This window comes from Schistocerca gregaria, chromosome 2, assembly GCF_023897955.1.
Source record: "Schistocerca gregaria isolate iqSchGreg1 chromosome 2, iqSchGreg1.2, whole genome shotgun sequence".
In the NCBI taxonomy this organism is placed as follows: domain Eukaryota; kingdom Metazoa; phylum Arthropoda; class Insecta; order Orthoptera; family Acrididae; genus Schistocerca; species Schistocerca gregaria.
Window position 1 is genome coordinate 443,394,406 of NC_064921.1, and position 1,023,137 is coordinate 444,417,542.

General features: G+C 43.0%; 1 protein-coding gene and 8 non-coding genes across 9 annotated transcripts; 1 reads left to right on the forward strand and 8 right to left on the reverse strand.

Moving 5' to 3' along the window:
• The first annotated feature begins 50,799 nt into the window (after positions 1-50,799).
• LOC126335831 (Down syndrome cell adhesion molecule-like protein Dscam2) lies at positions 50,800-645,385 on the forward strand. Its single transcript, XM_049999298.1, has 5 exons — positions 50,800-50,837; positions 132,600-132,658; positions 474,993-475,114; positions 506,037-506,235; positions 645,213-645,385. Exons 1-5 carry the CDS (start codon positions 50,800-50,802, stop codon positions 645,383-645,385), a joined length of 591 nt encoding a protein of 196 aa, XP_049855255.1.
• Positions 645,386-948,413: 303,028 nt separating this feature from the next.
• On the reverse strand, positions 948,414-948,487 carry Trnas-cga (transfer RNA serine (anticodon CGA)). The gene has a single exon. It is a non-coding gene; the product is annotated as a tRNA-Ser (tRNA).
• Positions 948,488-949,011: 524 nt separating this feature from the next.
• Positions 949,012-949,085, reverse strand: Trnal-caa (transfer RNA leucine (anticodon CAA)). Its single transcript has one exon. It is a non-coding gene; the product is annotated as a tRNA-Leu (tRNA).
• A 524-nt stretch (positions 949,086-949,609) lies between these two features.
• Positions 949,610-949,683, reverse strand: Trnas-gga (transfer RNA serine (anticodon GGA)). The gene has a single exon. It is a non-coding gene; the product is annotated as a tRNA-Ser (tRNA).
• Positions 949,684-949,908: 225 nt separating this feature from the next.
• Positions 949,909-949,982, reverse strand: Trnas-cga (transfer RNA serine (anticodon CGA)). The gene has a single exon. It is a non-coding gene; the product is annotated as a tRNA-Ser (tRNA).
• An 824-nt stretch (positions 949,983-950,806) lies between these two features.
• Trnas-cga (transfer RNA serine (anticodon CGA)) lies at positions 950,807-950,880 on the reverse strand. The gene has a single exon. It is a non-coding gene; the product is annotated as a tRNA-Ser (tRNA).
• Positions 950,881-951,105: 225 nt separating this feature from the next.
• Trnas-cga (transfer RNA serine (anticodon CGA)) lies at positions 951,106-951,179 on the reverse strand. The gene has a single exon. It is a non-coding gene; the product is annotated as a tRNA-Ser (tRNA).
• A 524-nt stretch (positions 951,180-951,703) lies between these two features.
• Trnas-cga (transfer RNA serine (anticodon CGA)) lies at positions 951,704-951,777 on the reverse strand. Its single transcript has one exon. It is a non-coding gene; the product is annotated as a tRNA-Ser (tRNA).
• A 225-nt stretch (positions 951,778-952,002) lies between these two features.
• Trnas-cga (transfer RNA serine (anticodon CGA)) lies at positions 952,003-952,076 on the reverse strand. Its single transcript has one exon. It is a non-coding gene; the product is annotated as a tRNA-Ser (tRNA).
• Between the last annotated feature and the right edge of the window lie 71,061 nt (positions 952,077-1,023,137).

Below are 1,023,137 nucleotides of genomic sequence, written 5' to 3' on the forward strand. Positions count from 1 at the left end.
AAAAATATTTTACAACAGACAGCCTAAAACTGAACTTAAAGGTGTCAATATGTGGTAATACTATGCGGTTATTAAACAGCGGACATGGCAGACCCCAGAGCGATCAAATCACGTTCAGGCGTCTAAATTAAAACCAGAATGTTTACTGACTCCTTTAGTACAAATCATCAAAATTAACCCCATGCTATGTGTCATGGTACGTGTTTGCTTTGTTAAACAGCGCCGCTTTTGTTCACGCGGGAAACAGATACAGCAAATATATAGCAGTTTAAATCGGCGTGTCCATACAGTGGTAAAGGTGTCAGAGACGTTACGTAAAATATGTTATTATCAGCATATATTAGGCACCTTGCTCTATGGTACTGGGTTCTCGTTAAAGGTGAGCCACTCCTGTGACCGAATGAAGGCAAGTGCATACCAGAGGCAGCAGGATCCTACCTAACTACTCATGCACTGCAGTGGTAAAACAAAGCTTCAGGATGAGGACGGATTTACTTTCTACGTCGAAACATAGATGGCTTGTGTAGTAGCTGTTCTAAAAAGCAGAGAACTTATTTATTTTTCATCTGCGGAAGTAGTTATTTTTCATTGGTCACAGTAAATTTACTCCCAGTGTAATCGGACAGAGCGGATTTTTCTTAATTTCACATACATAATCGTATGACGATACAGGATTTTACTCAAATGAAGACAGGTGGTCGCAAATGACGGTGATAGTGTCAGGAAAAGTAGAAATGGTCACAAGTAAATAATTTTCGAAGACGGTAAAATTATACGTAGTCCGCATTCTGAGCTAGTAACTGCTTTCCTGGACGGTAAAATTGTATGAGAACAACGATCATGTTTTCAAATGGGTTCGGAAGTTATTTGTCTCAAGATTTATAGATTCTTTTGCTAATAATATTTGATAATATTGCGTAACACATCACTAAACAATAAACCTCCAATAAAGGAGAAACTGCTTTTCATTGCATAATTTTTATTCCTACGGTACTCTCGTATTTATCGTACCGTTTTCACTCGAAGAGTATCCAGTTAATGTTAATTATTTCACTTGAATTCCTAACATTTATTTGAATTTCACTTATACTCCTTTATAAACTAATTAATTATTGTTGGCCATTCCAGCGTCTACGGTTTAATTATGTGTAGAAGAAACGCAACTCGATAATTGTCTTGTGTAGAAAGTAATATCAAAGTAAAGAAAGAGCGATTGGAAAGTGAGAAAATATTTTGGGTTGCTTTCGACGAAACATTTATTTTGTTACGACCTTGAATGATACTGGAAGACGTGAAAATCGTCCTTCGCTCCAAGGGTCGAGTATATCGTATTGAAACTACCTCTGAATTATTTAACTGATTGAAAGATCGAAGTTTTTGGTATCCATGTCATATTTAAAAGTCATCGTGGAGGCTGCAATACTACTTAGAAAACACCCATAAGCAATTTTGTCATCACTAGTGCAAAATGTAAATCACCAGTGCTCGAGATGTAAGCAACCTTCCCCTAATGCAGTTTTTTAACTGAATTTAATTGAATGTTTTAGTCTTTAACCCACCCATACAGCCAGCTCGTATATACATAAAATATAAAGGTTGTTGCATCTCTCCATGCAATTCTATCCCGTGCAAGCTTCTTCATCACCCAGTGCCTACTGCAACCTACATCCTTCTGAATCTGCTTATTGTATTCATCTCTTGGTCTTCCTCTACGATTTGTACCCTCCGCACTACCCTCCAATACTAAACTGTTGATCCCTTGATGCCTCAGAACATGTCCTACAAACCGATCCCTTCTCCTAGTCAAGTTGTGCACAAACTCCTCTTCTCCACAATTCTATTCAATACCTTCTCATTAGTTATGTGATCTACCCATCTAATCTTCAGCATTCTTCTGTAGCACCACATTTCGACAGCTTCTATTCTCTTCTTGTCTAAACTATTTATCGTCCATGTTTCACTTCCATACATGGCTACACTCCATACAAATACCTACAAAAACTATTTCCTGACACTTATATCTGTACTCGATATTAACAAATTTCTATTCTTTCCTTGCCATTGCCAGTCTACATTTTATATCCACTCTACTTCGACCATCATCAGTTATTTTGCTCCCCAAATAGCAGAAGTCCTTTACTACTTTAAGTGTCTCATTTCCTAATCTAATTCCCTCAGATTCACCCGACTTAATTCGACTACATTCCATAATCCTAGTTTTGGTTTTGTTGATGTTAATATAAAGGTATTGATAGGAAATTAGTATTACAGTAGGTACACGTTGTACAAAGATCGTACTTAGTTACAACTGTGAACTTCCACTGTTCGTTGAAAGTCTGGTTTCGGTGAATGCATTACGTGTAACAAATGTGTTGTTGTTACGCAACTAAGTTATATTCAGAGATCTACTGTTCAACATATCGAATAAGATATCGGCCTTGTTATTGCTGCGAGAAATGTACTTTGCTCGCATTCTGGGTAAATGACAAAGGCGTCCAGGTAATTTGGAGGCAAATTTGTAGGAGATTTTACGGTACTAAAGTGCGCTTACTGCGCACCGTCACAGTTTCTACGCTGTGGACATTAGTTTTTATTTTCCAGGCAATAACGGAAAACGTGGAATTAATGTAAACTGGGCTGTAGCCACAGAAGGAGAGAACCGATGTACCGCGCTGGAGTTGCCGCCACTGCGTACGCAGGACTGTTGCGTGCTGTACGCATCGACGAGCACAATGCTCCACTGAGTCTCTCCTCTTCCAGAACGGTCTAATTAATGACGGCACCGACATAACTGATACTACGCTCTCACTACGTCTCTGTTTATGGAGGGGGCGTCTTCTCACTATGTCTCTGTTTATGGAGAGGGCGTCTCAACTAAGTGTTATGACTGTTCTATAGACTGTAGAACTAGTGTGTACAAATAAGCTCTAAGTTGACATTTATAACGACCGTCTGTGCTACGTCTGTTTTGAATAACGATCAAAATTAGCTACTTCAATATCTGCAACGTTGTAAATGAGAGGGTTATTGATAGCAAGAAATGGTAGCTCTTTTTGTTGTTGTTGTTTGGGTTAGAGAGAACGACATCGTGGATGGACGCCCTCGATGGTGTTATAACTTCAAATTATTATTACTAGAGATTTCTTCAACGGCGAGAGTCTCTAAAGGAGAACTATCGCAACGAGGACAGTTATCCGTCACTGTGTATTCCGAAACGGCAGATAACCATGTTCAGACTTGCACAAAAATATGGTTCATCACAGATGAAACTGTTTCAACGATAATGGTTCTTAGTCTGTGACTATTTAGTTTTGCCAGGATTGTCTCCAAAATATTCAACAGATACTGCATTTCAAGAAGTTAATAGCTCTCCTAAGTAGTCTAAATTTTGTTCAAAAATCTTCGAGGCCGAAAAATGTATACCATACCTTTGTTAAGGTAGGTTATAAATGAATTGTAACCAGTATTTTCCACCTACAACTTCTACCAACAACAAAGAAAAAAAAGATACACCGTAAGTAAAATGTACACCAAAATCACAATTAAAAATTGCTTTCAATGTTTAAATGCAAAATGCAGAAACGCGTTATGTGCATAAACATACAAAAGCACCGCTGACGATACTTTGTAAAACAACGTCATCTGTGTATTACACACACAAATTCACACTCAATGATGCTCGTAAATGAAGGGGAAACATGTTTGGCATAAAAAGAAATTAAAAGAACCTCTTAAACTGGCGTACGCTTGAGACGATAAATAAAATAATTGATAAATGTCAATGATATTTTTGTGAGGAAGAAATCTGTCAGGTGACCCACAGATGCTTCATGTCAGAGTCTCCCATGAAAGACCAGACAGATATAGTTAATTAGGACTGCCTCTGTACGTGGAACATGAGTAACACCCTCTGATTTCTGTAGACAGTGATTTAGCTTTCTCGGTTGTGACAGGTACAGTATCACGTCCAAAAAATATTCGTGGCTTTTAGGAATTAAATACAAAAAAGAACTGCAAATGTGGCTGTCAGGGCGAATGTGCACCTTCTGTACATTGTTGTGAAATCATCCGACAGCGCTAGATTTTAAACTTGAGTATTTATAACAGGTTGCTGAAAGTCCTTATGTCATTGATATATATTAATTTTGGTTTTCCTTGATTCACTATGCAGTTTCCAGGGTGAAATTTTCTCTCTGTAGCGAATTTGGCACTTATTTGAAACTTCAGGGCAGACTGAAATTGTGTATCTGACCGCGACTCGAATCTGGTAGCTTTGCTTTTCGCGGACAGGAGGCCTAGTCTGCCGTCTGAGCTATCCAAGCATTACTCATTACCCGCCCCGCCCTCACATCCTCACTTCTGCCATTCCATCATAGTTATTTGTATTCCTAGATTAATATTTCTACCATTTTGCGAATTATAGGTCGTGCTGGCTGTGACGTCTGCTTTATTGTTTTACGACCGTTCATACGAGTGCAGCCATAAATACCTCGTCATAAATTGTTTTACGTGACAGCGATAAAATCGTGCACCCAAGTTGCTTCCCTCCCCCTCACTCCCACCCCTCATAGCGAAAGAAGTCTGCGTACGTTCCTCGCTCATTTGTAGCTACATCTATGCCAGCAGATATCAGCACACAAGACGCTGTGGGCTGTAATTAAAGATCAATCCCTCTAAACGTCACAATGTTCGCAGACCATGTTTGCTGTACGAGAAAGTGAATGACAGGAATCCGATGAAAACGGCTTAGTAAGCTACATTAATGAATTTAGCTGAAGACAGCCTGTATGCAACTGACTAAAGACAATATTGTTTGTTAAGCCAACATCAGTGGGTGGGTGTTGATATTGCTGTACAAAGAGGGAGGTGGGGAGGCGACATAAATATGGAAATATAAAAAACGCAGCACATAACCATGGCTAACACAATGTGTAGGAAAACTGTTCACATTAAAAATAGTTTCTAGCCGTTTTGAAATGGATAAATAGAGGTCGTGGATTATTTTCAGAGGTATCTTACATCATACTTCCTGTAAAATGTGGCAAGGCCAGTAGATTACAAATGATCAATAATATTGAATTCTGGAGACTGGAGTGGCCAGGGGAGATGCGACAATTCATCCTCGAGTTCACAAATCCAGTCCTGGACGATGCGAGCTCTGGAGCAGAGGCCCTCTTGTATTGGGACACAGCAACACCCTTCCAGAACAAACATGGTACCATGGGATGGAATGATCACCCACAATGGTCACATAATCCTTGTCAGTAATCTGACGTTCCAGAGTACTATCAGACCCGCGGAATAACTCGATATGATTGTCCAAATCGTCACCAGCCCCCCACCTCGTTTCATCAGCACTTAAACTCGGCCAGAAGTTGGGAAAAGTGTAAAACAGGAATCAAATAACATTCTTCCATTAATCCTTAGTCCAGGTTTTATGGCCTCCGCACCAGGTGTTCCTGTTAGGAGCATTTGCATCACTAATTCCTTTTTGCAATTCCAGTTCGTCCTGTAATTTACAGATTACGGAGCTCCCATTGTGTTGTTTTGGTGCTTGCAGCGTTTGGTAGCTGTCGTTCCCTTATTTTTCATGGTTATTTTGTTACAAATCTGTCGCAGTTGCAGTACATATATTCCGGCGACTTGTTTCGGACTGACTGCTTTATTCTCAAGCCTGACCTATTGCGGCTGCACTGCAAGTGCCTATTCTTAATGAAAACCATCTAAAATTGGCAATACATGCATCACACAATGACGGTCGATAAATATCGTAATATACATATTCTTACTATACAAATCAGTTCAGACTGATTGTGACTTGTATAGTGAGCTTATCTATATTTTGCCCTTTATGTGCAATCACTGTGCGATGCAGTACTGCCAATTTTAGATGGCTGTCATTAAGATCAACCATTTGCAGTACAGCAGCCTCAGTAGGTTAAGGGTTGACAATGAAAAAGACGCTTCGAAACTAGTCGCCAAAATATATGTACTGATTTGTAATGATCTCTTCTTGAAACAAAAATGTTGTTGGTCCTACACCTAAAAAATGTTGAAATTGCGTAACTCTTAGTTCTCGTCACAGTTCTCTTCAATGACCGTCTGTCTCGATACACTTTGTTCAACTTCATGTTTTTCCACTTTCCCTGCATGCCATATACATTTTCAATATGGTGGCTTTTGAAACAAACGATAATTATTTACGGAAGAGTCCACCATTTGGGCACCAATCATTTTACCACGTTCGAAGTCATCTACATACTCATTCACATCTGCATAGAATACTGTTCTCAACACGACTGACCCTTGCAACATATCGAGGACACGAGGCAGGTGCTGCTTGTGGTCAAATACAACAGCGCACCCTGGAGACTTGGCTAGCATCTGCATTTATGTTCAAGCATGTATTTCTCAGGCCTTTTCGATATTTTTGGCCAAACACTATGTATGTGTTCTTGCTGTGTTGTTGGTGAAGGTTTTATTACGGCTGTAGCACCAAACAGGTTTCCACGATGGAAGTTTGCGTGTGCAGTTTGTGTCCTGTGGTGAAATGTGTTTTTAGTGCTACAGTCAGAACAACAATGCAGCAGGAACACAATTAGATCAATATCAACATAGCCACTGATGACGACTTAATAAATTCAGCCGAGATGCGACTGACAAAAGAAATATTGCCTTTATTCATCGCTATATACAGGAGCCTAATTGAAACATTGTTCATATTTTATTAATAGCAAATGAGGAGTTACAAATCTAACAACATCAGCGTCGCTCAGGATGTTTTTAAACGCTCTACCGGAATTCTCATACTGACCGTGCGGAAGAAAATTGCCATTGTGTTTGATGTGAGAAGACTCAACAAGCAACGACACCTTACACCACCATCTGAATTATGTATCATTTCCGACCAAGGGCAGAAATCTTACGAGAACTGTTGTCCCAGAAGGCACAGAATCGAGAGAACCGAATAAATAAAAGTGGATACTATGGTTCGATGCTGATGAGTAACCTGGTATGGCTATATGCATCATCACACACTGATAGTGATTCGCTGGCCGAATTGCTGCCACTATCCACAGACATACATCCTGCTAGGGCGCCGACGAGCTGTCAGCCAAATGCCTGACGAAGACTGTCTGCCGAATCTCCTCCTATTCACCATGGACAACTCCTCATCCTGCTTCTCGCCAAAATATGTAATCTATTAGTGTTATTGATTTAGAAACTCTCATATAATACCTGATGTACCATTTATTTTCAACCCAGATCGAGAGCGTCCCATATTAACTAGGTCAGAAATTAACAATGTACTTATTTGTTTCCCTGTTATCCGGTTCTTTTCTACATATAATTCCCTCTCAACTCAATAAATTCGATCGTTGTTAGCGTTTCAACAGTCGGGCGTCCTGCAATGACTAAAGTAGTTGTTAGGACAGGATGATCATTACATGACTGTGCGACTAAGTTGAAGGTTTGTCCTGGGTCATTGTGGACACAAACTTTCGAAATTACGGTTCTCACAAACGAATATTCCTGAAACATCTCACATACTGGCTTAAAACTTCACTCGCCACTAGAAGCTCTCGACTCGCAACGAGTTCGAATCAGCTTGAAATGGGAATTTCTGCGAAATACCGACGCGTAGCACTTATTTTTAAATCATCACTAATATTTAACAGTCACGAGCCAAAACTTCAGCATATTATCTCTTAAGTAATTAGTGTTTCGAAGTTTTATCTGTTCTATAATTTTTTGACATCGTACAATGATCCAGCACAGGTTACTGCATACGGCCCGTAAGTGTCAACTGATATCATAATTAATTGTGTGTGGTTTTTATAAGTGATAAGGTTATGACTTATCGCAAAGAGTCATTACTGAAAATTCTTGATGAGCAACCAGTTTCGGCCCACAGACAATCATCAGGTTCATAAAAGGATACGCAGCATCATGAAATCCATAAATTCATCACTGTTGTCACATACACTGACAGAAAAAGACCGCAACATCAAATAATAATTAACATTGAGTAATGAAATTCATCCATTACGTGCATGAAGACCCGTCGCTTTCGCGAACCATGAGGAATAACATTCACTGGCGTGTTGGTTCAACCACACAGTAGCAAACAGCTTTCGGTTGATTCAGTACTTATCTCATCCTGTTTTGTCAATCATCGTTCCATGTGCTTGAAAACCAGTGTCAGCTGCTCGCAACAATCTGAGATGTAGTTAAAATAATTAACATTTCCTACTGTCGTGACAAAGGAACACACTGAAATCTGCATCCCACCACAGTAACGTATCACGCCGCTAGACGCCCCGAAGCTGGCCATACCATTGGTGGAGTGGAGTATCTTGCTGTAATTATCTTTTGGCGGCAGCAGAAATGTAGCAGCAGCGTCATGACAGTGCACTCTCTTAGACGATTGCAATCGTGTGCCTCTGAAGGACCACAAAAATAACTTCGCAGTTTTTTTCGCGGTGATAGTTAAAGCACTGACAGAAAAACACCACAAAATAATTAATATAGAGTAATCAAATTTCGAGAATACATTTGTCTAGGTAACATATTTAGGTGACTAGCACTGGAGGATCATAGGTTCATGTAAGAGCGAGGTAAGCCATTAAAAATGCCAAATACTAGTACATTAACTATCGATGTAACATCCAGGACATTAAATGGAAGCATGCACACGTGCATGAATTACGTTGTACAGGAGCCGATTTCACTTTGTGGGATGGAGTTACATGCTTGTTGGATGTGGTCGATCAATACAGGACGGTTAATGCTATTTTAGGGTGAAGCTGGAGTTGTCGTAAGGTGGTGACCCTTATACTCGGTTGAGAGCAGCCCTCGCAGACCAAGGCAACATTTCGACAATCCCGTTGGAAACAACTCCTGGAATGGTGTTCATGAATGGCAGCACAACAGGCCGAACCACCAGACTGAGGTACGAAACTTCAGTCAGGTGCATGGGATGATCCGGCCGCTGTGGCCGAGCGGTTCTAGGGGCTTCAGTCCGGAACCGTGCTGCTGCTACGGTCGCAGGTTCGAATCCTGTCACGGGCATGGATGTGTGTGATGTCCTTAGGTTAGTTAGGTTTAAGTAGTTCTAAGTCTATGGGACTGATGACCTCAGATGTCCCATATTGCTTAGAGATATTTGAACCTCTTTGCGTGGGATGACCACGTGAGTGCCCCTGCTGCCGTACGAATTCGTGCCCCAGGTTATAACTTCGGGTGTAGGTCCAGTGTGGCAGGCAGACCTCAATCCTGTCCTCCAATGGACTCCGCTTGACACGACTGGAGTCGCAAGTGGCGGTGCTTTGGGATCTGTGGAATGCACGCCACAGGCCCTCTAGCTCGAAGCTGTCCTTGAAGTAACCGATTTGTGACAGTTTGTTGTACCACTGTCATGCCAGTTGCTGGTCAAATAGCTACTTCAGATGCTGTACTATAAGCCATAAGCCGAACACAATGTTCTTCCCTCTCCGTAGTCCGACGTGACCGTGTTGGGCACGGTCTTCTTGCCACCATAGATTCTCGTGACCACCGCTGCTAGCAATCATGTACAGTGGACAAGTCTTTCTACAGTGTCGCAGAAGGTACATGCAGCTTCTCGTAGCCCTATCACATACCATGTACTGTAATTTACAGGTTATGGAGCACCTTCCGTGTTGCTGAAGTGTTAATAATGTCGCCTTTGCCGCCTTAAAGACATCCTTGACTAACAGCAACTCACCACTTCAAACCTCAAAAGTAACAAACGCTCACCTCTGTTGTATAAAGCAAACCTGATTTGCATCTTCATAGCGGCGCAACTAGCGCTAGTCATATGCGACTTACGCGAAATTTGAACAGAAAAAAAATTTAGATGCAGAAACAAGCCTACTAGTTTTTTTTATGTCGCACAATTCCTCCTTGACGTTGCAGGTTTTTTTTGTCAGTGTACTAACATACACTACTGGCCATTTAAATTGCTACACCACGAAGAAGACGTGCTACAGACGCCAAATTTAACCGACAGGAAGAAGATGCTGTGATATGCAAATGGTTACCTTTTCAGAGCATTGACACAAGTTTGGCGCCGGTGGCGACACTTACAACGTGCTGACATGAGGAAAGTTTCCAACCAATTTCTCATACATAAAACGCAGTTTACAGGCGTTGCCTGCTGAAATGTTGTTGTGAAGCCTCGTGTATGGATGAGAAATGCGTACCATCACGTTTCCGACTTTGATAAAGCTCGGATTGTAGCCTATCGCGATTGCCGTTTATCGTATCACGACATTGCTGGTCGCGTTGGTCGAGATCTAATTACTGTTTACACCTCTCTGTCACCTCTTGTTCGCACTGACGGCACTTTGAACAGTGGGCGTTACATTTCAGATGTGCTACGACCCATGGCACTACCCGTCATTCGATCCCTGCGAAACCCTACATTTCAGCAGGATAATGCTCGACCGCATGTTGCAGGTCTGGTACTGGCCTCTCTGGATACAGAAAATGTTCGACTGCTGCCCTGGCCAGCACATTCTCCAGATCTCTCACCAACTGAAAACGTCTGGTCAATGGTTGCCGACCAACTGGCTCGTCACAATACGGCAGTCACTACTCTTGATGAACTGTAATATCGTGTTGAAGCTGCATGGGCATCTTTACCTGTACACGCCATCCAAGCTCTGTTTGATTCAATGCGCAGGCGTTCTGGGTACTGGTTTCTCAGGATCTATGCACCCAAATTGCGTGAAAGTGTAATCACATGTCAGTTCTAGTATAATATATTTGTCCAGTGAATACCCGTTTATCATCTGCATTTCTTCTTGGTGTAGCAATCTTAATGGACAGTAGTGTAGTAATAAAATTACCCCGTAACAACAGTGAAGAATTTTACTATCTAACGTCATTGATTTTATATTGTCCAGTACAATGTTTTTAAATGTCTGTATGATCTTGATTACAGCCCGTGGACCGAAACTGGTTGTTCACTGAAAAGTATGTTTCCGCGGGTTTAGGCGGTGATCATGAGATTCTTCAAATATTTACTGCCTGTAGGGATCACCTTCTGTAAATGTACTGTTCTTAAAATTTTCAGTACTACGTTCGGCGTGTGGAGCGCCATTGATCTACTCCTGACCAGAGTATATTCGTACAAGTGGATAGTATTTAAATCAAACAGCTTTCTAAAGTATGGGCCGGTACTAAAGATATAATCGTGAATACGGTTAAAACTGTTCTTTTCTTGAAAGCGTAAAATTTATATCTTCTCTCCTGCATGTTGTAGTATTTCAAGCACACATATCTAGTAACCGTATCATCCCCGCAGAATCGATTCCAAAGTTTGTCGTTCCAGTGACTGTGTGATTTATATGTCCGTCAAAATGAAGCGATTGCCCCACCTCCCACCAACTTTATTAATTTCGTAGCTAAATTAAATGGCTTTCAGTCGTTGCCTGGGCGTGTTCTCAATGAGGGCTTTAATATCAGTTCATAACAGAGACCTAAACGAGGAATTCAATTGGAATCCCATTCTCTGAGGCCAACAGCGTAACCAGCACGCTACGTTGAGCGTCCGATTTTGCCTTCAGCAGTTCCAGTTTGCTTTTCATGTTGATTAAAATACGCCTCACTTTACGTGGCAGGGTTTAATCTAAGTGCCCCAGGAGGTATAACTTCGTATATGATCTCAGAGTGGCTAAGCATGCTCAGGGTATCTACATATTAGTACTTTGATTATATTACCGGCTTCAAAGCGATCTGCTTGAGAGCTACATTATTTGTGCCTAACTATTCTCGTTACTTCGTGTTACTAACTTAATTTACATACACGTATGTGCTGTGCAACCAGCTGCATGTGCTACAGAGCACTTCGTACCAAATTATGTTCTTCGTCTTATTCCTTTAGTTGAGGAACTAGTTACGGTAACTGTTCACCTTCGTATACGCCATAAACTTCCTTACCGTTTCTCTGACCTCCACAAGTGGTGTTAATTGTGTGAAATAAAACATTGGCTCAATCCGTCTCGAATAACGGTTCTTCCAAGTTTATCACAGAGAGTTGAACGGGAACAATATTTTCTGATGATTCCCACTTTAGTTCCCTCTGCTTAACTCACATACTTTCACGGTGATTTATTCCACTTGGTACACAGCACTGCCTCCCTCCACCCCTTCGACTACTTCCATCAAGCCGACTTGTCAGTGTCCCAAGAACTTAGAGCAAAACCATATCTACATTTATGTCTACACCTGCGTCTCAGCTCTGCAATTTACATTCAAGTTCCCGGCAGAAGTTTCATCGGATTGCTTCCCAGATTATCTAATAATATTTTCATGTTTTCGAGGCAGAATCATGTAACAATGCTTTAATGATATTTCCGACATTTCAGTGTGTTGTTGTTATGGCCTTCAGTCCAAACACTGATTTTATGCAGCTCTCATGTAACAATGTCTGAATGCTATTTCCACCATCTCACTGTGTTGTTGCTGTTGTTGTTGTGGTATTCAGTCCAAAGACTGGTGTGCTGCAGCTCTCCATGATACTCTATCCTGTGAAAACCTCTTCATCTCCGAAAAACTACTATACCCAACACCCTTCTGAATCTGTTTGGTGTATTCATCTCTTAGTCTCCCTTCATGATTTTTACCCTCCACGTTTCTCTCTAATACTAAATTGGTGATCCCTTGATGCCTCAGAACGTGTCCTACCAAACGATCACTTGTTCTAGTCATGTTGTGCTACAAATTCCTCTCCTCCCAAACTCTATCCAGCACCTCCTCATTAATTACGTGATCTACCCATCTAATCTTCAGCACTCTTGTGTAGCTCCACATTTCCAAAGCTTCTATTCTCTTCTTGTCTACATTGTTTGTCGTCCATGTTTCACTTCCATACATGGCTACACTACACACAAATATTTTCGGAAAGGACTTCCTGACACTTACATCTATACTCGGTATTAACAAATTTCTGTTCTTCAGAAACGCTTTCCTTGAAATCGCATATCAACATTTTATGTCCTCTCTACTTCGTCCATCATCAGTTACTTTGCTGCCCAAATAGGAAAACTCATCTACTAGTTTACGTGTCTCATTTCCTAATATAGTTCCCTCAGCATCACCTGATTTATTTTGACTACATTCCATCATGCTCGTTTTGCTTTCGTTGATATTCATATTACATCCCCTTTCAAGACACTGTTCATTCCATTCAACTGTTCCTCCAGATCCTTTGCTGTCTCTGACAGAATTTCAATGTCATCGGCAAAACTCAAGGTTTTTATTTCTTCTCCCTAGAATTTGATTCCTACCCCAAATTTTTCTTTCGCTTCTTTTACTGCTTCCTGAATATAGAGCCCTTTCTCACTCACTTCTCAACTATCGATTTCCTTTCGTGCCTCTTGACACATAACTGCCATCCGGTTCTGTACAAACTGTAAATAGCCTTTCGCTCCCTACATTTTATCCCTGCCACCTTTAGAATTTGAAAGAGACTATTCCAGTCAACATTGTCAAAAGCTTTCTCTAGGTCCACAAATGCTATAAACGTAAGTTTGCCTTTCCTTTACCTATGATAAATCGTAGGGTGAATATTTCCTTGCGTGTTCCTGCATTTTTACGAAATCCTAACTGATCTCTCCCGATGTCGGCGCTTCTACCAATTTTACCATTCGTCTGTAAAGAATTCGTGTTAATATGCTGCAACGGTGACTTATTAAACTGATAGTTTGGTAACTTTCACACCTATCAGCATCTGCTTTCGTTAGAATTGGAATTATTATATTATTTTTGATGTCTGACGGTATTTCGCCTGTCTCATACATCTTACTCACCAGATGGAAGAGTTTTGTCATGGCTGGCTTTCCCAAGGCTGTCAGTAATTCTAATGGAATGTTGTGTACTCCAGGGGATTTGTTTGGACTTAGGAATTTTCTGTCAAATTCTTCGCGCTTTGTCGTATTTACCTTCTCATCTACAATCTCTTCCATTTCCATAACATTACACTCAAGTACATCGTCCTTGTAGGGGCCCTTTATAAACTCTTTCCACGTTTCTGCTTTCCCTTTTTTCATTAGGACTGGTTTTGCAACTAACCTCTTGATATTAATACAAGTGGTTCTCTTTTCTCCAAAGGTCTCTTTAATTTTCCTGTTGGTGGAACCCCCAAAAACATACATTTCTCATATTAGGTGCATTGTGCTGCCACCTAATCCGTATCAGCCACCACAGTAGTCATTAGAGATCATGAGAAAGCAGAATGGCGCGCTCCGCGGAACTCATGGACTTCGAACGTGGTCAGGTGATCGTGTGTCACTTGTGTCATACGTCTGTACGCGAGATTTCCACACTCCTAAACATCCCTCGGTTCACCGTTTCCGATGTGACAGTGAAGTGGAAACGTCTAGGTTTACATACAGCACAAAAGCGTACAGGCCTATCTCGTCTGTTGACTAACCGCTGACAGCTGAAGAGGGTTTTAATGTGTAATACGCAGACATCTATCCAGACCATGACACAGGAATTACAAACTCCATCAGCATCCACAACAAGTACAATGACAGTTAAGCGGGATCGGAGAAAAATTGGATTCCATAGTCGAGCGGCTGCTCATAAGCCACACAACACCCCCCCCCCCCCCCCCCCATAAATGACAAACGACGCCTCGCTTGGTGTATGGAGCGTAAATGTTGAACGACTGAACATTGGTAAAACGTTGTGCAGAGTGACGTATCACGGCACACAATGTGGCAATCCGATGGCAGGTTGTGGATATATCGAATTCCCAGTGAACGTCATCTGCCAGCGTGTGTAGGGCCAATAGTAAAATTCTGAGGCGGTGGTGTTACGGTGTGGTCATGTTTGTCATGGAGGGGGCTTGCACCCCTTGTTGTTTTCCTTGGCACTAACACAGCACAGGCTGGAATGGTGATTGCATCTTTCAACACCTATTCATAATGCACGGACTGTGGCGGAGTGGTTTCACGACAATAACATCCCTGTAATGGACTGGCCTGCACAGAGTCTTGACCTGACTCCTATAGAACACCTTTGGGATGTTTTGGAACGCCAGCTTCGTGCCAGGCCTCCCCGACTGACATCGATACCTCTCCTCAGTGCAGAACTCCGTGAGGAATTGGCTGCCACTCTCCAAAAATTCTTGCAGCATCTAATTGAACGTATGCTTGAGAGAATGGAAGTTGTCATCAAGGGTAATAGTGGGCCAACACCATATTGAATTCCAGCATTAGCGATGGAGGGCGCTAGGAACTCGTAAGTTATTTGCGGCCAGCTGTCCAGATACCTTTGATCACGTAGTGTATTTTCTCTGCCTGCCTCCAATTAACCACATAGTATCTTACAAAACAAATTCATATTCTCAAGTGTCATTCATACTGTTTCTAGAGGCTTTCAGATATTGCTACAGTGTAAGACTTGACACAGAACAATCTGAATTCTTAAAGATTCTGCTGAAATGTATGTGCGCCGTACTGTTATGTTCTGTCAAGACTCCAGCTTTTAAGTTTCGCAGTTAGGATGAACACTCTGTAGCTCAAAATTCTTCGACACTACCTTCTGAAACGGATCACGTGCTGGAACCCGTTCGTATATTCGAACTCTGTTAATCGACATGAGATAATACTGACGATGTAGGATATCTTCTAGTGATAGCCAACAGCTTCCTCCCATCATTTAGAGAATGAGATCATGACTCAACTTTCAGATGTTTTTGCAAACTGAAAGTAATGTTTTCTTACTTTTTCTCGTCTCTACAGTATATTTAACAATAAAGATCTTGTTCTGAAAGCGAAATAAGTTGATGGGTTTTATTGAAATCAACATTGAATATTTTTTTACAGGACCGAAGGTTTGATCTAGTCATTACGGTAGCCAGAACGACAGTATGAAAAAGAATAATATTAATGATCTATACGGTTTTATTCACAAAAATCTGCAATGCCCATTGACTCATTCACAAATCTGATTTCCTTCAGTGATAAACTGATAATGGCCCAGCTGAAATGTTTCCTACTAACAAGGGAACCTCCCCATCGCACCCCCCTCAGATTTAGTTATCAGTTGGCATAGTGGATAGGCCTTGAAAAACTCAACACAGATCAATTGAGAAAACAGGAAGAAGTTATGTGGAACTACGAAAAAAAATAAACAAACTAAGTAGCCCATGTGAAAGGTATACAACATCGAGTATAATATAACCTCAGGGGCGCCGTGGTTCCGTGGTTAGCGTGAGCAGCTGCAGAACGAGAGGTCCATGGTTCAAGTCTTCCCTCGAGTGAAAAGTTTACTTTCTTTATTTTCTCAAAGTTATGATCTGTCCGTTCGTTCATTGACGTCTCTGTTCACTGTAATAAGTTTAGTGTCTGTGTTTTGGGACCGCACCGTAACACCGTGCGAATAGTAGACGAAAGGACGTGCCTCTCCAATTGGAACGGAAAACATTTGATCGCAAGGTCATAGATCAACCGATTCCTTCACAGGAAAACACGTCTGATATATTTTATACGACAGTGGTGATGGCATGTCCGTCATATGACAGGAATATGTTGTCGACCCACCTAACTTGTACACTTGGCGAATGAGTAAAAAGATTCTTCTACCTTGCCCGATTTAGGTTTTCTTTTGGATGTGATAATCACTCCCAAAAAAGTGATGAAAACAATAAGAGTTCGTCACATAAACTGCAACAAATGAATGCAAGTTTCACAGTCGCACAGCTTTCCCTGTGCTCGGTCAAAAGATATGTTTTTAACGTTTTCAAATTTTTCCGTGTGTAGACCGTCAAATCCTGCATATGTCCAAGCAAATCTGAACATGTCCTGGAATTTTGGAGAGCAAAGTTGATTATGTGTGAGTGCCTGAACTTTAATAATTGTCTTAAAATAAAAAATTAAACTTTTAAGTCGAGATAAGGCTTGAACCAAGTCTTCTCGTTCCGCAGCTGCTCACGCAAACCACGTGACCACGGCGTTCCTGTGCCCATATGGTCCTAGATGTTGCTTCCCTTGGGCATGGACTACTCAGTTTGTATATTTTGCTTATTTTTTTCATAGTTCCACACAACGTCTTCCTGTTTTCTCGATTGATCTGTGTTCAGTTTTTCAAGGCTTATCCGCTGTTCCAACTTATAACTAAATCTAAGGGGGATGCGATGGGGAGCAACGAAATATTACATTTTATAGAAGGCTAGATCAGATGATTACCCAACTCGAATGCTCAGTATTGTAACATCTTACAATGCAATGTGATCAACGATATTTCGGAAAAGCAGTTGTAACAAATTCCTTTCTTCGCCTGATATTGTGTACTAGTTTTTACTAACATTTCTAGACACCCCACTAATGAAAAGCACAAGAATTGTCAAAAAATGGAGAAAAATTCCAACTTCCTCGGGTGTGAGCTCGTAGCGGTTTCGCAGAGACGGCGTAACCCGCGAAGCCCCTGCACGTTAGGCTTCACTGCGACGCACACCTCATCGAGCAGGAAGTTATTCCTGTCCGGCCGCTTCCGCCACTGCCTCCACGCGGTGATGCGAGTGGGGTGTCTCCTGTAATAGCAGCGACCCACGTGTGTGTTAGCTCGTACAGGGAACACATCCGTGTTTGCTTGTCCGTCACTCAGCTCGAGCAAGATAGGGACCATCAGGCTTCTGGTATTAAATTTCGCACCTCCAAAACACGACACACACAAAAGTGTAAACATATCACGAATAAAGTAAGATTACATCGGGGAAGATGAGATATAGGTTGCTCCACAAATCCAAACATCGTAGAAATTGACCTTTTAGTTACAACGTAGAAATATTTACAAAATTATTTTGATTTCTTTCAGCTTTCACGAACATATTCCTCAGTGTAATTGCTATAATTTAAGTAATGTGTTAAGCGATTTGAAATTCCCTAATAAGAACATTAAATGTAAAATACTGTGGTTTATTTGCACTCGGATTAAGTATGCACTGTTTTAACGGCCAATTCGACTTTCTATTGGAAATGTTCACTTTCAGGTGGCGTTAAGCGATGGCTCAAGGTTATAAAAGGATACCTGAATACATCGGACGCGGTTGTACTGGTCATTGTCCAGGACAAAGCGTTTAGGAAATTTATATTCCACACATGTGCATAAACCCTTCTGATTATGATACAATGTAAGTGCGTGTTATAAGTCATGCAAATCGCTCCAGACTCCGTATGGATACGACGTAACGTCTGGGAAGAACGAATAAACTAGCAAGTCTTTATTAATTTCACCGTATTCTTTTATGCCAGATACATATTTAATAAACTGCGGGCCGTCGGATTCTGTTCTCTTAATTATATCTATTCATCTTTGGGTAAGAAGCAACAGCTCAGTCAATACTGACTTGGTACATGGGGGTTTTGTATAGGACGTTGTAAGGATAGTGTACTTTAAAGAAGGGAAACGAGACGGTGGAAGATTCATTGATTAAGAGGTGTGCTGAAGAACAGGGAAGAGATAGGAAAGCGTTACTTTCAATTTTTCAGCACATATGCAGAAGGCCAGCTACTTTCTGATTCCCCAAATGATAAGAGGAAACCGGTGACTACCACACACAGATACAATACACCGTCGATAGCGCACATCTTGTCGATTAACATTGTTCGGAAATTCGAAGGATGCGAATTTCCAACACACACCCCGTTTTAGAAGAAACAGCCCAAGACTTTTGTGCGGTGAAGATTACTTTATTCATAAAAATGTTACTGCCAGCTTCACGGTGGTCCGTCTGCGTTTTGGAAGATTTTATCAACTGCAATTCACACTGCAATCACATTAATTCATTTTTTTGTGGTCTGTCACAGCTAATTCAGTCCGGAACCTTGCTGCTGCTACGGTCGCAGGTTCGAATCCTGCCTAGGGCATGGATGTGTGTCATGTCCTTAAGTTAGTCAGGTTTAAGTAGTTCTAAGTCTTGGGAACTGATGACCTCAGTTGTTAAGTCCCATAGCGCTCAGAGCTGTTCTTAAGGTAAGGCCACTGATGTCTGTCGCGTACCTGCTGGTCAGTAAAGGAATTTCATCACTACACGTTGTTGGAACAGGTTATTCATGATGGCTCTTCGCTCTTCTACTTAGAGAAAATCGTTGGATACTGATTAGGAGATAATTCTCCAATACTTGTAGAAATAAATTTTCCATTTCCCTTTTGCTCTCCATTACCGAGCTAGTGCTGAATTCTCATTGCATTTCAGATTCAAAGGCCTTTGTTAAGGAACAGTTTGTGCCAATGGGCAACTTACTCGGATTCGTTCCTCATCTGTGATAAAGAAATTTCGTTTATGGTAGTTCAGGCGTTTTCTTTTCCTTTACCAGCAATGACTCGTGTTACATACGAATTATTATTATTTTTAAATATAAGGTATTTGCTCCATTCCGTTCCAGTTCTTAAGCAGATATTGAAAAAAAATTCTTGAGAAAGACATATGTACGATAGAGTTCAAAAAATGTTATCTCAACACTAATGAATGAAATATCCAAGTAATGTTGTTAGAATATCTGTCATTAAGAGCGGCGATGCACTGTGACGTTAAATTACAGCATCACATACTGTAATTGTGAGAAATTTGTTACCTGCAATTGTGATGTGTGAAGTACGAGGTGTATTCAAGTTCTAAGGCCTCCATTTTTTTTCTAATTAACTACTCGCCCAAAAGCAATTAAACTGGCGTTACTTCTAGGCGTAATTGCCTTGCAGACGTACACATTTTTCACAACGCTGACACCAGGATTCCATGGCAGCGGCGAAGGCTTCTTTAGGAGTCTGGTTTGACCACTGGAAAATCTCTGAGGCAATAGCAGCACGGCTGGTGAAAGTGCGGCCACGGAGAGTGTCTTTCATTGTGGGAAAAAGCCAAAAGTCACTAGGAGCCAGGTCAGGTGAGTAGGGAGCATGAGGAATCACTTCAAAGTTGTTATCACGAAGAAACTGTTGCGTAACGTTAGCTCGATGTGCGGATGCGTTGTCTTGGTGAAACAGCACACGCGCAGCCCTTCCCGGACGTTTTTGTTGCAGTGCAGGAAGGAATTGGTTCTTCAACACATTTTCGTAGGATGCGCCTGTTACCGTAGTGCCCTTTGGAACGCAATGGGTAAGGATTACGCCCTCGCTGTCCCAGAACACGGCCACCATCATTTTTTCAGCACTGGTGGTTACCCGAAATGTTTTTGGTGGCGGTGAATCTGTGTGCTTCCATTGAGCTGACTGGCGCTTTGTTTCTGGATTGAAAAATGGCATCCACGACTCATCCATTGTCACAACCGACGAAAAGAAAGTCCCATTCATGATGTCGTTGCGCGTCAATATTGCTTGGCAACATGCCACACGGGCAGCCATGTGGTCGTCCGTCAGCATTCGTGGCACCCACCTGGATGACACTTTTCGCATTTTCAGGTCGTCATGCAGGATTGTGTGCACAGAACCCACAGAAATGCCAACTCTGGAGGCGATCTGTTCAACAGCCATTCGGCGATCCCCCAAAACAATTCTCTCCACTTTCTCGATCATGTCGTCAGACTGGCTTGTGCGAGTCCGAGGTTTTTTCGGTTTGTTGTCACACGATGTTCTGCCTTCATTAAACTGTCGCACCCACGAACGCACTTTCGACACATCGATGAGTCCATCACCACATGTCTCCTTCAACTGTCGATGAATTTCAATTGGTTTCACACCACGCAAATTCAGAAAACGAATGATTTCAGGCTGTTCAAGTAAGGAAAACGTCACCATTTTAAGTATTTAAAACAGTTCTCATTCTCACCGCTGGCGGTAAAACTGCATCTGCCGTACGGTACTGCCATCTCTGGGACGTATTAACAATGAACGCGGCCTCATTCTAAAACAATGCGCATGTTTCTATCTCTTTCCAGTCCGGAGGAAAAAAATCGGAGGCCTTAGAACTTGAATGCACCTCGTATTACAGGACGATCGATTTCAACACTCTTTTGGAACATTCCTCAAGATAACTGAAAGGAAGTAATAATACTTTCAACAATGGCTGAGTACAATATTTAAGAAAACTCTGTCGATGGTTAACGTTTGTTCAATACAAAAGCTATTAGGAGTCGAATACAGACGACCTACGTTAACTTCTGTTGTTATTCTATCTCAGGTCCCTCATAGCTGAGTCGTGAGTAGGTGGATCACCAGATACAGATGACATGAAGTGCACATTCTTCTCTAACTTGTGTATTTTCCTTATCTTTTTTAAGTACTTGAATTAAAGTAGGTATGACACCATTTGTCAAAATTAACTTTATTACAGCTAGCCGCTTACGAGTCTGAAGAGAGAGCTCAAATAGATTGTGCTGGACATGATGGCATTTCAAACTGTGGGAGTCACCTATACACACAGGTGTACTGGGATAATACTAACAGGTGTGACGTGAGGACACTCTACCGATACCACTCATGGTCTGTGCAGTTCGTAGAAATCTTGTACGTTACTGCGTATCTGCTTAGAGTTTATATGCAATTTTTTTGCTCTTTCTCTCTGTGTCTCGTCTGTCTTACTGTTCTATCTCGCCGGTCGGGGTGGCCAAGCGGTTCTAGGCGCTACAGTCTGGAACCGCGTGACCGCTACGGTCGCAGGTTCGAATCCTGCCTCGGGCATGGATGTCCATAAGTTAAGTTAGGTTTCAGGGGTTCTAAGTTCTAGGGGACTGAAGACATCAGAAGTTAAGTCCCATAGTGCTCACAGCCATTTGAACCATTTGTTCCATACTCATAGTTTACCCTTAATACTGAGTGTTTTTTACGTAACACTATTCCGCCATACAATATTTCTATAGTTCTTTCTGTAGCAATAAATTATAAATTTTCGAAGTTCGGGATTTGATGCAGAACAACCAACAATATGAGGACGCCGGTCTGAAAACCACTGGCGCCACTGCGGAGTGGAGAGCATGCTGCGTTTGCGGCTGACTCTAAATTATATCACAGCGCCGCACCACACCACAACACAGTATTTTATTGATTTCAACGTTATTAATTTAGTGCGGCAACTGAGTACCAACAAAAACGTGGATGTACAAGTTCGCTTTAATACAGACGGAAATATTATTGGATACAAAATTTCACATCATAGTGCACTGCGAACAGCGATGCTCCTGGCAGAATAGCAATTACCGAAATAGGGTTTCATTCATAACGTCCCTATACAACGACGGGTTTACTCGGTTTTTCTATTTAATGTTGGGTTTTTGTCTTCGCTGACCGAAGATAGAGATATCCTTGACAAATACACAAGACCTTTTAAATCATAGTCCCACTGAAAAATTCAACGTGCACTTCCTTTACTACAGCATTATTTCATCAAGAATATTTTTTCATTTCTTATAGAGATGCGATAACTCTGCAGAGTTCAGACTTCGCCCCGTTTTAGTTAATGCAGCCATCTGCATGAGGAGGTACTGAATAGATTTGGGGGAAAGAGAATTTGTGGTACAACCGGACCAAAAGAAAGTATCGGTTGGTGGGACACATTCTGACATCAAGGGATCACCAATTTAATACTGGACAGGAGCGTGTGGGATAAGGTAGATGGAGACCAAGAGATGAATACAGTAAGCAGTTTCAGAGGTATGTAGATTGCAGTAGTTACTCGGAGATGAAGGGACTTGCACAGGATAGACTAGCGCGGAGAGCTGCATCAAATGAGTCTTCGGTATAAAGACCACAGTAACAACAACATCCAGCTGCCAATCCTGTCTGTTTTTTGGAGCTCACACTTTGGCAGTAGCTGTCAAGCTGGAAAAATTACGACAGGATCCCGATGCCTTTTTTGTCAAAAAGATATCAATACGAACAAAAATAAAAAGAGACGAATATATTCATAGAAACTGTAGTAAAGTAGACTTCTGCCTTAAAGCTCTAGCCGAGAAAGTAATTTTCATTCCTCATCAGATAAATAGTCTGGTAAGCACAAAACATAAACAACACAAGTTTCAATCGTCCACTACCCAGTTATAATAACTTCGTGATTGACAGATGCCTCGTCATTGGGAGCGGAATTGCCGGGTCATATGCAATATACCACTTGCTCATGTGATGGATAGCTGCGAGCCCAGTAAGAAAATAGATAAAAATTAGTAACTGATTGTTATAACTAGAACTCTCTCTTCTTCAGCTGCACGTGGGAAAGACTGGAACATTCGTGAAGGATTTGGGATGTATCAGTTAGAAGTTGAAGAAACTAAAAGTTTGATCTCCACGACAACATTAAATTTTCTATGGAGATAAAGATTAACAGCTGCTCTTTCTTGATGTACTGGTTACGACGGATGAGAAAAAAAAAATGTGTGTGAAAACTTATGGGACTCAACTGCTAACGTCATAAGTCCCTAAGCTTACAAACTACTTAACCTAAATTATCCTAAGGACAAACACACACATCCATACCCGAGGAAGGACTCGAACCTCCGCCGGGACCAGCCGCACAGTCCATAACTGCAGCCCCCCTAGACCGCTCGGGTAATCCCAGGCGGCATGGGATGAGAGAAACTGGCCACAACTTGTATGGGAAACCGACAAACCCAATATCTGCATAGACTTTCAGTAAATCACCCGAGCTGTGAAAGAAGTATGAGTAACACGCTCGCAAAGAGCTTAAGACAAGTATTTCACACGCAGAATTTCGGATGCAAGATTGCAACACCTGGAATGTGTGCTAAAAGGCAATGGAACTCCACCAGTTGCATAAGAAAGTCACGAAACCCAACACATGGTGAATAATATAATAAGAAAAAAGTCCTATACGGCCTTCCTGCCGCCAAAACATACCCAGCTTACCGGACAGAATCGGTCACTTATTGAACAATTTACGACGGGAGCGCTATTTATAAATCGATCAAGTTGATGAAAGAATGTCTCAGTTACGCAAAGGACGAAAGGCAGCCAACTGCAATGTCGGGAATACGTCGTACACTATAGAAATTTCTACATCTGAATGACTGGACGTTCCATCAGTACGAGGGTTATCGAACGAAAACGGTATCTGTAATCTGAAGTGTCGAAGTCCCGTATGAGACGAACCACATAAATTAAAAAAGCACCGACCATGAAAGCCTTGAAAACATTGTAAAGCTGTAATGTTATCTCCAATACGCAAGACATTGCCTACATAACATACGAAACCGTGCATGTGGAGTACAAAATACTTTTTCAGTCGTGTGTCTGACCGATCAGCGTCTTGGATGATGTAAGTCTTATGTAAGTCTCCAGGCTATCGTGGCCGTTGTCACTAAAGTTAAAATTTTCTGGGTTGTTAGGCCGCGTCATATTTCCTCTAAAATAATCGACGTTTCGATCCCTCTGCTGGGATCTTCTTCAGAATGTTTCGGCGTCCACTATTGCTGGAACACGGTCGGAGACCAGTACCACGTTGTCATATAAAAGGGAGTTTTCCCGCGTTCGTGCTGGGGAAGTGTCAGTATTGCCTAAAATTCTTGTTGCAGCTAGGATGATGTTGTACCTTGCAACGAATATCGCTTGCCATATTCAGTAAATGAAGTCACTTATGATCGTTTCATAAACATTGATAAATGAGCGACTGCAATACCAGGAGGCTACAGATTGCCCAACAATTATACCACTCATCCCATACTACTGTTTCCGGCTTCTTAGGTAACTGCGTAAGTATCAGGCTACAAATCCCAGCGCTCAGAGTTTAATCCTCAGACGGTACCAGGATATTTTTATCACTTATTACTTCACTGACCGCTGGCAATGGCTTGTTGATATGAAAAATACCACTTTGAACAGTATACCTGAGTATACGCTGAACTATATGTCGCTCTACAACTGACTGGGTAATTTAGTTAAAAGTTCAGGGGAGGGCGAGGGGATATCACCTCAAGCACGACCATACCTAGAACAGCGCTCTGGAATACAATCCGGGTTGAAAAATTCCCCTACTATCGTGAGTCAAGCACTGAGGAGGATTGAACACTTTCCCCGACTTTCATACTAAAAGAATGTGAAGTGGGTTATTAGAAAAGTAGACCTGCCAAGGTCCATACCACGTTTCCACTTTTCGGCGGTCGAGATTTTATCCTGCTGGGGCCACACAAACCTCTTCTTTGATTCGTCTTCTCGACAAGAGGTATGGCACATTAGCAGCTCCAACAGTTTCGTTCTTCTACCTCATAGCCCGTGTTCTCTATCCACAGTCCGAGCAGGTTCACTGGGGAGAGGTTTATTTGTTATCGAGTGGCCCGATGGTAGGTATTCTATGGAGTCCCTCAAGGAAATAGCGTCAGGAGCTGGCAAGAAATCAAATGTGTGTCTGCTAGGGGTCTTCATCCGAGATGTGAAGAATGGCTAGGCGATAGTTTGAGATGCTCTGATGAAAGCTCGCCAGTCAATACGCAGACAGTGAAATCCGACCCCCTACGGAGTAAAGACTCTTCGGTGGTAAAAATTTAAACAGGAAACTGTTGAAGTATTCTTACTAACGTTGATGAATTTACTGCCCTCCAGGATAATTGTTGCTCTCAAATTATTCTCGGTCCAAAGAGCTGGCTGAAACCCGAACTAGAAAGCTCCGAAATATATAGCACAGCATGGAACGTATATCGAAAAGAGAGATTACGGTGAGTGTTTTTTGTAGTTGTCAAAAATATTGTGCCTATCGATGCCGAAATTTAGTGTAATTGTGAAGCTATCAGAACGTGAGTATCAAGCGCAGGTTAGAGCTCGAGTGAATGGTTTACCGGCTACCCGATTCCACCGCGGTATTTTCCGAAACGTTCAAAGAAAGTCTACGCTTGGTAATGCAGAAATACCTGGAGCATGCCGTATTAGATGGAGGCCACTTTAACCTACCGATTATAGATTGGGGCGGCTATAGAATCACTGAAGATGGTATGGACAGTTTTGTGAAATATGTATGAACAGGTTTTCGGAAAACTGTCATGTGCAAATAGATGGACAGCCCACACACATTGGAAATATTTTAGATCTTGTAGCTAATAACAGGCCTGACCTTATCATGGACTTGGTTTAGTGATCATGAACTCAGGACAGTGACGATTGTTTCTAAAGTTAATAAATCTATTAAGATTGCTAGGAGGGTATTTTTGCTAGAAAGAACAGATAAGTAACTGATAGCATCCCACTTATGCAATGAATTTAGTTCCAGTATAACGAACACAGAGAAATTAGGAGTAAATTTACTACTGGCTGTAAACTGCGGTCTGGAGAAATATGTGCTAAGTAACTGGATTAAGGACTGAAAAGATCAATCGTAGTTTTATAATAACATTCAGAAGATTCTGAAGAAGTAAAGACATTTGCAGTCTCCTTTCAAAAAACAACGCACAAATGACAACTGGCAAAAGGTAGAAGAGATTTGTGCGTCTGTAGAAAGATCGATGCGCAAATCATACAAGAATTTCCGCCGTCATACCTTAGCAAAAGATCTTGCTGTCAACCCGAGAATATTTTGATCCTACGGAAAATCTCTCATCGGGTCGAAGGCTTCTATCCAGTCACACGTTGACCGGACTGATTGGGAATAGGAAACATCACAAGAAAAGCCTACGTTTTAAATTTCGAGTTTAAGAAGTCATTCACACTGTAGGATCACGCAAACATACCGTCGATTGAACGTCACGCAGGCTCCAGTATGGAGGACATACTAATAGCCATCCTTGCCGTAGAAAAGCAACTGAAGGAGCTGAAAACAAATACCTCCTCGGGTGGGAATGGAATTACAATTCGGCTTTACGGAGAGTTTTCTACGCAACTGGAACGTTACTTAGCTTCAATGTATCGCGAATCTCTCGCGCACGTGACTCCTATATATAATGCTGGTAGAAGAATGCACTCGCAAAATTACATACCAATATCCTCAACATTGATTTGCAAAATTCTTGAACATATTCTAAGTTTCATTACAATCAATTTCATTGAGACGAAACAGATTCTATTCTATCAGCACGGATTTAGAGGGAATAGCTCGTGCGAAACTCAGCTTGCGTTCTCCTCACATGATATCCTGCGAACCATGAATGGAAGGGAACAGTCAGATTCTATATTCCTAGATTTCCGGAAAGCGTTTAATGCAATGCCCCACTGCAGGCTGTTAACGAAGCTCCGAGCATAGGGGTTAGGTTCCCTTACATGTGACTGGCTCGAAAACTTCTTCAGCAATAGAATCCCTGCCCTAGACGGGAGTGTTCGTCAGAGACAAGGATATCGTCTTGGGTGCCAAATATATGATATGTCTGCTCTTATACATAATTGATCATAACTGATCTCGCAAACTGGGTGAGGAGCAATCTGCGACTGTTCGGTAATGACGTTGTGATGTACGTGAATGTGTCGTCGTCAAGTAACTATTGGAGGATACGACTCAGACTAAATTTCTAGTTGGTGTAATGAATGACAGCTTGCTTTAAACTGTCGGAAAATCTAAGTAAGTGTAGAAGAGTTGGAAAAACAATCCCGTATTGCTCGAACACAGCCTTGGTAGTGTGCTGCCTGGTAGACTTACGTCTATTAAATATCTAGACGTAAAGTTGCAAAGCCATCTCAAAATGGAATGAGGGCGATAGCAACCAAAATGAATGGTCCACTTCGGTTTGTTGCGAGAATTTTGGAGACGTGCAGTTCATATATAAGGAAAACCTCATATAGAACGTTGGGGCGAGCCTTTTATGAATACCGCTCGAGTGTTTGAAATCCCCATCATGTCGGATTAAAGGAAGACATCGAAGCAATTCAGAGGCTAGCCGGTACGTTTGCTACCGGAAGGTTCGATTAAACACGCTAATATTACGGAGATGAAGGGTGAATTGTTATGGGAATCCTGGAGGGAAAACAACGTTCTGTTAGCGAAACACTATTAAGAAAATTTAGAGAAGCGGGATTTGAAGCTGACTGCTGAATGATTCTACTGCATTTAGCGTAAGGGCCACGAACATTAGAAAACGAGAAATTATGGCGCCTATGGAGTTGCATTTCCTTCGCTCTATTTGCGAGTGGTGCAGAAGAGGAAATGACCAGTAATGATGCAAGATATCTTATGCCATACGCCATATGGTAGTTAATGGAGTTTGTATATAGATGTAGATCCGTATCTCAGTAACTAGTTGCATGAAAGTGGCCTTCTTCATAAAGGTAACTTCCTTCTTTAACATCATCATCTTTCTGTGATAAAGTTCAAACTCTTTTAATGCAGAAGAAATATTAGATGCCAGTATACTGCTGCGATACTAAAATTGGTGTACCTACATTCCCATAGCATATTTGCGACAGTTGTCGTGAGAAAAAACCTAAATGGCCACCAACTACACTATACCGTCCAGTATGTCGATGCTTTAACTTTGTGCAAGAATAGTCACAGTAGTACCGGCAGCGGGAAACATACGTTTTTGTAAAAGACAAAATAAAGTTTGGCTTAGGGGAGGGTTGCACAGAGCACTGCCCACGGGCAGAATGCGGACAACCAATGATCTGATGGCGGCCCGTCCCTCGCCGTTCATTCTTGTAATTGTTTTCTTGCTGATAGTTCGTTCCCTCCTGAAAATGTGAGAGCGGGCTCATCTAGAATTTAGTTATTTTGTGCCCAGTCTAGCTAAAACACAGGCAGGGGGCAGGAAGGTCCCAATTCGGAATAACAACGTGTTCCACGGAGCATTATTTCTGAACTTGCGCCCTCGGTCATAGTAAGGGATGTGCGGCCCGCGGTACTAATACGTCTGTACACTCCTGGACATATTCGGCAATTTATTCAATGAAGAGATATCAACTGAAATCAATAACGTATGTGTGAGTGATGATCGAAACAGCTAGCGGGAATTTGGGTGAACAGCCACCAAATTTAAAACAAATTTGAGAAACCTTCATTTTCATTTGTAGTTCACGAAACTGCACTTTACCATAACTCTTTAATCATTTACACAAACTGAACCAGCTCTCCTGAAAACGGAAAGTAAGTAAGCGTAACAGGAAAGATGTTAATCTGAACTCCACCACACTCTTGAATTTAACAACTAAAAAACCCTCATCATAGAAGTTGACAAGCTGCGTAGATTTTACTTCCGCCCATCGACACAATTATTAGCTACAATTCTATAACAGGAATGAAAAAAAAACAGATTACACTCTAAATATGTTACAAGATATCACGTATTAATGCAAGCAACATGGACGAAAACCATCTTAACACTAAACAGTTAACAACGGAGTAATAATGAGTATGTGACCATCATTAAGCTTCAGAGTAATAGCTTAAAACATTAAGGAATGAAAACCATTCTAGTTCCGTAGCAAAACTGTTAAAAGTATTTACAGTAGAACCAGTAAATCTAATAAATAGCTGAGGGTTCAGGAGTTATTTTATATATTTATTTGTATTTGTTTAGCGCAACAGGGAAATTAAAAGCTGCTTACTGTAAAATTCACTGTTTACAAATGTGTACTGCCTTATGAGCACTTGCAAGAGAAATTCTTTCAGAGAAACATCTTAAAACAATTATATCTTGTGGAGTCTGGCTCGACTAAAGAATTAACCTCTCATTGTATTATTAACAGGCCGATGCTCGTCTTTATAAATACAGTGGAGCGATAACTCTAACGCTTCTTTAACATGTTTATATTAGCTCCAAAACCTGTGTCAGCTAATAACGATCAACAAGTTACAGACTGTAAATGTCGTCAAATTGCCGTACACCGAACTAGATGCATCGTAGTGAAGGTAGTAGTATACCACACTTGAACACTACATCTGACTAACTTGTGACAACCCCAGTCAAATCATCACTACGCCACTTGCAGAAAGACGATGTCGGTATAGCACCGCTAAGCACATGCTGAAATTCAAATAACAGTCTTATGTCACAGGTTGTTAGCTATGTAACTGTTACTCTATCGTCCGACAATGCAAGAGAGGCCGGAGGCCGTCGGCAACGCCGAACCATAGCTCCATAACGGGACCGCCACGCCATCTAGGATGGAAGGATGCTGGTCGGTGATAACGTACAGAACTGATGACAGTCGACTCATGAGTCTGGAGTCAATGCCAAACTGGCTCAATGATACTGGTGTCGTCAATACACAGCAAGTGAGAGAAGGAGGTATCCCTTATCACAGAACTGCACTGAAGAGCAAAAGAAACTGGCATACCCGCCTAATATCTTGTAGGATTTCTACGAGCACGCAGATATGCGACAGCTCTTTTTCAAGTGGGAAAAAGATTGATTCGGAGAAAAAAGAGAGCCAATGAGGAAGTTTATATTATGATTACACTTATGTAACAAAGGAATGGAAATAAAAAGTTACATTTAACTCAATTAACTAAATAAATGTGGTGATGAATGTCATTTCATAAAGAATTAAAAATTGAAAAAATATCTACCTGGCGAGATTAGGACCGACAACCTGCTGCATATGAAGCCCTTACCCTACCCATCACACCACGCAACCAGCCCACATAATACAACTTTTAACGCAGTTTACTGTCACGCAAAATTCCAAACTTTTCTCGTCGGCCACTCGCAAATGAAGGCCCACAAGATTGAATAACTGCAGTGTGTGATACCTGGAATCTTAACCTACATAACAGTGTACATGGTTTCAAAAAGTCAATCCCACTTCTGGGAACTTCTCCTTTAAATGAAGTTTCAATTTGTCACTCTTTTCCATGCGCACGGCCCTCGTACTCTTCTGGAAAACACCTCTGCGACCAGTACACACCGTAGCGTTCATATTAAACACAGCTTACACACCCCGGAGGAGAACGAGCGACAAGTTCAGACTTTGAGAGAATCCACGTGGCACGTAGGGATAGCACAATTAGTAATGCAGAGCTGGCGAGATGCAGCGAGCGTGGGTCTAGTATAAGATTCTCGCAAGCGTTAAACGGTTAAAGTTCGAAAGCGGTAGCGTCATATCATCTTAAACGAACACATTTAGGAAATACTTCAATAAATGCAACAGGTGAGATGTACTGAGATTCCATACAAGAGGATTTCGCGACTGTTGGCACCAGAACGTAAGTCCGCAGAAGAAACATTGTAGTTGTTGTGGTCTTCAGTTCAGAGACTGGTTTCATGCGGCTCTCCATGCTATTCTATCCTGTGCAAGCTTTTTCATCTCTCAGTACCTACTGCAGCCTACATCCTTCTGAATCTGCTTAGTGTATTCACTCCCTCTACGATTTTTACCCTCCACGCTGCCCTCCAGTACTAAATTGGTGATCCCTTGATGCCTCAGAACATGTCCTGCCAACCGATCCCTCCTTCTAGTCAAGTTGTGCCACAAACTCTTCTTCTCCCCAATTCTATTCAATACCTCCTCATTAGTTATGTGATCTATCCATATAATCTTCAGCATTCTTCTGTAGCACCACTTTTCGAAAGCTTCTATTCTCTTCTTGTCCAAACTATTTATCGTCCTTGTTTCACTCCCATACATGGCTACACTCCATACAAATACTTTTAGTAACGACTTCCTGACACTTAAATCAATACTCGATGTTAACAAATTTCTCTTCTTCAGAAACGCTTTCCTTGCCATTGGCAGTCTACGTTTTACATCCTCTCTACTTCGACCATCATCAGCTATTTTGCTCCCCAAATAGCAAAACTCCTTTACTACTTTAAGTGTCTCATTTCCTAATCTAATTCCATCAGCATCACCCGACTTAATTCGACTACATTCCATTACCCTCATTCTGCTTTTGTTGATGTTTATCTTATATCCTCCTTTCAAGACTGTCAATTCCGTTAAACTGCTCTTCCAAGCCCTTTGCTGTCTCTGACAGAATTACAATGTCATCGGCGAACCTCAAAGTTTTTATTTCTTCTCCATGGATTTTAATACCTACTCTGAATTTTCTTTTGTTTCCTTTACTGCTTGCTCAAATACACATTGAATAGCATCGGTGAGAGTCTAAAACGCTGTCTCACTCCCTTCCCAACCACTACTTACCTTTCATGCCCCTCGACTCTTAAAACTGCCATCTGGTTTCTGTACAAATTGTTCTTGTTGTTGTTGGGATGTTTAAGGTGGACTAAACAGCTAAGGTCATCAGTCCGCCATTCCAAAAACAGGTAAAACAAAATTTGCTGAACAAGTAAAACCGCAAGGGGGGAGGAGACGCCCATCCCCCCAGTCACTGAAAGAACACCAATGTGGCAGCGAACACTAGAGACAAGAAGAGTACAGACGAACACCGGACAGAAAGAAACGGAAGAAAAGAAGAGTGCCGGAGACTGGTTGACTGACCATGGGAACAAAAATTGGGAAAGAATCAACCATCCGAATACACACATTAAAATCTGCAACCAATGAGACACTCTAGGACAAGATGCACAGAAAGGGAAAGGGACCGGTCCCCCCTAAATGGAACCATAAAAAGGACTACCACGGATAAAATTTACAACGTCGTCAGCCATGGAGGCATCGTCGCATAAAACCAAAGGCAACGTGCCCGGGAGATTAAAAGTCTGCCGGAGGGTGCGCAGGCGGGGACACTCCAACAAAATGTGGGCGACTGTCAACCTGGACCCACACTGACACAGGGGGGGATCCTCCTGACGCAAAAGATGTCCGTGCGTCAGGTAGGTATGGCCGATGCGGAGCCGACACAGGATGACAGAGTCCCTGCGAGAAGCCCGCAGGGAGGACCGCCACACATCGGTCGTCTCCTTAACAGCCCTCAGTTTATTCGGAAAAGTCAGGCTACGCCACTCGTCACGCCATATCTGAAGCACCTTACGGCGCAACGCCAGCTGCAAATCACGAGCCGGGAGGCCGATCGCCAAAGTGGGGGCGTCGACCGCCTCTTTGGCCAGCCTGTCGACACGTTCATTCCCCGGGATGCCAACGTGACCTGGCGTCCAAACAAAGACCACCGAACGACCAGAGCGGGTAATGGCAAAAACAGACTCCTGAATAAAGGATACCAGAGGAGAAGAGGTATAGCAGCGGTCGATTGCCTGGAGGCTGCTCAGGGAGTCACTGCAGATGACGATGGACGTACCTGAGCAGTAACGCATATGCTCAAGAGCGCGCAATATGGCCACCAGCTCTGCAGTAAAAATACTGCAGCCAGCCGGCAAGGAGCGCTGTTCAACATGGGCAGCGTGAGCAAAAGCGTAGGCAGGACGACCATCCACCAGGGAACCATCAGTGTAGACAGGCTCACAGCCTGAAAATGATGCGACGAGCGCAAGAAAACGGTGACGGAGGGCCACATGCGGAACCGAGTCCTTGGGTTCCCGTGCCAAGTCCAGGCAGACGAACGGACGGGTCATACACCAGGGAGGCGTGGGTGCACAGGCCCGGAAGGGCGGCAGAAGAGGGAATGACCCCAGTTCCGACAGCAGGGACTGGACGCGGACAGCAATGGAAAGCCCAGACCTAGGTCGCCAGTCGGGCAGAGGAAGGACCCTGGCAGGGAAAAGCAGGCAATGATTGGGATGGCCCGGTGAGCAATGCACGTGGACAGCATAGTCGGCGAGCAGTCGGTGGCGGCGAATCCGCAGTGGGGGAACCCCGGCCTCCACCAGCAGACTATCCACAGGGCTCGTACGGAAAGCGCCAGTTGCAAGCCGAACCCCACAGTGGTGTATGGGGTCCAACAACGTCAACACTGAGGGTGATGCAGACCCATAGGCCAGGCTCCCATAATCAAGCCTGGACTGCACAAGGGCTCTGTACAATCGCAACAGCGTGCTGCGATCTGCACCCCAAGACGCATGGCTCAGGCAACGGAGGGCGTTGAGGTGCCGCTAGCACTTTTGCTTCAGCTGAGTAATATGAGGAACCCATGTGAGCCGGGCATCAAAGACGAGTCCTAACAAGCGGCTAGTGTCCACCACTTCAAGAAGGTGATCGTCGAGGTAAAGTTCCGGATGAGGGTGGACCGTCCGACGCCTGCAGAAGTGCATAACTCGAGTCTTGGCCACAGAGAACTGAAATCCGTGAGTCAGAGCCCATGATGCCGCCTTGCGAATGGCTGCTTGCAGCCTGCGTTCGGCGACTCCTGTAGTCGTTGAGCTGAATGAGATGCAGAAGTCGTCGGCATACAAAGAAGGAGACACCGACGACCCCACGGCTGCAGCCAGACCATTAATGGCCACTAGAAATAAGGAAACGCTCAACACCGAGCCCTGCGGGACCCCATTTTCCTGTGTATAAGATGAACTAGAGGCGGCACCGACTTGCACCCGGAAAGAGCGGCGCAATAAAAAGTTTTGAAGAAAAGCTGGGAGCTGACCACGAAGACCCCACTCGCGCAACGTAGCAAGGATGTGATGCCTCCATGTTGTGTCATATGCCTTCCGCAGATCAAAAAATACAGCAACGAGATGCTGACGGCGGGAAAAGGCCGTACGGATAGCAGATTCCAGGCGCACCAAATTGTCCGCAGCAGACCGGCCCTGACGGAAGCCACCCTGGGATGGAGCGAGGAGACCGCGCGACTCAAGGACCCAACACAAACGCCGCCCCACCATACGTTCGAGCAATTTGCACAAAACGTTGGTGAGGGTAATGGGACGATAGCTGTCCACCGCCAGAGGGTCCGCACCGGGCTTCAAGATGGGGACGATAACACCCTCTCGCCACTGCGACGGCAACACGCCCTCGCTCCAAATGCGGTTAAAGATGGTGAGGATGTGTCTCTGGCAGTCCCCGGAGAGATGCTTGAGCATCTGCGCGTGGATGCAGTCCGGTCCTGGCGCTGTATCAGGGCAATCGGCGAGGGCAGCGAGGAATTCCTTCTCGCTGAAAGGAGCATTGTATTTTTCAGAACTACGTGTGTGGAATGATAACGGCGTCCGCTCGGCGCGCTCCTTTAGAGAGCGAAAGGCAGGAGGGTAAGTTGCAGTCGCAGAGCTCGTAGCAAAGTGCGTGGCAAGGTGGTCAGCAATGGTGGCAGCGTCCGTGCAGACAGCGCCGTCCAGGGAGAGTACAGGGACACGCATAGGGGTCTGGTATCCATAAATCCGCCGGATGCGGGACCACACGAGCGACGGGGAGACACGGGACCCCAAGGATGAAATGCACCTCTCCCAGCACTCCTGCTTACGCCGTGCAATAAGACGACGGGCCAAGGCACGGAGCTTCTTAAAGGCGATGAGGGTCTCCAGAGATGGGTGCCGCTTATGACGCTGGAGAGCCCGCCTACATTCGCGAATAGCCTCACAAATCTCCGGCGACCACCAGTGGACAGCCTTCCTCCGAGGGAGTCCAGAAGAGCGGGGGATGGCAGTCTCGGCCGCAGAAATAATTGACGAGGTCAAGACACGCACCACCTCGTCAATGTCACCCTGTGGGGGAGACGCAATGGTGGCAGCGGAAGTAAAAGCCGGCCAGTCAGCCCTGTTGAGAGCCCAGCGGGGCAGGCGCCCAGAAGAATGACACTGGGGCAGTGACAAATAGATGGGAAAATGGTCACTACCACACAGATCAGGATGCACTCTCCAGTGAAGGGATGGGACAAGTCCGGGGCTGCAAAGAGAGAGATCGATGGCCGAGAACGAGCCATGGGCCACACTGAAATGCGTGGGAGCACCGGTGTTCAAGAGGCTAAGGTCGAGCTGAGCCAACACGTGCTCCACAGCGCGACCGCGGTCATCGGAGACAGTCCCACCCCATAGAGGGTTGTGGGCATTGAAATCGCCCAGAAGCAGCAATGGCGGCGGGAGTTAAGCCAGCAGCGCAGCCAAGACACGTCGGGGGAGCTGCCCATACGGAGGAACGTAAACAGAGCAAACAGTAATAGCCGGCGAGAGCTCAATCCTGACAGCGACTGCCTCTAAAGGCGTCAGAAGGGGTACTGGGGACGCCAAAGGGGATAAGCCCCAATGACGTGGGAATTGGGACGCGGCGTGCCCGTACCCGGGTGCCCCCAACCTACACAAAAAAGAGTCGCCGTCTTAAAAACCACACGGGTGACGGACGAGCTCAGCAACCTACCGATGGGCACCCAACGGATCAGTAGCCACAGCACACACGGTGCCAGGTTCAGTGAGGAAAGCTGGAACCGCAGACCTCGGTCGAACCTACACCCCTCGGATAAGCCGTTACTCTCGGGTGTCCCCTCAGGCGCAACACGTCAGGGCACACAGGTACAAGACGGCGCGGCCGCAGGTGTGAAGTCCAATGGGTGAAAATCACATTGCGGCAACACCCGCTTGTACAAATTGTAAATAGCCTTTCGCTCCCTGCATTTTACACCTGCCACCTTCAGAATTTGAAAGAGAGTATTCCAGTCAACACTGTCAAAAATCTTTCTCTAAATCTACAAATGCTAGATACGTAGGTTTGCCTTTCCTTAATCTTTCTTCTAAGATCAGTAGTAGATAAACTTGTACTACTGTACTAGGCGTGGGCTTCGTGTCTATCTAGGCCACAATAATGCGTTGACTATGCTGTTTGTAGTAGCTTACCCGCACTTCTATTTTACTATTCATTATTAAAGCTACTCCAGCATTACCCCTATTTGATTTTGTATTTATAACCCTGTAGTCATCTGACCAGAAGTCTATCCATTTCCCTTTTTAAATTTTCTAACCTACCTGCCAGATTAAGGGATCTGACATTACGCGCTCCGATCCGCAGAACGCCAGTCCTCTGGAGTAGTCCCCGCCCGGAGATCCAAAGGGGGACTACTTTACCTCCGGAATATTTTACCCAAGATGACGCCATCATCATTTAATCATACAGTAAATCTGCATGCCCTCGGGAAAAATTACGGCTGTAGTTTCCCCTTGCTTTCAGCCGTTAGCAGTACCACAACTGCAAGCCGTTTTCGTTAGTGTTACAAGGCCAGATCAATCAATCATCCATACTGTTGCCCCTGCAGCTACTGAAAAGGCTGCTGCCCCTCTTCAGGAACCACACGTTTGTCTGGCCTCTCAACAGATACCCCTCCGATGTTGTTGCACCTACGGTACGGCTATCTGTATCGTTGAGGCACGCAAGCCTCCCCACCAACGGCAAGGTTCATGGTGCATAACTACGCGCAAACCAATCACTCTACCCGAGAGACCCACGAATCCTGGAGCGGAAGTGGCACCAGGAAGAGTGACACGCGCTTAAGTAAACGTGCAAGGGCAGAAGTTGTAAGTCAGTTTGAGTCTTGATAGGGAGTTCCTGCAAAACGTTCGTCGTGTCTTCATGTCTTCAAGTTGTTAAATAAGACAGAAACAATGGCCGACGAATAGAAAGCGGCTAGTCTTCAGTAGAAACGGACCTGTGAATAGGATTATCGTGTATACACAGAGACCGACTGCCAGGAGATTTGATCTGAGTCTGGAACTGTTCTTGGAACAGTGCGTCAGGATAGTACGTTATTTTTCTTCCATCTTTAGCTCAGAGAGCGCTATTTAGTTAGTGTTTGCGGAACAGTAGTCAACGCAGGACGGATAAGCTACACCTGCGTTCCACAATTGCTGTAACCTGCTTTGCCGAAGCTGAGTAACTTTGCTACTCACTATTCTGTGTTGGTTTCATTGTGTATGCTGTCCTAGAACCCACGCACCCGTCCTTCCAGTACATCTTTATTAGTCCTTTTCAGCAGGAGCGATATTTTCATCAATGTGGACGATTTCAGTACACAACAACAGAAACGTCTTCAGAAGAAATGTAATGGAGAAATGTTTGATGTGTCCCTGGTGTATCGCGTATTGGGCTAAGTTCCAATATAGTTAACAACTTGCTGACGCTGACTGATGTACAGCAATTAATGGTACAGTGTTTAATCGGGAACAAACATACACACTGAACACACAAGGGAAGACGACGTTCAATTTCGTGAGCGTGTGATTTTCGATTACCTGTGCTCTTGAGTGGAATAACTGGTATTTCGTTGTGGATCCTCTCGTGGAGCCCATTGCCCACTGCAAAACTTCTCGGCAGGAGACTATTTAGCAGGCTAACCTTCTAATTACCCACTGCTCTAGAGTTTACCTTCCAGCCTAGCCCTCCGATTAATCCACAAACACGATACGCGGAAACTAATTAGAAATCATTCACCAGGGACACGCGTCTGGAACGAAAGCGATTCCCTTTCTCCCTAACATGGCATCCAGGGGCTTCACGATTAATTAACTACGGCCTGAGCAAACAAATACCTGACAAGATTTTGATTTGCTCTCCACAGCACTTGATACTTCTCTCAGAAGTTAATTAAGATATTGGTCTCAGTTAATGAGATACCATTTTAAACCCAGGATGCTGTGATCTGATTTATAGCAAACTTGGTAGTTTACTTCCCAGAATCAGTCTCAACGTAGCCCACGTCTAGGACTAATAATTCTCTTAGCGAGATATTTGACATTCACTGTGTATCACAGAGTCACGTTTATTAATGAAAAATTCAAAAACTACTTGGTAAGCACAGAAAATTGTTATTATCTGCTAATATTTTCAATGCATGGGGCCATTAAGTCGATGAAACATGGTAGTGGAGTACAATACCACGTATCGAAAATTTATCAAATCAAAGAACAGGGTGACAATACGTTGAAGTGTTAGATTCCAAAAGGGAAACGTAACAACAATAATTAAAATAAACTACTTATTCACAACTCAGTTTATTTTATAAGGCTAAATAATAACGAGGGAGACAAGTGTTACTGAACAATGCCTAATTGTAGTAACAATCTCATCGGTCTCCTAGAACGTTTCAGAAAATGTTGCCAAGAGCTATGTCGTTTACTGCACGTGGTTCATCATCATTCTAGACAAACAACCCTACTTGTTTCAGCGGTTTTCTCTCATTCGACACCATTATATGCATGTTCTTGCCTTTTCATTAAAATTAAACTTCGTCCGAACAGGCCTCGGAAGACCCAACGGTAGTGAACGACCGCCGTGCCATCCTCAGCCCACAGGCGTCACTGCGTGAGGATGTGGAGGCGCATGTGGTCAGCACACCGCTCTCCCGGCCGTTGTCATATTTCGTGACCGGATCCGCTACTTCTCAATCAAGTGGCTCCTCAGTTTGCCTCACAAGGGCTGAGTGCACTTCGCTTACAAACTCGGCAGACTGGGCGGTCACTCATCCAAATACAAAGCCCAATAGCTCTTAACTTCGCTAAGCTGACAGGAAGCTATGTTACCACTGCGGCAAGGCCGTTTTTCCTTGTCATTGATTATGAAATTTCAGTAAAGATGCCTCGTTATTTCTGAATAAATGAAATACCTGATATTTCGACGGCCGTCTCGAGCATAGTTATCAGGACATGAGAGCTAACATGCGAAGCTCCTATACTCATTATATAGTCTGACACAGCTTTATTCTGCATTATTGTTAAGATCTAACGTGGAGACGGAATCAGTCATAGCTAGACATGCACATCCATCCCTTCCCTCTTGAAGAGGCAGTCTGTGCAGTTCTGTGGGGTGAGCCACTTGCACTGGTGACATTAACTCCACCTCCTCCTTTTCGGTGTGCTACTAGGTTCATTTATCTCGAGTTGCACAATCGCTTCAGCTCATTATTTTTCAAAATATGTCTACGCGATATAGCATTGCCTCCGGTAAAAAAATAGTAGAAATAATTTGCAGAGACTTAACAATGGAGAAGAGCTATCTGTGCTATCAGAATTACAAAGTTTTTTTTTTTTTTTTGTTTTGAGAAGGATGAGTGGTTTTTTGTTTCATTGTCTTATCGATTCTGCTGTCGTCACTGACGGACGTTAAATTTTCATGGTCTGTAACTGATACAATTGTTTGTAATAGGAATATAATTTTGTTGAATACAAATGAGATTCATAATTGTATTGCGTATTTTTGTGAGTAGCTAGTAATTATCTTGTATGTGATTCAGTACGTAATAATTAAAGGTGGCCCTGGCCATTTCCGTGTAGGCTCCTTGTTGTAGCGATGCGATTAATGACAAAAATTATATAAGTTCTTTCAACAGTCATATAACACTAAAAGTATAAAAAGAATAATTTAAATAATCTGAAAACGGCGTCCTAAAATATTTTTCATTAAAAATAGTTTTCATTGCTAACAATATCAATAAATGCTTACGCTGCCATTGCACACAGGCAGCTATCTTGGAACATCCAGCCCCTCACAAAGAATGATTAACAATTCTTTGAATGTATTATCGCATGATAGTTGAAAAGGATTTTAATCCATCGTGAGAAGGACATATGTCTTCACTTTGGGATATGAATGCTATTGTTGATGATTGCACCCTGAGAAAATTCTGCCGTGGCCTTTAATATACATAAAAGAGAAAAGATTCATTATTTCTGTTTTTCAAAACTATTTCTTACAGTAAAAATAACGGCACGGTTATCATTGCATGAATCATTCAATCAATCATTTATTATCGTTTAAAAATTACGCCATAGCGAACCATGAAGAAACGACCAAGAGACGAGTCATCGGGTTAAAAGAGACGTAAACTGGAAAAGCAGTTTTTCTCCTCTACTGTTCAAACTACGAGTATATATCGAAGAAGCAATAGTACAAACACAAAATAGTTCCTGAAGTGGCATTAAAATGGATTGCGTAAGAAAATCAGTAAAATTCTCTGATAACACATGTGTCTTATTTATAAATAACAAAATAATACCCTGCCTGTTGACTGAACTGAACATTCTACTAAGCACATAAATAGACTGAGCTTTAAGAGAAGAGAGACGCAAGTATCGTGGAGCATAAAATAAAATCAGTTCCAAATTTAGCACCATAATTTAGGACCATGTTCTCTACCTCTGTCTCGCTTTCTCTTCTCTCCTTCTCCCTCACTTTAGTCTTCTGACTGGTTTGATGCGACTAGCGACAAATTACTATCCTGTGGAAAATTTTTATCTCAGAGTAGCACATGCAACCAACTTCCTCAATGATTTGTTGGATGTAGGCCTATCCCAATCTCTGTCTTCCTCTACACTTTTTGTCCTCTACAGCTCCCTCTAGTCGCATGGAAATAATCCCTTGATGTCTTAACAGACGTGCTATCATCTCGTCTCATCTTCTTGTCAGTGTTTTCCGAATATCCCTTTCCTTGCAGATTTTTCGGTGAACCTCCTCATTCCTTAACTTATCAGTCCACCTAATTTTCAACAGTATTCTGTAGCACCACATCTCAAATTCTTTGATTCCCTTCTGTCGCGGTCCTTGTTTCATTATCATACAATGCTGTGCTCCAACGTACATTCTCAGAAATTTCTTCCTCCCCTTAAGGCTTACGTTTGATACTAGCAGACTTCTCACAGCCAGGAATGCCGTTTCTGGCGGTGCTAGTCTGCTTTTTATGTCCTCCTTGCACCGTCCATCATATCATGGGTTATTTTGGTACCTACGTAACACAATTCTTCAACTTCGTCCATATCGTAATCCCCACCCTGATGTTAAGTTTCTCGCTTGTTCTCAATTCTGTTTCTTCTCACTACTTTCTTCTTTCTTCGATTTACTCTCAATCCATATTCTGTACTCATTAGACTCTTCTTTCCGCTCAGCAAATCTTGTAATTCTTCTCCACTTGCACTGTGGATAGCTAAGTCATCAGCGAATCTTATCGTCGATACCGTTTCCCCTTAAAGTTTAATTGCACTCTTGGATCTTTCATTCATTTCAGTCATTGCTTCTTCAATGTATAGATTCAATAGTCTTACAAGTTCGTCGCACCCCTCATCGTTAATGCTGGAATAGAATATGGTGTTGGCCCAACCATAGCCCTGATGTCAGCTTCCACTCTCGCTGGCGTACGTTTAAACAGGTGCTGGAAGGTTTCTTGGGAATGGCAGCCCATTCTTCAAGGAGTGCTGCTTTGAGGAGAGGTAACGATGTCGGTCGGTGAGGCCTGGCACGGTGTCGGTGTTCCAAAACATCCCAAAGGTGTTCTATAGGATCCAGGCCAGGACTCTGGGCAGGCCAGTCCATTACAGGGATGTTATTGTCGTGTAACCACTCCGCCACAGGCAGTGCATTATGGACAGGTGTTCGATCGTGTTGAAAGATGCTATCCCATCCCCGAATTCAACAGTGGGAAGCAAGAAGTTGCTTAAAACATCAATATAGGCCTGTGCTGTGATAGGGTCACACAAAATAATAAGGGGTACAAGTCCCTTCAATGAAAAACACGGCCACGACATAACACCACCGCCTCAGAATTTTACCGTTGGCACTACACACGCTGTTAGATGACGTTCACCGGGCAGTCACCACATGCACACCCTAGCGTCGGATCGCCACATTGTGTGCCATGATTCGTTACTCCAAACAAAATTTTTCCACTGTTCAGTCGTCCTATGTTTACCTTCCTTATACCAATCAAGGCGTCGTTTGGCACTTACGGGCGTGATGTATGGCTTACGAGCAGCCGCTCGACCAAAAAATCCAAGTTTTCTCACCTCCCGCCTAAGTATCATAGTACTTGCAGTAGATCCTGATGCAGTTTGCAATTCCTGATGATGTACTGGATAGATGTCTGCCTATTACACACTACGACCCTCTTCATCTGTCGGCGGTCTGACAGTCAACAGACGAGGTCGGCCTGTACGCTTTTGAGCTGTACGTGTCCCTTCATGGCTCCACTTGACTATCACATCGGAAACAGTGGACCTAGGGATGTTTAGGAGTGTGGAAATCTCGCGTACAGACGTATGACATCAGTGACACCCAATCACCTGACCCCGTTCAAAGTCCGTGAGTTCAGCGGAGCACCCCATTCTGCTCTCTCAGGATGTCTAATGACTACTGAGGTCGCTGATATGGAGTACCTGGCAGTAGATGGCAGCACAATGCACCTAATATATAAAAAGTATGTTACTGCGGGTGTATGGATACTTTTGACCACGTAGTGTATGTTTAGAAAGATTACGGAAATGAACAGAAGTATTATTTTATTAACTACCTGTTCTCATGATTGTCTTTGGTTCTTGCATACGTTATTTACGATGTTTCATTTCCATGTTCTAAAACGTTAATAAAGTATATGAGGCAGTATCTGTGTCCAAAATTCTGTGTGTTCGTTTAATGTTTCTTGTGAGTATTATCTCTTGTGTGCATAGAAATATTAAACAAGCACACTCGACCCGTTGCATCATTTTGAAATGATATAACACGGCTTAGGAACAGTGGTCTTAATCGACATGAACTGGCGACCAGTGTCTCACCTTGTCACTGACTATCGGTTTACGACTAGACAGCAATTGCCACTGTCAGTAGACGCAGATCCATCTGAACCAAGTTCCGAGTGAACATTTCGAAGGAAACTGCATGCAGTGCACACTTGGATAATTGGCAAAAGTCTATTGGTGGCATGAGACACAGGTTTGCAAGTTGTGTGTGGGCCATAAATCACAGAAACTGTATAGTAGCAGACTGACGCGTGTACTGGGTTCCTGCGAGTCGCCGTTATGGCTATTTGCAAATTATGCAACGCGGCGAGTGTCTAGGCTGCCGAACGAGGCGTTTATCCTGCAGTGTGCGGATGGTGTATTTCGGGCTGCAGCTGGTTCGTTGTCCACTTGGTGTTTTTTTTTTTTTTTTTTTATATATCATGACGTGGATTTAATCATTCAGGTTACCGTGAACATGAAAAGTGCCTAAGTATTCCACTTCCTTCTCCATCTTCATGAATGAGTATATTGCGGACACTCGTGTCTTACAAAATGAAGACAACCATGCTGATAGGGGTGCACAAGTGCGTCCCTTGTTTGACGAACGTTCGTCCGCAATACCGCATACCGATCAGCAAGCTATACCCTACTAAATGCTCACTTGTTTTCCCGTTGTTCTGTAACAGCTTAATCTGCCTTGTGTCACTATGGCACTACTTGTTTTTCTGGATATCTACCATCAGTACCTTGTGAACATTCCCCATCAATAAACAAAACGATCGTTCCTAAATTTGTCAATTGGCTTTCTCGCCTGAAGTATTCATTCTAGATAATATCAGAGCAAAACTGAGCAATCCCCCATGCTACCCACACAACTTATACAAAAAAAAATTATTGTAGAGAGTTTACTGTGACGTTGCTCAAGGCACGCACCGACTTCGACCTTCCCTACCGAGCGAGAGAAGTGAATGGCTAGAGATGGTTGTCCGTTGCCATTTAACAGGGCGCCATTTTCCATACAGCAGAGAAAATCCAAGACTTGTGAGTTGTTGGATAATCGTTAGTATGGGCGTGGACATCTTCCTGTTTGAGAGCCTGTTGTGCAACTGGGCTGACTGAACTGGTGAAAGACCGAGGGATGCGGCCACTTATGAAACTTAGACGGTCTGTAGATAACAGTTAGTGTTACCATTGAGAGGAATACGCACCGGCATTGAGTGAATTTCCCAGGGCACACGCGATACGAAATGAGGTAAATTAACTCAAGTCTACGGGATGTTTAAGTAACGAAAGTCCAGCAGTTGCATATACTGGTTATCTTTGCACTTAATGTTAGCGTAGTCTCATCTGTAACACGTATAACATGTGTGTGTAGGGTGACAGTGCAACTGACCATGTGCAGTGAAGCACGCATGCAACAAAAGCCGTATGAGGCAGCTGCTTGTTCCTACTCCACCTCTAAGTGCACGTCACTCTTACTTTATTTGCTTTTTATTTTAGCATCGCCCTTTCTAAAAAACAATAATCCTTTTACTACTAGCAAAACTTAAAACTTGCATGCGGCTGTGAATAGGCATATATGATGTACCCTACTACTGAGACCGCAAGTACGTAATTGTTCCTCCGAAGGAAATGATGATAACCATCGAAACGCATAAATAACGCATAAATAATTAAAATGTTTTTCCTATTATGATGAATAGTAATAAAATATGAGTAATAAAATTAAAACTTATTTGAAACAAATCTGAATGTGTTTTATTCCTAATACACAGAAGAACTTATATCAATAATACTAGCGATACTATTACTACTACTATGAAAAAATATAATTTTGACAGTAGAAGACATGCATTGTTTCAGTTCGTGTACATAAGAGAAATTTTATGACAGTGGGTTCTAAGACGCAGAAATTCAACTGATTCAGTTGCCTCTTCGGAAAATGAGAAAGGTCTGATGGGAATTAATGGTACTTGGTTGTAATGGGATAAGAGGTGTGGTCAGAAGAAAAGCAGACATTTCTGTTACTTTGGTACATATGTCACTAGCTGTCATATGAAGATGGAGATGTAATTCATCACTTTGGTACAGTGAGGGAGATAATTCCAATCGGAATCCTGCTGTTCAAATGGAGAAGGCAGCTGAATGACGGAATGTGACAGAGAGGACTTTGCTGTGGTGTTGTAGAGCTACTGCTGTGTTGTTCAGACAAGAGCGTTGAGATCTAGGAGAAGTACATTGATGAGACTGAAAAGAGAACAGTCTACGAAAATCTCTGGCTAAATGTAGTAAGGATAGCTGTGGTTACGGTGGTGAAATATGAACACAAAGCGGAAAGCTGCAGATATGTTGCACAAAGACGCTTATCACCATCTCCAGCCCCCGTAAACTTTCCTGACAACGTCATGGAGTATAACATGGCAGAAATCAGTAATCGGAAGTACAAGCACTCGTACAGTGTTATGTTTCAAATGAAGACCTTCATTTAGATCAACAGGTTTTTATATACCAGATTTGTAAGGCACAAAGAGATTCTGATAGTTTCTACAAGCCCAGCCCAGGTTAGGTTTTCATAAACCATAGGACCTAAGTGTAAGCAGTGATCGTTATTAAAGCCATTATATGGCCTATGCACGCTAGCCTGGATAAAACACATGTAAGAAAAGTCCACAGGTAATACACAACGCAAATACCTTCAGGTATAATGATACAAACACGCAGGGCATGTACTACCCGGCAATATTATGGATTGGAGCACTGCCATACTAACTCACCTGCCGTTTATCAAAGTGTCTCAAAGATTTGAACAACTAACGTCCAGAAAAATTACACAGAGATTATAATTAACAGAGTAGCGTGTTATCTATTTAAATCATGTTTTTAGTAAAATGATATCAGTTAGTTTGGTTCGAAAGCATCAGGTTATGGTACAACTAATTTGTAAACGGTAACTCGCATCAGCTGAGCTATAACATGATATCCATTTTATACAGTAAATAAAAGAAAGAGGCCAGTTGCGAGCAGGACTCACTTACTGAGGGTACCGTACAAACTTAGTCATTTACGAGGGTGGACTGAAAAGTAATACATCCACCTTCGTAATTTTTCAACGGTTTAGCATTAGTATGCGGTAAGTACTGGCTTGTACCGTAGCCTGTTCTCTACCGCTCCAGTTGGCGGGAAGCCTTAGCACTGAACGGTTGTGTTGTTACAGTGTAAAGTATGGAACCCTGCGCAGACGGTCGTTCAATGTGATTCAAGCAACGTGCAGTCATTGAATTCCTGATAGCAGAAGGTGTCACCCGATGGGACATTCATCAGAGAATGAAACTAGTTTATGCTGATTGTGTTGATGTGTGTACTGTGTGTCGTTGGGCGCGTAAGTTTTAATATGTTGAGGCGGGTACATCTGACCTGCGTGACAAATAAAGAGATGGACGTTCTGTGACAGAAACCACCGAATTTCACAAGCAAAGTGATGACAGATTGGTTCTGGACTATCGTCGTATAACTCTGAGAGAAACTGCAAGCACAATCGGCATTTCAAAAGAGCGTGTGGGTTGCATTATTTCTTTGCTTGGCTATCGAAACATCTGTGCTCGGTGAGTACCCCGGATGTTGACTCCTGAAATGAAAGCACACAGACTTGAAAATTTCCAGGAACTCCTCTCGCGTAATGAGAATGCAACTGTGGCATCATTATGCTTCTGATAAAGACATTGAGATAACTGTGAAACTGTGGTTGCGGTAACAGTGTGTCGACTTCTTCCGTGACGGCTTCATAAAACTCGTTCATCGTTGGCAGACATGTATCCAATTAAGTGGTGTTTATGTGGAAAGTGAATATTGGTAACCGAGGATCACATTCTAAGAATTATTTCTGCGTTTGACGTATTAAAATATTCCCGTCCAAACTCAATTAACAAAGGTTCAAATGGCTCTGAGCACTATGGGACTTAACAGCTCTGGTCATCAGCCCCTAGAACTTAGAACTACTTAAACCTAACTAACCTAAGGACATCACACAACACCCAGTCATCACGAGGCAGAGAAAATCCCTGACCCCGCCGGGATTCGAACCCGGGAACCCGGGCGCGGGAAGCGAGAAGGCTACCGCACGACCACTAGCAGCGGACAATTATTAACAAAGGTGGAGGCACTGCTTTTCATTCAAGCCACGTATATAGGAAGTTTATACATTCCGGGAACAAATATTGGCGATTTTTACCTGATATCCACATTTATACAGGTAAGATATCAGTCCCAGAGATTGGAGAATGTTTCAATTTCAAGTTTAGAGTCGGCTAACAAATGACAAAAGAAATATTTTTCGTGAAATATTAACAGTTTCGGACCTTTCCTTTACTTGTGCGGTCAATCTCTGTCTTGCCAAATATCATAATTCTAGGTCAATGGGAAGTATCCTATAGGATTTGATAAGTGAGATTTCAACTAATAAAGCATGTGACGTAAATGGTTAAATCTATTGATTGTACTGACTTACATGCTTAAAATACTGTCAAAAGAGACCATAGACCCTAATATGTGGGATAAATTTGAATCTGACATGTCAACTCGTTTCTGAGAAAATGTATCCCTAACAGTTGGACAGACAGACAGACGGAAAACAAAACGATACTACTAGGGTTCCGTTTTTAAAGACTGAGGCGCGCAACTCTAAAATCAATTGTAATGTAGTTTAATAATTTTCATGTAGCTGACGAATATAATTCTTTAATTTCTTTGGTTGTAATGACGCAACTGCCGGTTGTTACTTTAATTAACATTGCTGATGTCAGTTTGACATTATTTATAACTACTGTAAATTAGCAGCAAATTTTGGGTAGTATAATATATTAGTTACCATATACACGGTATTCCCGAGAGCCACACAACAGGGAAAATACATAAAAAAACCTTTTCTCTGTACAGCTAAGAAATTGTTCACGACATGACGTTTGTTTGTGAATTTCATTGATCGTCAGTTCACGTTACTTGCAAAATTAAATAACCAATCAAAAGGTACTGCATTAGTTATCTAGCACTAAGACATCTGTGGGTAAACATACCTCCTATGACAGTAGTCTGTCCTACAATATCAAAGAGATTACGGCCAGCCAATTAGCAGTCCACCATGTGCGATTATATTAACGGAACAGTGTGCTCGACACTGTGATCGTCGACCAGGGCATTCTTAGGTTAGAAGAGGAAAAATCTGCTTAGACGACGTCATGTAATGTCTGAATGCGGAAGAAGAGACAAGCCTGAAGTCACAGCGAAGATTTCAGTAGTCGGCTCTTTTCTGAATCGCGCCCACCGAACCACACGACAGACGACTATGGGGTAGGCAAATTTGAGCTGGGCAAGAAATAGTGGCCAACAGCCTTTCCGCAGTGGTAACAACGGTTCCCGTCAGGTAACCGAAGTTAGGTGCTGTCGGCCTTGTGTAGTACTTGGGTGGTCACCGTTTGGGCCTGCCGAGTGCTGTTGGCAGGCGAGGTGCACAGTGTTCTGGCGTAACGCCAAACGGCGGCACGTCAGGTGGGAACATCAGTGCAGAGACCCTTCTCTAGGACGACACTGAGACAGGGGCGGCATCTACACGAAGAGAATGTAAACGCCGCTCCGCCTCGCCGCGGCCCGAATTGAATTGTAGCCGATTTACGAACGCTACAGCAGTGGCTTAGGACTGTATTGCCGGATTTGTGTTGGAATTGCATACATTGAAGAGACTGCTTACGTTTCATGTCGCCTTTTGCATGTGACATCTCATTGTACATTTCTCAAAGTTGAGTATTGTCAGTTCTCTTGAAAGTCTCTTCGGTTTTGCTGCCGGATCCTAAAATCAACTTGACTCGATATCTCGGCGATCCAACTGGTCGCCATCTTCAGGAAAATGCTGCTTCTGATGATGAGTCCCGATGAGACCTGACGCCAGGTTGCAAATCGACGTCCTATATAGGCCACCGTTCAGTACACGGCACGTGTGCGGCCCATCTCGGTTTCTGCCGTACAAAACAGGGTGGTGGCGCCGCCCTTAGTGAAACACTGCTGGCAACGATATATGGAAATCAAGGCCTCACTGAAGAACGTTCAGTTTTGATGCGAGTTAAAAAAGGACTGCACGTCTTGCTAAGAGGAAACCCATTGTCTCTGTTGATTAAATTATCAGCCAACCTAATTCCAATCGCCTCTTTATAGACACTCTGCTTGGCTCTGTGAAAGATGATTTGGGGCTTAGGAAACCCGATGTGTACAAAATTCCGTGTCAATGTGGAAAAGCTTACATTGGCCGTTCGATTCGCACAGTGCATGACATCGCCGTCACACGAGGCTACAACAGCCGGAAAAATCGGCGGTAGCAGAACACTGCCTAAATGAGGGACACAGTATGAAATCTGATGAAACTGTGGTTCTTGCCAACATTAACGGTTTTTGGAACAGTTATTACGCCGGGAAAGCCTACGTAATCATGTCAATTATAGTACTGTAATAAAAATTCATTAATACGATTTGCTTGAATTGTTGTCTAGCGATCCGAGAAAGCAGGTTTCCTAGGCACCCTGTATTAGACGAATGAACAGAACACAAAACACTCAGCCCTTGTGAGGAAAATTGAGGAGCGACTTGACTGAAAAATAGTGACAACAGGCACGAAAACTGACAATGGCCTGGACAGCAGTGTGCTGAGCACATGCCCCTCCATATCCACTCCCGGTGGTGCCTAAGGGCCGAGGGTGACACGGCGGCTGGTCGGTATCATTGGGCCTTCAAGGCCTGCTCGGAGGGTGTTTGTTTTGAGAAACAAGTGCACCTGAAGATAGACCACCAAACTTACATTGTCTGTATCCAGGGCGGATGACGTAAGTCCTGTAAGTGCTGCATTGGGGTTATTTCGACTACCCTGCAAAAGCTGGAAATACCAGTAAAAATGATCCTTTTGCAGCAGCCAATAGGCCACCTGCAAATCCAGCCCTTTCGTTTTGGTTCATTTACTCTGCTACCCGAATTTGTTCAAGTGTGCTCGAAAAATATTCAGCTGTTACACGCAGAAAACAATAGCTGATCCATGGGGGCAAAAAATCCTTTAAATCAAAGCTTAGGGTGCCAAATAGTGATGCAGTTATTGCGGCACGGACTGCCTACGACGCGGAAGTCGAGGAACGGAAGAGAAAATCCGGCAATTAATTTCGACACGCGCGGTGACAGAGAGATTTTCGAAAAAGAAGAAAAAAAATATATGTGCTGTCCGAGTTTCGGGCGACGGACGCGGGCGACTCCGGCGGCAGAGCGGGGCGGGGCAGGACCGAACAGGCAGTTAATCCAGGGGCGCGGCAGCGCGAAATTTACAGCTTTCCGTCAAAAAGACAATGCCGCCATTTAATATTTGAAGTTATAATATGAACGGGCGAGCGGCGCGCCGGGTGCGCGTATGAAGCGTGTACAGTGTCCATAAATACTCTCTGGCGGCCTCTCGTCGGTGCCCCAGGGGTGTGGTGGTGGTGGTGGTGGTGGTGGTGGGTGGGTTGGGGCAGCACGGGAGCTCGGGCAGGCCATTAATCCTGCAGGCGCGCAGAGACCCCAGCGCCCCGCTGTTCGCCCCTCCCCAGCACGAGTGGCGCGGGCCGTAAGGCCGCTTCTGCATCACCAACCGCTCCAAATCAGCCCGTGCCATCGTATATCTTTTCAAGGATACGAGAGCACGCCACCACACGTAGGCATGACAACAGCTACAGCGTTCGTCACGAAAGAACGCAGGTCAGGGTCACAACGTCAAGTGATGTGTTATGTTTTAATACATATTAAGGTATAACAAACGTGATACCTTCTTCTTCTCGAGTTATTTTCATCCTTTATTTCCAATGTTGTAATGATATCTTGATTATGACTATACAGGGCGTCGTAGGGGAATGGTTAATAGTCACACATCACAGGATCTTACTAAGCAAAAAATTCTGCTTCACAAGGGCTCTTAAGACCAACTTTGAGAGCAATGAGCACTTCTTCGTCTTCGACAGTGTGAAGAAATCTGCTTCCCATATTTCGCAAGGCCGTAATAGCGTTCGAAACCAAGAAAGAAATGTGCTCAACTGTGCATACCTCAAGAGCTACGACCACTTGTTGAGTAGCATAGATAGTTTTCACAGTACCGAAGCTGAAGAAGTGTTCACAGCTCCTAAGTTATGCTCTTTTACAGCCCGTGTACACTCAGACTTTTTTGCTTCTCGTACCCTGCACTTTCAGTTATATGTGTTTACGCTGTTCATGCTAAGGTGACAAATGATATCGGACACCTCCCCATATCGTGTCGGATCTCCTTTCGCCCGGCATAGTGAAGCAGCTCGGCTAGCATAGAGTCAACAAGACACTGAAAGTTCCCTGCAGAAATACTGAGCCATGCTGCCTCTACAGCCATCATAATTGTGATAGACATGTCGGTGTAGGAGCTAGCACGCGAACTGACCTCTTGATTGTTCAAAAATGTGTGTGAAATCTTATGGGACTTAAATGCTAAGGTCATCAGTCCCTAAGCGTACACACCACGTAACCTAAGTTATCCTAAGGACAAACACACACACACACACACACACACACACACACACATACAGACACATACAGACACACACACACACACACACACACACACACACACACACACACACACACACACACACACACTCATACACACACATGCCCGAGGGAGGTTCGACCTCCGCCGCGACCAGCCGTACAGTCCATGCGTGTAGCGCCATAGACCGCTCGGCAAATCCCGCGAATCGACCTCTCGATTAAGTCCCATAAATGTGCGACGTGATTCGTGTCCGGTGATCAGGGTGCCCTGACTATTCGCTAGAGCTGTCCACAACGTTCTGGAAACCAATTGCGAGTATGTTTCCCGGTGTCATGACATCGTTGTTTGGGAACATGAAATCCATGAATGGCTCCAAATGGTCTCCAAGTGGCCGAACATAACCACTTCCAGTCAATGATCGCTTCAGTTACAACAGAGGATCCAATCAATTCCATGTAAACACAGCCCTCAACATTATGGAGCCACCACCAGCTAAGGCAGTGCCTTTTCAACAACTTGGTTCATGGATTCATGGGGTCTGTGTCACGCTCGAAGTCTACCGTCAGTTCTTACTAACAGAAGTCGGGAATCATCTGACCAGACGACGGTTTTCCAGTTGTCTAGATCCCAACCGATAAGGTCACTAGCCCAGAAGAGGCGTACATCCCACATTCACTTCTATCGTTATTTCACATAGTGTTGCCTGTACGTTAACACCGACAACTCTCTTCAAATGACGCTGCTCTCTATCGTTAAGTGAAGGCCGTCGGCCTCTGCGTGTCCGTGGTGAGAGGTAATGCCTGATATGTGATATTCTCGGCACTTTCTTGACGCTGTAGATGTCGGATTATCGAATTCGATAATGTTTTTCGAAGTGGAATGTCCCGTTCGTTTGGCTCCAATTAGCATTCCACTTTCAAAGTCTGTTAATTCCCTTAGTGCGGCCATAGTCATGTCGGAAATCTTTTCACATGAAGCACCTATCACAAATGGTACTCCGCCAATGCTCTACCCTTTTATACCTTCTGCACATAATACTACCGCCCTCTGTATATGTGCATATCGCTATCCCATGACTCTTGTCTCCTCGGTGTATACAAGGTGTTACGAGTGTAGGAACAGATATTGTGCTAATTGGACCGTAATATGCACCATCTTCAGGATATTACGTGCTTCTTCTCTGCATCTCCCTCGCACGAATTGCATAATTTACTACCTGATGTGTTCTGCGTTGTTGTAACTGTGCCATGTAATGGACTATGCCACTCTGTGTGAACTATGAACTATCCGCTTTGTGTCTACGCTTTCACACTTCGCTGCCTGAGCTGCTACCTTGGTGAAAAAGACTTGTCTTTATTATGTAGTAGAGAATTAGAAAATTTATTGGCAGAAATTCCACAAATTTCTTGATCCTTTTACTTACAATTTTTATGCGATACTCTAATAAATGTTTCTACACACGCAGGCATAAAAAAATATCTTTGACTGGATGCCAGAGACAGCGCCTCCACTGCCACCGTGGAAGCTTCACCACTTACTAATTTGAGTGCTTCAGCGTGCGTCGATACCTGGTACGTCAGAGCCACTTGTGCTGTTGATATGTAGATGTAATCATTTCCTGTACTTCATTTGCACTGTTGTAAATACATACTGGCAGAAAAAACTTAGTATACTGGCATAATATATATATAAACAGGAAGAAAATATTAGTACATTCTCTTAGGTGTTTCCTATACACTTTAGATTTATTGTTGCAAACAGAGCATATGGAGTGCAGGAAACGATTACATCTACAGATCAGCCGAACACGTGGTTATGAGGTACCACGTGTCGGCCCATGCTGAAGCATTCATGTTCGTACGTGGTGTAGCTTCCACGGGCGGCAGTGCAGGCGCTGACTCTGGTATCCAGTCGATAGTACAGATGGCGAATACTATCCTGGGTTATATTTTGCCACAACTGCTCGACTTCTTTGCTCAGTTATTGTTTGGCGAGTCGCACGAATCACTTCTCGTAGCATTATATCGCACACGTGCTCGAATGTATGCAAGTCCAGAGATAGTGCTGGCCAGGGAAGTTCCACGTCTTGCAGGGCACGTTGAGTATGACGGGTAATGTGTGGGCGAGCATTATCTTGTTGAAGCAACACATCTTCTTCTTGTTATAAGAAGAACAGAGCAACGGGCCTAAAAACACTCTACACGTACCGGTCATTCACCAAAGATGAACGACAGTTGTAGTTTATGGCACCTTAGACCGTAAGGTCCGGTGTGGGGCTAGTGCGTTATGGACGACTGCATTCTACGAGACAGCGCTCACCACGTCTACGTCATATACGCAAACGATCATCATCTGCGTGCAGGCGTAATCTACTTTCATCACTCTAGACCCCGGAGCGCAATTCCGTCTTCCAAGTGAACAGGAAATTTGTATGCTTATCGATAGCGGAATCGTAATCATCTGAAACTTCGTAATACTTCCCGTTTCCTGATTAAAGGTATACGAAAAACTATCAATGAAGCAACTACCCCTACAGGTCTAGCAGCATGAGATGTCTCGCATGCCCCATGTACCGATGATACCAACCTAGTCACTCATTTCAGGCATTTTCAATTTCCAGTCAAAGATTAGTTGGCATTAACAATAAACAAGGCTTAAAATCAGAAACAGTGGGAAGGCAAGATGGACAGAAAGGGGGAGGAAATTGATATGGCGAGCGGGATGGAGCGGGATGGAGGAGATAAGAAGACAGACGTGGGTGGAGGGAGTGGAGTGAGGTACGATTGAGGAGGAGATAGACAGTGTATGAGAAGAGATGACCGACAGAGTGAAGGAGAGGAATAGGAAATGGTCAAAGAGAGGGGAAGAGGAACAGAGAGGGGTGGGGAAAGGAGATTAAGACGTATATTCAGTTCTGGTAGGTATTTAGCAGTTGGATACTCTCCCAGGTTCGCTAGTGTATTATAAACCGGGTGTCTTTCCTAAGAGTCGTCAGCCGCGTTTTCTCTCGTGCTTCGCCAGGTATTTTTAAATTCGTTTTTTCTGTATGCAGCTGAAGTTAGTTCAACCTTTGCAAACAAAACGATTTTTGAAGCTTAATTTTATGTGCTCATTCTCTAGAGCACTGAGGAGTTAGTCCAGTGTGATATGTATTAAGAGTGACAGTAAAACCTGAAGAATAACAAATACTGTGACGGACCAGCGCTCCTGCACGGCGGCAGCTGTCAGTGCGGCCTGGGACGCACACGAGTCGCTGCTGGAGTTGTGGATGCTCTTCGAGTGTTTTATAACAGGTTAATTGTATAACACATCGACACCTACTTCGCCTGTAAATGACCGTAAGGTCGAAATTGGGCAATCATAGAAGATCCAATACAGCCAATATTTGTCAAAAACATAGAGGTGAAAACTCTACAATCTCCTATAGTATATATATATATATATATATATATATATATATATATATATATATATATTCGTTGAGTCGGTTCCGACTCTTCGTGACCCCATGAATCAAATGACGCCACTTTTTCCTGTCTTGCACTTTCTCCCGTACACCTTCCAGGTTGGAATGCATTGCTTCTGTGATCCCATCGATCCATCTCATCCTCTGACGGCCTCCTCTTCTAGTTCCGTCAATCTTCCCCAGCATTAATGTTTTTTTCCAGCGAGGCATGCCTTCGCATTGTGTGTCCAAAGTAGGTCATCTTTTGTTCTAACATTAGACATTCCAGGGAGAAATCTGGTCTTATTTGCTCCAACATTGATCTGTTGGTTCTCTTTGCAGTCCATGGAACTCTAAGAAGTTTTCTCCAACAGCACAATTCGAAGGAGTCAATTCTTCGCCGTTCAGCCTTTCTAGTGGTCCAGGCCTCACATCCATACATCACAACTGGAAAGACCATAGCCCTCACAGTACGGATCTTTGTTGCTAGTGTTATATCTCTACCTTATAACCTTGTCAAGGTTTGACATAGCCTGTCTACCGAGCAACAGGCGTCTCCGGATTTGAGAGTTGCAGTCGCCATCAGCAGAGATCTGGGAACCGAGATAACTGAATGTGGTCACTGCCTCCATGGTTTCTCCTGCTATATCCCACGAACTGGTAGGTGCAGTTGCCATAATTTTAGTTTTCTTCACATTCAGCCTAAGACCGGCCTTTTCGCTTTTGTCTTTCACCTTCAGCAAGACTGTTCTCAGTTGTTCTTCACTTTCTGCCAACAGGACCGTATCATCTGCGTACCTGAGGTTGTTTACATTTATTCCAGCTACTTTAATTCCTGTTTCGCCTTCATCTAGCCTCGCATAGTTTGTAAATATTCGACAGTAATTTTATCAAACTAGTTTTCTTACGTTATCCATCAGATTATCCCAGTGCATTTACTTCCAGAAACGTCCATGGGGGTACTGGCGGTTCATGGTGACCAGGCCAATATTTCAGCCATCACACATACCCACCCAATAAAACACAAGGATTGTTGGGAAGGGTGAAAGATGACTCTGATTTGCGGAAGACCGGAGTATACGAGATTTCGTGTCGATGTGGTAAAACATATGTTGGACAAACAGAGCGTACCATTAAAGATAGATACTGAGAACACGAGCGGCACACTCGACTAATGTATCCAAACAAAGAGGTGGCCCCAGAGCAGTGTCTGTCAGAAATTTAGGCGATGTAATACGAACTTATCGAGACTTCTCAAGACGGACTTTTAAATAATGGGGCTGACTCGTTAGAGAATTCACCGACATTGAGACCAGTGACAATCTTTCCATCCGGGACTCCTCCTGTGGACTCGGTTAGACTAGAAAACCAGAGCTGGGAATAAGTAAGAAGACACTCAGCAAACACAACAATCTGGCGGCCAGATTGCACAGAGTAACTTCAATGACGCCAGCACAGACGCCAACGCAGTCTTCTCCGCAGCCGCCAACGTGCGCTCTGGGGCGCGAACTACGGAGGGAACGGCTCCCGGGGCAAGAGGATATACACTGCGATTTAAAAAAAGAGATGGGAAGCGATATGCACGTATACAGATGGCTGTACTGTCGCGTACACAAGGTATTAGATGGCAGTGCACTGGCTAAGATGTCATTTGTACTCAGGTGATTCACATGGCAAGGTTCCCGAAGTCATTATGGCCACATGGCAGGAATTAACAGACTGTCAACGTGGTGTGTTAGTTGAAGCTAGACGCATGGGACATTTCGGATCTTCAGTGTCAAGAGTGTGCCACGAGTAGCACATTTCAGGCATTATTTCTCACCACGGACAACACAGGCGTCGACGGCCTTCACTAAACGACCAAGAGCAGCGGGGTGTGTCTAGACTTGTCAGTGCTCAAAGATAAGCGACGCTGAGTGAAATAAGCACAGAAATCAATGTGTAATGTAGGTCTAATGTATTCCTTAGGACAATGTGGCAAAATTTGGCGTTAATGGGCTATGGCAACAAAATACCGACGCGAGTACCTTCGCTAACAGCGCGACTTCGTCTGCAGCGGCTCTCCTGGCCTCGTAATCATATCGGTTGGACCCGAGACAACTGGAAAACTGTGGCCTAGTCAGATTAGTGCCAGTTTCAGTTGGTAGTAGCTGATGGTAGGGTTCGAGTGTGGCACAGACTCCACGAACCTATGGACCCAATTTGTTAACAAGGCGCAGTGGAAGCTGCTGGTGGCTCCATAATGGTGTGGGCGATGTTTACCAAAAATGGACCGTATCCTCTGGTCGAACTGAACCGATCACTGACTGGAACTGGTTATGATCAGCTACTTGAAAATAATTTGGAGCCATTTGCAAGGGAATTTTTATGGATGACAGTGCGCCATGTGGAGTAGTTCCACTATGCCGGTCAAAATGAAGTCCGACACGATATTTTGAGGTAGCCCATGACTTTCGTTACCTCAGTGTAAGTAGGCCGCGCTCCCCAAACTCAGCAGTGCAGACAAACGGATTCATCGGATCATATGCTTTCCTGATGACATTTGCAAACCGCGTCGACACACAAATTGAGTTTCACAAAGAACGAGCTGATCTACAACGAAATAAAGGCCTCCCAGCAGAACAGAACTACATGAGGTGCACGTACTCGATCAGTCCCCCATGAATCCCCTCGTAAATCAAACTCTCCAGTCACAAACAAACATTGCCATAACAGAACAAACTATAGAACACCAGCCACAAAGAATCAGAACTCTCACCCAGACCAACCTCAGGAAAGGGAAACAAAGGTTAAAGAAACGGGAAATCAGTTCGTCAGCACACCTGACTTTGGTGACATGTCTGCTCGTTGAAATATTGTGCCTCTTGGTCCCTATGAGCTGCCAGAACACCTGCTGACCGTTCGATTAATTTTATTATCTTTATCCAGGGGAACTCCAAAGCAAACGGAATAAATTGTAACACAATGGAAACAAACGAAGAAAATGGGACGTTAAAATACACACATTAAAAAAAGTTTTGCGTCATCCTGGTTTCCTGAACTCTTGGAGATATATGTTGACTGTGTATGTTGTATCACAGACACAATTCCTTTGACTGTTCAGACACGTCACGAAACCCTCTCAAAGGTGTAAACAACCATACATGAGCAGCGCCTATTAGAAGGATGGGATCCAACAGCCGATCAGTTTGTCATTCCACCAGGATGAAGATACACGGCTCGTGTCGTTTGTAGTTCAATCATACCTGGACGGTCAACGCCGCGGTTCGATCGTGTCCGAATTGTTATTTTGTGCGAGGAAGGGCTCTCAACAAGAAAAGTTTTCAGGCGTCTCGGAGTGAACCAAAGCGATGTTGTTCGGACATGGAGGAGACACTGAGAAACAGGTACTTTCGATGATATGCCTCGCTCAAGCCGCCAAAGAGCTACTACTGCACTAGGTGACAGCAACCAACGGATGGTGACTCGGAGTAACCCTCACAGCAACGCCACCATGTTGAAAAATGCTTTTCCTGCAGCAAAAGGACGTCGAGTTATTACTCAAACTATGCGCAACACGCTGCATGATGCGCAACTTTTCTCGCGACGTACATGCCGAGGTCCACCTTTGTAACCACGACACCATGCAGCGCTGTACAGACGGGTCCAACAACATGCCGAATGGAGAGCTCAGGATTGGCAATCGCGTTCTCTTCACCGACGAGTGTCGCATATGCCTTCAACCAGACAATCGTCGGAGACGTGTTTGGAGGTAGTCCGGTCAGGCTGAACACCTTAGACACACTGTCCATTGAGTGCAGCAAGGTGGAGGTTCCCGGCTGTTTTGGTGTGGCATGTTGTGGGGCCGACGTACGCCTCAGGTGGTCATGAAAGGCGCCGTAACGGCTGTACGATACGTGAATGTCATCCTCCGACCGATAGTGCAACCATATCGGCAGCAAACTGGCGAGGTATTAGTCTTCATGGACGTCAATTCGCGGCCTCATCGTGCACATCTTGTGAATGACTTCCTTCAGAATAACGACATCGCTCGACTAGAGTAGCCAGCATGTTCTCCAGACATGAACCCTATCGAAAGTGCCTGGGATAGATTTACAAGGGCTGTTTATGGACGATGTGACCCACCAACCACTCTGAGGGATCTACGCCGAATCACCGTTGAGGAACTGGACAATCTGGACCAATAATGCCTTGATGAAGTTGTGGATAGTATACCACGACGAATACAGGCATGCATCAATGAAAGAGGACGTGCTACTGGGTATTAGAGGTACCGGTGTGTACAGCAATCTGGATCACCACCTCTGAAGGTCTCGCTGTATGGTGGTACAACAAGCAATTTCTCGTTTTCATGAGCAATAAAAATAGTGAAATGATGTTTATGTTGATTTAGATTAAAATTTTTAATACAGGTTCTGGAACTCTCGGAACCGAGGTGATGCAAAACCTTTTTTTATGTGTCGATGTAGCAGTGTACGTTCCAATTTCATGTACAAACTTTTGATCTTTGTGTATAAATTGTTTTCAGAAAACTCACGAATAACGGCTTCGGCTTGGCACAATTAATTCCAAATAACTTTTCTGAATAACAGCTAATGGATACTTTATTTTTTTTACAAAAAATATTGCAGACACAGAATGGTTTAAAAACTGTCACGAGTTATTTTTTCGCAACTTTGACCTGACGGAGACCAAAATAGTGAATGGTAAAGTACAGCAGACCGTCGTTTCACCGAATTTCAAGAGACCGGAAATAACAATTTCGGTTTAACAAAGATCGAACTAACGTCTTTATATACGACGGCTATTCGGAAAGTAAGGTTCGATTGGCTGCGAAATAGAAATATTGTAAACATAAAAAATAATTTATGTCTGACAGTCAGTTAGAGCTTCCAGCTAATTCTCTCCATAGTCGCCGCTCAGACGTAGACATTTATGGTAGTGCTGTTGAAACTTTCCAGTACCCTTGTCGTAGCAGACAGCCACCTGTGCTTTCCATGAATTTTCTACGCTGGTCTGCTGTTAGTTGACTATTGTCTTCATAGCCAGCGGTTCTTGTGAGCAACGACGAAACTCAGGGGGAGCCAATTAAGGGCTGTATTGTGGGTGATGAAACACGTCCATTCGACAATGCAGCAGGAGCGCCTTCATTGCCTCTGCAGCGTACTGCTGGAAATTGTCACGAAGAAGAGATCACGTGACAGTTATATTATGTCGGCTGCCTGACATAAGGTGAAATCTCTCACAAGGCTCTCACACTTGGTGGGAGACGCTATTTTGTAGGCATCTTTACGTTCTCACTATGCGCTAAGAAATGAAAAGAGCGATGTGACGTGATCGACGGACTTATTAGAGGCACTGCACAACACATTAGCTGTCGAATTAATGCCTCATGTGATAAAACTCATCAGAGGATGTTTCGGCAGAATATTAAGAGTGAACCGAGCGAGGTGGCGCAGTGGCTAGCACACCGGACTCGCATTAGGGAGGACGATGGTTCAATCCCGAGTCTGGCCATCCTGATTTAGGTTTTCCGTGATTTCCCTAATAGCTCCAGGCAAAAGCCGGGATGGTTCCTTTGAGAGGGCACGACCGACTTCCTTCCCCGTCCTTCCCTAATCCAATGACACCGATGACCTCGCTGTCTGGTCTTCCCCAAACAACCCAACACAGCTGCTATTAACAGTGATGGAGGTAAAAGAAAAAAATACATTCACTACTAACCAACAAAGAGAGGCAGAGCACTCTGAATTGTTGTATGTCGAGCTCTGTGTGCGGCGTGCTGACAAACCCTGTCCTCTTTGGCATTTGCGTCTCCGCTGTGATAGGTGAGCCGCAGGCAAGCGATCGGATATCTGTTGTGAAATTATAGAATAGAACATGTTTGAGAAAAATTAAATGAAATGTATATTGGAAAATACCATAGTGCACAGCACTACATACATACGTACTCCTTCGGTTTAAGTAAAGAAGTATTTTCCGAAAGCATTACATATCTGTGTTAACCTGTTGTTTACATCCTCTACAGCACCCTCTTGTACCATGGAAGCTATTCCCTGATGTCTTAACAGATGTCCTATCATCCTGTTCCTTCTTCTTGTCAGTATTTTCCATATAATCCTTTCCTCGCTGTTTCTGCAGGTTCTAGGTGCTTCAGTCCGGAACCGCGTGACTGCTACTACCGCGTGACTGCCTCCACATGCCATGATGCCGGGTGTTGGCCCTGTGTGCCTCGGTCGTGTGCAGTCCTGATTGTGGCGCTCACCTGCACGGCACCAAACACGCATACGACCATCATTGGCACCAAGGCAGAAGCGACTCTCATCGCTGAAGACGACAATTCTCCATTCGTCCCTCCATTCACGCCTGTCGCGACACCACTGGAGGCGGGCTGCACGATGTTGGGGCGTGAGCGGAAGGCGGCCTAACGGTGTGCGGGACCGTAGCCCAGCTTTATGGAGACGGTTGCGAATGGTCCTCGCCGATACCCCAGGAGCAACAGTGTCCCTAATTTGCTGGGAAGTGGCGGTGCGGTCCCCTACGGCACTGCGTAGGATCCTACGGTCTTGGCGTGCATCCGTGCGTCGCTACGGTCCGGTCCCAGGTAGACGGGCACGTGCACCTTCCGCCGACCACTGGCGACAACATCGATGTACTGTGGAGACCTCACGCCCCACGTGTTGAGCAATTCGGCGGTACGTCCACCCGGCCTCCCGCATGCCCACTATACGCCCTCGCTCAAAGTCCGTCAACTGCACATACGGTTCACGTCCACGCTGTCGCGGCATGCTACCAGTGTTAAAGACTGCGATGGAGCTCCGTATGCCACGGCAAACTGGCTGATACTGACGGCGGCGGTGCACAAATGCTGCGCAGCTAGCGCCATTCGACGGCCAACACCGCGGTTCCTGGTGTGTCCGCTGTGCCGTGCGTGTGATCATTGCTTGTACAGCCCTCTCGCAGTGTCCGGAGCAAGTATGGTGGGTCTGACACACCGGTGTCAATGTGTTCTTTTTTCCATTTCCAGCAGTGTATTTTGAAAACTGAGCAGTACACATAACAAAATTTCTTGTCTTTTCTGTTGCCAAACAAGTTTTTATGATATCTCACAACTGTCAGTGGGTTTTCTTTACTGTACTGTCTAACAAAAAGTAAACCTTAGAGGACAATACATATAATTTGCAATTGTCATCATCGTATCAAAAAAGACTGAGATAGTAGTAAATACCTTAACAACAACATGATGATATCCATTTCTCTTTTGGAGTTCTATAGTGAAACTGGTATGTCAGCACATCTTGTCATTTTGAAATGTCTACTTTTGCTGTAAAGTAATGTACTTTAGATGAAAAAAGAATTTTTGTCTTCAAATAAAAATTGCTGTTGTTGAGGTTCGTCCACTCCACGTTTTACACCTCCTTGCAGCCAAAGGAATTTCTACTATAACATTCTTATGCTGATTATCGTTTGTTGAAGTACAGGAATTTTTACAGATGACAAATAAATACATCAATAAGATAAAAAACATTAAGCATGCACCATAAGTGAATCACTAATAGTTCCTTTTCTAGGTATATCTTTTGGTTCCTTGTAAAGTACAGTACTTTAGACAATACGTATTATTTCCACGTGAGAGGTTGTATCGTCACAGCAGTTATACTGTGTTCGAGAAACAGCAACGGGACATCCTCCGTAAAGTTATATATTTTTGTACCAACATAATGAATATGACGAAAACAATTTCCATTTACATGTATTTTCATCAAACAGATAATTATTGTTCAGAAACAGCACAGAATGATGATTGTGACGCAATAGACTAACATGTATGGGTGACGAAAGAAAGAGAATAAACATGTTTGTCTCATGGAACAAAATTCTAATATTGGTTATTGACAAAGCAAACACCTACACGAATACAAAACTTCCACACAGAATGATCACTACAAATCGAACACGATATTCTTAGATACTGATAATAAAAATTGTTAGACGAGTTTGACAAGCAATTTGGAATCCAAATAAAAACGTTCTGAGCTCAACAAGTGGAAAAAAACTAACAGTATTAGCAAATATAATTTTAATAAAAGATCTTTCAATGTATTCAACGTAAACACATACATGTAGTGAATATTCTGTTGCGAAACAGTCGAAATCTTTCAAAATGAAAATTAAAATACCGTATGAAGTGTGAAATTATTTGGCCCGTGTAACAGAACTAGTTGTCGCATGTATTTCTTCTGTTAGTCCCTTTAGAAGCTTCAAGTGAAAATAATTTACAAATTTTATTAAAGCATTGTTGATAATCTATGACACAACATAATTGTATTCTGCCACCGTTGGTAAGTCGCGAGATAAATGGTGAGTGTCAGGGAGTGCGTATTCACATAGCGCCCGCCATTATGCTTTCTCCGACGGAAGAAAATGTCCGTCCTTTAGGACGATGTTATATTTGCAGCTCTTACAGACTCTGCATCGTCTTACCCAAGATTGTGTGTACTGAAATGCAGCAATAAAAGTTGCAGGCAGTCACAGAACGACAAAATACAAACTTGAGGAACGAAGGTAATTTTAAAAGCTTAAAGTTGCCTTCGAAAAACAGTTTTGTTCCATTCACCGGCAACTAAAAGTGGCGTTATTTCATAGGGGAAAGTGAACATCTACCACAAGAAAGCAGCGAACTTCCTGTGCCGGTCATGTCAAAATACGACAGGGAGGGATGATGAGGCGAAGAGTGTTAACAAATAGCTGTCTATAACACCAGTACGAAAATTGTCCACCAACTAGGCTCAGCGAGCTGTAGTTTCCTGTGAGCCCAAAATGGGAGGTCACTTTTCTGGAAGCTGACTGAAATAGCCGTTCGAAACAAAACCGTTCATATAAAACTAGCAAGTGGCAGGTGATAAATATCTGGACCTAGGTTTCGACAGAGCACTTCTAACATAGGAATTATGTTTTGTTTTGTTGGTATATGGTGCACAGTGACACTATATCATCATCTGAATAATGTGTTACTTTTCTCAATGAAACGTTTTTAATTCAGATATATAAGCTGTAAATCCGTGTAACAATAACATTTCATTTTCGTAATGACATTTTACCACATTATATGCCATTCGATGAAGTAAAACTTCCGTCTGTAGTTTTTGTCGTCTAGTACGCCGACACATTTTTAAATGCACAGTAACGGAAACAAAACGAAGGGAGGTGCCAACAGAGATTCGCCCGATGTTTCAGAACAGGCATAGGAAATCTGCTGCTTCAGCACTGGGTAGGTATGTCCTCATGTGGCTATGTTTTTCTTGTAGGTAATGTATGTGAACGACATCCCAAAACTATAAGAACAGATCCAATAAACACTGTAAAAATTGTCGAGACAGATTATTTTATTCCTAGTGTATAAGCGATGTCAGCTTAGTACCTACAATCGCAGCATAACTTAAAATAGCTCTTCCCCAAACATGCTTCCATATCGCTGTCCTCATACTAAGAATTCGAAATTACATACACGAAATCCTTACAATCCAAAAATTAAACTATCTTTCAGTACTTCCGCATTAGTTTGGGAGTAATTGTGTGAAAAAACAGCAAACGCTAAATAAAATAAGCTAATCACGTTATAAAATGAAACTACCTTTGATGAAATTGAGGGAAGGCAAAAATTCACATTTGCTAGTAACGGGATTAATGCAGAGCGTTACTTAATTAATTTGAAACTGCACTCTAATTGCGTTGGTTTAACACGTGCTTTAGAAGTAAAATTATGTAACTTAAAGATAATAATAATAATCCGGTCATCAATTAATAAGTAGGATATAATATTTCACGATCCGTCACTTAATTGGGTTCTTTCTCTTTTGCGTTTGTGAGTGGTGTATAGGAGGTAACGCTGTGTGTGAGCCCAAATCTCTTTAATTTAAACGTTGCAATCTTTTCACGAGGAGGTAATATATTCTTTGGCTCTTCTGGGAAACTACGTTCACGCTATTACACAATTAGGCCCCGTATTTTATATACTAACTGGCGGAAACGTCGTTCCGGCCTGAATTCTGCTTCATGCAGATTCAAAATGAGCTCCGTATACTCGCTTTGAACTCGCCAGCGGGTCCAGTGACGTTACCTGGGAACACGCCGCCTCCGTGTGTTCTGACGCTCGACTCTCCAGTCTCCGCCGCTCCTCACTTAACTGAAAATACGTCACTTGAGTGTGGACTCGACCCACGTGGAGAGGAGAACGAGTACGCAATTTCGCAAGCTGAACCCAGACTATCTGCACTGCCGCTATATACGTAACCGTTTGGCAGGACGATCACTGTACACTGTGGTTGCTGATAAGGTATCGAAATATCAAATATCAAACATTTTCCAAGAAATATCATTATTTATTGGCGATATTTTATCCCACGATATGTCGATATCAATATGGGAATAGTGAGTGTCGATATTTTTATTTTATATTGTACTTGTTTCACAATTTTCGGTAATTACTTGAAGCTGTTGTTTTGAAACTGTAGTAGAAAATAATTTTACTTTCACTGTGTGAAGAAGTCTTACTACTTTTGGGACTTTCATCACATCCAGTGTTTCTCATTGACTGTGTGAAGAAGTACAGGTGGCACAAAGAAGAAGTCCAATTGCACTGCGGGGGGGGGGGGGGAGGAGGGGAGAGAGGAGCATATGAATGGAATAACATGGGTTCCGATGTGAAGAAACGGCGCACCAGTTGCCTTAGAAAACAATTTTTAACGTAACTTGTGTGATAAGATGATTTGGCTTGGATGAAAACGAGTGAAAGGAACTGCTGACGTTGTCGGCGCTCGGCACTTCCAGCAGAAACTACAACGTTTAGATCAACCGCGCAGTTTTCACAAAACTGCTGCTACGTTGATGGTGTTGGCAGAAATGACAAGAACAAGGAAATCTACATGAAATGTTCCGGATAAATCCGACATGTGACAAAACCGATAGACGGCAGCCTAGGACACCTTGTATTGTGCCACTTGTGTGCAGTTCCCATTGTTAGCAAAGCGGTTATCGTCATGTGTGAACGTGCATCGTTTTCCTTTCAATTCTAGCTCCAAGGGGGATAGGCAGAGTGCTAGCTTGTTGACGTACAGAATGTCTAATAAAAAATCAGTAATTAAATACGCTTCTCTGAAATCGAAGAATATTTACAGTGTGCGTACGATATTTTCTGGTCCCGTACGTCGATTTACTCTCCGTCAATACATCGACACTTGTCAATTTATCGAGAGCACATAATGATATTTTCTAAATAGCGATATATCGAAACTTCCTGGCAGATTAAAACTGTGTGCCCGACCGAGACTCGAACACGGGACCTTTGCCTTTCGCGGGCACGTGCTCTACCATCTGAGCTACCGAAGCACGACTCACGCCCGGTACTCACAGCTTTACTTCTGCCAGTATCCGTCTCCTACCTTCCAAACTTTACAGAAGCTCTTCTGCGAAACATGCAGAACTAACACTCCTGAAAGAAAGGATACTGTGGAGACATGGCTTAGCCACAGCCTGGGGGATGTTTCCGGAATGAGATTTTCACTCTGCAGCGGAGTGTGCGCTGATATGAAACTTCCTGGGAGATTAAAACTGTGTGCCCGACAGAGACTCGAACTCGGGACCTTTGCCTTTCGCGGGCAAGTGCTCTACCATCTGAGCTACCGAAGCACGACTCAGGCCCGGTACTCACAGCTTTACTTCTGCCAGTATCCATCTCCTACCGTCCAAACTTCTCGGTCAGGCACACAGTTTTAATCTGCCAGGATGTTTCATATCAGCGCACACTCCGCTGCAGAGTGAAAATCTCATTCTGGAAGCGATATATCGGTTTCCCGATATTTTTTAAAATATAAACAGACATATTGTACACCAGTACAATAACCAGTTAGCAGTGAATATTGTTCTGTTCCTATAACCCCACCCGGACAGATGAACCGTTAAGCCTTTACATACGTGCAGCGATTGAGTCACGTTCTTAACCACACGTAAACTGCCTCTCGGCCGGCCGCGGTGGTCTCGCGGTTCTAGGCGCGCAGTCCGGAACCGTGCGAATGCTACGGTCGCAGGTTCGAATCCTACCTCGGGCATGGATGTGTGTGATGTCCTTAGGTTAGTTAGGTTTAAGTAGTTCTAAGTTCTAGGGGACTAATGACCACAGCAGTTGAGTCCCATAGTGCTCAGAGCTATTTTTACACTGCCTCTCCGTAACCACAATGAAGTAACGACCAGAAGATATTCGTGTTTCAAGTGAATGTTGTACGCAAACATGGAGAAATGTAAGACGTGACAGAATGGCGAAACGTGGAAATCGTGTCTGGCTGTGTCCAAGGCCATACAGTGTATGAAGTAGTTGGATCCGTTGATGTTTCGCTGCGGACTATTGAACGTTTCGACAAGCAGTGGTGAAACGCACGTTGCCACAAGCACGACGTCAGAACTGTGATCGGGGAAAGATGCTGACTCTAGAGAGTCCGGAGACGTGTTTCAAGGCTTTTGTGAACCAAAATCGCTTCCACACCCGAAAACAATTGGTGCAAGCAGTGAATGAAGGTCCATCCCCGCCTGTCAGCGAGAGAACACTGTGACGGTAACTACACACAGTAAACACTCAGAGTCCGACAACTCGCAAACGATCATTGCTATTGTCGTCTTTATGCTCATATGTAAGCAAAGTTCATAGGACTAGAGCAATATGTGACTGGTTTTCTGAACACTTTCCCACCCTTATTATGACTGGCCTGCGAAACCACCTGCTTTGACCGCCACAAAAATATCTGTGAAACATGTAGGAACTGCGCGTAAAACGCCGATGTCACGATTCTCGCAGTTTGATGGGGTTGCGCGATCAAATCCTCTGCGAGGATGCGGCGTACCTACACAACCTTGTGGACTCATTTCATTACCTAACGCAAGCTCTTATCAGTTCCTGGAATTACACTGTACCGAACGATGCATATATTATTTTTTATCCGGTGAATTTATACAGGCCGCTTCTCCTAAGAGTCATCGGACGCATTTTCTCTGGTGTTTAGGCAGATACTTGCAGTTTCTTTTTGGCAACGTGTAACTGGAATCCTCCCAAACGAATACTTCTCGTTATGTTCTGCATCTGACGACCAGCGTCGATAGAAAGCGTTGGTTTGTTGACCGTTACAAAATAAAAATAAAAAAAAAGATTTTAAAGTGGAGTTTTGCTTACCCATTCAACACAGCAGTTGCAACTTAATCCAGTTCTATATTCTTTTTATCGCTATCTGTTAAAAGGGACAGTAAAACACGGAGAATAAGGGGAACTCTAGCAGTGACACCACGGGCCCGCCCGGCGCCGGCTGTTATCGCCACGCGTAAGTGTTGGCCAGTCGCTGGCGGTATACAGCTTATTCCTCATGTTTTACTGTTCCTATTGATACAGATCGACAAGATGAAAAACATGCCAGACCAATATGGGACCGCTCTAACGAATAGGTAAGTACAATTCCACTTCAAAAAGAGCTTTGATTGTAATGAGTGGCCGGCCGGAGTGGCCGTGCGGTTTTAGGCGCTACAGTCGGGGGCCGAGCGACCTCTACGGTCGCAGGTTCGAATCCTGCCTCGGGCATGGATTTTTGTGGCGTCCTTAGGTTAGTTAGGTTTAATTAGTCCTAAGTTCTAGGTGACTGATGACCTCAGAAGTTAAGTCGCATAGTGCTCAGAGCCATTTTTTTTTAATGAGTGAGAAACAGACGCCTTCCGTCGAAACGGAAAACATCTGCCGCAACTCCAGAGAAAATGCACTGACGGCCCGTAGGAGAAACACAATGCAAATTCAGATTAATTACTAAAATAAATTTACAACAGTCTTCGAAAAAGTTACAGAATGAATGATAAGCTACATAACTGGCTGTTAGCCCACCAAAAATGCTAGTTCCCATGACCTAATGAATCAGAAATAGGGGACTTTTTGATAACACAGACGTAAAACGGACGGTGTTTTTTGCTGAGTTCCCGTTTGACGGAGCACATAGTTTTTTCGCAGTAGAAGTGAAGCAAGCAACAACACAACCACCTAGTTTTCATAGGATGAAATTTGGACGCTTTTCGTCTGAAGCGTGGACTATATAGCATGGAATTTATTCGGGACATCACTCGTCCTCTAATGGAACTCATTTTAATTGTATACAATGCATGAAGCTTCGTGCTTCATCCTCAACGACTTCACAAAACATAGCTTCATTAAAGTACATCTGACATGCGACGCTTTTTCAGTGCGTAAATAATTTTAAAAAAAGAACATTGAAGTCCACGCAAGGACGCGTTTACAACGTTTTCAAAAAAATATAACAGGAAGGAATGAGCAACCAAAAAGATAGAATCCACAACTGAAGAAAGCGTTCAGTGGCTTCACACACACACACACACACACACACACACAGAGAGAGAGAGAGAGAGAGAGAGAGAGAGAGAGAGAGATACTCCATGCTGCCGCGTGGGATTAGCCTAGCGGCCTTGGGCGCTACAGTCATGGACTATGCGGCTGGTCCCGGCGGAGGTTCGAGTCCTCCCTCGAACATGAGTGTGTGTTTGTCCTTATGATAATTTAGGTTAAGTAGTGTGTAAGCTTATGGACTGATGACCTTAGCAGTTACGTCCCATAAGATTTCACACACATTTGAACATTTTTGAACTCCGTGCTGACTCTGTTTATTGTGCTGCACCGAATAGTCAATTCTGGAAAAATCTGAAAAGAGTGGTTCCCGCCGACTAGCACTCTCCTATCAGCATCATCAAACTCGCAGAACTACATATGCAAGCTAGGAAGCCGGTGTAAGAGGCCCACAAGAAATACGGGGCCTTGCAACGAACTTGTGACGTCACACTATAATTGTCGCTTTACAATGCGAACGCTCGGCTCTGTGCAGTATATCAATGAAAAGGTACCAACTAAAGATCTTAATATTATCGTGTACTATCGAGGGCTTCCATGTATTTGAACGCAGAGTTAAGAAAACTCGTCTGAAGCAATAGCTCACTCACAAGTGGAGAAGACCACTTGAACTCGTGACATGTGTAGTGTCACGTGCTATTATGCACGAAGCAGAGCCCATACAATGAGGTCACAGCTGTGGTGAGATACATCCTAGCATCATGTCGCACTTCCTTTTGCCGGCGTAGTGCAGCGACTCGACCTGGCCTGGAATCAACAAGTAGTTGTATGTCCCAGATGTCGGGCGATCTGGATGCCCAAATCATTCGCTCGAAATGACCAGAAGGTTCTTCAGACCAGTCATGAATGACGGTGTCTTCCATAAAAATTGAATCGTTGTTTGGGAAAATGAAAACCATGAATGGCTGAAAATGGTCTCCAGGTAGCCGCATATAATCGCAGTCAATAATCGGAACAGTATGACCAGAGGACCCACACCATTCCATGTAAATGCCGACCATACAATTATGGAGCTACCACAAGGTTGAACAGCGCCTTCGTGGGGTCTGCGCCACACTCAAACCGTACCATCAGCTCTTATCCACTGCACTCAGGATCGATCTGATCGCCGGCCGGGGTGGCTGAGCGGTTCTAAGCGCTACAGTCTGGAACCACGCTGCCGCTACGGTCGCAGGTTCGAATACTGCTTCGGGCATCTCTGTGTGTGATGTCCTTAGGTTAGTTAGGTTTAAGTAGTTATAAGTTCTAGGGGAACGATGACCTCAGAAGTTAAGTCCCATAGTGCTGAGAGCCATTTGAACCGATCTGATCAGACCATGCTTTTCCAGTCGTCTGCGGTGCGACCGATACGGTCATAGGCCCAGAAGAGATGCTACAGCCGATGTCTTGCTGTTGGCAAAGCCACTCGCGTCGGTCGTCTCCTGTCACAGCCCTTTAACACCATTTTTTGTCACACTGTCCTGCCGGACACGTTCGTTGTACCCATATTGGATTCTATGGTTATTTCACGCAATGGTGCTTGTCAGTTAACACTGACAGATCTGCGCAAACGTCGCTGCACACGGTCGTTAAGTGAACGCCGTAGGCTACAGCGTTGTCCGTGGTGAGAGTTAATGTCCGCAATTGGGTATTTGCGTCACACTCTTGACAGTAAGGGTATCAGAAAATTAAATTGCCTAACGATTTCCGAAATGGCACGTCCTATGAGTTCAGATACAACTACTATTCCGCCTTCACAGTCTCTCTGCGGCCATAATCACTTCGGAAATCTTTTCACATAAATCATCTGAGTACACTACCGGCCATTACAATTGCTACACCACGTAGATAACGTTCACCAGACGCGAAATTTAACGGACAGGAAGCAGATGCTGTGATATGCAAACTATGAGCGTTTCAGAGCATTCACACAAGGTTGGCGCTGGTGACGACACCTACAACTTGCTGACATGAGGAAAGGTTCCAACCGATTTCTCATACACAAACAGCAATTTACCGACGTTGCCTGGTGAAACGTTGTTCTGATGCCTCGTGTAAGGAGGACATATGCGTACCATCACGTTTCCGACTTTGATAAAGGTCGGATAGTAGACTACCGAGATTGCGGTTTATCGTATCGCAACATTGCTGCTCATGTTGGTCGAGATCCAATGACTGTTAGCAGAGTATGGAATCGGTGGTTTCAGGAGGGTAATACGGAACGCCATGCTCGATCCCAACGGCCTCGTATCTGTAGCAATAGAGTTGACAGGCATCTTATCCGCATGGCTGTAACGGATCGTGACGTTTGCAAGACAACAACCATCTACACGAACAATTCGAAGACGTTTGCAGTAGCATGACTACTAGCTCTGAGACCATGGCTGCGGTTACCCTTGACGCTGCATCACAGACAGGAGCGCCTGCGATGGTGTACTCAACGAGGCACCTGGGTGCACGAATGGCAAAACGTGATTTTTCGGATGGATCCAGATTCTGTTTACAGCATCATGTTGCTCACAACCGTGTTTGGCGAAATCGCAGAGAACGCACATTGGAAGCGTGTATTCGTGATGGTATGGGGTTCCATTGGTTACACGTCTCGGTCACCTCTTGTTCGGATTGACGGCACTTTGAACAGTGGACGTTACATTTCAGATGTGTTACGACCCGTGGCTCATTTCAGCAGAATGATGCACTATCACATGTTGCAGGTCCTGTATGGGCCTTTCTGGATACAGGAAATGTTCGACTACTGCCCTGGCCAACACATTCTCCAGATCTGTTACCAACTGAAAACGTCTGGTCAATGGCGGCGGAGCAACTGACTTGTCACAATACGCCAGTCACTACTCTTGATGAACTGTGGTATCGTGTTGAAGCTGCATATGCAGCTGTACCTGTACACGCCATCCAAGATCTGTTTGACTCAATGCGCGGCGTATCAAGGCCGTTATTACGGCCAGAGGTGGTTGTTCTGGGTACTGATGTCTCAGGAACTGTGCACCCAAATTGCTTCAAAATGTAATCACATGTCATTTCTAGTATAATATATTTGTCCAGTGAATACCTATTTATCATCTGCAGTTGCTCTTGGTGTAGCAATTTTAATGTCCAGCAGTGTACAAATGACAGCTCCGCCGCATTGTGTGCGATATGAAGCCTCCTTCTACGTACGTGCGTGACGCTATTGTATTACTTTTTTTTTTTACATCTGTGTACATCCCGTTGGCCACGCCGGTGTAGCACTGACGGAGCAGCGGCGCCCTGATTTGTACAGCGTGCAACCCGCAACATTAGCACTCCAACAAGCGCCCTCGTTTGTCGCTGCCTTCCCGGCAGCGCCCTCGGCCCGGGTCAGTGGCGGCAGCTGCGCATTCTGCAAAGTGGTGCGGCGCGGTGCGGTGTGCCGTGCTGTGGCCAGCCGCCAGCCGCCGGCCGCCGGCCGCCCCCTGGCAGCGCCTGACGAGTCGTTAATTGCGGCCCGGCTCCCTCCCGGCCGATTGGGCGCCGGCTGCCGGTCTGTGTGTATCCGCGCCAGTAGTCGCAGCCTGCCGCGATATTATCTCCACGGAGCCAAACTTAAATGGGCTCTCTCTCTCTCCCGCTTTTAGGCCGAGGTAATTTCTCTTTCGCAGTTCAGATTGCCTTCTAACGATATTTATCCTCCCTGTTTCTTGTTTTTCTTGTCCGCTCCGGAGGAAGAGCTTCATAATGGTGCTATATCTCTACAGTCGACCCCGACTTCGTGCTAGTTCCTCCAGCAGTGCACGGAAGTTTCTCGATGTTGTTGCACTAACTTTCTCCGTGACTATCCGAGAATGGGCATCAGACAATGAATATATTTCCGGGATATTTCCCTGCAACTTCGGGACGTATTTTAGTGGTTTCCCTCCGGTACATTGTTTCCGCACCTGGACGAGAAAATAATATCTATGCAGATGACAGCTTTACTTTGTTAGTGAATTTCAATCCTTTGATGCATACTCCAATGTCGAAGGTCGTAAAACGCCATTGTCGTTAATATTCTACATTCTGACGACTCTGCGGCACAATGAGAAATCAAAACTTATAATTTGTGTATGGGACCAACAAGAATAAGAAAAGCTTAAAGATAAAGAAACCATGAACTTACTGATCACAGCGTTAGAGCACGCCTTTAAAAAACTGAGGAATGAAATCTATCACACAGTCCAACAAACTGCTTAACACCATGAAACCGCCATGCTACTATAAGCACCATAGTGCGAGAACACAGCACGACAAGAACAGGAAGGACAACTACACCGGCCGAGGTGACACATTTATAAGTGAGGTGTTTTTTTCCTTCAGTGGTGTGCGTTACCGAGTTTCATTCCGTAATCTGTGCATATTTTCCCGCGAAGGGAGCACAGAGTGTGGTTCCGCAAGAACGTGCAACAGGACATAGAGGATGCTCCACTGAAGAATTCGAGGTAGGGAGCCTGGGGTTGGAGAACCCAGGTTATGGAGATAATAGGAATAAAATAACATTAGTGTGTAGTTCTTTATTTACATTAGTTACAGTTAACTGCAAATACCTTCACTGTCACAATGAATGTCCCATTTGCACGGTATCTAGTAAAATGTTCTTAAACTGACGGCCATCAATCTCAGTGCAAGCATTACACCGGTGAAAAATATTTTGACATATCCTGACAAATATCCCTGTCGTGTTTCGGATCACATTACAAGCAGCTACAATTCTGGTAACTAATTCAATTTCCGTATCCACTGGAGTCTCATACACGGGTGACTTTACTTATCCCTATAGCAAATTATCAAGGGGATTCAGATCATGTGGGCTCTTGGGCCATGGGATAGATCCTCCCATTCCAATTTGGCGACCAGGAAATGCCACATTGAGATGGTTGCGGACATCCACACTGAAGTGAGTCGGTGCACCACCATATTGTATCCACATCCTTTCAAGAACGGTCAAGGGTACGTTCTCCAACACCTCAGGGAGAACAGAGCCACCTTATGGTCAAGCAAAGTAATGGAAACCTGCATCATGACTTCCCAGTAATCAGCCTCGTCCTTCTTGTTGCGTTGCAAGAAATAAAGGATGTACTTGTAAATAAACAGCACAGTACATGTCAACTTCTACGCATGTTAGTCGTAAATACGCTGGTAAACAGTAATGCTACACAAAGCGGCAGACAAATTTACTTCCATTTACTTCCATATCTCCTTAAGGTGACATCACCGACCCCAGGTTCCATACCTCAAATTATTCAGTGGGGCATTCTATATATCCTGTTACATTTTTGCACGCCCTTACGAAAGCACCAAGTATATCTCCTCAGAACGCAAAATTCATTATAGGTTAAGTATAAATATTTATTTTGTCGTCTAGAAAGGAATAAAAGCAGTCGAAGTTAATTATTGTTAGCAGCAAATATATAACAATCACCGCGTGAATCAGGCTTCCTCCGCGAAGTGAATACACTCCTGACTGAAGTTAAACTGAAACCAGCAACGGGTCGCCAGTACACGTAATAGCCAGTATACCTGTATCTGAAATTAAGTGACTGGTAGAAACTATAAATTCCAACCTGAAACGATCGGTGACTCTGATGCTACTTTGGACTGAATGGCAGGCGTTGCGGGATAGCCGAGGCACTCAGGGCGTACTCTGGCGTTAATCAGGGAATCCTGGTCCCTATCCTCGTCCAGCACAAGTTTTCGTTTGTCATCTTTGGATTTCTTTCAGAAGCCAAACGCAGCTCATTTCGTTGATTGCCCTTCATTCATAGAATCGGAGAACTTTTCTCATCCGTGTATCACTGTTAAATACCTTTCTTGTAGTGTTTATGTGGTCGCTTAAAAGAGAAAAATACTGCAGTTAGCAGACTGAAAAAATGTGTTCCACTTTAAAATTGGTTGCACCTCCAGCATCACACACCAAGACCCAACAAATTCCATACGTAAACACAAAAGAATGCTGTTTATAAAGAAAGCACTCAGTGAGCACACTTTTTTTTTTGTAATTGCTTACAAATATTGTACTCACCAACAGCGACATGGTCGCGTATACAATCAGTGATCCAATACTGTCAAGTGTCTTTTATTCCAGTCTTTGATCACAATATGAATTCGTTAGACGATGACCGGTTTCAGTCCGTAATGACCATCCTCAGATCTTTTTTACACCGTGTCCTAAAGTGATAAGGCCATAATGGCATCCTCAAAACATATAAATAAAATCAGCATAGCATCGTTTTATAGATATAAAATAAGGTGTAGAATAGGCCGCATGGTCCACACAATCATTATTGCAACTGGCTACTCATTCTACGTTACTTATGCTATAAATAAATAACATTGTTCTCCTCCTGAATGACGACTGCCTCTTAGTCTCGCAACAACACTAGAAACAATAGCCACATTCACCTATCATACATGCCCTCTTGGACATAAAATATTGAGATCTTGCCTTCAGTCAAACCAAAGTCACTCTCTTACTTACTAATGTTGTCGCCTGCAACAAAAATCATTTACCTTCCAGTTTTCTTGCATGCCAGTTCATATGCTCCCAATAACCTAAACTTCACTTAATAGTACTCATTAAATGAAACTCTTCTGATTTTAATCAGTTTTATGTATTTGTACTACTTCCTTTCCAATGTGCATGGAATAAATGAGTCACTCTGAGGAAATGTTCATAATACATCTCTTAATTTCTGTGCAACTCACAGAAAGTAATAAGTATACCAGTACTAAAACCAAACAATTTATCACAAAATGACAGTTTTATGATACACTGTATACAGATTTTATACTTATATTTCTTCTTCAATTTTATAGTGGCATCTATCTTCACATTTTCTGGAAAGATGCCTCTTTCTTCTGTGCTTGGTACTAAAGTGTACTTTTTCTTCAGCAATATATAAATCTATTCCATTTTCTATTATCCAATACGTTCTCAAAACAGTGGCCTCACTCATTTTGCCAACAACCAACAATGAATTCATCTATCACACATAACTTTTTGACACAAAATTCCACTAGTGTTTATTTCTTTATCGTCTAGTAATATTCTTAATATCGACATCAGCCGCTGGGAATATTAACGCCTGTGAAGTCTCAGTTATTTCCCATACTTCTTCCCAAATAAGACCAATATTAGTTTCTGAGCCCAGCATTAACACACCTTGTATCCTTGTATCCCACTAATTTCTTCCATCACACCTTTCTGACTGATCCCATCTGCTCATAATCCTCCCTCAAAAATTAACTCATTCTCTCACATAAAACATTTCAGTTATAGAAAAATCTCTCGTCATTCAGTGAAGGAATAGGTTCTTCTGTACACTATTAGTTTCTTGAGCTGGTACACTTATCTGCGAGTCCTCCACGTCGAGTAACCCTATAATTTCTTTATAAACTGGATCTTGTAGCACTTATGCATTTCGTTACTTCACCTTATGACTGCATAAGGGCCCTAATATTATTTAAGAAACGCTTCTTCAGTTGTTTTGTTACTCTGTACATGTGTTATCACATAATTCTATGACCTACTTTGAAACACAGTACAACTGATGCCATATTTCACTTACGCCTGGAACTTTGAAAACAACACTTGTTTTACACCCTTCTCCAACAAGAATTCCAGAAATATTTCAGTTGAAGTTGTGTACCATTGTCTGATAATAGATTCACTGACAAAATATTCACGTCTCAAGACACACATTGTTATTTTCCCAGTAGCTCTGACTGTTGGATACAGCTTTGTAAATTTTGACCAGACCTTTAATACTACCGGAACAATCTGTACTCCTCCCTGTGGTAATGATCAATTTAAATCAATGGATACAACGTTTTTTATACCGTTGAATAATCGAGATATACAGTTTTGTAAGTCTGCCAATTTATCTTACCTTATGACTCACGCATCTGGATAACTTTTTGTACCTTTTCTGCTCATCACTTTAAAGGAACACAGTTTCTTCAAATGGTTAAAACATTTATGTGTGTTGAAATAATCATATCCAGTGTAAACATATTTAAGGATACCATGTATACAGCTGGAATACATAGCCTCCACAGCTCGGCTCCAGATACTGACTTTTGAACAATACTCCATTGTGAAATATTAATTTTTCATTCCCAACTGGGTTTTCATGCACTTAATACAACCTTCATAATACTCATCCAATCCAAGGCTCTTCTCTTTGTTCCTCCTTATTTTCATCATAATTTCTTTTATTTCCTTATTGTAAGGTGCATATTTCTAGAAAGAAAGGATCTCAGCGTCTGTATTTCACAGCTCGTTATTGTTCCACATTCGAACTGGAAGACGAGGCAGTGCATCCACAAAAGAGTGTCATGTCCTCTCAGACAGCGAATTTCGAGAGTCACATCGTGCAAAAATAATGCCCATTGCATCAGATTGTTGTTCAACAATTTGCTGTGGATTATAATTGCAATGCCTTGGTATGAAAGACCTTTGTATGACCGATTAATAGATACTGATACTTGTGAAAAATCAATACTACTGCCACTCATTCTTTCTCTGTAATCGAATATCTCCACTCACAATAAGTAACTATTTTATGGGTAGAGCAATAGTCCCTCTTGTTGTTCCATTTTTCCACCCTCAACTTGAAAGATTTCTGCTGATGTCCTTTAACATAAAGCATCAGTATTAATATGAAATTCTTTTCATAAGTCATGAAAGCTTAATGTCTTAGAGTTAATCAATGCTTTTTTATTTTTTTGAAAACCTGCTTTACATTCTTCACACCCTATCCAACCTGCTGCTTTCTTAAAATGTTTCATCATAGGTTTATAATTCGTCATTTTCTCTGGAGAACATCTCCAGTAAGCATTGTCTAAACCCAGATGTCCAGTGTATTGTTTTCTCATTTTTGGAAGAGGTCAGTCTCCGCCTTTTCTTGATTTGGTTTAATTCCATTACTACTTACCACGTACTAAGAAATTTAATATTAACACAGCCAAAATTAGGCTTTGCCAACTTGCCAGTGATGTTCCCTGCCAAGTGATTAGAAAGTAAATCCAGAGTAGTGGTGTGTTTCTTCCATATCTTAGTTCAAACCAATATATCATCTGCATATAAGCTAACCTTTTTCCTCTCATCTCACTTTACAAATGCGTTCAGCTGCAAATACGGCACTACTGAGAGTATACAAGTTACCTAAAAGATATTATCTTATACAAATTACAAAACTGGAGACCTTATTTATATTGACAGATTAAAAAATGCCCGTTTATTTCTATTTAAAACGAAGTATTAATCTGTATGGAGGGAAAAATTTTCCATCAACTTCATACAGATCCCGATATAATTAAACAAAAATTGGTTCAAATGGCTCTGAGCACTATGGGACTTAAGATCTATGGTCATCAATCCCCTAGAACTTAGAAATACTTAAACCTAACTAACCTAAGGACATCACACAACACCCAGCCATCACGAGGCAGAGAAAATCCCTGATCCCGCCGGGAATCGAGCCCGAGAACCCGGGGCGTGGGAAGCGAGAACGCTAATTGTTGACAAAATATGAAACTACTGAACTGAATAAAAAGTTTCAACTAAAAACTACATTTTGTGCTTCCTGAAAGTGTATCTTCGTCTCTTATGATAAAATACACACATGAAACTCTTTAATCCTCACCAGAGAAAGGAGAAGCTCACATGTCAATGTGATCCCTACAGAGTTAGTAAACAAGTACATCCAGTCACAACAAACCTCCAGATACTAACATGACAAACTACATGGGACATGAATATGGCTCCTGAAAGACATAATCTCATGCACGAAGTTGAAAGTGTTGTTAATAAATATTCTCTATTTAAACTAGACTGAACTGCATGTGTCTGCTTTAGTCTTTAATAAAACTTGCATATGACTGAGTATTTAACTGAACTGAACTTTATCTGACTACCATGAAAATATTGTTGGAAAATTAATACTCAAAATACTACATGAAAGTTTAGTGGTAAAAATAAATGAAAGTCAGCAACCTGCATCTGACTGCGTCTGTGGACTTAGCTCGTGCACTCCTTCCCGTTTAGCCGATAATAAAACATATATTCAACTCAGCCGTAGTGCAATGGCATAAAATTATCATTCTAGATAACTTTACTCATTTTAGCCCTGTTTGTTAATTAATAAAAATTCTGTCCTGATCTGAATAATTTGCCAACTGTGAAATGGCATATAGATTATTTTACTGTAATAAATGAAATTATTAGCTTTATTCATGGGAACTTTACTTTAATGTACCTTTTGGTTCAATGCAAGCACAGGATGCGGAGAACGATATAAGGTGTGAGGTGAAACTTTAATTTTATCTAAAAAATATTTGTTGTTCAAACTTTTAAGGCACATGTGAAAAACTGAAAGAAACTTCTGCAGCATAGATTTACGAGAAAGTTTCCTCTATGGAGGATGATCAGTGATAGTGAACCCAAGACATTGGATTGTTGCAGATATCGCAGCGATCGTGTGTGGTCTGGCATTGCCATGTTAAAAGGAAGGGATGTTGCATGTCTGTTGAATTCGAAACTCGATTACAGAACTCTGTCTGTCGCGCACCGTTTTAGTTACATTCCACACCACCATGTTGCACGCTACAATTCGGAGCCCTCTAGCGGCAGAAGTCTGTAAATATGTAGACAAGGAGAATAAGGATGTAAAATGTGATAACGCTCGTATAACTTAAAAAGTTTTTAAGTGTTTTCGTATAAAAATTTGGAGTCATTATTTTTGCACGTCCTCGTACATTATGTTTAATTTAAAATCCAGAGCAGAAACTGTTTTATATTAAAACTAATATAAACAAAATAGTGTTTAAAGATACATCTGCGGGAACAGCGGATTTTACGAATAAAATATTTGAATCGTAATAAATAAACAAGTAAAATATCAATTAAACTTGAACGGTTGTGTCGACTTTATGACACAACCGAAGAAACAAACATAGAATTACGTTCCTCAGCTCTCCTGGTGAAGGGGACGGCACCTTTTTTTTCAGGAATAGCGAAGATGGACGCTTTTCTGTAATTACGGCAGATTTATACGGAACACCACCACTATTATTTATATTTTGCTTAATGTAAGTCTTATTGTAAATTTATTGTTTATCTGTGATAATTGAACATTTTAATGTTGCTTAATATTTGTTTTATTTTATGTTAAAAGCCACCTTCGGAGTTTAGAAGACACCACAGCCTCCCCATTGCAGATTTCAGCGAGTTGGGAGAGTACTTAGATTTTAAAGCAGTCCTCGTACTTCATCAGCACTCATATACGACAGCAGATACTCAGTGTCACTCATTATAGATCTCAGTGTCCCACGTTCCACTCCCGTTCGGCTCGAAGATTTCTGTTGTCCGCGTCATTTCATCTCACCGTCATCGACACATGTCGCCGATGTGGCGTCAAACAGAAAAACTTACATATGTCGGGTGATCACTGCCAGACATCAGCGGACGTAGGTGCACTGTCAGCGTGGGAGATTTCCATACGAAGGTGCCCGGATTTGGTTCCCAGCCGGATCAACGTTTTTCTCCGCTCGGTGATTTGGTGTTGTGTTGTTCTCACGTTCGCATCGTCATAAGTCACTTTCCACTGTTGATCTGGGCAAATGGGTAGCTCCGAAACGCCAATAAAATAAAATACAATGAAATAAAAAAAGGTAAATTACACCAGGCCAATATTGTCACACGATCATCTCATTTTTTTTCCTTTTTCTTTTTTTTCTGGAGATCAGACGTTTGTTGCTGAGATACAATCAACACGGTAGATGTGAGCACACGTCCTGCGTGAAGCAACCATCTCTCTCAAACGAAGCGTTACGTGTGTTACAACGCCGACCCTAACACATCCCTCATATGCAAACCCCGTCCCCCACTCAGCCAGTTAACTGACACCAAAGGATTCTTCAAACCACCGTTATAACCGAATCGCGAAAATCCAGCAACTGCCCGATTTTGCCGTTACACAGACAGCATACGTGTGTTATTTTGTGGGACGGCCTCGTGCAGCAAATTAGATTACGTCCGCCTTTATGAAGCAAGTTTCAGGCAGCAAAAGCGACAACCCTGCTTTATGCGCACCGCACTTTCATCTCGGTTAAAAAAAGAGTAAAGCGGGATAATTGACTTCGTTGCCTCTGCTGTAAATGTAAAAATTGTGACGCCTTGCTGAAACAAAAACTGCTAAGACAGAGAGAGAGAAATGTGAATTTCCAAGTCGCGAAAAATATATGTTGAACATCTGGGCTAATAGTAGAGGTCGTTGCCAATGCAAACACCTGTTGACCTCTTCTTTTGTAACAAAGTTATGCTGGTAGAATGCCAGATCTAAATGTTCTTTATAAATTAATCAGTTATTATTATTATTATTATTATTATTATTATTATTATTATTATTACTATTATTATTATCTACATTTGGGCGCTAATGGACCACCGTTATACCACACAACAAAGGACATTTGAGAGTATTCTTTTACTTATACTCCTTTTCATAGCGTCAGATCAAATTGTTCCATGCTCGTTGGTTATTATTCTCTTATTATTACTGTTATTCAAAAGTTTTAATAATATTCTTGGGAAACAGCGATCTTATAAGCTATATAAAATCAGTGAAAAAACAGTTTAGATTGCAATGGTAATTTTATGGCTTAAGCCATCTTTAGATAACACCATCAGCTGAACTTGACTATACTTAAAACAGCAGTTTCAGCGACTGAGGTCAACTAACTGTTCTGTACCTTGCAAAATTCAGCTGATGGTGCTGCCTGAAGATGACCTAAGCCTAGGCCGCAACTGCTCATTTAAAAAATACTTATAGCGACGTAGACTGTTTTTACCGATTTTAGATTATTATTAGCATTATTGTTATTATTAAACTACTGGCCATTAAAATTGCTACACTAAGAAGAAATGTAAATGATAAACGGGTATTAATTGGACAGATACATTATACTAGAAATGACATATGATTACATTTTCAAGCAATTTGGGTGCATAGATCCTGAAAAACCAGTACCCAGAACAACCACCTCTGGCCATAATAATGGCCTTGATACGCCCGGGCGTTGAGTCAAACAGAGCTTGGATGGCGTCTACAGGTACAGCTGCCCATGCAGCCTCAACACGATACCACAGTAAATCAAGAGTAGTGACTGGCGTATCGTGACGAGACAGTTGCTCGGCCACCATTGACCAGACGTTTTCAGTTGGTGAGAGATCTGGAGAATGTGCTGGCCAGGGCAGCAGTCGAACATTTTCTGTACCGAGAAAGGCTCGTACAGGACCAGCGGTCGTGCATTGTCCTGCTGAAAAGTAGGGTTTCGCTGGGACCGAATGAAGGGTAGAGCCACGGGTCGTAACACATCTGAAATATTACGTCCACTGTTCAAAGTGCCATCAATGCGAACATGAGGTGACAGACCAATGGCACCCCATACCATCACGCCGGGTGATACGCCAGTAAGGCGATGACGAATACACCCTTCCAATGTGCGTTCACCGCGATGACGCCAAATACTGATGCGACCATCATGATGCTGTAAACAAAACCTAGATTCATCCGAAAAAATGACGTTTTGCCATTCGTGCACCGAGGTTCCTGTCTGTGATGCAGCGTCAAGGGTAACCGCAGCCATGGTCTGAGAGATGATAGTCCATGCTGCTGCAGACGTCGTCGAACTGTTCGTGCAGATGGTTGTTGTCTTGCAAACGTCCCCATCTGTTGACTCAGGGATCTAGACGTGCCTGCACGATCTCTTACAGCAATGCGGATAAGATGCCTGTCATCTCGACTGCTAGTGATACGAGGCCGTTGAGATCCAGCACAGCGTTCCGTATTACCCTTCTGAACCCACCGATTCCATATTGTGCTAAAGGTCATTGGATCTCGACCAACGCGAGCAGCAATGTCGCGATACGATAAACCGCAATCGCGATAGGCTACAATCCCACCTCTATCAAAGTCGGAAACGTGATAGTACGCATTTCTCCTCCTTACACGAGGCATCACAACAACGTTCACCAGGCAACGCCGGTCCACTGGTGTGTGTGTGTATGAGAAATCGGTTGGAAACTTTCCTCATGTCAGAACGTTGTAGGTGTCGCCACTGACGCCACCCATGTGTAATGGTCTGAAAAGCTAATCATTTGCATATCACAGCATCTTCTTCCTGTCGGGTAAATTTAGCGTCTGTAGCACGTCATCTTTGTGGTGTAGCAATTGTAATGGCCAGCAGTGTATACCATGGCAAATCCTAACAGGTCTTTACTAGGCCATAAGTGAAAGACTCGCAGTGTTCTCATGTGCGAATCAAGGAAACAAACAAATATTCTTGTTTGGTATCAGTGTAGTATTTTCAGATGTATTTAGTGCGCAATCGATTATTGATTACACTCGAAAATTCTTATGTCAGGAACTAAAAAAATATGGTCTCTGAGCTTTTTATCAGGCACATCTGCCAATATGTCTTATTGTCAGAGGCCTAGAAACCCAGTTCCATTTTTATCTATCGGATCGGCAACATTGTCAACACACGAAGATATATATCTTATGGTGATGAATAACTGTTTTCCAGGTCGACAAATAGAGCATGTACTACTTTTCATCTGTAATTTGTGTTGTTCAGCGTGGACATATTTTGCGGAATTAATTTCTTATCCTTGATCTGCGGGCGCATTCAAAACGGGAACATGAATACGATGAATCTTTTATTCTGCAGCCAATTTTACTGGTAAGTTAAACTGTGTTTCGAACTGGATGTGTATCCCGAAATCGCTTTTTTCGATCGTAAATGTCTTTACCGACTAAGCATTGCCGGTGTAATTCGCAACCATCATTGCCGGCCGGTGTGACCGAGCGGTTCTAGGCGCTTCAGTCTGGAACCGTGCGAACGCTAAGGTCGCAGGTTAGAATCCTGCCTCGGGAATGGATGTGTGTGATGTCCTTAGGTTAGTTAGGTTTAAGTAGTTCTAAGTTCTGGGTGACTCATGACCTCAGATGTTAAGTCCCATAGTGCTCAGAGCCAGCAACCATCATTCACAGTCAGTCTCGTAAGAGCACTAATCACGAAAGAGAAAATAGAGGTTGCAGTTATAGTTCTCATCTGTCACGAAACGTCAGTGTACCAGTAAGTTTCATATTAGTAATATTTCTCGAAACTAATCTTTCGCGAAAGCACATATACTGTAACTCCTACATCGCGACTGCTCTTGCTCGTCTGTTTGTCGTTCTCTTTATATCTATTTAATTTAGACGCTCAATGGTGAATACATTAATTGTTATCAGTGCTTCAAAATACAGAAAGAATGTCTAACTCCTCGTGATAGAGTTTGTGGTTATGAGGAATCAACTCGCTCTCTCGCAGAAAGCTGTAAGCCAATTCGGGAAAGTACAAGATTTGTCACACTGGAACAGTAATCTCTGCTTTCCTTGGCGTCCTTAATAGCACTGTATATTTTATAATTCACCGGTAGAAGTCATTCATATCTCAGGAAAAATCGAACGCCCAGAACGGCATACTAGCTCACAGGATGAAGTGGCTCTGAGAGGTCGACATTTTTCATCGCTTAGTTCGTATCACCGGCCTCGCAGCCACAGAATCGAGTTCTGTGCAGCTATCCTTGTTACACAAAGGCTATTACGCTTCGACCTGGCAAGCCAAATTGGCCACGTGCAATTCGATCTCACACGCGCTTGCTCCACAGATTCGTTTTGCACGGAGCTTCAACTTCGTTAACCACATCTGATTGCTGAATCACGTTACATCTCGCAACATCGGCCATGGTCATCATGAACGTAAAACACAGTGATCCAAATGAAACAGGAAAAGTCGAAACACTATAACGCGAAGGATTATTACCGGTAATTCGAAAGGGGTTTCACAGAACAGCGCAGCAGGAGACAAAAAAAGAAGCCTGATAAAGTATCGTGTCTCACCATCCTAGTGTATACCTATCACTCGTATGGCCAGTGGAACCTCGCAAGACAGAAGAAAAACGAAACAACACAAATGTCAAAAAGTAAATTATACCGGATGAAACATGAAAAATCAGAGGTGTCATTCTCAGTAATCACTGTAAATGACCGACTAGATATTTTCCACATACTAAGAAGGAATACTCACTACTTAGGACAGCAAAGTTAACGAAATTCATTGATCAAGCGGTAAAAGAAAACGAAGTGGTATTGGGAAAGGTAATTACAAAAGGTAATTACAAAAGAAAAAGAAAAGTAATAGAATATAGTTGAATTAAATCAGGCGATGCCTATATGGTTAGGAATCAGACACTAGAAGTAGTAGATAAATTATGATATATGGTCAGTAAAATACGAGGGGCGTTCTATAAGTATTGCAACACATTTTTTCTGAAAGCGGTTTAGTTTAATTCAAATTTTCAGTACAGCATACTGTTCGCCATTCTTTTGGCTACAGTTCACTATTTTTCCACATAATCTTCGTTCAGTGCTACACCTTACGCCATCTTACGGGGAGGATCTGTATGCCCTATTGGTACCATTCTGCTGGTCGATGTCTCAGCCAACGTCTTGCTACATCAATAACCTTAACATCACCCATGTACTGCTTCCCGCGGAGTGCATCCTTCATTGGCCCAAATAGGTGAAAGGTGCGAGTTGCGAGTTGCGAGATCCGGTCTGTAGGGTGGATGGGCAAGAACAGTCTAATGACGTTGCAGTGATGACAGACGCCTTGCCCTAGGACTCGACGTGCTTTTGTTGACTACCGGGTCTCCGTAGACATTCTGTGAGCGCCTATGAATATCTGCAATGGCGTGGTTTTCCGCCAAAAGAAAGTCTGTGACAGATCGCTGCTTTAAACGCACCTCCTTTACAGACGCCACTTTGAAGGCTAAGAAAAGTGCTCCCACCTATTGAAACTTCATGAAACGATTAGGCGTTGAAGCGGGAATATTCCATTTAGTCCCACAATACATTTCGTGTTTTTTCAGCATAACTGGCCGAGAAAGAAAATGTGTTGCATTACTTATTGAACGCAGTTCGTAAGAAACGATGGCCGATATAGATGGGAATAAAATGCAAACTAGTACAGCAAAGAAATGTGATTTTGCAAGAGAGAAATCTATTAACATTGATAATAAATCTAGGAGTTAGTACATCTTTTGTGAAGGTATTGGTCCGAAATGCAGCACTGTGTAGAAGTAAAACATAGGTGGCCAATATTTCAGACAATAAGACAATATAAGCTAGAACTGTGAAGCTACAAAAGAACTATGGAGATCAAATAGGAAGGATTTCTGAGGAGGTACCGAATCGAAATGGAGGTAACAGGAATGTATGGGATACGTTTATAAAAGACGGGATCTGTTCATAGTGTTCATAGGACCCATACTGAGACCCCAGGGATAGTCTGTCTGGTAATGAAGGGAAGTGTGGGAGGTAGAGTTATTGTGCACCTCAGAAATTTAAAAGTTACATATAGTGTCAAGTTTTAGAGCTACCAGAACTGCGGCTTCGGTACATACACTGATCTGAATCGTCAAGTTAAATGTGGATAGTCAAGCAATACAACATTTATGTTGTGCCGCAAAGGCACTTCCCTTCCATCATCCTTGGTATACGCTCTAATGATTTGCGTATAATTTTTGAATAATCACATCTTATCGTTATACGAGCCGAATGAACTGTCGCAGTGGCTCTAAAATATGTTACACTCTGCTTACTATTACGTTCCTGAAATGTTAAATGGTCCTTTTGTGCTATAAAAGTTCCAAAATTTGAAAGTGGGTGCCAGCCTACTTTGCTTACCCTGCAGGGAACATGAGTTTCGTCTAATGCAACATTATTCGTATCTATTTCAAAGTGAAAAAAATATATTTTCTTAAGTCTCTTAACACTACATGGCATTCAGTGCATTCACAAAAAGGCGTGCAGTAAATCAAACCATACTTCAGGTATCCCCAAGATTGGCGATCCTTTACAGAAGTTCACAATTTAGCGCAGACTTCAATTAGAGATGGTTGTAATATTTTCCACAAAGAAACTTTGTCTCGAAACCTCGCAAAAATCCAAAGAGATTTTGGTCGTTTGTAAAGTATGTTAGCGGCAAGCAATGGGGATAGCAATGGGGATACTATCGTAGACAGTGCTGCCAAAGCAGAGTTACTAAACAAAGCCTTCCGAAATTCTTTCACAAAAGGAAACGAAGTAGATATTCCATAATTCGAATCAAGAACGGCTGCCAACATGAGTAACGTAGAAGTAAATACCCTCGTAGTAGTGAAGCATCTTAATTCAATTATAAAAGCAAGTCTTCTGGTCCAGACTGTGTAACAATTAGGTTCCTTCCATAGTATGCTGAAGCATTAGCTCCATACTTAACAATCATATACAACCGTTCGCTCGACAAAAATCCGTACCCAAAGACTGAAGAGTTTCACAGGTCATATCAATATTCAAGAAAGGTAGTAGGAGTAATCCACTAAAGTACAGGCCCATATCATTAACGTCAATATGCAGCAGGATTCTGGGACATATATTGTGTTCGAACATTATGAATTACCTCGAAGAAAACGGTCTATTAACACATAGTAAACATGGATTTAGAAAACATCGTTCTTGTGAAACACAACTAGCTCTGTATTCGCATGAAATGTTGAGTGCTATTGACAAGGGATTTCAGGTCGATTCCGTATTTCTGGGTTTCCGTAAGGCTTTTAACACTGTACCATACAAACGGCTTGTGAAAGTTCGTGCTTATGGAATATCGTTTCACTTATGTGACTGGATTTGTGACTTCCTGTCAGAGAAGTCGCAGTTCGTACTAACTGACGGAAAGTCATCGAGTAAAACAGAAGTGATTTCTGACATTCCCCAAGGTAGTGTAAGAGGCCCTTATCTGTATAAACGATTTGGGAGACAATCTGAGCGACCGTCTCAAGTTGTTTGCAGATGACGCCGTAGTTTATCGACTAATAAAGTCATCAGAAGATCGAAACAAATTGTAAAACGATTTAGAAAAGATACCTGAATGGTGCGGAAATTGGCAGTTGACCCTAAATAATGAAAAATGTGAAGTCCTCCACTTGATTGCTAAAAGGAATTCTTTAAACTTCGGTTACACGAAAAATCAGTCTAATCTAAAGGGCGTAAATTCAACTAAATACTTAGAAATTACAATTACGAACAACTTAAATTGGAAGGAACACATACAAACTGTTAGGGGGAAGGCTAACCAAAGACTTTCTCTTATTGGCAGGACACTTAGGAAATGTAGCAGATCTACTATGGAGACTGCCTACATTACTCTTGTCCGTCCTCTTTTGGAATACTGCTGCGTGGTGCCTACCAGATAGGATTGACGGAGTAAATCGATAAAGTTCAAAGAAGGGGAGCACATTTTGTATTATTGCGAAATATGGGAGAGTGTCACGGAAATGATACAGGATTTGAGCTGGACATCATTAAAAGGAAGGCGTTTTACGTTGTGGCGGAACCTTCTCTCGAAATTCCAATCACCAAATTTCTCCTCCGAAACCTAAAATATTTTTTTGATGCTACCTACATAGGGAGGAATGATCACCACGATAAAATAAGGGAAAGCAGAGCTCGTACGGAAAAATATAAGTTTTCGTTCTTTCCGCGCGCTATACCAGATTGGTATAAAATAGAATTGAGAAGGTGGTTCGATGAACTCTCTGCCAGGCACTTCAGTGTTATTTTCAGAGTATCCACGTGGATGTAGATGAATTGTGGTTAGGCTTATCGAGGAAAAGTAAGTCCATAACTAGGCGAGTGGAAGAGGGATTTATGCTATTCACATAAAATTGCAAACCGACGCTCCTCACGGGCCGTCGTCTGGAAAAGGGTGAGCACCTCCTGTGCGGTTACCGAATTAAGTGGCGCTATTCCAGTCAGCAAAAATGAAGTGAAGACACATCGCATTCCGCACCAAACATTTTATTTACCATTTGATTATAAACAGTTTGTACGTCTTAGTGGCACACATAATGTCATCTGTTTAAACACATTGTTGTTATATTAAAGTGTTGAAAGTTCAGTGCCACCTCTCATTCTTTCCTGTAAGTATAGTTGTGGTATTTACTAATATTTTGTATAAAAGTCGACACTGTTCATTCAGTTGTCTCTAATAATTTACTTTTGTCCACTCCTATGATTCGTTTCATGTATTCCATAAGGCTTCAGTTGTTTTTGTATCGTATCAATTTCATACTGCTAACAAACAAGTACCTTTTTTACTCATGACATGCATCATTCATACATGAAAATGTATTGCAAAAACTTATAGAATAACATTAAATGGAAAGTGAAAAATGAATCACACATTTTTCTTAGGGATCTAGCTAGTGATTTGTTCAGCTCATATCTGTATTGTTGAGGATTAGAACCATATATATTTCGGTCGTGTTTGGAATTTCGCTGTGAACAGCATGTTACCTGTAGGACACCCTAGGAGATTAAGGTTTTGCACGATAGGACTACCGGACACCTTAAGACAATTCAGACACTCTCAGCGGCTTGTAATTTGCCATAATCTGTTCTGTGATTGGTATAGAAACACTTCACGGACATCACAGTTCGTCATAAGCCTGTGCCAGAATGTAAAACTTGCCACTCGGCAATAGTTGTGTTACCTGACATTAACTGCTCGACGATATCTAATGATATCAGCACAGCTCACCACTTCTGCAGGAGCTCAGTTTCCCCTACGAAACGTGCGCTGCAGGCACAGAACAATTGACATTTTTACACCATGCAAAGTTTTTGCGCTCCAGTAAAGATAAGTTATTTCGATTGTAATAACAGTTAATTTAGTACAAATTACTCATTACATAAGTTTGTTAATGAGTCATTTAAGCTTACTATTATAGATACACCTTTTCTTTTGTTCTTAGTCCAGAAAACTGTGTAAGATCGTAAGGTTGCATTGTAGTCGTTCTTTTGGTTACTTTAGGATACAGTTAACTTACAGAATCCCTTTTAATTTTTCTGCTTTTCTTTCCAACAATGTAAGTAGAGCGTGTCCATTCATTATTAAGTTAATATTTCTGGAAATTAGAATAAATTTTAAGCTGCGTGATTTGGATACCTTAACACTGGTAATCTGTTTAGATACAGTATGCGTACATTAAAGTTAAATTAAAAGTTAGTAAGTTAAATAACAGGTAAAGGAGTTTACGAGTGCTGAGTTCTTGTTGTAAACGGAAATAATTAACTTTTTACGTTATGTCATACACCCGAAGCGGTAACCTTATGTCTCGTAAGTAACAAAAATTCGTGTACTGTAAAATGTGTTGAGAGATTTAATTCTAATTTTATGAGTGCATTCTGCGATGCGTGTTTGAGAAGTGTAGATGTTTTCGTAGGATGGTCAAAGAGGGAATGGTGTCTCTAGACTGCGAGTTGGAATTTCACGGTGGTGTCATTATTGGCGAAATGAGTGGGGAATTCATCGAAGTTTTCCTGCAGAACTGTACGCTCTGCAGAGAAGACAGGAATCGCTGAGCAGAAGGCAAATATTTGCGCCATCAGGATGAATTAGATCAAATTTGAGCTAGATAGGCTGAACGAGGAAAAAGATTGTGGGAACCGGGTAAAAGTAACAGGTAATGGGTGTAAGGTGAACAGGTCTTCAACTTCATCTGCATCTGAGCTTACAGTATCGAGCGACCTTGACTTGTTATTTGAAGCAGGACGGGAAGAGACTCATCCAGCTATAGGTCACAGTAGGGTGCAGCAAACTTCTGTCAAAGAAAGACAGTAGGAAGGAAAGGGTCTCACTGCTAGGTATTAAGGTAGTAGCCATGGGAGAAATGTAGGCCAGATGGTACAGGACAAATTAGGAACAGGGTACCAGGTTACAACTACTGTGAAGCCAAGGTGACGAAAGATATAGGGCATTTGGGCAAGGATTTGACAAAGAACATCAGGTTATTGTAGTAGGTGGAGCAGTGAACACCTTCGCTACGCACAGTAATTACAGAATTAGAGGTGACCTGGATGAAATATGACTACTACACCACAAATGTGACTTTTATGGAGCTCCGGCAGCGCAATGATCACCCCTGGGTTAACAATGCTGTAAGCTGTGTGAATACTGAGTTGAAAAAGCTGGTGCTATCCCGAAATGAAATCTCATGTAAGAGCTGTGCCTATTGCTACAATTGTGAGATGTGGTTATGCTAGACATTTCCTACACGTGATTAGGAGAGGGAAAAACGGGCTGGCTGAGCTTCTTGCAGATAACATACGGTGTGCCACAATCACACATAGCAAGATCCCTGTGGATACTGGGGTCATAGAGGTACCTCCTTTTATCTTAGAGTCAGGAGTTAGGATTCCTGTTTTAAAAGAAATAAAAGTAGCAAAAGAGTCCCACAAAATGCTTAAAAATGCACAGAAAAGTCAACGTATTTCATCAAAATATCAGACGATTGAGTAATAAGGTAGAAGAGTGTCTTGTCTGTTTGCAAACTTTAGAGATCTCTGAAAAGATAAGAGATCCTGTGCCTATCTGAGCACCTCGTAACCTCACGTCAGATATGTTACCTGTAAGAGGTTACACTCTGACAGCTTACTTATGCAGAACGAACATGGTAAGAGGAGCAGTTGTCACATATATCAAGACGAATTCAAAAACATTGAGATTTCGTAGTGATCGGCATATAGAAGATTGTGCTTGTGAATTAGTACTGAAAAATAGCTCACTTTTAATTGCAATTATACATTCCTGGAAATTGAAATAAGAACACCGTGAATTCATTGTCCCAGGAAGGGGAAACTTTATTGACACATTCCTGGGGTCAGATACATCACATGATCACACTGACAGAACCACACATAGACACAGGCAACAGAGCATGCACAATGTCGGCACAAGTACAGTGTATATCCACCTTTCGCAGCAATGCAGGCTGCTATTCTCCCATGGAGACGATCGTAGAGATGCTGGATGTAGTCCTGTGGAACGGCTTGCCATGCCATTTCCACCTGGCGCCTCAGTTGGACCAGCGTTCGTGCTGGACGTGCAGACCGCGTGAGACGACGCTTCATCCAGTCCCAAACATGCTCAATGGGGGACAGATCCGGAGATCTTGCTGGCCAGGGTAGTTGACTTACACCTTCTAGAGCACGTTGTGTGGCACGGGATACATGCGGACGTGCTTTGTCCTGTTGGAACAGCAAGTTCCCTTGCCGGTCTAGGAATGGTAGAACGATGGGTTCGATGACGGTTTGGATGTACCGTGCACTATTCAGTGTCCCTTCGACGATCACCAGAGGTGTATGGCCAGTGTGTATGTGTGTATGTGTGTAGAGGTGCACACCCTCCTTGGTGGGTGGGTAAACGTAGCTTACGAACAGAAGTGTAAGACTGAGCCGCGCGGGATTAGCCGAGCGGTTTCAGGCGCTGCATTCATGGACCGTGCGGCTGGTCCCGGCGGAGGATCGAGTCCTTCGACGGGCATTGGTGTGTGTGTTTGTCCTTAGGATAATTTAGGTTAAGTAGTGTGTAAGCTTAGGGAGTGATGACTTTAGCAGTTAAGTCTCATAAGATTTCACACACATTTGAACATTTCTTGCAAGACTGAATATAAAAATTAAATGGCGACTTTTACGAAGTGCAGATATTTCAGGAGATATGCAAAAGGGCCAAGTCACTCTGTTGGGTGGTTTATCGGAAGATATTTACCACACCAGGTTCCCACCATGACCATCACATCCGTACCCTGTAGAACAAATACAAGATGCGTGGGGCAAACACTTCATTCAGATAGCCAACGACAAAAAACGTTTTGCAAATCTCCGCAGAAATGTTTCTCAGGAATAGTAGAGTAAGTGGAGCATTACACACAGGGCAGGAAACGTGATCGTCAAGCATGGAAGTGCCCTGTACTAACTGTTTTGTTATGTGGAACAGACTATCCAGTTATGTACCGTTTTATGAAAAGTGTATTTTCGGTTTCAGAAGTTTCGGAACTAGTTCATTTCGTAACTGTTGTATATCTAATGTCTCCTGACATGTTTAGCGTGTCCTCTAAAACTTCGGACTTTCCTTTCAGGAAATATGTTGTTCCTTGTCTTCATTGAAGCTTTGAGCACTATAGATTTTCTAGCAGAGCTCTGGGAACACATTCCTGTTGCCATTCTTTTCCGTCTGTTAAGCATTTTTCTTGTCAGTCAAGCCAGCTTTCATATGTTTTTACAAATAAACTTACACTCTACATAGAAAATACAATCCTGAATATATTTACATTACTGGCCATTAAAATTGCTACACCAAGCAGAAATGCAAATAATAAACGGGTATCATTGGACAAATATATTATGCTAGAACTATATGTGATTAGATTTTCGCCGGCCGCGGTGGTCTCGCGGTTCTAGGCACGCAGTCCGGAACCGCGCGACTGCTATGGTCGCAGGTTCGAATCCTGCCTCGGGAATGGATGTGTGTGATGTCCTTAGGTTAGTTAGGTTTAAGTAGTTGTAAGTTCTAGGGGACTGATGACCACAGCAGTTGAGTCCCATAGTGCTCAGAGCCATTTGAACCATTTTTTTGATTAGATTTTCACGCAATTTGGGTGCATAGATCCTGAGAAATCAGTACCCGGAACAACCACCTCTGGCCGTAATTACGGCCTTGATACGCCTGGGTGTTGAGTCAAACAGAGCTTGGATGGCGTCTACAGGTACAGCTGCTCATGCAGCTTCAACATGATACCACAGTTCATCAAGAGTAGTGACTGGCTTATTGTGACGAGCCAGTAGTTCGGCCACCATTGACCAGACGTTTTCAATCGGTGAGAGATCTGTAGAATGTGCTGGCCAGGGCAGCAGTCGAACATTTTCTGTATCCATAAAGGCCCGTACACAACCTGCAACATGCGGTCGTGCATTATCCTGCTGAAATGTAGGGTTTCGCAGGGATCGAATGAAGGGTAGAGCCACGGATCGTAACACATCTGAAATGTAACGCCCACTCTTAAAAGTGCCGTCAATGCGAACAAGAGATGACCGAGACGTGTAACCAATGGCACCTCATATCATCAAATCGGGTGATACGACAGTATGGTGATAACGAATACACGCTACCGATGTGCGATGTCGTCAAACACGGATGCGACCATCATGATGCTGTAAACAGAAGCTGGATGCGTCCGAAAAAATAACGTTTTCCCATTCGTGCACCCAAGTTCGTTGTTGAGTACACCATTACAGGCGCTCCTGTCTGTGATGCAGCGTCAAGGGTAACCGCAACCATGGTCTCCGAGTTGATAGTCAAAGCTGTTGCAAACGTCGTCGAACTGTTCATGCAGATGGTTGTTGTCTTGCAAACGTCCCATGTGTTGACTCAGGGATCGAGACGTGGCTGCACGATGAGTTACAGCCATGCGGGTAAGATGCCTGTCATCTCGAATGCAAGTGATACAAGACCTTTGGGATCCAGCACGGCGTTCCGTATTACCCTCCTGAACTCACCAATTCCATATTCTGCTAACAGTCATTGGATCGACCAACGTGAGCAGCAGTGTCGCGATACGATAAACTGCAATCGCGATAGACTACAATCCGAACTTTATCAAAGTCGGAAACATGATGGTACGCTTTCTCCTCCATACACGAGGCATCACAACAACGTTTCACCAGGCAACGCCGGTCAACTGATGTTTGTGTATGAGAAATCGGTTGGAAACTTTCGTCATGTTAGCACGTTGTAGGTGTCGCCACCAGCGCTAACCTTGTGTAAATGCTCTGAAAAGCTAATCATTTGAATATCACAGCATCTTCTTCCTGTCTGTTAAATTTCTCGTCTGTACCACGTCATCTTGGTGGTGTAGCAATGTTAAGGCCAGTAGTGTATAATGGCATAGTGTACCTGCCCGTTAATCAGTTTGGTGTGGTGGCTGACGGGCCATACGGTACCGACTGGTCGCCGTGTCGTGTTGTACCAGCAGTGTCATCCAGATTCTGTGTGGAGTGGCATAGGCTCGCGTTCTGCCCTATTTGTCATTTTCAGCTTTCTAGATCTTTGACTATTTCAGGCTCAAGTAGCTCCTCAGTTCCCGTCAACAAGCTGACTGCACCCCATTCCAGTCTGCTACTAAGAAAATCTTCCTGACGCTATCAGGAATCTAACCCAGGTCTTCCGCATAGCAGTTACATGTCCTGACCAATTATCTGTGGAGGCGGATGTCTGCTAATTAGGAACAGGGAAATACCAAAGGAAGCATTGGCAATAATATAAGAAGAAAAAGTATATTGCACGAACTAATTAATCTTAGAAGGAGTCAAAAAGAATGACAAGACGTCGGTATAAGAGGCAATCACGAAATAAAGATAGCAAAATGAATTGGCAGGGACGAGGACTGTGGACAGAGTTTGCAATACGACAGATGGGCTGATTCGCACAGAGAAGCCAGCTTTACACAGCAAGAGAAAGAGAAACGAGGAATGAAAACTGCTGAGGAAAAGCGAATGATTTCGAAACCCGTAGAAATGCAAGATCTGTAAGAAGCCTGAACGATAGCGTCTGCTGTGAAGTTAAGCATTCGACCTTTGTCTTTGAGATTTTTCACTCAACATCTTTTGAAACAACCACAACATATCCCTGTATCATCTACATTCTTCTTTCCTGAACCAGCCGATGTGGCCGCGTGGTTCTAGGCGCTTCAGTCTGAAACCGCGCGACCGCTACAGTCGCAGGTTCGAATCCTGGCTCGGGCATGGATGTGTGTAACGTCCTTTGGTTACTTACGTTTAAGTAGTTATAAGATCTAGGGGACTGATGACCTCAGATGTTAAGTTCAATGTGCTCAAAACCATATTGTTCTCTCCTGACTCAGCCAACAGAGCCCTCCTTCGTTCTATACGTTACAATGAGCTAGTAGTTTGGGAGTCTCCTATTGAACCTGCGGTAACTAGGATCTGGTTAAAGCAGAATCCTTGGTCATATTCTCCTGCGAGAAATATTCTAGACATGATTGAAAATGACAATTCGAAAAGATTTCCACTACAAATTTTGCTTGAACTCCGGAGGTTAATCATACTATGTGCACAGCTCAGAAAGTACGACGGGCTTCATCTGCTGTTAGACAGCACTTTTATTTTCACTAACAAAAGTTTCTAGACCAAAAATGAAAGGGATATTCAGGACAACATATATTTGCGTTTGAATTTACTCAGCTGGTATCATTTTGAAGTTAATTCACTTATCGTTGCTCTTGACAGCATAATATTGTGGGGTGTATGCAGTTCCATAAATGCGTTTTTCAGAATAAAATTCAGCTGTCAGTTGCACAGCTATTTTTATTTTGGTTAAATAATTATTAATTATTCTATCGAAACTGGTAACGCAAAGCAAGAATAACTTTTCAACTGACGACTGAATTTTAACAGTTAAATGTGAAACATGGTCTGATCATACAACGACAGCACAAAAAAACTTTTAAACCTTGGATATAATGGAAAAGCTCGTTGCAAACAAATTTGCGACCGTCATTTTACTTTCTGTGAGAGAATCATTAAAAAAGTCAACATATCATTGCTGCAGAAGAACTTAACATTTTACGTAAAGGTCTTAAAGACAGGTTTTCTTAAAAAGGAATTTACAACTTTGAAAATTCATATAAATTAATTCATAATATCTACAGAGGTGATTGTAGCGTCAATTTCTAGGGAAATACAGAATGTGCCGAATCGCACCGTAAGGACCACAAGCTTCTGTTTTGTTAAAGATGGCTGCCTTCAGTGGGCCCAAGTGCTCTAGCTGTGTGTTTTGGTTTAAAGATTCGAAGTCGATAACAATAGTTCATCGTATTTTCCGTACCAATTACGCTAAAGATCCTCCTAGTAGGTCTACAGTTTATGAGTGGCATAAATATTTTGTAGAACCAGGGTGCTCGGTAAGACATGGGAGATCATCAGGTAGTCCACGCACATGTGACGACGTCGTTGAGGGAGTGAGACAACGTTCTGTCAACAAGCATACGAAATCGACCCGGTGTGCATCTGTCAAACTGCAAATCCCACATACGACTATTTCGCATATGTTGAGAAGCCATTTTAGTTTGAAAATATACAGATTGGCGATAACAGAAGTAATAAAGGACACTGATAAAATTGCTTGCAAGAACTTCAGTGTGGCTATATTAAATCGATTACATTAGGATGAACATTTCTTGGAAAAAATCATCTTTTCTGACAAGTCGACTTTTCACTTAAGTGGGAAGGTTAACACAAATAACTGTAGAATTTGGGGTAGTGAAAATCCACATAAAACATTGCAACATGTTCGTGATAGCCCTAAACTGAACGATTTTTGTGCATTGAGCAAGAACCGTGTTGCCAGTCGGCGCGGCTGGATAAGCTAGAAAAATTTTTGAAATCACAGATCCATGAGGATAACCAAGAACGAAATTTTTTCTTCATGTCACTTTCTGGCAGACGTCTGAGATTTTCTCAGTGACCACTTTCCAGGTCAATGGATTGGCGCCAATTGCATGCCCCCCACCCCCCTCCCCCTTTCCACAGACCTGATACAACTCGATTTTTTTTATGGTAATTCATCAAGGATATAGTGTTTGTGCTTCCTGTGCCGGCTTCTCTACCTCAACTTAGATCAAGAATTTACAGGATCTTTTTCCGGCTGCAGTGATGTCCGAGATTTGATGTTTTACCGAATTCCTGGTGTTCACGGTTCACCTGTGAAATGGTCATACGAGAAAATAGAATCCTCACTACGTCGCTACCTAGGAGATGACGTGTCTCATCACTCGTGCTCTGATTATAACAGCACATTCAAACTCACTTAAATCTTCATAACCTGCCATTGTAGCAGCAGTAAACGACCTAAGAAATGAGCCACACACTGCAGCTGCAGATTGTTGCACATGTCGGATCCAACGATGCCAGTCGTCAGGGTTCCGAGGAAATCCTTGGCTCCTTCCGACTGCTGGCTAAACTGGCAAAGGCGGCCTCAATCTCTCGAGGAGTGGAAGCCCAGCTGACGATTTGCAGCATCGTACCAAGGGTCCTATGCTTTGGAGTCGAGTGTAGAATCTAAGCCAGAGGCTACGTCGACTCTGTGGCGAAAATGGTTGTAGATTCCTCGACCTACGGGGTGGAGGGTTGTAGGACGCCTCTCAATAGATCAGGGGTGAACTGCATACAGGAAGCAACTACTTGGGTAGTACAATATTTGTGGCGTGCACATGTTTTTATTTCTTAGATTAGGTTCCTCCCCACGCGAAACAAACCGTTGGCCTAAATTACCAGTTCATCACACTGATGTGGGTGTTCCAACTTTAAAAATTGTTAGTTCGCCTATACAGGTTCTTCCAAAGGATTTAAATGTGCTACATCTCATGTTAGTTAATCGTCGAAGTGTCTGTAGCAAGATCCCCAAGTTACTCTCCGAAATAAACATTAGCAATGCCAATATTGTATTAGGTACCGAAACCAGACATAAACAGCACTGAAATTTTGTACTCGGATAGGACAATGCTTAGAAAGGAAAGGACAGATGCTATTGGAGGTGGTGTATTCATTGCAGTTAAAAGCTGTATAAACGCAGTTGAGATCGATACTGGGTCGGATTGTGAAATAGTCTGGATAAAGCTGTCAGTCAGACAAGGATTGACCATTGTATTAGGATGTTTATATAGACCACCACCATCCGCAACAAACGTCGCAGAACGTTTCAGGGAAAGCCTTGGGTAAATAGTTATAGGTGGAGATTTTAATATGGCATCCATTGTCTGGGGAAATTACACGTTTATCACAGGGGCAGAAGCAAAGACTGGTGTGAAGTTATTCTAGGAGCGCTCTCAAAATGCAATCTTGAGCAGTTGGTTAGAAAACCAACTCGAAATGGGAACATATTGGATATCTTGCCGACAAACGGACCTGATCTTTTTCAGGAAGATAACCTAGAACAAGGTATTAGCGACCATAACGTGGTTTCTATGTCAGCGGAAGTGGTAAAAAAACAAAGAAACAGGGTAGAGTTTCCTTGTTGGGGGAAGCAATTAATCAACATCTTCATAGTCATCTCCAAGCATTCACAGCGTGACACAAAGATATTGAGCATATTTGGTCGGAATTTAAAGTCAATGTCCACCATGTACTAGAGAAGTATGTGCCTAGCAAAAATGAAGGGGAGGGAAAGGATCCACCTTGGTACAACAAGCAAATTACAAAGTTGCTGAGAAAGCAGAGAATTTTGCACAGTCGTTTTAAACGTAGTCACTCTCCCGCTGACAGAAATTATGTGAAATGAAAGCAGCTGTCAAAAATGTCAATGAGAGATTCTTTTAACGAATTTGAAAGCAATATTTTTCCTGAAGATTCTACAAATAATCCTAAAAAAAATTTTGGCGTGCATAAAATCTATGAACGCTAAAATAATTCAGTACCTTCTCTTGCTAACAGTACGAGTAATGGAACTGATGATGTTAAACAGAAGGCCGAAATTCTAAACCTAGCATTCAAAATCTCGTTTACAGTAGAAGACTGCAGCACCATTCCCCCTTTCAATTATCGACCAAACGCAACGAACGCCGACATAGTGTTTACTGTATCTGGGATCGTAAAACAGTTAAGATCTCTAGACGCCAGGAAGGCATCTGGCCCAGACGGTAGCCCCATAAGATTTTATGTTGACTATGCTACAATTATAGCACCATTCTTATCCATCACCTATCAGAGGTCACTGGGTCAAAGGAGAGTTCCACGGGATTGGAAGAAGGCCCAGGTCATAGCAGACTATATAAAAGGTAGAAAATCGGATGCACATAATTACCTGCCAGTTTCACTGACATCAATTTGTTGTAGAATCATGGACCTTATTTGGTGTTCAGATATAATTACCTTCCTAGACTCTAAGTAGCTCATCTGTAGAAACCAGCACGGTTTTAGGAAACAGCGGTCATGCGAGACACAGCTGGCCCTCGTTGTGCATGATATACAACAAGCTCTAGATACCGGCTTCCAGGTTGGTGCCATATTTCTCGACTTTCGAAAGGCGTTCGACTTAGTTCCGCACCGTCGCTTGCTCCAAAAAGTGCGCGCTTACGGTCTATCCGATGACATATGCTGTTGGATAGATAGTTTTTTTTTAACAGACAGGGAGTAGTATGTCCTCCTGAACAGTGTGACTTTAACAGAAACAGGTGTTATTTCAGGTGTGCCCCAGGGCAATGTAATAGGTGCGCTATTTTTTACAACTTACATAAACTATCTGGTTGATGGTACTGACAGCGGCATGAGACTGTTTTCTGGTAATGCTGTAGTCTACAGGAAAGTAGTGTCACACGGAAGTTGTGAATAAATGAGTGAGGATCTGCAGAAAATTAATGTGTGGTGTAATGACTGGCAGTTACATCTCAATATTAGTAAGTGTAACCTATTGCGTACAACAAGGCGTAAATCCCCATTAAAACACGAGTACAAGACAAATTCCCAGTCTCTGGAAGCGGTAACATCCGTCAACTATCTGGGTGTGACTTTTCGAAATGATCCTAAATGTAATGATCAGATTATGCAAGTAACGGTCAAGGCGAACTCTAGATTGCTGTTTATTGGTAAAATCCTGAAGCGATGCAGTCCTTCAACAAAGGAAATAGCCTACAATACGTTAGTTCGTCCGGTCTCAGAGTATCATTCGTCTGTATGAGACCCCTACCAGTTGGGTCTGATTCAAGAGATTGAGAAGGTCCAAAGAAGAGCGGCAAGATTCGTGACTGGTACATTTACCCATCACGAGAGCATTAAAAATCTCATAGAAAGTTTGAAGTGGGACGCACTTGCAGATAGACGGCGGGCTAAACGGAAGTTGCTGCTCACTAAATTCCGAAATCCGATCTTCGCCGAGGATGTAGAGCCTATATTATTACCCCCAACTTTCAAATCGCGCTATGATCACCATTCAAAGATAAGGGAAATCAGAGCTCGTACTTTGATGCTCAGACAGTCGTTTTTCCCTCGCGCGATTCGCGAGTGGAGCAGATTGGGGGGGGGGGGGGGGGGTAAATAAGACTTTGGCGCGAATTGTGCCCTCCGCCACACACCGCTTGGTGGGTAGCGGAGTATATATATAAATGTAGATGTTGTCTTCTATAGGAGTTGCCGACCGCAGCGCCGTATTCTGCCAGTTTACATATGTCTATTTGAAAATGCATGCCTATACCAGTTTCTGTGGCGCTTCAGTGTGTATACTATACTACAGTTGCTCAGAATAAAGCAGCTATGGATAAATTCATAGAGCCATAACTGCTCATTGCAGATACGGGAGTCAGAGAAAAGCGGAATCATCCGTCCTCGCACATAGTTTCATAACCCGTGTTCCACTGTTACTAGCTGTTGCCTTGCCTTGAGTCGCTAACCGGAATTACAAGAGATAGTTAACAAAGATTAAATATATAACTGCGATAATTAAAGGTAAACTCATTAATTTTCCTTTTCTTTGTAAGGAGATGTCTGCAATCCAAGTTTCACATCCCGACAATTTCCCTAAACCAGTTTATATCTTTTTGGTTTCTGTGTTATCCGAGAGTCACTTTCAGGACATTGACGACAATATGAGTTTAATTAGCTTGTTTATCAACCTTTGCAGTGGAGATGAGAGAGAGGAAACCTCCTTGGTTGGGCTGAGGGTTGAGTTACAAAGGGTTGGTAATTTTCATGGAACTGTCAGGACTGATCTATAGGAGTAGTGAGTTATTACTTTTACTCAGTCGTTTAGTGTCCTACCAACACATTTGTTTACTAAAGTGTCAGACCGTAGGGAGGACCTTTATCAGAGACGAGTGCTTTCGCTCCTCTAACTACAAGCCACTTGGTTTAAAGCATAAATCCTTAACATTTTGAAATAATTCCCTATCGATAGTACAAGAGACAAGTCCCAATCAGTACAGTCTTCCCACTATTCACTGAAATTCCTCTGTGTTAATTCAATTGAGACAGAGGCAGGCAATCACTGTTGAATGCAATTCCAATAAACACTTAAAATTGTTACTAAGCATGCAGTTTCCACATGGCTCTACCACCGTCCTCTCGTAGATGAAGAGTTTATTGCTTCATCAGGTGCTGCTGAGGCGCGTCACTGAACTCTGGACGCCCTGATTACTCACTGAATCTCTCCCTCATTACCACTGCGCTTTGATCTGCCTCTCTCTGAGCTTTTATTCTGTTATAAGTTGATTTTGGGTGCTCACGAACGCTTTGCAGTATCTGTATGGAATATTCCCTTGGAAGCTTACCTTGACATGTTCTCGTCTTAATGTTTGACTATCATTCTAGTTTACACTCCAAGTTCCTGCATTACATGCACCGGAAGATTACAACTGACGCCTGTGACCTCCACCGTCGTCGCCTTGGCGAACCGTCAAGAATAACATTCACTGGCGTCTTGGTTCAGCCACTCAGAAGCAAACAGCTTTCTGTTGATTCCGGACGGATACCTCCTACTGTTTTGTCTCTGATCTGTTCCATGCGCTTGAAAGCCAGTATCCGCTACTCGCTACTATCTAACATGTAATTAAAATCATTAATATTTCCTACTGTCATGACAAAGGAACACATGAAAACTGCACACCATAGCAACGTACCTAGCCGTTAGATGCCCCAAAGCAGGTCTTACGATTGGTGGAGTTTTGTTTTCGGCTGCAGCAGAAATCTAACAACAGCGCCAGGACAATGCAGAGCACTTCCTAAGACGACCGCACGCGTGTTTACCTGAAGGACCACAAAAATAATTTCTTGGTTTTTTTTTAGGTGATCGTTAAAGCACTGACGGAATATTCGCAACACCACAAAATAATTAATGTAGAGTAATGAAATTTCGGGAGCGCATTTGCCTAGGTAACATATCTAAGTGATTAACACTGCAACATCGCAGGTTAACGTAAGCGTGAGATAAGCCACTGCAAATGTCAAATGCTGGGACGTTTACAACCGGTTCAATTGCCAAAATGTGCATGCACTGTGTTGTAAGAGTCCTGGATGACAATTTGTGGGATAGAGTTCCATGCCTATTGCACTTGGTCGGTCAATACAGGGAAGGCTATTGCTGGTTGTGGGTGAACTAGAGCTGTCGTCCGATGATGTGTCGTATGTGCGCGACTGGAGGCAGGTTTGATGATCGAGCAAACCAATTCAGTATGTCGACACTCTATAGTCAATGTTGGGTTAGAAAGGCGGTCTGTGGGCGGGCGTTATCCTGTTGGAAAATGCCCCCGGGAATGCTGTTCAAGAATGACAGCACAGTAGGACGAATTACCAGATTGACGCACAAACCTGCAGTCAGGGTGCGTGGGTGCTGTCGTACGAAATTGCACCCCAGACGATAATTCCACGTGTAAGTCCAGTGTGTTTAGCACGCGGCTCACAGCTGTCTTCCTCCTAACCAACACACGGCCGTAACTGGCACCGAGGCAGAAACAGCTTTCAACAGAAAACACACCTGACCTGCCAACCAGTGGGGTCGAGCATGGTACCACTAAAGTCGAAAATGGTGGCGGTTTGGGATCAGTGCATTCAAACTGTAAGGAGTCTGGCTTGGAGCTGTTCTTGAAATAAGCAATTTCTAACAGTTCGTTGTGTCACTGTGGTGCAAACTGCTGCTCAAATTGGTGCTGCAGGTGCAGTACGATGCGCCAGAGCCATATGCTGTGGTCTGCCCTCGGTGCGGTGACACATCCAGAGCCCAGTCACTTTGCGACCGCACGTTATTGTGACCACTGTTGCCAGCAGTCATGTACAGTGGCTACATTCCAGTCAAGTCTTTGTGCAGTATCGCAGAATGATCATCCAGCTATTCGCAGCCCTATTACACAGTATCCCTTAAACTTAGTGAGGTGCTGTTGTCTTAACGGCGTTCTCGCTTAATACCTACCACGTCCAATCTGAAACTTACGTAACGCCCATGACCTTTACAGCATGCGTTTAAAGAAAACGTGATATTCATTCTCATAGTAACGCTACTATTGCCAATCTTACGTCAGTGAAACGAAATTTGAACAAATATCATCATGCAGATGTATAAACTCGCCTACCAACTTTCGTTTATGACGCACAACTTCTTCACGTTGCTGTGACTTTTTTTATCTGTCATTGTACTTATGACTGGCATTTCTAAGTCATCGATTTACATGATGGTACATCTACATCTACATCTACATGGATACTCTGAAAATCACATTTAAATCCCTGGCTGAGGGTTCATCAAACCACCTACACAATTCTCTATTATTCCAATCTCGTATAGCACGCGGAAAGAATGAAGACCTATATCTTTCCGTACGAGCTCGCATTTCCCTTATTTTATCTTGGTGATCGTTCCTCCCCATGTAAGTCGATGTCAACAAAATATTTTCGCACTCGGAGGAGAAAGTTGGTGATTGGAATTTCGTGAGAAGAACGCCTTTCTTTTAATGATGTCCATCCCAAGTCCTGTAACATTCCTATGACACTCTCTCCCATGTTGCTGATAATACAAAACGTGCTGCCTTTGTTTGAACTTTTTCGATGTACTCCGTCAGTCCTATCTGCTAAGGATCCCACACCGCGCAGCAGTATTCCAAAAGAGGACGGACAGTCTCCGCAGTAGGTCTGCCAATAAGATCCAGTCTTTGGTTAGCCTTCCCCACAACATTTTCTATGTGTTCCTTCCAATTGAAATTGTTCGTAATTGTAATACCTAGGTATTTGGTTGAATTTACAGCGTTTAGATTAGACTTCTATATCGTGTAATCGAAGTTTAACGAGATCTTTTTAGCACTCTTGTTGAGGACCTCACACTTTTCATTACTTATGGACAACTGCCACTTTTCGAACCATTCTGATATTTCTTCTAAATTGTTTTGATCTTCTGATGACTTTATTAGTCGATAGACGACAGCGTCATCTGCAAACAACCGAAGACGGCTGCTCAGATTGTGTCCCAAATCGTTTATATAGATAAGGAACAGCAAAGGGCCTATACCACTACCTTGGGGAACGCCTGTAGTCACTTCTGTTTTACTCGATGACTTTCCGTCAGTTACTACGAACTGTGAACTCTCTGACAAGAAACCACAGATCCAGTCACATAACAGAGACGATATTCCATAAGCACGCGATTTCACTACGAGCGGCTTGTGTGGTACAATGTCAAAAGCCTTCCGGAAATCTAGAAATACGTAATCGATCTGAAATCCCTTGTCAATAGCACTCAGCACTTCTATGCGAAAAAAGAGCTAGTTGTGTTTCAAAAGTACCTTTTATATGAAGTGTAGCACAGCAGTTTGTTGCCGGCATTGTGTGTAGTAAGTTGGTGGAAATCGGAAGCACACAAAAGCAGAGGATTGGAGAACTCACTGCATAATTTCCGTCGATTGCTTGTTGCGGTGCACTCGCCGTAATTAGCTGTTGCCGTGGTAACGACTGCCGTGATTTTACTGTTCTCGGCGATAGAAGCACCCAGCACTGTGTGTCATGTAAACCTGTTTGTTGATCGGGTTTTTCACCTGCTTGCCAAACACGCGTCATAAACATAAGGCAGCCACTTTGGATGGAAGTTTGTGGGGCGCGTTCGGAGCGCAGCTGAGGCGCAGCTGCGGCCGACGTTTTTAACTTCCTGCGCCGCAGCGGCCCAGCCGGTGCGCGGCTATAATCCTAGCGCTTCAAATACGCCGTTCGCCGCACTGCCGCGCCGGTGGAGTGGAAAATACAGCGTCATTCCGGGAAGAGCTGGCGCCGCTTTTATTCCTCACACGTTGCGCCGCACACGGTTCACTTCATTAATCCAGCCCTCCTTTTTTTACAAAGACAGTTCTTCGCAGCTAACAGTTTTATTGCGAGCACCTGCACAATGAGTCACAGTTCGGATAATTTTTGTATCAAATGAAAGTCGCGACAGTATTTCCCTCACTTTTCTTCCTCTCAGCTGTAACTGGCGTGTGATAAAGGAAGTATTTTTCGGGTATGGAGTCACACATTCAGCTACAGACACAAATACAATCTTCCCATGTTCCCACCAGAATCACCTGTGCGGCTGAATTTCATAAAATTGAAAAATGAGGAAGAAGTTATGACTGGGCCTCCAGAAACAAACTCTAGCCTGTTCAAAAGAGAAAACGGCAATTTCTCCGTTAATACTGTATCTTGTGTACCATCTACATATCATGTTTTGTACCATTCTCTTGTCCAATGTTAAGAGTTGTTAGGCCATCATCATAAAATATCTGTTAAGGCAGTCCAAAGCAGGTAAACAAGGCTAACCTGCTTTGGACGGTCTTTACACAGATAAGAGATAATAATGGTCTAACGACTTTTAGCATTGAATCTGAGAGTGACATAAAAGCCAAAATTTAGATAGGACAAGACATAAATATAGTAATACACAATCAAATGGCTGTTTATTCTTTTAAACGCTACTGTGTAACTGCGGCTCAATACCACCGAAAACTTTCAGCTGTACTCTAATGTATAACTGAAATCAATAGCAGTGAGACTTCACACTTAACGCTCCAAGTTATAGTGGGTGCAGCAGTTTGTCACGCAAGGGATTATTTATCGTATAACAATTGAGCGACTGAATATTGGCAGTGGCCACTTCTCAATTTCCCCCACTCTCTAAGCTACAGATAATGTAAAGTCGACAAAATAAGACGGTTCGAGTGTGTTTACACGCTCTAGTAGCTTCCGCTGCGTAAAACTGCAACCAGTGGAAATGCAACACACATTGGCAACGGCAGCAGCGCCTCATCTGACACACTTTTAGCATTGTATTTGTTCCCTTCTTACTGTATGATCTTACCTATACACCTCCTTCATTATCATTGATAGTATAGAATTACAGCATATTCTTTTATATATACTCTGTAACACGTGATAGTATCGGTTTCAAACGTCGATATGTTTCTGCCTAGTGTTGTAGTCTTCAGTCCGAAGACAGCTTTGATGCAGCTCTCACTGCTGCTCTATCCTCTGCAAGCCTCCTCATCTCTGAATAACAGCTGTAGGCTACATCCTTCTGAATCTGCTTACTGTATTCATATCTCGGTTTCCCTCTACAATTTTTATCCCACCCTCCCTACACAAACGCACCCACACACTTCTCTCCAATACTTAACTGGTGATCCCTCGGTGTCCCATAATATGTCCTGTCAACCGATCAGTACTTTTGGTCAAGCTGCGCCACAAATTTCTTTTCTCCCAGTTATATTCAGTACCTCATTAGTTACATTATCTACCCATTTGATCTTCAGCATTCTTTTGTAGCACCATATTTCAAAGGATTCTGTTCTCCGCTTGTTTACACTGTTGATCGATAATGTTTATCACCTATACGTCGCTACAATCCATACAAATACTTCCAGGTAAGACTTCCTAAGGCTGGTATTAAACTATCAAATTTCTTTGTCAAAGATTTGATCAATGATATGATCAAATATTCGTCAAATGTATTTGACAAAGATCTTTTACATGACGCTGAAAAGGGGTATTACACTGTCATCACATTTTTCATCAAAGTTCACGATGGCTGGCCACAATAACTTGTTATTGACCGCAGCAGTTGCATGTACCACAATTGCACTGTGTGCACATGTGGAAGATAAGGGGGGGGGGGGGGGGAAAAAGGAAATGTACCTGGGTGAAGCCGCGGGTTATACGACGAGACGATAAAAGCATTCAACAAAACTTGTTACGTGAGTCTGTAGTGGAAGACATCAAGTCGTACATAAATTACTAAAGAATGGATTAGCATATATTTTAGTATGTGCTCAGTGAAGTGTGTCCTCATATCACGAAGCACAATACTCACTTAAAAACTACTATATCTGTAGAAGACAGGATCACTGTAACACTCCGATTCCTTGCTACAGGAGAGAGTTACTCTAGCTTACAGAGCAGCACTCGAATACCACAGTGCACGTTAACGAAAATAATACCTGAAACGTGTGCAGCTGTTTATAAAACACTAAAGGACCAATGTCTGAAGGTAAATAAATGTTCAGTACACTCTATGTGCATTTATAACTATTTTTATTTTATAAACAAATCAATTACATTTTGTGTCAGAAAACCGAATCTCACGGCTAATGACCTCCGTAATATTTTTATAGCTCTCCAATCTGCTTAATCAATTTTTGTCTTCAGTGTTCCTCATGTTGTAAAGCACCTTATCAGCTTCATACATCTCTATTAATTTTGTAGTTGACGGGACACACCAATTGTTTTTACCGTCCATTTTATAAACACACTACAGATGAGAGAACGCTGCAGCGGTGCTAGCGCTCCACGTGGTAACATGTCACATTGCAGTGAACAGAAGACAAGCGACATTTATGATCAAATCTACAGCGAGGCCCTAGATTTTATCAAATTTATTTGACGACAGACGAGATTTGGCAAAGTGCTCCATTACACCATCAAACTTCTTTGACATAAAAATTTGACATATAAACTTTGACAAAGAAATTTGATAGTGTAATACTGGCCTATCCGTATTCAGTGATAGCAAATTTCGTTTCTTCAGAAACGCTTTTCTTACCATTGCCTGTCTACATTGTATATCTTCATTTCTTTGGCCATCATCAGTTACTTTTGTGCCCAAATAACAAAACTGACTTACTATTTTGGGTACCTCGTTTCCTAGTGTACACTCCTGGAAATGGAAAAAAGAACACATTGACACCGGTGTGTCAGACCCACCATACTTGCTCCGGACACTGCGAGAGGGCTGTACAAGCGATGATCACACACACGGCACAGCGGACACACCAGGAACCGCGATGTTGGCCGTCGAATGGCGCTAGCTGCGCAGCATTTGTGCACCGCCGCCGTCAGTGTCAGCCAGTTTGCCGTGGCATACGGAGCTCCATCGCAGTCTTTAACACTGGTAGCATGCCGCGACAGCGTGGACGTGAACCGTATGTGCAGTTGACGGACTTTGAGCGAGGGCGTATAGTGGGCATGCGGGAGGCCGGGTGGACGTACCGCCGAATTGCTCAACACGTGGGGCGTGAGGTCTCCACAGTACATCGATGTTGTCGCCAGTGGTCGGCGGAAGGTGCACGTGCCCGTCGACCTGGTAACGGACCGCAGCGACGCACGGATGCACGCCAAGACCGTAGGATCCTACGCAGTGCCGTAGGGGACCGCACCGCCACTTCCCAGCAAATTAGGGACACTGTTGCTCCTGGGTATCGGCGAGGATCATTCGCAACCGTCTCCATGAAGCTGGGCTACGGTCCCGCACACCGTTAGGCCGTCTTCCGCTCACGCCCCAACATCGTGCAACCCGCCTCCAGTGGTGTCGCGACAGGCGTGAATGTTGGGACGAATGGAGACGTGTCGTCTTCAGCGATGAGAGTCGCTTCTGCCTTGGTGCCAATGATGGTCGTATGCGTGTTTGGCGCCGTGCAGGTGAGCGCCACAATCAGGACTGCATACGACCGAGGCACACAGGGCCAACACCCGGCATCATGGTGTAGGGAGCGATCTCCTACACTGGCCGTACACTTCTGGTGATCGTCGAGGGGACACTGAATAGTGCACGGTACATCCAAACCGTCATCGAACCCATCGTTCTACCATTCCTAGACCGGCAAGGGAACTTGCTGTTCCAACAGGACAATGCACGTCCGCATGTATCCCGTGCCACCCAACGTGCTCTAGAAGGTGTAAGTCAACTACCCTGGCCAGCAAGATCTCCGGATCTGTCCCCCATTGAGCATGTTTGGGACTGGATGAAGCGTCGTCTCACGCGGTCAGCACGTCCAGCACGAACGCTGGTCCAACTGAGGCGCCAGGTGGAAATGGCATGGCAAGCCGTTCCACAGGACTACATCCAGCATCTCTACGATCGTCTCCATGGGAGAATAGCAGCCTGCATTGCTGCGAAAGATGGATATACACTGAACTAGTGCCGACATTGTGCATGCTCTGTTGCCTGTGTCTATGTGCCTGTGGTTCTGTCAGTGTGATCATGTGATGTATCTGACCCCAGGAATGTGTCAATAAAGTTTCCCCGTCCTGGGACAATGAATTCACGGTGTTCTTATTTCAATTTCCAGGAGTATAATTCCACCAGCATCACATTATTTAATTCGATTACATTACTCCTGTTTTGCTTTCGTTGATGTCCATCTTACATCCTTGTTTCAAGACACTGTCCATTCCGTTCAAATGTTCTTTCCGTCCTTTGCGTCTCTGACAGAATCACAATCTCATCAGCAATCCTCAAACTTTTTATTTCTACTTCCTGAACTTCACTTCCTACAATAAATTTTACTTTGGTTTTCCTTACTGCTTACCCATTCTACAGCTTGAACAACAAAGAAGGCAGGTTACAAGTCTGTCCTACTCCCTTTCAAACCACTCCTTCCCTTCCATGCCCCTCGACTCCTATAACAGCCATCGTCAGAGAATCAATCGCTACGAAACATGCATTCAGTGTCTTCTTCTTTCAGATTGCACATCTGAAACTGTAGTCAATTTCATCTGTATCAGACTACGAACGACTGGAAGAAAATTTTCAAACCACTTAGTAAAAGTATGGATCTGAATCCGGTTACTAGAGTGACAAAATAAAGCTATCGTAATATGAGATTCTGTGCCCTGACATGCGATATTGTAGCGCATTAGGACACCCAAGGTGTCACGCATTAGCACTAAGCCATCTTATGATAGAGACTTAGCTTCAAACTTCTGTTTGAAGGACAATCCATTACATCGAACGAATGACTATATTTATACTAACATCCCTGTACAGGACACCATAAATATAATCATAAGACCATAAGAAACAGAGCATGGCAGAAATTTGTGACTTCATTGAGTTACTCACATTGGTGCTATCATACATTTACTTCAGTTTCAATAACAAAATATACTAACAGAATGATGGGTTGGCAATGGGTAGCTGCCTAGCTGGGAAGTAAGCAGACATTTACACAAACCACTTACAGCATACATTTTTCAAAACTAACAGTCTTTTCAACATCAAAATCATCTACTAAAAAAGATGTGTAGATGATACAATTATTCTTTTTAATGTCACCAATGAAGAACATACTGGCCACCAAGCTGAGCAGCATGCACACTAACATCAAATTCACTGTTCAACATGAATCCAAAAACAGCATCAGTTTCATAAATTTAAAAAGTTCCAGCAAAAACCAGGAACATCGCTTTGAAATTTACAGAAAGCAAACAGCCACAGATGTGTGCATCAACAGCTTATCTTACCATCCAAACCAATATAAGATGGCATACTTCAGATCCATGTTGAATTGCCTGCATAAAATTCCAGTTTAACCAGTTGAAGAGCATAAAGAAACCAATATCATCAAATCCATTGCTCTAAACCATTGGATATAACCCTCACGTTATTGATAAATTATCAGAAAATATAAAAAAACAGCAAACAACAAAGCCCGACACCAGACACCTATGCAGTCAACACATAAGACAGTAGACGGCACAGAAAATTTGTCTCACTTCCTTTTCTATGCAGCATATCACACAAAATATAACATAAATATAAGCTTCCACAAAAACCATAAACTTCAGCAGCTAACCACCATATAATAAAGAATAACAACCCCCCATAGAAAGTAACAGGCACATATGAATTCAGATGCAAAATTGCCCATCCTTCTATACTGGACAGACTGGAAGATATTTTTTGATTCGATTCAAAGAACATTTAGATTCCATACGTCTGAACAATCCTTCAAAATCAGCATTTGCAATGTACACAACTCTCAGTAAACATGGAGTAAAAACATTGAAGACCACATCCAAATATTGAAACACGCTGAGAAAGGTAGCCTCATGAATCTGCTTCAAGAAATAGAAGTATATACACATAAAAGCAAATCATCACACCATATCCTCAATGAATAGACAGAGCTAGCTAATGCAACCATTCTAAAAAATTTCGCTCACCTATTTTTCAGTTTAAAATATAAATAAACACTACTTATTTTAACAACAACATGCAATCAATAATCCAAACAAAATATTACACCACAATATGGCTGCCTGCTCAGACACACATAACTGCAACTTTAAAACTGATTAAAATAAAAAAATAACTTACACAATACCAAATAAGTAACATTCACACAAACTTGTTACTACACTCACCAAATTTATTGTAATTAAGGCTCACTGATTAATGTATGCTCATAATGTAACGTTTATTCTTTGTAAACTAAATGCTTGTGACGTTACCTTGATTCTTTCTAAAAATTCTAATGTCTTTTCAAACCAATGTATATGGTGTAATACATGAACTTCTTTGGCACTGTTTTACACCAAAATATATCTGCCTCCTCACTCACACATTATTGCAACTGTAAATTTGATTCAAAATTTCAGTGCTCCATACCATGTTAATGTAATTTCTGCTGTCATATTATTCATTTTATCTCACCTCTATGTTGTTCCCAGTACACAGCACAGTATTTACGTAATATCATGTAAGTAGCATTCACACAAACTGGCTACTACATCTGTCAACTTCATCTGTAATATTACTATATATGCTCAAATGTAAGATTTATCTCTGTGTTTTAATTTTTCATGTGTTCATGATGTTACGTTTATTCTTTATATGCATTCATACTGTGAAATCAAAGTAGTCTATATATTGTAATATCTCAGAGAGAGAACATCCCTGGCACTGCTGTATTTGTGAAACCTCCATCTTTCTGTCAACTTCACGTGAGGAAAAAACTTTTTTGTTGTGTGTGTGTGTGTTTGTGTGTTTGTGTGTGGTACTTTGCACAATATGGTGATATGCAATCGCAGAGGGTGGGCTTACTGGTAGTTGGGAGCTCCAATGTTAGGCGCGTAATGGGGCCCCTTAGGGATACGGCGGCTAAGGAGGGGAAGAAATCCAGTGTGCACTCCGTGTGCATTCCGGGAGGAGTCATTCCTGATGTGGAAAGGGTCCTTCCGGATGCCATGAAGAGCACAGGGTGCAGCCAGCTGCAGGTGGTGGTACATGTCGGCACTAATGACGTGTGTCGCTTTGGATCTGAGGAAATTCTCTTTGGATTCCAGCGGCTATCTGATTTGGTGAAGGCTGCCGGTCTTGCTTACGAGATGAAGGCAGAGCTCACCATCTGCAGCATCGTTGACAGAACCGACTGCGGACCTTTGGTGTAGAGCCGGGTGGAGGGTCTGAATCAGAGGCTCAGACGGTTTTGCGACCGTATTGGCTGCAGATTCCTTGACTTGCGCCATAGGGTGGTGGGGTTTCGGGTTCCGCTGAATAGGTCAGGAGTTCACTACACTCAGCTGGCGGCTACACGGGTAGCGGAGGTTGTGTGGCGTGGACTGGGCGGTTTTTTAGGTTAGAAGGCCTCGGGAAAGTGCGGGATGGGCTGCAATGTCAAAGGGTGCTTGGCAATTACAAGACGTGCTTGGATCAAGGAACAGTCGGAATTATAGTTGTAAATTGTTGTAGTTGCGCTGGAAAAGTCCCTGAGCTTCAAGCGCTAATAGAAAGCACAGAAGCTGATATCGTTATAGGTACAGAAAGCTGGCTAAAGCCTGAAATAAGTTCTGCAGAAATTTTTATGAAGTCTCAGACGGTGTTCAGGAAAGATAGATTAGGCAGAATTGGTGGTGGAGTGTTTGTGTCTGTCAGTAGTGGTTTATCTTGTAGTGAAGTCGAAGCAGATACTCTGTGCGAATTGGTGTGGGTGGAGGTTATACTTAACAGCCGAATTAAGTTAATAATTGGCTCCTTCTACCGACCCCCAGACTCCGATGATACAGTTGCGGAACAGTTCAAAGAAAGTTTGAGTCTCGTAACAAATAAATACCCCACTCATACGGTTATAGTTGGTGGGGACTTCAACCTACCCTCGGTATGTTGGCAAAATACTTGTTCAAAACCGGTGGTAGGCAGAAAACGTCTTCCGAGATTGTCCTAAATGCTTTCTCCGAAAATTATTTCGAGCAGTTAGTCCACGAACCCACGCGAATTGTAAATGGTTGCAAAACACACTTGACCTCTTGGCCACAAACAATCCAGAGCTGATAGAGAGCATCATGACTGATACAGGGATTAGTGATCACAAGGTCATTGTAGCTAGGCTCAATACCATTTCTTCCAAACCCATCAGAAACAAACGCAAAATAATTTTATTTAAAAAAGCGGATAAAGTGCCACTAGAAGCCTCCCTAAAAGACAATTTCCATTCCCTCCGAACTGACTATGCGAATGTAGACGAGATGTGGCTCAAATTCAAAGATATAGTAGCAACAGCAATTGAGAGATTCATACCTCATAAATTGGTAAGAGATGGAACGGATCCCCCGTGGTACACAAAAAAAGGTCCGAACGCTGTTGCAGAGGCAACGGAAAAAGCATGCGAAGTTCAGAAGAACGCGAAATCCCGAAGATGGGCTAAAATTTACAGACGCGCGAATTTTGGCACGTACTTCGATGCGAGATGCCTTTAATAGGTTCCACAACGAAACATTGTCTCGAAATTTTGTAGAAAATCCGAAGAAATTCTGGTCGTATGTAAAGTACACAAGCGGCAAGACGCAGTCAATACCTTCGCTGCGCAGTGCCGATGGTACTGTTATCAACGACTGTGTCGCTAAAGCGGAGTTATTGAACGCAGTTTTCCGAAATTCCTTCACCAGGGAAGACGAATGGAATATTCCAGAATTTGAAACACGAACATCTGCTAGCATGAGTTTCTTAGAAGTAGATACCTTAGGGGTTGCGAAGCAACTCAAATCGCTTGATACGGGCAAGTCTTCAGGTCCAGATTGTATACCCTACTTAGCACTCATATACAACCGCTCGCTCACCGATAGATCTGTACCTACAGATTGGAAAATTGCGCAGGTCGCACCAGTGTTCAAGAAGGGTAGTAGGAGGAATCCATTTAACTACAGACCTATATCATTGACGTCGGTTTGCAGTAGGGTTTTGGAGCATATACTGTATTCAAACATTATGAATCACCTCGAAGGGAACGATCTATTGACACGTAATCAGCATGGCTTCAGAAAACATCGCTCTTGTGCAACGCAGCTAGCTCTTTATTCGCACGAAGTAATGGCCGCTATCGACAGGGGATCTCAAGTTGATTCCGTATTTCTACATTTCCGGAAAGCTTTTGACACCGTTCCTCACAAACGACTTCTAATGAAGCTGCGGAGCTATGGGGTATCGTCTCAGTTGTGCTACTGGATTCGTGATTTCCTGTCAGGAAGGTCGCAGTTCGTAGTAATAGACGGCAAATCATCGAGTAAAACTGAAGTGATATCAGGTGTTCCCCAGGGAAGCGTCCTGGGACCTCTACTGTTCCTGATCTGTATAAATGACCTGGGTGACAATCTGAGCACTTCTCTTAGACTGTTCGCAGATGATGCTGTAATTTACCGTCTAGTAAGGTCATCCGAAGACCAGTATCAGCTGCAAAGCGATTTAGAAAAGATTGCTGTATGGTGTGTCAGGTGGCAGTTGACGCTAAATAACGAAAAGTGTGAGATGGTCCACATGAGTGGATCGATAAATAGTTCAATTCTCAAGGCTGTCAATTCAACTAAGTACCTGGGTGTTAAAATTACGAACAACTTCAGTTGGAAGGACCACATAGATAATATTGTAGGGAAGGCGAGCCAAAGGTTGCGTTTCATTGGCAGAACACTTAGAAGATGCAACAAGTCCACTAAAGAAACAGCTTACACTACACTCGTTCGTCCTCTGTTAGAACATTGCTGCGCGGTGTGGGATCCTTACCAGGTGGGATTGACGGAGGACATCGAAAGGGTGCAAAAAAGGGCAGCTCGTTTTGTATTATCGCGTTATAGGGGAGAGAGTGTGGCAGAAATGATACACGAGTTGGGATGGAAGTCATTACAGCATAGACGTTTTTCGTCGCGGCGAGACCTTTTTACGAAATTTCAGTCACCAACTTTCTCTTCCGAATGCGAAAATATTTTGTTGAGCCCAACCTACATAGGTAGGAATGATCATCAAAATAAAATAAGAGAAATCAGAGCTCGAACAGAAAGGTTTAGGTGTTCGTTTTTCCCGCTCGCTGTTCGGGAGTGGAATAGTAGAGAGATAGTATGATTGTGGTTCGATGAACCCTCTGCCAAGCACTTAAATGTGAATTGCAGAGTAGTCATGTAGATGTAGATGTAGATGTAGATATAAGAGCTGCATATGCTTTGCAATATTTCAACAATAGAATTCTGCAAATTTTCAACAAAATTTCGCGAAGTTTTCGATGTAAGTACTATAACCACATAACCTCACATATTTGTTTACTTTGTGTTACATCGTTTGGAGGCTAGTTACGTTCACATAGGGCACTCCTAACGTTGTGTTCTACCTTGGAGCACCAACACACCAAGAATATCTTGCTACAGAGGGACAATAAACATTGTAAACTGACGATTGTGTAAAGTGCATCTTCTGAATCTTGTGAACAGCTGTCTGATGATGAACTTGTCAGTTCGAAACCGGTTACAGTGCTATTCACTTAAATAAATAGCATTATTAATAGTGGCTGTCGCAACAGTTGCTGTCTTCTTCTTTGTAAGAAACAACTTTCTTGGAACCTTTACGCTAAGTTTCCATTACATTTAGCCCTTAGTGGTTTCGCTGATGCCGTTAAAATTATGTTTTAGCTGGACTGTGCTTTACACAATTATAATGCTCCATGCTCGCTAATTTTAGGTTCCTAATGGATGTTGAAAGTCAATGAGCATCTGCGATGACGGTTGTGGACTCATGGCCTATCGAGGTAAATTAATTATATGAATGCGTGGTGTCTGTTCTTTCGGGCATGAAAGAAAACTTCGCATAATGTGATACCTTATACCATCTGATAACACAACTTGACATGAGGTTCAAAATCAAAATGAACACCTCTCGTATTAAACTTTTCTGAAGACCATTAGATGGCAGAGAAGCCTCTCAGAATTCGTTGTAGATAATAAATATGCATTTATGCGACCTGAGCTATAAAAAGTATTTACCAAGAAAAACAGATCGCTCTTTTCCATTTCTCAACATGAGAAATTCCAAAAAAGAGAAGTTACGTTACTCGCATTGACTACCAAAGACAAGCTACAGACATTACATCACATTAAAATATATGGTATATTGTAAAGAGCAACGGTTCCCAGTTCCACTGGGTAGCCCGCTATTAACTTTCCATTTGTTGATTTTGTTCCATTAAGAGCGGAGTGTTGAGTTGTGTCTGCAAAGAAGTCTTGATTACAGTCGCAAATCTGGTCCGATACTCGATGAGCTTGTATTTTTGCTCCAGACGACACTGCTGGGAGACAGTATTAAATGACTTCCTGAAGTCAAGGAAAGCGACATAAATCAGAACACCGATTTCTACGGCACTGTGGATATCATAGATGAACAGAGCGGGTTGAATTTCAAAAGAGGAATACACGGTGATTTTTGTGGACGAGGTTTCTTCTCTAAAACCGTCTTAACATATGAGCATAAAACATGTTCCATAATTATATAACAGATCGGTGTCAAAGACATAGGCCTATAATATTCTGATGATTTATACATAATTGAATTTAATAATGAGTGAATAAGTGAATATGATCGAGCATGGATTTTCTTACAGACGTAAAAATCTCTACTTATTTTCGTCTGTCGACATTTGCACTTCCTTTTTTGAATTTAGTGTGCAACAATCACTGCTTCGCCAGCATTTTCCGAATTTTATTATTTAACCACGGTCGACTGATGTTGTGATCTTCACTCTGAAGACTGATTTCATGGGACTCTACATTCTTCACTATTCTGTGCGAGCCCCTTCTTCTGCGAATAACTACTACAACTTTCATCCTGAATCTGCTTACTCTATTCATCTCTTGGTCTCCCTCTAGAAATTTTACCTCCCACACTTCCAACCAATTTTAAATTGGTGATCCCTTGATGTCTCAGACAGTGTCCTCTCAATTGACTTCCTGTTTTATTCCATTTGTGCCACATATTTCTTGTCTGCCCAATTCTGTTCAGTAATTCCTCATTAGTTACACGATCTACCCATCTTATCTTCAGAATTCTTCTGTAGCACCACATCTCAAAAGTCTCGCTATTCTCTTCGTGTCTAAGCTATTTATCGTCCATGTTTCACTTTCACACAAATGTACACCTTTAGAAAAGATTTCCTAACACTTAAATCTACATTCGGTGTTAACAAATTTATCTTCTTCAGAAACGCTTTTCTTGCAGTTGACACTTTGCCAGTCTCCATTTTATACCCCCTCTATTCAGCCATCGTCAGTTTTGCTACCCAAATGGCAAAACACATCTACTACTTTTAGCGTCTTGTTTCCCATTCTCATTCCTTCAGTATCACCTGATTCGATTCGATTATAGTCAGTTACCCTTGTTGAAGTTCATCTTACCTCCTCCTTTCAAGACACAGTCTATGTCGTTCAACTGCTGTTCCACGTCCCTTGCCGCCTGCTGTCTCTGACAGAATTACGATGTCATCGGAAAACTCCAACTTTTTATTTCTTCTTCCTGAGCTTGAAGTCATACTCCATTTTTGTTTTCTTTCCTATACTGCTTGCTCAAGGCAATGATTGAATAACATCGGGGATAGGCTACAACTCTGTCTCACTCCATCCTCAATCATCAATCACTGTTTCCCTTTTATGCTCCTCGACTCTTATAACTGCCGTCTGGTTGTAAATAGCCTTTGGCATCCTGTGTTTTACCCCTGCTACCTTTAGAATTTCAAAGAGAGTATTCCAGTCAACATTCTCAAAAGTTTTCTGTAAGTGTACAAATACTATAAACGTAGGTTTGCCTATCTTATAGGAGAAATCGTAGGGTTAATAGTGCCTCGCGTGTTCCTACTTTTTTCCGGAATTCAAACTGATCTTCCAAGAGGTTGGCCCTACCAGTTTTTCCATTCTTCTATAAAGATCTCGTTAGTATTTTGCAACCACAACAACCACAAATTATTAACCTAATAGTTTGGTAATGTTTACACCTTTCTGCCCGCATCTCGTGGTCGTGCGGTAGCGTTCTCGCTTCCCACGCCCGGGTTCCCGGGTTCGATTCCCGGCGGGGTCAGGGATTTTCTCTACCTCGTGATGGCTGGGTGTTGTGTGATGTCCTTGTGTTAGTTAGGTTTAAGTAGTTCTAAGTTCCAGGGGACTGATGACCATAGATGTTAAGTCCCATAGCGCTCAGAGCCATTTGAACCTACACCTTTCACCGCCGGTTTTCGTTTGAATTTGGTGAATCTAACCCGTCCTTAATCCATTTACTCGACAGGTACTTATCCCTGGCGTGTTATTTACGTTCAGTTTAAACTTTGCCCGTAATTCCTCTATGTCCATTATACTAGATCTAAATAATGAGAATTCATTGTCTAAGATGGATGCTACAACACTTACCTGCTCTTTCGAGAGTAATTTCTCTCTTAACCTTTTCGATGGATGTATTATCCTCAGCAACCGTGCACTAGGCCACACTCGTTTGAGAAGGATCAAAAAGAAGTCAAGATGTTCTTTTGGCCACCATTTTTGCCTGATATGAAGCCGATGGAACGCATCTGGGACGCTACCGGGAGTCAGGACTGTGCACGCAAGCCGCCGGCCCATAATTTACGGGAACTGCGTGATGTGCGCATGAAAATCTGATGCCATATACCTCTGGAAACATATCAAGGATTTGTAAAATCCATGTCATGTAAAATTGTTGCTGTATTGCGTTCCTACGGCATCGGGTGGATATAGTTAAAGTGCAGCTACTTGCGGGGGTCAGTATGGGCTGTAATTATCGTACAGCAGCGAAGTTTATCAGATATGCCAATGCATCAATTCGAACAGATTTACGCTGCAAAAAATTAGATCCAATTTTTGCCACAGGGTGCAAATATGGCGCTGTGAACGAGAAAGACTATAAAAATCTTTCCATATTTCGTATATTAAGGACGGGACGTAAGCAGAAAACGTCGGACAAGTGAGAAAGTGTTATCTTGATTTTATTGTTAACCGCCGCTTCCATAGTATCACCACCGGACTCATCGACGAGATGTTGCATCCGTAAAACGATGTGATCAACAGTTGCTCGCAGCAGTTCCGGCGGAAGTTAGCAACGTGTTCCTGCATTTTGACTTTCTACTCAGGCAGATACCGAACGTCTCCCTGGTAAATGCATTCGTGTAGATATCCCCAGAGCCGAAAGTCACATGGATTCAGATCAGATAATATTGCAGGCCACGCACCTGGAAAACGTCTGGAGAGACCACGTTCGTGAAGATTGCATTGGGCAAATCTTTCACTGGGAGAGAGATATGAAGTGTTGCCCCATTTTGCACGAAAACAGTCTTTTTGTGCTCTTCCAAATCAGGAATCATTGCTACACAATGTGGTTTCGATAAAGAGCAGACGTCATGTCATAACAGACAGGCCTTCTAGGTATGTTTTCTTCAAACAAGAACGCACCGAATAGAAAGATGCTTGTGAATCTACACAATATATTCACATTAGGCGAATGCAGTGGCTCTTTTTACACAACACGCGGTTTGACAGTACTCCAGATTCGGAAGTTCAGTGCATCCACTGTACCCTGTAGAGTAACACTTGCGTAGTCACTTGATAGAATATTTCCCGGCCACGTTTCGTTAACTTCGATTTGTGCCAGAAACCGAAGTGAAAATTCAGAACGTCGCTGCGTACCATGAGATTTCAATTGCTTCATGGTCTAGATCTTATACAGATACCAGTGTATCACAGACCGCAAAACTTTCCGTACTGTTCATCATTAGGTGGACAAATCTCTTGACACTGGACGAGCGCTAGCACTACTCGGAGCACGGGGTGCATTATGCATGGTCAGAGCTACCTCATCAATAACTTCCACTGGGGTAGGACGCCTTCCTTTTACAGATACCATACCACGCTCACCTGTATTTTTTCATTATCATCTTCCTTAAGGGTATACGGAACGCCCTATGCTTACAATGTTAAATTCAGCTAACAGTTAGGAACAGTTTCTCATTTCTTATCTGGACGATAGTCTTGATTTTTCCACAGAACACAGAGACATGTTCTGCTTTTATGCTGAATTATTAATTTTGAAAAAATAATGTACATTTTTCCAGATAATTTATTTTTTGTAAATGTTAAAAAGTTATACATTTTATCAAGTATTTAAAATTTACACCAATTAATACAAAATAATTCCACATATCATTTAATTCAGATATATTAGAAGGTCTTAAGGAACAACTAGAGAAAATTTCATCTTTCTACTATAAATAGGCCCTGAGAAAATAAACTAAACGTTACAGGAAATTAGCTTGAAAGTTTTTACTTCAGTACAAGCCTGCTCCATAGCTTGTATCATCAGAATCATCCAACAGCTTCCTCTTGAAGGCTCTGCTATGCTGTCTAGCCATCTTTGAATATACTTTTATGGTATTATTGAAGACCTGAGCCGTTCCATGTCCAAACAAAGCATAGCTGCAGCAGTTCGTAGTCCTACACAGAGCCTTAACTTCTGCAGAACTTTGCACTTTGTTATATTGCCCTGATTGAATGATGAAACAGCATCATAAACGACAAAGTGACTGTGTTTATACCCACAAACACAGTTTTAGGTAGTCTATTCCATATCACATGGTCCACACACTTATTTGGATTTTGAGTCAGGCCATGAAGACATTTCTTTAGTAGACTAATATCTGCGATGTCTGGGAATATCGGTTTTATTTCATCCATTATGGCAGGTGGCAGGTGATGAGGGTGATTTTATTGTTTCTTAGTTCCCTTGCCTCTGTTGTACTTGTACCAACTATCGTTTCCTTTTGAACATAGCCCATGTTGGGGATTATCATATCTTGAAGCTGTATGAAAAAACAGAGCCCAGACTGATCTTCACATTAATTCTGCATCTGCTGTATTCTGTCTTATTGCTAGGCCATAGCACTTCTGAATATGATCTATTGCAGCATCTAAAGCTTTTTCCATCGCTCAATTTCTTGCCTTTCATGCTAGCCTTGAGCCGTCGAAGTCTTGATCCCATCCTTTCCTGAACATGGCCAACACAATGCGGTTTGGGAATTTTCACATCGTTACCATAGGGTCTCAGTTCCTCAATTTTTTTGAAAGACTTTGAGTCACTATCTCCAATATAATTTATGTATCTAACGTTGTATCATTTTACTGAGCGTTGATAAATACTTCTTACACCAGCAACTCCCATACCGCCACTTGACCCATAGTAATTTGCCATGCACTCCTCTTCATGGTTATTTTTCATTTTCTCCTTGGATCTGCAATGCTTGGAAAGTGTTGCCACATCAGCTACCTTACCAGTGTCCACACTTGTTGCTGTTACTACACGATTCAGAGATGTGTGGCTCTCTTCTGCCAGCTTCCATCAAAAGCTATGGACAAGTCTCTGCTATTATTATTATCAACAACTGCTTTGTCAACAGCATCTTTCGTGTTTTCCTGTGCTACATCTTCTACAGCAGAGCCTATTACAATTATGTGCTTGTTAAATTTTGAAGGTGGAGGAGGGGGGTTCATCACACCACACAACATGGCACCTGCAGCTCTGCCCTTTCCTATACACCGTAATCCATAAACCAGTCTAATGTTTATATCGTATAGTTCACCTGTATCTGTAGTAACATGTGAGGAATTGAAGAAAATAACACTGTGTTTGCAATAACTGCACATCAACTCTAATTCACAAGCAAGTCCTACATGTAAGTTTCTTTTCAATGAAACATTTTCCACATTGTTTGCAGCACACATTGTTCTCCAAAACGTCTGATAATAAAGAGAAATCAATTACCTCATATTTTGTAGTCCCAGCATTTAGTTTCTTGTATTCTTCTTCAATTATAGCTAGTTTTCTTCTTGAAGCACTTTCCGGTGTAGTGGCAGCTGCATCACTCAATGTATCACTACCAGTGTTGAGGTTAGTCGCTACTGGGACATCAGATACTGATGAAGATGAATCGGACGAATTTTTAGTACACTTTACTTTCTTGCGCCAATGTGCACTCTTTCTAAATACCTTCAGACTAGGTCTTGGTATGTTGTAGGAAAGAAAACTCAATGACTTCTCCACATACGACTTTCACAACAATGACATGGATGTACCCACAAAGGAAACAATACAAATGGTGCAGAATCTATTGTCAACTGTCGAGCAGTGTAGCCAACAGAAAGGCTAACTCTCTTGTGCTGAATTGTATCTCTAGCAAGGCAGTCTATATCAGGTATGTTTCGCGTCTCATATACAAGGTGCGGAACATCGTGTGTCGAAATTATTTTAAAAAATTATTTAAAATGGTTCTATTCACGGCATCCAAATATTTTATACATGGTATTAAATGGGAGAGTCTAAATTTTTCGAAAATGCATTTACCCAAAAATCGATTTTTTCCTCGAAAACCTCATTCTGTATACCCGTAAACCATTTAATAATATCGGGCATCTCCTCAGACCTTTCATTCGGCGATAATCTCTCAATACAACACTGTATTTGATGCCATCCACATAAAACAGTTTCACTAACATAGAAGGTCTCTCTTCTCGGTAGCCATACTGTTCACTCACGTTATGGCTTGTCAAATGACAGTGTGGCTGTCATACCGTCATACAGTGTACAGTGCGAGATTTGCATCAGGTGGCCAAAAATATACTTTTTCCCACCGTAATGCATTAATGCATTGGCATATCTACCAAGTTCCGCTTCCATACGATACCTACAACCCACACTCAACCTTCCTGAATAGCTGCACCTTAATTACAACACCTGGTAGCCTAACACGTTAACTAGCGGTTGGTCATAGTTATTTTGTTCCTTAGTGCTTCTACTTTACTTTTCGATGTCAGTCGACGAGAACGGTGATGCAGCTTCAGAATCGGTTTGTCACCCATTGGTTCATAATTATTCTTCTGCTCGCAGTTTACGAGCTGCATTTTATCTTCCTTAGTTCCGCTGGCTATTTACATTAACATGTCACCGTGCCGTTAGTGCTGCTTGAGCAACGTTGACTCCAAAGCCGCTGTGTTGCGCCAGGCGGATATGCCCCGCGTTATGTCCTCGAGGCAGTACTGCCCTACCGCCTCTGGCACACATTTTGCATTCCGTATACAGCCAGCAAAGTGCGGCCGCATCATGCAACTATAAAGAAAAGAAATGGAAAGCGGAAGCACAATATTCGTCCTAAAAACTACGCAGTAGGAAGAGCGTCATACAACACGTATGCCGTATATAACGGAATACTTTTATTTCAAGACATTTTATTTCCTTCCTAGTCTCGTTACAGTGATATACCAGGCCATATTTTCCACAGAAGGCTCTGAAATTGCAATAGGGGAACTTGTACGTAGAAAACCACAAACGTCGTCATATGCATTTATTCAAAACAATTATTCTTTTCACCTGTTTTTTTGTCCTAACAGCAGAAAACATGTCACTTTGGCTATCTTCGACGTTGTACATTTTCAGTTTTCTTTTCTGCCTTCTTCCATAACTCAGGTGGATCTGGGCTTAGCTCTACCAACTGGACCATTTCGTAACAAGAATAATTACTTTAGCTTAACTACCTTTCTTGAATGGTAGGAATGTTAACAATTACCACTTTATCCGCGGTAGAATATCGAATCCACAATGTGAATCAAATGTAACGTTTAACGTCTATGCCCACGCCCATAAGCGACTTCAGAAGTAACGAAAGAAAATTCAAGTTTTTCGCTTAAACAACGTCATAGTCAGTGGAGGTGGAGCGCAAAGAGACAAGGACGACGAAAGATACAGGTCCCAGCTTTGTTAAGCACCATGACTGCGTTCATTCAATTCGTTGTGATTTATCATCGTTCCTCCATAACAGGGGATATCGTTGTACCCACAGCGCATGATCGCTTGATCCTTGTGTTACAGTAGGTCACACATGACGTAAACTACATAAACTTCGTGTGACTCGATGACTTGATACTATTCATTCAATTGGACGCCACTTCCCCGACATCAGTGTCCCTAAGTTACGCAGTATACACAGGATACCTACAGGTGAACATTGTATCAGAACCACCTGTCGTTCGTGCCGAATCTTTACATCATGGGTTATGTTAAGGCCAAACTGAAAAATTCTGTTGACCAAACGGAAGTCTACCAAAAGACATTTCAGTTTCGAGGCACACACATTCATCACTAGATCTTCAGAGCTGCCGCACGAGACATAAAATATTGTTGGTCTTGTGTACCATAAGCTAAATGTATTCAAGTATAGTGATTTAACACTCAGAATTTCATGTGGTATACTTGGAATTATAACTCCCCATTTTCGACGAAGTTGTGGTGACATGATATTGATCTCTGTCCGATCAAAAACGTGGAATACTGTTTGATGTTACCACTAGAATGTAACACGTCATAATTTTTTTCTAAGGGAATCTTGTAGGCAAAACGCTTTTTTCCGTAAATGAAGAAATATCGAGTGAGACCAAGTGAATGAAATGGCTGCAAGAGAAAAGTATTTTTCAGTTTGTATATATGTTTTATTTCTTGTCCATTTATTCAAAAATCAAACCAACAAATAGCTTATAGTATCAGTTTCTCTCGAAAAGTTGCCGCAAATAGCCCTTAAGATGGACAGTTTCTGATATTTGTAAGAGCACCATATCAATCCGGATGGTAAGTTCTATGGAGATGACCATTCGTTGGGTATTGTCGTTTCACTGTGCGAGTTTTTCGACCTAAGCGCGGGTGAATTTTCTAGGAGACCCACGGTAGAATACGTTACGCGATATAAGTAAAGAGAATAATCTTGAGTAAAGCAAAGCTATAATGAAATGGCTCTGAGCACTATGGGACTTAACATCTATGGTCATCATTCCCCAAGAACTTAGAACTACTTAAACCTAACTAACTTAAGGACATTACACAACACCCAGTCATCACGAGGCAGAGAAAATCCCTGACCGGGAATCGAACCCGAGAACCCGGGCGTGGGAAGCGAGAACGCTACCGCACGACCACGAGCTGCGGACAAAGCTATTGTGAGTATTAAAAGTAGGATAAACGTCCACGGAAGGTACAAAACTGGAATTGGCATAAACATATGTATATAAACTAAAGAATTAATGGGGTAGGTAATGTAAAATAGATTTATGAAGTAAGTTCGCTCGGTTTCAAGTAGCTCAATATTTATGGTCGCGCGTAAGTGATAAGAAACGATCATTACCCTCAACGGCGGTTCTTTAGGAATATCCAGAGTGGCACAAATTAGAATAAATAAATTGTATTGTAAAGCCAATGGCGAATGTGATTGCACAGTGAAGCATTGTTATCCTGAAATAGTTTTTTAATACACAGCGAAGTACTTCTATTTCAATCATTAATTATAACTCTAGAAATTCTCTACTTTACTAAAAGGCTAATCCGGGGATGGTCTGAGGTGCAGGATGTCTGTCTAGCAGTTTCAAGGGTAATGAAAAATTTTATTTTCTGAGTTTCATACAGTCATTAACGAAATTTAAAAATTTAAAATGCTGTTTCTGTAGTCATTAAGAGCTATAACCTAATGTTAAAGGCTTAATGCAATATATCAACTATTACAGTTAGTTTATAAAATGAATGGTAGCTCATGGAACGGAATTTTTCCAATTATATTCATACGGTATTAGAGAACGATAACACTTAGAGACTTCCAAATGGCTTTACACATAGTATCAAACCACTACGAAATTCTTTCACCTCCACACGCTGCACAAAATAATGAAAGAAAAAAATTTATCACCTACTACATTTTCACTGTTTATAGATTCAACATCAGGGATGATGTTTTGATTTATTACGTCTTTACTGTTAACGCTGCTTGCAACATATTTTGGAGACAGCAGCCCCATAAGCTGTATTTACCTAAAACAGTAAGACGATACATAATTTGGGAGACATTACGTTCGGCACAAGAGAGTTCGATTCTTCAAATAATCGGTGGTTGGGGCTTACTAGTATAATTTACTGCGTTACAGTTAGCAATGTTTCAGATACTCAGAAGATCGAGACAGGGACACGGTACTGGTAATAGTCAGGCGGTGATATCGTTCTACACCTGCATGGAACTTCTTAACTCCAACTAAATCATTTCCAGAGACAATCAAACTGGCTACCACTAAATAAAGTTTCCTGCAATTCGTTTAGGATTTGCGTCTTTTCTAAAAGAAAAGCAACATTTCTCCTTAGTCAAAATCGGGTTGTCTCAAAACAAAGTTGTCGAGGATCGGTTACCCTAAAAGTAGCCAAGATAAATTTGCTACACTTCTTATTTCTTTCCCATTGCAGCCACATTCCTTCACTTACTTCGTCAAACAAACGTTGCCAAAATGGTCACGAAAGCAGTTGAAACTTTTATCATCTTACATGATGGCAAATATGCACGAATGAGTTACGTAAGTGTCAATCCTCGCTATATTTCTCTGATTCGTGGCTGACAACGCAAAAATGTTCCCTCGGCCTGAATGCAGTTCGCCCCTACTGCGCCTGTCACGCGCTGCGTGTGGATCCTGATGCTCGTTTTGCTGCTACGTATGCACGGGTCCGCGCCGATTTATAGACATACAGAACGTCCACAGGGCATTGCTACAACGTAATTCTCGCTTATCAGTCAATTACACAGATTAAAGTGGAACATATATTCAGATTAATCCAAAATAAATTGCTGAATATATTTCCTGATAGGATTGCATTTAGTTAGATTGGCATGTATGGCGAGGGCTCACGGGTAAAATATACTAGACCTAATACGTGCAAACAAATTTATAATGTCTGCGAACCGTGCGTGCAAAGCCGATCCAGTGCTCGAAGGCAATAATTTTTAAAAATTGTAAGTAATTTAAAAAACGGAAACGTCCGAACAGATAGTTGATAGCCAACCAGTAACTTTTTTCGCTAAAATTTTACGCGACTACGCGACTTCTGCTTCAAGACCACAGGAAGCACAATCCTCCTCTTACGGGTCTTGTGTGTCTGCCACTATATAAATTGGTTTCTTTACTATAGTGAAAGACTTACCATTTATTATTAGCATTTCACTTTTGCTTCCTGTTCCCTTACCTTGGTGATGTCCGCCTCCGATAGCTGAGTGATCAGCGCAACAAACTGTGTAATTCTAAGGTCCCGGGTTCGATTCCCGAGTGGGTCGGAGATATTCTCCGCTCAGGGACTGAGTGTTGTGTTGTTCTAATCATCATCATTTCATCCCCATCGCCGCGCGAGTCGCCGAAGTGGCGTCAAATCGAAAGACTTGCACCACGCGAACGGTCTAGCCGACGGCAGGCCCTCGTCACACGACATTATTATACCTTGGTAACAGTCGCGTTTGAGGTTTCTTTGAGATTCGTAAAATGTGCACAAGTGGTAAATTCATTTCCCAACGCTCTCATGCAGCACAGCAAAAGAGGATGCAGACGATAAATGTTTACAACGTTCCGTAGTGAAGCAGGTGAAGCCAGACGAAGGAATCAATACACGATACTGTCTAGTGACTATGAAGCGGGCGAAACAGCCTCAAATTGGCTTACAAAAGCTTCCTAAACTTCAGTGAATTCATGTCGCGCGAGGATTTGGCTAAAATCACTCCTTGAATAATAAAAACCCCTTCTTATTGCAATTACAAAATGTAAGACTGGCGTTTGTGTAAATTTCACCTCAAAATATTCTGAATTTTAAGAGCACAAAGTTTACAATTTAATCGTTTTGTTTGCCTGGCCCCCTTACTGCTAAACTACTGCGTTTGTCAAGGTTAAATTTTGATTGAGTAAATGTAGTCAGTTTTTGCATAACATCTCCAGAAGTATTTTTTCTGTTGTTATCCTCACAGAAAAGTTTAAATTTGTAGAGTTAACGAAATAACCGAGTAATCCGGTAGTGTTGCAGAGCTAGAGGACATTGAAAATATCGCACGGTAGACAAGCACTGTAGGTTCTGTGACTTTCGTAGGCTAAGTTGAGATGGTTTCCTATCCAGACAGATAGCAAATGTCCTGAATAAATCTGTTTCTCTCGACTTCCGTACATTTGTGTAGCAAGTTTTAAGCAGTTACTGTTTACAGCCCGAATAATGATTTCGGAGAAGAGAAAAAAGGCGACAACAGTCAGAAGTAACACGTGTTTACTGGGAACGAAGTAGCTCGTTATCTTATTCATCTTCTAGGTTCCCTTCATCACAGCAAGATAATGGCTTATAATGGCCCTATTTTACACCATTACCAGTTATGAACGAACCCTCTTTACTGTCTATTCCGCCACATTTGAGTACAAATGGGAACAAAATTGTCGTTAACACACTGCAGAAACTTTCGAGGGCAGTGGGTTAACACACTGTAGTCACAAACTGGAGTAACAGAGGGCAGGTCGCCATCCAACCATCCAGGTTTACGTTTTTCTAAATCGCATCAGGAAATTTTTCGAATGACGGGTTTCAACATAACACGACCGTTTTCCGCGCCCATCTTCCACCAAGCGGAGGTTGAGCCTTTTATATAACTATCAAAGTTATACCAGAACTACTGACTTTTCGGAATAACTATCGAACCTCGTAACGCTTCGCAGTTGCTAAACATGTATGGGATGGGATGTACGTCCTAATCTCCATCTCCCGCATACTTTGTCCATTTTCTTGCAACCCCGCCAACCTTCTCCTCTATCCACCTCCTCTTTCCCTCTCTCTCTGACCTTGAGCCCTGTTTATGGTACTGCAATCCTTGATTGAGAATTACAATCACTTAAAATGAATGGGTAAATCGGTTGTGGTCAGCTGTATACAGGTTATGAGCTGCTTTATTTGTGAGGACAGTTGCTTCATTTAAAGCAATTCGTATATTTTTAATTTACAGACGGGTAGGCTTTTATTGTTTCGGACGAGTCAGATTACATAGTACTGCAGTACTCTAGTCATTAGCCGGTAAGCCACAAACACAACTTTCATATATATATATATATATATATATATATATATATATATATATATAAGTAAAAAGAATATGTGTGAGAGAAACAATTCAATAGGTCGGCACAAAAACGTCATGAGTCACAGGAGTAAAATTTTACAGAAGAAGGTAAAAGCTTCCTACAGCATAAACCATTTGTTTATTTATTGTTATTTTGATGTCATTGGTTATTGATAATTCAAGGACTGTGTAGAATCGTGTATTTATAGTCAGACATTACAGTAAATTAAAAAATTCCTAACTGATGACCCTTTCTGCAATGAAATACTGTGTGTTACAATAAACGAAAGCAATACTTGCAAAATTCAGTAAATATGGTACACTATGAAATCAAATTCGCATATTTTTCATTTAGAGACTGGTAGGCTTACATTGTTTCGGACGAGTCAGATAATATAGTACTAGCAGCTGTGTGCGTTAGCTGTGTTTCTTTTAACCGGGATCAAATAGATCACGATAAAACAAGTTAATCTTTTTGATCATCACTTTCATTGTTCGTTACCCCATCTGTTGGCCATTCTTGCACTTGATCACAAAGTTCCCTAATATTCAAGTGGACAGTATCTTTTCACTGTTAGTATATTTGTAATTTTTCACTTTGATAGGCAACCGTTTTTCAGAAAATGCTAACTCAGTGGGAAGGACAGGAACCTTATTAAAGCCGTGAATGAGCTAGAATTTCTCTGTACCGACACTATCACTGTTTTCACTTGCCCAGGATAATAAGCATCATACTCAGTACTCATCAACTTAGAAGGAGGAAAGGAAATGTTATGTTCCTTGGGAATTTCTGCATTACTTGATTTAGGGAGGAAAGACTGCTTAAAACAGGCAGCTCACAATTTTTAAACGCTAATATGACAACATCTCAACAGTTTCCACTGAGATTTTACTTGATTTTTTGATCATTATGGCATACTCTTCAGATATATATGTACTTGTCACAACGTCTCACCACCTTTTTTATAGTTCCAAAATTTTAATCGTTTAGGAAGAAAGTACTCCCACATATAGGGAAGTGATATTCCATCTTCGTATTGCTCTCGACTGATACAAGAGTTACACAAAAGCGAATATTGTGTGATTCTTCTTACGACCCGCACACACGGCAGAGAACAGGTGAAACTCATTCGCATCTGTTGGTTTATGTTTCTGGATATACTCGTATGGAAGTTAGCAAACATCATTTCCACCTTCTCTGGTTTACCCTTCATGATACACATAAAGGGTGACTGATCGATAGTTGTTTCAAATAAAAGGTCTCCCGAACAGGAATGTTTGGTAACTGTGAACGTTATATGCAGTCAAATGTCGTCCCACGGACTTATCTGCGGTCAGCAACTTCACCAGTTTTACTGCAAAAGATTTTGGATCATCTGCGGTGAATCATTAGTTCTGCAACTGCACTTCGCTTTATAGATTCAGTGAGGTATCTTAGCTGACAGTTTCTTACATGCGCTAGAAATATCAACCTGTCTGCGCCCAAATCTGAGGATGAAATTTTTCTTGAAATATTTTAAGTAAAATTTTCATCCCCTACCTCACACACTAAGGGTTGGAATTTCACACAATCCCTTCTTAAACGATGCCTACAGTATAAGATCAACTATCTAAGCAAGTGTCAACTTTTTATCCTTAGCTGTTTTGGGCTGGACGATGATCAGTTATTCAGTGAGGACATTTTTTTATATGTACAGAGATATAAAATTCCCAAAAACATTTAAATTTACGTTATACGCAAAATGAAATACCCAATAATTGTTTTATGCGTTGTTAACATATACAGTAATGAAAAGTAATTAAGGAACAAGTGGAATTGTCAGATCAGTAACCGAAAACGTCAGCTGCTACTTCAGAACCACAGTTACATATCAAGCTACATAGCCATTAACATCGTCGTGAGCACCACGTTATCCTTCCTGCGACAGCGTCTTAAGAACGTTCTAGTTCGGTGCCAACACTCCTGCAACTTGACACATCAGCAATAACGTAAGCTGATAACAAACCTGGTAAAGGTCGCTGTGTGGGGGCGGTACTGACGGAGCGCTTCTCTTGTGTTGCAGGAGCGGCGCCGCCATGAGGACCGCCGTGGCCGTTCTGCTGCTGGCAGCCGCCTGTGCAGGTAAGGGAGAGCCGCGACTCTGTCTCACTCTTCTTCTGCCTCGCCAGACTTACTTTCTCAGCAACTATAATATTGTTTTCGCTTCATTCGAGGGTATTCTTCACCACAGAATAAGCTGCTTTCAACTCTTTACAGCTAGCAATGACACTTATTAATGATGTATCTCGCACTTTGGAAAGATAAAATGTGTGAGGCATGTCAAGCAAGCATTTGCTAAGGTTGTACTGCAACATAAACTACAGCTGCTACTGTACTTTGTCTTCGTTTTAGTCTGGCGCAAGTCGTTAAAACACGTCACGAAATAGCAGACACTCGTAAATACTCTACTCCTTGACTGTATTAATGACCTATACCAGCGTGACAAAGCCATTCGCAACTTGACTTTTACAACGCGTCGCCGGTTTAGAATATCTACAATATTAAACCTGAAAATTCACGATCTCTACTTTTCTTTGCGTATATTCATTCAGTATTCAGAATAAAGCAAAATTCATATCAGAGATAAACGTGTAAAAATCGCACGTTAAAATTTACTCGCAACCTCGATAACCACCTTATATCTCTGCTCCTGCATCAACCATGCATAAACAGCAATAACGTAAGCATTACTCCTTTTACCACGGTAGAAAGCTTTAGCAAATCTCAGTTAAGTGTTAGTTACAGTTAGGAAATATCATCATTATATTTACCGCAAGTAGAAATTGCAAAGATAAATTTTAATCACGGGTCAGAGATACTGTTCACCTGAGATTGGTCATTTCCATGGAGGTCCACGTCAGTTTCAGCTATAGATACAATAAATTATATACTTTATTTTTTCCCTAATCATAACTTTCTTTCGTATAAATAATCTCCGTCGTTAAAGATTAAAGCTTAACTAGCGTCTGCGTTTATTCTCCACAGAATTAACATCTGATCTGAGTGTAGCATATCAAAATACGAGATACACATTTATCTTCGTTTCCTTTCTTTCTTCTCTCTTTGACCTCTAGCATTGGAAAAAAATCTTTCAGAAATCTTTTCGGTTTTATTGGCTTTCTCTGGAAAAACATAAGTGCATTCTCCGACTACTGAATAGCTACGTGAAGATTTAGTTTTCTTCTAGTACCTCAACGACAATTTGTTTTATTTTTCAAATACAATGTCAGGTACACTTCGCTGACATGGAGCTATAGTGTAATAAGACCTAATTAAGCCTTTCCCACAACAAAAATAGTTAATTCCACTGCCGCTTTTTACCCAACAAGTCATTTTGCTTGTACAATTGTTCCACGTCGGGTGCTGGGGCTAACTAATGCTACATTCCACGACTTGCTAAAGTAGTGGATGGATACTCGACTCACCTGTCGTAAGTGACCAGTGACACAGAGCGCTGTGGTGATTATTTGTTCCTTAAGACCACCATGGAAGATTGGGGTTCCATCAAATAAACTCGATACGTTTGTGCCAAATATCTCTAACAACTCTCGAATTCCGGCAGTGATGACGTAGCGCCTGCTGAAACAAAACAAAAAAATACAACTCTTTAGCAGCACACACATACTCAAGGCAGTCCTATACTGTTTTATACAGCACAAAATAAGAATTATTCTCCCTCGAAATAATTCTGCGCATGAACACTATGCTAAGCCAGAACCAATCGGAACTTTCTCCTTATTGGACTACGAATTTTTGGACCGGAGTGGTCCAAACCACCTAATGCATTTCTGAAGAAGAGAAATTTGTTAACGTCGAGTATATATTTAAGAGTCAGGAAATCGTTTTTGAAAGTATTTGTATGGAGTGTAGCCATGGATGGAAGTTAAACATGGACGATAAATAGTTTGGACAAGAAGAGAATAGAAGCTTCTGAAATGTGGTGCTACAGAAGAATGCTGAAGATTAGATCGGTAGATCACATAACTAATGAGGAGGTATTGAATAAAATTGGGGAGAAGAGGAGTTTGGGACACAACTTGAGAAAAGAAGGGACCGGTTAGTAGGACATGATCTGAGGCATCAACGGATCACAAATTTAGCATTGGAGGGCAAAAATCGTAGAGGGAGACCAAGAGATGAATACACTAAGCACATTCAGAGTACTGGGAGATGAAGAAGCTTGCACAGGATAGGTTAGCATGGAGAGCTGCATCAAACCTGTCTCAGGACTGAAGACCACAACAACAACAACCACCTTATGAGCTGCAGTCGCATTGTTATCAGGCAATGATCGGTTTACGATTATTTGAGAGTTTACCTACTCAACAAACTACTAAAACAGTCCACTTCAGCTAACCATAGTTCCGAATCCCCTTTCAATTCCTGATAGTAAATAAACTCAAGGGATTTACAATAACTTGCTTACGAAACTTTTTTGTCAACCCACCGGATGACCTTCCAATACTAATCTGAAGCCTAATTTTCCAGCCTCGGTCCGGCAACAAGACTATTCACAGAACAAAATCGCACTTCCACGGTCAGTTAACGGCACTATGCCTTAATATGACCTAAACCCATACCAAACGCTCCGGAACCAATGAAACTGAGAAACGAGCAGCAATACTGCTACTTGCTAGCAGTCAGCCACGCGGGATAAGCCGAGCGGTCTAAGGCGATACAGTCCAGGACTGTGCGGCGGGTCCCGGCGGAGATTCGAGTCCTCCCTCGGGCATGGGTGTGTGTGTTTGTCCTTAGGATAATTTAGGTTAAGTAGTGTGTAAGCTTAGAGACTGACGACCTTAGCAATTAAGTCCCATAAGATTTCACACACATTTGAACATTTTTAACTAGCAGTCAAATCATTTAGGAAAATAGTCATCGGCGTTTCTTTCGGCGGCCTGACACGGAACCAGCGTGACTTGATAACCCCGGCACCAATAGCTCGCACCATCTTTTCTCCTCCACCCATCTACAATAGCGTTTGTCGACAATTTACATCAAGAACTCACTAAAGAAGAACTACATGAATCATCCTACTGCTGTCTGATGTATAAAGTTAGACGATAGCTGCTTACATTCACTCGTGATAAATGCCATGAAAATTTTGGCACGCTAATCTACCCATGCGACAATGAGGATGAGTAACGCAATGTGGGAGAACACTGGTGGTCAACCACAATCGTACGTCAATCAAATTAATGGCAAAACTATGTGCGCAAAGTACCGGTGGAAGCACACGAAAAACTGTTTTTGTGTGAAGAACGTTCACTTACAGAACTGAAGTCTCAACGGTGAGTTCAAAGAAATACTATGGCCCGTAGAGAAATTGACGATAAAGAGAGTATTTCCCTCCTATTTGTAAAAAAGATTACGTCACTAGAGCGCAAAGAAGCCACGGAGTTGACACAGTGCTTAATCCTGCAAAAAAGGTGAGTGGGTATTTGAATACTGCCAAAGGACATACTCCCGCTGCATGCCACAGCAAAACCATAGCGCATGCTTCACTACTAAAACTAGGATTAACAGCTGAATTAAAGCACACAAGAGTCGGGATGTGGAAAGTTTAACAATATTACTATACAGGAAATAAAAGGCAAAATTAAAATTCCCCTATGTTCTCGGTTAGAAGCAGTGTTGGACAATGTGTAGTTAAGGGCAGTGACGGGCGTCGTCTGCTTCCAGGACCACCGGAGGCAGGTTTCGATTTACTGTAGTTTCCACTGTTCGACAGTGTGAGTTTGCATTATCACCACAATGTAGCATACGTTTTGTAATGTGAGATAAAGTGAATACTATTAATGACATGTAAAAAATGCAATATGAGAGGTAACTACCATGCTGCGCTCAGTATTTCAAATTGTCTCAGTCCCATTGCTTTTTTTTTTTAAATTATTATTAGATGTCCATACGCGTCTCCATTGTACATCATTTTCAAAGTCTAGATGGAAACTATATGCATAGTATCATTAGTGAACAAATGATTAAAGTGAATCAACGTCAGAGATGAAAAATATGTCGAGAAATGTTTCCACATATGAAATCCCTTCTACGAAAAACACTGCGTATACTGAACTATGGGTATTTAGTACCCAGTAATCTGCTTTAAGCAACAGCCGCGGACTAATTGAGATACTGAATGTAGTCTTAAGCGAAGTCGGCTACAAGGGAGCACTAGGATAGCAGTATGTCTACCATTGACATATTGTGGTTTTAGAGACTTATATAACACGTTATACAAAGATTAAAAATGAAATAAGATTAAAACTAGTGCATTGCATTAACATTTATGGTAGTTCATTAATGTATCCTCCGCTTACGTTCCTTTGGAAACGGCCTTGCCGCAGTGGATACACCGGTTCCCGTGAGATCACCGAAGTTAAGCGCTGTTGGGCATGGCCGGCCAACTGCTGAGGGTACGTTCCGTGCAACAATTACACTCTTAGCGCTGCTCTACGACACACCTTTGAGCGTAATGGTTGTACGAATATTGTCCTACTGTTTATGCAAGGAGAAATGTTCTAACGTATTTAAAAAGGGTCGGTTAGGTGAATGATTCGCGGTTCGTGTTTACAGTAAGGCAGCACGTCGACACTCGCTCGAATACTTTGTTTGTCACATTTAAATCCGTGTTCATGCATCATTAACAAGTTGCTGAAGCTTTAGGTGTATTCAGGAAAATACACTTGTTTGGGAACTGGGATTAACAGTTAGCTGACAAATTAATTCAGTTTATAGAAGTATTTGATGAGGCTACCAAGGCTACTGAATCTGACAGTGGTCCGACGCAGCAGTGCTTTGTGCCACGGGTGTACCAGCTACAGGGAAAACGTGCCGACATTGAGGCGAACAGCGCGCTAAGCTAAACAAATTAAAATTAAATTTTTGTTGAAACCTTTTAATCACCAAGAAGTGGATAAGACATCATATTTAAAAAGACAGTGTTGGTCAATATTGGCATGCATTTACAGGAAATATCGCTGCTGAAAGCTCGCACTCAGAATCTATTAAGCGAAATAATGGAAATAACGCCAGTGAATTTCGTTGCATTATTTCCAGTACCACAGGCGCGTCTTCCGAAGCAGCTGTCGATAGCTGAGAGAGGGGAAGTTTATGCCGCAGACTTTCTACGTAAATACAGTGTTATGCAGGCCATCTCAGTAAATATTCTAATGACGTCCCCAAGGGTTGAACGTATAGTAGTGAAAAGATGTAAATTCCTGAGAAAAATGCAGCAAATATGTCAGCAGCTACGCGATGTAACATATTTATCCTCCGCGTGGAAATGCTGTACTACTCATAGAATGTCATGCAGAGGACGAATCCTCAGCATTGACACCTTCACAACGTGCAAAGAGTGTCTTTCCTTTTTCCATCGTGGACAGAGAAGGACAAAATTACCGATGAAGTGTACATGTATCTGTTGACGGGAAATACAGATAAGGGACGGTCACTTTTGGAGTAGTGGAAGTCAAAAGCAGTCCCCCACATTCTCGCGTGGCACGAGAAGTTCTGTGTACACCCGTCTTTCATGACTCTAGCGACAGGGTATTTAGTAGCACCGCGCTTGTTATTCCCGATAAACGTTGATTTAACAGTTGAAAACAATGGAGAAGATTTAGGGAATCATCTTGTTCCTGATGTTGCACTTGGTAAGGCTTGATGGTAGGGTTTGAGTATGGAACAGCCCCACGAAGCAATAGCCCGTAGATGTCAACAAGGTACTGTGAAAGCTGATGGTGGCTCCATAATGCTGTGAGCTGTCTGCACAAGGAATGGACTGGATCCTTTGTTGAACCGACCATTGGTTGGAAATTGTTATGTTCAGCTACATAGAGATCATTTACTGCCATTCATGAACTTCATATTCCCAAACAACGATGGAATTGTTATGGATGACTATGCGCCATGCCACCACGCCACAATTGTTCGCGATTGGTCTGAAGAACATTCTGGACAATTCGAGCGAATGATTTGGCCACCCAGATCGCCTGATACGAGTCCTTAATCGAGGAGTCGGTTCGTGCATAAAATGGTGCCCCGACTACGCTTTCGCAGTTATTGAGGCCTATAGAAGCAGCATGGTTCAGTATTTCTGCGAGGGACTTCCAACTACTTGTTGACTACATGATACACCGGGTTGGCATTACAATGGACAAAAAAGGAGATCAGACACGATATTAGGAGGCACGCCATGACCTTTGTTACCCCAGTGTTCATGTGTATATGTACATAAAGTAAACGATCTATTGATACGCAATCAGCATGGCTTCAGAAAACATCGCTCTTGTGCAACGCAGCTAGCTCTATATTCGCACGAAGTAATGGCCGCTATCGACAGGGGATCTCAAGTTGATTGCGTATTTCTAGATTTCCGGAAAGCTTTTGACACCGTTCCTCACAAGCGACTTCTAATCAAGCTGCGGAGCTATGGGGTATCATCTCAGTTGTGCGACTGGATTCGTGATTTCCTGTCAGGAAGGTCGCAGTTCGTAGTAATAGACGGCAAATCATCGAGTAAAACTGAAGTGATATCAGGTGTTCCCCAGGGAAGCGTCCTGGGACCTCTACTGTTCCTGATCTATATAAATGACCTGGGTGACAATCTGAGCAGTTCTCTTAGACTGTTCGCAGATGATGCTGTAATTTACCGTCTAGTAAGGTCATCCGAAGACCAGTATCAGCTGCAAAGCGATTTAGAAAAGATTGCTGTATGGTGCGTCAGGTGGCAGTTGACGCTAAATAACGAAAAGTGTGAGATGATCCACATGAGTTCCAAAAGAAATCCGTTGGAATTCGATTACTCGATAAATAGTACAATTCTCAAGGCTGTCAATTCAACTAAGTACCTGGGTGTTAAAATTACGAACAACTTCAGTTGGAAGGACCACATAGATAATATTGTCGGGAAGGCGAGCCAAAGGTTGCGTTTCATTGGCAGGACACTTAGAAGATGCAACAAGTCCACTAAAGAGACAGCTTACACTACACTCGTTCGTCCTCTGTTAGAATATTGCTGCGCGGTGTGGGATCCTTACCAGGTGGGACTGACGGAGGACATCGAGAGGGTGCAAAGAAGGGCAGCTCGTTTTGTATTATCGCGTTATAGGGGAGAGAGTGTGGCAGATATGATACACGAGTTGGGATGGAAGTCATTACAGCATAGACGTTTTTCGTCGCGGCGAGACCTTTTTACGAAATTTCAGTCACCAACTTTTTCTTCCGAATGCGAAAATATTTTGTTGAGCCCAACCTACATAGGTAGGAATGATCATCAAAATAAAATAAGAGAAATCAGAGCTCGAACAGAAAGGTTTAGGTGTTCGTTTTTCCCGCTCGCTGTTCGGGAGTGGAATAGTAGAGAGATAGTATGATAGTGGTTCGATGAACCCTCTGCCAAGCACTTAAATGTGAATTGCAGAGTAGTCATGTAGATGTAGATGTGTAGATGTAAAGTAAATGGTGAGAAACGAAGTAGTTTATTATATGGGGGGGGGGGGCGACGGAAAGTGAGGGAGGGCAGGGATGGGTATGGAGGGGATTTGGGGGAAGGGGTAGAAAAGTAAACTGAAAAAATGTATTACAAGTAAGACAAAATTATTCCTGATGTAAAGAACATGGCACCTTAATCTGCAGTGACAACAAGTGAGCCACACGGATAAATCGACAGTGTCAGTATGCACTGGCACTAGAAAACCATCGAATTTGGATTCACCGACAATGAAATTTTATCAGAAAATACGTTCTGGCCCTTAACAGTTAAACTCTTCTGCGGTACAAGCTCAAGGACACACGTCGGGATGTCTTCGCAAACTCTGGCAACGGTCGGATGACGCCACCGACCAAGGTAGAGCAGAGATAAGAAGTGCGTTTTTGTGCACCCACAGTACCCAGCGAACCTCAACGGCATTAATTCGTTTCTTTGAATGGTCTTCGGCTTGCAAATCATCAAACAATATGACTATAGTTGTCAGGAGGAGTGTTTGCTGGTGATACTTTTGAAAAGTGTTATTGCCCGTGGAGAGCGTGATGCATAAACTTTCATCTTGACAGTGCAGTTGCAGCATAACTGGAAAGTAAATAATATAAAGGAGGAAGGAAAGAAGGAACGGAGGAAGATAGGAGTTTTGCTTCCCGTCTAGGGCATGAAATCGGATTACTATAGAATGTGGAATGAAATCGGCAGTGTCCGGTTCAGAGGCACCATTTCGGTACATGCCTGGAACGATTTAGGGAAATCACGGAAAATCTGGCCGGAAGAAAGAGGATTTGAACCGTTGTCCTCTGTGCAAAATAAACAGTAAATAAATTTAAAGGTAACAAACTAATAATTATTAAGAGTAAAAATTTGGCTTTTCATTTAGCATGGAATTATTGACTAACTTTGCAACAATTTTTATATTCCCGTCCGGAAATCAAGGTACGTCGTGGTGCATTGTTAAAACTCCGGACTTAAACTTGCGAGTACGTTTGTTCAGATCTCCGGCCGGGCATCCGGATTTGGAAGTTTCGTGCTTACCTAAATCGCTTTCAGCAAATTCCAAAATATATGACTGTGTGGATACGTTCCCGAAGGCAAAAAATTAAAAAATGAAGAACTACGTCCTTTGAAAAGGACACGGCGAACTTTCATTCCCACTCTAGATTTCTCTCCCTCTCTGATGACCTTTTTGTCCATCGGACGCAAAACACTAATACCCTCTTTCCAGATTACGTCACAAATCGACCCTTATCAGGTTACTCATAAACAGTTTAGCGGTTTCGGCCACTGAAACACGTTTATGTCCGGGGATTAACAAACAACGACCTTGCAGTCTCCAAGGATGTCTCCAGCATTAGACGGCGATACGTTAGGCACAGCCACATGCCATACACCACTGTCAGATGCCACCATTAACATAAATAACATCCGAGAAAGCATGCATTGTATGATCATAATAAATTACTTCCAATTTCACCATCAACAGCTCGTTTCATTTTTCATCTACACTACTGGCCATTAAAATTGCTACAGAAGTGAAATTTAACCGACAGGAAGAAGATGCAGTGATATGCAAATGATAAACTTTTCAAAGCATTTACACAAGGTTGGCGGCGGTGTCGACACTTACAACGTGCTGACATGAGGAAAGTTTCCAACCGATTTCTCATACACAAACAGCAGTTGACCGGCGTTTCCTGGTGAAAAATTGCTGTGATGCCTCGTGTAAGGAGGAGAAATGCGTACCATCACGTTTCCGACTTTCATAAAGGTCGGATTGTAGCCTATCACGATTGCGGTTTATCGTATCGCGGACATTGCTGCTCACGTTGGTCAGCTCGGAGACCATGTCTGCGGTTACCCTTGACGCTACATCACAGACAGAAGGGCCTGCGATGGTGTACTCAACGACGAACCTGGGTGAACGAATGGCAGAACGTCATTTTTCGGATGAATCCAGGTTCTGTTTACAGCATAATGATGGTCACATCCGTGTTTGGCGACATAGCGGTGAACGCACATTGGAAGCGCGTATTCGACATCGCCATAATGGCGTATCACCCGGCGTGATGGCATGGGGTGCCATTGGTTACACGTCTCGGTCATCTCTTGTTAGCATTGACGGCACTTTGAACAGTGGACGTTACATTTCAGATGTGTTACGACCTGTGGCTCTACCCTTCATTCGATCCCTGCGAAACCCAACATTTCAGCAGGATAATGCACTACCGCATGTTGCAGGTCCTGTAAGGGCCTTTCTGGATACAGAAAATGTTTGACTGCTGCCATGGCCAGCACATTCTCCAGATCTCTCACCAATTGAAAACGTCTGGTGAATGGTGGCCGAGCAACTGGCTTGTCACAATACGCCAGTCACTACTCTTGATGAACTGTGGTATCATGTTGAAGCTGCATGGACAGCTGTACCTGTACACGCCATCCAAGCTCTGTTTGACTCAATGCCCAGGCGTATCAAGGCCGTTATTACGGCCAGAGGTGGTTGTCCTGGGTACTGACTTCTCAGGATCAATGCACCCAAATTGCGTGAAAATGTAATCACATGTAAGTTCTAGTATAATATATTTGTCCAATGAATACCCGCTTATGATCTGCATTTCTTCTAGGTGCAGCAAATTTAATGGCCAGTAGTGTATTACACAGTGTATTACACAGTTCGTGAGCTAGTGATGAAGATTGTGCGGTGTGCATATTATAGTACATCGACTACTGATTTGATCCTAACAAGCCATACTATTAGTAGAACAAGTCATAACATTGGTACATTAAGGAATCATTTTCGTAGGTGTCGTGTGAGTGACTGAGCAGCTCTCAGAGTAACAACAAACTGAATGCAATCTCCTGCATCCACTTTACCATTTTAATAGCTACCGACAGTAGAATGTGATGCAGTCCTTGAGCCAACAAGATATAAAAAGAAAATAACGGTTTTGACATGACCTATTATTCTTAGTTATGAAATCACTAGACATCACTGACACACTTATTTTGTAGGGTATATTGGGGACACGGGGATAGCTCACACATCTCATCAAGTTTATCCACATTAACTACACGAACAAAAGAAAAGGTATAGATAATAGTAGAATGCCTTTCATTTAAAATAAAAACAATGACAATAGGTAATCAAAGGAGTAGTGTGTCCCTAGTGCCATTTGTAAGAAATATCTATACTCTGTAGCAGCATTAAACGAATATTACGCAACTCTGAAAACGAGAGATAAACGGAAACTCGATACTGCTCGTTAAGTTAGAATCCTGGAGATGCTATCCGGCAGTGTAAAAGCAGCATCAACAACGATTTATCTACGGTTCAAGAATGTAGACATCCGAAATTAGCACAATAGCCTCCTTGTTGAACGATGCATTTGTATCAATGATCATTTGTGATTGGATGAAGTATGAAAAAAATGTCACATTCCCAGTAACGTGGGTATGATAGAGCGTGCGATAAGAACAAAATTATAACTGACAAGACTATCATCGACCATGAATAGATTGTTCTACACCAAGAACTATCAAACGACATAACAGACGAAATGAAAATTTTAAAAGATGGTGATAGGTCCTTCGTTATAATTTCTCTGTTCGAGAGAAGAAACTCTGAAGCAAATAAATATGTGTCTCAATATCACTTGTCAGACACGAAGATGAGTAACGGCATTTAAATTATTGAAAAAAGACTGTTTGTGTTCATTTTTTCATGACCCTCACGTACAAGCTCCAAAATTTCAATTGACGAGACCGCTAGAAAACATTTGTCGCCCTTCGGCCATCTGACGGTCTCACACGCTCAGAATAATATGCGCTGTACTGTGCTGAATGGATCAAGAGAAAACAAAAGATCCAATCGAACAATATTTTTCCTCAAACCATTAATTACATTTTCTTAATTACTCTGATTATTTTAAGCCAATTAAACCTTTTTACAGAAACATATCTTATGATATTCAGTTTGGTACCACATTTATCTATTTCACACTCTTCGTTAGGGTACGCAAACTCGGACAGAAATCCGTTGTGTAAATTACAGGAAGTCTTGCTTTAGCTCCGCTCAGAGCTAAGACCAAAGGTGGAAAAGGGTAGATTAAAGAATAAACTTCAAAGAAGTTAGAGTGTCAGCGAGTAATAGAAGCGACTGGGTCAGTACTAGACTAATCTGGTGATGCTCCGTGAACATGAATGAGAAATTCTTGGGATACGTTCTCCTCACGCTATGCTGGTAGTGTACATTTCCTCCTTCTGGTAGTGAGTTGTCGGTACTTTATGCAAAGTAGTACCGTCGAGTTTGCTCTGAGAACATTCGATGCCCGACATATTTTTTCATGTCGGAGCAAGTCCTCGTCCGTTGGAGTGAGCGGAAACATTGTCTCTCCCGAGGGTGTTACCCGCACTCCGGTGAAGGCACGGCTGCGGCTGTGTGATATATAAGGGAAGAGAATACGGCCCCAGGCGCCGCGAAGAACTGCTGTCTGTCGGCAGATCGTAGCCTCGCCCCGCACTTGTTTCTGGAGACGAACTGCAGGCTGTGGAGCACGTTTCAGCACTTGCGCGCAGCGTCTGCGGATCTGCTATTATGAGAGGCAGCGAACAGGCTGTTTGGAGAGAAAATACGGCACTCACGGGAATGCAATATTCACATACATGTTGGAAAACAAAGCAGAACACCCCACCTTTTAGGTGTTTGGCTACAGTTTATTCGCTTCTTTCTACGTATTAAAAGAAAAACAAAAAACCTCCGATACATTTTGATAGAAACTGCGCTTAATCCAATCATAACCATTGATAGTTTGTACTGACTAGCTTACATTTGTAAACTACTTTATGGTCGAATCAAGGTCATTTAGGAAGTCGTTCCTCGGTGCACATGTATGTTTCTGACAGATAAAATTGTACAGATTGTAGGGGTATAATTGCAGATATTTTCATATTTCGTACCTCAGTGTTTACACACAACAATGATTTGGTTGCATTTTCTCTGCGTCTAAAAGCTTACTGACAAACACGTCACATAATTTACTATCTGATGTTTTCCGCACGGTAGTAACTGCATCACTAAGTGGACTACGCCTGTCAGCATACACCAATCATTTCGCATCCACACACCGACACTTCATAACTTGACCTTCTGCGAAGGGGAAAATAAGTATTAATGGCTTGCTCTTACCACATGTACTTGGAGGTAGTAACCAACCTACAAGCATACGTCTTGTAGTAGTTACAAATTTTAGTCTGCAAATTTTAAAATACTGACGTAATGTGGCTCAGTACATCGTCCTCAGTCACAATTAGTAATATCTACACTTATAATCGTTGCAACCTGTGTGTATTACGGTAATTTAGTTTTATGGAATGCCGAAATGGATGTAGGGTGACATATTGAGACACTTTTTAAAATATTATGGATATTATTTTGTGACGCAATGAGATGAGCAGGAATGACATTTTTATTCAGAGAATATAATTACACTGAAGGCACCACGATTGATTACGAAATGTAAGACTGTGTGTTATCAGGGTTTGAGGTCACGACAGACGGCAATGAATTATGTGCTCTTGCTTACGTGATTCCATGCTGGCCACAGTTTGGTAAAGAGTTCTTGTGGTAAGGTACTCTATTCCTCCAAGAGCGCCGTTGACAGTTGCTGAATACTTGTTCATGCATGTTGGTGTGCTGCTGTAGGTCTGCCCAAAGAATCCCCTACATGCTCGATGGGATTTAAGTCGTTCCAAGACCTCTTCCATCAGCACTATTCGATGCGGTTATCCACTGTCATCAATTAAAATGATGTCAGAGCCGGATACTATCCTTGAAATAACGACCTGCGGAAGGAGTTGAAACGTCCCCTTAGAAAAGTTATACATAACTGTGCTTATACTGACACACAATATTTTTTTGCGCAACGCAATCTGATTTCAGTAATCCCTACAAGAGAATGGCCCTGACTAACATTAATCTATATGTTTCACAAATCACTTACCTCACAAAAATCTTCGTTACTCGAACTACTGCAATACAGCGAGCGCCACTACTGCCAGCTAACTAAAAGATTCAAACTGCGGAAGTCACTAACTACTGATAGGCATAGTTAGCAAATGAAAGATTTTAATAAAGAACAAACAATGTATTTACCTTAATAGTCATAATATATATAGCAGTTCATGACACCAATTGTTACAAATTTCAAAACTCCGCCATCTCTCTCCCCACGTCCACCACCGCTGGTGGCTCACCTCCAACTGCGCAACGCTACGCGCTGTTAGCATCCACTGCCCAACACTACAATGGCAGACAACAATGCAAACCAGCCACAGACTGCACACGACACAGCCAATGATTTTTCATACAGAGCGCTACGTGGCGTTACCAATAAGAAAACGTAAACAGCCTACTTACAGAGTTAAGTGTCAAAACAACGTTGATCGGTGTGTGTACCATGTTCAAATACTGAGCGGTCAGTTGGCTATACAACGCTACGCCTGTCCACACCAAAACACGTAGTCTTTGTTCTCGTTCTCGTGTACATACTTTTTGCCACCTGTAGCTGCATGATGGTGTCTCCAGCATTGTTATCTTTTTGGCAGTTCGGGTTTTATGGTGTTGGGAATCTTAATGAAGCATAGAGGTACAGACCTCCCAATCTTTGAACAGGGTACACTCACTAGTCAAAATTATAGTCACTACTTCTTCTGCATGTAAATCTTTGCAGGGCTATATCGGCCCTACCTCATTCTTATGGATGGCAATGCACGACCGCATCGAATAGCCCAGAAGGAGGACCTATTGGAACGAGAGGGTATTCTGTTAATGGAATGGCCTGACCGTTATGCTGACATAAGCGTGCATAAGGTGGTAAAATATGATTAGAGGTAAACGTCGCAGATACACAATGTTGCTGCTGTCGTGGTCTTCAGTTCAAAGACTGCTTTGATGCAGCTTACCATGCTACTCCATCCTGTGCAACGCTCTACATCTCCGAGTATCTTCTGCATTCTACATCCTTCTGAATCTGCTTAGTGTATTCATCTCTTGGTCTCTCCCAACGTTTCTTACCCCCACCTCCCCTCCAGTACTAAACTGGTGATCCCTTGATGTCTCAGAGCGGGATCTACCAACAGATCCCTTCTTCTATTCAAGTTATGCCACAGATTTATCGTCTCCCAAGTTCTATTTAATACCTCCTCATTAGTTATGTGATCTAGCCATCTAATCTTCAGCATTCTTCTGTAGCACCAAATTTCTAAAGCTTCTGTTCTCTTCTTGTCTACGCTGTTTACCGTCGATGTTTTACTTCCATATATGGCTACTCGCTATACGAATACTATCAGCAAAGACTTCCTGACTCTTCAGTCTATACTCGATGTTAACAAATTTTCTCTTCTCCAGAAACGGTTTCCTTCCCACCGTCAGTCTGCAATTTATATCCTTTCTACTTCGACCATCATCAGTTATTTTGCTGCCCAGTTACAAAAACTGTTCTACTATTTTAATTTCGCATTTCCTCATCTAATTCCCTCAGTATCACCTGATTTAGTTCGACTACATTCCATAACCCTCATTTTGCTTTTTGTTGATGTTCATCTTATATCCTCCTTTGAAGGCACTCTCCATTCCGTCCAACTGTTCTTCCAAGTCCTTTGCCATCCCTGACGGAATTATAGTTTCATTGGCAAACCTCTAAGTTTTTACTTCTTATCTCTGGATTTTAATTCCTACTCCAAATTTATCTTTTGTTTCCTTTATTGCTTGCTCAGTACACTTACTGAATACCATCGGGGATGAGCTGCAATCGTGTCTCACTCGCTTCTCAACCATTGCTTCCCTTCCGTGCCCCTCGACTCTTATAACTGCCATGTGGTTTCTGCACAAATTGTAAATAGCCTTTCGCTGTCTGTATTTTGCCTCTGCCATCATTAGTATTTGAAAGATGGTATTCCAGTCAACATTGTGAAAGGCTTTCTTTAAGTCTACAAATGCTACAAACGTAGGTTTACCTTTCCTTAATCAATCTTCCAAGATAAGTCGTAGGATCAGTACTGCCTCACGTATTCGTGCATTTCTATGGATCACAAACTGATCTTCTCCGTGGTGGGCTTATACCATGTTTTCCATTCGTCTGTAAAGAATTCGCGTTAGTATTTTGCATTCATGACATTAAGCCGATAGTTCCGTAATTTTAACACCTGACGGCAGCTGCTTTCTTTGGAATTAGAATTATTGTATTCTTCTTAAAGTCTGAGTGTGTTTCGCCTGTCTCATACATGTTGCTCACCAGATGGAAGAGTTTAGTCATGGATGGATCTCCCAAGGCTATCAGTAGTTGTAACGGAATGTTGCCTACTCCCGGAGTCTTGTTTCCGTTTAAGTCTTTCAGTATTCTGTCAAATTCTTCGCGCAATATCATATCTCCCAATTCATCTGCATTTACGTCCTCTTCGACTTGCATAATATTCGCTTCACGTACATGACCCTTATATAGACCCTATATATACTCCTTCCACCTTTCTGTTTCCCCTTCTTTGTTTAGGACTGGTTTTCCATCTGAGCTCTTGATATTCATACGAGTGGTTCTCTTTCCTCCGAAGGTTTTTTTTAAATTTTTTTGTCGGCGGCATCTATCATACCCCTAGTGATGTATGCTACTAGATCCTTGCATTTGTCCTCTAGCCATTCCCGTTTAGCCATTTTGCGCTTCCTGTCGATATCATTTTTGAGACGGTTGTATTCCTCCCGCCTGCTTCATTTACTGCATCAATTAAATTCAATATCTCTTGTCTTAACAGAGAATTTCTACCAACCCTCGTCGTTTTACTTTCTTACACGCTGTCATATTAAAAGTATCTGGACACCCCAGTGTAATGCAGAATTGGCCCTAGACGTTACGAGAAGCGGACAATGGTTTGTGGAATATAACATTCCTGAAATGACCTCTTCTGTCCACATTTCCGACCTGAAGCCAATGGAACACCTTTTGGACGAGTCAGAACGTCTACGTCGCTCCAGACCCTAGCGTCCATCATAACTGGCTTCGGAATAATGGGCTGCTATTCTGACACAGGCATTCGGACATCTCATTAAAAGTATCTAAAGCAGAGTTCAAGCCGCCATAAAAGATAGATGTGTATACACCTTATTAAGTTATTAATTATATTCAGGTGGTCACGACCTGTTCCAAGCCCCGTTAACTTCTTTAAGAAAGACATTGGTGGATAACGTCGCTGCAACCAACTGCAGCTATTTGTTCAGTCCAATTTTTAAACTATTATTTGTATTCACATGGTTAATCCATAGTTTCTATCAGTTATTTAGAATTATGAGTCCAATAAAACTTACTACGTTTGCCAGACGACTGACAATTATTGGCATACTCAGCACATTGCTGTTACTTTCACCTCTTGAAGACAAAAGAAAAGTGTCCGGACACCATTTAGTGGACATTAATATGGGGTTTGGCCACCTTTCCGTATGATGGCTTGAATCCTATCGGGACATTTTCAGTGAGGTATCTGAATGCCTGGAGGTTAATAGTATTCCATTTTTTCTCAAGAGCCGAAACCCAGTATAATAGTTATGTTGGACACCAAGGTCTGTAGCGAAGATGAAGTTCTAACTCGCTCTAAAGGTGTTCCTTTGGCTTCATATCGGTACTCCGGCCGAACCAGTCCACCTTAGGTGTGTTCTTTTCCACGAACCATTACCCCATATGTACTGCTTTATGATACTGTGCAATGCCATGCTGATAGAAACGATCATATTACAATTGTTCCTCTGCCGTTCGCATTTCACGATGCTGTAAAATGTTCTAATATCTTTCTGCGTTTAGTGCCATCTTAACAGGAGCCCACCCTAACCTCGGAAAATACCCCCAAACCGAAACGACATTTTCTCCGTACTTCACTGTTGGCAATCCACATGAAGACAGCTAACGTCCTCCGGCCATTTGCCAAACTAAAACATTTACTTCGGATTGCCACAGGGTACAGGTGAGTCATCACTCTAAACCACCTGTTTCCAGTCACTGTCCAGTGGCCACCGCCCAGTGGTGTCGTTCTTTGCACGACCTCAAGCATCGCTTAGCACTGAGGCAGGATTCGAACCCGCGGCCGGAGCGGTCGCTCGGCTCCAGACTGTGGTGCCTAGAACCGCATGGAGATATCAGGTCGTTGATATGCGTTCGCAGTGATGGCGCCCCATAGTGACCCACATAGGTTCCATAGGATTTACATCGGGCCAATTTGGACACCGAGACAGCAATGTGAGTTCACTATATTGTACCTCAAACTTTTGTAGCACGGTTCTGTCTCCGAGATATGGACAGTTATACACTTGGAAATGACATGGCCGTCGGGGAAAACAACAAGCATGAAGGGCTGCACGTGGGTTCGCAGCTGTCAGGGTGTCGTCGATTACTACCACAGATCCCATGCGAGCGCAGGAGAATGTCTCCCAAAGCATAATACTGCTCCCACCAGCCTGCGTCTCTGGTGCACTGCACGTTACGAGCCGCCGTTCACCTTGATAACGATGCATGTGGATACGACCATCGACCGATGTTGCAAAAATGTGATTCACCTGAAGAACAGACGGGTTTCCGTTGATCAACGGTCGAATCCCGATGGTTCTATGCCCACTTCAGTCGTAATTGACGATGTCGTTAGGCCCATACGTGAAGACGCAGCGGTGCTCTGCTGCGGAGCTCCACGTTCAAAAATGTGCCATAAACTGTTTGCTCTGAAACATTTTTGCGTGCACCAGCATTTTGCTCTTTCGGCAGAGATGCCACAGATAATGAACACCTGCGATTGTTTCTGTCGGTTTCAGTAGCTTCGAAAACCCTATCTGTTCCACCGCCATGCCCGTCTTCGACGTCAAAATCACAGTTCTTGAAGCTCTGAAACAATTCTCTGCAGGTTCTTCCTTACCTGTGCCTCACCATGAAGGCCTTCTCAGAATTTTATGAAACTATGCTGCAGAATCCTTTATGTTAAAGCAGGAAATTAAAACTTCCCGGAAGTAAAGAGAATTCAGCTCGTAATTTGACACATTCGATCGGGAATGACTTTACGGTGCAATCACAAATCGACTAATACATTGAAGGTTGTTTACAAATGCCTAAACTTGTTGTATGACACTTGACGACCTACAGCCTGCGCCACCACGTGCCGCTACTGCCATCTACTGCAAAACGGCGAAAGTAAATTAGAAGTATTTGTTTTGTAAATCAAACCGCCTTTCTTGCTGCAACTTAATTTATTTTCACCAGACGCGTTTCGCCTTTTTCTTGCTTTAACGCATATTCAGTGGGATAGTTTGTTGTGATGAGCATTTCCTCTCATCTGGTCTGGAGGTCGCACTACCACTTCAGTTCCGACACAAAAGCACAATTTTGTATACTGAACTTTCTCACACTGTTCACCATGTTTCATCTTCTTTTTTTATGGTTTATTATTATTCTTTTGCCACTCGATATAACTATTTGTTCGAATACTGTGCTTTTAACAACGTAAATATTAAACTTCCTGGAAGTTTAAAACTGTGTGCCGGGCTGAGACTCGAACACACACTTTTAATCTGCCAGGAAGTTTCATATCAACGCACACTCCGCTGTAGAGTGAAAATTTCATTCTAGAAACATAAATATTGTAACACGATCACAGCAAACCATCCCAGTGTAGATGCGTTAGAGCAAGAATATGGGGCAGGCCGAAGTGGCCGAGCGGTTCTTGGCGCCACAGTCTGGAACCGCGCGACCGCTGCGGTCGCAGGTTCGAATTCTGCCTCGGGCATGGTTGTGTGTCGTGTCCTCAGGTTAGTTAGGTTTAAGTAGTTCTAAGTTCTAGGGGAGTGATGACCTCATAAGTCCCATAGTGCTTAGGGCCATTTGAAACATTTTTTGAAGAATAAGGTGTAAAGCGCCTGGGAAAAATAAATTAAGTAGCAGCAAGAAAAGGCGGTTTTCTTTACAAAACAAATATTTCTGTGCTTTCTGCGGAGGATGGCCACGTTAACTTGCAAATTCGTGGAATTAAAACTTTTTTCCAACGGTCTCGTTTTCATGTGACAGCACATTATAGTTCGTAAAAAACGTATTAACAAAAGAAGTAGCTGTTAGTTTGCCGTCACGTAAAATAAATAAGTAAATAAAATATGTTAAAAGAATTGCTGTGCAAAAAAGCTTGTTGCTGACTCAGTAGATCCCTGTCTGTCATTAAGAGCTGTCCATAATTCTATCAGAGAACTAGCCATCACAGGATAGCTTCTTGCAACTACGGACCATGCACCCACCCGGCGATTCTCAAACAATCTCTGAGTTAGAGGACGTAGTAAATTATTCCGCTACCGAACATAAACGGACCAACTGCTAAATGCCTCTGTGCTCGTGAATCACCCTCCCCCAGTCGCGCCTGTCTGCCCCTGTCACCGCATCTCTCTATTTCCCTGTCGCACTTTCCTCTGTGTGTGTGTGTGTAGACGCTTTATGAGCGAGACTAGCGAGCAGGTGGCGTGGAAGAACGGGTACGGGCTCGGTGTGTGAACTGGTTGAGGGAAGGGCTGTCATTTCACGCTAATTATCATTCGGTCGGCGACGCCACGCAGCCATTAGCCGGCTCGTTAGCAGGGTCTTTGTGTGGGCGGGCGTAGCCGGGCCGGGGCTGGCCGCTCGCGCGCTGCCTCGCTTAATTCGCCGCCACTGTAGGAATATAGCTTTCGCGAGAAATGCCCACCACCTCACCATTGTACCCGTCCGCCGCTCGCCGAGGTACAATAGCACGTAATACGACACGCCTCTCTGTCTGCGCTGTCCCAGCCAACATATATTGTTCATTCTCAAAGCAATGGATTCGGCTTCTATGCACATAGTAACACCTACTCATCCCTGACAGCAGTGAAGGTTTCTGCACAAAATTTTGACCTGCCTTGTCGACATAAACGCCGCGTCCATAGTCATGGAAACAGGCTGTTACATTGTATCTGTAGTCCTATAGATCATCGAGGGCACCTGCTATTCAATTTATCTTTATATCACATGAATACCCGGCATTGGCCGTGCATATATCGCTGATTTGCTGCAACCGCGTCATAGCTCGAAAATGATTATTTTTCATGTAGTTACAAAACGAAGATAGCCCTGCTTTCAGCTACTTAATTTCAAATATTTTTAAATGTCATCAAACTCCTATGAAAAAACGCAGTTGGGTTACCCCGAAAAGTTGTTGAAACAAGGTAGCTGAAAGCAAGGCAACCCTCATTTTGTACCAATACGAAAAATCATCATTTTCAACTTATGACTTTCTTACGGCTAATGATCTTTATTCCCATCTTTTCCTTTCCTCCCTCTATGTCCCTATTCTCCTCCCCCATTTCTTTATGCCTCTCCTTTCCCAAATATCTCCGATCAGCTGGCACTCCTCCGTGTCTTTGTCCATCTCACAATCACCACCTTCTCTCTGTCCATCATCTTCCACTCTCTTCGTCCATCTCCACTTCTAACTTTATGTCCATCTCCTCCTTCCCTCCCCCTCCCCAGTCCTCTGTCCATCACCAACTGGAAGACGATGGTTCTTCCCCGCACAGTAATTCTTTCCACACAATAAGTACTGTGTACCAAATTTGGTTGTATTCTCGAAATGTTTAAATGTGTGTGAAATCGTATGGGACTTAATTGGTAAGGTCATCAGTCCCTAAGCTTACACACTACTTAACCAAAATTAACCTAAGGATGAACACGCACACCCATGCCTGGCACACAGTTTTAATCTGCCAGGAAGTTTCATATCAGCGCACACTCCGCTGCAGAGTGAAAATCTCATTCTGGAAACATCCCCCAGGCTGTGGCTAAGCCATGTCTCCGCAATATCCTTTCTTTCAGGAGTGCTAGACCAGGAACGTTCGCAGGAGAGCTTCTGTAAAGTTTGGAAGGTAGTAGACGAGGTACTGGCAGAAGTAAAGCTGTGAAGACGGGGCGTGAGTCGTGCTTGGGTAGCTCGCGAAAGACAAAGTTCCCGAGGTCGAGTCTCGGCCTGGCACACAGTTTTAATCTGCCGGGTAGTTTCACACACACCCATGCCCGAGGGAGGACTCGAACCTCCGCCGGGACCAGCCGCACAGTCCATGACTGCAGCGCCTTAGACCGTTCGGCTAATCGCGCGTGGCGGTTGTATTCTATTCAAGGTCTTAGGGTCAACATTTTACCTGAGGTTCACCGAAACACGCACATGTCACGTATATTTAACGTATTTCACACCTATTTGTACAGGTATTTTACCTATATCTCTAACGAATTTCGCTTGCAGTCTCGTTTTTACGCAACTCGGTGTTTATGACGTCATAATTCCTCAACTAAGAGATGTACAGTGATATAACTTTGCATGTATATTCAGCGGTATGAGGGAGTACTGTATATACACTCCGTTGCGTACAGAATTAAGAGTAAAGAAGTAATAAAGTAAAACGTCATGCATGATGCGCCCATTTCTCACGCACCTCAGTGTTTACGACATCATGTCTCCTGAACTAAGAGTCGTACAATAATATAATTTTGGAGGTGCATTCATTGGTATATATGTATACTGCCTGCACACTGTGCTGCGAATAGAGTTAGTAGTGAAGAAGTAATAATTTAAAATTGCATGCCTGATGTGGCACTTTACCTCCAGGAACATAAAAAATGTATAAAAGATATACTTCTTTTCCTTTCATCGTTTTGTGGGAGGTCTCAGTAAGAAAACGTTTGCTATAGGTTTGAAAGATTAAAATTGTGTGCCGGACTGAGACTCGAACTCGGGATCTTTGCCTTTCACGGGAAAGTGCTCTGCCAACTGAGCTACCCAAGCACGACTCACGACACGTCCTCACAGCTTGAATTCTGCCAGCATCTCGTCTCCTACCTTCCAAACTTCACAGAAGTTGTGAGAACGGGTCGTGAGTCGTGTTTGGGTAGCTCAGTTGATAGAGCACTTACCCGCGAAAGGCAAAGCTCCCGAGTACGTGTCTCAGCCCAGCACACAGTTTTAATGTGTCAGAAAGCTTCATATCAGCGCACACTCTACTGCAGAGAGAAAATCTCATTCTGGATAAATAGATATATACATGTGTACTATGACCACGTTTATGGTATCGATGTACTCGTAATTTAGTTTTAAGCCTCTTCGTAACACCACGTTCTCATTCCCATGTCTCTTCATTCTGAACTATATGGGGTCTAAAGAATTAAAGGGAATTTCTGGTTCAAATGGCTCTGAGCACTATGGGACTTAGCATCTATGGTCATCAGTCCCCTAGAACATAGAACTACTTAAACCTAACTAACCTAAGGACATCACACAACACCCAGCCATCACGAGGCAGAGAAAATCCCTGACCCCGCCGAGAATCGAACCCGGGAACCCGGGCGTGGGAAGCGAGAACGCTACCGCACGACCGGGAATTTCTAATAAAGCCCACTGGAAGCGTATTACCACTTTACACAGAGAGCCATTTAAGCATCTTGCTGAGGACCTCTGGTTCATGTAACACACTTCCTGGACACCAGTCAAGAATTGTATCTAGAACTTTAGCACCTGTCTCTGTCAGCAAGTCGCCGACCTTCCGGCGTAGCAACCAGCAGGTGAAAGGCACTTATGCTACTCCGACCCCGTACCACATACTAACTTCTGGGCCTAGCTCACTGGCCCCTTTTCTAGACGCTTCCGAGTGATATAGAAAAGTTACATCTTCGGCATGGCCATCTATAGAAAGATGTGTTTATTTTTTAGACCCTCCCTCTTCCTTTCGGGCCTATCAGCAGCCTGTCATCGTCGAACAATTGGGCTGTGCTCTAATGTCCAGTTTGGGCCAGACAGAGACGTATCAATGACGCAACCACCGCCACGGTTGCCGCGTGAAGAGGGTACTAGGGCAGCTCAGCACTTTTCCGCCTTGTCTGCGATGTCAGAGACCGGCCACTTCTCGAAGTGCTGAGGTTGAAACTGAGGACCTTCACTCTGTGCCACTGGGGCAAGAGGTAGTCTGCGTATTCTCAGTGACAGCGGCCGATGCCTTACCGCTCAACTACAGGAAAGCAGCAGCAGTGGTGTTGCATTGTTTGAGCTACCACTGAAAAGGTCGTGTTGGAAGACCAGCACACTGGAAGACGCTGTTCCACTTACCGCTGTCGTCCGCGATCAGCATCGAGCGAACGTAAACATTCGGCAATGAAGGGCTCCTTGTACCCACGACCTGCCTTCTTCTGTTGAAACCACATCCATCTCTGATAGAGAATCATCACCAATACCAAACTATCTAAGACACCCAATTTCACTGCTTTTGTCAGAGCAACACAATGACTTTGAAGCAACCAGTCCCTGAAGGCGCAGCGTTGATGCCATTCCACACAACGATTACATGACCTGGAGAACTGCGACAGAGCACAGCCTAAAGAGGCCACGAACTGTGGGTACGCAGCGATCGTGGATGAGTGTTTACCAACAGAATGTTTGGCATTGTAAACAGCCGCATATCCCATTCTCGTCCATCTACACCACCCAGAAGATTATCTTCATTTCCTGTTGATGCCCTACTACTAACTGAACTACATTTCACTACTTCCTCTTCTTGAAATCGACGCATTTCTACCTTCATGATCCCAGACCCCGAACGTATGTTGTGCATCATCTTTGAAGTGACAAAATTTGATACAATATGTAAATCATCTTACGAAGCAAGTGTTCACTGCAAACCACACTCACATGTCCAGTTTGACTTACCTCATAATACTTCCCGTTCCTTTTTTAAAAAAATGTCATGCACACTTTTTTTACCATGAATAATAGATATTTTACTTCACTACCATCTTTAAAATCTTTCTTAGGTTCGAAATCAAGCACAATACACCATTTTTTTTTCACACGGCTGCCCTTCAAGAACTGTGTAATGCAAGAGCTTCAATTGATTGCAAATAAAAGCCAGCAAGTGATTGGCTGTTATTTCAAATGCTCTCAATATTTGCAATTTGAATCTATTTGTCCCCTGCTGTATAAAGTGTTTTGAGATTAGATCAGTCAGATTTGTGGCCCAAACAGTTCTTAAGTCAAAATTATTTACTGAGTACACGGTACAAATACAGGGTGTGTGAAAGACAGAGCAACAACCATTTTCATTGTTACTTCGAAAGAGAAGGCTATCACCACGACATTTTGTCGTTGTATCAGACTTTCTCTACATATTCATCTTTGAATACGGCGTACACTGACGGGGAAAAAGTGCAATACCAAAAGATTGACGTACAGGACTGTAACTATGGGAAATCATTTGTCTAGGTAACATACTTAACTGATAAACAATGCAAGGTCACAGATTAATGTGAGGGTGAAATAAGTTATTGCAAATGTGAAATGATGGTACATTAATAATCGCTGTTGCCGCCAGAATCTCGAATGCAAACACGTGAATATGGATGTTGCACAGATGCAGGACGTCAGTTTGTGACATGCAGTTCCATGCCTGTTCCATTTGGTCGGTGAATCATACATGTGGATAATGCTGGAGTCTCGACTAGAGACGGATCTCACGATCGAGTAGACCAAGGCAACATTTCGACACTCTGTAGAAAAGCTTGGGCTAAAACAACGGTATGTGGGCGAGCGTTATCCAGTCGGAAAACACCCCCTTGAATGCTGTTCACGAATGGCTGTGTAACAGGTCAAATCATCAGACTGACGTACAAATTTCCAATTAGGGCGCGTGTGGTAAAGACGAGAGTGCTTCTACTGTCATACAAAATCGCACCCCAGTCCGTGATTCCAGGTATTGGTCCTGTTTGTCTAGCACAGACAGGTTGGATGCAGGCCCTCAAATGCCCTCCTCCTGACCAACACACGGCCATCACTAGCTCCGAGGCAGAACCAGCGTTCTTTAGAAAATGCATCAGACATTCGCCCTGCTCTCCAGTGAGCTATCACTTGACAAGACTGAAGTCACTAATGGCGATGCTTTGGGATCAGTGGAATGCGCTCTACAGGGCGTCTGGCTCGGAGCTGTCATCGAAGTAACCGATTTCTAACAGTTCGTTGTGGCACTGTGGCGCCAGCTGCTTCTAAAACTTTCTGCAGATGCAATGCGATGTGCCACGGCCATAAGCCAAATACGATGGCCTTCCCTTTCAGCAGTGCCACGTAGCCGCCCGCGTTGTCATCAATCATGCGCAGTGGCTACATTCCTGCCACATCTTTCTGCAATATCGCAGAACGAACATTCATCTTCTCGGAGCCCTATTATAAGACCCCGTTCAAGCTTAGTGAGGTGTTGATAATGACGTCTTAGTCGTCTTAATGGCATTCTTGACTAACGTCAATTCACGACGTCCAATCGCAAGGGTAACTAACGCTCACGACCCCTCCGTGTATTTACATCAAACCTGATTTGCAGGCTCATAGTGGCGCTCCTTTGGTATGCGACTGGTGCGAAATTTGAACAGACATCGTCTTTCAGTTGTAGTAACACTCCCACCAACTCCTACTTGGTGTTGCGAATTTTGTTCGCCAGTGTTTTTCTGCCATGTATGGACGATTTGGCGGGTACCTTGCGTGCAGAAGTCTGCGTTTTGGGTGTTAATGAAACGTGGCACCTCAAAAATAAACTCGTCTTCTTTCTGGAACGCCTGCCACCTAACGGTTTCTTCGTGCGAGGAAAGAGGACGAAATCACTGGATATCAAATCTTCAGAACATGGGAGGTCAGGTGGAAATGAGAGCCCAAAGTGACAGCATGTGTGACTTTCTCCTGTACAGAATGAACTGGGCCGTTGTCGTGGATTAAAAATAGCTTTGACAGTTTGTCGCTCCCTTCCTCTTGATAGCCTCTCGCAATCTTGTCAGAAGATCTTAGTAGTACGCTCCTCTGACGGTTTGCCTCTTAAGAGCGTAATCTGACATCGTCACGTCACGGAAGCTTCAAAAATCAAGTAACATCACTTCGCCTGTGATGGTCGGGTATTCCTCTTTTTCGACGACGCTGAATCCAAGTGTTTCCACTTCTCACTTTGCTGACTGTATCGTGGTCACGGCGATATACACTGTCACTCGTCCATGGTGGCTCAGCAGTTAAAAAACGTCATCTTCATTGTCCAGACACGGCTGCAACATTTTCATTGCTGCTTCGTTTAGACGAGCTTCCTCAGTGTGTGTGTGAGAAGTCGTGGAACCCGGCGGGCTGGATGTTGTAAACGGACCCATGATTAATTTTAACTTTTTCCTCTTTCGTCTCGATTGAGATATGGAGAAGTTCTTCTCTCGTGTTTTCCAGTTCTTCAGAGAGAGGTGGTCTGTCACTTTCCCAGTTGGCCTCGTCAGTTTGTTTACGCAACCGACGTGCTACAGTACTATGCGGCAGAGATTTAAACATGTGCTCGCACAAAAACAAAATGAATACGTAGTTTTATGTTTTAGACGTGACAATTAGAACTTGCCCAACAGTGTGAAGTGGATTTACGTAACTTGCCTTGTAACATTCCTGTACATGAGCTAAATTTTGGTCTGCTCGCTATAAATAGTGTGTTGTGTCGCAAGAGCAGTAATGTTTCTGACAGCATTATGACATGTACGACTACACAAGTAACGAAATGACCGACATGCTAATATTTGCTTCTTGCGCACGGAGAAGAAGAAGGAACGACAGCCCTCTTGAGCCACTGTATGTGGAGAGACTTTCCAATACAAATAGTTCGCATCATTCAACGCGCACAGTAACTGACACAAACTACGAGAGACCAGAAACTTTCCACTAGGTACCTTCTTATCCGCCTGGAGTTCTCCCACAATTGCAGCATGTGCATGTAGAAAAGTTCGTTCTCTTTACTGCTTCCCGTACGGAATACTGTCTACTACTGAAAAAGGTACACGAGATATCGTGCGGTGTTTGCTGCTCCTGTCAGAATAGAGAACATCCTTACAGCACGAGTCGCCGCCGCGACTTAAGTATTGAACGCACAGCTACTCTTGTTTCACCATGTGCGTCAGTCTTCACACAGTCGGTACGCACTTTTAAATAAAGTTAATCAAGATTTTGAAACTCTTTCGTAATGTGTTGCGCGGTGCGACGCTTTTGCTGAGATTCTTAGCGAAACTTTTTCACAACTCGACGCCCCACAGTACCGAAATCATGCATTTTCGGATGGGTGTTTCCAGTTGAAAATTGACTATTTTGTCTTCAGTCGCGACGTACTAAGCGTTTACCGACATTTTTTTCTGTGCTTTGGACTTCAGTCGCAAAAAGAAAGAGTAGTCCACTCTGACGATTTTTACGTAATATATTGACTGCTACGCTTTCTTTACAAGCTTTGTGCTTTAAGACTTCATAATGTCCTGAACACGATTAATTATAATTTCACTTTATTTACATTTCATTGAAGGCACACGTCAAGAAAAGGACAGCAAGTCTTCAAATAGTCTCCCTAAGCTGTATAACGTGCCTGATAACTCCGCAAAAATGTTATCTAACTCGTTCAAGCAAGACAGTGTTTAGTGTGATTAAACTCCATTGATTCAAGAAGTCGGCCCAAATGTGATGCTAATTAATTGTGGCAGGCCCCAAAGACCACGCAACATGATTTCGAACGATCTAATGCCCGGAAAAGTCGTCAACTAGCTGTGCTCGTGGACCACTGCTGAAGTACGCTAGGACTCCGCCATCTTGGATCAGAGTTCTTCTACATCTACATGGTTATTCGGCTATTAACAATTAAGTGCCTGGTAGAGGGTTCATCGAACCATTTTCATACTACTTCTCTACCATTCCACTCTCGAATGGCGCGTGGGAAAAAGGAACAACTAAATCTTTCCGTTCGAGCTCTGACTTCTCTTATTTTATTATGATGGTCATTTCTCCCTACGTACGTGGGTGTCAACAAAATATTTACGCATTCGTAAGAGAAAGTTGGTGATTGAAATTTCGTAAATAGATCACACCGCAAAGAGAACCGCCTTTGTTTCAGTGCCTGCCACCACAACTCGCGTATCATATCAGTGACACTCTCACCCCTGTTGCGTGATAACACGAAACGAGCTGCCCTTCTTTGCACTTTTTTGAAGTCCTCCGTCTATTCTACCTGGTAAGGATCCCGCCGTAATGTAGGCTATCTCTTTAGTGCGTCTGTCGCATCTTCTAAGTGTTCTGCCAACAATGCGCAGTCTTTCTTTCACCTTCCCCACAATATTATCTATGTGGTCTTCCCTATTTAAGTTGCTCGTAATTGTAATTCCTAGGTATTTAGTCGAATTGTCAGCCCTTATATTTCTGCGATTTATCGTATGCCCAAAATTTATCGGATTTATTTTAGTACCCATGTGGATGACCTTGCACTTTTCTTTGTTTAGTGAGAATTGCCACTTTTCTCACCATACAGAAATTCTCTGTATTTCATTTTGTAATTGCAATTGGTCGTCTGATGATTTTACTAGACGGTAAATTACAGCGTCATCTGCGAACAATCTAAGGGGGCTGCTCAGATTATCACCTAGATCGTTTATATAAATCGTGAACAGCAGAGGGCCTATGACACTACGTTGCGGAACGCCCGATATCACTTCTGCCCTACTCGATGATTTACCGTCTATCACTACGAACTGTGACCTATCTGAGAGGAAATCACGAATCCAGTCACAGAACTGAGACGATACTCCATATGCACGCAATTTGTTTAATAGTCGCTTGTGGGGAACGGTATCAAAAACCTTTGGGAAATCTAGGAATATGGAATCGATCTGAGATCCCTTGTCGACAGCACTCATTACTTCATGGGAGTGAAGAGCTAGCTGTGTTGCACAAGAACGATATTTTCTGAATCCGTGTTGGTTATGTATCAATAAGCCATTTTCCTCAAGGTGATTCATAATGGCTGCACGTGGGACGTGACAATGTTTCCCGAAATTCTATAACTGACTTGCAGAAACTGATGTGCTCCCCCAGTTAATTACAGATTACTTCCACCCATTCTAGCAAAAAATTTTACGCACAGCCTTCATTGGTGCTATTTAACTGCAATCTCGTAGATTTTAATAGGCTTACATGTAAGTATACAAAAGCGTAAAGCATGTCTTACCTTTGAATGACACGTATGTACAGTCTGTTAAGTAAGCTAATCCGAAGAAAAATTGTATTTGACAACAAAGTCAAACATATACAAATGTCATATATGAATTAAGAAAAATACAGTCACACTTAATAATACCTCCAGTCGATAATTGCTTGGAATCGTCGAGGCATGCCTGAAACCAACTTCTCCGGGTATTCACTTGGAAGAGACCTCAGAATGCTTCGAATTTGTGTAGACATACCTTTGTAAGTGAAGATCTTTTTTCCTTGCGACTTCTTTTTGATATAACAAAATACGTTTTCAATAGGATTAGCGTTAGTCCACGGTGAGGGCCAATCCAGTACCTGCACAAATTCATCCGTTTAGTAGTCGCTGCAAAACTTATTGCAGTGCTACGTATCATTGTCCTCTCGCTGTAGCCAATCCGCATTTTTTGTCGATGAAGCAACGTTTAGCAGACGGGATCAGATATCTTTGATAAAAGTGACACATGAAGTGCGCTCATGTCTCTTCTTGCGTGTCTCAGTCAAGAGTTCAAAGTAAACAGATGCATTATGGACATTTCATAAAGGACAAAGCTTCTCCGTGTTGGGTTTTGAAAGAACTAAGGCGATATCTTTTACCATCTGTGTGTAATGCCGACCACGCTCCTACTTAACAGACTGTATGAGATGCAGAATCATTATCATTTTCAGAAAGAAACCGCCGTAGGAATTCCTTACAACGTCCTAGCGTTGCAAATGCTACCGATGTTAATGGGTATTTTGTGCTCCTGCAATAGTCTCGAATGATTTACGCAAGCTATGCACCCCTACGGTGTTAAAATTTCTCTTGAAGCGGTTTTTGGCTTACAAGGCCATCATCAGAGAACAGCTATGTTCATCATAGAGAACAGAATATTGAAGACCCATTTTTAAGAAGTTATAGATTTTCGCCTGTGGAGTTGTATCACGTTTGAAAGTACATATAAGTAAATAATACTTAAGTATAAAGGAAACAACCAGGAAAACTGTTGGTAAATGTGAAATTTTAATCTAGTATTACATTCTTAACCATTACTTTGGGGACATTTTGTGTATTCCCATTCGGAAACAGTGTGATGTGGAGCGGAGGTAAGATACCGCTCCTCAAATTCTGGAAGACGACAGTTCATATGCCTGTCCTTGCAGGTTATATTTTCCGCTGTTTCCCTAGATCGCTTAAGGCTAGCACTGGAATGGTTGCTTTGAAAAGGAAGCGACCGATTTCCTCACCATCGTTCCCTAACCCAGACCTTGAGCAACTTCGCTAACGAGTTCGTTATCAAAGGGACGTCCTGATCTTGCTTCTCTCTTTCTATCGGGAAGGGCCGCGTTTTTAATCTCCGTTCGGTCACGCAGAATTAGGCTTTCACCTGCAATTAGTCGCGAGCGGAAAGGAAGGCGACGAGGGATGGCAATGCAACCTAGAAGATAATTGCCCGTACTGCTGACAAAGGTAACGGCAGGGTTGTGATGAAGGGTGAAGGTTATGGTAGGAAGATCAATCACTTTTGGGTCCGACTACTTATAAAGTGTTTCAGAAACATAGCGCAATGGAAGTTTCAAGAATAACTAAGCAACTGACAAAAGAGACAACTCTTCATCATAGAAGCTGATCGACCGACACATCCTCGAATTGCACAAACCTGAGGTTCCTTTCAGAACTACTCTTATTGCCATATGATCTTCTACCAACCACTTGGCATGATATAAGGCCAAGTAACTAACACCTTGTGTTGAAGAAACTGACAATTGTACAAACTCTGCACATTTTATTGGGAAACGAAAGACAATAACATGGGATCAAGTGTTATTATTGTGTCCGTATTAACTATCTGTCAACGAAGCTCTTGCAAGCACAGAAGATTTTCCCCGGTATACACAGTAATTTAGTCTTACTACAACACATCTCCAGTACAGTGATGCCGGTTAGAAATAAACTAACTGATTGTTTTGTCGTCAGAATCCCTCTTAACCTTGCTCATGGCAGCTTGTTATGGAGAATGTCGATGAGCAGTCATTCCAGCAAATAATAATTACTGGCCACGTGGATGACAGTTTTGCAGTATGGGCCCAGGGTTTAGAGGACTTGGATGTCTTTTTGGTACGTCTCAATAGCATAAACCCAAAAAATTCAACTGATGAAGAAAGAGTTCAATGAGGAACTTAATTTCTTGTGTGTATCAGTACTCAAACAGACTCATACCTGACAAGGAAGCCAACCATTAACGGAAACAAAACAAAAAACGAATATTGTTAAAACCTTCGTGCTTAGAGCCAAAAACGTAGGCAAGCCAATTTATTTAAAATAAGAACAAAGTCATTTACGGTTTGAAGTGAAATGACAATAAAATAAAGATGCTATCGGCAAAACCGAGAAAAGGGAATTTTAGGACTAACGAGGAACTACGGCAACCAACAGACAAAGTTTTCCTCTCTTCTTTGAACAAGGTTACAGGGTGCACTGGAAAAGCTACAGAATGTCTGAGAACTATGGCTGGTATTCGTCTACACTTGCGTCAACTGCTGTGTACAAAATCATGTAAAATTGTGGTCAAGTATATATAGCTAACAATTGTGGTAAAGAATACATTGGTACTACAAAGTACGCAGTGCTCATTAATGATAATCTCAGACCGAACAGATCATTAATTATAATGTCAGGAAACTTAACTGATCAATTTATGAAATTATGTTAATACTGCCAGGCCAACGAGTACCACCGATGGATTGACTACACAGTGGAAAATCGAATGGAAGGGCAGAAATAATTTTCACATTCTTCATTTGTTTATTATAGAAAAGACTCAAGATAGCGAATTTTCCTTTGAAGATCCTGGCACTTACATTTGAATTTTGAAGTGAAGCCATGTGATACCGGAGCCATACTAGTCTCATCCATCGTTCTGATAATTCCTGCCCAAAGAGATGTCACAACTTGAGCGTCAATGCGAGGTGCCGCCCCAGTCTGCAGAAATAATTCCACGTCCAACACCCATATGTTGGTTACTGGGAACTACTTGCCAACTAAAAATGCAGGCGATGGTAGGACGCTTTCACGTAGTAGATAGGAGGAGTTACCGCCATTTTGGGTATGCAAGTGTTGCCTTCTAGAGCGCTGGGAGATGTTTGGTCAGCATGTTTCTAGTTGGGAAATAGTGCTTACGTTTGGGTCATCACACTGTTTTCCACCGTGACAGTCAGTCATCGCGGATCCACTGATCACACTGTGGTAAACCCTGCCACTCGGTCGCTGCCTCTTTGCTCGTAGTACGCAGCTCGTGGCAAACGACACTTAGTTTCTTGATTATTTTGTTTTGTTTTTGATTCTCTATGGACTGGACCTATTCTCGTTTAGATTTCCACTGTAAATGATGAGTTTTGCCAAGGGATCCATAATTGTGGATGCTTTCCATAAAACAATGTTACAGACTACCTCATCTGTGTGTCCTCCTGCGATATATGCACGGACGGAAAGACATCACGACACGAAAAATTTGTAATGAGTAAAAGAATTTTGGGGATACATTTGTCTAGGTAATATATGTAAGTGATTAACAATACAAGATCACAGGTTACTGTAACCTTGAGATAAGCCATTACAACTCTGAAATGCTGGTACATTTATAACCAGTGTAACCGCCAGGATCTTGAATGCAAGCATGGATACGTGCATGCATTGCGTTGTACAGATGCCGAATGTCAGTCTGTGGGATGAAGTTCAGTGCCTCTTGAACTTGGTCGTACAGAGACGGTTAATGCTGTTTTTGGATGGCGTTGGAAATGTCGTCCGATGTTTTCCCATATTTGGTCGATTGGAGACAGATCTGCTGATCGAGAAGGCGAAGGCAACTTGCCTACGCTCTGTAGAACATGTTGGGTTACAACAGGGGTATGTGGGCGAGCGTTATCATGTTGAAAAACATCCCCTTGAATGCTGTTCATGATGGCAGCACAACACGTCGAATCAAGAGTCCGACGTGCAGTCAGGATGTGCGGAATAACCGAGAGAGTGCTCCTGCTGTCATACGAAATAGGGCCCAGAACGCAACTCTAGGTGTAGATCCAATGAGCCTAGCATGCAGCGAGGTTGGTTACAGACCGTCAAGTAACCTCCTTCCAACCAATGCATGGTTATCACTGACAAGTGAGGCAGAACCAGCTTTCATCAGAAAACACGACAGTTCTCCAGTCTGCCGTCCAATTGTCTCTCGCTTAACACCACTGAAGTCGCAAATGGCGGTGGTTTGTGGTCAGAGGATAAACACTATAGGGCGTCTGGCTCGAAATTGTCCTTGAAGAAACCGTTTTGTAACAGTTCATTGTAGCACATTTGTGCTATTTGAATTCTACTGCTGCTGCAGATGTTGTACGATGAGCCTGCATCATTTGCCGAACACAATGGTCCTTCCTCTCGGTAGAGTCATGTGGCCATCCGAGCTCTGTCATCTTGCGGCCGTACATTCTCATGATCACCGTTGACAGCATTCATGTACAGCGGCTACATTCCTGTTAAGTTCTTCTACAATATCACAGAAGGAACATTCATCTTATCCTAGGCCTATTATATGACCTCCTTCAAACTTAGTGAGGTACGATAATGGCGTATTTGTCACTCGAAAGGCATTCTTGAGCAACATCAACTCACCACCTTCAATATCTAAGATAACTAACGCTTACGGCCGTTACAAGGTGTATTTAAACGAAATCTGATTTACATCCTCATAACGCCATTACCAACCCCATCCTTATGCCATTGGCGCGAAGTTTTGATACACATCGTCTTTCAGATGCAGAAACACATCTCCCAACTTTCGTTTATGTAGCACAATTCCTTCTTTGTGTTGTGATTTTTTCCCATCGGTGTACATTCAAGTTTAATTTTACTGTCTCTCATCGTTCTGAAGTTTTCACACGGTCCTTTTCTCCTTAAATTATCATTCAATCTATGAGACGCCTCGAAGTCAAGAAACGTCCACGGTCCAGGAACAGCAGGGTAGCAGATGAGTGGTACTGCATACACACTCCTGGAAATGGAAAAAAGAACACATTGACACCGGTGTGTCAGACCCACCATACTTGCTCCGGACACTGCGAGAGGGCTGTACAAGCAATGATCACACGCACGGCACAGCGGACACACCAGGAACCGCGATGTTGGCCGTCGAATGGCGTTAGCTGCGCAGCATTTGGGCACCGCCGCCGTCAGTGTCAGCCACTTTGCCTTGGCTTACGGAGCTCCATCGCAGTCTTTAACACTGGTAGCATGCCGCGACAGCGTGGACGTGAACCGTATGTGGAGCTGACGTACTTTGAGCGAGGGCGTATAGTGGGCATGCGGGAGGCCGGGTGGACGTACCGCCGAATTGCTCAACACGTGGGGCGTGAGGTCTCCACAGTACATCGATGTTGTCGCCAGTGGTCGGCGGAAGGTACACGTGCCCGTCGACCTGGGACCGGACCGCAGCGACGCACGGATGCACGCCAAGACCGTAGGATCCTACGCAGTGCCGTAGGGGACCGCACCGCCACTTCCCAGCAAATTAGGGACACCGTTGCTCCTGGGGTATCGGCGAGGACCATTCGCAACCGTCTCCATGAAGCTGGGCTACGGTCCCTCACACCGTTAGGCCGTTTTCCGCTCACGCCCCAACATCGTGCAGCCCGCCTCCAGTGGTGTCGCGACAGGCGTGGATGGAGGGACGAATGGAGACGTGTCGTCTTCAGCGATGAGAGTCGCTTCTGCCTTGGTGCCAGTGATGGTCGTATGCGTGTTTTGCGCCGTCCAGGTGACCGAGGCAGACAGGGCCAACACCAGGCATCATGGTGTGGGGAGCGATCTCCTACACTGGCCTACACCTCTGGTGATCGTCGAGGATACACTGAATAGTGCACGGTACATCCAAACCGTCATCGAACCCATCGTTCTACCATTCCTAGACCGGCAAGAGAACTTGCTGTTCCAACAGGACAATGCACGTCCACATGTATCCCGTGCCACCCAACGTGCTCTAGAAGGTGTAAGTCAACTACACTGGCCAGCAAGATCTCCGGATATGTCCCCATTGAGCATGTTTGGGACTGGATGAAGCGCCGTCTCACGCAGTCTGCACGTCCAGCACGAACGCTGGTCCAACTGAGGCGCCAGGTGGAAATGGCATGGCAAGCCGTTCCACAGGACTACATCCAGCATCTCTACGATCGTCTCCATGGGAGAATAGCAGCCTGCATTGCTGCGAAAGGTGGATATACACTGTACTAGTGACGACATTGTGCATGCTCTGTTGCCTGTGTCTATGTGCCTGTGGTTCTGTCAGTGTGATCATGTGATGTATCTGACCTCAGGAATGTGTCAATAAAGTTTCCCCTTCCTGGGACAATGAATTCACGGTGTTCTTATTTCAATTTCCAGGAATGTATGATAGGGATACTATGGTGGTGAGTGATTTCTCCAGTTTCATTCACATCACTCATCTTCTGCAGATCAGTATTTGTAATGTACAGATAAAGAGTAAACGATTTTGGAGCTTTTGCAAAGAGAAAGGGTCCCAGGATATAGTCGTGAAGCAGACCACACCCTACTTTTCCTTTTTGACAATCGCCCACAATTTCCACGCTAAAGTGAGGGGTCTAGTCGCCCCAGATACTCATATTGCGTTGTTTTAATCTTCTCGGGCAGATGAAAGCAAGCTTGGCCAGCAACATTACCTTCTTCAGATACTTTGGGTCACCGTCGGTGCGACTCAGAATCACAATTGCAAATATTTTGCGCACTGGGCTGTAAACGGCAACTGCACATTGTACGCATGAAATTTGAGTCTCTTGTGGAGCATACTGTGCACCGTTGTTGGTAGTCACCGGAATTGTCGAGACGTTTGACGGATTGATGTTGCTGGGCTCCAGATACATAATTGTGGCATCCTTTCTATGTCGATAACACTCGTGCACGGTCGCTTGGAACTCGTACCTTGCATGACATTTTCGGATTCCATAGGCTCGTTTACCGCTGCGTGATGGTCTGGTGCAATGATGATGTGCTCGTGTAACGTGTCCGCAAGTTCCGCTGAACCTGGGTGTCAGATTTGGCCTCTGTCAACCATCCCATACACTCTACCACCTGCGTTTATTCGGTGACTAATCTGCAAAAACAAAAACAAACAAAAATGCTCCACTATACGTAGTTCAAATACGCCTATAAATTGAAAGCACCCTGAGCATTCGCTGATGTTCCTGTTTCGGCTCTCAAGACGTCTTCTCAGACCGGAAAGAAACGTTAATGAGTAGTTTCATCTGTCAGTAATGGCCATTCAGACCACAGAAAACGTGTCCCCAATTGAGATCCATACGGGAATGAAAGTTGCATACGGTGGTGCTTGCATCAACATCAGTAATGTGCGACTTCGGGTTCGTGCTAGTGTGTGACAGAGTTCGAACTGAACGATCGCACACAGTAACCGACAAGGTTCAGCGCAATCGGGTTCGTGAACTCTACAGAAAATAGTGTCGGATAGCACAGACGCAGCTCACAGGTAAGTGTGGCATATCGCGAGTGCGTATTCATGTCATCATCGCAGAATTGCATTACAGAAAACTGTGTGCACGGTGAGTGTCTCAAATGCTGACTCCCGGAATGAAACAGAAGAGAACAGCCACCTATCAATAGTTTCTTTTCCGTTTTGAGGCTGAAGCTGATGGATAGCATAACAACACTGTGACAGGTGATGAAAGCTGGATTCACCAATTTGTCTCTGAAAACAAGAGAGCCTCAACGGAGTTCTGTCAAAAGGGATCAAAGACGCCAAAAGAGTTCGAGATTACGTCATCGGCAGGGGAAGGTACGGTCACAGTCTTCTGGGATGTTCAAGGTGTGCTGCATTTGAAGAGTTCGTCCACAGATGGAGCACCATCTCCTTCAGCTTGACAATGCCACACCACACACGAGCGCTGTGACATCTGCAGAAATCTGACGCCTTGGATGCATTGTCATTGATCATCCTCCATACAATCCCGGCTTGGTCCATTTTGGTAGTGATGAAGTGTTGCAAGCCAAATTGAGGTTGTGACTCCATCAGCAAAGCCAAACATTCTGTAGGGACGGTATCAAGAAACTGATCTCCCTTTTAGTGTCTATGTCTATAAAAACTGTGTCCACAAAGAGAATAAGGATACAGAATGCTAATAACGGTTATTTCTACATATAAATCATTAGAGCGTACAAAAATTCGGAGGCATTAATTTACAGCACATTCTCTAACATCGAATATTGTGTATTGTACTAGGAGCCTAGAAACGACGGAGAGAGGCTTCGTCCCGCCTTAGCTCTCAGTGGTTCACAACTCCTCAACAGGCCACGGCAGTCCACCAGCCACGTCGCCATCCCACGCCGTACCCAGGGTTATTGTTCGTTTCGGCCCAGAGCGGATCCCTTCCCCCTACCCCTGGCAATGTCTCATACTAGACGAGTGTAGTCCCAAATTTTTGCGGGATAGAGTAATTATGGTGTATGTGTATGTGGAGATAGTGTTATCTCGCAATCGCCGACATTGTGTCACTGAGGCGGATTAAGGGGAACCAGTCCGCATTCGCCGAGGCAGATGGAAAACCGCCTTAAAAACCATCCACAGGCTGGCCGGCACACCGGACCTCGACACTATTTCACCAGCCCTATTCGTGCCGAGGACCGGTACGTCTTCCCACTCGGGGAGCAGCGATTTGGCCGCGCGGCTAGACAGGCAGGCTTTCTCCTATATTACTGGCCATTAGAATTGCAGTAGCACGAAGGAAAACAAGGTACATCATTTAAATTATTGTTCTTATACATTTAATAGGAATAAGAGATGTTCAAAGTTTAGGTAAACAAAATGATCTGATGGCATTATTTGCCGGGATTTTTTCGACCGCCTGGTACAAGTCTTATTTATTTATTTATTTATTTTTGGTCAGTTCGGCTTCTTACGTGTCTTTGTCATGCAAAAGTGTAGGTGAATTTGTGGTTAACAAAGTGCAAAATTTGTTCCTAACAGTAGCTGGAGCCAACAACGGCTCTAAACTGACTGGTCATAGAACCGAACTTGTATGACACGATTCCCTGTAGACTGAGATTTTCGGTCTGCAGCGGAGTGTGGGCTGATATGAAACTTCCTGTGTGCCGGACTGTGTGCCGGACCGAGACTCGAACTCGGGACCTTGGCCTTTCGTGAGCAAGTACTCTACCAACTGAACTACCCAAGCACGACTCACATCCCGTCCACACAGCCTCACTTCTACCAATACCTCGTCTCCTAACTTCCAAACTTTACAGAAGCTCTCCTGTGAACCTAGCAGAACTAGCACTCCTGAAAGAAAGAATGTAGTGGAGACAATGCTTAGCCATAGGCTGGGAGATGTTTCCAGAATGAGCACCTGCCCGCGAAAGGCAAAGGTCCCGAGTTCGAGTCTCGGTCCGGCACACAGTTTTAATCTGCTAGGAAGTTTCATGATTCCCTGTAGTTCAAACTCTGTGCTAGAGTTGTTTTAGTGGCTGATGAGGGGCTGCGTGCCAGTCTCTCAGAAACTAATGACCAGATGTTTCCAGTGGGCGAGAGACGTGGAGAACGTGCTGATCAGAACAACAGTCAAACACCATATTATAGTGCCAGAGTTTTGGGGTGCTTATGCTTTTCGTATTAAATCTGATGCTACTGCTTACTGCAGGTAGGTTCCCCAAATGTAACGCCACACATGTTTTCTCAGTTCTATTGGGAGACAGTGAACCTCTCCTCAAGAGATCTGTGATGAGTTGATGCGTCCAGATGCTCCACTTACACTAGATATAAAAACCACCAGTGTTGTAGCCCACACGTTATTAAACTTTAAATTTGCTTTTATTCTTATATCAGATATATCCCAGTTACATCGTAACTGAAGTCATTGTTGGAATTCCCTGAACAGATTACGTCAGTTCATCACGATTCACGGTCATATAAATAGTTCCAGCGCGACAGCCAGCGAACATTTCTCATCCCTCAAACTCCCTGAAGGCAAGCCTCCCCACCAACGGCAAGGTCTATGGTTTATGGGGGGTTGGGGGGGAGTACAGTAATGTGGGAGGTGCAATTCAACACAACCATTTCCTAACGAAAGGAACCTGGCGTGATTGTATGACGCTGCACGCCAAGCATCTGTCCCTGGCTAGTCATGCGACAGAGTATAGCCCTCCTGAAGTTATGGATTTCAGATTCTGATGACGGCGTTGGGATTCCGACCAACGCAGCGATAAATGGCCATTGTGATACCACTGGCTCATTCCGACGCATTCATTATACGTTCTTACACGAGGAATGACGCAGTCCTCTCACGGAGAACGATCATTCAAATACGATTACTGCATGATTAACGTTCTGTATGAGTTTTTCTTATACAGAGCAGTGTAGATGCGTTACTCCCCCCTACAACGTGCGGTTGTTCTAAAATGCAGGTCATCTGCGTATGCAAGGATGTAATACTCCTAAAGCCATCACTACATATAAACTTTAACCTAGTGTATTAAAAAGGGCATTTAACACAAGATAACTGAAGAGAAACTGAACTCATAAGCTTTACAAGTGATCTAATGCAACATACCAGCATTGTTAAATCACTGTAGAAGCGATTCGTGCGATTCGGTCATACCTACATACTGTATTCTATACCTAAAAAACTGATAATGACTTATTTGATGGCTGATCTCGTTGTCCTCGTCACTACAAAGTTCGTATCTTGAAAGTCCACTGCAAGCCTCACTTACTTAATTAGCTGGAAATCTCCTTTAATATAAGAAGTATTATCTCTGCTGAAGGCAGTTCCTGTGCTCTTATGTTTGGATATATTACACTGGAATGTAATTTTTTCATTAATAAGGAGTACGAAGATTTTAGAATCATGAGAAGAAGAGTGAAAAATATTTCTGTAAGAAACATAAATTATCTGGAAACTGAATGCAAAATATTTCAATGTTCAGAAGATCTATAAAAAGCCTCGTGAATAATGTATGCAAATGTCAACAAACGTACTACGTGCACGTTTATAGAGTTACAAACGTCTGTAAAATTATTTCATGACTGTAAGGTAACGATATAAGTGAACAGCACGCTCAGATAACAGAAGAGAAATTAGATATCGACCCCCACGTGTTCTAAGACATAAATTTAAACAAGAAACTAGCGCTGTTCACATGAAATACACCTGAAATATGCCTCGTGTAATTAAAGTGAAAATTCACGTAGCATAATTATTCAAATGCAGTGCGAACAAGCAAACCTCTCGTGAAATTCCTGAACGACATAGCTCTGATTTGCCAATCTCATTATCACAACACAAAGCGTTTATACATTACAAATCGTTTCAATCACCGCAGCAACCATAGATACATTTTTACAGCGGCAGGTAGTAGACGAAGCAGTCCTTGACCAGCCGGCCACATCGTCCTCGCCAACTCTAGTCTCGACGCCAAGCAGTATTATGTGCTGGGTAGACTCAACCTTCAGAGTGGTCCGTTTTCTCCCCACGGTCTTCCAATATCTAACGACCTATTAGATGCTCTCGTTCCCTCTTTCGTAACAAGCTGGCCTGGTACAGTTAAAAGCAGTCTATCCCCTTTTTATAGAGTTTTGTGTTTTTATCAAGTTCTGCAGCGTGACTTTTCTCTGTCTGTGTTTTCTCTTAATTTTTTCCATGCCAAGGAGGAAGATCACATTGGGAACCAAAACTGGGAGGGATTTATTTTCATATTCATTACACCTGATGTTCAGTGATGAAACCACGTTTACTACACATGGATGATCGCTGGACAATGGATACGAATGTAATTACAACAGTAGAGAATTTTATGAATCCATGTAGACTTACCTGACTGAGCTTTGCTGCAGAGGTCTGAGAACAGCCGCGGTGTTTAATTTTCGAACTTGCCTAGCCCATTAACGAAACATTTTGCCGCACTGTTTTAACGAATACGTTCTTAGTACATCCCAAATTGATTTCCGCGATTATTTTACGCAATTTTGGTCTGTTAGCACTGATATCTCCACGCAAAAGCCGCTGCTCACGGTCTTTGCGTGAAGACTGACGGCCTGTGCGTAGTCCGTCGTCAGAGATAATGTCTGAAATCTAACACACTTCAATGCGTCTAGCTCCAACTACCCTTTCGCGTTCAAAATCTTTAAATGCTAATTGTGCAATCATAATCACGTCGGAAACCTTTTCAAACAAATCACCTGAGTACAAATGACAGCTCCGCCAATGCACTGTCGCTTTATATCCTGTGTGTGCGCCATACTAACCGTCACCTACACATGTGCACATCGCTGACCAGTTACTTTTATCACACCAGTGTGTACAAAGGAGATTTGTAACTCAAAAATAAATTCCATATATTCGAAGTCTCAGGCACAGCCATGAGTACATACCTTGGCAACGGCGTGTTTCTGTTTCGACTAACGTTTCTGGGTTTCAGGCGACTTCTCATTTAAAGGAAGATAGAGGATGTTAAGCTATGCTTTGTTCAATAGCAAGCTCGTAACTACGAAAAGTCCATGTCACACGGCGATAGAGCGTCCCACCTAAGAACCTGTAACCAATACCAGGTGATCAAAAAGTCAATATAAATTTGAAAATTGAATAAATCGCGGACTAATGTAGATAGAGAGGTACAAATAGACACACATGCTTGTAATGACATAGGGTTTTATTAGAACAAAAAAAAATGTTCAAAAAATGTCCGGCAGATGGTGCTTCATCTCATCAGAATAGTAATAATTAGCATAACAAATTAAGACAAAGCAAAAATGATGTTCTTTACAGGAAATGCTCAATATGTCCTCCATCATTCCTCAACAATAGCTGTAGTCGAGGAATAATGTTGTGAACAACACTGTAAAGTATGTCCGGAGTTATGGTGAGGCATTGGCGTCGGATGTTATCTTTCAGCGTCCCTAGAAATGTCGGTCGATCACGATGCACTTGCGACTTCAGGTATACCCACAGCCAGTAATCGCACGGACTGAGGTCTGGGAACTTGGAAAGCCAAGCATGAAGAATGTGGCGGCTGAGCACATGATCATCACCAAACGACGCCCGTAAGAGATCTTTCACGCGTCTAGCAATATGGGATGTAGCGCCATACTGCATAAACATCGTACGTTCCAGCAGGTGTTTATCAGCCAGACTGGGGATGATGCGATTCTGTAACATATCGGCGTACCTCTCACCCATCTCGGTAGCGGCTACAAACCCAGAATCACGCATTTCCTCGAAGGAAAAAGGCCCGATAACGGTAGATGTGGTAAATCCAACCCATACTGTGACTTTCTCGTCGTGCAATGGAGTTTCCACAACAGTTCTAGGATTTTCGGCAGCGCAAATTCTGCTGTTGTGGGCGTTGACAGACCTTCAGAGAGTGAAATGAGTTGCGTCGGTCCACAACAACCAATCGTCATCTTCCAACATCTTTTGAAATGCCCACACCGCAAATGCCCTCCGCTTCATTAAATCGCCAGGTAAAACAGTTCATGATGCCGATGGATTTTGTACGGGTAGCATCAGAGGGTACGCCAGGTGCCAACCAAACGGTAGTGTATGGAATGCCGGTGCGACGTGCGACTACACGAGCGCTGACTTCCTCGTGCATAGACGAACCCGCTACAGTCTCCATTTCTTTCTGAACTGTCTCAGCGGTATTACGCCTTGTGCTCGGTCGGCCATTACGGGGTCTATCGTCTAAACAATCCGGGGCTTCGAATTTCGAAATCATTCTCGCCACAGCTGCATTTGTCAACGGACGTTTACCCGTTCGAATCCCCTTCCTATGGCACTAGGATCGTAACGCACATTCCCCATTCTGATAATACAGCTTAACTAAAAGCGTCTTTGCAGGTAGCGTCAACATGCTGCGACTGCTGGTGCATCTGATTCTCTCTCATTACAACTCCTTTTACACAAGGTTGTCACGCGCAGTCAGTGACGTTTTGCTGTCCAGCGCCATCTGTCGGACATATTATGAACTTTTTTTTTGCTCTAATAAAACCTCATGTCATTCCAAGCATGTGTGTCAATTTTTACCTATCTATCTACATTATTCCGTGATTTATTCAGTTTTCAAATTTATACTGACTTTTTGATCACCCGTTATTTCAACGTTTTGGATAGTCCATGAACAGAGGGAGCGTTTCACAGTGATAATGTAGGTGTAGCACCCTAGGTCCGTGTTTTCACGCAATGCTGGGCCCGGCACGCTGTGAGAGAGAGCAGAAAGGAGCCACACAGACAATAGCGCCGTGTCTGCCGGCCCGCCACACAGCGCCGTCGCCTGCTGGCAGGCAACCAGCGACGCAGGGGCCAGGGGAGCAGCAGCCGAGCGCCTCCCCGTCATGAATACTTCATCGCGGCTCAGCGCGGCGCCGGCGACGCTCCGTGGCTGTAATTTATGACCCCCCAGCTTCCGGCGTTGCCACCCTTACCAGCCAGTGGGGGACGCACTTAAGTGGCGCCTTTGATGAAAACTTAACTTCTGGAACGAGTTTATAAGCACCCGGAGACGCTCCTAAGATTTGAAACCGTAGAGTAATAATTGTCTCATTCCAGGCCCTTAAGCTGTACTGAGACATCCACCACCTGGACGGGCTGCACACTTCTCGTGTGAGTTTTACGTCTCGCCGAGAGCACTTTAACAGATGAGGGAGCCAGATGCACTCTCCAACAGCCCGGTGACGGCGCAGCTGTTTACCAGAAAATGACGAGGGCTTGTGATTCGGAGGAAATGAGGAACTAGAATGAAATTTTCACTCTGTAGCGTAGTGTGCTGTCATATGAAACTTCCTTGAAGATTAAAACTGTGCGCCGGATTCGGGACCTTTGCCTTGTGCGGGCAAGTGCTCTACCGACAGCTACCAAGCACAACTCACGACCCGTCCTCACAGCCGTACTTCCGCCAATACCTCGTCTCCCACTTTCCAAACTCCACAGAAGTTTAACAGGAGAACTTCTGTGAAGTTTGGAAAGTAGGAGACAAGGTACTGGCGGAAGTAAAGCTGTGAGCAGAGGTCGCGAGACGTGTTTGGTAGCTCAGTTGGCAGAGCACTTGCCCACACAAGGCAAAGATCCAATGTACGAGTCTCAGTCCGGGACACAGAATTAATCTGCCAACAAATTGAAAGTGAGGACATATTTATGCAATATTTGCACTTGACTTACTGAAGTACAGTTCTCTTTAAAAGCGCGTAACTCTAGCACATAGGCATATAAACATGTGAAAGATCCCGTTAATCCTTATTCGTCGACTCCCATAACCTGGCTCGTCCTTTGAACATCCATTAAAGTAAAGCACTTCAATACGAAATAATTTGGGATGAGAGGAAGGTGAAGATATTCGGATAAATGGTGTTCTGGAAACCCGATAATTTACAAAAATAAGTTGTACTACTGAAACTTTCTGACCGTTATATTACAAGTATTAATAGGAATATTAAACAAAGGAACACTGAACTAATCACAAAACTGTACATATATATTTCGTGTCATATTTCATCTTAGAAATAACACTGCCACTGACTACATAACTAAAGCACTTTATCATTTTCAGCAACTGTAAGTATAATTGTTCAAAAAATTAGTGACTAGTGCACAAACAATTCTTTACTGGTTCGAGGCACCTAATGTCCTTCTTCAGAAGATTAGAAGAGGGCACTCTAGAAAGTTGATAACAACTACACCAGTCATCCTATGACACCAAAGCGCCACAAAATGTGTTTTAAAAGTTCACTTTGGATTAATATGATTGCCAAATGACAATGAAAATTTCCACGTTTATAATATCAAAGTAATCGTAAGGCTATGGTTTTCGTCATGTCTACCAACCAAGCGATCAGGAAAAGTTCAAGGGTTACGTTAGGAGGACACGTTACAAGACGTTCATGAACAGCTAACTTCGCATGGCAACGAGTAATGTAGATTAATAACTGTAGAAATTTAAAAGTGAGTAGAATGTGCCACCATTAGCATGCCAACGGCCAGGTAAAGTTTTGCACTGGACTCGACGCAGGTAGTGACCATTGTGATGGAAGACTATCATCCTGGAAAAGACTGTCGACTTGCGATATTTAATTTAGGAACGAAATACAACTTCAAAATGACGACGTAAATTTTAGTATTGAGAGTACCGCTTTCAAAGACTCATTGTCTAGTAATGGGGTCAGACATGAGGCAATACTACACATTAATGCCCATTCTTGCACAGAATGTGGAACCGTTTACTTCAATAGTAATGGCTCCAACAGGTTAGACAAGTCTAGAATAGAAATTTTCCTGTAATGGGTTGGTAGAGGTGGTGTACTTGAAACATTTTCAAGCTTGTATTCCTCTGAATAGTTCCTTGCAAGTTTTCTTAACCAATACTGCTAAAAGCTTGGTCCTTCTGCAAGTGTGTTGGTAAATAGACTTTATAAAGGAATTCGTGCTATTTTCCATTCACTTACTTGAATTATATTTATAAGCTTGTATGTTGTACGAAATCTAGAACATCCTTGGAATACTATGAACTATCCATTCAAAAAGAACGTTATTTTTAGGATTCCGCACGTCAGTCGGTAGAAACGGAACCTTTATAGTACCACTTTATTGTCCGTCGTCTGTCCGTCTGTCCATGTCTGCCAGCTAAAAACCCTTTTTGTCAGTAATAGGAAGACGTATCTGATACAACCGCGGGCAACCAGGCCAAAGTGGGCTAGGTTGTGGAAATGGGCCAAAAGAGGGTTACTGGCAGTTGCACTCAACATACAAACTTTATTTATCAATACACAATATTACAACACGGATGTAAACACTAAAAACTTTAATCTACCTCCTTTAATGAACTTTAGATCGGCTGAAGGCCATACTCAAAATCCAAGACGCAAGGCCTAAGTAAGAAACTGACATAGCAGGTTCCTCTGGAGGTATCATCCAAATATATTTTCTAAATCTTCAATCTAAACAGGCTGAAGGCCCACTTTAATTTTAATGGAACTCTGCTCGAGGCCGCATATTAAGCAATAAGAAGTGTTTCAATCCGACGGCAGAAGGCTTAAAACAATTGAAACAAATTCGGCTGAAGGCCCGATACCAAAACATCACAACAGTATGCCTTATTGACAAGACAACAACATTAATTTAAGGGATATTAAAACTCAGCTAAAGGCCACACATCAATACAATAATTTAACGTCTTAAGGCCTTAAAAGATTTGATGTAAAATTCTGGTGAAGGCCTCTATAAGATCAACAATCGCATGCCTTAAGGGCAAGACAAGAACATCAATTGAGGATTTATAAAACTCGGTTTAAGGCATACACATCAACCAAATAACTAAAACTCAAACAGGGAAGCTACTATGTCACAGACACGGAACGGAGCTCAGACGTTCCAAGGGTCGGCCTGGAACTGTAACACTAACGCCCCTTTAGGCGAGACAGACAGCCTGACCAACAATCTCTTAACCGGAAGGCAACTCAACTGACCGGCAGCCGATCGAACAATCAACCAAATGAGTTCCGCTCGACGCAACCAGCAAAAAGACCACAACGTTTCAATACAATGACACACAGAATCAAACAAAGAAATGTAAACAGTTGAGGCTCGATAGGAAGTTCAGCTAAGACTCAACTTTCATGTCCAAGATCGTTGAGCGACGAACTTCGTAGCACTGGGCAGCAGCACCTCACACTCCAACGGCGGCTCCAAGTCACTGACTTCCTTCGAACGTACGACGTCCCAGAGACACTAGCTGTAACCCAACCATGCAGAGGTAACACAACCGACATCTCTGCACGGGAAGGAACCGACCCAAACAGACGTCGCCATGACTCGACCGAACGAACGAACGACCGCCCACGGGTGGTTCCCGCTGGTAGTGGCTGTGTGGACCTCGCTGGCGCTTCGTTCCCGACAGCACTCTTGCTGCATCCCGACTGCACTGCTGGTCCGACTCGAACGGAACTGCCACACACACCACGACGACCCGTAAATACTATCGGTCGCTCCAGAGATGGTACGACAGTGCACTTATCGATATGCGCTGCTGCTGCCACTCAAGGACAAGAAAGGCAGGAAGTTAGTCACGCCAGTGAATGGAACAAGAAATCGAGGTGGCAGTACCGTAATAGAAGATGACAAACAATAAATGGCATGATCACGAGGCGTGCACGACTCAGTATGAAGTTGAAATTTATGTCACTTATTAAGATCTACGGTCTGTTGGAGGAGCAAATAACTGAAGTTCCTAAGACAATGCAGTCAAAAGCCGTTTATGTCACTTATGTAGATACAAACTCACTACTCATCAAAACCTATAAGCTACTTCCCACTGACCTAGGGTAGTCATATTTGGCAAGAAGTAAGGTTTCGCAGTACAAGCAAAGGAAAAAGAATCTGAAAGGTGTTATCCTGTAATTATATCACATGAAAAAAATGTTTGAGATTTCTTTTCCGACTTTCTGTCTGTCTTTTTTCTCAGGAATGGGTAGACGAATATTTCGCCAATATCAATATCACTAACACGGAAAGCTCGTCGAGATTCTAGATTCCCGGAATGGGTGATCTGTCTATTTACACAATTAAGTTTTTGCTTAACCGTCGATGCGCGAATCTTAGTTGCATTTATCCCGATGATTATCTTTACAGCGTATATATAAAACGGTTGGCAGAATGAGAGAGAGAGAGGGGGGAGTGGAGGAGGGGTAGGGGGGGGGGGGAGGGAAATATAAACACAGTTGATGTGAAAGAGGTCAGCGAGAGAGGCAGAGAATATGCTGTAAGGGAAGCAGCAGCCACATTCATGACTCATGCTCGTTTTTTCGGAGTTCGTAAGAGTAGAAGAGTGGAAATTTTATCAACACAGTTTCCTTTGTGCCGGAAATCAGTGCTTGGATAAAAATACCAATGTTGTGCAACGAATGAAAGATCATTATTTCTTTGCTGCGAAAAACAAGCGGCATGAGTACCAGTTATGAAAAAAACATTGTTTTCCAAAATATATACAAAACAAATTTATACAGAAATAAATAGATACGAACATTTCGGTGCCTATGCAAGTGAATCTTCCTGCTCTATAATGAAAATTTACCGTCTACATGCAGAGTTGCGGTTGTTTCAGGCTATACTTCATTTTTTTAGAACAGTAAAACTGTCTGGAGAATATACGTGCATGGCAGATAAATTTAAATAACACCTGGCATTTGACACCAGTTAGAATATTATTGAAGGCGCCAAATAACATTTTGCGGAGTGCATCGACGGTCAATGATCATTGCAAACAGATAGCAGCACAGTAAGATAGGCGTTCACCAGAGAAGATAAAATCATTAATCTTATCTAATCCACCCCATAATGTTTAAAAAACAACGAAAACAGACGTAGTGCAAAATCGAATTCTCATAATGATCCGAATGCTCAGTGAAGGCTAACAATGAACATTAAAGTCAATAACAAGGCCTATTTCTCTACAAAAATATGAAAAGGTAGTATGAACTAAGGAAAATTTTCTCTTATTATTCCATTTTAAGCCTTCAAGCAAATTCAAGGGTCTATGTTGTCCTAATTGTATATTATCGGATAAGGTATTGAAAAATTATATACGTAGTACACAGACGTCATACAACGGCGATAGAGCATAGATTAATTTTCTGGTGAGTGAAGCGTGTGAAGCCTGTGTACTGTAATTCAGTCAGCTAGGGAGATGCATGGGGGTCCTCAGAAACTTATCCAAGGGGAGAGAAATTTTTAAAATTGAGATTTCTATGTAATTTATTCAGGTACTTTGATAATGTGTTCAGTACTAAGAACTTCATTGGACAGGAAGAGCGCCAGACGTATCGTATCTGAAACTTTTGACAATTGTTACTCAATATGTTTTAGAAGACACGATTACTATCGTACTTAAAACGCTAACATATTTCATTACTGTCTGCGAAGTACATTTCTTTATCATTAGATCTAACCAGTTACGAAATAAAACTAAAAAATATTGGAGAAACGTATTTCTACTCATACTGCTCACTAATATTAGACTGATAATGAAAACAAAAACCTGAAATAAAAAGGTCCATTAAAGAATCTCTATCGGATACCAGTAAAAAGCAACACACAAAAAAGTGTTTGATACTCGCATAAGCAGTGAAACAGGAAATAAACTTATAAAAAATGTGGCTAATCAACTCTGATACTATAATTTTTTTACATTTGGTCTTGATAATGGATTTATTTCATGAAGTGGTTGACTTTCCATTCTTACCGTTGATTGTCATAATCAAGGTTTGACAAAATGTATTCAATAGCTACCCCTTTTCGATTGTTTGGATAAAATGTGATTCAGAGCCAAAGTTCAGAATGTGAGAACTCTTCCACTAAAACCTTCTGATTAGCCAGCTGAATCGACTAGCAACCGACACAGTCCTCGTCTCCTCAGTCTTATACGCTGCAGTTCATTTAACATGACTGGACAATTCGTATCACGGCACTCGCATGTTGGACTGTGCTAGAAAGATATGGGACTGCATTTCGGCAAGGACTTGTAATGGCTCGCATCCACCATGGCAGAAAGCAGTATCAAAATCTTCGCCGCACTAAGGAACCGTATAATTAAGCTTGACGATCTTGATAACCAAAGAAAAATTACGTAGTGTCTGCTAAAGCCACAGTGTTTCCTATAGCATCCACCACCACATATAATCGTTTCTAGAAATCTTAGGTAGTAATAAACAGCTTCAGTTGTATTTATTTTTAAATCACTACCGGCTTCATGGCACTAGGAGATAATCTTCAACGAACGTATAACTAGAACAATAGAGCTAGAAAAGTCCGTCATTGAATAAAACAGCCATATGCGTAGATTCTATTCTAATATATTGGATGATCTTCTCATTTATAGCATACATTCCAAGCTCTGTTCTTATTTCTTTGTTTCTTAGCCTATCTAACCGGCACAATCCGTAACTCCTCTTAGAAATCTAATTCCTGCCACCTGGATTTCACTTTCTTGCTTTTTAATCATAGTCCAATTTCACTTCCAAATATTGGGTCGGTGCAAAAGTTTGTAGCGTTTATCCTAAGTTTAATAAACATAACGGATACACATAATATATTATCCTTTACTATTTACAATACTCTGCCAACGCTGAGGTAACTTTTCGATTCCGCTACAGTAGAAATCACGCGGTTTTGAGGCGAAGAACTCGTCAAGCCACTTTCGGAGCGCATTTTAATACCGAATGGAAGTTCGCTGAAGGTTGTTCGATGTTGCTGTTGTTGTGGTCTTCAGTCCTGAGAGTGGTTTGATGCAGCTATCCATGTACCTTATCCTGTGCAAGCTTCTTCATCTCCCAGTACCTACTGCAACCTACATCCTTCTGAATCTGCTTCGTGTATTCATCTCTTGGTCTCCCTCTACGATTTTTACCCTCCACGCTGCCCTCCAATACTAAACTGGTGATCCCTTGACACCTCAGAACATGTCCTACCAACCTACCCCTTCTTCTAGTCAAGGTGTGCCACAAACTTCTCTTCTCCCCAATCCTATTCAACACCTCCTCATTAGTTATGTGATCTACCATCTAATCTTCAGCATTCTTCTGTAGCACCACATTTCGAAAGTTTCTATTCTCTTCTTGTCCAAACTATTTATCGTCCATGTTTCACTTCCATACATGGCTACACTCCATACAAATACTTTCAGAAACGACTTCCTGACACATAAATCTATAATCGATGTTAACAAATTTCTCTTCTTTAGAAACGCTTTCCTTCCCTTTGCCAATCTACGTTGGTTGATCATTAGAGAGCGCAAAAGCTGAAGATGTGAGAGCACAAATCAGGTGAATAAGGTGGATGCGAAATGATTTCACAACACAACTTCTGTATAGATTTTTTTTTAGCCTAGCATAATGCGGGCGGGCGTTGTCGTGGAATAGCATCACTTCACGCAATTTCCTGGTCGTTGTTTTTGGACTGCGGTCATGTCACGGACTGCGCGGCCCCTCCCGCCGGAGGTTCGAGTCCTCCCTCGGGCATGGGTGTGTGTTGTCCTAAGCTTACGTTACTTTAAGTAGTGTGTAAGTCTAGGGTCCCATGACCTGAGTGGTTTTGTCCCTGAGGAATACACACTCACACACACATTTTGTCTGCGTCTTCGAGACATCTCAGACGTCTCAGGCCATAAATGTCAGCAGTGACAGCTACACCTCGGGGAAGCAATCTGTAGTGTACCACACCGCCACCGTCCCGCCAGATGCAGAACATTATCTTTCGTGGATGGGCGCAGTTCTCTCAAGACGTTTTGCTGCTTTCTTTGGGCCCAAACATTCCTTTCTTTTCCTTATGTTAGCGTAGACACACCATTTCACGCAACCGGTAGCCACACCGAATAAGATTGGTCGGTGTTGTCACGAACCAATTGAAACGAGCAAGCAGAGATTCACATACGGCCACCCGCTGTTTCTTGTGACATTAGCGTAGAGAAAGCTGTACCCGTAGACCAGATTTTTGAACTTTGCCCATTACCTTAAATTTGCTAGTTCTCGAGTATTCTGATATAGACCATTGTGTATTAATGCGTTCAAATGATCTTCGTCGAAATCGAAGGTCTTCATGAAAGAGGAGAGTAACTAACGTCAAAACGATCCTCCTTAAAACGAGAAAAACATTTTCTTCCCGTGCTCTGTGCATTGGAATTATCCCCATACAAGTCAAAAATGTTTCTGGCTGCCTCCATTGCTGTCCCCCCCTCTACTGAACTTCAATAGAAGAAAATGTCGGAAGTTATCTGATATCTCCACTTGGTAACCCATTTTCTAAAGTCCACAGTTCCATTCGCTATCTCAAAATGACAAAATGACAATAGCGAACTACAAATAAGAAATGACAATCGATAAATGAACCCATAGGAACTGGAATACCAACGTGCAAAACAAAACCGCAACTACCTTATACATCATATAGGAACGGGGCACGGGGCAGGTGGGGTGGCCATTACCTTATAAAACTTCATTTTTGTTTCTTTCGTCACTTTAGTTTTCGATCTTCTGTTGATTTTCGGCATATAATTTGATATTTCTGCAGTTTGTTGTCAATGTCAAGATCATTGTGGCAGCTCATAATACTGTATTTCCAAGGAGTGACTAACTTGCTCAGTAGTTTTGTTTCCTGTTATGATCTTAGTCGTCAATGATTTGGTCCCTATGGAAGTCATCACTTTTGCTTTTGGATTGGGTATCTCCATATTATACTCTTCAGAAATTTCATTCAACCTATAGATGGATCTTTGTAGCGAAGTCTCAGTGTCCTGTAGAGCTGAAAGGTCCTCTGCAGAAAGCGTCGTCAGTGGATATTATAAAAAATGTTGGTGGTATGTTACACCCTTTTCGAAGTCCTTGGTTGATTGGCATGTGTTCTGATATAGCATAACTAGTCTTCATTTCTATTTTTGTGCCTCTATGTAGGCTTTATGTCGAATTTATTATTTGCTGAGGGTATTCATTCTTGGATAATATTTTCGGTAAGATTTTCCTGGCTACATTATCGAAGGCTTCCTCTACGTCTGTAAATGTGATGTGTTTCCCTATAGAACTCTCTATGTTTTTCTAAGTGTGAAAACATTATCATTACAGGATCTGGCTTTTTTGATACCATTTTGATCTTCGGCTAACATATTTTTGGCAACAATTTGTAGACACTGAGTTATTATATTTGCGTAAATCATATGGGGTGTGTCCGCTAATGTTATACTACGACAATCACTGCATTTCTTTTACCATTTTTAAAGATCGATATGACATCTGCTGCCTGATACGAACCTTACAGAAGCCCCATTGTAGTCTGCTCTTTGTCCAGCATCTTGACCTGTCTGGATTGGGGGACCTTGCCAGGAGCTTAAGTTTCCACCAGCATAGCTCTCAAACTATAACTGGACATCCAAACCCATTCACCACAGTGAGGTGGCAAATCTCGTCGAGCACAGTGTTACTAATTGGCCAATTATGAATGAACATAATATGGACAGTCGCTATATAGACAAAGTGTCAAAGATTACGTGGATTAAACATAACAAGATAAGCTCTACCACTACTTTGGACATTAGTAGCCGGCCGGAGTGGGCGAGCGGTTCTAGGCGCTACAGTCTGGGACCGCGCGATTGCAACGGTCGCAGGTTCGTATCCTGCCTCTCGCATGGATGTGTGTGATGTCCTTAGGTTAGTTAGGTTTAATTAGTTCTAAGTTCTAGGGGACTTATGACCTCAGAAGTTTAGTCCCATAGTGCTCAGAGCCATTTGAACCATTTTGATTTAGGACATTAGTGGTAAGTTCCTATGGGACCAAACTGCCAAGGTCATCCGTCCCTAGGCTTACACACCACTTAATATAACTTAAACTAACTTACGCTAAGGTTAACGCACACACCCAAGCCTGAGGGAGGACTCAAACCTCCGACGGGGCAGCCACGAGAACCGTGCAAAGGCGACCCAGACCACGCGGCTACCCCGCGTACCACCTCTTATCCACCCTTGTACACAGCAGTCGAAATAGGCGTAAGATCTAACCCGTGAGTTTTATTTATGTTTTACATTTACAAAGAGCAGATGTGCTGACCAGATGCGTCCAAAATCATAATTCGAGTCATCTGAATACATGTCAACTCAAAATCGCTTTCTTCACAAATAACGTCCTGTTGAATTTTCGTGGAAAGGAGTGACAAGAGACATGGTTTAAATACAAAAGTACGCATAACCAATATGGAAGGAATTACGTGACAATTCGAGTCATCTTGTAGCTGCTATAACCCAACAACAGAAGAAGCGGGACAAAAAAATATTGTCAGAATTATATGGACACTTTAGTGCCAGAATACTTCAACGACTCCAGAAAATATGTAACAGAGCGGTCGTGTTGGCTGGCTATAAGTAAACAATGGACATTTTAATATAAACAAGACAGCAGTTTAAAATAAATGAAAAGTGTGAAAGATGGCACTTCTATTTTCCAGTCACTCTTCATTCTCGCTACGGTCGCTGGTTCAAATCCTGCCTCGGGCATGGATGTGTGTGATGCCCTTAGGTTAGTTAGGTTTAAGCAGTTCTAAGTTCTAGGGGACTAATGATCTCCACTGTTAAGTCCCATAGTGCTCAGAGCCATTTTTGAACTCTTCATTCTGAATATTACCTGTGGTCGAAATTTCTAACCCCCTTCTGTGACACCACATTTCAAACCCTCTCAGTTTATTCTTCTGCAGTCTTACAACTGTCCTTGTTTCCGTTACGAAGTATTTTTTATTCAAGCTTTATAATTTCGAAAAGATTTAGCGATGTCCAACGCGAAAATTTGACACTTTTTGTAGAATAAAACTGTTTTCAATTGCACCACATGGCTTCTGATTGTAACGCCTTTCGGAACTCGATACGCGAGTCACTGAAACAGCGTATTTCAACGTTAGAAGTTTTCCGTCGGCGTTTGGTGTCAAAGTTCTGGCTTTAAAAGCAGTACGGACAACTATCACTACACCAACTGTTATCCTTGGCTTTTAATGGAAGCTGTAATGGCACTCAGTACTTCAGCGTGACTTGCAGTTTATATGGGCTTCAGAAGAAGATTTCTCAATATAATCAAAGAAAGAAAAAAACAAAAATTGGCAAGTTTCGTTTTGCTCCGCTAAATTTCATTGACCTCATTAACTACTCAGAGCCCGCCCGGTTAGCCGTGCGGTCTAACGCACGGCTTTCTGGATTGGGAAGGAGCGCCTGGTCACTGGCACGAATCCGCCAGGCGGACTTGTGTCGAGGTCCGGCGAGCTGGCCAGTCTGTCGATGGCTTTTATGCGGTTTTCCATCTGCTTCGGCGAATGCGGGCTGGTTCCCCTTATTCCCCCTTAGCTACACTATGTCAGCGATTAATGCACAAACAAGTTCTCCACGTACGCGTACATCACCATTACTCTACCACGCAAACATAGGGGTTACACTCGTCTGGTGTGAGACGTTACCTGGGAGAGTCCACCGGGGGGCCGAACCGCACAATAACCCTGTAAAAATGGTTCTGTGTGGGGCGGCGGAGGAGAGAAGTGGACTGCGGTAGTCGTCGTGGGGTTGTGGACCACTCGGGCTGCGGCGGGGACGGAGCCTCTTCGTCGTTTCTAGGCCCCCGGTTAACAAACAATACAATACAACTACTCCGAAAAAATACTCAACTACGAGCAAGTGGAAGCTATCCAAAAACAGGTCATTACATTTAAGCACGTTACTGAAGAGCTTATGTATCTTGGTGTAAAAAAGTTCAATTATTTTGTAATTGTGCTTTCACATGCCATGTCATCTCCTACCTACCAATCTTGACAACTTCTTATCACCACGTCTAGCAGTGACCGCTTCTGTAGCCGAAATGTTAGCTTCAATGTCCTCGGCGCGGAATGACCGGGGTTCGATTCCCTGTAGCTCGTCGGATTTTTCTGGGATGCAGAGGTCTCAAACGGAGTCCACTCAGCGTTGTGGAGCCCACTGAAGAGAAGCTAGGATAAAGAAGTAGAGCCATCACGGGGACGGCAATAACGGCTGGAAGGACTGGTCGCATGTCCAACACTCAGAGATCACTTCTCGTACAGCTTTGTACGCAGCACGGCCAGTTGCAACAGGCGTAAGGCCTAATCCGTCAGTAGTATTCACGTGTTTACGTTTAACGTTGATCTAAGTAGCCTGTTAATTCGATTAAAAGTTCGAAATCTCTCTTACTAAGTCGTCTTCGAACGTTAGTATTGTTATCTATACGGCGTGCACGTTTCCCCGTTTCTCAAATACATCTCATTATCTTACTGGCCACCAAAACGCATTTGTTGTTTTCTTTTCCTCGGGCAGCTTACAGACTTGAAAAAATACGTACCTACTGTGGGGATTACATTCGTTAGCGCTCGAGTGCGATCCCGTTAACAACGCCATCGTGCTTAACAGCAACAAGCGTTGTTGTGTGCACCATTTTTGAGTTTGCTGTGAATGTCTTAAGTTTTTTTCTAATGTAACCAAAAGAATATGTCTGTATCATGTTTCATCCGTAGTACTTTCTCATCACTCACTGTTTGGTCCCAAGAAAAGGATGCCTCTGCTTGTCCGGTGTTTTGGTTACGTCACTGTTACAGGTAAGAAAATTGACGTAGTTATGTCTTTACATGCTAGATTCAAAATTCCGAATACAGAGTGAAAAGACGCAGTTGGAAACATTCACTTGTCGCCCTTCTCTCCCTCCGCGAACTGTAGAAAACTTTTATTTTGCTCTTAATATATTCTGCCTTCCACGCCTGGAAGGAAATGCGCGTTTAACGCTGAAGCCCGTAAATTACCGGCAGCTCGTATTACTGCCGTTCGCTCGAGAGCAAATCCTGCCACAATGGCGCCCGTGGCACTTTTACGGCCACGCCAGGCGCCATGAATCCTCCAAGACAGTTTTCCGGCCGACAGAGAAAATTTTCAGTGCAGTGCCCATTCTAGCTCCCTCCGGACTTCCAGCCACTTAACTATGTTTATAATTCAGGCCTCCGCAGTGTCAAAGGAGAAATACGTAACGGATCAGCATATCTCGAAAGGGTCCGTGCTGGGAACCACTAGCTACAACCACCTACCGTTTGAACGTCAGTGTGAATCGGGAACAGCACTGTATTTACGCGTTCGATAAAGAAGAGAAAAATATATTTCACTGGCTCTGTAGTATACTGAAAGACCCAAAATAGAACGATACTCAGTTTATTTTCGCCCTCCAGAAGTGTGCGGTGCATCTCTAACATACTCCAGCTTTTAGCTGATTCGGGCCACAGACACTGTACAAATGTCTTATTTATGAACTGTTAATAGAACGAGTACCGGGATAAATTGCCCATCAGTTGAGGCGACGTCCTCACAGAGAGACAGCGTGCGAAATTAGCTCATGTTAGATTTTGAAATTGTAAGAGGGGTAGTCAAATGAAAACCTTGTCTTTCCAATTATTATTTTACTGTTCAGAAATGGAACGTAAATGAATCATTTTTCGACTTAGACTCCCTGTCATTCAACACACTTCCTCCAGAGCGTAGGGAGTGCAGAGATTCATCCGTAAATATATTTCTTTGGTCGGGTGCGGAGCCATTCGAGCACCGCTTGCTGCACCCCTTCGTCTAACCGATATTTATTTTTCCTATTGCCAATTTGAGTGGACCAAACCTGTGGTAATCACTCGGTGCGAGGTCTGGTGAGTATGGTGAATGTGACAGAGTATCAAAGTGCAGGTCATCAATGGCTGCAAGTGTTATAAGGGCAGTATGAGCATAGTCATGTTGCAAACTGACACCTGTAGTCAGAAGTCCACATCGCTGTGATCCTATTGCAAGCCGAAGCTGATTTTTCAACATATTAGAATATGACACTCTGGTGATGATATTTTCCCTTCTCTTGTAGTGCTCCAAGACAATGTCTCGTTCTTCCCAAAAGAGAATCATATAAACCTTACCTACAGAAGGCTGCGTCTGAAAATTCTTGTGTTTTGGTGATAAGGATTTACGCCATTTCTTTCTTGCTCGCTTTGTTTCGAGTCTGTGATATCACACCCATGATTCATCTCGTGTAATGATTCTCTCGACGAACCCATCAGCTTCTGCTTCAAAGCACCACATAAATTCTTCACAGACATCAACGTATCGCTCTTTCAATTCTGGAGCGAGCTGCCGTGGCATCCATCTTGCAGAAATTTTCGAAACTTAAGCACTTCGTGAGTGCTTCGATGTGCTGAGCTACAGTTAATGTTCAGATCTGCGGCTATTTCCTCCATAGTCACACGACGATTTTCCATCACAATGGGTTCAACTACCGCAGTGCACTCTGATGCCACTACGTCTTCTGCTAGCCTGGACGCTGAACGTCTGTCACGGAAGTCACATCGTTTCTGAACTTTCTACTCCAACCATTCATCATACGTTGACCTGGACCTTCATTCGCCGATGGATTTCAATAGATTTCGTACTTTCACTGCTCAGAAAACGTATGACAGAGAGCTGTTCTTCCTTTGTGCATATCGCAATCGGGGATGCCATTTGAATCTGGTGTTGCGGTCGCGTTTCACTTGTCTGTAGTATGCTGCCGACTCTAGGGCATTCTTTACGTCATTCGTAACAGTAATGCAAAATTACGGAACAATGGCGCGAATTGTCAATTTTTCATTTCTCCGGACTCCAGTGTCGTGTACATAACAGTGCATGATCTACTTTAGAAATGACCAATTATATCAATAGATGGAATATACACTCCTGGAAATGGAAAAAAGAACACATTGACACTGGTGTGTCAGACCCACCATACTTGCTTCAGACACTGCGAGAGGGCTGTACAAGCAATGATCACACGCACGGCACAGCGGACACACCAGGAACCGCGGTGTTGGCCGTCGAATGGCGCTAGCTGCGCAGCATTTGTGCACCGCCGCCGTCAGTGTCAGCCAGTTTGCCGTGGCATACGGAGCTCCATCGCAGTCTTTAACACTGGTAGCATGCCGCGGCAGTGTGGACGTCAACCGTATGTGCAGTTGACGGACTTTGAACGAGGGCGTATAGTGGGCATGCGGGAGGCCGGGTGGACGTACCGCCGAATTGCTCAACACGTGGGGCGTGAGGTATCCACAGTACATCGATGTTGTCGCCAGTGGTCGGCGGAAGGTGCACGTGCCCGTCGACCTAGGACCGGACCGCAGCGACGCACAGATGCACGCCAAGACCGTAGGATCCTACGCAGTGCCGTAGGGGACCGCACCGCCACTTCCCAGCAAATTAGGGACACTGTTGCTCCTGGGGTATTGGCGAGGACCATTCGCAACCGTCTCCATGAAGCTGGGCTACGGTCCTGCACACCGTTAGGCCGTCTTCCGCTCACGCCCCAACATCGTGCAGCCCGCCTCCAGTGGTGTCGCGACAGGCGTGAATGGAGGGTCGAATGGAGACGTGTCGTCTTTAGCGATGAGAGTCGCTTCTGCCTTGGTACCAATGATGGTCGTATTCTTGTTTGGCGCCGTGCAGGTGAGCGCCACAATCAGGACTGCATACGACCGAGGCACACAGGGCCAACACCCGGCATCATGGTATGGGGAGCGATCTCCTACACTGGCCGTACACCTCTGGTGATCTTCGAGGGGACACTGAATAGTGCACGGTACATCCAAACCGTCATCGAACCCATCGTTGTACCATTCCTATACCGGCAAAGGAACTTGCTGTTCCAACAGGACAATGCACGTCCGCATGTATCCAGTGCCACCCAACGTGTTCTAGAAGGTGTAAGTCAACTACCCTGTCCCCCATTGAGCTTGTTTGGGACTGGATGAAGCGTCGTCTCACGCGGTCTGCACGTCCAGCACGAACGCCGGTCCAACTGAGGCACCAGGTGGAAATGGCATGGCAAGCCGTTCCACAGGACTACATCCAGCATCTCTACGATCGTCTCCATGGGAGAATAGCATCCTGCATTGCTGCGAAAGGTGGATATACACTGTACTAGTGCCGACATTGTGCATGCTCTGTTGCCTGTGTCTATGTGCCTGTGGTTCTGTCAGTGTGATCATGTGATGTATCTGACCCCAGGAATGTGTCAATAAAGTTTCCCCTTCCTGGGACAATGAATTTACGGTGTTCTTATTTCAATTTCCAGGAGTGTATTTAAAATGACACAGTTTTTAGATATATGATCAATATGTTATAACAGTCGACATTCTGCCCGATCATCAGGCAGTTTCTAGTAAACATTTTGAATCTGAAATCTATGTGCTCAAGATGGTTCAAATGGCTCTGAGCACTATGGGACTTAACTTGTGAGGTCATCAGTCCCCTAGACCTTAGAACTACTCAAACCTAACTAACCTAAGAACATCACACACATGCATGCCCGAGGCCAGGATTCGAACCTGCGGCCGTAGCGGTCGCGCGGTTCTAAACTGAAGTACCTAGAACCGCTCGGCCACATCGGCCGGCGGAGTGCTCAAGATGGCCAGGTGAAAAATGATAAACTCAGAGAGAGGTTCGTAGGACTTTGGTGGAAATGAATAGCCCGAGAATTAGTTCATAAACTATTGTCATGGTCACTTATTCCCTATTATGCTCATGCCAGCTCAGATGGACGAATTAATAGAATTACTTGGTATGGAATTTGGGCACATATAACTACTGCGTCATCGATCCACCGCTACCTCCCGCTCGAAGGCAAGCTATGTAGAACTACTTCTTTACCATAGCGTTTACCCCGTCTGGTATATCGTCCACTTTCTCATGAATTGCCGATTTTTATTTTTTGAACTTTCTGGTCCGATGCCCTTCCTTTTCTTGTGCTGTCAGAGTATACCGTTCCTATGCTACGGCAAAATGATGATTTATCAAAACGTAAGTCGCTTTGGTACTGTTTGGCATAATTAAATATCAAAAAATTACTATCGTTTCTACCGTCTCTAGACACGGTGTACCGTATATGAAACTTCCCGTTTGAAAAATTGTACAAGGCTGGTCTATATGAAACGTCCCCTTTGAAAAATTATACAAGACTGTGCTTAAACTGACACATAATATTTTTAGCGCAACGCAATCTGACTTTCAAAAATCCCTACGAAAGAATGGCCCTGACTAACATTAACCTATACGTTTCACAAATCACTTACCTCACAATAATCTTCGTTACTCAAGCTACTGCAATACAGCGAGCACCACTACTGCCAGCTAAATAAAAGATTCAAACTACGGAAGGCACTAACTACTGTCAGGCATAGTTAGCAAATGAAAGATTTTAATACAGAACAGACAATGTATTTACCTTAATAGTCATAATATATAAATCAATTCGTGACACCAATTCTTACAAATTTCAAAACTCCGCCATCTCTCTCCCCACATCCACCACTGCTGGCGGTTCACCTCCCACTGCGCAACGCTACGCGCTGTTAGCATCCAGCTGCCGCTGCCCAACACTACAATGGCAGACAACAATGCAAACCAGCCACAGACTGCACACGGCACGCCAGTGATTTTCATACAGAGCGCTACGTGGCGGCGGCGTTACCAATAAAATAAACCTAAACAGCCTACTTACACGTATAACGGATTTCCTGACGCCGTAGCGCAGTTGACAGCTTCGTAAACTATGAAAATAACGGCAGCAAGTTCGCATCTAGCTCATTCCACATTTTTCACCTTTTGTTTTACAGTAGACTCTGGGGCTTTCTTATTGATTTAATACAAGTAACGTGTTATCTGCAATGCTCGATGTTATTTACTAAAATGAATATATTTCCTGCAAGTTTTGTTGCGTGGACCAATGTCTGAAACGTTTCCCCAGTGCCTATAAATGTTTACATCATTGCCACCATTGCCATTCTATGTGAGAAAGTAAGCATTACTTTCACATTGTTATTGCTGTTATGAAACTTTATCTAAAAGGTATACACCAATCTCTTAGTTTTATGGACTCCCTCATATTTGTATTTTGGCCGCAAATACCTTTTTCAGTGTTGGAAGCTTCGAAAAAGTCTCATCTTCCATTTGAATGAAATTAGGAAACGAATCTCGATCTTGAAATCTATTTGATGAAGCACATTACTTCAGAGTGACGATACTCAATTCGACATCAAGAATATCGGTATTTTGCATGTGCAACTTGGCATTAGGCACTATACTTTAACTACATTCTTTTTAAAACCGAAAATATGATGTACATTACATGGAGTCAACGAATTACTTCTGCTATTATGTTTCTCAGATCATTGTGAAGCGTATACAGTCTTCGTACAACAGCAATTCGCTGCTCATTCGATCGACGAGCGCACAGTCTGACTAGTGACTTCCTTCCCTATTTTCCGACGGTCGGCAGTAGAGTTGAAGCAACCATTCTTGCGTCTCCATTTTCGTGAAGAGACGCCTGATTAGCGAGTCAGATGTGCTACACAACTGGTGCTGGAGAGCGCTGCTGTCGCATATCGCGATGAAGAGCACGTCCTGTGAGATGTAGCGAGACGTTTCAGAGAATGCGGCAGCCATGACCGCTACCACGTCTCGCGTCCTTTGCAATGGGAAACAAAACCCGTGTGAAGATGGCCTGAGAATAGTCGTATGTGAAGGTGATTACGGAACCACTACACCGTCATTATTAATTATCTGATTAATGTCTACTTGTTACTAACAGGTTTCTAGATTGTTGGGTCAAATCATGAAAAATCTATCCAGCATCCACAAAAGACACTAGAAAGAGAAATCAAAACTCATCACAAGTACGATGCCATGTGAAGTTTATATTACTGAATGTGTTCCCCATACTGAACTCATTATTTACATTGTGATTTACTTACTCCCATCGCCCTCCTCTACGCGTTTCTAAAGCAGTGTGTAAACTGCACTATTGTGGTGATAAAGTGTATGGTGTCTTTTTTAAGTAAGTACTGCTTTAAACATAGCTTCTGTAGCGCAGTACTTTGCGATACGCTTATGCACGATACATCAATTGGCTACTCGAGAAATCATAATGGAAGCTTTCGTAAGTTTTGACATTTGTGTGTACTCATTTAAAATATCTCATTCAAATGAAGATTTCGCCGAGTGCTTAATACTTGCAGTGGCCCATTATTTTCAGCCATTACAACGAAGATTTTCGGAAAAACTGGAAGCGTGAAACGTCACATTCGATAACCACGTCATTTATTTATTATACATGCACGTTCCTCTTTGGTTATGCCAAGCGTGACATCGTTAATAGTGTGCAAGACTTGAATAAAATCCCGTTGGGCTTACAGCTTCGTCAAGTGGTTTTACGTCCGGAAGCTTTCGACCAAGCACCTCTCGCCCATTGTCAAGTGGTAATTGGCTACCATGTAGTTGTTTCCCTCATCCTGTTGTACTGACTATGGCGTCACCAGCGCTGAGTACATCGCCGTATGAGACAATGTTTCTATCTCGCGTCTAATGCAGCCCGTTCTCGTATCACTGTTACTGAGTTCCACACTGTGCTCAGATGCTCAACAGCCGTCTGCTAATGGTGGCACCATCAAATACTTTAACCTTCATAGCTTGTTTTATTAAGCTAGTTCAGATATCGTTAGCCTTCGTGATAATAGAGGTGTTCAAATGGCTCTAAACACTATTGGACATAACATCTGAGGTCATCTGTCCCCTACACTTAGAACTACTTAAACCTAACTAACCTAAAGACATCACACACATCCATGCCCGAGGCAGGATTATACCCTGCGGTCGTAACAGCCGCGCGGACTGTAGCGCCTAGAACCGCTCGGTCATAGCGGCCGGCGACAGAAGTGTCAGTGAATGTAATTTTTCATCCTTTTCCAAAGCATATTCAGCTGTCGATGGTTTTTCTGGATAGAGCAGTGGCAAAAACCTCCCCTGTTCCAAGCGTCTTGGTTCTGTCGAGCGCACGGTTTCTACACTGTCCACTCAGACGATACTTTCAAACACCGGGAGTTCGCAGCCCTACATTATCTTTAAGAAGCCTTACGAGTTAGTTTATTTTAACTGTAAGCTTGAAGAATGACTTGACGTAATATCCCGTGAGAAATCGATTATCATTCCCGTGACTGACCCGCTGAATGATAAAAGGCAAACTTCTTACTCTCACCCTTCCGGCGCTGATCTGCTTCTGTATATTTCCTCAAGATGCTTGCGATATTTATTTCTTTTTTTAACCTTCGTCACGGGAACTTTTCGTTACTGGTTCAGTAATTTTAGAAATTTTTCAACATCCGATAGGGCTAGCGCGTGACAGACCAACATCCTTAAACCAGTGCCCTTTTGGGACGGGTTGTGATGGCTGAAAACAAGAAGATACATATTGGCTTTTCCGCGTACGAGGGCGTCAAGGAAGAGACCCTGTTTTTCAACCTCCATCGTGAACATGATGTGATTAGGGATGCTGTTTACTTTTACTAAGAGTTCTCTCAGTTTTTGTCGTTCTTATAGGCTAACAAGAGAAGTGTCATCGATTTAGTAACAGAAAAACTTAATTTATTTTTATTGTATCTCACATACTACTGTAGACGGTGACACGTCATGTATAAAAATATAGAAAGACAACTTTTCCACGTAGATATTGAGAAAACGTGAACGGTTCTGCCATGTAATGCATAGGACGTGTAGCAAGAGTTGGCCGACGTCCAGCGCCACACCTCGGGAACGCCTCCCTGCATTACGATGCAGGACGCGCCGTGGCCGAGGGCCATTCCACGCAGGTGTCTCCCGACGCCCTGTCAACAATCTGGCAACCTCGACCCCAACCCCTCCGGACGGATACTGCGGCTTCCGCCTCTCACTTTGATCCCTACGTGTTCCGCTCTGATGACTGTGGCATGACTTGCTTTGTTGTTCCTTCGCGTATTTGACACTATATTGAGGAGACAAAAGTTATAGGATACCTCCTAATATCGTGTCGGACATCCTTTGCCCAACGTTGTGGAGCAAATCGACGCGGCATGTTCTCAACAAGTCGTTAGACGCCCTATGACGAAATATTAAGACATGTGGCCTCTATAGCGGTTCATAATTGAGAAAGTTATTCCGGTGCAGGATTTGGTGCACGAATTGACCTCTCGATTATGTCTCAGTAATGTTCGGTGGGATTCACGCCGGGCGATCTGGATTGCCAAATCATTCGCTCGTATTTTCCAGAATTTTCTTCAAACCAGTTGCGAACAACTGTTGCGTGGTAACATGACACATTGTCGTCCATAGAAATTAAATCGTTGTTTCGGTACTTGAAGTCCATGAATGGCTGAAAATGGTCAATTATCGGTTTAGATGGACGAGAAGGCCCAGTCCATTCCAAGCAAATACAGCCCACACCTTTGATTTTATCCATACTGGATCAGAGGTCGTGGTTGTCAATTTCAATGTCGAAAAATATATCAGCTCAGCCACTTTTTTATAGTGTAAAACACTAAGATTGACGCGTTTCGGAAGTCAAGCTTCCATCATCAGAATAATTAGAAGTAAAAGAACCTGTTAAAACTCGCTAAAATGGAACATGCACCAGGCACAATAAAACTGATAATAATATTAAAACATCGTGGCTACTTACCTTGTTGCACCTTGGAAGAGACGGCTGCAACAAGGGAAGTAGCCACGATGTTTTAATATTATTATCAATTTTATTGTGTCTGGTGCATGTTCCATTTTAGTGAGTTACGCGTCAATCTTAGTGTTTTTCACTACAAACAAGTGGTTGAGCCGATATATTTTTTAACAGCCCACACGATTATGGAGCCATCACCAGCTTGAAAATTTGGGCCCATGGCTTAGATGAGTCTAACCCTTCCATTAGCTTTTACCACCTGAAATCGGGACTCATCGGACCATGCCAGAGTTTTCCAGTCATCTAGAGTCCAAACGATATGGTCACAAGCCCATGAGAGGCCTTGCAGGCAATGAAGTTCTGGTAGAAAAGGCAATAGCGTCAGGCGTCTGGTGCCATATCCCGTTAACACCAAATTCCGTTCCACTGTCGTAAGGGATACGTTAGTCGTACGTCCCACATTGATTTCTACGGTTATTACACGCAGTGTTGCTTGTCTGTTAGCACTGACAACTCTGCAAAAACGCCGCTGATCTCGGTCATTAAGTGAAGGCCGTCAGCCATTGCGTTGTCCGTGGTAAGATATAATGATTTAAATTTAGTATTCTTAACACAGTGTCGCATTATTGAATTCCCTAACTATTCCCGAAACGGAATGTCCTATGCGTCTCGCTCCCCATACCATTCCACATTCTGAGTCTGTTAATTCTCGACGTACGGCCATAATTACGTTGGAAACCTCTTCACACGGCGTACCTGAGTAACATGAAAGCTCCGCCAACGCATTAGCCTTTTATATCTTGTGTAGACGATACTACCGCCATCTATGTAAGTGCGTATCGCTATCACAGGACTTTTGTCGCCTCAGTGTAATATTCTAGCACAGTAGAGCAGTTAAAGAGAGAGCTTATCCATTACGGATGTTTTAGAACCCGTTACTGTTTATACAGTGTGCCGCGCGGGATGAGCCGAGCGGTCTAGGGCGCTGCAGTCATGGACTGTGCGGCTGGTCCCGGCGGAAGTTCGAGTCCTCCTTCGGGCATGGGTGTGTGTGTTTGCCCTTAGGATACTTTAGGTTAAGTAGTGTGCAGGCTTAGGGACTGATGACTTCAGCAATTAAGTCCCATAAGATTTCACACACATTTGAACCTTATTTTTTTAAAGTTGTGTTAAGTGGTATACCAACTGGCCACAAAAATGGAAGCAGACAGATGGACGTTAACGAAAAAAGCCATCACCCAGCATTATTCTACAAATAATGATGTAACTTCCAGAAATCAATTGAAGAAGAACCTGAAAAGGTTCGAAAACCGGTTCATGGAATAGTAAACAATTATTGAAAAAAGTGACTGGTCGCAGTTTTATGTATTTACATTCTTTAGAACAGTATTTTTCATTCGTTTTGAGTACACGTTTAAAGTAAAAAATTCTGGTGTCCCCCAAGAACAGTTGTGAAATTATATCGGTGATTTCAAAGCAACGAATTTAATATTCTTCCTGTTCATACTGTACAATCCAGAAATCAAATGCGCGTACAAGGTAGTTGCAACGCTCTATGGGCAGTAATATACTGTTTGCAGCAGTTGACGCATGTCGGCGAGAGGGGTCAGTGGTCGCATAGACGTCCCTTTTTGCTCGCTTTAGTCAGATATCCGAATACCCCAGCGAGTACGGACGTGATTATTCTTTCTGCTTCGTTCTGAGCGAGCACAAAATGAAAACGTTTCTCAAAAGAGCTGCAGAGCCCTCTACATCCGGTACTAGTGGCAGCGAAACAGAATAGAAAAAATAAGACTTTGTGGCGACACTTATTTGAAGTATGGTTTTACTGCAGTGAACAATAAACCTCTATGTGTAATACGCAGTAAACTGTTGCCACGTGAAAATATGAAACCATTCCTTACCTTATCAGTCCACCTAATTTTCAACATTCGGCTTTAGCAGCATATCTCAGACACTTCGATTGTCGTCTGTTCCGGTTTTACCACAGTCCACGTTTCGCTGCCATACAATGCGGTGCCCCAAACGTACAGTCTCAGAAATTTCTTCCTCATATTAAGGCCTATCTTTGATACTAGTAGACTTCTCTGGTCATTTAATTGACCTTCCCGGAAGAATAATATAATTTTGATGTGGTGTGAACTATAATATCGCGTAACGACACCATTAGCGACAAGGTGCTTCCAAAAGGCCACATCACGTTACTGAAATAATCTTTTAAGCCACAATTTAATTTACGTAAATCTCTTTAACACATACACGATGTATTGTTATAATATTCATAAAATACTGAATAGCATTTTTATGTGGTACTATCAAATTCGAATTTGAAAAGGAAGTAATTTGCATACTTTTGGCAAATGAAACTGTCTGTAACATTTTTTGTTAGTACAACACACACTTCATATGTAAATACTTCGGTGCTCTTGCTCCCCTTCGCCGTCATCGCATCTTTCCTACGTGGAGGAAGATTGTCTTCCCACTCTGGTCTTAATCTCTGCAATCTATGCCCCTAGAACAAAATCATCCGAGGAATATAAAACGTACCACAGCGATGCCACATGTATCAACTGTGTCTCAGCATATTCTGGAGCTACCAAGTGAACTCGTTTAGCTCCTTTCCGTGCGTGAACTTTTTCTTGAAGGTGCAAGGTATTCTACAACATTTCTCTTCGTTATAATATAACAGATGAGATTTATCAGGTACATCGATTCGAAGCATTACCTCTTTTAGTTTCACAAAGTAATCAGTCACAACAAACTTATCTAATTTGGAAGCCCTTCCGGGTTTCAGGTCTTACGGCCAGCATCGTCGTTGTTCTGGGTGGCGTTCTAGAAACATTTCCATCTGATGGCGTCCTTTATTTGTATTTTCAGTGACTGAGGCCTCCACAGCGGGTGAGGCGTCACCGCTGTCATCCAGATGGTGCAAATTCTGATGATGGCCGTAATTAAAAGCCCGAAACCCGTCAGAACTTAACATCGTCTGCGATCAATTCAGCAAAACGGTTTGGTATTGCGTTCTCTACAAAAGAGATTTATACAATACGTTTGACAATATTCGTTGCGACTAGCTTTCCTACATTTGCCAGTCGAAAAATTGGTGATGCTTCCATCAGAGACATACCATCATGAACAGTAGCAGGCCTGATCAAAGCCCAGTGACAATACGATGAAACTGTGAGTAGATACGTTGCACAGAGTCTCTCGTACACCCATCGATTGCGTCACGTCGCACTTTTCCTCTCTGAGCGCCCAGTGAGCATGTGAAGTTGCCTACAACGGTAGTGTTTCCCGCCAAATATGAAACGCGAGTTGTCAATTGATTTCTTCGTGCTGAATGGTTCCCCCTGATCTCATGCAATCAACGTAACTTAACTGTCATGTGCAAGCAGTAAAGTGCAGCAATGGTGCAGGAATTTTGAAGCAGAAGTACAGTCGTTTATAGGCGGTCAGGGAAGGAAGTGAATGTCAAATTATGATGTTGTGCAACGAGTGGATCAGGCGATAGGAGAAAGTCATCGGCAAAAGGCAATTCAGAACGTGCGACGAGGAGTGTTGGCATCCAGCATTGTTCTTCTTCGTAATAATGCTCGGGCACATACTTCAGTTGCAAAGAAAGACGCTTCTACAGCGTTTTCGACGGGAAGTGTTTGATCATGCACAGTACAGCCTGGCCTTGCCTCTCTCTTATTTTCTCATTTCGCTCACATAAACCGCTGACTACAAAGTTAATATTTTAGCACAGACAACGAGCTGCAGAACAGCGTCGAGAATTGGCGGAAATGACAGATAGTCGCCTTCTTTGTCGAGGGTATTGGAAAGTTGGTACGGCGCTACGACAAATGTCTTAGTCGCTACGGCGTCTATGTAGAAAAGTAGCTGGATGGTGTAGCTAAATACTGCAAATAAATCAATTTTAACTTTCACTGTGCTCTTCATTTAGTGACCGATCTTACCTTGAAAAGAAAATAGCCCTCTCTTTATCATGGTCAGCGTGAAGGGCAGGAACTGTTCCTTTTGTACTGTAGGTATCTTTAATGACTGTAATCTATTTGTTACATTATACCTATAAATTATGTGGATAATTAATTTAATTATTCACAGTGCAGGATGCAACTTGACGTTTTCGACACCTCAAATGCTACTGCAAGAAACGTCCAATCTTAACGACTAAGAACAGCCCTATAATAGATACCTGATAAGGATGGCTATCATGATGAAGTAAAAGTTGGTGACTGACGCAGAATTACTTTTATTTCATTTTGATGTGTTATTTTAAGCTTATCCGTACCACTGAAGAAAACGGGATTATCTTAACCTCTAGTTGCGAGCACGATTTGTCACAAGTCAATGTTTAGACGTCAGAACGGAATAGCAGCAAGCACAGTTGGCTTAAAAATGGAAAATTCGAAATGGCCACTTTAGAGCCTGCAACAACGGAACACCTATGTTGCTTCCACGTAAATTTGAATGTGCTTACCGTTATGGTAATGGGTGTGTGGATAACTAGTTAAGAACAGTAACAATCACCATTAGTACATTCTAGCGTCCGTTTTCTAATACCGTATAGTGGTTTAATTCCCCTGAATGCCGGAGTAGGTATCATGTTGAGGAACATGAAATTTTCACTGCGAAGGCAGAGCAATGTAGAAGACGCCATATCTGGGATACGAAAGAAATAAAAAAAGAGATTGTGCAAGATTGTATGACGTATCCTGCTTTTTTTTTTTCCTGGATGGATCCGAAGGTGATCATTACCACTGTAAAGCGGTTATCAAATAAAATGGAAAACCCTAGCAAACAAAGGCCAGTTATAAGTATTTGATGTCCACAAAGGTTTTTTTTATTTTTTATTATTTCTTAGTTTCTGAGTTCAATATTATATCACTGCAGTAAGGGACAGTCGAAAAGAAAGAGGAAAAGTACTTAATGCGAAGAAAAACACTAAAAGTGGAATGAACTGTTTTCTTTATGCAAGAAAATGAAACACCTACAGCCGTCCTTATGATGTCATTTATTGTGAGGTCACAAGTTTCGGTGCTTCAGTGCACCATCTACAGGCCTTAGCTGATGCCGAGAGGGTTAACACCGTCTGTAAACACGATGTATTAGAAGCCAACATCTGTAATTGGTTTCCGCAGATTACCTGTAACCGCAGTGTTCTCTCTCCAAACATCAACTATCAGCATTATTTGGGTTTCGGAACGTGCCCATATAGCCATCACAACAAAGGAAATGTTATATTACAATATTTGTTTTTACGATTTATGGTAGACATTAGTTTAAGTCGTTCCCCACAGTGACTTGGCACGAAACAAGTTTTACAATCAGAGTATAAAATATAACACAGGATACACACTGATAGCATGCTATAAAAATCCTACTGATCACACAATAAGAAATGATAAATCGTTGTTGAAACATTCCCAATTCAGTCCATATCAATTACTATACGTCTAAATTAATAATAATTCTTTGTGTGTCCTCCAAGAATTGGTTCAAAAGCTGTTAATATGGAACGGAATAATTATATAGGTCTATAAGTATCACCTAAGCAGAACAGGATATCAGTTTACAAGAACCAGATAGTGTATCACAACCACAAGTGTAGCTACACCGAAAAGCTACTTCTGAAAGCAGGAGAGGGGAGAAAAGTGGCAGAAACGGGGAAGAATAAGGAAAACATCTGCGAAGGAATTTTCTCCAATGAAGTCGTAAGAGAGATGTGGTAATCGATAAGACAATAGTGAAGGACCGAGTTAGTGTAGGTACATTATGTAACTACGAGACAATGTTCTATGGGCGTAATGTTTTGGTATACTGTGAACTGTACTAAATAAATTGTGAAGTATTGAAGATACAAAATTCATTACTGCACATATGTAACCTGAAAGCTAATAACTGTAACTAACTAATACACCCACTCACTCACACAGACACACACACACACACACACACACATACACACCAGAGGGAAAGTGCTGCTATCGGTGCACAAAAAATGGAAATATTTTGCTGTTTATCTAACTAAAAGTGATGTACCTGCTGCATCGTTCTACCTTCCTTGGCGTATCTAAACTTTTCCCAACAATTTTGGCATGCTTTTATTTGGCGCACTATTTTGTAACATGCAGTTCACCCCAAAGTGTAACTCACTCACACTCATTAGACTACTGCTGTTAGTCGTTCATACTCATGCTCTCCCACTTGCCATTTCTCACTCACTCAGTCAATCCAGTTATTGTCATTATCTCTTTGTGTCTTTCTGCCATTGTCTCCCGTGCCACAGCCACAATTAGCTTGGTTCTGTCGTACAACTACAGTCTCTTCTCACTGCTATACGTCTAAATTACCAATAATTCTTTGTGTATCCTCCAAGAATTGGTTCAAAAGCTGTTAATATGGAACGGAATAATTGTATAGGTCTATATATACCACATAAGCAGAACAGGATAACAGTTTACAAGACCCGGATAGTGTGTCACAACCACAGGTATAGCTACACCGAAGAGCTACTTCTGAAAACAGGAGAGGAAAGAAAAGTGGCAGAAAATTGATTTCTCTTACTGCAATATGTCATTCCTTCCGTCCTCCTGTTGCTCTCTCTTCCTAAGTGTCATTGGCATATACTCTGTCTCTCATTATCACTGGCTCTCACCCACTTCAACTTTCTCTGAATCTTTATTCCTTCTTCTCCACTGTCCCTGGCATTGTTTCCTTCACTCTTTTCCTAGAACTGATCCGACACTGTCACCTATGTTCCACTGCCACTGTGTCTCTCTCTCTCTCTCTCTCTCTCTCTCTCTCTCTCTCTCTCTCTCAAACACACACACACACACACACACACACACACACACACACACACACACACACACACACTGTCATTGTCTCCTTCGCTTTTTCTGTAGCATAACCGTTGTCTCCTATTTATCCTATTTATTACTTTTCCGGCTCTTTGCCACTGCCACTGTCTTCCACTTGTTCATTACAAAAATCGCGAATATACGCGCGTGCAAAAACTTTTTGGAAAATTTTTAACGGTGCTGAGGAAGGTAAAATGAGGCAACTGCTATCCCACTTTTCAGTCAGCCTTTTAAATAAACAGAAACATATTCGCATTATTTATGCTCTGAAAGGGGAATTTATCCGCTAGTTCACTTGCATCACTAAGCAGCGCAGTTTAGCTGCGAGCAAGACATATGAAAAAAAACCTTTTGGGCAGAAAATTTTGACAGTTTACTTATGTGAAATTGAAATAACGCAAAAATGATTTCACACCTCATACCGTATTTTACACACAACAAAATAATGCATGTGCTTCAGCACTATCACATGGGGTTCTCAGATGATATCGGAGACCCTATACTGCTTGTTTCCTGCATTTCACAAAATACGTTATCGCCTCACACCGGATTTTACGTGCGTGTTTTACGTGTCCGAGCAGCGCGGCATTAGCCGAGCGGTCTTAGCCGCTGCAGTCATGGACTGTGCGGGTGGTCCCGGTGGAGGACCGAGTCCTCCCTCGGGCATGTGTGTTTGTGTTTGTCCTTAGGATAATTTAGGTTAAGTAGTGTGTAAAGCTGAGAGACTGGTGACTTTAGAAGTTAAGTCCCACAAGATTTCACACACATTAGAACATTTTACGTGTCCGAGTAGCGTAACTTTGAACCTCTGTATCTAGGAAACGGATAAAGATACGAAGGACATTTTGAAGTTTGTTCAAGATCGGGATCTTAGGAATACATCATAAAATTTTAGCCATTTGTTGTGCATAACCGTCTCGGAATTCGCTGCCCGGTTTTGGTACCCAAAATAGAAGTTTTGGTTTTTTTTCAATAACGGATACAGAAGTTTGAAAACGGGGAGTTTGATGCGGTTATTTGCTGTCTAGATTTCGTGTTATACCTGATTTTAAGTGCTGAAGTAGGCTAACTTTGAATCTTTGTATCTTGGAAACGGAGAAAGATAGCTAGAACATTTTCAGGGCAATTCGAGACTTGGATCTTAAGAATATTTCGGGAGAATTTAAGTCTTTACCTGTGCGTAGCTGTCTTAGAATCCTCAGCTGGGTTTTTACCCGCTGGTGACGGCGATAATATAGTAAAGAAGAAAAAAAAACTTTCTGTGAGTTTTCCCAAGGAACTGTCTATGAAATAATGGTGCATCCTTAAATCCAATAAAGCCCACCGTAGACCACATCAAATGCAAAAAGACCCAATCGATTTGTTCCACTGGCCTCAGCAAGAGGAAGTGCGCAATATTCATAGGTTGACCTTGTACTGTAGGATAGCGACAATAAGACGGCCGTTCTGTTGGGTATACAAATGGTCCTTAGCCGAAGGGTTATCGACAGCACTTTGTCCTACCTTTTTATCACCAACAGAACCCGAAGTATAAGCACCGCAAAAATCTCGTTTTTATGAGCAATGTTTTGTTGTATATTATGTACACATTCTGCGGCACGCATACCGATACGAAAACAAAAGTACTGCGTACTAAAATTGAACTTTGACTAGCTTATACTGTTCGAAGCAGGCCGCACATGTATACGACCACTTGGTGCTGTAACATTTCGAACAGTGTCGACAGAGTTAAGTCTGGAAATCCCCGCGGCACGACGGAAGTTGCGCGGGAGGAATCGCAGTTACACGGCGGAGCGCTTCCCAAGGAGTGCGCAGTCTCTCCGCCGGAAGCTGGCGCCGCGCAGCTGCCTAAGTGTGCCCTGGGGTGCAGTAGGCTAGGTTAACCCGCCGTAGCTTTCCAGACGCTCATTAACGCCAGCTGATCAATAGCAGCCCGGAGCAGCGGCGCCGCGTGCAGAGGCGTGCTCCATAAGCCTGCTTCTGAGACGGCCACTTGCACCACCTCCGAGAGCAGTTTGGCTGCGAGTAGTTGAAGTAGTCCACAGGCGCTGTTACACCATTAGATGAGATTATACAAATTAATTGGGGCAGAGATCGATGCATTTGAGAAAGCGTTTGAGTTTAACAGGACACGTTGGTCGACAGAGATTTAAAAACGGAAATTGTCTTTGTACACCAATGGTAACGTAGACGTATAGGCTCTTAATGTTCTTTAAATCTGTTAAGTAAGAAATAATTGGAATTTTCTTTCAATAAATCCAACAATGTGGCTCGAATGGCTTTGAACACTATGGGACTTAACTTCTGACGTCATCATTCCCCTAGAACTTAGAACTACTTAAACCTAACTAATCTAAGGACATCACACACATCCATGCCCGAGACAGGATTCGAACCTGCGACCGTAGCGACAGTTCCAGACTGTAGCGCCTAGAACCGCTCGGCCATCCAAGAATGTGGATTTAATTCTTTGTTACACTTCTTTATGGAGCCTCCATTTTGTCCCATACACAAAACAGGTCATCACTACGAAAAGATAGTACTCATTTAGAAAATTATAATCCAATGATATTAAATTTGGTTTGACATCGACTTTAACACGACAACTGAGACATAAAGCAACATAACTTAAGACATTACATTCCTGATGTTAATATGAACCTGTGTCATTAATCGACGTAAGCAACAGTTGATGCTGTTGAATTTGTTTATTATACAGGCAGCGACTCTTGGCCAATCAGAAACAAGCAGGAGTTATATTACTTTCCCACGGACGACGAGCAGTGGAGGACACCAGATGTCATCACATCAAATTTGGAAATAATTACTGTGCTGTAAGTTATAGGTCCGCCTCCGTTGGCAAGTGCTAAGTTGGCCTTCGACTGCGTTGTCACCCGGACTTGCTCAGTGCTCCGAGCCGCTCTCCACTAGCGAGTCTTTTGTTTACCCGAGCATGGCGTTGTTCAAAAACGACTCTGAGCCCTAAGGGACTTAACATATTATGTCATCCGTCCCCTAGAACCTAACTAACCTAAGGACATCTACACATCCATGACCGAAGCAGGATTCGAAACTGCGACCGTAGCGGTTGCGAGGTTCCAGACTGAAGCGTCTAGAACCGCTCGGCCACTCCGGCCGGCTCATGGCGTTCTGTAGTAGTGTTATTTACATAGACTCTAATCACAATGGCTTTTTCGTGCCTTAAGGGACGATCAAGCTTACGTTCAAAGCACAATGCTTATCAAATTGAACGTTTTTCTCCGTGACGTGGTGCACGTAGAACCACAAGATCTACTCGGCATTCATCTGTCCAGTGTCTACAGCACGGTTTAGCTGAAGCTCAAAGACCTAGCTACAGTCAGTCTAAGTTTCCTTGACGTCTGATACCGTAGTACTACTCGGAAAGGATCGCTTTCAATTCCGAGGAGTTGATCTCGTTATTTCAAGGAAATGCAGAGCATTACATACGGGGCGGCGCTTACAAATTTGATCTGTGGCCTGTAGACTAATACCCACACCTCGTCCACTGCCAAGAATTTCGCGCTGCAAAACACCTGGATCCTACAACATGGTGACAATCGCAGGTATATGTAACTTATCGGCCAGTCGGGGAGCCACTTAGATAGGGTGTACGTATCACAAGGACTCCGGGTGGCAAAAGTTGACGCTGAGATATGGCCACCAGCTTTTACTGACAACCAAGATTATACACTCCTGGAAATTGAAATAAGAACACCGTGAATTCATTGTCCCAGGAAGGGGAAACTTTATTGACACATTCCTGGGGTCAGATACATCACATGATCACACTGACAGAACCACAGGCACATAGACACAGGCAACAGAGCATGCACAATGTCGGCACTAGTACAGTGTATATCCACCTTTCGCAGCAATGCAGGCTGCTATTCTCCCATGGAGACGATCGTAGAGATGCTGGATGAAGTCCTGTGGAACGGCTTGCCATGCCATTTCCACCTGGCGCCTCAGTTGGACCAGCGTTCGTGCTGGACGTGCAGACCGCATGAGACGACGCTTCATTCAGTCCCAAACATGCTCAATGGGGGACAGATCCGGAGATCTTGCTGGCCAGGGTAGTTGACTTACACCTTCTAGAACACGTTGGGTGGCACGGGATACATGCGGACGTGCATTGTCCTGTTGGAACAGCAAGTTCCCTTGCCGGTCTAGGAATGGTACAACGATGGGTTCGATGACGGTTTGGATGTACCGTGCACTATTCAGTGTCCCCTCGAAGATCACCAGAGGTGTACGGCCAGTGTAGGAGATCGCTCCCCACACCATGATGCCGGGTGTTGGCCCCGTGTGCCTCGGTCGTATGCAGTCCTGATTGTGGCGCTCACCTGCACGGCGCCAAACAAGAATACAACCATCATTGGTACCAAGGCAGAAGCGACTCTCATCGCTAAAGACGACACGTCTGCATTCGTCCCTCCATTCACGCCTGTCGCGACACCACTGGAGGCGGGCTGCACGATGTTGGGGCGTGAGCGGAAGACGGCCTAACGGTGTGCGGGACCGTAGCCCAGCTTCATGGAGACGGTTGCGAATGGTCCTCGCCGATACCCCAGGAGCAACAGTGTCCCTAATTTGCTGGGAAGTGGCGGTGCGGTCCCCTACGGCACTGCGTAGGATCCTACGGTCTTGGCGTGTATCCGTGTGTCGCTGCGGTCCGGTCCCAGGTCGACGGGCACGTGAACCTTCCGCCGACCACTGGCGACAACATCGATGTACTGTGGAGACCTCACGCCCCACGTGTTGAGCAATCGGCGGTACGTCCACCCGGCCTCTGGTATGTCCACTATACGCCCTCGCTCAAAGTCCGTCAACTGCACATACGGTTCACGTCCAGGCTGTCGCGGCATGCTACCAGTGTTAAAGACTGCGATGGAGCTCCGTATGACACGGCAAACTGGCTGACACTGACGGCGGCGGTGCACAAATGCTGCGCAGCTAGCGCCATTCGACGGCCAACACCGCCGTTCCTGGTGTGTCCGCTGTGCCGTGTGTGTGATCATTGCTTGTACAGCCCTCTCGCAGTGTCCGTAGCAAGTATGGTGGGTCTGACACACCGGTGTCAATGTGTTCTTTTTTCCATTTCCAGGAGTTTATCTGCACCTTCGCCTTGCTTCAACAACAGACATGACGTAATAGGGCACCATGGAAACTAAACGTTTCCCACCTTCATGGTAAGGCATGTCACCGTGAGATTGACATTTTGGTCTCACCGCGGGCTGCTAGACTGAGCCATATACAACAGATTTCATCAAAGTGTACGGATGTGAAGATGGCGTTGACGCAACGTCGAATGCCAACGCCAATGAGCTTACAGTTTCGAAATTGCTGTAGTTGATTATTTGTATCAGACCTGCCACACGCAGGGCATTTATCGGATATGGCAGAGATAAGTGCGGCTGGCGATGGATGACTTCGGAATGTTATTCAAGGCATTAAGGAAAATAGCGATGCCACCGGCGTCACTAGAGCGCCAACAGGCCGGCCAACGAATCGAAGCCCGCTTGCTCGGACTCATTGTGCTGCAGATGGAGTGAATCATAGTCTGTGCGGGAATAGAGGACGGTCTTCATGGAGAACGGACATTGCTGCACACGTAGTACGAGAAAGATCTCAGCGCAAACGCACTCTCCTTACGGCAGGCTAAACGGCGGAGGGAAGGCATGCTGTGAGACAAGCAGATAATTCCCAAGCATTCCCCCCACTACTACCTCAGCTGCTACACCGAGGGCCCACGCAACGATGTGGGAGTGGTAGACGTGCCGCGCGACATGCAAACAACTGAGGCTGTGAAGAACGACGACACACTTCTGGCAGACACTACCCTCAACCAACTGTATATGGCCTTCAAGAAGAAAAGGAAGATTGGGTTTAACGTTCCACGAGGTAAATGTAACCGTACGCTTCTGCGGCCGTTGTCAACGTCAGTAAAATTCTTCTGGGTTAGAGACCGCATTGTCATTTATAAAATTCCAACGTTTCGGCATCTGTTGCAAGACGCCTTCCTCTGGGCTCGACAAAAGATACAATTGACAAGTTTCATGCCGCCGGAGTTTATGAAATCGAGTGTGAATGTGGACTGGTGTATGTAGGTGAGACTGGGCGTCCAATAAGCACGAGGCTAACTGGACGTGAGAGATATATCCGCCTCAAACAATATAGCAAACCAGCGGTGTCAGAACATCATGAGCAGTGCAGCATCCGTTTAGTTTGAGGAGGAAGATTAGAGAGGCTATAGAAATAGCCAAGCGACCCGATAATATGAACAGAGAAGACGGGTACAGACTTCCAGCGTCTTGGCTACCTGCTGTGACAGCGTTGCGGAAGGACAGCTCGCGCAAAGCAACAGGCGTGCGGTAGGCCACAGCGGAGGATGGTAAACAGAGCGCTGACGCGGCCTAGTCGATACTAGGCAGTTAGTAAACAACGCTACGCTGCAGTCGCCGCTAAGTCTCCTATTCGCCGATTTCCACCAATGGCAGGCAGTAAAGGAAACTCCAATGGAAAACGCCTATTTCCGCCAATAACAAGACGCAATGCAAACGCCAATAAAATGAACTCCTAGTACCCTTCCACCTCATCCTCACATCCAATCACAACACTCTTCCATAGTATATATGTACCCACACTTGCGCTCATTCAGCAGTTAGCAACACACCCTGAGGAAGGCGTCTTGCAACAGACGCCGAAACGTTGGAATTTTATAAATGACAATGCGGTCTCTAACCCAGAAGAATTTTATTGACGTCCCACGAGGTCATTAGAGACAAACTTGGAATGTCTTCTTACATCCATATTTAAACTGGATGAAGGTGGGACACATGTGGTATAATTCTTGTTAAAAATGAAATTCCTCCAGCTGTACTTAAGATTTTATGTTTACCTCGCTACTAGTTTCGACGTTGCGTCAATGCCATCTTCAGGCCCGTACACTTCGATGAAAGGGGGCGCGGGGTTAGCTGAGCGGTCTTAGGCGCTGCAGTCATGGACTGTGTGGCTGGTCCCGACGGAGGTTCGAGTCCTCCCTAGGGCATGGGTGTGTGTGTTTATCCTTAGGATAATTTAGGTTAAGTAGTGTGTAAGCTTAGGGACTGATGACCTTAGCAGTTAAATCCCATAACATTTTACACACATTTGAACTTTTTTTATAATCAGTTGTATGTGGCTCAGTTAGCAGTCCGCGGTGAGACCAACACGTGCTCCACATGGATGGCGTCAGTTACTGTGAGGGGCAGTATCATCGATCTGCGGAGGATGAAGAATACGGATGTGAGCGGATGGCTGGCCCCAGAAATGACAGTGCCTATCACTAATGTACCTGTGCTCAAATGTTAAGAGGTACTCAGTCACTGCCATATTCAGCATACTGCAGTGCTCATACATTGTCCGCTGTTACGATAAATACGTGCACCGGTGAGGCTTCACACACTACGCTCAATGGACATGTTTCAGTGGACACTGCTAAGGGGCTACAAGCTCCATTTTGACATTTAGTGGTTTCTGAATTTGTTTTTAAAATTCATTAGGGTACCTTGATTTTGCCGTCGCAAGAAGGTGGCGTAGGTCTGACCAGTCAGGAACAGAGCAGGGACACTGTTTCTTCGAACGATGCGCAGACCATGGCATTCTGTGAGCAAGTCAACCTGACAGTCACCGCGATCGACTAAGTGGCACCACAATTAATGACATTAGGACGTTCCTAATTGACTGTAATTATTTTCAGGTTGACCTGTATTCTACACGTTCACCCACGACGAAGGACTATAAAGACCAGTTAGAAAGATATAACATGCCAATGTGGTCGAACGACGTTACACTGCCGTAAGATAGAAGAGAGTATGGTGTGCGAACCATCTATCCCTTCTCCACACGGAAGTGCGAGCTTCTTGGTACGTAATAATGAATAACAGATTTACTAGTCGCCAGCGATTGCACTCCATTCAGTGGTCTAGGCGCCTTTGTATCCATTTTTCCACAGTAATTGATTCTGATGCACATCGGTTGACATGTGGTATGGCAGGTGCAAGTTGGCTCCTCACACAACGACTTTTAGTCCCTACTCCTACAACAGCCACGCACGTCGGTTGATTTTGAAACTCTATTTCACCTGGATGCCCTCAAAGTCCTAGCCGTCAGGACAACGGCAATCAACTGGACTAAAGGAATGACGCTGTACTATTTCTTCCGCGACAGCGTCTAAGACGTGCCAGATCATTGGTCCTTCCTGCTGGACAGATACACAAACTTACAATGCCGGGATAAATACCAGTCCAGTTTTACCTACTATCAAGGTTCATTGTTCATGAATCCTCCAGCTAGCAGAGCTGTTCCAGGTGCGAGACGAGATGATGGTCCACGATGCAAGATACAGTACCTCTCATCATACGAGGAGACGAACTGGACAGTCTCCATGCTCAGCAGTTTCTTGGTTTTCTTTACCTGGTTAATACGGTATTTACTTTGTAATGAAAATAAAAATAAAAAATAAATAAGAAGTAGTATCCTGTTATCTGCCCCTTTGATTTGTGTTCCAGAGCCATGAGCAGGTTGATACAGTGGCCGGGCCTCATGTGGCGACACCTGGCCACTCTGCCGGTATGCTCCGTAACACCTCACCACAAAAAGAGAGAGAGACAGAGAGAGAGAGAGAGAGAGAGAGAGAGAGAGAGAGAGAGAGTCTCGTGCGAGGGACCCGGATTTTTTCCTTGATGGGAAAGAGGGATCGGGCTGCATTGAGACTCATAATGCTGTTGAGGAACTACCTGATTGAGAATTAGCGGCTGCAAGATCTCATTGTCGAAAACGGCGAGAAAGCTGCGTCCTGATCCCGTGCCCCTACACAGCCCATCGTACGGTGCTTATTCGACTGTCACGTGGTCTTCAGGGCCTGATCTCAGTGTTACAACTATTTTTAGTAACTTATAGAAAGATAATTTTGAAAATTGTTTTGAATAATTTAGATTAGATGTAGGTATTATTATAAAATTTTGCCAGTTAGATTGAAAAGGCAGAGAAAGAACGATAACTATGATATGGCTTTTGCACATGGTCATACGTATAGTTTCCAATTTTTTTATAGAACAGATTAATTAAAAATTTTGAATAGAAGTAGATTAGTATCCAGTTTTGTACATATGTGAACCAGCTTTCCGAATCATTTCATAACACAAATCTCTAATTTGCAACAATTTACACTGTGGCTAGATGACAAGGTGCTACGTCAACGTCAACTATCGGTGCTAGTTTCCGTCGCTCTTGAAATGAAGATTATGATTGTAATTGTTAGTACATTGTAGGTGGTCTGTTTGTTGTACTAACGTTTCAGCATCCAGTTCTGCACTGAGTAAACACATGTGACTCAGGATACATTGGCGATGAGATCGTTGTGTTAGTTCACGTCAAATCGCAAGAGAATCTGGCATGAGCCAGAGTAGTGTTGTTGGTGTTCTGCATCGCCATAAATATCAACCTTACCATATTAGTTTCCACCAAGAAGTAACTAGTACGGACTGTATGTGTCGCATTGAACTCTGCCGATGGGCTCAATTTGATATTCAGAGGCATGACACATTTATTAATTTCATATTATTTACTGACGAGGAAACTTTCACGAACCATGGAAATGTTAATTTGCATAAAATACTTTGTTGGGGAACTGAAAATCCATGTTGGCTGCGGCACGCTGCACATCAAAAACTGTGGTCGGTGAATCTATGGTGTGGGATTCTGGAGGACAGATTTATAGGAAGGAAATCTCAGTTTCGAAGGAAATCTTAATGGTAGCAAGTACACCACAATGCTGCAAGAAACATTAGGTTTCTTATTGGAAGAAATACCTTTAGGAAGAAGGAACAGAATGTGGTATCAACAAGATGGGTGTCCGGCAAATTTTTCGCAGATGGCTAGAAATCAGTTGCAGAGACAGTTCCCTAATCGTTGAATTGGATGCGGAGGAGATGTGTCGCGGCCGCCTCGTTCGCCAGACTAGACGCCTCTGGATTTTTTCTTCTGGGGATTGGTAAAAGACAAAATGGTTCAAATGGCTCTGAGCACTATGGGACTTAACATCTGAGGTCATTAGTCCCCTAGAACTTAGAACTACTTAAACCTAACTAACCTAACACACATCCATGCCCGAGGCAGGATTCGAACCTGCGACCATAGCAGTCGCACGGTTCCGGACGGTAAAAGACATTGTTCATAAAAACGTTCCAACTACACCTGAAGATGTGCGAGAGAGAATTGTCAGAGAATTTGCTTCCATAAGTGCCAATGTGATGAAGAATACCACTCAATCCATGATAAGAAGATTAGAGCACTGCATTGATACAAATGGTCATCACCTCGAACACCTTCTGTAAATGGACGTTCATGCCACCTTTTTTACCTTCGACCTTCGTTCAACTTCAAAGACCTTACTGTTACACATCATTGGCTACGCCTCGATAGCAACCATCAGAAAATAAGTACCAAACTATAGTATCCCATTTTAAAAAAGTTGTTCTTCATACCTCTTAAGCGACCCACATACAAAAAAGAAAAACAGCGTCGTATTATGGACCCGTTGTCCCATGCATCATTTGTCCTGCAAACGTTTCAGCTCCTATCACACTTTCGGAGCTATTTTTGGTGGCAATAGTTAGTGACTCACCCTGTATAATCACAATTCAGAAAGTAATGGTTGCTAATCTGCATTCCAGTCCACAATACCACCAGACAACTCGCTGCAGAAAATATGGCTAAGAGTCAAACCACTACCAGCTCACACTTCCCGTTGCTCCTGGCTGACTGCAGCCGTCATTTAACAGGTATTCGGTATCTCCCTGGCTGAAAGCTCACAACATACTCCTTGTCTCCAGGCACACTTCAGAGCAACTGTTTACAGGTGGCAGCACGCCACAGAGCCAAATACCCTCTTGACAGCTAGAACGTGTCGTCAAGTGGCATACTGTGTAGCCTGACGCACTGTGCAATACTCTGTGAGAGGAGGAGGAGGAGGAGAAAGGTTTACATGACGTGGGATGCCAGTTGCGATGTTTTGCGTACCACAAAATGCTATATTCCGATCTTTGATGACCTTCAGAGAAAGGAAACACCTGACAGGATCACGCAAATTAATAAAAGAAAATAATAATGTAGTGCAATGAAATCGTCTTACTGAATAATAATTAATAGCGATTGTCCAATCAAGCATGAAAATGTGAGCATCACCCCACACACGCAAACACAAACACTTTAATGAGAGGAAGGATCATCTAATCTACAACAGAAACAAGTCGTCTCTATGACAGGTTTATTATTGAAAAGAAAAACACATGGTTCAAATGGCGCTAAGCACTATGGGACTTAACATCTGAAGTCATCATTCCCCAAGACCTTGAACTACTTAAACCAAACGAACCTAAGGGCATCACACATATCCATACCAGAGACAGGATTCGAATCTGTGACCGTAGCAGCAGTCCGGTTCCGGACTGAAGCGCCTAGAACCGCTCGGTCACAGAGGCCAACTTCGAAACACATGAATTACCATAAAGATAGACAACTGAACATTTAATATTTGGGCAAGGAGTTCCAGTCGTGAATTGTAATCTTATCGCAGGTGAGTGAGCACGATAAATGCAAAGTTAAGTGAATAGTATATGAATACGACCGCCTGCTGTAAGCTTGCTTAGTAAATTACAGGAGGAAAGTGGAAAAATAGGTACGAACACCAGTAAGATCGCCCAAGTGGATATTGTAAGCAACTAGCTGGCTGTGAAGGATTAAAATGAAATAACTGGCTCCTGAAAGGAGTGAACTAATATTATGTCGCTAAGGGGTTGGTGATCACAGTGCTGGCCCATCTTAACAAACTCGTAGCATAAATATGTCAGTCAGCAGAGGTACTGACTGAAGGTTCTGAGGTCTGCTCAAATGGGGACATCGTCCATCTCCTAGCTGCAAGTCAATACTCTTTCAATACTTCACCTAGAAGCAATTCTTTTGATTTAAACACGTTAAAAGTTTGTTTATTTCGTCATAGCAGAGATCCCACTGGTTATTAGTCGAAGACGCTGCGACTTCTATCCAGTAAAATTTAGATAAAAAGATTAAACCAATTTCTGCTCCTCCGGATTTTTGCCTTATCTCATCAGTAGTTTCCTGGGATGGGTAGGAAAGCAGAAAATCTCTCCTACTTTATGGTTCACTTTCGAAACAGACCTATGAGATACCTGGCATGTAGGCATAGAAGACAAAGTGCATACTCTACATAAAATCACAGTAAGAACCAATCAGAATGCTATATTCTGAAATTCATACCGAACGGTATTTTGTGGCGTGGCTCCTGAGGCAAACTGGTGTTCACACGACGGCATATGGAGAGCGACGCCAAACTAGAGATTACTTATCTTTAAAAAGGATTCTGCAAACAAAACTGCTGTTTTTCAGCGGCAAAAGCCATCCCGTCCACCACCTAGAGAGCGCTGATGGACGAACTGATTGCCGTGTTGGTTACCTCAGGTCAGATAACCTGCGACACACCTAGGATTCTGAACATGCTCCTTTTCAGGAAACTGTTACCTTTTGACAGCCAGCTCGTAGGCTTTCAACTGAAGTGAAGTGAAGTGAAAAGAAAGCAATAAAAGGAGCTGTTACTGGAGGTACTGTCACTGGCTTGCTGTTGTTACGCAGCGTCAGAGATCGACTACATTGATCAAGGGAATGAGCATAAAATATGTTGCATGACAGTAACAGATAAAACTGACCACGTAACATCGACTTTCGGATAAGTGGCGCTCACAGCTTAACTTGCTTAGGTGAACTCACGACTGTGGTGGCAGGAAGGATATCTGGGCACTGACAAGGAAAACCTCATCCCTATAAGACCTATTCGGTTGAAGAACTGTGTAATACACTCCTGGAAATGGAAAAAAGAACACATTGACACCGGTGTGTCAGACCCACCATACTTGCTACGGACACTGCGAGAGGGCTGTACAAGCAATGATCACACGCACGGCACAGCGGACACACCAGGAACCGCGGTGTTGGCCGTCAAATGGCGCTAGCTGCGCAGCATTTGTACACCGCCGCCGTCAGTGTCAGCCAGTTTGCCGTGGCATACGGAGCTCCATCGCAGTCTTTAACACTGGTAGCATGCCGCGACAGCGTGGACGTGAACCGTATGTGCAGTTGACGGACATTGAGCGAGGTCGTATAGTGGGCATGCGGGAGGCCGGGTGGACGTACCGCCGAATTGCTCAACACGTGGGGCGTGAGGTCTCCACAGTACATCGATGTTGTCGCCAGTGGTCGGCGAAAGGTTCACGTGCCCGTCGACCTGGGACCGGACCGCAGCGACGCACGGATGCACGCCAAGACCGTAGGATCCTACGCAGTGCCGTAGGGGACCGCACCGCCACTTCCCAGCAAATTAGGGACACTGTTGCTCCTGGGGTATCGGCGAGGACCATTCGCAACCGTCTCCATGAAGCTGGGCTACGGTCCCGCACACCGTTAGGCCCTCTTCCGATCACGCCCCAACATCGTGCAGCCCACCTCCAGTGGTGTCGCGACAGGCGTGAATGGAGGGGCGAATGGAGACGTGTCGTCTTCAGCGATGAGAGTCGCTTCTGCCTTGGTGCCAATGATGGTCGTATGCGTGTTTGGCGCCGTGCAGGTGAGCGCCACAATCAGGACTGCATACGACCGAGGCACACAGGGCCAACACCCGGCATCATGGTGTGGGGAGCGATCTCCTACACTGGCCGTACACCTCTGGTGATCGTCGAGGGGACACTGAATAGTGCACCGTACATCCAAACCGTCATCGAACCCATCGTTCTACCATTCCTAGACCGGCAAGGGAACTTGCTGTTCCAACAAGACAATGCACGTCCGCATGTATCCCGTGCCACCCCTACGTGCTCTAGAAGGTGTAAGTCAACTACCCTGGCCAGCAAGATCTGCGGATCTGTCCCCCATTGAGCATGTTTGGAACTGGATGAAGCGTCGTCTCACGTGGTCTGCACGTCCAGCACGAACTCTGGTCCAACTGAGGCACAAGGTGGAAATGGCATGGCAAGCCGTTCCACAGGACTACATGCAGCATCTCTACGATCGTCTCCATGGGAGCATAGTAGCCTGCATTGCTGCGAAAGGTGGATATACACTGTACTAGTGCCGACATTGTGCATGGTCTGTTGCCTGTGTCTATGTGCCTGTGGTTCTGTCAGTGTGATCATGTGATGTATCTGACCCCAGGAATGTGTCAATAAAGTTTCCCCTTCCTAGGACAATGAATTCACGGTGTTCTTATTTCAATTTCCAGGAGTGTATGTTGTGGGACATCGTGGAATATTCCCATTTGAACCCCTGAAATTTCATGAAGTACAGATAGGTGGAGGCGTAGTACATAGCTACAAAATGGCATCTGTAGATGAGGTGCTTTCAAAGCAGAGGGCTGTCATTTCCTTTTAGTAAAGAACCAGAGCACGGCAGATATTCTGTAGGCTCTTTCAGAATGTCTACTGCGACCTGGCAGTGAACAAAAGCAGGGTGAGTCGTTGGCGATGCACCCTTCTTCATCGCAAAAAGGTCGCGCGAACCTGCCCGACCTCCCACGTGCCGGCTCGCCGCACACAGCTGTAACTCGTACAGTGTTGGAATGTGCGCATACGGTTCACAATCAAACATCTCAACTGGAAGTCTGTTGGTAGTGCTGACACAATAGTCCATCAGTTGCGGTACTCAAAGGTGTGTTTTCGCTGGGTTCCTCGCCGCCTAACAGAATACCATAAAGAGCAACAAAAGACTATCTGCTTGGTACAATGAGGATTCCACTCCGCGTGAAGCAGAACGTTCATGATTGGGAGATTACTAATTCAGCAGTACATTGGCTCCGACGTCGATCAGTAGAATGTTGTCATGCGGGCAAACAGGCACTCCCAGTAATGTGGCGTAATTCCATCACACTGAACGGAGATTACAAGTTTTGTAGCCAAAGGAGTGGGGTATAAAACGGTGTATTGCAATCCTCAATAAAAGCAACCTACTTTCAGAAAAAAGTGTAGCATTACTTCCTGAACACCTCTCGCGCTTACACCCCGACAACCCCCGGTGACTTCCACTCCTTAGCATGTCGCTGCCGTAAAATGTAATACATCACTCTGCTTAGCATGCTTCAAAAAACCAACTTTATATGATGACCTAGGAATGTAATACATCTTGCTGCGTATTACACCAATAGGGATCGCGAAGACTATTATTAGACTAATTACAACTGACACGGAGGCGTTTAAGGAATCATCTTCTCCTTAGGTAATTGCAAAGGGAAGGATCAGTAGTAACTGGAACAAATAGACGTACCGGTACCCTCTGCTATATATTTAACATAGTTTATATATGTGTGGATGCAGATTTAGGTTGATTTTTCAGCGATTCGTGCATCTATAGTGTGTAGATTCGCTAACATTCAAATATCAACTGTACACAAATGCAGAGTTTTTTTTAAGAGATACAAGTAAATGATGATATTTGGAGACACAATCTGTGTTTTAAAAACGTTTTCATTCGGTGCTCTCTATTGAATCCGAGATACTTCCCCTTGAAGCTAAAATAAAATATTTCCCCTCTCCACAGGAGAGCACTAGGACAAAGAAGAGTTTTTTTAGAGATTTCAAGCCATGAATTCTCCTCCTTTCAGTTCGCTGAAATACCTACAAATCTATCAATGGAAATCTGTGACAAACTTACCCTATGGATCTGAGATTCTGCTTTCATAAATACAGATGTTCCTTCGTGAAGCTTTTACTAACGAATCTGTCAACACATGAAGTACATGTGTTTGGCGACTAGTTTCTAATCAAATGATTCATTTTCAAGCCTGGCCTACTGAGGCTGCACTGAAAGTCCTTGATGTTATTAATAAACGTCAAAATGATAATACACGCTTCATAAAATGTTCGCAGAATGACTTTCACAATCCACATGTGCCTCTTACTAAGTCAAACTCAAAGTTGCTGAGAGGATCATGTGGATTTTGACAGTCAAGCAGCCATCACTTTGTAAAGCACGTACTGCCATTTTGATGTTTATTGTTAAGATTAGGCACTTTCAGTGCAGCGTCAGTAGGCCAGGTTTAAAAATCAACCAGCTGGCTCGAAAGTAGTCGTCAATTGTTAAGATGTTCCTTAATAAACTCTTCATGAGATATTAAAAAAAGTTGTTGGTTCTCTGTCAACAAAATGTAGAAACTGAAGAAGAACAAGTGCTTTGTCGATAGCTGGTTACAGGTATTAATCAAGACCCCTTGTAAGATGAATGCCCTCTCTAGCCCCAAATTCAGATTTTGTTATTTGGCAGTGCGACACAGTTTTGTTGTGACTTTGACGTTACATCGGTGTTAACTACGAGCCATTCGACAGAACATCATCGATCCGTGAAGCGATGGCCTGCGTAAATAGAATTTATGTCTCAATTCGGGGGTAGGACCATGTCTGCAATAGCGCTATGAACTTCAGTGCCGTTTATTCATATTCAAGCTCCTCCAAACGCTTAGTTCAAAACAATCGATTCTTTACGAATCAATACGTGCTCTTTGTTGAAAGAACTACGCGACTGCCGCTGGGTTTGTCTAATGTTCACTCCCCTCGGGACGTATAGTTGACTGCGAAAAGAGGCTGCTAATCAACGTTTTACAAATTGTGTTAATGTCGTCACTGGTTAATTTCTTTCGAAATAACTTCGGCTGAGAGCATTGAATGGAAAAGCGGTAATGTAATTAACTGGAAAATTTACTGCAGAACGCTTCTGACAAATCAGTTTAGGCAACACGAATTGAAATTTCATAGTTGCTTCTGGCAAACCAATTCTAAATAGATTAAAAAGTTATTACGCAGTTCTCAAAGCGGACTAACTGGCCTGACAGCAGCAAAACGAGCGATCCTTTAACAAGGCCTCGAAGTGCATCTCAGGAGCAAAATTCTCATGAAATATGGCCAACGATAATGTATGACACTGAAATTAAATTTCTCATTTAAGTTTACAGCCTTTGTCGGATGTCACTGTTGTCATACTCTAAATTCTTTTTTTGGAACATGAGGAATGTACCGCAACTGCGATTTGATGTGTAAACATATTTTCAAGGAGCAGTGACCTTTATCTTTCGGTTACGGGGCAGTTATGTTTGGCTTTTTCAAAATTTCAAATCAGGCCATTTTAACATTTACTTCTGTTGATTTTTGGCGTTTTATGTGATCCACCCATGCAAGTCACCGCCGATTTTATTTCCTTAAAGCCTCCTATCTGGTGGTTCTAATCGTTCATTGCACCTTCAACAGACGTATACAACATCTCACCTCAAACACTTCACGAGTTTTCATTTACATTTTGGTCATATCCACATCTCACACCGGCCGATTGATGGTGATAAAAGCAAAGACAGTAACTGAAAGCGCCCAGCTATGGGCAAAATAAAAAGCTGAACATGCATATAGTGAGCCAATGACAACTTTTTATGTGTTTGGGAAGAGTTGCCTCATCCTTCAACCATTGTACTGGTTTACTGAACGCCGTAGCCAAACTTCAAATGGGTCCACAACCACAGCTCGTCCCGTTTATTAAATTTTTGTCACGGCCCGTGTAAAGAAACTTCAGGAGACTAAGATCTTTCCGAAAACTGAGTTCAAGTGTAGATTGTGACGTAGGAGGTTTGTATACGAGAGGCAGTAGTGAGGGTTTAATCATCATTGTGAAATAAAATTGAAGCATTTTGTTTGTTTGCTGGTCAATGTCTACAGTCCTGGTACACACTGAAATTTTGGCGCCACATCACTGGAGCACACTTTTCAGGGAGAAACAAGACTGTTATAATGCATTATGCTTAGATGGAAGTGTACGGCAGCAATGCACTGTGTTATGGTTAATCGGCGGAGAGGCTTCCAGACTAGTTATCTAAATGTGAGTGACGAAGAACGAAGTGTGACGCCATCTCTATAAACAAAGTGTAATCGCAAATGGCAGTGGAGGTTCTGTTACTCGAAGACCGGAGTATCATAAATGAGTCGATAGTGGAAAAAATGAAAATGCGTGGGTAATTCTTCATTATCTTACACGACATTTGGAAGACGAAGAAGCTCGTTAGCAGTTGGATTCCGCAACTGCTCAAACCCATTCAAAAGGCCACTGTAACTTAGGCATCAGGGTAAATATTACAAGTGTATCAGGACAGTCCAGACATCCTTAGCCTCCTGGTAATCTTGGTAGTGTGCGGGCGTAGCTCTATAACCCCGAGAGAAAGGAGCGAGACAAGTCAGCAAGGAAAGTAAAAAAAAAAAAAAAAAATATGCGATGACCCTAGAATCTCCGCTGAACGTGATGCAGAGTGTTTATTTGGGAATGCCACGGGGGTGTTAACACATTTTTGTTTGCTAGGGACCAACCATCGCTAGAGGATACTATCCTAATCCAAACGAGATTATGACACGCCATCAAGACCAGACGCCGCGAGGACCTAACCAAAGGGCTGTTTTTGGTCCACGACAACACATTGTGCACAAGATTCACATATCAAGTTTGCATTCATCAGACATATTCTCGTTACTTGGTAGCCAGTGACTTCTTTCTCTTTCGTCCTAAAACTTAATACTATCCGTTGCTGACTAATTTCATATATGTTTGTGTATGTGTGCTCTCCTTAAATGGCACATTAGAGCTATACTTGAAAGCACTTTTATTAGAAGTGCAGCTACCTGTAAATTCTCTTGTTATTCTCGTCAACGCTACTGTTGTATGTCAAGAATTCTGTAAACTAAAATTTCTTCATAAATAGTCTCTATAGATCAGGCGAAGTTTGCCCATGTACAATGACAGATCGCTAACGAAACGTGATAGGTCCACAAAAAATACACGCAAAAATAGTGAAACACGATTCCTTAGAGGATAACAATTTTCCTTCGACGAAATCGGGCCGTGACTGCAGGCTCGTGCTGTCGAACCAATTTTCATCGATTCCGACAATCTGTAGGGAGTCGTAGCACATAGAAAGAGGAAACCATATATCGTCACATTAATAAAAGTCGACACACTTCTTAAATAACATTTCAGCTTATATTCGGTAAATAGTTAAAACGCCCCTAAAATTCAATCGATTCGGATTATATTTCTTCCATATTAGTAAATTAAACTTTATATCCAAAAGAATTTTCGTAATGACTGACTTCAATTAAATTTACCATTCATAAAAGACTCTAGTTTCCACAGCACATCTATCCTTGACAAATACTCCAACGAAAGTAAAATTACATTTAATATGAACATTTAACATTGCTAGTGTATGGATTTGCACTGCACAGGAGGTTAAAATTGCAGGTAGTCGTTACTGATCTTGTTTCACATATTCTGGAGTTTAGTGACATTTAATTACGTGATGTTACAAGTTATTACACTCCGATGAAGAAACTATTAACTTATGCGTCGCAGGCATTTCTGCAACAACGACGAGATGATTTGGTGGAATTTTTCCTGAAGACTCAAAACGCATGCAAAAAGGACCAACCAAGTCATCTGTCGTTGGGAAAAATGTGTCACATTGAAATGGGTAAATATAGGATCAGTTTCATGGTCGCAGCACGGTTTTTTTTTTTCAAGGAGATAAGTAAATGTTCTTGCCTTGCTGCTGCGGTTCAGAGTAATGCAGATGCTCGCAGTGCTGATGGTGGACGCAGCACCACGCAAACTCACGCCTGGATCGCCGATTCAGCCCAGCAGTCAATGCTGATCGTAAGGCGACTGCTGCACAAACTGGAAGCAGTGCATTCGTAGTGTCAGCAATGACCACTAGCAACTGTCTGTACCAAACGGAACAATGAGCGAGAGCCCGCCAGGCTGTAGGCTCCATGCCTCTCACACCCCATCAAAACGCAGCGTTTCTCCGAAAGCGTAGCACCGAGCGAGTTAAGATGCTGTTTTCGCGTTGGCAAGGGATTCAGTTCGTATCCACGCCCGACCATTCTGGCTCAACTCATCCTAACAAAAAAATCTAAGCAGTTACAGGACATCATCCAATGTTAATTCAAAAATGGTTCAAATGGCTCGAAGCACTATGGGACATAACATCTATGGTGATCAGCCCCCTAGAATCTAGAACTACTTAAACCTAACTAACCTAAGGACATCACACACATCCATGGCCGAGGCAGGATTCGAACTTGCGACCGTAGCGGTTCCAGACTGAAGCGCCTAGAACCGCACGGCCACACCGACTGGCTCGAATGTGAATTCAACTTCGTTCAAGTACGCGACAAAGGCTGGAGTGTAAATCATACCTGCAGCACAGCAACATGACGAACGGCCACCAGAGATCATTATTGTTGTTTGTGTTTAGTGTTGTACCAGGTGTGGTAGGTTATATACAGGGCGTGCACGGTGTCAGATGTTGAGCAATCGCTGTGAACGACATTGAAAGTATTTGACACGTTGCCCCACTGCTGACTATTCACGAAGGTCCTAGTATACGGTCTGGGTTCAAAGATAAATGATTTACACGAAGCCTTTTTAAATAATAGAACACAGCATATGGCCTCGACGGCGATTGTTCATCAGAGGCAAGGGTGTGCCACCGGTAAGTATGATAAGACTGCTTTTATTGTCTATATACATAAATAAAGTGATGGACAGAGTCAGCAGCAATTTATGCCTCTTTGCTGACGATGCTGTGGTGTACGGGAAGGTGTCTTCGTTGAGTGATTGTAGAACTATACAAGATGACTTAGGCAAAATTTGTAACTGGTCTGATGAATGGCAGCTTGCTCTGAATGTAGAAAAATTTTAGTCACTGGGGATGAGAAGGAAATACAGTCGTGAGACGTTCATATACAGCATTAGTAGAGTGCAGTAGGTCATGGTAATTCGATTAAATATCTAGGTGTAACGTTGCAAGGTGATGTGAAACGGAATGATCACGTCGTGTTGGTAGTAGGGAAGGAGAATTCTCAGCTTCGTTTTATTGGGAGAATTTTTGGAACATGGAGTTCGTCGTTAAAGGAAAAGGACTATATACACTAGTCTAACCTATTCTTTAATACTGCTAGACTGATTTGGATTTCTACAGAGTTTGATTGAAGAAAGACATCGAAGCAGTTCAGAGGGGGACTGCTAGATTTGTTACCGGTACGTTGAATCAAATATTACGTAGACACTCTGTGAACTCAAATGGGAATCCCTGGAGGAAAGACGATGCTCCTTCCGTAAGGAGCTATTGAGTAATTTTAGAGATACGGTATTTGGGGCCGACTGCAGAATGACTCTACTGTCGCCAACGTACATTTCGCCTAAGAACCATGAAGATCAAATGTGAGAAATTAGGAGTCTTTTCGAGAGTCATTTTCCCCTCGCTCTGTTTGGAACTGGTACTGGTTCAAGGTATCCTCCACCATGCACCGTACGGTGGTTTGAGAAATATGTATGTAGATGTAGATGCAGAAGTGTCACATACATTTGTGAGACAGCGTTATCAGCACCTGACAAAGTCTCAAAAGACCCTCATCGTGGGTCTCTATTTGGCCGACAGGTCGAGTAGTGCAATGTCCAGATTTCTGGCTATTCGAATATGATATTGGCTCAACTGCATGGAAACGTGAGCGCAGCCATAATCGTCGTCAAGGTTTCTGACAACCACCTCTGACCATCATATGGGACGACTGCCAGTTTGTCCACCAAACTCATCGTAACCCTTCACATCTGCACTTAATGAACGCCCTGTGTGATCGCACACGATTAGTTGGAAACTATCAGAAGCTGAAATAGGGAATTACCGTCCCATGCGTTGGCTGCAGATAACAACATAAACAAAACTGTATGAAACGATATTATGTCTGGGAAGCATTGAGAGCTGATGCTTGACGTCAAATTGTGTTTAGATTTGAACTGCGTCTCTGCGCTACCTCAGATGACTATCATCACCGACTGACCTGAACATAGGTTCCTTTCGTCCAATGATTTCGAGAGGTACAGCTGTGTTACTCCTTGTACGTCGGTGACATTTTGCGTCCTCGAAGTGTTGCCTCTCATGCAACAATCAGTGTGTTACCAGCTTCGATGTGGACTGGCTTATTGACGAAAATTATCGTACACAGTTGCTGTTGAGAGAAATGTTTTACGTATTATGGTAGGCTCAAACGGGCAAATTACTTTTGTTCAGATTAAGGTATATCTTTCCCGCGGTTTATGCCTGATAGCACATTGACGATAGCACATTGTGTAAAATAAATGACAGCTGAACGTTTCACCATGCATTTTAACAGTCATCCAGTAGTGTCTTTGTGTTATTTTTCAAAAGGACAACGCTCATTCTCTTACGGAACGTAGCACTATCAACTGTCTGCGTGATATTGTCGTACTGCAGTCGCCATCAAGGTCTACAGGTCTGCTACCGTAAGTACACTCAGGGGTATTATAAGATTTGGGGGCATATTATTCATTTGGCTAATTTCGAGCATCGTACCTACAAAACTAGGTTTATAGCTATTGGATTATGTGATATATGTGAAAGTATTCATTTTCAGTTTTAAAGATTCGTGAGTCAGCTAGATACTAGTCACTCGATTTTAAGCTTTAAAGGTTCGTGAGTTGGCTAGGTACTAGTCGCTGGATCAGTTGTGGACAAAATAAAACGGTCTTTATCAGCTACAGGGTGACACGAGGATGCATGGATAATACACTCCTGGAAATTGAAATAAGAACACCATGAATTCGTTGTCCCAGGAAGGGGAAACTTTATTGACACATTCCTGGGGTCAGATACATCACATGATCACACTGACAGAACCACAGGCACATAGACACAGGCAACAGACCATGCACAATGTCGGCACTAGTACAGTGTATATACACCTTTCGCAACAATGCAGGCTGCTATTCTCCCATGGAGACGATCGTAGAGATGCTGGATGTAGTCCTGTGGAACGGCTTGCCATGCCATTTCCACCTTGTGCCTCAGTTGGACCAGCGTTCGTGCTGGACGTGCAGACCGCGTGAGACGACGCTTCATCCAGTCCCAAACATGCTCAATGGGGGAGAGATCCGGAGATCTTGCTGGCCAGGGTAGTTGACTTACACCTTCTAGAGCACGTTGGGTGGCACGGGATACATGCGGACGTGCACTGCCCTGTTGGAACAGCAAGTTCCCTTGCCGGTCTAGGAATGGTACAACGATGGGTTCGATGACGGTTTGGATGTACGGTGCACTATTCAGTGTCCCCTCGACGATCACCAGAGGTGTACGGCCAGTGTAGGAGATCGCTCCCCACACCATGATGCCGGGTGTTGGCCCTGTGTGCCTCGGTCGTATGCAGTCCTGATTGTGGCGCTCACCTGCACGGCGCCAAACACGCATACGACCATCATTGGCACCAAGGCAGAAGCGACTCTCATCGCTGAAGACGACACGTCTCCATTCGTCCCTCCATTCACGCCTGTCGCGACACCACTCGAGGTGGGCTGCACGATGTTGGGGCGTGATCGGAAGACGGCCTAACGGTGTGCGGGACCGTAGCCCAGCCTCATGGAGACGGTTGCGAATGGTCCTCGCCGATACCCCAGGAGCAACAGTGTCCCTAATTTGCTGGGAAGTGGCTGTGCGGTCCCCTACGGCACTGCGTAGGATCCTACGGTCTTGGCGTACATCCGTGCGTCGCTGCGGTCCGGTCCCAGGTCGACAGGCACGTGCACCTTCCACCGACCACTGGCGACAACATCGATGTACTGTGGAGACCTCACGCCCCACGTGTTGAGCAATTCGGCGGTACGTCCAACCGGCCTCCCGCATGCCCACTATACGCCCTCGCTCAAAGTCCGTCAACTGCACATACGGTTCACGTCCACGCTGTGGCGGCATGTTACCAGTGTTAAAGACTGCGATGGAGCTCCGTATGCCACGGCAAACTGGCTGACACTGACGGCGGCGGTGCAGAAATGCTGCGTAGCTAGCGCCATTCGACGGCCAACACCGCGGTTCCTGGTGTGTCCGCTGTGCCGTGCGTGTGATCATTGCTTGTACAGCCCTCTCGCAGTGTCCGGAGCAAGTATGGTGGGTCTGACACACCGGTGTCAATGTGTTCTTTTTTCCATTTTCAGGAGTGTAGTATTACCTGTTGTAGGTTATTGAAATAGTAATACCTAACACGCCCCTTCTACTAGTTGAAGCTTTAAATTCAAATAGTTCAATGGTTTATTGAGTGCCATTAGTCGGAGTGTAAAAGCTACGCTCCACTATTTTCATAATAGATCTGAGTGTACTCATCACTTTGCCATATGTGGATAACGTTTTACATAGGCTTGCAGGGCTGCTCAAGAAGGATGGTGTTAGAATCCTTTATTCCACAGGAAATACGTTGAACAGTCGCGACTTGAGTTTAGAACGTTAGTAAGGAACATTTATAGGTTAACGGGAGCTCCGAACCAACAATAGATTCTTTGCAAATCCTTCCCGTGGTAACATAAGGTAACAAATTAAGAAGAATTTGAAATAACAAATTTTTTGAAACATTCTGAAAATTTGAGTCTCAGTGAACAATTATTCGCTAAGAATAAATTGTTTATGACACTATAATGTACAAAAATTTCAGTAGGCAGTTCCTCTGTGATTAAGGAATCACCAGCAGGCTTACCGTTTGTCACCATGCAGAATGACACCGCGTTTAGTCCTTTAATTTCCAACTTCTTATGTTTCAACCACATTTAAGGCATTATTTAATAACTATTAGTTTAATTGAATTATATGCTTCTGGAACTATTTTGTACCATTGTTACTAATTATCTTCCATCGTGTAAATGATGACCACATAGCAGGGCACAACTAGCGCCATCACTTGTGCCTTAAAATCAGCTTTTAATTCACGTTAGGTCATTATGCGGCTCGTTGCCACAACTAACAGGCTGCGTAGCACAGTTACTGTTTACTACTGTGTGACTTGCCTGTTCACCACATACCTGCTTACCCACCGGTTTGTTTTCTGATGTAGCGAGTGTGACTGTTTAGTAACACCCGGATAGCTTCCTCGTGCCGGCAGATACAAAAATTGTATTCTAGTAATTATCTATAATAGAAAGAATTTTCACGAAAGTTTCTTTGCATTTTCAGGCTTTCGGCCTTGTGTTCGATGACCGTGGCTACGCTCCATTCAATGTTTGCTTTTTACTTGTGTCGTAAATTATTCTTATAAGTTACTTAAGCCAGTAGTTCCTAAGCAGGCAACGAACAGGCCCGTAGCCACAACTTTATGTAACACAACCGTTATTGTTAATTCACAGAAATTAAGAAGATGAGCTACTGGCAAGAAACATGTCAATTTTAAAATAAATACATGTGGAAGAGACTGCATTTCATTTTTAAAGATCATGAACTACACATATTAACAATCTTACATAACTGATGATACATAATTATTCATAATCTAACCTTCTAGACCCACACTCATAATCGATAATCATAATATCTATTCATAATAAGTTGTTCTTGATATATTATCGCAGTTTCATCATTTTTATCGATTGTAATCGATCATTCATAGCGGACAATACATAGAAGATCGTTCATAGAAGTCAGATCACTGCCGATCAATCATCAATTTGTTCGTAGTCGATCATTAATAAGCAGTCATTCACATTAATTTATTATGAATAATCGGTAATAACAGTGGTCTTCTGAGTCCTTTCTCTATTTTTAGCATAAAATGGGAAAAAAAACTTCTCAGAAAACCCGGAAGCCTCTATAAATCAGTCGCACCAAGGAAACCTTAGAAATTCATAATAAATCGTCGAAATCATCATTACCAATAGTCATTCAACCCATTATCATGAAAAATAGTGACCATTATCGATCATCATCAATAACTCAAACACAACACTACAATACAAAATGGTCCAAATGGCTCTGAGCACTATGGGACTTAACATCTGAGGTCATCAGTCCCCTAGAACTTAGAACTACTTAAACCTAACTAACCTAAAGACATCACACACATCCATGCCAGAGGCAGGATTCGAACCTGCGACCATAGTGGTCGTGCGATTCCGCACTGAAGCGCCTAGAACCACTCGGCCACACCGGCCGGCACTAACGAACAGCCCGTGTAGCTAACGTAGTGGTTAGATTTCAAAAGTAAAGTGAGACAAGGACGTGAACACACAGAGAGTGTGGACTTTGGAATACAAAGATGTTAGGACGACATCACGTAACTTGTCGGAAGGGTATCCACAATAGACAAATGCGATCAAGTTATAATAATGTGAAAGGATTAAAACGGTAAAGTAGAGGTAAAATCTGTAGAGCAAGACTATAATTGGGCTCTTCGCTTTCCTGCAGACCGGACCAACATCAGTAAAATCATAAATACCACTTTTGATCGGCACCCAACCAACCTAACGTTTTCCAAAACGCCGTGCATGGAAGCTGAGTTCTTCTGGGGGATCATACCTTGTGTGCTGTTGGTGACAGAAAGGTAGGATCAAACGTTTTGTATAGCTCTTGGGTTGGGACCATATGTATACCCAACGGAAGGATCGTCTTAGCGTCACTTTCCCCCGTACAGAACAAAGTTCGAGTCATACACACTGCCTCCCGCTTGGTCAAATGGAGTAAATGGGTTGGTTCTTTCTGCATTTGATGTGGTCTGCGGTGGTTGAGGCGTGACGCCGATGTGATATCTTTGGATCTTCTGATTGACTGGGGTTCCGGTAGGAGGCGCAAGTGCCACAGTGATTTGCTCGATTTATCACTGTTTGTGAGTGAGCAAAAGGCGAGACACGTGCCACGGTTGGCAAGTTGATGTTGGTACTAGGCGGCAGCAAGTACGGGCTGAGGGACCGGTTTGTTGACATGGTGGCCGGTGGGGCGTCTTTGTGTAGTCGGACTCGTACGCACGATAGCATCCATTATGGCTGATTTCTGGATTTTGGGCAGAGAGTGCACCAGCGACTGCCTTCTGGAACGTTCTCGCCATGTGCACTTTCGATGTTGGCGACCGGAATAGTGCTTTGAATGATGGCATATGGGGTACTAAAGAAGTTACTGTGCGTATGTGTATATTCTCTCAGTGAACCACGGCTGTGGAGTTTGAAAGAGCAGGTTTCCTCGCAATCACTATAACCTATTTGGAGCCGTGAGTGTAACCTTGCTTTATTTGCTTAGTGTTTTCTATCTAGGTGTGTATAAGAAGTGTTGTGGGGGTAGCTCGTTTGTCAGAATCTCCGAGTTAGTCACGGGTTACACGAACGTTTACATAGTTGGGCCACTGACTGAAGTAGTAAATTTGTCTTCTAACTGTTCTCCTCCGTTTCTGCCGGCGGTACTGAATGTGCAGTGGCGTTTACGTTTGTTGTTCCTTCGGTTTAAATAATTCCTTATCTGCTGTAAGTTTCGAGCAAGTTTCAGTCAGCTTTTGGTGTTTTAATCTAATAGTTCTTTTTATTTTTTTTGTATGGGTTTAAATCATGAGGGTCCTCAACCTCAATTTTGTACCTAAATGTTAAGCCTGAAGTCAGTGACAGGCGGGTAAGCTCCTATCTATTATTCTGTAGTTCCATAAGAGCACTCGATGTCTGTTTGTAATTTTGCTATGGGTTGTCACAAGTGCGTTATTCTTTTATATTAGACATTTTAGTACGCTAACTGAAATTTCTGCTTATAATTAAAAGGTTTAAGCCTTATTCACTGAACACAGAGTTAAGTAATTGCTTAGCGAACGTTACGTAACTTTAAGTGCTCTGTTAAGTCTTGAAATACCTGTAGATCTTATTGTCGGAGCACTTGAATTAAGTGTCGTAATGAATATGCTATTTGTTGACAGCCTGGCTTTTGAGCTGCGACATTGTAACTGAAGCGCACTTGATCGCCTGTATGAAATCCTGCATTTCGGTCTGTGAATGTAAACGGATGGCGTCTCCGATGACCGTAGCTCGCGCTGGAATTTTGATTCCAGCTGCAGCTACCAAACAAGTTAGGTTTTCCGGACATTCTATTTGAGGTGTGTTTTATATAACTGCCCTTTCTTGTGTTCTATAGTAACGAACCTAAGAATCGATATTCTGTACTTGCGGTTACGAACATTTACTGCACTTAAGGTTTTGAACGTTTAAATTACATCTGTAATTCACTGCTCTTGATAGTCACCTTGGCTTAACTTGGTTGCACACTTCTTGTAACTCACTGGAAGATTACCAGACTTAAAATTCTAAATATGCTCTCTTTCTCGAAGGGCTGATTCTTGTTCTTGGTTGTAGTGTAACTTAATTTAGGAACTTTTACATGATCCACTGTGTTACTTGTGTAGGTTTTAATTAAGGACATTACGGCCGTTTAAAATTTTGGGTTACTTTAACTTGTTGTCTACGAAGTTTTAAGAATGCCCATTGCGGGGTAAGGGTGGATTGGGCTTACTTATTGTGATAAACAGAAATTATTTCAGAACAGAAATTATTTCCGTTATTGTTTGTGGCACAACTTGACTAGAAGAAGGGATCGGTTGGTAGGACATGTTTTGAGGCATCAAGGGATCACAAATTTAGCGTTGGAGGGCAGCGTGGAGGGTAAAAATCGTAGAGGGAGACCGAGAGATGAGTACTCTAAGAAGATTCAGGATGTAGGTTGCAGTAGGTACTGGTAATGAAGCAGCTTGCACAGGATAGAGTAGCATGGAGAGCTGCATCAAACCAGTCTCAGGACTGAAGACGACAACAACAACAACATTGTTTCTCCGTTTTAAATTTGCTGGCGTAAGTAAAGCTTGTTGGTTAAACTGATAGTTCTCTTGTTTTAAACATTGCTCTTGCAAGAGAAACTTGCTGTTTATTATTATACATCAGGTGTAAGACAATGTTGTGATTTTAATCATCATTCTGATTGTTGGAATATTTTAAAATGAATTTGGTAATTTCTTTAGGAAAATATTATGTGTGCAGCCTGAGTTCGCCCTTCCACATCTCCTGTCCATTTTCCATCATATATTAGGATTTCAGTGAGCCTTAACCGGGCTATAGAGGCACCATTAGTTCTTAGGTAATTAAAACTACCTCACCAAAGAAAAATTTTCCCTTGCATTTCTTTGTACCAAAAACGATCAGTGAATTCCAAAGCGGCTATCCACAGCAGATGGCTAAAATTTTTTGGTGTATTCTTAAGATTCACATCTCGAACTATTTTGAAAACTTTATTGACATCTTTATCCGTTTACATGATGCAGGTGTTCAAAGTTATCTTACAAGTACACGCAAAATCCGTTGTGAGGTAAAATCTAAATCATAAATAACTGCAGAAAAGTGCTAAAATTTTAACACTGTATTGTCTAGGCATTTACCAAGAAGTTCCTTCTTCTCGTTTTCTAAACTCTTTATACGCTATCGAGAAACGCACAAAATACTTGGTTTTTCGGTACCAAAACCGAACCGCTGATTCCAATAGGGATATGCACAGCAAACGGGTATAATGTTTACAACATAAACGTAAGATCCCAGTCTTTAACAGTCTTCAGAATTTTCTTTATATCTTTATCCGTTTCCGAGATACAGACTTTCAAACTTACTCTACCTGTACACATAAAACACACACGTAAAATCCAGTATGAGACGAAAACGTAATTTATAAAGTGACATATGACGGAGAAATACGCTGTAAAGTGTCTGCTTTATCACAGAAAAGTTTTCGAATAGTCCGTTATAGTAGGTGAAAAGTATTTGTGCATGTAAATTCCGGCCTGAGGTGTAAAATTAGCTTTGCGTTATTTCACTGTCACATATCTAAGCTATCATAATTTTGGTGACCAATAAAGTTCTTTTCAAATGACTGACGTGCCCTGATGTGGCACAGAAAATAAGGAAACATAGGGAACATGCTGCAAAATGCTTCTATTGCAACACAAAAAGGCGAAGGTGCTCGTGTTTAAAATACTCTGACTGAGAAGGGGGTATCTTTCTCAAGATCTTTAAAAATTTTCACTAAAAATTTGACACGTAAACATATTCATACTTTTTTATGCTGAGAGAGAAGGACACATTGGCACTGGAAAATAGGCGGAAAAATTATGAAAATTTAGCTGCACTCCGAAGACTATGGAATATTTCAGAGAGTAGTGTCCTATGACATTTATATTTGATAGAGAAGGAATTAACTATTGTGACGCATTTCCCTACACTTGCATATTATCGATAGCCATTTAAGAGATTAAAGTCGTTTAGAACTGTGATGTATGGAATGATACCCACAACAAAGTATAATCAGCGTCAACAACGCACGTTTAGAGCGACCGCGAGGAACAGAGATAATGCCTCGTGGGGATCGCACACAGTTGTATTACCGTCAGTCGAAGCTGTATGGTCACCCCGACCGTGGCTACGGTGGGGATGCGTTGGTCGATCCGCGCACTGGGCAGCCACATCACACGTTGCGATATCACTGCAGGCGCCTGCTGCAACCATCGGCAACTCGCGATGGCACCACAACCCGTGAATCAGATCTAAATGCTCAACACAGTGTGCAATCACATCATGGCTGCGACTGCTTTGCAGATAGCGGGCTCTGTACGCCAGCCAGTGTCTCTGGCCGGCGGCTGGTCGTAATAGGACCGGTGACCTCACCTCCCCACTCCCCTCTCCCTCATTCTGGGCTTGATCATATCGAGCCACAGTGTGTGTATTTGAAACGACACTACAAGCGAGTGGCGTCATAATTTTCAGTGATGGTGCTCATTTCGGCATTACCACGAATTACCCAACCGCGTGAGAGTCACTCTTGTCGTGAGGGAACACGGTACGAAGCAACTGTGCTGCGCTACTGACGTCATACCTCGCTCGATTTTGTGAGAGTAGCCGTCCACTGAAGTGTCTTTCTGGACCACATCACGAAAGAAATTTAAATTATCATCAGAAGTAACTATCGCCACCGCAGAATTCAGTGCAATGTTAGAGCCCACTAAAAGAACTGGTTACAGCCGACATCGCGTTACCCATGAATGTGAAAATCTCATTCAGACGTAATTTGCATCAGCCTGTAACATAATGACTCACATGTCAGTACTCAGAGGAGTCATCAAATTGGGACCCGAAATCCTTTATCTTACTTTATATTACACGATACCGTGTTAAATGCTAACAATTATCTACGCAGTTGATAAATGTTTATACCCGCATATTCTTACTCAGTATCTTCCACTGTCCGAAGAATTTCATTAAATTACTACTGTGCACTCAGGATGAAAACAGTCTATTGTGCGGGCGTAAGATGAAAGAAATGGACAACAACCATACGCAAAAAAAATATTTTTCGTAGAAATAAAAGATTGTGTGAAACGTAACGTTATTACAGTAAGCATTTCATAAAATGTGTTGAGGCTGCAGAACAGCATACACAAAGCTACTCCTGAAATAACATTGTTAAAACAAAGCGAAAACTTTCATTTTCCTATAAAACATAATGTTGTTTCAGTGGTTGTAGTACAATTAACACCCTCGTCATTATTATATCCTTTTCTCTACAGTAGATATTAATGTGTATGAATCAAATATCAGTACCAAACTGATTTTTTGCCTTATAGTACCAATAATCCGGATACTTCCCAGATAACAGGCTATGGGTGACATTTTAAGGAACTCAAGTGATAAAGTAAATAACAACTTGCCATAGGTTCGAGAATGCTGACTACGATACACTCTATCACTACACCATTGTGGCGGGTAAATGTGTAGCTGCATTAATAATAGTAATAATTTTTTATTATTATTGTCATTGTTTTTCTAGTAGTCGCTATGCAACCATCGACAGCTGGTCGATGCATGATTGTCTTAATGCAGAAACTGACGGATTTTTGGCATCTATAAAAGATCAAAGGACGGCGACAAGGAACTAGTGAAGTAAATCCCAAAGAAGTACGAAATAGTTTATATATGCAGGAAATGTGGGGATCAGAGGCAGACTGCACCCACAGAATATTGGTGAAGGAATGATGAGGTTATCAAAATAAAACAGCAGTGGTTGGGACGGCAGTACCAATTAATGGAAGACTTTCTTCCATTCTGGAGATAGTAATGTTTCACCTTGATGAAAGATTCAAAATTTCATGGCGGCATACAGTTGATCTAACATAAAAATGATCAATTAAATAAACCAACCCACCTTTCACGTAGACATTAATACATATTTGGTGCCAATATCTACTTTTACACTTCACCTACCGCACAAACGTTATTAAGTTACAGGTTGCATACGGCACGAACCCTTTTGATAGAGATGTACAGTTTTCTGTGTCGTCATTTTGTAATATGTATGCTGAACTAACATTTTACAAAAATTATTATGCTAATTTAATAATGAATTGAAGGTAATAATTACCATAAATGACAATAGAAAAAATGACTGATAATAATGCTAGAAAAACATTCTGAGAAGAGCAAGGTCAATTAAAAGAGCAGATTCCGTTAGTGCTAAATTTTCCTATTTCTCAGTACAAGCAGTTCATTCTGGATGCGTAAATTGGAAATCCTATAAGAAAAATTTGTGTTTTGATGTAAATATTTATTCGAAATCTGAAAAATTTGTTGCTTGAAACATATTACTTGTAAAGTATCGAAACAAAATTGTGAGGCATAGAATTGTATCTCTGATCCGAGTACTCCAACATATGACGATGTTTTAATCCAAAAAATGAACTTACGAAATATAATAAGAATTGTCGAATGGTTATAAGTTTTAGCTTTCTTTACATTGAAAAAGTACATTTATGTCGTTTTGTAAAATCAAAGCCATGGTCAGGCGAACGGTGGCTTTTGATTCATTCCAACTGAATTAGGAGGACATACACAGTTTCTCAGATCAAATTTCATTGGCACTCTTAACACCTGAGTATCGCCATTTGAAAAATACAGAACTTCTGTTTGAAGGTAACTGTACTACTTCAAGATCCACTTTTCAGTTGGTACGAAAGAGAGTGATGGTTTTATACGAATGAAGCATCGCCCACGCATAGTCGATGAAACATGCCATATCAATCTTTTTGCAAGCTAGCGGAGCCAACCGGATCGGCCGCTGCCGGTCGTCGCTCTGGAGTCAGCCACCGGTAGCTGATGCATTGCGGGACTCGGTCCCGTATAATATCATTTGTAGCAGTACAGTGCGGCAGGCCCATAAAGGCAGACGCATGCGTCAGAGCGGCACAGGAATTCAATCTCTAAGCAAAAGCGGAGTTGCGTACCCCTTACACTGTATGCAACCGGGTGAAACAGAGGCTGCCGAAGGCTACGGCCACACGAGTCGCGCCTCGCTTGGCGCCTGGGAGCCTCGCGTCTCGCCAGGCGAATCACTTTGCTAAGCAAACAGCGCTGAAGACACGACACCGGTCGCAACGAGCGCTAGGTGTCTGGACTAGTCGTTAGTGTGTCAGTCGAGTAACGGTCTTGTTGGTTCCTTCTAGCTTGTCGCCTACTGGCTTCGAAGATTAATTGTCTGATAAATGCTGCCGGTTACGTCATTTCGTTTTTTTCTTCCTTACCATGGATGAGGACAAATTATTATCGTCACTCTTCAAAGGGAAAATGACATCTTGAACAGACTGAAACATCTGCAACAATTAAGTTTTGATCATTGCTATGCAGTATCAAATTTTGCAAACATGGAATTTCAGCTATTTATCATAACGATCTCTGAAAGGACACAAGGTCGTAATTTTTGTTTCTGTCGATGCCTTGCTCAAGTACACCCTTTTTTTTCTTCTAACGCTCAGGATCCAGTAACTAGTTGCCTTTACTTGCGAACACAGTGTAACGAATTTCTTTCCAGTTTGATTCGGATGTGTTAACTGTCTGAGGAACATCTGGTAACTCCAGGGACTGAACGTCTCGATGCAGTGTACCATCTTCATCTATTGTGGACTGCGTTTTACTTTCTTCAATGCTAGAATCTCTGTGTTCGGAGGTCACTGTAGTATTTTTTTTAAATCTATACGAGATATAAAATCAGTGGCGTTTCGTATACTTCCACTATGGAGTCGAGCAGAACGGAGTGGTATTATCAGATGCCCACACCGAATCTGTGCAGGTTAAAGAAAGCGAACATGGGTCAAATGGTACAAAAGAGTGTGGTGGTAATGCACGAATGAAGCATCGCCCACGGATATTCAATACTACATGCAATTTCAGATCATTGTCAGGACGTCTTCTTGTGTGCTTGAGGAGCCAACCGACTCGGCTGCAGCAGCTCGTCGCCCTGGCATCAGTCACGGGTAACTGACTCATTGTCGGACACAGTTCCGAATAATACCATTTGTGGCAGTACAGTTCAGCAGACCTATAACAGCAGACGAATGCGTCACACGCAACATAGGAATCCCTCCTCTATGATTTGGACTGTAACTTTTCAAAGAGCGAAGACCTTGTGGCAACGTCATTAGTTCAGTCTGCACATCATTGAGATGTATGCAGGACATATACTACCTCCGTAATTAGTATTTTGTTTTTGTACTTTTGCTGTAACAGTCGTGAGAACGATGTCGTACGATTTTGCAGTCATTCGTAAATAACCAAATAAGTCTGATGTATCTCCCGAAGTTAAATTCACCACATTCACTTCTCTCACAACTGTGTCGAAAAGATACATGGTTTTATGCTGTTTCGGGAAATACTGTTTTGTCCGTCTGGATGATTTGAAAATAGTTTAAGTTAACACTAAACTAGTTATCAAGTAAATAAAAAGTGAATCTTTCAACTTTAGTTGTTTCTATATCGAACTTACTAGCACAAGTTGCTGTCTTGCAATTAATCCAGTATTCTGGCAATCCGTGAACACCTGCAGAACACTTTATTGGTTTATTGCATAACTTAGCTAAGTAAGTTATAAATTGTTTTCCAAACGCCAGATATTTTTCTAAACTTCTGTCGCAGAAGTTGACTGAAGAGTTGAAGGTAAGACAAGAAGAAACGGATAAATTTCATTGACACGTGTAACCACAGTCAATTTTACCTGCTAATCAGATGTAGTGCCACCCATCGCCCCAGACTGAGACACACAACTTTGGTGGTCACAGTGCACAGGTATTTACCTTTTTATAGAAAGCAGGTAGATATGTAATGTCGATGTTTCGATCGTCTCATTAAAAAATCTCATAGTCAGTTTCCATTAACTTTCTAAGTTTTACCAATAGCTATGAAATTATCACCCTGCCTATTATTTATTTATTTATCTATCTTGAAGCTTAATCTTGTTAAAGCTATTTCTCTTTTAATTCTTAACTGAAGACGATTCATGTGCTTTAGGCCCTACTTCACTGGTACTCAAAGTTATCAAAACGCAGTGAGCTTATTCCTTTAAAAGACTCTTAATTTCTACATGAAATTAGTAACCGTAAATTATTCACTGAAACAGATGCGAGTTGCATCTTCGACATGTGTTATTTTGCGTTACTGATCTCCTCTGTGCTCCTGTTCAGCAACTCGTGGTCTCGACAGCGGCAACTTGGTACAAACGCTGAAAGTGAATTACCTGTATGTACAATGTACTCAACTTACATGCTACACAAGAGCGAGAACTCTAGTTTAGAAACGGTAGAATGGGATTTACTGAAATATGTACTCGGAGTGGGCAATAATATTATCATCATTTCTGAATGAACTATATTAAGGCGAAAAAGAAAAGCAAAGGTAATGAAGTTCCAGTTGTAGAGACTAATGTAAGTAGACGTGGCCAGCAGCCGAAAGCATACAATGCGTGACAATATGTTATTGTGGATCAAAATTACACGAAATTATACATTAATTATGATTAGAAAAGCACATAGAAAAGTCATGGGAAGAATATGTAAGATGTTTCAAAGAAATAATAAGAATGTCAATACGGTCCTGAACACGCGGTGAATTGCCAGTCAGCCGTTAGAGATCATAAATCAGCCGATATCAGAAATGAGCTCTCTACAAACACACCAGTGGCTCCTATGGAGTCATTTCCGAACTGTGTGTCTCCATATGCTCGGAGATTCCACTAGCCGCACTTCATTCCATTGCCGGGTACAATTCGATTAGATCCGAGAAGCCAGGAGAGTGAGTGCACTAGTTAGGAAACCTGGGTGATGACTAACGGTATCGCTGCTACATATCCAAGAGTGATCAAGACAGTTATTTTATACCAGTACAATGACTATTCGGTTAGCAATTAATATAGTTTTCTTTATACATATAAAATGCCCCAAAAAAGTTAGTGCAACTGGAAATATGACATAGATTTTGATCCTATAACTGCGTATGCCACCTGGAGTGTATTAGATGTATTGATAATGGTTTCAACGTCGTCCGCCACCTGTGTCTACTCTTTAATAGGGAATGCCCACAGCCTGAAGGCTACGTGTGGCGCAAACGTGTGAAGCAAGTGGGCAATCATGCCATAGAGGCGCACTCATAGTTCCTATAGCCAAATGAGCGACTTTGAAAAGGGCGAAATTGTGTAGTTCCAAGTGGCGGGATGGTCCTTTCGGAGAACTGCCACTCAAGTTGGACTTTCTGGGGCAGTTGTCCAACGATGCTGGTATCAGTGGCCACGTGAACATTCTCTCACCTGTAGACGAGTTTCTTCACGACCACATAGCACAGACGCCGACTAGGATCGTCGTATTGCAAAGGCAGCGGTACAGATAACATGGCTTGTGGGCCCACACGTGTAAAAACGAACTGTTGCAAACCGGTTATTAGCTGTGGGGCTGTGAGCACGCATACCAATTGATTTGAACGGCTCGCCTGGTGCCGCCGGAGGATCACTTGGAAGATAGAATAGGGCACCATGGTCTTCAGCAATGAAAGCAGATGCAAGTAATGGTCGTTTTTCATGTACGACAAAGACCTGGAGAGCGCTGTCTCGTAGAGCGCGTTCTTCCTAGACACACTGGCCCCCTCGCAAGGCCTAATGTTCTTTGGTGCTATGAGGTGTAACTCTCGATCACCTTTAATGTTTCTCGATGAGTTCCTAACCAGCGCTCGGTACATTCAGAATGTTGTTCGACCAGTTATTTCCCCGTTATTGCAACAGGGGGTGTTTCAAAAGGGTAACACTCGGTCTCATACTGCCCTGCAAGATGTGCAGCAACTTCCTCTTGCACCATGATTTACGGACACATCGAGCATGTGTGGAATATGATGGGACGAGAAGCGACTCATGCGACTCGCCAGTGAACGACTTTCACAGAACTACGTGAACAGGCCAAGCAGGCGTGGAATAACGTATCCTAGGACGGTATTCGTCATCTGTACGACCGATCGACTGGATGCCAGGGTCAGCGCCTGCATTCCCGCCCATCGAGGCTACGTCACGTACTAATACGGGTATTTGATTATGGTCGATACCTTGTATCTCAGAACCGTTCGTGCTACTGATCTGTAAATGTAATCATTTAATGTACTCCAAACGCACTGTTGCAACAATAAATCTTGAGTAAATTGGAAACGTCTAAAAGAGTGTACCTATTTGTTTCCGGCAGTATATATATGGGCTATGACTATACTTCAAGAAAACAGAACACGAGGATAAAGTGTATTATTAAACCAAATTTTCAGCTACACAAGTCACTATTGGTCCACAAAGGCAGTTGCCATGCTAGAAGGAATACATAAACGACGCACTTCTTGTTGTAAGACAGAACGATTCATCGACTAACTAACAACCATAACTGCGGCGCCTTTATCTGTTATGTATGTCACCCTCAGTATTAGACTCGCACCCGCTCCGTTTCTGGTCTCTGTCAAATCATTTACAATTCTAGTGCTGGAGCCGCCATCACCAGCTAGTTGCCTATCTACCACAATAATTTAGCCAAAATGCGACTTTAGTTTCACTTAATAATCGGCAAAAGGATCAATTTGAGTAAAGAAAATGCTAGGCTCACAAATACAAGCAACTGGTTCCGCAATGTGCACCCACATCTTTGTAGTGAAGTGTCTAGAACAAGTCTTTAATGCCAGAATGAGATTTTCACTTTGCAGCGGAGTGTGCGCTGATATGGAAAGCTTCGCAGGAGAGCTTCTGTAAAGTTTGGAAGGTAGGTGACGGATACTGGCAGAAGTAAAGCTGTGAGTACCGGGCGTGAGTCGTGCTTCGGTAGCTCAGATGGGAGAGCACTTGCCCGCGAAAGGCAAAGGTCCCGAGTTCGAGTCTCGGTCGGGCACACAGTTTTAATCTGCCAGGAAGTTTCAAGTCTTTAATGTTTGCTAGCTCTCGTAGCAGGAAACTCAACACATACACTATTTTTAAACGAGAAGTGGGCCGAGTACATTTGCAGACATGCGTAACGATAACAAGAGTTTTCGTTACAAACTCAACTGTTTTCAGCGACACCCATCGAACGCGCAGTGTTCACCAGTGCAGCGCTATTTCACAGAAAGCCTACGGGACAGTCAGTAAGAGGTAGCCTATTTATTATATTATAATGGGTTTATAAATGAGTTCACATCTAGGAAAATGGAAAGAAAGTATAAATCTGTGAAGTAACATGTTTATGTATACAGCGCCCATTAAAAACTTTCTTAAAGATGCTCTGTTTCAATTCTTATATTTAAATTTTCTGACTTAATAAAAAAAACTAAAAGTTAAAGTAAAAATAATGAATTACGGGCACTACGAATGCCTACACGGAGGCCGAAAATGTTAGCACCGGCCCCGTTTGTGCGGAGACACATGACCAGTTTCTCTTTGTCGGTAAACAAGGAAAGTGATATCGGTTTCTGTTGACGACCGCGACTGTGTTTGGCCGATGATTGTGGTCAGAGCTAATCAGCAAAGCTGCACTTCCTCCAGTTTAGTTCATTTGAAGGAGACCCGAGTGACCATTCTGCTTGGGCAACAGTAAAAGCCAAACTCCAGAAATTTAGAAAAGTTAGCACTGTATTTGTAAATAACCCATATTATGAACATTGCAGTTATGCATAGATGATACAGAGACGGTAGTGGCTCAGAACCAACATTAGCTGCATGAATATTTTTTAACCGTTAAATTTCTTCATTCAAATCTAACATCCACGCTGTATAAATATGCCTTGCTTTCTATGCCCTTTGATAGCGGAGACTCATGTAGGCTTATACAGTTTCATAAGAATTAAAACGTTTCCATCACGTTGTTTATGGTTACATACATTGTGCAAGTTCCCTACAAAGCCATCCAAAATAACTTTGAAAATACGAGGAGCTACAGATCTTCTTCTCAGCCCATTTCGGTTGAACAAATGTGGATTTTCTTGTGACACATCGTGGAACATTCCCGCTACAGCACCTAAAATTTCATGAGGTTCCGCTAGGTGGTAGCGTAGTACGTAGCCTTTGAAATGGTGTCTGTAATACAGGTGCGTTTCAAGCAGAAGGCTGCCACTGAGTTTCTTTTGGCAGGAAACCACAGCATCGCAGATATTCACAGGAGCTTACAGAATGTCTACGGAGAGCCGTCAGTGAACAAAAGCACGGCGAGTCGTGAGCAAGGCGTCTGTCATCATCGCAACAAGGTCGTGCTAATCTGTCCAATCTCCCACGCGCACAGCTGTAACTCCTGCAATACTGAATCGTGCAGGCACTCTCAGTGTAGGTATCGGTGGATCACAATCAAATACCTCGCTGCACAACTGAACGTCTTTGTTGGTAGTGTTGACACATTCGCCCACCAGCTCGGGTATTCAATGGTGTGTGCACGCTTAGTTCCTTGCTGCCTAACGGAAGACCATAAAGGCAAGGAAGCACCATCTGTGCCGAGTTGTTTACGCGTTGCGAGGCTAATGGTGACAATTTTTTGTCGAACGTAGTTACAGGCATGGGTTCAACACTTCGAACCCAAAACAAAACGGTAATCCATAGAATAATGGCACACTACCTCTCCTCCGAAGAAAAAGTTCGAAGCCACACCTACAGCCAACAAAGGCGTAATGACGGTCTTCTGGGACTCTGAAGGGTTATTGTTTTATGTCTTACCTTATGGAGGAACGATCAACTATCAAGCGTATTTTATTACCGTCAGGAAACTAAAGATACAAATTCAGCGTATTAACCACCGCAAAAATGCAAACAAACTTCTCCTTTTCCGTGACAACGCAAGGACTCACATACGTCTGCGCACTCGAGAGCAGTTCACCCTACAGCTCGGATCTCGCACATTCAGACTACCATCCGTGTGGCCCAATGAAGGATGCACTCTGCGGAAAGCAATATGTGGATGATGGAGAGGTTATTGACGCAGCAAGACGTTTTCTCCGACTTTGACCAGTAGAGTGGTACGATGCGGGAATACAGGCTCTCCCACTAAGATGGAGTAAGGCCATCGCCCTGAACGAAGATTACGTTGAAAAATAGATTTTTGTAGCTAAAAGAATGGTTAATAATGTGGCGTACTGGATTCCTGAATAAAACCAACCAGCTTTCAAAAAAAGTGTTGAATTATACTGAAGCCCCCTTGTATTAGGTTAAAAGTGTCCACTTTATTCAGGCTGTTTCATCCACAAAGCATGTTCGTTTGCCTTTCCGGTTGTATACGCCACGAATCCTTACATTTAAATCAGGTGATATTGCAATATTTCCTACTACCTTACAACTTTCTGCGTAAACGGAATCCCATTTGTTTCCAAATTTATTTAATTCTTGCGCTAGACTCTTAACATCGGCAGTGTAAACATCCATTTTATCTTCCCTTGCTTGAAGCACAACGTTACCTATGTTTATTGCAGCTAATACTTTGTACGACGCTGAAGCCGTCAACACATATTGAAATTATTTCAGATATTTCTGAATGGCCTTTATTTCAACATGTACCTATGCAGTCAAAGTTAAAAGCAGATTCAACCGTCCTTTTAATCCTGCCAATTGCGTAGCAAACGGACCGATGGCATGTATCCTTGAAGATGATCTCGTTCACGATAGTCCGTGCAGGGATAATGTAATATTTTCTTTTAAGATTTTCTTTTGAAACTTGACTGATACTTATACTTCCATTAAAATCCGATATCAACTAATGGATATTAAAATACTTCCATAAATATAAAAATGCTTGTACATATATAATAAAAATATTTTTGCCGTACATTTTCGATGTAGTGGTCGTGTCTTACATCAAAAGCCCCATCAACTGTTGAGTGAGGTCCTCCGCGGTTCAGACCTTTTACTCAAAATCATAGGTACAGATTTCAAAACCTGCGTTTGATTTCTATTTAATAAAGCACCCGGACCAGCAGATCCCCTTCGACGGGGAGGGTACAGGGTACTTTTGTCCCGCTTATCCCCCACTAGCGCTGACCCTGCAGACAGGTCCCAAAGGCATCTCTCCTTTACAGAGATGCACTATGAGAGGAGCAACGATGTGTTTCATTTCTTCACACCGATGAATAAATATAACATGTGTAGAGTGATGGTACTTTGCTAATGCATTGTCCTGTTTCGACGGTAAGTGGATATTGATACGAAGGCAGTGGTTAGGGGGGAAAGAGGTCAGTTTCCTCCTTTAAACCTATATGTATGCGTCATTTTCAGAGATGAAAATAATAAATGAATTGATCTAATTTCGTGATACGTTTAGGGAATATCGTTAACTCTTTCCCGAAAGCTTCATCTTTATGAAAGTTCGAGGACTCCCACAAATGAGCTTCTCAGAACGTTTCATAGCAAAAGCGAAGGACAGTACGTAGCAGTGGGAAGTCGCCACTTGCCGCACACATAGCCCACTGCAGAACGTGAACCGCGCGGCACAGGCGGCTGCGCTATGGGCCGTCAGTAGCAGCATTTAATCCATGACCTTCACGAGTAAATATTCGGTTCGCAATAGTTGTTGCGTTAGTCGAGCTTTGTAAGAGTTTAGTTAAGGATCCCTTGACGGAATTTGCTTCAAGTTGCTCTTGAAAATAATTAATTATTGTGTTTGATGGACAATCAAGCTTTCAGGACTTTGGGCATCACTTTCATTTACTGAGGCAATATTTTCAAAACATCAGCCGGTACGACGTCGAACTGGTAGCTTAAAACAATTTCCTCATACTTTTCAATTTCTCACCGAACTGTCGATGAATATGAGCACCTTTCGCCGACCGAAAAATGTATGCAATTTGGGAAGTGTATTTGAACAGATTTACATTATGTCACGATGATAAAGCGATTCATTTTCGCTATCCACAATCTAGATGACAACCAAACAACAGTAAAAGCTGTCAACCGATCTTAAGGAAAATGGCGCGTAATTTAAATTTTACATACTTTTTGCGGTATTCTGTGAGTAAATATGACGCCTGACCTGCTAAACATTCAGCCAGCTCCACAAAATTAAAAATTAGCCCTTTAAGGTAATCATTTATGGTGATCTTAAATCATTTGATAAACTTTCTATGAAGGAGAATCATACATTTAACATTGCTACTCGTGGCGCGTATGTGAGCAACGAGAAGAGTTAGCCTTCTCCATAAAATCTGTGATCTGCAGACTGGTGACAGATATGGCTTTCATTCTATCTGTAAAAAAAAATTCCAGCATGCTCATAATATTTTGTATCCAGTGATCTAAACTGAACCAATCGTATATCGTCCAGTGACAAAGTCTTACATTGCAAATTCTTCCACCGGCCGCTGTGGCCGAGCGGTTGTAGGTGCTTCCGTCTGGAACCGCGCTGCTGCTGCGGTCGCAGGATTGAATCCTGCCTCCGGCATGGATGCATGTGATGTCCTTAGGTTAGTTAGGTTTGAGTAATTCTAAATCTGATGACCTCTGATGACCTCAGATGTTACGTCCCATAGTGCTTAGAGCCATTTGAACCATTTTTTGCAAATTCTTCCCGTAAAACAACATGTGTCTCATTTCAAAAAACCACAATAATGAATAAATACCCCGTTGACTACCAAGCTGATTGAGTCCATAAGACGGGAAACATTCGACTTTTTAATAGAACAGTTTCTTTAAAATTGAGTGAGCAATAAGGCGTAGCGACGGAGAAGTGAGAATCCCAAACTGTGGTTTTCAGTTTTATGTACGTAAAGTAGGTAGTTTTCCGAAAAAATAATTTTAGAGACCAGAGGATCCTTGTCCTACTGAAATCGGTTTACACAGAGGATTCAGCTAAAACAATATCGCTGAGTACTTTGCGCACTATGTCCGCAAGTTCGTGGCTACGGGCAATCACGCGGTTTCCGTTCTGTAGAGTTTTCGCCCGTATAGTCACGCCCTAAGAAGATCTCATAGACTACAATCTTTACGAGCGCTGGTAGCCATTAATTAAAAGGTCAGAGACTATCAGAACCTTCCTCCACATCGGTTGTGTTACCAATAGCTGTTTGTCGGCAATCTTTAAGAGAGTGGAATTTTAGTTCGTCGATGATACGCGCCCTCTAGTAATTTCGAAAACCAGGCCACACAGACGCCTGGAAGAACTTCAAATAGCTCAGAAAATGAAACGCTTAAGTCCTCCAGCTAGGACACAAGTTTCGTGTTGTTCAGGTTGCGGCGCTGACAGCATGCAGCGGAAGTGTAGTGCTAATCAGCCAACTCCAATGAAGGCGATCCACTCCATCTTAACGGAGGTGGAGGTTTAGAGCATCAGAAAATTCCAATATATGAAATAAAATGTAACACTGTAACTTCTAGTCTTTTCGACGACATAGTTATGTCACTGAATGTTTCTCATCTACGACTGCTATTCTGAAGATAGAATCTACCGGTAGACATTTAAAACAAAAATTCTATGTGGATGTTTTCCATAATAGATGCAGTTGACTGTTCCTTTGTAGGGTATAATAACAATCGCTACGAGTCATAAGAGAAGGTTATTTTAATTCAAAACCTATCTCGGCCTTATGCACATCATCAAGTCCTTTATACTCATTTACATTTCTCCACACTCAATGTTTAGATTTCTCCACACTCAATGTTTACATTTCTCCACACTCATTGATGGAGTTCAACATAGCTGCAATATGCAATATGCGTATGCGTATCATTTCCACGTTATATTTATCTCGATTTTCACACACACATTTTGATTTTCCCAAGTTAACTGTTATAATAGTCACCATTGTAAGTATTGGAGCTTCCATATGATCCCTTTGACACACTAGTGGCACTTTACGTGTTACTATCTGCAGAAAGACATGCCCTCACAATGTCCACCGTGTTTACTAACATCTTAAGTTCTAGTAATTACTGTGGTGAATAATGTAACAGTTAACTTGTGAAAAATCAGAGGTGGAAATGATATACAACAGTGAGTATGGAAACATGTAAATGAATGTAAATCACTTGAAGACGAGCACATGCCCGAAACCCATCGTTAAATAGAACTACCTATTGTTACTGGTTGCGGTAATTATTCTACACCCTACAAGGTTCATGTTAGTATGTTATAAACGTTTAGAAAACACTGATCTTTTTTATGAGTTCTACTTGCCCATTCATAAATGTAACACAGTATATGAGCTAATTCTGAGAGAAGCTAGAGAGCCATTGCTTTAACATGTAACATCTGTAGGGTTACATTTGCGTTTCGGTTATGAAGAGTCCAGTAACCCTTTCGTGTTAAATGTAATGAGGAAATGAAAACTCATATTCTGTATGTTTTGCTTTACAATGTCATGCGCCTTTTAAATACTCGACACCTTCATAACCAATTCATATATTAGGACATCTAGATGATTTTGAAGCCCTTATCTTATTTTCATACGTTTATAGACCATAATACTGATGTGTGGAGGACTTGTTACTCTGATCCTGAACCGAATGTTTTTTGTACCGAAAATTTAGTAACTGTCTTCTACATGAAAACCACGGAGATTCGCACAGTAACAGAACCATACCCAACAACTGTACGCACTGCTACGATTCAGTACGATGCGGAATGCAAACATATTTTAGCAGATGCGTTCTGATATAACAGACTTGGACACACCATAGAAGAAATAAGATATGTGTTCTCATATGTCTTGAACAGTCTTTAAAGCACATGGAAGAAGTGCCCTATTCAAATATAACTATCGCACGATTTGGCGCAACGGTTAGCATCGGGATTCTCTAAATCGCTTATGTCACATGCCTTGATCGTTCCTTTGAAAAGGATACGGACGTTTTTCTTCGTCATCCCTTCCCACTCCACACCTGTGCTCCGTCTCTATAAAACAAACTCTTAACTACTGGACCCATCACTGGCGTACTCCGTGATTGAGCGAGAACGTTTACGAAAAAAAAGGTCTTTTGCCTCAGCCTCCTCAATGTAAGAAATCCGTATAGGGTTGCTTAAGTGACTTTGTATCTAAGCACTGGATTGATCGCAAAGGATCGGATAACGAAGCTTTTTTGCCGTGACCTCCAAGATCACCCTATCAGATTCCATCCTGCTTCATCTTTTGGTGTATATGAAGAATGTGTTTGCCGTTCCACTACTATCTGTCCTACCCGGCTTGAGAAAAAACTGTCACCGTTCTACACCAGACATAACTATCAAGGCAATGACCAGAAGTCGTTTATAGAAATCGTATCATGCTAACTCCTGATTAATCTTTTGGATAGCCTGGTTAATACCTGGCGATTCTTGGTGTACCCTGAAGCAAAGGTTGCGGGTGACGAATACTGAATGGTGGCCTACAGCACTACAGTGCTCTATGCTATAGCAAATCTTTTTAATCTTCATACCGGTGAGTGCGTAACAATAATGATGAAGAGATCCATTTTGCTGTCGAACTAGCACGAACTTATCAAGCAGGAAAGCTGGATGAGTGCGAAGGAGCTTTAAGAAACAGAGATACACATAATGAGTGATTACCTCACTAACTGCAGACACAAGCCAATTTAATCTAAAACAGAGGTAAAAGTTTGCCATTTTAACATCCGTGAGACGAATGGCAAATCAAATGTGGTTTCGGAATATGTTCCTCAGGAATATAATCCATACCCAAAATACTTGGAGATCATTTTGGGCCGAGGCCTTGCGTTTAAGAACCACTTAGAAAATGTAACTTATTCTTCTACCAAATGACCAATATAATTTTTATGCAAACACATTTCCACATTTCACGATCAAAGAGCATTACTCAATACAGTAGTAGAAAATAAGAAATAACCACGAATTTTATAATAAATGTATCATTCAGCTATCTGAATGCGTTAATAGCCTTTATCTCAAATATCAATGAGAATATTAAACAATAAAAACTTTAAGTAGCTGTATTAATTAATAGCACTTCCTTAAAACAATAAATAAATCACCTTGTGATTTTTAGTAATACACTCCTGGAAATGGAAAAAAGAACACATTGACACCGGTGCGTCAGACCCACCATACTTGCTCCGGACACTGCGAGAGGGCTGTACAAGCAATGATCACACGCACGGCACAGCGGACACACCAGGAACCGCGGTGTTGGCCGTCGAATGGCGCTAGCTACGCAGCATTTGTGCACCGCCGCCGTCAGTGTCAGCCAGTTTGCCGTGGCATACGGAGCTCCATCGCAGTCTTTAACACTGGTAGCATGCCGCGACAGCGTGGACGTGAACCGTATGTGCAGTTGACTGACTTTGAGCGAGGGCGTATAGTGGGCATGCGGGAGGCCGGGTGGACGTACCGCCGAATTGCTCAACACGTGGGGCGTGAGGTCTCCACAGTACATCGATGTTGTCGCCAGTGGTCGGCGGAAGGTGCAAGTGCCCGTTGACCTGGGACCGGACCGCAGCGACGCACGGATGTACGCCAAGACCGTAGGATCCTACGCAGTGCCGTAGGGGACCGCACCGCCACTTCCCAGCAAATTAGGGACGCTGTTGCTCCTGGGGTATCGGCGAGGACCATTCGCAACCGTCTCCATGAAACTGGGCTACGGTCCCGCACACCGTTAGGCCGTCTTCCGCTCACGCCCCAACACCGTGCAGCCCGCCTCCAGTGGTGTGGCGACAGGCGTGAATGGAGGGACGAATGGAGACGTGTCGTCTTCAGCGATGAGAGTCGCTTCTGCCTTGGTGCCAATGATGGTCGTGTGCGTGTTTGGCGCTGTGCAGGTGAGCGCCACAATAAGGACTGCATACGACCGAGGCACACAGGGCCAACACCCGGCATCATGGTGTGGGGAGCGATCTCCTACACTGGCCGTACACCTCTGGTGATCGTCGAGGGGACACTGAATAGTGCACGGTACATCCAAACCGTCATCGAACCCATCGTTCTACCATTCCTAGACCGGCAAGGGAACTTGCTGTTCCAACAGGACAATGCACGTCCGCATGTATCCCGTGCCACCCAACGTGCTCTAGAAGGTGTAAGTCAACTACCCTGGCCAGCAAGATCTCCGGATCTGTCCCCCATTGAGCATGTTCGGGACTGGATGAAGCGTCGTCTCACGCGGTCTGCACGTCCAGCACGAACGCTGGTCCAACTGAGGCGCCAGGTGGAAATGGCATGGCAAGCCGTTCCACAGGACTACATCCAGCATCTCTACGATCGTCTCCATGGGAGAATAGCAGCCTGCATTGCTGCGAAAGGTGGATATACACTGTGCTAGTGCCGACATTGTGCATGCTCTGTTGCCTGTGTCTATGTGCCTGTGGTTCTGTCACTGTGATCATGTGATGTATCTGACCCCAGGAATGTGTCAATAAAGTTTCCCCTTCCTGGGACAATGAATTCACGGTGTTCTTATTTCAATTTCCAGGAGTGTATATTCTTGCAAAAATAATTTTTTTTATTTCATTCTTTTCATGGATAAACATGAGTTCTTCGTGTAGAGATAGTTTCAACTCTCCTGATGTATTCTGCCACATTTGTTGAGAATGCATTCTGCAAGAACAACGGAAAAACATCGCTGACTTTATGAAACAGGCCTATCTTGCGTATTTTGGGATTAAGCTGTGAAACCAAGATAAACATTGGGCTCCTCATAAACTTTGCAAAAGCTATGTAGCGTTTTTACGACTGTGTTCTAATGGTAAACGAAGGGGTTTAAACTCTGGAATAACAATGGTGTGGCGAGAGCCAAAAAACCACCATAATGACTGTTATTCTTCCATTATCAATGTGAAAGGTTTCAATCGCTACAAGAATCACAAAGGGAAATATCCCCATTTAGAATCAGCAATTTGACCTGTGCCACATAGCGACGACATTCCTGTACCCGTGTTCACAACTCAGCCAAAACTACCTCCTCCAGATGATGATGATTTGCAGGACTTGAACACTAGTAGTAGTGAATATGAAGACGAAGGAAGTTCCACAAGAAATCAGCTCTTCAGTCTGCAAGAGTTTAACGATTTGATAAGAAACCTCAGTCTTTCTAAACAGTCTTCTGAACTCTTGGCATCTGGACTAAATGAGAAGTTTGTCTACAACCAAGAACTAAAATCACAGCTTACCGGACTTGAGAGGAAGATCTACTTCCACACATCAATCAAGATGACGCACTTGTTTACCGCAGTGACATCCCTGATTTACTACTAAAAGTGGGAGTACTTAATTATCAACCTCAAGATAATGGTTTTTATCGATTGCTCAACCAGAAGCCTAAAATGTATGTTGCTGCAACATGATAACTGCTATGCCTCCACTCCAGCTAGCCACTCGACGAAACTTCATGAGGAATACGAATATATCCAGATGATTCTCCAGAAACTTCGTTACAGCCAGCACCATGGCCTAGCTGTGTTGATTTAACATGGCTACCTTTTGCTTGGAAAGGTTTATTTACATGTGGGACAGCACGGCAAAGCATTATCACTGAGAAAATGTTTCGTGGCTATCAAGAGATAGCTTTACTGCAGGGGCAGCTAATATCCTAAACAGAACCATTAGCTGACAGGGACAAAATCACTCTTCCACCACTTGGTTAATGAAGCAATTTATGAAAGCATTTGACAAAACTAGTGACTGTTTCAAATATGTATGCAAATCGTTCCCTGGTCTCAGTAATAAAAAATTAAAAACTGGTTTATCTGATGGTCCCCAAATTCGGAAGCTTACACATGATTTAGAATTTGTTAAAGTTATGAATTGTATTGACGTGTCTGCCAGAAGCAGTTTTGTCTTGTTGTCTAGAATTTCTTGGGTAACCACAAAGCACATAATTATGAGGAACTGGTAACAAACATTCTGAGAAACTTCAAAAGCTTAGGGGCTAATATGAGCATTATTATTCCACAGCCATCATGATAGATTTCCGGACAATCTTGGTGACTCCAGCAAGGAACAAGGTGAAATATTCCATCGAGATTTTCAGGTGATAATAAAACCATATCAAGGTAGATGGGACAAGCACATGATGGCAGACTACCGCTGAAATCTTCAGCGTTACTATCCTGACCATCAACACAAGAGAAAATCACACAGGCGGAGTTTTTCCATATGCTAATTATACTGTTTTTAAAAGACTGTCTGTGTTTTCCTTTATTCTTCTATTACATGCTGAATCAACAACGAAACTGCATTTTCGTGATCCGTTTCATATGTTTTTCTAATTTTCATTTGACTATGTACACACTGTATGACACTTAATATTCTGAATTTTTGTTTGTCTGTTTATCTTCATATTGTACGTTACCACAATAGAGCCAATATAGCAAAACGAGTGTCATATTCGAATTCAGGGAAATAAAGTTACCCTAAATTCACTCTCAGTTAAGTGGCAACAAAATCACTGTTGACCTGGGTTATCGATACTGTGCACTCGCACGGGTACTATGCCAAGAATGGAAGGAGCTTCGGCAGAAATTTCCTCCAGCAAATTCTCGCCTTACTACAGATATTTCTAAACTTGTGAATGGATTTCGTCTTCTGAGAAATCTATGGTCAGCTCTGAATCAATTCCGTACGTTAAGTGGAAGGCGTGGTGCCCGTCTGCAAAAATAAGGGTTCAAGAATGTTCCAACTTACTACTGTGGTATTTTTACGAAAATTAAGAACCTGGTTGAAGAGTGTCTACTACGGACGTTTTCTGGGAGACACCAAGATCTGTGGACATGGTAAGACACCTAGATATTCAGTTATAAAATTTTTGTGTACTTGTTTCTTAATGTCACTTAGGCATGAAATTAACAGGAACTGAAGGGAAACTAAGTCGGAATGGCTGGATGAAAAAGTGGGAAAAAATCGAAAGAGAAATGATTGTCGGAAGGACTGAAGCAGGCTATAGAAAAGTCAAAAGTACGTCTCGTGGAGTTAAGAATAATGGCGACAACGGAAATTCCACTGTTAAATGCAGAGTACTGAGCCGATAGCAAGAAAGAACACATTGATGGTCCCTGTGAGAGGGAGGACTTCTCTGATGACAAGGTGGAAGAAAAAACAGGAGTCAATAGGGAAGAGATAGGGGATACAATATTGGAACTGGAATTTAAAAGAGCTTCAGAGAACTTAAAATCAAATAAAACAGAAGGGACAGAAAGCATTTCAGTCATAATTCTAAAATATTCGGGAAGTGACAAATAACGACTGCTGACGTTGGTGTGTAGAATGAACAAGACTGTCGGTATACCATCAAACATCACGAAAATCGTCATCCACAAAATTCCGACAGTGCGATAATTGTCGCACGATCAGCTCAATAGCTGATGCATACAAGTTGCTGACAAGAATGATACACAGAAGAATGGGAAATAAAATTGAGAACCTGTTAGGTGACGATCAATTTGGCTTCAGGAAAGGTTAAGGTACCAGAGACGCTGTTCTAGCATTGCGGTAGATAATGGAAGTACAGCTGAAGAAAAATCAAGACATGTTCATAGGATTTGCTGCATGGAAAAAGTGTTGCATCATATCAAATGGTGCAAGATGTTCGAAATTATCAGAAAAATAGTAGTAAGATATAGTGAAAGACGAATAATATACAATATGTATAAGAACAAAGAGGAAACAATAAGACTGGAAGACCAAGAACGAAGTGGTCAGATTAAAAAGGATGTAAAGACAGGGATGTAGTCTTTCTCCCATACTGTTCAATCTATACAGCGAAGAAGCAGTGATGGAAGTAGAGGAAAGGTTCAGGAGTGGGACTAAAACACGGACTGATAGGATATCAGTAATAAAATTCATTAATGACATTGCTATCGTCAGGGAAGGTGACGAACTGCGTTAACTTTGAATGGAATGAACTGTGTAATGAGGTCGGAATATGGACTGATAGAAAAAAGAAGAAACACGAAAGAAATGAGAATACCGAGAAACTTAACATGAGAAATGGGGATCACGAGGTAGACGAAGTTCAGGAATTCTGCTACCTAGGCAGCAAAATCCTGGCCAAAGTAAGTCTATTTGTGTAAAACATAGGAATTAATATAAGGAAGAAGTTTCTACGAATGTTGGTTTGAAGCATTTCTTTGTATGATAGCGAAACATGGACTGTGGGAAAACAGAAACACAAGAGAATCGAAGCATTTGGGATGTGGTGCTACAGGTGAATTTTGGACATTAATTGGACTGATAAGGTAAGGAATGAGAAGTTTCTTCACAGAGTCGGCGAAGAAAGGAATATTTGGAAAACAGTGATAAGAATAAGGGATAGGGTAGTAGGACATCTGTTAAGACATAAGTAAACAACTTCCACGGTAGTAGAGGGAGCTATAGAGGGTAAAATCTGGAGAGGAAGACAGGGCTTTGAATAAATCCAGCAAATAATTGAAGATGTTGGTTGCAAGTGCTACTCTGATATGAAGAGATTGGCACAGGAGAGTAATTTGTGGCGGGCCTTATAAGACAAGTCAGAAGACCCACGACCATGAATGTAAAATGACTATGAACATGACTTGTGGCAGAACATCTCAGTTGCTTCGATTCTCTTTTGTTCAGGTTTTCCCACTGACCATGTTACACTACCATATAATGCCATGCTGCAAACCTACATTCTCAAAAAATTTTCCCTCAAATTAATGCCTAAGATTGATTCTTGAAGAGTTCTCTTCGCTAGTATGCCCTTTTTGTCAGTGCTAGCCTGTCCTTCCTCCGTCCGTCATTGGTTATTTCGCTTCCTAAGTAGAAGAATTCCGTAACTTCATATACCGGGTGATCAAAAAGTCAGTATAAATTTGAAAACTCAATAAATCACGGAATAATGTAGACAGAGAGGTATAAATTGACACATATGCTTGGAATGACATGGGGTTTTATTAGAACAAAAAAAATACAAAAGTTCAAAAAATGTCCGGCAGATGGCGCTTCATCTGATCACAATGGCAATAATTGGCATAACAAAGTAACACAAAGCAAAGATTATGTTCTTTACATAAAGTGCTCATTCCTCAACAAAAGATGTGGTCAAGGAATAATTTTGTGAACAGCACTGTAAAGCATGTCCGGAGTTATGGTGAGGCATTGGCGTCGGATGTTGTCTTTCAGCATCCCTAGAGATGTCGGTCTATCACGATCCACTTGCGACTTCAGGTAACCCCAAAGCCAATAATCGTACGGACTGAGGTCTGGGGACCTGGGAGGCCAAAGTGGCGGCTGAGAACACGATCATCACCAAACGAAGCGCGCAAGGGATCTTTCACGCGTCTAGCAATATGGGGTGAAGCGCCATCCTGCATAAACATCTTACGTTCCTGCAGGTGTTTATCAGCCAGGCTGGGAATGATGCGAATCTGTAACATATCGGCGTACCTCTCACTCCTCATGGTAGCAGTTACAAAACCAGAATAACGCATTTCCTCGAAGAAAAAAGGCCCGACAACGGTAGATGTGGTAAATCCAACCAATACCGTGACTTTCTCGTCGTGCAATGGAGTTTCCACGACAGTTCTAGGATTTCCGGTAGCCCAAATTCAGCAGTTTTGGGCGTTGACACACCCTCGGAGCGTGAAATGAGCTTCGTCGGTCCACAACACGTTACTCAACCAATCGTCATCTTCCGTCATCTTTTGAAACGCCCACACCGCAAATTCCCTCCGCTTCACTAAATCGCCAGGTAACAGTTCATGATGCCGATGGATTTTGTACGGATAGCATCGGAGGGTACGCCTAAGTGCCAACCAAACAGTAGTGTATGGAATGCCGGTGCGACGTGCAACTGCACGAGCGCTGACATTCCCGTACATAGACGAACCCGCTACAGTCTCCATTTCTTCCTGAACTGTCTCAGCAGCATTACGCCTTGTGCTCGGCCGGCCACAACGGGGTCTATCGTCTAAACAACCCACGGCTTCGAACTTCGAAATCATTCTCGCCACAGCTGCATTTGTCATTGGACCTTTACCCATTCGACTCCCTTTCCTATGGTGATAGGATCGTAACGCTGAACTACCACATTCCCCATTCTGATACTACAGCTTCACTAAAAGCGCCTTTTCAGGCAACGTCAACATGCTGCGACTGCTTGCGCATCTGATTCTCTCTCTCATTACAGCTCCTTTTATACACGATTGTGATGCGCAGTAACTGACGTTTTGCTGACGAGCGCCATCTGTCGGACATTTTGTGAACTTTGTTTTTTTTGTTCTAATTAAAACCCCATGTCATTTCAAGCAAGTGTGTCCATTTTTACCTCTCTATCTATATTATTCCGTGGTTTATGAAGTTTTCAAATTGATACTGACTTTTTGATTACCTAGTACTTCATGATCATCAATCCTGATGTGAAGTTACACGCTGTTCTCATTTCTCCTACTTCTCATTACTTTCCTACTTTCCTCGTTTTACTCTTAAGCCGTTGTCTGTATTTATTAGACTGATCATCCTATTCAGTACTTCCATCATCATACCATTGACATCCGTTCGCCTTGAATTTTAACTCCACTCTAGAACGTTTATTTTATTTCCATCACAGCTTCGTCGATGTATAGATTGAATAGTAGAGGCAAAAAACTACATCACACGTCTTACACCCTTTTTAATCCAATCACTTAGTTTCCGGCCTTCCTCTCATTATTCCTCTTGGCTTTTGTACATGTTACGTATTTCTCCTCGCGCACTAGAGATTACGTCTAACTTCCTCAGAATTTCGAACATTGTGCAATATTGGACATTATCGAACGCTTTTCCCTAGTCGACAAATTCTATGAATGTATTTTGATTTTTATTTGGTCTTGCTTCCATTATTAACCGCAACGTCAGACTTGCCCCTTTAGTTTCGTTACCTTTCCGAAATCCAAACTGATTGTCATCAAACACATCCTCAGTTTTCTTTTCCATTCTTCTGTATATTATTCCTGTCAGCAACTTGGATGCGTCAGCTGTTAACCTGACTGTGCGATAATTCTCTTTTTTTGTTGGCTCTTGCTCTCTTCAGAATTCTGTGGATGATATTTTTCCGAGAGTCTGATGGTATATGACAAGTCTCATACATTCTGCGTACCAACGTGAATAGTTCGTTTTGTTGCCAAGTCCCACAATGATTTTAGAAATTCTGACCGAATGTTATGTCTTGAGTTTTTCAAAGCTCTTTTAAATTCTAATTATAGTATTCGATCCATTATCCATTCTAAATCGACTCTTGTTTCTTCTTCTAACGCATCAGATAAACCTTCCCTCTCATGGAGACCTTCTTTGTAGTCTTCTGCATTCAACAATGGAATTCCCGTTGCACTCTTAATGTTATCACACTTGATTTTAATTTCACCGAAGGTGGTTTGGACTTTCCTATATGCTGAGGCAGTTCTTTCGACAGTAATTTCTTTTTCGAGTTGTTTACATTTTTCATGCAGCCATTTCGTCATAACTTGAAATGTATTTCTGTATTCCGGAATTTTCTAGAACATTCTTATAATTCTTTCTTTCGCGTATCACCCGAAGTGTTTCTTCTGTTATCCATGGCTTCTCCCCAGTTACCTTCTTTGTGTTTACGTCTTTCCTCCCGATTTCTGTGATGGTCCTTTTTAGAGATGTCCATTACTCTTCAAGTGTATTGCCTATTAGGTATTCCTTATTGCTGTATCGATAGCCTTACAGAACTTCAAGCGTATCTCGTTATTAGTACCTCCGTATCTCACTTCTTTGCAGATAGTTTCCTCCTGACTAATCCCTTCACCTTCAGCCTATTCTTCGTCACTACTACATCGTGATCTGAATCTATATCTGCTCCTGGGTACGCCTTTTAATCCAGTACCTTATTTTGGAATCCCTGTCTGACTATAATATAAATTGTAAAGTAACTGAAATCTTCCAGTATCTTCCAGCCGTTTCCAAATATACTCCTCCTCTTATGATTCTTGAACAGAGTATTCACTATTACCTGCTTAATTTTATTACAAAACTCAACTAGCCTTTCTTCTCTCTCATTCCAAGCCCATGTTCTCCTGTAATCATTCCTGCTACTCCTTCCCCTACAACGCATTCCATTACCCCACGATTATTAGATTTTCACCTCCTTTTGCGTACTCCATTATCTGTTGAATATCCTCACTTCTTTCTTTGCCCGCCCCGATAGCGCTGGCACGGTGACTCAGCGTGTTCGGTCAGAGGGCTGCTCGCCCTCTGTAATAAAAAAATTGAGTAAAGGAATCACCGCTCAACTTCAACGGATGTCTCGACATCAGTCCAGATCAAACGTAACGAACAATACCGAATGAAACGGAAAAAAAGTTACCGGCGTGCATGCTAAAAAAAAATTGATGATGGTCAGCGTGAAGGACTGCCGTCCTAAGGGGCCCGGGTTCCATTTCCGGCTGAGTCGGGAATTTTCTCCGCTCAGGGACTGGGTGTTGTATTGCCTTCATCATCATTTCATCCCCATCCGGCGCGCAAGTCGCCCAATGCACCGTCGAATGTAACAAGACCTGCACCAAGGCGGCCGAACCTGCCCCGTCAGGGGCCTCCCGGCCAATGACGCCAAACGCTCAATTCCATTTCCAGTTTCCTTCTTTCGCTTTCTCTCCATCTTCAGGTTGCGACGTCGGTGTTGGTTTGCTGTCGATTCTTATGAGAACAACCCTGTCACTGAACAGTTCACAGTTACACACTCTCTGCCCTGCCTTCTTATTCATAACGAATACTACTCCCGTTATATCATTTATGCTTTTGTTGGTTATTCATCCTTTTTTTTCTCCTGGTCACCTCCCACTTAGCAGTTCCATACATAGAAAGCCGACTGGAGCACTATTTCGGAATATTTTGACAGTGGAGAGATCATCATGACACAGTTTCAATTACAGGCAACATGTCCTATTGATTCACATTACTTGCCTTTAATGCAAAGAAATCCATTGCCCTCTATATCCTCATGTCATTGATCATTGCTAATTCCTCCAACTACAGGGGCAGGTTCCCACCCCAGAAGTGTCCTGAACCACTGTCCGCTACTCCTCCCTCATTGGCAAGGCCCTTGGCAGAATGAGGTTGACTTTTTATGCCGGAAGTCTTCTGCTGCCATTGTTTATTATTCTTCAAAAGTTATGCTGTGGTGGGTTTCGAATCCAGAACTGAGAACCTTTTGACTACAGAGAAAGGCGCTACCCCTAGACCAAGGGTGCAACTTGTAATAGTACTTGAATTATGCAACCACTATGGCACCTCACCTGAACCTCTCGATACCAGCTATATTCTACTGTGTTTCTGCAAAGTAGTTGACATATTTCTGAGACAACATTCAGATTTGATTTCATTTGTGATACATCGATATGTTTATATTGCAATGATATTATTCTTATGTGTATTCTTTCTTTTGTCCCTATGATCTTTGACGTACATGTAACTCTGATTTTTGGGCGCATAAGCGATAGTTAGTTAGTTGTTAACTTTTTAGAGAGTCGGACCTTGAGAAAGTCAAGTCGTGGACGTCATGTTGGAAAAACGAATATTGTAGTCAGCTTATAAAATGTGAACTTTAACAGTTACTGTGAGGAAGATGTTTTCATGTATGTTTTGTATTGTGAAGTGATGTTTTGTGTGTTACGTGATATTGCAATAAAAGCAATTAAAAAAGAAAGTGTAACTTAAATTCAGAGTGCTAATTATTTTTTTTTACATCACTATTGTGCTAACTTTGAAAGGTTTAATCTCTAAGAATGGTTTTAGAAGCACATCTACAAAACTTTTGAATATAGCAGAATAAAACCTAGGCCTCTTTGCATCCGACTTTGGAATCATAACCACATAGATTTTCAACGATTGAGCCATGATTTTACGACGAGACCAGCGTGGGAAACACAAAAAGATGAGTGCCTAGTTTTTTCATTATTACATGAAATGACTATTAACTGTGCTCTAACGACAACTGCCACATAATATGACTGTTTGTGCCCGATAATGCAGGATTTAGCAGCGTGAGCAACACCACAGTCGTTATTAAAAATTTTACCTTTATAGTGGTAGGGTTGTTAGAAACTCCAGGCAAGCAATACGAATAATAATGGACGATAACAGCAGATAGATTCTAGGTGTCTTATGTACCAACATAAAACTCATGCGGGACTAATTGCTCTAACTATTTCCTGCCCGTAATCCATCTAGCAAGTCAACTTAAAACTTTAAAACTATTTTTGTTTTAGAAACAGTCAATAGCTTGGGCTTTTTAACTTCCTTTCTCTTGAGAAAAAATCAGGAACAGCTGGTCCCATCCATGCTTCCCTAGGGCAAACTAACTCATCGTACATCAGGTATGACCAACAGTGACGCTTTTCACCTCCGTATTCATCAGATTGAGCCGAAGATCAGAAAAATTTCGTTTTGTTGCCGATTTCATTATTGTTTTTTATTCTGTCGCTATTATCGTTCTTTGGGGATTAATGGATGTCGTCCACAGTTTTTCTGTAAGTCCATCTCAATGAAATATACACTGCGCTAATGTTATGCTGATGTTTAATTCTCTCTGTACAATTCAGCTTCTGTGAACCAACGCTTCTTTAAGAGGTATGATTAAAAATAGCATGGGAAAACTATTTTTAACAGTTCACTGTACTTTACTGAGGCCTTAAAAGTTCATTTGCCAGCATATTGATAATATTTTTTCATTGCGTGGAGTGTGAACAGTTGAACAACCTCCAACAATAAATAAACGATCTCGATTGTACATGTCAAGTGAGATTTTTCATTTCACAATTTTATATCAATTAGCATACTTAAATGTTGGAAACAAACTGTTATAGTTCTGTTCACTCTCATTGACTGAAATATAAAGGCAGCACGAAGATAAACAATGGGTATATTGTCCTTCAAAAACTACATTCGCGGCGCCTCATTACCTTGTATAAACTTCACCATGCGGAGAAATAAATCAAATTTATACTAGCCTGCGGTAACCAAAACCTGTCACCCCATTTCAGATACATAGAAATGAAATATTCAGTTACAGCGCAATGTTAATTGTAAAAAAAGGTCTGTCGGATTTATCACCATATTCTGTGGTCGGTCTTCGCGAACTCCGTCACACCATCATTAATTTTCCTGCTGCATAATTACTTTGTTTCGGTTGCTGGATTAGGGGTCGTAGGTACTTTAGTAACCAGTAATATTAAACATTTTAATCGCACTGACAAACAAAACAAATTTCCCCACTTTTTACCTTTTTTTTCCTATCGTTCAACAACGGATTCATTTTTCATACACCCTCTACCATTTAATACTTTGGTGGAAACTTAACGTATCGGATATAACTGGATATTTACAGTGGCAAACACTGAGATGCCTTGGCAATATTATGTGTGTGCTCTAAATCAAGTGCCATGTCAGACAGCTGACATGAACACGTGCCGTTTGTCAACCGATGACGAGCATGACAGCGCATCCATTAAGGCACTGAACTTGCTATTTCCAGCGCTAGATTCCCGAGCTTTCCGAAAATCACTTTGTTAATCGTTTCACCTTATCCATGAATATTTGCCCATATATTTTAACAGATAGCTGAAAATAAAAGACACATTAACGTCTTTCTAGAACAAGCTATCTGCAGCCGTAAGTGACGGAATAACAGAAGTATGACAACTGGGGCTATAGCGAATCTACCTGTCGGCTTCGTCCATTCGGCGCGAATAAACGAGGGTGCAAAGTGTTAAATCCCACCTGCCTTACACCGTCCGGACGTTCTGACGCTGCGCGCGACTGTGGTTACATGACGCAGTCTCTGAACTACAGAAATGGATGTTTAATAGGTTGGTTGGCAACTAAATAATTACCCAACGCTTCTGGTAGAAACAGATTACATTTTAAGGCCCTATGCCCTCCAGTTAAGCTATGTAGATCAGCAACAGCTTTAAATCAAGGATAAATATGCCACGCAGTAAAATTCACAGATCGTGCACGAGAAGGAACTACTTCCAAGTAATCGTCTCACCAACGTAACACTGACTAACTACCGACCACAGTGTAATATCAAACACCTATGCTAAAGCGCGGGATTGTCTTAATTTTATCCTGAGAATTGGCTATTCTATTTACGTACCACATAGTCTTTGCCTTCCTAATAACATTCCTAACCACCTTTTAGTAGTGTTTGTAATGACCTACTGTAGCTCGATTGTGACTACATCTAATATTTTGATTTAATTCCCACCTTTACATAACATCCTTGTACCCTAGTCAGACACTCTGGCTGCCTCTTAGTGCTAGTACCTGTCTATACTGTTATAATGGAAAGCAACTTTCTAAAAGCATAAGCAATATGTTAAGGAAAGAACAATATTTGTAATGTATGTTATCATCACTAAATACAGACTGACAACATAACAGTAAATGAAATCCATCTGTGTATATATCAAGCTGTCACGAAGCATCTAAAGACAATAAACTAATTTGTCGAAACCGGTAAAGGGTAATAAAAATGTATGTGCAACTGACGATTGAATTTTATTCTAAATATACGTATTGTAGTAGCTGAAAATGTAGTCGCATTAAATAAAATAGTAGGCTGACCTTTTTTGTTTCATTTTCTCGCCTGTAGATCTGACGATAACTGCATATTATAGCTGAAACCAGTAACTGTACAAGGAAAGCTTGGTATTGCTGTCAGGTTAAATAAAACAATACTACATCAGAACGTCAATTACATACAAAACAAAACAATTCGATTTTGCAAAGACATCCTTGACACTGAAGATTAAGTGAAGTTCTACTGTTTCCTGTTATTGACCGTCTGTTTACGTGGTTCCTATACGCTAAAATGTCAAAAAAATATAATCCTTAAGTAATCCGAGAACAACATTTAAGGCCTACTAAGCTGTACCTAAAGGAACGGCGAGGGAATACTGCCCTCTATGACACCAATTTCAGATAGCGTTTTTTAGTTAGCCGTGAAAACATTATCAGTTAAGTTTATAATACTACTGGAATGAATGGATTACGCATTCGATGCGTTAACACGGATCTTTCCAGTATTTAAAGTTTTAGCTGCGGACGGAATAGCGAAAGGCCCGATGACCGCAGCTATTTCTACAACCCGATTCCAAAGTAAGCTCGACAATTATCCGACCGGACGGCGAGGAATGCAGATGAGGCAAGCAGTGGCCCATTTCCGCCAATCGGGTCGCGCGGCGTGACGTCACAGCTGTAGCGGCGGCTGGTGCAGACACGTCCCGGCGGGAGGCGGCGAATCGACGACTCCTCTGGGCCACATTCCGAGCGCCGGGAACGAATACACCGCAGCGCGCCGTACTGCACCGCTCTAAGCCAGCGATAACGGTTCCTGCCAACCGGCAGATGAAGCGCTGTAAAAGTGAGCCACGACCACCAAGGACCGGCACCGAATAATCCCGCCACTGCACTTTTAAATTACAAAATTGACTGTCGCTCTGATAAATACAGAATGCAGATGGGACCGTGGTGAGATCCGAACCGGTGTGCTGGAATCCCCGACAGAATGAACTGCTGCAGTAGATTTGTGGTAAAATTCACAGCTGTTGACTGCCTGACGCACTGTAATGCAGAAAGCAGAAATTTTTTTTTAATGCCAAAAGCGTTCAGAATAACCTGTTCGATCCTGTGTATACAGGGTGATCCATTGACAGTGACCGGGCCAAAAATCTCACGAAATAAGCATCAAACGAAAAATTGCAAAGAACGAAACTCGTCTAGCTTGAAGGGAGAAACCAGATGGCGCTATGGTTGGCCCGCTAGACGGCGCTGCCATAGGTCAAACGGATATCAATTGCGTTTTTAAAAAATAAGAACCCCATTTTTTACTACATATTCGTGTAGTACGTAAAGAAATATGAATGTTTTAGTTGGACTACTTTTTTCGCTTTGTAATATATGTCGCTGTAATAGATACAGACGTATAAGTATGCGTTATCACGTAATATTCCGGCAGTGCGGATGGTATTTGCTTCGTGATACATTACCCGTGTTAAAATGTACCGTTTACCAATTTCGGGAAAGGTCGATATCGCATTGATGTATGGCTCTTGTGATCAAAATGCCCAACAGGCGTATGCTATGTATGCTGCTCGATATCCTGGACGACATCATCCAAGTTTCCGGAACGTTCGCCGGATAGTTATGTTATTTAAGGAAACACGAAGTGTTCAGCCACATGTGAAACGTCAACCACGACCTGCAACGAATGATGATGCCCATGTAGGTGTTTTAGCTGCTGTCGCGGCTAATCCGCATTTTAGTAGCAGACAAATTGCGCGAGAATCGGGAATCTCAAAAACGTCGGTGTTGATAATGCTACATAACATGCACTATTTGGTCACGGAAAATCTACGGTAGCTGCGTCAAGTGGAACATCAGCAACCTTGGCGGAATAATGTTTGGTGCGGCATTATAGGAGGAAATATAATTGGCCCCCATTTTATCAATGGCAGTCTAAATGGTGCAATGTATGCTCATTTCCTACTAATGTTCTACCGATGTTACTACAAGATGTTTCACTGCATGACAGAATGGCGATGTACTTGCAACATGATGGATGTCCGTCAAATAGCTCGCGTGCGGTTGAAGCGGTATTGAAAGCATATTTCATGACAGGTGAATTGGTCGTGGAAGCACCATACCATGACCCGCACGTTCACCGAATCTGACGTCCCCGGATTTCTTTCTGTGGGGAAAGCTGAAGGATATTTGCTATCGTGAACCACCGACAACGCCGGACAACATGCGTCAGTGCATTGTCGATGCATGTGCGAACATTACGGAAGGCGAAGTACTCGCTATTGAGAGGAGTGTCATTACACGTATTGCTAAATGCACTTAGGTGGACGGACATCATTTTGAGCATTTATTGCATTAATGTGGTATTTACAGGTAATCACGCTGTAAGAGCATGCGTTCTCTGAAATAATAAGTTCACAAAAGTACATGTATCACTTTGGAACAACCGAAATAAAATGTTCAAACTTACCTACGTTCTGTATTTTAATTTTAAAAACCTACCTGTTACCAACTGTTCGTCTAAACTTGTGAGCCATATGTTTGTGACTATTACTCCGCCATCTATCACATAGCGAAAAAAGTGGTACAAGTAAAACATTCATATTTCTTTACGTACTACACGAATATGTAATTAAAATGGGGGTTCCTATTTTTAAAAACGCAGTTTAAATCTGTTTGACCTTTGGCAGCGGCATCTATACGGGTCACCCATAGCGCAATCTGACTTCCTCCTTCAAGCTAGACAAGTTTTATCCTTTGTAGTTTTTTGTTTGACTCTTATTTCGTGAGATATTTGGCCCGGTCACGATCAGTGGACCACCCTGTATACTGAACATGTGAGAGCATCTGCAAACATTGCAGCACTATGTGTCTTTGTATCGTTACCGACTTTAACGCAACGAAACCACCACAAACAGGAATGAAAGTAGGTAATAATTAAACTGTTTCTCATACTCGTACATGTTAAAAGCGTTCAGCCCAAGAATGAAGTTTCCTAATATAAAAAGAATGCCAAGTCGTATCTTAGGAGTCTCTGGTTTGTCAGTTAGAGGTGGGACTCCGTCACCTCCAAAGGTCCGAGGCATTTTGCTCTGCTTGTTGCCAGCATCATATTTAAAGTATAGGGGAAGCTGGTTGCTAGCCTTACTTGCCTCGAGTCCCATTGAGTTTTACCCCTAACGGTTGAGGGACTAACCGGTGGATTTGGTAGTCTTTGCCGTATGAGCACAAAGGTGACCACGACTCAGAATATAACCGAGATGCCCAGCCTTATTCCAAAGTAACTGGTATCCCGACTGTCGGGACCTCTTACTTGGCCACTCATAAGTTGCCCGTGGTTCATGAACTAGGACATGACTACAGGAACCCACACCACGAACCATGGTGAACGATCAGCAACGTTTCAGATTTCGAAGTAGCATGGGATAGCAATGAGGATGGAAATAAAATCACATTTGAGGAAGTGGAGAAAATGGTCAATAGATTGCAGTGCAATAAAGCAGCTGGGGTGGATGAAATTAAGTCGGAACTCATCAAATACAGTGGAACGTCGGGTCTTAAATGGCGAGCATTAATGTTGGTGTGTAGAATGTATAAGACTGGTGATACATCAGACTTTCGGAAAAACATTATCGACACAATTCTGGAGACAGCAAGAGCCAACAAGCACGGAAATGATCGCACAATCAGGTTAATAGATCATGCATTGAAGTTGCTGTCGAGAGTAATAGACAGAATAGTGCCAAAGAAAATTAAGTTAGATGACAACCAGTTTGACTTCATGAAAGGTAAAAGCACCAGAGTGGAAATTCTGACTCTGCAGTTGATAATGGAAGCAAGCCTGAGGAAAAATCAAGATACATTAAAGGAATTGTCGAACTAGAAAAAGGATTCGACAATATAAAATAGTGCGAGATGTTCGAAATTCTAAGGGAGTCAGGGCAAAACTACAGAGAGAACAGGTAATATGCAATATGTGGAAGAATCAAGAGGAAACAACAAGAGAGGGAGACGAAAAACGAAGTGCTCGGATTAAAAAGGGCGTAAGGCTGGGATGTAATTTTTTGCTCCTTGTGTTCAATCTACACATCGAAGAAGCAATGATGGAAATAAAAGAAAAGCTCAGGAGTATAATTAAAATTCATGATGAACGGATGACAATGATGCAATTGCCTGATGGTATTTCCATTCTCAGTGAAAGTGAAAAAGAATTACATGATCTGCTGAATGAAATGAATAGTTTAATGAGCACAGAATATGGATTGCGAGCGAAGCGGAATAAGACGAAAGTAATGAGTAGTATTATAAATGGGAACTGTGAAAAACTTTACGTCAGGATTTGCGATCACGAAGTAGATGAAGTTAAGGAATTCTACTACCTTGGCAATAAAATAAATCGTGATGGACAAAGTAACGACATAAAAAGCAGACAAGCAATGGCAAAAAGGGTGAGTCGTGCACGGCTCGCGTTTATCCCATTTATTTTTTGCCATCTTCAATTACGGTACTGCTGCCTCGTTTTCTTATTCCATTTACTAGCGTCACTAAATTCCTGCCTTATCTGCCCGTGAGCGGCAGCAGCAGCGCATATTGATAAGTGCGCTGTCGTACCACCTCTGGAGCGATCGATGGTATTTCCGGGTCGTCGTGTGTCTGGGAGTCAGTTGGAGACGGACCAGCAGGGTTTGGGCCTTCAGCCTAATTCAAGAATTGTTTTACGTGAAGCCTTTGACGTTTTTTAAAATCAATGTTATTGAGTCTTAAGGGTTGGGCCTTCAGTCGATTTTGAATTTCAGTTGTTTGCTCTTAAGGTGTCAGATTCTTTGGGCATTCAGCCTAATAAAGGAACTGTTTTAAAATAAGACTTTGCCTTTTAGATTTCTGATTTTGTTTCAGCTTTAAGTTATTGAATTTCAGCCGTTTGTAAATTAAAGTGATCTTCCCCTTAAGGCATAAGATTGTACGGCGCATTTAGCCGCTAATTAAGTTCCCAAAGTAATACTGTGTTTTTTTTTTAATTTTTCTTGGGTCTTGTAATGTTAGCTCAAATAAAAGGTTCTATGTTCGAGAGTATATGACAGCCGCTTATTTGGCCCCTTTCCACAACTTAAACTACCTGTCCTGTCCTGTGGGTTTAGCAAGACTTCTCAATGGGCATTCCTGACCAAGAGAAGTCTATTACACTACTGGCCATTAAAATTGCTACACCAAGAAGAAATGCAGATGATAAACGGGTATTCATTGGACAAATATATTATACTAGAACTGACATGTGATTACATTTCACGCAATTTGGGTGCATAGATTCTGAGAAATCAATACCCAGAATAATCATCTCCAGCCGTAATAATGGCCCTGATACGCCTGGCATCCAATCAAACAGAGCTTGGAGGGCGTGTACAGGTACAGCTTTCCATGCAGCTTCAATACGATACGACAGTTCATCAAAAGTAGTGACTGGCGTATTGTGACGAGCCAGTTGCTCGGCCACCATTAACCATACGTTTTGAATGGGATAGAGATCTGGAGAATGTGATGGCCAGGACAGCAGTCGAACATTTTCTGTATCCAGAAAGGCCCGTACAGGACCTGCAACATGCGGTTATGCTTTATCCTGCTGAAATGTAGATTTCGCAGGGATCGAATGAAGGGTAGAACCACTGCTTGTAACTCTACTGAAATGTAGCGTCCACTGTTCAACGTGCCGTCAGTGCGAACAAGAGATGACCGAGACGTGTAACCAATGGCACGCCATACCATCGTGCCGGGTGATACGCCAGTATGGCGATGACGAATACACGCTTCCAATGTGCGTTCACCGCGATGTCGGCAAACACGAATGCGACCATCATGATGCTGTTAACAGAACCTGGATTCATCCGAAAAAATCACGTTTTGCCATTCGTGTACCCAGGTTCGTCGTTGAGTACACCATCGCGTGCGCTCCTGTCTGTGATGCAGCGTCAAGGGTAACCGCAACCATGGCCTCCCAGCTGATAGTCCATGCTGCTGCAAACGTCGTCGAAATGTTCGTGCAGATGGTTGTTGTCTTGTAAACGTCCCCATCTGTTGACTCAGGGATCGAGACGTGGCTATACGATCCGTTATAGCCATGCAGATAAGATGCCTGTCATCTCGACTGCTACTGATACAAGGCCGTTGGGATCCAGCACGGCGTTCCATATTACCATCCTGATCCCACCGATTCCATATTCTTCTAACAATCATTGGATCTCGACCAACGCGAGCAGCAATGTCGCGATACAACAGACCGCAATCGCGATAGGCTACAATCCCGCCTTTATCAAAGTCGTAGGTCCAGTATAGATTTAAGTGCCAGGAAGTCGTTTCTGAAAGTATTTGCATGGAGTGTAGCCATGTATGGAAGTGAAACATGGACGATAAATAGTTTAGACAAGAAGAGAATAGAAGCTTTCGAAATGTGGTGCTACAGAAGAATGCTGAAGATTAGATGGGTAGATCACATAACTAATGAGGAGGTGTTGAATAGGATTGGGGAGAAGAGAAGTTTGTAGGACGTGTTCTGAGACATGAAGGGATCACCAATTTAGTATTGGAGGGCAGCGTGGAGGGTAAAAATCGTAGAGGGAGACCAAGAGATGAATACACCAAGCAGATTCAGAAGGATGTAGGTTGCAGTAGCTACTGGGAGATGAAGAAGCTTGCACAGGATAAAGTAGCATGGAGAGCTGCATCAAACCAGTCTCAGGACTGGAGACCAAAACAGCAACAACAACACCATAGCCGGAAACGTGATGTTACGCATTTCTCCTCCTTATACGAGGCATCACAACAATGTCTCACCAGGCAACGCTGGTCGACTGCTGTTTGTGTATGAGAAATCGGTTGGAAACTTTCCTGATGTCAGCACGTTGTAGGTTCGCCAAAGGCGCCAACCTTAAGTGCATGCTCTGAAAAGCTAATCAATTGCATATCACAGCATCTTCTTCCTGTCGGTTAAATTTCACTTCTGTAGCACATCATCTTCATGGTGTAGCAATTTTAATGGCAAGTAGTGTAATATCAAATATATGCCTTAATTTGAGGAAGAAATTTCTGGGAATGTACGTTTTGAGCAAAGCATTTTATGGTTGTGAAACACGGACAGTGGGGATAAAGGAATAAAAAATGGTTCAAGTGGCTCTGAGCATTGTGAGACTCAACTTCTGATGTCATCAATCCCCTAGAACTTAGAACTACTTAAACCTAACTAACCTAAAGACATCACACAAATCCATGCCCGAGGCAGGATTCGAACCTGTGGCCGTAGCGGTCGCGCGGTTCCAGACTGTAGCGCCTAGAACCGCTTGGCCAATAAAGGAACAGAAGAGATGCGAAGCAACTGAGACGTTGTGTCACAGAAGAATGTTGAAAATTAGGTGGACTGTAATGTAAGGAAGGAGGAGGTCCTCTGGAGAACAAATAGACGATTTGGAGGAATGGGAAGCGCTACGACTTTGTGAAAAAGTTCCAAAACGTCGATCTCAGTAGCTTTCAGCTGGTGCTCATTGCTGTTAATTTCTCACGTTCATGAGATGAGTTCGCAGAATTCTGTTTCTCCTTTGGGTCAAAACTCCTCCAACAATAAAGTGAAATAACTATTACCAATTGGCTAACAAGACCAAATCAACAAGTTTATCAACAAAAGCAGGTACCTATTCTGAATTCGTTCATGTCAACTGCTTGTATGTAGACCGGATGACAATGTGTCATCTAGTGAGAGAAACAAGAAATTTGGGACAGTAAGCTTCGTAGATTCACGTCCATTTTCCCTTTACAGGATGATTTACGATGAAGAAACGTCGGCATATCGAAAGCAGGGCAGACGCAGAGGGTGGTGCCTAAATGAACGTCCTTCTGTTATTCATCGGCTGGAACAATATTTTCTATTCACATGTTCGATACACAGGAGATTTACCTAAATTGTCGTCAAAATCTGACTTCGCAGTTCACTTCAACAGGCCTATCATTCGAAAGCCGCCTGTTCATTTCACTATTTCATTTCTTCTCACTATCTTTCACTTATAGTAGATCACGATAGCAGTCTTTACAATACTTTGCGCTTGTCTGGTATACCCAGCTTCGGATGATCGATGTATACTCTTCGAGCATTGTCACTGTGGTTTGTATTTCATCCGTTGAGAAGACTTCATGTGTTGGACAGCACGAGGCCGTCTTTGTTTGAAATACCATTCGCCATTCCAGTACTGTTCCGTGGTCTGTTGCTAAGGTTCTGTGTTCTGGCTTGGGAGGAGGAGGTCCTCTTTTCTGGTGGCTGTCGGTGATCGGGTGCAGATTCTACAATGATGAAAGGCTCGGGTGGGATTACTTCAATTACACTGGTTTCCAAAATTAAAGCACTTAACCGCTATTTCCAAGTCCAGTGTCTAATTCACGATATAATCATACACACTGTCAATCGATGTCCACACGAACGCGTTCCGCATTAAAAATGACTTTCCGATCGACGGACAACCACACCAGTGATGACGTCAGGTCACCTGTCAAACAGTGTGGTGTTTGTCGTGTAGTCCCAAATACACAGTCGCTGTGTACACAATCAAAGATGGTGCATTACAGCCCAGAGAAGACGGCTACCACGCTCTGTGCGATGAATTCCCACAGGAAGAACGGAAACAGGGCAGTCGCAAATTGATGTGGTCTTACAGCTTAATGTGAATTGTTCTGGAGTTTCTCGGATGTGGCCACCGTTTATAGAGACCGAAACTTTATTCCGAAGACGAGAGCAGGGCCGACCACGTATGACATCAGAAAGAGAGAACTGTTATTTGACTGTAAGAGCACGACGGTACCGCCTTAGTACTGCACGACAGCTGGCATCTGACCTCCAAGCATCCCCTGGGTGTTTTGTATCGAGGTAAGCGTTGTACAGAAGGCTTCCACAGAGTGGCCATTACTGCCGGAGATGCTTCCTCATAGTAGGGAACGTCTAGAGTTGAGTCCTTCGCAAGCCTCCTGGACAGTCGAACAGTGTTCTCTTCACAGATGAGTCCCGATCTGGAGAGTGATTCTCGGCTGATTTGCATCTGGAGGGAAACTGGGACACCACTTTGGGACCCAAAAATTGTGAAAGAGACCGATATCGCTAATGGTGTGGGCAGGGAGATGTTGACCACTCGAACACAACGTCGTGAAATTTTATGGGCGAATCAGCAAGGTTTCATTCCTGTCAGGTATCGTGACGAGATCTTAGAACTCCACGTGCGGCTACTGCGAGGTGCTGTGGACCCAAATTTCGTATTAATGAACGATAATGCTCGACCTCATAGGGCACGGGTCGTTGACGTTATCTTGTAACGAAATATATTGAACGCATGGCGCGACCTGCTCGCTCTCCCAATTTGAATCCCATAGAGCACATTTGGGGTGCATTTGGGGGACTGGTTGCACTGTCACCATCCACCAACTACTCTCCAAGACTTGCGAGCAGCTCTTCCGGGAAGAACGTGCGTTATTGCCTCAACATGACACTGATGAAATCATTCACAGCATGCCCTATCTTGTCAGTCCCATATTGCTGCCAGAGGTGGTGAAACCCCACACTAATTATATTAACCAGCTGTGTGCAAATCCGTTAAGTTCGAGAAAACGAAGAAAATTTTAGTTTTCCTTTACGCATGTTTCCGTTGTTTATGTTCTGTATTATATACATTGTTCATCATCTGTTATACTGAAACTTCCTGGCAGATTACAACTGTGTGCCCGACCGAGACTCGAACTCGGGACCTTTGCGTTTCGCGGGCAAGTGCTCTACCATCTGAGCTACCGAAGCTTTCAGAAGTGCTAGTTCCGCAAGGTTCGCAGGAGAGCTTCTGTAAAGTTTGGAACTTAGGAGACGAGATACTGACAGAACTACAGCTGTGTGGAGCGGGCCTGAGACGTGTTTCGGTAGCTCAGATGGTAGAGCACTTGCCTGCGAAAGGCAAAGATCCCGAGTTCGAGTCTCTGTCGGTACACACAGTTTTAATCTGCCAGGAAGTTTCATATCAGCGCACACTTCAGTGCAGAGTGAGAATCTCATCTGTTATACTGTTTTGTGGCAAAATAAACGCAACATTCCAAGATTTCCGTTTGATACTTTAATTTTAGACACCATTGTATTTGCGTGGTGAAACTGAGGAAAGTGGTTAGGTAATTTTGGCACTGCTTGCTTACTATTACGCCACCATCAGGGACAGGACACTATCATTCCGCTTGTTGAAACGGAAACTCATGGGTTGCTTAAATTTAAATTTGATTAAATGGAAACTGACTATAGCTAAGCACGTGATCTTTTCAGTCCATCGTACCGCAAATGCTAACTTTTCATCTCCGCCTGAGTTGTACAAGAATTATTGCCTTGTATCAAGCAGTATTTTGAGAATCTAATTTAACGATCATTTATTGTGAAACTGAGTTTTATATGTGTTTGTTTGTGAGCTTATAAGTCAATATCCTTCGCTTGGTAACTATACATGTGTTTATTAACGAAATTCTTTCTGATTTATTCCCGTATAAGCGAAGTCGCTTATGCCTGATATTGTACCACGTTGTACGGCCGCCATCGGCCCCTGAATATCCTGATATATCACAAAAATGGTTCAAATGGCTCTGAGCACTATGGGACTTAACATCTATGGTCATCAGTCCCCTAGAACTTAGAACTACTTAAACCTAACTAACCTAAGGACAACACACAACATCCAGCCATCACGAGGCATAGAAAATCCCTGACCCCGCCGGGAATCGAACCCGGGAACCCGGGCCCGTAAAGCGTGATATATCACACGTCATATACTGAACTGCACTCACAAAACTTGTAGTCCATCACCGATGTTATTCAGTCTGTATATTGAACAAGCCGTAAAGAAAATGAAAAAAAAATCGAGTAGGAACTAAAGTTCAGGGAGAAGAAATAAAAACTTTCAGATTTATCGGTGACAAAGTAATTCTGTCAGAGACAGCAAAGGACTTGGAAGAACAGCAGAAGAGAATGGACAGTGCCTCGAAAGGAAGATATAAGATGATCATCAACAAAAGCAAAACAAGGATAATGGAATGCAGTCGTATTAAATCGGGTTATGGTAACGACATTAGATCAGGAAAGGACACACTTAAAGTAGTAGAAGAATTGTTTGGAAGTGAAACACGGACGATAAACGGTTTAGACAAAAAGAATCGAAGCTTTCGAAATGTGGTGCTAAAGCAGAATGTTGAAGATTAGACGGGTCAATCGCGTAACTAATGAGGAGGTACTGGATGGAATTGGGGAGACAAGAAATTTGTGGTACAACTTGACCAAAATAAGGCTTCGGACTGAAGACCTCAACAGCAACAGTTTCTCTTTGCGTGCTACCAGGTTACAAATGCATACATGCTAGGTGACTGTTTCCTCTTTCACTAGTTGCTGAGTTTGTTGCAGAGTGATTTCGTAAATTAATCATAAATTATCTAGTAACGGTGATGGGCCAGCTATTCTTTTACGAATTATCACTCCTGGGCGCTGTAATCTGAAGGCAGTTATTCAGGTTTTCATCACTTTTTTGATAAATCGTTATTTACTGAGAAATGTTTGAAAAAGGGCTATGCCAAGCCCATATAAACTGTGCTAGATTATGTAACTGTGTGTGTGTGTGTGTTTGTGTGTGTGTGTGTGTGTGTTATTGTTTCCATGTAGTATTGTAGATCAGATTAGATTTTCAAATTGTTTTCCGTCGCACAAGATTTATACTTATTCCGCAACTTAAAAGTTCGGGGCTTCACTAACACTACTTACTTACGAGAGTGCTTCATTTCTTTTTGCATCACACACACACACACACATACACACACGTTACACAGTCAGGTATTTCTTGCGTCACTTGCACTGAAAAAAAAGTTGTGATATGTGTCTGTAGCGTCTTACAACCTTTACAGGCACGGACGTCAATCTTCACAACAATTTCCTGAATGAAGAATTTAATATTTGACAGGCATACATTTTTTATTCTGGATGTAATGTGGAAACCACCTTATGTTAACCTAAAAAACCTAGTAAAACTGCGTAGAATGGCAAGTTTGTCATATTTCCCGCTAGCCTCTGTTCAAACATTTCTTTTTTTTATTACTGGCACATTCGTTTAGCAAGAAAACGACAGAGAGGCTGTTGCCTTCACTCTAGAGATCAGAAGGTTTATTATTCGAGTCTCACTTTCTCCATCCTCGGCAAATGTGTGTTTCACCATGTTTCGTATTACAAGTTCAACTGTAGGTTCTGTTGTAATTGTGAAGAGCAAGTTCTCATTTACACCATATCGAAAAGGAGCTCAGTGTTGTTTTGAAATTTTTGGTGTCGAGGACAGCTTTACTTACTTGCGACCAACGAGGTAATGAACGTAACACTTTCTAGACTTAAATAAAGTAAGCTTTCAGATGTTTCACTGCAGTGAAGGATACAATTTCTTTTCGTGTGAATAAGTATACAGGGGAAAGATGCAATACATTCAGTCCTCTCACCGCTCTATACCTGTTGTGACCAGGTATCAGACATGTGAGAGGAGCGAGGAAGAACAACGACGTAGGTGACGTGGGCGGCATTGACTAGTGACTTAAGTAGAGCCACAAGCGACCAAGTGCGACGAGGAACTTCGGTAGTGTCTTACACAACCGCTAACTCAGGTCAAACAATTTTCCGTACCCGATGGGAAAGGTGGGCGACTGAATCAGATAACTAAAAGGACCCCATCTGAAACGATCTGCAGTTCAAAAGATATGAGGACCGAAAAGCATCGGAACTGGCGCGTCCGCTTCCTGGCTTTGGTCATGTCATACATACGTAAAGGGGGATCTTTTGTTTCTTGAAGTAACACAAGGAGTTTCTTGTTTCGCTTAAAAGTTAAAATTTCGAATAACGAGGCGGCGGTGGCTCTTTTATGATATTACTGGGATGCATGTGTTAATTCAAATTTGTCAGTGCATACGAAAAGCATTACAAAGCTTTGGCGCGACGTGACTGCCTCTGGTGTGTCTACTTCTTCATTTCAGAGGACGACTTGCATCCAGTGTCCTGAATTATTTGTTGGATATATTCGATATCTGTCTTCATCTACAGATTGTACCGTCCACAGCTTCCTTTACTGTCATGGAAGGTATTTCCTGTTGCTTACCACCTGTCTAATCAACCTGTCCCTCCTGTCAGTGTTCTCCACATCTATCTTTCCTCGCCCATTCTGAGGAAAACCTCATTTTTTAACATAGTGGTCCACCTAATTTCCAATATTTTTCTGTAACAGCACATCCCAAATGCTGGGATCTCTTCCTTTCCAGTTTCCCCGCAGTCATTTATTCGCTAATATGCTGTGCTCCAAATATACATTCTCAGCCAAATCTTCTTCAAATTAAGGTCTATGATTAATACTGTCAGACTGTTTTCACCTGGAATACCCTCTTCGCTTGTGCCAGTACAACAGAGCGAGATGGCGCAGTGGTTAGCACACTGGACTCGCATGTGGGAGGATGACGATTCAAATAAGCGTCCTGTCATCCAGATTAAGATTTTCTGAGATTTCCATAAATCACTTCAGCAAATGCCGAGGTGGTTCCTATGAAAGGGCACGGACGATTTGTTTCCCAATCCTGGATACGGTCCGAGCGTGTGCTCCGTATCTAATGGCCTCGATGTCGACGGGGTGTTAAAATCCAGCTTACCTGCTGTGCTAGTATGCTACTTGCCTCCTCCTTGCTTTGTCCTTCATCTGTAACGTAGCATAATTCCTTTCTTTCATTTACTTCATGATCCGTAGTTATGACAAGTTCACCATTTCTCCTGCGCGTCATTGTTTCCGTCCTTCTTTGATTTACTGCCAATCCTTGTTCAGTGCTCTTTACATTATTCGTTTGATTCAGCAGCTCCTGTGATTCTTCCTCATTTTTACTGAGGATAGCAATCGCGTCAGCGAATCTTACGATTGACACCCTTTCATCATGAAAGTTTATTTCATCCCATAAGAAACTCTACCATTTGGTGAACAAGATGTATGAAACAGGCGAAATACCCGCAGACTTCAAGAAGAATATAATAATTCCAATCCCAAAGAAAGCAGGTGTTGACAGATGTGAAAATTACCGAACAATCAGTTTAATAAGCCACAGCTGCTAAATACTAACACGAATTCTGTACAGACGAATGGAAAAACTAGTAGAAGCCGACGTCGGGGAAGATCAGTTTGGATTCCGTAGAAATGTTGGAACACGTGAGGCAATACTGACCTTACGACTTATCTTAGAAGAAAGATTAAGGAAAGGCAAACCTACGTTTCTAGCATTCGTAGACTTAGATAAAGCTTTTGACAATGTTGACTGGAATACTCTCTTCCAAATTCTAAAGGTGTCAGGGGTAAAATACAGGGAGCGAAAGGCTATTTACGATTTGTACAGTAACCAGATGGCAGTTATAAGAGTCGAGGGACATGAAAGGGAAGCAATTGTTGGGAAGGGAGTAAGACAAGGTTGTAGCCTCTCCCCGATATTAATCAATCTGTATATAGACCAAGCAGTAAGGAAACAAAAGAAAAATTCGGGGTAGGTATTAAAATCCATGGAGAAGAAACAAAAACTTTGAGGTTCGCCGATGACATCGTAATTCTGTCGGAGACAGCAAAGGACTTGGAAGAGCAGTTGAATGGAATAGATAGTGTCTTGAAAGGAGGATATAAGATGAACATCAACAAAAGCAAAACGAGGATAATGGAATGTAGTCGAATTAAGTCGGGTGATGCTGAGGAAATTAGATTAGGAAGTGAGACACTTAAAGTAGTAAAGGAGTTTTGCTATTTGGGGAGCAAAATAACTGATGATGGTCGAAGTAGAGAGGATATAAAATGTAGACTGGCAATGGCAATGAAAGCGTTTCTGAAGAAGAGAAATTTGTTAACATCGAGTATAGATTTAAGTGTCAGGAAGTCATTTCTGAAAGTATTTGTATGGAATGTAGCCATGTATGGAAGTGAAACATGGACGATAAATAGTTTGGACAAGAAGAGAATAGAAGCTTTCGAAATGAGGTGCTACAGAAGAATGCTGAAGATTAGATGGGTAGATCACATAACTAATGAGGAAGTATTGAATAGGACTGAGGAGAAGAGAAGTTTGTGGCACAACTTGACCAGAAGAAGGGATCGGTTGGTAGGACATGTTCTGAGGCATCAAGGGATCACCAATTTAGTATTGGAGGGCAGTGTCGAGGGTAAAAATCGTAGAGGGAGACCAAGAGATAAATACACTAAGCAGATTCAGAAGGATGTAGGTTGCACTAGGTACTGGGAGATGAAGAAGCTTGCACAGGATAGAGTAGCATGGAGAGCTGCATCAAACCAGTCTCAGGACTGAAGACCACAACAACAACAACAAGAAAGGAAATAACACTGACAAGAGAATTACCAACCAAACGTATATTTCAATATCCCATACCGAATAAACTTTAGAGACAGCGACAGAAGCCCATCAACTTGGTCCCACCGCTTTGAAACATAACACCGTTCATCTTGCGATGTACAGGGTGTTCATTTTAACAAAAGGCACTGAAATATCTCGAGAACTACATATCGGATTAAAAGAAGTTATAATTCTAATTTATTTGTCTGAGGGGGACATCCAATGATACCATACACTTCCCAACCCTGTGCATTGGTGTCGGGGGCAACTTTGAAATCTTTAATGGGAACCAGCGCGTTTTATTGCAGATTACGATTCTACGGCAAAATCTACATACGTTTTGTTTGAAGAATTTTCTTCGTTTCGTTACAGATGGGGCTGTAATAGGAGGAATAGAAATTTAATTAATAATAATTTAATTTAATAATAATTATAATATAATATTATAATAATTTAATTTAATTAATCATAATTTTCTACATGTTACCTACGGGTTCTTGAATATCTAATGGCACGTGAGACCTCAACTCCACGCTGCGAGGTTAAGAGGGGATGGTATTTCTAATTAGAAACCCCATTCGCAACGTCGTATTCCTCCAACATATCGGACAGGGGACCACCCGAAGCGTCACTGTGGCTGTGGCTCGAGGCGAACGCTACTCTGCTTTTCCAGTTAGAGTAAGTGTTCAAATGTCGTACCGGTAACTTCATTACTCTTAGTGACCGTACACAGGACGGAAGCATAACTCTGTGGGAATGTCAACACAGGCGTTTCTGATGCGGTGGACCTTGTCTTCACGGCCTGTTGGCTCTTTCTGGTACACCTTACCTTTTCAATATACCCACAAAAAAAAATCGGCGCCGTCAAGTCTGTAGACCTAGCGAGCCAATTAATAGGTCTACGACTACCGATCCACAGACACGTAGACACACAAGTGTGCACACGTCTAATAGTTCCAGTGCTTACGCGCTGTGAACAATCTTGCTGAAACCATGTAAGTTGTCGAACATCCGGGGCAACATCATGCGATAGTACCGGCCCCACCTGTTCCAAAAACATTCGATATTTGCCTCCATTCAATTCGCTACCGATAAAATACGTACCAATAAGTTTGTTGCCCACGATGTCACATCATACGTTAACCGACCAAGAACGTTATTGGGCAACTTTCCGTAACCAGTGGGGATTGCCTACATTCCAGTAATGTATATTATACCTGTCAACTCTACCACGGTTTGTGACTAGACTCATCGGAAAATACTACACCGGCAAAGTACGTGGCGATCGTCTGCATTTGTTCATGTGCCCATTCACAAAACACTAGCGGTTATTGAAATCGGCGCCAAGAATTTCTTTATGCAGTGACGTGTGGTACAAATGATACTTATGACGATGCAGTATTGTGACAGTAGTACCTGCGGACATACTGGAATCGCGGTTTAATTGCTGGGCTCTTATCCGTGGGTTGTGGTGCGCTGCCGCTGGTACAGCTATTTCATTAGCTTCTCACGTAACACGTTTGCTTCGTTTCCTTTTGCCGGTCAGTACGCTCCCATCAGTCACGATCCTGTTCACAACCTTGTAAAAGAGCCGGCCGGTGTGTCCGAGCGGTTCTGGGCGCTTCAGTCTGGAACAGAGCGACCGCTACGGTCGCAGGTCCGAATCCTGCCTCGGGCATGGATGTGTGTCATGTCCTTAGGTTAGTTAGGTTTAAGTAATTCTAAGTGCTAGAGGACTGATGACCTCAGATGTTAAGTCCCATAGTGCTCAGAGCCATTTGAACCTTGTAAAAGAACGAACGAAAGCGAGCTTACTCTTGAAAACACTCGGCAATTCAAGGCAACAGGAGCGTCACCATTTCTCCTATATTTTCCGTAAATAAGGATCATCTCAATTTTTTTGTTTTGTGGTTGAAAAATTCATGTTCGCTTGTACATCTTGTAGGTAGGTGTGCAGACAATAAACAGTCTGCAGTATCGTAGTCTTTAGTGCCGTTATATGTTCCACGTTTGCAAGTTACGTGACCTCCGGTCGCAGTGTACTGTTTGTTATGATACGTCATATTTCGATACACGGCCATGGTGAGGCGTCGAGTGGTCCCCTGTTCGATATGTCAGAAAAGTACAACGTTGTGAATGGGGTTTCTAATTAGAAGTTATGAAATACTGGTCTACCATCGCAACATGGAGGTGGGCTCCCACGTGCCATTGGATATTTAAGGGCAACTGAGCAGCATGTCGTAAATTACGATTATGTACCCATTTCTATCCCTCCGATTACAGCACCATCTGTGGCGAGAAGAAGAAAATTATTCAGACATTACGTGTAGATTTTGCAATAGAATCGTAATCTTCAACAAAGACGCAGGTTCCCACTTATGTTTTAAAAGTTGCTAACCACTAACCACACAGCGGGTGGGGTGGCGGATGGAATGTCGTGCCGACGGATGTCACCCTCCGAAGCAAACAAATTGGAATTTTAACCTTTTTCTATCCGATGTGTAGTTTTCGAGATGTTTCAGTGTCTTCCGTTAAAATGGACACCCTGTAGAACGTTTAAACATTGCACAAACGGACCACTATTGAGTATTCTTGAAGAAATTGAAATAGATTCACACACACAAAATTACCTTCAAGAAATTCTAAGTGAAAAGATGGATACCATTACATAAAATTTTTATTGAAACTGCCCTTCCAAACAAGAAATGAGAAGAAAATCAAAATCTACAAACACATCGAAGATCATATTACTATGAAATTAAAAGTACCCACTGGAAAGCATGCATTTACGAAAACTACACCGGGAAATTATCACGGACGTCGCACACCACAACAATAGCTGGCATAACCAATTCCTTAAAGAACAATAGCATTAAATTACATATGCGCATAGAATAACATGAATACGAATCATACAAGTAATATTTTACAGATGGTGAAAACAAAGATATGACCTATACAGTACCACAGAAGCAGCCTGTAACCATGTAACAACGCTGACGTAACTGTCAATAGAGCTGTCACGTAACGTCATTATGAAATGGAGTTCCATAGTTCGACAACTCCGTAAATAAATGTTCCAACGACAAATTTAACACCTACTATAGGTCCAGCAGCTTCAAAGGAGCAAACTTATACAACAGTGCGACAGCAACTGAGACATCGATGTCATGCGGATATCAAGACCACCCAATATATGCAGTAAATCGTAATTGTCTAATAGTTTAAATTATGTGCTTAAAATTTGTAAGTTGCACCAAACAATGCACTTTTCACAGATAACCTGAAGATGGCATTCACGCCGCAATAGAACTGTAACAATAAACAATACAACCAAACACAGCAGCGTCCTTTCATACCTTAACGGCTCAGAGAAACATAGCTGTGTGCAATATTTGTGTACAAACTTCAATGTTGTATTTTACTCAGTCTAACAAGTAACTCAAATTTTTACCGAAATTAACTCAGATCTGGATCATGTCATTTTGTAAGGGAGCATTTCAAATGCACTCAACCTAGTCTCGATCACTGAGCTTCTTAAAAACCTTTTAGGTCATCTTCCGAGCCATGGAATATCTCTCACAACGGCGGTAGTCAGTGGTATTTTGTAGAAAATTATTGAAATTTGCATGTTACCGAAAACGTTGTTTCCAGATGTTTTCAGACACTGTACACTCAAGCACTCCCTTTTCATACAACTGGAAAAAAATCAACGAAATCCGTACGCATTCAACATTATTAGCAAAATATCTAACCGTTTAACATACAAAATGTGATCAAACGTATCCGGACACCTGGCTGAAAATGACTTAAAAGTTCGGGGCGCCCTCCATTCAATGCGGTGTTGGCCTACCATTAGCCTTCATGACAGCTTCCACTCTCGCAGGCATACGTACAGTCAAGTGCTGGAAGGTTTATTGAGGAATGGCAGCCCATTCTTCAGGAGGGCTGCACTGAGGAGAGGTATCGATGTCGGTCGGTGAGGCCTAGCACGAAATCTGCGTTCCAAATCATTCCAAAGGTGTTCTATAGGATTCAGGCCAGGACTCTGTGTAGGCCAGTCCATTACAGGGTGTTATTGTCGTGTAACCACTCAGCCACAGGCCGTGCATTATGGACAGGTGCTCGATCGTGTTGAAAGATGCAATCGCAATCCCCGAATTGCTCTTAAACAGTGGGAAGCAAGCAGACGCTCAAAACGTCAATGTAAGCCTGTGCTGTGATAGCGCCACGCAAAACAACAAGGGGTGCCAGCCCCCTCCTTGAGAAACACGACCACGCCATAACACCACCGCCTCCGAATTTTACTGTTGGCAGTACACACGCTGCCGATGACGTTCAACGGGCATTCGCTATTCCCACACCCTGCCATCGGAACGCCACAGTGTGTACGGTAATTCGTCGTCACTCCAGACGTTTTTCCACTTTTCAGTCGTCCAATGTTTACGCTCCTTACACCAAGTGAGGCGTCGTTTGGCACTTACCGGCGTGATGTGTGACTTATGAGCAGCAACTCGACCATGAAATCCAAGTTTTCTCATCCCTCTCCTAACTGTGATAGTACTTGCAGTGCATCCTGATGCAGTTTGGAATTTCAACTGTCGGTGGTCTCTGTCAGTCAACAGACGAGGTCGGCTTGTACGCTTGTATGCTGTGACAAACTGTTCAGTTTCCACTTCATTATCACATCGGAAACCGTGGTCCTACGGATGTTTAGGACTGTGAAAATCTCACGTACATACGTATGACGGAAGTGACACCCAGTCACCTGACCACGTTCCAAGTCCGTGAGTTTCGCGAAGTGCCCCATTCTGCTCTCTCACGATGTCTAATGACTACTGAGGTCACTGATATGGTGTACCTGGCAGTAGGAGGCAGCACAACGCACCTAATATGCAAAACGTATGTTTTTGGAGGTGTCTGGATGTTTTTATCACATAGTGTAGCTGGGTCGCATTAGAGCCAGAGCACACACGAGGTCTGCGAATGGGACTTTACTGCTTCTGCGAGGTTTCCCCAACACTGTTCGCTCCGCACTCAGCTCACGCAAGCTGATAATCTTCCTTGGCAGAAAGTGCTTCGCTAAGACATACGTAAGATATTATATACGTTTTCTCCTGTGTCGTAGAATCGAATACCTTTGACTTGCGAGCCACTGCCTTCTAGAATACTGAAGTTGTGGTATAAGAACTAATGTGAAGCAGGTTTGAACATAAACACATATGCTAGCTAACTGTTGAATTTGGCCACAAATGGCACGTGTACCATATTCTCAATACATTACCAGTGTCAGTCACGCTCAGAGCATAATTCTGTGCAGTTGTGAGTGCGTTACTTCGAGGCTTAGCGAATTCGAACGTGTGGAAATCGTTGGTGCCTGTAGGGTGAGAGCTCCCGTAACAAAGAGAGTCAAAGTGTTGGTGGAACCACATCAAAGATTTATACCCAGGGTAGCCACCAGTTTCACCAAATGAAATTCCCTGATATTTCCCTAATTTCCAAACAAGTTTTAGCATTTTTCCCAGACAAATTTTCAGATCTCAAGAGCAAGTAAAGACATAAGTTGACAAAAAATGCAAGGACTTCTGAATTTCTCCTCCATGTGAGCAGAACTCTTAAGTACTAACATCAACATCTTTTGTAATGAACTGTTTTAGATGGTGAAAGCAAGCCAAATAGTATATGTGTTTCATCAAGGCTACTGTTGTTATTTCATTTCAGTAAAACGAAACACATCTGGTGACCAAAATATGCATTTCCCTCGAGTCGCAAGAGTGATTTAAAATACCTTACTGATTTCAGAAATAATCCCAGAAAAATTTAGGCCTCTTAAAAGAAGTGTGCAAGGCAGGGAACAGTTCGGTAAACCAACAACATACAGTTGGTGATCGCCAGTAAAATTTTGGTTCCGCTATGTTCGTTATTAACGATTATTACCCAATGTGTTATGTCCATTATTTTACAGGTATTGTGTGATTTTTCTTTCGAGAAATATGTAAGTACATAGCGTAGAAATTGCCAGCGACTGCCACAATTTTCTTCTTCTCATCGTCTATACATTCTCTTACATAAACTTCTTTCGAAGCGCTAAAATATACTACAGTAAAAAAGTCTATAAAACACCACACTGTACAATTTACTTGCGGTGGGACAATCGCAATTCCTAAAAACCATCGCCTGTGGCCTCTGGCCTGCCGAGAAGCAAAAACATTTTCAAATATATGTGAATTCCTAAGGGACGAAACTGCTGACGTCATCGGTCCCTAGACTTACACACTACTTAAACTAACTTATGCTAAGAACATCACACACACCCATGCCCGAGGGAGGACTCGAACCTCCGGCGGGAGGGGCCGCGCAATCAGTGACATGGCGCCCCGAATCGCGTGGTCATCCCGATTGGCAGAGGAGCACCTCGGTCCTGTATACATGGATAAACCGCGAAAATCCTCCGCATTATGCTACTCACAAACACACGCGGCCTGCGGGCAGGTCGGTGGGACTAGATCCGACGGGCAGGTCCTGCACGTAAGTTGGACATGATGGGCTTCAGATCGGCAGGCCCGATCCGTTTGAGATATCTGCAGAAATGGCCTGCAGTTTTGGCCCCTCGCGGAAATCCACTCGTGTGGTCAGCTATTCACATGTCACAGACACCATGTCGATCAAATGAGACCTCGGTGATGAATCCATGCAACAGATAACTTGAGCAAATACTCTGGGAACCAATACTAACGAGTATAGGTGGAAACTCATCATAAAGACGATTGCTGAGGATAGGCACGTAGAAAAGGCAATCGCACTGTGACAACTAAACGTTCCGCCATAGCCTTTGTCAGAAGACGAGAGCACACTCATTCACATAATCGCACAGGCAGAACTCATGCACGCATGACCACCGTCTCCGGCTGCTGCATCAACAATCTCTGAGAATCAGATCCAAACAAACCCCCTGCTAACGCACTCCCCACCTCTCGTCGGCAGCTGCAAGGAGTGGTGGCAGCACTGACTTCACGCTGAGAGAAGTGGCACGAAGGGGAGGAGCAGTAAGAATGAGGGAGCAGCGAAGCTGCGCACGTTCTCAGTTGAACCCGACCAGCGAAGATGCTTCACTTCTAAGTAAACGAACCATTTCATCTACTGAGACAAAAACGAGATTTTTCCAGTGTTTTTCTTAATTTTCCAAGACATTTCCCTGAGTTTCCTGACATGTTTGCAATACCTGATGTTCCCTGATTTCCCTAACTTGGGGCAACCCTGATACCGCACACAGAGGGAGTGTAAAACATCGTCCACTAAGTCATAAATCGGACGAAAGTATGTGTTGAGCGATCGTGACAGATTGTCATTGAAATGAATTATTATGAAAACTAAGGGGAAAATAGCTGCAAAAGTCACATCAAAACTTAATGTCGCACCCGCGAGCCCCGTCAGCACGAAAACAGCATGAAGGGGATTCCAAAACCACTCATCAGTTATGCAGACGCTCATAAGAGGGAAACGTAGTGCCGAAGCCATAAAACCTGGAGTAAGGAACAATGGAAGAACGTCATTTGGTCGGATGAGTCTTCCTTCACACTGTTTCCAACTTCCTGCCGACCTTACGTCCCAAGAGTGAAACATAACTGTGTTCGGTGATGGTCTGGGCAGACATATGGTGGTATTCTGTGGGCAACATTGTTACTCTCGACGGTCGTAACACTGCCTGGAATAATCGGACCATTTTTGCTGATTACACCCTTTCTATGGTACAAGGCTTGTTACGTAATGATGATGCTGCGTTCGAAGACGACATGGCAGCTGTTCACACAGCTCTCATCGTCCAGGAATGGCCTTTTTGAGCAAAAGCGTGAGATATCGCATCCCCTCTGAGAATTAAAGTCGTCTGGTCTCGATATTATTGAGCCTAAGCAGTGAAAACTCAACCAGTAGTTACATTTTTCTTCTTAACACGCTTGTATGGAGAACATAAGGTCGGGAATCCCTTTGACATGGTGTTTCAGTGACAAGTAACATATCTTAATGGAACGTGAACCAAACATAGGAATAAATGCTAAACATTAGTATAATAGTATAGTACAGTGTCATTTCTGTTTGTGTCTTTGCGTATTTCTTCCAGTTACCTTGTATACTGTAATAGTTCTTACGAGGGTGTGTGATCACCACGGACAGACTGCATGCTCTGCACAGGCTCCCATGCTCGCCACAAGGTAGGTAAGGTGTTCTTCTGGGACAGCGTTTCATTCTTCCACAATCGAGGTTGACAGCTACCCCATTGTCACAGGTTTTTGCAGACGCGATGCAATATGTCTCCCCTACGCGGTCCACAAGTGCTAGATGAGATTAAGTCGGGGCAACGGGTAGGCCAGTCAATCCGACGAATATCTCTCTTTCCAAGACCTCCTCCGCCATTACTGTTCGATGTAGTCACGCATTGTCGTCCATAAAAATTAAGTGAGGACCGAATGCACCCCTGGAAAGACACAAATGGTGAAGGAGTAAAGTGTCACAATATCGCTGACCATGTTTAGAGATCTGATGTGTCGCTCGCAAAGTCAAAGTGAAAACTGTGATCAAAGTTTACAGAAGTTTATTAACCAAGGAAAGAAACATCTGTTCTGACGACAATAACAAAATCACATTTACAGTGTCTCACAGGTTTGAAGACATGACAGTATGACGATTCCGGAGTCTGACAACTTACGCAATTACGATCTACATCGTAGACAATGATACTTGTATGAAATATATTCTAAGCCCTATGAAGCTGTTGTGATGAATACCATCACATGAACAGAAAAGTCTATCCTGAATACAGTCAGAGTGCACCAAGGGAAATAACGATGAATGCTGAATACAGGGGCGTCGGTTCCTACTATGGACTTCGAGAGCGTTCAAAGACGGTGAGGTGTGCGGCACCCACCTGGAGGTTAGGAGAGGGTCTCGAAGCCGGAAAAACCGACTTTGGCAGCTCTGGCGCCAACCTTAATAGCTACTGCCATCGGGAATACTTGCGGCACTATTTTCTGGTCACGTGAGTGACGGACGCGAATAGGTCTCTTGGAAGCTGGTACCCCGGCTATGTCCGTTTGTGCTGCGACAGGGCGTGTGCCTGACACTAGGGCGTGCAGGGGCAATGTAGGCTGCACGCGTGGCCGAGGTGACCGATGGGTTGCCGACCGCTATTGTAAAGATCCCGGGCATAACAAGATTTGTATGTCAGTACGGTCATGCAGCATTATGCCTCCCCATAACATCACAAGGGAGCCACAAAAACGATCATTATTGCCGTCTTCATGTCTCTCGCCATATCAGGATACTACTCAGACTGAATGTGTTCGCACCCGAAAGAACTCGCGTCCGCATTCCGTGAGCGACAAGTCCCTATGCTCTTGGCACCATAGCAGATGGAGTCGCCGATGCGCGAAACACAACGTACTAGTCGTCGGGCAAAGAAACCACCCCATTGCAGTTACATTGCCAATGTGGAAGGTGAGATTGTTCGCCTTTCAGTCCTGTTAGAGGTGGTGGTAATTGCATCCGCTGTTTGACGTGGGTCCCTTCTTGCCTGCTGAACAATGTATGTAAAAATGGAAATGAGCGTATAGCATCGCTGGCCAGGAGGCCCCGTCCGGGGAAGTTCGGCCACCAAGTGCAAGTCTTATTTAAGTCGACGCCACATTGGGTGACTTGCGAGCAGATGATGGAATTATGGTGAGGACAACACAACACCCAGTCCACGAGCGGAGAAAATCTGCAATTCGGCCGGGAATCGAACCAGGGCCCACTGCACAGAAGGTATGCACGTTACCACCCAGCTAAGCAGGCGGACAATATAGCGGTTATCTGTTGCTACAGCTGACCGTGGTCGAACCCCTACTCTCCTTCGGGCAACAATTCCTGTGGTTCGGAAATCTCCCCATTGGCATCAAACAAGGCTATTAGCAGTACCAAACTACTGGGCTACACTCGTCTTCACACTGCAGACAATACAATACAAAACAAAATTCAGCACGATTTCAAACTGTGGCGTGTGATTCTATAAGTAGCTGATTTCATTACATTCAAAAACTTTGGCGGGGAGGTTTATTATATTCTAGTGGCTGCAGGTTGGTTTGTTTGTCAAGAGTATAGTGACATCATAATCGTTCGAAAGAGCTAGATCTGAAAAAATCTTCTCACAAACGCTTCCAAACTCGAAAGCCCTATATGTCCAACAGTGTTACTGTCCAATCGAGCCTTTTGGGATTACCAGGTGAACAAGTTCGTTGTCCTCAGATATGTCGCGAAAATGGTTTTTCCACATTGACCACCTCCTATTCATAGTTTATTAAGAAATTAATGAAGAGTTTAGGCTGAGAATCCGAGAATCTCTTTTTGAAGCCCCAAATATTATCGTGATTGCACTGAAATCTGGTAAACTAACGTCTGACAACGTCAAAAGACATTTGGCATAAGTTTTATTTCCCATTGTTGGAGAAAAATACTTATTATTGTTCGATTATTTGAGTGGACATTTTGAAAGAAACGTTTTCAACGTCATACCCGAGGATTGTTGATCTGGTGATCCCAAAAGAATCGACATCACAGGTACAGCCGTTGGACGTATAAATCAGTCGTGTTAGAAGAACTTTGTCAGAAGACTTTCATATGTAATCCTGCTGAATGACTGTGATGTCTTTCCACGTATGAGAAACAATGTAATACGCTGCAGTCGCTAGTACTTAATCAGTTCTCTTCGTCCACCTTTCCCAATGTAATGAAATATGCCTCATACAAATCAGGATATTTATAGGATCACTCGCCACAATTTGAAATCCTGTTGAATTTTGTTTTGTACTGCGTTGCCAGTTCCGACATTCTGTGAAGAAATTTGATTCATTTTATGCACATGGTGTACAAGAAGGCTATTTTTATGTTGAGAATTTTTAGCATATTGTAGCCCTGTCAGCAACTGTGATAGACGAATATTTTGAGGAATCAGCCTCAGTTGTACAAATTTTCTGGTCTTTACCAGGTTTCCGCTAAATTAATCTAGCCTTCTTCAGAAGCATAAAATTACTGCAACATGTCAGAGTAAACTTAAAATCTATTGTACCGTGGTGCCATGTCGAATAAAACTACTTAGCTGAAGTCCAGCCCGGCATCTCTTCACAACGCAGTCGGTTGGCAGCGGCAGTTAAACCTACAATAGGTTTTAATTTTAATGTTGACTGTACCTTACTCTGAAGTGTTGCAGTAATTTTATGCTTCTGAAGAAGGCTATATTAATTTAGCCGAAACCTGGTAAAGACCAGAAAATTTGTGCAATTGAGGCTGATTCCTTAAAATATTAATACTATTTTTAAGCATTTCTGTACATATTATTATTATTTTAATGATTTTGCATCATAATAATGAGTTTCTTGTTACTTCAATTCACAAAATACACATATCATGTGAAACGGTAAACTAAAGAGAAATATTCATCAAAGATCATTTATTTACAGTTGTAAATGTTTCCGTGTATGTGTGGTAATTTTTTATGGCAACCTACTGAAGAAGAATGAGACTCCTTTGTTCCACTAGACGTACAACTCATTGGACAACTTCAGTTAGGAGCGCTGTCTCGTACACAACAACGTTTAGACTTGTAAAATGTAAGCAGCAGTTTCTTCTCCTGATAACAAACGCGTCATCTACCTAACTCAGTTTGGAACCTGTACCATACGAGCGTCTTGGCCGGACAACTTAGAGCATAATCGAGATGAGCAGCGAAAAGCAGTTTTCTTGCCACGCATGGCCAGGCAATATGCGCCAGAAGGCTTGGAGTGAGCTCGTAAACCAACAACCACTTTATCAGGTGCTAGTGATTTTCGTAGTCCCGCCTGACCGCTCTTAGTACAGTCACTGTCCATTTTAATATTACTACACGCTATACAGTAACATATGAGGAAACTTAAATCCCAAGAAAAATTTAAGTAAACGGAACAAATTACAGACAGAAGATTACATACATGTTAGTGGATACATAATTAGGTCTACAGAACAACACACGATCTCTGACTCGTATACGGCGATAATGCCGCATATTATGAATCAAATCCATAAAATTTCGTGGCGTAGAGTCAAAAAGGTGCTGAGCGTTTTCCTGGGGTATCTGCTTTACGCAGCTTCAATCAGAGTCTGCGAAGCACCAACCATCGTTGCGTGACAATCCTGACCGAATAAATTGTCAACCAAGCGCATCTAAGAATAGTTTAGTTAGTTACTTTCATATCGCACAGTTATTTTGCGCCATTCCTTCAAAATGAATGTAACGAGCAGATCATTTTTACATATACAGGGTGAGTCACCTAACATTACCGCTGGTTATATTTCGTAAAGCACATCTAATACTGACGAATCGATTCCACAGACCGAACGTGAGGAGAGGGGCTAGTGTAATTGGTTAATACAAACCATTAAAAAATGCACGGAAGTATGTTTTTTTAACACAAACCTACGTTTTTTTAAATGGAACCCCGTTAGTTTTGTTAGCACATCTGAACATATAAACAAATACGTAGTCAGTGCCGTTTGTTGCATTGTAAAATGTTAATTACATCCGGAGATATTGTAACCTAAATTTGATGTTTCACTACCACTCCTCCGCTGTTCGATCGTGTGTATTGGAGAGCACCGAATTACGTAGGGATCCAAAGGGAACGGTGATGGACCTTAGGTACAGACGAGATTGAAACAGCACATTACGTCAACATGCTAATACCTTTTTTTTTTTTTGTCTTTTTCACTGACGCACATGTACATTACCATCTGTGGTGAGGTACACGTACACACGTGGTTTCCGTTTTCAATTGCGGAGTGGAATAGAGTGTGTCCCGACATGTCAGGCCAATAGATGTTCAATGTGGTGGCCATCATTTGCTGCACATAACTGCAATCTCTGGCATAATGAATGTCGTAAACGCCGCAGTACATCTGGTGTAATGTCGCCGCAGGCTGCCAGAATACGTTGTTTCATATCCTCTGGGGTTGTAGGCACATCACGGTACACATTCTCCTTCAACGTACTCCACAAAAAGAAGTCCAGAGGTGTAAGATCAGGAGAACGGGCTGGCCAATTTGTGCGTCCTCCACGTCCTATGAAACGCCCGTCGAACATCCTGTCAAGGGTCAGCCTAGTGTTAATTGCGGAATGTGCAGGTGCACCATCATGCTGATACCACATACGTCGACGCGTTTCCAGTGGGACATTTTCGAGCAACGTTGGCAGATCATTCTGTAGAAACGCGATGTATGTTGCAGCTGTTTGCGCCCCTGCAATGAAGTGAGGACCAAGGAGGTGGTCGCCAATGATTCCGCACCATACATTTACCGTCCACGGTCGCTGTCGCTCTATCTGTCTTGAAAAGTCCCCTTCGAAAAATTATACATAACTATGCTTAAACTGACACACAATTTTTTTAGCGCAACGCAATCTGACTTTCAGTAATCCCTACAAGAGAATGGCCCTGACTAACATTAACCTATATGTTTCACAAATCACTTACCTCACAAAAATCTTCGTTACTCGAACTACTGCAATACAGCGAGCGCCACTACTGCCAGCTAACTAAAAGATTCAAACTACGGAAGTCACTAACTACTCATAGGCATAGTTAGCAAATGAAAGATTTTAATAGAGAACAAACAATGTATTTACCTTAATAGTCATAATATATATAACAGTTCATGACACCAATTGTTACAAATTTCAAAACTCCGCCATCTCTCACCCCACATCCACCACTGCTGGCGGCTCACCTCAAACTGCGCAACGCTACGCGCTGTTCATATCCAGCTGCCGCTGCCCAACACTACAATGGCAGACAACAATGCAAACCAGCCACAGACTGCACACAGCACAGCCAGTGATTTTCATACAAAGCGCTACGTGGCGGCGGCGTTACCAATATGAGAACCTAAACAGCCTACTTACAGTCTGAGCCAGCGAGGATTGTCCACGGACCAGTAATGCATGTTCCGTAGATTCACTGCCCCGTGGTTTGTCAAACCCGCTTCATCGGTAAACAGGTAGAACAGCAACGCATTCTCTGTTAATGCCCATTGACAGAATTGCACTCGATGATTAAAGTCATCACCATGTAATTGCTGATGTAGCGACACATGAAACGGGTGAAAGCGGTGACGGTGCAGTATGCGCATGACACTACTTTGACTCAGTCCACCGGCTCTCGCAGTGTCCCGTGTACTCATGTGTTGGTTCATGGCAACAGCAGCTAACACACCAATTGCACCCGCTTCTCCTGTGACGGGCCTGTTACGAACATACCGGTTGCATACAGTTGGCGGTAGATGTTTTACAATGTGCGGCACGTTGGATGCTCTCTGTCCGGGTACCGTTCTGCATTCACCCTGCAGGCTTCAGCTGCATTTCGTCGACACTCGCCATAGATGAGTATCATCTCCGCCTTTTCAGAGTACAAATACACCATGTTACAGTTCCTACAACACTACACTATCACAGACGTCTGGTAACACAGTGTACTACAGTTGGTCTGCGTGCGGAGACGAATGCAGAATAACAATAGCAGCAACCAACACACGCGGACACTGCGACAGCTAGACCAAACCACAACAGTGCACTACATCCACACTCGTAAACACGGTCGTCATCGGAAACATGTCCCTGCAGATGCTGCTCGCCGACCGTGGCCCGCGTTTGTTACAACACGCAACTGAACGTTAGAGGTTTCAAGCGTAAACTTTAGGTTACAATATCTCCGGATGTAATTAACACTTTACAATGCAACAAACGGCACTGATTACGTATGTGTTTATATGTTCAGATGTGCTAACAAAACTAACGTGGTTCCATTTTAAAAAACGTAGATTTGTGTTAAAAAACATACTTCCGTGCATTTTTGTATGGTTTGTATTAAACAATTACACTAGCGCCTCTCCTCACGTTCGGTCTGTGGAATCGGTTCGTCAGTATTTTACGTGGTTTACGAAATATATCCGGCGGTAACGTTAGGTGACTCACCCTATACATGGTTTCGTGTGTGCTAGGTGCTGGCCATTTAAAGATCAGTAAATAGCACAGTGAGTAGATTTAATTCAAGTGACCATACGTCTCTAACGCTATTTGTTTATAAGTGAAATACCCCTAAAATTAATAGTACACTAAATCCTTTTATTCTATATAGAACTTTACACAGTTCACTAGTTTTAATTAAATATTTTCTAGTAGAGTAAAAGGATACGTCCAGAAAATTATATTTGAAATTAGATTTAAAATCTGTTTTCCTGCCTGTTCGACAGTACACGTCATCACGCACATAATATGTCTTCCATGGCTCCTTTCTGAACCTTTAATAAGTTTAGTAATAAGTAAAGATATTTTTTTATATGTTACAGTTGTGAGAATTATAATTTTTCTGGAATTACGTTAAATTATTTTCTTTAAATGTCATAAAGAGAGAACTTATGACGCCTAAAATGTTGAGAGAGGGTCTTCAAGATGACTTGGCTGAACTGACGGTATCATCTCGCTGCTCGCATTTCTACAGTTCATACTTTCTAAATGTCGTAACTGCATGCTTTTCACAACAAGATTGTCTTGGTTTGACAAATCTGATCGATCATTATACCCCTTACAACTCTCTAACATCGTAATCTTGCGCCTTGTTGACGAGGCGTTTTCATTTCATTTCAGGTATCTTCAGGTTCTAAATTTGGCGTAACACTTGCTTCTGTGGTAAGCATCTGATAGTATAAGCGTATGCCATCTACCTCCTACCTTATCCGCTTACAGCCGATACCCTATTCTTCACAGGTTTTACGTTTCAATTCATTAGGGCCTTTTCCTAAGGTGTTGCTCAGAAAAATATTGTAAAATTGTGAATTTTCAATTCCTGCTTTTCTTTCTTTATCAGGAGCCAGATAAAGTCCAAATTTCATATTCTGAGTCCAACAGAAAAGACACTAGGCTTTTGGTTAAAAATCCACATTCGTGAATAATGTTCTATAAACTGATATTATAATTCGACTATATTGTGGCTTTTTATTCACTCGATCAATAGCACCAAGTATTAAGATACTTAAGAAAGATACCGGCCCTACGAAACATGTATCATTTTGGCAACATAATTGTACGTTCTTGTCGTGAGTGGAATAAATTTTTAGTGACTGTAAATTCCAATCACAAGGAAGGACAACATTTAAGTACTGCTGTTGAACGAGAGACAGACTGAAATCATTTTCACAGCGTGAAGAAGAGTCATTAAACGCCTCGTTACCAACTACACGTTTGCAGCTCAGCCCATCTATCACGCTAGAATCTGGAGGCATCAGCGACTACCAGAAGACTGCCTAACTCACATCCAGACTTTACGTGCGAAATGGTCGACAGACGCTGCCGTCACTTTTCCGGCTTACAGCGAAGCGGGCTGCTTGCCTGAACTCAGGTACCAGATACATACCAGTATTACCGAAATCGATTTCAAGAGAAGCAAAGGTGTCTTTGATGTATAGCCACCGATGATTTAGCGTAACTTGTAGAAAGTATTGGTATGCTACAAATATATCACTCTATCAAGGATGCTTGGCAAATAACAGCACAGCTGAACATGCTCTGATAGTCCATGTAGATGTTTAGGAAGCTAAGGCGGAAAACAGAACCCATAATCAAAAAGCGACTTAAATTTTCAATCAATGCGGCATCACCAAATACATCTACTTTCCCTCTCACGAAATGTCGCGTGCAGCCCTTCGTAATCTGCGGGAATGTCCCAGCAGTCCCTGCAGAATTCAATTCCATTTCGGACACAGCACGCACATCCAATGCAGCTTGATGACGTGGGCGTCTGTCTGTACGTCATATACTGTACAGCCCCAGAAGCTCGTCTGTTTGCTCGCCACGTACGTTACGGCCACAACTCCTTTACGTTACGGCCCACGCCGTAGATTGCATGCTGAACTGACCAGCCTGGCCAGTATTCCCTCACAACATATGTCCCAATTCGAATAATTACGTTCGCACATAACAGTATCTATCCGGCCGGAGTGGCCGAGCGGTTCTAAGCCCTACAATCTGGAACCGCGTGACCTGTACGGTCGCAGGTTCGAATCCTGCCTCGGGCTTGGATGTGTGTGATGTCCTCAGGTTACATAGGTTTAAGTAGTTCTAAGTTTTTTTTTTTTTTTTTTGGCAAGGTGAGAGGCTGCAAATGTTAACAATTCTGCGAGTTGCATCTTGACGCTTGTCACTCACTTATTTACTGGTAACAGTGAGCCACAGGCTGTTGTGAACCGACCAATCGCCGTAATTTTCATTCACTTAAGCCGTACGTGCAAGTATGTAACTACGCCATTGGAAAACTGATTTCTCCAACAAATGGATTAAATTCACATGTACCAGGGCGCGCTGAAAAATAATGCCTCAAAATTTTTTAAGTGAATACTCTTAAGAAATTTTAAACGAAACAAACGATATTAACATTCTTAATCTTTATTATTCACGTCTACAAATTCATTTATCAACATAGTCACGCTGGTGAGGAACGTATTTCTTCCTATGAGAGAACAGTTTTTTGATACCATTGTAGAATTTTTTACTTTCTTAGTTTGACGGAACTACAACCTCACCTCTGTTTGCACTGCTTCGTCACTATGAAGGTGAAGTTATTGAAGGAATTCCGTAAGTTTTGGAAACATACGAAAATCGATGGGGCCAAATCGGGAGTGTACGAAGGATGATCGATGACAATGAACCAAAGGCGTCGGTTTCTTCCAGATGTCGCAGCGCTCGTAAGTGGTCTGGCATTGTCATACTAAATGAGCGAGTGCTCCACGTTGGAGGAACTGTTCGAATTCGAAAATCGATTACGGCACGCCGTTTCTCAACCGCCGACGTCACGACACTACACACCGGCAGGTTACTCGCTAAAATTCCGAGCCCTCTAGCGGCAGAGACTGCAAATGTGTAAACAGGAAGAATAAAGATGTATAATGTTGACAACGTTTGTTTTATTTAAATGGCTTTAAGAGTTTTCATAAAAGAAATCTGAGGCATTACTTTCCAGCAAGCCTTCGTATATTCTCCGCAAGACATCATGGTCTGGATGACGGAGAATATTTCGAAACAAAATTTTGACTCGCTAACCAGTTCCTTCCCTCTGTGAACAGAGAAAAGCAATGAGTGGTGACATGCGGTAGTCGGTATACGAGTAATACATTATTGTCCAATAAAATTGCAAGACAAGCAACAATAGCAAAATAGCGACACTTCAGCCATTTTGTTTGTACATAATTATAAGGTAAATGTACTATTAAATTTTAGGTAATCTGAAAGTGTGCAGCTTGTGAGTTATTAGAGGCTGACGTGTGATGACTGCCAGTATCTTTTCAACCCATAAGCACATATTTCCGTTTCGATGAGAAGTCTGCAGAACGTGGGCAACTGTCGACCGCCTTCTACACCCAGGTAGGTCAGATGTTCATGGGCGACATGCAGTCCTGTATCACCCTGTTGAAGACAACGTCTTGGAGATCGCGAAGATAGGACACAGTCTCTAGGCTTAGCACGTCAGAAATGTAACACACATTGTCTAAATTACAAGATAAGGAAAACACAGCTTGTTGTGTAGTATAGCCAAAGGCACCCCGTACCGTTGCTCTGGTGATAGACCAGTTCGATGAAGAATTCAGTCTGGTCACGTTCGTTCTTCTCCGGATATCCACACCCTCATACGACTACAGTGATGCTGTGAGCAGAATATGGATTCCCTGAAAGACGGCGTGACTCGACTCCAAAGTCGAGAACTGTCGTTGGGCGCAGTGCTATTGGCCCGCCTCTCTCCGCTGTCGTGTCTTGGGAAGCCACACCAGTGGTCACAGAGCTGAGAACCCGTGCTATACTCCTGGCTAATGCGTGACGCTCGTGGAGTCTTTCTTTCGCTGAAAAGTAGACCATCGCCTGACTCAAGGTGGGTGCCGTGGCTGTGCGATCCTGCACAGCCTGTTGGCCGCTAGTTGCTTGGGACCCCTTAGACCATGCATGGCGTTGAGTATGACTCGTCTGATTCCATCGATTCAATGTTTGCAAAGCAGTCGCGAGGTCCTGAACAATGTATTCAGCAATGTTGCGAAAATGTAAAATTTTGGCTCGACAGAGCATGGTTCTACTACGGTTGAATTCTGACAAGTGCTTGTAGAAGTTACTCCTTCTTACATGTGTGATAACGCACGACGTTCTCACAAAAAAGAAAATTCTAAGACGATTTCTAAACGGTAAAACCTCTGGGTTGGTTTGGTTATTCCTTACAGGTTTTGTTCAATGCGCTGAATCTTTAATGATTTACACATCCAAGCATGTCGTGCTCTTAAGTCATTTCGACTTTTGTTGTATGTCGCCTCCAATCTGTTGTAATTTTAATGTACAACTATCTACTTATGAACCCCACATGTGATATAAGGAGATTGCATGGAACTTAAGCACATTCTAGCAAAAACCTTGTTCCTTGTTCTCCCACATTATACTATATTCTTCCAAAGATTCAATGTATGATCTCTGAGTGTCACTGATAAACTTTCGTAGCAGCTGTACTTCAGTATCCGTCGATGATTTACACTCTCTGCATAGAGCAAGTATCGACAGAGGGAGCACGTCAGCGATAGTCTAGCTCCAGGCGACAACCGTGGCTTGCACCCGCGCTAGACGCAGCCGCCATAGCAAGCAGGTGAGATGGCGCTGACCTGCGACGAGTATTCACTGCAGTCTACCTACTGCTTGCCAGCTCTCGCTAGTCACCGAAACATTTAGTTAAGCGCCATTGAGCAGTACAGTTTTACCTTGCCTGATGCGATTTGAATTGCTCTCTGCATTTTTGTATACTCTTAAGACGACTGTGATACGCTCTGCACTTGTTTTGATTATTCGTTCGCTTTCTTGATCTCTGCTTGAATTTACGTCCAGAACCGCCTGTACCATTTCTGTTGTTCTCTTCTTTACCACCAATACGAGTTATCGTAAACTGTGTTCTACCTTTCCAGAGTAGAGTACAATATGTACCACTCTAGTACGAACCTAGCAACACGTACTGCATTCCTTCGACGACTTCAGAAGATGGGGCTGATAAGCATTCCAAACACTGCAGGTGTACTTCAGCGTTCGTTCCATTTCGTAACTCTTCGTAGTCTTATCCCAAACTGTTTAAAACATACGGCAGTTTCTGGAACTTTTCGATTCACATTCCTACTTACATGGGTCTATCTCTTTCCTTGGACATTATACGGGATGCCCCAGAAATATTGCTTCGAGGGATTGTAGAGGGTATCTTGAGGAACGAATCGAGGATAGGAATTCATGTTCAGGAACGTCATCCAACGACGCTATAGAGCTTCGAAACTATAGGCACCGACGCCTTTAGGCCGCCCCTTCGGCAACAAACGTGACTTCGCACACTGACTGATCATATATGGAACGTCTCGCAATGTTCTTCGTCATTCAATGATGACGACTGATTGTCACGATCGCCAGTAGAAAAAGTGGAGCTAGCTGGTGAAGGCAATGTCTTCTTTGAATGTGTTACTCTGTTGCCTCGGTGGATGACGATTTCGAAAACAGATTTCCATCCACAATTTAATTTTCTTCTGGAGCCAATGTTTTCTGTATCTTCAAGCACCAATGAGTTTATTTACGCAAAAATACCATCAACGAGTACCCTGAGAGTGCTGTTGACCCTATCGTTTTGGTGTACTGAGGATAACGGCTTCCCTTAGACACGACCGTTTTTCACCCAGTTCTGTTAAACATTCGCTGTCCAATTTTCCATACAGTGTGCTACCAATACAAAGTTCTCCGAGCCGACCATTTACTATGGTCGTATTTTATTACCGCTCGTTGGTAACCACGGAATGACCACAAGTATTTCGACATTCGTGTGAACCTGTCTAAAATCACACAGTGTACATTAACTTCAGAATTTATGTTCGTCAATCAAATTTTTATACAGTCACTCAACAATTATTGGCTAATGTAAACCGTTACATGTATTTTACTACGATCTAATTTTACCCGATTTCGTGAGTTTTTGTCGACGCTTTTGTAAGAATCAGATGTTTATTCCCTATGTCACACAATTTATATAAATGTTAAGACATATTCAATTATGTATCTACGTATGAATTTCATTAATGGGAAGACAGTAATTCTGTATGCACAGATACATAATATGTCTTTTCTACCATGCTACTTCCGTATCCATAAATAGATACAGCATATCGTTGACAGCAAAGCTCTTTGTCAGCTCGTATAGCGTAAGGTACAGCGTGTTACAGTGAGAGTCAGACCCAGACTGATTTCCTGCGACGGAATATCTACCGTGGCTGCTGCACCGGTCAGTCTGTGTGTGTGTGTGTGTGTGTGTGTGTGTGTGTGTGTGTGTGTGTGTGTGTGTGTTTAGAAAGTTTAGCACTCTCTTTTAGTCACAGTCTGGATTAGTCCCCACTTTCAGGCTCATAGTATACGATACACAAACATTTAAAATACGACCTCACACAGAACAAAGTTTACACGACTCTTAGACAGGTGGTACACACGAATGCAGCCCCTCAGACGAATGACGACTCTGGCGTCAGCAAGGAAAATCGGTCTTAAAGCTGAATGTAAATAAATGTGGCAAATTTTTATCACAGTCGACTGCTTGCAAAAGGGATTAACGCTAAAAAGAAGAAGGAAAGTATGGTGATACAACAGTTTCATAACAATCTCTCTCTCATCGAAACATCCTTACCTAAAGGTTGAAACGCTGTGCACGTCACACCACTACTCATTTCTCTCCATTTTTAGTCATCCCCTTTCGTTCCAATACGTTCCCCCTTTTTTATATCTCCGTTTCGCCATATTATCTCCTTTATGTTGTTTTAAATTTCTCCCTGTTATGTACGTACTGTCTCTCGGCTGAAGAGTGGCGCCTATCCTGCTGCCAGCCCGCCCCGGATGGGGATTTGAAATTGAATAAAGAAAAAAAAAGCAATACTCAAGAATCAGACACATAGCACAAACGTCGATTTGTAGTAGCATTTTGGAACATGTAATGTGTTCGAACATTATGAATTACTTTGAAGAAAAGGATCTACAGGTGCATAGCCAGCACCGCTTGATGAAACTGGATTCTCATGAAAGACAATTAGCTCTTTATTCACACAAAGTAATGAGTACTATCGACGGGGCATACGAAGCTGATTCCATATTTCTGTTCTTGCAGATCGCATTTGACACTGTTCCTCACAAGCGACTTCTAATCAAATTGTGTGTCTCCAGAGTATCGTTTCAGATGTGCGATTGGATTCGTGATTTCCTGTCATAAGTGTCTCATCCGTAGAAACTGACGGAAAGTCATCGACTAAACTAAACTAACCTAAACTCCGTCCGAACAGATCTTGGAATGCCCAACGGTGCCGACCGGCCTACGTATCATCCTTAGCCCACAGGCGTCACTGGATGCGGATGTGGAGGGGCATGTGGTCAGCACACCGCTCTCCCGGCCGTATGTCAATTTACGAGACCAGAGCCGCTACTTCTCAATCAAGTAGCTACTCAGTTTGCCTCAAAAGGGCTGAGTGCACCCTTCTTGCCAGCAGCGCCCGGCAGACCGGTTGGTCATCGACTGAAGAAGTGTTATAGGTACTCTTCTGTCCATGATCTATACAAACGATTTAGGAGACAATTTTAATTGTTTTCAGATGATGCTGTTATTTACCGTCTTATAAAGTCATAAAGTGTATCGAATACACAATACGAGATTATCTAATAAACAGTGGCAGCACGCAATCCACTGGCTACCGAATCCGTGACCGCTGATTAGAGGAATTCGATAGGAGATTTAATGCTGTCTTCCAACATGCTATCAGAGACGTATTTTGCAGCATCTGTCTCGGACTTCACATCTGGAGAAGCTGACAATCAAAAAATAAGAATATGCACTCAGTTGCTTGCAGAAGTACCTTAGTGCGAATCAATGCATTCGTCAGATTTTCCAGGAAGAATGATTGCCAATGAGAATTCAATGTCAACAGCACCTAAGATGGTGGTACAATTTCTTTGCCTCTTGATTTGCTTATTTTGTACATTCGTTTCGTAATTATAGTATATTGGCGTGTTCTACCTACGAATCAGTTATTTTTCTGTAGATCAGAATACTTACAAAAAAATTCTTCCGCGGAACTAAAAGAAAGACCTGCAGTCTAGTGGTGAGTATAACTGGCTACTAACATAGGAACCCGTGTTCCATTCTCAGAGACCACCTCAGAGGATTTTGTGGTGGAAAGATCTCGGTCAGGGCCCACTCATCGTCGAGAGGCCAAGTGAGGAGATGCTTGATGGGATGAAACATGAAAATGATGCCCAAACCGCCGAGGTGATGTCAAAAGGAAAACCTTGAACCAGACTGGTACACCCTCTACACATTTATTATTTTCTACAAAAACTCAGTAAAAATATTCTAATCGGATGAGGTTCGTACCGTAGCCCTGGAGCGGAGTTTAACTTTTGTCGAAAGAGATAGAGTTAAATATGTTTCTCATTTTTACAGGAAAGTCAAAGAGACTTTGCTGTTTCATTGTGTCGAGATACAGCACAGCTTTCATCTGGAATACTGCAGGTAAAATCTAACAGACGTTGCTATCTCTTGTGGACTGTACGATGCCGACCAACACAGATTGCTGCTAGTATTGAGTCTAAAGTGTCAGTGCATGGCAATTCCTTATCCAGAATTTACACTGCCTGCGACACGATGCAATGAGACACGATGCGATGCGAAACAAATTCCCCACAGTAATACGGTCGGATCTGATGAGGAGTTCACACTGCACGCCATGTGGAACGAAACAGATTCCCTATAGCGAACGCGATACGATGGACCAGTCTAGCCAGTAGGAAGTAGTAGCTGCTGGACAGTCTTGGAACGATATCGTTCCCTGGACCCAGTAAATTCATCTTTAGTAGAAGACAGTGGGCTCAGAATTCAAGGCAGTCGTTACTGGATCCATGAAATCCACAAGTAGTGGAGTACTGCCGGAGAACTGCATCATTTATACAGTAACTTGAGAAAATATGATAAATTTTGGAATTACCCCAAAATGAGTTCAGAGATACTTGCTTATGTAGTGTTGCCTGTTCCAGTTAGATTATAGAAGCAAAACACAAATTTCAGTAAGGGTATTACTACTTTTAGAAGACGAATGTCGACTTGTGAGTAGCCATAAAAAAGTTCTAGTTCCAATCCTGTTCAGAACCTGCGTAATATAGTCTTTTAAATCATTTCTTGAAATGTCACGGTCACCACCAGGTAAGTACACATTCACAATTTGTTTTACATTCACGATATGTTATAAATTATAACATAGCTGAAAGAGGGTAGAAATAATGTTTATGACAATTCACTGGGTGTATCGAGGTTTCCTTACGCTTGGGGCTGGAAATAATGCTTTCAGCTTATTTTATGCTTTCAACTTAAGTATTTTCACGCCTCTAAGACGACATGAAAGAAGGTGCAGGAAGAGGTTGAAGAATGCTGCAGTTCTTCCAGTAAAATCTGCTACATTTTAATTCTAGCTCTCACGTTAGTTTTAGGCAATAGTTTTCTCATAATGGGCAGCAAATTCAGTAGAGAACAGTGTCATCTTGCGTCTCCTATTTTGACATTTCTTGCTCATTAAGCATGAGCTTTTTTTTTCTACGTTTAACAAAAAAATGGCTCTGAGCACTATGGAACTTAACTTCTGAGGTCATCAGTCCCCTAGAACTTAGAACTACTTAAACCAAACTAACCTAAGGACATCACAAACATCCATGCCCGAGGCAGGATTCGAAACTGCTGCACAACACATGTATGCTAGCCAGAGTTTTCTGAATGTACGGTTGCCACCTGATGTTCGGGATAAGTGTCCCCGACATCCTGAGACAATGTACCTCAATTACAATGTTTTTTCGCTTGCTTAGCCGATGCTAACAAAAGACAAATAGCAATTGACGTTGGAGGCTATGACAAGCAATCAGCTGACAGGATATTTAAGGTAAGTGATTTGTACAATAATATTTTGAACGTTTCCCAAAACTGGCCACTACCGAAAGACCTATTCGGCATAAGCTCTATTAGTGTTGACTAGAGATGAAACCTTTCTCCTATTTGAAAATTTAAACGTCCGTTTCCTGGACTGTCCCTGAGTGACGAAGAAAGAATAATTAACAAGAGGTTGTCGAAGGCCAGAAAATTGGTGAAGGAATGCAAGTTCGGAATTGTGGCGAACAAGTGGCGCCTTCTCCGGAAGGAAATCGAATCTTTTGTGCAACATACGGTTATCATTATTCAGTGCACATGCAAGTTGCATAATATCATAATCTATAAAGATAGACCGGACGTCTGCTTTCAGTTGTTTGTCAACCTGCACATAATCAAAAATAGTGCTTTGGCAGCATGCTTTCAACGTGGCCGAGCAAGTAGTAGTGCTTCAACAAGAGCGAGGAGTGTCAGGAAGGCATTAGAAAACTATGTCAACAGTCATTAATTCGAACATTTTTATGACCAATTTTATTCAATACTGTAATTATTGCAGAAATCATTTCATCATCAAAATGATAAAATCTGAACATAATTTAGATGTGAAAATATACAATACTTCTTGTGTTACGTATTTCTGGTATTTTTGTGGTAATGTATTCTACATTTTGTATTTACTGTCTGCTCCGCAATCTTCAGCTACTTCATTCGAAGCTTGCGGTAGTGTGTTTTTCTGATCCCACAACATGGGACGTCCATCTCAAGAAACTATCTCACGAGAAACAAACTCGCTTGTGAATACATCGAATCGCATGGCCTCGCACTGTTCAGCCTGCAGTCTAATCGGGCACCGCACTGTTCCATTGTTAAACGAAACCGAGGATTGCGGCGAGGCTTCAAAAATGTTCAAATGAGTGTGAAATCTTATGGGACTTAACTGCTAAGGTCATCAGTCCCTAAGCTTACACACTACTTAACGTAAATTATCCTAAGGACAAACGCACACACCCATGCCCGAGGGAGGACTCGAACCTCCGCCGTGATCAACCGCACAGTCCATGACAGTGAGGCTTCAGCCCATCATCGCTCGGCAGATCGGCAGCTCATCGCAGCGCAGGCAGTGTAAATTCAGCCTTAGGAGTAAGTTGTCAGCGTGTCATCCTTCCAGCACTTTTTGAAATCTGAAGCGATATTCGGACTTCTATTGGATGCTGTTTTGTATCCAGTAAGCTGAGTGGTCCGGACTGGACGCTGAAGGTGTCCTTTGCAAATGCACTCTGTAAGGTACCATTTCTGTTCAGTCTATATTTTATTTCCCTTGTTTTCCAGTTTTCCAGTTTTGTATCATATCTGTAGATATAATGTAGCATTCAGTGAGTAAAACACTACTGCAGAACTCACACGGTTGGGAGTAACATTTTGTACAATTTCGTACACAATGGTAAGTAGAGGTGAACAACATAATGGTGCTGGCACTGTTGTAGGAAAACTGGACAGGAGCAGAAATGATTTGTGAGCAAGTTAACGCAATAAAAAGAAAATTTACTTCAGTTGTATGTTTCCAAAGGTATGAGAATTCATTACAAACAGTGCGCCGGCCGTTGTGGCCGAGCGGCTCTAGGCGCTTCAGTCTGGAACTGCGCTTCCACTACGGTCACAGGTTCTAATCCTGCCTCGGGCATGGATGTGTGTGATGTCCTTAGGTTAGTTAGGTTTAAGTAGTTCTAAGTCTAGGGGACTGAGGATCTCAGTTGTTAAGTCCCATAGTGATTAGAGACGTTTGAACCGTTTTTGAACATGGTGTTCGCTAAATAAATATATCATAACGGCATCCCTTTTAAACATTATTCCGAATAACAGAGCTTCTCATTTAGACGCGTAGAAGGACAGGAAGTAGAATTGCACTTTACAGAGAACCAACTAAAGCTGATACTACTTTTGCGAGGGACATGAACTTCGAGAGCTCCTTGGCAAAACGAATAAAAAAAAATCCTGCACGAGTCACAAAGATACTCCAAGTACGGATTGTCTCAATCTCCGCAAAACTCAGATGAAAAAGCCCGACCATTGGTACTGCATGCCACTTATATCATCCTCTACGGACTCACTTGATAAATTGAGACATTTCTCGAGGTTTACTAAAGGTAGGGGGAGGGAGATTCTGGCAACAGCTCCGTAGATCAATTTGCCTGATTTGTAGGACATTTTAATGTGGATGTGAGGCAGAACTGGTGCAGGTATCACATACAGTCTTTGTTTTTCTCTGGGGGTAGAATGAGCTTTGGGACCCAGCAAGTCTGCGTTTCATCGATTTCAGAAATCCTTCGTAGATTTTCTACGGTACTAGATGTCTATCCACCAGGTCTCTACACACAGGTCAAGTGTTTACCGCATATTATGCGCCACGGCTTTTGGGACGTGGAGATAAAGTCACGCAGAGTTCCAGATGTATTCCGTCCGGTTCAGACAAGGCGAACTGGGTGATCAAGACATCAACCTCAGTTCATTATCGTGCTCCTCAAACCACTGTGGCACGATTCTGTCCTTATGACAAAGGTAGTTGTCTTCTAGGAGAAGACATCAAGCTTGAAGGGATGTAGGTGCTTCGCTATAAAATTCACATACTCCAAAGCAGCGTCTGTGGTGCAATGCATATTTGTAACAGCAGTTGCCCGACACGTTTTCTTTGATTCGTGGTTCAGTTCCCATGGTCCTGTGTCCACTGCAAACGTAACTGACGATGGCCCGTTTTGTTGCCCTTGCCCTCGGCTTACATTTCAGCAAGACAATGCGCGCCCGCACACGGCGAGAGTTTGTACTACTCGTCTTCATGCTAGCCATACCCTACCCTTGCCCTGCATAGCAAGCCATCCTGGGCTTACATTTCAGCAAGATAGCGCCCGTCCGCATGCGGCAAGAGTTTCTATTGCTTGTCTTCGTACTTAGAAAACCATAACTTGGCCAGAAGGTTGTCTGGCCTCCCACTAATTGATATCGTTTCGAGCATTATGGATAGGGGCCTGAATCTAGCTCTGGAGTTTGACTATCTAACGCTCCAGTTCGACAGAATTAGCATAATATCCCTTATTAGGAAGTCCAACAACTTAACCAGTCAATGCCAAGGTGAATGACTGCTTTCAAAAGGGCCGAAGGTGGACCAACGCGTTATTGACTTGCTCTGTTGTAAACATGTTATCTTGAAAAAAAAAACATCAAGTTTTTTCTGAAATTATCATCTTGCGTGTGTCTGTATGTGAGCATCATCCCTACCGATTTCCGTCCTGTTCGGATAAATCTTCGTGATGTGGTTTTTTTTATTCATTTTTTTTTTTAGTGTATCTTGCTTACTGGGTCACGTCCCCACAATTCCACCAGGCGGTATTCAGTCGTGTTTCGGCTTATCTGTGTAATTTGTCTGGTTGCTATTCCACAGTAGTAACGCTGCCACATTGAATGAGTAAGTGAAAGTAACTGAAATGGTATCGCCCTGAATCAAACTAGTATTTCGTCCTTTGTCCATATCTCTACTGGCACCACCTCATTTTCTGAATTACAGCAGTGAGCAGCTTGTGTGAGGAGTAAAAGTAAACAACTGAAAATTAATGTAATACGGCCAGTGTTCATTAAGGAGTTTGCCTCTGAGTTCTACTACGAGCAATCTGCGCTCATGCGCACTGCGTGATTCAGGAGATGGACGCGCCCTGTGCTTTGCGCGCCGCCTACCAGCAATTTGCTGGCATCTCCGGCGAGCGTCGGCAACGTGCTGGTCCGTAGCGAGTAATTAATACGCAGCCGCGCAGGGGCTGTTTGTCACGGGCCCGAGCTGCCGCTAAAATGGCAAGAACTGCTCGTTGGAGGGGAACGGACCAGCGGCCAAACATTCGAACAGCAACCGAGCAATCCTGCCGTCGCCGTCCTGCGCTAATTGGGTGCTCTGGAGCGGGCAGCATCACGTATCTGCAACTTCTCACGGCACGACCCCTGTCGTGCGCTCACTCCTCTAAGCACGAACAAACTACAAGCCGGTGCCGGAACGCGCTGTTTGCTCGTTAACGCTTTGCGCGGTAACTTTAGGGGGCCGAGCCCAATCATCGTTCGAGACGGATTTCCAGACCTTCCGAGTAAAAACAGTATTTACCCGAAACAATGTTGCCGCTTTCTATAGAGATAGCTCAGCCTGCGTAGAAGCTGATAACAATAAGAGTAGAATCGGAAATAAATCACTTGCAGAATACCAGAGGATATGCATATCGATGAAAGATAGGAAGTATTCAATGACAACAATGGAAATAGTGAATAATCAAAGAAATTACATGGTCACAGGCAGACGGTAAATAGGCTAGGTGGGGGTAAAAGAACACATTTTTGATTTTCTAAATAATAACGAAACTTTCACCAAAATAATATCAAGCACCTATTCAACAGTTCCTTTGACATCTTGGTAGTCCTGTGTAAAAGTTATGTTGTCATCCAGTTACTATTAGAGGAGTAATAAACGTCTTCATAAACAACAGCAATTTTGCTTACTCTTACCCCTTGCTGTTGGGTAAGAGTAAGCGAACCTGGGGCAAGAATACACAGTGTGCACTTTTAACCCCAACTGAAGAAAATAAAGAGGATTACAGAAAAAAAACTTGCAAACAAATAAGGAACTCTCTGTTTTTCTTCAAATTAAAAAAAAGTATGTTTCGTAATGATGTCAGAGCAAGGCCCAAAAATCGATTTTCGAGGGACATGCAGTGTTGCTTGGTGACAGAGAGGTTCTACTAATGGTTATCGAGTTGACGTTCTCAGTCGGTTTCTGGGAAAAAGTGCCACTGAGAAGACGCGATTACATTCGAAGTCAGTCTGAGAAGTAGGTATGTTTGAAAAAACCACTACCAAACGAAAGAAAAACTACAGAAGAGAGAAATTAATCTACGTTCTCTAAGGTGAATAATAATGTATCTAAAGTAAATAAACACCGACAAGAAATCTTGACTACGCTAGAATTGACTACACAAGCAAAAACACAGATTATGGGATGGAAGTTCGCAAATCGTCTCTGGGATAAAAATACGCACTGCGAACTTCTACGCCATCAAATTTGCGTACTTTTACCCCGTTCCGCTACCTTCTTTTTCGGGAGTCAGTAGATAGTGCACACAACTAAAATCAAGGAGATCAAGGAGGATATTAGACACTTTTAGCGATCAGTTCCGGTATAGAATTTAATTTTAAATAGATTAGCTTCGACTAGCGCTCTATCAAGCAACGCAAATTTTACATAAAAAACTCACAAATGTGACTTACCGCTTTTTCCCCAGCTAGAAACATACAACTACCACGATGTTCCACAACAGAACTGAGGAGCGATGACTTATACGTTACCTGATGGAGCATGGTGAACTTCTGCTTTAGGGACCTGAAAACGTGATGGGTACTCTTGCTCCATAAGTACCTCTACCCCACTTATCCTATAGCAGAAGAAGTGTACATATAACAACCTGTGTCTGGGAGTATACTAATGGATGTATCAATTATTTTTATTTACTATATAATTCTTCATTGGGAAAAATGTACATACAAACGCATACTCCGATAGTTAGTCGTATTAATGAAATTGCAAGCTGATCCTAACAATAATGGATTCAGTAGAAAGTCGAAAAGGATGCCAGTTCTAAGGTTGACTAATGTGGTGGATGTAGGGAGAGTACTAACTCCAATTTTGGCTCTTCTCAACTACCCTTCCACGTTTTTCTACCAACAGCAACATACAGTTAGTACCTAATGATGTCGTTCTTAAATTCCATCAAATTTTCATTTTTATTTGGTTTTAAGCAAGAAAATGTGTAGCATCTCGTAAAAACACTTTGTGTCACTTGCTTGCCATTTCTAATTCAGTCTTAATCTACAAGAAAAATATTAATATTTGTACATGACACCGCATTTGAAAAGTTTTTGCATAATATACAAAATTTCAGGAAATGTCCTTAATTAAGCAACTTTAAACGGAAACGCACTCTTGCAAATGAGAGATTATTCTGCTCAAGGCAAGAGATGAAAAATGTGGCTCAGAAGTAAACCAGCCCTGAAAGGAACTAAAAGTCAGTTTTCATCATGAAAATGCTATGGATAACGTAGGTATTCTGTCAGAAAGTATTATTTCTTCACTCCTTATCTAGTGCGCGCCCGAGCTCGGCTTGAACACGTCGAGTTGTGGGCGGAGAGGGCGCAAATCGAGTGACTTTCTCAGCCCCATTTTCTGCAGTTGTTTGGTTCTTAATGATACCAGTATCCAAGAAAACATTTACTGCACACATGAAATTATTCGAAGCATTTCTGTGAATTGTTTTTAAGCTCCTTACAAATTCGTCACCATCCAGTAACCGCCTTACATCTAAGAAGTCGATTCCATCTTCCATTTTTCTCACAAATAGCTTCGGAACAATATTTTAGAGAGACTTGAGAACCGCGCAAGCAGAACCATGTGGTGCTAAGAATGACTTAATGAACTCTATTTTCATAAGTAAAAATTTAAAAGTGCCTGTTTGTTGGGGGCTCCCATTTCCTCACCGTCTGTTTTTACCTTTTTTTAGAACTGCATTATTTGCTTTACACTTATCTCTGAGACACTGACTTACTCAACTTCAGTACATATCAAATCAAATACTTTTGCAAATTCTTTTCTCAATTACTACGTTAGAATTTAGTCTTTGGTGAGCGGTTGGTCGTCAGCCAATAGCGCGCTTTAGCGGTTGAAACTGTCGTGTGCTTCCTTGTTCGGAGGAAGTCAGCCATTACACTCGTTGTACAGTGCCATGAAATGTTAAAACGTGTGTAGTTCCGGAGTAATAAATGAGGAAGCATGCTGTTCTGATGAAATCACCTTCTTTGACGGAGAATCGTGGTTCTGAACAGTCCGCACGACATGCAAGATGACCTGTAAGATCAGTCCAATTTATATTCCTTGCTGAAATACTTTCCACAATTTAAGGTTAGTCAAGTCGTCCATTTATATCAGTGTGTACGGCGATATGGTAGCGTATTCATATGCAGTAGGGTAAACCTAAAGATATTGAGCATTATTAAGTATTTGGAGACAAGTTACATCATCTTAACTTTATTTCATTCTCATATTATGTTTTCAAATCATCCATGTCAAAGATGCAACAAGTCTGTTATGTACGAATGATACTGCATTAGTTTTTCAACGGAGGGGGCTTGGTTTTGCAAGAGTACTGTGGGTAGGACAAACCACGAGACTGTAATTTGTGGCAGTGCTTACGAGGAATAATACATGCATCATCTACAGCACGAATTGCATAGTGATTAATGAGAAAAATAGGGTGCCGTCATCTTCTTGTCATGATCTTACACAAAGTGACGAATGAGGTGAAAGTCATGCTGACAATTTAGTGTACTCACAGTGAGTGATGGTTGGAGCCTAACGGTAAAATTTAGTTCAATTCTATTTCTTGTCACCTACTTTTTCAGGAACTGAAGGTGACATATGTTGCTGGTGGCTGGTGTGCTATGTATAGTAACACCGTGTCACTGAATTATTGTCATTTCATGTATAACAAATCCTTGAGTGATTCCTGATTTTTCATATATTTAACTACTACACTCACTCTGAATTCATGAGTGGACGGTTGACACAGCAGATCGCTATAAATGAAAAGTCTATCATGTTAGTACAACCTGTTACTTTCACCAAGATATTCATTTACGTACTCGCTGTTATTTTGAGATGCGCAGGCCACTTTCATCCCGTTCCGCTAATTAATGTGGTAGTGTCTGCCGTGCCACTACTTTAAAGGAGTTTATTCGAATGAAATAGAGCTTTAAACTTTTTGATAGCCTTTACAGATTCATTTTTGCATATCATGATAATATCATGTCTTACTCATCACTACCTATGGAAGTTAAAATGTAATCATACTCTACTAAAAGCGTTAGTTTGATATTGTTTTACTAGGCAAACATTTTCGACGTTCGCGTGAATCACGTGAATCACACCAAGAACCAAGAACGACTCACACACGTAGAAGCCAAGGCGCCAGTAATCGTGTCTGGTTCCGTAGATAACCGAACTACATGAGCATGTGTGCTCTTGACACAAACGAGATCAACAGTTGCCGCCACATGCGTGAAGAACACACATGACCATGAAGTTCGGGTATCTAAGGAACCAGATACGATTATTTCTGCTTTGTCTTGCACATGTACGAGTGTTACTTGGTGTCATTCCTGCGACACGCCTGTAAATGATGTGATTGGAAATTTAAAACTGACTTCCTAATAATACAATATTAAACTAACACCTATTGGTACAGTACGTGCAAAATTAGAAACTACTTACGTCTTTGCGGTAAACATTTTTATTTTATTTAGCATTTAGTAGCTTACATCTACACCTACATCTACATCCGTACTCCGCAAGCCACCTGACGGTGTGTGGCGGAGGGTACCCTGAGTACCTCTATCGGTTCTCCCTTCTATTCCAGTCTCGTATTGTACGTGGAAAGAAGGATTGTCGGTATGCTTCTGTGTGGGCTCTAATCTCTGATTTTATCCTCATGGTCTCTTCGCGAGATATACGTAGGAGGGAGCAATATACTGCTTGACTCTTCGGTGAAGGTATGTTCTAGAAACTTTAACAAAAGCCCGTACCGAGCTACTGAGCGTCTCTTCTGCAGAGTCTTCCACTGGAGTTTATCTATCATCTCCGTAACGCTTTCGCGATTACTAAATGATCCTGTAACGAAGCGCGCTGCTCTCCGTTGGATCTTCTCTATCCCTTCTATCAACCCTATCTGGTGCGGATCCCACACTGCTGAGCAGTATTCAAGCAGTGGGCGAACAAGCGTACTGTACCCTACTTCCTTTGTTGTCGGATTGCATTTCCTTAGGATTCTTCCAATGAATCTCAGTCTGGCATCTGCTTTACCGACGATCAACTTTATATGATCATTCCATTTTAAATCACTCCTAATGAGTACTCCCAGATAATTTATGGAATTAACTGCTTCCAGTTGCTGACCTGCTATTTTGTAGCTAAATGATAAGGGACCTATCTTTCTATGTATTCGCATCACATTACACTTCTCTACATTGAGATTCAATTGCCATTCCGTGCACCATGCGTCAATTCGCTGCAGATCCTTCTGCATTTCAGTACAATTTTCCATTGTTCCAACCTCTCGATACACCACAGCATCATCTGCAAAAAGCCTCAGTGAACTTCCGATGTCATCCACCATGTCATTTATGTATATTGTGAATAGCAACGGTCCTATGACACTCCCCTACGGCACACCTGAAATCACTCTTACTTCGGAAGACTTCTCTCCATTGAGAATGACATGCTGCGTTCTGTTATCTAGGAACTCCTCAATCCAATCACACAATTGATCTGATAGTCCGTATGCTCTTACTTTGTTCATTAAACGACTGTGGGGAACTGTGTCAAACGCCTTGCGGAAGTCAAGAAACACAGCATCTACCTGTGAACTCGTGTCTAAGGCCCTCTGAGTCTCGTGGACGAATAGCGCGAGCTGGGTTTCACACGACCGTCTTTTTCGAAACCCATGCTGATTCCTACAGAGTAGATTTCTAGTCTCCAGAAAAGACATTATACTCGAACATAATACGTGTTCCAAAATTCTACAACTGATCGACGTTAGAGATATAGGTCTATAGTTCTGCACATCTGTTCGACGTCCCTTCTTGAAAACGGGGATGACCTGTGCCCTTTTCCAATCCTTTGGAACGCTTCGCTCTTCTAGAGACCTACGGTACACCGCTGCAAGAAGGGGGGCATGTTCCTTCGCGTACTCTGTGTAAAATCGAACTGGTATCCCATCAGGACCAGCGGCCTTTCCTCTTTTGAGCGATTTTAATTGTTTCTCTATCCCTCTGTCGTCTACTTCTATATCCACCATTTTGTCAACTGTGCGACAATCTAGAGAAGGAAGCACAGTGCAGTCTTCCTCTGTGAAACAGCTTTGGAAGAAGACATTTAGTATTTCGGCGTTTAGTCTGTCATCCTCTGTTTCAGTACCATTTTGGTCACAGAGTGTCTGGACATTTTGTTTTGATCCACCTACCGCTTTCACATAGGACCAAAATTTCTTAGGATTTTCTGCCAAGTCAGTACATAGAACTTTACTTTCGAATTCATTGAAAGCCTTTCGCATAGCCCTCCTCACACTACATTTCGCTTCGCGTAATTTTTGTTTGTCTGCAAGGCTTTGGCTATGTTTATGTTTGCTGTGAAGTTCCCTTTGCTTCCGCAGCTTAAATAAAAATGTAATAGTTTCACTTTCCCAGTCATTTCAATTTGAGTAAAAAATATATATTTAGAAGCTTCAGTATAAAAGAAAGAATGCATTGCTGTATGTAATGTGGAAAATTAAAGTATTTTATGAAATATCGATAAGACCCGATTCTTGACTATAAAATATTGTGGTTTATGAATATTTCTCTTCCAGCTTGAGAGAGAGAGTCTGCAGCTGGCAAACATTAAACGTAAATACATCATTTTTGTGATGGCAGTGATTCCAATTTAGCCCGCTCAGGACATATTATGTTATTTTCTTTCAAAAATCTAATAAGCTGGCAAGAGGTGGTACCAGCAAAAACTGGAAAAAAAAGTTATCCTCATGTATGTGTACAAAAGTACTTGCACCTTTCAGTCCTCCCCCTTAAAGTATCTCAAATTCGTGCGAACACATCTGCCTGCCCAGGGATCTGATCACGAACGTGTTACACAGGCTTCTGTACGTATACGCGTCATCGGGGCGTATAGAATAGTTAACGCCCTTAAAAGTCGCCTTAGACCTAAATATGTGGTATTACGATCAGGTGAACGAGGAGGCCCTGCTCCTGAATCTCCGCGACCAGCGCGTATCTTATTACTCATTGACCCGATCAGTCTCCATCAACAATACAGGACCGATTTTTTTATAAACATTCCTTAAAGAGATAGAGTAACATGACATTGATGGCTGAGTAATCCCGAGCTATTGTTTAGCCTCATAATGGGAATGCGTTTCGTAATTTCGCACACAATGGCCCCTTTTCTTTCCATGGCATGGAAATTGTGCTTACGTGGGAGCGCTGGGATTAACGTCCTCATCCGCTAGACGAACCGCAATCATTTCAAAGTGACATAAACGAATAAAATGGCATACTTCATTCGAGCAATGAAGCACATGGCATTTTCAACAGCCAAATTACGTTATTGACTGATGGCCAACCACTCACCAAAGACTAAATTCTTATGTGTAGCTGAGCAAAGAGTTTGAGAAGGTACCTGAATCGATGTCTATTGAAGATGGTATTGAAGATGGTTAAGTCATTATCTCAGAGACAGTTGTAGAAAAAGGTTAAGTGTCAAATATCCACATCGCACGAGACATTGCAAAGATGTTTGGTATTTAAACCAGGATATATCTGCTGGTGATCAAGGCCTTTATACCATTACCGCCGCGCGGGTTTAGCCGAGCGGTTTAGGTCGCTGCAGTCATGGACTGTGCGGCTGATCCCGGCGGAGGTTTGAGTCCTCCCTCGGGCATGGGTGTGTGTGTGTTTGTCCTTAGGATAATTTAGGTTAAGTAGTGTGTAAGCTTAGGGACTGATGACCTTAGCAGTTAAGTCCCATAAGATTTCACACACATTTGACAATACCATTTTCGCTCCTACCCTTGCCGACTATTTTCCTGTAGACAAGTGCATCGTCAGATAGCAGTCATAAAGTATTGTTGATACTGTTTGGTAAATTGTTTCTGAACACTAGGAAAAGAGGTCCTAGTTAAGTCCTTTGGTCAATACCCATGTTACTTTAGTTTATGTTCAACATTTGCCGTCCAGCATAGCTCAGTGTAGTCTATTAATCGAAAAAATTTAAGATGAAGTGAAAGGTGTCTTGCCTATTGGAAAAGCTCTGACGGGCCCAACAAGATTAATTCGCTGCACTTTACTGAGTTTCCCTAAGTGTGCTTGACAGCATCGTCTGCATATGTTTACAATATTGACCCCGTGCATTATCCTGTCTGAAATAGATTTTTTTTTCAGAAAATGAGACACAACTGCTATAAACTAAGCGTTTTCTTGTTCAGTACGTAGTACTCATTTCGCCCTCAGAACAGACCGCGCTTGGTCATTTCCCCATGAAAATATGCTCTGACACCCATTTAAATTGCAACAATTTGAAGATGGCTTACAATAAATGTCAAGTTGGTACGTGTACTGTATGCATACAGTGCAACCACACATCGAAGGCAGGAGTTGCGCCATTTATATACTGTATGAATACGCGGGAAGATTATGCAATGGCTTAACTCTCAGAAACCGCATTTGACTGTTAGTTCTTTGTGAAAAGATAGTGTTATGCCCCTTGCAAGACGGAGAAACACTTGTCAGCTCGTGTCGGAATTAGTTCCGAGTTATTGGTGTTCCCTTGGTCGGTATCCGATGACTGTCTTGCGAATATGGAATCAATGGTTTCAGGACGGTCGTACTGAACGCTCTATAGGATCTCAACGGGTCCCACACGACTGGCGCCTGACACGAGAGACATGTCGTCGGCTTCGTCGTGCGAGATCGTACAGCGGCAGTCAGGAAATGGCGTTGTTTGCAGCTACATCTGTGTCCACAAGAACGAGCCACGAGGTCTGGAGCACGATGGACTGTCAACACTAAGACCATTGAAATAAATGGTTGTAGCTCCGTCATAAGTTACAGTGAGAACTACCTTTTCTTTAATTTCTTGATGGTGCGTAGTTTCGGACACCTGTGTCGAGGCCGACCTGGGTGACCGAGCGGTTCTAGGCGCTACAGTCTGGAACCGAGCTACCACTACGGTCGCAGGTTCGAATTCTGCCTCGGGCATGGATGAGTGTGATGTCCTTAGTTTAGGTAGGTTTCAGTAGTTCTAAGTTCGGACGGATATTAGGAGAGGCAAAAAGAAAAAGAAAAAAAATGGAAGTGCTGATGGTGGTGGTGGTGGTGTAGGGCACATCCATCGACCTTAATATGTGACACGGATGCTGTCAAAATCACCAGCTCTGCAAACCTGAGATGACTGCCTTTTGCACGCAATGGTATCCAATATCACCTCCATTCCACCATACCATTACCATAACGAATGCGATCTAGAAAGGGTAGAACATTTTCTGCAAACTTTTTGTAAAATGCTGTGGGTAGGAATTACTAGCTCACGTCTGATCTGCATGACTTCTTTAAAGAAAGAAAAAACAACTTGTAAATCATTAACAACTCGGCTCAATTACAATATAATTTGTGATGTGAAACATTACTAACTATAGTGCAAACGGAAAATGAAATAATTAACTAAGAACCAACGCCGTAGGTTGTCTGTACCGTTCACATCTACCTAGATACAGCAGGTGTTTGACTGTTCATCTAGCCAGCACGTTCTCCACAAGTATCAAACAGTGAAAACTTTTAGCAACGGGATGTGAGCATACTGGTATGTCATTACTCGCCAAGAGCTACGACTAATGAACTCTGTTACAGAAATGAAGAGACCTGGAATGACGTACCGGTACCCACACCGGTCATCCAAGCTCAGTTAGACTCGAAGAAGGAACAGCGTAGTATAACGTCCCGTCGACGTCGAGAACATTAGAGGCGATGTACAAACTCGAATTGTTTCAAGGATGGGGAGGCAAATCGGCGTGCCCTTTCAAGAGAATCATCCCGAAATTTGCCAGGAGCGCTTTAGGAAAATCACGGAAAACTTAATCTGGATCGCCGGGCGCGGTTTTCAACCGTCATCCTCCCGAATTGGAGACCAGTATGCTAACCACTGCTTCACCAGTTCGACTCGATGCCCATCTAGGACAGACGCAATGTTTCTGCCACAGGTGGTAACTATGTTCTAAGAAAAGAGCTCTAAATCTAACTATGTAATTTTACTACTATACTGAAGAGCCAAAGAAAGTGGTACACCTGCCTAATGTCGCGTAGGGCACCCGCGAGCACGCAGAAGTGCCGCAGCACGACGTGGCATGGACTCGACAAATGTCTATAAAGTAGTGATGGAGGAAACTCTCACCATGAATCCTGCAGGGCTGTCCATAAATCAGCAAATGTACGACGGGGTGGAGATCTCTTCTGAACAGCAAATTGCAAGGCATCCCAGATACGCTCAATAAGGTTCATGTCTGAGGAGATTTGATGGCAAGCGGAAATGTTTAAACTCAAGGGAGTGTTCCTGAGCCACTCTTTCGCAGTTCTGGACGTGTGGGGTATCGCATTGTCCTGCTGGAATTCCTAAAATCCGTCGGATACAATAGACATGAATGGATGCAGGTGGTCAGACAGGATGCTTACGTATGTGTCACCTGTCAGAGTCGTGTCTGGACGTATAAGCGGTCCTATATCACTCCAACTGCACATCCGCCACACTATTACAGAGCCTCCACCAGCTTGAACAGTCCCCTGCTCACATGCACGGTCCTTGGATTCATGAGGTTGTCTCGCTGCCGTGCACGAACATCCGCTCGATACTCTTTGAAACAAGACTCGTCAGACCAGGTAACATGTTTCCAATCATTAACAGTACAATGTCGGTGACGGGCTAGTGCGAGAGGTTAAGCTTTTCGTCGTGCAGTCATCAAGGGCAGACGAGTGGACCTTCGGCTTCGAAAGCCCGTACCGATGATGTTTCGTTGAATGGTTCACACCCTGACACTTGGTGATGGCCCAGCACTGATGTCTGCTGCAATTTGCAGAAGGATTGCGCTTCTGTCACGTTGAAAGATTCTCTTCCGTCGTCGTTGGTCCCTTTCTTGCAGGATCTTTTCCGGGCCACAGCGATGTCTGAGATTTTATGTTTTACAGGATTCCTTACATTCTCGATACACTAGGGGAATCGTCGAAGGGGAAAATTCCTTCGTTGCTACCTCGGAGATGCTGTGTCCCGTCACTAGTGGGTCGACTATAACACCACGTTCAAACTCACTTAAATCTTGATATCCTGCCTTTGTAGCCGCTGTAACCGACCTAACAATTGCTCCAGGCACTTGTTTTACCTAGGCGTTGCCGACCGCAGCGCCGTATTCTGCCGGATTAGATATCTTTGTATTTGAATTCGCATGCGTAAAGCAGTTTCTTTGGCGCTTCAGGGTATACTCTACACGTAACGATAACTAAAATTTCGTTACTTATAACCTTTCTGGAACTGAATTATTAATGCTCAGCTGTGTGGTAATAATACGTTAGTTCTGAAGTCTTGCCAATATTTCATGTTTCAATAACGTACGTCACTGAAAGAGAGTTGCGCAAGCACAATCAAACAGTGACAGACGCGCTTTCAGCAGCGGCGGCCCCTGTCCAGAATTGAGCTTGGGAGGGAGCAGGAGACGGCCTGTCTCGGGTCGCCGCTTTTAAGCGGCTGCCGACGCTAAATGAAAACGTCGCGGCCACGTCCAAGCGGCAGCCGCCGCCGGCCGCAACTTAAATTAAACTTCCGCTGCAGCGGCCGGCGCAGTCGCCACCCCGTAATAACTCTGCCGCTGCCGCTGCGCGCCAGCGACGGCGACGACTTGGTCCGCCTGTAACCCAAATACGCCACGGCGCTTCGCGAGCTGTTTCCGCGAAGCAGCGTCTCAGGATATCCTACTCATTAGTGAGTGGCTCTGGCCAGATGGTGCTGACGTACACAGGACGCGTCGTAATTGCGCGCGATGAGAGTGACATCTATGTCGTACGATGTTATAACTTGACATTTCCTTGGGACGAGACAGAACTCTCTGGGATATTAGAGACATTGTGCTCTTAACAACTAACTGGTTTAGATTACTGATCACCAGCGTTGCTGTAAAGTGTTCAAATTGACCAGTCTCATTGGCACTTAAATGCAACTGTGGGGGCAATCAGCGCAACAATCAGATCTACATTCGTCACGAAGTGCACCAGCAGTTTTTGCCACCACAGCGCCACGTAAATGAGTAAAATAATATGATTTAAGGGGGGTAGGGCGTCAAATGGGCTGACTTCTAGCAGGAGACGCAGCACAGGAAATTTTAATTTCCACTGTATATACTTTTACAAATATGTTCATAAAACTTTGTCAGCATCACCAGGAAGGATTCAGGATTCACACTCATTGCAGTGGAACATCGAAAACATAACAAAATATATATTTTTTACGTGTGAAATTTCATCATTCTTTCACTTACTAATGGCTGCATTTGTTGCTATAGATACAGTTTTCTTCATAAGTTAGACAGACTCTTCGATGAATTTTGCACAGCATACAAACCATACTTACAGATGTATAAAACTCTAGAATTTATTTAATTTATGAAAAAACGAATGAACTGTTATATTTTAAACTTCATGTTTAGAAAAAACACAAATTTTCTAGTTAATTACCTCAATTTTTACCACAGTTTTCAATGGATTTGTAAAATTCTAGAGTTTCATACACCTTTGAGTATGGTTTGCATTCTGTGCAAAATTAATGGAAGAATCTCTCTTACTTATGAAGAAATGTGTACCTATAGCAACAAACGCTGCCATTAGTAAGTGAAAAAAATGATGAAATTTCCCATGTAAAAAAATCATTTCGTTATGACGATAAATTCTTCTCGGGTTGACAGCCGAGTCAATGCGTTGTTCTCCAGCAACGTTTCAGCAAGTTTCTTACTTGCCATCTGCAGGCGAAGTTGCTGGAGAACAACGCATTGACTCGGCTGTCAACCCGAGAAGAATTTATCGTCAAGATTCGCCGAGAAAGCCTGCATTCTCTCATTTCGTTATGGTTTCGAACTTCCACTGCTATGAGTGTGAAATCTGAATCCTTCCTGGTCATGCTGACCAGGTTTTATGAATTTATTTGTAAAACTATAGACAGTGCAAATTAAAATGTCCTGTGGTGCCTCTCCTGCTCCAAGTCGGTCCGTTTGATGTCCTACCCCCCTTAACCTCTGGGAAGATCTTCAACCTTAAAACCAAAGCTGTTGAAATCAAGGACACCATGAAGTCAGAGAACCATTATGAATTTCAGCAAAAGGAAGACCAGGGAAAGAATATCATCAGACAAAGCCGCATATACAGAAAACTGTACCATCAGATACCAGATGACTGGGATGGCCAGCTACCTAGGAATCTGTGAATTATGTTGAGTCACTAACAACCAGGAAAAGAGATGATGCAGCAGTGAGCACAAACGGAGCGTCAGGTTTAACGATATGTATGACTGCGGCGCTATCTGAGAGAAGACTCGATACAGGTGAGAAGCTGAATCGAATCTCCCAGCAACTTTCTGTAACAACAGGGACCGCTGCCTTGGTATGTGTACCTCGAATGTATAGATGACTACACATTTTTGGTAATTAACGCCATAGATACGCGTCATTTGCACTTGTGATGCACAGAGCACCAATAGTTAAAGGAGAAAGTTAGTAATTACTTGCATGAGACACTTCTTTAAGTTTATAAATCAATACGATGTGTACTCAATACTAAGGTAATACCACTATAGCACTATAGCACCGCAATCCGGAGGACGACTGCTCAAACCCGCGACCGTCAATCCTGATTTAGGTTCCTAGTGATTTCCCTAAATTTCTTCAGGCAAATTCCGGGATGGTTCCTTTGAAAGGGCGGGGCCGACATCCTTCCCGTCCTTTTCTAATCTGACTGGACCGATGACTTCGCTAATTGGTCCCTTTCCTCAAATCATTCAAACAACCGACGACTATATCACTCCAGTGATAAATTAATGAGACAGTCACTGAAATATTCACTAGTGAGTTACCCTTATATGATATTCTGATACGGCGTACATTAACGATTTTTTTTCGTTTTTGCACTTTTCATTCTTCATTCGAAGGACTAGACAGGGCTCTGTTAGATCCGGCCCACTAACTGTCGCGGTTCTTCTCAGTTAATACCAGGCGAAGTTTACGGTGGCTGATAGTCTGCTAACCTGGAATAAACGCGTAAACCACCACAAAACGTTGTCCAGGACTCAGGATTTCTAACTACAAGGCGCAGTCAAGTGAAAACCGAACACCCGCCACAAAGGGACCATGGGATGGTTCGATTCCAATGTAATCATATCACACTTTAAGACATTTATCGCACTAGGAGACGAAACGATCAGTTCCCGTTTCGTAGGAAGCGGGCGACATGTGAGGGATTCACGACCGAAATTACTTCTGCAGGTCCTCGTCCGACTGAAACCGACGTCAACGAGTGTTTCTTTTTTTTTTTTTTCAGATCGGCATAGATGTGAAAATCACACGGTGAAAGATCCGTGCTGGACCGAGGATGTTACAATATTTCCTAACCACATCACTGAAGCGTTGCCTTCGTCCAGTTGCCAGTATGTTGGAGGGCGTTATCTTGCAACTGGATGTCTGTCAGACAGCTTTCAATGACGTTTTGACTTAGGATGCGTCACAGTTTATACGATGTGTTTTCATAGTACTGTGCGTTGATTGTGGTTCCACGCACGAGAAACTCGACGAGTCGAAGATCAACGTCATCATGACCTTATCGAAACGTATGGAACTTTTCACTGTTGGCTTTGCCGATTGCCCTCCGGCTGTGGGAATGTTGTCGGATGCAATCATCCACTTACACTATAATGCCACATCCAGTTTGGCAATCATACGGAGGAAAGATTGGATGCCGTTGTCGTTCCTCAGCAGCCTATCGTATTCTACAATTCAAAAATTGATATTTTCGCCCCCAGCGGGATACATGTCTTAACGCGAGTGGCAATCCTTTTTTTTATATAAACAAACCATGGTCCCGTTGTTGCGGGTGTTCGGTTTTTAGTTGACTGCCCCTCCTAGTTTAATTTATTTCTACGACAACATAATTCACTTTCCCAGACAAATTTGTGGCGCGTGTGTGTCGTGAACGAGCTGGTTTCAATGACTGACTGATAGAATTTATACAAAAGTATCTCGGGGTTCCAGACAACTGGGAGATACACAGCATACTGTGACACACCAGCTACTAAAGAAGCTCTTTTACATTCTAATAACACCTTGCGGATCACATTTATGATGTGACATATATCAATAAGACATTCTCACACTTTTCCTAAAATTTCAATACCTGATGAAGATACCAGTTACTACGTTCACTAGTGTTCAGTACAGGTGACACAAATCAGACCTTGCTTTTATTCGTATGCAAAGACGAAATTCGTTTCTTTGCTATTTTACGATGTGGTGAAGTGTTAATGGGCGGATAAACGGTCGCAAGTTGAAGGTTCGCATTTTCTGTGTTCACCTATCAACACAGAAGACTTGGAGGACATCAAATAATAATTTAGTACACTGTGACTAGCTCGACCTGAGGACAGGATTTTCGATGTGCATGTTAGTCTGGAAAGACTATTCTGTATTCATCCTACGTCGAGGGTTCTTAATATTGTCTAAGTTCAGTAATATCAGACGCTCAACTTCTTGATTCATAGTATTTTTGCGGTTTTCACTTGCTTTTTGGGAATCAGTAATCCACGCAAAACACAGGATTTTGTCGCCTTTCATCCGATTACTCCGATTCAACTTCATGAGTATATCTGTCACATTGTCGTAAAAGCTACGTTAATTTAAAAGAAATGGCTCTCAGCACTATGCGACTTAACTTCTGAGGTCATCAGTCGCCTAGAACTTAGAACTAATTAAACCTAACTAACCTAAAGACATCACACACATCCATGCCCGCGGCAGGATTCGAACCTGCGACCGTAGCGGTCACGCGGTTCCAGACTGAAGCTCCCAGAAACGCACGGCCACACCGGCCGGCTATATAAATTAATCATTTACGATCTACCAGCGCTGATTTACTATGATATCCGATATAATCCTTAATGCAAGACATTCATTTCTGAAAAGAGGAACTATGTGTATCTACTATAAATGTAACGTTAGGAAACCTTTGTTGGAGGTATGTATCTGGACTGTAGCTTTCTACATTTGTGAAACGTGGGCGATAAGTAGTTCAGACAGGAAGAGTATAAAACTTATCAAATGTGTTGCTACAGAAGAATGCAGAAGATTAAATGATAAGATAGCGTAACCAACGAGTAGGTAATAAGTCGAAATGGAGAAAAAAGAAAATTTAAGGCACAGTTTGACTAAAAGAAGAGATCAGTTGGTACGACACGATGTGAGGCGTAGAGGAACTGTTGGTGGTTGGTTGGTTTGGGGAGTAAAGGAACTAAACAGCTTCGTTATCATATCCCGTTAGGGTGGTAATGGAGGGGCATGTCAGAGGATAAATGTTGTAGAGGGAGACCAAAGTATAAGTAGAGACAGCAGATTCAAATGGATGTAGGCTGTAGCAGTCATTCAGAGCTGAAAAGGCTTGGACTATATGGAGCACCGTAAAAAGCTGCTTCAAACCAGTCTTCGGATTGAAGACAACAGTAACAACAAGGTCAAGATAAAGCCTAACTGGTATGGATCCTGAATACTAGAATACTGTTTATTTTTCGTGATCAGATGCATTCACCTCTACCAGAATACACCTATAAATCGATGTCGACTATTCGCCTTCTCTTGTGTTCATTCTGTTCCATTCCGCCTTCTGTTGACGTGTGCATTCCATCCATTCCGGTTTTAGGTTGCACCTATGTGTATTTATACAATGTGACTGGCTTTAAAATTGTTTTCACTATTCCTATTAAAGATACAACTCTGTATTTCTCGGTTTTGGTAATTCTATTGTACTTACCAATATTTATAAATAGTTGCAATTAAGTAGAGGAGACACTATCCTAGTCATTCTCTGAATGACGTCGGCGCTCTACGGCAGTTCATTTACCTACCTAGAGAACATTAACACTCCTCTTACGCCTTCTTGTTGCAAAGCTAATGCCGTATGCGGAGATCATTCCTTACTTAGTATAATATAGTGCGTATCATCATTCAAAAATACTTCTAGACAATGGCATCTCTGTCAAGGTAATCATTATAGCTAATCAGGGAATTAGAGATTTATATTGCATACTACACTCCACCGTTCATATAAAGAGCATTAAAGATGTATTTATTTTTACAATTACAATCGACTTGTACATATATCAATGTCTTTGCTTAAAGAAATTTACAGATGCCATTCTGCCCTCCTACAATTCATTTTTCTTAACGATTCCAGCAGGGGGTAAACGTATTTCACTTTTTCGCTCAATACTGTTTCAGACACAAGACAGACGAGCTTTTTCGTATCGTAGAAGCCGACTAAGATTGCGTAATGCACGATACGAAAAATAGAAAGCAGTAAAAATCGCATTTTAAATTGAATAGCGTATAAAATTGCTTTATTGCTCCAGTTTAAAAGACTTTTTTCCTTTATTGCTCTGTTATAAAGCTTTTTCTTTTGTTTTCTTTTTATGTTCGTTGCATGTTGAGAGATAACAAGTATACTTAAATAGAAGCGGCAGAGATGAGACTACAAAGCGACGGCGAGACAGATGCGCAAGCAGTAATTACGTCTGCTATCTTTCTAGCCGCAGCTTGGGATACGTGCTTTTGCTCACTCACTGGCAAACTAGTTAACACGCTTGCAACGGAACAGTCTACAACCGTTTTAATTTCAGACGAGATCAAACTACTGCAACCACACTGGGGCTTAATATACCTGATATATATATTGAGAGATCAGTTTGTTGCCATCAAACCACCAGGGAGCGACTACACAAGCTTAATTCTGTTTATTGTTTGTTTGAAAGAACAGGCGTTCTATTGAGAACTGTTGAATAGTTTACGAAAGCACGTAAATAAATGAATATATTATTAAATAACGAAGATAAAAAGGATTGATACCTTAGGATAGTGAATTAGCCTAACCACAGGACATAAGTTCACTATCAATTTTTTTCATATCAGACACAAATTATTTTGAATCGTCGCCTTACACAGGCTAATACTTACGCATAATGTAGCAAACAAAATATGACGTAGCTGACCTAGTGACCTAGCGGAGCATTCGCAGGCAATGACGAATGTAAGTCGAAGGCATTGTGCAGTGCACCAAAATCATTGAAAATAAATAACATTCCTAGAGTTCGATACGTTCATTCAAGACAATATACAATAACCAGTTCACCAAAGCGAAGTTCAATCTCTGAACGCTACACTTTCTAATTGTAACTTGCAAACTGTTAGACTGTAAGAATTAAATAAGTGTGTATGTAAATATTACTTATCTGGTAAATGCACGCTTCTCACTGCCCGCCTTGAACCTCACCAAGAACTTTACCCAACCATCTATGAATATCAAAAGGCCAATATTAATGCTGTGCTGGCTTGTTTAACGCTTCCGTTACTTAATTACGCAATACATATTGTAAAATAATCAACTCATTATACAGGTCACAAAAACGGAACAAGAAGTGCTACTCAAACAGGCAACTTCATTCAGCTTGCCGTTTCTGCACTACGCTGCTTAAACATCCATCTTACAAACAGTGACTTATAAAACTTCTTACTAAACAAACATAAACAAATTTCAAAAACATAACAGATCATTCATACTCAAGCTAATCTATATATTTTTATGTGGAGAACTTGGAATTCACACTCAGTCAGTAACTATTAAATAATTTATTTATTACAGTAAGTTTGTTTGCTCAGTATTAAGATTAATATGGCAATTTTATAGCTTACTTATATAGCTACCCAATCGTGTTGTATGCATGTGTTCAGGTCTGTTGTTACTGTAGTTATACGCAATTTTACACATAAATGTTAACTTAGTAAGCTCTATATTACAAAACACTTGTAAATTCTACGATTTCATTTGATACCATCCCGCGATTCCCTCCAAACTGTTATCGTCTGTATAGGGTTTAAAAAGGACGTTTCGTACTTATTTTGTAAGTGATATGCCACTGGAAACCATATAATTCTAATTAATTAGTAATTAAACCACAAATTATGTCGTCCTTTAAAGAGTTTCTAGTGACAGCCTGAAGCTCTCGTTTTTGCACATTCAGGGTCCGGCCATATTACTTAGCGTACAGAACTACACGGTAACACTGCGCGAAAACTGTAGCCTGCCTTTTTTTTAAAAAAAAATCTTTATTGCAAATTTATAATAATTATACAGTCTTAACCCACATCCTTAAATGATTAGTGGGTTCTAATTTTATCCAACATTAATTGCAGCTAGATACAAATTTGATTAATTAGTGAGCTACAGGTATAACTAGATAACAATGGGCAACTAATTTATCTATTATTGTTAATGTTAAGGTTATATGACCTAAGCTTAACCAAACTCTTTTTCCTGCAGCGTCACAGTTGTGTCAGTAGTTTACAAAGCTACTTTTCAGAGCCTTGCTCATTGAGCCTGACACTGGTCAGGCCAAAGGATGTTATTCGCTGCAGGTTCCAAAATAGCTAATTTCCTAATCTAAGTCCTACTAACTAGTTCTAATCTAGTCCGGTGCTTTGTCCTGTATCGGTGATGTAGTACCTCACTCCCCCTAGTCCTGTACGTGGCGGATCCCAGGCTATGAGGAAAGTCGGCCTGTCCAAGCACAGGCGGTATGGGAATAGGGCTCTAGATTCAGTGTTTGGTTTGTCTCTAATTTTTAAGTTAGTTTATGTCCCTCAGGTATTCTTGTAACACATTTCATGATACCTCATCTGCCAATTGGTTAAGAGTTTGAAAAGTGTCTTCTTGTCTTAGTAAGTGGTGTGTATCACAGTCAGGAAATTGGTCACGTAATGTGGATGCTACATCATTGAAAATGGGGCACTCGTAGACCACATAATCGGGAGTACTCTCATACACAGTCGTTCCCTGACGTTAGGAAGAAGTTCAAATGTTCCTCTTCGCCTTATCGCACCCTTATCCTCAACTCCAATTCCTAATATCTCTTCCATCTTCGCGGTATTCCCTTTTTAGTCCAAAACCACTCTGCCTGTTCTCGAATTTTGATGTCCAGGGGGCAGAGCCCCATTATGACTAATAGAGGTTGCCCTGGGGATGTTCTGTAGACCTCCACAGATCTCAGTATCATATTTCTCTAAACCCTTCTCACTGTCATGGCAGGCACTGCTCTTGTGAGCCTGTGTGCACAGACTCCCGAGCTGTAACCCACTATTGATGATATAATACTGTTGTGACATAGTTTTATGAGATGAGGGGGAAGACCAAATCTTTTATGTCCGATTGAGATGAGATTGTTTAGTGTTTGAAGGGCTTTCTGGCTTACGGTGTCAATGTGTTTCCCGAAGTTACACCTTTCGTCAATAATAATTCCCAAATACCGTGTCTCACGTCGCCGAAGAACCGGCGAGCTCTCATTTCTTACAGTTGGGTTTCTAATTAACTGTTCTTTTAGTAATAGGTAAGATCACTTACTTGGTGATGTTTTCATTTTGGTGTTTTGACAACATAGTTGCAATTTATTCATGGCCCTTTCTAATTTGGACTCTATGTCCTCGCGACTACGGTCGCCAACCAACAGGAGGAGGTCATCTGCATAGGCTGTCACCTCTAGTACTTCTTCACATTGTTGTAAAGTATCCAACTGCGGCTCCATGTGGATGTCCCAAAAGAGGGGTCCTAATACGCAACCCTGGGGGCATCCCTTTGTTATTGATTTTCGAAGTCTCCCGCTAGGAGATAATAGCCAGACTTCCCGATACTCGCAATAGCTCCGCAGAAGCCATATAGAGGCCGTGGAGACTCTTCCTTCCGCAAACAGTAGGAGAGCGAAGGCCACCACAGGTTGTCGAAGGCGCCACTGATGTTTACCATGATGCCCACTACGTACTTATGCGGGGTAGAGCAATAGACCTCACCCGCCAGGGCGATTGCATCGGATGCCAATCGCCCAGGCCTGAAGCTGAAGTGCCTGCTCCTCATCCCACACAGCACTCGGTGTGCAGCCAGTCAGTCAGCCAGTAGTTTTTCTAATATATTCTCAAGTGTGTCCAGCAAACAATTGGGTTTATATGATTTTGTTTCTGTTGGGTCTTTATCGGGTCCTTTTCTGATGATCACAACATTCGCTGCCTTCCAAATCTTCGGGAACTTCCGTTGTCTGAGGCATTCGCTATGCAGGTGAGTGAGTGGTGCAGTTAGCTGGGGAGATAGGAATTGCACCACCTCCACCACAATGCCGTCTTTACCCCTCTTTAGTGATCTTATGTGAGCAGCCACCTCCTCTTCTGAGAAAGGGTAGACTGCCGTGTTATTGTTGAATTCCTCGAGGTCATCATGTTGTAGCTGCCGCTGTCCTCCAGATTCCCCATCCGCGCAATCGTCAGGCAGCAGGGACTGGAGGAGGACCTCAGCAGCCTCCTGCCAGGATTCCGTCATCCTGTCCCCATGCCTGACTGTTGACAATTCCATAGGAGAGCGGATCTTTTCTCTGACTAATTTATATGGTGTACCCCAGGGGTCTAATGCTAATTGATTCTGAACAAAGCTCTACCAGCTTCTTGTGCTTACGGTTTTAGTTCCTTCTGGAACCTGCGTTTGGCCTCCCGATACTGCAGCAGCCCACTTTGCCGTTCTAGCCAGACGACACTGCGCTCGTATTGCTTCCTCAACCTTCTGACAGATCGGCGCATGGCCGACCATGGTGACGTAGAGGCCGCCGTGGCCTTCCTCCTAGTTGGCACGGCTGCTTCCACCGCTCTAGTTATTGCGCTCACCAGTTCCTCTGCTCTCTCATTTATGTCTGACCAGGTGTATGTCACCCTCTGACAAGGCAGGAATGTCGCACTCCCTCGCTAGGCGTTCACAGTCAGCTCTTTTATAGTTTAATTGCACCTCCCACCCCATCGCCCAGTGGGACTCTCTATCACCTAGGGTGAAAATTATGAGATTATGGTCGCTAGTAGTGGCATTTTCTTCGACCTTCCATTGTTGGATGATATTAACTACGTTTGGTGTTACTAGGGTTACGTCAATGATTGTGCCTGGTCCTCCTCCCGCAGCGTAGGTAGGAGGGTTGCCGGGCTTGCTTGCCACCACTAGTTGCGAGACCATGATGAAATCTTCAACATTTCCCCCGTTTGTGTCCCTTGTACAGTTGTACCATAGGGGGATTTTCCATTCATGTCAGTAGTAAACATCATTTTTCGTCCCTGCAATGCCCTGTAGCCTGCTTTAGCTTCACCCCATCTAAACTCACGTTCTGTGCAGCGTCTTCGGAGCCCTGTCCAGCCGTCGCATATCCACCTGACCTAGCCCCTCACGACAACTTTCCAAATACATGATGCTCAACCAAACCCTTTATTCTTTCGATAATTTGTACATAGCTGACAAACCACTCATAACGTCAAACACTGGACATGAGCCGGCCGAAGTGGCCGTGAGGTTCTATGCGCTGCAGTCTGGAACCGCGGGACCGCTACGGTCGCAGGTTCGAATCCTGCCTCGGGCATGGATGTGTGTGATGTCCTTAGGTTAGTTAGGTTTAACTAGTTCTACGTTCTACGGGACTAATGACCTCAGAAGTTGAGTCCCATAGTGCTCAGAGCCATTTGAACCAATTTGAACTGGACATGAATTCTGTGGGAGCGGTATTCATACCCCCACCTAGCCACCCTCCTTTAAGTATCCCGTTGTTTCTCTAATGTGATTAAGGTGAAAACTGAGAGCTGCTTCTCATGTATAAAACAAACAAATTTTCTGCATCGTTCTTTCGCAATACGTGCTCCCTTTTTTAATGACTTCGTCGTCAAACTGAGATTGAATATTTATTTCCTTCAACAATAAATTTTCACTCTGCAGTGGACTGTGCTCCTATGTGAAATTTTCTGGCAGATTAGAACTGTGTACTGCACTGTGACTCGCACCCGTGACGTTTGCCTTTCTGTGGACAAGTCCTCTGCCGTTTGAGCTATCCAACCACGACCACACGCCGTCTGCCAGTACCTCATCTCCTGCCTTCCAAACTCCGTGAAGTTCTCCTGCATACCTTGCTGGACTGGCACTATATGTCTCTGCAATACCTTTTCTTCCAGAAGCGACAGTCCCGTAAAGTGCGCAGGGGAACTTTTATGGAGTTTGGAAAGTAGGAGGTGAGGTACTGGCGGTATCTCCAACATACTAGGCTTGAAAGAGGTCTGCAGTTTTTACGTGATTGCAATAACCGTTAAAGGACCCGTCTTAAGTTGCGTAGGAAGGTTTATTTATTTACCGATGAGTAGTTTCGAACGCATGGTCTATTATAATATCATCCATGTACGTAAGCCTTTGAGTTTTGAAATACAGTGAAGTTCATGTGTGGACGCTACATTGTATATTGCGGCGCTTGAATTTTTTGTGGGCAATAACTAACAAGCACGTCTGGTTGTAATGCGACACATACGTACGTAGATGATTTTAAAACGAGCAAACCGTCTGAAACTAGCCATCAATAAATAATTAGAACTTCTTATACAACGTAAGACAGTTCTTCCAACAATTATTGTAAACTTCTTTTCTACTGGGTATACCATATACCTGTGGAAGGCGTATTGCGCAATACTGTTCAACTTTACCCACTTATCATTTACGAACTGTAAATAAAATGCTAAAAGATGTGAATGAAGGTTGTGTGAATATGGGTTCTAGGCGCGCAGTCCGGAACCGTGCGACTGCTACGGTCGCAGGTTCGAATCCTGCCTCGAGCATGGATGTGAGTGATTCCTTAAGTTAGTTAGGTTTAAGTAGTTCTAAGTTCTAGGGGATTGATGACCACAGCAGTTGAGTCCCATAGTGCTCAGAGCCATTTGAACCATTTTGAATATGGGCTAAGAATCAGTACAGCAAAAACAAAGAGTATGGTGATCGGGACACGAGGGAGACTGGGAAATATTAAGATAGGACTAGTCAATTGTAAAAAAGTGAGAACATTGAAATATGTTGGAAGTAAGATTACTGTAAACTTAAGGTGTCTTCAGGAAGTGAAAACTAAAATTGTTATAACGGAGGAGGCATTCAACTGAAAGACTAAATTATTATGTCTGAGGAAAAATCTCGGTAGTGAGTCACTCTAAGAGGAAAAACCATGGACACCGACGGGAGGATGAAAAAGTACTAGAAGAATCTGATAATTGGATATGAAGGCGAATGGAGAGAATAAGTGTGGTGTCACCGCGAGACACCACACTTGCTAGGTGTCAGCCTTTAAATCGGCCGCGGTCCGTTAGTATACGTCGGACCCGCGTGTCGCCAGTATCAGTGATTGCAGACCGAGCGCCGCCACACGGTAGGTCTAGAGAGACTTTCTAGCACTCACCCCAGTTGTACAGCCGACTTTGCTAGCCATGGTTTACTGACGAAATACGCTCTCATTTGCCGAGTCGATAGTTAGCATAGCCTTCAGCTACGTTATTTGCTACGATCTAGAATGGCGCCATAGTCAGTTACTATTGATATTTTCAAACATGTATCGTCAAGAGCGACGTTCATCCTTAATGGATTAAAGTTAAGTATTCCACCAGCTACGTCCGTTTTTATGAAGTCTAATTTCCTTGTCCTGTTCCAGACCTCACGCCATCCTGCGTGAACTAAATCGCGTGCCTTTCGGCCTCCTCTAGTGACACGGTGTTGGCTCTCCTGCCAACCACAACAATAAGCTTGATGGAAAGAGACAGTAACGAAAGAATGTTGGAGTTGGTTGTTGATGGGAGAGGACTACTGCAGGTTACAGGAGAAAGGAAGTAGAAGTGGATTGGACATTGGTGAAGACGGAAGTGCTTGTGGACAGACGTTTTGGAAGGACTAGTCTGTGGGATTAAATTGATAGAAAGGAGGACACACAAGATGACTTATGACACAAAGGGAATCGGAAATTACTGAAGAGTATGGTAGAAAACACGAGAGCATGGAAAGTTAGAACGTGAAAACTTGTATTAGAGCAGAACGCTTACGATGATGTGATGCTTGTCTGATCTCGCATCTAGTAAGCATAAATACAATTTGTAACGGATGCATACGCAGATATTTCTACTGGTGACTGAGAACGACGTACTGAACACCCTGATAAGCCCGCAGGACAGGACAGGTGGTTGTAATTGTGGAAAGGGGCCAAAATGAGCGGCTGTCAGTTACACTAGAACGCATATAACTTTATTTATTTGACCAAACATTACAGTACAAATTCTTGAACTTATTTATCGGCTAAATACGCCACACTATCTAATGCCTTAAGGGCACAGTCACTTCAATTTTTTTTAAACGGCTAAAAACTTTTAACTCAAAATTCAGACGCCAAAAATAATATTTAGAAGCCAGAAGACCTCACGTTAACCAAGTTCTATAATTAGGCTGGAGGCCCAAAAATCCAACACTTGAAAAGCAACAACCTTAATTTGAAGACGGCTAAAGGGTGATGATTTAAGACTCAAGGTAAAATTAAATAAAAAAACACATGGCAGAAGGCCTTATCTTCAATCAGGTTGAAGGCCCCAAACAGTCTGATGCTCGAAAGAGATCCTTAATTTAAAAACGGCTGAAGGAACCATAACTTAAAACTCAAGATAAAATAAATTTAAACAACAAAGCCTTATCTTAAATTAGGCTGAAGACCGCAAACAGTCTAATACTTAACAAGCAAGGAATTTTAATTTTAAAGCGGCTGAAGGCCCATGACTTAAAACACCACTAAAAACAATTCAACTTTAACTCAAAACCTTCGACTATGAGCCATAGAAATACACACAACAGAAAATAAGAAAGGCATTTCAGCTAAAGGCGCTCAGTAGTTTCGGGGTCGGCCAGCACTTGAAATACTAACGTTCACTTAGGTCATACAGGCAGTCGGTATAACCATTCTCGATCAGACGATAACCCAACCAACAGACAGTCAATGGCCCCGCCGACAAGGTAACTTGCGCTCCACTCGACCAGCACACAACCGGGAGCTCAATGCAAACGCAAAAGGCATGGACCCCCCACATTCAAGCTTACATTAAGCTGTCGAACTACACACTAGCGACCACACGGTGAGGAAAGGACACTGCCTAAATTTGCGTCAACGGCCAGGGCAGGTAACCGTAACGTTAACGGCCACAAGGCAGAAAATTTCGCTGGTGCACTCCAGTTACAAATAACCAAATACAGATAGACTCCACCGGACGGTGGCTAAACTTTTGCCAACTCGAACACACTCGTTGTTGCTCATCGGATTGTCCCAACGGCCAACAATGAGAACCAAATGGCACAATATGAACAGTTTTGATTTGGTGGTAATTTAAATCCAAACTCAACTTTCGTGTCCAGGGTTGGTGAGCCACGGACCTCGTAGCAATGGTAACAGCCCCACATACTTCGACACTGCACAGAGACCGCCAGAGGGCCTGGCCAAACTACGCCCCACGGAGTTTTCCTCGCTACTCCACGCCAACCGACCGACTGCTAGCACACAGCACAGCTGGAAACTATAAACACCAGACCAAAGATAGTACAAGGTGCGAATATCGATACACACCGCTTCTGCCTCTCACTGAGACAGCGATAAATTTCATAATCGTAATAACTGCGGGAAATCAAACACAGAATAGGAACCAAGGTTTAAACCAACGCCGGCCGGGGTGGCCGAGCGGTTCTAGGCGCTACAGTCTGGAACTGCGCTACCACTGTGGTCGCAGGTTCGAATCCTGCCTCGGGCATGGATGTGTATGATGTCCTTAGGTTGGTTAGGTTTAAGTAGTTCTACGTTCTAGGGGACTGATGACCTCAGAAGTTTAGTCCCAAAGCGCTAAGAGCCATTTGAATCATTTTGTTTAAACCAACGCATAACATAAGCCCAACACGACTAAAATATCACTTCAGTATATACGTTATCTGTAGACTAATAATTACAGTTAGTATAGTTTAACACTGAAGAGCCAGAGAAACTGGTACACCTATCTAATACTGTGTACGACCCCTGTGTGCACGCTGAACTGCCGCAACGTGACATGGCAGTGGCTCGACTAATATCAGAAGAAGAGGTGGAGGGAATTGAAACCATGTATCCTTCAGAACGGCGCATAAATCCGTAAGAGTACGAGGGGGTGGAGATCTGTTCTGAAAGCTCGTTGCAAGGTATGCCAGATATTCTCAATAACTTCACGTCTGGAGAGTCTGGTGGCCAGTGTTTAAACACTGTTTAAGCAACACTTTATCAATTGTGGACGTGTGGGATGTCGCATTGTCCTGCTGTCCGTGGGAATGCACAATGGATATGAATGAATGCAGTTGATCAGACAGTATGCTTACGTACATGTCACCTGTCAGAGACGTATTTAGGCGTATCAAGGGGTCCCATATCACTCCAGCTGCACACGCCCCACACCATTATAGAGCCTCCACTAGTTTTAACAGTCCCCTGCTCACTTGAAGGGTCCAGGGATTCATGAGGTTGACTCCATACCCGTACACGTCCAACGGCTCGACACAATTTGAAAAAAGACTCGTCCGACCACGCAACATCTTTTCAGTGACCAACAGTCCAGTGGTGGTGTTTGACGGGCCCAGGCAAGGCGTAAAGCATTGTGTCGTGCAGCCACCAACGGTACACGAATGGGTCTTCTGCTCCGAAAGCCCATATCGATGATGTTTCGTTGAATGGTTTGCACCTTCACATTTGTTGATGGCCTAGCATTGAAACCTGAGGCAATTTGCGGAAGGGATGCATTTCTGTCACATTGAACGATTCTCTTCAGTCCTTGTCTGTCCTGTGCTAGCAGGATATTTTTCCGGCCGCAGCGATATCTGAAATTTGATATTTTACTGAATTGCTAGTATTCACGGTACACTCATGAAATGGTCATGAGGAAAAATCCTCACTTCATCGCCACCTCGGAGTTGCTGTGTCCATTATACACCACGTCCATTATACACCACGTTCAAACTCACTTAAACCTTCACAACCTGCAGTTGTAGCAGCAGTAACCGAATCAACAACTGCTCCAGACTCTTGTTGTCTTATACACTATTGGCCATTAAAATTGCTACACCTAGAAGAAATGCAGATGATAAACGGGTATTCATTGGACAAATATGTTATACTAGAACTGACATGTATTTACATTTTCACGCAATTTGGGTACATAGATCCTGAGAAATCAGTACCCAGAACAACAACCTCTGGCCGTAATAACGGCCTTGATACGCCTGGGAATTGAGTCAAACAGAGCTTGGAAGGCGTGTACACGTATAGCTGCCAATGTAGCTACAACACGATACCACAGTTCACCAAGCGTAGTGGCTGGCGTATTGTGACGAGCTAGTTGCTCGGCCACCATTGACCAGACGTTTTCAATTGGTGAGAGATCTGGAGAATGTGCTGGCCAGGGCAGCAGTCGAAGATTTTCTCTATGCAGAAAGGCCGCTACAGGACCTGCAACATGCTGTCGTGCATTATCTTGCTGAAGTATAGTGTTTCGCAGGGATCGAATGAAGGGTAGAGCCACGGGTCGTAACACATCTGAAATGCAACAATGCGAACAAGAGGTGACCGAGACGTGTAACCAATGGCACCCCATACCATCATGCCGGGTGAACGCCAGTATGACGATGACGAATATAAGCTTCCAATGCGCATTCAAAGCGATGTCGCCAAAAACGGATGCGACCATCGTGATGCTGTAAACAGAACCTGGATTCATCCGAAGAAATGACGATTTGCCATTCGTGCACCCAGGTTGGTCGTTGACTACACCATCGCAGGCGCTCTTATCTGTGATGCAGCGTCAAGGATAACAGCGCCATGGCCTCCCAGCTGATAGTCCATGCTGCTGCAAACGTCGTCGAACTGTTCGTGCAGATGGTTGTTGTCTTGCAAACGTCCCCATTGTTGACTCAGGGTTCGAGACGTGGCTGCACGATCCGTTACAGCCATGAGATAAGGTGCCTGTCATCTCGACTGCTAGTGATACGAGGCCATTTTGATCCAGCACGGCGTTCCATATTACCCTCCTGAACCCACCGATTCCATATTCTGCTAACAGTCATTGGATCTGGACCAACGCGAGCAGCAATGTCGCGATCCAATAAACCGCAATCGCGATAGGCTACAATCAGACCTTCATCAAAGTCGGACACGTGATGGTACGCATTTCTTGTCCTTACACGAGGCATCACAACAACGTTTCACCAGAAAACGCCGATCAACTGCTGTTTGTGTATGAGACATCGGTTGGAAACTTTCCTCATGTCAGCACGTTGTATGTGTCGCCACTGGCGCCAACTTTGTGTGAATGCTCTGAGACGTTAATCATTTCAATATCACAGCATCTTGTTCCTGTCGGTTAAATTTCGCCTCTCTACCACGTCATCTTCTTGGTGCACAAATTTTAATGGCCAGTAGTGAACATGTGTTGCCGACCGTAGCGCCGTATTCTGCCTCCTTACATATCTCTGTATCAGAATACGCATGCCTATACCAGTTTGTTTTGCGCTTAAGTGCAGGTTGGTTAGTACCCCCAAGTACATGTGGAAGAGCAAGCCATTGTAGCTTATTATCTTGTGGTGAGCTGAAGCGTGAAGGTGTGTACGCAAAACAGTCAGTCTATACCGTCTGGCACAGTCACTTAGCGGTACAGTTACGACCCTGGACAAAATATCAGGTCGTAAAGTCTGTGACTTCTCTGCCGGAAAGCTGGTCTACATCTACATCTACATGATTGCTCTGGAATTCACATTTAAGTGCTTGGCACAGGGTGCATCGAACCACAATCACACTATCTCCTACCATTCCACTCCCGAACAGCACGCGGGTAAAACGAACACCTAAACCGTTCTGTTCGAGCTCTGATTTCTGTTATTTTATTTTGATGCTCATTCCTACCTATGTAGGTTGGGCTCAACAAAATATTTTTGCATTCGGAAGATAAAGTTGGTGGCTGAAGTTTCGTAAATAGATATCGCCGCGACGAAAAACGTGTTTGCTTTAATGACTTCCATCCCAACTCGCGTATCACATCAGCCACTCTCTCTCCCCTATTGCATGATAATACGAAACGAGCTGCCCTTTTTTGCACCCTTTCGATGTCCTCCGTCAATCCCACCTGGTAAGGATCCCACACCGCGCAGCAGTATTCTAACAGAGGACGAGCGAGTGTAGCGTAAGCTGTCTCTTTAGTTGACTTGTTGCATCTTCTAAATGTCTTGCCAATGAAACGCAACCTTTGGCTCGCCTTCCTCACAACATTATCTATGTGGTCTTTCCAACTGAAGTTGTTCGTAATTTTAACACCCGGGTACTTAGTTGAATTGACAGCCTTGAGAATTGTACTATTTATCGACTAATCGAATTCCAACGGATTTCTTTTGGAACTCATGTGGTTCACCTCACACTTTTCGTTATTTAGTGTCAACTGCCACCTGTCACACCATACAGCAATCTTTTCTAATTCGCTTTGCAACTGATACTGGTCTTCAGATGATGTTACTAGACGGTAAATTGCAGCAGAGAATACGCAACCAGTACATCTGATGTGTGTACATAATCATGTACCGCATTTAGAAGTATCTGCACTTGTATCCGTTATACCTTGTGCATTGAGTCATTCTGTACTGTGTGATTGGCACATGTAGCCAGTGATGCAGTAATGGCGTTCCCGGGACGTGTGTCCTCACAGTGTACGTGCCAGTGTTGTACCCCGCCCTGTGCTCAGGGCCGTCGCCTGTCTGCAGAGGAGACGGGGCCGCCTGCGCCGGACGCGGCTCCACCGCCGTCCGCCTACTGCTGCCGCTGCCGGCCCCTACCCCAGGAGACGCAGGCAGCCGCTATCTGCACAAGGGCCGCCCCACAAAGCCTGCCAGCCGAGCGGAAACTTCTCTCCCCAGAAAGCACGCCGGATTCCTTCTCGAGGGCCGCTTCATTCCGCCTCGGCCTCCACCGAGGCCTCTCCCTCCGTTTTTCATGTGTTTGTTCTCTTATATCTTATATTACTGTTGACCAACTTCACGTCTCGTCGTCTTTCGTTTTCTGGTCTTCCACTCTTAATGTCAACAGCAAACATTTTTTTTCCCCCTCGAGATTTGTCTTCGTTATTAGTCTTGTTTGTCCGCACTTAAAATATGCCTCCACTGTAACGGACTCGCAACTCTCTTTGTGAACGCTTCGTTGTTTATTGTTAGGAAACTTTGTTACCGAATTCACTTCCTCATATCTCAGTCCGTAGTGTCAATTAGATAACTTAAACTCTTTCTGAGACTATCAAAGTTTTACGTTTCACATATACAGGATGGTCCACTGATCCTGACCGAGCCAAATATCTCACGAAATAAGCGTCAAACGAATAAACTACAAAGAACGAAACTTGTCTAGCTTGAAGGGGGAAACCAGATAGCGCTATGGTTGGCCCGCTAGATGGCGCTGCCATAGGTCATACGGATATCAACTGCTTTTTCTTAAATAGGAACCCCCATTTTTTATTACATATTCGTGTAGTACGTAAAGAAATATGAATGTTTTAGTTGGACCACTTTTTATCTTTGTGATAGATGGCGCTGTAATAGTCACAAACATATGGCTCACAATTTTAGACGAACAGTTGGTAACAGGTAGGCCGGTCGGAGTGGCCGAGCGGTTCTAGGCGCTACAGTCTGGAACCGCGCGACCGCTACGGTCGCAGGTTCGAATCCTGCCTCGGGTATGGATGTGTGTGATGTCCTTAGGTTAGTTAGGTTTAAGTAGTTCTAACTTCTAGGGGACTGATGACCTCCGATGTTAAGTCCCATAGTGCTCAGAGCCATCTGAACCATTTCTTCTTTTTTGATAACACGTAGGTTTTTTAAATTAAAATACTAAATGTAGGTACGTTTGAACATTTTATTTCGGTTGTTCCAATGTCATAGATGTACCTTTGTGAACTTATCATTTCTGAGAACGCATGCTGTTACTGCGTGATTACTTGTAAATACCACATTAATGCAATAAATCCTCAAAATGATGTCCGTCAACCTCAATGTATTTGGCAATACGTGTAACGACATTCCTCTCAACAGCAAGTAGTTTGCCTTCGGTAATGTCGAACATGCACTGACAATGCGCTGACGCATGTCGTCAGGCGTTGTCGGTCGATCACGGTAGCAAATATCCTTCAACTTTCCCCACAGAAAGAAAGCCGGGGACGTCAGACCCGGTGAACGTGCGCGCCATGGTATGGTGTTTCGCCGACCAAATTACCACTCATGAAATATGCTATTCAATACCGCTTCAACCGCACGCGAGCTATGTGCCGGACATCCATAATGTTGGAAGTACATGGCCATTCTCTCATGCAGTAAAACATCTTGTAGTATCATTGGTAGAACATTACGTAGGAAATCAACATACATTGCACCATTTAGATTGCCATCGCTAAAACGGGGGCAAATTATCCTTCCTCCCATAGTGCCGCACCATACATTAACCCGCCAAGATCGCTGATGTTCCACTTGTCGCAGCCATCGTGGATTTTCCGTTGCCACATATTGCATATTATACCGGTTTCAGTTACCGCTGTTGGTGAATGACGCTTCGTCGCTAAATAGAACGCGTGCAAAAAATGTGTCATCGTTCAGTAATCTATCTTGTGTCCAGTGGCAGAAGTGTACACGACATTCAAAGTCGTCGCCACGCAATTCCTGGTGCATAGAAATATGGTACGGGTGCAATCGATGTTGATGTAGCTTACTCAACACCAACATTTTGAGATTCCCGAATCTCACGCAGTTTGTCTGCTACTGATGTGCGGATTAGCCGCGACAGCAGCTAAAACGACTACTTGGGCATCATCATTTGTTGCAGGTCGTGGTTGACGTTTCACATGTGCCTCAACCCCTCCTGTTTCCTTAAATAACGTAACTATCCGGCGAACGGCCCGGACACTTGGATGATGTCTTTCAGGATACCGAGCAGCATACAGAGCTCACGCCCGTTGGGCATTTTGGTCACAATAGCCATACATCAACACAATATCGACCTTTTCCGCAATTGTTAAACGGTCCATTTTAACACGGGTAATGTATCACGAAGCAAATCCCGTCCGCACTGGCGGAATGTTACGTGATACCACGTACTTATAGGTTTGTGATTATTACAGTGCCATATATCACAAAGCGATAAAAGTGGTCCAACTAAAACATTCATATTTTTTTACGTACTACACTAATATGTAATAAAAATCGGGGTTCGTATTTAAAAAAACGCAGTTGATATGTGTTTGACCTATGGCAGCGCCATCTAGCGGGGCAACCATAGCGCCATCTCGTTTTCAGCTTCAAGCTAGGCGAATTTCGTTCTTTGTAGTTTTTTCGTTTGACGCTTATTTCGTGAGATATTTGGCCCGGTCACTATCAGTGGACCACCCTGTATTATTACGAAGACTAGAGCAGAAATGCACTGAATATTTACTGCTGATTCACCCGTACCACACGAACAAGTCACAGCTGAGCTGAACTGCAACTCTTTCGCACAGAACATGTCCCATATTGTTAACAAAACCCATAGTTTTAAATTTCATATGAATGAAAATGTGCAAGTACTACCAGTACGAAACAGACATTAAAGAGTAATTCTTCCTTCCACGACTTGTATAATGTGGTGTGCTTAAAAAGCTATAGACAGCTGTTACTTATGGGACCCATCAGCCTTTACTCTTTATCGATGAGCTACCTCTTTTGCGCCAGTTCTTATTTGGAGCATCTGCTCTATGTCTTTACTGGCCGGTTCACAGGCGTGCGCTTCTCATGCCGTATGTGGCTCACTCACTCTTAATCTTCGCCTGAAAATTAATTTGTAAATGCAAATCACTCAATGGATAAGATACTAAATGCAAATTCTGTGAACGATATGCAGATGAATGCTATAACCTGTAAGTAGGCTGTTTAGGTCTTTTATATTGGTAACGCCACGTAGCGCTCTGTATGAAAATCACTGGCTGTGCTGTTTGCCGTCTGTGGCTAGTTTGCATTGTTGTCTGCCATTGTAGTGTTGGGCAGCTGGATGTGAACAGTGTGTAGTGTTGCGCAGTAGGAGGTGAGCCGCCAGCAGTGGTGGATGTGGGGAAGTGAGATGGCGGATTTTTGAGAATGGATAATCTGGAAGTGTGTCCATCAGAAACAGTACATTTGTAAGAATGGATGTCATGAACTGCTATATATGTTATGACTATTAAGGTAAATACATTGTTTGTTCTCTATCAAAATCTTTCATTTGCTAACTGTGCCTATCAGTAGTTAGTGCCTTCAGTAGTTTGAATCTTTTATTTAGCTGGCAGTAGTGGCGCTCGCTGTATTGCAGTAGTTCGAGTAACGAAGATTTTTGTGAGGTAAGTGATTTGTGAAAGGTATAGGTTAATGTTAGTCAGGGCCATTCTTTTGTAGGGACTTTTGAAAGTCAGATTGCGTTGCGCTAAAAAATATTGTGTGTCAGCTTAAGCACAGTCTTGTACAATTTTTCTAAGGGGACGCCTCAAACCTTACGTCGTGCGTGGAGAATTTTTTTTTTTTTGTCATTAATTTTAAAGACGGTTACCCTTGTGCGATAGCCTTTCGCGGGTAAGTGCACAATGCAAAAACGGAATTGCAAGTATCTGCTGAAACATCAGAGAAAATGCAACTGATGGGTCTTGGGAGAAACACCCTGTATAAAGGCCCGAAGATCTGAGGCTGAAATTTCTCTACTGACTGTTGATTTAAGCAGATGATTGAAGCAATTCCACGCAGGATCTTGGTTTTCATCTTTCTTTGACCCTTTCTTAGCATAGACTTTCATCGTTAGTGAAGGTGACTGGCGCTCATACGGCTGACCCATACCAATCGTATAATTTGTTTACTCTTTTCTCTTTATTTCAAAGATAAAAATCTTGTTATTCTAAGCCGTTTTGGGACTAGACCATGTGATTACATCGTCAGCATAGGACGTCAGCCCAAGAAATTATCGGTAATGGGTTAATAAAAATGGACAAATGTTAATCGTGTTAATGGATCTGATGTTCATCGTCGGTTCCCTCAATTGAGTACAGTGCACGGAACTTTTGTACAACAATGAAAACTGTCAGAAAAGTTCTCCTTTTGGACATTGTTCAACAAGCTTGTCACATTAGCAACGTTTCTGATCGTGGCGAACAATTTGGCACCCTGTCGTTTTGATGCACGTTCGTAATCATAAAGCCAAGTATCGTCACCGGTGAAGATTTTTTTCCACAAAAGAACAGCCACGTTATCCTTTCAGTGGAGTCGAGGTAGGTGACCATGCTTCGTTGTTTTTGGTCGGGAGTCAAGGCTGTAATCTCTCCACTATATGTTTCTGTATGAAATTTAGCCAAATTTACCTCACACTCTATACTATATCTAGGAACTGCCAAAACTATGTACCCACAAACTGTTATCCAAATTAAACTCGCGTGATAACCTTTGACTGAACATAACCTAATTTGAACTGTAACTAGTCTCAACACAAATTTTCTTTATATGAAATGCTCAACTAAAGTAAAACAGTCATTTGACCCCAATCAAAATTTACAATTACCTAGCGTCTTGACAACACTGTTGTAGATTTCTCAAAAGCACAATAGCAAATAGGGAGCAGGTAACGGCTAAACTAGATTTCTATTCCTAAATACATAGTCAAACTGTTGCATACTACATACAATGGCACACCACATACAAAGCGTTAATGCGTAATGATAAATGTTCTTTACACAGTGGAATCGGGGGAGGGGGGGGGGTTAATATCCCTATGAAATGATATTTCAAGAGAACGATTTTAGAATAAAAAAAGACGGAGTGAAACTCTGCGTGATCTTCACATATAACGCTGGTCCAAACAATACTGTGTTTAAAGAAGTGAACAATGGTTTGAAAAGGGTACAATGTTAAGAGTGAATTTCTGTGAAAACGAAAAGGCTTAATCAGTTGATATCTTAATGCAAGACTCATGGAAGTGGGGTGGTCCTCTCTCATCTCTAAGCAAGTTAACTAGCTGACAGTAATCATTCTCAAGAATTATCTTCACAGTGCTGTAGTCTTTCCTCAGACTGCTTCCCTCCAGAAACAGTAACATTATTCAGTATTTATGTTGTGTTGGCTCTACAACATATACATCAGATTCATACTTTCTATCATTTACAATAAATGGTTCTTCATTAACAGATACAATCACAAGTTACCACAGCACTACTGAATACGCCCATTACCTACCACACTTCAGCTAAGAATTTATCACCCCCTTCAGAGGCAAAAACTGTGCCAGAACAAGACTAGAGATTGTTAAACACTAATGTAACTTCCTCTCTCTCTCTGACGTGCACGTCGATAACTTACAAAAATCAAAATGACATAACCACCTTACAAGGTATGCAGGAGAAACTTTGCACACTGTTCCATTCCTTCCTCAAAACATTCTGGAGAATATCTCGGACTCTCGATTACATACGTTCAGTCGTTACTCCTTTTCGTTTCGTCACACAGCAACGCTGACACGCTACGGCCTCACGTCCACTACTTAAACCTGCCTGCTCACATCTCACTGGTTAAATGTAAAGTGCTTGTTTCAATTGTCAGTTCAGGCTTCCAAAGTAGTTGGAGTGCTGATGCCTTTTATACTGCAGGAATAAAATCAATCTCGAAATCTTTTGTACAGATGGTGTATGGCAGCTGAGTGATGTTCATAGAAGTTGAAATCCTTCAAGTTCTTCTTCAAAGTTTCTTTCATAACCATTTCTAATACACGACTGCACAACACTGCTTACAAGCACTTTTTTTTAGAAAAGTCTCATGGCAATGAGAAGAATAGACATCACTTTTCATGAGCTACCTTTTCTTTGCACTCATTTTAGCGTTATTCAACTCACATTCATTTCCCACAGAGCCTACGCTCTCTGAGGAGCAGATGGACACTTTTTTGAACAGATGGTGGCAAATTTCACGTCACCAGTGGTTCATCAAGTATCGCTGATCGGCCATTAAAATAGAGGGAGCCATTACAACCTTGTTAAAATGACAAAATTAACTCTTATGGAGGTTCGGGGGACGGGTGTACCATCATAAAGTATTACAAGTACAATTTGAGAGAAACAGAGGTCTAGAAGCATGTCGACCAAACTGTCACCGAACTGCTTCTACCTCGTACGGCAATTGTTCTAGAGCTGGCACTGGACTCAGTGAAAGCTAACCTTTATAGACGACATTTGAAAACAAATTTATTTAAATCTATTCGTAACTTAACTATGTACTACACAGTTTATACTTACTTGTCAGTGGATCAATTATTTTTTTTAAATTTGCCTTAAATTGTCATCGCTAGTCAAAAAGAAATGTTCCTTCATCTCCTCCTTACGTCGTGCGTTACAAATTCTGTCGTACGTAAGAATCTACCGCTTCAGAAAAAATTTGGTTTCTCTCAATTTAATAGATATCGACAAATAATTCCAAAACATTGCAATGTATACTGTTGTGCAGTCCTTAAGGAGAAAGAAACTTTCGCATGTTGTGTGACTGCCACATAGCTCGACGAAACTTGGACCATGCCAGGAAGACCTGTATAGTATAGAAGGAACTAAAACAAATATGTGATGAGACGAATAGAAACAACTCTTTTATTCTAAGATGATAACTAAACATAAGTCGCCACGATTCATGATGTTTCCCTAGACACTAAAAATGGCAGAAACGGTTCTTAAAGGAATTTATGGTCACCACAGACATTAATTCATGCTCTGCAACAAGCTCCCACCCCGCCATAGGTTTGGTAAGAATTTCTTAGCGTAGGACCTGAAGATATAATGATGTTTTGTGTGTAACTTGTCGACAGATCAGAGATTGATTTATCTTATAGTAACAACTGACTAAATACCTGACATTCTTTGGAAATGGAGCAGCAGATTAATTTATTTGAGACTGATAGGAAACAACATTTTCGGTTCCTCGCGTTTTCATGACCGCGATGCAGTCATGCCCGGATCGACACTAAGGGACCAAAAGATTTACTGACTTTAAAAGAAATCAACAGAACACAATTGAAAAGGATTGTTTCAGAAATGGTAGGAAAACGATAATGTTCCTCCTGCCTCAGTGCTTCGTTCGGTCCATCAGCGTGATCGTAATTTCTGGAGATAAACTGATACACAATGAGTAACGTTCAAGTAATGAAGAGTAGGAGATACTCAAGGATAATTTGTCTGAATAAGCACACTTCGTACATAACACACGTTTTTAATGCTACGTACCTTTTTATATTACAGTTACAATAGCTGGTTCGTATTAACAAAAGCTTTGCACATCACAGGTAATACTTGAGACTAATATTCTCTTGATGGTGCCTGCTCCTAATTAATTACATAAAACTTTATGTTTTCTGATTAAGAAGGCAATTATCACACTTACAGACTATATTGCACAAATTATAAAATCAGATTGCGAAATGCAGCAAGTCCGCGTCCGCCTCTCATGGAATAGAAACAGTAAAAAGTTGAAGCGCTCAAGGCCTCATTTGTCTTGAAACAACAGAATTCATTAATCCATTAATCGATACGTGTACATAGAGATTTACAGCCACCGCTCAGGAGCGGCAAAGATAAAGAGTAATAGATTCTGTTGCTGCTATGCGACGGTTCATTTCTTTTACATTACAATTGTTTGATAACATCAGGCCATCAGGCGTTTACTATTTAGCTTTTCCTAATGATTGTGAGGCGAAAATTACCAACATTACAAACCGATTCCAACACGAGCGCGGTTTCCAACTGCTAAATTGTCGTTGGTGCATGTGAACTTTCTCTTCACCGCGTCGCACACGAGCTCGATGGGATTTAAATTGGGAGAGCGGGCAGGCTAGTCTGCTCACCGAATGCCCTCTCGTTCGAAGAGCTCCTTAGTTTGCGCTGTTCGATGCGATCGTGTACGGCTATCCGTAAAAATGAAGTCAGGGTCGAATGCATCTCTGAACATGACGTACGTGGGGAAGTCCCAGTAGCGTTGACTGATGTGTGTATCATGTTGAGGTTAATACACCAATGTAACATCGTGCCTCCCCACACCATAACACCTGGCTCACCAAACCGATCACGTTCCACAATGTTTCTGGGTGCGTTACTCTTTCGCACCTCTCAGTGTACGTCCAGAATCGCTGCTCAGTGTGAATCTGCTCTCATCCGAGAAGAGCACGCCACCCCCGTCCCTGATGGTGCAGACGCTATGCTCTTGACACCTTCGAGAACGGTGCTGCCTATGTGCGGGCATCGACGGAACACGACATAGTGGTCGTCGGGCGAAGCGATTATCCCCTCACAGTCGCCTTGCTGCTCTGGAGCGCGAGACTGCGTGCCCTACAGTCCTTTTAAATATGGTTTAAATCACACCCGCTATCTGACGTGAGTTCTTTCTTGCCTGATGTACAATGTAGCGGTCATCTACTGCTGTAGTTGATTGTGTTCGACCAACCCCTTTTTTTTCGGGCAGCAGTTCCTGCGGTTCGGAACGCTCTCCATGGACGTGATATAAAGCTCTGAGCAATACTAAACTCCTGAGTTCACTCGTAGCACTTAGTGCTTCTTCCAGATTAGCGATGAGTCTTCTCTGTGAGAAGTCTTCGATGTTGTCTGTGGACCACGACCTAACGAAAAATACCAGCACAGTGGATCGTAGGTGCTAGCTGATTCAGAGGCACTGTCTTTTCCCAGCCCTCTAGTTTCCTCGTGTTGCGGTGCCAGTCCCATTTGGTGACACAGTAATGCTGACCTCAAGGTATGTGAAATCAGATTTATGTACGAGACTGGGAGACATCTAGCAGCTTGCTCCTGCCTTTCATTCGTCTCCACCAACATGTTAATATGCTACGTTACTTTATCTACCTCGCCCTTAAGCTTCGCAGCGCAGTGTATTTTCGCGTGAAACACAAATGTATACATCTTTAAGTGTGCTGTTATTAGATGCTAAAATAAAAAGGCAATGAATCAAACCTAAAAGACAGTTATAAATATTACAATAGAAAAAGTTTTTCTTTTTAAATTAATCCCTGTAATGGAGATACCTTGTTGTAGGACTCCGACGTCGAGAGATCTATACCAGAATTTCCATTAAATTATTTGATGTTTCGAGTTCTGGATTTTTACACATTTCATTTTCTCGAAAATCCAGCCACCACTAAACATACAACTGACGTAGCTCTTTTGACACACTGATTTGATGTTATTTTTCAAAATTTATTTTTTCGGTAATGATCTACGAAACAGTACTTTTCCGTAACTTATTTTTACTGCAGTCGACACTTATGCTACACAGGACCCCTATTATGTTGGAATGAAACGAAACTTGTTCCATCACAACACTTCGGTTTGTTAAGCCTGTATTCTCCACAGACAAAGCGACACAAACTCATGTTGTTCCCTGCCCATCTGCTAGTAGAGTGATGTACCCCGACCGCCGCTTCCCCACCAAACAGAAACAGCGGCCTGCCCCGAGCAATTAAGCCGGCGAGAAAACATGCCTTCGGAAGCCGCTTACTGGCCTGTTTCCGCAGCGGCACCAAACATGCACATGTTAAACCAGGTCCATACTGAGTCCGGCAATACGTGAGTCTGTGGTATCCGCGTCACTGGTGTCTCTGAAACGTTAGCACTCGATTTCTCGAACTGCGGGGGTACCCGGCATTTCCAAAGAGTAAATTTTGTCGTCCGGAGTACAATCTAGTTTCTAAAATCTAATGCCGACTTATAAATGAAAGCATATTCCTCATTAAATGTATCTAAACAGTTGCAAATCAAAGTGAATCGTAAACACAATCCGGAAATGCGGTGGAAAAAATTCTGAGATGAAAGAAGTAACAAAACTAAGCAATCTCTTTAGAATCAGTACTGGAAGTGGATTTAGGACGATTTCGCTATCTATTTTGAGACATTATTGCGCTTTATGCACACTGAGGTGACAAGTCATTGGATAGCGATATGCACATATACGGTTGATGGTAGCATTGTGTACGCAAGGTATAAAAGGGTAAAGCATTGGCAGAGCTGTAGTTTGTATTCAGCTGATTCATGTGAAAAGGTTTCTGACGTGATTATGGCCCCACGACGGGAATTGACAGACTTTCAACGCTAAATAGTAGTTGGAACTAGACGCACGGGACATTCCATTTCGGGAGTCGTTATGGAATTCAGTATTCTGAGATTCAGAGTGTCAAGGCTGTGCCGAGAATACCAAATTTCAATCATTACATCTCACCACCAACACTGTAATGGCTGACGGCACCGAGAGCAGCGGGGGTCCTTTAGAGTTGGCAGTGGTAACAGAGAAGCAATACTGCATGAAATAACGGTAGAAATTATTATGGGACGTATGACGAACATATCCGTCAGGACAGTGCGGCGAAATTTGCCGTTATTCGGCTATGGCAGTAGACAACCGATGCGAGTGTCTGTACCAACACCACGACATCAAAAAAATGGTTCACATGGCTCTGAGCACTATGGGACTCAACTGCTGTGGTCATCAGTCCCCTAGAACTTAGAACTACTTAAACCTAACTAACCTAAAGACATCACACACATCCATGCCCGAGGCAGGATTCGAACCAGCGACCGTAGAAGTCGCACGGTTCCGGACTGCGCGCCTAGAACCGCGAGACCACCGCGGCCGGCAGCACGACATCGCCTTGAGCTCCTCTGCTGGGCTCGTAACCATATCGGTTGGAACATATACGAATGTAAAACAGGACCCGCTCAGATGAAGCCCGATATCAGTTGGTAAGAGCTGATGGTAGGGTTCGATTGTGGCGCAGATCCCACGAAGCCGTGGATCCACCTTGTTAACAAGGCACTGTGCAATGATCTGGCTACTCAGTTCGCCCGATATGAATCCCATCGAACTTTCATAGGACATAACAGAGAGGTCAGTTCGTGTACAAAATCCGACAAAACTTACACAATTACGGACGGCCGAAGAGGCAGCATGACTCAATATTTTCTGTAGGGGACTTCCAACGATAAGTTGTATCTACGCCACGTCGAGTTTCTACACTACGCCGGGCAAAAGGATTTCAAAAAACGATATTAGGAGGTATTCAATGACTTTCGTCACCTCACTGTGCGATGTGTAGGAAGCAGAGGTTTTCTGGTGACCCTTGACGGCATAATCTAAAGCACTATTAGCGTAACAATTTACTTACCTATCACAGTTTAATTACAACAACAATTTTTCTACTATAAATTTCACTTTCGGTACCACTTTCTAGTGTATACTGCTCAGTGTGACTAACTATGGAGGCTTCCGTCACCATCGACAGAAATATTTTATGTCCCACTTCACTAAATTTACGGGATGTAACTTTATTTTTTAACCATTATTTTAGTTACAAATTACCACGAACAACTGTGTGTAGTGTAACCATACTGGTGCAATTCTTCACAGTAAAGCACATGACACAATTGTACTATCGTAAACTTCATCTTGGTGTATGTTATGTGAACATAACCAAAATCATTGTAGTGATATACGTAACTTAAAAACTGAAATGAGGGTTCCAGGAAATGAGAAAAGTAAATATATTCTAACTTCAGCTCACTATATGGTACTTTTAGTAAGTTCAAGTAACATATCCTTGCTGAGCAGCCATTTCTCTGTGCTCTGTTCCAAGAGCCGCTTTCTTTGGAATCCCTGATGATGACTTCTGCAGACCTTCCTGTTTCAGCTCCTCCCTTGACAGTCCATGGCGTTCAACCCCGTAAGTCTATGACTGAATACCTAAGAGAACTATGGCTGTGGTCAACTATAGTCTGTTTTATCTTTCCTCCTGTCAAACCGCTCGAATCCCTCCATAATGCACTAATTGAAGTTCGATAAATAGCTGTCTCTCCAAGATTACGCCGAAGTTGTTTGAAACGAGTGTGTGCCGCCCTAGTAGCGTTATCATTGGTGCTTGATACCGCCGTAAGCTCTAAGAGAACACATTTCGTTTCCATAGTTCCACCGAGTGATCATCACCCAGAATATAGAATTGGTAGGTACTATAAACTAGCAATTATTACGCAACAGGTCGATTCGCTTCACTTATTTTGTTGTCCCCAGTTAGTCACATACCAATCAAATTTTTATTCGGTCAGATTATCTAAAATTTGTTGAATCGAACAACCAGGTATTACGTGTATGTTAACAAAGTAATGATCAGGGCCACTTAGTGAGAAGGAACACCTATCTTCTCCGTCGCTTTTTTGGTTTAAGGACTCATCTTGTAATCGGAAGACCTCTTTTGAGCCTACGAAGGCGCATCATTCCACTTTTGTAAAGGATCCGTGTTGTTTTGCTGTTGCTTAAAATGGAACAAACAGATTTCGTGATATGATCACCTTCCTTGAAAGCGAAAACAATACGTGATTCGTAAAGACTGAATATTTGGTTGTTATTTAATATATTCTCTACCAGTGAACAGCAAAAGGCATTTTTTTTTCTGTTTCGTGAGCGAAGCAAAAAAGAGTTGGCGACAACGGCAGTCATCGGACTCCTAGCCAGCCGTAGTAGACAATGAAGATGTTCGTCTCACGGTCGACGGCCACAGGGACAAAGAAGATTGCTGCGAGCAAGTTCTCGCTGCACCGATTTATGAAATATAAAAAAAATGAAATGACGATTCGTACATTCCCTACGTATGTAATCAGTCTGGAGGAGTCTGTATCACAAAAAGGAACTGTACAGTGGGATTACATGCATTATGTTGTACTTATACGCTGTTTGATGCTAGACTGAAGTTGCGCAACAATTAATTAATCAAGAAAATGTAAATAAAATGCTATGAAAGTCTTTAATATTATTTGAAGATTCTGAACTGTGTTTTTTCGGTGTGAATCAAATATCTATCCGAGTTTTTTGAGATATTATGATTAACATCAAGCTTGGATATTTGTCCGAAAAGCCAAGTGTTATTTCAAGCAGTTGGTAATAGAAGTTACCTCAAGCTTAATACATTGCATGTTGGCAACGCATGCCCTCTCTGATTTCAGAAAACTGCGACAAGGAAAACTGATTCTGTATGAGTTACTCTGAGTAGTAAGAATTGGCTAAACTTACCTGCTTTGGTGAACTACTCTTGAACTGTGCACTTATTTAAATATCTCGAGATGAGTAATTAAATGTTGGAGCAGATGTTAATTTACCGTGTGAGATCCGAAATAACGAATCAGAGATGCAAGCACACCGAGCAAGCGGTTATCTATGGAAACTCTGATGAATTCGCGTTACGTTAATTTACTTGCAAGGCGTTAGTACCTACAAATCCATGGAAGGATGGAGTTATTTCTTCGACTACATCTAGAGATAATTTGAGAGTAACTCAAGATACGAGAAGGTATTAGCTTTTATCAAGAATATAGCTATTAAGATATGGAAGTTAAAAGCGATCAGTGGTAGCGACGGCTACAAGGATTAACAGTATTACTACGGTGGTAAACTGAATAGAAATTGAACACTGATTTATCTTACTCCATATTGTTGACTACCCGCAATTAAACTGCGAAGCACCAAGAATCTGTTTACACTGATGAGCATCTTCGGATGCAAGCGCCCTGAGATCTCCGTTGATGTAGCGGGCGTATGTTACTAGAGGTATTCATGCTACATGATTCAGTGCTACTTATCTCACAATGCTGTTATCCTAAAGAGAAAAGTCGTATCACAGCAACTTATTTCTTCATACTGCTGTACGGCCTTGAGTTCGTATTTTTCGGACAGATTCTTGGTAAGCTCCTTTTTTTGTGAGATACATAATTTTTACTTGTGCCTTCACTGTCCGATATGGACTTTTCGAAACGTATTTTTTCGTGATTTTTTGCTATTCCGGGTTGTGGCACTGGGGCTTCATGCTACATTGGATTCCATATAGTAAGTATACGAGTTCGTTAACAAGTCGTAACGGCTGAATCGTTTTCAGAAGCAGTAAACGCCTTTTCTCATTTGATTCGGATAGATGAAGTGAGATTAAATGGGAAAGAACAGATAGTCGTTTATTTTCAATGCAAGAAAAGTCTCATTTTTGGAGGTAACCATGTATTTTCCTTACAAAGCTGTGTTGGGCTCTGTTATATTTTGAATACCACACCATTTATTTGTAAAACACAGATAAGAGGTATTAAGTTAAGAGTAAGAAATAATAACCGTTTCCCGTTGATAAGAAAAGTATTCTGAGTAACACAAAACTTAGCCAGATTGCATAATACAGACAGATAGAATCTGCTGCAAAGTCTGTCGTCGTATGGACGCCTGGTGGTTGATCGCTGAACCAGAGGGCACACACGTGTAATACGACCGCCGAATTCTTCATTTTTGTTCATCATTTCATGCGGCCATATTGCCAACAGGCCGACGTAAGCACATCATTCAGGATTTAACTTTCATGCGTATCGATTTTATACAACTGTTGTCTAAGATCCCAGTAATATTAACTAAACAAACACTGTTTTAGCATTGTTTCACAATTTATTATTAATATTATTGCACAAGCTAGGTTTCGGGTAATAAGTCCATTTTCAAGTACCTTACTGATTCCAAAGATGATAATGTGCAGGTAAACATGATGACAATGCAAAGATAATCTCAGCTTCTTAAGGTATCTATGCACAGCTAGATGTACAATTACATCAATGACCTTTTTTAACAAACTCCATACATTATTACACATTCACCAGTCATACTACAATGACTGTACTAATAGTTATGCATCAGCCAAGATATTTTTAACTTCGAATATTGGAGCCCAAAATTTTGCTTCTATCCTGGGTCTGTGATCTAGTCCAAAAGCGGTGAATAACTGAATTGGGTTTACTCGTTTGATAATTTTGCTTGAAGGCAAAGGGTTCCTCGGTGTTTTTCTATGTTCCTCATACAATAGGTGGTTTCTTGTTCAATGCAAAAGACAAACAACCAGATATCACAAAATGTGGGGTTTATAAAATCACATGCTGGGAGTGTCAGTCTTGCTACATTGGACAGACGGCGAGGTCAATCTGTACCAGACTTAAGGAACACCCCAGAAGTTGGAGATTGAGGAAGCCTGATTCACCTTCTGCAGAACATTGCCTGAACAATGATCACAAATGCACAATAGTTGTACAAGTGCTACATACAGAGGAAAAGGGGGCCAAACTCGACCAATTAGTAATTTTTAAAATTAAAAAAACAGATGTGTACATCCCCACACCTATTATTAAACGAGCAAACCCAGTTTAATCAGTCACCTCTTTTAGATGAGATCACAATCCTAGGAAAGAAGCAGAACTTTGGGCCTCAGTCCACCGTAGTAAATATATACTGGAAGATGCATAACTTTAGTCCTGTCATTGTAGTATAATTGGTGAATGTGTATTGATGTATGTAATCTGTTAAAGAATGGTTATTGATGTAACTGTATATTAAGCTACGGATCGATACCTTAAGAAGTTGAGATTATCTTTGCCTTGTCATCATGTTTAACTGTGCATTATCTTCTTTGGTAATCAGTAAGGTACTAGAAAATGGGCTTATAGTTCGAAACCTAGGTTGTGAAATAATATTAATAATAAATTGTAAAACAATGTTAAAAAGAGTGTTTTTAGTTAATTTAAATGTTTCACCAAGAACCCACAGTTGGTTCAATTAAAATCCAGTAATATATCCTACGGGGTGTTATCCAGTATGGCTCATTCAGCGGTCATGCTTTGTATACTTTTTATAAACATCTCTTGGATGTACTGAATTTATTATGACAACTCACCAGGGGTTTGACTCTTAACGTGGTTAGCTTCCCGAATGCTCAGCCTCCGTGAATGCCTACTTACATTATGAAAATATAACCATTATACACCTGAAGACGCATCTGTACTAATGTGAAACCGGTATGTGAGAATAGAACACATTCATTCAGTTATACAGCTGTTGAAAGCTCTTCATCATTCTTGACTTTTTAGTTGTTACAATGTTTATGACTATTTAAATGGTTACTGAGTGCTAATCGTTTTTCTGTTTCTCTCTCTCTCTCTTTCAGAATATAAAACACCTTACGACGTATTAGTAGATTTAATCAATTGTTAGTTTATTGTTGTATAGTTAAAAGATGAGGGCGTAATGTTACTTTGCAACCGAGATTCAGATCTTTGTATTCTGGTGGTTTACTAAGATGAATGACATTCTTAAGAGTGGTAAAATGGTTCTCAGGTCGACAGAAGAGACTGTGATCGTTACGCAGTTTTACGGAAGACATTTCGAGGTAGTAGATGCTACTCCACGAGCTGAAATTACAGTGGTACATTTGGAGGCACCGTTGAGAAGCTCGGAGGGTTTCATCTGATGCCAAGCGTTCTCACGCGCCAGCCAGCGGTGTGCTTGGAGTCTGCATCACCTCTGCTGAGGGTTGGTTCCCGCCTGGTGCGATTGACGCCGAGTTGAGCAGGCATTCACTGCCGTCCGTTTCACAGGCTCTATGCCTTATCTTATTTCCAGACTGGGGAACAGGTGCATAATTATATCATGTTTCGTAGGACCATTTTAGCGAAAGCTGCTCGACTACGAAATGAGCACTACATAATTCAGAGAATTCAGACAAAGTAAAAATGACAAGTACCTTGTGATTCTGCTTCGCTTAGCTCTGTATTCTGTAATCGCACTGTATCGGCCCACGTTTATGCAAGGCGGTGTACTTTTACTCCCGCTGGCTGTTACCTTTGAGCTGCAGAGAGGCTAGCTACAATTTGAACATTTCATTACGGAACGACAAAGCAGGATTAGATAGCGGGGAGTGTAACTGTGTTGGGGAATCGAGTCCGCCTTCTGAATTTTATAGTTTTCGGCGGATACATATGATATATGAGGAACTAGATCAGAACGTTTTCTTAATAATTTAATCTTTGGTGAAGTTTTATATTACGATGACTTCAAGAGTGTCAAAAGCGCGCTTCTACAAATTACTAAGAATGACCACACTGTCAGTTAATTTAACAGAAAATTTCTCATTAACGAAGCACATCTATAAGACTTTACAGTAATTATTCAACAAGCTTAAACGTTAATAGAGTTTTGCGACTGCGTGTGGTAGGAGCAATACACCGGACTCACGTTGAATTAACTTTCGGAAGGCTAATAACCTCATATCTCAATTAATGGGCTGCTCTGATACAAAGGTATAATTGCGTTGTATAGATTGGATGTGTGTGATTGCGAATGGATACGTATTAACTGAGAATCTGAAAACATCCGTAACCAATACGGAAATTCATTAAAATAACAAGTGTAATTCGGATCATATTTGTTGAATCACGCAGTCATCGTTAACGATAAACGCGATCGACGGATGTGAGCCCCACTGCTCGTAAATCAGTCATTTGCAGCAACATTAACAAATTGAAATAGTGAATGTAGATAGGCAGCGTACATGACATTCTGCCTCGCTATCAGGAAATATACCCTCATTTCATGTTTACACTTACTTTTCGGGAACTTGAAAATACAATGTAGAGCTGACATTTTTGGAATGGTTGCTACGATACTATCATAAACCTTCTTTTTTCAAAAAACACAAACTTGGCTCTGAGCACAATGGGACTCAACTGCTGTGGTCATCAGTCCCCTAGAACTTAGAACTACTTAAACCTAACTAACCTAAGGACATCACACACATCCATGCCCGAGGCAGGATTCGAACCTGCGACCGTAGCAGTCGCGCGGTTCCGGACTGCGCGCCTAGAACCGCTAGACCACCGCGGCCGGCAAAACACGAACTTACTGCAGTTCACCATGTGATTGAAACTATCTGGACACCACTATGTTGCTTTGTTGTCGTGGTCTTCAGTCCTGAGACTGGTTTGATGCAGCTCTCCATGCTATTCTATCCTGTGCAAGCTTCTTCATCTCCCAGTACCTACAGCAACATAAATCCTTCTGAATCTGTTTATTATATTTATCTCTTGGTTCCCACTACGATTTTTACCCTCCGCGATGCCCTCCAGTACTGAACGGGTGATCCCTTGATGCCTCAGGACGTGTCACACCAACCGATCCCTTCTTCTAGTAAAGTTGTGCCACAAACTCCTCTTCTCCCCAGTTCTGTTCAGTACCTCCTCATTAGTTATATGATCTACCCATCTAATCTTCAGCATTCTTCTGTAGCACAACATTTCGAAAGCTTCTGTCTCTTCTTGTCTAAACTATTTATCGTCCACTTTCACTTCCATATACGGCTGCACTCCATACAAATAATTTCAGAAACGACTTCCTGACACTTAAATCTATACCTGATGTTAACAAATTTCTCTTCTTCAGAAGCGCTTTCCTTGCCATATCCAGTCAATATTTTATATCCTCTTTACTTCGACCATCACCAGTTATTTTGCTCCCGAAATTACAAAACTCATTTAGTACTTTAAACGTCTCATTTCCTAATCTAATTCCCGCAGCATCACCCCATTTAATTCGGCTACATTCCATTATCCTCGTTTTGCTTTTGTTGATGTTCAATTTATATCTTCCTTTCAAGACACTGTCGATTCCGTTCAGCTGCTCTTCCAGGTCTTTTGCTGGCTCTGACAGAATTACAATGTCATCGGCGAATCTCGAAGTTTTTATTTCTTCTCCGTGGATCGTAATTCATACTCCGAATTTTTCTTTTCTTTCCTTTACTGCTTCCTCTATATACAGATTCAATAACATCGGGGATAGGCTGCAACCCTGTCTCACTTCCTTCCCAACCATTGCTTCCTTTTCATGCCCCTCGACTCTTATAACTGCCATCTGGTTTCTATACAAATTGTAAATAGCCTGTCGCTCCCTATATTTTACCCCTGAAACCTTCACAACCTGAAAGAGAGTATTCCAGTCAACATTGTCAAAAGCTTTCTCTAAGTCTACAGATGCTAGAAACGTAGGTTTGCCTTTCCTTAATCTATTTTATAAGATAAGTCGTAGGGTCAGTATTGCCTCAAGTGTTCCAACATTTTTACGAAATGCAAAGTGATCTTCCCCGAGATCGGCTTCTACCAGTTTTTCCATTCGTCTGTAAATACTATGTGGAACTGACCAGTAGACTTCACGTGAGGTGATTGCCCAGTATAAAGGGAGGCGGGGAGTATTGTGCAGTCAGTACAGAAATGTAACGGCATAACAGGTCCGTCAGGAGAGATCAGTGACTTCGACGTGGATCAGACATTGGATGTCAGCTGAGTAACAGATCAGTCCTTCTAAAGCTGTCCACTTTGACTGCTGGTGATGTGATTACAAAGTGGAGAACGCGAAGTAACAACCACAGCTAAACCAAGACCTGGCAGACATCATGTTCTCAAGCCAACACCGTCGATATTTGGGGAAGGTGATGTAAAAATGGCATGAAATCATCAGAAGGGGTCACTCGTGAGTTGGAAAAGTGCTACCAGCAGCCCAGCTAGCACAATCACTCTACGTAGCGAGTTGGAAAGAAAAGGGTGCAATGGTCGAGCGGCTCCTCATGAGCCACTAACCTCTGTCATCAGCGTCGACCGACGCTGGAGGAGGTGTAAAAGGCGACGACGCTATACAGTGGATGACTGGAAACGGGTGATTTCGAATGACGAATCACGCTGTACCCTGTGGTAATCCGTTAGAAGGGATTGGGTTTGACGGATGGCTGGGCAATCTTACGTACCGTCATGTGTAGAGCCAACAATGACGGAAGGAGAAGTGGTGTTACACGATGGGTGGGGTTTTCAAGGTTAAGATGTCGGTTTCATACTGCGCTTATCAAAATGTTAAACGCAGAATGATATGGAAGGACACGTTTCACAGCATTGTGTATTGCGTACAGCAGAGGAACAGTTCAGAGGCAATATCAGCATGTTAATGCACCCTGTCATAGAGCAGCATCTGTGAGATAATGGTTTAAGGACACAAATATTTCTGAAGTGAATCGGCCTGCTCGTAGTGCCGACATGAACCCAGTCGAACTCCTCTGGGCTGAGTTAGAACGTCGAATTTTTTCCACACTCCAGCGACCAACATCCCTATTCCTCCTGGTGTCGTCGCTTGAGGAAGAAAGGTGAATTTTGATATCAGTGGGTGGAAACCATTGAGCCCATTGAAGCAAATACAATAATAGATTTTGTTTCTAATAACAAGTACGTCTGACCACGTAAAGGTTAAACAGCACATATCTCAAGAGAAAAGATCAAGTTATAATCAGTTTTACAACTTTACCTCCTAGTATAAACTCACATATATCAATTAATTAAATAAATCTTTCTGACAAAGAAAGTCCGTCATAATCAGTTCCTTAATGGGACCAATCACAAAATTGTTTCGTAAAATCTTTAAGCGACTACAGTATATTCAACACCCAAAAATTAATCTTTACGTTTAAACACCATTAGTTAAAGATTACCAACATCGAGAGCAACATGGACAAACCAATTAGTATCTCATTAACAATGAAGATGAATCCATTCAACAATCGAAGAAATCAAACAATTACATGAAATATACGCCGTCCCAGCAACCGGCTCGCTCTACTGAGACTCTGGTGGCCCAGTTAAGGCATTCAATAGGTGCCACAGTACCAACAGTCCGTCGCTCCTCAGAAAGGGCGCATAACAAGAAGAAAATACACTTTCTAAAATAGAGCAACACTAATCAGTTTCAAGGCTGATAACACTCTTAAAAGGTACAAGGCTAAAACAATCTTGGTTTTTATCCAACAACTACAGTTAACTTATTCGTTTACTGCACGGTAAAAATTACTGCAAGTTAAATTTATTAACAGCCGACGCTTTGTCTTTGCCTTGAATGTGAACATTAATTACAAGAATACAAGCACCGAGTGCAAGAAAAGAAATTCTGCAAAGGTAATTTTGCTAGCGGTGAGACTCTTGCCTTTAGAAAATATGAGCACTGACTCCCCGAATGTAAGTCATTCACGACACAAAAGATACCGCGTAATTAAACTCATCATCGGCAAACAGCTCACCTTACAACTACCATTACCCGTCTTTCAGAAAATTATCACTGCATTCAATGACCTGCCGCGAAGCGCTGCCTCTTCAAGAACTCGAGTAACAACGCCAGATACTTGACATCGTGAAAGCACCACCTTTAGGAGTCTAGGCCATTAATAAGCCGCAATAATTCGTTCTCCCTACTTAGCACACTTCAGCTACCGGCAAGGACGTAATGACGGCAACGTCATTCAGGATAACGGCACACAACAACACACTATTGATGACCACTTACCATACTGTCAAGAAATTCGGAGAAGAATTTAGCAAGGCTGCTCACCGTTTCTAAATTTGAAGTCCATATGTGCTGGCGCACCCGTAGGTGAGAAACTGTGAATAGGCGGACACACACACACACACACACACACACACACACACACACACACACACACTTGCCCTATCACGCCCATATACACAGCGTCGGCGATAATCCTCGTGTGTTTCTGTAGCATGCCTTCCTCATACACCGAACAGCAAGCCGCTCTTCACACGTTGGTCTGTCCTGACTGCTGGACTTCACGCGGACTTGGTCCGTAGCAGCACTCTCCCTGTCCAGTGCATGCGCTGGCCCTCTAATTCCCTCACTTGCGTGGCAAGGCGCCCTCCCCTCCCGTCACGAAACGCAGACCTCAGCACAACATAAAGAGACACACTGAGCGCGAATATCGTTACAGCGGCATGAAATAGGATGCAATTCCTCCGGTCATTCAGACACCTCTTTGCAAGTGCCCCCAGCAGAGTTTAGTGCGAAAGGTGGTACAAATGGCTCAAATGGCACTGAGCACTATGGGACTTAACATTTGGGGTCATCAGTCTCTTAGAACTTAGAACTACTTAAGCCTAAATAACCTAAGCATATCACACAAATCCATGCGCGAGGCAAGATTCGAACATGGGACCGTAGCGATCGCACGGTTCCAGACTGAAGCGCCTAGAATCGCTCTGCCACATCGGCTGTCAGGATGTACCCGTCATATTAAAATACATTAATAGCTTCCTGATGCTGTGCCGACAGGAAAGTCGCCACTGTTCCGATGCGTTTGAAATCCCGAGCGCGACTCTGCCGCTGGCGCTGTTGGACGGTTCTGCGGGCAGTGCGACTCAGGCGCTTCCAAAACGAAGCTGCCTGCCGTCTGCAGCACGGCTGTTCTTCCACAACCAGTTGGAAAACTGTAGCGACTATCGGCCGAGTCCTCCACGCTGTAGCACTAGTCAGACTTGAACGTTTTACGAGGTCTGTATCGTCAATGACGGCACCTACCAACGGGCGATGCAGTGTGCTAACGATTACTTGTTTGGACTTGTGAACCCTCGTGTACCTCGAAGCATGCGTAAAAGTACTGGATGGCTTGTTTGTTATCCAGAACGGCGCTGGTCCTGATTCTGGAAACCGTTGGTGTTTTTGACCTAAGGCAAGTTGGCGGTCTTAAGCTTATGACTGTGGTGGCTCCAGTCCTACCGGTTGCTGTATTTAATCGCACTCCGTTTGTAGACACTGAGGTGTCAAACGTCATTGGCTATCCCTGATATCGTCTACTATCGTATCAGACTTCCGTTTGCCCAGCGTAGTGCAGCAATCCCACGAAGTATGGACTCCCCTACAGACACACTGAATCATACAGCCTCAGTCACCGTCCATAATTGCGAAAGTGTTGTCGGTGCAGGATTTTGCTCACGAACTGACCTCTCGATTATGTTAAATGGTTCAAAATGGCTCTGAGCACTATGGGACTCAACTTCTGAGATCATCAGTCCCCTAGAACTTAGAACTCTTTAAACCTAACTAACCTAAGGACATCACACACATCCATGCCCGAGGCAGGATTCGAACCTGCGACCGAAGGGGTCTCGCGTCCCCAGACTGCATCACCCAGAACCACTCGGCCACTCCAGCTGGTCTCGTTTATGTCCCATAAATGTTTGGCTGTATTCCTATCGGTGGATCTCGGTAACCAGATCATTCTCTTGAATTGTCCAGAATGTCTTCAATAATCGCGACAATTTGTGTCATGTTTGATACCATGAAGACCATGAATTGTTGCAAATGGTCTCCAACTTGTCGAACGTAACCATTTCCAGTCCATTCCATGTAAACACAGCCCACATCATTAAGGAGCCACTGCCAGCTGGCACATAGCCTTGTTGACAACTTGGATACATTGCTTCGTGGGGTCCGCGCCACTCGAAACCTATCTGAAATTGGGACTCATATGACTAGGTAAAGGTTTTCCATCGTCTAGGCTACAGCCGCTATGGTCACGAGACCGTCAGAGGCGCTTCAAGCAGGGTTATGTTGTGATCAAAGGCATTCGCATCGTTCATCTGCTGCCAAAGCCCATTAAAGACAACTTTTTGTATTATTATTGGCCGGACGTTGTGGCCGAGCGGCTTTAGGCGCTTGAGTCTGGAACTGCGCTGTTGCTGCGGTCACAGGTTCGAATCCTGCCTCGGGCGTGGGTGTGTGATTTCCTTATGTTAGTGAGGTTTAAGTAGTTCTAAGTCTAGGGGACTGATGAACTCAGATGTTAAATCCTATAGTGCTTAGAGAGATTTAATTTTATTGAGGCTTAATGTCATTTATGTCACACAGTATTTTTCTATCCATGGACGATCGTGGATTTATAAATTTGTGTACTGGACTTGTTTGACTGTAGTGTGTTTCACAAAATATTGTAGTTGCTTTTTGTAATTCCTGAGGAGTTAATGAAGGATTTTAATGCTTTAAAATTAAGCTGTTTCTAAACTGAATGAAAGGTGAATATTATTTTCCTTTCATGGGAGTTTTGGAAATAAAACTGTAATGTCACCTCAACTTAACACTTCCACTCAGTTATTTTGTGATACTTTTGATTACATGACGTAGGTATGCCAAGTAAGGCCATAGTCCCTTATAATGCCACTGCACTTCAGTTTTGAAGCTTCCAGTCAAATCCGTCAAATAGCAGTATCTATATGACCGGAAATGGCGTCCTAGTGACAAAAGAGAAGAAGAGGTGCCATGTTTATTTTCACGTTGTTCAGTTGCAGACTAGATTCTTTGGTTTTGGTGGGTTTTGCAAAGTTACTCAGGTAAGCTTTTCCAAAGCTCTGAGATAATTATTTTTTCTAGCTGCTTGTGAAAAAAACTTATAGCAGAATAGCAAAACCTCTGAGTTCTTTTTTAAAATGGGCTTTTTAGGAATGGCAGAAACATGTGCAGGAAGGATGAAAAGTTGTTTGTAGACAAACACCCTTCAAAGGCAAATAACGAAAGTATCACTCAGGAACATTTTCTGAAACGTATGGCCAATAAATCTGCCACCGAACAATGTAACTGATGGGTTCTGGAGCACAGGGCTTTACAACTTTCAGTTCGATGTCATTCCTCCTGAATTTTTTGCTCTCAGTGACACCACTGTGCTACAGGGCCGTACCACTTTCAACCCGATGTCATTCCTCCTGAGTTTTTTGCTCTTAGTGACACCACTGATGAAGAAAACCCTGCCCTACACAAACAGCAACCGGCGGCGGGGAAGACATCATGGTGTGGGTAATGGACTGCCCAGATGATGACGTATATGCTCGTAATCTGCCTTGACTGATCTGAGATGCAAGATATGCCTGACATGCAACCGGATAAAGGCAGTCTAACTGATGGAGGGAAAGTCAACGAAACGACTTTACAAGAGCAATGTGAAACCGGCTCCCCTTTCATCATCTTGCAGGTGGTCCTCAACCAACACCTTAAAATCCCCTAAAATGAAGAAGGGACCCACTCAGAGAAGAAGAAGTCTGAATTGCATGGGGAACAAAGTAACTCGAAGTTTATTCCAAGAGAAATCGCAAATAGCAACGTGAAGACAATGCCAAAACCTTTTAGGGAACCTCTCGAGCAGACGTCAGCACCCCAAAACTGGATCATTTGCATCTTGGTGTAGCTTGATCTGCACTGAGAAATTTGCAGAAGATACGATCCGCTGTTCATTCTATGGACTGCATTTCTTCGAACTCCATGCCGGGATTGACGAAACAGACAAGACGCTGTTGAGAACTGTTTGAGCCCCCACTGTGAAATTATATACAGATTGTATCAAAAAGAATCATCCGATCTAAAAAAAGAAACACAATTAGTATGTTGTTTCAGATATGTGCGTGAACAACGTACTGCTGCAAAAGAACCATCTCTTGAGTTTTACATGGTTCCCGCTAGGTAGCAGCAGTGTGCGCCCGCTTCAGTTCTAGCGACAGTGGTGTAGGAACAACAGAAAGCGTTTTGTGTTCTACGTTTTTGGCAGTGCGGGTCAGTAATAACTGTTGAGCGTGACTTTCGTACTAGGTATGCTGTGGATTCTCCTAAAGCACAGAGGATTAGACGATGACACGAACAATTCCGAGAAACTGATTGTTTGTCTAAAGGCAAATCGCCTGGCCGTCCTCGAGTGTCTACCACACACATCGAAGGCATCCGCTATAGTTTCACAAGGAGTCCGCAGAAATCCGTTTGACGTGCAACTCGACAGCTCGGCATGCACCCAATGTCCGTCTGGCGTGCGTTGCGGCGACATTTACACATGACACCATACAACATTCAGCTACTGCATGCGCTTCCTTAAGGTGACGAACAATAACGTGTGGAGGTCTGTAATGTCGTTCTTGGCAAGATAGAGGATGACAGATTCCATCCACAATTAATTTTTAGTGACGAGGCAACATTCCATTTCAATGGAAAGGTGAACCGCCATAATGTGTGTTTTGTGCAGTTTCACGGGAAAAGATGTATGGTCCATTTTTCTTTGCCGAGAACACTGGTACAGGAAGCACATATCTCAGTATGCTTGAGAACTTTCTTCCCCCACAGTTGGAGACTGATTCGAACGGCTTGATTTACCAACAGGATGGGGCACAGTGATACTGGCATCTGGAAGTGCGGGAATTTTTAAGTCGAAGGGTTACTGAACGATGGATCGGTCGCACTGGACCAAATGATTGAGCTTTACATTACTGGCCTCCAAGGTCATCAGACCTAAATGTACGAGATTATTTCTCGTGGGGGTTTATAAAAGACTCTGTTTATGTGTCTCTGTTTCCAACAACAACGAATGATCTGAGACATCGCTAACAGCAGCTGTGGAAGCTGTAACTCAAGATATGCTCGCTGCAGTGCTTGAACAAGTTCAGTACCGCATTGACATACGCCGTGCACCTCAAGGGAGGCATATTGAACGCCTATGAAAAGATATGACAAGAAAACTTCTTGAGTTCCCCGTTCATCAAAAAACAAAATTCATTGTATATGTTTATTAGTTTCAGTAATATAGACGTGCCAAATCGGATGATTCTATTTGATAACCCTTTAGTTCAGGTGCCCCAACAGATTCAGAATTTGAATTTCAATTGTTGCTTCTAATAAACCGCCGGCCGCGGTGGTCTCGCGGTTCTAGGCGCGCAGTCCGGAACCGTGCGACTGCTACGGTCGCAGGTTCGAATCCTGCCTCGGGCATGGATGTTTGTGATGTCCTTAGGTTAGTTAGGTTTAAGTAGTTCTAAGTTCTAGGGGACTGATGACCACAGCAGTTGAGTCCCATAGTGCTCAGAGCCATTTGAACCATTTTTTTTCTAATAAACCCTTTTCTTTTTTGATGCTGTTTATTCAACATTTCATTGTCTCCAGCCCGTCATTTGCTGGACATTGCCTTATTTTAGTGTATGGCATGCAGTTACTGTGCACGCCATGCATCCCAAAAGTCCATTTACTACATTTTTAAGTTTCAATTTAGAAGGCACTTGACCTGTTTCGAATGACCGGATTTTTTTTTTACTTCATTGCTCAAGAGCTGTACTAAAGGCATGCAAAGTTTTAAGTTAATTGGCTAAGTAGAATGACGATGCAAAATCGCCAACTGACCTTATTTGGAGCACCTACCTTAGAGTATATCAACATCATACACAGCATTCCGTTTACGTCCTCGTGAGCCGTAACTTTGTGTTTTTTTTTATGTTTCCTTCTTTGTGTAAGTCGTTATGCCCTGTGAAAAGAGGGACGCACTCTCACTCAATGAGCATGCTCCAGGTTACCGTGAGTAGATGAGCGGCCGTAAGCAGACGAGATGCACCTAGCGGCCGGCGCGCCTGCTGCGGATCGCGCTGCCGCCCTGCAGCTCTTTGCCGTGCCGGGTCGGGTCGGGTCGGGGTCCGGTCGGGGATTACCCCGGGTCGTCACTCGGGCGCCGCACAAAGCCCAGGCGCGCCCTCCTGTCTGTGCAGCCACTCCACCAGAGAGCCGCACGCTTTCGGGCCACACGGTCGTATTTGCACGCTCTCTCTCCTCTTATTGCCCCGTGTCCGCTATCTGCCGCGCTGTTTCCACATTCTCGCCAGTGGCCTGCAGACGTTTCCTTTCGCAAGTTTCATATTTTGGCACGTTTATTTTTATTTCTTCAGTGCTATTCAAACATCACGCTACTCGTTGTCGAGAGTGTGCAAACGCATTCAGTGGCAACAGCGGCTGATCCCATGAAGCCATGGAGGTAACCAGCCACGTGGCGACTTTGCCTTTAGCCAGGGCTGGAGGGTAAGGTGTTGCCTGAGAAGATTAGCTCACCTTATTGCATAAATAACCTCTACCACCAGCGTCTGAAGGCGTTGAGACGCTGGTGGTGTCTTCCATTGCCCTCAAGTTACTATTAGAGTTTTCTCTTGGAATAAACTTTGAGTTACTTTATTCCCCATGTAATTTAGACTATTTCTTCTCCGAGTGGGACCCTTCCTCATTTTAGGGGATTTTAAGGTGTTGGGTGAGGACCACCTGCCAGATGATGAAAGGGGAGCCGGTTTCGCATTGCTCTTGTAAGGCCGCTTCGTTGACTTTCACTCCATCAGTTAGACTGGCTTTATCCGGTTGCATTGCAGGCATACCTTGCACTGCCTTTGCATCTCACAGAGAAAACTCTACGTCATAGTTGACATTAATACCAATGAAACTTTCATCTGAAGTCATAGTTGGAAATTTTTGCCGACACCTTGACTCAAGCCTAAATATCCTGTAATTCGCATGCAGATGCCCTACTATTATTTTATCTAAGCATGCCCTTCTGTCTGGCCAAGTTCTCAATATCAAGATCGAATGAAACAAGAAGTTTACTGTTATTGGTCACTGTTTATGTATTACCAAAAAACATTTGTCACGACAAGGAAAAGAGCCTGTAACCAATGGAGACAGTGTCACAAGTTACTCCAAAATTGTAAAACACCTGCGTGACATATTAAACATAAATCCACCTGATGATGAAAGTTTAAATCTTTGAACCACGTTGAGGTAACAAGCAAACCATGACTGGTAAAAGTAAACGTGTAATAACTGTCAGTGTTATAGGAGCCCATCTTTAACTGCAATTTTGTAAACTTTTTCCAGAAAACTTTTTATTTGCTAAGATCGCAAGAGTACAAAACTAAGTAAACTTGTTATTTTATTTCGTATCAATAACAGTCACGGTAAAGTCTAAACAAAAATGTTTAGCATTTAAAGTCATTAGAGGTTCCCTCTTGCAATATTTACACAAAGACGTTCTCTCGTAACGGGAAGAGGAGCAACATAAAAGAACAGAGCCTTCGCGCTAAGAAGTTAGGTCAGAGATAGCTTTCTCCAACACGTTTTCGATTGTCACCTAAAATGGGTTATCAAGAGTTACTGACGTAAGTGACGTTTCTTACAGTAATATTTGATTTCAGGTTTCATGTGTATTTATAACAACGAAATATCAGCAGAGTACTCTTGAATGTGATTCTCTAAGTTCGAATGCCGCAATGACATAAAATTCTTTGGTTTGGGTGATTTACTGCCAATAGTAATTCATCTAACGTTTGTCAATGTCTATAAAGAGGCACGTCCTTTATTTTCAACAGTTAGTAATTTGGACGATGCGTTCATACTTAGCCGAAACGGCAATCGAAGATGAAAACGTCGCGGGAGTAAATAACATTGTATTTGGCTACTGGTGATTCAATTTTTATGAACACAGGTCAAAACAGACATAGCAGACAAAAGAACCCAATGCATTTTACATGGCGAACTAATTAAGGAAATCCTTTTACCAGTTGAATGTCATTCTTTTAACGCTGTCCGTGGACATATCCGAGTACGTAGATGTTAGAAGAATTTTATCGTTTTAAAAAGAATCCAGTTGTTGATTTGCGCTAATTTTACGCTGTGAATAATGTTTGTGCCTTGAATGATTCATAGGTTCTCTACACAGCAAAAAAAAAGCAACAAACAAGTAAGTGGTCATCGGTTACTCCAGACTAAAAACAGTTGAAATAATCTGCAAGAAAAGTTTCAGGCAAAGTTTTTTGGGAAACAAAAATAACTTTTTAATGATTCCCTTGGAGGAGGTACAAAAAGAACTACACGGTGGTACACAATTCTTCCACAGACATACAAAACTGAATGGAAATGTGTAAACAACTCATCTTTCATCTCGACAATGCACTATCTCACAATTACACTTCAGCAATGACAAAAGTGAGCTATTCGAATATACATTGCTCGAACATCACATTCACCATTGATTACTGCCGGCCGCGGTGGTCTCGCGGTTCTAGGCAAGCAGTCCGGAACCGTGCGACTGCTACGGTCGCAGGTTCGAATCCTGCTTCGGGCATGGCTGTGTGTGATGTCCTTAGGTTAGTTAGGTTTAAGTAGTTCTAAGTTCTAGGGGACTAATGACCACAGCAGTTGAGTCCCATAGTGCTCAGAGCCATTTGAACCATTGACTACTTAATTTGTTCCCACGTGTTATTCCACAAGCCTTATGACGATGAAAATTTTTAAGACCTGTGTCGAATGAAACAAATTAGATATTAAGTGGTGGAAAAAACAATTGTAGCCTACTTCTGTAAAGTAAGGTAACAACTGTAGTGTATATGCAACAAATACGCAACGCAGTTACAACAAATATGCCTATGTTCATCAGTCAAAATGGACTCGATAAGCAACCTGAGCTGTCAGTAAACGGAATCTAACCTGCATAACACTGTGTGCGTTGTATGAGTGTCAGTTTCACTGTCATTTAAGCCGTCAACAGATTGCTACACGAAAACTTAAAACTAACTTTGGATAACCTATCTGATTGCGTATTTGAATATGAAAAACTACTGTAACAAATGAACCTGTAACAATGAATATCTGAGCTATCTGACTGCGTTTTCGAATAAGAATTTACAAGTGAGACAGAATCTGACTCGGGCAGAGGAATTTACTGGACTGGAGTACATGACATTTTGTGGTGTGTCAGTGTCTTTGTTTTGGCAGTAAGTTTTTCACTCACCTCTTTAGATGACTGCCTTTTTCCATGTGGTTTACAGAAATTCGCAACAGCATGGAGCAGCAGCGGCTAAAGTTTATTGTTACTAAGAGAGAATTTAATAAAAATGAGTTTGCTTGGGTCCTATTAACTACTAAATTACTTGTGAGAAGGATTTCATAAATTAAGTATATTTAAAACTTCAGAATTCACCATGAACAAGTATTAATAATGACAATGACATAGGTGTCAATAATGACTGAGTACCAGATAAATAAATTACTTCAAGTGCAAACTTAATTAACATTTAATAACCACAGCATTTATTTATTAATTACATGCAGAGAATAATTATTATTATTTGGAAGATAAGGAGGCTTCTTTAACTGACATACAGAACATGGGATTTTTACAAACCTGCAATTGCTTTTACGCTATGATCTCTCGTGGCTATATAAATGGAATCAGGCCTTGAGTGTGGTTAAGATCTGCCTTCACCGACGTGAGGACAGCGTGACGCGTCTTCTGTCTCCCAGCTCTCGACCGACACCTCGTCTCACAACAATGCTTAGAATCAAGCTCACATGTTTCGCCCTCGGATGGTTACTAGCGATATCTGAGTGCTTACACAATGCAAAGAATAGCGTTAACTTGACTATATTGTTTTCAGTGCAAATGGAGAGTTCTGACAGACTCCTTGCACAACATAGCGCTAATCTACCAAATTCATAATTATGGGACTGCCCAGGAAAGGCATGTCTTCCAACAGGGGAGGCCGGATCACACGCATGAAATGCAGATAAGCATCGCTGTGAAGCGTTGTGTGAAGGACGAGTGGTCGCACGAGGTGGTCACTAATAACCCCGCCCACACACTGAACCTACGCCGGTGCTGGTGGTTCACTGAATCACAGGGATACTCCGTAGCGTACAGGTGTGTGTTCTGAAGGCTGACGTTGCCGACCCTCGTAAAGGTGGCCTCATCTACGAATGGGACTGATGACAGAAATCCCTGTACCGTGGTGCCCGTGCGACGAACTAGCGACAAAGCCATCGTCGTGAGAGCAGTTCCATAGGCATAAGACCCACACGCGTTATAAGTGAGACGGATAGATTCACCTATAGGGGAGACTTCCCACGCGGTCATTGGTCACCTGCCTACTAAAGATCTTTTACCTCGACCTTCGCCGGCCGAGTTAACCGAGCGGTTCTAGGCGCTACAGTCTGGATCCACGAGACTTCTGCGGACGTAGGTTCGAATCCTGCCTCGGGTATGGGTGTGTGTAATGTCCTTACGTTAGTTAGGTTTAAGTAGTTCGAAGTTGTAGGGGACTGATGTCCTCAGAACGTAAGTCCCACAGTGCTCAGAGACATTTGATCCATTTTGAACCTCGACCTTCTAGCGAGTGTACCTTCCTTCGAAAGCATTTACGATCCTGTGTCCATGGTTATTTTTTCTCCTTGTCTTCTCAGGGATTGTTTCCTGCAAATTAGTTCTGTTGCTGTTAGATTCGGAGTGGGTAGGCAACCACACGGAGTACACAACTCTTACCATCATCCAAGGAACACACACAAAGGAATGTGACAATCGTACTTACTCTTTTCCAAAAGATGCTTTTGCTGAGAGCTCTGCAAACGCTACCAAAGGTCTGTTGTGACCAGTTAAGGCTACTTTAACACGTTGGCTGCAGCAGGCATAATGATGGATGTTTCACTTCCAGGCTAGGGTAGGCCACTGCGTCACTGCTGTAACTGCAGACGGTCTGGTGATATTCGGCTTGTTGACCATGAATAAAATTACTTTCAATACATGCTCTTTTTTAATAATATTCAACGATGTTGCTATTTGCACATTGTATAATAAGTTGTCATAAGTTTAGTATGTCGTAACTAATAGTTATGCAGTTAAATACACTCTAAGAAAAAAGACGACCCATCATGAAGTAATTATCCGAATGTTACGGAAACTGGTAGATGTGGCGTACATGTGCCGACCAACAACTGAATTATTTATTCAAGAGAAAGAGTTACAAACTGAGAAAGTCAATAACGCGTTGATCCGCCTCTGGCCCTTACGCGGGCATTTATTCAACTTGACTTTTCTTGACAGAGTTGTTGGATGTCCTCCTGAGAGATATCGTGCAATTCTGTGCAACTAGCATATTAGATCGATAAAATCTCGAGCTGGTTGGAGGCCCCTGCCAATAATACTCCAAACGTTCTCAATTGGGGAGGTATCTGACGACCTGACTGGCCATGGTAGGGTTTGGAAAGGATGAAATAAGCAGCAGAAACTGGCGCTGTGAGCGGACGGGCATTATCTTGCTGAAATGTAAGCTCGGGGTAACTTGCCATGAAATACAATATAACGGTGCGTAGGATATCGTCAACGTACCGAAGGGCAACCAAAGAGGTTATCGGGAAGAACGGCGGGCGACAGTCATGTTGGTATTCCGCCACTGTCTGGGCCGTCTCCAGACAGATCTTCGTTAGTTATAAGGGCCTGGAATCCCACTGAGTGGAATTGTCTTCGCTGATGAGCCCCACTGACAGGCGAAAATGTCTCTGGAGGCGCCTCGGATGGCGTTGGGAGAAGATAATGCTCTTCCGCACACGACGAGAGCATTTACTGCTTGTCTTCTTCCTTTTCAAAACCTATCTTGGCCAGCAAGCTCGCCAGTTATCTGCCCAAGTGGGAACGTCTGGAGCATTATGGGAAGGGACCTCCAACCAGCTTGAGATTTTTGTGATTAACGAGGCAGTTGCACAGAATTTCGCATGGTATTCCTCACAAGGAGTTCAACTACTGTCAATTATTGTCGAGTCGTATAACTGTTTGCATAAGAGCCTCAGGTGGATCAACGCGTTACATACTTGCTCAATTTGTAAAGTTGTTTCTCTTGAATAAATCATCTAGTGTCTTCGAAGTTCTAATCATTTGTTTGTTTGTACACGTACGTCATATCTAGAGGTTTCCGTCGCATTCCGAGAATTCCTCCATTTTGCGTTTTTTTTATTTTTTTTTATTTTTTTTTATTTACTAGAGTGAATTCCTGCTGTGCTAATGAGGGTAATGCAGCAGTACCGTGAATCTACGTGGGGTGAATTGGCTAGAGCTTTGTCGACCTTTTGCTTTTTCCCTTGTAGAGTTGTATGGGCGTAAAAAGTGCCTTACGTATGTGAATAATATATTGCAATTTACATTGACTGTAAATTATAAGTACCAATTTTGGCACGGTGCCCATTGTAGGTAGCATCCACAGGAATCCGTATTACGGCACTCATTTTCAGTTTAACAAATCATGAGGAAACATCATAATATTTTGTGAATTAGTTGCATAAATAAAGAATACTATGTTGATCATTTAACGATGTGAAGACAATGCAGCATTACCAAAACAGTCTCTAATAACAAAAGTTTTCTTCCTGTTACTTGCACCGTTATCGTTTCTCGCGTGTATTTTTTACCGAAGCTGTAAATACACTTACTTCTTGTTCGTTAGGGTTTTGTATTAATTGCGCATGACTTTATCAATGTATCACGTCAACATACATTTTGAGTGGTTTAAAAAACCATAATTTATCTACAAGGATACAATGTAATGAACATTTAAAGCTTCCGTTTCAAGACTCTGAATCCCGTTCCAATATCATTTAGAGAGACCAGGCAGCGACGTGCACATGCGTTATTCTTGTGCCGTTCTGCGTGAGTATGAAAGTAAAAGAACAGATGAGCGTAAAGACGCATAATGAATCTTGAAACATTGTTGGACTTACCCTACCTACGATACAAAATTTACCTTTTAACGCTGTACACGAGGGCGTGTTGAGAAGTAATGCCTCCGAATTTTTTATGTAAAAACTCTTAAAGCTTTTTTAATTAAACAAATGTTATTAACATTCTACATGTTTATTCTTCATGTCTACATATTTATTTCTCAACAGGGTGACGAACACGTTTCTCCCAAAGAGAGACCAGTTCATTGAAAGTGTCAGTGTAGAATGTTTAACTTCGTGGACAGACCAAAATATCGCCTCTACTTGGAACGCTTCATCACTATCAAAGTGAAGTCCTCGAAGGTGTTCTCAGGTTCTGGGAACAGTTGGAAATCGGACGGCGTCAGGTCAGGATCGTAGAGAGTATTATCGGTGACAGTGAACCCAAGGCATCAAACTGCTGCAGACGTCGTAGCGCTCGTGTGTGTCCGGCATTTTTTTTTTTTTTTGGTCTTGGGGCGCAAAACTGCTATGGTCATTAGCGCCCAGTCTGCGATTTAGGAAACGGTAAAAAACGAAAATGGAAACCAGCAGCAATGGGAACGAAACTCAAAAGATTGGAGAAACTAAAAGCAGAAGGAAAGCTTAAAATCCACTACAGAAAGGAGTTGGTTGTCCCCAAAAAGAGCTTCGAATGACTGACGTCATCTCACTGGCACTAATAAACTTGAGAACGCGATCTGCCGAGCCCGTGTCATCTGCTAAAATGGACGATATATCAGGCAACAGTTGCAGACGGGCGCGTAACGGAGTAAAATAGGGGCACTCAATTAAAAGGAGTCTTACCGTCCACAGCTGAGAGCAGTGGGGACAGAGTGGGGGAGGATCACCGCTTAAAAGATGTCGATGGCTAAAAAAAACAGTGCCCTATCCGGAGTCTAGTTAAAATTACCTCCTCCAGACGACGCGTTAGGGAGGAAGAGGTCCAAGCACGGGGAAGAGCTTTCACGTCCCGCAATTTATTATGGGGAAGTGTCGACCAATGTGCGTGCCATAAAAGAACAACACGGCGACATAAAACAGTCCGTAGATCGGCGAAGGGAATCGATCGAATAGGTGGCCGAAGAAGAGAGACTGCCTTGGCCGCCATATCGGCCGCCTCATTTCCACGGATACCAACGTGTCCTGGGAGCCAGAGGAAAGCCACCGAGACGCCCCTCCCAAGTGGAGCAAGCGCAGGCAGTCCTGAATCCGGTGGACCAGAGTGTGGACATGGTAGAGCGCTTGGAGACTGAGGAGATGGCTGAGAGAATCTGAACAGATAACATACTGCATCCGCTGATGGCGGCGGGTGTATTGGGCAGCCTGGAGAACAGCGTAAAGCTCCTCAGTATAAACCGAACACTGGTTGGGAAGCCGAAATCGATTTGGGGTGCCGCCAACAATATAGGCACTCCCTGCACCTAACGATGTTTTGAGCCATCAGTGTAAATAAATGTGGCTTCCTTCATTTGTGCACATAGAGCAGCAAATGACCGACGACAAACAAGTGAACGGATACCATCCTTCTGAAATTGACAATGGTCACGGAGCAGGAAAGTCCGGGGACGGAGCCAAGGCGGTGCTGTACCCCAAGTTGTCAAGAAGGCTTTAGGAAAGCGGAAGGAAAGAGAATAGAGCAGTTGACGGAAGCGGACTCCCGGTGGTAGTAGGGAGGAAGGGCGGCCGGCATACCCTACATCCAAGGAGGCGTCGAAAAAAATGTCATGGGCCGGATTAGCAGGCATGGAAGACAGGTGGCTAGCATAACGACACAGAAGGACTGCTCGTCGACTGGACAGCGGAGGTTCAGCAGTCTCAGCATAAAGGCTTTCATCAGGGCTGGTGTAAAAAGCTCCAGACGCTAAACGTAATCCACGGTGGTGGATAGAGTCGAGACGCCGAAGAATAGACGGCCGAGCAGAGGCGTAAACTATGCTTCCATAGTCCAATTTCGAGCGCACTAGGGCACGATAGATTCAGAGAAGGACCACTCGGTCCGCTCCCCAGGAGGTACCATTCTGGACACGGAGGTTGTTGAGGGATCGCAGACAGCGATCCGAAAGATAGGAAACGTGGGAGGACCAGCACAGTTTTCTGTCAAACATAAGACCCAAGAATTTAGCAACGTCCGAAAACGGAAGGTTGACAGGTCCTAGATGTAAGGAGGGTGGAAGAAACTCCGTACGACGCCAAAAATTAACACAAACGGTCTTACTGGGAGAAAAGCGGAAGCCTGTTTCGATGCTCCAAGAGTGTAGGTGATCGAGTCAGGCATGAAGACGTCGTTCAAGAAGGCTGGTCCATTGAGAGCTGTAGTAGATCGCAAAATCGTCCACAAAGAGGGAGCCTGAGACATCGGGAAGGAGACAGTCCATAATTGGATTTATGGCAATGGCAAACAGTACAACACTTAGCACGGAGCCCTGGGGTACCCCGTTTTCTTGGGAGAAAGTACGGGAGAGAGTAGTGTTCACCCGCACTCTAAATGTGCGCTCTGCCATAAATTCGCGAAGAAATAGCGGCAGTCGACCACGAAAGCCCCAAGAGAACAGTGTGCGGAGGATGCCTGTCCTCCAACAGGTATCGGATGCTCTCTCCAGATCAAAAAATATTGCTACTGTTTGGCGATTCCGGAGAAAATTGTTCATGATATAAGTGGAGAGAGCAACAAGATTGTCAACTGCAGAACGATGCTTTCGGAAACCGCCTTGGGCAGGTGTTAAAAGACTGCGGGACTCCAGCCACCAAGCTAAACAGCAATTCGCCATACGCTCCAAAATCTTACATACACTACTCGTGAGAGAAATGGGGCGATAGCTAGAGAGGAAACGGGAACGACGATAGCTTCCCGCCATCATCTGAGAAAAGTACTGTCCGTCCAATATCGATTATAAAGTCGAATGAGGTAACGCAGACTATGGGTTGATAAAAGCAGCAACATTTGGATGTGGATACCATCCGGACCTGGGTCGGAGGAGCGAGAAGAAGAGAGTGCATGTTGGAGTTCCCGCATCGAGAAAACAGTAATATAGCTTTCGCGATTTTGAGGGGAGAAGGCGAGAGGTTGCACTTCCGCTGCACGTTTCTTCGTGAGAAACGCTGGCGGGTAATTTGAAGAGCTCGAAATCTCAGCAAAGTGTTGACCCAATGAGTTAGAAATTGCAACGGGGTCCACTAACGTATCTTGCGCGACAGTGAGCCCAGAGACCGGGGAGAAACTAAGCGCGCCAGATAACCGTCGAATCTGACTCCAAAGTTCCGAGGAGGGAGTGAAGGTGTTAAATGAGCTAGTAAAGAATTTCCAGCTTGCCTTCTTGCTATCGCGGATGACGCGACGGCATCGCACACGGGACTGCTTATAGCGGGTACAGTTGGCCAAAGTAGGATGGTGGCGGAAAACGCGAAGAGCACGTCGCCGCTCACGTATTGCGTCACGGCATGCCTCGTTCCACCAAGGAAGGAGGGGGGGGGGGGGGGGGGCGCCGCGGCAATTCGGAGGTGCGTGGTATTGAACGTTCCGCAGCTGTAAGAATAACGTCTGTAATATGAGTGTCCTCATTGTCAACGCTAGGAAAGTGACGGTCATCGAATGTCACAAGAGACGAAAAAAGTGTCCAATCGGTTTGGGCAAACTTCCAGCGTCTCGGGCGCATATATGGCAGTTGTGGCTGCAATCGAAGGACACATGGAAAGTGGCCACTCGAGTGTGTATCAGCAAGGGCGAACCATTCGAAGCGCCGAGCTAGCCGAACAGTACCGACCGAAAGGTCCAAATGAGGGAAATTTGTCGTGGGGGCAGACGAAAATGTAGGATCCCCAGTGTTGAGGCGAACAAGATCCGCTTGGTAGAAGACGTCTAGCAATAGTGAGCCACGCAGACATGGATGTGGAGATCCCCAAAGCGGGTGGTGGGCATTGAAGTCCCCAACCAGCAAATAGGGGGGTGGAAGCTGACCAAGGAGATGAAGGAGATAACTCGTGCCAATGATGTGGACGATGGAATGTATACAGTACAAAGAGAGAAGATGTATCCAGAAAGGGAAAGACGGACAGCGACTGCTTGGAAGGAAGTGTTTAAGAGGATTGGGTGATAATGAAGAGTATTATGGAGAAGAATCATGAGTCCTCCATGTGCTGGAGTGCCTTCAAGAGAGGGGAGATCAAATCGGACTGACTGAAAATGGGGGAAGACAAAGCGGTCGTGGGGACGCAGCTTTGTTTCCTGAAGACAGAAGAAGACTGGCGAGTAGGATCGTAGGAGGATCATCAATTCATCCCGATTGGCTGGAATTCCGCGGATATTCCAATGGATAATGGACATAGGGTGTACAGAAAATGGAAGAATGTGACCAAGGTTGCGGTCAACTCAACGACTGCTCAGAGCTTGCGACCGACAGCGTGGAACGGCAGTCAGCCGAAGGCAAAAGATCTTGATCCATAGGTTGTTCAGGAGCAGCTCCTGCTACCAGCGATCGGCCGGTTGACTGGCCGCCAGCAATGTGCCTCAGCGACACTGAAGACGGCCGAGGGCGGTTACCGCCAGGTGGTGCTGTAAATGAGACACGCCATGGTGGGGAAGGAGAGGAACTAGGTTTCTTATTAGCTTTCTTGGAAACATGATATTTAGATGAAGGATGAACCGATGGTTGTGAAGTTGGGGTACATAAAAAATCTTCTCGAGTATGCTCTTTTTTGGAAGTACGGGTGTCTGACTTTTGGAATCGAGATTTAGCAGAACCCGATGAAGGGTGAGGCACAGATTGAGCAGGCGAAAGTGGGGAGGTTGACGGGCGATCTTTGCGCTAGCCGATGTGACGACTGTGTCACTAAAGGTGAGATCAAAAGTCTGCGTTTCCTCCTCCTTTGTTGGCTGAGGAGAGGCAATGACAGTGTTGTATTTTCCTGTCTGAGGCACAGTGGGCTTTCGACTTGCGAATAATTTTCGAGCAGCAAAGGTCGACACCTTTTCCTTCACTCTGATTTCCTGAATGAGCTTTTCGTCTTTAAAACTGGGACAGTCTCGAGAGGAAGCAGCGTGGTCACCCATACAGTTGATGCAACGAGGGGATGGAGGTGGACAAGCATCCTCATGGGCACCCTTGCCACATGTAACACATTTGGCCAGGTTGGAACAGGACTCGCTGGCGTGATTGAACCGCTGGCACCGATAGCAACGCGTGGGGGTTTGGGACGTAGGGGCGAACGGAAATTATTTCATAGCACGCTTTTGTTTTCGATGGGAGTTGAACTCTGTCAAATGTCAAGAAGACAGTACAGGTTGGAACAATGTTTGTGTCAACCCTTTTCATGACTCTGTGATCAGCCGTGACGCCCTGGTCAGACAGGTAGTGCCGAATTTCCTCGTCAGACAATCCGTCGAGGGAGCGTGTATAAACGACTCCACATGAGGAATTTAAAGTGCGGTGCACTTCAACCCGGACAGGGAAGGTGTGGAGCAGTGAAGTACGCAGCAATTTTTGTGCCTGGAGGGCACTGACTGTTTCCAACAACAAGGAGCCATTTCGTAATCTGGAACAAGACTTTACAGGACCTGCAATTGCGTCGACACCTTTCTGAATAATGAAAGGGTTGACCATGGAGAAATGGTGACCTTCATCAGACCGAGAAACAACAAGGAACTGTGGCAACGATGGAAGAACTGGCTGTGGCTGAGACTCAGTGAACTTACGCTTGTGAGCAGACATAGTGGAAGATGAGGAAACCATTGCGGAAGAATCCCCCATGATTACTGGCGTCTCCTATGGCGCGCTCCTCCCTTGTGGTGGCCCTCTCTGAGGGCACTCCCGCCTTAGGTGATTGTTCACACATCAGGTCACACCTCCCGACAACCGGACGGAGGGACCAATTGGCACTTTCGGAAGGTATCAGCTCGGGTAATGACCCCTCCCTGGGCCTGGCCGTTACCAGGGCGTACGTATGTGTCCTACCTGTCTACCTGGGGCAGGGAATTATGTTTTACCACGTCACCGGCTACGCACGAAAATGCGTGGGTCGGCGTTCAGACACGCACAGGGAGGAAGAAAGAGAAAGGGAAAAAACAAAGGGAAAGGAAAGAAGAGAGGTCTCAAACGCCGCAGCGGAGAAAAGGATAAAGAGAAGAGGTAAGGAAAAAGAAGACAAAGGAAGGATCAAGGCATACAAGCAGAGAAGGCGAAGAATGCGTTACATTTACGAGCGTCCGTCTCCGGACGTAGGCACAAACCATACTCCCAGAGGGAGAGAAAGGAAAGGAAAGAGGTGGAGGTGAGGGGAGGCGAAAATGGGGGATGGGGAATAATGCGGAAAGGGAAGGTATGCAGCCCGGAAAGGAATGAAGGCCACATTAGCTCGGGGTCCCATGCTCACTACGCACGTATCCACAAAAAAGTTGTGGAATCCCTGGAGGGGGGGGGGGGGGGAGGGAAGGAGAGGGTGCTCCACATGTGGACGAACTCTTTGAATTTGAAACTTGATAACTACACGCAGTTTCTCACGCACCGACATAGTTACGTTGCACACCGCCACGTCCCATGCCTCAGCGGCAGAGGTCTGAATATATATGTTAACATGAATGACAAAGATGTAGTATGTTAATAACGTTTATTTTATCGTCAGACAAAATATGCCCTCGTAAATAAGACAAATTTGTTATTGCTTTAAGATGTAATGTGTCGGTTATGCGTATTGTACGTTGCGGTTCGTACAGTCGGCAGTAGTAAGTGCAAGCTACCTACCACACTTCTTAGGTGAAAACACGATTAACTCCACAAGCAGTTCTACGGCTTGTAGATTTACAACAGCACAGAATGACATTGGCAACATTCGGTTTTACAGAGAGTACTCTACTGCACTGGCTCCTTACTTAGCTGGCACTTATCGCGAATCTCTTGCCCAACGTAAAGTCCCGAGAGACTGGAAAAAAGCGCAGGTGACGCCAGTACGTAAGAAGTGTAGAAGGACGGATTCTCAAAATTACAGACCAACATCCTTAACATCGGTTTGTTGCAGGATTCTCGAACATATTCTCAGTTCGAGTATAATGAATTTCCTTGAGACAGAGAAGCTGCTGTCCATGCATCAGCACGGCTTTACAAAACATCGCTTCTACAAAACGCAACTTGCCCTTTTTCACATGATATCTTGCGAACCATGGATGAAAGGTATCAGACGGATGCAATATACCCTGATTTCCGGAAAGCGTTTGACTCGGTGCCCCACTGCAGAATCCTAACTAAGGTACGAGCATATGAGATTGGTTCCCAAATATGTGAGTGGCTCGAAGACTTCTTACGTAATAGAATCCAGTACTTTGTCCTCGATGGTGACTGTTCATCGGAGGTGAGGGTATCATCTGGAGTGCCCCAGGGAAGTGTGGTAGGTCCACTGTTTTTTTCTATCTACATAAATGATCTTTTGGATATAGTGGATAGCAATGTGCGGCTGTTTGCTGATGATACTGTGGTGTATAAGAAGGTGTCATCATTGGCTGACTGTAGGAGGATACAAGATGACTTGGACAGGATTTGTGATTGGTGTAAAGAATGACAGCTAACTCTAAATATAGATAAGTATAAATTAATGCAGATGAATAGGAAAAAGAATCCAGTAATGTTTGAATACTCCATTAGTAGTGTAGCGCTTGACACAGTCACCTCGATTAAATATTTGGGCGTAACATTGCAGAGCGATATGAAGTGGGACAAGCATGTAATGGCAGTTGTGGGGAAGGCGGATAGTCGTCCTCGGTTCATTGGTAGAATTTTGGGAAGATGTGGTTCATCTGCAAAGGAGACCGCTTATAAAACACTAATACGACCTATTCTTGAGTACTGCTCGAGCGTTTGGGATCCTTAGCAGGTCGGATTGACGGAGTACATAGAAGCAATTCAGAGTCGGGCTGCTAGATTTGTTACTGATAGGTTTGATCATCAAGCGAGTGTTACGAAAATGCTTCAGGAATTCGGGTGGGAGTCTCTGGAGGAAAGGAGGCGTTCTTTTTGTGAATCGATACTGAAGAAATATAGAGAACCAGCAATTGAGGCTGACTGTAGTACAGTTTTACTGCCGCCAACTTATATTTCGCGGAAAGACGACAAAGCTAAGATAAGAGAGATTAGGGCTCGTACAGAGGCATATAGGCAGTCATTTTTCCCTCGTTCTGTTTGGGAGTGGAACAGGGAGAGATTATGCTAGTTGTGGTACGAGGTACCCTCCACCATCAACCATATAGTGGATTGGGTAGTGTGTCTATAGATGTAGATAAACATTCATGTACAGATGCAGGTGATGCTTAATTACTTAAGAGCCCAAATAAAACTTATGAAGAAATGAAACTATTAATTTTCCTGATTCACCAAAAATATTCCTCATAATGGCACCTGTTTTACAGCAAAACGCAGACACAGTGAGTGAACAGTTCAGTCACACAATGACTGATGATATACAGGACGTATCAAAAAGAACCATCTAATTTGGCACATCTATATTTCTGAATCTAATAAACATATACAATGACGATTGTTTTTTTAACCAACGGGAAACTCATTTTTTTTCATATCTTTTAACAGTTCTTCAATATGCCCCCCTTGAGACATACGGCGTACGTTAAAGCGATATTCAAATTGTTCCCACACTGCAACGAGCATGTCTTGAGTTAAAGTTTCCACAGCTGCTGTTATTCGATGTCTCAGTTCAGTCATTGTTGTTGGTAATGGAGGCACATAAACAGAGTCTTTTATAAACCCCTCTCAACAAATTATCACATACAGTCAGGTCCGGTGACCTCGGAGGCCCGTAATGTAAAACTGAATTATTTGGTCCAGTGCGACCGATCCATGGCTCAGGAATTCTTTGATTCAAAAATTCCCACACTTCCAGGAGTCAGCTTGGCGGTTCCCCATCCTGTTAGTAAATGAAGTCTCTCGAATCAGTCTCCAGGGTTGTGACAATAAAGTTCTCGAGCATATCGAAATATGTGCTTCCTGTAACAGTGTTCTCGGCAACAGAAAATGAACCATACACCTTTTTCCTTAAAACTGCACAAAACACATTAAATTTTAGAGAGCCCTTTCATGTTGTACAGCTTCTTATCGTTGTACCGTATCTCATATTCTCCCATTATGAATGTTCACTTTTACATTTAAATGGACTGTTGCCTCTTCAGTAAACATTAAGCAGGGAAGAAATCTCTTATCCTCTATTTTGCCAAGAACAAAACTACAGAACTCCACACGTTGTTGGTTGTCACCTTCACGAAGAGCTTTCAGTAGCTGGATTTTGTATGGTTTCATGTGTAAACGTCGATGCAATACACGCCAGACTTATATCGGGGGCATGCTGAGCTGTCTAACTGCGCGGCGAACGGTTTTCTGCGGACTCCTTGTGAAACAATGGCGGATGAGTTCAACGTCTGTGTCAGACACCCGGCGAGGGCCGGGGATTTGCCTTTACACAACCTGCTTCTCGGAATTGTTCATCTAATGCTCTGTGTTCTAGGAGGATCCACACCATAACCACAGCATACCTAGCACGAAAGTCCCGCTGAACAGTTATTACTGACCGGCACTGCACAAAACGGAGAAGACAAAACGCTTTCTGTTGTCCCGACACCATTTTTACTAGAACTGAAGTGGGCGCACACTACTGCTACCTAGTGGGAAGCATGTAAAACTCGAGAGTTTGCTCTTACCAAAGTATCTTGTTCACAGCACATATTTCAAGTAACACAATAGCTAAGATTTTTTTTAAATTGAATAATTCTTTTTGATACACCCTGTATATTGAGAGAAAAACGATCGCCTCATTGTAGCCGTAGGAGAGAAAACAAATAATATTCATTAAAATCAACCATTAATTTATTGATCATTAAAATATGATTCACAGATCAAGGTAAAATGCAGTGACAATTCAGTATGCCTAGGATAAAAATTACTGAGCATGGAGCTACAAATAGAATTATATTAATCATTACTGAGATAAAATCTTTGTCTTTTCGAAAGCAGTGTACAAATGCTGGAGGCGCCTGAATTCTGTGTGGGAGGCTAGTATTCATCAACCAACTCACTTTTCAGAGTATAAACAGCTCGCAAATGGAGTAATATTGGAGAAGATCGACTCGCGATACCAGTACTATAAATTTACTATAAAAAGCAAAGTCACGTTGTGGAATACTCGCAAACTGTAAGCTGCACAAAGAAAGACTAGTGAAAATGCCAAACGCGACACAATTTTTTTAAAAAAAAAAAAGCAGCGAAAGAAGCGACAGGCAGTCAGACAGCTCTCGATATCTCCGCGTGTCCCGTCCCCCCTGTCCGCCTTCCACCCTGCTCCTAAATGCCCCCGTTGCAGGCGATGCTTCTCGAGTTTTACAACCACTACCACCGAGAATTTCTCCGAATCTTCTAAAAAATCTTGCTAACCACTCCCCCCCCCTCTCCCCCCCCCCCCCCCCCCCAAGTAGTGAAACCTCCAGAAAGTAAGCTCCTCGACAGCCCAACATCTAAAACCTGCAGCTGGCCTTTCTCACCACGTTCCAGCAACGGGGAATTTAACAAACTCATTCTCCAGACTTCAAAAGCCCTATATCTCCTGCAAGATCATTTAGGTTAATGCAGCAGCAGTAAATTTATTTATCGTCTTAAAGCAACATTTGACTAACTAGTTAATTTACAAAGATAAGGGTTGTATTACGATAAGATGAAGCTGACATCAACTCGAAAATAGATTTGACCACCACCCAACCAGTCCTGCTGGTGGTGCTATGCTATTGCTATCTCTGAGCTTTCATTGTCTTACTTAATTATTTATATTGTGATGTGCAGTTTAACGTGGATTCCGAACCAAAGGGATAACGTTAATGTATTGCTTCACACAAAAGTTAATCAAGGTCGTGCGGAAGGAGAAAAGGGAGGAAGTGTCACATCCTACAATGCGAACTAAGAGGCAGCGCGTAATGCGCTGCCTCTTCTTGGCACCTTCATATAAGTAATATTCTGGTTAAATGTATCTAAGTATTCTAGCGATTAGCAGTATTAATTACTGGGAGGACAGGAACAGGAATCACACAACCTCCTGATACCAGTTGAAGAGCTGCTGGACCGAATAGTAGCGCCATCAGGTCTGTTAACGCAACAACGGTGGGGAGTGCGGTGTGCTGGTTCCCATCCGTCCTTACTGCTTTCCAATGATGCCACTGGTTTATGATGACACGGAGGTCGGTTGAGCCCAAATGTCCCACCTGTGGTCAGAACGTGGTGCTACCCTCTGCTTTCCACGTAACTAAACGACCGTGGTCCAACTTTCTATTCACAAGTAACTTGGTAAGGATGATGGTGGTAGCTGTAGTGGTCGTGGTGGTGTTGGCTCAATGTTACCATCCGCCCGGCGGATTAGGGTCGAGGTCTGGTGTGCTGGCCAGTCTGTGAATGGTTTTTAAGGCGGTTTTCCATCTGTTGGCGAGTGCTGCGCAAACACTTTCTCCGCGTACGCGTACACCATAATTACTCTACCACGCAGACATTGAAGGGGGGGGGGGGGACAAGGACAGGGGGCTGAACTGCACAATAACCCTGGGTTCGGGGTGGGGTTGAGTGGACTGAATTGGGCTGCTGTGGGGTTGTCTACCACTGAGGGCTGCGGCGGGGACGAAGCCTCTCCGTCTTTTCTAGGTCCCCAGTTCAATACAATACAATACAAGTTACAAATTCAACCAATGTTATTGGATTCTCTTCAGGTGCTTTAGAAATAGTTATGTTTGGCATTAATCATCACGATTCATTTACTTTGAAGTGCAGGTCATTGGTGGATAATTGTCCATTTGCACTTTTTATAAAGCACTGCCAGAAAATTTCCTGCTTTTGCAATGAATCAGTGAATCGCCAAGAGGCGACGTGCGCTAGTAATCTGAAGCACCGCCGAAAATGACATGAGATAAAGGTACCCCAATTCCGTACCGTCTTCTCACCTGCGCATCTCCCGCTGGTCGCTTAGTCTTCTCTTAAGCACGGACATTAAGGCGAACCATTTCAATCCTTTCAGCAGACATAATGAGGAAATTTCATTAGCGACGAGCCTTCTGGAAGGAATCGCTGAATACTGTTCAGCCATTCGTTGTCAGATGGCGTTCTCTTGGAATGGAGTGTGTCTGCTGCGTCAGCCCGTTTCGGTCAATGCGCAGTACGAAAATTTCTCAATAGTCTAAAAAGAGGACGGTTTTTGTTGTTAATGGTCTCTTACACGTTAACTGAAGCAAACTTAGAATGCTGGCAGGAGATATTTGTAAATGTCGGCAGATGGAAGGTAACTAAGGAATTAGGTGGCACTCGTACACACAGATATTGACGAAAAATATCGAAGGCACAAACGCATATTAAATTAAGCGATTTTCGTATTATATAGCAAATCAAAAGAATGTAAAGGCCACATTACCGTCACGTAACGTTAAGCGAGACAAGAAACGACAAATTAAAAATAAAGCATCCACTCTACGGAAATCTTTCAAATAGGTACTGTAATGCGATGGATGAAATTCCATCGTTACTAAGACGGAAGGTGAAAGTTTCGTGGATAAACTAGCGGTAAAGTCCGTATACCACTTCACATATCACAGGAACAACAGACAGGAAAAGACGTACCAGAAAATGAGAAATAATGGCAGTTACGTAGATGTCATTGTCTACATGTGAATACGCAGAAGCTCAGACAGTACAATAGCGATAATACTCATATTTGTTTTGTAATCCACAGAAAGGTAATCTGTCAACAGCAGTTCTATTATTCAATATAGCTCCAAAGCAACTTGCACTGGTCAGAAAGCAAATTAAGAAATTAGGTAAACAAAATTTTGATGGTAAATTTATTCCGACTTTTCAGAGCCGCTTCTCACAAGCATTCCTAAGAGTATTAAAGTTGAAAAAGTAAAAATGTTAATAAACCCACATGCTGGAAATATTTTCAGTATTTATTTTTAGTCAGGATTGTGACAGATTGCCGGTGGGATATGAAATTTCAGTCTCTTCGGCAACCTCGTTTTCCTCTGATTGCTTGCAAGTTTCCCTTGTAATTGCTCTTAAAGATGGGCTTCAAAAGTAAGATTTTCTGCCCTTCAAACGTGCTTAATGAGCAGATGGCATCAACGCCTGGCTAAAGTTCGTTCAGCAGATGAGACACTTAAGGGTGCAGCTGTTAATAAACTTCGTTTTTAAAAGTGAATACTTACAATTTTACGATCTGGGTACAATTTAATATCTATTTTTCATTTGAAATACGTTATTCTTGGTAACGAAGAAAGGCACTGTCTGTGTCACTTTATGTGTTTTGTTAGAACCGATTCGAGATTTGATACAACTCAGCCTTAGATCTATACATAAAATTATTACAAATTGTAGCTTATCAACAGGGCGAAGTTTAATTTAAAACAACGGAATTTCAACAGTTTCGTAGTTTTAACTGAATCTTTGCATTGTTGAAAAGCTGCACTTTGCAGTAATTACAGGGTGTTATAAAAAGGTAGAGCCAAATTTTCAGGAAACATTCCTCAGACACAAATAAAGAAAAGATGTTATGTGGACATGTGTCCGGATACGCTTAATTTCCATGTTAGAGCTCATTTTAGTTTCGCACAATGGAGCACGTTATCATGATTTCATACGGGATACTCTACCTGTGCTGCTAGAACATGTGCCTTTACAAGTACGACGCAACATGTGGTTCATGCATGATGGAGCTCCTGCACATTTCAGTCGAAGTGTTCGTACGCTTCTCAACAACACAATTCGATGACCGATGGATTGGTAGAGGCGGACCAATTCAATGGCCTCCACGCTCTCCTGACCTCAACCCTCTTGACTTTCATTTATGGGGGCATTTGAAAGCCCTTGTCTACGCAACCCCGGTACCAAATGTAGAGACTCTTCGTGCTCGTATTGTGGACGGCTGTGATACAATACGCAATTCTCCATCAGCGCATCAGAGATTCCATGCGACGGAGGGTGGATGCATGTATCCTCGCTAACGGAGGACATTTTGAACATTTCCTGTAACAAAGTGTTTGAAGTCACGCTGGTACGTTCTGTTGCTGTGCGATTTCCATTCCATGATTAATGTGATTTGAAGAGAGGTAATAAAATGAGCTCTAACATGGAAAGTAAGCGTTTCCGTACACGTCCACATAACATATTTTCTTTCTTTGTGTGTGACGAATGTTCCTGAAAGTTTGGCCGTACCTTTTTGTAACGCCCTGTATATGTATGGATCTGAGGCTGGCCTGTGTCAAAGTTCGAAACCGGTTATCTTAATCAAGCACTTCAAGCGACCCGGACTCTTTTTTTATTACAAGTGGTCAGGGTTCTCCCGAAAAACATGACTTGAAGTACGGTGGTTTTCTTTTCACAATCATAAGTCACTTTGTTTACACCAAAGTTTTTGTCGTGCTATTAGTGTAAGGTAAATGAGACAAACTTTCATCGGCATGAAAATCGGTCTTTCAGCTCGAAACTGGCACACTGTTATGTCCAGTGATCGCAAATAACACGGCGCACAAGGAACAAAAAGCGCAGAACTTGAAATCCGTCTATCATACTCGTAGCTCACACAGCTAAAATTATTTCACTCGTTATTAACTATTATATTCATTGCAAAGATGGACGTCTGTACCTGCCATTCGATTTCTACAAGCCTAAATGTCTTTAGGACGTCTGTAGAATTTCTCGGATGAAGTTTTAGAGGTCCAGATGGATGATCCAACGATATTCATGTGCGTCTTGTAACGTTCTGTGAGCAGTGTGGTTGAAACACAACAGCCTATGGAGTCATAATATGCAGGTATGTGATGTGGTCGATGTGCTGGCGCAGTTCGCTGTATGGTGCTCTGCAGTGTGTTAAGATCCAGTCTGGTCGTGATTGGATGAGTACATTTCGAATAAGATTCTGATAATCATTGCAGGAATCGTGGAGTTTACGCGTACTTATTTTCTTGCTTTGCGATACAACGTTAGAAGTTGAGAAGTGCAACGAATCTTTTTAGACAGTAAAGCATGTCTCTCACGTGGAGACGTTGTCTTTGCGTTCTTATGAAGAGTGTAGCCTCCGGTGAATGGTACAGAATCTGTCTGCTATTAATCAATCTGAATGGTAGAGACTTCACGTTCGTCACACTCCCAGCCTATGAGTGTTATTCAGTTTTCTCGTCATACACGAACTTTCTTCCGTTTCAAGTTCTCACTTGTTCAAGTCTTTTTCACTAAGTGTTCTGAGCACTGATTTTATATCTGTATGTGCCGTCGTGGCTTCAATAAACTTTGGAGACAATTATATGCTTTTCTATTCGCTTTGTAAATCATTTTGATTTCCTTGCCATGGCTTTCCCATCTAAATGAATTTATGGCGAAATCCACTTATCAGTTAGCACAATCCTGCAACTGTTGCACGGACCACGGTGAACATTACGCGTCGTTTCATGCTTTTTCGGAACTGTACTTAGTTGACGCAGTTTGACGGAGCTGGCAGAATGTAATTTTTAATCCTACCGAGTGTTACTATGTTATTTCATGCATTTGTGATCTATGCCCATTGCATACAATGGCGTTACAAGCACCATAGTTCACACGGTTTTTAGGTGCATTCAGAAGTCTACCACGACTGTTCAGGTTTAAGTAAATCAGTTAACCATTTGTTTTGGACATTATGTACTCTTGCCTGATGTATATTTCTCCTGCTCTAGACCACGTTGTCTAAATATAATGGTCAGTTCATGGGTCTGAGCTTTTAATGCGAGAGGAAATTTCTATTCAGAGCATAATTCTGGATTCCTTTTGTAGGTAACCCGTCTCAAAAACTGCAGAGGAAGCTTACAAACTATCAAAATAACGACTGTGTTTCTATATATGCCTTAAATCTTGACGAAAGCTGCAGATTACCCGAGTATATCACTGATCAAGTTATACGTCTGGCATGAAACAATGTAAATACACTTTTCAAATACGAAAATTTTATTTGTCGACGTAATGTACGTCAACTTCAATAAATTTCATCCAGTGATATTGAGGATCGTTCATCCCCCTTAGGTAGATTCTTCGTCATTCCACAAAATTTGCGTTCTTCCAAGCCATCTATTAGGAGTAGGGAACAAATAAGTCACAATATGGGGAATGAGGTGCAAGAGGGAATATTTCGCTGTCCAGATCGTGAACTTCGGCCAACGCAGGTGGGTTATATGTGGTTCAAATGGTTCAAATGGCTCTGAGCAGTATGGGACTTAACTTCTAAGGTCATAGTCCCCTAGAACTTAGAACTAATTAAACCTAACTAACCTAAGGACATCACACACATCCATGCCCGAGGCAGGATTCGAACCTGCGACCGTAGCGGTCGCGCTGTTCCAGACTGTAGCACCCAGAACCGTTCGGCCACTCCAGCCGGCGGTTATATGTGGCCGAAGACAGCGTTCTGCTGCAAAAACACTGACCTATTTCTGCAACAGTTTACGGTTTTCATCTTTAAGAGTTTCTACGAAAAATATGACACTAGTAATTCAAGATATCTAACTACAATTACAAAAAATGTTTTACATAGTTTTGAGATTTTCAAATCAAGGGTACTACAGTCTCACCAGTGGTCATGTACGCTAATTTAATTTCCAGTTATTCTATAGAAAATTAACAGACGTACCAAGTTACTGTTGTAGATAATCTTGAGACTAAGGAGGGCTCTAATATGTTGTTTAGTACAGCGAATATTTCATTGCATGCCATATTATCATACAACTATATTATACAGCCCCGTGAAAAGAGAAGATACAGAACTTACAGCAGTCAGAGATATAATTACAAATTTTAGTGTCACGTTAGGTGGTGGCAGGTAACATTTGCAAGAGTACATGCAGACAACAGCTAAAACCCGTAACACTCAAAACACCTGCTTTCTCGATTTCTATATGTAATAATTTCAATGCCTAGTTACATAGAAATAGGTGGAAATTCAACTAAATTTCGTAGATAATCTGCAACGAAAGACCCCCTGCTTTAAAATTAAATAACACTAGGTCAAAGATGGGTAGAAGAATACAACAAACAGGAGGTTTATTGTGAAAGCTGTGTAATTTTATATATAAATTTCGAAGTAATAGTTACAAACTGCTAGCAGATGGCCCTGTAATCGCAATACATAGCACCTATAAATAGTGTTCCTACGCCCAATTATACCGCAGAAAAGCGAAAGGAGGCTAGCCTAACGAAGAAAGAGGTTCAAATCATTTCTTCCTTTGAACGTGTGTTTCTGGTAATGATATATCACGGGTTGGGACACAGCATTTCAGCAATAAGGTGCAGTTTTGGAACACAATTTAACGTTCTTAAAGTATAAGGTGCGAAAGCTATTCGCAAGCTCTTCGACAAATTCGAACATATAGGCAGTGTGGCCGATGATGTAGCGGAGAACGATGGACCCTGGCCTGTTGAAGTTGCTCCTGAAAACGTCGCCACCGTTTTCTGCCTTATGCAGCAAGATAGGAAAACTCTGTTCGAAGAACCGCAGCAGAGACACGTTTGAAACGTTCCACCATGTACAGAGGTGTGAAAAACAGTCTGCACACGGTTCCATTCAAAATCCTGTACCACCAGATACATCGCTGTCTGTTTGCACAACTTTTACGTATTATTTTGAAACTCGTGTATAAAATTTTAATAGCTTTCACAGTAAATATATCGTCTGTCGCATCTTCTATCGATCTTTGATTTTGTATTATTTAATTTTAAAATTAAATTGTAATGAATAAAACAATCTAAATGCATCAAAATTCTGGCACACAAGTCAAACTTCTGATTTAACAGCTTGTAAGTTGGCGCGGTCTCCTGACCTTCATTTCTTACATATTCCGTCCTCACAATCGTATTCTGCACAGCAAGAAGCTTCATTCGAACCCAAACTCGATAAGGTAGAGTCAATTTTGTATGAATTCTTGTAAGAGATATGCAAATCTAATAAATAAATGTGCGCACCAAGATTGAAAAAGTCGAGGCTGTCCTCCTTACAAAACATGACGCCCACAGGAATTTTCATTCTAAAGAGGCAACAAGCCAGCTGGGAGGCCCGTCCTTTCACAGGGATGAGTCAACACACACCTACTTCGGCAGGAGCGACCGCCCAGACAGAGGACAGCTTTTGCCAGAGCGAAGGGATATTGATCCCCGTGTTTGGCTTAAAAGCAAATTCCGCTAAATTGTTTGGGGGCGACCAGAAGACGCATTTTTTTATGGACCGACTGCGTAATTATGGAGTTCTCACAGGAGGACAGTATACGCCTAACGGAGATGCTACAACTTTCCGCATTGGTCAAATTAAACGAAACGCCATCCTCCATTTAAAAGAGCAACTCTGATTGGTGGAATATTTCTTACGCAAAGAGCCAGAGAAGTGATCGAAGGTAGCAAATGATATTCCCTTGCAACTTTCCCAGAAAACTGAGCCGATCCATTGTCACTCTTGGAGCAGGAACATGTAACGAGAGCAAGTGTGCTTGTTCGTGTACGCAAAGAGCGAGTAACCATGTCTCTCCTCAGTACTTCACCGGGAGAGCACCTCTGTTGTTAGCGAATACTCTGTATAGATTATATATACTCTATATCGAGTTGCTCGGAATTAAGCGTTGTTCACTGTGTTGGCCGCCACACTTATTGTGCTGTGTGAATACGGAGAGACTAGTAGTTAAACGCCAACGATCGAATATTGAATGGCATTACGGTGTACTGGTTATGTGACCAGTGTACCACGCCAGTAATTAGACTAGGAGCAGATAGGAGTCCTTGACTTCATCAAGACGTAGGGAGAGTTTGATTGGCGAAGGTCAATCCACATAGAAAGAGATAGTTGTGCTATTTGTGAGCAGCGAGCGTCACAGGCAGCAGCCGTCGGAGCTCACGGTATTGTGCGCTACAGCGTATGAGAGCCCCATCTGTCCTCCATAACAGTACACTCCATTACATTTCTCATGCGACAGCCTTGACCGCACCTAGAAAAGTTATTCAAGTTGTGTAGGCGCGGCTCTCAGCCATTCTGCCGAGTAAATAACATTCTTAAAGAAAAGGGAGAAAAGAATATTTCCATGCTTTGTAAGATAATAGCATTCCTATCCATAAGAGGCAATCTACTGTTCCAAAAAGAAACTGGAAATTTATTATTCTATAAGAAAAGGTTTCACTTGATTTCTCAGAATTTTTTGCAATAAATAATATTTTTGTTTCATTTAATGTTTTTCTTACACAAGCTAGCAATATTCCAGTACCCAAGTATTCCACTAGTTATGTAATAATATAGAATGTTTTTGTGTCTTTTCCTTACAGCGTACGACTCCAGAAGATATTTGATGCTGAATGTTTTTCAAGCAGTTCTTGTTGGTACATGCGGAGCGTCTGTCTGACTTCTGTAGTAGTGTGAGGTGGAAATTGTTTTGTATTGTATGTTAACCGGGGACCTAGAAACGACAAAGAGGCTCCGTCACCGCCACAGTCACAGTGGTCCGTAACCCCACGATGGCTACCCCAGTCCAAACCTCCGCCGCCTCACACCGCACCCAGGGTTATTGTACGGTTCGGCCCCCGGTGGACCCCCCAAGGAACGTCTCACAACAGACGAGTGTAACCCCTATGTTGGCGGGGTAGAGTAATGGTGATGTCCGCGTACGTGGAGAACTTTTTTTGCACAGCAATCGCGGACGAAGTGTAACTGAGGCGGAATAAGGGGAATCAGCCCGCATTCGCAGGGGCAGATGGAAAACCGCCTAAAAACCATCCACAGACTGGCCGGTTCACCGGACCTCGACACAAATCCGCTGGGTGGATTCGTGCCAGGAACGAGGCGCTCCTTCCTGCCCAGAAAAGCCGGCCGGTGTGACCGAGCGGTTCTAGGCGCTACAGTCTGGAACCGCGCGACTGCTACGGTCGCAGGTTCGAATCCTGCCTCGGGCATGGATGTGTGTGATGTCCTTAGGTTTGTAAGGTTTAAGTAGTTCTAAGTTCTAGGGGACTGATGACCTCAGATGTTAAGTCCCATAGTGCTCAGAGCCTGCCCAGAAAGCCGTGTGTTAGACCGCACGGCCAACCAGGTGGGCTTAGCCAAAGGGTACTTGATGGATCAATCCATTGCGCAACTTGACAAAATAAAGCCCACACACTCACAAGTTCTTGCGATCAGGTCATCTAGATGTTAAAACTACACTAAACGTAAATGTCACCGGCGTCAAGTAACTTGATCAAAATTGCCTTTTCTTAAATAATTAATTCCTTTTATCCACATTTCAGAAAGTCATTTGGAACCAGAGAATCGTTTCCATAGGTTCAAGTAGAATACAACATTTGGAAGTCTATATAGAATAGGACTTATGTCGCCAAATAATTAACAATACCTATAACTTAGGAGATGCATCAACGCTATAATATGTGACAAATTAAAAATTTGTCTTCACATGTAGAATGACTTGTGTTTCTTATGCATCATAGTGATGCTACATTTGAATAAAGCGAGGGAGTTAACTACAAATGCAGAAAGCAAGGGCATCTGCAAAGAGATTTATAAACTGAGACACATTTACTGGTACTGGACTAATACACAAACTTTTCGTCAAAGCGACCCACCCGGATAGCCGAGCGCATTAACGCACCGTTTCTGGAATTCAGGGAGGCGAGCGTGTCTCGGATCTAATCTGTTTGGCGGATTACTGACAAGGGCTGATGGTAAATACCCAGCTGGAGCATACGTCATGCCTCAAATACATTGTATGCAAACATTTAGGAAAGTTTCTTCCACTTGATCATCAACCTTACTGAAAAAGCTGACAGATGAGGTACACAAATTCCGTCCCAGATGATAACGGGATGACAACAAGAAGAGCATCCGGCCACTCCTTGAATCAACCATGTTAATAACCGTGCCGACCCTACGACGTTCCAAGGCAAATGCACAAGAAAAAGAAGAAGAGGTTTAATCCATCGTACCCTGACGTCTTCTTGGGCAAAAGAAGAGAACATCCCGATTACTAGTACATAATTACGCCATCTGTATATTGTTGAAGTTATTGTTGCGTTTACCGACAGTGTGGATAAATGTCGACAACAAAAGAAGCATCATAATAGAGAACCTTGGTGAAAAGGCTATAAAATCAGTTGCAAGAATACCTAGTGTAAGTAACCTAACTAAAATGAAGTCCCATAACCAATTGGTAAGTTGTTATGTTTTGGTGTTGATTATAAGTTAAACTGACGCGGCGTTCTTTTGGTAAACCAAATAGCTTTCAAGACATGGATTTCAGTGTTTATGGATATCAATCTTTACAAAGATTGTGTATTAACAATTTTGAGTCATTGGGATAATATATGAGCTTTCAGTGTGAAAAATTCCCAAAAACATATATTGACCAGAAAGACAAGGGCATCTGTGTAGCTGAAATTGTTAGCAGAAATAGGAAAAAGGAAATATATTGGAGAGCAGACTGGATTAGCAGATGTAGCTGTGACTATAATGAAACTGAAATGGTGCAGGACATGTAATCTGGCAACTGAATGGTAGTTGGACCTTGGAACTTCTTTGATGAATAACAAGAATACCAGGAGATCAATAGAGGTCAGGAAGACGAACCAATAGGTGGGCATTTGAAGTTATAAAAGATACAGATGAAATATGATTGCGTTTGGATAGACTGTAGTACATGGAGGAGTGCGCAGGAGATCTCTGTCTATTGGAGTGTCAAACGACTGATAATGGTGAATAATGCAGTCGTCAGCATTTTTATTATTTATAAAAAAATCACATGTAGCCGTAATTCAGCTGAAAAGTTGCAGTTTATAAGATATCAAACTCAACATTAATGAGCATTTAGTGAACAAGAAAAGGAAATAATAAAACACACTGGTTTCCACTTTTCCTACCTCCAACCTATTCCTGAAGGACGTAACCTTCACTGTCTCTGTAAATTACTTAATTTATCTCGGTGCTTAGATGCCTTGACTAGATTCTCTATTCCATCACAAAAAGAGGAAGAGTGGAAAGTAGCCTTGATTCGTGTTCTGATGTTCATGATTTCACTGAAATATCTCAGCGACTTTCACGTACATTTGCTCCGTGCAAACCGCTGCAAAGTTTGCTTATCGTAGGTTATCCCTATTTGTATTCCACTAGAACTTAACGTTGTAAGCACGATTGTTTTTACTCTTATTAGTGGCATTTTATCTTCGCGGTCTCTGTGCGATAGATATTTAAAGAAACGAAAACTATTCGTGTGTTCCACTCTGGAATGGCTGTTTAGGATTGCTCCAGGTGATTGGAGCCGTTCTTCGTCTGTCTGTAATCTCATTCTGTCAGAGTTTTTGCTACACTGCTCTGCGATCACGTTACCATTCACGCTATCCTCCCTTGTATCCGTTGGAAGAAATAAGTGTCCGACATACCTGGGTAGTAGCATGAGTCGTACAAATGTTTTGTTGGTAATCTCCTTGGTTAACTAAGTGCGCTTTCACAAAACATGACCAATAAATCAGCGCCTACGATTTTCTTTACTTGCAACTGAGCACCTACGTGATATTCACATAACTAAATTTGTACCACGAGAGCAAATCAATAAGTAAAGGCAATTTTTTCTCTGTTACATACTTTAATAGCTCTGACTCACCAGTTACATGCCTTACACTCTTTGTTGTTCTTGTGCGTCAGCTCTGTTGGTTTCGGTAGTTGGCTCTATTTATATAGGTGTCCGCGAAGGCGGAGGGGTTGGGGATCCAGATAGTCCAGTTGCCAGCCCCCATCCTCTGGAATCAGTACAGAATTCTTATCCATTGCATAAATGTCGTGCACATCATTTATTTAGAATATAATAAGCTTTGTGTCACCTATAAAATTTAGCTATTGTGGAATGGCATGTTCTCTAAACTGACAAAGTCGTTTATGTCAAAAATGCCAATTACAGGATTTCGACCCCGTCCACAGGATACATTTCTCCAGAAGACCATTCTATTTTGAGTGATTTCAGGAAGATTCGTCTCCTCTGCTCTGAAGAGACGAATGCACCTTCAAGATGGTGACAGTTGTATTAGTGAACGAAAAATCTCGGAGTGGATAAATCGTTTTAAAAGTGGACGTGTTACCTGTCTGCGAGGAACATTTTTCCCACAGGTTTTCACGAAGTTCGTGCCCGCTGTGTACCGCGTTGTCTGACAAACATCATCGGAAATTCTTGGAGATATCCAAATCGCGTTTAAGACGTTTTAGAGGAGAAGACTTTAATGAATCTCATTGTGACGTTTAAAGAGATGCGAGTCCAGCTCGAGCCACACAGCAGCGTCAGTGGTTACAGGAAAACGTCCAAAAGACATGCTGTTGGAGAAAAGCTCATGACGACAGTGTTTTGGGGTGTGAAAAATCTACTGCTGATTACCTATTCTCCTAAATATATAACAACCTACAGTGAATTACTAAATAATTTGAAACCATAAAACGAAGCGAAGGAAGATTACAAAAGTAGTTGTTTGGGAAGGCAATGGGAATCTTCGTTTTGAACCGTATGAGCAGCTGTAACGCAGCCATCAGGATTTCTATTTAATTATCCTGCTTAATCAAATCCTAAGACGGTGAGCGTATCAAACTACCCAACTCCGTTTTACAACGAAAGTGCTGCATGGACAAACAGTTATACAATCTGAATTTTCCCTCCAGAATGAGATTTTAACTCTGCAGTGGAGTGTGCGCTGATATGAAACTTCCTGGCAGATTAAAACTGTGTGCCGGACCGGGACTCGAACTCCGGACCTTTGCCTTTTGCGACAAGTGCTCTACCATTATTTTTTTTTTTTTTTACTCATTTTGTTCGATATAGTTCGTTGCGTTTGGCCGGGGCGGACGTCACAAGACATCCGTATCAATTGATCGTTGGTTCCTTAACTCAGTTTTTTTTTATTACAGACAGCACGCAGCCTTCTGACCGAACACGATGAGCTACCGTGATGGCAAACCATCTGAGCTACCCAAGCACAACTCACGCCCCGTCCTCACAGCTTTGCTTCTGCCAGTACCTCGTCTCCTTTTTTAAAATTTCGCTGTTTGTAGAATTTTTAGATCGGAATTTTAAATAGCGTTAAACTAATTATGGTTGTCATAATAAACAGAAAGTTCAGGAAGGCAGTATTCTTGATACGTTTCCTACCACAGAGCGTGACCACATGCAAAATTTAGTCACATGCCAAACAATAAAACAATAATAATACTAAGCATTAAAGCATTCAACAAGATGAACTAAACTGGATTGTTGTCGTGAAAGTCGTGATTTCAATAACATCTCAGTGGCGCTTTTACATCTCTTCACAGAGGGCAATAAATTTCTCTTCCCTCCTTAACACAGTGCCATCGCAATTACGTCTAGCCACTCTTTTCTTGCAGGTAACACTTTTTCAAACCACTACATTCCAATTACCCACCACCACATTCCCGGCCAACCACAGACTACAACGTGCTATTGCCACAGAACTAACACTACTCGTTTAAAATAAAATTTTGAGTAATTTCCAAGAACGCATGTAAGCCATATATATATATATATATATATATATATATATATATATATATATATATATATATATATATATATATATATATATGGAACTCTCGACAGTCGCTGCCCAAGATATCGATTTTGTTTACAACGATGAGACATAATCTGTGACAGATAATCTCGTTTCGAGCGACAGCATTGACACATAATAAGTGGTAAAGAATGTTTATTTTCAATAGTCTCGTAGAGATGACCGAATCAGCTGTCGTTTCCAGCAGTGTTAGTCTCACATGGTGTGATGGCATTGACAATTGCTTACACTTCTCCTGGGAGTACTAGCTACTGCCGAATCACGACACTAGAAATTGCGTGGACTGTTATGGGGAGAACTGCTTCAAACGTGGTTCAGAAACTAGCAATTATGAGTTAACATTACAACTGTATTGTAGCAAATGCTGGGCAATAACAAGTACAACTAGAAACGCATGGTGTGATAATTCTAAACTGACAATACAGCAGAGCATCATCTTGGTTTCCTTCTGGATCAAAGGCTACATACTGGAAAACACAGCGGCGGAAACTGGACTGTCGAATAATACTGTTTGTGACTATTACGGTTTCTGTCGAAAAGTGTTTTACTGTACGTAATTGTGACTAATGGCACTGGTCAATAGATTGTTGAAATAGATGAGACGCACATAAAAACTCGAAAATACGAGAAAGATCGACTTCTCGAGAAAAAGTGAACAGATTTGTGCATTCGGAGGCATAGAACGAGAATCAAAAAAAGTTTTATCGCGAAAGTGTATTCAAAGACTAAACAAACTTCAGTCCCTAATATTGAGAACTTCCCCGGCACTAAAGTAATCGGAGACGAATGGAAGATGTACAACGCTTTGAAGGAAGACGGATTTGATCACGAGTTTATAAACCATTCTGTCAAATTCGTGTCTTCTGATGATCCATCTGTGTACACACAGAACGTCGAGCGATTATCGAAATCCCTGAAGTCATCCATCAAAAGAGAGAGGGCGACCGGGGACCTAGATGAATTACATATTTTTCAGTCGATCTGTTTTCACAATGTGCGATTACGTTGTATAAAACTACCCAATGATACTGTGCCAGTTTTCTTAAGAGATATTGCTAAAGTGTACCCCGTCTGCTGGAAAAAAGGTCTTCTGCCGGCGCATACTCATCACGCTGCGTATTCCAGGACGAAGATATTGGTGACGAGGGAGGTAAGTCAAATTACATTTAATGTCGTCGTTGGACGGTTGTCATGTATTGTTTTTGTCTTTGCTAACGCTATAACCGTCTAACATTCTGCGTGGTGTCTGTTGTTCTATGTCGTGTCTCCCTACCACTTTCGCGCAACGACGCTCTGAGCGTGTTTTTTAGGGAATTGACTAGTTTGAACCTGGGACCTGTTGCTGGTAAGGAGACGCCAGACCACACATGACATGTAGAATTCAGAAGAGTTAAGTGAGACTAGCGATGATATAACCAAATACTTAATTATTTCAGCGACAGCTCCACTGCACTCGCTGTAAAAGAATCTTAATACTAACTAAATTTAGTGGAATGGGTTCAAGGCTTTCCTTTTTTTAGGTAGCTGGTTAAATAACGTCGAAAGAGATGTTAAGTTTTCCATTGGAAATTTTATTCTACTCACAAAACCTTGTTTATAAATTGCACTATTGATAAAAGGAAATATTTTAATACAGGATGATAAAAACCAACTGCGTTCAACAAAAATGTGAACGAATATTCCCTGAGTGGGTTTCCAAGTTCTACAATGGATCGAAGGATGACCTATGCCATATCACATCTATAATCTAGGTTTAAATTAAGTTTCACAAAAGATAAAACAATCAAAATGGTTTACAGTGACCCTCAGTTATATTTAATTACTTATCTAACTTGTCGCAAATTACAGTGGCTGATGTGGCTTCTCAATAACTACATAACAGAAAAATCATCGCGTTTCAGATTTTAACTTACGTAGCAAATGTGAATACCATGAGCTTTAATTGACGATCGACACTAGTATTACGTAAAAAGGGGACGTAACAGATGAGACTTCTGCAGTTCTTAGTGAAGCTTTATGCGCTCAAAAATGTGGCATCGCGTGTGTTCATTACCTTGTCGGTGTTCGTCAGGGGGCGGCAGCAGGCGCAGCTCCATCCAGCTCGCTGTCTCGGAAGCAATTCTCCTTTAACTTCTCCTGACTACAATTTACCGAAGTTGGTTTAAAAAAAGAAGCTTTCTGGCTGTGTTTTCATCTGACCAATCAGGGTCTCAATGTTAACCTTAAGCTCCGCCTACAAAAATTCTTTCTATCCAATGAGAAATGTTATACTTTTCGTAGTTGGGAAATGTTTTTAACGTTTGCAAAGTAACAGAGACGCGAAAAAGTCTCACGCTAAAACTTGCGGCTGGCGTGGCCCTTTTAGTGTTATCGTAAGATCTATACTGTTCTTCTGGAGGGCTGTAGCTTTTGACATGGGCTGGGGGGTGGTCCTAGCGGTTACTTTTTGTGGTGGGGCAATGTTTTTTAGGTTTGCAACGTAACAGAGACGCGAAAAAGTCTCACGCTAAAACTTGCGGCTGGTATGGCCCTTTTAGTGTTATCGTAAGATCTATACTGTTCTTCTGGAGGGCTCTAGCTTTTAACATGGGCTGAGGGGGTGGTCCTGGTGGTTAGCTGGAGACGTGGGTGTCGGTCCATTATCGAAGGGCCTTCTAGCCTAACACGGTTCTGCTCTCGGCTTCTGTTCTCGTTTCTCCCCTCAGAACTGCGCCTGTCTCACGGTGGGAAGGTATGACATGCATTTAGGCATTCTTGTGTTAGTCTGTGGTATTCCATTTGCTCACTCGTCACTCGTATTACTTTGGTTAATTTAATGTCACGATTCATTCGAAGCTATGTGACATACTACTGGATTTGCTTATCATGTCAGGGTTTTCATGGAAGGTGTTGGATTTGCCTGACATCTTAAAACTGGAATCCACATCGTTCGTCTTTTGTCGCAGTATTTCTGATCGCTGTAAACAAAATCGATATCTTGCTCCACGAAAGTAGCGCATTTGATATACTTCGCTTGCTAAGCGTTCTTGTAAAACATCAATCTTTGCCTAGTCAGTGCAGTTCTCTCCCAGACGTAATAAAAACGTTTACATGCTATTCCTCTTCTCACTACTCATTCTACTATTCTTGTTTTGATTAACTTTATTTCAAATGTATCAGGAAAAGAATAAAATTCCCAGTTACAACTTAATTGAGGAATAAAATGACAACAACTGTAAAAACACGTGCGTACGCCACTAATAGTTCGCACTATCACTTACGTCTTTGAAGGTCAGCGGAGGTCACAAAGGTGGCATGAACGTCTGTTTACAGAAGGTGTTCGAAGTGATGACCATTGCTATCAATGTAGTGCTGCAATCTTCTTATCACGAACTGAGTGGTATTCCTTATCACACTGGCACTTATCGAGGCACATGCTCTGACATTTTTCCCTCGCATATCTTCAGGTGTAGTTGGAACGTCTTTTTAAACAATGTTTTTACGAATCACCACAAGAAAAAATCAAGAGAAATCAGGTCTGGCTAATGAGCCGGCCACGGCACATCTCCTCCGCGTCCAATCCAACGATTTGGGAAATGTCTCTGCAACTCATTTCTAGCTATCAGCTAAAAATGTGCCGGACACCCATGTTGTTGTTACCACATTCTTTTCCTTGTTCCTAAGGGTATTTCTTCCAAGAACAGACCTAATGTGTCTTGCAGGAATGTGGTATACTTCCTACCATTAATATTTCCCTAAATGAAACAGCCCGCACCTCGTGGTCGTGCGGGAGCGTTCTCGCTTCCCACGCCCGGGGTCCCGGATTCGATTCCCGGCGGGGTCAGGGATTTTCTCTGCCTCGTGATGGCTGGGTGTTGTGTGATGTCCTTAGGTTAGTTAGGTTTAAGTAGTTCTAAGTTCTAGGGGACTGATGACCTAAGATGTTAAGTCCCATAGTGCTCAGATCCATTTGAACCATTTGAACCTCAATGAAACAGGGCCTATAATTCCGTACTCCAGAATCAAACACCAGAAATCCACCGACCACGGTTTTTGGTGTGCGACTTGCCGCAGCTAACATTGTTTTTCAGTTGCGCAATAATGTATGTTATGCAAATTAATACTTTCATGGTTCGTGAATGTACCCTCGTCAGTAAGTAAAATCAAATTAATAAATGTGTCATCCCTCTGAATCTGAAGTTGAGCCCATCTACAGAATTCAATGCGACACATACAATCCCTACCAGTTAATTCTTACTGGCCGCTGTGGTCTAGTGGTTCTAGGCGCTTCAGTCAGGAACCGCGCTGCTGCTACGGTCGCAGATTCGAATCCTGCCTCGTTCATGGATGTGTGTTATGTCCTTAGGTTAGTTAGGTTTAAAGTTCTAAGTTTAGGGGACTGATGATCTAAGATGTTAAGTCCAATAGTGCTTAGAAACATTTTTAGCAAATTCTTGGTGGAGACTGATATGGTAAGGATGATACACTCCTGGAAATTGAAATAAGAACACCGTGAATTCATTGTCCCAGGGAGGGGAAACTTTATTGACACATTCCTGGGGTCAGATACATCACATGATCACACTGACAGAACCACAGGCACATAGACACAGGCAACAGAGCATGCACAATGTCGGCACTAGTACAGTGTATATCCACTTTTCGCAGCAATGCAGGCTGCCATTCTCCCATGGAGACGATCGTAGAGATGCTGGATGTAGTCCTGTGGAACGGCTTGCCATGCCATTTCCACCTGGCGCCTCAGTTCGACCAGCGTTCGTGCTGGACGTGCAGACCGCGTGAGACGACGCTTCATCCAGTCCCGAACATGCTCAATTGGGGGACAGATCCGGAGATCTTGCTGGCCAGGGTAGTTGACTTACACCTTCTAGAGCATGTTGGGTGGCACGGGATACATGCGGACGTGCATTGTCCTGTTGGAACAGCAAGTTCCCTTGCCGGTCTAAGAATGGTAGAACGATGGGTTCGATGACGGTTTGGATGTACCGTGCACTATTCAGTGTCCCCTCGACGATCACCAGAGGTGTACGGCCAGTGTAGGAGATCGCTCCCCACACCATGATGCCGGGTGTTGGCCCTGTGTGCCTCGGTCGTATGCAGTCCTGATTGTGGCGCTCACCTGCACGGCGCCAAACACCCATACGACCATCATTGGCACCAAGGCAGAAGCGACTCTCATCGCTGAAGACGACACGTCTCCATTCGTCCCTCCATTCACGCCTGTCGGGACACCACTGGAGGCGGGCTGCACGATGTTGGGGCGTGAGCGGAAGACGGCCTAACGGTGTGCGGGACCATAGCCCAGCTTCATGGAGACGGTTGCGAATGGTCATCGCCGATACCCCAGGAGCAACAGTGTCCCTAATTTGCTGGGAAGTGCCGGTGCGGTCCCCTACGGCACTGCGTAGGATCCTACGGTCTTGGCGTGCATCCGTGCGTCGCTGCGGTCCGGTCCCAGGTCGACGGGCACGTGCACCTTCCGCCGACCACTGGCGACAACATCGATGTACTGTGGAGACCTCACGCCCCACGTGTTGAGCAATTCGGCGGTACGTCCACCCGGCCTCCCGCATGCCCACTATACGCCCTCGCCCAAAGTCCGTCAACTGCACATACGGTTCACATCCACACTGTCGCAGCATGCTACCAGTGTTAAAGACTGCGTTGGAGCTCTGTATGCCACGGCAAACTGGCTGACACTGACGGCGGCGGTGCACAAATGCTGCGCAGCTAGCGCCATTCGACGGCCAACACCGCGGTTCCTGGTGTGTCCGCTGTGCCGTGCGTGTGATCATTGCTTGTACAGCCCTCTCGCAGTGTCCGGAGCAAGTATGGTGGGTCTGACACACCGGTGTCAATGTGTTCTTTTTTCCATTTCCAGGAGTGTATTTATGGCGATGCAGAACACGAACAACACCACTCTAGCATATGTCAGATTCCATTGCGATTTGACGCGAACTAACACAAGGATCTCGAACCACAGTGGCAAGAGTACCAGTTTCCATTTCCTCGTTAGTAACTTTCTTTTGCCGTATATGTTTCCGATGCATTAATGATCCAGTTGTTCTCAATTTGGCTTACACATATTTAAATGTACGACGTGTAGGGTGAGTTCATCGAGGATATCTTTCAGCACATAAGTCTATAGCTCTCATTTAACTTTTTTGGCATTCTCCGTAAATGAGAATCACATCGACTTGTTCATCGAAGGAATACATCATTCACATTCGCTTGATTCCACGGTACTAGTCTTCCTATTAGTGTTGTATTGCGAAAACGTCGAATGGTGTTCACCTGTCAACGGCACGTTAGATGTGTGGTGTCACCGCCAGACACCACACTTGCTTGGTGGTAGCCTTTAAATCAGCCGCGGTCCGGTAGTATACTTCGGACCCGCGTGTCGCCACTATTAATGATTGCAGACCGAGCGCCGCAGGTCTAGAGAGATTTCCTAGTACTGAACCAGTTGTACAGCCGACTTTGCTAGCGATGGTTCACTGACAAATTACGCTCTCATTTGCCGAGACGATAGTTAGCATACCCTTCAGCTACGTAATTTGCTACGACCTAGCAAGGCGCCAGTACTATTGATATTGTGAATCATGTACCATAAAGAGCGACGTTCTCCATGAATGGATTAAAGTTATGTATTCCACCACCTACGTCCATTTTTCTCAATTCTAATTCCCTTGTCCTGTTCCAGACCTCACGCCAGCCTGCGTTAGCTGAGACGCGTGCATTTCGGCCTCCTTCAGAAAAACACGGTTGGCTCTCCTGCCAACCACAACAAGATGAATGCGCCATAATGGGCTAATATTTACTATTGTCAGTGCATGTGCTTCGATAAGTGAGGATGTGATAAGTAATACCACTCAATCCAGAATAAGAAGATTGCAGCACTGCAATGATACCAATGATCATCACTTCTAACACCTTCTGTAAATGGAAGTTAATGTCACCTTTTTGATCATCTTTGACCTTCAATGATCTTACTGTTACATCGTTGGATTCGCCTCGACAGCCTCTATGACAAAACATGTAGCAAATTATAGCATCCCATGTAAAAAACAAAGTTGACCTTCGTATCTCTGACGCGATCCCACCTAGCAACAAAAAACGAACGTCATGTTATCCCACCGTTGCCCAATGGAACATTTGTGCCACAAACTTTTCAGCTACTATTATACTTTCAGAGTTATTCTAGGTGGCAATAGTGACTCACCCTGCATATTAAAATACTTCAGAAAATATATTTAAAATTTGGTAGAATATAGGGAGAAAAACATGTTATTTATTACCGTATGGAATGTGTGTATACGTCAGTGTGTGCGTGTTTAAAATACGCATTGTCGCCTAGAATATACTGTGTCACTAGTTACATGTCCACCGTATAGTCTTGACATTAATCCACACACATTAACCAAGCCTTTGGTTGGGTGATGACGTTGTGGAAACGGCGCAAGAGTGAACATGAAAGATGATACAGACTCTCTTTCAGGGCGTAATTAGGAAAGAAGAGATGGATCAAGAGCGTAGAGGCTGAGGGAAATTACATAGAGAAATGATGTTACTTCCAGTGTTGTTCTACCAATAAAAGTTACTTTTCAACGAAGCTGCCTTGATTTCCTCTCTACATGGTATTTGTATGACTTGATTTCGTTTATATGACGTGGTTAGATCGGGCAGTGGATCATTAACCATAAAGACAGGGGGAAGTGGGGTGGTGACACAGGCATTATTAAATAAAATAGTACAGCCAATAATAAACATTTGATCCAACTTTTACTCGTGCAGCTGGACATTTCCCTACGTTACTTTTACGTTGCGAGATAACGGTCTACACCTGGCTTGCTCATGGTGATGTTTTTAAACCACGTTCTTTTATTGTCTTGCTATTCTAGGATACTTGTTATTGCATGACTACAGCTTATTCACAGGCTTCTCACATTTTGTTAATCTGAAGATGGTTGCAGACAGAAACCGAAACTGATTATTGTACTTTAATTCTGATGGGAAAATTGCGGTCTAGGCATTTAAAGTTTTTCAGTTTAAAACATTTCTTATTCAATAAATCACATTAAAATCACTGTCTGCTCCCTGACAATGTCAGGGTTCACTTCTAAGACATTATACTCGTACATTAGACTCATTCGGCAACAACGAGAGTTGAATTCTTCTCCTACCATCCAGACAAAGGTGTCCCGTCGTTTCCCCTTCTCGTATTTCTACGTCACTGACATTAACATGTGACTGCCAGTCTTTGCACCAGAAACTTCTAAGCGTTCCCATATTCTGTAACGCCGTACGTACACCGCTCACTGCTTTCCAAAAAGAAACATTACGTCAATAGTATCCGAGGAAATGACCTTGCAAAACGTTTACAACCGGCACGTCCACCCTTTAACTGTCTTTAGATCTTTTTCCTTCATAAAATAACTGTTTCTGTGGTCGTATGACTCGTGAAGGAGTCAGTTAAGTCAGATTCCCGTTCGCAGCGAACCGACTTTTACGCCCGAGAGTGAGCGACTTTTTTTGTTGCGAAACTGCTGCCCGTGGCAGTTAGGCCAGATTTAATTATCTTTTATACAGCCGCGCCGCTGCGCGCAGATTGTGCGTAGTTATGTGGATCTGAAATCCGTCAAGCGACTGCCTCCGCTCCAGTAAATCACATAAACTGAATTCAATAACACTGTGTATTTCTGCCGATCGCCAATGGACGTTAATTCCGTTTCGGATTCGAACGAAATGCCGGCAGCAACGGAAATTACAGAATTACGGCAGCTTTAGTTGCCTCTCGTTGCACAAACGCGTAACTTTTCTCCGCGAGTCAGAATCGCTCGTCAGACGGGCTATATTTTCATTACTGAGTTCCCGCCTGTCTACCACCGCCAGCGCGAGGGTATTTTTGCTACAGAGGCGTACAGCAAACAGATATTCGATGCGGAGAACGTCTGCTGTATCTACAGAGGTTTTCTTACAGCGACTTATCCGTATCAGAGCGAACGGCTACAAAATAAGTTCTCGAACTTGATCCTACAACCAAGTCTTTGATCGGAACGCCATCTAAGTTTTCTCGTCAATCGAATTACATGGCGGTGCTGATGAAGTCGCTTCTCACAATACGAGCAAGTTGGAGGAACTCGAAGCAAAACAGATCAACGCGACTCATCAGCCGATATTAACTTTCTCCTTGCGTTTTTCAGGACAATATGAACAACAAGTTTGTAAAATACAGGGCTAAGGAAAAGTCCAACGACAAAATATCGGAGTTTTTGAGGGTTATTGCAAAACAGTGATATTTTATCCCATCTCATGCGTAGAGGAGAGTGCTCTGCCATGGAAAATCGTTCAGACATTCGTGTGTCTAGGCTCTAGCAAGTGTAGTGTCTGCGTATTACAGATTTTAAATTATTGGACACACATTCACACACACACACACACACACACACACACTCACACACACACACACACACACACACACACACTAAAGAGACCTCTCGAAAAGACCACCATTTTAAGCCGACCCCCTCTCTAAGTGGCCATATCCTCATGGAATGGAAATAAATTTCCGTAAGAGCAATCATCTTAATCCTCTTTAATATGAGAACCACATTTTCCGACTAACTAATAATGTCCTCCCTTTAAACCGAGAGGGTAACGCGTTGGTTAGGACAATGGACTCCCATTCGGGAGGTCGACGGTTCAAACCCGCGTAGAGCCATCCTGATTTAGGATTTTCGTTATTTTCCTAAATTGCTTAAGGCAAATGCCGGGATCGTTACTTCGAAAGGGCACGGCTAATTTCCTTCTCCATTCTCCCTAATCCGAGTTTGTGCTTCGTCTCTAATGACCTTGCTGTTGACGGAACGTTGAATACTAATGTCCTCCACCTCTTCGCTTTAAGACGACCACAAACATTCGTGGAAGGGGGATTTACAATACTGTGTAACTCAAAGGTTTCTCGTCGGCAATGTGATACAACAGTCTCTAAAATTTGATTGGTATTTGCCTTCTAGTATCAAGCATTTGTGATTTTTCCTCGGTAGGGAACAGTCATGGCTACTTCAAATAAAAGAAAACTTGTTGTTCATTCACTAGAACAGAGAATTAGACACATTGAAAAAGGAAAATCTCTACGTCAGTTAGCGAGTGAGTTTAATTACGGGAGAAGTCAAATGCAGAATACGACTGCAAATCGCGTCATGTGCGTTAAGGAATGGGAATAATACGCCAAGAAAAATTCAGAGAAAAGACGGTGGAACCATTTGAAAACGCTAATAATGCTATTTTAGAGTGCTAAAGTGTTGCCAGTTAGTGGAGCGCTGTTACAAGAAAAAGCTCGTAAATTCGCTTCTGATCTTGAAATTCCTGATTTCAGTGCAAGCAGCTGTACCGATTTCGTGTTCTCCGAGCAGTCTGTGGTGAGGGCGCAGACTTTACTCAAGATGATGTGTCCGACTGTAAGTCGAGCCATAGTGTAATTACAAGTGGCTATTGTGGTTGTGACATTCACAACATAGATGAAACTGCTCTATTTTTTAAAGCTATTGCAGGCAAAACACTAACTGTGAAGGGTGATCAGTGTAAAGGCGGCAAAATGGCAAAACAAAGATTAACGAACGGTCTTTGTGCTGATCCCCGCGGTGACACCTACAGCAAATCGTCCACGGTGCGTCAAAAACAATGCATGGATGGCGTCTGACATTTTGAATTCTTGGTTGAATAACTCACATTCAAAAATGAGCATTCAGAAACTAAAATCCTACTGTCCGTAGATAATGCACCTTGTCATGGCGGCGAGAAGTTATCAAATGAAGAAGTTCAATTTTTTTCGTGCCAGCACAACATCGTGTATTCAGCCTCTTGACCAAGGAGTGGTCCCGTCTGTTAAATTAAAGTACCGAAACAAACTTCTGGGTTCCCTAGTTGCAAAAATGGACAGCGGCACATCCGTGTATGACCTAGCTAAGTCTGTTATCCTAGCTGATGCTTTGTGTTGGATGAAACGTGTATGGAAAGAAGTGAAAAACGAAACATGCAGAAAATGCTTCATTAATCCTGGTTTTCAGTCTACGCGATATTTTGACGCTCGAGAAGAAAAAGGTGGCGCTGAATTAATAAACATCCTCATTAGCCTGTTCGATGATGCCAATACTGCTTTCGACATTTCCACATTGAGCGAAAAAAACAAATACTTCAGTAGTGATGATAATTGGGAAGATGTAATTGCGGAAATGAGCCCAGATATTAAGTGTAGTGGCAACCGAAACAGTGATAGTGAAGATGACGCAATTCCTGTGGAGGCAATCCCATTAGGCTATGCCTCACAAACTACTGCTAGACACAAGTCCCTTGCTTCTGAACTTTAAAACCAGAAACTGATGTACTTACCATCTCAGTTGGAAACGGAATATAAAAATGTGATTGTAACCAAACGTATGAAAAAATGTGTGGAGATGTCAATTTTCGCGTATTGTACTACTTAAACGCTTAGGTACTTATTGTACTGTTATTACGGTTATGAGGTTGTTTTTCATTGTAGCAGTGATTATCAGTAATTGTGTTTTGATGATTATATTCAGCATCACATTTTACCTTAATCACTCTTTAAGAAGATCATCCCGCCAGACGCCCACTTACTCACAAATATTCAAGTAGTCGGCTTAAAGAGGGTTTACTACACAATTCTAACTTCAGTAATTCAAGCTATAGTATTTCGGTTCAATCATAAGAATAAAAAGGTTCACCGAAGACTGCTTTTTTTAGACTCTCGACGTTGAACTTGATAATAATTTGGCAGATGCGCGTGTTTTATGACAGAGTACCTTTCGTGATAATTTCACTACACCTAGTTTTTAGTAACACAGACCGCAGAATAGATATAGACTTAAACAATAAGATCAAGCAAAAATGGTGAGTACGTTCATCGTTTCAACTAAAAAATTAGTAAAACAAAATAAATCTTTACCTTTCGTTTAATTCTCTTCTCACAATGTAGAATAACATGTAATATATCTTTTTACAGTCGCGATTGTGCTTCTGGCCTGTTTATATAGCAGTTAAAAATACGTTTTCAGTCTAACAACACTCACAATAACAGTAGTAATAGCGGAGAGCAATGGTGGATTCCATCCGTTTCGCTCAGATGCCAATTCTAGAGGAAAGTGAAGAAGAAGACAGAGAAACCTGAACATCATGTAGTTACACAGAAGTAACTTCAATTTGCAGAATAAGGCTGCGTAGTTAACTAGTTTTCCAAAGCGTCGACGACGCCTTCGCCTACCCTAGACCCATCAAACGATATTTGTGGAATTTCTTCCGAAATTATTGGCAGTACAAATTAAAATCTTTTACCAGAATGTCTCAGTCAAAGGCAAATATCCACATGGCGCGTCGCCTATGAACAGGGGAACTCACATTCTTCTGTTTAAACAGCAAAACTTCCTCAATCTTGACAACATCTTACGTGGATATTCTAATGCGTTAATGCAGAACCGTTTTAGACTGGAAAAAAATTATTTCCAATTTTGGCCACCGCGACCATATCTGGGGCTGTACATCATCGACTTGTCTGTTGCTTATGTTGAACAAACTGTGTAAGCGGCAGTTAATAATATCAATGTTACACCTATTTCACTTCTTTGCCCTTTCCTGCCCAAGTCACGTTCATAATCCATTACATATGGAAAAATTTCTTCACGTCTTTCTTCCATTCACAGCATCGGACTTGCAGCTGACGTCAAAAAAAGGAAATAATTTGTTTCTAGCATTAACACTTAGAATATTTGCCAAGTCTCGCAGCAGCACGATAATTACAGCTCACATTGAACGTCTGTGAGCTGCACCCTTAATTAAACAACCGTTATATCCTTAAATGGGTCATAGCATTACCATACACACAAAATAATATTTTCATATCATATTACGAGTATGTCAACCTAGACAAAACGCATTTCAACAGTTTGTCTTGTGTAAAACACGCTCATTAACAACATAAGGAATGTTTTACACAACAAAGTTGGAGAGCGAACAGATCGATGCGGTCACGTTAGTAAAAAAATCTCCGTATCAATACCCCAAGGATTTTGTTGTGAGGGACCCATTATACTCAGTGGCATCTTACAGACTACCTGCATTGCCTTTGATTTCTTACCATACATTTATATTTGTTTGTGTATTTCGCTATAAATAACTACACAATAGTGTAAATATCGGTTATACTTGGTTTTAACGTCACGCGGCGGGAGAAAAGTTTGCACTCGATGCTTGCAACCACATTGCGCACACTTTGCACAGCAATGGATTGGTTGCGGTGGTGTGTGGCGCAGGAAACTTTTTATATCACTTTTACTTCCCCACATTACAGTCGTGAACGGTCCACAGGAAGAACAGTTGTTGATAAACCTCCGTGTGACCTCGAATCTATGTAATTTTACCTACATAGTTTGCTCGTGAGATATACTAAGGAGGAAGCAACATATTGTTTCCGTCTTCTAGGAACGTAAGCTTTCGGGATTTCAACAGTAAACCACACTGTGATGCCCACCTTTCTTTAAGTGTCTGTCACTCGACTTGAATAAGTACTTCGTTGATCCTTTTTCACTTACTAAATGAAACCATAAACAACCCGTGTAACTGAGTTATGCGAGAGGTTCACACGTTTCAAGTGAATTTGCGACAGTTGTGTACTATTTTCAAAGGAGTGACTGACTCCAGCGGCAATCGGGCATCGAAATAATTCGATGGTGGAAATTGAAAAGTTGTGCCACAACCTGATCTCAGGCTTAACGCGAGTGGTTGCGTATCTGCATCGGCAATACATACACGCTGCCCGTCCGGCGCAAATTCTCAACTTGTCATACGCTAATAGCATCCACTGTATATTCACCTACTTGCTCACAGCGAGTTCTGTATTCACGCGAGAGGCCCTGGCCCTGTTACGGATTCGCAGTGAAGCTATCAAGGCAGTCATGCGTACAGATATACCATATATACGTGTGGAATCTGTTGTGTCAGACGTGTCTGCTTCGATTACTCCAGTGCGGACGCACAACAGGCTCCGATTCTCTGGCGGGAGTACAGGACTCGTTGCGAGCAGATAGGTAAATGGACAGTGGACGCTACTAGCGTGTCTGGATGGACGAAGCGGTTAAGGCAACCGCTCGCGATAAGCTGGACAGCTGGGCTTAGCTCCCGGTCCGGCACTGCTTTTCAGCTTTCATCATCGAATTATTTCGATGCCCGATTGCGGCTGGAGTCGGCTTCTCCTTCGAAATTTGATGTTTACGGTCACTGTATGAAACAACAGTATGGTATCTGTTCTGTCAGACGTGTTTGAGAGAACAGACGCCACACACATATACACGGTGATCCATCGATCGTGACTGGGCCAAATATCTCACTAAATAAGCGTCAAACGAAAAAACTACAAAGAACGAAACTTGTCTAGCTTGAAGGGGAAAACCAGATGGAGCTATCGTTGGGCCGCTAGATGGCTCTGCCATAGGTCAAACGTATATCAACTGCGTTTTTTAAAAGTTAGTAACCCCCTTTTTTATTACATATTCGTAAAGAAATATGAATGCTTTAGTTAGACTACTTTTTTCGCTTGGTGATAGGTGGCACTGCAACAGTCACAAACATATGGCTCACAGTTTTAGACGAACAGTTGGTAACAGGTACGTTTATTAAATTAAAATACAGAACGTAGGTACGTCTGAACAATCTTATTTCCGCTGTTCCAATGTGATACAGGTACCTCTGTGAACTTATCATTTCTGAGAACGCATGCTGTTACAGCGTGATTACCTATAAATACCACATTAATGCACGAAATGCTCAAAATGATTTCTTTACGTACTACACGAATCGGAAATAAAAATGGGGGTTCCTATTTTTAAAAACGCAGTTTGACCTATGACAGTGCCATCTAGCGGGCCAACCATAGCGCCATCTGCTTTCCCCCTTCAGGCTAGACGAATTTCGTTCGTTGTTGTTTTCTCGTTTGATGCTTATTTTGGGAGATATTTGGCTCGGTCACTATTAATGGACCACCCTGTTTATGTGGTATAGTTAGAACTTTCTGTTTGTGTCACAGATAATGAAATAACAGTTGACTGACTGCACGTTATTTGATGTAATGCATGTGTTGTTGTTGTCTTCAGTCCTGAGACTGGTTTGATGCAGCTCTCCATGCTACTCTATCCTGTGCAAGCTTCTTCATCTCCCAGTACCTACTGCAACCTACATCCTTCTGAATCTGCTTAGTGTCTTCATCTCTTGGTCTCCCTCTACGATTTTTACCTTCCACGCTGCCCTCCAATTCCAAATTTGTGATCCCTTGATGCCTCAAAACATGTCCTACCGACCGATCCCTTCTTCTAGTCAAGCTGTGCCACAAACTTCTCTTCTCCCTAATCCTATTCAATACCTCCTCATTAGTTACGTGATCTATCCACCTTATCTTCAGCATTCTTCTGTAGCACCACATTTCGAAAGCTTCTATTCTCTTCTTATCCAAACTAGTTATCGTCAATGTTTCACTTCCCTACATGGCTACACTCCATACAAATACTTTCAGAAAAGTCTTCCTCACACTTAAATCTATATTCGATGTTAACAAATTTCTCTTCTTCAGAAACGCTTTCCTTGCCATTGCCAGTCTACATTTTATATCCTCTCTACTTCGACCATCATCAGTTATTTTGCTCCCCAAGTAGCAAAACTCCATTTCTACTTTAAGGGTCTCATTTCCTAATCTAATTCCCTCAGCATCACCCGATTTAATTCGACTTCATTCCATTATTCTCGTTTTGCTTTTGTTGATGTTCATCTTATATCCTCCTTTCAAGACACTGTCCATTCCGTTCAACTGCTCTTCCAAGTTCTTTGCCGTCTCTGACAGAATTACAATGTCATCGGCGAACCTCAAAGTTTTTACTTCTTCTCCATGAATTTTAATACCTACTCCAAATTTTTCTTTTGTTTCCTTTACTGCTTGCTCAATATACAGATTGAATAACATCGGGGAGAGGCTACAAACCTGTCTCACTCCTTTCCCAACCACTGCTTCCCTTTCATGCCCCTCGACTCTTATGACTGCCATCTGGTTTCTGTACAAATTGTAAATAGCCTTTCGCTCCTTGTATTTTACCCCTGTCACCTTTAGAATTCGAAAGAGAGTATTCCAGTCAACATTGTCAAAAGCTTTCTCTAAGTCTACAAATGCTAGAAACGTATGTTTGCCTTTTCTTAATCTTTCTTCTAAGATAAGTCGTAAGGTAAGTATTGCCTCGCGTGTTCCAGTGTTTCTACGGAATCCAAACTGATCTTCCCCGAGGTCCACATCTACCAGTTTTTCCATTCGTCTGTAAATAATTCGCGTTAGTATTTTGCAGCTGTGACTCATTAAACTGATAGTTCGGTAATTTTCACATCTGTCAACACCTGCTTTCTTTGGGATTGGAATTATTATATTCTTCTTGAAGTCTGAGGGTATTTCGCCTGTCTCATACAACTTGCTCACCATCTAGTAGAGTTTTGTCACGACTGGCTCTCCCAAGGCCGTCAGTAGTTCTAATGGAATGTTGTCTACTCCGGGGGCCTTGTTTCGACTCAGGTCTGTCAGTGCTCTGTCAAACTCTTCACGCAGTATCGTATCTCCCATTTCGTCTTCATCTACATCCTCTTCCATTTCCATAATATTGTCCTCAAGTACGTCGCCCTTGTATAAACCTTCTATATACTCCTTCCACCTTTCTGCCTTCCCTTCTTTTCTTAGAACTGGGTTGCCATCTGAGCTCTTGATATTCATACACGAGGTTCTCTTCTCTCCAAAGGTCTCTTTAATTTTCCTGTAGGCAGTATCTATCTTACCCCTAGTGAGATAAGCTTCTACATCCTTACATTTGTCCTCTAGCCATCCCTGCTTAGCCATTTTGCACTTCCTGTCGATCTCATTTTTGAGACGTTTGTATTCCTTTTTGCCTGCTTCATTTACTGCATTTTTATATTTTCTCCTTTCATCAATTAAATTCAATATTTCTTCTGTTACCCATGTATTTCTAGCAGCCCTCGTCTTTTTACCTACTTTATCCTCTGCTGCCTTCAGTACTTCATCCCTCAGAGCTACCCATTCTTCTTCTACTGTGTTTCTTTCCCCCATTCCTGTCAATTGTTCCCTTATACTCTCCTTGAAACTCTGTACAACCTCTGGTTCTTTCAGCTTATCCAGATCCCATGTCCTTAAATTCCCACCTTTTTGCAGTTTCTTCAGTTTTAACCCACAGGTCATAACCAATAGATTGTGGTCAGAGTCCACATCTGCCCCTGGAAATGTCCTACAATTTTAAAACTGATTCCTAAATCTCAGTCTTACCATTATATAATCTATCTGGTACCTTTTAGTATCTCCAGGATTCTTCCATGTCTACAACCATATTTTATGATTCTTGAACCAAGTGTTAGCTATGATTAAGTTATGTAATGCATCTCTCCTACTAATTATAGGCAAAACAGATGCGTTTATGATTAACGTACCGAGACGTAACAACCTAATCTTTCTGAAATCTAAAATAGTACAGAATTTCTAACAGTGAGCGCTTGTAGCGCCTACGACTACTAATTAAAATGTTTTGTTTCCCGGTCTGGATTCCAGAAACTTCTTTGATTTTGAACGAAAACCGCCAGTCATGGCGGCCTAAGACTTCCAGTATAAAACTTCATTCTCATTCTGCCAACGGCTTTGTTAAGGAACGCGCAGGAAGAAATGGAGGTTTAGGCCACTTCGTGTCCTACGGGTAGGACCCTGCCTCTACAGACGGAAGAATCTGCTGCAGTCACCGGAATGAGGATGTAGGAGGCAACGCAAACAACAGTAGTAAAGACACAAAACGTATGTCCTTGGTAATTGTAGTTTTATGACATTAATCTCATGATGAGCGTTTCTCTTGCACAAAATTCCTAAGATAAGCTAACTATGATCTACAGATAAGGGATGTCCAGGAGATGTATGAATAAGGCTAACATTCTAAGAGCAGGTGTGGAATGTTAGATGTTTCAGTAACCTCAGATTGAATTTAATATCTACACCAGAGCGTGTGCTAATTTCAATCTTCCAGGCTGATTATAACTGTGTGGCGGACGAGGACTCGAACACGGACCTTTGTTTTCTGCTCACAAATGGTGTATGGGCTGAGCTATAGAGATACGATTCTCAATCTGCTCTCACAACTTTATTTCCGCCAGTATCAGCGGAAGTTAGACTTTGTAGGGGTTAATGGAGTTAAACATATTGTAGAGTAACGCAGACAGCGTGAGTGGGTGGTGGAACGGGTGTTCTCGCACACTGATGAATAGGATGGCAGGTAACACAGACAACTGTGGGAACAGTGTAGAGACCAACCACCACTGCACGGTTTTACATACGTAGGTCACAAGCTAACTATGAGAAAATATACACAATGTAAGAGGAAATAGATTACCTAATGCAATATGTGAAAAGTGCAGAGGAGACAGGAAGATATCACGTGGAAGGTGTTGGTTAAGCAAACATTTATAGATCATACGCAGGACTGTAGAGCATACGCTCCTATTGTCGTAATCTCAGAGCGTAGCCTAATTCAACATGGCACAGAAAGAAGGAAATACGATAAAAGGGAATGCTGTAAAAGTGTGGTTGGTTGACATTAAGTGGAAACTCTGAAAGGAGTGACGAGTGAGAGGGGGGAGGGGGCGACTGGCTAATGGCTTGGCGGAACAAAAAGCGACAAGGATAGATCAATAGAAAATGAGTGGAATGTAATGAAAAAGGATATAAGTAAGACGGAACGGGACATCAGAGGTTAAGGCGACAGCAGTGGCATAAATGTAGTCGACAACTCAAAATGAAGAAAGAAGGAAATTTGACTACTACGAAAGAGACACTGTAGTAAAAATCTAATGGGCCTGCAGGAAGATTATACATAATTTCAGAGAAATAAAAAGTAAATACTTAATCCTGTGAGTAGTGGAAGGGACACCTCTGTTTATGCTGAATACGGGGCACATAGGTGACAATAGTACAGCGATGAACTGTAATGCAACAAACGTATGAATATTGAACAGTATATGTCGACACAACACGAACTAAAGACGACGAAGGAAGGACACAATGTGATAGGAAAGGCATGCTCAGAAAAGCCGCGTTTGTAGGCGTACTGGTTGGCCATGGATTGTAAAGTTTTGAAATTTTTCTGCGTAAGTCCCAAGCGGACACAGGAAAATGTGTATGACAATTAGCAGCATTTCACAGTGGAACGGATGTGAAAAAGAGTAACAAAAAGGTTGTACGCTGAACGAAAAATGTTTTTGATGCGAGTGATATTTACTCCAATACTGTTTTGCTTTTACAAAATGAGAAGTACCGAGTGTGATTTATCTTTTCTTGGAGACGTACACTACGTGATCAAAAATATCCGGACCCCCCCCCCCCCCACAAAAAACATGTTTTTTCATATTAGGTGCATTCTGATCCCACCTACTGCCAGGTACTCCATATCAGCGACCTCAGTAGTCATTAGACATCGTGAGAGACCAGAAAGTCGAGCTCCGGAAAACTCACGAACTTCGAGCGTGGACAGGTGATTGGGTGTCACTTGCGTCATATGTCTGTACTCGAGATTTCCACACTCCTAAACATCCCTCTGTCCACTGTTTCCGATGTGATAGTGAAGTGGAAAGGTGAAGGGACACGAACAGCATAAACGCATACAGGCCGACCTCGTCTATTGAGTGGCACAGACCGCCGATAGTTGAAGAGGGTCGTAATGTGTAATAGTCAGACAACTATCCAGACCTTCACACAGGAATTGCATACTGCATCAGGATCCACTGAAAGTACTATGACAGTTAGTCCGGAGGTGAGAAAACTAGGTTTTCATAGTCGAGTAGCTGCTCATAAGACACACATCACGCCGCTAAAGGCCAAACGACGCCTCGCTCGGTGTGGAGTGATGAATCACGGTACACAATGTTGCAATCCGATGGCAAGGTGTGGGTATGGCGAATGCCCAGTGAACGTCATCTGCCAGCGTGTGTAGTGCCAACAGTAAAATTCGGAGGCGGTGGGTTATGGAGTGATCGTGTTTTTCACGGAGGGGGCTATCACCCCTTGTTTTGCGTGCCACTATCACAGCACAGGCCTACATTGATGTTGTAAGCACCTTCTTGCTTCCCGCTGTGGAAGAGCAATTTGGGGATGGCGGTTGCATCTTTCGACACGATCGAGCACCTGTTCATAATGCACGGCCTGTGGCGGATTGGTTGCACGACTATAACCTCCCTGTAATGGAGTAGCCTGCACCGAGTCCTGACGTGAATCATATAGAACACCTTTGGGATGTTTAATGCTAATTGCGTGCTTGGCCTCACCGACAGACATCGATACCTCTCCTCAGTGCAGCACTCAGTGAAGAACGGGCTGCCATTCCCCAAGAAACATTCCAGCACCTGATTGAACGTATGCCTGCGAGAGTGGAAGCTGTCATCAAGGCTAGGGGTTGGTCAAATACTGAATTCCAGCATTACCAAAGGAGGGCGCCACGAACTTGAAAGTCATTTTCATCGAGTTGTCCGGATACTTTTGATCACATGGTTTATGTGTATGTGCTTAATACTTTAGTTTAGCGAGATTCGTTGAGTACGCGTTGTATTGCTCATATTTAATTGCTGAAATGAATCTTACTGCAGCCTAACGATGCTCTTTTTTATACCGAAAGCTGTTTTCGATCAAGCGTCCGAAGGGTGACTCAAGCACGCTATTTACAGCACATACAAATGACTGGTTGCTTTGCAACAGCTTCGATCTGAATAGTTTCAGTACTTGCACGAAACCGGTTGGCGATGTGAAAATACGAGTCATGCGCGTACAATAAATGCATTTAATACCGTGTTGCACGTAACGGAGTGGCTGCGTTGCCACTTCTTGAAGCACTGGAGATCTTCGGCAATTGCGTCTTGCATCTTGTTTCCCGTCTTATTCACACAGGCGGTTTCGACTCAATTACGAGTAATTTTCGGGTGTATTTAAGTTTGATGACATTGACAGCATAGTCACACATTAATGTATGTCAGTTTGAACGAGATCAGTCGCTGTCGGCTGCATTGATAACTGAATTTTAACTCCAGCTTATAATGATGCATGACTCGAAATCATACATTTTATTATGTGCGTTTGAGCTGCCCTCGCTGTAAATAGTCAATTAACTTAAAAATGACGCGTAACTGAATAGAACCAGGGAGTGGAAATACAACTACAAAGTAGCTGACAACAGAGCTTTCGATTTCATCTGTTTGAAAAGAGGCAGTTCAGTACTTTTGACGTCGCGGTTTTCTCTATTTGATAGTATGTCAGGTCTTTGTCATTTAAATAATGTGAATAATCTTACGAAAATGTATTTCATTTCATCCCTTCGAGGCACTCGCAGTTCTGTTTCTAGTTCAGCCAGTATACTTACAGCTATGGGCCAATGAAGAATACGTAACGCGCTTAGTTGTCAGGATAAAGCCACGACAAATGGTATCCGTCGTATCTGCATACATTCCGTTAATTAAGACTACGGATTTTTATATTACTTGTGTTATATATTTTTGCATTTCAGTAGAAAGGATAGATCGTCGTGAAAAGAATCGAAATAATTAAAAACGGAAACATCAAAGGCTTTTATTTTCGTTTCATGTCACGTAACATGAATAATAGGCCCTGTGCAGCTGTGAGTGACCGGCTTGTGTGCTCTGGACCTAGAATCCATTCTATTCACTGGCATTCTCCGCGGGCGTACGTACTTCTGATGAAATTTTTCCTCCCGTTACCACGAAATTCCTAGTGTAAAATGTAATGTGTAATGCTTAGGCAATGGTATCATAAAAATGAATTCTTACGATAAAATTGAAAACTCGTTTTCAAAAATCTACTTTCATTTGGATTTTACACACGTGCGTGATGGCCTGGGCTACCACAACTTCATGTTTACAAATGGAAAGCATAATATAGTGGAATGTTCTACTGCATTAGTTTATCTGTGAACCATTTTTTCACTTGCAAAGCCATTATCAGCCAGAGGTATTCGTATGGATCTCAGGCTGCTAGCGTAATTTGGATGGGGATGGTTTGGTTCCTACAGATTTTGTAACTTCTCAGAGGGTCACAAGAGAATGATCAAGTAGTTGTTACACCTATCTACGAACAAGACATTCCATTTGTTTACGTTGAGTGATAGCTGCGAGTTAACGTCTTCCTGCTCTTCGCTATCATTTTCTCTCTGTTAGGTAATAATCAACCAAGGCCTGAATGGTGGCCGTTATTCCATAACCCCGTAATATTGTCCGAACATATTGAAATTTTCTTCGTCCTTAGTCCAATCCATGTGCAGTGTCCTAGAACGACCCACTCGTATTTTTATAAATCGTGTCATTAGGCAGGGAAATCGTAGATAAAGGACGATAATTATTTAGAAAAATCACTTGATAGTTGCGAGGAATGAATGGCTAGACACCCGCTGCATCGTACTGTTATTCTTCCTCCAGGTGCGTCACTTACTCTGCTGGGAGGATATTCCTTCAACGTTTCGTAATAGTTTATATGGTTTCCAGAGGGAGAATCGAGCTCAGTACGCTTCTGCTTGCGCATAATGCTCTATCAATCGTGCTATCCTTCCATCATTACTTTCGCAGTTCTGCTTTCTTCTAAATTTTCAAACCAGACAGGAATTTTCGCCTTAGCGCAGGATTTGTGGCACTGAGGGAGAAGCTAAGGCCTCAACAAATAGACTGGTTGTTCACTCTAGGATTCCTAACGCTACTTTTCCCGCTTAAGAGTAAGTGGCTTTGGCACTGGATTCATGAGATACACCAACTAATACATCAGATTTGTGGCAAAGGAACTACATCAGTATATTAGTTCACTCTCAAAATTTTACTATTAAACCTCACACTATTGCACAAAGCCCATCTTCTGGTGTTTTCCACTGATTGAGCAACTCAGTTCTTATTGAACCTGTGAGGAAACGGGCTTGTATTCTTAGGCTCGTTGGATGACCTCTCTTTCCTTTATCGGTCTTGTCGGTAAGGTCTCAGAGGACAGACAGATGCGCAGTATCCGAGTACAACACGATGGTAAGTTTCAATATATATATTGAAACTTAATAAATTGGTGAAGGCTTTAAATATACTTCTAGTAAAACGTTCTAAACATAATTCTACGGTTGCAGCTGAATGAAAGTAGTGCAGCTAACACGTTTTATTTGCAAACTGTGTACCTTTTCAAGTTCCGGCTACAGATTCTAATCTAGAATAGGCTCAGTTACCATACTTTTGAACACGAACTTATCTGCCGAAATTACTTTCGCTGTACGTGATACAAATCAATCTAGTTTATATTTAGTTACTTGTACATGAGGTTCAATATAAGAATGGTTATCAGTAATGCTTAAAATGGCTTTCTTGTGAAACAACCACTCGCAATGGCTAAAAGATACTTATCGAAAAGGTGTCCCATAAGAAGATACAGCTATTGAATTTATATTAGTTTTTATAATGAATAAATTTCCTACTTTCATCTGGAAAACTTCGTATAGGCCCTACAATAGGTTTTTACTTTTGCAACGCACAAGTCTACTGTATTGTCGCACATAGTAAGAATCTGAAGTGCTAAACTGGGTGTATCTGAAATAAATTACTGCGTGGCTAACTGCTCGATTTTATTTTACTTTCACAAATTAAATTTTCGTTGTGTTTTCGTACATATGATTCTAAAGGAAAGAATCCTGCAATTATATTGAAGCCTTAGTATTGTCACACAATCGTAAGAAATACTTTTATCGCAATACCTCAATTACGTAAAATATCGGATACTTGTCTTATAATTCACTGTGGATACCAACATGCATATATTGTTATTCGCAATGAAATATTTACACCACCGTACTTCGCGATTAGCACTTACGGCAAATAGAATTTAGTGCATGTTTTATCTTCTTCCAAAAGTGTCGTCTCTCTATGAGATCATTCTCTATCCTCAATTAAATCACGGCGCATCTTAAGTAAAAATTCCATTCTCTCATTCAGTCTCATTCAATCGGCAACTGCTTCCCTGTCTCGTCCGAGCTAAACTCAATGATACCACAACATCTAGTGGCCAAAGAATACGTATCACTCGTGAGTTCAACCATGCAAAGATGCTCATAGTGACATACATTCCAAATAAACTGTCACATATACCAAGCAAACTACCGTTTCTCGTGATAAATAGATCTTTCATAACCATTCCTCCTATGTGCCTTGGGACCTGTTTGCAACCAAGAGATCTAAGATTCCACCCACACGAATCGGCTCTCTGATTAGCTGCTCGGATAAGGAATTTACAATAATTTTACGATTTCCTGTCCCTCCTATTTACTTGAAACTTTATGTCAATAGGTGATACTGTACTATGACGAAGAAATCAACGCGGAACCTTCTTCAAGTTTTCGCTGGAACGTTTCCTCAAAGTGGTTCCGGAGCAGTGGTGTCTACAGAAACATCCGATTACTTTGTGTGGTCATCTTTAAACACTTACATTCGGCAAAATTACTACCGTTCTAATCTCATGAGATAAAAATGCTTCTACCGTTGGCGTCCAATCCATCTTGCAACATACACCTGGAAATTGAAATAAGAACACCGTGAATTCATTGTCCCAGGAAGGGGAAACTTTATTGACACATTCCTGGGGTCAGATACATCACATGATCACACTAACAGAACCACAGGCACATAGACACAGGCAACAGAGCATGCACAATGTCGTCACTAGTACAATGTATATCCACCTTTCGCAGCAATGCAGGCTGCTATTCTCCCATGGAGACGATCGTAGAGATGCTGGATGTAGTCCTGTGGAACGGCTTGCCATGTCATTTCCACCTGGCGCCTCAGTTGGACCAGCGTTCGTGCTGGACGTGCAGACCGCGTGAGACGACGCTTCAACCAGTCCCAAACATGCTCAATGGGGGACAGATCCGGAGATCTTGCTGGCCAGGGTAGTTGACTTCCACCTTCTAGAGCGCGTTGGGTGACACGGGATACATGCGGACGTGCATTGTCCTGTTGGAACAGCAGGTTCCCTTGCCGGTCTAGGAATGGTAGAACGATGGGTTCGATGACGGTTTGGATGTACCGTGCACTATTCAGTGTCCCCTCGACGATCACCAGAGGTGTACGGCCAGTGTAGGAGATCGCTCCCCACACCATGATGCCGGGTGTTGGCCCTGTGTGCCTCGGTCGTATGCAGTCCTGATTGTGGCGCTCACCTGCACGGCGCCAAACACGCATACGACCATCATTGGCACCAAGGCAGAAGCGACTCTCATCGCTGAAGACGACACGTTTCCATTCGTCCCTCCATTCACGCCTGTCGCGACACCACTGGAGGCGGGTTGCACGATGTTGGGGCGTGAGCGGAAGACGGCCTAACGGTGTGCGGGACCGTAGCCCAGCTTCATGGAGACGGTTGCGAATGGTCCTCTCCGATACCCCAGGAGCAACAGTGTCCCTAATTTGCTGGGAAGTGGCGGTGCGGTCCCCTACGGCACTGCGTAGGATCCTACGGTCTTGGCGTGCATCCGTGCGTCGCTGCGGTCCGGTCCCAGGTCGACGGGCACGTGCACCTTCCGCCGACCACTGGCGACAACATCGATGTACTGTGGAGACCTCACGCCCCACGTGTTGAGCAATTCGGCGGTGCGTCCAGCCTTCCTCCCGCATGCCCACTATACGCCCTCGCTCAAAGTCCGTCAACTGCACATACGGTTCACGTCCACGCTGTCGCGGCATGCTACCAGTGTTAAAGACTACGATGGAGCTCCGTATGCCACGGCGGACTGGCTGACACTGACAGCGGCGGTGCACAAATGCTGCGCAGCTAGCGCCATTCGACGGCCAACACCGCGGTTCCTGGTGTGTCCGCTGTGCCGTGCGTGTGATCATTGCTTGTACAGCCCTCTCGCAGTGTCCGGAGCAAGTATGGTGGGTCTGACACACCGGTGTCAATGTGTTCTTTTTTTCCATTTCCAGGAGTGTATTTTGTGTATGACAGTGCGCTATACGACCGGGCCACAATATTTCCTATTGGTTTTAACAGCATTCTGGAGAGTTCAAGCGAATAGTTTTGCCACTCAGATCACCATACATGAATCCCATCGAACATTTATGGGACATAATCGAGAAGTCCTTTGGTGCACAAAAGCCTGGACCACCAACAGTTTCGCAGTTGTTGACCGCTGTCGAGGCAGCATGATTCAATAACTCTCCAGGGGAATTCCAACTTGTTGAGTCCATCCCACATCGAGTTGATACAGCACGGCTGATAGTTTGAGATCCGACACGGTATTGAGGTGATCCACATGAATTCCAAAAGAAATCCGTTGGAATTCGATTACTCGATAAATAGTACAGTTCTTAAGGCTGTCAATTCAACTAAGTACCTGGGTGTTAAAATTACGAACAACTTCAGTTGGAAAGACCACATAGACAATATTGTGTAGTATGATTGGGTTCGATGAACCCTCTGCCAAGCACTTAAATGTGAACTGTAGAGTAGTCATGTAGATGTAGATGTAGATCTCAGTGTACGATAAAACACATGCGTTCTCAGTCATTACTTCAGGTATAACATCATTATATTTGCGCCGATGAACAAATTATGCAGGCAACTGCAATTTTCCCTCGTTGAAAGTCTATGACGTCCAATTTTACAATAGCTCGAGTAAATGTCGCGACGAAGAAAGAGGTGCTGACGGTTTAGAAAACATGCGACACGAGGAGAAAGCAAGAGGTGTCACTTTCTTTCATACAGACACACATACACTGAGCAGAAGCACATTTATGCAGTTCTTTATATTAATGCGCCCTGCGCTACGCTCTAACATTCACGACTTTATACGAACCCGTTCACACACATAAAAGGAAAAGAAATTCGTTTCTTCATTTCTTTGACATATCTGCTTTTTTTTCTGCATGTTATTACTTCAGTATACCATGTTTATTCTACTTTACGTCAATGAACAACGCGCAGCACTCGTCGATAACAAATTATCTTTAAGCAATATAAACATTGCAAATTAAACGAAAATATATATACTTCTATACACATATACCGGTATTCTACTTACGGTCGCGTATATTATTACATTTCTCGCTCTTTCCACGCGTTGCAAATACCTAATCGACAGTATATACTGATAATTGAATAAAATCACATTGTTGGAACGCATGTGTAGGCACTGTTTTCAGAGAAATGTGAAATGTGAAATGTGAAATGTGAAATGTGAAATGTGAAAACATGTCTATTCTCAGATTAAATAATGGAGTAAATAACATGGACACAGCCGAATGACCTTCAAACACAGTAGCTACTCAGCAGCTGCGTCCGTACTTGTAGGGGAGAATTGGGAAAAGCGGTCAAGCAAAAGTAGTCCTATTTTTAAGCTGAGTAGCAATAGACGGAAATGCAAAGAAGTGAGTCATTATCACCTGAAACTATTGGAGTATAATATCGAGTAGTTTCATTACCTTAGGATCAAATGAATTACTTCAAACAATTACATTTTAACAAAGAGACAAAGTGATTGCAGCAGCAGTCAAAGTAATTTAGTTTTAAACTAACAAATGAAGGATAAAAGCTCAAAATGTTTCATTGTAAAACATGATTCGAATTAAATTATTTACAGTTTTCACAAACAATTCACACTGTGTTCGGCAACCCACGTACATAGTTCGTGGTCACAGAGGGAGTACTGCTGACATTTAATTCACCGGTCTTTTGGCCATGCATTTGAAAATTTTTCTTCGCGGAACGTGCACACTGTGTCTTCAATGTCGTCATGAAAAAGAGTTCTTATAGAGTTGAGTTTCCTGCTCCTCACAATCGTCTTCTCACTGCCTTTCCTATTCTCTGCTGCTTTCCGTTTTTACTTCTCTTTACTATCTTTTTCTTCTCTTTCTTTATTTGCCGCTTGTAGGTCACTGTTATCAGGATTTGCTGTAAGTATCGCCGCGTAGCCGTTCTTTCAGTCGCTGCTGTTACGTTTTCCCCTGACACAAAACAGTCAGAAGACATCGCAGAGATGGCCACTATTCCCGCACTGTTGCCATTACACAAAAGCTATACACATTCTAATAGCATGAAAGAAATTTCAGTAACTGAAGGGACTATGGAGTCAAGATATGACCCCATCAATACAATTTCATAGAAGGACGTAGTCACGTTACCTGTCTGCAATAAATACACAAACTGACCACTTACCTTACATTAGGATAACTAGAATGTACAAAAATGGTTGTAACTCTGAGGACCGACACAGCAAATAGGTTAGGTCCACTGTGAGACAGGGCCCTCGAAGAAGAACAAGTTAAAAAAGTATTTCCCACGTCGTTCCAGCACCGTATAGCCCAAATTCCCCGACATGGCCACTTCGCCCGGCTCACTCTTACGTCGATGAGCCGTTCAGCAGCAGATCAAAGAGAATCTGACATTGCCGTAGCTGACAGCTTCCCTCCAGCATACGTACAATTCATGAGTGAAGTGTTTGAAGTGCCATCACTGTGTGTGGATACGTTTGTGGGACTTAATGCTGTCGTTGCTGATCAATGCTTGAAAAATGAAATCGTGAAGCTTAGCACCAATATACTCGTACACTGGACAGCCAAAGAAACTAGTCCACCTGCCTAATGTCGCGTAGGGCACTCGCGAGCACGAGTAAGTACCACAACACGACGTGGTATGGACTCGACTAATGTCTGAAGCAATGCTGGAGGGAATTGACACCAAAAGTCCTGCAGAGCTGTCTATAAATCTGTAAGTGAACAAGGGGCGAAGATCTCTTCTGAGCAGCACGTTGCAAGGCACAATATGCTCAATAATGTTCGTGTCTGGAGAGTTCGGTGGCCAGCGGAACTGTTTAAATTCAGAAGAGTGTTCCTGTAGCCACTCTGTAGCAATTGTGTACGCGTGAAGTGTCGCGTTGTCCTGCTGGAATTGCCCAAACCCGTCAGAATGCACAATGGACATGAATGGATGCAGGTGAACTTACAGGATGCTTAAGTACTCGTCACCTGTCAGAGTCATCTCTTGACGTATCAGGGATCCATACCACTCCAATGCCACACCCCCCACACCATTACAGAGCCTCCACCAGCTTGAACAGTAGTCCCCTGCTGACATGCAGGGTCCATGGATTCATGAGGTTGTCTCCATACGCGTACACGTCTGTCGCTCAATACAATTTGAACGAGACTCGTGCAACCAGGCAACGTGTTTCCAGGCATCAACAGTCCAACGTCGGTGTTGATGGGCGCAGGCGACGCGTAAAGTTTTGTGTCGTGCAGTCATCAAGGGTGCACGAGTCGGCCTTCAGCTACTAAGATGTTTCGTTGAATGGTTCGCACGTTGACACTTTTTGATGGCTTAGCATTGAAATCTACAGCAATTTGCCGAAGGGTTGCACGTGTGTCACGTTGAATAATTCTCTTCAGTCGTCGTTAGTACCGTTTTTAAACTACCTTTTCCCGGCCGCAGCGGTATTAGATTTGATGTTCTACCGGATTTCTGATATTCAGGATACACTCGTGAAATGGTCATACGTAAAAATCTCCACGTCATCGCTACCTCGAAGATGCTGTGTCGCTTCGCTCGTGCGCCGACTACAACACCACGTTGAAACTCACTTAAATCTTAATAAGTTTCCATTGTAGCAGCAGTATCCGATGTATCAACGCGACAGGCACTTGTCTTATATAGGCTTTGTCGACCGCAGCGCCGTATGCTGCCTGTTTACATATCTTTCTGTATTTGAATATGCTTACCTATACAAATCTCTTTGGCGCTTCAGTGTATATTCTGCTTAGCTCACAAAGCGCTAAGGTTGGCTCAAGCCTTAACGGCTCCGGAGACTGATCCCCATCAAAACGTATACTCTAGTTGCAGAAAACGCTGTGCAGGAATCAAGAACCTCAAATGAGTTACCACAGCACATCCTCTCGTGACTCGATGGCCTTTACCTTATTTCATATTTATTATCAAATTCTGACCATGGTCATATCTTACTCCATTAGAAGGTAGAGAGTATACCTTAGAAGCAACGTAACTGTACTTTGTTTGTGGTAAAAATGAACTGAAAAAGTGTACCTGAAATTCTTGCCAGATTTGCGATGAAATAAACGACAAATGCGCAATAACTATGCACACAACCTCAAAATTCTCTTGCAATCCGTAATCGTAGTGCCTCCTGATGACAAAATACCGTGCTACAAATATAGGCCCGTACTACTGTGCGTAGCCGATGGATAACAGAGGACAACACTGCCAAATAACGTCCGTTGTAAAGAACCCTCTGAGCGTCAGTCAAGTGGCTATTGGAAATAAGCGTCGCTTCTGAACAGCACTGCCACTTAAGGAATTAAGACAAACTCTAGGATGAGTTCTCTGGGAAAGACATCCTTGCATCCCGCCCCTAACAATCTACTTGTCGACGGCGCGTTACACCATTGTCTCCCCCTTCCTCTTTTCCTTCTGAATCTGTGCCTGCGTCATTTCTATAAAACGTAATTAATGAAGTCGCAAGCAGGGTTCATCAGGGTGACTGTGTGGTATCTTGTAGTAGCTGTAAGTGTACATATGTTACTGCGTCTGTACGCCTCAACTTACAAAACGACAGCGGTATCTGGCCTTCAAATGTCGCATTTGGATGACAGGTTCAAAGAGGATGGTGCTAGATACTTTACAGCCGAAATTGTTCGATTTTAACTGTTTTTAGTTTTCATTTAAACCCTGTTGCTTAACACAGTGCTGTGCATTGGTTAAGCGCTGGGCTCTGGAATCTGAATATTTTAGGACTCCTTCATGATAAGGCAGTAGATTAGTCCGCTTGCTAGTAGTTTAACAACTAAGCATGTTCTAACTGAATCATGTAGTCGAACAGTTTAGCTTAGGTTTGGGTGTCACGGCGATTCCTTCACCCCAGCTGCCATATCAGTTACACGAAGCAGAACGGGTGTGAACACCGTCAGTTCTGTAGAATTTATAAGTATGGTGTTCCCATCTCGTTCTCTTATCTCTCATACAGTTCTTTTATGGACTGGTCACAGATCTCGTTTGAATTGTGATGCATCAATTGATTTGTAATTTTTTTGTTAAGAACGTAACTCCTTAAGGAATAATTATAAAGTATTCCCATGGAACTTACATCCTCGGTCGAATATATACAAAGTTCATACGTTTGAAAGGTGATAGTATGTACCGGAGCAAGGCAACAATATCCAATAAACATGGGCTCTAAAATACCTCCCTTAAGAGATATGGTCTCTTATTCATCTTTACTATTGTGACACACGTCACTTTTGTCACAGGTACTTTGATGTTACGAAAAACCCACAAAATACAGTAAACAAATGAGGGAACATTCTTCTGTTATTTTCCATGGATGTGGCACGCAATAAACATCTGTTAATGTTGTTACTGTAAAAGTGGACTCAGAGTTCAGGGTAACTGCATTGCATATATTAGTTCTAATAGGAACACATAGTATTCTGATAAGTCTGTGACCTCTGTATTTTCTCACCTAATGGAAGCATGTAATCCTTCCGAGAAAAAGCTGATCTGATCTTCTTCTACGATCTGCAAATGCAAAAAACCGTCGAGCCAGTAGCCTGTAAGGTGAAAATACTGCCATTAGCCTAGTAAATGCAAAGCTAAAACTACGATGTAACAGCGTTTCACAAACCCGTCAGAACACCAACTAATTCCGTTATAACTTATGTATGCTCTGTAATTATCCAGAACTGTGAATGCAGTTTACAGTAACAACACTATCAGATGTTTACTGTATGCTCTCTCCTTGGACAGTGACAAATGAATATGTGCTCATTTGTTTACTGCATTTTGTAGGTTGCACGGAGCTTGCAGTGGAACAGATGTATTTCCCAATAGTGAAGTCTGGGCCCTTCATTACCACAACCCAACCTCCCCCCTCCCCAATAGTGAAGGTGTATAAGTGCTTATAACGCTTAGGGAACGAATTTTAGAACCCATGTTTATTGGACATTTTTTCAAACTATGGAATACATTTTTATATCTCCTTAAAATGTATCCTACACTAAAAACATATAACATTACCTCCATTTTTTTCAGTTATACCTTCCCGCATCCATACATTGAACTCTATTCCCGCTTTCCTTTTCTTTTCTATTTTTTTTTTAAAAAAAGTACAGATAGTTGAAGCGACCTTCCAAACTGATAGTTCTCCAGGAAGCATGTAAATATCATCAATCATATGGTTCTCGCACACGTGTTATCTCCTTATTGTACACCTTGCTCATTCCTCTTGGGGGATACGACAAATTTGCTGGTTCATCTTCACTTCGCGCACAAGACAGCCGTGCGGTCTTGGACGTTTGCCGCGGTTAGCTCTGCTGTCCAACTGGAGGTTCAAGTCCTCGCTCTGGCATGGGTGTTTGTGTTGTCCTTAGCGTAAGTTAGTTTAAGTTAGATTAAGTAGTGTGTAAGCCTAGGAACCGATGACCTCAGCAGTTTGGTCCTCTAGTAAATTACCACCAGCACCACAATTTTCTCTTCCTCACCGGTTCATCAAACACTACACACTTCTCGGCAGTCGACCCAAAACCAAACAGCATCCAAGCTCACGCTGTACTTTATAGAGAAACTAAATAATTCACTTACAGCCGGCCGGAGTGGCCGAGCAGTTCTAGGCGCTACAGTCTGAAACCGCCCGACCGCTACGGTCGTAGGTTCGAATCCTGCCTCGGGCATGGATGTGTGTGATGTCCTTAGGTTAGTTAGGTTTAAGTAGTTCTAAGTTCTAGGGGACTGCGACGTCAGCAGTTAAGTCCCATAGTGCTCAGAGCCATTTGAACCATTTTTGAATTCACTTCTAGACTCATATGATGGTCTAATGCCCGCCAACCTTAACACAAGAACAACTTGCGACAGCTCTAAGCCGCGAGCATAGCCTGTGGCAATCGATTGGCAACCAGAAGGTCAAGGGTTTGTGGACGCCGTCGTGGTTTACTGAACCAGCGGTATTTGTTGCCTCGGCGCTCCCTCTAATATCCCTCCTGGTGGTAAGTGGTTGCCCGACCGTAACGGTCTTCCCTAAATTCCATGCACCATAAGTCCTATAGCCTTTCCCACCACATTTTGCCTGAACTCTGGCACTTTTGATTAATATTATTGATGGAACCGTATGTAACCTATGTACTCCGCAAAGCATAAGTTAATAATGTGTTCCGTCTCATTAAGGCACATTGTTGGTTTGGTGGACAGTGCTTAGAACAGTACTCCTGTTGTCTATTGTTACTTTATCTTTAATCGTGAAACTGTCAAGATATTTTGATAAATTGAACGCAGAGTGGAAAATGTCATGCTCACATTTAATCTTTCCATTTCCAGTATCTGGCCATTTCAACGACAGCCACTTTCATTCTAAGAACGTTTTTTTTGGTATGGTTCATAGATTGGTGCTAATCTTTTTAGCGCAGATTTTGAGTTGAGTGTCTCAAGTATCCTCTGTGCTTTCGTAGAGAATAGTGTCATGTTTGTGGAACGAGAGATGGCAGGAGCCAGCATGTAACTTTATAATATGACTAATGATACTAATTTTGACATTAGCAAACTGCAGAACCATATTTACTTGAAAGACAATGAGTGGTTCGTCAGGTCTTGACGTTTTATTTAGGTAAAAATATACCGGTTACTTAGTTCAGATGCTGACTTATCAGAGTCGAAAACGGTTAACTGTTAAATATCAGACAAATGCCACATCTGTGAACAAATGATTACTTATCATCTGAACTGCGCCACCTATAACGTTCTCAACGAGGACGGAACTCTAATCTCGCTTCCTTTCCTTCTGCAGATAAGCACCAATCATGCCACCGTCTTAACCACGAGCGGACGACCATTATAAGAAATACACTCCTGGAAATTGAAATAAGAACACCGTGAATTCATTGTCCCAGGAAGGGGAAACTTTATTGACACATTCCTGGGGTCAGATACATCACATGATCACATTGACAGAACCACAGGCACATATACACAGGCAACAGAGCATGCACAATGTCGGCACTAGTACAGTGTATATCCACCTTTCGCAGCAATGCAGGATGGTATTCTCCCATGGAGACGATCGTAGAGATGCAGGATGTAGTCCTGCGGAACGGCTTGCCATGTCATTTCCACCTGGCGCCTCAGTTGGACCAGCGTTCGTGCTGGACGTGCAGACCGCGTGAGACGACGCTTCATCCAGTCCCAAACATGCTCAATGGGGAACAGGTCCGGAAATCTTGCTGGCCAGGGTAGTTGACTTACAACTTCTAGAGCACGTTGGGTGGCACGGGATACATGCGGACGTGCATTGTCCTGTTGGAACAGCAAGTTCCCTTGCCGGTCTACGAATGGTAGAACGATGAGTTCGATGACGGTTTGGATGTACCGTGCACTATTCAGTGTCCCATCGACGATCACCAGAGGTGTACGGCCAGTGTAGGAGATCGCTCCCCACACCATGATGCCGGGTGTTGGCCCTGTGTGCCTCGGTCGTATGCAGTCCTGCACGGCACCAAACACGCATACGACCATCATTGGCACCAAGGCAGAAGCGACTCTCATCGCTGAAGACGACACGTCTCCATTCGTCCCTCCATTCACGCCTGTCGCGACACCACTGGAGGCGGGCTGCACGATGTTGGGGCGTGAGCGGAAGACGGCCTAACGGTGTGCGGGACCGTAGCCCAGCTTCATTGAGACGGTTGCGAATGGTCCTCGCCGATACCCCAGGAGCAACAGTGTCCCTAATTTGCTGGGAAGTGCCGGTGCGGTCCCCTACGGCACTGCGTAGGATCCTACGGTCTTGGCGTGCATCCGTGCGTCGCTGCGGTCCGGTCATAGGTCGACGGGCACGTGCACCTTCCGCCGACCACTGGCGACAACATCGATGTACTGTGGAGACCTCACGCCCCACGTGTTGAGCAATTCGGCGGTACGTCCACCCGGCCTCCCGCATGCCCACTATACGCCCTCGCTCAAAGTCCGTCAACTGCACATACGGTTCACGTCCACGCTGTCGCGGCATGCTACCAGTGTTAAAGACTGCGATGGAGCTCCGTATGCCACGGCAAACTGGCTGACACTGACGGCGGCGGCGCACAAATGCTGCGCAGCTAGCGCCATTCGACGGCCAACACCGCGGTTCCTGGTGTGTCCGCTCTGCCGTGCGTGTGATCATTGCTTGTACAGCCCTCACGCAGTGTCCGGAGCAAGTATGGTGGGTCTGACACACCGGTGTCAATGTGTTCTTCTTTCCATTTCCAGGAGTGTACATATGCCCATGTCGTCAGGTAATATACTCATATTTGGAATTTCATCCAGGGTATTGGTGATTAGGAGCGCTCCACTGCCATCTCTCCAATAGCCGATGGCAGAATTGCGGCAATGAAAAACTTCTACCAACCACGGCATTCGCGCCGGCTACATGGAACTCCAGAGCCAAAGCGCAACACTGCATTGCAGATGTTGGTCACGGCAGTGGGTAACTCACAGACGACGAAATTCCATGTTTTAACCTTTTTCATGTGCGTTTGTTCCGCGTCGTCGCAAGGTCGGCATAGTCATTAACGAATCGGCACGGTTAGCTTCAGTTGTGGCCTGATGTCCTCCTCGTCGCCACCCCGTTACCGGCGGGGATGGAATGTGTGTACCCCAACTATCTGCTAGTAATGTGAGTTATCTGAAAGTTTGCAAACGTTTTCTAAATATTTGCAAATCGTGTAACTGAGGCGGAAGTTGGGTACCAGTCCAGTATTCAGCTAGCGGGATGAGGACAACAACTATAATCACATCAAGGCTGTCCAGCACACCGAATCCTCGTCGTGACCAGATTCTATCCGAGGCCGGCTCACATCTTTGTTCCGGAAGTGACGTTTTTAACACGCTCCGCCATTGGGCCGGTAAAATTGCATTTTTTTTATTTCTTTATTTTTGGCAGCGAAGACAATACAGCCACCAGTGGTTAAAAAAGTGCCATGGTAACGTAACTGCAATTTTAATAGTAGAACAATAAAAGGGTTTCAACATACAAACTAACTTCTTAGTGTAAAATGAAGACAGGTAAATGCGAACACCATACAGCCAGCAGTTATTACACCTGTGCAAGTTAGCTTCAGTGTAATTTCCACAATGTAACAACGGTAAGAATGTGAACTGAGCAAGTACGTTTGTAATGTGAATGAGAAACACGACGTTTTGGCACAGGTTGCGAACCGTACCGGCTCCATAGGGGAATCACGTACACAGCAACTTATTATTGAAAGCAGGACGACGGCGTCGTCTACAAAGATACCTCCTTAATGCAAAGTAAATGCACAAGAAAGGTGTCCCGGTGTTCGAAGTGGCCTGGTTCCGTGGGAGGACTAGATCCACACAACTTATAAACTCGATCCTCGTGTCTTTTAAATAGTTTGCGAGCAAATAATACTTATATAGCCCTTTCACTTGAAGGACGAGTGCAATATCGCTTGTGCGGCTCACTACTTTGTACACGCCAGCATGACGTGGTTCTGGTGCGCCAAGGGTATATATGTCCGGGGTAACACCCGTGTCCCAGCCTCAATTCCATGGATTAATCTTCTCGCAGTTGATATTTACAGTCACCACAGGAGCTTAAACGAATATCAATTTTCGCAACATACGACTACTCCTCGCCAAAATCGCTTCTCTGCCCGTCGTTACAGTATTCAGAGAAAGCCATCAAGCGAGGCCACCGAGTTGGCGAAGCGAAGACGGATCTCTCTGGCCGAAACGCGACGCCCAGAGGATTGCAGCTCGTTCGGCACCGTCGTAATTACTATTTGCACAAGGTAACCGCCGGCCTGGCTGCGGTTTTGCCAGCGGTTTACCTGCTGCAGACTTCCAATAATCGAAGGGCCCTAGCTCCCAAGTGAAACGAGAGGATCGCGCAACGGAGGTAGATGATTGGATAGATGTTTGCGTAGCCGCCCGTCCTCGCAGAGCGGAGACATCAAGGAAGGGAGAAAGATGACGAAGACATCACCTGCAACTTTATTTGCAGCTTGCAAGCCATCATACATAGGAATGACACCATGTGTATTCAAGTATGATTCATCACTTTGGTGAAAAATGTGAAGAATTTTTTCCAAAAACCAAACTTTATTTTCACTACCTATTACTGAGCTCGTAAGAGGTCCATTACTAAGGAATTTATTGCTAGCGCACTCGAGCAGATGTAATTTTGATGGATTGCTCACGCGTTGCCTGCGATATGTAAGCTACAATAGAATCGCAGACCAGAGAGCAGTGTCGACTGCTGTAGGTGCAGTGTCGGCTATAGTAGTAGCAGTAGCTCCCAGTCGGGCGGGTGGGCCGCTCGTCGAGAGCGAAGGCGGTGCCTGATCGATATAGTATAAGGTAAAAGCAGGCGCGCGCATATATAATTTGTAACAACTGATTTTGTACTATTGTTATATCAAGTGCAATGTAAATATTTAAAAAATCGTTTAATAATAATCTTTCTCATCAAAATAACTTTTGATAATCATTCATCTGAATTTAAAGATTTTACTAATTTCTCCTATCCATTGTCATCCCGATTATCGTAAAGAGAAATCAATTGTTTGTTTTTATACATGACAAATCTGGAAGTCAGCATTGCACTGGGCTGTGCCCAAAACAAAAAAAAATCTTATAGGAGCAGATATATACGCGTTACCCGAAGACTTCATTGAGGTAAGAATTTTCAAGTAGTTCAGAACGATTTTTCAGGGCCATGACGCAGCATTGCTGACGTCCATATTTACCAGTTTAGGTTCACAGTCAGTTAATTATTGAAAGGTTATATACGGGCCAAAATTTTTATTGAGGGGTCAGACACTTTTTTTTTTATTCCGTGGTTACGGAACTAAACTGTTGGGAGGTTACAAGCTCACAAACCTAACTGTTCCCCCAGTAAAGGCAAGCGTGAACAATTCTGTGCAGCATTCGTCTACGGCACATACCTGCAGAAATACTGAGCCATGCTGCCTCTATAGCTGCGAGATTCATGTCATCTGACCGGGCCCGTCCTTTAGGATCCAACCGATATGGCCACTACTCCAGGAGAGGCGCTGTAGACAATGTCGTGCTGTTGGCAAAGGAACTCGCGTCATTCGTCTTTTGCCGTAGCACATTAAGGGGGGGGGACGTTGATGAAATTGACCAAAAATGTCAATTTTAGATGTATTTTTTATTTGTTAGTACAACTCATGTACAATACGTTCCCAAAGTTTCAATGCTGAAAACGTATGGGAAGTGTCTGAAAATTAATTAAAAGTGTGACGCGGCCTCCGTGTCACGCCAAGCTCAGAGGGACAACAATCCCTACATTCACAAAGAGAGGCATCCAAATTGTATCCTGGATCTTGTCAAGCCCAAATCCAAATGAGTCTTTAAATTTACTCATATGGAAACGCTGCCATAAAAATACATTTGCATCTGCTACAGATATCAGAATTGCAATTTATGATGCAGTTATTGTATTTAATGATGGGAACGTCGGAAGGATGTAGGTATTACAATGAATGAGCTCCAAGATAGTAAATTTTACTTAAGACATCCAGAGAAAAATAGATCTACAGCGCGTCTCTGCAGCTGAAAAGCCAGTTGAAGACCTGGTGAAGGAAGGAAGACAGACAAGAAACCAGAAGAGAAGCCTTGAAGGGAAAGACGACCCAGAGTACAAATGTGGTGCCTTCTGAAGAAGTGACATGAGGAAAAAAATTAGGTCGAACTTTAAATTGAGTTTCCTGAAAAGCTTGCTTTTTAAAGTTTATGTACCCTTTCCTCATATTCTATGAATGCTAGAATTATGAAATTTTTTACACATATTTCTGTAAATCTTACAACCGTTTTCTCAAGAGAAAATTTCGAAATTCTGATTGCAAGCTGAGATATGGGGCAAAGTATTTGGAATTTTGCATAAATTTAAAATTTTACTTGTGGAATTATAATTAAAAAATTATGAAAATTATCCTATTTATCCTATTCCAAAATCCTCATGAGAGAAGCTTACAACATATGAAGAGATGAAACAGAGAAGTGTTTGTAGAAATCTCTTGAATACTTTCTGAGAGAAAGGAACATACATTATTTTTTGAAATAAGACTTCAAATTTCGTTAAAAAAAAGTTGAATATATAGAATCAAATGATTTTATATGTAAATTTGTTACTTTCATGTACAGCGAGGTACAAAATTTCATTGCCATATCTCCAAAACTGTAGATTTGGTACATTTTTGAAATAGTGTGTGTTTTTCATCAACGTCCCCACTTAACGCTAAATTTCGATGCATTGTCCTAGGGGATACATTCGTCGGACGTCCCACATTGATTTCTGGGGTTATTTCATACAGTGCTGCTTGTCTGTTAGCAATGACAACTCTAGGAAAACGTCGTTGTTCTCTGTCGTTAAGTGAAGGTCATCTACCACTGTGCTTTCAAAGGCGTTTAGTTCTTTTTGCGCTTATCACATAAGTACAAATGACGGCTCCGCCAATGCACTGTCCTTTTATACCTTGTGTGCGAGATACTACAACCATCTGTATACGCTAATACCGCTATCGCATAACTTTTGTCACCGCTGTGTATAACCTCTTCACACAACGAAACTCTTCTCTCTAAGCCTTATCTGAGTATATAAAATAAAAGGAAAACATGGGACGAAATTTCAACATGCTGTTCCTCCAGAAAAAGCTGCATTTTAATTTCTCAGAATAACATTCATTCATAGCGCACATAATCTTTTCAGGCAACGGAAATTTTTTCTCTCCGTGCCCTATCTAGGAATTGGGAGAAAACCACTGGACCATATTTGGCTAATAAGATGAGTTGAGAACTGTTAAGAAGGATAGCTAATGGATATTTACTACCACAGGAGTCCATCTGTGAGTAGTCACAGTGTCCTGTTAAATCAACAAGTCTTTGCGTGCTGGTAAATAATTGCTTCTTTTTCATCTCATAATGACATCATTCTTGTAACGTTGAAACTATGGGCGGGCTAGTCACTGTTTTTTCGTGTTCCCAGATGATCAATTACGTTAATTGGCTCTGAGCACTATGGGACTTAACATCTGTAGTCATCAGTCCCCTAGAACCTGCGACCGTAGCGGTCGCACGGTTCCAGACTAAAGCGCCTAGAACCGCACGGCCACACCGAATTACGTTAATTCCACAGAAAGTCACAAAATACTAGTGCCCTCACTCTCCTCTTGCACGAGCAGGTACACTCTTTAGTTGATGCACTTTCTCCTTCTCCACACCAGTATTTCAATTGAAGCTTTGTCTCTTCTTTGATTCAGTGGCTTTGTCTACAGTCATATTGCGAAACTAGAAGTGCCTCTGACTGCAGTTCGTCTTCTCCGGATATGATTTTTAAATTCTCTTCCCTGGGCGTATTAGATTGCGATTCAACACTCACAGCATCCATTACGTGTCTCATGGAGTGAGGACACGGGACACTGTTATTGTGGTTCTTCCAATGGATGAAGGATTAGACTACGCGTTGGTACCAGGTTTATCTTTATGCCTTGTCTCGCATGGTAATTAACATTAACACAGCTTAAAATTCTACACGCATTTATCAGTCATTTGCACACAATATGCACACTTAGACAACAACAATATTTATCGGAGAAAAGCTTTGACTATGGGCGAAGAACGAAAACTTTTGTTTTCAGGTGGCTCAGCCTATCCCCCTGAATCATCCAGTTACCATTACACTTTACTGTATATTTAGCTACAAAAAAATTTATTCATCATTAATGAGACAAAATCTCAGTAAGGCTTGTAGCCTTGGGTAATAATGAAGTGTCTTGAGTACTGTTAGAGATGGCGCATGATGTTGCTTCAATTGTTGAAACCTAGACTACAGGTCATAGTGTTAAAATTGTTTTATTAAGGCAATGTTCTCTTCTTTGTCTTTTCATATAGCTGTAGCTATCCTCCCAAAGACACCAAACTCTCTCTCTCTCTCTCCGTCCGAACAGGCCTTGGAAGGCCCAACGGTACCGACCGGCTACCGTTTCATCCTCAGCCCACAGGCCACAGGCGTCACTGGATGCAGATATGGAGGGTCATGTGGTTAGCACACCACTCTTCCGGCCGTATGTCAGTTTACGAGACCGGAGCCGCTACTTCTCAATCAAGTAGCTCCTCAATTTACCTCACAAGGGCTGAGAGCAACCCGCTTGCCAATAGCGCTCGGCGGACTGAATGGGAAACCCATCCAAGTGCTGGCCCAGCCCGATAGCGCTTAACTTCGGTGATCTGGCAGGAACCGGTGTTACCTTTGCGGCTAGTCCGTTGGCCAAACTGTGTGTAGCAGAAGGTAATTCTCTGGTGCAACTATCATATCCTCGTTTCCTGCTCCATTCGCAAATAGTTCGTGGAGATAAAGATCGTCAGTGAAGCTACAAATGTTTGATATAACTACAACAATGTGGAAAAGGGAGCTATAACGTTACAGAACAAAAGGCATTTGGAGCTTCAAAGTATTGTCGATGAAAAAAGCTTTGTATTCACGAATATTTGAATCTGCTACGCCAACTGAAGATGGATGAAAGCTCGAAACGTATCACGGCGTAAACAGAGCTACACAAAACTTGTTGCTGTAGTTTTTTAGATCATCCATTTCACACTAACGGAGCTCTACTGACTTTTACATGAATAAATTACTACAACTAGTTTTACACGGTCGTCCCCATTTAGATGACACCAGAGCGTTACTTACACGTATTTTATTACTGTTACTGTTTCCAGTGATTTGTTGTCAGTAGTGTACATCGAACAATAATGAGTCTTAGTGGTACGGTATTTATTCGCAATAAGTTGTGTTTGTCTACTTGTAACCTGTCAGTCTCTGCACCAATAGATAAAAAATGTATATAAAGGTATTTTCTCTTCAGCTAAGAACGACTTGTTGAATTGTATTTGCGTGGAAGGATACAGACACAAATTTGGTCCGATACTTAGTAACTCGTTTTCTGATTCACTTATCTCAATATGTGCCATTCCACTTTCGTGGGATAGTTAAAAATTAAAATTTTAATTACTATCTTCAACAATGGAACAGCTTCTGATGACCATCTACAATGTTTCTGTCGACTGTTTGCCATTTTCCGTTTTGGTGCCCGTAGATCACTGAGTGACTGAACAAATGATTTTGATTCTTGCACTAACTTCACTTAACACCAAATTTTACATTGATTTTCATCAGATCGGTCGCAAAAACTGTACTTCCTAATACATTGACGCCTCTCACATTTCTCTCCTCATCCTCACTTTGGTTTCATTCAGCTTTTGTTTGTCAATGAGTTCATCATACCGTGCTAGACCTGTGATGGTGATAACACTCTCTTTGTGTTAGCACCATCCTTGTAACACGATTATTAAATGTCGGCTTGTCTTTCCCATCCCTTAAAATCAAAACAACTTGAAGTATCAACCTCTTAAGATAGCTGCAAAAAAAAAAAAAAAAAAAAAAAAAAAAAAAAAAAAAAAAAAATCTGCGATGTGCCTATTTCAAAATTTGAACAAAGTCATTAAAATCATCACGTTTACCAAGTAACATTGTGGGTTAGTCACATTTCCCGTTCTTTTGTAGAATTTAAAGAAATGTATCCATTCGTGATCATTATTCAATGGAATGTTTAATCTTTTCGCCAACAGTCACCGAATGACAAGGAAGAGCAACAATCCCATAACTTGTCTGCATAAGTGCTCCGATTTTGTGTACAACAACCAACCTGCTGCAAATTATTATTTTTATACCCAGTTATAGCAATATGTTTGTTACACAGTTGATTTATTCACAATCAGTGTTTAATCAGTGAACTCTAGAACAAAACAGACGCGTTGTGGTTTTCTGGAACCAAACAGAAATTATATCCGCAGCCACAGAATTCAATCGCATCGACAACAAATTAAATCAAATTAGTATAATTACATCATTATTAAAATTTTGAACAGGTACTAGAGTTCTACGCCGTGGTCGACGGACAAAATATTCTCGTTGTACTTCTGACAAGTAAATTACGTTTATTGCTTGTTCATTTTTTCACAGCATTAGGTTGCAGAACGTAGTCCAAAAAGGCACTCTCATATACCACATCAAAACACATATTCGTTACTGGCTGTTCTTAAAAAGTCCTTCTATTCTACTTCTCTCTCCACATACTAGAGTTTTAGGCCATTTGTTGTACTCATGCCTTGACGACGATTTTTTTTTAGTTATACTTCTTACTAACCTACCAGTTCGCTGACATGGGATTACAAATACGGACCAATTGCCAAGCTTGTTCTATGACGCACAACGCGTTTTCTTACATTTTGTGTCCGTAATTCTGCTCTTATTCCGTTTTTTTACTGTCGTGACTCTTCTTAAGTATCATTCTTCTCGAAAGCCTTATGGTACTATACATAATCTTCTTCCTTCTCCGTAACAATGGATATAATATTTCTACCCACAGATCAAGAACATACGTTAAATTTCGGGAGTGATGCCTCTTTTAACATTATTTGTAAATTTATGTACCCTTATTTACGTATGAAGGCTGAAGCGGGGAGTCAAAATTTGCACCAACTCTGGGAATCGACCCTGGGTCTCTTACTTACTACGCCGGTGCGTTAGCCACTAAGCCACTTTGGCACAGCCTTTAAAAGACCTGCATGGATTACCTTGGCACGCCTCCTTCCTCGATCCAAATTCTCATTGCCACCCCAATCTACTTTAAATTTCGTCTTACACAAACCGAGTTCGATTCTCGGCCTTAGTGCAAATTATCACTAGCCACTTCAGTCTATATACAAAAAGTCACGACCAGTAAAGACTCTGAAATTGTGTCATTTCATTTTTTTTGTACCCTTTTCATTAATGTAAACCAGTCTTAGTACTTTATTTATAATACTCTTTACTTCTTGGAAAGATAAACTTACTCTAGGAAGGTGAAGGAATTAGCCCTTTATATATGTTTACTTCCAGTTGCAGGTTTTCGACATTCATTAAAACGTTCGGCTTTATAACTGGGCGTTTTTTTCTCGCGTATTTTGCTTAACTACTGCAAGTGTTCGGATACTAGGTGAAATAAAAATTCAAATAAGGTTGTGGTTTCCTGCTTGCAATTGCAGCACTGAGACGATCTAACGATACCCACTTGCTGGCTGAAGCCACTTGTATTGATTAATAGCTTAACAAGGCAACATCGAGCAGTGAGATGGTACAGTATGTCATTTTCCTGCTTCAACCAATCAGCATACTGAAATGAAAAGACAGAGGAGAAGACCAGTATACTAAAATTTGAAAACTCATTAATGGGAAAGTGGTATACTGAATCCACTAGCCAAGTTATCTTTATTTTCACTACTTTCACCGGTCTCTCCTGTCGGAAGCAGGCTAACTCGAAAAACTACTTAGAAATTCCTGTGCTCACTCACGGAGTAGTGGCCTGGCGATAGTCTGCAGTATTTGTTGGGCTGGACTTGATGCCCACAAAACTCAATCATATCCAACGATTCACTCCTTTTTCTTCATTTGTGCCTCAATCGACCAATCTGCCGTTCATTTCATTTTCCTCGCTACCTTGGCGCATTATCAAAGTTAGAGTCGCAGTTTTCTCTCCCCAGTGCCTCATCCTAAACACCCCCTAGCCCCCTAGTTACTACGAAGCTAGGAAACTGCCAAATTTCTCTTCAAACTGACTACAGAAACTGTAACTAGATTTTTAGTTCGGGAGATGGCTTGAATCTAAACTGTCTGTCCAACTATTTTGAGTGACCTGGTTTCTTTTTGTAGCTCGAGGACGTAGACCTAAGAACTATCTTCAGTAACGCTGCAACAGATTTGATGGAATACACGTAGAAGTTTACCATAAAATCAGCAAGCTGACCTAACTCATCTAATGAGTCTCTCAGTTATCGTAGAGACACCGAAGAAGAATGTGCGACACAAATAGTCGTATTATTGAATTCGGGCTTCCAAAACTGTTTCACTGCGTGAGATTTTAATATGGCTGAACCTGTCAATCATTGCACGAATACCCAAAGGGCAAGTACTTTGAGCGATTTAAGATTTTTTTTAATCAACAAAAATCGATCAAAATAGGATAGGGTTCTGTGCCACATAAGAGACGGAGTAGTATTTCGGATGGGGAAAGATATCCGTTGTGTCCTCTTAAAGGAAGCTATTCCACCATTAGCATAAATATTCCGCTATTCTCATAATCCAACTGAGGAAAACAAAATCTGTGTGTCAACAGATATTACAGCGATATTACCTGTGTTCTTCGGAATTTTCCCAATGTTTTAATAACCGAAACAGGACCCTCGACGGCAAAGCGTTCCGCTGCGAATACTTCGGACATGTACCACTGTTGCCTACAGACCTTGTTATCGATCCGTCAGAAATATTATGGGTAAACGGATACTCATTTTGTTGTTGAATAGTACCTGCGATCTCCATGTAGCTGATCTGTTGCTACATACTCAGCCATGTGCTCTAATCCCACCAACAGCAGGTGACATAGAAATCACTCACATGAACGTCTGGTCTGCCGGCCGCTGTGGCCGGGCGGTTCTAGGCGCTTCAGTCCGGAACCGCTGCTGCTACGGTCGCACGTTCGAATCCTGCCTCGGGCATGGATGTGTATAAAGTCCTTAGGTTAGTTAGGGTTAAGTAGTTTTAAGTCTAGCGGACTGATGACCTCAGATGTTAAGTCTCATATCGCCTAGAGCCATTTTGAACCATGCACGTCTGGTCAAATTGTCCGTCTATTGAGACCAGAAATAACATTCGTACTGTTCTGTCTACAGCTACCCGCACTTAACATTAATAGACACTGTTTCGCATATAACAGATATTTTAGTCCTGGTATCCACAGTTTTGCATATAACAGATATTTTAGTCCTGGTATCCACAGTTCACAATAATTTTATAATGTCCACGATAACTCTCGTAATAGTCAAGACGGGAAAAAATGTAATCTCTACGCCATGATAATGAAGCGAAGTTCAGCCACTTGTGAAATATTATTATATTGTCTTAAACTCAAATTTCACTGACGTATCAAGTCCGAATGTGTTTTCATTTCCGATAACCATTCCGGCGCGGGTTGTTGTTAATCTCGAAATCCAATGATATTTATTCGCAGAATCTTCATACACTTATTCCAGACGGAAGACACACTTCCCGTACTTCAGGACGACGCCGTTTAGTAATAGCGCAAGTGTTTGGAATCGATTTTGTTGTATGTGATGCATCAGCCGCTAATACGACCGATCGCTATTACATTCCAACACTCATTCATAACTTTTTAACCGTAACTACTGTCTTCAACAGTCACATTTACTCCACCAGAGGCAGCATTGTATCGATATGGGCAGCGGGCAGCGATATGACTTTACGCTTGCAACCTTTTCAACTGTGATCGGAGTGTAAGAAATCGTAGTAATTACACCTTGTAAAAGGTGAGCGGAAATGCGATGTGTGGTGCGATGAATCTACTTACATCAAAAGTCTCCCCAGTAAACGCTCCATTCCACTAGGTGCGTGAGTCATTAGATATATGCGTGGGCAGACGTTCACAAAGGTTTCTTGAGAACTGTGGATCCTTATCTGTATGGGAATCTTATGACCTGGCTACCACTTTCACAATTTATGTGCCATAGAGAACACTAGTGAAACAACATCGACCGCTAAGATTAGAGTAGAGCCGACTCCAGAGAGATTACCGCACCGTGCGAAAATTTCAAGCGCCGCACCTCATTCCCCCCCCCCCGCGACCACACACACCACAATCACCACTCTCGTCCTAGCATTTTCAGACATATTCAACATTTTTCACTATTTCATTCAGCCCGGGCATCTTATTTTCACATCACTTACTCATACTCCTTCCTGAGATGAGTGCGCCTTGTCAACTACCATTATTTATGGAGCGTCAGTGGAGCAGGAGTGGAACTGTTACAGAATGAAACATTGTGAGTTATCGCTCCAGAATTAATTCTGTCGACCATAATTATGTCACTAGCAAAAATATATAACTAAAATCTGCTTACTTTTTCTCGTTCCCTAAGGAGAGCGGAACGTGCTGTGCGGGGGCTGTAGCAACCAGCACAGCTGAGTACGCGTTGAGGGCGGTACCATCGGTACCTCTATTGTACGAAGTGAAATAACGTACGTCGGCGAGTGAGTTACGTGATACGTACACCAAAACTGTTATCGTCAGGTATCGAGAAGACTTGCTTTGCGATGTGTCATGACAATGATTTATGGCTAGAAACAAGAATTTTTGAGAGCATTTTCACTCATTGCAGCGAAATGTAGTAACTAAATCCTGAATAAACTTGTTGAAACGCAAACAGAGTGAAATACGGCGAAACTAGGTGAACAGTTCGTGCAGTGAAGTTCAGGTGCTTATCACCTAAATAAGGTTCGATAGTTTTCATACAAACATCTATTGATTATCTGTTCAACATGAAGGAAAGAAAATGATGAGGGAAAACTTAAAAGAAGTAATAGACAGAGGAGAAAAAATTAATTTAGAGGTGCGTGGTAAGAGGACGATCAATGAAATGGTATTAATGGCATATCAGAAGGAGAGGGAGTGGTGGGGAAAGGATGCCATGAATCTTTTCGTGTGTAAACCCCGCAATGTCTGGATTGAAACGACTATGTAATGCGGAGTACAGTGCATCTTTTAGTTATTCTCTACTTATTTATTACAACGTGTTTTTCTCAGCGATACTGCTGTAGGTGATCGAGGTTGCTGTGTAGGAACTGTTATGCCATCATAAGCTTAATTTTTTTCTTTATTTCTTTATTATAAAGTTTATCGCTTCAGCAAGCGCTTTCAAGCTGACGCAGGTTCATTTCAACTGTTATGTAGGTCCGTGGTAAAAACTGAGCTCTCAACACTACTACTAGAAAGCTTTGCTATTTTGAAAGATGCAGTAAAGCTGACCAGCTGCAGCGCTTCACCTATTGTACAATACCATAGATAATTTCCAGTAAGACGCCAGATTTAATCAATGATTTGTTTTGTCCTACTCATTCTTACACTACTTCATTTTTTCAGAACTTTCATTTTCTTGTTTAACTTATCGCTTTGCACACTCCGACTTCAAGCCACGAGTGGCCTACCGGGACTATCCGACCACCGTGTCACCCTTAGTTGAGGATGCGGACAGAAGGGGCGCGGGGTCAGCACACCGCTCTCCCACACGTTATGATGGTATTTTTGACCGAAGCCGCTACTAGCTCCTCAATTGGCATCATGAGGCTGAAATTAAAATTTTGACACCCTTCAAAACCAGTCACGTTGGGTGGGGGCACAGTTCGCCCCTCCTCCCCCCCCCCCCCCCCCTTAAAGCTGGTCCTGGGTCATAGGCCACTTGTAATCTACATCTGTACATCTGGTTACTTTCCAAGAATTTGTAGAATTTATAGCGTTATTAATGTTAGCAGATTTCTGTGCAACAGTTGTAGCAATGTAATGGGAGGTGGTCGGTAGTAATGTTCTGTCTTAGCAACCTTGGTGATCAATGAGTCCCTCTCGCAGAAGGTGGTACAACTGTGCACAGCACTTAGGCATTACATCTCTCTCCTATAAGTAAGGGAAAGTATTGTACTTTGCAACACTTTTCAGACTTTCTAGCCAGCCCTGGAATACAAGTTCAGTATATTTTGTTATTCAGTTTGGAAGTGACAGCTTCAGCTTCTTTTTAAATTGCAAACTTATAAAAATTAGTTCCGAAAAGTAAGTTTTCTCCATATGTGAAAAACTATTCGAAGACAAAACATGGTCATGAATAAACAATCTATTCAAATTTAAATATGCTGCCATAAACAAAATCTTACCAATACCTCATTTAATGATCTACAAAGCAAAAACATTTTGAAACAACACTGGCGAAGTCAGCCTCAATGTGCGAATTATTTTTACGGGTTCCAAACAGGAGCGACTGATTTTCATTTACCTGAGTGCATAGAAGTTTAATTCTAACATTTCTTGTGAGTATGTGTGCTTAGTAGGCACAATCTAGTGTTTTAATAACTGTATAGTGTAGAGGTCCACCGTCTTTAATATTGACAGGGACTGTAACTGCTGTGTTCAGATCAGTGGCAGACACAGAAAAACTTCAAGCAGGGAGCGCTAAAGATTTCTTGAGCTATCTTTACTATTTACCTATTCGTTCTTCATTCTTAATATTTCTGCTTCTGAATGTAAACCAACTTCCTATTTGGCGAATAGTCCGTACTTATAACGCTATGTATTGAAGGTTCTCTGTACATAAAAGCAGTAGAATATTCGTGACTTTTCTCAAACGAATGCCAGACAGAGTAACGTATCGAGATCTCTAGAATGGCCTCGACTTTTCCCGTAGGTATGTGTTAGCTATCCGTGTGCCAGATAGAAACGTATAAAATACAATGACGCGGACGCGCGTGCTACATAGGAAAGTGCAACCACTCGATAACCCGATTCAGCCGAGTCGACTGAATGTGGCAATGTGGGCGTTGTTCTTGGGAGATACAACTAGCTCTTTATCCTCACAAAGTATTGAGTGCTGTCAACAGGGAATCTCAAATTACTTCCATGTTGCTAAATTTAATCTCTCCAGGTAAATTCCGGGATGTCTCCTTTGCAGGAGCACGGCCAATTTCCTTCCCCATCCTTGACACAAACTGAGCTTGTGCCCTGGCATATAATGACCTCGTTGTTTACGGGACGTTAAATCCAATATTCTCCTCTTACCTCTATATTTACAGAAGGTTTCGATACCGTTATAAGAAGCAACTTTTAATCACGTCTTGTGCCTAACGAGCATCGTCTAAGTTGTGCAAATTGTTTCATGATTTCCCTTCAGAAAAGTACAGTTGGCAGTAACTGACGGAAAGTCATTGAGTAAAACAGAAGTGATACCTGGCGTTCCCCATAGAAGTGTTATAAGCCCTCAGCTGCTCCTCATATCTATTAAAGAGTTCGGAGACGATCTGAGTAGCCCTATTGTAAAGTCATGAGATTAACAAAACCAATTGTACAGTGAGATAGGCAAGATACTTTTATGGTCGAAAAGAGACAGTTGACTAAGTAATGAAAAGTGTGAAGCATCTACATCAGTGCTACAAGGAATTTCGTTTACATGCCAAATCACACATATCTGATGGCTGTCAATTCAACTAAATACATAGAGATTACAATTACGAAAAATTAAAAGTGTAACCATCACATACATGGCGTTGTTGGGAAAACTATCCAAAGACTGTTTTATTGGCAGAATACTCAGAAGATGAAACAGGGCGACAAAAGAGAGTGCCTAGAATAAGCTTGTCCATTATATGCTAGAGTACTGTGAGCATTGTGGCAGCCTTTGCAACAGTATTGACGGAAGACATCGAAGACGTTCAAAGTAGTGCAGCTCGTTTTGTGCTATCACGAAACAGGCAACATATGATACGCGAGTTGGTAGGGCGCGGAATTTTTTCGTTGCGGTTTTGTCTTTTCACGAAATTTCAATGTCCCAGTTTCTCTTCGGCATCAGAAAATAATTTTTGACACCCGTCTACATAGGGAGAAATGGTGATTGCAGCCGGCCACGGTGGCCGTGCGGTTCAAGGCACTTCAGTCCGGAACCGCGTGACTGCTACGGTCGCAGGTTCGAATCCTGCCTAGGGTATGGATGTGTGTGATGTCCTTAGGTTAGTTAGGTTTAAGTAGTTCTAAGTTCTAGAGGACTGATGACCTCAGATGTTGAGTCCCATAGTGCTCAGAACCATTTTTTGGTTTGCGGGGTAATCAAGCAGGTGTAGATACACACTGGCAACATACACAAATTTCTATTTTTTAGAAAATTCTCAAGACATTAAAAAATACTTCACTTCACTTACCAATACCACGTGTTCCACGCTAAGGAGACCTTTTGTTTTGAGGTTCAAGATGCTGCACGATTGATGAAGTGTGACATAACCGCCTTTTTTTTTTTGCGAGGTACGGCGTTAGCCAATGATTGGCTTGAAACTCTGTCGTAACGAGGTCAACACTAGGCACAGGCTAAAGGCAGTAGAGGAAATTATGGGGCGTTGGAGGGATGAAGATTGAAACACATTCAACTTGACTCGAAATTGCAGGCCTTTTGCTACCGCCAGCTTAACGCAAAGCCGCGATCTCATGGCTTTACTGTACGGGGTACAAGTGCAGCGAACAATGAATGTGCCCAGCATAATTTCCGTTGCTACCTAGTTTCCGGCTTACTGTGTAAGAGGTAAATAGTGGTCAGCTGCCACCAACTCTTCTATCCATATAACGATCGCGTAACGAACTTCCTTACAACCTTTGCAAATAAACGATTAATTACTCATTTGCAAGCCAGTAAATACGTCAGTGCAGTGTCATCCATGTGGAGTTGAACTAGGAAAAATTTTTATACGTTTGATACTCCACAAGTAATAAATTACCCTTTATCTCTCAATAACGAAAAAATCATGCATACGAATTTTTACCGGCCGGTGGGTGATATAAGAAAACGATTAAGGTCAAAGTGAATGTTGAATATCACATCTGCTGCAAAATGGAGAAACCAATTTCAAACCAGAAGATAGTCGAGATTTAGTATTTTATTAATAGGAGCGTGGAAAATGTATTAGTAAAATGTGTCGATCCGAAGACATCATCAAAAGGGTTGTCTTCGCCCCGAACTCATACAATGATACAAATTTTGTAGTATCATGAAGTGCTTAAATAACCGCTTACAATTTTGGAACAGTGAGTACAGCTTTCCCTGCACACTTTATTTGAAAAAAAGCTACGTTAGCCGTTTTAAAACGAAAAACTCGATGGTTTCTAAATTGTGTATATTCTTATGTTTAGACATTACGTCAAAAGAAAATTTTTACTTGTTTTCGGTTTACTGTATGAAATAATCAAAATTGTTATCGCCTTGTTTTAAGAACATTCTCCTAGCACTGGGTACCTAGGAGTTGCAAGGAACCTGTTTTTTTTTTTTTTTTTTTGTTAGAACATTAAAAATCAATGTTTAGTCATAGCTGCTGTCCTAGAAATTTCTGTTTATTGAATAAAATATTGTTCAGTTCGTTAGAGTCAAAAATATTGGTTTAATTACAACATCAAATTGGAGAAACATGCCAAAAACTTTTTCAGGGAAAGAACGTTTGAGTGTGAATGGAGAATTCAATTATACTAACCTTGAGCCACCTTCTCCTTTCATAATTGGAAGCTGAACGATTTTTGGTTATTTTCTATAAGATTCCAAATAATACTGTGCTCGATACGCAGTTCACCGTTAATGGTTTGCGTGAAACGCATGTGAGTAGCGTGAGTGCTTTGCGAACATGCGACATCGTAATTAAGTCAACAGAAATAAGTAGAACTGCGTCACTTCGGAATTATTATTTAAATTGTTGCAAGAGAACCTTTTTGATGAGAACACCGCTACCTCCAGTGTGTAGGTATAACTATTTAATAATTCATGTACTCAGGAGTCAATAAAATTGGAGAAATCCAAAAATATTTTTCGTTTTATACTTCATGTGATTCCCACCCCGAAAAGCAGTAACGACGATTCTCTTACACTTTATCCTTCTCCTTCGCTAAGTCCACCGCTTAATACCCATACAGCAGCATGACTAGCCACTCAAAATCAGAATTTTCGCAGAGACCTCATACTCCGCCACAGATTTCCGTAATATCTTCAGTATGGTCACATACTATAAGCACCGACACATATCTCCCTAGCTGTGCTAAGTAGTGCTGCCTAACTTTCTCGTTGAAACTAACTGGCAACATGTTCTGACAACTCTTAAACTATCCAGTAAGATTGATACTTCATTTTCGAGGTCACATGCTCACTAGTGTATCAGGTACTGTAAGGTTTTAATATGTTTTCTGCCACTGTAAAAACTTCGCCTTTAGTTTAGAGGAACCAAAATCTATGGCCGCACTGCGCAAATAGTGAATAAGATCTTTGACTCTACGTTTAAGGGCCCTCACGCACTGGTAACTTTTTGAAAGCAATATTTACATTGAAGAAGTTGAAATGAAACGCACAGTACTGAAGCAGGCACCGCGCACGGACAACTTTTCAGTCACTGCAACTAAATAATTGCGTCGCGACCTACTCCGAGGGTGAGTAAAATGTATCCGGTAGTAATGGACCGCACTGGTTTCTACTTTGCCCGCGCACTGTAAACTATTCAGTTGCTTCTTCAGAACGACTCTTTGGAGGTTTTTTTGCTTTGTTTTTGTATTTTTACCATGAAGTTCGCTGTTAAGCAATGCCAGTAGAATCTGAAAAGTTTATTTTGGCCGTTGAGAAGCAGCCAGCATTTAATACGCATCTCAAGGAACACCCAGATAAAATTAAAAAAAAAAAGAAACATTACGGTTGGATGAGTGTGAAGAGTTTATAGAAAACTGGATAGAAATAGGCGATAAAGAAAAGACTGAAAAGGTAAATGGTGGCTATTTCTGTTTTTTAAAAATTGTAAATTAGATTCATAACTTTCATTTTGTTTTCACTGATTAGTGCTGAATGTAAAAAATTCTTCAATAGTGCCTTAGAATATTCACATTACGAGCATTTACATTATTAACAATACATTTAAATTTTATTATAATGGTTCTAGGCGCTACAGTCTGGAACCGCGCGACCGCTAGGGTCCTAGGTTCGAATCCTGCCTCGGGCATGGATGTGTCTGATGTCCGTAGTTACGTTTAAGTAGTTCTAAGTCTAGGGAACTGATGACCTCAGTCCCATAGTGCTCAGAGCCATTTGAACCATTTTTTTTATTATAATGCTATGGAACACAATCCGGAGGTGAAGTGAAATAATTTGCAAAATCGTCCCTGATCGCAGTACCTTTTTGTTACCACTAATCCCAATATATTCATTGACTTCCGATGGACATGCATACAATGTGTCCTCGCATCAAATGCCATCACGCCTTCTAACATAATTACGAAGGTGCAACATGCTCCTACAGTACTGTCAGAAAATTCAACATTTCTGTCAAGTGACTTGTGGAAGATAGCGCCATTTGTTTGCTAAAATAGCAAATGAGCTTCCTACCACTTTGCGTGAACTTGTTACTCTGTAGTTAAGGATTCGTTCTTTCACTGACAGATTTTTGCTAGTACAAGGACTCAATATATGCTCTGGGAGGGCAATAGCGTCATCCCCTACAAGTACAGATGGCGTAGCTCTTCCATTTTCATCATTGGAAATATATGTAAGTCCAGGAACATTTAATTCGTTTCTTTCTAGTAATTTTGCAAAAGCGAGTTTTTTGAAAATATATGAATCGCTTGAAGAGCCAAAAGTCCCTACTTCTATGTAAATGAAATTATAATGGGAATCTGCTATTGCTAAAAGCGCAATGAAGAAAAGAAAGACTTGTAATTAAAAGACTGAGAGACACTTTACTTAGTTTTCTATATTATGATATGCTTCCGGTCCACTGCTACAGGACAATTTTGAAAGTTTGTCTTTTCGTAAAATTCCTTAGAAAGCATTAGCGAAGAATCTTGATTCATACGTGACATATAATTCGGCAGCAAGCACTCCCAGACTGCTTCACATGTACCCCTGACAATTTTCCTGACTAGCGTTTCTCCTAGGAAATATTCATAATGTAGGGATACAAAGTTGTCAGTTGCTAAATGCCTCAAGCAAATTGCCTCAAATAAATTAGAATGCAATACACGAAAAGTTAGTTGCAACACGGAATACAAATAAGTTAGCAAATAATTCTCATTTACAGGTCAGAAATTACAAATAAATTGGATGAAGTTAAGAACCTGTTTCAAAAGGGAATATGATACACAAAAAATAGGCCGTCAGGATCAGGTGCAATGAACAGGTGCAAAAATTTGTCCTTTGACCAGTTGTTATTTCTAAAAAAAACTCCGCAGAATGCAGCAACACATCTAGCAGCCTGGAACAGTTGATTACGCAGAAAGTGGAATTGAAGATACTGATAGAGGGCCTTTGACTTGCCAAAACCAACTGTTTTCACACACGTAGTTCCAAGTCAAGAAAAAAATCTATAAGCAGAAGCTGCGAAGAGTCCCTGCTACAAATTCTTCACCAGAAGAGGGTCGAAGAAAGAGAAATAGACGAAGACAAATATTCTCTGTTGTTATTGCTCTCCGCATTAAAAAAGAAGACGAGCAAAAATTTTATGTATGGAAAGAAATTAGAATATTATGAGTCAAGTCTGGCTGTCACGGGGCCAAAATATAATGCACACCCCACATCCAGCAACACACAGCCAAAATGTATTTAAACGGGGTACTTCTGAAATGACAACTGCAGAGTTATTTTCAAGATTTGCACAGGGTGGCAACTTGAAGCTGTTGTGTCAACAGTTTCAATCAGTAGATAAGATGCATGGGAAAACATGTCTAATGAGTCCTCAGTTTTTAATCGAAATTAATTTCATTATTTGTCGTGATAACTTCTAAGACACTTTTAAATGTGGTTTTACCTTTCTTGATTTTTTTCATGCAAACAATACTTTTAGAACATTACCTTTCTCCTTCAAATTAAATTCTTAAAGTGCAATGAAAATGTAGTCTTTCCTTTTTTTGCTAATAAACAATTTAAATCTTTATGGTATTAAATATTTTCCTAACCTTAGAGTCACAGCCAATTTTTCTTGAGGTGGTACAGCCTGTCGTAATGACGTATTTAGGTAAGTTATACGAGGTCCCATGGCTACTAGTGCTTGATCAAAACTTTCTATGCCATTCTAAAACAGTTAGAGAACTTATTTCGATGTTCTCTCAATCCAGCAAACAGCGTATGAAACTGTCCATCAAGATGTCTGCAAATAATTATTGGACGAACCCAAAACTTGTTACTATGCTTATTTTTTCGACGCCCTAGAATGAGCGCTCAAACACAAGCAGCTTCCACAAAATTCATTGTAGACTGCGCACGGAGGCAACTGTAAGTATTTAGTCGCCAATGCGCGGTGGCGGGGAATTCACGGGTGGGTATACCGTTTAGTTATTGGTAACCACGTTGCCGCTGCGCGGGGGCCCTAAGTTTTTCTGCGGTTCGCGTGCATCGCTGGGGCATTCTTATTATAGGCATAATAGCGAGCAGTTGAGTCTACAGGGAAGCATACTTACTGTTTATGAATCTTAGAAAAATTATTTAGAATCCCTTATTATGGAGACGAAAACTTGTTTGTAACCATAGGTTATTGATTTTATTGATGGAGAACATTTTTTGGAGGAATTTTTCAAGGTAACAATACATGACCAAGAATGAAATGTTTGTTTGTCAGAACTATTAATTGAAGGAAATCTTTGCGCCACAGATAACTGATAACATTCATGATCAGTATTATGTTTTTATTACGTCAAAAATTACGCAATTGGTTCAAATGTCAGTAATTTTTGTATTGAGGAAATTCCGTAATTGTTAGGGTCTTCTTATGTTGTACAGTCTTTTTGACAATTATCAGAGTTCAAATTTTCAAAAACGACTTTCTTTAAGTTAAACTTTCTTTCGTCATTCTTAATACACTTTGGGATCTATTGTCGTAAGTGCGTTGCACCTTTTGTCACTCGAAGCCACAAACTGTTTCGGACAGTCAAAATACAAGTTTTGTAGTGAGTATCCAGAATGAGATTTTCAGTCTGCAGCGGAGTGTGCGCTGATATGAAACTTCCTGGCAGATTAAAACTGTGTGCCGGACCGAGACTCGAACTCGGGACCTTTGCCTTTCGCGGGCAAATGCTTCTCTAACTGAGCTACCCAAGCACGACTCACGCCCCGTCCTCACAGAGACGTGGTACTGGCAGAAGTAAGGCTGTGAGGACGGAGCGTGAGTCGTGCTTGGGTAGCTCAGTTAGTGGAGCATTTGCCCGCGAAAGGCAAAGGTCCCGAGCTCGAGTCTCGGTCCGGCACACAGTTTTAATCTGCCAGGAAGTTTCATATCAGCGCACACTCCATTGCAGAGTGAAAATCTCAGTCTGGAAACATCCCCCAGGCTGTGGCTAAGCCATGTCTCCTCAATATCCTTTCTTTCAGGAGTGCTAGTTCTGAAAGGTTCGCAGGAGAGCTTCTGTAAAGTTTGTTGGAAGGTAGGAGACGAGGTACTGGCAGAAGTAAAGCTGTGAGGACGGGGCGTGAATCGTGCTTGGGTATCTCAGTTGGCAGGAGCGCCGTGGTCCCGTTATTTGCCGGCACGGTAGGGTCAGAGGGTTAGTTGCCATCTGTCATAAAAAAAACTGATTTAATGTATCAACGACGAACTGAACGGGTGACTTGCGACGTCCGCCCCGAGCAGATGAGACGAACGAAAACGAACTAAATGAGATTAAAGTAAAAAAAAAAGTTAGTAGAGGAGTTGCCCGCGAAAGGCAAAGGTCCCGAGTTGGTATGACACACAGTTTTAATCTTCCAGGAAGTTTGTAGTGAGTAGTTCATTTTTTTCTTTATCTTCTGCATCTGCAGATTTCTATTTACTATCGAGAACGTCAATACACCAGAAGCAATACAACAGTCTTGCCGTGAGGTAAGTTACTTCTGTTTCAGGGCAGACCTCACTTTGCAGTCTTATGAAGAAACAGTTCGTAGTCAGAATCATCAGATGTTGTGCTAAGCAACCTGATTAATTTACATTGAATAGTGGGGTAATCCGAAACAGTTATTGTTTCTTATGAGTGGAGCAGCAGTTTACTTTTATGGACATGTCAAGTCATAAATTGCACTTCATGTCTCGCAACTTTCATGATGTACTTCGGTACTTAGATACAGTTAAGTAGTTTTCACTGACTATACAGTTAATTACTTTTGGCGTTCAACTAGTTTAGTTCTCATTATTTCAAATTCCGTATTGCACTAAATTAAACGTTTTGTTTTACAACACTGTTCACATACGCTAAACATTGCCAACCATCAGTCAGTATTGCTCAGAAATGGAATATTATATCTAAAGAGCACACTAAACAAAAGTTTTCTAAAACAGAATATTCAGTATTTTCGTTTATAGACAAATTCTTATAGAAAGCGTACATTAAAACTGTTGCTCACACAGGAATAATTGGTACTTCCAGCAACAAACACTGTGTTCAATTCATTCATCTCAACATACACGAAAGGGCAGCTAACATGTAAATATATTACCTCGTCGCCCCAGTTACCTAAATTCCAAAATTAGGTTAAGAAATAAGGTTATCCAACTCAGTTTGCGACATGATCATTGTTAGTATGAAAATTTATGACAAACAACGGGTACGAAAAAAGTTTTAACTAATTGATTTTTGCGAGGGTTATAGGAATGCCATTGCTTTGCTTTCAGTTTTTTTTATTTTATCGAAGTTTACAGTTCAAACGTGTTCACAATCTTTCCAGGTTAAGCTGATTTTGTTCACAGAAGGAGCAGAGCGGGAAGAATGACCGCTAACATGCCTATATATGCGGTGTAGTTAGTTTAATCCAGTCTTCGCTCTCCTTGCGAAGGATTTGTAGTTCATTCCTAGATCCCTCTCCTCCTTTGCAATAGCTGGCGTCTTTACGCAAGAGCGTGTCAGTTAAGGCTTCCCAGCATCTCCTCGACGCTCTCTCTTGGAACAAACAAACCTGCGACTATTCGTGCAGCCTTTTTTGTATGTTTTCAGCACGTCTTGTCACTCCTGCTTCGTACGGGTCGCACTCAGTTGAGCAATCTTCTACGCTGAGTCGCACGAGTGTTTTACTTTGTAGATTGACTGCATTTTCTCACTACCCTGCCAAAGAACCAAGGTCTGCTTCCTGCAACTAAGGCTAGGCCATCGCATGTTCTTGGACCTAGGTGTTTCTATGAATGTTTTCAGTTATGAGTTACTGATACATCTACGTCTACGTGACTACGCTGCAACTAAAACTTAAGTGCCTGGAAGAGGGTTCATCGAACAACATTCAGGATATTTCTCCACTGTTCCCAGATCTTACATTGCGCAGGAAAAAAGAACACTTAAACTTTTCCTTGCTAGGTCTGATTTATCTTGTGTTATTATGATGACCATTTCTCCCTATGCAAGTGGGCGTCAATAAAATATTTTCATATTAGGATGAGAAGGCTGATGATTTAAATTTCGTGAAAAAGTCTCACCGCAACAATAAATGCCTTGTTTTAACGATTGCCACCCGAACTCGAGTATCATATCCGTGACAGTCCCCTCCCTATTCAGCCGTAATACAAAACGAGTTGCTCTTCTTTGAACTTTTTCGATGTACTCCGTCAATCCTATCTGCTAAGGACCCAACACTGCACAGCACTACTCCGGAAGGAGACGGTCAAGCATACTGTAGGCCATCTCTTTAGTATTAGACCCGCTGCATCTTCTTAGTATGAACTTGTCAACCTTTGCTACCTACTGTTCAATTTTGTATCTCTGTCAGTAGAAATATTTTCTAACAGCCCACAGGTGCCACAGCAATGGCGACTTAAAACTCTGGGAAAATTCTTGATAAAATTTATGAAGCAGAATTTCAGCAAGTTGAAGCATGTAATAATAATTGCTTACGAAATACTTGATGTCACAATTTTACGAAAACCTAATTAAAATGTTTTGAAAACCTATACCGCATACGGCCCACAATGAAAGCTTGAACGCCAAGTAGGCAGTAGGAATCAGGCTAAGTACCACTGCTGTAAGTGTTCTGCCATTAAAAAATTGCCTTTGTTTCCCTTTCCGCATAAAATTATCTATGTGAGCGTGCAAATAAAAGTTATCTGTAACCGTAATTTTTAAGTACTTAGTTGAATTGACACCCTTTAGATTTGTGTGATTTATCTTGGAAACAAAATTTAACAGATTTCATTTAGTACTCGTGTTGAATACTTTACACTTTTCATTAAAAAAGGTCAATTGTCACTGTTAGTACCATAAAAATATGCCGTCCATATCGTTTTGCAATTGGTATTGATCTTCTAATAACTTACTAAACAGTAAATGACTAATTCATCTGCAAACAATTTACAGCAGTCATAGAGTACTAAGATTTAATAAGGTCTTTGTGATAAGGTCTTACGGGACTAAACTGCGGAGGTCATCGGCCCTTAAGCTTACGCATTACTTATTCTAACTTAAACTAACTTACGCTAAGTACAACACACACGCTCACGCCCGAGGGAAGTCTCGAACCTTCGACGGGCCTAAGTTTTTGTTTGGCATTGTGAAGTGTACGGTTTTACATTTTTAGCTTCTAAACTAAGCTGCCAGTCTTTGAACGACTTTGAAACCTGATCAGGATCTGACAGTATTTGTACATACTGTTTTAGACAGTAGGACACTTGTAAGACTTTCACCTCTAGCCAACCCTGCAATGGAATTTTCAAATCAAAAAAAAGTTTTGCATCACCTCAGTTCCGAGAGTTCAGGAACCTGTACAGAAAATCGGAATAGAAAAAAGCATAAACATCATTTCCGCCCTTTTTATGCTCATGAAAGTCATACATTTGATGTTGTACAACCATAACGTTAGACCTTCAGAGGTGGTGGTCGACGTTGCGGTGCGCACTGGTACCTCTAATACCCAGCAGCAATCCTGCATTGATGCATGCCTGTATTCGTCGTGGCATACTATCCACAAGTTCATAAAGGCACTGTTAGTCCAGATTGTTCCTCTCCTCAACGACAATTCGGCGTACATCCATCAGAGTGGTCGGCTCGTCGTCCATAAAGAACCCTTTACAATCTACCCCAGGCATGTTCGACAGGTGTCATCCATGAAAAACATGCTCGCCACTCTAGTCGAGTGATGTCGTTATTCTGAAGGAAGTCATTCACAAGATGTGCGCGATGGAGGCACGAATTGTCGTCCATGAAGACGAATGCATCGCCAATATGCTCCAGAAATGGTTGCACTATCGGTCGTAGGATGGCATTCACGTGTCTTGCAGCTGTTACGGCGCCTTCCATGACCACCAGCGGCGTACGTCGACCCCACACAATGCCACAAGATGGACCTCGCCATGAACGTCTCGAGTGAAATTGCGCATCATGCAGCCTATAGAGCACAGTTTGATTCGTAACACGACGTCCTGTGGCTGCACGAAAGACATTATTCAACATGGTGGCGTTGCTGTCAGGGTTCCTCCAAGCCATATTCCGAAGGTGGCGGTCATCCATTGCCGTAGTAGCCCTTGAGCGGCCTGAGCGAGGCATGTCTTCGACAGTTCCTGTCTCTCTGTATCTCCTCCATGTCCGAACAACATCGCTTTAGTTCACTCCGAGAAGCCTGGACACTTCCCTTGTTGAGACCTCTTTCTGGCGCCAATAATGCCGAGGCGATCGAACCGCTGTATTGACCGCCCAGGACATGGTTGAACTACAGACAACACGAGCCGTGTACCTACTTCCCGGTGGAATGACTGGAACTGATCGGCTGTCGGACCATCTTCGTCTAATAGGCGTTGCCCATGCGTGGTTGGTTACATCTTTTAGCTGGTTCAGTGACGTCTTTGAATAGTCCAATGGACTGTGTCTGTGATACAATATCTGCAGACAACGTATATCTTCAGGAGTTCTGGGAACCGGGATGATTCAAAATATTTTTTTATGTGTGCTTTTTTACTCCACTTTTAAATGATAGCATTTAGTTTTTTGTACTGCAGTATTTTTCTGAAATTACAAAAAATACTCTGAAAAATTAATATTTTCTCCAAATGCAAGAGAATGTTCGAAGATAGAACGAAGTCATGTACCGAGGAAGAAATATTCTACTGAAATTCAGAAGCTTTCCAGTACTGCATTTAATAATACATATGTTACATTATTACTCCACTACATACCAATAACTTGTAGGTGAAATCAGATTAAACGAAAGCATCACCACAAACTAGTTACAAGCTAAAAACAGTTCGAATTTTAAGCTGTTGAAAACTGAAGCAAATTCTCATTTTCAGGATGTGTGAAACAATTAGGACGTTAACGAAACTCAGTTAATTTTGAAGTATCAAATGTTCCATGACAAAAGACCTTCTTCTGTTTTAAGGCAGAAGATGGTGCAAGACTGACGAAGTATGATTTAACCATCTGCATATTACAGAACTAGATTTAAAATAATTTAGAGTTTTGATTTCCATATAATACCGTACCTGAAGAATTAGTAAAATATTACACAGAACCTCAATATAGTATTATACATCACTTAAACGTATAGAACTAAATACTGGCTTTTCATATGCGCGGATACTGTCAGAGGTCCAGTGTGGGCTGTAATTATCGTAAGGCAACGACACTTGGTAGATATTCTACAGTTTTAATGCAGAATTGATTTACGGTGAAAAAAAATATTTTCACTGTTGTCTACCAGATACAGATCTGGCGCTGTGAATGCAAGAAATACGTACAAAAATGTTTCCCTATGTACCGGATAAGGAAGTCGGACGTGGACAGGAAAGATCAAACAAGTGAAAACGCCATAACTTTTATTTTATTATTAACGGCCGCTTACACAATTTGTTCAGTATTAGCATCGCAGGCGAGACGCTGCATCCATAAAACGACACAGCAGTTCCAGTGGAATCTGAGCAACATATTCCTGTATACTCGACTTGGCTCTGAACACTATCGGACTTAACTTCTGTATACTCCACTACAGATCAAGCACAGAGCTAACGTGTCCCTGGTAAATGCGTCTTTTAGATATCCCCAGTGTCACATGGATTCAGACCAAGAGATCCAGCAGGCCGTGCAGCTGGAAAATCTCTTGAGATTAAACGTTCGTGGAAGGTTGCATTAGGCAGATCTTTCACTGATCAAGCAACTCGAGGTGTTGCCCTCCTTGCGTGAAAGCAGAGGTTTACAGAGAGTTGCGCTCGTCCAAAACAAGAATCACAAGGAGGTCTCGATAATATTCAACCGTCACCATGCACCGGACAGGGCCTCTGGGTGTACTCTCTTCAAAGAAGAACTAACCGAGGATAAAGATGCTTGCGAATCCACACCACACAGTCACATGAAACGAATGCAATGGCTCTTCGTGCACAGCACGCATTTTAACACGTCGCCCAAGTAGCGTGAACTAAAAAGACTTTCAGCAGGTGACTGGTCTACCCGACGTGAGGCCCTACCCACACGACATTTCAATAGTACCACAAATTCGGCGCTCTGTTGTTCCCTGCCCCTATAGTGTAAAATGTGTCTCGTCATTCCATCGAATACCGCCCTGTCACAGTGATGTGGTCAACTTCTATCCGTGCCAGAAACAGAAGAGCAAATTCAGAACGTTGCTGCGAATCATGATGTTTCAGTTGTTGTAGTAGCACCGACAGAAAATACACCGCAAAACTTTCCATCCTGTTGACAATGGCATGGACAATGCAGTAGCACTACCTGGGGACCGCGCTGCGTCGACATTTAAGGCAACAGAAACCTCCCCAATAAGTTTCATTGGGATAGGACGCCATCCTCTTCCAGAGACCAACGAAGTTCATTCGTGTTTTCGAATTTCATTATCGTGTTCGTAAAACCATTTAATGACATCATGCCCTCCTCAGTCGGCGATACTCTCTCAAAATGGCTCTGAGCACTATGGGACTTAACATCTTAGGTCATCAGTCCCCTAGAACTTAGAACTACTTAAATCCTAACTAACCTAAGGTCATCACACAACACGCAGCCATCATGAGGCAGAGAAAATCTAAAGCCATACTATTCACACGCCTCACAGATTGTCAAATGGCAGAGTCGATATTATGCCGTCATATAAACAGTGTACAGCGACAGATTTGCACATTGTGGCCACAGTTGGAACTAAATTATATTCCAGCGTAAACTTGTTCCGCATTAACGCGTTAGCTTGTACAGGTTGATACCAGAAAACTTTTCCAAACTGACGTGACACATCAGGCATACAACAAGGATCAGTAATCACATAGAATCGGGGGTCGCAAACGCCACGAGAGGGCGCTACGATCACATGTGGGCTGGCATCGTCGGAGCCTGTTTAATTGGGCCGTACATTCTCGCGGACCGACGGGATCGTCGCACGTATATTGTATAGCTGCAAGAGATTCTGCCGGACATGTTAAATGATGTTCCCATTCCAACTCGGCGCCGCATTCTATGTCAACACGACGGAGCCCCTACGCATTTCAGCAGACAAGTGAGGGCGCACCTGCAGGCAACATTTCCCAGCCGCTGAATTGATCGCGATGAGCCAGTCGCATGGCCACCACTATCACCCGGCCTACACCTAATCGATTTCTTTTTTTCCTGTGAAAAAATCTGAAGGGCCTTGTGTATGAAACACCTGTTTAGTCGCCGGAGGAGGTGTGAGCATGATGGTTGCGGCAGCAGGATGTCTTCGAGATACAATTGGAGATACACCAGGTTGCTCTGAGAGGGTGCGCCGTTCAATGCAGCGTCGGTGTAGGCGTTTCTCGATGTATCTCGACAAAAGTTTGAGCGTCTTCTGTATTGGATCTCCATTTGTAACATGAGTCTAAATAACTAAAACGCCTTTTAGTAGCCCGATATCCCAAGTCAGTTTGTAAACTTCTTTTGAATCACCCTGCACACTACATTTCGCTGCCATACGATAGTCACATTAATAATCTGTACCTCTCTGAGTAGCTGCGCTATAATTATAACCAAGTGGTATCAACAAATGCTGTACAAAACACAGCCTCTAGTCTATCAAGAACAAAAGATGTAGAAAATAGCGGAAACTTATTTTGGCCGTCTCTTAGTGCCCATCCCTTCATGTGATCCTAAAATCAGTTAACAGACCAAAATGCAGACCAAAAACATTACATGTACGTAGGTACACTTTCCTCTAGACACAATACTTGGCCCCACTTCAGCAGGTAATTGCGTCATCTGTAAGAAGTCAGCGTTCGGGTTCCTCATCATGGAACCTGAGGTATTCAACTGTAATCGCTCAAATTAGGTCAATGTGATTCTCCTGAAATTCTGTTCGATAAATGAAAGATCCGATATGTGACATAGGTTGAGCAAAAGTTTTGATTCTCATTATTTATTTTGTTTCGTGCTAAGCTGACCTAGTGTATGGACGTTAGTTGTGCCAAGGACAGATGGTTCCAATTCATAATTTAAGAACAGAACGAAAGTTTTATATATTACACTGAAATTATTTGACAGACACGTGATAAGGGCGCAGGTAATGTTTCGAATGAACAGACTTGTTCGAAACTAGTCATTATTAAGGAATGTGTATACAACTGTGACACGAAACTAAGTAAATAATAAATATAGTTGCTGGTATTTATGCCAACATAATGTTGAAATTACACACGTTCTAATTCTGCCGTAGTAGGCTTCACAGAGACAAGGGTGCAGTAATAGATATCGTAGCACAAACGGAGACATACATACAGCCGCTTCACACACAGTGACGGGACATGACAAGAGTGGATAATTTTCGTACAGAATACCCATTGTTAATCATTGTATCGCAGCTTTTGAAGTACATGGAATTTACTTTTTTTATATGTTCGTGTGTACTGATAATATTCGTCAAAAAAGCCCGTAGTGTTTTTCTGATGTATATCATTTGCATCTCTAATAGATACATTACACGTTATTTTAGTTTTCTTTGAGAGTGATAGAGTGATGGTGAGTCATGAGCACATCATTCAAATGTACACCTTTTACATCGATAATAGTCGCAACTTGTGGAACTTTCAGGTTGTGTAAATAGTTATCTTAGCTCAAAAACTGATATTTAGCTCAAATGTTGTCTTTCGGTTCGCGGATTGGCCCTCATTTCTGCCAACTAACCTTTTATGTCTCACTGTTCTTACTCTGTGCTTGAGCTCATACCACACTGCGAATAACATCATCATTTGGCTGGTTCAAATGGCTCTGAGCACTATGCGACTTAACTTCTTAGTCATCAGTCGCCTAGAACTTAGAACTAATTAAACCTAACTAAGCTAAGGACATCACACACATCCATGCCCGAGGCAGGATTCGAACCTGTGACCGTAGCGGTCACTCGGTTCCAGGCTGTAGCGCCTAGAACCGTACGGCCACTCCGGCCGGCCATCATTATTTTATATGCTACATAATCTGCTTGTTTTTGGAAACTTCGGCTAAATTATTTCTGAAATACTGGGAAAATATTCACTTGATCATTAAATTCATTACTGTATATCTTTTGTTGATGTAACTCCTTCGTCTGTCTAAAAGCTGTAAAGTTTCTCTATTTATCTTTCTCTGCTTATTATTTTAAAACTTTCCTCGGAGTTTTTTCTTTTATTTTCGGCATTAAGTATCACTCCTTCAATTAACTTTGTTTTGAGGGAGCGATACTTTATTGTTAGACTGTTTTGTTAACAGCCATCAAAAACATTTTAAATTTTAGAAATATATGGGTCTGAACAAATATATTTATTACGTCGGGTTGTCGGATCGCGCCTGTCTCACCTAAGCGAGCGTTAGTGGTTGAATTCCAGGCCAACCCTTGAACATCTTAGCGCCCTTGGGTGTACTGATTTTTTTAAAAATTTGTTGTTGTTGTTTGTACTTGTATGGCCCCTAGCATATTTTTTAAAAAATTTGGTTTGTTTTGCGCTTAAGGCGTAAGATTCTATAGGCCTTTAGCCTAATTTAAAGAACTGTTTCAGGCAAGACCTTTGGCATTTTAAAAGTTTTAATGTTGTTGAATTTTATGTTTTGGGCCTTCAGCCGATTTTGAGTTTGAAGTTTTTTGCTCTTAAGGCCTTCGGCCTAAATTAAAGAATTGTTTTACGAACGGCCTTTGGTATCTAAAAAAATAAAGTTATGGAGTTTTAAGTGTGAGACGTTCAGCCGATTTGAATTTATCTTGTTTGCTCTTGAAGTGTCTGCCTCTTTGGCCTTCAGCCTAACTAAAGAACTGTTGTAAGATAAGGCTTACCTTTTAAATTTCTGATTATATTTGCGTTTTAAGTTATTGGCCTTCAGCCGTTTTTAAATTAAAGTGGCTTTCAACCGGTAATTAAGGCCCAAAGATTAAAGCTGTGTGTTAAAAAAATTTTGGGGGCTCTTGTAATGTTTAATCAAATAATAAAGTTGTGTGTCCGAGTGTAACTGACAGCCCCTTATTTTGGCCCCTTTCCACAATTTAAACTACCTGTCCTGGCCTACGGGTTAAGCCGGGCGTCTCAGTGTGATCTTGACGAAATAAAAGTTTCGCTGAACATTAACACTTGTAGTCGCCATTATTACACTACTGACGACACGGAGCATGTTTATAGTGATGTACTGATTTCATCAACAACAGTGTTTGTATATCCCCGTAAGGCGTCATTTTTTTTAGAAATGAGATTTGATACAGAACTGATTTATTAAAAAATTAAAGCTGTCAAGGAAATAGCAGCGATTGGGACATCGTGGCGGTAAAAGAATAGCTAAAATACGTCTTTCGACAGTTTTGTGTATGATTATGATGATTGAGATGACAGTTATGGTGTTGGTGGTGGTGATGGTGGCTATGGCAACCAGTAGGAGATGGAAGAACACACTGAATTACTCATATGGTGTGGACGTCATGCGCTGATAGTTTAATTCATCGTATTTCAAGAAGTTAATCATCAGTAACTAAAAACCACATAGTGTTTGCTTACCTTAATATTTATCATGAACGAAAGTCACACGGATAGCGCTGATGAATGTGCTGATAGTTGCTGTATGGCCAAAAACGAAAAAGTAATTTGAATATTTTTAGCATGGTGCAGCAGAGTCAGCAACTGTAAAATGTAAATTATATTAAATTTCAGCTTCCAGTTGCATAAGCAAAGAAACTTTACCTAGGTTTCGGCTGTAATAATGTCACAGTATTTTAATTTAATGTTATATTGTGACATTTCTGAAGAAGGATAAATTATTATAGCCGAAATGTGGGTAAAGTTTCTTTGCTTATGCAACTGGAGGCTGAAATTGAATATAATTGAAAAGTAATTTGGTGACAGATGTGCACTGATGCGACCACGAGTACCAGACGTGCGCCGCTGTAGTTGAAAACGATCATTCTAGAGAAATGGGACCGGAATTATTCATGACGTCCTTAACCTATCGTGAAGTGGAATCGTTAGTGCCGCAGTGGATGGCTGAACTAACAAATACTGATGTTTCCAAAAGAAAAAAAAGTAGCTTATAACGTAAAATCATTATTCACCAGATGCGCAGCTAGGTGGTTTCACTTTTTCTTTTACTTGTTCAGTTTAATATGATATATCACAGTCATCCTTAATTAAAATAATACGGTGTGAAAAGAAAGCCAAATATGTGTGCAGACGTCTGATACTCTCAGACTATAGTTGTTGTTTTTGCAGCACGTACTACAGATGTAAACTTCAGACATTTTGACTGCAGACTGGAGTGATGTACAATGAAGTTCAAGCAGGCGAAAACATCTCCATTTTATTTAACACAGGATTTGGCCACAGTAAGGGATGTGCAAGAAAAAAAAACTGATGCAAGATACTGAAATTAATATTACTGATGGTTGCACTGGATATGCGATTAGGATGGAATGTCTGCATTGTGTATTGGTAACAGAAAGTACATGTGTTTGGATATTAATGATGAGGGCAGAAAGATAGAAAAGGCATTAACTTTCCTTTTACCAAGTGGAAAAGAACTGACAAATTGGAGGTTACTACGCTTATTGTAATGGAGACAGATGAGCAGCAGAAGTTGGTGGTCAGCGCGGACACGAATGAGAGTGAGCAGGTGTTTACAAATATTGTGAGTGGGGATGGAGTCAAATAGCTTGAATAAATTCTGAGATTACATCGGTGGATTGCTAAGTGAAGGTTTCACTGGGAATTTATTATGTTTACGAATAAAGAGGTTTCTGGGGCGACCTGCATTGAGAGGTTTGTGCTGCAGAGGTTGTCAGGGATTACTAGGAACAACTCGGTACTATGACAGGTGTTTGAACGTCTGTGATGAATGAGAGAGAGCGATTTAGGAGTGGCACCTCATCAATTTTATAACTCACTTTTTCCAGTTTTTAGACAATATCAAACAATAAAACCTGCATACGAAATTCTTATGCTTTCGACAAACTGCTGCCGATATAAAAACGCACCTTCTGCTGTAGATATCCGTCGGTGCTATCGGGAAATCTATCTCATCAACCATTCAGCAGTTTCATCAGGGGAACGAGAAACGAAACTTTAGTACTCTTTGTGGCAAGAACTCATCAACCGTCTAGTACGGGTTCCAGAGCCCTAACCGTTGCCCCCCGCACCCGTTGCAGCCTTCGACAAAGACAGCGCGCCAAGGCAGCCTGCTATTCCGATAACCCTCGTGCGGTGGAGAGCGTAAAAATGTTGCGCGTTTGCTCAGAAGCGTCCGAGACGGTCGCCTGGAAATGTTAACCGCGTCCACCGCCGCGCAACCAGCGTCGACATAAAAGAGGCGCCCGGAGCAAAATTCTGGCTTAGGCAGGAGTAACCGATCTTGAATGTGATTTGGAGGAACGGCGGCGGAAGAAAAGGGCCGGGATCTCGTTTCTGTGAAGTGCCGCCGGCCGGGCCCACTCTCTTCAGATGGCTGGAAGAGGGGGGGGGGGGGGGGGGCGTCGCCTTAATCCTACTGGCGGCGTCGAGGAGCCCGCTCCTCCTGAGCCGTCAGAAGGGAAAGTCACTCAGCGAAAGTCGTCCTTTCGTATAACAGGTGAGCGCACGCTCCGCAGAGGACGACCTCGTTTCTGTCCGGTGCAACACCCTCAAAGGATTTCCGTGGCGAAAAGCCTGTTACGTCATAAAATGCTGAAGGAGGTCGGTCACTTGAGAGAGGAGCCACCACGCTTAAGAAGAAGCCGCTTTCGCGGGGACTGCGTTGTGTAACAGCTTTACTAGAATAAAATAAATCTGAGATTTACTGCAGACGAGATGCTTTGGCAAAATGTAAAGAGTCACTGGTTAAATCCAGTTTCCGAAGTTTAGTTGCCTACGCCTTCATAGTTCCTTGTTTCACCATCATTTCTGAACCTAATAAAGTTTTTACAATAAATTCTCTATATCCCTCTGGGAAGCATCACTGAGATAATGAACGTAATCGAATTCACCCACATTAGTTTGCTGTTCGTGATAGAACCTAACGGTTACTGCTAGGGTAGGATCTGTACCACGCAGCATCCCATACAAGCAAACAAGTTGCATCTTTACTTGCAGTTAGATACTTTGGCTATGCACTGCTTTGTTTTAAAGGAATAACTCGATGTAGTCAGATGGCCGAGCAGAACTATGGTGGATAATGTTTATTCAAGAAATGACATTTCAAATAAACGGCAAGTGGTCTTACGATGTTCAGTTAAAATATAGACAGAAAATGCCCATATCAAATACAGTAAAGTTACGTTGAGAGCATTAAGAAAATGGTAGCGAAATCAAAAGATACGCGGAAACTTAGTCACTTCGTGGTCGCACTACATGAATTATTCACCATCTCAAAACAGCTACAAATTTTCTCACACAATACAAATAATAGTAATTATTGTTCTGTCTATCCTCTGTTCTGTGATACATGTGCAAAAAGAGACCCCTACTCTGGCGCACATTCAGAACCTCTCAAACATATACTCCCTCCAGAAGATAAAGTATGGTAGTGGCCGTCCACAGTTACACGTTAGAATACCATTCATTAACATAGAGAGGTCTGCCTCCTTCAAGCACAAATATCTCTAGAATCGCTCCTTTCCGTTCTTCATCCGAAAAGCCGCAGTCTCAACTTGACTCCCGCCACTGTCTGTTTTTCCTTTGGCTGAAGGCTGTCCCCACCAAAACTACATCGTTCTTAAGCTCTACAGACATGATTTGACTCAACATGACCATTTTCCGGACAAAACTGATATGGTACAACAATATTTAAATAAAGAAATGTTATAAACATTAGGTTACATTCAGATCATTTATAATAATCGTTCAAAAAGAAACGAGCCGGAGTATGGAATGCGCAAGCCGGTGACAGGAGGGTAATATCGTGGAGTGTGTAACGAGGTGTGGTTCCGACCAGAGGGTGGAAGTTCACAGCCCGTTGCTAAAGAGCAAGCGTGCACGTCAAGTGACTACACACAGCTAGCAGCAGCATGCACCAATCGTCCAACGCTCGCAGTCGCATTGCAAACAGTGACATGTAGGCCTCAACAGAAGAGCAAAAAGTGTTGTTCCTTTCCTGACAGCGGAAGGAGTAGAAGGAACGGAGATTCATCGACGAATGTCACAAGTGTACGGCGAACACTGCTGTCCCTTGCAAGAAGCAAGGCATGGCACAAGCGCTTCAGGGAAGGACGAGTGTTGTCAGCCGATGACATCGTCCAGCTGGTGGACGCACTCATTACCCAGGACCGCTGAGTGACAGTGAAAGCCATCCGCTGTGGTCGGATTGAGAGTCTGAAGTGTTCACATCATCATGAAGGAACGACTGCACATGCGCGAAGTATGTGCCCAATTGGTACCCCTTAGTCTTTAGCCACGCCAGGAAGCATGTCGAATGGTCCACTGTCTTACTCATCTGCAGCGCTATGCTCTGGAAGGGAATGCGTTCCTGGCACGAGTGGAGGCTGGAGATGAGTCGTGGTGACATCACTTCGAACCAGAATCAAAACGATAAAGTCTCCAGTGGAAGCATCCAGGGTCACCACCACCAAAAAACGGCAAGGCCATCCACACGAGTGAAGGAAAGGTTATGCTGAAGTTCTTCTTTGAGCAAGATGGCCTCTTTGTGATTCTCTTCCTGCAGCACTGGACAACAGTGAATGCCCAGCTTTACTCGCAAACCTTGATCACCCTTCGCCGAGCGATCAAATCGAAATGACCAGGCACTCTCACCCATGGGGTTATGTACTCAACGACAATGCAAAGCCTCATACGGCCAACGCAATCGCGGCACACCTACAGAAATTCAAACGGGAGGTTCTCGGCCACCCTCCATACAGTCCGGACCTCTCTCCCTGTGATTACGGCATTTTTGGTCCACTTAAAAAGGTTCCGAGGGGCAAACGATTCACTTCAGCATTCTTGTGCAAGTGCGTTTATGTTAAGTGACAATGAATTGTCATTAAACCTTGCTTAAACAATTATTATGCCTCTTGACAGAAGTGTCTTTAGATTCTCTTTTCAATTGTGGTGTCTGCTAACACAAGCAAATGACTACTTTTAAATTACCACTTTTTTGCATAGCACTTGCATCAGGATTTAAATAAAATTACTGCAAAAAGTAAACTGTCCATTAAACGACTACACAAGAATGAAAACATGTGAGGTATTCATGATGCAGGTATTCATTTGCTGCATAACCATGGAGAATACGATGTGCTGAAAACTATTTGCATAGTAAAAAAATTTAAAATACGGTAAAGCTCAATAAATAAAACAGATACAGATGATTGGCTTTCAGGGATGATAGATATCATGCAATGCTATCATATGAGATATCGTTTGTGGAAATTGTTTGAGGTGTTTAAAATTTGTTGATTAAGAGGTTCATTGTGAAAATGTTTATTCGGTGAGAAATATTAACTTCTGTTGTTTTAAGGTACCGAAATGTTGTTGTGTCATTGGATGTGCCTCCGCCTAATGTCACTATGTGAACACTGAGTGAATATCTCAGCTATTTGTTGTGAATCTGTTCAGATTCTCCAGAAGTCTTCAAATAAAAGTTTTTCAAACACAAACTCTCTTTACGGGATATTGTAATCTATGAGCGATATACTGCATCCATTTACTAAGCAACTTCAAAAAATAGTGTGGCAGGCCAAGTAACTTTTCTTGAACACGGCAAATAAATAGTTGAATAAAGGTGACACAGATACAACGCTTTTAAACAACAGCTGGAATGATTAATAAAATTCTTTTCCGGGCTATTATGCCGTGGTCTGATGGATTTCGCATTGTAACCCGACGTTTCGTCCCCATCTGCGGAGGACATCTTCAAGGGGGTTCGAGCCACGAACCCCCTTGAAGATGTCCTCCGCAGATGGGGACGAAACGTCGGGTTACAATGCGAAATCCATCAGACCACGGCATAATAGCCCGGGTTCGAGCCACGAACGACTACCGAAGTCAATGGAGAGACTGGATGGAAGTGGGAGAGGAGCATCGGGTCGCGCGGGATGGGGGAGTGTTGGACGTGAAGGCGAGACGAACGGTTGCAGGAAACACTTGGAGAGTGATGAGCAGTTTGCGCGTGGTCACCGAAGATAGAAATATACCGTAGTGCCGACTTGTGCACTTGTGAGATTTCTGTGGCTTCTGCAGTGAAGACGAAGTATACATTTAGAAGTGAATATGTCGCGAGCTACGTTGTTGTTCATAACTAATTACGTGAAGTAGAAATCTATTGTTTCCCTGTTATTCAACTTATAATTTGTTTAATTGATGGAGTATCGACACCAATAAGTGTTTTACAGTAGTAAATGGCATTCTTAAAGATACTTCTGCTATCGTACTCATCATTTAAAGTCGTTAAAATAGTACATGCAGATTTTATTTAACTGCAATCTTTTATTTATAAATTTCTATGTTAAGTTCAAAATTCGCAATTGCCGAGTGATAGGAAACTACGACCATTCGATTCATGTGTATATTCATATGGTATAATGTAGACTCAGCAATATTTGGCATGTAATGCGGCAACTACGTATCCGAACCCTTAGACAACGAAACCAGCCAAAACTTTTAATATTTCAACTCTGAGTCTGAAGGTATGTAGTTGAGGGCCACCACTAATTTTTTTAAATTATTTTTTTGTATTTATTTTTGAAATCTCGCAAAATTATCGTATGGCAGCCAAATTTAGTAGATATTCCAAGCGTTAATGCAGAACCGATTTATTTATTAGTTTCAATTTAGGCCAGCAGATGCACATCTGGTGCTGTAAATAAAATAAAGAGGTACAGAAATGAAACTTCCTGGCAGATTAAAACTGTGTGCCCGACCGAGACTCGAACTCGGGACCTTTGCCTTTCGCGGGCAAGTGCTCTACCATCTGAGCTACCGAAGCACGACTCACGCCCGCTACTCACAGCTTTACTTCTGCCAGTATCCGTCTCCTACCTTCCATTTAAAGTGAGATTCCTGTTCGTCTGTCTAGGAGTCGCTTTGCCTTTTTTCTTTAGAGCCAAAACTATAGAAGGTAGTGTTTTTGGGGTCTGGAGCGAGGTCGACGTTCTGTTTCATCCCGAAGGCGTTCCACTGCGTTCAGGTCGCGTCTTTGGGTAGGGAATTACATTTCAGGTATGTTATTGTTCACAAAACGTTGCCCATACCTCCTGCTTTATGTCAGCGTGCATTGTCACGCTGAACCAAGTATTCATCATTCGTGGAGTATTGTAGAATTTGTTCATATCTTCCCACATTTAACATTTTCGTAGGCACAATAAGGGAGACATTCCCTTCCTACGAAATGCGCCCCCATACTGCAATACAACCTCCTCCGTACATCATTGTTAGCACTAGACATAACTGCAGGTTACATCGTCCAGGCTTTCACTAAATCGAAAACCTTTCTCCGAGCGAGGTAACACGTTGGTCAACACACTGGACTCACTTTCGGAAGACCGACGCTTCCGTGACCGCGTCCGGCCATCCTCATTTAGGTTTTCCGTAATTTCCCCAAATCGTAATGCCGGGATGGTTTCCTTGAAAGGGCCGGTCGATTTCCTACGACGATTCCTAATGAGGTCGATGTCGACAGGACATAACATCATTTTTTTTTTCAAGCCCTTCCTTCGGATTACTACATGTGTGTTTCGTGACCCTAAATCACCCGTTTCCAGTCGTCCACTTACTAGTGAAGTTTCTCTTTACATCACCTGAAGCGTGGCTTAGGTTTGACTATAGAAATTTCCGGCTAATGACAACCTGCTGGATCAGTCTGCCACATTTTTTAACTCCCTGCGGCAACCATTGTGCTAGCTGGACTGCTGTTAGCACTCTGAAACTAATGAGAGATTTCTTCTGCTTATATCGTGCAATTTTTACGGCTGTTCTCAGCATTGCTCTATGGTTCGTGTCCATCAGTGCATGAGGGCTTACTGGTTTTTGTTTACCTGGAGAGGGAGAAAGAGGTCATTGTTAAAATCTCACGTGACTGGCTTATTAGCTGCAACGCCATGTTTCATGCACGGGTTTCATTAACATATTCACAGTGCTTTCCGGAGTTCAAGATTTGAGAATGCCATTGCATTCTGTTTGAGATGTATTCATATTTGGTATTCACTCTTGCACCTTGGACAGAAAGAAGTTTGTATAGATTCTACATCTGCGAGCCTATTAAGAGGGGACTTGAGACACTAACCCATGTGTAGTACTTGCAGGTCAGCATCAGGACATCAGTTTCCTAAAGCGGACCCAAAGGCCAACCTACCAAGGGTGACTGTTGCGATTTGTTCCCTCCAGCTATAGCGTGACCTCACAGCTCCAGAGTTGGGGCGACCGATATGACGTCAGTTCCCCGAAGGCGCTAGGTGTGGTATCCTCGAGCCTCGAGATAGCCGTGGCTTGAAATTCAAACTAACGCCTCGGAAACCTCTGCAAAATTCGAAATTCTTCAAAGTATTAGGGAAAATTAATCCGTGTTCCAGAAAATTACTCCGCCCCCACGAGACGACAGTTGTCTCTCACTGACTGTTGGGGAGAATTTGTTTAACATCATTTTTCATCAGTTAGTTTCATTGACTTTTGAATTAATAATCTGGGGAACCTGTGACCGACATTTGTTAGAGTACTGATCTTACAAGCAATTTTACATAAAAGTCTATCTTTGTCAAGGGACTGGACAGGGCTCCAGTCGTTGCTTCTATTGGCCTTGCTGCAGCTCCGATAAAAGTCGCTGCTCTACAATCTGCATATACAAAATATAATAACGTATGTTATGAAATACTAATAGTACTGAATTTGTGACTCGTGACAAAACTCATTTGATACTTCGTCAGTGACTTCAAAACTCACAGCCGCTGTGCTAGGCTGGTGCGCAGCCGCTGACTGCTTGTGTTTTGGTATTACGTCAGGTGCTCGGCTGGCCGCGGTGCTGCAGGGCCCGGTGTTCCTGCAGGAGCCGCCGCACCGCGCGGACTTCTCCAACTCGACGGGCGTCGTGCTGCCCTGCTCCGCCCACGGCAACCCGGCGCCGGTGAGTAGCGACCACACAGCGGTGGCCAAGCAAGCGACGCGCTCTCCGGTTATATCATCACCAGCTGAGTACCCGCCGTTGTCCTGGTATACATTTATTACAACTACTATAGCCCACCTCCCCCTTCCTATCTCTCTGATCGCATCTTCCGCCCTTCTGTGTCCATCTCCTCCTCAGACTGTGTCCATCTGCTCTTCCGCCTTTCTCTGTCCATCTACTCCTTCTCCCTCTGCCCGTCTCTTCCTCCCCCTCTGTCTCCTCCTCCCCCTCTGTCTCATCCTCACACCCCTCACTTTATCTCTCCTCCTCAACCCGCCTCGCCCCTGTAGGTGTCCTTGTCCTCCTCTCTCCTCTGGTCCTCTGTCCATTTCTTTCTCTTTCCTTTCCCTCTCCTATTCATACTCTCCTCTCTCTCCTCCTCCTCTATTTGTCTGTTCATTTCCTCAACCCCTTCTCTCTTTGTCCATCAGCCCCTCCAACACCGTCTTTTCCTCCCATCTCTCTGTCCATTTTCTCTTGCCTCTGTCTGTCCATATCTTCCAATCTTCCTCCTTTTGCTTTCCATCTCCTCCTCCCCCTCTCCATTCCCTTTTTCCCTACCCCTTTCTCTGGTCCCCTTTCTGTCCACTTCTCCCTCCCCATTCTACATCCATCTCCTCTCCAACCCCCTCTCTCTGTCAATGTTGTCCTTCCTCTCCTTCTGTCCTTTTGCTCCTCCGATTTCTATCACTTCCAAGCCAACAGGAGTTTGCTCATTCTTACCCCCACAGCATATCTTTCTACATAGTAAGTAATATGTGTACCAAGTTTGATTGAAATAGATCAAGGAGTTCTGGGTAAGCGCTTCACCTGTAGCTTCACTGACATACGCACACGTCACATACACTCCTGGAAATGGAAAAATGAACACATTGACACCGGTGTGTCAGATCCACCATACTTGCTCCGGACACTGCGAGAGGGCTGTACAAGCAATGATCACACGCACGGCACAGCGGACACACCAGGAACCGCGGTGTTGGCCGTCGAATGGCGCTAGCTGCGCAGCATTTGTGCACCGCCGCCGTCAGTGTCAGCCAGTTTGCCGTGGCATACGGAGCTCCATCGCAGTCTTTGACACTGGTAGTATGCCGCGACAGCGTGGACGTGAACCGTATGTGCAGTTGACGGACTTTGAGCGAGGGCGTATAGTGGGCGTGCGGGAGGCCGGGTGGACGTACCGCCGAATTGCTCAACACGTGGGGCGTGAGGTCTCCACAGTACATCGATGTTGTCGCCAGTGGTCGGCGGAAGGTGCACGTGCCCGTCGACCTGGGACCGGACCGCAGCGACGCACGGATGCACGCCAAGACCGTAGGATCCTACGCAGTGCTGTAGGGGACCGCACCGCCACTTCCCAGCAAATTAGGGACACTGTTGCTCCTGGGGTATCGGCGAGGACCATTCGCAACCGTCTCCATGAAGCTGGGCTACGGTCCCGCACACCGTTAGGCCGTCTTCCGCTCACGCCCCAACATCGTGCAGCCCGCCTCCAGTGGTGTCGCGACAGGCGTGAATGGAGGGACGAATGGAGACGTGTCGTCTTCAGCGATGAGAGTCGCTTCTGCCTTGGTGCCAATGATGGTCGTATGCGTGTTTGGCGCCGTGCAGGTGAGCGCCACAATCAGGATTGTATACGACCAAGGCACACAGGGCCAACACCCGGCATCATGGTGTGGGGAGCGATCTCCTACACTGGCCGTACACCTCTGGTGATCGTCGAGGGGACACTGAATAGTGCACGGTACATCCAAACCGTCATCGAACCCATCGTTCTACCATTCCTAGACCGGCAAGGGAACTTGCTGTTCCAACAGGACAATGCACGTCCGCATGTATCCCGTGCCGCCCAACGTGCTCTAGAAGGTGTAAGTCAACTACCCTGGCCAGCAAGATCTCCGGATCTGTCCCCCATTGAGCATGTTTGGGACTGGATGAAGCGTCGTCTCACGCGGTCTGCACGTTCAGCACGAACGCTGGTCCAAATGAGGCGCCAAGTGGAAATGGCATGGCAAGCCGTTCCACAGGACTACATGCAGCATCTCTACGATCGTCTCCATGGGAGAATAGCAGCCTGCATTGCTGCGAAAGGAGGATATACACTGTACTAGTGCCGACATTGTGCATGCTCTGTTGCCTGTGTCTATGTGCCTGTGGTTCTGTCAGTGTGATCATGTGATGTATCTCACCCCAGGAATGTGTCAATAAAGTTTCCCCTTCCTGGGAAAATGAATTCACGGTGTTCTTATTTCAATTTCCAGGAGTGTATGTATGGCTTAGATTGTAAGATAAGGTAGCTGCACAAAATACTAATCGCCCTCTTAAAAGAGCACACTTGTCGCTTTGGAGTGCTGTGGTTGGTGTGAACCTGGTGCCAAGTCCTCATGAGACGCTCCGCCACGGGCGTTTGTTCGGTTAGGATATCCTTAAAACTTCATCAAGAGTTTGGAAGTTTGGACAGTGTTAGCAAGAATAGAAACGTTATAGCCTTTTTTTGTAGTGAACAGAACGTAAACTACACGCCTCACGTGTCTGGAGCGAATATTAACTCATCTCCAGTCCTCCGTTGTTTCTGAACATTGTGATTACACAGGAGTGCTTCGCTGTAACGTAACATTCGGCGCACTCATTTTTCCACGAAATATGTTTCGGTTTTACGTATATAGTCGAATTAACTCACAATTGTATCATACTAGTAATGAAACAAATACGTCTGAGAGATATGGACCATCTCTAAATTCCCGTTACAGGCACACTTTCATTTCAAGGGAGCCACGCGAAGAAAACTTATGCTACGAAGCGTAATCACTGTACCATCTAGATCGGTAGATGAAAAAGGAGTAGGGAAGCACAGATTCCATACGTTATAGTAAGATAAATACGAGGAACATAGTCACAAAAATAACCATCGGAAAAGTGCTGTTTAAAAGACTGACGGATAAATGGTACCAGCTGCCTGATTGTACTTTTCTCAGCACCTTGAACAATTTTCACACAAACTTTGGCACGTGATCATATTCGTGCTCTTTTTAACGTGAAACACGCCTCTCACTCCCACAAGCTCCCCTGACTGTAACTCTCTTACACCCACTAGTCCTTCACTGCCACCTCCCCATTCTCACTCAACCGTTCAGCCCAAAGTATTATTGCCATTGTCTCTTTGTGTCTCTCTAACCGTCACTGTCTCCAGTCTCAAAGTCGCAGCCACAGTCACCTTCGTTATCTCGTACCGCTTCTGTATCCTCTCACTTTGACTGTCTCCCCCTTGTGCTCTCTTACTACTGCTGCTGCATTTTCTCACTGTCACTATCTACCTCTTACTCGTTGTCATTTTCATAGACCTTGCCTCTCATTACCACGGGTTCTTACCAACTTTTTTCTTCCACTCCCACTTCCTCTCCCACTGGAACTGTCTCTTTCACTTTTTATCTAGTGTTGTTCTGTCATTGTCAGCTATGTTTCATTCCCTTTGAGTCCCTCTCTTTCCCTCACAATGCCCCTGCAACCATCGCTGTTTCTGTCTCACAACCACTGTCTACTATCTTCCTGTACATATTTATATTTGTTACTTTTACGTCTCTTTTCCACTACCACTTTTCAGTCAGAGTCTTTTAATGAAGAGGAGTATATTCGCCTTTTCTGTACTCTATTAGGAATACTTGTCGCTGGTTTCCTCCTTTCCCGCGCTACAGCAGGGCATGTCACTCATATTAAAAAGCTTTATGGCTGAGTAAAATTTTGATAGCTTTCTTATGTGAAATTGAAATAATATACAACTACCTAACATTATATTTCACACTGGACTTTATATGCACAAAAATTATGCATGTGCGTCAGTATCATAGCAGGAGCTTTCCAGATCCGTTCTAATGATAACGGAGATACTTTACAGACACTACAGTCTAGAGCCGTGCGACGGCTACGGTCGCAGGTTCGTATCCTGCCTCGGGCATGGGTGTGTGTGTTGTCCTTAGGTTAGTTAGGTTTAAGCAGTTCTACGTTCTAGGGGACTGATGACCTCAGCAATTAAGACCCATAGTGCTCAGAGCCATTTGAACCATTTTCACCTGACACCGGAGTTTTCGTGCTTATTTTACGTGTACAAGTGAGGATGCTTGGAACCTCTTCATGACGAAAGCGGTTAAAGGTAGCAAGAAAATTTTGAAAGTTGTTCGAGATCGGGAACGTAGGAGTATGTCATAAAATTACATTCATTCTCTGTGCATAGCTGACTTGGAAACCGCGGCTCAGGTTTGGTGTCCTAAAGCCAAGTTTTTGGGGTGTTCCTTGATAAGGGATGAACTTTTTTGAAAACGGGAAGATCGCACTTGTAGATAAAAACTTACAGAATATATCGTTAATAAGTGAGTAATTTATTGCGGTAACTACACTACTGGTAACGTAGAAAACTGGATCCATCATCACCCCAGAGTTTCTGCACTGAAGCCGTCCACACGTATCCTACGCGCTGGGATCGTTGTATGACTGTCAATCGCTGTTATGTATACACTACTGGTCATTAAAATTGCTACACCACGAAGATGACGTACTACAGACGCGAAATTTAACATACAGGAAGAAGATGCTGTGATATGCAAATGATTAGCTTTTCAGAGCATTCACACAAGGTTGGCGCAGGTGGCGACACCTACAACGTGCTGACATGAGGAAAGTTTCCAACCGATTTCTCATACACAAACAGCAGTTGACTGGCGTTGCCTGGTGTAACGTTGTTGTGATACCTCGTGTAAGGAGGAGAAATGCGTACCATCAAGTTTCCGACTTTGATAAAGGTCGGATTGTAGCCTATCGCCATTGCGGTTTACCTTATCGCGAGACTGCTGCTCGCGTTGGTCGAGATCCAATGGCTGTTAGCAGAATACGGAATCGGTGGGTTCAGGAGGTTAATACGGAACGCCTTGTTGGATCCCAACGACCTCGTATCAATTGCAGTCGAGATGACAGGCATCTTATCCACATGGCTGTAACGGTTCGTGAAGCCACGTCCCGATCGCTGAGTCAACAGATGGGGACGTTTGCAAGACAACAACCATCTGCACGAACAGTTGGACGACTTTTTCAGCAGCATGGACTATCAGCTCGGAGACCATGGCTGCGGTTACCCTTGACGCTCCATCACAGACAGGAGCGCCTGCTATGGTGTACTCAACGACGAACTTGGGTGCACGAATGGCAAAACGTCATTTCTTTGAATGAATCCAGGTTCTGTTTACAGCACCGTGATGGTCGCAACCGTGTTTGGCGACATCGTGGTGAACGCACATTGGAAACTTGTATTCGTCATCCCCATACTGGCGTATCACCAGGCGTGATCGTATGGGGTGCCATTGGTTACACGTCTCTGTTACCTCTTGTTCTCATTGACGGCACTTTAAACAGTGGACGTTACATTTCAGATGTGTTACGACCCGTGGCTCTACCCTTCATTCGATCCCTGCGAAACCCTACATTTCAGCAGGATAATGCACGACCGCATGCTGCAGGTTGTGTACGGGCTTTTATGGATACAGAAAATGTTCGACTGCTGCCCTGACCAGCACATTCTCTGGATCTCTCACCAATTGAAAACGTCTGGTCAGTGGGGGCCGAGCAACTGGCTCGTCACACACAATACGTCAGCCACAACTCTTGATGAACTGTGGTATCGTATTGAAGCTACATGGGCAACTGTACTTGTACACGCCATCCAAGCTCTGTTTGACTCAATGCCCATGCGTATCAAGGGCGTTATTACGGCGAGAGGTGGTTGTTCTGGGTACTGATTTCTCAGGATTTATCCAACCAAATTGTTTGAAAATGTAATCACATATCAGTTCTAGTATAATATATGTGTCCAATGAATACCCGTTTATCATCTGCATTTCTTCTTGGAGTAGCAATTTTAATGGTGTAGTGTAATTCATGAGGATTTTCGGAGCTCCAGTATCGATTGTTCTGAGAATTTAGGTACCGTGACAAATGCAGCCATGCCTCATCAGGAAAAAAAATCTCAGGATCTACTTCCCCATCGTGCACAGACTGTGACAGCCAGTTGCATTAATGACATCGAGCAACAGTAACTAAGTTCCTGTGCTGATACACTACCGTTGTTGCTAGCCGCGGTGGTCTCGCGGTTAAGGCGCTCAGTCCGGAACCGCGCGACTGCTACGGTCGCAGGTTCGAATCCTGCCTCGGTCATGGATTTGTGTGATGTCCTTAGGTTAGTTAGGTTTAAGTAGTTCTAAGTTCTAGGGGACTGATGACCACAGTTGTTAAGTCCCATAGTTCTCAGAGCCATTTTTTGAACGACCGTTGTTTTGTGTCGTTTCAGTTACAGTTTGTGCACAGATCTGTGAGCAGATGCTCTTGACAAACGAATCTGAAGTGCCGAATGGCGAAGAGATTTCCTCGCACCCCTTTCCAAGGCCTCCCCAATCTCGTCTAATTTATTTTCGATTATAACACTAGGTTCTCTAGGCTTTCGTTTGTCTAACACAGATCCAGTCTCTTGAAATTTGTTCACTAATCTGCGTATGGTCGAAAATGCACACCGGGAAAATTTCCTATAAATTCTGAAGCTTTCTCAGACGTCCTCAGCAATGTCACAGAAAAAGCATATAGTGCCATTACAAAAAAAAAGCGGTGTCTTAACTCGGCGACTATACAAGATGAAAGGTACTAGGGAACGTCAGGATAGTCAACATATTGTCCGTTATAACTTATCGAAAGCCGTAACCCGATTTATTCATTCATTCTGTATATTTTTACAGTGGTCAATCTTAGTTGTCTTTCACGCTATAGCCCCAAATCACCTGCAAATTTAATCACGTATTCTTCCTATCATGCTGTATACGAACAACATTAAAATTTCTTTATTCGCCATCCTTTCTGTTCTGCAACTTTAATGGATGCCAGTATACCAATACATCACGAGTTCCGACATTATTAAATACTGATAAATAATTGTCCCGTAGGAAAGGACATTATAAAAGCTTTGTGGCAGCAGGATAACCAGGTCTTTCAGATATTTGCTCAGTCCACGAAGACAGAGAAAAATGGCTCTTTTCGGCGCGCCGTCCACGTGACGCGCTTGTGTGCGGGCCCTGGATTATTAATATGGATGTTAGCGAGGAAGTATGGGCTGCACCTCGGGATAATGCCGTGTAGCCGGGCGCCTGGGACGCAGGCACCGTTCCACGCAATGCGTCGCTGGCGGAGCTATTAATCTGTGACTGATTTAATTGCGCATTCTGAAATACGCACGGCGGAAACGCAGCGCCGGACGGCCCTTCGCCATTAATATTCATCGTCTCCCTTTGTGAGACATTCCTGGGCGCATCATAAATCCCGTTATTAGCACAACGGCTCGGTTCCACAGCTACATTTGAATGAATTGCGCGACTCCGCGCGACGTTTTGGCCAGCAGGCTGGACGCCGAGTTGACCGCCGCCCCCCCCCCCCCCCCCCCCTCTCCTTCCGAGAGGAATGAGCTGACACTCACGGGCTACCTGTACTCGCCGGTTTAAGGGGCGGCAACACCCGAATTACATCTACTGCTGCTAATACAGGGCGTCCTAGGAGAAGTACTGAAGTGCATGACAGGGAAGCCCATTTGAAGCAAAAAAGTCCCAAGTGGAGGCATGTCCTATTCCGAATGGATCTAGATAGGACACATTTCATGTACAGTTATTCTTCTAATAGTGGAGCGCAGTTGTGTGTCTTACCAATCAGTTTCTTTGATAAATATTATTCTAGCACCACCTATCTCATTTCTTTCAGGCTCTTTGGTCGGGCTGTCCTCCGGGCATTAAACTTGAACAAGGTGTTGTCCATAGTTGAGTAGTGCGAGGAATTCATAGTCTATCAGAGAGAAGTATCGGCTACTCGTGTGTATTGACACGCTGGCTAAAACGCCACACATCTACAGTAATGAAGAATATGCAGCAGTGGTGTATGTATCCGACTTATGCGATAGTGGTACTCCACTGCCGTAGAACAGTACCACCGGCGCTTTCCGACACGTCGAATTGCTGATCGTAGTGTGTGTACCAGCCATTGCCAGCACATTGCCAAAAAAGAAAAAAAAAGTATTCTTCGAAGTTCCCATTTTCCTTCTGAACGTGTAGTACAACAACCTGCGCAGGAAGAACAACACATTTTTGAAATTGTGCAGCTAGTCCTACTATCACCAAATGGCGGCTTTCTATGAGAACTAGTGAAACGTGAATAAATGTATGACGAACATTTAAGAAAACTGAATAAGCCGTAGTTGAAGTGGTACTTGATGCTCTTGACAAAGATGAGGGTCTCATACACGTGTTTAAGATATTTCTAAGGTTTTTCATACGATGACCATACGATACTACTGAATAAGCTAGAATCATTAGAAATACCAGGGTTGATAACAACTGGTTCCGATCACACCTAGCAGATAGAATGCAAAGAGATAACACATACCTCAAAGAAATCTAAACTTTAACCAAAACACTTTTCACAACCAAAACGCATTAATATAGGAGTTCTTCAGAGTAGCATATTAGAATCCATGCCCTCCGTGATACGCATCAATGTCTTTCCAAATGGCGTTAGTCATAGGGAAAAAATTCTGCCAACAATGTCATACGATCATTTCATTTCTATTCTTTTTGTGATGACAGCAGTATTACAGTCACTCAGCAAACGAGAGAACTCCTTGCAGAGGAAGCATGTGAAGCCCTCAGATTAATTACAATTGGTCAATAAGCAACAAAGTGACACCGAAGGTAAAGAAAACTAATGCTACGAATGTCAATGTCAAGAGGGAGAATGATACTGTAAAATAAAATGTCGGTGGTACCTCTGTAGACTGCTACAAAAGCCAAATTTATAGGGATGAATATCCTCAATTAAAGTTCCGTCAACACGTAAATACTTGCAAAAACAAAATGTCATCAGTATTCCATGCTCTTAAACTACTGTCATGTGTGTAAAAGCCAGGTGTTTTAGTTATATGATGTTCATATTAACACTCAGGTCTTTGCCATGGACTTCTTTTCCGGGGAACAAATTCACAAAATATGAACACAGTTTCCAAACTACAGTAAAAAACCTATAGAATAATAACCAAAAATAGTATTCGAGCTCATCGTAAAGATCTTCTCAAAATATTGGGGCTTTAACTACACTGTTTGAGTATATTCACCAGTCAGTTGCACACATCAAAAATAACATTAATAATTACCGCACAAACAACTCTGTCTGCGACCATGGGACAAGATCTATACCGAATAACATTCACTAAATTAGAATGAATTATTACAATCAGCATTTACTACCAAGGAATAACCCGTGCAATAATTATCCAAAGCAGGTTAAAGAAAGTTTGAAAAATATCATATTACCGTCTTGCACAACGAGTTTCAGCCTTCTGACAAACATTAGTTTATTTTAAGTATTCACAGCATCATGGCGGCTTAAACATTAAATCGTTGTCGTCAGATGATAATACCGTTAAAAATATATTGTAATCATATTGTAATATAAAGCACATCGTCACTATACGAAAACACTGGTTAGGTGTGACTCTGTACACAGCTTTAACGCCAATTACAGTTTTAACATAAATGAGTACACTCCCTTTGCACAGTTTTTATAGACTCACAACGTAATTCATATTATCATTTGATAACAGTATATCATTTATGATTTCATCATCTGGCGATAACGAGCTTGTATTTCGCCTAACACTTATATGAACCTGATGATGGTCGGAAGACTGAAACTGGTTGTATAAATAGTGTTTTACCATCAGCTTCAAGGGAAGAAGATGACACTTTTCAAATATATAAGAGCTGTCGGGCACCATCTCCTGAAAATGCATTGTTGAAACTACTACAACAAACTTGTTTAAAAAGGGACTTAAAAATGCCTATTCAGCAATACGTTCTATACATTTAAGGTTTACTTAGATAACATAGGTAAAGATTTGGTAACAAGTGTAACACAAGTAAATAGTAATAACGATAATAAAACACCAATCATTCCACATAGCTCTTTCATACTATATTTTTCATTCGTTATTGGTTTCCTGGAAAAACTTTCGCACAGTACTACGCATTGTGTAATACTATAATACTAACATATTTTCCTGTCACTATGGAGGAACGCTGACTCAGTTCTTCAGGCTAGCAATTGGTAAGTTGTGGTACATAAAATGGTCCTTGCGTCAGTTGACAATGTGCAGTGTGTTTATTTTGTTGCACAAAGTGTGTATAATGTGTCTAGTGTACTCAATGACTGGGAGTGAGAAATGAATGAATAGTGTAGTGTCAGCCTTATTCACACAAGGGTTCTTTGAAAAGTTCCCGGAATCACCACGAAAGTTCAGCGCTAGTGCAACGAGCTGTTCACATGATATTCATTGGACTGTTGCCTGTAAACATGTGTCACGTCAGGGTTCTTGGAAAAGAGCAGTGGGATTGACGTGGCTCTGTTGTTGTTCCCGCATAGTGATCAGAGAAAATGGAAAAAATCAAGATTCGAGCTGTGATTAAGATATGAAAGCAAAGGAGATACATGCCAATGTTCAGAATACACTGGGGGACTCATCTCCTTCATATTCAACTGTTGACAAGTGGACAAATGAAATTAAATTTGGTCGGGAAAGCTTAGATAATGATCCGCGCAGTGGTTGGGCAAGATGTGTCACTAGTACTGAAATCATTGCAAAAGTGCACAAGATGGTGATAGAGGATCGCCGATTGCAAGTACGTGAAATTGTTCACGCTTGCCAGATCTCATCTGAAAGAGTATATCACATTTGAACTGAAGAATTAGAAATGAAAAAATTATCTGCAAGATGGGTGCCACGACTCTTGACGCGCGCCCGCAAGCACGAGCCGTCATCATGGCAAAAGTACACGAACTGAGGTATGAATTGCTACCTTATTCACCTAATATGGCTCCGTCAGACTGGTGTCAGAGTTGTGAATTTTTTTTCTTTTCGGACGAAGATTCTCTTCAAACGAAGAATTAACAGCCGGAGATGAAAACTATTTTGCAGGCCTGGAGGAAATTGATTTTCGAGATGAGATCAAGGCACTGGAACATCACTGGATCAAGGGCATTAATCTACAAGGAGTCTACATTGAAAAATTAAAAAACCTTTCAGTGATGTAAGTATTTTTTTTTTTCTATTTCGTTCCGAAAACTTTTCAAACCACCCTCATAATTAACTAAATAATTTGCAAATCAGTGTTGTATACTAGAGATAATCCGAATGAGGCAGAACTGTTTTAAACAAAGTGGCCTTGTATCCACCCATCCTGATTCACATGTCCGTGGTTTCCTTAAATTAATTCAGCTAAGGACGGGATGGTTCCTATTACCATGCTACGATCGACTATCTGACGAGTCTTCGTCATACTAGTTCTGTAAGCATGTCAATGAACAGAGTGGTTACAATTAAACTTTCCCAACTTGAGCCAGTGTAAACGGAAAACTAATCACGTCATAGGAGTGATGCTCAGACTGAGCACTGCAGGTTTCGCGTTGTTGGTAGTGTTAGTGTCATGACTTGCCTTTAGACGCCGCTGCTGGTGCGGCAACACTGCTCTTGAGAAGTTGAGCAAGTCTTTACTCGTAAAGCTCTTTTATCGAAACAACAGCAACTGCTACTCTTCGCGAGTATCGACGCATTAAAAGAATACGAAGAGTCAGCAGATCGAATTAACTGGCGATTTAAGTATTGCTTCTGCGAGAGGCCGACGACCAATTGCGTCACTAATTGTTGAAGAAATTACTGTAGCCACGGCTGAGAACCCTGGACGCAATATGCCGTCTTCAAGTAGTGCACGAGCTTTATCACGACAGCTGAACTTTCCGTTGTCCACCACTTGTAAAGTGCTGCGGACAGTTGTGAAATGATATCTCCAGTGCAGTTCCAGGCTGTCGTGGATGTGGATGGTCGTCACTCTGAGCAACGGCTGTAGCCTGGAACGTAAACACGGTACACAATTAACATATGTTACCCTTTCATGTGGAAACTGAAATGTCTTTCTTTCGTTGGTTTATTCGTTATCTCTCTTCCGCGTCTCCTTACAAATGTTTCTACAAAAGTTTATTTTTCCTGTGATCACTAGTTTTTCATGGAGGCCCTCTCAAGTAGCGAAAGTCTAATTATAACAACCGTGTGTACGTCAATTACTTTACTTTTGTTGTTCTTAAATTGTAAAGCCAAGGTAAGTCCAGCACCCTTTTAAATGAGATCAACGGATGAATAAAACTACTACTACTACTAGATTGTTCATGTTTAACAGGTAAATAATGACAACAATACATCAGTTCTAGGGCATCGTCGACATGAAAGCAAAAATGGGAAACAAATTTCACGCCACACTAGTTTGACGCCAACTTTTTTTTTTCATGACAAGAACGTCTTTCTGTGGAATATTTTCTTCCAGAACAAAGTGTCACTGCTGGTTTATACTTGGAAGGGCCATAAGAATACCATCTGCGTCGTTGTATTCGAAATAAAATGAGAAGTAGCACTATTAAAGATGAGGAATACTATTAAAGAGATGGGAGATTTTGGCACATTCATCGAACATATCGAGTGATTTTAACTTGTTTCCCTATTGGAGAAATAGATGCGTGAAAACACTGTGGCAGACCACAATGAGCTCAACAACAAAGGATGGATGATCTCGTCGACGGGATCATAAGAGGCGGAGCTCAGTTGCACTCGGTTGAGGGACGGGGAAGGAAATTGGCAGTGTCCTCTTCGAGGGAACAGTTTGCCTTAAACGGTTTCTGGAAAGCACAAAAAATCTAACTCTGAATGAACAAAATCTAAATTTAACTCTGGTCTTCCAGAAAGAGAGCCCAAGGACTTAACCACCGCAGCAGGTCTTTGTGTAATGGAGGTCAGGGGAGGGGGCGCAATGAGCTGTATACAGTATGATGCATGAATCTTATACCTCTTTGGAATAAAAAGACTTGTAGTTAGCATAAGAAACGTATGTCCATTGGAGATAATTACTTGTAAAAGGAAACAAAACAAAAGAGATAAATTTCGAACAGGCATGGAAATAAGAGAAACATCACCATTCATCGTTAATATTATCCATGCTTTTTATGTTTACGCCAGTATAACTCTTGTAACGCTAGTAGCTCCCACTTAACAGAAGCATACAAATGAATTATTCCCAGGGCACCATTCTTCCCTGTTCTGATGAATTCGTTTTTAACTGTTACCAATAACATTTACTGTAAAATACTGCACTTAGTGTCCGACATTTCAGTTGCTCTGAACACATGAGCAGCTCCAACGTCTTTCTTTCTAAGCACAACACCGAACTCTCCTCGCCAGGTGCACACTCCTCTTGGTTGGTCTGTATGTAAGATTATTCACTTACAAACAACCTCAGGCATATTAAATACATTTTTCTTATGCAATCTGAGAGCCAGTGTGAAATACAATATTTTTAGGCAAAGGTGAAGAGACGGACAGCACCACGTCTTCAGAAACACATCCTTGGCCGAAGGAAACACTAGAACCAAGGTAGACCTTCCAAAAACATATGCACAGTACAATTAAAGACGCTGTCGAACTACACGCGGTGTCGGACAGCATCAACACGTCGAGGAAAGGTACACTGCCAGAGAAGTACGCTAACCTCCAGGGCAGGTAACTGGGGCGTTGGCAGCCACAAGTCAGAAAATACCGCTGGTTGCACTTCACTAATAAGAATAGTACTAAATCCAAACTAACATCAAGGAGTAGAAAGCGGCTAATAGCTTCCCCCAAACTGACAGACTCCACTTGTTGCGGTTGGTCTCACCGACCCTGCGAGCAGCGACACGCAAACAACAGCGAGATCTCAAACAGTGGAGGTTTCAGTACTGGACACGGTTAACTCAACTCCAAATGTCCTTAGTTCGGTCGTCGGCTACAGCCCCTCGGTCCGACAGTGCCTGCACGCCGGCAGTGGTCCCGGCCTGCCCTCACACCGCGGACCTCCTAGCTGCTCCGTCCGAAGCCGAACTGATATCTGTTCGCAACTGCCCCTAAATCCTGTACGCAGACAGTATTAAAATAACTGCTCGCTCAAAAACACAAGATACACACGGTTCCGGGAAAACGATTCCACCAACTCACTATACTACAACCAGTCACTGTAAAACAATACGGACGAATAATAAGTCGGAACAAACACAGAGAAGCCAAATTCACGTCGTTCGCTGCAACGACCGACCGAACGACCAACCAACTGTCATCCCCACTCAAGTCAGTCACGGGAAAGATCCCAGTGCAAATCGTCGGCTGACAACTTATTTCAATGAAGTCACTACGACGGGCGGTAACACACACACACAGAAGTGGAAGTTGCACTACTTGAATATCACGGTCCAATCAACTGAAACTCACTGAATCCGGTACTTGACGTGGTCGTTCACTCTCGCTACCACATCCTTCCGTCAGACTGTGAATGTGAATCGCCAGCTGTCGGGCGAGTACTGGCTGTCCGGACCTCATTGCTCATCCGTCCCAACTCAACTCCCCTCGACATACGACACCCGTAAATACTAGAGGCCGCTGCATAGATGGTACCTCAGTACGAGCTATCGATAAGCGCTGCTGCTGCTGCCACTCACGGACAGACAAGGCGAGAGAACGGAGTGGTACCAGCGAACACACTAAGAAAACGAGACGCCACAGTCGCTATTACAAGATGCCAAGCTATGAACGGCATCAACGCGAGCCGCACGCGGCTCATCAGATAAAAACTATATCAGGATGGCCGGACGCGGGTTTGAACCGTCGTCCTCCCGAATGCGGTCCAGTGTGCTAACCACTGTGTATGGTAATATAAAGCTGTGAGTTAGGCCATACATACAACATTTTGCGTATAACAGAACAGAATAGAATGATAGGCATTATTTATCGGTTCCGACAACTGATAACACGACCATGACTCCAGCTTGGATTTCCTGCTTTCCGCGAGTAATCGCCCTGCCATTTCAATTTCAAACTCCCCTGCAGGGGCACTCCCAACTCTAGTGTCAGTCCAAGTTGCCACCTATATGTAAAACACACGAATTATGAATTATAAAAAAACGGACTCAGCATTCATTCATATTTATCAGCTGGAGATTTCATGAAGATTTTCCACCAGAAACATACTGCAAATCTGTAGGTAACGTTGGGAATTTGTATACAGATGTTGTGACCGTCATGCTTTAATGCTTCCCACCGAGAAGCCGCTGAGGAAAATAATGATTCAGTCACCGACAAGCACGAGTCCTTTTTACTGGCTACTTTTAACACAGACTACGGGCACAAATGTTGATCGGTATCAGATATGCAAGCCAAGGACAAAAACATATTCCGAGGACAAATAATACTCGAGTGATAGCGCCTTCAAATTTTTAGGTCTGATTATTCAAAATTTAAACCGTGCCAAAAAAAATCTCTACCTGGAAGATACGAAATTTGATACATAGCTCAGATTCCTCATTACTTACGCATTCCGTTACCATTTTCACCATTTTTATGAAAGAACGATTATTTTTCTCCTTACATAGACCGTACGTGCAGTCATCGTTTCGTTGGTCCAGTTACCAACGGCAGTGCACACTCAGTCCTGCCTTGCTTTGAAAATTCATACGCCTCTTCTCTCGGAGTGCTACCACAGTCCCTTGAAGCGAAAAATCGTATAGCAGTTGGACCGAGCTCCCAGGCATTTGAGATGAAAATTGTGCTCCCTTGGGGTACATTTGTCAAAATAAAGTCTTACGAGGCAGCAGGCCGGCGAGAATTTATAGCCGCCCAGAGAAAACTTCTTGTTTCTTCCTGGAAACTTGTTCCAGTAGTTTAAACTGTGCATTAGTTCTAGGGATAAAGGATAGCAGAGTTCAACTGCTATTAAAGGGCATGGAATAACTTACTTTTCCCATGAAATATTATCTCGGTAAACTGAGATCTTTAGTTGTCTCCTAGATAACCCCATGTTTACTTGGAGTGAAGTAAAGGGCCTTGAAAGAAACGTGAGCATGAAGGGATGAGGATTTTTGTTGTGTTTTGTTGTGGGTTTCATCTACGGCGTCAATGGCTTTCATGACTTGTATGGTATGTGGCCGTACTTTCTTCAGTGTAACATCAACTGGTCATTCACTGATTAGGAGTAGTGACTCAGTGCAAGAGTCTAAGTGAAGTTTGATCTTCGAATAATCGGTGCCGAAGAGCGGTGACTCGTGGTAAGTGGAAACTCTCCTATTGCCGTAAACAGAGCCATCTAACACGATTAGTTTCAGGGGTGGACCTCATCAAAAACGTCGTTCTTTTATCAAGAAAGGGCAGTAGTATAAGTAAGGGTATTCTTCATTGCTGTTGCTGTTAGAGAAAAATTACTTACACAGCAGTGTAGTGGGGATTAGCAAATATAAGTTACCTGTGCCGAGCGATATGATCTGGTCGATTTTCGCAATGCAAGTGCTGTTAAAGACTTTTTTAACGTAATAACTTAGCTATGTTTACACAAATTTCAGCTGTCATAAATAACATACATATTTAACGACATTTGACGACATAAATATACAGGGTGTCTGACAGTTCATTTTACACACTTACAGAGACTGTACAGTGGACTTAGTAGATCGAGTTTTACGTGGGAATCTATCTCCGAAAACGTCATCCAGCGACGCTACAGAGCATTATTGTTACAGACGCCGCAGCCTGCAGATGTATGTATACACTGGATGATGCGGTAGTTATGTTACGAGCTTTCTAGGAGGATGAAGAAGGCTAAATACATCAATTTGTGCCAAGGATCCCTTAACCAGAAACGAACGAGTCGAAAGTTATAAGCGAAAACCGTTCTGATACTTCCGGCAGTACAATACATGTAATGGTACTGCTGTTGCTAAAATTGTAGGTTAGGCAACTTTCAGAGGTGATAGAATGGACCAAAACAAGGAAAAATTTCCAGTAAACGTGGGCTCTAAAATGCATACCTGAGAAGCTATGAGTATTTGTTCATCTTCGCTTCTGCGAAACACTTTTCATCTTCTGAACAAATACTAATTCCGCTTAAGGTTTGCATTTTAGAGCCCACGTTTACTGGACGTTTTTTTCCTGTCTTGGTCCATACTACCACCTCTGAAAGTTGCCTACTCTGCTATATTAGCAACATCAGTACCAGTCAATGTATTCTCCTGGAAATGGAAAAAAGAACACACTGACACCGGTGTGTCAGGCCACCATACTTGCTCCGGACACTGCGAGACGGCTGTACAAGCAATGATCACACGCACGGCACAGCGGACACACCAGGAACAGCGGTGTTGGCCGTCGAATAGCGCTAGCTGCGCAGCATTTGTGCACCGCCGCCCTCAGTGTCAGCCAGTTTGCCGTGGCATACGGAGCTCCGTCGCAGTCTTTAACACTGGTAGCATGCCGCGACAGCGTGGACGTGAACCGTATGTGCAGTTGACGGACTTTGAGCGAGAGCGTATAGTGGGCATGCGGGAGGCCGGGTGGACGTACCGCCGAATTGCTCAACACGTGGGGCGTGAGGTCTCCATAGTACATCGATGTTGTCGATGTGGTCGGCGGAAGGTGCACGTGCTCGTCGACCTGGGACCGGACCGCAGCGACGCACGGATGCACGCCAAGACCGTAGGATCCTACGCAGTGCCGTAGGGGACCGCACCGCCACTTCCCAGCAAATTAGGGACACTGTTGCTCCTGGGGTATCGGCGAGGACCATTCGCAACCGTCTCCATGAAGCTGGGCTACGGTCCCGCACACCGTTAGGCCGTCTTCCGCTCACGCCCCAACATCGTAAAGCCCGCCTCTAGTGGTGTCGCAACAGGCGTGAATGGAGGGACGAATGGAGACGTGTCGTCTTCAGCGATGAGAGTCGCTTCTGCCTTGGTGCCAATGATGGTCGTATGCGTGTTTGGCGCCGTGCAGGTGAGCGCCACAATCAGGACTGCATACGACCGAGGCACACAGGGCCAACACCCGGCATCATGGTGTGGGGAGCGATCTCCTACACTGGCCGTACACCTCTGGTGATCGTCGAGGGGACACTGAATAGTGCACGTTACATCCAAACCGTCATCGAACCCATCGTTCTACCATTCCTAGACCGGCAAGGGAACTTGCTGTTCCAACAGGACAATGCACGTCCGCATGTATCCCGTGCCACCCAACGTGCTCTAGAAGGTGTAAGTCAACTACCCTCGCCAGCAAGATCTCCGGATCTGTCCCCCATCAAGCATGTTTGGGACTGGATGAAGCGTCGTCTCACGCGGTCTGCACGTCCAGCACGAACGCTGGTCCAACTGAGGCGCCAGGTGGAAATGGCATGGCAAGCCGTTCCACAGAACTTCATCCAGTATCTCTACGATCGTCTCCATGGGAGAATAGCAGCCTGCATTGCTGCGAAAGGTGGATATACACTGTACTTGTGCCGACATTGTGCATGCTCTGTTGCCTGTGTCTATGTGCCTGTGGTTCTGTCAGTGTGATCATGTGATGTATCTGACCCCAGGAATGTGTCAATAAAGTTTCCCCTTCCTGGGACAATGAATTCACGGTGTTCTTAGTTCAATTTCCAGGAGTGTATTTCAGTGTCACATTCCACAATCATGAAATTGTACGAACACACTTTGCGTCCCCCTCCTTTGTTCATAATCACGGAACACACGATCTTGCAACGTGACTGCGTTTCCGGAGGTCTGAAATACACTAACGGCTTGAAATAACCCCATAGGCAAAAAACTAATGGACTAAAGCCAGGTGAACTGGTGTCCATGCTAATGAACCTCTTCTACCAATGCATACCTTATTAAACGTTTGTTTTAGGAACCGTCTTACGAGGGCTGGAAAATGAGGTGGTGCCTCCTCGTGAAAAAAACACATCCGTACTATTTCAGCAAGGGTAAAACTCCCCAGCAGCGTGGGAATTCCTCGAGCAGAAAATGCTGATAAACATTACCTGTTAACATATCCGGTGATGTGTACAGCAATCTCTTTTCCTGCCCACATTTTCTGCCCGCACATTGATACTCTGAGGCGACTGAAGTCATGGCATACATCCTAGTCTTGTGTTGGACCTCCTTTCTCCCTGGTGGTGTAGCAACTCGACGTGGCATTGGCTCAACAAGTCGCTGGAAGTCCCGTGAAGAAATATTAAGTCATGCTGCCTCTATAGCCATCCATAGTTGAGAAAGTGTTGCCGGTGAAGGATTTTGGGCACGAACTGGCTTCTCAATTATGTCTCATAAATGTTCAATAGGATACTTGTATCTTGGTGGCATAATCAATCGCTCGAAAGTGTCCAGAATGTTCTTCAAACCAATCGTGAACAGTTGTGACACAGTGACATAGCACATCATTGTTCGAGGACATAAAGTCCATGAATGGCTCCAAGTAGTCCAACACAAGCATTCATTGGACAGTCGATCAAGTCTATTCACTGTAAACAGAGCCCACACCATTTTGAAGCCACAACCAGCTTGCGTATTTCCTTGTTGACATCTTGGGTGTATGGCTTCTAGGGGTCTGCACCTCACTCGGAACCTACCATGAGCATTTGTCTGGAGTGTTTCCTTGTACGGAAATGAAACTTGGACAATTTGCAATTCACACGAGGAGAGAGAAGAAGCTTTTGAAACGTGGTACCACAGAAGAGTGCTGAAGGTTACATGTGTAGATCGCATAACTAATGAGGAGGTACTGAACAGACCTGGAGGAAAGAGAAATTTTGGAAAATTTGAATAAAATAGGTGATCGGTTGTGAGGATGCATTCTGAGACATCATGAAAATCTGTTTAGTATTTGAGGGACGTGTGTGTGTGCGTGTAAGGGGAGAGGGGTAGAAATTGCAGAAGGAGACTAGGAGACGAATACAGAAAGCAGGTTCAGATGAAAGTGGGTTGCAGTAATTAATTGGAGATGAAAACCCTTGCACAGGGTGGAGAAGCGTAGATTGCTACCTCAAACCAGTCTCCGTACTGAAGACGATAACAACAATAACGCAAAAGAATGTAGAAACGTCTCTGATTTGAACATCGACATTGTCCATGATGCAGTGCACAGTTATAGATGTGGTCGTTCCCGTGTGCCATCAGCAACACAAACGTATCACTCAGAGCGGCATGTTGGTACTGCGTCTCGCCTACTCATGAAATGCTGGCTGGCGATAGTACCTTGCTCACATTTAACTAAAAACTAATGTGTGGAAGGTTAGATAGCAACGGCGGCGAGCGAGTGCGATACGGACTTCCCCTCTGCTCGGTCCAAGTCCAAGCCCGTCGCGCATCACGTGTGCACAGGCACTAAGAAAAAGAACTGCAAAACTGTCTAATGTGAAATTAATATTTAGATAAAGTCTCAATCAATACTATGCAAGATGATGCAAAGTCACACCATTGTTTCATAATTTCAACTGCAGCATGATATGCTGATTAGTTTAAAAAAATATTGTGTTGTGGTATTTAGGTTCAGTTTAACAAAAAAAAGGAACATAATGCAGAAACCTCGGTGGAGTGTTCTCCTTTAGGAACATGTTACAGTGGTGGAGCTACAGCACTGTGTCTACTCGAAGTGATGATGGAGTTGCATCACCCTGCAAGATAGTTATGTAACTTAACAGAGGTACAGACTGTTGAATACTGTCAGTTCATGGGTCACAATCTACATCGGTTTTGTTAAAAAAGCTCTGGTAGTCGTAATTTAAGAGTTGTCTAAGTGAGAGTCTAACAGAATATAAAAAGAGAATCGCTTTGCTTCTCGAAAAATTGAGATGTTCGTCCAACTAAGAACGATAGGAAAGATTTTGTAATCAGGAAGGTTACCATCTGAGCACTGTTGCAGGCGCTTAAGGTGTTCTAACTACAGGTTTTCTGTTTGTCTCCAGGTATGGTGGTGGTACTTGGGGTTCAGTAGATCGTCGTGAGTCACTAGTGGTGAATAACCGTTACATTCCGTAAAGTGCTGTTATTCTGTCCGCGTCCGCGTGCGGTAACCTGATACGGCTTGGAAGACAACTGACTTGAAAGTTTTTCGATCGAATTAGTTATCACGCATATTTATTGCAAATGTGTAAAAGTGAACTTTCATCGATTAATAATTTACTTTAAAGCCTGTGTTTCATTTTCGATGTCTTGATTCGTGTGCCGCTATAGTGATGTAGAAAACCGCGCGGCAAGTGGCTTATTCACCACTTTCAATGCGAGCAATTAACTGTAGTTAATTAACGGCTAGAGTATTAATTAGAAAAACTTGTAACTTTGAGTAAAAGTCATCTGGGAACTCTGTCGAGCGCTGCTTTCGATAGCACAAGTTTAATAAATTACTAAAATATTGCTTGTTGCATGTGAATGTTTCTTGAATTTCCTGATATGTTGAAAGACAGTAGACTTGCATTTATCATCGTCGTTCCTGACTCCTCTGGATTACACTGAAAATTATAACATTTTTCCTCAGATCGACTAGCACTATCGACTTACCTCAGTACGAATTCTAAATTCCATTACCTTATTCTCACGATTTCTTTACGAGTTGTATGAGTCATGCACAAGAATTTTATACCGTCTCTCTGTGGATGAATTTCTCGCTAAGGACCAAGATCAGATACGGAAAAAGAGGAATCTGGATTTTATTTTAAAAAATTTTGCTTTGGTATAAATTGCGGAAATGAACTGGAGACCGTCAGCCATCTGCAAGGGTTATTACAAACATTTGCACGTAACTTCCACGAAAACTGAATAGCCACATAGAAAGGATTCGACGTTCCCCCCAAGCATGTGTATCAGCTAGGAGTAACCATACTTGATAGTGGCACTCGGGGGTTGTACTATTTTCTTTATAAACATATGTAAGGTCACCGTAAAAAATATTAGTCACTCAATTAGAACAGCACCCATATCTTTGAACAGCTGCTGGTAGCGTACAACTGGTAACAGGTGCTTACATGACCCTCCACTGCTGACCTTAACTCATGGCAGCGAGATAGTATGTATAGGGGATATCCAGACAAATGGAAGTTGTTTGAAAAGCAAATTTAAGAAAACAAAATACAAATGAAAATGAAAATCCCTTTAGCTATGAGTAGTGGTCTCTTTCAAGAGTAACATTACTCTCTCATTCGCAATGACCGCCTCCAACGTTTTCCTCAAGCGATAGCACGCATTCTTCAAAACAAAATTCGCGAATGCTGTTTCGATTGCAGTGCGCAGAAGTACAACATTAGGGTGACTCGTCTCTTTGGTAACTCTTTCGACTACGCTGCAAACATAATACTCTAGGGGCTTCAAAAACGGGCATTCACGAGAATCTGTCATCGTGATCCGAGAGCCAGTTTTGGACCAATGGCTACTATGAGCCGGTGCATCGTTCTGTTGAAAGACAAATTGTCTCACCGAGGCCATAGTTATCATCCACGGTTTCACGACATTCGTCTAAACTTGCAGGTAAACTTCTTTTCAAAGAAAAACATCTAGGGCGTGAAAGCCAAACTTCTCCAAAGCGTTATACTTGACCACAATATCGTAAACAGTTCTTTCGGGTACCAAAAAATAATCTAACAATTTCAGTGGGCGATAATTGCGGTTCTCCGGTTGTACTCCTCACTGTTCCGTAACATCTCGACCATTTTGAGGTTCTGACAGTTCACTACATGCCTTTGGCCTTCAAGAACGCCAAACGCCACCTCCGGTGGAACTACGATATGGCGGGAAATTCAAATTGAACTTTTACCGAATTTCTAGGCCGTTCTCCGTTTGTGCCAGTCACTCGTAGAAGATCAGCAGAGTAAGACCGGTCGATATGGAGATGTGACAGAAAGCCATAAGTGTGCTATCGCTTTTGGAAGCCGTGAATGACGCTGTCAGTTTTGTTGCTGTATCAACACGGAGTGTCCAGAGCGTCTAAAGGTGTGGTGTACAGCCCACGACCCAAAACTCAGAGAGCGGAGAAGAGTACCACACCTTATCAGTGATAATCGACCTCGTACCCAACAAGAATTCTAGCTGTCATTGAGTGCATGTCTGTCTCAACCAGTTGCTGAGAAAACATTGAGAATGGAGCTGCATTTATTTGACATTTGAAGTCGCGTATTTCGCAGAAGGACATTATTCACAGTGGTACAAATCTGCATGTACTTCTTCAGTGCTGCAAACAACGCAGAATCTGACTGTGGTCTGCCGGCCGAGGTGGCCAAGCGGTTCTAGGCGCTTCAGTCTGGAACCGCGCGCCTGCTACGGTCGCAGGTTCGAATCCTGCCTCAGGTATGGATGTGTGTGACTTCCTTAGGTTAGTTAGGTTTAAGTAGTTCTAAGTTCTAGGGGACTGATGACCTCAGAAGTTAAGTCCCTTAGTGCTCAGAGCCATCTGACTGTGGTCTGACGTGTACGATTTTGTTTTTCACAAATGAGGCAAAGATATCAGGTATACTGTCAGTCCAGTGAGACATTTATTGCTCAGTTCGTGGATGGTGTAGTTCAGGTGTTTTCGGTACAAGATTTGGGTTCACTCATTATGGTGAATCTGGACCAGTACGTGTTTGTTTCAACATTTTCAGTGACCAATTGACGCTTTTGCCTCTGGATGTACATGAATGGCATGCTGTGGACACTCCCGCCTTCCATCACGACAATAGCCGCATTCACAAAACTGCACGGATTCGTTCCTAGTTTAACAAACATTCGAACATCCTATCACACTTCGACTGACCTCGGTACTACCCAAGATAAATCTCATGAAAATATTTGGGGCTGTTTGTAACAGCGAGTGAAATGTATAAATCAAGGTCTTCACAGTTTGGTATTTCTATGGCATGTAAGCCGTGCTTTTGTGGGAATGTGCGTGTGCGTGTGTGTGTGTGTGTGTGTGTGTGTGTGTGTGTGTGTGTGTGTGTGTGTGTGTGTGTGTGTGCGTGTGTGTGATTTAAGTGGTATGAGCGTGATGTCTCTTGGTTGTGAATAATATTTGTCCGATGTGCTGGCCTCTGCTATCATAATATTTCAAATCCTGTGTTTTGGGCACTGCTGATAGCCAAATGTCAAGTGATTAAGCTTTATGATGTACTTTGTAATGCCTCAAATTATGCCGTGTCCGTCTCTAGTTTTATTTTACCTTTGCAACAGTAAACAATTACTCTTGTCGAATAAACACTCTTTATATAATATTAGTACTTCGGTCACAACCTGTGACTATTCAGTATTTTGTTGTAAGAATGTTTACACATCCATAGGTCAAACTGACCTGCCTCCTGCTTGCTTAATCATTCACTTCATATACATTCATAGAAAAGAAAAATAATCTTACATGCTTAAAATTTGATCGTGTTTTGTTCAAATAAAATTGATTCACTCTCAATTATGGCAAGCTAATATTAATCGCTGACTCTCTTGTCGTTAAATGTATATTCATTGGGGAATATTGCTTCACCTTACGCTATAAAAAATACACAAATCAAAAGTAGTTTTGCATCACCACGGTTCCGAGAGCTCCGGAACCTGTACAGTAGATTGGAATAGAGATCAACATAAACATCATTTCCGCACTTTTTATTGCTCACGAACACCACACATTGCAATTTGTACCATAACACAGCGACACCTTCAGAGGTGGTGGTCCAGATGGCTGTGCACATCTGTTCCTCGAATACCCAGTAACACGTCCTCTTGCATTGATGCATGCCAGCAATCGTCGTGGCATACTACCTACAAGTTCATCAAGGCACTGTTGGTCCAGATTGTCCCACTCCTCAACGGCGATTCGGTGTGGATCCCTAAGAGTCGTTGGTTTGTCACGTCGTCCATAAACAGCCCTTTTCAATCCATCCCAGACATGTTCGATAGGGTTCATGCCTGGAGAACATGCTGGCCACTCTAGTCGAGCGTTGTCGTTATCCTGACAAGATGTGCACGATGGGGGCGCGAATTGTCGTCCACGAAGACGAATGCCTCGCCAATATGCTGCCGATATGGTTGCGCTATCGGTCGGTGGATGGCAATCGCGTATCGTACAGCCATTACGGCGCCTTGCATGACTACCAGAGGCGTACGTCGGCCCCACATAATGCCATCCCAAAACAGCAGGGAACCTCCACCTTGTTGCACTCGCTCGACAGGCGTTCAGCCTGATTGGGTTGCCTCCAAACACGTCTCCGACGATTCTTTGGTTGAAGGCATATTTGACACTCATAGATGAAGATAAGGTGATGCCAATCCTGAATGGTGCATTTCGCATGTTGTTCAGCCCATCTGTACCGCGCTGCATGGTGTCGTGGTTGCAAAGATGGACCTCGGCATGGACGTAGGTAGTGAAGGTGCGCATCATGCAGCCTATAGAGCACAGTTTGATTCGTAACACGACGTCCTGTGGCTGCACGAAAAGCATTATTCAACATGGTGGCGTTGCTGTCAGGGTTCCTCCGACCCATAATCCGTAGGTAGTTGTCATCCACTGCAGTAGTAACCCTTGGGCGGCCTAAGCAAGGCATGTAATCGACAGTTCCTGTGTCCCTGTATCTCCCACACGTCCGAACAACATCGCTTTGGTTCATTCATAACTGGACACATCCCTTGTTGAGGGCCTTTCCTGGCACAATATAACAATGCGGACGCAGTCGAACCGCTGTATTGACCGTCTAGGCATGGTTGAACTACAGACAACACGAGCGGTGTACCTCCGTCCTAGGGGACTGATGACAACAGATGTTAAGTCCCATAGTGCTCAGAGCCACTTGAACCATTTGAACCTCCGTCCTGTTGGAATGACTGGAAGTGATCGGCTTTATTACCCCCTCCGTCTAATAGGCGCTGTTCGTTCATGGTTGTTTACATCTTTGGGCGCGTTTAGTGACATTTCCGAACAGTCAATGGGATTGTGTCTTTGAAACAATATCCACAGTCAACTTTTATCTTCAGGAGTTCTGGGAACCAGGGTAATACAAAACTTTTTTGATATGTGTAGTATTAAATACCGCATAACATTGTAGTGGTACGTAACTTTTCCCTTTTGCAATTTAAAATAAAAACTTTATGGAATATCATGTAATACCTTTTTCTTTTGTTATCACTCGTAGGAAGCTAACAGAGATGAAATAGCTCTCTGTCAGACATACTAGTGATAGGAGGACGGTCAGTTTATGACTATATTCCTCTGGTGTCGTGATAAATATAATTTTTGACGCTCGTAATTTCTTAAATACAATTTGTATTCTTTCGATAATAATATCTAAAATGCAAATCTAACTGCGTATACTTCGTTTATTAAATTATTATGAAATTATGTTATCTGTGAAGTAGCAAATATCTTCTTTGGCTCTTATTTAAGAGATATTTCCATTAATTTCCTTAACAATGGATTTAAATTTATTTCCGTTACCTTATGAACAAGTTAAACTAAGAAATAAAAACTCAGAATTTTTATTTTTCAGGGATACATTTCCTTTTATTCAGTAGATACACTGAATCGTATTCTTGTGTAGCCCCAATCCTGTCTTCGCTGTGGTTATAAAAAAAATTTGTATCACTGCAATCTGCTCCTGCCAGTTAACAAATATGAAGTTCTCTTCCTCTTCAGGAATAAGCGTGTAAATTACTTTTACCCATTATCGGTTGCAAGGAAATATGGAAACCCACTATAGCTCATGAATAAGTGATTAATAACCATGTACTTTGCTTTTTAATAGTCCTGTATAAACACTCACTGATGCAGAGAATTCGAATAAGAATATTTTATGGTTAATGTATAAGATAGTGCGTCAGCAACTTAAGCTTTTCGGTGACTAAACAGTAGTCCCTGTTATAATAACAATCTTCTGATACGAACACTCAAGGTAACTTTGGAAAATCTTTCCCCACACTAAATAGCAGTCACATCACTCATTAGTTGTTCCTCATTACAGGCAAAACCACTCAGTAACGGTAGTCAAACCGAAGATCCTTTTTATCAAACTCTGTACTCCATCCAGCACTATCAATTCAAACTGACTTGCTCCAGATAAAATCATCAGTCTGTGACCACTAAAGAGTTTCTCAACCTAATCGCCCTTCCTGTTGCAGGATCCTTAAGGTACCATAAAAATCGAATTCGGTTCATTTACATCTCTTCAACGTAGCCAAATGTATCGATTAATGAAACGGTATTAAATTTTTAGTCTCGCATACTCCCTTGGCCTTAGGTACCTACTTCTCTATTACGACTTTAAACAATAGATTTATCAGTATGGTTCCCAAATGTCAGGCCAACTCTGGACCAAATTCTCTACACGGCTGCCAGTACTCCTGTACTAAAAGCTTAGCAACGATTAAAGCCCGACAAACAAATAGCGTTGTTAGCACATTGTAGCAATAACTATACTGCAGCGGATGGCCACCAGAGAATTGTATGACGCCAAGCTTCTATGCTGCAATAGTTTCTTTAACAGCCACGGATCTTCCGCAGTGTTGGCTACTATCACAATCATCATTTTACAGTTTCTCCCTCCCTTTGATCTGTCTACAAAGCATCTATATAAAAAAAATTACATTAAAACAAATGTGCATAAATAACAATATTTATATATATTTTATCAGCCAGTTATTGATGATCTGTAACTAAGGTTATGTGGCTAATTTCCTCGTGGCACAAGCCACACCACTGTAGCACGCCACAACTGTAACCTTTCACTGTTCTACATCTACGTCTATACTCGGCGAGCTACCTTATGGTGTGTGGTGGAGTATTCTTCGTGTATCCAATTTCTTGCCCACACGTGAATAGCGCATGGGAAGAACGATTGCCGGTAAGTTTCCGCGTGGCCGCAAATTTATGGTTTCACCTTCACGGTTTTTCCCAAGGTATACGTAGGAGGGAGCAATATATTCGTAGGACTTTTCTAGTAATTTAAGCTCATGGGTTTTTAGCAATAGTCATCACCGTGGTGTATGACACTTCTCGTGTAGTATCTGTCACTAGTGTTGCATGCCCATCTCCGTGATGCTTTCCAGCTTACTAAAAGAATCTGTGACGAGACCCACAGCTTTTCTTAAGATCTTCTACATTTACTCAATAAAGTCTTGTTTTGTACGGCCCCAAACTACTGAACAATAATCAGGTATCGGTCGGGGTCCCAGGCCACCGAACAATTTTCAGGTATCTGCCGAAAATACCTCCTCCTTGTATGGACCAAACGTGCAACGATGCTTAGTTTTATATGGTAGCTCCAGCTTAAATAGCTCCGAATGGATAATCCCAGCTACTTAATGTATTTGACGGCTTCCAGTAATTATTCCGCAATGAAGTAGTCACACAATAAAAGGTGTTCCGTCCTTTCTATGTGAAGCACGTTTGAAGATCAACTGCGCATCCCTGCAACAAGCGACTGCCCTCTTGGTGTCTACGGGAATTCTGTATAATTTTGTAGCATTGCCATTTCTCTGTATACAACAGCTTCATTCGCGAACAGCCTCACATAGCTATCGACTATACCATTTATCTATACTGTGAACAGTAACGGTCTTATAAAACTTCTTTGTGGTACATCTGAGGACACTTTTACAACTAAATATATCTCTCTATGAAAAATATCATGACGTGTTTTATTTGCTAGAAACTCCTCAGTCCAAAATTGGTCTGAGACACTGTACTCTTTCAGTTTGTCCATGAGGTGACAGTGTGAAATTGTACCGAAGAACTTCAGGGCGTCAATGAACGCAGTGTCAACCTAGACATCAGAGCGATCTGGGTTTCACACGATCATTGTTTTGCGGATCCCATGTTGATTATTGCGGAGGAGATTTTCAGTTGTCATAAATGTCATAGTATGTTGGTATCTGGCTCTACAACAAAGTAGTATCAATGATTTGTACCGAAGAACTTCAGGGCGTCAATGAACGCAGTGTCAACCTAGACATCAGAGCGATCTGGGTTTCACACGATCATTGTTTTGCGGATCCCATGTTGATTATTGCGGAGGAGATTTTCAGTTGTCATAAATGTCATAGTATGTTGGTATCTGGCTCTACAACAAAGTAGTATCAATGATTTTCAGACAGGATTCGCCTCATTTCATGACTAAGTTTAATTTGTGGGGGCTAAAGTGCACTTACGGTGTGTACTGCTGTTGGCAGTTTTTTACCGTCGGTCTAGTTAGTCTGGTAAGAGTACACGGCGTGAGATTTTATAATCTTGGTTGTCAGACATATTTGGCTTTATGTTCGAATATCTCACATTTCTGAGGCTATGGTTAGGTTGGGAAGTACTAGCACAACTTAGATTTATAACGAAAGCAGACCTTATCACTGGCACATTTAGTGCAGATGTCTCCTACTCCTTCTCCCTTTCTCTGTCCGTCTACTTCTCCTCCGTCTCTGCCCGCATCTCGTGGTCGTGCGGTAGCGTTCTATCTTCCCGCGCCTTGTTCCCGGGTTCGGTTCCCGGCGGGGTCAGGGATTTTCTCTGCCTCGTGATGGCTGGGTGTTGTCCTTAGGTTAGTTAGGTTTAAGTAGTTCTAAGTTCTAGGGGACTGATGACCATAGATGTTAAGTGCCATAGTGCTCAGAGCCATTTGAACATTTCCTCCGTCTCTCTCTCTCCCCTATTTCTGTCCATCTTTTCCTCCTACCTGTACATCTCCTGCCCCTCCCTGTGATAATGTCCTCGTGTCCTCCGTCTGTCTATCTCCTTCTCCTCCTCTTCTTTCCCCCTATCTTCATGTCACCTCACCTATCTCCTGTCTCTATTCTTACCTCCTCCCCACTCTTCCTCTTCCTCCTCCTCTGTTTGTCGACCACCTTGTGCCACCTGTCGCTCTGTCCATCTAATCCTCTCATCTCTAACTGTCTCTTGCTCCCCCCTCTCGATCTGTCCAACTCCCCCTGCCTCTGACCGTCTCCTCCCCTCCCCTCCCCCCTTTCTCATTCTTCCCAGTCTCACTATCCGTCCTCTCCCCCTCCCCCCAACTCATTCTGATACTGCTGGCACAACGTGCCAGTCAAACTGGCTAGTCTAAATGCTAGATGTTACCAAAACTTTCCACACACGCACCCATCCCTTTTGCAGTTAGGTCTTTCTAAAACCATAATACTTCTTTCATCTATACCTACAGGGTGTAAGTTTTAAGTTGACAAACCAGAATAACTCGAAAAATAAGCTTCACACGAAAAACTGTGTAGAATCCAAAGTTGATTATTTTCGACTGGCACATCTGCAGGTGCTTAAATCAGCCCGCCACCCGAGCCTCCTGGGGGTGGGGCGGGAGGCACCTCTAAAATGTCACATGGAAACCCCCATTTTTGTATTGCAGAATCAGGTTCTACATAAAAAATGGGGGTCCCCATTTGAAATTTTAAGGTTGCCTCCCTCCCCACCCCCAGGGGACTGGGGTGGCGGGCCAATTTTAGGGCCAGGAGATGTCCCCCTAGAAAATAATCAACTTTGGATTCAACACATTTTTTCGTGTGAAGCTTGTTTTCGAGTTATTTTGGCTTCCCAACTTAAAATTTGTAATCTTAGCTGTCTCTGATATTTACTGCTTTTCTGACTATTCTGAGGTTTTGATTGGATTATGACATAATAGCACAACTTAAATTGCTGTGAGTTCAAACGAACAGCTATGAACTTTATAATCTTTAATATCAGCAATATCTGGATGTTTTTTTCGGGATCTGTGAAGATTTCACGTGATTGTGGACCTCGTAGCTCAGTGTAAACAAAATATACGACTAGTGTGAGTGACTGCGCACGTAGTACACATGATTCATTGTATTCACTTCCCGTAATACATGATGGGAACCTTTAGCAACCTCGGGACGCCATGGAATCACTTGTAGACACTGCTGTGCAGGACAGTGTGCTGTTGCTCGGCGCTGACACTGTGCCTTTTCTCGCGGCTGCCGGCAGGCGCTGCGCTGGCAGACGGGCGACGGCGCGCCGGCGCTGGAGGTGGCCGGGCTGCGCAGCGTGCTGCCCAACGGCTCGCTGCTGCTGGCGCCCTTCAGCCCGCGCCAGTTCCGGCCCGACGTGCACACCGCCGCCTACCACTGCGTCGCCTCCAACAGCGTCGGCACCGCCGTCAGTCGCCGGGTCGCCGTCCGAGCGGGTAAGACTACACCCCACAACTACCTGTCTCGCAGTAGCGGTATCTCTGGAATGAGCCTAGCGTACTGCGCAGGTCGCCATCACCAAACCAGAAACATAACACCAGGTTTTTCGGGACGGATTTATATTAATAAATGCTTCTTGTGCACCTATCTCGTTAACTCTTGGTGAAAATTGGAGCTTTGGACCACATCCACCACTTAGAAAAGCAACTGACTGAAGGAGAAGAAAAGCAACTCACTGATCTAGCCCCTACTGCCAGAGATCACATTGTCGCCAACAATGAAACTTTACTTCTAATGTCTTTGTTTACATCACAGTGTACAGTACGGAACAAACTCTTGTGCCAATAATATTGACAACATTGTACCAGAAATAAATTAAAATAGTCCCTGTCCCTCGGTTCCCACCAACGTTTTTGGGAGATTTCACTTGGTAATCAGGCGAATACTACAACTTTTAAGTCCCCTCCGAAATCTTCCCAGCTGCTAATCCCTTGGCCCTACTATCAGCCTGACAGGACATTTGACTGAAAATAACAGCAATTCTTTAACCCTTTAAGTGACCAAATGTTTTATCTAGCGTAACAATGAATTTCATGTCTCTACCTGGTTTTTGATAATAGTAATCAAAGAAACTGCTCAATTTTTTATCTGTTTCTAAGCACACCATGAATTATTTGCTGGTAAATATTCATACAAATAAATCACAAAATCTGTACTGAGGAAGTTTCAATAAGTTTCCAGGAAATTAGCAACATCGACTGCTGATAGTAAATATATTATCTTAAGATGAAGATATTTCCCAAAGGATTCGGGTTCAAAGCAAACTTTAGACCATGCACAGAAAGACAGTTCTAGCTACTTGAGTACCAGCATAAGTTTGACGTCTTTCAAGAAACACTTCGTCAAGCACAGCAGAACAGTGTACCCTACCTGCTGCATCGGCAACAGAGGTTTCACCACTGGACACTTGACACTGTGTCATCCACATTACCGTCAGTTACTGCTGTAGTGATGGAAAAGATACAGTAGCCACATCATCTGCATCAGTGTCTCCTTCAAATTCTGAATCTTCTGCATTCTTTCTTGTAGTTTCTTCCTAACAGTTCACTAGACGATCAGCCAGAACTTCATCTGCCATGGAACCACGCCACCTCCAAGAAGTCGTTCCGATAGATCTAAAAAAAATGGTTCAAATGGCTCTGAGCACTATGGGACTCAACTGCTGTGGTCATCACTCCCCTAGAACTTGGAACTACTTAAACCTAACTAACCTAAGGACATCACACACATCCATGCCCGAGGCAGGATTCGAACCTGCGACCGTAGCAGTCGCACGGTTCCGGACTGCGCGCCTAGAACCGCGAGACCACCGCGGCCGGCATAGATCTAAAAGAAATATTCACCAATGTTAGTGCGATATCTCTAACTATAAAAGCCAGTAAAACAGAGCAAATAATACACGTGTTACTTTCGAATGTGCGCATAAACTGTTTTCATCATGTAACATATTTTCAGTAGTCATCCTACATATGACTGGTAATTTGTATGATCTTAGCGGTTAACATTTTATATGTAGTATAACAAACAATCTGCATTCTCCATCCATTATTAGGTAAGCATATCACAGTATATAATCACTAAAACTGGATGTAACTAGGAACTGGACCCAAGATATCGCATTTTCTCGCATGTACGATGCGGAAATAAACTAACTGTAATTACGGTAGTTATAAATCTGAAAAAAGAATCATAGATTCAGTCTCGAAACTTACAGTATCAGTGAACTGAAATGAAAAGAAGATAAGGATTTCTGCTCAGACGATAAATGGTACTGTCAACAGCAACAGAAAAATGTCTAACAAGAGTAGGTTTCGTCATGAGCAGGACGGTAGGGCAGAGAGTGGGTTACTGTGAATAGTTCAGTGATTCTATTATTCTCATCGAAAACAGTAGAAATCCTCTTCAACGACGACAGTTCAGGTGTACATGTAGAAGATGTAGAGTTAGGGAAATCAGATGAGGATATTAAACGAATAATTCAGTATGTAAAGGCAGATGAAAATCTAGCAACTATGGGAGACTGGAACGCTGTGTAAGGGAATGAATGGAATTGAATACGGAGGTACGGTAAAATATTAGTTCGATGGTAAGAATGAGAGAGGAGAAAGATTAATTGAGTTCTGCAATATACACTCCTGGAAATGGAAAAAAGAAAACATTGACACCGGTGTGTCAGACCCACCATACTTGCTCCGGACACTGCGAGAGGGCTGTACAAGCAATGATCACACGCACGGCACAGCGGACACACCAGGAACTGCGGTGTTGGCCGTCGAATGGCGCTAGCTGCGCAGCATTTGTGCACCGCCACCGTCAGTGTCAGCCAGTTTGCCGTGGCATACGGAGCTCCATCGCAGTCTTTAACACTGGTAGCATGCCGCGACAGCGTGGACGTGAACCGTATGTGCAGTTGACGGACATTGAGCGAGGGCGTATAGTGGGCATGCTGGAGGCCGGGTGGACGTATCGCCGAATTGCTCAACACGTGGGGCGTGAGGTCTCCACAGTACATCGATGTTGTCGCCAGTGGTCGGCGGAAGGTGCACGTGTCCGTCGACCTGGGACCCGACCGCAGCGACGCACGGATGCACGCCAAGACCGTAGGATCCTACGCAGTGCCGTAGGGGACCGCACCGCCACTTCCCAGCAAGTTAGGGACACTGTTGCTCCTGGGGTATCGGCGAGGACCATTCGCAACCGTCTCCATGAAGCTGGGCTACGGTCCCGCACACCGTTAAGCCGTCTTCCGCTCACGCCCCAACATCATGCAGCCCGCCTCCAGTGGTGTCGCGACAGGCGTGAATGGAGGGATGAATGGAGGCGTGTCGTCTTCTGCCTTGGTGCCAATGATGGTCGTATGCGTGTTTGGCGCCGTGCAGGTGAGCGCCACAATCAGGACTGCATACGACCGAGGCACACAGGGCCAACACCCGGCATCATGGTGTCGGGAGCGATCTCCTACACTGGCTGTACACCTCTTGTGATCGTCGGGGGGGACACTGAATAGTGCACGGTACATCCAAACCGTCATCGAACCCATCGTTCTACCATTCCTAGACCGGCAAGGGAACTTGCTGTTCCAACAGGACAATGCACGTCCGCATGTATCCCGTGCCACCCAACGTGCTCTAGAAGGTGTAAGTCAACTACCCTGGCCAGCAAGATCTCCTGATCTGTCCCCCATTGAGCATGTTTGGGACTGGATGAAGCGACGTCTCACGCGGTCTGCACGTCCAGCACGAACGCTGGGACAACTGAGGCGCCAGGTGGAAATGGCATGGCAAGCCGTTCCACAGGACTACATCCAGCATCTCTACGATCGTCTCCATGGGAGAATAGCAGCCTGCATTGCTGCGAAAGGTGGATATACACTGTACTAGTGCCGACATTGTGCATGCTCTGTTGCCTGTGCCTATGTGCCTGTGGTTCTGTCAGTGTGATCATGTGATGTATCTGACCCCAGGAATGTGTCAATAAAGTTTCCCCTTCCTGGGACAATGAATTCACGGTGTTCTTATTTCAATTTCCAGGAGTGTATTTCAGACAGTTACAGCGAAAAAGGTTGCACAAAAAAAATGAAATATGTATTTCGAAAAGGCCTGGAGTTCGGGAAATATTCCAATTGTATTATATCTTCGCTAGATAGAGAAATCAGGTACTGGATTGACTCAAATGACTCATGAGCAGTGATGAAGAGTAGACTGAAACTTAAGAGAATCGTCTTAAAGAATCAACGTGGAATACTGGGATAATGAATACTACAATAGTAGAGTTGAAGAAGAATGGCCCTCCTAAAAAGGGAAACCGCAGACGTCGGGAAGACCAGTATGGGGACAAAAAGAGTAACTACGAAGAAACATTGGTCAGTAGAAGAAATACTTCAATTAATCGACGAAAGAACGAAGTACAAAATTTTCTCCTGAAAAATTGTCATGAAATGGAAAAATAAATTGTCTTTTGAAGGGCTGATCCAGCATACATCCACGATGGTATGGAATAAGAAATCGGAATCTATGTGGAAGACACAGGGTATCCATTACTGAGATCATAGCTTAACAGAGCCTTAGAAGACTAGCATTCAAACAAGGAAAAAGGTATAAATAACATCCACTCGGAATTTCTAAACTCATTGGGGCAAATGACAACCAAATAACTGTTCAATCTGGTTTGTAAGATCTTTGAGTTTGGAGAGATACTATAAGACTTTCGAAAAAAATCATGTATATAATCCCGAAATAGTAAGGGCAGATAATGCGAGAACAGTCGCACAATCAGCCTAAGATCTCAGGCACCCGAGGCGCTGGCAAGAGTAACATGCACAAGAATCGAAAATTTAATTTAATCTGTTTGGCTAGAGGTTAGGTAAAGCAAGCAGAAAGTCGATTCTGACTTTATGCTTCTTAATGGAAGCAACGCTTGAGAAAAAGCGGTACATGTTCATAGGTATGGTCGACCACGAAAAAATTTTAGATAAAGTAAATTGGTGCTAGATGATCGAAATTGGCAGGAAAAAATGGTGTAGACCATAGGGAAAGAATAGTAATGTGCAATATGGACATGAACTAAGAACTAAAAATAATAATGGTAGATTAGGGAGAAATGCGGTGATCAGTAAAGGTATAGGCCGACGTGGTATACTCTCATCCCTACAATTGAGTTTATACATAAAAAAGCTATGACGGACCTAAAGGGAAGGCTCAGGGGTAGAATTAAAATTCACGGTGAAATATCAATCATAAGATTCACTCATGACATTGCCATCCTCTGTGAAAATCAGGAAGGACTGCAGGATCTGCTGAGTGGATCGAACAATCTAATGAGCAAAAACTATGGGTTAGAGTAAACCGAAGAACGACGAAAGTACTGTAGAGTAATAGAAATGAGTTTAGGGACAACGAAGTAGATATAGTGAAGGAATTCTTCAAGAGTAAAAACAAAATAACACCTGACTCATGAAAAAAGGAGAAACTAGATAATTGAAGTACAGGGAAACAGGGCATTATTGGTCTAAAGGCGTCTACTGCTATCAGATATTGGCCATCAGTTGAGGAGGAAATTTCTGATAATGTACGTTTGGAAGAAGGCGTTGTATAGAAGTAAATCACGGACTATGAAAAAGCCTGAAGAGACTTGAAGCGTTTGAGATGTCGTGCTACAGAAGGATTTTGATAATTAGGTGCGCTGATAAGATAAGAAATGAGGAGGTTCTCAGAAGACTCAGTGAATGTGAAAAATACTGACGAGAATAAGGAATATGATGAAAGTACGTGTGTTATGACATCAAGGAATACCTTCCTTGGTATTCAAGGGAGCTGTAGGGAGTGAAAAGTGCAGAGCAAAACAAAGAATGTAATTCGCTCTAAGACAAAACAGATGTTGAACCACGAAGGAATTATCCGAATGGGATGGAAATCCGTAGATGTTTTGCACATTTACATGTAAACGAAATGATTACAAATGTAGAAAAATTGGATGATTTATTCACGAAAAATAGCGTCACCAATTCTTAACGCGTTGGTCTACCTCTCGTTCTTATGTAAGCAGTTGTACAGCTTGACAGAGTTGTTGGACGTCCTCCTGAAGGATAATATGCCAAATTCTGCCCAACTGGTGAGAGAAAATCTCCGACCCAGCCGGGAATCAAACCTGGGCCCTTTGGATTGACAGTCTGTCGCGCTGAACACTCAGCTACCCGGGGCGCACAGTTAGACCGTAGAAATCACGAGATGGTTGGAGGCCCCTGCCAATTACGCTCCAAACATCCTCAATTGGGGAGAGATTCGACACCTTCCTGCCAAAGTAGGGTTTGGCAAGCGCGAAGACAAGCAATAGAAACTCTCCCCATGTGTAGTCGGGCATTATCTTGCTGAAAAGTAAGTTCAGGATCGATTGCCATGAAAGGCAACAAACGGGGCGTGGGATATCGTCAATATACCGCTATGCTGTAATTGCGCGCGGAAGTCAACCCAAGCTGTCCTGCTATGGAAGCGTCAGCAATATTCAATGTCCTCTTACGCTGTACATCATAGCAAACCATTCTGGGCTTACATTTCAGCGAGATTGTGCCCACCTACACATACGAGAATTTCTACTGCGTATTTCATGCTTCCCTAAATCTGTATTGGCCAGCAAGATCGACGGGTCTCTCCCCAATTGAGAAAGTCTGGAGCGTTATGGACAGGCCACCCCACCCAGCTAGGTATTTTGACAATCTAACGCACCAACAGGACCGAATTTGCTACGATATGCCTCAGGAGGACATTCAGAAACTTCGTCAATCATTGATCAATGTTAAGTCGAATAACTGCTCCTTTACGGGGCAGACACGTACCAAAGCGTGTTTTTGTGTATATCGAATTAATTGTTGACGGACAGGATAAATTGCATGTCCGAGTTGACGAGGTTGACAACCAATCATAAGATAGACGAAACAAAAAAGGAAAACAACCAATATTCAGTTGTGATTCAGTAAGACAATACGAGACACTTACTGCGTAATCTTTCCTTGCATATACACTGAAGCGCCAAAGAAACTGGTATATGCAAGCTTATTCAAATACAGAGATATGTAAAGAAGCATTGTACGGCGCTGTGGTCTGCAACGCCTATATAATAGAACAAGTGTCTGCCGCAGTTGATAGATCGGTTACTGCTGTTACAATGGCAGGTTATCAAGATGTAAGTGAATTTGAATGTGGTGTTACAGTCACCGCACGAGCGATGGGACACAGCATCTCCGAGATAATATTGAAGTGGGGATTTCCCGTACGACCATTTCGCGAGTGTACCGTGAATATCAGGAATCCGGTAGAACATCAAATCTCCGACATCGCTGCGGCCGGAAAAAGACTCTACAAGATTGGAACGACGACTGAGGAGAATCGTTCAACGTGACAGAAGTGCAAACCTCCCGAAAATTGGTGCAGATTTCAATGTTGGGCCATCAAAAAGTGTTAGCGTGCGAACCATTCAACGAAACATCATCGATATTGGCTTTTGGAGCCGAAGGCTCACTCATGAACCCTTGATGACTGCACGACACTAAGCTTTACTCCTCGCCTGGGCCCGTCAACACCGACATTGGACTGTTGATGACTGTAAACATGTTGCCTGGTCGAACGAGTCTCGTTTCAAACTGAATCGAGCGAATGGACTGGTATGGAGACAACCTCATGAATCCATAGACCCTGCATGTCAGCAGGGGACTGGTCAAGCTGGTGGTGGCTCTGTAATGGACTGGAGCATGTGCAGTTTGAGTGATATGGGACCCCAGATACGTCTATATATGACTCTGATAGGTGACACTTACGTAAGCATCCTGTCTGATCACCTGCATCCATTCATGTCCATTGTGCATTCCAACGAACTTGGGCAATTCCAGCAGGACAATGCGACACCCCACACGTCCAGAATTGCTACAGAGAGGCTTCATGAACACTCTTTGAGTTTAAACGCTTCCGCTGGCCACCTAACTGCCCCGACATGAACATTATTGAGCATATCTGGGATGCCTTGCAACGTGCTGTTCAGAAGAGATCCCCACCGCCTCGTACTCTTACGGATTTACGGACAGCCCTGCAGGATTCGTCGTGTCAGTCCCCCCTCCAGCACTACTTCAGACATTAGTCCAGTCCATACCACGTCGTGTTGCGGCACTTCTGCGTGCTCGCGGAGGCCCTACACGATATTAGGCAGGTGTACCATTTCTTTGGATCTTCAGTGTAGAACGTAAGTGGCACCACTCCAACTTCTTTTGTGATGAAATGCTGAACATTTGCATATATAAGCAGGCAGGACACTTCACTTTCATGTCCACATCATTGTCGTGTACCTTTCCATCAAGAATAAAATGTAAGTACATTTAGTTAAGCAGTCGTTGAACTCACTATATTGTTAAGTATAACCCGACTGTGCGAGATTTGAGTATTACCTTATCTAGTAGTCCTACGTAGTTAACGTTCACACTGGATTTTGGAGTATACAGTGAATTGCTGTTATAAACAAAGATTTCAAAACTATATGCAAGGTACATTGTAAACGGATCGAGGACCCTGCTTCATCAGTTACATTGATCTTCAGTTGTAATTTTCAAGTGGGAAATTTTTTTAATTTCAGTTATCGAGAGTGAATAATTTTGATTTTAATTTCGTGAGAGAAGCATTTCTTTTATAATTGACAATATTAATTCTAATTTCAAGAGAGAATACTTTTTCCTGTATATTTTATGAAAGAATATTCTAATCTGAGCTGACCAAAGAACATGCACCAGTGAATGCTGAAACTGGCAAGTGGAATCCTGGGTTGGGACGATGGCCTAAGAGAAACACACCTGCTTAGCCCTGCTTGTGTATGCCTGATGACTCGAAGGGAGCCGCTTCGAACCCAGGTGGTGAAAGCATTTTTCGTTGCCAGTATGCGACCGTTAATGAGACGCTAGTTGCTGGCGTATACGTTGCGTCGTATCTTGGATTTAATTCCAGAACTCTCCGCTGAGTCGCACGGTATAAAGACATGAAAACTTTTGGTAGCGGTGCATTTGCGGTATTAAGCTGTGCCGATCTCTTTCAGCTGTTCGAGAGTAGTGGGATACACACCAACATAAGATATTATACTGATCATTTATGTTTATTACATACTGTACGGCTGTAAATTTCTTTCTGAATGGGATCTGTCTTGAGTAATCACATATTTCCTTCTTTTGGCCAAATACGTTTCGAAGAAGTTACAGCACCACCTTTGGCTTTGTTTCTTCCTATTAAACAATAGGAAACGCGCTCTTTATTATCTTTACAACCAAATTTCAGTTTTTCAGCAAGTTATTCAGAAACTGTAAAATAGAAAATATTTTTATATTGCTATACGTTGTTATCACATGCTGTGGTTTTTTTATTTCTACCTCATTACCAAATATTGTGGTTTCTGTGATTTTTCAGAACAATAATGTAGAACATGCAAAGCTACGAACCTTCTGCAGGAGAAAGTTTGGAAGGTAGGAGACGAGGTACTGGCAGAAGTAAAGCTGTGAGGACGGGGCTTGAGTCGTGCTTGGGTAGCTCAGTTGGTAGAGCACTTGCCTGCGAAAGGCAAAGGTCCCGAGCTCGAGTCTTGGGCCGCGCACACAGTTTCAATCTGCCAGGAAGTTTCAAAAAAAATCTTGTCTCTTTTCAAATTTGTGAATTTTTTCTGAAAAACTAAAATTTATATATGTACACGTAGTAAACAACTTTTCTTTTGTTTGTCCACTCATGAATTCAGAGTGAGTGTAGTAGTTAAATATACGGTAAATCAGGAATCACTCCAGGATTTGTTATACATGAAATGACAATAATTCAGTGACACGGTGTTACTATACATAACACACCAGCTACCAGCGACGCAGCAACATGTCATCTTTGTTATTCATTTCCTGAAAATGCAGGTGATAAGAAAAGGAATTGAACTAAATTTTACCGTTAGGCTCCAACCATTGCTCACTATGAGTACACTAAATTGTCAGAATGACTTTCACCTCATTCGTCACTTTGTCTAAGATCATGACAAGAAGATGACGGCACCCTATTTTTCTCGTTAATCACTATGCAATTCGTGCTGTTGATGATGCATGTATTATTCCTCGAAAGCACTGCCACAGATTACAGTCTCGTGGTTTGTCCTACCCACAGTACTCTTGCAAAACCAAGCTCCCACCGCTGAAAAACTAATGCAGTATCATTCGTATATAACAGACTTGTTGCATCTTTGACATGGATGATTTGAAAGCATAATATGAGAATGAAATAAAGTTAAGGTGATGTAACTTGTCTCCAAATACTTAATAATGCACAGTATCTTTAGGTTTACTTTTTTTTTTGTCCTCAGTCTACTGACTGGTTTGATGCGGCCCGCCACGAATTCCTTTCCTGTGCTAACCTCTTCATCTCAGAGTAGCACTTGCAACCTACGTCCTCAATTATTTGCTTGACGTATTCCAATCTCTGTCTTCCTCTACAGTTTTTGCCCTCTACAGCTCCCTCTAGTACCATGGTAGTCATTCACTCATGTCTTAGCAGATGTCGTATCATCCTGTCCCTTCTCTTTATCAGTGTTTTCCACATATTCCTTTCCTCTCCGATTCTGCGTAGAACCTCCTCATTCCTTACCTTATCAGTCCACCTAATTTTCAACATTCGTCTATAGCACCACATCTCAAATGCTTCGATTCTCTTCTGTTCCGGTTTTGCCACAGTCCATGTTTCACTACCATACGATGCTGTACTCCAGACGTACATCCTCAGAAATTTATTCCTCAAATTAAGGCCGGTATTTGATATTAGTAGACTTCTCTTGGCCAGAAATACCTTTTTTTGCCATAGCGAGTCTGCTTTTGATGCCCTCCTTGCTCCGTCCGTCATTGGTTATTTTACTGCCTAGGTAGCAGAATTCCTTAACTTCATTGACTTCGTAACCATCAATCCTGATGTTAAGTTTCTCGCTGTTCTCATTTCTACTACTTCTCATTACCTTCGTTTTTCTCCGATTTACTCTCAAACCATACTGTGTACTCATTAGACAGTTCATTCCGTTCAGCAGATCATTTAATTCTTCTTCACTTTCACTCAGGATAGCAATGTCATCAGCGAATCGTATCATTGATATCCTTTCACCTTGTATTTTATTCCACTCCTGAACCTTTCTTTTATTTCCATCATTGCTTCCTCGATGTACAGATTGAAGAGCAGTGGCGAAAGGCTACAGTCTTGTCTTACTCCCTTCTTAATACGAGCACTTCGTTCTTGATCGTCCACTCTTATTATTCCCTCTTGGTTGTTGTACATATTGTATATGACCCGTCTCTCCCTATAGCTTACCCCTACTTTTTTCAGAATTTTGAACAGCTTGCACCATTTTATATTGTCGAACGCTTTTTCCAGGTCGACAAATCCTATGAACGTGTCTTGATTTTTCTTTAGCCTTGCTTCAATTATTAGCCGTAACGTAAGAATTGCCTCTCTCGTGCCTTTACTTTTCCTAAAGCCAAACTGATCGTCACCTAGCGCATTCTCAATTTTCTTTTCCATTCTTCTGTATATTATTCTTGTAAGCAGCTTCGATGCATGAGCTGTTAAGCTGATTGCGCGATAATTCTCGCACTTGTCAGCTCTTGCAGTCTTCGGAATTGTGTGGATGATGTTTATCCGAAAGTCAGATGGTATGTCGCCAGACTCATATATTCTACACACCAACGTGAAATAGTCGTTTTGTTGCCACTTCCCCTATTGATTTTAGAACTTCTGATGGAATGTTATCTACTGCGCTATTCCTTATTGCTGTATCTATAGCGTTAGAGAACTTCAAACGTATCTCGCCATTCCTTATAACTTCCGTATCCCACTTCTTAGTGCATTGATTCTTCCTGACTAATGTCTTGAACTTCAGCCTACTCTTCATCACTACTATATTGTGATCTGAGTCTATATCTGCTCCTGGGTACGCCTTACAATCCAGTATCTAATTTCGCAATCTCTGTCTGACCATGATGTAATCTAATTGAAATCTTCCCGTATCTCCTGGCCTTTTCCAAGTATACCTCCTCCTCTTGCGATTCTTGAATTGTTGTTTAATAGAAATTAAATAAAAAGCCACTGTTTATGCTGTAACGTCAGTGAAACATATGTAGATAAGAAAATAAAGTATTGTTCACTCAAGACCGACCCCTCCCAAAAAGAAATTTATTAGCAAAGAAACACGGACACAAGAACTTCAACTTCATGATGAATATGCCACACAAAATGTATTGCAGCATCTTATAATAATCGACTTTCAAAATCCGTGAAAACCCGAATTAAAGCACTGACACAAATAATGCCGCGTAGAGAGAGTTAAGAAATCTATCATAATGGCATCATACTTCATTGCACGTCTTATTTAGTTAGTGTACGGCATAGCAAAATAGTTATATTTGCATCCAGGGAACAAACAATCGTTTACAAAAAGAGCTGCTGAAATTCATATACACTCCTGGAAATTGAAATAAGAACACCGTGAATTCATTGTCCCAGGAAGGGGAAACTTTATTGACACATTCCTGGGGTCAGATACATCACATGATCACACTGACAGAACCACAGACACATAGACACAGGCAACAGAGCATGCACAATGTCGGCACTAGTACAGTGTATATCCACCTTTCTCAGCAATGCACGCTGCTTTTCTCGTATGGAGACGATCGTAGAGATGCTGGATGTAGTCCTGTGGAACGGCTTGCCATGCCATTTCCACCTGGCGCCTCAGCTGGACCAGCGTTCGTGCTGGACGTGCAGACCGCGTGAGACGGCGCTTCATCCAGTCAGAAACATGCTCAATGAGGGACAGATCCGGAGATCTCGCTGGCCAGGGTAGTTGACTTACACCTTCTAGAGCACGTTGGGTGGCACGGGATACATGCGGACGTGCATTGTCCTGTTGGAACAGCAAGTTCCCTTGCCGGTCTAGGAATGGTAGAACGATGGGTTCGATGACGGTTTGGATGTAACGTGCACTATTCAGTGTCCCCTCGACGATCACCAGAGGTGTACGGCCAGTGTAGGAGATCGCTCCCCACACCATTATGCCGGGTGTTGGCCCTGTGTGCCTCGGTCGTATGCAGTCCTGATTGTGGCGCTCACCAGCACGGCGCCAAACACGCATACGACCATCATTGGCACCAAGGCAGAAGACGACACGCCTCCATTCATCCCTCCATTCACGCCTGTCGCGACACCACTGGAGGCGGGCTGCATGATGTTGGGGCGTGAGCGGAAGACGGCTTAACGGTGTGCGGGACCGTAGCCCAGCTTCATGGAGACGGTTGCGAATGGTCCTCGCCGATACCCCAGGAGCAACAGTGTCCCTAACTTGCTGGGAAGTGGCGGTGCGGTCCCCTACGGCACTGCGTAGGATCCTACGGTCTTGGCGTGCATCCGTGCGTCGCTGCGGTCCGGTCCCAGGTCGACGGGCACGTGCACCTCCCGCCGACCACTGGCGACAACATCGATGTACTGTGGAGACCTCACGCCCCACGTGTTGAGCAATTCGGCGGTACGTCCACCCGGCCTCCCGCATGCCCACTATACGCCCTCGCTCAAAGTCCGTCAACTACACATACGGTTCACGTCCACGCTGTCGCGGCATGCTACCAGTGTTAAAGACTGCGACGGAGCTCCGTATGCCACGGCAAACTGGCTGACACTGACGGCGGCGGTGCACAAATGCTGCGCAGCTAGCGCCATTCGACGGCCAACACCGCGGTTCCTGGTGTGTCCGCTGTGCCGTGCGTGTGATCATTTCTTGTAGTCCTCTCGCAGTGTCCGGAGCAAGTTTGGTGGGTCTGACTCACCGGTGTCAATGTGTTCTTTTTTCCATTTCCAGGAGTGTATAAAAAGTACAAAAAGTACTAGCGTGTGAAATAAATTGACATTTATTTATGGATTCGATTGTGTCTAGGATGAAGAAGTTAGCTCGCTGATCAGTGTAAGAGCATAAATGGCATTACACTCTAATGCAGTAGATTGTTTGTCTGTGGACTTCACATTGATATTTGGTGAAGGTGCCTGTCTTCATTGTTGGAACGAGACACCTGTCGAGGTTTTCCCTTATTCTCAAGCTTCTGACGCTAATCCATATTTTTTGTTGTGTATCGAAGTTCAGTTGTATCCTGTTGCACAGGAAATGTACGCACGTACTGACCAGGGCTCCTTCCACTCGTAAAAATATCGACAGTCTATCTCCTGACTTTTAAGTGTGGAGGGACTGTGGAATGCTAATGAACTGGGAACTAAGGACTGCTTTGAATTTTTATACATCATCTGATAATCTGAGGTGTGTGAATGTGGCTGAACGCAGGGAATCATTAGGTAAGAGTAGACCTTATCGTTCCAAAGGTTGTCCACATGATGCTGTTTGTTCTACATTGACATTCCTTACATAGGGCAATTTCTGAGAGTTATGTTCTGCGTTAGGGTAGGCCACATCTGACATTATGACAGTAAATGTCGAGGATCCGCATTTATGGTACTACTGACTTTTTACAGAAAGCTGTTCCTGGTTCGAAGTTTCATTACAGCTTTCGTTAAATGTTTAATGTAGTGTTAAGTTCTGTAGTGGGTCACAGTGGCGTATGTTAAAGTTCAGTTTGGAGGAAAACAACGTCCTCAGTAAGTAGGCTTCTATAAGTTTGTGTTGGTCTAGTGATTGTTAAAATAGAGATATGTGACTTCAAAAGTAATCCATATAGTTTTAAACTAGGACCGTGAATGGTCTTTACCGTTCTCCAAATGGAACTAATAGTACCAGGACGCATCCCTGTGATAATGATCTAGAGAGAAAATGGATATCCGTCAGAGGTCGAAGATATCTATAGAAGTTCCCATCTGTGCTGCCTTCTGTTCGCCATTCAGTTTGTGCGCTACAAATCTGGAATATATTGTCCGCTCACGCAAACCTTAGCGACTGATGGCGTCGACACGGTTCTCGCTAACTCCATACTCCTCTGGTATCAGTCTCGGAGATAGTTTTAGTTTTTTGGGCCACCGTTTACTCGACGGTGTCCTTCGTTGAACTTTGTTAACTGTCGACTCGAACATGGTCCAGTCTTAATAGTTTCTCTTCGTTCATGAAAGCGTTGGAACCAGTCATAAATACGCTCTGGGGTTCTGCTCTTAATGCTTGCATCAACATCAAATGCTACAACGTCGCCGTTTGCTATTGTCTGTAGCAAATTTTTATGCTTACTCACTGCTTCATTCTACTGTTACGTAAGTCCTTACAATCGCCAAGTTCGGATGACTGCAGCAGACAGCTCTGCTAGTGGTCTTTCCTGACAAGCACATTTGTAAGGATGTATTTTAAATACTTGTTACTGTCTACATACCTATCCTTACATAACATATATTATACGGACTTACAGTACAGTAACACAAAACCGAATTTAAAAAGACTTTTTGTAAGATGTATGGGAATTGCTGTGAAATATTACGCCATTGTTCATAGATATGTAAAACAGTGTCAAGACCTATGAAGTAAATTCCGTTGTCTTTCATTGCATAACCACGTTTGCTGTCGGCCTGCTGGACCAGCGGTGCTGTTCGAGACCCGATGTGAGAAGGCCTGGCCTTCCCGCGGTGCAGGAGAGGTTTAGGCCAGTATCGTGTCCCCGACAGCCGGAATTCCTTTTCGTCAGCTCTCAAACGGCGCTGGAGCTCCTTGCACCACGCTCTCTCTCAGCCCCTATCCAGCTTCTGGACGTCCTGCCACCCTTCTTTTATTTCTGTCATTCTTTTGCTCGAACTCAGCTTTGTCCGTACTGCGATTCTGCCAATGCGCTTGATATCAAGTAAGTCGATCAACGGCTTTCTTCAGCAGAACAGCCGGCCGGTGTGGGCGTGTGGTTCTAGGCGCTTCAGTGTGAAACAGCATGGCCGCTACTGTCCCAGGTTCGAATCCTGCCTCGGGCATGGATGTGTGTGATGTCCGTAGGTTAGGTAGGTTTAAGTAGTTCTAAGTTTTAGGGGACGTCTACTGGCACTCACGTCGAATGGCATGCCGTCTGGCGATCGGTGTAAGCTCCTTATACTGCCGCTGATGTCCAGTCTGCATGATATCTTACGGTGGAAGAGAAGCAAATCTGTCGGTGACGCCTCCGTGAAATCCACCTTGCCACCTTGCAGACACGCCATTGTGTGTCGCCTGTGACGTTCTGGACACGGACACGCATCGCCTGGTGCGCGGATCGACGAGAGTGTCCGGTTCTTGATGCGTCAATGCTGCCCTTAATTAACCTACGACTCCTCACCAGATACCTTCTTATCCACTCCTCTTCACAGACTCTGGATATTTTCTACAAACGAAGGCGATCTTCGTGAAGCGGATTTGTGGACAAGCAGTTCACTATTTGTTTGCTGATGGCGAAAAAAATGTCCTCGGGTTTCGGCTCTTCCTTAATGAACGACATTGCGCAGTTGTCCGCTATCTGAAACACAGACAATTTACCTCCAGTTTTCTTTGTTGTGTCCATATTAACCCTACCCGGAGTTGCGGTGTTACTGCAGTCAGGAGTTGATCCACGCCTTTCCACTCTTAGTACTGTTTATTCTCAGTTCAATGGAATATTCTCTTATGAAAAAATATTCGTCGACAGTCCCACCAAGTATGGCCGTTAACCACTCCCTCTTCCTCGAGACGTCGGTTTCTTGTTATTATCGGTGGGAAAAAATGAATAGAAAATGAAAAAGAACTATTGATGTGCTTTGTACCTCTATTCCACATTTCTAAGATTTCCTTGGTTCCTGGGTGAGCGAACGGACTTGGTAGCCAGGAATCGGGTAACGACTCCTGCCCACTTTGCCCCCGCCCCTCTCTTTGGGTGCCAGGAAGGTTCATTTCGAGAAAAAAACGGTCAATCATGTGCCTCGAAAGCGAGAGGACCCAGATTTTTCACTCTGCGTTTTAATCTTACCATCACCTGTCAACGGTGCGAAGTGACACGGGATTCGGTTTCTACGTTGAACTGTAGGACCCCTTTCCCAGTTGGATAACGGGGTTGGGTTAGTAACTCGAGAGTTGGCTAAATGCTGTCCTACTGAAATAAACTCAAGTTCAGAAAAAAACAGAACATCTTGAACGCTAGAGATACGACGTTCATATTCACAGGAATGTACATTAGTACGTTCTGCAGAAAAGATTTTCAAGGTCAACATCGATATCGGTACACAATGCCACCTACCGGTAAAATGTGACTGCGGCTCTCTTTGTCGCTATAAACTGAAAGTAATGGGCCAGTATGACATGAGCAGATGTGCTGGAGGCTTCGGAGACGTATTCGCGAATCGTACCGCCAGGTCAGTGAGTTTGAAAGAAGGCGCATTATTTACGCGAGAGAATGTGATTCATTCATCCGGGAAATTACTGCTCGGGTGAGACGAAAGTGTTTGAGCTGTGCAATGAGTGTGTGCAGAATGGTTCACAGAAGGTCGTAGAATAAGAGATGGGTCAGGTCGCACCACCCAGGCCACCAATCAAGAAAATCGACACCTCATCCGAATGGCATTGGAGGACAGATCTGAGTCTTCCTCAGCTCTGGCGCAACAGTGGAACAGTGTAACACATCGTACACTATCAGGGGTAGCAGTCCGTCCCTGTTTCTTGTCATGGCTTACGTGCGCGTCATCCACTTCTCCGCCTACCTTTGACAAATGTACAGAAACATGCTAGACGGCAATGATGTATGCAATGCCGTCACTGAGGACAGGAATGGAATCAGATGGTGTTTTGAGCCGAATCTAGCATCCGTTTGTTTGAAAATGATGGCCACATTTTGGTTCGTCGCAGACAGGGGAAGCGGCATCACAGTGACTGAATTCGCGCAACACTTACCATCTCACGTCCTTACGCTGTAGGGTGCAAACACAAACCGCAGTTGATGCATGTTCAGGACACTGTGACCAGTGTGACGCAAGTGAATGACATTCTGTGACCCGTAGGCATATCCTTTCTGCACAACAACCCAGCTGCCTTTTTCAGCGAGACAATACACGACTACATGTTGAAGCAACACATGCCTTCTTAACCGAGCGAGGTGGCGCAGTGGTTAGACACTGGACTCGCATTCGGGAGGACGACGGCTCAATCCCGCGTCGGCTATTCTGATTTACGTTTTCCGTGATTTCCCTAAATCGCTCCAGGCAAATGCCGGGATGGTTCCTTTGAAAGGGCACGGCCGATTTCCTTCCCCACCCTTACCTAATCCGATGAGACCGATGACCTCGCTGTCTGGTCTCCTTCCCCAAAAAAACCCAACTCATGCCTTCTTAGTATCACAGGATGCCAGCCTTTTGCCCTGGTCCGACAGAATACTAGACATGTCGTCAATCGAAAATGTGTGTGTTATGGTGAATAGGTGGGTGCAGGGCTGTGACCCAACGCCAACCACCACAGATGAACTGCGCAACCAAGCGAATGCAGCATGGATGGCCATACCACAGGAGGCCTTCGAGCCTTATACGCGTCGATGCCATCACGCATAGAATAAGTTATAAGAGCCCATGGCGGTTTCTGTGCCTACTAGGTAACAGGACACATGTTGAACCGAAGTGATTGAAATGCTAATCATTTCTGCAGGACATACTAATGAACATATCCTGTAAATAAAAACGTCCTATCTCTGGTCGCTCAAGATGTTTTTGTTTTAACATGAGTGTACGTGCACCAGGCCATTGAGTAACTCGAATTACCCCGTTTATGAACAAGTGATGTTAGAGTTAAAATTTTAGCTCCTATTTACAGCGACAGTTTCGATAAACAAACACGCATACCTCATTTAATTTTGGCTTTCACAATGCTTTAATTCTCTCGCTATTCTTGTGAGAAATACTGGATTACAAACTGAGTAGCACCCTCTTCGCTGGAAAGGTCTCACAAAAGCGGCGTGTGCGGTAAGATAATCCTTCTCGACATAATAGAAATTGCATTGAAAGTTGCAACTTCAAAGCGCATCATCGTCTAGTGTTAACAGCGATCTGTGAATTATTTCAAAGCATTGCTGTGGAATTACCTCTTCCCTAGTGGTATGAGAAAGACCTGTTGACTGAACTTCTGCGTTGGGGAACGGAACAGACTCGAAAAGCTGTGATGGCAGTACACTGCAAAGGATAGAGATTCAATTCCGGCGTCTGTCCTTCCGCCTAGAGGCAGCCGCTGCTTTGGCTGGTTCGGTTAGCTGAGATCACAGTGAGCCAGAGGCAAAGACCTGCATTAGAGTTTCGGTCCCCGTGTAGTTTCTACATGCCACAAAGGTTCATTCTATAGAGCCACTTATGTGGAAACTGGCTTTAATTGGGAGGGAGGGAAGGAGAGAGGGAAAGGTAGATTTATGACAAATACGAATGCGCCAAATCTGAGAGCACAATGTCGGAAAGGAAACAGAATTAGGCGTTCCATAAGATTCGCTGCCAGGTGATATACTCTTTCCAAGGCATGTCAGTGCCGTCATCTTAACAGTAAATTTCACTTGTTTCCTGTTGACCTTAGGCTGTACTTAAGCTGACCTGTGTGTAGTATCAAAATGGGCATATAATATACACTGATACAAAACGATATGGCTATTACCCTTCGCGGCATTCAGTGTCCATTGATGACGTTCCGGGTAAGTGACACGGTAAGGAAGTTACACACTGACGGAAAATAAAATACCAACACAAAGAAGTAATTCATGTAATTTAATGAAATTTGGGGAATACGTTTGTCTTTGTTACATATTTAAGTGAGTAACATTGCAAATTCACAGGTTAATGTAAGAGTGAGATAAGCCATTGCGAACGTGAAATGCTGGTACGCTAATAACCGGTGTAACCGCAGAATTTTGACTACTAGCACGCAAATGTGCATGCATTGTGTCGTGATGCCAGAAGTGAGTTTATAGGATGGAGTTCCATGCCTGTTGCATTTGGTCGGTCAATACAGGGATGGTTAATGCTGTTTGTGGATGATGATCGAGCTGTCTTCTGATGATGCCTCATATGAAGAAAGATCTGGTGTTCAGGCAGGCCAAGCCAACATGTCGACACCCTGTAGATTATGTTGGGTTACGACAGTGATGTGTGGGTGAGCGTTATTCTGCTGGAATACATCTCTTGGGACGCTGTTCATGAATGGCAGCACAACAGATCGAATCATCTACATCTACATCTACATGACTACTCTGCAATTCACATTTAAGTGCTTGGCAGAGGGTTCATCGAACCACAATCATACTATCTCTCTACTATTCCACTCCCGAACAGCGAGCGGGAAAAACGAACACCTAAACCTTTCTGTTTGAGCTCTGATTTCTCTTATTTTATTTTGATGATCATTCCTACCTATGTAGGTTGGGCTCAACAAAATATTTTCGCATTCGGAAGAGAAAGTTGGTGACTGAAATTTCGTAAAAAGGTCTCGCCGCGACGAAAAACGTCTATGCTGTAATGACTTCCATCCCAACTCGTGTATCATATCTGCCACACTCTCTCCCCTATAACGCGATAATACAAAACGAGCTGCCCTTCTTTGCACCCTTTCGATGTCCTCCGTCAATCCCACCTGGTAAGGATCCCACACCGCGCAGCAATATTCTAACAGAGGACGAACGAGTGTAGTGTAAGCTGTCTCTTTAGTGGACTTGTTGCATCTGCTAAGTGTCCTGCCAATGAAACGCAACCTTTGGCTCGCCTTCCCGACAATATTATCTATGTGGTCCATCCAACTGAAGTTGTTCGTAATTTTAACACCCAGGTACTTAGTTGAATTGACAGCCTTGAGAATTGTACTATTTATCGAGTAATCGAATTCCAACGGAGTTCTTTTGGAACTCGTGTGGATCATCTCACACTTTTCGTTATTTAGCGTCAACTGCCACCTGACACACCATACAGCAATCTTTTCTAAATCGCTTTGCAGCTGATACTGGTCTTCGGAATCACCAGATTGACGCACAGATGTTCTGTCAGGCTGCGTGAGATAACAACGAGAGGGGTTCTGCTGTCATACGAAACCGCGCCCAGAACATAACTCTAGGTAGCTAGGTCGCAGACATGTTGACTGCAGGCGCTCGCTCACCTGGCCTCATTGTAACCAACGGACGGCCTTCACTGGCACGGAGCCGACCGCTGTAACAGAGCGGTTCTAGGCTCTTCAGTCCGGAACCGCGCTGCTGCTATGGTGGCAGGTTTGAATTCTCCCTCGGACATGGATGTGTGTGATGTCCTAAGGTTAGTTAGGTTTAAGTAGTTCTAAGTGTAGGGGACTGGTGACCTCAGACGTTGAGTCCCATAGTGCTTAGAGCCATTTGAGCTGGCACCGAGGAACAACCGGTTTTCAACAGAGGACAACAGACCTGGACTCTGCCCTCTAAATAGCTCTCGCTTGACAGAACTGGTGGCAAGGGGCGATGGTTTAAGGTGAAAGGAATGTACGCTACCGGGCGTCTGGTTCGGAGCTATCCTTGAAGTAACCAATTTTGAACAGTTAATAGTGTCACTGTGGTGTCAGCTGCTGCACTAATTGCTCCTGAAAAAGTAGTACGATAGTCTTGCCCACTGGTGATGCCACGTAGCCGTCCGGAGCCCGGTCTTCCTGTGACCACTTCCCGTGACCACTGCTGCTAGCAGTCACGTACAGTGGCTACATTCGTGCCAAAACTTTCCGCGGCATCGTAGGAGTAACATGCAGCCTCTCGTAGCCCTGTTACACGATCTGGTTCAAAGCGGGTGAGATAATGATAATGGCATCTACGTTGTCTCTACGGCATTATTGACTAACATCAATTCACCACGTTCAATCTCAAGAATAACTAACTCCCACGACCATTACAGCAGGTATTTAAAGCAAACCTGATTTGCGTCGTCATAGTGGCGCTACCAAAGCCACTCTCATGCGATTGTCGTGAAATTTGAATAGATGTAACCTTTCAGACACCGCTAGCAACTTTCGTTTATGTCGCAGAACTCTTTCTTAGCACTGGGTTTTATATACAGGAAGTGGAGATGACTAGTGAAGAATTCTAGTGATGATACCAGTAGCAAGTAGAGCAATCTACTTACACAAGCGGGTTTGAAAAAGGGCAGATTGTTATGGCTCATCGCCTGGGAATGAGTATCTCGGAAAGGGCGCAGCCCCGAACCCTCCCGAAACCAAGTAGGTGGCCGGCCGCTGTTCTAAGCGGTTCTAAGCGTTTCAGTCTGAAACCGCGAGACCGCTACGGTCGCAGGTTCGAACCTTCCTCGGGCATTTATGTGTGTGGCGCCTTAGGTTAGTTAGGTTTAAGTAGTAAGTTCTAGGGGACTGATGACCTCAGATGTTAAGTCCCATAGTCCTCAGAGCCATTTGAACCATTAATTTGAACCAGGTAGGTAAGCAGGTAAGAGGACCAAATCCTCCAAAACTGACACAGTGTATGTTGAATCATAGACAATAATATAATTATCTCTGATATGTTCCTCATCTCCTTCCCCTACCCCTCCCATTTTTTCAACAAAAAATGTGTATTCACTGATGCACGCTTTGCGTATGACCTAGAGCGGGTCTTAGTCGCTGGCGCTGCGTCGGCTGGACTTTATCTCAGTAAAATAAAAGACAAAACATTTAAACATACAATACACGCGAAATTTTTTTACATCTTCTACTGTAACTTCATATGCTTTCCTTAGCCTGCTTGGAGTAATCATAGCGTTTAGAACTGCTACCTCCTTCAAACGGGAGGATTCGGTCCCATGTGGGCTTGGGAGGTTTCGGTACCATTTTTCTGACCGCGGGAGGATTCGGGGCTGCGCCCCTCGCAAACGGCCAATCTGATAAACAGTTCAAGTGCTATCTTCGTGACCGTCTAGAGAAAGTGGTAGACGGACGGCGAAACAACGGGTAGGCGACTAGGTGTTCGACGTTCATGACTTATCACTGTTAATTGAGGTCAGAGATTTGTCCGTTCTGTGAAGCACGATAGACTGCGAACTGCGGCAGATCTCGCGATGGAGTGCAGTTCTGGCGCAAGCAGAAACGTTTTGTACACATCGTTCTCCACACATACACTCCTGGAAATGGAAAAAGAACACATTGACACCGGGGTGTCAGACCCACCATACTTGCTCCGGACACTGCGAGAGGGCTGTACAAGCAAAGATCACACGCACGGCACAGCGGACACACCAAGAACCGCGGTGTTGGCCGTCGAATGGCGCTAGCTGCGCAGCATTTGTGCACCTCCGCCGTCAGTGTCAGCCAGTTTGCCGTGGCATACGGAGCTCCATCGCAGTCTTTAACACTGGTAGCATGCCGCGACAGCGTGGACGTGAACCGTATGTGCAGTTGACGGACTTTGAGCGAGGGCGTATAGTGGGCATGCGGGAGGCCGGGTGGACGTACCGCCGAATTGCTCAACACGTGGGGCGTGAGGTCTCCAGAGTACATCGATGTTGTCGCCAGTGGTCGGCGGATGGTGCACGTGCCCGTCGACCTGGGACCGGACCGCAGCGACGCATGGATGCACGCCAAGACCGTAGGATCCTACGCAGTGCTGTAGGGGACCGCACCGCCACTTCCCAGCAAATTAGGGACACTGTTACTCCTGGGGTATCGGCGAGGACCATTCGCAACCGTCTCCATGAAGCTGGGCTACGGTCCCGCACACCGTTAGGCCGTCTTCCGCTCACGCCCCAACATCGTGCAGCCCGCCTCCAGTGGTGTCGCGACAGGCGTGAATGGAGGGACGAATGGCGACGTGTCGTCTTCAGCGATGAGAGTCGCTTCTGCCTTGGTGCCAATGATGGTCGTATGCGTGTTTGCCGCCGTGCAGGTGAGCGCCACAATCAGGACTGCATACGACCGAGGCACACAGGGCCAACACCCGGCATCATGGTGTGGGGAGCGATCTCCTACACTGGCCGTACACCTCTGCTGATCGTCGAGGGGACACTGAATAGTGCACGGTACATCCAAACCGTCATCGAACCCATCGTTCTACCATTCCTAGACCGGCAAGGGAACTTGCTGTTCCAACAGGACAATGCACGTCCGCATGTATCCCGTGCCACCCAACGTGCTCTAGAAGGTGTAAGTCAACTACCCTGGCCAGCAAGATCTCCGTATCTGTCCCCCATTGAGCATGTTAGGGACTGGATGAAGCGTCGTCTCACGCGGTCTGCACGTCCAGCACGAACGCTGGTCCAACTGAGGCGCCAGGTGGAAATAGCATGGCAAGCCGTTCCACAGGACTACATCCAGCATCTCTACGATCGTCTCCATGGGAGAATAGCAGCCTGCATTGCTGCGAAAGGTGGATATACACTGTACTAGTGCCGACATTGTGCATGCTCTGTTGCCTGTGTCTATATGCCTGTGGTTCTGTCAGTTTGAACATGTGATGTATCTGACCCCAGGAATGGGTCAATAAAGTTTCCCCTTCCTGGGACAATGAATTCACGGTGTTCTTATTTCAATTTCCAGGAGTGTAGCTGAAAATGGGGCTCCACAGCAGACAGTGCTCCCATGTAGATCTGTGGGCAACGTCAGTTCCGATTGCAGTGTTCACGGGACCATAGGGATTGGACCTTGGATCAATAGAAACGTGTCGCCCTGTCCAATCAATCAAGTTTCTTGTGACATGACGATGTTCATGTCCGGATACGTTATCATCGAGGGGGACGACTGGTTGAAACATTCATCGTGCCACGGACGCTGGACGGTTGGCGGAGAGGGGGTTTATGCTATAGGCGACATTCGTCTGGGCTTTCGTGGGTTCTGTGGTGATAACAGAAGGGACGATGGCAATGCTATACTGGTTTGAAGAGCATGGTGGCGAATTCTAATTGTTGTCTTAGCCACCAAATTCGCCTGAGCTGAAGCCAATGGAAAGGAGTAGGGACGCTACCGAGCACCATCTCTACACCCACGAACACTGGTTCGTAATTGCTTGATCTCTGATAACACATACGTCCACAAATCTGGCAAGGACTTGTCGAATTCGTGTCATGCAGCATCACTGCTGTACCGCGTTCCAAAAGTTAACCAACACCCTATTAAGCAAGTGATGGTAACGTTTTCTCTCGTCAGTGTACCTTGCACACCAGTTGGAACGGTTTTGTAATGATTTATTTTACCATAGATTTCAATAATTCCGAGAGAATTTCCTCTGGTGGAGGTGTTTTGTTCCGACGTAGGTCTTTTAGTGCTCTTTCAAATTCATTCCTCATTGTACCATCTCCTGTCTCTTCTTCATCTATTGTCTTCGTTGTATAGCACTTCATCCTTCTCTTCTCTTCTTCGCCTAGTATGACTTGCCATTCCACCTCTTAATCTCCGAAGAGGTTTTGTCTTTCCTTCAAAAGTCTATATGTCTATCCTTTAAGATGCAGCTATCAATTCCATAATCCTGCATGCTTCTTAAGCTTTCTGATTTTGCTCTATCCATTCCTGCTTTGTCATTTTATATTTTCTGTTAATCGCATCTTCCAAACAGCTCTACTCGCTTTTACTTGCGTTGTTGTATTTTCTCCTTTCGTCACTTCAATATCTCGAATATTATCCAAGTATTGGGTAACACATTTATGCCCATAGCAGCTGACTTAATGAAATTCACAGTGAGTGCATTATTTGTAATGATATTTCATACAGCTGCCGATCGTCAAACAATACGTAAGTTCAACAACTGTACACAGTCCAGTCACATTAATGTCATCTGGACGTGTATGGACGTGTAGGAAAAAAGAGTCAGTGACATTCTGTAGGGTACCGACTGGGATGTGAAGCCATGCCAACTCCAGCATCATGAACAGCTGAGAATGAGAGGTGCGAACAGCCCAATTCAGGTGGTCTCACAGATTCCTTATTGGGTTTAAATGCGTTAAGTTTCACGGCCAAGCTAGTACGATAACATGTCCTGATGCGCTTCAAATCCTACAGGTACATTGCGAGTTGTGCGACACTTTGATTTGTCATTTATGGGCCGTACTGCACTACAGTTGCATCGGCGGCGGTTTGGGTAGCGTCATTTTGCCATATGGGTTATACTTTAACAACGGTGACACGCGCACAGTTTACAAATTTATCAGTCAAATAAATCGCATTGTTTTCACAATACGACAACGACTGAACCGTCTTACGCGAACCCCCCACACCACTCCCCACCCTCCCACGTGAACCGTATGTGCAGTTGACGGACTTTGAGCGAGGGCGTATAGTGGGCATGCGGGAGGCCGGGTGGACGTACCGCCGAATTGCTCAACACGTGGGACGTGAGGTTTCCACTGTACATCGATGTTGTCGCCAGTGGTCGGCGGAAGATGCAAGTGCCCGTCGACCTGGGACTGGACCGCAGCGACGCACGGATGCACGCCGAGACCGTAGGATCCTACGCAGTGCCGTAGGGGACCGCACCGCCACTTCCCAGCAAATTAGGGACACTGTTGCTCCTGGCGTATCGGCGAGGACCATTCGCAACCGTCTCCATGAAGCTGGGCTACGGTCCCGCACACCGTTAGGCCGTCTTCCGCTCACGCCCCAACATCGTGCAGCCCGCCTCCAGTGGTGTCGCGACAGGCGTGAATGGAGGGACGAATGGAGACGTGTCGTCTTCAGCGATGAGAGTCGCTTCTGCCGTGGTGCCAATGATCGTCGTATGCGTGTTTGGCGCCGTGCTGGTGAGCGCCACAATCAGGACTGCATACGACCGAGGCACACGGGGCCAACACCCGGCATCATGGTGTGGGGAGCGATCTCCTACACTGGCCGTACACCTCTGGTGATCGTCGAGGGGACACTGAATAGTGCACGGTACATCCAAACCGTCATCGAACCCATCGTTCTACCATTCTTAGACCGGCAAGGTAACTTGCTGTTCCAACAGGACAATGCACGTCCGCATGTATCCCGTGCCACCCAACGTGCTCTAGAAGGTGTAAGTCATCTACCCTGGCCAGCAAGATCTCCGGATCTGTCCCCCATTGAGCATGTTTGGGACTGGATGAAGCGTCGTCTCACGCGGTCTGCACGTCCAGCACGAACGCTGGTCCAACTGAGGCGCCAGGTGGAAATGGCATGGCAAGTCGTTCCACAGGACTACATCCAGCATATCGACGATCGTCTCCATGGGAGAATAGCAGCCTGCATTGCTGCGAAAGGTGGATATACACTGTACTAGTGCCGACATTGTGCATGCTCTGTTGCCTGTGTCTATGTGCCTGTGGTTCTGTCAGTGTGATCATGTGATGTATCTGACCCCAGGAATGTGTCAATAAAGTTTCCCCTTCCTGGGACAATGAATTCACGGTGCTCTTATTTCAATTTCCAGGAGTGTATGTAGCCTCCAAAGGGGTGTTCCAAGAAGAGAGCAGTCACTGAGCTGCTTTTCTCGGAAAACCAGAGAACCACAGATATTTACGAGCGCTTGCCGAATGTCTATGGAGACCTGGCAGTGAACAAAAGCACGCTGGGCCGTTGGGCGAGGCAGCCGTCGAAATCGCAACTTGATCGCAGAAACCTGTCCGATCTCCCGCCAACTGGCTGGCAGCACACAGCTGTGACTCCTTCAATGATGGAAAGGGGGACACTCATTCGAGATGATCGACGGATCACAAACACCTCTCTGCTCAACTGGACTTCTCTGATAGTAGTGAGGACACACTCGTCCACCAGTTGGGGTACCCAGAAGTGTGTGCCCCTGGGTTCTTCGCCGCATAACAGAAGACCATAAAGAGTATCTCTTTGGCCAAATGAAGGACACACCCCGCAGGAAGCAGTACGTGGTTGAGGAAGAGGTTATTGATGCAGCAAGACGTTAGCTCCGACGTCGACTGATTGCAGGACTACAGGCCCTTTCAGTAAGGTGGCGTAAGGTCATCGAGTTTAACGGAGATTATATTTAAAAAAAGGATTTGGGAGCCAATGAATTGAGGTGTAGTACGTTGTATTTGAATTCCTGATAAAACCAACCAGATTTCAGATAAAAAGTGTGTTGCATCACTTACTGAACGCCCCTCGTACAACTTCAATGCGTCTCTCTGAGAAATTCGCAGTGAGATCGTCTCTGATCTCGTAGACAATCATGGTTATTCCAAATGTTGAGTGATCTAAGTAGTGTCCGTTTTATGAAAGACACTGTACAGACCGAACTCTTTTTTAAATGCTTTACAAATGCCGTACCTAATCGGGATTGTGGTTTGTCCACGTGCTGCAAGGAATGACAAATTCGTCTCAACAGTAAAGGTACTGCTTCTTACATGTCTGTCATTTACTCTCCTCAGTTCGTGGTACAACGACACACTGTCCCAATATAACAACTTTTGTTTTGCACTATCGAAATATGATCAAAGATTATTTGCATCATATTGTCCAGAAAAAGAAATGATCACGGAGTTTCGTTTCGTTGCAAAAGTTTTCATTTTGGTTCCAGACGATCTGTTTACTTGTATTAAATGGCTCTAAGCACTATGAGACTTAAAATCTGAGGTCATCAGTCCCCTGGACTTAGAACTGCTTAAACCTAACTAAGGACATCACACACATCCATGAACGACGCAGGTTTCGAACCTGCGTCCGTAACACCAGCGCGGTTCCGGACTGAAGCCCCTAGAACCGCACCGCAACAGCGGCCGGCGTTTACCTGTATTAATTTCATACGAATGAATAAGGTATCCTCTACGTGTAATACGTGAGATAAGTATTGAGCTCGTAATAACAGCGAGGTACTTCAATCTCGTATATGTGGTTAGTCTGTCGCATTCGAGTTTCAGAAAGTTCTTACTGCGACACTACCTTTCACTTCCTTTCAGAAATTAAATTCTTCCTTTATTGGTGGTCGTATTTTTCTTACGTAACATAATTTGGCTGTCCGTGCGGAAGACATGAGGAAAGACTTGCTCTCATCATATTATTAAAGCTCATCTCCCAGCGGAGAAAAATAAGGGTTGAAAATTTTAGCTTTGTCGCTGGACGAAATGAATACTGCCTTACATAAATTCGCAGAAGGTACGTATTTTCAGGCAATATTTCCTGGAAGACTTATATGAAATCTCTAAGGAATGCCACGCGGGGTATCCACGCGGTCTCAGGCGCTTTGTCACAGTCCGAGCACGTCCTCCCGTCGGATGTTCGAGTCCTCCCTTGGACATGGGTGTGTTTGCCCGCCTTAGCGTAAGTTAGTTTAAGTTAGATTAAGTAGTGTGTAGCCTTAGGGATCTCAGAAGTTTGCTCCCATAAGATCTTACCACAAATATCCAATTTTTTTCCTCTAAGCCCTTCTCACTAAGACGATATCTGTAATGAAGATAGACACGTGCCCTTTCGATGAAAATTTGATAAGTTAGAATGCAAAGGACAAGATTAATGGAATTGATTTATTATTTGTAGTTACGTGACGTTGCCAGTTCCATTTCATTAAACAACTTCTTCGCTTTTGCAGATAGGTTATTGTACTGGGAAATACATTTTACCATTCGTAAGAGCTAATTACTGTTTCGCAACAATTTCTGCTTCCACCCTCACAGGGCCGTGCCACATCTGACAAATAATCTCCAGGAAGACAATGATGTCCATTTTACTTGTTTAGTTGTCGTTGTACATATTTATTTGCAGGAAAATAGCTACCGCAGCCAACTAGAAGCTTAATTAGATTATTATCTCTCTTATTTTTTGGACAGTGCCGCATTGCTGTGGAAGAGTCAACACTGCATTGAAACTAGAAATTATAACTCTCAATAATTACACCGGTGTTATTGAAATATTAGTCGCTAACATCAGGTTAAAAGAAAGAAAAGAAATAACGAAAATTACGTGATCTCATTAGAACACTCCGGCTAGCCACATCCGTTAGCACGCAGATTTCAAGATTAGGGGAGGTAGGCCGACTCAACGTCGACGGGCTCGGCGTGCCGTATGGCTTTGATGTGGTTTTTAGGCGGTTTCCTACGTACCGGGTTGATATCCTCGTCCAGCATCAGTTACACGATTCATAAACAGTTCGAAAGCTTCCTCTCACTTTCACACTGGACGCAGGCGTACGGTGCACAAACTCTATCGCGGCGGAGAAGATGTAGTGACAGCAGGGGCATTGACACACCCTCTAATCGTTAACATTGTCCAATCCAGAATAACATGGCGACCCTATGAAGATACGGGATAGCGCCCGGGGAAGGAAGAGGAACATGGCGGCATTAGACTGTGAACGTAAAACACTATGTTATAACTGTTTGGTGCAAGATGGTTCAAATGGCTCTAAGCTCTATGGGACTTAACATCTGAGGTCATCGGTACCCTAGACTTCGAACTACTTAAACCTATGAAACTTCCTGGCAGATTAAAACTGTGTGCCCGACCGAGACTCGAACTCGGGGCAAAGGTCCCGAGTTCGAGTCTCGGTCGGGCACACAGTTTTAATCTGCCAGGAAGTTTCATATCAGCGCACACTCCGCTGCAGAGTGAAAATCTCATTCTGGCTACTTAAACCTAACTAACCTACGGACATCACACACATCCATGCCCGAGGCAGGATTCAAACCTGCGACCGTAGCAGCAGCGCGGTTTCGGACTGAAACGCCTAGAACCGCTCGGCCACAGCGGCCGGCTTCATGTAGGAATCTCATCACATTGTTCCATAGGGAATTTTACATTCAATTTTACATTCAATTAAAACATTCAATTAAAACTCATAATTCAACAGTGATAAGCTTCCTCAGATGAAAGAAATGAAGTAAACGTAAACAAATGAAATGCAAGTACACTGAAGTGCCGAAGAAACTGGTATAGGCCTGCGTATTGAAATACAGATATATGTAAAACGGCAGAATACGGCGCTGCGGTCGGCAACGCATATATAAGAAAAAAGTGTTTGGCGCATGTTTTAGATCCGTTACTGCCGCTACGTTATCAAGAATTATGTCAGTTTGAACGTGGTGTTATAGCCAGCGCACGAGCTATGGGACACAGCATCTCCGGGGTTGGGATGAACTGGAGATTTTCCCGTACGTCCATTCCACGATTGTACCGTGAATAACAGAAACCCGGTAACACATCAGATCTCCGACATCGCTGCGGCGGAAAAAGATGCTACAAGAACGGGACTGAAGAGAATCGTTCAACGTGCAAGAAGTGTCTGCCGCAGTTGTTAGATCGGTTACTGCTGCTAAAATGGTAGATTATCAAGATTTAAGTGAGTCTGAACGTGGTGTTACAGTCACCGCACCAGCGATGGGACATAGCATCTCCGAGGTAGTGATGAAGTGGAGACTTCCCCGTACGACCATTACACGAGTGTACCATGAACATCAGGAATCCGGTAAAAGATCGATTCTCCTATATCGCTAGCGCGGGACTGTTGATGACTGGAAACATGTTGCCCGGTCGGACGAGTTTCGTTTCAAATTGTGTCGAGCGGATGGACGTGTACGGGAGTGGAGACAACCTCGTGAATTCATAGACCATGCATGTCAGCAGGGGACTGTTCAAGCTGGTGGAGGTCCTGTAATGGTGCGGGGGGAGTTCTCTTGGAGTTATATGGGTCGCCTGATACGTCTAGATACGACTCTAACAGGTGACACGTACGTAAACGTTCTGTTTGATCACCTGCATCCACTAATGTACATTGTACATTCCAACAATGTGACTCCCCACACGTCCAGAATCCTACAGAGTAGCTCAAGGAACGCTCTTCAGAGTTGAAACACTTGCGCTTGTCACCAGCTGAGCATTACCTAGCATATCTGGGATGCCTTACAACGTGCTGTTCAGAAGAGATCTCCATCCCCACGTACTCTTACTAATTTATGGAGAGCCCTGCAGGATTCATGGCGTCAATCCCTCCAGCAGTACTTCAGACATTAGTGGAGTCCATGCCACGTCGTGTTGCGGCACTTCAGCGTGCTCACGGGGGCCCTACACGATATTAGGCAAGTGTATTTGTTTGTTTGGCTATTCAGTGTATATGTGCTTTTGGGTAGTCTATAACTCGTTTGCAGAAAGGATTAATGACTGTCTGCAACCACTGCAGTTAATTACGTTGACGCACTTTCAGTTTCATTCATCCCCTTTGCACTCCTGAATTTCACAAGAACTCTTGCTCGTTTACTATGGAACCTAGAAGAAGTATGAAGTAGCAAACCCACATCCGTCACAACATGAAAACGAAGGTTTAATGTAGCATCATATCACATAAGGAATGACGTTAACGAGAAGTAATGCAGTATTCAATGGACTTATTTTTTTTTAAATTTAATATTTAATGTGAAGCCTCATTCATCGTTTAGTCTTCTAGGATGTGAGTTATGTGTCAGCCTCCTCCTTTTTTTAGAGTTCTGTATCTCATTCGGGAAAACTGGAACCCTTATAAGATTACTCTGGCGCCCGTCTGTCTGTTAAGACCTCTTTTTCTCCAGAGTGGGTGGAAACATCAAGTTGAATTGTATGTGAATTACTAGAAGTGAGCCGGCCAGAGTGGCCGAGCAGTTCTAGGCGCTACAGTCTGGAACCGCGCGACCACTACGGTCGCAGGTTCGAATCCTGCCTCGGGCATTGACGTGTGTGATGTCGTTAGGTTAGTTAGGTTTAAGTAGTTGTGAGTTCTAGGGGACTGATGACCTCAGATGTTAAGTTCCATAGTGCTCAGAGCCATTTGAACTAGAAGTGAACACTATGTCGCCGAAGTGGCGACTAATTGAAAGACTTGCGCCAGCCACAGGAAGTTTTTATCTATATAGGTACGGAATCCTCAGAGCGCGAATCCTACTCTCACTTTTCCGGATTTTTTAAACACTATTTTCAGAGGGGCTTTGTATCTGTCTTAGAAGACATTCTTCCCGATTGTCTCGGATTGTTCTCATGTCTTCCAGTAATTTATTTGCTCTATCACCATAACCACTTATGGTATTTATACGGGTAGGATTGTCCACGGTTGCGGTATCCACATTTTAAGTAAACAACTTTCATGGTGAATTTATTTTTGGTAAAATTTCTGGTTGAAACTTTCCTAACTTTCTTCTGTATACCATGTTGACAGAAGGTAGAGGAACGTCTTCTGTTCGAAACTGGCAAAAGAATTTCATTTCCTTCTTTCCGACTTTCCTGCAACTTCATAATTATATCGCTTTCAAGTAGAGCTATTACATGCAGATCGGGAGTCTATATCGACGTTATTTATCAGACAGGATAACGTTCGGGTCATTAATGAATTATGTGTTATATCAAGGCTCTCGAAAAAGTTGTCTTTCGTAAGTTGTGTAACTGTTACGTATATGTCGTCTAATAATTCGACTTCGACCGTCTTCCACATTTCAGAGATTTTGTAAGATTTGTGCTTTGCAGTACTTGCAGTTTTTTAACGATCTTTACGTATGTTGCGCCATATTACGTAAACTGAAAAAAAATTTTCGGTAGTAAAATTTCAGTTCGTTAGTGGACCCTAATCCTTACGGAAAAAAATGTTCCAAAAGCTCATATTAATTTTCAGTGTTATTTCCTTTCTTTCTTTGATGTGTTAAGAGACTGTCAAATTCTCAACCAATGTAGTACTTAGATATTTTCTAGTTTCAACCAGTGGGATTTTTGTTTCAATGACCTGGAGGTTTGTAACCGTCAATTTCTGTGTTTCGTAAGGAATCAACTGAAATCAAGTTATTTGGATCTAGTGTTATTCTGCGTTTGCTTGCCCATTTTCCTATAATGCCTATTTGCCATTTAGTACGACTGTTGACTGCTTGTCGTTCTATACTTACGAAGGCATAATCACCTGTATGTATTACCATGGTTTCATTGCCTACTCGAGGTCCATGTATTTCTAGTTAACTTCCATGAAGTACTCCTTACATCAAGGAACAATATCTGGCAGCTTCATATTGGTCGCGGCTAGACGGATGAAGCATCCTCGGGGTAGTGAGAGAGAGAGAGAGAGAGAGAGAGAGAGAGAGAGAGAGAGAGAGATTTCATGTTTCCAGAATGAAACTTTCGCGTAGTCTCCGCTATTTGAAACTTTCTGATAGATTTATAGATTAAAAATATGTGCCAGACCGTGACTCGAACTCGGCACTTTACCTTTCGCGGACAATTCCTTTACCAATTTTTTAAAGGTATAGTATATCAGGCGGCACAGTGGGCAGGGAGGCCTGGTCACGGTGTCCCCGTCTCCTAACAGGATAAGGGAGAGTCAGCGGGAAGGAAGCATTGTACATGTATGTTATCCTTTTTTTATTATTTTTTATTTATTTATTTAATTTTAATGTCCCAGAAGGAAAATCATTTATGAAAAGAAAGGAAAGAAATATATTGACGAAGTGACATCCTCTTCACTTCACTGGGAGTAAAATCCTATCCCGCGCAACTACATAAACCTGGGACTCCCCACCGCCTCAGGAGGTCATGAAACATGCTGCCTAGAAAGTTCGCAAAGTGTATTTTGTATTTAGAGTGGTGTCGGATGATTTCGTGTTGTTCTAATAGATAATGCCAATAGTCCATGCCCGATATCAAGGTCCGCGAGAGTACTTGTCCTCCATTCCAGTGGATTGCCGACATTTTCTGTGAGGGGAAAAAATAAAGCGTCCGTCGTGATCGTGGATTCGTCGGTGCGTCGGAGGATTGCCATGATGCGATACATCAGCCGCCAAACATCCTTTACCTCACCGCACTACAGAGAATGTTCGTCGGTGTCCTGCATGTCACATATAAGGCACAGCGGGGAAACTACCATGCGAGTGTCGTACAGTCGTTGGTGGTTGACTGTCTTGCGGTTGATTAATGTATACCAAGACGATCACGCCGCCGTGGTGAGGAGAGGCGTATGGACAACTCGCCAAATCTGTCGCCAATCCCGTGTTGGGTATTTAAGTTCGACAACATTCCTGCCATGATGACGCCTCAAGTATAGATATATCTCACGCGTAGTGGGGATCCTTGTAGAAGGTATCTGTAACTGAACGTAACTACAATCAACAAAGAATCGCCCGACGCGAGAAAAAGAAGGCGATACTGTGCCTACCGCCACCGGCGGTTCAAAGGACGAGGGAAGAAGCACGTCCAGGATCGCCGACATGATGGGTTGTTGCCGTTGGTTCCATGTTCGTAGCGTCGCTTGCAGGTGTAGAGCTAGAGCCTTGTTCCCCACATTCGTGAGATTGAGTCCTCCAGAATGGTGTGGGAGAGTTAAAGTCTCGTATTTGACCTTAAACAACAATCCTTGGCTCACATAGTATCCAAAGGCCGCCATTAACCTGTCAGCAATACCATGTGGCATTGGCACATACCTATTCCAGATGCGGCAGTCGCGAGGCCAGATGAACATTAGTGTATTCCACCCTTTCGAGCAGGTTGTGGGTTCGGAGTGAATTGTTGCGTATGTGCAGTCGGACGTGCTGGAACAGACGTCGGTATCTCGCCGCCACTGATTGCATTAGCGATCGGGTGAACAATACTCCTAAGCATCGCAAGATGTCCACCATCGCAAACGGACTGTGCAGAGCATCCAGCCCTCTCCCGATATGCATGAAGGGCGACCACCTTAATTACTTCGTTCTCCGACCGGAAGAGTATCATGAAATCGTCGGCATATCACGACACGTGAAGGCACTTCGACGGAGTCGAACGCCTGTAAAAGTCTAAGAGTCTGCATCAATGGTTCGAGCGCTATTGCAAACAGCACCATCGACAAGGGGCATCCTTGCCTAACTTAGCTGCAAACAGGACTCGATCCTACCTCCCTGCTATTGTCTCTCACCGTCGAAGGAGTGCCGCGAATAAGGCGCCTAAGGACGGTAATAAAATCTTGAGAAACCGCCATGCGTCGCATAGTCGAGTCAAGGAAATCATGGTTGATCCTGTCAAAGGCACGACGAAAATCAACTGATATGAACGCCGCTCGCCTGCGACTAGCTTCCGTAAAGGAAATTATGTCACAGTATTAGCCTACGATAGGATGGCTGTTTCTCAGAACCCCTAGACAAGCCTGTTCTGGTGGCAATGTCTTGAATATTACAGCCTTGAGCCTTGCCGCCAACATTCGCGCAAAGATCTTATTTTCAGTATTGTGCATTGTGAATGGTCTAAATTGATGAGCGCTGACACTCGTTGCCAATTTTGGTACTGGTATAAGCAGTCCCGCCATGAACTGCGACGGAACGTCCGTGTCAGGGCTCAATAACTCATTATACATCTATACCAATTGGGACAGCATTAAATCCACAAATACGCCATAAAATTCGAGCGTCGACCCATCTGGCCCAGGGTGTTTATGCACCGCACCCTTCTTGAGCGCCCTCCGTATGTCATCTTCCGTTAGGGGTTTCAATAACGTCTTTCCATCCGGACCATCCACCTCCGTTTGCATCTGTCGCGAAATTTCTTTTCCTATCCGATTGTCCGTCGGCATCCCAGTGAAAAGGAGTCAGTAATGCTCCAGAAACCCAGCAGCAACCTCCTTGTTGTGACGTCAAGGGCCGGCCATCATCATGATTGAGCACTGTGGTCAAGGATAGGCGATTACGCGCATGTCCCTTGGACACATGATGCATGCTAATACGTTCTACATCGACGTTGTCCAGGCACCGAGCACGTATCGAAAGTCCCTCCAGTCGACGTCTCGTGATTGATAAAATGCACACCTGAATGCGATGGACTTCTGCTTGACGACTGAGAGTTGGGGCCCTGGAGGACAGGTCACGGAGCACCATGTAGTAATAATCAAGTGTATCTCGGAGCCATTTCGCTTTTTCCTTGCCATGCGTTATGAGAGCTCTTCGTATCGCCGGTTTTGCACATTGCAGCCACCATGAAAGAACCGGAAGATGGCGAGAGCATTCTGCCATGTTTCTTCGATCCGCTGGCGACATTCGGGATCCACCAACAAGGATGAATTAAGTTTCCATGAACTATGGATCCACCAGACCCGCTGCCATGGGAGGGTTAACGAGCATAAATATAAAAGCTGATCCGTAAAAGCTGTGGGCCAACGTACAGCAACCAACACGTGATCTCTTAATCCGCCAGAAACATAAATCCGATCCAGCCCGCTCACCGAGTCGCTAATAAAAAACGTGTAGCCCTCTCGCTGCTCATGGATCTTTTCCCAAATGTCCATTAGTGCCATATCCCGGCAGATCGGGTGCAATGCGTAGCAAGAGCTGGAATTAGGGGCTTGATACTTCGGTGTGAGAACACAGTTAAAATCCCCTCCTACCAACATGTGGTCATATCTCTCATGCAACAGTGGGTAATCTCCTCCGAGTAGAATCGTGCTCGTGCCCGTCGATTGTCAGATCTGGAGGGTGCATTGATGTTGACAATACGAATGCTGCTCACGTTCAGGTAATCGAGGTCACACATCGGAATCCCTTCCTGGACTAATATCGCTGTGCCACATCCTCCGTCAGGAGTCGGCACTAGGTAAGTGTTGTAACCATATGTCGGAAAAGGCAGCATTGCAAGGTTTCCTGCACCAGCAGAATATCCACGTCTGTGGCGTAAATCATGTCCCGGAAAAATTGAGTCTTTGCCGGTGAACTTGTGGTGTTAATGTTCACTGTTCCCACCTTATATGCTTGGTCTATTCTCACTGTCATGCACGTGTCACATCATTGTGAACTCCAAGGGCTTTAGTCCACTATTCATGCTCAGAGGGGTGCCCCCCAATGGGATGCCCTCTGTTGATTTTGATCCATGCTGTGCATTCTGTAAGTAAGTCGTCATCATTTGGGGGTGCCTATTCCAGTATCTCTGTCGGACGGGGTGGCCAAGCGGTTCTATGCACTTGAGTCTGGAACCGCATGACTGCTACGTTCTCAGGGTCGGACCCTGCCTCGGGCAAGGATGTGTGTGTTGTCCTTAGGTCAGCCTCTTCAGTAGGGGTCTTGGGGAGGGGGTGATGGGGAGAAATGATCGGCAGTGCCTGACATCTAGGCTGCCCTGCACATCTGGCTTCTTGTGCATGTCGTATCGGAATGCTTTTCAGGAATTATTCACACAGATGGGCACAACTCAACAGAGGGAAAGGGGGCAGTCATAGGTGGCAAGAGGACAGAGGATGAGGTGGACAGAGACATGGAGAAGAAGGACAGAGTGTGATATATCTGCCATAAACACACACAGACAAATGGTGAATCTCTGGTTGTCAGTCCCCTAGATCTTAGAACTACTTATACCTAACTAACCTAAGGACATCACACACATCCATGCCCTAGGCAGCGTTCGAACCTGCGACCGTAGCGGTCGCGCGGTTCCAGACTGAAGCTCCTAGAACCGCTCGGCCACACCGGCCAGCAGGTTATAAAGGCAGTGCTGAAATATAAAACATATAAATTAATTTTACTTGCTTCTATATTTTTTAGAACAATAACAGTTACACAAAATGAGGTATTATTATTAGGTAGATACAACACTATTCTATTTTTGGTATTATCAAGTAAAAATATACTGAAACAAATACAAAATTTAACATTTGCCTCTCTCATAATCTCATTAATATGTTTAAAATCCATCGAAAAATTATACACAAGGTGAAAAAGAAGAAGATAATCATTTACATTAAAAAAATTTAATATACCACTCTTTTAAATTGGGTTCTTCTTCTGCATTTGTCCCGTATCTCCACAGAGCATAGTTGCCGACGGATTTGGCAAGGTTAATTTAAGGGGTGGCCTCACGTCATTCCCGTCACCATCCCCATACCCCTAAGACGAAATGTGTGGGTCTGCGTGTAGTGTCACTGATGTAAAAGTGTGAGAAAGTTTTTGAACTTTTTGCGAAATGTTTAGCTGAGGCTGGACTTGGGTACTAGCCTAGAACGCACTAGTCGGATGTGGGAAACCATCTAAAAACCACATCAATGCTAGTCAGTACACCAACCTCCGCCGTTAAACCGCCCAGTGGACTCAATTCGGGACCAGCGCACCTCTTGCCCTGGAAGCGGCACTTTAACATCCATTCCGATCAGTCCACACGAAGTTTTCAAACTGGGCTAAAAAGTACAAAATTTCTTCTAGCCTGATACAGATTCATAAGCTCATACAAATGGTTCTGAGCACTATAGGACTTAACATCTGAGGTGATCAGTCCCCTAGAACTTAGAATCACTTAAATGTAAATAACCTAAGGACATCACACACATCCATACCCGAAGCAGGATTCGAACCTGCTACCGTAGCGGTCACGCGGTTCCAGACTGAAGCTCCTAGAACCGCTCGGCCACTCCGGCCGGCTAATCGCATACACATAGTTCTGAAAATTTGTGATTGTGAATTATCAACAGCTATGAAAATGATTAATTTCTCATAGTTAGAGTTCAGTCATGTACAATTCTTAAAGGAGGTCATACCCACCGTTGACTGTAGGAATTATATATTTCACAACTGCAATTTCAGTCTTTGGGCCATTTTCAAATGCTTCTGCGAAATATTTTGCTCAACCATATGTCGGAGGATTTTAAAGTCTGACATAAGATGAAGCAAAACGTTTTACGTTACCACAAAAAAATTGCTCAAAGGCCGAAGTTTCAGTTGTGAAATAAATAATTTCCACAGTCAATGGCAAATACGATGTCCTTTAAAATAAGCTATGAAAATATTTGTAGCATCTAAAATGGGGTGTATGTAGTAGATAATAGTAAGGAGGTGAATTTATGGATCAGTATATTGCAAGAGGCCCACGTTTTATGTTGTAATTGTTAAAAGTGCTTTCATAGCTATTACACATTCACAGCTAGAAATTTTCAGAAATACCTATGTGGGGCTAGGGATCTATATGGAGCTACGAAACCATTATTTTATACTTTGTAGCCCAGTTTAAAAATGTGGTGTAATAAAAATTTACTTTTATTCAAGTAATTAATGTTCTTTTGTTGCTACAATGTTGATAAATAATAATATCAGATAATAAAATTGTAGCTAAAATAGACTATACAGTAGCATAAAATACATCTGATCACCGTGAAAATAGATAGAAAATAATAATGACTCAAACACCCACCTCATAATATGGAAAGTTGCTTTTTTTATTGTTGATAACAGCCAATGTTGATTACCACAACAAAGATTCAGTAAATGTAATCGCCTTTTTTATATATTATATTAAATCAATAATACACGTACAAAGTACAAAGTAAGTGAAAACGTAATACTTAACATAAATACGTACTCCTAACTTACGCAGTGCCTGTCCAAATTCTGAATCAAGAAGACGAATGGCAAATACGTATTTTGTATCATTACATTCAGTCTCATGTCATTATACCGTCCACTGACACGTTATTTGTGTGTCTAGCAGAGCTCAGTCTCTCAGATTATTCCATCCCACTCCGTGCAGCTATCGCTGCCGTTAAAGTGTTAAAGCAGAATTGATGAGGAGTGACACAGCTGTCGGCTGGCAGATCGTGGTCCACGAGGTATGATCGCGGATTTGTTGTTTAATGTAATGAATTGAGTAGGTAAACAGGAAATGATAAATGAGAAGCTCGACGTTGGGCGCCAAAATGCAACAAATTCAAGAAATTTAGTTGCCATTTAATATGGAAACCAAACAAATTAATTGAAGGGTTAAAATGCGAAAGATATATGTTTGTTATCGTATCATTGATACACAAAAATAAGTCTTGTAACAGATTTGACTTGAAACAGACACGACTCAGTAACTGGGCATAAAAAGGAGGGAATTGACAATTTTAGCTCATTAGCTTTGTGTGAAGACGCGTGGCCCAGATCGGTATGACAAGCCGAATACTCCTTATTCGTATGGTGGCTAGTTAACAGCCAGCAGCTCTCATCTTTCATGCTCTGAGGCTTTGAGGCTTAATCCGTTCCTCCTTAATCCGTCAGATAGCGTGTGGCGACCGACACGGCACTCAAGTGATAGCGCTCCCGGCGTCTCCTGTCGGTAGTTATTGTCGCGCTAGTGCGGTGTTACAGTAGTACACTACTGGCCATTAAAATTGCTACACCAGGAAGAAATGCAGATGATAAACGGGGATTCATTGGACAAATATATTATACTAGAACTGACATGTGATTGCATTTTCACGCAATTTGGGTGCATAGATCCTGAGAAATCAGAACCCAGAACAACCACCTCTGGCCGTAATAACGGCCTTGATACGACTGGGCATTGAGTCAAACAGACCTTGGATCGCGTGTACAGGTACAACTCCCCATGCAGCTTCAACACGATACCACAGTTCATCAAGCGTAGTGACTGGCGTATTGTGACGAGCCAGTTGCTCGGCCATAGTTGACCAGACGTTTTGAATTGGTGAGAGATCTGGAGAATGTGTTGGCCAGGGCAGCAGTCGAACATGTTCTGTATCCAGAAAAGCCCGTACACGACCTGCAACATGCGGTCGTGCATTATCCTGCTAAAATGTAGGGTTTCGCAGGGATCGAATGAAGGGTAGAGCCACGGGTCGTAACACATCTGAAATGCAACGTCCACTGTTCAAAAAGCCGTCAATGAGAACAAGAGGTGACCGAGACGTGTAACCAATGGCACCCCATACCATCACGCCTGGTGATACGCCAGTAAGGCGATGACGTATACACCCTTCCAATGTGCGTTCACCGCTATGTCGGCAAATACGGATGCGACCATCATGATGCTGTAAACAGATCCAGGACTCATCCGAAAAAATGACGTTTTGCCATTCGTGCACCCAGGTTCGTCGTTGAGTACACCATCACAGGCGCTCCTGTCTGTGATGCAGCGTCAAGGGTAACCGCAGCCATGGTCTCCGAGCTGATAGTCCATGCTGCTGCAAACGTCGTCGAACTCTTCGTACAGATGGTTGTTGTCTTACAAACGTCCTCATCTGTTGACTCAGGGATCGAGACGTGGCTGCACGATCCGTTACAGCCATGTGGATAAGAAATCTGTCATCTCGACTGCTAGTGATACGTGGCCGTTGGGATCCATGACGGCGTTCCGTATTACCCTGCTCAACTCACCGATTCGATATTCCACTAACAGTCATTGGATCTCGACCAACGCGTGCAGTAATAGCGCGATACGATAAACCGCAATCACGATAGGCTACAAACCGACCTTTATCAAAGTCGGAAACGTGATGGTACGCATTTCTCCTCCTTAATCGAGGCCTCACAACAAAGTTCCACCAGGCAACGCAGGTCAACTGCTGTTTGTGTATGAGAAATCGGTTGGAAACTTTCCTTATGTCAGCAAGTTGTAGGTGTCGCCACATTGTGTGAATGCTCTGAAAAGCTAATCATTTGCATATCACAGCATCTTGTTCCTGTCGGTTAAATTTCGCGTCCATAGCACGTTATCTTCGTGGTGTAGCAATTTTAATGGCCAGTAGTGTATTTTTAAAGATCTAATTAGTAGAATGGAAAGATACGTCCTTTCCCCATGGAGTGATAGCGAATATGTCACAAAGTGGCGATAAACATTGGAATTGAAGTCGGGATGTTACTTAAAATCCAGTTGCGAATACTAACAACTATCAGCTGTGTAAATGAATGACGACAGTGAAAATTCGTGACGAACTGGAAATCTCTGTGCGAGAACTACATAATGTACGTACGAGTACAGGTTGTGATGCAGGAACGATGATATATGGAAGTTTGGGTCTTGCTGTGATTCGTGCAGGGATAGCGAAAGTGGTTAAGGTGACCGCTCGCGTAGAGCTGGATATCCGGGTTCGAGGCACGTCCGGTACGAATTTTCATAGTGTCATTCACTTATAAAACTGGTACTTCTTCGTATTCGCAACTGCGAATACATTTCATGTATTTCATAACGGCTGTAGTCGCTACGATGCCTGTTCCTTCGGACATTCGTGCATGTCTGAAGGAGCATTGGACCATTGTTCTTAAAAACACAGCCACTGCAATATCGCGTTAAAATCTGAAGACTGCGTCGACGACAGACTGTCATTCCCCCAGAAGGCAAACTCACTGTCTTTTCTGACCTCTTAATTCCTGCTCACCGTCTCATCACTAGCTCTCCTGCATCTGCCTACATAGTCCATCGTCTGACTGAATCTACATCTAAATGGATACTCTGCAAATCACATTTAAGTGCCTGGCAGAGGGCTCATCAAACCACCTACACAATTCTCTATTATTCCAATCTCAAAAATCCCGCAGAAAGAACGAACACCTAAATCTTTCCGTACGAGCTCTTATTTCTCTTATTTTATCGTGGTGATCGTTTCTCCCAATGTTGGTTGGTGTCAACAAAATATTTTCGCATTTCAATGGGAAACTTGGTGTGGTGATTGGAATTTCTTGAGAAGATTTCCATCACAACGAAAAACGCCTTTGTTTTAATTGTGTCCAGCCCAAAACCTGTATCGTTTCAGTGACACTCCCTCCCAAATTTCGAGATAATACAAAACGTTCTGACTTTCTTTGAACTTTTTCGATATACTCCGTCAGTCCTATACGGTAAGGATCCTACATCGCGTAGCAGTATTCTAAAAAGAGGACAGACAAGCGTAGTGTAGGCAGTCTCCTTAGTAGATCTGTTACAGTTTCTATACGTCCTGCCAATAAAACACAGTCTTTGGTTAGACTTCCCCACAACATTTTCTGTGTGTTCCTTCCAATTTAAGTGGTTTGTAATTGTAATTCCTAGACATTTAGTTTTTTAGATTTGACTGAATTATCGTGTAACTGAAGTTTAATTAATTCCTTTTAGCACTCATGTCGATGATCTCCCACTTTTCATTATTTAGGGTCAACTGCCAATTTTCGTAGCATTCAGATATCTTCTCTAACTCGCTTTGCATTTTCTTTTGATCTTCTGATGACTTTATTAGTCAATAAATTACAGCGTCATCTGTAAACAACCTAAGAGAGATGCTCAGATTGCCTCCTAAATCATTTATGTAGATATGGAACAGCAAAGGGCCTATAACACTAGCTTGGGGACCATCAGAAATCACTTCTGTTTTACTCAATGATTTTCCGTCAGTCTCTGGCAGGAAATCTCAAATCCAGTCACATAACTGAGACCATCTCCCATAAGCACGCAAATTCATTACAATCTGCTTGTATGGTACAACGTCAAAAGCCTTCCGGAAATCCAGAAATATGGAATCAATCTTTACTGCCTGAATGCCTGAAAGAATACCGACCTCCCCTGTTTCACAGCTTTGTTACCTCGTCTTCCTTACTCTGCCCTCCAGGATGCTAAATATTCTGTTGTCTCAATTTTTCCACTGGCAGGGACGCAATGGTGGACTGCTGGTGCAAACCAATCCTTCCAGTTTTCGAGCATGCTGAAAATTTCGGCTCGTCGTAGCTGGTACATAACCCAGGAACTCCCATGTCGTTCTCAGGTTTTACATGTTGTGGCAGTTCCCAGTGCTGGCTGCAGTTTGCTCAGTGAATTGTTTCACGTAATTGTCTGCATTGCTAAGTTTTTAAAAAAGCAGCCATGCAACAACAAAAATCACTTGTTTTTCACGGGAATACTTGTGCTTCTTTCAAGTCTCAAAGGTGCTTGTAACCTGCCCGCATACGCCTTGGTATCTGTAATACTTCTCACATTGCATCCCTTTCCGAACGTGGCAGACATTTCGGAAGCCGTCCTTCTATAGCTTCTGTAAAAGTCTCTCACACAGCAGCTGCAACTTAAAGCGTGTCCTCTCATACCCTCAGCGCCCACCAGCTATATATTACTTTATATTACACAGTCTTCATGCTGTCAACTTTAATCCTTCACATAAATAACGCGGTTTCTTATCTCGCACAGAATGAAAGGTTGAATGACGCAGCTCAATACAAACTTTTGCAATTACTGCTTTGCGGACAGCACAGAGTCTTAAAGATGCGGATTTTCTCAAACACAGCGCCTACCATCTACAACGCCAGCGCAGATTTTAACGAGAAGGCGCTCTTCAAGTAGTCCCCGTTATTGCTTTCCCTTTTGACATTCCTAGAACGGGCTCGTGACCTATAGCTGCTCTGCTGAATTGGGAAATGTGTTGACAGAGTGTACACTATTTCCCTGTTTTTTAAAAAAAGCGCAAAACATATCTAACTTGCCGAGCGCAGAGATTGTCTGCCGAGGGAAAAGCGACCGCTAGAAATCAAAATTTTGTAACAATCACGAGTCGCATCTAACTATCCATTATATACATGTATTACTTGACAGGCGTGAACATCTTCAGAATTGTGGAAATACAATGTGTTACATCATAATAAAATGAAATAAAATCACCATTTCAACATCCAACGTTACAGCTTACGTTAAGTAGCCAAGGATCGCACGTTAAACACACTGAAGCATAAAAAGAACTGTTATAGGCCTGCGTATTGAAATACAGAGATATGTAAACAGGCAGAATACGGCGCTGCGGTCGGCAACGCATATATAAGAAAAAGGTGTCTGGCGCAGTTGTTAGATCCGTTACTGCCGCTACGTTATCAAGAATTATGTCAGTTTGAACGTGGTGTTATAGCCAGAGCACGAGCTATGGGACACAGCATCTCCGGGGTTGGGATGAACTGGAGATTTTCCCGTACGTCCATTCCACGATTGTACCGTGAATAACAGAAACCAGGTAAAACATCAGATCTCCGACATCGCTTCGGCGGATAAAGATCCTAGAAGAACGGGACTGAAGAGAATCGTTCAACGTGCCAGGAGTGCAACCCTTCTGCAAATTGCTGCATATTTCATGAGCCATCAGCGAGTGTCAGCGTGTGAACCATTCAACGAAACATCATCGATATGGGCTTTCGGAGCCAAAGGACCTCTCGTGTACCCTTGATGAATGGACGTCACAATGCTTTACACCTCGCCGGCCCTGTCAACACCGACATTGCACTGTTGATGACTGGAAACATGTTGTCTGGTCGGACGTGGCTCGTTTCAAATTGTATCGAGTGGATGGAAATGTACGGCTACGGAGACAACCTCATGAATCCATGGGGTCTGTCCAAACTGGTGGAGGCTTTGTAGTGGTGTGAGGAGTGCGCAATTGGAGTGATATGGGAACCCCGATATGTCTAGATACGACTCTGACAGGTGACACGTACGTAAGCATCTTGTCTGATCACCTGCTTCCATTCATGTCCGTTGTGCATTCAGACGGACTTGGGCAATGCCAGCACAGGACAGTGCGACACCCCACACGTCTAGGACTGCAACGGAGTGGTTCCAGGACCACTCTTGCGAGTTTAAACACTTTCGTTGGCCTCCAAACTCCGCAGACTTGATCATTATTGAGCATATTTGTGATGCCTTGCAAGGTACGTCTCAGAAGAGATCTCCAACCCCCTCGTACTTTTACGGATTTATGGAGAGCCCTGCAGGATTCATGGTGTCAATTCGCTCCAACACTACTTCAGACATTATTTGAGCCAATGCCACGTTGTGTTGCGGCACTTCCGCGTGCTCTCCGGGGCCCTACGCAATATTAAGCAGGTGTACCAGTTTCCTTGGCTCTTTAGTGTTTATCTGGCTGTATATACGCAGACTGAGGCGACGACTGAAAATTTGTGCCAAGCTTGAGGTTCGAACCCGAGTTTCCTGCTCACTAGGCAGATCTGTTAACCACTACGTCAACGTGGCACAGTGGGTCTGTACAACAGGAGGAATGCTAAGTAGGCTGACGTGTGAATAGTATTTTTGAACTGAGGAGGCAGACATGCTAGGGTGGTCTTGGGAGATGTACGAAACCACTGTGACAGCACCGCGTAGCAGTCAGTTCACCTGCCTAGTGAGCAGGAGACCTGGGTTCGAATCCCGACCTTTGAAAAATGTTTCATTCGTCGATAATTCTGCAGACATACATAATAGATGTCGGATACCTGGAGAGGTCTCTGGAACCATGTCAGTCCATTTGATATTTTACTGGGGATAATATTAGAATCATACATGGTACGGAGAACTTGTAAGTTGGTTGTGCAAAATTAATGTAAACTCTAAGGTCAGGTACTTTCTATGAATAACAGCAGTACATATTTGGCGCAAACTACCTCATTAAACCTAATGTAACACAAAAAAACAATAATGTAATTAAAATGTGGTATCCGCCACTTTTACTGTCGTTTACAGAAACATGTATAAAACTGAAACAGGTTATTGAAATAAATTTAAAATAACGTAAATTTAAATTACAATTGCATCTTTACAGAGCGTTAAAATAATATGCCATGTGTGCAACAGGTTATGAATTCCATGAAAATTAAACTGTATCGTAAATAAGAGTGGAAGAAACGTACCAGTCAGATACAGTGACTTGATTCCTCTTAGGTCTATGGTACATTAGAGAGCAATGTATGGAAAGGGACGGATTTACAACATTCTTATTTAGTACAGATTTATATATTTGTATACTCACGAACATCATAAATTTCAGTTTGCGTGAAATTTTCGTATTACCATCATTCTGATAGTACTGCCAGCGTCATAAACGCTGTAAAGAACCGACGCTTTTGCGGAAACATACCTAAAACTCATAACCGGTTGTAAAATACTTTTAAAATGATGTAGAGGAAACAAATTGGAAGTGTAATTGCCCCTTTTATAGTCCTTGACTGACATGTATCGTACTTATCACAGCCCATTGAAAGAACAAAAAACCTCCTTCATTGCATCTGATTATGGTAAAAATCAGCAGTGAGACATAGATACACGATTCGCATAAAGTTTGTGACTCATGGCATTGGAAGAACATGATAAGCTTCAAATTACGTGCAACTTTCACATTTAAGCATGGCGGCAAATAGTGAGTCTAGTCATATTGGTCCTGATGACGTCATACATGTTGTAAAGAATCGTCGCTTTTACAGACATGAACACACACATTTAAAATCCACAATTTAAAATAAAGTATTAAAAATAGCAATTTAACAAAAATTTTAATTGCCGCTTTTAATTGCAACCTTTATTGCCGTTAAGGTGGCAGGTACTGAAACATTCAAACAGGCACTCATTATCGGATGTGATTCACAACGATTATGATGTAATAGTGGTTGCACAAACTGCAGTAATTAGTTCCCGTTATGGCACTATGCTCCTCAGTGATTATGGAACATGAAATACTGTATGCATGTAAACATGAACGACATGAAGCAATTAAACACTTTTACCTAATATTTGCCAGAAAACGGCAAATGCCAAGAACTTTCATGGGACAGGTGGAGTAATAAGCGTCATATTTTCACCGTATCCATCTCTGTACGGCTAGGTAGCAGAATTCCTTAATTTCATCTACTTCGTGATCCACAATTCTGTTGTTAATTTTCTCCCTGTTCGCATTTCTGCTACTTGTCATTACTTTGGCTTTTCTTCGATTTACTCTCTATTCATATTCTGTCCTCATCAGACTCTTCATCCTATTCAGCAGATTTCACTGAGTATAGCAATGTCGTCAGCGAATTTTATCATTGATATCTTTTCACATTGAATTTTAATCCCTTCTTGTACATTTCTTTTATTTCCGTCATTGCCTCTTCGACGTATAGATTGAAGAGCAGGAGCAAAATACTACATCCCTGTCCTACATCCTCTTTAATCCGCGCACTTCGTTCATGTTAGTCCACTCTTATTGTTCCCTCTAGTTCATGTACGTATTGTACATTACCAGTTTCTACCTGTAGCTTACACATATTTTTCTCAGGATTTCGAATAAGTCGCACCATTTTACATTGTCGAACGCTTTTTCCAGGTTGACAAATCCTACGAACGTGTCTGAATTTTTCTTCAGTCTTGCTACTACCAAATCCATCCTCAGAACTACCTCTCCGGTGCCTTTGCCTTACTGAAAGCGAATCTGATCGTCATTTAATAGATGCTCAACTTTCTTTTCTATTGTTTTGTGTATCATCCTTTCAATCACTTGGATACATGAGTTGTTAATCTCATTGTATGATTATTCTCGCAGTTGTTGGCTCTTGTAGTCTTGGGAATTGTTTGGATGATGTTTTTTTCCGAAAGTCAGATGGTATAGCACCTGTCTCATTGATTCAACACATCAATGTGAATAATATTTTTGTTACCACTTCCTCCAATAATTTTAGAAATCAAAGTTGGTATAGGATGGGATAGCCTATCTGCCGTATTTGATTTTAAGTCTTCCAAAAGTTGTCTAAAGTCTGGTTGTATCTCTTCCCTGTCTGTTCCTGTTTCTTCTTTTGTAACATCACCAGGTAAGTCCTCCTTCTTCATGGAGGCCTTCTTTACACTCTTTCCACCTATCCGACATCTCCTTTGTATTTAACAGCAGAATTAGTACTAGAAATTGAGTATCAAGTTTACCATCCAGTTTTGCAAAAAATATTTAATTGTTGAAAGCAATTAAACACATTAGTCATTTGTCGGAAAGCTGAAATATTTCACGAACAGCTGCTAGCTATGTGAATGACGTGTCAAAAGAAAATCATAACATAAATTTAAAAGTTTCTGGTTTCTGTGTAATTGAATGGTGATCGATCTTTAATTGCGCTTCATTTCATGCTTTCTGAAAGTAACTTGAAAATAAAAAGTTTCAAAAAGTTCAATTTTTTTGTGAAATGACTTGTCCAAAAGTAAAAAATAACGTAGATTACAGAAATATTTGACGCGCATTTATACTTATGTACAGCAAATAACGTGCTGTATGAGAATTTAGTGTTCAGTGATAGACACTTAAAATTTTAAAGAATAATGGAGGATCCAGAATGAAATTTCCACTCTGCAGCGCAGTGTGCGCTGATATGAAACTTCTTGGCAGATTAAAACTGTGTACCGGACCGAGACTCGAACTCGGGACCTTTGCCTTTCACCGGCAAGTGCTCTATAATCCTTTTCTTATTTTTTCTTGTTATTTTTTATTTATTTTTTACAGTTAACAGGAACAATAGACAACAAAGAAACTACCTTTTTGTTGGTATTACAAAATGAGATTAACAATTAAAGCAAATCCATGTTCACATATAACATTTAAGTGAAGTTAAATTTCGGTAACAACCACTGCCTTGTCATACCACAAATAATATTTCTGTATTGCTCGAAGCTAGTAAGCTGAACATTATTCTCGCATTACATAAAGAAAACAAAAACACATACCACAATGGAGAATCATACTTCCAATCTCCCCCGCTGTTCTGTCATACAGGTATGTCTTCTCGTAAGTACAATGTATCCACCGATTCTTATCTTTCCTTCGCATCGATAATTTAACTTCTCCTACCCTGGACGTTCCAGCTACGCGGGAGGATCTAGAAACGCACTCCTTAGGAAGTTAGAGAAATACTGTAGGTATTTCGAATTGTTCACGTTCTTGAAATGTCGTTCCTGTAAAAAGGTCCAAACGTCCATTACATTCTTTGGGCCATCTCTGAACAAATAGAGCACCGTCCGGCCTCGAAGCCACGAAACGGCATTCGTTTTGGTACGTGGGTAGTAGTTTCCGTCCGGGAAGAATATTATCCCAGGTTCAATGTTGTGCTGTCCCAGTCGGAAAACAAGCAATCGTTTGTGTCGCCAAACGCCACACTTCTGCCGAGGGCCGGCATATGAGGCGGTGTTCATCGTTGTCCAGTTTGACACTGAGGGCACAATGGTGAATCTGTCATATGAATCACATGGAGTCTGTATCGGATGACATTTTTACCATTAACTGTTAGGTATCACGTTGCACGTGCCTCTATGTCTAAGAAAACATGCCGTATCGATCGACATACTACTTGCCAATTGATATGTGGATGATTCCTCTCAATAGGACTGCTGTGTCGTCCAGTCGTTAGTATCCGATATATATCACTGGCCGTTGTAGGTCTGGTTTCCAACAGAGCCATTTGAACGTAGCTGTACTGTACAAAAAAGTGCGTACAAGAGTTACTGGGAAATGTGCTGGACCACCACTGGTGCCATCCTAAAAACTGATGCTAGTTCTTCTATTAAGATTCCTGTCAGGTAAGTCTGATGTCGTCTCCACAGTTTTAACATGGTGCTGATATAGAGTGTCACCGCTGGATCACGAACATGCGCAAGACCAAGTCCACCCCTACTAAGAGGGAGGGTAAGGACGTCGATTCTTACTTTAAACAGTAGACCTGCTCTCACAAAGGAACCGAACGCCGCCAGTATTCGTCGCGCTATAGTCACCGGCATTGGAAGTACTTGAGCAAAATGCGGAATTTGTGACACCACGTAGCGTCTGAAGTTCCCTCTGACGCCCGTCCGGAATGACTGTAGTGGCCTCATATAGTTGTACGCTGCTGTGCGACATATGTCGTTAGGAAAAACACTACCTAGGCATTTCAAGATATCCATGAGCCGTAAAGATGCTACACGTTCTTCCGTTAGTCCAACACCAATATCCATCGCTACAGACTTTGCCATATTTATACGGTTGCCAGTTGTCGTTCCATATTTGTGTATCCAATCTAAAGCCACACTCATATCGTTTTCATTCCGCACTATCAACACCAGGTCATCCGCATATGACTTGCACGTAAATGTGTATCCGCGCAAAGTCAGTCCCGTCAAGTGGTGTCGTAGGCCACAAAGTAACGGGCCGAGAGTCAGTGCATAGAATGTCGTTGAAGAGGGGCATCCTTGTCTGAGCGATCTCGCTACGACAAGAGATTTTGTCTTACGTCCATTGACGAGCACTTTGGAGGAGGCACTGCTGAGTAGCCGCATCACGACAGCGATAAATGGTCGTGGAAATCGCATATGTTTCAGGACTTCAGCAAGATAGTTGTGGTCAACTCTATCAAAGGCTTGATCAAAATCAATTGACGCCAATGCTGCACGGAGGCGGCACGTCTTTGATAGAGAGATCAAATCGCGATATTCAACAAGCGCCGCCTGGATGTTGTTATCTCCGCCGAGCGAAGTTTGATCAAGTGAGATTACTTGTCGCGTTACTCTTCAGACACATGCTGCTAATAATCTAGAGAATATTTCAAAGACACAGTTAAGGAGTGTCAATGGAAATTAGTGCTGTATACGTGAACATGTGTATCGGTACAATCAGTTCCTCCACAAGAGCCGGCGGTAAGGGCACTTCAGGAGACATTAATTGACGGCAGATAGTAGTCCATCGAGGTGCGATCACATAGCTAAAGGTCCTGCAGAATTCCAGAGGTAGGCCACCTGGTCCCGGTGATTTGTTCATCGCTCCCCTACCAATGGCCTCCATCACTTCCTGCTCTGTAATCTCCTCCATCAGTTGTGCCTCCGCCTCTGAATCAATGGTGCCGAAAATCATATGCGTAACTTTGTCAATGGCCGCCATATCGATATCCACTGCGGTGTAAAGTTGTGTGTAATGTTCTACAAAGTCATTGCCTATTTCTTGTTTGGATGTTAGGTGTCTGTCATCATCCGTGTCCACAGCATGTACTAGGGCTCTACGTCGTCTTTTATTTTCATTATGATGTGGTACATCGATGGGCGTTCTCCTGCAACACGATATAGTGTCCGCGCCCTGACCACCGTACCTTCGAGGTGGCGTCCCATGTTGGGAATAATTTTGGCCTTCGCTCTTGCGGTTCCGGAGAAGGCATTTGTTCGGCGCATTCCCGTAGCACCGTAAAATAGAAGTCCATCGTCCGATGTCGTCACACTGCCTGCTCACCACCATATGCCATCGTTGCACGGGGCAGCGCCGGTTTGGCCCAAGCCATCCACCAACTTAGGGTCTTGGGATACGACCGAAGGCGCCGTTCGCAAGATCTCCAAACATCTTCAATGACGTCTCGACAAACTGCGTCCCGCAGGTGGGCGACGGTCATTTTCTAAAGACCGTGGCTACGCCGAACTTGCTGTCGCCGGAGGGAGATTGTACATATTAACGCTGTATGGTCGGTATAGGCTGTAGGCCACAGCTCAGCTTCCAGGACGTCAGCGTTAAGATTTCGAATGATATACATTCGGTCGAGACGGCTAACGGAATTACTTGTTGGATGTGTGTATCCAGGATGGAGGCCATGGACAAGCTCCCAGATGTCAAGAAGATGCATACTCTGCACCAACGTTCGTAATTATGAACACGTGAAGTATCGAGGAAATTGGTCTTTCGGTGCAAGTACACAATTACAAATCGCCGCCTAGGATTAATCGGTCATGTCTACCTTGGAAGAGCGGGGCAACTTCGTCTGTGAAGAAGCGGACGGTGCATAGATGTTGATGAGTCGCACATCAAGTACTGTCATTGCTAAGGCCGGTACCGACGGTTCGTACAGTTCATCCTCTGCCGTGATGCCTTCTATATTGCTATGCCGCTGCCAGTTTCGGAGGCGTGTGATGTGTGGGATGACAGGAAATTTATAGAAATACACTTCTTGTAGGAGGACGATGTCGATATCCACTGCTTGTAGCGTGTCTTTGAGTAAGAACATCCTTATCTGCGACCGTATATTCAAATGGTTCTAATGGTTCTGAGCACTATGGGACTTAACATCTGAGGTCATCAGTCCCCTAGAACCTAGAACTACTTAAACCTAACTAATCTAAGGACATGACACACATCCATGCCCGAGGCAGGATTCGAACCTGCGACCGTAGCAGTCGCGCGGTTCCGGACTGAAGCGGCCGTATATTCTTGACATATTATTGATATGAATAGTAGCAAGCCGGTGTCATTATCATCGTTCCGTTGCACTTACGAGGGTTGGAACTTCAATAGTGGCAACTATTTATTTACAGCTCGTACAAAATAGATACGTGTTTCAAAGTTTTACTGGCCGTCAGAGTAGTCACCAGCGTTGTGTATAACTCGTTACAAATGATGTAGACTTTGTAGGATACTCTTAGCAGTGACAGGTGTGTTACAGTTCGAGCGGCGCGATCTGTTGCCCGACGAATTTCTAGCAGTTCTGATGCGAATGAAGGGTTTCCTTTAGTTTAGGAACCGAGTTGAACTAACGAGGGCTTGAGTCAGAGGAGTGCAGTAGGTGGTATAGCACTTAGAAGCCCGATCAGTCAAACAAATGAGTAACAGCTATCACTGTACGTGCTTGAGCATTGTCCTGCAAAATGATAGGTTATGCAGGAAGTGTCATCATTTCTCTCTCTATGCCGTTCATTTTTGAAGACAACCTACGATTAAGTTAGAGACAGAAGTGATGGAACTGTCTGCAGGACCTGACCATCATTTTGCAGGACAATGCTCAAACACGTACAGTGCAAGCTGTTATTGATTTGTTTGACTGATGGAGCTGCTAAGTGCTACACCACCTACTGCACTTCCCTGACTTAAGCCCTCGTAACTTCATCTCTATTTCTAAGCCGAAGGAAACACTTCACGGTATTCGCTTCAGATCTGCTAGAAGTACGTCGGGCAATATACCGCGCCGCTCGAACTGTCAACACAACTGGCACTGCTATGAGTATCCTACGACTTCCACATCGCTGGAAACGGGTTATACACAACGCTGGTGACTACTCTGAAGGTCAGTAAAACTTTGAAACACGTGTATATTTTGTACGAGCTGTAAATAAACAGTTGCCACTATTAAAGTTCCAACCCTCGTATATGCGCCATTGGAGCTCACGACATCTTATGTTGTACTGGCATGTTACATGACCCCGTCCTGCCCGCCATCTTTGGTTATAAGTTGAACTTCAGAAGGTCGTCGACCCCGCCGTGTCCCCTGTTGCGACTTCTCAATAATCAGCCCAGTCTCCTTGACACAAGTTTCTCGGCTGGGGCTCGTCAGCCCCGTCTCTCTGTGGCTCCTCTTCTAATACTTGGGAGTGGCTGTTGACTTCTGGATGCCATGCGTTGTCAAGTTCTTCAGGTCGCTCTTGACGTATGCTGCTGTAAAGACGGTGGTGTTCTGAATGAGGAGTGCTCGTGTCGTCACCCGTCGTCGTCAGCTTTTCGACTGGCCTGTCCAGCTGTCGGGCGTTGTCACTGTTCGGTGGGGCGGCGTTCCGGAATACATTTGCATATGTGAGACGGAGAGACGTCGCCACAGGTGTCGCTACAGATTCACCTGTCAGTATCTGCGGAATTCTTCGTTGGAGACAGCCTGAGCGAAAGTGTCCTTCTTGACCATAACCTGAGCAAGTTTTCGGCTGACCGTCAGAAATGACTATCGCTCCTCAGCCTCCAATTGTGAGGTAAAACGGCACATGTTTTGACAGCTCGATCTCTCTTTATCGCACACCATTAAGTACCAGGTACATGGTAAAGGCTGTCCATTTTTCTGCTATTTGAGTCAGTAAGCGTCCATAGGGTTGTAGCGCGTTAACCACGATCTCAACCGGAACCTCAAATAGTACCGGCGGGGTAAGGGATTTTCTCTGCCTCGTGATGGCTGGGTGTTGTGTGATGTCCTTAGGTTAGTTAGGTTTAAGTAGTTCTAAATTCTAGGGGACTGATGACCATAGATATTAAGTCCCATAGTGCTCAGAGCCATTTGAACCTCAAATAGTAGCTCAAATACTCTTACAGTTCTGAATCCAAGCCCCGCATGACCATTTGCTATCGTTCCGACATGGTCCTCTGAATGTTTAAATTTAAGTCCATCTTTATGGTCGCGTACGATCTTGTCACACACCATGTCGTTGATCAGTCTGAAGTAGACCACACTGCTTCTGATAGAGAAGTGGATGCCAATCATATCTTGTGGTTCAATTTTAATTTCTTCACGTATAAGTCGCTCCATTTCAAATGCCTTCGGTCTTGTATATTCATTATTAAAGCTGATCTTGATAGTAGAGTATCGGTACGCATGTTCCATTCTAGTTCGACAGCGTAAACACTAGCGAAGGCTAACACGAAGTAAACAACCGCGTACGCTCTAAGGACCGCGGCAGGGGCGTAAACAGACGTCAGAGCCGCACGACTTCCACCTGAGCTACCCAAGCACGACTCACGCCCCCTCCTCACAGTTTTACTGCCACCAGAACCTCGTCTTATACCTTCAAAACGTCACCACAGGAGCTCTCCTGCGAAACTTGCAGAACTAGCACTCCTACGTGTTTCGCAGGAGAGCCTCTGTCAAGATTTGAATGTAGGAGACGAGGTACTGGCGAAAGTAAAGCTGTGAGGACGTGGCGTGAGTCGTGCTTGGGTACTTCAGATGGTAAAACACTTACCCCCAAAAGGCAAAGGTTCCAAGTTCGAGTCTCGGTCCGGCACACAGTTTTAATCTGCCAAGTAGTTTCATATCAGCTCACACTCCGCTGCAGAGTGAAAATCTCGTTATGAAAACATCCCCCAGCCTGTGGCAAAGCCACATCTTCGCAATATCCCTTCTTCAAGTTTCGTAGTGAGCTTCTGCTAAGTTTGGAAGACAGGAGACGAGGTACTGGTGAAAGTAAAGCCGTGAGGACCGGTCGTGAGTCTTGTTTGGATACCTCAGATGGTAGAGCACTTGCCCGTGAAAGGCAAAGATCCCGAGGTCGAGTCTCGATCTGGCACACAGTTTTAATCTGCCAGGAAATTCCAATAATGGAGGATACTAGTCTGGTGGAATTTAACTCAGTTGTCTCCTTACATCTCCAACGTATGTGATTCTCAGCTCCTGCACGCAATTTGGAGGTTCATTCAAAGGGGCGACAAATATTTCTCAGATTTGTTTTTTTTCTGTTGCTAATTTATTTGACGGAACATTTGATTTTTGTCAATGCTTTTAAATTTAATTGCTTGGTTTGCTGATTTCGTTAGAGCAAATTTCTACGAACACAGAACGGGCTGATAAAACATAGTACGTTAACAACTTTCACATACTAAATTATCTCGGGCGATTGGCAAATTGTAATCAACGTATACCTATTTCTGCGATAAATATTCCACAAAACGTAATTTAATTAAACGTGTATGTCGCATGGTATATAATGGAATTGTTAATTACGTAGGAACGTAATTTACGTTAAGGGCCGCAACTAAACCACTACGTGGAATCTATGCAACAAGTAAAAAGGAAAGAAACATCACCAGGTTCGGAAAAGGAGAGTCATCGTGTTGAGGATGTTCGAAATGTACACGCTGAAAGGGCGTATCAGTAACATAAACTATCTAGTGTTGTTAGTGGAAGTAATCACACTCAAATCTCCAGATGTAAGAGGTTAAAATCAGTAGCAAATGTTGTATATCAATAGAGCATCAACCAAAACACAGATATAGTCTGTGCTATCCGCTGTCGCCCAGGAGAACGTGCGTAAATGGTAAGTAATAAGTACCACATGACCTACGGAGCACAGGAAAAACATAACTTTGAGGGTGTTTGGCGTGGAGCTGCCATTTAAACGTCGGTAAAGAGTTATTTCGTCGTACCAATAGTTTTCGGTTCGAGGGCTCGTCATGCCAGTTTTTTACTGTAGCACGTGTGAAACTATTTTGTGGGCTAACATGTCCCTCACATGTAGAAGGTCTGCTCGGCATTGACAGATGTACATCGGTGCTGCCATCTAGCAGACAAATAGCCTTATTATTACAATTGTTTCGTTATTCTTCTCTTGTGATCGTGTCTGTTAATTCTGGGAAACTGGAAAAGTACTTTAAAGGTTCGCTACTTCCAAAGAAACGAAGCAAAAGCGGACTGCTAATAGAACATTGATGTGAACTCCGAGCAGTCCAATTAATCTGAGGAACATGTTGACCCATACATCAGTTTTACTTATACTACAGCACAAAAACTGGCAAGACCTAGGCTCGAACTCAGGACTCTTCTGACGGTGAGCTAACGCTCTACCGATTTACGCACGGGAGCTCTACGCTACAGATATATACAAATATTCTTTTCCTTTGCTCCGTAGGTCGTGTTTTACCTGTTACTTATGTTTACGCACGTTCTCATGGAAGACAGGACATAGAGCAAATTATGTATATCAGAGTTTTGGCTGACACTCTGTCGATATACAACGTCTGATACCGATCTGACTGTCTCATATCTGGACGTCTGGGTGTTAGAAAATATTTCTGGTGCACAGAATACGCAACGAATGTCACGTGGAAATCTACTTTTGAGGAGCTGTAGCAAGGATTTACGCCACCTTAATACGCTAACGTTTTGTTAAATCCGTTGCAGTTAAAAATAAGGCACTTAATACGCTTGTATAAGGTAGGCATTACGACAGAAGACGCATGCTGTAATGATACTAAACATAAGAGTAATGTTCCTCTATAGTACCCTAAATACGTACCTATAAAGATAGCTTCCAAATGTTTTGTATCCAAATAATTTTATGTATCTCTCTTCACTGTTTACTCACCAGTTATGCAAATGTAACTACAAAAACGGCACCTCATCACTTTTGTTCTTAAATGTGAGTCACTTAACAATGCTCCCAAGACACACGGAATGCCACATCCTACGTCAATGACGATCTATTTAAGATTTTTCTTATTATTTTTTCGTCACCTGGAAGCAGCAAATTCCAGAAACTGGGGTGTATCATATTCTCCACGGTATCGATTTCAGATGCAGTTATGCAACCTTTGTGTAACAGTGGTGAACAATGTTCTGTTATTTGCGGAAATTTAATCAGTTAAAGGATTATATATCCTTAGTAACACTGAAACTTCCTGGCAGATTAAAACTGTGTGCCCGACCGAGACTCGAACTCGGGACCTTTGCCTTTCGCGGGCAAGTGCTCTACCACCTGAGCTGCCGAAGCACGACTCACGCCCCGTCCTCACAGCCTTACTTGCGCCAGTATCTCATCTCCTACCTTCCAAAATTTACAGAAGCTCTTTTGCGAACCATGCAGACCTAGCACTCCTGAAAGAAGGGATACTGCGGAGACATGGCTGAGCCACAGCCTGGGGGATGTTTCCAGGTTCTGCATGGTTCGCAGGAGAGCTTCTGTAAAGTTTGGAAGGTAGGAGACGAGATACTGGCAGAAGTAGAGCTGTGAGTATTGGGTGTGAGTCGTGTTTCGGTAGCTCAGATGGTAGAGCACTTGCCCACGAAAGGCAAAGGTCCCGAGTTCGAGTCTCGGTCGGGCACACAGTTTTAATCTGCCAGGAAGTTTCATATCAGCGCACACTCCGCTGCAGAGTGAAAATCTCATTCATAGTAATACTGTATATCACCGAGTAATACATTGAGGTAGTCATATTGAAAATGCTTAATATAAAAAAGGTAGTTGCCACTCCGTGCATCAAGCATCGATCCTCTGCAGGTTTTCTTGCATCATACAAGAATTTTCTAGAGCAGCGACTTCTCTGTATACAACAGCATCACCCACGAAAGACCTCGCTAAACTTCCGACGTTATTTATCTGCTGTGTCACTTACATACAGGGTGTCATAGCAGTGTTGCGAAAACCTGCGAGGGGTTGTAGAGGAGTGTCTTGAGGAACAAATCGAGGACAGGAACCGGTGTCTGGAAACTTCATCCAACGCTAACATAGGGGTTATAGGCGCCAGCGCTTGCTACTGGGCCACCCATTTGGCAGCAAACGTGACTTGGTAGGCTGACAGACCGGAGGCAGAACGTATTGCAATGTTGTTTGTTATGCTGTGACACCAACTAATGGCCGCTATCGCCAGTGGAGAAGATGGAGCTAACTGCTGCGTAGACAGGTCTACGAACTGTTGCTTCTGTGAATGACGGTTTCAGACATAGCAAAATATCCACAGCATATTTTTCTCCTGGAATCCTCTAAAAGCTGCAACGTCTTTCGGTATACAGGAGAAAAATAAGGTGCAGATGGAAACCCGTGTCCGAAACCGTCGACCATCGTGGCAGCATAGCTTCGCGTTTGTAGAATCGAAACCATTCGACACCACGCAATGGGCAATCGCTCCGTGTACAGCGGTTGGCCGACAGGGGCAGCATCAGCGACCGGCGCCGTCCAGATACTGACCTCACGGCTGCCACACCCACTCAGCTGAGGCGCTACGGATCACGTCTTTCAGAGACCACGTGTCTAGAGCTGTAGCCGGCCCTTACCGAGTTATTTCTTGCCCACCTGTCGAGTAGTTCCAGGTATTAATTGTCAAGGAACTCCATAGTCCCGCCACAACTTTCTCTACGAGAGTAGTATTCCAGAACTGGGCTGAAGAGATATTTATTTATGTGCTGTGAACTGTTTAGTGTTAAATTTATCCCGTCTTTGCCAAGATCTGGTGTGAGAATTACATCAAGTAGTGGTAGTACCATAATTAAGTATAATGAAGTATTTCTCTTGGGGATTGCGTTCTCTCATTCTCTTGATTTGTGCCTCAGAACCGACGCACCATCCCAAAAGGACAATGTTACCATTGGTCACCGCAGCATTCATAGGAGACGAGGCACTTTTACGCAGCATCTAGCTGTATATTCTCTACTGGCGATCGTAGTAATCATTTGCGATCACTGAATAACAAACGATATTGCAAGACGTTCCACCAACGATACATCACCACACAAAGTCACGTATGTTACCGAAGGCTCTACAGCATCGTTGGATGATGTTTCTGGACGCGACTTCCTACCCTCTATAATCCCTCGAAGTTTATCGCAACATTTCTGGGGTACAATGTATATTGTGAAAAGTAATAGTCCTATAATATTCCTTTGGGGGAACTAGAAACTCTTCAGTCCCGTAAAACACTTCGTCTGATGTTCTCTACGCTCATATTTTGTTCATTAGGCTGCAGTACTGAACTGTATCAAACGCTTTCTACACGCATCAACCCAGGCGCATGTACTTGTTATTTTCTGTGTCTTTTGGAAGAAGAAATCGAGCTGGGTTTCACACTATCGTTGTTTTCGGAAACTTTGTTGGTTCCTACAGAGGAGATCTACGTTCTCCAGAAATGTCACTGTAAGCAAGCAAAAACATGTTTAGAAATTCCAAGACAGATCGACGTTAGAGATATAGTTTTGTGCGTCTGTTCTATGGCCATTTCTGAAAACGCGGAAGAGTGGCGCTTTTTTTTCAGTCAATTAAGAACGGTTCGCTGCTGCATATTTCTATAACTAAACTGCCAGACGGGTAACAGTAGCATGAATGATACACTAAACGCTAGGAATCTTTGGTCTTTTGTAGTGTTCACTACTGAAAGACACACACTTTGCTTTGCATTGCCATTAGAGCACTCGGCTGTTTATCAGAATCCTGGGAAGTAGTGGATTATCTGCAGGGATGCCAATTTAAGAAATCGCAGTGCATGATATCTGACTGTAAGGAACCGTTAATATAAAGAGAACACGAGCTTCGCAGCGTTATACAAATGTATGAGAGCGCCGTGTTTAGGTACGTGCGCGCTCCATTCCCACTGAGTACCCCTCTCTTTTTTTAAATTTTTATTTCAAGCATTCAGTGAAGTTCAACAGAGCGCCACTGCGTACATACAGCAGTGCTACACCATACTTTTACAACATGACGTTGGTACTCAACACGCAGTTGTTCTGCAGAAATAAAAAAGCTTTTGTGAGCAACATTATTTAGATCTTGTTGAGATTCACAGAATAAATTATCTGTAGACATACCAATTAGTACGTTCTGGAACAAATATAACGTAGTAGTATGTATGTATGAAGGTATGTATGTATTAAACAGGGGACCTAGTAACGACAGAGAGGCTTCGTCCCCGCCGTAGCCATCAATGATTCACAAACCTAGAAGAGGCCACAGCAGTCCACCCACCCCACCGCCGACCCACACCGAACCCAGGTTTATTGTGCGGTTCGGTCCCCAGTAGACACCCCTGCGAACGTCTCGTACCAGACGAGTGTAATCTCGAATGTTTGCGTGGCAGAATAATTATGGTGTATGCGTACGTGGAAACGGTGTTTGCGCAGCAGTCGCCGAGGCAAAATAAGGGGAACCAGCCCTCATTTGCCGAGGTAGATGGAAAACCGCCTTAAAAGCCATCCGCAGGATGGCCGGCACACCAGACCTGGACTCTATTGCGCTGGTCGGATTCGTGCTGGGGACCGGCACGCCTTACCGCTCGGCAAGCACGGCGTGAAACCACGCGTCTAGCCGAAAGGGTACGTAGTGGTACATAAGGATAATTGTATGGCTGAAGTGACATCAGCCGCCTATATCTTAGCTTAGACAACAATGAACATTAAAAAGGAAACAAGTATGTTACGTAGCATATAAGTATGAGCACACGGGATACTCTACTTGATCAGAAATATACGGATACCCTCACGTAATGCGGAATTGGCCACTATATATCACGACAGGTGGACCCTAATGAGTATTGGAGGAGGACATGAGCACTGTTTTGTCATTAGAGAAGCAGTGACAGCAGAATTGGTTGCTCAGCAGTCCTCAGTGACCTCGAACGTGGACTACTAACTGGATATCATCTGTGTAACAACTCCGTCAGGGACGTTTCAGCCATTCTAAAGTCGGCCACGTCGACTGTTGGTGATGTGACTGTGAAGCGGGCACGTGAAGGAACAAGAACAGCCAAACCAAAACCAGGTAGACCTCATGACTGACGGTCGGATACTACCGATAGCTGTGGAGAATGGCCGTGAAAAATCGCAGGAAGTGACTTTCATGGTGCAACCATCAGTCCAGCTGACAAGTGAAAGTGCGTGTAGAGTTAAAAAGAACGGCGTACAATGGTTCAATAGCTCCTCATAATCCATATATTGTGTTTCTACACTCAGTCCTAAGCGATGCTTGAGGTGGTGTAAAAAGTGACACCTCTGGGCACTAGATGATGGAGAACAAGTGATCTGGAGTGATGAATCACCTCTCTGACAGTTGGAAGGAAGAGTTTGAGTTTGGCAAATGCCTGGAGAATGTTACCTGATATCAAGTGTCGTGGTAAGAGGAAATACGGAAGAAGTGGTGTTAAGGTATGAGAGTGTTTTCCGTGGATAGGATGTGGCCGCCTTAAAGCGCATAAGCAAACTCTAATTGCGAAGGCAGGTGAACAAATTTTATTGTTAATATTATTATTGTTATTATTATTATATAAACAAATGTAACATATTGTTCATTGGGTGTTTCATCATTCAGGCATATTATATCATCGAAATTACGGTATCAGTATATAATGTGCGCTCTTCAAGCAGCGCACGAACTGCATCACGACGGCTGAACATTTCACGGTCCACCGTTTGACAAGTGCTATAAAAAATTGTGAAATAGTATCTCTAGTTCAGTTGCAGGCTGTCGTGGATGCAGGTCGTCATCACATTGAGCAACATTTGTAACCTGCAAATGGTACAAGTTTACAAATGTTACCCTTTTGTGGAACTTAAAATGCGTTTCTTCCAGTGGTTTATTCGTCATTCCTCATCCGCATGTCCTTACCAGTTATCAATATTTTCATAAAATTTCACTTGTTTTTCAAGTAATGAAACTTTAACCTATCAGCCGCGCGGGATTAGCCGAGCGGTCTTGGGCGCTGCAGTCATGGACTGTGCGGCTGGTCCCGGCGGAGGTTCGAGTCCTCCCTTGGGCATGGGTGTGTGTGTTTGTCCTTAAGATAATTTAGGTTAAGTAGTGTGTTAGCTTAGGGACTGGTGACTTTAACAGTTAAGTCCCATAAGATTTCACCCACATTTGAACATTTTTTTAACCTCTCACTACTGCGAAAAACGTATCTGACTATAATGACCACTTTCTAACAATAAATAGGTAAGCAAACTGTTTATTATTTCAAAAGTAATCCCCATAACTGTAAAAACACTTATCCCACTGTGAGACCGAGCGAGGTGGCGCAGTGGTTAGCACACTGGACTCGTATTCGGGAGGACGACGGTTCAATCCCGTCTCCAGCCATCCTGATTTGGGTTTTCCGTGATTTCCCTAAATCGTTTCAGGCAAATGCCGGGATGGTTCCTTTGAAAGGACACGGCCGATTTCCTTCCCCATCCTTCCCTAACCCGAGCTTGCGCTCCGTCTCTAATGACCTCGTTGTCGACGGGACGTTAAACAACACTAACCTAACCTAACCCACTGTGACAACAAGACGGTCAATGCCTTGATGGAAAAATATTGGTGGATGACTACGGAACCATGGTTGTATCCATCAGTTCACCTCTCCGTCCGAAGCAAATCTACGACCAGGAATGACTTTTTTCACAGCTCAGGAAATATGTGGACGGGTCCATATGTTGCCAATGTTGTTTTGACACGCTGCTGGAATTTTTTCTGAGAAGGCCTTAAACATCCTCCATTCAGTCCCGATCTCTTCCCATGCGATTTCCATGTTTTTGCTGCCCTGAAGAAGGATTTTGTGGCCGTCGTTTTACTTCGGACGAAGAGCTGCACGCTTGGGTACCACCGGGTTACGTAGGAGCCGCAAACATTTTTCTGTCACGAAAACATTGACCGTCTTATCTGACAATGGGATAAATATACTAGCACTTATGGCGATTATATTTGAAATAATAAACAATTTCTTCTTCTTAATCGTCTCTTTGGCCTAATACCATGTGAGTTCTCTGCAATCCTCCAGCATGCATTTGTGCTCCTGGCTTTCGTGGCCCATGTTCCTTTTCTCCGGCCCATCTCCCCATCTCCTCCGTATCCCTGCTGATATCCTTTCATCTTGTTCATGGCCTTCCTCGGCCCCTCCTGCCTTCCACAGATCCTGAGGATGGTAGTGTTGGTAATCTTTCCTCTTCCATCCTAATTAGGTTTTCTGTCTACATCAGTAGTCTTTTATTCATCCTTCATACAATAGCAGCTTTAGAATATGGGTTTGCCTATTGCTAGTGTTTTAAATCTTCCATTCCTGTGACCAGGTGCCCGTCATGGAGCTGTGTCTCGTTCTCGTCCGTATATCCCTTACTTACAGGTATTAACATACTTACAGGTTTACAAGGACGAAACCTGATCAGGTGTATCAATTTGATCTTCTAGAGGCTCCTGCAGAATATGAACTACCTTATCGCTTATAAACTGTACCATAATGGCCTGAGGAACACATTGCGGACGTGATTGTGTATGTGTGATCACCTGCATCATCCGATCATAATCTCATACAACACGCCTGGTATACCAACAGACATAGAACACGTCTGGTATACCAACAAACGAGGTGTTCATACCTTGAACAGAGTTCCGATCAATCTTTCTGACGTCTGCGTTGAGAATGAGAGGTTATCTATCAGGACAACTCTTCTATGCTTCTGGGCGTTATGACTGAGTCCGTTCGACGACGGGCTCCGGTTCTTCAGTACTTAAGATGGTGCCAATCGTTGCTAGGTGTCTTTAATACACTTGATAACGAGTGTACCGAAAATAATAAACAAATGTCACAGCCGAAGAAAACATACTGTGGCAATGACATGTTTATAACGTGGTGTAGAGACATCGCGCTGATACGTATTAACGTATTACACTCCCTTTAGTCTTGATAAGTCCCACCACAGCGAGAAAGCGTGTCCGCAACTTACTTCAGATAAGACGTATCAAGCTGAAGCCACTCATTAACTGTAATATTCCGTAGAAGAATAAAACTGTGCGTATGTTAGTTTACATGTCTCACCCGCTGCTCCACATAGTCCCAGAAATTCTCTGTAAACTGATTGTGTTGTTCCAACTCACAGCAAGGAAACACATATGGCCCGAAATAGGACGACATGCTGGAAAGTAACGACTCTGACTTTTGTACATGAAAATTCAAAAAGTTTTTTAAACAAAACAAGCTTTGTTAACATTCTACATCTTTATTCTTCACGTCAACTTATTTGCAGCCTTCTTCCACTAGATGCCTCCGAACTGCGGCTTGGAAACATGGTGGTGTGTGTCGTAACTATGTTGCTGCGTGAGGAACAGGTTAGAATTTACATATTCACATACACCTTTACCTTTTACCCAAATGAATACAGACTCATTTACAGATATTTTCCTCCTGTTACGAGTATATAAAGACAAAGAAGAAGGCGACATATATGCTGATTTACCAAAGTCTTTATTAGCAAGTTCGGCCATTTGGTAGGTGCGAAATGCAATAATGTCTCTGTCAACGAAACTTTCGAGTCCACCAACATTGGGTACTCCAGAACCTCCACGGACGATGGCTACAGTAAACCATCCGTTACCATGATCAAACGAATCATTAATATCTAAACTAAAATTAAGTCGGCATCCACAGAAAACAGAAGGTCCATCCAGCAAGGTTTGAGCAGCGACAGACTTGACTGGTATACGATTCTTCTTGTCTCCAGATGTTGTAGCAAACTCAATGTTCTCGATGGTTTTGTACACTGTCTGTTCAGAACGGCGACGGTATCTTCTGCGTGAGGAACAGTTTAGAATTCGAAGCGTTCCTCGACACATGGAAAACTTCTCCCTCAGCATGACAATGCCAGACAATACACGGGCACTGCGGTAATTGCAACAATCCGACGACTTGGGTTGATAGTCATCGATCATCTTCCACACAGTCCCCCCTTCACCCTATGCGATTTGTTTCCAAAAATTGAAGAATACTTTCCACAGCGATGAAGCGATGCAAGCAGCGATGAGGTTGGGGCTCCCTCAACGAAGTGGAACATTTTATAGTGGCGGTATCGACATACCAGTCTTCCGTTGGGGAAACGAATTCGTTGCCAGGATGGCTATGTTGAAAACTAATAATGTAGTCATGAAGAATAAAAACACGTAATATCATTAATGTTTTTAAAAATGAAAAACTTTAGTCGCTTTTACATAAAAATTCGGAGGCATTACTTTTTAGCGCGTCCACGTACAACCGCCATACACCGCGGGTAAGACACCTCGTAGGATTCTCGGTGCACTTGATGTCTTGCTTTAGCTGAAAAGGAGTAAGACCGTTATGCGTCGGGTTGTACTACACACTCCAGTCAACCGCTGTTCAGGCTCTGTGTTGTTTGGCCGGCAGAAGGCGTGTGTGGCGCTTTAAGTAGTGGCCTTTCGCGAGGTACTCTACACCAGCATGCAGTTCATTTGATAATGTTCACTCACATGTGGTTGAGATTAATATGCATTCTCTGACAGAAAAAATTCGTGTGGGTTCTGAAACCGACTGACATCGGCAAAGCGTGACACTTCTCCGATCAATGTGCTTATTTGGCTCCACTACGGTCAGTGTTTCCTACGCTGGGCAGTGCACGTTGACGGACTAACAAACCCGACAACTTTACTTACAGTGTGGCTGTAGTGAAATTCAAATTTGATTGCTTCTTTCAGCCAATCTGTCTCCTCGTCAAAATATTTATGCAACAGACTGGGATATACGCGCTACTTCACTGTCAGGGCTCGCGTCAGTAGTGAAAGGTCGGCCACATGACCGCCTGGTACCAGTTGCACACTACGATTAACTCTCCAGAGTGGCGAATGCACTGATTTAAAAAGGAGATTGAGACATTGCTTGACAAAACTTGAAGCTTACAGTAGGTGGGAAGGAAAGGAAATGACACTTCACGTGTTGAGAGACTGCGATGTTCTTAAATTTACGAAGATTTTGGCAGTAGTAGCTCACTCAGTATGACTTTCTATCCCGTCAGGTCAGGACGCATACACTGATTTGGTTGGGAAGTGTGTCCCAAAGTCGTTTTATCCTCTGCTGAGGCATGCTGGCACACAACTGAAGTAACTGATAACCTATTTAGTAACACTGAAACAGAGTTGACATCGGAAATGGTACCACACATATTCGGTCAGGAATAGATCTCTGATATTCCTGGCCACAGGAGTACCTCAACATTATTGAGACACCTGCCATGTGTGGACGAGCTTTGTCCTATTGCATAACGGCAACACAATACTGTCACATGAGAGGTAACACATGAGAACGTGCGTTGTCCGTGACGTACCGTTATATCGCCGCAGTTCCCTCAATAACTAGTAGCTTTAACCTGAAGTCATGATGCCATGACGCCAAGAGTAACATTGCTGTCCCTCCCCAAAACATTATGAAAATGAGACATCTCCCCAAGACGCTGCCATACACGCTGACGACGGAGATACGGGGTAACGTACAACCACCATACACCTCTGAACACAATACAACGCCATTTATCAGCAATATGTACTTTCCGTTGACGGTACCAGTCCAAACGCTGCGGTGTGTGTCGGTGACGTTACGGCCAGCCTACGCATACCCCACTGATTCGATTCTTCAGGTGCTGCTAGACTCCAGTCAGTGGTGTGCGACGACAGAGTGTTGCAGTCAGTCCATTGCTTAGCCTCGGATGGCAGGCGTAGATATGGAAGGGGTGAGATGTCCTTGGTGCATAAAAAGGCGTTCTTGGCTTTTGGTGGTCAAACGTGGTCGACCGGTAACTTAACGACGAGTACCCCTGCCCTCACTCTGCATGAAGTCCAACACGGAATCACTGTCATATCACAATGCTCCACAAATCTGGAAGCTAAAATATTCAACCAGCCTTCCAAATGGAGACCCGTCAGTGAGGCCTCTTTCAAACCTTGTCAGGTGCTGAAAGCACTGTTGCACGCAAGTGTGTGGCACATCCTTGTGCACTTGATAATGATCAGTCAGCATCTGATGGTGTTCAGGCAACTTAAGTACCCTAAAAATCTTGGTAAAAACACTAAGCATGAACGCTCTGGTGAGCGCTCTACCCGTGACTGAGAACTGCAACTGTAAACATTTACATACCAGTTGATGACGTGTACGTTTCGTAGACCTTGCCTGAAGCGTTCTTCTCTTGTTTGTCAGTCACCGTATTTTGTTCAGCGAGACAGCCTGCAAGAGTGTTTGCTGTTGCAGCGAACTCAATTTTGAGCCTCGTTTCCGACGTGTTTTGTAATGCCGTCTGTGTATGGCTCCGCTATGTCTGCACCCGGGGCTCGTAACTTATGTATGAGTAGGAAGAGGCCTCGCAGCGGCGCGGGAAGTTGCGCTAATATTGGCCGGTGGCGCACTTTCTGTGTGCGTGCGTGTGTGTGTGGAGAGAGGCGCAGTGCCGGCAGTTGTGTGCCTCCCCCACCCCCGCCCTAAACCCCCAGTGGCGGCCGCGACCAAAGTGCGACTCGAGGTCCGCTTGAGCCGCAAAACGTCGTCGCGGACAAAGGCTGGCCGCGGGCGACGCCGCTGCGACAAAGGGAGGGGCGGCCAGCAGCCGGCAGCCGGCAGCCGGAGAGGCGGAGGGCAGGAGCCGCGGCCCGCGGCCGCGTAACGAACGCACGGGCACTTGAGTCGCACGCGCAGCGCAGCAGGCAGCAAGTAGCAGCCGCCACGCCGCTTCGTTAGGAACCGCCGCTGAAGAGAGAGGGGCCGCAGTACGCCCTCCACATGTCGTGCGTGTCTCCACATGAATTGCTAAAATCTCTCATTTAACTTCGAAAAAGCAGAATACATAATACGATCGTGAGATAGGTCCCCCTGGCGGAGACCTTCGGAAGACAGAAAATTTTAGTGACTGGCGATAAACCACAACGGGAGTCCCACAGGGCTAAATTTTCGTTCACTCCTGTTCCTTATAAAAGTGAATGACCTTCAACTAGCAGAACTGGTACATTTTTCGGACGATGCTAGTGACAGACTCTGGTGGAAAAAAATCGCAACACCAAAAAATAATGTAGAGTAATTTACCGGAATACTCTCTCTCAAATTCTGAAGGTGGCAGGGGTAAAATAAAGCGAGCGAGAGGCTATTTTCAATTTGTACAGAAACCAGATGACGGTTATAAGAGTCGAATCTGAATATTGAACAAGCAGTAAAGGAAAACAAAAGAAAAATTCGGAGTAGGAATTAAAATCCATGGAGAAGAAATAAAAAGCTTTGAGATTAGCCGATGACTTTATAATTCTGTCAGAGACAGCAAAGGACTTGGAGGAGCAGTTGAACGGAATGGACTGTGTCTTGAAAGGAGGTTATAAGATGAACATCAACAAAAGCAAAACGAGGATAATGGAATATAGTCGAATTAAGTCGGATGATGCTGAGGGAATTATATTAGGGAATGAGACACTTAAAGTAGTAAAGGAGTTTTGCTATTTGGGGAGCAAAATAACTGATGATGCTCGAAGTAGAGAGGAAATAAAATGTAGACTGGCAAGGAAAGAGTTTCTGAAGAAGCAAAATTTGTTAACATCGAGTATAGGTTTAAGTGTCAGGGAGTCGTTTCTGAAAGTATTTGTATGGAGTGTAGCCATGTATGGAAGTGAAACATGGACGATAAATAGTTTGGACAAGAAGAGAATAGAAGCTTTTGAAATGTGGTGTTACAGAAGAATGCTGAAGATTAGATGGGTAGATCACATAACTAATGAGGAAGTATTGAATAGGACTGGGGAGAAGAGGTGTTTGTGGAACAACTTGACTAGAAGAAGGGATCGGTTGGTAGGACATGTTCTGAGGCATCAAGGGATTACCAATTTAGTATTGGAGAGCGGCGTGGAGGGTGAAAATCGTAGAGGGAGACCAAGATATGAATACACCAAGCAGATTCAGAAGGATGTAGGCTGCAGTACGTACTGGGAGATGAAGCAGCTTCCACAGGATAGAGTAGCATGGAGAGCTGCATCAAACCAGTCTCAGGACTGAAGACCACACCAACAACAATGAAAAATTGGAAGTATGTTTGTCTAGATAACATATCTAAGTGATGAACATTACAAGCTCACAGGTTAATGTAAGCGAGAGATAAGACATTACAGATATGAAACGCTGGTACATTAATGATCCGGCACAATGTTGAATGGAAGGTTGCAAACGTACAAGAATTTTGTAGTACAGGTGCCGTATTTCAGTTTGTCAGATGATGTTCCATGCCTCTCGCACTAGGTCGGTCAAAATAGGGACGGTTCACGTCGTTCGTGCATGGCACTGAAGTTATCATCCGATGATGTCCCATACGTGCTCGATTGAGATTGGAGACTGATCTGATGATTGAGCAAGCCAAGTTAACATGTTGACACTCTAGAGAATGTGGGCGAACGTTATCGTGTAGGAAAATACCTCCTTGATGCATTTAATGAATGGCAGCACAATAGGTCGTATCACCAAATTGATGTACAAAATAGCAGTCAGTGTACGTGGGATAACCACGAGAGTGCTTCTGCTGTCATCTGAATTCACACCCCAGACCATTACTCCAGGTGTAGGGTCCGATGTGTCTAGCACGTAAACAGGTTGGCTGCACGCCCCCAACTGGTTTCCTTCTGATCAACACGCGGCCATCACTGGCACAGAGGCAGACACAGCTTTTATTAGAACGCTTAACACACCTCCACTCTGCCCTCCAATGAGCTTTCGCTTGACACCGCTGAAGTCATAAATTGCGGTGGTTTGGGGTCATGGAATGCACACTACAGGGCGTCTCGATCGGAATTGTTCTTGAAGTAACCGATTTATGACCGCTCTTAGTGGCACTCTCGTGTCAACTGATTACCAAATTGCAGATGCACTAGAGCGTACACTATGGTCTCTCCTCTCGGTAGTCGCAGAAGGCATCCGAAATTCAGTCTTCTTCCGACGGCACATTCTCATAACCATCGCAGCCAGAAATCATGTACAGTGGCTATGTTCCTGTCAAGTCTTTCTGCAGCGTCTAGTAACCATATTACACGATTTTGTTCAAACTCAGTGAGCTGTTGATAATGGGGTCTTTATCTCCTTAAACGCGTCACTCTTAGGCAACTGCTGCGAAATTTGAATTCATATCATCTTTCAGGTGTAGAAACTCGCCTACCAACTTTCGTTAATGTCGCACAACTTCTTGCTGCTGCGATTTTTCTCCGTCATTATAATAAACCCGTTTAGAAAGAAAACAACAAATGACGTTTTTCGAAGACGTATGAAGGAGTTCTTTGAAAATTGACTCTCAATTTTAAGCAAACACGCTCCAGTTTTTCCATTGCTGCAGTTCGCAAATGTTCCTTGGGAGAGTCTCGGGTGGGAGTGTTTTGAACTCATTGACGATAACTTCTCTGACAGCGAAAGATGGAGTCAAGCATGGAGGTGTGCTGAGATAAATGGCTCTGAGCACTATGGGATTCAACTGCTGAGGTCGTAAGCCCCATAGAACTTAGAACTACTTAAACCTAACTGACCTCAGGACATCACTCACATCTGTGCGCGAGGCAGGATTCGAACCTGCGACCGTAGCGGTCGCGCGGTTCCAGACTGACGCGCCTAGAACCGCTCGGCCACCCCGGCCGGCTATGCTGAGATGGTCTAGAGGTAATGCGACTGCTTGCGATAAGCGTGCCTAGTGGGTAAGCATGTCTCGCTTTGGCAGAAATTTTAAATTTGCACAATATGCTTATTACATAATATTTCCTGCGCATCTAAATCGTCTGCATTGACATCATTTCATGTCACTGAATCTGGATGTATTTCGGTCTCATCAGTAGGGTCATTTAACTTCACAAACTGAGTTCTGATAGTCGAAAATCTGCAGCGAGATCCACTTGTACAGAACGCAAAGAAATTATTAGTGTTAAAAAACTGTACAGTGCTCGCGCAAAACACAGAAACGCACACACAAATACACATACAAAAGATTTTAATTTTGACTGGAGCAATGGTCAACATTTCCACATAAATAAATTAAGTTACAATCACCCTGTTCCGATACAGGGATTCGTAAGGATTCCATTGCTCATCAGGTGAATGCTACAACAGGATATTCCCTCCCAGATACTCATGTTAGGGAGCCCTCTGCTTGAATCCCAGTCTACTGGGATTTATGGTTAAAGAGAATTAATGTTCCGAAAAGAATAAAGTTGTCATGAGTGGGAAATTAAAGGAGAAACTGAAGAAAAACCCACACTCACACACAGTTTTTAAAATTTTGCTGGGGGGCAATGGACTCTATCGTACCAGATGTTTTTCTTGATCATCAGGTGACTCCCAATTGGCTCGCCTTTGCCACACTCCCAGTCAACTGGGACATTTTGCAGAAAAGAACTTGGTTCCACAACAGTCAACCCAATTCTCATGAGTAAGGTATGAAGGTTGTGAGAAAATGGAAAATTGCGAAGGGTGCAGCGGATCAATATCATCGATTTTCTATTTCTTTAATAGTATAATTTTCTGCGTTATCCCATTCTTATTTCTGTTACATTTTCGTAGCAGATATACGATTGTAAGGGACGGGATTTTCAACCTTTGTGGTGCCAGATACAGCTGGCTTTGATGTACCGAGATGCCGGCCACGGTGTCCAAGCGGTTCTAGACGCTTCAGTCTGGAACCGCGCGCCTGCTACGGTCGCAGGTTCGAATCCTGCCTCGGGCATGGATGTGTGTGATGTCCTTAGGTAAGTTAGGTTTAAGTAGTTCTAAGTTCTAGGTGACTGATGACCTCAGATGTTAAGTCCTATAGTGCTCAGAGCCATTTGAACCATTTTTTGTACCGAGATACAGGTCAGTTCACCTACCAAGGCGCGGCGCCAGTGGTTCAGTTGGAGGTGTTGAGTGACCCGTCATGGAAACATTTCTGCTTGGATAAGCCTTTATTCTTTAGCAATTACAGTGGTCAACTCAGAACTAGAGAGGTTGTGAATAAACGCTGATGCGGGCGGTCAGCGTTGAAACAGTATACTGGCGTGAACAACTGGTCGCCAGGAATCCAATACATGATGTGTACTAGAGAAGGGGGAAACCGACAGGTTACAACCGATACATGTATTTTAGTGGTGGTGGTGGTTACTGTTTAACGTCCCGTCGACAGCGAGGTCATTAGAGACGGAGCGCAAGCTCGGGTAAGGGAAGGATGTGAAATGAAATCGGCCGTGCCCTTTCAAAGGAACCATCCCGGCATTTGCCTGAAGCGATTTAGGGAAATCACGGAAAACCTAAATCAGGATGGCTGGAGACGGGATTGAACCGTCGTCCTCCCGAATGCGAGTCCAGTGTGCTACCCACTGCGGTATTTTAGTCTTTATTTGTTTGGTCTCTTACTCATTTATAAAACGTGTTGTTTAGTTTTTACTGATAACCGAGTGAAGAACCGTTATATGAATTAATCATAGCAGCAGTGCTGAATTTTTTCCTTTTTAAATAAGCCTTTTAAAAAAGGAGTAATTTTTATTCATAAAATTTACATTCGTTTGAAATATTGCGATATAACAGAAAACGGGGATAACGATCAGTGCTAGTCAAATAACAATGCCGACAGGAACGATCGACAAACACGTTGCATAAAAATTGGTACAGCATTGCTGAGATATTAATGTGCCTGTATTAAGGTATTAGATGGAGACGGGCTAGTGCAGTGTGTGACACCTGCCCCCACCTAGTCTATACTCTACTTTCCCGCTGTCGTCACCAGACATACGTTGTACTGCAGAACTGCACCAGCCCTAGTCCGCAAATATTTTTATGAGGTCACATAGCAATGAGGTACAATGCTTCATTTGCTTTAAAAGATCAAAGATTTGTTTGCCATTTCTATGAAATAATAAAAGAGGAAGAAAATTATGGTAACGTTAATAAATTAAAAACTTAACACTTCATTCACAGTATACAATAAAAAACAGAAAGTAGCTAATCCGCTGCCTGTGTCTACATTATGTGCCCGTATCTGCTTGTAGCCCTAGAAAACGGACAAAGTTACACGAAAAACAGAGTTTTTCAACTTCAGTTTTAACCCTTTATCACTGATTACTTGTAATGCCCAGATAGTGGTATGACCCCTGATTACCAAATGATTTTTGAGAAGAGTTTCTAATAATTCGAATCAGTAGGAGGAAATTGGTGATTTCTCGTAGTTTTCAACCACTTATCACTTTTCTTTTCAATTTGCCTCGAAACTGAGACAAAGTTTTTCAATGTCTGGTTGCTTTCCACTTTTATTGCAGGAAGTAAAGGAATAAAAAACGAAAATCGTATTTTATAAAACTGTTACTTTGAACGGTTTTAGCTGCCACGTTAAGATGGCGTAGAAAAACGCGATATAACAGAAAACTGACCAGTTCTGCTACAACCGTCAACCATAATGAGTTACCATGGACGGTGGCAGCTTTCGGCGGCGTGCTGCGGTCGCCACAACAGTCTGGCGGCAGCTGCAAGTGGTGAACGAAGGAAAGCAGTCACAGGTAGTGGCTTGCTTCTGCAGCCAAGAAGGAAGGCACATTGAGGCAGGCAGGATCAAGTCGCATGACTGGCGTTGTGCCCGGACTGGGTGGTTGACAGCACGAGTTTAAGTTCCCAGGGTGACGAAAAGCGATACTGTGTCTGCTCAGGTGGTGGTGACTGGCAGCTAGATGGTCCAGACTCAAAGCACCAGGAAGGCGGCTACCAGCAGATGGAAGTCACACAGGTGGTGGCTGGCTTCCTTCGAAATGAGCTGATTAGATTTTCTCTTCATGCGTATCATAAAGTCTGAATCAAAAGGATCCACTTCAATTTATTTACTTTACGATTAAAATTGTTGCAAATACTGTTTATTTTCATTTTGAATGGAATTAAGCTCACTGGATTTACCACGCAGAATGAAATCTAAATTCAAGTCAAAATGGTCATTGTTGGCTGCCAGCAAATTTGGTGACAAGTAACCACGTACTTAGTTAATGTTCGTACAAAAGAAATTACTTTGAAATTACTTTGTAAAAGGTTAATTAGGATTAAGATGGAGGTTCAGCTTAAAAGAAATAAAATAACTAATGATAGTGCGCTTATGGCGCTCGATCGTTGCGTCGCCAAACAAGTCGCTTCCAACATAGTTTAAACGGCCAGAATTACTTGTGTTTTACAATTAAAACAGGAGAACTGAGACGATGACAATCCTACAAACTAAAACATATTTTTGAAACATGCTACTATTATTGGTAAAACGGTACAATGGATGCATTTACATCTGTATTGGGGCACTGCCTGAAAGGGAAGAAGGAAACAATGTAATGTCGCTTTTTTCATAGGTAACGTGATTTAACGTTCAACGTCAACGTCAGGAATTTACAGATTTTAACTTACGAAAAGACTTTGCCTTTTTATAATACAGTTATAAGATTTATTTATTTACTGTCAACTCAATGCAGTTACCATTACCTTGGAAATATTTTAAATGAAATAACATTAGAATTTCTGTGTAATAGTCTATAGGCAGAACTATCACGTCTCTCAAGGACCAATCAGTCAGGCACAAGAGCTCATCTTCACGGTTTCATTAGAAGATGATGATTTGATGGTGTCAAGCCACCAAACTGACAGCATTCAGGATTAGCTCAGGCAGTGTCCTGCAGCTATTGGTGGAAAAATTTGATGGTGGAGGCTTACCGGTTCATCTCAGACTGGAACTGGACGCGGAACTCTTCGAATCGACTGCATAACTGACCATAATGAACACAACTTTCATTCATACTCTAAATTAGGTTGTGTATACAAGACATGGGTTGGCTAGTGTTTCTCAAAAGGCAGTAGTCCTGGCCTCTAATTTATAATATGCTGGAGCTGCCTTTGTAATCGTTGGAAAATCGTGTCCTCATTTGCCGCAGCTTTCCTGTTTAACCAGCTCCTCCAAAAGCCCTGTCGGCACTGAAATGCCACAACTACGACTTCTGAACAGCGTCTTCTGCAGTGTCAGCGCGCTGAATACATCTTCTTGCACACTAAATAGATGTTCTTGTGTCATAGCACCTAATTACCGAGCTTAATTGCGATGCCCTCCTCACAACGACGTTCTGCTGAATCGACACAGGAGCCGGTCGCTTTGCCATTCAGAAGATGCCGTAACACGATCATACCAACATGGCTTAGAATATGCTTGCTGTCCATTATCAGTTTGGCTTTAGGAAAAGTAAAGGCACGAGAGAGGAAATTCTGACGTTACGGCTAATAATGGAAGCAAGGCTAAAGAAAAATCAAGACACGTTCATAGGATTTGTCGACCTGGAAAAAGCGTTCGACAATATAAAATGGTGCAAGCTGTTCGAGATTCTGAAAAAAGTAGGGGTAAGCTATAGGGAGTGACGGGTCATATACAATATGTACAACAACCAAGAGGCAATAAAAAGAGTGGACGATCAAGAACGAAGTTCTCGTATTAAGAAGGGAGTAAAACAAGGCTGTAGAATTTCGCCCCTAGTCTTCAATCTGTACATCGAGGAAGCAATGATAGAAATAAAAGAAAGGTTCAGGAGTGGAATTAAAATACAAGGTGAAAGGATATCAATGATTCGATTCGCTGATGACATTGCTATCCTGAGTGAAAGTGAAGAAGAATTAAATGATCTGCTGAACGGAATGAACAGTCTAATCAGTACACAGTATGGTTTGAGAGTAAATCGGAGAAAGACGAAGTTAATGAGAAGTAGTAGAAATGAGAACAGCGAGAAACTTAACATCAGGATTGATGGTCACGAGGTCAATGAAGTTAAGGAATTCTGCTACCTAGACAGTAAAATAACCAATGACGGACGGAGCAAGGAGGACATCAAAAGCAGACTCGCTATGGCAAAAAAGGCATTTCTGGCCAAGAGAAGTCTACTAGTATCAAATACCGGCCTTAATTTGAGGAAGAAATTTCTGAGTATGTACGCCTGGAGTACAGCATTGATTGGTAGTGAAACATGGACTGTGGGAATACCGGAACAGAAGAGAATCGAAGCATTTGAGATGTAGTGCTATAGACGAATGTTGAAAATTAGGTGGACTGATAAGGTGAGGAATGAGGAGGTTCTACGCAGAATCGGAGAGGAAAGGAATATGTGGAAAACACTGATAAGGAGAAGGGACAGGATGATAGGACATCTACTAAGACATGAGGGAATGACTTCCATGGTACTAGAGGGAGCTGTAGAGGGCAAAAACTGTAGAGAAAGACAGAGATTGGAATACGTCAAGCAAATAATTGAGGACGTAGGTTGCAAGTGCTACTCTGAGATGAAGAGGTTAGCACAGGAAAGAAATTCGTGGCGGACCGCATCAAACCAGTCAGTAGACTGATGACTCAAAGAAAAAAAAGTCCATTATCAAAGCTGCCTGACAATGACTTGAAAGACAAGAGCAATAATGTAGAATCGACTGTACGTGATATCCTTTACAAAGGTATTCCATTTTCCCAGAACCCTACCTATAAATCTGAAGTCTTCCATACGTTTCTGCAAAAAATGATTTTACTTTACCGTCATACTTCACGTCGCTTCATAGTATCATCCATAAATACATATATGATATGACGTCCTCCAGATATTCAACATTAATCTAGTAACCATGTAATGTCTTGTTCATTCTCATTGTTATAGGCAGTATCCGAATTTAAAGAGAACTACCATTCATTTCACCAACTGAAAATTTGAGCAAGTCGTTCCGCAGTGCGTTACTTCAGGCAGTATCTTACATTTCTCCGCATTTAAAGAGAACTACCATTCATTTCACCAACTGAAAATTTGAGCAAGTCGTTCCGCAATGCGTTACATTCGACACATGGCGATTCTTTCCGTGTGCAAAGTCATGGCCAGTTAACAATTTGATAGTGCTGCTAATCCTGTCCCATAAACTGTCTAGGCATAGCGAAGCACCGAAAATATAAAGTCTGATGTCAGTGTAAGCTTGTACACTTACAAATCTTCGCCAGAACTGTGGAAAACTGGATATGCAATTCTCTGTTACAGGGTTATAATGGCCACCAGAGTGCATTAGCATTATCCGTGTTTATCGTTGTTCGGCGCCTGGTTAGGTATATCAAGGGCGTGAACAGCGTCAGATGTTAAGTGATAGCTATGAAGGAAACAGAGATACCACGTCCTCATCTCAGAAAGCGGTGTCAGTATGGAAAACAAATTGAAATGGGCTTCCTTGTCTGTCTCTATTGGGCATGCTGGTGAATCGTGCGACATCCAGATGCGACATCCAGATATGTGGAGTTGTCGAGTTACAGTGGCCTCATATTGGATTCCATGGGAACCTGAGGACAGACGTAGCCATCGTGAAGGTTCCAGTCGACCTCCTCTGACCACCACAAGGGAGGATCCTGGTATTGTGCATCAACCGCACCGTAACCACGCCATCTGCGCCTGCCATCCGAGAATAGTATGTACAATCTGTGTCATCCCTCACCAGTGATCGGACACCAGCAGCAGCAGCTGAACTGGGGAACTACTGCCCTTTATGTGCGCTGCCGTCAACACATCACAAACGGCTACATTTGGAATGTTACCACTGATGGGAAATTTGGACTGTGGTATCGATAGCTAAGGTGCCACGGCGTAGGTGCAAGTTCGCAGGTTGGCACTACGACACCGACACAGACGACAGCGCCTTCTAGCCAACGCTGTGCAACTCTACAAGCGCCGCTCCAGATTCAGCCCATTTTTATTCCGAGTAGACGACCAAGCAACATTGTTTCTGTTTCCTAGTGGGCGAGCCTCTACACGTTTTGCCTTTGTAACTTCTAGCCGCTGTTAGATTTGATGGACGAACGGCTTCGCACCTACGTGCTCATCTGTACGCAAAGTTAAGTAAAAGAGTTATAACCCATACGCATTACCGAAGCATTTCACCTTTTCCTGCTCCTACTCACTTCCTACATTCGGCCTATTCTTCAGTTTACAGGAGCAGACCCATGCGCCGCCTTCCAGGCGGGATACAAAATGGACTACTGATGAATGAAATCGCATTGTGTTCAGTAATGAACAGCAGTTCTGCACCATCCGAGACGACCATCTTCAGACAGTATGGCAGCGACCTGGGGAAAGGTCCCATTCTTTCAATGTTTTGGAGACGCGCAGTGATGTTACTGCTGGCGTCATTGTGTGGAGAGCCATAGGGTATGGCTTCAAAGTCACAACTCGTAGAGACGCAGGAACCTATGGAAGCACAGAGGTACATCACAGGCATTATTCATCCTCATGCGACAGTATCTTTATGAATTTTGTCGACAGGACAATGCTCGTGCACACACGACACGTGTCTCTGTGACCTGTCTGAGTGATGTTGAGGTGCTCCCGTGGCCAGCAAGATCTCCATATCTGTCGCTGACGAAACATGTGTTGGACCAGCTCAGAGATCAACTCCATCATAGTGCGAGTATATAGGATATCAAGGAACAGCTACAACAAGTGTGGTCCATCTTTCCTCAGAAACAGGATTCAACAGCTTTCTGTCACGCTTCCCAACCGAATCAGCGTTTGCATTCGGGCCAGAGCGGGTGCAGAGTGATAATGATAACTGGACTAATACTACTACATCTACATCTACATACATACTCCGCAATCCACCATACGGTGCATGGCGGAGGGTACCTCGTACCACAACTAGCATCTTCTCTCCCTGTTCCAGTCCCAAACAGAACGACGGAAAAATGCCTGCCTATATGCCTCTGTACGAGCCCTAAACTCTCTTATCTTATCTTCGTGGTCCTCCCGCAAAATAAAAGTTGGCGGCAGTAAAATTGTACAGCAGTCAGCCTCAAAAGCTGGTTCTCTAAATTTCCTCAGTAGCGATTCACGAATAGAACGCCTCCTTTCCTCCAGAGACTCCCACCCGAATTCCTGAAGCATTTCTGTAACAGTCGCGTGATGGTCAAACCTACCAGTAACAAATCTAGCAGCCCGCCTCTGAATTGCTTCTATGTCCTCCCTCAATCCGACCTGATAGGGACCTCAAACGCTCGAGCAGTACGTAAGAATAGGTCGTATTAGTGTTTTATAAGCGGTCTCCTTTACAGATGAACCACATCTTCCCAAAATTCTACCAATGAACCGAAACGACTATACGCCTTCCCCACATCTGCCATTACATGCTCGTTCCACTTCATATCGCTCTGCAATGTTACGCCCAAATATTTAGTCGACGTGACTGCGTCAAGCGCTACATTACTAATGGAGTATCCAAACATTACAAGATTCTTTTTCCTATTCGCCTGCATTAATTTACATTTGTCTATATTTAGAGTCAGCTGTCATTCTTTACACCAATCACAAATCCTGTCCAAGTCATCTTGTATCCTCCTACAGTCAGCCAACGACGACACCTTCCCATACACCATATCATCACCAGCAAACAGCCGCACATTGCTGTCCACCCCATCCAAAAGATCATTTATGTAGACAGAAAACAACAGCGGACCTACCGGACTTCCCTGGGGCACTCCAGCTGATACCCTCACCTCCGATGAACACTCACCATCGAGGACAACGTACTGGGCTCTATTACTTAAGAAGTCTTCGTATCATTCAGTCCTGTAAGCACTGAAATAACGCCGTATACTCTCTCAAAGTGTTAAATTCTATTTCGTTTCCTCCCGTGGTTCTGGATGTTTCAGGTCTTTTTTTTCAGGCTGTTAACTCCGAAGATATTGCATATGTCTGATACAGTGTTTAGTTCAAATGGTTCAAATGGCTCTGAGCACTATGGGACTCAACTGCTGTGGTCATTAGTCCCCTAGAACGTAGAACTACTTAAACCTAACTAACCTAAGGACATCACACACATCCATGCCCGAGGCAGGATCGAACCTGCGACCGTAGCAGTCGCACGGTTCCGGACTGCGCGACTAGAACCGCGAGACCACCGCGGCCGGCCAGTGTTTAGTACTCGATGATGTGGTGGCATTGTCGAAAGCATTTCGGAAAATGTAGGAAGACGTAATTTACCTGTTCACCTGCAGTTACACTCTGAAATGTATCCTGCACGTATAAAGAATGATAATCAACCTTTTAGCTATACTGACCATTTTTTTCTTATAATTGGTCTGGGATCAAATTTCATGCAAGTAGCTTTTATCCCCACTAGTTTTGCAGTTTTCAAAACTGCTAGTGTACTATTCGTGTAGTCTGATGTAAAAAGGCTGGGCAGCAGATCCAGCGCCTCTTTGAGCGCGGACGGCTGCCAGAGGCTTCCGCAACTTGCCCCCCGGCGCCGCTAACGAGTCCGCCACTCGTCCGTTGATTTTTCCAGGCGATGTAATTACTGACGGGACCGCAAAGTCTCTCCTGCTGAAATATTCAGCGTCGTTACTTGTTATAACGACCGGGGCGCGCCGCGGATGCGCCGCTGTTTTTGCGCTCATTATAAAACGGCGGCGCCCATTGTGCCATCGCGGGTCGATCGGCAGCGGCCGCCGCCGTACCCTCCACTGCGAGCGGTGCCCGGCCCGTCACCGCGGCCCGCCAAAGTGCCAATACCGCCCTGCCCTATGCCTCACCCATCAAATCAGGGCCGCCCGTGACTATGCCTTTTGTCTGTCCTTGTGCGACGGACTCAACACTGGAAACCTACGCCATCTCTGGCGTTTGTCTATCTGTACCGCCAGTCCATAAACTGTACTTATTTTCGTCAGTTACGTCAGTGTGCATATCGTCAAAAAAAAAAAATCCTTCAGAATCAGGGTGGCTAGTCAGTGGCACTTATCATCTAACCGTGAGTGCTTTTGTGGCTGTGATGCATGAACCGTGAATTTACTTTCAAAATCTTTTCTTAAAGAATTCACTTTATTTACCAGCGATTCATCAAGAACATTAACACATTTAACCACACTAGGTGAGCGTGGAAGTAGTTGCCAGGAAGTAACTGATGGAAAATAAAATTACCTTTAACAAATGTGAATTTTATTCCTAAAAGCCTTTTCAAAAACAGATTTAAAATTACAATCAGAAAGCACCCTCTAAATATCAAGTTACAATTATCCAGAGGCAGAATAATTTTTTTTTTATTTTTTATTTTTTTTTTTTTTTTTTACAGTAGGGGCCTTCGGACTAAGAAGCTTCCACTCCATTTCAACACGTATGTAGTCACGGCCGCTCACAACAACCTCTGAAAGACTACTCTGGTGCAAATCTGCAACACACCAGATTACTTTAACTAAAAATTTTAACAACTCACACAAACACATTAACTATGCACCCCGTAACAGGGATGGAAGTGGTATAAACAATCACACTAAGAAATTATTTGGCACAGAAAGTGCAATTTGTTTTTAAAAGGACTCTTACGGTGGAAAGGGTGGCAACTTTATAAAAATGACTATTTAAATAAAACCCATGAAATTCAGATTTACATAAAATGTACAACATGCTCTATATTACACATATACCGCCTCGTAAGATGATAGGTAAGATAAAAACATAATTGAGGAATTCGGCCTTTACACCTTAATTCTATAAATTCGATAACACAGAATCTCACAAATATGGCAGAGGCAGCTATTAACGTATGACAGATTGACAGGGGGATTACTGAACAACCCGAACCGCAGATTGCTCTAATCCTCCCCAACTGCACAAGGGAAAAACGGACCATCCAGTTCACAAATAACCACCTTGCCGAGGGTGGGAAAACAGAGAAGAATGGTGGGACGACCCCAAAACAAAGTGGCTGGTGATCTCAGCAAGAAAACAAGTAGAATTCAACAAGTAAATGAAACAACATATCTTCAATCACTTAACTTCTAATAAACTGCGATTGCTGGCAAAGACCTGACGCAGCACCCCGAACGCTCTCCCGAGCCGTCCGCTGCCAGCCGCTTCAACGGACGCAGGAAGGCGCGCCGATCTCCCGTCTCACGGCGTCACAGCTCGCCTCGGCCAGCTCCATGTCGTGGTTTCACTCCTGTTGCTCTCGTGTCAACCGCGAAGCCACTACCCCTTTCTATACGACGCGTCCTACTGGACTCACGTGGGCACCTCACATGCGCCGACGCTCAAGGAGCACAAGTCATCTCGTGTCTCCGTGCGCGACCGACCAACCGACCGATCCAACCGCCACTGACCGTGGCCCGGGCAACTCGAGCAGACTGGCGTCCTAACGCGCAGACTCAGATGCAGGAACTGGCTGAGTTCTGTTACTGGCGGAGTGACAAGACTCTAATTTTCTGGCTTAAAGTTTGATCCAAACGACAGACAACTCGCACTCCGAAGACAGACAGGCACTAACTGCCGCACAAATGCGAACGAGAGACAGACCAGCAACTGGGGACGCGAGACTCACTCGACTGACCAACTGCTGAGCTCATAGCGCCCCTCAAATGCACGTGAACAGCCAACCTTTCCGCTTTCGCACCAAAGCTGCGATTGCCACAGCGGCGCCACCACCAGAAACGGAGGGCGACTGCTTCACACAACGCGCTGCGGCGAGTTCTTCAAACAGCAATTTTTGTTACCAAGGCTCAGTGCATATTTTCGGTGCAGCTCTTGTTAATGTTACACTAGACGTTTGCTCCATTTATTTAATTCCTGTTGACTGTGACGCTACGAAATTTCTATCAGCCATTAAATATATTTCTTTGCTTTATACTGAACATGAACTATGTTGTGTGATATTTATGGTTTTTTTTTTTTAAATTATGAAACAATTCGCTCCTAAGCTTACACATGTCGTCATCAGCTTCGTCATCAGTTTTCTGCCATATTAGAAAGTCCTTCGCCTCTCCATTTTCTGCGATCCATTGCTTCCTTCTTAAGCCTGCTGTATGTTGTACCGTCCATCACGTCATCCAGTATCTGAAATCTCTTCCTCCCTCGCTTCCTTTCCCTTCTAAATAACCTTCAAAAACCGTTTTTATCAGTCCGTCATTCTTTCTTAATATATGCCGAATCCAATTTCTTTTTTTTTCTTTTTATTACAACTAGTAAATGTCCTTTCTCTCCCACTCTCCTCAGTACCTCTTCATTTTTTACTCTGTCCATCCAACTTATTCTTTCCATCCTCCACCATGTCCACATCTCAAAAGCCTCCAGCCTTTCTCTGTCTTTCTCCCTCAAAGCCCATGTTTCAGCACCATACAGAGGAACACTCCATACAAGACATTTTATGAGTCTCTTCCTGAGTTCTCTGTTGAGACTGCTGCAGAAAATTCACCTTTCCTTATAAAATGCTATCCTTGTTTTAATTTCTGTGGTGCACTTCCAGTCGGTGTCTATCCTGCTTCCAAGATACTTAAAATTTTGCAACTGTTCTAATAGTTCTCCATTCAGCATAAATTTTATTTCTTTATTTCCTCCTAGTGCCAATACTTTTGTTTTATTGGTGTTACTTTTTATTCCATAATTTTTTTCGTTAGCTTCAATGGTGCCCACCAAAGCCTGTAATTCTTTTTCTCCAATGGCTAGGAGGGCCATGTCATCAGCAAATTTCTACTCCTTTGTCATCTAATTCAGCGTTGGGCAATCATATTTTCCAAGCAAAGGTTGGAAAAGATAGGTGATAGACAGCATCCCTGTCTTACTCTGCCGACCGGTGTGGCCGTGCGGTTCTAGGCGATTCAGTCTGGATCCGCGCGACCGCTACGGTCGCTGGTCCGAATCCTGCTTCGGGCATGGATGTGTGTGATGTCTTTAGGTTAGTTAGGTTTAAGTAGGTAATGTCTGCCATTGTCTTTACAAGAAGGAAATTCGCTGTCACAAAGGTGGTCACAGTAGAAGTGGAGGAGGCGCAGACACAGTGGGTTGTAATAAGCATATACATGGAGTATTCTCATCCCATCGTACCTTATGTAGATAAACTCTGAGCGGTTGCTCTATGGGGACGAGCTGCGCGTCTACTTGTGGCAATAGAAGCATATGCAAAATGATCTCTGTGGCACAACAGGCACTCTGACAAGCGAGGTGAGATACTAGAGGACGAAATAGAGGAACTGGATCTCGTTGTTTTAATCTAGAAGACCTGCCGAGGTTCGAGGGACCAGCAGGTGTAGGCACTAACATAGATGTCACCTCAGCAAGCGGCATGGCAGCGGCTAAAACTAGTAGTTTGCAAGTACTTTGTGCCCAACATCCATTGACCAGAATGCAGTTGTCATCCAAGGGGAAAATGACAATAACATAGAGAGACCAGCAGAGGAAAGTAGGATTGGGTTAGACACCCGGGAAACGGATTGGGATGGCTTGTTTGCCTAGCTTGCAGCATTTGCAATGGTATCACTTCCGCTACATGTAGACTTGGGTGTGCAACTACTAACTCTTGCAAAGAGCGCAGTACATTTACGTTCCTAAGGAAAAGGTAAACAGTCAGGCTACAGTTCCTTGGAGCCCAGAACTTTCCACGCTGAGGCCAACACTAATATCGAGAAGGAGAGCTTATCAGCGTGCCCTAGGGCAATCAGACCGCACTTTTAGGCTTCATGAATACACGATGTGCTACAAAGCATTGCTTCTGGAAACTAAAAGAATACACTGGGAGAATTTTCTACGAAGGCAATTGCAGTTCAGTATATGGATAAGACAGTATAAATTATTGACTGAAAAAGTCAAGGGACCTACTATCATGTCCACAATTTGTAAGGAGAATGATTCAATGGCGGCTGGATGGAGGGAGTCAGCAGCTATCTCATAACTATCCTCCTTGCTGATGAAAACACAAACACACGTACTGAAGCACATGCAAAGCTTATAAGTGAACTAGATAACGATACGACAATCAGATGTTGGTGATACCGTTCGCTTAAGAAAAAGTTCCTGTCACAATTTCCAAACCGAAAACTGGAAAGGCATCTGATACGTATAGCGTCCATCCTGAAATATTTGACAGCGTTACTAAACGAGGGGTTGCGAATAGGTAGGATCTCAGCGATGTGGAAAACAGCTAGAGCAGTAGTGATTAAAAAAAAGAAAGAATAAAGAACCGAAATCACCAAAAAAACTATGAACCTAGCTTCTTATTAGACGTCTTGGCCAGAAATCAGGAAAATTTGCTCTGCGATTGCAGGCACACAGGGAGCTCTTGGGTCTAAACCTGTATCAATATGGTTTCAGTCAGGGAAGTCTATGGATGATGTAGTTACTAGAGCTCTTTAGATTGTAGAAAATTCGACAAAGAGGTGTGCAGTCGCCCTCATGATTGACACCACGACGCATTCGACAATCTTCGGTGGCTTCCGATGTTCGCACGCCTTCGAGATCTCAGGGTTGCCAAATGACTGTATAAGAGCTTTGTAGATTACTGCAGTAGACGTACCGTGGATTGCCTTGCGGGGCAGATCAGGGTAATCAAAAGGGTTACCAAGGGCTATCCTCAAGGGTCCATAAGTGGCCCACTGTTCTGGGATCTTAGTATTGAAACCCTACACATATCTTAGACGGGGTGAATGCTGCTGAGGGTGTTGTTGTATAAACAGATGACATCCTAGCTGTCGTGTCCGCAGATTTTAGAGTGAGACTTGACAGAAGTCGAATAATGTGATTGTTCAGATGCAGAATTGGTGCGAGAGCAACAAACTGATTATAGCTGCTCATAAAACCAAATTCGTACTTCTCAAGGGATGACTATCTCTTGCCAGAAATACTTCACTAAGGCTTGTCGGAATATCTGTAAAACCCAGCACTGTTAGTTGATATTTAGGCATTCTTATAGTCAAGAATAGAATTATTCTAGAACATGTAAAATCTCGCATTTAGAGAGCAGCCATAATTATGCATAAGATTGCCCGTGCTGGGACTGATGACTATAAACCGTTGAATGTAGTGCAGTCATATCATGAAACTACCTCCAACGATATTGTGGGCTTCCTTACCAGCTTCCGGGCGCATCGCCTTGGACTAGGCAGCTACAAAACAATATTGGTTGGGACGTGAGCAATATTATTGTATGTACGAGATCACAGGAACGTGTGTTACTGATAAAAGACGAGCCTGGAAGTTAGATGGATGGCAGTCTGACTGGAATACGAGGAGCATGGCAAGGTGTATGTACAGCATATTCCCAAGCATCAGGACCAGGCTCAAACTCTCTGACATTGCCCTTACTCGAGGTATGGTGCACCCGTTAACAACTCACGGTGCATATCCCAAATACCTGTATCGATTGGGATGTAGTAACACAGCAATTTTGAATGTGTAGAGGATGAGAGACTGTAGACAAGTACAGTGCGATGCGATCTGAAAATAATTGTAAATGGCCAAAACTTGTGGAATAAAATCAGTACGATAGCACATCGGGTATTTAAAATGCAAGTGCTTCATTTTCAGTCTATAATAGCAAGTGGACGCTCTGAATTTCTGAATGATGTCAAAAGACCACAAGAAGCGTTACCCAGTGTTTCCTCAATTACAGATAATGATATATATAGGAAATTTCTCCTAATTAAATTTATGTATGCCTTTCATTATCTATAACCCCTTCTCAATCAGTGCTTCCTTTGATGCCGTCTCCTTTCTGCACAAGTTGTAAATAGCCTTTCAAACCCTATGTTTGACCCGGCACTAACTTCAGAATTTCAAAGAGAATATTCCAGTCATCATTGTCAAAAGCTTGCTCTAAGTTTACAAATGCTACAAACATAGGTTTATCTTTCCTTAAGCTATCTTCTAAGATAAGTCGTAGGGTCAGTACTACCTCGCGTGTTCCTACATTTCTTCGGAAACCGAACTGAGCTTCCCTCGGGTCGTTTTCTACCACTTTTCTTAGTCTTCTGTAAAGAATTCGTGTTAGTATTTTGCAGCCATAGTTTAATAAACTGATAGTTCGGTGACATTCACACCTTTTATCATCTGGTTTCTTTGGAATCTGTGTTATTTCATTCTTCCTGAAGTCCGAGGGTATTTCGCCTGTCTCATACATCTTGCACGCCAGATGGAAGAGTCTTCTCATGGCTAGCTTTCCTAAGGCCATCAGTAGTTCTAACGGAATGTGGTCTACTCCTGGGGACTTGTTTCGACTTATACTTCTATCACTGCTCTGCCAAATTCTTCTCGCAGTATGATATCTCCTTCTCATCTTCATTTACGCCTTTTTCCCTTTCCATAATATTGCCTTCATCTTCCTTGTATACACCACTATATAAACGCCTTCCAACTTTCAGCTTTCCCTTCTTTGCTTAGTACTGATTCTCCATCTGGTCGTCTTTAATTTTCCTACGGGCGGTATCTATCTTTCCCCCGATGATATATTCTTCTACAACCTTATATTTTCCTTCTTATCGATTCCTGCTTAGCCATTTAGAACTTTCTGTCAATCTAATTTTTTGGACATTTGTATTCCCTCTCCGAGCATCATTTGCTATATTTTTATACTCTCTCCTTTCATCAGTTGAATTCAGTTTTTCCTGGGAATTCAAGGAGTTCTACTAGACCCTGTCTTTTTACCTAATCGAACCTCTTCTACTGTATTCCTTTCCCACTTTGTAGTCAGTCGTAGCCTAATGCTCTCTCTCAAACTCTCAACGAACTCTGCTTCCTTCGATCTATCCAGGTTCCATCTCCTTAATTTCGTAAATTTTGTAATTTCTCCTGTTACAGTCTACAGTATCTAACCAATACATTGTGGTGAGAGTACACAATTGCCCCTGTAAATATCTTACAGGGGCAGTCTTATCTGTCTTATCATTATATAATCATTATATAATCGATGTGAAACCCTCCTGTGTCTTCAGGTCTCTTCCACTTGTACAATCTTCCTTCATGATTCTTAAACCAAGTGTCAGCGTGATTAAATTATACTCTGTGCAAAATTCTGCCACGCGGCTTCCTCTCTCATTCCTTTCCCTAAGTCCATATTGACCTGCTTAAGTTACCTTTTCTTCCTTTTCCTACTATCGAATTCCAGTCCCAAATCAAAATTTAATTTTTTGCCTCTCTTAACTGTTAAATAATTTCTTTCATCTCATCATAAATACCTTCTACTTCTTCATCATCGTCTGAGCTAGGTGGCATATAAACTTGTACTGATATGGAGTAAGTGGGCTTAGTGTCTATCTTGGCTATAAAAATTCGTTCACTATGCAGTCCATAGTAGCCTACCTACATTCTTATTTGCTTATTCATTATTTTATCTATTCGTGCACTACCCCTATGTGATTCCGTGTATATATCCCTGTACTCACCTGACCGAAAGTCTTGTTCCTCCGAGCACCTAACTTCGATAATTCCCACTGTATCTAACTTCAACCTATCCATTTCCATTTTTAAATTTTCTACAGTACGTGCTCGATGACGACACCCTCCTGAGTAGTTTGAGTGGTTCCGCCCGAAGATACGAAATGGGGAGTACTTTACTCCGGAATATTTTAGCCAAGAGGAAGTGGTCATCATTTAACCATGCAGTAGAGCTGCACGCCCTCGGGAAAAATAACACCACTAGTTTCTCCTTGTTTTCAGCTGTTCGCGGTATCAGTACAGCAAGGCCATGTTGATTGAGATTACAAGACCAGATCAGTCAATCACCCATACTGTTGCCCCTGCAACTACTGAAAAGGCCACTACCGCTTTTCAGGAACCACACATTTTTCTGGCCTCTCAACAGATACCTCTTCGTTGTGGTTGCACTTACCGTACAGCTACCTTTGATGGTGAGTGAAGCAAGTCACGCCAGCACGGCAAGATCCATGGTTCATGGAGGAGGGGAGGGGGCAAGATAAAGTAACGTGGTCTGAAAGGTAAATTACTTCTTAAAATAAGAAAACAATATTCATTTTTGCCCTCTGGTAAGTCGGCATCATATTACCTGTTGACAGCATTGCCGACAACTCAAAAATGGTTCGAATGGTTCTGAGCACTGTGGGACTTAACATCGATGGTCATCAGTCCCCTAGAACTTAGAACTACTTAAACCTAACTAACCTAAGGACATCACACAACACCCAGCCATAACGAGGCAGAGAAAATCCCTGACCCCGCCGGGAATCGAACCCGGGTACCCGGGCGTGTGAAGCGAGAACGCTACCGCACGACCACGAGATGCGGGCTGCCGACAACTCATTATGATTGTGACGGCAACTGGAACAAAATGAATGACAAAACAGAAAGCGTCAGTAGGGCGAACGAGGTTCAAATAACATCACAGTCATTCAGATATTTGCCTATCAGATAGTACTGCAACACAGTATCATGATGCACACTACAAAAATAGTGTTCTAGCAATCTGACATTTGTGCATTTCCGTCATACTTATTCGATCTCGCCCTCTCAGACTGCACGTGTTGCGTTATTCAGCAGCCTTCGAGGCTAACTCCGTCGACAGCGAAGTTGCCTTCCCAATTTGGCGTGACGACTTTTTCAATTCCAAACCGGGAAACTTCCTGAAGCGTGGAGTGAGGATTCGCCGCGTCTTGAGAGATTTATGGATTATGGAGCAGAGCAAAGAAACTGTATTTCGCTTTGCAACAAACAATTACGCGGGCACTGTGTTACCTGAGGGATTTGCTGCTCATCTCATATGATCTGAGGATGTCTAATGACGGCCAAAACTGGTAGTTAGTGATTAATCTTTTATTATTATTACACAGGGCATAGCTACGTAATTGCACATGTAAGAAACCATCTCAGTAAATTGATATTTTCCTAGATTGTTACACTAGTCCGTTTTAGAGATCTGAATAATGCGATGTAGGGTTTCAAAGTACGGTAAGTAACGGATAATAACGGACAACCTAGTTGATTACAGCGTAAATTTCCTGTCTTCTTGAAATGTACAAGAGGGAAACTGATCCACAGCACTTAAGGCTGAAAACGTCTAGCGGCGTCTTCGTCGTCCTGTCAAGCCTTACGCAGCCATATCCATCTTGTCGAGTAGATCTCACGAGCGCTTCACTTTAATTTGTTTGATTCAGGCAATACAGAGTAATCAGAAATAATTTCGCGTATTATTGATCACTTTTTGCCATTATATCAGTTTTGTCTCTTTCCGCTGTTTCACTGCTCTGCCTGAAACGGCATGCATGAATAACCTTTAATTCGTGTAGAAACGATCATGATATTTCGGGGAAAGCCAGTCAGACCTGGCGGAAAGGTCTTAGATTAAAGCCCCAAAGTTCTGTAGTTATTTCTGCTGTTTCAGTTGCATTTTGTTTCAGTGACAAAGTGTATTTATCCAACTGTATAGGAAACAAAATAACTACGAGGGCGTGCTGAAAAGTAGTAACTCAGAGTTTTTTATGCAAGAACTCATAGCGGTTTTTAAATGAAACGAACGTTATTAACTTCATATACCTTTATTCTTCATTTCTACATAATGCAGCTCTCTGCCGTTGGAAAGCGCCGAATTGTAGCGTGTAACATGGTGGTGTGTAACGTACCTATATCGGTATATGAAAAAGAGTGCGCTGTAATCGAGTTTCGAAATCGAAAATTTCGTCCACAGGTGGATCATCCGACATTTAGGCTGACAACCTTTCAGCCATTCTCAAAGTGAGTCGCTTGCAACATTTTCTGAGCGCTTTACACTTTGAAGTAAAGGCGCAAGTGCCAGAGGCAACACTGTTGGTAACAAGCGCGTCAGTCATAAATAAAACTTGACCCCTGTAAGAATAAAACAGAGCGAGCACAGAGTCAGCGAATCCACAGTGCTCATAACGTATTCGGTTCATTATTATAGATGGGGTATGGTGGAATGCCAGACAGCGAAGACGTAGAACAGTATTTCCTAGTCGCTGCAGTCCCTTCGTTGGTCGGGATATTTAATATCTGCCACTGCCACTCAAACTGATTGGCCCTTGTTGACTCTCATAGCGAATGAAAGCAGCCTCGGAAGCTGCTATCGCTTTAAATCGAAGTGTATACTTCAATCACTGTGTATCAACGGAGTACGGCATACGCCGTGATGATGTCGGCTTCTGTTACTTTCGGCAGCAGGTTTTTCACGGCCAGCCTTCTTTCCGTTGCATATGTAGCAGCGGCAATAGATCGACAAATAAGAGTTTGCAATCACGTTTCTGTCGAGTTCTCGAGCTTTCGCTCGTCCCACGATCTAGTGACGTCTGATGCCACTATCTCCAAAGATGGATAGTACGATTTATTCTCGCGATAGGAATTTCGGTCAGTTTAACACGACATATTTCGTTTGTTAAGCATTTTATTTCCATTAACTTTCTGCATTATCTCTTCCGAATATATAAATCTAAATCGGCCAAGAGGTTCGAAGTATATCGGTGAGGTAATTTTTGAGATGTTTGATAACAGCGCTTCTCCTTTACACATTATATATTAAAAATATATAACCTATGTCCGCCCAGATGTTCATTAAAGGTTCGTATTGAAATATGAAGTAACTCGGTCGAGAACTATTAGAGATTTTTCGTAATAACCTCCCCCTTTACATGTTATGTACATAAACACTGATAAACCAGAACATTATGACCACCGACCTACTACCGACATAAAACCGTCCAGTCAATAGCACCGTCACCTGGCGAGTTGCACGTAGCATCAGTGAGAGTACTGTTCGTGTAAAAAATGCGCGCGATCTACCTGAGTTTGACCGAGGCCAGATTGCGATGGCCCGGAGGCTCGGCACGAGCATTTCGGAAACTGCACAACTTGTTTGGTATTCGAGGAGTGCTGTAGTGAATGTCCTCAACACGTGGTGAAACCATGTCTAGACTTCGTGAGGCTGGGGCGGCCACCCCATTACAGATGTCTGACTTCGTAGGCTGGGCAGACTGGTAAGGCAGGACAGGTGGCGAAATGTGGCGGAATTAACATCAGAACTTTAATGTTGAGTAGGGTACAATTGTGTCTGAACATACAGTGCACCCAACACTCCTAACAATGGGCCTCTGCAGCCGACGACCCACGCATGTGTCAATGTTAACGACATCTGCAACTACGACTGAAATGGGCACGTTACCATCGTCACTGGACGTTAGCGCTGTGGCAGAGCGTTGCATGGTGTAATGAACCCCGATACCTTCTTTATCATCCGATGGGAAGCTGTGAATCTGTCATCTTCCATGGGAACAGCTTCTTGACACCTGACTGCGGGTCGAAGGCAAGCTGACGGCGGCTCCATTATGGTCTGGGGAACATTCATGTGGGAATCCATGGGTTCAGTGGAGCTTGTGCAAGCCACCGTGACGATCAAGGAATATAGTACACTGGTTGCAGACCACGTACACCCTTTCATGACGAGCATGTTTCCCGACGGCAGTGGCATATTTCAACAAGATAATGCGCCATGTCAGAAGGCCAGGAGTGTGATTTAGTGGTTCGAGGAACACAGTGGAGAATTCCAAGTGGTTGTGACTGAAGTGGCCTAAGAGATCTTCGCCTTCCTTCCCGGAATTTACGGAGTTAGGTGACTTGTGTGTGCAGATGTGGTTCCAACTGCGTCTAGCGACCTACCACGGCCTCACTGCTTCCATGCCGCGACGGGTCGCCGATGTTATCCATGCCAAAGGTGGACATGCCGGCTATTAAGCAGGTAGTCATAATGTTCTGGCTAATCAGTGTATTTTTCAAGTCAGATTACGAAATCTTATATAGGCAGTAATTTTCCTCTTGTCTTGAAGGTAAAGTGTGCAAGATTTCATCAATATAGGAATAAACCCTTAGATTTGTATGAATTTTTCGGTACCGAGCGCCGCGGGTTCGAATCCACGCCAGACGGCATGGACCTCGATTACCACTAGAGGTCTCTGCAGCCGTCGCGCCGTAGGCCGTGGCTGCGCCCGCTCCTGGCCAGCGTATAGTGTGAGGTCACCACTGTGGAGCACGTGGTCCCAGTGGCCAATAGCGACGTACCCATGTCATGTACTTAGGCGCCTGCCTCTCACTCGGCGAGGCAGTCTGATATTCGCGTGAGTCTCTGATATCTCGCCGACAGACATAGTGTTTACTTTGCTTGTTTCCGTGTCCGAGTGAACGTTGTTGATTTCGGGAGGTTTTCGCTTCTGACCCCGTTGCTTCTTGCGTGTTGTTGTTCTTAGTGTCTGCTCGGTCATCCGTGGTTGTTCGTGTCCGTTCTTTCCCTTCTGTCCGTTTTGTTTGTTCGCAGGCCGCGCCCGTTCGGTCCCGCCGCCCTTTTGTTCACAGCCAACCCCGCGACCGTTGCGGTCGCGGTAACAAGCGGGCACTGTGTATGTAGATGAGAATGCTGACATGAAATGAGAGGGTTTCATGATTTGTCAGGCTGGAAACCCTCCTCTCGGTTTAGCAGGTTGTCTCCTAATTTTACTTCCATTGTTTCCTTGACCACTGAGTGCCAATAGAAAGATGGTGTGGCCAGTATTTAACTCTCATGTAAGTCATGGAATAGCTTGCTGTAGTAAACGAGAGTATCGCTGGTGTTCATTGAAACGTTCTTTCATAGTGCGTATTGTTTCTCCAGCATACCGTTTACCACACTCAAAAAGGCTGGTTTATACGAAATTGATTGTGAGTTCATAGAACAGCAGCGATACTTCGACATACTACATCCCCAGAACTCTGCAGTGGATGCACTCCCTGAAAATGATGGAATATTGGACGTGGTTCGTGGAACACAGTGGCGAATTCCAAGTGCTTGTTACGTCACGAAACAAATCAGTTACGTTGATTGGTCATCCAAGTCATTCGATCTTTTTTTGTGGATTACCCTACAGTTTCTCCCTCTACTGTTGCCTCTAGTATCATGAATGTGTCCATAAATGTCCTGCCATCCTGTCCCTTTATTTTGTCAGTGTTTCTCAATTCTGCGGAGAATTTCCCCCTATCCTTTATCTTATCAATCCACCAAATTTCCAACCTTCTCTCTAGCACCACATCTCAAGCGCTTCGATTCTCTTCTGTTTCCCACTGTGTATGATTCACTACCATACAATTCTGTGCTCCAAACGTACATTATTAGTAAGTTATTAAAGGTATGTTTGATACTAGTAGAATTCTCTTCGCCAGAAATGTCCTGTTTTTATGCTCTCCTTGCTTCGTTCGTCAAGGGTTATCAAGAGTTATTTTGCTTCCAAGGTAGCAGACAGAATTCCTTAACTTCATCTACATCGTGATTACCAATTATGATATTAAGATTTTCGCTGTTTTAATTTCTGCTGCTTCTCATTACTTTGTCATACTTCGGTTTGCTCTAAGCCCATGTTTCGTACTCATTAGACCGTTCACTCCATTGAACACATATTGTAATTCTCCTACATTTTCACTGAGGATAGGAATGTCATCAGTGAAAAAATTATACAAGACTGTGCTTAAACCAACACACAATATTTTTTTAGCGCAACGCAATCTGACATTCAGTAATCCCTACAAGAGAATGGGCCCTGACTAACATTAACCTATATGTTTCACAAATCACTTACGTCAAAAAAATCTTCGTTACTCGAACTATCGCAATACAGCGAGCGCCACTACTGCCAGCTAAATAAAAGATTCAAACTACTAAAGGCACTAACTACTGATAGGCATATTTAGCAAATGAAAGATTTTGATAGAGAACAAACAATGTATTTACCTTAATAGTCATAATATATATAGCAGTTCATGACATCCAGTCTTACAAATTACAAAACTCCGCCATCTCTCTCCCCACGTCCACCACTGCTGGCGGCTCACCTCCAACTGCGCAACGCTACGCGCTGCTAGCATCCAGCTACCGCTGCCCGACACTACAATGGCGGACAACAATGCAAACTAGTCACAGACTGCGCACAGCACAGCCAGTGATTTTTCATACAGAGCGCTATGTGGCGTTACCAATAAGAAAACCTAAACAGCCTACTTACAAATCTTATCATTCATATTGTCTCACCCTGAATTTTAAATCTATTATTGCGTCTTTCTTTCATTTCCGTCATTGCTTCTTCGATGTATACACTGAATTGTAGGGGATAAAGCCGGTATCCTTGTCTTTAAACCTTTTTAATAGCAGCACTCCTTTCTTGGACTTCCATTCTTATTGTTTGCTCTTTTTTCGCACTTATTGTGTATTACTTGTCTCCCTCTAGTTTTGCTCCTTTTTGTCTCAGAATTTCAGACATTTTGCACCATTTCGCACTGTCGAACGCTTTTTCTAGGGGTACAGATCCTACGAAAGTGTCTTAATTCCTCTTCAGTTTTGCTTCCATTATCAAGTCCAACGTCAAAACTGCTTCTCTCTGGTGCCTGTATCATTCTTAATACCACACTGGTCATCCTCTAACCAACATTTAAGTCTTTTTTCAATTATTATGTATATTATTCTTCTCGGCACCTTGGATGAATGAGCTGTTAAGCTGATTCGCGATAGTTCTCTAAATTATCTCCCCTCGATCTGAATCCCACAGAAAATGTCTGTGATTGTTTAAAACATAGAGTGAAATGTAGCAGTCAAGATCTCTGGTGTTTGGTGGTAGCTCTGGGGGATCAGTTTGAAATATTGTACCTGTAGGAACTTGTAGACTCTCTTGCACGTCGAATTTAGATTATTAACTCTAGAGGCGGTGTTAGAACAGTATTAGCGTGACCTCCCCTGAAGGTGACTATTTTCCTCCGGTGTTGTCGTCGGAAATAATTTTGAAAGTATTTTTAACAGTACGCTCACATTCTCTCATAGCACTGTTTGCATAGTATTCAGAACCACCAGCAGCCTTTGCGTAGCCTGCAGGAAAGAGCAGCCAGCCAGCTCGCTGTACAGAACAGCCGATCTCTTGCGGTGCTCCATTCCCCCGGCGTAACTCTGATGAAAGGAACAATCGATGCGGCAGCTACAGTTCCCAGTAGAGGAGGTACTAATTAATTAAAACTTGCACACAAAAGAGAGCTTTTTGTGAATCACTTCAACAAGCAATTTGCAGCCTCTGAAAAGATTAATCGCCTATTCTACCGCAAAATGGTGGCTTTATTTCCGAAACGAGAGCTGTGGTTCTGCGCTTAAGGCACTCGGCTCCCGTTACTGAGGAGCAGGGTTCGGACCTCCACCACGTCGTTCACATATAGGCTCTCCGTTGTTTTCTTAAACAGATTAAGAGAAACGCCACTATTTTCAATTTGGAAAGGACAGGGTCGAGTTCCTTCCACTTTCTAGCCAATTATATCCGAGCTCATTCTCCGTCTGCTACAGTGGTTCCCATTATGGTGATAATTCCACCTAAGGTGAGGGGGGGGGGGGGGGGGACGAAATGAAATTTAATGTGAAGTTAAAAAAGGGTTCAACTGTGTTTTGGTCACGGGACTAAGTTATTTTTGAAAGGTAACTATTTCGTAACACTGCAATATTGATCACTTAAGTTCCCAATAATTACTTTTTTTATTTCAAGTACTAGCATTAACGAGTTAGACAATGTCATGGAGTTTATAACTTGTAAAACGAATGTCAATCAACTAAACAGTTACCATGCCTCTATGATAGTAATTTCAGGACGTATACAGGACTATTCAGAAATCCACTGACAAATTTTCAGAGCTGGTAGGATGGACCAAAACAAGAAAGATAAGGTCCAGGTAACATTGGATCCAAAATTCATAGCTTAGAAGCTTTCAGCAATTATTCTGTAGATGAGTTGCGTTTCGCACTAGCGAAGATGAAGAGGTGCTCGTAGCTCTTTATGTATGCCGTTTAAGATCCTTATTTACCGATTAAACTTACCCTGTTTTGGACCATACTACCAACACCGGAAGTTTGTCGGTGGAGTTATGATCACCCTGTATCACATATTCTTAGATATCTCATGAAAATCCCTCCTCCAGGTTGCAGATAGTTCCCCCATTAACCCAGAAACGGTTTCATTATTCACTTCGCAACAACACACGAACTAACTGACAGCACAATCTATGTAATGGTTGCAAGAGCTACACTGCATAATATTATTATTGGCTCTGAGCACTATGGGACTCAACTGCTGTGGTCATCAGTGCCCTAGAACTTAGAACTACTTAAACCTAGCTAACCAAAGGACATCACACACATCCATGCCCGAGGCAGGATTCCAGCCTGCGACCGTAGCAGTCTCACGGCTCCGGACTGCGCGCCTAGAACCGCGAGACCACCGCGGCCGGCAATATTATTATTAATGGCAGTGGTCAGACACAGAGCATTGGCAGCCTGAACTCTTGCACTGCCTGTCATTCCAGAACTAAGGAGTTCAGCGAACAATTCATTCACAAACAGTCGTCCTAAGTACAGTGCACACATTTTAATTTGGTTCATTCTAAATATGGGATCGGGGTATGGTTGATGCATGTGTCCCTACGAAGGGTAATGATGCAGAGAAAACATGTTTTGTTACTAGTCAACCCTGATTGCTGATAGTTAGCTTTATTTTGTGATGAAGAGTTGTAGGTACCGAGCTCTCACTGCGCACTGACAAGGAACCACTTCAGCGCGAGGTCGCAAAACGCCAATGACGTTTACGGTGTTCGAGGCCCCACTGGAGATATTAAATTGTGAGTACAGCATGAGGCTACGGAGTGTCGTTGAAGGCCTTAGTCAACGAGTAATTCACAGCAGTGCTACAGTGCAAGTGGTGTTGATACAAAGCAGAGCAGTGACAACGAGAATAAACCAAACATTGCATATATCTACAACAACAGCTGCCAAAGTTGACATTTCGTCAGAAGGAAACCAAGGACTTTCGCAGATGGAGAGAGAAGTGACAGGTGCACAATTAGCGTTTCTGCAAAATGAATCAGTGGAATGTGTGGTCTCGTATACGTTCAACTGTGCTGGCAATGTACGTAAGGAGTTCAATCATGACGATAAGTGCTTAACAACTGAAAGTGATTTTGAAATTAGTGTTGAGCCATGTAGTTGATCATCTTCGTGGGAGAGAGAATTAAAGACCCCGTCTCCAGTGAGAAATACTAACAATGGTTGTTAAGGAGCAGGTACTAAACATAACTATATACATCGAAGACTATCCAGAGCAAAGTAAAAAAAAAAAAAAATAGGAGCAGAATTCCACTAAGTCCGCAGCAATACGGCCGTATAGTGCAGAGTTATGCAAGAGAGTACAAGGCGCCCTTGTTACAGAAACTAGTGTTCGTGCGTTTCAAGAAAGCGCGATACAATTTACAGGACGTGCGTAATGATGACATACTATGTTATGCAAATCAAATTGCATACGATATACACTGAAGATCCAAGGAAGTTGGTACCTTTGCCGAATTTCGTCAAGGGCCTCCACGTGCAGGCTCAAGTGCCACAGCCCGATGTGGTATGGACTCGGCTAATGTTTGAAGTGGTGCTGGACGGAATACACAATTAATTCTGCAGGGTTGTCCATAAATCCGTAACGGTACGAGGGGGTGGAGGTCTCTTCTGAACAGCACGTTGCTAGACGTCCCAAATATGCTCAATAATGTTCATGTCTGGTGAGATTGGTGGGCAGTGGAAGTGTTTAAGCTCGGAAGAATGTTCCTCGAGCCACTCTGTAGTAATTCTGAACGTGTGAGGTGTCACATCGTCTTGCTGGAATTGTCCAAGTCCGCCGGAATGCACAATTGGAATGAATGGATGCAGGTCATCAAACAGGATGCTATCGTGCGTGTCACCTGTCAGAGCCGTATCTCGACGTATTAGACGTCCCATATCATTCCAACTGCAAATTCCCCACTCCATTACAGAGTCTCCACCAGTTTGAACAGTCCCCTGTTGACATGTGGGGTTCATTGATTCATAAGGTTGTCTCCATACCCGTACACGTCTATCCGGTCGATACAACTTGAAACGAGACTTGTCGGACCAGGCAACAGGCTTCCAGTAATCAACAGTGCAGTGTCGGTGTTGACGGGCCCAGGCGAGGCGTAAAGTTTTGTGTTGTGCAGTCATCAAGGGTACACGAGTGGGCCTTCGGCTCCGAAAGCCCATGTCCATGATGTTTCGTTGAATGGCTCGCACGGTAACACTTGTTGCTGGGCCAGCATTGAAATCTGCAGCAATTTACGGAACGGTTGTACATCAGTCACGATGAATGATTCTCTTCAGTCGTGGTTTGTCCCTCTCTTGTAGTATCGTTTTCCGGCCGCAGCGATGTCGGAGATTTGATGTTTTACTGGATTTATGATATTTAAGGTACATTCGTCAAATGGTCGAACGGGAAACTCTCCACTTCGTCGCTACCTCGGAGAGGCCGTGTCCCATCGCTCGTGCGCCGACTATAACACCACTTTCAAAATCACTTAAATCTTGATAATTTACCATTGTAGCAGCAGTAACCGATCTAACAACTGCGCCAGACATTTGTTGTCTTACATTGCCGTTGCCGCCCGCAGCGCCGTATTCTGCCTGTTTACATATCTCTGTATTTGAATACCCATGCCTATACCAGTTCCTTTGGAGGTTCATTGTGTATTACAGCGATTTCACGCGAAGCAGTGGGTCGTTGCATAGCTTAAAACAGTGCTAATGAACTGGAAGGCGCAAGATAACGAGATTTCAAACAAAGCGTCAACATAACAATGCACAGAAAACTGCGGAAATTTCCGCGGAAATCTGTAAATGAGCTAAACGAACTTATCCCATAGTTCAGTAAGGAATTTGTTTTCAACCTCGCCCCAGTGGGATTTGAAGAGGAAATGCATTTGAAAGAAACCCTGGAAATTATAGGTACTAAGACAGTTGTATCAAGATCAACTAACGTCAATGTGTTAATGCATTCTTGTACCATTAGGCCGACTGTTAATCTGAATGGTAAATTACTTGGAATGTTATTTATTGTGCTGCGAGAAGTTGAAGATGCTCTGCCCCATATGAGTTTTTCTCCTGTGAGTCATCTTGAAAGCGCTGTAGGGTATATATGCGTTATAGGAAGCAAGAGTGGGAAAATGGGCGTATTTGAGAACTACAGATATGGTGTGAGCACTGCTTTTGGCCAATAGCCGGTCAAAATAGCTTAGTTTTGCTTGTTTCCTGATATCCGTATAAAAGTCATACCCCTTTAGAGGAGCCTTTGCTTCCTGAAAAGTGTGTGACATAATTCATACCACTTGGAACCAATGCAGAAATTCAGCCTCTCGAGGGTTGTTTTTCCCGTGCCTATAAAACATATTACCGCATTATCTGCAGCTACGCTTTGAACGATAGCTCCACGACAAATTGTTTCGCAGTCGGTTGCATGTCATCACATTCATCAGTTCTCATCACCCCGTTACACCAATATGATTCTATATGCATTTTTTAAAAGTGGATACCTATCTAAACGTCCTGCGCCGTTTGTATCTCCCAAGGAATTCACCTTCGAACTTGATGGCGCGAACCTTTGTGATTACTGTGGCGCGCCATTTTTCATTCGGTGTTTATGGTAGAACCTAATTGTTTGTTGTGATCATTTCTTTAATTGTGACCATGTCTATTTTGTGAAGTGTAACATATACTCACCATAGAAAGTTGGTCTCTGACCCTCCCCGTCACTCATTTTTAATCTCCCTCCTGATGCACATGCCCGTCCAAGGTGGCCGAGCGGTTCTAGGCGCTACAGTCTGGATCCACGCGACGGCTACTGTCGCAGGTTCGAATCCTGCCTCGGGCATGTGTGTGTTATGTCCTTAGGTTAGTTAGGTTTAAGTAGTTCTAAGTTCTAGGGGACTGATGAACTCACAAGTTAAGTCTCATAGTGCTCAGAGCCATTCGAACCATTTGAACCTGATGAGTCGTTAAGCAGCTAATATTTTTCCTGTTATAATCGTTAACACAGCTCTTGCAAATGAGTCTTACTAAAGATTGACGTTGAGGCCTTGCACTGTAGGGGTTCCTTGTGAGAGTTACTCTGTCATTCAAAACACAGAAATAAGTAGTGGCAATTGTTTCATTAACTCATTACTTCGTGTTTTAATAAAACTCGCTCCGAAGTTAAGTGTTGTCTATCATTTTAAAAATGAAACTGTTTAAATTTCTCTTTGCTTCTTAAGTTTAATTACTAGCTACTGTTGATGATAACGGAGGTAGGGGAGGGGCGTGATACTAGGTAATATCTGATTTCATTCAGGGTTAAAACTAGTGTTAGTGTTGTCCTAATCATTTCATCTCACCTTCATCACGAAGCCGCTCATGGGGTCAGATAGCGAGACTTGGATCAGCCGGCCGGACACCGTTTCGATTCAGATTCAGTTCACAAAAATTTCAGTTTTTCATTACGACCGGCCCGCTGTGACCTGCCACAATGCAACATCTGCACCATGACGAGAGTGCCTCTCAGAAGGCCTGTCTGTAACGCTGATAATTTTGGATTATGAATCGTTGACAGAGATGTTACAAGGCCAGTTACAAAGACAGTCACAGGGGGATTGTATTAAAATATATTATAACCATGGCTAACATTAAATATTTGTGGAAATTACGTTCGCTCACTTCTAATCGCACTCGCGTCCACCGACAAAAACCTAGACACTGAAAATATGGGTGCAGCCTTTGACTTAAAATGGACTGTTAAAGTACACAAGCTGATGAGTTGATAACGTGAAGGACAACTACTTGAACGCAATCCAGCAGCGAGTTTGGTAGTGTGGTTTCTACGAGTCCTGTGTACGTTTTCGTATGTATGTGCCACAGGATGTCTACGCGATATACGTAAATTACAGGCTACTGAATTATTCTCCCGATTTGGTTGTCCATGAACGATGCTAAGCTCTCGAACTGAACTAATCAATTGTTCCGTTGTAAATTACAACCCAATATCTTATTTAGTAGAATGTGGTTCTTATGTAACGTAACAAATTTTCGACCACTATACAAAACTCCTTGAAACCATCCGTCACATTCTATTTCAATCTTTTTTCTCGTATCTAGTATTACGTTAGATGTACGAAGTACCTAGGCGATAGGGACTCTAAAGCTTTCAATAAAATTAATGAGTTCAATGTTTGTGGCGATACTTTGGTAACGAAACTGAAGTGTTGTGGACATGTGCAAAAGAGGATTTGTACTAGATTAAGGAAGCTACGAAGAGAAATGAAAGGAAATTTGCTATCTGATGGAAAATCTCTGTCTGGCGTAGGCAGATGGACAGAAACTAAACTAGACCTTCTTCAGAATTATTATGGACTGGCCATTAGACGAACTGCACCTCTGAATGACGTTATAGCAATGAGAAAAGCTGTATGGGCCACCACTTTCATAAGCTATCCACGATGGTTTTAATGTGTCTCATAAATTTCCATGAAACAATGGAAAATTTTTGTTGCGCATCCACGGTAGGTAAGCTTGATTATTCCAAGGGTTGTATAAAGAATTTCCACAATATACAGCGTGCAATTTATTATAGGCAGCCGTCTGAATTGGTCAGCGTGTCTACTGCGACTGTGCTGTTATTAAACATTTTCATTTGAAGGTGTGGACAGCCGCAGAAATCAAAACAGAATTCGATGGAGTTCACACGCACTCTGCGCCGCTACTTGAGACCATTTATTTTTATGTTAATGCTCGGACAAGCTGAGGAAGAAGTGCGCTCCGACTGTTAGCACAAAGGAACCTCTGACAAAATCGATGATACGGCAAAGCAAGACGGCTGAATGAAAATTCATGAGGTTGGTGAGACTGTAGGCATCAAAACTGAGCGAGAACAAAATATCCTACACGGAGAATTGGCTATGAAGAAGGTGTATGCGATGTGGGCGCCACTATTGCTTACAGTCGTTTGTTTTCCACTTAGAAATTATCCAGTGCTTTACTACCGTGTGCTGGAAGTCAGAACTGCCTTTTACTCGCAGGTCATATAATGGGTGTTGTGAAGACTTCGATGAAGTAATCCTGCAAAACCTGATATCAGACCCCCGCTCTATTTTTGGATAAAATTTGGTATACGCGCCGTGTACGAGAGCGTCCTGTAAAAAAGACCTCCGTATTTTTTATGTAAAAGTGTTAAGGCTTTTCATTTATTTCTCGCAATATGTAGTCAGCCTGGTAATGACCACATTGCTCTCGACGAGAGACCAGTTTGTTCATACCGTTGGCACTATAGATCATCTGACTTTGTTGACGGAACCGCAAACTCACCTCTGCTTGCACCTCTTCGTCACTATTAAACTTAAGTCCTGTGGTATTTAAGTTTTGGAAGCACATGAATATCGGATAAGACCAACTCGGGATTGTATGGATAACGACTGATGCCAGTGAACACAAGGCGTCCGATTATCGCAGCGCTCGTGTGTGGCCTGGAATTTCCATGCTGAAGGAGAAGGTGTCCCATGTTTCGGACGAACTTCTGTGCTTCCAGGCTCTCGATTACAGCACGCTGTTTCTCGAGCACCAGCATAGCTACGTTACACACCACCATATTACAGGCTACAATTCGGAGCCTTCTAGCCGCAGAGGGCTGCAAATACCTAAACATGAAGATTGTTAATAACGTTTGTCTTATCTTAAAATCTTTAAGATTTATCACATAAAAAATTCGGAGGCCTTAATTTTCAGGACATCCTCGTAGATAAACAGGTAAGCTCTCTTCTAGTGGTAGAAAGGATCAGTCGCTTCTGATATGGTGTTCAAATGTCCGGACCACACTCTAAAAGCGTCGAAAACCGAAGCGACCTCTCGCCGGAGAAGGGCACTGAGTTGCGTAGTAGCGTTGAGAGCACTCGCTTCGCCCCGGTTTCCGGAAGCAGCCGCGGCAGCACCGGGCTTTCGGTTTCGACGACCACAACTTGCTGCCCTCACCCTCAGCAATTCCTCCGCTCATGTGTCGACATGGGCGGGACACTGTACGTAGAGGAGCGGTTCTCAACCTGAGGACAAATATCTTATGAGCAAGAGAGCGGAGAGTAGTAAAATGATATTATATGAAGGCTCAAACACCAAAGGCTGGGTTAGTAGCCCACTTCATAATGAATATCGTGCGGGAGACATTTCTGTAAAATATGATTTACAGTGGCTACTTAGACTGTTTCATAAGATACAATGTTATCAGAGAAGAATTTGAAGCTTTAATATTAACGATTAAACAGAAAACTGGAAAAGAAAGCGGAAGAAGCATTAAAATAACGTGAGAAGTGCAGAACAACGCCGGCTGGGGTGGCCGAGTGGCTCTAGGCGTTACAGTCTGGAAACAGGCGACAGCTACGGTCGCAGGTTCGAATCCTGCCTCAGGCATGGATGTGTGTGATGTCCTTAGGTTAGTTAGGCTTAAGTAGTTTTAAGTTCTAGGGGCTGATGACCTCAGAAGTGCCATAGTGCTCAGAGCCATTTTTGCAGAACAACAATACATACTTTAAAGCTAGTCAGTCGCAGGTGTCTTGGAAGACATAGAAAGAGACCTATATCTACAGCTACGCAGATAATCCGCCAGCCATTCGACAGTGCACGGCGCATGGTACATCGAACGAATGTTGTCGATATTTTTTCTCTTCGAATGGTGTATCGAACGAGAGGAAAACGACTGTCCATATGCCTCTGCACGCTCCACACCCTCTCTTATCCTATTCTCATGATCCCGTAGGATGTACGATCCTGGTAGAATAAAGGCCGCACAGTCTTCTTCAAATACTTCTTTTTACATCCACCCAACAGGCATTTCGTGAGAAATAAGTCGTCCGCCATCCAAGGACTCCCAGTGAAGTTTCCCCAACAATTCTGTTACATGTTTTTGGAGGCTGTTACGACTGTATTAGCTCATATCTGAATTAGTTCGATGTCTATCGTCGCATGTACCTGATAATGATTCCAAACACTGGAACAGTACTCTAGAAATGATTCCATCAGCATCTGCTATGAGATTTCCTTTTCATATAAGTTGTTTACGGGCAGCAAAATGAAAAAGAGCGTGGAAAAAAGTAAGTTAAGCGTTCATTATCTCGAAAGTAATCGCTATTTACTCTACAGTAAGACAAGACAGTACCTTTATGGAAAAATATTTGAAGTTGCCTGCAGAAGCACGATTGTACACAGGCATCCACCTCTTTGTGCGAAGTAAATCCACAACCCTGACAATCTTCATTCAGGGATCCATAAATATGGTAATCGCATGAGGGGACTGGACTGTACGGAGGACGTGTAAGGGCTTCCCAGCGGCACTTCTGCAGTATACTCGAAACAACGCTGGCAGCATGTAGACAGTCACTATTCGGCAACAGAATAATGCCGTCCATCAATAGTCCTGAGTATTTGGACTTGGTGGCGCTCTTCAATTTTTGCAGTCCCTCATTTAAGAAGAGATCTAATCGTTCCCAGCCAACCATTTCTATTTTCGGAAAGAAAGGTGTGAATCATCTCAGACAGTGGTGTCCTTGAATTATATGTTTTTGCCACTTGCTAAACGAACCTGGCGACTTCCTGGCGTCAGGGGAATTACAGTTTTTCCGCCACTAAACACATGAACCAGCCGCTCTGTCCGTATCTTACCAGATTCTAACATGAGAATGCCTAGAGACTTATTTGCACTAAAGCTCAGATTACAACCGCCTCTTTTAAATGGCTTCCTCCACCCAGTTTCCGCCCACTGGCCATTTTCACGATGGTCTGTCGCCTGACCCAGGTTCACAAAAGTGAACCGGCGCCCCCCCCCCCCCCCAACCCCTCCTCCATGCTCTGTTCCTAAGCGGGAAGAGGGGAGTTCCACAGCTCGAAGTCCCTCTGCAGGTATGATCCACAGAGCGCTGCTTCCCAGAATCACTCACACAGCCAGCACGCTGGACACGGCATTTATGGCCTTCAATCCATCTTTGTCCCTGTTCTCCGTCACCTCCGCTACGGTCCATCAGGAACAAGTGTCCCACAGAATACACATGCAGTTATATGAACATTGTGCCCACAATTTCCTCAAGTAAATAGTCATAAACCACAGATACAAAATGTAGTACTGGGGAACACCGAGATCATGACATACAATATGAATATTAATCTCACTGACAGTGTCGTTAAAGTGAGATATTGGCGGGACACCTCTCGAGTTTATTCACTTTCTCTCCATCTGCCTCGTTTTCATTTTCTCAGAGCCTTCTGCTGTATGCAAGGGACACTGCGACCGCAGGCAGTACAGCTATGTATGCACGGATTCCTGCTTAGCAGACGTAGGCAGCGTACATACCTAACATCCAATGACGTGAAAAATGTCATGGGATATCTCCTAATATCGTGCCCGGAGTAGTGCTGCCGATTATGTTCCATGTATGTTCTATGGGATTCATGTCGAGCAATCTGGGTGGCCAAATCATTCGTTCGGACTGTCCAAAATGTTCTTCAAACCAGTCGCGAACAGCTGTGGCCCGGTGACATTCCGCATTGTCACCCGTAAAAATTCTGTGTTTTTTAGGATATGAAATCCATGAATGGCTGAAAGTGGTCTTAAAGTGGCGGAACATAAACATTTACAGTCACGTATCGGTTCAGTTAGACCAGAGGTCCCAATCCTCTCCATGCAAACATAGTCCACACCATTATGGAGACATCACTAGCTTGCACAATGTCTCGTAGACAACTACGATCCTCAACTTCATGCGGTCTGCGCCAAACTCGAGCCCTAACGTCAATTGGGACTTAATTGGCCAGTCCACGGTTTTCTGGTAGGCTAGGTTCCAACCGATGGGGTCACGATCCCAGGAGAACCACTGCAGGCGATGTCGTGCTGTTAGCGAAGACGTCCGCGTCGGTCGTCTGCCAGCATAACCCATTAATGCCAAATTTCGCCGCACTGTCCTGACGGGTACGTTCGTCGTATGTCCCACATTGATTTCTGCGGTTATTTCACGCTGTTTTGCTTGTCTGTTAGCACTGACAACTCTATGCCAATGCCGTTGCTCTCGGTTGTTAAGTGAAGGCCGTCGGCCACTGGGTTTTCTGTGGTAAGTGGTAAACCTTGCATTGTGGTATTCTCGGCTCATTCTTGACACTATGGATGTTGGAGTACTGATTTCCCTAACGGTTTCCGAAATGGAATGTCCAATGCGTCTAGCTTCAACTACCATTCCACATTCAACATCCGTCACTTCCCGTCGTGCGGCCATAGTCACATCGGAAACCTTCTGACATGAATCGCCTGATTAGCAACGACAGCTCTGCCAATGCACTGTCGTCTTATAGCTTGTGTCCGCAACAGTACAGCCATCTGTATATGTGCATATCGCTAACCCATGACTTTCGTCACCTCAGTGTAGTTCCGGTCAGGCTCACAGATGGCGTCAGTTCTGCTAGAGGGTTCCAGGATGGTTTTGCACTACTTGGCAACGCTTGTCACGAGCAGTGAACTATAGCGTGACAATATCCTTCCACTCGTCGGTTATTTAGGGAGCCGCACGGGCCAACAAAGCTAGTTGTCTGAATTTTCCGCAAGTTGTACAGGAGTCACCGAGAGCCCTACAGTGGTGTACGAGTGTCTTCTTCCTGGACAACGCCTTGCAAGCCATCGCTCTTCGAATAAACTAAGATCTGAGGACGCGTAAACCAGCTTGTTTAGGACTTTGTTCTGTCTTTAGCGTGGAATTGCGTGTTTTACGAAGGTTGCCCAGAGAGTAATGCACCGCATTTTTTTTTTCAACAGTTCCTCAAGGGTAAGAGGAAATATCATGGACTTCAAGGCTGTTAATGGAGGGATATGCTGGATAATAATAAAAGGAAAATTCTGCAATGTAACTCTGGTTTCATTCCATCCACCTGTAGAAGATGAAGATGACAGTGAAAAAGACAGTTTCTACGAAGACCTAGAATCAGCGTATGAAGATGCACCATTATACGATGTGAAGTTTTCCTTGATGTTGTCAATGCTAAAGTAGGAAGAGGAGATAATTTGAGACCTTACTCTGGCCTTCACAGTCTACATGATTCCTCTAACAAACAATGAAATGAGATTATTCAATCTGGCAGCTTCAAAAAACTGACGAATTATCAGCACCTACTTTCCTCGCAAAGACATACATAAGATAACATGGAAGACACCTGACCAAGAGACTTAGAACCAAATAGACCACAATTTGTGGATGCCAGGCACAGAAGTGCTATCCAGAATGTAAAATCTAAAAGAAGTGCAGAAATAGGGTAAGACCATTACCTGGTGGCGACAACCATACAGCAAAGGATAGCAAGACGTAAGATTAGAAGAAGAGCAGCAGACCAGAAAATAAATGCAGATCTACTGAAAAAGGACCACATTAAGGAAAGATATGCTCTTGAAATTGGAAACAGGTTTGCTTCCATGGAAGAAGAAGAAGATAATGATATTGAAAAGTTTTGGTCGAAAATCAAGACAGGTTTAAAAGATGTTGCAAGTGAGGTGCTGAAACCAGTGGAGAAAAGGAGGTAGAGAAGAGGATAGTTTAATGATAGGTGTAGAGATGCGGTCACCAAGAGAAAAGACGCGATCTATTATGGCTGACAAACGAACAGGATAAAAGGACAAGGTTGGGATACATGGAAGCAGCTAGAGAAGCAAGACATGTCCTTCGAACAGAAAAGCTTGAGTTCATAAACAGTAAAATAAAACTTCCAGAAGAAGACCGGACTTTAGGAAATACTAGAGACTTTCACACGACAGTCAGGTTCCTCAAGAAAGGATATAATCCAAGGCCTGACGTAATCATAGGTCAAGAAGAACAGTTAATCACAGATGGAATGAAAGCCACGGAGGAAAGAAAAAACTAATTCAGAAGCTTCTTGAATGTGGATGCAAATGCCATGAGTGCTACAGCATAAACTGAAGAAGAAGAATCATGTAGAAAAAACAGAGATACTGTACTCTTCGGGGAGTATGAACTACCAAGCATGGAAGAAGTAAGAGCGACCATAAAACTGCTGAAGAGGGGGAAGGTACCAGGAATAGATGGCATACCTGCAGAGATGCTGAAGGAGGGAAGAGCTACTCTACAAGTGGGACAATACCACTTAATCTGATTAATTTGGAAGAAGGAAAGGATCCCAGAAGAATGAAAAGAGTATGTCATTTGCCCTATGCTAAAGAAAGAATATTAATTGAGATGTATCAGCTATAGAGGAATCACTCTACTATTTGCTGCTTATAAGATCTTCAGCATGTTGTTATTGAAGCGGCTAACACCACATCTCGAGAAAGTACTGGGGTTCCAACAAGCAGGCTTTAAAAGGGGAAAGTCAACTGTAGACCATTTACATACAATACGGCAAGTGCTAGCAAAGAGCTGGGAATTCCGCAAAAATGTTCACTGCCTTTTTGTGGAGTTCCAAAAAGCATATGATAGTGTGAATAGACAAGCAATATGGCAAAAACTCTAAAGGGCTCAAGTTCCCAGAAAACTCATAAAACTGACACACATATGCACCCAAGAGACAACATGCATGGTGAAAGTAAATGAAAACATGTCAACGAAGTTCAAGGTGAGGACTGGAGTGCGACAAGGAGACTGCCTCTCCCCTCTTCTGTTTAACCTAGTACTGGAGAGAGTCCAGAGAGAGAGATAGCAAGCCTAAGACGGGAATATTGCGGGGAAGAAGGACCAACACCCTGGCCTATGCGGACGATGTGGTTTTAATAGCAGAGAAAGAGCAAGACCTGGCTCAGCTGACAAGAACATTAATAGAAGAGGCAATGAGACCAGGCCTGAAGTTGAATATGGGTAAGACAAAATACCTGGTAGTTAGCAGAGAAAATGATGACAGACCCCTGAAGGTGGAGGACAAAGTCTTTGAAAGGGTAAAAGACTTTAAATATCTTGGGGCTATACTTAATGAAAGGAACAAGATAGACCAGGAAATTACCGCACGAATACAAGCAGGAAACAGGCCAAGTTTTACTCTGGAAAAGCTGTTTAAGTCCCAGCTTCTATCGAAATCCTCACAGACTGAGATCTACAAGACAATAATACAACCTGTAGTCTTATATGGAGCGGAGACCTGGACCATCACCCAAAAGATGGAAAGAAAAGTCCTGACATTTCAGAATGCCATCCTCAGACAACTTTTTGGTCCAGTGAAAGATGGAGATGGATTGAGGGAAAGAAATTGCTGGTGCTATACAAGTCCATGGACATCATGGCGATGATAAAAGAAAGAAGACTGAAGTGGTATGGACACGTAATACGTCGAGAAGGCCAGATCGTCAGGCAGGTGGTGGAGGAAGATATCAGAGACAAAAGACCACGGGGAAGACCACGGCCCCGATGGCTTTATCATGTCAGAGAGGATATGAATACACTGAAGCTGTCTGAAGAAGAATATATGGACCGAGGACGCTGGAGGAGGCTGATTGAACAGGCCAAAGACCGACTGTAGTTTGTGTGGCCAACGCAGTAAGTAAATAAGTAATTCTTTAAGGAACAAAATGAGAATTACACGCACGAAGGAGTGGTGTTTCATCTACACAACCTATTTTTCCACGTAATCTCCATCCTGTTCTATGGACATCCTCCAGGGCGAAACAAGATAGTGCATGCCCTGTCGGCAACATTCCTTGTCCTGGTGGCGCAGCCAGAGTTTCACTGTGTGAATCACATCCTCAACGTCCTCAAAACCTCTTCCACAAATTGCTTCCTTTAACGGCCCAAACAAGTGTAAGTCCGAGGGAGCTGGGTCAATGTGTCAGGTGTGGCAGCCATGGGTGGTCTCCCCGACTGCTGAATATTGTGGAGCTCCGCCGAATCTCTTTCTGATGACCTCACCCTCCGTGCCCAGCAACTAACTGTACTTCCGTGGACAGCAGGTGCTCCATAGACTTCGCACAAGCTTTTGTGGATATTCCCCACAGTTTATTTCTCTGCAGTGAGAAATTCGACGGCACGTTGGTTGTAACGTACATAACCTACAAACGCCATTTTGAAACTGTCCTGCAGCTATGCTATCTGTCGGAAGTGACGGAAACATGGCACGCTCACTGAAAAGACTTCAAATAATACATACGCAACGTTTCGCATTCGTAGCATTGTTTTCGGCTGAGAAAAAAAAAGCAGTGCACTACTTTCTGGGCAACCCTCGTATTTGATACTTGCAGTAAGAGTTAGAATTGTATGTACTGCATTTGTGCAAGAGCGTGTTGAAAAGTAATCCCTCTGAATTTTTTATATGAAAAGTGTTAAGGATTCTTAAATAAAGCAATGTCTGTATATTTACAACCCTCTGCCGGCTGAGGGCTCAGTTTTGTAGCGTCTGACACGGCAGTGTGTAACGTAACAATATCGATGCGTGAAACACGGGGTGTTGTAACCGATATTTGAAGTCGAGCAATTCGTATACACCTGGAGCACACTCTCCATTAGCAAGGAAGTGCCATACGACACAGGAGCACTTTGACGTCTGCAATAGTCCGACGCCTTGTCCTCGATTATCCTTCATAAAGTCCCAGCTTCGCTTCATCCAAGTTTAATCTGTTACCAAAACTTAAAAAACACCTTCACGGATTTAGCTTTGATAGTGATTAATCGATGTAGCCAGAGGTGTGGATGTGGCTCCGTCAACAATGTCAAACTTTTTACATTGACGATACCAACAAACTGGTCACACACTGGGAGAAATGTGTTCGTCGCCAGGGTGATAATGTTTAGAAATATACATGTAAACATGAACAATAAAGATTTAGATGGTTTATAGCTTGTGTTTTATTTTAAAAAACTTGAATAGTTTTCACACACAAAATTCGGAGGCATTAATTTTCAGAACGCCGCCGTCCTAGTATGTTGGTGCATAAGTTCGAAGCGTTTTTCCGTAAGTTTGATAAACACAACAGATACACATAACAGAGAGTTTAATAATCAATAATGTATTCTCCTTTACTATTCACAACAATCTACCAACGCTGGGGTAACATTTCGATTCCCGGGCTGTAGAAATGACGTGGTTTTGAAGAGAAGAGTCTCTAAGCCATGTCCGGAGCCCGTTTACACCATGAAAGGAAGTTTGTTGAAGGTTGTTCGGCAGAGAACGGAAGAAGAAGAAGAAAATCTGAGGGCGCAAAATGAGGATAACAAGGTGGATGCGGAATGACTTTCTAACCAACTCCCGCATAGTGCTTTTTGTCGTCTAGCTGATCGCAGGTGGGTGTTACCGTGGAGTAGCATCACTTTAGGTGATCTTCCTGGTCGTTGTTCTTGGATTGCGTCTACAAGATGTCGCAGTTGTCAACAATAAATGTCAGCAGTGATGATTACGCCTCTGGGAAACAATTAGTACAGCACACGGTCACTGTTTCTCAGATGTGTGACATTATCTTATGTGGATGCTTGCAAGTCTTTGTTCGGGTGTTGCTTTTTTGTTTGGGCTCAGCCATTCCTTTCTTTTCCTTACATTAGCATAAGGAACCATTTCGCTTCACAAGTAACAATCCAGCATAGTAATGGCCGGTGTTGTTCACGAGCCAATTGGTGACAATGAAGCAGAGATGCACACATGTCCACCGGCAGATTTTTGTGATTTTGGCTTAGAACAAGATGTACCCATACATCCGATTTTTGAACCATCTCCAATGCTGAAAATGTAGCACGATGTTGGAATGATCACAACTCATCACATTTACCATTTTTCGAGTACAGTGATGTGGAACATTGTGGATTAATGCATTTACACGATCTTCCTCAAAAAGTGGAGAGTCATTAATATCCAAACGATCATCCTTTAAACGAGGAAACCATTTTCCTGGCGTCCATGTCGAGCAGCATTATCCCCATACACGGAACAATATTTCTGGTTGCCTCCACTACTATCAACCTTCTATTGAACTCAAACAGAAGAATATTTCGGAAATGTTTCGATTTCTCCACTTGGCGCTCGATTTTCTATCGCCCACAGCTCCATTCACTGTATGTAGATGACAAATGACAATATGTAAACTCAAATAGCAACAGTAAACTACAAATAAGAGCTGCCATCGAAAAACAAACCCATAGCAACCGGAATGCTAACATGCAAACAACGCAGACGTTTTGTATCAAACACGAGAGGAATAGGAAAATGCAATTAAACTGACGGACATAGGGAGGAAATGTACCCGGATGTTCAGATCAGTGCCATCACACAGTAAAATAAAAACTAATATAAAAGACAAAATATAAACTACACGGCTGATTAATACTTAACGGAGCAGACAGCAGGCGACTGAACATCAGCGAGAGGAGGACAAAGAAATGGGCTGTGTTAGACAGGAATATCGGATGTTAGGAATTGGGACGAAGAAACAAAAGCTAGTATACACATGAATTAACCTGTAACTAAAACATCGAAACGAGGAAATTAACAGTGCTTCTTAGGCTTTGGCATAGACCTGGAGTAACATCGAATGACATATTCATACCCGTAATCCAAGATATATTCCACTCATTGTCTATCCGGATTATTGCCATTCTTCCTGTTAATGTCGGTTGCCATGTATACTACATTTCACAACCTGTACACTTCCATACACTTCCAAATCTCCGACATATTTTATCACGTATTCTTCCCATTATAACATACAAGAGCTATAAGTAAAATTTCGTTATTAACTGTACCTCCTAGCGTTTTAAATTTAGTGGTAAGCAGTGCATAAAAATGTGTTAGCCAGCAGGAACGGAATCACAGGAAAAAATGTTCTACCAGCATTGTCACATACGACGGAAAAATTAAGCTCTCACAATGTTTACGGAAATGACATGTATAGCTATGATGTACGAACCGGTAACTTACACGTGAGGAGGAATTGTAATTGAATAAGATGCGTGTGTTCTGATAGTCAAGAGTCTTTAATGAATGTAGAAGGAACATTCAGAATAACACTCAATACAGAAAACTAGTTTGAAATGACTCGGACGCTTTTTGTAAGGACCAACTAAGATGTATTACGAACCCACTACGCGATTTTAGGTACTAAAATATTAACGTAACAGCTTGAAATAGCGGCATCACATGTTCACTTTTCTGGGCCTTTGAAAAAAAATTTCGGAGTCATCAGTTTTCGGATGAAACGAGGTCGAAGGGACAGTGAAATATTGTATAGGAGCCCCGTAATTTTTTTTCCGTTGAATTGGGGGCAAGCTTTCGGACAAGTAGGGCAGTTATGGAAAGGGTTTTTAAGGTAACAACCATTTCTGCAAGTAACTTTCTAAAATGTTAAAATAATATTCCTGTTATACCATGTCTCACAATCATACATCGGGCAGAAAAACCTCTCTAACTTTGAGTGAAACATGTAGTGAATGTGTTGAGGTATCTTAGCAGGGAGTTGTGCAAAATGATGTGAGAAGATTGAGACTGTAAGAACAAGATAAACATGATTGAGACAAATCGCTCCTCAAGTTGGGGCAGATCAATATTGCATAACGGCAATGTTCGGCGGAGAAGAAACAGTCTGCAGTAATTGTACCAAGGTGCATGATTTTCTTTCTTTATAACAGACTCTCCCTCGCCCGGCCATGAACTACATGGTTACTATTATTATTTTACTATTGTTATTGCCATTTTAATGTTCTGGCACATGACTTATTGTCATTCGGCTTCTTCCTACGCAATATAATGTTGTTAAATCTGGATTACAATCACTTAATTTGGTACATTCATATAAATGTTCTTTGTTCGTAATCGAATCAGGACTGCAGGATGGAGAACTTTTGCACATGGGCAGCCAAACACTCGTGTCCAGTAGTCAAGCAGAATCTGGTCACTGCTTCTCTTCGTGATGCATCAGGGACTGCCGGGTCGACCATGAGGCTTTTCCAGATCTTTCACTCACAATAAATTTCTGGAAAACTTACATTGTTTAGCGAAGCAACGATGCACTCAGACAACTCAGCTTAAAAACCTTCATATGTTTGTCGATATATTTCGCTTTTTCCCTGAATCTGCTTTCTTTCTTAAGGTAAGCCAAGTAACGCTGGAGTCAAGCTTTGAAGCATATTTAGGAAAAGAGGAAAGGGAAGAGGAAAATGAATATTGATTAAAAAGACCGTCGCCATAAGACAAAGTTTTGCTAGCTTGAATGGAAAGAAGTAGTCGTTGCTCCAAATACCCCGGTGTCATTCAAAGATAACGATATGCTGGCCATTACACTAATAATATCTGTCGTGCACGAACTTTTACAGTGAGAAGAGTACAACACAATCTAAGAAAAACGGCGCACCACGATGGACTCATCCAAATGGGACGGAAATCGGTACATGTATTTAAATCTACAGACAAACAAATGATTACGATTTTAGAAAAAATGTATGATTTATTCAAGAGAAAGAGCTTCACAAATTAGTCAATAACGCGTTAGTCCACCTGTGTTCCTTACGCAAGCAGTTATTCGGCTTAGTATTGATTGATAGAGTTGTTGGATGTCCTGGGGAATATCGTATGAATCCTGTCCAATTGGAACTACACATCATCCAAATCCCCAGCTATTTGGAAGGCGCTGCCCACAGTGATCCATACTGTCTCAACTAGGGAGAGAAGATTGAGACTGTAAGAACAAGGTAAGTATGATTGAGACAAATCGCTCCTCAACTCGGGGCCAATGTAGGCGTCGGCAAACATGAAGGCAAGCAGCAAGCAGTAAAAACTCTTGCCTTGTGCTGGAGGAGGAGGGACTCTATCCTGCTGAAATGTAAGCCGTGGATGGCTTGTCATAAAGGGCAACTGATTTACACAATTTGTGAAGCTGTTCCTCCTGAACAAATCATCCAATTTTTCTGAAATTGTAATCATTCGTTTGTCTGTACACGAACATCACATTTTCTATTTCAGTCCCAATCGGATAATTCCTTCGTCGTGCGTCTTTGTCTTAGAGCGCATTTAGGGGATCTCAAGTTGATCCCGTATTTCTAGATTTCCGGAAAGCTTTTGACACAGTTCCTCATAAGCGACTTCTAATCAAGCTGCGGAGCTATGGGGTATCGTCTCAGTTGTGCGACTGGATTCGTGATTTCCTGTCAGGAAGGTCGCAGTTCGTAGTAATAGACGGCAAATCATCGAGTAAAACTGAAGTGATATCAGGTGTTCCCCAGGGAAGCGTCCTGGGACCTCTACTGTTCCTGATCTATATAAATGACCTGAGTGACAATCTGAGCAGTTCTCTTAGACTGTTCGCAGATGATGCTGTAATTTACCGTCTAGTAAGGTCATCCGAAGACCAGTATCAGTTGCAAAGCGATTTAGAAAAGATTGCTGTATGGTGTGTCAGGTGGCAGTTGACGCTAAATAACGAAAAGTGTGAGATGATCCACATGAGTTCCAAAAGAAATCCGTTGGAATTCGATTACTCGATAAATAGTACAATTCTCAAGGCTGTCAATTCAACTAAGTACCTGGGTGTTAAAATTACGAACAACTTCAGTTGGAAGGACCACATAGATAATACTGTCGGGAAGGCGAGCCAAAGGTTGCGTTTCATTGGCAGGACACTTAGAAGATGCAACAAGTCTACTAAAGAGACAGCTTACACTACACTCGTTCGTCCTCTGTTAGAATATTGCTGCGCGGTGTGGGATCCTTACCAGGTGGGATTGACGGAGGACATCGAAAGGGTGCAAAAAAGGGCAGCTCGTTTTGTATTATCACGTTATAGGGGAGAGAGTGTGGCAGATATGATACACGAGTTGGGATGGAAGTCATTACAGCATAGACGTTTTTCGTCGCGGCGAGACCTTTTTATGAAATTTCAGTCACCAACTTTCTCTTCCGAATGCGAAAATATTTTGTTGAGCCCAACCTCCATAGGTAGGAATGATCATCAAAATAAAATAAGAGAAATCAGAGCTCGAACAGAAAGGTTTAGGTGTTCGTTTTTCCCGCTCGGTGTTCGGGAGTGGAATAGTAGAGAGATAGTATGATTGTGGTTCGATGAACCCTCTGCCAAGCACTTAAATGTGAATTGCAGAGTAGTCATGTAGATGTAGATGTAGGTGCACCGCAAAGACACACTAATTGTTTGACCGACAGAACAAAACTGAACAATGGTAACATCTTAACAATATATCCGATATCCAACCATACTACATGTAAGATGTTAAAATTGCTTCCAAAATTGGAGTGCGTCGGAGGTTTAAAGCGACTGGTCTGTATACAATGAGTACATTCCTCATTTTTAGGAGATACAGGAGTGCCGGTTTATTCTCAAAATTGGACCACATACTAATGTAAAGATGTATACTGCACAAATCATGACATGAAGCAAGTTTGCACCTGTACAGCTATTATTTTCACAACATTAGACTAGAAGTAAAGTGTAACTGATGTAATCACACTGACGTGTGGATAAAGTCCACTTACGTGAAATCCCGATGTGAAGAGATATCCTGTTTAAAGGGAATATGCAGCTCGATTTCTTCGTTGTGGTCCGTGGAGAGAAGTAAAACACAAATGTGCAGACGTTATTGCAGTACATATGCAATTTTTCAGAGGTGTAGTTGCTCTAGAAGTCCCCTTTGTGAACCTTAACAACCCCCAGGTCTACTTCAGTGAGTAAATGTTTCGCATGTGAGGTAGCCCACCACACAAACTGGACAACAAAGTATCTGAATGTGACCCCAAAGCGAAAGTCTGCCATGCATTAGGAAGGCGATCTGCAGCCCGTCAGATAAAAAGGACTCTTCCAGATCAATACACAACCCATTCCTAGAAATATTGGTATCAGTTATGATCTCACCACGGATACTCTGACAGGTTGATGCCAATAATGTATGTCTTCTAGGAATAACCCTTCTATTCTTATGGAGGAGATATTCCGGTTTTTTTACTCTGTCTGAATGCGAATCATCGTTTATGGAACTTGTAACACCCCTGCATCAAGATTACACCAGAATAACCGTGTAGTCGTCAGACTTAGAGTTCGGAAATAAGGCAATCGGTTGCGAATTATGGCCGACACGAGATGTGGACATGTACTCGTGCATCTATTGCCAAAAATGACAGTCTCCTCTCCTACTTAACTTTAATATGAGTATATATACTATTTCCAATTAAGTACTGTGTCAGTCACATTGAGGTAGGAACTGTAAGAGTACTCACTATTTGAAAGAATGTCATGAACATAAATAATTATTACTACACTACACGATAGCAGTCCACTGCGGACAGTTCATCTGAACAACTAATTATTACCCCAACAGTAAAATAAACAGGATGGTCAGAAACAATGAAAAGCTTGTAACGGTGTTACAGAGTAGCGAGTGCTGAGAAATAATTGCTACGAAAAAAAATTCTATGCGTTGCGCCATTTCCGGGTTAATCAGCACTGAAGTCAACGAATCAGCCAGTTGAACGCGCAAATTCAATCGGCCCACCACAGATGATGTCGCCAAACGTGTTGTTCGTTTGGTTTCCTAAAACCGAAGAAGAGAGCGATACAAAAACTGTACTTGGGACGGTAGTAAGGATGGAACTCGACTAAAATGTTGAGAAATCTCGTGCGATGCCGGCCATTGTCGCCGAGCGGTTCTACGCGCCTAGTCCGGAACCGCGCAGGTTCTAATCCTGCCTTGGGCATTGATGCGTGTGATGTCTTTAGGTTAGTTAGGTTTAAGTAGTTCTAAGTCTAGGTGATTGATGACCTTAGATGTTAAGTCCTATACTGCTTAGAGCCATTTGAACCATTTCTCGTGCGCTATCCTCTGCACTATGAGAACAACTGACATTAATTTACATGGGGGTCGGGGGAGTCAATGATAATTAACTAGGAAACGGCGTGACATAACTTTTTTCTTAGCAATTACTTATCTGCACAACCTTCCCTGCAACTATCTTACGAGTTTTTCAAAATGTTTCTGATCACCCTATAGGTACGCTTACGATTACACGAACGCGTACAAAGCGAAAATTTTCCTGTCTGATTCAAAAATAATTTACCTTTTTCTAAGGATACAGGCCTCGATACAAATTCTGAGAAAAGCTAGCACTGGAATTTATACTGGGATAACAGAGACTCAAATAATACGTAAGCAATAACGCAAAAGAATCGCTTCGTGTAATTGCGTATGCGGACAGATTTGAACATGCTAACCTCGTCAAAACAGTTGAAATCAGGCTTTCTGAATAAAACGTTAAATAATATTGATTCAGATTGACGACTCAGTGTCGAAATACCGCACGCCAAGCAACAACAAGACCGTTTCATTGAAGTCAGAGATATACATAAACCGTTGAAAACAGGTATGGAAAATTTGTGCCACAACAACTATAACCAAAGAAATTACTACATATTACTTTCTTTTGCACTGATTACATTCCGATTTAAGACAAATTCCATTATTAACTACTTTAATTGCCGATCCACTTAAGTGAGAGAGAAAGCTATTTTTAATTACTTTCCACTTTATCAACACTGTCAACAACTAAAGTGGCCTAGTTTTATGACTATTTTGCGATTTATTTGGTTAACCAAAAAATACACTCTGTTTGATATCGGAAATAGGCACAGGTTCGTATCCCAAGTAAAAGTAACACAAAGATAGTGGCGGGCACTATCCACAAAGCCACGGTAACAGTAACACAATTGTATGGTAGAAGTATAACTGCACTGGGAGTGCTTTTTATATGCTTAAAAGTCTAAAATATGATACTTCCTGGCAGATTAAAACTGTGTGCCGGACCGAGACTCGAACTCGAGACCTTTACTTTTCGCGGGCAAGCGCGGTAAAGCTGTGAGGACGGGTCGTGAGTCGTGCTTGGGTAGCTCAGTTGGTAGAGCACTTGCCCGCAGAAGGAAAAGGTCCAGAGTTGGAGTCTCGGTACGGCACACAGTTTTACTCTGCCAGGAACTTTCTTACTAGCGCACGCTCCGCTGTTGAGTGAAAATCTCATTCTGGAGTCTAAACTATCTTTCGACACTTTGGCACTCTGACGAACCTCGTCAGTGATGCGTGCCAGTAGCTCGGCGGACAAGATGTTCGCTAACTCTGCGCGGAACTGCTTCCCGGCAGCATCTGACGCTTTCATGCCCACTGAGACGTTGAACATCTCGAATATAGACATGTAAGCAGTTATTACAAAGGATCTGCCATCCAGTGGCGACCGCTAGTTTCGTCCAAGGTATTCGTTTTGAGTCCGCAGCTCGTGGTCGTGCGGTAGCGTTCTCGATTCCCACGCCCGGGTTCCCGGGTTCGATTCCCGGCGGGGTCAGGCATTTTCTCTGCCTCGTGATGACTGGGTGTTGTGTGATGTCCTGATATTAATATGGAAGTGTGGATTAAACACATTGACAATATGGAGCATTGTATTCATTATGTTGCCGGCCGCGGTGATCGTTCGGTTCTAGGCACTGTAGCCCGGAACCGTGGGACTGCTACGGTCGCAGGTTCGAATCCTGCCTCGGGCATCGATGTGTGTGATGTCCTTAGGTTAGTTAGGTTTAAGTTGTTCTAAGTTCTAGGGGACTGATGACCATAGATGTTAAGTCCCATAGTGCTCAGAGACATTTTTTTATTCGCTTTGAAAACACTTGTATAAAATCTTTTAATTGTTTTGGTAGCAACAATGCTTCGTAACTGAATACTAGTAACTCTGGATTGTTCTGATGGCTTCAAACGGTGAAAAAATTACTTTGACCAACTTCTACATTTTTTATATTTTACAGTTTTACCACTGTGGTGTTTAGTTCATAGCGAGGATATCTCAACTTTTTGCTCAGGTGCACTTCTTAATAAGAATGATTCAGAATTGCACTCCCTAACTTCGTTGGTGTAACCAACAATATGTTGAAAACTTCGTTCGTTAGTGAGCATGTTCCGAGAAACACCATCAGACGATGGCATTCTATACTACGTAGACAGTCTCTAACATGAGTGACGTGGAGATGGTTCTTTAAAACCAAAACTAGTAATCATTTATAAAGTAATTATTGCGACCAAGACAATCAAAAGATTTTATATATAATTTCGTTCAAGTTTTAGAAATACATCAGATCGCTTATCTCATTCACCTTATCATCTCAGGCCTTACATAGACGAAACACCTACTCCTAACATTTCTAATTTAATGTTCTTTACACAGTGTATACGCATGCATACACATTTTAGCTATCGGAGTACGATATGGAATCAAATCCCAAACTAGTTTTACAATATTTGTACAAAAATATTAAGAAAATAAATTAATAAAAGTGTTAGGACTTGTGTTATTTAAACTGCGTTCGTATGTCTCAAAATTTTCTGATTACGTGATCTGTATACTGGTACATGTCAGATGTGACTATGCATTACCTGCTTCTATCACACTTCCACTATTCTTCCCGTAGCTGCAATTGACTACTGGACTAAGCTTAGACTACTGAACGATCTGCGTGACTTCAACTATAGAGTTTGCTTCCACCCTGAGATATCATCTACGTTACTGATCCCAAACAAATTACTAACTCCGTTTAGGTGAGGGCCTGTCTCCGAAACTAGGTGGTCGGCTTGTCATTTTGTCACAGATAGAGCCCCCTTCCACCCCAGGTACACAGTCGGGCAGGTTTCATGGGCCGAACTGGGGCGGAGTCTATCCAGGCTCTAGATGAGATCTGTGCGGCTACTTGAAGGAACAGCGGTGGTTCCCGTCATGTTAAGCCTGGATTGGCAGCGGGGAGGTCCGTGCGCTCAGCACACGTTGCTGCAGTACCGTCGGCCAATGACGCGCCGTACCGAGGGTGAACCAGCGTTCGGTGGGCAGCTAGTGGTCGCACGAAGACTTAATCTCCAGAGGTGCATATATCGCTGGATCGATGGTCGAATTACGTGAGAGCAGAACTGCTCTAAAGCATGCGGATGCGTTGTATATCAGAGCTCTGACCGCATTAGTCATATTTGTTTAATATACACAGTGAGCCGTACGTAGGTGTTCCTGAGACATGAGACATTGGCATGCTACCAAAGCTGCCCCCTAATTCCCCCCCCCCCCCACCCCCATCCTCCCCTTTAAAACCATCCTCTTCAATTTATTTTTACGTAGATTTAATTAATTTTATAAACTTTGTAGGTTTAATAAACATGAAGCGTTAGTGGAAAAAATTCTTAACTGAACTATATCTCTGAAAAACACTGCACACAATAATTAAATATCTCACTTTAGTAAGAAAATTACAAATTGTATAAACATTCTAAAAAAGTAGAGGACAAAATACGTTTTGTCGTTTACATTGGACTTCTGATGGTTTAATATGTGTAAGAGTTAGGTTACAGCTAAAATAACATCAAAATACCAAATACGTAACTAAGGTATCCTTCCAGTGACCTTACATCAGATGTTTGAGCAATGCAGCCTATGACCAGTTGCAGTGACACATTGTTTCCACGAAGTTTCAACTTCAGATGAACAGTACAGATGAGCAGTGTAGTTGTCTACAGGCACAACGACTAACAACTCTGGCAATAATAATAATCAGACACAGAAGGCTTGTGCTTTAATTCTTTCTTATTTACGCATCAACGTCTCTTTTTCTGGCTTTCGCGGCCGTTGCAACTCTCTCCAGTCCCCAGTTGGCAGAAATTTTCAAAAATTGTAAGCCTTCCGTCAGACAGCATATTTGCTTCAGCGCTCGCTCGCCGACCTTTGAAAACAAGTCGATACCATAGCAGCAACAACTCCAGTGTTGAACATAAGTGAACTTTGTGGGCGGCAGCTGTGTGAACGAAGCACTCTGTCCTCATATCATCCATGTTAGCGACAGGTGCCAATTTCGTGGTATTCATTTCCTTAAGACGCCTTTTAGGCAAAATTACATTATAGAAATAATATTGTGAGAACGACATGCTTACAAAAGTCGCTTACCAGTGGTAAGGCATCAAATACGAAGACTTAGGGAAGTAGAATTAACGATTCTCCCCCGGTTAGTTCTTAAACGGTCTTTCCTTCTTTTTTATGTTATTTGTCAGTTTTTTGCTTTTCGGTCAGTTTTTGCGCCCCTTCCGTGTCTGCACTCTTGGTGGAAGCCTATCTCGCCATGCCCTCGGTACAGCCCTGGCTAAGATTTTTCGTAAGTGTATACAGTTTTCTGCTGTTAATTTGTAACGTCAGCGTAGTGGGTCTGACTTGAATCTCGCTTTTGTTTTGAAGTAAAATGTATTGAGGTTAACGTTACCATCTGTCGTATTAATTGACATTATAGTTCATTGACCCAAATTACTGATGAGAAAGAGCTGCAGGTTTCACGTTAGACTTTTGTACCTTGCAATGTATGAATTGTGTGGGAGTATTTGCCCTGTTCAGAATTTTAAGATCACTGAGAAGCTTCAAATTTTCTTTACAATCGCGCCTCTCACGTTCGTTTCTAATATGCTGACGAATCATCATCAACTGCACAAAAAAAGAAAAAGTGACATCTGGCGACGAAAAGGCACGTGAACAAAGAACTGACACCGTGTAAATTCCAACACAAAGAATAGTTACTCTTGTCTCTAGAGAGATTCACCATTCCTCTTTCCTCCGCTTATTTACTGTTCTTACGAAGTCAAGAGCCTACATCACCACCAGGTGGAGTTTAATCTGTCGGTGGGCTGTAGTCATAAAGTTTTGGCTAATCGTTGCGTAACTGAACTTCTTTTACGATTGTCACAGTCTTATCATAGTGTATTTGACATCGGGCAGGAATAGAATATAGCTCTGAAATATGAACAACAAAAATTGTGAACAACAAAAATCGTGCCAGAATGCCGAGTCATTGAGTTAGGGAGAACTTTTCCAGCCACATGACCTTGCCTGGGAGTAAGGGGACTTACGGGGTGATTCAAAAATAAATAACAAATTTCAGTTGTTTGATACAGACCAAGTCACTGGATAGAGGAAGTTTCAAAGGTTTATTTTCCACAGACAACATACAGTACACCTGAGGTGATCACCATGCTTTGCTCGAGGAACATCAAAGCGGTAGTCCATTTCATTCCACACGCAAACTGCGTTTTATTCGCCGGACACTTCGAAACTGTTCCAGGTCTATTAAAGAGCCTGCCTACACTACGCTGGTCCGTCCTCTTTTAGAGTACTGCTGCACTTACCAGATAGGATTAAAGGAATACATAGAGAGAGCTCAACGAAGGGCAGCACCTTCTGTACTAACGCGAAATATGAGAGAGAGAGTGTCACGGAAATGATACAGGATTTGTGGTGGACATCATTACAACAAAGCCGTTTTGCGTTGAGTCGGAAACTTCTCACGAAATTTCAATCGCCAATTTTCTCCTGCCAATATCGGCATTTTCATTGTTTGTAATGTACGGTACAGAACAATCACACACGTCTGTCACACTCGCTGCAAGACGAGACAGTGAAGTGTGTTACTCTGCTAAGAGTTGCTCCTGCTCCTGAGAAGGTCTAGCAACTACACTCCTGGAAATGGAAAAAAGAACACATTGACACCGGTGTGTCAGACCCACCATACTTGCTCCGGACACTGCGAGAGGGCTGTACAAGCAATGATCACACGCACGGCACAGCGGACACACCAGGAACCGCGGTGTTGGCCGTCGAATGGCGCTAGCTGCGCAGCATTTGTGCACCGCCGCCGTCAGTGTCAGCCAGTTTGCCGTGGCATACGGAGCTCCATCGCAGTCTTTAACACTGGTAGCATGCCGCGACAGCGTGGACGTGAACCGTATGTGCAGTTGACGGACTTTGAGCGAGGGCGTATAGTGGGCATGCGGGAGGCCGGGTGGACGTACCGCCGAATTGCTCAAGACGTGGTGCGTGAGGTCTCCATAGTACATCGATGTTGTCGCCAGTGGTCGGCGGAAGGTGCACGTGAACGTCGACCTGGGACCGGACCGCAGCGACGCACGGATGCACGCCAAGACCCTAGGATCCTACGCAGTGCCGTAGGGGACCGCACCGCCACTTCCCAGCAGATTAGGGACACTGTTGCTCCTGGGGTATCGGCGAGGACCATTCGCAACCGTCTCCATGAAGCTGGGCTACGGTCCCGCACACCGTTAGGCCGTCTTCCGCTCACGCCCCAACATCGTGCAGCCCGCCTCCAGTGGTGTCGCGACAGGCGTGAATGGAGGGACGAATGGAGACGTGTCGTCTTCAGCGATGAGAGTCGCTTCTGCCTTGGTGCCAATGATGGTCGTGTGCGTGTTTGGCGCCGTGCAGGTGAGCGCCACAATCAGGACTACATACGACCGAGGAACACAGGGCTACACCCGGCATCATGACGTGGGGAGCGATCTCCTACACTGGCCGTAAACCTCTGGTGATCGTCGAGGGGACAGTAAACAGTGCACGGTACATCCAAACCGTCATCGAACCCATCGTTCTACCATTCCTAGACCGGCAAGGGAACTTGCTGTTCCAACAGGACAATGCACGTCCGCATGTATCCCGTGCCACCCAACGTGCTCTAGAAGGTGTAAGTCAACTACCCTGGCCAGCAAGATCTCCGGATTTGTCCCCCATTGAGCATGTTTGGGACTGGATGAAGCGTCGTCTCACGCGGTCTGCACGTCCAGCACGAACGCTGGTCCAACTGAGGCGTCAGGTGGAAATGGCATGGCAAGCCGTTCCACAGGACTACATCCAGCATCTCTACGATCGTCTCCATGGGAGAATAGCAGCCAGCATTTGCTGCGAAAGGTGGATACACACTGTACTAGTGCCGACATTGTGCATGCTCTGTTGCCTATGTCTATGTGCCTGTGGTTCTGTCAGTGTGATCATGTGATGTATCTGACCCCAGGAACGTGTCAATAAAGTTTCCCCTTCCTGGGACAATGAATTCACGGTGTTCTTATTTCAATTTCCAGGAGTGTATTTTCATCCTTCAAGTGCTCTTTAGCAATCTGGAGTCCAGATTTTAGTAGATGCATAAGAAGTCTGGCTACATCCGCAAGTTTTGGAATAAATTTTGTGCTGCGTAGCAAGCAAGCTTGTCTGGGTGACCACCCTGTCTGCCGAGCGCTTTTGGCAAGCGGGGGTGCACTCAACCCTTGTGGGGCAAACTGAGGAGATACGTGATTGAGAAGTAGTAGCTCCGGTATCCTAAAATGACAAACGGCCCAGAAGAGCGGTGTGCTGACTACATGCCCCTCCATAACCGCATCCAGTGACACCTGTGGGCTGAGAATGACATTGTGTCTGGTAGGTATCATTGGACCTTCATGGCCAGTTCGGGCGGAGCTTAGTTTAGTACCAAGCAAGAGGTACCCAGTAGATACCACGCTAGGCCTCCATCGCATAGGCACAAGCACCTGCTTCGTGCTACTACGTTCTATGCAGCAGCCTTCGCATGGTGCTCTCAAACATGGACCTCTTCCTGCTTTTGCGTCATACTCTTAATAAATGTTTTTGGTTTAGTTATTGTGTTCCCAGATTTCTGTTCTAGTGCCGCCCTGTCAAGCAAGTATTTAAGCAGTGATCGTGCAGTTAGTCATCTTTAAAGAACTATACCGGTAAACCACTCTCCAGCTACCAGGGGTATTTAAGCTGAATTAACATAACCACTCAGTTACAGATTTCCCAATATTTTCTATAGAAATTACCGATCCGAGATGTGACCGTAATTCCATTACTGTGTCAGGCATTGGGATATCCTTTATGGTTTGTACTAGTCGTGGGTCAATTCGTACACCATTCTTACCGACAATATTACGCGGATAGCGAACCCCTGTAATATAAAGTGACATTGTTGTAAAGTTCTAGAATAAGGGTCACTCAGTAAGCATATAAAAGATAAAAGACTTCTCATAGACACACCAAGCGTTCCTGGTTGACCTTGGAGAATTCAGTGTTATCATCTAGATCAGCGGTCTTCGAACTGCGCCCCGAATTACTCATTCATGCTGACCGCAGTTCTCAGCTGTATTTTATAACAACATCCAAATAGGAAGAAACTAATCTAAAAACTAACTCAAAGAGCTTCTTAAGAGAGTAGTTTTCCTGCTCAGTAACGAGCAAAAATATTTACAATAAGAGTAATGTTTACGATGTGCTTAATTTTAATGAATGTTGGTGGGTCCGACCATGAGGTAAGCAAGTTGGCCGCCTGCCTCAGGGGCACAGGGATAACTATGAAGTTAGTGGATGTCGGAGAGTGATGTTTTATTGTTTCTCTTCCTTTATTGACAACTAACGGGCGTTCGCGACTGCTGTAGCATAAATTTTGACACGGTAGTTAACATGGATTCGTGAATACGCATTACAGGGGCCGTCATCTGCAAATGTGCTACATATCTGTAGCAATGAATATGAAATTAATTAAACGCTTGCTGTTTTACAACGGAATGAATACATTTGTGTTCATGTCTTGTATGCATAATTCATTTAAATACAAACACATTTTTTATTTTATTTATTTATTTATTTTGGTTGTTGTAATCAGCAACTAGATGTACAAAAGAAATTTTGTTCCTTTACCATTTTCAGGGAACCTGCTGCCCTTCTTCAGATGACCGTATAGAAAAACATATCACAAGTTAGATAAAAATACTAAAATTCAAGAAAGAAAAATCAAAATTTTAAAGATGAAAATATGGCACATACTTAAAACAATCGCATTGTTATTGAGCAACAAAGGTAAACATATTTATGCAGCATATTTGCGTAGTCCCAAAAATATAGGAACAATATGTAACACGAATACGATAGTAAACCGTACATAAGGACAGAACTGGAGCTGAGCAGCTAATGACAAGCATATCGTGAGGTTGCTCTCGGGGTGGAGGATAGCAATTGTACTTGCCATGCTTTATTTTTATCGAACTTTTTCCCCACTCCGACACCAACATCAACACTCGCAGGTTATTACCTGATTAGCTCTGGTTCTGGCCCGACGTCCGCACTTGTTGTTTCATTTCCTTACACAATATTTGTACTGCACTATGATCCGCAGGTAAGCACCTACGATCTCTTTTTACATTAAGGCATTTTATTATTGTATTACATATTATTCTTGTATTTTCTTGGGTCTACAGCAATATGCTGCATATACCTGCTTACTTCTAACTTGTGATTATTATAAGTACCACATTTTCATCTTTGAATTTTGTAAACTTTTCTGTTTTATATTTTAATATTCTTTCGTAAAGTTTTTCTGGTATATTTGACTCTATAATCTTATGAAGGAGAGCGCTGGGTGCCTCAAGTCGGCAAAGAAATAACAATCATTTTGTGAAACTGGTTGCTGAGTATTTCAACAAATAGAAATATAGTTGCTGAAGATGGATGAAATACTAAATAAGTACAATTACTGATATTTTATTATAATGATTATCTTCTCGCACAGACAACACAACGACACTTCATCAGGCAATCACAGTGTCGCAACTTCGACGTCGCCGAGGGCAGCAGCACTCTGAAACAGAGAACAGTCAATACGGCCCGCTTCGATCGGTATAAATGTGGCCTGAGGTGACGCCCTGCGATGTCAGTATTTGTTCTTCAGCAAAAAAAAATCTGAACAGCACTGATCTAGATATACCATACATTGCTCCGGTTTCAGAACCCATAGACCTCATCTATAACCGTTATAAGGTCGCCAGCGCATTTTTCAAAGCGAATGGCATTTGATCCTACTGGTAGCATTCAAAATGAAACCAAAAACGGAGTTTTAGGTTGAGCCGAAGATGCTGCATCTATTTGGTAGTACCCACGTAATAAAGCCATAGTGCTGAAATTAGTGCCCCAGTTCTCCAACGACTCTGTAATGTTAGGCACTGGGTAAGCATCTGCAACTGTGCGTTGGCTTAAGATTCTATTATCGCACCAGGATCTATAATCCTTCTTACAATCTGAGGACTTCTTTGGAACAATGACTGTAGTTGCTGCTGAGGGATTTGTGCTACCTTCTATAATTATGTCCTAGAGCTAGTGATTTATAAACTCCATCATTGGTTGAAGACGACGTGGGACTCGATGTTTGTGTTATGATTGTTTCTGGGTGTTCCTCCAATAACCTCTCCATATCTACTCTGTCACGTTCTTTCAGATGCGGAACCTTTCCCCTATACATGGTAATTCGACAGACTGTCCTCACTTCCCGTATTCTACACTGAAGTCCCTAATGAACTGGTCCTCCTCTAACATTTCTAAATTAACTGCCAGTGCTCTTTTTGATGGCCTCACCTATTGCGAATCACAATTGCTTACAATGAAGAGTACCACCCGACTTTGTGTCTGATCCATTCCCTCGTTTTCTGACAAGGGTTTCACTTCACTTGAAGTGATCGGCAGATAAGCTCCTACATTCATCCAGAGTAGCCTTCCTGTACGTTTCGGTTTATATCCCGCGAGTAGGCGCGAAGAGACCGTGTACGCAGATCAGTTGGCGTTCGATTCTTCCTGCTTTGAAACCAAGATGGATAGTTGTCCCACAAGTCCTCGTTGGTCATCGCGGCTCAGTTCGAAGCACGACTCATCACTGAAGATAATTCTTTTCCAGTCAATGAGATTCCAGGCCGAAGAAGTGTCTGAAGACGTTCCGGACAGCAGTGGGACTCTTATCTGACTGTCGCGCCCGACAACCAGTAGTGATGATCTGGGAGGGGGCATTTCTTTTCATAGCAGGACTCCTATGGTTGTCATCCGCTGCAACCTTACTGCCAAGTTCTGTTGCCCTTCATGGCAAGCCATCCTGCAAACGGCGAGAATTTCTACTGCTTGTCTTTGCGCTTGCCAAATCCTACCTTGAGCAATCAGTAAGGTCGCCAGATCTCTTTCCAGTTGAGAACGTTTGGAGCATTATTGGCAGGGCTCTCCAACCACCCCGGCATATTGACGATTTAAAGCTCCAGTTGGACAGAATTTGGCACGACATCCCTCAGGGGGACAATAAACAAGTTTATCAATCATTGCCAATGCGAATAACTGCTCGCATAATGGATATAGGTGGACCAACGTGTTATTGCCTTGCTCTCTGATGCTCTTTCTCTTGGATAAATCCCCCATTTTGTTCTGAAATTCAGATCATTTGTTTGTCTGTACATGTACGTCACATCTGCCTGTCTCCAACAACAGCTTACACAATCCTCCCTTTACATACCCGGTTAGACATGATGTCGCACAGTGGTGTCCCATGGTCACACTTATTGGCAGCGTTGTGCATTGGTTACGTCAGTCCCCTGGTGTTCGGAGGAAGTCCGAACAACAGGAGACTGACTTACCAGAACATGTACTGATGCTATGAAATGGTGCGTTGATAGTGGCTAGGCACTAGACGAAATCTAGATTTAGCGAATAAAACCTACAAGAAAAGGACGACTGAGTGCTGTGCTTTATCATTTTAAGTTTTGGACTGCGCGAATATTGTTGCAGACAACCTGCATCCCTTCGTGTTTGTTGTGCTACCCTCAGGCGATGGCATCTTCCAGCGGGGTAACTGTCAGTATCACAAGAACTGAATCATGCTACGGCAAGTTGAGGTGTGTGTCAGTGGATTCACGTTGTCTTTGTTATACTTGAGGTCTCCGCAAGAGCGATCGGCAACCCTTGGGGCACCTGGGGCACGCGTGGAGCCAACATGGTCCCTGCACGCCTCAGCGACGCGTACTAGTCCTGCCGCAGTAGCGGACGGCGATCACGCGCCGGTATCACTGCTAGTAGAGGCTGCCGCTCCAAGGACCTATGCACATCCGCTACGCACGTAACCAGAAAATAGTGCCGCGATTATCCGCCGCCGATCGCTGTAAATGTGGGCACCAGAGCTCCACAGGTCAGTTCTTCTGGCTTTGAGAGCCTCTCCTAATCAGCTGGCTGGTACTACACTACTGGCCATTAAAATTGATGCATCACGAAGATGACGTGCTACAGACGCGAAATTCAACCGACAGGAAGAAGGTGCTGTGATATGCAAATGATTAGCTTTTTCAGAGCATTCACACAAGGTTGGCACCGGTGGCGACACCTACAACTTGCTGACACCGATTTCTCATACACAAACAGCAGTTGACGCGTTGCCAGGTGAAACGTTGTTGTGATGCTTCGTGTAACGAGGAGAAATGCGTACCTTCACGTTTCCGGCTTTGATAAAGGTCGGATTGTAGCCTATCGCCATTGCGGTTTATCGTATCAAGACATTGCTGCTCGCGTTGGTCGACATCCAATGACTGTTAGCAGAACATGGCATCGGTGGGTTGAGGAGGGTAATACGGAACGCCGTGCTGGATCCCAACGGATCCCAACAACTAGCAGTCGAGACGACAGGCATCTTATCAGCATGGCTGTAACGGATTGTGCAGCCACGTCTCGATCCCTGAGTCAACGGATGGGGATGTTTGCAAGACAACAACTATCTGCACGAACGGTTCGACGACGTTTACAGCAGCATGGACTATCAGCTCGGAGACCATGGCTGCGGTTACCGTTGACGCTGCATCACAGACAGGAGCGCCTGCGACGCTGTACTCAACGACGAACCTGGGTGCACGAATGGCAAAACGTCATTTTTTCGGATGAATCCGGGTTCTGTTTACAGCATCCTGATGGTCGCATCCGTGTTTGGCGACATCGCGGTGAACGCACATTGGAAGGGTGTATTCGTCATCGCCATACTGGCGTATCACCCGGCCTGATGCTATGGGATGCCATTGGTTTCACGTCCTTGACACGTCTTGTTCACATTAACGGCACTTTCAACAGTGGATGTTACATTTCAGATGTGTTACGACCCGTGGCTCAATCCTTCATTCGATCCCTGCGAAACCCTACATTTCAGGAGGATAATGCACGACCGCATGTTGCAGGTCCTGTACGGGCCTTTCTGGATACAGAAAATGTTCGACTGCTGCCCTGGCCAGCACATTCTCCAGATCTCTCAGTATCTATGCACCTAAATTGCGTGTAAATGTAATCACATGTCAGTTCTAGTATAATATATTTGTCCAATGAATACCCGTTATCATCTGCATTTCTTGTTGGTGCAGCAATTTTAATGGCCAGTAGTGTATTAATCCCATCGTCTTAAGACGCCTTCGAAGTCCATCGTAGGGACCGACGCCACTGTTTTTCGCTACCATCTTCGTGTTCCTTGGCGTAATCAGACTACATCCAGGATAGATTTTTCTGTTGGTGTTATTTGGGACAGCTACATCGCACTTGGATATTTTCCATACGAATGTATTTCTCTATAAAGATCCTGAATTGTGCTACTTTGTAAAACTCTGAATTCAACATACTGTATTGTTTTCATGCCTCTGAGACATTTTAATTGTGATTTTGTTACTATCGTCGAAGCAGACGTTTCTTTCCTTGATCAATAAACTTTTGTAAACTTTGATCACTGTTTTCCTCCTGTGTTGGAAAGAGCAACACATCAGTTTGGCCACGAAATTGGCTTGATATGAATGCGCTGCAATATCTGGGACGCCATCAGGAGGCAGCTCATGCTCTTTATCGACCAATTGGTAAATTTAAGGGAATTATACGTCCTTTGCGTAGACATTTGGTGCCACAAACGCCTCGAAACCGACCAAGGCTATTTAGCAGACAGTCATGTGTTCTGGTTCAGTGTACGTATCACGCAAGCCACTCTACATTGAACGTCAGATGATACCTCACACCAGCATTATCGGTTTCCTTTCCTATTCCAGTCTTGTATTGGGCGAGGGACAAATGACTGTATACTCCTGTGTGTTCCTCAGTCTTCCCTAGACTTATTCTCACGAACCTTACACAAGATGTTCGGTGGTGACAGCCTGATAATCTCAGTTTTATTCTTATTTGTGATTTCTAAATCTGTGTAAAATGTTTCCACGTCATGTTTCCTTAAATAATTTCAATTTAGCTTCTATACGCATTTCTGTCACACTTTCGTACTGAGTGTACCGACTTGTTACGTTCGTTGTAACGCGCCTCCGATTCAATTGCACACTGTCATGCCAACATCATGAGGAGGCAAAACCCTGGAACAATAGTCTAGAACTGATCTCACTAACGTCGTGTACGCTGTTTCTGTAAAGACGCATTGCGCTTTCCCAGAACCCAACCAACGAATCGTGTCTTCAGTTCGCCTTCTCTGATAGTTATTTTACATCATCGACTCATTTTATGTCACGTCTTACTGTTACCCCTAAGTACTAACACCATGTGACGAGCTCGAGACGGTCACCACTAATCTTGTAAACAGTACTCTCGGATTCTTTCTCTTACAGTAAAAGTCCAGTCGTAAACGTATTTCAGGAACACAGTAGGTTCGATCAACATCTGTACTACGCAAACCAGCGAACATATTCGTTTCCCGCTTTCTTTCCCTATAGCCCGTGGAGAGAATGGTTGGCGCTGTATCTCCGTAAGAGCTCTAATTTCTTTGATTTTCTAATAGTCGTCATTTCTCGAGAGATATCTCGAAGGAAGTCATATGTTTCTCGACTCTTCTCTGAACGTAACCTCTCGAAATTTCGGCAGTGAAGCTCTCCGTGATGCACTACGATTCCCTTGTATCGTCTTCCGCTGGATTTGTTGAGCATTTCAGCAACACATTCATACTTAAGTAAAGTATCCCGTGACGAAACGCACCGCTCTTCACTGTATCTTCTATTTCCTCTACCAATTTTACTTACTAGAGATCCCAGACAGATTAACAATATTCAAGACCCGCTCGAAAGAGTGTTTTGTAAGGTATTTCTTTCGGAGTGCCCGAGCGGTTCTAGGCGCTACGGTCTGGAGCCGCGTGATCGCTACGGTCGCAGGTTCGAATCCTGCCTCGGGAATGGATGTGTGTGATGTCCTTAGGTTAGTTAGGTTTAAGTAGTTCTAAGTTCTAGGGGACTGATAACCTCAGAAGTTAAGTCCCATAGTCCTCAGAGCCATTTGAACCATTTGAAGGCATTTCTTTCTTGAATGAATTGCATTTTGTTAAGATGTTTCCAACGAATGTCAGCCTCACATCTTCTTTTTCTATTACTTATTTTATGTAGTCATTCCACTTTCGATCGCTTCGTATAGTTATTCCTACGTATTTTATGGTATTTTTTGAAGGACATGATCTTAACGGCAGTGATAAGTTTTAATTACACTACTGCAATTTCGGCCTTAGGCCATTATTATGTGACATTATGGCTTTAAGCCATGTCAACATAATGTACGGTGACACATTTGTATTTCTTTGTCAATACTGTTAGACACACTCGCGACGTTGTTACACAGTGCGAGCACACGTATTCAAACATCGTAAAACAACATAATCTTTAAGTCACGTGTTGGTTAAACCATCACTGGTCACAAATACAGTGGACCACAGCTGTGGTCTAATGCATTTCTTGACGACGGGATGCGTACTATCGACAGATCCTTCTTTTAGACGAGTTGCGGTCGCTGTATTGGCAGCCCCACGTCTTCGAGACGGTAATTGGATCTCCGTGTCTCAAATTTGCTTGGCGTAGCATTATTCCGTCCATTATACAGCCCAGAGGGCGCTGTGGCTCTTTAACGTTATCCATGGCGTACTGCGAATACACTAACTTGAATTAGTCTCTTTATCTAGTGCTGGCCCTATTGTGTCTTCCTCGCCATGTATGGAAGACCTCTGATAAAATCTGGGCTGGACATAGATGGTGTGTGAATATGCTACAAAATTGGACTACTCCCTTCAGCCAAATCTTAATTTGTATAGGTTAGACTACAAACTACATTCTACAACTAAGAAAATTTTACCATACTCGACATAGCTGATTTATCTGACCGTCCATCCGAGACAGTCAATGTGTTCGTATGTTTTGTATTCTACTAACTTTGCACTGTTACCACTGTAATGGAACACCATGTGCGTAGGTGTGAGTTAAATATATATTTGAACATCCTGCAACCATATTTCGTCACTCTTCCATTCGCATTGTGTCTAATTCTGTGACAGAAAGAGGTTTGGTAGGATGTCAGTTCAAATTCTCGTTCGACATCCACTTTCGGGTTTTATGTGGTTTCCATACATGGCTTAAGGCAACTGCCTGGATGCTCCTACGGACACGCCCGATTTCCTCAAACGGAAGTTTTGCTCTGTCTATACGAGTTCCTTATTGATGGCGTTTAGCTCCTTATCTTCCTATCTTTCTCGTTGGTGTCTCTGTAAAATAACATTTCCTGCTGTCATTCACGATTTCCTTTTCTTATTTCTTGCACGACGTCTTTTGGGAAATGGTTCGCAGTTTACACTGCGATTTTCGTTTATTACGACATAATACACGAAAAGATGTACTTTAAAATGAAAATCATTTTGCGAAACGCGTTGTACAGAGATATGATAGTAAACTAAAACAAGCATTTTAAAACGTAACTCATTTCCCGAGTCGCGTCATGTAAGAAATTGTCCTGAAAGTAAAATGTTCCTCTGATTGTGTTTATGTACGTTTGTGTGTGTGTGTGTGTGTGTGTGCGTGTGTGTGTGTGTGTGTGTCTGCGCGCGCGCGCGTGTGTGTGTGTGTGTGTGTGTGTGTGTGTGTGTGTGTGTGTGCGCGCGCGCACGCACTTCCCCGGGGCGCTTGGGTTAGACAGAGAGAGTTAAATAGAGAAAGAGGATTGGCGATAATACACTATCTGATCAAATGCTTTACGATACTTCAAGTAACGTATTCGCGAACTGTCAATGTCGTTGTACATCATTTGTACAAATGATTAGTGACATTTGAAAATTTGTGGCGGACCGCGACTCGAACCCGATTTTCCTGCTTATGGCGGTCGGTCACCTGAACTACTTTCGCTAGCTGTGCACGCCTCTCTCACCGGCCTAAAGACCCATTCGTCAGTGTTCACATCCTGTCTTCGCACACCTTTCATATGATTCCCGTACAGGGTGAGAGATTGTTATTCTCGTCGTTTATGCTTTGCAGGGCATGTAATACATGTCCGAAATGTCTATATTTAACAGTGTCTGAATAGCACCATACAGTGTCCGGGTGTGGACGTATGCCCGAAGGACATTGCATATACTCAGAGAGTGTGAAATGCAGACATTGCAAGCCTATTGGACATTAATATGAGATATGTACGCCTTTTGCGTTTATGATGTTTTGAAGTCTTTCAACGAGGTATCTGAATGTCCGTGGAGGGACGACAGCTCGCTCTTTCTGAAGAGCCAAAGGCAGAAAAGGTAGCGCTGTTGGACGCTCCTGTCTGGAGCGAAGTCAACGTTCTAACCCGTCCCGAAAGTGTTCCACTGGCCTGAGGTCGAGACTCTCGGCAGGTCAGTCCATTTCCAGATGTTACTGTCCACTGACCACTGCCTCAAGGATGATGCCTTATCACAGAGCGCATTGTCATTCTGGCATAAACAGTCATGTTCTACGAACTGTTCCTATACCACAAGGAGTTTGCAGTTATGTAAAATGTGTTCATATCCTTCCTGCACTTAAGGGTTTTCTTAAACGAAATAGTGGGACCGCACCCTGCCAACGAAAAACACCTGCATGCCGTAACACTACCTCCTTTGTACTTCACTGCTGGCATTACATTTCATGACACCTAATGTTCTCCTCGTATTCACCAAACCCAAACCCCTCCATCGGATTTCCACAGGGCGCAGCGCGATTCACCACTGTAAATCACTTGTCTCCAGTCATAGACTGTCCACTGGTAGCGCTCTCTAAACCACCTCAAGAGTCGCTTAGCAGTGAATACAGCAATGCGTGGTTTATGAGGAGCAGTTGCGCTGTCGTACCCCATTATTTTTAACTCACTACCCATAGTCATTGTGCTAGCTGGACTGTTGCTACCGCTCTGAAACTCAAGCGTGATACCTTCCGTTGATTTCATGCTTTTTTAGAACCATCATCTGTCCTGCTTGGCACTCCCTGCCCCTCACTACAGAAGGTCTGACTGATTTTGATTTTACCGCAGTTGTTCCTTGAAGTTGTACTGAAATGCAGGAGGATTTGCAGCGAATTGACGCATGGTGCACGGAATGGCAATTGAATCTCAATGTAGACAAGTGTAATGTGATGCGAATACATAGAAAGATAGGTCCCTTATCATTTAGCTACAAAATAGCAGGTCAGAAACTGGAAGCAGTTAATTCCATAAATTATCTGGGAGTACGCATTAGGAGTGATTTAAAATGGAATGATCATATAAAGTTGATCGTCGGTAAAGCAGATGCCAGACTGAGATTCATTGGAAGAATCCTAAGGAAATGCAATCCGACAACAAAGGAAGTAGGTTACAGTACGCTTGTTCGCCCACTGCTTGAATACTGCTCAGCAGTGTGGGATCCGCACCATATAGCGTTGATAGAAGAGATAGAGAAGATCCAACGGAGAGCAGCGCGCTTCGTTACATGATCATTTAGTAATCGCGGAAGCGTTACGGAGATGATAGATAAACTCCAGTGGAAGACTCTGCAGGAGAGATGCTCAGTAGCCCGGTACGGGCTTTTGTTAAAGTTTCGAGAACATACCTTCACCGAAGAGTCAAGCAGTATATTGCTCCCTCCTACGTATATATCGCGAAGAGACCATGAGGATAAAATCAGAGAGATTAGAGCCCACACAGAAGCATACCGACAATCTTTCTTTCCACGTACAATACGAGAGTGTAATAGAAGGGAGAACCGATAAAGGTACTCAGGGTACCCTCCGCCACACACCGTCAGGTGGCTTGCGGAGTATGGATGTAGATGTAGATGTAGATGTAGAGTCTCCATCTCACAATCACATCACGACCAGTAGGACAGCCTTAGAAGGACTAAAATGTGCTTGATGGATTTGTTGCTCAAGTGACATCCAATGACCATCCCACGTCAGAGAGCTCACCTGCCTATTCCATTCACCTGCTGTCAGTGCTTCCCTAATGTTGTTGTTGTTGTGGTTTTCAGTCCTGAGACTGGTTTGATGCAGCTCTCCATGCTACTCTATCCTGTGCAAGCTTCTTCATCTCCCAGTACCTACTGCAACCTACATCCTTCTCAATCTGCTTAATGTATTCATCTCTTGGTCTCCCTCTACGATGTTTACTGCCCTCCAATACTAAATTGGTGATCCCTTGATGCCTCAGAACATGTCCTACGAACCGATCCCTTCTTCCAGTCAAGTTGTGACACAAATTCCTCTTCTCCCAAATTCTATTCAATGCCTCCTCATTAGTTACGTGATCTATCCACCTTATTTTCAGTATTCTTCTGTAGCACCACATTTCGAAAGCTTCTATTCTCTTCTTGTCCAAACTATTTATCGTCCATGTTTCACTTCCATACATGGCTACACCCCATACAAATACTTTCCCTACTGACAACATAATATTCGCCGCCTCAGTTTATACTGGCACATCGGCCTCTCGCGACATCTAGTGGACATTTCCGTATTGTACACTGGTGTCCGGATAGTTTTGATCAGAGAGTGTATGTGCCTGTGCGTGTGATCTTCAGGTAGCATGCGCCTGTTTACGTGACCAGTGGACGGCGTTTCCCTGTGGCCTGGTACTGAGACATGCCTCCTGTGTTTGTTGGTGCAGCCGTGGCGAAGCAGCAGTACGAGGCGCAGGTGTACGACGAGTACGTAGTGGCGGGCAACACGGCCGTCTTCCGGTGCCACGTGCCGGCCTTCGTCAGGGACCACGTGACCGTCACAGGATGGCTTCGCGCGCGTTCGCAGCGCATCACACCAGACGTCAGCGCAGGTAAGTAGCGAATTTTTGGTGTTTCCGACCGGCAGCAGTGGCGTCTCGTAGGTACATATTTTGAATGTTTACAGATTTTTAAATTCAGATGAATATCAGAGTGCGAAATTAATAGCATGTGCTCGTTAACAGTCATGATTATCAACATATTTACACGACTTCAGCCGCTGTCAATGTAAATAATAATAATTATTATAACAGTTATAATAATAATAACAATATGCATATCTTGCCTGAAAAAAGGAAGAATGGTTTCTGTTGTTCTGTACATAATTAAATACAATTGATTGCAAGATCAAAATAATGTTTAAGATTTCGCTACTCTCCGTTTGGCATTTTTGTGTAAGTGGGAGTTTTCGGGCTATTTTTTTTTTTGGACAAATGTTCGAGATCTCTAATTCACGTATTAGCTATTTAATTAACTTCCTAGCTGTAAATCAGCGGTTCTTACATTGTACCCACACAACAACTTATGCTTATTACACACTCCTTTGTTAAATGTTCGCTTGTAGTCACGCTTATTTCATTTTGTCACTTTCTCAGACAATGGATCTGGTCTTCCTTTGCGGTTAACTTTTTCTGGTAATCTTTTCTGTTAGCGCTTAATACAAGTTCAACAGAGTTCCTGTTGGCACAGAAAAGCCGATTCCTGCATAGTAAACAGCCAACTCCAAATTCAAATTCACGTTTGTGGAAACTATTAAATTCAAGTAGTACTAACTACAAACAAGGTCACTTCAATAGAGTACAAATAAGGCGCCGAGAGTTGTCAGTCCCAAAAGCAATCCCCCTCGTATTTAAGTGAATATCAGAAAAACCAGTGAGACAGTTTTTCGTGGATGTTCAGATATATGTGCAATGTTGTCCTGCAGTACAGATAAACATGACCCAACATAAGATCAACAGATGTCAGAAGCATGAATAAATGCTACAATCTGACAATCGACGATGATGTGCTTTATTTCTCAGCCCCTCAAATCGATTACTGTACGATAATATCCAAAACTCAATGTACTGTATCTCATTCAGAACCCCACAAAATAGGTCTTTCTATCCGTATAACTATAACATATACTAAAGACTGGTCTAATTTTACTATAAAGCGAGTGAACTGGAATATCTGTGGCGTGTGCTACTGCCGAGCGAGATTCATAATAAGCGAATGTGGATAAAAGTCTGTTGCTGTGTGCTACCACTTGGTGGCACCGACATAAACTTGCAGTTGAGTTGTAAATGGCAACAGTGCACGCAGTGAAGCGTGCACATTGTTTATCAAATCCATATGTATTTGGCTCCTAAGGCAATCACGCCACGCCAGTTGCGCTTGTGCAGAAGCTCCTTTAAACAGTGCACAACTGAAGGTGTGCTCGCAACACTGATGCCAAGTTTGACCGAGTCTAGAGGAGCGATGTCGCACAGCGCGGTAGATTTTGTGCGTATTTCAACTTACCGCATCTACAAAATGTTTAAAATCATTCAAAGAAAACTAACCAATACATTCTCAAGGTCGCAAAAGTCAGGGTCTACACGTGCTCCTGTGCTCTCACACAGCAGCCGCCGCTGACCGGCAGCATTTTCAGAGTCATATGTTGCTAACGTTTATGATGTTTCATGACGTGCACTACCATTTTCATTCGTGTTCTTCCGTGCCGCCTATCACCATCCATTAATGCTCAGAGTAGTGAATACTATATAAATCAACAAATACAGCTTCGTTGTTTTTGTCAATCATTTCCAGAAGTTTCGTTTCAGTAGGAAACTAAATGTTTTGCACTAGTTGATGCACATGAATATGAGTAAAAACTAGACTTACAGTTCGCATTGTTATTCTCTGAGTGCAAACTAGCTATAACTGACGAAGCCATAATCATCGCTCTGTGAATCAACATTTATAACAACATAATTCTTTGCAACCACTTTTGGGAATTTTCTGTGTGATCCAGCATAAAATCCTTTATTTATTCTCAAGTTGATGCAAATTTACACAATTTATTTTAATGCTCGACCAATAGTCTAAAATTTGTATATTTCCAGGCTTTTTTTCTTTTTAATCAGTATGTGTCTCAGTGTTTGTATTCATTTCCCTGAAATCATCTGACTCTGGAAGCAGAAATTTGGAGATAAGTGAAACATTTAACTTATATGCGGAATTGACCTCAAGCACTTTATTTGTGGAAACTTGAAAACAACAGTGACAATGTGTTCGAGATTCTTAAACCCATCATGATCGGCTATTACGCGAGTAAAATTTCACTTTTATCACTATCCAGACAAATCCATTTTATATGATAATACCTGATTTAATATATTTTGTAGGTGTTTCACCTATTATATGTAATTATGAACTATTACTTGGACTACTGAACTATTTGTTGCAGCTTATCTTCTTCGCCAGTAGATTGTAAATGGAAACGTAAAAGTATTTCCGATTACACTTTGTAGCTGCAAGAAGAAGATTCTCTGAACGCTCTGATAAAGAAAATACAAGAATTAAAACTATTAACGAAAAACTTACTTCACATTTTTGGAAGCTAAAGAGAGCCACGTATATGTGCATCTCTCGGGTAAAACACACACAGGAAAGCACAGCAAACCACTCGCTTTCACTTCTAATATCCGTCATACCACAAGTTATGTTTTGTGTCTGCAAGAAGAAGGCCGGCCGCAGTGGCCGTGTGGTTCTAGGTGCAACAGTGTGGAACCGAGCGACCGCTACGGTCGCAGTTTCGAATCCTGCCTCGGGCATGGGTGTATGTGATGTCCTTAGATTAGTTAGGTTTAATTAGTTCTAAGTTCTAGGTGGCTGATAATCTCAGAAGTTAAGTCCAATAGTGCTCAGAGCCATTTGAACCATTTTTGGCAGATTTCTTAAATAAATCGATGCAACTTCAAGTTTTACGGAAACTTATGCAACTATTTTCTTTACCTCTTGGTCCTAATACTTCAAAAGTCACTGGATATCTTCGTTTATTTCACTTATGTGTAGTATATTTTCTCACTTCTTCTTTTTCTTGGGCTTTTGTCCCACGTCGGCGTAGAGTCAGCATGTTTATTTAAGGATTTGGCACGGTTGGTTTAAGGCGTGGCCGGATGCCCTTCCTGTCGCCACCCTGTTACCCACCTTGGACGGAATGTGTGTACCCGAACTGTCTGTGTAGTGTGTTATTCATGTAAAAGTCAGCCAAAGTTTTGTAATGTTTGCGAATCATGTAACTGAGACAGGACTTGGCTAAACTGATATTCACCTACTTGTGTGTGGGAAACGCCTAGAAACCACATTCAGGCTGAGTAACACAGCAATCCTTGTCGCTAATCCTCCCGGGTGGATTAGTTCCAGAGCCGGTGCATCTCCCAGTCCCAGAAACAGTGCTTTAAAAAACATGGCTAACCGGGCGGGTTATAGTATGTTTCTCACCGATAACACAACAATTAAAGACCAAATAGTAGATCAGATTTATATATGATTATTGTTGTTATTTATCATTCAAGATATTACACTGCAAATGTTCATAAAGAGATGATTGTTACCATACCTATATCTGTAAATGTAGGACTTTTTCATATTTTATATTTATATCTCACTGCATATATCTTGCGTGAACATTTCGTGTAACAAGACAGCTTCATATTCGTAGATGACGTCTACATAAAATATTCCTCAGCTCTTTGTAAGCAGTCCGAAGAGCGGTTATTATCTTATAATACTTTCTTGAACAGTCTCAAAATTGCACTGCGCAGTTAATTGCAGTGTGAAGGTGCAACCACATGTAGACAACTTGATGTGCAGTCCCCATCCAGCTATAGCATTCAGATCTGTAGGCATGTTGTAAAAAGGCATACCGCTGAAACTCCTAGCTTCATAAGAATAAAGTAATAACTGATGGTATGTAATTTGTTTCATCACTTGAGAAATCAGATCCGAGCTGGTCATGTTACATGGCACACCATTATGCTGCATGTAATTCTGTATCTTGACAAAAAATTGCGCAAAATGACAGCAGTCACACTCATGAACTGTAGATAAATGGAACAATAAACATATTTAAGAGAAGCTCAGTTGGTAGAGCACTTGCCCGCGAAAGGCAAAGGTCCCGAGTTCGAGTCTCGGTCGGGCACACAATTTTAATCTGCCAGGAAGTTTCATATCAGCGCACACTCCGCTGCAGAGTGAAAATCTCATTCTGGTATTTAAGAGAAGTTACTCAACAACATTAAAACAAAAGTTGTGTGAGAGTGCATTGTCACAAACAAAAAGACTTTGATTGAAAATGAAGGACATCTTATGCTAGACAATTACATCAAATTGCATTTGAAAATTTATAAATTTAGCACTTGGTACAATTGCTTCTGAAATGTAAGCCTCATGGGCCTATGAAACTCGAAAAGAACTGTAATATCTGAATTTGTTTAAATCGTCAAGAGAATCCTGAAATTAAAAATATAGTAACGGTGAACGGAGAGAAATTGCGGAAATAAGAAATTAAACTGTATGAATTGACGATGCGTTCCGAAACAACGTCCTTAGCCGTATGGAAGAATGGATAAAGAGAGTTTTGACAGAAGCCGAGCAGAGAGTGCACTGCCTAATCAAAGCAAGTTGTGATTATCAGCAAACATGCGCCGAATGCACGAGAACAATGGGATGAATGATGGAGGACTGCATCAAATCAGCGGGCAACGAAAACAAAAAGGCTGCTGATCAGCGATGGATGGTGTTTTCGGCAGCTGTCAGCCGCGGGACCGATACGCCCCTAGAGCGGACAGGTGCAGCTGCCGTGCGACGTTTAATGAATTGCCGTTACAGCGGTCTGAGTGTGCCACTTGTCGGTACGCGCACACGCACGGCGTTTTTATGCGGACCGCTGTGAAAAATAGAACAGCTGTCAACACGAGAAGGGCACTGATTTACTAGTAGTAACTGTAACAGTATTTTCTTGTTTCTCATTTGCAGTGATATGGAACCTCGAGTGCTCGGAGCATTTGTTCACCTAACCAAAAACGTAACAAGCTCACAGCAGTTGCATCTTTTTCTTCGTCTGCTGCTGTATAGGGAGCAGGTCGTCATCCATCACATAACTAACTTTGACACCTCATATTTCGAAAACGAAACAAAATGTAAAAAAATGTAATTGGCCAGGGATGCACTTATGTCAAGGGCGCACACGACGGCCAGGACTGCACAATCCCTACAAATAAACTAACAATTTTCAACATAAAGCTACGTTTTTTTATGGCACAAAAATTTTTTTCTTTCCAAATGAAAACCAGAGGTACAATTAATTGTGTCAGACTTCGTTCCACTACTTTAAACCGCATACTTTCTGAAATACATTGATTTTAAAGGATGGACACGTTGCCACAGTCCCCCTGCGGATTCGGGGGCTAGAATAGACTCTGTGGGGTGGTGGGTTATAAATAATAAGAGTTAAGAACTGAATTGATTCGACGCATTTTAGAGAGCCTGGCAACTATTTTTGTGGTCACTCAGAAAGCGATGGGGAACACACTGACCATAGTTTCCAGTCTGCCCATCCACACTCTTGTCCAATCCACTGAGAGAAATGTTTCTATTCTCTTCCTTCTTAGCGGAATAAGGACTACGATTATAAGTGAAGATTTTGAGTTCTAATTCATACATATATTTGGTAAAGTTCCGCAAGCACAAAATTGAAAAGTCATTATGTTCATATAGACATTACCTGTTTGTATCCTAAACTGTACTATTAAAAGTTCAGAGGCGACCTTTAAGGTAAGTTCCTACCAATTTGTCTTTATCCCTGACTACTGATACTCAACAAAACGCTCGAAATAAATGCTCGCCACAAAAGTGGAAATAATAGTCACCACTTGCCACACAGGTTTGTAAATAACATGGACGGCATACTAACAGTTACTTCAGCGAAATTCTAAGAGATCCAGGATGGTGTACAGTCGTCGCGAGTTCACTATCAATTATTACAGAGAGTCAGCGTTTTGCAACAGCCCGTCTCTGACGTCATCCGAGACAGCGCGCAACCCGGCTTTTAACAGACGCGGATGTTATAGTGGGTGGGTACGAAGTGAAGTCTGGTCTTGCCTCCCAGGCTGCATTTATATATGTGTCGCAGCGGACGGCCAAGGGAACATCTGCTGTCACCCAGCTATTGTACACGGAAGCAGTCTCTAAACTGCCGCTTTCTCGGACACATAATCTTTAATAACCAAGTTATGAAATAATTACTAATTTTTACATGCAAGTAGGCAAGTTAATTGAAACCTCAGAAAATGTTTCATCTCGCTTACACAAAATCTTTGCCTTCCACAATTTTTAGAGTGAAACTTACAGTAGATCGTTACCTCTGAACTATAATTTTAAGAAACCTTGTATAGGTTGTTATTAACATTTGTTGTTGTTGTTGTTGTTGTTGTTGTCTTCAGTCCTGAGACTGGTTTGATGCAGCTCTCCATGCTACTCTATCTTGTGCAAGCGTCTTCATCTCCCAGTACTTACTGCAACCTACATCCTTCTGAATCTGCTTAGTGTATTCATCTCTTGGTCTCCCTCTGCGATTTTTACCCTCCACGCTGCACTCCAATACTAAATTGGTGATCCCTTGATGCCTCAGAACATGTCCTACCAACCGGTCCCTTCTTCTTGTCAAGTTGTGCCACAAACTCCTCTTCACCCCAATTTTATTCAATACCTCCTCATTAGCTATGTGATCTACCCATATAATCTTCAGCATTCTTCTGTAGCACCACATTTCTAAAGATTCTATTCTCTTCTTGCCTAAACTATTTGACGTCCACGTTTCACTTTCATGCATGGCTACACTCCATACAAATACTTTCAGAAACGACTTCCTGACACTTAAACCTATACTCGATGTTAACAAATTTCTCTTCTTCAGAAACGCTTTCCTTGCCATTGCCAGTCTACATTTTATATCCTCTCTACTTCGACCATCATCAGTTATTTTGCTCCCCAAATAGCAAAACTCCTTTACTACTTTAAGTGTCTCATTTCATAATCTAATTCCCTCAGCATCACCCGGCGTAATTCGACTACATTCCATTGTCCTCGTTTTGCTTTTGTTGATGTTCATCTTATATCCTCCTTTCAAGACACTGTCCATTCCTTTCAACTGCTCTTCCAAGTCCTTTGCTGTCTCTGACAGAATTACAATGTTTTAAAATTTGTTATAGCTCCATTATTTAATAGCTTTTATCCTGTACTGTACACAAAATTTTCTAGCAATAAAATTACAGATAGTAAATCTACTATAAACGGGGTTGTTTTGGTTACAAATTTAATTTTCATTAAGTTACTCGAAAACTATTCGAGGTAGCTTAATGTGGTCACTTAGTTATTATTTTTAGGTTGAACTGAAGCATCATAGAAATCCTTTACATTTCTAATTCTAATATTTAACGCCTAAAATTTTTCTTAAAAACTTGGATTCTGACCACAATTTTTATTTTACCATGTTGTGACTTGCACCAATTAATTTTGGTACATTGTGTCAAATTCCTGGCTTTCTATGTTTATTATTTAGCGCCACTTACTTTTTTCTTAAAACGACGTATTTATGAAAACAACTGACCTTTTCACTCTAATACTTGACATTTAAAATATTACTCATTTAAAGTACATGTTGACAAAGTTTGAAAAAGAAATTTTTTAACTTTTAATTTTATTCTTGATTAAGGTGCGCTGCGCGCAGACTCTTTATGGTCACGCGGCGATATTAGAAGCGTACCGGGGTAAGTCTCGGCGCACTCGTTCACCCCTGTATCTCACAAACAATGCTGCGCTTGTTTCGCAACAACCAGAGATATTCCCGCCTCCGCTAAGAGGCGACTAAAAGGAGTCCCCTACTTTTCGCTCTCATAAGTTGTGGTCCCCTTTTAGAGTTTGACCTCTAGCTTTCAAAATTCTACAGAAGTGTGGGTCATTTGCGAAAGGACGCTTTATGTGGTGCATCACGTATCCATCGTGCACAGAGACCTTCTGTAGCTATTATTCTAATGGAAATGTAATTACGTCCGTCATCCAGCCTTTTGGACAAGGAAGTGTTTTGTGGTGCATATTTTATATCCACTGTGCACTGTAATCTCCTGCACGAACGATAATAAACGATCTTTTTGCAACCAATATGCAGCGCAGTAGCCAGGACGTCGTGGAGGATCGTCGTGTACCTCTGTAAGCAGTAACTCCCTGACAACAGGGGAATCGCCCTGCTGATGCCTGAGCTGCAAACTCCCCACGTATCCCTAGAAGTAGATGCCCGCCTTCTTGAGGCATCAGGACTCTCGGCAACAGCCACCGCGCCAGGAGGCTTTGCTGTGGCTGGGTGACGCCTTGGGGAGGGCCTCTAGTCGAAGTGGGTGAATTGAGGGCGGATGACCCGCAATGAAGCAGATGAGGTTGTCTATTGCTGGTTGAAGAACAACCCCAGCAGTCGCTAAGCGTGAAAAAGTCCAGTATACTGCTGACACATATGACTGAATATAGTTTCCTTCCCTGGTAGCTACACCCTCGAAGGAACGCAGGGCTAAGGATCAATGTGAAACATACTCTGTCTAGTACTTAGTTTGCACAAGATCTGATAGGTAATCTTATTTAACAACAAATCCTCTGGTTTTTGTCGAGCACTTAGAAGACAAGTTCGGGGAAGTGACGGGGAAGCCCAAAATGAGGAATGGATCATTCATGATGAAACAGCCTCCACTGCCAGTCGGATGCATTGCTCGCCTGTGACGAGCTGATTGATATCCCAGTTTCCAACGCCCCCCATAAGAGCTTAAACATGGTAAAGAGGATTACATTACAGAGGGATCTCTCCCCTTGCAGTCCGATGACGAGTTGCGCGCTAATCTACAGCGACGAGGTGTACACTTCATTAGCCGTGTGCATAGGGGATCTACGGACAACAAGGTTGCCACTGGTGCATCATCATGGCCTTTGAACGTGATTCATTGCCTTAAAAGGTCAAGGAGATGATGTACCGGTGTGACGTTGAAGATATGTACCTCTCCCTATGCAGTGCCTCAAATTCTGAAAATTTGCGCACATGTCCTGTCGATGTGACGCCATCCCCTCATGTCGGAAATGCGGACGTCCATAACACACGAACGTTCCTTGCGCCTATTCTCCCATTTGTGTCAAGTGCGGAGAGCACCATTGCCCTGTTCGTCAGTAACATTTATCAGAAAGAGAGGAACATAATGAAATATAAGACCGTGGATAGGTTGACCTATACAGGGTGTTACAAAAAGGTACGGCCAAACTTTCAGGTAACATTCCTCACACACAAATAAAGAAAAGATGTTATGTGGAAATGTGTCCGGAAACGCTTAATTTCCATGTTAGAGCTCATTTTAGTTTCGTCAGTATGTACTGTACTTCCTCGATTCATCGCCTTGATTTCATACGGGATACCCTACCTGTGGTGCTAGAACATGTGCCTTTACAAGTACGACACAACATGTGGTTCATGCACGATGGAGCTCCTGCACATTTCAGTCGAAGTATTCGTACGCTTCTCAACAACGGATTCGGTGACCGATGGATTGGTAGAGGCGGACCGATTCCAAGGTCTCCACGCTCTCCTGACCTCAACCCTCTTGACTTTCATTTATGAGGGCATTTGAAAGCTCTTGTCCACGCAACCCCGGTACCAAATGTGGAGACTCTTCGTGCTCGTATTGTGGACGGCTGTAATACAATACGCCATTCTCCAGGGCTGCATCAGCGCATCTCACTATTCTTGACGCGTCCCAGGTATCAGAGGTAGTTTGCACGGATGGCTTGATGGTCACGTTGTCTTATGCTCGTACAGGACATACTGAACAGCGCTCCTTGTCAGATGGTTGCAGTGTTTTCATTGCAGAGCTGATAGCCATCTCTTGGGCTCTTGAGCACATCCGTTCTTGCTCCGGGGAGTCCTTCCTCGTCTGTAACGAGTCCCTGAGCGCCTTGCAAGATCCCGACCAATGCTATCCTCGCCAGCCTTTGGTAATGTGCATCCAAGAGTCCGTTTACGTCCTCGAACGACGTGGACGCTCAGTGGTCTTCGTTTGGACCCCTGGACACGGCGGAATCCCGTGAAATGAACTCCCGTACATGCTAGCCAAAGAGACAACTCGTAAATCGAGTCTGGAGATCGGCACACTGGGATTCGATCTTCGATCGGTATTACGCCGCAAAGTTTTTGGGCTCTGTAATACAGAATGGCGCTGCCTGACTTTGCCGAATAATATACGTATGGTGAAGGAGACAAAGAATGAGTGGAGGTGCTCCATGTGAGACTGCATTGTTCTTTGCCGGTTCTGCATCGGCCGTACTTGGCTGTCTCACGGCCACCTCCTACGTCGCGAGGACCCACCTCAGTGTCGCTTTGGTTCACGCTTGACACATCTTATTGCACTGTCGAAATTTAGCCGCCCTGCGGCTGACTTTTAATCTCCTTGACGCGCTCCTTCGCTTTTAGGTGACAGTGCCTCAACGGTTAATATTGTTTTAAGTTTTATCCGTGAAGGGGGTCTTTATTATTCTATTTAGGGGTGGGCACCTTACTCTCATCTTTCAGGCCCTCACCATACGTGCATTTTAGCACTTCCATTACGAACCTCTCGAAGTCCTGGTGAGTGTGGTTTTTCTGCGAAACCTTGCAAACTTTAGACGCCACTGTAGAAGCTAAACGCAATGCAGATATCTTAATTATAAATGGAATTGGGGACCACCAGTAAAATACTCTAAACAACATGGATGATTACAAAGAAAAGTAAATGGGTCACATATTATAACTGCACATTCCATAATTCAACTGCAGAATGCCAAGACAGTGACACTAGCGACGTTGTCACAGATTCACAAATTTCACAGCCAGTTTTCAGCCTCGAGCAACGAAGCATTGCTCTGCATACTTCGGTAGATAATTGATTGTGAACGATAGAATGCATTACCATGACAAAGAATTGTCATGCAGTTTTTGCTGCTTCTTCCTCGAATGTAGGTAAAAATTCTGGTTTTCTCTCAACATATCTTTTATATTGCCTGAAGAAATACACGTCCAGAACTTGTGCATATTTTGTAGTTTTAGGTGGAGTGATTTATAAAGCTACATCTTTTCCTCCATCTTGTTCATCCTTATGATCAATCTAGGAATCACAAAGCACTAGTGACTTTGGCGGCAAATGTGGATTCAAAACTGAAAGAAAAAACGTCTTCAAATGCTCTTTCGTCGTCTTCGTGCTGACACTTGCTTTTTCGAAGACTAAAGAGGCCACCGCTTCTCTATTTCACTTGACACACGGGATCCAGACTTTCCATTTGGTTCTCGGAAGCAGTATAGAGTTTGTCTGCGAACCGTCCGCTCATCGATAGAGCAATATCGCTCGTGTAATGTGCGTTTTACTGTCAATCAGTGTAACATTGAAACACTGTTCCTCTCCCCTTTCACGGATAGCGTTCTTTCCGAAGAATTCTCGTATTCGAACTGACTTCGATCACACTTCCATATAGATCCGATCTGGGTGTTTTCTGCTGTCATGTGCTCATTGACTTCAGCAACAAATATTTGAGCTCTGTGAATCGTCTCTTCTTTGTCGTCCTTATCTTTTCATGCTTGAAGCACAGTTACATGATTTGATGTCATGCTGAACGCCATTACAAGTTACTAATAGATCCCAGTGAGTCTGTTTGTGTACTCGGCATTTCTGGCTGCGTCAATACGCAATGTTTTAAATGCTAACAATGAATGGAAGAACCGCATTCTTGTGTTTTTATCAAATTTCACCACTATACGTTTCTTGGTGATATTTATCACCACCAAACCACTTCTTTCGAAAATTGTACTTCCTTTTCTTTTCTTTGCCATGTAGTCCAGTACTCTTTCTCACTGATGCGCCAAAGAAAGTGGTATAGGCATGCGTAATCAAAAATAGAGGCATGTAAAAAGGCAGAATACGGCGTTGCGTCGGCAACGCCTATATAAGACTACAAGTATCTGGCGCAGTTGTTAGATCGGTTACTGCTGCTACAATGGCAGGTTATCAACATTTAAGAGAGTTTGAATGTGGTCTTATAGCCGGCGCACAAGCGATGGGACACAACATCTCCGAGGTAGTGGGGATTTTCCCGTACGACCATTTCACGAGTGTACCGTGAATATCAGGAATCTGGTAAAACAGCAAATATCCGACATCGCAGCGGCCGGAAAAAGACAGTAGAAGAACGGGACCAATGACGACTGAAGAGAATCGTTCAACGTGACAGAAGTGCAACGCTTCCACAAATTGCTGCAGATTTCAATTCTGGGACATCAACAAGTGTCAGCGTGCGAACCATTCACCGGAGCCAAAGGCTCACTCGTGTACTCTTGATGACTGCACGACACAAAGATTTACGCATCGCCTGAGCCCGTCAGAACCGACATTGGGCTGTTGGTGACTGGAAACACATAGCCTGGTCCGACGAGTCTCCTTTCAACTTGTGTAGCGGGATGGACGTGTACGGATATGAAGACAACATCATGAATCCATGGACCCTGCCTGTCAGCAGCGCACTGTTCAAGCTGCTCGGGGCTCTGTAATGGTGTGGGGCGAGTGCAGTTGGAGTTATATGGGGCCCTTATACGTCTAGATACGATTCTGACAGATGACACGTATGTATGCATCCTGTCAAGCATGCACTGATGTCCATTGTGCATTTCGATTGACTTGGACATTTCCAGCAAGACGATGCGACACCATACACATCCAGAATTGCTACACAGTGGCTCCAGGAACGCTCATCTGAGTTTTAACACTTCTCTTAGCCATCAAACTCCGCAGACATTAATATTTTTGAGCATATCTGGGATGCCTTACAACATGCTATTCAGGAGCGATTTCCAACCCCTCATAATCTTACGGATTTATGGACATCCCTGCAGGATTCATAGTGTCAATTCCCTCCACCACTACTTGAGGCATTAGTCGAGTCCATGCCACGTCATGTTGAGGCACTTCTGCGTGCTCGTGGGGGCCCCACACGATGTCAGGCAAGTGCATCAGTTTCTTTGGTTCTTCAGAGTTATACTGATTTCAGCCATCAGTTTATGGGAGCTTGTCAGGATCGTGTCCTGTGGGTTGAAACATCGTTCTCTACTTTGTTGCCTTCAAACACCGTGATGATACTTTCAACTTCTAATCAGCAGTATGTTGGGATTCACTTTCACTGCTTTCATCGCCTCTTCTCGAACTAGAGGTATCATTACTATTTACTAGCACCATAATTATTTGTTGGTTTTACAACAGTATCCGTTTATAATCGCCGTTAATATTTTTGTACTACAACAGACACCAGAAAACATACCAATTAATTATCTCCTACACCTGTACCACTTTCACGAAGAACTGTTCGTCGTAGCTTCACTTAATTTGTCACAGTTAATTGGCAGGTTTGTATTACCAATCGTCTACCAATCTGACGCTTCACGACGCTTCACGACACAAATAAGTTCACAAAATGCAAATTCACATACACACTGCACTATGTCCACTGGTCTCGAATGGCGCAGCGGCAGGCAAAGGTGGAATTGAGCATAGCGTACTCAGCGGTCTCTAATGGACGACTGCTGAATCTGAAGATAGCAGAATATCGTCGGTGCAATTACGAACCTTTTAATGATTCCGCATGGGATTGTGGTGTAAATGTGTTTGTTCGAGTCTAGATACTTTCCATGTAAGTTGCTTTACATCAGTAATAATTTCAAATTGAAGACATGTGTCTATAACAGAAGAATTCAAGAAATCTTCACGGAAGTTATTTACCCAAAGTAATCATCTCCCAGTCGTAACTTTGGCATACCAGCGATCACAGTGGGATATCACACAAAATGGGACTGTGTATGTAAAACGCCAGCATATTTCTGATACTACTTAGCAAGATTACCCAGGATTATTAAATTTCCACACTTAATCGCGGCGAGGAAGCCACATGCTATTATCTACCAGCGAGCAAAACCTAAGATAATAAGCGCATCCCCCCCTTACGAGTTCCAGTGTGAGTCATGACGCAACAGCACTAGAGAAGCTTTGTGCAACTGATTTAATCACGTCTAAACTTGCAGTCATTGTCGCTGTCCAAAAAATAACTCACTTCCTACGCACCTGTGCATGGTTACTCACGCAAACACCAAATGAACTAACAAGAAAGCTTATTGCTGCATTGAGACGGAACTACCACTGGTTGCATGGTCTGCCTTCATCCAACGCCCGTCACAATCTGCCCAGAACAAGGAACACTGTTTGTCACGTCTTCTCAGCGTGTGACAGCAGACGTGTTCCTTTTCTGTTATTCAGAATTAAGCTGCTTTTATGAACCACAATAGTAATCCACGCCTGTACGCACATGGAGTCCTTCTTGTGATAAGTTTAGTATTGACCTGCCTCACACGAAACGTATTTTTATGGAAGGTCTATTTCTTCTCTCCTATTCCGCACGGCGCCTTACTTTTCAGTTCCAACAGAAGAATTTCTACGCTCCTCTCTCGGACCTGCCTTCTGCCTGCTCCAGCGAACTCTTGTCACCCCACCTTCCTGAATTCTGATGCACTGTTCCATTAAAAATGGCAGAACGCTCGAACTAGGCGCCGGATTTAGATGCAGGCTGCATTTATCAATTCATTTCCAGCAACATATTTTTTGATCTAATCTACAAGAAGTTTCAATTTTTCTTAATTTAAGAGATTGCGTAATATTACGTTCAGAAATGAGCGTGGACAGACAAATAAAATGTCACTACCACGTCTCCGGCTGCACCCACCTATAATACTTTCTTTAATTCACGCTTGACATCTCATTCATTTTCCTACTAGCACCTGACTTGGAGTTTTACTTGTTGCAAAAAGGCGGTGAACTGTAATAGGATATTTAGGTAAGCTCCCCAGATAGTAGCTTCCGTGGCCCGTTGGTCTTTTGTTTCATTGTGCTTGATCTTTTATCCAAAGCAAAAGAATATATATATCTGCTTCTTCGATAACACACCATTACTTCGTGAGTTATGTTGATAGCAAGCTTACTCCTTTGTTTTCCTCACCTCTGCCCTCTGCCGCAGTGAGGATGCTTTTTGAATCAGAATTAACTAAAAAATTTTCGTTCTTCTGAGTTAAAGAGTACTTCATGGCTTTCATTATTGGCGGTTCTACCGCTGTGTGAGAAATGACTCATGATAGAAACGTAGTGTTCGTAGTGCCCCGTTCTCATCTACATCTACATCTACATGATTACTCTGCAATTCACATTTAAGTGCTTGGCAGAGGGTTCATCGAACCACAATCATACTATCTCTCTACCATTCCACTCCCGAACAGCGCGCGGGAAAAACAAACACCTAAACCTTTCTGTTCGAGCTCTGATTTCTCTTATTTTACTTTGATGATCATTCCTACCTATGTAGATTGGGCTCAACAAAATATTTTCGCATTCGGAAGAGAAAGTTGGTGACTGAAATTTCGTAAATAGATCTCGCCGCGACGAAAAACGTCTTTGCTTTAATGACTTCCATCCCAACTCGCGTATCATATCTGCCACACTCTCTCCCCTATTACGTGATAACACAAAACGAGCTGGCCTTTTTTGCACCCTTTCGATGTCCTCCGTCAATCCCACCTGGTAAGGACCCCACACCGTGCAGCAATATTCTAACAGAGGACGAACGAGTGTAGTGTAAGCTGTCTCTTTAGTGGACTTGTTGCATCTTCTATGTGTCCTGCCAATGAAACGCAACCTTTGGCTCGCCTTCCCCACAATATTACATATGTGGTCTTTCCAACTGAAGTTGTTCGTAATTTTAACACCTAGGTACTTAGTTGAATTGACAGCCTTGAGAATTGTACTATTTATCGAGTAATCGAATTCCAACGGATTTCTTTTGGAACTCATGTGGATCACCTCACACTTTTCGTTATTTAGCGTCAACTGCTACCTGCTACAGCAATCTTTTCTAAATCGCTTTGCAACTGATACTGGTCTTCGGATGATCTTACTAGACGGTAAATTGCAGCATCATCTGCGAACAACCTAAGAAAACTGCTCAGATTATCACCCAGGTCATTTGTAGAGATCAGGAACAGCAGAGGTCCCAGGACGCTTCCCTGGGGAACACCTGATATCACTTCAGTTTTACTCGATGATTTGCTGTCTTTTATTACGAAATGCGACACAAGAAATCACACCCAGTGCTATCTTCCGACGCGATTATTGAATTATCAGTGTATACATGAAAACTGTACCTCAGTTTATCTCGAAGATACGAACAGGCTATCGTTTATACATTTCTGCCCAAGTTTACACTAAATTCCAATCAGAAAAGCATATGTGTAATGAATCGTAGGTACTTGTGATTATTTAGTCTCACATCAATGGCGAAGAAACCAGCGACGCGCTTCTTAAGAAGATGGGAGCACGTATTTTCAGACCGGGGTCGTTGTTTATCCACTTCTCGGAGCCAGTATGCATTTTCAGCTGATCTGTAGTGCAGATTGCGAAAACTGATTATGCTTTGGTTGAAAATAGATTTTGCATATTTTAGAAACATCTTACAAAGAAACACTTTATCACTTTGTAGTTTTCGTAAACACCAAACGGAGACTTCTAACCGATTGTGAAAGTCATTGTCATGAAACTGATGGAGCAGGTAGTGGAATCCTGCTTATCTTTTCTCGTAGGAGTGTCTTCATCATCCATTCGTAGCGTTCGCTCCAGTCGGCAGCTACAACTATTTATGAATTTAATTTACATCTAGTTCTGAATTTCGAAATACTTGCGTATTATATTTGACGTCCATCACTGATCAAATGCACGGTGAAATACCGCTGTTTGAAACATAGCTATTACGGAATTTACTCTGAAGCACTTTTATAAAAAATTAGATGTCATTTTATAAACATTTCCACACTTTATTTTTACAACTGAAATACTTTCCCAAAGAGTTTTTTTTCCTCTCCATTTTTGTTTGCGCAGTACTCGTTTCCTACCTTTTACTTTGCTCCGTAAGAAGGAGTTACCCGAAGTTTCTAGAACTTTCAGGTTGTCTCGGTCGAAGGTTCCACGTAGACACCTGTTACCTCTTCTGCACATACGACCAATCCAAGAGTAGTCATAGAGTTTTACGTATAACTTCAAAAATATATAGTGACAAATCGCGCACCACAGACCTGTAGCAGCGCGTAGAGGAAATTAGGTCCCAGGCTGAAATATAACAAGTATCAAGCAATCTTCACTACCTGCTCCATCAGTTTCATGGAAATGACTTTCACAATCGGTTACAAGTCTCCGTTTGGTGTCTAAGAAAACTACAAAGTGATAAAGGGTTTCTTTGTAAGATTTTTCTACCGTTTTTAAACCAAAGCATAATTAGTTTTGCACTACAGCAAGACAAAGTAGCGCAGTCCATCTCTATTTTATTAATCAGCTACGCCATTTGCTTTTGTCTTATCTAGAGGTGTATAAAAACCAATGTGAAGTCAGGACGGCTTTGAAGTGAAGATATCCTGGAATTTGCTATATGAAAAACCTGACATAGGAATTTGGGGCGTGGATGAGGAGCAGGGGGTTGGCATTGATTACACCTTGTTGTGGAACTTCACAATAACCCAAGACTGTTTTTTTTTTGTTTTCGTTTTTTTTTCCTTTAACATATCAAGAAAAGAGCTTTTCTGTATTTATACAGACTGAAGTGATGTATCTAACTTTTAGTACACAGTCAGCATTTTCACTCCACTTTAAGTACTCGTCGAGTATCACATTCAGATGTCTTATGGACTGAAAACAATTCTGTAATATTTAGAACGACATGTGGAAAGGATACACGCGGATGTCAGCTGATGAGTCGTTGATGTGCTGTGGAGATTACTTGATACTTGTTATATTTCTGCCTGACAGTTAATTTGTTAGCCTATTTTCAAAAGGCTTGGAGATCTTCATTAATATCGTTAACAGCTGACCTCAGATTTTCTCTTATGTAGCTCAGAAACTACTAGAGATCATCTGCAAACGAAAGACAGTTACTGTGTAAGCGTATGGAAGATATGTCACTAATATGTACGGAAAATAATAATCTATCTACATCTACATCCATACTCCGCAAGCCACCTGACGGTGTGTGGCGGAGGGTACTTTGAGTACCTCTATCGGTTCTCCCTTCTATTCCAGTCTCGTATTGTTCGTGGAAAGTAAGATTGTCGGTATGCTTCTGTGTGGGCTCTGATCTCTCTGATTTTATCCTCATGGTCTCTTCGTGAGATATACGTAGGAGGGAGCAATATACTGCTTGACTCCTCGGTGAAGATATGTTCTCGAAACTTCAACAAAAGCCCGTACCGAGCTACTGAGCATCTCTCCTGCAGAGTCTTCCACTGGAGTTTATGTTTCATCTCCGTAACGCTTTTGCGATTACTAAATGATCCTGTAACGAAGCGCGCTGCTCTCCGTTGGATCTTCTCTATCTCCTCTATCAACCTCACCTGGTACAGATCCCACACTAACCTACTTCCTCTGTGTAGGCTCTGATCTCTCTGAGTTTATCCTCATGGCCTCTTCGCGAGTTATACGTAGGTGGGAGCAACATACTGCTTGACTCCTCGGTGAAGGTCTGTTCTCCAAACTTCAACAAAAGCCCGTACCTAGCTACTGAGCGTCTCTCCTGTTGAGGGACACGTCCTTCTTCACAGCCTACTTCATGCATGTAGGCGTCCTGTAAGAAATTATTCAGGTCAAATCAAGGCCTTGCTGAAATCGCGAATGATAAATACAGTATATTGTAATCCGTCTATCACCAGTTATTTTGATAAGACCAGTTGTGATAATCTGATACTTCCAGAAACTAATAATTTTTTCGTTTGTATGCCTTCAGTTAAATGATTCAAAAATATTTATTCAAGGGGATTCAATAACGCTGGAAGTGGTCTCGCGGTTCTAGGCGCGCAGTCCGGAACCGTGCGACTGCTACGGTCGCAGGTTCGAATCCTGCCTCGGGCATGGATGTGTGTGATGTCCTTAGGTTAGTTAGGTTTAAGTAGTTCTAAGTTCTAGGGGACTAATGACCACAGCAGTTGAGTCCCATAGTGTTCAGAGCCATTTTTTGAATAACGCTGGAAGAAGAGGGGGTTGGTACTAGGTCTGATAGGAATTTTACTAGGCCCATTTATGTGAATGTTCATATCTTAATTAAATTATTGAAAATATCCTTTATAGAACGCAGTATGACACCATCAAACCCTCTGGCAGCAGGTTTGATCCGTATTAGCGATTTGATGACAGAGATTGGGCGTTTCTGAGGGAGAACTTTAACAGTTTTATTTACCTTGATGAGGTAGGTGGTGGTGACATCAGGCAGACACCACTGGAGATGTTGGAGAGTTTAACACGTTTTTGGCACAGAAACTTCGTTGGGAGACATTAGTTCATCTTCTAAATGATGACTGCTTACCCGCTATGTGAAGCCTTGAAAGTCTGTCACTAAAATTTAGAAGCATTTTTTAGAAGAAACTGTAGTTCAGTTCCAAGAGGGAAGTCTTATTCGAACACTCCCTTGCACTCACGAGTAATAGTGTCATCTTTCTGGAGCAATAAAGGTACATTTCCCGCAGTAACATTAATAAAAAGCAAGACCGATTAGTTTCTAAATGCATGGCATCTGATACCAACTACCTTGAATATAATCTACACTACAGAATCACGCAAAAGCTTATCATCTGCGATCTTACCTCTTAAACTGAATTCCGGATACGTGGGGTGCAATTAGTTCCGAGACTACCGTAAATAAAACGCTAGAGACAGCAGCTAAGTTAAGTCGCAGAACTGTAAATTTCCTGGAGAAACGGGCTGTGTAACTCTCAGCCAACACCATTATTATCTCCTGGTGTTAAAGTTCCCTCATAAATAACTTGGAATGATGTGGTAGCTTCTCCCTTAGATATATAGTACGTTAGTTATTGAAGCTACCTCCATTATTCAACGGTTATGACTACACGTAACTCATAAATAAATAAAATGGTTACGCAGCCGCAACATGTGCGCGCAAAATATGTCATTCAAACAACTAGCGCCAGGAGGGTATGATTTATGTGTCTCGCTGTTTTTTGCCATTACCTCCCCTGGTTTCAGTGGGGCAGTTATGCCGTACATTCCGCTGGAGCTGGAACGATGCGGCAAGCTGTTTCTCAAGTTTGTTCCTCATACAGCGACAATTAGACCATTAAAAATTTGCTACATCAGCACTGGCGACATTAACAGAATGGGAAATTAAATTATAACTTATAAATGTGTTGTTCTTCAGTAACACTAAATTCGAGATTTATTCGCTTTCATTTTGTACAGTATTCTCATGAATTCTCTAAGACTGACAGTTAACAGCAAATATTCCAAATAAGGATACTCATGACATTCTCTTCATTAAAAATGTAATGGGTCGTAGTTGCAAAGTTGTGAGAGAGTGTGCAATTTACCAGTGTCTGACACAACAAGAAGTCTCTAAATCAGGTACACACAAGCGTCCTCTGGGGTGTACAAACGCAGTATGTAAAGTTGAACTCCCATACTGCTAGTCTAGCCTGCAAAAACTAAATGAATCTGTGGGAGTCGTCTAAAAAGGTCTCACAAAACCAGTGATATTAAATGCATTTTTAAGTAGGATAATAGTGACTTAATAGCACATTTTCTGTAATTTTTAGTCAAGGATGACACATCATCGAATGTTGTACTGACAAGCGACCAAAGTTTAGAATCGTACTACAATTATTACAAAAAAGGAAAATACTTACAATAAAACAAAATTTGAGCAAATATTCAGTGTTGATTAATGATTACTGATACTAACATCTTTGACATTCCTCGGTTCTAAGTCCGTTTGTATATACTTTGCTGTGTTAACAGCGCCTAGTAAAAGGGAAAAGATGGACAGAAGATTGAGTTTACACTCCTGTCGACATCGAGGTTATTAGACACAGAGGTCAAGATCGGATCGCGTCAAGGATGAGGAAGGAAATCGGCCTTGTTCTTCAGAAGGAATCATCCCGGCATTCGCCTAGAGCTATGGAAGAAGGTCACTGAAAACAACTACGATCTGTGTCTAAAAGAAAGTCTCCTATTCAAGAATACTTGATTAACAATTACATAATTTGTTCACTACATTATTTGCGTTTTGAACCAGTCAGGTGCGAAGGTTATACTAGCATTTTTTTGCGGGCGCCCTAACATAAACAATTAAAATGCGATTTGAGAGATTGATTGCTGTTACTTTAGATGTCCCTTTAAAATGACTTGAGACATTGGGTCGACTACTCACACCTACAGAAATGGCGTAAAGGCTCGAGTTACGAACAACAATCCTCATTTCAAAACAGATCTCACTCGACATCATTTTTGTACCATATAGTGCGATTATGGAGAAAGCTACTTGAATTCCGAAGAGTTTCATTACTCTCTGACTCGCGTGTTTACAGGAAGCTCCTTCCAAAGCCGTAGTCAGAAATTCGTTTCCTCAGTTTAGAATATGAAGACATTCTCTTAAAATGATACGCACATCGCACTTGGTGCAGCAACAGTGAGGAAGAAAACGTAGCGCTCTTAGAAAAATTAACATTTACGCGTATCGAGAAAAGATCCGTCTCCGCAAATGAACGATCGACGTGTCTGACTCCTGTGCCGACGAGCTGGATTCACATCTCAATATTTCAGAGATATTTTTGTGGAAGGACTGGAATAGGGTGCACTCAGTCTTGTGAGGCCATTTGAGAGATCATTTGAAGAGGAAGCAGCGGCTGCAAGCGTTGGAAACTCGGAGAGAGCAGGGCTGACCCAATGGCCTACCCAGTGATTCCACCGGCAGAAGATGACACAACGAGCGTACCTCAAAGACTGATAACCGGATTTCGTTTTAGGTATATCATCGTATATTTTCCGTTGGGCATTTACACTAGAGAAAATGAGTAGATCATCAACCTACAGTCAACTTCCCACGTGCAGGTACATAAAGTTACAAAGACTGAAAGAAATTTTGTCACAGAATCGAATTTTCGTTTTCTTTTGTTGTAGACCAATTCCAGAACTGACAATGCGCCGTAGAAATTCTAGTTTAGGACCTCATCCCTCAGGCTCGTTGGTTGAATAGTACGAACTTTCTTGCTTATTAAGAGCCGACAATAGAAGATGCGATGAAAGGAAGAAAAAAGGAATGGGAAGGAAGGTGGGGCTTAACATATAGTCAGTGGAGGATGGTTGTTTGCTCTGCACTGGACCATAAGAGAAGGAAGCAGCTGGTGCCTAACTAAGACACCATCCTGTCATTCCGAGATGTGTTAGACAAACTACGAAAAACACAAATGATGTCATCGCACAGGGATCTGAGTCTTCCTGTTTTGAGACACATTCGTCATAGAACCACTTTCAGACTATTTCTCTACCGCTTCACATTGAAACAGCACATGGGAATAACGAACATCTAAATATTTCGGCGCGAGCTGTGATTTCTACTACTTCATTAAGATGGTCATTTCTCACCTTCATGACATAGGTACCTTGTTTATAACACATGAGTCTGGTCGTCGAAGAACGTTTAGCTTCACACACACACACACACACACACACACACACACACACACATATCTGTGCCGGAAACTTTCCGTTGCATCAATAATGAGGCAGTAGAAGGTTATCACATCCTTCCAGCTACCGACTATGTGATCAAAAGTATTCAGACATACCTCCTTGATATTAGGTGTATTATGCTGCCACCTATTGCCAGGTACTCCATATCAGTGACCTCAGTAGTCATTAGACATCGTGAGAGAGCATAATGGGACGCTCCGCGGAACTCAGCGGATGTCGAACGTGGTCAGGTGATTCGGTGTCACTTGTCATACGTCTGTGCGTGAGTTTCCACACCTTAACATCCCTAGGTGATAGTGAAGTAGAAACGTGAAGGGACACGTACAGCACAAATGCGTACAGGCCGACCACCGACAGTTGAAGAGCGTCGTAATGTATAACAGGCAGACATCTGTCCAGACCATCACACAGGAATCCCAAACTGCATCAGGATCCACTGCAAGTACTATGACAGTTAGGCAGGAGATGAGAAAACTTGGAATTCATGGTCGAGCGGCTGCTCATAAGCCACATATCACGCCGGTAAATGCAAAACGACGCCTCGCTTTGTGTATGGAGCGTAAACATTGGACTATCGAACAGTGGAAAAACGTTGTGTGGTGTGACGAATCACGGTACACAGTGTGACGACCCGATGGCAGGGTGTGGGTATGGCAAATGTCCGGTGAACGTCATGTGCAAGCGTGTGTAATGCCAACAGTAAAATTCAGAGGCGATGGTGTTATGGCGTGGCCGTATTTTTCATGGAGGGGGCTTGCATCCCTTCTTGTTTTGCATGGCACTATCACAGAACAGGCCTATATTGATATTTTAAGCACTTTCTTCCTTCTCACTGTTGAAGAGCAATTCGGGATGGCGACTGCATCTTTCAACACGATCGAGAACCTTTTCATAATACACGTTCTGTGGCGGAGTGATTACACGACAATAACATCCCTGTAATGCAATGGCCTGCATAGAATCCTGACCTGAATCCTATAGAACACCTTTGGAATGTTTTGGAACGACGACTTCGTGCCAGGCCTTACCTACCGACATCGATACCTCTCCTCAGTGCAGCACTCCGTGAAGAATGGGCTGCCATTCCCCAAGAAACCTTCCAGCACCTTATTGAACGCATGGCTGCGAGAGCAGAAGCTGTCATCAAGGCTAACTAACGGTGGGTCAACACCATATTGGATTCCAGCATTAGCGATGGAGGGCGCCACAAACTTGTAAGTCATTTTCAGCCAGGTGTAGGGTTACTTTTGTTCACATAGTGTATATTACTTGGTTTTAAAATGTATTTCCGAGTTGGACATCCTATCTCTAATTTCTCAGCAAAGATTTTCAATATCCGATCTCACGTTGCACTAAAGCACTCCGTCTCCAGACCACATGTGGCCCATCGGGACCATCCGACCGCCGTGTCATCCTCAGTGGAGGATGCGGATAGGAGGGGCGTATGGTCAGCACACCGCTTTCCCGGTCGTTATGATGGTATTCTTGACCGAAGCCGCTACTATTCGGTCGAGTAGCTCCGCAACTGGCATCACAAGGCTGAGTGCACTCCGAAAAATGGCAACAGCGCATGGCGGCCTGGACGGTCACCCATCCAAGTGCCGACCATTCCCGACAGCACTTGACTTCGGTGATCTCACGGGAACTTGTGTATCCACTGCGGCAGGGCAATTGCCACGTTGCACTAACGTCGCTGCAAAAGAACACAGTTACACATCGTATCATCCGGCTCATTTAACGTGGATGGTGTACTATGCAGAGCAGAAAGAAAGAAAACGACATTTCTTGATTTGGAAAACAGAATAAATTGCTCCCGAAGTAGTTGTAGCTTCAATCATCTATGTTAATCAGTTGGAGCCAAAAATACGGTTTCGAGATTGTGAACGTTATATCATTAACCATGACACCAATATTGCTTGAGAAGCACATGTGAAAATAGATTCACAGCGCTTAAAATTTCAAGTTAAACTAAATACATATATCTGAACACATTATTCAGTTACTACCATCAAAAACAAAACAAAAAAGACTTTTGTAGCTCTTAATATTTGTAATTCACTAGTGAACCGCCAAATTACGAGGAAACAACTCGTTGCCAAATTTTTTGACGTTCTTGTGGGTGTCTTAGTTCCCTTCTTCTGAAGACCTCACTTGTTGCGCAGACTACATTACGATTCACACTCACCCCTCAATGTCATCGTCAATATTTCCAATTTATGTGTTATTAACAAGATCGTTCAATGCCACTAAAAACCATCGTTTTAACACAAAAGGTATTTGCTGCTGTCAGTTAGCATTTCTGTCGTTTGACCTACATACGACACGTTTCGGGAAAGTACTTCCATTCTCGAGTGCGTTTTATTACAGTGCTTAAAAGCGATGTTTCCTTTCTGCGTGAAACTATATCCTTGCGCTAACTTCACTGCAATGTAAACACGCGTAGTTTACCGTTATTGACGTTTATTTTTCTATTTTTCATTGGAAAATGTAAACCATACACATTCAGCAATTCGTGAGAGCTATGATACGCGGGAAACTACGAATACTAAATAGGTTTACACAGTTTTCTCCCTGTTCACTTGTATACAGTAAAACTGAAATTACAAAGAAATCAAAGGAGACGATACTCAAATAATACCGTGAAACTGAATAAGTAATTACCTTTCTAATTATTCTGCATAGTTCTCAGGTAAAATAGTAAGCTGGAGAACTGCGTGTCTATGTAGCACCAGTGTAATAATGTAATATTCATTATTTCAAATAAAAATATTGCTAAGAAAAATCATGCTTAAAGAAAGACGTAAAGAGCAACGCATTTGCTCTCCTGGCGCATCTGTGCTTTTCTCAGTCTTTCTATATTCATTTCCCAATACGTAAATGGCGGGAAATGAAACTAACGATAAATTAATGAGTGATTGCTTTACTGGTGTCAAACCGATACAACAGCGCACGCAAAACAAATATCGCGTTTCCTGGTGTTATAACGTATCGCTCTGCTTTTGACAATAAAAATAATTTTTCACATTACACCAACCTTACGCTAAATAAGTAAGAGCGAGTTTGGCAGCAGAAAAAATATGATTGTTTTAAAAACGAAAGAATCAGTATTTTTGCTCTTATACCCCACTGTTTTCTTTTTTACGTCGAAAAACTGAAATCATATTGCTTTTCTAGCACGTCAATTGTGTTTACTTCTCGATACGAGATGTACCGTGAAGAGCATTTTCTGCAGTCAGGACTAAATTTTAGGTAATATAGTGATAAACGAGTCACAAACCGACAGCTCAGAAGTGTTACTTAATTAAGTGAATAGAGGAAAAGTCTCCCGATCTAAGTGCCAAATCGCACACTTGTCAGAAGGATCCAAAAAGAAAGTTTCGTTTGACCTTAACTTATTTGTATCTAAAAAAAACTGAGAATGAATTATGTTGCTCATTGTAAAAAAATAATGAGACAAAAGGAAAAATAAATAATGTATTAAGAAGGTTCTAGGCGCCGTGCCAAGGAACTGATTGCATCGTAAGCGCTAATTTGAAAGTATTTGTTCCAAGTGCCGTTAATTCTGAGGTACCAGTTTTTGATAACACGTGTATAGAAACCCAACAGTACTGTCTTAACCCGTGCGACTGTAGTCAACAAAAACTATTTCTCAAATCGAAGTTTCGGAACTCCGGAAGGAAGCTCTGCTTGACCCAAAGTCCACGCGCCATCAAGTACTGAATGTCTGAAACATTGTCTACATGCTCTGGATCTTGGAACTAGACTAGGGACATTGAGGAGGGTACTAAGAAGACAAAGTGCGTTTTGCAAAACAACGTCACTTAGAATGTTTGACCCTTTCAGGCTTCAAGTAATGAACAAGGACAGTAAAAGCTTGTATTATAGATTACAAAGTCACGTGAGACCAGAATTTTCATTTCATTTGGTGTACACTTTCTCAGAAGCAATTTTTGAACGCGCACGTACGGTATCTTTCAGAAACTCAGGGTTAAAATTTATGTGTACGATAGGAGAGAGGAAGATTTGGGTTTCACGTCGAGTCGATGAAGTGGCCGTAAGAGACGGATCACAGTCTATGGTTGGGAAAGGATATGAAAGGAAATCACCACTGTAATTTTTAAAATAACCATCCCACCACTTCTTTAGGCAATTTAGAGAAATCACGGGAAACCTAATTTGAATGTCGGGACGGACATTTTAACTGTCATCCTCTAGAACGTGAGATCAGTTTCTAAACGCTAACTTCATTCGGTTAGTGGATGAGTGATACTTAACTGAGCATTCTGAGATTAGAAATTAATTGAATTGAATATTTCAGGAGGTACGAGACACTGAATGAGCACTGTCCCTAAGTGAGTGTGTATGTGTGTGTGTGTGTGTGTGTGTGTGTGTGTGTGTGTTTGTGTGTGTGTGTGGAGCGCGTGTTTACAGACCTTTATTGTTTCACAATAAACGAACACCCGCCACATCAGTGATGGTGGTGCTATTGTGAAAAACAACGCACAATTGTCTCTGATGCATTCCCGGTGGACCTTCGACACTGTTTGACATTCGTTAGTGATTGTTGAAGACGAATGGCTGAAATGGTTGAAATGGCTCTGAACACTATGGGACTTAAGATCTATGGTCATCAGTCCCCTAGAACTTAGAACTACTTAAACCTAACTAACCTAAGGACATCACACAACACCCAGTCATCACGTGAAGACGAATCATTAGTCCTTAATGGATATTGAAAGGGTAATGCAGTATGTAAAGGGGGACGAAAATCTAATAGTCAAGGGCGACTGGAATGCAGTTGGAGGGGAAGGAGTAGAAGAAAAGGTTACAGGAGAATATGGGCTTGGGACAAGGAATAAAAGATGAGAAAGACTAATTGAGTTCTGTAACAAGTTTCAGCTAGTAATAGCGAATACCCTGTTCAAGAATAACAAGAGGAGGAGGTATACTTGGAAAAGGCCAGGAGATACGGGAAGATTTCAATTAGATTACATCATGGTTAGACAGAGATTCCGAAATCAGATACTGGATTGTAAGGCGTACCCAGGAGCAGATATAGACTCAGATCACAATCTAGTAGTGATGAACAGTAGGCTGAAGTTCAAGACATTAGTCAGGAAGAATCAATACGCAAAGAAGTGGGATACGGAAGTTCTAAGGAATGACGAGATACGTTTGAAGTTCTCTAAAGCTATAGATTCACCAATAAGGAATAGCGCAGTAGGCAACACAGTTGAAGAGGAATGGACGTCTTTAAAAAGGACCATCACAGACGTTCGGAAGGAAAACATAGGTACAAAGAAGGTAGCTGCGAAGAAACCATGGGTAACAGAAGAAATAATTCAGTTGATCGATGAAAGGAGGAGGTACAAACATGTTCCGGGAAAATCAGGAATACAGAAATACAAGTCGCTGAGGAATGAAATAAATAGGAAGTGCAGGGAAGCTAAGACGAAATATCTGCAGGAAAAATGTGAAGACATCGAAAAAGATGTGATTGTCAGAAGGACAGACTCAGCACACAGGAAAGTCAAAACAACCTTTGGTGACATTAAAAGCAACGGTCGTAACATTAAGAGTGCAACGGGAATTCCACTGTTAAATGCAGAGGAGAGACAGATAGGTGGAAAGAATACATTGAAAGCCTCTATGAGGGTGAAGAATTGTCTGATGTGATAGAAGAAGAAACAGGAGTCGATTTACAAGAAATAGGGGATCCAGTATTAGAATCGGAATTTAAAAGAGCTTTGGAGGACTTATGGTCAAATAAGGCAGAAGGGATAGATAACATTCCATCAGAATTTCTAAAATCATTAGGGGATGTGGCAACAAAACGACTATTCACGTTGGTGTGTAGAATATATGAGTCTGCCGACATACCATCTGACTTTCGGAAAAGCATCATCCACACAATTCCGAAGACGGCAAGAGCTGACAAGTACGAGAATTATCGCACAATCAGCTTAACAGGTCATGCATCGAAGCTGCTTACAAGAATAATATACAGAAGAATGGAAAAGAAAATTGAAAATGCGCTAGGTGACGATCAGTTTGGCTTTAGGAAAAGTAAAGGCACGAGAGAGGCAATTCTGACGTTACGGCTAATAATGGAAGGAAGGCTAAAGAAAAATCAAGACAGGTTCATAGGATTTGTCGATCTGGAAAAAGCGTTCGACAATATAAAATGGTGCAAGCTGTTCAAGATTCTGAAAAAGTAGGGGTAAGCTATAGGGAGACACGGGTCATATACAATATGTACAACAACCAAGAGGGAATAATAAGAGTGGACGATCAAGAACGAAGTGCCCGTATTAAGAAGGGAGTAAGACAAGGCTGTAGCCTTTCGCCCCTACTCTTCAATCTGTACATCGAGGAAGCAATGATGGAAATAAAAGAAAGGTTCAGGAGTGGAATTAAAATACAAGGTGAAAGGATATCAATGATACGATTCGCTGATGACATTGCTATCCTGAGTGAAAGTGAAGAAGAATTAAATGATCTGTGAACGGAATGAACAGTCTAATGAGTACACAGTATGGTTTGCGAGTAAATCGGAGAAAGACGAAGGTAATGAGAAGAAGTAGAAATGAGAACAGCGAGAAACTTAACATCAGGATTGATGGTCACGAGGTCAATGAAGTTAAGGAATTCTGCTACCTAGGCAGTAAAATAACCAATGACGGACGGAGCAAGGACATCAAAAGCAGACTCACTATGGCAAAAAAAGCATTTCTGGCCAAGAGAAGTCTACTAATATCAAATACCGGCCTTAATTTGAGGAAGAAATATCTGAGGATGTACGTCTGGAGTACAGCATTGTATGGTAGTGAAACATGGACTGTGGGAAAACCGGAACAGAAGAGAATCAAAGCATTTGAGATGTGGTGCTATAGACGAATGTTGAAAATTAGATGAACTGATAAGGTAAGGAATGAGGAAGTTCTACGGAGAATCGGAGAGAAAAGGAATATGTGGAAAACACTGATAATGAGAAGGGACAGGATGATAGGACATCTGCTAAGACATGAGGGAATGGCTTCCATGGTACTAGAGGGAGCTGTAGATGGCAAAAACTGTAGAGGAAGACAGAGATTGGATTACGTCTAGCAAATAATTGAGGACGTAGGTTGCATGTGCTACTCTGAGATGAAGAGGTTAGCACAGGAAAGGAATTCGTGGCGGGCCGCATCAAACCAGTCAGTGGACGGATGATCCAAAAAAATCAATAATACTCAAAACAAAACGTCTGAACTTTACAAATCTTCAGCATACAGTACCATGTTATCAGCGTCCGGCGCTGACCAAGCGAAAAGAAAAAGTAGAGCAGAAAGTCCGGCAGGGGATCCTGTCGACCCAAATACGTAACTCTGTTCCAAACAATCTGGTTGGTTAACAAGGCTCTACACTCAAAGAACAATTTTAAGACATGTTTTTTCACTCCTCAATAACAGATAAGACGTTTTTTAGCAGACGAAAACACGAGTTATAGAGTCTTTCAGTAATGTAAGTGATTCTTAACTCTCACACTGATAAACAACGTGAAAGACATTTATAGCCGACAGCTACCAGTCTTTCCAGAAGCCATTGTTATGATGTTCACCTCAAGTGCATAACCACATGTGCTGCAAATTTAGGCTCGAAAGACGGGACTGATACGTGAATTCCCGAGAGTAAAATGCAAATAATTTTTCCGGATGAAATCTGTGGCTTCATATCCGAAAAGGTCCCTCCCCACAGGCTGTCAAGAGGGCGGGGGAGGGGAGGGGGGAGGGGACGGGGGAGTCACTGTCGCCATCCCGTTTGGCCGTGAGCCGCACCACCTGCTCATTTCAGATACAATTCCGATGAAACGAGTTTCAGTAATCAGATTCGCGGAACAATTTATCTCCTCAGATAGGGCTTTAAAGTCTCTTGATGGCGCCCTTTCCAGCACCAGATCTTCCCGTATTACCGACGGCTTGGCCATTAAAGAGCTGGTTATTGTTCCCAGGTCCGACATTACGAAGTTAATAAGATATCCTTTCCTGGTATATCCACACTACCAAGAAAGGAATAGTTTCCTTAGCAGTTTAATTGTACACGTTTTTGTCGAAACGCTACCAAAGAAGAGGCAAAGACTGACTTCAAAAAAATACAATTATTTCCAAATGTAAGTTTTAGCTAAAATAAAAGTCTTTATGATATGGTGCAGCGTCATATTGTGAAGTATGAGTCTTTATTTATTTATTTTCTGTAGAACCACGCGAGCCGGACCTACTCGATCATGGAGAGCGTCAGTACATACTTTTACAGAATTCTCATTAGAAATTTTATAAACATTAGTATTAAACAATTATAATGACACGAAGAAATTACAAGGGAGAATCCGAAAAAAATAACAGTATGGAGAAAATTTCTCAATTATTGCGAGTCACTCCTGTATAGAACAGAAGGAATGAGCTACAAGGAAACCTTTCAAGTTGGATTTGAATACTTGGGATTTATTACACAGTACTTTCAGTTCTGTCACATCTACTGAAAACGACACCTGCTAAATAGCACATACTTTCCTGTACAATGCTTAAAGAATTGTCCAAGTGTATATCGTTTTTCCGTCTGGGGTTCACTGAATGAAAGTTGCAGATCCTTCTGAATAAGTCAATATTGTCAACAACAAATACCGCTATGGAGTACACACTATCTTATCAGATGTATCTAGACACCCATAAACAATAACGAATTGACCACTGGATATCACAAGACCCGAATCCACCAGTGTAAAAGGAGGCGGGATATGTGTGTTAACAGTGGAGTGGCAGTAACATGAGAATGGCTCGGTCAGTAGTGCTCAGTGACTATGAACGTTGTCATTCCATATCACCTGAGTAACAAATCCATAGGGGACATTTCTACCCTTGTAAGTTGCCCAATTGTTAGTCATGTGATAGGGAAGCGACCCGCAAAGGAACAACCCAGCAAAAGGAAAACCGGACAGACCTCTTGTACCAACGGAGAATTGCTCACAGTTCTTGTAAAAAATTGCATGAAATCAGCGGAAGAAATCACTCGTTGAGATCCAAAGTAATCCTGCTGCCACAATGACTGTGCGTAGAGCAGCTCCTCATAAGTCATACATTTCGGCAATCAAAGTTAAGGGGAGACGGAAGGCAAGTGGACTTCAAAATTCGATTTTTATATTTTAGCATATTTGAAATGCCTAGTGTTTCCTGCATGAAACAGTTTTTGTTTTACATAAATACGACCATTTTTTCTTGAGATGTGGTGATTTTCCTGACGCTCTGTGCAATCCGGTGACGGTGACAGCAAGGCTTATGACTTGGCATGTGAAGAACAACCCTATGGTCCTAATGTCACAATTTCTAAATTATAGTGCATTGGGCATCTCCAAAAGAGAATGAGGTCCAGGTTGAGAACATTATCGAAAGAAAAGTCAAAAATAGTAATGGAAGATGGTAAGAAAATAGGTGATAAAGATCGCCTGACAAATAATGAAATAGATAGATTAAAGAATTATTATGTCTTGGGAATAAGAAGAAAAGACACGTATAAAATTTAGAAAACATGAAAAAGCTGTATGGGCTATCCTTTTCCATAAGCTTTCCACAAATGAAAATCCAGTGCAGTGCACGGTCTTTGCCCGAATGATCCTGATGCTTGGTTCAAGTACAGGAGAAGTGCCAGATATGACCACAAACATTCTTAACCTGCATCAGTAGCAAATGAAATTAAACCCATATTTCGAGACCTATGACAAGATACCTTTTTGAACAAATGTCTTCATGGGAAAACCCAAAATTGAAATGAATGTACAAATACAGTCATTTAGAACCGGTTACCGAAAACTGTATTTGTTCAGCTTAAAAACCTCAAATTTGGTTTTTGTGATTCTATTTTGTGCATGAATGATGGTATAATTAGAAAACTGGATGTTTTGGAATTATTGGGCATAAAATCTAGTGGAAATACTGCAAAATTCTTGGTGCAAATAGATAAAGAGAGAATCCGCAAAGCAGATATTGCTAATTTAAAATGTACTGAAGAAGCCAGACAGAAAAGAAGATGGACCAGTAGAAGGAAAGATCAGTGTGATTCAGATTATGCTCAGTATGGTGCAGGAAAATATTATTGGTAAGTAGTTTTGATCAATAACTGTACTAGAATTGCAATATTAAACTTTAAATGGATTTTTCTAAAAACTACATTTTTTACTTTCTGGTACCATTATTTGACAAACTAATGAGGTTATAAACATGCAATTTGGTCAGTTTGTACAGCAGATGGTTATAAGTTATTACAAGTAAATTGAGAACCACCAAACAATCAGAAACTGTTTCATAATAACTAATGTACAAAAAAAGTTAAATTTTACTAGTGAAAGAATAAATTTTTTTTCTTCAAAACCATAATAGGTATTATATTCATTTTACTTGTGAATTGAGGCATATATATATATGTATATATGCAGTAAAAAATTCATTGTTTTGTCACTTACAGTTCTTTTGAAAAGTGTACCTATTCAAAGGATAAAATACCATGGGCAGAATTGGGATAAAGATTGCCTTCCGTCTCCCCTTAAGTGATGTTTGTGGTGGTGTAAAGAGCAACGCCAGAGGAGAGTCAATGAGAAAAATACGAGTAGTGTGGAGTGATGAATCATGCTCTGCCCTATAGCAATGTGACGGGAGGGTTAGGATTTGGCAGCTGCCTCGAGAACGTTACTTTCCATCATGTGTAGAACCAGCAGTGAAGTACAGAGGGTGCGACGTTGCAGTAAAGAGCTATTTCTTGTTTGGGGTGTGGTCCCCTTAATGAGTTTCATGGAAAGCTAAATGTGGAGGGATATGAACACATTTTACAGCATTGTGTAGTGTTATCAGTGAAGGAACAGTTAGGAGCAGATTGTTTTGTATCAGCATGACAATGCGACCTGTCGTAAAGCAGCATGTGTGAGGCAATGGTTTGTGGACAACAACATTCTCTAAACGGACTGGCCTGTCCAGAGTCCCGACCTCAACGCAGAGGGAGACCTCTTCAACTGCGTTGACCTCCCTTCGGACCCAACTGTCCAATGTCACCACATTTCTGTTCCGGTTCTTGAGGAAAAGATGGCTGCAGTTCCTACGCCGACATTCAGACACATCACTGAAAAGGTCCCAAACAGATTTCAAGTTCTAAACGCGAAGATGAGACACATCCCATACTAATATCCACCAATTGGTCTCCTGATGCTTTTCATCACATAATCTATGTAAAGGGATTTCAGAGTTATAATGCAATATCCATGAGCACCGTCCTACACGAAGATCAAGAACTGACTCTACGGATAAGTCTGACCGCACTTCCTTGATGTAAGTGCGCTTAGTGCATGGATTTGATCCAAAATATAAAAGAATACATGGTAATACAGAGATAGTAAACAAACCTTCGCCTTTCAATGTCAGAGACAAAGGCGACCATTCATATAGTGAAGATACTATCACTGATTTTCTGCACAAGATCTTGAAGGAGGTAATTTGAAAAACGCCTTCCATCTATTGCCAGTCCTTAAGAATGTAAAATGTTCAAATACACAGTATGATCATCTTGGGAGAGTAAAATTTCACTTTTACCAGAGTCCCATGTCACAAACTATTCTTTTTGTGATTTGTTGCATTTAAGTGTTAGCCTTATAAAGTTATGCCTATGCAGATGTGCTAGCAGGCCGACTAGAATTGGTACAAGATAAGGAGACTTTGTTTATGACTGAACTCTTGTGGGTCTAGGTCTCAGGGCGTGACGGGGCCGAAATGGATAGGTGATCACTTCTGGCCAGCCAGGTACGAAGACGAGAACCGTGACCTGCAAATGTGGAAAATTCCAAAAGGGGGAGCTGGACAATGTCTCCTCACTTAGCAGAAGGCGGAACGCAATAGCAATGGTGGCTTCTGAGACAAGATGAAAGATGGCTTCTTACATCTCATTGAATTCGACAGTTGTTAACAGACAAATATTAAATCAAATCTGAATACATCTATGATCTCAGAAAAATTAGGTACATCGAGTGACACAACGATATTTTCAGTATCATTAATACTGCAGAAGTTAATGTTTTACGGCGACTAAACGTTACACAGAGAACCTCTGATTAACAACTTTTAAACGCTTCATGCAATTTTAACAAACGATATCTCAGATGACAGCATTTTTACTACGGCTATGATCACAGAAAGCCATTGATCTGTGTCTATTTTCTTTATTGACTTACGACATCTTTTATACCCTTTTTGTTATGCAAATGTTTGTCGGTATATTGTGTTCTCCACAGTAAAAAAGCAAATGAATACCTCATATGTGGTCATACTTGTGCATTTACTTAATAAATACTTGAGTATTTTGCCAGTAACTTTATTTAAATATTAATGACAATTGCTAATACAAAATTATGGTAATTTAAGAGTGGTCAATCGCCTATGTTAGCGGACACCACTGTTAAAAAGATCGCAAAAAGACGCTTACGTCAAGCACACATAACTAACTGCTTAGACAATGTTTAGCGATAAACAGCTGTCATTTAACGTAAGCACACTTGCACAAAAATGCTAGCTTCTTTATTTAAGAACAAACACTTACGTGTAATTTATTGTAAATGATCTAAGTGTGACTGAATATTTATAACATTTCTCTATTTAAGGGGGGTAGGACGTCAAACGGCCTGACTTGGAGCAGGAGAGGCACCGCAGGACATTTTAATTTCCACTGTCCATACTTTTACAAATAAATTTATAAAACTTTGTCAGCATGACCAGGAAGGATTCAGCATTCACACTCATAGCAGCGGAAGTTCACAAACAACATAAAAAAATTTTTTAGATGTGAAATTTGATCATTTTTTCAGTTACTGATGGCAGAATTTGTTGCGATAGGTACACTTTTCTTCATAAGTAGGAGAGACTTTTCGATGAATTTTTCATACCATACAAACCATACTGAGAGGTGTATGAAACTCTAGAATTTATTTAATTTATGAAAAAATGAATCAGCTGTTACATTTTAAACTTCATGTTTAGAACAAACTCAAATTTTATAGTTAATTATCTCAATTTTACCACAGTTTTTAATAGATTTGGAAAATTCTAGAATTCCATACACCTGTAGCTATGGTTTGTATGCTGTGCAAAATTAATCGAAGAATCTCTCCCAGTTATGAAGAAAATTGTATCTATAGGAACAAATGCAGCCAATAATATGTGAAAAACTGATGAAATTTCAGATACAAAAAAACTTATTTTGTTGGGTTTTTGAACTTGCACTGCTAATCCTGAATCAATTTGACGTCCTACTCCCCTTAAATACTGTGGCAGTGTATTAGTGTAGTTGGGGAAGTGGTCAGGTTGAGCCAAATCATATGTGTAGAACTTAAGAACGATATATTTTGGCTGGGGATGGCCTTCAGCCAATGGGAAGGAACATCACTGTAGTCAAATGGAGAGAGACACTTTTAGCGGTAAAGATCTCAAGGAAGCCATTCAGAATACTTATACGTTAGGTCTTGAAGAGGACACTTCACGTGGAGATCTGGTAGCAGGCAGACCTGGCTATGGTAATATGTGAAATTCAGAAGTGTCACTGACAGACTCTGCTGCTTTAGGGCCACTACCATATTTCAATTTCTAAAAGGACTTCTTATTTCGGAAGGTCTGAATGTGCTTTAGGGCAGATCTCTATCATTTTTCGCTAGCATTACGGAATTCTACATCTACATTCATCTACATTTATACTCCGCAAGCCACCCAATGGTGTGTGACGGAGGGCACTTTACGTGCCACTGTCATTACCTCCCTTTCCTGTTCCAGTCGCGTATGGTTAGCGGGAATAACGACTGCCTGAAAGCCTCCGTGCGCGCTCCAATCTCTCTAATTTTACATTCGTGATTTCCACGGGAGGTATAAGTAGGGGGAAGCAATATATTCGATACTTCATCCAGAAACGCACCCTCTCGAAACCTGGTGAACAAGCTACACCGCGATGCACAGCGCCTTTCTTGCAGAGTCTGCCACTTGAGTTTGTTGAACATCTCCGTAACGCTATCACGCTTACCAAATAACCCTGTGACGAAACGCGCCGCTCTTCTTTGGATCTTCTCTATCTCTATCTCCTCAAGACGAGAACAGACACAGCATGAGTCACTGTTCTCTATATTTCGTGTGTTAATTTGTGAATCATCATGTTGAACGCTGAACAGTTTTGAGTTGTCGAATACGACATGGACTTAGTTTTCGCTTATCTTTGATGACTGTTTAGTCTGACGATATTGCTATGAACCTCGTAGCGCTCTCAACGTAACTTTATTGCTTTTAAGTATTTTCTGTCAGTACTTTAACTAGATATTTTAGGACCAATTACAGACGTTAAATTGAGGCCTTTTTAATTAAATTATACATTTATTTTTTATTTTATACTTCTGTATAATTGAATAAACTGCACTTACAGCTAATGCATAGACTATTTGACTGCAGGATCAGAGCTGCATATTACTGTTTGCAGTGAGTTGGCTGCTGTGCGTGAAAGCAGACGTGTGCGGCCCGACACTATGAGTACATCGATCTGTTCTTTCTGAACAGAACCGTGAATAGCTCGACTACCTAAGGTGCAAGCAACATCCGATAAGGTCACAACTGGCTTGGTGGTGTGGGATGCAGTTTAGAGAGCAAGTGCTCAGCAGAAAATCGAGGTAGCGTCGCAATCTTCCCTCTGGAATCGACCTGCTGGTGTTACTGATTACTCTGTTAGCTACATCATTCGATGTCTTTCATAATAACACTTACCGTCTGCAAACATAATATTTATTGAGTCATCTGTCATATTTATAAGCAGGTAATTGATACACAGTATAACAAGGAACCTAGAGAAAGGTCTGCGCAATCGTGTCCGACATGTCGTTTTTATTTTGTGATGGTTGTTTTAAACAATGATGCGGCAAAAGTCACACAAAACTTTTATGTCAACTGATTCTGGTCAAGCCTGCCGAAGTGGCAGAGCGATTCTAGGCGCTGCAGTCTGGAACCGCGCGACCGCTACGGTCGCAGGTTCGAATCCTGCGTGGGGCATGGATGTGTGTGATGTCCTTAGGTTTGTTAGGTTTAAGTAGTTCTAAGATCTAGGGGACTGCGACCTCAGCAGTTAAGTCCCACAGTGCTCAGAGCCATTTTTTGATTCTGGCCAAGGAAGCCTGTGCAGTTATATGATTTGAGATACGTCAGCAAATTTGTAAGTGCGATTTGCGTCTGATACAGGAATCGGCTATGACCTATTCTGAGGAACCATCACGGTATCTGTTTTTAGTGATCTAGGAATACCTAAACCTGTTTTGCTGTGGAGACTGATTTGAAGAGGCAGCCTCAAGTATACGAGTCAGTTACACGTTCACCTTTCGCTGTCAGTGTTTTTCCGATTTCCTTTGTCAAGACAGCGCACCGTGTTGTGATATACCTTTTGCATTTCTTACTTTTACGTTTTCATCCTCTTTAAAAGCAAAGAGAAAAGATGAGGTGGTAGTAGCCGAGCGTAGAGCCTGTGCCTACCGTCAGGTATTTTTGACTTTCAGATGTTAAAAAGACAGAGCAGTTTTTGTTCTTGTACGAGTTGTTGGAAGGAAGGTTTCGCTGAGTAAGTGAACGAGTGAGAACCGCCATTTTTTAGCGAGTAATTGCAGACCGCCATTGTGTGTATTTTCTATGTGCATCGAACAGAAATATAGTAGTGTTTTATTAACAGAATATTTGTGAGAGTTATTATTATTTCAAATAGTAATGCAATAAGAAGAACGGAAGCCCACCTGTGTACTTCGGAAAATTTACGAAGATCTGAATATAACAACACGGCCACAGTCAAGGAGACGGCGATCGGACATAATATTAATAATTGGTACGCAAAAAATACTATGAAGACGATTTATTTATATAAATATAAACTAAAATGATTCCTTTCCCGTTACAGGCAATGCCTAGCTTATTGTGTTTGTCCTTCATGCCAAAGAATTAATCTCTTTAATTCATCCATTTTAAAAAAGCCACACATTCCAACATTTTATTATCATTCATTCCCTATCCTATTATATTATCATTTTATTATATCATAGTGTCTCAAACCTGTGTAGCTCCCGATATGTGGTGGCTACTTCTAATTCTTTTGTTTTTGCTGCTTGCCACAAAAGACGTTTACAATACTTTCTGTCGTGTAACTGGATAACGATCTGCTTTTACAGTTCACGAAATGTATAGACTTAAATATAACGAGACTACATGGCTGTCGTGTAACTGGATAACGATCTGCTTTTACAGTTCACGAAATGTATAGACTTAAATATAACGAGACTACATGGGTGTAATATTCACAGATAACAGAAGCAATTTTATCCTATATTGAAGAGCCAAAGAAATTGGTACACCTGCCTAATATGGTGTAGTGCCCCCGCGATCACGAAGAACTGCAGCAAAACGACGTGGCATGGTCTCTACTAATGCCTGAAGCAGTGCTGGAGGGAACTGACACCATGAATCCTGCAGCGCTGTCCATAAATCTGTAAGAGTACGAGGAGATGAAGGTCTCTTCTGAACAGCACGTTGCAAGACATTCCAGATATACTCAGTAATGTTCCTGTCTGTGGAGTCTGATGGCCAACGGAAGTGTTTAAACTCATAAGAGTGTTCCTGGAGCCACTCTATAGCAATTCTGGACGCTACGCTGTCGCATTATCTTGTGTACAAATCCTTCAGAACGCACAATGGACATGAATGGATGCAGGTGACCAGACAGGACGCTTATGTATGGCTAGGTGAAAACTGAGACGCGTATAGCGCGTGTGGCTCGACGCAGAGCAGCGCATGTTTTTGTAACTTCACTGGTTCAAATGGGACCGCGCAAATTGCGACGCGATGCGACTGGGACGCGACACGCGCCTGCGCCAGGTCGCGCGGCGTTGTGGTTGAGGCACAGTTTCTCCCGTCGCGCTTGCCTCGCTAGCACCGTGGGAAATTTGAGGCGGGGAGCGGAAAAGTAGCCCGGCCGTAGGCTCACATCGGCACGGCGCATATGAGCAGTGGTAGTATTGCCCATACGATAATATTGCCTTACTGTGTACTAAATTTCATTGCCTTTGGGTAGTGTTACGTTTTTCGCCATTTAAACGCTCCAGCTTTCTTCGTTAGTACAGTATACTTTTCTGTTATTTATATCTGTATAGTTTTGTTTTGATTTGATTGAGCCACTGGCCGATGGAATTTTATCATATGCCGCCGCGATGTTTTCAGATCGCAAGAAGGGACAGAGGGTAGTTAATAAGGAAGCAAGGAAGATTATAAAATCATGTGATTAAGAATCAAGGTAGCAAAGTAAAACAAGGTTATCTTCTCGCTGCCTAGTATGCTGGTGTACCTGTACGATCTGTTTCCAAAATTTAGAAATGGATAATCCCCACAGGTGTGATCCCTTTGTGCTACTGGTAAACAGCGTCCAAGATCTGAAGTATAGAAGTTTCACTGTGATTACTCTGATATGGATGTAACAGTGTAATACGACACACTGTGCTACATGCATGTGAACATCGCATTTCCACTGAAAGCTAGAAACAGTCGAAAAGCAGTCACAAATAACAATGTTTTAATTGGTTCGCCATGATGAGAAAAAGCATTTCAGTTGTTGCATGCACATTATCAGCATTAATAAACTAATTATGTAACAGGCTACACGAATGAATGAAATGGTCGGCATTATTACGAAAGTAAGAATATCCTAAAAGAGTGTTATGATTAGATATATTTAATTTGCTGTAATATACTGCTGACAAAGGCAGATCTACTTTCATGACAATGTTTTTCAATCTCCAACTCACAAGGCACATATGGCCGGCCGTAGTGGCCGTGCGGTTCCAGGCGCTACAGTCTGGAACTGAGCGACCGCTACGGTGACATGTTCGAATCCTGCCTCGGGCATGGATGTGTGTGATGTCCTTACGTTAGTTAGGTTTAATTACTTCTAAGCTCTAGGGGACTGATGACCTCTGAAGTTAAGTCACATAGTGCTCAGAGCCGTTTGAACCAAGACACACATGGCTAGCTTGTACATTCCTATCGCGCGCGTTATCCTCCACTGCTGACAATACACTGACCATTGTGTTCTGCGATAGCTCATTTGTTTATTTTTCTCATTAACAACTATTTTATTCGCGATCACACATTATCAGTTTGGCAAGCCGTAGATGAGTAACCAGTATATGGCATCTGCCTATCATTCCGCCTGAAGGAACGCTCGTCATTATTTTAATACTGCTCAGATCAAGAGAAGGAATAAAATCCTTTGGTAAGTTTCCATTCCAGTCGTTCAGTGTTAAAAATACGATGAGTTACGGGGATTCCACCAAAATTCCAACGGAATTGGCTATCTATTTTTCTATTTTTGTATGAGTTGTTAACCTTTTCTCATCCGAAGAAGCATCAATCTCTGTGAGTAACGGCAACATTTCTCTTGGTGACTGGTTTAATTGTACTTCCTTCGTCACAGTGTAATTTGCCAAAGCCATCTTACAGAAGCTATTGAGACAGAATACCGAAATGGAGTCCCTCATTAAACAAGTAATTGGCAATCGCAGAGCTCAATAGCTTACGAAAAAAACTCATAGTGTCGCTTTGCAGTAACATAAAAGAAGAAATTTCATGTTTATTTTCATACTAGGAAGCTCTTGTTTCGCCAGCTGTCGATAAATCTTAAAAAAAAATTACAGTCACTGGAGTGAGATAAATAAAAAGGGAAGTATAAGTACTGAGGTAAGAAATTCCGTGAGTTCAAGAATTGGCAAAAGACTCCACTCCTTGTGTGCCATCATTCGTGAAACTTTCGTTTCGATGTCTTGAGCGGTTAAGGAGATATGAGAGATGTTACGAGTATTTCATTCTCGCGGGCGCGAGATCGGAAGTGAGCGCCCTACATGGGATCCATTTTCTCGAGATCAGACGCAGATAGAGATCTCATCCCAAGTCTAAACAAAAATTCAGCATGTTAGCTAAATTTCATACACACCAAACGCAAAATCATAGCAGCTCCTAATTTCCGTTGCAGACTTTTTGAGTTTTGCGTAGTGTCTTACTAAAATGTGCACATCACAATAAGAATGGTCATTAGCGAGTTGATGGGCACTTCGTCACGAAGCTGACATATAACGCTACAAGTAAGGCAAAAATTATATATTTTCAGTGAATAGTTTCTGTAAAATCGTTTGAGAAAGATAAGTTGCGCGAGCTTCGGTTGTGTCAGCGCAGAGCGTCGCCAGTCGCCGCGTGCGAAGTATGGTGTACGCGTCGCAACATGCGTTGCACCCGCGCGACTCGTGCGGCACGTAGTGTCGTGTCACGTCACACGTGCTATACACGTCTCAATTTGCTCCTAGCTTATGTGTCACCTGCGAGAGTCGTAGCTAGACGCATTAGGGGTTCCATGTCACTCTAACTGCGCACACCCCAAACTATTACAGAGCCTCCACCAGCTTGAACAGTCCTCTGCTGACGTGGACGGTCCATGGATTCATGAGGTTATGTCCATACCCGTACACGTCCATCCCCTCGATACAATTTGACACGAGACTCGTCCGACTTGTCGACATGTTTCCAGCCATCAACAGTCTGATGTCTGCGTTGACGGACCCAGGCGAGGCGTAAAGCTTTGTGTCGTGCTGTCATCAAGGGTACACGTATGGACTTTCGGCTTCGAAAACACATTTCAATGATGTTTCTTAGAATGCTTCGCACGCTAGCAATTTTCGGTGGCCCAGCACTGAAATCGTCAGCAATTTACGGAAGGGTTGCACTTATGTCACCTTGAACGAGTCTCTTTAGCTGTCGTTGGTCCTGTTTTTGCAGGATCTTTTTCCCGCACACAGCAGTGTCGGAGATCTGATGTTTTACTGCATTCCTGATATTCACGGTACACTCGTGAAATTGTCGTAAGGGAACATCCCCACTTTATCGCTACCTGGGAGATGCTGTGTCCCGTCGCTCGTGTGCCGAATATAAGAACACGTTCAAACTCACTTAAGTCTCGATAATCTACCACGTTCAAACTGACATAATTCTTGATAACGTAGCGGCAGTAACCGATCTAACAACTGCGCCAGACACCTGTTGTCTTATATAGGCGTTGCCGACCGCAGAGCCGCATTCTGCCTGTTTACATATCTCTCTATTTGAATACGCATGCCTATACCAGTTTCTTTGGCGCTTCAGTGTATTTCTGTAGCATTCCTTACTTTAACATAGTGTTTCCTTGCTGTCTCTGTCCTCAGGGAGTACGTTGAGTTTCAGTGTCTGGTGTCCACTGTTATCATTTTCCTTATTCAGTTTCACCTCTTCCCTGTGGTAGACAGTTTTATTTTGATCCAGACAGTCCTGAGAGTAGTTTCTATACAGTTTAGTTACTAGCTCATTTATATTCTTTCCTGTATTCGAAAACGAAATTATTTCTCTGTTGTTCACTGGTGTAAGCAAAACATTGTAATTTCGTACACGCAGCCGATGAATTCAGTGAGGTGGATAAACACGTTTTCACGCACAGGAAATTGCTTCCTACACGAAGCAATGTTCAACGCCAATGGGTGCAGGATTCGCCAACGAGTGCATGACTCGTTCAAAACGGCATATCTTGTATTCGTCATATGATTGCTTCCTGTGCCGAAGAACTGAACAACACTCGGAAAAAACTTGTTACTGGAAAATTTCCATATGTACTGATCGAACGTTTGCTTACGAGGGAACACTGACACGACTGAAAATATCTGATACCAGAAGTAAACACCGGTTCCAAACGAGTCTTTTGTGAGATAACATTCACTGTTTGATTAATAGCAGCCGCTGATTTCAGCATGAAATATTTTACTATCCACCAAAAATGTATTTGAAATGCAAACATTTTGATCACGTCTCTGTTATTGGATGCTGGGTATGGATGTTGGGTGTTTCAGCAACAGAGAAACCAGAAATGGACTCTCACAGTTTTCCGTTTTGGGTCTACTCCTAGTCTTATACCTGGTGTGTCTCTCCTAAGAGTCGTCCAGCACACTTTCTCTGGTGTTTCAGCAGATATTTGCAACTTCATTTTTACATTGTGTTCCTAGAGTCAGATCAAACAATTACTGCTGAGTCTCCATTGTCGAATTCATTTTTTTTTCTTTTTCTGTTGTTCAGCCAAAACCTTCACTAACTAGTATTAAATTCAGAATCAGATTTCAAGTTTGTTAGGCACAGGAAAAAGTTAATTATTTTCCTGTCTGCTACCGTCGTCTAGCATAACGGGCCTACACATCCGGTTAATTAGGATTTTGAATGACACGTGCACCTAATATTCCGTGTTGTTTGGGAAAGCCTTCTATTCGGAAGAAAAATGAAAATTCGGATACCTGTGGCTACAGTTATAACCCAATCGTTATCGAACCACTATTTTTGCACGATAACGAGGGACAGAAATTTTGACAAAAAAAAGGAACAGTTACTGAAATTTTGAATGAATAAAATAAACTGAGTCTGTTATAATTTTAGATTGCAAATTACTTAAGAACGATCGTCAGAAAATTACAGTATGATTATTAGTTGTTTATAAACTCTAATTACGAATTACTCATTGAACTGTAATCAGGAGAGAGCGGAACCAAAACCACTGACGCTAACTCAGATGTAAAAATACAGTTAATGGCATGAATTAAAGTTTATTAGAAAGATAACAGAATAATGTGCTCTAAACTCATGCACGTAAAATTTAAATGTTTGCAAAACAGTTGGCTTAATGAATAGTTTTGCGTTAATCACTGTACTGCTAACTGTTACTGTTTTTAGAAATCCAGATTTTGATAAATACTTGTTTCCCACTGCACTAACTTATTTCTGGAAAGTTCATAAAGTTTCATTTAGCGAAGATTAAAAAATTTTATTTTACACGTAACTCAATTTGCAATTGTGAACAGACTTTATAATGCAAACAAAAAAAAGAAATTTATTATTCTGAAGTAATATTTTGACAATATTCATTTAAATTATGCTCTTATTCTTTTACTGTTACGTATTATTCATTAACTAGTTGTTCTACCAGTTGTTCCAGCAACGAAGTTCACTGCAGCTAAATGACAGTCGTAGATAGTTCTCAGCTTTGTAAACTACGCTTCTTTATTTGAGCTACTTAAATTAAATAACCTCATCACAGTCAAAATGTTCCTGTTTTTCTTTTGTTTTTCTTTCTTTGGTCGTATTCTCGGAATCAATGATGTTGATAGGATACGACCCTGTTAGATAAATGTTTGAAGTAAAGTTCATTTGCACTATATAACATTTGCCGCACTAAGCACCTGGTTATTCAATTAAGAAAAACTACTACGAGGGCTAGCCTTGTACAATCTAAAAATGAAACTGGTCGAATCTTCCTTTGATGAGCTGCTGCTGGTGTTATTTAATGAATTATTCATCGACAATTTTGGCAAGAGGTTCCTCTTTATCGTAGCTCTACATTGATCAGCCAAAATACTATGATCACAGTCCACCTCGACGTTGGATGCCGCTAGGTGACGTTGCGGGCATCTGACGCCGTAACAAATATACGTACGCGGAACAGCACGGACGGGGGTCCACCCTAGCGAAGATGTAGGTTGAAAACGTAGGAATCCATTGAGATAAGTGCCTCTGACACAGAGAAGATTATTGTTACAAAGAGACTGGGAACGAGTATCTTGAAAATGGCGAAGCTGGTCGAATGTTGATGTGCTACTGTTGTCAACATCTACGGAAAGAGGTAGAAAGACCGTAAAACTACCATTAGGCCCTAAATGATTTGAGTCCACGACGGAGGCTTGTCTGCTCTGTAAAGTAGGACTGAAGGTGATGTCATACCTCTGCTGAAAAAGTACAATGTTGCTGCACTCACAAGTGTTTTGGACCACACCGTTCGTCGTACAATGTTGAACATGGAGCTCCGCAGCAGAACACCTCCAAGCGTTCACATGTCGCCCCAGTGACTTCGTCAGATACGATTTCAATGGACACGGGATCGTCAGGATTTCAATGGACACGGGATCGTCAGGATTCCACCGTCGATCAATGGAAACATGTCAGCTCTTCGGGTGAATCATATTTTTGTTGTACTAGGTCGATGGTCGCCTCATCATCGAAATGGGCAGCAGTACACCATGGGCGCAGGCAGGTGGGAGAAGTATTATGCTGCAGAAGACATTTCGTGCAGTTGTGTAAGAACTGTGGTAGTAATCGAAGCCGGCCGCTGTGGCCGTGCGGTTCTAAGCGCTTCAGTCTGGAACCGCGTGACCGCAGGTTCGAATCCTGCCTAGGGCATGGATGTGTGTGTTGTCCTTAGGTTAGTTAGGTTTAAGTAGTTCTAAGTTCTATGGGACTGATGGCCACAGATGTTAAGACCCATAGTGCTCAGTGCCATTTGAACCACTTTTTAGTAATCGAAGACACGCAGACAACTGTGGAATGTCAAATATCAAATGTGTGTGAATTTCTAAGGGACCAAACTGCTGAGGTCATCGGTCCCTAGACTTACACACTACTTAAACTAACTTCTGCTGAGGACATCAGAGACACACCCATGCCCGAAGGAGGACCCCAACCTCCGGCGGGAGTGGCCGCCCAGTCAGTGACATGGCGCTTCTAATCGCGCGACCACTCCACACGGCCCTGTATCCCTTCACGCATGACGTCTTCCCCGACGGCGAGCGTCATATTTCAGCAGTGTCATCCATTGTCTCGGAACCAGAACCGTGTTACAGTGGTTTGAAGAGCATTTTAGTGAACTCACATAATGTCTCGGCGACCAAATTCGCCTGCTGTAAATCTTATGGAACCCATTGGGCGCCATCTCCATGTACTCAAATCAGTGGCTCGCTTTTTTCACGAATTACGTGACCTGTGCGTAGACATCTAATGTCAAATACCTCCACAAATATACCAACAAACTGTCGGATTCCTGATAAACAGAATTAGTGATATATTTCGTTCCAAAGACAGACAAACAACATCTTAAGCATGTGATCATAATGTTTTGGCTCATCAGTGTATACTACATAGCAAGTTAATGTCCACAGTACTCTTCTTTAATATTAATTCCTCTTGATGACAATTTACTGTGCCCATATACATACACTTAATACGCCTGGTCATATATTAAAAGACTTGCAGTTTATCTCTTACATTGCCGCACACCGCGTCCGCACCTCATGACTTACCGCTAGCTAATCCTTGAAACGTCCCCTTAGAACAATTATACACGACTGTGCTTAAACTGACACACAATAGTTTTGTTTTTAGCGCAACGCAATCTGACTTCCAAAAATCCCTACGAAAGAATGGCCCTGACTAACATTAACCTATGCGTTTCACAAATAACATACCTCACAAAAATCTTCGTTACTCAAGCTACTGCAATACAGCGAGCGCCACTACTGCCAGCTAAATAAAAGATTCAAACTACTGAAGGCACTAACTACTGATAGGCATAGTTAGCAAATGAAAGATTTTAATACAGAACAAACAATGTATTTACCTTAATAGTCATTGTTCATGACACCAATTCTTACAAATTTCAAAACTCCGCCATCTCTCTCCCCACGTCCACCACTGCTGGCGGCTCACCTCCAACTGCGCAACGCTACGCGCTGTTAGCATACAGCTGCCGCTGCCCAACACTACAATGGCGAGTATTACAACAATGCCACCCAGCCACAGACTGCACACGGCACAGCCAATGATTTTCATACAGAGCGCTACGTGGCGGCGGCGTTACCAATACAAAAAACCTAAACAGCCTACTTACATCCTCTCCGGCGACGACTTCTACCCGACATCGGTCTTACGCGCACATCGACAGTACTCCTTACTTCAAACTTATTCTTTGGCTCTTTGCAACAACAAGCTTTTCTATATAGGCTAGAGTTCGTATGACGTCATAATTACAATATCCTTTTTAATTCGTTCGTCTGAATTAATTCTTTGACAACTTTAATTATATGACAACGGTAATAAAATAATAGGTGTGCTATATGACAGAAATTATATCACAGTTTGTAACACCATAATCGATAGTGAGTAGTTTATACAGTGTAACGTATTATGTCAAGTATAAAATGTTTACTCTTTACTGCTTAATGTCATTGAATTACTGTAAGAAAGTGGAGTTTTGCGAAATATGTTTTGTAGAATTATAAATGTGTGTTTAAATAATTAAACTTTCTAAAATATGTATATTCGTTAAAACAGAATTGAATGTATGTAACTGGTTCATACTTAGGGACTTTGTATTATACAATGTAAAAGTCGTAGTGATTCCCCTCCGCTACGGAAATTGTGGGCGCGAGCTAAAAGGTGGGCAGTCAGTAACCAGCAGCCGATCAGTCAAAAGCGCAGGTGCCGAGCGGGGCATCCAGTACCTAATTTCAGATGGAATGGCCCCGGGTGTAAATGTGGCAGTAAAATGGTGCTCTCGCATTGGAAATGGCTCCAAAAGATTATATTCATTTCGCCAAGAAGAACTAAAGAGAGCATATTACTGCCAAAGGAGAGACCAGGTAGCCACTACATGCTCGCCACCACTATTGCGCCACTACTTCACCAGCTCCAAGTGGTTAGAACAATATAACAGTATGAATCAGAGTGTTTGTGTGAAATAATTTGCAATAATAATTCAAATATTTCTGAACTTTGTGTTCGAACCATGAATATACTCCTCTCATGGCACCTAACAGGGTCTTCTCCTCAAAATTACTAAGGACCGAGTATCATGTGTGTAAAAACCGATAATAATCTGTGTTATTGGATTGTACTTAATTTCTGAATGCAAAAATACATAAATGTGGATAGTCAGATCAATGGTTTCATTGAAACTAAGGGAGGTACATATTGATGAATTTATAAAAAATCTCCAATGGATTTTGGTTTGTTTCTATTTTACAAATGTCAGTGTTTTAATGTTCAGCGGTATAAAAGTTGTCAGTGAAATCACTTGTTTCACAAGTGCTGTTATAAAGCATTTGGTTTTGATGCTGTTTAAAGTTAACTTTTAATTGAAGTCTTCTCTGAAGTTTGTAGAAAGTATTGTCCGTGAAAATGGTATTAAAACATGAGCTTAAGTAGGGAAATAATTCAGCTTTCATCATAATTCAAAATATTTCTGAAAGATGTGTATGGTTTGCATATATAAAATAAAGAAGGGATAGTTAGTGCCGCCCACTTTACCAATCTGTTATATCATATAAACCAAACTGAGTAGTTGTTTTATAGCAAAAGAAACCTGAAGCGAACATTTAAAAGAGTATATACAAAAGGTATGTGTACGGTGTTATCTTATTGCATTTGTGATGTGTATAAGTGTGTAAGTCAAACTTTAATTCTTATCTGGTGCCATTTGGTCTTGTGTATGCCTTTGGGAACAATACCTGTGCTAAATTATTGGAAGGTAGGAGTGAAGATTGTGGTTAACAGGGATAAAGTATTTTTTTTTAATTCTGCAATTGCTTCCATATGCTGTTTATAACTACTGCTATTCACTGTGTAGTTCGTCTCTTTATTATAGGTGTTCATCGAACTTTAATGAGAAAGAATTAATGAAAATTCCTTTTGAAAAAGTAAAGATAGATTCATTTAAAATAATGTTTCCATATTATTATGCATAATTAGGCTGGCGACCGACTTATATTTCATTTACAGGAACTCTGTTACTGTAATTTATTAGAAAATTTTAGTCTGTCTTTTATCCACTAACTGCTATCATTACGAAATTCACGTTCGATTCCCTCTGTTTATTAGGTAACACACGGTCAAAACTTACAAAATCCTCCCAGAGGGTAACACCTACCGTGCGTTTAAGTCATATTTAGGCAAATTGCAGCGATGTTGCGATATTTGGCTTCTTAGTAGCAGGTTGTAAGTTCTGTTATTAGGAACCACTACAGCACACACGCGCCGGAACGCCAGTACAAGTGTTATATGTTACACTATGGTTTTTTCTTTGAGTCATCAGTCTTCTGACTGGTTTGATCAGCCCGCCAGGAATTCGTCTCCCGTGGCAAACTCTTCATCTCAGAATAGCACTTCCAACTTACGTCCTGTATTATTTGCTGGATGTATACCTGTCTCTGTCTTCCTCTACAGTTTTGACACTCTACAGCCCCTTCTGGTACCCTGGAATTCATTCCCTGATGTTTTAACAGATGTCCTATCATCCTGTTCCTTCTTCTTGTCAGTGTTTTCCACATATCCCTTTCCTCTCCGATTCTGCCCAGAACCCCCTTATTCGCACCTTATGTGTCCAACTAATTTTCAACATTCGCCTGTAGCACCACATATCAAATGCTTCGATTCAGTTCTGTTCCGGTATTCCCACCATCCGTGTTTCACTACCATACAATGCTGTGCTCCAAACTTAGGTTCTCACGAAATTTCTTCATCAAATTAAGCTCTATGTTAGATGCTAGTAGACTTCTCTTGGCCAGGAATCCCTATTTAGCCAGTGCTAATCTGCTTTTGATGTCCTCTTTGATCCGTTCGTCACTGGCTAATTTGTTGCCTTAAATTTATTTACTTCGTGACCATCAATCCTGATGTTAAGTTTCTCGCTGTTGTCATTTCTGCTGCTTCTCGTTACTTTTGTCTTTCTTCGATTTACTCTCAATCCATATTCTGTACGCATTAGACTGTTCATTCCATGTATCAGAACATGTAATTCTTCTTCACTTTCACTGAGGATAGCAATGTTATCAGCAAATCTTATCATTCATAACCTTTTACCTCGAATTTTAATACGACTCCTGAACCTTTCTTTTATTTCCATCACGGCTTCTTCGATATACATACTGAGCAGCAAGGGCGAAAGACTACATCCCTTTCTGCACCTTTTTTAATCAGAGCACTTTGTTCTTGGTTGTCCACTCTTATTATTCCCTCTTGGCTCTTGTTCATATTGTGTATGATCCGCCTCTCTCTATAGTTTACCTCATTTTTCCCAGAATTTCGAACATCATGCACCATTTTTCATTGTCGAACGCTTTTTCCAGGTCGACATATGCGTCCATTATCAACCGAAACTTCAGAATTGCCACTTTGATAGTCATCTAACATATTCTCAATTTTCTTTTCCATTCTTCTGTACATTATTCTTTTCAGCAACTGGATGAATTTTTAAGCTGATTGTTCAATAATTCTTGCACTTGTCAGCTCTTGAAGTCTTCGGAATTGTGTGGATGATATTTTTCCGAAAATCAGATTGTATGTTGCTAGACTCATACATACTACACACCAACGTGAATAGTCGTTTTGTTGCTACTTCCCGCAATGAGTTTAGAAATTCTGATGGAATGTTTTCTATCCCTTCTGCTTTATTTCATCCCAAGTCCTCCGAAGCTCTCTTAAATTCTGATTCTTTCACTGGATTTCCTATCTCATCTAAATCGACTCTTGTTTCTTCTTCTATCGCATCAGACAAATCATCTCCCTCATAGAGGCTTTCAATGTACTTTTTCTCCTCTGCATATAACAGTGGAATTCCCGTTGAGTTTTTAAAGTTACCACCCTTGCTTTTAATTTCACCGAAGGTTATTTTCACTTTCCTATATGCCGAGTCAGTCTTTCCGGTAATCATTTATTTTTTCGATTTCTTCACATTTTTCATGCAGTCATTTTACCTTAGCTTCCCTAAACTGCCTATTTATTTCATTCCTCAGAGACCTGTAATTCTGTATTTCTGGGTTTCCCTGAACATTTTTGAGCTTCCTTCTTTCATGGATCAATTGAAGTATTTCTTCGTAGTAGTTCCTTCACAGTTAGCTTCTTTGTACCTATGTTTTCCTTCCCAACTTCACTGATGGCCCTTCCTAGAGATGTCCACACCTCTTCAACTGTACTGCCTACTAGGCTGTTCCTATTACCTTAGAGAACTTTAAGCGTATCTCGCCATTCCTTAGAACTTCCGTATCGCACTTCTTTGCGTATTGATTCTTCCTGACTAATCTCTTAAACTTCAGCCCACTCTTCATCACTATTACATTGTGATCTGAGTTTATGTCTGTTCTTGGGCATCCCTTATAATCCAGTATCTGATTTCAGAATCTATGTGACCCTGATGTAATCTAACTGAAATCTTCCAGTATCACCCTGCCTATTCCAAGTGTACCTGCTCCGTCTGTAATTCTGGAACAGAGTATTCGCTAGTAGTAGCTGAAGTTTATTATAGAACTCAATTAGTCATTCTCCTCTCTGATTTCTTGTCCCAAGTCCATATTCTCCTGTAACGTTTCCCTCTTCTTCTTCCCTACAGCTGCATTACAGTCGCCGATGACTACTAGATTTCCATCTCCCTTTCAATATCCTCGTACACTTTCACTATCTCTTCATCTTCAGCGTTCGACGTTGGCATGTATACCTTCCTATCGTTGTCGGTATTGTTTTGCTGTCGATTCTTATAAGAATAACCATATCACTGAACTGTTCATAATAGCGAATCCTACTCCCGTCATACCATTTTCTGCTGCTGCTGATATTATCCTATACTCACCTGACCAGAGTATGCCCCATGTAGCTGAGTGGTCAGCGCGACAGGATGTCAATCATAAGGGGCCGTGTTTTATTCCCGGCTGGGTCGGAGATTTTCAGCGCTCTGAGACTGGGTGTTGTATTGTCTGGGTGTTGTGTTGTCCTGCTCATCATCATTTCATCCCCATCGACGCGCAAGTCGCCGAAGTGGCATTAAATCGAAAGACTTGCAACACATGAACGGTCTACCCGATGGGAGGTCCTAGTCACACGACATTTACTTTTTACCTGACCAGATATCCTTGCCTTCTTTCCATTTCATTTCACTGACTCCTACTGTATCTAAATTGAGTCTCTGCATTTCCCTTTTCAGATTTTCTAACTTTCCTGCGACATTCAAGTTTCTGACATTCCACCCCCCGACTTAAGAACGTTGTCCTTTCGTTGATTATCGAATCTTTTTCTCAGTGTAACCTCTCCTTGGCAGTCTCCTCCAGGAGATCCGAATGAGGGACTATTCCGGAATCTTTTGCCAATAGAGAGATCATCATGACACTTCAATTACAGGCCACATGTTCTGTGGATATGTGTTACGAGTCTTTAATGCAGTGGTTTCCATTTCCTTCTTCTTCCTCATGCTGTTGATCAATGATGATTCTTCTGCCTTTAGGGGCAGTTTCCCACTCCAAGGGCGAGAGAGTGCCCTGAATCACTGTCTGCTCCTCCGCCCTCTTTGACAAGGCAATTGCTAGAATCAGGGTAACTTCTTATGCCGAAAGTCTTTGGCCGCCAATACTGATTATTAAGCAAAATTTAACCGGTGGTGGTTTTTTTTAAATACTGATCAAAGACGCTACCCCTAGACCACGGGTCTTACGCAATGAATTATGTGAAAAATTAATTAAGCGGTGCATGGTTGTTTTACAACCCCTCTCATGCGACGCCTCTTGTTCACAGAAACCGTCCGTTTGGTTTCCAAAAATTTAAGTCGGATTTTATGTTACAGCTCGATAGAAATACCACAGGTTAGTCCAGTGCGATATTTTCTATCGATATATATTAACAGGGACAGTAAAAGACGAAGAATATACAGCAGCCCAGCACCTGCTTGGCAGTAGCAGTCAGCGAGGGCCACGGCGATGATGTTGCTACTGGAGCACTGGTTATTCTTCAGTTTTGCTGTACTGTTAACGCATGTCGATAAAACGAACATCGCACTAGACCAATCGGGGTAGTAACGAGTAGAAAACGAACGGTAGGGTTGTCAAAGGAAGTCGCAACCACTTGCTGGTATCCTTCCCCAAACTGACAGCAGTTCGGCCAATCTTTGCCTCCGATGGACGTATTTTCTGTCGAATCTCGCTCCACTTGGACGATATACATGGACTGAAGTATTAGGTATAGTAGGAAACACCTTCCCGACAGTAAATAATTTGCTCCAGTACGAAAGCGGTTTCCTTCAGCAAGCCAGTGCGATGCTTAAACTGGCAGCCTTATGTTGCTCTTTCAAAATTTCCTTATCGCTGATTTTCGTCCATACCTTCCTTCCACACTGAGACCACAACGAATGATTGGCCTGCTAACACTTATCCGGAAGATGTTCCTAATTTCAGCGCCGGTCCTGAAAGGATCTTCATCGCTACAGTGGACTATACTACTGTCTTGATCCTCCATGATAGTCCGTGGACGTCCACGGCGGCAACAACGGTTGACCTGGCCTTCCTTCGCCATCCCCTTCGCTCAGAAATGTATCGTAGTCTGATACAGTATCCATCTTCATACAGCGCAAGAATTCCACCTTTGTCAAATTCTTTGAACTGTGACATTTCTCAAGGAAGGACGTATTGAGAAGGCAGGAGGGATCTACATGCGATACAGGCTGGGGAGCATTTCCTTCGGCTCATAACTCAAATTCATTCCCGATTACATGCTCTGAAAAAAGATATAATAAATTAGTTCCTCGTGAGAGTATCTTGTAAAAGTATTTTGTCTCTAAACATCACACGCAGTAATAATAATGCCATCTTTTCCAGAGATTAAAGGTAAAATTTAAATTCACGTTGTTATGCATGTCATGTTGCTCCGGCTATCGTATTTTAGTCACCTCACATGTTACACCACAGAAGACTGCAAAAACGATTCATACAAGAGGGAGGAAAGTGGAGTACTTAAAAGGGTGAGATTATAATCTCTTGTTATTGAGTTCAAATTCTGCCGCTTCTACGAACTTTAATTTGTTGTAAATAAAGAATTGTTAGTTTAGGAGGATAATGTCGATTTTAACGTTCAACGTTTGTCACAGTAAGTTTGTGTATGCGGCTGTCAATGCTATTTGGAGAAAAGCAAGGAGAAATAGTCTCCCCTGGTTTCCCTATTATAAATACATCTCAGTTTGGGGATGAACTTCCACTGTCAGTCGTTTTCTATTTTTAGCAGTACCAGACCCTTAGGCGTTAACCTCGATTTCAACCAATGATTTCCGCAACTGTGGAGCACAACGTGTGATAGCTCTTAGGCAAACTATAATGCAGTGCTGTCAGACGATAATAGGAACCTGGTCCAGTCTATGTAGACTTTGTTTTTAAATCTTTTCCTACCTGGACAATAAGTTTGTCTTATGCAGTAAATTTGTGAATGTTGCTGCTTAATATGTTTTAAGATTAAAGTAAATTCTTTCACCAACTATTACGTTAAAGGAAATCTCCTTAACAGCACTAAAAAGCGGTTTGTGAAGCGATTACTGTCAGCAATTGACCACTTTTCGCTATTTAGAAGGGAGAATGCTTACTGTGCCGAAAACTAGTCTCCGAGAAGAAAGGAGCAACGATATAAAATCTGTCTTGTTGGGACATCATGTAACTTTCATTTCAGTAATTACAAAATCAAGTGAAACAATTGGCAGTACGACCACACTGTTGGTGTCGGTACGACGTTGCAGTACCTGGGGCCTGAAATGATGCAGAGCCAGTTTAGATTAGGCATATACAGAACTGGAAGCCATGGCGCTATTACATTCTGCAATTCGTATGTATTGCTTGCACACGAAATTATTGTTGTAGCATTGTTATAGAGCCCAGTATGTCAACTGCGTATTTTCCTGTGAAAAAGAGCAATGGTGAACAAAAAAATGTGTGTGAATTCCTAAGGGCCCAAACTGCTTAGGTCTTCGGTCCCTAGACTTACACACTACTTAAACTAACTTAAAGTAACTTATGCTAAGAGCAACACATACTCACACCAATGCCCGAGGGAGATCTCGAACCTCCGGTGGGAGGGGTCGCGCAGCCCGCGACATGACGCCTCAAACCGCGCGGCCACTCCGAGCGGCAGTGGTAAACAGTATTAGCCACATCACTTTACTGAAACTGGTGTTTCACTTAGTTAGAACATCTCGTTGGCGACTAAGTGAATCACATCAAACTAGGATGTCAGTTTTTCAACGTTGAAATTTTTTTCCGACAGTTACGGTTAGAGAGATTCCGCAGAAGTCTGAACTTGGACCACGTAAAATGGGTTTATTGCAACGAGAAACGATTGATCTTCTGCAATATTTATATCCTCGTGTTATTTGAAATAGATGATGTCGACTAAGTCACCTACAGAGAATGATTGTGACATTCAACAGATGGCATTAACATTCTCTTGTTTTGAATGTGATGGTTACCGCCTGTTTAAGCATTTTACAAGAACTGTTGCTAAGCACAAGCGAATAAAGTAGTAAAACGAAATTTCTGTTCTGAAGTATCGTCTCCAGCCGTTAATGTAGTTTTTACGTAATTTAAGAATGATTGGAGGAAGAACTAAATAACTACTTATTACCCACCACTTGCCACAGAACAACGCAATCATTTGCTGCGAACTAAATATCTACTTAACTTTGGGCAACTCTTTCTAAAACTAAGCAAGAAGCATTAAATGCTTCCTTCAAGCACATCTGTGACAGCAGTAGAATGAGGAAGTTAACAGCGATAATGACAGTAATAATCGAAATACTTAGTGACTTAATGTTCTACATTGGATTTTCTAGATCTAATAAAGTACTTGAAACAGTGAAAATTCCAAAATGGCTTCGAAACTCAATTTTTGTTCACTGTGTCTAATTTTCAAGCTTAGTGCATCATACGTTACGACACAATCATGAATGTATCAAATATGGGCTTCAGTGATCTCGTAGATTGAGCCTAGTTTATTGGTTGCCTGGTTTTGGCTCGATGGTCACTTCCGTCATATATTTTAAACAAACACAGATCACCTTTCGGTTAGGGAACGCCAAGTGAAGAACGTGGGGTTACACCGTAGTTCAGAATAAGCATTATAAACATCACGTCCCTTCGCTACCAACTGGGGTAGAGCCGGTTTAGGTTGGGTCATAGCAGAGGCAGATGCCGCGGCAAACAGAAACTCTGTCGCCAGTGAGCTTTCTTAGACTAGAAACAACATTTTATTTAAGGAACCAATGGTCATTTAAGGTCACAGGGCTCCTATTTCATTTAACATTGAGTCGCTGAAGTATTAAGTGCTGGATTGGGATTCGAATTCGAAACTCCTCTTTCGTGGTATGTGACCCACACGGAACGATGTAGTTCGATCATTTCGTTGTTTTCCTCAAGATTACAGACTCCTCTAGGTCTCCACGAAAGGCGAGTATGTGAGTTCGAACCACGCTCCAGCACAAAAATATTCATTTCAATCCCTAGCATAGCCACACCGAACTACTACTGATAAACAATTTTCATTTTTTTTCTTCGTGTATGGTCAACAATAGTGACTGGTGCCGTTATTGCTAGTCCAACATGCACATATCCCACTACTGGTGAGCATACAACTAATAACAAATAATTACTAAATCATAAGAATAGGGAAATTACTGGTACTACGATGTTAATTTTGAGGTTTCCATAGAGCGATTGCCATTGTTAATCGAGTTTCTTTTAACTAGTCTATTCAACTTCCAGTTTATGACAAACCGTTCGTAACAGGAACGATGTTTCACGGGAATGGGAAAGCCTTTTAAAGAGCAAGAATACTTCGAATTATCAGAGAATCACGGGACTCAACATACTGTCTCAAAATCTGTTGTTCGTAAACATTTATTTTGCTTCAAGGTTGTTGGAATGATATACGTGACGGAGGTAGTTACATCAGATTCTAGTGAGTGGTAGTGAGTGTGAAATGTCACTTACAGTAATAAAATGAGTTAACCATCGTTAAGGACTGTCTCATCTGTAACAACGTGTTTCCTAGCGTTTGAAACATCATGGTTCTTGGTTATATCTTCGACTGATTTCCTTAAAGAACGGTGTTACATGATGATCTTTGATGGTACTCATTTTCTAAACGACTGTATTGCAAAGAGATTAGAGTACCTGCAAGAGAGTGACGTTACGTGGACTGCATGCAAAAAATGCGAAACGCAATTTACGTTGTTCGGATACTTTTGGATATGATAGTACATTTTTTACGAGTATCTAGATGATATTATTCGTTTCACGCGTTTACTTCTTATACTCACATTCGAGTGCATTTCTGTTTTATTTTCTGAAAATGGCTCCCAATAGAAAACTCGGTAATAGTTATATTAAATCAGGTTTTCTTTCGATAGACAGTAATGGAGAAATAAAACCATAGTGTGTTGCATGCGCGACCGTTCTCACGAATGAAGCCAGCGAAATAAACGCCCCTTCGAAACGGTCCATCCTAATTTCTCTGATCGACCTCCAGAATTGTTTGAAGAAAAATTAGAGGATAAGAAAAAAATTAAACTCTGGGCAGTGGTACATCAATAACGTCGCCTGAGATATCAAATCTGATAGCGCAATCAAAAAAGCCTCATACAATAGAAGAAACACACGTGAAACCTTGTTTGATCAAAAACTGCAAAAGAAGTTTTAGCGATAGAGAAAAACAAATACTTCTACGAGCAACGCGATAAAGGCTTGGCTTGAACTTACGTTAAATGATATTGAGGAGTAACTTGCTTCGAGAGTTAAAAACTTATCAAGCTTCGATTTGCAGAGTGGTGAATCGACTGAAATATACAATAGTTGTTAGTTTTTGGCGTTTATCCACTTTTTAGACGACAACAACATAATCAAATAATAATTATTGATTTCACGGAAATTGGAAACGATATCAAAACGTATCGAAATCATAAAAATTGCAACAGAATGTTTTTAGAAACATAACTTCGTATGGGAAAAGTGTGGCAGTTTCCGTACGGATGGCGCTGCAGCTACGTTTGGATTTCGCTTCGTTCTGGCGAGGTTAATAAAACAAAAGAATCTTTAACAACGCATACATGCATTAACAACTCATCGTGTCATACATCGGCAGTCGTCGTCATCCAAGACTTCCTGAATTCCTTGATAATACAGTGAAATTGGACTTAAATGTGGTAAGTGTTATCAAAAGCAGCGCCTTAAATACACCTCGTTTTTTGAACAATTGCGTGGTGAAATGGAGTCCGACCATGAGGCCCTTCTCTTTCACATAGAAGTTCGGTGGCTATCGAAAGGTAACATTCTGGAAAGATTATGTGAAATCAAAGGAGAAGATGAGAAAAATAAAAGACTTATTAGTGCAGTAATCTGATTTAACATCACAGGAGAATTTGCCTTATCTTGCAGATATTTAAACAGACTGCGATAAGTTGAGCTTGCGATTGCAAGGTTCCGGAAACAGATTTAGAAGGCGTTGCAAATATATTAATCGTTGAAGATATAAACTTCGGGCCTTTCTTTGCAAACTTCAGCTACGGGTAGGTAGAATCGGCGAAAAATATTATTCTGCGTTGGCGACGTTAAAATCACTCGTTCATGAAAAATATATGACACGATTAGGACAAGAAAACACAAAGAATCATCTGCAAATTTTGGCTGGTGAAATCTTGCTTGCTTCTTGGAACACAAAAAAATAGAAGCTTAAGTTACCCCTTTTAGAACTAATGCTGGAAAAGTTGCAAAAGAAATCCAGGAAAGAGCTGATTAAGTTCCAAAATGGCAGAAATTGCAAGTACACATTTCAAAGCGATTCTATTGAGCAGTTTTGCGGAGAAAAGCAGTTTCATTCACTGTAACTAGAGAAATCGATTTGTGCTATCATATTATTTTCTCCACAATTCATTCATCCGAAGAATAGTTTTCTGCTTTCCTGCTAAATAAAAATAAGTTCAGGAATCAATTGAAAGTAATTGATGACATGCCTGTAGCTTTGTGTAGTAATATTAGACCCAATATTACCGAATTTGTATACAATATGCAAGCTCAGAAATCACGTCGATGCAAACCGGCCGGCCGCGGTGGCCTAGCGGTTCTAGGCTCTTCAGTCCGAAACCGCGCGAAGGCTACGGTCGCAAGTTCGAATCCTGCTTCGGGCATGAATGTGTGTGATGTCTTTAGTTAGTTAGGTTTAAGTAGTTCTAAGTTCTAGGGGACTGATGACCTCATACGTTAAGTCCCATAGTGCTCAGAACCATTTTGATGCAAACCGAAGGGTTGTGTTTCCTAGTTTAAAAGTACTGTTAATGCATGTTTCTTTTGAGTACAAGGAATGTGTTAAAATGATTTAAAGTTTATTTTTAGACTGACACCGAGTTTTTTAATCTTGTGGTACATACTAACAACAAATAAATCAAAGTGGTTCCTGATCAAAAAACTTTGAGAACCACTGCTTTAGAGGAGTTCAAAATCGATAGGAAAACAAGGGAAGTTATCCAAAAGAGAGGGTAAGAGAAACAAATTCTAAAGTTAAATTCACTGGAGAAACTTCAGAAGCATTTCAAATCCACCCCGGTGTTCGCCAAGGAGACAGAATCTTCCCCCTATACCGTAACACAGCTCTGAAAAGAATTCTGAAAATATGGGAAAAGCAAATAGATAGAATCCAACTTTGGATTGGATAAGAGCCGAAAACCAACGTGAAGTGCATGGTTTGACATAGAATCTCGCTATTCTAACAAATGATAGAAGAGGAGCCAAACTTGCAGCGAAGAAGTTTCACTAATTCTCACAGAAAACCGGCCTACAAATCTCCGACGAGAAAAGTCAGTGCATGAAAATAAAAGTTGTGGATAAAAATCCTACGACAGGATCGCTAAAATTCCTTCGTTGATTGCTACTTTCAGTTCACCGATGAACTATCTTCTGATCAATGAGAATTTTTACTAAATTCTGTGTGTATCAGCCACCAGGAATTACACGTCATCATGATGCGTTGAGCTGAGTTGCTCTTGTTCTCATGTACACATCAAAGTAGGGCGTCCTGGTTATATAATTTACAACAGTTGTAAATTATTTAATCATCACGACCTACTTAGTGTGTACTTGACAAGAAGAGCGATTCGGTTTAACAGTAAAAAATATCTTTAAAAAAATTGTGTGGAACGACGGCCTGGTGGAAGTCTTTCAGTTGACACCACTTTGGCGACTTGCACGTCCTTAAAACCAGTAGTACCTAGCTTGCCCGAAGGGTCACGCATCCAGGTACTAGCAGGGCCCAACATCCCTCAACTTTGGTGATCGGGCGGGATTCGGTGTTATTGGGCGGAAATTGGTGTTACGGACGTGACAAGGCCGTTGGCTAATGACGATGTATAAGCCTGCAGTAAATTTCCCTGGGGTTGTGAATAGATACAAAATACTATTTAACTGACAGACTTATTGGAAGAGATACAGAAATTGTTTAGCTGTTTTCCAACATATTCACCACCGGAATTCAGATATTTGTTATACACTGGGAGCAGCTTTTGTATCCCTGTGTCACACATGTCTGCCGCCTGGTAATTTGACCACTGTGTGTCAACTACTGTATCACTGCCTCTCTGTCAGTCTGAAAATGCGAACTTCGATCAGACAGCAATTTCATGAGGTTCCGGAATAGGTGGAAATCACTGCGAGTGGGATCCGGGCTATAGGGTGGAACATCAAACACCACCGATCCGAACGTTTACAGGAGCTGTGTTGTCCACCGAGCCATGTGTGACTGGGCGCTATAGTGCAGCAAGACTCCACATCTCGTTGTGAATGGCCCGTCGCAATTACTACATTGTTTGCAGTAACGCTCGGCATTTAACGTCTCACGTCTGGTCAGGAACTCGAAGACGAGAACTCGCTGTCTGCCACAGAACACTGACCGTTGCACTTCCTCGCGCCGAAGTAGTCTGCTTGAATTCAGTTTTGCTAAGAGCCACTATAGTTTAAGTTTTGGCTTGCTGTGTACAACTCTCGTCGCATCACCTACGATGATCCGGTCCAGAAAATCGTCGACTTCATCGTGGTATCGCTGCAGGAAAGTCAAAACTGCCCCCATATACTTTGTTTGTGTTATAGAGGCTGTTGCTGGCGCACAGTTTCCGTTGCAACAAGTGCTCCGTGTCAGTTCCATTAGTGGCACATCTATAGAAACTGTTTGCTATATTCCGTGAAGAGACGGTTGTCCATAATATGTTCCCGGACAAGCTCCACAAGGTCGTCTGTAATGATCGATGGCCTCCCGTTGAGCCCCTCATCGCTAACATTTAAGGAACCTGTTGCAAAGTCTCTGCACCAGCGGCGCACCATCTGATGGCTGATAATCTTAGGCCCATAGGACTGGCACAGCTGATGGTGAATTTCACCATGTTCTGTGCATTCAGAAAGTTTATCTTCGACCCCACTTCACACAGCACGTGAACTGATATACATGCCTCCATTTTCATCCGCTCCTACGTAGCTACTGTGAGACCTCGGGATGTTCCATAAGCACATGTGCCATCCAGCGTCATTATTTTGTGGCAGCGCCTGGTAGCGATGAACGAGAAATAGTCACATGCCACACACATCAAATGTCTAGAAGAGATCATCCAACTATCAGGGCTGAACACAATAGCCAATCAAGCAAGAATCTCAGAATTACGAAAAGCGTATAAGCTCACATCTCCATCAATGCAAAACTAAGGCATTACAACAGGATAGTTCTACCGGAGTCACTCTTCGTTGCGGAAAGTAGGATGGTTCATAGTCAAACAAAAAAAAGAGAGACTGAAAAAGCAGGAAAGGAAAATTCTCAGGAGAATAATCGGACCACTTTGTCCTGAAGGAATTTTGACAAAGAGGCCATCGAGAGAGATTTACAAAAACAGAAACATAACGAGCAGCTTTAGAAAAATAAGGATGACATTTTACCGATACACCCAAAAGATGAACAAGGACTGGCTCACAACGCAAATCTTCGAGACAGCAAACACCAACAAAAACGAGACGAAATGAAACATCGAAAAAGAAGAAGATATTAAGGGGACCACACCGTGATCGATTTTCAATTTTCATCATATTTCAATAGATTAAGGTTTCATTTCAGTACTCTGAAAAGGATTTTGCTGAAGAAAATTTTTTTCATGCTTTTAAAGAGCATTTCCTACCACGTGTGTTTATGTTCCACGCCCAATTTTCTGTCACCCACTTTTCTGCATATATTCTAAATCTTTATATCCCCTACATTTCGCGTTAAGGATTTTTTTTACTCCCGAGTGTATTGGCTATCCTTGGAATGCAACGGTCGGTATTCTTTTGTTTCTGCTGTTTGTAAACAACACGCTTTCAAACACGCGGTTACTTTTGTTCAAGCATCAAATAGTTTTTTTCAGACATGGGTCAAATATTTGCCTGAATTAACATGGGTTACGTAGGCAGGGTGTGGTCCCGTTAAGCAAGTAGGAGTCATACAAGATAACATAAGCAGTCGAGAAGAGTTCAGGAACATCACACAAGAACATAAATTCAGGCAAAAGCACACCGAAAAGAGAACAGGAAATAAATGATTGGAAGAATGAAGGAAAGAACACAGCGAACGTATTGTACGCCATGGGCAAAGGACTTTATGGTCGGTGGTGCATCGAGCAAAGGTCGATGCCAAAAAGTCGATAGTTGATCACCCAAGAGGTGTGGGTATGACGACTCACAGAGAAGATACCTGCCTGATGTACAAACGTGTTGTTAAAACATTATTACAATATTGCACATTTATTGTCCACAAAATGCAACAGTAGTTATGGTAAACGTTCAGACAGTCACTGCAGGCAGGAGTGCAAGCCGGAAGGCCCAGCTGGTACGTGCTGAGCAGAGTGCAGTTCATAGCCCCACTGTCAGTGGCAGAGGCGGTGGCGTCAGCACCAGCGTCGTCACAAGGCCACTGCCCCGTGGAGTTGGCATGAGTCGCCATCCGCTCTGCTCGAGGTAGCTAGCTGCTTCCCAGAGAAGATGGCCAGGTGAGCCATGACCTTGTCGTAGACTGCACACAGGGTAATTATCTACCAGCTGTGCTCAGAATACTTAAAGCCTTTTAGCAGAGAGAGGCTGACACCGCGGAAATCTGTCACAGGTGCAGACACAAGCGGCAGCATACCGACACGATGACAGATGATGATCTCTTCTCAGGCCCTGCTAGTTAGGCCTGCAGAAGGCCTGCTATATGGTGATGGCCACAGCCCCCCATCAGTCTTGCCTCAGTAGTTGGCACTGCAGCTCACAGTGACCAACCCACTCCAAGCAGGACATGTTATTCCATAGGAGATAGAAGGCGACTTGAGGAGCAGAGCATCAACTGACATAGACCTCCCCTGCCGACAGGATGGCTACGAGTTGAATATAACTCCACCAGAACAGAAGTGGTATTTATGCAGGCTGGCTTGTGTCTCCTCCTACGCTGAGGCGACAATGATATCAATCTCCCGGCTTTCCTCATTTGGTCAGGTCTCTTGGTCACTTCAGGATATCACAACTTGACCTTACAGACTCTTTTTCTGCTGTGTCACTGTTCTGAATAGTTGCTCTTGTATCTGAATTGGGCTCTCTTGCACAGTCACCATTATGGCGATATTCCTCTGTCCCCACAATAGCATTCTGCTACTTTCTTGGCTCGAGCGCTCAGCTCATTCAGGGTGTGTCACTGGAATTTCGCCTGGTTTTTGTCTCGTTCTGCTTTGCCTCTGACACTGCACCATATATACTACTCTCCTGTGCAGTGAAGAGAATTTGGGAATAGCGAAGGAACAAGGAAATAATCATGACTACTCAAATTCAAATGGTCGATAGAAATGGGAAATTATATTATAATATAATAACAAAAATAATAATAATAAATATGTAGACCTGACCCGGCCTTTGAATGGGTAGCACGAAGTATCTACAGGGTGGTCCATTGATAGTGACCGGGCCAAGTATCTCAAGAAATAAGCATCAAACGAAAAAACTACTTGTCTAGCTTGAAGGGGGAAACCAGATGGCGCTATGGTTGGCCCGCTAGATGGCGCTGCCATAGGTCAAACGGATATCAACTGCGTTTTTATTGTTTTTTTTTTAAATCGGTGCCCCAAGTTTTTAAAACATATTCGTGTAGTACGTAAAGAAATATTAATATTTTAGTTGGACCACTTTTGTCTCTTTGTGATAGATGGCGCTGTAATAGTCACAAACGTATAAGTACATGGTATCACGTAACATTCCGCCAGTGCGTACGGTATTTGCTTCGTGATACATTACCCGTGTTAAAATGAACCGTTTACCAATTGCGGATAAGGTCGATATCGTGTTGATGTAGGGCTATTGTGATCAAAATACCTAACGAGCGTGTGCTATGTATGCTACACGCTATCCTGGACATCATCCAAGTGTTCGGACCTTTCGCCGGATAGTTACGTTATTTAACGAAACAGGAAGTGTTCAGCCACATGTGAAATGTCAACCACGACCTGTAACAAATGATGATGCCCAAGTAGGTGTTTTAGCTGCTGTCGTGGCTAATCCGCACATCAGTAGCAGACAAATTGCGCAAGGGGATCTCAAATACGTCGGTGTTGAGATTGGTACATCAACATCGATTGCACCCGTACCACATTTCTATGCACCAGGAACCGCATGACGACGACTTTGAACGTCGCGTACAGTTCTGCCATTGGGCACAAGAGAAGACGATGATAGATTTTTTGCACTCGTTCTATTTATCGACGAAGCGTCATTCACCAACAGCGGTAACGTAAACCGGCATACTACACACTATTGGGCAACTGAAAATCCACGATAGCTGCGACAAGTGGAACATCAGCGACCTTGGCGAGTTAATGTATGGTGCGGCATTACGGGAGGAAGGATAATTAGCCCCCATTTTATCGATGACAATCTAAATGGTGCAATCTATGCTGATTTCCTACGTAATGTTCTACCTATGTTACTACAAGATGTTTCACTGAATGACAGACTGGCGATGTACTTCCAACATGATGGATGTCCGGCACATAGCTTGCGTGCGGTTGAAGCGGTATTGAATAGCATATTTCATGACAGGTGGATTGGTAGTCGAAGCACCATGCCTGACGTCCCCGGATTTCTTTCTGTGGGGAAAGTTGAAGGATGTTTGCTATCGTGAGCCACCGACAACGCCTGACAACATGCGTCAGCGCATTGTCAATGCATGTGTGAACATTACAGAAGGCGAACTACTCGCTGTTGAGAGGGATGTCGTTACACGTATTGCCAAATGCATTGAGGTTTATGGACATCATTTTGAGCATTTATTGCATTAATGTGGTATTTACAGGTAATCACGCTGTAATAACATCCGTTCTCAGAAATGATAAGTTCACAAAGGTACATGTATCACATTGGAACAACCGAAATAAAATGTTCAAAAGTACCTACGTCTGTATTTTAATTTTAAAAACCTACATGTTACCAACTGTTCGGCTAAAATTGTGAGCCATATGTTTGTGACTATTACACCGCCGTTTATCAAAAAGCGAAAAAAGTGGTCCAGCTGAAACATTCATATTTCCTTACGTACTACACGAATATGTAATAAAAAGTGGAGGTTCATGTTTAAAAAATCGCAACTGATATCCGTTTGACCTATGGCAGCGCCATCTAGCGGGCCAACCATAGCGCCATCTGGTTTCCTCCTTCAAGCTATACAAGTTTCGTTCGTTGTAGTTTAATCGTTTGACGCTTATTTCGTGAGATACTTTGCCCGGTCACGATCAATGTACCACCCTGTATACCTGGACAACCCGTCTGCAGTAGTGATACTAATTTATATACTCAAACTTGTTTCGTGAATCAGTCTAATAGTAAAAACCGTGTGAAAAACTCTGCAGTAGTTCCTGAGATTAGCGTTCAAACAGTCAGAAAAACACGGTTGGGAAGCTTTCGTCGCGTCGGGAATACTTATCAGATTTCCCACTATCTTGTCTCATCGTTCCTGCTAGGAGTTTCCCAAAGGGTTCCTTCATTTTGTATTTCGCAATTTTTTTGCGTCCTCTTGCAGCAGCATTTTCCGACGTATTCGCCCCCTCATTTCCCGCATCTTGCGAAGTTAATATCGATGTCAGAGTAATTAAGCTGCGTTGTTCTCATTAAGGGTCTTCAGAGCGGCGCAGCGAGGTCGGACGCAGGTGATCAGCCGCGGCCCGGGGCGCTTTCTTTCGGGCGCCTTGCGCAACGGCGGAGCTCGGCTGTCTGTCTTCCTTTTAGGACGAAGTTGCGGCAGTGGCAGGAAGAAGCCCGGCATCAAAGACCGCGGACCCGTCCCCTCCCCGCCCCGCACAGCCAATTAAGGAGGGCTTCTGGAGCTGCGGCGGGCGCAACTCGGCGGAGACAATTAGCGAGTTGGCCGCGACCTCCGCTGCCGGCTGCTGGCTGCTGGCTGCTGGTTCCGCCGTTAGCTCGCAGCTGCTGCTCGGGGCCGCAGTCTGGCGCGACAAGTGCGCGGTCCCGCAATTAATCAGCTCTGATGAATGGCGGCGGGCACTTCGCACGTCATTACGCAGCAGTACGGTCGTCTAACTACCCAGCGCTGCACTTAACGACTCCCATCTGCTCGCTCAGACAGCTTCGTGTGTTTTGTTTCGGATTTGTCTAGTCGTTTCTCACAGTCCTCCATTCACATTCCGTAATTTGAACATACAGTGTGAGGGAGCTGGTAACGGCCAACCCCAATACAATGACGGGATACGAAACGTAATACCAAGCAGGCATTTGGTAACAAAAACGAAAGTTGGTAGGCGTGTTTCTGTGGTATCACCACCGGACTGCACACTTGGCTAGGTGGCAGCCTTTAAATCGGCCGCGGTCCGTTAGTATACGTCGGACCCGCGTGTCGCCACTATCAGTGATTGCAGAGCGCCGCCACACGGCAGGTCTAGTCTAGAGAGACTCCCTAGCACTGGCCCCAGTTGTACAGCCGATTTAGCTAGCGATGGTTCACTTTCTACATACGCTCTCATTTGCAGAGACGGCAGTTTAGCATAGCCTTCAGCTACGTCATTTGCTACGACCTAGCGAGGCGACATATTCAGTTACCATGAATGTATTCTGAACAGATAATATTGTGAATCATGTAACGTCAAGAGCGATGTTCATCATTAATGGATTAAAGTTAAGTATCAAACTAATTACGTCGGCTTTCTGAATTCTAGTTCCTTGTCAAGTTCCAGACCTCACGTCAGTATAGTTCTTCCCTCCTCACGCCAGCCTGCCTGAGCTAAAACGCGTGTATTTCGGCCTCCACTAGTAACACGGTGTTGGCTCTTCTGCCAACATAACAGTTCCTACAAGTGAAGGTAATGCCTATTCAAAGTTCGCGCCCTTGTAGCCCCACTGTAAGGATGCAAATCAGGTTTGCTTTAAATACATGCTGTAAGTCACTAGCGTTAGTTACGTTTGAGATAGGACATGGTGAGTTGATGTCAGTCAAGAATGCCTTTAACGCGACAAAGACTCCAGTATCAGCACCTGTGACGGTAGTCACATAAATGGACATTTGGAGAAAAGGAAAAGAAATTTTTCTTATGAGACGTGTGAAACATAAATTATCTAAAGACTAAGTACGTCTGCTCGATGTATAACAAATAGTGAAGAACGTAAGTTATTATTATCAAAACACAAATATCGATGTAATTAAGAAAACACAGCTTTTCGGTATAATCTCTGCGTAAGATCAAAGACAGTGCTTTGATTGAAGCAGCTCTCCTGTTTTTGTTTCGTCTAGAGGTAGACAGCCGTTGTAGCGCTGGATAACATTTAATGTAAGTTTGGTTGTAATTTAGTTAAATATACAAAGAAAGCAGGTGTTGACAGATGTGAAAATTACCGAACAATCAGTGTAATAAGCCACAGCTGCAAAATACTAAAACGAATTCTTTACAGACGAATGGAAAAACTAGTAGAAGCCGACCTCGGGGAAGATCAGTTTGGATTCCATAGAAATACTGGAATGTGTGAGGCAATACTGACCCTACGATTTGTCTTAGAAGAAAGAATAAGCAAAGGCAAACCTACGTTTATAGGATTTGTAGACTTAGAGAAGGCTTTTGACAATGTTGACTGGAATACTCTCTTTCAAATTCTAAAGGTGGCAGGGGTAAAATACAGGGAGTGAAAGGCTATTTACAATTTGTACAGAAACCAGATGGCAGTTATAAGAGTCGAGGGACATGAAAGGGAAGCAGTGGTTGGGAAGTTAGTGAGACAGGGTTGTAGTCTATCCCCAATGTTATTCAATCTGTATATTGGGCAAGCAGTAAAGGAAACAAAAGAAAAATTTGGAGTAGGTATTAAAATCCATGGAGAAGAAATAAAAACTTTGAGGTTCGCTTATGACATTGTAATCCTGTCAGAGACAGCAAAGGACTTGGAAGAGCAGTTGAACGGAATGGACAGTGTCTTGAAAGGAGGATATAAGATTAACATCAACAAAAGCAAAACGAGGATAATGGAATGTAGTCGGATTAAGTCGGTGATGCTGAGGGAATTAGATTAGAAGATGAGACAATTAAAGTAGTTAAGGAGTTTTGCTATTTGGGGAGCAAAATAACTGATGATGGTTGAAGTAGAGAGGATATAAAATGTAGACTGGCAATGGCAAGGAAAGCGTTTCTGAAGAAGAGAAATTTGTTAACATCGAGTATAGATTTAAGTGTCAGGAAGTCATTTTTGAAAGTATTTGAATGGAGTGTGGCCATTTGTGGAAGTGAAACATGGAAGATAAATAGTTTGGACAAGAAGACAATAGAAGCTTTCGAAATGTGGTGCTACAGAAGAATGCTGAAGATTAGATGGGTAGATCACATAACTAATGAGGAGGTATTGAATAGAATTGGGGAGAAGAGGAGCTTGTGGCACAACTTGACTAGAAGAAGGGATCGGTTGGTAGGACATGTTCTGAGGCATCAAGGGATCACCAATTTAGTACTGGAGGGCAGCGTGGAGGGGAAAAATCGTAGAGGGAGACCAAGAGATGAGTACACTAAGCAGATTCAGAAGGATGTAGGTTGCAGTAAGTACTGGGAGATGAAGAAGCTTGCACAGGATAGGGTAGCATGGAGAGCTGCATCAAACCAGTCTCAGGACTGAAGACCACAACAACATACATATAATTGCTATTGGAAAGTGTATATATTGACTCAGTTGACACCTCGCTTGATAAATTTTTACAGAACTTCGTAGTGCAGGGAGATGATCTCCCCTAGCAGGATTTACTCGGCCATTATGCTGAGTGTATTATTTAATTAAAATTTCATGTCCTAATATTAAATGTAAATGCGTGAGACTTCTCAATTTTGATCTTTCTTTGATTTCAAAGTTAAAAAGCGTAGTGATAAATTTCATTTACTAAAATCCACAGCACTGAATGAGTTCAGTATGTTTCATTCTGGCCGCCTAACGACAGATTTAATTCTTTCCAGTTTTGCCTTGCAAATAATGAACAAGAAATATTGGAAATCATTAAATTCCGCAATATCTTGGTTAATCTTTTTGTAGTTTGGTACGTAAATAACCAGTAGCTCCTGAGACCCATATTAATAATTACAGTTTGCGTAAGGATACGCATATTTTCTTTTCTAAATAACAGCGCTCACGCAAACTATTTATTAGACGGCGGTGAGTAGCGCGTTGTGTTTCAAAAATATTATATCGTACGTACTTCGGGGCAGCCGATGTTCGTACGAGTGTTATCGCGGTATAAGTTAATTAAAAGTCTCATGCTAGCGCATAATATTTAAATCCGCCCCAACCAAAATTATAAAAATATAATTATAAAAACAAAAATATATAATTATCCCTTGATAAGGGACCCACTTCCACATCCGTATACACTTATACCGTGATACACCTCACTGAGTTTGAACGAGGTCGTGTAACTGGACTACGACAAGTTGGATGTTCCTTCTGCGATACTGCAGAAATAGCTGGCAGAAATGTGGCCACCGTACAAGATTGCTGGCAGCGGTGGTCTCAAGAATGTACCGCCGCAAGAAGACCGGGCTCTGGACGGTCACGTGGCACTACCAATAGAGAAGACCAACGTGTTCGGCGTATGGCTCTGGCGCATCGTACTGAATCTGCAGCAGCAATTTCAGCACCAATTGGCACCGCAGTGACACAACGAACTGTTACAAATCGGCTACTTCAAGGACAGCTCTGAGCCAGACGCCCTGTAGCACGCATTCCACACATCTCAAACGGCCGCAATTTACGACTTCAATGCTGTCAAGCGAGAGCTGATCGGACACAGGGTGAAGGTCTGTTGTCTCTTCTGGTGAAATCGGATTCTGCCTCGGTGCTAGTGATGGCCCTGTGTTGGGCAGAAGGAAGTCAGTTGAGGACTTGCGCCCAACCTGCGTTCCTAGGCAGACCAGCCCAACACTTGCAGTTATGGTTTGAGGTGCGATTTCGCATGGCAACAGGAGCCCTCTCGGAGTTTTCCCACGCACCGTGACTGTAAATCTGTCAGTCGGTCTGGTGACTAGATCTGTTGTGCTGCCATTCATAAACGGGATTCCAAGGTGAGTTTTCCAGCAGGATAACGGTCGCCCACATAACGCTGTCATCACCCAATATGCTCTACAGACTGTCAACATGTTGCCTTGGTATGCTTAATCACCAGATCTGTCTCCAGTCTAGCGCATATGGGGCATCATCGGACGATAATCCCCGCGTCATCCACAAATAGCGATAACCATCCCTGTATTGGCTGACCAAGTGAAACAGGTATGCAACTCAGTCCCACAGACTGACATCTAGCAATAGTACAACACAATGCGTCCATGTTTGCGTAGTTGCATTCGACATTCTGGCGATTACACCGGTTATTGTGGTACCATCATTTCACATTTGCAATAGCTTATCTCGCGCTTACTTTATCCTGTAATCCGACAATGTTACTCACTTAAGTATGTTACCTAGACAAATGCGTTCCCAAATTATTTTTCCATTAGCCTATACCAATAATAAGCAAATATTTCGAGGCGCGGTTGTCGCCTAGTTACAGTGGACAATATGGCAAATTTCCTGAAGTTGACAACTAATCTTTATAGTTTATAATCTCCGAATTATGACACGGACTTCGTTTTCTTCTTATTGGACTATATATATTTTGAAAGAAGCTTCTAAGAGAACTTCAACGACATAACACATATGGAACTTGATCAAATAGTATCAATATAACAACGCCGCACACCACAGTTCCGCCGTCAGGAGAAGAGGTTCCACAAACGTTGACCATGTTGTATCAAATGTAAGCAAAGACGTAGCTCAGGTATGATACTTGTGTTTAACCGTCCACCTGAAGCCCATCAGTCTGCGTTCTGCTGTTGTAGCAATCAGGGCCGGTGGGGGTGGCCGAGCAGTTCTAGGCGCCTCAATCTGGAACCGCACAACCGCTACAGTCGCAGGTTCGAATCCTGCCTCGGGCATGGATGTATGTGATGTCCTTAAAGTAGTTCTAAGTTCTAGGGGACTGATGACCTCAGATGTTAAATCCCATAGTGCTCAGAGCCATTTGAACCTTTTTTTTTTTTTAGCAATTGTATAATTTGCTCGTAATGCTGTTGAGACCCGACAGTCGAAAAAGTGACATCGATTGTGACGAATGTTGCCATACTCTGAGAGCGGCGGTGCGGTTGTCTGCTGAAGAATATCCAGATCATGCCAAAGACTCACGATCTGTTTTTGTAAACATCATTAAAAAGTTCTGGAAACTGTAAGTGTGCAGAATGAAATAGGCTAAATAAAAAGAAGAGCAGCTGATAAAAGGAATGGAAATTTAGCAGCAGTAAGACACAGTGTAAGTGTTGTAAAGCCGTCCTCACAAGGGAGAAGGCAGCTAACGTTGACGTGGGCGCGGATGCGACATCTGACCTCACGAGAGAGAGCATCGCCGACACATGGGGCGAGCTATTTAACTTGATCTGCGCTCTTAGCGCCATCCAGTGTCCGTTGTCGGCTTTATTTGGCTCCCTGGCCACACAGTTCCCTTACGAAAATTGACGCGAGTAAAACAGCTGCGTTAACTGTGTTAGCGCTTGTCGAAGAAGAGCGGAGAAAATAGCGAAGAAGATTTTGGACTCGTCGATGGCTTGAAGAGCGAATTGCTGGTAGAGGAACACCTACATAATGTTGTAGAACAATCTTAAATACTTGTACAAACTAGAAGAAGTTGTCTGTTAAGTCAATGGAAATTTGGTCCTATTTTCGGTTTCAAGTTGAATGTAATAAACGTATAGTGTCTAATTTCATATAGCGAGTAGATAATATCGATACTCTCGATGTTGCGTATACTGCCAGTACTCTTCCTTGCATAGATTTTAAGGTCGAGATTCGTTTCGTAATTTCATTCGAATGGAGGAGGAGATTTTTTCGAATCTTCTCACCATCACTGAAAAAGATATTTACCGGCAAGTGCCATGCCATTAACCCAGATATAGGTGTATATATTTACAGGAAGTGTTATAAAGTGTGTAACTTTTCTTTACTTTCAGACGTACACCAGCTGTCACGATAAGATTTCTGGCCACTAGGGAAGGAAAAATTGCAGCGAATATGTTATTTGTAATAAATAACATCGACTTTTAACATAATACGTCATTAAATAAGTAAGAAAGACCCAGAATCTGTTAGAAAAGGAAAGGTGGGTTGTCCACTGGGCTGAATGATCGGTATACATTTTCCTTCTGTTTTCACTAGCTCAATGTCAACTTTTTGTACCACTACATTTTGCCCCCTTTTCCTGTTCCAGCTGAGAATGTTTCGCGGTAAAGGCGATTACTAGTGAACCTCTGTCTGAGCTCGACAGTCTCTAATTTTTGCCTTTACGGTCTTTTTGCGAGATGTACATACCATGAAGCAACGTGTTACTTGACTCGGGTGAAAAGGAATTGAAATAACTCTGACGTTTACCACATGTGTCCTCTATAATCCCATCAAAATGTTTGATATCGATTTAAAAATGTTACACCCACAAGATAAATAAGCACAAAAAAATAATTCAAATACAAAATATTTTAATGCAATCACGTTTTTAAAACGGATTAAAAAATATAAAATAATTTCTACTAGGCCACGCCGAGAGTTCAGAAAATTTGTGCTTGTGTATTTCTAATAGCTATGAACACATTTGTAAAATCTGAAACGAAAAACCTCAGGGAGCCTGCATTAGATAATGGTAAGAAGTATAGAGAGTAGCTATTGTTGAGAAAATCACAGCACAGTTGATATCTTTTCCAGTGCAATAAAACTGTCAGAGACCTAGGTGAAATATTCTTGTATCGAATAGCTACGTTCTTCGTTTCAAATTTCACTCGTTTCTCATAGCTGTTAAAGCTTCACAGGCGCAAATTTTCAGGACTATCTGTATGAGATTAGGGATCTGTATGGGGACAGGGGAAATTGTTATATATTTTTTTTAGTCCGTTCTGAAACCGTGTTATATTAAAACAGTTTTTTATTTAAATTATTATTTGATCTTCCTTCTGGACATGAAGCTGCTCAAGACAGTGGAATAACTGCTTAGTGAATCACCGAAATGGGGACGGCAAGACGAAATGAAGGTCGTGGTTTAAAAAGTAACGTGATATAATTTCAGTGATTACAACATCGAGTCAAATTTACAAACAACTTAGCAGTATGAGAAAACCTTCCTATATGCTGTTGCAGCCTCTCTAGCCAAGAAGCATTCACTAATTCGGTTGAGAATGGCGTCATAAAGTCATCGTGTCCTCTTCTGAGGCAAAAGGTCCACACATGTTACAAATGGCCCTTAATAACGAGGATACCGTCCTTACGAAGGGATGCCACTTGTGGAATAGCATTTCTTGTGGTAAAACCTTACTGTCGCATGGCAGGTAACATGTGAGGCGGCAGGATGTCCATGACGTAGCGTTCTGCCATCAGGGATTCCCTCGGTCACGTCCATGAGTAGTACCGCTGTCGCTCTCCAAAACGTTGCTAGAGTGGGACTTTTTCCCAATTCGCGGCCAAATTGTCAACAACGGTCATTCGGCCTAGTGTAGAACTACAGTTCATCGCTGAACGCTATGCGACGCCATTCATCACTAGTCCATGCTACCCGGTCGTGGCACCACTCGAAACAAAGCTGTTCGTGTTGTGGAGTTAAGGTATTTCCCTAATCCAACTGCTGCTAGCATCCGACGAATGGTGCAGGATGACACAGAATAATTCAGGAAGTCCATTACTTGTTCTTGGATGGTAGGACGCAAGTGTGAAAGGGATACTACGTATATGCTTGGTGACAGTACAGTGATCCATCCTTGTGGTGGTCAAACCTTGACGATAAGTATGTCTGCCTTCACGTCTCATGAAATTCATCATCGTGCCACTGTCGCATCAAAATTCCCTACATATCTGGATATTACTGATTCGATCAGCTGGCCAAATGGAGACCCACAATGACACACTTCGCAAACTCTGGCAGATCCTGATAGCGGTCCCTCACATGAGTGTCTTTCACACTGGTCACTCAGCATGTGACGCTGCTCACGTTCCTCATATAGTCCACCAGGTCTCGTAACAACGCTAAACACGAACGACACTAATGCACTCTAGTGGCCGTTCTGTCACAAAGAATTGCATGTGTAAACATTAACATATCCCACTATGGTGTGTGCGTGTACGAAGTCACTTTGACACCCGACAGTGTTTTCTGTGTGCTTCACCTATTTTTAACAGGCAGTGGAACCCCCCTCCCCCCCCCCCCCCCCCCCCAGACAGCCGAGTGCATTAACGTGCCGTTCCCGAGATTCGGGGAAGCGCGAAGGCCTCGGAAGAATACCTATATATGGTAGAGCCCTCCACGCCCACACCAGCACAATGGCCAACACAGAAGGTCTCCTGCCATCTGTGCATAGTGGTTAATTTTCACTAAGTGAGGTCTTCACAGGATGTGGGTACTGTGCTGTCTGTGTACCTCTGGTTACAATTAACAATTAATATGCTCTCAGTGGAGATAGATTGGGTCGAAATTTGAGCGAAGGGTGGCTGTTTGAAGGGCAGAGGAAGAAACGAGCCAAGGCAAGAGCCAAGGGGAAAAAGCCTGTGCGAAGAGCAGTAGCGTATTCCTTGCTATCTGCAGCAGATCATGCAGGGATTGGGTGAGATAGTCAGTGATGGGTGTCACGCAAGTGGATAGCTTTGACATTGCTAAGCGTTGCTACTAGGCGGCTGTACGTGGGTACCGAAGTTGTCTTCTCGGCCAGCATCAGCCGACCTGTAACAGTTGAGTTCATCATCGGTTAGCTGCTACCGGATGCACAGTGAAGGGTAATGTTGGCGCTTTGTTTGTGCTTTAGTGTGAGAATTTATCGACTTCCCTGCTATTGCCAGTTGGTCGGCTGTGGCAGCAGCTGGCATATCCAGTCAATATTTCAGATGTGGAGCGGCTCGCTGATGTTGTCGCTTGTGAGTGTGTGTTATCTCGCCATAGGTGGTTATGCCCTAGGTAGCAGGAATACTGACGACGGTCGGTGTGATGGCCAGCCTCGATGTGATTTGTACGCGAATTTGCCACATCCAACTTGGCAAATACCTGGCTGTTTCCCACGTTCCACCTCAGGTGTAGGCCGACGGGTAAAAAAAATTTTTTTTTCAATTTCTTTGGTTTTAGGCAGGTGCCCATTCAACCAGCTCAGCAGTGCAATGTCAATTATGATGATACGAACTTAAGGACAACACAACACTCAGTCCAGCCCAAAAGTTTCAAAAACGATCTCACACACTTAAGTATGTGGTTTACTATAGCAGCAGAGAGATTGGGTACGTAAATTACGTCCTTTGGAGAAATCGGGCATCCATTGTCACTGACATTGCTCCAACCCATATAACAATGCCGACCAAGGAAGAAGAAACTGTGTATGTAGGGTGATACCAAAAAGCTTTCACAAAACGGCATGTCATATTGCGCATACAATGATCAGCAGTCACATACGAACCGGGGTTCGCAAAGGCCATCCGGAGCTAGTACAAGGCGTTGTAGTTCTTTAGTCACATGCCACAAATGGACTCCCGCTACACGAGATGCTCAAAGTTTTGTCCAGATGCATCGAGACACGCCTGATATCGACGCAGCGTTGAACGGCACAGCCTCTCGAAGACATCCTGCTCCCGCCACAATCCTACTCACTAGGTCCTCCGACGATATAACAGGTGTTTCATACACAAGACCCTTCAGATAATTTCACAGGGAAAACTCGACTGGGGACACATCGTGTGAACGTGGTGACCACCGCGACCAATTCAGTGGCTATGGAAAGTTGCATGTAGATGTTCCCTCACTTGTCTGCTGAAATGGGGCGGAAGTGGGGATCTCCGTTGTGCTGAAATTGAATGCGGCGACGAATAGGCATGGGAACGTCATTCAGCGTGCCCGGAAAAACGTCTCGCAGGGGTGCGAGATACGCGTGACCATGAAGTCGGTTCGGAAGAATGTATGCCCCAATTAAACAGACTTCGACGATGCCAGCCCACACGTTAAGGATAAATTTGTGTTGCGAGGGATTCGTAAGTGTAGCATGTGGATTGACATCTGTTCACTATGCAGGCTGTGAACGTTCGTCTCACCCTCGAGTGAGAATGCAGCCTCGTCAGTGAAGGGGTCAGTACATGCGAAGCTTCGCTCTGCAGCGGATTAATGCAGAAACCATCACGCAAATACCATTCGCTTGTTGTAGTCCTCCGGCTGTAATGCTTGGATGCGTTGGAAATGAAACGGATACAGTCCTTCGTCGTGTACAATGCTCCAGACGGAGGTTTGGGGGAGATCTGTGGCACGGGATACTCCTCGTGTACTTGTTGGCAGTATGCGCTGCAACATTTCGAGAACGCTCTCTACCGCCGCAGCCGTGAGTGTTGTTCGTTGGCGACCAGCATGCGGCTTGTGCACATGGAACTAGCCCGTTTAGCACAATCGGCGATGTAGGGTGGCGGATAATGTGTGCCTTGGCAGCTTTCTACCGCGATATTCCGCACGATACACTCGCACTGCTTCTCGTCCATTGCAGTTTGCCGCGCCATAAAACAAATGCGTCTCAACTGTTTCGCGGTACACCTAACCACGTCACTCTCAGTGCTTCCACGGCGTGAATGACGACGGTCTCCGTGCTCCGCCCGTGCTTGTGTAACTACACCCGCTCGTGACTTTAGCGCCCTCTAGTGACGTTTGCGACCCCCAGTTCCTAAGTGATTACTGATCCTTATTCTATGCCTGCTGTGCCATATCAAATTGTAAACGCTTTTTGAATCATCCTGTATTGTTGTTGTTGTTGTTGTGGTCTTCAGCCCTGAGACTGGTTTGATGCAGCTCTCCATACTACTCTATCCTGTGCAAGCTTCTTCACCTCCCAGTACCCACTGCAACCTACTTCCTTCTGAATCTGTTTAGTGTATTCATCTCTTGGTCTCCCTCTACGATTTTTACCCTCCACGCTGCCCTCCAGTACTAAATTGGTGATCCCTTGATGCCTCAGAACATGTCCTACCAACCGATCTCTTCTTCTAGTCAAATTGTGCCACAAACTCCTCTTCTCCCCAATTCTGTTCAATACCTCCTCATTAGTTATGTGATCAACCCATCTAATCTTCAGCATTCTTCTGTAGCACCACATTTCGAAAGCTTCTATTCTCTTCTCTTCTGTTTCACTTCCATACATGGCCACACTCCATACAAATACTTTGAGAAACGACTTCCTGACACTTAAATCAATACTCGATGTTAACAAATTTCTCTTCTTAAGAAACGCTTTCCTTGCCATTGCCAGTCTACATTTTAGAACCTCTCTTCTTCGACCACCATCAGTTATTTAGAAGTATAACTGATAACAACGTCCTCTTGAGTAGTCCACGCCCGGAGATCCGAATGGGGCACTATTTTACCTCAGGAATATTTTACCCAAGAGGACGCCATCATCATTTAACCATACAGTAAAGCTGCATGCCCTCGGCAAAAATTACGGCTGTAGTTTCCCCTTGCTTTCAGCCGTTCGCAGTACCAGAACAGCAAGGCCATTTTGGATAATGTTACAAGGTTGGTTTCATAGTAAATATTCTTAACTCTTATATCAACGAAGATATTAGAGCAAGTATGACTTTTTGTTAATGGAGTGAAATCGTTTTTACCACCATACAGAAAAATGGTTCAAATGGCTTTGAACACTATGGGACTTAACTGCTGACATCATCAGTCCCCTAGAACTTAGAACTACTTAAACCTAAGTAACCTAAGGACATTACACACATCCATTCCCGAGGCAGAATTCGAACTTGCTACTGTAGCAGTCCCGCGGTTCCAGACTGTAGCGCCTAGAACCACTCGGCCACCCCGGGCGGCACCATACAGAAAGCTCCTGAAAAGAGGAGAAGAGTGTTATAACGCTGGTTATTGTTGGCGCTGAAACTTTTAGTACGAGTACCCTATAAACTGTTCCTAAGGTGAAAATTGAGACAGCTGGAGACGTCCATTGCGGTGTAATCATCGTCATGTGGAACTCTTATGGCAGGGTTCGCCGTTCAGTCGAGCCTTTCCACTGTTTATTTATTAGACTGGAATCTGTTCACTTAAAAATGAGTACGTACACACATTTGTTATAGTTTTCCTAAGCCTCTCTAGATACGCCAGAAGTCAGGTGCCAGGTCACCTACGATACTTGTAAATGACACTGCAGGGTAATTTAACTAAGCTGATCACCTTGGATATTACAGAAACTGTTCAAGTTATAGTTATTCCGATTTCATCCAAATGAAGAGAAAAATGTCGTCACTAAATGACCTCCAGTCTGCTTTCGTAGTTACATTAATTACAGAAACATTGGAATCAACCTTAATTTTTAAAATGAAACTATGGTTATTTCCGCTGGTGAAATCGCAGTTTAAAAGAGACATATTCAAAAGCAGCATTTCACTCTTTACAATCCGATTGGTACTTGCGGAGGCATTGCAATATTTCATATTCAGGATTTTAGTCTGTTTTGAACAAGGAGACTATTACTGTCTTATGCGGAAGTTCGTGTTGATACATGAATCTGTTGCGCCAGGCTGATGAAGGCGCCCACGATAGATACGTAACGAACTTGTGACGTCACACAAGTTCGTGTATGTTCGGCTCCGTGCAGAGGCCGCGGGAAATCAATCTGTCAGTGGAAAGGTACCAGATAAAGGTCTTAGCTGTGTCGTGTGTTACCGAGAGATTGCGTACATTTAAACGCACAGTTAAGAACTATTAATCTTGTCTGAATAGTTACTCGTTCCCTACCGGAGACGACTTCTGTCACTCGTAAGACTTGCAGTGTCACGTGCAGCGACATAGGTGCCGTGGCCTGTATTTCTCGTACACCTCAGGCGCTGCAGCTTCACACAACTAAGAGAGTATGGTTTCCGCGCCTACCGATAATGCCACAGCAGTGAAGAACGTGGAACCAACTATGTTGTCAGCAAGTGAATAGGCACGGCGGCCGCCGGCAGGGAACGCCTGTGGCATGTGCATCGGAGACTGCCTCTGGCTTCCGAGGTGCGAAGTTAAAGGGGCCGCCTACTCAAGTCACTTGTGTGTTTGCTAGCTTAGAAGCCTGACCTGCTGATACTCTGCAGTAATTAGATGTTTGTTTGTTTAGGAGTATCGATTTCCCGGTTTGGTCTCTTGTCGTATTACATGCGCTATTTAAGTTACTGGCTTGCGTACAGTTTTGATTGATTCAGCTCTTCGGATATTAGAACTCTCGCTGCTCAAAACTTGATTTTACTCGAACACAGTGCGGTGTTTCTCCCCGAGTTTGCCAATTCACTTTTTTAAATCTGTTGTCAGGAATTGAGTTACCAAAGAGAGACTACTTACAAAATCGGAATGGTGTCGGGCTTGGTTGGCTAATGGTAAAATGTGAGCCCAGAGACCATAAGAGTGCGGGATAGAATAGAAGCCGGGTGCTGGATTATTTCAGTCTGCCTTTAGGCTACCTTTCACCTGTCCGTGATGTGAAGATATATCGGGAACGACACCTGGTTCGGATACCATGTTAAACTGTAGGTCCGCCTCCCCTGGTAGAATTTCTAGGGTAAGTCAACGGTACGCAAGTCACCAAACCAGTGTCTAGTTGAAAGAACTCACAAACAGATGGCTGAACGTCGCTCCTGAGGGACTCCCAGCAAATGAAGCCTTGCGAATTTCTCTTTGATTTAGCGAAATGGAAGAGAAAATGATAATATGAAGTAGATACTAATCACACTTGATTGTATGTGATTGGACCACCTGAAAGACAAAGACGTGCCATTTAAGGATCATTCAGTGCATAATCATGGCATCAGTTCTGCTCTTGTTTCTGGTAGAGCACATCAGAAACTAAATGGATGTGTAAAACGTGGAATTGTGATCTAAAAACTGTTAAATGATAATTTCGCGTTATGAATTTAAATTACATTTGACTACCCCGAATATAAAAAAAAGGAATAAGAAATAATGTTACCACAAACACTTTCTTAAAATTCCAATTATGTTATCAACTGAGCCGGCCGGGGTGGCCGAGCAGTTCTAGGCGCTACAATCTGGAACCGCGCGACCGCTACGGTCGCAGGTTCGAATCCTGCCTTGGGCATGCATGTGTGTGATGTTCTTAAGTTAGTTTGGTTTAAGTTGTTCTAAGTTCTAGGGGACTGGGTGACCTCAGATTTTAAGTCCCATAGGGCTCAGAGCTATTTGAACCATTTTTTCATCAAGTGATCAAAATGCCCAGCGACTACCGCAAGATACGTTTCCTGTTGCTGGTGCAAGGACATTTCTCGACGCACTGGAGATAATCCTGCGATATTAATGCACATGTTGGCAAGAATGCGAAGTTTTGAATCCTCTAGGGTTATCGGAACTTGATCACTGACTTCACTTTGAGTTCACGCCAGAGAAAAAAGACCAGTGGAAAAAAATCAGGTGAACGTACTAAATTCACTGTCTGGCCAGCAACCAGAATAAAGTAAGAACCAAACACGTAGGCTCCAATAATCTCGCATCAAACCTTCATATCCACTGCCTTTTGTTGATCGGCCTGGATCAGCCAGTAAGGATTCTCAGTGGCCCAATAATGCATGTTTGCTACATTCATGATTCGTAAATGTGGCTTCATCGGTGACGAGAACCCTTTGAAGCAAAAAACCTATTCTCATAGTGTGACATTACCCAGAAACAGATTTCCATGCGTCTTCTGCAGTCCCAGTGGTTAATCTGCTGGTGAAGCGACACATGATGCGGCTGCAGTCTGCCTGTGCACAAAATGCGAACGACTCTGGCATGACTTATTTCTGAAGTACCGAAATTTCTCCGGAGGTAGCTTGCGCGTCATGGAGGACAGTTGCCAGAACGTCTAATACGTTCTCTCCGCTCGTTCCAGACTTGGTCGTTACGCTCTGGGTAGTAATCCACTGCCGTTGCAATGGCAGTTTTTTGCACATTCACCGCATTGTAATACTTCTAGGACGGTCCCTTTCAGATTCCTTTATGAGCACAACTCAGCTGCTCTCTTTCCGTTCTTGCTGCATTCTCCATATAGAAGCAATATATCTAGAAAGACACTAATTTTTTCACACTAACGAGCACTCGATACTCGTAAGCAACACAGACGGAATTAAAGTTAAATTTGCTTTGTGCCTCTGTTATACCGGTATCGCGGCGGTGCAGCACTCTGATTCCCCCCTATCCGACACGACGTATTTCATTATTTGGGTACAAAATCACGAACTTCTAAATCTTGTAACGAATCCCACTAATATGATTTTGAATAGTGAAATGCAGCTGAATTTATCTCTTTTAGTATTACGATATTAGAAGCAGAAATTATTATAGTTCTGGTGTGCTTTATCACATTCACCTGAATGTTTCAAAAGACGGGTTTTTTACTATCTGTATGCTAAAGCATAATTTATGTAGCAACTAAGGAAAACTGGCTGCAGTGTAAAGAATATTATTATAATTCTATTTGAAAAAAGCCAAATTCATACCTATATGTTTATAACTAATATAACTATCAAATGATATGTGATTTACTGTGAACTTTCTCACAGTTCATCTGGTGAAAACAGAATTACGAAGCCTTAAATGGCTCCTGAAATATTTGAGATGAACACCACAGCTGAATCATCCTATGTATGTGGGGTGAACCAGACCTCTGTCGACAAAATGTGAGAGGTTTTTCAATGATATTTGCAAAGTATTTGGGTGAAAGAGACATCCAGATATGAAAGGGTCATTATAGGGCAATCTGCTCATTATGATCTATTCAGCTCGTTATCCCTACTACCTTTATTCCTGTGAAAATTGCTTTACAACGGTGAAAATGCCTGTATTATGCTCGCACCAAATCGCACGATGTACAACACAGAGTAACACAACAGCCCTCAGCCAGAAGAAAAATATTGTGTTGTGCTTGCTGTCGCTGCGGCAACAGCTCTGCATAGCGTAATGATTGTGCCACTCTTCCACTCGCATTCACTAAATCGATACACGAAGAGAATATTAGCCAACTATTCACGAGTTATAATATCAGTAGTGCTGTGTACCACTGTTAATGCTCAAATGACACTGCTGGAGAAACAAACCCGAGACAGAACTGAGCAGTCCCGAATGCAAGTTTGAGGGCAGAGTGAAGAGTTCATGACTGTCGTCAACAACAAGTACAGTAAGTGAGTAGAATAAGTTTGTTTCTGACGAAGGAACACAGTACATACAGCCGTCAGTTACACTATTAGTAGAACTCTTCAGAGCAGTGCAGATACGGAGATAAATGGGGCTAAGAAATCAAACGACGTACAATTACACTGAAACGAGACGTGGAAGGCCAGGGTCCCACACAGCAAAATACTCGGAAATATCCCGGAATAACCTCTGAATATTTGTCAGTGTAGTTCATACTCAACCTGTATACAAGATGTTAAAAAAACATTCCATATTTTGAACTGTGCTAGTATAGGCGAAAACAGAACAAAAATGTCCAGTAAACAAGGGATCTAAAATGCATGCCTTAAGAGGTTGTGATATGACGAATTATTATTTTATCTTGAGGCTTGGATAAGGTTGCTGGCGGCGTTTGAGTCATATGACGTAAAACCTACAGCCTGCATCTGCTTCAAATGAAAGTGGCGTAAGAGGCTCCTCACCTTGCGCATATCAAATGGCTCTAAGCACTATAGGACTTCACATCTCAGGTCATCAGTCCCCTAGAACTTAGAACTACTTAAACATAACTAACCTAAGGACATCACACACATCCATGCCCGAGGCAGGATTCGAACCTGCGACCGTAGCGGTCGCGCGGTTCTGGACTGAAGCGCCTAGAAACGCTCGGCCACATCGGCCGGCTTGCGCATATCCAAAGCCTGATCTCTCGTCCTGTTCTCAAACGGTTAAATATTTCTGACAACGAAGAATACAAAAGTAATTGCTGCTCGTTCCACTTGCTGCAGTTTAAGTTGCCGTCTTCGGTTGCTGCCCAGCTGCTCACTCGGAAGTCGCCAAATATTTATTTCGTTCTTCGCTTCTCTGATCACACGGAAATATAAATAACATGGAATATTGCAGAACATCCTTGTATTACATTCATAAGAAAGTCTCAGAATGTGCTAACCACACTAGGATCAAAAAAATTAGCACACATTGGGACGCAAGCCCACGAACCTACTTCCTCTGGCCGTGTAATGCGCTACTTTACCCATTTCTATCTTTTGTTTTCAGTATCACAGTGTATCCTGAAGGCTTCGTCTGCCGCATCGAGGAACTTCCGTTTGGAGCAGATGCGTGTTGCAGGTTTAACAACATCAGTTTCAAAGGCGCACGCTCTGCGTCGAAGGGGCCAGCCTCGGGCGTATCCCGGACTGGGCTTGAGTGGGAGCGTGTCGGCTACCAGCTTAGAGACAGCTGCCAGCACTGAGGGGCGGCGGCTCTGATTCCGCGGATGACCACTGACCGGCGGGCGGTCAAAAATTCAAACAGACAAACGTGTCGTCAGTTCCGTAGGAGAAGTCTTTTCTAACTGTTAATCAAAAAATGTTTAATAACTTTTTTGTTATTTAATGTACGAAGTAGACGGAGCACTCAGACTGTAGCTCTCAGGAAGATGATTCCATAGAGATTGTCGTATCATTTGTAGAAAAATTAATTAAGCTATGAGACTCATTGTAATTGGATTTCAATTAAAAATTCTTATAAAATCTGACAGCAAGGCAGTACGGCATTGGCGGAGGTCGTTACACGCTACAAGGTGTGTTTTCTCAATTGTTTATAAAATTATTTGTAGTTTTGCCCATTACTCTTAACTGTGGTGAGGTGTAAACATCCGACGTCAAAGTCGTGCCTTATTTATAACTGTTGTAATATTTGGTGGCACGAGTAGTATGAACTGTTTTCAAGCACTGCAACGATGCTCTTTCATGTGTTCAATCTTAAATGCAAGGTGTTTGAAAAAGAAATCAGCATAAATTTAATAGGGAAATTAATGAAAAATTACATCAATGAGTACGTATCATGAAAGAGAATTTCTTAAAGTTTTGTTTAATGTTAGTAGACGTCAACGTGAGATCCATTTGTTGGCTGCACATGTCGAGACTATATTCCACTTCTCGCCACGTACTGACCAACATTTCAGGTGTCACTGTCCCAACCGCCGCGACGATTCTTTTCATTGTACACAAAATTTTTCATGTGGCCCAAATAACACACTGTACTTTCTGTTGAGGAGTACACATTGTTGCTGAGTTGCTCTGCACTGCACACACGGCTGGACTGAACTGAGTGAACAGAGGGAAAAAACAGCACCGGTGCCGTCTCAGGGTCAAGCAGACCTGATAACTGTAGGGTAGCCAAACTTGTACAGTTGGTGTATTAAGCACTAAAAACTAGGATAGTGTATGTCATTTTGTACAGATTCTAGGACATCTTAAAACTGGAGAGCTCTTTATCAAACGAACGGTTCCATGTAGAATGCAAGATATCGATTGGCACTAGAATTTTATCGAGCATCTAATGGTGCAATCACAATCTAAATGTTTCTTATGTATCAGAAGATGAAAATCGTGCTGGTTAAACTATGAAACTCGTTAAGTGACGCAGACATTGGATTTTCCGCGAAGGCGTGAAGAGACACTATGATAGGGCGGAGGCAAACTTACTGCTGGACAGTGTTGGGAACGCTTTGGTTGAGGCAAGATGGAACACAAAAGTTTTTCGGGTCGTCGGTATGGGGACTTAGAATTATTCCACTCGAGTTTACCGTGTGCTTCGACAATAGTCAGTACTCTATTTTTTACTAGCAGAACTTGTGAACATTTCATGTGAAGTGGGTTGGTCACTCTGATTCTGTACCCTGAGTTTGGATTTTGACTCGGTTTGTCTGCGTGAGACTTAGATTATTTGTGCTACTAATCGACACTTACGTTACAGCATGGTGTGTCGACTGTACTCGGTTTATATGTGAGTTGGTGTGCGTTTAGCTTCGAACGCAGCCTGTGTTTTCCCCACAGTTTTAATTAATTTAATTTTACATAGCCTGTATGTTAACCGCCACATTTGGAGCTCGAGTCATTTTCTAAACACTTGATAGAGTGCTCGTGCAGCGACAGGCAAATTGCACTGAATGCTTTCTCAGAAAATTATTTTGAACAATTAGTTCATGAGCCTACTCGAAGTTTAAATAGTTGTGAAAGCGTACTTGACCTATTAACAACAAATAATCCTGGACAAATAGCGAGTATCGTGACGAATACAGGGTTAGCGACCACAAGGCACTTGCTGCTAGGCTGACTGCCGTATCACCTACAACCATCAATAAGAAACGCAAAATATATCTACTTAAAAAAGCTGATAAAAGTGCTCTTAACTCCGTTTTAAAAGACAGACTTCACTCGTTCCTATCTGATCATGTAAGCGTAGGAAAGTTGTGGAATGATTTCAAAGAGATAGTATTGACAGCAATTGAGAGATATATACCACATAAATTAATAAATGTTGTTGCTGATCCCCCATGGTACATAAAACATGTCAGATCGCTGTAGCAGAAGAGCGAAAAAAACATGTCACATTTAAAAAAACGCAAAATCCACGAGACAGCCAAAGTTTTACAGAAGTTCGAAATATGGCGCGTACTTCAATGCGAGATGCTTTTAATAATTTCCATAACGAAACTCTTTCCCGAAATCTGCCAGAAAACCCAAACAGATTCTGGTCATACATAAAGCACACCAGTGGCAAGACGCAATCAATACCTTTACTGCGCGGTAACAACGGTGAAGTCACTGATGACAGTGTTACTAAAGCAAAGTTATTAAACACAGTTTTCCGAAACTCCTTCACCAAAAATACGAAATAAATATTCCTACATTCCGATCAAGAACAACAGCCAAGATGAGAAATATAGAAGTAGATTGAGAGCTAACATCCCATAGATTTTCGGGCTCACATGCGGTACCTCTTCGTCGAAATGTCTTGGCTCAGACTCGTCTAGGGGTTGAACCGCGCATGTCGCATTACACGCCCTAAATTAGACACTTCTGACCCTTTGGTTAAATTGACTGGCGGATGCCAAGTCTGCGAAATACAAAATTAACATAACATATAATAACATTAATAATAATATCGGGAACTAAATTAACGACCCATAAATGATGTAGGCCAACAGGTGCGATTTCTTTAGAATACTTTTTATTCAAAAAGAAAACTAATACCGAAAGTGGTCGTATTTAGAGTTACTGCTACACTCGAGCGCATATTCATTTGACACAGTGCGATCGTTCACAAACTCAACGAGAAGTACAAGTTATCTACGGGAAAAGTTGAAAAGTTCACATCAGGCGCGCGGTTGCTCACCGCTCAGAGACTAAGTCATTTCACTTCCTAACTGCCTATAGACCGACTGTCCGCTTTCGCGTCTCAGTCTGAACTCTACCCTGTGACGTCTCCACCCGAACTGTCGGCTTTCGCGTCTGCACCCGCACTGCCCTCTGCCCGTCCCCGGCCGCGTTTTCCCGCGCGCCGAATATCCTCGCTTAACTGACTAGGGTAGTTTCCTTTCGTGAAACGTTGATCCGATTGGCTGCAGCTTATTCTACATTATTTTACATTTTAACATATTTAAATAATCTAAGCTTGACCACTTTCACGTTTTAAATAAAGTAATCATATCCAAAACATAATAAGCGTTAAATTCTTTTATTTAAAACCAATACAATTTCTTCTTAGCTTTGAGTGCCACGGCCAGTAACCTTGCACCAGTGTGCTTTCTGATAAATAAAGAACAAAAGTAACTAAACTTTACAACAAATATGGTATTACCTAATGATTCAATAAGGTGTCATGCTCTCATTGTTCAATGTGTTTTGTGTAGAGGAAATGCTTAACTGTAAATACTGATAAATTAAATTTACTATATGTTTTAAACAAATTAAGTTACAGAGTTGATATTTACAATGTTTTTCATTTTAATGATGCACTTCTACACTCCTGGAAATGGAAAAAAGAACACATTGACACCGGTGTGTCAGACCCACCATACTTGCTCCGGACACTGCGAGAGGGCTGTACAAGCAATGATCACACGCACGGCACAGCGGACACACCAGGAACCGCGGTGTTGGCCGTCGAATGGCGCTAGCTGCGCAGTATTTGTGCACCGCCGCCGTCAGTGTGAGCCAGTTTGCCGTGGCATACGGAGCTCCATAGCAGTCTTTAACACTGGTAGCATGCCGCGACAGCGTGGACGTGAACCGTATGTGCAGTTGACGGACTTTGAGCGAGGGCGTATAGTGGGCATGCGGGAGGCCGGGTGGACGTACCGCCTAATTGCTCAACACGTGGGGCGTGAGGTCTCCACAGTACATCGATGTTGTCGCCAGTGGTCGGCGGAAGGTGCACGTGCCCGTCGACCTGGGACCGGACCGCAGCGACGCACGGATGCACGCCAAGACCGAAGGATCCTACGCAGTGCCGTAGGGGACCGCACCGCCACTTTCCAGCAAATTAGGGACACTGTTGCTCCTGGGGTATCGGCGAGGACCATGCGCAACAGTCTCCATGAAGCTGGGCTACGGTCCCGCACACCGTTAGGCCGTCTTCCGCTCACGCCCCAACATCGTGCAGCCCGCCTCCAGTGGTGTCGCAACAGGCGTGAATGGAGGGACGAATGGAGACGTGTCGTCTTCAGCGATGAGAGTCGCTTCTGCCTTGGTGCCAATGATGGTCGTATGCGTGTTTGGCGCCGTGCAGGTGAGCGCCACAATCAGGACTGCATACGACCGAGGCACACAGGGCCAACACCCTGCATCATGATGTGGGGAGCGATCTCCTACACTGGCCTTACACCTCTGGTGATCGTCGAGGGGACACTGAATAGTGCACGGTACATCCAAACCGTCATCGAACCCATAGTTCTACCATTCCTAGACCGGCAAGGGAACTTGCTGTTCCAACAGGACAATGCACGTCCGCATGTATCCCGTGCCACCCAACGTGCTCTAGAAGGTGTAAGTCAACTACCCTGGCCAGCACGATCTCCCGATCTGTCCCCCATTGAGCATGTTTGGGACTGGATGAAGCGTCGTCTCACGCGGTCTGCACGTCCAGCACGAACGCTGGTCCAACTGAGGCGCCAGGTGGAAATGGCATGGCAAGCCGTTCCACAGGACTATATCCAGCATCTCTACGATCGTCTCCATGGGAGAATAGCAGCCTGCATTGCTGCGAAAGGTGGATATACACTGTACTAGTGCCGACATTGTGCATGCTCTGTTGCCTGTGTCTATGTGCCTGTGGTTCTGTCAGTGTGATCATGTGATGTATCTGACCCCAGGAATGTGTCAATAAAGTTTCCCCTTCCTGGGACAATGAATTCACGGTGTTCTTATTTCAATTTCCAGGTGTGTATATGAAATGTCGATCATTAGGGTCGACCAAGGCGTTCAGATTTTAGCATTCAGGTCTTTGTTACAGAACTTGTTAATTTCACTTCAACAATAAATCCTAAACTATCATAGATACGATCGGTACTCAAGTTTTATTGGGATCACCAAGAAAATTTATGGAGGATGGCCGATTAAAATTACTGTGACTTGATTTCCTGCATTACTACAGAACTAAATAGTTTTCATAAATGTTTCCCTTTATGACCGATCTTAGGTCCGCCATATTTAACACTGCTATGTCTCTTTGGCCACAGACGGCTTCTACTGGGTTTCCCTATGACGTAGGTTCTTGTCTGTCTCACTTACACACTGCAGCGTTAGGCCTCAATAGACAATAGACGCCTGTGAGTTTCCCCATCTCGTGGTGAATCTGCTCTCTTTGATGCACGCGGTCCTGGACGACAGGTTCGTTCCACAATTACTGTAGGCTGACTCTTTCGGTCATATATTTAAATGAAAGCGCAATGCTCGTTAACTCACACAGCAGCTTAAATCACTTAATTAAGGCACGGCTTCCGGTCCAGACGATATACCAGTCGGGTTCCTCTTCGAGTAGAAATTATATACAACCGCTCGCTCACAGAAAGATCTGTACCTAAGCTCTGGAAAATTGCACAAATCATACCAATACCCAAAAAGGGAACTAGGAGTAATCCGTTGAATTACAAGCCCATATCACTAACGTCAATTTGCAGTAGGAACATATACTGTATTTGATCATTCTGAAGTACCTCGAATAAAACGATTTATTGACACAAAGTTAGCATGCATTCAGAAAATATCTTTCTTGCAAAACACAACTAGCTCTTTATACTGATGCAGTAATGACTGCTATCGACAGGGGATGTCAAAGTGATTCCATATTTTTAGATTTCCAGAAGGTTTTCGACACCGTTCCTCACAAGCGTCTTCTAACCAAACGGCGTGCCTATGGAATATCGCCTTAGTTATGCGACTGGATTCGTGATTTCCTGTCAGAAAGGTCACAGTTCGTAGTAACAGACGGAAAGTCACCGAGTAAAGCAGAAGTAATATCCGGCGTTCCCCAAGGAAGTGTTAAAGGCCCTCTATTGTTCCTGATCTATATTAACGACATAGGAGACATTCTGAGTAGCCCTCTTAGATTGTTTGCAGATGATGCTGTCATTTACCGTCTTGTAAAGTCATCAGATGATCAAATCCAATTTGGAAATGATTTACATAAGTTACCTATATCGTGATAAAAATGTCAATTGACCTTGAATAAAGAAAAGTGTGAAGTTATTCACATGAATACTAAAAGAAATCCGCTGAATTTCGATTACGCGATAACTCACACAAATCTGAAAGCTGTAAATTCAACTAAATACTTAGGGATTACAATTACAAATAACCTAAATTGGGACGATCACATGGATAGTGTTGTGAGTAGAGCAAACCAAAGACTGCGATTCTTTGGCAGAACACTTAGAAGGTGCAACAGGTCTACTAAAGAGACTGCTAACACCACGCTTGTCCGCCCAATTCTAGAGTATTGCTGTGCGGTGTGGGAACCGCATCAGGTGGGACTGACGGATGACATCGAAAAAGTACAAAGTAGTTCGTTTCATAATATCGCGTAACAGGAGAGATTGTGCCACAGACATGATTCGTGAACTGGAGTGGCATTCATTAAGACAAAGACGTTTTTCGTTGCGACGGGATTTTCTCATGAAATTTCAATCACTAGTTTTCTCCTCCGACAGCGAAAACATTCTGTTGACACCCACCTGTATAGGCAGAAATGATCATCACAATAAAATAAGAGAAATCAGGGCTCTCGCAGAAAAATTTAAGTGCTGCTTTTTCCCGACCTCCGTTTGAGAGTGGAACGGTAGAGATGCATCTTGAAGGTGGTTCATTGAACCCTCTGCCCGGCACTTTATTGTGAACAGCAGAGTAGTCACATAGATGTAGATGTAGATGTAACTGGTTTCACAAGTCTTCGAATTGATGAGAATGTTTGGAAGACAATAAAATTTATTAGTGAAAAATTATTGTGTTGTGGTTCGTTAAATTGCGCATACGGGTACGACGACGAAGTACCATCCCCTGTGAAGACAATGAGAGCCGACGTTTACATCATCCGTACTTCGAGCCTTCTTTTACGCCGCAAGCTATGAGTATCTGTTAATCTACGCTTCTGCGAAACAAGTCTCATCTGCTACAGACTCTTTGTTATATGCTAAAGATTACTTATTTTTGCATTAAGTCAGAAGACGGTAGTAAGACATTTCTTAGTCAGAACTTCGTCCGATTCTTGCGATTTCAGCGTCATTATAAGGGAGGAAAGGAAATTTATACTGTTTTCTTCCATCCTACAATCACGTCTGTATGTCCTCAACTCTTCGTCAGGAACTCTATCGTTTCATGATTTAGTCAGGCTGTCGGGTTCTATCGGTAGGTTTTCACCGACATAAATAGTTCTCATTGTGTGTGCCAACATCGTCAGAACCGCCCCACAAAAGTAGTGACAAGAATGGTCGAATATGGAGGCCAGTCCATCCCTACGGCAGTAAATTTGCAATAATTCAACGCAATGACTCTATTCCCGAAGTATTCATCAAGAAAGCGGAACATCTGTTCGGTGCAATGTGCTTCTACTTGCATGAACCACTTAGTACCTTGTCGATCCTTCAACATTATCTGTATGATGACAAACTGTTCGAAAATTGCAACATAATGTTCACTAGTTATCGTTTCTCGCATGGGAAAACGGCCAATAATGCCTCTGCTGCATACTGCTGTCCAATCAGTAACTTTAAGAGAATACATGGTTTCGCTTCACACAAATGGGGATATTCGGAACCTAAAAATCGCGTTTTGCTTATTAACGGTTCCACTCAGGAGAAAGCATGCTTTATCTGTGAACCACATGCAGCAAAAATCAAATCCTTCATTATCAATTATTGTTAGAATCTGGTTGACAATCTGAGCCCTCTGTTGCTCGTACAGGTATGAAATAGAGACTGGATTTTAAATGGAAACATGTGGAGGCTCTGTCACTGTATATTCTGTATGCTGGAACGCTTCAAACCAGTCTCTATAGCAAGTCTGCACACGGATTTCCTTAGATTTTGCTGAACAGTTCCAGAAACCGTGCCGAACATTCCCTGCTAGATCATCAGCCACGCTGCCTATCCCTTGGTATTTAGCGAAGAGCTTGTGAATGGATGTCGCATCGATCTTTTTTGGAACGTTAAATCGTGTCTGAAAACTGCGTCTTGTTACCTTGGGACTGCGTTCTAGCGGGTAGTGTTCCAGTACCATAAAAGCAAGTTGTTACACAGAATACATGATTTCAACCTCCTCTTTCGGTACACTACTCTCCTTTCACGTTTCAACAGTAGAGCTGATGGCTCTGACATGCGGCACATTATTTAAAAGCACAACGTGTTGCGATTATAGCACCATCTGTTTGCAGCTTTTCGGTCTATTTCTGTGTAACATCTTAGAGATTTTACAATAAACGTACTGTCTGTAACAATCGTCCATCGATCTTAGTATCTGATGTATTTGATTTTGAAATCAGGGACTCCTTCGCTCAACACCTCATGTTTTTAAAAGACTCTCAGATCCAGCCACTGGATTGGAAAACGAAAATCGGAAATACCCTCCAGCTGGTGTCTACCAACTCCCATAGATAATCGCCACCGTAAACAAAACAGGATAAACATCACACGTAAAGTTCCACTGGAAGAAACTGTAATCCATTAGAGCTCATCAAGTCTGTCTCTTTTATTAAACATCGCCTCCAGATACCTAATGGCTCCACGCTCCGCTAAGCGGCCTCTTGCTACAGAATACGTGTACATTCACTGGACTATAGTACTCGCCTAGGCCCATGACCAGGTTGTATTCCACGCCCGCGAGAGAATCGTAAACTTTTTCAATCCTTTTCGCACCAGGAGAACAACTGTATCGATCAGTGATGAACATCAACTCCCGACGCAGTACGCTCAACAAGCAAGAAATATTATCTTTACTCCGCAGGGTCCGCGCCTTCCTCCCGACTTCAGAATTTAACTTCGAAACGTCATTTACGCTCCGAACGTCACGAAACTTGGTCTTTACACCCGCAGTGTTTGCCGTACGACTCTCCATTTCCCGAGCTGCAAAAGAGCTCCTACAAATTGTTTTATCAATCAGGTCTTTCCGCCAACTGGATTCAGGAGAAGAAAGCAAGCAGTTTAATTGGCCGTTACCTGCTTACGCTGGCACCCCTCCTCCGCCAAGTGCTGCTTCCTGCGAGAGCTTTTCAAAATTTATCGCTGTAAAGCACCTGACATCGTGGGGAACTGGGTCGTCATTAAGCCAGCATAATGCACACAGACTACCACTCACTTAAAAGCTTTATGAAATCCCACTCCTTCATCACAAGGATGGATGCAGCAACCTTTTTCCAGACATCGGAAACCAGCCCTGACGTCCACAATAGCTAAGAGAGTGTGTCTTCGAGGACTCGGCCTTGAGTAATATTTTACATAGCTTCGTTTTAAAGTATGAGAAGGAACGAATGATGGAAGGACGGAAGGAAGGTTTGAGTTAAGGGCCCCGTCAGCGACAATGTCACTATACATATAGCAGAAGCTCAAATGGTACGCATTATTATTATTACAATTATTATTATTATTATTATTATTTTCTGCGTTAGTGTGTCTGTCTTATCAGGTTTTAATTGGAAGCTCTCTGTCTTATCCTGTTTTGCACATATTCCTTCATCTATTCGTACGTTCCGTCCATCCCTCCAATTGTCTTCATACCTCTTCGTCTCATTACTTCCACTTTTTCCTCTACATTTCTTTGTTCCAGAAAATCCCTACGCAGTATATGTCCCACATGATCACTTAAAATTGTCTTCCTTACTTCTTCATTTTTAAGTCTTTCAGTCCTTTTCTCCTTAGGTAATCTTCTCCACAGCCAAGATTCAAAACATCCTAAAAATTTTACTTCTTTCTTTTTAACTGTGCCTAATTCTCTGCCGTATAACACCACATTCCACACGTAACATTTAGCAACTGTTTTCCTAGCATCCATTGGAATTCTTCTGGCTTTTAGTAATTGCTTCACGTTTTCAAATGCTCTCTCCCCCATAGATATCTTTCTCCCTATTTCTTTCGTACAGCATCATTACTGTGTCGTTTAACTTCCCGAACACAGAAAGGATTTTAAATGTTCTATGTATTTGTGCTTAGAAATGTATTAATAACTGGTGCCTCTTTCCTGCTTATTCTCTTCGGCTTCGTCTTTCCTATTTTTATCTTGATTCCTTACGTCTCTCCCCTTCTTGCAATCCTCTTCAGCATTTTGTGTAGTTACTCTTTTAATTCCGCCAGCACTACGTATCATCCGCGTATTTTATAGTCCTTATCCTTCCTCTTCTAATTACGTTTCTTGGGTTTACCATGCCCTTAGCTATCAGTTCTTCCCCATATGTTGATGAGCTTGCGTGACAGCATCATTGTCTTAAATCCTTTCCAATCCCCATCTCTTCCGCCTCCTCATTGTTATACCAACCGATACTTTCTGCTTTGTGTACACATCCTCTATCCAGATTCTCAGCATTACATTCCAGTTTGTTCTATGGAATAAACACCTCCTCGTTCATTTGTATCTTTTTTTTCTCCAATCATTCTCAAACAACCTATGGCATCTCTTGTTCCTTCATCATTTCTGAAATATAACTCGTCTACACCAGTATTCTCCTCAATTTTCTTGCCAGTTCTCCTTAGTGTGACTCTCCTTATAGCCTGTGTAATATGACGGATAAAACTACTTGTCCTATAGTCTTTGCATTCCTTTCCGTTGCACTCTTTACGTAAAGTTGCCAGAATAGTCTTCAGTAGATATTGCGACCAAATTCACGTGTCATAAATTCTGTTTCCTACTTCAGTCGGTCTGGCTGTATCCTATCACAGCCCCAAATCTTTCTCTCCTTTCTAAACGAATGGCCAAACTGGGGTTGAATCCTCACTCCTCTCTAATGCAAGTCCAGAGCTAGCCTCTTCGGCACCTCATTTGGTCATAATATGGGAAGGGAAAGTATTATTTCCGTAAAAATGTGGACTCCACGGGAATATAAATTGCTGGAATTTCGATTATCTCGTTTAGCAGTTTGTACGCTTTGCTGACAAGTGTTTATAGTGATGGAACTTATCACTTGAGAAGCATACATGTAATCTTACATCAGCATGCATTACCAAAGAAGGTGCTTTTTAATACAGCGACATGAAACATGCATGGGAAGATGCAGATAACATTAATGCAGCTGCACTCTGTCGTACTTTCGAAGCGGTAATACATTAATATCATCGTGGATATACCACACTTGGCGCTAATTCTAGACTTTGTGACGCATCCACCTGGCTAGATGTTATTTAAATGTAACAAAAGCTGCTCTACTAAGATGCACTTCGCGAAAAATTACACTGCCTGCCAAGAAAGTGAAGCAGCCACAAGACGTGGTCGGACGACCGTATAGCTTCGCAGACGAACGTCCATTGGCGACTGTGTAGCTGACTGGAGTTGCAATTCTCTGCGACAGACAAACGGCCACCGTGTGCATTAGTGTTCAGTGTTTAGTGTTGTTACCAGGCCTCATAGGGTGAAGAAGAGGTGAGAACAGCGACACTTATTGAGTGATCACTACGAAGCAGAGATGCCTCGTAGCAGTGTGAAACAGCCTCATCAGCGCCTGACAAATTTCTAAAGAGGCCTTATTGTAGGTCTACATTTGGTCTGCAGATCAAATCGTGCAATATCCAGATTTGTTGGTCATTCGGACGTGGCAGTAGCCCGATGTTGGCGTGCACGGGAACCTGAGGGCAAGCATGCTCGCCTTCACGTTCCGGTGGACCACGTCTGACCAACACAATCCACGATCCCCTTACTATGCACCAAGCAAATTGTAACTACTTTACGTTTAATCCTTCCATCCGAGAACTAGTAATTCACTCCCGGCGACAATCTATGTCATCTCGCACCAATGATTGAAGACTATCAGCAGCCGGCCTAGGCAGTTATCATCCCATGCGTAGATTGCCGTTATCACCACGGTGCAAACGGTTGCGTATGGAGTGGTGCCGTGACTCGGAAGCATAGTCTGCTGAAGAATGGAGTTCCATGTTGTTCAACGATAAATCGCGTTTCTGAATTACCTCAGATGACCATCGTCGGCGAATTGAAGAGATGTTCGCCGAGCGGTCTAAGGCACTGCAGTCATGGACTGTGCGGCTGGTCCCGGCGGAGGTTCGAGTCCTCCCTCGGGCATGGGTGTGTGTGTTTGTCCTTAGGATAATTTAGGTTAAGTAGTGTGTAGGCTTAGGGACTGATGACCTTAGCAGTTAAGTCCCATAACATTTCTCACACTTTTTTTTTTAGGATGTTCGATTCTTCCCAAGTTCAGGAGATGCATAGCGGTGTTACTCGTGGCATCTTGGTGTTCTGAGACGATTTGACGTCACGCCTGGGAGCGTTTGAGGGAACTTTGACGCAACAAGGGAATGTCAGGGACATCCTGCATCTCAAGCTCTCTACAGTACCGTAGTGCCATTTTTCCTGAGTTCATTGCTCGTCTACACGTGGCACGTGTCTCTAGAAACTGCGTGCGTGATGCTGAGATGCTCCCAATGCCATTATAGTCCCCAAATCTGCCCTCTATAGAACGTATGTGGAAACAGGTCTGACGCCAACTCCACCCCAGTGGTAGTTTCAAGAATATCGAGGACCAGTTACAACAATTGTAGGTGACTTGCTTCAGGAGAGAATGCAGTGGCTTTCTGACGCCCTGCATGCGTTCAGGCGAGAAGAGATGCAACTTAATATTGATAACTGGGCTCATACTGCTAAGTTCTTTGCAAAAGTGACTCGATTTTGTAACTCTGAAATAACATGACATAACCTTCCAAAACCGTGAGGTGCCATTAAGTTTCCTCTTCCCACTCTCGATGTTTCACTGTTTTGTCAGGCAGGATATTATCGACGTATAATGAGGAACTGTGATGAAATTATTATATATTTAACGAGTCTTCATTTGAGTAACACAGTGAAGTCATACCGGAATATACCCGCTTCAAATAACGCGGATTTTATAAACTCTCATGCTCATAAATTAAGGATAACGCTGATACACTTTGACACAACGCTCTGGTGGGCGGTTTGAGGGTTTAAATCACCGCAGGGTATGACCATGCGGTGCATTTGACGTGAGGTGGCGCTGGCAGAAGTCCACATACGCAGAGGTGTGTTGGTGCATGTCGGAGTACGGTGCAGCGAGTAAGTGTGCAGACGTTTTTAGACGTGCTAATAGTGACCGTGTGTTGAAAATGGCTCAAGAACACATACTGATGACGTCGCGAGGGGTAGAATACCAGGCGACTAGAGGCTGGTCAAAACCAGCAGGTCGTAGCACGGGCCCTCCGTGTGCCACAAAGTATTATCTCAAGATTATGGCAACGATTCCAGCAGACAGGAGACATGTCCAGGCGCTAGAATGTGGGACGTCCACAGTGTACAACACCACAAGAAGATCGATATCTCACCATTAGTGCCCGCAGTCGGACACGGAGTACTGCAGCTATCCTTGCTCGGGACCTTACCGCAGCCATTGGAACAGTTGCCTCCTGACACACAGTCTACAGACAACTGAACAGACATGGTTTATTCGCCCAAAGACCTACAAGGTGCATTCCACTGACCCCTGGTCACAGGAGAGCCCGTAAAGCATGGTGTCAAGAACCCAGTACATGGTCATTGGAACAGTGGTCCCAGGTTATGTTCAAACTACTGCAGGTATAGTCTGATCAGTGATTCTCACCAGGTTTTCATCTGGCGTGAACCATAAACCAGATACCAACCCCTTAATGTCCTGTATGGAGGTCGCTGTTTGATGGTGTGGGGTGGGATTATGATTGGTGCATTTACAACCCTGCATGTCTTTGACAGAGGAACAGTAACAGGTCAGGTGTATCGGGACGTCATTTCGCACCAGTATGTCCGCCTTTTCAGGGGTGCAGTGGGTCCCACCTTCCTCCTGATGGATGATAACGCACAGCCCCACCGCGCCGCCATCGTGGAGAAGTACCTTGAAACAGAAGATCAGGCGAATGGAGTGGCGTGCCTGTTCTCCAAACCTAAACCCCATCGAGCACGTCTGGGATGCTGTCAGTCGACGCATCGCTGCACGTCTTCAAACACCTACGACACTTCAGGAGTTCCGACAGGCACTGGTGCAAGAATGGGAGGCTATACCCCAGCATCTTCTCGACCACCTGAGTATGCCAACCTGCTGTGAGGCCTGTGTACGTGTGCATGGTGAACATATCTCATATTGATGTGGGGTTACATGCACAGGAAACAGTGGCGTTTTGTAGCACATGTTTTTCGGGATGGTTTTCTCACCTTATCAGCAATACTGTGGACTCACAGGTCTGTGTCGTGTGTGTTCCCTATATGCCTATGCTATTAGTGCTGGTTTTGTGTAGTACCACGTTGTGTGGCACCACATTCTGCAATTATCCTTAATTTACGAGCATGAGTGTATATACGTCTTTTCGAGCATTAGTGGAAAGCAGCTATTCCACTATTCATGGAATGCGCCACGGTTGTCTGCTTTCCTAGATGCTAAGTTGCATACCATTTCACTTCGATAACGAAATTTATTGAGTTGTAAGCCAACAATTCATAATCGCCCAGGACGCTAGTTCGTTAGAGTAAACCAGAAAGACTCGTTTACTGTGTCTTTGGACCTTCAACAGTGACTGAAAAATAAGCTTCATACCAATATTGGTAAAGCTTAGAAAAAAAGAAAAATAAGTGAGTATACTTGAACTCAGTGTGAACAGACGTGTAGTTTGGAAGATTAGCCGGTTGGACTATCGGCGTTGCTCGACTGCTGGCGCTTGCGTTGGTCTTCACCAGGCTCGTAAAACTTGGAACCTGGATAACGCGGAAATTCTTGAGAAGCCCATTGTACTAGAGAAGCAAAAACCAAGCAAATTTAGAGACCCGTTGCGATTATGCTCGCCTCGTTAGCGAAACTCTTTTCCTTTGTATTCAGATTCGATTCGAAAGAGTTTTTATTCAAGGGCTCCACCAACATTTTGTCAGTCACGAACCAATGTTCACTTCCCATTTGGAGAGACAGTCTGTTGGTAACGTAGCTGAAGTTTCTGGAGCGAGACGTGCGCGGCCATATCTACGAACGACAGATTATACAAAGAGTCAGTGTATCTAATTTGCCTAACTTGCAGCTAACAAACATGCCAATACAGTTGCATTTGCAATGGAATCCTGTAACTGAGAGAGTTATTAATTTACCAACAGGGGACAAGACAGTTCCATAGTTCACGAAAAGGCCCATTGTAGGTAAAAAAGAAACGTGGTTGCAGATCCACAAACATTCTCATTTTATCAGCCATCCATGGCCTTTAAAAATTATGCTCTATAATTGAAGTAATCTATAGTTACTATATTATGGAACGGTAGATACAAAAATTTCAAATATTAACCACATTTCAAAATTCTCTGCCCTTTGCGTACTGTCATTAATCAAAAGCTCTTTGTGATGTCCTGAACCACTTATAAGGTATAATGAACGATATGAATAGTTCGCTCTCACTGTGTTCTTTTTGTGCGTGATCGGCAGTGAGTGCGCTACATAGAATCGTATATTTTGAGATTGGGGATAAATGCAGACCCCATCCAAAACTTCAATTTGTTAGATACATTTCATTAAAGCAATGCATGACGTAGTGTTAATGTCCAACAGTAATGTCCAACGATTTTTTTTTCTGACTGGCCGGGCAAGCTAACCAGCATTCTCTGTCACAACTGATTTTCATTTCCATATAAATAGATAACTATTATTGAATTGTGCTTAAGTTGTATGGTTACATCTTGGTTTTAAAATTTTTTGGCTAATCTGGACAGAATGATATTTTCTGCAATGAAAAAGAATAAGAAATATTACAATGTGTATGAAGTTGTGTACCTCCATTATGCAACAAAAGAGAACTAGCCAATGAGCTGACTAAATCATAAACTGGAACAGTTGAATTCCAGAAGCAGTTTATGTGAAGCAACTAACGATCGAGAAGCCAACAGTTGACTGATCTAAAAAAGCCAATTCAGGGTTGAAGTGTTAAACTTGATGGCGAATAATGTATTCTGAAATTTGTTTTTCGTTTATTCGAATTTGTGTAGCATGTGTGCAACGGCAAGTGGTTTCAACCGCACCTCTCTGTATGGGTAGTCAGCTCGCAGGCTACCAACTTTCTTCGCTTTGTCACACTAAGGCAACTACAGCACTCATCCGGTTAGAATGACAGCGAGCGATAAGCCGGGGAGCAGGGAATCAATCCTTCCCCTCGCTTTCTTCCAGCCACGGCTGCCTATGGTTTACGGTATAAGACGCCGAAAAATATTGATTGATCGATAGACTTCAGTGCCAGCCTTGTTGTGTTTCATTGTTCATAGTTTATGGTCACCCTACTTTTCATTTTCTTTGTATGGAACCAGTACCAAACAGGATAAGTCTATTGAAACGTGACTGCAGACATCCCGTCCCTATGATAAGCAATGAATGGATTTGATAATCTACAACAGATGGTGTTTTAACTGAATACGTGAAAGCATTGCAGATATTGTATTGACAGCGCCCTCATTAATAAATTATTGATACAGCAACTGCTGATACCATTCGCCAAGGGTGGACCTTATTATAGAACTTTTTTAAATATGCTCTATAACAGTGAATATTAATTTGTTTGTGTTCTATCCACTCCTAAACCATTCATCTGATTGAAATGAAACTTTTCTGACTTTTGCACATGCCCAGAAAGGTTTCTGATGGAGCAAGAAGGCCAGGGGTGGGGACATGAAAAGTGGTGACACAACAACATAACTCTGGGCAAAGAACAGCAGGCCTAACAAGTAATAGCACTGTGGGATTTATAACCTCCTAGCTCCAATAGGATCTGAGATACAAATAGATAAGGATTTTTTTAGCTCAAAGAGTGTAAGCTGCTCTGCATGACAGGCACGTTGTATGGGAACAGTATCCGGATGCCCAATCAATCTGCTTTGTAGGGCAGCTGACACGTTAGTCACAAGAAACAGTTTTACAGACCCTGACATATAGGCTGCCCTGCATGACATGTGTTGTGGGTTGCAGCAGTATCAGCCTGCTTTATTGGCCTGCTTTGTATGAAGGCCTTATATCAGGGGCAAATAAATTGTAATCAAGCCTTGGATCCATAGCCTGCCCTGCGCGACAGGCTTGTTGTGGGAGTAGTAACAGCGTGTTTTATTGAACTATATTGCAGGGGCTATACATGCTGATGAGTTTGGTTGGGGCCAGGCTCTAAGGACTATGTGACTTAACATCTGAGGTCATCAGCCCGCAACTCGTGGTCGTGCGGTAGCATTCTCGTTTGCCACGCCCGGGTTCCTGGGTTCGATTCCCAGTGGGGTCAGGGATTTTCTCTGCCTCGTGATGGCTGGGTGCTGTGTGATGTTCTTAGGTTAGTTAGGTTTAAGTAGTTCTAAGTTCTAGGGGACTGATGACCTAAGATGTTAAGTCCCATAGTGCTCAGAGCCATTTGAACCAACATCAGTCCCCTAGAGTTAGAACTACTTAAACGTAACTAACCTAAGAACATCACACAAATCCATGCCTGAGGCAGGATTTGAGTCTGGGACTGTAGCAGCAGTGCGGTTCCACACTGAAGCACCTAGAACTGCTCGGCCACCGCAGCTGGCGAGATGAGTTGAGGAGGGGTTGATTGAGTGAGGGGGAATATGGAACAGACAGAGGAAGGAAGCAGGAAGAGGCGCAGGAGGCAGGTGGAAGATGTACGAGGGTCAGTCAAAAAGTAATGCCTCCCATTTTTTTTTCTACTTAAAAAAATTAAGTTAAGTGAAAAATTTGAATTTGGCGCCATTCCTCAAACCTTCTTCTGCAATCCACTGCAGTAGTAACTTTCTGTGTCAACAGGTGGCAGCACAGCAGAAGTTTGTAAAATGGCCGACATCGATGTTCGTTTGAGACAGCGTTGTGTGATTGAATTCTTGAATGCAGAAGGTGAAACGCCCATACGCATTCATGAAAGACTGAAGAAGGTGTATGGTGTTGTGACAGTGGATGTCAGCACTGTTAGACGATGGGTTCGTCGTTGTAAGGAAGCTGAAGGGCAAACACCGTTGACTGACGAAAAGCGGAGCGGCAGGCCGGTGAGTGCAGTGACTCCACACAACATTCAGCAAGTTGATGACATCATTCGTGGTGACCGTCGGGTGACTGCAGATGAAGTGTGTCGCATTATTTCTCTTAGTAAAGGCAGTGTGATCACGATTATTAAACAATTGGGGTACTCAAAAGTTTGTGCACGGTGGGTTCCAAGAATGTTAACCGATCAGAATAAAGAGGCAAGGAAAACAATAGTCTCCCAACACTTGCAGCGCTTCCGTTTGGAGGGAGATGAGTTTCTGAAAAAAATTGTGACTGGGGACGAAACATGGGTGCATTTTTTGAACCCGAATCAAAGAGGCAGTCAATGGAGTGGCGGCACACAAGCTCGCCGAGGAAGAAAAAATTCAAAACTGTGCGATCGGCAGGGAAAGTTATGGCAACAGTTTTCTGGGAAACAGAGGGTGTGATTCTGGTTGATTTTTTGGAGCAGGGATGCACAATAAATTGTGTTCAATACGTCACAACCCTCAAAAAACTTAAAGCACGTCTTCAGCGAGTTCGCCCAACAAAATCAATGGCAGATGTTCTTCTTTTGCATGACAATGCAAGACCACACACCAGTCGTCACACCTCTGACGAGATTGTCAAAATTGGATGGGAAGTTTCGCCTCATCCCCCATACAGCCCTGACCTGGCACCATCAGACTTCCATCTGTTCGGGCCACTAAAAGAAGCTCATCGTGGGATTCATTTTGAAGATGAGGAGGCCGTCAAAACATCCGTGCGTCAATGGCTTAGGAAGCAGACCTGTGATTTTTACCGTGCTGGGATACATGCCCTTGTTCAAAGATGGACCAAAACTGTAGAGATGGGCGTAGATTACATTGAAAAATGACAAAATGATCCTCAATGTTGTGGTTTTCAACCTATGTAATTGCATTTAAATTTCCTGACAATTAAACGTAGAAAAAAAAATAGGAGGCATTACTTTTTGACTGACCCTCGTAGATTGGTGGTGGGGAGATGGAAAAGGAAAATGGGGGGAGGGGGGAAGAAAGGAAAAGATAGAGGGAAAGGACCATGTGGCCTTGCTTGTTGGGGTAGAAGTTAAGGTCAGGAAAAGGGGATGGAAAAAATAAACAAAGAGAGGGGGGCTGAAGAGACAGAGAGAGAGGGGGGGGGGGGAGGAACAGATAGACACATAGGGCTAGAAGGATGCGGTTGACAGACAGAGAGAGGAAAAGAGAGACACAGAGAGGGAGAGGAATGGAGAGTAAGAGGAATGTTCAATGTACTCACATGTATCGAACGCCTATGTGGTCAAAACTGCAAGGCAAAGGCTAGTTTTGTATTGGCTGCACATGACTCCTTATTTGTGTAATAATATGTGCAAAAATTCTGTGGGGGAAATATATCAGTCTTAGCGGTTGTTGTGTAGGTGAGAATCTGTGACATGTAAAAATACATTGAGGTGGAAAAAGTCGTGAGACACCGTTTAATATCTTGTCTGACCTCCTTTTGCCTGGCGTAGTGCAGTACGTTGAGGTAGTATGGACTCAACAAGTCGTTGGAAGTCCTCTACAGAAATATTAAGAAGTGCTGCTACTACAGCCATGCATAATTGCAAAAGTGTTGCCTGTGTAGGATTTTATGCACGAGTTACCCTCTCAATTATTTCCCATCAATGTTCGATTGGATTCATGTAGAGCGATCTGGATGGACAAATTATTCGTTCGATTTGGCGAGAATGTTCTTCAAACAAATCGCAAGAAATGTGGCCTAGTGACGTGACGCAGTGTCATCCATACCAATACCATCGTTGTTTGGGAACTGAAATCCATGAAAGGCTACGAAATGGCCTCCAGGTAGTCGAACATAACCATTTCCAGTCGGTGATCGATTCGGTTGGACTAGAGGACGCAGTCTATTCCATGTAAACACAATCCACACAATTATGGAGCCTCCACTAGCTTGCGCAGCGGCTTGTTGGCAATTAAGGGCCACATCTTCACGGGGTCTGCGCTATACTCGAACCCTGCCATCAGCTCTTAAGAAATCATATACCCAGGCCATAGTTCAGCAGTCTTCTAGTGACCAACCGATATGGTCATGCTCCCAGGAGATGCCTGCAGGCGATATTGTGAGCAAAGGCACCCGCGCCGTCGTCTGCTGCCATAACGCATTAATGCCAGATTTCGGTGCATTGGCCTAAGGATACGTTCACCGAATGTCCCACATTGATTTCTGCGTTTATTTCAAACAGTGCTGCTTGTCTGCCACCACTGACAACGCTACGCAAACGCCGCTGCTCTCAGTCGTTACGAGAAGGCGGTCGGTGACTGCGATGTCCGTGGTGAAAGGCATTTGGTATTCTCGATACTCTCTTGACACTGCGGATTACGGAATACTGAATTCCTAATGATTTGCAAAGTCGAATATCCCATGCGTCTAGCTCCAATTACTATACCGCGTTTAAAGTTCGATAATCTACGTTGTACAGCCATAATCACGTAGGAAATCACCTGAGTACAACTGATAGTTTCGGCAATATACACTCCTGGAAATGGAAAAAAGAACACATTGACACCGGTGTGTCAGACCCACCATACTTGCTCCGGACACTGCGAGAGGGCTGTACAAGCAATGATCACACGCACGGCACAGCGGACACACCAGGAACCGCGGTGTTGGCCGTCGAATGGCGCTAGCTGCGCAGCATTTGTGCACCGCCGCCGTCATTGTCAGCCAGTTTGCCATGGCATACGAAGCTCCATCGCAGTCTTTAACACTGGTAGCATGCCGCGACAGCGTGGACGTGAACCGTATGTGCAGTTGACGGACTTTGAGTGAGGGCGTATAGTGGGCATGCGGGAGGCCGGCTGGACGTACCGCCGAATTGCTCAACACGTGGGGCGTGAGGTCTCCACAGTACATCGGTGTTGTCGCAAGTGGTCGGCGGAAGGTGCACGTGCCCGTCGACGTGGGACCGGACCGCAGCGACGCACGGATGCACGCCAAGACCGTAGGATCCTACGCAGTTGCCGTAGGGGACCGCACCGCCACTTCCCAGCAAATTAGGGACACTGTTGCTCCTGGGGTATCGGCGAGGACCATTCGCAACCGTCTCCATGAAGCTGGGCTACGGTCCCGCACACCGTTAGGCCGTCTTCCGCTCACGCTCCAACATCGTGCAGCCCGCCTCCAGTGGTGTCGCGACAGGCGTGAATGGAGGGACGAATGGAGACGTGTCGTCTTCAGCGATGAGAGTCGCTTCTGCCTTGGTGCCAATGATGGTTGTATGCGTGTTTGGCGCCGTGCAGGTGAGCGCTACAACCAGGACTGCATACGACCGAGGCACACAGGGCCAACACCCGGCATCATGGTGTGGGGAGCGATCTCCTACACTGGCCGTACACCTCTGGTGATCGTCGAGGGGACACTGAATAGTGCACGGTACATCCAAACCGTCATCGAACCCATCGTTCTACCATTCCTAGACCGGCAAGGGAACTTGCTGTTACAACAGGACAATGCACGTCCGCATGTATCCCGTGCCACCCAACGTGCTCTAGAAGGTGTAAGTCAACTACCCTGGCCAGCAAGATCTCCGGATCTGCCCCCATTGACCATGTTTGGGACTGGATAAAGCGTCGTCTCACGCGGTCTGCACGTCCAGCACGAACGCTGGTCCAACTGAGGCGCCAGGTGGAAATGGCATGGCAAGCCGTTCCACAGGACTACTTATTTCAATTTCCAGAAGTGTATTTCCATCTTACATCTCGTGTTCGTGATACTACTGCCAGTTGTATATGTGTGTATCGGTGTCCCGTGACTACTGCCACTTCACTGTATTCGAGTCCATAGATATAGGGGTCGCTAGGCTCACTGGGGAGAGTCCCCATAAACTTGCACTCCTAGGAGTGTGGGTGCGGCTTGTGTAGAAGTGTTTGAATGTTGCAGGCGGGAGGTTCTCGGTGCTGGCGACAGGCGAGCTGCACATCCAGCGCGCGTCCCGCCAGGACGCCGAGCTGGGCCCCTACCGCTGCGAGACGACGCACCGCCTCTCCGGCGAGGTCCGGCTCAGCTCCGCAGCCGGCAGGTACGCTGCTTCTCGCCTCCGGCTGCAACATTCTCCACACCAGGGGTGCTCGATAAGCGTACTTTCCTCTGCAGTGACGAGCAAAACTTACGTGATTACCTGTCCTCAGTCATCGTCGTTGTTGCGGCCTGGGCCCCGAGGACTGGTTTGACGTATCTCGACACGCCAGGCTGTCCTGTGTGAGTCCATCTTTTACTAACGGTAGCATCCTGCAACCATTTGTACCATTTTAATGTAGTCAGTCCTTGGTTTCCCTCTACAATTTTTACTCTCGTACTTCCTTCGAAAACCGAATTCCTCGTCGCTTCTGAGTATACCCTACCAACTAAGCCTTTTTGTAGGCAAGTTGTGCCACACATTCATTTTCTCCCTTTTTTGTGCCTCATTGTTTCTACCACCGTTAGACGTTTTACTACCCGAATAGCAATACTCTTCAACTGCTTCGAAAATCTCTTTTCTTATTCTAACCCTCAGTATTGCATGATTTACTCTAGATCACTCAATTACCCTAGTCTTGCTATGGTTGATGCTAATCTTGTAATCTCTCTTCAAGATACTCTTCGTTCCCTTCAAGTGATCTTCAGACAATTTTGTTATGTCTGATAGAATTACGGTGTCATCGGCATGTCTCAGTTCTTTAATGTCTGTCCCTTTCACTTTAATTCCTTTCATAATCTTTTTTTATTTGTTTATTTATTTTAGTTCCGTTCAGGCTTGCTCTACTTATACGCGGAATTACAGGAGAATCCGTTCCCCTTATTTCATGTTCTTCTGTTGTTTACAGCTGTAGGCTGATTTTATCATTTCATTTGTCTTTATTTTGTACTGTAGTGAACTATTTACAGGTACTGAATATCATCGTAACTATCCTCGGCTTCACCATTTATACTGAAGGTAAAATCTACGATGTTGTTAGTCTGCCCTTACACTCCTTTTCAGTTTCCTTCTTCACAAACTGATGTTTCGACCCCTCCATTGGGATCTTCATCAGAATATTCTGGTATCCACAATCAGCTGACCTCAGAAGAGGAGTTGGAACGTCTCTTTGTCAAAAACCTGAAGAATAACGCGATGCGGCCTGCCAACAAAGAAGATTTTACCTTCAACGACATCGGCCACGAAAGCATGGATACGTCCTTTATATCATCGGATTTGGAGATCACTGAATCCGTTTGGATTCTTATCAGTGCCAGTGTAACAAGAAAGATCCATATGGAAATTTTTGTCGCATAGACTCACTTTGCAGTCGTTTAACCACCGATTTTGATATACTATCTTTCCATAGAGTGTTTTGAATCTGTTCTTCGAAAGAAGAAAGTGATCTATATCTACGTCTATACTCTTCAAACTGTGATGAGGCGTGAGGCGAAGGGTAAGTAGTCTTCCAGAATCACAGCTCTATTCTTGCACCGTTTGCACGAGGGAAATTTGCAGCTAGTATTGTCTGCATTGCTGCGAAATTATCCTATTTACGCTCGCGGTAATTAAACACTCAAAAAGTTTCCGCTTGAGAGCGTCGTTGAAGCGTATATGCAACGTAGAGCAACTCCTATACGTGTATATAAGCACCGACATGTAAGCAAGGGATTAGTGTGGCATTCTTGTCTTTCTATACGCGTGCAGTAAATGCAGATACTTGAACTAAGGCGATGTTATTACCAAATGCGTCCAAACCGGGCCAACGCGCTGTTGTTCTTTTCTTGGCTGCCGGAGAACGAAGACTGTGTATACAATTAGGAGAAACGTCGGTGAGAACTGCGACTAGGTGGGTTGCTGCTTCATGATAACGCCCGTCCTCATATGGCAAATGTCGTTAACATGAAAGCTACGCTAACTCGAGTGGGAGACACTTGAGTTCTCACCCTATAGTCCTGATCCCTCCCCATGCGATTATCACGCCTTCGGGTCCTTAAAAAAGGCCGTGAAAAGTCGACGATTCCTGTAGGGCGAAAATGTGCAGCAAACAGATACAAACTTCACACAACAGGACACGGTGTTCTACAAAACGGCGATCTTCAATCTGACGCGTATGTTGGATGATTGTCTCAATGCTCTCGACGGTTTTGCCTGACTGGCATACTGACTCTGGACTATACCGTTTTCGAAAGGTAATTTTTTTGATCGTACTTTGTATTTTTCATTATCCCAATAGGAGCGTGCGCTCTCGGAAGATCGAGAATAAGGACGTCCACGATCCACTGCGTTCTTCTTACAGCGTTTCTGATTGGACTCGGTAAGCTCTTTTACAACTCCAAATACATACCTAAGCATACCAAACTCCGTGCTGATTCGTGATGTGCCCTACTGACCTACCCCACTTCTAGTCCAGTTCTGCACAGAACTCTTCTCTCCTCAGTTTACTCACTACCTCTTCCAAAATTAATCTTTCGCTCCGCAGCAGGCGCTTGGATAGCTCAGACGTTTGTCCCCGATAGGCTAAGTTCTGGTTTCGAGGTACGTTCATAGCACAGTTGCAATCTACCAGGAAGCTTCTTAATTAGTTATTCGATCTGCGGTTCTAATCTTTAACCACATCTTCAAATCTTCTGTTACTTTCTTGCGAATGCTGTTTGCCGTCCACGGATAACTTCCATATAAAGCTACATTCCAAGTCTTTGTAACAGATTTATACCAGATGTTAACATATTCATCTTTTTCAGAATAGCTTTTCTCGTTACTGCTTGCCTGCATTTTTTATGCCATTACTTCGGCTATTGTCACTTATTGTGCTGCCCAAATAACAAAAACTCGTCTACTATTTTTAGTGTCATAATTCCTAATCTAGTTTCGTCATAACTGGCTGATTTAATTCGACTACACTGTACTCCAGTTATTTTACTTTTCTTAATGTTTATCTTATGACCTGTTCTCATGACACTATCGAGTTAGTTCAATTGATCTTCCAAGACTTTGCTGCCTCTGACAGAATTACAGTGTCATCGACCAAGACCAACTTCTTTTTGATTTCTGCTCCCTGAACTTTAATTCCCTTTTCCAATTCATTCATGGTTCCTTTCACTCCCTCCTCTATGTGGACACTGAATAACATGAGGGATAGGTTATAACTTTATCTCATTACTAAACTCCTGTCTCCCCTTCACGCCTCTAGATTCGTATAACAGGAAACTTGTTGCTGTACCAACTGTAGATAACTTTTCGCTCCCTGCATTTTGCTTGCAACCTTCAGGCTGTCAAACGCCCAGCACTCGTCCAAGGCGACCTGTACATAAGGAATTCATCTGCATTTGCTTGACACAGCTGCAACATTTCCGCTGCTGCCTCGGCTTTTTGAATGGTTTGGAGCAACCACGGAATCCAGCCCGCGGCGAGCTGTCTCATGTTCTAAATGCCGTGCAAGACGTTGAAAGTTGATTCTTGACCGATTTCCACTATCGCCACTACTTCGTCTACGAGCACCAGGTTCTCCACCTCTCTTTCTATTCCCTATTCTTCGTTCAAAGATGGCCTGCCGCTTCGTCATTTAGACTTGTTTGACCACAAAGGATGAATCTGCGGTACCTTACCACTCTGTCACATGATAGTGCATTGCTTTAGTACGCTTCCACATAGATTGTTGCAGCATCTATCCCCTTCAAATGCAGAAATCGAATTACCAAAGAATACGCCACTTCATCAGCAAACTACGCCATTTTGTTTTGGAGCATCTAGCAGTGAGCTATGGTACTGTGACGCCGGAATTCCAGTGTGAATTATTACTGCAGACATGTACCTGCAAACAAACAAAAAGTTAATTATGTAACTTCCTTTTTTCGAGATAACAATTAGAACTATATACCTATGTTCTGTATGTGTCTCGTGCTACAAGGAAACAAAGATAGCCTATGCTTCAAAGTGAAGTCTTCATAGACGAGTCGTGAATCAGAATAGGACAAGGTACCTGCATGGCATTCGCCTGATCTGTTCAGGAAACTACATACCTAGAAGAGAATCTTTGGACGAGGACTGAACATAGCTCGTCGAGATGTCTGTAGTAGCTTTGTTTATGGCACGGCTTTAGTTTCGATGCTGTCTGCTTTCCCATTAGTAAATCAGAAATCATTATAAGTTGTTGCTGCGAAGTTTTCCTTCTGCGTACTGGTATCTTGGTACTTATATATATCACTAACTACCAGCAGCTTCCTACTTGCTTCACTTGAGCACCGAAAATTGTGAAGACAATGTATTTTACCACCGAAGGTGTCGTTCGTCTCTTCTTACAACGTGTACATCTCAAGAAGATAATTTTCTCTTCTTGGAGTCATTAGTATCTACCTAAAATGCATTACCAATTGAAGCTATTCCACTGTGAGGCGTATAAAACCAAGGACAGCTGTCAATGTTGTACCGCAGGTAATGCAGCTGAAGTGAGTCCCATATACAAGAACGCTAACTTGGTACGTTAGAGCCATGAAAACATGATGTGTTAGACTTTCTCAACTATTAAAAGTGTGTGACTAAAAGATTATTTCTAAAATCATCAATTACTATATATACAGAATAAAATCCATTGTATATAAATATTATCCACTAATCTGTGTTGATGTCTCATTGTCCTTTCGCGTAAATAATAACAACAAAAATAATAATAACTAACCATTGTGAAGCCTCCTCTCTTTCTGAACAAGTACGAGTAGCTCTAAACCACAGTACGGAGAGCTGAACATTAGGTCACATACTCAGCAGTACTGCCAGTCTAGCTGGTATTCACTGCCTGGTCCAAGTCAAACATATCTTAATAGTCTAACAAGGAACAAAAAACTGGCCAAGTTCGGGTATGATTCGCGCTTTGAGTGTTCTCTACAAACTGCACTATGCATATACACTGAAAAGCCAAAGAAACTGGTACACCGGCTTAACATGGTGTAGGGACTGCGCGAGCATGCAGAAGTGCCGCAACACGACGTGGCACGGACTAGAATAATGTCTGAAGTAGTGCTGGAGGGAATTTACCCCATGAATCCGGCAGGGCGGTCTTGAAATCCGTAAGAGTACGAGGGCATGGCGATCTCTTCTGAATAGCACATTACAAGGCATCCCAGGTGTGCTCAATAATGTTCATATCTGGGGAGTTTGGTGACCAGAGGAGGTGTTTAGACTCAGAATAGTGTTCCTGGAGCCACTCTGTAGCAATTCTGAACGAGTGGGGTGTCGTTCTGTCCTCCTCGAATTGCACAAGTCCGTCGGAATGCATGGTGTATATGAATGGATGCTTACGTACGTGTCACATGTCAGAGTCGAATCTAGACGTATGAGGGGTCCCCATATAACTCCAACTGTACACGACCCACACCATTACAGAGTCTCCACCAGGTTGAACAGTCCCCTGCTGACATGCAGGGTCCATGGATTCACGAGGTTGTCTCCATACCCGAACACGTCCACCCACTCGATACAATCTGAAACGAGGCTCGTTCGACCCGGCAACGTGTTTCTAACCACCAACAGTCCAATGTCGGTGTTCAGGGGCCCAGCCGAGGCGTAAGCTTTGTGTCATGCAGTCATCAAGGGTACACGGGTGGGCCTTCGGCTCCGAGAGCCAGCAAGATGTTTCGTTGAATGTTTCGCACGCTGACACTTGTTGGTCGCCCAGCATTGAAATTTGCCGCAATTTGAGGGGAGGGTTGCACGTCTGACACGTTGAACGATTCTCTTCAGTTATCGTTAGTCCCGTTTTTGCAGGATCTTTTTCCGGCAGCAGTGATGTCGGAGAATTGATGTTTTACCGGATTCCTGATATTCACGGTACAATCGTGAATGGGTCATAGGGGAAAATCTCCACTTCATCGCTACCTCGGAGATGCTGTGTCCCATCACTCGTGCATCGACTATAACACCACGTTCAAACTCACTTAAATCTTGTTCCCGGGTTCGATTCCCGGCGGGGTCAGGTATTTTCTCTGCCTCGTGTTGACTGGGTGTTGTGTGATGTCCTTAGGTTAGTTAGGTTTAAGTAGTTCTAAGTTCTAGGGGACTGATGACCATAGATGTTAAGTCCTATAGTGCTCAGAGCCATTTTTTTTTTCACTTAAATCTTGATATCCCGCCATTGTAGCAGCTGTAACCGATCTAAAATCTGCGCCGGATACTTCTCTTATATAATCGTTGCCGACGGCTCCGTCGTATTCTGCCTCTTTACATATCTCTGTATTTGAATGCGCGTGCCCAAACCAGTTTCACCAGTTTCTTTGGCGCTTCGGAGTATGTAGTTCATCCATCCTAGGAATCGAGAATCTCGACGATTTTCTTCTGTTATCGATATGACGCTGGCAAAATATCGTTTGGGAATCCCAAAACATTAGAGAACGCTTTAATTTAAATTTTAAGTTTGACTGTTTTATGTAATTTCGAATATGCCATTGTTATTTTTAGTTTATTATATTAATTGTGAGGTTGTATTAGCATGCTATGCTAATTAGCAAAACCAATTATTTTTTCATTTACTTGTAATGTAAAATCTTGATTATTGTCAAATTTCATGATCCTAAGTCAACGGGAAGTACCCTTTGGATATTGATGATCGAGTTTATATCAAAATATTTGACATATATGTTGATTCTATCGAGTTAGATGATTAAATTTTTTACATCGTCAAGGGACCATAGACATTAGTGCGTGACAAATTTCAGCTTGATACATCGACCCGCTCCTAAGGAAAAGGGTTTTTAACGTCGTACAGACAGACGGACAAAAAAGTGATTATATAAGGGTTCCGTTTTTACCGACTGAGGTACATTACATTAATAATTAAGTACTCAGGACAGGCAAAAGCTGTTTTTAAAAACGGAATATTTATAAGCAGTTAGCACAAAGTGTAATTACTTCGTTAAATTCGAAATAGAAATCATCGTTTTAAGTTTTGCCAATACTTAAATCCAGCAAACATTGTCCGAAACAGGTTGACTGCAATAAAATAGTCGTCACAAAAGGACAACGTTTTGAATCACTCTGAACAAATTAAATGTAAAACAGTTTTAACAGTAATTTAAAGTGCTACAAGGGGGGAACATGTAGGCTTCCCGTGTGATGTACTGGCCTCACTGCACTCAGGGTCCTATCGGCAAAAGCGTACACACAAAAACATCGCAAGCTGTCTCGTCGAGCTCCATTGTCCATTGATTAACTGATTTTCTTTCTTCCATTGTGAAATAATTAATTGCTCTGCGCTGGACTTTGAGTTTTCACACTGAGTAAAAAGTTTTTGCACAACATCAGTTGTAACTCGACAGAAGTATTATATGAAATACGATATTAAAGTAAAATATTTTAGGAAGTTACACAGTCAAACATGTTGTTCACAAAAATAAAATTAGCGTCTTATCTAGTGCAGTTGTACATTATCTAGGTACGACAAGTCATTTTCTGTCAGACATTACCTTTCTGTGATCGGTACTCATTATTTTGTATTTAGAGATTTTTAATTTTGTTTAATTTTATTGCTGCTTCGTCGTTTACTGGTCAAAACGAACTGGAATGCTGAAAGTCTAGAGTGTGGATGGCCAGCCGCTGTGGCCGAGCGGTTCTAGGCGCTTCAGTCTGGGACCGCCCTGCTGCTACGGGCAAAGGTTCGAATCCTGCCTCGGGCATGGATGTGTGTGATGTCCTTAGGTTAGTTAGGTTTAATTAGTTCTAAGTTCTAGAGGACTGATGACCTCAGAGCCTTTTTTTTACGTTATTGTGGTTGTAGTGAACTCAACATTAGCAATAGAACTAATGGGAAGTTGATGCCATGCTTCTTGGATAGCATCTGAAAACACTATTCTATCTTGCAGCAAGTAGCATACACTCCTGGAAATAGAAATAAGAACACCGTGAATTCATTGTCCCAGGAAGGGGAAACTTTATTGACACATTCCTGGGGTCAGATACATCACATGATCACACTGACAGAACCACAGGCACATAGACACAGGCAACAGAGCATGCACAATGTCGGCACTAGTACAGTGTATATCCACCTTTCGCAGCAATGCAGGCTGCTATTCTCCCATGGAGATGATCGTAGAGATGCTGGATGTAGTCCTGTGGAACGGCTTGCCATGCCATTTCCACCTGGCGCCTCAGTTGGACCAGCGTTCGTGCTGGACGTGCAGACCGCGTGAGACGACGCTTCATCCAGTCCCAAACATGCTCAATGGGGGACAGATCCGGAGATCTTGCTGGTCAGGGTAGTTGACTTACACCTCCTAGAGCACGTTGGGTGGCACGGGATACATGCGGACGTGCATTGTCCTGTTATAACAGCAAGTTCCCTTGCCGGTCTAGGAATGGTAGAACGTTGGGTTCGATGACGGTTTGGATGTACCGTGCACTATTCAGTGTCCCCTCGACGATCACCAGAGGTGTACGGCCAGTGTAGGAGATCGCTCCCCACACCATGATGCCGGGTGTTGGCCCTGTGTGCCTCGGTCGTATGCAGTCCTGATTGTGGCGCTCACCTGCACGGCGCCAAACACGCATACGACCATCATTGGCACCAAGGCAGAAGCGACTCTCATCGCTGAAGACGACGCGTCTCCATTCGTCCCTCCATTCACGCCTGTCACGACACCACTGGAGGCGGGCTGCACGATGTTGGGGCGTGAGCGGAAGACGGCCTAACGGTGTGCGGGACCGTAGCCCAGCTTCATGGAGACGGTTGCGAATGGTCCTCGCCGATACCCCAGGAGCAACAGTGTCCCTAATTTGCTTGGAAGTGGCGGTGCGGTCCCCTACGGCACTGTGTAGGATCCTACGGTCTTGGCGTGCATCCGTGCGTTGCTGCGGTCCGGTCCCAGGTCGACGGGCACGTGCACCTTCCGCCGACCACTGGCGACAACATCGATGTACTGTGGAGACCTGACGCCCCACGTGTTGAGCAATTCGGCGGTACGTCCACCTGGCCTCCCGCATGCCCACTACACGCCCTCGCTCAAAGTCAGTCAGCTGCACATACGGTTCACGTCCACGCTGTCGCGGCATGCTATAAGTGTTAAAGACTGCCATGGAGTTCCGCATGCAACGGCAAACTGGCTGACACTGACGGCGGCGGTGCACAAATGCTGCGCAGCTAGCGCCATTCGACGGCCAATATCGCGGTTCCTGGTGTGTCCGCTGTGCCGTGCCTGTGATCATTGCTTGTACAGCCCTCACGCAGTGTCCGGAGCAAGTATGGTGGGTCTGACACACCGGTATCAATGTGTTCTTTTTTCCATTTCCAGGAGTGTATATCTGAGCGCAATCTTATTCCACATCATCACTGATAAGATAGAATTCTAAACATAGAAAAGCAGGAAAAGAACAAGCAAGGTGTATCTCTTCTTCCTCGTGTACTAAAAACGTATCTGCAGAACTACATATCCCTGGGTGCTCATACTGTGGTCCAGAAACATACCTAGTGTAATGATTTAAGAAAGATTATGTTGAAGTCAATCTATTAGATGAAACATGCAAGGAATACGACATGGCTTATTCAAGACAGACCATTTGTGAGACAAACATCAAGTAGAATGGATTCTGGCTGAAAAAGCGTGATGAAAAATGAAAGTAAGATTCTAAGTTCAATGAAAAATTAGCTGCCTTAGGAGTGACTAGTGCGATTTGAGTTATAAGTAAAATGGGAATGAGTTTAAAAACAGGAAAAATGTGAAGAAGAAGAAGAAAATCACGAAAAATGAAATGCAATTTTTTTAAAAAAAAGCGTTTGGAGTAGTCTTAAGTTCTCGACGGTAGACAGTAATCTCATAGCTGCTATGAAAATTGCTCATAAAATTTCTTAACAAGTTGTTCCGAAACCAAAATTACTTAACATAGAGCACTTAATGCCCTTCCAGAAATCATCATCATTGGTGTTCTGCCAAATGCAGGTTTTGACAGGGTAGTTCTCCACAATGTCCGGTCTTCTGTCATCCTCTTCACGTCCGCATAATTTCGTCTTCCCTTTATGTCGTCTATCATCTTGTCCTATTTTAATATTAGTCAGTCTGCGTCGTGTACTGATGACCATACTTTTTGTTTTTGTTGTGTTTATTTGCATCCCATGTTCCACACAAGCTTCATTCAGATCTTTCAGCATGTTATTCACTGTACGCTCACTTTCTGCGACTAATACCATGTCATCAGCAAATCATATACGTTCTACTGTCTTTCCACCAATTCACATTCCTCTTTTCCAATTTAAGCCTTGCGCAATAATGTCTTCAAGGTATGCATTAAACAACAGTGGGGACAGGCAACAACCTTGTCAAACACTTCGTCCAATGATTCTTCCTTCTGAGATTTCGAGTCCGTATCCTTACTTTCTGGTGTAAATATAGATTCTCTATCCGTCGTCTCTCTTTTCAATCTACTCCTTTCCTCTTCAAAATATCCATCAACTTGTTCCACTGAACTCTTTCAAAAGTCTTTTCTAAATCTATAAACACAGCAAAGATTTCTCTACCTTCTTCCATATCTTTCCCCTATAGTTCTTAAAAGGTCAATAGCATCTCTTGTTCTTCTTCTAAATCCGAACTGCTCCTCTGCAATCCCTCTATTCAGCTTCTCATGTAGCCTTGTTTTCAGCACTCTCAACAAGACTTTACTGCATGAGAAATTAGTCTGATGGTCCTTTGCTCTTCACATTTTTTTAGTGTTTCTCTTTTTCTCTGTTGGTATCGTAACGATTGCAAGGAAGTCCTCAGGCCATTCCTCTTTGTCATATATCTCATTACAGATGAGACTATTTCTTTTCTTGCCTTATTTCCTAGACTCTTCAACAGTTCTGCTAGCAAATCATTAATTCCACATGTTTTCCTATTCGCTATCTCTTTCAGCGCCTTTTATACTTCTGCTTCCAAGATGGTGAATCCCTTTCCATCTTCCGGCACATATTGCTGCTCTACAACGTTAATTTCACTTTTTAGTATATTCTTGGGATTTCAGTACATTCTTGGCATCTGTTCAAAACCTCTTGTGGCTCTTCTGATAGAGTTCCATCCGCTCTTTCTATTTCCATGTTATTCCTCTTTCTTTTAGGTTCAAAAACTATCTCACTAGCTAGTCTATACATCATTTCATACTTTCCCACATTCTCCATTTTCTCTATTTCGTCACAATTCACTTTCATCCATTTTTCCCTTGCGTCTTCAGTTTCTCTTCTTAATTCATCATTCAGTTTCCTGTATCTCTTCTTGCCTTCTTCAGTTTCTACATTTTTCCACTTTCTCCGCTCTTTCATCTTTTCCAACATGCTTTATGTTCTCCATTCTTTCCCGGTACTTTAGGATACTCTAATTTCTAGTACTTCTTTGGCAGAATCCATGAGTCCTTCCCTCATTTTTATCCATTTGTCACTAACACTTCCATCAACACTGCCTCTTTCCTATTTTTCCATAAATCTGTTTTCCAAATCTGATGCCTTTCTTACCTTTTTGAGTCTTTCAATGTTTGGTCTTTCTTTTGCTTTACCTCTCCAGACTTTTTTCAACTCAACTTGTATTTCTTCCTCCACTAGGTTGTGGTCTGAATTTGTACCCGCTTCTGGATAAGCTTTGTCATTCTTCAAACAGTTCCTAAACGTTTTTTGTATCAGGATGTAGTCCAACTGATATCTTTCCCTATTCAAATTGGATATCCACGTGTAGCGTCTCCTTTTGTGGTGTTCAAATAATGTGTTACCCACTGCTAATGAATTTTCTTCATAGGAACTAATTAGTCGTTCACCTCTCTCATTTCCCGAAAACACGTGGAATGTTACCTCTCATTTCAATATTTGGTATTTTATCAGCGCTAGAATGATTAGCTGAAGGTGCAGTGATGCAAAACTGCTGGAAAACACCTACCTGAGATGCAAAGACATAATCATACAACAGGTGGAATAGCACTTCAGTAAAGGAAAAAACTGGATTAAGGTCCAACAGCAAAAATTTGTTTGGTCTGTATTTGTCAAAAAACTCCTCGTTAAACCGTCTTCCAACAAGACCATTTATTAATATTGGCTTATAACATTACACTAAAATACTGGACAGACTCATTTTACGGTTGTGTTTGTGAGATACGTTACCCAAAACAGCCTAAAAGATTTGTGAATGTGATTGTTAACCCCCAGGAATAAAGTTAAACAGGTTCACATTGAGCATCTTACAAGAAAAAGGGAAATGTTATATGTTATTTCTATAGATCTCGCATTTTACTGCCTCTCTGGAAATAGAATGGCATCTCAAAACTGTACAGTAAATTACAACTATAACACTTCTGAGTCATCTAGAAGTCAGAAGGAGTTTCAGGTTTTCAAAGTCTCTGAACTCTAAATAATGTAGAGAGCATCACAACGGACGCTGTTGACCAATTGCAATGTTTGACCTATCAGACAGAAACGCATTTTAACTGCTGTCTCTCATCCAAAGCTAAATTTATCCCGTACAACTGTGTCCCAATATTATATTGAGAAACAATAATTTCTACTTCTGCCATCAGATAGGCCGTCAGGAATTTCTCGACAGATTGAATTAACAATTTACATCGCGAGCCTCAATGGCTAGGTGCAAGTCTTTCAAACTGAGCGTCTCATTAGCAGCTTGCTTGCCCCCAATCAACACCACTTATCGTACTGAGGAAATGGATCTGTAATTTAACGGGGAATCAGAACCAGGTGCTGTTCCTGAGTACTTCTCATGTCCTAGATTATAGGCACACTAAAAATCCCTTTGCCCACCTGAGATTTAATCCTGCAATCTCTATATATCCAGGAAACTAGCGTTACCACTAGACCACTCCACTGGGAGAGCTAAATATGTGTAACACAATTCGCTTAGAAACTGTCCAATAGGACTATTTCCGAGAAAGGTGTGTGGCTTAGGAATGAGGGCGGATCGGAAGATTTGTGGCTTTGGAATAAGGGAACGGTTTTGGGAAGAGGATGGGATGGAAGGGGGAAGTGTGCGGAAAGTCAAGAACAAGGTTAAAGGTCTATGTCAAATTCATGGTGAAGAACACAGGACAAACGTTATCTAAAGCCGCCATTAAGTCCCTACTAATGTGGCAAATAGCTGCAAGCAGAATGTTATGGTTAGTTGTTGGTGGACATATTTCCGTTTTCCTTTTCCTGTTAGTTTGCTGTTTCTTTATGGATCACCTGAAACACTGGCGTGTTTTTATAAAGTTTTGATTTAAACTTAGTAAAACAGTTGCAGGAGCGCACCCAATGTTGAAGCAATCTTTTTGAATAACGCGTATGGTCAGACTTAACTGGTACACACGTTTCAAAAACGGACGAACAACGATTGACGACGAAAATTCTTCCTTTGGCCACCAAAAGGCATCACACCAAAAAATGTTCACAAAGTGAGGGTTATGATTGAGCAAAATCGTAGACAGACCATCTAACACCTCTGCAACACCTTACGAGTACATACATATTTCTGATTGCAAAACAAGAGAAGCACACAAAAAGAGCGGAGGAAACGAAAATGAAATTTCATGGGTCAAGCGAGTATGTGGCGTTATTTCAGTGATTACATAATCGATTCAAATTTAGAAAAACTTGGCAAAATGAATCAACTTATCAGTATGGCGCTGTAGCCCTTCTGACCTGGGTGCACGCCCTGATTCGGTTGGGCAGGATGTCATAAAGCTTTCGTACCCTCTCCTGAGGCAAGCAAGCCTGCAGCTTTGTAACTGAGCCTTAATATCATGGATATAGCCACTGGGGTGGAGTTGACATCCGAGTTGGTCTCACACAGGTTCTAGCGGGAAAATATCTTGGGATCATACCGGCCAGTGGAGCGTGTCAACAACACGCAGATAGTTCAAAGACATACATACCATGTGTGGACAAGCACTGTACTATTGAAACTGGCGCAACGGTACTGTCACATGTAAGTTAATACATGAGGGAGCACGATGTCCCTGACCTACCACTGTGCTCTCAGAGTCCCCTCAAACATTATCAGCCACGACGTGAAATCACACCCGATGCTCCCCCAAACAAAGGCACCAAAGGTAACGCCGGTGTGCCTCTCTAAAACATTAGAGGAATCTGATCTCTCCACAAGGCGCCACCATAATTTCCGATGATAAGCATTCAGAGTAGCGAAGAACTGTGTTTCATAGGTGAACATAATGCAACACCACTAGTCAGCAGTCCATCTTTCCAAGTGACAGCACCATTCCAAGCACAGCCGTTTGTGTTGCGGTGTTAACAGTGGCCTACACATTGGAAAATAATTCCCTGACCCAGCTGCTGCTAGCCTTCGACCAACGGTGCTGGATGACACAGAATGTTGCAGTCAGTCCATTACTTGTTCTCGGATGGCAGGTAAAGATGTGAAGAGGCTGCAATGTGCTTGGTACACAATATTGCGATCCTTTCTCTTGGTGGCCAGACGTGTCGGCAGGAACATTGACGAAGAGTTTGTCAGCCGTCACTTTCCCGTGTATTCAACAATCTAACCACTGTCACATCCGATTGCTCCACATATCTGGATATTTCATGATTCGACCAGCGGGCGAAATGGAGAGACACAATGAGACCCCTTTGAAATTCCGTCGAGTACTGATAACGCCGTCTCTAACGAGTACGTGTTATCTTTGTGTCCTTCACAGAGATAACATCTGACTCTGTTCATGCCCCTTATTTACCTTACTGCAGCTGATAAGGCAACTCTATCTGCCATAGTGAATTACAACTCTATTTAATGACATACCTTCATATAAGGACATGTGTGCGAAGTTATGTTGACACCTAACTATTGTGGGTCCTTCACTTTGTGCCAGGCAGTGTGTATATTGACGAGACTGCTCATAGAGAATTCGTAGCTCTTGAGCGGATTGTCAATAAAGACTCCCATTGTGACCGTGAAAAAAGTTTGAGGGAGGGCACGAGGAGAAAATACCCATAGAAGTGACATATGAACCACAGTGTACTAACGTTTGTTTATTTATATTTGGTTTATATATAGGTCTGCTATCTAGAAATTAAAATAGACTTTAACGTTTTACTTTGTAGGAGACAGTAACTTTTTATTGTTTACTAACTGAGTAAACTAGCATTTGCTGGGCATTTATTTATAGCTGTGCTACACAACATTTGAGGTACTATGATTCGGGGCATAAACGAAGAGCTTGTCTACTTCACTAACACGGGAGAGAGCAACGCAGATCTGACCACGCGAAAAGCAACTGGCACTTAGACGCACGACCGCAGCACGCAGCGCGTGGTCATGGCATACACCAGGAATTGTACATGTTTAAAGCGAAGCGTGATTCATTGTATAAAAATAAGTCGTGCGTGCCACTTCCCATCAAAATTTCCGCTTATTTCATGTTAAGTTAGGGAGAAGTAATAATAAGCCTCTATGTATGAAGAGTTCTGAGTAATGAGATAATGCATGACACTGTCGATAAGAGACTAATTGGGCCTCACTTTCGGAAGGAGTTTCCAAATAGCGAGTTAAAGCCTGATGTTCATGAGCCACAGCATATCTCGCTTCATAATCCTCATTGGATTCTTGATACCGCATAGTCCTCAGTCATTTAGTCGTTCTGATACGTGGAGAAACACACGACCCATTTTCTTGATATTTTTATTGTAAACAAAGCGAATTCTAAATGTAATGATTGGGCACCCAAATCACATAGCTAACTTAATAAACCCGTTTTTGCTAGCGGAGAATATAAATAAAACCTACCGAAAAAAATAAACCATTTCGATGATTTTTTAATACCAGAAAATCCGCATATCCTGGCCAAGTGAACTTTCGGTTAGTTCCTATTCGTAAAAATAAGATTGCGTCACTTAATTCGGTCACTGACGTAAACGTTTGAAAATACATCAGACACAGAGTCCTAAGGCTAGCAGCGCCGTTTATTGGTTCTTTAATGTCATACAGAAACCATAGCGCCATCTCTTCGTTCTTGGGTACACTACGCCACAATGATTTAAACATCCGAATTGCTAAACTAAGCAGACGATTTTAGATAAAATTTAAATTTTCAGCACCTGTTTCTTCGCCTTCCGATTTTGTTCTAAGACAGTCTACACGTTGCCACTCAAGTTACCAGCCTACACGTTGCCACTCAAGTTACCAGTGAAAACCCCTTGAAAATTAATCTATTAATTTTGGAGATAAGCGTATTCAGACTATCAGATAGATACGACGTGTTTACAGTTTTATTATTAATGCATGTATCAATAATAACAGTAGCTTCATTTAGTACTTGAAAAAGGTAACAATTTTTAGCTATTTCATTAATTACCAACAAGTAACCCCTTAAGTGCGAGGTCGCAAGTTCAGTCTTTAGTAAGGCTCATTTGGAAGTATTGTGTTAACAATGTCAGCCGCTGAATACTCACCATGTGCATCAGGAGGGCGACAGAAAATGAGTGTCCGGGAGGTCCAGACATCAAAATTCTATGAGATGTATGTATTACACTTCACAAAATGGACATCGTCGTCAGTCAAGGAATGTTCAAAAGAAGCATTAACTTGCACCAGGCACACCGATGAAAAATGGCGCGCCATAGTGATCACAAAGATTCACACTATCAAGATCGAAGGCGAACTCCTTAGGAGTTACAAACAGTGCAAGACGTTCAGCTAGATATCCACTCTTCACGAATGTATATAGAATCATATTGGTATAACTTGGTGATGAGAACTGATCGAATGTGATGAGATGCAACAGAATGCGAAACAGTCTGCCGTGGAGCTTATCGTGAAACTGGCTATCCGTTAAGGCGTAGCTGCAGATAGTGCGATAATATGTTTTATAGGTATAGGGAAAAAAGCATCCAGAGGCTGAATTTCTCAAGTGGTTACAGGTGTTATAAAATGCAGTGTCACGCACTTTTCAGGAGTGATAGTTTGCTCTAAATGAGTATGATTTTCATACGCAGACCAGGAATCAAGCAAAAGGAAGTTATTTTGATCAGTTATTGACCAAAAGCAGTGCTCACATCAAAGTTGCTGTTCTCTTACGCCCATTTTCCCACTATTGCTTGCTGTAACGTAAATATTCCCTATTGTCCTTACAAGATCAAGCATACGATAAAGAATCGTTGGGGTCAGAGCACCTCCAACTCCTCGCAGCACAGTAAATAACTTTCCAGCCAATTTACCATCAAACTAACAGTCGCCATAATTGTACACGAATACGTTAAGGCATTGATATTAACTGATCTTGATTCAACTCTCTTGTTACCTTTGGTTTCCAGGGTTACTTTCATATGCATTTCCTCTTAAAATCCTGTTTGGTCAGAGTTGAAACAAATTCTGTACTGAATTATGAATTAAATTTGTTTATCTCAACTACAAATTTTCCAGCCAATTCAGCAAATCCAAATGGCTCTGAGCACTATGGGACTTAACATCTGAGGTCATCAGTCCCCTAGACATAGAACCACTAAACCTAACTAACCAAAGTACATCACAAACATGCATGCCCAAGCCAGGATTCCAATCTGCGACCGCAGCAGCAGTCCGGCTCCGGACTGAACCGCCTAGATCCGCTCGGTCAGAACGGCCGGAATTCCACAGTTTGCTGTGCATCGTCACATTAACGCTTTGTTTGAAATTTCGTTATCTTACGCCTTTCAATTCTGCAGCACTGTTTGAAGCTGTGCAACCATTCACTGCTTCCCACGAAATCTCTGAAATCTACATCACGCGCAATTTGACGTGCATAACGTGGTGGGTTATTAACACGCACATCCATTTTATATGCGCCTTGAATATCCCCCGATTTTCTTACGCATTACACAGTCATACTGCTGCGGACTTATTGAAAATCAACTCATAATTGTTCTTTCTCTTTCTTTTCTTTTTTACTATGCTGTGGATGTTCTTCCCTGTACCCAATTATGTTTAGCACCAGAATATTGGACAACGACTGTCGTTTACTAAGTTTCAGTAGAAAAAGGGTTTGTGGCTTCCTGTCCGACAAGAACGATGAACCACATGGCTCGACACGTGTTTCAAGATCACTTTCACTCGTTAAGCACGTATCGTCATCGTTGTACTTTGTCCACACAGTACAGCGTATACGACGCCACACATTCCACTGACTCATCTTGCAGAAACATTCATATTCCAACTACCACTTCTTTCTCACTCCAAGAAATTCCTAGGATTCCTTTGTGACAAAATGTCAATTTCGGCAACTGATGTAGACGTAAGGTGATGTTTGCTTTGCTTAATGATGCCATTGTTCTACTTTGTATCAACACTTTGTACTACTCTGAGTTACTCGTCGGCAAAGCAGATGATCTAGGTTCCGTTGCCTCATGCTGTGGTGACCACTGGATACCCTCTGTTGCCATTAGCAGCCAATATTGTGGGTGCGTGGTGACAATATGTGGGGCGTGGAATGACGTAAACACTTTCGCGACCTCGCACTCAAGCGGTTCCTTGTAAGACAACACTACTTACTAACTAAATCTATTAACATATCAACCATCTACTTATCACTACTTAAAATGTCAGTCCTGGCGCTCGGGAGTATACTGGTTACACCACCATGAAATCCACGACTGCATACAGCCTGCAGTATTATGGAATTTTTGATAAAAAGGAATTTTGATAGAAACAAGATGACAGTAGTACCGTGTGACTTTTTCCTCTTCCCCAAGATGAAAATTAAGTTGGAGGTTCGAAAATTTATTAGAGTGGAGGATAAGCAAGTGGAATGACGGAATGTTCTAAACATCCTAACTTCCAGGATGAATTTCATAACTGGTAGAAAAGAAGGGATCGGTGTATTCGCTCACAAGCAGACTACTTTGAAGGTGATGCTGATAACAATTTTAATTAATACAGGATGGGGCAAATAAAAGTGGCCTGGACGAGTGGGTACAACTGCACGTGAATGCATACATTTAACGATACCCTGTGACGCGCACACCACGTGTAAGCTCCCCACGTGGTCTACAACATCCATAGCGTAGTGCAGGCTGTGTAAGTGTGAATGGAGCAGGGCAAAACGAATGATGGTACTCACACTGGAGCAGCGGGTGTTCGTTATGGGAAGTTACATGACAACACAGTCGTGGAAACGGTGTGGCCAGGTGTTTGCTGAGAAGTTTAATGGTGTCAGAGTGCCAGCAAAGAGTGCCATGCAACATTTAGTCCAAAAATGGCTTCAGGCAGGATATGTTTTGAACAACTAATAGACCATATGGCTGTAGTACACCATACAATGTTTCAGAGTCGTACCAAATAAACCCAACGCCTGTCGCAAGAGACCAGCATATCACGTCGAATATGCCGACGAATACTCCACCTGGAACTGCACATGCATCCCTACTGATTGTCTGTTGTTCATGCATTAAAGCCAACAGATGCGTCTCAGTGCCTCCAGTTTTGTAAGTGGCTGCTCACTGAGATAGCACTGAAAGACTTAGACGTTGATCTGTTCTCTATGTGTGATGAAGCATGGTTTCACTTAACACTCCGGGCTGAGATGCTGTGGTCCACACATAAAACTGTCCCCTGATGTTTCGCCTTCGTCTGCGGAAGGCATCCTCCAAGGACAATGAGCGAACTGCAATGAGAGAGCGAGTGAGCGCCGTATATGCAATCCCTCCAGAGGGCGCCACTGTCAATCACGTGATGTCGGCTGTGCTATGATCTCTGAAACTGCCAACTTTCTCAATTGAAATTAATCGATTGCCACGCTGTTGCTGAAATGTTGACATCTATATCTTACACAGCTTAATGCCTTCATATTTTCTATTAAAATTATTGCAGTGTTTGGCAATCGCAATGGCCTCTCTGTACATTCGCGCTTAATAATGCGATGTCTTTGCTATGACGCTCGTCTCACTAAACTATATTTCATGATCACCTTCCTGAAACACATGTTCCGCTACACCCGATTTATCAATATGTCCGAAGCGGCAGTTCCTTTTATGTTCACCCATACTGGTGTTGACGCTTCTATTTGTTGTGCGCATATATACTTTCCACAACTGCACGGAATTTTATAGACACCTGGTATAGCTAGAAGATGTGATTTATCTTTTGCGGATCTTAAACATTCTTTTCTTTTCGTGGTGGGTCTGAAAACAGTTTCCACGTCGTACTTGCTTAAAATTTTTCCAGTGCGATCAGTGAGCTTACTGATGAATGGTAAGAACACTTTCCCCTTGGGTTGGTGTCGATCCTCGTCCGTCCTGATTGTCAGTCTAGGGCGTAGTGCACGATCTATCTCTCTGCTGGAATACCCATTCTTCTTGGAGGTCGCTCTAAGGTGTTCAGTCTCATCATCTAAGTGAGCTGGATCACGTACTTTGTTCTCCCTGTCTATTAATGTTTTAATCAACCCTCTTTTATGTCTTGGGTGGTGATTAGAATCTTTCTGCAGATAACGAGCAGTGTGTGTGTCTTTTCAGAAAACCTTATGACCCAATGAACCGTCCTCTCGTTTGATTATGTATGGATCACCGCATCTCAGCCCGAAAGTGTTAAGTGATGACAACACCTGCCGTGAAAGCCTTCATTTTATGAAGCATGGTTTCATCTGAGTGACTATGTCAACTCACAGAGTCTCAGTTTCTGGGCAGTGGAGAATCCGCATGATTTACACGAAACACCATTGTGTGATTAGAAGGTTGGGGTCTGTTGTTCAGTGTCTGCACACCGCATAATTGATCTCATCTTCTTTCGTGAGACGCTGATTTCGACACGGTAAATTGCCATCATTCTGAAACCATTTTTGGCAGCATTAAGAGAGGATGAAAAGACTTACAGTTACTTCTAATTCGAGAGAGCCACTGCCATAGAGTCGACCTAACCTTGGAGCAGATTTATGCAATATTCAGGACAGACCGAATTGCTGGTGGAGATCAGTCTGGCTGCAGCCATAGCTGGCCACACAGGTCTCCTGATCTGTCAGTGTGCCATTACTTTGTGTGTGGAGCCCTCAAGTCTAAAGTGCATCGCAACAAGCCTCATAGCCTTCAGCAGCACAATATATTGGATGAGACTGCAACAGTTCCCGCAGTCCACCTACGATCCGCCTTCAGAAAACTTGTTGAACAGGGCCCAAAACTGACAAGAGTTGAATGGTGGTCACTTTCAACATCTGGTTTAGTCAGATTAGTACCGTATTTCCTTTCGTCTGCTGTGTTCTCTGTACCCTGGAACTCTGTTCTCCGGGCCACTTTTATTTGCCCTACACTGTGGATTTCGGAAGTTAGCACTTTGTATTCTGTCGCGTGATATCCTTCTCGCTGCGGGCCTGTTTTCCGCTTTAGCTGTTCCCTTCCCTGCCTGCTGCTGCTGCTGCTGCTACCGCCGCCTGCTACTGGTCAGTGTGACACCGCCGTGTGCGTGTGCGTGTGTGTGTGCGCAGGCTGGTGGTGACGGAGGCCCGCGGCTCGGTGGCGCCGCGCGTCACGGACTCGCACAGCCACGTACGCGCCAGGGTCCGACAGCCGGCGGAGCTGCCCTGCGCCGCGCAGGCTTTCCCGCTGCCCTCCTACACGTGAGTACCTGCCAGCCCACCTGCTGCTGTTGCCGTTTTAATCTTCCAAAAGTCAGTGCAGGCTGCAGCGCCGGGAATCTGCCCTTCAGTTCGTCTAATACACATCAGTACCCTGCAAACCTGCCCGCCTACTTGTGCTGTAAGTAGGCTCTTTAGGTTTCTATGTTGGTAACAACGCCATGTAGCGCTCTATATGTAAATCACTGACTGTGCTGTGTGCAATCTGTGGCTGGTTTGCATTGTTTGAATTTGCTATTGTAGTGTTGGGCAGTTGGCTGTTAACTGCGCGTAGCGTTGCGCAGTTGGAGGTGAGCCGCCAGGAGTGGTGGATTTGGGAAGAGAGATGATAGAGTTTTGAGAGCGGATGATCTGGATGTGTGTCCATCAGAGACAGTGAATTTGTAAGACTGGATGTCATGATATATATAGAAATCAGCAGCATCAGAAGTCTTACTGAAATCAACCAGTTGTAAAAGCGTTGCTCCACGTCTGTTCATTGCACATTCTACGTCTCTCGCCACTTAGATTGATGCAGTTACTATGGTGTGGTATTTTCGTAAGTCTGATTGATATCTATCACTGTTGTTATAAGTTTTAAGGTAATTCGTCAGCTGTTCATTAACAATGCATTCTACGGCTTTAGCTGCTACTGGTAATAAGCTGATAGGCTGATAGTCAGTTGATGATGTTGGGTTATCATTCTAAGGTACTGGCTGAACCAAGCTTAGCTTCCGCTCCGTAAGATATTTACCAGGATTAAGAGAGAGATTGAAAATGTCTATCAGACCTTGAATAATAGTACAGAGTACGTTTTTTATCGTACATATACTGACTCAATCACTGCCTTCTCTCTCAGAAGAGGTTCCCTTCACTGCGTTCTGTACTGTGTGCAACATATGTTTTAAGGAAAACAACTCGATCGAGAAATTGGTATCTTGTAGTTCATAATTTGTCTCAGCTTGAGAGCTGTCTGTTCTCGAGAAAACTCGAGTTTATCTCGCCTGCATAAGCTTCCAAACATAGCCGTGACTGCATTTCAGTATTGGAGGGAACCAACTTCGTCAGACTACTTGTAAGTTTTCTAGTTAATTTTCATATTCAACGGAAGTGAAGTGAGCTCTATTTTCGTTCGATGTGTCATACTTCATATCTATACAATGAATATTTTACAAACAGAACTCATTAATAGTCGATATGTTAGGCCACAGAGGTTCTGAATATCGCCAGTGCGATTTTTAGTGGACAGTGGCATTGTCTATATCTACATCTACATGACTACTCTGCAATTCACATTTAAGTGCTTGGCAGAGGGTTCATCGAACTGCAATCATGCTATCTCTCTACCATTCCACTCCCGAACAGCGCGCGGGAAAAACAAACACCTAAACCTTTCTGTTCGAGCTCTGATTTCTCTTATTTTATTTTGATGATCATTTCTACCTATGTAGGTTGGGCTCGGCAAAATATTTTCGCATTCGGAAGAGAGAGTTGGTGACTGAAATTTCGTAAATAGATCTCGCCGCGACGAAAAACGTCTTTGCTTTAATGACTTCCATCCCAACTCGTGTATCATATCTGCCACACTCTCTCCCCTATTACATGATAATACAAAACGAGCGCCCTTTTTTGCACCCTTTCGATGTCCTCCGTCAATCCCACCTGGTATGTATCACACACCGCGCAGCAATATTCTAACAGAGGACGACCGAGTTTAGTGTAAGCTGTCTCTTTAGTGGACTTGTTGTATCTTCTAAGTGTCCTGTCAATGAAACGCAACCTTTGGCTCGCCTTCCCCACAATATTATCTATGTGGTCTTTCCAACCGAAGTTGTTCCTAATTTTAACACCCAGGTACTTAGTTGAATTGACAGCCTTGAGAATTGTACTATTTATCGAGTAATCGAATTCCAACGGATTTCTTTTGGAACTCAAGTGGATGGCCTCACACTTTTCGTTATTTAGCGTCAACTGCCACCTGACACACCATACAGCAATCTTTTCTAAATCGCTTTGAAACTGATACTGATCTTCGGTTGACCTTAGTAGACGGTAAATTATAGCATCATCTGCGAACAACCTAAGAGAACTGATCAGATTGTCACCCAGGTCATTTACATAGATCAGGAACAGCAGAGGTCCCAGAGCGCTTCCCTGGGGAAGACCTGATGTCACTTCAGTTTTACTCGATGATTTGCGTCTATTAGTACGAACTGCGACCTTCCTGACAGGAAATCACGAATCCAGTCGCACAACTGAGACGATATCCCATAGGCCCGCAGCTTGATTAGAAGTCGCTTGTGAGGAACGGTGTCGTTGCCAGTAGTCTTCTGAGAGAAATAAGTGAGGGAGTTAAGTGTTGGTCACACTACAGAATGATCTGGAAATAGCGTGCAGAGCACTGAGGTAATGATACAGAGGATGTTGAATTTTGGAAACATAATTTGGTAAAGATTGATTAGGGAATTGTGAAGATTTTGAGATAATGTTGTTTCCGCACTGCTTGCTTGTAATTTGTCATGCATTTGGTAAACGGAAAGCTTTAGTGGGATTTCTGTTTACTGGCTCCGGTTAGTTAGGTCCATTGTTCAGATATGAATAGGTAAATTTATCAGTTCATAATATAGATTTACCGCTCCTGTGTTATTCTACAAATTCATTTTATGGCGCAGTAAATTTTTTTATAATAAGAGCGATTTTGTAAAGATGATTGCTATTATTAAAAAATCACAGTTTCAGCATAGTTTTTGAATGCTAGTATCTTTCAAATTTTAAATAGTAAATGCAGTATATTCCACCGTGTACTCACGAAAATTTGGATTTTTAACTCTGTGGTGCAGCAGTGCACTCGGCGTAACACAGTACTTAAAATTAAAGCTTAACCTGCTTCGAGTAGTTGCATGTCATTGTACTGCACTGCAAAAAGCTGTCTTTCCTTTAGCTGATTTGCTCATCCACTGCATTTTTTTTATATTCATCACTTTCGAGCAGTACCGCGTATGCGTTACCACAGGTAAGCTGTAAAAATTGTTTGGGCCAATCTTACATCTCAGACGGGACGTAGGAAGATTATTCATAGACAGGTGTTGCTTTTCAGAATCGTTATTGGGATCAGTTTAGGTAAAGATCAGCACAAATTTCGTTTCACATGCAGACAGTTTTATACCTACAGTGTTAGGTTACGTTTGCGTGTGTATCATTTAATATTTGCAGTTTTGGGGTCAGTTTGGGTTCTTAAAATAACAGGACGTTCTCACAAAAATAGTTTGATTATTTATTTATCAAAATTCGATTTGCAATTGTAAGCAGAATTCTTATTGTGTTAGTTTTGTGTGTTGAAACGGCATGTCACATACTGTGACGTTACACATTGTAGCACTGTTCACAGGGTGCACAATACAGAGTTTCATAACACAGCGCATTTACTACTGTGCAGTAAAAGAGTGAAACCGATAAATGAATATGTAAAAATATAAAATGTAAATGTAAAATGTTAAGCAAAGTAACTGTATATGGCTATTTGGCTGCAATTTTATTAAATATTTACTACATAGTTGTATGTTTCCTGATTATTCTGGTAAAAGTTTATTCAGATACATTTATAAAGATTTTGATTGATTTGCTGAGTCTAATTATCAGATAGTGTTTATGTAATCAAACGATTTTTTACGATTAAAACACAAACACGCACTCAGTTAAAGAATGGGAACTAATCCAGCAGAATTTAGTTAACATTAAAATCAAAATTTTTATAAAAAGTTTGACGTGCTTAGGATTTTCGATACTCATTCACACTCCATGTAACTTCCTGTCAGGTTAAAGTTGTGTGGTAGACCGAAAGTCGAACTTGATAACTTATCTTTTGCCGGTAATGCTCTTACAGGCTGAACTATCCACGACAAAAGACCCCACGCTCACATATTCACTTCAGTCAGCGCCCCTCGGCAACTTTTCAGACTTCACAGAAGTTCTCCTGCCTACCTAGCGTCACAAGGACCCCTGGAAGAAAGGATAATGCGACGAAATAGTTAAGCAGACAGCAGGGGTTATCTGCAGACTTTTTTCCGGAAGAGTGTGTACACTTATGAAACTTTCTGGCAGATCAAAGCGGTGTGCTGGTCCCGGTAGTTACGCCGAGGACTCACTGTGAGGTTTCGAAAGTAAGAGAGATATACTGGCAGAAGTGAAGCTATGAAGACGAGGCGTGAGTCATGCCTGGGTAGCTCAGCAGGTAAGAGCAGTGCCCGTGAAAGGCAAGGTGTCTGGTTCGGGTCTCCGTCCGGCAACTTACCTGTTCTTGATGCAGTCGTTCCGCATCGGAATCAGGTCTTCTTCTTCTACTTCTTCTTCTTTCCTCTGACCTTTATACCATATTTTCAGGCGTTTGCGTGTTAATGTGGATTTGGCAATGTTAGTAGTATAGTTAAGAATCTGGGGACGTTCTGAAATGTATAGGAACTGGAGAAAACTTCGCTAGGCAAGATTGTTAAAAAACAACATAATGAGGGATAATATTTTGTAAGATCCGATGTTGACGGCATAATCCTGTCGAAAGCGGTCATCCTCTTTCCATCCTTCTTCTTTCTTTCTTTCTTTTTTTTTTTTTTAGTGCTCTTGGGTAGTGATGCTTTCTTCTGTTATATCTAGAGCTACTATAGAGCGGCTGGAACGGGATTCCCTTTTTTGCTGTAAACCCTTTCGCCAGCCGCCCACTGATTTCCCTGGACGGGACGCCTCCTCTGATTCCGCGTTACCACGCTGAAACGTCCCCTTAGAACAATTATAAATGACTGTGCTTAAACTGACACACAATATTTTTTAGCGCAATGCAATCTGACTTTCAAAAATCCCTACCAAAAAATGGCCCTGACTAACAATAACCCATAGCTTTCATGAATCACTTACCTCACAAAAATCTTCGTTACTCAAATTACTGCAATACAGCGTGCGCCAATACTGCCAGCTGAATAAAAGATTCAAACTACTGAAGGCACTAACTACTGATAGGCATAGTTAGCAAATGAAAGATTTTGATAGAGAACAAACAATATATTTACCTTAATAGTGTTCAGAAGTCATTTATATATATATATATATATATATATATATATATATATATATATATATATATATATATATATATATATATATTCCTGGAAATTGAAATAAGAACACCGTGAATTCATTGTCCCAGGAAGGGGAAACTTTATTGACACATTCCTGGGGTCAGATACATCACATGATCACACTGACAGAACCACAGGCACATAGACACAGGCAACAGAGCATGCACAATGTCGGCACTAGTACAGTGTATATCCACCTTTCGCAGCAATGCAGGCTGCTATTCTCCCATGGAGACGATCGTAGAAATGCTGGATGTAGTCCTGTGGAACGGCTTGACATGCCATTTCCACTTGGCGCCTCAGATGGACCAGCGTTCGTGCTGGACGTGCAGACCGCGTGAGATGACGCTTCATCCAGTCCCAAACATGCTCAATGGGGAACAGATCCGGAGATCTTGCTGGCCAGGGCAGATGACTTACACCTTCTAGAGCACGTTGGGTGGAACGGGATACATGCGGACGTGCATTGTCCTGTTGGAACAGCAAGTTCCCTTGCCGGTCTAAGAATGGTAGAACGATGGGTTCGATGACGGTTTGGATGTACCGTGCACTATTCAGTGTCCCCTCGACGATCACCAGAAGTGTACATACGGTTCACGTCCACGCTGTCGCGGCATGCTACCAGTGTTAAAGACTACGATGGAACTCCGTATGCCACGGCAAACTGGCATTCACTGACGGCGGCGGCGCACAAATGCTGCGCAGCTAGCGCCATTCGACAGCCAACACCACGGTTCCTGGTGTGTCCGCTGGGACTTAACTACTGTGGTCATCAGTCCCCTAGAACTTAGGACTACTTAAACCTAACTAACCTAAGGACATCACACACATCCATGCCCGAGGCAGGATTCGAACCTACGACCGTAGCAGTCGCGCGGTTCCGGACTGCGCGCTTAGAACCGCTAGACCACCGCGGCCGGCTACTCATATGGATATGTTCATTATGTTCTTTGGATGTGGAAAGGTTCCAGTAGCAAACTCCAGCTTCTGAAGTTCCTCTAAAATATGAATCAGTGTCATACTAATATAGAGCTTAGACTTAGAGGGTGGTAGACTTCAACTCACAGATGCAAACTGCCAGACATGAATTTATAAGACTTCTTTACTGACCAATTCATCCCATCTTCCTCTCAGCATCCTGTAGCCTACAACATGCAGCATTCCACGACTTGGTCCACCGTCTCCTTTCTATCTCCAGACCCAAGAAGACGACGACCAGGAACTCAATACAGCAAAAGCAATACCTGTAAATAAAGAATTTTATTTCAACATAATTTACACAATTCTCAATTAGAAAAGTGAAAAAGCAACAGAAGTGATGGGATAGCGATATGCACGTATACAAATGGTGGTAGAATGGCGTACGCAAGGTGTAAAAGGGCAGCGCATTGGCGGAGCTGTCATTTGTGCTCAGCTCATTCATGTGAAAAGGTTTCCGACGTGATTAGGGTCGCATGGTGAGAATTAACAAACTCCGAACGTGGAATGGTAGTGGGAGCTAGACGTATGGGACATTTCATTTCGGAAATCGTTAGCGAATTCAACATTCCGAAATCTAAATTGCCGAGCATACCAAATTTCAGGCATTACCATTCTCCACGGGCAAGTCAGTGGCCAACGACCTTCACTTAACAACCGATAGCAGCGGCGTTTTGCGTAGAGGTATCAGTGCTGACAGATTTCTGCGATTATATCACGCAGTGTTTCTTGTCTATATGGGATGTACGACGAACGCATCCGTTAGGACAGTGCGGCGAAATTTGTCGTTAATCGACTATGGTAGCAGATTACCGACGCGAGTGCCTTCGCTAACAACACATTGGCTGCAACGCCTCTCCTGGGCTTAGACCACATCGGTTGGACCCTAAACACCTGGAAAACCATGGCATGTCAGATGATTTCAGTCGTTAAGAGCTGATGGTAGAATTCAAATGTGGCGCAAGGACCACGAAGCCATGCACCCAAGTTGTCAACAAGGAACTGTGCAAACTGGTGATGGTTCCATAATGGTATGGTCTATGTCTACATGAAGTGGGCTGGGTCCTCTGGTTCAACTGAACCGATCATTGACTGGAGTAGACAATTTTCAGCCATTCATGGACATTGTGTTCCCAAACAACGAAGGGTTTTTCTGGCCCGGTGACATCGCGCATTGTCTTTGTTTTCTTTTTTTCTCTTTTTTTTCTCTATCAGGAGAAAAAAAGACATTGCGCGATGTCACCGGGTCACAGTTGTAAGCGACTGGTTTGAAGAACATTCAGGACAATTCGAGCGAATGGTTTGACGAACCAGATCGCCCGACATGAATCGCATCTAACATTTATGGGATGTAGTCGAGACGTTAGTTCTAGCGAAAGACCTGCACTGGCAAAACTTACGCTGTTGTGAACGGCTATAGAGGCAGCATGGCTCCGTATTTCTGCAGAGGATATCCGACGACTTCTTGAATCCATGCCACGTGCAGTAGCTGCACTACCCTGGACAAAAAGAAGTCCAGTACGACATTAGGAGGTATCCCATGTCTTTTGTCACCTCAGTGTATTGCTCCTGTATATACACAGTGTAACTTTGATTCTCTAAGAACGCCTGTTTGCGAGGTGAAATGAATGCATAAATAAATGAAGACAGTCCGCCCCCATCCCCTTTCAAAGCCACAGAGAAAGTGTATTTTATGTGTGGACCTACTGACATTTTCAACATCATAGCGAAATGTCAGGAATGTGACCTACGGAACACGCAAAAAAAAAAAAAAAAAAAAAAAAAACTGAACTAAAATTACCTCTCTTATTCACCACGCAAGGCAGAGTCACATTGATCAAATAATCGCGTTAAGTATCAACAATTTTTTATTAAAAAGACCCTTCTTTTATCGTACTTTAAATTGATCCGTTTAACGTAAAATCGAGCTTTATATTTTAAACAATTCACACTGAAGATCAGAAATATGACTACGGTCAGTACTCCGGTACGACCTCCATTCCCTTCTTCATGGTGGGAGAACAATATTATCAGCGAAGATAAGAAAAATCGAGAGCCTGGTCAAATGCAAAGCTTCGAAGGATTTATTTCCTCCGTGAAGAGGGCAAGTAATTAAGCAGTTGAACATCAAAAAGGAAATCAACAGACAATCCTTGGAGGGTTGTGGTTCCACATAGACGTTCAGCAAAAAATGCTGGAGAGTCTTTGTCTGAAACTTCAAAATGTGCTCCTATCTGGCTCATTTTTATCTTTTATTGGTGTTTGGTAGAAAACGTCACCTCTTCTTAGATCCGTAGCTTAGCACTCCATAGCACTAGAGCCAAATTAGATTTTTATAGGCTGTTCTCTCTTTTTTCAGTTTCTTCTTTTTCCCTAGAATATTAGGTGACAATAATTGTAATCCTTAATCGAAACGTTAAAGTCCTCTCTGTAACGAAGATTACAACTTGATGATAGTAAGCAGTGTTTTTTTTCTTTTCCTCTTTTGTTCCCTATAGGCAAACATGTACACAAGTTTTCCCGGAGATATGGAAGCAGGTTGATATGAAATCTTGCGAATTTATGTCTCGAGGGACCGCCGTCGTACTGAGGATATCAGTGGGAAAAGTGGGGCCCATGCCCACTTCCGACTACCCTGCTTTTACTGTTTCGCAATTCTCCAAATTACTTCAGACAAATGGAAGAGCCGTTCGTAAAAAAAAAGGACATGACTGACTTCCTTTTTCCTCCTTGATAATTTCAGTTTCTGCACCAAAAGTAATGACCACGACGTCAAGGGAAGTTTTGCCTCTAGCCTTTGTTCCTCCCATCCCCGCCCATTTCTCATGCGATGGTTCTCAAAGCCACTGTGAGATGGCATGAAAGACTGCGTTTTATTGGCAGGACACTTAGAAAATGCAACAGACCTACTAAGGAGATTGCCTACACTACGCTTGTTCGTCCTCTTTTAGAATATTGTTGCGCGGTGTGGGATCCTTACCAGGTGGGATTGACGGAGGACATCGAAAGGGTGCAAAAAAGGGCTCTCGTTTTGTATTATCATGTAATAGGGGAGAGAGTGTGGCAGATATGATACGCGAGTTGGGATGGAAGTCATTAAAGCAAAGACGTTTTTCGTCGCGGCGAGATCTATTTACGAAATTTCAATCACCAACTTTCTCTTCCGAATGCGAAAATATTTTGTTGAGCCCAACCTACATAGGTAGGAATGATCATCAAAATAAAATAAGAGAAATCAGAGCTCGAACAGAAAGGTTTAGGTGTTTGTTTCTCCCGCGCGCTGTTCGGGAGTGGAATGGTAGAGAGATAGCATGATTGTGGTTCGATGAACCCTCTGCCAAGCACTTAAATGTGAATTGCAGAGTAGTCATGTAGATGTAGATGTAGACAATGCCACTGTCCACTAAAGATCGCACTGTCGATATTCAGAACCGCTGTGGCCTAACATATCGACTATTAATGAGTTCTGTTTGTAAAATATTCATTGTACAGATATGCAGTACGACACATCGAACGAAAATAGAGCTAACTTCACTTCCGTTGAATATGAAAATTAACTAGAAAACTTACAAGTAGTCTGACGAAGTTGGTTCCCTCCAATACTGAAATGCTGTCACGGCTATGTTTGGAAGCTTATGCAGGCGAGTTAAACGATTTTTTCTCAAGAACAGACAGCTCTCAAGCTGAGACAAATTATGAACTACAAGATACCAATTTCTCGATCGAGTTGTTTTCCTTAAAACATATGTCTACACACATAGTACAGAACGCAGTCAATAGAACCTCTTCTGAGAGAGAAGGCAGTGATTGAGTCAGTATATGTACGATAAAAAACGCACTCTGTACTATTATTTAAGGTCTAATAGACATTTTCAATCTCTCTCTTAATCCTGGTAAATATCTTACGGAGCGGAAGCAAAGCTTTCTTGGTTCAGCCAGTACCTTAGAATGATAACCCAACATCATCAACTGACTCTCGGCCTATCAGCTTATTACCAGTAGCAGCTAAAGCCGTAGAATGCATTGTTAATGAACAGCTGACGGATTACCTTAAAACTTATAACAACCGTGATAGATATCAATCCGACTTACGAAAATACCACAGCACAGTAACTGTAACAATCAAAGTGGCGAGAGACGTCGAATGTACCATGAACAGACGTGGAGCAACGCTTTTACAACTGCTTCATTTCAGTAAGGCTTCTGATGCTGCTGATTTCTATGTAATGGTTATTAAAATGAAGCAGGTGAAGTAATCCCTATACCATAAGAAAGTTGATCATCAAACATTTATCCAAAATACTTGTTAATGATATCCAGTTACCGTAAACAACAGAAAACGCACCTAACATAATCTTGTACAATCATCTAAATTGGGAAGAACTAACTGGTGCAGTATGCAGGAATTGTCTCTCCTGCCTACATTAGTCTAACAACTTAGATAAACATTTCCACGCACATTAAACACAATTTTATTTATTCATTAAACTGTGGGTTCTTGGTGAAACATTGTATATTGTAATAACTAAACTAAATACGTTTTTAGCCTTGTTTCACAAAATATTATTATTATTGTACGAGCTACGTTTCGGTCTGTAAGTTCATTTTCTAGTACACAGCTGATTCCACATATAAGAACGAATCGCAAATAAACATGTAAAATTTTTAATCTAATGACTTTTCACATAATCTATAAATGTAGTCTCTGTTGTCAATTTTTACACAATTATACAGAAATTAACAAATTTCATTAGAGCAGCATTTATAGTAACTATGACTAAACACACATCGGAATATAGTTAAGTGCAGAAACAAGGAATTTTTTTGCTCGTTATCTACTCATATATGAAAGCACTATGTTTCCTGTCCTACGCAGAGGTTGTAACATTGTCTGCAACTGATTAATAGTTGAACTAAATTTCCTCCTGCGATAACAAATGTATGAATACACCCACCCGTTACTCAATCTCTAATATTTCAAATAGAGTGGACTTTGCCCCCTTTCTGTCTACGTGTGGGACATTTATTACGTATTTGTCGTTTTCGTATGAGCAGCGTTCATCAAAGGATGAATTTGAATTCTCTAATCTCGAGCTTATGCGGTCTTCTCTGGGCCTAGTACAGATTTACCTCCCAGTCCGTCCAGTATAGCAAGAATGACGCTCTTGGCAGACGATCTTGTAAACGCCACTTTCAGTGATGGCTGGTAGTTTATCTAATGATGATGTTTCATGACCATTGTATGTACACAGCATTAATCTAGACCACCTATGCCAGCCGCGGTGGTCTCGCGGTTCTAGGCGCTCAGTCCGGAACCGCGCGACTGCTACGGTCGCAGGTTCGAATCCTGCCTCAGGCATGGATGTGTGTGATGTCCTTAGGTTGGTTAGGTTTAAGTAGTTCTAAGTTCTAGGGGACTGATGACCACAGATGTTAAGTCCCATAGTGCTCAGAGCCACTAGACCAGCTGACGTCAGTTAGTATAAATCAAAATTATCTCCCTTTTCAAAGTAGATATTGTAAGTAACCATGGGTTGGCAATGGTTTTACACTTATCCCTCTTGCTAGCAGGAATATTCATAAAGAAGTTGGAGACTGGTTTTCTTAAGACTGAAGCACTGAAAGAACATGTCTCTACTCATATGGTTCAAATGGCTCTGAGCACTATGGGACTTAACTACTGTGGTCATCAGTCCCCTAGAACTTAGAACTACTTAAACCTAACTAACCTAAGGACATCACACACATCCATGCCCGAGGCAGGATCTGAACCTGCGACTGTAGCAGTCGCGCGGTTCCGGACTGCGCGCCTAGAACCGCTAGACCACCGCGGCCGGCTACTCACATGGATATGTTCATTATGTTCTTTGGATATGGAAAGGTTCCAGTAGCAAACTCCAGCTCCTGAAGTTCCTCTAAAATATGAATCAGTGTCATACTAATATAGATCTTAGACTTAGAGGGTGGTAGACTTCAACTCACAGATGCAAACTGCCAGTCATGAATTTATAAGACTTCTTTACTGACCAATTCATCCCATCTTCCTCTCAGCATCCTGTAGCCTACAACATGCAGCATTCCACGACTTGGTCCACCGTCTCCTCTCTATCTCCAGACCCAAAAAGACGACGACCAGGAACTCAATACAGCAAAAACAATACCTGTAAATAAAGAATTTTATTTCAACATAATTTACACAATTCTCAATTAGAAAACTGAAAAAGCAACAGAAGTGATGGGATAGCGATATGCACGTATACAAATGGTGGTAGAATGGCGTACGCAAGGTGTAAAAGGGCAGCGCATTGGCGGAGCTGCTATTTGTGCTCAGCTCATTCATGTGAAAAGGTTTCCGACGTGATTAGTGTCGCATGGTGAGAATTAACAAACTCCGAACGTGGAATGGTAGTGGGAGCTAGACGTATGGGACATTTCATTTCGGAAATCGTTAGCGAATTCAACATTCCGAAATCTAAATTGCCGAGCATACCAAATTTGAGGCATTACCATTCTCCACGGGCAAGTCAGTGGCCAACGACCTTCACTTAACAACCGATAGCAGCGGCGTTTTGCGTAGAGGTATCAGTGCTGACAGATTTCTGCGATTATATCACGCAGTGTTTCTTGTCTATATGGGATGTACGACGAACGCATCCGTTAGGACAGTGCGGCGAAATTTGTCGTTAATCGACTATGGTAGCAGATTACCGACGTGAGTGCCTTCGCTAACAACACATTGGCTGCAACGCCTCTCCTGGGCTTAGACCACATCGGTTGGACCCTAAACACCTGGAAAACCATGGCATGTCAGATGATTTCAGTCGTTAAGAGCTGATGGTAGAATTCAAATGTGGCGCAAGGACCACGAAGCCATGCACCCAAGTTGTCAACAAGGAACTGTGCAAACTGGTGATGGTTCCATAATGGTATGGTCTATGTCTACATGAAGTGGGCTGGGTCCTCTGGTTCAACTGAACCGATCATTGACTGGAGTAGACAATTTTCAGCCATTCATGGACATTGTGTTCCCAAACAACGAAGGGTTTTTCTGGCCCGGTGACATCGCGCATTGTCTTTGTTTTCTTTTTTTCTCTTTTTTTTCTCTATCAGGAGAAAAAAAGACAATGCGCGATGTCACCGGGTCACAGTTGTAAGCGACTGGTTTGAAGAACATTCAGGACAATTCGAGCGAATGGTTTGACGAACCAGATCGCCCGACATGAATCGCATCTAACATTTATGGGATGTAGTCGAGACGTTAGTTCTAGCGAAAGACCTGCACTGGCAAAACTTACGCTGTTGTGAACGGCTATAGAGGCAGCATGGCTCCGTATTTCTGCAGAGGATATCCGACGACTTCTTGAATCCATGCCACGTGCAGTAGCTGCACTACCCTGGACAAAAAGAAGTCCAGTACGACATTAGGAGGTATCCCATGTCTTTTGTCACCTCAGTGTATTGCTCCTGTATATACACAGTGTAACTTTGATTCTCTAAGAACGCCTGTTTGCGAGGTGAAATGAATGCATAAATAAATGAAGACAGTCCGCCCCCATCCCCTTTCAAAGCCACAGAGAAAGTGTATTTTATGTGTGGACCTACTGACATTTTCAACATCATAGCGAAATGTCATGAATGTGACCTACGGAACACGCAAAAAAAAAAAAACTGAACTAAAATTACCTCTCTTATTCACCTCGCAATGCAGAGTCACATTGATCAAATAATCGCGTTAAGTATCAGCAATTTTTTATTAAAAAGACCCTTCTTTTATCGTACTTTAAATTGATCCGTTTAACGTAAAATAGAGCTTTATATTTTAAACAATTCACACTGAAGATCAGAAATATGACTACGGTCAGTACTCCTGTACGACCTCCATTCCCTTCTTCATGGTGGGAGAACAATATTATCAGCGAAGACAAGAAAAATCGAGAGCCTGGTCAAATGCAAAGCTTCGAAGGATTTATTTCCTCCGTGAAGAGGGCAAGTAATTAAGCAGTTGAACATCAAAAAGGAAATCAACAGACGATCCTTGGAGGGTTGTGGTTCCACATAGACGTTCAGCAAAAAATGCTGGAGAGTCTTTGTCTGAAACTTCAAAATGTGCTCCTATCTGGCTCATGTTTATCTTTTATTGGTGTTTGGTAGAAATCGTCACCTCTTCTTAGATCCGTAGCTTAGCACTCCATAGCACTAGAGCCAAATTAGATTTTTATAGGCTGTTCTCTCTTTTTTTCAGTTTCTTCTTTTTCCCTAGAATATTATGTGACAATAATTGTAATCCTTAATCGAAACGTTAAAGTCCTCTCTGTAACGAAGATTACAACTTGATGATAGTAAGCAGTGTTTTTTTCTTTTCCTCTTTTGTTCCCTATAGGCAAACATGTACACAAGTTTTCCCGGAGATATGGAAGCAGGTTGATATGAAATCTTGCGAATTTATGTCTCGAGGGACCGCCGTCGTACTGAGGACATCAGTGGGAAAAGTGGGGCCCATGCCCACTTCCGACTACCCTGCTTTTACTGTTTCGCAATTCTCCAAATTACTTCAGACAAATGGAAGAGCCGTTCGTAAAAAAAAAGGACATGACTGACTTCCTTTTTCCTCCTTGATAATTTCAGTTTCTGCACCAAAAGTAATGACCACGACGTCAAGGGAAGTTTTGCCTCTAGCCTTTGTTCCTCCCATCCCCGCCCATTTCTCATGCGATGGTTCTCAAAGCCACTGTGAGATTGCATGAAAGACTGCGTTTTATTGGCAGGACACTTAGAAAATGCAGCAGACCTACTAAGGAGATTGCCTACACTACGCTTGTTCGTCCTCTTTTAGAATACTGTTGCGCGGTGTGGGATCCTTACCAAATAGTATTAATGGAGCACGTCGAGAAAGTTCAAAAAAAGGCAACACGTTTTTTATTATCGTGAAATATAGGAGAGAGTGTCACTGAAATGATACAGGATTTGGGATGGACATCATTAAAACAAAGGCGTTTTTTGTTGTGGAGGAATCTTCTTACGAAATCCAATCACCAACTTTCTCCTCCGGAAATATATTGTTGAAGCCGACCTACATACGAAGAAACGATCACTTTGATAATATAGGGAAAATCAGAGCTCTTACGGAAAGCTATAGGTGTTCATTCTTTCCGCGCGCTATACGAGATTGGAATATTAGAGAACTGTGAATGTGGTTCGATGAACCCTCTGCCAGGCACTTAAATGTGATTTGCAGAGTATCCATGCCGATGTAAATGCAGATGTAGATGAATTAAAAACAATGAAGGTCACCAAGAAAAACAATTATTTTAAGACACATACAATGTAACCTCTAAATTAAATATGATTCATTTGTGGAATCCAGCTACTCATAACAGATTCAAAACTGCCGCCGGATGCAGCCCCCAAAAATGGATTTGGCTGTCTCAAACTGGTTATTTATGTTGGTTAGGGAACAACCACTCTACAAAAATCTAAAACACACGTAAGAAACTGTTACAGCACATGTCTTAAATTGAAACAAGGTACTATGTTCCCCAAAGAAAGCAGAACACTTTCGTGTGTAATGTGAGATGAAAATTAAGTAACGGAACCTAAAGAAATCTTAAGGCAGGGTACCCATTAAATAAAATCCTGCTCTTAACTATGATTTAAATAAGGTTATACCAATATTTCGATAAATACAAGGCATTTCAGTATTAAAACAAGTTTACCACAATATGGTTTCAAACGCACGTTGCTTGACACGAATCGCAGTTTAGCGAAATTCTCTCGCTCTCTAAGGGAGAAGACCAATAGACATCAACATTGCTACTCAAAACTTAACACGATCAGCCGAAACCAAAATACAAAATCTAGAAACCTTCTGGACATAGAATTTACGACTCACAGTGTATACTTGAAAATAATGCTCTCAAGCACAATGAGATTCTTAAAAACGATTTATCGGTGGCTTATATTAACACCAAAACTGACAAATTTTTTGTCAGTTTGTATCAAACTGTAACTTTCACCATGTTATTCGTTTGCGCTGTCCTTTCCTCGTCAGGATTAAAATTCACTGTAATACTGTGACATTCCGCGAAATTACGAGGTGATACGGGCCGTACTCGTTGCACCTGCTGTCCCTTAACTAAAACAGGCAGCCCCTTCAAGCGTGCGCATACACTCGTAATCTCGACGGTGAATTAACCGGACCGGCAAGCCTAACACCTCCCTGTCAGTGCTCAGTTTAAACTAAGTAGACCTATAACTCGAACTCCACTTCAAATGCAGACGAACCTGCGAACATCTACTATAAAAGCTGCAGCTGAACTTCCGTCCAAGGTAATACTGTGCTAAAACCGCGACACCAACTCCTCATAAACCCTTATCGCACGACGCCGCCATCACCTAGAGAGAAGCTGTGGAAAACGTTACGTGGAGAAGCGGCACAGATATCTTTCAATATCGATACCGGACCGACTAAATTTCAACATCCTCGGTGACAGTGTTTCCATTTCTTCTACATCTTCATGATGAGTGTGGACACTCCCGTCTCCCAAGATGCGAACAGCCATGCTGACAGGACCCCACGCATACGTTTCCTGTTTGACGAACACTTCGAATTGTGCGCTGAATCTCCCGATCTCAGTCCTATAGAAAAGTTTGGAGCTGTTTGTAATCCTTGGTTAAACGAAGCAATCGACATCGTCGGATTTTATAAGCCTATAGGAATCTCTGGCTTCAGCTGTGTAGCCATACCAAAGAAACTCGTGAGCCCTCTTCGCCAAACTGAGACTGTTGTTAAGGCTAGGGGTGTTGTTACACGGTATTAGCTTGATGTTTCCAGAGGTAGAGTAACTTTTTCCCTCGTGCTAGTTCACTTCACTAAAACAAGCAGACGGTACGGGAAAATTGGCTCGCACAGACGAGAGCCTACAGTAGGCTCTGAACGGTAACTATCTGCGCTGCGTAAGCTAGCAACTGATTCACTGAACCCGCCCATTATCATGAGGTGCGTCTACTTGCAGAAAAGGCTTCGTGGCGCAAATCAGTTTGGGCGCATTGTTGCACACTAATATTTTATTGTCATTACTACAGTTATAATCTGTGATATTTTCCCAATCTTCCCAGATATCATCTGCTATATCACATAACGTATATTATTGTATCATTTATAACTATGACGTTTAGCACTACATACTGCGCACTCCAGCGTCGTGTAACGTCGTACTTCCTCCGTTGTTGCTGGTCACTAAAACTTTTCGTTAAAGATTCCCCGGCCCTTTCTGGCGTTTACTGCTGATTGCCAAAGAGCGGAAAGTTTATGGCTCGCAGATATTCCCTCTGGCAGCTGCTTCAGATCGAGATTTCTAAGTTTTCGTTTGCGATAGGCAAACAGCGTGCTGAAAATTCATGCGATACGCCGTATATTCCTTGCCGAAAGCGGAACCTCACTAGGTCTACATCTACATCTATATCTACATGACTACTCTGCAGCTCACACAAACCAACCAACCAACCAACTGAAGTTCCTGGCAGAGGGTTTTTCGAACCACCTTCAAGCTATTTATCTACAGTTCCACTCTGTAACAACGCGTGCGGAAAATAAACACTTAAATCTTTTTGCATGGGTTCTGATTTCTCTCTAGTAGGTTGGTGACACTAAAATACTTTCACATTCAGAGAAGAAAGTTGATGATTGAAATTTCTTGAAAAGACCTCGGCGCACACGTATTTGTTTTAATGATTGCAGTCCCAACTCGCCTATCATAACCGTCACACTCTTGCCTTTTTTTCACGATTATATTAAACGAGCTGCTCTTTCTTCGACTTTTTCGATGCCCTCCGTCAATCTTATCTGATAATGATCCCGCACTGCACAGGAATACTCTAGCAGAGGACGCACAAGTGTAGTGTAGGCAGTCACTTCAGTAGACTTGTAGCATCTTCTATTCTGCCAACAAAACGCAGCTTGCCTTCCCCAAATATTATCTATGTGATTGCCCAGTTTAAGTTGTTCGTAGTTGTAAATCCCAGGTATTTCATCGAACTGATGGTCTTTAAATTTGTGTCGTTTATCGAGTAACCGAAATGTAACATACATCTTTTCTTACTCATGTGGATGACCTCACACGTTTCCTTATTCAGAGACTATTGCCACTTACCTCACTATAAAGGTATCGTGTCTGAGTCATTTAGCAGTTGGTTTTGATCTGGTTTTTATCACGACTTTATAGAAGGCAAATGAAAGCATCACCTGCAAACAGTCTAAGAGGGGCTGTCCAGACGGTCTCCTAAATCGTTTATGTAGGCTAAAAACAGCAGAAGGCCTATAACGTTTCCTTGAGGAACGTCGGAATCACTTTTGTTTTACTCGATGGTTTTCGATAGATTACTATGTACTGTGTCCTTCCTGACAGGAAATCACAAAACCAGTCGCACTTACTCCATAGGCACGCAGTTTGACTGGTAGTCTTTTGTTGGAAACGCTGTCAAAAGCTTTCTGGAATAAAAATATGGAATCAATTTGAGATCCCTTATTGATGGCACTCATTACATCGTGAGAATAAAGAGACAGTTTTGTTTCACAAGAACGATATTTTCTGAATCCATGCTGACTGTGTGTCAGTAGAGTGTTACCTTGAAGGTGGTTCAGTATGTTGGAACATATGGGAGTAATCCGCTGAATTACAGACATTGATTTGCAGTAGGATTTTGGAACATAAACTGTTCAAAAATCCTACTGCAAATCGACGTCTGTAATTCAGCGGATTACTCCCATTTCCTTCTTTGAGTACTGGTGTGATCTGTGCAACACTCATTCTTTGGGTGCGGATCTTTCGTCGAGCGGAGGGCTGTATGTAAAACCAGCATACTCTGCTGGTGTATCGTAATAGGACAGTATAGGCCGAACTCCGCGACACGTCAGCTTCTCTCGACGTGTATTGGAAATTCTGGAAAGTATTCATTTTTCGCTGTCACTTTTAATAAATATCCTCACTTCCTGTAGACCCAAGCATATCTATCGCTTGGGTGCATACATCATTGAAATTTTGCTTGTGTTGAGTACCAAGACGCCAGTTTTGTTGCAACTGATAGTCGCATGAAATAGTAAATGAGCAGCACCCAACCTACGTATAACAAAGCTGTTTTCATGCACACCTGAGAAACGTCGCCTGATGATGCTTAGGAGGAAAACATCACACATACATATTTTACGCAAGTGTACTCCCACTCCGCTATCTGCTGAGTGCTATTACACGAATTTTGACTTTCCAGTAAATAACTTTCATCGAGTGCCAACTTCAACTAACTACACATTTACTACGTAAAGATCTCCCACATACCTATATTTGACTAATACTGAACATCAAAGAGTAGTATGTTGCCAGCAACATTTGCTTGAACTTACTCTAACTCAGTTGGGCTTCCACTGACATTCCGTCACCTATTCGTAACCGTTCTGACCGGCTGCTCCCAGAAGTTTGACTGGACTCGCCGACTTCTGTGATACCAGTGTTACAGTGTGTAACGTAACAGCCGGCCGGTGTGGTATAGCGGTTCTAGGCACTTCAGTCTGGAAGCGCGCAACCGCTCCGGTCGCAGGTTCGAATCCTGCCTCGAGCATGGATGTGTATGATGTCCTTAGGTTAGTTAGGTTTAATTAGTTCTAAGTTCTAGGGGACTGATGACCTCAGATGTTAAGTCCCATAGTGCACAGAGCCATTTGAACCATTTTTTGTAACGTAACAGATGTCCCGGTCTCTCGCGAAAAATAAAGGCAGAGTTTATGGAGAAATGAAAAGATTGGAAGCCTTTTAAATGTCATAGTATAGAAAATGTTGAAGAGCAGTTGAGGAATTGAGTCGTCCTGCAAATATTCAATGAGGTAAAAATGCTTAATGAAAAAGAAAATTAGGTAATCGAAGAGAGAGGTGAGTGGCTACTGAAAACTGTAGCTACAGGGGTGATGGAGGGAGAGAATCGCAGCGGAAGACCTAGGTGCAAATGTATAAAGGACATAGGTGAGGGTATGAGCAACAGCTATGACGGAATGAAAGTGACTGCTGGAAAACGTCAAGACTAGGAATCAACGTCAAACAAGTCCCTGGATTTATGACTGAAACAGTAACAACAAGCACGTAATGACACAGCATTGAGCTTGTAGGCACACATTTTCACCGTCAGAGGCGTGGTTCACGCACTAATGAACTTCAGTTTCCCGCAGAAGTAAGTGGAAATGGCAAAGATGAGACTTACGTGAACGAAATTCTGGAGATGACACATAATGAAACCTGGCAAATTGGCTATTTGACGACACAGAAAGTTGAACAGACTATCGCCGTATAAGTTTAATGACCCCACGACTATATCTCACATACACAAGAAAGAAAACATTACGCGAACATGTTAGGCAACTGCAGTCCTCCTTGGGACGCTTTTCTTCAAGCTCTACAACTGGGGGAAACTACAGTTAAAAGTTCAACTGTTAAAGGGTATATCAGTCAACGCTTAAACAACTTTTATTTGCTGAATGAGCTGGAGTCGAATTTTCATACGTTATCAGTAGTCTTGTAATACACAGTGTACATAATACGCGTGTCAACTTTACATTAGCAAATTTAATAAAAACATAACAACAATATACAATTTAAAAGCGGTACAACAATATTTCTTGGCTGACGGCTGTGACAGACTGTGGTAGGTCTGAACACACCCCAAGGCTCTTACTATAGTGGGACTAGCCAGTGAAGGTCCTCATATGACAAACTTGGCCCTGAAGGTATTATAATTTGATAAGAATACTTGGTTTATGCATTATCTTACGTCAGATAAATTTTAAGAGAGCTTTACATAATCAAAGAGCTGTTAATAATCATTAAAATGTTTTATAAATTAATAAATAATTAGGTAGCGTCAACTCGTGTGTGGCAAACTGCAATAAATGATGAGTAATCACATGATATAATTTCAAAGTCGGTGAGGTAGCGGAAAAAGTCAGCGATGTACTTAGTGAATGCTACTAGCACCGACTGATGGCAACGGACTCTAGGTCTACGCTGGCCAGTCGGGGCCGCGTTGCTAAGCAACGGCACTGTTCAGCAATTCCTTTTGATATTGTTGAAAGGCCAGGAGATTCCTCGTGTAACTAGGCTGGAAACGGATGTCAGATAGGCGCCACCACTTGCATTCCCCGTATGAAGCTGCCGCCTGACTGCAGTGTCTGACAACGGCCACTGCTCTGACAACACGAGTGAACCAAGCTGCCATTTCTCCGAAAATACATCTCCAAGCTGGCAACAATACGTTACCTGGGAAACTAGAAGCTGAAAACTTTTGCTAACATAGGCATTCATCTAAAATTAATTGTTAGTTATCTGCAACTTCATAGTTCTTCGAATATCTCCACCCTTGTGTACTAAAGACTGTTAGAACCTTTTAAACCCAGTAACGGTAATGAAATATAAATATCCAGAATGAAATTTTCACTCTACAGCGGAGTGCACGCTGATAGGAAATTTCCTGTCAGATTAAAACTGTGTGCCGGGCCGAGACTCGAACTAGGGACCTTTGCCTTTCGCGGGCAAGGGCTCCACCAACTGAGCTTCCCAAGCACGACTCACGCCCCGTCCTCACAGCTTTACTTCTGGAAGTACCTCGTCTCCTACCTTTCAAACTTTACAGAATCTGTCCTGCGAACCTTGTAGAACTAGCACTCCTGAAAGAAAAAATATTGCGGAGACATGGCTTAGTCACACTCTGAGGGATGTTTCCAGAATGATATTTTCACTCTGCAGCGGAGTGTGCGCTGGTATGAAACTTCCTGGCAGATTAAAACTGTGTGCCATGAGTCGTGCTTGGGTAGCTCAGTTGGTAGAGCACTTGCCCGTCACGAGTTCGAGTCTCGACCCGACACACAGTTTTATCTGCCAGGAAGTTTCAAATATAAATTTGTTTTTCGGGACTTCAATCGATGTAGAATCTCGCAGTTTCTTACAGCTGGCCCACCTGATCACATTACTATGTTTAACCAGATAGTTACCCGGTATTTCTCGGATGCTCATTTATATCAACAATGAGCAGCAGTGATATGTCATCAGAACCGGCATAAACGTGCCTATCAATCCTGAAAATTGTATATTATACATTAATGTCTATGAATATGGTACATTTTACATTAATGTCTAATAATATCAGATTCTATCAACTGTTTCTGACTGTCGCCCATTTACACAGTTACTCCTGGGGATATAGCGTCGTCGGAACTGTTACCAACCAGTCCAGCAACACCTAAAGCAATACATTCGACATTGTTATCGGTAGTTTTTGATTATTTTTACACTTCACGTACGTACCATCCACACCCCACTCCTAGTGCTGCTAGAGGCGTCTTACCTACACAGTTTTTTCTGTTGCGCTTTATGGATACTATATTTAATCGAACTTCCTTCAATCGTCAATCGTTCCATGGCTATACTTAGACGTTACTCTCTCCCCTGCCCCCCCCCCATCCCCTCTTTCATCAACCCGCCTTTAAGCAACTTAAGGGAGACTTCTTCCACAGGATTTTTTTCCACATAGTAGTGGTAGGCGTGTTCCTACATGCGGAAGATGATGTCTGTTTAGATTTCGCGCCAGTCGCATAAGAGTGGCCATTATGAGGACGCAAATCAGGTTTGCTTTAAATACATGTGGTAACGGTCGTGAGCGTTAGTTACATTTGAGACTGAGCGTGTTGAGTTGATGTTGGTCAAGAATGCCTTTAAGGTGACAAAGACGCCATTATCAACACTGACTTTGAACGAGTTCGTGTACACTAGGGCTACGAGAAGCTTGATGTTCCTTCTGCGATATTGCAGTAAGACTTGTCAGGAATGTAGCCACTGTACATGATTGTGGCTGCCGTAGTCACGGGATGGTACGGTCGCAAGAAGGCCGGGCTCCGGACGGCCATGTGGCGCTACTGAGAGGAAAGACCATCGTGCGGCTTATAGACCTGGCTGTTCCTACTGCATCTTCAGCAGAAATATAAGCAGCAGCATAGTAACACAAGGAACTGTTACAAATCGGTTACTTCAAGGACAGCTCCGTCCCAGACGCCCTGTAGCGTGCATTCCACTGACCCCAAACCACTGTCATTTGCGATTTCAGGGTTGTCAAGCGAGAACTCATTGGAGGGCAGAGTGGGGGCCTGTTGTCTTTTCAGATGATAGGTGTTTCTACCTCGGTGCCGGTGATAGCCATGTGCTGGTTAGAAATAGGCCAGTTGAGGATTTGCAACCAACCTATTCTCGTACTAGACACAGTGAAGCTACACCTGCAGTTATGATCTGGGATGCGATTTTTTATCTACATCTAAATCTACATCCATACTCCGCAAGCCACCTGACGGTGTGTGGCGGAGGGTACCCTAAGTACCTCTATCGGTTCTCCCTTCTATTCCAGTCTTGTATTGTATTGTACGTGGAAAGAAGGATTGTCGGTATGCTTCTGTGTGGGCTCTAATCTCTCTGATTTTATCCTCATGGTCTCTTCGCGAGATATACGTAGGAGGGAGCAATATACTGCTTGACTCTTCGGTGAAGGTATGTTCTCGAAACTTTAACAAAAGCCCGTACCGAGCTACTGAGCGTCTCTCCTGCAGAGTCTTCCACTGGAGTTTATCTATCATCTCCGTAACGCTTTCGCAATTACTAAATAATCCTGTAACGAAGCGCGCTGCTCTCCGTTGGATCTTCTCTATCTCTTCTATCAACCCTACCTGGTGCGGATCCCACACTGCTGAGCAGTATTCAAGCATTGGGCGAACAAGCGTACTGTAACCTACTTCCTTTGTTGTCGGATTGCATTTCCTTCGGATTCTTCCAATGAATCTCAGTCTGGCATCTGCTTTACCGACGATCAACTTTATATGATCATTCCATTTTAAATCACTCCTAATGAGTACTCCCAGATAATTTATGGAATTAACTGCTTCCAGTTGCTGACCTGCTATTTTGTAGCTAAATGATAAGGGACCTATCTTTCTATGTATTCGCAGCACATTCCACTTATCTACATTGAGATTCAATTGCCATTTCCTGCACCATGCGTCAATTCGCTGCAGATCCTCCTGCATTTCAGTACAATTTTCCATTGTTGCAACCTCTCGATACAGCACAGCATCATCTGCAAAAAGCCTCAGTGAACTTCCGATGTCATCCACCAGGTCATTTATGTATATTGTGAATAGCAACGGTCCTATGACACTCTCCTGCGGCACACCTGAAATCACTCTTACTTCGGAAGACTTCTCTCCATTGAGAATGACATGCTCCGTTCTGTTATCTAGGAACTCCTCAATCCACTCACACAATTGATCTGATAGTCCGTATGCTCTTACTTTGTTCATTAAACGACTGTGGGGAACTGTGTCAAACGCCTTGCGGAAGTCAAGAAACACGGCATCTACCTGTGAACCCGTGTCTAAGGCCCTCTGAGTCTCGTGGACGAATAGCGCGAGCTGGGTTTCACACGACCGTCTTTTTCGAAACCCAGCAGAAGCTCTCCCTTGGTTATCACATGCATCTGGACTAGAAATCTGTAAGTCAGTCCTGTGATCTGACCTGTTGTGCTGCCATTCCTGAACAGCTTTCCAGGGAGCGTTTTCCAACAGGAAAACACTCGCCCACATACAGCCTTTGTAACCCAACATTTTGTACAGAGTGTCGAGATGCTGCCTCAGCTTGCTCAATCATCGGATCTGTCCCCCGTCAGGAATATATGGAACATCATCGGACGACAATACCAGCATCATCCAGAAACAGCTTTAATCGTCCCTGTATTGACCGACCAAAGGCAACAGACAAGGAACTTCATCCCACAGACTGACATCAGGCACCTGGACAACACAATCCATGCAGTTTTGCATGCTGTCATTCAACATTCGGGCGGTCACACCGGTTATTAATGCACCTTGCAATGTTAGTCATTTAAATATTTTACCTAAACAAATGTATTATCGAAATTTTATTTCTCCTCATTAATTATTTTTTCATGTTGCGATTTCTTTCATTCACTGTGTCACGTCAACGATCGTTTAGATATATAAACGAATATTCTTATTGTCGGTTTCGGGAAATATTTGTGATCTTCAGAATTGCTTAATCCACAAAAAGCTTTTTACAGATAAACAAATATAGTTAAACACTGTGAACAACACAAAGTCATTTAAAATTTCAGTGGATGGACACCATATCGTCAAATGATAGAAGACTGTAGCGATTTGAGGAGCTTGACAATGAACTTACGTTGATGTCTTGGGCACTGAAGTCGCCAGATCTGAACCCGATGATACATCCGGAGTACTGTTGGGCGGCAGTCAGCACACTCAAACCGCTGCACCGATTTTTACCGGAATTGCGCGGTGTGTAAGTAAACATCTGACGCCATCTTCATCCGGAAGTCTTCCAGCGACTTGTCCTATCTATGAGAGACGGTCTTAGCAGCCATCTTGGATTGTTTGCAGAAGATACAGTCATTTATCGTCTGGTCAAGTCATCATACAATCAAAAAAAATTGCGAAACGATTTACAAAATAAATCTGCATAGTGCGAAAATTGGCAATTGACCCTAAATAATAAAAAGTGAGTTTATCCACATGAGAGCTAAAAGAAATGCGCCAAATTTCGGTTACACAATAAATCAGTCAAATTTAAAGGCTGTACATTCTATTAAATACCTATAAATTACAATTATAACGAACTTAAATGGAAAGAAGACATAGAAAATGTTGTGGGAAAGGCTAACCAAAGACTGTGTTTTATTGATAGAACACTCAGAAAATGCCACAGATCTACTAGAGAGACTGCCTACACTACGCTTGTCCGTCCTCTTTGGGAGTACCGCTGTGTGGTCTGGGATCCTTATCAGATAGGATTAACTGAGTACATCGAGAAAGATCAAAGAAGAGCAGCACGTTTTGTATTCTCACGAAATAGGGGAGAGAGTGTCATTGACATAACATAAGATTTGGAGTAGACATAATTAAAACGGAGGCCTTTTTCGTTGTTGCAGAATCATCTAACGAAATTTCTATCATCAACTTTCTCCTTCGAATGCGAGAATATTTTGTTGTTGCCGACCTACATAGCGAGAAACTATCATTATAATAAAATAAGGGACATCTGAGCTCGCACTGAAAGATATAGGTGTTCGTTATTTCCGCGCGCTATTCGAGATTGCAATAAGAGAGAATTATTGTGAATGTGGTTCGGTGAACCCTCCGCCAGCTATTTAAATGTGATTTGCGGAGTAACTAGGTAGATGTAAATGTGGAAATCCATGCCGCGCCGAATGGCTAAGACGTTAGTGGTCAAAATGTTGTGGCTTATCAGTGCACGTCTAATTTTTACAAACAGGGTGGATTTTACAAACAGGGTGGACCGCAGCTCCACCGGCAAACTTTCGGACCAAACCAAGAAAAAATGTCTAGTAAACATATGCTCCAAACTGCATACATATGAAGAGCTGTTAGAACTTGTTCAACTTCGGTACTCTCAAACGTATCTCTTCTGCTGCAAGTTCTTTCCTTGCCACATTTTTGGAGGGCATAGTATGGACCAGGACAATAAAAAAAAGTGCACAAAACATAGGCTCTAAAATCCATACTTGAAAAGCTAAGTGTACTTCTTCAGTAGAAGAGAAGTGTTACACTGCATCGGAGATGAACAAGAGCTAATAGTTCTTAGTATATGCACTTTAGAGCCCATATTTGCAGGACATTTTTTCCTTGTTTGGGTCCATATTACGTCCTCTGAAATTATGGAAAGAAAAGAGCCCGCAGTACAAGAGATGTTCCTCACAGTATCGAAGATGAAGGTCACAGCTCTCAAGGTGTTAATTTTAGAACGCATGTTCACTAGATATTAGACTATTAGGAACATTACGTATATAGATTGTGGACAGTTGGGAATGTTAGTCTCACGGGAAGCGTGCAAGGGATAAATCCCTGCAGCCGCGCTATTCATCTGTGTCCTCGGTGGCTCAGATGGACAGAGCGTCTACCATGTAAGCAGGAGATCCCGGGTTCGAGTCCCGGTCGGGGCACACAGTTTCAGCTGTCCCCATCGAGGTATGTCAACAACACCTGTCGGCAGCTGAAGGTTTCAATTAATTATCATTTATTCTTGTTTTGATTCATACTACCATCTCTGAAAGTTTTTCGGTAGAGCACTAGTGCTGATGCAGCACTCAAACGGAATTTTCCCTAATATCTTCGCAGGCCTAAGCAGGCTCGGAGATTCGAAGACAACGCTTCTTTAAGTGTTTCATCTATGACTCCACTGTGTAGAAAAGAAGCATGGACTTAAAATCTACGTAATGTTTAAGGTCACATAACTGACTACTGAGCTAGCTCTGTACAGCACTGTAAATTTCGGGGAGTTGTTGATAATGTCACAAATTACTTGCAGACGCTCCAGTAGCTTTTCTAGCCTGTCACCATCCATAACTTTAAGTTCTCTGTGCACTAGAAATGGATGGATACCCTTTTGATGCTAGCGGCTGATTCATTACGCCAGTGAAACCTCAAGATTATTTAGGAGTTGTACCTCGATTGAGTTATTTGGATCGCAAGAAACAAAATGGTGGCCATTTGAAAAAAATAGGGTTCTTTCATCGATTTTTCGACTTCGTCGGTCAAGTAAAAATATTTATAGTTGATGGATAAGAATAAAAGTGGTACAACTCCTAGACAATTTAGTTAGCTTCGCCGGAAACAAATAATCATGCCAATCGGTTCAGTAGATTTGAATTTACCATACCGCACGATAAAAAAAAGTCATTTCGAGAAAAACGCGTGTGAAGTTTTGTCTGCATATAATTGCTATATTATGCAACGTACGTTCAATCTGCTATTTCGGGTCTATAAAATATTCCTTCCTCTTCCTCATAGAGGGCGTTCTGCTCGATCTGGGCCATCCTGCGCTGCTCCAGCGCCGCTTGTACGGCCAGTGACAAGCGATTTTCGGCCGCTTGAATCCGGTGGTCGTCCGAATGCTTGCCGAACTGCGTCGAATAGAGTCCCAGGGTGACGTCCATCGTTGCCATGGACTTGAGTATTGCTGAATACCCTTCGCTGAAGTTGCTCACTGCCAGGAAAGTCGCACTCTCCACAGTCTTCGCACCAGAATGCAAATGCTTGAGGGATAACTTCCAAATACACGCGTTCAAACATTCATTTGAATTTTGTGTGTTGTGTGCTTTTCTAGCCTGTCACCATCCATAACTTTAAGTTCTCTGTGCACTAGAAATGGATGGATACCCTTTTGATGTTGGCGGCTGATTCATTACGCCAGTAAAACCTCAAGATACTCTTACGACTTCTGTACGAATATCATAAAGTTTGAGAAACGTCCCATCTGTCCAGTCTGCCAATGAACTGCATCAGTGTACTAATTACAGAACTTTAATGAATTCTATTAAATAAGCGCAAAAAACTATGAGCGTATTAGGGCTAGGAGTTCAATAACTGCGAACCCTCAGGCGCTGTTAGCTAGGAAAAGTAGAAATGCCCTGAGTGAAATATGAAAGAGACCTAAAGACTTGGGGAATAAATTGGAATATGAGAATGAAAAGCCGTGCAGAGTTGCCTCACTCAAAACGAGTGACTTCAAAGCGTGGTTTTGTGGGTAAGCGGGCGAAGGAGATGAAAATTGCCAGTAGGAGTTGGCCACATTCAGCGTCGGCTGCCGCGAGCCTTGAGCGAGTGAGGGCCGTGCCTCGTCAAAGGGGAGGCGCCTCTGCTCGAGAGCTGACTAGCGGCTGGCGGCTGCCGGCTGGCTGCGTGCTCCCCGCGCTTTCACAGGTCACGGCACCTCAGCCAGCAGTGTTCTCTATGTGCCTACAGTCTCTCACTTATGGAGATGAGAGGCGCAGCCGCACACGAGTCTCGGAGAACGCTACGCGGATTCCTCCGGTACGACACGGTGTTCCCACATGACTCTGCTTTGGTGCTTTGGGCTGAAAATACACCTCACAAATTCATTTCCTTCCCGAAATAAGCGGCTTTCTTTCCTTTCAGAAAATATTTATCAGTGTTCTGTAAAAAAAGGTGCCTAACTTCAAAGTGGCTCGTATACACCTGTGACAAAAATGTGGTAGAACAGCGCACAGTTTCCGTACGAAGGCGAGAACAGCAAGACTATCACGAATCGGGCACCACAACTTCCTAATATCACTGAGTGAATAAATGAGAAAACCTGTGTTCCACGTCTCGTCAGTAAAGTTAGAGACTGCGCATCCGTATCCACATGTACCGGGTGACCAAAAAGTCAGTATATATTTGAAATCTGAATAAATCACGGAATAATGTAGATAGAGAGGTACAAATTGACACGCATGCTTGGAATGACATGAGGTTTTATTAGAACCGAAAAAAAGTTCACAAAATGTCCGACAGACGGTGTTGGACAGCAAAACGTCAGTGACTGCTCATGACAATCGTGTATAGAAGGAGCTGTAATGAGAGAGAGAATCAGATGCGCCAGCGGACGCAGCATGTTGACGTTACCTGAAAAGGCGCTTTTAGTGAAGCTGTATTATCAGAATGGGGAATGTGCTAGTTCAGCGTTACGATCCTATCGCCATAGGAAGGGGATTCGAATGGGTAAAGGCCCGTTGACAACTGTGGCGAGAATGATTTATAACTTCGAAGTCACTGGTTGTTTAGACGATAGACCCCGTAGTGGCCGACCGAGCACAAGGCGTAATGCTGCTGAGACAGTTCAGGAAGAAATGGGGACTGTAGCGGGTTCGTCTATGCACGGGAAAGTCAGCGCTCGTGCAGTCGCACGTCGCACCGGCATTCCATACACTACTGTTTTGTTGGTACTTAGGCGTACCCTCCGATGCTATCCGTACAAAATCCATCGGCCTAATGAACTGTTACCTGGCGATTTAGTGTAGCGGAGGGCATTTGCGATGTGGGCGTTTCAAAAGGTGGCGGAAGATGACGATTGGTTGAGTAACGTGTTGTGGACCGACTAAGGTCAATTCACGCTCCGAGGGTCTGTCAACGCCCACAACTGCAGAATTTGGGCTACCGAAAATCCTAGAACTGTAGTGAAAACTCTATTGCACGACGAGAAAGTAACGGTGTGGGTTGGATATACCACATCTACCGTTATCGGGACTTTTTTCTTCGAGGAAATGCGTGATTCTGGTTTTGTAACTGCTACGCCGATATGTTACAGAATCGCATCATCCCCAGCCTGGCTGATAAACACCTGCTGGAACGTACGATGTTTATGCAGGATGGCGCTACATCCCATATTGCTAGACGCGTGAAAGATCTCTTGCGCGCGTCGTTTGGTGATGATCGTGTGCTCAGCCGCCACTTTCGTCATGCTTGGCCTCCCAGGTCCCCGGACCTCAGTCCGTGCGATTATTGGCTTTTGGGGTACCTGAAGTCACAAGTGCATCGTGATCGATCGACATCTCTAGGGATGCTGAAAGACAACATCCGACGCCAATGCCTCACCAAAACTCCGGACATGCTTTACAGTCCTGTTCACAACATTATTCCTCGACTACAGCTATTGTTGAGGAATGATGGTGGACATTTTGAGCATTTCCTGTAAAGAACTTCATCTTTGCTTTGTCTTACTTTGTTATGCTAATTATTGCTATTCTGAGCGGATGAAGCGTCATCTGTCCTACATTTTGTCATCTTTTGTATTTTTTTAGTTCTAATAAAACCCCATGTCATTCCAAGCATGTGTGTCAATTTTTACCTCTCTATCTACATTATTCCTTCATTTATTCAGTTTTCAAATTTATACTGACTTTTTGATCACCCGGTAAATTTCGGATGGCTCTCCCGAGACTATTCATGCGCATTTTCTCTAGTTTTTACGCGGATGTTTGCAGTTTAGTTTTTGCAGTGTGTAATTGGAGTCAGGCCTGTATTACTGTTCGTCACGTCTTCCATGCGACGTCCAGCGCCAACAGAAGGCCTCTGGTTGTTTCCCATTACAAACAAAACTATTTTTAAATCGTTATTTTACGTATACTCTTTCGATACAGGCTCTCAGTTTAGTGTAGCCCGAAATTTGTTTTATCGATGTGTATTAACAAGGACAGTAACACAAGAAGTGTAAGGGGCAGTTCAGCAGTGACTCGGCAGCGCTGTGTGCATGGGGTGCTAGCTGCCACCGCGGTCCATGGCAGCAGTGAAGCTGCTGGAGTATAACCATTCTTGGAGTTCTACTGTCCCTGTTACAAGATATCGATAAAACGAATGTCGCACTAGACTAACCTGGGAACGCTCTATTGAACGGGCACGTAAAATTCCGCTTTAAAAATCTTTTTGTCTGTAACGGGAAATAAATCGACGTTTCCGTCGACACTGGGCGTCCTATGAAAGACGTGATGAGCACTATTTGTCTGGGATGTCTCCAGCTACTGTGAGATAACGGGCGAGTTGTGGCACCCTGGAAATATTATATGTTCGGAGTTGGAGCGGATGCACAGGAAGATCGACAAAATTGTGGCCGAGCAGCGAACTTGTGGTGCTGAATGTTAGCTTGTCAACTGTGTGATGCCCCTCAACGGTCGGTCCAGCCACAGGGCTGAGAATTTCATGGCGACGCTGTGTCGATGAAAGAGACACGCCGGGAGTGCCAAAGGTGGCGGACTTTCTGAAACGTTAATGGCAGAGATTTCACAGTTCCTGTAGAATTAATAGTAGCTAGATGAATCATGATAACTCAAAAAGAAACATGTACATTACTATTATTTGCACGAGGATTCTGATGGTGTAATCAGATTTTCAATATATTTATTAGTTTAAAGTTTAGTATCTGACTGTAAGTTATACAAGTAACACCCAGCAACGAATTTCCAGCCGGCCGGGATGGCCGCGCGGTTCTAGGCGAGACAGTCTGGAAACGCGTGACCGCTACGGTCGCAGGTTCGAATACTGCCTCCGGCATGGATGTGTGTAATGTCCTTAGGTTAGTTAGGTTTAATTAGTTCTAAGTTCTAAGGGACTGCGCTCAGGGCCATTTGAACAATTTTGAACGAATTTCCAATATCTAACGGTTGATCCGATTTCGTCGATCGACACATCTTTAGAAATCTATTAGTGTAAACGTAAATTGATATGAATTACACGCATGTAACTTGAATAGTCCATGAGTTATTGTAGGTCAAATTGGCCGATTACTACTAATCGCGTGAGGCCATAAGTACTCCACAATCACACGAAAAGAACGGTAGTAACATGCTTATAAATATATTTATTCGTCTATTTCTTTGTTTGTATCAGATATATACTATTCATGAAGAAATTGGTTAAATAAATACTGTGTTTTAGAAAGCACAGAAATCTTACGCTACTAGCCTACCTTTTGTTCTATTCCTTTGATATTATGTTTATTTAATTTGTTTGTTGTTGTTGTGCTCTTCAGTTCTGAGACTGGTTTGATGCTACTCTATCTTGTGCAAGCTTCTTCATCTCCCAGTACTTACTGCAACCTACATCCTTCTGAATCTGCTTAATGTATTCATTACTTGGTCTCCCTCTACGATTTGTACCCTCCACGCTGCCCTCCAAAGCTAAATATGTGATCCCTTGATGCCTGAGAACATGTCCTACCAACTGGTCCCTTCTTCTTGTCAAGTTGTGCCACAAACTCCTCTTCTCCCCAATTCTATTCAATACCTCCTCATTAGGTATGTGATCTACCCATCTAATCTTCAGCATTCTTCTGTAGCACCACATTTCGAAAGCTTCTATTCTCTTCTTGTCCAAACTAGTTATCGTCCATGTTTCACTTCCATACATGGCTACACTCCATACAAATACTTTCAGAAACGAGTTCCTGACACTTAACTCTACACTCGATGTCAACAAATTTCTCTTTTTCAGAAACGCTTTCCATGTCATTGCCAGTTTACATTTTATATCCTCTCTACTTCGACCATTATCAGTTATTTTGCTCCCCAAATAGCAGAACTCCTTTACTACTGTAAGTGTCTCATTTTCTAATCTAATTCCCTCAGCATCACCCGACGTAATTCGACTACATTCCATTATCCTCGTTTTGCTTTTGTTGATGTTCATCTTATATCCTCTTTTCAAGACACTGTCCATTCCGTTCAACTGATCTTCCAAGTCCTTTGCTGTCTCTGATAGAATTACAATGTCATCAGCGAAACTCAGACTTTTTATTTCTTCTCCACATGTGCGTTAGAGAGTATTTAAGGTCGATCTGCAGGAATTTTTATTTAATTTCAAGTTATCTAAATGTAAATCCAGTATTTCGAATGTGTTTCATTATGTTTGTGTGCGTACTTTGGCTTGAAGGTATGGCGCGATCGCTCTAGCCAATCACAGCGCTCGTGAATGGGGAGACTGGATGGAAGCGGGAGAGGAGTTCGGAAGGGTGCGGCGTGAGGGACGGCCGCACAGGACAGGGAGAGCCCTGGGCACGATGACGTAGGGCGGGGGGTGGTGCACGTGACGGCGCGACGGACGCTCGGTCGCGGCGGAGACTTGGAGAGTGTGGAGCGGTTTGCGCACGGCCGCGGCAGACAGAAATACTTTGGAGTGCCGACTTGTGCACTTGTGAGATTTCCGTGGCTTCTGCGTTGAAAACGTAGTGTGCATTTAGAAGTGAATATCTCGCGAGCTGTGTTGTTGTTCATAAAGAATTACGTGCTCTAGGAATCTATTGTTTCCCCGTTATTCAATTTATATTTTACTTAATTGCTGGACCATCGACACCAATAACTGTTTTCGGGAATAAAAGGCATTCTTAAAGGTACTTCTACTATCTTACTCACCATTTAAAGTCGTTAAGATATTACCAGCATGGAGAGCTGCATCAAACCAGTCTCAGGACTGATGACCACAACAACAACAAAGATATTACCTGCAAATTTAATTTAATTGCAATCTTCATTTATAGATTTATATGTTACATTCATAATTCGCAATTGCCGAGTGGTAGAAACCTTCGACCATTCGATTCATGTGTGTATTCTTATCGTATACTGTAGACTCAGCAATATTTGGCCTGTAATGTGGCAACTACGTATCCCAGACCCTAGACAACGAAACCAGCCAAAACTTGTAATACTGCAACTCTCAGTCGGAAAGTAAGTAGTTCAGAGCCACTAAATCACTTCTATTCACATATAGTTTTGAAAGACCACACTACACAACGGAAAAACGAAATTGTAAACATCTGCTGCAACATCGGAGAAAATGTGAATGACGACTCTTAGGAGACTCCCTGTGTTCGTACAGGATGTGGAAATTTACGTATACAAAATTTTAGTGGTTAGAGGAGACAAAAAGGAACAATTCTTTTATGTGACAAAAATTTCATAGATACACATTTTCCCGCTACGAGCCCACGAATATTTTCACGGCAGTGATTTTCAGAGACCATGTCCAGACAGCTGTGTCATTAATATTGTTTTAGAGATGTTGCTGAGAATGTCGTCTGTTTACATTAATGTACGAGTAAAGGTGGCACCCGCGTGCTTAAGATTGCCTAACCGGCTTAAAACAACCAGTTGTTTCCCGAATAATGGCTACAGCTTCAGCAAAATGGGCAAGCAGCTCTTCTGGAAAATATATCGGTGTCTCGTCCACCAAACGCTTCGCTCCCTCCACGAAACAATATCTGCAATAGAATAAATTTATTTTATTGCTATTTATTGTCACAAAACTGTTAGGCCCTTACACTACCGGTTTCCGTCAGTGATGACCATCTATAGGTATGCAGCAAAACATGGGAAAAGTACAGATACACAACTAGTGGATTGTCTGCATCTTAAAACAATAGAATAGGCCATAATGAAAAGTATTACTGATATACATGTGGAAAACATGCGCCTGAAATATAACGAGGCATACCTGTCTTAAAACATGTCCTAATATAATAACGAAATAGTGGCATCGTCAAAAGATAAACACAAAATCAGTTTAGCATCGTCCTACATATTCAAAAAATGTGGTATATACTAGACCACAGTGTCGGCGAAGTCATCTTGCTAACAACGCTACCTTTCGTAACAAACTGCTGTACAGCAGCCAGAAAATTTTTGTGTCTTAAACTCGTTAGACGTTGCTACTGTAGACCTATACATATTCGTTAGCTATAAAATCGCACGATTTCGAATAAAAAGAAGAATGCAATAGCTAAAGTCTATACTGGGCTTACTAGATGTGAAGGATATTATTACAGTAATAACATGGAATAATTTAAACACACTACTTTTTTTAACGAAAAAGAAAATGGTCGAGAGACAATAATTCTGATACGCTGTTATGGCGATTTTAGACAAAAATGTAACGATGTACATAAGAAAAATCTTACGAATCTAACAGAATAATATAAAAATGGTAAAATAAATAGAGAAAGAAGCCAGAGGCTGTTTCATGTTTTAAAACAGGGTTGCTTCGCCATATTTAAAGAACATGTTTTGCACATGCGCGTCAGTAATACTTTTCATTATGGCCTTCTCTATTTTTTTAAGATGCTGACATGTTTTGCAGCAGATATCAAGAAGGTCATCGCTAACCGAATCCGATAGTGTAAGGACTTAACAATTTTGTGATCACAGACGGAAATAAAAGATTATCCTACACTGTTTGAATCACTGTTCTATTCGCGACCATGTTGCAGCTTGTGAAATCCATAGTAAGTCAACAATATCTCTAATACAATATTCATCACACAGTCTCTGAACAACACTACCATCAAAAACTTCATGGACCAATAGCAGGGAAATGGTGCACCTGACGCATATTTGTCACATGAAAAAAGGCTCTTTTTATCTCTTCCAAGCACTCTAAAATACGTATTACATATGAAGTTTTCTTGCACTCTATATATTATATGCTCCTTTGTCTCTATCTATGCGAGATGTAGGGCCGTGGCAGCAAAATTTTCGAACATTATTCTTCGTATACACTTTCTCTGTATGTAACCAACACGAATTTCTGACAACCACGTCGTTTTCTTCCAAGAATCCAAGTTGCCCAATCATTTCTGTAAAGCTTTAGTATCAACTACTAGCATGCGAGCTTTCAATTAAAACATGATGTGATTAGAGGCCCTCAACTATGTACCCTCTGACTCAGAGTTGAAATATTATAAGTGTTAACTGATTTCGTTGTCTAGGGGCTGAGATACGTAGTTGCAGCATTACAAGCCAAATACTGCTCACTCTACAGTATACGATATGAATATACACATGAATCGAATAGCTGAAGATTTCTATCACTCCGAAGTTGCGAATTTTGAATGTTACTTAGAAATTTATAAAGGAAAGTTTGAAATTAAATAAAAATAGGAAGGAACTATCTTAACGACTTTAAATGATGAGTACGATAGTAGTAGCACCTTTCAAAATGCCGTTTATTAGTGCAAAACACTTATTAGTGTCGATAGTCCAGCAATTAAATACACTACTAGCTATTAAAATTGCTACACCAAGAAGAAATGCTGATGATGAACAGGTATTCATTGGACAGATATATTATACTAGAACTGACATGTGATTACATTTCACGCAATTTGGGTGCATAGATTCTGAGAAATCAATACCCAGAATAATCATCTCCAGCCGTAATAATGGCCCTGATACGCCTGGCATCCAATCAAACAGAGCTTGGAAGGCGTGTACAGGTACAGCTTTCCATGCAGCTTCAATACGATACGACAGTTCATCAAAAGTAGTGACTGGCGTATTGTGACGAGCCAGTTGCTCGGCCACCATTAACCGTACGTTTTGAATGGGATAGAGATCTGGAGAATGTGATGGCCAGGACAGCAGTCGAACATTTTCTGTATCCAGAAAGGCCCGTACAGGACCTGCAACATGCGGTTATGCTTTATCCTGCTGAAATGTAGATTTCGCAGGGATCGAATAAAGGGTAGAACCACTGCTCGTAACTCTACTGAAATGTAGCGTCCACTGTTCAACGTGCCGTCAGTGCGAACAAGAGATGACCGAGACGTGTAACCAATGGCACGCCATACCATCGTGCCGGGTGATACGCCAGTATGGCGATGACGAATACACGCTTCCAATGTGCGTTCACCGCGATGTCGCTAAACACGGATGCGACCAACATGATGCTGTAAACAGAACCTGGATTCATCCGAAAAAATGACCTTTTGCCATTCGTGCACCCAGGTTCGTCGTTGAGTATACCATCGCAGACGCTCCTGCCTATGATGCAGCGTCAAAGGTAACCGAAGCCATGGTCTCCGAGCTGGTAGTCCATGCTGCTGCAAACGTCGTCGAACTGTTCGTGCAGATGGTTGTTGTCTTGCAAACGTCCTCATCTGTTGACTCAGGGATGGAGACGTGGCTGCACAATCCGTTACAGCCATGAGGATAAGATGCCTGTTATCTCGACTGCTAGTGATACGAGGCCGTTGGGATCCAGCACGGCGTTCCGTATTACCCTCCTGAACCCACCGATTCCATATTCTGCTAACAGCGCGAGCAGCAATGTCGCGATACGATAAACCGCAATCGCGATTGGCTACAATCCGACCTTTATCAAAGTCGGAAACGTGATGGTACGCATTTCTCCTCCATACACGAGGCATCACAACAACGTATCACCAGGCAAAGCTGGTCGACTACTGTTTGTGTATGAGATATCGGTTGGAATCTTTCCCCAAATCAGCACGTTATAAGTGTCGCCACCGTCACCAACCTTGTGAGAATGCTCTGAAAAGCTAATCATTTGCATATCACAGCATCTCTTCCTGTCGGTTACATTTTGCGTCTGTAGCACGTCAACATCGTCCAGTCTCGAAAACTGACATACGGCGGGAGGGCTGTGTGCTGACCTCATGCCTCTCCACATCCTCATCCAGTGACGCCCGTGAGCTCAGGATGACACGGCGGCCGGACGGTACCTTTGGGCCTTCCGAGGCCTGTTCGGTCGATGTTTTTTTTTTGTGTTTATGAAGCGCATTGGCAGGTGACTTCGGTTGAACTCTGAGGTTGTAACTGTTGCTTGTGAGGTAACGGGCGAGTTGTGGCGCCCTGAAAATATTCCAAATTCGGAGTTGGCGTGGCTGTGTGGGGGCCTTACGGCTCGTCGGCGGCTGCGTGGCTGGGAATTCCATGTTGACGAGGTGTCGAGGACTGTGCATTGTGTCGATGAAGGAGATGTGTAAGCCAGGAGTGCCAAAGGTGGGTGGACTTTGTGAAACCATAATAGCAGACATTTCACAGCTCATGTAGAAATTAATAGTAGCCGGAGGAATCATGACACCTTAAAAAGAAACATGTATATTACCATTATGTGCACGACGATTCTGAAAGTGTAATGAGTTTTCCAATATCTTTATTAGTTTAAAGTTTAGTGTCTGACTATAAATTATACACTCCTGGAAATGGAAAAAAGAACACATTGACACCGGTGTGTCAGACCCACCATACTTGCTCCGGACACTGCGAGAGGTCTGTACAAGCAATGATCACACGCACGGCACAGCTGACACACCAGGAACCGCGGTGTTGGCCGTCGAATGGCGCTAGCTGCACAGCATTTGTGCACCGCCGCCGTCAGTGTCAGCCAGTTTGCCGTGGCATACGGAGCTCCATCGCAGTCTTTAACACTGGTAGCATGCCGCGACAGCGTGGACGTGAACCGTATGTGCAGTTGACGGACTTTGAGCGAGGGCGTGTAGTGGCCATGCGGGAGGCCAGGTGGACGTACCGCCGAATTGCTCAACACGTGGGGCGTGAGGTCTCCACAGTACATCGATGTTGTCTCCAGTGGTCGGCGGAAGGTGCACGTGCTCGTCGACCTGGGACCGGACCGCAGCGACGCACGGATGCACGCCAAGACCGTAGGATCCTACGCAGTGCCGTAGGGGACCGCACCGCCACTTCCCAGCAAATTAGGGACACTGTTGTTCCTGGGGTATCGACGAGGACCATTCGCAACCGTCTCCATGAAGCTGGGCTACGGTCCCGCACACCGTTAGGCCGTCTTCCGCTCACGCCCCAACATCGTGTAGCCCGCCTCCAGTGGTGTCGCGACAGGCGTGAATGGAGGGACGAATGGCGACGTGTCGTCTTCAGCGATGAGAGTCGCTTCTGCCTTGGTGCCAATGATGGTCGTATGCGTGTTTGCCGCCGTGCAGGTGAGCGCCACAATCAGGGCTGCATACGACCGAGGCACACAGGGCCAACACCCGGCATCATGGTGTGGGGAGCGATCTCCTACACTGGCCGTACACCTCTGGTGATCGTCGAGGGGAAACTGAATAGTGCACGGTACATCCAAACCGTCATCGAACCCATCGTTCTACCATTCCTAGACCGGCAAGGGAACTTGCTGTTCCAACAGGACAATGCACGTCCGCATGTATCCTGTGCCACCCAACGTGCTCTAGGAGGTGTAAGTCAACTACCCTGGCCAGCAAGATCTCCGGATCTGTCCCCCATTGAGTATGTTTGGGACTGGATGAAGCGTCGTCTCACGCGGTCTGCACGTCCAGCACGAACGCTGGTCCAACTGAGGCGCCAGGTGGAAATGGCATGGCAAGCCGCTCCACAGGACTACATCCAGCATCTCTACGATCGTCTCCATGGGAGAATAGCAGCCTGCATTGCTGCGAAAGGTGGATATACACTGTATTAGTGCCGACATTGTGCATGCTCTGTTGCCTGTGTCTATGTGCCTGTGGTTCTGTCAGTGTGATCATGTGATGTATCTGACCCCAGGAATGTGTCAATAAAGTTTCCCCTTCCTGGGACAATGAATTCACGGTGTTCTTATTTCAATTTCCAGGAGTGTACAAGTAACACCCAGCAACAGATTTCCAAAATCTAAACGTTTCATCCGATTTTTTTGGAAAATACCTCTCCGTCCCTAAGTTCTTGGAAAATATACATTACAAATCATGTCTGTTTGTCAATGCCCTTTGGGGAATAGCTGGATTATCCCAGATACCGAATATGGTGTGTGAGTCGGGAAACATGTGACTTATGCAGTAAAGAAGGGCCTCCCCGTGAAAGAAACTTTTCTGCTAATTACTTGTCAAAAATATCGTCGATATTGGTTCTCCTAGGTATCAGTTTTTTTTAATCTTTATTTCGAATACTACTTTGCTGTACAGCTCTTCCGCGCTAGTCTATCCCTTTCGAGCCTCTACATTTCTGTTTAACTACTGCAAACTACACAGCTTCTAAACCGATCTACCCACACATCCAGTAGTCATCACGAATTCAGAAAATGTCGTTCTTATCAAAGGCTACTGGATCTTTATTCACACGAGGTGATAAGTGTTATCGACAAGGACTTGAAATTGAGTCCACAATTCCAGATTTTCAAAATTCTCTCGACACTGTTCCTCGTAAACGACTTCTAATCAAATTGCGTGCCCAAGGAGTATTGTCGCAGCCGTGTACTGTATTAGTCATTCTCCCTCAAGAGGGTCAAAGTTCGTAGTAATTGACGTAAAGCCATCGAGTAAAGCATTAGTGATATCTGGCGTTTCCCAGCGAAGTGTTACAGGCCCTCCGCTGTTCCTAATTATATAAGCGATTTAGGAGACAGTTTGAGCAGCTTTCTTGTTTTCAGATGATGCTCTCATTTACCGACTTGTAAAGTTATCAAAAGATCAAAAGCAACTGCAAAGTGATTTACACAAGAGATATGTATGATGCAGAAAATTGGCTGTGGACTGTAAGGAATGAAAATTGCGAGGTCATCGACATAACACTAAAAGGAAGACGTTAAATTTCTGTTATACGATAAGTCAGACAACTCTAAAGGCTGTTGATTGCACTAAATACCTAGGGAGTACAATTATGAACAACTTAAATTGGAGCGATCACATAAATAATGTTATGACGAAAGCAAACTAAACACTACGTTTTGTTGGCAGAACACGTAGAGCTGCAACAGATCTACTGAATAGCCTGCCCACACTAAGCTTGTCCCTCCTCTCCTAGAGTACTGTTGCTTAGTGCGGCATCCTTACCAGGTAGGGTTGACTGAGGACATCGCGAAAGTTCCTAAAAGGGCAGCTCGTTTTGCATTATCTCGAAACAGAGACACAGTATCAAGGATATGATGTGCAACTTCGGGTGGCAATTATTAAAACGAAGGTGTTTTTCTTCGGTGAGACGTTTTCACGAAATTGCAGCCACCAATTTTCTCCTCTGAATATGAAAATATTTATTGACGACCAGCAACATAAAGAGAAATAAAATGAGAGAATTCTGAGATCGGGTGGGAAGATTTAATCGTTCGTTTTTCCCGCGCTCTGTTCGAGAATGCAATGGTAGATAAACAGTTGAACCCGGTTTGATTAATCCTCCGCCAGGACTTAAGTTTCAAAAGCAGAGTGGCCATGTAGATGCAGTAGTTAAGCCTGAATTCCACTCACACCGCCACACTCTGCCCCTCATAGCGCGCGCACGTGCTCACAAAGACACACACACACACACACACACACACACACACACACACACACACACACACACAGTCTCCCTTCATTACCTAATACTTTGTTCTTTAATACCAATTACCGGATCTCCTCTCAACCATTCGCCTGTAGAGCTACATTTCAAAAGCTCTAATCTCTTCTTTTCTATTGTACTTGATGCCCAAGTTCCACACGCGTCCAATACCATAATGTAGTCAGACAGTTACAGAAAAAACTTCCTGACAATTCATATTAGATGTCGAAATACTGTATTTCTCTCCTTCAGAAACTCTGTTCTTGCCATCGCCTGTGGACATTTTAAATCTTCTCTATTTCGTCGATGACCGAACAGAAAAACTCAGGCACTAATTCCAGTGTCTCGGTCTCTAACGTAAATCCTATGAAACGTCCCCTTAGAAAAATTATTACAAGACTGTGCTTAAACTGAAACACAATATTTTTTAGCGCAACGCAATCTTACTTCCAAAAATCCCTACGAAAGAATGGCCCTGACTAGCATTAACCTATACGTTTCACAAATCACTTACCTCACAAAAATCTTCGTTACTCAAGCTACTGCAATACAGCGAGCGCCACTACTGCCAGCTAAATAAAAGATTCAAACTACTGAAGGCACTAACTACTGATAGGCATAGTTAGCAAATGAAAGATTTTAATAGGGAACAAACAATGTATTTACCTTTATAGTCACAATATATATATATCAGTTCATGACACCAATTCTTACAAATTTCAAAACTCCGCCATCTCTCTCCCCACGTCCACCACTGCTGACGGCTCACTTCCAACTGCGCAACGCTACGCGCTGTTAGCATCCAGCTGCCTCTGCTCAACACTACAATGGCAGACAACAATGCAAACTAAACGCAGACTGCGCACAGCACAGCCAGTGATTTTCATACAGAGCGCTACGTGGCGGCGGCGTTACCAATAAAAAATCCTAAACAGCCTACTTACAGTCCCTCAGCGGGACCTGTATTAATTCTAGTAAGTTACATTCCTCTTGTTTTGCTTTTGTCGATAGGCATTTTATAATCTCCATTTCATAATATATCTATTCAGATTAGCTCATGTTCCAGATGCCTTTTGTAACTGAGGTAAATTATAGTGTCATTGATAAATATTAAAGTTCGTATTTAATTCCTTTCCCATATTTCTCTTTGATTTCCTTTACTGCTTTCTCACTGTACAGACCGAATAACGACGGGGACTGCTACAGGATGATTATTAGCTATGGAAGATGTTGGACTAACGTGGATGTTCGAGGTGGAAAAATAAGCGAATCGTTCTCCGAGACAAGGATGCGGAGTGTTCCCTCGATTCTGTGTTGCATTCGACAATGTTGTCATTTCAAAGTAGATACGAAGGAATTAAAACAGCAGGTCTATTGTCGTGCATGCTGAATAGAAATTGTGATTTTCCCAGTCGAGTTTATGCTGATTTTGCTCTAATGGCTGTTGTTTTTCAGTTGCAGTTCTGTAAGGAGGGGAAAGCAATTTTTAGCTGGAGACGGAGCTGGTTGAAAAACTGAAGTTTGTGAAGTTTATTAAACTGCCAATAGACATCTTGTTTCCATGGAACCTGGAATACCTGAGTCTGAAATGACTGTATGAACTTCATATCTTTGAATTCTTACCGTAAGATTTTTATCTTCCCTGATATTTTCCGGAGCCATTGCACAGAACCAGCTGGAGGTTAAGTCGAGATTGTGAGAGTTGCAGGCTTTCAGTTGTGTGGTCGAATCACAGAATTAATCTCACGGAAAGTGCACTTTGCAGGCCGTGATTATCTGAGATACAGACGTGAATTTTTAGACTCTGTTGCGGGTCAGCGCGATGCTCCAAACATTTATTAGAAAGTATTTCGCTAACATAGCAGGGCAGAGGGTCGATAACGGCCCACCGAATTGTAGTTTCTACGCCTCTAGCGTTACAATTACGCCGCATATCGGGATAGCGTGCTTCACACAACGCTTGGAGCACGACAACCGCTGCACTGGCGCGATTTTGCCAATGCGCATAGCTGCGAAACAGGAGAAGAGGAGTGTCACAAATTTACTTTAAAACTGACTGACGCAGAAGAAATGCGCTCATAGCTCAAATAACTTCTAAGTAAAACTTTTACCCATTATGAATGTGAAACGCTGCGACGTTGATGGATAATGATTTCCAGAAATTACTACAACCAGTTGTCTTTTGTGTTTCATCAGTTATTATTTAACATGGCCTGGCGATTCATCGTCAGATGGTACACATTTATTGCTTGCCTGGAGCGTTGTGGGATTCGTGTAGCTCTGGCCAGATGTAAAGCCGAAACATGTCAGCACTGAATTTGGCAAAACTTTACATTACGAGATGGACTCAAATGCATTACTTCAGTATTCATTGGTTTACTCCTGGTATACACATTATTCTGGAAAACAATGCGTGTTTTTCAGTAACGTTAATTTTATAGCACTCCACAAACTTTGCCACAGGCAGCAATCCCCATGTGCTTTACAGAACAAAAAGAAGTCAAAGAGCAAAACTAAAGGTATGTTAAAAGAATTTATGTTGGGAGAGGTGCTTTCTTCACTAAGCAATCGCATCAGCATTGGTGACAGTAATTATATATCGATTTATATTACATTCATTATTGTAAGAATAATACGCATTCACATTGAAAAATTGACATGTGTTTTTTACAAAATCTATCAAACTAAAAGTTGAGCATGATATTTAGTCCAAAATTGCTGTGTTGAACTTACGTTTGACATGATTCTTTTTATTAAATGAAACAATAAGTTTACTGTTACCAGTCACTGTTTATTTGTTTCCACGACGCGTTTCAAAGGTTTAAACCTCCATCATCAGGTGGATATACATCAGTTAATATGGCATTTGTGTGTTTGTGTTGTGTTACGATTTCTTTGGAGGAAGTTGTGACACTGTCTAGTGGAGAAAACAAAACAGTATTTCAGAACTTGGTCTGTTTTGACAAAAATTGAACTTGTATCTAGCAGTAAACATAAATTAAGTAAGATAAAGTACCTCCAGTGGTCACAGGATCCTTTCACAGTCGTAACACATCACATGAACACTATCATATTGTATAAACAAATATGGCGTCGTAATCTATTAGGTGCATGGATCGTACAGCAAAAGAGAAAACGTTCTCACAAAGTCCAGAGAATATGCGTCCTAACAACATTATTACAGAAAACTTTTTTGAATGATTTGGAGGTGTTGAATACATTTGTTGGAGTAAATACTTCAGGCAGTAAGTAAATACGATTTTGACAGCTTAAAATAGCATAAAGTTCATACTCATTTATACAATCACGTGAGGTGTTAGAAACTTTAAGTACAATAATCATATTGGCTACAGTGATAAAATGAAATAAACTAATACACAATTGACCATTCTTAATAGGGGTTCATAGGTAGATATGAAAGGCTGGAGGCAGAGGGGAAGGAATATAAAGAGAACATGAGAGGGAGGGAGAGGGTGGAGAGAGAGATTGTATGACAGCAAACTTTACAAGGCAAAGGATCTTAAGATTATATCTGTTGCATGTATTAACTGTCTAAAGGTTGTGGTAATACATTGCTAAATGCTTAAAAAGTGCACATGGATGTGCATTTGTATCAGCAGTTGTATACATAGTTTCAAGCTGACAAGTGGTACAAACTGTTGGTGTGCTTGTATATCTGTAAATGAAGTCAATCTCCTGTACACTCAGGGCTGTTATGGTAACATAAATAAATATTAGTGGTAAATCTTAGGGTGTGTGTGTGTGTGTGTGTGTGTGTGTGTGTGTGTGTGTGTGTGTGTGTGTGTGTGTGCTTAGCAATTTTTAATGACGTAGGCAGTTGTTGAAAACGGAGATGATACTACTGTAAATATTGTCATTTTTGTCATTTAAGATGCATTCAGGTTGTTTAGTTTGATGTTTGTATATTTGGAGTGTTTCAAGGATGTCTAGTTTTCTGCCTTTTGGTTGGATGTGTAAGATGCTGATACTTGTGTTGTTAACATGGTGTTTTGTTTCATGCAGGTGGGTGGCAATAGCTGATGTGTGGTATTTTTTGTTTTTTAGTGCTGCCATGTGTTCTTTGAACCTAATCTCAAATGATCTCCCTGTCTGGCCTATGTAGAAGCAGTCACAGTCTAAACATTTAATTTTGTATACGCCTGTGTGATGCAGAGGGTTTTGTGTGCTGATGTTGTGGGGTAATTTCTGTCCGATCCTGTTGTCTGTTGTGAAGGATATGCTTATGCCTTTTCGTTTGAAGACATTGGCTATCTGATAGGAAATCTTACCTAGAAAGGGGATTGTGTGGAAGATGATATTTTCTTTTTGTTTTTTGTGTTGTGATTTTTTTGCCATTATTGAGTGTTTTAGGGTGTCTACTATGGAGCTGTTATAACCATTTGCAATAGCTGTTTGTTTTATTATTTGGATTTCTTGATCACTTTTGTCTTCAGAGAGTGGTAGTTGGATAGCTCTATTGATCATGTACCGGAATGCTGCCATTTTGTGGGCTGTGGGGTGACAGGAGGAGTTGTGGATTGTAGTATGTGTTGTGGTAGGCTTCCGGTAAATTTCAAACTCATGTCTGTTATTCCTTATTCTAACTGTAAGGTCTAAGAAATTTATACTGTCATCTGTTTGGTGTTCAACTGTGAATTTTATGTTTTCATGGGAGCTGTTGAATAACTGGTTCAACTCACTGATGTCATCTTTAGTGCCTTTGATTAAAATGATGGTGTCATCCACATATCTGTAGTAGTAGATGATATTTTTGAGGAGGTGGTGATCAGAATTCAGGATTTTGTCTTCTAAGTTACTTATAAATATTTCAGCTAGCAACCCAGAAAGATTCGAGCCCATTGCCAGGCCATCTGTTTGTATGTAGATTTTATGGTTGAATTTAAAGTAGTTGTGTGAAAGTGTGAATTCGAGCAGGTCCATTAGCTCAGTAATGTGAGTTGAAGGGATTTTTTTATGTTTTTGTAGGTTGGCATTGATTATCTGTAGTGTGGGATCTATTGGCACAGAGGAATAAAGGTTTTGTATGTCAAATGAGGCAAGTGTGGATCCGTCAGGTACTTCTATGTCTTTGACATGTTGTGTGAATTCTGTTGTGTTTTTAAGTGTTCTCTCATTATTGAATGTGTATGCTTCTTTGAGAATTTTGAAGAGCATTTTGTTGAGTTTGAATGTTGGGCTGTTCCTGCAGTTCACTATAGGTCTTATGGGGGTCCCATTTTTGTGTATCTTGGGTTGTGACCGAAGGCAAGGTGCTTGTGGGCTCATTGTTACAATATTTCTTGCTTCTTGGATGGTGAGTAGAAAGTTGATGTTGTTTGAGATGTGTTTAATCTCTTTTTGAATTCTGGTTGTTGGATCTTTATGTATCTCTGTTATGTGGTTGGTTTGGAAGAAGTCTAAAGTTTTTTCTACATATGTTGCTCTGTTCATTACAACAGTTGTGTTACCCTTGTCAGCTTTTACAATTATTGCATTATTCATGTTTAATTTAGTCTTAATGGTACGTGTAAGGATTTCTTCTCTTTTCTTGTATGCTGGGAATGGTTTAGCAATTTCCTTCTCAATAATTTCATTAATTTTGTGGCAGGCTGCTATTCTGTCATTTTGCTTCTTAAGGGCGATGGTTGAGATCTGTGTGGCACTAGTGATGAGCTTTTCTTGGTTCCTTGGGTCCAGTGGAGCTTGAACATTGTGTTTTAAACCTTTGCAGAGTAGTGTTTCTTCTTCTGCAGTGAATATTATGTCTGTGTTGTTGAGGAAAGGTGCGTAGAATGTGTGTTTCCTTTGGCTGTTTTGGTTCAGTTTGGGAGGTAACTGTTGATTTATAAGACTGGCTAGTTTTTTCTTCTGTGTGGTTTTTGTTTTCTGTACAATGAACTCGATGTACTTTCTGACTTTTTCGGTTATGGAATCGTAGTCTAGTCTATGAAGCAACTTTCCCAACTGTAATTCTGCATTATAAAGCTGCGTGTTGAACATTTGTTTTTTAATATAAAGTTCTTTCAGTTCGTTTTTCACCCAGAATTTCCGTGCGTTTATCAGTGTTTTCTTTGCAGTTGTCGTGTTTATTTTGACGTCAATCTTTACATAATTTGGAATGACGTTATTTCTGAGACAATTTCTATTGAAGTGAATATGCTGCGTTGTCATTGCGAGCTTTTCTGCGCTGTTTTTGTACTCGAAAATAGCCTTGATTGCCTGACTGGGCAGATTAACTTTAAATGCGAACATTTTTAGGTTAGGCTTTACCGTGACTGTTATTGACATTAAATGAAACAATAAGTTTACTGTTACCAGTCACTGTTTATTTGTTTCCACGACGCGTTTCAAAGGTTTAAACCTCCATCATCAGGTGGATATACATCAGTTAATATGGCATTTGTGTGTTTGTGTTGTGTTACGATTTCTTTGGAGGAAGTTGTGACACTGTCTAGTGGAGAAAACAAAACAGTATTTCAGAACTTGGTCTGTTTTGACAAAAATTGAACTTGTATCTAGCAGTAAACATAAATTAAGTAAGATAAAGTACCTCCAGTGGTCACAGGATCCTTTCACAGTCGTAACACATCACATGAACACTATCATATTGTATAAACAAATATGGCGTCGTAATCTATTAGGTGCATGGATCGTACAGCAAAAGAGAAAACGTTCTCACAAAGTCCAGAGAATATGCGTCCTAACAACATTATTACAGAAAACTTTTTTGAATGATTTGGAGGTGTTGAATACATTTGTTGGAGTAAATACTTCAGGCAGTAAGTAAATACGATTTTGACAGCTTAAAATAGCATAAAGTTCATACTCATTTATACAATCAGGTGAGGTGTTAGAAACTTTAAGTACAATAATCATATTGGCTACAGTGATAAAATGAAATAAACTAATACACAATTGACCATTCTTATAGGGGTTCATAGGTAGATATGAAAGGCTGGAGGCAGAGGGGAAGGAATATAAAGAGAACATGAGAGGGAGGGAGAGGGTGGAGAGAGAGATTGTATGACAGCAAACTTTACAAGGCAAAGGATCTTAAGATTATATCTGTTGCATGTATTAACTGTCTAAAGGTTGTGGTAATACATTGCTAAATGCTTAAAAAGTGCACATGGATGTGCATTTGTATCAGCAGTTGTATACATAGTTTCAAGCTGACAAGTGGTACAAACTGTTGGTGTGCTTGTATATCTGTAAATGAAGTCAATCTCCTGTACACTCAGGGCTGTTATGGTAACATAAATAAATATTAGTGGTAAATCTTAGGTGTGTGTGTGTGTGTGTGTGTGTGTGTGTGTGTGTGTGTGTGTGTGTGTGTGTGTGTGTGTGTGCTTAGCAATTTTTAATGACGTAGGCAGTTGTTGAAAACGGAGATGATACTACTGTAAATATTGTCATTTTTGTCATTTAAGATGCATTCAGGTTGTTTAGTTTGATGTTTGTATATTTGGAGTGTTTCAAGGATGTCTAGTTTTCTGCCTTTTGGTTGGATGTGTAAGATGCTGATACTTGTGTTGTTAACATGGTGTTTTGTTTCATGCAGGTGGGTGGCAATAGCTGATGTGTGGTATTTTTTGTTTTTTAGTGCTGCCATGTGTTCTTTGAACCTAATCTCAAATGATCTCCCTGTCTGGCCTATGTAGAAGCAGTCACAGTCTAAACATTTAATTTTGTATACGCCTGTGTGATGCAGAGGGTTTTGTGTGCTGATGTTGTGGGGTAATTTCTGTCCGATCCTGTTGTCTGTTGTGAAGGATATGCTTATGCCTTTTCGTTTGAAGACATTGGCTATCTGATAGGAAATCTTACCTAGAAAGGGGATTGTGTGGAAGATGATATTTTCTTTTTGTTTTTTGTGTTGTGATTTTTTTGCCATTATTGAGTGTTTTAGGGTGTCTACTATGGAGCTGTTATAACCATTTGCAATAGCTGTTTGTTTTATTATTTGGATTTCTTGATCACTTTTGTCTTCAGAGAGTGGTAGTTGGATAGCTCTATTGATCATGTACCGGAATGCTGCCATTTTGTGGGCTGTGGGGTGACAGGAGGAGTTGTGGATTGTAGTATGTGTTGTGGTAGGCTTCCGGTAAATTTCAAACTCATGTCTGTTATTCCTTATTCTAACTGTAAGGTCTAAGAAATTTATACTGTCATCTGTTTGGTGTTCAACTGTGAATTTTATGTTTTCATGGGAGCTGTTGAATAACTGGTTCAACTCACTGATGTCATCTTTAGTGCCTTTGATTAAAATGATGGTGTCATCCACATATCTGTAGTAGTAGATGATATTTTTGAGGAGGTGGTGATCAGAATTCAGGATTTTGTCTTCTAAGTTACTTATAAATATTTCAGCTAGCAACCCAGAAAGATTCGAGCCCATTGCCAGGCCATCTGTTTGTATGTAGATTTTATGGTTGAATTTAAAGTAGTTGTGTGAAAGTGTGAATTCGAGCAGGTCCATTAGCTCAGTAATGTGAGTTGAAGGGATTTTTTTATGTTTTTGTAGGTTGGCATTGATTATCTGTAGTGTGGGATCTATTGGCACAGAGGAATAAAGGTTTTGTATGTCAAATGAGGCAAGTGTGGATCCGTCAGGTACTTCTATGTCTTTGACATGTTGTGTGAATTCTGTTGTGTTTTTAAGTGTTCTCTCATTATTGAATGTGTATGCTTCTTTGAGAATTTTGAAGAGCATTTTGTTGAGTTTGAATGTTGGGCTGTTCCTGCAGTTCACTATAGGTCTTATGGGGGTCCCATTTTTGTGTATCTTGGGTTGTGACCGAAGGCAAGGTGCTTGTGGGCTCATTGTTACAATATTTCTTGCTTCTTGGATGGTGAGTAGAAAGTTGATGTTGTTTGAGATGTGTTTAATCTCTTTTTGAATTCTGGTTGTTGGATCTTTATGTATCTCTGTTATGTGGTTGGTTTGGAAGAAGTCTAAAGTTTTTTCTACATATGTTGCTCTGTTCATTACAACAGTTGTGTTACCCTTGTCAGCTTTTACAATTATTGCATTATTCATGTTTAATTTAGTCTTAATGGTACGTGTAAGGATTTCTTCTCTTTTCTTGTATGCTGGGAATGGTTTAGCAATTTCCTTCTCAATAATTTCATTAATTTTGTGGCAGGCTGCTATTCTGTCATTTTGCTTCTTAAGGGCGATGGTTGAGATCTGTGTGGCACTAGTGATGAGCTTTTCTTGGTTCCTTGGGTCCAGTGGAGCTTGAACATTGTGTTTTAAACCTTTGCAGAGTAGTGTTTCTTCTTCTGGAGTGAATATTATGTCTGTGTTGTTGAGGAAAGGTGCGTAGAATGTGTGTTTCCTTTGGCTGTTTTGGTTCAGTTTGGGAGGTAACTGTTGATTTATAAGACTGGCTAGTTTTTTCTTCTGTGTGGTTTTTGTTTTCTGTACAATGAACTCGATGTACTTTCTGACTTTTTCGGTTATGGAATCGTAGTCTAGTCTATGAAGCAACTTTCCCAACTGTAATTCTGCATTATAAAGCTGCGTGTTGAACATTTGTTTTTTAATATAAAGTTCTTTCAGTTCGTTTTTCACCCAGAATTTCCGTGCGTTTATCAGTGTTTTCTTTGCAGTTGTCGTGTTTATTTTGACGTCAATCTTTACATAATTTGGAATGACGTTATTTCTGAGACAATTTCTATTGAAGTGAATATGCTGCGTTGTCATTGCGAGCTTTTCTGCGCTGTTTTTGTACTCGAAAATAGCCTTGATTGCCTGACTGGGCAGATTAACTTTAAATGCGAACATTTTTAGGTTAGGCTTTACCGTGACTGTTATTGACATTAAATGAAACAATAAGTTTACTGTTACCAGTCACTGTTTATTTGTTTCCACGACGCGTTTCAAAGGTTTAAACCTCCATCATCAGGTGGATATACATCAGTTAATATGGCATTTGTGTGTTTGTGTTGTGTTACGATTTCTTTGGAGGAAGTTGTGACACTGTCTAGTGGAGAAAACAAAACAGTATTTCAGAACTTGGTCTGTTTTGACAAAAATTGAACTTGTATCTAGCAGTAAACATAAATTAAGTAAGATAAAGTACCTCCAGTGGTCACAGGATCCTTTCACAGTCGTAACACATCACATGAACACTATCATATTGTATAAACAAATATGGCGTCGTAATCTATTAGGTGCATGGATCGTACAGCAAAAGAGAAAACGTTCTCACAAAGTCCAGAGAATATGCGTCCTAACAACATTATTACAGAAAACTTTTTTGAATGATTTGGAGGTGTTGAATACATTTGTTGGAGTAAATACTTCAGGCAGTAAGTAAATACGATTTTGACAGCTTAAAATAGCATAAAGTTCATACTCATTTATACAATCACGTGAGGTGTTAGAAACTTTAAGTACAATAATCATATTGGCTACAGTGATAAAATGAAATAAACTAATACACAATTGACCATTCTTATAGGGGTTCATAGGTAGATATGAAAGGCTGGAGGCAGAGGGGAAGGAATATAAAGAGAACATGAGAGGGAGGGAGAGGGTGGAGAGAGAGATTGTATGACAGCAAACTTTACAAGGCAAAGGATCTTAAGATTATATCTGTTGCATGTATTAACTGTCTAAAGGTTGTGGTAATACATTGCTAAATGCTTAAAAAGTGCACATGGATGTGCATTTGTATCAGCAGTTGTATACATAGTTTCAAGCTGACAAGTGGTACAAACTGTTGGTGTGCTTGTATATCTGTAAATGAAGTCAATCTCCTGTACACTCAGGGCTGTTATGGTAACATAAATAAATATTAGTGGTAAATCTTAGGGTGTGTGTGTGTGTGTGTGTGTGTGTGTGTGTGTGTGTGTGTGTGTGTGTGTGTGTGTGTGTGCTTAGCAATTTTTAATGACGTAGGCAGTTGTTGAAAACGGAGATGATACTACTGTAAATATTGTCATTTTTGTCATTTAAGATGCATTCAGGTTGTTTAGTTTGATGTTTGTATATTTGGAGTGTTTCAAGGATGTCTAGTTTTCTGCCTTTTGGTTGGATGTGTAAGATGCTGATACTTGTGTTGTTAACATGGTGTTTTGTTTCATGCAGGTGGGTGGCAATAGCTGATGTGTGGTATTTTTTTGTTCTTTTTTGTTAATAAATTTTGATGATTTCTTATAAATTAAACATTAGAGCCTTGCATGAGCTTTCTTTTAATGCAATGTTGAGTTATGTGGGCAACTTGAAGGGTTGTTACGGAAGGGAGTGTGTGTGTGTGTTTGTGTGTGTGTGTGTGTGTGTATGTGTGTTTGTGTGTTTGTGTGTGTTTGTGTTTGTGTTTTAGCCATGTTCTTTGGTTTACTTTGATTTCATTTTCTAATTGTTCAAAAGGGCCTTGCCGCAGTGGTAACAACGGTTCCCGTCAGCTCACCGAAGTTAAGCGCTGTCATGCTGGGCTACCACTTGGATGGGTGACCATGCGGTCTGCCGACCGTTTTTGGCAAGTGGGGTGCGCTCAGCCATTGTGAGCCAAACTGAGGAGCTTCTTGATTGAGAAGTAACGGCTCCGGTCTCGAAAACTGATAACGGCCAGGAGAGCGGTATGCTGAGTACATGCCCCTCCATATCCGAATCCAGTGACGCCTGTGATCCGAGGATCACACGGCGGTCGGTCAGTACCGTTGGGCCTTCATGGCCTTTTCGGGAGGAGTTGAGTTTCTCTTAATTGATGTAAACACTTCATCTGCCACTCTCGCGGGTATTTTATTAGACATAGTCTTGGTCAAAGCGATTTTCATGCATTCTTCATTTCATTTTCCTCCTACGTTCTTATCATTCCGCCATTTCAATCTGAAAACAAGTAAGAAGAAGAAAAAGAAGAAGAAGAAGAAAATATTATTTAAAAATTGAAACTGCTTCTTGCCAGCACTGAAAGACAATCGGGTGGCCGATAGTGGACGACAGACATGCAATAGTATCTAGTCATATTGTACGTTGTTTTATAGAAATTACGATGAAAGCTTCGTTAGATGTTATTTCTTGTATAACACAGATAACCGAAATATTTAGCAACGAAATTAGTCACTTACCTTAAAACAGGGTATCACAGGCCACAAATGTCTTCCGTGTGCTAGGAGCTATAGCAACATCATCAAGTACTAAGAGCAAACACTAAAGAGAAGAAAACAATATCCGACTCCAATGCACAAAGGTACACAAGCTTGTCTCTGCTTACTGTACACTTCTGCCGTATGGCCGCAGAAAGGGAAATCACAGAAGTGGTCGCTAATGTAAGCCGGACGATACTGCACGACTCTCTGCTATTTTATACGAGGGTGAGTCAAATGAAAACCTTAAATATTTTTTTAAATATTATTTATTGTGCAGAAGTGATACAAAGCTGTATCACTTTTCAACATAATCTCTTCCACGCTCAATGCAAGTCCTCCATCGCTTACAAAGTGCTTAAATTCCTTTAGAAAAGAATTATTTTAGTCGTCCAGGCAACCACTCATGAACCGCGTGGCGTACCTCTTCATCAGAACGGAACTTCTTTCCTCCCATTGCGTCTTTGAGTGGTCCAGACATACGGAAATCACATGGGGCAAGGTCTGGTGAATATGGTAGATGAGGAAGACACTCGAAATGCAGGTCTGTGACTGTTGCAAACTGTTGTACTGGCAGTGTGGGGCCTTGCATTGTCATGTTGCAAAAGGACACCTACTGACAGCAACCCGCGTCGTTTTGATTTGATTATAGAGTGCAGATGAGTTTTTAGGAGATCTGTGTACGATGCACTGGTGACAGTGGTCCCTCTAGGCATGCAATGCCCCAAAATGCCGCCTTTTTCGTCCCAAAAGACAGTCAGTATAACCTTTCCTGCTTATGGTTCTGTTCGAAACTTCTTTGGTTTTGGTGATGAGGAATCGCGCCATTCCTTGCTCGCTCTCTTCATTTCCTGGTGGTGGAAGTGAACCCACGTTTCGTCCCCAGTGACGATTCGTGCATGGAAGCCACCACCTTCTCGTTCAAAGCGCCGAAGAAGTTCTCCACAAGCATCAACAAGTCGTTCTCTCATTTCAGGAGTCAGTTGCCCTGGTACCCATCTTGCAGACACTTTGTGAAACTGGAGCACTCATGCACAGTGTGGTGTGCTGACCCATGACTAATCTGAAAACATGCTGCAATAACGTTCATTGTCACTCGGCGGTTTTCCTTCACGATGGCTTAAACTGCTGCAATGTTCTGTGGAGTCACAACTCGTTGTGCGTGACCTGGACGAGGAGCACCTACCACTGAAGTCACACCATTTGCGAACTTCCTACTCCATTCGAAGACTTGCTAATGTGACAAACATGCATCACCGTACTGAACCTTCATTCGTCGATGAATTTCAATAGGTTTGAAACCTTCACTACGCAAAAATCGAATAACAGAATGCTATTCTTCCCTGGTGTAAGTCGAAAGTGAGGCGGCCATCTTTATACTGATACTGCGACGGTATGTGTGCATCTGCACTATGCTGCCACCTACAGGCCAGTCTGCACGCTGTTTGTAGCACGCTTACCAACTTACAAGATAATGGTGCGAAATTTCGATTTGTTAATACAAATTTAAGGTATTCATTTGACTCATCCTCGTAGTTAGTTCTGAACCTCACGTGCCACAAATATGAAAAAATACGAAAATCCAAATTGTCTTGTAATCTTCCTGTCAGAACACCTGCAGAGGGCTTGCGCCGTCTACAGAGCCGCCAAAACAATGTCGCTGCTTGTTAGCCGTTATCTCTCACAATCTGTATTGTCGCTGCGACTTAATGAGAATCCGAATCAATGTCGGTTACGTGAGGAATTACTTTGATTTGTAATTTACTTTTCTAGTGCTTTATTATTACCATTTTCTTTCTTTTTAAGTAGATTATCTGATGATGATTTGGTAGTAAATCGAAATCGGTAATGTAACCACTACGATGACCTCACTCTGAAATACAGGATGGACAAAATAAAACCATACAGGAAAATATTTAATAGACCTTAAGGTAAGCAAACCAACTTACGTCAACCTTCAACCCCCCACCACCACCCCTCCCCCACCCCGGGAGCGAATGGTGTAATGTGGGTTGCCTATACTAAGGAAGGTACAGTAAATACTTTTCGAAAACTTAACGGAACTTCTGGCTGCACAGGAATGGCTATACTTGCAGCTTACAAAATTTTGGAAGTCACACTCTCACCACGTACGTCAGAAAATCCTAGAGGGTTCACGTCCTGTGTGCGTTACAAGAATCGACAAAAACATTCCACTCAGTTACTTGTAAATGTGCAAAAATCGCACAACAGCGGAAACACTAAATTCCGTAAGTAAAGATACATCCACGCATATATTTAGGTGACAAAACTCATAATAATATCGTGTCGGCTAAGTGAAACAACTCGACATGGCAGGGACTGAACAAGTAGTTGGAAGTCCTCTGCAGAAATATTGAGCCTCCATATAGCCTCCCGTAATTGCAAAAGTGCTGCTGGCGCAGGCTTTTGTCAAAGAGCTGCCCTCTCGATTACTACTCATAAATATTCGATAAGGTTCATGTCGGGAGATCTGAGTGTCAAAAAATTCGTTCGAATTGTCCAGGATGTGGATGTTCTTTAAACCAATCACGTATAGTTGTGGCCCGTTGACATGGCGAATTTCATACATAAAAATTCCATTATTGTTCGGAGACATAAAGTGCATGAGTGGTTTGCAAATGGTCTCCAAGAAGCCGAACAGAACCGTTTCCAGTCAGTGATCCGTTCATTTGGACAGGAAGACTCTGTTCATTTCGTCTAAACACAGGCCACTCCGTTATGGAGCTACCACCAGCTTGCACCGTGCCTCGTTGAGAACTTCGTGGGACTTGCGCCACACACGAACCCTGTCATCAGCTCTCGTCCGACCAGGCCACAGTTTCCAAGTCGTCTATGGTGCAACCGATATGTTTGGAAGCCCAGGAGAGGTGCTGCAGGCGACGTCGTGCTGTCAGCAAAGTCACTCGCGTCCGTCGTCTGCTGCCACAGCCCATTAACGCTAAGTTTCCGCTCACCGTCCCAAAGGATACGTTCCTCGTGCATCCCACAATGATTTCTGTGGTTATTTCACGCAGTGTTGCTTGTATGTGGGCACTGTCAAATCTACGCAAACGCCGCTGCTCTCGGTCGTAAGTAAAGTCCGTCGGTCACTGCGTTGTCCGTGGTAAGAAGCAATGCCTGAAATTTGGTATCCTGGGCACATTCTTGACACTGTTGATCTCAGAATATTGTTTTCACTAACGATTTCCGAAATGGAATTTCCCATGTTTCTAGCTTTGCGTTGAAAGTGTGTTATTCCTGCCGCGCGATCGTAATCACTTTGGAAATCTTATCATGTGAATCACCTGAGTACAAGTGACAGCTATGCCAATTCGCTGCCCGCTTGTATCTTATGTACGCGATACTACCGCCATCTGCATACGTGCATATCGCTCCCCCATGACTTTTGCTACCTCACTGTATTACCACACGAATGATTGACCACGCAGCACACGCAATAATGAGGGATATCAGAAAAGCATCTGGTATTGAAAAATAATTAAGACTACTCAAGAATAAAGCCCTGGAAGAATTCCTTGTAAATTCTACTTGAATACGCTGCGGATTAAGCCACTGCCCTTCCTAGTTCACGTTTATCTATAATATCTCGCCCACCACGTTTTGCGAGTGTGAAAAGGATAAGATAATCGACGGACAGAATTCCAAACGAATGTTTTCGAATTTCGTGAGCAAAAAGAAGTAAAAAAAAGAAGAAGATCTGGACTGAGATCTGCTCACAAAATTTTTGACCTTTCTACATTGTATGGACAGGGAATATTGAGCACAAACAAAAATAAAAGCTTGAAATTACAATGAAATGAACATCCTTAGTTGCTTACAGTCGTTGACATACGTCAACGGGGACAGATGAAAATGTGTGCCCCGACCGGGACTCGAATCCGGGATCTCCTGCTTACAAGGCAGACGCTCTGTCCATCCTTTTTTTTGTCAGTCGCGCTGACCACTTTTTTTCGCTTTTTTAGTTTACTTTTTTTAATTAAAGTAGTGGATCGGTGGGGGCTCAAGGGGCAATGCGGGCAGGGGTCGAAACCCGAGGCCTGGCCACAGTGTCCTCCTCACCACCACCGAGCCTGTGGTGCTTAGAGAAGTGGGAGACACAGGAATCAACAGTAGTGGAAGGCGTTGTTATTTATTTATTTCCATGTGTTTTTGTATTATTCACTAATATCGTGAAATTATGTGAACACATCGGCGAAAGAGAAAGAAATATAAATTCTGGTTAAAGAAAAAGAAAGGAACAAGGAAAAGCAAAAAGAAATAGAATCCGCGCAATCTGCGACGCGTCCTCCCATCACGGAGGTCAGAAGTAGAATAGATCGTAGGCGGTTGAAACTCAGACACTGCCGGGGGAGGAGAGGTAGGTGCCCTCTGAGCCAGGAACCCCCCAACTCAGTGGAGGTCTAACAAAGACCGTTCAAAGATAATTAGCAAATAATGTTCGGTAACGTGGCTTGTTATCGAGAGCTGCTTGGGCTGCTCGTAAACAGGTCCAGAAGTCGAGGCGGGGTTTAGGTCCCTCATGAAAGAGATAAGCGACCGCCCACCCTTTCACCCACGTAATAGTATGACATTTGTGCGCGGGAAAATGTCGGTCCTCTGGGTATAGAAACATTCGAGGTTCAACTGTGTCTCGTGGCACCCGGAGATAGCAGGCAATGATTTGCTGCACGAAGCGCCAAACATCTTGCGATGAGGCGCATGTCAGACGGTGTTCATCAGTGTCCAGTTGCTGGCAAAGGAGACAAAGAGAGGATTCTGACAAGCCAATGTGCAGTCACTGCTTCTTGGCAAATTTCCTGCTGACTATGTGATAACACAGTGCCCGGACGTTGGTAGGGAGGAAGGGATGGTGGATAGTAGTCCACACTATGGGCCACTGGATGGAGGGATGATTGGTCTCCATCACATTCCGGGGAACACAGCGCAGCAACAGGCTGTAAAAATCCTTAGTCTTGGATGGCCGTGTATCTGGGAGACTGGTATGTGTGTAACTGTAGTCGACGAAAAAGGTCGAAAGATGGGGCAAATGAGGCACGATATGGCCGACAGACACCGGTGGTGAGGACCTCAAGCAAGCTGCGTGTTAGAGATGTACCCTGGCCCATCCACTGTTTTCTCATGGTATTCATGTACAAGGCTGCAGCTCGCAGACGGACATTGACGAGCCCGACGCCACCATACCGTGGGGGCAGGGTAAGTGTCTCATAATGGACTTTGAACATTGAACCAGCCATGAGATAATAGCCAAAAGCCGCCTGAAGGTTGCGCCTAATTGCAGTTGGCAGAGGGAGAACTTGCGCGATGTGAACCAATTTTGATGCCACATAAAGATTAAGAACCTCAACCTGTTGAAGTGTGTCCTGGCGGCGCAAGAGGTTCTGGCGGACGTCGTTGCGGATGACGTGTAACTGGCGACGGAAATTCGTTGCCGCTGTGCGTGTGACCGTGGGGGTAAAGGTGATACCCAGGTACCGGAAAGTCCGCACAAGTGGCAGGGGTGCCACTTCATACTCCTGAAGGCCTCGTCCAATGTGCATCGCAGAAGATGTGGCGACATTCATGGCACTGCCAGCGGTAGCCCCATAGCGGGTAATCAATTCCAATACTTCTCGAATCTCAGAGCCGGAGCGAATGAGGAGGAGGAGGTCATCAGCATATGCCCGACAGCGTAAAGTGTGTTGACGTAGGGTGAGGCCAGAGAGCTTGGTCGTCAAGCCCCCAATAAGGGGCTCAAGGGCAATGGCATACAGGAGGGTAGAGAGGGGGCACCGCTGCCGTATCGAGCGGCAGATAGGTACCGGCCCTGCTAAACGTCCATTGACTTGGACACGTGAACTGGCACTGTCGTAATGACGCCGGATGATGTCGAGAAACGGAGGGAGGATGCCCATTCGGGCTGCCACCGAAAACAGGAAACGATGACGCACTTTATCGAAGGCGCTGTCGAAGTCTATAGCGACGACCGCTGCACGGAGTCTGCAGGCCGCCGCCGTCGCAATTAAGTCTCGGCATTCCCTGTGGCAGTCTGTATGTTAATCTGTCCTCCAGGCTTCGTTTGCTCTGGCGAGAGGATATGAGGGAGTTCTGTTAGGAGCCGCATTGCCAGTAAGCGCGCGAAAATCTTGTAATCGGCATTGAGTAGGGTGAGCGGTCTGTAACTCGTGACCATCGACCCACGGGCTGGCTTGTGGACTGGAATGATGATGCCCTCAGCAAACGCGGGTGGGATTGCGTGGTCAGATGTCATCAGTTCTTGATACATACTCGTCCACAGTGGTGCCATGAGGTCCCGAAAGGTACCGTAAAACTCAATCGGTAAGCCGTCAATGCCGGGCGATCTGTTGACAGCACCCTTGGCGATTGCAATGTTGACTTCGTCTGGGGTGACCGCCACTGTCAAAGCGCCTGTGACGTAATGCAAAATGGAGTCGTCTGCTGCAGTTTCAGCGTCTTCTTCACTATAAGTACGACGGTAGTGCTCGACGAATGCGTGGACGATGTCATTCTGAGTGGTCACCTGCGTGCCATGAGGCGCGGTCAGAGTGCTGATGATCTGCCGACGACGCCGTCGTTTGTCGGACACTATATGATGCATGAATGGAATTTCTAAATTCGCGTGATCGTCGCGTAGCGTCCATATTACGACACCTTGCAGTTTCCGTGGTGCCAGCGCAATTATCTTCGCCTTAGTTCTTTGCCGTTCCAACTGGTTGTCCGGGGTTGGCGGTTGAGTGTCCAGATCTCGGAGAATCGCGTAATAGAAGTCAACAGTGGTGCGATGCCAGTCGGCCATGTCCTTCCCGTATCTCATCAGTGTCCTCCGGATCGCCGGCTTGGCGCAGTCCAACCACCATGTCAGTGTCGAGTGGTAGCAGGGAAGGCGTCGTTCGCAGGCTGTCCAGGTTTCAGTGACTTGTTGGCGACACGCCAGGTCATGCAAGTGTGACGTATTGAGTTTCCATAGCGCACGGCTGCGCCATACTGATTGCTGCGGAAGGAGGACCGTACAGATGTAGGCGTAATGGTCGGAAAAGGCCAGCGGCCAGCGTTCGGCGCCCCGTATTGCAGATCTAAGAGTTTGTGAGACATATATCCTGTCTAGTCGGCTTGCGGAATGACTGATAAGAAAGGTATGGCCAGAACGGTCACCGTGTTGAACTTCCCAGGTGTCGTGAAGCAGGAGGTCTCGCACCACTATACGTAATTCCTGGCATGTAGTATAGTGGGGAATCTGATCTTTAGGATACAGAACGCAGTTAAAATCACCTCCTAGTAGGCAATGGTCATAACGCCCTAAAAACAGGGGAGCGATTTCCTCGGAATAAAGCTGGGCTCTTTCATGCCGTCGGTCGGTGCCTGAGGGAGCGTAGACATTAATGATGCGTGACCCCATGGCAGTGAGTGCCATGCCCCGAGCTGATGGAAGGAAGGCGACATCGTCACAGAAATCCCGTGGCGGACGTAGATGGCCACTCCGCGGGCCATAGGATCACTCGCGGATGCATGGGCGGTATAGCCATTGATATTCGGGAGACTAGCCAAGTGAACTTCCTGCAGAAGGGCGCAATCGATATCCGAAGCCCAGAACATCTCCTGCATAAGGGGGATTTTCACCCTGGAACGGATGTTGTTGGTGTTGATGGTTGCTATCCGGTAGGCCTGGTGTCGCATTGCTGGAGGCTGGTCCACTCCGCTGTCCGCGCAAGGGAAGTTCACTGAGGCTTTTTGCAGATGATGCTGTGGTGTATCGAGAGGTTGCAACAATAGAAAATTGTACTGAAATGCAGGAGGATCTGCAGCGAATTGACGCATGGTGCACGGAATGGCAATTGAATCTCAATGTAGACAAGTGTAATGTGATGCGACTACATAGAAGGATAGGTCCCTTATCATTTAGCTACAAAATAGCAGTTAATTCCATAATTTATCTGGGAGTACGCATTAGGAGTGATTTAAAATGGAATGATCATATAAAGTTGATCGTCGGTAAAGCAGATGCCAGACTGAGATTCATTGGAAGAATCCTAAGGAAATGCAATCCGACAACAAAGGAAGTAGGTTACAGTACGCTTGTTCGCCCACTGCTTGAATACTGCTCAGAAGTGTGGGATCCGCACCAGATAGAGTTGATAGAAGAGATAGAGAAGATCCAACGGAGAGCAGCGCGCTTCGTTACAGGATCATTTAGTAATCGCGAAAGCGTTACGGAGATGATAGATAAACTCCAGTGGAAGACTCTGCAGGAGAGACGCTCAGTAGCTCGGTACGGGCTTTTGTTAAATCTCCGAGAACATACCTTCACCGAAGAGACAAGCAGTATATTGCTCCCTCCTACGTATATCTCGCGAAGAGACCATGAGGATAAAATCAGAGAGATTAGAGCCCACACAGAAGCATACCGACAATCCTTCTTTCCACGTACAATACGAGACTGGAATAGAATGGAGAACCGATAGAGGTACTCAGGGTACCTTCCGCCACACACCGTCAGGTGGCTTGCGGAGTACGGATGTAGATGTAGATGTAGATGTCGCAGCGGAACGTTATCCCGCTGGCCCGCAGGGGAGTCTGGGGAGAGTATGATTAGTGGTGCGGCCGTAACGGGTCCTGTTTCTCGACCTCCTCCTCGTGTCACGCCGTGAAAGCGGACACTGGTGTAGCTTCCATTTTGTCTGCAGAAGATGTTGTAATGGTGCGTGGTGTAGTGTCGCCTGTGATACGTTCACGATTTAGTTCAGCACGGGGCGCAGGCACACCGATAGATGTCTCCGCGCTCATAACGCCCTCATCAGCAGTAGCGGGTTCTGAGGCCTCGTGCGATATTAATGACGTCAGCTGCCAGGGGGCACTCAGTTAAATTAATACGGAAAACTGAAAATTTGTGCCCGACCAGGTTTCGAATCCAGATCTCTTGGTTACTAGGCAGAAGATCTGACCATTGCACTATCCGGACACACTCCACCTGAGCCACCGAGGACACAGAGGATAGCGCAACTGCAGGGATTTATCTCTGGCACGCCTCCCGCGAAACCCACATTCTCAACGTATTGTCCCGCACTACATTCGTAGTGCCCCCGCCCATTATACTCATTACTCGCGGCGCGTTGCCGATTCCCGTAAGAGTTCGAAATTACATACGAAGGCGTTATAATAAGAGCACTTACTGTCCAAACCTCAAATGATAACCCTGAACGTTACAAGGCCAGAGTATACGGAGAAGGTGGCCTCAGTTTGAATATGTCATAAACAAATTAGGTTTACACTATATTCGACTATTAGCAAACAGCCATACAATGCTGAAAAAATAATAATACACCGGTTCATGTCGAGCTACCAAAGTTAAGCAACTTTGGGCCTTGTCAGTACTTGGATGAATGACCGAGTGGGAACATAAGGTGTTGTTGCCCATAATTTATTTTCTCGGTTTCCGTACGGTTGCCGTTTCGCTTTACACAAAAAAAAGATAAATTGCTGCTGTCTGCGAGAAGAAAAAAATATTTACTTGCGAAGACTGACTCACAGCTCTTATGTGGTGGCGTGTGATATATAATTGGCAACATTGTCTTGTAAATATAGACAGCGTGGTTGCAATGGTGAACAAAATAACAGTTCGCTAATGTCTACGACGGAACGTTGTTTCCACATCCTTGGTGACACTGGAATTCTGATGCACGTTTCTCACTAATGATTCGTCTCTTGATTCGGTAGACATGAAACGACAGGCTGTAAGGTGGATGTTTAGGTTGTATGACATTACGTGCTTCGGGAAACGAATACTTCCTGCATCCTACTGGTCGAAATAGCAACAGCAGCAGACCTTTTCTAAGTGCTCGTATTTCGGAATAATAAACAATGAAGATCGGAAACATTCTTTCCACGGCCTTTAGCCATGTACCACGCAGTAGGAGGCGAAATGTTAGGCAGAAGATTCTCTCTAACATCACGACCCAACCTGATAACCCCAATGTCGCTACTGCAATAAACACCGGAAGTCAAATACTGAATGTGCCATCCTTTACGGTGCGGTAGGAAATCCGTTATGTCTGAATACTGTCTACTGGCTGCTGCAAGAAAACACTTTCGCATTAGATGTCGAGTGATAACTCAGAGCAAGTGTTACTTTACAGGGCCAACGCTCCTCTAAAGGGAGTAGGTCACAGTCGTGACAGTAAGATATCACGGCCAGAGACAGCGATACCTGCCACGCTAGGGTCTCTGCGAAATAAATAAGTGAACGTATCAGCCACAGGTGGAGAGATGTGGCCGAAATGATATGGTAAATGGAGAAATAAGACCGTCTGGGAGATGTGGCTACGGCGCTCACAAAGGACGCCGTAGAAATGGCCACATCGGCTAGGTTTCCAAGATCGACGAAGGAGAGAAAGGAGAAGTGAAGGTCGAGAAGGAATTGCCGTGAATCCAGAAAGGGTAGCGTATCTGATCGGTGGTGAGTGACGAAGGAAAGAGATGGAGAGAGAGAGAGGGAGAGAGAGAGAGAGGAAGGGGGGAGTAGGAGAAGGGGGAGGAAATAGAATAGAAGAGAAAAAGAGTTTCAAAGCAGCCACTCACACGTTGAGCCAGGTGGGCGGACGAGAACGTCCGGCGCTCCTAAATGGTCCACTCAGAGTCTGTCGCCGCCAATACCTCTTCCATTTACTCTGCAAAGAGTTTTGTAGCGGTACGTGTCTCTTCAGCCCAAGTACTGCATCTTCTACAAAACATACAACGTAGTGTGTCCTGATGAACATTCGGAACAGCTCGAACATTTCAATAGTTTATATGTAACTAATGTCTGACTGTGCGTCTCCGCACGGAATCATATAATGCAAAGCTTTGTTTTCCTAGCAGGACTTACACCTAAGATGCTCCTCAGTTACCTTCCGTACATGTTTCACTCTCTCTTTTCTCTTAACGTTACTGCCATGTACGGCTACCCAATACGATTACAGTTATTCCCTCATGATGTAACGCATGTGCCGTCATTCTGTCCCTTATTGTTGTTGATGTTTTCATCGTTTTCATTTCCTCGTCGATTCATTTCTGATTTTATTATTCTTTTATCGTAGCTTCCTTTCATCAGTTCACTTAATTTTCAACATTCTTCTGCAATACCACATTGAAAACGCTTTGATTCTCCGTTTCCGCAAAATTGCAGAATGCATTAATTTGGAAAAGCATGTGGTATAATGCCAGGAATAAGTAGCAAGGAAGGATAGGAAATTGTGTGACCTATTCTTTAATGACGCTGAGCACCCAAAAGCAGACACCATCACCATCATCGTCAACGTCATCGTCATCGTCGTCGTCATCATCATCATCATCGTCGTCGTCGTCGTCGTCGTCGTCTCTATTCTTTTATCCCGTAATGTAATGTGCTGTAGTAAAGCAACAAATATGGATACGGTGCTGAAGGATTCTGAACATTTGCGCTATTTGAAAATATTGCCACGTCCCATCGACAGGCGGCAACATTGTAATGCTTCAGAGAACGAACTAGCGAAGAAACCTGGCATTGCCCAGGAATTTATTTAGAGCTAAACCTCCACGCCTACATCACGCAGCGCCAGCTCTTGTGCTGAATACTTTTTGATTTCATATTTCCTGAATCATATGTCACACAATGATGTGATATTGCAAGTACATTCAGAGGCACATGTGAATACTGTCCGCAAGATTTATTGCGAATAGAATTAGTAGCAAAGAAATAACAAATTTAGACGTCATGGACGATGCGGCACTTTTTCGTGCGTCTCATTAGATTAGATTAGATTAATACTTGTTCCATAGATCATGAATACGACACCTCGTAATGATATGGAACGTGTCAGGTTAATGAAAGATGTCTGTACAAGATATTACATTACACAAAATATTGCATGACACTAATGCTTAAGTTAGTTTTTTTCCCTCCCTTAATTTATATCTAAAAATTCAGCCAATGAGTACAAGGAGTTGTCATCTAGAAATTCCTTTAATTTATTTTTAAATGTTGGTTGACTATCTGTCAGGCTTTTGATGCTGTTTGGTAGGTGACCAAAGACTTTTGTGGCAGCATAATTTACCCCCTTCTGTGGCAAAGTCAGATTTAACCCTGCATAGTGAAGATCATCCTTTCTCCTGGTGTTACAGCTTTGCACACTGCTACTACTTTTGAACTGGGCTGGATTATTAACAACAAATTTCATAAGTGAATATATATACTGTGAGGATCCCTAGATCCTTAAATAGATGTCTGCAAGATGACTGTGGGTGGGCTCCAGCAATTATTCTGTTTACACGTTTTTGAGCAATGAATACTTTTCTACTCAACGATGAATTACCCCAGAATATGATACCATATGAAAGCAGTGAATGAAAGTAGGCATAGTAAGCTAATTTACTGAGGTTCTTATCACCAAAATTTGCAATAACCCTAATAGCATACGTAGCCGAACTCAGACGTTTCAGCAGACCCTCAATGTGTTGCTTCCAGTTTAACCTCTCATCAATGGATACACCTAAAAATTTGGAAAATTCTACCTTAGCTACAGACTTCTGTTCAAAGTCTATATTTATTACTGGAGTTGTGCCATTTACTGTACGGAACTGTATATACTGTGTTTTATCAAAATTTAAAGAGAGTCCGTTTGCTGAGAACCACTTAATAATTTTGTGAAAAACATCATTTACAATTACATCACTTATGCCGTCCAATTTTCTTGACTAAGTGTTCTACAATGACATAATTTTGCACTTACATTCAGTGGTATACTTCCATACTGTCTGTACAATGCGCCACAAATAAAGTTAGCAATAAAGAAGTAATAGATTATAACGTCATGCCTCATGCAGTACTTTCGCTGTGTGAACAGCGGAAAAGTGGGAAGCGATAGATATTTTTCCTTTCATGATTTTTCACGGCTGCCAGCGAGAAAAAAATTCTTAATGGTTTGAAATTATGTGTATATTTTGTTTCAAGTCGCTAAGTGCTTTCATTCTCAAACATGGACGAGTAAATTAAGGGAATTTACGCGTCGCCGGTTGCGCTTCTTTTTCAGTCCCCACTACTTTGATAGGTAGATGGATCTTAAGCCACGGCGATTGTTGCCTGACGATAACGTATATGTATATGTGTTTACCAAGTTCGACTGAAACCGGACGAGTGGTTTAGGATGATATGTGGAACATACAAATACCACATATACATACATACATTTTTATTATATTTATGGATATCGTTGACGTCATATTAGTCAAACGGGAGCGATAAAATTTCTGGACGCAGTAGGGACCCTCTTTCCTTCGAAGTAAAAGCCCATTTCTTCTTGCACCTATGCGGCTTTATTCTTGAGGAAGTTGTCTATTATTTCGTTACTTCAGTATGGAAGTTCATTGAAGAGTATAACAACCTAGGTGCTGCGCAGAGTGGCCGCGTGGTTTGAGGCGCCATGTCACGGACTGCGTGGCCCCTCCCTCCGGAAGTTCGAGTCCTCCCTCGGTCGTGGGTGCGTGTGTTGTTCTTAGCGAAAGTTAATTTAAGTTAGTCTAAGTAGTGTGTAAGTCTAGGGATAGATGACCTCAGCAGTTTGGTCCTTTAGGAATTCAAACACATTCGAAATGGTGTTATTTGTAAGGAGGCAGTACATCCCAGCAGAAAAAAACTAATGGAGCGACAGTTGATCTCAGGCTACTTGGAATCTAAGTGGCGAAAGTGGAGTGACTGCCCACTCATTCCAGAGACCGCATCAAATATTCGCGTGCATAAGCACTCTGAAAGAAATTACAATCATGTTTTAACCAACTATCCCATAAAAGCATTCCTGTGTTTTTGTGTAGCTCTGCAAGGAAACAAACGCATATCCAAACCAGTTTTGGGGCTGGAAAAAATTGGATGAGAAGTCTTCTGATCACCCACACAGTCCAGATTACTATATTACCACCTGACCTGACCTGTATATTCCGCTAAGGAGTATAGACATCACATTTGCAGCCATCTTATGATCTCTTATCTATACTTATGAATCACTGTAAAATACGTGGTAGAGTGCACTTTTTATTGTACTCTAAGTTAAGGTTTATTCTTGTTCCATCACGGGGTGGAGATAAAGAACATTCGTGATTTCTACACTGGAAACCAGATCTTGAAGTTTCCTAAGCAGATAATCGCGACATCTACTTCTACTTACTTCAATGTCTGTCAGTTGACTCACTGCCTGACAAGTGAAGCACGCAGAGGACATGATCGAATGTCAATGTAATTTCGTACTTCTGCACAGCATCTGCTGATATGTCAATTTTTAGATTTCCAACTCTCTGTGACATGTGTCACAGGTACCAGCGTTTATTACAGTTATTCGTGTATAGTGATGCTGGTAGAGTATGTAAGGGGCGTGAAAAGCCACATAGAGATGTTGCGCACTCGTGTGAGACAGCATTATCCCCACCTGACAGAGTCTGAACGGTTTCTGAGAATAATGGGTCTCCATTTAAGAGGCTGATCCATTCGTCCAATATCCAGATCGTGGAGCATTAACAGCGTTTCGATCTTGGACTGCATGGGAACGTGAAGGCAGCCACATTCGTCGTCAAGGTTCTGGTGAGCATGTCTGACCACCCCAAGAGAAGATCGCCTCATTGTGCACCAAGCACATTGCAACTCCTTCACATACGCGCCTGCCATCGGACAACAAGTAGTCAACACCCTTCAACATTCAGTCTCATCCCATATCATTGATGGGAAACTAGCAGTAGCGGGACTAGGGAATTACAGTCCCACGTCTAGACCACCGTTAAAGGGAAAAAAGAAGTGGCAGCATTTGGAAGAGTAACTGACCGGGAAGTATGGACTGTTGACGAATAGTGAAGCATTGTATTCAGCAACCAATCGCGGTACTGCAATAACCTGGATGGCCGTCGCTGGTGAGTACGGTGGCGACCTGGGGAGGCGTCCCAGTTTCACAACGTTTTGGAGAGACACAGAGGTGTTACTGCTTTTGACATGGTGTGGGGAGCCATCGGGTATGACTCCCGGTCGCCGCTGGTAGTGATTGTGTGAGTTCTGACGTCACAACGGTATATCACGGACAACCTGCGTTCTCATGTGTTATCTCTCTCCTAAGACAGGACATTGCTGGTCCACACACAGCATGTGTCTCTGTGAACTGTGTGAGTGATGTTGAGGTACTCCCATTGTTAGCAAGATCCCCAGATCTGTCCCCGATATACATGAAGCTCCGTCCCAGTGGCAGTATCCAGGATATCGAGAATCCGATGCAACAGATGTGGGACAGCTTGCCTCAGGAGAGGATAGAACTGCTTTATGACGCGCCTCCCAACCGAATCAGCGCATGTATACAGGCCAGAGAGGTGCGGTGCATATTGATAAGTGGACTCATATTGCCAAGATCTTTCTGTCTCCCATGGTGGCCAACTATTTTATGGAAGACTTTGAGGAAAAAGCACTGCAGTCGGCAAGTCTCAAACCTTCTTGTTTCTGGCGGTATGTAGACGATACCTTTGTGGTGTGGCCCCACGGAATGGAGACATTACCTGTGTTTCTCCGGCATCTGAACTCGCTCCATCCGAACATTCAGTTCACCATGGAAGTGGAAAAGGATGGCATCTTACCATTCCTCGATGTCATAGTCAGGAGAAAAGCGGATGGTACACTGGGACACAGCGTCTACCGCAAATCAACTCATACGGAGCTATATTTGCAGGCAACAAGTTGCCATCACCCTGCGCAACGCGGTAGTGTCCTACGCTCTTTGGTGCATAGAGAACATGTAGTCTCAGATACCGACAGTCTACCTGGTGAGCTACAACACCTGAGAACGGTATTCCAACAGAATGGCTATTCCAATAGGCAGGTACGCTATGCATTCCGTTCCAAGCAAATTCGAAGCAGGGATGTAAATGAAGATGAGGAGGCACCCACTGCAACAGCGTTCTTGCCCTATTTTGGCGGCATGCCTTCGAGAATAGAAAGAATCCTCAAAAAGCACGATATCAAGTGTGTATTTCGGCCACCAGCAAAATTGAGGAATTTATTGTGCTCGGTCAAAGACGATCTTGGCCTTAGGAAACGTGGCGTGTATAAAATCCCATGCCAATGTGGAAAATCTTACATTGGACAGACATGCCGAACCGTGCAAGAACGTTGCGTCGAACACCATCGTCACACACGCCTGGGGCAACCTGATAAATCAGCGGTAGCGGAGCATTGCCTGGACACGGGACATCGTATGCTGTACGAACAGACGGAAATTTTATCCCCAGCGTCATCTTTCTGGGACTGTGTTGTCAAGGAGGCCATACATATCCGTACAGCGGACAATCTTATCAACACGGATGCAGGTTTTCAACTAAGCGCCGCCTGGAATCCAGCACTGGCTGCCATTAAATCGAAAAGAAAGGGAAACAAGAACTTCCGATCCGTCAAGAGACGAAACGCGCAACTGAGGTTTAGTTCGAACTTTAACCACAGGAGCGTCCGGCAGCACAGTCAGTGCCCACAGCGCACGCGCGGATGTCCCTTCTGCGGCCCCCAGCAGGGGGCACCAGGAGCGCCGCTTTCCTCCAACTACGACCGTCTTGCCGCGCACGCGTATTGCCTGCTCCCGGCATGATAAATTCCGTCGCCGCCGTGGGATTATCATCAGTAGCACCTTGCAGCAGTGATAACAGAAGCTACCACCACCTGATGATGTCGAGCAGTTGCATCGACGAAGTATTGTGCGAGTTACACAATACAATCCGGCGGCAAACCCGAGAAGAGTATTTGCAAGATCTTTCTGGATTCTCTTAGTTCGTGACGTTTAATTTTGTGTCCTCCTCTATTTCCGGGTGCTTCCCTTTCTTTTTTTTTTAACATTTGTTACGCTCCCTCGCCGTTTAAAAATTACTTTAACATTCTCATCCCCTTTCTCGGTTCACTCTCTTTGCAGGCCAACCCTGTTAGTCGAGCCTGGAAAGGGTATCATACATGAGAACAATAGTCAGGCGTGACCGTACAAGTGCTTTGCACGCAAAGTATTTTATAAAGAAACAGTAATTCCCCAATATCTAAAAAAAAAATTCTACAAATGTGCATATGTGATCGTTCCGGCCGGGCGCGGTGACCGAGCGGTTCTAGGCGCTTCAGTCCAGAACCACGCCACTGCTACGGTCTCAAGTTCGAATCCTCCCTCGGGCATGGATGTGTGTGATGTCCTTAGGTTAATTAAGTTTAAGTAGTTCTAAGTTCTAAGGGACTGATGACCTCCGATGTTAAGTCCCATAGTGCTCAGAGCTATTTGAACCATTTGATCGTTACGCTTCAAACCTCTACACGTTTTAACTCTCAAATATTAGTACCACATGATTGACTATAGGTATGGCTCATTTGTTCTATAGTTGAGATATCCAACTCTTTAATATGTCGTAAAGTGCACAACTCTGCATAAAATTACATTAAGAAGTAGGTGGCAGTCCTTGCAGCAGGCTGATGGTTTGTTGATATCAAATTTCATATTTCTGCACTTTTAAACCGCACAGCTTGCAATTAAAATTGTAGCGAGAGGAAATTAAAGCTTTGACGTTTTCCGATGACAATGCAATTCTGTCAAAGATAGCAGAGGACTTAGAAAGTCATTTGCACAGAATGGATGGTGTCTCGAATGTGGCCATTAATTGATATCAAGGAAAGTAAAATAATTGTGTGGGAATGTAACTGAATTAAATATGATGATGCTATGGGAATGAAATTATTATATGGGTCACTGAATGTAATAGAGGAGTTTTGTTACTTGGGTAGCAAGATAAGTGAAAATGGCCGAAGCCCAGGAGGTATAAAATTCAGACTGGCAAGAGCAAGAACAGCACTTTTGAAAATTTTGTGTCCGTGGCCAAGGGGCGCTACAGACTGTCAGTGAAACCCTCAAGTGGCACAAAACTGTTTATTATCGATTACAGAAACAGATCTCAGATACAGTCTAGGTACAAACGGAAATGTGTATCCTAGACATTGCCTGGGATGCACCTACACGACAAAGTGCATGAATTACAGTAGGCTGCAGAGCAGATGGGGCGGAGAACGATTTCAAGCAGTTGTGCATAAACTATCAAGTGAAACTTGCTGGCAGACGAAAACTGCGTGCACGAGATCTTTGCCTTTCGCTGGCAATTGCTCTACCGACTGAGCTACCCAAGCACTGCTAATGACCCGTTAGCTTTACTTCTGCCAGCACCTCGTCTCCTACTTCCAATCTTCATAGAAGTTCTCCTGCGAAACTTGCGGGACTAGCACTCCTGGAAGGAAGGATAGTGCAGAGACATGGTTCAGCCACAGCCTGTGGGATGATTCCAGAATGAAACTTTCACTGGCTGGCCGGTGTGGCCGTGCGGCTCTAGGTGCTTCAGCCTGGAACCGAGTGACCGCTACGGTCGCAGGTTCGAATCCTGCCTCGGGCATGGATGTGTGTGATGTTCTTAGGTTGGTTAGGTTTAAGTAGTTCTAAGTTCTAGGGGACTGATGACCGCCGATGTTAAGTCCCATAGTGCTCAGAGCCATTTGAACCATTTTTTGAAACTTTCACTCTGCAGCGAATGTGATATGAACTGGAGAGCGAATATCTCATTCTGGAATAAACCTCCAGGCCGTGACTAAGCCATGTCTCCAAATATACTTTCTTCAAGGAGTGCTAATCGTGCAAGGTTCGTTGAGTAGCTCACTCGGTAGAGCACTTGCCCGCAAAGGCAGTGGTCCCGAGTTCGAGTCTTAATCCAGCAGACAGTGTTAATCTACCAGTATGTTTCAGACCAGTTCACACTCCGCTGAATTTTATAACAGGTATCAAGCAGCACAGTGTCCTGGATGGAGAGTCGTCCATAGCCCCAGAAGTTCTGGCATGTTTCAGTGGAGTATAATGGAAACGAAGTTGTTCATGTTACACATTAATGGATGTTCTTTTGTTTTCTTTTCTTTTCTTTTAAAAAAAATATACCTTTCTTAAAGTAGAACACCGAATACATCTGGTTTTCTCGATATATGGTACTGAGGATATGCTGTGTGAACTGTACCAGTTGAGTTCAGCATGAGTAGTGTTCCTGGAATCCATGCTGATATTTCTGTAGAAGATTATTGTGTTCCAATTACAGTGTCAAAAACTATATATTCTAGGATTCTGCTACAAATTTAGATGTAGGACACTCTTATCTGATAATACAGATACCACTAATGAAGTAGTACATCAGGAAAGTCCACAAATATTTGGTCTGATGTCAATAAGACTTCAAAGTGGTGCAAGGATTGGCAATCTGCTTTAAATTTTCAGAAATAAAATCGTGCCCGTCACGAAAGGCAAGAATATAGTATCCGTTGACTACACCCTCATTGAGCCACAGTGTTCTCAGTGAATTCTTAAAAGTATCTGGAAGTAGTGATTTGTGGAGGTATGAAAGGGAATGATCATAAAGGCTCAGTCAGTCAGGTGGCAGACTTCGGATGATAGAGAGGGTGGGCAGCTGGATAATGGTAGGGTTCTGGGGACACAGAATATTAGCACAAAGTTTTTTATTAACATATTCTTCTTCATTATTCTTCCCTAAATGACAAATATAAAATTTATTTGCAAACATGTTTTCACTTTTCTCATAAAATGGTCTTTACTCAATTTAAAAGTAATAGAGACTTTCATGAAATTAACAACATTCAGTGCGATTATTAGAGAATAAAAATTATTAAAATCTTTAACTAGATACATTAATATCTCTTGTTTCAAAACAGTAAATGAAGTATACGTCTGGTTCACTGGCATTGGGGTATCCAGCTGAGTGGCGTCTTGAAATGGTAATAAAAAATGGACAGTATAGCAATTACAGGAAGCCGCGCGGGCTAGCCGCGTGGTCTACGGGGCCTTGTAACGGTTCTCACGTCTCCCCCATCGGATGTTCGAGTCCTCCCTCGGGCATGGGTGTGTGTGTGTTGTCGTCCTTAGCGTAAGTTAGTTTACGTTAAACTAAGTAGCCGGACGATGTGGCCGAGCGGTTCTAGGCGCTTCAGTCCGGAACCGCACTGCTGCTACGGTCGCAGGTTGGAATCCTGCCTCAGGCATGAATGTGTGTGATGTCCTTAGGTTAGTTAGGTTTAAGTAGTTTTGAGTCTAGGGAACTGATCACTTCAGATGTTAAGTCCCATAGTGCTTAAAGGCATTTTAGACTAAGTAGTTAGTAAGCCTAGGCACCGATGACCTTAGCAGTTTGGTCCCATAAGATAAAACCTTACCACAAATTTCCAAAATTTCCAATTAACGAATTACTATAACGGACAGAAAGCAACAGAATTAAAAACAGAATTTAATCGTGAATAACGTCAATTTAAACACAAATCAGACACTAAAAGCGCGAGAGATGCACAAAAATTCTCTGCTCAAATTTTTAAAACACTTAATATTACAGCACATTACAGACAAAGACAGCTATGTTTGAATGCTGTTAACTACATTCTGCTTTGGCACTCCCGAAATCAACATAGCTTAAGAACAACAAACAACATTTTCATTATAAGGATTCCACAGCTGAGGTAATAATAAAAAGAAAAGAAACCCAATATTCAACTGTCATCATGTGACTCAGAGCCTCTATCAGTGCGTGTTACCCCTCAGAGTAAATGACACGTAAACGCGAAATGTCCTCCATGTCAGATAGCAGTAAATTAAAGTTGGATGCCTATCTCCGGTGAGATCGGACAGGAAAATGTTTAACGTATAGTTCTCGCCACAATAATTCCCGCCGGCCGCGGTGGTCTCGCTGTTCTAGGCGCGCAGTCCGGAACCGTGCGACTGCTACGGTCGCAGGTTCGAATCCTGCCTCGGGCATGGATGTGTGTGATTTTCTTAGGTTAATTAGGTTTAAGTGGTTCTAAGTTCTAGGGGACTAATGACCACAGCAGTTGAGTCCCATAGTGCTCAGAGCCATTTGAACCATTTTTTGAACAATAATTCTCCTCAGTGACCGATCCGGAATAACGATTTCATAGCCATTGGTGTCATGTGCCAAAGTAAATGCATTCGGGCTCACTTTCTTTTTAAGGCGATTCTCGAAATTAAGAACTAGGTCTGGACTGGGAAACGCACCAGAAACAAAGGACCGAAATAGAAGCCTCCCGCGGGGACAATGTCCACATACAGCTACCTCTAATTTAGGGAGGATTTGGAACCCGAGGTAGTGCATCTCCTTCACACAACGCTACATACCATGAAACTTCCTGGCAGATTAAAACTGTGTGCCTGACCGAGACTCGAACTCGGGACCGGCTACATGTCATATGTCAGAGGTACAGTAGACAGTGATACGTTGTGACATATCGGCGAGTTCGAGTCTCCGTCCGGCACACAGTTTTAATCTGCCAGGAAGTTTCATATCAGTACACACTCCGCTGAAGAGTGAAAATCTCATTCTGGCTACATGCCATATTTCAGAGGTACAGTCGGCAGTGATACGCTGTAACATATTACCACGGTATCTTCAAACATCGGCATAGAGAACCCGTGCTAAATGAATTGGCATCTGCACACAAACGTTAATTTTGTTCTCATCAGTGAGCGAGTCCTTCCATCCGTTAGGCTTCTGTCGCCTGCAGAGCTCTGAGCTCTGGATCTCGCACGTTAGAAGTGGCCGTGTCAGTGGTTTATTTGTTGATTCACTTATCCGGTGCTCTAGTCAGAGACAGCTGACTTGTCGAATTATCGGTGACACGGGCATAACCTGTTAGTATGACCGTTTGCAGGATATTTAGCCTGACATTTTCTGCTGAGCCCGATTACCTATTTAAATAACACTGGAGTTAGGTGGGTGTTTCCAGTCGTTTATCAATAATTAGTTACAGCTAGTTTTTGTGAGGCCATGTAAAAACGTGCTTGAACTAAAAATATCTGTAATCAACCTTATAATTTGGCAGTTATGGTAACAACTAAGTGCGTAGTCTTCTCAACTAATCAATATTCTGCGTAAGATAATTTTATGTCAAACTGAACTAAAAGTTCTTCATTAAACAAAATAAATAGTTATCCATTCCTCTGGGATGGAAAACGAAAACGCATTCAATAATTTTGATCGTTTAAATTTAAGAAATAATAATAATCTGTGATTAAGTATTAATATTTCTCATTTGAACCTACTTCATTAAGAACTTTATTTTCTTGGAACTGTTAACAAGATAACATTAAATTACACAACAATAAGGACAACAGCAATAACATCTATGTGACTGTCGGTTTGCAGTTTATTGCGCTTCTTTGTCCATTGGGCGTATACAAAAGAGAACACCCTTTCGACGTTGGCTTATGGCCTGGAATTTCGAAGTATATTCCACCAGTTTCAGTAATTCTGGTTAAAATTTGTCAATATGTTGTAATCTGAAATACTCTATCCACTTTTCACTTGGGAAAAGCTTTTTAAACGGAAAATCTTTTTGTATTTTTTCATTCACTAATTTCACGAAATTTTGCTTTTGTTTGTACTTGTTATAGACCGAATATCTGTAGTTTCTTCTAGTTGTTCCCAGATTGTAACATCAGATAATGTCATCCACTGAAAGCGCTTCAGTTTGGTATTAAATTCACATGTCCGGTATTTTAAGTAGGCTTTGGCAACTATGTACGTATTATTCATGTTTGCTCTAAATTTTTCCAGGTGATTTTCATGTGTATCTGACAATCGCCTTAAAATTCCTAGAATTGTGACTGGGCAAGTTTTGTTTCGGTCCTTCAGTTACATTATCCAGAATTTGTCAACAGTGTTGTATTACTTCACTGATAGAAATACCTGAAGTTTCAGTGTGTCTGGTTCAGCTGTAGTTTATAGTCGTAAACGAGTGCAAGAGTCATAAATAACGCTCAGAGAAGTAGTCCTCAATCTTTTAGGTGGGTTAGGTAACGAAATAAAGTGTGCATTTAACGGTGCATACGTTCACAAAAGTCAGACGGTTGCCTAGTTTTTGAATGATACATTTTACTTTACCTGGTTGTGACATTGTGTGTTAGGCTCGTTCGACGTACGAAGAAAACATAGAACACAGTCATAAGAGGCAGGGATACGATTTCGTGGTAATTTTATTTTACGCGTACTTATTTGTTGTCTACATGTGTCATAGCACGTAAATGTGTTGAAGTATGTAAATAAACTGTCAATAATTTACTGACCTATGGAATTCGTTTTATATAAGCAGCACATCCTGCTGTAACATGGAAAAGACGGGAACCAGGTGAAAAATGCTCCTCGCGGTGCCTTACTCACCAAAAATTTTGGCTGGAGAAAATATGAGTGTTCTTTTAATACAGAACATTGTATATCGTTTTATCTACTTTCTCTCTGCCCTTAATCTTTCATACTGAGCATCTCCCACCCACTGTCTATATCTATATCCTCAACTGTCTCCTTTTTCTGCCATTGATTTACAAGATATCCCACAGTCACAGTCTTCTCTCTCAATTACTCTGTTTCCTTTTGTCTTTCTTTCTCACTGCCACTGTCTCCATCATACCTCTGCAGCTAAAAAAATTTTGGGGCTTACAAATTATTCTTTCCCCTATAACCATGCGTTTAAAATTTCGGTCCAATTTTCGCCCTCCCTTATACCTAAGTGTTAAACGTTGCCGGTCTGGGACGGTCCAGACCCCTCAAGCCTATGTGTGGTCTCCACTCATGGATATTTTTTACATTTCCACTGTCTTCATTATTTTCCACCACCATTGTCTCTGTGCTAATCTCTTTCAGCACAAGAACGCGGGAATGTTTTCGCATGTCAAAATTTTTGGTGAGGAAGATGGATTGAGGCATCTGTTTCCCCAATTTTTTGTCAGTGTCTTTTAGAGAGTAAGATATTTGCCTTTTTAAACTCAGACGCGAGCATTTTCCAGCTGTCATACTTATTCCTCGTGCTTGCGTTTTTAGTTTGGGGCGGGCCTTCGTTTGGCGTTCTCTACTACATCGCTAAATAGCCTAACAAAAGCTGGACAAACTGGACTTTTTATACAGTACTTGGCCGGCAATGACCATAAAAGGCTGGACATCTCCAGCTAAAGCTGTACAACTGGCAACCCTAACTGCATTTCACCTACTACCCAGTGGCCACAGGCAATGGAGCCCCCACCACTACAATTGCCCCCTTCACCACCATGTCGTCTACTCAGGCACGGGCCAAGTTATTTTGCACACACCCTGCCATTAATTTCTTAACCATTTCGTCTGCCTGACGCGTCCCCTACAGCAGATGCCTGCGATATGGTTGACCAGCAGCTTTGTTGTGAGGGTCTCCAGTAATCATTACTAACACTTTTTAGACTCTCATACAATCCTCGTGGATGGAGCATATCCTTGCCTTCTTGAATACTGTGCAACATTGGGTATAGACTTTCACTGCAGAACTCGAGGGCGCCACACTACCCTGATTTCTTGGTCTGAGACCACGCAGTGTACCATTATTTTACGAATTTATGTGTTGCCATCTACGCACTTGTGCTCCAAAGCTCATATCAGTCATTTGCTACCTTCTTGATGTTGCAATTCTCAAATTTTACTTCACCTTTGGATTAGCATAATTGGTAATTTTGCTTCTTCCAGTCACACTGCACACATAGATCTCTGTTAGTGAAGGTACAGTCACGGCTCATAAACGCTGGTACACTTGTTTTCTACCTTTTGGGAGCTACGCCAGAAAAATTACTCGTTAGATCATTATGTTGCTACGTTAGCTTGCTGCCTATATAGCTTGTGACCGTCAAAAGGAAACAACTGAATTTAGTTCGGTATTACGAAAAAACTGTCCGATACAAAACACAAAGCAGCGCCAGAGCGATGAAATGATGGGAGTCTGCAAAGCGGCTTCTGTGCCGTGCCGTGCCGTGCTCGGTCCTTTGTGCCGGAAAATTACGCCGCGGCGGGCGCCGGTTAGCAAATAAATAACAACTCCGCAGATGGCGCTTTGGCTTTCTGGTACAGTGTATCGCGGCATGATTAACGGCGCACTTCGCGATACTGACACAGATCCATAATGCGAAGCATAACTTCGTCACCAATAAGATGGAATATACACACCTCAGTTCAATTTTCATTCGTCCCGCCACCCCACTTTACCCCTACCTCTCCCTCTTAGACCGCAGCCCTTTGTAGTCCTACCAGTTTCACAGCGTTAGAGGAACATCTACGCGTACATCGAAAGAAGGAAGAGCAGCATATGAGGGACTTAGAAATCATAAAAAAATTAGAACCACAAGATTATGGAGAAGAATATAACGTCATATATAAAGGACGTAACTGACAGAAGTAAATTTAAATATTGGAGTCGACTTACGTATTTGCATACCATTTAGAGGCAAACGTTGAGCACATTGGGCGTCCCAGCATTCCGAGTCAGGTTGTTATAATTCGTCAAAATAGCGACGATAGTCAGACGTTAAAAGAAGCGGAATGAAGAAGACCGACGTAGAGGGGAATTAACTCTAAAAGGAAAATAAAATAGTCAAAGCAGAAAAATTGGAGCTTATGGATGAAGCAAAATTAAATACTAATCATCATAAAACACAGAACGTAGTGAAAGGCACCAAAAAGAGGCAGCAGAGTAAAAGTGCAATGAATAAAAAAATAGTAAAAAGAATCATAATAACACTCGTTATTTCAAATTCGTTCCGGAACGAATCTGATACATGTTATCAGAAACGTCGTGGGCGGATGCTGGCAGAATACTGAGCGTGTACGTAACAGCTAAACAGGCAGACGTGGCTTACCCGAAAGAGACGGAAAGTGCGTGAAATTGTAAATAATCTGAATAAGAGCACCATCCGTAGTGGTTGGCTTTTGAAAAATTAAAAATTTATGTTAATTGTTGATATTTGAACTTTGGAGATCTGAAAAACTTCTACTTTCGTTAACTTCTATTTCTTTCTTAGATAGCCGCACGGGATTAGCCTAGCGGTCTAAGGCGCTACAGTCATGGACCGTGCGGCTGGTCCAGGCGGAGGCTCGAGTCCTCCCTCGGGCATGGGTGTGTGTGTTTGTCATTAGGATAATTTAGGTTAAGTAGTGTGTAAGCTTATGGACTCATGACATTAGTAGTGAAGTCCCATTAGATTTCACACACATTTTTTTTCTTTCTTAGATTTTACGGTTGAGTGCAAGCTATTAAGATGGTCGGACGTTATATCTATATCGGTGACAGATCTCTCAAAAAGTACTAATGTATCATTGACAGAACGTTTATAGCACCGAATTTTCTTTGTCGTCTGTTCGATTTCGGCGATGAAACGTGTTTCTAATTTGTTACTAAATATGTCTTCTAAATTTGATGTACTACTGTGTACATGAAACACCTGTGCAATTCGTATACACTCTGTGTTTCATTTTTGTGTTCTTTTAGCTTTTGCAATACCACTTGATAATGACCCAAAGGCCGAAATTGATAATTTGAAATAAATAATTTATAGTCAACGACAAATATGATGTCCTTAAAAAAATTCTTTCGAAGTCGGCAGACAGTGAGAAGTCAATAACCATCTTTCCTATAAAATTTTCATACATGGTCCGTAAGTGCTACTATTTCCGTAAGAGCGTCTGCTTCACATGTCGCGCCACGTCCATTTGTAGCCACGAGTGGCACTCCGAAGCGACGCTTGGCGGACACGTCGAAGTGGAGCTCTGCTGTTTCCATTAATTTGACGTGTCGAAATGTGAGAAGAGTTAGAGTTTAACGTGAAGTCCTGTCCGCGCCACGCACCACCACGCCGCCGCAGACGTCCGATTCACTCCAGGCATCTCCATGTCCACTACGCCTTATCGCACATCGTTTCAATCCAGCCATCATCTGCAGTCTAATAGATCTTGTAAACTGTGCTGATGGTTGGCTTTCTTTCTATCTTCTCTACGATAATGTCATTCATAGCAGCTCAAGTGCATTTTTGTTCTCTTAACAGCTAACACACCTATTGCTTCATTATCTACATTTACATCTACCTCACACTCTGCAAGTCCCATAATGGTAAGTGACGGAGGGTACTTCTGGTACCAATAACTGATCCTCTCCTTTCCTGCTCCACTCGCGAATACAGAACGCGTCAAGTATAATTGTCCGTAATCCTCTGTATTAGCTGTAATTTCTCGAATTTCCTCGACTTCGATCATTTCGCGTGAAGTATGTGAGAGGCGAACGATGAGTTCTTATATATAATGCCCCGCCCGGTTGGCCGTGCGGTCTAACGCATGGCTTTCCGGAGCGCCGGTCCCCGGCACGAATCCGCCCGGCGAATTTGTGTCGAGGTCCGGTGAGTCGGCCAGGCTGTGGATGGTTTTTAGACGGTTTTGCATCTGCCTAGGCGAATGCGGGCTGGTTCCCCTTACTCCGCCCCAGCTACACTATGTCGGCGATTACTGCGAAAACAAGTTCTCCATGTACGTGTAGACCACCATTGCTCTACCACGCAAACATAGGGGTTACACTCGTCTGGTGTGAGACGTTCCCTGGGGGGTCCACCGGGGGCCGAACCGCACAGTAGCCCTGGGTTCCGTGTGGGGCGGCGGAGGGGTGAAGTGGCCTGGGGTAGTCGTCGTGGGGCTGTGGAACAAGCGGCTGCGACGGGGACGGAGCCTCTCCGTCGTTCCTAGATCCCCGTTTAACATAACATAACATGTGGGAGGAAGTAACATGTTGTCCGAATCTCCCCCGAAAGCACCCTCTCGAAATTTAAGTAGTATACCTCACCGAGGCGCACAGTGCCTCTTGTAACATCTGACACTGGAGTTTAGTTGAGCATCTCTGTAACGCTCTCGCGTCAGCTAAATGATTCCGTGACGTAACGCGGTGCTCTTCGTTGGACTTTCTTCATCTCTTCCATCAGTCATACCTGGTAAAGGTCCCAGATTGGTGAACAGTACTCAAGCATCGGTCTAACAAGCCCCTAGTATGCCACTTCCTTCGTGGATGAGACCCGTTGCTTTAATATTCTTCTTGTGAATCACAGTCTGCCATCTGCTTTTCCTGCAATTTCGTTTATGTGGTCTTTCCACTAAACGTCGCTCTGTATAGTTACTCCTAGATATTTTACGGTAGACAATGTTTCCAGAAATTTGTCAGCTGTAGAGTAGTCGTTTTTTTCCCTGTGTTTGCGCAATATTTTACATTTATTTACATTCAGGGTCAACTGCCAGAGCCTGCGCCATCCATCAATCTTCTTCAGGTCATTCTGCAGAACTATACTGTCTTGTGACATTGCTACGTTCTTATAGACAGTCGCACCATCTGTGAACAGTCTTAAACAGTTTACGACACTTTCTACTATGTCATTTACATGTAAATAGTAACTAACCATTACACTTTCTTGGGGTACTATGGAACTTACATTCACACCATTCGATTTTCTTGCCATTAAGTGTGACGTGTTGAAATTTATCTGCAAGGATGTCTTGAATCCAGTAGCAAATCTGGTGTGAAAATCGGTAAGCTCGTTTCTTTTTTCTTCCACCAATCAGCCGAATAGCAGCTCGGGATGGTGTCAAATGTCTTCCTGAAGTCACGAACTCGGCATCAACTTGGATGCCATTGTCTACAGCGCTATGGATTGCATGGAAGAATAGACTGAGTTTCCCAAGACCTCTGTTTGCGCAATCCATGTTGATTTTTATAGGGGAAATTTTCGTTCGCCAAGAACGTCATAATTCGTGAGCGTAAAACGTGTTCCACAATTCTAGAACAGAAATAGGGATATAGTGATGTTCATCTGTCCACCGATCCTTCTTGAAAACGGAAATGACCTGCTTTCCAGTCGCATAAATCGAAAAGAGGCCATTTCTGGCCATGTGAAGTCTAATAGTATCAAACGTAGTCCTTAATTTGAAGAAAAAATTTCTGAGAATGTACGTTTGGAGCACAGAATCGTATGGTAGGGAGACATCGACCACAGGCAAACGGGAACAGAAGATAATCGAAGCGTTTGATTAGTGGTGCTACAGACGAATGTTGAAAATTTGATGGACATATAAGGTAACGAATAAGGAGGTTCTGGGCAGAATCGGAGATGAAAAGAATATGTGGAAAACACTGAAAAGGAGAAGAGACGGGATGACAGGACATCTGTTAAGACATGAGGAAATGACTTCCATGGTACTAGAGGGAGCTTTAGAGGGCAAAAACTATAGAGAAAGACAGAGATTGGAATATATCCAGCAAATAATTGAGGATGTAGGTTGCAAACGCTAGTCTGAAATGAAAAAGTCGTCGCAGAAGGGGAATTCACTGCAGTAATGGATAGGAACTGTGACTGTTGTGTACAAATGGGATCTGAGTTGGCCACCCGTCGCTCACAGCTCCAGGCTGCTTTGGCTTCCGTCACAAAACTTTAGGCTGCTGCGAAGGAGCGCCACTGTGTTGGATCTGACGCGGGGATGCGAGGGACTTCGAGCACGTCCCACGTATCCACCGATCGGTCGACTGCTGTGGCCGACCCGGGTACTGCCTGCACTGAGATTGACCCCTCACCCGTGGTCGAGTGGGAGATAAATTCAAAGTCTGGCAGGCAGCGAGAAACTTTCCTAGGGGCCGATCGTAAGGCCTCCCCGGTTCGTTTGACGAACAGATTTCAGGCGTTACCTGTGGCTTAAGTTGTGTCGCTTTGGATCGGAGCAGATTGTGTCTCGTTTCGGGCGGCTAGCGGAAGTGGTAAAGACTGCCAGTCTTGCTTCCAGGATTAAGGCGGAGCTCACCATCTGCAGCATCGTCGATAGAACCGACTGTGGTCCTTTGGTGCAGAGCCGAGTGGAGAATCTGAGTCAGAGGCTCAGGCGACTCTGTGACCGTGTGGGCTGCAGATTACTTGACTTGCGCCATCGGGTGGTGGGTTTCCGGGTTCCGCTTAATACATCAGGAGATCATTACACACAGGAGGCGGCTACATAGGTAACAGGGGCTGTGTGGAAGGGACTGTGCGGTTTTTTAGGTTAGAGGGTCTCAGAGAACCACAGAAGGGACTTCCGTCTAAAAGCAGGGGGGTAAAACACATTAAGGTAGTTGTAGAAACGATTGGTATTGTAGTTGTAAATTGTCGTAGCTGTGTTTGGAAAGAACCAGAGCTCCAACCCTAATAGAAAGCACTGACGCTCAAATAGTTGTAGGTACAAAGAGCTGGCTAAAGCCGGAAATAAGTTCAGCCGACATTTTTTCGAACGATCTAACAGTGTTCAGAAAGGATAGATTAAATACAGTTGGTGTTGGAGTATTTATTTCTGTCAGAAATTGTCTGCCTCGTAGAAAAATTGAAGTAGATACTTAGTGTTAAATAGTATGGGTAGAGGTTATACCTGTCAGTCGGACTAAACTATTAAATGGATCGTTTTACCGGCCCCAGACCCAGAAGATATAGTTGCTGAACAGTTCAAAGAAAACTTGAGTCTCATTTCAAATAAGTATCCCGCTCATACAGTTACAGTCGGTGGTGACTTTAATCTACCCTCGATATGTTGGAAAAATTATACGTTTAAAGCCGGTGGCAGGCATAAAACGTCATCCGAAATTGTACTGAATGCTTCCTCAGAACGTTATTTTGCACACTTAGTTCATGACCCCACTCGAACGTAAATGGTTGCGTAAGCATACTTGACCTTTTAGCAACACATAATCCTGGACAATTGGTGAGTATTGTGACGAATACAGGGATTAGCGACCACAAGGCACTTGCTCCTAGGCTGAATACCGTAATACCTACAACCATCAAAAAGAAACGCAAAGTATATCTAGTTAAAAAAAAAGCTGATAAAAATGCTCTTAACGCCTTTTTAAGAGACAGTCTTCACTCCTTCCGATCTGAACATATAAGTGTAGAAAAGTTGTGGAATGTTTTCAAAGAGGTACTATCGACAGCAATAGAGAGATATATACCACATAAATTAATAAGTGATGGTACTGATCCAAAAATTGGTCAGATCGTTATTGCAAAAAATGGCTCTGAGCACTATGGGACTTAACATCTGTGGTCATCAGTCCCCTAGAACTTAGAACTACTTAAACCTAACTAACCTAAGGACATCACACACATCCATGCCCGAGGCAGGATTCGAAGCTGCGACCGTAGCAGTCGCGCGGTTCCGGACTGAGCGCCTAGAACCGCTAGACCACCGCGGCCGACCGTTATTGCAGAAGCAACGAAAAAAGCATGCCAAATTTAAAAGAACGCAAAATCCCAAGACTGGGAAACTTTTACAGAAGTTCTAAATATGGCGTGTACTTCAGTGCGAGATGCTTTTAATAATTTCCACAACGAAATTCTGTCTCAAAATCTGGCAGGAGCCCCAAAGAGATTCTGGTCATACATAAAGCACACCAGTGGCAAGACGCAATCAATACTTTCATTGCGTGATAACAACGGTGAAGTCACAGACGACAGTCCCAATAAAACAGAGTTATTAAACAAGGTTTTCCAAAACTCTTTCACCAAAGAAGACGAAGTAAATATTCCTGAATTCCAATCAAGAACAATTTCCAAGATGAGAAACATAGAAGTAGATATCCTCCGAGTAAGAAAGCAACTTAAATCAGTTAATAAAGGCAAGACCTCCGGTCCAGATTGTATACCAGGTAGGTTTCTCTCAGATTATGCTTACAAAATTGCTCCATATTTAGCAATTATATACAACTACTCGTTAACAGAAAGATCCGTACCTAAAGACTGGAAAATTGCTCAAGTCACACCAATACCCAAAAATGGAAATACGAATAATCCGCTAAATTACAGGCCTATATCACTAACGTCGATTTGCAGTAGGGTTTTGGAACACACACTGTATTCGAACATTATGAAGTACCTCGAAGAAAACCCTTTATTGACACAAAGTTAGCATGCATTCAGAAAATATCGTTCTTGTGAAACACAACTAGCTCTTTATACTCACGAAGTAATAAGTGCTATCGGCAGGGGATGTCAAATTGATTCCATATTTTTAGATTTCCAGAAGGCTTTCGACACCGTTCCTCACAAGCGTCTTCTAACCAAACTGCGTACCTACGGAGTATCGCCTCAGTTGTGCGAATGGATTTGGATTTCCTGTCAGACAGGTCACAGTTCGTAGTAATAGACGGAAAGTCATCGAGTAAAACAGAAGTAATATCCGGCGTTCCCCAATGAAGTTTTATAGGCCTTCTATTGTTCCTGAGCTATATTAATGACATAGAAGACAATCTGAGTAGCCGTCTTAGATTGAGTGCAGATGATGCTGTCATTTACCGTCTTGTAAAGTCATCAGATGATCAAAAGGACTTGCAAAATGATTTAGATAAGATATCTGTGTGGTGCGAAAAGTGGCAATTGACCCTGAATAAGGTAAAGTGTGAAGTTATTCACATGGGTACTAAAAGAAATCAGCTAAATTTCGATTACGCGATAAGTCACACAAATCTGAAGGGTGTAAATTCAACTAAATACTTAGGGACTACAATTACAAATAACCTAAATTGGAACGATAGCATAGATGATATTGTGGGTAGAGCAAACCAAAGACTGCAACTGATTGGCAGAACACTTAGAAGGTGCAACAGGTCTACTGAAGAGACTGCTTACACTACACTTGACCGCCCTATTCTGGAGTATTGCTGTGCCGTGTGGGATCCGCATCAGGTGGGACTGACGGATGATACCGAAAAGTTCAAAGAAGAGCGGCTCGTCTTGCATTATCACGAAATAGGAGAGATAGTGTCACAGACATGATACGTGAATTGGAGTGGAAATCATTCAAACAAAGGCGTTTTTCGTTGCGACGGGATCTTCTCATGAAATTTCAGTCACCAGTTTTCTCATTCGATTGCGATAACATTCTGTTGGCACCCACCTACATAGGGAGAAATGATCATCACGATAAAATAAGAGAAATCAGGACTCACACAGAAAAATTTAAGTGCTCGTTTTTCCCGGGAGCCGTTCGAGAGTGGAACAGTAGAGAGACAGCTTGAAAGTGGTTCATTGAAACCTCCACAACCACTTAATTGTGAATAGCAGAGTAATCACGTAGATGTAGATGTAGATTTAGATTATTGGTGTGCTGCATAACACCAGTCAGAAGACTGATGGAACAAAAAGATGTACCATTCGTTGCCCCATAGATCTATCATTAACTGCCATTAGAAGGAGGGAAAATTCTTTCGCATAATCTTTTCAGAAACTTACAGGTATCTCATCTGGGTCTGACGCATTTGCACTACCAATAGAGTGTTGTTGCTTTTCTTTTTCGCGATCGGCTATCTTAATATCTGCCATTTCGTACGATGGTTGAATATAGGGACGGTGTTACGCTCTACCGAATTCAGTATTTTGGCCTTCTCTCTGTTATCATCAGTTTCGGTGCCACTACGGTCACTGAGTGAATGAATAGTAGATATCGCACGATTCGCTAATTTTACGTAAGACCAACCCCACTTAGGATTTTTACTCCGATCAGTTAACAAAATTTTACTTACTAAGTCAGTGACTGCCTCTCTCATTGCTCTTCTTACGCTCATTTTCGCTTTCTTTAGCTTTTGTTTGTTAGCTACGTATTGGCTTCTCTTGAATCTGTGGTGAAGCTCTCCTTGTTAACGTAGCAGTTTTTAACACGGCTATTAAACCACGGTGCGTCCTTCCAGTCTCTTAAGATCTTGCTTGGAACACATTTCCCTGAGACATATTGTTCCTTGGTTTTGAATACTTTCTATTTCTGCCCCAAATCTTCGTTCTCAGTACCGAATATTTGATACTGACTGCTGAGGTACTCTGCTGTTTGTGCCTTGTCACTCTTGCTGATCTTCCTTCACATTCCTTGTAAAAACTGCAGTCATACCTTGTGTTATAACCTTATGATCATTGACACCTCGCCATACGTTAAGTGATTCGATTGCTTCATGTCTGTTCGTTCAAAATGGTTCAAATGGCTCTGAGCACTATGGGACTTAACATCTGAGATCGTCAGTCTCCTAGAACTTAGAACTACTTAAACTTAACTAACCTAAGGACATCACACACATCGATGCCCTAGGCAGGATTCGAACCTGCGATCGGAGAGGTCGCGCGGTTCCGAACTGAATGTCTGTTCGTATTAGGAGGTCTAAGACTTTACCTTCACGAGGTGGGTCTCTAATTATCTGCTCGAAGTGATTTTCGGACAACACATTCAGAATAATGTCACACGAATCCTTGTCTCTGGCACCATTTTCAATGGCATGACTCTCCCAGTCTATACCCGGCAAGTTGAAGTAACGCCCTATTACAACTACATGTTCAGTAAAATTGGTAACGGTAGTCTGCAAGTTCTCTCTGAAGCGCTCTATCGCTGTAGCTTCTGTCCCAGACAGTCTATGAAAACATATAAATGCTTGCTGTCTGTTCTTTCGAACATGTCCTAAAAAGCACATACCATGCAGAATCCGCAGTTGTTATACATTATATATAAATTTAAAGTGGAAAGAGGAACGAAAGAAAGGAAAGAGGGGGGACGTCACTGCTGCCAGGACGTTACGCGGCAACAATGGCGATGAGTGGAAATGTGTACCGAACCAGGATTCTAACCCGGGATCTGCTGAGTATTAGTCAGGTGCGTTAACAACTGTGATATCCGGGAAACAGCGTTATCGCGACTGCGTGGACCATCTGGACACTCGCCACAGCCGATCCAAACTCCCATCGAGTGCCACATATCCACATTCCTTGTCCATTTCCTCCATATTCGCTCTCTGAGATTCCCACAGGAGGTGGGACGTGTTTGTGCAACCGCACTGAAGAAGCTAGGCCTATCAAAATATGTGAATGTGTGGTGTCTGTTCGTTCGGACATGTTCGTGAGGCGTGCCAAGACAGTCTGGGCAGTTGCGATAACGCTGTGCCCCGGGTTGCGCAGTGGTTAACGAACTAGCCTAGTAAGCAGGAGATCCCGGGTTCCAATCACGGATCGGTGTACATTTTTACTCGTCACCGCTATTCCGAGAAATACCCCGATGCAGCTGACAGCAGAGATCCGCTCCCTTTCCTTTCCTTTATTCCTTACTGCAATAAATACACCGCTACCACTGGGACTAAACTATTCTTAGGATACAGATTCCAATCTGAACTTTCGTTGCTATTCTGTTCCTAGTATTACCTGGCCATCATAGCCTTCAATAAGCGATACTAATTCTGAGATCTTTCCTTGTATACTCCTGCTGTTTACTAATATCATATTAACCTTTCCTATATCCAATCTGGGATGACGAGCATTCTCTGACAACATTGAGGCTGATGTAACTTCGACTTTGGCAGGCAGTTCGTCACTAATGGCGAGAGGGGTTTCTCTAACCTACAAAACTCCATGTGCACACTGAAAATACTCCTCTACTCTTGTAATCGCTTCTTGTGTATACGCGTGACCTTTTAACAGGGAACGTATAATTCTCCATCAGATAGTGGAAGTTGAGAAATTCGTATTCGATTTTGTCTGAGAGTCGTCTGAGGCTCTGGTTTGCACCTTCCGCTTTGCTCCAGACCACTGAACCGCGATCAACCCTGGGTGCAACGGTACAAGTAGTCAGCTCAGACTGTACCCCACGTGCGATGCTAGTTGTTTTCACCAAAGTCAGCCATCGCCCGAAAGGAACTGAGGATGGCCTCAGAACCCAAATGACAGGCGACATTGGTGCCGATATGCGCCGATATTTGCAGCCGGTTGAACCCATTTTGCTCGATAGTCACCCTCGACAAACATACGAAATGCATACTGGAAATGGCTCTGAGCACTATGGGACTCAACTGCTGTTGTCATCAGTCCCCTAGAACTTAGAACTACTTAAACCTAACTAACCTAAGGACATCACACACATCCATGCCCGAGGCAGGATTCGAACCTGCGACCGTAGCAGTCGCACGGTTCCGGACTGCGCGCCTAGAACCGCGAGACCACCGCGGCCGGCAAATGCATACTGGAATTCTTTCCTGTTCTACTGGCTGTTTTCCTGAAGGGCTCCATTACCCGCATGACGTTGGAGCCCCCAATGCGTGGCATACGCACCCTCCGTAGTGGGGAGGAAAATCGGCCGCTGGCCCAACAAGGGAGACCTCCCGTGCAGGTACAGAAGTATTATCAACACCGGGTAGCACCTCGTATCTGTTACTAGGGCGTAAGGGGCCAGCCGTGCAGCGAATTCCGTCCAGTGAGAAGCGAACCGAAGTCCGCCACTCATTCTCGAACAAAGACGAACCATTCAAACAACTTGGTCACCAAGAGGTTCCAACGGCGCCAAGGGTGCCGTAGGTCTCGTCACCGGTGCCCTGATGCCATCACTGCCTCGATCAGTAGCCAGAAGCCTGTCGACCGTGTCCAACACATCCTCCAGCTCTTTACGAGCAAAAGCCAAATCTCCTTGTGTCCGCTCACAGAAGCCCTATCCCTACCCTTACCGTATTGTGTAAAAAAACTGAATAGGATCTTAAAAATATATACAAAGCAGTGACATGTAACTGAGGAATGACAAACAGACCACTGCAAAAGAGAAAATTGTCCGACTGTGGCGGTACTGAGGTTGGAATATAGGCAAAATATAAAAGAGTAAATGAATGCTAAAACCAGCTGTGTAGATTTCTTACGGTAACCTGCGATCGAAAGAGCTGCTGGTTCTTCCCATGTTAAATCATCCCAACATAATTTTGTTATTCTTAAAATCTTGCTAGTTCGTAGTAAATCAGACTCTTCCTAAAAGTACTGCAATGACGATTCCATTATTGTTTCAATTTGTGGAGCAGCTTAATCTTAGTACCTTAGTAAATCAAGTAAACTCCACTAACTTGTACCTTTTAGTTGATACATGACAGTTAATTTGCACAATTTTTTTTGTCAGAGAGTTGATGATGATGATTATGATGTTTGGTATGTGGGGCGCTTAACTGCGCGGTCTTCTGCGCCTGTACAAAGTCCCACATTTTTACACAGTCCGATTTTTTTCTCAACTGTCACGAATGATGATGATGAAATGATGAGGATAACACGAACACCCAGTCCCCGGACAGAGAAAATCCCCAACAGGGCGAGGAATCGAACCCAGGACCCCGTGATCCAGACCTGGCAACCCTGGCCACTGGGCAACGAGCTGCGGACGTCAGAGAGCTGCTGCTTACTTAAGAAAGGAGTATAGCGTGTGGCGAAATAAATAAATAAAATTTATTGATCTTTTGAAAAGAGGAAAAATCACGGACATGGAACTACAACTTTAGAATTTTTGAAAGGCTTTTTAACGGACTGTATTGACCGTATTGAATGCGGACAAATTCAGTGCTGCGTGAAATATGCCTGTAATATAATTTACCATTCCGATTAATTACATTTTTGAATTCTACGTCACTGTTGATTTAATCAGAGTTCTCACCTTAGACGTAGCATTAGTCTTTCTGCCACAATTTTAAGTCATTAGTCGCTATCGATGTTCTTCTCTTTGTTGACCGTGTGTTTCTTCCTAAGTCGGCATCGGTTCACTTCACGAAGACGGCGGAAACCAAGGAAATACAATGCTACGTCACTTTAAATAATTTTCGTAACACTTCGATACTTCTCACTATTTTTTATTCACAAGACAATAAGACTTGCTCTGCTCGTCGCACAAACCATAATTGCTAACAACATGGCTGCCTTTCCGCACCCTCCAAAATTACGTCCGTCCTCCACAAGGCAACAATCGAAAGTGTCTCTTAGCTCCTTCTTGGAGTATGAAACAAAGAGAATCCAACGTGAACATTACAAAGACTATAATCTACATGCCTCTCAATTTAATCTATGGCGCAGCCTTGAAGGTATTGTATGTCTCTGCGTCGGAATGTGTCATTACAACTGCCCCCTACTGTATACTGTCACTAGAAAATTTTATTTGGTTGACAAGATACAGTAGTCGACCTTGCAATTGATAGGTTTGGGGGTCTTTTATTTACAAACTTCATTCTTATTGTCTTATTTTCATGGCACTGTGAATTATTTGGTATTACTGAGTGTGTGTCAGTTTTTTTATACTTATGCTAATATTTACAAACCTTAATCGTAATATACAAAGTTCTGGTTAATACTGGGAAAACGACATCATGTAGTAAAGTTTGTACAATAAAATATACAATGAATACAACGTTATTTACAAATGTTTCCTTCCTCATCAGAGGTGAAAATTAAGTCCTTGTATTGCTTTCTGTATTTATTCTGGGGCGACGAGCTTTGTCCTCTAGCCCCAGTGTTGAATATGGGTGGGTGATACGCGAGCCTGATTGTTTGGTCGTCCGTTAGCGGGCGGCGTTGGTTAAATACACACTCAGTATGCGTGTGCTTTTTGTAGTTCCTTCCAGTACTTAGACTGGATGCGACGAGGTACTTTGGAATATGTGCCCCCAAGAACACACCACACTATGTGCGAGGCGGAGGACGATCCCGTCGATGCAGCTCCAGGTAAGAAGCGTACCATGTCAAACTTGTTTGGCATTGCCCTTTCCTATTGTGACGCCATGGGTCGTTTGACGATACAAGCCTCAATTTTCGATGTCACTTGTTTAGGCTTGCTGACACTTGCAACGTAGCACTACTTTGCACAATTTTAATTTCTACACACACCACTTTAACCGCGAGTATTACGATCGAAACTTCCTTTTTCACTACAATTTTTTCTTTGCATTAACCCCATTTACCTATTGTACCTAGATTCATTCCCCTCAATACTCCTGGTCAATGTACATAAGTATTCACAAGTTTGTAAGTCACGGGACTTGGCATGAAATACAAAATACATCACATACAATGGAATAACATATAACACATACAATACATTAGTTACATTAATTACAGGAAAAAACTATCGACTAAAATTGAAAAATTTTTGACCACTCATAGTGGCTTCTTCGTCTTGGATTTTACTGACACACACACCTTTTTCCATTAATCTGTTAGAAGGAACAAGTCCTTTGTTTTCCTTCTCGAACTCCAGTGTAAGTTAAGGTTTACCTCCGTTACGTATTCTTCATACGCAACAACATGCATCAGCATGCAGAGAACACACCTGTAGCCGCTCCACTGAAGCTTGGGAAGGGAATTTTCTACCTTCTACTTAGGTTAGTGGCAACGACTACATGTATGCTACGGTTTTTACGTATAGCAACGACTACATGTATGCTACGGTTTTTACGTATAAAATCTGAAAATGCACGAAGTAATCATTTATGTGCAGCATAAGCCTAATATGTACAGTGTTTTGTGCTTAAGGACGTTCTGGTGTGCTTGTAAATCATTACCTCTAATAAAACTTCCTACATTAACATGGACATATAAACATAAAATTTTGAAGTTCAGTGTGTAACTGCTATTACTATCTACAGTGTTTCATAGTAGCGGCACGCCCTTGTGTGCGTGTATCATCTTCAATCGAAGTGCGCTTATAGGCGTCTTATGTTATGGGAGAAAAAATACAGACATTTTAATGCATCGGTTGTCACGAAAATCTATGTACGCGAATAATCCGACTTTCATAGCTTCAGTGCAGCATAAAATTCTGTATGACGTTTTTGTTCATAATTCATTTTATAGAGGATTCCTTTGCTTACAGGTCGTCGATCACACTACTTACCTGTATCTCGTTTAGCGGCGATATCCTTTTCATTCTTTGTGACTGTAAATCGTGATATGTATGAAAGATATAATTTTGGCACGATTTATCATTTCATGTTTCAAGTGTGTAAACTAATTCATACCTAACTTCTGCATACATGAGTGAAGCATCGCTTATGTTGCACTTTGTATCAGGTTTTTCGTATTTTCTCGTAAACTCGTAGAGTCTTACGGTTTTAATTAAGTTATTTCTTGACATTAGGTATACATGTTTATACGAGGTTGTCTTAGAGTTTCATTTTCCTTATACACTTCTATGTTGTTTAAGTTCCGTACATGTACAGGGCTTCTTTCGCTTTCCACACAATCATACAGAAGTTTATACACACAAAAAACATCTACCACTATAATATACACTTTGCTGGTTGGACCCCTTTTCGGTACCCTGCACCATTCCCTCAATATTCCAAAATAATTCAGGGTGTGCTGAGCATCATCCCCTCATACTAATAATACTCACAACTAAATACTTCTTCTTACATACATAACTGCCTTACGGTCCATTAATGCGCAATCATTCCATATTTTCCTCCTTTACACTTTAGCTTTCGTACATGTGACCTCGTTTATAGCTTATATATTCTATAAAGTTGTTTGCTGAGTGCTTTAGGTGTTTCCTAACGTTAATGTGTTTCTCTCTCTATAAATCCTAGGTATTTGTTTTGAGAGCGGTTCAGTTCATTATTCACACTGCATAGATCTGTTTATTATTTTCCTATTTTAAAGCTTGTGTCATTATTTTCCTTAGTCACAAAAATTTACACGTTTACCTTGTTGTTCATTCTGAAAATCGCTATCTACTGTGTAACGTAAATATATGCGTTATCTCTTTGCTTTCCTCTTTGCTGCTTTTTCCCTATATGTAATTGTGTGTTGTTCTCGTGTACATAGCCTTTCTTCCGGTTATATATCTGCATTATTTATTTATTTTGTATTGTTCTATTTTCTTTCTCCTTCCGTACAAGCTAAGATTTTACTCAGTACAATGTAATATGACAATACCGTCCATGACCAGTATGTACTTGTATGTTCACTTTTATTACGTAATACCAGCTTATAATTAAATTTTCTAAGCTACTATTTACAAGACTTGTGTACCCTTTTCTTTCTTGTTTATGAATGGCTCTCGCCACTGTGTCTCATAGTAAGCGTGGTCTCAAAACTTTTAAACGTTCGGCGCATGCGCACTTATGTACCATGACAGGACTGCATGCGCGGAGAAAACTCTGCATTGTTGGTGAACATTATTCGTGATAGCCGCCATCGTGTATTTGAGTCACGTGTCGTCTGGACTCGACCGCGCATGCGCCTTCCCGCTTTGTATACACTCAGCTGATCGGACAGGGAAGGGGGAAGGTTTCTCCCCGGCTCGCTGCCTACAGCGCGGCCAATGACCTCGCCTTGCCATACAGCTATCGCGTGCTCATCAGCTAGCGTTAAGACTCATAGCAACACATGTTTCATTAAGTGTGGTTAACTACGCGTTTTTTAGCTGGCATATGCCCCCAGTTGATTACTAGACTCGATGTTTAACTGAAATTTTAGTTATGGTTTGTTTGTTCTTTTTTTGTTTTTTTAAAATGTCTCGGTATTCATATATAAGATCTGCTAGTTCGTTTTGTTGAGTTTCTGAAAGACAAGTGGATTTTCTTACCTTCTCGTGGGCGGCCTGTTCGTTAATTATTTCTGTGTCTAATTGTTCGGGGAAAGGAATATCTATCAATAACACTTTTGGGTAAACTAATTTTACTTCAGCTTGTTTCAGTAATTGGCCATTACGCTCTATTGTTGACTTTATAAAATTGACCTTGACACTACGACTGCCCACTCGGAAATAGCAAAATCCACTGCCTACGTCGATGTTTACTTTATACTGCCGGAAAACTTCCATATCTAAAATACAATTGACGATTAATTTGTCAACGATTAAGAATGTACAGTTTATCGTGACATCGTTAATAGTAACAGGTATTTGCGTCTGCCACTTAATAGGTTTTGACTTGTTACCTACAGCTGTCAAGATTTTACAATTTTCCGTTGGCAACACTGGTACTTTCAATGCTTTCGAAACTTCTTTAAATAAACTGTTAGAAATAATATTCGTAGACGCGCCTGTATCTAAAATTACGCTTGTAATTATAGTTCTTGTCTTTGCTGTTACTACAGCCTGCACGAGGTCACTTACCTTGTTCAGTGCTTTCATCTCTTCTTCACATAGATCTTCTTCTACGGTAGCATCATGATCATACCTTAAAAATAATTGTTTAAGATGTAATGTGTGCTTGTTTGTGCCCCCTGTTGTCAAATCGGTCGGCCGGTGGGGGCTCATTACGACCGATTGTTGTTTACCGGGGGAGACAACGGCGTTTCTTCATTACTGCCCGTTACCTCTACGAAGTGTACTGAGTGGTTATTCTGTCGCCAATTAGTTTCCGGACCGCTGCGTGCAACATTTCCTTGCGGCCGGTCGTCGCTATTTCTCCTTGGTCGGTCATTCCTATTAGCGTAACTATTGTAATTTTCATTTGTGTGCCGCCTTTCATTACGCGGACCTGAGCAATCATTCACGTGATTTCTATCATTTCCATGCCGGCGTGGACCGTAATCTGTACTATATCTTCGGTCTTCACGTCTCTGTGGCGCCGAATTCCTTCGATTTCCGTAATTCCCGTTTCCATTATTTGGCCTTGTCGCATACGGATGCCAACTGTGTTGGTTTTGTCCATTGCCATTAAAATGATTCCCATTACCGTTGTTTTGATTGGTTACGGAATGTTCATTCCGATTACTTGTGCTCGGCTCTTCTTCATATATTAGATCAATTGAGTTAAGCACGGAAAGAAAGTATTCAAGGTCGTTCTCCGCTATGGTTACCAATTTTTCGCGTAAGTTCGCGGGTAGTCTGTTTTTCAGAATTTTGAGACATCTACATGCGGTATTGGATTGTTCCAATAGCGCTTCTTATTCAAATACTTTTCGAAATACTCTCTCAACCCGCCGTTTTTTAGATTGAACGGTTGTGGGTTGAATACCTCACGTCGCAGTCTTTCTTGAACCGCAGTTGACCAATATTTCTCCAAGAAAGCCCGTTCAAATTGTTCGTAGGTGATGCACTGTTCAGCCATGTCTGTGGCCCACAAAAGTGCGTCTCCTTGCGTGAAGCCTGCTACATATCTAATCTTCTGTGCCTCAGTCCAGTTTCTTGGTAAGACATTTTTAAATGCTCTTACGAATACGACTGGATGAATTTTTCTGGATTCTGTGGAGAAAACTGGAAACTGTCTATGTTTCAACAGGCTCTCATCGACTAGAATCGTCGAGATGCAAGGCGACACGCCTACTGCCTGTTGCAGCACCGCCGGCCGCGGTGGTCACGCGGTTCTAGGCGCGCAGTCCGCAAGCGTGCGACTGCTACGGTCGCAGGTTCGAATCCTGCCTCGGGCATGGATGTGTGTGATGTCCTTAGGTTAGTTAGGTTTCAGTAGTTCTAAGTTCTAGGGGACTGATGACCTCAGCAGTTAAGTCCCATAGTTCTCAGAGCCATTTGAACACTAACTATTCTGTCTTTACCTGTACTTTTATTAATGATTATAGGCGTGTGTTGTAATTTCGGTGGGCGATTTTTGTTCTAAATTATCTGGGAACCACGTGTTACTGGATGTGTACTTATTCCAGTTCTATTAGCCACCTCCTCGTCCCCCTCCCTCTTTCCATCTCCTCCTCTCCCTCTCTCCCACGATCTCCTCAAATTCCCCTCCCACTCTGTCCGAACTTATGTTCCTCTCTACCCTCTCTGTGGGTAAAGTCACTAAGTACACTCATGCTCAAATACTTGAATATTTTGTGGGCATTCGTGCGCCATAGTCAAAACATCGTTTTCACCGTCACTCCCACACTTTTAGTAGGTAGACGGTTCTTACACCCACAGTGATTCTTTCCAGACAGTAAGCGATTCGTGTACCAATTTCGACTGAAGTCGTTCCAGTCGTTTAGGAGGAGATGTAGAACATACACACATACATGGATACATAAATGGTTATGTACATATGTACACACATTCTTCAACTATGTACAGATGTGCAAGGGCTATTTGGAAGGTAAGGAACGATCGGTCACGAAAAGGAAACCGTAGTGAAAACCCGGTGAAGCTTTGCAAAGATGTGTTGGACTGTGCCTCTAGTATGCCCTTAGATTGTGTGACGTCGCTCTTATCAGTTCTGAGTGCACAGTGACCGTGAAAAGATGCCTAGATAATAGTGTCTCCCACCAAGTATGGGTGTCTACCGAGAGATTTCCCCCTATTTCGTGCAACCGCACGTAACGTTGCTATCATGCATCTAAACATTCATGGTGGTGTCTGTTTGTTCTATATCGTGTCTCCCTACCACTATCGCGCAACGACGCTCTGAGCGTGTTTTTTAGGGAATTGACTAGTTTGAACCTGGGACCTGTTGCTGGTAAGGAGACGCCAGACCACACATGACATGTAGAATTCAGAACAGTTCAGTGAGACTAGCGATGATATAACCAAATACTTAATGATCTCAGCGTCAGCTCCACTGCACTCCCTGTAAAAGAATCTTAATACTAACTAAATTTAGTGGAAGGGGTTCAAGGCTTTCCTATTTTTAGTTGGTAAAATAACGTCGAAATAGCAGTTAAGTTTACCATTGGAAATTTTATTCTACTCACAAAACATTGTTTATAAATTGCACTATTGATAAAAGGAAGTATTTTAATACAGGATGGTAAAAACCAACTGCGTTCAACAAAAATGTGAACGAATATTTCCTGAATGGGTTTCCAAGTTCTACAAAGGATTGAAGGATGACATATGCTCTATCACATCTATAATCTAGGTTTAAATTAAGTTTCACAAAAGAGCAAACTATCAAAACGGTCTACAGTGACCCTCAATTATCTTTAATTACTTATCTAATTTGTCGTAAATTACAGTGGCTGATGTGGTTTCTCAATAATTATATAACAGAGAGATCACCGCGTTTCAGATTTTTGCTTAAAGTGGCAAATGTGAACACCATGAGCTTTAATTTACTATCGACACTAGTATTACGCAAAAAGGGGGTCTAACAGATGAGACTTCTGCAGTTCTGAGTGAAGGCTCATGCGCTCAAAAATGCGGCATTGCGTGCGTTCATTACCTTGTCGGTGTTTAGGCAGCGTCAGGACAGCGGGCAGCACAGCTCTGCACACCTCGCCATCTCGGAACTAACTCTTCTCCTAACTTCTCCTTACTACAATTTACCGAAGTTGGTTTAAAAAAACTACCTGGCTGTGTTTTCATCTGACAAATCAGGGTCTCGATGTTAACCTTAAGCTCAGCCTACAAAAATTCTGTCTATCCAATGAGAAACGTTATACTTTTCGTGGTGGGACAATGTTTTTAAAGTTTGCAACGTAGCAGAGACGCGAAAAAGTCTTACGCTAAAACCTGCAGCTGGTGTGGTCCTTTTAGCGTTATCGTAAGAGCTATACTGTTCTTCTGGAGGGCTCTATCTTTTAACATGGGCTGGGGGGTGGTCCTAATGTAACACACACGTGAAAAAGTCTCATGCTAAAACTTGCGTGTGGTAGTGGCCCTTTTTATGTTATCGTAAGATCTATACTGTTTTTCTGGAGGGCTCTAGCTTTTAACATGGGCAGGGGGTGGTCCTTGACGTAGCAGAGACGCAAAAGAGTCTCACACTAAAACATGCGGGCTGTGTGGCCCTAGTGGTTAGCTGGCGACGTGGGTGTCCAGTCCGTCCCTTATCGTATGGCCTTCTAGCTTAACACGGTTCTGCTCTCAGCTTCTGTTCTCGTTTCTCCCCTCGGAACTGCGTCGTTCTCACGGTGATATGGTACGACATGAATTTAGGCATTCTTGTGTTAGTCTGTCGTATTCCATTTGCTCACTCGTTACTCGTATTACTTTGGTTAATCTAATGTCACGATTTATTCGGAGCTATGTGACATACTACTGGATTTGCTTATCATGTTTGGGTTTTCATGGAAGGTGTTGGATTTGCCTGACACCTTACATATCACCACCCTTCGAACTTAATTTTTGCACTGAATTTAGGCAATGATTGAATCGTTGTCTAAGTCAGTCACAAATTATTCCGCTGTCTAAATTTTGTTGCCTACTGTTCAGCCACGTTATTCTGTTCTATGCTAGTTTGTATTACTAATTTATATTTTTATATTCTTCAACATTATAATTAAAAATGAAAAGAGAAGAATATTTTTATGCTATTATTAATTGTAAATTATTTTCTTTCTCTATTTAAGTATGAAGTTTGTTTTTTAAGAAGTTTGTTGTCGAAAGTGAGAAGTCTTTCACATCGATTTTCTTAGAAATATTGTTTTTATAAACATAGTAATTAAGTAAAATCTATTCCTAACACATTTTCTAAATATCATGTACAATTAAAATGTTTTTTTTTTTTTTTTTTTTTTTTTTTTTTGCTAGACACTCATTTCAACTTTGTTACACTAACAAATAAGAATTATTTCCAAGAATTGCTTTGACAAAGAAATATACATACACAAGTATTGAGATATTATCCTAACAAATGGTACAAATGTTAAAAAAGTTTCTTTGACAAAGAAATATACATACACACATTTTGAGGTATTATCCTAATGAATGGTACAAATGTTAAAGAAAGGGAAAACAGCCAACAAGATAATTTTTTATTCTTTGTTTTTATAAGGAGAAAATAAGCAAAATATAGTTATTCTTTTATTTTTATGAGGAGAAAATAAGTGATATATGGTTTCTTTATATACTGTCCACTTCAGAACTAATGACTTATTTTTATCGATAGTCTATTTTTTACTTAAGTCCATAGTCAATGACTGTTATTTTGTAGTTTATTAGCTGTCTGGTGTGCTTAACTTATTTAGTTTTTCACTCATTTCTTTTGCACAATTCCTACATCACATAATTTGATTTCACACCTTCACACAATCCTATGAATGTTTAAGCATGAGGTTGGCGAATGTTTTTGCACGAAGGTGATGGACTTGAGCGAGATGGATGTGGGCAAGTATTTGATGTACAGCTTCGTTCGTCATTCCTTGTTGGCATTACAAGTGTGTGTTGCTGTTCTGGAGGTCCCATAATAGAATGGAGCTGTGAGTGCAGAATCTCGTCGTTTACTGGCTTTGTATGCGTGAAAGTCATCGTTATGTGTCGTTGAATGCGGTCGTTTTTCGTTGTAATACTTTGCAGACGACTAGTTTACAATAGGATAGGGATTTGGGAAGGTATGTCGTCTATTCTTCACCCATCTTCTTTCTTGATCTCAATCTTGCGAATCTTCAACTTCTGTTCTTCCCGCTTTTTCTCTGCTTCTTTCTTGCTTCTTGGTTCTTCTCTGGGCAGGATATGAAAATATTTATTGATAACTAGTCACTTTGAAGTTCTCCTCTTAGTAACAGTTTGATAAATTGTTTGGGTGCGTCATTTTTACTTTGTGGAAGTTCTTCTTCAGTTTCGTGCATCAGCGCGCTGTTTAATAGCAGTAGTGTGACTTTTACACATATTTTTTTGCCAGCAGTGGCTTGCCCAAGCGGTCTTCTCGTCGGGCCTTTTTTTGCTCGCTCCGGTGAGTCGGGGGCGCCCCGGGGTTTACGAGCGGCGAAAGTCGGGTGACTGCTTGTCTGTTCGTGCACCAGTCACTACTGACGTTCGGCGTCCCGTCGTTCAGCGTCCCGTTGCTGCAGGGCTCCAGCACTCTATGGTTCCGCTTGGCAGATATACAGCAGCCCATTTCAGCTACAAGGGCCTTCTGTTGGTCTCGCTGTCCTCGTGTCTTGCTAATTACGTCCTTTTCTTTCTTGATACTTCTCGCGTTGCAACTTGTGGGTCGTTGCATCTCTTCCTTGCTGGAGTTTTTACGATGGTTCTTACAAAAAGTTTTACTTATAATCATCTAACATATGTCGAGTACGTACATTGGTTTGCGCCTTCTTAAAAAGCTTTACAAATTTCGAGCCCTTTCCATGTTAGAATTCTAAGATATTTGGAGTCTTAACGTCTACTCAAGAATCCTCAAATTCGTTTTTTATTTTTGTGTAGTGTCGTGGTTTATAGTATTTTAGTATTTCATGCTGTTAGACTATCTATGCTTTATCCCTTCACCTTAATCTATGGTACTATTGGTGTTATTATTGAAACTACTTTCTTTTTCCCACCTTCCTCTCTCTTCATTCTTCTTTCTCCTGACGATCTTATCTGCAACATAATCTTGCAATATTGTGCTGATTGTTGACGAATAAAAAAATTTATCTTCAAACTTGTACTAAACGTGTTTAATACTGCCAGTCTTAGGTAAAAATACCTCTGCTTTATCTCGTAAAATACCCTCTAATTCTCTTTTACTGTGTTCTGAAATACCTTTAACTTATTGCAATTTTTCGTCGATTTCTTTATGAACTTCTAACATGAGTTGAGGCGATTCCTTCTTTTGTGCATACCATTCTAATTCTTCATCCTCTTTATCTTGCATCATTCTTAATTGTTTGTTTATAACTGGTATTTCTTCTGATTTTAGCTTTTGCTCAAAGAGAAGTGTGACAATCCCGAATGTTATGCTATCTTTCCCCATATCTATTATTGCTTGTCTCTCATTTAAAAAATCTGCCCCTATAATCGAATCTACAGTTAGTTTAGGTATAATCACGAAGTTGGCTTCGATCTTTTGTCCTTGTCACGAAAGAGTTAACCTTGTTTGTCTCGTAACTTCCGCAGCATTGTTTCTAATAGGACCTCTTACTTTAATCTTACGTGTTTTCAGAACTGACAATTCCTCATTGGCATTACACTGCATGAATAAATTTTCTGAGATCTCAGTCAGTTCACTTGCTCTATCAATTACAATATTGACTGGGATATGCTTTACCATGGCCTTCACAATTGGTTGAATTTGAAAGCATTGGTTCTGTTCTTCTTCTTCTTGCATCAACGAATCCTCCACTGAATCATACATGAGTCTTTTTAGGAATTTCCCTTGTGAATTCAAACTTTCTGTAGGATAAGCTTCGACTGCTACTTCTCTTTCTTTTATTTCCTCTTCTCTATTTCTTCCTTCATTTACGCTTTCTTCTACATCCTCTACTTTTTCCTCATCCTCATCTATCTTCTCCTTCTTCGTCGCTACTTCCACATAATCGCATCTAAGTGCTCTAATTATCACTTTGTAACTTCCTTCATTATATACGTTGAATTGTGTGCCCACTTGTAACTTTTTCAATTTCTGTTGACTGCGCATTATCCTCATTGAATTCGCATTCCCTGGTTTCCATCTCAAATAGCTCTGCAATACTCATTACTTCGTCCTTTCCACCTACATTCGTTGTGCGTGCCTCTGGTTATTCATCTTCCTCGTCAGTATTCTCCCAATTAATTTCGTCTCAACACGATATTGTTATTTTCTCGTCTTCGTTTTCATCTGGTCCCTGCAGATTTGTTTCTTCCTTCTTCTCTTCTCGTGATAAGATTTTGATTTCTCTGTTCAAGGTGTTGCAATTGTCCTGTGTTGGTGCGTCATTCTCTTTAGCATGGGCGCTTAGCTGTCAAATCGAACTTTTATTGGGGTTTGGTGGTCTTACCTCCACGTATTCTATCTGTATTCGCTTTTCTTGTTCAGCTTGTTGATAGTGGTTTCTTGGTTGATAATTTGTCAGTCTATTGGTTCTCCAGTACCCGTTCCGGTTGTCGTTATTCCCTCTGTAATAGTTGTTGCCGTTCTTGGGTGAATTATAGCTATTGCCATATTCTCTTCTAAATCCATAACCGGTTCTTTGTTGAAATCTATTGTCGTTTCTTGATGCAAAGTTATTACATGGTTCGTAATTATTGTTTCTTCGTACTGTGTCTTGTGGACTTCACTGCTTTTTGCTTTCATTTTCACGTGCACTTCGTCTTTTTCCTGCGTCATCTTCCGAAAATATGATCTCTAGTTCCCTTAGAACACCTTTAAATGCTTCGACGTCATTGCCTCCGCGACCTACTAATGATTGCTGGTATTTCAATGGTAGCTTCATCGCGCAGACTTTAATCAACTCTCCTTCACTGTATGGTACACCAAGCATTGATTTTTTTTTTTTTTGCCATTACTTCTAAAAATTTCACGGGACTCTTCTCTCCTGAATTTTCAAAATATGGGTTCTGTAGTAATTCGTACTTCACTCTTTTCTGTGCTTCGCTGGACGAATATCGTGAGAGAAACTTCTCTCTGAAATCTTCGTACGATCGGCATGTCGCTGAAACATTCCACATGGTTTCTGCGACTGTTCCTTACATGTGTACTCATATAAAGTCTCTGGCGTCCAGTGATCTGGTAATCCTACTCTGAATTGATCAATAAAAGTTCGTGGATGTAATGAGTTTCCTTCTCGAAAGTGTTGAAATTTTCTGACTGTGAGGAAATGATCGTTGTCGTACTTCGTCATAATTCCATATGAAATTCGCGATTCTTCGCCACATTTGTTTATGATCATTTCTCCCGTCGTTCTTCCCTGTTGTGGTAGATCCATTGGATATTGTCCGCTGTAACTCTCGCCTAGCCTTGCGTAGTATCGTTGGATGTAATGAGTTTCCTTCTCGAAAGTGTTGAAATTTTCTGACTGTGAGGAAATGATCGTTGTCGTACGAGTGGTACGCAATAATTTTCTTCCATCGGTTGTGAACGTGTAGCTGAATGCATTGCACTGTACTCTTCGCGACCTGGCTTTCCATTGTCACGTACGTTACTTTTCGCCTGTGATTGGAAACGCAAATGCGTAATATCTTCGTTAATTGCTTGTTTTTCCGGTGCTGTTACAGATGCGGATGTGGTTGCAGACTCTGTGCTTGTTCGATCCTGTTCACTACGCTCTTCAATGGTTTGCAACAACTCTGTACGCAATTTCTGAAATTGTCGCTTCGTTTGCGCTTCTATTTTGACTATACGGTTATCATATCTTTTCAGCGCTGCTTTTGTGATACGTTTGTGTAACACACTGTTTTCAACAATTTCACGCGCTGTACCTGCTGCTTGTCTAGTAATTTCGTTTATCTGTTCTTGACTTCTCCGTAGGTGTTGTTACGTAATGTTTTGATCTGGTCATGAATGTCATTACGCAATGTTTGTACGTCCACTTGTACCTTGTCAATGTCTCTTCTCAACTGATTGTAACCTGTTATTAAGTTTCCTATCACTTCTCGAGATTCTTTTGCCTCGTCTTCAATATGACTTAGGTGTAATTGAATTTTTTTGTTTTGTTCTTTAATCTCACGCATTTGTCTCGAGGTTTCTGCAATTTGTTTCGTCGTTTCTGCATTTTGAATTTTAATTTGGTTCGCAATTTCTTTACTTTGCCTTGTCATGGTTTCCGTACTTAATTGTAAAAATTCTGCCAGATTGGTGGGTCCTATTGCGTTTTCTTCAGACGTCCTACGCTCTGTGTTTTCGCCCAAGTGTTGGTTCGCAACCGGTTGCATTGAACTGTGCTGTGACACGTTTCTGCTCGCATCCCTTGTACTCTGTGGTGAGGGAGCTCTGATTACTTGTACTACGGGTTCTACGTATTCAAGACGCAAGTTAGAATCCTCATCGCCTCTCTCACTACTTTCCTGCTCCTCTGTCGTATGCTGACCTAGGTTTTCTGTGCCTTGGTGTACATTATCCTCGTTATGGTGCGTTATATGTCCTTTTTCTCGCGATACTGCATCCTCTGTTTTACTGTCCTCTATTCTATGTCCATTTTCATGCTGGGTGTCTACCTCAATTCGGTCAAGGTCTCGATCTGCCATTGCTAATCTTTCCGAATCCCTTATTTTCTGTTTTAAAAGCAATTCACGCGCCCTACTTCGCGTCAACATCCGCTCACACGATCTCACGCGTTTCATAAACTTTTTGTTCACACGACTTGACACTACCAAGACTGAAAATCCATTCACTTACTTGTTGGGTCAGAACCAACTTGTCAACGATGTAGTCGCCACCTGCGCGCTTGCATTGGAGAGAAAACTTAATTTCTAATAATATTAAAATTCAAAACTTAATTATGCTATTGTCTCTGCCAGACTCATTTCTATTCAATACTTTTACTATCTATCGCTGCGGCTACTGTTTTCGACTACTTATAACTTAAGAACTTTTTTTTACTAAAATTTTGAAACAAGATATTTTTTGACCTAGTCAGGCATGGTATTTTACCATCCTGGCAGGGTCGCCATTTTCTGAACATTCATGGTGGTGTCTGTTTGTTCTATATCGTGTCTTCCTACCACTATCGCGCAACGACGATCTGAGCGTGTTTTTTAGGGAACTGACTAGTTTGAACCTGGGACCTGTTGCTGGTAAGGAGACGCCAGACCACACATGACATGTAGAATTCAGAACAGTTCAGTGAGACTAGCGATGATATAACCAAATACTTAATGATCTCAGCGTCAGCTCCACTGCACTCCCTGTAAAAGAATCTTAATACTAACTAAATTTAGTGGAAGGGGTTCCAGGCTTTCCTGTTTTTAGTTGGTAAATTAACGTCGAAAAAGCAGTTACGTTTACCATTGGAAATCTTATTCTACTCACAAAACATTGTTTATAAATTGCACAATTGATAAAAGGAAGTGTTTTAATACAGGATGGTAAAAACCAACTGCGTTCAACAAAAATGTGAACTAATATTTCCTGAATGGGTTTCCAAGTTCTACAATGGATCGAAGGATGACCTATGCCATATCACATCTATAATCTAGGTTTAAATTAAGTTTCACAAAAGAGCAAACTATCAAAATGGTCTACAGTAACCCTCAATTATCTTCACTTACTTATCTAACTTGTCGTAAATTACAGTGGCTGATGTGGCTTCTCAATAATTATATAACAGAGAAATCATCGCATTTCAGATTTTTACTTAAAGTGGCAAATGTGAACACCATGAGCTTTAATTTACTATCGACACTAGTATTACGCAAAAAGGGGGTCTAACAGATGAGACTTCTGCAGTTCTGAGTGAAGCCTTATGCGCTCAAATATGCGGCATCATGTGCGTTCATTACCTTGTCGGTGTTTAGGCAGCGTCAGGGCGGCGGGCAGCACAGCTCCGCTCACCTCGCCATCTCGGAACTAACTCTTCTCCTAACTTCTCCTTACTACAATTTACCGAAGTTGGTTTAAAAAAACTACCTGGCTGTGTTTTCATCTGACAAATCAGGGTCTCGATGTTAACCTTAGGCTCAGCCTACAAAAGTTCTGTTCATCCAATGAGAAACGTTATACTTTTCATGGTGGGGCAATGTTTTTAAAGTTTGCAACGTAGCAGAGACGCGAAAAAGTCTCACGCTAAAACATGCAGCTGGTGTAGTCCTTTTAGCGTTATCGTAAGATCTATACTGTTCTTCTGGAGTGCTTTATCTTTTAACATGGGCTGGGGGTGGTCCTAATGTAACAGACACGCGAAGCAGTCTCACGCTAAAACGTGCGGGTTGTGTGGCCCTAGTGGTTAGCTGGTGACGTGGGTGTCCAGTCCGTCCCTTATCGTAGGGCCTTCTAGCTTAACACGGTTCTGCTCTCGGCTCCTGTTCTCGTTTTTTCCCTCGGAACTGCATCGGTCTCACGGTGGAAAGGTACGACATGCATTTAGGCATTCTTGTGTTCATCTGTCGTATTCCATTTGCTCACTCGTTACTCGTATTACTTTGGTTAATTTAATGTCACGATTTATTCGGAGCTATGTGACATACTACTGGATTTGCTTATCATGTCAGGGTTTTCATGGAAGGTGTTCGATTTGCCTGACACCTTACATGCAGTTCCTTCTTCGTTATAGTTGTCTGCCGCACACTGGAGGGGCAGTGAGAACGCTGCTGCAGCATTTTCGATGAGAAATGTTTGATCACTCATCCGATTTAGCTCCCTCTGCTCGCTTGAATCGCTGGCTATGATGAAATTTTGCCACATACAACGAGCTGCAGTCGAGCGTAGAAAGTCGTCAGAATACACAGGCGGATGCCTTCTATGTCGAGGACACTGAAAAGCCGGTACAACGCTATGGCAGATGTCTAAGTAGAAGCGGCGACTATGTAGAGAATTAGCCGAAAGGTGTAGCTAACTGTTGCAAGTAAAAACAGTTTTGATTTTTACTGTGGTTTCCATTTCGCGACCGATTATTCCATACTTGACGAACAGACCTCGTAGATCATACTGTCGATTACAATGGCACTCGCCACTTCCTGCTGAGCCGCCACAGAGTGGGGAAAAACAGTATCGCAATAAAGTGAGAACTGGATAGGGGACGTCGATCCGAGCAAAATTTTCCAAACAGCCATAAATCTGATATCCTGCGCTGCGGAGTTAAAGCCATAAAACGACAGCCAATCAGCGACGAGTGTGCAGAAATCAACGTTCGTGTAGAGCCGGTGGAGCCCGCGGCAATTATTTGTAAACATGCCAAAAAAATTTCGAGAGGCTGCGCCGATCGTATCTTCGAATATTACCGCCTTGCAGCAATGGCGAAAGCAAGATTTTGGAGCATTGGCTGTAGAAGTGTGATTTAAAGAAAAAAGTGTGTTTAAAATTTAATTTCTGGTTTCTTTCCCACCGTTGTCTTAGTTCGCACAATTATTTATTTACAGTACTTGTTAGAAAGAACTATCTCTCGAGACGCCTGTAAATCAGAAAAAATTAAAAAATATTTCTTTACCTTTCACACGGTGGCAACGGCCTTGCCGTAGTGGATACACCGGTTCCCGTCAAATCACCGACGTTCAGCGGTGTCGAGGATGGTAGGCACTTGGCTGGGTGACCATCCAGGCCGCCGTGCGCTGTTTCCATTTTTCGGGGTGCACTCAGACTCGTGATGCCAATTGAGGAGCTACTCGACCAAACAGTAGCGGCTTCGGTCAAGAATACCATCATAACGGCCGGGAGAGTGATGTGCTGACCCCACGCCCCTCCTATCCTCATGCTCCACAGAGGATGACACGGCGGTCGGATGGTCCCGGTAGGCCACTCGTGGCCTGAAGACTGAGTGCTTTTACATTTCATACGAGGACGTGCTGAAATGTAATGCAGTATACCTTTTTATTCTATTCTCAATATCGGTTTGAGTACTACGTGTCATGCATATTACTCGATCGACTTTCCCTCTTGTTTGGCTCAAGCTGCATTCTTCTGCCGCTAGAGGGCTCCGAAATGTAGCGTGTAACATGGCGGTGTGTAACGTAACTATGTTACTGCGTGAGAAACAGCGCACGTTTTAGGAATTCGAAGAGCTCGTTCGTACATGGAACATCCTCTCCTCAAGCACGACAATGCCTGGCCACACACCAGCGCTGCGACATCTGCAACAGTCTGACGCCTTGGTTTCACTGTCATCGATCGTCCTCATCTGTTTCCAGACTTAAAGAACAACTTTGAAGGCATCAGTTGATAGTGATCAAGCAGAGCTGTGTTTGTGGATCCGTCAACAAAGTCGAACATTCTACAATGACAATATCAACAAGCTGGTCTGTCATCGGGAGAAATGTGGTCGTCGCCAGGATGACTATGTTGAGAAATTATTTATAAACCGTTAAGTGGTTTTATTGATTTGGATTTCCCCAGCTACTCATTTTCTTGTCTGTTAGTCTGAACTTCGTGCGTCGACTTGGAGGAGGAATATCGGTAATATCTTATAAAAAAAGAAATTTACTTCTTTCGACTTTGCGTCTGTCATCCTCCGCTTCAGTTACCACTATGACCCCCGGGCCTGCTTCTTGTCGGCCTCCAGTAGCCGCCGCCTCCTGCTGCGTCCCATTGCTGCCACGTCACGCCGCTCAGCGGCAGCGAGACAGAAGCCGCATGTCCTGTGGGAGCCGACCGCCTCCTCTGGGTGCACGCACCTCGGCTCTTCTGTCGCCTTCGTGAAACTCGGCACACGCCCTGGAAGGCACCGGACATTTTATAGTGTTTCGCAGTTTGGACAGCTGCCGTGGTCAGTCTCTCTAAACTTCTCCGCAGCCCTACTCTCTCCCTTCTTGTCTCCATCCGTCCACCTCTTCTACAACTCTTTTTTCCTGTTGCCTCCTGCTTCGCTCCTGTGGCTGAGTTGCAACTGTATCGTGGAGAATATACAACTTCACGCCTACTCCTTTATCCCGCCCGTCCGAGCCCTCCTTTTAACCCGCCGTTGACTTGAAAACCTCTCTCCGCAACAGCACAAAACACAATTTTAATTCTAGAAACTGTACTGAATTTTCTTCTTAATTCTTCGCTTGTCTTCCTTGCTAAGACCAGTAACCGTACGTCTCCTGAAACCTTCCCTTCTCCTCTACATCTATTTTATTTTACGCAACTTTCCCTTCTACAATAACCTATGAAACCTTTCCTTAGGATTTATATCTTTTGCTTAATAATAACAAATGAAATCATCCCTTTGAAATTTATTCTCTTTCTCAATCTTCGCATACAAGTTTAATTGTTGCTTATTAAAAGTGATTTTCTGATTATTTCGACGAAACAGTCGTTATCTGCAATAACCCAAAACTGTTCCTTACCTTTTTTACTGTTACTGGATCGCCATCTGACTGCTACATCGAACTGCGACATGAATATACTTACCCTGTTTCACTATACTCTATTAGCTGCTGGTGGTCTGTCATAATAAATGGCTGCATTGATCACCAAAGCGGATGTTACTCTTTAACAGCAAAGCTGACGTTATTCTTTAATTAATTTGACTGAAGTTACGTAACTCATAGTTAAACTTTCTCTTGACAACAAAAATTTTTGCAAAGTTTTACGTTGATGGTTTTTGGGATGGATTATAATCAGTAATGCAATATTGCTGACAATAATTAATTATATTCTGAATGAAATGATTTTACAAACGTTCAAATGGGCCTTACTTTTTACAATAATCTTACAACTATCATTGCACAAACATACCTGCAGTAGTCTTGAGTATCTTAAAAAATATAATTCAATAGTATAATTTCCTCTTGTGATAATAGTTTGCTGATGTCTCTGTACATCCGTTTATAATCTCTTGTAAATCATAGCTGGTGGCTGCCAGGCACGTCGCTCCTCTCAGCCTCTCGCTTCAGACCTGCTATCGACTCGCTTCACTTCTCGCTTACTACTGACTTCCTACGAACGCTTAAGTGCGGTCTCTCCTGCCAACAATGCTTTCTGGTGCAGACAGTCCCTGCTACCATTACAAAATGTATCTTTCCCCCTCTTTTCTTAAAATGTATCCATACTCGGTCCCTCCCGCCCTTTTTTAAAATTATATCAATGTGCGATCTCTCTTGCCAACAATACCTTGATGCAGACATTCCCTGCTACCACAATTATTTCCAACATGACACATTTTAATTATTCCTACTTAATCCTGTTAATAAAATATAAACATCTTTCATAAATTGTGGTTTGTCAATAGACAATAGAAATATACACGCCTTCCGCTCCTTTCTGTTCTCATAACTCACTTCGAGAGTCTGGGTTAATCCGATTACTCCCCCCCCCCCCCCTCCCCACACACACACACTCACACACAAAAATGAGGCAGAAAACTCACTATCAGATTTATTTTGATGTTTCTATAAGATAGATCGTTACAAAAATCCTGGAACATCAAGCGAAGTGAATTAGTTGTGTTCGTATAGTCTCTATAGTTTTTTTTTTTTAAATTCCTTATTTACATTCTCTCAATTGCTATGTGGGGTCACAGCTACCATTTTGCCGCTGTTTAGCCTTTGATTAATGTAACTGGAAATCAAAATGTTTGTTTGAAGGCGTTGCTGCAGCGTACGTGTAACGTAGTGCGACTGCAATGAGGGTACATAAGCACCACATGTAGGCAAGGGATTAGTCTGGCTTTCGCGTCTTACCGGCGTGCGAACGGTAAATGCGCAAACGTGGAGTGTGGGACGTTATTATCGAATACGTCCGAACAGAACCAACCTCCTGCTATTCTTTTCTTGGCTGCTGAATAACAAACACGGGTACAAATCAATCAGAGAATGAAGAATGTCTATGGGACAGTATATCTGTCGGAAATATGTGGAATTATGCACCAAGTCCCGTGCTAGTCGTGATTCGAAATAAGAATCCGGTCGATCTGAGAGGATAGCCTTATCTATTACGTAGAACAACAACTCAAGTAAGAGACACTCGTACATCAACCATTTAGCCCTGATCGCCCACAGTGCTATTATGATGCCTTCAGTCCTTTCAAAAAGGCCTTGAAGGGTCAACAGTTTCTGTCGGACAAGGATGTGCAGCATGTACGTACGAACTTCTTTACGCAGCAGTGCACGGTGTTTTAGCAAACGAGTATCTTCAGCCTGGTTGGATGATTGCCTTAGTGTTCAAGGCGATTTTGCCTCACTGCCCTACCGACTCTTGACTGTACCACCTCCAACGGAAACTTTTTGATCACTCCTTATAGAGTTAAAATATATAAAAATACATACTGATAAATTCATTTACTACTTCCAGAGCATTGTTTTCGATGTTCCAGGCTATCTTTCTCGATGGATACAGTAATATTGACAGGGCTCATCACTCTGATCTTTTGAAGGTTGATTTTAACGCAGTCCAGATGAGGCAACTTCGCCAGTTTATCTCTGCTGTCTAATTATCTTTCTCAAAACGCAACTTGAGAAAGATAACCAGACAGAAGAGTCACGTGGTGGACTGGCCTCACATGGATGTCATTCACCTGGTGAACTCGACTCACCTGGATGCCATTCCGGTCACTTGACTAAATTCTTCGCAAACGTACTATACTCATAAATTTAAGAAACAAGGTTTACGACACGTAACTCTTGCCATAGCAACACTCGGACCCGAAACTGTGGCACAACATGCAGTGCAAATATCTGCGGGTGTTCCAACATGCAGGAGAAAGAACGACGGAGTAGTTGGATCCATACTGCCCAGCGAAGATCGACATGGAAATCCTTGGAAGAGGGCTATGTTCAGGATTGTACTCGTATATCTAGAGGCTAAAGAAGAAGAAAAAGAAGAAGATGTACTGATAGTACTAAAAATAATCTCCTGTACTTGATGTGGTGAGGTTTTCAAAAAATGGTTCAAATGGCTCTGAGCACTATGGGACGTAACTTCTGAGGTTATCAGTCCCCTAGAACTTAGAACTACTTAAACCGAACTAACCTAAGGACACCACACACCTCCATGCCCGAGGCAGGATTCGAACCTGTGACCGGAGCGGTCGCGCGGTTCCGGACTGTAGCGCCTAGAACCGCAAGGCCACCCCGGCCGGCGGTGAGTTTTTCAAAGCCTGTAAAAATGATGGTGTTGTGGGCACTCGTCAAAATTTTTCTCTGTACGATTTGGATGCTGATGCTATTGGAAAGGAAGTGGTATGCAAAAGATGTAGAATAAACACTGAGGCGGGCTTAGAGACAGAGTATGGGTGGTAGGATGCAAGTTGGATTGGAACTACGCAGGAAAAAGGCGGGTTGGAGACTATGCTGGAGAACGTTGGTCGGATGTGAAGAGAAGGCGGTTAAAATTACCTTGGGAAAATGAATGAAATGACTGGAGATGTAAAGAAAGTGAAAGAGGCTCGGCAAAAATCCACAGTTCTGGTGGATGAAGAGTACATGGGGTGTTGGGAGTCCGTTTTTCAGGAGACTGAGGACAGAAGAAGGTGTGGAAAGATTTATCGGCTGGTGCAGGTAACAGTAAACGGACACTGAAAGCGCCGTAGGGGGAATGGTATTCACGAATTTGGAGGGACTAGTAAAACACTGGAAAGCAAAGATCTACACAGCGTTTTACTCGATGAAAACTGGACTGACGAGAGTGCTGCAGGTATGCATGCTATGTATACCATTCGCGTTCATATGTTCGACCATCTAGTTGTTAGAGTGGGTTCAGTTTACTGTGGGATTTCTTTTGGATTGTCAGTTGACGTGAGTTCCATGTCAGCTTTTTATAGACTCTTAAAGTATTTTAATCTTTTACTTAGGTGAATTCGACTGTTGTGAACAGTGAGGTCAGATTGCTGGGATGGTTATTTCAGTAATTATTGTCTGGGTTTACGCAGAATTGCTGGAGAAGAACCATTGTTATACCAGGAGGTGGAGCTGTTGAGGTAAAGCTATTATTGGGGTGAATGGAGGACGGGACGGACAAGTAGCAGAATGGTGTCGGCAGCGTACTGAAGTAGGTATACGGGAGGGGGTGGTTTAGGGACATCGGCCTGCAGTTGAGTGCAAAATCCAACGGGTGCTGCTCATTGTTATATGAGATTGACATTTATTTACGTTGCTGATCATTAAAGTTACAGCACCAGAAAAGAACGAAATTTAATTTATTTTGCATATAAATTACAGTAAGATGAATAACCATTATATTTATCGATGATTTTGAGGAATACAGGTTGTGAAACATAATACACACAGCTGTCACCTCTGGCCACAACAATGACTTTTATGAGGCTACGCTCGATTCAGACTGAGCTTGTATTACAGATACAGGTACCCCATTCCAAGCTGCATCATCTCCACGCCAGAATTCAACATTCGTGGCTGGCGAGTGCTGACGTGTCAATCTCTCGGCAAGCCATGATCAGATGTTTTCAATGGGCGATAGATCTGAAGGTCGTGATGGCCAGACAGTCGAACTCCCTCTGTATCGAAGTAGGTCAGAACAGCACGGACAACGTACGGTGTTGCAATCTCTTGTTGAAGGTAGTGTCATGCAGATCACTCAGATAGGGTAAGGACACCGCTGTTAACACGTTAGAAATATAACGGCTGCTGTGTAATTACGGCTATGCAAGCTGGAACTGATCGTATGGTATATCCAGCCAGCCCGGTTAACCGTTCGGCCTAACGCACGGCTTTCCGGACTGGGAAGGAGCGCCTGATCCCGAGCACCAATCCGCCCGGCGGACTTTTGTCGAGGTCCGGTGCGCCGGTCAGTCTGTGGATGGTTTTTAGGCGGTTTTCCATCTGCCTCGGCGAATGTAGGCTGGTTCCCCTTATTCCGCCTCAACTACATACACTATGTCGGCGATTGCTGCGCAAATTAGGTTTCCACGTACGCGTACACCACCATTACTCTATTACGTAAACATAGGTTTAGACTCGTCTGATGTGAGACGTTCCCTGGGGGGAGGAAGGGGGGGGGGGGCATCGGGGGCCGAACAGCACAATAACCCTGAAAGCGTGGTTCGGTGTGGTGCGACGGAGGGGTGAAGTGGACTGCGGTAGTCGGCGTGGGGTTGTGGACCACTGCGGCTGCGGCGGGGACGGAGTCTCTCCGTCGTTTCTAGGCCCCCGGTTAACATACAATACAATACAATGCAATGGAATGGTATATCCAATGCCACAACGTACCATCATTCCCAGCCATCACAGACGTTTTCTTGGGCTCTTCGTAAGACCTTTAGAAATAAATGTAAGTCTTGTGGTTGTGGAAATGGTTTGTTTATTTTAAAATAGGTAATGCGTAGACTTTCCTCAGTAACAAAAATAAATTCTGAAACTCATTCTAGTGGTAAATACTAAAAAAGGCAGAAATTTATTTCCATTTACGATAATTCCTACGATCTTTAAAATTGTTGGTAAAAATTGTTATTATGCAGGGAGATTCAGCTGCTCCTACCGCTTTGATTCAGCTGCTCCTACCGCTATTGTTTTATGCAACACTCAATGTTATAACTGGCCTTCGTAAGTCACGGCGAATGTTTACATACTCTCTCGGTCGCTACGCGCGAGCTATTGGTCCCGCCCTGCCGGCAAGTCTTCGCAGTGGTTAGCTCACCTCAAAGTGTCCACTCAAAGATAAGTTACCCCAGCAGGCGGATAAGTGACTACAGGTTCTTCGATACACACATGTGCTCATCGATGCACATATGAACATACTGAGGGATAGGTGTTGACATAATACAACTCTCAGTGGTATTTTGCATAGGTGATCATTGCCAAAAGTTGAACGAAGCGCTCGAAGTACTGTTGTTCTGACGAGACTTTGCAAAAATCGTAAAATAATCATGCAACGAAAGCCGACACGCGGAATTTCCATTCATTCACAAACACTGCTAACTTAAGTGCTCAGCCGGCCGGTGTAACCGAGCGGTTCTAGGCGCTACAGTCTGGAACCGCGCGACCGCTACGGCGCAGGTTCGAATCCTGCCTCGGGCATGGATGTGTTTGATGTCCTTAGGTTAGTTAGGTTTAAGTAGTTCTAAGTTCTAGGGGACTGATTACCTCAGAAGTTAAGTCCCACAGTGCTCAGAGCCATTTGAACCATTTTTAGGTGCTCACTGTAAACAAACCGTTTGGCTCAATTCCGACTGTCATTTTTTTCAACAAACAGTCTTAACAACAGTAGTGACATCACAAGTCAAGAGTGAAAACTAGGGGCCGTTTGTGAAAACATAAAAGGGGACCTTCCTACGGAATCGAATAACTTAGTTTGGCACATCCTCTCGACGTTCATATAGTCCTTTGAAGTCCTAACATCCATATTCTTTACCAACTATCAGACAATATATCCTTAGCGGATATAAAGAATGTGGTCTGTTTCAGTGAATGAACAATAAGTAAAATCAGTGGGGAAATTGACCACAGGTGTGTCACGGCCGTAGTGGTGCCATAGCAACGGCGGTTCTCCGAATGTGGTTTGGAACCGCCGGTCTTCTGTCACTGCTGCTCGTTACTGGCCCCCAGAGATGGCCGGCGGTAGGAAGAAGTCTGCCCAAAGAAGTTGCGGCCTTTATGCGCGAACAAATCAGCGCCAACGAGTCGCCTCCAGGTTCAGTTGCCGCGGAAATGGCCGGCATTACAGCAACGACCTCGTTTCCGGCTGGGCCGCTCCTCCAGCGACACAGTGTCGCTTTGTCTCCGCACACTGGGTGGCTTAGTGCGATCCCCGTTACAACAAAGCAGTAGATCGTTTCTCTTCTGTCACCCATCTCCCCTGTTATTCCCACTGTGTTAACAGAACTGAAGAAGTAGTTCGTTGACATGTTCCCTTTTCACCAAAATTGCTTTCCTTCAACCTTGGAACGGGTCCCGAAATCATTAAATTGGAATGAAGGAGAAATATACATAAACAGATCTTATGTGAAACTCGTTCTAGTGGCAGACGTTTTATTTATTTTTTATTTTTTTTCCGATCCAGAGGAACTACAGCGAAGTATGGGGGAGTGTGAAGAGCACATATGACAGTAAGTCTGAGCACTATAATGTATAGTCAGTGTAGGGAAACGTATTCAGATGATGTCATCCCTGCTGACTCAACTCATCCAAAAGCTCATAAACTCGCGTTTTCTCATTCTGCCATTCACCGTATGGTAACTACTCCTTTATCACCTGCCGATCAACAAAAAGAACTGAATGCCATCAAACCGATTGCGGTTAATAATCGGCACAATCAGAATATAATTGATTACATGTTCAGTAAGAAATCTTCCCAAAACTGTTCGACTTTGAGCAACAACTTCCCCACTGATAGCAAAGAAGCTAAAAAATTTATTTCTATTCCTTTCTTTGGCAATATATCATATAGGATAAAACGTCTTCTAATGAAAAAATATAACTGTTACGTCTCCTTCTCTGCAGATAACAGTTTAAAGAGAAATCTTGTACATTGAGTAGAGATCGCCGACGATTGGTTTTCCAATTCAGGGGTTTACAAACTAACCTGTAACAACTGTCCTTCATATTACATTGGTCAAACAGGCAGAGCTGTGAAAACAAGATATAAAGAATACCTATTAGGTAAAAAAGGAGCGAATATACACAATTCTACTTTTGATGAACACCTCCTGATAGCCAGTCATACGCCATAACATTTAGAAGACATTGTTATCCTACACAGAGAAGACAAAGGGCGTAGATTAGATCTGTGGGAAGAGTTACAAATTTTCAAACATCTTGAGCTCCAGGACGGTAATATACTGAACGACCATTTGAACCTTGCTTGTAGACAATTTTTCGAAGGCTTTAAACCTGTACTCTTATCGGTATAACATTAATGCTGGTAACCTTAGTGGTTCATTTCCTCAGGAAGCTACGATGCACCTTCAGTGCTTTAAGCTCACTACCCCTTATGTAATGGTGGTTTTGTCACGATGTATGTTTGCTACTACATCGGCCCTTATGTGTGTTTGCCTGGCTCTCAAATTTTGTTTTTCCTGTGAATGTGTATTAACAGGATCGTGTACCAGTGTTCGTAATTCTTTCTTGACGAGAGCCATTATTGTCAATTTTAAGGTTCTGACATGTATACCGTTTGTGGGCTTCACTAATATAGCAATGTAATTTTTTATATTTTTCCTGTATGTGCCACTGGGCGTAAGTTTCTCGCCGTAAGCGCCACCTGCCTATTTCGATGTATAACTACATTATTTGTACCAATGCTCCCATACTGTTATAACGGGAGTGTTAATTTCCTTCCTTTTTTATTGTTACTCTACCTAAGGACGTTATTAATACTGATAATTTACACGTTGCCTTTGTACGCCAATTGGCACATGTTTCTCGGCACGAGCGCCACCTGCCCTGTTTTCAGAGTAACTACGCTCGCCGATTACACTCTGTCGGTTGTGAGCTCTGCAAGATCCATGAGCTATTTTATATTAACGTGACAAACCCTAATCCTAGGGCTATATTTTATTTTTGACACATGGATCTATGCTGACAATTGTAAAAACGGCGATGGTACATTAGTCCTTACTAATGTAAAATTGTAAGTACCAGTCGTCGTTATCATACTTCTGTAATGTAAGAGTTCTCTAATTTGCCTTAAAATTTATTCTTGACTTATAAGTTTCATACTTTTCTAATGTAAGCTATGATGTTCATTGTCCTTAGGTTACCTTCTGAAGAAGACAAATTTATACTTGTCGAAACCTTGGTAAAGAATTTCTTTATCCATTGCAACTGGTCAGCTGTTTATAATATTATTATAGTCAGTATGTCGAAAAGAGTATGATAAAAGATTAATAATGATTTCTACAGTGACGAAGTTGAGTACTTAAGTACGAAAACAAGCGAATGGATACTTAAAGAGATTACAAGGAAATGAAAAAATGGCTTCTTCACTAGGTAAACTGAATGGTGTATTCAGAAGTGAATTCTCAACGCATCTTAAACTGGAAGTCTGTAACCAATGTTTGGTGCCACGACTAACATACGGAAGTGCAACTTGACCGTTAAATATGCAACAGATTCAAAAATCGATGGCTGACCAATCAGCAATGGAAAAATGGGCATAACAAGAAATAAATAAAAGATAGGAGCGGAATACGTGATCATGACTTCAATGAAACTGAAATGGAAAAGGGCTGTGCATATAGCGTGACGAAATGAAGGGATGACAGAGAGACGACAGAGAATGTGTTTTAAATTTCGTGTAATAATAAAGGCATAGAGGACGATCTAATGGAATGCCGGTTCGTGACCTAAGGAAACAAGCTGGACAAACTTGGATGTGGAATGTAGAAGAACGTAATCTATGGACAAGTCTGGAGAGGACCTATATACAGAATCATCATCAGCAGCACCAGAAACAGGTCCTTTGCGTCTCCATCTCCTGCGATTCGTTGCTTTCTTCTTAATGTTGCTGTGTGTGCTGCTGTCCATAGCACCATCCAGGATCTGAAATCTCTTCCTCCCTCACCACCTCTTTCCTTCCACACAACTTCGTTTCCCGACAGGGTTCATTTTATGATCCCCTCTTACATTCTTAATACATTTTCAGTCCAGTTTATTTTCTTTCTTGTTCTTACATTCAGTAATTTTCTTTCCTCTCCCACTCTTCTATGTACCTCTTCATTTTTCACTCTATCCATCCAGCTTCTTCTTTCCATCCTCCGCCATGTCCACATCTCAAAAGCCACAACCTTGCTGTATCTTTCTTCCTTAGTGTCCACATTTCAACACGACACTGGAAGAACACACAAAACATTCAATTACTCTTTTCCTGAGATTTTTGATCATATTGCTGCAGAAAGCTTTTACTTTCTTATAAAAATCTCTTTAGCCATTTCTATGCTTTTAATTTCTGTACTGCTATTCCAGTCGGTCACTATCCTGCTACCTAAATATTAAAACCCATGCACATGTTCTAATATCCCTCCAGTTAACACAATCTTTACCTTTTTATGTCTTATTGATAATATTTTTGTTTTCTTTGTGTTGATTTTCTTACCACAAATATTTCCTTTAGCTTCAGTGGTATCCAATATATCCTGTTATTGTTTTTCATGTTTTTCCAAAAGAAAGATGTCACCTCAGAAGGTCGAACACCATTTTCTTCTTCCTCCTATTTTTAGCCCCTTGTCATGTAGGGCCCGTGGTATATCATATTTCTTTTAAGTACAGACTGAAAGGAGCAGAAGATGCACAGCAGCCTCACTAACTCCTTTTCTTGGTGCTGTCCAGCTGGTATTTTTGCTAACTCTCTGACTGACCTTTTTTTCATTTAAATATAATGAGCTTATAAGCCTACTGATTTTCCAGTCTATTCTCTTTTCTCTCATTGTAGTAACAAGCTTATCCCGAGCCACACAATCAAAGGACTTTTACAGGTCTTCCAAACACATATACAGGTCTCTTCCCTTTTCAGTAAATCTCTAAAAAGAGTCCTGTAGCATCTCTTGGGCCTGTATTGTATCTAAAACCAAATGTTCTTCAGCCAGGTTTCCTCCATTACCTTTCCCACTCTTTTATTAATAATTCCTAATGCAGTTTTGGAGCATGTGGAAAGAGGCTGAATGTCCTGCGCGGGCTGCATTTCTTGGTTCCTTATTTTTTTGTATTGGAATCATATCTATAATTTTATGGGCGCAACGGCTGCTTGAAGAAAAAGTTGCAGAGCGGAAGCGCGAACAGCATCCGAACTTGTACAGGAATCTGAAATCTGCGTGCAGGCGGTTAATGGACGGGGTTCGTTGCAGCGCAGCGAGGTGGAAGAAAGGAATCTGAGTCGGATGGGAAGCGTGTCTGATTGGCTAAGGTGGTCAAGGCAATCGTTCTAGAGAAGCGCAGTATCCGGGTTCGAGTCCTGGTGTGGCACAAATTTTCAACTCTCTCCGTTGCATTGGCGCAATGGCCTATGCCCACAGAAGTCATTATTTCTTTGCTGTCGTTTTCCCATCCCGTTTCCATTCCATTCCTTACGCCAAAAATAATCATTTCCTTTATCAGAAAGTTCTCTACTCATTCACCATTCTCATATATTTTATTACATTATTTCAGTATTTCAGCTACTCCTTCTTTGTTCAAACATTTTAATATTAGTCCTGGTATCGTACCTGCACCTGATCTGTTGATCCCTTCTCGTCGTCATCTACACTGTTTATGGATTCAAGTTACAGAGTTATTAGTTTGCGATCTGTATCATATAGGTCTTTTAAATAGTTTTCTCATCTCTGGAGGACATCCTGGAGATTTATGAACACTGAATTTTCGTCTTTACTGAGAATTTCCATAGTAGCACGTGCATATCTGCTTTGATTCGATGTTGCAGTGCTACCAACAGCAACAGAGAAATTAGTTTAATATCTTTATCATCTATATCCTTTAAATAGTCTTCCTATCTCTGCAGGATACCCTCGCGATGTATGCACACTATATATTCGACTTTACTGAGAATTTCCATAGTAGCACTTGCAGATCTGTTTTAATTCGATGCCGGCCGGGGTTGCCGAGCGGTCCTAGGCGCTACAGTCTGGAACTGCGTGACCGCTACGGTCGCAGGTTCGAATCCTGCCTCGGGCATGGGTGTGTGAGATTCCTTACATTAGTAAGGTTTAAGTAGTTCTAAGCTCTAGGGGACTGATAACCTTAGAAGTTGAGTGCCATGGTGCTCAGAGCCATTTGAACCATTTTTTTAATTCGATGTTGTGTTAGCAATGGCAACATAGCATTGGGTCATAAATGGATAACGGCGTTGTTGATGATAACGAATGAATATCCATTTGCCCAGAAAGTCAAAGTTCCAATATGCAGATTTACAACTAAAAGTAAATGTTAAATGCCCGTAAAAGCCAACTACAGTCTTTGACAACTCGCGTATAGGAAAGACTCAGTTTTCCCCATACATTAAGATGTCGGAAGACATTTCAAAACCTATCCCATTCCGAAATTCTGCCTCTCCATATTCGATCCTTGCATAACATAAATATTTATCACGTCTTTAATTACCACGACGTAGATGACCTAATAAATCTGCGTCTCCTTCCGTTCCTGTTTCTGTCATAACGCGGCTGGAGGTGAGCAGTTGGCTGCGTTCGTGCATCTCTGTGAAAGTACCGAGTTTACAGCCCAAGCATGCGGCGGCCTTCTATGGAAAAACTGTATAAATACTAGAAGACAGAAGAATCTGATGTCTTCAAAAATGTAAACCATTAAAAACAGGAAGGTTTCCGGGAAAGCAGTTCTTTGACCGTGTTCTTTTATTGCCGGCTTTGAACAGCAAGCTTAATTACCAATTCCCTCTCTCGCGAGACCTTGCTGCCACTCCCGCGTCGTCGAGCGTAGATTTAATGCACCCTTTGGCATGCGCTGGGCGGCGCCGTGGAGCCCTTTCTCTGAATAAAAAGCTCTTCCTCTGCACCTGAACAAGTCGCATTAATGTTTCCCGTTCCTCGTCATCGTAGATGCCCTTGAACGCTGCCCCTCTAGCACGAGTTGAAGCAAATACTGACCCTGTTTCACCACTTAACACAGCGCTGCGGCTCCAACACAGGGTGATGCGAACCCTTTGAGTCAAAATTATTCAGATGGCAGAGACCCCTGAGCTTAGTACTTCGAGATATAGAGCTAACAGTCGAGAACAACTTTTGATCCGCGTTAGTCATGCGTTTCCTGTCAGAGAACCTCGCATGGTCTTCTGAAGAGATGAATAATCTTCCTTGAACATACCTGTAGCTGGCCAAGCGGTTAAAGGCGCTACAGTCTGGAACCGCGCGACCGCTACGGTCGCAGGTTCGAATCCTGCCTCGGGCATGGATGTGTGTGATGTCCTTAAGTTAGTTAGGTTTAAGTAGTTCTAAGTTCTAGAGGACTGATTACCTTATAATTTAAGTCCCGTAGTACTCAGAGCCATTTGAACCATACCTGTAGCTATATACGCTGCTATTTTAAGTTTTTGTCCCGCTATGAAGATGTTTCAGTATCAGTTTCCAAACGCACGCGTTGAAGCTCTCGTTGTCATTTTGTATATTGGCACCGGTGCTTCTCTTAAACAAACCTTCATTGGTTAGAAACTCTTATACTTGTCGAATCTTTTCTTGGACAAATTCATCGAGCGCCTGTATCTGCCTATATTTCGGTCGGCGCATAGTTCCATTTAGCACGCTGTACCTTCTAAAATATTTTGACATAAATCCTTTTGCAGGCCTAATCAATATACAGCTATGTAAAAAATCTTTTTTCTTTAGTCTCGCCCAGTACATCACTGTAACCAGCCATAAACTGGAAGCAGCGTTACACTCCGTCGTAAACTCATCCCAGACGGCAGTGGTTGGCTTTTTGCTTTCTTTCTTTTTCCCAAGCCAACGCCATCATCGTCGCTGCAACAGGCAGTTCTTTGTTATCAAACGTAAGCAGTTTGCAAACACGTCTTTCATACGCACTTATTCAAGACCTCTTATCACGTGAGCCTTTCAAGTCTGGGGTTTCTTATATCAGATTGAATTAACTCGTTTTGGACCTACTGACAAACTTATTTTGACCCCAAAGCACTTGGAGCACGTTACACGCATTGCATATTCTAGCATCAATCCGCACTGACAGGATGATTTGTAATAGAACGCCATAAAACAGTGTCAGTGACTGTGAGTCACAAATCGCCGAGCATGCTTAAGACTCTGAGCGATCGTTTGGGAGGATCCCGTCCAGCCATCTGGCATTACACATTCAGTGGCTTCATCAGTTCAGTTATAATAAATGGTGAGATTGTTCCATTTGAGAACGTAACGACCGAGTTCCTTCCCTAGATCAGTCCGGCCAGAACTGTTGTTTCGCATCTAATGACCTCGTCGTCGAAGAGCCGTTCAGCCCTATGCTACCTCCGTCCTAGGTTTCGAAAGCACGTAGAACACAGGAGACCTTCACCCTGTAAACTTTGTGAATGCCATCACGTAAGAAAGAAGAGAAGATAGGAACAAAGAATTTTAGTCGTCTTCAAAGCATTGACACCAATAAACAGTTTTTTAACGTTACGTGTCGTCTAGAATGTATCCAGGTATTTATGTAACTTGTTTTCGGGTGTCTCGTGCGTCAACACAGGGGTTGTCGTCCAGATGACTCCTCTACCCAGCGTGCACAGCTCTGGACGAACTCAGCACATGGCCTGCATCTCGTGGTCGTGCGGTAGAGTCCTCGCTTCCCACGCCCGGGTTCCCCGGGTTCGATTCCCGGCGGGGTCAGGGACTTTCTCTGCCTCGTGATGGCTGGGTGTTGTGTGCTGTCCTTAGGTTAGTTAGGTTTAAGTAGTTCTAAGTTCTAGGGGACTGATGACCATAGATGTTAAGTCCCATAGTGCTCAGAGCCATTTGAACCATTTGAACTTAGCACATGGTTGCGCAGCTGCAGACGTTTCAGAACTGTAGAACAGAATTGTCCTCCGTTGACAGTTGGATCCTACTCGCCGGTTCCGATCCTGGGCTCTTGACGTCGAATCTTTCTGGGGTATTGAGAAAACTCCAACCCACTGTCTGTCGCTTGGAGTCCGGATCGAACTCGTAATACTAGGTGCATGCTTCATACAGTTATTTCCTGAAAACAAGTATCAATTAACACTTGTCATACCGTTTGTTAATAATGTGAGTATCTGCCGATGATTCTGCTCGTTGTGTAAATAATGGTAGAGGCTGTACGCAGATGATGCTTTCGTCTATAGGAAGTCTGCAAACGACAGAAGATTGTACATAAATGCAGGAACACTTATGCAAGATCAATGATCCTGCAGCGACTGGCAGTTGAGAATTAACGCGTGTAAATGTAACGCACTAGGCATAGAGTAAGCGACCAACAACTGTTCGATTACTTTCTTATCGATAAATCACCTGAACGAATAATCACCGTAAAATAAATAGGAGTAGCCGTCCGGAGTGTCCTAAATTGGAATGACCACACCCTACTAGTTGTAGGAAAGTTAGACGCGAGGCTGACATTCATTCAAATAATCTGGAGAAAATGTAAATCATCCACGAAACCAGCGGCTTGCAAAACATTTGTCCAATCAATTCTTGAGTATCGTTCATTATTCTGGGATTGTTATCAGGTTGGATTAATAGGAATAGAATAGATCCGACGAATTACGGGGCGTTTCGTCAATGAATGGATGTGTTAGTAAGCACTGGAGTGTTACGAGGATGCTCAACAAATTCTAGTGGCAGACGTACACAGAGAGGCGTTGTGCACTATGGAGATGTTTCCTGTTGAAGTTCCGAGTATGTTTGTTACAGTAAGGGCCGGGCATAGTATTACTGCCTCCACGAACATCTCGTAAAGTGACCATTACATGAAAGAGCGACTGATAGGTCTTCTTCCCATACACTATCAGTGAATGGGAAATGGAAGATGGGAAACGAAACGATGTCAGAAGCACTCCCCATCACACAACAAGTTTTGTCAGTGCTCAGCGTCGAGGTTACGAGTGCCCTTACATATATTAACAGGAAAGAATAAGGTTACAATGCCATATAACAAGGAAGAGTTTTGTGTTCGTCACGGAGTGGGAACGATACGCTAATACACAGATATGTGCCTAGGTAGTCAGAACAGTGAACTTTACTAAGTCAGTGAATAAACATAACAATAAGTTCACTGGTGGATAACTTGATGTAGAATGAACAATCGTCCTTAAGGGCGTAATTTGATGCAGGCTTAGAATCCATCACTATACTCTCAGATGCGTAGGTGGCTACTATCAGAGGTAGGATGAAGTTCCTCAAGGCGAGAGCCTGTAGAAGGGGACGGAAGTCACGTCGCAGGAAGTAGTGAGCAGCAGGCACTCGGTGATGGCTCTGTCTTGGCAGCGCCACCTCTGGCGAGGCTCGCGCCACCAGGAAGTGTGGTGACTGGAGACTGGAGGGAGAACAATCCCTCATGCTTTTGTGTACGCCGAGCTGTTTTCCTGCGACCGCCAGAGACAGTCTATCGAGCGGACAAGGAAGGCAGCCCCCCGCGATACGCGGCTGTCTGAAGAGTAGTCGGATCGTAGGCGCTAGCCTTACGCTACTGCAATCTATACTGCCAAGTTATCAAAATATGTGACATAAATGGTCGTTCCTTAACATTGCATTGACATGGAAGCTCAAATGTTTACACAGCAAAGAAACAGTAAACTTTAGTATGTGACATAAATTTCAACTTCAAACGTCTACCCATTTCTCAGAAAAGTGGTCTTCACAGGCGGACAAGAAGACAAGACAGTCCAGCAACAAAAGACAAAAAAATTGTTTCTCATGTGAAATAATTACAAATTAACAGTTTTCGAATGTTTTGCTTTAGTTGTACTGTGAGATTCTGCCTCTTGCCAAATTTCATGATTCTATCCATGAATGGCAAATGGCGGCGTATAAATATGCTTGCCGTTGGTAAGTCTGTGGAGGTGAGGCACAACATGATTGAAATGGCATAAGCGTGTTGGTATTTTGCCGTTGTATGCCAGCTGGTGGTGCTACGATACCGCAGAGGCAACTAATTGCTGTGCAGATGAGCGACTTTGTTTACGAGCCAGGAATGCTTGTTGTGGGTTGCGTGACATGTGACCCACACTATGTGGCGGTGGACATCATGATGGAGACCAGACATTGATGATACTACATTCTAACACTCCCCCTCCCTCCCAAAAAGAAATTCCACGCCATGGTGGTGTACTTTCAGGAGCCACAGCAGCAGTTGCGGGAGTGTGGGGGGGGGGGGGGGGGGGTCAGGTTAGAGCAAGGCGTTCGGAACAGAGGCACGGTGATGAGGTCAGACCATGAGCTCAGTCCATATGTGGCTGTCGCACATTCGAGCATTTCCTGCGTGGGTCCCCAGAAAAACCGGAAGAAAAGCAATACGCAGCTTGGGCCTCCCACTCGTCCTTGTGTAAATGAGCAGTGCCAGGCAATGGAAGCCGGCCGGTGTGGACGAGGGGTTGGTTCTAAGCGCTTCGGTCTGGAACCGCAAGACCGCTACGGTCGCAGGTTCTAATCCCGCCTCGGGCATGGATGTATGTGGTGTCCTTAGGTTAGTTAGGTTTAAGTAGTTCTAAGATCTAGGGGACTAATGACCTCAGACGTTAAGTCCCATAGTGCTCAGAGCCATTTTTGAACCAGGCAATGGGAGCCAATACATTAACCAGCCTCTGTAACCACTAATTTGTTGTACCCGCGAATGGTGGTATAAAAAATAATGGAAGGCTTGAGTAAGTAACACACTTAATTTCTCCACAAGTGTAGACAGAAGAAGGAATATACGTAACTAGGACAGCGACCAGCAAAGTCAGAGCATGAATCCAACAGTTGAATAGCCGAGTTGTAGAAATCCCAAGAATGTCCAGTTCCAAGCAGAGTTGCAGTCCAACCAAGAGCGTTCTGAGTGGTAAGACGTCGAGGTATTAGGAATAGCATTGTTCAGGTAAGGATTAGTGCCGATATTTTTTAAAATTTTTTTTTCGCTCTTTTCATTCTCCACTCCTAGGAGTGCAGTAGTCTGTTTAAGTTACGTCACATTAAGAGTCGCGGTAAACTGCAAAAAGGTAGGAATTTAAGGAGATGGGACCTGGATAAACTGACTAAACCAGAGGTTGTACAGAGTTTTAGGGAGAACATAAGGGAACAACTGACAAGAATGGGGGAAAGAAATACAGTAGAAGATGAATGGGTAGCTTTGAGGGATGAAGTAGTGAAGAAAGCAGAGAATCAAGTAGGTGAAAATATGAGGGCTAATAGAAATCCTTGGGTGACAGAAGAAATATTGAATTTAATTCACGAAAGGAGAAAATATAAAAATGCAGTAAATGAAGCAGGCAAAAAAGAATACAAACGTCTCAAAAATGAGATCGACAGGAAGTGCAAAATGGCTATGCAGACATGGCTAGAAGACAAATGTAAGGATATAGAGGCTTATCTCACTAGAGGTAAGATAGATACTGCCTACAGGAAAATTAAAGAGACCTTTGGAGAAAAGAGAGCGACTTGTATGAATATCAAGAGCTCAGATGGAAACCCAGTTCTAAGCAAAGAAGGGAAGGCAGAAAGGTGGAAAGAGTATATAAAAGTTCTATACAAGGACGATGTAATGAGGACAATATTATGGATATGGAAGAGATGTAGATGAAGATGAAATGGGAAATATGATACTGCGTGAAGAGTTTGACAGAGCACTGAAAGACCTGAGTCGAAACAAGCCCCCGGGAGTAGACAACATTCCATTAGAACTACTGACGGCCTTGGAAGAGCCAGTCCTGACAAAACTCTACTATCTGGTGAGTAAAATGTATGAGACAGGCGAAATACCCTCAGACTTCAAGAAGAATATAATAATTCCAATCTCAAAGAAAGCAGGTGTTGACAGATGTGAAAATTACCGAACTATCAGGTTAATAAGTCACGGCCGCAACATACTAACGCGAATTCTTCACAGACGAATTGAAAAAGTGGTAGAAGCCGACCTTGGGAAAGATCAGTTTGGATTCCGTAGAAATATGGGGACACGTGAGGAAATACTGACCCTACGACTTATCTTAGAAGCTAGATTAAGGAAGGGCAAACCTACGTTTCTAGCATTTGTAGACTTAGAGAAAGCTTTTGACAATGTTGACTGGATTACTCTCTTTCAAATTCTGAAGGTGGCAGGGGTAAAATACAGGGAGCGAAAGGCTATTTACAATTTGTACAGAAACCAGTTGGCAGTTATAAGAGTCGAGCGACATGAAAGGGAAGCAGTGGTTGGAAAAGGAGTGAGACAGGGCTGTAGTCTATCCCCGATGTTATTCAATCTGTATTTTGAGCAAGCAGTGAAGGAAACAAAAGAAAAATTAGGAGTAGGTATTAAAATCCATGGAGAAGAAATAAAAACTTTGAGGTTCGCGAATGACATCGTAATTCTGTCAGAGACAGCAAAGGACTTGGAAGAGCAGTTGAACGGAATGGATAGTGTCTTGAAAGGAGGATATAAGATGACCATCAACAAAAGCAAAACGAGGATAATGGTATGTAGTCGAATTAAGTCGGGTGATGCTGAGGGAATTATATTAGGAAATGAGACACTTAAAGTAGTAAAGATGTTTTGCTATTTGGGGAGAAAAATAACTGATGATGGTCGAAGTAGAGAGGATATAAAATGTAAACTGGCAATGGCAAGGAAAGCGTTTCTGAAGAAGAGAAGTTTGTTAACATCGAGTATAGATTTAAGTGTCAGGAAGTCATTTCTGAAAGTATTTGTATGGAGTGTAGCCATGTATGGAAGTGAATCATGGACGATAAATAGTTTGCACAAGAAGAGAATAGAAGCTTTCGAAATGTGGTGCTACAGAAGAGTGCTGAAGATTAGATGGGTAGATCACATAACTAATGAGGAAGTATTCAATAGAATTGGGGAGAAGAGAAGTTTGTGGCACAACTTGACCAGAAGAAGGGATCGGTTGTTAGGACATGTTCTGAGGCATCAAGGGATCACAAATTTAGTATTGGACGGCAGCGTGGAGGGTAAAAATCGTAGAGGGAGACCAAGAGATGACTACACTAAGCAGATTCAGAAGGATGTAGGTTGCAGTAGGTACTGGGAGATGACGAAGCTTGCACAGGATAGAGTAGCATGGAGAGCTGCATCAAACCAGTTTCAGGACTGAAGACAACAACAACAACAACAACAACAAGTACAATTGTACATTATTGTTCTCCTTCCTCATTTAGTTTAGGCCGTCTGAGGACCACGTAAACTAGTGTTATCTTCGTTTCTGCTGGTTTTTCTTCTTAACCAACATTCAGCCGGCCGATGTGGCCGAGCTGTTCTAGGTGCTTCAGTCAGGAACCGCGCTGCTGCTACGGTCGCAGGTTCGAATCCTGCCTCGGGCATGGATGTGCGTGATGTCCTTAAGTTAGTTAGGTTTACGTAGTTCTAAGTCTAGGGGACTGATGACCTCACATGTTAAGTCCCATAGTGGCTAGAGCCATTTGAACCAATACTCATTCATTCACATACTTAGCGACCTCCTTCGCTCATATGTGCATGATGTCTTTGTTCAGGTTGTAGTTCGATCATCGAAACCTGTGAAAGCCGGATTTTTATAAATTTAAAAATCAACCTTTTGGCTATCTCTGGCTGTTTTCCCTTTCTTCCAGATCCCTTTGTACCTCTTATATCCAGCCTACTTTTTTTCCTTCATCAGAAACTGTATTATCTGCCGTGTTGACTTCCCCTGGTGCGTTCTAAGAATGAGTCGGAAGAACAGGCTCCTTTTTTTCCTGATGATAACCGAGATTCTCTCTTGGTATGCAGTTCTTGGTTCGCTCATCTTCTGAGCGGACAATTTTCTGTTCTTCGAGGTCGCAAAATCCTCCTGAGAATCTTTCGTTCCACCAATTCCAGTTTCTTAAGTACTCCTGTTCTTACTAGGTCAAGATTTTCCGCTGCATATAAGGCTTCAGGGAGGGAATGTCTCACTTTGCGTTGATCGAAATATTCTTCTTGGAGTTGATGTTCATAGTTAGTTTGTATGCTAAATTCATTTTATTTCCGAGTTCACACTGTTTTCTTTTCTGTCAGCCCAGTTTCTATCCATTATCCCTCGTGTTTAAATATATCCACCTTCCGACATTTCCCTTCTATTATCATCCACTTAGGAGCTGCCTTTATATTTTCTATATACTGTGTCTTCTCCATAGAAATCTGTAGGGCTGGTTAAGTCGCTTGTCTCTGTAGTTGCATGGTTTGATGAACAGCTTGTTATAACGGCTCCGACAATATCACAGTATCGTCTGTGAGAATAGGACCATAGAACTGCTAGATAATCCATCCGGATTCCTTTTTCCTTACACCGCAGTCGTGTTCCACACACTCCTTTCATTTCTCGTCGACACTCCTTGGACCTCTCATCAAGTGCGCAGTTAAAGAGCAAAGGAGAGAGTCTGTCTCCTTTTCTCAGTCCAGTTTCAACCCTGAAGACCTCTGGAAGGCTTCCCTCTGGACTTGACCTTAGATGTTGTGTTTCTTAAAGTCTGTTTAGTCAGATCACTGGATTTTCTGTCCAATCTCACCTCGTCTAAAATTTGGAACAGTGTTCGTCTATTGAATCATCAGCTTTCTTGAAGTCTATGAGTGTTTCTTATACGCGATTACGAGTTTCACATTCAAAGTTTGTTCTGAGCATTGTCTCCCCTTTCTGAAGCCTCCTTGCTACTCATCAATTTGTGTATTTTGTTGTTTTCCCACACTATTCAAAAATGCTTCTCAGAATACCCTATAGGTCACTGGTATATTTCTCTGTCTCCAAAGTTCTAGCTTCTCTCCTTTTTTGTATATATGGTGTGTTAGTGCCGACGTACATTCTTTTGGAAACAGCTCTTCTACCCAAATTATTATATATATATATATATATATATATATATATATATATATATATATATATATATATATATATATATATATATATATAATGTGTCAGTCTGGTGATCATATTCCCCTTCACATACTTCGAGAGTGCTGCAATGATCCCATATTCCCCAGGAACTTTATTATTCTTCAAGGATTTTATAATGCTCCCAATCCCTTCCACTGAACATTTGAGACGCTTTGTATATCTGCGCATAAGTAGTCGCAGTACAAACATGATAGTTAGTTAGATGGCTTGCTAAACTGTACACTGTTGCATAGCACTAAAAAGTCCTGAATGTCCGGAATAGTAGACTCACCTAGTTTCTCATTAAACTCTGTTGCAGTCAATACATCTGCACAATACAATATCACCAATTATGTTATCCTGAGATATTTACCGTACATACCGGCCTGCATAGTTTCTAGGTAATTTGCTCCCAAGACCATAAAAATTGCTCTTGAGCAAAGGATTTTATGAAATTACACGTATGTGCTCTCCAATAACAATACATTAGCTGATGGAGAAACAGAACTGTGAAAATATTCCAGTTAAATAATGTAATTAAATTATATTTATATACTAAAACGGTACTACTAGAGTACGTTAATAAATTGCAACAGTGTACTGTTGATGGCGAGGGCCTTCTGCCGTACAAGTAATTAGTTAATTACGAATTATACCAAAGCAACGTTTCCATTGACCACAAGCAACCTCATGATGGTGTGATACCAATTACTAAGGCATATGATTTGAATCACTTACACAACTTCCGCTGAAATCTGAAATTGTACCGAGGTCTTACTGTAGTGAATAATATATTGGCATCGTAAGAGAACCTCACAAAGTTCTCCTATAACCTGTAATCCTCTAGCTTTGAGCACTGCGGCTAGCGTTAAATATCAGAATTTAGGCATCTCTGCTAAGAGGTTACGAAGATGCCAGTAGGGGATTCTCGAGTTGACCCTTTGATCATTCGTGCACGAACTGTAAAAGCTGAAGATGAAATGTCCTCTAACGCAAAATTAATCATTCAGATAATAAATTCCATAAACAAGCATAAAATACAGTGCAGCGAATTATTTTGTAGAGATAATTACTCTCTGAAGTAAAATCTATGGTTCTACATGAATACCACCGTGGGGAAACAGAGCAAAGCACCATACTTCGAATCCGCGTATCGAAGCCCGATGCTTCCTTTAATGTCAACCAAATGAGATTATTGGACAGTATCGTTAACCTGCAACCTCTTTTCAAGAAGTAAAGCATTCTGATACAAAACTGGATCAAAATGGGAGGTAACGAAGTCGGAGCCTTATGGGAATTAGGGAATGTTTCTCAGACAAATTTCGCATCAAATGATTCATTCTTTCTCGATAATCTGTTCCTTGAACACACAGCCGTGCAGTATTGAGTCGTTGCGTTGCGTTTACCTTCTAGGGGCGATCACTGGTCATCCCACCTTGCTCATAGACCTTCATTCTCGTCATATTCCCACCTTTTATGTTGTGTACCAGTGCAATAACGTTGTTGTCAAAATTAAGACATGCATTACAGCAAAGCTAATCAAAAGACTGATATCCTGATTATACACTACTGGCCATTAAAATTGCTACACCACGAAGATGACGTGCTACAGACGCGAAATTTAATTGACAGGAAGACGATGCTGTGATATGCAAATGATTAGCGTTTCAGAGCATTCACACAAGAATGGTGCCGGTAGCGACACCTACAACGTGCTGACATGCGGAATGTTTCCAACCGATTTCCCATACACAAACAGCAGTTGACCGGCGTTGCCTGGTGAAACGTTGTTGTGATGCCTCGTGTAAGGAGGAGAAATGCGTACCACAAGGTTTCCGACTTTGATGAAGGTCGGATTGTCGTATCGCAACTTTGCTGCTCGCGTTGCTCGAGATCCAATGACTGGTAGCAGAATATGGAATCGGTGGGTTCAGAAGGGTAACGCGGAACGCCGTACTGGATCCCAACGGCCTCGTATCACTAGCAGTCGAGACGAAATGCATCTTACCCTCATGGCTGTAATGGATCGTGCAGCCACGTCTCGATCCCTGAGTCAACAGATGGGGACGTTTGCAAGACAACAACCATCTACAGGAACAGTTGCATGACGTTTGCAACAGCATGGACTATCAGCTGGGAGGCCATGGCTCCGGTTACCCTTGACACTGCATGACAGGCAGGAGCACCTGCGATGCTGTACTCAACGACGTACCTGGGTGCACGAATGGCAACACGTCGTTTTGTCGGACGAATCCAGGTTCTGTTTACATCATCATGACGGTCGCTTCCGTGTTTTGTGACATCGCGGTGGAAGAGTGTATTCGTCATCGCCATACTGGCGTATCACCAGGCGTGATGATATGGGGTGCCATTGGTTACACGTCTCGGTCACCTCTTGTCCGCATTGACGGCATTTTGAACAGTGGTCGTTACATTTCAGATGTGTCTCTACCCTTCATTCGATCCCTGCGAAACACCACTTTTCAGCAGGATAATGCACGACCGAATGTTGCAGGTCCTGTACGGGGGTTTCTGGGTACAGAAAATGTTCAACTCCTGCCCTGGCCAGCACATTCTCCAGATCTCTCACCAATTGAAAACGTCTGGTCAATGGTGACCGAGCAACTGGCTCGTCACTACACGCCAGGACTACTACTGATGAACTGTGGTATCGTATTGAAGCTGCATGAGCAGCTGTACCTGTACATGCCATCCAGCTCTGTTTGACTCAATGCCCAGGCGTATCAAGGCCGTTATTACGGCCAGAGGTGGTTGTTCTGGGTACTGATTTCTCACAATCTATGCACCCAAATCGCGTGAAAATGTAATCACATGTCAGTTCTAGTATAATATATTTGTCCAACGTATACCCGTTTATCTTTTTCATATCTTCTTGGTGTAGCAATTTTAATGGCCAGTAGTGTATATACTGTCTGATCAAAAATATCTAGATACCACTCTGTAATGCGGAACTGATCGCTAGATGTCAAGAGAGGCGGACCCACTAGTATAACAGCTGTTTCGAGTAGAGAGGAAATAACAGTCGAATGGGTCGGTCAGGAAAGATATATGATTACGAACGTAAATTAGTCATGAATGTCACCTCAATAATAAATCCATCAGGGATATTTCATATAGAGTTGCCCAGTTCGACTGATGGTGATACGATTGTGAGGTAGAAACACGAAGGAGCAATCACAGCTAAAGCTAGACCAGACAGACGGCCTGTACCGACGGATAGGGACCGTCGAACATTAAGGAAGGTGGTTGTAAAAAATCCCATGAAATCAGCTGAAAGAATTACTCAGGAGTTCCACAGTGCAACCAGCAGTCCATCTAGCTCAATGAGCGTGTGTAGGGAGCTAAAACGCATGGTGTACAATGGTCGAGCAGCTCTTCCTGAGCCACACATTTCCATAGCCAACGCTAAGCTCCAGACCCCAGCGTCAAACGTCACTACCTTCTCTGGTTTCGGATCTTGGGAAAGAATGGGCGACCATTCCTGCACAGACATTCAGACACCTCAGCAGAGTTCAGACCGTCATAGAAGCGAATGGTGGAAACACCACACATTAATGTTCTCTAATAGGTGCCGCGATACTTTAGATCAAATAATGTACGTCAGTATTGATGCTACGTCTACATCCACATCTAATCTATATATCTATATACGTACACATACTCCGCAAGCAAGGCGCATGGCGGAAGTTACTCGGTACCGCTGCTACTTATTTCCTTTGCTGTTCCATTCACAAATAGAGAGATGGAAAAACGAGTGTCTATATGCCTCCGTATGAGCCCTAATTTCTCGTATCTTATCTTCGTGGTCCATAAGTGCATTATATATTGGAGACAATAATCTTTCTGCAGTCTGCTTCAAATGCCGGTTCTCTAAATTTCCTTAGTAGTGTTCCTTGAAGAGAATGTCGGCTTCCCTCAACTGATTCCCATTTGAGTTCAACATCTCCGTAACACTTGCGCTTTGTTCGAACCTACCAGTAAGAAATCTAGTAGCGTGCCTCTGAACTGTTTCGATGTCTTCCTTTAATTCGACCTGATACGGACACCGAACACTCGAGCTCAAGTATAGGTTGCAATAGCGTCCTATATGCGTTCTCTTTTACTGATGAATGTCACTTTTCCGGAACTCTCCCAAAAAACGCAAGCTGACTATTCCCCTTCAATACCACAGTTCTCACGTGCATGTTCCATTTCATATCGCTTTGCAATTTTATGCCTACATATTTGAACGACGTTCAAACGGTTGAAAATGGCTCTGAGCACTATGGGTCTTAACATCTGAGGTGATCAGTTTCGTAGAACTTAGAACTACTTAAACCTAACTAACCTAATGACATCACACACATTCATGCTCGAGGCAGGATTCGAACCTGCGACCGTAGCGGTCGCGCGCTTCCACAATGAAGCACCTAGAACCGTTCGGATACAACGCCCGGCTTTAAACGACGTGACTGTGTCAAGGACGACAATACTGTTTCTATGTTCGAACACTGAACTTACATTTTTCTACACTTAGGGCTCCCTGCCATTCATCACACCAACGTCACAGACTCTGCACAATTGTATGCAGAGCGGTTTCCCCACAGAAGTACTCTGCATCGTTAGAAGTTTGCAGCAACTGAGAGAAGATTGCGTGATACTGGAAAGCTGCTAGTAGATACCGCATTTTCCATTGAACGTCTCCCTAAACTGAAGCGTGTCCATACAGAAATGTGTGTTTTGTGTGATTGTTAAATTTTGCTGTATGTGTATTTGTACTTTGTGGTGTCTAGAGATTATATTGTTACACATGGTAGAGCCTCTGATTACTGTATAAACTATTGCGTTTCTGTCAGGTATTGGTTATAAAAAATGACAACACCTGTCCATGTTCTATTCGAATGGTTGTCTCGGTAGGAGATGGTTTGGAATAGTTGAATAGGAACAGTACACGATCACTCACCAAGAGGCGCAAGCACGGGTTGTCCTACTAACGGCATATAAACAAGAACTGTATCCATATCATCTGGAGGTAGTCCAGGCATTCTAAGGCGAGTACAGTTTGCACAACGGTATTTCCATTGCTCTATACAACAACCGCATTTTTCCACTTTAGAACCACACTGTCTCACAAAACAATTCCAGCATTGTGATGTTATATCAGTTATGATAGCACCGAATCAAATTTACATAGATCTTGAAAGTATGTGCCACATTATTAGTATGACGTTGGACCCTCTCTGGGCTGGATGTATGCCTGACTCGGTTCAGAAGGTGTCATGAGGCCATTGTAGCCTCTCCTGAAGCAAGCTGGCCCACAAACTTTGTAACTGGCCCTTCAAGCCTTATATACTGGCACTAAAATGGAATTGACGTCCTAGCTGATCTCATACTTGCTGTATCATGCATGTATCTGAGGTTCTTTGTGGCGAAGAGAGTATCTCAACATCACGTAGAGATGGGTTCCATGTGTACACAAACATTGTCCTCTTGAAAAGTGCATCACGGTACTGCCAAAATGGCTCTGAGCACTATGGGACTTAACATGGTCATCAGTCCCCTAGAACTTACAACTATTTAAACCTAACTAACCTAAGGACATCACATAACACTCAGCCATCACGAGGCGGAGAAAATCCCTGACCCCGCCGGGAATCGAACCCGGGAACCCGGGCGCTGGAAGCGAGAACGCTACCACACGACCACGAGCTGCGGACGCGTTACTGTCACAAGAAAGGAAGAACATGAGGAGGCAGCATGTTCGCGACGTTTTGTTGTGGCGCCAGTGTTCCCTCAGTCACTATCACTATTGACCTGAAGTCATATCCGATGGCTCCCCAACCATGACGGGAGGAGAAGCACCGCTGCGCCTCTTCAAAACATTGGATGGGTCCTCCCCAGGTCCCCACCATTTTCGCCGCCGAGGCTCATCCTGCATAGGGTAGTGCATAACGACGATTCATCGATGAACACAAGCCGACCCTAGTCATCAGCAGTCCACAGCACCACTCCAATGTAGCCTTTTGTGTTGTGTTAAAGGTAGGCCACCCTTGGGGTGGTAATTTCCTAGCCCGGCTGCTGCTAGTAGTCGACTAATGGTGCGGGTCGGTACAGAATATTGGAGGGAGCCCATTACTTGTTCTCCAATGCAGGCGCATATGTTAAAGTTTTAAGATGCGCCTCGTGCGTAACACGGCAATCCTGCCTTGTGATGCTCAGATGTAGTGGGCAGCAACCTTGACGACGAGCATGCGTGCCTTCGTTCCAGTGCAGTCCAACGTAAGGTCATTGTCACATCCGAACGGCCAGTATCTGGATAACGTGCGATTCCATGAGTCGGCCAAATGGAGACGCGCAATGAGGCCCCTTTCAAAATCTCTCAGGTGTTCATATCGCTGTCTCAAACGAGTACGTGTCATAGCCATTTATTCCACAGTGAATGCCCAACATCTGCCCCTGTTCATGCTTCTTATATACCATGCCAGGCCTGGTAACATTACTGCATACAACTAACACTAGTGCACCCTCGCGTTCGTCCTACCTGTCACATGAATTGCAACTCTAATAATTTATTTATCCGCCGATGATGTATACCTGTACGAAGTTACAATGATACTCGATCACGTCTTCAGAGTACTTCATCCTATTTATGAAGTAGTGTGTTTCTCGAAGAATACACTCACGTCTGGACCATTAGGCTTGTTAATCATGTATTTCCATGAATCTTAGATATAGACATGGATAGCGACTTGTCATGTGACGGCTCTTAGTTTCCGAGGCAGTTGATGTTAAAGTATTGTGGCGAAGTATTAAGCCTACCTTCTACACACATAATGTTTGTCAAGTTTCGACCAAAGAGCGTAAGGCAGTGGTTGAGGCTCACGGCAATCGCGCAGGTGTTGGTTGGTTGTTGTTTTGGGGAAGGAGACCAGACAGTGTGGTCATCGGTCTCATCGGATTAGGGAAGGGTGGGGAAGGAAGTCGGCCGTGCCCTTTCAGAGGAACCATCCCGGCATTTGCCTGGAGTGATTTAGGGAAATCACGTCGCGCAGGTGTTACAGGTTCAAATCTTGCCTACGCCCTTTTAATTTTTTTCAGCTTCACCGTACAGAACATAATTAAATAATATAAGTCATGCAAAATTATTCAAAAGGAGTCATCTTCGTATCACCAGTTCCATTAATAAATCAGTCACTACAGCAAGAGTTCGTGAAGTGTTTATTCCGTTCGTTACAGAATGTGTTATTGAACTGCCTTACTGGCTAGCGCTTGCTGTGTTAGAGCAGAATATTTGAATGGTATTTATGCAGATGATGATGAAGTCCCATACTCTTTGACAGACCGTAGGGGAACGATGCGGCAGACCCGTACCGCCGTATTAGGCAAGCTCCTAGTGGAGGTGCTGTTGCTTTCCTCCGACCGTAATGAGGATGAATAACGTTACAGTCACTGCAGCTCCCTCCGGTACCATGTAAGTCATTCCCTGATGCCTTAGATGTCTTAACGGATGTCCTCTCATCCTGTCCCTTCTCCTTGTCGGTGTTTCCCACATATTCCTCTCCTCTCCGTTTCTGCGCAGGACCTTCTCATTTAATTACGTTATCAGTCTACCTAGTTTTCAACAATCATCTGTAGCACCACATCTCAAATGCTTCGATTCTCTTCTGTTCCAATTCTGTTCCATGTCTCACTACCATACAATGCTGTAGTCCAGACGTACATTCTCAGAAATTTCTTCCTCAAGTTAAGTCCTATGATTTACACTAGTAGACTTCTCTTGGCAACGAATTCTTTTTTTTGGCACTGCTTTTGATGTCCTTCTCGCTCCTCCCGTCACTGGTAATTTTGCTGCCTAGGTAGCAGAATCCTTAACTTCATCTACTTCGCGACCATCAATCCTGATGTCAAGATTCTCGCTGTCCTCATTTCTGTTACTTCTCATTACAGTTTCTTTCTTTGATTTACCATCAATCCATACTCTGTACTCATTAGACTATATATTCCATTCAGCATATCATGTAATTCTTCTTCACTTTCACTCAGGATAGCAATGTCATCAGCGAATCGTATCATTGATAACCTTACACGGTGAACTTTAATTCCACCCCTGACGCTTTTTTTCGTTGACGTCATTGCTTCTTCGACGTACACATTGAACACTCTTTTTATGCCCTTTTTAATAAGAGTTCTTTATTCCTGACCGTTCACTCTTATTATTCCCTCTTGGCTCTTGGACATATTGTATATTAGCCGTCTCTCCTTATAGCTTATCCCAATTTTCCTCAGAACTGCGAACATCGTGCACCATTTTACATGATCGAACGCTCTTTCCAGGACAACAAATCCCATGAAAGTGTCTTGATATATCTTTAGTCGTGCTTCCATTATCAGCCGCAACGTCACACGAGGGTAATCCCAAAAGTAAGGTTTCCATTTTTTATGAGTACATAGACCTGTTTATTTTTACAATGGTTTACATTAGTTTACAGCTTGAACATTTAGCTATTTTTCGACATAATCACCATTTCTGTCGATGCATTTTTGTAGACGCTGTGGCAGTTTTTGTATGCCCATGTCGTACCAGCTCGCCGCTATGCTGTTCAGAAAGTTATGAGCCTCTTCTTTCACCTCGTCGCCGGGGCTGAATCGCTTTCCGGCCAAATGTTCTTTGAGCTATGGTTTGCCGTGCAATATGTGGGCAAGCGTTGTCATGGGGAATGTGTACGCCGTTGCTTAACATTCCTCTTCTACGGTTCTGAATTGCCCGTTTGAATATTTTCAGAGTCTCACAGGATCTGTCAGCAATATTTGTGGTCCGAGCGATTCAGCTCCGACGACGAGGTGAAAGAAGGGGTTCATAACTTTCTGAACAGCATGCCGGCGAGCTGGTATGACTTGGGCATACAAAAAGTGCCACAGCGTCTACAAAAATGAATCAACAGAAATGGTGATTATGTCGAAAAATAGCTAAATGTTTAAGCTGTAAGCTGATGTAAACCATTGTAGAAATAAACAGGTCTATGCACTTATAAAAAATAGGAGACCTTACTTTTGGGATTACCCTCGTAATTTCCTCTATGCTGTCTTTACGTTTCCTAAATCCAGACTGATCATGTAACACATTTTCAATTTTCTTTTCCATTTTTTTCTATATTATTCTTGTCGCTAAATTAGATGCATGAACTTAAAAGCTGATTAAACGATAATTCTCGCGCATATGAGCTCTTGCAGTCTTCGAAATTGTATGAATGATATTTTTTCGAAAGTCAAACGAAATGTCGCCGGACTCATACGTTCTATACACTAACATGAATAATAGTTTTGTTGCCACTTCCCTCAGTGACTTTAGAAATTCGGATGGAATGTTATCGATCCCTTCTGCCTTATTTGATCTTAACTCATCTAAAGCTTCCTTAAATTCTGATTGTAATACTGGATCCCATACCTCCACTAAATCGACTCCTATTTCTTCTTCTATCACATCAGACAAATCTTATGCATCATAGAAGTCTTCAGTGTATTCTTTCCACCTATCCACTCTCTCCTCTGTATTTAACAGCGAAATTCCTGTTGCACTGTTAATGTTACTATCCTTGCTATTAATCTCACCGAAGGTTGCTTTGACTTTACTACATGTTGAGTCAGTCCTTCCTACAATCATTTCTTTTTCAATTTCTTCATATTTTTCATACAGCCATTTCGTCTTAGCTTCCCTGCGCTTTCTGTTTATTTCATTCCTCAAAGACTTGTATTTCTGTATTCTTGAGTTTCTCGGAACATATTTATACTTCATCCTTTCATCGGTCAACTAAAGTATTTCTTCTGTTATTCATTGTTTCTTCGCAGATTCCTTCTTTCTACCTATGTTTTTCTCTGCAACTTCTGAGATGGCCCTTTTTAGAGATGTCCTTTCCTCTGTAACTGTACTTTCTACTGAGCTATTCCTTATCGCTGTATTTATAGCCTTAGATAACTTCAAGCGTATCTCGTCATTCCTTAGTACTTTCTTATAGCACTTCCCTCCGTATTGATTCTTAGTGACTAATCTCTTAAACTTCGGCCTACTCTTCACCACTACTACATTGTGATCTGAATCTATATCTGCTCCTGGGTACGCCTTACATTCCAATACCTGATTTCGGAGTCTCTGTCTAATCACGATGTAATCTAACTGAAATCTTCCTGTATCCCACGGCCTTTTCCAAGTATACATCCTGTTCTTGTGATTCTTGAATAGAGTATTCGCTATTACTAGCTAAATTCATTATAGAACTCCTGTAGCCTTTTCTTCTACTCCTTCCCCTACAAGTGCGTTCCAATACCCAAAGACTATTAGATTTTCATCTCCCTTTACGTCCTGTGTTACTCTTTCAATATCCTCTTATACTTTCTCTATCTCTTCCTCTTCAGCTTGCGACGTTGGCATGTATACCTCAACTATCGCTGTCAGTATTGGTTTGCCGTCGATTCTGATAAGAAAAACCCTATCAATTAACTTTTCACTGTAACACACATTTTGCTCTACCTTCCTATTAATAACGAATCCTACACCTGTTATATCATATCTTCTGCTGTTGCTATTACCCTGTACTCATCTGGCCAGAAATCCTTGTCTTCTTTCCTTTTGTCTTTACTGACCCCCACTACACGTATTTAGATTGAGCCTTTGCATTTTCCTTTTCAGATTTTCTAGTTTCCCAACCACGTTCAATCTTCTGACCTTCCACGACCCGACTTGTAGAACGTTATCCTATCGTTGGTTATTCAGTTTCTTTTCCTCATGGTCACCTGCCCCTTGGGAGTCCCCTCCTGGTTATCCTAATGGGGACTATTTAGGAATATTTTGCCTATGTAGGGATCATCACGACACTTTTCCAATTACAGGCCACATGTCCTGCGGACACACGTTATGTGTCTTTATTGCAATGGTTTCCATTGCCTTCTGAATCCTCATGTCGTTGATCGTTGCTCATTCTTCCGTCTTAAGGGTCAGTTTCCCGTACCTAGGACAAGAGCATGCCCTGATGCTCTATCCGCTAGTCCGCCCTCTTTGACAAGGCAGTTGGCAGAATGAGGGTGACTTCTTATGCCAGAAGTCTTCGGCCGCCAGAGCTGATTATCAATCAAAATTTAAGCGGTGGCAGATTTCGAACCCAGTCGGAAGACGTTTGATTACTGATCAAAGACGCTACCGCTAGACCACGGGGTGTACAGAAACATACTAAAGAGTCATCAAAATTCGTGTTTAATAGATCTGACGGTCTCCTTGTTACAGTTTAGTCAACATGCATATTAAGTTCTCCCATACCTTATCTTCCAAAGGCTCGATCATTTCGTCTGACTACAAATGCATCCTTTTTTTGCGTTTATAATCTTGCTCATCTTCCATCCTTCTTCGAATTCTTACATAAACTTTTGTAAGAACGGAAAAACAAAAACTGAAGTCCCAGTATCCCTTTGATGGGCCCGACCTTAGAAAGAGAATGTATGCCTAAACTGGAAATGGATGTGGGCAGAAAAGTGGCCGAGTTTTAGTATGAGGATCCATCCTGACATCTTCCTCAAACGACTTTAGGATAAACACCGTAAACCTAAATCTTGAAGGCCGAGCGACGATTCCAACTGTGAACCTCCGAAGTGCTAGGAGTGTGCGTAAACCATTTCCATCAGTACAATTTTCGAACTGACGCATCCATCATCTATGCGCCGCACACTTCGTAAATACATTACTGGCCATTAAAATTGCTACACCACGAAGATGACGTGCTACATACCCGAAATTTAACGGACAGGAAGAAAATGCTGTGATATGCAAATGATTAGCTTTCCAGAGCATTCACACAAAGCTGGCGCGGGTGGCGACACCTACAACGTGCTTACATGAGGAAAGTTTCCAATCGATTTCTCATACACAAACAGCAGCTGACCGGCGTTGCCTTGTGACACGTTGTTGTGATGCCTCGTGTAAGGAGGAGAAATGCGTACCATCACGTTTCCGACTTTGATAAAGATCGGTTTGTAGCCTATCGCGATTGCGATTTATCGTATAGCGACATTGCTGCTCGCGTTGCTCGAGATCCAATGACTGGTAGCAGAATATGGAATCGGTGGGTTCAGGAGGGTAATACGGAACGCCGTGCTCGATCCCAACGGCTTCGTATCACTATTAGTCGACATAACAGGCATCTTATCCGCATGGCTGTAACGGATCGTGCAGCCACGCCTCAATCCCTGAGTCAACAGATGGGGACATTTGCAAGACAACAACCATCTGCACGAACAGTTCGACGACGTTTGCAGCAACATGGAGCACCATCTCGGAGACCATGACTGCGGTTACCCTTGATGTTGCATCACGGACAGGAGCGCCTGCGATGGTGTAGTCAACGACGAACCTGGGTGCACGAATGGCGAAACGTCATTTTTTCGGATGAATTCAGATTCTATTTACAGTATCATGATGCTCGCATCCGTGTTTGGCGACATCGCGGTGAACGCACATTGCAAGCGTGTATTCGTCATCGCCGTACTGGCGTATCACCCGGCGTGATGGTATGGGGTGCCATTGGTTACACGTCTCCGTCACCTCTTGTTCGCATTCACGGCACTTTGAACAGTGGACGTTACATTTCAGATGTGTCACGAACCGTGGCTCTACCCTTCATTCGATCCCTGCGAAAGCCTACATCTCAGCAGGATAATGCACGAGTGCATGTTGCAGGTCCTGTACGGGTATTTCTCGATACAGAAAATGCTCGACTTCTGCCCTGGCCACCACATTCTCCAGATCTCTCACCAATTGAAAACGCCTGGTCAATGGTGGCCGAGCAATTTGCTCGTCACAATACGCCAGTCACTACTCTTGATGAACTGTGGTATCGTGTTGAAGCTGCGTGGGCAGCTGTAGCTGTACGCGCCATCCAAGCTCTGTTTGACTCAATGCCCAGGCGTATCAAGGCCATTATTACGGCCAGATGTGGTTGTTCTGGGTACTGATTTCTCAGGATCTGTGCACCCAAACTGCGTGAAAATGTAATCACATGTCCGTTATAGTATAATATATTTGTCCAATGAATACCCGTTTATTATCTGCATTTCTTCTTGGTGTAGCAATTTTAATGGCCAGTAGTGTATGACGGTGAAAATTAGTACCTGAAACACTCCGTTCATTCAGAACATATCTGACTGCGGCCGTATCGGTTTTCTTGAACTGAATTTATTGAAATCTAATAATAGGGATTATGTTAATTACATTCAGTGTCAAGAAATGATATTAGTGTAATCTGACCGGTGGTGCTGTACCTGCAACATAATGAATATCTTATGACAAATAAACCTCCTACGTATCGTGAGAAACCTTGTAAACCATATAGGTAGAATGAGAACTCCTCTAGCACCGCTGCTCTTTACTACGCCATCGACGTTTCTCTGCTGACACGTCCGAACAACCGGAGGTCGTCGCACGGCCTATGTGGGTATGGCACCAATGGGGCAACGAAGGTGGGGAGATGTCCGGGCTATACAACATTTCCAAGGATGTTGATATCCATAGAAGTAACGGTAGAGAAACAGATTCCGAAAGTACAAGTCGGGAATGGCCTCAGTTGTCAAAGTGGTAAAAGGAAATATGGGTTCTAATCCCAGTCTGGCACAATGTTTGATATACAACTATGTAACAGGTTCGGTATTTTTGAACAGATTCCACTGATACCATATCGAGGCACTGCATTTCAGTTATTTAATCCCCATTGATTATGTTCATTTCTGTGTATGTATTCAATTAACTTATATCCCTAGTTGTAATAACCAACATAACACTCTGATTAGCAGTCAAATCGAATCAGGGACTTTATAAGCTGGCAAGAGGTATTACAGTGATATCGAATCGTATTTGGCTGCATTTTAGAACAAAGCTGCTACCGAGAATCGTATACAAATCCCATCACTGTGTGAACATTGAGTGGGTGACGTCCTGAGCCTACGAACTATTCCTCATAGTTCCCACTGAACGGCTCCCTTGATTCTAACGCCGCGTATTTTAGTCAGTGTGGGACCTCTAGACTAAATGTTTTATACGTGTTCCATAATCTGTCGCAATGTTAATGAGTTATTCTTTCGTTTCTCACGACTGCTTAGTAGCAACTCGTTGAACTCGTCTGATGCATTTTACCAGGCATCAGAAAAGGATACAAATCTCTTAATTGCTATTAGTGCAACTAAATTAACAATGAGTTCTTCTGAGGACATTGGCCTAAATCTCTGACAGTAAACCACTCTACGTAGTAAATAAATGCATATGTAGGTTCTTACCTGCCAGTAAGATGTTTTATTGACGTTAATGCATGTTAAGGCGGTATTTTACCAGTGACAATTGCATATTCTCAGACTTCTGTTGCTGTCATACTTTACAGCTTTCCTTTGGATAATGGAATGACTGGATTCCAGTTTTTACATGTATAAACTACCCAAAAGAAACATCCTGGCAGAATAAAATTGGGACCTTTGCCTTTCGCGGGCAAGGGCTCTGCCAGGGCAAGGGCTCTTGTCAGCGCACAATCAGCTGCAGAGTTGAAGTCTCATTCTGCCCAAAAGAATTTTGCTGTACTTCCACATCTGCGACAATTTTCGGTTTTAGATTGAAGGGAGACGCAAAGTGAAATAATAAGCCTTACTATAAAAATAGCTGTACTTAGATACAAAAATAAAACAATAACCAATGCAAATGCAGTCTTTTCGAAAGTGCACGTCGCTGCTCATGTGGGAAATGAAAATCAGCTGCTCTCAACGGCGACCCTCCTGCGCCCAGGTGGGGTACGAGGACGGTCGGTACGACGACGCATTCCAAGTCTCAACAGGTATCAAGAATGTTCACTTGGGTTCTGACACGATATACCACAAGTTACTGTAGTCGGTTCATTCCCGCCTCCTGAAAAGCGCCTGCAAAGTGACCTCATTTTGATGGAGGAACCTGCTGCCAATCTGACTCTAATGCTGGAATTAGGTTGGAAATTTTTGTCCAGATGTTTCACTGTATAAAAGCACAATCATGTAACACCATTCTCTCACCTGCGTATCAAGCGCGTTGACTGTTATTTGATTATACTGACATGTTAATGAAGTGAATGAATGCTTGTTAACTAGAGATAATATCTGCGTGCAGTGCCATTTTATGCTCTGAGAAAACCATTATGCTTTCCAACGTACAGTAGTAGTTGTTTAACGGGCATCCCAACATACGCCGATCACCAACTGCTATGGTGAGAGCTCTGACATACTGACGAGTACTAATTATTATTGAGTGTATATTAAGCTTTTAGAGACATACTGCATGGTATCTGTACGGGACTGATTCCGATAGCCACAAACCAACAATCACAAGTCCAAGATCTCAAACATCACCACAAAATTGGTTCACTCGACATCGCAGGGTGCTTAGCTCGAGAATAACCACACAAGCAGATATTTCTACAAAACTTAAACGTAACAGTAAGTTCATACAAACACAAGAAAATAATTCTCCCGTTCACCACAACAACATCATTACGAACTTAAATGAATTTTTGGGCAAGTTTGAGAATAGGGACCGGGGTGAATAACAAAAGTGCCGCCGCATAATCCTCGATAGCGATGAGTGGTGTTGATATTGAACACACGATACCGGCCCAAAACATGACTGACCCATCTCCTTGCTGAAGTTGTGTAATTGCATTCTTGGTACGTTTATTAGCATCTGCTCAATTCCACATTCCTGTATGACGATCACCAGATGACAGGAAAAGTCAAATCTTTGGCGCCGAGAATCGGACGGCGTTGGATCAGATTCCCATTCCAGGTGGCCACCTTCATCGAGCACCAGGGTGTTGGTGGGTGCTGATCGTGTAGAAAGAGTTCCGTATGTCTGGGTCGATATAGTTTTTCGAGTTGTATCCAAAACGACGGCGCGAAAGGCTGTTGCCCTCTCCTGCGTTACCTTCGAACATTATTCATAGGAAATCATCAACACATCAACTACTGGTATTTACCACGGGTGATAAGTGCGACTCACATCTTCCAAGCCTTGTATCTCACTGCAGCAAATGACTGCACGAATGACGTCACTGGATTTTGGGATTTTGGGAGGGCAGTTTTATGTGCTGTGAGGTCTTCTTGTGTAAAATCTTTTAATTTTTCAAGAAAATTATCATGCGCATTAAACCAAAGCAGAGAACCGTTTCATATGGCAAAATGAACTGAGAAATTTCTCACCATTTATTGTAGTAATACAACATCCCAAGAAGTGATTATAAGAATACTTCATCCCCTCACCCTCCACTGATATCCTCCAAGTTAACTCTGACCCTAACATCAGTCGTCTGAATATCCGCTCCCTTATCCCCCTCCCTTACCCACCCCACGAGAGCTATTGTAGGTACATCATCCGACATTCTAAACCTGCATTCCTCCCCCAATACACACAAGCACAAAATACCATTCTCCTAAAACAAAAAGAAAAAATGAAACAAGCACAACACAACACAACACACACACACACACACACACACACACACACACACACACATACACATACAAAGGTAGAGCGAGAAACACGTCGGGGAGGGAGAAGGGAAACAAGAAAAAGACAGACGATAGAAGCTGTACCCACATATGTACGCCTGGTGTTTGTCCTCTCGGACTAGACTATGACTTAATTATGTGAATGAAGAGAAGCCACATTCGGGCTTTGAAATAAAGCCAAAGACGACAAATGAAAATTTGTGTCGGGCCGGGGCTCGAACCCGAATTACCCGTTTAACGCGAGCGGTCGCAATCGAGGATAGCCGACGCGGTCTTAACAAACGATAGTTTGGTAACACGTCAGAACACAAACAGGACAGCAGAAGGCAAATAAGAAAGAACGTGCTTCCCTCTAAACTCGTGTTATCTGAAGTAACTGCCACATCATTCGTACATTATCTGAAAAATTAACAATGTTAATGTGTGTAAAAGTCCAAGTAAAGCAGAAGTGCCTCTCTGAACGTTCACCCGATCACCTGAGCAGAACCGCTGAAGTTGTCAGTACAAGCGAAAAGTAACATGTTTTAACGTAATCATTACTGCAGACGTGTTTCAGATTTATACACAGTACGAAGAGAGCGCAGTGGTTAGCTCGCTGGCCTCGCATTCGGGAGGGCGGCGGTTCGCATCTTCATCCGGCCATCCAGATTTAGGTTTTCCCTGATTTTCCTAAACTGCTTGACGCAAAATGTCGTGATACTTCCTTGGAAAGGACACGGCCGATTTCATCCCACAGCGTTAACCAATCAGAACTTGTGCTTGGTCTCTAATGACCTCGTTATCGAAGGTACGTTGAACCATAATCTTCCTTCCTTTCCTCCAGATTTATAAGTAACGTAAACCACCAGATCAAAAGTATCCAGATACCCCTATGTAATACGGCATGGATCACTAGACGTCATAATAGGCGGATCTGCAGGTGTAAAAAGAGTATTTTCTTGTCAGTAGAAAAGGTATAGCAGCATAATGGGTTGGCCAGGAGAACTAAGTGATTTCCAACGTGGACTAGTCACGGAATATCCTCGGAACAACCCCTTTTAAAGCTAATCAAGTCGACAGTTGGTGATGTGATTGTGAAGTGGATGCATGCGCAACCACAGCCGATCCAAGACCAGACAGACTTCATGCACGAGTAGTCGAGCACCGTGGAGCGTGGTTGTCAAAAGTCTCTTGGAAGCAACGGAAGGAATCACTCGTGAATTCCGTAGTGCTACCAAGAGTCCAGCTAGAGTAGTGCCTGTGCGTATGGTGTTAAAAAGAATGCGGTATAGTGGTCGAGAAGCACTTCAGAAGCCACACATTTTCGTAATCGATGCTAGTCGACGCCATTGGAGAGTGGGTGACTGAAAAACAGTGAGATCTCTATCCTGTGGCAGCCTGGTAGAAGAGTTTGGGTTTGGCGAATGCCTGATGAATGTTGTATGTCGTCGAGTGTAGTGCCAACAATGAAGAACGGAAGGGGTGGAGTCACGGTATTATTGAGCTTATGACAACTCTAAATGCTGAAGGATATGAACAAACCCACCCATGCCGGAGAGAGGACTCAAACCTCCGGCGGGGGAGGGTATGAATACATTTGGCACCACTGTGTGCTGAGTACAGTAGAGAAACAGTTCGGAGACGATAATTTTATCAGCATGACAATGCTCCCTATTATAAAGCAGCATCTATGAGAAAATGGTTTGTGGACGATAACATTACAGAAATGGACTGAACTGCCCAGAGTCTCGACCTGAACCTAATGAGTCAGAATGTCGACTTCGTTGGAGACCTGTGTCCAGCATCACTGCCTTCTCTGGTTTCGGCTCTTAAGAAGAAAGGTTGCCATTCCTCCACAGGCATTCAGACACGTCCGCAAATGAATTTATGGTGTCTCACAGACGCAGGGCGGACATACCCCACATTAATGCCCACTAACAGGTGTACGGATATTTCTGATCCGATAGTGTAGGGGACAGAGTTTCATCTTAAGGATGGTGCGCCTAGGAACACATAGTGTTTCCTGGCCTAGGGACACACAGTGGTTAAATCTAGCGACTGATTTTAAAATCACAAGGAATGAGCGCTAGAGAGTATCACAAGAAGTGTCTGCCATTTTATATATTTTTTGTTGTAGTCAGACATGAGATTGTGTTTTATGCCGCATTTATAAATATTTCGTGTGCTGTATGATACATTATAGTTATTTGGAAGAAACTGCTAATTCTTCATCTACAGAATTTTACGGCGAGTAAAATGCTACGTATTTTTGAAACTATTTATACACTGAAAAGCTAAAGATACTAGTTCACCAGCCTAATATCGTGTAGGGACCCCATGAGCACAGAGAAGTGCCGCATCTCGACTAATGTCTGAAGTAGTGCTGGAGGGAAGTGACACCATGAATCCTGCAAACTCTCCATAGTACGAAAGAATGGAGATCTCTTCTGAACAGCACGTTGCCAGTCATCCCATATATGCTCAATAATGTTCATATCTGGGACGTCTGGTGCCGGCGGAAGTGTTTAAAGTCAGAAGAGTGTTCCTGGAGCCACTCTGTGGCAATTATGGACGTGTGGGGTGTCGCATTGTCCTGCTGGAATTGTCCATGTTCGTCGGAATGCACAATGGACACGAATGCAGGTGGTGAGACAGGATGCTTACGTAAGTGTCACCTGTCAGAGTCGTGTCTAGACGTGTCAGGGGTCCATATCACTCAAACTGATCACTCCCCACACCATTACAGAGCCTCCACCAGCTTTAACAATGCAGGGGACATGGATTCATGAGGTCTCCAATATCCATAAGAGTCCATCCGCTCGATACACTTTGAAACAAAACTCGTGCGACCAACCAACATGTTTCCCGTCATCAACAGTCCAATGTCGGTGTTGACGGGCTCAGACGGGACGTACAGCTTTGTGTTGTGCATTGTCGATAGTGTTTCGTTGAATGGTTCGCATGCTGACTCTTGCTGAAGGGCCCAGCATTACAATCTGCAACAATCTGTAGAAGGATTGCACTTTTGTGACGATGAACGCTTCACTTTAGTCGTCATTGGTCCCGTTCTTGCAGGACCTTTTTTCGGCCGCAGTGATGTCGAAAATTTGATGTTTCACCGGGTTCCTGATATTCACGGTACTCACCTGAAATGGTCATAACGGAAAAATTCCCACCTCATCGCCACCTCGGAGATACTGTGTCCCATCGCTCGTGCGCCGACTATATCACCACGTTCAAACTCATTCAGATCTTGATAACCTGCCATTGTAGCAGCAATAACCGATCTAACAACTGCGGAAGACACTTGTCTTACATAGGCGTTGCCGACAGCAGCGTCGTATTCTGCCTGTTAACATATCTCTGTATTTGAATACGCGTGCCTATACCAGTTTATTTGGCGCTTGGGTGTATAACATATGAGCAGTTAAGCTATACTTCTTAGGCCATCTGCCATTTTGTTCCTTGAGACGAAAGGAGGTCTTTTACCATGCAACATGTGATAGGCCTATTTCCGAGTGACCTGATTTATTAAATATTTTAAAAATTTTGACAATGGAGACCTGTGTTAGTTTACGAGTACAATATCTTCTGTTTCAAAACACATTTAGCTTTGAACTGATTTTTGATTATACATCTCCTTAAACTGACTTCACTTAATGATAAATTGATGTTTAGCAGGCTAATAATGTAACAGATAGACTATTAAATACAGCATTGAAAACATCTTTTCAGATTACAATACAATCAAATCTCAGTAGAGAATTTTTCCAAAGTGCATGTTCTTGTTGTACCTCGGAGCATTTTTTTTCACATTTCGAAAACCTTACTTTTCCTGAGTAACTTCTGAAATTTCAGAAAAAGACTGCAGCACGCAACAACTGAGTGCAATAATTTGGAAATGGGACAAGAAAACATAATGAGCTTGTCTTAGCTATCCGGATGGATAGAGAGAAAATCTGAAAAGTATTTCAAAGGTACAACACACTCCTCCCCATATAAACCCAAAACCGTATATTATATCAGAAAAATACACTGATGATGTGTTTAACATAAAAAGACAAAATGTCCATGGTAATTAAATACACAGCTATAACAAGGCTACAAATTTATAAAAAAGAATATTTATTTATAATAATATCAATTAGCAGACACTTTCCTAATGTCCTACAAAATATTATTTATATAGCCACGAACCAGCTTGCAGCTACTTAGGCTATCATCATGAGAAAACTGAATTTATATTCATTCAGATATATTCCGTCTGATCAGTTAATGAAAGGCAGTTTGTTTTCTGCCACATGTGTTGCGCTTCTTTTGTTTTTGTGAACCATTTTGCGTGGCCTAGAATACATATATAATGGTTACGTAGTAGTTATAAAAATGTTACTATGTTATGCTTTCCCATGTTTCTCGGATTATAAACAACTTTTGTAGCACAAGTTTCATGAGGTCAAATTATTGTTTGGTGTTACTTACGATATTCGATGTTGCTAATCCGTGTGTGTGGTTCTGTAGGTATGTTCGTTCGGTCCCCACACTCCTGCTGGCAGATTTTTGGCGTTTTTTTCACCCACATTTATTGCAGCACTTCACTTACACTTTTCATTGTGTTTACAGAGTGTAGTGTTGCCAACTGTCGCTGTGTGTTTATGTTTCGTCTTTGTGTGTGTGTGTGTGTGTGTGTGTGTGTGTGTGTGTGTGTGTGTGTGTGTGAGAGAGTATTTTGTTCTATGTGAATGTATTATTCCTTATGAGAGTGCTTTTCATTAAAAAAAAGTGCGAATGTGTTATTCTTTATATGAATGGATGGATGGGTGTGATGTGAGTGTGAGTGTGCATGTGCGTGTTCGTGGTGGGGGGGGGGGGGGGAGAGGGAGGGAGAGGGAGGGAGCGCGGAGAGAGAAGAAGGGAGGGAGGGAGACAGAGAGAGTGTGGAGGGGGGAGGGAGCGGGATGAATAGGAAGATTCATTAATTATTTACTCTGGTTATGTTTCACATTTCTGCTTGTTATTGTTTTAGTGGCTAACATGATCAGGGAGCTACTGTTTATATTGATTTGGTCATTAAGTAGTTTCTTTCTTATTGCAAGGGCTCTTTGTTTATGAACTTTTTCTGTCAATGTTCAGAGCAGACTTTTTTTTGTAATTGTTCACTATAACATTTTTATTTCTTGTTCCACGTTGGATGGTTCTTGCCCATGTTTGAACAGGTGTTCATCATGGGTAGAATAGCTATTTTCATGATTCCAGTTTCTTATGCGTTCTTTATACCTAGTTTTGAAATTAATGCCCCAGATATACTGATTCACATACTTGGCTTTCTTAGTGATACATACCTAATCCTTGGTATTTATTTGGTTTGTCTATTACCATTTTTAAATGTGACTAGTGTGTTTTCTTGATTTGTAAGCAATGTGTAATCTCTGTTTCTTTAGTATATTTGCATTTCTGTGCGTTGAATTGATTTTTGTTAAAGTGTACCAATTCCTTCTGTTAGTCATGTAACGAGTGTTACTGTTTTGCGTTTCTGTGTCTGCTGTAGTGTCTGAGGGGTTCTCTGGCGTGTGTGTTCTCTACTTGTTTTCGCTCTTCTTTTGGTTTACTTTGAGTGTTTGGTTGAGTCTTTATAGTATATAGTGTATGGACTGTACCGACGTAGGTAATGGATTACAAATCAGTACCAATTTATATGTGGCTCAACACACTAGAAATTAAACATAACAAAAAATTGGTTGTATGTGAATGTTCAACCTGAAAAACATGAATAGTAGGTCAAGACTGAAATTAGTGATGAATGCAAAGGACCTGCCACAGCCTTTAAGCAGGAAATTGTTATTTTTCTTAAAGAATCTGATATGGGTTATTTTCGTCGAAAGAGTGATGGCCCAAATACCTGTCTGCGTCTACCCTCTAAACAGATGCGCACCTTAGGTTGACATAAAAACTTCAGACTTGGCTGAGATCCTGTTAAGATCGTGCTTCTACGTTTACTCTTGGTAAAATGTACCTTCGTAATTAGTAATCAGTCTTTACACAGAACAACGGGCGCTGCACATTTTACGGAAGAAGTGTGTGTGTGTGTGTCTGTGTGTGTGTGTGTGTGTGTGTGTGTGTACGTGAGTGCAGGGAGGACAGCGGACGGCTTTCTGGCAGCAGCATAGAGTGAAGGGGAAGCACCGCGCAGGGCTGCCACCTGCAGGCGCTCGTAAAGGAGGAGCACTCAGGCTGTGGGCGGGGGTGGAGGCGGCGGACCTCGTAAAAAGGAAGCCCAGAGGCGGCGGCGATGGCTGCAGGACGAGGCGCTGGCTAATGCGCCCCGTGCACCGCCAACTTGCACCAACTCACTCCTACTGGACGCGCCAGGCCATCGCCGAGAAAGGACCTCCTTCGTCACAAAATCTGGAGGAGATCATTCTGGCGAAAGCGTTTCTGTAGACCGGTTTTTACACCCTGCGTTGTAAAAACCCTTCGAAAGACATGCTTTCGCCATAATAAGCAAAATACAACTTCTCTTTAATGTCTATTTAACTCAGAACGTGATATAAACAATATTTCCAGTTACGTGACCAGGCAACTGGGCTCAGCGGCTTTGAGTGTCTACAAAGCGACTTTGTAAAGTCTCTACGGCAACTCCTCTTCATAGCACTATAAACAGCTGTTGTTTTCCGATAGAATTTCATCCATCGCTGGCAAAAAAGGATTCATGCCAGCATCCGAACAAGAGTACCGTCCATTACGTATTGACGTTGCTCAAGAGTGCTGCGAATCCCCCCTTTCCAGGGAAAACAAACGATTTTGCCGTTACACAATTCTTTTTCATTACTACTTGGTGATCTGGGCACATTTCAAATGAATATATAGGCACGCCGCAAAAACAGTTTTTGTTTTTTTGTGGCATGAATTTCTAAATAAAGGGATGATGCAAAACTTTTGTTGACGTGTGTAAATAGATACAATTCAAAGAAAAGCTTTCGGGTTCGTCACAGATTGAATAGGACGAGAAAGAGCGTCAAAGAAAGGCTCAACATACTCCACTGAGAGACATTACAAGAAAGACGCTGTGCAACTTGGAGAATGTTACTCTCTACATACGGTAAGCATGCTTTCAGTATGAGTCAAGAAACAATTAATTTCCTTCAACATAAATCTCACGCAATGAGCACAACGCAAAAAAAAGTTTTTTCGGAGGGAACAGATACAGATGACAATTATACTTCCTGAGAATCATCTCGCGACTTTAATATGTAAATGGAAAATGATTCCAATATACCATGTATCCACCATCATAACTACACATGGGCTTGTGGAGAACAAACATAGACGTCTCCAAGATCTCCTACATACTTTCTTTGCTCTCGTACCTCTTTTGAGATCTTTACTATCCTAATGTTTTGTACTCCACATTTGTTACTCTTTTTCCTGTCCCTATTAACCATATTTGTCATTCAATTCTTATATATCAATCTGAACGTACTCATTCAATGATTTTCCTTTCTTTCAATTTGTCTGTTGCTTCTGTGAAGTTCTTTCTGACTTCATTAACTCACTTGGCTTCCTTTTTTGTCTTTGAAATTTTTCCTATCGCCCTATACATGTGTCGTGGTAACATAACCACAAATTCTTATTCTTTACAATCTGACTTATCCTTACACTGTACTCATTCCCTGGTACATATCGTCCTTTGATACTCGCCTTGTTCTACATCTCTTGTTCTTGAGACCACTATCTTCCAGACTGATAGACTGCTTGAGAAGGTTTATGGGACCAAACAGCGAGGTAGTCAGTCCTGCGATTCCTAAGTTACTCAAAGAAGAAAGAGGGTCCGCTAAAAGTGGACGGATCCAGTCAGGGGAGTCAAATTATTAAATAATGAAGTTAAAATCCACACATTAAGAATCATAAAAGAGAAGATCAAATCTAAAAACAGCAAAAACAAGCGGTCTTTCCGTGGGGAGTGGTCATGGGGTCCCAGATAGAGAAGACATGAAGAGAGGTCCCAATTACAACCACCCTGCCCTTGCTCCAGGAGTGAAGCAAAACATTATATCTCGAAATAAAAACCACTTTCGTGGAGGGAACTGAGGAACAGTTCAACCATACATGAATTGTATGCTAATATTAAAATTTGAGCCTGGCTAGGAGGCGGAGAGCATTAAGCTTCCATATGCATGTAGTCTATAGGTGGTGATATCAGCCACGTTTTATCCAAAATAAGGCCCAAGAAACGGGACTGCGCTACAACATCAAGGATGTGGTAGCCTAAATAAAATTCTGGATCGAGGCGCACTGCGGGTCGACGACAAAAATGCATAACCCGCATTTTGGAGGGAGAAAACTGGAAGCCATGAGAGGTGACCCACGCAGGGGCCCGTCGCATGGCGTCATGGAGCTGGCGCTCGGCAGATGCCACCTTGAGGGCGCTCCACCAGATGCAAAAATCGTCGCCGTAGAACGCCGGTGTAACCATAGGCCTGACAGAGGTTACAAGCCTATCGATGGCTTAACACATAATGGGGTAACATTCCCCTGAATCCGAGGGGCGCTTAATGAAGTGCCAGCTCGAACCCGGAAGAGCTGGTGAGATAAAAAGTCGAGGATAAAAATCGAAATGGGCTACGGAAGCACCAGTCATGAAGGGTAACTAAAATATGATGGCGCCAAGCCGTGTCTTAGGCCTTGTGTAAGTCAAAGAGAACTGCAACAAGGTGCTATCAGTTAGTAAAAGCCTGTCAGATTGCTGTTTCCAATGTGAGTAAATGGTCAGTTGGAGATCGTCCTTCACAGAAGCCAAACTGATATTGGGACAAAAGGCCCCAAGATCGGGAAGTAGCTGTGGAGAGACGTTGAGTTCTTCCTGGGCTTGAGGACGGGGATAACTACATTGTCTCACCATTATGAAGGGAAAGCACCCGTGAGCCAAATGGTTGTTGACGGAATCAAGGCCTGGGGCAATGTCACGTGAAGAGGTAACAGGCTGCAAGAATTCCCATTCAGTGAAGACTTCATTATAGGTTGAGCATGGTGCGGTTTGAAACGGGGGATGAGGTGGGGGAGGGGATCTCTTCAGCTCCGCGTTTCTGGCAGAGAAAGTTAGCAGGATAGGAAGATGATGTCCATATTGTCTCAAAGTATGTCGCGAGGTCTTCTGTAAGGATCAGTGCACAGAGCGCCTTGGAGATTAAGACCCTGGACGGTTGGCGGCTCATAAGGCTACGGAGCTTGGACCAAACCTATGGTGAAGAGGTATACGTCTCCAGGGAGCAAACATAGCGCACCCAGCAATCCTTTTTACTGTGCTTAATATATTCACGAGCCTTAACAGAGAAACCCTTAGAAGCGAGGAGGTTGGTTCGTGGAGGGTGTCTTTTATAACGCTGCAGCGCCCACCAGCGGTCCTGGACAGCGAATGCTACATCCTTGCTCCACCAAGGTACCGGTCAACGACGACGGGGACCAGTGGATAAGGGGACACCAGTTCCAACAGCATGATGAATAGTGGCAGAGGCGTCTTGCCCGACCGCTTCAATGCAATCCGAGAGGGAGGTGTCGAAGTATATAAAGGCCAATTGGCCGTGCAGTATGCCCAGAGTGGAGGCCTGTCTGCCTTGCAGCACCAGGGGAACGATATAAACACCGGAAAGTGGTCACTTTCACAAAGATCTTCATAGGATGACCAATGTAGGGAGACCACGAGAGCAGGGGAGGAGATCGTGACACCATAGTAGTAAGTATGACATGAGTGACACTGAACTCGGGAACCATCATTGAGCAGACACAAATCTAAGTCAATTAGAAGACCCCCACCCACTGATGTGGAACTTTCCCACAGTGAGGAGTCCCCAAAGAGGAGAAACGAGGGTGGGAGCTGCTGTATTAAGGTAAACAGTTCAACATAAGAAAGTGGCCTACCAGGAGGGAGGTAGACAGTGATTGCTGGAGACGTTTGCACTCTAAGAACTATTGCTTCCAGGCTGGTACAAAGGGGGATCCAGTCACTAATGACATCAGAGTGAACCAAAGCGCAGACCCGGTCAGATGCTACACCAGGGCTCTGACAGGCTCTAACAGAACACCCGATAACCACGAAATATTGGGGAGTGGTCATCACAAAAGTGTGTTTCTTGAAGAGCAAGACAGAACGTAGAATAGGTGGAAACAAGACGTTATATTCTCTGTGGGTGACGTTGCAATTCTACTCCATCATGTGGTGAGAGTCCATGTTTGACTTAAAGAAGCCGAGAGGAGGTCATGTCAGTCAGGTGTCGTCACCAACAAGGGCAGTGTGCCATCCTTAAATAAGATGTCAGACTCAGGTTTCGAGGGGGCAGATGGCACCTCCAGGGGCACTGGGGGTGGGGGAGGGGGGTTTGTCTTGGGACTTCAGTTTCTTCTTCTTCTCTTTCAGAGGTGGAGGAGGGCAGGACACAGAGGGAGTACAGACGTCTGCAAAATCAGGAACCGAAAGAGAGCACATGACCTAGTGGTGCACATATGGTGCATCTCGTGGCCAGGTTATGTTAGGAGGTTTCCAGCCTGAGAGGCGCCAGGGATAGGAGTCCTGGGGGCAGCCCTATCGCCGGCATGTGCCTTAAAAGAGGGGCACTTCTTCAGCCAAGGAGGGGAGAAGCACCTGAATGGGAGGGCGTGGGAGCTGCACGGGAGGGGTAGGGGAGAGGGGGTGGGGCTTGGGTAACGAAAAGATAAGAGGGGAAAACGGTGTAACACAGGCAAAAGTTGAAGAAAGTAACACTGGATGGAATCTCTCATATTTTTGGAGAGCATAAGACAGGCGATCCAGGGATTTGTACTCTTGAACCTTCTGTTCTCTCTTGTAAGCCAGGCACTCTGGTGAGTGAGGGGAATGGCAGTCATGACAAAGGACACACACTGGTGGCGGAACACAGGCGCTTCCCTCATGGAGTAGGTGTCTGCAGTCACCACACAGAGGGAAGATATATGCACAAAGCATAAGCACCAAAATCTCCTCAGGGGTGATGGGATGTTTAGCTTCACTTCACTTCTGTAGCACATAACCTTGACCTTCTCTAGGAGGATATACCCCTCGGGCGCCAGAATGAGGACGCTGGTATCGGTGCTGTTGTCTTTGTGACCCTTCTGCACATGTCGAAGAGAATGAACGCCACGTCACTATATATTAGCCCAGAGTTCCTCATCGGTTTGTAGGATGAGGCCCCAATGAAAAATCATTCCATGGACCACATTCAGAGATAGTGAGGGGTAATAGACACTGGGATATTGCCAAGACAATCAGAAGCACGAAGAGCTGCAGGATGGCGGCAGAGCCAGCTTTGATCAACAGGGAGCTCGACCGCATCTTACTGAGAGACTCCGCCAGACTTGTCCTCAATATTATCCACAAAAAACAATGGCTTTGTGGAGGTGAATGTGCCCCCATTCATTCTAGTACCGATGAGGTAGCAAGGAAAGTGTTTCATCCCAAGAGAGCGAGCCTGGACTTCTTCCCATGGTGCAGCCAGGGAAGGGAAGGCTGCCGGGTCATACGAAGCAGCATTCAATGATCCTTCACCATTCGAAGAGACAGCCGTTTGAGAACGGCCAGATTTTCGCAGCTGTATACCCTTCATGCTCCAAGCATCCACCTTGATACCTCCCACCACGATCAGGGGCTCTCACCATGGGCACCACTCACCCACAGCAAGGGCCACGTGGCACAGCACCTGTTGCTGGGACAAGCAACCACTCCTTGGCATACATGGAGAGGGAGTAGATCAGGTATCAGAAGTGTTATTCCTGTGTTGTCAGGGGGCTCAGCCAGATGGATATGTAACAGCTCCACCACACAGACTGGCTATGTATGCTGATCACCTAGCATGGGGAAGGGGGGCTACAGTGGAAAAGGAAGAGGGGAAGGAAGGGGGGAGAGGAATCCACACCATAGACGCTATGGAGGGAATTCTTCCCCAAATGATTCACACTAAAAACATAAAATTCAGAAGTGGAGATCAAACCTCAAGCAGGACCTAAACGCCAAGAAGGTTGGAAGAAGAGGCGGAAGGAACAAAATTGAAAGCAATACAGGGAACCAGTTGGATAACCAGGTCTATATAAATCAGGACACAGAGAGAGAGGGGGGGGAGGCCTATTCGTCTCGATACAAAGTGGTGGCGTATCTGAAATGTTTCCTTTGGTCACCAGATCTGTCTCCAATCGAACACATATAGGACATCATCGGACGACAACTCCAGCGCCATGCACAACCACCATTAACCGTCCCTCTATTAACTGACCAACTGCAGCAGGCCTGGAGCTCCATCCCACAAACCGACGTTTGGCACCTGTAAGACATAATGCATGCACCTTTGCATGATTGCATTCAACATTCTAGTGATTCCACTTGTTATTAATCTAGAGCATTTCACATTTGCAGTGATTTACCTCCCTCTTACGTTAACTTGTAACGTTGCAATGTTAATAACTTACATATGTTACTTAGACAAATTTATTCCAGAAATTGCAGTACTCTACGTTTTTATCTTTTCGTATTGTGGTTTCTTTTTGCCTTCAGTGTAATATCTGTGCTCGCCACGTAAAAGAATTTGTGAAGAAGTGAATCCTTGTGAGAATTGCATATACGAGTACTCAATGCATTTCAATTCAGAAGCTGTAACAATAGAAACACAGAAAAATCAAATGGGCGTGGGATATATCGGAGAACCATTTGCGCCGAAATTTTTCTATTCACGGAGAATTTGCCTGTATCCTGCTACATGTTTTTGTTAGGTATCCATTTTTCTCTGGAAGTCCCCTAACATATTTTAGAAAATTGAAAGCCTACGGCCTGACTAAAGAAAGATATGGATCCTTTTAAAACAATACCATAAAAAACGTTCCAAATCCGAGGCTAAGTTTCATCCGAAGTTAGACAAACAACCATGCCATCCCCTCTCACTCCACGGTATCCATGTGGGACTTGGACCAGCCACTTCCTGTCGAAAAAACACAGAACTCTCGCAGAAGCCTTTTAAAAAGATAAATATCTAGTCAGATGTCGCTTCCCAGATATCCCTGAGAATCTTCGATAAGACGCCTTGAAACGGCTTTCGATTTCAGCTTTCACACTCTTCCGTTCTGATTGGTTCTTACTATTATTTTTCCGTAGAGCATGCAGTTATCGACTATGTCAGCGTGTCCCGTGTCTTATAGGTCTCTTTCAAAATTGTGCCATGGTACTGGGAGAGAATTTCTGCCTTCCTCCACACCTCAGAGCACTGTTGGTTAAAAATAACAAAAATCCGCAAGAGTAGGAGACTGTTTACCACATTTACTTGCGTCTTATTGGACGGAACTCGCAGTCTTTGGCATCATTGGCTGGCGAGTTCCTGCTCTGGAGATAAGCGGCCAAGTTACAGCGCGTCCGCAAGGAGGACACTTCACTTAAGGCTTTGAAAGCTTCGCCGCTGGGAACTTATTGAGTAAAGACTTCTTGCAGGATGACCTGATGAGGCGAGGTACCCCAGTTGGCGGACTTGTTCAGCGAGTGTGTGACTGAGATACATCAATCACCTCAAACGAGAGTGTTTGCACGCGTGGGATCATACAGGTTTTCGCGGCGTTGTTGCGTTGCGAGGCACCACTCTTCCAACAACTCAACGTGTTTTATTTATTGCCAGAGCTCCGTAGACATTCTGCAAGCGCCACTTGAGTACTGTGTACAGAGAGAGAGCTGAACTCAGGGCCTCCAGCCGCTACTGCGGCTGTCCTCTTCAGTACGCTACGAATGCGGTAAGATGGGCCATCATTGGAATCGGCAGTTCGATAAGGGCATGATTTTTGTTCACCCCATCAGGAACCAGCTATTCCGTTTAAATACTTCGCAGCCCGCTAGTGTGCGTCCAGCATATGCTTTGGCGATATCACCGACATTCAGTCCTGTTTTTCCGTGTTCTAGTAATTTACTAACCACGCTTACAGTGACTGCTCGTATGTGTGTATTGTCCGCATACTCTTTTGTTATAGATTAGATAGTCCCTCCACTCAATAACATACGTGTTTGGTGTGGTACCCATACGGTCATGTGTGACTGGGCCGCCCCAATCAATCTTCATTCAGTAACACGTTTACGTTAATCGACATTATTAATTCCTTTAATTATCTTGCATGATCATATGGGGTGCTCCCCTTATCTGTAGGTCACCAGAGAAAGGACTCTAGCTTCACAGGCGTCTGCAAACAGCACAATCGACATCCTACAGCTTGCTACAGCCAAAGAGAACTCAGTGGAGAAAGAACATGGCGCTGGAAACAGAGCCCTTTCTGGAGGCTGCCGCACGGCCCCGCTCAGGTTGCCAACCGAACTGGTGCCGTAGGCATGCTCCTCCCACAGGAACAACACAAGAATTTCTCTCTCTTAAGTATGCTGGTTAAGGTCGACTTTGCACAAGGCATGAGACTGCCAATATATGTGTCTGCTTCGCCGATTTTGAACTTACTAGGCTCGCTGTCACTTCCTGTCGCAAGAAACGTCCCTGTGCAAAATCGTCCCGACAAAAACCAAAGGCCTTCACGTGTCGCCAAATTTTCGTCATCTTTTTCCTCTGCTCTCTCGTGCTACTGACTGGTCTAAAAAAGCTGTCTATAAATACCTAAAATTGTCTCAGTATCAGAAATATAGGTTTTTAGTGACTAATCAGAACATTCCTATGAGTACAATATCACTACTTATTTGTTGCAGTTAGTGTTAAAAGCGATTTATGAAATTGTATCTGTGCTCTTGTCAGAAATAAAAAACGGGAATGGCTTTAAGCTTCGAACTTTGGATAAGAACCGAACGCGGTTGTTGGTACCATTGTCCCGTATTCCGATCCCCATCTCGCCATATCTATAGCTGCCGTGATTTCTCTAATTCACGCAAGGTGATTCCTTGACAAGAACACGATAAATGACGTTCTCTGTCCTTCCTCTAGTCCGAACCTGTGTTGCGTCAATGAATTTGTCATCGACGAGATATTAAGCCCAATCTTGGTTGAAATGCCAGAAAACCTTCTCAGAGTTAATTATAATGAGCCGCGCGGAATTAGCCGAGCGGTCTATGTGCGCTGCAGTCATGGACTGTGCGGCTGGTCCCGGCGGAGGTCCGAGTCCTCCTGCGGGCATGGGTGTGTGTGTTCGTCCTTAGGAAAATTTAGGTTAAATAGTGTGTAAGCTTAGGGACTAATGACCTTAGCAGTTAAGTCTCATAAGATTTCACACACATTTTTGTTAATTATAATGAAGCTGCCGCACTTAAGTCATTCATTAATTCACCAAGGTCACAGACATAGATGTGAAACTGCATAGTTATAATATGGGCTTATGGGTCCTACTTGATGCTGAAACTCTTTTCTTCACTTGAATTAGTTTCTTAATCGCCTGTGCTGGTTCATTTCTCTATGTAGTAAACAGGCAGTACACAAGTAAACAGCCCAAGTATTTGAATAGAGAGAAACACAATTCAACGTAATAATGGCAAATTTTGGGAATAACGAAACACCTAAACTCTTTTGGTTAAGCACAAACAATCTTTAAACCGTTCGAAGGAGAAAACAAAGTTACACTGTTCTGAACTTCTTTAGCAAATTCAAAATCCAAATGAACATAAAAACAATCGAATCGTCTGGTAATGAGGAAAACAAGGTGTTGTACTAAGCCTTGGCTCTAAAAGATAGGAAGGAGTAGCCAAACTGGTGAAGTAGTGTGACAACACTATCAACAAAGACGTCCAGTTATGCAGCGTCGTGTCTGACTGTGATTCCTCGATCACATCAAATAAGTGTTTCTATTAAAAATGAAACTCTCCCAGGTGCACTTAAGATTTCATATTGATTTGGCTGCTAGTTTCGACTTTGTGTCAACGCCATCTTCAGGCCTGTACACTTTGATGATATCAGTTGTGTGTAGCTGGGTACTAGAAGTCTGCGGTGAGACCAATACGTGTTCCACATGGATGACGGGCAGTAACTAGTTACTGGAGCACGTAATGGTATCACTGCGGACTTCTAGTACTCAGCCACACACAATTGGTATCATCAAAGTGTACAGGCCTGAAGATGGCGTTGACGCTACGTCGAAACTAGTAGCCAAATAAATATAAAATCTTAAGTACAGCTGGAGGAGTTTAATTTTTAATAAAAGTTATACCAGCTGATATCCCACCATAATCCAATTTAAATATGGATCTACGAACATCAAATGAGTGTGTCCACACGCGATAGTACTGGTCTGCCAGATGTTGTTGCGTTGTGATGGACGCCTCCCCCAACAACTCGCCGTGCTTTTGTTCACTGCCTGATCTCCGATGTTCTTGTTTTCCGCCAAAAGATTTTCAGTGACAGTGGAACGCACCTCCCTTGAGGACGCCATTTTGAAGGCTACATATAGCGACGCCACCTATCGGTACTTCACGAAAGTACGGGGGCTCAAGCGGGAATGTTCCTCGGTGTCCTACAGCAAATCCCGTATTTTTTCACCTGAAACTGGCCGAGAAACAAAATGTGTTGCATTACTTATTGAACGTCCCTCTTATACTATGTTACTAATACTTCGCATGACAATCGGACAGTATGGAAAAACGAAAAAGGTAAAGGTATTCAAAAGCATCAACACACGAATAGAAACAAACGAGATGAACCAGCTTAATTTTAACCTATATACTCGGTATTTCGTGTAATTTTCAAACTTAAGAGCCCACTAATGGGGAAATACCATGGAAACTAGTCTGTATTAATCAAATAAAAAGGAAAATGAAAATTTTCCTTCATATGAATTGACTAATCAAGAGAAAGGCACAAGTAAACTGTCATTGCATAGTTTTAACTTCCAGCACCACATATTCAATCAACTGACAGTACAACCTATTGGTCAATCACCCACAGACTATCGATCCTTTCATATTACACGTGACTTTTCAGGCAGTGCGAGAAATACGTTTCACTGTGTAAGCTTAGTCGCGACAGTCCATAGAGATTCGAGAATCCGTATATTTCTCATGCTGCGATAGAAGAATCCCACAGCAATAAAGCGACGCTTCTGTTTCTGTGGAGGGGGAGTTAAAGAGTTCCACGGCGAGAAGCCGCCTTTCTTTCTCCGGGAGCCACCCCATCCCACCCCCACCCCGGCAGGCAGCGATATGACAGACGACCAGGCGTATGACGTGTGAACACCATTAGGACAGCAGACAGGCGCGGATCGAGCAGTCTCATGCAATTCCATGAGGGCTGCCGAAGCGCCATTTTTCGCGCTCCCTGCGGCCGGAGGATGGAAGAAACGGCTACAGCTCTGGGACGGCAACGGCTGGAGCCATTGTGCGGGTGAGACATAAAGCTGCCGAGAAAAATTCTCTCCGAATGTCGCCCGCTTTTCTCTACTCCATTCTGTGTACCGGCATGTCCATTTTGATGGCATCAAATAGGAAATTCTGATCCGACCGATGCTTATAGTGCCTTGATTTGTTCACTCGCGTCGAGGTAATGGGCAAACAACGTATCTCAAGTGATGCCCCACCTTGCACCCAATACTGGACTCAACTACAGTTATGAGATCATCGAAGACGCAGTTATTTATAAAATCATAGATGGTACAGATTTTCTGAAAGTAATCTGAGAGGTTGGTGGAAAAAGTGGTAACCTTCAATTTATTGATGATTAGTCTCATAAGACGATCAGTTGTACTTTCAAATGCCCTAATGCTGAAAACAAGTAGTTGTAATGGTTCTTTATTTACGTGACCATTACGGCACTCCAACTCCAGTTCTGGATACCAGTAATATCGTACTACTTTTCTGCGAAGTAACAGACATATTTTTGTGATAATATTGACATTTGGTTCTATTAATGTTTAGGTACTCCGATGTATCGATATATTACTGTGATATGGTTCTTGTGTGTATTCATTTCTGTGAGACTGTCATAATCTTTGACTTACTTGTAACCGTTTTGGAGCGAATGCGCATAGGGTAGTCTTTGTTTCACTTTGCAGAAGTTAAGTTGTTATTTCGCTTTGTAAAAGAACATTCAAGTCTTGTATTTGTTTTCTGGATGCTGTGACGATTAAGAAGAAATGTATGTGAATTTACAAGAAGTTTAATAAAAATGTGGATCGTGAACACCAAGTCAAAAATTATTTCTACCATACCATTGTTCTGATCTGGGATTGTTTGATCATCAAGAATTTCCTAAAAAAAGGCATTTGTTACGTCTTCAAATATTGCTAAAATACAGATCTCGACCTTCTAGCAGTCAAAGTGGAATCACCCTATAATCAACAAGATGAGCCATAACAACTTCGGCGAAATCTACGTGGGAATCTGTTCAAGATAAGTGCCAAAATAAATGAATTTTATACAATGACTTCATTATTTCCATTCTGACGATCCATCCATAGTCAATAACTTTGTTGTTGCCCGATAAAGAGAACATATGCTGCGTGAGCAACATTATTAATCTGATTTCTTACCTACTTTGCAAGTGGTGGTATTGTTAGATAGTTCACTACGTAGTGTTAGAAGATATATCTACTACATAAATTGTTTGATCTCATTGTATATTTTTCTTGTTTTTTGTTTTTTTTTTTTTTTTTTTTTTGTTTTTAGTCTAACTTATTACATGCACCAGCCCAAAATACTAAGAATGGGAGGAAGATAAGGAGGTCATTCGAGACAGAGCTCAGGCCCGGAATATTTCAAGGATGGAAATCGGATGTGCCTTTCAAAGAAACCATACCAAAATTTGCTTGGAGTGATTTAGGGAAGTCACGGAGACCCTGGATGGCCGTACACGGATGTGAAACGTCGTCTCTCGAATGCGAGTCCACTGTACCGCCTCGCTCAGTACCAAAACACTCTTTTTGGTCAGCACATTCTTCCGCCTAGCCAGCAATCTTTCAGATTACATTAGGATAATCACTGTAATCAACCTTTTTGATAGGTTAAAACTGCTCACTACCCCCGCCAGAATTCCCCTCCCAAGCTCGCACAGACTCCACGTGGATACCGCAGAGACTTGGCAAAACTCAAGTCGCTCTTGTTGTCCATGAGAGCCAGTGCATCGTAAACATCGGTGTCTAGGTGTTCAGGTTGAGACCATGCTACCTGATTTTGGGTTGTAAGTTAAAACAGTTTTGTACAGTCGTTTGGTGAAGAAAATGCAAGCATATCGAGTATCGGACCAGACCTGTGAGTGTTTCAGGACTTACACTATTGGTCATTAAAATTGCTACACCACGAAGATGACATGCTATAGACGCGAAATTTAACCGACAGGAAGAAGAAGCTGTGATACGCAAATGATTATCTTTTCAGAGCATTCACACAATTAATGGCGCCGGTGGCGATACCTACAACGATCTGACATGAGGAAAGTTTCCAACCGATTTCTCATACACAAACTGCAGCTGACCAGCGTCACCTGGTGAAACGTTGTTGTGATGCCTCGTCTAAGGAAGAGAAATGCGTACCATCACGTTTCCGACTTTGATAAGGTCGGATTCTAGCCTACCGCGATTTCGACTTATCATATAGCGACATTGGTGCTCGCGTTGGTAGAGATCCAATGACTGTTAGCAGAATATAGAATCGGTGGGTTCAGGAGGGCAATACAGAACGCCGTGCTAGATCTCAACGGACTCCTATTACTAGCAGTCGAGATGACAGGCATCTTATCCGTATGGCTGTAACGGATCGTGCAGCCACGTCTCGATCCCTGAGTCAACGGATGGGGACGTTTGCAAGACAACAACCATCTGCACGAACAGTTCGAAGACGTTTGCAGCAGCATAGACTATCAGTTCAGAGACAGTGGCTCCGGTTACCCTTGAAGCTACATCACAGACAGGAACGTCTGGGATGGTGTACTCAACGACGAACCTGGGTGCACGAATGGCGAAACGTCATTTTTTCGGATGAATCCAGGTTCTGTTTACAGAATCATGATGCTCGCATCCGTGTTTGGCGACATCGCGGTGAACGCACATTGGAAGCGTGTATTCGTCATCGCCATACTGGCGTATCACCCAGCGTGATGGCATGGGGTGCCATTTGTTACACGTCGCGGTCACCTCTTGTCCGCATTGACGGCACTTTGAACAGTGGACGTTACATTTCAGATGTGTTACGACCCGTGGCTCTCTACCCTTCGTTCGATCCCTGCGAAACACTACTTTTCAACAGGATAATGCACGACCGCATGTTGCAGGTACTGTAGGGGCCTTTCTGGATACAGAAAATGTTCGACTGCTGCCCTGGCCAGCATATTATCCAGATCTATCACCAATCAATGGTGGCCGAGAAACTGACTTTTCTTGATGAACTGTGGTATCGTGCTGAAACTGCATGGGCAGCTGTACCTGTACACGGCATCCAAGCTTTGTTTGACTCAATGCCCAGGCGTATTACGCCCAGAGGTGGTTGTTCTGGGTACTGATTTCTCAGGATCTATGCACCCAAACTGCGTGAAATGTAATCACATGTCAGTTCTAGTAGAATATATTTGTCCAATGAATACCCGTTTATCATCTGCATTTCTTCTTTGTGTAGCAATTTCAATTGCCAGTAGTGTAGTTGCAGATACAATTCGTTCTTGTCGCTCGTAAGGGAACTAAATCGATAGATGTCAAGGTAATTTCAGCAGAACTCTAAGGAAATGTGATACGACTGTTACCGCTTACAAAATACAGGGTGTAACAAAAAACTATGGACAAACATTCAGGAAACATTCCTCATATATAGAGGAATTAAAAATGTTTTACATTAACATGAGTCCAGACAAGCTTCATTTCTGTGTTAGACCTCATATTGTACTTGCCTTCATTATTACAGTAATCATGGGAAACATACAGGAACAGGATGTATCAGCATTACACCAAACGTTTTCCTGAATGAGATGTTTAAAATACGTTTGGTTAGGATGTAAAACAAGTTGTAACTCTCAGGTTTCCCGCTAGTGTTTGTTGTTCTAGTTGAACGAAGGTGACGTTCACTTGCTACCAACTTCATTATTGCTCTACTAGAATCAAGCACGTAGGACCAACTGTTTAGTGTTCATCACGCTTGGTTTTCCATACAGTGCAATCGAAGTGTACTCAAATGCGGAATTGGCAGATGTCTACTTGCTGTACGGATGAGCTAACTGTAATGGCCGTGGCACTCAACGTCTGTTTCGGGGGACATTTTCGGAACGACGTTGCCCCGACAGAAGGACGTTTTAGTAAATTATCGTCCTGTTAGCGAGACTGGAACGCATAAACCTATTTACTCGCGTCTGGGGGAGGCCTAGAAGGGCCAGGATACCTCAGCGGGAAGAGGAACGCCTTCGTATAGTTGACGACAACCCTAAAGACAGCTTCAGACAATTAGCTGTAGCGAATAATGTTGACCACAGGACTGTCTGGAGAGTGCTACATGAGAACCTGCTGTTTCCGTGCCACGTGGATGGTGTGCAGGACCTAGCAATTTATTTCCCTGCACGATTACACTTTCGCGAATGGTTCATTCAACAGTGCGCCAACCCAAACTTTGGTGGATGTGCTATTCACGGATGAGGCTTCGTTTCAAAGTAGGTGGTTAATGTGTTGAAGAGTTGCAAAAATTGGCTTCTAAGGTGGAAATAAAGCGTTCCCTGACATGTCCTCATAACGTATATTCTTCCTAAACATGTGAGGAATGTTTCCTGAAAGATCGGTTATTCCTTTTTGTTACACGCTGTATATAAATGATTTGGTGTAAAAAACCAGATGCTGCATTAAGCTGACAAAAAACGTCATGCCCTATTCCAAATGGTTTCAAAGCTAGAACACATTTAATATGCATTGTTATTTATTTTCTGCATTATTCAAACATTGTCTTTCCTCCTGAGTCACCCAGCATAACAATTAGCGAACAGCTCGTACACATTCAGAGGACTGATAATAGCTGTACGGACTTGCTGTTGACCATGAGTGTAAATAAATGTGACGTAGTGTGCATAGGGAAAGAAATCCATTTCTGTACAATTATACTGTTGCTGACAAATCACTGGAAACAGGAAGTGCTGTAAAACACAAAGTAAAAGAGAAACAGAGAGACGTAAAGTGTAATGACCACATAAAACAAATTGTATAGAACGTAGATGCTGAAATTCACTGGAGGAATCTTAAGCAAATGAAATTCGTCCACGAAACAACACTTCTTCGATTGATTGAGTATTGCTTATCAGTTTTGAATAATAAAAGAGAGGAGATCTGCGGAAGAATGGCGAGTATCGTCGAGGGATCGTTTCGACGGCAGAAGCCCGTTACAAGCTCCTGTGGCAAAAGCTCCCAGAGAGGCCACGTGTTTCACGGAGAGGTTCTTTATTGAAATTCCCAGAGACAACGTTCCACGAAGAGCCCGGCAACATATTACCTTCTCCCACAGTCGTCTCGCGAAGTGACCATAGCGATAAAATCCAAGAACTTCTTCCCACACACCAAAGGTAAATAGAACAGAGAAGTGAAAGAGGAAGTCTACAAACAGTCATTCTTCCCACGCGCTATTATCAAATAGAACAGAGAAGGGGAAGAGGAGGGGGTGGGGGGGGGGGGTCATTAGTACCAGAATAACCACCATCACACACGGTAATGTGATACAGATTTACAATTACCATCAGTTAAGAAGGAGGAAGGTGCTCCAGGCCCCCTTCCGGAGATTCACATTCAGATTGAAATTTATCATGATATCTCTAAATCGCATACGGTAAAATTCGCGACTGTTCCTTTGAAAAGAACAGGCCCAATTTCGTTTCCTATTCTCCCTAAATCTGAATTTATCCTCCGTCCCTAACGATCTCGTCGGCGACACAACGTTAAACGCTAATAGAAGAATGTATCCAAAACCGGACTTTTCTTTGGTTTTTTATTTAAAATATCATAAAGTTGAAAAAAATTTAAATCAAGTAATATTTACTTCATAGTGTTATAAGACGTTTACATTTCACTCTTAGAAAATTAAAGAAAAGTTGTTACGAAAAAAAAATTGTTTTCAAAAACACTGCAGTTCGTGAGTTTGAAAAATAGTTGCCAAAATGAGACTTCTTTTAAAAATAATCAAAATAACACCAAACAAAATTATAAAAGGCATTAAATCACAGAAAAATAATCTAGTTTAAATTTATGTATAATATAACATCTTCCAGCAGGTTATAGATTTTTTTTTCGCTGAACCCAAGATCCCTGCTATACGATGTTCCTTAATCTTTACTTCCTTTTCGTTGCAGTTAAGAAAAAGACTAACATTTTTGAAAGGATGTTCAGTGTTATTTATCTCTGCAGTTTGTGTGGTCATTTTTCACAAATCGTTACGTTCTAAGCCCAGAGTAAGAAGATTCCATAGCAAGACAATACAGCAAGCTCTCCTGCAAGATCTTTATCCAAAATTCCTATTCTGCTTCTCTTTGTTTTTTGTTGCTTACTCAGATGTACTGTACTTCATGTTGGACAAAGTGTTTTTTGGAACATTAAACTATTTACTGGCCTTTTTCCAGTCCACCTTATTTTTCTGAACTGCATCAAGAGCTTTAGTCATTTCAAGGGGCTCCACTTTCTTTGATCAATCTTTCCCACTCTCATCTTGTGAATTCAAAGAGAATAAGAGTAGATTCCAAGACAGGAAGGCTTTAAATATGAAAATATAAGGTATACTGTTTAAGCAACCGAAAGGGGGGGGAGTCCAATTTTGCGTCACTATAACCTACATTTTGTTAACAGAATAAAATTTTAACCACCCACCTAAATGAAACTGGTTAGTCATAAACCTTACTGTTCAAGAATACATTTAGCTTTAAGGGCTTACCTACCAGTATCTATTAAGAATAACGAAACGTGTAACATGAAAAAATTTTCCATTTTCAAAACATGTAATGACGAACTGCTTACTAACATGTGCTGTGAGCGACTTGTGCACCCCGCTACAGACTAATAGAAGGCTTAACTACTATGTATTTACTCTTCGTCCCACTAAATTTCAAGAGAATACAGAGAGAAGAGGCCAGTCTTTTCACCAATGTGCCAGATTAAATTCCAACCCTCTCTGCCGTGTCTTATGAAGCGAGAGCACGGACACTGCTGATGGTAATCCGTCAGTCCGAGAGGGACGTTAAGTTCCAGGGCCCCATTGGTGCAGTTTGAGACGAGTAGATTATGTGCCGGTTCCTGGTTTCATCTTCTCCCTTATCTCATCACCACACAACATCACAGCACTATACACTCATCCATTACTCTCACGTACATTCTACTAATACGCCAACGACACAGCTCTCACTTTTCCCAAGGGAAGGGGCCAATGTGTGCGGAGAAAGAACGCCCTCTGCGAAGGCGTATGAACGCATCCCGCGCCATATGCTAGTCAACAACGCAATACGACATTTACGTTATACCAGTTAGGCATACCGTTAGGAAAGAATATCCAGCAAATAACCTTTTTGTAAAGCTAAGCTGCACGAATTTAGCTACATATTTTCTTACAGCCCGCAGCTTGATTTTTTAAGTTATCTGGGCAGCTGTTTGCACATGTTTACCTATTGCACATACATTAAACTGATTTTTGGAAAAATGGACGTATTTTTTCATATCGTGTCTTAGTCCAGCGTCGTCAAGACTGGAGCAACAATCCAAGATTCTGATGCTACCTGCTCCTGCAGTACTAATATCGCCCAAATAATTTCAATATACTGAGCTTTTCTCAATCAACTGTTGGAGGAAGTGCTTAACGGAACACTTGTAATGCCAAAAGTTAATCACTCTTTAGTCAAACTGTGTGCTTAGTATTAAACATTATTGGTCCTATGATGCAGCGGAAAGTGTAGGCAAGCGTACTTAAAGTAATTCTAGGTACAATATACTCTGCCTGTTAGGATAGGAAAAAAATCTTCTGCGCACTTTTAGGAAGGCACGTGTATTTGCCGGTTTCAAATCATATAATCGTAGAGAACCTTTCGGTTTATGCAATGGGACGCACAGGCGCTGGATGTTAAAGTAGCGATTCCTCCCTCACTTCGAGTTCGACGCATCTCTCGTTTTAATTTCTCGGGAAGTATGTAAGATATCCGACTTGCGCTTGCAGAAAGTCACATGACAAGGTGGCATGTTACTGTAGTTCTTGATTCTAATCATAATAAGAACGTAGAAAATAGTTCAGGTTCCTCCATCTCTCTCTCTCTCTCTGAATGGTTTCATGGCATTCACTTTTTACTCGGTTTTGAAACTATATCCATAATGCATCTAGCCTAAACACGTTTCCTGCTTCCAGTTAATCAACAAACAGAAAAGAGCCATTTCTTTGGAGCACTGTTTACCTAATATTCAAGTTAGTTTGTACGCAATATTTGGCAACTAAGAAGTGAGAGGAGTAAATTTATGCAAAATAACAAATTCTCTGCACAAGACGGGACCCAAATAGATTTTTACACATACAATATAATCATAATTACGTATTTACGGTGCTGTCCTTAGCTGCCAGTGTAGCGGCACTTACTTGCGATCTGAGCAGTAAAACTGCGAAGAATCGTTACGTTTAAACTATGTCCAAACTCTGACTCGTTCATTAGCGAACCGTGGTTTCCGGTCACATCAATATGCCGTTATATCAGAGAGAAAACCTTGTAATATTATTAAACCCTTCTGCCTCAACTTAAAGAACAGAATACGAAATATTTCTTTAGAACTGACTGGATTTGTTAAAAGAACTCTATGACAACAAACCTTTAAAATTACACGAACACCAATATCCGTTCGCGCTTGTATATCGGACTTCATCAAAGAAAAATTTGAAGGTTATCTGTGACAAATGTAGTTACGTCTGTGAGATGAGCGTAATGTCGGCTGAACAGATCGTGAACAAATGGGCTGATTCTTGTTAGAACTCACAGCTTCTTCCACCATGACCTGTTAAAATGTAATACCTTGATTGCAAGGGCTAAACCCACAGTAAATCGGATTCGTTTTGATTTCAAGCTATTATTCAACAAATAATATACTTACAAGAACTGTATATGTCCGAGCAAACAACCAGGAGTAGTTGACAAGAGAGGAGTGAATAGACCAAGACAAAAGGAACCACGAAAATTTGATAGCGATATTACCTGTCGAAATGGTATGCAAATCCTTTTCTTGTACGTAGGTTTTTTGCGGTTGGGGATGTAGTTCTGGGGAAATAACTGACGAGACTGACCTGAATGCCACAACAAAAGCATCCCTTAGACGCAGCTAGTACTCTTGCCTGGCGACTGGCCTGCCAGCCTCGTGGTTCTATGACCATAAGCTCAGGGAGTCACGCTGGTACCACAGTTTCTCCAGCCACAAGCACAGTTCTCAACCTGCAACTACGACCAGCGAACGGTCCACTTACGGTGTTCGTAGAAACTTTAACCACAATGACTTGTAGCTAATCCAGCAGCGATACAGAAAACGAACGTCGTGGGGATAGTTAATAATGAATCAAATAACAAAGGGAATTTCATTTCCTTTAGACTCTCAATAACTTAGATAAAAAATTTAAAGCATCTAGCCTGAATGGCATTACTGTCTTTCAAGTATGTGCGTTCATAAGTAAAGGTTTTAGTCAATAAAACAAACTGATCAGGATTAAAATCTGAGTAATTACAATACCCGCAAGCTAATACGAGGGGTACCCAACAACATCGGAACTGTTTTTTAAAAGCTATTTATTTTCAAACTGTTTACAAAACAATATTTTGTCCTTCAAAATACTCTCAACTGCAACTAATACTTGTCCCACCGGTGCTTCCATTATTCTAAACACGTTTTGTAGTAAATGGCTGACAGCTCATCCCTCGTTTTTTTTTCTTGACTTCTTCAATGTTGTTAATTCGATGCCCTTTTATGCCACTTTTCATGCGTAGAAATAAGGAAAACTCGCACCGAGCCAGGTCAGGCGAATAAGGTGCGTGAGGTCGCGGAACCATGTTATTGTTTCCCAAAAACTGTAACAGATGTGACTCTGTGTGCAGGTGGGCTGTGGTGGAAGACTCAGTCTCCTGCTTGCCGTAAATCGTGGCAAACCGAGCTCCAAGACAACCCACTAACCTCCAACAGTTGGTCAGTTTCCAGAATGAGATTTTTCACTCTGCAGCTCCTGGCAGATTAAAACTGTGTGCCCGACCGAGACTAGAACTCGGGACCTTTGCCTTTCGCGGGCAAGTGCTCTACCAACTGAGCTACCGAGCACCACTCACGCCCGGTACTCACAGCTTTACTTCTGCCAGTATCCGTCTCCTACCTTCCAAACTTTACAGAAGCTCTTCTGCGAACCTTGCAGAACTAGCACTCCTGAAAGAAAGGATACTGTGGAGACATGGCTTAGCCACAGCCTGGGGGATGTTTCCAGAATGAGATTTTCACTCTGCAGCGGAGTGTGCGCTGATATGAACCTTCCTGGTAGATTAAAACTGTGTGCCCGACCGAGACTCGAACTCGGGACCTTTGCCTTTCGCGGGCAAGTGCTCTACCAACTGAGCTACCGAGCACGACTCACGCCCGGTACTCACAGCTTTACTTCTGCCAGTATCCGTCTCCTACCTTCCAAACTTTACAGAAGCTCTTCTGCGAACCTTGCAGAACTAGCACTCCTGAAACAAAGGATACTGTGGAGACATGGCTTAGCCACAGCCTGGGGGATGTTTCCAGAATGAGATTTTCACTCTGCAGCGGAGTGTGCGCTGATATAAAACTTCCCGGCAGATTAAAACTGTGTGCCCGACCGAGACTCGAACTCAGGACCTTTGCCTTTGCGGGCAAGTGCTCTACCAACTGAGCTACCGAAGCACGACTCACGCCCGGTACTCACAGCTTTACTTCTGCCAGTATCCGTCTCCTACCTTCCAAACTTTACAGAAGCTCTTCTGCGAACCTTGCAGAACTAGCACTCCTGAAAGAAAGGATACTGTGGAGACATGGCTTAGCCACAGCCTGGGGGATGTTTCCAGAATGAGATTTTCACTCTGCAGCGGAGTGTGCGCCGATATGAAACTTCCTGGTAGATTAAAACTGTGTGCCCAACCGAGACTCGAACTCGGGACCTTTGCCTTTTGCGGGCAAGTGCTCTACCAACTGAGCTACCGAGCACGACTCACGCCCGGTACTCACAGCTTTACTTCTGCCAGTATCCGTCTCCTACCTTCCAAACTTTACAGAAGCTCTTCTGCGAACCTTGCAGAACTAGCACTCCTGAAACAAAGGATACTGTGGAGACATGGCTTAGCCACAGCCTGGGGGATGTTTCCAGAATGAGATTTTCACTCTGCAGCGGAGTGTGCGCTGATATGAAACTTCCTGGCAGATTAAAACTGTGTGCCCGACCGAGACTCGAACACGGGACCTTTGCCTTTCGCGGGCAAGTGCTCTACCAACTGAGCTACCGAGCACCACTCACGCCCGGTACTCACAGCTTTACTTCTGCCAGTATCCGTCTCCTACCTTCCAAACTTTACAGAAGCTCTTCTGCGAACCTTGCAGAACTAGCACTCCTGAAAGAAAGGATACTGTGGAGACATGGCTTAGCCACAGCCTGGGGGATGTTTCCAGAATGAGATTTTCACTCTGCAGCGGAGTGTACGCTGATATGAACCTTCCTGGTAGATTAAAACTGTGTGCCCGACCGAGACTCGAACTCAGGACCTTTGCCTTTCCCAGGCAAGTGCTCTACCAACTGAGCTACCGAGCACGACTCACGCCCGGTACTCACAGCTTTACTTCTGCCAGTATCCGTCTCCTACCTTCCAAACTTTACAGAAGCTCTTCTGCGAACCTTGCAGAACTAGCACTCCTGAAAGAAAGGATACTGTGGAGACATGGCTTAGCCACAGCCTGGGGGATGTTTCCAGAATGAGATTTTCACTCTGCAGCGGAGTGTGCGCTGATATGAAACTTCCTGGCAGATTAAAACTGTGTGCCCGACCGAGACTCGAACTCGGGACCTTTGCCTTTCGCGGGCAAGTGCTCTACCAACTGAGCTACCGAGCACGACTCACGCCCGGTACTCACAGCTTTACTTCTGCCAGTATCCGTCTCCTACCTTCCAAACTTTACAGAAGCTCTTCTGCGAACCTTGCAGAACTAGCACTCCTGAAAGAAAGGATACTGTGGAGACATGGCTTAGCCACAGCCTGGGGGATGTTTCCAGAATGAGATTTTCACTCTGCAGCGGAGTGTGCGCTGATATGAAACTTCCCGGCAGATTAAAACTATGTGCCCGACCGAGACTCGAACTCGGGACCTTTGCCTTTTGCGGGCAAGTGCTCTACCAAATGAGCTACTGAAGCACGACTCACGCCCGGTACTCACAGCTTTACTTCTGCCGGTATCCGTCTCCTACCTTCCAAACTTTACAGAAGCTCTTCTGCGAACCTTGCAGAACTAGCACTCCTGAAAGAAAGGATACTGTGGAGACATGGCTTAGCCACAGCCTGGGGGATGTTTCCAGAATGAGATTTTCACTCTGCAGCGGAGTGTGCGCCGATATGAAACTTCCTGGCAGATTAAAACTGTGTGCCAGACCGAGACTTGAACTCGGGACCTTTGCCTTTCGCGGGCAAGTGCTCTACCAACTGAGCTACCGAGCACGACTCACGCCCGGTACTCACAGCTTTACTTCTGCCAGTATCTGTCTCCTACCTTCCAAACTTTACAGAAGCTCTTCTGCGAACCTTGCAGAACTAGCACTCCTGAAAGAAAGGATACTGTGGAGACATGGCTTAGCCACAGCCTGGGGGATGTTTCCAGAATGAGATTTTCACTCTGCAGCGGAGTGTGCGCTGGTATGAAACTTCCTGGCAGATTAAAACTGTGTGCCCGACCGAGACTCGAACTCGGGACCTTTGCCTTTCGCGGGCAAGTGCTCTACCAACTGAGCTACCGAGCACGACTCACGCCCGGTACTCACAGCTTTACTTCTGCCAGTATCCGTCTCCTACCTTCCAAACTTTACAGAAGCTCTTCTGCGAACCTTGCAGAACTAGCACTCCTGAAACAAAGGATACTGTGGAGACATGGCTTAGCCACAGCCTGGGGGATGTTTCCAGAATGAGATTTTCACTCTGCAGCGGAGTGTGCGCTGATATGAAACTTCCTGGCAGATTAAAACTGTGTGCCCGACCGAGACTCGAACTCGGGACCTTTGCCTTTCGCGGGCAAGTGCTCTACCAACTGAGCTACCGAGCACCACTCACGCCCGGTACTCACAGCTTTACTTCTGCCAGTATCCGTCTCCTACCTTCCAAACTTTACAGAAGCTCTTCTGCGAACCTTGCAGAACTAGCACTCCTGAAAGAAAGGATACTGTGGAGACATGGCTTAGCCACAGCCTGGGGGATGTTTCCAGAATGAGATTTTCACTCTGCAGCGGAGTGTGCGCTGATATGAAACTTCCCGGCAGATTAAAACTGTGTGCCCGAACGAGACTCGAACTCGGGACCTTTGCCTTTGCGGGCAAGTGCTCTACCAACTGAGCTACCGAAGCACGACTCACGGCCGGTACTCACAGCTTTACTTCTGCCAGTATCCGTCTCCTACCTTCCAAACTTTACAGAAGCTCTTCTGTGAACCTTGCAGAACTAGCACTCCTGAAAGAAAGGATACTGTGGAGACATGGCTTAGCCACAGCCTGGGGGATGTTTCCAGAATGAGATTTTCACTCTGCAGCGGAGTGTGTGCTGATATGAAACTTCCTGGCAGATTAAAACTGTGTGCCCGACCGAGACTCGAACTCGGGACCTTTGCCTTTCGCGGGCAAGTGCTCTACCAACTGAGCTACCGAGCACGACTCACGCCCGGTACTCACAGCTTTACTTCTGCCAGTATCTGTCTCCTACCTTCCAAACTTTACAGAAGCTCTTCTGCGAACCTTGCAGAACTAGCACTCCTGAAAGAAAGGATACTGTGGAGACATGGCTTAGCCACAGCCTGGGGGATGTTTCCAGAATGAGATTTTCACTCTGCAGCGGAGTGTGCGCTGATATGAAACTTCCTGGCAGATTAAAACTGTGTGCTCGACCGAGACTCGAACTCGGGACCTTTGCCTTTCGCGGGCAAGTGCTCTACCAACTGAGCTACCGAGCACGACTCACGCCCGGTACTCACAGCTTTACTTCTGCCAGTATCCGTCTCCTACCTTCCAAACTTTACAGAAGCTCTTCTGTCGGGCACACAGTTTTAATCTGCCAGGAAGTTTCATATCAGCGCACACTCCGCTGCAGAGTGAAAATCTCATTCTGGAAACATCCCCCAGGCTGTGGCTAAGCCATGTCTCCACAGTATCCTTTCTTTCAGGAGTGCTAGTTCTGCAAGGTTCGCAGAAGAGCTTCTGTAAAGTTTGGAAGGTAGGAGACGGATACTGGCAGAAGTAAAGCTGTGAGTACCGGGCGTGAGTCGTGCTCGGTAGCTCTTATAGTTGGTCTCGCGCGTCGGGCGACTAGGTTGTGCTCTTAGTTCCGCCTCTACCGTAGCGCAGCGTGTTTTCCTCCTGTCAGTTTAGTGCCGTGTTGGTCTCCGTGCGCGTCGCATCGCTGGTTGTCGGCTGGTGTTTGGTGTTCGTGCGGCCCTTCCTGTCGCGGCGTCGTCTCTCGCCGTGATGTCCACCATGGTTCCCACGAAAGTTCCGCGTACAGGTACAATCAGTTTTACCTTTGACAAATCCACGCGTCACGTACAGCCCGTTTCTTTGGAGATACATGACTGGTTAGTCGATACAGTTAAGGTCACTACTGATCAGGTGCATACCGCATATTTCGACAGCGAATTATATGTGTTTTTTGTTAAGTTTCTTGACCCGCTCCAGGTTGATAGGCTACTTTCTCGTCATGGTTCTCAGGTACCCTTTACGCACCGTGATGGTTCCACTTGTATGGTTCTCTTGCCAAATGCAGAAGTGATATATACGAATGTTCGGGTATTTAACCTTCCGCCCGAGGTTGACGACTGTTTTCTGAAGTCCGTTTTGCTTCCTTATGGGGACGTACGCCATATTCGAAAGGAACGCTGGTCTGCTCAGCACCGCTTACAGGTATATAGTGGTATTCGGTCGGTGGAAATGGTGGTCAAAAAACCTATTCCTTCTCACCTACAGGTATGTGGTTATAGGGTCCATATCACGTACAGTGGCCAGGAAGGAACATGTTATTATTGTAATGAAACTGGTCATTTCCGTACTAATTGTCCGCGGCGTGTGGTGGTATTAAAACCTACATACGAACAGCGTAAAAAATTGACTTTAGCTGATCTTCTCCCGCAAGGATCTCGGACTGAATCGCTCACTGTTACTGAGGGACGCAGTGATCCGTTGCCCGACAACGGCCGTGATTTTCCCCCGTTGTCCTTGAGTAGGGATGTTGCTGCCCATAATTCCGATGTTCCCGCGCTGATTTCTCACAACAAGCGTCGGCGAACACAGGATGATGCGGCTGATGAATCTTCCTTATTGGCTCGCCCTTCCGATGGGCCTCCGGTAAAGGACTCTCTTTCTCAGTCGGAAATCGTGGATGAGGACGCCACAGGTGCTATCACGCCTTTGCAGAAGCTCCCTGACACCTTATCTGCCGTTGTTCCTGCTGCCGCTGCAGCCTCTTCGGAGACGCCCGTGACGGAACCTGCTTCTGGTTGCCACGTGTCTTCTCCGGTTCTCTCTGACACTTCTCCTATTGACTCTGTTTCGCATCCCCCTTCTGGAATTTCTGTCGCCCCCTCTGGGTCACAGCCTCCTCCCATCAAACAACTGATTGATTCTCCAGAGCCAGTGGATCCCGTTGTTATTCACCAACTGTCCCACCGTGAACCCATGTCTGCGGACGAGTGGGATGTAGAGGCCTCTCTCCCGCAATCTGACACGGAATGTCTACATGATGCTCCCTCGCAGCCGAACGCTGCAGCGTCGGCACCGCGGAGCCGCAGTCGAATCCGTAAACAGCCACGAGAGCCGCGTCACGGCCGAAGGAAAAGCAGTGGGAAGATGAGGGTTCTGTTTCGTAGTTTTTCTCTCTGTGGTTCAGCGCTTGTTTCTGGTATGATTACTTGTATGTTGCTCCGTCAGCTGACGGCTCTCTACCGATCTTTGTTCTTCTTTCTGGGTTGAAGTTCCATGCAAGCATTTACATTTCTTACTCTGAATATTAACAGAATATGTTCTGAGCTTCGGCTCGCCGCTTTGCGACAGTTTATCTATCAGTCTGGGGCAGATGTTGTTTTTTTACAGGAAGTCCTATTCGACCAGTTTTCCATTCCTGGGTTCTCAACGTTTTTTAATGTCGCTTCCGAACTTTCTACGGGCACTGCCTTGTTTTATAGAGAAGGCATTCCGTTGATGAATTTCGAAGTACTCGACAGTGGAAGGGGGATCGGGTGCACGTTTTATGATCTCAGTTTACTCCTTCTTTATGCCCCTTCTGGTTCGGGTTGTACTACCGCACGTTCGAGTTTCTATAAAGAAGAAGTCATTTACCTGCTTCGTAAATCCCCGACAAAGATAATTTTAGGTGGGGACTTCAATTGTGTTCTACGGCCGGTAGATCAGTCTCCTAATTTTAATTTCAGTAAAGAACTCGACGACCTTGTGCGCTCCTTGCACCTGCGTGACGTGTGGGTTTCTCGCTATCCTACACTAGTGCGACATACCTACTTTACTCCCACGTCTAGCAGTCGCCTCGATAGCTTTTACCTTTCCGATTCCTTGTGTGGGCAACTTCTGGCTGTTGATGTGATACCAGCCTGTTTTACTGATCATTGCGCTGTCGCCGTTACGTTTAATTACGAGCGACAACCGGTAAAATTGTTTCGTCCTCCTTGGATGCTCAATATCGCGTATTTGCAAGATACCTCCCTTGGTATCGTCCTGGAGGACATTTGGACTCGTTGTTCTCGTACTATGGACCGGTACCCGTCTATCGTGGCATGGTGGACACTGTATGAAAAACGACACATCCGTAGGGCTCTCATGCGTTTTGGGGCTGCGAAGGTGGCAGAAGATCGACGAACGCAAGAATTTTACTATTCTGTCTTACGTCAACTGTACGATAGTGCTACGCATGCTCCCCTACGGGTTACTGATATACAGCGCATCAAAGCCAAATTGCTGCAGCTCAAACGCATTCAAATGGAGGGCCTGCGGACGAGGTCTCAACCACGTTCCCTTCTACAAGAGGAACTGACGTCACTCTACCATCTAGTCCGTTTACGGTCGCGCCGGAAACGTGGGTGCCTTGCCTCCCTCACAACCGCTGACGGCCGCGTGTTCACCTCTCACCGTGACATTTCTGACTTCGTTTACACCTATTTTACTGATCTGTACGATACTCATGTCCCGGCGGAAACCTCTCTTGACGACTTTACCTCCTTGCTGCCTCGCGTCGTCTCTCCTCAATTAAACGACGCCTTTCTGCGTCCCTTTCAGAAGGATGACATATATGATGTTGTTGCAGGATCGCAGTCCCGCAAGTCGCCTGGATTAGATGGTATTCCTAAGGAGTTCTATGTTCAATTTTGGCCGCTCATTGGTGACACCTTAACGTCAATGGTAAATGAAGTGATGCGGGGAGTCTCACTTCCTGCTCCTTTTCAGGAAGGCAGAATGGTCCTCCTCCCGAAATCCACAGGTCGACCTGCAATTGATTCCCTCCGTCCTATTACTCTCCTTAACTTTGATTATAAACTTGTCGCTCGAGCAATTAATATCCGTCTCTCTAAGCTGCTCGATACCATTATTGCCGCCCACCAAAGCTGTGTGCCTGGACGCACGATACTGACTTCCGTTCTCGAATGTCGCGATGTAATCTCGGTGGCGGCTGCCGCTAATATCCCAGGGGCTTTGCTTTTTCTTGATTTCCAAAAAGCGTTCGATCGCGTCAGCCATGATTTTTTGTCGAGAGTGCTCACCGCTGTCGGCTTTAATAATGATGCTCGACAAGTCTTAACTAATCTTTTTACCGGTATCAGTGTCTCGGTGATTGTGAACGGTCACCCTACCCCCCGGATATCGATCAAACGGGGGTTACCCCAGGGAAGCCCCTTATCCATGTCACTTTTTGTTCTATCCTTAGAGACCTTACTTCGCCATCTCACCATGCAATTACGTGGCTGGAATATATTGGGGGAAATTTTTGCAGTCCGTGCATACGCCGATGACGTCATGGTTTTAGTACGACATGCCGAGGACATACCGCGGCTTAAGGATACCTTGGATTCATTTTGTGGTCTTGCTGGTGCTCGCATTAATGATGGCAAATGCACGTTCCTGCCGTTGAGAGGCTTTGATCATGTCGTCATTCCTTGGGCGACGGTTGTTGGGGATCATAGTGGATCGTAATCCGATCAAAATGGCGGCACTAAATTGGCGTGAGGTTACGAGTCGTGTTCACGGGGCGATCCTTGAACATGACCGCCGTTCCCTTAGCCTCCTTCACAAGGCACGGGTTTTAGAGACCTATGTCTTCAGTAAAATATACTACGTTGCGCAGGTCTTCCCGCTTCCCGCGATGATGGCCCGCAGGCTGAAACAGCTGTCTAGTCGATTTCTGTGGCGCCGCCATGTCTTCCGTGTCCGGTATGAAGTTGTGGCCAGGCCTCGGAAGCTTGGAGGATTGGGTCTTTCAGATATCAAAGTGAAGACGTCCATCTTATTTGCCCGCCGCAATGTTTTAACCTGTACGCGGGCTCCGCATTCAGTCACCTCTCGTTTACTTTCCCGCCTCCGGCCGGCCAGTCTGACCCCTCCTGTTGATGTTGGACGGATTAATCCTAAATTGCGGCACATTCGTGAATACTTTGTACTTGTCGGTATTCTGGGTGCTGATATACTTTCTATGACGCATATTACTACCAACATGCTACATATCCGTTGGGGTACAGCATGTTTCCCTTCTTCTGTTGAACTTGCTTCCCCGTCAACGTCATGGAAAACGGTCTGGTCTCATCTTAGTCTTCCCATTTTGCCGATGGAGATTGTTTCAACGTGGCATAAGGTCATTTACCGTCTGATACCTACTGGTGATCGTCTTTTTCGTATTGGCCTTCGTCCGACTGATCAGTGTGAGGAATGTCATCAAACTGACACCTTACTTCACAGGCTAGTTGCTTGCGGACGGGATCATTGGCTCTGGGTCCGCCGTCAATTAGCTTTTCTTACTAGAGGGCCTGAAACCGCATTCCCAGACGACATCTTCTTACATCCGGACATCTCTTATTTTCCTCAGACGAAAACGAACACGATTGTCTGGCTCTTGGGTTACTATGTCCACTACGTCATTGAAGGCGGTAATGACCCAGATCCCCGCGTTTTTCACCATTATTTGTCAACTGCGCATTGGAAATGGCAGCGGTTACCACAATACCGAACGCTTTTTGCGAATATGCTTTTTCTTGTGTTTAACCGTCAAGGTGTTGGTTAAGTTCCCCTGTGATTCCTGTTTCTTCCCTGAGCTTGAGTCCCCTCCCTTGTTGTATTTTTTCGTAATTTTTTTTTCTCTTTTGCATGTATATATATACACCCAAAATTCATACGGGTGGGATAACGGGTTGGTCTTCCCCTTCAGAAGAAATGTTTTATTTGTGTTTCAACTAATTTGTTGATTTTCTTTTTGCAGCTAATATTAAATGATGATTTGACTATGGTTGTCTGAATTCTCGTGAAATATACCAAGTCAATCTGTCAATAAAAAAAAAAAAAGTTGGTAGAGCACTTGCCCGCGAAAGGCAAAGGTCCCGAGTTCGAGTCTCGGTCGGGCACACAGTTTTAATCTGCCAGGAAGTTTCAGTTGGTCAGTTGTCTGTAGACGGTCCTTCGATTTTTTTTCAATATTTTTCGATTCGGGCAGCTGGAGGACGCCCGAAAAAGAGGTATGTCATCAATCGACATGTTGCCTGTTGTGGTTGTCAGGAGAGCCAAAACCGTGTTACTAAAGGAGGCTGAAATGCACGCGTTTTAGCTCACGCAGGCTGGCGTGAGGTCTGTAACATGGCAAGGGAATTAGAATTGAGAAAAACGGACGTAGCTGGTGGAATACTTAACTTTAATCCATTAATTACGAACGTCGCTCTTGACATTACATGATTCACAGTATCAATAGTAACAGATAATGGTGCCTTGCTAGGTCGTAGCAAATAACGTAGCTGAAGGCTATGCTAACTATCGTCTCGGCAAATGAGAGAGTATTTTGTCAGTGAACCATCTCTAGCAAAGTCGGCTGTACAACTGGGGCGAGTGCTAGGAAGTCTCTCCAGACCTGCCGTGTGGCGGTGCTCGGTCTGCAATTACTGATAGTGGCGACACGCGGGTCCGACGTATACTAACGGACCGCGGCCGATTTAAAGGCTACCACCTAGCAAGTGTGGTGTCTGGCGGTGACACCACATTGCCATTTTTTAAATCGAGCGAACCGCTCGTACACGTGAGTTTTCCCATAGTGTCATTTTGATAAGCTGTGTTCAACATTAAAACGGTTTCGGCATCATTTTTACCGGGTAGAAAACAAAATTTGACAACTACACGTTGTTCACTTAAATTTGCCATAATAAATAACGAAACAAGAACAAAAACAATCACTGCACATGAACAAAACACGACAGGTCGACAACATAGGCGGCACTGAACTGGCAATGAGTTGCGCTATACACGCCTAGCGGCAGAAATGCGTACTACACAAGCTCCGCACACGGCAGTGTTATTCTGGTTGTTCTTGGGTACCCCTTCGTACAAGGGGCATATACATACATTAGACGTCAACAATTACAAACCACCTACCTACAACATAATTTCTAATGTCTACTGCATTGGTTTTTCATGCAGCATTGCGCTTTTATACTATCCAAGCGCCACAACCCAAAGAAATCGCGCAACGGTATTTGATGGCTGAGCACAGCTTAAGATAAAGTTATGCTTGAGAATTCTTGCTTAACAGCCTTGCCCCTGATTTAAATTACCTTAAACGAAAAAATAAACAACTTAAATTATCTTGGTGAGCCAGTTCTAAGATTAAAGAGGTGGTGGACCTTTGAGCCACCAAACACACACACTTAACAGCAGTGAAACAGCAATACCTCGGCTTAAGTCTCGGGCTTTTATGATTAAGGAAAAACTTTCACTGGGGGCCAGATTCAAAAGCTCCAATATTTTACCAATCTTGGAGATCCGTTTGTACAGACCATACACATTGGAAAGATGTGCGTAACCACATTCCCACGTAAGCGTGCAATGCAAAACTACCGGCTCTTACAGCAGTGAACAAAATAGAAAAACAATGAAAGAATCACACTTCCCGTAACTTCGGGAAAGCAGACCAGTAGCAGCAAGTGACTCAACGATGGAACAGCTAAAAGGGCCGCACTTCGGGACACCACCTCTCATCAGACTCAAACAAAACTAACCTTGTTCCGCCCCGATTGCTGCCGAACAAAACTAGCAGCACGCAGCAGCATTTGTTCAATAGTGCCGAATGTCCAGCAGTTTACACAGTTCTCAACGTTGGCTGTCGGTAACACAATCAGACCACCTTGCACTACAGATCCCGATTCTACATCAAAGATTAACACACTGACGCACAATGAAACTAAAGGCTTCAGTAACGAACCACACTGTAGTACACGCATCTGTATGTATCACCCAATACCGCATTAGAAGGCGTACCTGGACAAATACGTTCGACTGCTACAACGATATTAAAAACTCTCATCGACTAACTGTATAAATCACCAGTCAGCTACTACTTTACAAAAAACAACCTCCTCTGAACACATAATGACCGCTTTTGTATTATCAGTACGACAGGCATAATAAAACGTCTCGAATGAAAAACAGCCCACAATTTCACTAAATTACGTTGATTTTAACCCTTGACCATAGTTATTTTATTGGTATTGACGCAGCTGCTGGGCTAAGCCTTTTCATTTATTAGTGTGTATCACTTACTTAATTTTTAAGTTTATGTGTAGATTGTATCACTGGTCTAGATGTTATTTTGATCATTTTTAGGACTTCTGAAGAAGGCTATATTATTATAGCAGAAACCATAGCCAAGTTTTAAAATAAAAAATGTAGTGCAGCTGTGGGCTGTTTTTCATTCGAGACAATTACGTAACGGTTGCTGTTGTCACTGCCATGATGAATATAACATAATAAAACGATTCCTTTAGACGCATAGTTGAAAGAAATAGGTCGAATACGCAGTTCACTGTTGCAGGTCAATGCTGTTTTCCCCAAAAGAAAAACATTTACGCCGGCCGTTGTGGTCGAGCGGTTCTAGGCGCTCCAGTCCGGAACCTCGCTGCTGCTACGGTCGCAGGTTCGATTCCTGCCCCGGGCATGGATATGTGTGATATCCTTAGGTTAGTTAGGTTTAAGTAGTTCTAAGTCAAGGGGACTGATGACATTAGTTGTTAAGTCCCATAGTGCTCAGAGCGATTTGAACAATTTCTCCATTCTACGGCACCATAACACATCGGGGGCTCACAGACAGGAGATTTTACGATCAGCAATTCCCAGAGCTAACTGCTACTGTTTTCTCGCCCAAGCACTCCACGCCTCTCGCATAGGGCGCTCCGCCGACACCGTACAGGCGAGTTCCAGGCTTCAAACTGCTACAACGATGAACTTTCGGCACGCTTCTAATAACAGAACTATCACTGTCCTTTCAAATTAAGCCATTGCAGACCAATAAATTAAGAAATATCATTGAATCCTTATACAGCGTGATTACACTGAGTATCTGTCATTTATTGCCGGCCGCGGTGGCCGTGCGGTTCTGGCGCTGCAGTCCGGAACCGCGGGGCTGCTACGGTCGCAGGTTCGAATCCTGCCTCGGGCATGGGTGTGTGTGATGTCCTTAGTTTAGTTAGGTTTAAGTAGTTCTAAGTTCTAGGGGACTTATGACCTAAGATAATGAGTCCCATAGTGCTCAGAGCCATTTGAACCATTTTTGTCACTTATTTTCCTGTGTGCGGTTTTTCGTTAGCTCACATCCTCATTACGAACCGTTCCTCCATGGTGGAAATGGACTCATCAGCCATGGTTTAGATGTGTACGAGTATTAGCACCTGCAGCAACAAGAAACAATTCATTAACGTCTATGCAATACGCAACGGATAATTAGACTTTGTAATCATTGTGTATAATGCTTGTGCTGTAGAACACAGAATCGTTTCTACTAAGTGCGGGACTATTGCGCTTCCGGAATGAATTGCGCACGACCTGGGCATGGTTATATTTCTTAGAGAAAAAAGAAAAACGGAACTGCGTTTTCATGAAGGCAACGCCATTTCTCATTTTGCACAAAACAGTATGCACCGGATGGCAAGAACTTCCGCTTGGAATGAAGATCTGGGGGTGGATTTTGTGTAACGTCTGGGAGGGTGCCGCTTGTTATTAGTAATGCCACTGCCTACAACATTGTGTGTAACGGAGGCGCGCCGTCCGAAGTTTCATTCTTCGGGTGTCTGCGCCTGCCGTCCTTCATCAAGGACACACGTGGTGCGTTTTCTGTACGAGTTACTTCTGGTAACTACACGGCTATACATGGCATCTGGTAAGCCCTTCTTTCGTTATTCGCCACTGCGCGGCATGCTAATCAGCCACTAAAACGAATCTAGAGTCTTTATTTTATCCAAACACCTGAAGCTGGTTTAAAATTTGACAAGAAAGAGGTTTCTTTCTTGATTAACGTCCTTAAACTGACGTATAATTAATTACTGGCCAGACAGACGCATCAGTGGAGAGGTCTCTAAAGCGCGCTATTGCAGTAGAACTCGTTCTTTTTGTAACAAATTTGTATCCTTTCGGTAGGCAAATTTTTTTAGCAACCTGAATCACCTAGGAAAGAACAGCTGCTAATGTACATAGCCCCAGCTCCCGAGACTGAATAACGATATGGGTGCGTACAGTCTCAGTACCTCATGAAATGAAGGCATGTTACACGGGTAATGGGGGTCCGTCCATCGGACAGAACAGGCTGGGCCGTCCGCTTGGTGCTATTCAAAAGGACTAACCAACACTGGGATTCATTCTCTCCCTTTGTCACTAAAACTACGCACAGTTACAACACACTAATACGCGCTCATCATAATCATCTACGCTAAATAGACGCACTTAGAACACAACAAAAGAGGCCAATGTGAACCTAGCGACAAATCTTTCGGAAGTTAGCGTTGAACAACCATTGCCAAACGACTCATCTATTGGTTTATTTAGTCTGATCATAAATTTCCAACATCGGATCTGGAACTGTACATATCAGAAATTATTACAAACTATTTCTGTCCGAACTTGTGGCTAAATTATGTACGTCTGAGCTATAATTATAAGTGTAATTATAATTACCGAGACAAATAATAATCCTGAATAATAATAATAATGATGATAATCTGGTATCTCTACAGCTGCATCAGTATTTGAAGTTCGTTTCTTTGGAGTGCAATTCAAATGGTTACACCTTGTGAGGGCCCATTTTGCATTCTATTATTTTGCGACATCCCGAATGAAGAAAAGTTTTCACGTGTACCAATGAACTGTGCCAAGTATAGAATTTAAACAGAACTTGACGATATCTGCATGTCTGTGTTTCAGTTTTTCTTTATTAGCGATTATGAAAGGAATGGACACTCAAAGTTAGTGATTTTGTTTTGAATGTAACGTGAACGAGAAATGCCTGAAGGAATCTGATCATAACAGAAATGGGAACTTGCTGTTCTAAGTAAGTAGTCGGAGCACCATGATATTCAGCAGATGTCAGCACATTTGCAGTAATTATCCGACATCGAGAATTCTAGATACTATGAAATGTCTTATTTTAACCTAGTTTTGGTATCAGATCAAAAAAGAATGAAAGTATGTACCAGCAGTAATATGTACAATAGATTCCTAGCCCTCGAGTATTCTCTTTTACTGCCTGTAAAAGAGAGTGAGACTATGTTTTAGAATTAGTTACGTGACCTGAGAGAGAGAAGAATAGGAATGCTTCTGCAGTCTCAGGAAAAAACAGACCGTGTGTTATTAATCAGTAGTGGCATATGAGTCTTAGAATCGTTTTGTAATTCTTATCCTCACTGAAGGAGCACATTTACAGTGCGGCATGTAGCAGTTCTTTGGATCGTCATGACACCAGGGAGAGAGAGAATTTTGTAATAGCAGCAGTTAAAAATGCTCTGATTCATTCTTAATCCTAGATAGAAACAAACACATGATTTACGCCAAACAAAGGAACAAGAAGAGTTACTGACGCAACAAAACTTCACTGTCCGCGGAATGATCAACTGTAAAAATGGGGTGACAGACTATTATCAACGCCGGATTCTGTTTTCCGCAAGTGCTGGAAGAGCACTAAATTTTTACCCAAAATTAAAATAAATAGCTATCCATGTGCTGTATCATTGCCTATTTAACTCTTTCAGACCCTCTGGCTACAACTGTGTACATAAACTTTTACTGTGTCTTCGCGGCAACAGAGGTATTTTTCCCAATGGATACCTGAGGTACACATTTTTGAATGTCTAACCTTTTTATCGTGCGCAAGTAGTGCCAACTGCTGGCCATCACTAAGAAAACGTCAGCAAGTCGACGTTAAGAGTGCGCAGCTGCTCGTGACCACCAGAATACGCGGGTGTGGTTGGTTCGCTATGTTCCACTGTATAATTGAATATTGTTATTGTTTTCTGCATGATAGTTATTGAATGACCATTTTACTATTTATTACAATAAATAATATGCCGTAATTAGTTATTTTAGACCCTAAAATTAAGCCAGGCGTATGTACAAAGAATGTTTTGAAAACCAGTACATATTTTTGTATAAATCTTGCATTTAAAATTATTAAAAATCACCTAAGAGCTGTACCTAGTAAACAAAAATTTTCCTTCCTCCAGAAAAAATTAAAGTCTGGAAGGGTTAACCTTATGTGACATGTGCAAACTATTTGAATGCATCTCACCAAAGAAATTTTGCGCAATGTTCATTACACCACACGCGACTGCATGTCTGTCCTAGCTTCAAGGTTAGAGGCGATACAGAGTAAATGCACAATTCTTCCAGCTCCTAAATTCCCTCACCCACATTCAAAGCTCTAAAGCGGTGCTTCAAAACGTGAACAATTTCATCGCTAGAACCGTCCACAATAGGCATTCATGAACAGAGAAATCACTCCATGCAATTCTCAGGACGGTTTCATCAGAAAACGTACTACGAAAAACAAATTTTTGTAGCTGATGTAGTGATTCGCCTCCACAGCCGCTAACATGGACTAGAAGTTAGTTTAACGTTTCATTGAAGAGAACAACTCCTTGCCATTCTTCTGAGTTATCGTTCAAAAAATGCATGGAATTGCCATCAAAGGCAGAAATATCCTATTCATGACGGTACCAGTAATCGTCATGAATGGTTACCGAACTGACAACGCATAGCACCAAATGAGAGTTTTCGATTATACATCGGAAAATTGTTCGTAATTTTGTTGACATTGATGTCAAAAATCAAAGTGCCTTTGCGCACAGAATAGTCTGATCGCCAACGTTGTCAGCAAGAGGAACTAAAACATTAGCAGCTAGAATTCTAGCGACCTATAATAATTCAGTATTAACAAGACGAGAGGCCAAGAATTTATGGACGCACTTTACTGCGACTGAGTGTATGATCTGGACTGGCATATAGATGATAATTTCAAGGCTTTGGCAACACTAACGGGTGCAGTTAAGCCACGATAAACAGTCAGCACCACTGATTTACGAAATCAAACTACCCTGAAAATAGCGGATGTGTGCTGTTGTGAGCGTATTGTGCATCTACAGATAAGTACATCAATTTGATGCCTTTTTTCTGGACAATAAAGACCTCACTGCTGTGGGCCCAAGGCGCCATATTATGATCATCATCATAGATGCCCTTTTCTAGTTGCACGAATCGGCGGAACTCAAATATTCTTTGATGGCTTACCATCTGACTGCTATAGTTGCTCCAGTTGTTACGTCATTTCACGGATTTCTTAAGTTCTTCCTGACCAGTGAAAGACGTATTCGAATCGATCGCTAACCGTGTTGTCTGAAACTGATGTTATGTAACGGCGTGAGACGCTGCAGGGACCCCTGTATTGTTCAGAACTACGTCAAGTAGTGATTTATTTTTTACTCTAAGAGAACATTCGGGAAATAATCATAGCATAGAGGGAACGAAGATCGATCTACATTGAGACACGAACAACAATTAAGTGGATCTATAGCACAAAAGCGACGAGACGTGAGCAAAGAGTTGGGCAAGGGCGTAGAGGGGTATCCCTCAGGAGTTGCGCTATACAATGGTGTTAAAAAAAAAATTAAGTCACCATTTAAAATTAGTCCTTAAAGGTGTTAACCAAAGCACTGGACTGGCAGACATGATGCCGTCTACGCATCTAACGACAGTTTCCTTCTCAGTCTTAAGGCTATCACAAAAAATAATTCGGGCGAACAATACCATAGGGAAGTGTGACAACAGATCTTAAAACAGTATTCAATTTCACAGCTTTTTTATCATTGTCACGTACTAGAAGTCTCAGAGCATAGGCGTTGCAGATGTATATGACCTCCTAGCTGGGAAAAAGAGTCGTTCGACAAAGAGCTTCGCATAAGCTTTGATAGCTGTGAAGGGTAAATTCTCTAACGAAAGAATAACAATCAATAGAGAAGCACTTCGATGGGATTTGTGGGAGGCTGACGGAGCTCGTAAATAGACAATTCATTTACTGAATGATTCATAACGTTTTTTTTCGCAATTGAAGCACTGTAATAAGTTATAGGCGCATACGAAGCAATACAACCATTTTTCGTATTAAATGCCTGTAATGGTCTTAAAACGTAGCTCTTAAGTTTTTCTTTACATACCTTCTTGATGTTTTTACTTCAGCACAGCTCATGTAATTTAAAATACAAATATCGACACAGTTTTGCGTATAAAGCTTAACAGAGATGACATCAAGTAACCATTATGTATGCACAACCGTCAGATGTAACTAACAGAACCTGTGGCTCCGTCAAAAACCTAACATTGGTTTCGAAGCTCACAATATTTTGAAAATATTTACGTTATACATTTAATCAGAAACGGCTGACAGCACTGGCAACGCAATCAATAATAATAACGTATTGACTGGAGAAAGAATGTAACAGATAGCTTGAAAAAAACAAACTGGCTGAAAATCGAAGCCGAGTCGGTACATCTCGCAAGAACGTGCTTGGGAAACTACAAATCTCATCTTTCAACGCAGAAACTACATATATTCTGCAAACATTTACGTATCCATTCCGTAGAGATCGTGCAGTTAAAAATCAGGTAAACAACGGGCCACACAGAGATATACAGTCAGTGATATCCCACGTTTCATGTCTGCGCGGAGGAGGGACCTACTTTGACGTATGATTCAATTAAAAGTTCTGAATGAAATGCTAGCGCTAGTTGCACCTTTATTTCTATTTTTAACTCGCGACCGGCTTCGGTCCCAACTCCATTACCAAGCGATGTATGTCAGGTGTCCTGGGAGAACTGGACGCAAAGTTATCTGATTCGTTCTCTGTTCTCCCGGGACGACTGACATACAGCGCTGGTCAATGGACTTGGGGCCGAAATCAGTCGTGGTGTTTAAAACAAGAAGAAAAGTGCAACTGGTGCTGACATTTCATCGAAAACCAATAATACAGTTGCGGAACCTGTACCAAGGGGCTCCATATTCTGGACAAGAAATTAATCAATTAAAAGTGTCCTCTGTCATGCATCTATATGATGAAGATGTAGGTATATCCATACAAAATGAAAGAGTATGTAAAAGACCATTTTGCACCTACAAGAAGAAGTAAGACAAAAATGTAGGTCATTAAGCATATGCATTTCATTAGTGGCATACGTTCTTAGCTGGATACCCAAATTTATGTACTTCCTAGAAACAAGACCGCTCAGCATTTGGCTCGGGTTCGATCCTTACTAGCGTATCATGTCCAATTCTTGTACCACTCTCCTGTTCTGTTTTAGGAAACCAAGTTACTCATGACAAACACTTTGATTTTGCATTTCATTAAAATTTTACGACGGTAGGATTTAAAAATTTGATTCACTGAGTACTTGCACGTAAATAAATCAAGGCAATACGGCAGAAAAAAATTGTTAAGATCATATTTCGCTTTACCAAAGTAGTAATCGTAAATAAAATACATAAAAAAAACTTTTAACATGAGCATCATACTTCAGGACTTACTTCGACTGTAAACAATACCATTTGAATTATATGGATGCGTGGCGTGTGTTCTTTTGGACACGTTCGATAGAACAGATATATATATATATATATATATATATATATATATATATATATATATATATATATATATCATCATTTAAGACTGATTATGCCTATCAGCGCTCAGTTTGGAGCATAGCCCCCTTATAAAATTCCTCCACGATCCCCTATTCAGTGCTAACATTGGTGCCTCTTCTGATGTTAAACCTATTACTTCAAAATCATTCTTAACCGAAGCCAGGTACCTTCTCCTTGGTCTGCCCCGACTCCTCCTACCTTCTACTGCTGAACCCACGAGTCTCTTGGGTAACCTTGCTTCTCCCATGCGTGTACCATGACCCCACCATCTAAGCCTGTTCGCCCTGACTGCTACATCTATAGAGTTCATTCCCAGTTTTTCTTTGATTTGGACACCCTCCTGCCATTGTTCCCATCGACTAGTACCTGCAATCATCCTAGCTACATTCATATCCGTGACCTCAACCTTGTTGATAAGGTAACCTGAATCCACCCAGCTTTCGCTCCCATACAACAAAGTTGGTCGAAAGATTGAACGGTGCACAGATAACTTCGGCTTGGTACTGACTTCCTTCTTGCAGAAGAGAGTAGATCGTAGCTGAGCGCTCACTGCATTAGCTTTGCTACACCTCGCTTCCAGTTCTTTCACTATGTTGCCATCCTGTGAGAATATGCATCCTAAGTACATGAAACCGTCCACCTGTTCTAACTTTGTTCCTCCTATTTGGTACTCAATCCGTTTATATTTCTTTCCCACTGACATTACTTTCGTTTTGGAGATGCTAATCTTCATACCATAGTCCTTACGTTTCTGATCTAGCTATGAAATATTACTTTGCAAACTTTCAATCGAATCTGCCATCACAACTAAGTCATCCGCATATGCAAGACTGCTTATTTTGTGTTCACATATCTTAATCTCACCCAGCCAGTCTAATGTTTTCAGCATATGATCCATAAATAATATGAACAACAGTGGAGACAGGTTGCAGCCTTGTCTTACCCCTGAAACTACTCTGAACCATGAACTCAATTTACCGTCAACTCTAACTGCTGCCTGACTATCCATGTAAAGACCTTTAATTGCTTGAAAAAGTTTGCCTCTTATTCCATAAACTCGTAGAACAGACAATAACTTCCTCCTAGGAACCCGGTCATATGCCTTTTCTAGATCTATAAAGCATAGATACAATTCCCTGTTCCACTCATAACACTTCTCCATTATTTCCCGTAAGCTAAAGATCTGGTCCTGACAACATCTAAGAGGCCTAAACCCACAGGGATTTTCATCCAATTGGTCCTCAACTAATACTCGCACTTTTCTTTCAACAATACCTGAGAAGATTTTACCCACAACGCTGATTAAAGAGATACCTCTGTAGTTGTTACAATCTTTCCTGTTTCCATGTTTAAATATTGGTGTGATTACTGCTTTTGTCCAGTCTGATGGAACCTGTCCCGACTCCCAGGCCATTTCAATTATCCTGTGTAGCCATTTAAGACCTGACATTCCACTGTATTTGATGAGTTCCGACTTAATTTCATCCACCCAAGATTCTTTACTGCACTGCAATCTATTGACAATTTTCTCCACTTCCTTAAATGTGATCCTATTTCCATCATCATTCCTATCCCATTCTACCTCGAAATCTGAAACATTACTGATCGTATTTTCACCTACATTGAGCAACTCCATCTGCCCAAGGCATCCACAGGATTCACCAGCAGTTTTCCTGACCTGTCCAAAATACTTGTCATTTCCTTCTTACCTCCCTTTCGAAGACTGCTAATTACACTCCAGAATGGTTTTCCAGCAGCTTCACTAATAGTCTCCAACCTGTTTCCAAAGTCTTCCCAAGATTTCTTCTTGGATGCTGCAATTATCTGTTTGGCTTTGTTTCTTTCTTCAACATAACTTTCTCTAACTACTTGAGTTCTGGTATGTAGCCGTTTTTGATACTCCTTCTTTTTCCTTTTACAGGCTGCCTTGACTGTGTCATTCCACCAAGCTGTTTGCTTCATCCTACTTTTACTCACTACTGTTCCAAGACATTCTTTAGCCACTTCTAGTACTGTGTCCCTGTACCTTGTCCATTCCTTTTCCAATGAATGTAATTGACTACATTCAACTAACTGGACCCTTTCTGAGATCGCTGTTATGTACTTGTGCATATCCTGAAGTTTCTCCACTCTTATCCTCCTACATATGGACCTGACCTCTTGCACTTTCGGCCGCACAATCCCAGTTTCACTGCAGATTAAATAATGATCAGTGTCATCAAAGAACCCCCGGAATACACGTGTCCCCCTCACAGCCTTCCTGAATTCCTGATCTGTTATTATATAGTCAATGACAGATGTGGTTCCACTGCCTTCCCAAGTATACTGGTGAATGTTCTTATGTTTAAAAAAGGAGTTTGTGATTACTAAGCCTATACTGGCACAGAAATCCAAGAGTTGTTTCCCGTTTCTGTTGGCCTCCATATCCTCTCCAAATTTACGCATAACCTTTTAATACGCTTCTGTTCGATTTCCAATCCTGGTGTTAAAATCACACATGAGCAGAACATTGTCCTTGTCCTTTACTCTAACAACTACATCACTGAGTGCCTCATAAAAACTATCCATCATATCTTGATCTGTCCCTTCACAATGCGAATATACTGACACAATCCTAATTTTCTTGCTAGACACTGTCAAATCTATCCACATCAGTCGTTCGTTTACATATCTTACTGCAACTACGCTGGGTTCCACTTCTTTCGTGTTGTGCGATTCCTGCTTTGACTCCTGACAGGTAGACCTTGTATTCTCCCACTTCCTCTTCTTTCTCACCCCTTACCCGAATGCCACTAACAGCTAAAACGTCCAGCCCCATCTTACTTGCAGCCTCTGCCAGCTCTACCTTCTTCCCAGAGTAGCCCCCATTGATAATAGCTCCCCATCTCATTACCATTTGTTTGCCAAGTCGTATCTTAGGAGTCCCTGTTTTGTCAGTTAGAGGAGGGACTCCGTCACCTCCAAAGGTCCGAGGCATTTTGCTCTGATTGTTGCCAGCATCATATTTAAAGTACAGGGGAAGCAGGTTGCTACCCTTACTTGCCCATTGGGTTTACGAGTCCCATTGGGTTTTACTCCTAACGGTTGAGGGACTAACCGGTGGATTTGGTAGTCTTTGCCGTATGAGCACAAAGGTGACCACGACTCAGAATATGCCCAAGATGCCCAGCCTTATTCCAAAGTAAATGGTATCCCGATTGTCGGGACCGCTTACTTGGCCACGCATACGTTGGCCGTGGTTCATGAACTAGGACATGACTACAGGATTACATGCTGGAAACCATGTTTTAAGAGGTCCTTCAAAATCGCCTCCGCAGCCTTCACCGCTGCTTCTGATGATTGATAATGCCTCCCACGTAGGCGTTTTTTCATATTAGGCAATAGAAAAAAGTCACATGGGGCTAAATCCGGACTATAGGGAGGGTGAGTGATGCACTTCAAGCTGATTATGCAAGATATTCAGCAGCAACGTTGGCAACACGCGGCCGCGCACTATCGTGGTGCAGCATCCAATCGGATCCACGGAAATTTGGTCTTTTGCGTCTGATATGGACTTTCAAGAGATCCCTGTAGTATCGTCCACTTAATGATATGTGTGCAGGTACAACTTACTGATAAAGCATTCCACGAATATCGAAGAATGAGATGACCATAACTTTCCCAGCAGAAGCAACCACTTTCGCTTCTTTGGGGGTTGGTGAGGAAGGAGATTCCCACACTGAGCTGAGGATCAAAATGATGTAGCCAAGTTGCATCAGCAGTGATTACGTTTCAAAGAAATTCCGGATCTTCCTCTAACATCAACTTTAACTGCATGCAGACCTACACGCGTATGTCCTATAGTTCGAACCCATCGTGCACAAACAGGTGTCATGTGTAATTTTTCTGTCCCCAACGTGTGGGTTGCACCCAATGAAATTTTCAGTATTTCGGAAAGTGATCTTTATGTAATTCGTCGATCACCTCTCGCATTGACAGCAGCAGTGTCGTTGATTTTTTCCATGAGAGCAGTAACTGGAGCACTGGGTTCACCTTCATTTGTCATTGACTGTCTCCCTTACATAAACATTTTAAACCACCTTCGAACTGTGCTGTAGGGAAGAACAGACTCTCCATAGGCCTCCTGTAACATTGTATAGGTCTCAGCTGAATATTTGTTGAGACGAAAGCTGAATTTCAAAGATGTATATTGTTCCTCGCGTGTAGGAGATACTGAACATGTCTGATCTTGCCTGTCTCTCACAAGCGGTAACGAGGAGTCCCAACAACGAAACTACCACGGTGTGTTTGTTGTACATTAATCTAACAGAATATCGTACGATTAAATTTTAACACGAGAGATTATGACAAAAAAAATTATGATCATTCTTTATTGAACAGCCCTCGGTAGCTTCAGTTGATACGATTGACTAGTTTTTTGAAGTTCCTGTGACTTATTTCAGTTTTGTACTCGAAGGGGGCAAGAGCGGAAAGGGTGATGTTATGGTCTACTGTGTATGTATGTTGGGAGAGTTGGGGGAGGCTGTGAGAGACGATGTGTGGGTGGGCCTTCTCTTGAGGTAGAAATGGGGTGAGGCAGGAGTGGAGGATGAGAGGGGTCCCTCTTTATGAACTTGCCTCGGGGCCCCACAACTACAGGTACGCCATTTCTACCGACGCTGTCATAAAATCAGGATTTCACTGAGCCATCCTCAACTTCACTGCACAGTGTATCAGCTGCTTAGTATACAGTGTTGTTCCTCGATTCGGTAAGCAGTTCGCCAGGTGCTGCCGAATGCGCTACTACTGGTTTCAGACAAAAATTGGAACTTGCTAGCGAATACTGCACAGTGGCAGGGAATGTCCTGTATAATGCATCCAGTTTCATCTCAGCTATGTCCTGCCGGAAAGGGCAAGGCAAACACAATTTTTCCACTACTTTCGACGCCTTCTGAAAATATAACTAGGCAGTTAAGCTGCCTGGATTGAGTGCTAGAGATAGTTCTAAGTCTAGGGGACTGATGACCTCAGATGTTAAGTCCCATAGTGCTTAGAGCTACTTGAACCATTTATTTATCGTCCATGTTTCACTTCCATACGTGGCTACACTCCATACAAATACTTTCAGAAAAGACTTCCTGACATTGAAATCTATCCTCGATGTTAACAAATTTCTCTTCTTCAGAAACGCTTTCCTTGCCATTGCCAGTCTACATTTTATATCCTCTCTACTCGGACCATCATTATTATTGTGCTCCCCAAACAGCAAAACCCATCTACTGCTTTAAGCGTCTCATTTCCTAATCTAATTCCCTCAGCATCACCTGATTTAATTCGACTACTTTCCATTATCCTCGTTTTGTTTTTGTTGATGTTCATCTAATGTCCTCCTTTCAAGACACTGTCCATTCCGTTCAACTGATCTTCCAGGTCCTTTGCTGTCTCTCATAGAACTACAATGTCATCGGCAAACCTCAAGGCTTTTATTTCTTCTCCGTGGATTTTAATTACTACTCCAAATTTTTCTTTTGTTTCCTTTACTGCTTACTCAATATACAGATTGAATAACATCGAGAATAGGTTACATCACTGTGTCACCCCCTTCCCAACCACTGCTTCCCTTTCATGCCCTTCGACTCTCATAACTGTCATCTGGTTTCTGCACAAATTTTAAATAGCCTTTCTCTCCCTGTATTCGAACCTTGCCACCTTCAGAATTTGAAAGAGATTATTACAGTCAACATTGTCAAAATAGCAAATACACACTCCTGGAAATGGAAAAAAGAACACATTGACACCGGTGTGTCAGACCCACCATACTTGCTCCGAACACTGCGAGACGGCTGTACAAGCAATGATCACACGCACGGCACAGCGGACACACCAGGAACAGCGGTGTTGGCCGTCGAATGGCGCTAGCTGCGCAGCATTTGTGCACCGCCGCCCTCAGTGTCAGCCAGTTTGCCGTGGCATACGGAGCTCCATCGCAGTCTTTAACACTGGTAGCATGCCGCGACAGCGTGGACGTGAACCGTATGTGCAGTTGACGGACTTTGAGCGAGGGCGTATAGTGGGCATGCGGGAGGCCGGGTGGACGTACCGCCGAATTGCTCAACACGTGGGGCGTGAGGTCTCCACAGTACATCGATGTTGTCGCCAGTGGTCGGCGGAAGGTGCACGTGCCCGTCGACGTGGGACCGGACCGCAGCGACGCACGGATGCACGCCAAGACCGTAGGATCCTACGCAGTGCCGTAGGGGACCGCACCGCCACTTCCCAGCAAATTAGGGACACTGTTGCTCCTGGGGTATCGGCGAGGACCATTCGCAACCGTCTCCATGAAGCTGGGCTACGGTCCCGCACACAGTTAGGCCGTCTTCCGCTCACGCCCCAACATCGTGCAGCCCGCCTCCAGTGGTGTCGCGACAGGCGTGAATGGAGGGACGAATGGAGACGTGTCGTCTTCAGCGATGAGAGTCGCTTCTGCCTTGGTGCCAATGATGGTCGTATGCGTGTTTGGCGCCCTGCAGGTGAGCGCCACAATCAGGACTGCATACGACCGAGGCACACAGGGCCAACACCCGGCATCATGGTGTGGGGAGCGATATCCTACACTGGCCGTACACCTCTGGTGATCGTCGAGGGGACACTGAAAAGTGCACGGTACATCCAAACCGTCATCGAACCCATCGTTCTACCATTCCTAGACCGGCAAGAGAACTTGCTGTTCCAACAGGACAATGCACGTCCGCATGTATCCCGTGCCACCCAACGTGCTCTAGAAGGTGTAAGTCAACTACCCTGGCCAGCAAGATCTCCGGATCTGTCCCCCATTGAGCATGTTTGGGACTGGATGAAGCGTCGTCTCACGCGGTCTGCACGTCCAGCACGAACGCTGGTCCAACTGAGGCGCATGGTGGAAATGGCATGGCAAGCCGTTCCACAGGACTACATCCAGCATCTCTACGATCGTCTCCATGGGAGAATAGCGGCCTGCATTGCTGCGAAAGGTGGATATACACTGTACTAGTGCCGACATTGTGCATGCTCTGTTGCCTGTGTCTATGTGCCTGTGGTTCTGTCAGTGTGATCATGTGATGTATCTGACCCCAGGAATGTGTCAATGACGTTTCCCCTTCCTAGGACAATGAATTCACGGTGTTCTTATTTCAATTTCCAGGAGTGTATTTAAAACTACTTAAATATCGTAAAAATTGAAATAACGTAACTGTCATTTCAGTCTTCTGGTTTTTTAAATGAATACAGTCATACAGCCAATCTTGGTTTTGACGTAACTAAAATATTATTCATTTTCGAATAGAAACGTAATAGCAATTACAGGAAAAATGCTTCCCTACTTTGAACGTTAAATTTACTGCAACACACAGTGGGAAAGTCTGTTCCCTGTCTTCCGTCAAATGACCTCTTCTTGAGTTCGCTGCCGCCGCCGGTAAGAGTGAGGCAATGCCAGTTCAGAGCCCATTCTAAGCCCGCAGCCGCTGACCATCTCCACTTTGGTACCGAATGAGGCGTCGCAGTGGCCAACACAACGGACTTCCATACGTGAGAACAGTGACTCCAGTTAGCGTCCGGTCATCTGTATTTAAAATCTCCGTGGTTTCACTAACCCCCTTCAAGGTAATCCCGGGAAGGTTCCACTGAAAGCGGCACGGCCGACTTCCTTCTGCATTCATCTCCAAACGATGCTTCGCATCCCAGTGACCTTGTCTTCTACGTGACATTAAACTCTAGAGTAAATGACTAAGTGTGTAATCACTGGTCACTCAACTGCGTTAATGACGCCCTGGATACAGAATAAGTTGATAATCATTGCCTGGATCTTCAGAGGACTCACAGCTACTTTCTTCACTCGTGAGGATGGTGGCACTTCTCAGTGTGTGGAAAATCTGTTGCTTTCTGCTCCATACGTAAAAGCATTTAGCACCTTCTCTGCGCCTCCTCTGCGCACGTGTAACATTTTAGTAGTAGCATGAACGCTCATAGTTAGGTTTTTTGTATTAGTTCTCGAACATTCTCACTGTTTTTCTTGATTCTTGATGTGGGTCGCAGGCCTAGTCGAACATCTCCGCCTTCCAAACATCTCCTAGGCCGTTCTTGGACAGGCGCTTAAGACCAACAAATAGTATTTAAAACGATCGGAATAACTCTGTCGTCGACTTTTCAACTTTCGCTGGAAACTCCGTGGTTCAACGCTTTTCACTTTTAATGGACGACATTTTGCTGTGGCCCGGAAGAAAACATCTCGAGTACACAGTTCATTTATTACCATAGAAATGATCGAGCAAGGTGATGCTTGTCACAGCAGTTCAATATCGAGGAAGAGTGTCACACTAGTACGCTACTCCAAATGAAGCGTTCACAGTTAAAGCGTGCCAGTCCATTTTGGGTATTTTTGAAGAGACTCTGCCACTGCGTCGTAAAAACTTGTCAGAGCAGTGATAAACCAAGCTGGATTTTTATCCCACGATGGAGTTACATCTCTTCCCTCAGTAGTACACTCAATTTTTCTCAAAGTGACAGTGAACCAAGTCTGTACTGACAGATTGATAGTGTATGTTGTTGAATTAAATATTTTGTTAGTAAGCAGTAGAACTGGTATTTGAGTTTTAGTAGTTTGATGAAGTAGGAAAGACAAAACAATATCAACGTCTTATATCAGCAAGCATTTATGAGAGAATGTGTCACTCTTCCGGCATATAGTAATTTTTTCAGACTCGTGAAAGGAACAAAATCGATACATTCCAATGTCTGTAACTCTAAATTAAACAAGCTGTAGTCCCTGACATGATGATAGAAACTGATGTATTCAGCGAACGCTACACAACGAAAATACACCCAGCTTGAATATTCTTAAAACCTTTCTTAACTCCCCTCCCGTGATTTGTCTGCTAGGAAGCCGACTGCCTGCCCACATAATTAGAATGCAATGTGTCCCGCTGGCAGAGTAGGTGTTGGCCCTCAATGCAGCATACATCCCAACCCCCACCCCTCTCTCCCAACAGAAAGGGAGGAGAGATTGCGTTATCGCTCGACGTTCCTGGGTGGTGTAGGATGCTCGCAGCAGCTGGGGAATTAAGGAAGGTCAGTTCCACGGAGCAAATCCTGCAGACTGATGAGCCACAAACGATGAGACGTGGACAACTGTCGTTCTTGGCGTTCCAAGTGGACCACATGCCACAGCAATACGAGTCCTATTGTTCCGTGCCGCTGTTGAAGTAGGAACGCTCGGTACCTTATCCTACACCCCACCACCCCATTGCCAAGCTGCTGGGGTGTAGAAATGAATACTAGATGAATACTAGAAAGGGCACTTACCAATGAGAAGGCTCATAAGTAACAACCCTGAACATAAAAACAGACAGGCCGCCAAGACTGAGTAAGAAACAAGACACGTCGGACCTGGCCGGGGCGAGGGATCGACAGAATGGATACATGTGATTCTGGGACAAGGAAAAGGCAACATTGGAAGGCAGAGACAACGGAAAGAATCCGCCCAGAACAGACATCGGCATCTATGTGACCAGGGAGGCTCACGAGGGAAAATAAAGAAAGTCTGAGGACCCAGCATCGTGTAAAGAGGAATCGTGGACGCACTCGCAAAGTGTCGAGGAGTGCGACTTAAAAAGTGGAGGGCATGACACGCATAGGGGGCGTGCAGCAGCCCTGTAGTAGCCGAAATCCCCCGTAAGTTCCGTGCGGGACCAAGCGAGAAGGATTGGAACTGCAGACCGCCCTGAAAGTGGTGTAGATGGCGGAAGGACAGCCAGTTAGTCTTGTTGCGTTCCGAAAAACGATGAGAGAACGTGTGGATGTGGTGAAACACAAATGAGCCACGGGAACAGGAACATATGCCAAATAACTGTAGCACTCAGAGGCACGAAGACAACATGGAACCTGCGCCGAAGGGAGGTAGGTTGAGGGTGAGGCCAAATATACTGTCAGATTATCCTGGACATATGGTAGTTGAAAATCTATGTGGCAACTACTGAAGTGTATTGCGTCAGGTGCAATAATTACCCCAGAGAAATACATTGATCGAAGCGGAAGGAATTCTAAGATCAGGTTCCGAAACACTTAAGTCTGACGATTTCGAAATCAGCAACAAGCACTCAGCTTGGTGAACAGGGACACACAATTAACAGTTTCTCAAATAATATGAAAATTTTGCATCGTCAAAATAAATGCTTTAAATGTACTTGAAAAAAATGAGGTTCTGCGGTGTACGAACCACAGTCGGAATACACATTAAACAGCAAACGGAGCTGCAGTGTACTTGCTAATTTTGACAGTCTACATCGTAGTAAATAACTTGTTACTTATTATAGTTCATTCATAATCATTATACACTAATACGTTTGTAGTACGACACTATTTAAGGACGCGTCCCAACACTCTTATTCAGATTTTATCAATGTTATCTATCTTGCCACTCGGCCTTATTTCTGGATCTACTCCGCGCTTCCCTGTCTACTTGACATTTGTCAGTTGGCATCGGCCCGTGCTTTTTTCTCGCCGTGATACATTTCATGCATACAGTAACACCCAGGATCTTTTATCCTGCATATTTTGTTTTCATTGCCACCCTTTTTACTTTCAGCCCGAATTCTTTCATTTACGAGTTTCTTCGTTTCACTACAGTTCATACGATCTTAGTACTTATATAGTACTGTCCATGTAATGGCCCTACACGATAATTATGGTCATTTTCCTCTATATCAGCATATTACTATAGAATTTGTTGAGTTTTATCAATTGCTTAGTCAAGGTGATACATTTTAATTCTCCTATTCTTCAGGTTTATTTTTAGATCTTGAGGCATTGCTATGGCCGTCTCCTTCATTTCGTCACTCTTATTTTGACTACCGTTCCTTTTAAGGATATTTTAATACAACTTGAATTAGAGTGCTGCTGGAGTCCAGCAATTTCTACGTTTTACATACTGATTTCACAAGACCTCTTGATACAATTTTTTTAAATTGTTCCCCAGTCTCTGTTTCTTCTTTTCATATGTATCTGATAATCCAACTTTTAGTTGGGAAACCAGTTGTACTAATGAAGGATTAATCAATAGCTGCTGAGTTTTGTTAAACGACGATGCAGTCTTGTAGGAGTATTGGAGACTTCGACGCTGAACTCTGGGCAAGATTATTGGCATTTGGTTTCTTTCAACTTAAGATGGTTCAACGCAGTTCTGCTTCTTTTTCGGATACTTACAATACATAGTGTCATAGGACCGTTGCTATTCACAATATACACAAATGACCTGGTGGATGACATCGGAAGTTCACTGAGGCTTTTTGCAGATGATGCTGTGGTGTATCGAGAGGTTGCAACAATGGAAAATTGTACTGAAATGCAGGAGGATCTGCAGCGAATTGACGCATGGTGCAGGGAATGCCAATTGAATCTCAATGTAGACAAGTGTAATGTGATGCGAATACATAGAAAGATAGATCCCTTATCATATAGCTACAAAATAGCAGGTCAGCAACTGGAAGCAGTTAATTCCATAAATTATCTGAGAGTACGCATTAGGAGTGATTTAAAATGGAATGATCATATAAAGTTGATCGTCGGTAAAGCAGATGCCAGACTGAGACTCATTGGAAGAATCCTAAGGAAATGCAATCAGAAAACAAAGGAAGTAGGTTACAGTACGCTTGTTCGCCCACTGCTTGAATACTCCTCAACAGTGTGGGATCCGTACCAGATAGGGTTGATAGAAGAGATAGAGAAGATCCAACGGAGAGCAGCGCGCTTCGTTACAGGATCATTTAGTAATCGCGAAAGCGTTACGGAGATGATAAATAAATTCCAGTGGAAGACTCTGCAGGAGAGACGCTCAGTAGCTCGGTACGGGCTTTTGTGAAATTTTCGAGAACATACCTTCACCGAAGAGTCAAGCAGTATATTGCTCCCTCCTACGTATATCTATAAAATCAGGGAGATTAGAGCCCACACAGAAGCATACCGGCAATCCTTCTTTCCACGAACAATACGAGACTGGAATAGAAGGGAAAACCGATAGAGGTACTCAGGGTACCCTCCGCCACACACCGTCAGGTGGCTTGCGCAGTATGGATGTAGATGTAGATGCAGATACATGATTAGAAGTATCTGGACACCTATTACTTTGCACTATCATGGGCTGTATCCGCGCTTCCCCGGTTGCGACAGCTGTAAATCTGCTGGGGACACTTTCAGTGAGGTATTTTAACTTCGTCGGGGGAATCGCAGCCTTCAAGAGTCGTAACCAAAGAAGGTAGTGGCGGACACTGGGATCTGCAGTGAAGTCAACGATCTAACTCATCCTGGAATCGCATTCGGGAGGAATACGGTTCAAAACTCCTTCCGGAGTTAGGATTTCCTTAATTTCTCTAAATCTCAAATGCCAGGAAGGTTTCTTTGAAAAAGGTACGGCCGATTTCTTTCCCCATCCTTTTGTAATCCGAGCTTATGCTCCCTCTCTAATGCCGTTAATCTTCCTTCTCTCCTTCCTCATCCCAAAGTTGTCCCATTCGGTTCAAGTCTGGACTCTGAGTAGGACAGTCCATTACTGGAGTAATGCTGACCGCAAACCATTGCCTCACATGGTCTATGGCCTACGACAGAGCGCACTTTCATGTTCAGACTCTTCTTGCACTCAAACTGACATTCTCTTCCTAAACTTCGCATTCTCAAAACTCTGTGTAGTGTCACTGAAGAATATCGGATTTAAAAACTATTCCATTATCTTGTCACGTTCCTTAAAATAAATCTCTTCCATTTGTTCTGCTCAAAATCTGTCTCAATGTCAGTAGACTACAGTAGCAACTTGAATGCGTGCATTATTACAGTGGCTGTTCTTTCACGAAATCAATGACCTTCAGTGACATTCAATATTCTGTTGTCACTAATTTCAATTGTAACTGATCATCTTAATCGCTGTCGTAAATCTCAGGTATACAGCACACATTTTCCCCACAGAAAACATGGAAAATCGACAAGTAAAGAGAAATTCTAATATTCTAAATGCACTTTAACGCTTGCTGTGTCCATGTTAAGTTGTGACAAAGTCGTGTACAGTCTGTGTTTCCTTAGTCACGTGGCAGGGCCTCTCAGTGTGTGCGCGCTTTGCGCGAAACTGCCGATCGTGTGCCTCCACATCGCGTGCGAAGCGAGTGATGGGCTACGCGAATGCAGTGCTCTGGTGTGCGCCGAGAGACGGCCTGTCTCGGCTTCGCTCGGTTCTTCCCAGAAGTACGTGGTACAGCGCGACTCTTCATTTAACATTGCTATATGCCATTTCTCTGTCGGCACGACACTCTTCAATTCGGTAGTAGACTATTGCTGTCAGCACTGTTTACCCTTCGATATTTGTTCGAGATATAAAAAAATGTTCACAGGTTCAGTGGCTGTTTCTCCAAAAAGAGACAGTCTAGGGATCTATCTTCACAAGCCTTTAAAATGATTGGGAATGACAGAAGAGAAGCATAAGAATTCTCAATGTCTATTATGCGATATCCAGTCGCTTAATCGACAGGTATCACAAAACTGCTAAGGAACAACATTATAATACCACGCAGAAAGAATTAAAGATACAGCTGACGATGAAAGTCCAAAAAATTACAGTGATCGACAAACGGGATTCATTGTCCTCTACATCAAAAAGTACTTTCCACTAAATTTGCAACCATGGAGAGCATGATGAAATTGGTGGTACAAATAGTGAGTTTTTTGAAGTCATACGCATTATGCAACTATCAGTTGCAAACAGCAGTTAATGGAATTGAACAAACAGTACGGAGATTTTATATACTATATTACTTCAAAGTAATACACTACTGGCCATTAAAATTGCTACACCAAGAAGAACTGCAGATGATAAACGGGTGTTCATTGGACAACTATATTATACTAGAACTGACATGTGATTACACTTTCACGCAATTTGGGTGCAAAGATCCTGAGAAATCAGTACCCAGAACAACCACCTCTGGCCGTAATAACGGCCTCGATACGCCTGGGCATTGAGTCAAACAGAGCTTGGATGGCCTGTACAGGTACAGCTGCCCATGCAGCTTCAACACTATACTACAGTTCATCAAGAGTAGTGACTCGCGTATTGTGACGAGTCAGTTGCTAGGCCACCATTGACCAGACATTTTCAATTGGTGAGAGATCTGGAGAATGTGCTGGCCAGGGCAGCAGTCGAACATTTTCTGTATCCAGAAAGGCCCCTACGGGAGCTGCAACATGCGGTCGTGCATTATCCTGCTTAAATATAAGGGTTTCACAGGGATCGAATGAAGGGTAGAGCCACAGGTCGTAACACATCTGAAATGTAACATGCACTGTTCAAAGTGCCGTCAATGCGAACAAGAAGTGTCCGAGACGTGTAACCAATGGCACCCCATACCATCACGCCGGGTGATACGCCAGTATGGCTATGACGAATACACGCTTCCAGTGTGCGTTCACCACGATGTCGCCAAACACGGATGCGACCATCATGATGCTGTAAACAGAACGTGGATTCATCTGAAAAAATGACGTTTTGCCATTCGTGCACCCAGGTTCGTCGTTGAGTACACCGTCGCAGGCGCTCCTGTCTGTGGTGCAGCGTCAAGGATAACCGCAGTCATTGTCTTCGAGCCGATAGTGCATGTTGCTGCAAACGTCGTCGAACTGTTCGTGCAGATGGTTCTTGTCTTGCAAACGTCCTCATCTGTTGACTCAGGGATCGAGACGTGGCTGCACGATCCGTTACAGCCATGCAGATAAGATGTCTGTCATCTCGATTGCTAGTGATACGAGACCGTTGGGATCCAACCCACCGACACCGCAACAGCGATAGGCTACAATCCGACCTTTATCAAAGTCGGAAACGTGATGGTACGCTCTCCTCCTTACACGAGGCATCACAAATACGTTTCACCAGGCAACGCCGGTCAACTGCTGTTTGTGTATGACAAATCGGTTGGAAACTTTTCTCCTGTCAGCACGTTGTAGATGTCACTACCGGCGCCAACCTTGTGTGAATGGTCTGAAAAGCTAATCATTTCCATATCACAGCATCTTCTTCCTATTGGTTAAATTTCGCATCTGCAGCACGTCATCTTCGTGGTGTAGCAATTTTAATGGCCAGTAGTGTAGTTTGTTTGGTAAGTCAAGGGTCATGCCTAAAACTGTTTTTCGATAAAAACAAGCTTCTGTTGCATTTATGAAGGAAACAGAAGAGCAGAAAAAGAAATAATAACATCAAGAATACATTGTTAGTTAGATAGTTATTGGTTAGCTAACTAGGTTCATATTCCATGGGTTATTTTGTGTGATAGACCGAAATTATGTAGAACGAGTCATTTTCACGATACAGACCTTGCATTTTAAGTGGGCTTGTCTGCACACTGTACACTTTAAGACATTTCACAGTGAAACACAACTTATGATCTGATGGAATGCATTTAAAATGAAAATTGCATTGTATAAGCGACAAATTCTGACAAAAACGCCTTTTTCCTTAAGGTTATTGGCGTTAAAAATAAATACAAATGTTTTGAGCACATACCCAGTGTTACATCTGTTTTCTACACCATTTTCCGTTCAATTGAAATGACCCCTGCACATGTGCGGATAGGATTGATCTGCAGTGTAATTCCTGTTTAAAAGACAAATTTATCCTTTTACATTAAAAATGTGGATGAGATCTACGTTGTTTTCCTTGGGAAGAGTTCCTACATCTCCATAACGAAGTTGCAAAAGTGATAAAATTATTTTCATCAATATTTGTACGTAAAAGTCTTCTTTCGATTATGAAACTGTATGAGTTTTGATTAAGTGGCACCTAAGTGCAAAAATTTATGATACTGTATGTGCTGTCCATATGCCGACAGTTTGTACCAGATAAAAATTATATTATTTCTTCACTACAACAAAAATAATTAAATAATATTGAAAATTCCTTCTGTTCGTCAGTTAGGGTGTTGAGAAATTTGAAGTCCAGTGATACCCAATAGCCACAGCATTGCCATTTAAATGTGGTACTTCTGCAATTTCCGCCACCTCCCCCTCCTTACACTCAGACAGCATAGTGTCGTGGTCGGGGAAGTATGTTGCCAGGGGAGAGAGCACTGCTGTTGTGACGAAGTTTTGGCTGTCCCTGGTCTAGTGAGTAAGCTAGACACCGATACAAATGACAGCCAACAATCTATCTGTATCGCTTTGCCTTTCCGTAACTTTCGGCCAATCTGAGTATTATGTTTGGCTTATTTAATACTTTCATTCCTCCTATGGCAGATCACACTAAATCTGGAGGAAAGAGACATACTACAGTTTATGACTGTCACTAATTACCTACGCATGTTATGTTATTATTGCACACAGCTGTATTGTTCTTTAGTTTGAATGTATGCAATAGTCCTAAATTACTTAAATTACCTTAATAATTAAAAGTTGCTTTAAGTATTAGTTAGTTGTTTTAATTTGAAACCCAAAGATGATAGCGCCTGTCATTAAATCAGTCGCAAGTGGCTGTTAATCCTTGTTTTCTTTCATTCACATACGAGTACTGCAAGGTCATAAATTGTCACATATACAAAATTAGCAATGGACAGATAAATTTATTGATCACTCTAAAGGTAACGTGACTCTTCAACAAACTTTTGAAACAACAATATACAGTTAGCCAAACTTTACAAAGTTTAACCATTTCTGGTTAAATTAACATTAACAAAGATTCATTATTCTCGGTATGAGTTGCGTATTCGTCGTGCAGTTCCAAGGCAGCATCCTCAGCAAACTCTCCCGAGTCCTAAATGCTTCATCATGGTCTGTACGTCATTCTTCTGAGTCCACAAATCCAGCGTGTCATTCAGCTCGCTACCCACACGAAGCACAGGTATTCATTGTTGTCCAACACATCGACACATTTTCGCTGTTTCATACACTGTTACTTGAAGATCTTAATATTTGCCCATTCACAATGAGGACAAACCAGGAACTCTTATAGACAGTACACAGGAATACACTGGAGCCCATCGTTCTCTGTGCATCTGCATATGTAATGGGTTACATTTCCACGCCATAACTCGAAGACGGCGTGGCGAACGAAATCGCTGAGATTCTGGCGTCACAGGAGACTCGCAAGAGGCGTAGTGTAGCCATGTCAGAGCACTGGCAGTGACACTGACTCGATGGCGGCGGGTAATTAATTACCGGCAAGTTGGCAGCAGCGCCAAACTCGGCAACCGGGGCCCGCTCCCGCCGCTCGTAAACAGGAGCCACGAGCAGGGCCGCCACCCGCTATCCATCATCGCGCGGGAAACCCCCTGAGGCCGAGCCAGCACGAGATCTCTCGCAGCTGCAGGCATAAACATCCCCCCTGCGGCCATCCCGCGCCGTCGATCTGAGGCACTCTGCCAGGCCGTCACTCGACGGAAGAGCCTCCTATCCACTCATAACACGTGGTAATACTTATTGCATCCTGCTTCGCTATATTTTCCACAATACGAGGTGAGCAAGGGACGTACAATGCTTTTCGTTTACGTGTGTGTGCCCACGCGCGGGCACTTTGGCCTGCGTGCTTGTATGTGTGTGTGTTTGTGTGTGTGTGTGTGTGTGTGTCTGAATGAATAATGGTGTGGGGTCGGGTAAATCGGTGGATGTCATTTTTAGCAGTCATACTACTTTTGCTTTCTCTATCTTATCTCACTATTGGACGATATCTTAACAAGCTGCTCTAGATACTACAGCTGACTGACTCTACAGAGAGCACTTCGTACCTCATTAGACTAGCTGCCTTGCGTTAACAACGGAATAAGACAAATTGTGTGTTATGTACTGAGCAGCAATAGTAAAAATGTGGTTGGTGATTTATACGAGGTAATTTCCGAGCAATACAATGTCTTCGAGAACAATTGGTCGCTAACGAATGAAGTAAACAGATTAGATGTCATCAAAGGAAATGATGTGGGAATGTTCTATTGTTTTTGTCTGGGCTACAACATCGTATGAATAACATATATTTCTTCAAGGTCTAGTTTGTTGGGAGTACGCGCTAAATGCGTCGAGAGTTTCTAGATCACTGAAATTATTCGAGTTTCAGTCGAAGAGTCTCTCTGAATTTTGTTGTACAAAATTCTAGAAATGTTGTTTGGAATTCACAGCTATTGAGAAAGCTTATGATACCTTGAAATTTACGAAAGGCGATATATCTGATGATACTGTCATACCAGTTCTGATAAAATCTGTAGTGAGAAGCCTTGAGACCAAGGTGTTGACTCAACTTTTACTAGTATTCTGTAGAATATACACGTGAGCGCTACAGCTTCGTCATACTCTGCGCGCACAGTCAGTAGTTATCTTCCCTACCCCATCCGCGGACTGAGTGAGAGAAAAACGAGTGTGTATGTGCCTCTGTACTCGCCTCAATCTTTCTACCTTTCTCTCATGATTCCCACACGAGGTAATACAGAGTAATGGAACCCAATTTTCGTCGATTATAAGTTCTACAAATGTACCCTTCACGATTTGGCGGGCATTACGTCCCACTTCTTCCAAGAATTCCTACGTTATTCCTCCGAGCATTTCTGGCACGCTTTGGTATGAGCGTTACCGACCTGTTACGGTCCCATCAGTACGTCTCCGATTTCAGTTCGACATCTGTTATCATGTCTATTTGACTAGGACTCCAAAGACTGGAACAATATTCTAGAACTGCTCGCACTAGTATCTTGTTCGCGACTCCCTTTACAGATTCATTCCACTCTCCCAAACCCTTGCAACAAATCTAACTCTTCCATTCGCCTTCCCTAATACTGCTCTTACATCAACGTCTCATTTCATAGCGTTTCTTAGCCGGTCGCGGTGGTCTCACGGTTCTAGGCGCGCAGTCCGGAGCCGTGCGACTGCTACGGTCGCAGGTTCGAATCCTGCCTCGGGCATGGATGTGTGTGATGTCCTTAGGTTAGTTAGGTTTAAGTAGTTCTAAGTTCTAGGGGACTGATGACCACAGCAGTTGAGTCCCATAGTGCTCAGAGCCATTTGAACCATAGCGTTTCTTACTACAGTGCCTGACACGAAACCTTCCTGATGGATCACTTACAGGCGAGGCATGCAGAATGTCTTCCATATAACTGTGACGAAGAAATCCAGAAGCGTTAAGTCCTGAGATCGCAGTGGCTGTATGAGAGGTCCACCACGTCCAATTAGTTGCTGTGGAAATGTTTGGTCCAGGAAGGTACGAACATGTAAATGCCGGTATGGCGATGCATCATCCTTCTCGAAGAGCACACATGGCTGATGAAGAAGAAGGTGCGAAGCAGCAAATTGTCCAAGCATGATCAGATAAACTCTTTCTGTTACTGCTCCTTCGATGAGTAAAAATGTTCCAAATATGCTGTCCTCCATCAGGGCGCATCATAACTTTTTCTAATTTCTACATCTACATCTACATTTACATGAATTCGAAAGTAAAGTTCTATGTACTGACTTGGCAGAGAATCCTAAGAAATTTTGGCATTATGTCAAAGCGGTAGGTGGATCAAAGCAAAATGTCCAGACACCCTTTGACCCAAATGGTACTGAAACAGAGGATGACAGACTAAAGGCCGAAATACTAAATGTCTTCTTCCAAAGCTGTTTCACAGAGGAAGACTGCACTGTAGTTCCTTCTCTAGAATGTCGCACAGATGACAAAATGGTAGATATCGAAATAGACGACAGAGGGATAGAGAAACAATTAAAATCGCTCAAAAGAGGAAAGGCCGCTGGACCTGATGGGATACCAGTTCGATTTTACACAGAGTACGCGAAGGAACTTGCCCCCCTTCTTGCAGCGGTGTACCGTAGGTCTCTAGAAGAGCGAAGCGTTGCAAACCATTGGAAAAGAGCACAGGTCATCCCCGTTTTCAAGAAGGGACGTCGAACAGATGTGCAGAACTATAGACCTATATCTCTAATGTCGATCAGTTGTAGAATTTTGGAATACTTATTATGTTCGAGTATAATGTCTTTTCTGGAGACTAGAAATCTACTCTGTAGGAATCAGCATGGGTTTCGAAAAAGACGGTCGTGTGAAACCCAGTTCGTGCTATTCGTCCACGAGACTCAGAGGGCCATAGACACGGGTTCACAGGTATATGCCGTGTTTCTTGACTACCGCAAGGCGTTTGACACAGTTCCCCACAGTCGTTTAATGAACAAAGTAAGAGCATAAGGACTATCAGACCAATTGTGTGATTGGATTGAGGAGTTCCTAGATAACAGAACGCAGCATGTCATTCTCAATGGAGAGAAGTCTTCCGAAGTAAGAGTGATTTCAGGTGTGCCACAGGGGAGTGTCATAGGACCGTTGCTATTCACAATGTACATAAATGACCTGGTGGATGACATCGGAAGTTCACTGAGGCTTTTTGCAGATGATGCTGTGCTGTATCGAGAGGTTGCAACAATGGAAAATTGTACTGAAATGCAGGAGGATCTGCAGCGAATTGACGCATGGTGCAGGAAATGGCAATTGAATCTCAAAGTAGACAAGTGTAATGTGCTGCGAATACATAGAAAGATAGATCCCTTATCATTTAGCTACAAAATAGCAGATCAGCAACTGGAAGCAGTTAATTCTATAAATTATCTGGGAGTATGCATTAGGAGTGATTTAAAATGGAATGATCATATATAGTTGATCGTCGGTAAAGCAGATGCCAGACTGAGATTCATTGGAAGAATCCTAAGGAAATGCAATCCGAAAACAAAGGAAGACTCTGCAGGAGAGACGCTCAGTAGCTCGGTACGGGCTTTTGTTAAAGTTTCGAGAACATACCTTCACCGAAGAGTCAAGCACTATATTGCTCCCTCCCACGTATATCTCGCGAAGAGACCATGAGGATAAAATCAGAGAGATTAGAGCCCACACAGAAGCATACCGACAATCCTTCTTTCCACGAACAAAACGAGACTGGAATAGAAGGGAGAACCGATAGAGGTACTCAGGGTACCCTCCGCCACACCGTCAGGTGGCTTGCGGAGTATGGATGTAGATGTAGATGTAGAATATCGGAAAAGCAGGTTCCTGACGAAGCTGCAAGCTGTTTCGCTCCAACCACTGCACAATCTGTATTCTGTGAGCGTGCAAGCGAAGTCGTTTGTACAGGGTCTTTTTAACTGTCAAGTGAGGTATATCTAGCTTTCGTGGTGCTCGGCGAACTGACTACGATGAGCTTCTTTGGAAGGTCTCCCTGACCTCTTCTGCCACTTCACTAGATGTGCCGTTTCTACCAGAACCTCATTGTTTATACTACTAGTAGCTAGGAACTTGTCATGCTGAGCGTTAATCACATTAACGTGTGGTAGCTGGCTTTGAAATTCACGTCTGAAATTTCTTCGGACAGCAGTGGGTGATAGCGTTTCCGTTCACCAAACCACACAATGAGCTATATCTTCAAGTGTAGTTATTTCTGGTGTTTATTTAGCACCTGAAACGAAAGAAAAGAAGCCGTTTGCAGAAAAGTCTACACAAAATCTTTTGAGTTGCCCATGTGATACCGCAAGCATCTATGTCTCGTAGGTTTCGTTTTTTTAATTGTGTTTGGATACCAGGGTGATTTCATGTTATATCTTGTGTTACCCCCCAAATACGAATATCGAGTTACGAGAGTAGACTTTCAGATCTCGATGATGAAGCAAGACGTATGAAATATTATCAAAATACTCGCTTTCCATTATTATCTGAATAACGCTTCGAAAACGCGTGAGATCTGCGGAAAACGGGCCGTAAGAAGAACATAGAAATAGTGATTTCGAGTATACAGGGTGGTTCATTGATAGTGACCGGGTCAAATATCTCAAGAAATAAGCATCAAACGAAAAAACTAAAAAGAACGAAACTCATCTAGCTTGAAGTGGGAAACCAGATGGCACTATGGTTGGCCCGATAGATGGCGCTGCCATAGGTCAAACGGATATCAACTGCGTCTTTTAAAAAGGAACCCCATTTTTATTACATATTTGTGTAGTACGTAAAGAAATATGAATGTTTTAGTTGGACCACTTTTTTCGCTTTGTGGTAGAATGCGCTGTAATAGTCACAAACATATAAGTACGAGGTATCACGTAACATTCTGCCAGTGCGGACAGTATTTGCTTACCCGTGTTGAAATGGACAGTTTACCAATTGCGGAAAAAGTCGATATCATGTTGATGTATGGCTATTGTGATCAAAATGCGCAACGGGCGCGTACTAAGTATGCTGGTCGGTATCCTGGACGACATCATCCAAGTGTCCCGACCGTTCGCCGGATAGTTACGTTATTGAGGAAAAAGGAAGTGTTCAGCCACATGTGAAACGTCAACCACGACCTGCAGCAAATGATGATTCCCTATTTAGCGACAAAGCGTCATTCACCAACAGCGGTAACGTAAACCGGCATAATATGCACTATTGGGCAACGGAAATTCCACGATGGCTGCGACAAGTGGAACATCAGCGACCTTCGCAGGTTAATGTATGGTGCGGCATTATGGAAGGAAGGAAAACTGGCCCCCATTTTATCGATGGCAATCTAAATAGTGCAATGTATGCTGATTTCCTGCGTAATCTTCTACCGATGTTACTGCATGACAGAACGGCGATGTACTTCCAACATGATGGATTTCCGGCACATAGCTCGCGTGCGTTTGAAGCGGTATTGAATCGCATATTTCATGACAGGTGGGGAAAGTTGAAGGATATTTGCTATCGTGATCCACCGGCAACGCCTGACAACATTCTTCAGCGCGTTGTCAATTCATGTGCGAACATTAGAGAAGGCGAACTACTCGCTGTTGAGAGGAATGTCGTTACACGTATTGCCAAATGCATTGAGGTTGACGGACATCATTTTTAGCGTTTATTGCATTAATGTGGTATTTACAGGTAATCACACTGTAACAGCATGCGTTCTCAGAAATGACACGTTCACAAAGGTAGATGTATGACATTGGAACAACCGAAATAAAATGTTCAAACGTACCTAAGTTCTGAATTTTAATTCAAAAAACCTACCTGTTACCAACTGTTCGTCTAAAATTGAGAGCCATATGTTTGTGACTATTACAGCGCCATGTGTCACAAAGCGGAAAAGTGGTCCAACTAAAACATTCATATTTCTTTACGTACTACACGAATATGGGGGTTCCCATTTAAAGAAACGCAGTTAATATCCGTTTGACCTATGGTAGCGCCATCTAGCGGGCCAACCATAGCGCCATCTGGTTTCCCCCTTCAATTTAGACAAGTTTCATTCTTTGTAGTTTTTTCGTTTGACTCTTATTTCGTGAGATATTTGGCCCGGTCCCAATCAATGGACCACCCTGAATATTGCATTGGTGCGTACGCAGTAGAAAAAGCGAATCTTTTCTGTTCGGTGCCACGCCTACACGAACCTTCACCAAAGGGTCAGACACGGGTCGCCGCAGCCATCTGCGGGTCGCATTAAAAAACCAGGCGCAGCCTTCCGATCCGTCGAGGCTGAGCCAGGGGACAGCGTAATGAGCTCTGTGCCGCTCTTTGTGGAAATCAGTTCGGGCCGGGACAAGCTTAGCGCCGCGCTGCTGCACGAACAATACGATTTGCCAGCGCCGCGCAGGGGGCAGCGGAGAACAGGATATGGCAGAGTGGCCGGGAGCTGCAGGATGCGAGCGGGGGGCCAGTGCTGAGCCAGCCACGAACAGGTTTCCCGCGCGGCCAGCACGGCGCCACTCCGCCTGTGCATAATTATTTGTATGGTATGCTGCCAGTCTCTTTCATTTGTTTTGTGCTTAACCAGCTGAGAACTCGCGTTGCCGAGGTATGTACTTTTTTCTATTATTTTAGTCCATCTCCTCCTTCCCTGTCCTTCTCTCCCTCCCTCTCCGTCTTCTCTGACCTCCTCTCTTTCCGTCTCCTACTTCGTGTCTCTCACTGTCCATCTACTCGTCTTCCCCTTCTCTGTCCATTTACCCCTCGCCATCTCCCTATCCACCTGCTCCTCCCCCATATCTATGTCAATCTCCTCCTCCCTCCTCTGTTCTTCTTCCCTCCTCTCTCAGTCCATCCCCCCCCCCCCAACCCCAATATTCCTGTCCACCACCTCTCCCCCTTTCTCTCTCCTTCTGCTTCTCCCCCATCTATCGTCACGTCTCCTCCTCTTTTCTTTCTCTGTCCATCACTTCCTCCCTCGTTCGGGTTGCTGGTTCTTACCCCCATAGTATTTCGTTCCAGACTGTAAGTAATCTGTTTATCACATTTGGCTGAAATTGATCCAGAGGTGTAAAAGGACTTTTTTACCCGCAGCTTTGACCACATACCCTCATCTCATACACGTTTTACATACATTTAACAAATTTCACACATACTTGCACACATATTTCACCTGTATCTCTAGCGAGTTTACAAGCAACTCATTGTTCATGACGTCATATCTCCTGAGCTATATGTCATACAATGATGTAGTTTTGTAGATACATTCAATGGTATATATCGATAATTTCTACGAATTAGTATAAGTGGTAAATTTAAACGTCACGTATGATGCTGCAAATGTTCACACATATTAGTTTTCATGACATCATATCTCCTCGAACAGTGATATAATTTTGCAGGTATATTATATGCCCAGAAGTCGGTGTCCCAGTCTTCTACTGAAATGTGGCTGTATCTCGTTACTTGCTGTGATTGACACCATAGCCTGTATGGGATGCTGATAATTCCACATCAGTGAATGGTGCGGTAATCGTGTGATACATTTTTTATACTGTATGTTAGTTGTTCACTTACGATTGCGCTTCATTTGTATCGCTGTTCAGCACTGCTTACTCTGACACTTATTTAGACGTAATTCATTGCACAAACATTACTACAGACACGTAAAAAGTACACAATTAAAATATTGCGGCCTCACAGAGTGTGGCTGAGTATCGACTATCGCTTCTTTACAGCGATATTTGCAATGCTGACGGTCTGTTACTCTTTTGTTTCAATTTGACCCATTTTACAATCAAATCTACTGCATTAGAACTAGATGGCTACTGAAGAATTTTGAATTTTTGAATCCAGATATCCTATCAAAAATATTTTCTTTTATGAATAAAAATGTCCATTTCTTCCATGATATCCATTCTTCTACTTTCTCCCATTTTGTGACAAATTTCAAGGTAGTCTTCGATTTTCAAAGGCTGTCCAGTGTTTTTAATGTGTATTGCTACTGCTGATTTGTTATTCTTCTCCAGTCTGCAGCAGACTACATGTTCTTTAACTCGAGTTCCGAAATTTCTGCCTCTTTGGCCTATTCAGACGGGTTCAGCTGCCCTTACCACTGGGTTTTAAGCAGCCCACAATGTCTTCTAATACCTTGCACAAGATCTTCGCTGCGAGGTAACTATTGTCCCTACAGATATAAATGAAGAGGATCTTTTTGTAGAAAATTTAATGTGGTTAAATTCTGTACTGGGTTTTTAGGTGTGCGTACTGTAAGACCTTCAGTACACACACCATCAGATTATTTGACCTGTCGCTCTAACGAAGTAGGCGACTGTCAGCAATATGTCTCGTGGTCTTATCGTGGCGCGTTCATCTTCTGCCGTTAGGTCAGATGATAGAAATGCCACTTGCACGCTTAGAGTAGCAGATTGACGGTGACCAACTTTAAACAGAACTTGATTAATTTTCACACACATTTATTAAAATAATAGCAAGCATAAAAATTACTTAACTTGGTTCTGCATGCTATTTACAATTGACAATCTGAAGTTCCTTTGGTATTGGTACCTTAATCTTATTCTCTCATATATCTCTGATGCTTGACAAAAGTGTCTATACATTTATCTTCATGGTTATGTACAGGAATATGGTAATCTTATTAGACGCAGTGTGAAACTGGACTATAGACTGGTACAGACAAATGTAGAACTCGTACAGACTGGTACAGACTAATGCAAACAAATGCAGACTGAATAATCGGAGGTCTGTACACTCGTTATAATACCTCAAACATTCATGTATCACTGCGTGAGTGTGATCCAACTGATTGGAGATCTGTACACTCATTATAATACCTCGCGCGTTCACATATCATTGTGCGAATGTTATCCACGAGGAGAAAAGATTCTACGTTAGCAGCAATCTCATTGGCTGCGTTACATATTAATACGCGGATCGGCGGAAGCAGAATTTGGTCCGTCTCTATGGCAGCGCCATCTCATAGTGCAGAGATGGACGAGCGCTGCGCCTGCACTCTTCTGCTTAGCAGGGCGCACTCTAGTGGGAAAGTTGTGTACGCACTGACTGTGCGGAACTATGTACACAACAGGGTTATATTTTCACTGCAGGCCACGATTTTCGAGTTATTCAAGAAAAACACGTTTGAAGATCCCTTTTGAAGATTTTCCTTGAATGTTTTGAAAACTATGACCACTATTGAAAACACATCAAAGTAAAAATTTAATTGTATTGAAATTCCTACAAGAAGGACCTGCCATTATTTGTGTAGGTCTAATAGTTTGCACATAGCGAGCGAGAGAATATGAAAATATTTTAAAGTTGTATTGGAAGGCGTTGTTGGCTGCATCAAACCCAGCGGTTGGAGCAGCTGAATCAGACTTTATAGTATTTATGAAAGAACAGACATCATATCCATATAAGTATATAGTTCTGGCAATATCGGTCATGACCTTCCTCTTCTGAGCGGATGCACACATATTACCCGAACTCTTATAGTACTTGGTAAGAATGTCTTCCACGAGTAATGAGTGTGTTGGGTAGGGACGCAACAAATGTAGTGTGTGGGCATATAAGGTGAGAATGTGGGTCTCGGGAGAGGCGTGCGCGAGATAGTCCCTGCAGTCGCAATATCCTCTGTGCCCTCGGTGGCTCAGATGGCTGGAGCATTTGGTCTGTAAGTAGGAGATCCCGGGTTCGAGTCCCGGTCAGGGCACACATTTTCATTTCTCCTACTTGGTATATACCAACGCCTGTCAGCAGCTGAAGGCATTAATATATAACTCTCAGAAAGAGGAACACCGAGACCGCGCAGGGGGCAGCGGAGAACAGGATATGGCAGAGTGGCCGGGAGCTGCAGGATGCGAGCGGGGGGCCAGTGCTGAGCCAGCCACGAACAGGTTTCCCGCGCGGCCAGCACGGCGCCACTCCGCCTGTGCATAATTATTTGTATGGTATGCTGCCAGTCTCTTTCATTTGTTTTGTGCTTAACCAGCTGAGAACTCGCGTTGCCGAGGTATGTACTTTTTTCTATTATTTTAGTCCATCTCCTCCTTCCCTGTCCTTCTCTCCCTCCCTCTCCGTCTTCTCTGACCTCCTCTCTTTCCGTCTCCTACTTCGTGTCTCTCACTGTCCATCTACTCGTCTTCCCCTTCTCTGTCCATTTACCCCTCGCCATCTCCCTATCCACCTGCTCCTCCCCCATATCTATGTCAATCTCCTCCTCCCTCCTCTGTTCTTCTTCCCTCCTCTCTCAGTCCATCCCCCCCCCCCCAACCCCAATATTCCTGTCCACCACCTCTCCCCCTTTCTCTCTCCTTCTGCTTCTCCCCCATCTATCGTCACGTCTCCTCCTCTTTTCTTTCTCTGTCCATCACTTCCTCCCTCGTTCGGGTTGCTGGTTCTTACCCCCATAGTATTTCGTTCCAGACTGTAAGTAATCTGTTTATCACATTTGGCTGAAATTGATCCAGAGGTGTAAAAGGACTTTTTTACCCGCAGCTTTGACCACATACCCTCATCTCATACACGTTTTACATACATTTAACAAATTTCACACATACTTGCACACATATTTCACCTGTATCTCTAGCGAGTTTACAAGCAACTCATTGTTCATGACGTCATATCTCCTGAGCTATATGTCATACAATGATGTAGTTTTGTAGATACATTCAATGGTATATATCGATAATTTCTACGAATTAGTATAAGTTGTAAATTTAAACGTCACGTATGATGCTGCAAATGTTCACACATATTAGTTTTCATGACATCATATCTCCTCGAACAGTGATATAATTTTGCAGGTATATTATATGCCCAGAAGTCGGTGTCCCAGTCTTCTACTGAAATGTGGCTGTATCTCGTTACTTGCTGTGATTGACACCATAGCCTGTATGGGATGCTGATAATTCCACATCAGTGAATGGTGCGGTAATCGTGTGATACATTTTTTATACTGTATGTTAGTTGTTCACTTATGATTGCGCTTCATTTGTATCGCTGTTCAGCACTGCTTACTCTGACACTTATTTAGACGTAATTCATTGCACAAACATTACTACAGACACGTAAAAAGTACACAATTAAAATATTGAGGCCTCACAGAGTGTGGCTGAGTATCGACTATCGCTTCTTTACAGCGATATTTGCAATGCTGACGGTCTGTTACTCTTTTGTTTCAATTTGACCCATTTTACAATCAAATCTACTGCATTAGAACTAGATGGCTACTGAAGAATTTTGAATTTTTGAATCCAGATATCCTATCAAAAATATTTTCTTTTATGAATAAAAATGTCCATTTCTTCCATGATATCCATTCTTCTACTTTCTCCCATTTTGTGACAAATTTCAAGGTAGTCTTCGATTTTCAAAGGCTGTCCAGTGTTTTTAATGTGTATTGCTACTGCTGATTTGTTATTCTTCTCCAGTCTGCAGCAGACTACATGTTCTTTAACTCGAGTTCCGAAATTTCTGCCTCTTTGGCCTATTCAGACGGGTTCAGCTGCCCTTACCACTGGGTTTTAAGCAGCCCACAATGTCTTCTAATACCTTGCACAAGATCTTCGCTGCGAGGTAACTATTGTCCCTACAGATATAAATGAAGAGGATCTTTTTGTAGAAAATTTAATGTGGTTAAATTCTGTACTGGGTTTTTAGGTGTGCGTACTGTAAGACCTTCAGTACACACACCATCAGATTATTTGACCTGTCGCTCTAACGAAGTAGGCGACTGTCAGCAATATGTCTCGTGGTCTTATCGTGGCGCGTTCATCTTCTGCCGTTAGGTCAGATGATAGAAATGCCACTTGCACGCTTAGAGTAGCAGATTGACGGTGACCAACTTTAAACAGAACTTGATTAATTTTCACACACATTTATTAAAATAATAGCAAGCATAAAAATTACTTAATTTGGTTCTGCATGCTATTTACAATTGACAATCTGAAGTTCCTTTGGTATTGGTACCTTAATCTTATTCTCTCATATATCTCTGATGCTTGACAAAAGTGTCTATACATTTATCTTCATGGTTATGTACAGGAATATGGTAATCTTATTAGACGCAGTGTGAAACTGGACTATAGACTGGTACAGACAAATGTAGAACTCGTACAGACTGGTACAGACTAATGCAAACAAATGCAGACTGAATAATCGGAGGTCTGTACACTCGTTATAATACCTCAAACATTCATGTATCACTGCGTGAGTGTGATCCAACTGATCGGAGATCTGTACACTCATTATAATACCTCGCGCGTTCACATATCATTGTGCGAATGTTATCCACGAGGAGAAAAGATTCTACGTTAGCAGCAATCTCATTGGCTGCGTTACATATTAATACGCGGATCGGCGGAAGCAGAATTTGGTCCGTCTCTATGGCAGCGCCATCTCATAGTGCAGAGATGGACGAGCGCTGCGCCTGCACTCTTCTGCTTAGCAGGGCGCACTCTAGTGGGAAAGTTGTGTACGCACTGACTGTGCGGAACTATGTACACAACAGGGTTATATTTTCACTGCAGGCCACGATTTTCGAGTTATTCAAGAAAAACACGTTTGAAGATCCCTTTTGAAGATTTTCCTTGAATGTTTTGAAAACTATGACCACTATTGAAAACACATCAAAGTAAAAATTTAATTGTATTGAAATTCCTACAAGAAGGACCTGCCATTATTTGTGTAGGTCTAATAGTTTGCACATAGCGAGCGAGAGAATATGAAAATATTGTAAGTTGTATTGGAAGGCGTTGTTGGCTGCATCAAACCCAGCGGTTGGAGCATCTGAATCAGACTTTATAGTATTTATGAAAGAACAGACATCATATCCATATAAGTATATAGTTCTGGCAATATCGGTCATGACCTTCCTCTTCTGAGCGGATGCACACATATTACCCGAACTCTTATAGTACTTGGTAAGAATGTCTTCCACGAGTAATGAGTGTGTTGGGTAGGGACGCAACAAATGTAGTGTGTGGGCATATAAGGTGAGAATGTGGGTCTCGGGAGAGGCGTGCGCGAGATAGTCCCTGCAGTCGCAATATCCTCTGTGCCCTCGGTGGCTCAGATGGCTGGAGCATTTGGTCTGTAAGTAGGAGATCCCGGGTTCGAGTCCCAGTCAGGGCACACATTTTCATTTCTCCTACTTGGTATATACCAACGCCTGTCAGCAGCTGAAGGTATTAATATATAACTCTCAGAAAGAGGAACACCGAGACCGCGCAGGGGGCAGCGGAGAACAGGATATGGCAGAGTGGCCGGGAGCTGCAGGATGCGAGCGGGGGGCCAGTGCTGAGCCAGCCACGAACAGGTTTCCCGCGCGGCCAGCACGGCGCCACTCCGCCTGTGCATAATTATTTGTATGGTATGCTGCCAGTCTCTTTCATTTGTTTTGTGCTTAACCAGCTGAGAACTCGCGTTGCCGAGGTATGTACTTTTTTCTATTATTTTAGTCCATCTCCTCCTTCCCTGTCCTTCTCTCCCTCCCTCTCCGTCTTCTCTGACCTCCTCTCTTTCCGTCTCCTACTTCGTGTCTCTCACTGTCCATCTACTCGTCTTCCCCTTCTCTGTCCATTTACCCCTCGCCATCTCCCTATCCACCTGCTCCTCCCCCATATCTATGTCAATCTCCTCCTCCCTCCTCTGTTCTTCTTCCCTCCTCTCTCAGTCCATCCCCCCCCCCCCAACCCCAATATTCCTGTCCACCACCTCTCCCCCTTTCTCTCTCCTTCTGCTTCTCCCCCATCTACATCTACATCTACATGACTACTCTGCAATTCACATTTAAGTGCTTGGCAGAGGGTTCATCGAACCACAATCATACTATCTCTCTACTATTCCACTCCCGAACAGCGAGCGGGAAAAACGAACACCTAAACCTTTCTGTTCGAGCTCTGATTTCTCTTATTTTATTTTGATGATCATTCCTACCTATGTAGGTTGGGCTCAACAAAATATTTTCGCATTCGGAAGAGAAAGTTGGTGACTGAAATTTCGTAAAAAGGTCTCGCCGCGACGAAAAACGTCTATGCTGTAATGACTTCCATCCCAACTCGTGTATCATATCTGCCACACTCTCTCCCCTATAACGCGATAATACAAAACGAGCTGCCCTTCTTTGCACCCTCTCGATGTCCTCCGTCAATCCCACCTGGTAAGGATCCCACACCGCGCAGCAATATTCTAACAGAGGACGAACGAGTGTAGTGTAAGCTGTCTCTTTAGTGGACTTGTTGCATCTTCTAAGTGTCCTGCCAATGAAACGCAACCTTTGGCTCGCCTTCCCGACAATATTATCTATGTGGTCCTTCCAACTGAAGTTGTTTGTAATTTTAACACCCAGGTACTTAGTTGAATTGACAGCCTTGACAATTGTACTATTTATCGAGTAATCGAATTCCAACGGATTTCTTTTGGAACTCATGTGGATCATCTCACACTTTTCGTTATTTAGCGTCAACTGCCACCTGACACACCATACAGCAATCTTTTCTAAATCGCTTTGCAGCTGATACTGGTCTTCGGATGACCTTACTAGACGGTAAATTACAGCATCATCTGCGAACAACCTAAGAGAACTGCTCAGATTGTCACCCACGTCATTTATATAGATCAGGAACAGTAGAGGTCCCAGGACGCTTCCCTGGGGAACACCTGATATCACTTCAGTTTTACTCGATGATTTTCCGTCTATTACTACGAACTGCGACCTTCCTGACAGGAAATCACGAATCCAGTCGCACAACTGAGACGATACCCCATAGCTCCGCAGCTTGATTAGAAGTCGCTTGTGAGGAACGGTGTCAAAAGCTTTCCGGAAATCTAGAAATACGGAATCAACTTGAGATCCCCTATCGTCACGTCTCCTCCTCTTTTCTTTCTCTGTCCATCACTTCCTCCCTCGTTCGGGTTGCTGGTTCTTACCCCCATAGTATTTCGTTCCAGACTGTAAGTAATCTGTTTATCACATTTGGCTGAAATTGATCCAGAGGTGTAAAAGGACTTTTTTACCCGCAGCTTTGACCACATACCCTCATCTCATACACGTTTTACATACATTTAACAAATTTCACACATACTTGCACACATATTTCACCTGTATCTCTAGCGAGTTTACAAGCAACTCATTGTTCATGACGTCATATCTCCTGAGCTATATGTCATACAATGATGTAGTTTTGTAGATACATTCAATGGTATATATCGATAATTTCTACGAATTAGTATAAGTTGTAAATTTAAACGTCACGTATGATGCTGCAAATGTTCACACATATTAGTTTTCATGACATCATATCTCCTCGAACAGTGATATAATTTTGCAGGTATATTATATGCCCAGAAGTCGGTGTCCCAGTCTTCTACTGAAATGTGGCTGTATCTCGTTACTTGCTGTGATTGACACCATAGCCTGTATGGGATGCTGATAATTCCACATCAGTGAATGGTGCGGTAATCGTGTGATACATTTTTTATACTGTATGTTAGTTGTTCACTTACGATTGCGCTTCATTTGTATCGCTGTTCAGCACTGCTTACTCTGACACTTATTTAGACGTAATTCATTGCACAAACATTACTACAGACACGTAAAAAGTACACAATTAAAATATTGCGGCCTCACAGAGTGTGGCTGAGTATCGACTATCGCTTCTTTACAGCGATATTTGCAATTCTGACGGTCTGTTACTCTTTTGTTTCAATTTGACCCATTTTACAATCAAATCTACTGCATTAGAACTAGATGGCTACTGAAGAATTTTGAATTTTTGAATCCAGATATCCTATCAAAAATATTTTCTTTTATGAATAAAAATGTCCATTTCTTCCATGATATCCATTCTTCTACTTTCTCCCATTTTGTGACAAATTTCAAGGTAGTCTTCGATTTTCAAAGGCTGTCCAGTGTTTTTAATGTGTATTGCTACTGCTGATTTGTTATTCTTCTCCAGTCTGCAGCAGACTACATGTTCTTTAACTCGAGTTCCGAAATTTCTGCCTCTTTGGCCTATTCAGACGGGTTCAGCTGCCCTTACCACTGGGTTTTAAGCAGCCCACAATGTCTTCTAATACCTTGCACAAGATCTTCGCTGCGAGGTAACTATTGTCCCTACAGATATAAATGAAGAGGATCTTTTTGTAGAAAATTTAATGTGGTTAAATTCTGTACTGGGTTTTTAGGTGTGCGTACTGTAAGACCTTCAGTACACACACCATCAGATTATTTGACCTGTCGCTCTAACGAAGTAGGCGACTGTCAGCAATATGTCTCGTGGTCTTATCGTGGCGCGTTCATCTTCTGCCGTTAGGTCAGATGATAGAAATGCCACTTGCACGCTTAGAGTAGCAGATTGACGGTGACCAACTTTAAACAGAACTTGATTAATTTTCACACACATTTATTAAAATAATAGCAAGCATAAAAATTACTTAACTTGGTTCTGCATGCTATTTACAATTGACAATCTGAAGTTCCTTTGGTATTGGTACCTTAATCTTATTCTCTCATATATCTCTGATGCTTGACAAAAGTGTCTATACATTTATCTTCATGGTTATGTACAGGAATATGGTAATCTTATTAGACGCAGTGTGAAACTGGACTATAGACTGGTACAGACAAATGTAGAACTCGTACAGACTGGTACAGACTAATGCAAACAAATGCAGACTGAATAATCGGAGGTCTGTACACTCGTTATAATACCTCAAACATTCATGTATCACTGCGTGAGTGTGATCCAACTGATCGGAGATCTGTACACTCATTATAATACCTCGCGCGTTCACATATCATTGTGCGAATGTTATCCACGAGGAGAAAAGATTCTACGTTAGCAGCAATCTCATTGGCTGCGTTACATATTAATACGCGGATCGGCGGAAGCAGAATTTGGTCCGTCTCTATGGCAGCGCCATCTCATAGTGCAGAGATGGACGAGCGCTGCGCCTGCACTCTTCTGCTTAGCAGGGCGCACTCTAGTGGGAAAGTTGTGTACGCGCTGACTGTGCGGAACTATGTACACAACAGGGTTATATTTTCACTGCAGGCCACGATTTTCGAGTTATTCAAGAAAAACACGTTTGAAGATCCCTTTTGAAGATTTTCCTTGAATGTTTTGAAAACTATGACCACTATTGAAAACACATCAAAGTACAAAATTTAATTGTATTGAAATTCCTACAAGAAGGACCTGCCATTATTTGTGTAGGTCTAATAGTTTGCTCATAGCGAGCGAGAGAATATGAAAATATTGTAAGTTGTATTGGAAGGCGTTGTTGGCTGCATCAAACCCAGCGGTTGGAGCAGCTGAATCAGACTTTATAGTATTTATGAAAGAACAGACATCATATCCATATAAGTATATAGTTCTGGCAATATCGGTCATGACCTTCCTCTTCTGAGCGGATGCACACATATTACCCGAACTCTTATAGTACTTGGTAAGAATGTCTTCCACGAGTAATGAGTGTGTTGGGTAGGGACGCAACAAATGTAGTGTGTGGGCATATAAGGTGAGAATGTGGGTCTCGGGAGAGGCGTGCGCGAGATAGTCCCTGCAGTCGCAATATCCTCTGTGCCCTCGGTGGCTCAGATGGCTGGAGCATTTGGTCTGTAAGTAGGAGATCCCGGGTTCGAGTCCCGGTCAGGGCACACATTTTCATTTCTCCTACTTGGTATATACCAACGCCTGTCAGCAGCTGAAGGTATTAATATATAACTCTCAGAAAGAGGAACACCGAGACTGATTCAAAAGTGAAAACGGCGCTTGGAGCTGTGTATCAATAATGGTGTAGAATGACATCTCGTAAAATCGGGTGTACTGCCGGTGGTCCGCGTCTTCCCAACACGATATTTCGACGTCGTAACTCGGCGTCTTCATCAGGTGTTCCCTGAGACTGGTTGGCGAGCTGACCTCGTCCCATATTTATGCCTGGGCGGTGTGTGGTGCTCCCTATGCCGTCCGCGCCTGCTGTGGCCATTTCTGTCGGTGGTATCAGTCTCTAGGCGCTTCCTCTTCGGTCCGCGCCCGTTGCGGCTCTCTTCTGAGGTATCGGACGTCCCAAGGTGTTCCCTATTGGGTCCGCGCCCGATAGGCGCGATCCTAGCACTATCATGGCTCCTGCGAGTTTCTCTCGTCGCCGAGCCATTGTCCTGGCCTTCTGAACCCAGTATGCGCCTGTGAGGTGCGCTTCCTGTGGCATCCGGCTGTTGTTGGAGCTGCATATTATGATGGCCATCCTCCAAGGAGCTTGCTGCCGCCTGGTGTCGCGTATGCCTTTCTGTTCCGTTACTTATACCCTTGGACGTCTGTAGTTCATTCCTGGAGGATGGAACTTCCTTCCGTTGTTTCTGTAGTAGTTCCAAAGCAGGATTCCACGCAGTACTAAGCTGGTATCCTGCTTCTCGGTTGATCAAGTTCTCCGTCATCTTGATTTCAATCGATTCATTAATGACACTAGCCCAGAATCGGGGGGTCTGAGCCAGGATCCTAGTTTTGTCATACTCCGTGGTGTGCTCAAGGTCAAGGCAATGTTCTGCTACTGCAGATTTAGTTACCTGTCGTAACCTGGTGTGTCTCTGGTGTTCTTTACATCTTATTTCAACTGTTCTTGTAGTTTGACCGATGTAAGCCATCCCGCATTCACACGGTATATGGTAGACACCAGGTTTCCTCAACCCCAAATCATCCTTGACAGTTCCAAGGAGCGTCCTGATTTTGTTAGGTGGGCAGAACACACTCTTGATATTGTGTTTCTTCAGTATTCTGCTGATCTTGGCAGATATAGGCCGCGCATATGGTAGAAAGGCTACTTTCCTGGTCTCTTCTTCCTGCTCCTCTTCTGTTGCCTCAGGTCGTCTGGTGGGACGGAGCGCTTTGCGGATGTCCCTGGTGGAGTATCCATTGTCTGTGAACACTCTTTGTAGATGTTCTAATTCCGATGTCAGGCTGTCTATGTCAGAGAGTGTTTTGGCTCGGTGCACGAGTGTTCTCAGCACTCCATGCTTCTGTGCTGGGTGATGGCAGCTGTCAGCCTGTAAATATAAGTCAGTGTGTGTTGGTTTCCTGTACACACTGTGGCCCAAGGTGCCGTCTGCCTTCCTCTTTACCAGGACATCGAGGAACGGGAGCTGACCATCACTCTCTAGTTCCATGGTGAACTTGATGTTGGGGTGTCTTGTGTTCAGATGGTCCAGGAACTCATCCAGTCTTCTCTTGCCATGTGCTCAAATGACGAATGTATCATCAACGTATCTGAAGAAACACGTCGGCTGGTAGGCAGCAGTTGTAAGTGCCTCATCCTCGAATTTCTCCATCAACAGATTCGCCACTACCGGAGATAAGGGGCTGCCCATGGCCACTCCCTCAGTCTGCTCATAGAACTGGCCTCCACAAAGGAAGTACGTCGATGTCAAAATATGCTTGAAGAGATCCAGCAAGGCTCCGTCAAATTTCTCACTAATAATATCGAGTGTGTCCTGAAGTGGTACCCTGGTGAACAGAGACACCACATCAAAACTGACCATGATGTCTGTGTCCGAGATCCGTAAGTTGTTGAGACGTTCCACAAAGTCCGAGGAGTTGCGGATGTGGTGGACACACTTTCCCACATATGGTGCCAACATCTTCTTAAGGTGGGAGGCTGTAGGGTAGGTGGCTGCGCCGATATTACTGACAATTGGGCGAAGTGGTACATCCTATTTATGGATCTTAGGTAATTCATACAGTCTGGGTGGTACCGGTGCTTTAGCTTTTAATTGTTTGACAACCTTCTCAGGCCATCCTGTTTCCTTCAGAAGAGACCGGGTTTTTCTGTCCACTCTATGGGTGGGGTCATTCTCTAATAGATTATAAGCAGGGTCCTCCAAAAGTTGACAGATCTTCTGGTCATAGTCAGTCTTCAGTGTTGGGAAGACGCGGACCACCGGCAGTACACCCGATTTTACGAGATGTCAGCAAATCGCCGGGAAAGTCTTAGAAATTACATGGTGTAGAATATTCCGAAGAAGGCCATGTAGAATAAGTAAAATGCAAGCGCAGAAAATTTTTGTGGGCGAAGTTCCGGAATTGAACAGAGCTCGTAAGTGCCAGTCGGTGCGGCGACGTCACGCAATGGCTGATAGGAACTATGATGTAGCCATTGAGGTATTTCTCGATTTGCTGGTATATCAGAGAGGATTGTCTAATGGATCTACAATTACCAGACTGATTGTGGCCCAAACCCTACGTTGGAAATCCGACTTACTGTCAAAAAAGATATTGTCACTGAAACCACTAACTTACGCAGAATTATTTATACGAAAGCTTACTTCCCTCCCTCCACTCTCCCCCCCCCCCCCCCCCCTCTACTCTTCTTAACCTCGCAGTGAACTCTAAGAGCGATATCTGTAGTACCTACACTTGTAGCTCTTTCTAGACGACTGTTGATGAATTTCTTTTAATGCTGTGTTAAAAAGCTCTTATAATCTGTTACACTCGAAAATGGATGTCTGCAACATCTTCTTTAAGTTGGTGCATCGCGAAGGCAATGATTTGTCCTCGTACATTGAGAGCCATGTTTCCGTTTCCATAAGCCTTAAAGTGTAGTTTGACACATCTAATACAGTTGGTTACTACTACACCTACACCAGCGCTAATGTCTCGAAAGAATCTGATGAGAAATTATTCTTTAAACACTTGCATAAATAAATCTTTTGGCTGTAAATCGTGTTGGCTGCCAAAGTAGCTGTTAGATTCAATAAAAGAAATTATGGATCGGTGGATACCTCTTTGTATTCTAATTCTGATTAAAATTTGGGCCATTATTTCCGAATGATTTTTCATCAGGAAACTTTTGAAGATAAGACTGAACGAACAAAAAAATTTTTCGTAACAGTAAGAACCAGCTTATACTGATACTTCAACACCAGGAGTAGATGGTAGAAAAATTAATTTTTATCGATGAGGACACAAGGTCGGACTGGACAAAAGATGGGGAAGGGAATCAACCCTCTCTTTGACAAAGTAACTATAACGACGCTTGTCTTCAACAGTTTAGGGACCACAGAAGAACCTTATTCTGGATGATATGATGCTGATCTGAGGCGCCACACATCCAAAGACGAGTGATGCCAGGTTACTTATATCAACGATATAAGGACACAACAAATTTGAATAACTAAATTTATACATCATACTGCTAAGTAATTTGGAAGAATGGCTAAAACTCCTATAATGACCGTGATGACCCAAAATAAAGTGCACCTTGTTTCGTCAAAATAAAGAATTTATAAGACTTCAAAAGACTTTGTGCTGGCGTAAGCTTGCAAGAAACGTGCCGCCAACGCCCTCTCCGCCACCATTATTTAGATCGCCGCCGCGGACCAGAGAGCCCAGTCAGTCATCCAGTGGGTCACCGAGTCGAGTCTTCAGTCGCAGCCTAGTCACTTGCAGCTAGACAGTCGCAGACAGCTCAGCCTCTGGCTCAGAGTCAGTCAGTACCTGCTGACTGGAGTAGTCCACATAGGGGGACTTGTAATTCATCATCAGTGAGGCTAATGTGGACTACTACGGAAAAGCTTGTACCACAACTCATGGACTAGCTTAAGATAAGTAAGTTTCTGTTCTTGTGAATAAAGAACCCTTTTAGTACATGCATGCAGTTGTGTTATTGAAAGAGGATACTGGCCACAAACAACATCCTCTTCTTGCTTCCCATGGTACAAACCTACAGTGACAACGAGATGACACAAAAGAATTCATAATTAAGATGCAGAAGTAAGGATAAAATAAAAACATAAAAGCCCTTAAACAGAAAAGAAGAAGTACTAGTTCCTATTAAGAGAAGCGTATGGCAGGGTTGCAGCTTATACACGTAGTTACTATATGTAAACAGGGAAGCAACTTAGAATTGTATTTTGTTGGATTGAATAAATAACTTTCTCAAAATCTATGAATTCCAGACAGAGTGGTAAGTCATAATTCGTTCTACAGTCTTGTTTACGACATGTAAATAATCCAACCAACGTTTCGTTCTAGCACTGAAACACAATGTTTATGCTTGTCGATTGTGATTTTTTGATCAATCAGGACATTTTACTGAGATATATAGTCCAGCATTAAAGCTCAATTTTGTTCGACATCTTGACTCTGTACACCTTGAAGAGGCTCGTTTTCTTTCCGTGTCCTGCGCGCAGTCTCTTGCACTTGAGCTTGAACGAGCATGCTTCGCAAACTGGAATCGAACGACAGCAAAGTGGTAACACTAGGTCTCAGGTGCGCCCGGCACAAGAAAACCAACAATTATCAGCAATCACACAGATCTGGGCAGGGAGGGAACACGAGACCGACACTAGCACTGCGCTCCCGGACTGTAATTTCCCTGGCGTGCTCGTTCCTAATTACAATGTTGCGTTTCGCCGGCATTTCGTGACCTCGTAATCGCTACCGCGTTATCAGGTAAACCAGAAAACACAGCTGAAAACAGCGCAGCAGAGACTAATTTGTAAACACACTTTCACTGCTGCGCCACACTTTGTGCCGTCACTCTACGTAAAAATTCAAACCACTGAGAAATTATCTTACATTTTTACGTAATTGCAGTTTAGGAGACTGGTAAAATACTTCTGTTTCCTCTTTTCATCCAATCTGACGACAATCACTGACAATCGTTTTACAACTGTTTCATAAATGATCTGCAGCGGTCTTCAAATATGACAAGAAAACTGAGCAAAATTAAAAATGTACAATGTAATTATGGAAAGAATATATTAAAACTATTACATCAATTTTGCAACGCAAGAATGATACTGCCAAACCACTGCTATAGAAAAGTATAATGCTTATGAAGTGGAGAGTAAGTTCAGATCGATTCCGAATAAGTAATTGTAGTAATGATAACGAAATGGTTTTCGTCAACACTCCAAAAAGATTGCAAGGATCGTTACAAAACTAGACCGACCTATGATAATGTACAACTAGCATCAAACATCGAAATTTTATTCATTATCACGCTCACAGGGAACCCCTCAACTATAAATTGATTTCCATATGAAAGACATACACTTTTGTCCTCCTCTTTGGAATAAAACATCAATATCTTTTCAAATAAGACTCTGAAATCACTAAAACACACAAGAATATGATGATTATGTGTATTTTCATAAATAAAAAAACTGTTAAAAGCTTTTAAATATATTTTACCTTGTCGTTTATTATTTCGATAATGAGACCCTTTTTGCACATACATACATACATACATACAGCACATACATACCCAAACTCTGATTTCAGCATTCCAATCTTTTGCGACTTTCTACTGCCCTACAAACCTCTACTCTATGTACTTCTAAGTCAGAGATATATTTCTGAATAAATTATTGATTTTCGTGTTTCATCACGCGAACTAATATGGCAGCTACACTAGATGGTGGTGCGTCATATACAGTGTGCTTATAAATTAGTTATATAAAATTAATCTTTCATTGCAAAAAACTTAAATAACTTAAACAGATGTTTGATACAGCACTTAATAAGGTATATCTTCAAGTTTTATTTAATATATGTTCAATGAGGCTTTCTCTTGTAACACGACAGATGTCCCATCTGTAACCAATTTAATACCAGATCCTGTGAAGCAGGTTTTGGTGTACGGTGGCAGCTGCTTGTGTTATCCTTTGTCGCAACATGTCGACGCTTCCCGGTAGCGGAGGAACAAACACTCTGTCTTTAATGTAAACCCGTACAAAGACGTCCAGTGGGGTTAAAGCAACTAGCGAGAACGTCGAGAACTAACAGCGTTGGACGAGAATAAGGCTTGAAGAAAATTGCATTTAGTCCTGTATGACACATTTCTATAAGTTATTTACCCTTTTCGTAATTAAAGGCTGCTTTTATATAACTAATATATATACACCCTCTATTATTCAGTTATCTGTCAGTATACATATCAAAAAAGATTTGCATCACCACGGTTCCGAGAGTTCCGGAACCTGCACAGAAAATTCAATATATTTCAACATAAACATCATTTCCGCCATTTTTATTGCACATGAAATCCACACATTGCATGTTGTACCACCATGTAGCGAGACATTCATAAGTGATGGACCAGATTGCTGTAAACACTGGTACCTCTTATACTCCGTAGCACGTCCTCTTTCACTGATGCATTCCTGTATTCGTCGTGGCATACTATCCACAAGTTCATCAAGGCACTGTTGGTCCAGATCGTCCCACTCCTCCCTCGGAGTGGTTGATGGGTCACGTCGTCCATAAACAGCCCTTTTCAATCTATCCCAGGTATGTTCGATAGGGTTCACGTCTGGAGATATGCTGGCCACTCTACTCGAGCGATGTCGTCATCCTGAAGGAAGCCATTCACAAGAAGTGCACGACGAGAGCGCAAATTTGTCGTCCATGATGACGAATGCAATATACTGCCGATATGTTTGCACTATCGCTCAGGGGCTGACATTCACATATCGTACAGCTTGCTGCTTTCGCTGGACAGTGTGTCTGAAGCGTTCAGCCTGACCGGGTTGCCTCCACACTTCTCCGACTATTGTTTGCTTGAAGGTATATGCGACACTCATCGGTGAAGAGAACATTATGGCAATTCTGAGCGGCCCATTTGGCATGTTGTTGCACACACCTGTACCCCGCAGCATGGTGTCGTGGTTGAAAGGATGGACCTCGCCATTAACGTCGGGAGTGAAGTTGCGCATCATGCAGCACAGTCAGAGTTGTAACACCTCGTCCTGTGGCTGTACGAAAAGCATTATTCAACATGGTGGCGTTGCTGTCAGGGTTCCTCCTAGTCATAATCCTTAGGTAGCGGCATCCACTGCAATAGTAGCATTTGGGCGGCCTGAGCGAGGCACGTCATCGACAGTTTCTGTCTCTGTGTATCTCCTCCATGTCCGAACAACATCGCTTTGGTTCACACCGAGACGCCTGGACACTTCCCGTGTTGACTCCTTCGCGCACAAAGTAACAACGCGGACTCGATCGAACCGCGGTATCGACCGTCTAGGTATAGTTGAAATACAGACAACGAGCCGTGGACCTCCTTCCCGGTGGAAGGACTGGAACTGATCGGCTGTCGGACCCCCTCCGTATAATAAGCACTGCTCATGCATGATAATGGAAATGAGCGTATATCGTCAGTGGCACAGAGTTCGCCGCCAAGTGCAGGTCTTACTGAGTGCGACGCCACATTGTGTGACCTGCGTGTCGAAGTTGGGGACGAAATGATGATGATGGCAGCACAAAACCCAGTCCCTGAGCCGAGAAAATCTCCCCCCCCCCCCCCAATCCCTCCCAAGATTGGAATCGAATCCAGGCCCTCGTGCGTGGCAACCCAACGCGCTGTCCATTCAGCTAATGGGCCAGTCTCATGCATGGTAGTTTACATCTCTGGGCGGCTCAAAGGGACTGTGTCTGTGATAGCATATCCACAGTCAACGTCTGTCTTCAGGAGTTCAGAGAACCGGGTTGAGGCAAAAGTTTTATTGATGTGAATATAATGTCTTTTAGATGTTATAATAGACAGTTCAACACCTTATGCACCTGTGTGCTGAGAGGGGAATTTTCACCTACACCCAAATGATACTTCTGAACTTCTTGAAAAAAAAAAGTAGATCCTAGAGAACCGCGCGATGCAGACCGACCGCCGTGTCATCCTCTGCCATATGGCGTCATTTGAATGTGGTATGGAGGGGCACGGGATTAGCACACCGCTCTCCCGAGCTTTGTCGGCATGCCACACCTTGCAGGCGCTACTACGTAATGAAGCAGATCCTTAACTGGCATCGCGAGGTCGAGTGCGACCCATTCCCGTCCTCCCACCAGAAACAAATCGCTGGCAGATCCGGGAACCGCACCCCGCTCCTCTGCATTTCAGTTATCTGCGACGACCACTCGGCTACGAATGCGGACAATTTTAAACTTTTCCTTCTGTAATGCCACTGTACTTTTTCTTTTCTTTTTTTTACTTAAATTTGTTTTCTTATTTGTATATCTGAAAAGGCTGAAGACGAGAGCTCAGGTAGGTAAAAGGGAAACCATTGACTGACTTCAGGTTGCATCCACGTGCAGTGGAGATAGTGCACACTTCGTAGTAGACGGTGATCCGTCCATCGACTTTACATTGTAGCACAACGGCACCATTGATGTTCTTTAGAAAATAAGACTTATGTGCTGACACTGGCTTTCGTCCATTCTTTTTATTATGTCTCGATGCTAGTCGTCAAATATGGGGTGTCTAGGAAGCCTGCTTACTCGGTTCGCTAGACCAACACTCAAAGCCGGCCGGAGTGACCGTGCGGTTCTAGGCGCTACAGTCTGGAACCGAGCGATCGCTACTGTCACAGGATCGAATCCTACCTCGGACATGGATGTGTGTGATGTCCTTAGGTTAGTTAGGTTTAATTAGTTCTAAGTTCTAGGCGACTGATGACCTCAGAAGTTAAGTCGCATAGTGCTCAGAGCCATTTGAACCAACACTCAAACAAGTCTTGTTAATGAGTTTTATTACTAAATGAAAAATTTCAATGCTTAACTTTCCAATTACACAGATGTGTCGCAAGCAAAAGGGGGCATACGAAATAACCAAGCTTGTCCAGTACAAACAATTCCAAATCAGAGCTACATAGTGTGTACAAGCAGTGTAAATAGAGTTGACACTGCTATACAAGTCACCAGTCTTGAAGTTACTATTGAACTGGCCGTCGCCAGCTGGTCGCGACGCGTATGTCCCCTTCACATAGGGGCCGCTGCTGTCGCGTTGTCATCCTGGAGAGGGGTCTGTCAGCGTTCGATTGGCTGACGTCTTCTCACAGCCATCTCTTCTCTATCGTTTCCAGACTGGCGTTCCGGCGTTTGACCTTACGCTGTAAATGCTCTATGCGTTTATAATGTAATTCCGTCACTGCTGTGTGACGCACTAAGCGAATATGGACTGCAGGGCTCAGCAGAAAACAGAGACGCACCATCACCAGAGTCGTCTCGGAGTGTAATGAAAGTGTCCTTAGGCTGAAATCATACTCACTCCCTGTTAAGCATTGACTCAACAATGCAAGGGAATCTTTAAAAAAAAAAAAAAGAAAAAAATTGCACGACTAATATCTCTTGGCAAGGAGGATGGTGTCTACTTAGTAAACAAACATTTAGAGCGCTGTAGTTTTTTAATTCTCTGAAGTAATTTCCGTTCTTGAAGCAAATTTGTCCAAAATAAAGAAAAAGTCTCAAAGGAGTGAGAAACTAGTATCCCGTAGATAACATGCGTTGATACTGTATTGAGAATCGCTTTGCCCTCCTATCCGTCACCCATTAAGCAAGCACGGATGCCGAGAGACAAGTTCAGTTTTTCTAGCGGTTTCGCGATAAAACACTAGCAATAGGCGCTCCACCCTTGGTTCTGTAGCCCTCCTTCTCAAAATACAGCATTGTGGTTATAGTTGACAAGACACACACACACACACACACACACACACACACACAGAGAGAGAGAGAGAGAGAGAGAGAGAGAGAGAGAGAGAGAATCGCGCGCAGATTTATAACACCACACTTGCGTGAAAACCTATCATTCACTTTAAATGGAAGAAAAAATATCAGTACATTAAATAATAAACAGCGTACAATCGATCTGTGTGACAGGCTGATCAGTGAACCGAAAACAGATAAGCCACCACTCCCCACCTGCGACGCACCTTTGTCCTAAAGGCTTACCGAAAAGTTGTGATAAAAAGTAGAAATGTGTATCGAAAACAGTACTTCTCCTGTAATCATCTGGTATTGAGCGACTGAGCGCAGGTCGTGAGGACGTGAAAGTGCACGTTGCTCCGTTTTTAGTGGTCACTGTATCTTGCGTCGTTTTCAGTGTTTTTCCCGTCTTTTTTCAAATGTTTAGTGTTCAAGGGTTTCTCAAGTCTTTTAACTGTGCTGTCTGTCCACACCTTATCTCTGCTTTTGAATAATTGATGAAAACAGCTTTATATTGTTTATATTTCTCCCATTCATGTCTCATTTTAAGTTATTTGCTTTTTGTTTTTAGCATCTATTGTTAAGTTCTGCTGCCTGATAAGCAGGTTATTTATACCGCTATAGAGCGTTGCGAGCCCCCCCCCCCCCCCCCCTCCTATTTACATGGGGCGAGAGACTATGAACTAACAACAAAGGGAAAAAAGCTATGATGAGCTATTCCTGCGGTGACAGAAGCCCCATAATAGTACATTTGCACCTGAGGGTGGTTGCATTAACCTGTATTTTATGTTCTACGTTTTCGTGATTGAGTATTACAAGCTTTTTCACTGTTGTAAATGGATATTTACAGAAAAGAAGGCAAGTAGAGCTACAAACTGAATAAGTCATAATCCCACTATTACTCTGAAACGTGACTCTGGAGTATGGGTCCCTAATACCAAAATGCTCAGAAAATATCCGTCAACAACCACAGAAGTTTAATCAGTGGGGTTCGGGTTCACGTATATTTTCCGTTGTATAAGTGCTGATGAATTAATATGTTTATACCCTCGGGGAAACAGGAGAGTGAAGACAATTGTGTTCTGAAGAAAAGGAACGGTCGATGTTATTGGGCTGGTTGGTTGCTCGGTCAAGGAGAGGCTCGAAAAGTAGAAGTAGGTGAAGCTACGAGATAATAAACGGTGTGGACGGTAGTGTTAAATGCACTAAGGTTGTCTGAAGTAGAGTGATAATGTTGAAGAAGGTAAGGTTTCAGTTTATTAAAAGCAACAGAATGTGTGTTACACATATTCAGAGAGAGAGAACGCTATTATTTCGACGGAACTTTATGCAAATAGTGCTGAGAATGGAAAAATGTATTGTGGGGGCATAACGCTCTCTATTCTTTGTGATAAAAACCCGTTCGTTCAAACATAAATTAGGTGTCCGATCTTACATTACTGAAATGGGTGTTGGGTGCATTTTAATATCCATCCTATCGAAACGTCCCACCACCAACTGCTCTTTGCACATCTGATTCTAGGAACTGCAATATGACAGCGACCCTTTGGTTATTATCAACCAATCAATCATCAATAAATACAACAGTGAATTTCGTGAAATTCAAGAAAAAACTGTCGTCATACTTGGTACAGCTAGAGCGGAGACAGTGGTAGCAGTAGCAGTATTAGCCGTCATTCCAGATTGGCGTCTGGTAGGAGCAAATTCCTTGCACACATCTTGTCTCACCGAACTATATTCACAGCAGACAACGTTATGAACAAATTAAACTATGATTTACTTCATTTCAAAGTACATTAAGTAGTTACATTAGAGTTTATAAAACATTTCGGTATAAAGATTTTCTTTCTCTTTTACCTACCGACAGACGGTTTATTCTAAAACACTTTCGCAGGCGCATTTAAACAAACGAACAGTTTTGATATTTATTTGGCCGTTCTATGGTGCATAGGAAAAACACACACACCTATTTCTTGATTTTTGTCTGGGAAAATACTGAAATAGGACCAACCCCCCGCCCCCTTTCCCTGTTTCGAACAAGGTTTTCGTGAGTTTTCCCTTGTTCAGAGGATGAATGCTGCAACTGGAAATCGCTTCCCAAATATTTCCAATTGAGAGTCCCAAATTTATACAACATGCCATCTCCCAAGAGTACAGATAGTTAAAGGATAAAAATACACAAACAATGGAAATTAATATCTTTCCCAAGCTAGCAGTAAAGTTTCAGCAACGAACAATACTTTCATTAACGAGAGGGCCAGCTTTCAGTGAACTGTGGCATTATCCTCGTTACTTGCGAAGGCTCTTTGTGAATACAGCTCGTCAGAAACCTAGAACAAGCATGCGAGTCTCCAATCTCCTTACCCGGCTACGTCAGAAGGCTCAGATACAGACTCTTCACAAAGCTACACTGACATTTCGGCAGCGCGCCTTTTATATATGGCTGCGGGGTGTGCAGATACGCCAGGAGAATGTAAGTTTTGACCAAATGCAGGCTGCACTGCATTGTTACATCTACATTTACATCTGCATCTGAATTCCACGAACCACCTGACGGTATGTTGCGAAGGGTACATGTAGACTTACAGTTTTGCCCATTCCAATGTTCCATTCACGAACGGGGAGTGGTAAGAATTATTGTTGGTAGCCCACCACATTAGCTCTAATTTCATGAATTTTCTCATTGTAGGTATAACGCGGGACATATGTGGAAGGAGTTAATATGTTGCCCGACTCTTCCCGAAATTTTGCTCTCTCGAAATTTCAAAAGCATACCTCTCCGTGATGCATAATGTCTCTATTGTAGCCGCTGCCGCTGACATTTGTTGAACTTATTCGCAATGCTCTAGAGCCAACTAACCGATCCCGTGACGCAACTTGCAGTTCTTCATTGGATCTTTTGTCTCTCTTCTATTAATTCAATCCGGTAATAGTCCAAGACGGATGAGCAACGTTGAAGAATAAATTAAACAACTGTTTTGTAAGCCACCTCTTTCGGGGATGAATTGCATCTCCTTAAGTCTTCCTGTCAATGCCAGTCTCGTATCTGCTTTTTCTACAGTTTGCTTTATGTGGTGGTTCACTTAACATCAATCCAGATGTTTCTCCTAGGTACTTTACAGTAGTTACTGTTTGCAATGATTTGTCACCAACTGTGTAGCTGTACAGTAGTGAGTTTCTTCTCCTATTTAAGGCTGATTCGATACATTTATTTAGGTTCGGATCAACTGTCAGTCCATGGAGCAATCATCAATCCTACAGGTCTTCTTGCTGTTCACAAAAATCTCCTGGCGTTGATACCTTCTTACAAAAAACAGTATTATCTGACATTTCCTGACTGATTAAAAATGTTTGGTAGACCGGGACTCGAACCTTATAGTTTTGTCTTTCGTAGGCAAGTGCTCCACCCACTGAGCTATCCAAACGAACTCACGCCCCGCATCCACTGCCTTACTGCCGCCAGTATTTCACTTCCTCTCTTTCAAACTTCAGATAAGTTCCTCTGCTTACCTTGCGGGTCTAGCACGCCTGGAAGAAAAGGTACTGCGGAATTCCCAGGTTCGAGTCCCGATCTGTCACACTGTTTTAATCTTCCAGGGGGTTTCAAATCAGCTCACACTCCGCTGCAGAGTGAAAATTCATTCCGGAAATTGCATTATCTGCCACCAGCCTCATAGAGAGAACGGCGTTGTTCAGTGGATTTTCTCCTTAGGATAATTTAGGTTAAGGAGTGTGTAAGCTTAGGGAGTCATTACCTTAGCAGTTAAGTCCCATAAGATTTCACACACACACATTTATATATACTGTAAACACTTTAGGTCTTGTCAACCTAGAAAAAGCATTAGGCCATGTAAAATGGTGCAAGATATTCGAAATTCTGAGAAAAATAGAGGTAAACTATAAGGAGAGACAGGTAATATACACTCCTGGAAATTGAAATAAGAACACTGTGTATTCATTGTCCCAGGAAGGGGAAACTTTATTGACACATTCCTGGGGTCAGATACATCACATGATCACACTGACAGAACCACAGGCACATATACACAGGCAACAGAGCATGCACAATGTCGGCACTAGTACAGTGTATATCCACCTTTCGCAGCAATGCAGGCTGCTGTTCTCCCATGGAGACGATCGTAGAGATGCTGGATGTAGTCCTGTGGAACGGCTTGCCATGCCATTTCCACCTGGCACCTCAGTTGGACCAGCGTTCGTGCTGGACGTGCAGAATGCTCAATGGGGGCAGATCCAGAGATCTTGCTGGCCAGGGTAGTTGACTTACACCTTCTAGAGCACGTTGGGTGGCACGGGATACATTCGGACGTGCATTGTCCTGTTGGAACAGCAAGTTCCCTTGCCAGTCTAGGAATGGTAGAACGATGGGTTCGATGACGGTTTGGATGTACCGTGCACTATTCAGTGTCCCCTCGACCATCGCCAGAGGTGTACGGCCAGTGTAGGAGATCGCTCCCCACACCATGATGGCAGGTGTTGGCCCTGTGTGCCTCGGTCGTATGCAGTCCTGATTGTGGCGCTCACCTGCACGGCGCCAAACACGCATACGACTATCATTGGCACCAAGGCAGAAGCGACTCTCATCGCTGAAGACGACACGTCTCCATTCGTCCCTCCATACACGCCTGTCGCGACACCACTGGAGGCGGGCTGCACAATGTTGGGGCGTTAGCGGAAGACGGCCTAACGGTGTGCGGGACCGTAGCCCAGCTTCATGGAGACGGTTGCGAATGGTCCTCGCCGATACCCCAGGAGCAACAGTGTCCCTAATTTGCTGGGAAGTGGCGGTGCGGTCCCCTACGGCACTGCGTAGGATCCTACGGTCTTGGCGTGCATCCGTGCGTCGCTGCGGTTCGGTCCCAGGTCGACGGGCACGTGCACCTTCCGCCGACCACTGGCGACAACATCGATGTACTGTGGAGACCTCACGCCCCACGTGTTGAGCAATTCGGCGGTACGTCCACCCGGCCTCCCGCATGCCCACTATACGCCCTCGCTCAAAGTCCGTCAACTGCACATACGGTTCACGTCCACGCTGTCGCGGCATGCTACCAGTGTTAAAGACTGCGATGGAGCTCCGTATGCCACGGCAAACTGGCTGACACTGACGGCGGCGGTGCACAAATGCTGCGCAGCTAGCGACATTCGACGGCCAACACCGCGGTTCCTGGTGTGTCCGATGTGCCGTGCGTGTGATCATTGCTTGTACAGCCCTCTCGCAGTGTCCGGAGCAAGTATGGTGGGTCTGACACACCGGTGTCAATGTGTTCTTTTTTCCATTTCCAGGAGTGTATAATATATACAAGAACCAAGAGCGAATAATAAAAATGGACGACCAAGAACGAAATGCTCGGATTAAAAAGGGCTTAAGACAGGGATGTAGTTTCTCCCCCCCCCCCCTCACTGTCCAATCTATACATCGAAGAACCAATGATGGAAGTAAAAGAAAGGTTCGGGAGTGAAATTAAAATTCAAAGTGAAAGGTTATCAATGATGCGATTCGCTAATGACATTGCTGTCCTGATTGAAAGTGAAGAATAATTACATGATCTGCTGAATGGAATGAACAGTCTAATGAGTACAGAATATGGACTGAGAGTAAATCGAAGACAGATGAAAGTAATGAAAAGTAGCAGAAATGAAAACAGCGAGAAACTTGACATCAGGATTGATGGTCACGAAGTCGATGAAGTTAAGGAATTCTGCTACCCACGCAGCAAAATAATCAATGCCGAACGGAGCAAGGAGGACATCAAAAGCGTACTAGCACTGATAGAAAGGGCATTCCTGGCCAAGGATAAGTCTACTAGTATCAAACATAGGCCTTAACTGGAGGATGTGAGTGCTGAAAATATACGTTTGGAGCAAAGCATTGTATGGTAGTGAAAGATAAACTGTGGGAAAATCGGAATAGAAGAGAATCGAAGCATTTAAGATGTGGTGCTACAGACGAATGCTGAAAATTGGGTGGACTGATAAAGTAAGTAATGAGGAGGTTCTGCGTAGAATCGGAGAGGAAAGGAATACGTGGAAAACACTCATACGTATGGACTGATAGAAGGTCTGTTAAGACATCAGGGACTGACTTCCACGGTACTAGAGGGAGCTGTAGAGGGCAAAAACTGTAGAAGAAGACAGAGACTGGAATACATCCAGCAGATAACTGAGGACGTAGGTTGCAAGCGCTAGTCTCCACTCTGAGATGAAGAGGTTGGCACAGGAGAACAATTCATGGCGGGCCGCAACAAAGCAGCCAGCAGACTGTTTAAGAAAAAAAGAATAAATAAAGAAATAAATAAATAAAAGTCCTACCACACTGCCTTGTGGCGCTCCTGAAATTACTGTTACAAGCGGAAACTATTTCTTAGTCATCCTGTACGGCAATGGTACCGTTCTTCCATGTGTCGCCACTTCCGCATCACTGACACTGCACGCTCTTCAGTTTGCACATAAACTTTATGCTCTCAATGAACATCAGTGCCATCAAATAATAAACAGCACATCAACATACAATATAAATATTCTAATTATTCTCTAATGGAAATAACTGGCCTACTTTCTTCTGATGTTATGTAAATTTACGTTTGTCATCGTTATGCAATGGGGCAAGTATATGTGTGCTGAGAGTAGAAAAATTAATGATTAACAGTTGCAGGAGTGAAACAAAGTAGATAGTAGACCTGTAGTACAAGATATTGACAATGGAGTTTATAGAAGCAGGCCGTTCTTGTAGGAAGGGCAACTTTGTTTAGGACACCGTTCCCTTATTCAGTTTATTTACAGGCACCGTTTCTACTTACGAATGTGCTCGGTAGCAGTAACAGCTGGACTGGTGGGACATGAGATAACACAATGTACGTTCAGTATTATTCTTGTGCTCTGCATATACTGTTTCTTGTTATTGGAACCAGCGCAGCGAAAGTCAGCTCTGCATCCGCTGGGCTCGAGACTCGTCTCGTACATCGCGGCGGCCTGTGACAGCTGCCTGGCCGACGCGTGAGTTACCACATGACGGCAGATGTCGCTCCCTCGGGAAGCGAACTTTCCGCGGAAAAAACATAAAATAACGTCTGGACGTCGCACCCAGGCCCGGTTTTCACAAAAATACGCGCGACACGTTTCCACTAGCACTGTTTCTGGCGCTGTCGCCATAAAGCTTGACCACAAGCATTTACAGCGTCCACTCCACACGAATATGTGTTTCCTTCGTGTACGCTAACTCTCTCGATCTCCGCTGTTACCCAATAAGTTGGCGATTTTGTCTGTTAAGACGCGTTTATACGTCCATATTTTACGCCAATGTCTGTTCACCGTTGTGCTGCCGTCAACTCTGTTGCACTATGGCTGCAATAATCGGTAAGGTTGCTGTAAAGTCGGGCAATATCGCCGATGGAGCAGGCTGTTCAGATAGTTGCCGACGTATTGCGAAGATGTCACCGTTGTTATCCTCAAGGGTGGAGAATATTTCGTAAGAACGGGCCACAACTGCATGTGTGCTTCTTAGTGCCGGCGTTTTAAGGAGAGGGGATTCAAACATTACGTAAATAATCGTATTTCATAAAGACTGCCTGTAACAATACAAATAAGAGTATACAGGGAGTTCATATATGAATCTACGAAAAACCCTTTCTTTATGTTAGCTATTTATTGAATGCGTTAATTTAATCGAAGCAGCTTAAATTCATAATTACGGCACTGAAAACTGCTTATAGACTCAATCTATGCGGTTAGCGTTTACAGTGTAGACTCAGAGGTGTATTTCTTTTACAGTGTTAGTCCCTCATTGGATCCCATACCTCCATGGATATACACGGACAACCACAACTTACAAGTGTTTCCTGCTTTTCTTAAACACTTTTTCAAGAACATAACATTATGAGTAACATGAATTAAAAGTTAATTACCTTAACATTATCGTTCAACAACTGCATGCGATATGAAATAGTTACTTCAGTGCATGCAGTCTTGGCCTATCAATATAGCAGTTAAAATATATCGAATTCTTCTTGTATGAGCAACGGCGAAATCCGTCCTGTTCGCTCAGATACCAAAACAACAGAGTGTACAAAAAGACAGTGAATAATGGAACATCAAGTAAAATAACTGAGGAGCGTAATTCCTCCAAACGTACTAAATGACCAATCTTTGGATATGAGCCTCTGAGCACAGAAGTAGTTTATAATTAATTTATGGTTTGTTACTGCACCTTGTCTGTACATGCAACCCTGTCACTGTAAACCTCGCTTCCTCTTTTTCATGGTGCTGCAGTGCCAAGTTATTTGATCTTTTCGGTGAAACTTAGAGACGCGCTGGTTGCTTGTTGCCTGTAGACGTGTAAAACTGGGCAAACTAAACTACCATGATTTTAATAACTTTGATAATTACATCTACGACCCGAAATATGGAATGTAGAAATCTGAAAGTCCCTAGAAATTGAAGTACCACTTTTGCTCTAAGCAATTTACTCGTAGTGAAAGATAAAGTGGTATAAATCAAGAGTTGTACCGCTCTTCTTATAAACGTTATGGTGAAGTTGAATACCTGAGAAGGAATAAGCTGTCTTTTAATCTCCATAATTCCAATTTATTTATGGAACATCAACATAACATGATATAACAAATGTGAGTCTGCACTTATTGCTCTCATTAAGCATTTTCCTCTCACAATTGCATTGTTGTTGTTAATTACTAAATTGTTACCTACTGAATCTGTCTAATAGTTCAGCAGTTCCTCTACGGATTGTAAATAAATTGTTGTTTTTAATGTCTAAATTTCTCAAAATGTAATTCCTGTCATGCTGATATTTCAAGAGACTTTAAATGGTGCGTGTCTGTTTATTCGATTTCCTCGACCGCGTCATCTCCCTCTGCTGAAGGGTCAACATGTCCAGGTCCAGAGTCCTGAGCCGAATGTGTAATTGTCAGGTGACTGAAGAAAGCTTGGTGCGCCGGACGGATGTACAGGAGAAGTGTCATCATGTCTCTCCTTTTTGCCTCGGTGACAGGATTGTTGAGAGGGATGAGTTGAACTCTAGACGAGAGAGGACGGCAACGAGCACGATGTGAAGTAATTCCAAAGTTCTGAAAGGGTTCCTGAATCAAGAGATTCTACACATAAAACGAGATGTGGTCAGTCATTCTGGAAATGAAGCCATCGAACGTGAAACCAATTGAACTTTCCATTTCGCGTTTTATTCTTTCTTAATGTCACGCATTTCTCTAGATACTTTGTTGAGACAAAACCATTAAGAACCATTGTACAAACGACGAAGGATTGTTTTCTTCCTGCCTTTTGAATGACATTACACCAATCATGCGGAGTGAAAATCTAATAGTTCTTGATTTTATTTCGATAACTCCGAAATCCCGACCGTTTAGCCGAAAGGAGTGTCTCCATAACATAAACTTATGGTCAATCATAAGAGTGTCATTTTTTGAGTACTTTACAGTCTCCATCCAAATTAACGCAAGTTTCGAATTCCGATTCTGACCAGTTATTGCGTCACTGTATGCTATTACGTGATAAGCAACATGGGCATGGAGTTCTACATCCTTTAGAAGGCAGGAACCTACGTCCTGGGAGCCTTTTGATGGCAAAGTCTCATCCTAAATGTACATAAAGCCATTGCCAGTTTTGAGATCACGAATGCCGCTGTTGTATAAATACAAGTTCCTCAAATAATAAGCTTTTGATGTTGAAACCCAGGGGGAAGGCAGTGTTTCCTTAAGATCAAAAGTTATTCACATTCCCTTGACTGGGTGTAGTGTCCTCAACCAAACACTGAGGTAGTATTTCTGCGTATTCTGCAAAGTTCATTTTGTTTTTGCTCTAATGCCGATTTAAGTAGTTCTTTTGGAGTCGAAATTCTCGACTATATCAAGTCACATGTGGAACAGGAATCTTTTACTGGGGTTGGAACGGTAAGTTGAATCTCTCATTGAAAATACGTGTGTAGATACTCTCCTTCACTACAGTTCTTTCTGTGACTTGTTTCTCAATGCAGTCTTCTTTGTAAACATCGTACTGATGTTAATATTGAGATCATGGTTGAGATGCAATACCTTTTTGATTTGACAGCACAAATAACCATGCAAAACAACAATTCTACGACCATGTGGCGTTGCCGTTCTATCACTATTCCCGCGAATGCGCTGCATTTTGCCGTAAGAAAAAGAGTGCATTTGGCGCTCTCAACCGGCGCCGGTGGGAGTTATTGATATACCACTTCTCCACATTAAGTTTTCGTTCATTGTGAGTAAACTCAATGGTATAACTCAAGAAACTAAAAATTTTTGACTCAGACTACTTTGGTTGTCAGGGGCTCCATATAGGTTCTCAAGACTTCGTTAAGCTTCATCGCCTATTTTTCCCTTTTCATGGACAGCAGGATGCTACCTGTCCTTTTCTACTATGGTATCAGTGTCGGTCATATTAATTTTCACGTCCCATAACGATGATTGTAGATGTAACTCATTTGTGAGATTTACAGCCCTATCTTTTTACTGGTGAACCACTGTGCAGTATTAACGTAAACATTCACTTTGCTACTCATCGCACACTTCGAGTCGCAGACGGGCACAATCAATATAATTCTAGAAATATTTAAGTGTTCAGACAAAGTCCTTCCTCAGAAGTAGAACTCACACATTGAAACATCAACCACTCATGCATACATGGCTACTGTGTCGGGCCACTTGTAGCCATATGTGTGTGTGTGTGTGTGTGTGTGTGTGTGTGTGTGTGTGTGTGTGTGTGTGAGAGAGAGAGAGAGAGAGAGAGAGAGAGAGAGAGAGAGAGAGAGAGTTGTTGATTGAATTTGTGAGAGCTCTACTTCTGATGGCGGACTTCTTCCATAAACTTGAATATTTCTAGTATTATATTCATTGAGCCTGTCTGCGACTCGACACCTCCTCAATGTTATGAGTATCAATCTATCCTTTCCATAATATTGTTCTTACTTCACCCTGGACTTTCGACTGTTCAGTATAAACATTTTTTTTTTTTTTTGTTATTTCAAACTGCTTCATGGGAGGTACTCAGGGTACCCTCCGCCACACGCCGTCAGGTGGCTTGCGGAGTATGGACGTAGATGCAGATGTAGATGTAGATT

What these genes read in the sequence shown, in the direction of transcription:
- LOC126335831 (XM_049999298.1), top strand. Translation starts at nt 50,800, where the DNA reads ATGACAACAGCTACAGCGTTCGTCACGAAAGAACGCAG. An exon ending in TTCGTCACGAAAGAACGCAG is followed by an intron (nt 50,838 to 132,599) that starts GTCAGGGTCACA and finishes CTTGTGTTGCAG; the next exon opens with GAGCGGCGCCGCCATGAGGA. An exon ending in CCGGGTCGCCGTCCGAGCGG is followed by an intron (nt 506,236 to 645,212) that starts GTAAGACTACAC and finishes TTGTTGGTGCAG; the next exon opens with CCGTGGCGAAGCAGCAGTAC.